Here is a 1,129,733-nt window from a genome sequence, read left to right as displayed (position 1 = left end):
ATATATAAAATCTAGTATACTATTATGTTATCTTGGTTTCTTATGCTTAAATTACATTGTTTGTAGTATTTTCTTTTTGGTATTGTTATCTTTTGGAATTTTATTATACTTTAACATTGTATTAATGTTTATATGGCTTACCTTTTTTGTATACTTACTCAATAAAAAGATTTAAAAAAAAAAAAAAGAAATGCTACACCTGCCCATTCACCTCTTCTCTCACCTCCAGTCAGGGTCCCAAACAGCCTTTCCAGGTGTTGAAACACTTCACCTGCTAATGTGTTAGGGTCATCTACTGCATCTGATATTCTCGATGTAACCTCCTCTACATGAGTGACACCCAATGTAGATTGGGAGACCACTTCATCAAACAGCTTGGCTCCATCCACAGAAAGCAAGATTTCCCAGTGGCCAACTATTTCAGCTCCGTTCCCCATGCTCATGTCAGTCTATGGGCTCCTCTTCTACCTTAAAGAGGTCATTCTAGGTTGGAGGAGGAACACCTCATATTCCATCAAGGGAGCCTCCAACCTGATGGCATGAACATAAATTTCTCCAACTTCCAGTAATTTCCCCCTCCCCTTCCCTCTTCTTCATTTCTCACCCTGGCCCCCCCCCCTTACCTCTTTTCCTCACTGGCCTATCACTTCTCCCTAGTGTCCCTCCTCCTTTCCATTCCCGCATGGGCCACTTTGCTCTCCTATCAGCTTCTTCTCCAGCCCTTTACCATTTCCACCTATCACCTATCAGCTTCTTTCTTCATCCCACCTCCCCCACCATCCTATCACCTTCTAGCTTGTTCTCCTTCATTTCCCTCCACTTTCTTATCCTGGCTTCTTCCACTTTCCTTTCCAACCCTGAAGAAGGGTCTTGGCCTGAAACATCGGCTTGTTTATTCATTTCCATAGATGCTGCCTGGCCTTTTGAACTCTTCAGCATTTTTTATGGGTGTTGCTCTGGCATTCCAGCATCTGCAGAATCTCTTGTGTTAGTTATTGTGGGCTTCTCTTGTATTCTTTCCAATGGCCAGCTACACAGTATGGATACAATAGATAGATTAAATAATGCTTGCAATCACAGCCACAGAGAGGGTATTGCAGAAAAGAGCCTACTCCAAATGTGTCTGTGCACAAGTAGCAGTTGACAAATAAAGGACACTACCTTTATTTATAATTCACAAAGTCCTCATGTGACAGCAGCGATAAAACAAAAGGCCTTTGTAGTATTCTGCTTCATACAAATTTTGCTTCAAGACAGATTCAGTCTTAGTCACAAAGTACAGAATATTTTGTTTTGTGAAAAGATCAAACAACAGATCAGACATGAAAATGGAGTGAACATGACATTCTGGCATATTTTCTTATTTTGATTCTAATCCTGCTTCAGTGTATTTCTGTCAACGTGCTCCTTAATAAAATAAAAAGGAGTTCTGCTTTTTTAAATGACAAGCTCACTTTTAAGAAGTGACAAACTATTGTGTAGATGTTATGTGGGTTAAAGCTTTTCCGTTCAAAAGTTGAGAAAAACAACAAATTTTGGTTCAATCATATTTGATTTCCTGCCGCAAATTAGGGAATATACAAAGATCTGTGGCAAAACATCAGTTAGAAATAAAACTTAAGAGTTCAAACAAAATGCATTTGAACCATGCTTTCTCTTTATAAGTTCTTCAAAATTTTAACACAATGCCATGCTGCATTGTTATTTTGACAGAGCAATACCCTGTTTACCTTTGATCTGAGAATATATTCACAATGCCTTTCAAACTGTAGAAAATTTCTCATTTGCATTTGTTCATATGAGACAGAATAGGTTCAATTTTATAATTGTTTCCCCATTTACATTCAATAATCACCCACTTATTGAACATACATTTGACAGTGAAATCAAATGACACTTAGCCCCAAGAAGCTTGATCTCATCTCCAGGTTTTGGTTCCAAAGAGAAGAACTTTGTTTGGTGCATATTGGATAATAAGGCAGATTCCTGAGGCGTGGTAAAGTAGCTGTCCTTGACATGAAGACAGTACTTTGGGGTCCTTCGTTAAACTTGAAGAACTAATTTCAGTTTTGGGAGTGGACTGGAAAGCTCTCCACGAACCAGAATCACACATAAAACAAAGAAAGAAGTCTGTGGTTGTTGGAGATCAATTGTCTCAATCCAGGACTTTGAGGCAGGAGTCCTGAAGACACACACTTAAAGTTTCAGGAACAGCATCTTCCCATCCACTATTGGATTTCTGAATGGACAATGAACCAACAAACACTGTCTCAGTATCTTCCCCTATCTTCGCACACCGCTTTTTTAATTTGCATTTTTATATATATTTCTTATTGTAATTTATAGTTTTTATTATTATACATTGCAAAGTACTGCTGTTGCAGAATGATAAAATTCATGACGTATTGTACGCTAGTGACATTAAACCTGATTCTGATTCTGAAATCTAGGTCCAACTGTGTTCAGCTACTTCTTCGTTGCTAAGGTCAGATCTTCAATCAATAGAATCATGTGACACCTTGGCACAAACGTCACTTGTGCTACACATTTGTTCGGGGAGATATAAAAAGTATGCCCAAACAGCCCTAACAATACTCAAGAAATATAACATAATCCTAGACACATCTCCCCCAAGTCACCACCACTTTAACCTCTCACTTATCCATCAGCAATGCATTGAAGCTGTATGGACTTATGAATTGCATTCCAATATCTCACTTCTTCGACAGAACCTACCAAACCCATGTCATCACACCATAAAACATAGGAGCAGAATTAGACCATGTGGCCCACTAGACCTGCTCCGCCAAACTCTACTGGCTGGAAGAACTAAGGCAGTTGAAACTTGGAAACTCTGAAAGTCTGACTCCAAAGTTCAAAGTAAAAGAGATGAAGAGTCCTTGGAAGTGAGTCTATAGGTTATGGGAACAGTTCAGTGATGGGGCAAGTGAAGTTGAGTGAAGTTTTCTCCCTCTATTTCAAGAGCCCGATGATGGATCTTCAAGGGGTAATAACTGGTCCTGATGATGGTAGTGAGAGTCCTGTGGTTCTTGTACCTTTTTCCCAATGGCAGCAGCAGGAAGAGACCATGACCTGGGTGATGGGCGTCTCTGATGATGGATGCTGCTTTCCTGTGACAACGCTCTGTGTAGATATGCTCAATGGTGAGCATGGCTTTTCCTGAGATGGACTGGGCCGTATCCTCTACTCTCCGTAGGCTTTTCTGTACAAGGGTGTTTCCATACCAGGCTGTGATCCAACATCTATAGAAGCCTGTCAAAGTTTTAGATGACACGTTGAATCTTCGCAAACTTCTGAGAAAGTAGGACACTGCAGTGCTCCCTTCATAATGGTATTTATGTGCTGGACCTAGGAAAGATCCTCTGAAATGACAACACTTAAGAATTTGAAGTTATTGACCCTCTCCAAATCTGATTCCCCAACAAGGACTGGCTCAAGGACCTCTGGTTCCTCCTCCTGTAGTTAATAATCAACTCCTTGGTCTTGCGTGAGTGAAAGGTTGTTGTTGTGAAACCACTCAGCCAGATTTTCAGTCTTCTTTCTACGTGCTGATTCATTACCACTTTTGATCCAATACATCCTCACGTAAAAATATCCACCAATATCACCATTCCTAGGCCAAAGTCCTAGAATTCCCTGCTTAACATCAGAATTTTCAATACACAGATTGTAATTGTTCAAAAAGATGAGCCATCACACTTCCTCAAAGGAAATTAGGGAGGAACAGGGGATCAATGATACTGAGGAGAAATACCAAAGTACAGATATGCTTCGGAGTCCAATACCTTAACACTGATTTATTCTCCCAAGGCCAAGCACCATGATAAAACATAGGGCATTTAGCTTGAAGCAGTTAATGATAGATGTGCACTGTGCATCCTTCATGTTGTTTAGCTTTCAGAACAATACTATTTAAAGTAAATGTATCTAAACTTGTTGCAGGTAAAAACTTGGCATGTTGATTTCAGTGGTGCTACCCACCTTAACTAATCATGAATGAATATCTCACTCTAATCAGATTCCCAGCATTGAATCCAATTAATATTTAACATAATTAGATAAAGTAATCTGTCATTGTCAAGTTCATCCACACAAGTGTCAGATACGACAGACATCTTAATTACGAGTTTATTCTTGTGGAAATTGTACCCATTCACTTACAGCCCAAGTTCAGCCATTAGGGATTTGAAGCCATCTGGATTAGATTCACCCCCGAGAGCAATACTAAAGAAAAAATATAGCAGAGCAAAAACAAAGAAACCTAAAATAGTATGCAACACTGGTTTCATCGATTGTCTGAACATCTGTGCAGTCTAAACTCAACTGCTTTTGTGTTCTATACTCTTTTCAATAAAGGCAACCTTTCCAATTGTCATCCTAATTACTTGATCGAGCTGCATGCCAACTTTCCATGCATCCTCTGCACAATCTAATTCTAAAGTCATTTAAACAATATTCTACCTTTCTATTTTATGCATTAAAATGAACACAGGTCCTCCCCAGCTTATGAGCACCTGATTTATGTACAGCCCACATATAGAAATAAGCAGTCACAAGAATGAAAGGATTGATTTGCTGGCTGCCAACTCCTTCCCCTCACAGGAGCTTAGCTTGCAGCTGCATTTCCAACTCAGAGACTGTTCGGGTTTGGCAAGATGGTAAAACATAAAGAGATTACCTTTCATTTTTGCATCTGTCTGGTTGAGGTGACCTGGATGTTCTACTAATCCCATTACAATTTGATGTGTAACCCCTACATAAAACCAATAGCCCATGGGTCATCATCTAGACATCTTCAAATGTCAGGACTAAACTAACAATTAATTAGAAAGATAGAAAGGTTTGCAGATTTTCTCTTGTTTGAGTTAGAAAGATTACCTGTATTTGTGACATGTGCTTCGAAACATACAGTGAAATACGCCAGTGTCAGTTCAAATCAGTGAGGATTGTGCTGGGCAGCCCACAAGTGTCATCATGATGGCAGTGCCAACATAGCATGCCCATGACCCATGAATCTTAACTAGCCCTAATCTTTGGACAGTGGGATGAAACCAGACCACCCAAAGAAAACCCGTACAATCTCAGATAGAGCGTAGAAACTCCTTACGGACAACAGTGGAATTTGAACCTCAATCTTACAATTGGTGCTGTAAAGCATTGCGCTAACTGAAATGCCACCATGTCACCCCACTCTGCAGCGCTTTCCTCAGGCAAGAAAGTGACACGTTGAAGTAGCATGTCAATTTCTTGGCCAGTGAAATGAAAGTACTTAATTTCCTGAGATTCAGCTAACAATGGTAAATAAAGGGAAGGATTTCCTGACAGGAAGAAGTGATAATCAGAACAAAACAGACATAAATAATAACCAGTCCCGTCGTTTTTTATTATGGTTGAAGCATCCGGTCAGTGTAACCCATAGTACCAGAAGGAAGATCTGTGTGTTTTGAAGGTCAGGTCCAATTAATAAGGCTGGCAGGATTTGTGCAGAAAGTGTTCATACCCCATATTTGCCAGGCACAAGGTTTCAACACTCTGCATTACATTTCCATAATTTGAAAAAAATTGAGCCCCTACTACTTCATATTTCTTGAAAGACAAGTGTTCTGAGGGTAGTTGATGAATCCCTCATAAAGTTAACAACTGAGGAAGTTAAGGTCTGAAGGTTTTATCCTCAGTATTAAATTCAAGTGCACTGTAAAGGGTTCCAGTAGACAGAAGCAATTTTATTACAGCAATGTAAAATCTGAAGGTGGAGGCCACGAATATCAGAGATGGAGAATTGAGGAGAGCAGAGTGAGCTGTTCTCCATACTATGCCAATGTTAGTGGATATAAGTAAAAGAAAGGTGGCAAATTCAGATTCTCCCCGTTAGAACCATTTGCACTTAACCAGCAGGGGCATATCAAAATTTGTAAAGGTAGCAAATCACTAAGTGTTTGACCAGAAAATATAAAAATAGTGAACATACTATGGAGAGCAAATGTTGGCAGAATGTTCAGTTTTCAACATCCTGGTTCACTTCTGTGTGGCATATTTCAAACTGCCTGTCCAATGCAGTCCACATGGTGCTCCCACTGCCTTTCAAAGACAACTTTAGTCTTGCACCAGCAGAATCAGCCAATAATGCCTGGCATTTTGGCACCTGAGTAATTATTAGTGTCAACACTGTGTCAGACAACGTAGATCTTTGCCCAACAAGTGCTCACTAACCATCAGCCATCCTTTAACATCAGTCCCAGGTTATCCTCTTCACATTGCTCAGCAACTTCACCCAGAAGCAAACATTCACTGATACCATTCGTCATCTCACAAGTATTTTTTAGTGACTACAAATAGGGCAAGATAACCACCAGCACATCTATTTGTATAAGGGAAGTAAAGATCCACAAAATATCCTGCTTGCAACTATGTACACTACCTCTCTATTGTGTGCTTTTGTTTTGCACACACACACACACACACACACACACACACACACACACACACAAACACACACACACAAACACACACACACACACACACACACACACACGTGCACACAAACACACACACACACAACATGCACACACGCGCACACACACAAATAGATATATATGCATAAATATGTCTTTTCTTATTGTAACTGAAGCACCCTGGTTTCCTTGGCTGCGTAAGTCTAGGGAGGACTACCACCTCCGGCCCCGCCAAACTCGTGAGATTGAGACATGCTCGATCCCACCCCAAACCCCCATCTGCGTGGATACCGGATAATTTGCTACTCTGTTACAAATTAATGCCACGAAATCACAGACAGTACACTATGTATGACTGGAAGAATTATATTTATGAATCTTCACTAAAGGGTTAGTAAAGTATAACAAAAAGAAAAGGTCCCATTCTAATTAAACAGTCAAATGTGCACAAGTTGGAGCTCATCTTGAACTTCTGTCACTCAGGCGCTGGACCCTCGGCCAATGTGAAAGCACACACCACCTTCCGAATGTCACTCACAATCCATTGCGAATAAGTGGGTCTCCCACTGAATCATATGCTACGACTGGTTCTCCCCAGCGTCTTCTCTCTTCATCTCCTCTGAAACAAAAGCTCCGATCCCAACTGCAGCGTCCCTCACCAGAGAAGCCTCCCCCTAATCCAAACATCCTAATTGGATGGCACACATTTCTCCTCTGTCTTACTTCAACAGTAACCCAAACAAGCAAGAAAACAAAATAGAGTTGCCAAAATGAAACACACACAGCATAACAGTAAATATATGAACCAGGGCATTACATAGCTTAGAATAATGGATTCCTAAGCTTGTCATAGCTGGTGAAGGGTGGGGATCGTTAGTAGAGATAAGCTCTCACTGCCTATTAAATGCTGCCAATGCCATGCGTCTTAGGTAGCCTCTGATAAACAACTCCAGCTCTTGTCCTTCACACGTGGCTTAGCTACAAAGCCCTGTGGAACCGTTCCTACTGACAGGAGAAAGGTTAAGGCAGGGTTTACTGGTGCCTTAAAACTAGTCGCTTTGGGCAGATAGGTCTCGTTAGCCGTGGTTGGCAGTTCATCTAGGAGAAGGAAATTTCTGATCTGAAACCTATGCTGTCTGGTGACTTACGCATGGAGAACTACTTCAGCTGAAAACCCCTAAGAAAAGTCCAGAGCTGGAGTCCTTAAGTTCAAAGTTCAAAGTAAGTTTATTATTGAAGTACGTATACAGTATATCACCACATACAATCCTGAGTTTAATTTTCTTATGGACATACTTAATTGGATCAGCTTGGCTCTCTTCCTCCTACCTGCATACAAAAGAAGGCTCCAGTGATTAGGACAACTAAAATTTTGTCGTTGGAGGCAGAGGAATGATTAGAGGATTGCTTTCAGTCACTGGACTGGGCTGTGTTCAAGCACTCATCTAGCGAGCTGAATGAATACACCTTTGATGTAATGGACTTTATTGGAACAGCTATAAATGAGTGTGTCCCAACTAAGTTATTCAGAGTCTTCCCCAGTAAGAAGCACTGGATGAGCCATGAAATCCAAAATTTACAGGGGTCCAGATCAGAGGCATTCAAGTCTGGAGACCAAGGAAACTACGAGACATGCAGGTATGATCTCCGGAAAGCCATCTCACAGGTGACAAGGAGATCCTGGACCAAACTTGAATCAATGAGGAATGCTTGACAGCTGTGGCAGAGTTTGAATGCTATCAGCTATCACAAAGTTCAATCGAGCAACTTGGGAGACAGCAGGGCTTCACTTCCAAATGAGCTCAAAGCCTTTTATGCTTGCTGTGACTGTAAGGACATGTATAAATCCCTGCGAACCCCCACATCTCCTGATCTCAGTATCTGAAGCTGATGTGCAGGCTGCCTTTAGGAGGGTGAATCTAAGGAAAGCTTATGGATTGGACGGGGTACCTGGCCGTGTACTAAAGATCTATGCTGACCAATTGGCTGGTATGTTCACTAAGTTCTTTAAACTCTCACTTTCGCAGTGTACGCTACCAATCTGCTTCAAGCAGGCTTCGACTGTGCCCAAGAAGAGCATTATGACCTACCACAATGACTATGGCCCAGTTGCACTTACATTCACGGTGATGAAATGTTTTGTGAGGTTGGCAGTGAAACATATTAACTCCTCCTGAGAGGCGACTTGGATCCATTCCTATTTGCCTACAGGAGCAACAGATCCACACCAGATGCCATCTCATTGGCTCTTCAGTCAATCCTAGAACATGTGGACAGCAAAGATACACACATCAGCATGCTCTTTATCAACTACAGCTCAGCATTCAATACAATCATCCCCTCTAAACAAATCAGTGAGATACAAAACCTTGGCATCAATACCTCCTTGTGCAATTGGATCCTGGATTTTCTCACTTGTAGACCCCAGTCAGTTTGGATAGGCAACCACATCTCCTCCACGATCTTCACTAACACAGGTGCACCACAGGGATGTGTGCTTAGACCCCTGCTCGACTTGCTTTACGCTAAGCACAGCTCCAATGCCATATTCAAGTTTGTGGATGACCCCATTGTTGTGGGCCAAATCAAAGGTGGTGATGAATCAGCATATAGGAGGGAGATTGAAAATCAGGCTGAGTGGTGTCATAATAACAACCTCTTATGTCAGCAAGACCAAGGAACTGATGGTAAACTTCAGGAGAGGGAAACCAGAGTTCTATGAACCAGTCCTCATTGGAGGATTAGATGTGGAGAGGGTTTGAATTTTTGGGTGTTAATATTTCAGAGGATCTGTCCCAGACCCAGCACATAAGTGCAATTGTGAAGAAAGCACATCAGTGCCTCTACTTCCTTAGGAGTCTGCGGAGATTTGGTATGACATCTAAAACTTCGGCAAACTTTAATTGATGTGTAGTGGAGAGTGTATTGCCTCGCTGCATCACAGCCTGGTATGGAAACACCCAATGCCTTTGAATGGAAAACCCTATGAAAGGTAGTGAATTTGGCCCAATTCCTCATGGGTATGGCCCTCCCAACCACTGAGCACATCTACATGAAACGGCGTAGTAGGAAAGCGGCCTCCATCATCACAGAACCCCACCACCCAGGCCATGATCTTTTCATGCTGCTGCCATCAGGTAGAAGGTATGAGAGCCCCAGGGCTTGCACCAGCAGGGTCAAGAACAGTAACTACCCTACAACAATCAGGCTCTTGAACAAAAAGGGATAATTACACTCACTTGCCCATCCATTGACATGTTGCCACAAGCCAGTGATATCACTTTAAGAAGTCTTTATCTCATTATCTTATGTTCTTGTTTTTTTTAGGCATCCATTAGTCATGTGAGAAGGTTTCCAGGGTGCAGGCCTGGGCGAGGTTGTATGGAAGACCGGCAGTTGCCCATGCTGCAAGTCTCCCCTCTCCACGCCACCGATGTTGTCCAAGGGAAGGGCATTAGGACCCATACAGCTTGGCACCGGTGTCGTCACAGAGCAATGTGTGGTTAAGTGCCTTGCTCAAGGACACAACACGCTGCCTTAGTCAAGACTCAAATTAGCAACCTTCAGATCACTAGACAAACACCTTAACCACTTGGCCACACACCAACACTTGTTATTTATTGCCATTTATTTATATTTGCAATTGCACAGTTTGTTGTCTTCTGCACTCTGGTTGGTCTTTCATTGATCCTGTTGTAGTTACTATTCTATAGATTTGCTGAGTATGCCCCCAGGAAATGAATTGCAGGGCTGTATATGTACTTTGATAATAAATTTACTTTGAACTTTAAATCCAATAACCAAAATAGAATCAATGAAAGACTATGACACCAACAGGGTAAACAACTAGTGTGCAAATACAATAGGAAAGAAAATAAGATATAACAAGTAAATAGGCATCAAGAACATGAGATGAAGAGTCCTTGAAAGTGAGTCCATAGGTTGCGACTACAGTTCACTGATGGGGTGAGTGAGGCTGAGTGAAGTTATCCCCTCTGGTTCAAGAACCTGATGGTTGAGGATAATAACTGTTCCTGAACCAGGTAGTGTGAGTCCTAAGGCTCCTGTACCTTCTTCCTTATGGCAGCAGTGAGAAGAGAGCATGAACAACAGGAATTCTGCAGATGCTGGAAATTCAAGCAACATACATCAAAGTTGCTGGTGAACGCAGCAGGCCAGGCAGCATCTATAGGAAGAGGCGCAGTCGACGTTTCAGGCCGAGACCCTTCGTCAGGACTAACTCGGCCTGAAACGTCGACTGCGCCTCTTCCTATAGATGCTGCCTGGCCTGCTGCGTTCACCAGCAACTTTGATGTATGTTACTAGAAGAGAGCATGACCTGGGTAGCGGGGGCCCCTGGTGATGGATGCTGCTTTGCTGCAACAACGCTATGACAAGGCAGTCCTACATTGAGTTTAACGCTGACTGGCACCTCCTGCGATGCTGCTGGTGCCAAACCGTATCAGTCTCTGGATTCATTAGATGTGTGGAGAGGGGGAGCCTATTGCATGGGTAACAGCTTGTCCTACATTGTCTTGTCTTGTCATCTTCAGAAGTTTTCTGATGACGCCGCCACAGTTGGATGCATCAGCAAGGGAGATGAGGCTGAGTACAGGGCTACGGTAGGAAACTTTGTCACATGGTGTGAGCAGAATTATCTGCAGCTTAATGTGAAAAAGACTAAGGAGCTGGTGGTAGACCTGAGGAGAGCTAAGGTACCGGTGACCCCTGTTTCCATCCAGGGGGTCAGTGTGGACATGGTGGAGGATTACAAATACCTGGGGATACAAAGTGACAATAAACTGGACTGGTCTAAGAACACTGAGGCTGTCTACAAGAAGGGTCAGAGCCGTCTCTATTTCCTGAGGAGACTGAGGTCCTTTAACATCTGTCGGATGATGCTGATGTTGTTCTACGAGTCTGTGGTGGCCAGTGCGATCATGTTTGCTACTGTGTGCTGGGGCAGCAGACTGAAGGTAGCAGACACCAACAGAATCAACAAACTCATTCGTAAGGCCAGTGATGTTGTGGCGATGGAACTGGACTCTCTCATGGTGGTGTCTGAAAAGAGGATGCTGTCCAAGTTGCATGCCATCTTGGACAATGTCTCCCATCCACTACATAGTGTACTGGGTGGGCACAGGAGTACATTCAGCCAGAGACTCATTCCACCGAGATGCAACGCAGAGCGTCATAGGAAGTCATTCCTGCCTGTGGCCATCAAACTTTACAAACTCCTCCCTTGGAGGGTCAGACACCCTGAGCCAATAGGCCAGTCCTGGACTTATTTCCTGGCATAATCTACATATTACTATTTAACTATTTATGGTTTCATTACTATTTATTATTTATGGTGCAACTGTAACGAAAACCAATTTCCCCCGGGATCAATAAAGTATGACTATGACTATGACTACATATAGTACTGCCCTGGCTTGCATGTCGACTTCAACACATATAGCTAGGACACAGCAATCATGTTTGACCCCAACCAAGGAAGGGCCTTATGAACTTAACATATCTTTAAATGTATTTCATTGTACTGCCACCCCAAAAAACAAATTTCTTAACAGTGATAATAAACCTGATTCTGATGCTGCTTCTTATTTTGCCCAATTGCATTCAATTTGAACATGTGATAATAGAATAGTAAAGCACAGTACAGGCCCTTCGGCCCACAATGTTGTGCTGACCTTCAAACCCTGCCTCCCATATAAGCCCCCACCTTAAATTCCTCCATATACCTGTCTAACAGTCTCTTAAACTTCACTAGTGTATCTGCCTCCACCACTGACTCAGGCAGTGCATTCCACGCACCGACCACTCTCTGAGTGAAAAACCTTCCTCTAATATCCCCCTTGAACTTCCCACCCCTTACCTAAAAGCCATGTCTTCTTGTATTGAGCAGTGGTGCCCTGGGGAAGAGGCGCTGGCTATCCACTCTATCTATTCCTCTTATTATCTTGTACACCTCTATCATGTCTCCTCTCATCCTCCTTCTCTCCAAAGAGTAAAGCCCTAGTTCCCTTAATCTCTGATCATAATGCATACTCTCTAAACCAGGCAGCATCCTGGTAAATCTCCTCTGTACCCTTCACAAAGCTATGTTGACTGTCCCTGGTTAGACCATGATTCTCTAAATGCCTATAGATCCTATCTCTAAGAATCTTTTCCAACAGCTTTCCCACCACAGACGTAAGGCTCACTAGTCTATAATTACCCGGACTATCCCTACTACCTTTTTTGAACAAGGGGACAACATTCGTCTCCCTCCAGTCCTCCAGTATCATTCCCTCACCTCGTGGAGCAGCCTGTGGAATATTCCGTCAGGCCCTGGGGACTTATCTGTCCTAATGTATTTTAACAACTCCAACACCTCCTCTCCCTTAATATCAGCATACTCCAGAACATCAACCTCATTCATATTGTCCTCACCATCATCAAGTTCCCTCTCATTGGTGAATACTGAAGAAAAGCATTCATTGAGGACCTCACTCACTTCCACAGCCTCCAGGCACATCTTCCCACCTTTATCTCTAATCGGTCCTACCTTCACTCCTGTCATCCTTTTTTTCTTCACATAATTGAAGAATGCCTTGGGGTTTTCCTTCACCCTACTCGCCAAGGCCTTCTCATGCCCCCTTCTTGCTCTTCTCAGCCCCTTCTTAAGCTCCTTTCTTGCTTCCCTATATTCCTCAATAGACCCATCTGATCCCTGCTTCCTAAACCTCAGGTATGCTGCCTTCTTCCACCTGACTAGATTTTCCACCTCACTTGTCACCCATGGTTCCTTCACCCTACCATCCTTTATCTTCCTCACCAGGACAAACTTATCCCTAACATCCTGCAGGAGATCTCTAAAAATCGACCACATGTCCATAGTACATTTCCCTCCAAAAGCATCATCCCAATTCACACCCGCAAGTTCTAGCCTTAGAGCCTCATAATTGGCCCTTCCCCAATTAAAAATTTTCCTGTCCTCTCTGATTCTATCCTTTTCCATGATAATGCTGAAGGCCAGGGAGCGGTGGTCACTGTCCCCCAGATGCTCACCCATAACGGAGCCCGAATGCAAATTACAGTGGGTGTGACTAGCAAGGGTAACAGTGAAGGGGGCTGAATCAAGCAAGCAATAGGAGTACCAACAGAATTATTGTAAGAATGGTGATATTTTTCTATCCCATTTGGGTAGCAGAAATACTTCTATGACTACTTGAGCATGACATTAATTCCAAAGCCCTTCATAGTGCTGGTTACACCTGATTGCCTAGAATTTGAGAAGTTGCATTTCCCCAGTAATTGACTGAACTTGGGAAGTTGGTGACATTATTATAGGATAAAAAGCAGAAGTGACACAACTTCCAAAAAATCAATAGGGATTTGATCCTTCTGCTTTTACCCTCTACAGACGCAAGCAAATGTCGAGGAATAGTCAACTTTGGCATTGCCCATACGGTCCAGGATCTTGCTGGAGATTTTCTTTAAATATTTAAACCCATTCTAGGTATAAACAATACTTGTTACATCAGCCATTGCTTCAGTGAAACAAAAGAACACATTTGCATTTTCTGTGTTGTCTCTGTAGAATTACTAATATTACTGCTTAGCACATTTACATGAATATGCTGGCGAGAATCCAAAAAAATCTGCTTCATCCTGGCATTTCCTTCTTTTCTCCTCCATCAGATATTATCAGAGTTCTGACAAGATTTCTAAGGATGTGGCAGTGGATTAAAGAACTATCAAATTAAAACTGAGCTTCGGTGGAGGAAATCGAACTTTGCTAAAGTACATAATAGAATTTTTAATATGCAAGTGAGACATCTTACATGAGGAAAATGACAATGTGTATTCCTGAAAAATAGCAATGGAAAGTACTTAACAATGGTCAAGTGGTAATTTCCAGTAATGTTTTACATAATTTTACAAAACATTTCGGAGCGGTAACAAAAGGATATGAGTATATGTGCAGCAATGCATTTCACAAAAGATGTACACATCGTTTTCTAGGTACCACGTGGCAATTCAAAGTGGTACCAAGACCAAAGGCAATCTACTTTCTCAAGCCAGAGATTTATCTTCTAATGCAGCTCCTCTGGGTAAAGGATGACCTGGGTCCCACACCACCAGGTTCAGGAGCAGTTAGTACCTTCAACTATCAGGTTCAGGAGCAATTATTACCTTCAACCTTCAGGTTCAGGAGCAGTTATTACCTTCAACCATCAGGTTCAGGAGCACTTATTACCTTCAACCATCAGGCTCCAACACTGGCATGGACAACTTCACTCACCTCAACTCTGAACTGATTGTACAACCTATTGACTTTCAAGGACCCAACAACTCTGCTCTTAGAATCGTTTATTTATTTATTTTGTATTTGCGCAGTTTGACTTATTTTTTGCACTTTGGTTGCCACTCTGAGCTACCTCCCAGCCGAGTCATCATATGGGAGCCCAGGCACGGGAAGATGAACCCTGGGCGCCCTCCCAAGACTATGGTCAACACGCTCCTAGAAGACAGCGGCGTGGCTAATGTAGATGAACTGAACACACTGATGAGGGAGAGGGAGAAGTGGAGAGTCCATCATCGTGCCCGACGCAGGCCCCCTAGGCCGGAGTCGATGTAGTAGTAGTAGTGGTTGTCTGTCAGTCTCTCTATGTGTGTAGTTCTTTATTGTCACCAGATTCGGATATGGCCCAAGTGCGGAGTGAGAGACACGGAAGCGGGTCAATAGTTCACAAAACTTTAATGCGAACAGTGTTAAAGGGAAAATAAAACAATAAGTGCTAGGCCAAAACAGGGCCGTTAACTAAAACTCTCAAATGGGAAACGAAACCTACACTGTGGCTGTAAACAGCAACTAATTATTAAACCAATACCGCTAGTCTTCAGAGTCAGTTGACTCGACAGTCCAATTTCTCAGGCAAGGCGGATGCAAACAGGCAGCGAAGCGTTGCTGTGCTCTGTCCAAGTCTCGACAAGCACCACAACAACAAGAATGGAGTTAAGTACTATCACAATTATATAATAATTAGCTGACACATGCAATTCACAAACACAATTGCCGTATCTACTGCGCTGCTGAATCCGTGGTAGTGACATTTATTGAATCTATCGCATTTATTTGTTCTGCTGTGAGAGCCTGCAGGAAAATGAATCTCTGGGTAGCCTATGGTAACATGCTCTACTGCTGTGATGAGGCCACACTCCAGCTGGAGGAGCATCACCTTATGTTCTGTCTGGGAGCCCTCAACCTGATGGCATGAACATTGATTTCTCAGACTTCTGGTACTTGCCACACTCCCATTCCCACACCATTCCCCATTCCCATTTCCCTCTCTCAGTTATCTGCCCATCATCTCCCTCTGGTTTTCCTCCCTCTTCCCTTTCTTCCATGGTCTTCTACCCTTTCCTATCAGGTTCCCCCTTCTTCAGCCTTTTATCTCCTTTTTGAATCAACTTCCCTACTCTTTACTTCACCCCCCCTCCCGATTTCACCTATCACCAACCACCCGTTGCATTTTTTCCTCCCGTTCCCCCACCTTCTTATCCGACCACATCTTTTTTTCCAGCCCTGATGAAGGGTCTCGGCCCAAAAAATTTTTCCCAGAGATACTGTCTGGCCTGCTGAGTTCCTCCAGCACTTTTATTTGTGTTGCTTAGATTCACGAATACTAATTTGCTTAGTGTTCCTGGAGTCAAGCATATAATAAATCGTGAAGTGGCCTTTTGCTTTTATGCACCAGAAGTCTGGAATACTCTTCTGACTGAGATATGCCAGGCTAGTACTGTGGAATATTTCAAAATGCTTCTTTAATTTGACCTAGTTATAGGATTACTTAATGGCTATTGAAGTTGATTACATTTATATAGTTTGGAATATTCGATTATATTTTATTCTCCACAATGTTTGTCTTTACTTGTGATTTTAATTGTCTCGTATTTTATGACCGTATTGATTTATCTTTACAATCTATGTAAAGCTTCTTAATGTATGAAAGGTGCTATAAATAAAATTATTATTATTATTCCCTAGCAGACTACAGTAGTCCACCAATCTCTCAATGCCCCAAAAGGCCATCAGCTTCCTCTGCGGTCTAGCAACTGGCCCCCAATTTTTTGATATGATCAGCCAAAGAAGTAATGTCCCAAGACTTGTCAGAAGATGTAGGTGCAGCACTCGTTGGCCCCCACCTCCATCACTGAGGCCATGTGTTTTAGTTCCCAAACGTGGTAAAGGCTACATCTACCTCTGTGATACACCTCATACTGGTCTGAAAGGTCTGAAGGTAGATAAGTTACTTGGACCAGATGGTATGCACCTCAGGGTTCTGAAGTAGGTGGCTGAAGAGATTGTGGAGACATTACTAATGATCTTTCAAGAATCACTATATTCTGGAATATTTCTAAGCAACGGAAAATTGCAAATGTCACTCCACTCTTCAAGAAGGGAGACAGGCAGAAGAATGGAAAATATAGGCCAGTTAGTCTAACCTCAGTGATTGGGAAGATGTTGGTGTTGATTATTAAGGATGTGGTTTTGAGGTACTTGGAGGCACATGATAAAATAGGCTGTAGTCAGCATGGTTTCCTTAAGGGAAATTCTTGCCTGACAAATCTGATGGAAATCTTTGAAGGAATAACAAGCAGGATAGACAAAGGAGAATCAGTGGATGTTGTGTACTTGGATTCTTGGAAGGCCTTTGACAAGGTGTTACAGATGAGGTCACTTAACAAGTTAAGAGCCTATGGTATTACAGGAAAGATACTAGCATAGATAAAGCAGCGGCTGACTGGCAGGAGGCAAAGAGTGAGAAGAAATGGAGCCTTTTCTGGTGGCTGCTGGTGACAAGTGGTGTACCACAGGGGTCTGTGTTAGGACTGTTTCTTTTTACGTTTTATGTCAATGACTTGGACGATGGAATTGATGGCCTTGTGGTCAAGTTTGCGGATGATACAAAGATAGGTGGAGGGGCAGGTAGTTTTGAGGAAGTAGCGAGGCTACAGAACATCTTAGACAGATTAGGAGAATGGGTAAAGAAATGGCAGATGGAATACGGTGTTGGGAAGTGTATGATCATGCACTTTGGTAGAAGAAATAAAAGGATAGACTATTTTCTAAATGGAGAGAAAATTCAAAAATCTGCAGTGCAAAGGGACTTGGGAGTCCTTGTGTAGGATTGCCTAAAGTTTAATTTGCAGGTTGAGTCAGTGGTGAGAAAGGCAAATGTGATGTTAGCATTCATTTCGAGAGGACTAGCATATAAAAGTAAGGATGTAATGTTGAGGCTTTATAAAGTACTGGTGAAGCCTCACTTGGAGTATTGTGAGCAGTTTTAGGCTCCTTAGAAAGGATGTGCCGAAACTAGAGAGGATTCAAAGGAGATTCACAAAAATCATTCCAGGATTGAAAGGCAAAGACGAGGAAATCTGCAGATGCTGGAAATTCAAGCAACACACACAAAATGCTGGTGGAACGCAGCATCTATAGGAAGAGGTACAGTTGACGTTTCGGGTCGAGATCCTTTGTCAGGACTAACTGAAAGAAGATATAGTAGGAGATTTGAAAGTGGGAGGGGGAGGGGGAGATCCAAAATGATAGGAGAAGACAGGAGGGGGAGGGATGGAGCCAAGAGCTGGACAGTTGATTGGCAAAAGGGATACAAGGCTGGAGAAGGGAGAGGATCATGGGACGGGAGGCCTAGGGAGTAAGAAAGGGGGAGGGGAGCACCAGAGGAAGAAGTAGTGAGAGGGACAGAGGGAGAAAAAAGAGAGAGAAAGAAGGGAAAAAATAAAAAATAGTAAATAAATAAATAAGGGATGGGGTAAGAAGAGGAGGAAGGGCATTAATGGAAGCATGAACATTGACTTCTCTAACTTGCATTAATTCCCCTCTTCCCCTTCTTACCCCATTCCTTATGTTCACTTTGCTGTCTCTGAGAGGATTCTGGGAAGCAAGTGTGAGTTCAGAGGCAAAGAAATTAGAAATGAGGCCCGAGCAAATGTTCAACTCCATTTTGTATCCATTAATTGGTCCCAATCTAAGCATCTAGGAAGATTAAAACATCAAAGCGAATGTGGAAATTCAGTGCTGACTGCCTGCCTTTTGATCACTGATGGGATCCCTCTACTGCTGGAGGAGGAGTCTAGGTGGCCTATCATTGTGTGGTAGTTCACTGTGCCCGGAGAGTAGTCCTTCGTATTTGAGTGGTTTCTCTCTCTTTCGATGATCTCAGAGGATGTACCGAGGTTCTGTGTTTATGGATTGGTCTGTGGACTTTTTCAGTCTTATGGTTTTTATATTCTGTGTTTTTCTCATTGTATTTTTGTGTGAGGGGAGGGGTTTTGCAGGGGGGGGTTGATGATCGTGTTGCCATTCTTTTTTGTGCAGGGGCTGGGTGTCACAACCACCGTTTCAGCAGCGCAGCAGATATGGCAATTGCGCTCGTGAATATGCATGCATCAGCTAATTATTATTTCATTGTGATGGTATTTAACTCCATTCTTTTCGTCGTAGCGCTTGGTGAGACTTGAACAAAGCACAGCAATGTTTCGCTGCCTGCTTGCATTCGGCCTTGACTGAGAATTTGGACTGTCAAGTCAACTGAATCTGAAGACTAGTGGTATTCATTTTATATTTAGTTATTCCAGCCGCAGTGTTCGCTTCGTTTTTTTCATTTGAAAGCTTTAGTTAACGGCCCTGTTAGGCCTAACGTTTGTTGTTTTCTTTTCCCTCTAACTCTGTTCACATTAAAGTCTGTGAACTATCGAACTGCTTCAGTGTCTGTCGCTCCGCAGTTGGGTCATATCCGAACATAGTGACACTGAGTTTACTGTTACTCTTTGAACAACTATCATGGTTTTCTTTGTTTTGTGGCTATCTGGAGAAGATGAGTCTCAGAGCTGTTTACTGCATACATACTTTGATGATCAGTGTACCTCTGAACCTTTGGATATTACCCTTACTCACACTTGCTGTGCCCCACTGTCTAATTGGACCTGTGCTCATCATACCGCCTGCACCAACACTCCACCCCCTCCCCTGCTGACAGCGGGATTGCTCTCAGAGTCCGGACCTTGGGATTAGACACATAGGGAAGGACCAGCCCTTGATACGCTTTCTCCACCAGGGATTGCTGACACTCAAGTTCTTTAAGGCCATTCCCACACAATGTGATGAGGTTAGCTGGAATGGACTACTCCCTTCCAGCTTCCCCCAAAACAGAGTGCCAAAGCTGGACAAGTTCCTCCAACAGTCCTGTTCTTTGTTGTTGAAGAGGGTCAATATTAGCGCCACCCCTTCTGCAGTGTGTGTGGGCTGGCATCCTCATTCAGGGACAGAAGCATTAGTGTGTTTTGCATACTCATACGCCAGCCATAGCAATATGTTATTGAACCTCACATCGACGACCATCATCGCTACTCTCATCAGCATCCATCACTTTGCCATTCTGTAAGCTAGGGAGGCACACTCACTCATTCTTGTTTAGTTGATGGGTATTTGGACAGACTATTCCCTGTTCCCCCGGTAACATCATTCATCACATATTGCCACAATCCTCCCCGCACTCTTGTGGCCCCTGTTGGTGCAGCTCTTAAACCTTCCCCGATTACTCCTGCAACTGCAACCCTTCCACCTTTGGAGGGTCCAACACCACCAAGTGCCAAGACACAGGGGATACTGCCACACCTGCCATCTGGGAATTCAGGTTATCTAACACCTGCTACTGCACACTCAGCTGCCCCTGAGGGTGCAGGTGGGCCCAATAACTTAATCTGCTGTTTCAGCAGCCCATTCAAAGATTCAAAATACGTCTATTATCAGAGTAAGTTTGCAGTATACAGCCCAGAGTTTGGTCCTCCTGCAGGCAGCCATGAAACAAAGAGATAACATGGATTCCATTCAAAGAAAACATCAAACACCCAGCATGGAAAAAGAAGAACAAATTGTGGAAAAGGCAAAAAAAGCAGCGAAAAACATGAAATATTAAACATCACACACTCGTCCGTTCCTGCTGCCTGTGGGTAGTATGGGATGAGGAACATCCACAAAATGCCAGATTCTGCTCCTACAGCATGTGAGCCATTGTCTGATTGGATCTGCCAGGGGATCCCATATATAGTTAACAATTGCTGTAAACCTTTTATTGTGCTTTCCTGGTCAACATGGCTGCATGGCACTGCCACTAGGACCCCGGGATGTGTCCAACATTGTGAGTACATATTGTTTCTTGTTCTGTGGCAGCTGAGCTCCCATGTAATCTATTTGCCATACCTGACCAGGCTCCGTGCCCTTTTGAATGCATCCTGAGGGACCCACTGGTTATCTTCTAGGCTTAACCTGCTGGCAGGAAGGGTAGCTCACAGTTTCTGTCCTGGCCTCATCAAATGTCAATGCCCCCCTCAAACCCATTTCCCAGGGAGCCCATTTCCCTGCTCCTCCCTCTCTCTACATGCCCGCTCTTCTGATGTGTCCTGGGAAGAGCGGGCACCATCAGTGTCCCGAGAGGTGTAGACCGATTGGTTGCCATTGCCTATCCTCCCAGATGTGTTCCAAATAGGAGTGCACCTCCCAGTTCTGTCTAAACCAATGACGCATCCACACTGTCATGCTGTTGGCCACTGCCCCGGAGTCAGTGCAGATTCTCACAGGCCTGGAAGGGGCAGGGTCACAGCCACCAACTCACCCCAATTAACTCGGTCCCCCTTGTCCTCCCAGGTAGCACAGGGTGGAGAGCAGCAGCCTTCCATCACTGTTTACCACTACGGCAATGGCTGGAGCTTTTGGCAACATCAGAAGCTGATTCTGCACAGTGGTTAGGTCGTTGTAGGGTTTGATGGGGGTCAATGGAGTGTAGTAGTCATTATCAGGGAGAACCATGACCTGCTCATGGAAGTGGTCTACCCCATCGAGACCCTTCTCTACCCTGTCTGCAATGTATCACTTCCACTTGACAATGGAAGACTGCTTGGAATGACCCTCTCGGTGGATTACTTCTTTGCCCATTCTCTTAATCTGTTTTATTCCTTCTGTAGCCTCAAAACTACCTGCCCCTCCACCTATCTTCATATTGTCTGCAAATTTTGCAACAAAGCCATCAATTCCATCATCCAGATCGTTGACAGAAAACGTAAAAAGAATCTGTCCCAACACAGACCCCTGTGGAACATCATTAGTCACCGGCAGCCAATCAGAAAAGGCTTCCTTTGTCTCCAGCCAATCAGCAACTGCTTTACCCAAACTACAGTCTTTCCTGTAATACTGTGGGCTCGTAGGTTGTTAAGCAGCATCATACCTGGCACCTTGTCAAAGGCCTTTTGAAAATCCAAATACACAACATCAATCGATTGTCTCCTGCTTGTTATTTCTTCAAAGAATTCCAACAGATTTGTTAGGCAAGGTTTTTCCTCGAGGAAACCATGCTGATTACTCCAAGTACCCCAAGTCTGAGGCCTCCATCAGTCTGAGTTAACCATGGAAATTACATCCTAGCTCTCTAGATATGCAAGCCTGGGTAGTACGATATGGAGAACAAGCTGTTGCCTATGTAGCAAGCACCCCTTCTCCACACATCTGATGAACCCAAAGGACCAGCAGAGACTGATACAGTTTGGTACCAGCAGTACCGCAGGAGTTTCCAGTCAGCATTGAACTCAATGAAGAACTGCCTTAGGGTTCCAGCTCTGGATTTTTCCCTCGGGGTTTACTCCAGAAGCCTTCCCCATGAACGGGCATAGCCACAAGGCTGCAGCTGTTTGAGAATAGAGTTTTCTTTCTCCTAGATGAAGTGCCAAACACAGCTGACAAGCCCCATCTGCCCAATGTGATTGGTTTTAAGGTGCCAGTAACCCACCTTTGCCCCTTCTCCTGTCAGTAGAAATGGTTCTGCCAGGCTTAGTAACTAAGCCACACGTGAAGGCTAGGAGCGGGACTTGGTTGTCGGAGGCTCTTTGAGACATAGGCCATTGAGAGCATTTAGTAGGTAGAGGGAGCTTGTCTCCATTACCACCCCTGTCTATAACAACCTTATACCCCCAAACCACGTCCTTAACAATCAACTCCAACATTTTCCCAGCCGCTGAAGTGAGAGTAGGTGGCCTGTTGATTCCTTGTCTTCCAGAAATATACCAGAACCTAGTGATTCTTGAAAGATCATTACTAATGCCTCCACAATCTCTTCAGACACCTCTTTCAGAACCCTCAGGTGTACACCATCTGGTCCATGTGTCTTATCTAGCTTCAGACCTTTCAGTTTCCCAAGAACCTTCTCCCTAGTAATGGTAACTTTATACCACTTCATGACCACTGACACCTGAAACTTCCACAATACTGCTGGTGTCTTCCACAGTGAAGACTGATACAAAATACTTATTCAGTTCATGTCCTGGAAGCGTATACTAGGTCAGGGATCACTGTTGCCTGGTAAACCACAAGCTTTATTCCAGGTTTAAGGTATAATCTTCAAACAGCCTCTTTCCTCAAATGGCCAAAAACTATGATATGGTTGCAATGATGAATTCAATCAAGTTTAACTGCTTTTGCTGAGACGTGACACACAGGATTTGGGAAGCGGTGCATATTTTTGTCGAACCTCGCTGTGGACCTTTATTATGGAGGTCGTGTTTTGTCAGGCTCTTCTCTCCAACAGTTCAGTGAATGAGCTGATGACGACTTGTCTTGTGATCTGAACATGTTCTTACATGCACACTGCAACCCAGTGCCTCAGGTTGGGGCATAGCTGAGCAGTTCCCTGATTGTCCATTAGCTCCATTCCAGCCCAAAGCCTGCAGGCGCTGAGGCACAACACTGCAGCGAGAGAGACTGATTTACGTTTCGAGATGCTAACGCTGTCTGTACTGAGGTTCAGTTCATTGTGCATCCTTTGGTTAAAATCGTAAGTTGCACATGCTATCATATAGCAGGATGTACAATGGAAGCAAATTTCTGCATAAAGCTAAATTAGAAACGTGTGCTATAGTCCATCTCGACTGATTTAATTAAAGGCTTTTGAAGTGCGGAGAGTAGGGGTGGGTGTTATTGCTTCTTGCATTTCTCTTGCATCAGTGAATAGCTAGTCCCTTTGGTCCGCAATACCAAAATAAATGACAACACACACTGAACAAAGCAAGCTAAATGCATGTATCAAATTAACATCTCTTGCATTACCCCTTAGGGCCGGCCTAATCATTAAACGTGCCACAGTTTACTTGCTGCTGCAGAGCTGGGCTGTGAGTTACCTGGGTTGTAGCGTAGCCTGGCTGTTTGACAGGAAACTGGAAAGGCACTAGTGTAAACCTAGTGGCCATTATCCAGAGAGAGGAGAATAAATATATTCTCCATAGGGAGTCTGCCGCTTCGCAAGGGAAGAATTACAGCAATTCATCTTTGGTCAGAGGCCAAATTGCTGAGATATCTTACAAACCACTATGTAAACTGATATCCATCATCCTACCGATAAAAGCCTGGCCTCCCACTGCAACACTCAGGTGTGAAATGGCTGTTGCAATGGAAGCTGAGATGTTACCTGAAGGTTGGGCTCCCAGGTGTTGAATGGAGCTGGTCACCACTCCAATAAACATTATGCAGGACTACAGCTGGATCCTCCGACTAAACTTCTGGCAATGGCCAGCACTGCCACATTCTTCCACTGCCTTTGCAGTGTATGTCTGTGGATCTCCTGTGTCCCTATGGATAAATTGCAAACTTTGCACCTCCATTGGCAAGGCGATATAGCAATTAGCACAATGTTTTACTGCGTCAGCATTCAGAAGCTCAAGGCTTAATACCTTCTGCTGTCTGTATCGAATTTGTACATGATCTCCATGACCATATGGGTTTCCTCCAGGTGTTCTGGTTTTTCTCCCACATTCCAAAAGATGTATGGGTAGGGTTAGTACATTGTGTGCATTCTATGTTGGCACTGGAAGTATGGCCACACTTGAGCGTTGTCCCCAGCACATCTTAAGGCTGTGTTGGTCATTTTCACAAATATACCCATATAACAATTACAGCACGGAAACAGGCCATCTCGGCCCTTCTAGTCTGTGCCAAACTCTTACTCTCGCCTAGTCCCACCGACCTGCACTCAGCCCATAACCCTCCACTCCTTTCCTGTCCATATATCTATCCGATTTAACTTTAAACGACAACATCGAACCTGCCTCAACCACTTCTGCTGGAAGCTCGTTCCACACAGCTACCACTCTCTGAGTAAAGAAGTTCCCCCTCATGTTACCCCTGAACTTTTGCCCTTTAACTCTCAACTCATGTCCTCTTGGTTGAGTCTCCCCCATTCTCAATGGAAAAAGCCTACCCACGTCAACTCTATCAATCCCCCTCATAATTTTAAGTACCTCTATCAAGCCCCCCTCAACCTTCTATGCTCCAAAGATTAAAGACATAACTTGTTCAACCTTTCTCTGTAACTTAGGAGATGAAACCCAGGCAACATTTTAGTAAACCTCCTCTGTATTCTCTCAATTTTATTGACATCTTTCCTATAATTCGGTGACCAGAACTGTACACAATACTCCAAATTTGGCCTTACCAATGCCTTATACAATTTCAATATTATATCCCAACTCCTGTACTCAATGCTTTGATTAATAAAGGCCAGCATACCAAAAGCTTTCTTCACCACCCTATCCACATGAGATTCCACCTTCAGGGAACTATGCACCATTATTCCTAGATCCCTCTGTTCTACAGCATTCTTCAATGCCCTACCATTTACCATGTATGCGAACAACAGGAATTCTGCAGATGCTGGAAATTCAAGCAACACACATCAAAGTTGCTGGTGAACACAGCAGGCCAGGCAGCATCTGTAGGAAGAGGTGCAGTCGACGTTTCAGGCCGAGACCCTTCGTCTCTGAGTCAAAGTGTGGTCGAAAAGTTGAAGAGCCGAAGAAATTACAGATGGGAAGCAGTGAGAGATGGTTTCACTGAACTCCCGTCGAAGAGAGGATCTAAACTTCTTCGGTGTAGGCATCACCGGAAGAGGCTTTGCAGTAGTGAATTTAAGCGCGAACAACAGGAATTCTGCAGATGCTGGAAATTCAAGCAACACACATCAAAGTTGCTGGTGAACGCAGCAGGCCAGGCAGCATCTGTAGGAAGAGGTGCAGTCGACGTTTCAGGCCGAGACCATGTATGTCCTATTTTGATTAGTCCTACCAAAATGTAGCACCTCACATTTTTCAGCATTAAACTCCATCTGCCAACTTTCAGCCCACTCTTCTAACTGGCCTAAATCTCTCTGCAAGCATTGAAAACTTACTTCATTATCCACAACGCCACCTATCGTAGTATCATCTGCATACTTACTAATCCAATTTACCACCCCATCATCCAGATCATTAATATATATGACAAACAACATTGGACCCAGTACAGATCCCTGAGGCACACCGCTACACACCACCCCCCAATCTGACACACAGTTATCCACCACTACTCTCTGGCATCTCCCATCCAGCCACTGCTGAATCCATTTTACTACTTTGATATTAATGCCTAACGATTGAACCTTCCTAACTAACCTTCCGTGTGGAACCTTGTCAAAGGCCTTACTGAAGTCCATATAGACAACATCCACCGCTTTACCCTTGTCAACTTTCTTAGTAACCTCATCAAAAAAAATCAATAAGATTTGTCAAACATGATGCATTTCAAAATATGTTTCAATGTAAGTGTGACAAATAAAGCTATTTTTTAGAATCCTCCACCAAGGCCTTAAGTGCAATGTTGGAGCACCATGTGATTTGCCATTTTGAACATAATTTTCTTTCCATTTCTTTGTCAAGTCATTTTGCACAGTAGCAGAGTGACCTGTTGTGAGACTCATCACAACACCTGTAGCCTCAATCCCCTTCAAGTCTTATTAGGCCCAACATATTGATACAATCACAAAAAAGGAATGCCAATGACTACACCTGATTAGGAGTCTGAGGAGATTTGGTATGTTATTAAAGAAGTTTCTACAGATGTATTTTGGAGAGCGTTTTGACTGGTTGCCCAGTATTGAGGCTCAAAAGGTAGAAAGAGGCTACAGGGGGTGGTAGTATGCTCCATTATGGGCTTAAACTTCATCACCATCAGGGATATCTTCAAAAGCTGGTGTCTCATGAAGGTGGCATCCATCATAAGCACACTCGCCACCAAGGACATGCCATCTTTTCATTACAACCTGAAGAGGTACAAAAGCCCAAAGACATATAACTCAACAATTGAGGAAAACCTTCTTCCCCTCTGCCATCAGAGATCAGAACTAGTAATCACATCACCTTCTGAGTCTGGGTGCAAAGGTTGTCTAGGTTAAGTTTGACCCTCGGCAAGGCAACAGCTGCTTTCCCTCTACCACTATATTTCTGAACGATCCATGAACCCATGAACACTACCTCACCATTACCCTTTATCACTATATATTTTATTTTGTTATTGTAACTTATCGTAATGTCTTGCACTGTATTTTGCCACAAAAACAACCAATTCCATGACATATATAGGCATCCGTTAGTCTCATGAGACCATGGATTTGTGCCTTGGAAAGTTTCCAGGGCGCAGGCCTGGGCAAGGTTGTATGGAAGACCAGCAGTTGCCCATGCTACAAGTCTCCCCTCTCCACACCACCGATGTTGTCCAAGGGAAGGACATTAGGACCCATACAGCTTGGCACCGGTGTCGTCGCAGAGCAATGTGTGGCTAAGTGCCTTGCTCAAGGACACACACGTTGCCTCAGCCGAGGCCCGAACTAGCGACCTTCAAATCACTAGACAAATGCTTTAACTACTTGGCCACGCGCCAACACATATGTCAGTGATAATAAACCTGATTCTGAAGCAACGGACCTAGGCATCACAGACAGGCATTACTGATGAGCCGCAGAGGGGAAGAACTCATAAACAGAATTGCTATTTACACTTCCAACCAGGGATCACTAAAACAAGCAGAGAGCAAATATTCTATAGACTTTGGATATAATGAGTGTGAATTGTCATTTCCACGCTCAGTTGAGAGAACGGTCCAGTTTGGGCCCTTTTGTTGTTTTGATTTTAACATTGCTACAACAACAAAACCCTTTTCAAAAGCAAAAAGAAAGGAATAATAATAAATAAATAGGAAATAAATATTGAGAACAAGAGATGAAGAGTCCTTGAGATTGTGGGAACATTTCAATGATGGGGCAAGTGAAGTTGAGTCCAACCTGAAACCCTGGAACATCTGGACAACAAAGATGCATACATTGGGATGCTGTTTACTGACTGCAGCTCAGCATTCAATACCATCATCCCCCCAAAACTAATCAATAAGTTCCAAAACCTTGACCTCAATACCTCCTTGTGCAATTGGATCCTCGATTTCCCACTTGCGGATCTCAGTCAGTTCGGATTGACAACAACATCTCCTCCATGATCTCCATCAGAATAGATGCACTGCAATGCTTAGTCCCATGCTCTACTTGCTTTACACCTGTGTGGTTAAACACAGCTCCAATGCCATATTCAAGTTTCCTGATGACACTACTCTGATAGGCCTAATCGGATGTGTTGAGGAATCATATATGAGGGAGATTGAAAATCTGGCTGTGTGCTGCTATGACAACAACCTCTTATTCAATGTCAGCAAGACCAAGGAGCTGATCATTTATTTCAGGAGAAGGAAACCGGACCTCCATGAGAAAATCCTCATTGTAGGATCAGAGGTGGGAGGTTGTCAGCAGCTTTAAATTCCTCCATGTTATTCTTTCCTGTCCTGGGCCCAGCAGGTAAGTGCAATTATGAAGAAAGCACAGCAGCACCTCAACTTCCTTAGGAGTTTGCGAAGATTCATCATGACATCAAAAACTTTGACAAGGTTCTATAGATGTATATGGAGAGCATCACACCCTGGTCTGGAAACACACAGGTAAAACATCCCCCCCTAATGAGCACATCTACATGAAACACAGTCACAGGGATGCAGCATCCTTCATCGTGGACTTCCACCACCCAGGACATACTCTCTGTTCGCTGCTGCCATCAAGAAGAAGGTACAGGGGTTTCAGGACTCGCACCACCAGATTCATGGAGAGGTATGACCCTTCAACCATCAATCTTGAACCAAAGGAAATAACTTCACTCACCACATAGACAATAGACCATAGGTGCAGGAGTAGGCCATTTGGCCCTTTGAGCCAGCACTGACATTCACTGTGATCATGGCTGATCATCCACAATCAGTACTCTGTTCCTGCCTTCTCCCCATATCCCTTGACTAAGAGCTCTATCTAACTCTTTCTGTAAAGCATCCAGAGAATTGGCCTCCACTGCCTTCCGAGGCAGAGCATACCACAGATCCACAACTCTGGGTGAAAAAGATTTTCCTCAACTCCATTCTCAATGGCCTACCCCTTATTCTTAAACTGTAGCCACTGGTTCTGGACTGCCTCAACATCGGGAACATGTTTCCTGCATCTAGCGTGTCCAATCCCTTAATAATCTTATATGTTTCAATCAGATTCCCTCTCACCCTTCTAAATTCCAGTGGATACAAGCCCGGTCGCTCCAATCTTTCAATATATGACAGTCCCGCCATCCCGGGAATTAACCTTGTGAACCTACGCTGCACTCCCTCAATAGCAAGGATGTCCTTCCTCAAATTTGGAGACCAAAACTGCACACAATACTCCAGGTTTGGTCTCATCAGGGCCCTGTACAGCTGTAGAAGGACCTCGTTGCTCCTATACTCAACTCCACTTGTTATGAAGGCCAACATCACTGTAATGTTCCCACAACCTATGGACTCACTTTCAAGGGCTCTTCATTTCATGTTCTTGATATTCATTGCTTGTTTATTTATGATAATTATTTCTTTCTTTTTGTATTTGCACAGTTTGTTGTCTTTTGTGCACTGGTTGAGTTGGACTTCCAGTGATTCCATTATGATTATTATTCTAATATGGATTTATGAAGTATACCTGCAAGAAATGAATCTCAGGGTTGTATACAGTAACAGTACAGTATATGTACTTAGATAAATAATTTGCTTTGAACTTTGAAAGCAGAGATTCCAGAATATTGTTGTGAATGAATTCACATGAGCAAAACTGAGAGGCATAGGTTCATGTTAGGCTTGTTTGATTTTGTAAAATCAATATTCAACGAGGCAGTATTTTTGATTGGTGACAGTGAACTGGGGGTTCATTTCACTTCTTTATTACCCACCACCTCCGTGAATTGCTGAATACTAGGTGATGGGCAGAGCAGAGGTGACAGATTGTCAGGCGAATGAAAAGAAGCTTATCCCACAGAAGCGGCTTGAACCTCATACCGAAAATGTCTTACGTCTGGCTCATTTTCTGAATCTTCCCCATTCCATTCCTAAGGTTAGAATATAGGACATAGGTTAAAAGATTTTTTTGAATGGCCCATTGCAGCCGCATACAAGAGCAGACGCATCCACATGTCTAATACCGGAGGGCATGCATTGAAGTTGAGAGGAGGTAGGTTCAAGGGAGATGTGAGGGGTAAGTTTTTTACTCAGAGAGTGGTGAATGCCTGAAACGTACTGCCTGGTATGGTAGTAGAGGCAAACACATCAGAGGCTTTTAGGAGATGTTTAGATAGTGACATGAATGTGAGGAAGATGGAGGAATATGGACATTGTGTAGGTAGGAGGGATTAGTGTTTGTATGTTTTTGATTTGCTTTTTAGCTGGTTCAGCACAATATTGTAGGCCAAAGAACCTGTTCCAGTGCTGTACTCTTCGATGTTGTATGTTCTGTGTTCAATGCTCCATCCCAATCCCAATATGAACACTCTATACTTGACCACTTACAACAGAATTTGAGGAGCAGCCATTTTTAAACATGGCACACTCCTTTGAATTAATTGCTTACAAATAATCAGCTGCTCCGGTCTTCTATTCCAGTTTCATGCATTTACTTCCTCTTCCCAACTTTCGTCTTCTTTAATTTCATATTTTATTCCTATCCTTTCAGTACCTGACTTCCAGCATTTTCAGTTTTTATTTCAGCTTTCTAGCATCTGCAGAATATTGCCTCTTGATTAAAACCCATGAAATACTCAAAATCTACTACTGTACTTACTATCACCAAGAGCAACTTACATGGAACAAAGTTAAGTAAACATTTTAACAATTTTTTTAATGCAAGGAAAAAATAAAAAGGGATTTCCTGACAGTAACATTCTTTTACTAACACAAGAGATTCTGCAGATGCTGGAAATCCAGAGCAACACACACAGGTCAGGCAGCATCTATGAATGAGAATAAACAGTAGACGTTTTGCACAGAGACTGAAAAGGAAGGGGGAAGAAGCCGGAATAAGAAGGTAGGAGGGGAAGAAGTACTAGCTAGCAGATGATAGGTGAGACTAGGTTAGAGAAAGGTAGATGGTTGGGTGAGTGTTATAGGGAGGACAAAATGAGAAGTTGGGAGGTGGTAGGTGGAAAAAGTAAAGGACTGAAGAATGGAGAAATTGTTTTGAATGAATTCACATGAGTAAAACTGGGAGACACAGATTCATACTAGCCATTAGTTAAATTTTGGATTGATTCAGTGAAAGAAGTTTTCATCTAGGTTATAATTTTGATGGAGTTATCTAGACAATGGACCACAGGAGAAAGAGAAGTAAGAGGGCCACCAGAGGGATGTGATGGGCAGGTGAGGAGAAGAGAATATGTAAGAGTGGAACCAGAACGAGAAATGGAAAAAGTGAGAAGGAGGAAGCGGGGAAGTTACCTGAAGTTAGAGAAACTGATGTACCGTCAGCTACCCAGACCAAATATGAGATGATACTCCGCCAACCTGAGAGTGGCCTCATCATGGTAGTAGAAGAGGAAGTGGACTAACATGTGGGAATGGGAATGAGAAGTGGAATTGAAGTGGGTAGGCAACGAGAAATATGGCCTTTTATGATGGATAGAGCGAAGGTGCATGACGAACATCCTTCTCCTTTTCACATGGGCCCTCTGTAATAGACACTTCCATAAAATTATATCAACTTTGCAGTCCATAAAAAAAAATCATTGATAGCCATAAAATAGAGAGAGCAAATTTTCCCCCTATACGTTGACTGAGTTCCTGGAAATGTTCTTTTGTTTACAAATGTGAAAATGTCACGGAGTTTGAACAATCAACAGTTCTCAAGTATTGCCCAGACCTCACCTCCTAATACTGCTCTGATTGATTTTGGCAGAGGTACATTGTATTTATTGTCAGAAAGCTGAATGAGCCAATATTTCACTGCCAACATCTTGTGCAGCTGTTACTGTGGGAACTGCATTGATACTCTGAAAAGAGCGCGGGAGATGATTGCCCACAGATTTTGACCGTGTGCCCATTTTAAAAGTATTTCATTTTATTTAGACATGCAGTACAGTAACAGGCCTTTCTGGCCCAGTGAGCCTGAGCTGCCCCATTACATCCTCCCAAATTCCAAAGTTGTATGGGTTAGTAGATGAAATTACGAACGGATATGTTTTTGGAATGTGGGAGGAAATGGAGCACCTGGAGAAAACCTATGCGGTCACTGGGAGAACACCCAAATTCCTTACAGACACCGGCAGGAATTACACACGTGTCACTGGTACTGTAATAGCTTTACTCAAACTGCTATGCTACCGTGACAGTCTCTCCTTTAATTATCACTGGAGTGAAGAGTAGATTTCTCATCAATGAAACGTAATTTATTTTGTATTTTAATTTTATTTATTTATTGAGATACAGCGTGGAATAGGTCCTACTGGCCCTGTGAGCCATGCTGCCCTGATTTAATTCTAGCCAAATCACAGGACAATATACAACACATAATTAACCTACCAACCGGTTCGTCCTTGGACTGTGGAAGGAAACAGGAACGCCTAGAGCAAATCCACATAGTCATGGGGAGAACGTACAAACTCCTTACAGGCAGTGGTGGGAATTGAACCCTTGTCACTGGTACTGTAAAGCGTTGTGCTAACCACTGTGTTACCGTGCCGCCCCATAATGTAGGCACTTCTAGCTATTCCTGTTTACAGAGTCAGAGAAATACAGCATAGAAACAGGCACTTCGGCCCATATCATTCATGCCGACAAATATGCCCAGCTAAGCTGTTTCCATATGCTTGCATTCCACACTTATGCCTTCAAATCATTCCGATACACATATCTATCCAAATGTCTACTCCTAAATGCCTCTAATGTGTGAATTGCCCCAAAGCTGTTTCAGAGAATAGTTAGAATCAATGGTAGCATAGTGGTTAGCATAACACTGTTACAGCACTAGCAACCAGAGTTCAATTCTGCTGCTCTCTATAAGGAATTTGTACATAAGGATGTGATGTTGAGGGAGGTATAGAATATAAGAGCAGGGATGTGGTATTGAGGGAGGTATAGAATATAAGAGCAAGGATGTGATGTTGAGGGAGGTATAGAATATAAGAGCAGGGATATGGTATTGAAGGAGGTATAGAATAAAAGAACAGGGATCTGATGTTGAGGGAGGTATAGAATAAAAGAACAGGGATGTGATGTTGAGGGAGGTATAGAATATAAGAGCAGGGATGTGGTATTGAGGGAGGTATAGAATATAAGAGCAGGGATGTGATGTTGAGGGAGGTATAGAATATAAGAGCAAGGATGTGATGTTGAGAGAGGTATAGAATATAAGAGCAGGGATATGGTATTGAAGGAGGTATAGAATAAAAGAACAGGGATGTGATGTTGAGGGAGGTATAGAATATAAGAGCAGGGATGTGGTATTGAGGGAGGTATAGAATATAAGAGCAGGGATGTGATGTTGAGGGAGGTATAGAATATAAGAGCAGGGATATGGTATTGAAGGAGGTATAGAATAAAAGAACAGGGATGTGATGTTGAGGGAGGTATAGAATATAAGAACAGGGATGTGATGTTGAGGGAGGTATAGAATATAAGAGCAGGGATGTGGTATTGAGGGAGGTATAGAATATAAGAGCAGGGATGTGATGTTGAGGGAGGTATAGAATATAAGAGCAGGGATATGGTATTGAAGGAGGTATAGAATATAAGAGCAGGGATGTGGTATTGAGGGAGGTATAGAATATAAGAGCAGGGATGTGATGTTGAGGGAGGTACAGAATATAAGAGCAGGGGTGTGATGTTGAGGTATAGAATATAAGAGCAGGGATGTGATGTTGAGGTATAGAATATAAGAGCAGGGATGTGATGTTGAGGGAGGTATAGAATATAAGAGCAGGGATGTGATGTTGAGGGAGGTATAGAATATAAGAGCAGGGATGCGATGTTGAGGGAGGTATAGAATAAAATAACAGGGATGTGATGTTGAGGGAGGTATAGAATATAAGAGCAGGGATGTGATGTTGAGGGAGGTATAGAATATAAAAGCAGGGATGTGATGTTGAGGGAGGTATAGAATATAAAAGCAGGGATGTGGTATTGAGGGAGGTATAGAATAAAAGAACAGGGATGTGATGTTGAGGGAGGTATAGAATATAAGAGCAGGGATGTGGTATTGAGGGAGGTATAGAATATAAGAACAGGGATGCGATGTTGAGGGAGGTATAGAATATAAGAGCAGGGATGTGGTATTGAGGGAGGTATAGAATATAAGAGCAGGGATGTGGTATTGAGGGAGGTATAGAATATAAGAGCAGGGATGTGATGTTGAGGCTCTATAAGGCACTCGTGAGACCACACTTGGAGTGCAGTTTTGAATTCCTTATTTCAGAAAAGATATACTGGCATTGGAGAGGGTTCAGAGAAGATTCATGAGAGTAATTCCAGGAATGAATTGAGAGAAGATTCGCTGTTCGATTTCTGAACCTAGACAAGATTTTTTAACATTGTGGTGACCTTTTTTGAATTATTTTCAAAATCTTTGATTTGCTATTAAGCACAGATGTTGGCTAACAATATGTTTTATTGTATGATAAGGATTTTTTTCTTTTTCTTTTTTTTAACGAAACAGCTGTTTTTTTTCTGGTAGTGGGTTTAGATTTCTTTTATATAATAAAACTATCTCTTCAATATTATGTTTAAATTTAATGTATATGGATATGGGGTAATTACACTTTATCTGTGATTTCAATATATTGTAATCAATATATATTATATATCCTACTGTACTCTGTATTCTTTTCTGTAAGAAATCAATAAATATATTGAAAAAGAAAAGGAACTTCATAACAATTGCCTGTTTACTGAGACTCATTATCATAATAATTACATTTACTTGAACCTGAGTCTTGCAGTTACTCTGGAGACAGGATTTCAAAAAGCAGCACAGTTGCAATTTAGAACGGAAGGTAGGCATTAAAAAGCTGAGATGAGAAAATCCACAGCCTCTGGAAATCCAAGCAACACACAGAAATTGCTGAAGGAACCTAGTAGGCCAGGCAGCATCTATGGAAAAGAGTAAACAGTCAACGTTTTGGGCTGAGATCCTTCATCAGGTTTTTCATTTTGTTTTATTTAGCATGGTGACTGGAATTTGGGAGGAAACTAAAGTAGCCGGAGAAAACCATAAGACCACAAGCCCATAAGGTATAGGAGCAGAAGTAGGCCATTCGGCCCATCGAGTCTGCTCCACCATTCAATCATGGGCTGATCCACTTCATCCAGTCATCCCCGCTCCCCTGCCTTCTCCCCATACCCTTTGATGTCCTGGTTAATCAAGAACTTATTTATCTCTGCCTTAAGTGCACCCAATGACTTGGCCTCCACAGCCGCTCGTGCCAACAAATTCCACAGATTTACCACCACCTGACTAAAGTAATTTCTCCGCATCTCAGTTCTAAATGGACGTCCTTCAATCCTGAAGTCGTGCCCTCTTGTCCTAGGATCCCCTACCATGGGAAATAATTTTGCCATATCTAATCTGTTCAGGCCTTTTAACATTTGGAATGTTTCTATGAGATCCCCCCTCATTCTCCTGAACTCCAGGGAATACAGCCCAAGAGCTGCCAGATGTTCCTCATACAGTAACTAATATGGACCCGATGAACCACTTTAAATTGTGGAAGGTTGTTCCTTAGTTGAGTGAAATTCAGTTTTGACATGGGTTTCATCCCTGTGAGAATAATGCAAGGGGAGTAATTTTCAGAAGCAGAAATAGTTTCCAAGCACTTGGCCTCTTCTACCTATCACTTCCTAGCTTCTTACATCATCCCTTCCTCCCCACCCACCCACCTTCTCTCTCACCTGGTTTCATTTATCACCTGCCAGCTTGTACTCCTTCCACCACCCCACCCCCACCCCACCACCCCAACTTCATATTCTGGCTTTTCTCCCTTCCTTTCCAGTCCTGATGAAGGGTCTCAGCCTGAAACCTCAACTGTTTATTTCCATCCATGGATGCTGCCTGACCTGCTGAGTTCCTCCAAGTGTTTCATGCGTGTCACTCAGTTTCAACAGGCCTGTTTTTCGCTGGTAATTCAACCCCACATTCACATATTTTCACAATATGTCTAATCTTTCATTGCAGTTTCTCGACTCAGCCAGGCCATAGTTCACCAGAACTCTTGTTTTCCAGAACTTATTGGCCCATTTTCCACCAATGCCTAATTGTCCAATTGGTCCTGGCTTTGAAGTTGGCCAAGGAATAGCCAATATAACAGAGCTCCAAGTGACCAGAACTGTAGCCATCACAGAAATGACCATGGGCTGATTTATAAATAAGGCAAAATGGATGTTCTTTTATCTTCATTCGGCATGAATACACATTCTTCACTGCAAATCTAAAATGCATCCTTAGAGTTATTTTGCACATAATGTTCATAATGTTTGTTAAAAGGAGTTGACATTTTACACTCATGCATCATTACCTTCCTAAACTTGGGTGGTACAGTAGCTTAATTGTTAGCGTAACACTATACAGCACCTGCCACCCGGGTTCAATTCTGCTGTTATCTGTGAGGAGCTTATGTATACTCCCCGTGACAACATGGGTTTTCTCTGGGTGCTCCGGTTTCCTCACACAACTCCAAAGATGTATGGGTTAGTAGGTTAAATTGTCACATAGGGGTAATAGGGTGGTGCAAGCTCATTGGGCCAGAAGGGTCTGTGACCATCCTATAGCTCAAAAAAAAATCCTTATTAATGTCTTTCTCAATCAATAAACTCATATTTAAAAAAGCAGAAATGGGAATCAGAAATAAAAAAAAAGACACAGCAAGTCAGGCACCATCTGCAGAGAGAAAAACGGTTACCATTTCCAGTTTCCAACATAGAGAAGGATGAATTTTGTTGCTCCCTCCACAGATGCCATCTGACCTTAGGAATTAATTTGTACAGTGTACAGGAAGCAATTCTTCAGAATGGCGTAGACAATTGCCTTACATAAATCTTGGCTATTTCTGCATTGTTGGAATTAGAAATTGAATGTCTTTAAATGAGTCTGCACAACCATTCATTTTAACAGATGGCAAACAGTGAGTCATGTATCCAAAGTTTCTTACTGTACTACCAATAAACATGGAATCTTGCCAGCAACATGGCTTGCCAAAAAGTAATCCTTTCATATTTCTTTCCTTTCATCATAATCTTTTGCCTAGAAGTACCTTTCAGCTTTTCAGAGTAAGTTATTGATCTGTTGTTGGAATCTAAATGCAGATTCTGAATTAATTCAATAAGATAAATACTTGGCAAGTTCATCCAGCTCAGATTTCAAGGTGGTCAAAGCATGTCTGCCTCTCGGTAACAGAGTCCTCTGTGTACTGCCACTCACTTATTGAGAAAATATTGATGCCCAATCCAGGAGCCTGGGCTGCCATGCTACATTGTTGCTGGCTGCACCATAGTGAATGAATACTTTATTTTCTATGGAAGTGTAATCCAAGAAAAGCAACAAGCATAAATCAGGTACAGAGGAATACTCCCTCTGTTCTGTCTGAAAATTAGATTAGTTTAGATTAGATTAGATTCAACTTTATTGTCATTGTGCCGAGTACAGATACAAAGCCTGCTGGTGCGGGAGCAGAGGCTCCTGTAGCGCCTACCGGATGGGAGGAGAGTAAAAAGTCCATGGTTAGAGTGAGAGGCATTCTTGATAATTCTTTTCGCCTTTCCCAATTTTCCTCATTTCCTTGCATTCATACTTGGAGATGCATGATATAGTACTGTTCTTTAGGGAATAGATAGCACCTGCTACCTTACCCAGTGGCAATAATTCACGTTGACTCCCGCCATATGTTTGAGGACAGTAACATTCGGAAGCAAAGTTTTTTTTTTCTCACTTTTATTCACTTCTCAGGATGCGGATACTGTTGACAGTGCCAGCATTATTGTCCATTCCAAATTGCCTTTCGAAAAGGTGGCGATAGGTTGTTCATTCTCTCTGGTGTAAACGTTCCCACAGTGCCGCTGGGGAGGAGGTTTGAGGCTATAGATCCGGTCACAATGAATGATTACTGATAATGAGAAATTTTGCATCTTATTAGAGAACCTAATAGTTAGTAGCTGCATTCACCTGAAGGTTTAACGCTTCTTGCTAGTTGAGGTCTTTGGTTTTGGGTGACCTATTGGAGTGAGGTGGTTCCAGAAGACTGCTCTGATTTCAACCACCTACACACTTTCATTTCCAGCACACACATTGACTGATCATGTTTGAGAAATTGTGGGAGAATTGTGGATTAAGGTTACATCTAATCTAAACTCAACGTTCAGGGATATTCAATATTCAGGAGGGATAGACATGAAAGAAAAGGAGGTGGGGTGGCGTTGCTGGTTAAAGAAGAGATTAACGCAATAGAAAGGAAGGACATAAGCCGGGAAGATGTGGAATCGATATGGGTAGAGCTGCATAACACTAAGAGGCAGAAAACGCTGGTGGGAGTTGTGTACAGGCCACCTAACAGTAGTAGTGAGCTTGAAGATGGTATTTAACAGGAAATTAGAAATGTGTGCAATAAAGGAACAGCGGTTATAATGGGTGACTTCAATCTACATGTAGATTGGGTGAACCAAATTGGTAAAGGTGCTGAGGAAGAGGATTTCTTGGAATGTATGCGGGATGGTTTTTTGAACCAACATGTCAAGGAACCAATTAGAGAGCAGGCTATTCTGGACTGGGTTTTGAGCAATGAGGAAGGGTTAATTAGCAATCTTGTCGTGAGAGGCCCCTTGGGTAAGAGTGACCATAATATGGTGGAATTCTTCATTATGATGGAGAGTGACATAGTTAATTCAGAAACAAAGGTTCTGAACTTAAAGAGGGGTAACTTTGAAGGTATGAGACGTGAATTAGCTAAGATAGACTGGCAAATGACACTTAAAGGATTGACGGTGGATATGCAATGGCAAGCATTTAAAGGTTGCATGGATGAACTACAACAATTGTTCATCCCAGTTTGGCAAAAGAATAAATCAAGGAAGGTAGTGCAACCGTGGCTGACAAGAGAAATTAGGGATAGTATCAATTCCAAAGAAGAAGCATACAAATTAGCCAGAGAAAGTGGCTCACCTGAGGACTGGGAGAAATTCAGAGGTCAGCAGAGGAGGACAAAGGGCTTAATTAGGAAGGGGAAAAAAGATTATGAGAGAAAACTGGCAGGGAACATAAAAACTGACTGTAAAAGCTTTTATAGATATGTAAAAAGGAAAAGACTGGTAAAGACAAATGTAGGTCCCCTACAGACAGAAACAGGTGAATTGATTATGGGGAGCAAGGACATGGCTGACCAATTGAATAATTACTTTGGTTCTGTCTTCACTAAGGAGGACATAAATAATCTTCCAGAAATAGTAGGGGACAGAGGGTCCAGTGAGATGGAGGAACTGAGCGAAATACATGTTAGTAGGGAAGTGGTGTTAGGTAAATTGAAGGGATTAAAGGCAGATAAATCCCCAGGGCCAGATGGTCTGCATCCCAGAGTGCTTAAGGAAGTAGCCCAAGAAATAGTGGATGCATTAGTGATAATTTTTCAAAACTCGTTAGATTCTGGACTAGTTCCTGAGGATTGGAGGGTGGCTAATGTAACTCCACTTTTTAAAAAAGGAGGGAGAGAGAAACCGGGGAATTATAGACCGGTTAGCCTAACGTCGGTGGTGGGGAAACTGCTGGAGTCAGTTATCAAAGATGTGATAACAGCACATTTGGAAAGCGGTGAAATCATCGGACAAAGTCAGCATGGATTTGTGAAAGGAAAATCATGTCTGACGAATCTCATAGAATTTTTTGAGGATGTAACTAGTAGAGTGGATAGGGGAGAACCAGTGGATGTGGTATATTTGGATTTTCAAAAGGCTTTTGACAAGGTCCCACACAGGAGATTAGTGTGCAAACTTAAAGCACACAGTATTGGGGGTAAGGTATTGATGTGGATAGAGAATTGGTTAGCAGACAGGAAGCAAAGAGTGGGAATAAACGGGACCTTTTCAGAATGGCAGGCAGTGACTAGTGGGGTACCGCAAGGCTCAGTGCTGGGACCCCAGTTGTTTACAATATATATTAATGACTTGGATGAGGGAATTAAATGCAACATCTCCAAGTTTGCGGTTGACACGAAGCTAGGCAGCAGTGTTAGCTGTGAGGAGGATGCTAAGAGCATGCAGGGTGACTTGGATAGGTTGGATGAGTGGGCAAATTCATGGCAGATGCAATTTAATGTGGATAAATGTGAAGTTATCCACTTTGGTGGCAAAAATAGGAAAACAGATTATTATCTGAATGGTGGCCGATTAGGAAAAGGGGAGGTGCAACAAGACCTGGGTGTCATTATACACCAGTCATTGAAGATGGGCATGCAGGTACAGCAGGCGGTGAAAAAGACAAATGGTATGCTGGCATTTATAGAAACACAGAAACATAGAAACATAGAAAATAGGTGCAGGAGTAGGCCATTCGGCCCTTCGAGCCTGCACCGCCATTTATTATGATCATGGCTGATCATCCAACTCAGAACCCTGCACCAGCCTTCCCTCCATACCCCCTGATCTCCATAGCCACAAGGGCCATATCTAACTCCCTCTTAAACATAGCCAATGAACTGGCCTCACCTATTTTACTATGTTTCTATGTTTCTATGTTAAACTCGATAAACTCATTTTAGTTGGACTCTGCGGTTATCAGCAAGCAAAGGTTTCAATCAGGGGTTTTTGCACTGTATTTTAACCTGGATTATAAAGACTGAAAAACCGTGCACTGAAGTATCGCTTTTGCTTTCTAAATAACTTTGCAGTGTGTCACTTTGAGCGGACAAATCAAAAAAGCAGGCTTTTGCAACATGACACATGATGGAGAATGCGGTTAAACCAATAAAAATGAATGCAGCTTCTAAATGACCCCTCTAAAATGTGGATTACGTTGAATTTGTTCTCACTCGTTTCTTCTGATACACTAATGGAAGATTGAAACATCTGATCACTGCTCTTGTCATGTACCCAGGAGTTAATAGTCCAAGGTTCCTTTCCTGGCAGTCCACCTATGTATAATTTTATATTCAAGTTTAAACTGAAAGCCTGAATTTTTGCAAATACCTATCCCACTACAGGCATTGAAAACATATACACTCAGTGGCTACTTTATTAGATACACCTGTACACCTGCTTCTTAATGCTCAGACCAAACATTAGAAGGGGGAAGGAATGTGATCAAAGTGACTTTGAACATGGAATGATTGTTGGTGCCAGATAGGGTGGTTTGGGTATCTCAGAAGCTGCTGATCTCTCGGGATTTTCATGCATAACAGTCGCTGCTGTTCCCAGTGAGTTGTGCATGAAACAAAAAACCTCCAGTAAGCAACAGTTCTGTGGGTGGAAACACCTTGTTAATGAGAGAGGTCAGAAGAAAATGGCCAATCTGGTTTAAGCTGACAGGAAGGCGACAGTAACTCAAATAAACACGTTACAATAGTATTGTGTGGAAGAGCATCTCAGAATGTACAAGACATTGAACCTTCAAGTGTATGGGCAACAGCAGCAGAAGGCTTTGCCGGGTTTGACTCCTGTATCTAATAAAATGGCCACTGAGTGTATACATTTCACATCTCTACTCACACATGAATATTGTCCAATCACAGGTCATAAATATACAGTCCATACATCCTCTGATGAATAGAAGGACCTAGGTGATCTATAGTAAGAAACTTTTTCATGATTCAAGATTCAACTTTATTTATCACATGTAAATCGTAGAGTGAAAGACATCGTTTGCATTAGCCCACAAGTGTCATCACACATCCTGCCTCCAACAAAACATGCCAACGATGTTTGGCAGAACAACATAGAACACAACAAGCAACAAACAGGCAACCACAAAACAAGACCTGTTCCTCCTTCGCATCCACACACAGACACTGTTCTCTAACCCTAACACTGGCTGTCTTCTTCAGACTCCAGCAGACTCAAATTCAGTCTCCCATTCATTGAATTGACCTGCTTTGATTTCAAACATTCTCGTTTTCCTCTCCTTCCTGTAACTCGTCTTTGTCAAGGCAATACTTCTAGTTTAAATTTATGCCCTTAAATTAGGTTTATTATATTCTTTATATAACACTATTGGTTTCTGTAAATGTATTGGTACATACTGTATTATATTGTTAGAATACATTAGGACAGATAATTCCCCGGGGCCTGACGGAATATTCCCCAGGCTGCTCCATGAGGCGAGGGAAGAGATTGCTGAGCCTCTGGCTAGGATCTTTATGTCCTCGTTGTCCACGGGAATGGTACCGGAGGATTGGAGGGAGGCGAATGTTGTTCCCTTGTTCAAAAAAGGTAGTAGGGATAGTCCGGGTAATTATAGACCAGTGAGCCTTACGTCTGTGATGGGAAAGCTGTTGGAAAAGATTCTTAGAGATAGGATCTATAGGCATTTAGAGAATCATGGTCTGATCAGGGACAGTCAGCATGGCTTTGTGAAGGGCAGATCATGTCTAACAAGCCTGATAGAGTTCTTTGAGGAGGTGACCAGGCATATAGATGAGGGTAGTGCAGTGGATGTGATCTATATGGATTTTAGTAAGGCATTTGACAAGGTTCCACGCAGTAGGCTTATTCAGAAAGTTAGAAGGCATGGGATCCAGGGAAGTTTGGCCAGGTGGATTCAGAATTGGCTTACCTGCAGAAAGCAGAGGGTGGTGGTGGAGGGAGTACATTCAGATTGGAGGATTGTGACTAGTGGTGTCCCACAAGGATCTGTTCTGGGACCTCTACTTTTCGTGATTTTTATTAACGACTTGGATGTAGGGGTAGAAGGGTGGGTTGGCAAGTTTGCAGACGACACAAAGGTTGGGGGTGTTGAAGATAGTGTAGAGGATTGTCAAAGATTGCAGAGAGATATTGATAGGATGCAGAAGTGGGCTGAGAAGTGGCAGATAGATTTCAACCCGGAGAAATGTGAGGTGGTACACTTTGGAAGGACGAACTCCAAGGCAGATTACAAAGTAAATGGCAGGATACTTGGTAGTGTGGAGGAGCACAGGGATCTCGGGGTACATGTCCACAGATCCCTGAAAGTTGCCTCACAGGTGGAGAGGGTAGTTAAGAAAGCTTATGGGGTGTTAGCTTTCATAAGTCGAGGGATAGAGTTTAAGAGTCACGATGTAATGATGCAGCTCTATAAAACTCTGGTTAGGCCACACTTGGAGTACTGTGTCCAGTTTTGGTCACCTCACTATAGGAAGGATGTGGAAGTATTGGAAAGGGTGCAGAGGAGATTTACCAGGATGCTGCCTAGTTTAGAAAGCATGCATTATGATCAGAGATTAAGGGAGCTAGGGCTTTACTCTTTGCAGAGAAGGAGGATGAGGGGAGACATGATAGAGGTGTACAAGATAATAAGAGGAATAGATAGTGTGGATAGCCCGTGCCTCTTCCTCAGGGCACCACTGCTCAATACAAGAGGACATGGCTTTAAAGTAAGGGGTGGGAAGTTCAAGGGGGATATTAGAGGAAAGTTTTTTTACTCAGAGAGTGGTTGGTGCGTGGAATGCACTGCCTGAGTCAGTGGTGGAGGCAGATACACTAGTGAAGTTTAAGAGACTACTAGACAGGTATATGGAGGAATCTAAGGTGGGGGCTTATATGGGAGGCAAGGTTTGAGGGTCGGCACAACATTGTGGGCCAAAGGGCCTGTACATATACTATGTTCTATGTTCTATGTTCTATATCCAGCATTTACTGCTCCAAGTCTCTTGCAACCAAAGTAGAGCCATAGAACACTAGAGCACAGAAAAGGTCCTTCAACACATTTAGTACATGCCGAACTATAAATCTCCCTAGTCCCATCAGCCTGCACCCTGACCATAACCTCCATACCCTCCCATCCATAGACCCATCCAAATTTCTTTTAAATATTGAAATGAAACCCACATTCGTTACATGCAGTGGCAGCTCAGTCCACACTCGCACCACCCTTGACATTTCCCTTAAGCATTTCACCTTTCACCCTTAACCCATGGCTTCTCGTTCTAGTCTCATCCAGTGGAAAAAGTCTGCTTATATTTACCCTATTTATGCCCCTCATAATTTTATATAGTTTTATCAAATCTTCTGTAGTTCTCCTATGTTCTGGGGAATAAAGTCTTAACCTGTTCAGCCTGTCCCTAGAGCTCAGGTCCTCAAGTCCTGATACCATTCTTATAAATGTTCTTTCCATTCTGTCAATCTTATTGATATCGTTCCTGTAGACAGATGATCAGAATGTACACAATATTCCAGGTTAGGCCTCACCAAAATCTTATACACCTTCAACAACATCCCATCTCCTGTACTCAATACAATGGATTCCAGTTAATCAGGACACATCGGGGCCAATACCTTTTGGCCCAATTAAGCAGCTGCCCCAATTAGCGAAATTTTATGGAAATAGTTTAAAAAGGTATAACAAAAGACAAACTGAGTAACAAATTATTTATTTAAATGAAATACAGAACAAATTGAAGCACTATCAAGAGTATTATAAAACTGTGTATTCATTCCTAATAGTCTTTAATGGAAGAATTCATCCAGTATATGCAATCAATAACATCAGCACAGACACCTAATACAGATGATGAACAGCCTTCGTATAACACTATTGACAATTGCATCCTCCAAATCTTCATTTTCATTGTAACATTCAAGATGATTATTGATACCAAATTTTCCATAGTTCCTCTGGGTGCTGAAGTAGTGATATCATTGGCGCTGCTTCCTGCACGCATGCAGAGCTCGTTGACTTTATTAACTTTGCCTCCAACTTTCACCCTGCCCTCAAGTTTACCTGGTCCATTTCCGACACCTCCCTCCCCTTTCTAGATTTTTCTGTCTCTGTCTCTGGAGACAGTTTATCCACTGATGTCTACTATAAGCCTACTGACTCTCACAGCTATCTGGACTATTCCTCTTCTCACCCTGTCTCTTACAAAAACGCCATCCCCTTCTCGCAATTCCTCCGTCTCCGCCGCATCTGCTCTCAGGATGAGGCTTTTCATTCTAGGACGAGGGAGATGTCCTCCTTTCTTAAAGAAAGGGGCTTCCCTTCCTCCACTATCAGCTCTGCTCTTAAACGCATCTCTCCCATTTCATGTACATCTGCTCTCACTCCATCCTCCTGCCACCCCACTAGGAATAGGGTTCCCCTGGTCCTCACCTACCACCCCACCAGCCTCCAGGTCCAACATATTATTCTCCGTAACTTCCGCCACCTCCAACGGGATCCCACCACTAAGCACATCTTTCCCTCCCCCACCTCTCTGCTTTCCGCAGGGATCGCTCCCTACACGACTCCCTTGTCCATTCGTCCCCTCCATCCCTCCCCACTGATCTCCCTCCTGGCACTTATCCCTGTAAGCGGAACAAGTGCTACACATGCCCTTACACTTCCTCCCTTACCACCATTCAGGGCCCCAGACAGTCCTTCCAGGTGAGGCGACACTTCACCTGTGAGTCGGCTGGGGTGATATACTGCGTCCGGTGCTCCCGATGTGGCCTTTTATATATTGGCGATACCCGACGCAGACTGGGAGACCGCTTTGCTGAACACCTACGCTCTGTCCGCCAGAGAAAGCAGGATCTCCCAGTGGCCACACATTTTAATTCCACATCCCATTCCCATTCTGACATGTCTATCCACGGCCTCCTCTACTGTAAAGATGAAGCCATACTCAGATTGGAGGAACAACACCTTATATTCCGTCTGGGTAGCCTCCAACCTGATGGCATGAACATCGACTTCTCTAACTTCCGCTAAGGCCCCACCTCCCCCTTGTACCCCATCTGTTACTTATTTTTATACACGCATTCTTTCTCTCACTCTCCTTTTTCTCCCTCTGTCCCTCCGAATATACCCCTTGCCCATCCTCTGGGTTCCCCCCCCCCGTCTTTCTTCCCGGACGTCCTGTCCCATGATCCTCTCGTATCCCTTTTGCCAATCACCTGTCCAGCTCTTGGCTCCATCCCTCCCCCTCCTGTCTTCTCCTATCATTTTGGATCTCCCCCTCCCCCTCCAACTTTCAAATCCCTTACTCACTCTTCCTTCAGTTAGTCCTGACGAAGGGTCTCGGCCTGAAACGTAGACTGCACCTCTTCCTAGAGATGCTGCCTGGCCTGCTGCGTTCACCAGCAACTTTGTTGTGTGTAGTGATATCATTTCCTTTTCACTCACGGTCATTTCTGGCATCTCCAATCCTGAACGCTTGAAACCACAGTGAACAAAACAATTCAGAATTGTCTTACATATTATTTTCCACCAATTATCAGTGACAAAAATTACTGCTTTTTGAACAGAAACACACATAACTGTTGCTATTTAGAGACTATCTGCTCTAAGCACAGTGTAGCATCCAGCATCCACATAAATGCACGTGACTGATGCTAGTTATTCTGCGTGCTCTTTTGTGGTCATTAGACGATTCGGCAACAGTCTCCTGTCCCAATTAAATAGCCCAGTGTCCCAAATAAACAAAGGAAATACCGACAATTTTCTCAAATATATTTTGTTATTTAAGAGTTGTTCCAAATAAGCAGTTGTCTGATTAACTGGTGGCCCTATTAGCCAGAATACACTGTACTTCTTCTAATGAGGGTCACTGTGTAGAAAGCTCCTTTTAGAACCCTGTTTACCTGTGATGCCTCTTTCAGGGGATTATAGATCTGTACTCCCTGATCCCTCTGTTCTACTGCGCTCCTTAGTGCTCTATTGCTCACCATGTAAGTCCACATAGATTTAATTGAGTTCATGATCGCCACAAGAAACCATAAACCAAGATCATCATTAAGTCAGTCCCTTCTAAGTGTAATACTCATTCTCCCCAGATCTTTCAAGTTGGTTTTTGTGCTCACTTTGTTCAGCATCATATTGACTCTTGCCGATTTTGTAAAACAGATTTTCATCGAACCATCCTTTGATTGCAATCATTCCTTTAGTCTAGGTTGGTTTCCTTCTTGCCGATTCCCCCAGACACTTCAGTATGATTTGGTCCACCCCTTACTCCATGTGCAGAAGCAGCAAGTGAGGAATGCACATTTCTAAACAGGCTTAAGAATGTTAAACTATTTCAACTCGCAGCTAGCCCTAGGACATTCTGAAAGCACAGCACAGAAAAAAAACATTTGCCTCCACTCAGCTCTTCTAACAGAATGTTAATATTGCCATTTCCATCTGTTATATCTGTATTTTGGTACCGTTAAACCTATTTGAATCTCATGTCTGTATTAAAAGAAGATCCCTCCCAGCAATATTTCCATCTGTTACCTTTTGGGTTCAAAGAAATATTCCAAACCTACTGAAATCACATTAACAGATCTAATTCCCCTTCTCCTACAGCATCAGTTCATATGTTCCTTTCTGCCAGACTAAAGAATGTTGGCCCGACAACATGATCTTCCCGATCCACCCATTTCTGTACTTAAGAAAATCTGAAGACCGTGAATCACTCCAGGCATATAAGCCAATCTGTTCAGATGTTCAAAACCATATTTATTTCATTCTGGCTACTGGGAAAACTAAACTATTGATTTCTACAAACTGGTTTTTTAAGGCTGCACAAGCCTGCAGAGTGTTAACCTTTCAGAAGCACTTCTTATAAAATATTTTGTGGCAGGAAAATCATTAGCTTTATTTCAAACATTCCTTTTTTACACCAACTTCAAATATATGTTATATATACTGTATGTGGGTAATTGATCTAAATTCTGACATTTTCCAAGCTTCAGTATATTACAAATTAAACCATATTTAACTTTAAATCTCTTAACCTGAATTTATGTAATGCGTTTCACAGAATGCTCCAATAATCCAGAGTATGCCCATTCACCTCTAGTCCATAAAGGATAGGAGCAGATTCAGGCCATTCAGCCCATCAAGTCTGCTCTGTTGTTCCTTTAATGAGTTCCACAGATTCACCACCCCCTGGCTAAAGAAAATCCTCTTCCTCTCTGTTGCAAAGAGATGCCCTACCCTTTGGTGCTAATAATTGGAGAGCCCTCTGAATGGGGAGTTCACAAAGCCAATACTTACTGACTTACTGGCTGCTATGACATTGAAGTTTGGGCAGGAATGGAACTCCTCTATCTCTGACAGTGTTCAGGGCTTCCTTCATTTCTCATAGCTTCCTCGCGGTTTTCACTACTGTCAGTCACACAAGTCCTGGGTGGAAACGCAGGAATACTGTCGCACTCTGTTGCAGAAGAACTTTTCATTGTCATTTCCGTAACAATTTTATTTTACCAGTCAGGATTGTTAGCCCCGAGCTGAACTCCCAAACCTCGAGTACAAAACCAATGATCAGACCAAAATATTGCTGGAGTTCCAAGTGAAATAGTTGTTTATTCCACAATAGTCATTAAAGGCATAGAAGACCAAGAGGTGAGAAAGGCTTTCCTAATACTGTTCACTTAAAGTGCAAAGAACATCATGGTGTGACAGAATGTCTTTGAGGCTGCAGCGAGAGAAGTTCAACCACTTTCCTACGGCTGTCCCTTTCCAAGATGAAAAATGCAGAGGGTACTATATTTGGGTTAGTCTCAGCTCATCTCTATCAACTCAGTATCACTGAGACCTGAGATACAGCTCCCTGAGACCCAGGTTCACCCAGACATTGTCTGTGTGAAGTTTGCATCCTACCTGCAATCTGGTGCGATTCCACTGGGCGTTTATTTATTTGTTTGTTTGTTTGTTTGTTTATTTAGAGATGCAGTGCAGAACAGGCCCTTCCAGCCCTTCGAGCTGCACCTCCCAGCAACCCCTATTTAACCCCAGCTTAATCACAGGACAATGACCAATTAGCCTACTAACTGGGATTGCGGGAGGAAACCAGAGCACCCAGTGGAAACCCACACGCTCATGAGGAGAACGTACAAACTCCTTACAGGCAGTGGTGGGAACTGAACCTGGGTCACCTGTACTGTAAAGCGTTGTGCTAACCACTATGCTACCGTGCTGCCCATGTGGGCTGCTAGGTTAACTGGCCACTGTGAATTTCCTCTTTTCGGCAGGTGAGCAGTAGATTCTTAGGGGGAAATTGGTGAGAACGTGATAGAATTAAAATTGGTTTAGAGTGAACCAATTTTTGGTAGTTTTGATCGAGTGATCGTTGATGTAATACCTCCACCAGAAGCAATGACTGCCCATTTCCACCGACAGATGCTACCTTGACCACAGATTTCCTCCAACAGTTTCCTTTCTGCTTTATCTGCAACTGGATGATCATAAACTCAGTAGAGGTACATAAATAGAAAATGTCCCTCCCCACTGATCTCCCTCCTGGCAATTACCCCTGCAAGCAGGACAAGTGCTACATCTGCCCCCATATCTCCACCCTCACCTATGGTGTTCTGGAAAGATACTGGCATCGATTGAGGAATGGCTGACAGGCAGGAAGCACTGAGTGGGAATAAAAGGAGCCTTTTCTGGTTGGCTGGCAGTGACTAGTGGCGTTCCTCAGGGGTCAGTATTAGGACCACTACTTTTCGCATTGTTTATCAATCATTTAGATAATGGAATTGACGGCTTTGCGGCAAAGTTTGCAGATGATACGAAGATAGGTGGAGGGGTAGGTAGTGCCAAGGAAGCAATATGAGACAAATTGGAAGAACGGACAAAAACGTGGCAGATGGAATACAATGTTGGAAAATGTATGGTTTTGGTAAAAGAAACAATAGTGCAGACTATTATCTAAATGGGGAGAAGTTTCAAACATCAGAAGTGCAGAAGGACATAGGAGTTCTCATGCAAGACTCCCAGAAGGTTAATTTACAGGCTGAATCTGTGGTAAAGAAGGCAACAGTAATGTTGACATTTATTTCAAGGGGAATAGAATACAAAAACAAAGAGATAATGCTGAGGCTTTACAAGACTCTAGTCAGGCCCCACTTGGTCCCCATATCTCAGAAAGGATGTGTTGTCATTGGAGAGAGTCCAGCGGAGGTTCATAAGGATTATTCCAGGAATGAAGGGGTTAACATACGACAACTAAGAGAAAATCTGCAGATGCTGAAAATCTGAGCAACACACACAAAATGCTGGAGGAACTCAGCAGGACAGGCAGCATCTGTGGAAAAAAGAACAGTCCATGTTTTGGGCTGAAACCCTTCAGCAGGACTGGAGAGAAAAGGTTGAGGAGTAGATTTGAAAGGTAGGGGAAGGGGAGAGAGAAACGCCAGGTGATAGGTGAAACTTGGAAAGGGAAGGATGAAGCAAAGAGCTAGGAAGTCGATTGGTGAAAGAGACAGAAGGCGATGGAAGAAAGAGAAATGGTGGGGGGGAGGAGGAGCACCAGAGGGAGGTGATGGTCAGGCAAGGAGATGAGGTGAGAGAGGGACAAGGGGATGGGAAATGGTGAAGGTGAGGTGAGGCATTACTGGAAGTTTGAGAAATTGATGTTCATGCCATCAGGTTGGAGGCTACCCAAACGGAATATAAGGTGCTTCTCCTCCAACCTAAGTGTGGCCTTATCTTGACAGTGGAGGACGCCATGGACGGACATAGCGTAATGGGAATGGGAAGTGGAATTAAAATAGGATTCCACTTGTTTTGGCGGATGGAGCATAGATGCTCGGCGAAGTGGTCTCCCAATCTACATTGGGTCTCATGGATCTACAAGAGGCCACACGGGGAGCACTGAGCACAGTATGTGACCCCAACAGACTCACAGGTGAGAAGTCGCCTCACCTGGAAGGACTGTTTGGGACTCTGAACTGTAGTGAGGGAGAAGGTGTAGGGGCAGGTGTAGCACTTGTTCCACTTGCAAGGATAAGTGCCAGGAGGGAGATCAGTGGGGAGGGATGAATGGACAAGGGTGTAGCGTAGGGAGCGATCCCTCTGGAAAGCAGAATGTGGGGGGAGGGTGAGGGGAGGGAAAGATTTGCTTGGTGGTAGGATCCAGTTGAAGGTGGCAGAATTATGTTCTGGGTTAACATATGAGGAGCATTTGGCAGCATTGGGCCTCTACTGACTGGAATTTAGAAGAATGTTGGGGAATCTCACTGAAACCTACCAAATGTTGAATGGACAAGATAGGGTGGATGTGGAGAGGATGTCTCATATGGTGGGGGTATCCAGAGCTAGAAGGCATAGGCTCAACATTAAGGGGTAACCTTTTAGAACAAAAGTAAGGAGGAATTTTTTAAGCCAGACAGTAGTGAATCTGCCACAGACAGCTATGGGGGCCAAGTCCGTGGGTATATTTTAGGTGGAAGTTGATCATTTCATGATCAGTCAGGGCAACACAGGATATGGTGAAAAGGCAGGTGTATGGGGTTGACTGGGATCTGGGGTCAGCCGTGATGGAATAGCAGAGCAGACTCGATGAGCTGAATGACCTAAGTCTGCTCCGATGTCTTAAGGTCTTATGGTCACCACCATTCAGAGCCCCAAATTGTCCTTCCTGGTGAGGTGACCCTTCACCTGCACCTCTGGCATGGTCATCTACTGCAGCCTCCTCTATATCGGCGAGACCAGTTGTAGGTTTGGGAGTCATTTCAACCAGCACCTTCCTTCCACCCACCACAAAAGGCAAGATTTCTCAGTGGCTGCCCGCTTCAATTCAACCTCCCAGTCCCATTCCTACATGCCAGCCCATGGCCTCCTCTACATCCACGATGACGTCACACTCAGCTCAGAGAAGCAAAACCTCATGTTCGGCTTGGGTAGTCTCCAGACTGATGGCTTGAACATTTAAGTTCTCTAACTTGGAGTAATTTCTCCCCCCACTCCTTCTTTCTTTTTTTCATTTCCCATTCTCACTCTCCCCTCACCCCTTCTCTTCTCCTCACATGCCCATCATTTCCCTGTGGTGCCCCCCCCGCCCTTCCCTTCTCTCGTGGTCTGCTGTCCTGTCCTATCAGATTCCTGCTTCTTCGGCCCTTCACCTCTTCCGCCTATCACCTCTCAGCTTCTTTCTTCACCTTCCCCCTCCCCCATCTACCCACCTTCTCTATCACCTTCCAAATTGTACTCCTTTCCCCTCCCCACATTCTTATTCTGACATTCTTTTCCAGTCCCGATGAAGGGTCTTGGCCTGAATCTCCGACTGTTTATTCCCCTCTATGGATAATGCTGGACTAGGTGAGCTCCTGCAGCACCGTATGCATGTTGCTGCAAGAAATGCTGGAAGTACTGAGCAGGTCAGTCAGCATTTGTGGAAAGGCAACACAGTTATAGGTTCCTGCCAAAGGCCCTTTGTTATAACTGAGAAAGAGGTAAACACAGGTTAGTTTTAAGTTCAGAAAACGTTCGAGGAGCTCAGTGAATCAAGCAGTACCTGTGAGAGGAAAGGAGTTGTTGGATTTCTGGTGGGAGCACTGCATCGAGAGTCTGTTATGTGTCGTGTCACTGCTCGGTGTGTCACGGTGGAGAAACATCTCTACCACAGGAGGTGTAAGGTGTTCCTTCCCTCTGCTAGCCTGCAGGTCACCCTTGGACAGGGTGTAGCACCTGCTTAGCCCCCGATCAGGGTCATGTGAAGCCATGGGAGCAGGTGGTGGATGGTCGTATGAGCAGCCAGCGCATCTAACAAGCCTTGGTTTTTGAGACCACTGACACCAGGCAGACAATTTCTGAAGAGTATTGATTATGACTGGGCTCACCATCTTCTAAAGACACTGCCCAGAAGAAGGCAATGACAAACCACTTCATTAGGGATATTTGCCAAGAACAATAATGGTCAAGAGACTATGATCACCCACTGCATCAGGAGTAGCCAATTGTGAAGCAGATAGGGAGTATGAATAAAACAAAGGGAGAATCTCTCAAGAGGTGGGGCAGGCTTTCCCAGGTGATCTCAATGTTTCTGAAGACACCTGGTTATGGAGTTATGTGGGTTATTCTTGAGAGGAAATAAAAGGTTGTGAAATAAAAGGTTGTGAAATGCAGCTCAGAGCCCTAGGTGTAACCCAAAAGGGGAATGCTAAAAACATCTAGCAGAACTGGCAGCATCAAAGACAGTTACGACTACAGCAGCAGAAATAAAAACAAATATCACTGGAAACGCTAAAGTGGTCAGGTTGCAGCTGTGGGAAAGGAATCCTTCTATAAGATGCTGGTGAGGCCTAATTTGGAGCATTGTCATGTCAACTTTATTGTCATTTAACTGTATATATGTATATAATGTATATAACCATATAGTGTATAAAGAAACAAAACAACATTGCTCCCAACCAGTAAAGCATAGTAGCACACATAACACACAGAACCTCGAGTATTATGTGCAGTTTTGATCATCTACCTACAGGAAAGATGTAAATAAAGGTGAAAGAATACACAGAAAATTTACAAGGATATTGCTGGAAGTGGGGGCACTGAGTTGAGTTACAAGGAAAGATTGAATAGGTTAGGACTTTATTCCCTGGAACATAGAAGACTGAGGGGAGATTTGACATAGGTATCCAAAATTATGAGAGGTATAGATAGGGTAAGTGCAAACAGGCTTTTTCCACTGAGGCTGGCTGGGACTATAACTAGAGGTCATGGGTTAAGGGTGAAAGTTGAAAGTGTTAAGGGGAACCTGAGGGAAGCGTCTTCACTCTGAGCGCAAAAAGAGCAGCCAGCACCAGTGGTGCATGTGCGCTCGATTTCAACGTTTAAGAGATGTTTGAATCGGTACATGGATAGCAAGGGTATGGAGAGCTATGGTCTGGGTGCCTGTCGATAGGACTATGCAGTTTGGCACAGACTAAATGGGCCAAAAAGCCTGTTTCTGTGCCATACTTTTCTATGACTCTATCAGAACTGGGAGAGTCAAAATCAGGTTCCTTCCTTCAACTTTTTCTGGTACATTGGTAATAGCATTCAACCTGCATTTTGTGGTCAAACAGAACTAAGAAATGTAATTACTTTTGTAGCCAATTTCCACGCACACCTCACCTTACAATAATTCATCCGACTCTTCCTTTCGTTTTCTGAATGTTTCCTCCATCTCAGGGGAAACGTCCTAGTTACAAACATGGTCTCCAAGCCTACAGACTGACAGCTCACTTGGCAACACTTCCTACATTCTATTACCCTAAATCCCCTGAATTTGAGACTCTCCGTCGAAGGCGGCACTGTACCACAGCAGTCAGTGTAGTGTTTTATAGCATCAGTGATCGCAAGATTGGTTTTCAACTCCCACCAGTGTCTGTGAGGAGCTGGTACATTCTCGCCGTGAACATGTAGGTGTGGTCCAGGTGCTCCGATTTCCTCCCAGATTCTAATGATGTACAGGTTAGGGTTAATAAGTTGTGGGTGGAATGGTGCAGCAGACTTGATAGGCTGAATGGCCAGTTCTGTTCCTATGTCTTATGGTCTTACGGATGTGCTATGCTGGTGTTGGAAGCATGGGGACACTCATGGGCTGCCCCAGCACCTCCTCAGACTGTACTGGTTGTTGACACAAATGACGCATTTCAACTTATGTTTTGATATACATTTGACCAATAAAGCTAATTTTGAATCTTTTCCTCTGAGATATCTTCCCTCTTCCTGAAACATGACTTACCCCCCACTATAGTGATCGAACCCTTAATTGTCTCACATCTATTTCTCATATTCGTGCTCTCGCTTACACAGAGCAGGAATTCAGTTCCCTTGTTCTTCAGTGACCACCTCAACAACCTCCAGGTTCAATGGATCATCCCTCACAGTTTTCATAACCTTCAATGAGATTCACCACCTTTTGCCACATCTTGGCCCACACTTCTGTCTCATCCAAACAGCTTCTTTCCTATGGCACCTTCTGAGGAAACCATAGGGGATGAAACACAGGGGCAACTCTCACTCTCCTAAATCCACAGAAACACCAACCATATCCTATCAGGTGTGGGCACGTGGCCAAGTGGTTAAAGCATTGGACTAGCGACCTGAAGGTCGTGAGTTCAAGCCCCAGCCGAGGCAACATGTTGTGTCCTTGAGCAAGGCACTTAATCACCCATTGCTCTGCGACGACACCGGTGCCAAGCTGTATGGGTCCTAATGTCCTTCCCTTGGACAACATTGGTGTCGTGGAGAGGGAAGACTTGCAGCATGAGCAACTGCTGGTCTTCCGTAGAACCTTGTCCAGGTGAAGACTTTCCAGGCGCAGATCCATGGTCTCGCAAGACTAACGGATGCCTTTACTTTATCCTATCAGAGATTTTCCTTTTATACCAGTTAATTACCTACACTGTCTGCAATTAATTTCATAAGTGGTATCAATTGCTTAACAGAGCCAAAAGAGATTTTGCAGATGTCAGAAATCTTGAGAAGCACAAACAAAATGAGGTCATGCAGCAACTTTAGAAGGAAATAACAGTTGATCTTTTGGGCCAAGAGCTTCCATCGGGCTCTAATGAATAGTCTCGGCTGAAACAGCGACTGTTTATTTCCCTGCCCGACCTGCTGAGATCCTCCAGCATTTTGTGTGCATCTGTCGCGTAAGATTAATTTACTCACAATCTTAGTTTCCCCAAGAATACCTCAGGTTAAAGCTACTGATTTAATTTGGGATATCTTTGTTTGGAAAGAACTTGCATTAAAGTTGCTGACTTGAGTTCAAGGAAGAATTAAAACTTTGGATGGTGATTCCTGTCTAAATACTGTAGGAGGAATGCATTCAGGACACCTGTATTTGTCCATGGTTTCAAACAAGTTACATTTGCACTTAATCTTATACAGACAACTGAAACAAGAGTGGGTAACACAGATTTTGATGCCTCAATGCACCATAAAGTTCTGAATATTTTCTTCATGCAATGTAAACCCTTAATAGCTTGCCTTGATTTAGTACCTAATTTGAGAGTAGGACAAGCTGGATTCCATTTCTGTGACAATTTATCTTACACAGTAGGAGTGGTCGAAGCAATCATTGGTCCTTGTGTAAACTTCCACATTCCGAAACTAGTTTTACAGGTTCTGCTGCTCATTACTCATTTTCCAACCCTACTCTATGCCAATTCCAATCGGAGGTGTTTCTCAACTGCTAACTCAGACCAATTAGAGAGATGCACAATCTTTGCTTATTGTTCAACCATATCTCTTCTAATTACGAGGTGTGGTTACATTACTGCTGATTCTTCAGGACTGAGTGATTTCAATTCCACAGACACATCGCAAAAGAATAAAATAATTTTTCTCGAATTTCTTCAGAATCAAATTCGGGTTTATTATAAGACCATACGATCATAAAACATAGGAGCAGAATTAGGCCATCTGGCCCATCGAGTCTGCTCCGCCATTCAATCATGGCTGATCCTTTTTTTTCTATCTCCTCCTCAACCCCGGCGTGCTGGCTGGTGGCGTAGTGGCATCAGCGCCGGACTTCGGAGCGAAGGCTCCCGAGTTCGAATCCATCTGGCTCCCTTGCATGCTTTGTATCCATGCTGGGTTGAGCGTCAAGCTAGCAACTTGGCCTCGTAAAAATAAGAAAGCCTGTTAAAAAAACATCCTCATGACGGCGTCCCGATGACTCTATTCGGAGTTAAGGGTTTTCTTCTTCTTCTTCTTCTTCTTCTTCCTCAATCCCAGTACCCGGCCTTCTCGCCGTAACCTTTGATGCCATGTCCAATCAAGAACCTATCAATCTCTGCCTTAAATACACCCACCAACCTGGCCTCCACAGCTGCATGTGGCAACAAATTTTCAAATTCACCACCCTCTCACTAAAGAAATTTTTCCGCATCTCTCTTCTGAAAGGGTGCCCCTCTATCCTGAGACTGTGTCCTCTTGTCCTAGACTCTCCCACCATGGAAAACATCCTTTCCACATCTACTCTGTCTAGGCTTTTCAACATTCGAAAGGTTTCAATGAGATCCCCCCTCATCCTTCTGAATTCCAGTGAGTACAGGCCCAGAGCAATCAAAAATTCCTTGTATGATAACCTTTTCATTCCTGGAATCATCCTTGTGAACCTCCTCTGGATCCTCTTCAATGCCAGAACACCTATTCTAAGATGAGGAGCCCAAAACTGTTCACAATACTCAAGGCGAGGCCCCCAGTGCCTTATAAAGCCTAACATGGCATTTGCCTTCCTCACCACTGACTCAACCTGCAAGTTAACCTTCAGGGTGTTCTGCACAAGGACTCCTAAGTCCCTCTACATCTCAGATTCCTGGATTTTCTCCCCATTTAGAAAATAGACCGAACATTTATGTCTACTACCAAAGTGCATAACCATTCATTTTTCAATGTTGTATTTCATTCGCCACTTTCTTGCCCATTCTCCTAATCTATCTAAGTCTTTCTGCATCCTACCTGTTTCCTCAATACTACCTGCCCCTCCACCAATCTTTGTATCATCTGCAAACTTGGCAGCAAAGCCATTTATTCCGTCATCTAAATCATTTATATACAGCATAAAAAGAGAAGTCCCAACACCAACCCCTGCAGAACACCATTAGTCACTGGCAGCCAACTGGAAGAGGATCCTTTTATTCCCACTCGCTGCCTCCTACCATTCAGCCAATGCTCTAAACATGTTAGTAACTTCCCGATAATACCATGGGCTCTTAACTTGGTAAGCAGCATCATGCGTGGCACTTTGTCAAAAGCCTTCAGAAAGTCCAAATATACAGCATCCAGTACATCCCCTTTATCTATCCTATGTGCAATCTCTTCAAAGAATTCCAACAGGTTTGTCAGGCAGGATTTTCCCTGAGAGAAACCATGCTGACTTTGTACTACCTGTGTCACCAAGTACTCCATCACTTCATCCTTAACAATTGACTCTCACATCCACTGAGGTCAGGCTAACTGGTCTATCATTTCTTTTCTGCTGCCTTCCTCCTTTGTTAAAGAATGGAGTGACACTCGTAATTTTTCAGTACTTTAGCACCATGCCAGAGTCCAATGATTTTTGAAAGATCATTTCTAATGCTACCGCAATCTCTAATGCTACCCCTTTCAGAACTCTGGAGTGTAGTTCATCTGGTCCGGGTGACTTGTGTACCTTTAGGCCCTTCAGATTTTTGAGCACCTTCTCCCTTGTAACAGAGACTGCACCCACTTCTTTTCCTCCACACACTACAACATCAGTCTTACTGCTAGTTTCTTCCACAGTGAAGATTGATGCAAAAGACACTCATTTAATTCAACAGCCATCTCTTTGTCCCCCGTTATTATTTCTCCAGCCTCATTTTCTAGCGGTCCCACATCCACTCTCATTTCTCTTTTATTTTTAACATAAACAAACTTTTACTATTCACTTTGATATTATTCGCTAGTTTCTTTCATATTTCATCTTCTCCCTTCTAATGATTTTTTTACTTGCTGTCTGTAGGTTTTTAAAAACTACCCAATCCTCTATCTTCCCACTAATTTTTGCTTTGTTGTATGCCCTTTCTTTTGCTGTTACAATAGCTTTGACTTCCCTTGTCAGCTACGGTTGTACTATTTTACCATTTGAGTATTTCTTCATTTTTGGAATACACATGTCCTGCTCCTTCCTCATTTTTCCTAGAAACACACGTCATTGCTGCTCTGCTGACATCCCTGCCAGCAGCTCCTTCCAACTTACTTTGACCAACTCCTCTCCCATATCACTGTAATTTCCCTTACTCCACTGGAATACTGCTACATCAGACTTTACTTTCTCCCTATCAAATTTCAAGTTGAACCCAATCCTATTGTGATCACTGCTTCCTAAGGGTTCTTTTACTTTAAGCTCCCTAATCGTCTATGGTTCATTACATAACACCCAATCTAGTATAGCTGATCCCTTAGTAGGCTCAATGACAAACTGCTCTAAAAACCTATCTCTTAGGCATTCAACAAACTCACTCTCTTGAGATCCATTACCAACCTGATTTTCCCAATCGACATGCATGTTAAAATCTCCCATGACTACCATAACATTGCCCTTTTGACTCGCCTTTTCTACTTACTGCTGTAACCTGTGGTCCACCTCCCAGCCACTGTTGGGAGGCCTGTATATGACTGCCATCAACGTCCTTTTACCCTTGCAGTTTCTTAACTCAACCCACAAGGATTCAACATCTTCCGATCCTATGTCACATCAATGTCACATCAGACACATATATATGTGTGTACATATATATTTTTTTTTTCATTAAATATATATACATAAGTAGTCCAAAAAGAGAGCAAAAACCATGAGATATTGTTCATGACCATTCAGAAATATGGTGGTGAAGAGGATGAAGGACAAAATATTGAGTTTGTGCCTTCTGGCTCCTATTCCTCCTCCCTGATGGTAGTAATGGTAGTAAAGATAGTAAAGCAAGTAGAGCAGGGGGGTAAGCACACAGACTAGTGGTGCACCTGTGCTGATAGAGATCATGGAGGAGGTGTTGTTTCCAATCTGTACTCACTGGTGTCTGCAAGTGAAGAAATCAGGGAACCAATTCCACTCGAAGGTATTGAGGCCAAGGCCTTGAAGCTGATTGATTAGTTTTGAGGGGATAATGGTACTGAATGCTGAGCAGTAAATGATAAAGAACATCCTCTTGTATGCATCATTGCTGTCCAGATGTTTCAGGGTTGAGTGAAGAACAAATAAGGTGGCAACTGATGTGGACCTGTTGCTCCAGTAGACAAATTGGAGCAGATCCAAGTCACTTCTCAGGCAGGAATTTTTATGTTTCGTCACCAACCTCTCAAAACACTTCATCATTGTGGATGTAAGTGTGACTGGACGATAGTTATTGAGGCGTATTATCGCGTTCATCTTAGGCACTGGTATAAATGAAGTTTGGTTCAAACAGTTGGGTAGCTTAGACTGCCAAAGTGAGAGGTTAGGGATCTCAGTGACCACTCCAGCCAGTTGATCAGCACAGGTCTTTAGTACTTGGTCAGATACCCCATTTTTCGAGGATACTTCTTGTGGTTTCACCCTCCTCAAGGCTGCTCGCATGTTGGCCTCAGAGACTGAAATCACAGGAGTTTGTGAAGATTCCTCCATGTTTTGATGGTCAAAGTGAACACAGAAAGCATTGAACTCATTTTGAAGTGAAGCCTTGTTGTCACCTATATCGACACTACCTAACATTTACATTCCATTTAGCACCAATTCACCTGCCTTACAAGGTGCTACTGGATTAGCAAAACAAAATGACAAAATCATATGCATGTTAATGAAGGGTCACAGCCTGGCATGAAACTGTTTATTCCTCTCCATAGATGCTGCCTGACCTGCTGAGTTCTTCCAACAAATTGTGTTGCTTCTTATAAATATCTTTTGCACTTCTCTGACATCAGTTAAATACACTGAATTTAAAAGGACATTTTTTTTTATTGGATCTCAAAATGACACTCACACAAAGCACAATATATTTTCTCAGCAACATCCAGTGAAAATGGAGGCCTCATATGGGGGAACCAGTGATTCCATGTTGGACGGGTCTGGGAAAGCAGACCGTACATTGCTGGGGGAAATAAACAATCATCAGATGAATATTGATTTGCTTAAGTGATCAGTGTAAAGCTAATTATTGGCAGTGGGTCATCATTGGGAGGAGTTCCGTGATGATCCATTGGATCTTAAGGATCAAATACAAAAAAGTGTTGCAGGTGCTAGGTTAGGTTGTGGATACAGAAGAGAGAAAACTGTGTGGACTAGGTTAAGGCTGGGGCACTGTGCAGTAAACAAAAGATTGAAAAAGATAGGGAAACACCAGACAGGATAGTGTGAGGAATGTCAGGAAGAGGAGTCAGTAGAACATGTAGTTCTGAGTTGCGGGAAATATGGGACACAGAGAGAGATGATGAGAATTAATCTAAGGGAATTGGGGGTGCAGGAATTCACATTAAAAGGGTTGCTGGGCATGGGTGAGAGAGCACAGGTTAGGGTATTTTTAACTTTCTTAAGGGGTACAGGGTTTTTTTATAGGATATGAATAAGCAGGAATAGATGGGAGGATGAAGTGTCGGTTAGGGTATGTGTGTGTGTATGATTGGGTGAAGGAATTTGGAATGTAAGTCCATGGCACACTCTGGAGCAGAAGGTGGCGGTAATGCACCATTAAGCTGGGTGCCGACTGCCGTAAAACAAGAAGAAGAAGAAGAATCTTAAGGAGTTGGTCTTTGGTAGGAAGGGGCTTGGAGTATGGTGAGCAGTTTTGAACCCGTTATCTAAGAAAGGACATGCTGGTATTGGAGAGAGTCCAGAGGAAGTTCACGGAAATGATCCCAAGAATGAAAGGGTTAATGAATGAGGAGTATTTGATGGCTCCGGGCCTATATCCACTAGAATTTAAAAGAACTGGGTGGGATCTCATTGAAAATTATTGATTATTAATGAGCCTAGGTAGAGTGGATATGAAGAGCATAATTCCTATAGAGGGGAGTCTAGGACTAGAGAGCACAGCCTCAGAATACGAGGACATCTCTTTCGACCAGAGATGAGGAGGAATTTCTTTCACCAGAGAGCAGTGAATCTGTGGAATTCAGTCCTACGGACAGTTGTGGAGACCAAATCATTGGGCATATTTAAAGAGGAGGTTGATAGATTCTTGATTAGTCAGGGTATCAAATGCTATGGGGGAGAAGTCAGGAGAATGGGGTTGAGGGGAAAATATATCATCCATGATGGAATTGTGGAGAAGAATCAATGGAACCAAACAGCCTAATTCTGTTCCTGTATCTTATGGTCTTAAGGAGGAGTGAGAATTTGCAATCGAGTCTCACACACCGGAGAGGGAAGGAGTAGGAACTGGGATAAATGGTCAGACAGAATAGACAGTGGAAGCAATGTTGCATTAACTTATTTGTACAGGTGCCCTAGATGGATCCAGTCCCTTCAACTGATGGGGATCCTATTGCTAGGAAAACCAACCTGCAGGCATTAGAACTAAGGCCAAAAATGGTTGTCAATTTGTTTAAGGATATCACATCTTAATGTTTAACAACCTACCAAAGAAAGGTATGCGGCTTTTTTTACGACGCTGCCAGAGGAAAGCAGCATCCGTCATCAAGGAACCACACCACCAAGGCCATGTTTTGCTCATGCTGCTGAATTCAGGGAGGTGGTGCAGGAACCTGAGTTCTCACACCACCACATTGAGGATCAGCTACTACCCTTCAACTACCAGGCTTCAAAAACCACTGCCGACAACTTCACTCACATCAACACCGAACTCTCACCGAGCATAAACTACGCACTCACTTTCAAAGACTGTACAACTCACGTTCTCAACGTTATTTATTTAGTTGTTTATTATTATTAGTTTATTTTGTATTTGCACAGTTTGTCTTCTTTCGCACATTGATTGCTTGTCAGTCTTTGTGTGTAGTTTTTCAATGATTCTATTGTATTTCTTTGTTCTACTGCAAACGCCTGCAAGAAAATTAATCTCGGAGAAGTCTTCAGTGACATATACATAATTTGATAATAAATTTAATTTGAACTTTACACTTTGAACCTACCCAAACCTGTCCATGTAATTTCTGTATTAATAAAAGCGAAAATTCAAAACTTCTGTGATCTTAGAACAGTCACGATCTGAGCAAATTCTGTCATATGCATCTCCCGACACCAGCACTTCGCAGAACATTAACAATCCACACGTATTTTCTATTGGCTAGAAAGATAGGCATGAGTGATTGGTATCTAGAGCCCAGAAACAAAATGTCACAAAGGGAGTTGCCCAGCAAATTCCTTCGTTCTACAATTCATTCCTACAGACAAGTTCCAGTTTCGAAGCTCAACAGAAACAACTATTGTATTGTTTCACAAACCGATTGGCAAATTAAGTAACTTGTAAAGCCTTGGTTTCACATGAAAGAAAATGCTCAAGTTGTGATGGTAATGACACCAGGAAAAACCTAACCTTAACCCAGATGCACAGAAACACCACCACAAAGTTGTCATAGATACCATTTGCCGTGCAGGGTTATGTTACTAAACTATAATGGAGGCCTCAATAAACACAAGCATAATAGAAAAATACACATACTTGGTTACAGGTATCATGAACAGGTACTTGGTTACATGCCTGCTCAGTACAGGTGGAGAAGAGTAAGGGATCAAAGTGTGTGCAGTTGTATTTATCGAAGACAATTAACAAATCTGGCTGAAATTCCACTAGACAGAATGCCAATTATTTTGGCCAGATGTGGATGGTAACCTTTCAACCCCTCAAGTAAGATGGAGGTGTCTGGAAGGTGAGTAGGCCTCAGGAAGCCTCCCAACATGGCTCACACCAAAAACAACACCTGACAGAAATCAAGAGAGAAGGTGGCAGTTTGACATTTGATAAAACCCCAAGTGCTCTAGCATTATCAACATACTTTAAAAATTTAATTTTAAACACATTAAAATATAGAAATATTATGCAATATTTACTGAACATGAAAACAGTTAAATAGTAAGAAACATTAAACAAGTAAAATAAATTATTTGTAGGCCCAGGATCCCTATTGAAGTTATGAGGATCCCTGATCCGATATCATGTCTGATCTGGATTATTAACTTTTATTGCTAGGAGAGTGGTGTTTAGATTGCACAAAAGGTTAACTGGATTGTACTAGTACTTTTAAAAATGCAAACACAAGGAAATCTGCATATGCTGGAAATTCAAGCAACACGCACAAAAAATGCTGGTGAACGCAGCAGGCCGGGCAGCATCTCTAGGAAGAGGTACAGTCGACGTTTTGGGCCGAGACCCTTTGTCAGGACTAACTTTACTATCTCTTCTTCCAGTTAGTCCTGACGAAGGGTCTCGGCCCGAAACATCAACTGTATCTCTTCCTATAGATGCTGCCTGGCCTGCTGTGTTCAGCAACATTTTTTGTGTGTGTTGCTTTGTACTAGTACTGCATGTTTTTATTTAAATTTCCCTATTTCCCTATTTAATAAACACCAGCATTGGAGACAGTCCAAAAGATATTCACTGTAGTAATTTCCGTTATGAGAGGGTTGTCTTTATCAGGCCCAGAATCTGTTTCAGAGAATGGGTAAAATGTTTAGATCTACATTCTTTAAAATTTAGAAAAGTGGATGTGGGTCATCCGTACTGAAACATACTGTACATCTACATGATGAGGTCGATGTTGAGTTGATTCTCATTATTTGAAGAGTCGGGAAAGAGAGGACATTTCAAAGGAAAGTGGGTGGTCATTTAAAACTGAGGTGCATTGGAATTTATTACAGCAAATGACAAATGCCCTGGAGAATTTGAAGACTAGGTAAATGGAGGCTGTTAAAAAGGTTGATGTATCTTGGGGAAATTGATGGCTGTGAAAACACTGACACAGATGAGGAGATGAGGTCTAGGGTAAGTTGGCCATTCGAATGTTGAGTGTAGGGGCAGATTTGAGGTCCAGGGTGGCCTACTCATGAACCTATTTCCTCTGCCTACTTGTAGTGCAAGCAAGTTAATCAGGAATGTAATAAGGTTCTTTCCTGGTTCTTAAGTTTAACTAATTAGATGTGGTCCTTAAAACCATGAGCATAACATCCTTTTATCAGATTTTAATAGTTTATTACAAGAGAAGAATTATGCACTTGTTGATATTGTTGCTTAACTTAATTGAGTTATTTGATAAAGTTGCAGTTATGGGTGAAGGAAGTTAGTGTAATAAATGTTGAGTTTTCAAGTGATATTTAATAAAGCACCGTAAAGGAGGTCTATTTGTAAAATAAAAGCAGTGACATTAAAAAAAGATGACATTTGGGATGTCATGGAATTGTGAATAAGAGATAATGTGGACACACATGAAGTGATGCACTTTACAAGAAGGTGAACATTTAAAAAACACAATTTTTTTTGGATAGCAAACACATTAGGTCATCCGGTTCAGGAAGAAATGGACAATGCCAGAGTCGGTGCTGAATCCAATGGCAGAGCAGTCTAAGTGAATTGGCGAGTGGCTTCAAACTCATTTGATAACCCTACTGTGGAGCGCAACGTGAAAGGTAAAGGCCGACTGAAAAGGAGAGAGCTTGATCCAGTCCATTATTTTTGACATTCATTGCTGCAGAATTCTACCTACATATTCCAATTTGACCAGGCCAATTTTCATTTTCAGAACCAGTTCAGAATTTTGACTTCGTTTAATTATTTTTGCATATCTCATATAACTTCGCTCAGCAACAGAATGGTTGATTTCTGCTTTGACAAGATTAATTATATCTGAGCTCCAGGGAGAGCCAGGCAGATAAGGATCAGTAATTGTCTAGAGTTGACATGTGTCAAGTTTGTAACTAAGACACAATCACAAAAATTCAATCACATACTAAAATCGGCAAGATGGTGTGCAATATACTATTTCAAAATAACCAAGAAACACTTCAAATATTATCTCTGTGAAATGGATGTTAAGTGATGAAATCAATGATGGAGATATACCAGGGAGAATAAAAGGTATATAATAAGCTATTAATCATTTAGCGATCCATTGTCTGCATGGTTCAACCACACTAACTCCGTCTATCCACACAAACACGCATTGCCTGGCAGTAAATATTTATATTATTACTAAATGCATTGTCTAATAATTCATGCAAGTGCATCCAATCACTTGGACACAGCAGACTGAATGCAAAAGGTGAATGTTTTATTCATATTTTAGCATTTTCAGAGTTCATTTATTTCTTTATTGGGATACAGTGCAGAATTGGCCCTTCGGGCCCTGATTTAATCGTAGCCTAATCGCAGGATAATTTACAATGGCCAATTAATCTACCAACTGGTACATCTTTGGACTGTGGGAGGGAACTGGAGCACCCGGAGGAAGCCCTCACAGTCATTGGGAAAATGTACAAACTCCTTACAGGCAGCGTCAGGGTTTGAACGACAGTTGCTGGTAAAGCATTGTGCTAACCACTGTGCTACCATGCCACCCCAAGTTGGAAAGTGTTAGAGTCAAAATCAGCATAATTATTTAGTAATGCTTGATGTTGTATGAAACCTGCACGCTTCTTTCAAACTCTGGCATTCCTAAATTTTCCCAGTTTTTATTAATCCTTCTGCTAACAGCAACTACCAAAGTGAAAATGGAAGGATGAATCAGAGAGGGCTACATTACAGCTCCCTAAGACTAACACTGATGTGTGGAGGTACATTGAAGTACTATATAAGGTTCACCTGTGAAGTCTGAGTGAATTCCTGAAGACAATCCAATCTGTAATTCCAGGCACATTCACATGAAGAAGGACATTATTAAAAAGGGGACTGCTCTGATAAGACATTGAAAGTAACAGCTGATGTGTTACAAGAGAGAAACATCGGACAGATAAAGGTGTTTGTAATTCCAGTTCAGCCCGAAAGTGATATTAAATTCTATGTTCTAGCCGTTAACATAACTGCCTATATCCAGCTTTTTACTTTTATTTTTTAGTTTTCTTGCAAAGGCAGTATTGACTGTCCATCGCTAATTGTCACTGAGATGGTAATAGCAAGCCGCCTTCCTGAACAGCTGCAGTCCTTCGGTGAAAATACTCCCATAGCACTGCTGTATGCCAAGTTCCAGAATCTAGACCGAAAGTTCAAAGTACAAAGCAAATTTATTATCAAAGTTCGAGATTCATTTTCATGCAGGCATTCACAGCAGAATGAAGAAAATACAACAGAATCGATGAAAAATGCCACACAGAATCACTGGCAGCATCCAATGTGCAGAAGACAAACCGCAAATACTAAAAAAGCAAATAATAATATTGTTAAAGCAACACACACCAAAAATGCTGGTGAACGCAGCAGGCCAGGCAGCATCTATAGGAAGAGGTACGGCCGATGGCTCGGAACGTCGACTGTACCTCTTCCTATAGATGCTAGTCCTGACGAAGGGTCCCGGCCCGAAACGTTGACTGTACCTCTTCCTATAGACGCTACCTGGCCTGCTGCATTCACCAGCACTTTTTGTGTGTGTTGCTTGAATTTCCAGCATCTGCAGATTTCCTCGTGTCTGCGTTTTTAAATAATATTGTTATCTTGACTATCAAAGAGCATTTGATTCTGTCCCAGACTTATGTTTAATAGAAGCTCTATATATATATATAGACTACATCCATGACTTCTGGAATTCCTACAACTAATGAAGCGTTGGCGTACTATTAACAACCAAGAATGAACCACCAGTATCAGCATAAACCGAGGCATTTGCAGGGTGAATCTCTAGCTCCATTATGGTCTTATCTAGCTTTAAATCCGCTCTCTAACTTACTGAATTGAATGAAAATAAGATATCAAGTCAGAGACAATCAATTGAATTATACCTTTATAAATTATGAGAACACTCAGTCCTCTTTTATTGTCATTTAGAAATGCATACATGCATTAAGAAATGATACAATGTTTCTCCGGAGTGATATCACAGATAACAGGATAAACCAAAGACGAACACTGACAGAACCACGTAACTATAACATATAGTTACACAAACACGAGGAATTCTGCAGATGCTGGAAATTCAAGCAACACACATCAATGTGTGTTACATATAGTTACAGCAGTGCAAAGCAATATCATAATTTGATGAAGAACAGACCATGGGCACAGTAAAATAAAGTCTCAAAGTCCCGAGTCGATTGACTCCTGAGTCCCCGATAATGGCGGCAAAAAGGGAGAAACTCCCTGCCATAAACCTCCAGGCACCATCAACTTGCCGATACCTTGGAAGCAGCCGACCACAGCCAACACTGAGTCCACCCGTCCGAAAACTTCAAGCTTCCGAGCAGCCTCTCCGATACAGCCTCCCGAGCGCCATCCTCTGTCGAGCGCCTTCGACCTCTCCCCGGCCGCTGAAACACGCAAAGCCGAGGATTTCGGGGCCTTCAGCTCTGGAAATTCCGGTTACCACACAGTAGCAGTGGCACCTTGACACACCTTCTATAAATGGACACTTTGAAATAATATGCTCCTTCATCAGTAAAGTTAAAACAATTAATTCAAATAGAACTATTTCTAAGGATAAAAACATGAACTTTGGACTAGATAAGTATAGAGCATTAAATGCAAGTAAAGGTGTAAGAGAGCTAGTAGAATATAAAACAACACAACCAATGGATGAATATGAAATGTAAGTATCTGGGTATCAACAAGCAAAGAAAATGCTCATAGTATAATAAAGGGAAAAATTTTGACAGAATTTACTTCAAAGCTTAAAATCTGACAAACAGAGCTCAATAGTAAAAATATAACAAAGGCAATAGACACTTTTGCCATACCCATTATATTGAATTCTTTTAACATTATACCTTGGTCTGATATCAATCTGGATCATTTACAAAAGAAATATAAGAATTGAAATGACAATTTTTCAAAAACACTATGTACATTATGAAAACAGACTGGTTCAAGCTTGTCAGGAAAGTGACACTAACTCAAATAACCATGCATTATAACAGTGACATGTTATCTTCCTGTCAGCTTGAACCAGTCTGGCCATTCTCCCCTGACCTCTCTCATTAACAAGATGTTTTCACCAACAGAACTGCCACTCACTGGATGTTCCTTTTTTCATTTTTCTACACTGTTCTCTGTAAACTTGAGTGAATGTTGTGTGAGAAAATCCCAGGAGATCAGCATTTTCTAAGATACCCAAACCATACTGCCTGACACCAACAATCATGCAATGGTCAAAGTCACTTAGATCACATTTCTTCCCCATTATGATGGTTGGTCTGAACAACTGAACAACCAGACCATGTCTGCATACTTTTATGAATCAAGGTGCTGCCACGTGATTGGCTGATTAGGTATTTGCATTAATGAGCAGGTATACAGGCGTATTTAATAAAGTGGCCACTGAGTGAGTTTTTGCGTGGAATGTTATGACTACTCTGGCTATCAAGCCAAATCTAGGACTGCCTTCCGACTGCAGAGAACACACTCACACGGGGAGACACTTGAACAATAAGTGTCATATTCCCTTCTCACGACCCCCTTCCCATAGCCCAAAAGAGACGTTGCTCCCTTCACTATATTGGATAAGCCTTGTCCTATTCAGCAAAGTGAGTCTAAAGATTTGCCATGGTTTTCTGCATTGTAAAATCAGTCAGCTCCATCATAGGTACCATCCTCTGTAGTATCCAAGACATGTTCAAGGTGCGGTGCCTTAGGAAGGTAGTGTCCAACATTAACGATCCCCAGCACTCAGGACATTCCCTCTTCACACTGTTACCATTGAGAAGGAGGTACAGAAGCCTGAAGGCACACATTCAGCATTTCAGAAACAGCTTCTTCCCCTCTGCCATCCGATTTCTAACTATATTTCTTTTTTGCCAGCAGTACAATGAAATACGTGATAAATATAGAGTAAAAACCCTGAGTTACATTAAGTATATACTGTACCACTGACATTGGAAGGAAAAGCAAAGAGGTCCTGAAAAAGAGAATTTAAGAGCTAGGTAGAAAGCTGAGAAGCAGGACCTCCAGGGTAGTAATTTCTAGATTGCTACCTCCACCACATGCCAGTGAGGGTAGAAACAGGATGATCTGGCAAATTAATGCATGGCTGAGAAGCTGGTGCAGGGGGCAGGACTTCAGGTTCTTGGATCATTGGGATCTCTTCTTGGGGAGATATGACCCGTTCAAATGCGATGGGTTGCATCTGAATCCAAGGGGAACCAATATTCTCCTGGGCTGGTTTGTTAAAGCTGTTGGGGAGGATTTAAAAAAAAATTGGCAGGAGATTGGAAAACAGGAGTGAAGGGACTCAGGATAGGACGGATGGTTAAAAAAAAATCAAAGATAGCATGCAGTCAGACTGTCAGGAAGGGCAGGAAGATGATAGGACAGTATTGCAGCCAGCAAGGTGTGGCTCAGTGCAAAATAGGGTAGCAAATACAGCAATCAAAGTGTTATATCTCAACGCACAGAGTATACGAAATAAGGGGGATGATCTTGTTGCAACATTACAGATTGTCAGGTACGATGTTATGGCCATCACTGAATCACAGCTGAAGGATGGTTGTAGTTGGGAGCTGAATGTCCAAGGTTACACCTTGTATCGGAGGGATAGGAAGGTAGGCAGAGAGGCTGGCGTGGCTGTACTGGTAAAGAATGGCATCAAATCATTAGAAAATGTGACATAGGTTAGGAAGATGTTGAATCCTTGTGGGTTGAGTTAAGGAACTGCAAGGGTAAAAGAACACTAATAGCAGTTATATACAGACTTCTCAACAGTAGCTGGGATGTGGACCACAGTTTACAAAATAAAATAGAGAAGGTGTGTCAAAAGGGCAATGTTATGATGGTCATAGGAGATTGCAGATTGCAGACAACTATCCTTCATGTTGAATGCAGGTTGATTGGGAAAATCAGGTTGGTAATGGATCTCAAGAGAGTGAGTTTGTTGAATGCCTAAGAGATAGCTTTTTAGAGCAGTTTGTTATTGAGCCGACTAGGGGAACAGCTATACTGGATTGGGTGTTATATAATGAACCTGAGGCAATTAGGAAGCTTAAGGTAAAATAATCCTTAGGAACCAGTGATCTCAATATGATTGAGTTCAACTTGAAATTTGATAGGGAAAAAGTAAAGTCTGACGTAGCAGTATTTCAGTGGAATAAAGGAAATTACAGTGGTATGAGAGAGGAGCTGGCCAAAGTAAATTGGAAGGAGATGCTGGTAGGGATGACAGCAGAGCAGCAATAATATAAGTTTCTGTATGGCAAAATGAAGAAATACTCAAATGGCAAAGTAGTACAATCGTGGCTGACAAGGGAAGTCAAAGCTAATATAAAAGCAAAAGCAAGGGCATAAAACAAAGCAAAAATTAGTGGGAAGACAGGATTAGGAAGCTTTTAAAACCCCACAGAGAGCAACTAAAAGAATCACTAGGAGGGAAAAGATGAAATATGAAAGCAAGATAGCAAACAATATCAAAGTGGATACTAAAGCTTTTTCAAGCACGTAAAAAATAAAAAACAGATGAGAGTAGATATAGGACTGCTAGAAACTTAGGCCAGAGAAATAATAACAGGGAACAAGGAGATGGCAAATGAACTAGCAGTGTGCCAGGTGTTGAAGGGTTGAGGGAAGATGAGTGAGTGGAGTTACTATTACAAGGGAGAAGGTGCTCAAAAAGCTGAAAGACCTAAAGGTATGTAAGTCACCCGACCCAGGTGAATTGCACCCTAGGGGTCTGAAAGAAGTAGTGGTAGAGGTTGTGGAAGCATTAGTAATGATCTTTCAAAAATCATGGGGCTCTGTCAAATTGCCAGAGGACTGGAAAATTGGAAATGTCACTCCACTCTTTACGAAAGGAGGAAGGCAGCAGAAAGGAAATTATAGACCACTTATCCTGATCTCAGTGTTTGGGAAGATGTTGGAGTCAATTGTTAAGGATGAGGTTCTGATTACTTGGTGACACAGGACAAGATAGGACTAAATCAACATGATTTCCTTAAGCAAACATCCTGCCAGATGAACCTGTTGGAATTCTTTGAGGAGATTACACATAGGATAGATAAAGGGGATACAGTGGATGTTACATATTTGGACTTTCAGAAGATCTTTGTCAAATTGCCACACATGAGATAAGAGTCCATGGTATTATAGGAAACATATTGAGGTGGTTAGAGCATTGGCTGATTGGTAGGAAGCAGAGCGTGGGAATAAAAGGATCATTGTCTGGTTGGCTGCCAGTGACTAGTGGTGTCCTGCAGGGGTCGATATTTGGACCATTTCTTTTAATGCTGTATATCAATGACTTAGATGATGGACTAGATGGCTTTGTTGCCAAGTTTGCAGATAATATGAAGATTGGTGGAGGGGCAGGTAGTGTTGAGGAGATAAGACAGATGCAGAAGGACTTAGACAGATTTGGAGAATGGGCAAGGGAGTGGCAAATGAAATACGATGTTGGAAAATGCATGGTCATGCACTTTGATAGAAGAAATAAATGTGCAGGCTTTAAATTAAGAGAAAATCCAAAAATCTGTGATGCAAAGGGACTTGGGAGTCCTTGTGCAGAACACCCTAAAGGTCAACTTGCAGGAAGAGTCCGTGGTGAGGAAGGCAAGTGTAATGTTAGTATTTATTTCAAGGGGGTTAATATACAAGAGCAGAGGTTAAGGGATCTAGGGCTTTACTCTTCGGAGAGAAGGAGGATGAGAGGAGACATGATAGAGGTGTACAAGATTAAAAGAGGAATTGATAGAGTGGGTAGCCAGCGCCTCTTCCCCAGGGCACCACTGCTCAATACAAGAGGACATGGCTTTAAGGTAAGGGGTGGGAAGTTCAAGTGGGATATTAGAGGAAGGATTTTAACTCAGAGAGTGGTTGGTGCGTAGAATACACTGCCTGAGTCAGTGGTGGAGGCAGATACACTAGTGAAGTTTAAGAGACTACTAGACAGGCATATAACATAACATGATTGAGTTCACTGTGAAATTAGAAAAAGAGAAGCCGAAATCTGATGTGTCGGTGTTTCAGTGGAGTAAAGGAAATTACAGTGGCGTGAGAGAGGAACTGGCCAAAGTTGACTGGAAAGAGACACTGGCGGGAAAGACGGCAGAGCAGCAGTGGCTGGAGTTTATGTGAAAAATGAGGAATGTGCAAGACAGGTATATTCCAAAAAAGAAGAAATTTTCGAGTAGAAATATGATGCAACCGTGGTTGACAAGAGAAGTCAAAGCCAAAGTTAAAGCTAAGGAGAGGGCATACAAGGAAGCAAAAATTAGTGGGAAGACAGAGGATTGGGAAGTTTCTAAAACCTTACAAAAGGAAACCAAGAAGGTCATTAAGAGAGAAAAGATTAACTATGAAAGGAAACTAGCAAATAATATCAAAGAGGATACTAAAAGCTTTTTCAAGTATATAAAGAGTAAAAGACAGGTGAGAGTAGATATAGGACCAATAAAAAATGATACTGGAGAAATTGTAATGGGAGATGAGGAGATGGCAGAGGAACTGAACAAGTATTTTGCATCAGTCTTCACTGAGGAAGACAGCAGGATACCGGACACTCAAGGGTGGCAGGGAAGAGAAGTATGCGCAGTCACAATTACGACAGAGAAAGTACTCAGGAAGCTGAATAGGCTAAAGGTCGATAAATCTCCTGGACCAGATGGAATGCACCCTCGTGTTCTGAAGGAAGTAGCTGTGGAGATTGCGGAGGCATTAGCGATGATCTTTCAAAAGCCGATAGATTCTGGCATGGTTCCGGAAGACTGGAAGATTGCAAATGTCACTCCGCTATTTAAGAAGGGGGCAAGGAAGCAAAAAGGAAATTATAGACCTGTTAGCTTGACGTCGGTGGTTGGGAAGTTGTTGGAGTCGATTGTCAAGGATGAGGTTACAGAGTACCTGGAGGCATATGACAAGATAGGCAGAACTCAGCATGGATTCCTTAAAGGAAAATCCTGCCTGACAAACCTATTACAATTTTTTGAGGAAATTACCTGTAGGCTAGACAAGGGAGATGCAGTGGATGTTGTATATTTGGATTTTCAGAAAGCCTTTGACAAGGTGCCACACATGAGGCTACTTAACAAGATAAGAGCCCATGGAATTACGGGAAAGTTACATACGTGGATAGAGCATTGGCTGATTGGCAGGAAACAGAGAGTGGGAATAAAGGGATCCTATTCTGGTTGGCTGCCGGTTACCAGTGGTGTTCCACAGGGATCAGTGTTGGGGCCGTTTCTTTTTACATTGTACATCAACGATCTGGATTAAGGAATAGATGGCTTTGTGGCTAAGTTTGCTGACGATACGAAGATAGGTGGAGGGGCCGGTAGTGCTGAGGAAATGGAGAGTCTGCAGAGAGACTTGGATAGATTGGAAGAATGGGCAGAGAAGTGGCAAATGAAGTACAATGTTGGAAAGTGTATGGTTATGCACTTTGGCAGAAAAAATAAACGGGCAGACTATTATTTAAATGGGGAAAGAATTCAAAGTTCCGAGATGCAAAGGGACTTGGGAGTCCTCATACAGGATTCCCTTAAAGTTAACCTCCAGGTTGAGTCAGTAGTGAAGAAGGCGAATGCAATGTTGGCATTCATTTCTAGAGGAATAGAGTATAGGAGCAGGGATGTGATGTTGAGGCTCTATAAGGCGCTGGTGAGACCTCACTTGGAGTACTGTGGGCAGTTTTGGTCTCCTTATTTAAGAAAGGATGTGCTGACGTTGGAGAGGGTACAGAGAAGATTCACGAGAATGATTCCGGGAATGAGAGGGTTAACATATGAGGAACGTTTGTCCACTCTTGGACTGTATTCCTTGGAGTTTAGAAGAATGAGGGGAGACCTCATAGAAACATTTCGAATGTTAAAAGGCATGGACAGAGTGAATATGGCAACTTTGTTTCCCATGATGGGGGAGTCTAGTACGAGAGGGCATGACTTCAGGATTGAAGGGTGCCCTTTCAGAACAGAAATGCAAAGAAATTTTTTTAGTGAGAGGGTGGTGAATCTATGGAATTTGTTGCCACGGGCAGCAGTGGAGGCCAAGTCATTGGACGTATTTAAGGCAGAGATTGATAGGTATCTGAGTAGCCAGGGCATCAAAGGTTATGGTGAGAAGGCAGGGCAGTGGGACTAAATAGGATAAAATGGATCAGCTCATGATAAAATGGCAGAGCAGACTCGATGGGCCGAATAGCCTACTTCTGCTCCTTTGTCTTATGGTCTTATGGTCTATATGGAGGAATTTAAAGTGGAGGCTTATATGGGAGGCAGGATTTGAGGGTCGGCACAACATTGTGGGCCGAAGGGCCTGTACTGTGCTGTACTAATCTATGTTCTATGTATACAGATTGTAGAAACATAGAAAACCTTCAGCGCAATACAGGCCCTTTGGCCCACAATGCTGTGCCAAACTTGCTCTTACTATAGAAATTACCTAGGGTAACCCATAGCCCTCTATTTTTCTAAGCTCCATGTACCTATCCAGGAGTCTCTTAAAAGACCCTATTGTATCCATTGTGCTTCTAAAATTACTTTGGATCCTCTTTAAGCATGTCTGGCCAACCTGACCCATCTCCCAGAAGGTAACATTGGGCATCCTACTTCACTGCATAGCCAATGGATCTCTGGTTGATCATTAATGTTTCAGAATCATGCGTTCGGACTCCAATCCAATTGCAAACACAGATGAAGCTGGCACATTTCGACCAGTTAATTGGCATTAAACTGGATAATTGGCCGGAAACAGTGAGGCAGAGGTGGGAAATGGGGCAAAGCAACTTGCAGAATTATATTACTCCCTAGCAGATAAAACAAAAGGCTTCTCAATTTGCCAGTTGGAAAGAAAATGAATTTTGACACTCACATAATGAGGATTAAGTGGGTGTGAATCTATTAAATAAATTGCATGTAATTCAGTGTTAATTGTCACTAGATTAATTAGTTTATTTAAATGTTCGTTGTGGGAACAGAAATACCGCCCAGGTGCAGTGGGATAAATTCTTCTGAGGCTATCATTTGGAAATAACAGCAGCTTAGAAAACAGAGAGTTGGGAGACATGAGAGTTACTCTGGTTGGCAATCAGTGGTGAGCGGTGTGCCACAGGGGTCAGTGCTGGGCCCACAACTGTTCATGATATACATTCATGACCTGGAAGAGGAGACCAAGTGTAGTCAATCTAAGTTTGCTGATGACACTAAATTGAGTGGAAAAGCCAACTGTGCAGAAGATACGGAGAACCTGCAGCGAGATAGTGACAGGCTAACAGAGTGGGAAAGGGTCTGGCAGATGGAGTACAATGTTGGCAAATGCAAGGTTATCCACTTCGAAAGGAAAAATGAAAGAGCAGATTGTTATTTAAATGGTAAAGAATTGCAATATGCTGCTGTGCAGAGGGACTTGGGAGTGCTTGTGCATGAATCACAAAAGGTTGGTTTGCAGGAGCAGCAGGCTATCAAGAAGGCAAATGGAATGTTGGCCTTCATTGCTAGAGGGATGAATTTAAGAGCAGGGAGGTCATGCTGCAACTGTACAGGGTACTGGTGAGGCCGCACTGGGAGTACCGTGTGCTGTTCTGGTCTCCATACTTGAGGAAAGATATATTGGCTTTGGAGACAAGGTTGGATAGATTTTTGCATAGTAGGGAAATTAAGGGTTATGAGGAAAAGGCAGGTAGGTGGATATGAGTCCATGGTCAGATCAGCCTTGACCTTATTGAATGGCGGAGCAGGCTTAATGGGCCAGATGGCCTACTCCTGCTCCTAGGTCTTATGTTCTTATGTTAAGATTTTCCATTTTTTAGCAACCACTGAATTCAAAAAGTTCAAAGAACACTGAAATTTTAGGCAACACACACAAAATGCTGGTGGAACGCAACAGGCCAGGCAGCATCTCTAGGAAGAAGTACAGTCGACGTTTCGGGCCGAGACCCTTCGTCAGGACTAACTGAAAGAATAGATAGTAAGAGATTTGAAAGTGGGAGGGGGAGGGGGAGATCTGAAATGATAGGAGAAGACAGGAGGGGGAGGGATGGAGCTAAGAGCTGGAAAGTTGATTGGCAAAAGGGATACAGAGTTGGAGAAGGGGGTGGATCATGGGACAGGAGGCCTAGGGAGAAAGGAAGGTGGAGGGGAGCCTAGAGGAAGATGGAGACCAGGCAAGGAGTGATTGTGAGAGGGACAGAGAGAGAAGAAAAAAAAGGGGGAATAAAAATAAATTAGGGATGGGGTAAGAAGGGGAGGAGGACGGGCGTTAACGGAAGTTAGAGAAATCAATGTTCATGCCATCAGGATGGAGGCTACCCAAACAGAATATAAGGTTGTTCCTCCAACCTGAGTGTGGCTTCATCTTGACAGTAGAGGAGGCCATGGATCAGAATGGGAATGGGACGTGGAATTAAAATGTGTGGCCACTGGGAGATCCTGATTTCTCTGGCGGACAGAGCATAGGTGCTCAGTGAAACGGTCTCCCAGTCTGCGTCGGGTCTCACCAATATATAGAAGGCCGCACCGGGAGCACCGGACGCAGTATATCACACCTGCCGACTCACAGGTGAAGTGTCACCTCACCTGGAAAGACCGTCTGGGGCCCTGAGTGGTGGTGAGGGAGGAAGTGTAAGGGCATGTCATTGTCATAGTCATAGTCATAGTCCTAGTTATACTTTATTGATCCCAGGGGGAAATTGGTTAAATTTGTAGCACTGTAAATTTGTTACATGTGTAGCGCTTGTTCCGCTTACAATGGAGCAGCAAATGTGCAGGATTGGAAAAAGCAGCGGAAATTTGTGAATTAGGCAGTTCCATCATGGGCACTAGCCTCCCAAAAATTGAGGCATTCTTCAAAAGGTGGTGGCTCAAAAAGCTGGCATCCATCATGAAGGAATCCCATCACCCAGGACATGTCCTCGTCTCATTGATACCATCAAGGATGAAGTACAGGAGTCTGAAGACAGACACTCAATGATTTAAAAATAGTTTCTTCCTCACTGCCATCATATTTCTGAATGGACAATGAACACACGTTCTCAACTTCAATTCTTTGTTGCTCTCTTTATGCACTAATTATTTATTTTAATTTTGAAAAAATTTCTTGCTGTAATTTGTAGATTAACTTTATCATGCATTGCACTGTACTGCTATCACAAAAATATCAAATTTCATGACATAAGTCAGTGATATTAAACTTGATTCTGACTCTAATATTGCTGCACATACAATGATGGAACAAGTTTCAAAATATGTAGTAGTGCTTTCTCAATATAATTATGGATATAAATTTCAGTTAGAATGTTTTTTTTTTAAGGCATCCATTAGTCTCGTGAGACCATGGATTTGCACCTTGGAAGGTTTTCCAGGGCGCAGGCCTGGGCAAGGTTGTATGGAAGACCGACAGTTGCCCATGCTGCAAGTCTCCCCTCTCTACGCCACCGATGTTGTCCAAGGGAAGGGCACTAGGGCTGATACAACTTGGCACCGGTGTCGTCGCAGAGCAATGTGTGGTTAAGTGCCTTGCTCAAGGACACAACACACTGCCTCAGCCAAGGCTCGAACTAGCAACCTTCAGATCACTAGACCGACGCCTTAACTACTTGGCCATGTTCCAACACCAATGAATGCTTACAAAACCAAGTAACAGCAACAATAAGTGCTGCCTCGTTGCGTGTAGTTCTGATGGGAATTATCAAGTATACTTGTTTAGGACTACTACAGCTGAAATCCACAGTTACAGCCAGCAATATTATTTAAAGATGTTAAAAAAAAAATCTATCAATCCTCAAGATTGACAGCCCCCGGATGGCAGACTCAGTTCACGAGTGCAGTTCCCCTTTAAGGAAACAGAAGGAAGGAAGGCATGCTGTTCTGCAGGTATGATTGAAATGTAGAGGCCTTAGACCCCCAATCCTGACTATCTTATAAGTAAATGTACAATCTCTGGAAAATAAAATTGGAGACCTCAGAGCAAGATTGCTGTAGCAGGAGGACATCACAGACTGCTGTAGACTTTGCTTCACAGAATTGTGGCTCACCCTCAACATTTCAGTTAGAGTGCAGCAGCCCAAATACTTCACCATTCTCTGCCATGACAAGTCACTTGAGTCTTTTAAGGTAGAGGAGAGGAAGTGTACTTCATGATTTACTCACAGACGTGCGCTTCTATCTCAGTTTTGCCCATCTGATCTGGAGCGGTCAAGCGTCATCCATTTTATCTACCAAGGGAGTTTTCTGCCATGATCCTTGTAGTGGTGTACATTCCTCCTCAGGCCAACATTGAGTAGGCAGTGGAGGAGCTGAGCCCCTTGATTGGCAGTCATAAAACAGCAAAACCCTGATGCCCTCCCGAACATTGCAGGGGATTTCAACCAGACCATCTTGAAGAAGCCTCCGAACAAGTACCCTGTGGAACTAAAGGAGCCAACACACTTGACCATTATTATACCACCATCAAAAACGCATACCATGCCATCCTGTGCCCGCATTTTGATAAGTCCGATCAGCTGGTCGTACTTCCTGGCATATAGGTGGAGACTAAAGATCGCAGCACCAGTGGTGAGGACCAAGAATATATGGTCAAAGGACTCAGAGGAGCACTTACAGGACAGCTTTAAGTCGGTGGACTGGACAATATTCAGGGATTCATCTTTAAATCTGAATGGATATGCCACAGTTGTCACCAACTTCACAAGACCTGTTTGGATGAGTGCTTGCCTTTCTGAACATACCGAGTATACCCAAATCAAAAGCCAAGAATTCACGATGGGATTCATGGTCTGCTGAGCACTGGAACTGTGGCATTTGAGACCGGTAATACAGAATGATATAAAGGGTTCAGGTATTGATCTATGAAAGGCTATTTTAAGAAGTAAATGGCAATCCTAATTGAAGTTAAAGCCAGAATCGGGTGCACGTCAGCTCTGCCACAGTTTGCGGGCATTTACTTCCTACAAGGTGAAACCTGACATCATGAATGGCTGTGACGCAAACTCTCAGGTGAGCTCAATGCCTTTTATGCATGCTTTGAAATGAAGAATAAGACTACACCTGTGTGAATCCCTGTAGCATCTGGTGATCCCATGATGTCTGTATCAGAGGCCGACATCAGAACATCTTTCATGAGTGTGAATTCTTGCAAGGCATCTGGCCCCAATAGAGTACCTGGTAGGGCACTGAAAACCTGTGCCAACCAACTGGCAAGGGTGTTAAAGGATGCCCTCAGTCTCTCGCTGAGGCAGTTGCAGGTTTCCACCTGCTTTGAAAGGGTGGCAACCATACCAATATCCAAGAAGAACTGGCACACCGCCTATAACTGGCGCACCAATCGTGAGGTGGAGAGCTATGAGGGAGGAGGCGCACAGGTCTGGGAGCGAAGTTTAGAAGGGGAAAGCTTCGCGGGAACTTGGCTATAACCGGTGCCCCAATTGTGAGTTGGAGAGCAGGGAAGGTACAGGCATAAAAGGGAGACACTACCTAGCGAAGCAGTCATCGATGGAGTGGTCATCGATGGAGTGGTCATCGATGGAGTGGTCTGAGGCAGAGTGGTAGGGCTTTGGCTCATTCGGGCTTCGGCGAGGTAAGTGGACTTAGTTTTATTTTCCCCTTGCATTTTTTTTTGGAGGAATAGAGAGCATGTCTGTAGGATTAGTACTTTGCTCTGGGTGACAGATGTGGGAATCCTGGGATCCTACCACTCTCCCAGATGGCCACATCTGTGCCAGGTGCACCGAGATGCAGCTTCTGAGAGACTGTGTTAGGGATCTGGAGCTGTGGCTTGATGACCTACAGCTTATTAGGGAAAGTGAGAAGGAGATGGATCGGGGCTACAAGGAGTTAGTCACCTCGAGGCTGCAGGAGTTAGATAAGTGGGTGACTGTCAGGAAAGGGATGGGAAGATCTCAGGTAGTAGAGAGCATCCCTGTCACCATCTCTCTCAGTAATCGTTATCTCATTTTGGATGCTGTTGAGGGGGGTGACCTGACAGAGGATGACCATGGTGATCGGGTCTCTGGCACTGAGCCTGGTTCAGTAGTGCAAAAAGATGAGAAATGCGGTAGTCATAGGGGATTCCATGGTGAGGGGAACAGATAAGAGGTTCTGTCAGCCCGACAGAGATGCCCACATGATATGTTACCTCCCAGGTGCCAGGGTACGGGATGTCTCGGATCGCATGCAGAGTATTCTGAAGGGAGAGGGTGAACATTGGTACACGTTGGTACCAATGACATGGGTAGAAAAAGGGAGGAGGTCCTGAAGGGAGAATTCAGGGAGTTGGGTAGGAAGCTAAAAAGCAGGACCTCCAGGGTAGTAATCGCAGGATTGCTGCCTGTACCACGTGCTAATGAGCGCAAGAATAGCATGATCAGTCATATTAATGTGTGGCTGAGAGACTGGTGTAGGGGGCAGGGCTTCAGGTTCCTGGATTATTGGGGCCTCTTCTGGGGGAGGTATGACACATACATAAAGGACGAATTACACCTGAACCCAAAGGAGTCGAATATCCTAGCAGGCAGGTTTAATGGAGCTGTTAGGGAGGGTTTAAACTAATTTGGCAGGGGGATGGGAACCAGAGTGATGGGGCTGAGGAAGGGGAAAACAGAAATAAATCAAAGTGCAACAGAGATGATAGAAAGGTCAGGCAGGAGATGAGTTACAGAGCAATAGGGGCGTGGTGCAGTTAAAGCAGAAAGCAACAAATACTGGACTGAAAGTGTTGCATTTGAATGCACGCAACAAAAGAAATACAATAGACGATCTTGAAATTCAGCTACAGATTGGCAAGTATGACGTTGAGGCCATCTCTGAAACTTGGCTAAAGGATGGCTGCCATTGGGAGCTGAACGTCCAAGGATATACGGTGTCTTGGAAAGATAGATTAGTTGGAAGAGGGGGTGGTGTGGCTGAAAGCAAGTAGGCCTTAAGTTATGGGAGCTTATTTTGAATTTAAGACATCATCAAGACATGTTTCACACCTACCTTCTTTCTCAGCCCTTCCTGCTAGATTGTCACAACCGTAACTAAGCTCCACACTCCCGCAGTTACACCTGAGGAGTCTGATTGGCTGACAGCCTATGTGTAGTCAGAGATGAGTCACTGTATGTTTTACAAATGATCTCAGTGTACTGCCCTTAAAAAAAAGATCTACACTGACAAAATAAAATTGCAGTAATGATACCTGTCGTAAAAAGACTCTGAATTATAAACATGAGAGATATTGTAGATAATTATAAACTTTGTGTGGGCAGAAGTCTACTTGAACCTTAAAAGTTGAGCGATCAACAGTTTTTAGAAAAACCTAACTTTTCTCAATAAATACTGTGTTCATACAGCAAATGTTAAGTGATTTATTTTTTATTCAAGAGCACATAATCTTTTAATATCACTGTTAGTTAAACCTGAAGGTTGCAGAGAGAAATTACATAGGAGCTTTCTAGCACAATTCTGATTCATTAAAAATCTTAATTACCATTCACATCGTTGATCTTCTGGTTAACATTGTAGAAACCAGCAGCTGGTTGAATATACGGAGTCAACTGTGAGCCATTTTAATCAAATGTTGGTAAAAGTGTAAAACGTTAGGACCCTATCATATCAACAATAAAGTGATTAGAGTGCTTTTCAGATCCCAGAACAGGCTTCACATGAGAAACATAGCCAAGAAATATTAATTTGCAATCACACAATTAGGAGTATACCCCTCAACAATGATATGGTAAGCTGAACTACTGGAGTGCCACATGGGTGGCAATAAATACGGATATGTACTGACTATAATAGAAACGTATGTAAAGGATGAAAAGTTATTGAATGGTTTATTGTATATATTTATTTTTGAATAAAGTATATTTTGAAATATAAAAAAAAAATTTGGAATGCAAGGCAGGAGCAGAGGGAACTGCGTAAACTCCAGACAGAGTTGCAGCAACTTCTCCTTCTGCAGTCAAAGGGGGTGGATTCTTCTTCTTCCAAAAGGTGCACAGGGGGAGCTCTGTGATCCACAACCTTAAGGAAGAGGACGGCTCAGTCGTGTCCTCGCAGACTGACATACTGAGGATCTGCAAGTCCTTCTATGCCGGTCTGTATGACGAAAAAGCTACAGAATCCACAGCCTCCCGCAACTTCCTATCGTCTATCACGCAAATCTTAGACGACGGCAAGCGGGAGAGTCTGGATCAGCCACTGACCCTGGACGAGCTGACAGGCTCCATCCGTTCCTTTGAGTCAAGTAAGACTCCCGGAAGGGACGGCTTACTGGATGAGTTGTACTCGGCTCTGTGGAACTGGATGGGCCCTGACCTGCTGGAAGTGTACAATGCTATGCTTCCGGCCGGCAGCATGTCAGAGTCCCTGAGAAAAGGCATCATCACTCTCATCTACAAACAGAAGGGGGAAAGGGAGGACATTAGAAATTGAAGGCCCATCTCTCTCTTGAATGTGGATTACAAGATCCTGTCCAAGGCTATCACCAACAGGGTCAAGTCTGCTCTGGGACAGGTGATTATCCCGGACCAAACTTGTGCTGTACCTGTCTTAGACCAGGAGAAAACCTTTGGCAGGATATTGCACGCGTACATGGCGGATGTGCTCTCCAAAATGGGATTTGGGGAGGGAATTCAGAATTGGATCAGACTGCTCTACACAGACATCCGTAGTGCAGTCCAGGTCAACGGGTGGGAAACAGGCAGCTTCCCCATCAGGTCTGGAGTCAGACAGGGCTGTACTCTCTCCCCTGTCTTGTTTGTGTGCTGCATAGAACCCTTTGCCAAGCCATCAGGAGGGAAGAGGGCATAAGAGGGGTGACGCTGCCAGGCAGTAGAGGGAACCAAGTGAAAACCTCCCTGTACATGGACGATGTCACCATCTTCTGCTCTGATCCAAGGTCAGTTCACAGGTTGATTGGCATCTGCGAACAGTTTGAGCTAGCGTCGGGGGCCAGGATCAACCGCACGAAGAGCGAAGCCATGCTCTTCAGCAACTGGCCCGACCGATCCAGCGTCCCCTTCACCATCAGGTCTGACCACGTGAAGGTGTTGGGAATCTGGTTCGGAGGGGCCGAGGTGTGCAACAAGAACTGGCAGGAGCGGACTGCCAAGGTGAAACAGAAACTGGGACTGTGGGGAGGGCGCTCCCTATCGATAACGAGCAAGAACCTGGTCATCAGCTGTGAGGTGCTCTCAGGGCTGCTGTACTTGGCGCAGGTGTGGCCCGTCCCCCGCTCCTACAGCTCGGAAATCACCCGAGCTGTCTTCAGATTCATTTGGGGATCCAAGATGGAGCGGGTCAGACGGACCGTCATGCACAAGTCCCTGGACAATTGGGGCAAGAACGTCCCCAATGTTGCCCTCACCCTGATGGCCAGCTTTGTGTGTGGCTGCATCAGACTGTGTGTAGAACCCAGGTATGTGGGCACCAAGTACCACTATGTGCCCAGGTTCTACCTGTCGCCCTGGCTACGAAGGATGGGTCTGGCCCCACTCCTCCGCAACACCCCAGTCAGCTGGTCATTGCCGCCATACCTGTCCTTCGTAGAAAAGTTCTTCAAGGTGTTGTCCTTTGACCACAGGGCCATCAGGTAGTGGTCGGCACGTAATGTCCTGCAGGCACTGCAGGAGAAGGACGTGATGGACACAGTGGGGTGGTTCCCCGAGCAGACCGTCCAGTTCATATGGCAAAATGCCTCATCGCCAGATCTCACCAACAGGCACCAAGACCTCGCCTGGCTGGCGGTGAGAGGGGGCCTCCCAGTCAGATCCCTCCTGTATGCCCAAGACATATTCTCCACACCCCACTGCCCACGGGAGGACTGCAGTGAGGAGGAGTCTGTGACCCACCTCTTTGTACACTGTCAGTTCGCAGAGAGAGTGTGGAGGAGGATGGACGGGCTAGTGTCACGTTTCATCCCCAGCAGCTGCGTAACAGAGGACTCTCTGATCTATGGGCTGTTCCCGGGGACGCACACGGAGACCAACATCCGGTGCTGCTGGCACATCATCAACTCGGTGAAAGACGCTCTTTGGTCGGCCCGAAACTTGATGATCTACCAGCACATGGAGATGTCCGTGGGAGAATGCTGCTGACTGGCACATTCTCGGCTGCAGGGGTACGTGTTGAGGGACGCACTGAAACTCAGTGCAGCCACCGCAAGGCCCTGGTGGGGAAGGACCACGGTTTAGGTTTCTTCTCCCACGGGAGAGGGAGGGGTCAGGTGGCGGGGAGTATACCCCTCAACAATGGTGTGGAAAGGTGAACCAATGGAGTGCCGCGTGGGTGGCCAAAAGTATAGATATGTACAGACCATAATGGGAACGTATGTAAAGGATGGAAAGTTATTGAATGATTTATTGTATATAATTTTATTTTTGAATAAAATATATTTTGAAATAAAAAGAAGATGAAGATATTAGAAGTTTAAAATTTAAAAATGAGAAATAGAAAATGAAAAATCTAATTTGATTGTAGACTGTGACGTTTCCCAAGGCAAATTCCATTGCAAGTAGAGCCATACAGCTACTGTTCAGTTATTCAAGGTCAGAGCTAATCCTTGACCTCAACTTCGTTTTATAAACTGATTATCATTCTTTAAAGTTCCATTAAGAGAAAAAAATAACAATCGATAATTGAGCATCCATATGCAAAATCATCAGATTAGCTCCAATCTTCTAATGTCTGGGACTGCCTTTCAGTAAACTCACCTCACAGCGTCAACCATCCAGATATTATGAACACAAGAAATTCTGCAGATGACGAAATCAAAAGTAATGCGCACAAAATGGTAGAGGAACTCAGCAGGGCAGGCAGCATCCGTGGAAATGAACTAACATTCAAGGTTTCGGGACTGGAATGGAAGGGGACAGACGCCAGAATAAAAAGGTGGGTGTGGGGGGGGGGGCAGAGTGGCAGGAAGATAGCTAAAAGGTGATTGGTGCAGCCAGGTGGGTGGGAAAGGTAAAGGGCTGGAGAGGAGGAAACCTGATAGGAGAGGAGAGTGGACCATGGGAAAAAGGGGAGGAGGAGGGGACTCAGTGGGATATGATAGGCAGGTGAAGAAAGGTAAGAGACCAGAGTGGGGAATAGAATAGGAGGGGAGAGGGAGAGATTTTATTTTGCCAGAAGGAGATATAGGTGTTCATGCCATCAAGTTGGGTCTAGCCAGATGGAATATGAGGTATTGCTCCTCCACCCCTGACGATGGATATTGTAACTTCTTCCTGCCAAATAAGTTGCAAAACTGTGGGGTGGGGGGGTGGTGGGGACTGATGTTTGTCACAAACAGCTGGAGAGTCTGGTTACTGTTGGGAAGTGAATAAGAATGTACTAATCAAAATAGATGTATGTCATGAGCATCTCATTAGCCTTGGACATGTTCAATGAGACTAAGAGTGATTGTCTACCTCACCTCCACCCTTCCAGCTGATCCATAACCCTTTCACTCTCAGTCAATATCGTCACCTTCAACATCTGTGGAAGAGATTCACATGCACAGTGAGAAAAGCATTTCTCATTTTTATCCATCGTGGATCCATACTAAATTCTATAGTAGTAATTCTAGAAGCTTATAGGATCCACACTGACAATCCTTCTTCGAATCCTGCACCTTTTGAAAAGGTCCCTGCTCATTCTTCCAAATTTCAGTAAGTACAGTTGCTGTTCTTCAACCTTTTGTCCCAGAAGCTAATGGCATAAACATTCAATGTGCTTCCTTTCAAACAACTAAGGCAAGTATACCGGTTCCCATTCTGACATGTCAATCCATAGCTTCCTCGACTGTCATGATGAGGCCACTCTCAGGTTGGAGGAGCAGTACCTCATATTCTGTCTGGGTAGCCTCTGAACTGATGGCATGAATACTAATTTCTCTAACTTCAGTAATTTCTCCCCCTCCCCCTTCTCCCTTTCTCCATTCCCCATTCTGCCCCCCTTACCCCTTCTCCCCACCTGCCCATCACCTCCTTCCCTTTCTCCCATCGTCTACTCTCCTCTCCTATTGGATTCCTTCTTTTCCAGCCCTTTTCCTTTTCCACCTATCGCTTCCCAGCTTCTTACTTCACTCTCCTCCCCCTCCAGCTCTCTTCACCTATCACCTTTGTTGGATTCTGATGTGTTTAATCTCATGTTCATTCAGGAGTCAAGAAAGAGGCACAGCACTTGTTGCTTCAAAATCATTTTACTAAGTGTTAATAGAAGAAAGAAAGTTGAAAATGGGCAGTGATAGAGATTTAGTAATTGAAGAGAGGGAAAGATAAAAGGTAAAAGAAAAAATAACAACAAAAGACAAATGATGGTTCTGTCTTGTGGTCAGCAATTTTAATACAGACGGGCAAGAAATATTCCATTCCAAGTTGCAGATAAGAGTCAGCTAATCAGAAAACACTTATTCAAATAATGTAATAACAAGAGAAGCTTCTAGAGCTTTTCAGAATCGTAAAAATGTAACCACTCGGGAAAATGTAGATAGCTGCATATGCATACTGTGACCACTAGGAAGCATGCTAAACATTTACATTTATAAATAACTATATAAAATACAAGCAGACAAGTAATTGATAAGCTACAAAGAAAATAACAATTGAACAGTCTAATCTAAGAATTAAACAGTCTGATCCAACACTTTCTAGCTTGTCCTCCTTACGTTCCCCCATCTTTATATTCTGGCTACTTCCCCTTTCCTTTCCAGTCCTGATGACAGGTCTCGGCCTGTTCATTCCTTCCCATAGATCTTGCCTGATCTGCTGAGTTCCTCCAGAATATTGCGTGTGTTACTCTCGATTTACAGCATCTGCAAAATGTCTTGTGTTTAAGTGTATTCTTCTTCCACTTAAGCCCAATGTAAGCCTGAGGTACAGCAATTGATCTTCTATAAAGACAAGATGCAGAAAACTAACTTTAGTTACTAAGATATCAGACCACTACTTCTTCTATTACTGATGCTTAATGAAAGTCTCCCAGTACAAAGAAACAAAGTATTTTTTTGAGCTTTTTGCTATTTCTTTATTCTCTTTTGTAATTTCTAAGAAGATAAAGCCCCCACATTTACTTCTCCTACTCTGTTCTTTGTCATTTTTATTTGCTAAATCTTTTACAATTTTCTTTGTATTTAATTATGGTGCCCTCTCATATTCTCTTCTTTCCCATATTTATTATTTTTGGTCACTGTTCATTTAATTTATTGCCCTTCTAGAAAAGATTAATTAAAAGATACTCATTGTGTATCATGAAGTATATGTGTTTGCCAAAGTCTAGCTTCCCTCATACCTTTTAATCATCCTTAGTCAGCTCATATTTTAAAGCTTTTTTCAAACTCTAGTTTCATACATAATTACATGATTCTCAAACTTAATGTTAATCCATTTCATTGCAATCATTTTTCCGCAAGAGGCTGCTGACTATGAGACTACCAATTACGCTGTACTGAACAAGAGCTATGGAAACACTATAAATTACAGCAAAAAACTTTGAGAATCATCATGGAGATGTTCCTACTCTTTCATTCAATATACATTTACACTGCTCACCCTCACTTCTCTTAAAACTTTTTGTTTCATTTGTTCTGTCACAGAAACAAATCAACAAATATATTGAGGTTCTAGTACTTTTTTCAGCCACTTCCCACTGATAATTCAAAATTTGCCTTGTGCTGTATCAAGCAAATATACACTCAGAACTGTCCGTACATGCTTCACTGGAATTTGAATTTCTTTGAATTTCTGTTTATCTCCTTCCACCCAATTATCTATATGGCACAGGCCACACCTCTGTATGTACTGTATAATATCCTTATTAGTCACAGTGTAGCTCAAAGTTGTCAGGTGGAAAAAAATAAGAAAGATAAGCGCTTTGTTTTGTTGCCAAGTTTGTACACACCCTACTGCAAGTACCAAAATATGTACTGGATCACTGGCCAGAATACAATCACTCAATTTTTAAATTATTAATAATTCTTCCTAAATATTTTTATTTCTGCATTAATTTTTAATTAAAAGTAAACGTTATGCATAATAAAGAATAAACCATGCAATGCCTTTTCATTCTTCACATATATTCATAGTTAATGCTTTCATTACTAGTCTATTACTCTGTGGATTGTCACCTTGTGGCGGTGGAGAAGTTTGTGTGGTCCTGTGATCCCAAGAGCGATGCCTTCTGGAGCTATGCTCCTGGTAGGGTCACCCATGGCGGTAAGGTCGAGGGTGAGGACCCTGACAAAGAACAATCCAACCAAGACCTCAACGGTGGAACAGGCGGACGAAGTTACTTTCAACTCAACGGCTGTGAAGGTGGATGAAGGCTGCAACAAATCCATCAGCTCCAATCGTCGTGATTTCCATGCCATTGGAATCAGTGGGTTGATTTGTGAAGTATCGTGTGCTTCTTGGAGTGCAACATCAAGTACACGTTAAACAAATACATGCACAGGCGTCTTTGCTCTGTGGGCCACTTCTTCAGAACGAAGACCACCATCCTCGACCTCGAGGGATAGCCACGACGACGACGAGTCCATTACTTCATACACATCAATAGCACAGCTGCCAGTCACATAAAGTTTTAGGGCACTTGTTCCTTTCAGTGCCTTGTGATGCATCCGGTGGTAACCTTACCATTACTATAGCACTTCCGTCTGTTTTTTATGAGGCCAAGTTGCTAGCTCAAACTCAACCCTGCACAGATGGAAAGTGTGCAAGGAGCTGGCCGGGTTCAAACCCAGGACCACACTTCTCAAAGTCCGTTGCGGATGCCACTACACCACCAGCCGACTACTCCAGTCTGGTGTACTATTATAACTGAGAGGCTTCCTCACCCAACCCTGCACTTGTTTCTTTTCTGATTTGCTTTCTTTATATCAAAAAAAGTCCACCACTCTTTTCTCTCTGTCGCTGCTTAGTTAAGTGAGCATGATCGCTCTCAGTTTGCTGCCACTACGTTCAATATTGAACCACAAGAAGGTATGTGGGATTGGTTCAGCTTGACGAACATTTTGATTCTTCCCCTTTCGCCTGTAAAGCATGTCTCTAAATCTGAATCTAAAGAAGTGCCAAATCTAAAAGAGTAATCAAAGACTTTTCTTCTTCTTCAGCAGTTCCTTGGGATCAAAGATGAATTGCTTCCACTTCCTTTTGTGGATTCTGAGATGACTGATGAGGAAGGTGGTGGATTACGACCATAAGACCAAAAACATTGGAGCAGATTCAGACCTTTTGGCCCATCAAGTCTGGTCTGTCATTCCATATTGGCTGATTTATTCTCCCTCTCAACCCTCATTCTCCTGCCTTCTCCCTGTAATCTTCGATGACCTGACTATTTGCGAAACTATCAAGCTCAGCTTTAAGTGCATCTCATGACATGGCCTCTACATTATTTGTGGCAACGAATTCCACAGATTCACTACTCACTGAATTAATAAATTCCTCTGCATCTCTGTTCTAAAACACATCCCTCTATTCTGAGGCTGTGCCCTCTGGTCCCAGACTACCCCACTATAGGCAATATCCTCTCCGCATCCACTCTATCTAGACCCTTCAGTATTTGATAGGTTTCAATGAGATTCCCCTTCATTCTTATAAACTCCTGTGAGTACAGCGCCAGTGCTATCAAAGCGCTCCTCATAAGTTAACACTTTGATTCTTGGTATCATTCTCATAAACCTCCTCTGGAGCTTCTCTAATGTCAGCACGTCCACTTACTGCTCACAGTATTCCGGGTGTGGTCTGACCAATGTCTTATAAAGCCTCAGTATTACATCTTGCTCTTATATTCTAATCCTCTCAAAATAAATGCCTTCTTTAGTTGTACTTGCCTTCTTTAACACTGATTGAAATTACAGGTTACCTTTAGGGCATCCTGCAAAGGACACCTAAGTTCCTTTGCACCTCCGATTTTTGAATTTTCTCCCTATTTAGAAAATCATCTATGTCTTTATTCCTTCTAATAAAGTGCATGACAATACACTTCCCAACTCTGTATTCCATCTGCAACTTTTTTGCTCATTATCTAAATCTGTCTAAACCTTTCTGTAGACTCATTGTTTCATCAAAACAACCTGGCACTCTACCTACCTTTGTATCATCTAGAAACCAAATAATAAAGCCATCAATTCTGTCATCAAAATCATTGACATCTATTGTGAAAAACAGCAGTCACAACAAAAACCCCTGAAGAACACCTCTAGTCTCTGGCAGCCAACCAGAAGAGGCCCCCTTTATACACACTCTTTGCTTCCTGCTAATCAGCCAATCTTATATCCATGCTAGTATCTGTCCTATAATACCACTTTGTTAAGCAGCCTTGTGTGTGATATTTTGTCAAAGGTCACCTGAAAATCCAAGTAAGCAACATCCAAGGACTCATCCTGCGGGTTATTTCCTCAAAGAATTCTAATAGATTTGTCAAGCAGGATTTCCCCTCAAGGAAACCATGCTAACTTTGGCCTATTTTATAACGTGCCTCCATGTAGCACAAAACCACTTCTTTAACAATTGATTCCAGCATCTTCCCAAACACTGAGGTCAGACTATCAAGCCTTTAATATTCTTTCTTCTGCCTCTCTCCCTTTTTGAAGAGTGTAGTGACACTTGCAATTTTCCAGTCTTCTGCAACCATGCCAGAATCCATTGATTCTTGAAAGATCATTATTAATCCCTCTACAACCTCTTCAGCTACCTCTTTCAGAACCCCGGGCTGTGGTCCATCTTGTCCAGGTGATTTATCTACCATCAGACCTTTCAGCTTCCGAAGCACATTCTGGTTAGTAACAGCAGCTACTCTGCCTTCTACCCCACGACACGCTTGAACTTCTAACATACTGCTCATGACTTCCACAGTGAAGACTGGTGCAAGGTCTTAGTAAGTTCATCTGTCATTTCTTTGTTTCCTATTACTATCTGTCATCTCAGCATTGCCACCCATGTCACGTGCTAGTGAGGCTGGAACTAGGAAGATTATATAGTTTAATAACTGGCTAAGGAGTTGGTGTAGGAGGGAAGGCATAAGATTTTTGGATTATTGGGGTCTCTTCCAGGAAAGGTAGGACCCATACAGAGGGAATGGTTTGCACCTAAACTGGAGGGGGACTAATATCTTAGTGTGGTAAACCATGTATATATGTTGTAACTTGGTTGCCTGTCTGGACACACCCCTCTGCTGACTGCCCCGTGGCTCCTCCCACAGAGTCCTATATAAAGGTGTTTGCCTTGCCCCTCCCCCTCAGTCCGGGGGCAGACACTCACTGTGGAGGTCGTATTGTACAGCGAATAAAAGCCTTTTGGAGTAATTGAAGGTGCTTCAATTTTATTTGCTGATCAGAGACCAGCCGAACTACGACGGCACGATGAACGCACTCAAAAGACAATACCTGTGGCTGATAAACAGCGTCTATGCTCGGCATCGCTTAGCGACACGGCAACAACGGTCCGGGGAATCGAGTGCTGAGTTTGTCCGGGCCCTACGGATGCTCGTGCGGGCCTGCAATTGCCAGGAGCTGACGGCGGCGCAGCATGCAGAACTTCTAGTGAGAGATGCCTTCGTTACGGGGACCAGGTCAGTGTACGTGCGCCAGCGGCTGCTGGAAAAAGCCGATCTTACCCTAAGTTCGGCGATGGAGCTGGCTGATACGTTGGAGGCCGCTCTGCATAACTCCGAGGCTCTCCAGGCATGTAATCCCCCGATGGCCTCGTGGGTGCCACAGACCCCGCAACCTGCCGGCGAATCGACCTCGGCTGCCGCCAGTCGTGAGTCCGCGAAGTGCTACTTCTGCGGACTGGAGAAGCACCCCCGGAAACACTGCCCGGCCCGACAAGCTACCTGTTCCAGCTGCGGAAAGAAGGGCCACTTCGCCAAGGTCTGTAAGTCAAAACCGCGAGCAGGATCGAGCAGCACCGCATGCGAGACGTGGGGGTCGCCATCTTCCCTGCACACTGCCACCACATGCGAGACATGGGGGCGGCCATCTTGGTCAGCGCCACCTCCCACCGCCTATGACCAACGGGTGCTCACGGGCCACCCCACCGTGCCGGACCAAGACAGCGACCCCACCCTGGCTTCCGTGACCCTCGACCAAAGCACTCCCCACCAGCTCACAAGGTCAATGGTGGACATCCTGGTGGAGGGGCACAGGACAAGCTGCCTGTTTGACATAGGCAGCACGGAGAGTTTTATCCACCCGGCCACGGTGCAGCATTGTGGACTCGTGATATGGCCGGTAAGTCAGAGGGTCACCATGGCCTCCGGGTCGCATACAACAGACATCCGGGGGGGTTGTACAGCGACGCTAGTGGTGCAGGGTACAGAATATCGGGACTTTAAGTTACTGGTCTTGCCTCAACTGTGTGCCCCTGTGCTGTTGGGGTTGGACTTCCAGAGCCACCTGAAAAGCGTGACAATGAAGTATGATGGGCCCCTCCCGCCAATTACTGTCATAAATCCCCTGTTTTGTAGAGATATGTCACGTACCCCGCTACTGACCACACACACACACCGACCTGCGCATCCCACCCCAACATCATGCCAACTGCCACACTACCGACACCACTTGCGGCCTCTCCACCCTCAGGATCCCTCCCCCACCGCTGTTCGCCAACCTGACCCCCGACTGTAAACCCGTGGCAACGAAAAGCAGGAGGTACAGCGCGGGGGACAGAGCTTTCATTAAGTCGGAGGTGAAGCGGCTGCTCAGGGAGGGGGTCATTGAGGCAAGCACAAGTCCTTGGAGGGCGCAGGTGGTGGTTGTTCGGAACGGGGAGAAGAATAGGATGGTCGTGGACTATAGCCAGACCATCAATAGGTTCACGCAGCTCGACGCGTACCCTCTACCCCGCATCGCGGATATGGTCAATCAGATAGCACAGTACAAGGTGTACTCAACCATAGACCTAAAACCCGCTTACCATCAGCTCCCCATCCGCCGGGAGGACCGCCCTTACACTGCCTTCGAGGCGGACGGTAGGCTTTATCAATTCCTGCGCGTCCCCTTTGGTGTCACGAATGGTATATCTGTCTTCCAGAGGGCAATGGACCAGATGGTGGACCAGTGCCAACTGAAGGCCACGTTCCCATATCTGGATAACATCACCATCTGTGGTCACGACCAGCAGGATCACGACAACAACCTCCAAAAATTTCTCCAAGCGGCCAAATCTTTCAATCTCACCTATAACAAGGACAAGTGTGTATTTGGGACCACCCAACTTGCTATCCTTGGGTGTGTCGTGGAGAATGGAGTCATTGGCCCTGACCCCGACTGTATGCACCCCCTGTTGGAACTCCCTCTTCCCAATACCCTACCAACTTGGCTGACGTCCCCGGGGCCAGTGCTGCTTCGGAAACATGCGAGGAGCAATAGATACTCCCCGATGGTCAAGAGGGTTCACTTAATTCATGCGAACCCCCAGTATGCCTATGTGGTTTTACCTGATGGGTGGGAAGATACGTTCTCCATCCGCGACCTGGCGCCCGCAGGAGCTCTGGGCCCCTACCCTGAACACTCCGTGGTGACTATTGACCCCGTACCCACCAATGTATGTACCTACGAGACACCGTGCACCCCAAACCCTATACAGACACCACACGACACTCCCATACCGGGCGCGACGCACACGCACGAGGGATTACCAACACCCTAACGTGCTGGCACCTGAAGTCAGACCGGAGCCAGCACAACCGCCATCGCCGGTGCAACGTAGATCACAGCGACGGACTCGACCGCCTGATAGACTTAACCTGTAAGTATACTTCTTGTAAATATTGTCAGTCACTTCACCCCGCGGGACTCTTTTTAAAAAAAGGAGAGGTGAATGTGGGAAACCATGTATATATGTTGTAACTCGGTTACCTGTCTGGACACGCCCCTCTGCTGACTGCCCCTGTGGCTCCTCCCACAGAGTCCTGTATAAAGGTGTTCGCCTTGCCCCTCCCCCTCAGTCCGGGGGCAGACACTCACTGTGGAGGTCGTATTGTACAGCGAATAAAAGCCTTTCAGTATTTTACCAAACCTCAGTCTTTCGGAGTAATTGAAGGTGCTTCACTGAGTGAGAAGGTTTGTTAATGCTGCACAGTAAGGTTTAAACTAGGGTTGCAGGGGGATGGGAACCGGAGTGCCAGAACGGTTTGTGTAGACGTTGTGGAGGCAGACGTTGGTAAGACAGCTCGTATTTCCATGAGTCCTTGTGCAAGACATCCAGAAGGTTAAGTTACAGCTTGAGTCTGTGGAAAATGCAATGTTGGCATTTATTTCAAGGGGAATTGAATATAAAGCAAGGAGATAATTTTGAAGCTTTATAAGACACTAGTCAGGTCACACTAGTAACTCCAATCAATTTTGGCCAGTTCCTCTCTTATGTCTCTGTAATTCCCTGTACTCCACTGTAATACTGATACATCTGACTTTATCTTCCTCCTCCGCATACTGCTGTAGTTCTTCTCATATTATGATCACTGCCTCCTCAGGATTCCTTTACCGTAAGCTCCCTAATCAAATCTGGTTCATTACACAACACTTAATGCAGAATTGTCTTTCCCTTGGTTGTCTCAACCACAAGCTGCTCTAAAAGGTAATCTCATTGGCATTCTACAAATTCACTGTCTTGGGATTCAACACCAACCTGACTTTCCCAGTCTAACTGCATATTGAAATTTCCTATGACTATTGTACCCATTGCCCTTTTTCACATACCTTTTCAATCTCCCATTGTAATCTGTATTCTACATCCTGGCTGCTGTTCAGAGGCCTGTATATAACTCCCATCAGGGTCTTTTTACCTTTGCATTTTCTTAACTCTACACACTAGTATTCTGCATCTTCTGATCCTATATCACCTCTTTTTAAGGATTTAATTGCATATTTTATCACCCCATCGCCTCTGCCTACCTGCCTGTCCTGTCAATACAATGAGTATCCTTGGATGTTAAGCTTCCAACTTTGATCTTCTTTTAGCCATGACCTAGAGATGCCTACAACATCATACCCGTCAATCTCTAACTGTACCTCAAGATTGTCTACCTTATTCTGTACATTGTGTACTTTCAAATATTACACCATCAGTTTTGTATTCATTACCGTTTTTGATTTTGCCCCTATGTTACACTTCAACTCATCCCATTGACTGCAATTTTGCCCTGTCATCTGCTTGTCTCAGTACACTCTACATCTACTTATATACGAACTGCCCCATCCTCTATCCTGTTGGATGTAGCATCCTTTCACCAGTAACACTGACCTTTTGTGTGCCCAATGAATAGAGTTAAGGGTCTCAGTGCCATCCTGAATGCCATTTTTTCATTTTGTTGTGCTATGAGCCAGTGATTCCCCAGGCTGTGATACTTCTGAACTCCCTGCTACCAGCCAGTACACATTATTTATACAATGCCAGTAGCTTTATGCTGTTCTATATTTAACTACCCATTTTTGCACTTTCTTCAACAATTATATCAATTAAGTTTTGAAGTTCTTCCTCCGTACTTGCAATTAACACAGCGTCATCTGCATATCTGAAATTATTAATGTTTTCACCGCCAACTTTGATTCCCAAGATGTCTCTTATTTTTTGTAATATTGTCTCACTGTACACATTAAATAAATCAGGGGAGAAAACATACCCTTGTCTAACGCCTCTCATGATTTTCGTAAACTGACTCACTTCTCCATCTATTCTTACAGCGGCAGTTTGTTCTTTTTTTCAATTCTATCAATTGCAAAAAGACAGAATGTATGGTGATATCCAAAAAGAAGGAGAATCTTATCTGCAGGCTGAGAATAAATGGGGAAGACATAAAACAAGTACAGAACTTTTGCTACTTAGGAAGCTGGGTGACATCAGATGGCAGGTGTGACTTGGACACTGAAAGAAGAATAGGGATGGCAAAAGACACCTTTACGAGAATGAAGAGTATACTGACCAATACTAAACTAGGCATGACAACCCACCTCAGAGTACTGAAATATTACGTTTATCCAGTTACGTTATATGGCTCAGAATGTTGGACAATATCTAGTAACATGAGGAAACGAATTGTAGCAGCAGAGATGTGGTTTTTGAGGAGGATGCAAAGAATAATTATGGATAAAACGAATATCTAACGAGGATGTCATGAACAGAGCAAACACAAAAAGAGAAATAATGTATGAGATCATGAAAAGGCAACGTAACTTCATTGGACATGTGATTAGGAAAGAGGAGTTAGAATGCACGGTAATTATTGGAAAGATTGAAGGGAAGAAAGCAAGAGGAAGACAAAGACAAATGATGATGGAGACAGCAACAAGAGAACTGGAAATGTATACCAATGAATTGATCCACTTGACCCGAAACTGGAGTGTGTGGGCCATGGTGGTCAAAGCTCAAACTGGGCATGGCACCTGATGACGATGATATTTAACTACATGTTATGTAATAACTTCATATCAACTTATACATCGAGAGAATACTTGTTTTAAATATCTATTAATATTATTATGTTAATATTTTTTATGTGCTGTATGTGTTGTATCTACTGTATTTTGCTTCTTAATCCCAGAAGAATATTGTTTTGTTTAGCTGTATACATGTTTATGGATGAATGACGGTAAACTAGAACTTGAATCAGTATGGATGGAACATCTCTGTATGTAAAATATCCTTGAGAGCATTGTTAAATTATTCCATTTATTTCCTAGTAATCCCTGCTGTGATGGAGCTCAGAGTAAAGTATCTGTTTCAGAAGTTTTGGATGGCTTTGTTAAAATCATGTAATTAAGGCATAAACTCTTGGGATGTTTGTGTTGGAGTAGATGCTGGTATTGATTTACTTATCTTGTCAATGGGAGAGATAACTAAATTTGCAGAGACAGCATTGCTGGTACATCTTCTGTCACGATGTTTGCTGGCAATGTTGAAACCCAAGCACAGACTGCCATGTAGATACAACAACCCGAGCTTATTCATAAGAATTCCGGCAGAACATCAGAGGACTTGACAGAGCAACACAGTGAGCCATGATATTCTCAAAACTGGGACCCCGCCATTAGTGATAATCGGGCATTCACTTAAATAACACAAGTAACATGAAATCTCCAAGCCCATGAAAATAAAGTTAATGAGTTTAAACGGAAAGCACCAGGAGTCCACATTACAAAGAGCAAGTAGCTTGAGAAAAACAGAAGGAAATCTAAACAATTAATGACTCTCACTCTGATTAAACAACAGTTAACCAATTCAGGTACTCTAAAATCCGTGGAACCCAGCACTCCCTGGCTCTCTGTGCAGGCCCGAAGAGCTCATTACATCTTCTGTTCTACAGAGGGTTAGCTCTAGGTCATTGCTAAAACATTTACTGAAGCTTATAGATGATTGGACCATACACTGAAGCAAAGGTTCTCTACCAGGCTTTCCTACCTTAAACATTGCTAACATCCCCAAATCCACACCCAACTCTATGCGTCCTTATCTTTTGGATAGGTCTTTTTTGCAGTAAGTCTGATATTATTTGAGAGTGGACCATAGGAGAAAGTGAAGGAGCAGGGGTGCCAGAAGGATGTGATGGGTGTTTGTGTTGAAAATCAGCCCAAAGATCATAAACTGCAAAGCAGCAATAATTCCTGCCCTTCAGCATACTTCCGAGATATGGATCAATCAAAATGAAGGTTTCTGTGGAGTCTGTCTCCAATGCAGAATGCCAATCTAAATACAGCTTTAGGGGAAAATTCAGTGATAAAGATATTGCATCTTTGATAAAGATATTGATCTAACAACCCACAGCTCTGGACTGATAATCCAAAGCCTATGATAAAATTAATGGGAGATAAATGAGGCCCTCCTCAACAAATACTGCAGCCTTGGAGCAAATGAAGAAATTTCAGCCCTTCATAATGTGCAAAGCCTTGGTGTTTCGACAGTCCAATTGACAGCTGACAAAAATCATACTTGCTCCTTAGGAGACACTCAATTGGTAAACTTGATCACCTGCAGATAGTTGCTGATGTTGGACAGCGCATCAAAGTAGAGGCTGTGGAACTGTCTTTATAGCATGATGCCATAACCTGGCATGTGCAGATGACCCTATCATTGGGGACAGATTTAAGGTCTTATGCTTTCCACAGAATGAATGTACAATCTTCCTCACTTTCCTTGATGTACCAGTTCCACAGTAATTGCATGACATTTCGGCCAATATTTTCATATCTAAACAGGAGACTTTGGATGAGAGCAAGGTGTTGCACTTTGGGAAGACAAATGAGGATAGGACTTCCATTGAGATTGTAGAGCTCTGGGTCAGATTGGAGAACAGATGGACCTAGTGGATCCAAGACAATAATACCGATAAATGTATCAAGGTACATATTTCCTTAAAAGCGAAAGGTAGGCGATGGGTGGTGATCAAAGATCTTGTCACACAGGTCTTCATCAGTAAGGGTATTAAATATAGCAGTTGATGTTTTATTTGCAGTTCTACAAGATGCTAATGAGGCCCTGCTTGGAATATTGCTACATCCTGCAATAGGAAAGGTGCCATTAAATTGGAAAGAATACAAAGGAGATTTGTGACGATGTTACCAGGCCCAAAGGATCTTAGATATAGAGCGAGGAAGAGTAGATTGGGAGTTTAATTATTGGAGTGCAGGAGAATATGGGATGGTGTATAAAATCATGAGGGGCATAGTGTGAGGTGGATATGTACAGTCTTTTTCTCAGGGTCAGGGTATCCAGTGCAGGAGATCAAGGTTAAGGCTGAGATTAAAACATAGAACATAGAATAGTACAGCACAGTACAAGCCCTTCAGCCCACATTGTTGTGCTGACCCTCAAACCCTGCCTCCCATATAACCCCCCACCTTAAATTCCTCCATATACCTGTCTAGTAGCCTCTTAAATTTCACCAGTGTATCTGCCTCCACCACTGACTCAGGCAATGCATTCCACGCACCAACCACTCTCTGAGTAAAAATCCTTCCTTTAATATCCCCCTTGAACTTCCCACCCCTTACCTTAAACCCATGTCCTATTGTATTGAGCAGTGGTGCCCTGGGGAAGAGGCGCTGGCTATCCACTCTATCTATTCCTCTTAATATCTTGTATACCTCTATCATGTCTCCTCTCATCATCCTCAAAGAGTAAAGCCCTAGCTCCCTTAATCTCTGATCATAATGCATACTCTTTCAACCAGGCAGCATCCTGGTACATCTACTCTGCACCCTTTCCAATGCTTTCACATCCTTTCTATAGTCAGGCGACCAGAACTGGACACAGTACTCCAAGTGTGCCCTAACCAGAATTTTATAGAGCTGCATCATTACCTCGTGACTCCTAAACTCTATCCCTCGACATATGAAAGCCAACACCCTATAAGCTTTCATAACTACCCTTTCCACCTGTGAGGCAACTTTCAGGGATCTGTAGACATGTACCCCCAGATCCCTCTGCTCCTCCACACTACCAAGTATCCTGCCATTTACTTTGTACTCTGCCTTGGACTTTGTCCTTCCAAAATGTACCACCTCACACTTCTTCAGGTTGAACTCCATCTGCCACTTCTCAGCCCACTTCTGCAACCTATCAATGTCTCTCTGCAATCTTCGACAATCCTCTACACCATCCACAACACCACCAACCTTAGAGAGATTTAATAAGAACCAGAGGAGCAACCTTTTCTCCCGGAGCCTGGTCAGTGCATGGAATGAGCTGCCAGAGGAGAAGTTGAGGCAGGGACATTAACAAGATCTAAAAGAATGTACATGGATATGAAACATTTAGAGAGATACGGTAAACAAGGCGGGCTTGGATAGGAATCTTGTTCAGCATGGAGGAGTTGGACTGAAGAGACTATATTGTTGCTGTATGGCTCTATGACTGTAAGATGTTGATGTACAGAGAGGCCTAATAAAGGTTTTAACATCAGTAAGAGTCTGAAACTGTAAATAAAAAGACGATTTTGGGAATTTGCAACAATGTTTCATGAATATAATATTATCACAGGGACCCTGTGGAGAGAGACTGAAGTAAAATTACTTCATGCAGAATGTTCTCTGGGCATGGAAGAATATTGCACAGACTCAAACACCATATTTTAAGCAAAACCTGGGCAATAGTTGAAAATGTTAAAAAAATGGTATAGGAGCTTAGGAGGATGATGGCACCTAACAGCTACTCCTTTGCTCGCATCTTCGGAAACAGCTCTATTTCTATATTTAATATCTCTTTTTTTCCCCCCTTTTCAGGGTTCTTTTGAAGACGCTGACCTGGAGTTACATGCCGACTTCGGTTCTTTGCAGGAACAGGACTCGCTCTTGGGGTCTCACGAGCAGCCGTTTATCGATATGCGAAGGATGCGGCCTGGAAGACGAGCGTGCCTTCAGGGTGCCCATTTTCATGGCTCTGGAGGCGGTCGGACCCGAGGTTGCTGCCGCCACCTGCTGCATCATGGGAGATGGAAGATTGAAAGCAGCGAGCTGGCTACTGGCTGTGTGCCCAGGGACCCATGTTTTTTGGGGACACCTCTTTTTCCCTTATTAGGAGAGAGGGAGCCTGTGGTATGTCGAATACCAGGCGAATGAGTGGTCTTTGGAACACTGCAAGTCTGTGTCTTTGTTGATGCTTTGCTGAATGCTTGAGTGTTCAGTGGGGGGTGCTGATGCTCTTTGCTGGTGGGCGAGGGGGTGGTGGCTTTGCTGCCGCTTATGCGTGGAAGGGGGGAGCTGGGGGGAGCTTAGGGATTCTAACATTTAACTGTCATTCATTCTTTGGGGGCACTCCTCTTTTTTCATGGATGTTTGCGAAGGAAAAAAAATTCAGGATGCATATTGTATACTTTTCTCTGACGTTAAATGTACCTATTGGAAGAGTGGAAGCAATCAAAACAGCTCAGGAATGCCTGAGTAAAATTCAGAAATGATGTGGCAAAGAGTCCCCAACTGCATCTCTAATTCCGTTATTCTAGAAGCTCCCCATGTCACACAGATAAAGAAAGCCTAGCATTTATATTTCAGGAACCCAGGAGGTCCAAAGGATTCTACAAATAATTCAGTATTAATGAAGAGTAGTAATTGTCGTAAGGCAGAAACCACCGGAGCCTATTTCCACGCAAGAAGATCCTACAACCAGCAATACATTACAAGATCAAGTTCGCTGCTTGGGTGATAGCAGAAGAGCAATAAATACCGTTTAAGACGTCACAGAGGACCACATTTCAATAAAATATTGTATGGAATCTTTTATCACTACCTGAATGATATATTTTTTAAAATATCGCAGCCAATGGTATAGCTCCTCCAGAGGAACAGAGGTCCCTCAGTTATGTGGTGAACTATCGAGCTAGATTATGTGCTCTGGTCTTTGGAGCGGCACAAACTCTTGACTCAGACAAAGGCACTCCATTGATTGAACAATAACTAGCTCCGATTTTCTTCACAGGTTATAAACTCAACCAAAGAAATATAATATAAATTCCCAAATGAGGAACTGTAGTTGCATTTCTGAAAATCACAGTGCATCTTATGGCAACAAAACAAATCAGCATCCAATACTTTCACCCGAGAGAACGAAATGTCAGTGGCCATCATCGCTGGTATTATGTTAACTCAGCCACATCAAAAATAATATGCAACAGTCCGCTCAGAACTTTGCAAAGCGCAAACATTCCAGAGCATAAGAACACCCTTTCGACATGTCAGTCCATGGCCTCCTCTACTACCACAATGAGGCCACTCGCAGGTTGGAGGAGAACACCTCATATTCCAGCTGGGTAGCCTCCAACGTGACAGCATAAACATCGATTTAAGACCATAAGACCCTAAGACCGAGGAGCAGAATTAGGTCATTTGACCTATGTCTGCTCTGCCATTGTGGGCACGTGGCCAAGTGGTTAAAGCATTCGACTAGTGATCTGAAGGTCGTGAGTTTGAGCCCCAGCCAAGGCAGTGTTGTGGCCTCGAGCAAGGCACTTAATCACACAGAGCTCTGCGACGACACTGGTGCCAAGCTGTCTGGGTCCTAGTGCCCTTCCCTTAGACAACATCAGTGTCGTGGAGAGGGGAGACTTGCAGCATGGGCTTCTGCCTGTCTTCCATACAACCTTGCCCAGGCCTGTGCCCTGGAGAGCGAAGACGTTCCAGGCGCAGATCCATGGTCTCAGAAGATCAACGGATGCGCTGCCATTCTATCATGGCTGATTGATTATCCTTCTCAAACCTATTCACCGGCCTTTTCCCTGTAACCTTTGATGCCCAGACTAGCCAAGAACCTATCAACCTTCACCTTATATACTGTATTCCCAATTTCATGTCCTTCATATGCATCAGTAGCAAAGAATTTCCCCACCCTCTGGCTGAAGAAATGTTTCCTCATCTCTATTCTAAATGGACATCCCGCAGCTCTGAGGCTGTGTCCTCTGGTCCTAGACTACCCCACGAAAGGAAGCATCCTCTGCATATCCACTCTATCCTGATCTTTTGATATTCAATCCGTTTTGATGGGATCCTCCTTTGTTGTAGATCATAGAAGAAAACAGCACAGGAACAGGCCATTTGGCCCACAATACTTTGCCTTCTAAGTTCCAATGATTACAGGCCTAGAGCCATCCAACACTCCTCATATGATAACTTTTTCATCCCTGGGATCATTCTTGGTAACCTTCTCTGGACTCTCTCCAATACCTGCACATCCTTTCTTAGATAAGGGGCCCATAACTGCTCACAACATACTAAGTGCGGTGTGACGAATTTATCAATAAAGCCTTAGCATTATATCTTTGCTTTTGTATTCTGGTCCTTTCAAAATGAATGCCTTCCTTAGCACCAACTCAACCCGCAAGTTAACTTTTAGGGAATCTGACACAAGTTCTCCCAAGTCTCTCTGTACCTCTGATCTTTGAATTTTCTCTAGTCCATGCCTTTATTCATTTTGCCAAAGTGCATGGCCATGCATTTTCCTACATTATATTCCCTTTGCCACTTCTTTGCCCATTCCCCCAGTCTTAGTCCTTCTGCAAATACCCCCCTTCCTCAACATTACCTGCTCATCCACCTATCTTAGCCACAAAGCCATGATTTCCTTCATCCAAATTATTGACAGTCAATGTAAGTAGAAATGGTCTCAACACTGACCCCTGTGGAACATTACTAATGACTAGCAACCAACCAGAAAAGGCTACCTTTACTCCCCTTCTTTGCCTCATGTGCGGCACCTTGTCAAAGGCCTTCTAACTCTCCTTTATCTATTCTGCCTAATATTTCTTCAAATAATTCCAGCAAATTTGTTGGGCAAGATTTCTGCTTTAGAAAACCATAATGGTTTTGGCCTATTTTATCATGTGCTTCCAAGTACCTCAAAGCCACATCTTTAATAATCTTTCCAACCACTGAAGTCAGGCTCACTGGCTCATAATTTCCTTTCTTCTGCCTCCCTCCCTTCTCAAAGAGTGGAGTGACATTTGCAATGTTTTAGTCCTCAGGAATCATTCCAGAATTGAATGAGTCCTGAAAGATCATTATTAATGCCTCCACCAGCTACCTTTTTCAGAACCCTAGGGTATAGTCTATCTGGTCCAGGTGACTTACAGTACCTACAGGTATTTTTTAATATTTTTCCCTCCACCTTCTCTGTTTTTCCATTCCTTATTCTGGTTTTCTTCTTAAAACTTCCTTTCTACTTACCTGCCCATCACCTCTCCCTGGTGCCCCTCCTCCTTCCCTTTCTCCCATGGTCACTCTCCTCTCCTATCAGATTACTTCTTCTTCCACCTATCATCTCTTAGCTTCTCACTTCATCCCCCTCCACCATCCAACTATCTTTTCCCTCACCCAACTTCACCTATCACCTGCCACCTTGTGATCCTGCTGCTTCCCCCACCCCCCCGCCTTCTTATTCTGGCATCTTCCCCCTTCCTGTCCAGTCCTGATGAAGAGTCTTGGTCCAAAATATTGGCTGTTTATTCTATTCCATAGATGCTGCCTGACCTGTTGAGTTCCTCCAGCATTTTGTGTGTTGCTATAAGAACACCAGATAAGTCTTGAAATTACATGTGCTTAACATGACTACATGGCATATCTTCCCCATCAGAATTCAGCGCACATGTAGAGACAAAAGCCTCTAACCCACCTCCACCTCACTTTGTGTGTTTGAAACTTGGATTCCAGAGAAATAAATGAACAGCTGTAACAAAGGAGATGTATTCCAACATTGAAAGAATGGGATTCTTCTATTCTAGGAAACAATACCAAGTCTTTAGGCCAACTATTGAAACCAATGAATGCAGCTAAAATTGGGCGATAGTTGTCTTTATACGCCTTGCTGGAGAGAAAAGGAACTCTTCCAATCTCCATCGAGTGTTCAGTTCATCAGAAAGTGTAAATGACACTGAGGTACCAAAGGCAATGTCTTAAAATTGGGAGGAAAGCAACAACCATCTTGAGTTTGGCTTAACAACATCCGAATCAGAATCAGGTTTATTATCACGGATATATGTCGTGGAATATGTTCTTTTTGTGGCAGAAGTACAGGGCAAGACATAAAAATTACTGTTAGTTACAAAAAAATTGCAAAAGTAGAATAGTGAGATGGTGTTCATGGGTTTATGGATTGTTCAGAAATCTGACGGCAGCGAGAAAGAAGCTGTTCCAAAAGCATTAAGTGTTTTTCTTCAGGCTCCTGTTCCTCCTCCCTGCTGGTAGTGAAGAGAAGAGGGCATGTCCCAGATGGTGAGGATCCTTAATGATGGATACACCATCTTGAGGAACTGCCCTTGGAAGATGTCCTCAGTTGTGGGGAGAACAGTGCTCGTGATGGCTTCGGTTGACTCTACAACCCCCTGCATCTTCTCAATCCTGTGCAAACCAGGCAGTAATGCAACCAGTCAGAATGATCTCCAAGAGTATATCTGTAGAAATTTTGTGATTCTATTTCCAGCAATCTTCAAAAATTGTCTGCAAAATGCCCCATTTTTGTTTTCTTGCCTGGTCTATTTGCTTTGTGAATTTTGTTTTGAAAAACATCCTCAGTACTTCTGATTTTAGGCAATAGTTGGCTTTCAGTGAAACAAAAGGAAAAAAAGCTGTTTCGTTTCCTGCCTTATCTATATTGTACACCTCCTTCCAGTGAGAGACAACAGTAGCTTTCAGTACAGTGGAGTCCAGTTAACTGGGACACATTGGGACCAGTACATTTTGGCCCAATTAAGTGGCTGCCCTAGTTAGCCGTGTTCCATGGAAGTAATTAAACAGGTATAAAAATAAACTACCATTTAGCTGCGTAATAAAGGATGTATTTAAATGAAATACAGAACAAATTGGAACATTACCAATCCCATCACAGCGCTATAAACTGTGTATTACTTACTAATAATTATCAAAAGAGGAATTCATCCAGTGTATACTGTCGTGTATTTTTCATTTTCTGTAAATGAACAAAATCAGTGCAGACACAGTGAAGATAATAGACTGTTTTCATACAGTACATAGCTTTCGATGATTGCATCCTCCAAATCTTCATTTTCATTGTAACATTCAAGACCTTCAAAATCTTCATAGTTCATAACTTGCTGAAGTAGTGAAATCCTTTCATTTTCACTCCTGGCTGTTTCTGCCATCTCCCAGCTTGAATACTTGTAAAAGTGAGTAAAACTGTTCTGAATTGTCTTACTGTTTATTTCTTGCCAACTATCAGTGACAAAAGTCACTGCTTTATGAACACAAGCACACACAACTAACACTATTTAAAAACTGTTTGCTTGAAGCACAGTGCAGTGCCTAAAGGCCACACAGGTCCATACGACTGATGCTAGTTAGAAACTGTTGGGCAACAGTCTTCTGTCCTAATTAAGTGGCATAGTGTCCCAAATAAACAAGTGAATCCTATTTTCTTGATCAGATTTTGTTCTTTAAGAGCTGTGACAAATAGTGTCCTGATTAACCAATGGCCCAACTAACCAGAATACACCATGTTTTCAACCCCCATCCATAAAATTAATAGTGGTTGCACTTGTGGTCAGGGTGATTAATAGAACACTACACTTTTTGATCATTCAACGCCTTCACTAAATCAGGAAGAGTAAGTTATCTCATATTCATTCAGTGCTCAGGAGCAAAAATGATAAAAATGTATTGCAATGAAATGAATTATTTGATCTATGCCAGTGATTATCTTCTAAACAGTATTGCCTCCAAACCTCTCTTCATCTAATCTTATCAGGATAACCTCATTTTCCCCTCTCATGTACTTATCTAATTTCCTTTTAAAGCTTCTGTGTTATTTATTTCAAGTACTCCTTGTGTCACAAGTTTCTCAATATTTCATGCTTTGGGTTATGAAGCTTCTTCTAAATGATAATAGTCATACGAGCTAAACGTTAGCAGAATTCTCAGTTCTCAGGTATGAGGCAAACATTACATACTTGCGGCAAACTATAAGCTATGGGATGCTAAAGTTCACAAAGAGTATTGTACATGGGTGGTAGCATAGTGGTAATATATATAGGCATCCGTTAGTCTTGTGAGACCATGGATTTGAGCCTTGGAAGGTTTCCAGGGTGCAGGCCTGGGCAAGGTTGTATGGAAGACCGACAGTTGCCCATGCTGCAGGTTTCCCCTCTCCATGCCACCGATGTTGTCCAAGGGAAGGACATTAGGACCCATACAGCTTGGCACCGGTGTCGTCGCAGAGCAATGTGTGGTTAAGTGCCTTGCTCAAGGGCACAACACGTTGCCTCAGCCAAGGCTCGAACTCACGACCTTCAGGTCACTAGACAAACGCCTTAACCACTTGGCGACGCGCCAACACAACGCTTGTGGTTAACACAACACAATGCTTTACAGCACGGACGACCCGGGCTCAGTTCCTGCCGCTGCCTGTAGGAAGCTTGTATGTTCTCTTCATGACCATGTGGGTTTCCTCCAGGTACTCCGGTGTCCTCCAAAGATGTACTGGTTGGTAGGTTAATTGGTCTTCTAGGATTAATTCGGAGGATTGCCAGGTGTCGTGGCTCAAAGGGCTGGAAAGGCATATTCCACATTGAACCTCAACAAATAAATAAATAAATAAATAAATAAATACAGATGAGAGATCTATCTAAGACCAAGTTGGGGCAGCACGGTAATGTAACAGCTAGCGCAATCGCTTTACAGCACCAACAATCTCCAATCAGGGTTTGGTTCTCCCTGTGACTGTGTGGGTTTCCTTCCACGTTCTAGAGACATAAGGGTTAAGGTTAGTAAGTTACGGGTAAGCTATATTGTTGCCAAAAGCATGGTGACACTTGCAGATTTTCCCCAGTGTAATCTTCACTGGTCTGATTTAAGAAAAAGGCTCATTTCACTATGTCAATGTTTTGATGTACATGTGATAAATCAAGCTAATCTTTTTATTTTTATTAAAACATGCAAATAAGATACCCTCTATTATAAGTGACACAAATGGACACTGCATTATCTGAATTCCCTGAAAATATTAATGCCAATACTGTATTTTCTTTAACTAGGCTTATGCCTTTAAGTGTTTTTGCTCTTTGGTACAATGCCTTGCAAGTCACTGGCTTTAAAATCCATTTGTGCTACAGCACTTTATCAGATAAAAAGCATGCAGCAAGCATTTTCAAACAGCGGACAGCTTCTGTCGCCAGTGCAGGCTCTTCAGCTTTCAATAGCTAGCACAGTTCCATCACGGGCTGCTCTAGAAACAAAAAACGGCAAAGGCCAGTTACTTGACACTCCTCGATATCATTATGGACAGGCCATCTGATGTACAAACAAGCCTCCTCTCTCTTTAGCCTCATCTTCAGCTACCAGACATCCAGGAACAAGGAACAAAATGCTGCCTTCCATTTTGATCATTTTATTTATTTATTTTCATTCATTTAGAGATTCAGCATGGAACAGGCCCTTCTGATCCAGTGAAACCAGCAACTCACCTTTCTAATCCTAGCCTAATCACAGGACAATATACAATGCCCAATTAACAATAACCCATTCTAACCAATTTTTGCAGGAGCACTGTCAGGAATGTTAGATTAGATTATGAAGACATACAGTCCTCTTTTATTGTCATTTAGTAATGCATGCATTAAGAAATGATACAATATTTCCTCCAGTGTGATATCACAAACCACAGGACAGACCAAGACTGAAAAAAACTGACAAAACCACATAATTATAACATATAGTTACAACAGTGCAACAATACCATAACTTGATGAAGAAATCCATGAGCACAGTAAAAAGTTCAAAGTCTCTCAAATGTCCCACATCTCATGCAGACGAGAGAAGGAAGAAAAATTCTCCCTGCCATGCCCAACCACAGTCCGAATCTGAGTCATCCGAAAACTTCGAGCCTCCGAATCAGTTCTCCGACACCAAGTACTGAGCGCCATCTCTGTCCGAACAATTCCACCTCAATCTCGGTCGCCAACAGCAGGCAAAGCCGGGGATTTTGAGGCCTTCCCTCGGGAAGATTCCCGACTGCGCCGTAACAACAGCAGCGAACTGGCGTTTCAGAAATTTCTCCAGATGTTCCTCTGTGCTTTCATGTCCATCTCCATCAAATCAGAATTGTCCACGGCCCCTAATTAACGGAGACGCTATCATTTTTCCCCGGAGGGCTGAGCATGCACAACGCGCTGCTCTCTCTCCTCCCAACAATTCTGACCAGTTATGGAAATTCTAAGGTATCTGACTACAGGTCCCTGCAAAGGATTGTGAGGACTGTTGAGAGGATCATTGGGGTCTCTCTTCCATCCGTCAGAGAGATTTATCATGAGTACTGCAAACGCAGGACCCTTAGCATTATCAGTAATCCCTCCCATCCCTCCAACAATCTCTTTGAGCTCCTACCACCAGGCAGGAGGTAAGGTAGCATTAGGACAAAAACTGTTAGGATGGGAAACAGCTTCCAGGGCATAAGAATGCAGAACTCCCTTCCAGCACCCAGGTCTCATCACGCATGAAGCACCAGTCGCATTGTAACACCGTAAGACATATGAGCAGAATTAAGTCATTTGGCCCATCGAGTCTGCTTCACCATTCAATCATGGCTGATCCTTTTTTTTAAATCTCCTCCTCAACCCCTATTCCTGGCCTTCTCCCCATGTAACCTTTGATGCCATGTCCAGTCAAGAACCTATCAATCTCTGCCTTAAATACACCCAATGACCTGGCCTCCACAGCTGCAAGTGGCAACAAATTCCACAAATTCACCACCCTCCGGCTAAAGAAATTTCTCCGCATCTCTGTTTTGAAAGGATGCCCATCTCTTCTGAAGCTGTGCCCTCTAGTCCTAGACTCTCCCTCCATGGGAAACTTCCTTTCCACATCTACTCTGTCTAGGCCTTTCAACATTTAAAAGGTTTCAATGAGATCCCCCCTCATCCTTCTGAATTCCAGTGAGTACAGACCCAGAGCCATCAAATGTTCTTCGTATGATAACCCTTTCATTCCTGGCATCATCCTTGTGTACCTCCTCTGGACCCTCTCCAATGCCAGCACATCTCTTCTAAAATGAAGAGCCCAAAACTGTATACAACACTCAAAGTGATGTCTCACCAGTGCCTTATAAAGCCACAGCATCACAACCCTGTTCTTGTATTCGAGATCTCATGAAATGAATGCTAACATTGCATTTGGCTTCCTCACCACCGACTCATCCTACAAGTTAACTTTTAGGTATTATACTGTTTTCTTTTTAACTTCATACTCCCTCCAGCTCCACCTATTTTACAAGAGATAAATGTTTATTTATATATTTCTGAAACTGTTGCATTTAAAATAGACTGGTAAAAATTAGCTGGCGCATTCAATAAAATGGTTTCTGATTTTTCTCCCCTTGGTTATGCATGCTTTTAGTGGTCAGCCTGAAGGCTAAACTCTACAAGCTTTGAAGTGGTAGCAATATTGCTATATTTTAACTATTTTTTCTCTAGTTATAAATTGTACGATCCATAGGGCACCAGGGTTCAATTCTGCTGCTGTCTGTAAGGAGTTTGTATATTCTCCCCAGGAACAAATTGATTTCCTCTTGATGCTCCAGTTTCCTCCTACATTCCAAAGAAGTATCGGTTGCTAGGATAATTGGTCACATGGGTTCAATTGGGTAGTGTGGGCTCCTTGTGCCGCAGGGGCCTGTATTTCTAAATAAAATAAATACTTTATTACAAACCTTGAAAACATCCTCCTTTACCCATGTAAACTCTTTTATGAAAGGAGGCTGCCTTGACAAACTTTGTGTTATGACAGGAGTACAAATGCAAAAAAAAAGTTAAAATATATATTAATAATGCTGCACAGGATTAAAGCAAACTATTTTTCAATTTTATTTGCATTAGAAGAAAACATTAACATTAATAAGTAAAATAAAACAGTTAAAGCTGGAACAATTAAATTAAGCAGTATCTGACAAAGGAGAGCCGATGTTTATTTATTTATGTATGTATTGAGATACAGCACAGTGGCCCTTCAAACCACACAGCCCAGCAATCCCCCGATTTAATCTGAGCCTAATTATGGGTCAATTCACAACTGGTATGTCTTTGGAATGTGGGAGGAAACCAGAGCACCCACATGGTCACGGGGAAAGCATTAAAACTCCTTACAGGCAGCAGTGGGAATTGAACCTGGCTTGCCTGTACTGTAAAGTGTTGTGCTAACCTCTACACTACCGTGCTGCCCCAAAACTTCCTTAAGTTGCTGGGGGCTGACCAGCTGCTGTCTGACCTCTTGAGAATTTGAAGCATTCTTGGTTTCCAGCATCTGCAATATTTTGCATTTAAGTTAGTTGTACCATCCTAGAGACTAGATTCACATCTATTTCCACTGACGTTGCACTATAAACAGATAATTTTACCTTGTCATGGTGAGCTACAAAATTAAATGTGCAAGTAGTGTCAGATTCTGATAGGTAAAGCACCTGGAAGAAAGCCTTAGATAATTGCTTTGCCTGGAAATGAATAATTAATTTTGATCCCAGAACATACTTCCCTTGCCTCAAGATATTAATTAGTGCGTTTCCCTGTGGATGGAGACAAGTATCACGCACCTCCCTGTGGTAATGACACCCACAATGAATTTCAATGGTTCACTACACCATATATATATAGCAATAATTTGATAACAGAATCAAAGGTAGTATTTCCAAGTTAGCTGATAACACAAATCTGAATGAGACTGTGAGTTATGGAAAGGATGCAAGTAGTCTTCAAAGTGATTTCAACATGTTGAATGTGCAGGAAAAAATATGGCAGATGCAACATAAATGTGAAGTTATCCATCTTTGGAAAGAGAAGCAGAAATTTAGAGCGTTGAGAGACATACTATTCATAGGGGATCTATGCATCCTTGCATGCCAGTTACTGAAAGTAAACACATGGCTGAAGCAGGAGTTCATTGTGAGTGGTTTTGAGTGCAGGGGAAAGGATAACTAACAACACTTATTCAAATTTTTGGTGACACCACTCCTGGAGTGTTCAGTTTTGGTTTGTCTTGATCTACTCAACATACACATCAGGAACAAAGGTTCCCCAGGCTAACTTCTGGAACCGCAGGATTTTTGCTTGAGGAGAGCTGTGTGGACCAGGGCACAATTAATTAAGGTTTAAAAGATTGAAATGAGATCTCAATAAAACAGACAAAGTTCTGACAGGGCGGAATAGGCTGGATGCAGCGTAGAAGTTTGCTTGGCTGGGGTTGGGGGAGGAGGGGGAAGAGGATTCAAACCAGGGAACCAAAGGTCACAGTCCCAGAAAAGGAAGGTAAGCATTTAGAATATGCCGAGAAGAAATATCTTTACTCATGTAGCCCCCTGGTAAGCCTTAGGCTCACTCAACTCGCATTCATCTAGGGGGAGTAGCCTTCAGCCCCGCCAAACTGGATAATCAAGTTTGTGTGGATGCTGTGTGATGTACCCCACCCCGCCCAAATAACAGAAAATGCACCATATGCGATTAAATGATTACACTTTATAGATCTTACTGGAACTATGTAATTAATAGAGATAAAATATAAAAGGAAAGTAAAAGGTGCCAAACTTATCAAAGTTCAACCTCTTCGTGCACAACAGTTGGAGCTCTAGTAACGGGGTCCTCTTTCCACCATTTGATCCCCTCCGACCCCCTCGACCCGCCGCCTGGGACCAACCACGGTGGTCGACCGGACACTCCACACGAGTCTGTCTTCGTCTCCTCACCGAAGACCCTGGGCCTCGGACTCCCGCTCGGGGTCCGTCCCGTCGGCCAGTTTATAGCATCGCGTCTCCTCTCTAGACGCCATTGTGCCTTCTCCCTCAACACCCGCAAAAACAATAGCTTACAGACACACAAGAAAGAATAACATCTATCCCAATTGGTTCGTTCTTCCTCTTATCAATAATATAACCCAAACAATCAGAGAGAGAGAGAACTCCTTACATCACAGTTATTATTACAGAAAAGCCACTTTAATTATAACATAACAAAGAAGCCATTTTGTTAGCCTTTGCAGTAACAAAATAGAAGAAACCCCTTACACTCAGGAGGTACAAAAGTTTGAGCAGACCATTTCTCTAACTGTACTTGAGAAGGAGGATGAGAGATGATTTGATAGAGTTGTGTAAGATGATATAAGGCATTGATAGAATGGACATCCTTTCTCAGAAAGTGATTGGAGAAATTTTGGTGGATTCAGAGGTAGATTTTAAAAAAGAGAGTGGAAAGTGTGTGGAGTGCGCTACCAGGAGTGGTGGTAAAGTTAGATACATTAGGGCCAATTAAGAGACTCTAAAATGAAAGAAAATGACAGGGCTATGTGGGAAGGAAGGGTCAGATTGGAATGGGGTAAAAGGTCGACCAGTATCATCGTCAAAGGGCTTGTAAGGTGCTGTACTGTTCTATGTACTAGTACTGTACACCTCTAGGAGTTCTGAATTCTGTCAGAAATTTTGGAATTTGATCTCCCCTGATTTCCGGACCCAGGAGCTGTCAAGTCTATGATCAGGAGTGTTTTATTGAAATACATGATTGCATTGAATGGCAGAGCATGTGCAAGGGCTACGCAGCCTACTGCTGTCCTGTTTACTACATTTCCATGTTGCAAATCAGCATCCTTAAAATTTAAACAATTAGGCGAAATTATCAGCTGTGGATATTTTAATTTAAATGGTGATTGCTTATGACAAAATGAACTAAGTACTTGAGGAGTTGTTCAGACTGTCAGTGCAAAGAAGCTGAATCAACACCAATGATGAAACACAGAAAATATCGCCCCCTGTTATTAAGTTGTACAAATCCAAATGAACATATCAAGCTGGTTGCTCAGTTTACATCACTCAACTTTACAAACTTCACCATTGATGAAACCCTCATAGAACATAGAACATAGAACATAGAATAGTACAGCACAGTACAGGCCCTTTGGCCCACAATGTTGCGCCGACCCTTAAACCCTGCCTTCCATATAACCTTAAATTCTTCCATATACCTAGTTGTCTCTTAAGTTTCACTAGTGTATCTGCCTCCACCACTGACTCAGGCAGTGCATTCCACGCACCAACCACTCTCTGAGTAAAAAACCTTCCTCTAATATCCCCCTTGAACTTTCCACCCCTTACCTTAAAGCCATGTCCTCCTGTATTGAGCAGTTGTGCCCTGGGGAAGAGGTGCTGGCTGTCCACTCTCTCTAAGCCAGGCAACATCCTGGTAAATCTCCTCTGTACCCTTTCCAACACTTCCACATCCTTCCTATAGTTATGTGACCAGAACTGGACACAGTACTCCAAGTGTGGCCTAACTAGAGTTTTATAGAGCTGCATCATTACCTCGCGACTCTTAAACTCTATCCCTCGACTTATGAAAGCTAACACCCCATAAGCTTTCTTAACTACCCTATCTATCTGTGAGACGACTTTCAGGGATCTGAGGACATGTACCCCCAGATCCCTCTGCTCCTCCACACTACCAAGTATCCTGCCATTTACTTTGTACTCTGCTTTGGAGTTTGTTCTTCCAAAGTGTGCCACCTCACACTTCTCCGGGTTGAACTCCATCTGCCACTTCTCAGCCCACTTCTGCATCCTATCAATGTCTCTCTGCAATCTGTGACAGTCCTCTACACTATCTACAACACCACCAACCTTTTGTGGCATCTGCAAACTTGCCTACCCCCACATCCAGGTCGTTAATAAAAATCACGAAAAGTGGAGGTCCCAGAACCAAACCAAACTAGTCACAACCCTCCAATCCGAATGTACTCCCTCCACCATGACCCTCTGCTTTCTGCAGACAATTCTGAATCCACCTGGCCAAACTTTCCTGAATCCCATGCCTTCTAACTTTCTGAATAAGCCTTCCATGTGGAACCTTGTCAAATGCCTTACTAAAATCCATGTAGATCACATCCACTGCACTACGCTCATCTATATGCCTGGTCACCTCCTCAAAGAACATGATCTGCCCTTCACAAAGCCATGCTGACTGTCCCTGATCAGACCATGATTCTCTAAATGCCCATAGATCCTATCTCTAAGAATCTTTATCAACAGCTTTCCTACCACAGATGTAAGGCTCACTGAATTATAATTACCCGGACTATCCCTACTACCTTTTTTGAACAAAGGGACAATATTCGCCTCCCTCCAATCCTCCAGTATCATTCCCACGCCTCGTGGAGCAGCCTGTGGAATATTCCTTCAGGCCCCGGGGACTTATCTGTCCTAATGTATTTTAACAACTCCAACACCTCCTCTCCCTTAATATCAACATGCTCCAGAACATCAACCTCACTCATATTGTCCTCACCATCATCAAGTTCCCTCTCATTAGTGAATACTGAAACAAAATATTCATTGAGGACCTCGCTCACTTCCACAGCCTCCAGGCACATCTTCCCACCTTTATCTCTAAACAGTCCTACCTTCACTCTGTCATCCTTTTTTTCTTTACATAATTGAAGAATGCCTTGTTGTTTTCCTTTACCCTACTCGCCAAGGCCTTCTCATGCCCCCTTCTTGCTCTTCTCAGCCCCTTCTTAAGCTCCTTTCTTGCTTCTCTATATTCCTCAATAGACCCATCTGATCCTTGCTTCCTAAACCTCATGTATGCTGTCTTCTTCCACCTGACTAGATTTTCCACCTCACTTGTCACCCATGATTCCTTCACCCTTCCATTCTTTATCTTCCTCACCAGGACAAATTTATGCCTAACATCCTGCAAGAGATCCCTAAAACATCAACCACATGTCCATAGTACATTTCCCTGCAAAAACATCGTCCCAATTCAAACCCCCAAGTTCTAGCCTTATAGCCTCATAATTTGCCCTTCCCCTATTAAAAATATTCCTGTCACTCGTGATAGAAATGTATCTCGTCTAGCCAATCAGTTCCTGGAGCAACTATGCTAACTCCGTTGATTCCATGGGTTCTTTAAGTTATGGAATCATAGAGTCATAGAAAATTACAGCACAGAAACAGGCCTTCCAGCACACCTAGTCCATACTGAGCCATTTAACATACATTGGAACCATAGCCATCTATACCCCTACCGTCCATGTACCTATCCAAACTTTGCATAAATATTGAAATTAAACTCGCATGCATCACTTGCGTTGGAAACTCATTCTGCACTCTCATGACCCTCTGAATAAAGAAGTTTCCCTCATGTTCCCCGGAAACGTTTTACCTTTCACCCTTAACCTATGACCTCTAGTTGTATCAGTGGAAAAAGCCGGCTAGCATTTACCCTATCTATTCCCCACATTTTTGTACAGCTCTATCAAATCTCCTCACAAACTTCTGCATTCCAAGGTAGAACACTGACAAGCTTGGCAGCCTTGTATAGTTTTGTACCTTTGTGGCCCCACTGGCTGAAAATGGAGTTGGCTTCAAATCAGTCAAAAAATGTATCTGTCCCCTTCAAGATGAATAATGGGTCCTCAGGGACAGAAGGGAAATAAAATTATCTTCGCATCCTCTGAATCACCAAAACTGTTTAAAACCAATAAAATGATTTTTCTGAATTCTTGTCCTTGTTAATTTGCAGAAGTAATATCCAGTTTACTTGCAGAAAATATATACAACCATCATTAAAATACATCAATATAATCTTGAATGCTGGTTGTGGGCTGAAGATGTTCATAGTAAATTTATGATTGAAGTATATAAATGTCACCATTTGCAACCCTGTGATTCATTATCTTGTGGGCATACTCAATAAATCCACAGAAAAATGATCACAAGAGAATCAATGAAAGACTGCACCAACCTGGGCATTCAAACGGTTTGCCAGACAACAAATTGTGCAAATACAATAAGAAAGAAATAATAATAATAATAATAAATAAAAACAATAAATGTCAAGAACATGAGATGAAGAGTTCTCGAAAGAGAGCCAAGATATCAAAAAAAAATTGTGGATCTGCTGTACAAAATAACTCCTTGGGATCTTCTGAGTCCCCATAAGGAGATGGATGGGGCTTTCATTTAGTGTCTCTTCCAAAAGACAGCTCTTCAACCAGTGCAGCAGAGAAGACCTATAAAATTTCACAGAAGTATCAATCAACTTGAGTTCTCCCACATCTAAAGTGGGATTGAAATACAGAGCCCATGACCCTGGTGCAAGAGTTCCCCCACTGACACCTTCAATGTACATGCAAATTATTTTTAAAGCAAGTTTTAAATTTTTATTTAAAAACTTTCTTATTATTGGTAAGGTACATGCTTTAATGGAACTCAAAAAAAGGCCAAACACGGTCCTGTTGTGAATATTGAGACATCGACGAAGAATGGAGGACAAAGCCAAAGGTCAAAGTCCAGAGCACCGAGAGAGTGCAGGAGGAAGCTTGAAGGTCAAGGACTGAAGTTAAAGGCCCAACGGTGTCATGAGGGCAAGGGTCATCAGGGTTGAAGGTCCATCAATTCTGGAAGTTGAGGTCTGAATAGACAAAGAAGTACTCTGTTCTTATCTGGTAGAAGATGCCCGCCGCCCCACGACACCAGCAAATATATCCCATTGGTTCCTCAAATGCCTGTCCGATTGTATGAAGTGTCCATCAGTTTAGAACCCTGAAGGACCTGCAGAGGGAAAATAAGCCTGTGATCTGATGTTGATGGTACACCATGACCCCTGGTGCTGGATATCTCTGCCACCAATGAAATCACCCCCTATACTATGGCTGAAAGCCTGGGAGCATTTGGTGCTAGAGGAATTTAGTTTATATAGTAATTTAGTAATATTATGTGGAACTCATTTAAATAATATTGGGCTAACACTGCTGAAGTCATATGGTAACAGGACATTTAGAAAGAATGAGGCCATTGATCTGCAGTGATTACTTTACAGATAAGAACAAATTATTTCACTCCTTTGTTCTTTCTCCTCATCTCTGCACTAATACAAATCCTTATTGAAGGCTATTATTGTATTTATATACACCAACATCAATAACTTCAAGCACCACTACTCTGGGCTGATTCTACAACCTCCAGACTCATTTTCAGGGACTCTTTACAATTCACATTCTTAGTATTAATTTTTATTTTTTTTTAGATTATGAGGACACGTAGTCCTCTTTTATTGTCATTTAGTAATGCATGCATTAAGAAATGATACAATTTGTTCCTCCAGAATGATATCACAGAAACACAAGACAAACCAAGTCTAAAAAAAAACTGACAAAAACCACATAATTATAACATATAGTTACAACAGTGCAAAGCAATACCGTAATTTGATAGAACAGACCATGGGCACAGTAAAAAAAAGTCACAAAGTCTCTCGAAAGTCCCATCATCTCACGCAGACGATTGAAGGAAGAAAACTCCTGCCATGAGTTTCCAGCGCCGCAAACTTGCCGATGCAGCATCCTGGAAGCACCCAACCACAGTCTGACTCCGAGCCCGTCCGAAAACTTCGAGCCTCCAACCAGCCGTCCGACACCAAGCACTGAGCACCATCTCTGCCGAGCGCTTCGACCCCGGCCCCGGCAACAGGCAGTAGGCAAAGCCGAGGATTTGGGTCCTTCCCCTCCGGAGATTCTTGATCGCACAGTAGCAGCGGCAGCAAAGCAGGCATTTCAGAAGTTTCTCCAGATGTTCCTCCGTGCTTCTCACGGCTGTCTCCATCAAATCAGGATTGTGCACGGCATCCTACTTCACAAATACGATATCAATTCAGAGCGGCCGTGCGCGCTTCATTGCGCTGCCATCTTCTCCTCCTCCTCCTTGTCTTCTTTTGCACATTGGATATTTATCAGTCTACGTTTATGTATAGTTTTTTGTCATTTCTTTCTGTCCCTGTGAATGCCTGCAAGAAAATGAATCTCAAGGTAGTATATAATAAGATATACATACTTTGATAATAAATTTACTCTGAATATCAGTTTGCCCTTATCATACCCAACCCACTCATTGTATTAAATTCTTTCTTTATTTTCTTCTGGCACTTTCCTTAGATTTGCATTCTTCAGCTCTTGGAAACACTTCCTCCTTATTTAGTCATGGGTTAAGGGTGAAAGGTGAAAAGTTTAAGGGGAACATGAGAGGAAACATCTTCACTCAGAGGGTCCTGAGAGTGTGGAACGAGCTGCCAGTACAAGTGGTGCTTGTAAGCTCAATTTCAATGTTTAAGAGAAGTTTGGGTAGTATGTGGAGGGATATGGTTCCAGTGCAGTTCAATGGAACTGGGCAGTTTAAGTGATTTAGCATGGACTAGATGGGCCAAAGGGCCTGTTTCTCTAGCTCTATAAAACGGTTCACAACATTAGCAAATTTCCCCCTCCCCTTTTCTAATTGGCCTGCCCCATTTTTGCTGCACTGTATATGCAATGTTATGTTAAATCAAAGGTCACCAAGTATTATGAAAAAGGGGCACGCCTTTAAGAAATCTTAGTTTGGTTCACCTCCTTTAAAAAACATGAAAAACCAAAATAAAATCAGAAAATACTGGAAATTTTCATCAAGCCATGCCACATAAGTTGGAAGAGGACAGAGTTAATGTTTAAGGTCAAGGACGCCTTGTCAGAATTGGAAGGGAGGCAAAAGGAACTTGTGAAGCTGCAGAGAGGACAGTAGTGTTCCTGATACAAAAATCAGGGCGCACCCCCCCCCCCATAAACAAGGTTATCAGTAAATGGGAGCAGTTAGACTGTGAGAATGCAGAATATAGGATTTGTGATGAAATGTAGAACAGGAGGTCAGGCCTGGCAAATAGGGCTGGTACGTTCTCCACTCGCAGGGAGGAAAAAAATCAACAAAAAGGCCAAAAAAACAACAAGTTACACAACTCCACAGATAGGCAACTGATAAGAGCAAGAAGTCAAACTAACTGAAGTTGCAGAATTCAATATTGAATCCAGAAGGCTACAAAGCGCCTGATGAAAGATGAGCTGCTGTCCCTCGCTTTCGGCCGTCTTTATGACAGCATAGGAGGCCACAGCCAAGTACGTCAGAGTGGGATTGGGATGGAGAATTAAGGTTGTGGAAAGTTCAGGGGTTCCCCTGCAGAATGAACATAGGAGCTCTGCAAAAGGGTCGCCCAATCCACTTGAATGCTGCAATTCACGTGCACACTTCTTATTGCTTGGTATACTAGACAACCACATTATCAGCACGCTGACCTGTGGGAAATGGTATGGACATGACCTCTTATTGGTCATGTTAGCTTCCATAATCTTGAAGCAGGCACTAAACCCTTAGTAGAAAATGGTCCTGAATCCTTATACTCAACACCATTCATTCTTAACCATGACTTTAAAAAAAAAGTCCTAACCATGGACTTTTTGCTCTCCTCCCATCCGGTAGGTGCAACAGGAGCCTCCGCTCCCGCACCAGCAGGCACAGGAAGAGCTTCTTCCCTGAGGCTGTGACACTGCTGAACGTCTCATCACAGCGCTAAGCAGTATTGCATCCGTATTGTACTGTCTCAGTACTTTTATATTTGTGTGCTGTAGCACTTTTTTTTATTCAGAGTTATTTTGTAAATAACACTGTTCTTTGCATTTCTGGTCAGATGCTAAATGCATTTCATCGGCTTTGTATCTGTACTCGGCACAATGACAATAAAGTTGAATCTAATCTAATCCAATCATTCAATAAAGCCTTTAAGCATACTGGGGGCTGCAGGTATTTATCCACATCACACTCAGTTAAGTATATTTTAGCATCTTATCCTTTTAGACAACTCATCTTCTGGTAAGATGGCGGCCTGCTCGGGTACTGTAGCTTCTCAGCGACCAACCAAAGGTGTCACTGTCTTTTTTAAATGTCCTTTTTACAATCGCAAGACAACGCTGGACATTACGAACTTCAAGTACAGCAGGTCTACACCATCAGCCAGCTGCTCGTTGGTGGAGGAGTTGGAGGAGTTGGACTTGATGCAAACTGTGTTGCTGCCTGCTATATAATGGTGGTGTGCGAAGGCAGAGTGCTGTGTAAAGGCGGGTAATTTTCTTGCAAGATTACCACTGGCACATTTCCCGTGTTTGCTCCTGCAACAGGCGGCTGGGGAGCTGCGTGGCTTCAGCTGAAGCAAGAAATAGGCCTCAAGCCAAGGGGTTGCCTATTGCTGCAATCCCAGATAGGAAACGCTGGAGGCGGTGTAGCATGATGTCCATGCTTGGTTGGGGGTTGGTGCCTGCTGTTGGTGCTGCTCTTTCAGTGCTCAGTCAGTGGAATCACAAGCTGGTTTGCATGCATGCCTTCATTTGTGGATTGCCAGGAACTGAACCATAGAATCATAGAACATTACAGCACAGAAACAGGCCTTTTGGCCCTTCTTGGCTGTGCCGAACCATTTTTCTGCCTAGTCCCACTGACCTGCACCTGGGCTCTATCCCTCCAGACACCTCTCATCCATGTACTTGTCCAGGTTTTTCTTAAATGTTAAAAGTGAGCCCGCATTTACCACTTTGTCTGGCAGCTCATTCCACACTCCCACCACTCTCTGTGTGAAGAAGCCCCCCCAGCTGTTCCTTTTAAACTTTTCCCCCCTCACCCTTAACCCATGTCCTCTGGTTTTTTTCTCCCCTAGCCTCAGTAGAAAAAGCCAGCTTGTATTCACTCTATCTATACCCATCATATTTTTATATACCTCTATCAAATCTCCCCTCATTCTTCTATGCTCCAGGAAATAAACTCCTAACTTATTCAACTGTTCTCTGTAACTCACTTTCTCAAGTCCCGGCAACATCCTTGCAAACCTTCTCTGCACTCTTTCAACCTTATTTATATCCTTCCTGTAATTTGGTGACCAAAACTGCGCACAATACTCTAGATTTGGCCTCACCAATTTTTTTTTTGCCAATGATAGCCATGCACCATCAATTTATGGGAATGCCACAGAGGAACTTGGTGAATAAATATTTTTTGCATGAATGTATGCTTGCTTGCTATTTTCATCTTCTGTGTATGATTTGTGCTATGTTGTGCTGTGTATGTTTTACACCTTGGCCCCAGAGAAATGCTGTTTCTTTCAGCTGTATTCATGTACAGTCAAATGATAATTAAACTTAACTTGAACTTCAACTCAGAGTATTAAAGAGACCTGGTTTCTATTAGTGCAACTTTTTCAGGGCAATGTGTAATTGTGGAGTGTGGGTTGATAGGAGCACTTTAGACAGCTTTTTAACTATCATAATGAAAATGACAGGAGATGATTCTCAACATTTAGACATCCAGACCATGCTCTCTTCTCACTGCTGCCATCATAGAAACATAGAAAAAAATAGGTGCAGGAGTAGGCCATTCGGCCCTTCGAGCCTGCACCGCTATTTATTATGATTATGGCTGATCATCCAACTCAGAACCCTGTACCAGCCTTCCCTCCATACCCCCTGATCCCCGTAGCCACAAGGGCCATATCTAACTCCCTCTTAAATATAGCCAATGAACTGGCCTCAACTGTTTCCTGTGGCAGAGAATTCCACAGATTCACCACTCTCTGTGTGAAGAAGTTTTTCCTAATCTCAGTCCTAAAAGGCTTCCCCTTTATCCTCAAACTGTGACCCCTTGTTCTGGACTTCCCCAACATCGGGAACAATCTTCCTGCATCTAGCCTGTCCAATCCCTTTAGGATTTTATACGTTTCAATCAGATCCCCCCTCAATCTTCTAAATTCCAACGAGTACAAGCCCAGTTCACCCAGTCTTTATTCATATGAAAGTCCTGCCATCCCAGGAATCAATCTGGTGAACCTTCTTTGTACTCCCTTTATGGCAAAGATGTCTTTCCTCAGATTAGGGGACCAAAACTGCACACAATACTCCAGGTGTGGTCTCACCAAGGCCTTGTACAACTGCAGTAGTACCTCCCTGCTCCTGTACTCGAATCCTCTCGCTATAAATGCCAGCATACCATTCGCCTTTTTCACCACCTGCTGTACCTGCATGCCCACTTTCAATGACTGGTGTATAATGACACCCAGGTCTTGTTGCACCTCCCCTTTTCCTAATCAGCCACCATTCAGATAATAATCTGTTTTCCTATTTTTGCCACCAAAGTGGATAACTTCACATTTATCCACATTAAATTGCATCTGCCATGAATTTGCCCACTCACCCAACCTATCCAAGTCACTCTGCATCCTCCTCACAGCTAACACTGCCACCCAGCTTCGTGTCATCCGCAAACTTGGAGATGCTGCATTTAATTCCCTCATCCAAGTCATTAATATATATTGTGAACAACTGGGTTCCCAGCACTGAGCCTTGCGGTACCCCACTAGTCACTGCCTGCCATTCTGAAAAGGTCCCGTTTATTCCCACTCTTTGCTTCCTGTCTGCTAACCAATTCTCCATCCACATCAATACCTTACCCCCAATACCGTGTGCTTTAAGTTTGCACACTAATCTCCTGTGTGGGACCTTGTCAAAAGCCTTTTGAAAATCCAAATATACCACATCCACTGGTTCTCCCCTATCCACTCTACTGGTTACATCCTCAAAAAATTCTATGAGATTCGTCAGACATGATTTTCCTTTCACAAATCCATGCTGACTTTGTCCGATGATTTCACCGCTTTCCAAATGTGCTGTTATCACATCTTTGATAACTGACTCCAGCAGTTTCCCCACCACCGACGTTAGGCTAACTGGTCTATAATTCCCCGGTTTCTCTCTCCCTCCGTTTTTAAAAAGTGGGGTTACATTAGCCACCCTCCAATCCTCAGGAACTAGTCCAGAATCTAACGTGTTTTGAAAAATTATCACTAATGCATCCACTATTTCTTGGGCTACTTCCTTAAGCACTCTAGGATGCAGACAATCTGGCCCTGGGGATTTATCTGCCTTCAATCCCTTCAATTTACCTAACACCACTTCCCTACTAACAAGTATTTCACTCAGTTCCTCCATCTCACTGGACCCTCTGTCCCCTACTATTTCTGGAAGATTATTTATGTCCTCCTTAGTGAAGACAGAACCAAAGTAATTATTCAATTGGTCTGCCATGTCCTTGCTCCCCATAATCAATTCACCTGTTTCTGTCTGTAGGGGACCTACATTTGCCTTTACCAGTCTTTTCTTTTTTACATATCTATAAAAGCTTTTACAGTCAGTTTTTATGTTCCCTGCCAGTTTTTTCTCATAATATTTTTTCCCCTTCCTAATTAAGCCCTTTGTCCTCCTCTGCTGAACTCTGAATTTCTCCCAGTCCTCAGGTGAGCCACTTTTTCTGGCTAATTTGTATGCTTCTTCTTTGGAATTGATACTATCCCGAATTTCTCTTGTCAGCCACGGGTGCACTACCTTCCTTGATTTATTCTTTTGCCAAACTGGGATGAACAATTGTTGTAGTTCATCCATGCAACCTTTAAATGCTTGCCATTGCATATCCACTGTCAATCCTTTAAGTGTCATTTGCCAGTCTATCTTAGCTAATTCACGTCTCATACCTTCAAAATTACCCCTCTTTAAGTTCAGAACCTTTGTTTCTGAATTAACTATGTCACTCTCCATCTTAATGAAGAATTCCACCATATTATGGTCACTCTTACCCAAGGGGCCTCTCACAATAAGATTGCTAATTAACCCTTCCTCATTGCTCAAAACCCAGTCCAGAATAGCCTGCTCTCTAGTTGGTTCCTCGACATGTTGGTTCAAAAAACCATCCCGCATACATTCCAAGAAATCCTCTTCCTCAGCACCTTTACCATTTTGGTTCACCCAATCTACATGTAGATTGAAGTCACTCATTATAACTGCTGTTCCTTTATTGCACACATTTCTAATTTCCTGTTTAATACCATCTCCGACCTCACTACTACTGTTAGGTGGCCTGTACACAACTCCCACCAGCGTCTTCTGCCCCTTAGTGTTACGCAGCTCTACCCATATCGATTCCACATCTTCCCGGCTTATGTTCTTCCTTTCTATTGCGTTAATCTCTTCTTTAACCAGCAACGCCACCCCACCTCCCCTTCCTTCATGTCTATCCCTCCTGAATATTGAATATCCCTGAACGTTGAGCTTCCATCCTTGGTCACCCTGGAGCCATGTCTCTGTGATCCCAACTATATCATAATCATTAATAACAATCTGCACTTTCAATTCATCCACCTTATTACAAATGCTCCTTGCATTGACACACAAAGCCTTCAGGCGCTCTTTTACAACGCTCTTAGCCCTTATACAATTATGTTGAAAAGTGGCCCTTTTTAATGCTTGCCCTGGATTTGTCAGCCTGCCACTTTTACTCTTCTCCTTAGTACTTTTTGCTTCTACCCTCACTTTACACCCCTCTGTCTCTCTGCACTGGTTCCCATCCCCCTGTTGTGAACTAACCTCCTCACGCCTAGCCTCTTTAATTTGATTCCCACCCCCCAACCATTCTAGTTTAAAGTCACCTCAGTAGCCCTCACTAATCTCCCTGCCAGGATATTGGTCCCCCTAGGATTCAAGTGTAACCCGTCCTTTTTGTACAGGTCAAGCCTGCGCCAAAAGAGGTCCCAATGATCCAAAAACTTGAATCCCTGCCCCCTGCTCCAATCCCTCAGCCACGCATTTATCCTCCACCTCATCGCATTCCTACTCTCACTATCGCGTGGCACAGGCAGTAATCCCGAGATTACTACCTTTGCGGTCCTTTTTCTCAACTCCCTTCCTAGCTCCCTATATTCTCCTTTCAGGACCTCATCCCTTTTCCTACCTATGTCATTGGTACCTATATGTACCACGACCTCTGGCTCCTCACCCTCCCACTTCAGGATATCTTGGACATGATCAGAAATATCCCGGACCCTGGCACCAGGGAGGCAAACTACCATCAGGAGGGAGGTACAGGATCCCACACCATCAGGTTCAGGAACAGTTGTTACTGCTCCACCATCAGACTTCTGAACAAATGCAGATAACTTATTCATCACCACACTGAAATGATTCAACAACCTATGGACTCTGTTTCAAGGACTTTACAACTCATGTTCTCAGTATTTATTATTTATTTATTATTTTAATTTTGATATTTCTTTTTTGTATTTGCACAATTTGTTGTCTTTTGCACATTGGTTGTTTTTCTGTGTTTGCATGCAATTTTTCATTGACTCTTTTGTGTTTCTTAGTATTTACTGCAAGTGCCCAAAAGAAAATGAATCTCAGGGTGACACATATGTACTTTGATAATAAATTTAGTTTGAACTTTGATTATTCCAAGACACTTTATCAAACCCCATTCACAACTTTGTTCATAATGTTCTCCTTATTCAACTGCAAATTTAAAACATAGGTTGTAAATCACAACCTTTTGATTCAGTTTCTGCTGTTCAGTATATGACAGGTCACAGATATTAATGGTAGCATTGTGGACCCATGATACAACGAAGAAATGACATCAGCATTAAGATGAATTGTGACAGGATGCACCTGACATAATTTCCTGGACTTCAGGAAATGTGCGTCAACACTGCAAAACGTGCAAAGTCAAATATTTTGTGCTTTTTGCAACTAAAATAAAGCAAAAAATAAAGCAACTAAAATTCCACATTCCTGGGAGAATTACTGTGACCCTCTTCTGCAGTCACTTCATTCTCTTCATATTCTTTCTAAATTATGGCGCCAAAAATTACACCAAAACAACAGTTGGGAGGTTTTTTGCCTCATTTCCTAGAAGTTATGTTCAAGCCCTCTTGGTAAAATACAGACTCCCATGTGTTATAATGGCTTGGTTAATCTATAATGACTTTGCTGTCGCTGAGAAGATTCCAGGAGGTAAGCAGCCACAAGGCACTGTCTAACAGCCCCTCATTCACTGCTCCTGAGGAAAAGTACCTGTGTTCAAATGGTCTCCCTCAGGGCTGTTGGAAGATGACACCAAAGCGAATTATGGATGGGACTGTAGATCACTTGGACTCTTTCAGTTTTATGTATTTATACTCTGTGTTTTTGCCCTTTCTTTCTTGTTGTCATTTGAACAATTTATTTTTTTGTGCATGGGGGAGTTAATGTTCTTCTTGCCGTTTGCATGAGTTGTTTTCTTGTATGTGGGGGCTTTGATGGTCTTATTGCCATTTGCACGATTTGTTTTTTTTTGCATGTAGGAAGGTTGATGTTTTTCTTTGAACAGTTTCCATGGTTTTCTTTGTTTCGTGGCTGTCCGGAGAAGGCACTGATAGGGCTTAATTTGGAATATTATGTGCAGTTCTGGTCACCAACCAACAGGAAGGATGTCAATAAGATTGAAAAAAATGCAGAGAAATTTTATAAGGTTGTTGCCAGGTCTTGAAGACTTGAATTATAAGGAAAGGTTGAATAGGATGACTAAATTTCCAAGAGCATAGGAGACTGAAAAGAGATTTGATAGAGGTACACAAGTTTATGAGTGGCTTTTCAACTGAGCTTGAGTGAGACTAGAACTAAAATTCATAGGTTAAGTGTAAAAGGTGAAATATTTAAGGCTGAAAATAAGGGGGATCTTTTTCACTCAGAGGATGGTGAGAGTGTGGTGGATATGATCTCGATTTCAACATTTAAGGGAAATTTGGATAGGTACATGGGTGGTAGGGGTATGGGGGGCCTATGATTCGGGGGCAGGTTGATGGGAGTAGGCAACTTAATAGCTCAGCATGGACTAAATGGGCCAAAGGTCCTGTTTTTGTGCTGTAGTGCTCTATTACACCATGAGGTCAGTATGAGACCCACAAACCCTTCCATAGATGGGAAGAATATAGTTAATGAGTTCAAGGTGGGGGCAGTTTGAGATGTGCCCCACACTTTCTGCCACTTACACAGGACTTCTGTGTATTCCTGACTTTCCTGAGGTTCTCAATAGCCTTTTCCCCACTGAGACGTCATCAAGATTAGGTGGCAATGTTTTATTTCTCAATGTTTGATCACACTCTTGAACCTTCTCCTCTGTACCCCTGCCTACCTCTTAGCTGGAATATTGTAACCATCAAGTAGATAGTAGTGATCAAATGTGCCACTATTTTAAACAAACAAACTTTACTTTTGAACAACTACATGAAGACCAAGGAAGGCAAAATCACAATTTCCCACTAATCTCCTACTACTTCACTGGGAGAAAATGTGGATTAAACAAACATAACCGTAACTTCCAGAGAATGGAGTAGTGGTTAACGTGATTGGGGTTTGATTCCTGCTGCTGTCTGTAAGGAGTTTGTTCATTCTCTCCCTGAATGCACGGGTTACGCCAGGTGTTCTGGTTTCTTCCCATAGTCCACAGAAATATGGTTCGGGTTAGTAAACTCTGGCCATGCTATTCTGGTACTAGCAGTGTGGCAACAATTGCAGGGTGCCCCCAGCACCGTCCTTGACAATTTGATCTGATGCAAATGACACATGTCTCTGTGTGTTTCCATATGTCATGCACATGTGACAACTAAAGCTATTCCTTTTCTTTCATCTTTTATATATTTCTTCTAGCTGGCCAAGTTTATCAAAATGAACAGCATTTTTCCTTTAACTTGACAAGTAGAGTCAAGGCATTAAAAAATGCCAGAGATTTTATGTTCCTATTTAAAATTATTTCTATTTACATTGTTTATTTAGTCAAATTATAGGTAAAATTGCCATAAATATATCAGTATAAATAATCACTCCGACAACAGATAGTCACCTTTAATTCATGGCAAAGCTATGCACTTAAATGGAGCTGTCAAAGAAGAAGCACTTACTGCAGTTATTTCTCTCTTTGTTCAGGGACAGAACAGCTTTGAAGGTGAACGGCTTCCACAGTATCCGTGACTGATAAAAGGTGCCCAGCCTGGCTTATTCCGGGCACATCTTGACTTGTCCCCAGGAACACCAAACTTCCACGCAAATCAGCTCAAATCACATTCCAGCACAAGGTTAGCTTTCTGCGCTCCAGGGACAGTCGGTGTCTGCAGTGCAGAAGTTCAAGCATCGCTTCATTCATCAGCCCCTGTGTTTTTAGCTCTGTATCAGTCTTTCATCTTTGAGGAAATAATATTGGAAAGCTTTCCCTGACAGAATGTTTAACCTATGAAGACATTCTATTTAAAGTGATATTTCTGCATCTCTATGTACATTTCATTTTATCTGAAATAGTTCATTAATGATTTTCCATAGATTTCCTTGAAGATTTTGGTTCGCAGGGGAAAATTACTCACTTTGAGTGATTTTGCAAAGGACTAAATACATTAATTTTTAAATATATCAAAGAAATAAGGATTTTTTTTAACCTTTTCATTATTATTTTAAATTAATTAATGATCAAATCCCAAAGGCCCAATTCTCATTCAAGGTTGGCTGGCTTGATGGATTGAAGGTATCTCTGCTTGAGAGAACTTGACATTTGGAAGAAGTGGACAACGGTAGTTTATTCAGCTTCGCTGAATCCATTTATAATTATTATAGATTCTATATGTTTTGATAGAGCTGTGATATTAATACTTAAATCTCCAACAATGACAAAGTTATTTACTTGCTGCCTGTTATACCACTGGCATTCAGGGCAGCAGCGAAGGTCCTTCATCTCTGGCAATGTTCAGGGCTTCCTTCATCATACCGGTAGCTTCCTTTCAGTTTTCACTATTGTCAGTCATGCAAGTCATGCTTGAAGGCTCAGGGTGAAGACATAGGTTGCACTCAGATGTACAAGGATTTTTCATTGCTGTTTCTGTAACAATTGCCTTTTGCCAGTCAGGGTTGTTAGCCCTGAGCTGAAATCCTGAACTTAGAGGATTGGTGGACCACTCTTAGTGTGTCCTCTACCCTTTGACCTGTTTGGCATGGGTGACCCTATCAAAAGCCAAAGCCACGACTCCAGCCAACATAGCTCTCTGGGTCATTGAGGCATGCAGTCCTCCAAACCATGACAAGGTTGTGGTCCTCGGAGGAACAATGATAAAAGGTTCCTAAAAATGTGAGAGGTTTTTTGGACATAACATTCTGTACCTGCTAACTTGACTGTGAAGAAATATTTTAATGTTGCTCTCACTTGCACAGGATTTGTTCGAATTATTGCGATTTCTCCAGTCCAATTGAGATAAACCATTTTCATTCTTCTACTTGCCAATGCTGCCATTTTATTGATTTTTGTTCTTTGGCTCAACTCATGCATGCCAATCATAATGTCTATTTGAGCTAATAGAATTTGTTCCATTTAACTTATATGAGATACTGGTGAGGCCTAGTTTGAAGTATTGAGTGCAGTTCTGGTCACTTACCTGCAGGAAAGATGCAACAAGGTTGAAAGAGTACAGAGAAAATTTACAAGGCTGTTGCTAGTCTGGATACCTGAGTTATAAGGAGAAATTAAATAGGTTAGAACTTCATTCCTTAGAATATAGAAGATTGAGAAGAGATTTAATAGCAGTATACAAAATTATGAGGGGTATAAATAAGGTAAATGCAAGTAGACTTTTTCCCACTGAGGTTAGGAAGGACTACAACCAGAGGTCATGGATTAAGGGTGAAAGGTGAAATGTTTAAGGGGAATATGAGGAAAAAACCTGCCAGCACAAGTGGAGCATGCAAGCTTGATTTCAATGTCTAAATGAAGTTTGAATAGGTACATGGACAGTAGGGGTGTGGAGGGCTATAGTCCCAATGCAGGTCAATGAGAGTAGGCAGGTTAAGTAGCTTTAGCATGTACTAGATGGGCCAAAGGGCCTGGTTCTGTGCTATCCTTTTCTATGAGTCTATGACTCTATGGCCCACATCACTTTTCTTCAGTGTCCACTATACTATCAATTTGGAGTTATCCACAGACTTACTAACCAGGTTAACATATCACCCAAATTGTTAATATAGATGCAACAGTGGATGCAACAAGGATTCATGTTGCACCACTGGTCACAGACATCTAATCTGAAAAGCGGTCCTCCACTACTACACTCAATCTCCTTCCACCAAGTCAAATTTTTTATCCACTTTGCTACCGCATTCGTGATTTCACATGATCTACCTGGCAGACTAGCCTACCATGCTAATCCTTGTCAAAGACCTCAGAATGTCCATGTAAACAATGTCTACCTCCTTGTCCTTATTAACCTTCCTTGTTACCTCCTCAAGAAATCAATCAAAATTTGTGAGGCACGAATTCCCACAGACAAAGCCATGCTGACACTTTCATTATCAGCTCCTGCCTTTCCAAATGCTGATCAATCGTTTCCCTCTGAATCCCCTCCAGCAACTTTCCCACCATTGGCTTTAGGTTCAACAGCCAATAGTTCACTGGCTTGTCCTTACATGGTAAACTTATCCTTTTTGTTGCACTAAAGATGTTGTTGAACCTACTGTATATTTTATCTTTATTTATTTTCTCTTTGCATCTAGCCAAAGTGGACTGCTGAATAGAACAGTTGCATCATCCTGAGGGGAGATAGTAGGGTCTTGCCATTTTCCATGTGAAGGAGAGACCACTCCTATCCCTCCTCTGTTGAACATGGGTGACGAGAAGGATTTGGACAATATTTTTATTGTAATGGTTTTTACCATGGTTTCTGGGGCTTCTGTAGCTGTTCTGCAAAGTTAATGTTGCCCGGTGAGAGAAACCCTGCCAAAATGCACTTCTACAATTGATAATGTTGTCAGAAGAGAGGACTGAGCATTGACCTATGTTGCTAAGCAACAGGGAGTAGTGTGATCCAGCGCATTAACAGCAACTTGCATGCTGCCACGAAACCCATGGCTATGAGGTGTGAACTTGAGCACTGTAGGTCCTCTGAGACTAAAGCCTGTCTTTAGTCAGTTTCCTTCCTTAGCTGGCCTTAAACCAGGCTTCAGATATGGATTTTGAAGAGTGTTTTATTTAGAGATGAAAATACGATCACACAAAATGGCTCACAAATTCAAGATTCAGTCTGCCAGGAATCACATCTGTGACATCTGTGAACAGCTACATGGGTGGTTAACATCATCTTTGCTGAATTCAGTGAAGTTCAATATAGCACATTGTTGGCTGTACGTAACACTAATTTATTTCTTTGCTTCTTGCCTTTGAAAATTTATACTGATTTCAATTCTCCTATATTACATTTTTTATCTCGACCCCAAGCATGCAATCATCCCAATGCTGAACTAATACTCCAGTGAGAGGTCGCATGAAGATAAACTCTTACGCTCAGCCAACACATCCTCTAACACTTATATTTATGTAATAACTCTCATATCCTTTTAGAATCTCTCAAAGCAGCCTACAGCCTGTGAAATTCATTTTCAGATGCCCGAGCAAACTATTTCAGCTTAATGAATACAAAGATACCACAGTAAATATCCCCTCGATACAGCTGAGTACATTGATATGCTCACTGTCTACTTTATTGGGTACCTACTGTACCTAATAAAGTGGCCACTGAGTGTATGTTCGTGGTCTTCTGCGTCAAGGTTCAACATGTTGTACATTCAGAGATGAGTTACTGTTGCCTTCCTGTCAGCTTGAACTAGTCTGACCTCTCTTATTAACAAGGTGTTTTCACCCACGGAACAGTTTCTAGGTGTGTTTGTTATTGTTTTGTTTTTCACACCATTCTCTGTAAACTCTAAAGTCCGTTTTTATGTGAAAATTACAGAAGATCAGCGGTTTCTGAAATACTCAAACCACCCCAACTGACATCAACAATCGCTCCACCATCACAGTCACTTAGATCACATTTCTTCCCCATTCTGTCATTTGGTCTGAACCTCTTGACCATGTCTGCATGCTTTAATGGACTGAGTTGCTGCCAAGTGGGTGATTAGATAATTGCAGTAATGTGCAGATGTACAGGAGTACCTAATAAAGTGGCTACTGAATGTATGTAGCAACTTTCACATCCTTTTAGATACAAGGGTAAGACAGTAAAAAGCCCCTCAATACATCTGAGTACAACAACAATATACGTGGCTGGTGTACATTGTTCATTTTTTAATATTTACTGGAGGGGAAAGAATAGTGAGGGCTAATGACTAGTAAGCAGAGATGTGGATTATGATAATGTGGTAATAAGGAACCACAGACAAAAGTAGAGACTTATCATTTGAGGAGCATTTGATAGCTGTGGGTCTGTCCCCACTGGACTCCAGAAGAATTAGAGGGGATCTCTTTGAAACCTACCGAATGGTGAAAGGACTCAATAGAGTGGATGCGGAGAGGATGTTTCCCATGGTGGGGAGTCTAAGACCAGAGGACAGAGCCTCAGAAGAGAGGGACGTGCATTTAGAGCGGAGATGAGGAGGAGGTTCTTTTGCCAGAGATGTGATAAAACTGTGAAATTTGCTGCCACTGCGGCTATGGAGGCCAAGTCGTTGGATATATCTAAGGCAAAGGTTAACAGGTTCTTGATTGTCAGGGCATAAATGGATATGCGGAGTAGGCAGGAAACTGTGGCTGAGAGGAAAGTGGATGAGCCATGATGAAATAGTGGAGCAGACTTGAAGGGCCAAATGGCCTAATTCTGCTTCTATATCTTAGGGTTTATGATATAGGAGCCATAAGGAGCAGTGACAACACACAAGTTTTAGGAACTCTACTAATTGTGTTGTAGCATGCACCCATTGTTAGAAATTAGATTTGCTGTTAGACCTAAGGGTAATCATTTTATTCTGTAATCGGGACGTAGTCTTCCTGTGACCATCACTCTGTTATCAGAATGTAGCTTTACTGGTCATCAACATTTCATCAACTGGGATTGCAAAAGCTGTATTAAGCTCATGCTCAGGTAGATCAGCTTTGGCTGGTCTCCTGATGCGCACCAGTTTTTAGTAAATCACCCGCTATTTCAAACACCAATTCCATGTGATCTTTCCATTTGCTCCTACAAAATTCATAATCATTTTTGAAAAGATACCTGAGTAGTCGTAATGAGCTTTCTCAAGGAATCATTAAAACACCTATTTGTTCTCAGAGTAATGAAACCAATTATGATACAATGTCTCACAGTCAATCATTAATTATTGGACAAAGGGAGATCTCCCAAAATGGGAGGAAAGCATTACGCAAAACTGAAAAGGGAACTCTGACTGTTGGTCCACCATTTTCACCACTAGAGGTCAAATTTTATTTTAGTGAGATATAATACCTGGCAGGTTTCTTTCAATTTCAACTTGCTATTTTCCATGCATTTATAAATACATGAACATTCCTTAGAGATGGTGAACTTGAGTTGAAGTAAAAAGAGTATCACATTTCAAGCACAATGAAGAAATGATTGTATAAAATTGTGCTGTCTGATATATTCTTTTCATGGCAATCATTGCTATTTTGTTTCTCAGCGGTGATATCTTAAAGAGACAAAGTTCGTCCTGAACAGAATATATTAGTTGCTGCTGGTGTCAGGAATATTAAGAGCTAAGAGGCTTGAAACAGCAAGGGATTTCAATCTCATAACCTCTTAACATCTTCTCAGAGAGACTATGCCACTAAACCTCCACAAATAATGACTGGAACAGTTTATAATAATGGCTGGTACTCGCAATAGGCTCCATACTTATGCTAGGAGCACAAGACTGAAGCAGTTGTTGCATGCCTTGCCTTGGGCCCTTAACTCCTGGTGGAGTCATCGGGGCTCCGTCATGACAAGTTTTCCACCAGTCTGTTCCGTCTGTTGCATTGTGTGCCAGAGCCTGGGTTACCGCAAATGTTTTCCCTGTCCATTCTTTAATATTGTCCATCCATCTTCTCCTCTGTCTACCTCTCCTTCTTTTCCCCTCCACAGTTCCTTGTAGAACGGTCTTTGCAAGGCCACTGGATCTTGTTATGTGGCCATACCATCTCAGCTTTCTTCTCTTCACCGTTGTGATAAGGTCTTCATGGGGGCCAATGTGGTGCTGGATGGTCTTGCGGACCTGCTCGCTCGTTGGTGATGTGATCCAAGTATAAGATGCACATGATGTTGCGATAGCATCTCATTTCCAATGCCTGTATCTTCCTCTGTAGCTCTGCTGTGAGAGTCCAAGCATACAGGAAGATGGAGAATACCAATGCATGTAGGAGTCTGATCTTGTACTTCAAGGTGATGTTGCTGTCCCTCCATATTGTCTTGAGTTTGGATAGTGCAGTCATTGTCTGTATGGTTCTTGCCAGGACTTCTGGTCTTTATCCTTCATCAATAATGATTACCCCCAGGTATTTGAACTGCTGCACTGTCTCAGGTTTCTGACCATGGACTAAGATGTCTGTTGTGATGGCACTATTGGCATTTGCCATGAGTTTGGTTTTCTTGGCACTTATTTCCATTCCACACTTTGTGAAGATCTATCAAGATGGCTGACCAGGTTGGCCAGTTCGCCCTCTTTTCCTGCAAGTCCATCAATGTCATCAGCAAATCTTAGGTTTGTGATGTTCCTCCCTCTGATGCCGACTGTGCCCACATGATCTTCAAGGGCAACACTCATGATCCGTTCCAGGAAGACGTTGAAGAGAGTGGGGGAGAGGAGGCAGCCCTGACAGACTCCTACAGAGGTATGGAACCATTCCCCAGTGGTTCCCTGAGTGAGTACTGCACTGGTTGAACTTTGCGTAAAGCTGATGGATTATATGAATCAGCTTCTGCCCCATGTTGAATTTCTTCATGGTGGCCCATAAGGCATCATGCCAGACTCTGTCAAACGCCTTCTTGAAGTCTATGAAGACATGGTAGAACTCTCTCTGGTGCTGAAGGTGTTTCTCACAGGGGGTGCGGAGGTTGAAAATCTGCTCAGTAGTGCTTCTGCCCGTACGGAAGCCGGCTTGTTCCCCGGCAATGATGTCTTCTGCCTGAGGTGTCAGTCTGTCCAAGATGATTCTGAGCATTACCTTGCTTACATGGCTGATCAAACTGAAGGTACAGTAATTCTGGCAAAGTTGGAGATTGCCTTTCTTGGGAAGCACAATGATCAGTGACTGAGTCCAAGGTGTCAGCCATTCACCTGTCTGTTGCATATCAATGTTTAATCCAAGAAGTCTGCACAGAAAAATGTGGCTAATTCTGGCATATTGCTTCTAAAAGATAATGCCCCAAGATCTGGTCCTGCTCTGAGACCTGTGTACAGTTGACCTGCAGCCAGCTATTTTTATTCATCACACACTGATTTTATGAGAGCAGTAATTTGACTTTTCTCTGAGCCTTTTTTGACAGTGTGGTTGAGAGTGGGATGTTGCATTTGAGTATTCAAGCCTAAATCTCGTACTTTTCACTGTCCAATCTGAAGTTTGTGCATTGTTAACAAGTGTAACGCGATGTAAGGTTTCATTGGCAATGTAATGGCCTCTCTGTAATGTTTCACTGCTAATATAATGGTTTCTCTGTGTTTCTCTGTGCAGCTATGTTTGAGTTATGACTAGAGTTAATGGGGGTGTTGGAATGTGTACTATCCAATGAGAGGTAGTTGTTCTTTCTTGGGGGTCTGAGAGAAGGAATTTTGCAGTCATTTGTTCGGCGGAAGATGGAGAAAGGAGATACCAGAATGGGGAAATCGTAGACTACAGGACAGAGTGGACTTGGAATGGGGTTGGGAGTCAACACCTGGGGAGAAAATCGATGGAGAATAACAGACGGGAAAACCGTGAGCAACATTGCGAAATAGACTGTTTCATGAGAATGGGCCCTTTTTTTTGTTTTACTAACCCTATAGTCAAATTAAGAATTATAAAGCTCAATCGTTTAATTGCATATTGTGTACTGTTTGTTATTTCGTGGTGCTGATTTGTAACAGGGGAACACATCACGCAGCATCGACCCAAACAAGATTTCTCAAGTTTGGCCATGCCGAAAGCTGTCTTTCCCTAGAGTAAGCCGCTATCCAAACCTGAGGGTTACAATTGTGGGGGCTCGTCCGGGATTGATTTCGTTGGATACCGTATGATTACCCCTGAACATTGAACCAGTGGGGTAGATATTCATACTCTGGATGAATTGTTAATTTGCCTTTTAAGTACTGTTAAAGTTGTGATTGTGGGCGGAGGTTTGATACTCTCATTCTAATGCAGACCAGTGCTGACCTAGCGGTGGCAGAGCAGGCTGAATCACAAGTCAGGTTTCCCGTAGCTGGGGGTGGAGAGTTCAAAGACAGCGTTCTATCATTTCAGAGGAGTAAGGGGAAGGAGTAGTCAGATTTGGAATGTCGAATTAGTCCCCGTCCCCCAGGGGAGAATGAGAATTCTGAGTTAGTATCTGCTCTTAACTTTCTGGCGAATAAATGGAAAAATGCCGAGGTCCAGAGTCCCAGCTGTGGTAGTCATAACGTCCACCCCTAAAGGGAAAGAGGAGTATGAGACTTGGGCGGAGCAGATCTTTCAGTTGTTAGATGAGTGGCAGTGCTCTGATGATGTAAAGCGACAGAGATTGGTTGAGAGATTGAGTGGATGGGCTGCTGACATTGTGAGAGCCGTCAGGTTGTAGTCTTCCGTAGCGACAGCTGTCAATTACATGCAAGAACTGGACAATGCTTTTGGCCCAACAGGAAGCTGGGAACATTGTTCGTGTACCCGGTGTTTCAAGTTGCTTTTGAGAAAGTGTGTGGTTGCATTGGGCCAGATACCGAATTTGGACGAGGGACTGTGTGTTTCACCCAGTCGAAGCCAATGGTGGTACGGCCCAGGGAAGTAGTGAGAGTGATGGGGACCCCAAATTTCCCAGAATGCCTGAGGGTGAGGCCCTCTTAGTGAACGCTGTTGAAGACCCCGGAGGGGAGTCGGGATTTCCTGCTGGGGTACTGGTGAGGCCCGAATTGCAGAAGCCCTCAGTTGTACAGGCGAGCAGGATGACAGTGATTGTCAGGAACACTATGAAGAGGGAGGTCACCTTCAACTGGGGGATGCCCCTGGTGCATCTGTTCCCAGTGGATGTAATGTCAAGTGCCCCTGTGAACCACCCAGGGAGAAACTATTGCAAAAAGAGTGAAAGTTGACCAATGAATCATTCAACTTCGGGTTGGAAGAGGTGGCTAATAGAGAAGATGTTGAAGCTGTAAGGTGTCTTTTCCACTGACAAGTTTGATGTGGGTTGTTCCAAGAGCACTCGTCACGCTATCCGGGTGACCGAGGACACCCCGTTTAGAGAGAGGTCACGAGATTAGCCCTTGCAGAGGTGGAGGACGTTCAGCAGCATTTGTGTAAGTTGAAGGAAGCTCACCGAGTCCAAAAGCCCCTGTGTGTCCCAGTAGCAGTGGCCCGAAAGAAGGATGGGAATGTACAGATGTGTGTAGACTGTAGGGCTCTGAACAGGCACACCGTCCCTGACCTGTATATGGTCCCAAGGATCGAAGACGCGCTGGCTTGTCTGACTGGTGCGAAGTGGTTCAGTGCGCTGGACTTGAGGAGTGGATATTACTAGATCCCCATGAGTGAGGCCGACAAAGAGAAGACGGCATTTATGTGTCCCCTGGGATGCTTCCAGTTCAGAAGGATGCCCCAGGGCATCTCGGGACCCCCTGCAAACTTCCAGCAGTTCATAGAGAAGACGGTGAGGGACATGAACTTGCTTGAGGTATTGGTGTATCCTGATGACCTCATAGTGTTTGGATACATCTTGGAAACACATGAAGCAAGGCTACTGAAGGTGCTGGGCCGCCTGAAAGCTGAACGGTTAAACCTTTCCCTGGACAAGTGCCAGTTCTGCAAAACGTCAGTTAGCTATGTTGGGCACATTGTCTCATGGAATGGAGTAGCCACAGATCCAGCTAAGATAGAGGTAGTGAACACTTGGCCAAGACACCAGATGGTGACTGCTCTGCACTCGTTCCTCAGGTTCTGTGGTTATAATTGGAGGTTCATGAAGGGCTACGTGAAAGTGATTTGCCGGTTGAATCAGCTTCTGTGCGGTTACCCTCCTTTGGGAAAGAAAGGGAGGGGGAGAAAGGACAGGAGGGTGGAGAGTATCTTAGCCCATCAGAGCCACTTGGACCGAGGTGGGATGCAAAATGTGAGGAGGCCTTTCAGTCGCTGATGGAGCTGTTGACCCAGGCGCTGGTGCTGGCTTTTGCAGACCCCCGATTGCTGTATGTACTGCACATGGATGCTAGCTGAGAGGGCTTAGGGGGCGTCCTGTGATCCCCAGCCAGCGAGGTTTAATCAGACCTTGCTAGATATAAACACGAGGAATTCTGCAGATGCTGGAAATTCAAGCAACACACATAAAAGTTGCTGGTGAACGCAGCAGGCCAGGCAGCATTTCTAGGAAGGGGTACAGTCGACGTTTCTGTCCGAGACCCTTTGCCAGGACTAACTGAAGGAAGAGCTAGTAAGAGATTTGAAAGTGGGAGGGGGAGGGGAGATCCAAAATGATAGGAGAAGACAGGAGTGGGAGGGATGGAGTCAAGAGCTGGACAGGTGATTGGCAAAAGGGATATGAGAGAATTTTTCTCCCCCTCCCCCTTTCCTTCTCCCTGGGCCTCCTGTCCCATGATTCCTTCAGTTAGTCCTGATGAAGGGTCTCAGCCCGAAACGTCGACTGTACCTCTTCCTAGAGATGCAGCCTGGCCTGCTGCATTCATCAGCAACTTTATGTGTGTTCCTTGCTAGACATGCTTGGGACCTTGGAGATCAGCAAGAAGAGCAGGCGGAGTCAACATATTGGACATCTGGTCCACTGTTACAACTGTACCCGAAATGAAGCTACCTGGTACTTGCCACACTATCTGATGTTTGGGCATGAGGCAAGGTTGCCTATTGACCTTTGTTTTGGGACTGACGAGGGCGACTTACCACCAAAGACTTATCTGAAGTATGTGTCTGATATAAGAAGAGAGCGGAAAAGGGTTTACCATAAATTCCAGTGTATAAGCCGACACCCCCCCACCCATTTTCAAGGTTAAAAAAGTGACTTTTTCATATCACCTTTGTATAAGCTGCCTCTTTTGTAGAGGTTTTTGATTTAACCGGAAAAGATCACAAGATCTCACATGCCAGTACTCAGCTTTGCTGGATCTGGAACCTGGAAATTTTGTGAACCAGTACCTGCTAAGAAACCAGGCCTACACATTGTAGAGCGTTATAAGCGAATTCTTAATAAATAAATCAGGGAGGGAAGTTTTGGATTAGGTTCCCAATGGTAAAGAATCCTCTGGAATGTAACCCCCGTGAAACCATTTAGTGCCCATCGTAATCTCGTTAAAACATAACACGGGGTGGCGGGATCAGGACGTGTACTCACCATTGAGTTTACGACCACCATGTTCAAAAGATTAAAATGAATGTGATATGATGCTGCCTTCAAGCTGAAGGTTGTTGATTTTGCTAAAGGAACGAATAATTCTGCAACTGCTAAGAAGTTTAGTGTAAATGAGAAACAAGTGAGAGAGTGGAGAAGGGCAGAGGACACGCTGAGGGAAATGTCAAAGACAAAATGTGCAAACCGCGGGAAAACATGTCAGTGGCCAGAACTGGAAGAAAAAGTTTTAGAGTGGGTGAATCACCAGTGATCGTCTGGATACACTGTTACCAGAGAAATAATTCGAGTTCAAGCATTGAAATGGGCCGAAAAACACCATGAGGTCCGCGAAAATTTAAAAGCTACATGAAGTTGGTGCACCCGATTTATGAATAGACGTGATCTTCTGTTGAGACAAAGAACAAAGATTGCTCAGAAGTTGCCGAGCGACTTGTAATCAAGCATCGAAAGGAACATTCCTACCCGCTCTCACTGATTTGGTTACATGGACGCGACACCAATGTTCTTTGATTTTGTTGGCAACTGCACTGTCAATCAGAAGGGGGAGAAAGCAGTCCTTGTCAAAACAACTGGACACGAGAAGCAACATTTTACTGTCATGTTAATGTGTGTGGCTGATGGGACCAAACTACCACCGATGGTGATTTTTAAGAGGAAAACTTTCCCAAAGAAAGAAAAATTCCCGCGGGGTTGTGTTGTTTACGTTCAAGAACACGGCTGGATGGACGAAGCCGGTTGCTTGAAGTGGGTTAAAGAGGTGTGGTGTCAACGTCCCGAAGGTTTCGGGAACTTATCTGGGACATGTTCAAAGCGCACTTGTCAGGTGAGACAAAAGCAGCACTGAAAGCTGAAAATACGGACATTGCAGTCATCCCCGGTGGTTTGATGTTCGTGCTCCAGCCACTAGATGTGAGTTTAAACCAACCATTCAAAGAATTCATGGGTCGACAGTAGAACGAATGGATAATGTCTGGAAAATGGTCATTCACTCCAGCGGGAAAGTAAACAAGTAAATTGAGAAACAGAATGTGCTTTGTAGATCTTTTCTTTTGTGTAGATTTCATAAGCATTTGCACTTTACTCAAAAACAGCCAATAAATATGACCTGTCTTCCATGTATTCGTCTTTCCAAAGTTGGCACCCTCTGTATAAGCCAACCCCCTAATTTTAGGACCAAAATTCAGGGCCAAATTCTCAGCTTATACACCGGAATTTATGGTATGAATTAGCTGGGGTCGCGGCAGCCAAGCAGAATCAAGGAAATAAGAGGAGGTATGATCAAAAGGTGAGGTTCTCATAACTCCTGCCGGGAGACCGAGTCTGCATAAGAAATGGGGCTACCTGGAAAGCATAAGTTGGCTGACCGCTGGGTGGCTATGCCCCATGTGGTGAAGAGTCAGATGCCAAATCTACCAGTTTTCTGGGTGAAACCAGACGATGGGAATGGGCCTGCCAAGATTCTCTATCGGAACCAGCTACTGCCCCGGGACAAGAGATGCAGGTAGACCCAGAACCCAACCAGGAGCCTACACCTGGCAAGAGGACTCTGCGGAAACACAGGGCGGCTGCAGGACCCACAGCAGGAGAGGTTAAACCAGCCCCCACCCTGACAGGGATATGAAACAGTGTTGCGAAATAGACTTTCATGGGAATGGGCCCTTTTTTTTTGTTTCTTTACTAACCCTATAGTCAAATTAAGAATTATAAAGCTCAATCGTTTAATTGCATATTGTGTACTGTTTGTTATTTTGTGGTACTGATTTGTAGCAGGGCAACACATCACACAGCATCCACCCAAACAAGATTTCTCAAGTTTGTCAGGGCCGAAGGCTGTCTTTCCCTAGAATAAGCCGCTAGCCAAACCTAAATGTTATACAAGTATTATATTCAGTGAATTTAGGAGACTTAATTGTTCTGCATAATGCAAATCATTTAGCTTCTTGCAGGCAATTGAGATCCAATGGTGGGACTTGAAATTGAACTTCACACTTCAACCAGGACTGCTAATAGTGCAATTTTAGTAGGGAGAGTTACACGAAGGTCTCAGGTGACAGGAACATGAAGCTAGTCCCACACTGACACCCAAACTATTATCAGAATGAGGAAGAACTGAAGGGAGAGATTCAGTGGGCCACACCTCCCCATCAATTTCAGGTAGCATAGATCTTCCATTAGCATCACACAAAATGCTGAAGGATCTCAGTAGGTCAGGCAGTAGCTATGGAAATAAATAAACAAACTTCTTCAGGACTGGAAAGGAAGGGGGAAGACCCCAGTATATAAAGGTGGGGGAAGGGGAAGGAGGACAGCTAGAAGGTGATAGATGAATCCAGATGGGTGGGAAAAGTAAAGTGCTGGAAAAGGGAAAATTATCTTAACTTGAGCAAGGACCATTAGATATGACATTTTTACTTCACTCTGCTTATACATATCACTGCCTCAGTAATGCGAAATAATCAATGACCCCACCCACCCCAGACATTCTCCGTTCTCCCTTCTCCCAGCAGGCAGAAGGTACCTATTGCATGATATATTTCATGACATATGCCAGTGATATTAAACCTCATTCTGATTCTGACAAAAGCCTGAAAGTGCATACCATCAGGCTCAAGAACAGCTTCTAACCCGCTGTTGTCAGACTCTTGAATGGACTTAATGAATGATAATACGGGCCCTTGGCCCTACAATCTACCTCATCATGATCTTGCACCTCATTGTTTACCTGCACTGCACTTTCTTGTTAACTTTTACAGTTCGTTCTGTGTTGATATTTTATTTATTTTATGCATTTAGTGATACAGAACGGAGTAGGCCCATATGGTCCTTTGAGCCACGCCATTCCAGCTACCCCACAATCTCGATTAACCTACCCAGTACGTTGTTGAACTGTGGGATGAAACCAGAGCATCCAGGAAAAACACACACATTCCACATGGAGGATGTTCAGAGTCTCCTTACAGAACAGGGTCAGAATTGAATTCCAAACTCTGGAACGTCCCAAGCTGTAATAGCGTCATGCTACCATGGCACCCTCGATTTACTGCTATTGTGGCACTATTGTTTTACCTTATTCTAGCTCAATGCACTGTGTAATAATTTGATCTGTATAAACAGGTTTCAAGACAAGCTTTTCTCTGTATCTTGGTACGTGTGATAATTTCAATACCAACACCAAAAGGGTCAAGAGTGGAATGTGGAACCATGGATTTGCCTCCACCACAACCACAAGGCAGCAAGGACAGCACTTTGAGTAAGTGTAGAAGTGAAATATTATGGTCTCAGGGCTGCAGAAGACACAGGAAACATCTTGCTTTGCTACAGGTACAAACTCTGTGTCCATCTTCACAAAAACAAATATCGATTATCTGCAGAGTCCGTGCCCTCACAGTCTGGACTTGCATACCTGAGCACTGAGTTCTGAAGTAAAAGATGTGCTGCCAGTTAGATGACAGTATCTACCCTGTGGAGGTAGGATGCCAGGGCTTCGTCGGGGCACCGATGACAAGGTTACTCCATGATATGGCAGTGACTGGACCAAGGCTCAGGAGGACCACCAGAGAGTTGGCTGAAGAGGCAGAAGATGTCAGCTTTTGGCTGTTGCTGTGGATGGTGAACCTATCCAACCTTGTCTTAAATGTATTCACTGAGGTAGCCTCCACTGCTTCATTGGGCAGAGGGTAGTGAATCTGTGGAGTTCTCCGCCCAATGAAAAAACAGTGGAGGTACCTCAGTAAATACATTTAAGACAAGGTTGTATATATTTTTGCATAGTAAGGGAATTAAGGGTTATGGGGGAAAGGCAGGGAGGTGGAGATGAGTCCATGGCCAAATCAGCCATGATCTTCTTGAATGGCAGAGCAGGCTTGACAGCCTAGATGGCCGACTCCTGCTCCTATTTCTTAAGTTTTTATGTTCTCAGGAGGAAGGACAGAAATTGGGGGACCGACTAACCCCATTGAAAGCTGCAGGGGGTGGCAGGGAGGCATCGCTGTCGCTGCTCTGCCACCACGAGGTGTATTAGGGCTAAGGGAGCGAAACATCGATGAGCGACGGTCCCTGGCTGATAGCCCGCAGTTGACCTAAGGACAATATTGAAGGTGTGGCCGGCAGTAATGCCAAACAGGAAACATCTTCCTGTAAATCTCATTGAACCAATACTAATACAAGTATGGCTGGAACAATGTAGCTAATTATCAGTGAAGAAGACTTTGATTCTTGAACTAGAAAGCATTGCCAAGGGCAGTGTGGGAGATCCACTTCAAGGCCTGTAAAGGGTCTACTTCTACTGTATACCATTGCAACAGCACTATCAAACTGATCCTACACCCTGTGTCTGTTCCTCAGCACGATACCATTGAAATTATGATGACAACAGATATCGAGCTGGCCTTTCTGATTGTGCCCATGCAATGTTGGACAGCTACTGTCAGAGCAACAACAGAAGCTGAGCCATTGCTCATCAGATGCTGCACATGACTGGATTCACAGACGTGTAAACAGAATTGGACTGCAGTTCCACACCACTTTCCAAGCATTGGATAGCTGCTGGATCCCAGGCACTGAACACAAGGCTTCTGGCAGATTTCCCTATGCACCAAGCATCTAACTGTGCACAAATATCTACTTTCAATCATACTCAGCCTCATTAAGGTAGTCATCTGATCCTGTCTATTAGAGTATAGAGGCACTTACCCTGTGAAAAACGTCCCATGCTCTCCGCCTCCTCCTCTGACCTGGCTACAAGCTACATGTGTCAAAACACAAAAATCCAACCTCTTGCTGTACCTGCTCAATTATATGTATCGTCAGTTTCTAGCTGGCCACTGTGTGTGTGAGAACAAATAATGGATTTCATCATTCCTGTCTCTTGATCTCGCACTCTGCCCGACCATGTTGTGGTTCTTGAGCTATTTCCAAAAAAAAGAAGAAAGAATAACATTATGAGAGGGAAGTGTTGCATGTTTGCTATGCCAGGTACAATTAATCAGAAACGGTTGCCCACAAATGGGAAAGCACAATGTGGAAAGCTAGATTAGTTGTGAAGGTACCATCAATTTACATTGATCAGTCCATTGTTTCAATAAGAGCCAACTTTCTTTCCTCTGTGTGCACTGGAAATTACAGGCTTGACTGCCATCTGATCCCTGCACGATATTTGGACCACTTTATTATGCAAGAATAGAGGGAAAAATATCAGAATCAAGTTTAAGATCACCAGCACAAGCCGTAAATTTTGTTACTTTGTGGCTGTGGTACAATGCAATCCATGATAAATATAGGAAAAAAGAAATACAGTAAATATATATATATATAAAATAATTAACTTTAAGTAGAGCAAAAGCAGAAATAAATTTTAAAAATGTAGTGAGGTAGTATTCATGGGTTCAATGTACATTTAGGACTTGGATGGCAGAGGGGAAGAAGCTGTTCCTGAATTGCTGAGTGTATATCATAAAGTATTGTGCAATTTGCATGTGTAATACCACAATTGTGTAGCTGGAGTGTATGGGGTGTCCATGGAAGGGTAGCAGCTCTGTTGAAGGGGATTGTTGTGTCCATCCCGGGGCAGCTCACTCACCATTGGTCCCCACCGGCCACTCGGCTCTCACCTGTGGCTCCAAGTAGCTGTTTGCATGTGACATCGGCCACAGCCCGGTACACTGCTTTGACAGGCGGGCTAAACCAGGTGAGGGTGGCCAGTGGCCTCGTACCCTGGTAGGATAGGGACATGCCTGTCCTAGAATGTGGTCAGCTCCGGCAGACTGGGCAGATGAGATGTACATTGAGATCCAAAGGCTAGGAAGGTAGCATACAAATGCTCCATGGAGAACTAAGAGCATGACAAGGCACAGAAGACATCATGATCATCCACTGCTAATTGGCAATCACGTTATGAGATCCACTTAACTGCACTAACTCCCAGGGTTTAGATGCTCTAACTCTCCAGTGTATGGATAGCTAGGGTGGCCCTTTAAGGTTTCAGGTCCATCCTGCTAATTGGCAATCATGTTTTGGCACCAAGAATTCAGTATTTAAAGAGCTCCTGAACAGAGCTTCAGTGCTCAGTCTAAAGCCCAACCAGAAATATCATCTAGTGTTTTGTTAGTGCTTAGTTCTTGTTGCAGCTTTATACCAATTCTCAATCCTTGCCTCGGATACTCCAGCATTTGGGTTCTAACCATCTTTGTCAAGGTCTCTCGTCACAGAAACTGCACATAATATTGTAAAACAATATGCAATCATAAATGAGCATGTAAACTACTGACCTTATGATAAAACGAGGACTTTGCTGAAATAAGTTTAAGATGTTCGGGAATAGAGCGTTATTCTCAGCCTCATTTGAGATTGAAGATCAGCTATAAGCTTGATGAAGCACAGCTTAGCTTCAAAGGATCTTCTCCTGCTTATAGTTCTTTTGTTCTTAAGGTCAAGGTTCATCAAAGCAGGAGGTACAGGAGCCAGTGACCCCATGAATATGCAAGTTAGCAGGACTGAAGATCGAGGTCTGGAGTTCAGCTGAGGTCAATAACAAAGATCGAAGTCCAGAGGTTGACTAGAAGTCTGGAAGTTGAGGCCCAATATCCGTAGCCCTGGGTCTGCAGGTCTGCAAGTCCACTGGAGGCTGGAGGATTGTCCTGGGTTTGGAGGTTGTGTGGGTAGGTGGGTGAGAGAGGAGGAAAGAGGCTTGTTTTGTTGTTGTTGTTTTGTTGCTGTTGTTCTCCTGTTGTTGTTTATGTTTTTCTCTGAACATTGTGGGCGTGAATGCGTGGTGGTACCAGAATGCGTGGTGACACTTGCGGGCAGCCTCCAGCATATCCTCAGCTTGTGTTAGTTGTTAACGCAAAGGACAAATGACTTCAGAATTCATCTGCTGGGCATTTAGGACAGGGATATTTTTGAAGCCTCTGGCTGTTTAATTCCCTGCCATCATTCACAGCTGTATGCTACAAGACTGATACTGGATTATTGGCTTCATTGTAATCAATGGGAGAATAATAATCAAACATCTTAAGCCACACATCTATTTTTGATGATTATAACATTTTGTCCAAACACATAAAAGGTCATTCAATACATGAGGCATATTTTACCCCAAATATCATAAATAAGTTATACTGATAATTAGAGAAAGATCAGAAAATTTAGTGCAACACATGGGATAATGCAGGACACCCAGAGGAGTAAACAATTGTTGTTTTGGGCTGAGAGCTTTCATCAGGACTGGAAAGGCCACAAGGTGGGGGAGGGAAGGGGAACTGGTGGATGATAAGAGAAAGCAGATGAGAGGATTTCCAATATCTGCAAGATATCACACGTTTTGCAAATTAAGCACTTCAGCTTACAATGTCTTTGTGTTAAATTACTGTAAGCTACTATAAATTCACATTGACAATGCCTGATGTATTTGTAATAATTTGCACCAAAGCCAGGCAGTAAACTTCCACTATGCAAACTGGTTGTTGATGGACTGAATGGAAACATATCAATATTCAGCAATATGTGTACCGAGCAGCCAGTTGACTGTGATATTGAGGTGGAAAGCAGAAAGCCCAATGTTCACATTGTTCCACATACCTAGAAATAAGACAAGTTTTATTTTCACTCCACCTTTCTTTGCAACCAGTTTGCAAAGTTTGACCATGACAGAGGCAGTGCTTTCATTTCTCAGATTCTGCAGTGCAGTATGTTAAAAGCATCAGGCTCTGAATTATTTTATTTTCAGTTATAATGATTTAGAAAAATAAGAGGACAGATGGGCAATTCTGATGACCTGTCCTCTAAAGACCTAATCTATCTTTTCATCACTTTCTAACTAACATAACGCGATTGGTTGACATCGGCATCCAGTGTGCCAAAATCAATCATAAATGAAGTGGCTGTTAATGAGAACATCAGCACAGATCAGTGCAGTGGAAGACCACAAATCTGTTTTCAGTCTGCCTCCTGTTCTCATGTCGGAGAGAAAAACTGAAAGGAAGCATTTTCACTGAAGTCTCTATTATAGGGTTCCTGGCCACAACAACAATTTGCATTAATATTACACATTTAACAGACTGAATCTGCGAGAAAGTACAGGAATTTAGGGAGGGAATGTCAATGTTAAAAACAAAGCTGTCAAGGATATAATGATTTAAAAGTGACACACTCAAGAAGACAGAATTGAAGGAGAAGTATAAATACAAGTGATTCTGCAGGTGCTGGAAATCCAGAGATGCACACAAAACCCTTGATGAACACAGCAGGTCAGACAGTATCTACGGAGGGAAGTGAAAAGTCAACGTCTCAGTCCAAGACCCTGATGATGAATCCGGATGCAGGGTCTCAGCCTGAAATGTCGACTCCATATTCCCTTCCATTGGTGCTGCCTGCCGGCTGATGGTCTGGTAACATCAGCACCAGATCGAGGCGAATGGCCCCGAGTTCAAATCTGGCCGGCTGCTTGCATGCTTTACATCTGTGCTGGGTTGAGCATTGAGTTGGCAAGTCGGCCTCGTAAAAAAAACAGCCAAATGCTAGAGAAACGGCAAAAATGCCAACCAATGAACAACAAAACAATAGATGCTGCCTGTCCTGCTGAGTTCCTCCAGCATTTTGTGTGTGTTGCTTTGAAGGAAAAGTGATGCCTTGGTTGAAGTGCAGGAGATCACAGAGATAGAAACTCATTTTGGAAGATTTGAATACATAAGTCCTCAACTCAGGTCACGAACCAATTCCTTTCACTTGTATATCTTCTTTTTATTTCAGATATGGTTCGACTAATATTAGAGCCTGTAATCTACATTCTGGCAGTGTGATTTTGGGCCGATCGGGCATAAGAACATAAGAAATATGAGCAGGAGTAGTCTATTTGGCCCTTCAAGCATGCTCTACCATTCAGTAAGATCATGGCAGATCTGGCCATGCACTCATCTCGACCTACCTGCCTTTTCCCCATAACCCTTAATTCCCCCACTATGCAAAAAGTGGGCAATCTGGCATTTGGCTGTCTTCAGGGGTATTCCACGAGGTTCCAACCAAAGCATGTGGCATGGAGGTCAGAAATTCTGGAGGTGGGGCACAAGCCCAGGATTGACTCCATCTCTCGCCAATCTTGCCAATCTAAGCACCAAGGAAGATTGAGGTCCTTGAAGCGGGTGCAGAAGGCCAGTGAGAGTTCGGAATTGTCTACCAGCTCACTGCTGCTGGAGATAGTGTGCGGCAGTCTTCCGCTCTCGTCCACTTGCTACTCCTGTGGGAAGGTCCTTGTGTTCAAGCGATATCTCTTTATCTCTATCTCTGTCTCCCCTTCGATGTTGTCAGTGCATGGGGCCAGGGCAAGGTTTAATCAATGTAGACTGTAGGTATGGACTCTCAGGTTTATGATGTACTCTGGTTGCAGTCGTTCTTTTTTTAACTTTTAGGTGATTTGTGCATCAGGTGACCTTCAGATAATGAGCACTGAACTGAACTGTACTGAAATATGCCTTTTTATTTTGGGTTTTATATTCTTTGTTTTCACTCTTTTTTTTGTTTACCTTTTTTTTAGATTATGAAGACACGTAGTCCCCTTTTATTGTCATTTAGAAATTAACCAATTTCCCCCGGGATCAATAAAGTATGACTATGACTATGCATTAAGAAATTATACATTATTCCTCCGGTGTGATATCACAAAACACAGGACAAACCAAGACTGAAAAAACTGACAAAACCATATAATTATACATATAGTTACAAACAGTGTAACAATACCATAACTTGATGAAGAAAGTCCGTGAGCACAGTAAAGTTCAAAGTTTCTCAAATGTCCTACATCACACGCAGACGGGAGAAGGAAGAAAAACTCTCCCTGCCATGCCGACCACAATCCAACTTTGAGTCATCCGAAAACGAGCTCCGATCAGCTCTCCGACACCGAGTACCGAGCGGCATCTCTGCCGAAGGATTCGACCTCCTTCTCAGTCACCAAAAGCAGGCAAGTCCGGGGATTTTGAGGCCTACTCTCCGAAAGATTCCCAACCACACAGTAACGACAGCAGCATACGGGCGTTTCAGAAATTTCTCCAGATGTTCCTCTGTGCTTTCACGTCCATTCTCCATCAAATCAGAATTGTCCCCGGCCCCTATTTAACAGATACGATATCATTTTTCACCGGAGAGCTGCACCTTCCGCCGAATTCAATTTGTGCAATGTTTTGCGTGTGGGGGGAGGGGATTTGTTGTTTGAAGAGGTTGGCTCCATGCTTCTTCTTTGTTTTGTGATTGTCTATGGGAAAATGAATCTCAGGGTTGGATACTGAATACAAACTTGGATAATGAATGTATTTTGAACTTCTATGTAAATTATTGTTTGTACAGGAATCAATAGAATTCGGTAATAAAGGATGAGCAGTGATTGTTACAATCACTGGAGAGGCAGTAGAGACTTGGATGAAATTAAGGTGAGAGGGAAGCTAAGACAACTTTGGAGCGGTCGGTTCTAGAAGGCAGGGATCAAGGCTTCAGCAGCAGTTGAGATGTGACAGGGTTGGAAACAGTGTAAGGAAGGGAGAAGCAGGCAGTGTTGCTGATGAAGAGAACCATCAGGGTCGCTCGGCTCGCTGTCGTCTAGGAAAACAGCCTCGGCCCCGCCAAACTGGGTAATTAGTTTGTGTGGATGCTGTGTGAGGTACCCCACCCCGCCCAAATAATAGACAATACACCAGATGCAATTAAATGATATACAGTTTATAGATATTACTGGAACTATATAATTAAAAGAGAATAAAATATAAAAGGAAAATAAAAGGCGACACACTTATCAAAGTTCAATCTCTTCGTGCACAAAAAAAACCCATTGGAGCTCAAGGACCTTCTTCTTCACCCTGCGACCCCCTCGGACCACCTCGACCGGCCGCCTGGGAACAACAACGGCGGTCGACCAGACGCTCCACACGAGTCCGTCTCCGTCTCCTCGCCGAACGTCCCGTTTGGGGTCCGACCCCGTTAACGGACTCACAGCACCTCGTCCATCCTCTGTCTCGCTCTCCCGCCTTCTCCCCCCAAAACCCCCTCGCAAACAGTATATTCAAATACACCAAAACCATAACAACTATCCCAATTGGTTAATAACGTATTTCTTATCACCCTCTAAACCACAACAAGCTGCTAGCGCAAACTTTCTCAGCGTTTAAGACAACAAAGCCGCATTCCCCAGATTAACATAACAAAGACGCCATTTTAATTAGCCTCCGCAGTAACATAAAAATCGAAACCCCCTTACATGTGTTTAGAAACTCAAATGGGACAACAGGGCTGCAAAGCGTCCTGTTTGGTTTATCAGGGGGTTGGATTTGGTGATTGCATAATGGGGTTTATGGCAGGTGTTCAAGAAGCGGATTCAATTAGGATATGAATATTAAAAGCACAAGCAAAACTAGAGATGGAGTTTGTGCCAGTTTGTCATCAGCAGCATCTATGGAAGGTAAAGGACAGAATTTACAATGGGAATCAAAGGCAGTGCTTTCAATCCTCAAAAAAATGAAGTTCTGCACATCCAGCTCTGGATATCAGCACGACAGAACTTAGGCATTGAAGTGAGCAAAGGAGATGATAGTATGGTCGTGCTGATTGCAATTAACATACACTCAACCTCATGTTGTGCTTAGGGATGCAGAAATTTAATGGTTGCAGAGAGGTAAAGACATGAAGAAGTCCAGGAAGCAATCGGACAAGAGGAGGAAGAGAATCCATTTCAGGCAGTTATACAGTTATAGAATCATAGAACTAAACAGTTTCGAAACAGGCCCTTTGGCCCAACTCATTCATGCAGAGGGATTAAATGGCATCTCGTGAGGAAGAGATGTCGAGGGCTGACTTGAAGGGAAATGTACACAAGGAGAGGGAATTATACCAATGACAGCTACAAAAGGCTTCAGGAACTGAGGCGACCAACAATTTGGTGTGAATGAAGTCAAAGGGGTTGGGGGGGGGGTCCATGAACAAGGTGATCTTGAAGAATTTGACATGCAGAAAATGTGTTAGCAAAGACTCCTGTAAATCTTCGTGGGAACTGTATAATTCAATAAAATGAGAGGTGATCATTTAGGGTGAAAAATTACTGGTGGCCATTTTTAATACACTGAATGTAAAATGAATGAGTTAATTATTTTCTTCGAATACATTTGTGGGAAAATACTGTGGTAAACCATATATATATATGTTGTAACTGGGTTTCCTGCCTGGACACGCCCCTCTGCTGACTGCTTCTGTGGCTCCTCCCACAGACCCCTGAATAAAGGTGATTTTGCCCTGCTCCTCCCCCTCAGGCCAGGGGCAGACACTCAGCATGGAGGTCACGTTTTACTGCAAATAAAAGCCTTTCAGTATTTACCCTACTTCCAGTCTTTTGGAGTAATTGAAGGTGCATCAAATACGATAAGTGAGGCCTTGGGCCTACTCTGGGGTTCAGATCTGAGGACTCAATTTTAGTTCAGAGTGCCATTGTTTGCTTCAATTGTTTGCATGATTTGTATTTTTATTTCTTTCTCTTGCACCTCAAGTATCAATCTTTTATTTTGATTTTTATTCCTTTTTTCTTAATTGGGTTCTTTTGGGTTTCTTGCCTTGTGGCTACATGTGAGCAAGCAAATCTCAAGGTCAAAAAAATAGCTCCTAGCACTGCAACCATTAGATTCTCATCATAGAAATAATTTTTAATTAAGTTCCTTAATGCAAGCCAATTTGTATAAATACTGCTTAGTAGGATTTTTAAAACATTTTTGAATCACTTAAGCAATACTTTAAGATAATTAAAATAGCCATCAATTAATGGACTTCCTTTTTTAAATTCAACAATAATTATCGGGCGAGGCGAGGAAGGTTTGGCATTCATTTTCTGTTGTTATTTGAGGAGAGGGGCAGTATGAGTGTGAGGGCAGTTTGCTGTTCTCAGTGTCGGATGTGGGAGGCCCTGGAGTTTCCAAGCCTCCCGGACGTCTACATCTGCGCCAAGTACATCGAGATGCAGCTCCTAAGGGACCGCTTTACAGAACAGGAGCTGCAGCTCGATGACCTTCGTCTGGTCAGGGAGAGCGAGGAGGTGATAGAGAGGAGTTGCAGGCAGGTGGTCACGCCGGAGCCACGGGAGGCAGACAAGTGGGTCACGGTTAGGAGGGGGAAGGGGAAGAGTCAGGTAATAGGGAGTACCCCGGTGGCTGTGCCCCTTAACAATAGGTACTCCTGTTTGAGTACTGTTGGGGGGGACAGCTTACCCAGGGGAAGCGACAGTGGCCGTGCCTCCGGCACAGAGTCTGGCCCTGTAGCTCAGAAGGGTAGGGCAAGGAAGAGGAGGGCAGTTGTGATAGGGGACTCGATAGTAAGGGGGGTCAGATAGGCGATTCTGTGGACGCAGTCCAGAGACCCGGATGGTAGTTTGCCTCCCTGGTGCCAGGGTCCGGGATATTTCTGATCGTGTCCAAGATATCCTGAAGTGGGAGGGTGAGGAGCCAGAGGTCGTGGTACATATAGGTACCAATGACATAGGTAGGAAAAGAGATGAGGTCCTGAAAGGAGAATATAGGGAGCTAGGAAGGGAGTTGAGAAAAAGGACCGCAAAGGTAGTAGTCTCGGGATTACTGCCTGTGCCACGCGACAGTGAGAGTAGGAATGCGATGAGGTGGAGGATAAATGCGTGGCTGAGGGATTGGAGCAGGGGGCAGGGATTCAAGTTTTTGGATCACTGGGACCTCTTTTGGTGCAGGCATGACCTGTACAAAAAGGACAGGTTACACTTGAATCCTAGGGGGACCAATATCCTGGCAGGGAGATTATCGGGGGCTACTGAGGTGACTTTAAACTAGAATGGTTGGGGGGTGGGAATCAAATTAAAGAGGCTAGGCGTGAGGAGGTTAGTTCACAACAGGGGGATGGGAACCAGTGCAAAGAGACAGAGGGGTGTAAAGTGAGGGTAGAAGCAAAAAGTACTAAGGAGAAAAGTAAAAGTGGCAGGCCGACAAATCCAGGGCAAGCATTAAAAAGGGCCACTTTTCAACATAATTGTATAAGGGCTAAGAGAGTGTAAAAGAGCGCCTGAAGGCTTTGTGTGTCAATGCAAGGAGCATTCGTAATAAGGTGGATGAATTGAAAGTGCAGATTGTTATTAATGATTATGATATAGTTGGGATCACAGAGACATGGCTCCAGGGTGACCAGGGATGGGAGCTCAACGTTCAGGGATATTCAATATTCAGGAGGGATAGACATGAAGGAAGGGGAGGTGGGGTGGCGTTGCTGGTTAAGGAAGAGATTAACACAATAGAAAGGAAGGACATAAGCCGGGAAGATGTGGAATCGATATGGGTAGAGCTGCGTAACACTAAGGGGCAGAAGACGCTGGTGGGAGTTGTGTACAGGCCACCTAACAGTAGTAGTGAGGTCGGAGATGGTATTAAACAGGAAATTAGAAATGTGTGCAATAAAGGAACAGCAGTTATAATGGGTGACTTCAATCTACATGTAGATTGGGTGAACCAAATTGGTAAAGGTGCTGAGGAAGAGGATTTCTTGGAATGTATGCGGGATGGTTTTTTGAACTAACATGTCGAGGAACCTACTAGAGAGCAGGCTATTCTGGACTGGGTTTTAAGCAATGAGGAAGGGTTAATTAGCGATCTTGTCATGAGAGGCCCCTTGGGTAAGAGTGACCATAATATGGTGGAATTCTTCATTAAGATGGAGAGTGACATAGTTAATTCAGAAACAAAGGTTCTGAACTTAAAGAGGGGTAACTTTGAAGGTATGAGACGTGAATTAGCTAAGATAGACTGGCAAATGACACTTAAAGGATTGACGGTGGATATGCAATGGCAAGCATTTAAAGGTTGCATGGATGAACTACAACAATTGTTCATCCCAGTTTGGTAAAAGAATAAATCAAGGAAGGTAGTGCACCCGTGGCTGACAAGAGAAATTCGGGATAGTATCAATTCCAAAGAAGAAGCATACAAATTAGCCAGAGAAAGTGGCTCACCTGAGGACTGGGAGAAATTCAGAGTTCAGCAGAGGAGGACAAAGGGCTTAATTAGGAAGGGGAAAAAAGATTATGAGAGAAAACTGGCAGGGAACATAAAAACGGACTGTAAAAGCTTTTATAGATATGTAAAAAGGAAAAGACTGGTAAAGACAAATGTAGGTCCCCTGCAGACAGAAACAGGTGAATTGATTATGGGGAGCAAGGACATGGCAGACCAATTGAATAATTACTTTAGTTCTGTCTTCACTAAGGAGGACATAAATAATCTTCCAGAAATAGTAGGGGACAGAGGGTCTAGTGAGATGGAGGAACTGAGCGAAATACATGTTAGTAGGGAAGTGGTGTTAGGTAAATTGAAGGGATTGAAGGCAGATAAATCCCAAGGGCCAGATGGTCTGCATCCTAGAGTGCTTAAGGAAGTAGCCCAAGAAATAGTGGATGCATTAGTGATAATTTTTCAAGACTCATTAGATTCTGGACTAGTTCCTGAGGATTGGAGGGTGGCTAATGTAACTCCACTTTTTAAAAAAGGAGGGAGAGAGAAACCAGGGAATTATAGACCGGTTAGCCTAACGTCGGTGGTGGGGAAACTGCTGGAGTCAGTTATCAAGGATGTGATAACAGCACATTTGGAAAGCGGTGAAATGATCAGACAAAGTCAGCATGGATTTGTGAAAGGAAAATCATGTCTGACGAATCTCATAGAATTTTTTGAGGATGTAACTAGTAGAGTGGATAGGGGAGAACCAGTGGATGTGGTATATTTGGATTTTCAAAAGGCTTTTGACAAGGTCCCACACAGGAGATTAGTGTGCAAACTTAAAGCACATGGTATTGGGGGTAAGGTATTGGTGTGGGTGGAGAATTGTTTAGCAGACAGGAAGCAAAGAGTGGGAATAAATGGGACCTTTTCAGAATGGCAGGCGGTGACTAGTCTGGTACCGCAAGGCTCAGTGCTGGGACCCCAGTTGTTTACAATATATATTAATGACTTGGATGAGGGAATTAAATGCAGCATCTCCAAGTTTGCGGATGACACGAAGCTGGGTGACAGTGTTAGCTGTGAGGAGGATGCTAAGAGGATGCAGGGTGACTTGGATAGGTTGGGTGAGTGGGCAAATTCATGGCAGATGCAATTTATTGTGGATAAATGTGAAGTTATCCACTTTGGTGGCAAAAATAGGAAAACACATTATTATCTGAATGGTGGCCGATTAGGAAAAGGGGAGGTGCAACGAGACCTGGGTGTCATTATACACCAGTCATTGAAAGTGGGCATGCAGGTACAGCAGGCGGTGAAAAAGGCGAATGGTATGCTGGCATTTATAGCGAGAGGATTCGAGTACAGGAGCAGGGAGGTACTACTGCAGTTGTACAAGGCCTTGGTGAGACCACACCTGGAGTATTGTGTGCAGTTTTGGTCCCCTAATCTAAGGAAAGACATCCTTGCCTTAGAGGGAGTACAAAGAAGGTTCACCAGATTGATTCCTGGTATGGCAGGACTTTCATATGAAGAAAGACTGGATGAACTGGGCTTGTACTCGTTGGAATTTAGAAGATTGAGGGGGGATCTGATTGAAACGTATAAGATCCTAAAGGGATTGGACGGGCTAGATGCAGGAAGATTGTTCCCGATGTTGGGGAAGTCCAGAACGAGGGGCCACAGTTTGAGGATAGAGGGGAAGCCTTTTAGGACCGAGATTAGGAAAAACTTCTTCACACAGAGAGTGGTGAATCTGTGGAATTCTCTGCCACAGGAAACAGTTGAGGCCAGTTCATTGGCTATATTTAAGAGGGAGTTAGATATGGCCCTTGTGGCTACGGGGATCAGGGGGTATGGAGGGAAGGCTGGGGCGGGGTTCTGAGTTGGATGATCAGCCATGATCATAATAAATGGCGGTGCAGGCTCGAAGGGCCGAATGGCCTACTCCTGCACCTATTTTCTATGTTTCTATGTTTCTATTTGAGCTGAAACTTCCGATATTTCATTGGCAATAGAAAAGATGACAGATGTTATTTTCATTCCTGTCATCTCTCGGGAAAACCCACTCTGCCAGTTGTATTTTCCAAACAAATAATTGCAGTTTATAAGGCATATTTGTCACATCTGTGTTTGTTCTAACGAGTTTGAGTCCTAAATTTTGATTGCCCCTGAAAGTGGATACAGGGAATCATGATGAGTAATTAACTTGTGGCTGTTAATTTCAATTCAGGCAGCAAGCCAAGTCTACGCTGCTTCCTTTATTGTTTAATCTTTATATCCAGCCAGCGCCTACCAGATTTGGACTCGTGGGATAATGGTGGCACCCAAGAAGCAGACACTAATGATCCCTATTTCTTGCCATATTGACATGTAAGTACTTCTGTCAATACCTCGGCACAGTGACTTCAGGCTGGAAGCCATAAATAGTGACTTGGCGTGATTTACAAGTCTGTATCAATTACTGAGAAACAGGATGAAAACACATATTTCCATGAATGAAACTTTTATTACAAACTCTCAGCAAATTTCTTGACTGGTCCCTCATCAAATACTTGATATACGTATGTCAAAGGAAAACATGCCCAACAGCAAATGGGCACTCAGACTATGTCTAAAATCCTGTGATTTAGTTTTGCGCAGTGCATGTTAGCATGTCAATATTGAATCACGTGATGGAATTTGGCAGAACAGTCGACACAGTAGCTTGGCTGCCTATTTAATCTGTACTGCACACTCATCAGAAAGCAGACTCACTTCAGAGCATAGCCAAATTAGAACTCCATCAAGTCGTCTGAAACGATTGCTGATGCAGCACAAAATTCCACTTTGTCACTGGAGTGTGAGCCTGTGGAAAAATATTCAACTGATTAATTCTCTCCAAGGTCAGCAGATGTCTGTTGAATATTAAATATAAACAATTTTATAAAAATATTACTTTTAAATTCCAAAATATTCTTTCATTTTCCTCCATTTCATTTCAATTTGTATTATATTCATTTCCATATATCTATATATATACATACATACACTCAGTACCCACTTTGTTACACCTGCACCTATAATGCAAATATCTACTCAGCCAATCATGTGGCAGCAACTCAATGCATTAAAAACAAGCAGACACGGTCAAAAGGTTGAGTTGTTGTTCAAGCCAAACATCAAAATGGGGAAGAAATGTGATCTAATTGACTTTGACCGTAGAATGATTGCTGATGCCAGATGGGGTGATTTGAGTATCCTGGAAACTGCTAATTCCTGGGATTTTCACACACAACAGTCTCTAGTGTTCACAGAGAATGGTGCCAAAAACCAAAATATCCAGTGAGCGGCAGTTGCGTGGGCAAAAGCACCTTGTTAATGAGAGAGGTCAGAGGAGAATGACCTGGGTTGTTCAAAATGACAGGAAGGTGACAGGATCTCAAATACACCTCTGAATGCACAATATGTCAAACCTTGAAATGGACGGGCTACAGAAGCTGAAGACCACAAACGTATACTCAGTGGCCACTTTATTAGGTACATGAGATACCTAACAAAGTGGCCACTGAGTGTATTCAATAAAAATATAATATAGTAATGTCTAATGCCTCACTACTCCACCTGCATTTCGGGCGGCGATGAAGGTCCTCCATCTAACAATATTCAGGGCTTTCTTCCTCGTGTTAATAGCTTCCTCTCAGTTTTCACTGATAGTCACGCAAGTTGAACTGAATTGAATTGACTTTTTTTACTTACATCATATACATGAGGAGTAAAAATCTTTACATTGCATCTCCGTCTAAATATGCAATGTGCATTTTATTGTAATTTATAATAAATAGTATGTACAACAATATAACATAGAAATACAATTGTATCAGCATGAATTAATCAGTCTGATGGCCTGGTGGAAGAAGCTGTCCCAGAGCCTGTTGATCCTGGCTTTTATGCTGCGATGCCATTTCCCGGATGGTAGCAGCTGGAACAGTTTGTGGTTGAGGTGACTCGGGTCCCCAATGATCCTTCAGGCCCTTTTTACACACCTGTCCTTGTAAATGTCCTGAATAGTAGGAAGTTCACATCTATAGATGCACTGGGCTGTCCGCACCACTCTCTGCAGAGTCCTGCGATTGAGGGAAATGCAGTTCCCATACCAGGCAGTGATGCAGTCATTTGTGCCCCCGTAGAAAGTTCTTCGGATTTGGGAGCCCATACCAAACTTCTTCACCATCTGAGGTGAAAGAGGCACTGTTTTGCCTTTTTCACCACACAGCCAGTATGTACAGACCACATGAGATCCTCAGAGATGTGTATGCTGAGGAACTTAAAGCTCTCAACCCCAGATCCATTATGTGAATAAGGGTTAGCCTGTCTCCATTCCTCTCGTAGTCCACAACCAGCCCCTTTGTTTTTGCGACACTGAGGGAGAGGTTGTTTTCATGATACCATTGTGTCAGGGTGATGACTTATTCTCTGTAGGCTACCTCATTATTATTTGATATTAGGCCAGTCAGTGTAGTATCATCAGCAAATTTAATTAGCAGATTGGAGCTGTGGATGGTGACACATTCATGGGTGTACAGAGAGTAAAGGAGGGGTCTTAGGACACAGCCCTGAGGGACACCTGTGTTGAGGATCAGAGGGGCAGAGGTGAGGGAGCCCACTCTTACCACCTGGTGGCAATCTGACAGGAAGTCCAGGATCCAGCTGTACAAGGCAGGGTGAAGGCCGAGGTCTGTGAGCTTCTTGTCGCGCCTGGAGAGAATTATGGTGTTGAATGCTGAACTGTAGTCCAGGAATAGCATTCTCACATAAGTATCCTTTTTCTCCAGATGTGTAGTGTTCCAGGTGCAGACTCAGGAATACCACCACACTCAGATGTAAAAAGATTTTTCATTACTGTTTTCATAACAATTTTGTTTTCCCAGTCAGGGTAGTTAGGCCTGAGCTGAACCCTGAACCTGGAAGTCCAGTGAACCACTTTTAGTCTAGCCTCTAAATTATTTGGCATGGGTGACCCTACCTAGAGCCAAAGCATAAAGCCTTGGCTCCAGCCAACATAGCTGTCTGGGTCATTGAGGCATGCAACTAGGTTGTGCTCCTCGAAGAGGAATATAGCAATGTATTTAATATGAACTATAATAATGAGCACAATCATTAACTTACTTCACAGAACTGATGTTGTTTCTGATTCTGAACAATTCAAAAGTTCAAAACATTTATTTAGTAAATGCCTGAAATATACAAAGTTCCAAACTCAATCCTCCATTGGAGTGCCCAAAAGGGCTATTAAAATCTACAGAGGATCCCTGAATTGGGAACGAGAAGGCCAATTAACTTCCCACTCATGAATCCTACTCAGAGACAAATGCTTCTCGTGTGCTTATGTGCACATAATGTTAATGACGGCTCGAGATGTGCCCTTTGAACAAGTAGTCAGCTGGCATTTCCAGTCAAGACTAATATATCGACAATGGCTACCTACGTGATGTGTCAGAGATGTACTGACACCACTGTATTTGAAATTTAAACCAATCCTTTACCTACTTTGATACATAAAAACATAAAGTAGAATAAAGCAAAATTAATTAGATTTTTTTAGATTATGAGGACATGCAGTCCTCGTTTATTGTCATTTAGTAATGCATGCATTAAGAAATGATACAATGTTCCTCCAGTATGATATCACAGAAACACAAGACAGACCAAGACTAAAAACTGACAAAAACCACATAATTATAACATATAGTTACAACAGAGCAAAGCAATACCGTAATTTGATAAAGAGCAGACCATGGGCACGGTAAAATAAAAATTCTCAAGTCCCAATAGTCCCATCATCTCACGCAGACGGCAGAAGGAAGAAAACTCTCCCTGCCATGGACCTACAGCGCCGCAAACTTGCCGATGCAGCATCCTGGAAGCACCTGACCACAGCCGACTCTTGAGTCCATCCGAAAACTTCGAGCCTCCGACCAGCCCTCTGACACCAAGCACCGAGCACCATCTCTGCCAAGCGCTTCGACCCCGGCCCCGGCCGCCAAGCAACAGGCAAAGCTGAAGATTCAGGGCCTTCCCCTCCAGAGATTCTCAATCACACAGTAGCAGCGGCAGCGAAGCGGACATTTCAGAAGTTTCTCCAGATGTTCCTCCGTGCTTCTCACGTCTGTCTCCATCAAATCAGGATTGTGCACGGCATCCTACTTAACAAATACAGATATCATTTACTGGAGAGGCCGCACGTGCTGTGTCGCGCGCCATCTTCTCCTCCCTACTAAATTATTAAATCATTTAGAATGCTAACACTGAAATGACAGATTTTTCTAGGTCTGCCCTCTGAATCACTTCTGTGCAGTAAATGGCAGCTAAGTCCTTTGATAGGCACCTTCGGAACTGCCTGATTTTCTGTTATTTACTGTAGGTGATTCCAATGTGCACTGGCATAGAGCCAGGAAAGTCTCCCTGGAATGTTTACCTGCAAAGTTCTTTACTCTGGTTTGACTCAAAGGTTTTCTTGTTATTACATCTGTGTTAAATGATGGAATATATGTTGTCAGATGGATACCAGTTCTGTTCAAGACATAAGAAAAATCTTCTTCTTGTGCAGTGCCAGTTACCTTTCCCTGGGGTAGTGTACTCAGAATACCTCCTTCTGAATGCTACTTTTGTTAAATGAAATGTAGATACGGTATATAAGACACTTTGGATTTTAGCATTTATATGTAGCTAATGAGGCAGCCACTGCATGTATGTTCATGGCCGTCTGCTGCTGCAGCCCATCCATTTCAAGGTTCGACATGTTGCGTGTTCAGAGATGGACTTTTGCACTCCAGTGTTTAATGCGTGATTACTTGAGCTGCTGTCACCTTCCTGTCAGCTTCAAGCAGTCTGGCCATTCTCCTCCGACTTCTCTCATTAACAAGGCATTTTATTTTTCCCACAACTCTCTGTAAACTATAGAAACTGTTGTGCATTAAAATCCCAGGCGATCAGCAGTTTCTGAGATACTCAAAACACCTTGTCTGGCACCAACAATGGTGAAAGTCACTCCGGTAACATTTCTTCCCCATTCTGATGTTTGGTGTGGAGAACAACTGAACTTCTTGACGATGTCTGCAAGCTTTTATGGATTGAGCTGCTGTCACATGATTGCCTAAGTAGATATTTACAGTAATGAGCAGGTGCAGAGGTGTACCTATTAAAATGGCCACTCAGCGTATAATCATGTTTGCTTCAGATGATTATCTCATTCAGATGGTATCTAGAACTATTTAATACACTGGTAAATGAAAGTTGAATTATGCATTAACCTTGAATTTGTATTATTGTGTCAAGATTAATCATAACATTTCAGTAAATATGTATTTTCATCAGACCTTTGCTGCATTTTTATTTACCAAAACATTTCAATCATTATAATAGTTAGGAAATGCAACAGCCCTTACGTAATTGACCATATGAAATGTGAACATTGAAAAATTGTTTAAGATAGTCAATCACAAATCATTATCATCCAATGTACTAGTCTCTCATGCTGTTAGATAACTGGTGTATTAAAGACTGTGCTCAGAACCTTAATGCAATAGGTCAAAAGAAGGAGCAGCACAGCTACAATAGACCTGAATGTGGTAGATTAAATTTAAAATGCACCTCTGGACAACAGGTTCCTAGAGCTGTGAACAGCATTTAATTGCAAACACACCGAGTGCTGATTAACATTCATTTTTGATACCTGGAGCTTGAGTGCAAAGAAGGAGGTGTGAAAGTTATATGTAATTCAAAGGAAACATTGTAGATACATTGTAAATATAGAATTGTCCTTTGATCTTTCGCATATGGAATGTCGTGTAATGTTGGGTCGAACAGTCCTCTTCCTCCCAGAGGGTCGCAACATGATGCCCGCTGCTCGATCTTGTTGAATAAAAGACTACTTTATATTTACGATTTGCATCTCTCTGGTGACTTTGTTCACATTAAAACAACCTAAGTACATATATGTCTCCATCTACTTCCCTGAGATTCATTTTCTTGCAGGCATTTACAGTAGATACAAAGAAACACTACAGAATCAATGAAAAACTATATACAAGGACAGGAAAACAACCAACGTGCAAAAGACAACAAATTTTGCGAATGCAAACTTAAATAAATAAATAATATTGGGAACATGAGTTGTAAAGTCCTTGAAAGTGAGTCAGTTCAGTGATGGGCTGAGTGAAGTGAATGATGATATCACAATATTACACAAAGCCACCCAGTGCCAAAACAAAAATGATGAATGGATCTGATAGCAAGATATGGAGAAAGAATACATCTTTAAAGCACAGTGGTTACTTGATCTTATGCTCATCTCAGCATCAGCTTTACCCCCCAATGATTTGAACAATTCCCAGTCCAGAGATAGAAAGAAAAAGATGCATTCAATGCAATGTTTCAATTAGTTATTAGCATGTCAACACATTTTATGGATGTGGGAACTCTGGGAGAACTCCATTCGACCTGATAACTACATCTGCACAAAGTGGATTGAGCAGTAGCTCCTTAGAGACTGTGCTAAGAAAATAGACCTGCAGCTCGATGATCTTCGGCTCATACGAGAGAATGAGGAGGTGATAGATAGGAGCTACAGCAAGGTAATCACCCAACAGTTAAAGCCCTCCCCACCAATGAACATATCTTGATGGAGGATTGTTGCAAGAACCCAGCATCCAGGCCATGCTGTTTACTCCTGCTGTCGTCAGGAAGGAAGTATGGGAATCTCTGGACCCCTGCCACCAAGTTCATGAACTGTTATTACCCCTCACCCATCAGGCTCTTGAACCAGTGAAGATAACTTCATTAAACTTCACTCATCCCACAGTGAACTGTTCCCACAATCTATGGACTCAATGTCAAGGATTCTTTTATGTTCTCAATATTTGTTGCTTATTTATTATTATGTAGTTTTCTTTCTTTTTATATTTACATAGTGTGTTGTCTTTTGCACATTGGTTGTCTGTCCATCCTGTTGTATGTTGGCAACAAAATCAATCGTGAATCTCAGGTGTATATGGTGATATTAATGTACATTGATAATAAAGTTACTTTGTACTTTTTGAACTTAGTAAGAGCTTCTGTCAGTTTTCACTGTGGAAGACACAAGCAGTATGCCAGAATTTCAAAAGTGTCAGGGGGCAGAAGGGAATATGGAGAAAGTTGCTGAAAGGTCTGAAGGTAGATAAGAAGCACTTGGACCAGATGGACTACACCCAGGGTTCTGAAAGAGGTAGCTGAGGCGATGGTGGAGGCATTAGTAATAATCTTCCAAGAATCACTAAATTCTGGAATAGTTCCAGAGGACAGAAAATTGCAAATGTCACTACTCTCTTTAAGAAGGGAGGGAGGCAGAAGAAAGGAAATTATAGGCCAATTAGTCTGACTTCATAATTGGGAAGATATTGGAGTCCATTATTAAGAATGAGGTTTTAGGGGACTTGGAGGCACGTGATAAAATAGGTTAAACTCAGCATGGTTTTCTTAAGGGGAAGTCTTGCCTGACAAATCTGTTGGAATTCTTTAAGGAAATAATCAGGATGGACAAAGGAGAGTCAGTGGATGGTGTTTACTTAGGTTTTCAGAAGGCCTTGGACAAGGCGCAGTACATGAGGCTGCATATTACAGGAAAGATACTACCATGGCTAGAAGATGGCCACTGGTGACTGGTGGTGTTCCCCAGTGGTCAGTGTTGGACTTCATGTTATATGTCAGTGATTTGGATGATGAAATTGTTGGCTTTTTGGGCAAGTTTGTGGATGATATGAAGATAGTTGGAGGGACAGGTAGTGTTAAGGAATCAGGGATTCTGCAGAGGAGTTAGACAGATTGGGAGAATGAGCAATGAAGTGGAAGGTTGAATATAGTGTAGGGAAGTGAATGATCATGCACTTTGGTAGAAGGAATAAAGGCATAGACTATTTTCTAAATGGGGAGAAATTTCAAAAATCAGAGGTGCAAATGGCCTTGTGAGTTATCAGGCAGGATGCCCTGAAGGTTAGCTTGCAAGTTGAGTTGGTGGTAAGAAAGATAAATGGAATATTAGCATTCATTTTGACAGGACTAGAATATAAGAGCAAGGACATTATATTGAAACTTATTAAGACATTAAAATTAAAGTATTATGACCACTTTTGAGCCCCTTATCTAAGAGAATATGTGCTGGCACTGGAGAGAGTCCAGAGGAGTTTCACGAAAAGGATTCAGGGAATGGAAGGGTTAATGAGTGTTGTTTGATGGCTCTGGGTCTGTACTCACTGGAGTTTAGATGAAAGGGGGTAGATCTCATTCCATTACCTCCTGCAAAGTAAAACCTAACATCATGAATAGCAGCTATGATTCATTCCCCGATGAGCTCAACACCTTTTATGCACACTTTGAAAGAGAGAATAAAACTTCATCTTTGTGAATCCCTGCAGCATCCAGTGACCCTGTGGTCTCTGTTTTGGAAGCCAATATCAGAATATCTTTCAAAAGGGTAAATCCTGGCAAGGCGTCAGGCCCTGGAGGTGTATCATGTTGGGCTATGAGTAGTTGTGCCAGTTGGTAGGAGTGTTCAAAGACACCTTCATCCTCTCACTGCTGCAGTCAGTTTCCCACCTGCCTCAAATGGGGGGGGGCGGGTGGGGGGGGTACAATCATACCAGTGCCCAAGAAGAGCAAAGTGAGCTGCCTCGATGACTATCACCCAGCGGCATTCACAACTACTGTGAGATTGGTCATGGCTAGAATCAACTCCTGCCTAAGCAAGGACCTGGACCCATGGCAATTTTTCTATCACCACGATAAGTGTACAGCAGATGAAATCTTATTGGCTGTCTGCTTGCCCTTGGATCACCTGGACAATAGCAATACTTACATCAGACTGCTGTTTATTGACTACAGCTCAGCATTCAATAAAAACTTGCCCTCAGTTCCAATCAACAAGCTCCAAAGCCTGGGCCATTGCACCTCCCACTGCAAATGGATCCTTGACTTCCTAAACCACGAGACCACAGTCAGTGTGGATTGGAAATAACATCTCCCCCTCACTGACAATCAACACTGGCGATTTGATGGGCTGAATGGCCTAATTCTGTTCCTAAATCTTATGGTCTTATTTGTATTAATTTTGTTATTTGACCATTTTTAATGATCAAAAGCAATATAAATAATTTTTTTCACTTGTCTTTGTGTATCAAAGGGATTAAAAATCTTATATAGTCTCAACGACTTTGACTGGAAATGATGCTCCATCCCATCCACAGCCTTGGCTTCTGTCAAAGGCCGATACAGTGTTCCAGACAGAGACTTTTATCAGTAGGCCAGCTGCAGCTGACTCACTACTGAAAAAGATTATTATGAAAAAGTATATTATGACATACTGTATACTTTGTTAATAAATTTACTTCGTGTTGTATATTTAATATTTCAGTAAGGTTTGAGTAATGTTAATATATTGTTTGATTAAGCATTCTTTGTTGTTTACATAATGCATTGTGTGTTATATGTAAAAGTATGTGAATGGCATACTCCATCACGTCACCACATCTTATGTGCACATCTTGCTAAAAATAAAAACGAAGTTCACATGCATCTCTTGAGCTCCTTTGTTTCTTTTCAATTAATGTTATGTTTTGGAGTTACTTAACTTTGAGATCTCTATACCTTTTTGTTGCTCAGTACTTTCATACACAAAGCAATTAAAAATATCGAAACTATTGTCAATATCTATTTGCAGATTTTTCCTCTTCATCCAATATCCTGACAGAACAGCATGACAAAATTGGTCAGTGGATTGGTTGAAAGTGGCTGTTGTCAGCTGCTGGATACCATCAGCAGACATGTAGAACTGTATGGGACAACTGTTTCTCCCTGAGAAAGTTTGTATCTCTGTGGAAAATGAGCGGTTTAACCCTGTGGTGTGGAAATCATATATTTACACCAGTTTATTGTACTTCCAGGCTCTGCTTCTTGACAGACCACTCTTTTGGATATTGTATTCTAAGACAAAACAAAAGAAAATTTGGAGATGTTGGAAATCCTAGGTGCCGCCTGGCCTGCTGAGCATTTTGTGTGTGTTGCTTTGTATTCCTAGTCTGGTTTGCTGCAAAGCTCAACAACCTTTGGCACTTCTGTTTTTTCCTTGCTCTTGTTCATAACTGAACATCACGAAAAACTAAGATATCATAATGAGGCTGAGTACAGGGCTATGGTAGGAAACTTTGTCACATGGTGTGAGCAGAATTATCTGCAGCTTACTGTGAAAAAGACTAAGGAGCTGGTGGTGGACCTGAGGAGAGCTAAGGTACCGGTGACCCCTGTTTCCATCCAGGGGGTCAGTGTGGACATGGTGGAGGATTACAAATACCTGGGGATACGAATTGACAATAAACTGGACTGGTCAAAGAACACTGAAGCTGTCTACAAGCAGGGTCAGAGCCGTCCTATTTCCTGAGGAGACTGAGGTCCTTTAACATCTGCTGGACGATGCTGAGGATGTTCTACGAGTCTGTGGTGGCCAGCGCTATCATGTTTGCTGTTGTGTGCTGGGGCAGCAGGCTGAGGGTAGCAGACACCAACAGAATCAACAAACTCATTCGTAAGGCCAGTGAAGTTGTAGGGATGGTACTGGACTTTCTCACGGTGATGTCTGAAAAGAGGATGCTGTCTAAGTTGCATGCCATCTTGGTCAATGTCTCCCATCCACTACATAATGTACTGGGTGGGCACACGAGTACATTCAGCCAGAGACTCATTCCACCGAGATGCAACACAGAGCGTCATAGGAAGTCATTCCTGCCTGTGGCCATCAAACTTTACAGCTCCTCCCTTGGAGGGTCAGACATCCCGAGCCAATAGGCGGTCCTGGACTTATTTCATAATTTACTGGCATAATTTACATATTACTATTTAACTATTTATGGTTCTATTACTATTTATTATTTATGGAGCAACTGTAACGAAAACCAATTTCCCCCGGGATTAATAAAGTATGACTATGACTATGACTCTGAGAGAGCCAATCAAGAGATTCCCGCTGTTAGTTGCTGTAGTCTGTCAACAGCTCTACTAGCTAAAGTTATTACATAATATAATTGACTTTTGGAATGGACTTTGCCAGTGTGCAGACATTTTTTTTCGTATGAAAAATGTCCCACTGATTCCACTCTTTTTCATTACCTGTTACAGCAAGCCAAGAAAATCAGCACCTAGTGGTCAGCTGAAACCAATCCCAGGCTGACATTCACTGATGGGCCATTATCCCAATTAAGGACCCAGTCGTTCTGGGTGTGAGTTAGAGTTGAGTTTTAACACTGGTGTAGTTTTACTGAATAAAGGATAAATTTGGATTCCAGCTTGTTCTGTTGTCTGTCTTTGTGTCTCATCAATAGTTATAGACGAGTGAACGCAACACAATGGTGAACTGTTTTGGATTCTAACCTACCTAAAATGCTGAGAGAAAAGAAAAAAAAAAATCACTGGTAAATTTCCAAGAAGATCTAACTCAGCATAGAGTCACAGCATTGACACCGGCCGTTTGGCCATCTAGACCATGCCAAACAAAATTAGGATTAGAATTGGAAATGAGGACTAGAATATAGGACTAGAAGTAAAGATGTGAGGCTTTGCAAGGCATTGATCAAACCAGATATGGAACATTATGAGCAGTTTTTGTCCCTTATCTAAGAAAGGCTGTGCTGGATTTGGAGAAGGTCCAGAGGAGGGAATGAAAGGGTATGAGTAGCATTTGATGCCTCTGGGCCTGTACTTGCTGGAGTTTAGAATTGGGTATCGGGGGGTGAAATCTCAATGAAGCCTAATATTGAAACACCTAGATAGAATGGACGTGGACAGGGTGTTTACTACAGTGGGGAAGCCTAGGACCAGAGAGTACAACCTCAGAGTAGAAGGGCATCCTTTTAGAACAGAGATGAGGAGAAATTTCTTTAGCCAGAGGGTGATGAATCTATGGAATTCATTGCTATGGAGGCCAAGTCATTAGATATATTTAAAGCAGGGGTTAATAGGTTTTTGATTAGTAAGGGAGTCAAAAGTTACAGAAAGAAGACAGGAGAATGGGGTTGAGAGGGTTAATAAATCAGCAACGATTGAACGGTGGAGCAGACGCGATGAGCTGAATGGCCTATTTCTGCTCACGTGTCTTCTGGTCTTATGTTCTAAGATTTTTTTACAGTCTCATGAAAAGGTAATTCAGCCAAAGCTATCAACTACTTCATGAGAGTACTGTTCCACTCCAACTGAATCATCCCCACTTCAGCGCCCTGGTAAATCCCAGTGTAAGAATGTACTGATCATGGACTGGAAGAGAATCTGCAGGATCATCTCAGCATTGATTTTTGTGGACCAAAGTGAGAGTTAGATGAAGATAAGAATGACAGAATGGGATTAAAGGCTAGAAGTTTAAAACAAAACACAGAGGAACAACCAGAAGGCTACAGATCAGCAGGAAGCTGGTTGGTGAGTTGTGCCATCTACTGGAAACAAGTCTTGTCAATCTATATTAAAGACAGCTGCAGGCAAGGTTAGCTTGAGACATCATTCTGTCTCCTTTTATTCTGGGATCAGTATCCTCTGCGTTAACAGCCAACATGTTGGTGACAGATGAATGAAATAATTGTCTGATGCATCTCTAGCGCACCATCTCCTATCTTTTTTCTTAATGGACCTACTCAATGTCACTGCACTGTTGCAGTTCCCAAAGTACAGGGGTTCAACAGCCGACCCAATCTGCTTTCTCATCACCACTTGCAATTGCTGAAGGTTATGGTTGTCATGTCATGGTTAAATTACTGAACCACAAATCCAGAGGCCTGGACTAAGGTGCAGGAGACATGAGTTCAACCCAACCATTGTTGGACCACCCAACATTCACCTAAGCACAAAATGTAGAGCCAGGAAATGCACTCCCAGATCGTTCAAAAATCTTGGGACTTGGGTCTGGCAATAACATTTTCCAAGCCTGTGACCTCTACTATAAAAAAAAGGACAAATGCTCCTAGTCCATATATCACTGCTCCTTCAATGTTAGTAGGTGTACAGCCTAGATCTCATGCTTCTACGGCACCCAACACAACACATGCAAAGTAATAAGTGCTCACCATCACCTTCTCATGGTTTTGCCAATTATGCCTGGGGTGGCACAATAACATGGTGGTGAGGGTAATTGCTTTTCAGTGCCAGCCAGTAAACAATGATCAGGGTTCAATCAACACACATTAAAGTTGCTGGTGAACACAGCAGGTCAAGCAGCATCTGTAGGAAGAGGTGCAGTCGACGTTTCGGGCCGAGACCCTTCGTCAGGACTAACTGAAGGAAGAGCTAGTAAGAGATTTGAAAGTGGGAGGGGGAGATCCAAAATGATAGGAGAAGACAGGAGGGGGAGGGATGGAGCCAAGAGCTGGACAATTGATTGGCAAAAGGGATACGAGAGGATCATGGGACAGGAGGCCCATGTTGACAGGAGGCTAATGCTGAAGATTCTGTTCAGCAGGGCAGGCCCCAAATATGGAGGGGAGTGAAGACTCAATGTAGGAATTTTTTGTGACTTGTAATTTAGATAATCGACCAAGAGATTAATCTGAACTATGCTATTTTGTTGAGGCATATACACCTTAACTGCCTGTCTTTAAGCAGATGAGTTTGAGGGAACCCACTGCACTCACCCCCAATCACTCTGATATTATTTTTTTCAAATTTAGAATCAATCATGTGGTTTTCTGCTTCTAGCAAGTTACAGTTGGAAGTGTCGGTGGGTTTTTCATATCCACAAGAATTCCTCTTGTATTTGCAAGATATCCAAAACTAAAGCCTGAAATATATTTCTGGTGCGATCAGAAGTAAAATCATGTTTCTTGCAAATGTTGTAGAACTTTGTTATTGCAATGATTTTGGATAATCAAGAGTTTAAAAGAATGTTCATGTTAATATTGGTACTTACTATTGAATAGAGGTCATTATTTGGTTCCTATTTTACTGCTATCAGGTTAAATGATAGGAGAAGACAGGAGGGGGAGGGATGGAGCCAAGAGCTGGACAGGTGATTGGCAAAAGGGATACGAGAGGATCATGGGACAGAAGGCCTAGGGAGAAAGAAAAAGGGGAGGGGGGGAAAACCCAGAGGATGGGCAAGGGGTATATTCAGAGGGACAGAGGGAGAAAAAGGAGAGAGAGAAAAAGAATGCGTGTATATAAATAAATAACAGATGGGGTACGAGGGGGAGGTGGGGCATTAGTGGAAGTTAGAGAAGTCAATGCTCATGCCATTAGGTTGGAGGCTACCCAGACAGAATATAAGGTGTTGTTCCTCCATCCTGAGTGTGGCTTCATCTTGACAGTAGAGGAGGCCATGGATAGACATATCAGAATGGGAATGGGACGTGGAATTAAAATGTGTGACCACTGGGAGATCCTTGCTGCTGTCTATGAGGAGATTTTACCTCCTCCCCGTGGTCATGTGGGGTTTCTCAGGGAGCTCTAGTTTTCTCCCACGTTCCAAAGTTGGGGTTGTGGGCATCTATGCTGGCACTGGAAGCATGGCGACATTTGTGGGCTGTGCCCCCCACCCGGCATATTCCTCACAGATTTACTCTGATGCAAACGATGCATTTTACTGTATGTTTTGATATACACATGACATGTGACAATAATCGTATCTTATCTCAGATTCTGAACAACTAATAAATTACATATAACAGACCTACTAGATATCAGAACAACACACAAAGTGGCCCAGACGATGGGTCTTGAACAAATACATTGACTACTTGCTTCCCTCCATAGATGCTACTTGATCTGTTGAGTTCCTCTCGCAGTCTGTGTGTAACTTCAGATTTCAGCTATGCTAGCACCAATCCCCACCTTACCAGAAAACCAGCAGATGGACTGGCTCTACCTTGCTGAGGACAGGCAACAAATCTAACACCTCCTCTTACTTACCACTTGAAAAGGACCCTACTCCAGACCATCAGAAAATTGTCTCCAACACCATCACAATGCTGGAGAACTCTCATCCACAGCCAATAAACTCATAATTTCCCTTATCCTGCACTGCTTGTTCTACCTCTTACCCAAAATCCACAAACATCTTCCCACCCTGTCTCCTGTAAAAATGCTATTCTCTTTTCTCAGTTCCTTCATCTCTGTCACATCTGTTCCCAGATAAATCTTCCCTTCCCAGGACATCAGAGATGTCCTCTTCCTTCAAAGAATGGAGTTTCCTTTCCTCCCCTATAAATGCTGTCCTCACCTGCATCTCCTCCATTTCCCGGTCATCCATGCTCACTCCTTTTCCTGCCACCTTAACAGGGGTAGAATTCCTCTTGTCCTCTCCTACCACCCCATGAGTGTCCACATCCACAGATCCTTCTCAAAAGCTCACCACCTTCAACAGGATCCTACTACCAAGCACACCTTTACCTCCCCCCAATCACTCTCCGCTTTCCACAAGGATCACACTCTCTATGATTCCCTTGTTCTTTCATCTCTCCCCACTAATCTCCCTCCTGGTTCATTTTTCCACAAGGGATATAAATACTACACCTGCCCATCCACCTCTTCTTTCATTTCCACTCAGGGCCCCAACCAGTCCTTCCAGGTGAGGCAACACTTCACCTGCAGATCTGTTGCAGTCGTCCATTGTGTCTAGTGTTCCCAGAATGACCTCATCTACGTTGATGAGACTTAGGTCTTCTTTGTCAAGCACCTCTGCTCCATCCACCAAAAGTGGATTTCCTGGTGGCCAACCCTTTAAATTCCTATTCCCATTCTGATTCCGACATGTCATTCCATGGCCTCCTCTTTTGCCACAATGAGGGCACTCTCAGGGTAAAGGAACAACCTCTCCCTGATGCACCTCCTTCTTCTCTTTCACCCATGGTCCACTCTGCTATCAGATTCTTTCTTCTCCAGCCACCTACCTTTGCCACCCACTTGGATTCACCTATTACCCTGCTGGTCCTCCTTCCCCTTCCCTCACATTTTTATTCTGGTGTTTTCCCCCTTCCTTTCCAGTCCTGAAGCATTTTATGTGTGTTGGTCTGGCGTTTCTCCAGCTTTTCATGTATGTTGGTTTGGGATTAGGTTGCTTCATTCCCAACCTACAAACATGGATTAGGACAGGGCTTCTCAGGCGGGGGTCCATGAACCCCCTGCTTCAAGATATTGGTTCATAGCAAAAAAAAAGGTTGGGAACCCTTAGCTTTGGGTGTGGTTTGTCGGACGTATAATAGCAGGAAAGGAACTTTACAAGTGATAATTTCCAAGAGAACTCATATTGCTCATGTTATTGTGTACAGTTCTGGTTGTCACAGTACTGGAAGGATGCAGAGGCATTAGAGAGTGTGCAGAGGAGGTTCACCAGGATGATGACTAGATTAGACAGTATTAGCTATAAGGAGAGATTGGGCAAACTTTGATTGTTTTCTCTGGAGCATCGGAGGCTGACGAGAGACCTGATGAAGGTTTATAAAATTATGAAAGGGATAGATCGTGTAGGTAGACAGAATCCTTCTCCCAGAGTAGAAATGTCAAATAGCTTTAAAGTGAGAGGAGGAATGCTTCAATGAGATGTGTGTTTTTCACACACCGTGACTGGTAAGTACATGGAACATGCTTCCATGAATGGTGTTGGAAGCAGACTCAGTATTAGCATTTGGACAGACACATGGACAAGCAGGGAATGCAGGGACATAGATCATGCCCAGATAGGCAGGTTGAGGTTAATTTGGCATCATGGGCTGAAGCACTTGTTCTTGTGTTCACTGTTCTATGCTATTATAAGTATCTGAGAAAGTGAGCGAAATGAAGGCCAAGAAAAAAGAGTATTTCTAAATACCCTGGAGAAAAACATTGTTTCGCCTTTTCATTTTTCTTCAATGCCTCATGTTTTTGTGAGCCCTTCATGGTCTTATTTTAGGTTAAATCAAGTAAGCAGCAGTTATGTTACATTCCTTCATTATTACCTGTGCTTTTTTTTACTCCTTCACAGCTTTTAACTGTAATGTATATCGGTGTTTTATCCTCTTGGCGATGTATTTCAGGAAAAAAAAGAGATGTGTGAGGGCCTAGGATACCAGCAGTAAATATGCATTAGCTCACTCACCAGTACCACAAGAAGTGAAAAACTAGATCATGAGCCTGCTTTGGAGACTTATTAAGCATTCTTACTTTGACAGCTTTTGTGGATGGTGTTCAGTTCTGTCTCTTCATAGAATTTAACTAAATCTTAAATCTTAATGATTTCACTTGTCTTCCTGTAAATAGGTAATTAAACTTAGTCATGTTATGATGGCCATTGGTGCCACTAGGCTAATAACTTAATCTGACACCTTGCTAACTCTATTATGTTCTGTCCTTGGTTCATGTTAGGAGAACTCAAGATATTCACTTTGTCTGAAGCAAGATAATCTGCTTATTTCCACATTAAAGTCACTCTGCCTTTACTTCACAGTTGCCTGATCTCTGTATGTACATATCCTTCAGATACGTGAATGGTATATGTGAAACCCTTATGTCATTTTTATCATTCTTAAAGAAAAAACCTACTCTCTCAAGCACATTTTCCCACCTTCAGAACATCGACCATACAACACTAAAACAAAGTACAGGCCTTTCTGCCCATGATGTTCTGTCAAACTTATAACTTGCTCTAGGATCAATCTAACCTTTCTCTTCCACCTATCCCTCGATGATTCTATCATCCACGTGCCCATCTAAGAGTTTCCTAAATGTCCCTAATGTATCTGCCTCCACCAGCGTAATTAGCAGAGCTTTCCACACACCCACCACTCTTTGTGTAAAAGAACTTACCTCTGACATCCTCACTATACTTCAGTTTCTTCTTAAGCAAAAACACTCTCCGTCCATAACTTTTTTATTTTCATTTGTTTTTACAACTATTATTTTTACTGTATAACACTATGATCCTTTGACCTTTCACTGTTCCACTTTCTAATTTAAATCCTTTGTGACTGCCTTCTTTCCCATCAGTGCAGGTAGACCCTCCACCAACACAACTGCTTCTTTTTCTAGTACAAGGCCAAGTGTATCATAAAATGGAACTCCCATTGTCTAAATTCTGTATTTACCTGCTTAATGAACTTACCCCTACTCTATCTTACACAGTTCAGTTATATTTTTAGAGAACATACCGTATATCTTTTGTTCCCTTACTTTAATGTGATGCCTATCTCCAAAAGGAATTTCGGGGTTAGTCATTGCCAATGTAGACCACAATGTAGATCATCTCCTCCAGCTGACACAAGCTTGTGGTTATAGATCAAGTGCAGAGGGAGAGACATTGACTTTTAATAAGAACTGTGCAGAATGAAAGGTAAAACAATAAACGCAAGACCAACAGGGCCATTAAACAAAATTCTCAAAAGTTCAAAGTAAATTTATTATGAAAGTACATATATGTCACCATATACAACTTGAGTTTCATTTTTGTGTGGCAATCTTCAATATATCCATACAATAACAACTAGAGCAGAATCAGTGAAAGACCACACCAAATTGGGCATTCGATCACACTGCAGAAGACAGCAAGCTGTGCAAATACAAAAATAAAGAAATAATAATAAATAAGCAATAAATATCAAGAACATGAGATGAAGCATCCTTGAAAATTAACCCATTGCTTGTGGGAATATTTCAATAACGGGGCAAGTGAATTTGACTGAAGTTATCCCCTTTGGTTCAAGAGCCTGATGTTTGAGGGGTAGTAACTGTTTCTGAATCTGGTGGTGTGTGTCCTGAGGCTTTTGTACCTTCTTCCTCATGGCAACAGCAGGAAGAGAGCAGGAAATGGGTGGTGGGGGTCTCTGATGATAGATGCTACTTTCCTGCGGCAACACTCCATGTAGATATGTTCCATGGTTGGGGGGGCTTTACTTGTGATTGACTGGGCTGTATCCATGACTTTTTGTAGGATTTTCCATTCATGAGCATTGGTGTTTCCATACCAGGCCGTGATGCAGCCAGTCAATATACTCTCCACCAGACATCCATTGAAGTTTGTCAAAGTTTTAAATGTCATGACATGAGAGATGATAACTCATCATTCAGGCAATATCTTACAGTTGATTGTTAATCAGCACATGGTGATTCCAGTAGAGATTTGCAATTACTAATGTTTAGGTACTGTTCTGCTCACCAGAGAATACAACATTCCACAGTTCCCCAAAACCTATTCAAAGCCACACTGTCATGGCTACAGAATCAAGAAAAAAAATCAACTTGGGAAATAACTGGTCTCCGTCCTCCAGGTGCCTCCCAGTACAATGAATGTTGACTCTGATGATGTATGCAAAAAGAATTTTCATCAATCCATGGCTAATACAAGGGATTATAATTTTAAGGTGATTGGAGGAACGTATAAGGGGATATCAGAGGTGGAGAGCGGTGGGTGTATGGTATGCCCTGGTAGAGGCAGATGTCATGAAATTTGAGAAGGAAAATCTAAATTCCAATGTGTCGATGTTTCAGTGGAATAAAGGAAATTACAATGACATGAGAGGGGAACTGGCTAAGGTTGACTGGAAAGGGATATTAGCAGGAAGGACAGCAGAGCAGCAATGGCTGGAGTTTCTGCAAAACCAATGAGGGAAGTGCAAGACAGATATATTCCAAATAATAAGAAATTTTCGAATGGAAGAAGGACACTACCATGGCTGACAAGTGAAATCAGAGCAAAAGTAAAAGCAAAAGAGAAGGCATACAGGGAAACCAAAGTTAGTGGGAAGACAGAGGATTGGGAAGCTTTTAAAAACTTGCGGAACGAAACTAAGAAGGTCATTAGGAAGGAAAAGATGAATTATGAAAGGAAGCTGGCGACTAATATCAAAGAAGATACTAAAAGCTTTTTTAAAGCATATAAAGGGTAAAAGAGAGCTGAGGGTAGATATAAAAACAATAGAAAATGACACGAGATATTGTAATGAGAGGCACAGAGATGGCAGTGGAACTGAATGTGTCTTTTACATCACAGTGGAAGACATCTGCAGTATACTGGACATTTAAGAGTGTCAGGAAGTGAAGTAGGTGCAGTGAAAATTACGACTGAGAAGGTGCTCAGGAAGATTAAGGTCTGAGGGTGGATAAATCTCTTGAACCTGAGGGAATGTGCCCTCAATTTCTGAAGGAAGTAGCTGGAGAGTTTGTGGCAGCATTAACAATGATCTTTCACGAATTGATGGATTCTGGCATTGTGCCAGATGACTGGAAAATTGCAAATGTTACCCCACTATTTAAGAAGGGTGGGAGGCAGCAGAGAGGAAGCTATAGACTTGTTAGCCTTACATGAGTGGTTGGGAAGCTGTTGGAATCGAGTGATAGGGATGAGATTACAGAGTACCTGGGGGCGCATGACAAGATAGGCCAAAGCCAGCGTGGTTTCCTGAAAGGAAAATCCTGCCTGACTAACCTACTGTAATTTTTTTGAGGAAATTACAAGCAGGGTAGACAAAGGAGATGCAGTAGCTGTGGTGTACTTGAATTTTCAGAAGGCTTTTGACAAGGTGCCGCACATGAGGCTGCTTAGCAAGGGTAAGAGCCCATGGAATTACATGCGATTTACTAGCATGGGTGGAGCATTGGCTGATTGGCAAAAAATAGAGAGTGAGAATAAAGGGATCCTATATTGGCTGGTTGCCAGTTACCAGTGGAGTTCCACAGGGGTCGGTGTTGGGACCGCTGCTTTTTACGATGTATGTCTGATTTGGACTATGGGATTAATGGATTTGTGGCTAAATATGCTGATGATACAAAGATAGGCGGAGGAGCGGGTAGTGTTGATGAAACAGAGAACCTGCAGAGAGACTTAGTTTAGGGGAATGGGCAAAGAAGTGGCAAATGAAATACAATGTTGGAAAGTTTATGGTCATGCACTTTGGTGGAAGAAATAAACGGGCAGACTATTATTTAGATGGGGAGAGAATTCAAAATTCAGAGATGCAAAGGGACTTGGGAGTCCTTGTGCAGGATACCCTAAAGATTAACTTCCAGATTTAGTCAGTGGTGAAGAAGGCAGATGCAATTTTGGCATGCATTTCTACAGGTATAGAATATAAGAGCAGGGATGTGATGTTGAGGCTGTATAAGGCACTCATGAGACCACACCTGGAGTATTGTGTGCAGTTTCGGGCCTCTTATTTTAGAAAGGATATACTGACATTGGAGAGAGTTCAGAGAATATTCACGAGTATGATTCCAGGAATGAAAAGGTTACCATAAGCAAAATGTCTGGCAGCTCTTGGGCTGTATTCCTTGGAGTTCAGGAGAATGAGGGGGCATCTCATAGAAACATTCCGAATGTTAAAAGACCTGAACAGATTAGATATGACAAAGTTATTTCCCATGGTGGGGGAGTCTAGGACAAGAGGGCACAACTTCAGGGTTGAAGGGTATCCATTTAGAACAGAGATGCAGGGAAATTACTTTAGTTAGATGGTGGTAAATCTGTGGAATTTGTTGCCAAGAGCAGCAATGGAGGCCAAGTCATTTGGTGCATTTAAGGCAGAGTTAGATAGGTTCTTGATTAGCTAGGGCATCAAAGGGTATGGGGAGAAGGCAGGGGAGTGCAGATGACTGGAAGAATTGGATCAGCCAATGATTGAATGGCGGAGCAGACTTGATGGGCCAAAAGACCTACTTCTGTTCCTATATCTTATGGTCGTATGGTCTTACAGATACATAAGGGGCATTTATCAGTCTTTGGGGTGGGTACATGGATGATGGAGAAATGAAGGGTTATGTGGGAGGGAAAGAAAGGTTGGATTGATCTTTGAGTAGGTTAAAAGGTCGACACAACATCATGGACCAAAGGGTGTGCACTGTGACATAATGTTATGTAGTACATTCTAATATTTAGCAAGGCATATAGGAAGTCAATTTGAATTTGGGGTGCACTTGAGAAGAAATTTTCAGATTACACTGTAACTACATGTCCTGCATGATGTATGGAGCGAGATGGGCTGGATGGACTCACTATTCCAACCTTGTTTCTCACAAGGTAGTTTATCATCTGGTCATTTGACATCTGATATGACTGTGGTGATGTGCCTCAGATATCGGAAGCCATCTCTTAACTATTGCTTACGGAACACTTTTAACAGTAATAGTTGATGTCAGTCAGGAAGTACAATTACTCCTCTTCCTGATGGCTACCGCCACCTTTCCTGTTAACATCCAGAAGTGGAAGTAATGCAGGCAGCGGAAGTAATCCTGGTGAGATCCATCTTATTCATCTCCTGCAAGGAGATGGAGGCACTAACAGTTATCCCATTAGATCAAGCAGAGTGAAATCTGATTTTTCCTCCATTTCTGTTTCAGTATGACTGCATTGAAGCGGGATTACAGAGAAATATCCTCTAAGAAACAGAACAAGAAAATTGAAGGAAATGTCATTCAAGCTTTCTCTTACACCTCATATGTTTAAGGCTGCAACTAAAATATTGCTACCTATTGAGTTCGACAGTATGGCCGTGGACCACTCAGTTCACTGGGTTCATGCATTTTCTCAGGCATCCAGTTATATCACCACACTGCACAAAATACTGGAGGAACTCAGCGAGTTAAGCAGCATCTATGGAAAGGAATAAACTGTTGACGTTATGCATATTCAGTCAACAAACCCCTTCATCAGCTGATGATGGGTCCTGGCTGAAAAGTCGACTGTTTACTCCTCTCCATGATGCTGCCTAACCTGCTGAGTTCCTCCAGCATTTTGTGGGTATTGCTCGAGATTTCCAGCATCAGCAGAATCTCTTATATTTATGATGCCACCACGCTGATCACATTATAGTGCTCCATATCCCCGTCAACTTCCCCCAGATTCTATCAATCGTCAATGTGTCAGGAGCAATTTACAGAGGCCATTAACCTGTTAATTTGGTTAAGTTAATTTTTAATGGGCATAGTTCAAGGGAAAGGCAAAAAAGAAGAAGACAAAAATAAAGCAAATTCATTGTTATGAAATTCCAGCATGGCAATCACTATTCGAATGAAAAGTTTAAATCAGAACTCTTTCCACAGTCTATTGCCTAATTAAAACTCCAAGGCGATGTGAGGACTGCTGAATTAGAAAGTAAAGTTGTAAAGTAATGGTACCAGTACCATAATTAGGGGCACGGTATGGGAGACTCGGTTATAAGTTATTCATCAGATCTGACTACTGCTGATGCTGTGATGCAAGCTGTTTTATTGCACTTCATGGTCACGTAAGCCTGATGATGGGCCAACATCAAAAACTGCAAATGGTGTAAAACTGAAAAGCAGGATTTTCTGGAAATACATAAAAACTTCAAGTCGGCCAGTGGTGCAGTGGTTCTGGGGTTCGAATCCAGCCGGTTTCTTGCATGCTTTCTGTCCGTGCTGAGTTGAGCATCGAGCTAGCAACTCGGCCTCATTAAAAAAATAGACGAAATGCTAAAGAAACAGCAGGGTTGCTGCCTGATGCACCAGAAGAATCAGAAAGGAACCCCGACATAAAAGTTCAGCCAGTATCTGTGGAGAGAGAGAGAGAAGCAGAGATAATGACCTGAAGAATCAACTACATAATTTTTACATGATAGAACCATGTTTCCAATCTCCCTTTTAAAAAAGATAAGCAAAATACATTAACACCAATCCTAAGACAGTGCTTGCATGTTCTTTCATGTATTATACTTTTATACTTTATACTTCATTGTTGCCAAACAATTGATACTAGAGCGTACAATCATCACAGCAATATTTGATTCTGCTGTTCGTGCTCCCTGGAGTACAAATCGAGTAAAAATTTAAATTATAAATCATAAATAGAAAATAGAAAAGGGAAAGTAAGGTAGTGCAAAAAAACCGAGAGGCAGGTCCGGATATTTGAAGGGTATGGCCCAGATCCTGGTCAGGATCCGTTCTGCAGTCTTATCACATTTGGAAAGAAGCTGTTCCCAAATCTGGCCATACGAGTCTTCAAGCTCCTGAGCCTTCTCCCGGAGGGAAGAGGGATGAAAAATGTGTTAGCTGGGTGGATCGTGTCCTTGATTATCCTGGCAGCACTGCTCCGACAGCGTGCAGTGTAAAGTGAGTCCAGGGATGGAAGATTGGTTTGTGTGATGTGCTGGGCTGTGTTCACGATCTTCTGCAGTTTCTTCCAGTCTTGGACAGGACAACTTCCATACCAGGTTCCATATTAACACTCTGGTTCTAGGACATCAAGCATTCATGGTTAATGCTTCAAAACTGGTAGTAACTTCCAATATAGAATGTACAGAACATTACAGCATAGCACAGGCCCTTCAAACCAAAATATTGTGCCAACCTTTTAATCTACTCTAAGATCAGTCTAACTTTTCTACGCTCATAGTTTTATCATCCAAGTAGTCTCATAATGGTCCCTTACACATCTGCCTCTACCACCCTGGACAGTGCATTCCACGCACCCACCACTCATTGTGTAAAAAACTTATGTCTGACATACCTCCTATCGTTTCCTCCAATTAACTTAAAATTATGTCCCCTCCTATTAGCTAGTTCTGCTCTGGGAAAAAGTCACTGGATGTCCTCAGTCACCTTACAGCTTTCAGCTCTGAATTTAGCTCTTGAAGAATCACTCTACACTCTTACAACCACTGGGGTGAGTTGGCAGGGAAAACCACAATACAGGTGTCCCCCGCTTTTCAAACGTTCGCTTTACGAAACCTCACTGTTACGAAAGACCTACATTAGTACCCTGCTTTTGCTTTCAGAAGGCGTGATAAAAGGCAGCACGCGTCCCGAGCAGCCGCTCTCCCCCGGATTCGGAGCGCCATTGCTTAAACATGTGCCTGTGAGCAGCCGTTAGCAAGATGAGTTCTGAGGTATTGGAAAAGCCGAAAAGAGCTCGTAAGGGTGTTACACTTACAAGGGCGTAAAACTAGACATAATTAAGCGTTTCGATCGTGGTGAACGAAGCAAGGACAAAGTGAGTTTGGCTTGTGGAAGCTGACGAAGATGATGTTGAAGAGGTTTTGGCATCCCATGACCAAGAACTGATAGATGAAGAGCTGATGCAATTGGAAGACGAAAGGATAACAATCGAAACCGAATGCAGTAGCGAACTGAACGTGAAGCCACTGCGTGAGATTTTCACTGCAATGATAAAGTACAACTTTAATTTTAAAGGGGTACGTAGGTTTAGGAGATATTTGCAGGATGGTCTGAGTCCTTACAAACAACTGTATGACAGAAAAATGCGCGAGGCTCAGCAGTCAAGCAAGCCTTCCACATCAGCCACAGCAGACGACGAACCTCGACCTTCGACATCGAGGCAGGTAGTCATAGGAGAAGTTGAGCTCCCTGCCCTGATCGATGGTGAGATGACACCCCCGTGTCCCACCACCCCAACACCCGGGCCCCAGACAGACACTGTACCGATTCGCGGAGAATGCAGCATTAGCCGAGAGGCACACAGCACATCTTTAAGAAAAAAGCCGAAATAAACAAGCTAATTAATTAGGTGCCACCGACATCTAATTGTCGGCCCAGATCACTGCCGATTTCCGATTGCGTCGCCTCTGATCTGGGTCAACAATTACGTGTCGGCAGCACCTAACTAATTAGCATATTTATTTCAGCTTTTTCCTTAAAGATGTGCTGTGTGCCTCCCGGCTACTGCTGCGTTCTTCGCAGCAATGTGTCAGGTCAGCGGCCCAAAGGGTGGGGGCCACTGCACCACCCAGCCAACGACGACTCAGTCTAATACACCATCATCAGTTTGCTTGGCAAGCTGTCTTCCCGATTCCGGTAAGTGATACTACACTGTACATACATTATTTCTACTTTATATAGGCTGTGTATTTTTACGTGTTATTTGGTAGATTTGGCAGCCTCATAGCTTAAAGGTTACTGGAGAGCGCGTTTATGCCAACAGCGCTTGCGTGAGATTTTCTGCTGAGAGTGCTTGCGTGAGATTTTCGCTACGGAGATCTGTGCAGGCAATCGTTGTAGAGAAGTATTTCTACTTTATATAGGCTGTGTATTTATCATATCATTCCTGCTTTTACTATATGTTACTGTTATTTTAGGTTTTATGTGTTATTTGTCATGATTTGGTAGGTTTTTTTCGGGTCTGCGAACGCTCACAAAATTTTCCCATATAAATAAATGGTAACTGCTTCTTCGCTTTACGACATTTCGGCTTACGAACCATTTCATAGGAACGCCATACCTTCGGATGGCAGGGGAAACCTGTAATGGAAGGTAAGAAGTTGGGCAGGGTAACCTGCACAGGATTCTCACAATCAATGTGTGAAGTCGGCAAGATTCTTGTCCAGAGGATATTCGTGGAAGGTGGTTGCCAGAGAGATGCTTAGAAAGGTTCAAATTCCCTGTATAAGTGCTGGGTTTAAGGGTATATTATACAAGGATACCTGCAGTTCTGAATGCAAATCTTGCATGTATCATAAATTGAGAAGTAACCATTTTATTAGCGGAGCTTTCCTTGTCTTCTGATATGCAGCAGTGAGCAAAGGTGAGCCATTTGTAGCCTATTTCAGTAGAGCCAGCCTGCAAGGATCCTGAAGCAATGTTCTTGAGAATGAGGGTGAAGCTAAATTCTACCATGAGAGCAGAAATAGCACATATGTTTGTTGTCAGTGGAAATTAAACTATAAAACTAGATACTCGGAGTGTGAGATACAAGACTAAATTGGCCAATGAAGTGGAATTGTTGATTTCAAAGTTGAATCCAAAAAGCTGTAATGTGCCAATTCACAAGGTAAGTTGCTATTTTGAGGTCAGATTGAGCTTCTTTAGAAAAGTGTCAGATGCCAAAATGAGAGTGGCAGGATATTGGTAATTAAAAGAACTATGGGAATGAGACTGTGAGTGCAGTTTAAAGTATAATCAGTGACAGTCATAACCAAAGTCTGGATGTCTTGCTCTGCTACACTTCCAGCAATGGAGTTGGAAATACTTAAGAAGAAAACAATTTGTTTGTAAGTACTAAATCAGAGGTTCAATTTGTCTTTTATATGACTTGTTTTTTTTTCACTTGAATAACCTGCAAATTTTCCATCCAAATTTTCCTACTCGTTCACTTCATTCAGAACATCACTGCATTTTTCTTCACCTAATTAACCCAAACTCTATCCATGTCCAGCAGTCTTGATTAAGAAATTGCCAGATCATCACATATCCTACGTTCATCAGCAGATTTAAATTTGGTTCATCTAATTTAAATAATACTGTAGGATACAGAAGAATCATGCAAGCAGGCAATCAATTTTCTCAGGATTGGCAGAAAGGTGGAGAAAATATTTATAGAACTGTATAAAAGTCCAGAGCAAAGCAGACTCTTGGGACAAGAATGAAAATGGGCAGAAGAAGAGAAAAGATATATTTTATCTTGGATGATTTGAAAGTGTTGTTGGCACAAGTAAGGGAAAAGAAGTACGCACACAATTTATATACTGAAGAAAGTGTTATTACCATGTGGAATGACAAACTCCAAGGCAGAGTACAAAGTAAATGGTAGGATTCTTGGTAGTGTGGAGGAGCAGAGGGATCTTGGGGTACATGTCCACAGATCCCTGAAAGTTGCCTCACAGGTGGATAGGGTAGTTAAGAAAGCTTATGGGGTGTTAGCTTTCATAAGTCGAGGGATAGAGTTTAAGAGTCGTGATGTAATGATGCAGCTCTATAAAACTCTGGTTAGGCCACAGTTGGAGTATTGTGTCCAGTTCTGGTCACCTCACTATAGGAAGGATGTGGAAGCATTGGAAAGGGTACAGAGGAGATTTACCAGGATGCTGCCTGGTTTAGAGAGTATGCATTATGATCAGAGATTAAGGGAGCTAGGGCTTTACTCTTTGGAGAGAAGGAGGATGAGAGGAGACATGATAAAGGTGTACAAGATAATAAGAGGAATAGATAGAGTGGATAGCCAGCGCCTCTTCCCCAGGGCACCACTGCTCAATACAAGAGGACATGGCTTTAAGGTAAGGGGTGGGAAGTTGAAGGGGGATATTAGAGGAAGGTTTTTTACTCAGAGAGTGGTTGGTGCATGGAATGCACTGCCTGAGTCAGTGGTGGAGGCAGATACACTAGTGAAGTTTAAGAGACTACTAGACAGGTATATGGAGGAATCTAAGGTGGGGGCTTATATGGGAGGCAGGGTTTGAGGGTCGGCACAACATTGTGGGCCGAAAGGCCTGTACTGTGCTGTACTATTCTATGTTCTATGTTCTATTACCGTGTGGAATTGCCAGTGCTGGCAATGTGTGATGAAGTGGCAGGGACATTGGCTGCGGGCGGGCCCTCCACAATTCTAAGTAACTCCTTGAAGTGTCATAACAGGTTTACCTGCCTCACAAGATCAACTAAGACTGGGTTAGTTGTCAAATAAATAATGTTGTATATAATTGAATCAGGCAATAGGTATTTAACACGGAATCACTGACAAAGAGAAACAGATGAAAGATAAACTGCAGGTAGAATTCAAGGAGAGCCAACAAATTTGATACACATTTGGCTTGATGGTAGAACTGGAAGCTCGTAACTACGGCGGTGTCTCAGGAGATGGTGTTGGGATCATTGTTGTTTGTCATCTATATCATCGATTTGGATAAGACTGTACAAGGCATGGTTAGTAAGGTTGCAGATGATACTAAAATAGGTGGCATAATAGATAATGAAGAAGACTACTAAAAATTACAATACAGACAAATCTTCATCAGTGAAGCAATGAGCATAGTGGACAATGAAGAAAACTACTAAAAATTACAATACAGACAAATCTTCATCAGTGAAGCAATGAGCATAGTGGACAATGAAGAAAACTACTAAAAATTACAGGATAGATGAATCTTGATCAGTGGATTAATGAGCTGAGGAACGGCAATTGGAGTTTAGTTTGGGTGAAAGTGAAAGGTGCTGAATTTTGGAAAGTCAAATCCGGGTAGACGTTCACAGTGAATAGCAGGGCCCTGCAAAGTGTTTGAGAACAGAGGGATGTTGAAAAATGGAGTCCCTGGACGAGAGGGTGGTGAAAAAGCCTTTTGGCATGCTAGCCTTTATAAAGTCAGGATGCTGAATGCAAAAGTTGTGAGGTCATGTTGCAGTTATACAGGACGCTGGCAAGTCTGCACTTCGAGCATTGTCTTCAGTCTTGGCTTCCCTGCTAGAGGAAAGATGTTACTAAACTGAAAAGGATGCATAAAAGATTTACAAGGATGCTGCCAGGCCTTGAAGGACTGAGATATAGGGAGAGGTTAGGACTGTAAGGATGTTAGGACAGTGTTGATCTCAGATAAGGTATTGACATAGACGGAGTGAATACACTGAGTTTTTTTTCCAGAGTTGGAGAATCAAGAAATAGGGGGCATAGATTTAAGGTGAGAGGGAAAAGATTTGGTGCTGTACCATTTAAACTGTCTAGTCCCATCAACCTGTACCTGAACCAGACCCCCTCATACCCCTTCCATCCATGTTCCTATCCAAACTTTGCTTAAATGCTGAAATTCTCACATGCACCACTTGCACTGGCATCTCATTCCGCACACTCTCTCAACCCTCTGAGTGAAGGAGCTTCCCCTCATGGTCCCCTTAAACATTTCACCTTTCACCCTTAAACCTCTAGTCTTAGTCCCACCTGACCTCAGTGGAAAAAAGCCTGCTTGTATCAACTGACATAGAAACATAGAAACATAGAAAATAGGTGCAGGAGTAGGTCATTCGGCCCTTCGAGCCTGCACCACCATTCAGTATGATCATGGCTGATCATCCAACTCAGAACCCTGTACCTGCCTTCTCTCCATACCCCCTGACCCCCGTAGCCACAAGGGCCATATCTAACTCCCTCTTAAATATAGCCAATGAACTGGCCTCAACAGTTTCCTGTGGCAGAGAATTCCACAGATTCATCACTCTCTGTGTGAGAAGTTTTTCCTCATCTCGGTCCTAAAAGGCTTCCATGCTCTACATGCCATCCTTACACATCTGGAAAAGAAGGATGCTGATGTGAGAGAATGCTGTTCTTGGACTACAGTTCAGCATTCAACACCATAACTCCATCCAGGCTGGACAGGAAGCTCAGAGACCTTGACCTTGACCCTGCCTTGTGCAGCTGGATCTTGGATTTCCTGTCAGATCGCTGGCAGGTGATAAAAGTAGGCTCCCTCACCTCCACCCCTCTGACTCTCAACACGGGAGCCCCTCAGGGCTGTGTACTAAGTCCCCTCCTTTACTCCCTGCATACCCATGACTGTGTCACCACCCACAGTTCTAATCTGCTAATTAAGTTTGCTGATGATACTACACTGATTGGCCTAATCTCAAACAATAACAAGGTGGCCGACAGAGAAGAAGTCATCTCTCTGACAAGTGGTGTCAAGAAAACAACCTCCCCTCAATGTCGCAGAAACAAAGGAGCTGGTTGTGGATTACAGGAGGAATGGAAACGGGCTAACCCCTATTGACATCAATGGATCTGGAGTTGAGAGGATAAACAGTTTTAAGTTCCTCGGCAACCACATCACCGAGGACCTCACGTGGTCTGTACACGCCAGCTGTGTGGTACACACAACTGCGCCTCTTTTACCTCAGACGGGTGAGGAAGTTTGGTATGGGCCTCCAAATCCTAAGAACTTTCTACAGGGGCACAATTGAGAGCATCCTCACTGGCTGTATCACTGCCTGGTATGGGAACTGTACCTCCCTTAATTGTAGGATTCTGCAGAGAGTGGTACGGACAGCCCAGCACATCTGTAGTTGTGAACTTCCCACTATTCAGGACATTGGAGTGAACAGGTTGAGTGAACTCAACCTTTTCTCCTTTGAATGATGGAGGATGAGAGGTGACCTGATAGAGGTGTATAAGATAATGACAAGCATTGATCGTGTGGATAGTCAGAGGCTTCTTCCCAGGGCTGAAATGGCTGCCACAAGAGGACACAGGTTTAAGGTACTTGGGAGTAGGTACAGAGCAGATGTCAGAGGTAAGTTTTTTACACAGAGATTGGTGAGTGCGTGGAATGGGCTGCCGGCGACGGTGGTGGAGGCGGATACGATAGGGTCTTTTAATCTTTTGGATAGGTACATGGAGCTTAGAAAAATAGAGGGCTATGGGTAACCCTAGTAATTTCTAAGGTCGGGACATGTTCGGCACAATTTTGTGGGCTGAAGGGCCTGGATTGTGCTGTAGGTTTACTATGTTTTCTATTTACAAAACTAGGTGTGAGAAAAGGGCCTGAAGGATCATTAGGACCTTAGTCACCCCAACCACAATCTACTCCAGCTGCTACCATCCGGGAAATGGTACCACACCATAAAAGCCAGGACCAACAGGCTCCGGGACAGCTTCTTCCACCAGGCCATCAGACTGATTAGTTCATGCTGATTTGAGTGTATTTCGATGTTACATTGACTGTTCTATTTAATATAAATTATTAAAAATTACTATGATTGCACATTGCATATTTAGACAGAGACGTAAAGCAAAGATTTTTACTCCTCATGTATGTGAAGGATATAAGAAATAGTCAATTCAATTCAATATTTTATCCCTAAGAATTTCCTCCAGCAGTTTCCCTGTAATTGAAGTGAGACTTGCTGATCTGTAGTTCCTAGGATTTTCCCTTATTCCCTTCTTAAATCGAGGTACAGCATTAGCTATTGGTCAGTTCTCCGGGATCTTGCCTGTGGACTAGGGAGGACACAAAGATACTGGTCAAGGGCCCAGAAGTCTTGTCTCTTGCGTCTTCAGGCCCATCAGGTCCACAGGAAAATAAACCTAGAGAGGTAATAATGGGGGACAAGGAAATGGAGAAGAAACTGAATCAGCATTTCGCATTAGTCTGCACTGTGGAAGACGCTAGCAGTATGGTGGAATTCCAGGTGGCATGAAAGGTATGAAGTTACCATTTCTAGAGGGAAGATTCTTGGGAAACTGAAAGGTCTTAAAGGTAGATAAGTCACCTGGACCAGATGGTGTAGACTCCAGGGTTCTGAAAAAGGTAACTGAAGAGATTGCAGAAGCATTGCAAATGTCACTCCACACTTCAAGAAGGGAGGGAAGGAGAAGAAAGGAAACTATAGGCCAAATAGTTTGACCTCAGTGGCTGGGAAGATGTTGGAGTCAATTACTAAGAATGAGGTCTCAGAGTACTTGGAGGCATATGATACAATAGGCCATAGTCAGCATGGTTTCCTCAAGGAAATACCATATCTGACAAATTAGTTGGAATTCTTTGAAGAAATAACAAGCAAGATAGACAAAGGAGAATCAGCTGATGTTGTGTACTTGGATTTTCAGAAGACCTTTGACAAGGTGCCACACATGAGGCTGCTTAACAAGCTACAAGCCTATGGTAATGGAGGAAAGATCCCAGCATGGATAAAGCAGTGGCTGATTGGCAGGAGGCAAAGAGTGAGAATAAAGGTTGTCTTTTCTGTTTGGCTATCAGTGACTAGTGGTTTCCACAGAGGTCTGTGTTAGGACCAATTCTTTTTATATTTTATGTCAATGATTTAGATGATGGAATTGATGTCTATGCTGCAAACTTTAGAGATGATATGAATATACATGTGGGCTGGTTGTTTTGAGGAGGTAGATAGGATCCAGAAGGACTTAGAAGTGGCAGATGGAATATAGTATCAGGAAGTGTATGAACATGCACTTCCGTAGAAGAAATAGAAGGATTGACTTTTCTCGAAATGGAGAGAAAATAGGAAAAAACTGAGGTTCAGAGAGACTTGAGAGTCCTCGTGCAGGATTCCCTAAAGGATAATTTACAGGTTGAGTTTGTGGTGAGGAAGGCAAATACAGTGTTAGCATTGATTTCAAGATGACTAGAATATAAAAGCAAGGATGGAAGGTTGAGACTTTATAAAGCATGGTGAGGCCTCACTTGGAGTATTGTGAGCAGTTTTGGACCCCTTATCTTAGAAATGATGTGCTGAAACTGGAGAGGGTTCAAAGGAGGTTCACGAAAATGATTCCAGGATGAATGGCTTGTCATATGAAGAGTGTTTGACGGCTCTGGGACTTTATTCACAAGAATTCAGAAGAATGAAGAGTGACCTAATTGAAACCTTTCGAATGGTGAAAGGCCTTGATAAAGTGGATGTGGTGACAATGTTTCTTATGCCTTCCTGAACACCTGTGTGGATGAGTGTGTGCCTACAAAGACTTACTGTACATTCCCAAACAAAAAGCCGTGGATGAACCAGGAAGTATGTTGTCTGCTGAAGGCTGGATCTGTGGCATTTCAGTCTGGTGACCCAGGCCTGTACCAGAAAACCAGGTATGATTTGTGGAGGGCTATTTCAAGGGTGAAGAGACAATATCAGACGTGGTTGGAGGCAACATCAAATGCACGGCAACTCTGACAGGGTCTGCAAGACATTACTTCCTACAAAGCAAAACCCAATAGCATGAATGGCAGCGATGCTTCACTACCAGATGAACTCAATGCTTTCTATGCATGCTTTGAAAGGGAGAATACAACTACAGCTGTGAAGATCCCTGTTTCACCAGATGACCCTGTGATCTCTGTCTCAGAGGCTGATGTTAGGATGTCTTTAAAGAGAGTGAACAAGGTGGAAGATCCCGATGGGGTACCTGGTAAGGCTCTGAAAATCTGTGCCAACCAACTGGCGGGAGTATTCAAGGACATTTTCAACCTCTCACTGTTATGGGCGGAAGTTCCCACTTGCTTCAAAAAGGCAACAATTATACCAGTGCCTAAGAAGAATTACGTGAGCTGCCTTAATGACTATCGCCCAGTAACATTCACAGCTACAGTGATGAAATGCTTTGAGCAATTGGTCATGACTAGGATGAATTCCTGCCTCAGCAAGGACCGGGGCCCATTGCAATTTGCCTATTGCCAAAACAGATCAACAGCAGATGCAATCTCAATGGTTCTTCACACCTATGTCAGGATGTTGTTCATCGACTATAGCTCAGCATTTAATATCATCATTCCCACAATCCTGATTGAGAAGTTGCAGAACCTGGGCCTCTGTACCTCCCTCTGCAATTAGATCCTTGGCTTCTTAACTGGAAGACCACAATCTGTGTGGATTGGTGAGAACATCTCCTCCTTGCTGACGATCAATACTGGTGCACCTCAGGTATGTGTGTTTAGCCCACTGCTCTACTCTCTATGTAGCCACGATTGTGTGGCTAGGCACAGCTCAAATACCATCTATAAATTTGCTGACAATACAACCATTGTTGGTAGAATCTCAGATGGTGATGGGAGGGCATACAGGAGTCAGGTATGCCAACTAGTGGAGTGGAGTGGTGTCGCAGCAACAACCTGCCACTCAACGTCAGTAAGACAAAAGAGCTGATTGTGGACTTCCGGAAGAGTAGGATGAAGGAACACATACCAATCCTCAGAGAGGGATCAGAAGAGGAGAGAGTAAGCAGTTACAAGTTCCTGGGTGTCCAAGATCTCTGAGGATCATCCTGGTCCCAACATATCGAGGCAGTTTAAAGCAAGACAGTGACTCAAAAACTTCTATTGATGTACTGTGGAGAGCATTCTGACAGGCTGCATCACTATCTGGTATGGGGGGGTGGGTGGGTTACTGCACAGGACCTTAAGAAGCTGCATTGGGTTGTAAATTTAGTTGGCTCCATCTTGGGTACTAAGCTACAAAGTACGCAAGACATCTTCAAGGAGCGGTGTCTCAGGAAGGCAGCATCCATTATTAAGGACCTCCAGCACCCAGGGCATGCCCTTTTCTCACTGTTACCATCAGGGAGGAGGTACAGAAGCCTGAAGGCACACACTCAGCGATTCAGGAACAGCCTCTTCCCCTCTGCCATCCAATTCCTAAATGGACTTTGAACCCTTGGACACTACCTCACTTTTTTTAATATATAGTATTTCTATTTTTTGCACAATTTTTTATCTATTCAGTATATGCATACTGTAATTGATTGAGTTATTTATTTATTATTATTATTTTATTTTTGTTTTTTTTTCTTCTATATTATGTATTGCATTGAACTGCTGCTGCTAAGTTAACAAATGTCACATTACGTGCCGGTGATAATAAACCTGATTCTGATTCTTATGCTGGGAGAGTCTAAGACCAGAGGACACAGCCTCAGAATAGATAAGTGTCCTTTTAGAATGGAGACGAGGAGGAATTTCTTCAGCCCGAGAGTGGTGAATCTGTGGAATTCATTGCCACAGGCAACCATAGTGGACAAGTCTTTATGTATATTTAAGGTAGAGGTTGATAGATTCTTGACTGGTCAACATGAAAGGATATGGGGAGAAGGCAAGGGTTTGGGGCTGAGAGGAAAATTAGATTGGTCATGATGAGATGGCAGAGCAGAGCAAATGGGCCAAATGGCCTAATTCAGCTTCCATATCTTATGGTCTTATGATTTTATTGATTTATCCACCTTAATACTCATTAAGAGGCCCAACATTTCCTCCTCCATGACCTCTAAACACCCCATTGCATTTATACACTCAGTACTAATCCCCTGGTCCTCCATAAGCTTTTCCTTGGTAAATACTGAAGCAATGTACCCATTAAGTATCTCACTCATATTCTCTGTATCCAAGCAGATTTTCCCCCCTTAATGTTTGGGTGGTCCCATCCTTTCTATAGTTTTTCTGTTACTCTTGTTGTATGTATAGAATGCCTTGAGAATCACCTTAATCCTACTTGCCAAAGACCTTCCATGGACTCTCCTGGCTTTCCTAATTCCCTTCTTTAGTTCTTTTCTGGCTTCTTTATACTCCTATATGTTTTGTTTGATCCTGACTTCTGAAGCTTTACATACTTTTTCTCTTTCCTCTTGACTAAATTCATAGACTTTCTGGACATCCAAGGTTCTCTTGTCTTTCTATCCCCATCCTTCCTTCTAACAGGAACATACCTTTCTTGTACTCTGTGCAATTGATCTTTAAACACCCAACTAACACGTCTTACTTCCTGCCTAATACCCTTATAATTTATCCTACTCTAATTTAAATCTCTCCCATAAGGACCATACCTATCCTTATCTATAGCTATCCTGGAAGTTAAGGAGTTGTGATCACTGTTCCTTTACTGTCTCCCACTGAAATGTCAGTCTTTGGCCAGGCTCATTACCCAACACCAGGTCCATTATGGCCTCTCTTCTCGTTGGACTGTCCAGGTATTGATTTAAGAAACCCTCCTGAATACACTTAACAAATTCAGCCCAACTAACCTTTTACACTAAGAAGGTCCGAATTTATATTAGGGAAGTTGAACTCTCCCATGACAACAATGTGATTTGTTTACGTTTCCTTAATCTGATTACATATCTGTTCCTCAATGTCCTAGTGGTTATTAGGAGGTCTGTGGTACAATCAGTGTGATTGCACCCTTCCTGTTCTTCAATTGGCGTGTGGCCAAGTGGTTAAGGCGTCGGTCTAGTGATCTGAAGGTCGCTAGTTCGAGCCTCAGCTGAGGCAGCGTGTTGTGTCCTTGAGCAAGGCACTTAACCACACATTGCTTTGCGATGACAACGCTGCTAAGCTGTATCGGCCCTAATGCTCTTCCCTTGGACAACATTGGTGGCGTGGAGAGAGGAGACTTGCAGCATGGGTAACTGTCAGTCTTCCATACAACCTTGTCCAGGCCTGCGCCCTGGAAACCCTTCCAAGGTGCAAATCCATGGTCTCACGAGACTAATGGATGCCTATTAAAAAAAATGCTTCAGTTCCACCCAAATGGGCTCAGTGTCTGACCCTTCCATTCTGTCTCCTCTGAGTGTAGCTGTGATATTGTCCCTGACCAGTAGTGCAACTCCACCACCACCCCCCGCATCTTTTCTAAAAGTTCAGAAACCTAGTACACTAATAACCCATTCCTGCCCCTCTCTCAACCAAGTTTCAGTAATGGCTATGCCATCATAGTTCCATGTACTGTACTGATCCTAGCATTAAAATATACATACTTCAAACTATCTGACACATCATACCTGTTGTTTTGATTTTGTGTGTAAACGTTATAAAGCAGCAGTCAGCTTAGATCAATGGTACAATACAGCTGGTCCAGTGTTGAAGGTAAATATCTAAGAATGCGGTATATAGTTGGTGATGCTAGATTTGATTTTTCCATGTTTATCTATCAAGAAATTTGTGCTGTGCATATGAATTGCAAGCTTTTATTCTTTGTTTCTATTCTGCAAACAATTTGTATTGCTCTGAAATATGTAGGGATGTAGCCATTTGAGGGATTTCTTTTGATTACTTCAAGAGCGTACAATAATGCAAAGGACACACCATTTCAAGTTCAAGTTTAATTGGCATTGATGAATATCCATAAATACAGCCAAACAAAACAGCGTTACTCGGGGAGCAAGGTGCAACACACAGTACCAACAGTCACAGAGCACATACTTCACACATAAGTTAGCGTGCACATCATAGCAGTAAAATAAAATCACATAAAAATGTAGTCCAAGTCCCTGAGCCTGTGAGAGTTACAGCAATCTGCAGTCGAACAATGGGGGGCTACACCAACCCCAGCATGGACGCCTTGCCTTACTGCCTCCAGCAGTCTAGTGGAGCACCCAACTCCAATGCCTCCCTCCCAGCTGGCTGCAAGCAGGTGACACCACAGCCTGAGGCCTAGTCCTTGCTATGAATGAGGCCACACCACTCACCAGCCTCTCACCAATAAACCTATGAATTGGACTTATACCATTCCAACCCACCAACATCCACCTGGGTCTTGCGATCACAAGAAAGGTGACTAAGACTATCACTCCCTGTTAAACTGTGCCCTTCCTTCATTCACCGGCACCCTTTGTCACCGGCAGCATCACCGTTGACACCAAGTCCAGATGCTTCAGTTCCTCCACTAATGAGCAACTTGCTGATGGGTAGACTTTCAGTACTTCAAGTTCTTAATGTCCAGCAGGGACTGAAATCGTTAAAAAGAAAATACATTTAAAAAAAGACATTCACATCTTTAGTTATACCATGGACAGTTTTCTGCATCATTGTCTGGTGTGAGGGGGCTACTTTCTGTAGACCAAAAGAAGCTACAGAATGTCGTAAAATTAGTCAACTGCATCTTGGGTCCTAACCTCCAAGATATCCTCAAGGAGCGGTACCTCAGAAAGGCGATGTCCATGATTAAGGACCCCCATCACCCAGGACATGCCTTCTTCTCATTGTTACCATCAGGGAGGAGGTACAGGAGCCTGAAGACACACACTCAACGATTCAGGAACTGCTTCTTCCCCTCTATCATACAATTCCTAAATGGATATTGAACACTAACTCACTTTTTTAACTGTATTTTATTTCTATTTTGCGCTATTTTAATCCATTCAATATATATAAATATACTTACAGTGATTTATTTATTTATTTATTTATTTATTCTTTCTGTATTATCATGTATTGCATTGAACTGCTGCCGCTAAGTTAACAAATTTCACGACACATGCCGGTGATAATATACCTGATTTCTGATTCTGATTGATTCCATAGAAGCCGCTGCATCACGGCGCACCGACATCTCATCGAAGTTTCCTGTTCTAGCTCCACTGTACTTCGAGACAAATGCTGACACAGTTGAACATTCAGTTTAAGATGTTATCTGTCTGAAGAGGTTGGCTGGTATTGCCAAGAAAGAAATTTATTTTTGACCATTCGAATTTTAAAAGATCTTTAATTTTATATACTTTTGCAGGAAAGCATAACTTTTTCACATACATTATTTTTTTAAAATAACTTTTAACAAGTTGTCACAACTGAAATTGAGCCTTCTACGATTAACAGGCAAATTTCAGTTTGGATAAAGGATCGAATACATTGTTAGAGACAAAAATATTAATTATTAATTGTAGTTTAATATGGCTTCCTGCAGAGATAGATGTTAAAGATTTACCATTGTTTGCACTGATCTATGATATGGATGAAGATGTCAGTGAACTGTCTACAAAGCCCTGCTTCACACATGGATATGAAAGATTTATATAAGAAAGTGTCAAAGTTAGATCTAAATGTGATAATGAGTTACAAAGAGAGATTGGATAGGCTGGCACTGTTTTCCCTGGAGGCTGAGAGGTGACCTTAAAGAGATTTATAAAATTATGAGGAGGATAGATAAGGTGGATAGTCTTTCTACCAGGGTGTGGGAGACTAAAATTTGAGGACATATGGTGAAGGTGAGAGAGGAAAGATGTATGTGTCAAGTTATTCACAGTCTAGTGAGCATTAAAGTTCAAAAAATTCAAAATTAAATTATATGTCACCTTGATATTCATTTTCTTGCAGGCCTTCACATGAGAGCAAAGAAATACAATGGAATCAATGAAAAACTACATACAAAGATTGACAAACAACCAATATGCAAAAGGCAACCTGCATACAGAATACATATAAATAGAAAGATAAATAAGTAATTAAGTATTACTGAGAACGCAAGTTATAAAGTCCTTGAACGTGAGTCCATAGGTTGTGGAATCAGTTCAGAATTGAGGAGAGTGATGTTGTCCATGCTGGTTCAGGAGCCTGATATCTGAAGGGTTATAACTGTTCCTGGATCTCCTGCAAGTTGGCAACAGTGAGAAGAGAGCTTGGCCTGGTTGGTGGTGGTCCTTGATAATGAATGCTGCTTTCTCGTGCCAGCCCTCCTTGTAGATGTGCTCAGTGGTGGGTAGGGCTTTGGAACGAGATCACAGATGAAGTGGTAGTCAAGGAGGATGGTCTTTCGAACAAGGTGGGGAGTCAAAAACTAGAAGGCATGTGTTGAGAGCGAGAGAAGAAACATTTAAGTACCAAGTTTTTCACATTTGGCTAGTGGGTATCAAAGTTCAGAGTAAATTATTATTAAAGTACATATATGTCCCATATACTACCTTGAGAATCATTTTCTTGCAGGCATTCACAGTAGAACATAGAAATGCTACGGAATCACCTCCTTTCTGATGGCATCAGTGAGCAGAGAGAAGAGAGTATGACCTGGATGGTAGGGGTCCTTGATGATGGATGCTGCTTCCTTGAGACAGTGCTCCTTGTGGGTGTGCTCAGTGGTGGGAAGGGCTTCCGAAAGAGATCCAAGATGAAGCAGCAGAGGTGGATAGAATCACAATGTTTAAAAGTTATTTGAATGGGTTATGGGCCGGAATGGGTCAGAGGGATTTTTCCCTTTAGTGGTGAAGTCTAGGACGAGAGGGCAGAGCCTCAGAATAGGAGGTCCATTTAGAACAAAGATACTAGTGAAAATGTAGTATTGTCTCATCCAGCTGTAGAGGTCAAGACACTGGGCATATTTAAAGGAGAGATTGATATGTTCTTGATTAGTCAGAGTGTCAAACATTATGGGGAGAAGCCAGGAAAATGGGGTTCAGAGGAATAATTAATCAGCTATGATGGAATGGCAGAGCAGACTCAATGGGCTTAATGGCCTGATTCTGCTCCTAAGTCTAATGGTCTTGATTGGACTTCTTTCAGTTCTCTGATCGGCTCTGATCAGATCAATCCTTTCGCTGTTCCACTTGCTGAGAAATCTTCTGGATTCCCTTTTATGTTCGCTGCCCGTCTTTTTCTCATGATCTCCCCTTGCCTTTCTCACTTCCTTTACTATTTGCTGTCTGAACTATCTGTAATAAATGTTTTGCACAGAGCAGAATTAGACCATTTGACCATCAGGTCTGCTCTACCATTTCATCATTATCCTTCTCAACCCCGTTCGGCCTGTTTCTCTCTTAAACACAAGAGCCTACTGCTCTTCTCTAGAACAGCATGAGCCAGTCGTAATGTGAGAAATACAGGTGCAATTCAGTTTTACATCATTGTTATAATATTACTGTGAGTAGGAGAAAGAATGTATATTTAAAGTTCAAAGCTCAAAGTAAATTTTACTATCAAAGTACATATGTGTCGCCATATTCAACCCAGAGATTTATTTTCTTGTGGGCATACTCAATAAATCTATAGAATAATAACCATAATGGAATCAATGAAACACCCAACTAGGGCGTTCAACCAGACTGCAGGAGACAACAAACCGTGTAAATACGAAAAGGAGAAATAATAAATAAATAAATAAATAAACAATAAATATTGAGAGCACGATGTAGAGTCCTTGAAAGTGAGCTCACTGGTTGTGGGAACATTCTGATGATAGGGCAAATGAGGTTGAGTGAAGTTATTACCTATGGTTTACAATATATATTAATGATTCAGACGAGGGAATTAAATGCAGCATCTCAAAGTTTGCGAATGACACGAAGCTGGGCAGCAGTGTTAGCTGTGAGGAGGATGCTAAGAGGATGCAGGGTGACTTGGATAGGTTAGGTGAGTGGACAAATTCATGGCAGATGCAATTTAATATGGATAAATGTGAGGTTATCCACTTTGGTGGCAAACACAGGAAAACAGATTATATCTGAATGGTGGCCGATTAGGAAAAGGGGAGGTGCAACGAGATATGGGTGTTATTCTACACCAGTCATTGAAAGTGGGCATGCAGGTACAGCAGGCGGTGAAAAAGGCGAATGGTATGCTGGCATTTATAGCGAGAGGATTCGAGTACAGGAGCAGGGAGGTACTACTGCAGTTGTACAAGGCCTTGGTGAGACCACACCTGGAGTTTTGTGTGCAGTTTTGGTCCCCTAATCTGAGGAAAGACATTCTTGCCATAGAGGGAGTACAAAGAAGGTTCACCAGATTGATTCCTGGGATGGCAGGACTTTCATATGATGAAAGACTGGATCGACTAGGTTTATAATCTCTGGAATTTGGAAGATTGAGGGGGTATCTTATTGAAACTTATATAATTCTAAAGGGATTGGACAGGCTAGATGCAGGAAGATTGTTCCCGATGTTGGGGAAGTCCAGAACGAGGGGTCACAGTTTGAGGATAAAGGGGAAGTCTTTTAGGACCGAGATGAGGAAAAACTTCTTCACACAGAGAGTGGTGAATCTGTGGAATTCTCTGCCACAGGAAGCAGTTGAGGCCAGTTCATTGGCTATATTTAAGAGGGAGTTAGGTACGGCCCTTGTGGCTAAAGGGATCAGGGGGTATGGAGAGAAGGCAGGTACAGGGTTCTGAGTTGGATGATCAGCCATGACCATACTGAATGGCGGTGCAGACTCGAAGGGCCGAATAGCCTACTCCTGCACCTATTTTCTATGTTTCTATGTTCAGGAGCCTGAGCGTGAAGTGGTAGTAACTGTTCCAGAACCTGGTAGTGTGCGTACCTTCTTCCTGATGGCAGCAGTGAGAAGAAAGCATGTCCTGCGTAATGGTAGTCCCCGATGGATGCTGCTTCCCTGTGACGTACTTGCATGTAGATGTGCTCAGTGGTTGGGAGGGGTTTATCCGTGATGGACTGGGCCGTATCCACTACTTTTTGTAGGATTTTCCACACCAGGCTGTGATACAGCCAGTCAATACACTCTCCACCACACATCTATGGAAGTTTGTCAAAGTTTTAGATGTCATGCCGAATCTCCACAAACTCCTAAGGAAGTAGATGCGCTGCTGTGCTTTCTTCATAATTGCACTTATTCACTGTGCCCAGCATAGGTCCTCCAAAAGAATAACACCTAGAAATTTAAAGTTGCTAACCCTGAAGACTGGCTCACGGACCTCTGCTTTCCTTTTCCTGAAGTCTATAACCAGCTCCTTGGTCTTGCCGATATTGAGTGAGAGGTGGTTGTTGTGACACCACTCAGCCAGCGTTTCAGTCTCCCTCCATTCCGCTGATTCGTCACCACCTTTGATTTGACCAACGACCACGGTGTAATCAGCAAACTTGAATATGGTGTTGGAGCAGTGCTTAGGCACACAACCACAAGTGTAAAGCGAGAAGATTAGGGGACTAAACACACAGAATAATGAATATTATTATTGTTTCATTAAGATTTCATTACTTGTCGCCCGCAAACAAGTTTGCAAATTTATGATTGTTATTTACTTTAAACCATGAATAAAAAAATCAATGAAAGATTTAGCGATCAGTACTAAATAAAACACATGCATGTAGAGAGTCTGAAAGTATTAGAGCTTTCGTTACTCCTTGCATATGGTTTAAAGCCATGGTAACAGGGGAGTGCTTTTGATTTCCCACAAGCAGTAAAATGTGTTCCCATGTGTTAACTAAATTAAGTTTTCAAGAGTCAAGTAGTTAGTATAAATCATCTAACAGCAGGACAATAGCCTACACCTATTAGTTTCCTAGCATGGTCTCCATGATAGGTATGCTTTCATTGAGAAACAAAAAATTACCATCGTCTGCTTCTCAGCATGGTTCAAATATCATCCTGAGAAGCAGAAGATAGTGATTCCTTGGATAACTTTCAAATGATTTATCGAATTTTCCTTGAAGGGCAACATTATAAACTTCAGTTGTTGAAATTTATTCATTAATTTGGAAGACTTTGCGCTTAATTGGGACAGGAGCCTGCTGCCGAACAGTTTCTCACCAGTGGCAGTCGTGTGCACTCGCCGGCCATTAGACACTGCACTGTGCTTAGAGCAAATAGTTCTTTCATGGCATCGGTTGCGTGTGTTTGTGTTCAAAAGGCAGTCATTTTTGTCACTGATAGTTGATGAGAAATAAGCAGTAAGACAATTCAGAACCGGTTTGCTCACTACGGTTTCAAGCATTCAGTCTGGGAGATGCCAGAACTGGCCCTAAGTGGAAAAAAAACAATGTCACTACTTCGAGTTAGAAACTATGAAGAATTTGAAGATATCAACAATCATCCTGAATGTTACAATGAAAATGAAGATCTGGAAGATGTAATTGTCAAAAGCATTGGGTGAAGGAAATCCATTATCTGCACCAGGAGTCGGTACTGATTTTGTCTTCTCCGTGGATTGTCACTTTGTCGTGGGGGAGAGGCTTATGTGGTCCTGAGATCCCGAGAGCGATGTTTTCTGGAGCTATGCTCCTGGTAGGGTCACCCATGGCGGTAAGGTTAGGGGTGAGGTCCCTGACAAAGAACAATCCAACCAAGACCTCAATGGTGGAACAGGCGGACAAAATTACTTTGAACTCAACGGCTGTGAAGGCGGGTGAAGGCTGCAACAAATCCACCAGCTCCAATCGTCGTGGTTTCCATGCCATTGGAATCAGTTGGTTGATTTGTGAAGTATCGTGTGCTTCTTGGAGTGCAACATCAAGTACACGTTAAACAAATACACGCACAGTCATCTTCCCTCTGTGGGCCAGTTCTTCAGAACGAAGCCCATCATCCTCGACCTCAAGGGACAGCCACGACGACTGATTTTGCTCATTTATCAGTTGTTTGTCATATCCAACAATGACAGGAGACCTGCACGGGAGAGCTTTTAAAGTGGAAAAACCATTATGACAGGGCAGTTCCACTTTCTCAACTTCAGAAGTCTGGGTCCAGTAGTAGAAGTCGTCATCACAAACTGGAGTCTTCCTTGGTTGCAATAAATGACCATGACTTCTTCCGTGCCTTGTCATGCCCTGGCTCTCCATGGAGAGTTGCAGAATCGTCTTCCTGCCTGTTGGATCTCACTGTAGATCTCATCCGCCCAGTCTGCCGGAGCTGACTTCACATGCTAGAACAGGCATGTCCCTATCGCACCAGGGTATGAGACCTCCAGCTACTCTCAACTGGTTTAACTGCCTATTGAAGTGGTGTACCAGTATATGACCACTATTGTATGCAAACTGCTGCCTGGAGCCGCAGGAACGAGCTGAGTGTCTGGTGGGGACCAAAGCTGAGTGAGCTGCTCCAGAATGGACACAACAAGCCCTTTCACTAGAGATGCTACCCCTCCCTGACATCCCATATCCCCCAAACTATTCATTTACAGTCAATCAAAATGAATTGGAGCATATTCTTCCATTGATAATTATTAGGAACCAATACACAGATTTATAGTACTGTGGTACTGGCAACATCGTAATTTGTTCTGCATTTTATTTAAATACATAATTTCTTACTCAGTTAAATGGTAGTTTCTCTTTAATGTACCTTTTTAATTACTTCCATGAAACTTCAGCTAACTCGGGCAGCCACTTAGATGGGCCAAAATGTATTGGTCCCATGTGTCTCAATTAATCAGAATTCACTGCATACATAAAAATTTACAAACTTCTTTCTGAATGAATAATAAGAAAAATATGAAAGTTTTTTTCTTCTATTTAAATTTCATTTCCTGGAGTAATGTACTGGCAATGTATGCTCTCACTACATTTCTGATATAATACTTGTTCTTGAAACTCTCTTTATGCAACATGCCAGAATAAACCTATAACATAGTACTAAGAAATGAAGAAGGTATGTGTTCTGAACACATTTGCATAAATGAGTGCACAGAAAGTAGTAGCATTGTGCAACTTGTCACTGGCCCTGTGGGCAGTGCTCTACCAACAACAGGAAAGCAGCAATTTTCACCAATTCTGGTTTTGCATACTTTCCATATGTATGAAACACAGGGGTATTTTGTACCTTACCTCCCAGAATGCCTCTCCTAACCTGCTTGTGTGGAATTTACACTGGGAATTCAGACTCTTAGTTGAGAAACCATCCCATGCCCTATAAGGATTCCATTCCATTTTCCAGTATTCTTCATCTCCGTCATTTCTGTTCTGAATGCTACAACTTTGCATAATTGTATTTCGGATTTGTCATCTGTTTGTACAAATTATGGCCTACGCCCCATCACCACCATGGTTAACAGGAGGTCCTTTTCCTGCACCTCTGTTCTCCACTCACCATGCACAGCAAGGGAGGGGGTTCCCCTTGCCCTCTCCTTCCACTTCACCAGCCTCCATGTTAAATCAAATATTATCTTCTCCTTCTTTTACTTTTTCAGCATTCCAGAGTGAACATTTCCAGTATGGCTGCTCAGTTCATCTCCTCTTCTCTCAGCAGCTTCCCTTGCAACAACAGAAGACGCTAAGCTTGTGCTTCATCGCTTCCAAAATCCAGGCGAAGCGGTGTTTCACTTCCAAATCTTCTAGACAGGGTTGATGACAGGATTCTTAGCAGCATGGAGGAACAGAGGACTCTTGGGCTCCGCCTCCATCGATCCCCCAAAGTTGCTACGCAAGTTGATAGGGTTGTTAAAACGTGCTTGGAGTGGTGTCCCTCTTTAGTCAGGCGATTGAGTTCAAGAGGCAAAAGGAAATGTTGGCAGATCTATAAAACTCTGGTTCGACCACACTTGGAGGATCCACACTAAGGATAATACACTTGAAAGAGATGCGCAGGGCAAGCTTTTACAGAGAGAGTGGTGGGTATGTACAATGGGCTGCCAGGGGTTGTGGTGGAGACAGATCTCAGGAGTTACTTAAGGACTTAATCATATATACAATACGTACTCCTTCTTTGGAAACTTGTATTCCATTGAACTAAAGAAGCTTAGAAAAATCAATAGACTCAGCACCTGCGTCCACATTATGGGGATTGAGCTTCAAATTCACACTGAGCATTGGATGTCAACTTACTTCCTGATTTTGCTCTTAGCTGGCAGAGATCTATTATTCTGGATTTTCCAACAGACTAATACAGCTCTTTTACATAGAATATAGAAACATAGAAAGCCAACACCACAATACAGGCCCTTCGGCACACAAAGCTGTGCCAAATATGTCCTTACCTTCAAAGTTACCTAGGGTTACCCATAGCCCTCTGTTTTCCTAAGCTCCATGTACCTATCCAGGAGTCTCTTAAAAGACCCTATCGTTTTCACCTCCACCACCATCACTGGCAGCCCATTCCACGCACTCACCACTCTCTGCATAAAAAACTTACCCCCGACATCTCCTCTGTACCTACTTCAAAGCACCTTAAAACTATGCCTTCTCATGCTAGCCATTTCAGCCCTGGGAAAAAAGCCTCTGACTATCCACACAATCAATATCTCTCATCATCTTATACACCTCTATCAGGTCACCTCTCATCTTCCGCCGCTCCAAGGAGAAAAGGCCAAGTTCATTCAACCTATTCTCATAAGGCATACTCCCCAATCCAAGCAACATCCTTGTAAATCTGCTTTTTCTACTTCCTTTATCGTTTTAACCACTACTTAACCTTCCATGCTGAAGGGAATACAAACCAAGATTATGTAATATTTTATAATAATTTACGCCTTTAAACTTCTGTTAAATCTGAATACCTTCTCCAAGGTCAACATAGAGGTTCAATGCCCAGACCTAACCCTAGTATTCTGTACAGAATCTAATCAGGTCTCTGTCCTAGTTTGTATTCCAGACCTATGCAGATAAAGCCTAGCATTCCATTAGCATTGTATTATTATTGTTATTGTAGATTCTGTCCAGTCTTTTACATTTTTATTACATTCCGTTTAACTAACTTAGAATGACATTGCTGTAAAATATGCATTGTATTACTTCGTTTTCAAGGTTACTTACTGGTCTAAATATGCAAAAAGCAGGCTACAAGCACTGGAGTGAGAAAATATTTTACTTGCAGAGAATTATTATTCATGGAAGTTCCTGTACAGATAAAGCAGACACAAAAATAAAATTAATCACCGCACTGATCCACTAATAGAATTAACCTTGTCCCATAATTCTCATCAGGTTCAAACATGTTTTCGGGAGAATTAAGTCTAATTGGGGGACTTCGATAATTTTTTTAGGTTTTGGATTTGCACTGAGTATCTCCAAATGTGTATTGTACTGTTATTGCTGAAAAAGAGGACTTGGGAAGATTCAGGACCAGCACAGAACCCTAGAAAGAGGCATAGTCAATTGTAATTCAGCATAGGAGAGTATAAGGACAACAGCATTTGTCAGAAAAATAAAGAAAAAAACACCAGAGAGAAAAATATAACAGGAACAGGACCAAGAGAGATGTGCAGAAAACATTTAAAAAAAGTGGAACACTCAGATGAAAAGAATTCCAACAGAATTCGGGTATGGAAAAGAAAACTTAATGGGAGGAAGGTAAAAAATAGCACAAAATGAAAGCTGAATTTGCTAAACTTCCATACCAAATCAGGTCTTTTGCAGCAATCTTTCAAATCTCTGACACGTCTACAGATTTATGCTATTTTAAAAACAGGAAGTAGCTAAGAAACCAAATGTTTTAAAAAAACAAAATGCGTTTGTGGTTTTTGCATTGAAATTTAAGAGAAGCAAATGCATTTCTTTGCCTGCATAAAAGTAAATAGGGAAACACAAGAGTCTCTGCAGATGCTGAAAATCTGGAGCTGTACATACAAAATGTTGGCAGAACTCAGCAGGTCAGACAGCTTCTATGGAAGGAAATGAAGTGATATTTCAAGCCAAGACTTTTCATCAGGACTGGAAAGAAGGAGGGCAGAAGCCAAAACAAAAGGAGAGAGGGGGGAGCAGGCGCTGTCATCGGGTAGGTGAATCCAGTAAGAGCAGGAAGATAGGTGGCAGGAAGAGGGGTGGGGAGTGGGAATGGTGTGAGAAACCTGGACGTGATCAGTGGTAGGCAAAGGGCTAAAGAAAATAGAATCTGATAGATGAGGTCAGTCATGGAATAGAGAGAAGGAGGTGGGGAACTAGAGGGAGGAAATTATTGGTTATGGACAGGGGAAAAAAAAGGGGTGAAGGGGGAAAAAGAATAAGGAAAATTGAAGGTAAGGCAGTGGAGACAGAGGGGAGTGGTTACTGGAAGTTGATGCATCAGGTGGGAGACTATTCCCTCTCCCACTAACCTACCTTTCTCTCTTTCCTGGAGCTACTATCACCCTCCCCTCCCCTGTTCCCTTTATTCTGGCGTCTGATCTCTTTCTCTCCTGTCCTAATGAAGGTTTCAGCCCAAAACGATGACTGTTCGTCTCCCTGCCTGATGCTGCCTGGCCTGCTGAGCTCTTCCAGCATTTTGTGTGCATTAGAAATGAATCTAAATGCATCTAAATCTATGATCTCTTTTCCCTAAAGCGTGAAGTCAGCTTCGTCACTGATAGAATCAGAATCAGGGTTAATATCACTGGCATGCGTTGTTAAATTTGTTCACTTTGTGCCAGCGGTACAATGCAATACAGGAAAAAATCTATGAATTATAGTAAGTAAATATGCATATACACATATACAGTATATAAATGTGTAGTTTTGTTTATATTTTTAAATAATTAAATAAGCAGTGTAAAAACAAAATAGGAATTAAAAAGTAATGAGGTAGCGTTCCTGAGTTAAATGTCCACTCAGAAATCTGATGGCAGGGGGGAAGAAGCTGTTCCTGAATCATTGATTGTGCACCTTCAGGCTTCTGTACCTCCTTCCTGATGATAGCAATGAGAAGAGGGCATGACCTGGGTGATGGGGCTCCTTGATGATGGACACCCACTTTTTGAGGCACCACTCCTTAAAGATGTCTTGGATACTATGGAGGCTGATGCCCTGATGGAGCTGACTAATCTTGCAACCCTCTGCAGCTTACTTCAATCCTGTACAGTAGCACCTCATCCCCTCCCTGCCCCCACCCATTCCAGACGATGATGCAGCCCATTACAATGCTCTCCACGGAGCATCTGTAGAAATTTGTGACTATGTTGTAGGTGACATACCAAATCTCCTCAGACTCCTAATGAAATATAACCACGGTCTTGCTTTATAGCTACAATGATATGTTGAGTACAGGTTAGGGTCCTCAGAAATATTGAAATTGCTCGCTCTCTCCATCTTCCGATCCCTCTATGAAGATTGGTGTGTGTTCCTTCATCTTACTCTTCCTGAAGTCCGCAATCAGCTCTTTGGTCTTACAAGTGTTGAGTTTAAGGTTGCTGCTGTGACACCACTCAACTAGCTGTTATATCTTGCTCCTGTATGCCCTCTGCTCACTATCTGAGATTCTGCTAACAACGGTTGTATCATCAGCAAACTTACCTATAGCATTTGAGCTATGCCTAACTGCATAGTCATGGGTGTAGGGAGAGTACAGCAGTGGGCAGTGGACTGAGGTGCACTAGTGTCGATTGTCAGCAAGGTCACCAATCCACAGAGAATATGGTCTTCATGTTAGGAAGCTGAGGATCCAGTTGCAGAGGGAGGTTCAGAGGCCCAGGTTCTGTAGCTTTTTGATCAGGATCGTAGGAGTGGTGGGGTTAAATGCTGAGCTGTAGACAATGAACAGCACACGGATATAGGTATGCAAACACAAGGAAATCTGCAAATGCTGGAATTTCAAGCAACACACATAAAAGTTACTAGTGAACGCAGCAGGCCAGGCAGCATCTCTAGGAAGAGGTACAGTCGACGTTTCTGACCGAGACCCTTCCCGAAATGTCGACTGTACTTCTTCCTAGAGATGCTGCCTGGCCTGCTGCATTCACCTGCAACTTTTATGTGTGTTACTATCATAGGTATTGTCCAAGTGAGCCAACACCACAAGGAGAGCCAATGAGATCACTTCCACCACAGACCTATTATGGCAGTAGGCAAATTGCGGTGGGTCCAGTTCCTTGCTGAGACAGGAGCTGAGTCTAGCCAGGACCACCCTCTCAAAGCACTTCATCACTATAGGTGTGAGTGTTACTGAACAATGGTCATCAGGGCTGCTCACCCTGCTCTTCCTGGGCACTGGTATAGTTGTTGTCCTTTTGAAGCAGATGGGAATCTCTGACCATAGAAATGAGTGATTGAAAATGTCTTTGATTCCCCCCCCCCCGCCCCGCCAACAGTTGGTTGGCACAAGTATTCCCAGTCTAAACCAGATACTCCATTGGGACCTTCCACCTTGCAAGGGCTCACCCTCTGAAAAGCAACCTGAAGTTAGCCTCCTAGACAGAGATCACAGGGTTACCGCATGCACCAGGGTTTCTCATAGTTATATTCTCTATTCAAAAGCAAGCATTAAGGTTAATTTATACTTGTGTGTACTAGCTTACGCCCTGTAGCCTACGCAAGTGGGCTACGCCGTTGTGAGCATTTATACTTGTGCGTTGGTGTGTCTGCAATCCACCGCCAAAACGCTAGTTGGCGGTGGGGTTTCTCTGCCACTGTGTTGAGCTTCTTCATGTTGAAACGCAACACGAAGAAACTTAAACTTCAAACAATGACGACTGAAACTGAAGGAGGGTGAATTTTCTGTGCTTGTCCGGCCACTGAGAGACATGAACGAGAAAATACATTTCAAATATTTTCAGGTGTCGGCAGGTAGATTTGACGATTTGGTTCATCGTCTCCAACCATTTGTTTCGCATCAGTGTACGCACAGTATACTCAGAGACTGGCAATCACCATTTGAGTTTTAGCTTCAGGTGGAAGTCAATAGGCTGTAGCAGCTAGCTACAAACAGGCGTCAAGCACAGGGCCCTCCATAATTTCGGAGGTCTGTAAAGCTTTATGGAAAGCATTGCAGCCAGAGTTCCTTCCCTGCCCTTCAGTCGCCCAATGGGAAGCTATTGCAGCGTAGGAGGAAATGCGATGCTACCAAGCAGACCAATCACAGTTGTTTCGGTTTGCGTCGCCGCGACGCGTAGTTACATTTTGGGAGAGGTGTGCGTTAGGCTATGGCGTAGGGTTCGGCGTAGAGTACAGCGTAGGGTACGCTGCTACGCCGTACCTATGGCATACATTTGACGCACAAGTATAAATCAGCCTTTAGCATCATTCAGTTCACCGGGTGAAAAGCATCACTGCCCTTCATGTCTTTTGTTTTGTGACTTGGGTTTTGATTTGTAGCAAGTAATGGCCTGCAAACCCTGCCAGAGTTTATGTGCATCCAATGTCGCTTTCAACCTCACTGGGAATTGTTCCTTGGCTGTTGAAATAGCCCTCCCCATGTCATACCTGGTTTCCTTTTACAGACCTGGGTCACCAAACTTAAATGCCATAGATCTAGCCCTCAGCAGACGATGAAACTCCTGGTTCATCCATGGCTTTGATTTGTGTATGTGCAGTAAGTTCTCGTAGGCATACACTCATCCACGGAGGTTTTAATGAAGTTGGTGAGAGCTGTGGCATGCTCATTCAGACTCAAAGATGAATCCTGAATATAGTCCAGTCCACCGATTCAAAGCGCTGCCACCCTTGTCCAAACCTTCTCGGTCCCCACTACTGGTGCGTCAGTGTTCACTCTCTGCCTATTCTCAGAGAGCAGGGGTACAGCCCGGTGATCCCACTTTCCAAAGCGTGGATGTGGAAGAGCACTTTAAGCATTCTCGGCGGTGGTGTAACACTGGTCCTGTGTGTTGGTTCCTCTGGTATGACAAGTGATTTGTTGGTACAGGTCCACAATCCCTTATCCGAAATCACTGGGGCCAGTTGAATTTCGGAATTCAGAATTTTTCGGATTTCAGAATCCCTCCTTATTGGTTCCCAGACCCCCCGCGGATACCAAAAAACACGCATGCTCAAGTCCCTTATTTAACCTGTCACAGTGCGGTGGACGTTAGGACCCAGCGGAGCTCCAACCCTGCGCACATCCTCCCATATACTTTAAATCATCTCTAGATTACTCATAATACCTAATACAATGTAAATGCAATGTAAGTAGTTGTTATACTGTATTGTTTAGGGAATAATGACAAGAAAAATGTTTTATTTCGAACAAAAACATTCAATAAAACATAAAAATATACAGCTTCAAATGAACCAAACCAAACACATGGTAAATGATTTATTGGAATAAGTGTGGAACGTCACTGTCACTATAAAACTTCAGTAACTTGTCTTTCTGTTTCTTTAAATCATATACGTTGGTAGTTCCGACACCACATTCTTCAGTACGACGCCGCACAGACATATCACGATCAAGCTTCTGCAATAACACCACTTTCTGCGTGACTGATAATGATAGATGCTTCCTTCTCTTTTTCTCATTGTTACCCATAGGGGTATCTGCAGCTCTTTTTGACATTTTCACAGTGAAATTAAACAGAAAGTCAATAGTGAACCCAAGGTATCAGCGAACAGCAAATGAACGTGTAACCAGTACAAGCGCTGAGCCACAGTGGACGTCTGGCGGCCTCTGCTAGTGCTGCCACGTCAGACCCGAGTGACGTCAGCTGTTGACGAAAAGGTCTTCGGTTTCGGAGCTTTCTGGATTTCAGAATTTCGGATAAGGGATTGTGTAATAATTATTGAGAGACTTTTTTCAAAATGGCCTGGTTGATGCCTGTTTCGTGCCTGTTGATCACATCACACGGTTCCTCTGGGGTCTGTTTGACATCGGTCTGAGCTGTGATGTACAGTGCTAACAAAATGATCGCTGAAATCTCCCGCGGCAGGTAAAATGGATGGCAGCTGATCGGAAAGTGTTCCAGGTCCGGTGAATAGGACTGGGACAGAACCCCCACGTTTGTACACCACGGGGAGTTGATAGTGAATCATACTCCACCACCCTTGCCTTTGAAAGACAGCAGTCGACTGTACCTCTTCCTAGAGATGCTACCTGGCCTGCTACGTTCACCAGCAACTTTGATGGGTGTTGCTTGAATTTCCAGCATCTGCAGAATTCCTTGTGTTTGAGTCCTATCTTGACGCTGTATTCTGAACCTGTCAATCTGAACGGACGAGGTGAACCAAGATTCTGTGAAACAAAAAATGGAAGTGTTCCTATGTTTCTCTAATACAGTGTGCTAGCTCTGAGAGCTTCACTTTTATTTACCAGAGACTGTACATTTGCCAGCAAGATGGTTGATATTCATAGTTGAAGGCCTCATTTTCTTAAACAAACTTTTAGTCCAACTCTGTATCCCCTCTTAAAGGGAAAGCGTGCCAGCGACCAAATCGATCTGTTCGATCATTATTAAGTGGCGATAGATTTTGTTAGTCACAATAAGACGTCATTACAGACTGTATGGATCTTAGATGCAGTTGTGGTGCTCAGCTGTAGCAGGCTGAAGCAGCTGTGTTTGATGTTATCAATCAGAGCTGCTCGCAGGAGTCTCCTATTTCGATTGCACAATGACAACTTGCTGGCAGCAAACAAAACCATTAACTACTCTATTATGGTCTGGTCTTCTCTCCTATGTAATTTAGGTGTTTTTTTTCTATCTATTGTTACAGTGGAAATAGATGCTGCTGACAATATTTACTACCTCCTCCTAACTCCCCCTTGGCAATAATTGATGAGTCTGCAGTGAGATACAGGCTAAACTAGGTAGCAAATTCTCTTCTTGAAATATATTAGCAAACCAGAAGAGGTTTTACTCCAGTTTGTTCGTTATGAGTCGTGTTGTATGACATGGGCGATCATGGTCTTTCCATGACCATGATTGTTCTTGGCAAATCTTTCCACAGCAGTGGCCTTCTTCTGGGCAGTGTCTTTACAAGATAGGTGACCCCAGCCATTATCAAGAGATTATCTGCCTGGCATCAGTGGTCGATTAACCACGACTTGTGATATGCACCGGTTGCTCATACAACCATCCATCACCTGCTCCCATGGCTTCACATGACCCAAATTACATTCCAGTAATTTCATCATTACCACTTCTGAGATAAGCTTTCTTTAATTACTGAATTTAAATCCTGCTCCATTCCTGATGCATTGTCTCAACCCAAAGTGCCTCCACAGGTGCTGCTCGACCCATTGTCCCCCGGTAGTTTGATTTTTGCTTCAGATTCCAGTGTCGGCAGTCTCTTGTGTTTCCACTTGATTTAAATTCACGGTTTGCCATGTTGAATGGTGCTTGGCCGCTAGTATCTTAATCACTGCACTAGCAGGTCCTAAAATAAGCTTAATTTGCATTGTATATTAAAATAGGGTTATGGAGCAATAACAGTATAGTTATTAATACACTTCAGACAGTGTTGTACAATTTGCTTCTTGTAGGAAGTATTTTTAATCTACATTGACACAAAAACCTGATGTCAATGCATTTCTTTGACTTCTTAACTGCTTGTTTAGCAGTTGTTACTGTCAACTGTATCAGCTTATTGAGGATTTATTTTATTGTTACATCATGATTATAGCCCCAATTAAAACTGCTGAAAAAGGCAGCGGAGGGACACAGTAGAGATGCCAGCGATGTAACACTTGCATTACCCTGCGAAATATAGATATTTACATGCAGAGGATTAGCAAATTTATATTCTGATTATCTGTGGATTAGCAGCAAAACTTTGCCAGAGGACTGCAGCAAAAATCTAGCTGGTTTGCTTAAGTTCTGTCTGTATTTCTGGACAGTTACTTATCACCATACTCTCTCCAAACACACTGAACAATACAAACCATCTTGATGATACAAATGGGTCTTTTTTAACTGCCAAGCAGTGATGAGTGGGGCATCGCAGGACAAATGCTCGAACCTCAGCTATTCATTTATATAATTAATGATCTAGATGAAGCAATTAAAAGTAATATCTTCAATCTTCCGGTAATATGGAGGGGCATTTGGCATGAGCTGTGGTTAGGATTTAATGTGGTTTGAGCAGACTAAATGAATGGGCTGAAGTCATAATAATGCGGATATATGCGAGGTTAGCCACCTTGATGGTAAAAACAGGAAGGCAGATAATAATCTCAACAGTGACAGATGAGGAAAGGCAGAGGTGCAACGAGACCTGGGTTCCTTTGTATTCCAGTCAACGAATCCATGCAGGTGCAATAGGAAGCTTAGAGAGCAAATGATTTGTTGGCCTTTGCAGTGAGAGGATTTCAGTGTAAGAGTCTACTACAAGTGTTCACAGCATTGGTGAGGCTATGCTTTGAATACTGACTGCTGTTTTTGTCTCCGTATCTGAGAAAGAATCTGTTTTTTTTTACAGAAGAGGTGCAGGAAATGTTCACTAGGACAATGTCTGGGATGGAAGGGCGGGATAACTGAGCTTATATGAGATAGAATTTGGAAGAATAAGAGACATTTTTGAAATTTATAAAATTCTAGCAAGGCAGTTTAGACTAGATTCAGGAATGTCATTTCAGACAGTGGAGAAGTCCAGAACTAGGGATCAAAGCCTAAATCTATAGAGTAAGCCTCTTATGATTGAAATCAGGAGAATTTCATCACATAAATACTGGTGTGCCTGTGCAATTCTCAGTCACAGAAGGAAACTGAGGCTGAACCACTTGTCCTTCACAGGACAGTGCATGTCTTCCACTAGATGTTTCTAATAATAAACAAAGCATTCCAAAATTAAAACCTTTGAAAGATTGATGAAAACTTCAGAAAATTAAAAAAGCAGGAAACATTGGAATTGAATCGAATTTGGTTTATTATTGTCATATGTACCAAGATAGAGTGAAAAGTTTGTGTAGCATTCTGTTCATGCAGATCGGATCACTACACAGTGAATTGAAGTAGAACAAGGCAAAACAGTGATAATGCAGAATAACATAAAAACATCTCTCGGTTCTTTAAAACACGTATAATTTGCAACACAAAAAAACTTTAATAAATTCTGTGTCTGAGTCCTGAAGATGGGTCTCAGCCAGAAACATCAACTGTTTACTCATTTCCCTAGATGCTGCCTGATCTGCTGAGATCCTCCAGCATTTTATGTGTTGCTTTAGATTTTCAGCATCTGCAGACTTCTTCTGTTTATATTCTGTATCTTTCAGCTTTGATCCTTAGTTCTAGACTTCCCCACCATCCGAAACATTCCCCTCTTCTCTTTCTCCCTTCTCCGCTCAGTCCTGAAACATCAGCAATCCCTTGTCTCTCAAAGATGCTACTTGACCCATTGTGTTCCTCCAGCGGAGTGCTAGGTATGAAGATATTAGTTCAGTGGAGCAAGTGCTGTGGGCCATATCAAAGATGGCGATGAATCAGCATACAGGAGGGATTTGAAAATTCGATTGAGTAATGTAATAATAACCTCTCACCTAATGGCAATAAGACTAAGGAACTGATTGGAGACTTCAGCTCCATGACCCAGTAATCATCAGAGGATCAGGGGTGGACAGGGTTAGTAACTTTAAATTCCTGGACATCGCTATCTCAGAGGACCCATCTTGAACCCATCATATGAATATAATTCTGAAAAAAGCATGACAGCACTTCTACTTCCTCAGGAGTCTGCGGAAATTTGGCACATCATCAGAAAACTTAGCAAACTTCTATTGATGTGTGGTAAAATGTGTACTGATTGGCTGCATTATGGCCTGGTATAGCAACACCAAAGCCTTTGAGTGGAAAATTCTACAAAAGATAGTGGATTAGGCCCAGTAAATCATGGGTAAAGCCTTCTCTACGTTGAGCACACTACATGAAGCGTTGCCATAGGAAAGCAGCTTCCGTCATCAGAGATCCTCACCACCCAGGCCACGCTCTTTGCTCACTTCTGTCATCAGGTACAGGTGCCTCAGGACTCGCACCACCAGGTTCAAGAACAGTTACTACCCCTCAACCAACAGGCTCTTGAACAGATGGGGATAGCTACACTTATTTAAGGATACTTTTATCTTGCTATTTCATGCTTGTTAGTTATTGCTATTTATTTACATCTGCATTTGCACAATTTGTTGCTTATTGATCCTATTTACAGTTACTTTTCTATAGATTTGCCAAGTATGCCAGCAGAAAAAGAGTCTCAGGGTTGTATGTGGTGACATGTATGTACTCTGATACTAAATTTTACTTCCAACTTTTTTGAGCTTTGAAGAGCAGGCACAATGAATGATCAACCAGGGGAATCGTATTTGTGGAATTTTCACGTGATCGAGGTGGGCAGTGCATATTTTGTGTACTATGACGCTGGAGGTTGTGGATCTCCTGGTGTGATGAAGCCTGTAAAGGGCTGGGAGATGATATGGAATGGTTTATTCTTGTGGGTAATCTCTACTTCACAAATCAAGAAGCAGTAATCTTTTCCCAGTTATGACAAAAAATCATAAATCTCTTTCCTGTTCCATCATGGCTATAATCAGTGTTTTCAGAACAAAATGAATATATTGCCACTTGCTTCAAAAAAAAACAAGTGGCAACTTGTTTTAAATAACTTCATTTTATGCATCTCATGGTGTTGCTTGGTTTGGAATCATTTATTTGATTGCATAGCTTAAGACTGAGAAGTTAGATCCACATGTACAACAAAATGATTACTCAGTCCAAATGAACGTTTGCAGAGCAAGATGCTCCATTATCACTTTACACAAAAACACACTGCGGTAACTTGTTCTAAACAACTGTATGTTATATATCTCATGACTTGGAATCATTATTTGATTGCGTAAGACTGAGAAGTTAGATTCACATTGTATGACCACACAGTCAAAAATCAATGTTTCCAGAGCAAAGTGTGTACGTTGCCAGTTTCTTCAAAAAAAAAACACTATGTGGTGACTTGTTTAAAATTCCTACCTGCTGAGAAGTTCCATCATTTGCTGTTTTTATTTCAGTTTCCCAGCACTGCAGTTCCTTTCATTTTCACAGGTTGTGAATTGACTGTTTAAATTCACTTGTACCTTTGCATGTGTATGGGTTAAAGGTAACATGGACTGCAGAGCTGAGAGCAATGGTCCCTACAGAACACCAACTGGCCAATCAAGAATCATGAGATTGCAAGAAATGAGAGCAGTGGCAATCCACAGAGCCCTTTTGAGTTTTCTCCACAATTTATCATCTTCATGGTTAATCTGCTACTCAGTATATTTTCCAGGACCACCCCATCCCCCTTCCCTTGATCAGCAACGACCCCCGCCATGCAGGCCAGCCTCTCTTCTTGCTGCTGCCATTGGGAAGCAGGTTCAGGAGCCTTAGGTCCCACACCTCCAGGTTCAGAAACAGTTCACACCCTTCAACCTTCAGGCTCCTGAACCCACATTACTCAGCAATAAACGGATTCCACCTTTGCACTTTGCTTGTTTATCAGTCTTATTTTGTGTGTAGTTTTTCATTGATTCTATTGTATTTCTTTGTCCCACTGTAAATGTCTGCAAGAAATGAATCTCATTATAGTATATAGTGACATCTTGTCCTGAGCCCTGCCACATGCCATAAAGCCTTAGGCTTCCGGGTTTCTGCTGCACCTGTGTCTACAATTACTCGAGCCATCAAGCCCCGGTCCTCTCTGTTTATTCTTGTCAAGTTAATTGTGACTGACGTGGGTTTCCTGATTCTATGGTTATTAAAGGGGACTCTCGATTAGCTTTGGGTCAGAGTCCTTGTGTGTTTGTGGAGAATAACTTGTCTCATGGCGTCGCTTGGTCTTGCCCCCGATGCCCTGCTGGTAGTACTATATTTCACCCCTTGTTTCCATCCCATCATCAGGAGTCTGCCATTCTCCGCACTTGGGTTGAGTCGTTGCCAGCGCCTACCGTGAAAGAGTTTGCTACTCCTCCACACTTGGGTCCAGACCCGCGAGCGCACAATGTGACACATATACATTCTTTGATAAAAAATTTGTTTTGAATTTTGGCTCCATATATATACGGGGCTTGGAGTTTTGTTCTAATAAAGGAAATTCTGTCACAGGAAAGTCAACTACATAAATGATCACGCTACTTTGGCCTCTCAGCATGCACAGAATTGATTGCCCAAAATACTGTATCATAAAAATAAAAAGTGCCCAAGTCCTCTGAATGATAAGATATTTTGAACTAATTATTTTGGCATTATGCCCGCTAGAACTTAATATATTGATCACATGCAGATTTCTGTCCAGAGATGCTATATCATTAATGTCTTGATAGAGAATTGGATGGAAGATAATTGGTATACTTTGGAGGTACACCAATTAAGTGTAGTTGTGTAGCTGCAGAGAGCAATTAGAAAGGTAAGTGAGATGATGGTCTTTCTTAGGAGAGGAATTTAGTACAGACAAAGATGACTTACAACATTAGTTGACACCTAAGTTATTGTGCACAGTTTTGGTCTCCTTACCATGGAGAAGTTTAGCAAAGAATCACAGATCTACTTCTAAGAATGGTACATGTGGCCCTTTATATAAACATAGAAACATAGAAAATAGGTGCAGGAGTAGGCCATTCGGCCCTTCGAGCCTGCACCGCCATTCAGTATGATCATGGCTGATCATCCAACTTAGAACCCTGTACCTGCCTTCTCTCCATATCCCCTGATCCCTTTAGCCACAAGGGCCATATCTAACTCCCTCTTAAATATAGCCAATGAACTGGCCTCAACTGTTTCCTGTGGCAGAGAATTCCACAGATTCACCACTCTCTGTATGAAGAAGTTTTTCCTAATCTCGGTCCTAAAAGGCTTCCCCTTTATCCTCAAACTGTGACCCCTCGTTCTGGACTTCCCCAACATCAGGAATAATCTTCCAGCATCTAGCCTGTCCAATCCCTTTAGGATTTTATATGTTTCAATAAGATCCCCCCTCAATCTTCTAAATTCCAACGAGTATAAGCCTAGCCGATCCAGTCTTTCATCATATGAAAGTCCTGCCATCCCAGGAATCAATCTGGTGAACCTTCTTTGTACTCCCTCTATGGCAAGGATGTCTTTCCTTAGATTAGGGGACCAAAACTGCCCACAATACTCCAGGCGTGGTCTCACCAAGGCCTTGTACAACTGCAGTAGTACCTCCCTGCTCCTGTACTCAAATCCTCTTGCTATGAATGCCAGCATACCACTTGCCTTTTTCACCACCTGCTGTACCTGCATGCCCACTTTCAATGACTAGTGTAGGATGACACCCAGGTCTTGTTGCACCTCCTCTTTTCCTAATCGGCCACCATTCAAATAATAATCTGTTTTCCTGTTTTTGCCACTAAAGTGGATAACCTCACATTTATCCACATTAAATTGCATCTGCCATGAATTTGCTCACTCACCTAACCTGTCCAAGTCACCCTGCATTCTCTTAGCATCCTCCTCACAGCTAACACTGCCGCCCAGCTTCGTGTCATCCGCAAACTTGGAGATGCTGCATTTAATTCTCTTGTCTAAGTCATTAATATATATTGTAAACAACTGGGATCCCAGCACTGAGCCTTGCAGTACCCCACTAGTCACTGCCTGCCATTCTGAAAAGGTCCCATTTATTCCCACTCTTTGCTTCCTGTCTGCCAACCAATTCTCTATCCACATCAATACCTTACCCCCAATACCGTGTGCTTTAAATTTGCACACTAATCTCCTGTGTTGGACCTTGTCAAAAGCCTTTTGAAAATCCAAATATACCACATCCACTGGTTCTTCCCTATCCACTCTACTAGTTACATCTTCAAAAAATTCTATGAGATTCGTCAGACATGATTTTCCTTTCACAAATCCATGCTGACTTTGTCCGATGATTTCACCACTTTCCAAATGTGCTGTTATCACATCTTTGATAACTGACTCTACCATTTTCCCCACCACCGATGTTAGGCTAACCGGTCTATAATTCCCCGGTTTCTCTCTCCCTCCTTTTTTAAAAAGTGGGATTACGTTAGCCACCCTCCAATTCTCAGGAACTAGTCCAGAATCTAAAGAGTTTTGAAAAATTATCACTAATGCATCCACTATTTCTAGGGCTACTTCCTTAAGCACTCTGGGATGCAGACCATCTGGCCCTTGGGATTTATCTGCCTTTAATCCCTTCAATTTACCTAACACCACTTCCCTACTAACATGTATTTCCTTCAGTTCCTCCATCTCACTAGACCCTCTGTTCCCTACTATTTCCAGAAGATTATTATGTCCTCCTTAGTGAAGACAGAACCAAAGTAGTTATTTGGATGTCCAGTCCTTATATACTTCCATCCCCCATCAGGAAGGTCTCAAAGCTCTACGCTTCTTTTTGGATTCCAGACCTAATCAGTTCCCCTCTACCACCACTCTGCTCCATCTAGCGGAATTAGTCCTTACTCTTAATAATTTCTCCTTTTGCTCCTCCCATTTCCTCCAAACTAAAGGTGTAGCTATGGGCACCCGTATGGGTCCTAGCTATGCCTGCCTTTTTGTTGGGTTTGTGGAACAATCTATGTTCCGTGCCCATTCTGGTGTCTGTCCCCCACTTTTCCTTCGCTACATCAACGACTGCATTGGCGCTGCTTCCTGCACGCATGCAGAACTCGTTGACTTTATTAACTTTGCCTCCAACTTTCACCCTGCCCTCAAGTTTACCTGGTCCATTTCCGACACCTCCCTCCCCTTTCTAGATCTTTCTGTCTCTGTCTCTGGAGACAGCTTATCCACTGATGTCTACTATAAGCCTACTGACTCTCACAGCTATCTGGACTATTCCTCTTCTCACCCTGTCTCTTGCAAAAACGCCATCCCCTTCTCGCAATTCCTCCATCTCCGCCACATCTGCTCTCAGGATGAGGCTTTTCATTCTAGGACGAGGGAGATGTCTTCATTTTTTAAAGAAAGGGGCTTCCCTTCCTCCACTATCAACTCTGCTCTTAAACGCATCTCCCCCATTTCACGTACATCTGCTCTCACTCCATCCTCCCACCACCCCACTAGGAATAGGGATCCCCTGGTCCTCACCTACCACCCCACCAGCCTCTGGGTCCAACATATTATTCTCTGTAACTTCCACCACCTCCAACGGGATCCCACCACTAAGCACATCTTTCCCTCCCCCCCTCTCTCTGCATTCCACAAGGATCGCTCCCTACACAACTCCCTTGTCCATTCATCCCCCCCATCCCTCCCCACTGATCTCCCTCCTGGCACTTATCCGTGTAAGCGGAACAAGTGCTACACATGCCCTTACACTTCCTCCCTTACCACCATTCAGGGCCCCAAACAGTCCTTCTAGGTGAGGCATCACTTCACCTGTGAGTCGACTGAGGTGATATACTGCGTCCAGTGCTCCCGATGTGGCCTTTTATATATTGGTGAGACCCGACGCAGACTGGGAGACCGCTTTGCTGAACATCTACGCTCTGTCCGCCAGAGAAAGCAGGATCTCCCAGTGGCCACACATTTTAATTCCACATCCCATTCCCATTCTGACATGTCTATCCACGGCCTCCTCTACTGTAAAGATGAAGCCACACTCAGGTTGGAGGAACAACACCTTATATTCCGTCTGGGTAGCCTCCAACCTGATGGCATGAACATTGACTTCTCTAACTTCCGCTAATGCCCCACCTCCCCCTCGTAACCCAGCTGTTACTCATTTTTATGCACACATTCTTTCTCTCACTCTCCTTTTTCTCCCTCTGCCCCTCTGAATATACCTCTTGCCCATCCTCTGGGTCACCCCTCCCCTTGTCTTTCTTCCTGGACCTCCTGTCCCATGATCCTCTCATATCCCCTTTTGCCTATCACCTGTCCAGCTCTCAGCTCTATCCCTCCCCCTCCTGTCTTCTCCTATCATTTTGCATCTCCCCATCCCCCTACAGCTTTCAAATCCCTTACTCACTCTTCCTTCAGTTAGTCCTGACGAAGGGTCTCGGCCTGAAACGTCGACTGCGCCTCTTCCTATAAATGCTGCTTGGCCTGCTGCGTTCACCAGCAACTTTGATGTATGTTGCTTGAATTTCCAGCATCTGCAGAATTCCTGTTGTTTGTCAAAGTAGTTATTCAATTGGTCTGCCATGTTCTTGTTTCCCATAAAATAAATTATCTTTTTGCACTATTCAAATAGTACTTTCCCAAATCCTGATCAATAAATATCCATTATCCAATGTTCCGTTGATATTCCATTTTCCATTTGAAAACTGGCTGCTGCATTTTTCTGACAATACAATCCTGACAGCAATTCTAAATTATTTTTGATGCCTTGAAAGTACTCTGTGTCATTTGGGGTTCTGAAAGTCTTCGCTAAGTGCAAGTCTTTATTATATTTTTATTGGTTTTCTTACACATCTCCGATATTGTATTTTCCTCTTTCAGTGCGATTTCATGTTTTTTTTTAGTTTACCTTCCAAGGTATGGTTGTTCAGCATCCGTAGTTTTAATGGCTTTTTGAATGCTTAGTCACATGACTCCCTGTTGCATCCAGTTGTTAAGTTTGGGTGGAAAATTGTGTCAAATCCCAAGGAAAATCTTTATGAAAACATTGCAAAATATGTACTGTATGAAAACTTACAATGCAAAGCAAAAAAAAGATTTGTTACATGTATTTCAATGCACAAAATATTAAACCCAAATTTTAATTGGAATTGAAGTTCTGATTAGCATGAGCATCCAAGGTTATGAGGAGAAGGCGTGAGAGTGGGATTGAGAGGGACGATAAATCAGTCGTGATGGACTGGCAAAGCAGACTCGATGGGCCGAATGGTCTAATTCTGCTCCTATGTCTTCTCAATTTCAAGTTTATCGTCACCTGACTGTACACATATACTGTACAACCAAATGAAACAATGTCCCTCCAGACCAGAGTGCATTCACACAACATATATCACACACATCACATAAACCAAAATATTAAACTATAAATAAGTTAATAAAATATAATTCAAAATGCATGTCATAAAGCGCAGCACAGGTAAACAAGTAAACAGCTTGGTGTCCTAGTGACAAGACCTCAGTGGTGGTAGAGTATTCATTCGTGTCCAGCCTGAGGGAAGAAGCTATTATGCAGTCTGGCAGTCCTAGTCCTGATACTTCTGTACCTCCTCCCTGACAGTAGTGGGTCAAAGAGGTAGCGGAACGGGTAGTAAAGATCCTCATCAATGCTTTGGGCCTTTCATCTGCAACACTCCCGGTTAGTGTCATAAACTGGGGGAGGGAGACCCCAATGATCCTCTCAGCAGTTTTTACTGTCCTCTGTAGGGTCTTACGGTCTGATGCCTTGCAGCTTCCATTCTGGTCTTATGAAATGGTTTAACAAGGTTCAGAGGATGAAAAAAAAATTACAGATTCCTAGGGAGATCTATTGCCATTTAAATTGGGATCAGCTGCAAGAGGACAGAAATCGTATCTATTTTGGCTAGAATATTTCTTAGCTCTGTTGCAGCATGAAATTCTCAGTGAAGCGCTAACTCTAGTCCCCATAATTCTACTGGTTCAGTGAAGTAGATAAGCAAAACTCCTCCTACCGTGGTTTTCCGGGATGGGGAGATATATTTTCTGTACTCATTTCAGTATGTGACCAGATCCACTAAGCTCCATGAAGACGTACAAAACCTGCCACTTCAGAAATGTGGAAATGAATTGCAATTAAGTGTGTCAGTTTTCATTACAGTGCAGGACCTGTGATATTTTACCTCTACAATAGCTAAAGAGTATCAGTGTTGTCTGAAGGTTTACGGTGATTATACTGATGTTTGTTAGTGGAACAAGGACTCTTGCTGAACCAGGGCCCATGACAATCCAAAGTCAAAGGCCAAGGGGGGCTAAATATGGCCTAAACTTGTACCATGGCCTTAAAGAAGCATGAGATCAGAAACCTGCACAGCAAACACAGAGTCCAGCAATTCAGTTCAGCCAGAGCACTCTATATTCCAGCAGCAATCTCTGTTTTCTTTAATTTTGTCTGCGGACAAGAACGGAGGGAAAAATGACACTGACATTGACGTGGAAATTACTGATAGCTCAGAATGTAATAGTTATCAGACAGGGACATCAGATCACTAAACCTATAAACATAAGAGATCAGAACAGGAAATGGCCATTTGGCCCTTCAAGCCTTTTCCACCGTTCAACAAGATCATTGTTGATCTTTTACTTAAACACTACTTTTCTGCATTCTTTCCATACCTCTTGATCTCCTTAATATCCAGAAATCCAGCCATCTCTGTTTTGAATGAACTCGGTAAAAGAGCCTTTATAGCCTTCCAGGTGAAATAATTCAAATGATCATGGTCTTCTGTGGAAGAATATGTTCCTCTCCATTTGAGTCAGGCCCTAGACTCATCAGCCAGAGGAAATGTCTTCCCTGCTTCTCACCTGCTAAAAGTTTTGTAAGAGATCTCTCATTTTACTAAATTCTAGAGAATACAGACTATCTACTGAATCTCTGTTCCTGGGGCAAATCCTTTGAACCAGACTAGTGGACCCTTGCTGATTTCCCAACATTGTCAAACAATCTGCTGGAGGAATCTATTGGCTCGCTGCTCCACAACGTCTGCTCTGCTCTTCATGAGTCTGTGGCCTGCTCTGGCTGCTCCAGGCTGCGAGCTCCATGACGATTTGTCCCGCTGTGTGATGAACTGAGGCTGTGGGCCTCTTCCAGCTGCTCCAGGCTTTGTGTCTATAGACTCACTTTCACTCTGAATGCTGTTTGCTTGCTTTATTGTTTACACAATTTGTGTTTTTTTTCCGCTCTCTGTGCATTGGGAGGTTCTTAATTTTCTTTTAATGGGTTTCTTTGGGTTTCTTGCTTTGTGTAAGGAGGCGAATCTCAATATTGTATAACTTATACATACTTTGATAATAGATGTACTTTGGACTTTGGGTTGAGCAGAACCAAGCCTTTCTCACCTGGATCCATCTATCATTTGCAAGTTCTTGCATTACTTCTCTTCCTCATCTCTTTATACCTGTCATGTCACTTTTACACTCGCAGTCCTTACATCGGATCTTAATCAGAAACTTCAAAAAATCCTTTCCTCCCACAGATGCTACTCAGCCTGCTGAGTTCCTCCATGAGATTGTTTGTTGCTCCAGATTCCAGCTTCTGTAGTTTCCTGTATCTCCTGCCATTTTAGGTCATTTATCCAACAATACCACACATCCAGGGTAATGAACCAGAATATCAGCCAAGATATCCCCTCACCACCCCTACAAGTATGGGGAATGGATCTGGAATCCACAAATTCTGACTCAGAAATGACAGGGCGCCCAGAAGTCACGGGAAAAATTTCAGGGATATAATCAACAGTAGGAACTTCCAATTATATTGCAATTCCACATTATGTATGAAACCCGTTTTTACTGGGCGTCTCTGGAAACTCGGCTCGTTAGTCCCTCGCTAACAGCCCTGGACTCCGTGGTCACTAACCTTTCTCGGGCTTTGTACATCTAGGGTGTATAGGATTTAGGTCCCATCAAACCTGTGAGGTTGGGATGTCTCATCCATCCAGACTCTAGTTTGTGTGATTGACCGTCGGCAAGAAATAACAGATTGTACACTGCATACAATTATAAAGCAGTATATTTAAGAATGTTAACTTAAGAAACCAGTTATTAAAGGAAAGAAAGAAGAATACAAAAAGGGCCCATTTTATACTTAAACATCACATGTGCACGGTGGAGCTCAAAACTTCCAGAAGCCGTTGTTTTCGATGTACACACTGCACCTTATGAATGGCATTCGAAATCCATATCGAACAAATAAACTCTCCCACGGAAGTAATGGTCCTTTCTCCTTGAAGCCATTCATCTGCACAAAGTACCTTGTGCAACAGGGAGGGCATCCTCAGCCATCTTCCCTCCTGTCTTCTCCCAGCTCCCACCAACAAAGACTTCAAATCACACCAGTGTCCCCCACAAAAACAAAATTCACCACCCAGCGTTCTCTCGAATCTTCTCCCATTTCCACCATCCTGACTGGCTGACACCACATTCCGAAGTTGAACAACAAAGCCCCTTATCTCAGCTCAAATCCAAACTGGCTGAAAACAGAACAGACCACTGTTACAGAGCTGCTAAAATGAAATAGCTAGAGCATAGCGGTAAAAATCTTAACCTGGGCGTTATATGTAAATACAACATGGCATTCCCAGGAGTATTATCAAATGACTGACCGTAAGGAGGTTTTATTCACATGACCAAAAGCATGGGCATGTACTTTAATGAGTGCTGGCAGAAGGAAATTGTGGTAAACCATATATATATGTTGTAACTGGGTTACCTGTCTGGACACGCCCCTCTGCTGGCGGCTCCTGTGGCTCCTCCCACAGAACCCTGAATAAAGGTGATTGCGCCATTGCTCCTCCTCTCAGTCCAGGGGCAGATACTCAGCATGATGGAGGTCACATTTTACTGGTAATAAAAGCCTTTCAGTATTTACTCTACTTCCAGTCATTTGGAGTTATTGATTGTGCATCAGAAATATAAAGGGGTAGAATGGATTAGAGAAAGACCTAGGTAGTGGAAGCTGCAAATGCCAAAGGTAAAATGACTGAACTCAGCGTGATTAAAATCCATCATCACAGAAGCAGATGTACCTCCGAGGAATGAAGGAAAACAAATGAGGCAGGGATAGAGAGACTGCGGATGGATTTCAAAATGAAGGGGAGTATTTTAAACTGATGGTTTTGCTGAAGCAGAAAAAAAATTTAAGTCAGCTAGCCCAAGGAGGAGGGGCAAACAGGACCTGATGAAAGTTAGTTTAACAGCAGCAGAGTTCTGGATGATATCCAGTTCAGAGAAAGTGGAAAATGGCCATGATTGCAATAGTCAAATAACAGGGTCATAAAGAAAGTTGTAAGTGTGTTTCAGATATTGAAGCAATTTTTAGAGTCAGACAATGAAGTAGAAAATACAAGTATCTGGAAAATCAGCAGCATTAAAAAGGAAATATATCATTAAGCATTATCTCTGTTACCAGAAACAATAATTTTAAATGATTAGATAGCAGATAAAAGTAATTCATTGTTGCATTTAAATACGTACTTAAAATATTAACTCTGAAGATAAATAATGTCACATTGACTGAGAAGAGTATGTGTAATTAGAGAATAAAAAATCTATTTATAGAATTAAGAAACTAATTTTGTTCTTTTCATTCTATCACTCAAGGTGCTATATTTATTAGTATTCTTGAAAATCTATTATCACACACATTGTCTCAATGGAAGTATGATTGCATAACTAATTCACAGGAAATTAGCTCTCCTGTCACAAAATCACCTCTTAATTAAGAGGGTTCCTCTCCTTCCTTAATACCAGCTTATTATTGAAACCAGATGATCTTCCATGTGAAGACAGAGTTACCTATAAAATGCCTTGAAGTAATACATACAAGGTCATTATAGGCAAATTGTTGGTGGATTTCCTGCGATATTTTGGAAGTATTATCTTTAAAGACACCTTTAATTCAACAGCTAAAAATGTATCAGGATTGCTGAACAGCCCAAAGGCCTAATTCAATAAAAACTAAATGTTGTAAATACTCTTGCAAAATTATTGATGTAAAAATATCTAATCAATTATTGATACTGAAATATTCTAATTCACAAAATTCATAATCTATGTATGATGGTACTGAGCATATAAAGTTCCTACTATTATCTGGTGCTTCATTTTTACAGCCAAATCTAAGTGAAGCATAAATTGTGTCAGAGAGCACTAATGCATGTAATACTCAAATAACATCCAATCGTCATCATTATCATTGCCGTGTTGTATGACGTAGATGTTCATGGTCTCATGTCCATGATTGCACTTGGCAAATTGTTCAACAGAAGTGTTTTGCCATTGCATTCTTCTGGGCAGACGATCTTTGAATGGTGACCCCAGCCATTATCAATCTTATACTTTATACTTTATACTTTATTGTCGCCAAACAATTGATACTAGAATGTACAATCATCACAGCGATATTTGATTCTGCGCTTCCCGCTCCCTGGATTACAAATATTAAATATTAAAAATAGTAAAAATTAGTAAATATAAAAATTTAAATTATAAATCATAAATAGAAAATAGAAAAATGGGAAGTAAGGAAGTGTGAAAAAACAGAGAGGCAGGTCCGGATATTTGGAAGGTACGGCCCAGATCCGGGTCAGGATCCATTCAGCAGTCTTATCACAGTTGGAAAGAAGCTGTTCCCAAAACTGGCCATACGAGTCTTCAAGCTCCTGAGCCTTCTCCCAGAGGGAAGAGGGACAAAAAGTGTGTTGGCTGGATGGGTCGTGTCCTTGATTATCCTGGCAGCACTGCTCCAACAGCATGAGGTGTAAAGTGAATCCAAGGACGGAAGATTGGTTTGTGTATGTGCTGTGCCGTGTTCACAATCTTCTGCAGCTTCTTTCGGTCTTGGACAGGACAACTTCCAATCTGCTTCAGACATTGTTTTCCTGGTGTCAGTGGTTGCATAACCAGGACTTGTGATGTGCACCAGCTGCTCATACGACCGTCCACTACCTGCTCCAATGGCTTCAGGTGACCCTGATCAGGGGGTGGGGGAGCTAACCAGGTGCTACACCTTGCCCAAAGGTGACCTGCAGGCTAGTGGAAGGAAGGATCACACTGTACTTCCTTTGCTAGAGATATATCTCCACCCTACCACCCATAACATAAAATAACAACTAAATTATGCCATTGAAAGCAGGTATCTATGTTTCTAGTACAGGAATAACATAGACATTTCATATTTTCGTGTGCCTGTCTGAAAAAATTGCAGGATTTCAATTTTTTTTTTCCAAGTGTTCCTCTCGGAAACAATAGACATAAAATTATAAAAAGCTGTTTTAATGCATACAGTAAGGTGTTGGCTAAGTTACTGGGCTAGCAGCCAGACTTCATCCAGAGACATGAGTCTGACTACCATGATAGCCACTGGGGAAATTTATATCCAAGCATCTAAGCAAAATCTGAATTTTTTAAAAAGCTCGTTTCAGTGGTGGTTGTTATTAAAGTGATCTGATTTATTGATGTCCTTCAGTGAAGAAATCTGCCACCTTTAATCAATCTGGCTGCTTTGTGACTCTTGACCCATCAACCTAATTGACACATTGCCGGCTTCTTAGTTCAGAGCCAATTAGGAACGGATGAGAATTGGCAGCATTGTCAATGAATTCCACATCCCATAAAGAAATGAGAAGAGCACATTGTTAGATAATTACAGTGGAAGTATAATTAACTTGCTTCAGTGTAGCCCATTACAGACGCACAATCTGTTAAGTATATTTTGATGGCATCTGCTGACCATGTCAAGTGTCTTTCATTCGCCAAACCTAGTTTTCTAACCTACTGTGTCCAGAATGATTTTTAAATTCTCATGTTTGTTTTCAAATAGTTCTCATGCACAAGATGTTGGAGGAACTCAGCAGGTCAGGCAGCATCTGTGGAGGAGAGTAAACAGTTGACGTTTCGGGCTGAGACTCTTCTTCAGGATTGTTGCTTCATTCACCCTTGGTTGCAACCCAGCAACCAAGTACCCACCCCTAACATCCCTAACTTTCATTGCCCCAGTGCCTGCAGTTGATTATATACTAAAATGCTGAAGGAGGAGGAGAAGATGGCGGCGCGACGCAGCGCGCGCAGCCACTTCGGTGGTGATGTCTGTTATTTGTCAAGTAGGGGGCCGTGCACAATTCTGATTTGATGGAGACAGACATGAGAGTGCGGAGGAACATCTGGAGAAACTTCTGAAATGCCCGCTTCGCTGCCGCTGTTACTGTGTGGTCCGGAATCTCCGGAGCAGAAGGCCCCGAATCCTCAGCTTTGCTTGTTTCAGCGGCCGGGGAGAGGTCGAAAGCACTCGGCAGAGGATGGAGCTTGGGAGGCTGTATCGGAGGGGCTGGTCGGAAGCTTGAAGTTTTCGGATGGACGGACTCAGTGTCGGCTGTGGTCAGGTGCTTCCAAGGCATCGACAGTTGTCAGTGCCTAGAGGTTTATGGCAGGGAGTTTCTCCCTTTGCCGCCTGCTATCGGGAGCTCGGGAGTCGATCGACTCGGGACTTCGAGACTTTTTTTTTACCGTGTTCTTTATCAAATTATGGTATTGCTTTGCACTGCTGTAACTATATGTTATAATTATGTGGTTCTGTCAGTGTTAGTCTTTGGCTTGTCCTATTTTTCTGTGATATCACTGGAGAAACATTGTATCATTTCTTAATGCATGCATTTCTAAATGACAATAAATGAGGAATGAGTGTTCTCATAATCTAAATCTTTGTCTTTTAATAAATTAATTTATTCCTGCTTCTCTAATCATTTTTAGGACATTCACACAGTAGTTCTTTGTTAGGTCCACCCTTATGTACAATATCCAATCAGCAAATCATGTGGCAGCATCTCAAAGCATAAAAACATGCAGGCGTGGTCAAGCCATTCAGATATTCTTCAGACCAGATATCAGAATGGGGAAGAAATGTGATCTAAGTGACTTTGACCATGGAATGATTGATTATTGGTGCCAGATGATTATTGGTTTGTGTATCTCAGAAACTGCTGATCTCCTGGGATTTTCATGCACAACAGTCCAGAGGTTGCAGAGAATGGTGCAGAAAAACAAAACAAAACAAAAAAAAATCCAGTGAGCCACAGTTCTATAAGCAAAAATGCCTTGTTAATGAGAGAGGTCAGAACGAAATGGCCAGACTAGTTCAGGCTTAACAAGAAGATGACAGTAACTCAAGTAACAATGTGTTTTAGCAGAGTTTGGCAGAAGAGCATCACTGGAAAGTGGATGGGCTACAGCAGTAGAAGACCATGAACACACACTTAGTGGCCACTTTATTAGGTATGCCCTCGTATCTTGCCACAAAACTGGGTGACCACATTTTCCTTCATAATTACTCCCTTGAAGCACATTGTGACATTGTTCTAAGCAAAACAATCGTAAGTTGTATCACTCCACTGGTGCGGTGTTAATTTTGTAAAACTAACTTTAATTGCCCGCGCTGCTATATTATTGGCAAGGTAGTGGGATAAAATATTGAATTTTTTGGTCGGCAAAACTACTGAATGTAAGAAGGGCCACTCAGTGTATTGAGCCTTTGCTCTCTCACTGGAGATGTCAGAGAAGGAGGTTTAATCAGGTCACTGTTTCCTGCCTTCATGCACTTATCTGAAAAACAGCACTGCCGCAATCAGGAAAGACGGTGTCTCCTGCTCTCTCAGCTAAAGCAAAGTATTTAACCTAGCCTCACATCTTTGAATAAGCAATCCACGATTCACTAAAAACAGAATAAAGTATTCTGTTAGTACATAGTATTAACAGCAGAGAACTTCAAAGCATTTTCCAGCTCCATCAATACAGGGGTCACCATTGACCAGACACTCAAATGGAGCAGACACACCAATATGATAATTATAATAGCAGATCAGGCTGGGGATCCTGTCACTTCTGACATTCTGAAGATCCTTCACCACCTACGAGGCACAAGTTAAGAAAGCAAGAGAAAACTTCTCTCTTGGCAGGATGAGTTCATGTCAACAAAACCAAGGACAGATGTTCTGCTTAATTGACACCTACACAACACGAATGATTCCCTCAAGAAGGCAGCATCCATTATTAAGGACCCTCGCCATCTGGGACATGCCCTCTTCTCATTATTGCCATCAGGGAAGAGGTACAGGAGGCTAAAGGCACGCACTATATTTTAGGAACAGCTTTTTCCCCTAGCCTCCAGATTTCTAAACATTCTGTGAACCCACAAACACCACCTCACTATTCATTTTTTACACTGTTTATTAATTTAATATTGTAACTTAATAGTGATTTTTATATCTTGCACCGTGCTGCAAAACAAAACAATGAATTTCATGACATTTTTCAGAGCAAAGAAACCTGATTCTGATTCTGAAACATTTATTCCTGCAACCTCCGACACAGTGTGCACCAGCTACAAAATGGACTGCAGTTATTCATACGGCTATTCTGACAGTATCTCAGACCTGTGAATTCCATGATGAAAAAGGACTCAGTCAGCGGCTGTACGGCCATGTAAGTCCCTGCTGATTCATACACCATCCTGATTTGGGATTATATTGCTGGTCTTTCATGATGGCTGTATCTAACTCCTGGAATTTCCCAACTCAAAAGCACTGGGAGGGCAACTCCACAAGAGGGATTGCAGCAGTTGTGGAAAATGGCTCACCACCACACCCTAAAGGCAATTTGGGCTGAGCAACAAATACAGAGCACATCCCAATAAAAGTATGAAAAGAAAAATACACTCAATGGCCACTTTAGGGTCTGCTGCTGTAGCACATCCACTTCAAGTTTCAATGTGGTGTTCATTCAGAGATGCCCTTCTGCATGTTCAAGGGGGATATTAGAGGAAGGTTGTTTACTCAGAGAGTGGTTGGTGCGTGGAATGCACTGCCTGAGTCAGTGGTGGAGGCAGATACACTAGTGAAATTTAAGAGACTGCTAGACAGGTATATGGAGGAATCTAAGGTGGGGGCTTATATGGGAGGCAGGGTTTGAGGGTCAGCACAACATTGTGGGCCGAAGGGCCTGTACTGTGCCGTACTATTCTATGTTCTATGTTCTATGTTCTATGCCACTGTTATGACATGTGGTTATTTGAGTTACTGTTGCCTTCCTGTCAGCTTGAACCAGTTTGGCCATTCTCCTCTGACCTCTCTCATTAAAGAGGTGCTTTTGTCCACAGACCAGCCGGCCACTGGATTCTTTTTAGTTTTTCGTACCATTTTGTGTAGATTCTGGAGCAGGTGTTCCCAACCTTTTTTATGCCACGTGCCCCCTACCGTAAACTGAGGGGTCTGTGCTCACCAGGTTGGGAAGCCCTACTCTATAGATGGCTGCATATAAAAATCCCAGGAGATCAGCAGTTTCTGAGGTACTTAAAACTCTGCCTCTGGCACCAACAATCATTGCATGGTCAAAATCACTGAGATCACATTTCTTCCCCATCCTGACGTTTGGTCTGAACACAGCTGAACCTCTTGACAATGTCAGCATGCTTTTATGCATTGAGTTGCTGCCACATGAATGGCTGATTGAATATTTGCATTAACAAGCAGGTGTACAGGTGTACCTAATAATGTGGCCACTAAGCATATAATAGGCCAGTTAGTCACTTTAGCCTCCTTCTCTATGTCTCACCTCTCACTCCATCAATATATCCCTCTCGTCCTTTCTAATTTACTTATCCAGCTTCTTTTCACTCCATCCAAGATATTCTCCTCATTTAATCAGTGTCACAGCAAACTGCACATTCTAGTCACCAATGTGGGTCTGAAAATGATTTTTCAAAATAACGGGATCATTTCCACCTGTGTCCTCCTGTACAGATTCCCCCACAGCAACACAGGCAGGACACAGGGCTAGCGGAACCCAACACAATAAAGTACTGATCTTGGAATTAGAATTGATTTATTATTGCCTTGCATACCATTCATACAGATCAACTCATTACACAACTTATCGAGGTGGTACAAGATGAAATAATAACAGGAGCAGAATAAAGTGCAACTTTAATCTTGCCTTAAACTAATATCTTTTTGTCTTTGGAGTAAGGGGAATTATGAGGCTATCAGGCAGGAACTTGGAAGCTTAAATTGGGAACAGATGTTCTCAGGGAAAGGTATGGAAGAAATGTGGCAAATGTTCAGGGGATATTTGTGTGGAGATCTGCATAGGTACATTCCAATGAGACAGGGAAGTTATGGTAGGGTACAGGAACCGTGGTGTACACAGGCTGTGGTAAATCTAGTCAAGAAGAAGAGAAAAGCTTACGAAAGGTTCAGAGAGCTAGGTAATGTTAGAAATCCAGAAGATTATAAGGCTTACAGGAAGGAGCTTAAGAAGGAAATTAGGAGAGCCAGAAGGGGCCATGAGAAGGCCTTGGCGGGCAGGATTAAGGAAAACCCCAAGGCATTCTACAAGTATATGAAGAGCAAGAGGATAAGACGTGAAAGAATAGGACCTATCAAGTGTGACAGTTTGAAAGTGTGTATGGAACCGGAGGAAATAGCAGAGGTACTTAATGAATACTTTACTTCAGTATTCACTGTGGAAAAGGATCTTGGTGATTGCAGTCATGATTTGCAGCAGACTGAAAAGCTTGAGTATGTAGACATTAAGAAAGAGGATGTGCTGGAGCTTTTGGAAAGCATCAAGTTGGATAAGTCGCCGGGACCAGATAAGATGTACCCCAGGCTACTGTGGGAGGTGAGGGGGGAGATTGCTGAGCCTCTAGCGATGACCTTTGCATCAGCAATGGTGATGGGAGAGGTTACGGAGGATTGCTGGGTTGGGGATGTTGTTCCCTTATTCAAGAAAGGGAGTATAGATAACCCAGGCGATTATAGACCAGTGAGTCTTACTTCAGTTGACGTAAGTTGATGTAGAAGATCCTGAGATTCAGGATTTATGAACATTTGGAGAGGTATAATATGATTAGGAATAGTCAGCATGGCTTTGTCAAGGGCAGGTTGTGCCTTACGAGCCTGATTGAATTTGTTGAGGATGTGACATAGAAACATAGAAACATAGAAAATAGGTGCAGGAGTAGGCCATTCGGCCCTTCGAGCCTGCACCGCCATTTATTATGATCATGGCTGATCATCCAACTCAGAACCCAGCCTTCCCTCCATACCCCCTGACCCCTGTAGCCACAAGGGCCATATCTAACTTCCTTTTAAACATAGCTAATGAACTGGCCTCAACAGTTTGCTGTGGCAGAGAATTCCACAGATTCACCACTCTCTGTGTGAAGAAGTTTTTCCTAATCTCGGTCCTAAAAGGCTTCCCCTCTATCCTCACACTGTGACCCCTCGTTCTGGACCTCCCCAACATCGGGAACAATCTTCCCGCATCTAGCCTGTCCAATCCCTTTAGGATCTTATACGTTTCAATCAGATCCCCCCTCAATCTTCTAAATTCCAACGAGTACAAGCCCAGTTCATCCAGTCTTTCTTCATATGAAAGACCTGCCATCCCAGGAATCAACTAAACACATTGATGAAGGAAGAGCAGTAGATGTAGTGTATATGGTTTTCAGCAAGGCATTTGATAAGGTACCCCATGCAAGGCTTATTGAGAAAGTAAGGAGGCATAGGATTAAAGGGGGCATTGCTTTGTGGATCCAGGACTGGCTTGGCCACAGAAGGCAAAGAGTGGTTGTAGACAGGTCATATTCTACATGGAGGTCTGTGACCCGTGGTGTGCCTCAGGGATCTGTTCTGGGACCCCTACTCTTCATGATTTTTATAAATGACCTGGATGAGGAAGTGGGGGGATGGGTTAGTAAGTTTGCTGATGACACAAAGGTTGGAGGTGTTGTGGATAGTGTGGAGGGCTGTCAGAGGTTACAGTGGGATTGATAGGATGCAAAACTGGGCTGAGAAGTGGCAGATGGAGTTCAGCCCAGATAAGTGTGAAGTGGTTCATTTTGGAGGTCAAATATGATGGCAGAATATAGTATTAATGGTAAGACTCTTGGCAGTGTGGAGGATCAGAGGGATCTTGGGGTCCAAGTCCATAGGACGCTCAAAGCAGCTGTGCAGGTTGACTCTTTGGTTAAGAAGACATACAGTGCATTGGCCTTCATCAATCATGGGATTGAATTTAGGAACCGAGAGTTAATGTTGCAGCTATATAGGACCATGGTCAGACCCCATTTGGAGTACTGTGCTCTGTTCTGGTCGCTTCACTACAGGAAGGATGTGGAAGCCATAGAAGGGGTGTAGACTAGATTTACAAGGATGTTGCCTGGATTGGGGAGCATGCCTTATGAGAATAGATTGAGTGAACTCGGCCTTTTCTCCTTGGAGCGACGGACGATGAGAGGTGACCTGATAGAGGTGTACAAAATAATGAGAGGCATTGATCGTGTGGATAGTCAGAGGCTTTTTCCCAGGGCTGAAATGGCTAGAATGAGAGGGCATAGTTTTAAGATACTGGGGAGTAGGTACAGAGGAGATGTCAGGGTAAGTTTTTTACTCAGAGAGTGATGAGTGCGTGGAATGGACTGCCGGCAATGGTGGCGGAGGCGGATACGATAGGGTCTTTTAAGAGACTTTCAGATAGGTACATGGAGCTTAGAAAAATAGAGGGCTATTGTTAACCCTAGTAATTTCTAAGGTAGGGAAATGTTTGGCACAACTTTGTGGGCTGAAGTGCCTGTATTGTGCTGTAGGTTTTCTATGTTTCTCTGTTTCTAAATAACAAGCATGAAATAACAAGATAAAAGAATCCTCAAATGAGTGTAGCTATCCCTTTTGTTCGAGAGCCCAATGGTTGAGGGATAGTAACTTATTGAACCTGGTGGTGTGAGTCCAGAGGCACTTGTACCTTTTACCTGATGGCAGCAGTAAGAAAAGAGCATGGCCTGGGTGGTGAGGAGCTTTGATGATGGATGCTGCTTTTCTACAGCAATGTTTCATGTAGATGTGCTCAATGGTTTGGAGGGATTTACCTGTGATGTACTAGGCTGAATCCACTACCCTTTGTAGGATTTTCTGCTCAAAGGCAATAAGAATAACTTTATTCTTTATCTCATGGTAAATATTCCCTTAGCATGAGTTGTTACAGCACAGTAGAATTTCAACCTGTTTCAAGATGAGAAACACACAACTGAAGTTAGGTTGCTAGGCTTTAAAAGAGGCAATTCCAATGTCAAGAGGACAGAGTTGGCTAAAGTGTACTAAGAAAATACATTAAGGGTATGTAAGGGTACTGTGCTCAGTTCTGGTCGCCTCACTGTACTGTGCTCAGTTCTGGTCGCCTCACTACAGGAAGGATGTGGAGACTACAGAAATGGTGCAGAGGAGATTCACAAGGACGTTGCCTAGATTGGGGAGCATGCCTTATGAGAATAGGTTGAGTGAACTCAGCCTTTTCTCCTTGGAGCGACAGAGGATGAGAGGTGACCTGATAGAGGTGTACAAGATAATGAGAGGCATTGATCATGTGGATAGTCAGAGGCTTTTTCCCAGGGCTGAAATGGCTAGCACACGAGGGCATGGTTTTAAGGTGCTTGGGAGCAGGTACAGAGGAGATGCCAGGGGTAAATTTTTTACGCAAAGAGTGGTGAGTGTGTGGAATGGGCTGCTGGCAACGGTGGTGGAGGCGGAAATGATGGGGTCTTTTAAGATAGGGTCCTGACGAAGGGTCTCGGCCCGAAACGTCGACTGTACCTCTTCCTAGAGATGCTGCCTAGCCTGCTGCATTCACCAGCAACTTTCATGTGTGTTGCTTGAATTTCCAGCATCTGCAGAATTCCTCGTGTTTGGGTCTTTTAAGAGACTCCTGGATGGATACATGGAGCTTAGAAATATAGAGGGCTCTGGGTAAAGCCTAGGTCGTTCTAAGGTAGGGACATGTTCATCACAGCTTTGTGGGCTGAAGGGCCTGTATTGTGCTGTATGTTTTCTATGTTTCTATGTTTTCATTTACATATTTTTTGATATTTTTACTTTTTTATTGTCCACATTAGTACTTTTATCCCATTGTATGTGGGAAACGTGCAGGACAGGTTCAAGATCAAAATGAGGTAGATTGTGAGGTAGTCTTGTCAGTGTGTGTGTGTGTGTGTGTGTGTGTGTGTGTGTGTGTGTGTGTGTGTGTGTGTGTGTGTGTGTCTGTGTCTGTGTCTCTGCAAGCCTGTGGGCACACATACTTATATGTGGAGGATGCTTAACTGGGGCAGCACCACTAACAGGGAGAGCATCTGTTTGAAGTACTAAGTGAAATGTGTGTGACAACTGGGAATCAAATGTGACTGTACTAGGCAACCATGCTGCTTTATAAGTGGAGCTCAAATAATAAACCATGTAGTTGCTGGCTAATTTGTCATGGGTGAGAATTAGAGCATAATCCACTTTCATTGTTGTAATTTCTTCTTGATCCACTTTCAGGAAGAAATCTCCAATGAAGCTCACTTAATTCACCAGCATGCACATACATACATCATATACAGTACATCTTAATAATAATAATAATTTCATTTATAGAGCTCTTTACATACAAATGGTGTAGTTCAAAGTGCTTTATAATGAGCTAAAACAATATGAAAAATAAAAATATAAGTATGTAAGTAGAAGACAGAAAGAGTGTTAGTTAAAAGCAAAGTTGAACAAATAGGTTTTGAGCAGGCGTTTGAAAGTGTCATCTAAGTCTCCATCCCTTACAGCTTGGGGTATTGAATTCCACGGTTTAGGAGCATAGTTCAAAAAAGCTGGCCCACCAGTTACCTTTTGAGGGAAGTTTTTATTAATTTAAGGGACTGGTGGAATAAGACCTGAGAGCTCGAACAGGATTATAAAACAAAAGTGATTTTGTGATGTACTAAACACACAACTCTGAGTACGACTACTCTGGCAGGATGTGCAAGACATTACTTCCTACAAAGCGAAACCCAATAGCATGAATTGAAGCGATGCTTCACTACCAGATGAACTCAATGCCCCCTATGCCCACTTTGAAAGGGAGAATATAACTGCAGCTGTGAAGATCCCTGCTGCACATGGTGACCTTGCGGTCTCTGTCTCGGAGGCTGATGTTAGGCTGTCTTTAAAGAGGGATAACCCTCGCATGGCAGCAGGCCCTGACAGAGTACCTGGATAGCCTCTGAAAACTTGTGCCAACCAACTGGCAGGAGTATTCAAGGACATTTTCAACCTCTTACTGCTACAGGCAGAAGTTCCTATTTGCTTCAAAAAGGCATCAATTATACCAGTGCCTAAGAAGAATAATGTGAGCTGTCTTAATAACTATAGCCCAGTAGCACTCACATCTAAAGTGATGAAATGCTTTGAGAGGTTCATCATGACTAGACTGAACTTCTGCCTCAGCAAGGACCTGGACCCACTGAAGTTTGCCTATCACCACAATAGGTCAATTGCAGACACAATCTCAATGGCTCTGCACTCAGCCTTAGACCACCTGGACAATATAATTACCTATGTCAGGATGTTGTTCATCGACTATAGCTCAGCATTTAACGCCATAATTCCCGCAAACCTGATTGATAAGTTACAGAGCCTGGGCCTCTGTACCTTCCTCTGCAATTAGAGCCTCAACTTCCTAACTGGAAGACCACAACCTGTGTGGATTGGTGGTAATATCTCCTCCTCGCTGACGATCAACACTGGTGCACCTCAGGGATATGTGCTTAGGCCACTGTTCCACTCTCTCTATATCCACGAGCGTGTGACTAAGCATAGCTCAAATACCACCTATAAATTTCCTGACAATACAACCATTGTTGGTAGAATCTCAGATGGAGATGCGAGGGCGTACAGGAGTGAGATGTGACAACTAGTGGAGTGGTGTCGCAGCAACAACCTTACGCTCAATGTCAGGAAGACGAAAGAGCTGATTGTGGACTTCAGGAAGGGTAAGACAAAGGAACACTTACCAATCCTCATAGAGGGATCAGAAGTGGAGAGAGTGAGCAGCTTCAAGTTCCTGGTGGTCAAGATCTCTGAGGACCTAACCTGGTCCCAACATATCGATGCAGATATAAAGAAGGCAAGACAGTGACTATATTTCATTAGGAGTTTGGTTTGGTAGGTCAACAAAACGCTCAAAAACTTCTATAGATGTACCATGGAGAGCATTCTGACAGACTGCATCACTGCCTGGTATGGAGGGGCTACTGCACAGGACCAAAGGAAGTTGCAGAGGGTCATAAATTTAGCTGGCTCCATCTTGGGTGCCAGCCTACAAACTACCTAGGACATCTTCAAGGAGCGGTGTCTCAGAAAGGCAGCGTCCATTATTAAGGATCCCCAGCACCCAGGGCATGCCCTTTTCTCACTGTTACCGTCAGGTAGGAGGTACAGAATCCTGAAGGCACACACTCAGCGAATCAGGAACAGCTTCTACCCCTCTATCATCCGAATCTGAAATGGACATTGAACCCATGAACACTACCTCACTTGTTTAATCTATATTTTCTGGTCTTGCACGATTTTTAATCTATTCAATAAGCATATACTCTAATTAATTTACATAATTATTTATTTTTCTTCTATATTATGTATTGCATTGAACTGCTGCTGTTAGGTGAACAAATTTCACGACACATGTCAATGACAATAAACCTAATTCTGATTCCGATACTCCAGTCCCAAACATTTCAGACCTTTAAAAAGAAGCAAGAGAACTTTAAAATAAATTCTAAAAGATACAGGAACTCAATGCAGAATAGCGAGTATGGGAAGTGATATATTTCCTCATCCTGGTTTTAGTTAAAAGTCTAGCAGTAGAATTCTAAATGATTGAAGTTAGTCAACAGATTGCTTTGGAAGGCCAATAAAAAGTGTACTGTACCATCCTTCTATATTTGATGCAAAGGCATGAATTAGTTTCTTGAATCAGAAAAGTCTCCTCAGGTTACCTAGGCAACACAAAGTTTTATCACATGAATAATGTGTGGCTTAAGCACCAGGCTGGAACTGGAAGCTAACCATAGGAAGAAATTCTTCCCAGCTTTTCATTGTTTTGTCATATTTTACTACTGTACCGATTCACTGATTCCACATTCAAACACCTTCAGGCTGTTCTCCTGTATAATAAGAATACTGGATGGCCAGATTATTGGGTCCAATCCTATCAAAAAATAAGAAAATTGGAGAATAGGAAATATATCCTGGGTATATACTAGAAGTCCATTCAGTGTTGAGAGCAGAGCAGTTCAAAGAGTTTCCTCGCAGGATGGCGAAGCTAGTACAAAGTAGAGCTTCATGGCCGTTCAGACATTTCACAGGTCCAGTCTGTATTGGAAGCAGAGTACTTTAAATTAAATAAAAGTACAGAAGGGGCAAGCGGGATGGCCACTCTCAGAGTGGCCATTGTTGGGAGTAGGCCAGCCATGAGAGTAGGCTTTGACACAAGGAGCTTCGACGAGAAGAGGCTGAGGCCAAAGAAACAGGTTAGAGGTTTTGGTCTTGGTTGCCCATAGCACAGTGCAGGCAGAATGGCAGATATGGCAGCGGAACGCTCCTCCTGTGAGACGTGGGAATTCATGGAACCTGATGGTCTCCCTGATGACTACACCTGTGGGAAGTGCAGCCAACTCCAGCTCATGAAAGACCGCATTAGGGAACTGGAGCTAGGTTCATCCGGGAGGCAGAGCATTTGATAGATATGACTTTTGAGCAGGTGGTTACACCCAGAGGGCAGAATTTGGGGAGTAGATGGGAGAACACCAAGAGACTGCAGAACACCAAGAGATTGCAGAGACTGCAATCCCCTCAGTAACAGGTATACCCCTTTGGATACTGCTGTGGGGGAATGACCTATCTGGGCAAGGCAGCAGCAGCCAGACCAATAGCTCTGTGGTCAGTTCTGAGCCTCAGAAGGGAAGGGTGAAGTCAGCTGGAGCAATAGTCATAGGCATAGGGGACTCAATAGTTAAGGGGACAAATGGGAGATTCTGTGGCAGCAAAAGAGACACCAGGGTAGTGAGTTGACTCCAGGGTGCTAGGGTCCAGGATGTCTCTGAGCTGTTGCAGAATATTCTTGAAGAGGAGGGTGAGCAGCCAGAGGTCATGTTACATGTTGGTAGCAGTGACATAGGCAGGAGAGGGGTAGAGGTCCTGCGTAGTAAATTCAGGGAGTTAGGAAGGAGGATGGCAGGCAGGACCTCCAAGTTGATAATCTCCAGATTACTCCCAGTGCCACGAGCTAGTGAAGGTCAGAACAGGAAGAGAGCATAGATGAATGAGTGGCTGAGGAGATGGTGCAGGGGGCAATGTTTCAAGTTCTTGGATCATTGGAAATTTTCTGGGGAGGGATGACCTGTACAAGTGAGACGGGTTGCACCTGAACTGTACAGGAACCAGTATCCTGGGAGGGAGGTTTGCTAATTCTATTGGGAAGGGTTTAAACAAGATTTGTAATGGGGTGGGATTCGAAGTGAGGAGGCAGAGGATGGGGTGGTTGGTGCACAGGTAGTGACAGCTTGTAGGGAGTTTATGAGGAAGGATAGGTAGATGATAGAGCAAAGAAGCACTCAGCCAGATTGTTTGAGATATATCTATTTTAACGCAAGGAGTATCATGAGCAAAGTGGATGAACTTAGAGCATGGATCAATACGTGGAACAATTTGTTGCGCCAATTACAGAGACTTGAATGACTCAGGGGCAGGAATGGCTGCTGAGTAATGCCAGGCTTTAAATGTTTCAAAAAGGACAGAGAGGGAGACTTAGATAGTTTAGGGGAATGGGCAAAGAAGTGGCAAATGAAATACAATGATGGAAAGTGTATGGTCATGCACTTTGGTGGAAGAAATAAATAGGCAGATTATTATTTAGACGGGAAGAGAATTCAAAATCCAGAGACGCAAAGGGTCTTGGGGGTCCTTGTGCAGGATACCCTAAAGGTTAACCTCCAGGTTGAGTTGGTGGTGAAGAAGGCAAATGCAATATTAACATTCATTTCTAGAGGTATAGAACGTAGGAGCAGGGATGTGATGTTGAGGCTCTATAAGGCACTCATGAGACCACACTTGGAGTCTTGTGTGAAGTTTTGGGCTCCTTATTTTAGAAAAGATATACTGACATTGGAGAGGATTCAGAGAAGATTCACGAGAATGATTCCAGGAGTGAAAGGGTTACACTATGAGGAACGTCTGGCAGCTCTTGGGCTGTATTCCCTGGAGTTCAGGAGAATGAAGGGGGATCGCATAGAAACATTCCGAATGTTAAAAGTATGAGACAGGAGTTGGGCAAAGTAAATTGAAAGGAGATTCTGGCAGGGATGATAGCAGAGCAGCAATGGTGTGAGCTTCTGGGAAAATGAGGAAGGTGCAGGACAGATGTATTCCAAGAATGAACAAATACTCCAACAGCAATATAGTACATTTGTGGCTGACAAGGGAAGTCAATGCTAGTGTAAAAGCAAAAAAAGAGGGCATACAACAAAGCAAACATTAGCAAGAAGATAGAGGATTGGGAAGTTTTTAAAAACCTACAGAGAGCAACGATAAGAATCATTAGGATAGAAAAGATGAAATATGAAAGCAAGCTAGCAAACAATATCAATGTGGATAGTAAATGCTTTTTCAAATATGTAAAAAATAAAAGAGAGATGAGTGAGAATGAATATAGGACCACTAGAAAATGAGGATGGAAAAATTATAATGGGGATAAGGAGATGTGGAAGACACTAGCAGTGTGCCAGATGTTGAAGGGTGTGAGGGAAGAGAAGTGAGTGCAGTTACTATTACAAGGGAGAAGGTGCTCAAAAAGCTGAAAGACCTAAGGGTATGTGAGTCACCCAGACCAGATGAACTGCTCTCTAGGGTTCTGAAAGAAGTAGCGGTAGAAATTGAGGAGGCATTACTAATGATCTTACAAAAATCATTGGACTCTGGCATGGTGCCAGAGGACTGGAAAATTGAAAATGTCACTCCACCCTTTCAGAAAGGAGGAAGGCAGAAGAAAGAAAATGGTAGACCAGTTAAAGCTCTTAAAGATAGCGGAATCAAAGGTTATGGGGATAAGGCAGGAACTGGATACTGATTGTGGATGATCAGCCATGATCACAGTGAATGGCGGTACTGGCTCGAAGGGCCGAATGGCCTACTCCTGCACCTATTGTCTATTGTCTATTAGCCTGACATCAGTGGTTGAGAAGATATTCGAGTCAATTGTTAAGGATGAGGTGATAGAGTACTTGGTGACACAGGACAAGATGGGACTAAATCAGCATGGTTTCCTTAAGGGAAAATCTTGCCTGATGAACCTACTGGAATTCTTTGAGGATATTACAAGTAGGGTAGATGAAGGGGATGTAGTGGATGTTGTATATTTGGATATTCAGATGGCCTTTGACAAGGTGCCACACATCAGGTTGCTTAAGAGCCATTGGTACTACAGGAGAGTTACTGGCATGGTTAGAGCATTGACTGGTTGGTAGGAGGCAACAAGTGGGAATAAAAGGATCCTTTTCTGGTTGGCTGCCAGTGACTAGCAGTGTTCCACAGGGGTCAGTGCTACTTTTTATGCTGTATATCAATGATTCAGAGGATGGAATAGATGGCTTTGCTACCAAGTTTGCAGATGATATGAAGACTGGTGGAGGGGCAGGTATAAAGTAAAGTATTGAGGAAACGGGAGGGCTGCAGAAGAACTTAGACAGATTGGGAGAACAGGCAAGAAAGTGGCAGATCAACTGCAATGTTGAAAAATGCATGGTCGTGCATTTTGGTAGAAATAAAACAGAGATGCAAAGAAATTTCATTAGCCAGAGGGTGAATTTGTGGAACTTGTGGCCCACAGACAGCTGTGGAGGCAAGGTCGTTTCACATACTTAAGGCAGAGATTGAAAGGTTCCTGATTGGACACAGCATCAAAGATTACAGGGAGAAGGCCGGGGAGTGGGGCTAAGGAGGGAAAAAAAAGGATCAGCCATGATTGATTGGCAGAACAGACTTGAATATGCCAAATAGCCTAATTTTGTTCCTTATGGTCTATGGTCTTATATCACGCAACTCTCCGTAAACCCATATAACCATATAACAATTACAGCACAGAAACAGGGCATCTCGGCCCTCCTAGTCCGTGCCGGACTCTTATTCTCACCTAGTCCCACTGACCTGCACTCAGCCCATAACCCTCCATTCCTTTCCTGTCCATATAGCTATCCAATTTAACTTTAAATGACAACATCGAACATGGCTCAGCCACTTCTGCTGGAAGCTCGTTCCACACAGCTACCACTCTCTGAGTAAAGAAGTTCTTCCTCATGTTATCCCGAAACTTTTGACCTTTAACTCTCAACTCATGTCCTCTTGTTTGAATCTCCCCCACTCTCAATGGAAAAAGCCTATCCACATCAACTCTATGTATCCCCCTCATAATTTTAAGTACCTCTATCAAGTCCCCCCTCAACCTTCTACGCTCCAAAGAATAAAGATCTAACTTGTTTAACCTTTCTCTGTAACTTAGGAGATGAAACCCAGGTAACATTCTAGTAAATCTTCTCTGTACTCTCTCAATTTTGTTGACATCTTTCCTATAATTCGGTGGCCAGAACTGTACACAATACTCCAAATTTGGCCTTACCAATGCCTTATACTATTTCAACATTACATCCCAACTCCTATACTCAATGCTCTGATTTATAAAGGCCAGCATGCCAAAAGTTTTCTTCGCCACCCTATCCACATGAGATTCCACCTTTAGGGAACTATGCACCATTATTCCTAGATCCCTCTGTTCTACTGCATTCTTCAATGCCCTACCATTTACCACGTATGTCCTATTTTGATTAGTCCTACCAACATGTAACACCTCACATTTATCAGCATTAAACTCCATCTGCCATCTTTCAGCCCACTCTTCTAACTGGCCAAAATCTCTCTGCCAGCTTTGAAAACCTACTTTATTATCCACAACTCCACTTATCTTAGTATCATCTGCATACTTACTAATCCAATTTACCACTCCATCATCCAGGTCATTAATATATATGACAAAGAACATTGGACCCAGTACAGATCCCTGAGGCACACCACTAGTCACCGGCCTCCAATCTGACAAACAGTTATCCACCACTACTCTCTGGCATCTCCCATCCAGCCACTGTTGAATCCATTTTACTACTTCAATATTAATACCTAACGATTGAACCTTCCTAATTAACCTTCCGTGTGGAACCTTCTTAAAGGCCTTACTGAAGTCCATATAGACAACATCCACCACTTTACCCTCATCAACTTTCCTTTTAACCTCTTCAAAAAATTCAATAAGTTTTGTCAAGTATGACCTTCCAAGCACAAATCCATGTTGACTGTTCCTAATCAGACCCTGTCTATCCAGATAATTATATATACCATCTCTCAGAATACATTCCATCAATTAACCCACCACTGACGTCAAACTCACAGGCCGATAATTGCTAAGTTTACTCTTAGAACCCTTTTTAAACAATGGAACAACACGAGCAATACGCCAATCCTCCGGCACCATCCCCGTTTCTAATGACATTTGAAATACTTTTGTCAGAGCCCCTGCTATTTCCACACTAACGTCCCTCAAGGTCCTATGTCCCATTTTCCCTCTCCATCAGATAAATAGAGCAATCAAAGCTAGAACCTCAAATATCAAGTTCTCAACCCAGCATTCCCTCTAGCAGGAAGAGAGTAGGCTTAGAGCATTCCTTCCCAAGCTATCCCGGAATTTCCAAATTCAAATTATACTTAATATCTAAGCATAATATCTAAGTTGTTGCCTGGATTGGGGAGCATGCCTTATGAGAATAGGTTGAGTGAACTCGGCCTTTTCTCCTTGGAGCGACGGAGGATGAGAGGTGACCTGATAGAGGTGTATAAGATGATGAGAGGGATTGATTGTGTGGATAGTCAGAGGCTTTTTCCCAGGGCTGAAATGCTTGCCACAAGAGGACACAGGTTTAAGGTGCTGGGGAGTAGGTACAGAGGAGATGTCAGGGGTAAGTTTTCTCACTCAGAGAGTGGTGAGTGTGTGGACTGGGCTGCGGGCAACGGTAGTGGAGGTGGATATGATAGGGTCTTTTAAGAGACTTTTGGATAGGTACATGGAGCTTAGAAAAATAGAGGGCTATAGGTAAGCCTAGTAATTTCTAAGGTAAGGACATGTTTGGCACAACTTTGTGGGCTGAAGGGCCTGTATTGTGCTGTAGATTTTCTATGTTTCTATGTTTACATATACACTCAGCGGCAACTTGATTATGTACACCCGTGTATCTGACAAAGTGACTAATTAGTGTATGTCTGTAGTTTTCTGCTGCTCTAGCCCATCCATTTTCAGGTTCAGTGTGTTCAGAGATGCTCCTCTGCACACCACTGTTGTAATATGTGTTCATACGAGTTACTGTCTCCTTCCCATCAGCTTGAATCACTCGGGTCATTCTCCTCTGACCTCTCTCAGTACAACTGCTGCTCATTGGATGTTTTTTGTTTGTTTTTGCTTTTTTGCACTGTTCTTTGTAAACCCTAGTGGGTGAAATTCCCAGGAGGTCAGCAGTTTCTGAGATATTCAAGCCACCCTGTCTGGCACCAACAATCGAGGTCACATAGATCACACTTCTCCCCCATTTGATGTCTGGTCTAAACAACAACTGAACCTCTGCATGCTTTTATGCACTGAGTTGCTGTCATGTGATAATCTGATTAGATTTTAAAGCCAAGGGTAGTGGTTTATGATCAATTCATCGTGATGTATAAATCTGGCAGTGCTGTCCCAATCCTGTTCAGATGACCTGGAAAACCTCACTATCAGCTGCCGTCCAGTTTACCTGCCGCAGGAGATTTCAACAGTCATTTTGTTAGCACTGTGCATCACACCTCAGGCCAGTGTCAAAACAGGCTCCTGATGAACTGTCCGATGTGATCAACAGGCATAAATCAGCACATCCTGATGCTTTCCCCATCATTCTGGTCAGGGTAGCTTGACAAACAAATCATGTCTAGTACCAGAGGGAACAACACACTGGACCACTGTTACACCGCCATCAAGAGTGCTTACCGTGCTATTCCACGCCCACACTTGTGTGACCACCTGACTGTACTTCTACACCCTGAATAAAGGCAGAGACTGACTGTACTTCTACACCCTGAATAAAGGCAGAGACTGACTGTACTTCTACACCCTGAATAAAGGCAGAGACTGATGACTGCAGCACCAGTAGTGAGGACCAGGAAGCTGCAGGAGCACTTACAAGACTGCTTTGAATAGGCGGACCAGACTGCCTTCAGGGATCCGTCTTCGAACCTGAATAAGTACATCACAGCTGTCACCAACTTCATTAAAACCTGTCTGGATGAGTGTGTGCCTACGGACACATATCACACAGACCCAAATCAAAAGCTGTGGATGAACCAGGAGGTTCATAGTCTGCTGAGGGTGGGAGCTGTGGCAGTTAAGTTTGGCAACCGAGGTCTGTACAAGAAAACTACCAGGTATGACTTGAGAAAGGCTATTTCAAGAGCTAAGAAACAATTCTGAGAGAGGTTGGAGGTGACTTTGGATGTACATCAACTCTGGCAGGCCAATACTTCCTACAGAGCAAAACCCAACATCATGAATGGCTGTGATGATTCACTCCCAGGCGAGCTCAATGCCTTTTATGCTCTCTTTGAAAGCGAGAATAAAACTACAGCTTTGAGGATCCCTGCAGCACCCAGTGACCCTCTGACCTCTGTCTCAGAGGCTGAGGTTAGGCTGTCTTTCAGGAGGGTGAACCATTGCAAAGCAGCAGGCCCCGAAGGAGTACCTGGTAAGACTCTGAAAACATGTGCCAACCAACTGGCAAGCAACATTCAAAGACATTTTCAATCTCTCTCTGCTACAGTTGGAAGTCCCCACCTACATCAAAAGGGCAACAATTATACCAGTGCCCAATGAGAGTAGTGTGAGTTACCTTAACGACTATCATCCAGTTAGCACTCATATCAATGGAGATGAAAGTGCTTTGACAGGTGGGTCATGACTGGAACCAACTCTTGCCTCAGCAAGGTCCTAGACCCACAGCAATTTGCCTATTGTCACAATAGGTCTACACCGGATGCAATCTCATTGGCTCTCCACATGGCCTTGGATCACCTGGACAACACAAATATCTATGTTAAGATGCTGTTTATTAACTATAGCTCAGTGGTTACCACCATCACTCCTACAATCCTGATCGAAAAGCTGCAGGACCTGGCCCTCTGAAGCTCCCTCTGCAACTGGATCCTCAACTTCTGAACCGCAAGATCACAATCTGTGCGGATTGGTAATAATATCTCCACCTTGCTGACAATCGAAACTGGGGCACCTCAGGAATGTGTGCTTAGCCCACTGCTCTACTCTCTCTACACCATGACTGTGTGGCTGGGCACTGTTCGAATGCCATCAATAAATTTGCTGATGATACAAACATCGTTGGCAAAATTTCATATGGTGATGAGAGGGCACACAGGAGCGAGATATACCAGCTAGTTGAGTGGTGTCACAGCAACAGCCTTAAACTCAACATCACTAAGACCAAACAGCTGATTGTGGACTTCAGGAAGGGTAAGGCGTGGGAACAGGAACCAATCCTCATAGAGGGATCAGAAGTGGAGAGAGTGAGCAGTTTCAAAATTCCTGTGTGTCAATATCTCTGAGGACCTAACCTGGTCCTAACATAATGATGCAGCTGTAAAGAAGGTAAAACAATGGCTATATTTCATCGGAAGTTTGAAGAGATTTGCTATGTCACCTAAAACTTTCTACAGATGTATCGTAGAGAGCATTCGAACTGGCTGCATCGCCATCTGGCACGAGGTGGCAGGCAACTGCACGTGTTCAAAATAAGCTTCAGGGAGTTGTAAAATTAGTCAGCTCCATCATGGACACTAGCCTCTATAGTATCCAAGATATCTTCAAGGAGCGGTGCCTCAAAAAAGCAGTGTCAATCATTAAAGACCCCCCGCCACCCAGGACATAACCCCTTCTCATTGTTAGCATCGGGAAAGAGATACAGAAGCCTGAAGGAATACACTCAGCGATTTAGGTACATCTCTGCCATTGAATTCCTGAACGGACATTGAACTCACTACTTTATTTCTGGGTTTGCACTACTTACTTAATTTAACTAATATATGTACACACATACTTACGGTAATTCAGCTTTTTCTATATTATCATGTATTGCATTGTAATGCTGCCACAAATTTAACAAATTTCATAACGTATGCCGGTGATATTAAACCTGATTCTGATTCTTATTTGCATTAGCGAGCAGGTGCACCCAATAAAGTGGCCATTAAATGTATGTCGCCACATACTACCTTAAGATTCATTTTCTTGCAAGCATTCGCAGTAGAGCAAAGAAATACAATGGAATCAATGAAAAACATCATAAATATATCTATTTCAGTGTACAGCTTGCAGCATCCCCGACCTGTGCAAACGTAAGACTACAAGTTCATTGCTAACTACATTCTGCCAAGTTAGAATTTGGAATTGGTATAGCAGAAGGAGCTAAATGGTTAAGATTATCAACTAACAGGTCAAAGATAATATATTCACTCATGGATAATAATACCGCTGACCTCTTTCCCAAGGTTAATTAGTGTATTATGAGAAGGCTATTCAGTGTTTGCATTCAGATGATAATGTAATCAGAGCCCAATTCGCTCTATTGTTATATCCAGCAATCCTGATATTTACACCAGCTGTAAAAATAGCATGCCCAAAGCATGAGTTACAAAAAAGTGGCTCGTGAAAAATCAACTAAAGATCTACAATAAGAAGTATAAAGTAGGGTGAAATAAAGAACTTTAATTCATGAATGAATGGCAATTACATTTAATTAAAATTTAATTATTTCAGTATGGGCTTTCAGGAAATGACATCAATAAGTACAATAACAATAAATAACGGTGCTGCACAATCTTTAATTGAAGCATCAGATTTCTCTATCCATGACATTTAACAAATTAAACCAATTTGGTTTACAATGTTAATCCTTAACTAAGTCTGGCCTAGATTAAGGAGCTGTATTTCAGTGCAGGCTTCTTTGTTTTATAAACCAAATTTAACATTCCAAGAGGACCACAACCTTCTCGTAGGGTTTAGAGGATTGTGTGCCTCAATGACCCAGAGAGCTATGTTGGCTAAAGTCAGGGCCTTGTGCTTTGACTCTTGGTATAGTCACCCATGCCAAACAGGTCAAAGGGCAGGCGTCAGTGGTGCACCTGTCCTCCACGTTCGGGGTTTCAGTTCAGGGCTAACAACCCCAACTGGTCAAAAAAAATCAATATGGAAACGTCAATGAAGAATCCTTCCATATCTGTGTGCAACCAAGGAGAGACAGAGATGGAGGACCTTCATTGCTGCCAGCAGTGCAATGGGCTGTACATAAATTCAACTCCCTTAAGTTTTAGCCACTCTTTCTCCATTGCATTTCTGGAAGTAATTTTACAGTGTTCTGATTCAGTAACTGTAGCATTAGATTGAAAAATTTCACATGCCCATCACTAAAGAAAGAGAAACCAATGACATGACATCAGTTTGTCCACAGCCTATTATCAGGAAATTTTTATCAATATAAACTACACTACAGGATAAATGAAGGCATGAAAATCTTGAAAGGTTTCTGCTCAGCAGTAAGACAACACACTTTACTAAAGGGTAGGATATGACTGACAAACCTAACAGAATAACTTGAAGAAGTGTACGGCCATTGATTTTCCACGGACGTTAACTTTGTGAACATTCAGAAGAAATTTGATAATGTTCTCCTAAGAGACTGAGACAGACCTCAGACTCTTGGAATAGGAGCAAATGATTGACCTGTCTAAGAAACTTGTAGGAGGCAGAAAGCAGGAATAATGGGAAATCTCATGTTGAGCTTAAGGCTTTGAAGAGAGACATTGAACTGACATTGAAGAGAGACAAACCGTTCCCCAACCCTATCGTCTGATTGGTGAATTGTAGACCTAGCTCCATAATCTAAAGGCCAGAATTCACAAGTAAAGGTAGGAAATACCACTACAGTAATAGCTTTGAACACTTTATTGTAAGATATATATTTTATACTCTTTATTGGAGCGGCATGGTGGAGTAATGGTTGGCACAACACTTTGCAGTACAGGCAACCCGGATTCAATTCCTGCTGCTGTAAGGAGGTTGTACGGTCTTCACGTGACTGCGTGGGTTTCCTACAGGTGCACCAGTTTCCTCCCACAGTCCAAAGACACACTGGTTGGTAGGTTAATTGGTCATTGTAAATTGTCCGGTGATTGGACTCAGATTAAATTGGGAAATTGTTGGGCAGCGTGGCTCAAAGGGGCAGAAGGGCCTACTCGGCGCTGTACCTCAATAAATAAATAAATATGGTTGATCCCTGACATTATTTGTTAATTTGTTCATTTTAAGATGACGAATATTTGCCAACCATCTCCCCCTCTTCTCTCTACTACCATTGGGTGAGATGTGCAGGAGTCCTGGGTCCCACACTTCTAGGTTTGGGAGCATTTGTTACCCTGCAGCCATCGAGCTCCTGGGCTGGCTTCACTCGCCTCAGTGCTGAACTGACACCTCAGCCTGCAGTCTCACTTTTGGTGGACTTTGCAGCTCATGGTCTATGTATTATTTGTTTACTTTTTGTTTACTATTTACATTAGTGGTCGCCAACCAGTCGATCGCGGTCGACCTATCGATCTTTGAGACTTTCCCAGTAGATCCCGAGAAAAAAGAAAAAGAAATACACAAATAGTGTTGTAATGTGAGCATTATAAAAATAAGTAATACTAATTAGGATAATGGTAATATGGCGATACTGCCGCTACTGAAAGCTGTTTGTAAAGAGAGATTGTTTCCGGGTTGCAGGGTTTTAGTTCCATTCTTTCTGCCCAGTACACATGTGTGTAGCTCCCCCGCAATGCACCACGGTAGAAAAGACCAGAAGTAAAACCCCACAGCCCGGGAGCAACCTCTCTTTACAGACAGCTTTCTGTAGAGGGGGTATTGCTATATTACCGTTATCCTAATTTGCATTACCTTATTTTTATAATGCTCACATTACAACACTTCTCCCCATTTAAATTCCAACTTTCCTCAAATGTAAATGACTGGGAAACAAAAAACAGTGGTGTCATTATCTTGCGTACCTCTGAAACTTATCCTAGTGTCTCAGTAGCAGTTTACCAATACAAAACACCTGAAAAACGTGGCAGATTCAACATTCAGTCTAACAAAGGAAATTGTCCATTCGAATATTCAGTCTGTCAGGAGGCTTGTGAGGGTGTTGTGATGCAACAGATGAAAATTATGAAATCTAAGTACAGGAGCTGTCTTACTGACAGACACCTCACAGACCGTCTCAAACTGGCTGTCTGTAGTTATGAGCCAAATTTCAGGGAACTAGCAGAAAGTATTCAGCCCCAGTCATCATACTGAGTGCAACAGTCAATTTTTATTTATTTATTTCTTGTGTTCAAATAAAATTAAACAATGAAACATAGAATTAAAGGTGTTGTCATGTGAGCATTATAAAAATAAGTAATACTAATTATGATAATGGTAATATAGCAATACTCCCACTATGGAAAGCTGTTTGTAAAGAGAGGTTGTTTCCAGGTTGCAGGGTTTTACTTCTGGTCTTTTCTGCCCGGTGCGCATGCGTGTGACTAACCGATTTAGTAGGTCGATCTTGCCTTTAACTAAGGCCGAGGTAGGGGATTTAGGGCTTAAAAAGGTTGGCGACCACTAATTTACACAATTGGACAGTTGGACAGTTTCTTGTGGATTCTATCATGCGTCTTTGTTTTGTGGATGCTACAAGAAGATGAACCTTGAGGTTGTATACAGTACACTCACTTTGATAATAAATGTACTTTGAACTTTGAGGAACCTGAGCAAAAGGCACACGCGTGAAGTTGGCCGCTCATGATCTCATTGATTGGCTGAATATGTCAAAGGCAAAACAGCTTCCTCCTGTTTCCATATTCTTGAATTCCTTCGTATCTTTACTTCTGCTCATCAAAGCCAGTTATTTCCTCATGCTCTGAGCTACATTCTTTTCTCAGCTCCACAGCTGCCAAAATGGTATAACAAGAGCTTCAGTTTGATGCCAGCCAGGTGTATCTCTATGACCTTAAAACACCAGTTCCCCTTATGGGGATCCCACACTTCAAGTTTTCCTTCACACTTCTCCACCCTCCTTTCCACCTCGCCCAACTCTGAGCCACCACAAAGCTACTTCCCATGAGGTGTCCTGAGTAATGAACAAGAGCATCAAATGCCTGTTCCCCTTTCCAGGTAAAGTATCAATTGACGTTTAATGAGCACCACTGCAGGTGAGGTCAGACTGCACACAGAATCTATTTCAATTTTCTTCAGTACTTCAGCTAGTCATTATATCAATTCAAAGCCATCAAGAACCTTCTTATCATTTATAATGTTGTGCTCGCCCTGAAGTTAAGTAACGTCTCTGCCACCCACTTATTTTCAATAGCCTTTCACATTTTAATGTAGGTAACTGTAAATGCTCTGCCTGCGTTCAGTCCCAGAGCTTCCTCAGGTCATCTCGCACTTAAAAAGAATCAATCTATTGTCACAGTGGTTAATAATGAAGGCAAGAAAATAGGCTTTGTCTAGACATTATCATGTATCACATCAAAGACAGACTCTACAATACGAAGCAGGCACAATCACCTCATTGACATCATTTGTAAGGAATATCTGCTTGTTTAAAAATATAATTAAAACTATCTTTTAACACCGGACTTTAATAGTATGTTGTACTGTCTCATATGGGGAGTCTGTGATTAATAGTCTGTTAGCAAAAGAGGCAAGGTGACTAAAAGGTCAGCACAATTTCAAATAAATCAGATAATATCACTGGCATATGTCATGAATTTTGTTGCTTTGTGGCAGAAGTACAGTGCAATACATAATAAAATTATAAATTGCAATAAGAAATATGTAAAAAAATTAAATAAGAAGTGGAAAAAGAGAGGGGGATAGATAGGGAGATAGTGTACATGGGTTCACTGTCCATTCAGCAATCCGGTAGCAGAGGGGAAGAAGCTGCTCCTAAAATGGTGAGTGGGCCTTCAGTTCCTGTACCTCCTCCTAGATGGTAGCGATGAGAAGAGGGTACGTCCTGGTGATAGGATCCTGAATGATGGATTCTTCCTTTTTGAAGTATCAGCTTTTGAAGATCTTGATGCAGGGAATGCATGAGCTAATCGACCTGTACTGTGCCTCTATGTTCTATGTTCTACACTCATCAGCAAAAGACATTTACAAACCACGGGTCGATATCACCACAATTATCAGTAAAATGGCACTGACAATGAAAGCTGCTGTATATTTAGCTTAGCATCATGCAGTTATTTCTGTAAGAACTACCTCCTGGGACGCCAGTGACTACCAGGAAGAGTCTGGTAGGCAGCCTGGAAAGACAGCAAACCGGGACGGGGTGGGTTAGCAGCCCTAACCGCGGATCCTGTAAAGGAGTACCCGAGAAGGCTACGGATCAAAGAATGAAAGATACCCCCAGGGAAGCCCGAGAGGGGGGGTGGAAGAGCTTCCCAGCCAGACGGACACAAGGCTACCGACCCAGTGCAATGGACAAACGACAACGAGTATACAGTGCATCTGTGGCAAAATTTGTAAGAACCAGAGAGGCTTGAAAATCCACCAGTCAAGGATGAAGTGTAAAGAGCAACAGAGAGCACCACAATGCGCAGATTCCCAATCTGGTGAGACAGAGGAGGAGCAGGGTCAGGAAGCACCCCACAGTATCCGGAGCCTCCGCGTGGTGCAAGCTGTGCATCCCAACATCACATCTCCGAGCATGCGGATCAGATGGACCAAAGCCTGCCAGGCGATTAGATGAGGACGTAGATCTAGTGCTGGAAACAGTGGCCAAAGTTGGTGTGGAGTGGAGATTGCAGATAATGACAACAGTGATCATAACTGTGGCAGCAGAAAGATTTGGTACCGAGGAAGAGAAGCAGGCCAAACAGCCAGATGTTAAAAACAACAGAGCCACCAAGATCCAAAACATCCAGAAGGAACTCAAGGTGCTCAAGCAACAACATAAATTGGCAAACCATGAGGAAAGGGCACCAATGGAAGAACTGCGTGTGGTGCTGAGGAAAAGGCTCATCACTCTGAGGAGAGTGGAGCAACATCGGAGGTGCAGGAGAGAAAGAGCACAGAAAAGATCTGCATTTATCAGCAACACATTTCGGTTCACCAAATAGCTGCTGGGTCAGAAGAGAAGTGGAAAGCTGTCCTGCACAAAGGAACAGATGGACCACCATCTTCGAAGCACCTTCAGTAACCCGGACAGAGAAGTTAAACTGGGAGAGTGTGATGCCCTCCGAACCAACAGAGGCTTTCGACCTTCGAGAGCCTCTCTTCAAGGAGGTTCAGCAGGTAGTCAGGAAAGCCAGAGCTGGCTCAGCTCCTGGTCCGAGTGGCAGCACCTACAACATCTACAAATGCTGCCCCCGGCTCCTCCGGCGGCTGTGGAGAATCCTCAAGGTCGTCTAGAAGAGAGGCAAAGTGCCCAGGCAATGGAAGTATGCAAACGGACTGTGGATTCCAAAAGAAGAGAACTCCGAGAACATCAGCCAGTTTAGGATAATATCCTTGCTGAGTGTTGAAGGGAAGATCTTCTTCAGCGTGGTGGCAAAGTGCCTAACAGAGTACTTCCTGAGGAACAATTACATCAACACCTCCATCCAGAAGGGTGGTGTTCCAAGCGTACCAGGCTGCTTGGAGCACACTGGAGTCATCACACAGCTCCTGAAAGAGGCCAGAGAGAATAAGGGTGACTTAGGGGCTTTGTGGTTGGATTTGGCCTATGCCTATGGATCAATCCCCCACAAGGTTGTTGAAGGCGCTCTGAAGAGGCACCATGTTCCTAAAGGAATCAGAGGCCTCCTTATGGACTACTACAACGAGTTCCACCTGAGAGTCTCAACAGGGCCAATGACATCAGACTGGTGCAGGCTGGAGATTGGTATCATCACAGGCTGCACCATCTCCGTCATCCCTTTCGCCCTGGCAATGAACATGCTGGTAAAATCTGCAGCCAGAGTGTCGAGGCCCAAAATCAAGATCTAGGATCTGCCAACCACCAATACAAGCTTCATGGATGATCTGACTATCACTACGGAGTCAGTGGTTGGTTCTAGGTGGATTCTTAAGGAGCTGGAAAGGTTGATGAGGTGGGCAAGGATGTCCTTTAAGCCTGCAAAATCAAGATCTGTAGTGCTGAAGAAGGGGAGAGCACAGGAGAAATTTTGTTTCTCTATTGAGGACATTCCAATGCCGACCATCACAGAGAACCCTGTTAAAAGTCTTGGGAAGACGTTTGATGCAACACTCAGAGATAATGCGGCAATAGGAAACACCTGTGGGGAGTTTGAACAATGGTTGCAAGAGGTTGACAGGACTGGCCTTCCAGGGCAGTTTAAGGCATGGATCTACCAGCACGGTGTTCTACCAAGAATCCTCTGGCCCTGCTTCTCTATGAGTTTCCAATTTCCACTGTTGCTGAATTAGAGAGGGTAGTCAGCCAGTTCCTGCAAAGATGGCTGGGTTTACCAAGGAATATCAGCAGCATCGCTCTGTACGGGAATAACCGCAAACTGACGCTTCCGCTGAAATCCATCGAGGAGGAGTTCAAGGCTTTGCGAGCAAGAGAGGTGCTGCAGTTCCGGGAATCTTCAGATCCAAAAGTTGCCGGAGCAGGAGTGGCAGTGAGAACCGGAAGAGAGTGCAGAGCGGAGGCTGCAGTGGAAGAAGCTGAGACGCGACTGCGCCACAAAGTGCTGGTGGGGGCAGTCGCCAAGGGAAGAGTTGGACTTGGAAGCCTTGAAGCCCCCATTTTGACAAAGTACAAGGGAAAGAGCGACAAGAACTGGTCCAGAATGAAGCAATAGCAGCTGTGGAGGAGGGGAGGACCAGCAGAGCAGTGGCAATGAAACAGCAAGGAGCCTGGACCAAATGGGAGCAGGTGATCGAGCGAGAGATCACATGGAACGATCTCTGGAAGGTGGAACCACACCTTCAAGTTCCTTATCCAGGCTGTTTAGCCCATCCAACCTGCACTGCTGGGGCCTTGCAGAATGACCAGCTTGCCCCCTCTGTGAGAAGACCGGTACGCTAGAGCATATTCTGAGCTGCTGCCCCAGAGCTCTTGCCAATGGCCGTTATCGGTGGTGGCATGACCAGGTCCTTCGGGCAATTGCTGAAACAATCTGAAGCACCCTTAACATCTGCCAGAAAGCAAGCCCAGTCAAGAATATCATCTGCTTTATCAAGGAAGGGGGAAAGACCAACAGAACACCAGAAAGCAACCAAGTTGCTCTTCACTGCGCAGGACTGGAAGCTGAAAGCAGACATGGGAAAACAGCTGCAGTTTCCTCTCCACGTTACAGAGATTACATTGCGGCCCGACATTGTGTTGTGGTCCAACTCATTGAAGCACCTTCTTATGTTTGAGCTTACCGTGCCATGGGAAGAACGGAACGAGGCCTACGAGCGGAAAAGAGCTCTGATCAATTCCGGTCGGGTAGCCTGGGCGAGGGTGTATGATGTTGAAAGACCCAAAACACCCAACGACCCCAGGTAACATCACGGACGATGTGCCCTAGCTTAGCATCATGCAGATGTTTCTGTAAGAAGAAAGAAGAAGAAGGAAGATATGAAAATGTAGAAATTAGAAGTACAAATGGAAATTCCTCAGTGGCTAAAGAGAGATGATAGAACATAGAGCATAGAACATAGAACAGTACAGCACATTACAGGCCCTTCGGCCCACAATGTTGTGCCAACCCTCAAACCCTGCCTCCCATATAACCCCCCACCTTAAATTCCTCCATATACCTGTCTAGTAGTCTCTTAAACTTCACGAGTGTATCTGCCTCCACCACTGACTCAGGCAGTGCATTCCACGCACCAACCACTCTGAGTAAAAAAACCTTCCTCTAATATCCCCCTTGAACTTCCCACCCCTTACCTTAAAGCCATGTCCTCTTGTATTGAGCAGTGGTGCCCTGGGGAAGAGGCGCTGGCTATCCACTCTATCTATTCCTCTTACTATCTTGTACACCTCTATCATGTCTCCTCTCATCCTCCTTCTCTCCAAAGAGTAAAGCCCTAGCTCCCTTAATCTCTGATCATAATCCATACTCTCTAAACCAGGCAGCATTCTGGTAAATCTCCTCTGTACCCTTTCCAATGTTCCCACATCCTTCCTATAGTGAGGCGACCAGAAGCGGACACAGTATTCCAAGTGTGGCCTAACCAGAGTTTTATGATTATTACATTACATGATTCTAGAGAAATGTTGATTAGATTATTAATGAAAGACCCTGAGCACTGACGTGCAAAATTCTTGGAAGCCCTGTTTATGTTCAAAGTTCAAAGTAAAATTTATTATCAGAGTACATACAGTACATGTCACCACATACAACCCTGAGATTCTTTTTCCGGCTGGCATACTTGATAATCGATAGAACAGTAACTGTAAACAGGATCAATGAAAGAGCAAGAGCAAAGAAGCAACAGCCTGTTGAATTGCAACTATAAGTAAATAGCAGTAAATATTAAGAATCCTTAAAGTGAGATCACTTGTTATGGAACATCTCAACAGATGAGTGCAATTATCTTCTTTTGTTCAAGAGCCTGATGGATGAGAGGTAGTAACTATTCTTGAACTGGTAGTGCAATTCCTGAGGCTCTTGTACCTTTTACCTGATGGTAGCAGCTAAAAAAGAGTTTGATCTGCGTGGTAAAGATCTTTGATGACAGACGCTGCTTTTCTACAACAACGTTCATGTAGATGTGCTCAATGGTTGGGAGGGCTTTACCCGTGTTGCACTGGGCCAAATTCACTACCTTTTGTAGGATTTTCCATTCAAAAGCTTTGGTGTTCCCATGCCAGGCCATAATGCAGCTAGGCAATACACTTCCCACTACACATCTAAAGAAGTTTGTCAAGCTTCATGCCGAATGTGTGTTTTACACAGTGTTTTTAAAGAGCAGGGATTGCTGAGTCAATTCTGGTTAAATGGAACATACTGGGCCAGTACATTTTGGCCCAACTAAGCAGCTGACCCAGTTAGCCGAAGTTTTATGGAAACAGCTTAAAAAGTATAAAAAAGACAAACTAACCCTTAACTGAGTAAAACACACAAAATGCTGGAGGAACTCAGCAGGTAGGCAGCATCTATGGAATGAATAAACTGTCAACTTTTCAGGCCGAGACCCTTCTTCAAGGTTGCTTTGGATATTCAGCACCTGCAGGCTTTCTCGTGTTTGATTTAACTGAATAACAATTTATGTATTTCAATGAAAATACAGAACAAATTAGAACACTATAAAAGAGTACAGTCGACGCTTCTGGCCGAGAATCTTCAGCAGGTCCTGCCAAAGGGTCTCGGCCGAAATGTCAAACGTACTCTTTTCCATAGATGCTGCCTGGCCTGCTGAGTTCCTCCTGCATCTTGTGTGTGTTAGAACACTACCAATACTCTTCCATTATGATAAACTGCATTAGTTTCTAATAGTCATTAACGGAGGAGTTCACCTGCTGTGTTCAGGTGATTGACAGTAAATGAACAAAATCAGCAGACACCTAGTGCAGATAATGGACTGCCTTCATATAATACTTCAGACAACTTCATCCTTCAAATTCCTCATTTTCATTGTAACATTCAAGATACCTTCAAAATCTTTGTAATTCCCAACTTGTTGAAGTGGTAAAATCATGTAATTTTTACTCTCGGCCATTTGTGGCATCTCCAAGCCTGAATGCTTGAAACTGCAGTGAGCAGAATTGTGTTATTGCTTATTTTTCACAAACAATCAGTGACAAAATTACTGTTTTTTTGGACACAAACACATGCAACCGATGCTATTTAAAAATGAATTGCTCTAAACACGGTGTAGTGAAAAATGTTCACACAAGTACAGGCGACTAATGCTAATTAGTAACTATTTGGTAACAGTCTCCTGCCCCAAATTAAGCAACATAGTGTCCCAAATAAACAAAGGGAATCCCGGATCTTTTCTCAATTTAGTTTTTGTTCTTTAACCGTTGTCCCCACATAAACGGCTGCTGATTAACCAGAATCCACTGTACAGTAAATGACCTACTGTCATATTACAATGTTGCAAAGGGCATATGTGACAAGGTTGAAATCTGTTTAATTTAGGTACAAATAGTTGTTCAAATCATTTTTAAAAAGAGTTTAAATAATTTATTTAATGTGAATATCATTTCATGTTGATAAAAACTGGGATATTGCTTTAAAAACATGCAAATCTGTTAAGGTGAAAATTCTGAGAATCTGTGCAAGGTATTCCTTTGTAGTTTTGAGCTCTGAATCTGCAATTGACTCATTGGGGTTTGCATTCAATCTTCAGCACACAATGCCTTCCAGAATGCATGGTGGGGTGAGTACACGCTGTACTTATTCACCGTACAGCTACTAATGCATGAACAGTACAGCATTTATAGGTTTCATTCGCCATATCCCCATCTAGGTCTGGACATGCATGTTTATGCAGTTCCGTGTCAGTGCTTGAAAAGGTGCTGGAAGGGGTTTGTCATCAATGTCTATATTGCCATGGCAGTCAGGGCAAAACTGTCCCAACCTCATGGACATACTGATGTTTACTGCCATGGGTCACAACGCGTTCAGAAAGGGATTGTACTCAACAGGCAGCGTTTTTCTTTCAACATCTAGTGAATGGATGAATACATCAATAAGACCATAAGATACAGGAGCAGAATTAGGCCATTTGGCCCTTTGAATCTGCTGCACCATTTCATCATGGCTGATACAGTTTCCCTCTCAGCCCCAGTCTCCTGTCTCCTGCCTACTCCCCCCCCCCCCCACCACCGGTATCCCTTCATGCTCTGACCAATCAAGAATCTATCAAACTCTGTCTTATATATACATAAAGACTTTGCCTCCACAGCTGGCTGTAGCAATGAATTCCACAGATTCACCACCCACTGGCTAAAAAAATTCCTCCTCATCTCCGTTCTAAAAGGACGACCCTCTATACTGAGGCTGTGTCCTCTGGTCTTAGTCTCTCCCACCATAGGAAACTTCCTCTCCAGATCCACTCTATCAAGGCCTTTCACCATTCAATAGGTGTAAACAGCCATGTACGTACCTCTGTATGTAACAGGAGAGGAATAAACAGCCAAATCTCACTGAATAATAGCACCACAATTTCCACAACTTTTCAATCAAGGGTAACAAGACAGTGACACAGATCACTCCTCTGTAATGATCCCAAATTTTAATGTCTGTCTTTGTGCTAGAGTACAGCCACTAGCAGTACACTGTTGGGCCAAGACTGGCTGGCGGTTCCCAAGCCCAATGTTCACAGGTATTCAAAGTCTCAGTGATTGGTTGTTCTTAATGCATTGCAACATATCACAAACACTGATATTTTCAGGCAATACATTCAGTAACAGTTTTGCAGCAATGGTCACCCACCACATGGACACTGTGTGTCAACTGGGTACAATTTTAGCCATGGAAGTGACTAGTTAGCAGCTGTTCCAGTGAAACACACACACACACAAAATACTGGAGGAACTCAGCAGGACAGGCAGCGTCTATGGAAAAGAGTAAACAGTCAATGTTTCAGGCCAAAACCCTTCACCAGGACCAGTTCCAGTGAATTCACATTGACTCTTACCATGTCAGAACATTGGATCTGCTGATTGCTCAACTGTGCCCACCTCTGTCACACGAGTTTGTCTTTGACATTGGCCTGCAACTCATAAACCTCACAAAACGCAAAAGGCACAAAATATAGCTTCATCTCACCTTATCAGTTGATATCAAATGGCAGCGTATTGAGGTCAAGGGCCCCAGAAAGGAACTCTGTGTGGATTACAGAAACAAACGTGCTGCAGTGATTAATTCAACAACCTAGAAATCCGAAGGCAAATCTGGGAATTAATTTGGGATGTAAAAGTAACCAGTCATTACAACTGATGAACACAAAACTGTGTCCTGCTTAGAAGAGCTACATGTTCAGTTGTATCTTCTGGGAAAGGAAATCTACCGTCCTTACCTGGTCAGGCCTGCCATGTCTGTCACTTTAAAAAACCTATTAAGCTGAATCTCGAATTAGCCCAGTGTCCCCCTCAGTTCAGGGGCAATTAGGAATGGGTAATTGATGCCCAAAAAAAAATGAATGCTAAAAAAAGAACAAATCTACCCTGTCGATATGTTAATGACACTCATGTTCATAGCAGGCAGTGGTAGTGGTAACCAGTACCTGCTCTGAGGTACTACTATCAGTACAGGCAACAGGTAGTGGTAAGTGAAACCTTCTACTGAAGATAAGGTCCAAAGGGGCCTGGGAGTCCTTGTGAAGGATTCCCTAAAGGTTAACTTGCAGGTCAAGTCTGTGGTGAGGAAGCCAAATGCAATGTTTGAGGACTAGAATATAAAGGCAAGGACGTAACGTTGAGACTTTATAAAACATTGGAGAGGCCTCATTTAGAGTACTGTGAGCAGTTTTGGGGCCCTTAGCTTAGAAAAGATGTGCTGGAACTGGAGAGGGTTCAAAGGAGGTTCATGAAAATGACTGCAGGATTGAATGGCTTGTCATATGAAGAGCATTTGATGGCTCTGGGCCTATATTCAATAGCATTCAGAAGAATGAGGCTATGGAATGGTGATAGAGTGGATACAGAGAGGATGTTTACTATGATAGGGGATTCGAAGACCAGAGGACACAGCCTCAGAATAGAGGAGTGTCGTTTTAGAATGGAGATGAGGAGGAATTTCTTTATCCAACGAGTGTTGAATCTGTGGAATTCTTTGCCACAGGCAGCTGTGGAGGCCAAGTCCATGTGTATTTAAGCAGAAGTTGATAGACTCTTGATTGGTCAGAGCATGAATGAATACGAGGAGAAGGCAGAAGATTGAGCCTGAGAGGAAATTGGATCAGCCATGATGAAATAGTAGAGCAGATTTGATGGACCAAATGGCCTAATTCTGTTCCTTTATCTTATGGTCTTAAAATACATCAGATAACCCCGGGTGAGGTCATTACAGAAAATGGAATTAGGGGATTAACTGGTAAAAATGGATGTCAAACTTGGGATGCAGGTCACTTGCTACTTGAACCAGACATTAAATACCCTCAATTTAGAGATGTAATCAGCCAAGAACTGCCAGACATCATCAAGAATTTATAATTCTGGCCTGCTGCCTAGATTCTTACCCTGCAATATGCTTTGCACGACATCAGCATGAGGAAATTCCCCTCTGCCAATATTGTAACAATTATGCAGCATAAAGCAGTTTTATACTGTGATATCATTGCTAAAATGAGAGATCAAAATTGTAAATCTGATTCCAGGTGAGTTTTTATAAGAAAAACTCTACTATTTTCGTGGCTCTAAAGTAGCAAAATTCATCCAGGTGCTGCAAAGGATTTTTACTGATGTGATCATTATTTGCCAAACCAAATAATGAAACTCACCGGGGAATGGCTCAAATAATTAGGCTTTAACTTATACCTTAAAGGAGGGAGGTGAGAGGGAAGTACAGAGGTTTAGGAAGGAAACTCTTAAAGGCATCAGCAGCTGCTACCAATGTTGAGGTGATTGCATTTGTGCATGACTGAGAAGCTTGCAGATATCAGAGAGACTGTCAAGGCAGAGAAGGGTCATGTTATGGAAGGATTTGCTGACAAAGGTAAGGATGCTAAAGTCTAGTCAATGCTTGTTGGTCATTGTAATGAAAGTCACAAAACACCAAGGGTGCAAGTTAAAATATAATCAGAGTGTTTGAGATCACCTCATTTATCTGATCCATTATGAAGAGAAAAACCAGCCAGATATGCTTTGATAGGTTTTATAAAACCAAAATATGGTTAATGATTTTATTTCACCAGATAGGTTGACGCATGTGCAAACTCTAGTATTGACATGGGGACAAAAGTAGGCTTCTTTAATGGCACTGATATGTGTTAAGAAAATTAACTTAAGAGTCAAATTTAAGGTGCAAGAGTCTGATTGTCAAGGAACTGGATTAAATCGGTCATTAAGGAATGACATTTATCCCTGTTGTTAGTAATGAAGTATTTCAAAACGTACCAATAATGTGAACAGCATCCACCTACATCTGTGCAGCCAGCATTTTCAACTAAACTGTTGTGATTTAGGACCCTGCTAAGCAAATGCTGGCAACAGTTGAAATGAGCTCTGTAAAACCAGTTTGAGTATGTGTTTCACAAAGCATTCTAGGATGATTTGCTTACGGATACATTCATGATTTGTTAGCTGATTATCCTTCCTGATATGAGCTCTGAATTGATGAATGAACTCCCTTATAGCCTATGTTAAATGACTTGGCAAACCCTTGTCGCTGCTACAGCAGATTTAGTCTTCCATTCCTTACAATCTTAATCCAGTCATGCATTAAATCAAATATCACACAGCCCTTTACATGTATGTATATACCTCACAGATAGAGTTTCACTCCAGGGCAATATTGTACAGTTCATTTAATGTAAGATTGCATTTTCCTGCTATCCACCATAGCTGCCAACATGAAGGAAAAATCTTTGCAATAAGATATTTTGGAAGTTCTTATTCCATACACAATGTTGTTCGGAATATCATATAGGAGATTACTTTGCTTTTCCTGCTTGGCCAAAGGCATAATTACACTGTTTTGAAGCAATATACTGAATCACGCATAATAGCTTTGTTCCTTAGTCATCCTGCAAATGACTATAATGTAGTAAAACCAGTGAGCCTCATAGAACCACCAACCAAATTCAGCTCACGTTGAACTCAGTTCACAATGAATCCAAGAGACAAATTTCACATTTCTGCAACTTGCTGCCCTTTGTCTCCATATCTGTAGTGTCACCACAGACTCTCCCGTTTTCATGCACGCACTGCCTAATATGGAGCCCGGTATCTATGTAAGAATGTGTATTTATTTATTTATTGTTTGGTTGATTGGGATACAACACGGTAACAGGCCCTTTCAGCCCTTCGAGCTGCGCCATACAGCAACCCCCGACTTAACCCCAGCCTAATCATGGGACAATTTATAATGACAAAGTAACCTACCAACCAGTACATCTTCTGAATTACCCCCAGAAACTCCAGCCAAGGAGGGAATCAACCAGGAGGAAATGCATATACATGTTAAATGGGAAAATTGGAGGAATATCTGCAAAAAAAAGGCAATTGTAGCAAAGCTTCAATAACCAGCATGCTCGATTTTCTGGGCAATTAAATAGTACTTCAATTCCTACCCCAAAATATTATTAACTCACAGAAAATGCTGGGGAACTCAACAGGTGATGCAGCAACTATGGATGGGAATAAAGAGTTGACCAGTTTGGGTCAGGACACTGCTCTTGCTGTCGATTTCCAGCATATGCTGCATCTCTTGTGTTTATTATTAATTCACATTTTCTTGTATCTTTCAGAATATTACATTAAATTTCCCAGTAAAGTCATTAAATCTAAATGCAGCCAACAGAATGAGAACAAGGGAACTGGGGCCCTGGTGAGTTAAAGGGAGTAAAGAAACTAGGGCTCCAGAGTTGGAAAGGAGCACGTGAAACAGGAATTTGATGGGAGTATCATCAGTCGGAAAGGAGCGAGGGAACTGAGGCCTTGGTAAGGCGGAGGGGAGTGTGAGAATCTGGGCTCCAATGGATTGGGATTCAGGAAGGAAGCAGGGCAGGGAGTTGTAAGATAGCATGGGACTTAGGTTCCAGTGAGTTGGGATGGAGCAATAAGAACCAAGGCCCTGGTGAGTAGAAGTAGAGTGTGGAATATGTCACACAGTGGATCAGATGCCAGGTCATCAAGATTTCCATAAAGCTGGAGAGGTGATCATCAAAGGTTTACTGTAACATGTATAAAACACAAGACATAGAACTATTATTAGGCCATTTGGCCCATCGAGTCTGCTCCACCATTCCATCATGGCTGATTTAATATTCCTCTCAAACCTATTCTGCCTTTTCCCTTAACCTTTGGCATCCTTACTAATCAGGAACCCATCAACCTCTGCTTTAAATATACCCAATAACTTGGCCTCCACAGCCATCTGTGGCATTGAATTCTACAGATTCACCACCCTCTGGCTAAAGAAATTCTTCCTCATCACTGTTCTTAAGGACCGTCTTTACATACTGAGGCTCTGCCCTCAGATCCTAGACTCCTCCACTATCTGAAACATCCTCTCTATGTCCACTCCATCTAGGCCTTTCAATATATAACAGCCAAAAACAAAGAAATATTATTTTTCCTTTAAGGACCCTATTTCAGAAAGCCTATATCCATGGCAATTTTTACCCTTTTCACCCATTCCGATTTTTTCCAGAGGATGGTTATACTTAGGAATAGTGGAGGCTGAGGGGTATAAAAACAGCTCCCAGGCAACACTAGGAAGTCAGACACAGAGAGTAAGTAAATTATAAATCCATTGCCTGAAAGAGGAATACATTGGCTCAAATGGAGCCACAAGAGACTAGAAATGCTAGAATCTGAAGCAAGGCCTGGGCTACTGGAGGAATTCAGACAGAATCTGTACGTGAAAATGGGTCATACCTTCCATCTAGATTCCATTGGTGAAAATGTTCAATCACATAATGCTGTTCTATTCAGCATTACATGGTTGAAAATAATTATTTTCTCCTAGTGATGGTGACCAATACTTTGTCATTGGAATGGCAGTTAGCGCAACACTTTACAGCACACCAGTTGTAAAATCGGGGTTCAATACCCACTGCTCTCTGTAAGGAGTTTGTACGTTCTCCCCTTGACTGCATGGATTTCCTCCAGGTGCTCCAGTTTCCTCCCACATTCCAAAGATGAATGGGTTACTAATTTATGGGCATGCTATGTGGTGACACTTGTGAGCTGCCCTCAGCACATCCCTAATGCATGCGATTCATTTCACTGTATGATTTGATGTTTTAATGGACATGCGACAAAGAAAGATAATCTTTAGAATTCCAGTAAGTCAACTGTTCACCCAACATTCAACATTCAACATCTGACACCACTTTCATGTTGAGGTACACAGGATGGCATTGTTCCTCATGCAGGTCTCCATTTGGAACGTCGTGACACAACATGGAGCGCATTGCCCAGGAGCAATCATCACTGAGGGCTTCCAGGACAATCTGAATTTTCTCCATAAAGACCTGGTCTGGGACAACATATTTAGTTTGCTCCCTTCATCCTGCCTCGGTTACCATCATTGATAGTCTTCCTACCCCCACCCTCATCCCAGATTCCACAAATCCCTGTACCAGTAATTTCCTACAAACTGACTCCATTAACCCAGGAGATGCAGGCCCCAGTGATCTCACCTTCCTCGAAGTTTAAAGTTAATTTATTATCAACGTACATGTACGTCATTTTCATCAAGAAAATGAAGGTTCATTTTCTTCGCTTGTGAGCATACTTAGTAATTTCATAGTCGAATAATAACCATAAAATAATCAATAAAACCACACCAGCCTGGGCATTCAACCAGTGTGAACAAGACAACAATCTGTGCAAATACAAAATGAAAGAAAGAAATAATGAATAAATAAACCAACAAACAAACAAGCAAGCAATAAATATTGAGAACCTGACATGAAGAGTTCTTGAAAGTGAATCTATAAATTGAAGGTAATAACTGTACTTGAACCTGGTGAAGTGAACCCCGAGTCTCCTGTACCTTCCCTCCAATGACAGCAGCGAGAAGAGAGCATGACCTGGGTGGCAGCGGTCCCTGATGATGGGTGCTGTTTTCCTGAGACAACGCTTCATGTAGATGTGTTCAATGGATGGGAGGGCTTTACCCATTATGGACTGGCTTGTATTCACTACTTTTTGTAAGATTTTCCCCAGACTATCCATCACTGGGTTCTGAAATCTGTCCCACAAACTGACCTTCTTTCATTGGGCTCCATTACCTCTCCTCCAAAGCCATTTATCTATAATTGGGCTTTAATGCCTTGCTCCCACCCTGACCATCTATCACTAGTCTCTAATGCCTTGGCCCATTGCAGTGAATTCTAATATTTTCCAATTTATTAAGAAATTTGAATAATTGTCCATGTGTGTTAGAATTTCCTATTTACTGATCATCCTAAGGTAAGCTTTATTTGTCAAGTGCACTTCAAAACCTACAGTGAAATGTATCAATTGTATCTAAGCAAATCAATGAGGACTTTGCTGGCAGTCTGCAAGAATTGCATGCTTCCAGCTCCAATAAAACATGCCCGTAACTTACTGATCCCAACTCATACACCTTTGGAATGTGGGAAGAAACCAAAGTACCCAGGGGAATCCTATGCACTCATAAAGGCAATGGTGGGTATCTATCCTGAATCTTACAGCTAGCGCTGTAGAGCATTGCACTAGCCACTACACTACTGTGTTGGCTCTTCTGATTTCAACAATTCACATAAACACCAGTAATAACAGTCTAGCTGTTGCCAGGAGTATGATTCCAGTACAATGTCAAATTATGTTCTCTTGGCAATTCTTTCGGGGAAAAAATCAATGCAGATCTGAATCTCCCGCACTGCTTGACCATTGAACTAAATGAGGCTCAACTTGCGAAAACCTAGAGCAAAATCTAAAAGATGTGCTGGCATTGGAGACGATCCAGAGAAGGTTCACAAGAATTATCCCACGAATGAAAGACTTGATGTATGAGGAGCATTTGATGGCCCCCGGCTTGTACTTGCTGGAGTTTAGAAGAATGAGGGGGAGTCTCATTGCACCCTATCAAATATTGAAAGGCCTCGATGGAGAGGAAGTTTCCCTTTAGTGGGAGAGTCTAGGACCTGAGGGCACAGCCTCAGAATAGAAGGATGTCCCTTTAGAACAGAGATAAGGAGGAGACTTTTTAGCCAGAGGGTGATCAATCCACGGAATTTATTGCCAAAGATGTCCATGTCATTGGGTATAGTTAGAGCGGAGGTTGATAGATTCATGAGGAGTATAGGCATCAAAGGTTATGGGGAGGAGAATGGGGTTGAGAGGGATAATAAATCAGCCCAGATGGAATGGTGAAACAGACTCAATTGACTGAATGGTCTAGGTCTGCTCCTCTGTCTTATGGTCCTACACCTACAAACTTTGCCTTTATAAAGGCGCAGAGATCAGCAAGTAAGGGTGTGAGTGATCAGTGGCATTACATTTACCCTGTTAAAATTTGCTGACAATTTTCCACTGCTCCGCAACGATCCCTTCCAACATTTAAACAACTGATATCACTGATCTACCCATCATTAAAATCAAAGTTGAGTTTGCTGAATTAACAATACTGTGGCTGATACTGCTTCTTAGAATATAAAAATTGAGAGATCCAGGTCAATGCTATACTTAATCACCAAACATATTTTGCCTCCATACTAAATGGAGTTCCCTGGTGATTAAGATGGATAAGCTCCAAATACAGGCACAGTGATTGTGATGTCTGAATAACCTGCTCCACCCAGCTGAATAAAAACTTTGCAAATTCATGGCACCCAAATTGTTCAACACTAATTAACTGCATTTGTAGCAATTCCAATGTACATAATTCTGTTTTCTTTTATTTTAGATTTACAACCTGGCATCCTTTGAAGCAAAAGCAGTTCTTTACTTCTGAGAAACCAGAAGATACCTAGCACACCAAGCAGCATAAATGCAGAGAAAAGCATAATTAACAACATGTCAGACCATTGACTCTTCATGGAACTGAGAAATGTTTATAGCAACAGCTACCAGTTCAGAGACACTCTACACATCCTACAGGACCACAGAGGTGTAGGACCATCATGTTGTAAACTTATTATCAAAATATGTATTCTGTATACAACCTTCAGATTCATTTTCACGTAGGCATCCATAGGAAAATTTCTTTTAAATTACAGTGGATTCCGATTAATTGGGACACACTGGGAGCAATAAGTTTTGGCCCAATTAAGCAGCTGCCCCAATTAGCCGAAGTTTCAAGGAATAGTTAAAAAGGTATAAAAGAGCCTGTCACATGACCAGCAACAATGAATATAGAATTGAGTCAGGTTCTATAAACAAATAAATATTTATTAAACTCTACTCAATATTAAAAAAAATAAACAAATGAAAAATCTTAACCAGAAGTAAACTGCTATGCGGCCATTTAACAAACCGCCACTCAGTGCTAGTTCTTAAAGCGGTAAATGCGAAAACAGTCTTAAAGTGGTAAATTCAAACACAGTTCTTAGAATGGTAAATTCGAAAGTCCAAGAGATTTATACAGTCAATTAGGAGAGACTTTCCTGAAGTAAATAATTTCTCGAAGACACGATGTCACTGCCAATCCCAGCCGGAACCTGCCTTGTCCGCAGGATTCACGATGACGGAAATAAAATGGTTTAAAGGCACTGACTTTTCCCTCTGGATTCTAGATACTGCACAGCCTTTTCTGCTGCTTTTAGCAGAGGTTATCTCATGCAGATAACTCTTTCTTGAACGAATTCAATAATGGTCGATCCCATCCAAAACTGCTGAACGACTCCTTCAGGTTAGCGTCTTCACTCTCCAATATTACTGACAAGATACTCAACAAACCTGGCAGCAATTGGTTAAACTGTCGGCCCAACACTTTTGTACCTTACAATAGAACATAAAACTCCATTTTAAATCAAATCTGCGTCATAAGGCAAATACGCAGCGGAGTGGAGTATCAGGCTGACGTTCTAACTGGAAAACTAAACTGCGTCACCAGGGGTCTACACTTATATACCTGGTGAGAGCAGGTCATCACGTGACCTCACATTGGCGGGGAAATTACATCATGTGACCTCCGCAAGACCATTACATCATCCTCATAAGACAGTTACAAGATACCCATGAAGTATGCAACAAGCCAAATTACCATTTCACTGAGTAACAAATTATGTATTTAAATGAAATACAGAACAAATTGGAACACTACTAATACTACCACAGTACCATAAAACTGTATTAGTTCCTCATAGTTATTGACAGAGGAATTAATCTCATGTATACCGCAGCATCCTTTTGATCGACTATAAATGAATAAAATCAGTGCAGACACCTAGTGCAGATAATGTCTTCATTCAATACTTTCAAAGATTGCATCTTCCAAATCTTCATTTTCATTGTAACATTCAAGATGATTGTCAATACCTTTAAATTCCTCATAGTTCCTAACTTGTTGAAGTAGTGAAATAATTTCATTTTCACTCCCAGCTGTCTCTGGCATCACCAAGCCTGACAAAAATCACTGTTTTTTGAACTCAAATGCATGCATCTGACACTATTTAAAAACAGTTTGCAAGTGCACATAACTGGTGCCAGTAAGAAACAGTTCAGCAACCATCTCCAGTCCCAATTAAGCAGCATAGTGTCCCAAATAATACAGAGGGAACCTTGGCTACTTTCTCCATAAGCTTTTGTTTTTTAAAATTTGCCCAAATTTTCCGATGGCCCAATTAACCGGAATCCACTGTAGAACAGAATCCACAGAAAACCATAGATAACAAAATCGGACAAACATCCAACGTACAAAAGAGGACAAGTCATGAAAATAATAAGAAGTATATAAATAATACTGAGAACATGAGCTACAGAGTCCCTGAAAGCGAGGCTACAGGATGAGGAGTCAGTTCAGTGCTTAGGTAAGTGAAGCCATCTACACTGATACAGGAGCCTGATGGATGTAGGGCAATGACTGTTCCTGAATTGGGTGCCATTGGATCTAAGACTCCTATGGTAGTACTGAGAAGATAGATCAAATGCAGGCATACGGACAGGCTCAGGTGGGGATCTTGTAAAGGCCGTACAGGAGCAAAGTTTTAGATAGCTACTAACTCCGTCTTGGATAAAGTCACACAGTTTCTGCTGAAGATGACTCATTCAAACAATTTTATGGAGCAAGATACAGATAAAGGTTAATGAGCGCAAGCAACTAAGTGTTCCATTGGGAGGCCTGGTTTTATTAACAATTAAGAAGTTTCATGCTAACATAACAAGTAGCTTTGTGCAGAGCAAGGATGACATTATCTAAATCTGGTCATTATAACAACCCTTGCTGAGGTAGGAAAGTAGTGAATTAAACAACTATTAACTGCAGATGTTCTTCCAAGAGGACCACAACTTTGTCATGATTTGAGGCTCGCATGTCTCAATGACTGGGAGAGCTAAGCTGGCTGGGAGTCAGAGCCGTGTGCTAAGAGTCTTTGTAGGGTCACCCATGCCAAAAAGGTCAAAGGGTAGAGGCCAGACTAGGTGTGATCCACCAGTCCTCCGGGGGGGGGGGGGAGAATTCAGCTCAGGGCTTAAAACCCTGACTGTAAAACAAAATTGTTACAGAAAGAGCAAATGAAGAATCCTTCTATATCTGAGTGTGATGGTTTTCCTGAGTCTCCACCCGGGACTTGCATGACTGACAGTAGCGAAAACCAAGAGGAAACTACCGGCATGATGAAGGAAGCCCTGAACACTGCCAAGACCAAGAGCAATATTGGTTTGGATGGCCAAGGATAGACAGAGCTGGAGGACACTAGCAGCATAACGGGCACTAAGTACTAAGTAAATGCAAATGTTGCTGGGGCAACATAGCAACAGCCTCAGTCTTTCTTATTCAAATCAGTGCATGGCACAGTGGTGTAATGGTTAGCATAACACTATTAAACAGCCAGTGTCCTGAGTTCAGTTCCGCTGCTGTAAGGACCTTGTACATTTTCCCGTTGAACACATGGGTTTCCTCCGGGCGCCCCAGTTTTCTCCCACATTCTAGTGGTTAGTAGGTCAATTGGTCACGTGGATGTAATTGGGTGGTGTTGGCTTGCTGATCCGGAATGGCCTGTCACTGTGCTGTATCTCTAAATAAAAACCACCCTTGCCTTAATTCAATAAAATACTACCTGAAATATAGCAACCAGCTAGCCACATGTCAGAGTTGCAGTTAACCAAACACCATAATTTGCAGGATTTGGATCCGATTACATGCATTGAGAAGTAATTAAAAACAAAGAACTCACTTAATCTTTACAAATCAATCTTTAAAATATGAAGATATAATATTTGCATAGCTCGCCTAACCCTATTATGTTTGTGCAAGAATTAGACAACCCATCAGTCACTTCCATGTCAAGCCCTGAATATTGGAAGAATATCAGAAATTGGTCTTGTCAGGCTCGTATGTCAGAATACCAACTTCAGCACTTCCTGTAACACTTTCCATCAAAATTTTGTGTGCACTTGCCAATGGAGGATCAATTTATCTTCTGCTGCTTGCTGCCAATATCAGCATTACGATGAATTCCAAACCAATCTGTCTTCTAAGTACATTCAAGGAACTTCAAGCCACCTTAAGAACTTTTCCCCCAGCAGTTAATCTGATCAATCATTCTCATTAGACCTGCCCCCACCCCCTCTATCTATTACTGCCCATCATTGCACTGCATTATAGACATTTTAAACCAGTTTTTACAATCAAATATGAGAAAATCTGAAGATACTGGAAATACAAGCAACACACAAAAGACTCTGGAGGGACTCAACGGGCCAGGTAGCATTTATGTCCTGACAAAGGGTCTCTGACCAAAACATCGATTGTTAATTCCTTTCCATAGATGCTGCCTGGTCTGCTGAGTTCCTCCAGTATTCCGTGTGTCTCACTTTTTACAATACTGTTTACTTTGTAAATACACGCTGATATTTATTTATTTATGCACTTTTTATTCCATTTCCATTCTTTAATTTCTAACATTATTAGCATTTTTCATTTATATATAATTCTTTATTTTTATGTACTCCTTTATTCTTTATAATTGTTGACTGGTGTTGTTTCTTGTTGCATGTCACACCCTGAGCAACACACCACAGCAAATTAATGATAAATGTAAATGTAGATAGCTAATAAAGTTGATTCTTGATCCTTATCCATATGTGGACCTCACTGCCTGGCAAAATATTAACATTTTTAGGTCTAGTTCGTGTTTAGTTTTACTTCGAAAGCTGTTTTTTGTTTAGCTCTGCACTTTATTATGCAGTCAATTGGTAATTCGTAATTAGTTATTTTTACAAAGAGTGAAATGGCCTTTCTTCCATCAAGAAAGAGCTCCCCGCTCATTACAGATACTCTTTGAACGCAAATTTAAGGGAGAACATGTAAGACATGACAGAAGTTGGTGAATAACTGAGGCCATTTTTTAAAATTATATAGATAAATGGAAAGCATGATAGTGGCTCTTAGGATGACAAAGAAAAATGTGATGATTGTTAATTATCCTACTAGGAATGATTTCAAGTCATTTCAAATGTGTTTCAGAGAGAGTAAGGAGTGATCAATGCTTATATTTCCCCATTGGGTCTTAGTTCTCTGCAAAGTGGTTTTTGAAAGGTAATAAGAATGATTTAGAATAAAACCATGCCACATTCCGGTAAAGACACCCTCACATCAATACCCAGTATAAATTCTTAAGTACAATACTAATGTGTTTCATTTTGTGTCTTTTGGTTTACAGTGAAAACATTCCTATTTTGGTTTAAATTTTAGTACGTGAAAATTTTAAGACTCTTTATTAATTGAAGATAACATTTCAGAATATTATTAAACCAAAAGGAGATGGCAAAAAAAGCACAACAACATTTTCAATGTTTGAGCTTGTTAGGGTTTATTCTGGAGTTACGGTATATAGCAAATATTAATTTCACCAGCAACCAATCTTCAGATTTGAATGTGGATTGCAGATTAGATTTAAAACACAGCTCAGAATGATTAAACCTTGGATGCCTGTATATGCATGACTGCAGCCCAGAATCAATTCATTTTGGGTGTCTGGAGAATGGGTACGAAGAACGTAGTGTCTGAAAACTATATGTAATTCAAAGTAAGCATTGTAAATACATTGTAACTATAGAATTGTATTGTCATTACCTTTCATACTTAGCATATAAAAATGTCATGTAATATTGGGTCGGGAGGCCTCTTTCTCCAAGAGTGTCTCAATACGATGCCTGCCACACATTTTTGTTGAATAAAACACTTTTATATTCACTAGGTTCCATGTCTCTCCAGTGACTTCATTCGTATCACAAGCTAAAATATAGTGAAGGCAATTACTGTAATTAACTGAACCTGCCTGATGATTATAAAATGGATTTGATGGACCAAAAATTGGTCATGCTTTCCAACAGAGGTTGACAATTGCTGTTGTCAAATTCCCCCAACAGGTAATGACTGCAAACATTAGCCCTTCAATACTCTAAAACTCACTTTCGTTTACCATCGGTGGCTGGCAAAATTAGCCCAGGATGTAAAGTTCCTGCACTGCTTGGCCTTTACTCAGATATTTTCTGGCCCTCCTTGGTGATTTCTGATTAGTTTCTGTCCTGTCACTCTGCGGTATGTAAACCTTCACACAATGGTACCTTGCAGAAAAGTTCAAAGTTAATTTATTATCAAAGTACATATATGTCACCATATACAACCTTGAGATTCATTTTTTTGTGGGCATTCACAGCAAATATAAGAAACACAATAGAATCAATGAAAGACGACACCTAACAGTATGGACAACTAACAATGTGCAAAAAAAAATGTGCATATACAAAAAGAAAGATGAAAGAAATATCGAGGACATGAGATGAAGAGTCCGTGAAAGTGAGTCCATAGGTTGAGGAACATTTCAGTATTGGGGGAGTGAAGTTGAGGGAAATTATCCCCTCTGGTTGAAGAGCCTGATGGTTGAGGAGTAATAACTGTTCCTGAAACTGGTGATGTGAGTCCTGAGGCTCTTTTACTTTCCTCCTGATGGCAGCAGTGAGAAGAGAGCAAGGCCTGAGTGATAGAGATCCTTGATAATGGATGTTGCCTTCATGTGACAACATTCCATATAGATGTGCTCAATAGTGGGGGGACTTTATCTATGATAGACTGGGCTGTATCCACTACTTTTGTTACTTTTGTTGGCTTTCCATACAAGGGCATGATGCAGCCAGTAAATATACTCTCCATCACACATCTACAGATGTTTGACAAAGTTTTAGATGACATGCTGAATCTTCGCAAACCTTTAAGTACCAGAGAGACTAAGTAATACAAGAATTTTTTTAGCGTTACCATATCAGAGGATCTGTCCTAGAGCTAGCACATAAATGCCATTCAAATGAGGCACAGCAGCAACTCTACTTTCTTAGAAGTTTGTGCAGATTTGGCAAGTCATCTAAAACTTTGACAAACTTCTGTAGATGTATAGTGGAGAGTATCCTGACTGGTTGCAGCACAGCCTGGTATAGAAACACCATTACCCAAGAACAGAAAAGCTTACAAGAGTGCTGGATACAGCCCAGTCCATCACAGGAGAAGCCCTCCCCCTCCCCCCACCACCAATGAGCACATCTACAAGAAGCACCACCACAAGAGAGCAGCATCCATCACCAACCACTCCCATCACCCAGGTCAAGTTCTCGTTTCACTGCTGCCAGCAGGAAGGAGGTCTATGAGCCTTAAATCCCAAACCACCAGGTTCAAGAGTGGTTATTACCCTTCAACAATCAGGCTGCTGAACCAGCGTGGGTAACTCTACTCACCTTAGTGCTAAAATGATCACTGAACACAACCAATAGACTCATTTACAAGGTCTCTACAACTCATGTTCTCAGTATTATTTATTATTATTATTATTTTGTTTTGCATTTGCATAGTTTGTATTATTATACATCTTAGTTGTTTGTCATCTTTGCTTATGCCCCTTTTCCTGTCAGTAGGTCCACTGGGCTTAGTAGCTAAGCCGCATTGAAGGCTAGGAGCTGGACTTGGTTGTCAGAGGCCATTTGAGGCACACACCATTGGGAGCACATAATAGGTGGTGGGAGCATATCCTCATTACCACTCCAGCTATAGGAACCAGTCTTAAGCCCAGTCACTTAGGGTTGATGGGGCTCATCAGCCATGGCTGGCAGCTTATCTAGGAGAAGGAAAACTCATCTCAAACCTCCACGGTGTTGCAGCTATTCCATTGGGGAAGGCTTCTGCAATAAACCCCAAGGAAAATCTGGAGCTGGAGTCCCTAAGGCAGTTCTATGCTGAGTTCAACGCTGACTGGCAACTCCTCTGACGCCGCTGGTGCCAAACTGTATCAGTCTCTGCCATTCCTTTGGATTCCTCAGCTGCATAGAGCAGGACAGCCTGCTGCATAGGCAATAGCTTGCTCCCCATTTCATACTGCCCTGGCTTGTGTACCACATAGACTGTTAGGACGTAACATCCATGACCAACTTAGAACAACGGAGGGCCCCAAGTTTTTCATTGATTCTATTGTATGTCTTTATTCTGCTGTTAATGTCCACAAGATAATGAACCTCAGGGTACTATATGATGACATACATATACTTTGATAACAAATTTACTTTCAACTTTGAAAATGTGGCTTAGGTAAAGCAATATATTTATGTCCCCATGGCTATCCAGCCACATAACCCCTGACGAAAAGCTCCCACGACCCACTAAAGGTGAACAAAAGTCCTTTAGTTACGCTTGAAAGACCTCTGAAGTTTCCATATTTTCCCCCACTGTCCCCACCACCAGTTCCACCTTGTGAGCAGTCCCTCCCATTTTCATCAACTGCCCCTTCTCCGGGAACAATTCTGTTACCAGTCTTGGCCAAAAGGAACCCTCCGTGAATGAGTTTTGGAAAACTGCCGTTCCACCCAAAATGCTTCACTGCTCTTCGTTACCGGAAATGAACTCATTAACCAAAACGATGTCAGTCCTCAACATGCTACACATCCCTCCTGCAGCTTCCAAAGCACAAGCTTGCTGATGGATACAACATCCTATTAAATACACTCACACTTCTGTTCCCAAGCTGAAATGCAAAAGTTGCAACAACATTTTATAGCTGTATAAAACATTGGTAGGGCTACACTTAGGGCAATGTGTGCCATTCTGGTCTTTGCACGACTGGAAGGAAGAAAGTACAGAAGAGTTTCAGTAGGTTACTTCCTGGAATGGATTGTTGTAGTTATAAAGAATGTGTGGCGGGGTGGAGAGACATCTCTACCAAAGGCGGTGTAAGGCACTCCTTCCCTTCACTAGCCTGCTGGTCACCTGTACGCAAGGTGTGGTACTTGGTTAGCCCCCCCCTCCTCCACCAGGGTCATGTGAAACCATGGGAACAGGTGGTGGACGGTCATATGAGCAGCTGATGCATATCACAAATCCTGGTTATGCAACCACTGATAGCAAGCAGGCAATCTCTGGAGAGTATTGATAATGGTTTGGGAGGTCACCAGTCACGTAAAGATATTGCCCAGGAGAAGGCAGTGGCAACCACTTTCGTAGAAAAACTTGCCAAGAACTGTCATGGTTGAAGACCATGATCACCCTCATCATTTGACAGAGCACATAATAAATGATTGAGTTCTAAAGAGAGGTTAGATAGTTTGTGTTTATTCTTACTAGAACAGAAGAGGCTGAGGGGTGACCTTACAGAGGTTTATAAAATGACGAGGGGCATAGATAAGACAAGTAGAGTCTTTCCACCATCCCATAGAAATCTAGCATTAGAGGGCACCATTTTAAGAGGAAAAGGGAGAAAATTAAAGGAAATCTGAGGATTAAGTTTTTCCAAAAAGAGGCTAAAGAATATTTGGATTGAGCTGCCAGAGGAGGTGGTAGAGGCAACTACAACTAAAATATTTAAAAGGATGTTCAGGGAAGGGTAGCACCTCTGTTGAAGGGGCTTGTTGTGCCCATCCCGGGGCAGCTCACTCACCTTTGGCCCCCACCAGACACTCAGCTCTCGCCTGTGGCTCCAAGTAGCTGTTTGCAAGTGACATCGGCCACAACCTGGTACACCATTTCGACAGGTGGGCTAAATCAGGCGAGGGTAACCGACGGCCTCTTACCCCAGTGAGGTGGGGACACGCCTGTCCCAGCTTGCAAAGTCAGCTCTGACATACTGGGCGGATGAGATCTACGGTGAGATCCAACAGCCAAGAAGGTGGTTCTGCAACGCTCCACGGAGAGCAACGGGCATGATGAGACATGGAAGATGTCAGGGCCATCCACTGCAACCAAAGGAGACCCCACTTTGTGACGCTTGTCCGTACCTCTGCACCCAGACCTCTGAGGTTGAAAGAGTGGAAATGGCCCAGTGCAATGGCTTTTCCGCTTTTAAAATTCTCCCACACAGGTTTCTTGTCATTGTTCGACATGATGGATAACCACAAAAAAAAAATTTAAAAGGCATTCACTCAGTTATTTAGGTAAGAAAGTCGTAGAGGGCTACAGGTCTAATGTCAGCATATGGGATTAGCTAAGATAAGTATCATGGTTGTCATGGATGAGGTGAACCAACAGGGCACATTTCTGCACTGCATGTTTTCTATGATACTGTGATTTAGCTTTACTTAATTCCACAGGCTGTCTCTGAAAACTTCACAGGAGATTGTAATGATGCTGCAACATTGGCACTTCCCTTGTTTCTAAATAAGAAGGTCGGGTGTTTAAATTCAGTGTCTTAGTCACAAAACGTAGGATGGCACTCCAGGGCTATACTAAGGGAATGCTGCACACTCAGAGATGCCAACCTACAGACTGAACATTAAAGTAGAGACTCAAATGGCACATTCACTGGACGTGAACTATCCCACCATTTGACTGTAAAGAAGCAAGGTCAAAATGCCTATCCCTTAGTCCGCTTCAGTAGTACCTATCACTTAACCAAAATCACAAAAACAAATTATCTGGTCATTCTTTTGTTGCTGTGGAACAAACCAGATTCAACAAATTGGTCTGTGTTTTCTATGTTACAGTAGTATTGAAAACATTGTCCACTATCCATCTGCCTCCACAGATACGACTGAACCTGCTAAATTCTTCTAGCAGTTTGTGTTTGTTGTGCCTGGACTAGAAGATCTGTGTCTCTTACTCCTCTGGTATTTAAAACACACTTACCCCAATATAGTGTTCAACAATGCCCAGAAGGGTGAAAGATATTACATCAGCAGATGCAACCCCTGCACCTTTAACTCATTATTTCTCCCTTCCCTTCAGGAAGAAGGTGGCAGCAGCGATTAACGCTACCACAGGCGACAGTCTCCAGATGGTCCACAAAACTGCTCCTTTCACTTTTTTTATGTCTTCTTTTTCACGGGTACTGTTGGAGCCTGTGATCTACAGTTTGATGATGTGCTTTCAGACCAGTTGAGCAATCTGGCACTTTGCTGTCACCGAGAAGATTCTGTGAGGTCTGCGGCCTCGAGGCCAAGAAGCTTCAAGCCCATGAGTGACTCATTTCTCACTGAGCTCACTGATTAAAGCATTGAAGACTGAAACTTTGACACGAGTGAGGAAGTTGAGTGAGTGTTCAGCACCTGCTAGCAGCTTCTAGCTCACTATTGCCAGAGGAAGATGTCAGCATGTGACGGTCTCTCTCTCCCTCTGCCCTCAAGGGAAGGTCCTTGCATTTGAGTGATCTCTCTCGCTCTCTCTAGATGCTGTTGGAGAATGATTCCGAAGTTCTGGGCCTGTGGTTTGTGGACTGGACTAATGAACACTGAGCTGAACTGAAGATAGACTCTTTCACTTGTGTGTTTAATTTTCTGTGTTTTTGCTTGCTCTTTCTTGTGGCCTTTTGCATGATTTTTTTTTCATGTGGGGGTGTGATGTTCTTGTTGCCATTTGCACAATTTTGTTTAGCATGGGGGTTGATTTTTTTTCTTTGAATGGGTTCCATGTTTTTCTTTGTTTCATGGCTGTCTGTGGAGGAGATAAATCTCAGGGCTGTATACTGCATACAAACTTTGATAGATTTAAAAAAGCAGAGCGTCAAGCCAGTTTTCTAGGAGATTCCTTAGTTGGAGGAACAGAGAGGAGGTTCTGTGGGGGCAATAGAGATACCCAGAGGGGATTTTGCCTTCCTTCTGCAGAGATCAGGGATGTCACAGATCGTGTCCATAGCATTCTCGAAGGTCAGGGTGAGCAGCCAGAATTCTTGTTACATATTGGCACCAACAACATAGGTAGGCAAAGTGAGGAGGTCCTGATGAGAAATTTTAGTGAGTTAGGTAGAATGTTGAGAAACAGGACCTCCAGGGTAAAAACCTCTGGATTTCTGCCTGTGCCACGTACTAGTGAGGGGAAGAATAGGATGATATGGCAGGTTAATGTCTGGCTGAGGAACTTGTGCAGGGAGCAGTGGTTCAGATTTATGGATCATTGGGATCTCTTCTGGGGAAGGTACGACCTGCACATAAGGGACAGGCTACAACTAGACCCCAGGGGCAGGTTGGCTAGAGTTGTTCAGGTGGGTATAAACAAATTTGGCGGGGAGATGAGAACCAGAGTGATAGTGCAGAAGATGAACTAGTTGGTTTACAAACAGAAGCAATGTGTAGTGAGAACCCTAGCATGGAGAGGCTGATGATGGGGAAAAATTGCAGTCAACAGGATGAGTTGCAACATAAAATGTGGACAAAATTGAAAAAAGGTGAATACAGGATTAAAGGTGTTATATCTGAATGTGCACAGAATACAGGATAAAGTCAAAAAACTTTTAGCACAGTTACAGATTGGCAAGTATGATGTTGTAAGCATCAACGAATCAACATTGAAAGAAGATTATAGTTAGGAGCTTAATGTCCAAGGTTACACATTGTATCAAAAGGATAGGTAGGATGACAGAGGGGTTGATGTGGGCCTGTAGGTAAAAAATGAAATTAAATCATGAGAATGAGGTGACATAGGTTGAAAGGTGTTGAATTATTGTGGATAAAGTTTAGGAACTGCAAAGTTAAAAAGACCCTGATGAGAGTTATATACAGGCCCCCAAATAGTAGTAAGGATATGGTCTACAAGTTATAATGAGATACAGAAAATGCATCCCAAAAGGGCAATATTACAATAGTTATGGAGGATTTCAATCTGCAGGTAAATTGGGAAAATCAGGTTGGTGTGGGATTCCAAGAAGGGAATCTCTAGAATGTTTATGTGATGGCTTCTTGGAGCAGCTCATGGCTGAGCCCACTAGTTATTCCGGATTGGGTGTTGTGCAATGAACTGGAATCGATTCGAGAGCTTAAGGTAAAAGAACCCTGAGGGGAAAGTGATCATAAAATGATCAAGTTCACCCTGAAATTTGAGGAGAAGTTAAAGTCAGATGTATCAGTATTACAGCGGAGATTCAAAGGAATTGCAGGAGCATGAGAGAGGAGTTGGCCAGAATTGATTGGAAAAGAGCACTGGCTAGGATGGATGACGGCAAAGTAGCAATGGCTGGAATTTCTGGAAGCAATTCAGAAGGCACAGGATATATACATCCCAAAGGGGAAGGAGTATTCTAAAGGGAAGATGACACAACCGTGGCTAACAAGGGAAATCAAAGCCAACATAAAAGACGAAGAGAGATCATATAATGGAACAAACAACAAACAACAAATGAAGGGTCTCAGCCTGAAACGTCGACTGCACCTCTTCCTAGAGATGCTGCCTGGCCTGCTGCGTTCACCAGCAACTTTGATGTGTGTTGATATAATGGAACAAAATTACTGGGAAGTTAGGAGATGGGGAAGCTTTCAAAGAAGGCAACTAAGAAAGGAATTAAGAAGGTAAAGATAGAATATGAGTGTAAGCTAGCCAATACTATTAATGAGGATACCAAAAGTTTCTTCAGATACATAGAGTGTAAAAGAGAGGCAAGAGTAGATATTGGACTGCTGGGAAACAATGCTGGAGGAGTAATAATGGAGGACAAGGAACTGGCAGGTGAACTGAATAAGTATTTTGCATCAGTCTTCACTGTGGAAGACACTAGCAATATGGTGGAAGTTCCAAGTGTTAGGGGTCATGAAATGTGTGAAGTTACCATTACTAGAGAGAAGGTTCTTGGGAAACTGAAAGGTCTCAATGCAGAAAATGGTGTCCACCCCAGGGTTCTGAAAGAGGTGGCTGAAGAGAATGTAGAGGTATTAGTAATGGTCTTTCAAGAATCACTAGATTCTGGAATGGTTCTAGATGACTGGAAAATTGCAAATGTCACTCCACTCTTCAAGAAGACAGAGATGCAGAAGAAAGGAAATTATAGGCCAGTTAGTCTGACCTCGGTGGTTGGGAATATGTTGGAGTCAATTGTAAAAGATGTGGTTTCAGGGGTAGAGACACATGATAAAGTAGGCCATAGTCAGCATGGTTTCCTTTAGGGAAAATTTTGTCTGACAAATCATTGGAATTCTTTGAAGAAATAACAAATAGGATAGACAAAGGAGAATCTGTTGATGTTGTGTACTTGGATTTTCAGAAGGCCTTTGACAAGATGCCACACCTGAGGCTGCTTAACAAGCTACGAGCCCATGGTATTACAGGAAAGATTCTAGAAAGGACAAAGCAGTGGCTGATTGGCAGGAGGGAAAGCGTGGGAATAAAGGGAGTCTTTTCTAGTTAGTTGCCAGTGACTAGTGATGTTCCACAGGGTTTGTGTTGGGACTGATTCTTTTTACGTTATACATCAATGATTTGGATGATGGAATTGATAGCTTTGTTGTAAAGTTTGCAGGTGATACAAAGGTAGCTAGAGGGGCAGGTAGTTTGAGGAAGTAGAGGGGCTACAGAAGGACTTCGACAGTTGAGGAGAATGGGCAAGGACATGGCAGATGGAACACAGTGTCAGGAAATGTATGGCTATGCACTTTGCTCGAAGAAATGAAAGGGTTGACTATTATCCAAATGGAGAGAGAATACAAAAATCTGAGGTCCAAAGGGATTTGGGAGTTCTTGTGCAAGATTCCCTGAAGATTAAGACTGTGGTGAGGAAGGCAAAAGCGATTCTAGCATTCATTTTTAAAAGACTGGAATATAAAAACAAGGATATAATGTTGAGACTTCACAAAGAGCTGCTGAGGCTTCACTTGGAGTATTGTGTGCATTTTTGGGCTCCATTGGGCATCCTCTTAGAATGGAGATGAGGTGGAGCCAGAGAGTTGTGAATCTGTGGAATTTGTTGCCACAGCCAACTGTGGTGGCGAAGTCTTTATATATATTTAAGGCAGAGGTTGATAGATCCTTGATTAGTCAGGGCAAGAAGCGTTATGGGGGGAAGGCAGAAGATTGGGGCTGGGAGGGAAATGGATCACTCATGATGAAATGGCGGAGCAGACTCGATTGGCCAAATGGCCTATTTCTGCTCTATATCCTATGGCCTTACGGTCTTATGATAATAAATGTACTTTGAATCCTTTGACTCCAGCACACTTAGTTGATTAAATGGGAGCTTGCTTGCAACTTTATCAATCTAATACATTGCATATCAATCTAATCTAATGTACTTGCTGTTCAAAATATGAAATACCTCTATTTGTAGCAGCAAATGCAAATTGACATTCTGCTTTGTAATCAGGATCGGAAACTTGATCTGAACCTTTTAGTTATCTGTCAGTTTATGCCACTCTGATTCTGAATTCTTTGACCTCAGTCTCTTACATTGTTCCAAAGAAATTTAATGCAGGTTAGAGGAACAATAATCCGTCTTTTAGCAGGTCACGCCACAAATTTCTGAATTCAACAAGTTTAATAGTTAGAATTAAAGACTTTGCCATTTCCATTGGTACTTCAGAATCAGAATCATGTTTATTATCACTGTCTTAGGTAACAGGAAGTTTGTTGTTTTACAGCAGCAGTACAGAGGAAAGACATAAAATGACTATTAATTACAAAACATATGAATGGTGCAAAATAAGGAATAATGAGGTAGTGTTCACTGGTTCAAAAACCTGATGATAGAGAGGAAGAAGCTTTTCCTGAATCATTAAATATGGGTCTTTGGGCTCCTGCACCTCCTCCCTTTCAGTAGTAACGAGAAGAGGGCCTGCCGCAGATGGTGAGGAGCCTTAAATGATGGGCAAGGATGATGGATCTGGCTTCTAGACAAAATATATTGTTCTTTTCTAATTGTGCCCTTACCTTGCCATCCAGTTCTTTTGTCACTTAGCCTCTGGCATTTTATGTTCCTGTGGGCCTTTCACTTTATCCATTCCTCCATTCACCTTTCATTCGATATTAAAGCACTTTATAGATCTAATAAAAGGTCATCAACTTCAAATGTTAGCTCTTTCTCTCAACAAATTATTGTCTAACACGTAAAGAATTTCCAGTATTTTCTACTTTATTCCAATTTTCCTTCATTTTTATTAGTAATAATAAACTTCATTTATTATATTATTACTTTCAAGTGGTTTTTATTAATTTGAATTTCATTGTGATCTTATATTTCTGAATGTTCCTGGTATCACACACAGAGGAGGTGAAAATTCTACACCTTCCAAAACTCTAGAACTGGGTCCTCAGTTCCTTCAAAAGTAAACAATTTAATATTTATAAGCACGAGAAATTCTGCAGATGCTTGAAATCCAGAGCAACGTGCACAAAATGCTGGAAGAATTCAGCAGGTCAGGCGGCTTCTACGGAAAAGAGTGAACAGCTGATGTTTCGAGATGAGACCCTTCTTTGGGACTGGAAAGGAGGCAGGAAGACAACAGAATAAAAAGGTGAAGGGAGAGAAAAGAGGCTAGCTAGAGAGTAATAGGTGAATTTTATATTTCCCCTGGACAAAGGGAGAAAAATTGATGGCCTAGAGAACCCATTTCCCCTCCAACATCCCTGCTATATTGTTTGCAAATAAATTTAGTTAATCAGCTGTAAGTTAAAGTACTGGAACATGCCTTTCCGTTACCTTCTTCAGCCAACTACACCTGGCAAATTTGTTATATTTGAAAGGATGTTTCCTTTCCTCTGTGTTCCATTCCTTTTAGTACTAATGAAAGAGAATTATTCAAACCTCAATTCTTTAAAATGGTACAAATCAGTTGTGGAACAAACCCTATACTTAGCTCTTTCATCATTTCATTTATAATTCAATACATGCCTGTGAATATAATCTACATTTCTTTATGAAAAGTGATTACGTATGCAGACTAACATTTCATGCAATCCTTCAATTTTAGTTCCTCCTGTTGAATATGCTGGAACAAGTGGGGAATAGCCATTTACAGCTACAGTACACTTTCACCAACCTCTGAACAAATGAACAAAAGCCTTTCATTTTTTAATTACCTCAAGAATATTAAGGACCTTCAAAATACATAGGTGCTATTTAGAAACAGAAGAGATTCTGCAGATGCTGGCAATCCAGAGTATCGCACACACAATGCTGGAGGGACTCAACAGTAATTATTTCATTGATGAATGTACACTCGGTGGCCACTTTATTAGGTACGCCTGCTCATTAATGCAAATACCCAATGGGTTAATCATGTGGCAGAAACTTAAATGCATAAGGACATGCAAACTTGGCCAAGAGGTTCAGTTGTTGCTCAGACCAAACATCAGAATGGAGAAGAAATTTTATCTAAACTACTTTGACTGTAGAATGATTGTTGGCACCAGACTGGGTGGTCTGAGTATTTCAGAAATTACTGATTTCCCGTGATTTATCTCTAGAGTTTACAGTGGATAGTGTGGGAGGGAAAAAAAACATCCAGGGAGTGGCATTTTTGTGGACAAAAACAGTTTGTTACTGAGAGTTGTGAAAGGAGAATGGCCAAATTGGTTCAAGCTGACAGGAAGGTTACTGTAACTCAAATAACCACACATTACAACAGTGGAGTGCAGAAGATCATCTCCTAAGACCTGGTGAAGGGTCTCGGCCCGAATAGCCGACTGTTTATTAATTTTCATTGATGCTGCCTGACCTGCTGAGTTCCTCCAGCATTTCAGGTGCTATTCAGAGTCAAAGTCATAGAGCTCTACAGCACAGAAGCAAGCCCTTTGGCCTATCTAGTCTGTGCTAGCATGGATTTCTGCTTAGTCCCGTCTACCTGCGCCACTACTAAATTTAAATGCTCGATGCTGTTCAAAACCATGAGGTATAGGAGCAGAATTAGGCCCTTTTGCCCATCCAGTCTACTCCACCATTTCATCATGGCTGATCTATTTCCCTCTCATCTCCAATTTCCAGCCTTCTCCCTATATCCTTTCATGGCCTGACTAGTCAAGAATCTGTCAACCTCTGCCTTAAATATACCCAAAGATTTGGCCTCCACAGCCACCTGTGTCAACAAATTCCACAGTATACATTGTCACAAAAAGTAAATGAGTGTGTCAAAGGCAGGGTTGTGTTGATAAGTAGTGAATTTAATGCAAAAATAATGTCACCAAGAAATCATACACAAAGGAAAAGGGACAATACGGGAAAAAGTCTGGGAAATTAACAGATACAGAAGGCAATTGGATTAAATACTTGAAGGGCCGACAAAAACGCAACTAGAAAATGTCTTTCCGAGCTTATCTACCAGTTCATCTATGAACAAATGTCCCAAAGAACAGATGGAACTCCAAGAGATGAAGGGGATGAATGAGAGTAAGATTTAATGCTCCACGTCAGGTTTTGCAGAGTTAGTTCAATGTGAACCATAGAAACATTTCAATGAGGTTGGGAGAGCCCTTGATTTATTCATTCAGCCATGGAATCTGGCAAGGCCACTATATATCGGCTACTTAATTGTCTTTTACAATGTGGTAGGGTTCATAGACTGTGGAGCTTTTAAGGACTCCAGTAATACTGCCTAGTAAGAAATTCCAATGTTTTCATCAATCCTGATGAAGGAAAGGAAACTTATTTCAAAGCCTGGATTTTGCATAACTCGAAAGGAAACCTGCTGGTAATGATAGTTTTTCACACTTGCTTTCCCAGATCTTCTAAAACACGGTGGTTATGAGATGCTGGTTGTTGATGAGATCTGAATGAATTGATGTACCTTGTAAATGCCGCAGACATAGAGCGCCATGGAAGAGTATTGTACAGAATAAATATTCAACAACACACACAAAGTGTTCAAGGATGTCAGCATGTCAGGCAACATCCAGGGAGGGGAATAAACAGTCATTGTTTCAGTCTGCAACTCTTCATTAGGACTGGAAAGAAAGGGGGCTGTCCTTTGAAATTTCATCTTTTATTCCCCTCCATAGGTGCTGCCTGACTTGCTAAATTCCTCCAGCACCTTGTGTGTGTGGCTCTAGATTTCCAGCATCTGCAGAATCTCTTGTGTTTATGAGTAAGTATTCGGATTGTTAATTAGGATGCGGGACAATATCCTGGAAATTGTCCAAGTTCTACGAATACCATTGAAGTAGTCCTCAACTTGGAAAAGAGGAAAGTGTCCCACTGCACCGACACACTAAAGAAGGAAGAAGGGCCACAAGAGGCAAGTTATCCCCAGAGAATACTCACACATGGCCCAAGTTTGTATTCATTGTTCATTCATCATACTGTGCATAGCACAGACCTCTTCATTATCTAAGGACGTACAACATGGAGCTGAGCACTCAGCAATGTCTTCTGAGCTCACAATGCAGGAGGCAAGATGAATATAAAGAGGAAAAAATGAAATATTTATACAGCCACATGAAAAGATTTTCTATAAAATGAGAATTCATAGAATTGAGGTTAACTGAAGACAGCAGCAGGCATAAACTTGCCTGAACTGTGACCCTGGTTGATCTGCTCCAGGCCTCATCTCCTTTTCTGTGTCTTTTCCCCACAGCCCCTAATTCCCTTTACTTTCAAAAATTTTGCCCACTATTTTTTAGAAGTCCCCAAGAATCTGACCCTAAGTCAGGGAATTCCAAAGATTCAGTGCCTCTGTGAAATGTCCCGACACACCTTAGTTGCATTATAATATTATAATATGAAACCTGCTATAACAATATTATACCTAATATTGTAACTATATCCTAACATCTGAAGTTCACCCCATGAGTGGAAACATCTCAACTACTACTCTGTTGTGTCTTCTCCTCACAATTTTGGATGCTTCAGTTAGCTCATCTTCATTCTTCTGAACTCCAAACAATATACGTATAATTTCTTTAACCCCTGATGATAGGACAAACCTTTCATCTCAGGAATTGGCCTGGTGAATCTCTTTTAGCCTCTTGGCAGATACATTGCAATTATAATAATATTTGATTATGAAATTTTGTGGATGTGGCTTAAGTTGTTAAACTGAGAATAAAGAAATAGATATCTCTACATATCTGTTCACTGGCACAATGAACTGGAACAAAGATTCCAGTAAACTCATTGCTTTATAACCTGGTAAACAAAACTGTCCTCTCCCAAGCCAATAGAGTGCTATTGAGGCTGTAACAGCACTGAGGTACGTTCAGTGCATTGACCACCTTATTCACACATAATCTTCACCAAGCCCGTGAAACAGTTGGTCAGCTTCACACTCCATCACAGCAGGGCATTAGCAAGAGGAGAGGCTTCACAAATTTTCTCAAAGCCTTCTTGAAAAATGTTCATCCTAGCCAATTCATGGCCTCTGACAATAAAGGAAGCAACTATAATAAGGTATTTTTTCTCATTTTCATGCTCTGAAAATTGAAATAGTTGAATTGTACAAGAGATGGAAAATTTAAATAGTTGATTGATATAGGTTGATACCAAACTTTAAATTTCAAAGTTATGATAAAGTGATTGAAGAATTAAGTTGCCTGACTTGAGGTAAAATATACAGGTTGAGGAGGATAACATTTTTATTTGCAAAGTTTAAGAATTGGAAACCAGCGGGCTAAATGGGTCATTTCACAAGGGTAAGCAAGGAGATACCTATGATATTATACAGAAAGATTTCCCTGGGCTAGAGTACAAAAGAGACTTGTTTGCAAGTAACTGAATGTTATCTTGTGAGGCATACTGGAGCGGGAAAGACAGCAAAGCTAAAATAACTATTTAATGAACTTCAATTACAATCTAATTTACATACGACGAAACACATGAGGTTTGCACAAATTGCTTGAAATGATTATTACTATTACAATAACTACTAAAAGTTATATGCTGGAATTTCAGAGATATACCTCCACAGAGAATTTAAATCTAATTGGTATGCCTGAAGGCTGCAGAAGCCTGAAGAGACTGTGAAACAGAATTCAATGTCACTGATGAGAATCGTTTGGTGAGCTGTTACAGGACATCTTTTCTATACATACTTGCCAGTCTGTCCTCTGTACGAGTTCTGTCTTTATTCTACCTTTATTTGTGGATGTAACTGTGGTCCTATCCCTTCCAGGTGGCAAAATTAATACACTTGGAAGGTGCTATCAAAATGGTTTTGACTTATAACTAGTGTGACTTTGATAGACGGCTTACACTGAAGCCACAGTGGTCTGAATGCACAGGATGGTGGATGGGGTGCCTGTCAATTCCGTTACACAATCCTTGAAGGTGTTAAACTTCTTGGGTATTGTTACTTTTCACATTCTGGGATTACTTACTTATCTATCTTATTTACTTTATTTATGTATTTATCTACTTTCTTATTTTTGTTGTATTTTTATTTGTTTCTCAGCTCAAGCTGGTAAAAGCTGAGGTACGGGCATAGCCAAGAACAGTCATTTCTCAATTGCTAGGAATTTTCGGACTATTCTAGTGGTGTTCCCTATTGTGGCTTTCTGGAAATTTACATAGATATTGTTGTGTAGGCCTAATTGCTTAATAGTAGATATTACTTTCGAGACAATGTATACCCCGTTCATGTTTTATTATTATTGTTATTTGTTTTTTTTTTGTAATTGCACAATTTGTCTTCATATGCACATGGACAAGGAAATCAGAAGGAGGAAAATGGGATTACATATATCCTTGGCAGATAAATTGAAAGAATGCTAAGATTCTACAAGTATATTAAAACCAAAAGAGTAACTGGAGACCGGAATAAGTTCCCTAAAGGATCAATGTGTTCCTCTATGTGTGCAGCCACTGGAGGTAAGTGAGGTCTGTATTTCGACTGGGGAAGATCATAGAAGGTAGGAAATTCATAGAAGAGAACAATGATCTTCTGAAACACATGGAAATTATACAAGAGGAGGTATTGGCAGTTTTGAGATGCATAAAGGTGGATAAATTGCCCCCCAGCTCTTTCTTCACCATTTCTCATTCCTGTTTCCCTCTCTCACCTTATCTCCTTACCTGCCTATCACCTCCCTCTGGTGGTCCTCTCCCTTCCCTTTTATCCATGGCCCCCTACCCTCTCCTATCAGATTTCCCTTCTCCGTCCCTTTATCTCTTTCACTGATCAGCTTCCTAGCTCTTTGCTTCATCCCTCCTCATCACCCATTTCACCAATCACCTACCACCATGTACTTCTTCCTCCCCTTCCCCCACCTTCTTGCTCCAACTTCTCATCTTTTTTTCTAGTCCTGATGAAGGGTCTCAACCCGAAACGTCGACTGTTTACACTTTTCCATAGATGCTGCCTGGCCTGCTGAGTTCCTCCAGCACTTTGTGTGTGAAGATTGTGTCATTGTGTCATGATGTAGAGACGATGAAGAGAATTTATTCATAATAATCCCAAAATAACATTAATGGCTCGGCCAAGGAACACCGCGAGTAGTAACATTCTCTCAACTAGGACCCCATGATTAACACTAATCAGGAGTCAAGCTTAAATAATACCAGTAACACTGAATCCCCGAACCTATCAAAATAAACTTAACAAGCTTAAACAGAAAGCATAAGGAGACCGCATTACAAAGAGCAAGTTGCTTGAGAAAAAACTCTAAGCAATTAATGACTCCTGCTAAACAAGAATTAACCAATTCAGGTGCTCCAGAAATCTCAGAGCCCAATGCTCTCTGGCACCCCGCACAGGCCCAAAGAGCTCATTGCAGATTGAAAAGGGGTAGCATGATTTTTGAATTGGGGAAATTGTGCCTCACAAACTTGATTGAGTTTTTGGAAGAGTTGACCAAGAGGATTGGCTCTTCAGAAAAGTTTCTGACAAAATCTATGTTGGTGGATTGATGCAGAAGGTGAGATCACATGGGATTCAGGGTGAGATAACAAATTGGATACAACATTGACTTGGTAGCAGGAGACAAAGGTGGTAGTGTAAAGCAACACCCACAAAATGCTGGAGAAACTCAGTAGGCCAGGCAGCATCTGTGGTAGAGAGTAAACAGTCGACATTTTGGACCAAGGCCCTTCATCAGGACTGGAAATAAAGATGAGAAATCAGAGTAAGAAGGTGGGCAAAGGAGAGGAAGAAGTACAAAGTGGTTGGTGATAGGTGAAACCAGGATAGGGAGAAGGGTTGAAGTAAAGAGCTAGGAAGTCAATTGGTGAAAGAGATAAAGGGCTGGAGAAGGGGGAGTCTGGTAGAAGATATAAGACCATGGAAGAAAGGGAAGGAGGAAGAGCACCAAGAAGAGGTGATGGGCAGGTAAGTAGATAAGGTGAGAGAGGGAAACAGGAATGGGGAATGGTAAAGGGAGGGCAGCTACTGGAAGATCAAGTAACTGACATTCATGCCATCAGGTTGGAGGCTACCCAGACAGAAAATGAGGTGTTAGTGTGAGATCGTTTCTCAGAATGTTGGATTATTACTTGCAGACCTGAGCCTCTGTGTGCTGCAGAGATCAAAGCTGGGTTTCCTGTTATTTGTCACACTGCGAATTCAGATGAGAATGTAGATGGGGTGATTAATAACTTTAGGGATGACATCAGATTTGTGGTTCAGTGAAGGAAGTTATCCAGTGTATAGATTCCATCATCAGAGATCACCACCACCCAGGTCATACACTTTTCTCACAGCTGTCATCAGGTAGAAGGTTAAAGAACCTCAGGACTCACACCACCAGTTTGAAGAACAGTTACTACTCCTCAGCCATCAGGTTCTTGAATAAAATAGAAGAACTACACTCACTTGCCCACCCATTGAGATGTTCCCACAACCAATGACCTCACTTTAATGACTCTTTAGCTCATTATCTCATGTTCTCATTATTTATTGCTATTTATTTATATTTGCATGTGCACAATTTGTTGACTTCTGCACTCTGGGTGATCTTTCACTGATCCTGATATACTTACTATTCTATAGATAAGTTGAGTATGCCTGCATTAAAATGAATCTCAGCATTGTATATGGTGACATAAAGGTACTTAGTTAATAAAATTTACTTTGAACTTTTATTGGGAAATTTGGCAGAAGCAAAGGAATGCATTTTCAAAAGTCAACGTCCAGAGTAAAAATATTATTAAATGTTCGTTTTTGTCACCATATACTACCTTAAGATTCATTTTATCACAGCATCACAGTTGATACAAAGAAATACAATAGAATCAATGAAAATCTACACACAAAAAATTGGACAAACAAGCAACGTTATCATTATCATCATTGCCTGTTACACCACTGGTGTTTAGGGCAGCAATTGCTACTGCTGGTGTTCAGGCTTCCTTCATTGTGTCAATAGCTTCTTCTCGGTTTTCACTGCTGTCCTGTGTGGAGACTCAGGAATACCATCACACAGAAGGATTCTTCATTGCTGCTTCCATAACAATTTGTTTTACCAGTCAGGGTTGTTAGCCCTGTGCTAAACCCCTCCCCCCAACCTGGAGGATCAGTGGACCACTCTTAGTTTGTCCTCTACCCTTTAACCTGTTTGGCATGGGTGACCATACCAAGATCCAGCCAACGTAGCCCTCTGGGTCATTGAGGCACGCAAGCCTCCAAACGACAACAAGATTGCGGTCCTCTTGCAAGAAACAACCAATGTGCACAGGTGCATCTTGGGAAGGTAAACCAGGGTAGGTTATGCACGGTGAATGACAGGGCCTTGGAAGTGCACATCAACAAGTGGAGCTGAAGCAAGTCATTTTGAACACAAGGAACTACTCATATATCAGGGTTGGACAAATACTTACTGTAGACTTCTCCATGTAATCGTCAATGTATGCCCTTACCAATATCCTCCATAATGTAGCGACTATAAATGGATAGTTGTTGCAGCTGTGTAACTCCTGCGACAACTTGGAGAAAAGAATTCACTGAACTGTAACTGTACTTAAAGAGATTAATTGATTCTATAAAACAGTGAATTATTTTGAGTTGAAAGGTACAACCAAAATCGAAACATGATTATTTTTGTACATGATGTTCCAAAAAAAATCAGTAAAGCACCCAAGAGTAATATTGGATTTTTAAAACTGCAGCCTTTAAATACTTTATTATCTGAAGAAAGAAGATTGATACATAAAGGTTGGAGGTGTTGTGGATAGTGTGGAGGGCTGTCAGGGTTTACAGCGGGACATTGATAGGATGCAAAACTGGGCTGAGAAGTGGCAGATGGGTTCAACCCAGATAAGTGTAAGGTGGTTCATTTTGGTAGGTCAAATATGATGGCAGAATATAGTATTAATGGTAAGGCTCTTGGCAGTGTGGAGGATCAGAGGGATCTTGGGGTCTAAGTCCATAGGACACTCAAAGCAGCTGCGCAGGTTGACTCTGTGGTTAAGAAGGTGTACGGTGTATCGGCCTTCATCAATCGTGGAATGGAATTTAGGAGCCGAGAGGTAATTTTGCCAGCTATATAGGACCCTGTTCAGACCACACTTGGAGTACTGTGCTCAGTTCTGGTCACCTCATTACAGAAGGATGTGGAAGCCATAGAAATGGTGCAGAGGAGATATACAAGGATGTTGCCTGGATTGGGGAGCATGCCTTATGAGAACAGGTTGAGTGAACTCAGCCTTTTCTCCTTGGAGCGACAGAGGATGAGAGGTGACTTGATAGATGAAGAGAGGCATTGATCATGAGGATAGTCAGAGGCTTTTTCCCAGGGCTGAGATGGTTGCCACAAGGGGACATAGGTTTAAGGAGCTGGGGGGTAGGTACAGAAGAGATGTCAGGGGTATGTTTTTTACTCAGAGTGGTGAGTGCGTGGAATGGGCTGCCGGTAACAGTGGTGGAAGTGGATACGATAGGGTCTTTTGAGAGACTTTTGGATAGGTACATGGAGCTTAGTAAAATAGAGGGCTATAGGTAAGCCTAGTAATTTCTAAGGTAGGGACATGTTCGGCACAACTCTGTGGGCCAAAGAGCCTGTATTGTGCTGTAGGTTTTCTATGTTTTTATAAGTATGGTAATAACTTTGCAATGGTGGATTTCAGGTTTATAATACTTACATGAAACAGCCTATAGGTTTATTGCATCCTGAAGAAGGGTCTCATACTGAAATGTTGACTATTTACTCATTTAATAGATGCTGCCTGACCTGCTGAGTTCCTCCAGTATTTTTTGTGTAGCATAATAGAGAAGGTTGCAGCTATGCCACAGCCTGTGATTTCCTGCCCATTACCATTTCAATCTCAAATATACCATCTGATACATACAGTAAACATCCCAGAGAAAGGTAGGGGGGGAGGAAGAAACTGAAATTTTATTTAATCTACAGATCCACTGAAAACTGGCAAACAGCAGACTTAGGAATAAACAGGTAGGAGACATGGGAACAGATCAGCTGTTTGTTTGCCTCCTTTGAAAAGACCATAAACCACAAAAGTGAAACAAGTTGAAACACATTTTAACCTTCTGTTTGTGTATAAAATTGAAATGTGCCGAAAGCTTAGGTTGTAAACATTCAATTTTGAGAAATATTTGCCTAGATTCCTCGTAGGTTTCCTGGTACAAATGTGTTAGGAATAAGACTGTAGTTTTATTTATATTGCTTCAGTTATTTATATTTTCAGGAAGTGCTGATCTCCAAGGAGATTGGATGGACATGATTTAAGAAAATGCATCACGGGATATCATGTGCAGATCTGATTTGAATATATACCGTGGAGTAAAGGGAATTGGGCCGGCCAGTGGTGTAGTGGCATCAGCACTGAACTTTGAGTTAGGTAGTCCTGAGTTCAAATCTGGCTGGACAGCAGCAGTATCTGTGTGGATGGAAGAATGGCCTGGCAATCTAGAAACATAGAAACATAGAAAACCTACAGCACAATTCAGGCCCTTCGGCCTACAGAGTTGTATCGAACATGTCCCTACCTTAGAAATTACTAGGCTTACCTATAGTCCTCTATTTTACTAAGCTCTAAAAGTCTCTTAAAAGACCCTATCGTATCCGCCTCCACTACCGTTGCCGGCAGCCCATTCTATACACTCACCACTCTCTGAGTAAAAAACTTACTCCTGACATCTCCTCTGTACCTGCTCCCCAGCACCTTAAACCTGTGTCCTTTTGTGGCAATCATCTCAGCCCTGGGAAAAAGCCTCTGACTATCCACACGATCAATGCCTCTCATCATCTTATACACCTCTATCAGGTCACCTCTCACCCTCTGTCGCTCCAAGGAGAAAAGGCCGTGTTCACTCAACCTATTCTCATAAGGCACGCTCCCCAATCCAGGCAGCATCCTTTTAAATCTCCTGTGCACCCTTTCTATGGTTTCCACATCCTTTCTGTAGTGAGGTAACCAGAACTGAGCACAGTACTCCAAGTGTGGTCTGACCAGGGTCCTATGTAGCTGCAAAGTTACCTCTCGGCTCCTAAATTCAATTCCACAATTGATTAAGGCCAATACACCAAATGCCTTCTTAATCACAGAGTCAATCTGCGCAGCTGCTTTGAGCATCCTATGAACTCAGACCCCAAGATCCCTCTGATCCTCCACGCTGCCAAGAGTCTTGCCATTATTACTATATTCTGCCATCATATTTGACCTACCAAGATGAACGACCTCACACTTATCTGGGTTGAACTCCATCTGCCATTTCTCAGCCCAGTTTTGCATCCTATCAATGTCCCGCTTTAACCTCTGACAGCCCTCCACACTATCCACAACACCTCCAACCTTTGTGTCATCAGCAAACTTACTAACCCATCCCTCCACTTCCTCATCCAGGTCATTTATAAAAATCACGAAGAGTAAGGGTCCCAGAACGGATCCCTGAGGCACTCCACTGGTGACTGACTTCCATGCAGAATATGACCCATCTACAACCACTCTTTGCCTTCTGTGGGCAAGCCAGTTTTGGATCCACAGAGCAATGTCCCCTTGGATCCCATGCCTCCTTACTTTCTCAATAAGCCTTATCAAATGCCTTGCTTGAAATCAACTTCTGTATCTTGCCACGAAAGCCCTATAGATGACTACACTATCCACAGGTTCATCATGAGTAGACAATGACTCACTGGCATTCAACAACAACAGCAAAGGGAATTACAGAGGCATGAGAGAGGAGCTGGCCAAATTGGAAAAGAACACTGGCAGGGATGCCAGGAATGGCTGGAATTTCTGGGAGAAATTCAGAAGGCACAGGATATATTCATCCCAAAGAGGAAGAGGTATTCTAAAGGAAAGATGACATAACCATGCCTAACAAGAGAAGTTAAAGCCAACATAAAAGCCAAAGAGAAGGCATTAATAGAGCAAAAATAGTGGTAAGTTAGAGGATTGGGAAGCTTTTAAAAACCAACAGAATGCCACTAAAAAGTTATCAAGAAGGTAAAGATGGAATACAAAAGTAAGCTAGCCAGTAATATTAAAGAGGAAGTTTCTTCGGACACATAAGGTGTAAAAGAGAGCCGAGAGTAGATATCGGACCACTGGAAAATTATGCTGGAGAGGTAGTAATGGGGGACTAGGAAATGGTGGACAAACTGAATAAGTATTTTGCATCAGTCTTCACTGTGGAAGACAGTAGCAGTATGCCAGAAGGTTGAGAGTGTCAGGGGCAGATGTGTGTGAAATTGCCATTACAAGGGAGCAGGTTCTTGGGAAACTGGAAGGTCTGAAGGTAGGTAAGTCACCTGGACCAGATGGTATGCACCCCAGAGTACTGAAAGAGGTAACTGAACTGTTTGTGGAGGCACTAATAATGACTCTGGGCCTCTACTCAGTGGAATTCAGAAGAATGAGGGGTGGCCTCATTGAAACCTATCAAATGTTGAAAAGCCTTGATAGAGTGGATCTGGAGAGGATGTTTCCTATGGTGGGAGAGACTAAGACCACAGGACATGGCCTCAGAATAGAGGGGCATCCATTTAGAACAGAGCTGAGGAGGAATTTCTTTAGCCAGAGAGTGGTAAAACTGTGGAATTCCTTGCCACAGGTGTCTTGAGGAGGCCACGTCATTGGGTATATTTAAGACAGGGGTTGATAGATTCTTGATTAGTCAGAGCATGAAGGGATACGGGTAAAAGGCAGGAGATTGGGTCTGAGAGAGAAAATGGATCAGCCATGATGAAATGGCAGAGCAGACTTGATTGACCAAGTGGCCTAAATCAGCTCCTAAATCTTTTGGTCTTATTATCTTGTGAAACCAGGTTCACTTCCCATCATTATCTGTAAGGAGCTTGTAGATTCTCCCCTTGACGATATGGATGTAACACCCTGTTTAAAATTTTTATTGCTATGTTGTAGGTATTTCATTTTAGTAGTTCTGTAGGAGTTGTCTGTACTGCGTTCAGTATGTTTGGGTTTGAGCTAAAGATAAGGGGTTGTGATGTTCATGCTTATGAATATAGTATCATCTAATCAGGATGGTGGAATGGACAGAAGGTTTTAGAGAATGCTGGGCAGAGAGGTTTTGGTGGCAGACACTCCTGTGGGTTGAGGTTGTTGTTGGTGGGAGCTGGGAGAAGACAGGAGGGAAGATGGCTGAGGATACTGTCCCTGTTGCAGAAGGTATTTTGTGCAGATGAATAGTTTCAAGGAGGAAGGACCAATACTCCCGTCGGGGAGCCCATTGTTCGAGATGAATATTGAGTGACTTTTGGAAGGTGATATGTGCTTTCACACACCCCAAGGTTCCAGCACGTGAGTTAAAGACAACTTCAAGATCAGCTCTAACTTACATTCACATTTGGACTGGGTTAACTGGAATGGGCCCTTTTTAATTTTTTCTTTTCTATTTCCTACTAACTGTTTGATAAAGCTGATACATCTAAACATACTTTGTACTTTCTTTATAATTGTATGCAGTGTACGATCTGTATTTGTAGCCGATGGCTAACTGCATAGGGGCAGTATTGGATTAGATTAGATTAGATTATGAGGACACGCAGTCCTCTTTCATTGTCATTTACTAATGCATACATTAAGAAATGATATAGTATTCCTCTGGTGTGATATTACAGAAACACAGGACAGACCAAGACTGAAAAACTGACAAAAACCACATAATTATAACATACAGTTACAACAGTGCAAGCAATACCACAATTTAATGAAGATCAGGCCATGAGCACAGTAAAAAAGTTCAAAGTCTCTCGAAAATCCCACATCTCACGCAGATGGGAGAAAGAAGAAAACTCTCCCTGCCATACCCGACCACAGTCCGACTCTGAGTCGTCCGAAAACTTCAAGCTCCGACCAGCCCTCTGACACCGAGCACCGAGCACCATTTCTGCCGAATGCTTTAACCTCAGCCCCGGCTGCCAGCAGCAGGCAAAGCCGAGGATTTTGGGGCCTTCCCTCCAGAGATTCTCGATTGCACAGTAGCAGCAGCAGCAGAAGTTACTCCAGATGTTCCTCCGTACTCTCACAGCTGTCTCCATCAAATCAGAATTGTGCACAGCCCCTATTTAACAAATATGATATCATTTCACCGGAGAGGCTACGCGCGCTGCACCGCGCCACCATCCTCTCCTCCCGCCCACAGATCTATTTACACAGATTGGGGTCTGGGTGGGACCCAACTCATGCTGAACCTTGTGTGTGGAGTCTGAAAAGGTGGTTTGTCACCATTGAGTCTGGTGGCTGTTGGCGAGGAGCTAATGAGCTGTGTTTCTGGAAACGCCCGGTAAATGCTCTCGTTTCTTCCCACAGTCCAAAGGTGTACCATTTGGTAGCTTAAATGGTCATTGTAAATTATCATGTGATTAGGCTAGAGTTGGGGGTTGCTGAGTGGTGAGGCTCAAAGGGGCAGGAGGGCCTATTCCGTGCTCTATGTCAATAAGTAAGTAAATGTACTATTTACTATACTGACTGTCGTAAACAATCACATCAAAACAGAATTTAAGCCCTGCTCCATTAGGATATTTTGGCCAGAAAAGGAAAAGTTTGTTTGCAAACATATGTTTTAAGACACATCCTAAAAGAGGAATGGGAGGCAGAGTCGAATCTCTTGATCATTTAGAATATGAAAGTAAACACTCTTGTCTTTTTAACAATGCTCGTTCTATTATCTATTGATTCTGGGGTTTCAACAGAATGGCATTTGAATGCATAGTTGACAGTGAGGCTAGAGAAAATAACAGAAATAAAACATGCAGCCCTGAATGGGTTTAAAAAGCTGGGTCATTAAATAAATAAAACAGTTCATTACTTAACTACGATCCATTGCATGTAAACAAACATATGGTTGACAGGTGAATGGAAGGTGTTGCAAATGGAATGATTGGTTTATTGTGGAGGGCAACAAAGAGGTGGTTATACGAACATGTCACCAAAGGGAACTCTGTTTAGTCAACTCCAGGAATAGTTATTTATTGAGATACAGCATGCAGTAGGCCTTTCCTGCCTTTCGAGCCACACCACCCAGCAACCCTACCGACTTAACCCCAGCCTAATGACGGGATAATTTACAACAACCAATTAACCTACCAACCAGTACATCTTTGGACTGTGGGAGGAAGCTGGAGCACCTGGAGGAAACCAATGTGGTCATGGGGAGTACGTATGAACTCCTTACAGGCAGTGGTGGAAATTGAACCTGGGTTGCCTGTACTGTAAAGCGTTGTGGTTAGCACGCAGCCAAGTGGTTAAGGTGTTCGTCTAGTGATCTCAAGGTCGCTAGTTCGAGCCTCAGCTGTGGCAGCGTGTTTGTGCCCTTGAGCAAGGCACTTAATCACACATTGCTCTAGTCTGTATGAGGAGTGGCGCCCCACACAGACTTCCAGTCTGCGCCTTGTAAGGCATGAAAATGCCCGACGCAGGCCTCTCATGGTCTGAGTTGATGTTCTCCTCCCTTTACAAAACAGGCGACCCGGGTTCAATTCCCACTAACCATTATGCTACTGTGCCGGCCTATCACAGGAATGATTGAACATTTAAACAGATTAAATGTGGTAGTGATGAAAGCAATGATTGCTACAATGGTAGTTTCAGTGAAGAAGGGGATATGTGATCCTGTTCATTTTCAGACAGTTACTAGGAAAAGGTCTGGAGATGGTTTTAGGGATGACTGATTGTGCATTTGTTCTTCTCAATACTGAATCAATTCAACAAATTAGAAGTGATGGGACAAGAGAGCTGGTGAGGAGATGGGGCTGTGTGCCATCAGCTTACATATGAAAAGGGAAATCTAAATATATTACCAAGGAAAAGTTGCAGATAAGGAAGCTTCAATCAAGAAAGTAATAAACTCTGTAATTGTCTGGCCCATGTTAGTTTGCAGAAGACCTCAGTGCTCAGACTAATTGCACTATATCGAGTATATGATCTGGAACATGGCCTCTCCTCATTACTCCAATAAAGAAGGTGGTTCAGGCGTCTAAAGACACACACTCAACATTTTGGGAACACTTTCTCCCCCACGGCTGTCAGGTTTCTGAATGGTTCATGAACACTACCTCATTATTTTGCTCTAATTTAGCATTATTTTATTTACTTTTAATATAGCTCTCATTGAAATGTATAGTTTGTTTATGTATTGCGCTGTACTGCTACAGAAAATTCCATAACAACACACACAAAATGCTGGAGGAACTCAGCAGGCCAGGCAGCATGTACGGAAAAGAGTGCAGTTGACCTTTCGGCCTGACGTTTCCTCCAGCATCTTGTGGGTGTTGCTCAGATTTCCAGCATCTGCAGATTTTCTCGTGTTTGTGGACAAATAACATGTGTCAATGGTAATAAACCAGATTCTGAGAACACCATATTCATCTGGGGCTGGAGCAGAACCTGGAGTGGAAACGTAGAAGGAAGTGACATGAAAAGATGCAACAGAAATGATACCATTAGGTAAACTTTCTCATGCACAGTAGCTTTTATATTTGATACATACTGTAACTTACTACAATTGGGATACATTGTAATCTTCAGGCTGGAATGCCATAATTGCAAATGGAATCTTTACTCTGGTCACTGAGGTACTAGCATCAAGCACCGTTTATTAATTATAGCTCAGTCTCCTCTTTTGCACTTGTTCCCAAACATTAAAAACCAAAATGCATTTATTGCACCAGTTTAAACCCTTGGAATTCCCAATGTAGCTATAATCTGCATTTCTTATTACTTAGCACAAATTTGTCGAAAACCGTTTAGCATTGTCTGATCTCAACCTGAGGCTGCTAGCACCCTGCTGATTCTGCATTCTTTCTTCTTGCATTCATGGCTGGCAGTGAAATATTAGTGAGAAATGAGTCAGAAGTGAGATCCCAACAATATAGAGTTGTGTGCTGATCCACAGTGCCATATAGTAACAACACTAATGGTATTTTTGTTAAAACTGCCTGGAAGTCCCAAGCGCATTTTAATCACATTCCAATTATTTTAAATCAGCATTGCTTTGCCAAAAGGGTTTGACTATAATCTATTCCCATGCAAAAGCATTAACTGGCAGTGTTTTAATTGGCTTGGATGAGTCATCAAAATGGCCAGTATTTACTGTGTATTTTTGGTGTTACTGGTTCAGTGTTTTGACTTTTTTGCATACTTAGTCTTAACTGACTAATCCATCAATTATTTTTTTTGTTGTTTTCTGTTTCTCCCTCACAGTTCTTGTGAACAATTCTTTTTACAAAGAAGGATGGTGCACAGGAACTCTGATTCTTAATGGAAAAGTCTTTACCTCAGTGCTTCCCATACATTATAGATAGACAACAGGCAACAGTGAAAGTGAACACACATTCATATTTCATTTGATGTTCTGGATCAGTTATTGCATAGATCTTTTTGCTGAACCTAATTTAGAAATTGACAAATTGTCATTTTGTTTTCAGAAAATCGTTTATCAAACAATTGTATTTTACATTTTGCCACAAGAGGGAGCGTAACCAGCTTGAGGCAAAACTATGACAACGGATGTCTAAAGATTAGGAAATATCAAAGCTTGCACATACATTAATAATTGATTTATAAACACATAATACACTGTCGTTGTCTTTGATATCAAAGCAAACAGATGAACAAACAATTCCCCTGAAGTCCACTGCTATACTTAAGCAAACACCTAAAAGGCACTTTCAATTTACACTACCTTTTTATTTTTCCTATAGATTTCAAAGTGAGACTCACTTCTTCTTTTAGTGACTAAGCCAATGTGAACAGCTAACTTTAGTAGCTTCCAATACTCAAACTAAAATGTTGTTCTGCAATAAAAGGAGAACATTTTATTTTGAAATGAGAAGTGCAGTCTGTCAACAAAATGGTGTATTCCTTCCAGCTGACTAGGATCTTGATGGGCATCAAACTTTGACATAGAATTTAGTTACAGATTGGCTAACTGCAAAAAAAGAAAATTAACAAAGCAGTTTTGTATAATGTTTACCAGTGAAGGAATAGGATAATGCCCATTATCAGGCATTATCTTTGCATGGTCAAAGTACATGATCCGGCTAACCTAAAACATGAAGGTAGACACTTGCATTCTTTAACAATCAGCATTTTGATGAATATTGCTTCTGAGTTCTTCAAAAGAGTAAAGATGATATTTTTTGTTTATATTTCTAAAATTAAAACTTCTAATGACTCGATTGCAATCAATGTTGTTCTTTTTAACTTGCAAAGCCATATTTAATTTGAATGTGTTGATAACAGTGATATATATAGCATTTGATATAGGCCTTGTTAGAGTGGATGTGGAGAGGATGTTTCCTATGGTGAGAAGTTCTAAGACCAGAGGATACAGCCTCAGAATAGAGAGGTGTCCTTTTAGAACAGAGATGAGGAGGAATTTCTTTAGCCTGAGTTAAAATGTGGAATTCTTTGGCACAAGCAGCTGTGGGGGCCAAGTCTTTATATATATTTAAGGTAGAGGTTGGTAGAGTCTGGATTGTTCAGGGCATGAAGGGATTCGGGGAGAAGGCAGGAGACTGGGGCTGAGAGGAAAATTGAATCAGCCATGATGAAAAGGCAGAGCAGACTCGATGGGCCAAATGGCCTAATTCCGCTTCTGTATCTTAAGGTCTTATGGTCTTATTTTACTAATACTGTCTCAAAGGACTATGGACAATGAGCATTGTTCATAGCTCATTTGTGGAACTCTCTCCCCTGAGAGTGAATGTTTTAAGTTCAAGTTGCACTTGATTCTTCAGAGTCAGACAGAGGGGGTTTTGATTTTGGAATCAAAACCATTATGATTTTGGCAAATGCTAACCAGAGGTGGTTTTCCCTCAGGTAAATGATCCTAGGACACTATTTCAAAAAAGAGCAATGGAATATTCCTGATGTATGAGCAAATATGTCCTTCAAAGAACTTTGATAAAACAGATAACCTAGCCACTATCATGCTGATGTTTAAATTCTGGCTGTGTAAAAATTAACTGATCTGTTCCAGCTTTGCCTTCAGCTCTACAGACAGCATTTCTTCTCCACAAACCATCACTTTAATTAGCCAGCAAGAACATCAGCCCTAACAGACCCCATCCATATTGAATGCAACACATACTACTTTATAACAATAAAACAAAATCTAACACCAGATTATTATTTAATAAATACTGGACATTCAATTAAATGTTTGTTTATATCAAAAGCTTATAATGAAATGCTTTTATTTCATATGGAATAGCAGCAAAATGTAATGAGGTTCAGAATCCATAAGACTCACACCACCAGGTTCAGGAACAATAATTTCCCTTCAGCCATCAGGCTCTTGAACCAGAGGCGATAACTTCACTCACCCCAGCACTGGTCCCACAACCTATGGACTCACCTTCAAGGACTATACAACTTGTGTTCTCAAAGTTTATTGCTTATTTATTTATTATTATTCCTCCAATACAGTGGTGCAGTGCTAGCCGGAGAGCACCGGAGCGCGTCCGGCAACTCTTTAAGAAAAAAGCAGAAATAAACAAGCTAATTAATTAGGTGCCGACCAGGATGATTTGAGTATCTCAGAAACTGCTGACCTCCTGGGATTTTTACGCACAACAGACTCTGAAGTTTACAAAGAATGGTGCCAAAAACAAAAAAAAACATCCAGCGAGTGGATTTAACAAGATGTTTTCACTCGCAGCTAGCACTGCACTGCACCACTGCTCCAAGAGGACTACAACCTTGTTGTGGTTTGGATGCTTGTGTTCCTCAATGATTCGGAGAGCTACGTTGGCTTTGTGTTTTTGCTCTTGGTAGGGTCACCCATGCTAAACATGTCAAAAGGAAGATGCCAGACCAAGAGTGCTCCATTGGTCCTCCAGGTCTGGGAGTTCAGTTCAGGGCGATCAATCCTAATCATGGGACAATTTACCATGATCAATTAACCTACCAATTGGTGCGTCTCTAGGCTGTGGGAGGATGCCAGAGCAGTGGGAGGTCACCCTCATGGTCACAGGGAGTACGTACAAACTCCTTACAGACTGAACCACAAGAAAGTCTGCGGATGCTGGAAATCCAAATACTCACAGACAAGATGATGCAGGAACTCTACAGATCAGGCAGCTGTATGGAAATGAATAGATAGTTGACACTTTGGGCCAAGCCCCTTCTTCAGGATTGAGAAGGAAGGGGGAAGGTGCCAAACTAAAAAGGTGGGGGGGGGTTGCGATAGGAAGGAGGCTAGCTGGAGGGTGATGGGTAAAGCCAGGTGTATTTCAATCAAATTCAATCAAATTCCTTCATCTCCCGCCCTTGACCTTTCCATAGACACTACCTGACCTGCTGAGTTCGTCCAGCATTTTGAGTGTACCTCCTTACAGACAGAGATGGGAATTGAATCCGTCTCGCTGGTACTGTAAACCATTGTACTAACCACTGCACTGCTTCAAGATATTGATGTTTAATGTTTGCAGCTGATTTTGGATGCTGATATGCTGATGATTTGTGGGTTCTATTCCATTCCAATTACATTTTAATTGATTTACTGATTTTCAGAGGTAATTTTCTCCAGAATGATTAAACTGCAATGAATAGAAATAAAGAAAGATAAAGGAAATTGAGAAACACAGATTACGTATAAAAGGAACAACACTACACTGTGTTATCATGGAGTCCTAGAACACTACAGCACAGAAACAGGCCCTTCAGCCCATCTAGTCCATGTTAAATCATTAAACTGCCTAGTCCCATTGATCTACACCCATACCATAACCCTCCATACCAATACTGTTCACGTAATTTCTCTTAAATGATTAAATCTACCCCGCATCCACCTTTCGCACTGGCAGCTCATTCACTTCTACGCCTTCTTTCAGTGGTTTACAATTCATTGTGCCATTGTGTTTTTATGGATGTTTTGTATTTTTCTAAATAATGATCAAATCATAATCTCTTTGCTGATAAAGTTGTAATAAGAATTGATAATTGGTCTTGGTAATGAGTTAAGAGAGTGAAATAAGTCTGGCTGAGAACTGTATCTGGTTTGACTGTGTTGAGCTACAGAGGGGAAAAAAGATATTTTGGAAAATATAAGCATGAGAAAGACTGCAGATGCTGGAAGTCTAGAGCAAAACACACAAAATGCTGGAGGAACTCAGCAGGTCAGACAGCATCTATGGAAATGAATAAACAGTCAACGTATTGGGCCGAAACCCTTTATCAGGACTGAGAAGGAAGGGGGAAGATGCAAGAATAAAATGGTAGGGGGAGAAGGGAAGGAGGGTAGTTCAAATGTGATAGGTAAAGCCAGGTGGGTAGGAAAGGTCAAGGGCTGGAGAAGAAGTAATCTGATTGGAGAGGGGAGTGAAGCATAGGAGAAAGGGAGGGACAAGGCAGACCAGGGGGAAGTGATAGGCAGGTGAGAAGAGGTAAAAGGTCAGACTCAGGCACGGAGAAAGATGGGGGGTATTTTTTATTGGGAGGAGAAATTAATATTCATGGCATTAGGTTGGAGGCTATTCACATGGAATATAACATTTTGCTATGGAAAATATGTTGTTTTAAAAAAAGAGGTATTATAAACAATTCTGCAGGTAGATGCATTTTGAGATTTGTGCCCATGTTCAATCTTCTCTATTGATCTGGTGACTTGCTTTGTACAATGTAGAGGGGCCACTGATTTTTTTTAATATAATTTGCATTTCTCTTTGCCCTGGTAAGACATTTGCTGAAGAAAGTATTCAAGATCATTGAACAATCGGGAGAAAAATGTACTTTGTAGTGCTGGGACCTCTGAGGGGAAAAATAAGTAACATATCACTGATTAGCATCCACTAAGTTGGTTAACATTGAAAATACTTAAACATTTTGAAAATTCAAAAGAGCATTTTCAGTTCTGAATAATTATGTGGGCCCAGTATGTGCCCTTCTAAAGCTGGACAGAATTGTTTTTATGAATCATTTTGCCTTTATGGAATTGCTTGGTCTGTCCAAGTAATGGAGATATGTAATTGTTGGTTACGATTGTCTCTAACTTCCATTCTATCTTTGATTATTTTGCAAGGGAAAACAAAGATCTTTAAATGACCCAATGCAAAGCGGTGGTATGGCAGTTCTTGGTGAAATCTTGTTAAAGTTATAATAAAAGATACAAGGAGATAAAGAAAACTTCAAGAATCAAAAAGGTTTTATATAGGAAGTCAAAACAGAGTTAAGGACAGTTAAGTGAATAAAAGATTGGATAAAGAAGGAATAAAAAGACATCAAACTGGGGTCAGGATGGGATGGGATGGGGCATCTTCTGTTCACACTCGATGGCATGAAGATGTGGAATAAAAACCTTCCATCAGTTATTTTAAAGAAAGCAAAACGTGGAGCAGAGAAGTCCATGAAGGATGTACCCATGTAATTAATGTTATTTGCTTCAAGTATTATAAATAAAATGTTATAAAAATAATAAAAGTTGATAGGAATTAAAAAGATCTCTAGGTCCTTTAAGAGAGTGAGGAAGAAACACCAAATGAAGCACCGCAGTTCTCTGAAAATTGGAATGAAAAAATAGAATTGATGAGTGCAGAACCTTGTTTCAGAAGGGAAAGAATAAGCCAGTTAAATATAAACCACTTCATTTTTGCTTTAATTCGGGCTGTCAATCATTGTATCTGGTGCTCCCAATGGACCTCCTCTACACTGGTGAGGCCCGTCGCAAACTGGGGGACCGCATCATCAGGCACCTCCCCTCCATCCACCACAAGCGGAACTTGCCGGTGGCCAAACGTTTTAATTCCAATTTCCATTCCCTTTCCGACATGTCGGCCAATGGCCTGCCTTCAGGCAAAAATGAAGCCACACTCCGGTATTCCACCTGGGTAGCCTCCAACCTGATGGCATGAACATCAGTTTCTCCTTCCTGTAAAAAATTCTCACCCCCTTCCTCTGTTCCCCAATCTGACCCTTACCTCTTCTCACCTGCCTATCATTTACCCCTGGGCCTGCTCCTCCTTCCCTCTCTCCTATATTTCACTCTTCTCTCCTATCAGATTCCTTCTTCTTCAGCCCTTTAGCTTACCCAACAACTAGGCTTCACCCTATTACCTTCCAGCTAGCCTCCTTCGCCTCACCCACCTTTTTAATCAGGTGTTTTCCCCCTTTCTTTGCTGTCCTGAAGACGGGTCTTGGCCCAAAACGTCAACTGCTTATTCATTTCCATAGATGTTGCCTGACCTGCTGAGTTTCTCCAGCATTTTGCGTGTTGCTTTGGATTTCCAGTGCCTATAGAATTTCTCCTGTTCATGATCTGTCACATGTACATTTTGTGTGCGTGCTGCAACCATTCTCTTTCCTTGTTGGCCTTCAGGATAAAACTGTGAAAACAAGATAAAAATCAAATTAACTACAAATTTTGGAAATCTGAAATTAAAACAGAAAGTGCTGGAAATATTCAGCAGGTGATACATTTAGCAAAAGAGAAATAGTTTCAAGTCTGGGATCTCTCCTCAGGATTGCTTCTGATAAAGGATCTTCCAGCTGAAACATTGACTGTGTCTTTGTCTGCTGACGCCACCTGCTCTGCTGGGTGTTTCCAGTATTTTCTGCTTTTATTATGGGGGAAAAATCTGGGCAGGAGTTATTATACTTCATTAATTTAGACAGAAGAAAAATTAGATCACCATGGCACCAGCAGCTGACTTTCCATGCACCATTTGCTTCTGCGGATGATACTCAGCCAGTCGAATCGACTCAGAAGCTTGGCGGTAGAGCGTCTAATTTAGATTTAGTGAACAGTAAAGAAGACATGCAATTGGAGGCACATACCATAGAGGTGTAGAAGGCAGATCTTGTTTGATTCATTTATTTTTAGGGAAAATATCTGCGTTCCTCATTTGCTCAGAGTCGACTGTGGATATTGCATCCTAGCAGTCTACATCACACACAAGGCAGTACAATATGGAGAGCAAGCTGTTGCCTATGTAGCAGGCTCCCCCTCTCCTTGGAACCGTGAATCCAAAGTAACAGCCGAGACCAATACAGTTTGGCACCAGTGGCATCACAAGAGTGGCCAGCGTTGAACTCAATGAAAGATCGCCCTAGGGTCTCCAGGTCCAGATCTTTCCTCAGGGTAGGGTTTACTTCTGAAGCCTTCCCCAGGAGGGGTTATGGCTGCAAGGCAGCAGAGGTTTGAGATCAGTGCTTTCCTTCTGCTAGATGAGCTGCCAACCATGGCTGATGAGCACAATCTGCCCAAAGCGACTGGCTTTAAGGCATCATTAAGGCTGTCTACAAGAAGGGTCAGAGCCGTCTCTATTTCCTGAGGAGACTGAGGTCCTTTAATATCTGTCAGACGATGCTGAGGACGTTCTACGAGTCTGTGGTGGCCAGTGCTATCATGTTTGCTGTTGTGTGCTGGGGCAGCAGGCTGAGGGTAGCAGACACCAACAGAATCAACAAACTCATTCGTAAGGCCAGTGATGTTGTGGGGATGGAACTGGATTCCCTGACTGTGGTGTCTGAAAAGAGGATGATGTCCAAGTTGCATGCCATCTCGGATAATGTCTCTCATCCACTATATAATGTACTGGTTGGGCACAGGAGTACATTCAGCCAGAGACTCATTCCACCGAGATGCAACACAGAGCGTCATAGGAAGTCATTCCTTCCTGTAGCCATCAAACTTTACAACTCGTCCCTTGGCGGGTCAGACACCCTGAGCCAATAGGCTGGTTCTGGACTTCTTTCCTGGCATAATTTACAGATTACTATTTAATTAGTTATGGTGCAACTGTAATGAAAACCAATTTCCCCCGGGATCAATAAAGTATGACTATGACTATGACTATTAACCTCATTTTGCCCTTTCTCCCGTCGGTAGAAACTGTTATGCCAGACTTAGTAGTTAAGCCACACATGAAGGTCAGGAGCTGCAGTTGGTTGTTGAGGCTATTTGAGGTGCATGCCATAAGGGAGCATTTAATAGGTAGTGGTAGGTTATCCTCATTTCCACCCTTGCCTATAACAACCTTAAAGAGCCAAGGAAATATATTAATCTTTAAAGATTATAGGATGGGCATTAAATAAGGTTGTTCACAACATACAGTAGTTCTGAATAAGAAAACATAAAAATATTAAGGCACTTTAACTCAAAACCTGCCATTGTTTGTGCTCTATCTTTGGATTTTAACTTTATTGAATTGACTTTATTTCTTACCACCTTCACATACACAAGGAATAAAATCTTTACATTATGTCTCTGTCTAAATGTGCAATGTGCAATTTATAGTAATTTGTAATAAATAGTGTATACAACAGGACAATGTAGCACAGGAATACAATTATATCAGAGTGAATTAATCAGTCTGATGGCCTGGTGGAAGAAGCTGTCCTGGAGCCTGTTGGTCCTGGCTTTTATGATGCGGTACCGTTTCCCAGATGGTAGCAGCTGGAACAGTTTGTGGTTGGGGTGACTCGGGTCCCCAGTGATCCTTCGGGGCTTTTTTATGCACCTGTCTCTGTAAATGTCCTGAATAGTGGGAAGTTCACATCTACGGATGAGCTGGGATGTCTGCACCACTCTCTGCAGAGTCCTGCAGACTAGACTGCAGAATTTACAGAGACCAGATTGCATTGAAAGTAATTTCCAGATGAAATCATGAGACACATTTTGACATTTTGCCACCATTCGGCATTCTGTCATTATCCATGATTGTTGTGATGATTATTATGATGATTATTGTCCATGATTTGGCAGCCAGGGGGATGTCAAGTATCCCATCAGGCTTGGGAGGGGGGGGATACTCTGTAGCCTTGGAAGAGATGTTGAAAACATCAGAACCAAGGGGCACAGGGAAGGACGTTCATGCAATCAACACAAGGTCAGTCTCAATTAATTACATAATTGAGACCTTGTGAATATTGGTAGCTTGTGTTGGCTATTTGCAAGTTTGGTTGATCAGCGATCAACAAAACTTCCATAACTGAGACCATTTTATAGTTCTGTGGACTATCCCATTGTAAGCATCCTACTGTAAGTTATCTGGAAGATAGGACATGCAATGGATGTGTTCTGCCCTGATATCTTGTGGTAAGGTACTATATCATAGATTACAAACCTTTAATAAACAATCTGGTAATTTAGGAACTAAATGATGAAAGTTATCGTAGGATGATGCCAGCAGGAGTTTGAAGAAAGATTCATATTCTTGTACAGATATTGAATGGGGTTAGAATGTATAAAGGCAATAAAAAATGAAGCAGTGTTTGAGAAGTATGTGAAGAAATGGATAAAGGAGAGACTTACGAAATGACTTACAGCAGAGATTCCAGAGACCAACCATTGAAGAGTCAGGGACTCAGAAAATAACTCACCAGAATTGAACCTGGCCAAGGTTCATCAAGAGTGGGTAATATCTGAATACCAGTAGTACGTTTTGGAAGTCATGAAAGTAATCTAAAGAATTAAGTAATTGTTTAAAATTATGTTGGAATTAATCGTTATTAATAAATAAGTATATCTGTTTGGCAAAGTCATTGTCTAGTGTGTTTTATTATATCCTGTACTTTAATTCATAATACACTGACTACCAGTGGAAGTGCAAGGAGATGTAGAAGAAGAGGTTCATGAGGGGCGGAGCATGTTGAGCAGCACAAAATGAAGGAAGAAGGCAGCTACCTGAGTCTTGTCATCTTCAGAAGTTTTCGGATGACTCTGCCATAGTTGGATGCATCAGCAAGGGAGATGAGGTTGAGTACAGGGCTACGGTAGGAAACTTTGTCACATGGTGTGAGCAGAATTATCTGCAGCTTAATGTGAAAAACACTAAGGAGCTGATGGTAGACCTGAGGAGAGCTAAGCTACTGGTGACCCCTGTTTCCATCCAGGGGGTCAGTGTGGACATGGTGGAGGATTACAAATACCTGGGGATACGAATTGACAATAAACTGGACTGGTCTAAGAACACTGAGGGTGTCTACAAGAAGGGTCAGAGCCGTCTCTATTTCCTGAGGAGACTGAGGTCCTTTAACATCTGTCAGACGATGCTGAGGATGTTCTACGAGTCTGTGGTGGCCAGTGCTATCATGTTTGCTGTTGTGTGCTGGGGCAGCAGGCTGAGGGTAACAGACACCAACAGAATCAACAAACTCATTCGTAAGGCCAGTGATGTTGTGGGGATGGAACTGGACTCTCTCACAGTGGTGTCTGAAAAGTGGATGCTGTCTAAGTTGCATGCCATCTTGGTCAATGTCTCCCATCCACTACATAATGTACTGGGTGGGCACAGGAGTACATTCAGCCAGAGACTCATTCCACCAAGATGCAGCACAGAGCGTCATAGGAAGTCATTCCTGCCTGTGGCCGTCAAACTTTACAACTCCTCCCTTGGAGGGTCAGACACCCTGAGCCAATAGGCTGGTCCTGGACTTATTTCATAATTTACTGGCATAATTTACATATTACTATTTAACTATTTGTGGTTCTATGACTATTTATTATTTATGGTGCAACTGTAACGAAAACCGATTTCCTCCGGGATCAATAAAGTATGACTATGAATATGACTATGACTATGAATCCCGGCTCAGCATTTACAGCCTCGTCACCCGTCTTTGCAGAAGAGGCAGGCACTAGTTACAGTAGATAACGTTGGTTTCACGGCAGTGGTCAAACTAAACTTCTTTAAAGAAAACATAGGGTACACCACATCTCTACGTCACAAGGGCCTTGTAACAAGAGGCAGGAGTACAAAAATAAGGAAATTCTTTTGAGATTACACAAAAAAATTGGTGAAATTTTGGAGGACTCTGCTTTAGTTTGCTCTCTGTACATACAGAATAACGTGCATACATTGTCGTGAGTACATTCAGATTCACTTCACAATTCAGACTTATTCCCGGGATGATTTATATTGAATAAGGCTGGCCATAATTCACAGAATATAGGGGAATGAAATCTTACGTCATTTTAGAGTGACAAAATGTTAACAGAATTGCTAGGGTAGATGCCAAGATGTTGCTTTCTTGAGCTGAAAGATATAAAACTAGGATGTCTAGCTTTAGGATGAAGCTGGCCATTTATGACTGAGATCAAGAAAAAAATCTTTAATGCAGAGGGTCATGACCTTTTGTGATTTCTTACCTCAGGAGATCTGGATGCCCATTCAGTCAGGCTCTGTAGATATTTGGATTCCAGGAAATTGAGGTATGTATGGAAAGGAATAAGCCTGAAGTACAGAATCAGCCATAAATCCATTGAATGATGAAGATTCCAGGAGCTACTACTGCTTTTGTCTGCATGTACAAATAAATAAATAAAGCCTTAAAACATCCAAAGAATTTTTTAGTTTTAGAAAAAGGCATTTGGTGTTCATAAGGACCAATTGCATATGATATACACTCAGTGGAAACTTCATTAGGCAGAGGAGGTACCTGAAAAAGTGGCCATTGCGTGTATGTTTGTGGTCTTCTGCGTCTCCTGACATCTTGACATCTTGTTTTTTTCAGAGATGCTCTTCAGCACACCACTGTTATTTGAGTGTGGTTATTTGAGTCACCTTCCTGTCAGCTTGAACCAGCCTGGCCACTCTCCTCTGCCTCTCATCAACAAGGCATTTTCACCCACACAACTGCCACTCACTGGATTTATCTTAACACGCTTGTTTGCAAACTCTAGAGACTGTTGGATGTGAAAACCACAGGAGATCAGCAGTTTCTGAGATATCCAAACCACCCCATCTGGCACCAAAGTCACAGATCATATTTCTTCCCCATTCCGAAGTTTGGTCTGCACAATAACCGAACCTCTTGACCATGTCTGCATTCTTTTATGCATTGAGTTGCTGCCATGTAATTGGCTGATTAGATATTTGCATTAACAAGCAGGTGTACAGGTGTACCTAGTAAAGTGGCCACTGAGTGTAGACTGGACTGTCTGTGATGCTTTTGGTTTTCTTTCTTTATATAAAATGTATATTTTAAATAGTTCTAAAGAGTATAAACTACCTATTAAAATTATTCTAGAATCTGAGATACAGGGACTTTGGCAAGGATTCAGAGAAAGAAAATATCAGATTTGTTGGAAGCTTGAAATTTCCAAATGTTTTTGGAGGGAGGAATATTTCCTTTCGTTTGGGAGTCAGGGATATAGAGAATCAATTTTAAATTATCATAGAGTGAATAATAAAAGTTAAGAGAAACTTCTTCACATGGCAGTCTGTTGCCACCTGAAATGTTTCGTAAACGATGAAGAGCTGAGATAGAGAAAATGTGTGAAGCAGAAGAAGGTGTAATGTTGAGGAAAGATATTGGGGTCTGGCAGAAATTTCGCATGGATGATGTGGCCTGATTGTCTGCATCCATCCTATAGCTTCCTATAGCTCTATAGCAGTCGATGGTAGATAATCCGCTGGTGACTTTTAAATGACGCTAGTATCGGTGAAATAAATTATATTGGAAGCATTCTGATGGCAACAATTAAGTGCAAGATAACCCATAGAGAAAGTGGCAGATACTTTTGTAAGTGTAGTTAGACAGGCTAGTTAATGTGGGAGGTAATTGACTGATACAGCTCAGTGGAGAAAAAACAAATAACAAGGAAAACTAAATACTCAAAGAATAGATAATCAGAATTAGATTCTTCTTTTATGCATTATGAGTTTGAAGATATTGAAGTAAAAAATAGATAAAGTGAGTAGAGCTGGGTGCTAAGCACACGGTATTGTGCTGCACCTGTGCTGATGGTGAGATGGAAGAGATGTTGTTACCAGTCCATACTGACTGGGTCTACAAGTGAGGAAATCAATTTGTTTTCTTTTGCACATTGTTATTTAGTTTTCATAAATTCTATTGTATTTCTTCATTTTTCCTATAAATGCTGACAAGAAGATGAATCTCAGGGTAGTGTATGGTAACATAAATGTACTTTGATCATAAATTTACTTCGATCTTTGTACTTTGTTGATTTGTTCATGACATGGACTGATATTCAATGCAGGATTTGGCACCATTCTTCTTGTTTCATATCAAGCACTGCTTTACGCATAAGTTAGGGATGAAAATGCTGAAGAGCTAAAGGTACTTTTGACCTTGTCACTCTTTTCCTGCTGTGAGTATCTTCCTTGGAAAAGACAGACGTCTGCCCTTAACATGGCCTAAGGAGAAGTGCAGACTGTTGGGTTCTGGCTACCAGTATTGAGCCACATGGTTGCTCCATTTTAAATAAAAGTATATCAAAAGATTAGAAAGGATATCAGAAGATTTTTAATGTTTCAAGAAATTGTGCTGATTAACTGAATATACTCAAACCATTTTTTTTCACTCATTCACCATGAAATGGAAAGTTAAAAATTCTGCCAAGGGAAAGAGAGAAAAAACAAACACTGTGTTGATGCCAGTAATAAATAAGAAATTTCAGGATGGAGAGATAAAGGATATTGCAATGTTAATAAGGGGCCATGTAATTCTAGGCTTTTTAGCTTAAGCTATTTTCCAGTGCTGATGTCAATCCCTTCAGTGAAAGAAACCTTTATGATAGAGCACCTGTCCCGATTTGACAATTAACCCGCAAATATTGCTCGATGAGAACTCAGAATCTTTCATCTCTTTCTGCTTAATCCGGACATGCCAAAAGTATAAAACCACATATGAGGTTAGTACTATTTAGACAAATTTATTGATGGATTTAGTTATATACAGAAACCAGCAGGTATGTATATCAAGGCACAGAAACAGCGCATTACACGAAAGAATAAGCCGGAATTACTTCAGCTGAGAAACCCTTTGGAACATATTTCTTACAAAGTTTGATATATGACATGACTTTAGAAGGTGAAACAGACTTGTCTTACGATCATCTTACCTAAACGTGATCTTGTATTTGGGTGATACGAATTCCAGTTCAACTTAATCTGCTGCTAAAACCATAACTAAGCAACTACAGTTGTGACATATGCCATATATTATTTCCTATAGCTACCTTGAGATAAATAAATAGGCTAAAAGTGGAATGCTTCTTACAGATCGTGATGTGAGCTGATAATGTGGGCCCATTACCAGTTCGGACATACGGTATATCTCCATTAATGGCTTTGCATTTGGCTAGATTGGAATGTATACTGCACTGTCCATCAATCTGCGTAATGGTAGTGTTTCCAATCAGCTTCCAGCTAACAGATAACTTTTGATAATTAATACTTTAGTAAATCAAACCCTTTAAAATAGGTATTTCTCACTGGATACAACTTGATGATAGTTATTGCTTCAAATGAGTGAGGCTACCTGGAGATATCACTGCTAAAAACCCAATTTATTAAAAGTTCATTTTACCATGACTATTCTGTCTTAAAATAAACAACAAAACAATTTCAAGCAACACACATAAAAGTTGCTGGTGAATGCAGCAGGCCAGGCAGCAACTCTAGGAAGAGATGGGGTCTCGGCCCGAAATGTTGACTGTACCTCTTCCTAGAGGTGCTGCCTGGCCTGCTGCGTTCACCAGCAACTTTTATGTGTGTTGCTTGAAATTCCAGCATCTGCAGATTCCCTCGTGTTTGTGTTTACAAAAACAATGTCAAGTTTGTTCCAATTTGCTTCTGTCAATAAAATCAACTGAAGAATACTGCCCCTCAGAGATGCAAAGAATTCACATATTTTGTTGGGCACTCTACCAGGCAATTTCTCCTGTTTGACATTTGCTGCATGAGACCTTTACTGGCCCAGGCTTGAGTGATCTTCTTTTGTTCTGGGGAACACCAGTCTTTAAATAATGGTTAATACAAGGTGTCTCCCTTCCTCTCCAACTCTATTATAGTATGCTATCTGACCTGCGTCTACCGGGTGATGTATTCTCACAAGTGCTTCCATGTTCATACTCCTGTCTTTTTACAGGACAAAACTGACAAGGTTTACAGTGAAGTGTGGATGGCTGCAGATCAACAACTGGTTTATTTGTACATGTAATACAGTAATTTTGGCCTTCATGGAGCAGTTCAATAAGTTTCCATCTGCCCCTTGGAAGACATAAAAAAACAAAATTTGTGACCCTGCATATCTGTCATGAGCAAATCTCACTTACAAGATGGAATTTACTGGAGCATTTATTAATTTTTCCTGTGTATGCACAGGCCAGACACCTCTGAGCCCACTGTAGATAAGAATTTCCGGAGAATATTGTCTGTCAAAATTAGTAACACTACTCCTGACTTATTTGGCTATGTAGTGTCTAGAGTACAGGAAGCTGGTTATGGTTATTGAAAGGCAATCATATCAAACCCCAAAGTATCCACATTTGATCCTAGGGGAAATGTCCCAGAACAAACCACAGGCAGCTACTTTATCAATGACTGCTCCTACATATTGGCAATGAGGATGATTTCTGATCATTGCAACCTGTTCAGTTCTTATATACAATTTATCAGATATTCAGATAGTATTTGACCTGTATGCACAAAGACCTGGATACCATGATGCTTGGTCTGATAATTAGCAAGTAAAATTCATGTCATACATGTGATCAAGGACACTACAATTTTCAAATACTCTAAAACTCATGTTGTCAGATGCATATATATAGTGAATTCTGGTTAATTGGGACTCACTGGGACCAGTACATTTTGACCCAATTTAGCTGCTGCCCCAATTAGACAAATGTACATGGAAATTTTTTAAAAGGTATAAAAAAAGGCAAACTACCACTTAACTAAGTAACAAATTACATACCTAAATAAAATACAGAACAAAGCAGAACATCACTAATACTATTACAATAGAAAATTACAGTGTATTAGTTTCTAATAGTTATTGACAAAGGAATTCATTCAGTGTACGCTGATGTGTTCTTTTGATTGGCTAAATGGTCACTGAGATCTTTAACCTCTTGCTTTGGCAGTCTGAGGTACCCTCCTGTTTCAAGCAGGCTTCAATTATGCCAGTGCCCAAGAACAGCATGATGACCTGCCTCGATGACTATTGCCCAGTTGCACAGTGATGAAGTGTTTTGAGAAGTTGGTGATGAAATGTATCAGCTCCTGCCAGAGAGGTGACTTGGATCCATAATTTGCCAACTGGAGCAGCAGGTCCACAACAGACCTGCAACATCTGGACAGCACAGATGTATATAGTATCAGGTTGCATATAGCATTAGGTTGCCCTTTATCGACTACAGCTCAGCATTGAATATCATCATCCCCTCAAGCTTGAAGACCTTGGTCTCAATACCTTCTTGTGCAACTGGATCCTCGATTTCCTCACTTGCAGACCCCAGTCAGTTTGGATGGCAACAACATCGCCACCACTGGTGCACTCTAGGCAGGGCTGTGTGCTTTGCCCCCTGCTGTACTCGCTTTATACTTATGCTGTGTGGCTAAGTACAGCTCTTATGCCAGAGTCAAGTTTGCTGATGTTGGGGGCCGAATCAAAGGTGGTGATGATTCAGGATATAGGAGGGAGGCTGAAAACCTGACTGAGTGGTGTCATAATAACAACCTGTCACTCAATGTCAGCAAGACTAAGGAACTGATTTTGAACTTCGGGAAAGGGAAACAAGAGGTCCATGACCCAGTCCTCATCGGAGGATCAGAGGTCAAGAGGGTTAGCAACTTTAATTCCTGTGTTTTACTATTTCAGAGGACCTGTCCTGGGCCCAGCATGTAAGTGCAATTGTGAAGAAAGCACAGCAGCACCTCTACTTCCTTAGGAGTTTGCTGAGATTTGGCATAACATCTAAAACTTTGACAAACTACTATAGGTGTGTAGTGGACAGTATATTGACTGGCTGCTTCACTGACTGGTATAGAAACACAAAAGCCTTTGAAAGGAAAATTCTACAAAAAGCAGTGGATTCAGCCCAGTACGTCACCAGTATTTCCTCCCAACCACTGAGCACATCTACATGAAATGCTGTCGTAGGAAAGCAGCATCCATCATCAAAGCTCCTCACCACCCAGGTCATGCTCTCTTCTCACTGTTACCATTAGGTAGAAAGTATAGGAGCCTCAGGACTCGCACCACCAAATTCAATAACAGTTACTACCCCTCAACCATCGGGTTCTTGACTAAAAGGGGATAAATACACTCATCTTCACTTGCCCCATCATTGACAAGTTCCCACAACCAATGATCTCACTTTCAAGGACTATTTATCTCATTGTCTCAAGTTCTCATTATTTATTGCTGTTTATTTATATGTATATTTACACAGTTTTTTCTCTTCTGCACTCTGGTCGATCTTTAATCGATTTTGTTAAAGTTACTATTCTATAGATTTGCTGAGAATTCCCAGAATAAAGTGAATCTCAGAGTTGTATATACTAACGTATATGTGCTTTGATAATAAAATTACTTTGAATTTTGAACTTTGAAAATCAGCATAGACTCCTAGTGCAGATAATGGACTGCCTTACTGCAGTCAAAAACAGCAATTTTGCTGTTTTGAAATGTCTTACTGCTTATTTCTCACCAATATCAGTCACAAAATTGCTGTTTTTTGAACACAGACACATGCAATTGGTATATCAAAAGAGTTCACTCTAAGCATGGTGTAATGCCTACAATACAATGCTTTTGACGATTGCATCCTCCACATCTTCATTTTCATTGTAACATTCAAGATGATTATTGATACCTTCAAATTCTTTGTAGTTCCTAACTTGCTAAAGTAGTAAAATCATTTCATTTTAACTCCTGGCTATTTCTTTTCTGACATGTCTACTCCTGAATGTTTGAAACCACACTGAGCAAAATAATTCTGAATTGTCTTACTACTTGTTTCTCACCAATATCAGTCACAAAATTTAAACATGAGGAATTCTGCAGATGCTGGAAATTCAAGCAACACACATCAAAGTTGCTGGTGAACGCAGCAGGCCAGGCAGCATCTCTAGGAAGAGGTACAGTTGACGTTTTGGGCCAAGACCCTTCGTCAGGACTAACTGAAGGAAGAGCTAGTAAGAGATTTGAAAGTGGGAGGGGGAGGGGGAGATCCAAAATGACAGGAGAAGACAGGAGGGGGAGGGATGGAGCCAAGAGCTGGACAGATGATTGGCAAAAGGGATATGAGAGGATCATGGGACGGGAGGCCCAGGGAGAAGGAAAAGGGGAGGGGGGGAAACCAAAGGATGGGCAAGGGGTATAGTCAGAGGGGCAGAGGGAGAAAAAGGAGAGAGAGAGAAAGAACGTGTGTATATAAATAAGTAACGGATGGGGTACGAGGGGGAGGTGGGGCATTAGTGGAAGATAGAGAAGTCAATGTTCATGCCATCAGGTTGGAGGCTACCCAGACAGAATATAAGGTGTTGTTCCTCCAACCTGAGTGTGGCTTCATCTTTACAGTAGAGGAGGCCGTGGATAGATATATCAGAAAGGGAATGGGATGTGGAATTAAAATGTGTGGCCACTGGGAGATCCTGCTTTCTCTGGCGGCCATTTTTCGATCTCCTCCTTCCCCTCCCACTTTCAAATCTCTTACTAGCTCTTCTTTCAGTTAGTCCTGACGAAGGGTCTCGTCCCGAAACGTTGACTGTCCCTCTTCCTAGAGATGCTGCCTGGCCTGCTGCGTTCACCAGCAACTTTGATGTGTGTTGCCTCAGTCACAAAATTGCTGTTTTATGAACACAGACACATGCAGTTAACATATCAAAACTGTTCACTCTAGGCATGGTCTAATGGCCACACAATTGCAGGCGACTGACACTAGTTAGAAACTATTCAGCAACAATCTTCTGTCCCAATTAAGCGGCATGGTGTGTATGTATGTATAATGTATGTGTATATATAATATAAATTCATATTATATATATAAATAATTTCTGCAATTTGTCTTCTTTTGCACATTTTTCATAAATTCCTTTATTTTCTAGTAACCGCCTGCAAGAAAATGAATCTCAAGTTGTATATGGTAACATATATGTGCTTTAATAATAAATTTGCTTCGAATTTGATAGGCATCAGCAGTCCAAAGTAAGAGAGACATCACTTAATATCCTTGACATTCGACATCATTACCATCAACAAAACTCCTTCATAAACACCTTGAGGTTATCAACACTAACTTAACTTGAAACTCTAAACTTTGTCTATGCTGCTTAAATGATGATAGATTGAAAACTCTTGGTGTTCAAAGCACCTGGATAAACTTTGAATGTGAATCATTGGAAGTTAGCAAGTAAGGTACAGCAGGCAATCAGAGAGGCAAACTTTGTTGCAAAAAATTTAAGAGTAGAGATAGCTTAACCTGATTATAAATGGCTCTGGTGATTATAGAATATAATGTACAAGATGGTTTTTATTAGCTAAAGAAAGATACATTGATCATAGAAGTGCAGTTAAAGTTTGCCAGTAATTTTTAGAGTAGCAGATTTGTCACGTGAGGAGAGATTAATCAGGTAGATGATTTCACTGAAATGTACAAAATTCTGAAGGAGCTCCCTGGTAACTGCAAAGCTGACATTTCACCTGTCTGGAGTGTCTGGAATCAGGGTTCACTGTTGCACAATTACAGACCAATTGGGGTATCTCTGAGATGTACATGAAACTTTCTATCATAATTTTAGCTTTATCTAAAAGTCTTACAATAAGTAAATGTCTGTTATTGTCAGAAGTAGCCATAGTTGTGAATATATGCCTGCCTGTCTTTCTATTATTCAAAATTAGACTATGATCCGAAGACATAAGAAAGCATTCATCACACTTCAATGTACTGAGTAAATAAAATATACATGAAATTCTTGTTTACTAAAGTACTGTCTTCATTAAAAGAACAATCAACACAATGATGATGCCTCACAATATCAAACGATAATGACAGGAAAATTGTCAATGAGCGAATAAGTGATCTATCAATCATTCAAACAATGATCGGAAAGGGAAAGATGAAGAAGCAACTAATGCCATCAAAATGAATCACTTGAAATCACCTAAAGTCTCATCAAATATTGCATTTTAAAAATACATAATTCTCAGAGTAATCAATAAGATTAGTCATGAACTAATATGTCTAGAGACTAGTGAGGTACAGCTAGAAATGTTTTTCTAAGTACAGTACTTCTAATAGAGGGTAAGCTGACTAATGTCAGTGTTCTCTGCCAGGCCAACATCAAGATTCTAATTGCACTAACTGAATTCCAGTGTGCAGGCAATTTTGTTCATATTCTTGCTACTCTACTCCAAATTTTACCATCGCAATTGATTTCCAGAAGGACAAAGGAAATGTTTTAAAAACATTCTCACAGCTGCTATTTTTTTTTTAAAAATGTAATTATTCTCAATACTTAATGGAAATCCCTGACCTCTAACCACATAAGATGGATAAAGAAGGCACTGGGCATCTTAAGTGTCTTCAGGAGAAGCATGAGGAAGTTAAGCAAAAATAGTGGCTGGGTATATGATGCAAACACGAGGAAATCTGCAGATGCTGGAAATTCAAGCAACACACACATAATGCTGGTGGAAGGGTCTCGGCCCGAAACTTCGACTGTACTTCTTTCTATAGATGCTGTCTCGCCTGCTGCGTTCCACCAGCATTTTGTGTGTGTGGCTGGGTATGTGAGCTTCCTTAAATGAGTTATACGAGCTGCAATGAATTTCTAAGCTTATGGGAAGCTTATCCCCACTCAAGTTTGATATTATTTTCAGAGTTCCATCACATTTCTGTCCAAGACAAAATTTCCCTGAGTCAAATCGGTCTGGTTAATAAGGTTGTCAATATCACTTTGAAACCATTACTGCGCCATTAATATCAGGTGAACATCAGTCCCATTGGCTTTAATGTCATTTACTGAAGGTTATTGTGTTCTCCTTGTGCCAAATCAACATTACCAATTGTATTATTTATTGGTTCATTTAATTAAAAGTGATGAATACTACTAAAGTACTGTTGCCTGGGAATTTGATTGATGTCTTCTGTGGTTTACATATAAAAATGGATTTAACCCAGAGGACATCAGCGGTTCAGATCAGTCAGTCATCAAATTTTCAGGTCACTCCCTCTTGTGAGTCACTCTTGCTGTCTGACGTAATATCCACTTCAGAGCATACAGATCATATCATTTGCTGTGTAACACTATTTTTGATCACTGCAGGAAGACTTGAACCATGTAGTTCAGCGGCCGTGGATTATATAGTTTTGGGGACATGATTTGTGAGGTAATTCTAGGACAACATGATCTTAATTCCATAGCGTTGAACCCAATTCCCCAAATATGCTCCCAAACTGTTGTCCTTTCCCACACTCCATAAAACATAGCAAGTTACTCGAATGTTACTGGCACCAACATTTATACCTCTCCTTGTCCACATGATCTGGCATTCTGATGCCCTTCTCCTCCGCCCATATGAGATACTGTCCAGAGTTTCTCCTCTTTTTCCATATTTCCCCAATTCCTCCTACCATTCCACAAAACGATATTGTGATTCCTACATTTTCTGTACTATCATACTGATTCCCCTCCCATTCAACGATATCCCGTTTCCCCAACTCCTCGCATGAAATTTATTCTATTCCCCCTCCCTCTATGGATTATTGTTCCTATTCACCCTCCATAAAATGATGTCCCAGTTCTTACTCTACAGTGTCATCCCAACTGCACTCTGTACACTGTGTCATTCTGATTTCCATCTGCCTTGCCATATAAAGTTGGTCCAATTTACACTTTCCTCTTCACCTCAAGCTCAACTAGCCTTAAATCTCTCTGTTCTCTTGATACCATGGTTTCCTGTCACCCAGTCTCCGTCCTGATGCACCATCTCTTCTGCCAATCCCTCAGCCCTACCACCAGTGTCGCTCTTTGAGAATCATCACCTTGATGTGGTGGAGAGGCTTGTGAGATCCTAAGATTCTGAGAGCTATGCCATTTGCTGTTTAGCCATCTGGTGCTTAGCTCCTTGATGGCTGTAAGATCAAGGGGGAGATTCCAGACATAAAGAAATCCAACCAAGACCTCAGCAGTGGAGCTAGCAGAAGATGATGACACATCTTAGTGGGACTGAATTTAGAGAAAGGCTACAGCAGAGAAGGGTTCCCAGTTACCTTGCATTCCATGCCACTAGACCCAGAACCTGATCTGTTAAGGACCATGAGGTGGCTGTCCGAGCATCAGCCTCCCCGCATTAAACAAAGTCATGCACAAGCATTCTCCATTAAGGGAATCCAAACTGCAAGAATATTTTGATCACAGCAATTGACCCAGCCACCTGAAGACCCAACAATTGACAATCCCTTAGGGGAACATCATACTTGACTGGAATGATTGCACTACTATTACCAGTACCATCTTGTCTTCCTTGTCGATCGATGAGCAGAACAGCCCTTGCTCCCCCATCCACAACCAGCAGACCTGCTTTTGTCCCTTTTTCCATGACTATACCTGTGACTGTACTCACAGCCAGTGGAAAAGTCAGGCACTTATTTCTTAAGTTGTTTCTACCAGGTGAATATTCATTCTTTATTTACGTGGATGAACTTGAATTGTTGTGTTACATAATTTTACTGTGTTGCTCCTTTATGTATCAACTGTATTCAGACATTTGCTTCATCAAAACAAAAGTTGAGATATGTTACTTTGTGTTACAACTTCTTTTGAAATACTTGATGGTAAATATTTCAAAGGTTGTGGGAAGTGGAAACATCACTTTCTAAGCCAAAAAAAAATCATCTGTTGCTGCAAAAACCAATTCCTTCGTCTTGCTGACGTTAAGAGATAGGTTATTGTCTTCGCACTATGCCACCAGGTTCTTAATTTCCTCTCTGTACTCAAACTCATCATTACCTGAGATATGGCCTACAATTGTTGTGTCATCTGCAAACTTATATATTGAGTTTGATGGAAACTTGGCTACACAATCATGGGTGTACAGTGAGTACAGCCAGGGGCTGAGTACACAGCCTTGTGGGGCACCAGTGCTCAGAGTGATTGTAGAGGAGAGCTTGTCCCCTATTTTTACAGCCTGGGTCCTGTCTGTGAGGAAGTTGAAGATCCAGCTGCAGATCTGAGTGCTAAGGCCCAGGTTCCGGAGCTTAGGAATCAGTTTATTTGGAATGCTGGTATTAAAGGCAGAGCTGTGGTCAATGAAAAGGAGCCTTACGTATGCGTCTTTATTCTCCAGGTGTTCTAAGGAGGAATGTAGGGTCAGAGAGATGGCATCTGCCGTTGACCTGTCGCTCCGGTAGGCGATTTGCAAAGTGTCGAGGTTGACCGGTAGGCTGTGGTTAAGTTTTAATTTTATATAAGAATGTTAAGGGGAATACGAGGGCCCTGGTGGAGGACTTCGTCAAATGGTGTAAGCTGAATCACCTGCAGCTCAACATCAGTGAGACAAAGGAGATGGTGATGGACTTTAAGAAAACTACGCCTGCACTGCTCCCTGTACTATTGATGGTGAGGACCTACAAGTACCTGGGGATGCACCTGGATGACAAACTTGAGAGAAGCACCAACACTGAGGCTGTGTACAAGGGCTAGAGTCACTTCTATTTCCTGAGGAGACTGAGGTCCTTTGGAGTATGCAGGCCTCTCCTTCACATGTTCCACCAGTCTGTTGCTGCAGTACAATATGCGGTGCTGTGCTGGGGCAATGGCATCAACACGGGTGATGCCAACAGGCTCAATAAACTGACTAGAAAGGCCGGCTCTGTTATAGGAGACAAACTGGACACAATGGCAGCTGTGGTAGAACAAAGGACCCTACAGAAAATCCTAGCAATTCTGGACAATGTTTCTCACCCTCTGCATGCCACCTTCGCTGATCAGTGGAGTGCCTTTTGTAATAGACTAAGACAACTACGCTGCTCCAAAGAGCACTATACGAGGTCATTCTTACCCTCAGCCATTAGGCTCTATAATGAGTCAGCCTATAGCAGGGAAAGTGATGACCACCCTCCTGATAGATTGTTTGTGGTAACTTATTTTTTATTCTTCTACTTCTCTTCTAATATTTATACCTGTACACTTGTAATGCTATTGTGACAGTATAATTTCCTTTGGGATCAATAAATTACCTATTTATCTAATTGATGTTGTACTTTCATAATGGAATCTATTTCAGATTGATGGATTTCTCATACTACATAAAGGCACTTGCTCCACTGACTTGGGATCATCTCCGAGGATCCACGGAAACGCAGAAATGGACCTCCCGTTGCAACCGATCTTTCAGGTCAATGACACCAAAAATAAGCGATCACCACTGAAAAGGCGAAGTTTACCTGGAGTGACAGCGTTTACTCAGAACTCAGGAAATCTGTGGCTCAATTCATTTACTCCAGAATCCCTGCAATCTGGTGTCACTCCAAAATTTTTGCGATCCCAAAACCAGGAAAATTTCTCAATGATCGCACAAGACAGGGAATTAAAAACGTCAGAGCTGTCCCTTAATCAGATAAAATAACGTTAGAAAACAAAATCCTAAATATTCATGCAGTCTTTAGAGAGGATTGTGCACTTAATCTGCGTTCCAGTTTTTATAGTCATTTTTTTTTTACATTTTATTCTGCATTATTATCTATTGAGAGTTACAGCGTGGAACAGGCCTTCCGGCAGAACGAGCCGCTCTGTCCAGTAACTCACTTATTTAACACTAGCCTAATCACAGGGCGGGTGTCAAAATCATTGTTGCGATGCTCTAGTGTTAGTCGCTCTCGCTGCTCAGCTTCCACCGCTGGCTAGGACCTTGCGAAAAGGAGATCTGAATGTGTAGGTCTCTCTCTGCCAGTATATAGCCTCTCACACAGCAAGCCTCATGTCTGGCGACACGTGGAACTGAACTCCCTTTCGGACTCAGGCTGAACTACAGAGAACGGGGAGGGGGTCTGGCCCCTGCACGCGTAGCATGCAAGCCCACCGCTGTGTGGACGTGCCCTGGTGCTCGTGAACCAGATCCCCAGCTATAGGTAAATAGCCCCACTGCGTTATGGGCAGCCTCGGGAGAGACGAAAGTTATGGGAGTAAACCCAGACAACAAATCCGGAGAGGGACCCCCGAGGCGGCTGGAATTCATTGAACTTCCTTCCAGCACCTCCTGCAGCCAAGTTGGTGCCAACCGTAATAAGCTTTCACGAGCTTTCCTTTGGACTGCATTGGAGAGGCCGAGAGCGCATCTTGACAACTGGGCACCTCAGGATCTTCATAGCTTCTGTACAGGCTTGTCATGATGATGACCATCAGCCACTGTCCTTCGAGGCAGACGGATGCCAGACCACCACCACCAATCCACAGAACAATTTACAAAGAGCAATTAACCTGCAGTACCTACTACACCCACGCAATCGTTAACTCGGGTTCTCTTTTCACGGAGGCTACTTCATCTACCCAGCGTTTCCAGTATAGCGGATTTTGTTCTGTATTTTCCTATTGTAAAGCCTGCTTTCCCACTGACATGCTATTCACTGAAGGTCCCCGGCTACTTTTTAAGACCACAGTGAACTAGCCCATCGGTTTTGATGGTGGCTGCCCGCCGGCATTTCGGTTCTTAAACACGAGAAAGTCTTCAGATGCTGATAATCCAGAGCAACACACACAAAATGCTGGAGGAACTCAGCAGGTCAGGCGGCATCTGTGGAAAAGAGTACAGTGGAGGTTTCGGGCCCAGACCCTTCAGGAGGACTCTCATGTTTACTTTGTTACATGAAGCTTTTAAAATTGCCAGAATTCGCAACATAAAAAGTACACTCACATCGCACGTTTGTTTCGCTCTCTCTAATGAATCACAGAATAATAACTTGTTGTACAGTTGAAGTAATAAACTGTTTCTCGGTGGTGAGGGCGGTAGTATAGCGTTCTTCCGCCAGTGGACGGGGGAGCCGGGCTAGGCGAGAAAGCCCCTCAATTATTGTCAAACAAGAGAAAATCCGCAGATGCTAGAAATCCAAACATCACACACAAAATGCTGGATGAACTCAGCAGGCCAGGCAGCATCTATGGAAAAGAATACAGTCGATATTTCGGGCTGAGGCCCTTAAGAGGGACTGGAGACAGAAGTATGAGGAGTAGAGTTAAAAGGCGGGGGAAAGAGGCAGAATCACAAGGTGATAAGTGAAACGGGGGGGGCGGGTGAAATAAAGAGCTGGGAAGTTGATTGGTGAAAGAGATACAGGGCTGGAGATAATAGGAGAGGACAGAAGGCCATGAAAGAAAGAAAAGGGGAAGGAGCACCGGAGGGAGGTGACGGACAGGTTAGGAGATAAGGTGAGAGAAGGAAATGGGAATGGGGAATGGTGAGGGGGCGGGGGTGATTACAGAAAGTTCGAGAAATCGATGTCCAAGCCATCAGGTTGGTGGCTAACCAGACGGAAAATAAGGTGTTAGTCCTCCAACTTGAGTGTGGCCTTATCATGATAGTAGAGGAGACCATAGACAGTCACATCGAAATGGGAATGGGAAAAGGAATTAAAATCGGTGGGCATGGGGAGATCCCCCCACCTTTTCTGGCGGGCCGAGCGTAGGTGTTCAGCGAAGTGGTCTCCCCAATCTACGTCGGATCTCACAGACATAGAGAAGGCCACATTGGCAGCACCGGATACAGTAGATGACTCCAACAGACTCACAGCCGAAGTGTTGCCTCACCTGGATGGACTGCTTTGGGCCTTGGATGGTAGTAAAGGAGGAGGTGCAGAGGCGGGTGTAGCGCTTGTCCCACTAGTAAGGATAAGTGTCAGGAAGGAGATCGGTAGAGAGGGACGAATGGACAAGGGAGTCGCGTAGGGAGCGATCCCCGCGGAAAGCAGAAAGTGGGGGGGGGGGAGAAGCGCTTCGTGGTGGGTTCCCTTTGCAGATGGTGGAAGTTACGGAGTATTATCTGCTGGATGTGGAGGCTGGACCCAACGTCGGTTGGAAGACCGCTTCGCCGAGCGCCGTCCGTCAGGAAAGTGGCATCTCCACATGGCCATCCATTTTAATTCCACTTCCCATTCCGACATGTCAACCCATGACCTCCTATACTGTCACAATGAGGCTACACTTCGGTTAGAGGAACAACACCTTATATTCCGTCTGGGTAGCCTCCAACCTGATGGCATGAACATTGACTTCTCAAACTTCCGCTAATGCCCCCGCCCCCTTCACAATTCCCCATTCCCCTTTCCCTCTCTCACCTTATCTCCTTACTTGCCCCTAGCCTCTCTCTGGTGCTCCTCCCCTTTCTTCCACGGCCTTTTGTCCTCTCTTACCAGACTACCTCTTCTCAGCCCTGTATCTCTGCCACCAATCAACTTCCCAGCTTTTTATTTCACCCCTCTCCCCTCCTGGTTTCACCTATCTCCTGGTGTTTCTACCTCCCCTCCCCCCATCTTCTCACTCTGATTCCTCATCTTATTTTCTCCGGTCTTGATGAAGAGTCTCGGCCTGAAACATTGACTATCTGTTCATTTCCATAGACGCTGCCTGGCCTGCTGAGTTCCTCCAGCATTTTGTATCTGTCCCCTCAATTATTGTAGAAGTTTTCCAGCCCAGGAACTAGTTGAATGGCAACAGTCCTATCGGAATTAAGGAGGTAATGCATTGGCTATGAATACAAGTGTGAATGACGTCACACGGGTTATTCTTGTAAATAATTTTATTATTGAATAAAGTTTATTTTGACAAAAATAAGCCATTTCTGGATTCGGCTAGCTGTTGCTCACATACAGAACTCCCAGTACTATTTATGCCAGCATACACTGTCTCCTGATTTGTCACAACGTTTTGTATTACTTGGACCGTGTTTTGCGAAGATAAGAAAAAAACACGCAATGACCCTGTATTATCACAGGAATATGGTCAAAAGTCACCCAAGGTAACTTAAATGTCTCGCACAGAGATAGCAGGACACGATATAACCAAAATTGCAACACGTTCATTTTAATTGCACACTGGCAGCACATAATTAGCTTGTATGGCAAAATTAAAGGACAATGTAACCCCTTTTTCCGGTAATGTTGATGGAAGAAACAAAAATACCCTCTGTTACACCATCTCCAAGAGATAAAATCGCAAGCTTATGATCGGCAAGTTAGTTGTTCTAACCTGCATTAGATGACTCAGGTGAATGTGTTCTGGGCTGAAGTTCGCGACTGATCTTTTGCCAAACGTAGGAATGGACTGTAAGCTGTCCGCATAATATTTATATTGAGATGTGAGCGAAACATATTGGCAAAACCGTTCGCACCAAGTGACCAGTTTTGACTAATAGACGTGCCAAGTATCGAATATAGAAGCGGGTTAGAGCATTGGTTTGAACGGGCAGCTTTATTACCGTTTGAGCACTGGAGTTAACCAATTCTCGAACACTTCCTGACCATTGCTTATATACATTTTCCCTTTGAATTCTCATTTCCCTCGAGAATTCTCAGACTCCGATACAATGGCTTAGAATTAATTGTATGGATTGATCCAGATCATAAACAGAAACACAGAAACCAAAGAAAAGGTCGGCTTTCCGCAGATTTTACGATGCACATTTTTTGAAAGCAAAACGTAACAAGAAACGAGGTGAGAACAGATTATAGAATAACATCTGATACTAGATTTACAGCAGTGGCACGCAGAAAGTGAGAGAGACTTCCTGAGTGGGGAGCGGAATCAATAATGAATTGGAATACAGTATTTTAAATAACGCAGGCATGGTGAAGGGACTGGAACGCGGAAGCGAGAGAGGGCGTGAAGAATTAAGTTTCATTTGGTGATCTTGGAAGGACATTGTGTTGGGTGGAATACAAACAATCTCTCCAGTTCCTCGCGCGCGCCCGGCGCTGTCATCCTGTACGGAAGAAGGGCCGCGCGTTCCCTCCTCCCATTGTGCCCCCCGAGCGCGCGTATTGGTCGAGCACGCTTTCAGCGACATGGCGTTGGAACACGGGCCCGGAGCCCGCGGCTGGCGACGCGCGATAGGTTGAGGCCGTTGTCCCTCCCGGGGCGGGGGCGGGCTTCCTCTGTGACTCCCGGTCTCAGGCTGGGCTTGTGCGCTGGGTCTCAGTACCAGGGCTTTCCTTTTCGCTGCCGCCAGTTGTAATGCAGACGTGTTACACCATGGACAGGTGATGCATTCAGCAGCAGCCTGCCCACTTGTTCAGTTCAGTCTCTCAGGCATCCCCCCTTTCAGAGATCCGCAAGGATAAAGCCTCTCTCTTGTAGTTTCTAGCAACTGACAAAAGTCTCAAACATTTTTTTAAAGTATTGAGCAGTTTCTTACTTCCTCGATCTTAACGACAAGAAATACAAGGAAGAGAAATGCCAACGACAACTCTATTGCCTTTTACTAATCCTAGTATTAGTCGGAAGTCAGGGACGAACAATTCGGTTTTAATCAACCGGCCCGCCTTTCGACTGACTGAGAAATTCCTGCTGCTCTTAGTTTTCAGTGGTTTTATCACTCTGTGCTTCGGTGCGATTTTCTTTCTACCGGACTCATCCAAGCTGCTGAGCGGGGTGTTTTTCCACTCGCAGCAGACTTCGATGGCAGGCAGCGGACCGAAGCTGGACGGCGGCAGGGAGTTGGAGAGCGATAAGTTGAGCAAGATCCGCGAGGACCACGAGAAAGCTCTGCGCGAGGCGAAGGACACCCTGCAGAAACTGCCGGAGCAGATAAAGCAGGACATCAGAGAGGAGAAGCAGAAAATTGTGCAGGATTCGGCCAGCAGGAAAGAAGGGGCTCCGCGCTTGTCGAATTTCGTCTTCCGCAAACCTGTGGGCGCAACAGGGCGTGAACCGAGCGACCCTAAAACGCGAGAGAGGCAAGCCAAGATCAAAGAGGTACAGCACTCGGGATTACTTGTCTTCTCTTTGCTTCCTTACCCCCTTGGTCACGTCACTTTGTGCAATCGCAGTGTAAGGGCTGTCAACTTCCTACTGCTGAGTCTCTGGGGGCACTTCAGGCGACCGTTCCTCCATCAGTCTTTTCGGTGTTGGAGTCAGCTCCCCTGTGCAAGTCTTGAGTTGTGTCAGAGTCGCGCACTCCACAACGCTAGGCTGCTTAAATGGAAAGGAAGAAGGCTGTGGATTCCCGGGGGCTTTAAATCTGCTATATAGATGTGTGTAGAAATTTAAAAACACCCTTCAATTATATTTATATGACGCCTTTAATACACAAAAAAACGTCACTCGAAAGCCTGCAGCGTGACAAGGGAATGGGTAGGAAACAAGAGCTTCAAATTCTCTAAACCATTTATGCATTTAAAATGATTTATGCTCATTTTAATATCTTGGATTGCAAACAAAAAAATTGAATAACGCTTGATATAGACAGAAATCAGTCCTTACAAACGTGGAACTAAAGTAATTTGTTCTCAGCGGTCGGAGTACGGTAATGTTATTTTCTTAAAAGAGCGCCTATTTCCCCGATTCTGTTTACATATCCTAAATATACAGCCTGGGAAGTAACTCTTTCATATCTGGGCACGTCCGAGTGGGAAGAGTTGGGGAATTTTCTTGTTAATGTACCTGATGGTGATGGTTGGCTATTGATCCCTGCGGGAAAATAGTTGAAGTGACGTTGAAGAATGGGCTGAACTTGTTCTTCCTAGCTGATGAAGTTGCCGCTAATATTGGCAACTCCAGGCGACCGTGTGTTGCTAGAAAAGTGTTTTGGTGAGTTTTCAAAGAGGAAAATTACACTTGGACAGATATTAAGGTGGGCCACATTTGCTCACATTTGTAGAGAGTAATCCACGTTGTCTTTTATCTCCTATCATTATATGCAATAATGGCTTTAAATACAATTGTAGAATTATCCAGGAAACCACTTGTACACAGCTATGCCTGATGTGGGATAGACATATGTGTGGTTTATGAATTTATTTTGAATTTTTTTGGTCTGTGTAGCAAGTGAAGCAAGACCTAGAGGTTTTGCCGTCTTCCCAGCCATAGTTATTTAGGCATTCAGTCCAATAAATAGGCAGTTAACTCAGTCATTTAGGAAAGGCTTTGTTTCAAATTAGTTTCTTATTAGGGGCTTAAATGTGTAAGTGAAGAGAAAAGAAAGAAAACAAAAATACAGTAGAAAAGCAGCTTTATGCTTTTTTTAAATAGTGCTCAAATAATCAAGATTTATTGTATTTAGAAATATGAAGCAGAGTCAGAAGTATAATTTTCAGAATATAATATAAATTTATTTTTTCCTCCTGATGAAGAATTTCCTTGTTGGGTGTTGGAGACAACTTTTTCTTCGTTTTGTGGATGTTTATACTTATTGATCTCCATCCTTCACTGCCTTCTCTTTACCATCCACCTTGACGGAACGCTGCTCTATACCTAGAATTACATTTGATGCAGTGTATTTGACTGTAACAGGCCGATTTGCCCAAATAATTCTTGCTAGTGGAGCATCTTAGCATCCTTGCTCATAAATCTATCAGCTATCTCTCTATTCCTTTCTCTTGTTTGCATATGTGATTTGTCCTTAAATAAATGCTTTCACCTCAGCTACTCTCTATGTATTATGTTCCTGATTTCACCACTCTTTGGATAAAGTAGTTTTTCCACATCCCTGTATTGGTTTCTTGTTGACTCTCTTAGGAACTTAGTTTTTAGTTATGATCTTCCCACAAGTGGAAATATTTTCCCTACTTAAACTTTCATCAAAATGTTTCATAATCATGTAGTCTTTTCTCTGCTACATTTTCTCAAGGGAAAAGAGACTACTTCCTTGGTTTTTAGAGATATATGTATACCTTGGATTTCTGAAATTAGCATTATGAGTTTTCTCTGCACCCTCTCCTGTGCCACACTATTCTATTACACAGGGACCAGCATTATTTGCAATCTTCTAAATGTGGTTGTATCAAGATTGATCATGGGTTCAGTTTAATTTCACCGTTTTTCAATTATGGCCCTGTAGAAATGTGTTCTAATGTTTGGTTTGCTTATTTTATGGCCTTAACCTTTTTAGTACAACTTCTACTGATTTGCCTTATGTGCTCTGTGGTCTCCTTGTTCAGGAGCCTCACATGAATTTGCAACTTCCAAGTAATGTGAGTTTGCCATTCTTCCTTTTGATCAACTTCATTTGATGACTATGCACCCATCTGGCAACTTTATTAATGTTCTGCACTTGAAGCTCTTGTGAGTATTGATTCCACTGCCCTCCTCCTTAGCCCCACCAGCCCTACACTTTTTTTTATTTGGTATCCTCTAGACTTTTGGAACAGTTTTTGATTTCAGAGGCTAAATCATTGATTTAGAGGAGCTCATCACAAGATTAGATAAATCTTACTAAGTCACCTCAACCTTATCTCTTCCGTCAAAAGACACAGGATGCTTTTTCTTGCTCAGACAGCTAATCAACTTTTGGTATCTTCATTGTAAATCTTTCATGCAGAATCCCCAACTTCTTGTGCTGTTATGACAGAGCAGTGGTGTAATCTAAAGCAAGTTTTGAATGAAGTTTAGCATAACTTTGTTATTTAAAATCCAGAAATAAAATGCGATGTTTAAATTATTTTAATTATCTTGATTAGTCTTTTAGTCATACAAAAGTACAGCTCAGAAACAGGTCCTTTGGCTCACCTAGTTCATGCTGAAGCTATTTAAACTGCCTAGTCCCATTGATCTGCACAGAGACCTTTGCTCCCCATACCCCACCATCCATTTACGTATCCAAACAGCACTTAAACATTGAAATCAAGCTTGCATGCACCACTTGTGCTGGCAGCTTGTTCCGCACTCTCATGACACTCAGTGAAGAAGTTTCCCGTTGTGTTCCCCTTAATCTTTTCACCTTTCACCCTTAACCCATGACTTTTGGTTGTAGTCCCATCCAGTCTCAGTGGGAAAAGCCTGCTTGCGTTCACCCTATTTGTACTTCTCATAATTTTGTATACCTCTATCAAATCTCCTTTCAATCTTCTACGTTCCAAAAAGTATAGCCCTAACCCATTCCTCTCCCTGTTTTGATTCGTACTTCACTAGTAGAATGTGTGCTACTGTGGCTTTTTTCAAACTCACATTGTTAGAATTTAAATTAACTGCTGAATTCTATACACATCCTTAGTATATTTATCATCTCTTAATTTGTTGCTGCTCTTCTCAGTACTCTTCCACCTCAGGACCACAAAATAGGCATTGTTCATAAATATAGCAATTAGTTTTCTTAAGTTTAAGTTTATTGTCAGAGGCATACAAACACAGGATATTAATGCCATAAAAGTTGGTTTATGCATCAGTGTAGTACATTGTAAACATGTCAAGCATAAGTTAACAGAAACTTCAATTAAATTATACATAGCAAAGTAGACACAACACTAAATTATTTTGCAATTATTTTTGAATAGATCATTTTTTCTGATAATATAAGTCTATGAATAGTAGTGCTTCTAGTTGTGATCCTTCAGGAATCTTGCACCATAACACTGAATGCTTTCTCTTGCAGCTGCACACCACCCTTTTTGCTACCAGTGCTCAACACTGCATGTTGTACTTTTATTCCTTCCAACGTATCAACTTGCCAAAAGTTTTTTTTGAAATCTGGATAACTTTTGCCCAGTTTGGTACAGTACACTTGATGTTATTCATTAAAGGTGATTTCATTTTGAAATCTGTAACTTCTTTTTCATTTAGATGCTCCTTCATTTTCAGCTTTGAGGAGAAATTCCATGACTTTTCCTGCTGCGCATGTTAAAGCTCATTAGAGTTTCCTGAGCATGTTCAGTCATTCTCCTTAAAAGTGGGATTTTTGTTTCCCATCAGTCCACTGGTATTAGAGCTGTTCAAAACAAATCCTATCATTATAGTTGTCTTTTAACCTCATCCTGGCAGATTTTGTTTCTGATTTATAGATGGCCGTGTCACATTTTTGGTAGTACCATTTATCTTATCTCTAATTAGTTTAACTACGCCGATACTTTTGTTGTGTGTCCCTCTTTTCTGAACATGTTATATTCATGTTTCATTTAATTCCCAGTCCTAATATATAATAACAGCCATATTTCAGCAATCTCAGTTTGGTTCCAAAGTTTTTCAAGGGAGCACAAGAAGATTTACAATGGGTTGGAGGCCAGGGAGATTAAATGGCAAAAGGAATGATAGGTGAAGTGTCCATTGAAAGATCATCAATTTAAAATGTTAACTCTGTCTCTCCCTCTTCACAGATGCTGGCTGGCCCGCTGAATGTTTCCTGCAATTTCTACTTTGCTTTCTCATAGTTTGCTTTTTCAGTCCTCTCCTGTGTTGTCAATACTATAGGTTTGTTCAATTTCTTATAAATCTCTTACACTATTATAATTATTTAAAGAGATTGCAACCTTTTTATTATCTTTGTCTATGAGAACATGTCCCTTTTTTGTAGCTGAGGTGGTATCTGCTCCTTTGGAACTGCTTCCAAAAAGACCACTCCGTTTCACTTACGCTTTTTAATCACGTGTTTATTATCCTGCTCTGCCTGGTTTTGAACTTGTTCCTATGTGATACAGAGAATCTTATTCACAAAGTCCTGCCTTTTGCTTACCTCTTAAAACTTGATGTCCCTCAGTTGGAATGTTGTCAGTACTAAAATGGACCATGGGATTCAGATTCCCCTCCCCCCTCATTGCCGAATTTCCCTTTCAACCAACACAAAAAAGTCCCCTTAGTTATATGGTTCAGTAACATCTTTAGGTCCCTTGTGTGGCAGTAGAAGACAACTTATAACCTGAAAAATAGTAAACCCCATCACTCTCACATTTATGTTCTGCTATATCTTTGTTCTAACCATGACTACCTTTGCTGCTACTTACTTCCCACCTTAGGCCTTCTTACTGAGCTGCATTGTGACGCTCTTTGAATATTGCCTATTCACTGCAAGTGACTACTTTATAGTTTAATAGTTGGATACTTAATCTGCCCCAGCACCTGAGGGGAATTCCAGTCAAAGCTATTCCCTGTTCTTTGGTGCTCACACTCTGACAGGCACACCCTACTCCTGTATACACTCTCAATAGTTCCATTTAATATCGGAGGATGTATACAATATACAACCTGAAATTCTTACTCTCCACAGACATCCTTGAAACAGAAGAAAAATCCCAAAGAATGAATGACAAAAAAAATGTAAAAACCCCAAAGACCCCTGCTTCGCTTCCATGCACAAACGGCAGCAAGCAGCATCAACTCTTCCCCTCTCCTTCCTATCTTCTTGATGAAAAATCCAGAAATACCCCTGTTTTGTGATTTCCATGGTTTCCGAATTTGTGCTTGCAAGGTTGCTGTACCAGAGGAACATAAGGGGCTGCCATGTATTTTGTTTCACAGAAACGTGGTTCACACCAGCAATTTTGAATACAGTGCTGCAGCTTGATGGCTTCACCATTCTCTGCAAAGACAGGATAGCTCAGTCTTTAAAAGGCAGAGGAGGTGGAGTGTGCTTAACAATCAACTCATTGTGGTGCACAAACATGGCAGTTCTGGCTCAGTCCTGCTTACCCAAACTGGAATATTTAGTAGTCAAATATCGAGGGAGGTTTCTGCCATCATCCTGGTAAGGGTGTGTATTCCACCTCAGGCCAATGTCAGACAGGCACTAGAAGAGCAGAGCAATGTAATCAGCAGTCACGAAACTGCACACCCTGATGTCTTCACTATCACCGCGGGGGATTTCAACCAGGCCAGCTTGAAGAAGTCGCTGAACAACTACTGCCAACATACCAGCTGTGGAACCAGAGTAGCCAACACACTTGACCACTGTTATGCCACCGTCAAGAACGCTTACTGTGCCATCCCATGCCTACACTTCGGAAAGTCAGATCACCTGCCTGCTCTTCTACTCCCAGCATATAGTTGGACTAAACACTGCAGCTTCAGTGGTGAGGACCAAAAAAGTATGGTTAAGGAAGTGGAGGAGCACTTCCAGGAATCCTGTGAATTTGTAGACTGGACGGTAATCAGGGAATCATTTTCGAGTCTGAATATGCCCCTTCATTAAGACCTGTATGGATAAGCATGTGCCTTTGAGAACATACCAGGCAAAACCAAACCAAGAGCCTTGGATGAACTAGGAGATTCATAGTCTGCTGAGGACTAAATCTGTAGCATTTAAGAGCGATGTTCCAGAACTATACAGCAAATCCAGGTAGACCTACAGAAGGCTATTTTAAGAGTGGGGAAAAAAAAATTTCTGGTTAAGGTTAGAGACAGAATGCATGTCAGTGCTGGCAGGGTTTGCAGACTATTTCTTTGTACAAAGTGAAGCCTAACGTCATGAATGGATATGAGGCTTCACACACAGATGAGCTCAGTGTCTTTTGTAAATGTTTTGAAAGGGAGAATAAAACTATTCTTGTGGAAATATCTGCAGCATCTGGTGCCCCTCTGATATCTGTCTCGGAGGCTGATGTCAGAGCATCTTTCCAGAGGGTGAACCTTCACAGGGCCATGATGGTGTACCTGGTAGGGCACTGAAATCCTGTGCCAACCAACTGGCGGGTGTGCTCAAGGACATCTAGAATCTCTTATGCTATAGTTGGAAGCTCCCACCTGCTTCAGAAGAGTGGCAGTCATACCATTGCCCAGAAAGAGCAGGGTGAGCCTCCTCAATGACTTATCACCCAGTGATATTCGTTGAGGCAGCACTGAACAGAATCACAAAAAGCTGCAGAAAGTTGTAAACTCAGCCAGCTCCATTATGGGCTTTAGGGTCCCCAGCATCTAGGACACTTCCAAAATGTGATACCTCAAAAAGGCAGCATCCCATCATTAAGGACTCCCATCACCAGGGCATGCCCTCTTCTCATTGCTACCATCAAGGAGGAGGTACAGCATACTGAAGAGACATACTCAACGTTTCAGGAATAGGTTCCTTCCATTTGCCATCAAATTTTTGAATGGACGATAAACCCATGAACACTACCTCAGTATTGTTTTCTTCTCTCATTTTGTACAACTTATTTAATTTTCTTTTTTTATGTATGCTTTTTGTAATTTATAGTTTTTATTATTGTATGTATATTGCAGTGTACAGCTGCTGCAAAACAACACATATCATGACATATGCCAGTGATATTAAAACTGATTCTGATTAGAAGCGTGCTACAAGGCTGCATTGTGAATTTGTCTTGCCTGTAGCAAGATTTAATGAGCATTTATGTTTTTTTTAATAATTTGAAATATTTTCAGCAATTAGTTTTCAAAATCTGTTTTAACCACAGCATCTGTAAGGATGTTTACTAGTTTGATAGAAGTTCTGCAGATTGGTCATTTTTATTTTTAGACTTTTCATTTACCTGAAAATAAACAGATTTGTAGTTGCTGGAAGGATTTGGGGATTTTTTTTGTGTGTTCTCTGCTGTGTTTGTCAGTTGACGGTTTCATGGTTTTACATGCTGTCAGGTGTCTGAACCAAGCAGATTGCAGCTGCTTTGTATTGGCACGGAGAGAGAAGGAAAGGCCTCCAGTTTGCAGCAGATGCATGCTTGTGTTTTTAGAATCTAGTGATACAAGCTGGCTTGAAGCCTCAATGTAAACTTGTGGATCCCCTTCAAAGAAAGAAGTCACTTGTTATAGATCAGTATTCTGAAGACAATGTAATGGCAGTTTATGGATGACCAGAAGAATATCATACAATGTTAAATAAGTTAGCTAAAATTCTAGGTTATTGAATCGATGAACTTTTTGACATAAAATTTCTCATCTGTCAACTTGCTTGACCCAAATAAAAGCTGACTAACGATGTAAGATCATTTCCAACATTATTTCCATGCAAGTCCGTCAGAACCAACTGAAAAAACTCCAAAGATTTTGAACTACTGTACCTATTTTCTTTGTTAGCAACAGCTTATAGTCATGCAAGTGCAAAGTTGTGCTTTGCCTATCCCTGCATCTTAATGCTGCCAAGTATTCTAATGGTATATGAATCTAGTATTGCCTAGAATGTGACGGTTTAACAGTGTCATATATTAATCCTTCGAACTGGCAGGAGAATGGTGTAAGCAATTTGCTTGATCTCAAATGCAGTGTATGGTTGGACAGGTTTGAACTCCCCCTCCTGTCTTCTCCTATCATTTTGGATCTCCCCCTCCACCTCCCACTTTCAAATCTGTTACTAGCTCTTCCCTCAGTTAGTCCTGACGAAGGGTATCGGCCGGAAACGTCGACTGTACCCCTTCCTAGAGATGCTGCCTAGCCTGCTGCGTCCACCAGCAACTTTGATGTGTGTTGCTTGAATTTATGTAGTTTTTGGTGTGGTAACACAAACTGACTTGCTTTGAGAAAGCCTGAACTTTTATAAAGCTACGAGGAATTTTGTCTTGGATCATGATAATTTATTTGTTTGCCCATTTAGTTAGATGTTGATGTCTGTGTCTAAGTGTAGCGATTGCTTATGTTTGATCTAATCATTGCATACTGATACTGGTTCCTTGAGAAGCTCCCTTCTATCTTGTAGCATTTATACCATCTGATTACGTAAGCATCACCCCACCACCTCCATTCAGCACATCAAGGGCCATTGGCACTCAATGTACTTTTGCCATCTGCAGGTGCACTGTTTTCACATATAAACTTTTCTTATCATTCTTTCTATGTAATTACTCATTGGGCCATTCCACCTTTGATAGCACATGTTATTCTGCAATTAGTCTAATTTGTTCTAAAAAGCTGTGCTCTCATCTTTAGTCTTATCACTTTGCCTAGCAGTCAACAATTCTTGAATTAAACACCTCTTTTTGTTTAAACTATCATTGTTTGTATGGGTACCTGCTTCAAAAACTTCCTCCAATTCTGTCCAATTGTGCTTTTGTTTGTCTCCTTTAATTTTTTTGTATTGTTCATTGCTGCCTCTGTGCAATGCTAATGGGTAATTTTACTACCAGCAGTTCTGTGCAAATGCAAGTTTTCTTAACATTATCAAGTTACTTGTACAGCAGTATCGAAATATTACCGGAACAAAATCAACTGCAATGTGTAATTCCAATTGCAACACTTTATATTTGGAGATTATTGTTGTAAGCAGTGTTTTCTTTGAAGTTGACATCAGGATGTTGCAGCTGCACTTCAAAATTAGGAAGCTTGAATCTGTCCTGGGAAATTTCTTCCTTTGGAAGTCGGCAGTACAATTACCAGTATTTGCTTAAGGTGTGAAGTAAAGCTGATACCAATGATAGAAATTGTTTTAATTCATTTGAGTATTTATTCTATGATAGTTTGTTTTGCCATTCTGATGCAATCCTGAATAAATAAAATTGACCTATACTGCAGTATTGCAATATACTGTATTTAATAGCTGATGGAATCCAATTTTCTTAATTAAATAGTTTAGGACTAAGCACTCACCAGCAAACAGATTCTAATTTCCACCCCTCCACCCACATCTACCTTAGACACTGCAGACATCCCACCCTGCAAAAACTCATTTCAGGGAGGTAGCACCATCAATTTGTGGGAGACTCCCGGAACTTCCAGGAGAGGTCCACGTCTGCAATAGAGTAGCTCCTTAGTAGCTAGCCAGCTAGTTTAAATAACGTTAGCTATGCTAATAAACGAATGACACCTGTTAAACTCATCTCAACATGTCTTTTACAGTCTTAACCCACCATGGGCAATAGAAAAGTCACTGTTGCAAACAGTGCAGCCAGCAACACTGTCATTATTTTTGACCCCTATTAGGCAGGGGTACACATTAGTGTAGTCTGGGGTGACGTACATTTTATATTTTCTTTTTTTGGAACACTCTGCCATGGCGCTCGCTCTCACCCTCTCGCCCCCTATCTCTCTCTCTCTTGCCCCCTTTTTCGCCCTCTCTCCCTCTCTCGCCCTCTCTCTCTCTCGCCCCCCTCTCTCTCTCTCGCCCCCTCTCTCTCTCGCCCCCTCTCTCTCTCGCCCCTCTCTTTCTCTCGCCCCTCTCTTTCTCTCGCCCCCTCTTTCTCTCGCCCCCTCTTTCTCTCGCCCCCTCTCTCTCTCTCTCGCCCCCTCTCTCTCTCTCGCCCTTTCTCTCTCGCCCTCTCTCTCGCCCTCTGTCTCTCTCGCCCCCACTCTCTCTCCTGCCCCCCTCTCCCTGCCCATTCTCTCTCTCTCTCCCACTCTCTCTCTGCCACTCTGTCTCACACACACTCTCACACACACTCTCACACACACTCTCACACACACACTCTCACACACTCACACTCACACTCACACTCACACTCACACTCACACTCTCTCTCTCTCTCTCACACACACACACACACACACACACACACACACACACACACACACACAAAATCGATTTCTGGGATATTGTGTATAATTTGCGGGCATCAGGGAGCCACTATCAATTTGTGGGAGACTCCCGGAACTTCTGGGAGAGGTGGGATGTCTGGACACTGTGCATTACAGTATTGTTGTTTTGGGCAGGTTAATCTGACGTTCTATTCTGCTGTACTGCTAGTTCATTAGGGAGGAAACATAGTTCTGTGAGCAGAGAGCAGTGCCATCAGTTTCAGTTTCCTTTTGCATTGTTGTAAACCACAAAGTAGAAGCTCTGGCGGAAGCAAGGATTCAGTCAAATTGCTGTTTGGATTAAAAATTTAAGCTTTTCAAGTTTGTGAAACACTGGCATCCTCCCTGTTACTCCATGTGAAAGATAACATATCAATGTTTTTTGGAGCACATGTACTCTGGTGTACTTGTGTGTTACTTCAGGCAATAGATTGTTGAATGTTGTGGGACTGTTTTAAGGAAGTGGAAACCAGGTCCCAGTGAATGATTGAAAAGACTTGAGGGACTTTGGGCCCTACTGCTGCCTTGTATCATAGTGCCAGTTCCTGAGGAGTGTTGGGGAATTGAGTAACATGCTAAGGGCATTTCTATCTTTATTGAATTTAGTTTTACATTCCTTTTACTTATTAGTCGTGATTCACCCCTTGCCAAAATTTTGCTGGTTGCATCTTTCCATTGGACTGTTGTGCATAAGTGATGTTTACATTTGTTGACATTTGGCTCCAAATAATTTTCTGCACTTAAGATGGAATAATGCAATATACAGTGGATTCTGGTTAATTGGGACACATCAAGACCAGTACATTTTGGCCCAATTACCCAAAGTTTCATTGGAATATTTTAGAAGTATTAAAAACAGTACGAACTATCATTTCACTAAGTAACAATTTATGTATTTAAATGAAATAAGAAATTAGAACACTACCTATACTGTCACAGTACTATTAAACTGTATTAGTTCCTAATAGTTATTGACAGAGGAATTCATCTGCCGTGTTCTTTTGATTGACTGTACATGAACAAAATCAGCTCAGACACCTAAAAAAGATAATGAACTGCCTTCATTTAATACTTTAGACTATTGCAACCTCCAAACAATAATTTTCATTGTAATATTCAAGATGATTGTTGATACTTTGTAATTCCTAACTTGTAATTACTCCCAGCTGTTTTTGGCATCCCCAAGCCTGATTGCTTGAAACTGTGGTGAAGAAAACAGTTCTGAATTGTCTGCTTATTTCTCGCCAACTGTCAGTGGCAAAAGTCATTGCTTTCTGAACACAAACACACACATCTGATACTATTTTAAAAACTGTTCACGCTAAGCATGCTACAGTGTCTACTGGCATGCAAATGCAATCGACTGAAGCTAGTTGGAAACTGTTGGGCAACGGTCTCCTGCCCCAGTTAACATAAACATAGAATAGTACAGCACAGTACAGGCCCTTGGCCCACAATGTTGTGCCGACCCTCAAACCCTGCCTCCCATATAAGCCCCCACCTTAAATTCCTCCATATACCTGTCTAGTAGTCTCTTAAACTTCACTAGTGTATCTGCCTCCACCACTGACTTAGGTAGTGCATTCCAAGCACCAACCACTCTCTGAGTAAAAAACCTTCCTCTAATATCCCCCTTGAACTTCCCACCCCTTACCTGAAAGCCATGTCCTCTTGTATTGAGCAGTGGTGCCCTGGGGAAGAGGCGCTAACTATCCACTCTATCTATTCCTCTTATTATCTTGTACACCTCTATCATGTCTCCTCTCATCCTCCTTCTCTGCAGAGAGTAAAGCCCTAGCTCCCTTTATCTCTGATCATAATGCATACTTTCTAAACCAGGCAGCATCCTGGTAAATCTCCTCTGTACCCTTTCCAATGCTTCCACATCCTTCCTATAGTGAGGTGACCAGAACTGGACACAGTACTCCAAGTGTGGCCTAACCAGAGTTTTATAGAGCTGCATCATTACATCGTGACTCTTAAACTCTATCCCTCGACTTATGAAAGCTAACACCCCATAAGCTTTCTTAACTACCCTATCCACCTGTGAGGCAACTTCCAGGGATCTGTGGACATGTACCCCAAGATCCCTCTGCTCCTCCACACTACCAAGTATCCTGCCATTTACTTTGTACTCTGCCTTGGAGTTTGTCCAAAGTGTACCACCTCACACTTCTCCGGGTTGAACTCCATCTGCCACTTCTCAGCCCACTTCTGTATCCTATCAATGTCTCTCTGCAATCTTTGACAATCCTCTACACTATCTACAACACCACCAACCTTTGTGTCATCTGAAAACTTGCCAACCCACCCTTCTACCCCCACACCCAGGTCGTTAATAAAAATCACGAAAAGTAGAGGTCCCAGAACAGATCCTTGTGGGACACCACTAGTCACAATCCTCCAATCTGAATGTACTCCCTCCACCACCACCCTCTGCCTTCTGCAGGAAAGCCAATTCTGAATCCACCTGGCCAAACCTCCCTGGATCCCATGCTTTCTAACTTTCTGAATAAGCCTACCGTGTGGAACCTTGTCAAATGCCTTACTAAAATCCATATAGATCACATCCACTGCACTACCCTCATCTGTATGCCAGGTCACCTTCTCAAAGAACTCTATCAGGCTTGTTAGACACGATCTGCCCTTCACAAAGCCATGCTCACTGTCCCTGATCAGACCATGATTCTCTAAATGTCTATAGATCCTACCTCTAAGAATCTTTTCCAACAGCTTTCCTACCACAGACCTAAGGCTCACTGGTCTATAATTACCCGGACTATCCCTATGACCTTTTTTGAACAAGGGAACAACATTCGCCTCCCTCCAATCCTCCAGTACTATTCCCGTGGACAAAGAGGACATGAAGATCCTAGCCAGAGGCTCAGCAATCTCTTCTCTCGCCTCGCGGAGCAGCCTGGGGAATATTCCATCAGGTCCTGGAATACATGTCTTAATGAATTTTAACAACTCCAACACCTCCTCTCCCTTAATATCAACATGCTCCAAAACATCAACCTCACTCATATCGTCCTCACCATCATCAAGTTCCCTCTCATTGGTGAATACCGAAGAGAAGTATTCATTGGGGACCTCGCTAACTTCCACAGCCTCCAGCACATCTTCCCACCTTTATCTCTAATCGGTCCTACCTTCACTCCTGTCATCCTTTTTTTCTTCACATAATTGAAGAATGCCTTGTGGTTTTCCTTTACCCTACTCGCGAAGGCCTTCTCATGCCCCCTTCTTGCTCTTCTCAGCCCCTTCTTAAGCTCCTTTCTTACTTCTCTATATTCCTCAATAGACCCATCTGATCCTTGCTTCCTAAACCTCATGTATGCTGCCTTCTTCCACCTGACTAGATTTTCCACCTCACTTGTCACCCATACTTTCCATACTTTTTTTGCGTCTGTATTTACTAAGGAAACTGGCATGAAGTCTATGGAATTGAGGGAATCAAGTAGTGAGATCATGGAAACTGTACAAATTGAAAAGGAGGAGGTGCTTGCTGTCTTGAGGAAAATTAAAGTGGATAAATCCCCGGGACCCGACAGAGTGTTCCCTCGGACCTTGAAGGAGACTAGTGTTGAAATTGCGGGGGCCCTGGCAGAAATATTTAAAATGTCGTTGTCTACGGGTGAGGTGCCAGAGGATTGGAGAGTGGCTCATGTTGTTCCGTTGTTTAAAAAAGGATGGAAAAGTAATCCGGGAAATTATAGGCCGGTGAGTTTAACGTCGGTAGTAGGTAAGTTATTGGAGGGAGTACTAAGAGACAGAATCTACGAGTATTTGGATAGACAGGGGCTTATTAGGGAGAGTCGACATGGCTTTGTGCGTGGTAGGTCATGTTTGACCAATCTATTGGAGTTTTTCGAGGAGGTTACCAGGAAAGTGGATGAAGGGAAGGCAGTGGATATTGTCTGCATGGATTTCAGTAAGGCCTTTGACAAGGTCCTGCATGGGAGGTTAGTTAGGAAAATTCAGTCGCTAGGTATATGTGGAGAGGTGGTAAATTGGATTAGACATTGGCTCAATGGAAGAAGCCAAAGAGTGGTGGTAGAGAATTGCTTCTCTGAGTGGAGGCCTGTGACTAGTGGTGTGCCACAGGGATCAGTGCTGGATCCATTGTTATTTGTCATCTATGTCAATGATCTGGATGATAATGTGGTAAATTGGATCAGCAAATTTGCTGATGATACAAAGATTGGAGGTGTGGTAGATAGTGAGGAAGGTTTTCAGAGCCTGCAGAGGGACTTGGACCAGCTGGAAAATGGGCTGAAAAATGGCAGATGGAGTATAATACAGATAAGTGTGAGGTATTGCACGTTGGAAGGACAAACCAAGGTGGAACATACAGGGTAAATGGTAAGGCACTGAGGAGTGCAGTAGAACAGAGGGATCTGGGAATACAGATACAAAATTCCCTAAAAGTGGCATCACAAGTAGATAGGGTCGTAAAGAGAGCTTTTGGTACATTGGCCTTTATTAATCAAAGTATTGAGTATAAGAGCTGGAATCTTATGATGAGGTTGTATAAGGCTTTGGTGAGGCCGAATCTGGAGTATTGTGTTCAGTTTTGCTCACCAAATTACAGGAAGGATATAAATAAGGTTGAAAGAGTGCAGAGAAGGTTTACAAGGATGTTGCTGGGACTTGAGAAACTCAGTTACAGAGAAAGGTTGAATAGGTTAGGACTTTATTCCCTGGAGTGTAGAAGAATGAGGGGAGATTTGATAGAGGTATATAAAATTATGATGGGTATAGATAGAGTGAATGCAAGCAGGCTTTTTCCACTGAGGCAAGGGGAGAAAAAAACCAGAGGACATGGGTTAAGGGTGAGGGGGGAAAAGTTTAAAGGGAACATTAGGGGGGGCTTCTTCACACAGAGAGTGGTGGGAGTATGGAATGAGCTGCCAGATGAGGTAATAAATGCGGGTTCTTTATTAACATTTAAGAATAAATTGGACAGATACATGGATGGGAGGTGTATGGAGAGATATGGTCCATGTGCAGGTCAGTGGGACTAGGCAGAAAATGGTTCAGCACAGCCAAGAAGGGCCAAAAGGCCTGTTTCTGTGCTGTAGTTTCTATGGTTTCTATGGTTCTTTCACCCTACCATTCTTTATCTTCCTCACCGGGACAAATTTATCCCTTCATGCAAGAGTTCTCTAAACATCCACCACATGTCCATAGTACATAGTGTCTCAAATGAAGGAATCACGGCTACTTTCACAACTTTAGTTTTTGTTATTTAAGAGTTATCCCAAATAAATGGCTGCCCTGATTAATTGATGGCCCAATTAACCAGAATCCGTTGTTGGTGGATGAAGTGGTGCGTGAGGGAATGAGAGGGTCAAATTAAAAAAAAATTCTATAGGGTACAATGGTATTGTAGCAGTTAGCACGATGCTGTTACAGCTCAGGGTGTCAGAGCTCAGAGTTCAGTTCCGGCGTCCTCTGCAAGAAGTTTGTATGTTGCACCTCATGAGCATGTGGGTTTCCTCCAGGTGTTCCGGTTTCTTTCCACAGTCCAAAGACATACCAGTTAGTAGGTTACTTGTTTATTGTAAATTGTTCTGTGAATCCTAGGGTTAAATCGGTGAGTTGCTGGGCATTGCGGCTCGATGGGTCAAAAGGGCCTGACCTATGGTGTATCTCAAAATAAAAATAACGTAAGATAACCTGTAGATTCTGCTAAAGAAATCAAGGGTGAAGGACACTTGCTTGTTTTGTTCATTCTGATGATAAACAAAGCCTTTGTCATTAAGGGCTTATTCAACAGTTACTCTTTCCATTTATAAAGTAAAAAGAACACTAATGTTGAAGCAACACACATCAAAGTTGCTGGTGAACGCAGCAGGCCAGGCAGCATCTCTAGGAAGCAGTACATTCGACGTTTCGGGCCGAGACCCTTCATCAGGACTAACTGAAAGAAGAGCTAGTAAGAGATTTGAATGTGGGAGGGGGAGGGGGAAATCCGAAATGATAGGAGAAGACAGGAGGGGGAGGGATGGAGCCAAGAGCTGGAGAGGTGATTGGCAAAAGGGATACTTGAGGATCATGGGACAGGAGGTCCATGTTGACAGGAGGCTAATGTTGAAGATTCTCTTCAGCAGGGCAGGCCCCAAACATGGAGGGGAGTGAAGAGGCGATGTAGGAATTTTTTGTGACTTGTAATTTAGATAATCGACCAAGAGATTAATCTGATCTATGCTATTTTGTTGAGGCATATACATCTTAACTGCCTGTCTTTAAGCAGATGAGTTTCAGGTAACAAACTGCACTCACCCCCAATCACTCTATTAATTTTTTTTCAAATTTAGAATCAATCTTGTGGTTTTCTGCTTCTAGCAAGTTACAGTTGGAAGTGTCGGTGGGTTTTTCATATCCACAAGAATTCCTCTTGTATTTGCAAGATATCCAAAACTAAAGCCTGAAATATATTTCTGGTGCGATCAGAAGTAAAATCATGTTTCTTGCAAATGTTGTAGAACTTTGTTATTGCAATGATTTTGGTTAATCAAGAGTTTAAAAGAATGTTCATGTTAATATTGGTACTTACTATTGGATAAAGGTCATCATTTGGTTCCTATTCTACTGCTATCAGTTTAATTTCTCCTTGTATTTCTAACTAATTGTATTGCCTTCAGAATTTTGGTGCTTAATAGAAAACAAATATAGAATCTATATACTTAATTGAATAATGTTCCAAGTATGCAGAATCAGCTGCTTTTAGTGGTAATGGTGATAATACACTCTGCACCATCAGAGTCAAATTTTTTCAGAATAATTTGTTGATTCTCAAATTAATTTTAATCAGTTTGAAATCTATTGACAAAATATCTAATTGTATCTGATATGCACCCGGTGAGTAAATTCAATAAATATGCTCCTCCAAGTGTATGTCTTAAAACAAACAAACCTACCTCTATGTTATATGTCAATGTAACTTTGCAGAGTTTGAGTGAAAATTGTGGTAGTTTTTACCTTAATGATTCAAACTCAAGTATTTCCAGCTGGAAATATAACAATTATCCATTGTTATTTGTCATCTATATTAATGATCTGGATGATAATGTGATAAATTGGATCAGCAAATTTGCTGATGATACAAAGTTTGGAGGTGTAGTAGACAGTGAGGAAGGTTTTCAGAGCCTGCAGAGGGACTTGGACCAGCTGGATCAATGGGCTGAAAAATGGCAGATGGAGATTAATACAGACAAGTGTGAGGTATTGCACGTTGGAAGGACAAACCAAAGTACAACATATAGGGTTAATGGTAAGGCTCTGAGGAGTGCAGTAGAACAGAGGGATCTGGGAATACAGACACAAAATTCCCTAAGAGTGGCGTCACAGGTAGATAGGGTCGTAAAGAGAGCTTTTGGTACATTGGCCGTTATTAATCAAAGTATTGAGTCTAAGAGCTGGAATGTTATGATGAGGTTGTATAAGGCATTGGTGAGGCCGAATCTGGAGTATTGTGTTCAGTTTTGGTCACCAAATTACAGGAAGGATATTAATAAGTTTGAAAGAGTGCAGAGAAGGTTTACAAGGATGTTGCCGGGACTTGAGATACTCAGTTACAGAGAAAGGTTGAATAGATTAGGACTTCATTCCCTGGAGCGTAGAAAAATGAGGGGAGATTTGATAGAGGTATATAAAATTATGATGGGTATAGATAGAGTGAATGCAAGCAGGCTTTTTCCACTGAGGCTAGGGGAGAAAAAGACCAGAGGACATGGGTTAAGGATGAGGGGGGAAAAGTTTAAAGGGAACATTAGGGGGGGCTTCTTCACACAGAGAGTGGTGGGAGTATGGAATGAGCTGCCAGACGAGGTGGTAAATGCGGGTTCCTTTTTAACATTTAAGAATAAATTGGACAGATACGTGGATGGGAGGTGTATGGAGGGATATGGTCCATATGCAGGTCAGTGGGACTAGGCAGAAAATGGTTCGGCACAGCCAAGAAGGGCCAAAAGGCCTGTTTCTGTGCTGTAGTTTTTCTATGGTTTCTAAGGTGAAAATGGAATTGGTCTGGGTGTCTATGCATTAAATATCAGTCTTTTGGGCTAGAAGTACTTGGAAGCTGAGATTTATGTAGATTGTAATGTTAGTTTTGACCTTCCATATAGAGTATGTTATATAGGTACCCGTTAGTCTCGTGAGACCATGGATTTGCGCCTTGGAAGGTTTCCAGGGCGCAGGCCTGGGCAAGGTTGTATGGAAGATCAGCAGTTGCCCATGCTACAAGTCTCCCCTCTCCACGCCACTGATGTTGTCCAAGGGAGGGCATTAGGACCCATACAGTTTGGCACCAGTGTCGTCGCAGAGCAATGTGTGGTTAATTGCAGTGTATAGAGTATGTTAGATTAGAATTTAAGAACATTGAGAAATATAATTGGGTTTCATTACATCATGTGTTATGTCAATTTAAGTTAAGCAAGAATGGTGATCTGATATCCTGCAACACACCATAGTAACAAGTATATTCAAATACTGCTAATTCTTGTTGTGTTCTTGTGGTTGCCACAACTTTGGGTTTTATTATTGTGCATGCAAACGTACTGTACTGTGCAAGTCTTGGACACATACTGTATATATAACTGGGTGCCTAAGACTTTTGCACAGTACTGTATTTGTCAACTTGGAGCAGAGAGAAAGTCTGTAAATCTGATATGAGCAAAGGATGTTGGGAATGGCATGGGTGGAGCGCCATGGGAGGCGGGGGTATGAGACAGGTGGCAGTGGGGAAGTGCCAGGGTACAGACCACACAGCCCTGAGACACCAGGCACGGTCACTTGATTCCAAACAATTGGTTTATTGATCATTTCAGAGTGTCTGGTGCTTCCTGCTCCCTCCTCCTCTCTTTCCCAATCACGATTCCCCTTCCCACTGTCAGACCCATATCAGAATCAGGTTTATCATCACTCACATATGTTACGAACTTGTTTTCTTTTGTGACAGCAGTTCAGTGCAATACATAAAATTACTACAGTACTATGCAAAAATCTTAGACACCCTAGCTACATATGTATATGTGCCGAAAACTTTTGCATAGTACTGTAGGGTCCAGATATACTGATATATCATGCATTATACAGACCCCGATGTAGATTGCTGCTATTTCCTGGTCACTGGGTCTGAGTTTTGAAGCTCCATAGCCAACATTACCCCATGACTTGCATTGAAATTTGAAGACAGTTTGACAGTGTTATTTCATGAGATAAGCTGGTACCTTATCAGCACTATCCACATCATAATACTGAATGAAATATAGAAGTGATAGATGCATTTGTTCTCATACAACACACAAAAAGTGCTGGTGAACACAGCAGGCCAGGCAGCATCTATAGGAAGAGGTACAGTCGATGTTTTGGACCGAGACCCTTCATCAGGAATAACTGAAAGAAGAGGTAGTGAGAGATTTGAAAGTGGGAGGGGGAGGGGGAGATCTGAAATGATAGGAGAAGACAGGAGGGGGAGGGATGGAGCCAAGAGCTGGAAAGTTGATTGGCGAAAGGAATATGAGAGGATCATGGGACAGGAGGCCTAGGGAGAAAGAAAGGGGGAGGGGGGAAGCCCAGAGGATGGGCAAGGGGTATAGTGAGAGGGACAGAGGGAGAAAAGAAGAGAGGGGAAAAAAAACAACAATAATAAATAAATATATAAATAAATAACGGATGGGGTACGAAGGGGAGGTGGGGCATTAACGGAAGTTAGAGAAGTCAATGTTCATGCCATTAACGGAAGTTAGAGATGCTGCGTTCACCAGCAATTTTTATGTGTGTTGCTTGAAATTCCAGCATCTGCAGATTTCCTCGTGTTTGCATTTGTTCTCCTGTTCACTGTCCAAGCTAGAAGATTATAAATCCACATTGATACCACATCTTAAGGCTATACAGATAACAACTTTGCCAGCTGTGTAAGAGTTTGAGGATGACACATGGTTCGGTTCCAGTTTATTAAAGTTGTCTACTTGGTACACGGCCCATTTTTTATATAAACGAATTTCATGACATATATGAGTGATAATAAACCTGATTCTATAATAATCAATCAACCAATGGTTCAAAATCAAATGGACTTGACTGGTGTCTCAGCGGTGGATACGACTGCACTCACACAATGCACCAACTCCCCCTCTCACTGTGTGTGTGTGTGTGTGTGTGTGTGTGTGTGTGTGTGTGTGTGTGTGTGTCTGTTAATTTCATTTAACAGATTGATGGGAACTTAAAGCAAAAATGTGATTTTGTATTCCAGTCTATTTTTAACTTAATTCTAGCACAACTAACAGTGTTCTGGAGGAACTCAGTGGATGTTGTGAGGGAAGGAATATTGTCAACAAGAGTTCCTCCAGCACTTTGCTTGTTGCTCCAGAGTACAGCATCTACGGTCTCCTGAATCTACAAAACTTAACTCTGCATTTGTAATAAATGTGCTCCATTCATTTCTACATAAGAAGTTGGTTCAGAACAACTGTTGTGGTTTTAAATGAAAATGGAATGAAATTAGATTAACATTTGGCCATTCTTGCCATGATGTGAGGATCTGGAAGAGAGAGAAACAGATGGAAATAAGCTAAATGCATTCAAGTTGATGTTTGTTCAGGCTATGTACTGTATGTGGGTGTGAAACTTGGTCCTGTGAACTGTGTTTAGAAAATTTTGCAGATTTAACATTGAAAGAAATTGCTGTTTGCTCTGTGTGGTGGAACCCCACCCATCCTGCCATTTGGCTTTCTTCCTGTTCTTTGACAAAACTTGAACAGTGTTTGTCAAGGTTGGAACCTGAAAATCTGAAATGTTTAAATGCATTCAATTTGGTTTTCCTGTTTTAACAGAGTAATGAAAAGAAGAAGAATTTTAATTTATACAGTGCCTTTTGTGAAATTGGGATGTCCCAAACATTTCTGAAGTGTAGTCAATGGGACTGCATCCCCGCCCCCCCGCCCCCGTTTTCACTTTGTGTAATGCCACTTTTATTGTCAAGTTGCTGTATGAATTAAACTGCACTCTATCCAAGCCCTGTTAAGCTGATTGATGCTGGAAGCTGCTCCAATTGCGCTTTGGCAAGTGCAATAGCACCCTATCAATTTAACAAGGTACATTGCAAATTAGGATCATAATTTAAAATGTTTGACATCTAGCCTTGGACGAGTTGGAATCTTCTTCAGTTAAACACTGAAAAGACTGAAGTCATTGTCTTTGGCCGTAATACCCTATTGAATTGAATACATGTCATCACTTCCTTTGTACTTCCTTCACCCACCACACCTGCAGCCACTGAGATGACTTAAACTGCTTGTAGTCTTGGCACTCTGTGTGAGCTGACCTGTTCTTCCTGAGTCCTAACCTTTCTAATGGATAATTCATGTATTTCTACTTCAGCAGCACTGCTTTTGTGTCTTGGCAAATCTGCTGCCATTATTATGCCTTTGTCGCCCCAACATATGACTCTTCTTGAGCTCCTATCTAGCTCCTCACGTCCACATTTTGTAAATATCAGCTTCTTTAGTTTTGCTGATCACTTTCGTGTCCATATTCTGCCTGCTTATCAGATTTAGACTTCGGCAGACCTATGACTTTGAATCCCCCACAGGGACTCATTTAAAGTCTTAACTTGTAGCTAAACTGTTTAAATCCCTTCATGCCCTGTGCATCATCTCATGCAATAGCTTCTATGATTACTAGAGATGCTTTGTTCCTTTGATTTTTGGTCTCTTGTTTGCCTGTTCAGCCTTCGTGGGGCAAAGTGTCTTGGGGCCGTCTTTGCTTTTGGTTGTCAGAAGAAATGCCTGCTGTTTGCTTATTGCCTTCTACATTGAAGAAACAGATGGATTTCTCAAAATATGTGCTGATCCAGAGACTGAAAGTCATAGGTGTTTGTTTGAATGGCAGTGTGTAAAGAACAGTGGAGAAGTTGTGTGAGGTTATCTGCAGATTATTAACAATACATAAGTGAGGAAAAGGCATTGAGACAGATGAATGGGGTTTTTGCAGTAAAGTACTATGCAATGTAAGGTTTAAGAAAGTTCAAAGTAAGATTTATTATCAGAGCATATAACGTCACCATATACAACCCTGAGATTTATTTTGTGTGGGTACTTAGCAAATCTGTAGAACAGTAACCGTAACGGGATCTGTAAACTGTAAACATCAGAAACTGACTGTCAGTTCTTGATCATCAATGCTGACTGTAAACAAGCTGCACATGTAGATAATGGTGGTGCAAGTCCTTTTGGGCATCTGTAACTTCTACTTGATGGCAGCAGTGAGAAAACAGTATGGCTTGGGTGGTGAAAATCTTTGATGATGCTGCTTTTATATGGCAACGTTTCATGTAGATGTGACAAACGTATGGAATGATTTTCAAACTCATTTAAAATTTCGTCTGTGGAGACAAAAGGTATATGACTAAGTTTTGGGTTGAGGCCCTGCAGTAGGATATAGATGCAGAAGCATATTGTTATTTATGCCCTTCTGGCCCAACAAGCCATGATGCCCAGCAACCCACCTACTTAACACTAGCCTAATCACAGGACAATTTACGATCTACTGTCAAGATGAAGCCACACTCAGGTTTGAGGAACAACACCTTGTATTCCATCTGGGTAGCCTCCAACCTGATGGCATGAACATTGACTTCTCTAACTTCCGTTAATGCCCCTCCTCCCGTTCTTACCCCATCCCTTATTTATTATTTTTTATTTCCTTTTTTTTCTTTCTCTGTCCCTCTCACAATTACTCCTTGCCTGCTATCCATCTTCCTCTGGCACTCCCTTCCCCCTTTCTTTCTCCCAAGGCCTCCTGTCCCATGATCCTCTCCCTTCTCCAGCCTTGTGTCCCTTTTGCCAATCACCTGTCCAGCTCTTGGCTCCATCCCTCCCCTCCTGTCTTCTCCTATCATTTCAGATCTGCCCCTCCCCCTCCCACTTTCAAATCTCTTACTATCTCTTCATTTAGTTAGTCCTGACGAAGGGTCTCTGCCCGAAACGTCGACTGTGCTTCTTCCTATGGATGCTGTCTGGCCTGCTGCGTTCCACCAGCATTTTGTGTGTGTTGCTTGGACAATTTACAATGACTATTTAACCTACTAACCAATACATCTCTGGAATGTGGGAGGGAACTGGTGCACCCAGAGGAAACCCACATGGTCACGGGGAGAATGAGCAAGCTCCTTACAGACAGTATCAGGATTGAACTCTGTGATGCCCTGAGCTGCAGTAGCATTGCTCTAGCCACTGTGCTACCATGGCACCCTAACCCAAAATGGTTTCCAACATCTCGTAGTGAATCTGGATTTTCAGCATCTGCAGTCACTGTTATTTTCATTTTGGAGTTGTGGGTTGAGTCAGAACAGACCCAAGGGCTGTGGCGAAGGGTGAAACAGCCCCTGAATAGGACACTGCAAATACAACAAGGAAGTTAGTGTTTTATGATGTCTATATTTGTTTGAAATGGTGATGTTTTGGTTAGTATATACTGGATTCTGCTTAATTGGACCATCTGTTGATTGGAGAAGCTGCTTATTTGGGACAGCTCCTAAAGAGGAAAAATAAACAAACTGAGAAAATAACTGGGATTTCCTTCATTTATTTCAGATGATATGCTGCTTAATTGGGGCAGGAGACTGTTGCCGGATAGCATCAGTTGCATGCGTGTCATGTGGCCATTAGACACCACACTGTGTTAGAGAAAACACTTCTTAAAGAGTGTCATTTGCATATGTTAGTTTTCAAAAAGTAGTGATTTTTGACACTGATAGTTGATGAGAAATAAGCAGTAAGGCAATTCAGAACTGTTTTGCTCACGGTGGTTTCAAGCATTCAGATATAGAAATGCCAGAAACAGCCGGGAATGAAAATGAAACTAGTTCACTACTTCAAGTTAGGAACTATGAAGAATTTGAAGGTAGCATCTTTAAGGTTACCTTTAGTCCCCACTGGACGCTCAGCTCTCATCTGTGGCTCCAAGTGGCAGTTTGCATGTGACAGCAGTCACACCCCTATGCTGCTAACAGATGGGCTAAACCAGGTTAGAGTAGCCAGCAGCCTTGTACCCCAGTGAGATAAGGACATGCCTATCCTAGTATGCTCTGGCATACTGGGCGGACGGGTTGTACAGCAAGATCCAATGGCCAGGAAGGTGAAGAGCCAAGAACATGACAAGGAAGAGAAATCATCATGGTCATCCACTGCAACCAGGGAAGACCTCAGTTGTGACATTTGCTTGTCTCACTGGACCTAGACTTCCTAGGTGGAGAGAATGGAACTGTCCCAATGCAATGGCTTTTCTACTTTAAAAATCTCCTGCACAGATTTCCTGTCATTGTTGGATAAGACGGGCAACCACTAGTAGTATTGGTAGTGTTTTGACTTGTTCTTTATTTTGTTCAAGTGCATAATTTGTTACTCATTTAAACAGTAGTTTGCCTTTTTTAACATACCTTTTTAACTATTTCCATAAAACTTCAGCTAATAGGGGAAGCCACTTTATTGGGCAAAATAAACTGGTCCCAATGTATTCAATTAACGGGAGTCCACTATATTGACAAATGAGAGGTGTGCAAACCTCTCATTATTGTAAAATGTCCCATTGTAAGAATTATTAATTATTTTAAAATGGGGGAGAAAAACTGACATGGTAATGTGGTTGACTTTTCTGTTTGACAACATTGATAGAAGGTCAAAGTACTTCGTTTGTTTAAACTGCCTTGGGACATTCTGAAATGATGAAAGATTCCATATGGTTGTGAGTTTGTTCCTTCTACCTACCCGATCAGTAGAGAAGGGACAAATTGTCAGACGTGATGTCCAACTCCCAAGGCTCAACCAGGTCTACTGAGTGGTTTATTTTATCTCCTGGGTCACAATGGCGAAGGTGGCCAAGGACAGACAGATATGGAGGACCTTCATTGCTGCCCTACAGGCCAGCGACATAATGGGCAAGTATAAGAGAGTAGTTAACTTCTAACCTGTTTCTAAATGGCATAGCCCAAGTACAAGATGTGTTGTGTACAGATTGATTGATGAACTACTGTTACTTTGGGGAAAAGGTAACTCTGATCTCTAGCACTTGCTCTACAGCAGAGTATTTTTAAAGCATTTCTGAACCTTTGCTTTCTCTAAATCTATTTTTAATCAGTTTCTCCTCAATGCATTATTAATAATAGCTTTTGTAATCCATTTGTTAGGACAGCTGAGTGTCACAGGAGAATGTCAGGTTAACGTGGAGCAGTATGGTGTTCAATCAGCTAGGTTCCTATGTAGCCCGTGCTCCTTTTGATTTTCTGAATAATTAAAAGTTTTTGAGGCAAGGAGTTGACATTAACGCAAGAAACCCATAGAGCATGTAGGAAAGTAATGTTTACAGTTGCCTGCAAAACATTTGAGCCAATTTGGAGTGCATCCAAGTTATTAGCTTGCCTTTTGTTGTCAGAATATAAATGAATATGTAATAACAAATGTACAATTAAAAACAGACGTGTATTTCAGATGATAAGGTTTAACTAGGGTACCTTGCCTAGCACTGAAATGCCGTTGGAATTACCTGCAAACAGTCCACGGTGTCAAAGGAAGGTTCTAATCCTGAATGGCAGTTTATTTATGATAGATGGTGACTGGAATTAAATTGCAAACCTCAGAATGTTTAACCAGTGAAAGAAATCAGCTGGAAAGTCCAGAGTAGAATGGTGTGAAACAAAATGACCCTTATAGCAGTTGGAAATTTAATATGTGCTTCAAGGCCAATTATGGAGTAAAAATTATGTGTTCCAAATGCAGGAATAATACAACTTTTTAAAGGATTTTTTAAATAACAATTTTTAGTGCAAACTTCTTTACTTGCCACAAATTCCATCTCCTGCTGAGAAGGCCATTACTTTATCAGTTAGATATATGTAAAAATGATTTGGCAGCACTGGACAGCATTGTTGTCTCATAGCTGAGCAGAACACAAAATTCATAGTGAAGGTAAATCTACTGCTCCTCCAGGAAGAATGTTACGCACAATATTCTCATGATTGTACTTTTCACCCCATTTATCTATCGAAAAGATACACTTGTTCTTTCAATTGTAGATTGGAGAAAACCTGCATCAAAAGGGGTGTATTTGTGGGAAAGGTAATTTGAATTCTCTGCCACCAGTTTGTTTGGAATTGTTGGATCTCTGTTTAATTTTTGATCTTCAGGGTTCTTCGAGGAATCAAAAATGGCTAGCAGTCTTAATTTGAGGATTTCAGTTTATTTTGTACAAACAAACGTACAAATACTAAGCAAGCTAAATAAAGGGTTGAGAAACAATGCTAAGAGGGGAATTAATGAAAAATGATAAGGGGTGTAAGACAAAGCAATAGACAAGATAATGAAAATTTCTTAGTGGTGAATTAGTTAATAGGCTACATAATGATCATAATTGCATCACTTTGGTAATGTGCTAATACTTAGCCAATTAAAATGAGAAAGGTGATAAACCATTAGTTTAGCTGCTATATCACTTTCTGCCAGTGAGTGTGAAAAATACAAGAGTTCGTTTAAAAGGTACAAATCTTATATAAAAAAAGTGGTTTCTAGCAGAACCTAAAAACAGTTGGATATGAAGGAAAAAGTAGTGCCTTTAAAACATGAAATAATTCACCTGCCATTGATGAAGTCACCATCAAAGCCTGCATGTTAGTCATTTTGTAAACTGACCTAGATAATAGATGGCAATTGGTAATTTATTAGTTGCCCACCTTATTACCAATATATGTATGCAAGTTATTAGTTATCCTCTTTCAAACACTCACATCCTTTGTTAATCTAGAATTAGATTAAGGAATTATTTAAAATCTTTATTATTACTACATAAAGCAATTAGCCGATTTTAAATATGGATGATTTAGAAAATTATAGACTAATGCATTTCAGAGTGAAGCTTAGGCTTGGGATAAGAGTTATTCACAGGAATCCTAGAAGCTGAGTGTTCTTTGAATATATTATTATTGATGACCACCAATTTAGAAAAAAAATATTTCTGGTTTGAACCCCGCATATGTATTTTAAATTGGTCTAGCTGTCTTGGTTTGGAAGAACCATTGTTGACCTTGACATGGACATTGACAGATTAAGTAAGCTGGAAAACACCGGTGTGAAAGTATGATATTTCATGAATACGTATGAAAATGGAGGCCGATTACCTTGCTCATTCTAAACCATTCTAAAGCACCCATAAGAAATGTTTAGAGATACTGCCCCATAAATGTAAGATAAAGGCTCTTGAATAAGAAATCATAAATATTTGTGTTCTACTTCCCATAGTTCCCATTTTTGACAAAAAAAATGTTTTACATATAGCTTGTTTATTTGGCCAGGTTCTTTTCAAAGAATAATTGAACTCTCAAAATTCTTGTCATTTTCCTTTAACTATTTATCCAATTTTCATTTGAAGGTCAGCACTGAATCTGCTTCCAGCATCCATAAAGGCAGTGCATCCAGTTCCTCAAAACCTGGTACTTTGTTTTCATTGGGTCACCTGCTTTGTTTGCTTATTATTTCAACTGGTGTTCTGCTGCTAGTGGAGTTTTCGGTTTCTACTCTGTTCAACAGTTAGTGGACTGCAACACCACTACAAAAATTCTCCTACATCTTTTCTGTAATGGGAATAGTTCCAGATTTCATTTCCTTTTTATATAACTGAAGTCTTGTATCCCTCAGGTTTTTCCATTGATTTCTTGCTGCATCCTTTATATTGCCTGGCAATCAGTTAAGCATGATATCTGGATTCCAAGGGTTAAAATGGAGACAATTACATAAGTGAGGGGTATCAACTTGGAAGTATAGTAGGTTAGGAAAAAGATAAGACATATGATGGGGGCAACCTTACTGGTCGGGACTTCTAGAAGGAGGACAGACAACCTAAAAGTTAGAGCCAAGCCTTTTTGAGGCGTGAAGTTTGAAATGATTTTTATGCAAAGAGGATGCTATAAGTTTGAAACTTGTCTACAAATGGCAGAAAATGCTAGAGCCACATTTAACTTAATGACTGTTAATGTGGAGTTTGCATGCAGATTTGTGTAGTTTAGATTGAATGTTAACAGGCTTGGGGTGCTAAATCTAATTGTTATGTTCATGTGCTGTCTTGAACTGGTTATAATATTCCATCTGGGGCCTACGGGTTATTTATAAAGGTTTGCTGACTTCCTTGTTTTTCTACTTAGTGAGTTTGTTTAAAGTTTAGAAGGTTTTATTCACAAGCCACTGTTGGATTGGGGTGTAGGATTGATATTTTTCTTGTAAGTTTAATTTTGCTTGCTTGCACCTATATACAGAACTGTGCAAAAGTCTTAGGCACATGGATATAGAAAGGGTGCCTAAGACTTTTGCACGATACTGTAGTAATTTTATGTATTGCATTGTACAGTTGCCACAAAATCAAATTACATGAGATATGTGAGTGATGATAAACTTGATTCTGATACTAGTCTCTATTGTGAAATGAGTGTGAGTAGGGGGCAGGGAGAGAGGAATCATTGGTAAAGGGGAAGGGAGAGAGGAGGGAGCAGGAAGCAACAGACGGACGGATGATCAATGAACCAATTCTTTGGAATCAAGTGATCTTGCCTGGTGTCTCAGGGCTGCACATGTCTGCATCCGTGTCACCCCAGCCCTTGGCACCTCTCCTCTGCCATCTGTCCCACACCCCTCCTGCAGCTCTCCATCCTCACCATCCCCAACATCCTTTGTTTGCCAGATTTTAAAACTTACTACTCCACGTTAACAAATACAGTACTGTGCAAAAGTCTCAAACACCCTAGATATGTGTGCCTAAGACTTTTGCACAGATTTGACATGGAAATATGCAGTGAATTTCCGAGCAATTGCAGTAAAATTGTTCTGTATTTTTCAAGGATCTACTTAGTTTTCAGTGATGGGCATGATACCACTTGAATCTGGTTATTTTATAGGTTAATCGTTATCACTGGAATTTAGTTATCTCTAGTCTGAGTATGCAGTGACCACGAGTGCTTTTGCCTTTGTTCTCGTGGCTATTCTTTCTTTGTTTTCTGCTCTTGTAACGCTTAATAAATTGGATAATCCATACCGGGGTGCGTGACGACAGTTACTTTTTAAATCAGGGCGGTGATCGAGATTTCAAAAGAAGTGGTATTCATTAGAAAGGGGGAATACAAGTAATGCAGATGCAGTGGAGAGGACATTCTTGGAGCAGCCATTCTTTTTGAATGTGCCAGTCTTTAGAGTGGCTTTGGCTCATCAGGCTTGGGTGAGGTAAAGTATCATGTAAATTACTCTCATTCTGTCCTTCTTTGTTCATTCCTCATCTGTTACTGCATAGTATAGTGAGAATGGCTGTAGGGGCAGTATTTTGTACTGGATGTGGGAAGTCTGGGAGTCTGGAGGTCTCCCAGATTAAACACATTTGCACCAGGTGCACCAAGCCACAGGTCCTGAAAGAACGTATTAAGGAACTGGAGCTGCAGCTTGATGACCTTCAACTCATATGGAGACTGAGGAGGTGATAGACGGGAGCTACAGGGAGGTAGTCACCCCTAGGTTGCAGGAGACAGGTAACTGGGTGACTGTCAGGATGAGAGGGGGAAATGCATAGCCAATGGAGAGTACACCTGTGGCCACTCCCCATAATAAGTATTTTGAAACTGTTGAGGGGGACGACCTACCAAGGGGAGCCACAGTGACTGGGTCTCTGGCACTGAGTCTGGTGCTGTGGCTCAGAAGAGCAGAGAGGTGAAGAAGACTACAGTGCTTATAAGAGGTTCTTTAGTCAGAGGAACTGAGGCGAGTTTCTGTGGGCACGATAGTGGCACCCGTATGTATGTTGTCTCCCAGGTGCCAGGATCAGGGGTGTCGCGGATAGTGTCCATGGCATTCTTGAGGTCAAGGGTGAGCAGGCACAAGTCATGGTACATATTGACACAATGACATAGGTAGACAAGGTGAGGGAGTCCTGAAGAAAGATTTTAAGGAGCTAGGTAGAAATATGAGAAACAGGACCTCCAGTGTAGTAATCTCTGGATTGCTGCCTGTGCCATGTGCCATGTGCCATTGAGGATAGGAATAGACCATAAGACCATAAGACAAAGGAGCAGAAGTTGGCCATTCGGCCCATCGAGTCTGCTCTGCCATTTTATCATGAGCTGATCCATTCTCCCATTTAGTCCCACTCCACCGCCTTCTCACCATAACCTTTGATGCCCTGGCTACTCAGATACCTATCAATCTCTGCTTTAAATACACCCAATGACTTGACCTTCACTGCTGCCCGTGGCAACAAATTCCATAGATTCACCACCCTCTGACTAAAAAAAATTACTTCGCATTTCTGTTCTGAATGGGCGCCCTTCAATCCTTAAGTCATGCCCTCTCGTACTAGGCTCCCCCATCATGGGAAACAACTTTGTCACATCCAGTCTGTCCATGCCTTTCAACATTCGAAATGTTTCTATGAGGTCTCCCCTCATTCTTCTAAACTCCAAGGAATACAGTCCAAGAGCAGACAAACGTTCCTCATATGTTAATCCTCTCATTCCCGGAATCATTCTAGTGAATCTTCTCTGTACCCTCTCCAACGTCAGCACATCCTTTCTTAAATAAGGAGACCAAACCTGCCCACAGTACTCCAAGTGAGGTCTCGCCAGCGCCTTATAGAGCCTCAACATCACATCCCTGCTCCTATACTCTATTCCTCTAGAAATGAATGCCAGCATTGCATTCGCCTTCTTCACTACTGACTCAACCTGGAGGTTAACTTTAAGGGTATCCTGTATGAGGACTCCCAAGTCCCGTAGCATCTCCGAACTTTGAATTCTTTCCTCATTTAAATAATAGTCTGCCCGTTTATTTTTTCTGCCAAAGTGCATAACCATACACTTAGGGCAGCTCATGGTTGAGCCCTTTAGGGAATCAGCTATTCTGGATTGGGTGTTTTGCAATGAACTGGAATAGATTAAAGAGTTTAGGGTAAAAGAACCCTTGGGGGGAAGTGATCATAACATAATTGATTGAATTGAAATTTGACAAGGAGGAGCTAAGTCAGATTTATCAGTATTACAGTGGAGGAAAGGAAATTATAGACGCTCAAGAGAGGAGTTGGCCACAATTGATTGGAAAAGAGCCGGGATGTCGGTAGAACAGCAATGGCCGGAATTTCTGGAAGCAATTCAGAAGGCACAGGATATATGCATTCCAAAAGGAAAGAAGTATTCTAAAGGCAAGATGACACAACCATGGCTAACAACGCAAGTCAAAACCAAGATAAAAGCTAAAGAGCAAAAATTAGTGGGAAGTTAGAGGATTGGGAAGCTTTTCAATACCCACTAAAAAGTCATTAAGGTAAATATGGAATATAAACGTAAGCTAGCCAATTACATTAAAGAGAATACCTAAAATTTACTCAGATATACAGTGGCATGCAAAAGTTTGGGCACCCTAGGCGAGTAAAAGATGAATTGATTTCCAAAATGCATACAGTTAAAGATGACACATTTCTTTAATATCTTAAGCAAGAAAACTTTTTTTATTTCTATCATTTACAGTTTCAAAATACCAAAAAAGGAAAGGGGCCCGAAGCAAAAGTTTGGGCACCCTGCATGGTCAGTACTTAGTAACACCCCCTTTGGCAAGTATCACAACTTGTAAACGCTTTCTGTAGCCAGCTAAGAGTCTTTCAATTCTTGTTTGGGGGATTTTCGTCCACTCTTCCTTGCAAAAGGCATCTAGTTCTGTGAGATTCTTGGGCCGTCTTGCATGCACGGTTCTTTTGAGGTCTATCTACAGATTTTCGATAATATTTAGGTCGGAGGACTGTGAGGGCCATGGCAAAACCTTCAGCTTGCACCTTTTGAGGTAGTCCATTGTGGATTTTGAGGTGTGTTTAGGATCAGTATCCTGTTGTAGAAGCCATCCTGTTTTCATCTTTGGCTTATTTACAGACAGTGTGATGTTTGCTTACTGAATATGCAGGTATTTAATTGAATTCGTTCTTCCCTCTACCAGTAAATGTTCCCTGTGCCACTGGCTGCAACACAAGCCCAAAGCATGATCGATCTACCCCTGTGCTTAACAGTTGGAGAGGGGTTCTTTTCAAGAAATTCTGCACCCTTTTTTCTCCAGACATACCTTTACTCATGGTGGCCAAAAAGTTCTATTTTAACTTCATCAGTCCACAGGTCTTGTTTCCAAAATGCATCAGGCTTGTTTAGATGTTCCCTTGAACCTTTTGAATAGAACTGTTGGCTACAAGTAAACACCAAAGTATTTGTACTCCTCCATCGCTGCAACAGCTTCTCCCAGAATGTATCATCACAGTCCTCTTCCTCCTAAAATCAATCACCATCTCCCTGGCTTTGGCCATATTCAGGAGCAGGTGTTTCCTTCTGCAGCACTCCACAGCCTTGTCAACCAGTCCTCCATGCTGTGACATCTCTCCATCTCTGATATATCCAACCACTGCATAGTCTTCAGAGAACTATGGCAAGTGATAAGACTCGAGATTTGTACTGAAATCTGAGGTGTACGGTCTGAACAGAAACAGGGACAGGACAGGTCCTTATGGCATTCCAGTGCATCTCACTACCACCTCAGACAGAGAACTACCAAGGCATGCAAACTGGGATCTATCTGTCAGGCAGTCAGTAATCCAGGAGATCGTGGATTTGTCTACACCCATCCTTTACAGCTTCTTGCTGAGAAGAAGTGGCTGGATTATATTTAAGGCACTAGAGAAATCAAAAAATGTGATTCTGACAATGCCGTGAGCATCATCCAGGTAGGACTGAGCTCTCTGCAACAGGTAGATGATGGCTTCATCCACTCCCACATGAGGTTGGTAGGCAAATTGTAGCGGGTCCGATAAAGATGTCGCTTGCGGTCCAAGGTAAGTCAAAACCAGCTTCTCCAGCACCTTCATCGCATGAGATGTGAGGACAATTAGTCTGTTGTCATAAAGTTCAGATGGGGTCGCCTTCTTGGGTACAGCAACCAAGCAGGAAATCCTCAAGGAACCATGGTTGAATGATTCCAGGATCGAATGGCTTGTCATATGAAGAGCGTTTGATGGCTCTGGGCCTGTACTCACTGGAATTCAGAAGAATGAGTGGTGACTTCATTGAAACCTATTGAGTGGTGAAAGGCCTTGATGGAGTGGATGTAGGCAGGATGTTTCCTATGTTGGGAGAGTCTAAGACCAGAGTAAACAGCCTCAGAATAGAGGGGTGTCCTTTTAGAATGGAGATGAGGAATTTCTTTAGCCAGAGAGTAGTGAATCTGTGGAATTCTTTGCCACAGGCAGCTGTGGAGGTTAAGTCATTATTTATGTTTAAGGCAGAGATTGATGGATTCTTGATTGGTCAGGACATGAAGGGGTATGGGGTGAAGGCAGAAGACTGGAGCAGAAAGGAAAGTAGATTAGCCACAATGAAATGGTGGAGCAGACTCGATGGGCAAAATGGCCTAATTCTGCTCCTGTATCTTATGCTCTTATAGTCTTAATAAAATGGTCATAAACAATAGGTTTTAGGCCTCATTCTTTACTTTCAAAGAACCTTTGGATCACAAAAGTATCACAACACCACTGTAGTGTGACTTGCCCCATCAAAGATCTCTGTACGATGCTAGACTATTCCTGCATGACTTTAAAGTTGCTCTATTTATTGCTGCTGTTCATATTTTTTTTCAAAATGTATAATTTATTTGCCCAAGTTTCGTCTCCCGCATGGTGTGTTGCCTCCCAGGTGCCAGGGTACGGGATGTCTTGGATCGGGTCCTGAATATTCTAAAGGGGGAGGGTGAGCAGCCAGTTGTCTTGGTACATGTTGGTACCAATGACATAGATAGGACAAAGGAGGAGGTCCTGAAGAGAGATTTCCAAGAGTTAGGAAGGAAGCTGAGAAGCAGGACCTCCAGGGTAGTAATCTCGGGATTGCTACCTGTGCCACGTGCTAGTGAGGGCAAGAGTCGTCGGATCAGGCAGATGAATGCCTGGCTGAGAGACTGGTGTAGGGGGCAGGGCTTCAGATTCTTGGATAATTGGGATCTCTTCTGGGGAAAGTATGACCTGTTCAAAAAGGACAGGTTACACCTGAACCCGAAGAGGACCAATATCCTGGCGGGAAAGTTTAATAGAGCTGTTAGGGAGGGTTTAAACTAATTTGGCAGGGGGGTGGGAACCGGAATGATAGAGCAGAGGAAGGGGATAACAGAAATAAATCTAAGATAGTGAGCAGTAAAGATGTCAGGAAAGACAGGCAGGTGATGGGGCAAATGTGTAGCCATTGGGATGAGTTGAAGTGCAATAAAGTTGCAGTGAAATCAAAGCAAAAAGTATCAAATACTGGTCTTAAGGTGTTGTACTTTTAAATGCACGCAGCATAAGGAATAAGGTGGATGATCTTGTTGTACAGCTACAGATTGGCAGGTATGATATTGTGGCCATCACTGAGACCTGGCTAAAGGATACATGTCTCTGGGAGCTGAACGTCCAAGGATACACGATGTATCGGAAGGATAGGAAGGTAGGCAGAGGGGGAGGCGTGGCTTTATTGGTAAGAAATGATATTAAATCAATAGAAAGAGGTGATATAGGATCGGAAGGTGCAGAATCTTTATGGGTTGAGCTAAGGAATAGCAGGGGTAAAAAGACCCTGATGGCAGTTATTTATAGGCCTCCAAACAGCTGCAGGGATGTGGACTACAAATTACAACTGGAAATAGAAAAGGCTTGTCAGAAGGGCAGTGTTATGATAATTGTGGGGGATTTTAACATGCGAGTAGATTGGAAAAATCAGGTCGGCACTGGATCTGAAGAGAGAGAATTTGTAGAATGTCTGCAAGATGGCTTTTTAGAACAGCTTGTTGTTGAGCCCACTAGGGGATCGGCTGTACTGGATTGGGTATTGTGTAATGAACCGGAGGTGATTGGAGAGATTGAGGTGAAGGAACCCTTAGGAGGCAGTGATCATAACATGATTGAGTTCACTGTGAAATTAGAAAAAGAGAAGCCGAAATCTGATGTGTCGGTGTTTCAGTGGAGTAAAGGAAATTACAGTGGCATGAGAGAGGAACTGGCCAAAGTTGACTGGAAAGAGACACTGGCGGGAAAGACGGCAGAGCAGCAGTGGCTGGAGTTTATGTGAAAAATGAGGAATGTGCAAGACAGGTATATTCCAAAAAAGAAGAAATTTTCGAGTGGAAAAAGGATGCAACCGTGGTTGACAAGAGAAGTCAAAGCCAAAGTTAAAGCAAAGGAGAGGGCATACAAGGAAGCAAAAATTAGTGGGAAGACAGAGGATTGGGAAGTTTTTAAAACCTTACAAAAGGAAACCAAGAAGGTCATTAAGAGAGAAAAGATTAACTATGAAAGGAAACTAGCAAATAATATCAAAGAGGATACTAAAAGCTTTTTCAAGTATATAAAGAGTAAAAGACAGGTGAGAGTAGATATAGGACCAATAGAAAATGATACTGGAGAAATTGTAATGGGAGATGTAATAGGAAATGGCAGAGGAACTGAACAAGTATTTTGCATCAGTCTTCACTGAGGAAGACAGCAGGATACCGGACACTCAAGGGTGGCAGGGAAGAGAAGTGTGCGCAGTCACAATTACGACAGAGAAAGTGTACAGGAAGCTGAATAGGCTAAAGGTCGATAAATCTCCTGGACCAGATGGAATGCACCCTCGTGTTCTAAAGGAAGTAGCTGTGGAGATTGCGAAGGCATTAGCGATGATCTTTCAAAAGTCGATAGATTCTGGCATGGTTCCAGAAGATTGGAAGATTGCAAATGTCACTCCGCTATTTAAGAAAGGGGCAAGGAAGCAAAAAGGAAATTATAGACCTGTTAGCTTGACGTCGGTGGTTGGGAAGTTGTTGGAGTCGATTGTCAAGGATGAGGTTACAGAGTACCTGGAGGCATATGACAAGACAGGCAGAACTCAGCATGGATTCCTTAAAGGAAAATCCTGCCTGACAAACCTATTACAATTTTTTGAGGAAATTACCAGTAGGCTAGACAAGGGAGATGCAGTGGATGTTGTATATTTGGATTTTCAGAAGGCGTTTGACAAGGTGCCACACATGAGGCTACTTAACAAGATAAGAGCCCATGGAATTACGGGAAAGTTACATACATGGATAGAGCGTTGGCTGATTGGCAGGAAACAGAGAGTGGGAATAAAGGGATCCTATTCTGGTTGGCTACCGGTTACCAGTGGTGTTCCACAGGGATCAGTGTTGGGGCCGCTTCTTTTTACATTGTACATCAACGATCTGGATTATGGAATAGATGGCTTTGTGGCTAAGTTTGCTGACGATACGAAGATAAGTGGAGGGGCCGGTAGTGCTGAGGAAACGGAGAGTTTGCAGAGAGACTTGGATAGATTGGAAGAATGGGCAAAGAAGTGGCAAATGAAGTACAGTGTTGGAAAGTGTATGGTTATGCACTTTGGCAGAAAAAATAAACGGGTAGACTATTATTTAAATAGGGAAAGAATTCAAAGTTCTGAGATGCTACGGGACTTGGGAGTCCTCGTACAGGATTCCCTTAAAGTTAACCTCCAGGTTGAGTCAGTAGTGAAGAAGGCGAATGCAATGTTGGCATTCATTTCTAGAGGAATAGCGTATAGGAGCAGGGATGTGATGTTGAGGCTCTATAAGGCGCTGGTGAGACCTCACTTGGAGTATTGTGGGCAGTTTTGGTCTCCTTATTTAAGAAAGGATGTGCTGACGTTGGAGAGGGTACAGAGAAGATTCACGAGAATGATTCCGGGAATGAGAGGGTTAACATATGAGGAACGTTTGTCCGCTCTTGGACTGTTTTCCTTGGAGTTTAGAAGAATGAGGGGAGACCTCATAGAAACATTTCGAATGTTAAAAGGCATGGACAGAGTGGATGTGGCAAAGTTGTTTCCCATGATGGGGGAGTCTAGTACGAGACGGCATGACTTCAGGATTGAAGGGCGCCCTTTCAGTACAGAAATGCGAAGAAATTTTTTTAGTCAAAGGGTGGTGAATCTATGGAATTTGTTGCCACGGGCAGCAGTGGAGGCCAAGTCATTGGGTGTATTTAAGGCAGAGATTGATAGGTATCTGAGTAGCCAGGGCATCAGAGGTTATGGTGAAAAGGCGGGGCAGTGGGACTAAATAGGATAAAATGGATCAGCTCATGATAAAATGGTGGAGCAGACTCGATGGGCCGAATGGCCTACTTCTGCTCCTTTGTCTTATGGTCTTATGGTCTCACAGTCCCAGATGCTAATTTTGTACTAATAAAGTGATCCTAACCCTTGCTGTTGTTGAGAGAGAGCAGGAGAGAGTAATATAGTGGCAGCAGGCCTGAATAGGGATCTTGACAGGATGAAAGCCTGGGCAGACGACTGGAATGTCACCTTTGAGCTTACTAAGTGCAAGCCGATGGTGATGTCTAGGAAGAGGAATCCATCTAACCCTGACCTGTATTTTGGGAACTGCAAGCTGGATTTAAAGAAGGAGCTAGAAATCCTTGGTGTTAATATTGACAACAGGTTGTTGTGGGATAAACACCTTTCCACTATTTCAAACAAGACTGGACAAAGCCTTGAAGCTCTGTGAAAAGAGGTATCTAAACTAGACAAAGAGGGCAGAGCCACGGTTTACAATGCCCAGGTAGGAAATATCATGGAGTATGTCTGCTTATCACAGATGAATGCCTTACAGAGTGTCCTCAGCCAGCTTGATTCCATTCAAAGAAAGACTCTCAGGATCATAGGTGTAGATAAAGCCACAGCTCGCGAGAAGCTAGCCATCAGTAGCTTACACCACAGACGACAGGTTGCTGCAGCTACTGTGCTATACAAAATGTACACCAGCCACAGCCCTGCAGACCTTCGCACCATGCTGCCTTCATCTTATGAGAGACGTTGCACCACATGATCAAGTTTATCTATACCTGCTCATGCTGTTTCTATGTTTTATGCGAGAACCTACACACTGGATAGAAGCTTTCTTCACTGTGCTATCAGAATTTGGAACAGCCTTCCAGATGCTGTGGTTGGAAACATCTGCGACGATGGGGTCCAAGCCTTCAAGTCGAGTGCACAGACACCCATCATCTCTGGGAGGGAAGTCACGTGGTTCTTCATAAGCTATCATGAAGGGGACCAGGATGGAAATGCTTGGTTGTTGGTAGGTAGGGTTAATACCTGACTTTCAAGAGCACTTGTGAGTTATGTTCCGGCTGGACTCACAAGTTTCCCCGGCTATCCGAAGGTAGAGTGTTCCTATGAAACCGTTCGTAAGCCGAAATGGCGTAAAGCGAAGAAGCAATTACCATTAATTTTTATGGGAAAATTTTTTGAGCGTTCCCAGACCCAAAAAAATAACCTACCAAATCATACCAAGTAGCACATAAAACTTAAAATAACACTAACATATAGTAAAAGCAGGAATGATATGATAAATACACAGTCTATATAAAGTAGAAATACTTTTCTACAATTATTGCAGCACTGTCAAGCATAGCGAAAATCTCATGCAAGCGCTCTGGGCGGAAGCACTCTGTCCAGTAACCTTTAAGCTATGAAGCTGCCGTCACCTCAAAAACCGATCAAACCACCCATGACTACCTTTAAATTCCACTTTTGTAAAAATGTCTTTCATTTATATTGGAAAAAATTTTGTGTGTTCCCAGGCCCGAAAAATAACCTACCAAATCATGCCAAGTAACATATAAAAATACACAGACTATATAAAGTAAAAATAATGTATGTACAGTGTAGTTTCACTTACTGGAATTGGAAAGACAGTGAGCACACTGATGATGCTGTGTTAGGCAGAGGTTGTGGTGATGGGAGGTACAGGAGACTGGTTACTAACATCTTCTATGTCTGCCTGCCTGGATGTCGAAGGCCGATGTTCGTTGGCTGATGTGGAAGGCTTGAAAAACGACAGTATGCTTGACTGCTTAGCCTCACGCATTTTTCTATCATACAGTTCTTTGTAAGCACTCAAACCATCCTGAAAATATGCCCTAAACCTACATGCCCTTTCAAAATTAAAGTCATACTTTTCTGCAATCGCAGCGAAAATCTCACACAAGTGCTTCACGTTCAGTTTCCTGGATGACTTCACTTTGGGGCCGTTTGCTACTGCGTTCGATTTTGATTCATATCCTTTCCTCTTGCAATTGCATCAGCTCTTCGTCTGTCAGTTCTTGGTCATGGGATGCCAAAACGTCTTCAACATCACCTTCATCAACTTCAGTATCAGCCGAAGCACCCTCTCCAGTAAACGCTAAACTATGAAGCTGCCCTTGCCTCAGAAACCGATCAAACCATCCGTGACTACCTTTAAATTCCACTCTCACAACACTTTCATCACCATCATCCAGTGCTTTCTGTTTCAGCTTATTAAAAAGGCTGACTGATTTCCCCTTAAGTATAAGCTAATGGAACACCACGCTTTGTACACCCATCAATCCACTCAAGCAATAAACTTTCCATTTTATCCATTATTGGATGCCAACTAAGAGAGACCAGTTTGCTACGAGCAGAACCAATAGTAATATTGGCAGCTTTCAAGATTCTTTCTCCCTGCATGTGAATAGTGCGAATGGTGGATGCAGGCAAGTTCAACGCGCAGACAATGTCTTTACTTCGTTGATCACGATCAAAACGCTTAATTACAACCAGTTTTATGCTAAGCATAACACCCTTACGAGCTCTCTTAGGCTTTTCCGATACCTTAGAACCCATCTTGCTAACGGATGCACAAAATAAATCGAGATTAAGCACAGATGCTCACAGACATGTGTTTAAGCTATGGCGGCTAGAATGCAGTTCCGGGGGAGGAGCTTAGCTGCTCTTTACGTAAAAGTGAGAACACTCTTCGGTTAGTAAAAACAGGTAACTAATGTTCGTCTTTCGTAACAGCGAGCTGTCGTAAAGCGAACGTTCGGAAAATGGGGGCCACCTGTAGTCCTTAAACTGCTGGAGAACAGTGCAGAAAGAACAGGAACAACAGAAATTCTGCAGATGCTGGAAATTCAAGCAACACACATCAAAGTTGCTGGTGAACGCAGCAGGCCAGGCAGCATCTCTAGGAAGAGGTACAGTTGACGTTTCAGGCCGAGACCCTTCGTCAGGACGTCCTGACGAAGGGTCTCGGCCTGAAACGTCGACTGTACCTCTTCCTAGAGATGCTGCCTGGCCTGCTGTGTTCACCAGAAAGAACAGGTGCTGTTTTCTCCTGGTAGGGATTAGTTTTGAGTTCCAAGAGCTCTTGCCATGTTTTGTCACCCTGCAACTTTATCCTTCAATCTCTTTGAGTTATGGAGGACAGCATGTGTATAAATGCCTCTCTCCAGCAGACTTCACAATGATCATCTTGACTCCAGTATTTCTACTATTTTTTAATGTTTCTTAATTGTAGATATAATTTTTTTGTGTTCTATCGCTAGGCAGCATGAACCATCTGATTGGCCTATCAGAGTTCTCTGTGGGAACTTGTTGACTTGAGTAGCATTTCTGAATTGGCTATTGTTCACTATTGCACTTAATAAAAAAGGATACAATTGATTAGTTTATGTTCCTTCAGGTTGGAGGGGTTATGACCTCAGTTAAACATCAGGGCCAATTTTTGGTGCATGACATACAAAATTTGTCATTAGCACATCTGAAAGTTTGTAAAAATCTTTGCAGAAAATATAGTAAAAACCAGCCAATGCACAAGATAAACTGTGGTAATGATCTGAAAAGATCAGAATTCGATTTACTGTCACTTAAATGACATGAAATTTGTTTTTTTTACATCTGTACTGTTCAATGACAAAACTACTTTTCAGTTACAAAAAAGTGTGCGATAGAATACAAGTGTTATATTTGAAACAATGCTTTCAGAAGTCACTTAAAATTTAAGGGAATATATAATCATAGCTTTAAACTTCAGGGCTTTTGTGAATGTATGATTTCAGCTGTATAGTATGACCACTTGTTGAACTGAATGTTGATATTGTCAAGTGCAATGGCTCCAAATATTGATGTCAGTGTTTAGGGCCAGATTTCATTTTTATGGAAGAATTAGGTACTGTTATAATTAAGTTCGGTTATAATGAAAGTGAAGAAGTACAGCACAATCAAAATACATATCATTTGGTGCTTGAGAATAAAATGGTATCACCACCTCCTATTTGTGAACAGGTGGGAGTGGGAAAGAAGGTATTTTTTGCCAATCTTCATTTCATTTGTTTTCAGAGGAAAATTTTGTTCTTTTAGATGGCTAATGAAAGCAAATACTAGTATATGCTTTTTGGAAAGGGATTTCCTTGATAATAACTAAAGTTACCACTTTTGCAAGACAGGCAACCAGTTGAACACTGGGGGGAATAGTGAATTCTTGGAAGCATCAGTTCAAAGAGAATAGAGTATGCAAGATAACATATAACCGTTCCCACTTTGGATTTAGTATGTAATGGCAATGTACAATGGTAATATGTATTTAATTAACATTTTACCTGTTGAAAATCTGGAGTACTTATTAATAGTAAAACATGTATAAACAAATTTCCAAACTTCGGCGTGGTTTTCAATGAGGTTTTGGGGTTTGAAGAGATTAATGGACAGTACTGTGAACAGTCAGTTGTTAAATGGGCTATTTGGTATTGTATTTTACAAAACATGTATTTAAGATTCTAAAAGACATGGTGAAAATAACAAGTTTTGTATTTTAGGTTGCTAAGTGAAGGCATGGCAGCCGTACTTACTTTTTCCCAGTTCATATGTTTTGCGTCATGAGGTGTCATGAGATCCATGTTGAATGCCAGTTGAAATACAAGGTGAATTATTCTCAAACAGTGACTTAATCATCAGTGATATATGGCCAGTTGGGAGACATCGAGGACTTAAATGTTGATCAATTTCTTTGATCTCTGCTGAACTTTGAACGGAGGCTTTAAAATCAATAGACGTGCTAGATCTCAAAGGCTGTGAGGTAGAAGAAAACATCTGCAGTCAGCAGAGCAGATAAGAGTGCACCTGCCTCTCTATGCTAAGTGGGAATCTTCTCAAAAGTGCTAATATACTTCCCATTATTCATTTCAGCAGAACACGAAAACAGAAGTTGATGCGAATATGCCAAGTAATTTTTCATCATGCATAGTACTCTGTCTACTGTGAAATAAAGTGGGTTATGAATAAATTCCCCTGAAGGGATAAAAGGAGTACATTTACTTTAAGGGAGCAACTAGTACCACAGAGCTTGAGTACTTTGTATGGCAGACAGAGCACACTCTGAAATTGTTTCTGTACGTGAAGAAGAGCCATGATTACTTTAAACATTCTGAGCAAATGACTTGCAGTGTGTCTTTATTTGGAATTTGATTAATGATATAACTTAGATTTACAGTTTGATCCTTATCTAATTTAATTCATATGGTTATTATTTAATCAAGTACCTAGGGTGCTTTACAGAATTAGCAAATGGTTGAAATTGGCATGTGATGTGATATCCATAAATTGTTTTAATGAGCAAAAGAGGTGAGCATGTGAGCGATGTGGGAAGTGCCCTTGTTTGGCAACTCTTCATTTGTTATGCTAATAAAGAGTAGTGAGCTACACCGCAGTGGTTGCCAGTGATTTAGTTGACAGGCTCCTATGTGTGAAACGTGATGCTTTTAACCCCTTTTAGTTTGAGATTTCCAGGACTGTATAGTACGCTTGGTGAAGAATGTAACTCAGAAATTGCAAAGGCAATAGTCCATTGTGAATGGAATTATAGTGGACTTGCCACCCTATGTTTCCATGGGACTTGGGAGGAAACTGGAGCACCAAAGGGAAACAAGATGCAGGGAAAATGTGCAAAGTGAACACGGGCAGCACTGGATGAAAGGACTGAACCTGGGCTACTAACTGTACCACTTGTTTCATGTTGGTCTAATTTTGCTTACCAATTAAATAAGTTGTTCAGCTTGCTCTGGATCAAGTTTCAGAGATCGCCCCGCACACTTGCATGGTTTGCTTGTGTAATTGGAAATGCATACTTTCTTCCCTATAGAGACGTGTCTATCCAGGCGCAGAAGTTGTAGGTGCTTTTTGTTTGGAGTCTTATCCTGGAAGTATGCAAGTGTCTGCAAAGATACTTATGGAATTTAAGGATTTTAACCGTCTGAGGATTGTGCGGGGGCAGCTGCAAATGTCATAGTGCTTTCAGCGCAAACATAGCATGCCCACAACTTATTAAGCCAAACCCTAACCCAGGGGTTCCCAATCTTTTCTATCAGGGGTCCATGGACCCCTGTCCTAACCGTACATCTTTGGAAAGTGGGAGGAAGCTGGAGCACTGGAGGAAAGAGGGCACGGGGTGAACTGGCAAACTGCTTACAGAAGATGGTGAATATTGAACCCCATCTCGATGATTGCTGGTGCTGTAAAGTGCTGCATTAACCATTTCTCTAATCGCAACACTACTGTGCCTGAGAATTGAGCTGCTGACAGCTTGGAGTAATTTATACAGCCAATTCTACTTGGTTCAGTGGGTGGGGGGTTTCGGCACTACATTACCCATCTTCCAATTCAAGTCCTGTGATAGATGACATGCTAGCTCAGCTTGATTACTGAGTTTGCTGGAACAGCTTGACTGGTGATGAACAACTGTGATCACTGTTATATATTTAATATTTCAGTATTATTTATGTAATATTGCAAATATATCATTTGATTAAGAATTACTTGTTGGTTATATAATTCATTACATGTTATCTTTAAGAAGTATGCGAATGGCATGCATTATTACACCAGCAAGTTATAAAGACATATAAGAACGAAGTAGACGCGTTACTCCCAGTTCTGTGTTTTTCTTTTGATTAGTTTCATGTTTTGGAGATAGAAAACTAATAGTTACATCCCCTCTCTTGAAACCACCTCAACCCCAAAGAGATATTTATTAAATTTAATTCTCTTTCCTTTGTACCCCTCTCCACTTCACACCCCTTCCATAGACCCAACTGTTTATAAAAGCTTCTTTCCACTTTGCTGTTTCTTGGACATTCAAGAGTTGAGTAATACTTTCAAAAAGGCAACTATTAAATATTTAAATATGGGAGGGATAAGCTGTTAAAAGGCAAGATCATATAAGAGACCCTGATATTCTTTGGTGCATGTTCCCTGGAAGCTAGTCTTGAAATATTCAAGCCAAGAGCAACAAATTCTGGCAGAATATACAGCTGCACTCTACTGGTATTACAATTACAGATATTGTTTCCCCCTGGCCTTTCCTCCTTTAGGGAGAATGACTGTCTGAAAGGTTAGAATTTGGATTACTATCTTTATCACCTAAATTATTGCTTGTTATTTGCCAAGTGCTGTCAGAGTGGGGGAAAAATGTCTCTGGTAATCAAGGCGGGAGAATAGAACTCATTCTTCACGCTGATTATGTTTTACATGCCCAGATGTGTGGTAATGTTTTTTTGAAGTGGATTCAGTTTGAAACTACCTAAACCTGCAAATCTGAGCATGTTTAGAATTTGTCCAAAATAAGTTAACTATCCAGCTTTCTCACGTTCTTCATGTAATTGCTGAAATATTTGTAAAACATGTGAGTCAAGTGGATGGTTTAGTGAAGTCCAATTTCTTTGGCTTCTGCAGTCATTGTTTTCCCCTATAAGCAAAATTGCAAGATGTCACTAAGGTTGTAGACTATAAACAAGAAGGTAAGCGTGCTCAAGTTTCTGACTGGGTTTTGTTAACATTCAGACAACAAAGACAAGATTTTCTTTCGTTTACAATGCCACCGACACTGAATCATGTGAATTTGTCATTGAATGGGAGATACCAAGCCACTAGCTTGGATTTGGGCCTTCCAAACTTTTGGCATGTCTCACATCTATCAACTATCTGCTTTAGAATGGGAAAAAATAGTCTGCATTTTTGTACCCTGAAACTTCTGAGCTGTTTCTGAAGTCTATTAGTCGAGGCATATCCAAAGTTCTTGTGAAGCTTCACCAAGTTAGAAAAGGAGCTTGTGCCAGAAAAGGGTTTTGGAGTGGATGATGGGAAACAAAGTTTCTGCAGAATGAAGGGAGGCTTATAAACCTCCACAGATAAACCATTTTAACAGATTCTCCATATACAGTAGCAGCTAGACTGACAGAAAGGTTTCAGGCTGGAGAACATCTGGGGAGTGGAAGTCAAGTACATCTGACATTTTGCGCCAGTAACCTGTCCCATCATAATGGGTAAGCAGGAAGATTAAATTTTGTAGCGTTGGGACTGAATATTAGGATAGAGGGGTTGGCTGATCATATGATGCTTAAAAATGAATCTAATATATCAATTATTTGGATGTTAATGTAGTAAACTGGATCAGAAAGTTTGTGGATGACACCAAGATTTAGGGACATAGTAGACAACAAGGAATGGTATCAAAGCTTACAACAGGATGTGGACCAGCTGGAAAAATAGCAGGTGGAATCTAATGCAGACAAGTGACATATGTTGCACTTTGGGAGGACAAACCTGGATAGGACTTGCACAGTGAACATTAGGGCACTGAGGAGTGTGGTAGAACTAATGGATCAAGAGTTTGATTCTTAGAGAGTGGAGTCACAGGTAGATAGGGTCATAAAGAGAGCTTTTGGCATATTGGCCTTCATAAATGAAAGTACTGAGCACAGGATTTGGGATGTTATGTTGACGTTTTATAAGACCTTGGTGAGACTAATATGAAGTGTCTGCAGTTCTAGTTACCTACCCTCGGGAAAGATATCAATAAGATTGAAATAGTGCCAAGAAAATTAACAAGGTTGTTGCCAGGATGAATCTGCGAATGAAAAGGTTATCATATGAGGAATATTTAATATCTCTGGGTTTGTACTTGCTGGAATTTAGAAGGAAGAGGGGGATTTCATTGAAACCTTTGGAATGTTGAAATGCCTAGACAGAGTAGATGTAGAAAGGATGTTTCCCATGGTGGGGGAAGTCTAGGACAAGAGGGGCAGAGCCTCAGGGTAGAGAGGCATCCATTTAAAACAAATGTAGAGAAGTTTCTTTATCCACAGGGTGGTGAATTTGTGGAATTTATTACCACATGCAGATGTGGAGGCCAGGTCGTTGGGTGTATTTAAGGACATAGCTTGATAGGTTCTTGCTAGGACATGGCATCAAATGTTATGAGGAGAAGGCTAGGGAGGGGGACTGAGGAGGGGAAAAAAGGCTCAGCCATGTTTGAGTGGTGGAGCATACTCGTTGTGCCAAATGGCCTAATTCTTCTCTTATATCCTACAGTCTTATGGACTTGAGGACCTGAGTTATAGGGAAAGCTTGAATAGGTTAAGACTTCATTCTGTAGACCACAGGAGAATGAGGGGAGATTTGATGGAGGTGCACAAAATTATACAGGTACCGTGGTGTACAAAGGCTGTAGTAAATCTAGTCAAGAAGAGAAGAAAAGCTTACAAAAGGTTCAGAGAGCTAGGTGATATTAGAGATCTAGAAGATTATAAGGCTAACAGGAAGGAGCCTAAGAAGGAAATTAAGAGGGCCAGAAGGGGCCATGAGAAGGCCTTGGCGGTCAGGATTAATGAAAACCCCAAGGCATTTTATAAGTATGTGAAGAGCAAGAGGATAAGATATGAAAGAATAGGACCTATCAAGTGTGACAGTGGGAAAGTATGTATGGAACCGGAGGAAATAGCAGAGGTACTTAATGAATATTTTTCTTCAGTATTCACTATGGGAAAAGATCTTGGTGATTGTAGTGATGACTTGCAGCGGACTGAAAAGCTTGAGCACGTAGATATTAAGAAAGAGGATGTGCTGGAGCTTTTGGAAAGCATTAAGTTGGATAAGTCACCAGGACCGGGTGAGATGCACCCCAGGCTACTGTGGGAGGCGAGGGAGGAGATAGATGAGCCTCTGGCGATGATCTTTGCATCATCAATGGGGACCGGAGAGGTTCCGGAGGATTGGAAGGTTGTGAATGTTGTTCCTTTATTCAAGAAAGGGAGTAGAGATAGCCCAGGAAGTTATAGACCAGTGAGTCTTAATTCTGTGGTTGGTAAGTTGATGGAGAAGATCCTGAGAGGCAGGATTTATGAACATTTGGAGAGGTATAATATGATTAGGAGTAGTCAGCATGGCTTTGTCAAGGGCAGGCCATGCCTTACAAGCCTGATTGAATTTTTTGAGGATGTAACTAAATACATTGATGAAGGAAGAGCAGTAGATGTAGTGTATATGGATTTCAGCAAGGCATTTGATAAGGTACCCCATGCAAGGCTTATTGAGAAAATAAGGAGGCATGGGATCCAAGGGGACATTGCTTTTTGGATCCAGAACTGGCGTGCCTACAGAAGGCAAAGAGTGGTTGTAGACAGGTCATATTCCGCATGGAGGTCTGTGACCAGTGGTGTGCCTCAAGGATCTGTTCTGGGACCCTTACTCTTTGTGATTTTTATAAATGACCTGGATGAGGAAGTGGAGGGATGGGTTAGTAAGTTTGCTGATGACACAAAGGTTGGGGGTGTTGTGGATAGTGTGGAGCACTGTCAGAGTTTACAGCGGGACATTGATAAGATGCAAAACTGGTGACTAATGGGAAATAATAAAGTTGTGGTGGTGTTGGCTTGTGGAGGTGCTAACAAGCCTTACTGCTTAAGGAAAGTAAATGTTTTTGAGATTGATGGTCCTGGTGTGGATGCTACCTAGCCTGCCTGATGGAAGTGGGACAAACAGTTCATGAGTCGGGTGTGTGGGTTCCTTCATGATGGTATTGGCTCCTTTCTGTACACGTGTCCTTGAAAGCAGGTAGACTAGTGCCAGTGATTTGTTGGGAAATATTAACGTTGCAGAGCCTTCTTGTTCTCTGCAGGTGCAATTTCCGTACCAAGCAGTGATGCAACTTGTTAGGATGCTGTCTAACAAGTTAGACATTTGTAGAATGGCATGAGTATGGATGTGCAAAGTCCAGCTCTCTTCAGCCTCCTCAGAAAGTAGAGGCATTGGGTGAGCTTTCTTGACTATGTAGGATGCGATAGAACATAGAACATAGAATATTACAGCATAGTACAGGCCCTTTGGCCCACAATGTTGTGCCGACCCTCAAACCCTGCGTCCCATATAAGCCCCCACCTTAAATTCCTCCATACACCTGTCTAGTAGTCTCTTAAACTTCACTAGTGTATCTGCCTCCACCACTGACTCAGGCAGTGCATTCCACGCACCAACCACTCTCTGAGTAAAAAACCTTCCTCTAATATCCCCCTTGAACTTCCCACCCCTAACCTTAAAGCCATGTCCTCTTGTATTGAGCAGTGGTGCCCTGGGGAAGAGGCGCTGGCTATCCACTCTATCTATTCCTCTTATTATCTTGTATACCTCTATCATGTCTCCTCTCATCCTCCTTCTCTGCAGAGAGTAAAGCCCTAGCTCCCTTAATCTCTGATCATAATGCATACTCTCTAAACCAGGCAGCATCCTGGTAAATCTCCTCTGTACTCTTTCCAATGCTTCCACATCCTTCCTATAGTGAAGCGACCAGAACTGGACACAGTACTCCAACTGGGGCCTCACCAGAGTTTTATAGAGGTGCATCATTACATCGCGACTCTTAAACTCTATCCCTCGACTTATGAAAGCTAACACCCCATAAGCTTTCTTAACTACCCTATCCACCTGTGAGTCAACTTTCAGGGATCTGTGGACATGTACCCCCAGATCCCTCTGCTCCTTCACACTACCAAGTATCCTGCCATTTACTTTGTACTCTGCCTTGGAGTTTGTCCTTCCAAAGTGTACCACCTCACACTTCTCCAGGTTGAACTCCATCTGCCACTTCTCAGCCCACTTCTGCATCCTATCAATGTCTCTCTGCAATCTTTGACAATCCTCTACACTATCTACAACACCACCAACCTTTGTGTCATCTGCAAACTTGCCAACCCACCCTTCAACCCCCTCATCCAGGTTGTTAATAAAAATCACGAAAAGTAGAGGTCCCAGAACAGATCCTTGTGGGACACCACTAGTGACAATCCTCCAATCTGAATGTACTCCCTCCGCCACGACTCTCTGCCTTCTGCAGGCAAGCCAATTCTGAATCCACCTGGCCAAACTTCCCTGGATCCCATGCCTTCTGACTTTCTGAATAAGCCTACCGTGTGGAACCTTGTCAAATGCCTTACTAAAATCCATATAGATCACATCCACTGCACTACCCTCATCTATATGCCTGGTCGCCTCCTCAAAGGTGATCTGGGACCATGAGACGTTGTGTGGTTCCACTGCTGTGCTGCTGATGTAAAGAGGGGCGGGTAGTGAGTTCTCATCAGGTAAATGCAAGTAGGCTTTGTCCACTGGTGCGAGTGCAGAATGAGCTGCCAGTGGAATTGGTGGACTTGGGTTTGATTTCAACATGTTTGTGGGGGAATAAAAATCCTTGTTGTGTTGGGAGTTATTAATGAATAAATTTAAAAAGCTTGAGACCAGAAGGTCGGACCTTGGAATTCAGATGAGGAATTCTAGAAACAGGAGATATTGCCTAAAGTCTGGAGTACCATCCCACAATCTCTTTGTCCCACTGCCATCAGGAAGCAGGTACAGTAGAATCAAGACTTAGGCTGCCATACTGGGTAAGAGCTTCTTTGTTCAGGCTGTGAAACTAACGAATGCCCTGCTGCCATTTAGGTCTTGTCACTAAGAAAGTGAGCTGTTTCCTTGTGCAGTACAGTACATGCACTTTGAACTATATTTTATTAATTTATTTGTGGTAATAATTTGTTTAATGTTCTGTGTGTGATATGCTTTGTAGGTGCATCGTGTTCCAGAGTAAAGTTTAATTTGGTTGTAAATATGTACAGTAAGATGACAATAAACTTGAACTTGACTTGCAAAGACTCCTGACCAGATACATGAACACAAAGATAGAGGGAGCAGAAGGGTTCAGTGTCTTCTGGTCAAGATGGTTCCGCGCTCTGATGCATATCGAGGTCACAGCTCAGACTTGTTGTTTTTAGATAGCACAAATAAAATATAGTTCAAAGTGCAGCATAAGTAAACAGCTCACTTCTGCTTTCATCCCATGGAATCTAAAATCAATAACTTTCATATAATTATCTTTTCAAAAAAAGTTTGAAGGTAGTGTAATTAAATTGACAATTCCTTAAAGTTGTCATTGTCAGGGGAGATAGTGCGGATAATCTCCCACTAACTACTAAACGCTCCCAATTGTATACATTTCAAATAGCTCCTGACCACCAAGTCCATTTCCCAGCCTTTATGCATCGCTTAGCTACCAAGCTTGGTGGAGTTGATTCTACCGACAGGAGAAGAGGAAAATGCATGTTAACTGGTGTTTAAAACGAGATGCTTCGGGCAGAAGGGGGCTCATTGGCCGTGGTTGTCAGCTCATCTGGGAAAAGGAAAACTGAACTCAAACCTCTGCTGCCTTGGGGCTATACCCACTCAAGGGAAAGGCTTCAGGAGCAAACACCAAAGGAAAAATCCATAGCTGGAGTCTCTAAGGCAATTCTGTGTTGAGTTGAATGCTGACTAGCAAACTCCTGCAATACTAGTGCTAAACTGTATCAGCTTCTGCTGTTTCTTTGGATTCATCAACTGTGTTGAGAGGGGGAACCTGCTGCATGGGCAGCAGCTTGCTCTCCATATCATACTGCCCTGGCTTGCGTATCATGTAGAGAGCTGAGATGTAACACCCATGAATGACCCCGACCAACAGAGCGCCTCAATTCCTTAAAGAGTTAAGAGTGGCTTATTATTTTGTCATTTAGAAAAGCAAGAGTGTGTAGAATGTAAAGTGAATTGATCTTGAAGTAGTTAGACATATTCAAAGCATTAGTATTCTAATCTCAGGGTACTTGTGACCTCAGCAGGCATATTGATGTGCATGTAAACTGAAATGCACCTGGGTCCAATGTACCTGGTAATGTGTTCATTGTACAATTTATCAAGTTTCTGTCAAAAATGTAGAAGTTTAGAGGACGTTTGAAGAGATTGTGGCAAAGAGAAGTGAAAATTATTTTGATTGAAAGAGATATGTTGTTCAATCAATTGAATTTTTAAATATTAAGGCAATTATTTTAAACGAAAGTACTTGGCATCAATCATTCTTTAACCAGTTTTGAGTGCTGGTAATCCCCTAGATATGCTATGAGATGAGACCAGAGTTAATGTGCAGGAAGTGGGGATCCTGTCATCGTCTAATGCTGGGGCCTACCAAAGAAGGAAGCCCAAAGGCCAATCAGAAGTCTGGAAGTTGAAGCTTGATGGCCACAATCCTAGATCTATGAGTCTGAAGCCCATGAGGGAAGTTGGAAACCCGTTGTCTATGAATCTGCTGGAGCCCCAGTGGCCTGCCCTAGAGTTGACTGTGTGGATGGGTGGAAGGAAGGAAAAGGGGGGAGCAACACACATAAAAGTTGCTGGTGAACGCAGCAGGCCAGGCAGCATCTCTAGGAAGAGGTGCAGTCGACGTTTCAGGCTGAGACCCTTCGTCAGGACTAACTGAAGGAAGAGTGAGTAAGGGATTTGAAAGTGGGAGGGGGAGGGGAGATCCAAAATGATGGGAGAAGACAGGAGGGGGAGGGATGGAGCCAAGAGCTGGACAGGTAATAGGCAAAAGGGATACGAGAGGATCATGGGACAGGAGGTCCGGGAAGAAAGACAAGGCCGGGGGGGGGGGACCTAGAGGATGGCAAGGGGTATATTCAGAGGGACAGAGGGAGAAAAAGGAGAGTGAGAGAAAGAATGTGTGTCTAAAAATAAGTAACAGATGGGGTACGAGAGGGAGGTGGGGCATTAGTGGAAGTTAGAGAAGTCGATGTTCATGCCATCAGGTTGGAGGCTACCCAGACGGAATATAAGGTGTTATTCCTCCAACCTGAGTGTGGCTTCATCTTTACAGTAGAGGAGGCCGTGGATAGACGTGTCAGAATGGGAATGGGATGTGGAATTAAAATGTGTGGCCACTGGGAGATCCTGCTTTCTCTGGCGGACAGAGCGTAGGTGTTCAGCAAAGCGGTCTCCCAGTCTGCGTCGGGTCTCGCCAATATATAAAAGGCCACATTGGGAGCACCGGACGCAGTATATCACCCCAGCCGACTCACAGGTGAAGTGTTGCCTCACCTGGAAGGACTGTTTGGGGCCCTGAATGGTGGTAAGGGAGGAAGTGTAAGGGCATGTGTAGCACTTGTTCCGCTTACGTATAAGTGCCAAAGGGGGGGACTTGTTTTGTCATTGTTGTTTTGTTGCTTGGTGTCTTCTGTGTTGTTCTGCTGACCATTGTGGGCATGCTATGTTGGCTCTGGAATGCTTGCCGGCTGCCCCCGTTGGGTTGTGTTGGTTGTTATCACAAACAGTGGATTTCTCTGTATGTTTCAATGTACATATGATAAATAAATCTGAAAGATATGCCCACAAACACAGTAAATTCTTGCCCCTCCACGCAATGACACATTCGTCATCACGTGCTATTTCTGAAAAGGTTTAAAGCTCTAGCTCTCCACTGTAGCCATGACTTAATGGAAACTGCCTCATGAAGCAGTATGGTGGGTGTGGTTTATCTTTTGCTTGAGCGACCAAGTCATAGATAAGAACAGATGTTATGTCTTTGACAGATGTGGCAGGGCACCTGTGGCAAGCACTGGAATGGTCAGTCCCCATTCCATCCCTCACAGCAAGTAGCTTGCAATATCTCAGATGAAGGAAATCTGGCCCATTGAACAAGATTTAATGGATGCTCAGTGAAGGACATCTGGGCCATAGATCAGGAAGATAGGTCAAGTCTAATCTTTGAAGTCGGTGTGATTCCAGAAGTATGGTTTCATACTAAAATGTGGCATCAATGATGTCTCATATCCAATGCACTTGCTTGGCATCACCCTTATAATTGTGATTGGTGTTATAATTGTTGTTTTTCTTTTTGTATTCACACAATTTGCTTCAAGTATCAAGAAGATGAGGTGAAGAGTCCATGAAAGTCAGTCTATAGGTTGTGGGAACAGTTCTGTGATGGGGCGAGTGAAGTTATCCCCACTGGTTCAAGAGCCTGATGGTTGAGGAGTTATAACTGTTCCTGAACCTGGCAGTGTTGAACCCTGAGGCTCCTGTACCACCTTCCTGAAGGCAGCAGCAAGAAGACAGTTTGTCCTGGGTGGTGGGGTTCCCTCATGATGGATGCTGCTTTCCTGCGACAATGCTACATGTAGATGTGCTCAACAGTGGGGAGGGCTTTACCCGTGATGAACTGTGCCATATTCACTACTTTTTATAGGATTTTCCATTCCAGGGCACTGGCGTTTCCATACCAGGGCATGGTTCAGCTGGTTAGTATACTCTCCAGCACACTTCTATGGAAGTTTGTCAATTTTTTAGATGTCATGCTGAATCTTTGCAAACTCTGAAGGAAGTAGAGGCACTGCTGTGCTTTCTTCATGATTGCACTTCTGTGATGGGCCTAGGACAAGTCCTCTGGAAATGATAACAATGAGGAATTTAAAGTTGCTGACCCTCATGGACATTTGGTTTGCTCCTCAAGCTAAGTTTCGAAACCCCTATTGTGAATACCTCTTCTGCTTTGAAATTTTTATATATTGATAGTTTTGGGGCTAACCTGGAGTTGTCATATAAAATTTATGGTTTCTTAGCCCATTGGTAAGATCTTTGCCAAACTTCCATCTTGGTACATGAGCTTAGTTGACTGAGTACTAGAGTACTGATTATTTTATCGCTTGAAAAATCATAATTGCTAAGCGGTATTAAAGGACTGAAAGTTCCTTTATCATTGCATTTTCAGAATACTGCCTTCAGGGCAACTTAAGACACCTTTTGTATGTAAGCTACAGTTTTACCAACTTTGTCAATTGAACATTTTTTATATTGAGTTTGTGCAACAAGTTGTTGAAGGTCATATGAATCCCATATCTAGCAAAATTTCTATTACTATAGGCCATGTTTTCTTCAATAATATCATTTATTCCTCTGGGTAGCCAGCTTCATTTATAAACCAAACATAAGAGTGGTAATACTTGCAGGGCAGAACCCTGCATAAAATGTGTACTGGAAAAATAAATCAATGTAACTTGTGATAGTGAAACCCACCATCTATGTGCTGGTTTGATGTTAATAAACTACTCAATTATAAAACTATTTTTGCAGATATTTTTTGAATTCCAAAGCATTCTTTATTGTGGCTAATGCTGTTGTTTCCTTTTGGTGACTATAAGTGTCCCCCACGGTGGATTTTGGTAGCTTGCACAAGGATTTCTTCCAAAATTATCATCAGAAATCAGGTGAAAACTGCACAAAGGCTTGAGGAATTTCAAGTGTACATTATATCCCTCACAGATTGTATTTATGCAATGTCTCTGTTAACTTCAAAAGCAGTGCATTAGAAGTTGGCCCAGCTCATGCCCTTGGATGAATTAATGGCTGTTTTGATTTTCTACTACGGCCTTTGTAGCCTTCAGGAGGCTTTTAATTTTTATTTTAATCTGCAAATGCATTATTGGATAGTTCTTGAACCTATGAAATATCTACATTTTAAATTTGCTAGCAACTGTTGTAAACCAGTGTAACTGAAAAAAATATTTGTTTTGTTTTAGTCATTTTCACATGGTGTATTCACAGGTGGAGGACTAAACACTGTTGGGAAGAAAAACATTATTTAAGCAGTTAATAACTTCAAGGCACTTCAAAAGTATTATAATGTCTTCAAGTATAACTGCAGTATTGTGCAATGGAATCCAAGTTCCAAGATGAAAAGTAGATTTCATTGCAATTAGTTGTATGATCTAACCTTAATAGACTCTCTTACAATATGAGACATTCTGAATTTCAGTGATTCAGAATGGTGATTAATGGAACAAGTGCTGTTTTAGATTGGACCATCTGGAACATATGATCTCCCCGCTTAGAGAATGCAATTGCAATTGCTGTAGATGGAGTGCAACAGATTCCTGGAATGATAGAGCTATTGTATGATTAGATATTGGGTCAACTAGGCCTGTATTCACCAAAATTTAGAACAATGAGGGGAGTGTAATTGAATGTAGATGATTCTGACTGTGCTGAGCAGACATGATGTGGAAAGGATATTTCTTCTGGTCAGAAGGCCGAGAGTCATAGATCGCAATCTCAGGATGCAAGCTAAACATTTTGGTCCAAGACAAGGAGACATGCAGAAGATGATGAGCCTCTAACAGAAAAAGCTGTAGAGAACAGCTAGATTTAGACACAAAAAGCATCAAGGTTTTGATCAGACATTGAGAAAATGGTATTTATATAGGGGATCAGCCATGATCCTATTGACTTGGGGAGGGTGTAGACAAAGCACTGAATGTCCTACTGCTGCTCTTGTTTTTCATATTTCAGTCAAAATTAATTAGCAATTTTGTAGCACTTGCCCTCCAACTCATGGGCAGAGTCCTGGCTGAAAAGGTAGATAAGAACCCTTTCTTGGATTATCCTGCTCCTCTTGAAACAGCAGTGGAGAAGCACTTGTGGAAGCTAGAATGTTGTTCTCCCCTATTCAATGGGAATGTTCCTTGCCCCTCTCAGCAGTTCGATGCTTCGGGTGCTTTGATGTAATAATTGGTAAGAGTGGAGGAGTAACATCTTGTCTGGGTAGCCTCCAATCTGGCACGAATATTGAGTTCTGCTTCTGATAAATAAATTCCACCACACCCCATTCCCCATCCTCACCTTTTACCTCTTCTTACTTAACCTGTTACTTCCTCCTGGACTGTTTCTCCCCTTTTTCCTATGGTCCACTCTCCTCTCCTATCAAATTCTTTCTCCAGCCCTTGACCTTCCCCACCACCTGCTTCACCTTTTATCTTCCAGCTAGTCTCCTTTCCCTCCCTCCACCACCTGTTTTAATTCTGGCATCTTCCCCCTTCCTTTTCAGTTCTGAAGAAGGCTCTCAGCCCGAAACATGAACTGTCAATTCATTTCTATAGATGCTTCATCTGCTGAGTTCCTCCTGCATTATGTGTGTGTGTTACTCATAGTTGTGTTAGTGGTTTAGAATCCAGAGATCTTGACTATTAATCCAAGCACAAATATAAATCTCGTATGGCAACTGTTGCATTTAAATTCAAATAATTAAATAAATCCTGGAACTAAAAGTAAAGGTAACTTCAGTAAAAGTGACAAAGGAGCTGCAAGATTATAACAAAAATCCAACTGGTTTCATGTTATATTTCATATAACCTGATGGCATGAACATTGACTTCTCCAACTTCCGCTAATGCCCCACCTCCCCCTTGTACCCCATCCGTTATTTATTTATATACACACATTCTTTCTTTCTCTCTCTCTCCTTTTTCTCCCTCTGTCCCTCTGACTATACCCCTTGCCCATCCTCTGGGTTTTTACCCCCCTCCCCCTTTTCTTTCTCCCTGGGCCTCCTGTCCCATGATCCTCTCATATCCCTTTTGCCAATCAACTGTCCAGCTCTTGGCTCTATCCCTCCCCCTCCTGTCTTCTATCATTTTGGATCTCCCCCTCCCCCTCCAACCTTAAAATCTCTTACTAGCTCTTCCTTCAGTTAGTCCTGACGAAGGGTCTCGGCCCGAAACGTCGACTGTACCTCTTCCTAGAGATGCTGCCTGGCCTGCTGCATTCACCAGCAACTTTGATGTGTGTTGCTTCATATTATTCTGTCTTTCTCAACATAGCTGGTTTGTCTGTAACTCCAGACTCACTTGTGTGTTTGATTATTAATTGCTGCTGAAATGTAGCAGAAGATCATTCTACTCAAAGGTCAATTTATATTTCAAATGCATCCACAGCAAACTGACTCTTAAACTAGATTGAAATGTAAGAAGTTCACCAAGTGCATTCTGATGGGTCCAGTGTTAGGAAGAGATATTTTTAGTTTGGAAAAGAATTGGATTTGTTTGCTCTATGAGTATTGAGAGTTCTGCTTTTGTGTGTACGGTTTCTTGACTCTTCCACACAGTGGAAGCAATTTGGAAATTCCTTCCAGTTCCATTGTGTGTGACAGATAGAATCTAACTGAAGAGGAGCCTTCACGAAATTGGAGAAAAGAGTCAAAAATCTCAAAGATATTCATGTGAAAATAAATGTAAAAATTAGGGTCTGGTGGATAATGACTGTGCGTAACTGATATATCAGTCAATTGGTCGTACTTCAGCCTAACTTCTAAACTCAAACATTTTCTCTAGCTGCAACTGTAAAATTTTGCAGTGCACAGTAATAACTGAGATTGCTAGTGGCAGCATCCAAACAGTGGTTTAATCTTGTAATTGGTGCCATGTATTTTGGAAAGGGATTCAGCAGCTTGGATTGTTTAAGTTTCTGAGTTTCCAGGTAAGACAAATTAATTGGCCAGGCTTGTAGAACTTTGTTATTAAAGGCAAGTAGATTGCTAATGTTCTAAACAGGATTCATTCCCTAATAGGACAAATTCAAATGTTAGCTGCATTATCTAATTTGACTTGAGATATGGGTAGAATTGAACTTTTGAATAATTCATTCATTGAATCTGGCATCACCAGCAAGGCTAATTTTAATGAATCATCCCTTATTGTCCTTCAGAAAATGGCAATAAGTAACCTACCACCTTCAACTGCGGCATTTGTAATAGTGAAGATGCGGAGTGTGAAATTTTGTACCAGTGATGATGCAGTTTGAAGTTCAGATGATGTGAGAACCAGAGAACAAGTTGAAGGTGCTGGTACTCTTGTGTACTTGCATGGTCTTGTGCTCTGAAAGGGGCCGAAAGTATGGAATCCTGCTGAAATAACCTTGGTCAATGACTTCCAGGCATTTTGTTGATCTAAGGTGCTGCTTGCATGCCCCTGTGATGAAGCGAGGGAATACTGAAGATGGCATATGGGTGCCAGTGAGGTGGTCTGTTTTCTCTTCCATGAATCAGTTATGTTGTGTTGGAGCTGCAGCATCTAAAGAAAAGTATTCCGTCACACTTGCGACTTGCTGCTTTATGTTGGTGAAAAAAACCTAGTGTGTGAGGGAAGGGCTAGATTGACCTTAGAATAGGTGAAAAATCAGTCCGACATTGTGGACAGAAGGGCCTGTATTGTATTGTGCTGTGCTGTACTGCGTTCTGAGTCAAGTGGTGATTCATTTCCAACAGATTCGTTTCAAGTTTAATTATCATTCAAACATGTATGAATATAGCCAAACAAAACAGTGTTCCTCAAAGGTGCAAAACACATTGCCAACAGCACATGGAACACTGCACATCACACAAATAACACATATGGTTATGATTTCAGGAAAAGCATGAAGTCACAAAGAGAGAAAAAATAACAATAGAGCCCAAGTTCCTGAGATGTCCTGGTTCAGGTTGTACTTCCACCGAGCGAGCACCAGAATGCAGCTGCCAACACAGAACGAAATCGAGCGGCACACAACCATCTCTGACATCTCATTTGCTGGCCAACGTGACCGGTGACTCCCAACATGGGGGCCTAGTCCGCGCAACAACAGGGGCAACAGAGCTCCCATGCCGTCAGTCTTGTCAATGAACAAGTGAACTGGACTTGGAGTATTCTACATTACCGGTGCCGAACAAGATCGTGCGATCATAATAAAGCACCCAAATCAATCACTTGCACCTTGCCGTGGACTGCACACCATTTCTGCACAATGGTATGCAACAAGTCCTGGTTTTGACACACTGGTACACAATAAATCCATCTCCTTTGCTATCGAGCGACTCGTCAATGGGATACTCCTGCAGTACTTGATGTTCTTGGTATCCAGCAGTGACTTGTGATCGTAAAAATAGATGTACAAGTTGAACAAATACACCTTTGGACCCTGAGTGGCTGCTGAGTCTGAGTGTGCCGCCATCTTACTGGAGCAACCTCTGACCTGTTACCAAACCTCTAACCTGTTCTTCTTTATGCAATAAATTAGGATCACTATCATGGGAAGTGAAATTTTGTTTGATCTTAGAATTCCTCATGTGTAGGTTTCACAGTTACAATTTTGATCTGGAGAAGGAGATTTTCATTGAGTTTTGAAGTTGGGCTTAACAAATATTAGAGGTGGGGAACTATTTGGGGCTCTGTTTAAGGAAGAGCCACAGGACTCAAGTCTTCATGGTGGGAGATGGAAATATAGGGGGCATGTTCAAACTACCCAGCATTTCTCGAGGCATGGTTCTCATTGAATCCTGAGATGCACGCTTAATGCCTGTGTCAGCATGTGAATGCTTTTCACTTCCCTGTGCAATAACCAACATCTATCATTAATTGTGGGTTCACAAGCCCATTTTGCTCTTCTTCACAGCTGCTGCTGCAACAGAAGACCTTTCTCCCATTCATCTTAGATGCTAAAAACTCCAAATTTCAGTGCCTCTCAAATCATGCTACAGAATGTAGAAATACTACAATGCAGTTACCCAGTCTGCATTTAGTTTCCACAAAGTGGAAGAGATTCCAATATGAACATCACTGGTTTGGAAGGAGTCAAAGTGAATCAGTGCTTTAACTGAAGGGACAGCATCCCTTCAGTGAACAAAGTCACCAGAGTGAGACTGAATCAAGTAGATATAGAAGTTCAAACAATAGGAATTCTGCAGATGCTGGAAATTCAAGCAACACATATAAAAGTTGCTGGTGAACGCAGCAGGCCAGGCAGCATTTCTAGGAAGAGGTGCAGTCGACGTTTCAGGCCGAGACCCTTCGTCAGGACTAACTGAAGGAAGAGTGAGTAAGGGATTTGAAAGTTGGAGGGGGAGGGGGAGATCCAAAATGATAGGAGAAGACAGGAGGGGGAGGGATGGAGCCAAGAGCTGGACAGGTGATAGGCAAAGGGGATATGAGAGGATCATGGGACAGGAGGTCCGGGGAGAAAGACAAGGCGGGGGGAACCAGAGGATGGGCAAGGGGTATATTCAGAGGGACCAAGGGAGAAAAAGGAGAGTGAGAGAAAGAATGTGTGTATAAAAATAAGTAACAGATGGGGTACGAGGGGGAGGTGGGGCCTTAGCGGAAGTTAGAGAAGTCGATGTTCATGCCATCAGGTTGGAGGCTACCCAGACGGAATATAAGGTGTTGTTCCTCCAACCTGAGTGTGGCTTCATCTTTACAGTAGAGGAGGCCATGGATAGACATGTCAGAATGGGATACAGAAGTTGTTTATTCAACAAAAATGAGCAGCAGGCATCATATTGAGACCCTTTTGGATGAAAAGGTCTGTTTAGCCCAATAATACATGATATTTTATATGCTAAAAATCAAAGGACATTTCTACATTTACAATGCACAATGATTCCTTTGAATTACCTTCCGTACCACCTCTTTCGCACCCACACTTCAGACACCCAAAATGAATGTTTATTAGCATTGTCTGTTTTTTATTCACAATTAACTGCTGTTAATGGCTCTAGGAAGCTGTTGTCCAGGGCTGCATTTTAAACTTAATGTACAGTCTACGTTCAGGTCTAAAGATTGGTTGCTGAAATTAATATTTTGATGTATACCCGAAGTCCAGAATATGCCTTAACACCTGAATGGGCAGAAGGGAACGGATGAAAGGAGATGTTTTACATTTTGTGTTACTTTTTATGTTATAGTATATGCAGCTTGAAGAGGGTTAGCTTCTGATAATTGGAGGAGTAGACAGGGAGTTACAAATGGAATGTTCTTTTCCTAAATACTAAAAGGGGAGATGGGGAGGAGCAGGAGATTCATCTATGGGTAGAATCTGATTGACGTGTTGGAAGTCTAAGATCTGTTAAAAATAGGAGTTGGTGAATTGGGAGGTGAGGGCAAGGTATCTAGGAGGAGATCAGATAAGGGCATCTGTAGTAATCTTGTGACTTTGCACTGTGCTTTCTGCAAAACAAATTTCACACCAGGATTCAATGGAGGTTCACAAAAATGTTTCCTGGATTGAAAGGCTTGTCATATGAGAAGCGTTTGATAGCTCTGGGCCTGTACTCATGAACTCAGAAGAATGAGGGGTGACCTCATTCAAGCCAATCGAATTTTGAAAGGCCTCAGTAGAATGGATTTGGAGAGGATGTTTCCTATGGTAGGGGAGTCTAAGGCTAGAGGGAACAGCCTCCGAATAGAGGGGCATCCATTTAGAATGGAGGTGAAAAGGAATTTCTTTAGTCAGAGAGTAGTGAATCTGTAGAATTCATTGCCATAGGCAACTCTGGAGGCCAAGTCATTGTGTATATTTAAGGCAGAAGTTGATAGATTCTTGACTAGTCAGCACTTGAAGGGAGAAGGTAGGAGATTGGGGCTGAGAGGAAAAAATGATTGGCCATGATGAAATGCTGGAGCAGACATGATGGGCCAAATGGCTGAATACCGCTCCTATATCTTGTGGTCTTGTACAAGATGTAACTATGACTATTTCTTCTATGAATGAAAGTTTGAAAGTGTGCAATAATAAGTCATCACAAGTTGTTTGAACAAGTACATTTATGAGAAATTACTCTGTTTTAATTAGAAATTGCAGTGTGGCAGAATGTAACTCAATTGGAAAATCATTTTCTGATTATAAAAGTTGAAGGAATATCACAGTTTTACATGGTTGTTTAAGTTGCACGACCATCTGCATATCTTTATATAGTAGGACATGTAAAGCATAGTTGGCCCTCCCACGTATGTTTTTTCATACCTCCTCTGTGAAAAGGCACTAAAATTGAGTAAAGAAAGCCTTCAAAGAATTATGTCATAGATTCTAAACCATTGATTGTACAGCGATTCTGTAACTCTGGACAGATATACAAATAATAGAAAAAAAATTGTTTGTTTGGATCTCATAAATTACCATATCCAAAGAAACAACTCCGGTTTGTAGGAGATTTTTCTGTCGTGTAGTTCCAGTTTTAAGATCCATTTAATCCTGAGAAAGGTATGGCTATTTCAAGTTTAATTATCATACAGCCATACATGAATACTCATGAATACATGAATACCCAAACGAAAGAGCGTTCATCCGGAACCAAGTTTAAAATATCATTCACAGCACAAGGCACCTAAAGTTCATATAAGATAGGAACCAATTTTAAGATATCTGTGAAATATAGTCACGCAAAAAAATAGTCCAACGCCCAGAGTCCATGAGTATTGCAATGTAAATTGTGAAGGAATTCTACTGTTTCAGCTTTGATTTAGTAAAGTGGTATGTTCATGTTGGTATGTAGGCTTAACCTATTTCTTTTCTGTTCAGTTTAAAAATACTTTATTTACTTTCCTACTAAGTCACAAAGATTTGTTTCAGACGCTGATTGTGGCCACTCTGGTACAGTGAGTACAGAAAATTAATTTTGACCGCTTTGGGATTTGATTAGTGTGTGGCAAATTATTCTCCTTCCACATCCCTAAATAGGTTGTGCAAATGAGAAACAGTTGAGCAGTGCCATATTCACATTATCTTTAACCTATGCACACCAAATTGGATTAATTTATAAATATAATTGCGTTCACCTAAATTAGTAGTAAAAATTTCTTTTTCAGGTTTAATTGCTTTTTGAATTGCAGTGCAAACATTTTAAATAGCCACTGAAATTATATAAGAAAATATATTTTATATATAATTGGTAAGTAGCCTGCCAACCATTAACCTTGCTGATGCATGATGAAAAATCTATACAGCAGTATTGGCAAAGTTACATATTAACAATGCTTCCTTGCGCCACATTGAGGAAGTGAAGTCATTTTGCGTCGGTCTAAAGGACATTGAGTACTTCAGTCAATACTGTGCCCTCCAATTTTCTAGCATGTGACAAGCAGAAACAGTAATTTGCGTTTGTTTTATGTTTTTGAACACAACAAACTGTATTGAAATATGCTACAAGAAAGCTTTTTAAAAATTTCATACCGAACCCACACAAGAGATTAGAGAAAATGATTAGAAGAAATATACTCAAAGTATTTAGACCATAAGACCATGAGATCCAGGAACAGAATCAGGCCATTTGGCCCATTGATACTTCTCCGCCATTTCATCATGGCTGATCCATCTTTCCCCTCAGCCCAGTCGCCGGCCTTCCCCCCCATATCCCTTTATGTCCTGACCAATCTTGAATCTATCAACCTCTGCCTTAAATATAGAACACCGAACATAGAAATTTACAGCACATTATAGGCTCCCGCCCACAATGTTGTGCCGACCATGTAACCTACTCTAGAAACTACCTACATTTTCCGTAGCACATAGCCCTCTATTATTCTAAGCTACATGTACTTATCTAAGAGGCTCTTAAAAGACCCTATTGTATCCACTTCCACCACTGACGTCAGCAGTGCATTCCACGCACCCACCACTCTGTGTGGAAAAACTTACCTCTGACATCCCCTCGGTACCTATTTCCAAGCAACTTTAAACTATGCCCCCTCGATTTCAGCCCTGGGGAAAAAGCCTCTGGCTATCCACACAATTAATGCCCCAATCATCTTATACACCTCAATCAGGTCACCTCTCCTCCTCCGTCGCTCCAAGGAGAAAAGGCCATGTACACTCAACCTATTCTCATAAGGTACGCCTTCCAATCCTGGCAAAATCCTTGTAAATCTCTTCTACACTCTCTCTATAGTCTCTACATCCTTCCTGTAGTGAGGTGAATAGAGCTGAACACAGTACCCCAATTGGGGACTGACCAAGGTCTTGTATAGCTGTAACATTACCTCTTGGCTCTTGAACTCAGTCCCACAGTTGATGAATGCCAACATACCATCGCTTTCTTAACAACACTGTCAACCTGCACAGCAACTTTGAGTGTCCTATGGACACAGTCCCCGAGATCTCTCAGATTCTCCAACTGCCAAGAATCTTAACATTTATATTATATTCTGTCTTCAAATTGGACCTACCAAAGTGAACCACCTCACACTTATCTGGGTTGAACGCCATCTGCCACTTCTCAGCCCAGTTTTGCATTCTATCAATGTTCCGCTGTAACCTCTGACAGCCCTCCACACTATCCACAACACCCCCAATGTTTGTGTCAGCAAAAAATTTATTAACCCACCCTTCTACTTTTTCATCCAGGTCATTTATAAAAATTACAAAGAGGAGGGGTCCCAGAACAGATCCCTGTGGAATACCACTGGGCACTGACCTCCATGCAGAATGCGAACCATCTACAACCACCCTTTGCCTTTAGTTGGCAAGCCAGTTCTGGATGCACAAAGTAACATCTCCTTGGATCCCATGCCACCTTACTTTCTGAAGGAACCTTGCATGGGGAACCTTATCAAATGCCTTACTGAAATCCATATACACTACATCTGCTGCTCTACCTTCCTCAATGTGTTTTGTTACATCCTCAAAGAATTCAATGAAGCTTGTAAGGCACAATTTACCCTTGGCAAAGCCATGCTGACTATCCCTAATCAGATTATGTCTCTCCAAATGCTCATAAATCCTGCCTGTCAGGATGATCTTCAACAACTTGCCCACCACTGAATTCAGACTCACTGGTCTATAATTTCTTGGGTTATCTCTACTCCCTTTCTTGAACAAGGGAACAACATTTGCATCGTTTCAATCCTTCTCCCATCCCTATTGATGAAGCAAAGATCATCACAAGAGGCTCAGCAATCTCCTTGCTTCCCAGAGTAGCCTGGAGTATAACACATCCAGTCCTAGTGACTTAACTATCTTAATGCTTTTCAAAAGCTCCAGCACATCCTCTTTCTTAATGTCTATATGAAAGCTTTTCAGTTTTCCCCACAATTGCCAAGGTCTCTTTCCCTGGTGAATGCTGAAGCAAAGTATTTATTAAGTACCTCTGCTACCTCCTCCGACTCCATGCACACGTTTCCACTATCGCACCTGATCGGTCCTATTCTCATACTTGTAGAATGCCTTGGGGAATTCATAAAGACTTGGCCTCCAGCGCATCCTATGGCAATGAATTCCATAGATTTACTACTCTCTGGTCAAAGAAATTCCTCCTCATCTCCACTATGAAAGGACACCCCTCTATTCTGAGGCTGTACTTAATGTAGAGGATGGTAATATGGAAAAAAAGGTTTAGGGAGGAAATTCCAGAGCTTATGGTCTTGTTGCTGAAGGCATTGTGACTGATCTTGGAATGGTTAAATTTTTGGTGATATTCAAAAGGCCAGTATTGTTAGGAATTCAGCGAAAACATAAAACTGGAGGAATTGGTGGAAATGGGAAGGAATGTGGCTATAGATGATTGAAAAAGGAAGATTTTCTAACCAGATGCTGTTATGTGAGAAAGACTGGGAGCATGGGGTAAGGCATGAGCTGAAACACTGCACGAAGTTTTAGATGCCAGGAATGAATTGGGTGGAGGAGATATGCATTTTTGACAGTGTGGATAGGATTTCAGCAGCAACTGTGCTGGAAAAGGCCAGCAGTCTGACACTACTTCAGAGATGGAAATAGTTTGATTTAGCATACTGTACGTGTGTGATTCAAAGTTCATCTCTGGGTCAAACACTTCTAGATTGCATGAAGTCATGTTCAGTCATTTACGTCTGCTTCCAAGTCACTAAATTGTTTCTTATTGTTATGATAAATGAAACTTTTTTTTAACTAAAGAGTATTCTTCACATGGAGTTTTTTGATTAAAATAAAAAATGCTAGTGAACTGAGCCACATGCTTAGTTTCTGTTAGCCACTCTTTCATCTGTGATTCAATTTGCAGCTTTCCGATGAATATAACACTTCAACATTTCAAATGCTCTGATTGAAAGTCTGGTAATGTTTTGAGGCTGAATAACTGTTGCATTTCTATGGAGTGATGACCAGCTTGAGCTCCATTGCTTCTTGGTACTAAATGGTTGGAGAAAAATGCTTCTTTTAGTACTCTATTCTGAACCATGCTCATCTCCCAATTAGGCGGTTGCCCCCGTTAGCCGAAATTTCATGGAAATAGTTAAGGTACAGAAACAAAGTATCATTCAACTGAGTTACCAAAACTACCATGGTACTATAAAACTGCATTGGTTCCTAATAGTTATCAGTGGAGGAATTCATCCAGTGTATGTTGTGTGTTCTTTGTTAGACTTTAAATGAACAAGATCAGCACAGGCACCTAGTGCAAATAGTAGACTGCCTTCATTCAAAGTTCAAAGTAAATTTATTATCGAAGTACATATATGTCACCATATAGAACTCTGCGATTCATTTACTTGCAGGCATACCCATTGTATCCAAGAATCATAGTAGGCTCCAAAAAGACTGCAACCAAAATGATGGGCCAAACAAGCAATGTGCAAAAGAATACAAAAAAAAGTAAATAATAATAATAATAAAGTAAGAAGCAATGCATATCAAGAACATGAAATGAAGAGTTCTTGAAAGTGATCTCATATGTTTTAGGAGCAGTTCAGTGATGGGGCAATGAAATTATGCCCTCTGGTTGAAGAGCCTAATGATGAGTTCCTGAACCTGGTGGTGTGAGTCCTAACCTCTTTACCACCTTCCTGATGGTAGCAGAGAGAAGAGACCATGATCTAAGTGGTGGGAGTCCCTGATTATGGATGTTGCTTTCCTGTGACAGATGCATTCCCTAGCTCCTGTTGGATCTATCACTCTACTAAAATGGCCTGAGAGGACAACTAAATTAAATAAGTAGTGCAAAAATAGAAATAAAAAAGTAGTGAGGTAGTGTTCATGGACTCAATGTCTATTTCCAAAATCAGATGGCAGATGGAAAGAAGCTGTTCCTGAATCATTGAGTGTGTGCCTTCTCGCTTCTGCACCCTTTTTCTGATGGTAGCAGAAGAGGGCATGTCCTGGGTGATGGGGATTTGATATTCACTCACAACCATATCTGCCACTTCCAAAACTGGAATGTTTGAAACCACAGTGAGTACATAAGTCACCCAGACCAGATGAACTGCACCCTAGAGTTCTGAAAGAGGTAGTGGTAGAGATAGTGGAGACATTAGTAATGAACTTTCTAAAATCATTGGACTCTGGCATGGTTCCGGAGGTTTGGAAAATTGTAAATGTTATTCCACTCTTTAAGAAAGAGTACGGCAGCAGAAAGGAAATTTAGACCAGTTAGCCTGACCTCAGTGGTTGGGAGGATGTTGGAGTCAATTGTTAAGCATGAGGTTATAGAGTACTTAGTGACACAGGACAAAATCAGCAGAGTTTCCTTTAAAGGAAAATCTTGCCCAATGAACCTGTTGGAATTCTTTGAGGAGATTACATGTAGGATAGGTAAAGGGGATGCAATGGATGTTGTATATTTGGACTTTCAGAAGGCCTTTGACGAGGTGCCACACATGAGGTTGCTTACTAAGTTAAGAGCTGATGGCATTACAGGAAGGGTACTGGCATGATTAGAGCATTGGCTGATTGGTAGGTGGCAACGAGTGGGAATAAAAGGATCCTTTTCTGGTTGGCTGCCAGTGAGTAATGGTGTTCTTCAGGAATCGGTGTTGGTACTGCTTTTTATGCTGTACATCAATGATTTAGATGATGGAAAAGTTGGAACTTGGCTTTGTTGCCAAGTTTGTAGATGATATGAAGATTGGTGGAGAGGCAGGTAGTGTTGAGGAAACAGGTAGGCTGCAGAAGGATTTAGGCAGATTAGGAGAATGGGCAAGAGAGTGACAAGTGAAATACAATGTTGGAAAATGCATGGTTGTGCACTTTGGTAATAGAAATAAATGTGCAGACCATTTTCTAAATGGGGGAGAAAATCCAAAATCTGAGATGCAGAGGGACTTGGGAGTCCTTGAGCAGAACACCCTGAACGTTCACTTGCAGGTTGAGTTGGTGGTGTGGAAGACAAATGCAATGTTAGCATTCATTTTAAGAGGTCCAGAACACAAGAGCAGGGATGTGATGCTTAGGCTGTATGAGGCACTGGTGAGGCCTCATCTTGAGTGTTGTGAACAGGTTTGGATCCTCATCTAAGAAAAGATGTGCTGGCATTGCAGAGGAATCAGAGGACATTCACAAGGATGATTCTGGGAATGAAAGTATTATCATATGAGGAGAGTTTGATAAGTCTGGATCTGTGCTTTCTGGAACTTAGAAAGATGATGGGGATTTCATTGAAACCTATTGAATGTTGAAAAGCCTAGACAGAGTGGATGTGGAAAGGATATTTCCCATGGTGGGGGAGTCTAGGACAAGAGAGCACAGCCTCAGGATAGAGGGGCATCCATTTAAAACAGAGATGCTGAGAAATTTCATTAGCCAGAGGGTGGCAAATTTGTGGAACTTATTACCACAGGCAGCTGTGGAGGCCAGGTCGTTGGATGTATTTAAGGCAGATCTTGATAGATTCTTGATTGGACATGGCATCAAAGGTTACGCGGAGAAGGCCAGGGAGTGAGGCTGAGGAGGGGAATGAAGGATCAGCCATGATTAAATGGTGGAGCAGGCTCGATGGGCTAAATGGCCAATTCTTCTACAATGTCTTATGGTCTTAATGACGGGCACCACATAGTTTCCCTTTAATTATCAACAATATGTCAGTTTCAGTCTTGACTATGTGCTGAATAACTAAGTGTTGATACATCTGAGATGGAATTACAAAGGTTTGCAAATCTCTGAAAAAAACTTCATTCTAGTTTTTTTGGAAGATGTAATAGCCTTGCTGCATCTGCAATGTCAATCCTTTCCTGCATTTTATATTCCTAAATGAGTTGCATTCATTTCTCAGTCACGCAAGTAATCCTCAAGGAATTATCCTGAGCCCTGGCAGACCTTATCTGGATACATTAAATCATTTAGCTTTCATCAACATTTTGTTCATCCTGCCTCTCTGCATAATCACAAGGTTGTTTGAATTTTCAATGTTCATATAAAATCTTGATTTGAAACAATATTTCATAATACATACAGTAGCTTCTGATGTGCAATAGATGGTGCAGTGAACATGCGAAAATAGCATACTTGTCAAGCACAGTAAACAAGGTGGGCACCAAGTATAATATCATGGATCGTGCTTGAGTAGGGAGCAACCAGTTATGTTTTGCCAGTGAGTGAGTTGATTTGGGACATTGCTTTAGTACATTGCAGCACAGAACCTAGGAACATATTGAAGGTCAGATGCTGGCAAGTCTGATTTCCTGCTTCATTGCTGGACTTGCCACCTCGGTTACTTGATAGGCTGGTGTGCTGAGATGTGTGAACAGCCCCTCAGCTTTAGGCTAGGGATAACTAACATATGTAGTGTGACTTGATGTAGCTGACCTTGAATACGGGTCTGTTGTTAAGTAGCTTGTTTATTTTAGTTAATTTAAAAAAAAAGAATATTCTTGTAGGTTAATGCATTTTAAGTATTTTTCATAAGTTTTTAAATAAAACCGTGCTTTTAAATTGCTGTGATTGTAAACATTTGATCTATTTCTACGTCCCGTAAAATGGCCACATGGATGTTCCAGGTGTGTGACCTTGATCTGCCTTCCTAGACACTGTCACTGTTGACTGCTTGACAGAACTCCAAAGGTAAAGGTGACTATGGAAAATGGGGAGAACCAGTGAGGGCAGTGGGTGAAGTTTTAATGAACTCTGGGTTCAGTGCATTTAGCAATTGGATCAATGTGCCAGCAAACCCCCCAAAAGGAAATTAAATGCAAGGGCTACTGGTCTTCTGTAGTAAATTAGAGGAGGAAGTCTTTTATTTACCGTATTTCATGAAAGCTCCCATAAATTTTGGAGTTAAATTGATTTTCTCAGTGCAAAAGAAACTGACCTATTAATTCACTGTTAATCCTACTATTTAGATGTGCTAATACTGAATTGGAGTATAGAGATGTGAGAAAGCAGCTTGGTCTTTATCCAAGCCAGAACTTTAACAGATCTGCAACTTTGGATTTGTAACAATGCGTGGTGAACCATTTATATCCAATTTAATCCATTCTCCCTTGCTGCAAGTTTATTATGTTGACATTGCTTGACATCTCAATTATAAATATGTTCTTGTTTGGATTGGTTTTTGTTTTGAAAATTGGGGGAAACAGAGCAGAGTGCAGTAGAGGAACAAGCTCTTTGACCCAGGATGTTGTGCCAAACTAATTAAGCTAGTAATTAAATGCCTAATTAAACTAATCCTTTCTGCCTACACAGTATCCTTTTCTTTCCATTTTCTGCACATTCATGTGCAGGTCCAAGAGCTTTCTAAACACAATCACATTTGCCTCCACTATCAATCCCAGCAATGCATTCCAAGCACCCACTATTCTTGTGTAAAAAGAAAAAAAATCCATGCACATCTTCTTTGGATTCTCCCACTCACCTTCAATCCTTCGATGCATATTTTCTAATATTAAGTATTTTGGCACTGCATGATGGGTGGGGGGGGGGCAGGGTTGCAGTATGTCCACAACTATATCAACAATCTGGATGATGTGGTTAACTGGATCAGCATACTTATGGATGACACCAAGACTGGGATGTGGTAGACAGCGAGGAAGGCTATCAGAACTTGCAGTGGCATCTGGACCAGCTGGAAAAATGGCAGATGGAATGTAATGCAGACAAGGTGCAAGGTGTTGCACTTTGGTGGGACTGACCAGGGTAGGTCTTAGACAGTGAGTGGTAGGGTACTGAAGAGTGCTGTTGGGGGAGAAAAAGGGATCTGGGAATACAGGTCCATAATTCATTGCAAGTAGCATCATAGGTAGATAGTCGTAAAAAAAAAGCTTTTGGCACATTGACTTTCATAAATCAAAGTATTGAGTACAGAAGATGGGATGTTATGTCCATGTGTATAAGGCATTGGTGAGGCCTAATTTGGAGTACAGCTTGCAGTTTTGGTCACCTGCCTGCAGGAAAGATGTAAAGAGGTTGAGAGAAGACAGAGAAAATTTACAAAGATGTTGCCAGGTCTGGAGGACCTGAATTATCAGAAAAGATTGAATAAGTTAGGACTTTGTTCCTTGGAATGTAGAAGATTGAGAGGAGATTTGATAGATGTGTACAAAATTATGAGGTGTATAGATAGGGTAAATGCAAGCAGGCATGAGGTCATGGGTTAAGGGTGTAAAGTGAAAAGTTTAAAGGGAACATGAGGGGAAGCTTCTTCACTCAGAGGCTCTGGAGATTGTGGAATGAGCTGCCAGTGCAAGTGGTGCATATGAGCTTGATTTCAAGGTTTATAGGGACATAGATGCTAGGGGTATGAAGGACTCTGGTCGTGCAGGTCAATGGGAGTAGGCAGTTTAAATGATTCGGGTACGGACGAGATGGCTGAAGAGCCTGTTTCTGTGCAGTACATTTCTATGACTAATTGATCTATATCCTGCTGTATCCATTGGCATTGACAGTATAGAAGATTGCCATCAATCTTTGTATTAATCTATGTTTTCATCGAAGTAATGTATTTCAAACAGCAGGGGTCCTAATATGCATGCATCCCTGCAGAACACTATTAGTCAATGAACTCCAGCCAGATTAAGTCCCACCCAACTCTACCCTTTAGTTTTCTATAATCCAAATGGTCATGTTATTTGATGGCATGCGTCGTATGGATGAGTTTACCATGAGGAACCTTAGTAAAATCCATGCAACCTTCATCACCTCTTCTAACCTCTTAACAGCTTAGTGAAGCATGGTTTGCCCTGCCCAAAACCATGCTGATTTTCCCTAAATAGGCTATCTTTTTCCACAAATCCTATCCCTTAGAAATTTCTCCAATAGTTTCCCTACCAGTGACCGTCTACAACCTAGGTTTTATCCTATCATGCTCTGGTAAACCATTCACCTTAATGTTTTTCAAGGGACCCAATGCTACCTTAGTTTCAGCAACTCCCAGCATACAAGCACAATCCACGCTGATCTCACTATCTTCATGTCCAAAACATAAAGTGCTTTGATATTTTTAGCAATTATATATTAAATAACACCTCCCCATTCCGTGCTCTCCCATTTTGCTTTAAACAAATAAAGGATAAATCAATCATTTAAATGATTAATTATGTTATTGTATTTCTGGCGTTCCTCAGGAAGGGTTGAGAATGTACATTGTGTTAATGTTTCAAATTGAATACTTTTTCAATTCAAACTCTTCATTTTACTGGTACAACAAATGTAATGCTACTGGAGACTACAGTGGCTAAGAGTAGGCATTTTCAGGTGACCCTGGTTTTCTGTGGTCCAGTGATGATTTTATAACCAGCCATAATTACAAATGGTAAATCACTCCTGCCAGGATACATACAAACGAAGAACAGTCTCCTAAGTCTTTTAATTGCCACATATTCCAAAATAAAGTAAAACGGTGTATTTTATTTTGCTCATCATGAAGTCCCTCTTTTCCTTAGAATATTTATTTTATTTAGATACAACACGGAAAAGGCCTTTCCGGCACTTCAAGCTGCATTGCCCAGCAACCCCTGATTTAACACCAAACTAATCACAGGACAGTTTACAATGGCCAATTAACCTACTAACCTGTAATATTTGGACTATGAGAGGAAACTGGAGGACCTGGAGATGACCCAGATAAGGGGGGGGGGGGAACATACAGACTCCTTGCAGATTACGTTGGAATTGAACTGTGAACTTGACACCTGAGCTGTAATAGGGTTGCACTAACTGCTACACTACCATGGTTGTGATTGGTGGGATGGGTACATTGACTTCAAATAGGTAGTTGTGACTAATCCAAATTGCTCATGAATATGAATTTCCTTGAGTTCTTGCACTTCAATCCATCTAAATATCTTCCTTTTACTGAAGAAAACATTTGAATTCAAATGTTTTATGGATCAACATTCCAAACACAAAATTTAGAAACACAAAGTGCTTGAAATCCAAGCAACACACATAAAGTGCTGGAGGAACTCAGCAGGCATCTACGGAAATGAGTAAACAGTCAACATTCCAGTTCTGATGAAGGGTCTCAACCTGACATGGCAACTGTTTACTCTTTTCCACTGAAAATTTAGATATGGTGCCTTTCACAGTTAATGCTTCCTTCTGTTAGAGGCAAGAGACAGACCGAAGGGTCGATGTTGCCCTTTACCAGATGAGTTCATAATGAATAGTCAAGAATTAACATACATTGACTCTGGAGTATTTCATTCCAGCTTTTTTCTGGGACTGTTATTTGCGGGATCCTTTGAATAAATCCTCTGCTTCAGCTTTTTATTAGGTTCACGTATTGCATTAGTATTAGCTATGAATTATGGGGACACAGTACATAAAACACAAACACTATACTGAGATGAGTTAGTTTAAAATAAAAAAAAGCTAATTTATTTGATGAAACAGCCAAATATCTGTAGATGTTGCAATGCTTGAAGTACAAACAGATAATGACCTTGCAGAAGCCATCAAATCCCAGAACTGCTTATGGCATAATACAGTTCTATTTGTGTTACACAAGATATAAAAACAACGGTATGGTCGAACAGTGCTTAAATTTAGATTTCTTAAGAAAAGAGTATTAAAATTTCAACCAGCCAGCTGTCAGGGAGAGTTATAATTTGTAAAGCTGTGTTTTGCAGAACTTTTAGTAATGTCTTTCTGGGGTCAGTGATGTTTCATTGCCCTGGGCACAACTAAATCAGAAACATTTTTTTTGGACCATAGGGCAAGTTTTATGCTATTTGCTATTTATCGCAAGCTGGTAAAGGTGATTGAAGTAAAGGTTATTTTTTATAAACAACAGGTCGAAGTCTTCCTTTGTTGAAGTTATTTTTGAGGATGCATTGAAATGTGCATTCTCAGCAGAATTTTATTCCCCCGAATTTAGAGATTTTCGCTGAACTTCACAGCTGATTTCATCTAGATTTATATTTGAATTTCATGCCAGAAAGCACAAGTGACTCGATCTCTGCATCTGTACACGCCTGTAATTTAATAGCAACTTGTCATCTCTAATAACTTTTCAAGATGCTTCCTTTTTGTCCTCTTGACACTGACAAACTGAAAGCTGTATATAGATATACTTTGACTTCCAAAATGTCAAAGTATATCTTTACTCAGCTACAGTTACTATAAATTTGCTGGTTTTGTTGCCGTTGGTCATAGGGAAATGAACTTCGCACTCTTTCCAGTGAGGAAGCAAACATTGGGGTAGAATTGGTCTTGGTCTTTTAGATCCTGACATGTTTCCTTTTGCTAGTATGGAAGAAGTAATCCAGTCTGTCCAAGCTGTTTATGGTGCCAGACTAGTAGAGTTTCAGGATTATTTAGTGGCATGCATTTTAAACTTGCATTTTTTTTTGGATGTTACACAATATTTTAGTGAACCCATTGAGTTTAAAGGAAATGCAGGAAAAGAGAACCCCAGTCCATTCAAATGAAGTGTAAGAGCAGGGTCTTGGTGAACAGGAAGGGAAGGTAAAAAAATACCGCTTGGTGAGCTAAATGCTGGACCATTGAAATTTCCAAATAGTTATGTAATTGATTACTAGAGATTTTCTGTTACCCGAATGTGAAGACTAATGTTCCCTCATAAGTTGTCTTTTTATGGCGGCATGGGCCAAATATTGCTCTGAGCAGGAGATTTTTACACAGCCTGAAAACTGTGCGGCACTTTTCTGAAACACCATATAAAAGGAAATATCAGCTGCATGGTAGCAAAGGTTAGGAGTGCAGGAGCATTTCAGTTACTGTGCAGCAGCACACCCGCGCAGCTTAGAGGGAACTGTGGTGGAGACCTATTTTGCCTGAAATGTCCCACCACAGTCTATCAGCTTTATCTCTGTCCTGATGTGGTCCTGGGCAATGCATGGATAAAGCTATATTTTCTTAGATGGAAGAAACACAGCGACGGAAGTTCTTTAAAAATGCAAACACGAGGAAATCTGCAGATGCTGGAATTTCAAGCAACACACATAAAAGTTGCTGCTGAACGCAGCAGGCCAGGCAGCAACTCTAGGAAGAGGTACAGTCGACGTTGCGGGCGGAAACCGTCGTTAGGACTAACTGAAAGAAGAGCTCGTTTCAAATCTCTTACTAGTTGTAATTATTGGCAAAGGAAACAGTGAAATAAACCTTTTCATTGGCTCAAGTTATGACCTTCAAAGTGGAACCTGAAAGGGTGTTGAAATCACTTCGTACCAATTTTCAGGAGATTCGATGACAAATTTGTAGGGCAGTGACAGAAAATAAAAACACTGGAAAGCTTCTGATTGAAGAAGTTGAAGTAGTGATTTGATCAGGAATTCAACTAAATATTCTGCATCTTTGCCAAGTCAAAGCTGTTAATGATTCTGAAAGTACTGGAAATTCATGCGCTCTCAAGTATTATTAGAAATGAGGTTAAAAAAAGGTAAAACAAATAAAAACTCAAACACAGCACAATTTTAAAAAAACCACAAAGTTATTAAAAAAATATCTAACTAGCCTTTATCCTTGTTTGCTTTCTGTGCAACAGTTCTCATCTAACATGGTACCTATGAGCAGATTCCCCAGTATTTGTCTGGGAGACCCCAGCATCTTTGTGTTTCACCTTTACACTTCACTAAAAGTCCAGCAGTGTAATACTCTTAAAGGTTCCAAATCTTTCAACAGGTTTTTTAATTATTAAATATGATCGCCAAATGAATTTTAACAAGAATGAACACTACCCCACTACCTTTTTATTTTTAGTTTTGCATTACTTATTTAATTTAAATAATATACAGTGCTTATAAAAAGTATTCACCCCATTCGGAATTTTTCATGTGTTATTGTTTTACAGCATTGAATCACAGTGGATTTAATTTGGCTTTTTTGACACTGATCGACAGAAGAAGAATCAACATGCCCAAGTGAAAACAGATCTCTACAAAGTGATATAAAAATTACAAATACAAAACACAAAATTATTGATTGCGTCAGTATTCGTCCCGCTTTAATATGACACACCAAATCAGCACAGGTGCAGCCAGATGGTTTTAGAAGATGGAGATCACCTGTGTGCAGTCAAGGTGTTTCAACTGGTCGAGGTAAAGTTACACCTGCATCTGGACAGTCCAACTGCTGGTGAGCCAGTATCCTGGCAAAAACTACACCATGAAGACAAAAGAACTCTCTAAGCAACTCCACAAAATGGTTACTAAAAAGCAAAAGTCAGGAGATGGATACAAGAAAAATTCCAAATCACTGAATATCCCTTAGAGTACAGTTAAGTCAATAATCATGGCATGGAAAGAATATGACACAGTTGTAAATCTACCTAGAGCAGGCTGTCTCAAAAACTGAGTGACCATGCAAGAAGGGGACTAGTGAGGGAGGCCACCGAGAGACCTATGACAGTTCTGGAGGAGTTACAAGCTTCAGTGGTTGAGATGGGAGAGACTGCGGACACAACAACTGTTGCCTGGGTGCTTCACCAGTCACAGCTTTATAGGAGAGTGGCAAAGAGTAAGCCACTGTTGGGAAAAAAAATCTCTAGAAATTTCAGCTAGAGTTTGCCAGAAGGGATGTGGGAGACTCTGAAGTCAGCTGGAAGAAGCTTCTAAAGTCCGGTGAAACCAAAACTTGAGATCTTTGGCGTAAGCCAAACACCACAGATCATCAAAGACACATCATCCCTACTGTGAAGCTTGCTGGTGGTTGCATCATGCTGTGGGGATGCTTCACTGCAGCAGGGCCTGGAAGGCCTTTGAAGGTAGAGGGTAAAATGAATGCAGCAAAATATAGGGAAGTCCTGGAGGAAAACCTGGTGCAGTCTGCAAGGGGTCTGCAACTCGGGAGAAGATTTGTTTTCCAGCAAGACAATGAGCCCAAGCATAAAGCCAAAGCTACATAGAAACGGCTTAAAAACAACAAAGTTAATGTCCTGGGGTGGCCGAGTCAGAGTCCAGACCTCAATCCAATTGAGAATTTGTGGCTGGATTTGAAATGATCCCTTGGCAATCTGACAGAGCTTGAGCAGATTTGTAAAAAAAAAGAATGGGGAAAAGTTGCAGTATCCAGATATGCAAAGCTGATAGAGACCTATCCACACAGACTGTAATTGTTGCCAAAAAGGCATCTACTAAATACTGACTTGAAGGGGGGTGAATACTTGTGCAATCAATTATTTTGTGTTCTATACTTTTAAGTACTTTAGATTACTTTGTAGAGTTCTGTTTTCACTTTGACATAAGTCTTTCCCTGTTGATCAGCATCAAAAAAGCCAAATCATATCCATTGTGATTCAATGTTGTAAAACAATAAAACATGAAAAACTTGCGGGGGGGGGATGGATGGAGTGAATACTTTTTTAGGAACTGTATATATTTACTGTAATTCAGTTCTTTTCCTCTATTATTATGTATTGCATGATACTACTGCTGCAAAAGCAACAAATTTTATGAGTGATATTAAACCTGATTCCGATTTTTTATTCCGATTTTGGTCTGCTCTGAAGCATTGCAGCTTTGCCATTCACTCAAATCATTATCTCATGGTGAGTCAGACTCCATGTACACTGCAGCCTGTCAAGCTAAATTTGAAATGCCAACTTCACACACAAACACATCAACTAAATTAGTTACTTTCCTGTGGCTGAAATCCTTATTCTGCTCCATCTTGTATCTCCACTTTCTGAGCTTGCATTCTCCTATCTTGTCATTTGTTGTACATCCCTGTTGTTCGACACCGACTTCAAAACCTCAAAACAACAAATGAAAAGTAAACCTTTACATTTATTTCTGAGGCTTTATTTCCCTATAATCATACTTCTGAGCTTTTTTTTACCCCCACGCCACACCTCCAAGCATAGCTGCAATCTTCCAACTTTGCAATTAGTGTCACTTTCTTCCTTGAATTTTTTCATATCATTTTAAAAATCTTTTTATTAATTATTATTAAAGATAAACAAAAAATACATTAAGGTAATCAAGTCAATATGTACAATAAAGAATTAAATTGGCAAATAACTGATTAACAAAGCCAAACAATATATCAATAATAATAAGAAAAAATAAAGTGTTAAGAATATTTTTTTGAAAGAAAAAAAGAACCCCCCCCCTACAAACTAAGAGGGGAAAAAACCCTACTAACTTTAAAAAAAAGGGAAAAAAAACCATTGGGAGCACAATCCCGGAGCTATACATCGTACAAGGTTCCATAAAAGAAAAACATCAATCCACTAAGTCAAATCCATTTAAACAAAAATTGGAAGGAAACCATATTAATTAACTCAAATCAGATGATAATAGCGGGCAAATAAACCCCACCTTTTTTTTTATTAGTTCTTTCGCTGTGGCAGATATAAAATCTGGAAGAACACGCTGAACTCAAATGGGTCAAGGTCAGTGGAATCAAACAGATCAATTGTCTTCGTTCCTGCCATGTGCCTGGAGCTGGAGGAGGCTGCCATTTTGTGGAATTGTTTTACGTCCTCCATTTTGTGAGATGAAGTTGCTTGGCTTTCTTTGTTTTAAAGTAGACACAGTGATGCTTCAGGTTATCTGCTGGACTATTTATAAAGAAGAAGTTATTGTGAGGTGTTCTTTGATATAATATAACAGGTAGGTTTGTGAATGTGGGAGATGGTGCCTGCCTGGAGTGATTCAAGCTGGTAACCGAAGAGAACAAATAGCCATAAATTACTGATTGTCATTTGCTGGAAAGAGGACAATAAATGGATGTTGTCCTGGAGCAGAACCCATAAAAAGGTGTTAAAGGTCAATCAGATGACCTGCGGTCAATGACACTGGAATACAATATTTGAATTGGTCAGGAATGAATATAAAAATGGATGCTTCGAGTGTGCTATCAGTGATAACTCTCTCAAGAGTCCTACCATCGCAAGGAAGATCCCACCACACCAGGGGCTGGGAGAAGGAAGGATCGATCATCTGGCCAACTGAGATCCCCTATTTCAGTGTTATAAATTGGAAAAGTGGTCTGAGTGAGTATTGGTACAAAGGGAACTATTGTTATTGACCTGGGGTCAACATATTGACCTTGTTTGTGCAGAGACAATAAAGTGTGAGCTTTGATTAATTACGAGTTGTGTAATGAATTTCCTAACCTAGTTCCATTGATGAATAGTCAACAGGTTGGAAAGTCATTAGTTTACTATGGCCCCACTTTTGGGAGCATTTAAATTTCAAAGTAAATTTAGTATCAAAGTACATACATGTCACCATATATAACCCTGAGATTCATTTTCTAGTAGGCATACTCAATAAATCCATAACAGAATAATAGCCATAATAGAATCATTGATCACCTTAGGTGATCATTAAAAATTGGTTGCTTGATTTGTACACCGTTCCTAATTGTCCTTGAGAAGGAATGCTAAGTATGAATCTCTTGTTTATGGTGAACTGACCTTTTTGCTTTTATTTATGCAAAAGTTATTGATGGAACTATTTCCTTCAGAGATATGAACCTGGAGGAGTGAGTGGCAATAGTACCTGATCGGATAGGAATCTGTGGAATTAGTTTCTGCAAAGTGCCGTGGAGGCTAAGTCATTGGATGATCTATTTAAGGCAGACATTGATAGATTCTTCATTGTTAATTGGGTTAAATGTTATGGAGATAAAGTGGGAGAACGGGGTCAAAATAATCAAACGCATTTGAATGGTGAAGCAGAGCTGATGGTCAGAATAGCACAATTGTATTCTGATAACCTATGATCTATGTAAGGGCAGGGAACGTTGTGTATTTAATATTTCAGTAATATTCGAGTAATCTTGTATATTATTTGATTAAGCATTCTTGCTCATTAAAATCATAATAATCATAATATAAAATACATGAATTCCATGCATCATTACGCTACCACATAATACATGTTTGCCTCATTTAAAAGTAAATGTGAAGTTAGACTCACATTTTGGACTCTTGTGTCTTCCATGTTATTAGTTTAATATTTTGAAGGTACAAAACATGACACTGATTTAGCTTTAACTAGCTGTTCCCAGTTCACTTTCTCCAAGTCATTCCTTAGTCTTGTACAATCTGCCTTACTTCACTTTGGAGTCTTGAATATTGACACTGGAATACTAGCCTCTCTATTTCCTTCCTGCACTCTTATTTGTGATTCAGCCTATTACGGTGGTGTTATCTCTGGATTGTAGATGGAGTTAGCAGAATCTGACCAGACAGTCACTGGTGTGCGCAGGGAGTAAAGTGTGGTGTTGAGGACCCAGACTTGCCAAGCAATAGTGTTGGGATAATTTTTGTGGCGGGTTTGGTGCCTATCGTTACTACAGCCTTTTGGTCAGGAAGTCAAGCAGGAGGTCATGCTGAATCTTAGCTCTATGTCTTCCGTGATTCCTTCAATTTTTTTTATATTTGGTATGAAAACATGTATTTCAATATTACAAGCAGCACTCTGAGATTGTTGGTGTAGTTCTGTTATTATTTGAAAATTACTGCAGTTCCTTTTCATGCTGCATCTTCGGTTCATCTAGAAAAATAAATGAATATTTTTGTCAGAACAGGTGGACCAAACCTGTCATAATAACATGATCAAGTTTCCAGATGGGGTCAATGTTTCAAAATATTGGATGGTGTTTACAATATTTTTTCGTAATATATTAAGCTTTCAAGCTCTGTAATTTGTTTTCTATTCATCCACATAATTAATAACTGAATTTGTATGCTGTGGCAAAAGAAATCCAGTGAAACTTTTCACTTAATTGAACATTACTGTCATATTTCCTAGCTGAAAATATCTTTCGAAAAATAAATCATTTGAAAATACTTTATCTTATCAGTAATTGATTCCTTTGTAATTCGTTATACTCCTGGCTTAGTTTTGGCTGACTGGGACTTTATATTGAAGGGTGCAATGTGTCTTCCATATACTGCAGATGACTATTACAAAGACTGCTGATTAGAAAGCTTGATGAGGTTGGAGTGACTGTTATTTTCTTTTTTTTATTGGCATTGGCTTGGATCATTCTATGTTGCCACTGATTAATGATCATCTGATTAAGAAAATGAAATTTAACCTCTGTTTTGGGGCTTGAGTATTGCAGTTTTAGTGACATTACTATTCTAACACCACTCCCATTTCCCAAACCACTTCATAAATTAGAATTAATTGGACCAGTGCCAGAAAAGTCATTAGAGCTTCAGCAAATGTTCCTGTATGGAATAAAATATATTGCAAAGTTTTGCTTTAGTGGAGAGCATATCTGTATGTGCAAACATGGGCAACGTGGAAAGCTGCCCAGCAATTTCAAAAATAAACTGAGCACAATAATTTATTTGAATGTTAGGTTAGCTGCATGATGTAAAACTCAGGATTACTACTCATACCATGCGCTGGTGAGGCCAGAACCTGTAAGATTATACAGTTTAATACGTGGCTAAGCTTGGTGTAGGAGGGAGGGCATAGGGTTTGTGGATCATTGGGCACTCTTCCAGGGAAGGTGGGACTTGTACAGACAGGATGGTTTGCACCTGAACTGGAGGAGGACTAATATCCTAGCGAGAAGGCTTGTTAATGCTGCATGGTGAAGTTTAAATTAGAGTTGCAGGGGGCTGGGAACCAGAGTGCCAGAATAGTTAGTGGAGAGGTTGTGGAGGCAGATGTTGGTAAGACCCCAGACAAAGTTAGGAATCAAAAGGTTGAGCATGGTGCAACTAGTGTCCTGAGCTGCAGATATTTCAATGCAAGAAGTATCGTAGGAAAGGAGGATGATAGTACTGAAGATGGTTTACAAACAGAGGGAAAAGAGGTTGTTGGTTGGGCAAAATTGTAGTCTACAGGATGAGTTGCAAGGTAAAAGGCAGACAAAATCAAAAAGGGTGAATACAGGACTGAAGGTGTTGTATTTGAATGCGTGTAGTATATGAAATAGGGTAGATTAACTTGCTGCACAGTTGCAGATCGTCAGCTATGGTGTTGTAGGCATCATGGAATCGTAGCTGAAAGAAGATTATAGCTGGGAAGTTAATGTCCAAGGATACACATTGTATCGAATGTAAGGCAGATGGGGTGGCATTGCTCTGTTGCTAAAAAATCAAATCAAATCATCAGAAAGAGGTGACGTGGGGTCGAAAGTAGTCAAATCATTGTGGAAAAAGCTAAGAAACTGCAAGGGTAAAAAGAGCATGATGAGAGTTGTATACAGACCCCCAAAAGGTAGTAAAGGTATGTTAGATAGAAAATACATGCCAAAAGGGCAAGGTTAACAATAGTCATGGAGGATTTCCATATGCAGGTAGATTGGGAAAATCAGATTGGTGCTGGATTCTGGGGGGTGGGGGGGTATTTTCAGAGTGCCTATGAAATGGATTTTTAGAGCAGCTTGTGCTTGAACACACTAGGGGATCATCTTTTCTGGATTGGGTGTTGTGCAATGAAGCAGAATTGATTAGAGAGCTTTTAAAGTAAAGGAACCCTTGGGGGCAAGTGATCATAATATGATCAAATTCACCCTGAAATTTGAGAAGAAGAAGCTAAAGTCAGATGTATCAGTATTACAGTGGAGAAAAGAGAACTGCAGAGGTATGAGAGAGGAGTTGGCCAGAATTTATTGAAGAGCACTGGCAAGGATGATGGCTGTGTAGTAACGGCTAGAATTTCTGGAAGCAATTCGGAGGCACAGGATATATACATTCCAAAGAGGAAGAAGTATTCTAAAGGCAAGATGACACAACTGTGACTAACAAGAGATGTAAACACCAAAAAAAAAGCCAAATAGAAGGCATGAAAAAGAGCAAAAATTAAAGGGAAGTTAGAGGATTGGGAAGCTTTTAAAAACCAACCGAGAGCAACTAAGAAAGTTATTAAAAAGGCTAAAGATGGAATACAAAAGTAAGCTAGCCAGTAATATTAAAGAGGATACCAAAAGATTCTTCAGATACATAAAGTGTAAAGGAGGGGTAAGAGTGGATATCGGACCGCTGGAAAACAATGCTGGAGAGGCAGTACTGGTGGGTAATGAAATGGCAAACGAGCTGAATAAGTATTTTGCATCAGTCTTCACTGTGGAAGACAAGCAGAATGGTTGAAGTTCCAAGTGTCAGGGGTCAAAAAGTGTGTGAAGTCACCATTACTAGAGAGATGGTTCTTGGGAAACTAAAAGGCCTAAAGGTAGATAAAACACCTGGACCATCTGGAGTACACTCCAGGATTCTGAAGGGGGAGTCTGAAGAGATTCTAGAGGCATTAGTGATGATCTTTCAAGGATCACTAGATTCTGGAATGGTTCCAGATGACTGGAAAATTGCAAATGTCACTCCACTCCAAGAAGGAAGAGAGGCAGCAGAAAGGAAACTATGGGCCAATTATTCTGACCTGAGTGGTTGGGAATATGTTGGGGTTTATTATTAAGGATGAAATCTCAGATTACTTCGAGGTACATGATAAAATAGGCTGTAGTCATCATGGTTTCCTCAAAGGTAAGTCTTGCCTGACAATCTATTGGAATTCTTGAAAGAAATAACAAGCAGGATGGACAAGGGAGAATCAGTTGATGTCATGTGCTTGGATTTTCAGAAGGCCTTTGACAAGAGGCCACATGTTATGAGCCCAAATTATTACAGGAAGGGTTCTAGCATAGATAAGGCAGCAACTGTTTGGCAGGAGTCAGAGTGAGAATAAAGAGAGGCTTTTCTGGTTGGCTGCTGGTGACTGATGGTGTTCCACAGGGATCTGTGTTGGGACCAATTCTTTTTACATTATATATCAATGATTTGGATGATGGAATTGATAGCTTTGTTGGAAAGTTAGCAGACGATACAAAGATGGGTGGACAGGCAGGTAGTTTTGAGGAAGTAGAGAGACTACAGAAGGACTGACAAATTAGGAGAATGTGCTAAGAAATGGCAGATGGAATACAGTGTTGGGAAGTTTATGCACTTTGGTTAAAGAAATTAAAGGGTTGATTTTTTTTTAAGTGAAGAGAAAATACGAAAAAACTGAGACCAAAGAGATTTGTGAGTCTTTTTGTTTAATTTGCAGGTTGAGTCTGTGTTGAGGAAAGCAAATATGATGTTGGCATTCATTTCAAGAGGACTAGAATATAAAAGCAAGAATGTAATGTTGAGACTTTATAAAGCACTGGTGATATCTCACTTGGAGTATTGTGAGCAGTCTTGGGCCCCTTATCTTAAAAATGATGTGCTGAAACTGGAGAGGGTTCAAAGGAGGTTCATGAAAATGATTCCAAGATTTAATAAATTGTCATATGAAGAGCACTTTATGATTCTGGGCCTATATTCAGTAGAATTCAGAGGAATGAGTGGTGATCTAATTTAAAACCTATCAAATAGTGAAAGGCCTTGAGTTGATGTAGGGAGGATTTTCTTATGATTGGAGAGTCTGAGACCAGATACAGCTTTAGAATAGAAGACATCCTTTTAGAACAATGATCGGGTGGAATATCTTTAGCAAAGATTGAATCTGTAGAATTCTTTGCCACAGGCAGCTGTGGAGGCCAAATTTATGTATATTTAAGGCAGATGTCGATATATTCCTGATTGGTCAGGGCATGAGGCGATATGGGGAGAAGGCAGGAGATTGGGGCTGAGAGGAAGATTGAATCAGCCATGATGAAATGGCGGTGCAGACTTGATGGGCCAAATGGCCTAATTCTAATGGTCTTGTGGTCTAAAACATGTCATTTATACATGGCTATAGAAACAACCTTTTATCATCAGTCGTGTGTACTCAACATGCATTCATGTGGATTAAAGGCAACGACCATTTTAAAAAAACTTTTGGAGGATAATGTATGAATTATTCTTTACTTTAATTGGAGAAATCTATTTCCTTTTGGTTTCTAGTTCTTGTGCCAATGAAAATAGTGTTGCTGTTGAGACGATCAGCGTGAGTTGTGTTTTAGCAAGAAGGATTACACGAGATTTAAAAGAAAAAATACTCTTTTGGAAGTTTGATCCATAGACTTGCTTGAGTAACTGAATTTTCCATTTGATTTTGGCTTCTATCCAGGTAAGTTAAAGGGACACAAAACTCTTGTAGTTGTTAGGTCTAGATAATGTCTGTGATATTTCTTGTTGGCCTGGGACAACATCATTAAACTTGAGAATTTAGCACTAGACTGACAATATCAAGTCAGAGAAATAGATATTGGAAGATGTTTCAAAAGGGGGACTTTCAGGATGTGAAGGAGGATTTTACATTTCAATAACCAAATTGCAGCTGGCCAGTTTCATGCTGTGAGATATCATTGATTGTGAAGACCATAATAAGAAACTGTAAAGGAGAGCCTCAAAGAATTTTTTTCACATATGTAGTGCCTATTAAAATAATTCATCCCCCCCCCGGATATTTTCTTGTTTTATTGTTTTATAACATTGAATCACAGTGGATTTAATTTGGCTTTTTCTTTGACACTGATGAACAGAAAGCTAACCACTATGCTATTGTACTGATCTGATTACAGATGGATAGCATAATTTTGCGTTTAAGGAAGCCCTGTCTCCTGAATTTGATTGAGTAGGGGACCTAGACGATTGAGGGTAGGATGGTAGATCTTGTCTACATAGATTTTAGTAAGCCCTTCAACCAGGTCCCATGTTGTGGGCTGGTCCAGAAGGTTACAATACATGAGAGCAAGTGCATAGTTCACTGGATGTGGTAACATATTACAGTGAAGATGGAATATAGAATCCTAGTCTTTGAATGAAGCATTGAATACAAAAGTTGGAGATGTCATTTTCACAGTTCAGAATCGGAACCAGGTTTATTATCTGTGATGAGAATACACATAGATGTTAGCTGTCCTGTGAGATCAACAGTTGGTCTGCCACCTGTCCTCAGGAGAAGGAGAGATAAGGAACAATGAAGCAGCATCTGGAGATGTGTAATGACGGGACGGGAGAGAGAGCTGTCTAGAGCGGTTCCCCCTTTGAACCCTGAACTGTCTGAAGTGATGGACAGGCGATACCCCAGCAGGGGGATAAAAAGGGACAGGTTCGCTAAGGCAGGACACACACGACACCCGAGGTAACGAGACCCTGGAAGCGGTGCGCCTCTCATGAGTCGGTGGGAAGTACCGGACCTTAAACGCACAGGGTGGAAAGGTACGATCAGCGGGAACCCGGTGTGTGTCCACCCTCGCTTGGGTGCCGGGTTCACTGCAGAGGATCGACCGCATCTGGAGGAGGGGTCACAGTCGGTGACCTCAGGTGACATCACAAAGGACTCGCCCGAAAGCTGCTTGTGAGCAATATCGCCGGTCTGTGAGTGGAAGCCGTTCTGAATGATCAGTCATTCTCGTTCTCTTTCTCCCTCCCCCCCAACGTTTCCATCGCCATGGCAACGATTACTGCGAACTGAACTATTAAATCGAACTGGACTTTTGTGTCACTTTGAAATTGGTCATTTACCCTTAGACAACGATAGAGCTTGATTGATGCTGTTATCTTAATTCTGTGCACATGTGTGTTTATCATTGCTGAACTGTTGCATTTATTATCCTTTCGATTACTGTGTTGCTTGTTTCTTTAATAAAACTTTCTTAGTTCTAGTAATCCAGACTCCAACTGAGTGATCCATTTCTGCTGGTTTGGCAACCCAGTTACGGGGTACGTAACATATCACAGACACATAATTTGTGATATTTGCTTTATTGTAGCTTCAGGACCTTGCAAAACGTAAACTATACTGTGAGATGCAAAGTAATTAGTGCAAAAGTGGAAGAGGAAAGCAGTGTTCATGGATTCATGGACTGTCTAGAAGTCTAATGCAGAGGGGAAGAAGCTGTTCCTAAACAGTTGAATGTGGATGTCCAGGCTTCTGTGCCTTCTAGCTGAAGGTAGTAATGAGGAGTGAGCAAGTCCTGGATGGTGAGTCTGCTTAGTGACAGATGCCACTGCCTTGAGGCACCACCTTTTGAAGTTGTGCAAAACATTTGTTAAACCACACGAGGTATTGTTTGCAGTTCTAGTTGCCACACTACAGGAAAGGATATCGCCTGGGTTGGAAGGTTTGAGCTACATGGAGCAATTAGACAGACTGGGTCCACTTTTCCTGAGATGGAGGCCAAGAGGTGACATACTAGAGGTAAATAAAATTATGAAAGTTGTGTATAAGGTAGTAAACCATGTCTGCTTCCATGATAGGGATCTCTAAAATTAGGAGCATAGGTTTAATATTAGGAGGAGGAGGAGATGTAAAAGGGTTCTGAGGGTCAGTTTTTTTTCACACACCAAAGGGGGTGATGGAGAAAAGAACATCAATATTTGAGAGGCATCAGGTCAGATATTCAAATGAGGCATCAGGTCAGATACTGAAATGATCTAGGTATTGAGGGATATGGAATTAATGTAGACAAGTGGGATTAGTATGGATAAGCAGGCTGGTTAGTACAGATGTAGTGGGGCAAAGGGTCTGTTTCTATGTGTATGACGATGAAACTGACCTTACAGCTCAAGGGACAGAGAAAGAATGTGTGCACTCTCCTGTTGCTATGAGTTTGATTAAAGAATACAATGGCAGGGTTTGCAATTATATTTTAATTTTGATAAAACTATTTATAATTGAAATTTATCAAACCCTTGATCAGCCACATTAATTGTGAATTGATATGTAGTTTGTCCTTTGTAGTTCGTCCTTTGTAGTTCTTTCGGCATGGAAATCCTAGTTTTATTATGTAGGGATGACTGAATGTATGTAGTACTATGCAAAAGTCTTAGTCACAAATATATAGCTAGGGTCTCTAAGACTTTCGCAGTATTCTATTTGTCAATATGGAGTGGAGAGTGAGTTTGTACATCTGGTTGGAGCAAAGGATGTTGGGAATGGTGAGCACCATGGGAGGGTGCAGGACAGGTGGCAGAGAAGGTATGGTAGAGGCGGGGGAGTGGCGTGGGTGCAGACACACCCAACCCTGAGACAATAGGCAAGGTAATTTGATTCCAAACAATTGGTTTATTAGTCATTACAGATTGCGGTCTTTGCTGCTTCCTGCTCACTCCCCTCTCCCTTCCTCTTTTCCGCAACCATGATTCCTCTCTCTCCCTGTGTGCTTCCTTCTGTCAGTCCACAATAGAGACACATATCAGAATAAGGTTTGTCATCACTCACATATGTCATGAAATGTGCTTCTTTGCAGCAGCGGTACAGTGCAATACATAAATTACTACAGTACTGTGCAAAAGTCTTAGGCAACCTTATGACTAACACGAGAAGGCACAATTAATGTGCTTGGAAGTAGGTACAGAGGAGATGTCGGGGTAAGTTTTTTACTCAGAGTGGTGAGTGCATGGAATCGGTTGCCGGCAATGGTGGTGGAGGAGGATACGACATGGTCTTTTAAGAGACTGCTGGATAGGTATATGGAGCTTAGAAAAATAGAGGGCTATGGGTAACCCTTGGTAACTTCTAAGTATTCAGCACAGCACTGTGGGCCAAAGGACCTGTTTTGTGCTGTAGGTTTTCTATCTTTCTAACCAAGCTATTCCTCATTTGCAGAGTACTGTGGTTACAATTTATAGCATCATGTTTAATCATTATTATTGCTAACCAAAAGGATAGCAAAGATATTGCGTGAAATGCAGCATTGGAGTAATTATGCTTTGTAGGGAGTCTGTTTAACCATCTTCGATATATGAATTTGAGTTTATAACAATAGGTGCCAGTTTCCTTTTGATGTCCAGGGGTTTGGGAAAATGTCTTTCATGACAAATCCTCAGCACTTTTCACAGTTTCCTCTGTGTTCCTGTTAACTAAGTGAGAACTGCTCACTTTGCTCATGGTGCACAATATACATACAGCATTTGAAACCTTACAAAGCTTGTAACTCACAGCTTTGCCTGCAGTCATTTGACATCACCAGAGAGGTCTTCATTTGGACAGGTTAGAGTAGAGCTACAGTCTTGACGCCATAGGAAAGACGGTCGATCATAGGAACATCACAGACATAAAGTGCTGGTGGAACTCGGCTAGTGAGGCAGAATCTATGGGGTCGGCATCTTGGGCTGAACCCCTTCAACAGGATTGGAAAGGAAGGGGGTGGAAGTGAGAATAAGAAGGTGGGGTGGTGAGGACAAGACCCCCATTTCACCTTGGCTTCCCTTTCCCATACTGATGTCTTTCCATAGCCTCCTGTGTTGTTGTGATAGGCCAAAATCAGATTGCAGGAGTAACACATTATATTCTGTCTGATTAGCCACCAACCTGATGGCATGAATGTAGATTTCTCCTACTCCAGATAATAGCTCCCTTCTGTTTCTTCCTACCTCCTTTTTTTCCATTCTCCATTCTGCTTATCCTCTCACCTGATCACACCTGATTTCATGACCTGCCCATCACCTCATCTGGTTTCCACCTCCTTTCCTTTTTTTCCATGGTCCACTGTCCTCTCCTACTAGATTTTTTTCTCCTTCAGCCCTTGACCTCTTCCACTATCACCTTCCAGCTTTTTACATCATCTTCCCCCACACCCTCAGTCTCACCTGGTCTCACCTGGCCAGCTTGAAATCCTCCTTCTCTTTCTCTTTGCATCCCCCCATCATTTTGTTCTGGCTTCTGTCCCCTTCCTTTCATGTCCTGATGAAGGGTCTTGGACCAAAGCTTTATTCATGTTGCCTGACTGACCTGCTGGCTCTCTCCTGCATTTTGAGTGTGTTCCTCAAGATATCCAGCATCTGCAGAATCTCTTATGTTTCGGAACAGGCGATGTAGTCTGGCAGTAGGAGGTGAAGGCAAAGGCTGATTTTTGCATGTAGGGGAATTAAGGGTTATGGGGAGAAGGTAGTTAGGTGGAGAAGAGTCTATGGTCAGATCAGCCATGAGCTTATTGAATGGTGGAGCAGGCTGGATGGACCAGATGGCCTACTCCTGCTCTTATTTGTGTATTTCTTATGAATACAGCTCAGCTGATGTGACCCACAGTTTGGGAAGACTTGGCTGCACAAGTATGAATGTCTCTCCCCTTTTATGATTTCTTCAGAAACCTCTTAACAGTTGACATTAACTTTAGATATTAACATAATTTCAGTTCTCATTCCCTGTGAATTGGAATTTGTTTTGTACTTTATGACTGTGGATTTGTGCAGTATGAACTGGAAAGCTTTTGGCATTGTTTATGCATACCTATGGATAACATATATAGTGGAGATAATGAGAGGCTTCTATTTTGTCTTGATGCAAAAATATCTTGATTTTGACACCTTAGCTAGAACTTTTTGTTTTGTGATGTTGAAAGTAGAGTCTGTTGTGAGATGTGTAAGGACATGGGTCATGTTGTGAAAGTGCAACAAAACTAAGTAATTGCAACAACATCACAGGCACATAGCATCATATATGGGGAGAAGATGGCGACGCAACGCAGCTCGCAGTGGCCGCTCCGGTGGTGATGTCTGTTATTTGTCAAGTAGCGTGCCATGCACAATCCTGATTTGATGGAGACGGATGTGATAGTACGGAGGAACATCTGTTGAAACTTCTGAAATGCCTGCTTTGCTGCTGCTGCTACTGTGTGGTCCGAAATCTCCGGAGGGGAAGGCCCCGAGTCCTCAGCTTTGCTCGTTGCTCGGCAGCCGGGGTGAGGTCGAAGCGCTGGGCAGAGGATGGTGCTCGGAGTGGCTGTGTCGGAGGGCTGGTCAGAAGCTCAAAGTTTTCAGATGGAATCAGAGTCTGCTGCGATCGGGTGCTTCCAATCGTGCTGCATCGGCAAGTTTGCAGCGCTTGGAGGTTCATGGCAGGGAGAGTTTCTCCCTTCTACCATCTGCGTGAGATGATGAGGCTATCAGGACTTTGAGACATTTTTTTTTACCGTGCCCATGGTCTGCTCTTTATCAAATTACGGTATTGCTTTGCACTGTTGTAACTATATGTTATAATTATGTGGTTTTGTCAGTTTTAGTCTTGGTTTGTCCTGTGTTTCTTGTGATATCATTCTGGAGGAACATTGTATCATTTTTAATGCATGCATTTCTAAAAATGACAATAAACGAGGACTGAGTGTCCTCATAGCAAAATAATCTAATAAGCAGTATTCAAAAGAAAAAACAAATTGTGCACCATTTTTGCAAGTAAATAATTAAAGCAAAAAAGAACAAAGTTCATTTTAGTGCAAAGTGATCAGTGTTAAGTGTTGCTAAACTATAGTGATTAGTGAATTGTGATATCCCCATAAAATCTTTGCCACAATTTCAATGTATGTTGTGTTTGTGTCAGCTATCCAGTAGAAACTGCATCAATAACAACGACTTGATTTTTTTTTGTCAAGTATCACCACCGATGGACAGTTAAAATATGTGCAGCTGGAAAATGCACCTGTATGTGTATTTGAAAGAAGGTGGCAATAGAGATGACAATGTGATAAAATCCAGAGCTGCATACTGAATGATTCAAGTTATTGGTTAATTGTGATATGAGTTGAAGTGCTCCTCTTTAAATGAAAAACCAAAAGAAAATATCTTCTGGAATTAGAAACTGATTTGACAAATGAAATACTATTTTAAAACTATTGTTGTGACAGCATGCTTATTTCTACTTAAAATACTTTATATAGTGAGGACAGTATAAATATTCATTTAGGTGCATTTTGAACTAAATGTCCTTTAAATTAAATGGGAAACAGGCAAACCTGATGCTGACTCGAACATGTGGGAGGGAGACTCTCATGTCTGATGCATATGCTAAAAAGAAAAATGTTTTATCTGAGTTAAAGTATTAATTTTACCATCCTTTACAAGCTTTCATATTCTATAACTTCAAAACATAAAATCTTTTGGAAGAAAAACAAGGAGCTGTGCCGTGCAAGTCTAACTTCATCTTTTACTTCAAACAAGCAAGCACTTATAATGTGGTGGCATCGTAAGCCCATTAAGGTATAAGAGCAGAATTAGACCATTTGGCCCATTGAGTTAGCTCCGCTATTTCATCATGGCTGATTTATTTTCCCTCTCAGCCGGAATGCCTTCTCCCTATATCCCTTCATGCCCTGACTAATCAAGAATCTATCAACATCTGCCTTAAATAAAAACAATGACTTGACCTCCACAGCCACCTGTGGCAATAAATTCCACAGATTTACCATTCTCTGGCAAAAAGAATTCCTCCTCAACTCTGTTCTAAAGGGATGCCCCTCTATTCTGAGGCTGTGTCTTGTATCATGGTGTATGCAGTTTATGTATTTTGACATATAGCCTGTAATGAATTATTTAAACAAACAAGAATGCTTAGACAACATACTTACAAAATTACTCAATTACTACTGGAATATTAAATACACAAACACTTTTGCTTCACTCCGTTCTACAATGTTGAGGCCATACACAGCCTCTGTTGAAACTTACAAATGAATATTAACTAGCAGAGGTTTGACAGCTGAAAAGCAATTGTACCTCAGGAATAGGAAAGATAATTTGCTTGTGAAGTCAGGCATTTGAGGGTTAATTGCCATGTAATTTGACTTGGCTTCTATTGAGTTAGAGTAAGCCATGGTGGTGAGGCATGCTGTTCTGTCTGTTCTGTCTGAGGGTACTATGGTACCTCTTGCTGTCAGATTGCTTTAGCTCCAGAGTCCTAGAGACACCCTAAATGCTGCAGAAGAGGGCAAGATCAAAGCTTGTCAAAAATAGAAATTGCACTGGAAGGTAATGATAGTTCTGGGGAAAGCAGAACGGAGCAATAGGATCTGTAAGAGCAAATGTGTTGGAACTGGTGGGGCATTTGTCCTATTCACAAGCCCTCTTCCCACCAGTAAACAATTGGAGAAATTTACTTCTTGCACATAATGTTTTAGTTGCTTAAACAGCCTGTGAGTTTTTATTACTGGTTTCCCCGCCATCCGAAGGTAGAGCCTTCCTATGAAACGGTTCGTAAGCCATAATGTCGTAAAGCAAAGAAGCAATTACCATTTATTTTTATGGGAAAGTTTTGTGGGCATTCGCAGACCCAAAAATAACCTACCAAATCATGCCAAATAACACATAAAACCTAAAATAACAGTAACATATAGTAAAAGCAGGAATGATATGATAAATATACAGCCTATATAAAGTAGAAATACTTCTCCACAATCATTACTGAACTGTTCTCCATAGCGAAAATCTCACGCAAGCGCCGTCGGCAGAAAATCTCTTCTGTTGGCAAGAACACTGTCTCCAGTAACCTTTAAGCTATGAAGCTGCCAAATCATACCAAATAACACGTAAAAATACACAGCCGATATAAAGTAGAAATAATGTATGTACAGTGTAGTATCACTTAGCGGAATTGGGACAGTGCCGAGCACACTGATGATGGTGTGTTAGGCTGAGTCGGAGTTTGGGTGGTGCAGTGGCCCCCCACCCTCCAGGCCACCGAGCAATACATTGCCGTGAAGCATGCAGGGGTCCAGCAGTAGCTGGGAGATACACAGCACATCTTTAAGAAAAAAGCCAAAATAAACAAGCTAATTAATTAGGTGCCGCCCGACGCGTAATTGTCGGCCCAGATCAGTGCCGATTTCCGATTGCGTCGTCTCTGATCTGAGCCGACAATTACGTGTCGGCGGCAGCTAATTAATTAACATGTTTATTTCGGCTTTTTTCTTAAAGATGTGCTGTGTGTGTCCCGGCTACCGTTGCATTTTCTGTGAATTGGTATCTGTCCGTGGCCTGGGGGTTGGGATGGTGGGACACTGGGGTGTCATCTCGTCGTCTCTTTCCATTAGAGCAGGCGGCTCATCTTCTATCTCTGCCCGCCTCGATGTCGAAGGTTGAGGTTCGCCGTTTGCTGTGGCTGATGTGGAAGGCTTGCTTGACTGCTGAGCCTCGCACATTTTTCTATCACACAGTTCTTTAATAAGGACTCAAACCATCCTGCAAATATCTCCTAAACCGACGTACCCTTTCAAAGTTAAAGTCGTACTTTATCATTACTCATTCGGTTTCGATTGTTATCCTTTTTTCTTCCAATTGCATCAGCTCTTCATCTGTCAGTTCTTGGTGATGGGATGCCAAAACCTCTTCAACATCATGTTTGTCAGCTTCCACAAGCCAAACTCATGTTGTCCTTACTTCGCAAACAACAGGAATTCTGCAGATGCTGGAAATTCAAGCAACACACATCAAAGTTGCTGGTGAACGCAGCAGGCCAGGCAGCATCTCTAGGAAGAGGTACAGTCGATGTTTCAGGCCGAGACCCTTCGTCAGGACATAGGGTCCCACTGCTCGAAATCTCTCTACACCTATGACTGTATGACGGGGCACAGCTCAAATGCAATCTACGAATTTGTCGATGATACAACTGGTTTTGTCGGAATCATAGAAACATAGAAAACCTACAGCACAATACAGGCCCTTCGGCCCACAAAGCTGTGCCGAACTTGTCCTTACCTTAGAACTACCTAGGCTTACTCTTAGCCCTCTACTTTTCTAAGCTCCATGAATCCATCCAGGAGTCTCTTAAAGGACCCTATTGTTTTGGCCTCCACCACCGCCGCCGGCAGCCCATTTCACGCACTCGCCACTCTCTGCGTAAAGAAAACTTACCCCTGACATCTACTCTGTACCTACCTCCAAGCACCTTAAAACTATGCCCTCTTGTGCCAGCCATTTCAGCCCTGAGAAAAAGCCTCTGAGTAGCCACATGATCAATGCCTCTCATTATCTTGTGTAAGCCTTCGGCTCGCTCAACTCTCAGTCGTCTAGGGGAAGCAACCATCGGCCCTGCCAAACTGGATGAGCAAGTTTGTGTGAATGCTGTGTAATGGCCCCAGAACAAACCCACAATGCAAAATATCAGACAGTACACAATGTACGATTAAATAATTACTTATAAATCTTACTGTGACTATGGGGTTAGTAGAAAAACAAAATATAAAATATAAAGGTGCCAAGAATAATAATTAGACAGTTCATACACAATGTTGGAGCTCACACAATATCCTCGGTCCACCATTCGATTTCCTCCAAACTCCGCGACCCTCGGACTGTGACCAACCACGGTGGTCTACCAGAGCGCTTCCAGCACGTCCTTCCTCTTCGCCTCTCCTTGCCGAATTCCCGCGCACTCACTCAGGTTCCCACACATACAGAGAGAATAGCATAACTTCCATTGGTTAATTCCCTGTTATCTACAATTATAAGCCAAACATTTCAGCTACAAAGAAACATTACCTCATCAGTTAACATTACAGTGAAGCTATTTCATTATAACACTTCAGAGAGAAGCCATTTTATTATTAGCAGTTAACAGTTAACATTACAGTTAATATTACTGAGAACCGTACACTTGTATACCTCTATCAAGTCACTTCTCATCCTCCGTCGCTCCTAGAAGAAAAGGCCGAGTTCACTCAACCTATTCTCATAAGGCATGCTCCCCAATCCAGGCAACATCCTTATAAATCACCTCTGCACCCTTTCTATGGTTTCCACGTCCTTTCTGTAGTGAGGCGACTAGAATTGAGCACACTACTTCAAGTGGGGTCTGACCAGGGTCCTACATAGCTGCAACATTACCTCTTGGCTCTTAAATTCAATCCCACGATTGATGAAGGCTAATACACTGTATGCCTTCTTAATCACGGAGTCAACTTGCATAACAGCTTTGAGTATCCTGTGGACTTGGACCTTAAGATCCCTCTGATCCTCCACACTGTCAAGTCTTGCCATTAATGCTATGTTCTGCCATCATATTTGACCTACCATAATGAACCACCTCACACTTATCTGGGTTGAACTCCATCTGTCACTTCTCAGCCCAGTTTTGCATCCTATCAATGTCCCTCTATAACCGCTGACAGCCCTCCACACTATCCACAACAGCTTCAACCTTTGTGTCATCAGCAAATTTACTAACCCATCCCTCCACTTCCTCATCCAGGTCATTTATAAAAATCACAAAGAGTAGGGGTCCCAGAACAGATCCCTGAGGCACACCACTAGTCACCGGCCTCCATGAAGAATATGACCCATCTACAACCACTGTTTCTTTGCCTTCTGTGGGCAAGCCAGTTCTGGATCCACAAAGCAATGTCCCCTTGGATCCCATGCCTCCTTACTTTCTCAATAAGCCTTGCATGGGGTACCTTATCAAATGCTTTGCTAAAATCCATATACACTACACCTACAGCTGTACCTTCATCAATATGTTTAGTCACATCCTCAAAAAAATTCAATCAGGCTCGTAAGGCACGACCTGCCTTTGACAAAGCCATGCTGACTATTCCTAATCATATTATGCCTCTCCAAATGTTCATAAATCACACCTCTCAAGATCTTCCCCGTCAACTTACCAACCACTGAAGTAAGACTCACTGGTCTATAATTTCCTGGGCTATCCCTACTCCCTTTCTTGAATAAGGGAACAACATCAGGTGGTGATGAGAAAGTGTATAGCCTTAGCTCACCTTATCAATTGATGTTGTTGACCCATTCACTGGAGAGAATATTTTTTTCTGTTATTCTGTCAATATCTCTCATCTAGAAAACTTCTACGTGGTCATGTTATAACCTTCTCTGTTCCAAGGACAATTGTCCTTGCATTTGGAAACAAATTTCATCTCTGCTAAAATACCAGAAACCCTTTACTATATGCTTTCTAAGGCATTTACATTTCCCCTGTTTCAAGTACCTTTATTTGTTTCCCTTGCGCTACCCTCCTGAAAATTTCTCGGTAAAGTTTATTCAGTCCTTGACTTTAAATAAATGTAAGCCAAACTGCCAAACTTAGCAAACATTTCATAATTGATTTTATGCCTTAAGCCTATAATGTCTGTGGTCTTGCTCTCTTTTTAAAAACAGAAGTAAACTTTCTCTATTTGCTAGGTCTCTTCGATATTCATATATCAATTTAACATTCTATTTGATATTTCGTTTCATGTTTCTAACGACATCAAAATTTCAAAAACTGAGGTATTTGACTTCCTAGTGTCTGTTTCATAACAGCTGACTTAAAACAATTTTATTTTTTGGCCTCAGCAAAAATGTATGAATGAAACAAGATGGACCAGTAAACTTGCTTTCAAAGCCATATCACCTATGATAGGCAAGGATCAGACTTGAGGTGCGGTAGGAATGGCAATGATACTACTGGGGGCAAATCTTAGTATGTGTAACTCCTTCCTTTTCTTGCTCAAAGTTTTTTATTGTGGTCTGCAAATATGGATTCTTAGGCTCAGAATCAGTATGTACAATGACTGCATCGCATTCTACACTTAGTGGCCACCTTATTAGGTAATTCCTGTACCTAACAAAATGGCCACTGTGCATACATTTGTGGTCTTCTGCTGCAGCCCATCCACGTCAGTGATGGGAGTGTTATTGTTGTAGGTTTGTTTTTTTTTTGCGCATTGGTTGTTGTTCATCCTGTTGGGTGCGGTCTTTCATGGATAATAAGGGTAGCATGGTTGTGTAGTGGTCAGCACAGCGTTTACAGTGCAGGTAGCTGGGTTCTATTCCCACCACTGCCTGTAAGGGGTTTGTGCGTTGTCCCCATGACTGTGTGGGTTTCCTCCCACAGTCCAATGTCACACCGGTTGGTAGCTTCATTGGTTGTTGTACATTGTCCCATGATTAGGCTGGGTTTAAATCGAGGTTGTGAACCGGTATGGCTGAAAGGGCCGGAAGGGCCTGCTTCATGCTGTATCTTCATAAATTTAAAAAAAAATATGTAAAGTAGCCACTGGGTGTTTTTCAATGACTGAGATTAAAAGTTGCTTCAAGAGTAGTTTGTATTTCCTTAGGATCAGAGTTCGATTTTAAATGCCAAACTGAAATGGATGAAGTTTGTCTTGATGCTTGTAGCAAAGTCATATCCAACCATGCTTATGTATGGTAATCAACTTCTGTTCATTAATCTTTTAAAGGTGCAATTTAAAAAAAAATTAGTCTCAAATTAGGTTTTGGCGTCACAATCTGAGCACTTTTGTGTTTGTGCCATTGGAAATAAATAGGAAAGTGGTTACTTGGCCGCCTTGTAGATGAACAATCAGGATGAGATTTTTTAATTCACAGAGCATTATTGCCATGTTGTCAGAATAGTTCTGTAAAAAAATGGGGGAAAAAAACTAGAAGGCATACCTCAGTTGATATACCTTACTTAGGACATTTAAAGGTAAAAGAAAATTCTGGTTAGACCAAATGATTTATGAGCTGTTTACTCCAGGATTATTTTTTGGGACCATGGGACTTTAAGTAAAATTACATTGCTTGAGCAGCAAAGCGTCCTACATATGGCAATTGTAGAAAGTTTCCAAATGTCATGATTAAGTAGATTCCAGTGTTGTTAGCTGATTGCAAAACAGTTCCCTGTCTATCCAACTGTTAACTTATCAACAGTCAGTTTATTGGTTAGCATTTCATTTCAGGTTTGAGGAAGATGGCCAGATGCTTTCAGGATAGGTTCCTGATAGGTTCACTCAGTTCTTTTCAGAAATTTTTCTGTGTAACTATTACTTTGTTGTAGTCTTGTTTCTACCAGTCAAATATCTCCATGGAAATCAGTGCATCATCGTTCAATCCACTTAAAATGTTTGCAATGTTGTTCTTCAGACCAATAGCCCATTTAACAACAGGATGTTTGATTTTAAAAAGTACTCCTTTTTTTAAGCTATTCTTATTCCATTTTGCCTTGACTTTTCCAAAACTTGTGTCCTGTATAATTCTATCATCTTTCTTTTTGGATTCTTTCTAAATCTTTCCATTTCTTCTTATTTGTTGACTGGAAGAGGTGGGGCATATGGGCGATTAGACACATCTGAGAATTGCCTGTGATTGATAGGCTTAGAGTAAAGTTAGCTAAGGGCAGTCCCTCCGAGCCGGATGGTGTAATTGATTTATAGTGAAGGTTGCAGTGATGTGAAAAATAATGTACTACAGTTACAGACTAGCATTCTTGATTTTGGTTCAAGCCATTGGAAGGACAGAAATCTGATTAGTGAGATTCAAACATATCTTTGACAGATATACTTGAAGAAATAAGCTTTTTAAGTAGGTGAATTCTTAAGGGGAATGCAATTATGCACAGGCAAATGTTTAAGTCCCTTATGTTAAAACTGTTATACATTTGTCTACTTAACTGCTTGTGTGAGGATGTATAAAGAGAAAGGGTAATGAATATCTTGAATACTCTACTCAGGAGTATTATGAAGCATTCATCATTGGAGATAGTTAAACAAATGAATATAGTTTTGAAAGTTCGGAGAATTGAGGTCTGTGTGAAACTACTAAAGGCAAGGAGATGAGGCCTGGTGCTGATTAAGCTTGAGAGCAGAGTGGTGTGTCCCTGCTCCTATATTCCTGTGCTTTAAAGCAATTTGAAACGGATTAGATGAGGTTTATTTGTCATATGTATAATGAAACTTATAGCGAAATGCATTGTTTGCATTGAGATTGTGTCTGGGGCAGCCGACAAGTGTTGTCATGCTTCTAGAGCTGCTATCGCATGCCTACCATTCACTACCCTAACTCCTACCCCTTTGAAATTAGGGAGGAAACCAGAGCACACAGAGGAAACCCACACATTCACAGGAAGAATATGCAAACTCCTTACAGATCGCAGCAGGAACTGAACTCCAGTCTTGTGGTTGGCAATTTAAAGTGTAATGCTAACTGTTAGAATTGTGGGACTGTATTTCTTCTTTTTGAAGATTTGATTCTCATGAGAGAGGTAACATAAATGTAGGGAAATTAATTTTCAGTTAATATTTGGTCTAATTTTGTTCTGTGTTAATTACATACGTATATTTATACTGGAGGTAATTGGACTCAAAGTAGCAAAATCAGGCTAGTACCTTTCTCTGTCACAGCTATTTTCAATGAAAGTCTCATTTTATGATTTTCTACAATTCTACAAGGGGTGATTGATAAGTTCGTGGCCTAAGGTAGAAGGAGTCAATTTTAGAATTTTACAGGAAGGTAGAAGGAGTCAATTTTAGAAAACCTAGCACATTTATTTTTCAACTTAAGTCCCCTCCTACATTTACACACTTAGTCCAGTGGTCGTGGAGCATACGGATCTTGGACCTCCAGAAAGTGTCCACTGCATGGGTGATTGATAAGTTTGTGGCCTAAGGTAGAAGGGGATGAGTTATACAGCTCTCGTTACATGCACATGCAGTTCAACACTGAGTGATTATGCAGAAAGTTTGAAGTTAATAACTCATCAGGGACGATTGATAAGTTCGTGGCCTAAGGTTGAAGGAGGTGAGTTATTAACTTCAGACTTTCTGCATAATCAGTCAAAGAGTTGAACTGCATGTGCATGTAACGAGAGCTGTATAACTCATCTCCTCTACCTTAGGCCACAAACTTATCAATCACCACTGCTGTGGACACTTTCTGGAGATCCAAGATCCGTATGCTCCACGACTGCTGGTCTAAGTGTGTAAATGTAGGAGGGAACTATGTTGAAAAATAAATATGCCAGGTTTTCTAAAATTGACTCCTTCTACCTTAGGCCATGAACTTATCAATCAGCCCTCGTATTTGATATATGTTCTATCAAAGGTAAAGACTGAAATTATCTGTTGCAACAAAATTTAGAGAACCTTGCAGCCATCAACTTGCATTTTTTTTGTACATTGGGGATTCTCATGACTCAGATGAAGTTCTCTCCAGGGAAGTACAGTTTCTACATTAATGTCCCAAGGACCAAACAAGTTACATTGTGTATTTCTCCTCTCAGTCATTACATGACCTTCACACATAAGAGCTCACTCTCCAGCACCTCCTTGGTTTCATCAATAACAGCAATGGTGCTGCTTTTTGCATCTCTGTGGCACTCATCAATTATATCATTTTAACTACCAACTTGTACTACTAAATACTCAAATTAATGTGTACCATTCGTGGTGCCTCTTCTCCAGTTCTGGGTCTCTCTGGTTCCATCTAGAAGGCAAACTATTCATTGATATTAATTCCCACGGATTATATCCCCTCCCACCAAGTTTCTTTTGAAGACTTCCCTCAGATCTTCTGTCTTCATTACGTCTAAGGAATGGGTTCCCGACCTTGTTTCATGATGTGGACCAATACCATTACCAAGGGGGCTGTGGATCCCAGGTTGGGAATCCTTGCTCTAAAGTGAGGATTTCCACTCCAGGCCATGTGGATGTCCTCCTTTTTTTCAGTAGGCATGGCTTCCTCCCACTGTGGTTGGTGGAACCATTGCCCTCATCATTTCCATTTCCTACACTTCCGCTCTTGCTCCCCTACCACCCTCCCCCCAGGCAGAACAGGAGCAGAGTTACCTTGATCCTTTTCAATCTACAAGCCTCCTTATTCAGCACATCATTCCTGCCAGCTACTAAATGTCCTTGCCACCAGTTGAGTCTTCCCTTCTCCTGCCCCTTTCTACTTTCCACTGGGACCTCTCTGGGATTCCCTGACTCACTCCCCGCCCCACCCCCACCATGCCCTACCTAGCCACTTTCCACTGCAACCATAGGGGATGCAATACCTATTCCATATCTCCTCTCTTACCACCATAAAAATGAACCTAAATGGTCCTTCCAGATGAAGCAGAGAGATTCACAAGCACCTCCTCTAACCTTGTCTGTTACATTCGGTTCTCTTGATGTGGTTTCCTTGACATTGGTGACAAGAATGTGGTCTGGGAAGCCACTTTGCTGAGCACCTGCACTCTGGCCTCCATGGTAACCTGGGGCTTGTAGTTGCAAGGGCTTTTGATTTCCCCTTCCCATTCCCAGACTGACCTGTCTGTCCTTAGCCAACTCCACTGCTTGTGTGATGCCAAATACCATCTAAAAGAACAGCTCTCATTTCCCCCAGATACTCCACAGCCTGATGGTATGAAGATTGAGTTCTCCAATTTTGGGTAACCTTTGAGATTAGTTTTCTTGTAGGTATTTACAGGATGATAAAAACAATCAAATTTGTGAATAAAACTACAAACACAAATGACCAATCTGCAAATAAAATAAATAAATGATATGTTGAAATACACACAAAATACTGGAGGCTGCATCTATGAAATGAATAAATTTAGCTTTTCAGGCTGAGACCCTTCAGGACCGGAAAGGAAGAGGGAAGACACTAGAATTAAAAAGGTGGGGGGAGGGGAAGGAGGACCAGCTAGGAGATGATATGTAGAGTCAGGATGGGTAGGAAACGTAAAGGGCTGGAAAAGAAGGGATCTGATCAGAGAGGAGAGAGGACAATGGGGGAAGGGAGGGAGGGCACCAGGGGGAAGTGAGGAAAAGAGGTAAGAGGTCAGAGTGGGGAATAGAGAAAGAGGGAAGGGGGAAGGCAAAAAAAATTATAGGAAGAAAAAAATTGATGTTCATGCCATCAGGTTGGAGGCAACCTAGATGGAATATGAGGTGTTGCTTCTCCATTCTGAGAATGGCCTCATTGTGACAAAAGAGGCCACGGACTGGCATGTTGGAACATAAAAGAGGATAAGAATTAAATGGTCGACTAGCGGGAATTTCCGTTTTTAGTGGGTGGAGTGGAAGTGCTCGACAAAGCGATACCCCAATTTACATCGGCTTTCACCAAAGTGGAGGAGGCCACATCAGGAGCACCGGATGTAATAGACAACCCCAACAGGTTTGCAAGTGAAGTGTTGCCTCACCCAGAAGGAAGGAAGTTTGAGGCCCTGAATGGAGGTAAGGGAGGCGGTAAATAGATAGGTGTAGTGTTTCGGTCGCTTATAGGGATATGTGCCAGGAGAGAGACTAGTGGGTAGGGATGACTGGACAAGGGTATCATGGAAAGTGTGAACCCTGCAGCGAGTGGTGGGGAGGGAGGAAATAAAGATATATTTGTTTGTAGGACCCTGTTGGAGATGGAATGCTGAGAACATGAGTTGTAGAGTCCTTGAAAGTGAGTGTGTAGGTTGTGGAATTAGTTCAGTGTTGAGGTGAATGAAGTTATCCATGTTGGTTCAGGAGCCTGATGGTTGCAGGGTTATAACTGTTCCTGAACCTCGTGGTTTGGGATCTGCGGTTCCTGTACTTCATGCTGGATGCTAGTTGAGAAGAGAGTATTGTCTAGATGATGGGGATCTCTGATGGATGCTGCTTTCTTGTGGCAGTGCTCCTTGTAAATGTGCTCAGTGGTGAGGAGAGCTTTACCTGTGATGGACTGAGCTGCATCCACCACTTTCTGTAGACACGAAGCAAAGCAATTTTCAGCCAATGCACTTCTAAAGGGCTGTTATTATTGGGACACAAATACCTAAATTATGGACTTGGGATCAAAAGGTTTCAAAGGAACATTTAATGTCAGAGAAATGTATACAATCTACATCCTGAAATGCTTTTTCTTCGCAACCATCCACGAAAAACAGAGGAGTGCCCCCAAAGAATGAATGACAGTTAAATGTTAGAAAGCTCCCCTACCACCCACTGTGTAGGCGGCAGCAAGCAACGATCCCCTCTCCCCCGACTGGCAAAAAAATGCATTGGTACCCTCCACTGAGCACTCAAGTGAGAGCAAAGCACAGCAAAGACACAGACTTTCAGTATTCCAAAGACGACTTGTTCACCTGGTATTCGACGTACCACAGGCTCTCTATCTCTCCCTAATAAAGGAGAAAGGGATGTCTCTGTTTCACAGCGAGAGCATAACAAACAACTCGCTGGCTTACGATGTTAAAAGTCCATTGTGTCGCTTTTTTCGAGCTCTGTGCCCAACGATCTTGAGTCTATGGGCACACAGTCTTAGATCTTCCATCTCAGACGACACACCGATCTCCTGCCCGGACACCAACCTTCGATCCACCCCTCTGCAAAGCCATGCGATCTCGGCCCTTCGAACACGAGCTGAGATCTTAGGCAGCGCCCTTGGCATGCTGAATAGCGGCCATTCATGAAACCCCAGAAGTGGGTCCAATTCCCGCAAAGAACCATAGTCAACGTGTAACTCCAGGTCAAAAAAACCCTGAAAGGGAAAAATAGAGACTTTAAAGATGGAAGTACAGCTGTTTCTGAAGATGCAAGCAAAGGAGTCTCCGTTAGGCGCCATTAACTCATAGAATTTACTTGGGAACAGACTCTTGCCCAACTTGCCCATGCCATCCACAACATCTTTTCATAGAGGGGATGGGTTTGCAGGGGCCAATAACCCAACAAACATTTCTCATCTATCTATCTCAGAATCAGAATCAGGTTTATTATCACCAGCATGTGTCATGAAATTTATTAACTAAGCAGTAGCAGCAGTTCAATGCACTACATAATATAGAATAAAAAATAATAATAAATAAATTACAGTATATGTATAATAAATAGATTAAAAATCATGCAAAAAGAGAAACAATAATATATATTAAAAAAAGTGAGGTAGTATCACGGGATCAGTGTTCATTTAGGAATCTGATGGCAGAGGGCATCCAAAGAAGCTGTTCCTGAATCACTGAGTGTGTGTCTTCAGGATTCTGTACCTCCTCCCTGATGGTGATAGTGAGAAAAGGGCATGCCCTGGGTGTTGGTAGATCCTCAATAATGGAGGCTGCTTTTCTGAGACACTGCTCTTTGAAGGTGTCCTGGGTATTTTGTAGGCTAGTACCCAAGATGGAGTCAACTAAATTTACGATCCTCTGCAGCTTCTTTCAGTCCTTTGCAGTAACCCCACCCCCCATAGCAGACAGTGATGCAGCCTGTTAGAATGCTTTTGACAGTATATCTATAGAAGTTTTTGAGTGTTTATGTTGACACAGCAAATCCCTTCAAACTCCTAATGTAAGTATAGACACTGTCTTGACTTGTTTGTAGCTGCATCAATATGTTGGGACCAGGTTAGGTCCTCAGAGATCTTGACACCCAGGAACTTGAAACTGCTTACTCTCTCCACTTCTGATTCCTCTGTGAGGATTGGTATGTGTTCCTTCGTCTTACCCTTCCTGAAGTCCACAATCAGATCTTTCGTCTTATTGAGTGTAAGTTTCTTGCTGTGGCATCACTCCACTAGTTGGCATATCTCGTTCCTGTGTCCCTTCTCGTCTCCATCTGAGATTCTACCACCAATGGTTGTATCGTCAGCAAATTTATAGATGGTATTTGAGCTATGCCTAGTCACACAGTCATGGGTATAGAAAGAGTAGAGCAGTGGGCTAAGTACACACTTCTGAGTTGCACCAGTGTTGATCGTCAGCGAAGAGGAGATATTATCACTAATCCGCACACATTGTGGTCTTCTGATTAGGAAGTCAAGGATCCAATTGCAGAGGGAGGTACAGAGGCCCAGGTTCTGTAACTTGTCAATCAGGATTGTGGGAATGATGGTGCTAAATGTTGAGCTATAGTTGATGAACAGCATCCTGACATAGGTGTTTGTATTGTCCAGGTGGTCTAAGGCCGTGTGAAGAGCCATTGAGATTGCGTCTGCCATTGACCTATTGTGGCAATAGGCAAATTGCAGTGGGTACATGTCCTTGCTGAGGCAGGTGCTGGTTCTGGCCGTGATCAACCTCTCAAAGCATTTCATCACTGTAGGTGTGAGTGCTACTTATCTGTCCAAACGCCTCATAAATGTTGCAATTTTACCCACCTTGACCACTTCCTCTGACAGCCCATTCCGGAGGCTCTCTACCTTCTGTGTCAAGAAGCCTAAACTGGCTACATGATGCTGAACAAGTAACTTGTTCTTTTAATGTTAATTGAGGGATATATATTGGTTCAAGCACTGTGAATAATGAGTGCCATAGCATCACTGTGAAAATGTTCCAGAATGTGCACAGCAGGAGGTCAGTTTCATTGGCAATATCGGTGTAAATTGTATAGATAATGGCACGTAAAATGACTGAAAAAATGTAATGATGATGTATTTTGGTGCATAGCCATGTCAATGTAGTGAAGCAAGTTAAATTCACACCAAAGATTAACCACTGAATATTTCTTGTATCTCTTCTTCAACATAATGCGAATCAACGTTCAGCAGCAGATTTTTTTTTGTATGCTATAAAACTTTCTTGACGGGTTTTGACAGGTGTATGTGTCTGAAATAGATTTGACAAGTGTGCTCTTAACAAAGTCTTCACTTTAGGAACCTATGTTTCTATCATGTTCAACAAAAAGCCCACAGGCAGTCAGTGTTTTGTTAATAATGTTCTGAGTATACCAAGAGGTTACGGAGCACTTGACAAACTGGACTTGGCACTGAGCTATCTTTTACTTTGGGTCACTGGTGGGGAAAGATGCAGAAAAGGAAATGCTTATGAAGCAATTTAGTCAGTTTCCTTGAATTAAGTATTTCCTTAGTAATTGTTTAACACTTTTACTTCAGTGTCCCAATTTTAGTTTCCTGCAGGAAAGTTGGTAAAAATCCAAACTTCAAAAGAGTGAAAATGCAATGCTGTCTCTTGATTAATTAACTGTTCATGCCTTAGTATTATTGCAACTAGCATTGAAACAACAGTGTGATCAGTCTTAAATAATAGTCATACTTCGGCTGGCTGCTCTGATGATTATGGAGAGAGGGATTCGAACTGTACATTCGGGCACTGATCAGCGCTGCCATTTGTCTGCTCATAGATTATCTTCTCCCAGATCTATTTGCTAATCTTCTGATCCATTGATGCTATTAAGAAACAAGCAAAACACCAAACACAATATTTGGAAATTTAAAGTAACCAAGCATCTGTAATCTTTGGGAATGCTCAAACTTATCACTAACCTTTCAATGAAAATATGATTTTATTTGATCTAATTCAGTGTTGGAATACTGCCATTTTCCCATGCCTTAATTATTTGAGACCCATTCCACTGTCCAAGAGGAAACATGGGTTGCTTGTTTTGACAAAGAGGGAGGTTACTCAGCAGTTGCAAGTTTCCAGCACAGCAATCTCATGAGTTCCTTTTCTCCTTCATTTTCCCACACTTATTCTCTCTCACATTGTCCATCATCTATAATTTGGTTCTTTTACAACTCACATTAAGAGGAAGGTGAGGGTCAAACCTGGGTTCCTGGAGTTACGTGACAGTAGTGCTAACTGCTGTGCCAACTTGCCATCCTACAGTGATTAATTATACTCATACCCGTGCACTCATATTGACCTTGACTCCAACAAAATAATTCTTACCAACACAACTTTTGAAGTCATCCACAGTTTTATCTTTGACTGGCTGTTCCTTTGCACACTGTTCGTAATATTGATACTTAAGCCAACAATGCTACAAGCTGCCTTTCCCCTCATCATTTTCTGCCATACCTTCTGATGTAAGAAGTTTTGCCCAATTTGTGAGGGAATTCCCTGTGGTTTACTGTTGGGATGTAAAGCAAGACCTGAAGTCCTAAGAAAACTTAATACTGTTCTCTGATTCCTAATCCCCTCTCCAGCTAACTATAGATTGATCCACTAGGAAACTTGGTTTCATTCAACATCCTTCCCCGTTACCAGCTGTAATAGAGTCTTAGAAAAGCACAGCAGAGAAACAGGCCCTTCAGCCCATCTAGTCCATGCTGAACCATCTCAACTGCCTACTCCCATTGACCTGCACTAACACCATAGCCCTCCATACTCTTACCATCCATTAACCTATCTTAAATGTTGAAGTTGAGCTCGCAAGCACCACTTCTGCTGGCAGCTCGTTTCACACTCTCATGACCCTCTGAATGAAGAAATTTTCCCTTGTGTTCCCCTTTAACTTTTCATCGTTCACCCTTAACCCGTGACCTCTGGTTGTAGACCCACCCAACCTCAATGGGGAAGAAAAACTCATGTGGTTTATAAATATTTATGGATGTCAGTGAGTTCAGTTTTGGGAGAGCTCTAATGTGCATTACTTAACATTACTTAAACACCCCATGCATAGTATCACTTAATATATATCAGAAATATAATCTGTTTTTGCGTGTATTATTAATCCTTATTTACAGCTGTACAATGGAATGAGGTTGATAAACAGTATTACTAGTTAATATTCAAGGTTATCTTGTAGTTGGAATGGATTTCATTTTGCTGTTACTTTCTACAATTATTTTCAGATTCTTGTTGAGTTATGCCCTTGTGTATTTTAACTTTGATGGATTTCTTCATCCAATTGCTGAAAGAACACAATGCAGTATAATTCAAACTAAAATACCAAAAGGAATTAGAAACTGGATGAAAGGAGCTATGCAAATACCAATGCACCAAAGGCTAAAGTCACATAAAGGCTGGATGGCTGTGTGGGTGGGGCCATTGGTTGGTGGTGATTGTGCTAGATTCCCTGAGAGGAGCCTTGCTGTTTTCTATTTCCAAGTAATGATCTGGATGTCAAAGTCAATATAAAGTTGTTACAGTTAGTGAGGAGGGGAATGGTGATGAGGCATGTACTTGATGTAGTGCTGGTGGTGTGGCATACAGATTAATGTGAAGTTTGTTAGGGACATCGCAAAGGAAATGAGATTAAAATAACTCAAGGAGATGTTTTTGTGTGAGCTTTTGTTATTTAGAGGTTTTGGAGAGGGATGAGCAGAAGGAGTCTTTTCCCTTATCCCACCAGCCCTATCACCCCTTCCCTTTTCCTCCTCCGCCCTCTCAATCTGACCATCGCCATATATTCCTCCTTCCAGTTCCCCACCTCCCCTTTATTCCATGGTCTAATGTCCTCTCTAATTGGATTCTACCTTCAGCCCTTTGTCACTTTCACTTATCACCTTCTAGCTTCTTGCATCATTCCCACTCCCTCACCTGCCTAGCATCCCCCTCTCACCTGGATCCGCCTATCATCCATTAGCTCTTGCTCCACTTCTTTCTAGACTTGAAATATTGACTGTCCAATTTTGTTCCATAGATACTACTTGATCTGCTAAGGTCCTTCAGTATTTTCTGCAGGAATACAGAAGTTTGCTGCATAGGTATGCATTGGTGGCTAGAAATAAAACATTGATGTGGCTAGCCTGATGTTCTGAAGGGGGTTGCATGTTAACTTGAATCTGTATTAAATCTGTGAAATGGTAAGGAAATATAAATTTGTCTTATGGTAGCCTTGAAGCATTTAGAATTTAGACCTCTAATCAATCACGTGATGTATTGCTATGAAGATTTACCTAGACGTCAGCGATATGTGAAATCACATGCAATGCTCCATTTTATTCGCAAGTAGCTGGAGAAATCTCCTGGAATCGGTTCATATTTATGATCTTCATTAAGTTCAGTGCAAACAGATATTTACTTTTAGAATGAAACTGTGTCTTATGTAAAATACATGATGAAAATGGAGATGTCAGGGGTAATTTTTTTTACACAGAGAGTGGTGAGTGCGTGGAACGGGCTGCCGGCGACAGTGGTGGAGGCAGATATGATAGGGTCTTTTAAGAGACTCCTGCATAAGTACATGAAGCTTAGAAAAATAGAGGCCCATGGGTAACCCTAGGTAAATTCTAAGGTAAGGACATGTTCACCACAGCTTTGTGGGCTGAAGAGCCTGTATTGTGCTGTAGGTTTTCTATGTTTCTATGTTCTAAAATGTAACCTAAGAATACACTTTGAAAAGAAAGGTGTGTTTTTCTTAGCACGTTGTGGAAGATTTTGTATAACTGCAATCAGAGTGCCATCAAAGACTGGAGAATGGAACTAATATGGCAATTCACCTAAAAGGAAACTCATCGTGAATCTTATCAGAGCATGGAAAATGTGATTACCTGACTATATTTCTTTATTTTATCTCCAGAATTCAGATTTTGCTAAGAATGCCAGATCATTGAAAATGTGTATTGATAAAAGGAAGATTATTAAACACTTGTCAAGCCAATATGCAGTTCAATTTTGTAGTATTTTCTTATATGTTTTTACTGCTTTCCAGACCTGATGAAAGGGTCTCAACTGGAAATGTTGACTGTCTGATTTCCTCCTTGCTAAGGTCCTTCAGCATTTTCTGTGTTAGTACAGTATATTTTTACTATAAAGTTAGAATAAGGGCAAAAATTCTCAGGCCACATTTTATCATATTCTTTGAATTTTAATATATGCATAGGTAAAATGTGAATTCTCTTTTACATTTCATTATTGTATAGTTAGAAGTAAATCATTTTGGCTTAGCTTGAATTAATGTTAGCAGTTGACCTTGAATTTACTTTCAGCTATTTAGAATATTCCAAAATGATTGCACATTATGAAATGGGAGAAATTCTGACAGGAAAAAAAATGCCTCCATAATACAGTGTCTTGCATAACTTCCCAAGATGTCTCAAAGTTATTTTGAAGTGTTATCAGGATTGGAATGTTGGAGCACTGGCAGCCAATCAGCATGTAGCAAAATCCAATACTTGCAAGAGCCTCCAGCCAGATAATTTGCTTCAGTGATGTTGGTTGAGAAAAAAAAATCGGGTTCCTGGAGGCCACCTGATCTAATTGAATACACCCAAGAGGTTGTTTCCATCCACATCAAAGGCTATGTAAAAGATGACATCTTTAGTTCAACTCTTCAGAATCAGAATTGGTTTTATTATCACCGGCATGTGTCATGAAATTTGTTAACTTAGCAGCAGCAGTTCAATACAACACATAATAGAGAAGAATAAGTAAATAAATCAATTACAGTATACAAATATTGAATAGATTAAAAATCATGCAAAACAAGAAATAATATATATTTAAAAAGTGAGGCAGTGTTCATGGGTTCAATGTCCATTTAGGAATCAGATGGCAGAAGGGAAGAAGCTGTTCCTGAATCGCTGAGTGTGTGCCTTCAGGCCTCTGTACCTCCTACACGATAGTAACAGCGAGAAAAGGGCATGCCCTGGGTGCTGGGGGTCCTTAATAATGAATGCAGTGTTTCTGAAACACCACTCCTTGAAGATGTCCTGGGTACTTTGTAGGTTAGTACCCAAGATGGAGCTGACTAAATTTATGACCCTCTGCAGCTTCTTTCGGTCCTCTGCAGTAGCCCCTCCATATCAGACAGTGATGCAGCCTGTCAGAATGCTCTCCACAGTACATTTATAGAAGTTTTTGAGTGGGTTTGTTGACATACCAAATCTCTTCAAACGCCTAATGAGGTATAGCTACTGTCTTGTCTTCTCTATACCTACATCGATATTTTGGGACCAGGTTAGATCCTCAGAGATCTTGACACCCAGGAACTTGAAGCTGCTCACTCTCTCCACTTCTGATCCCTCTATGAGGATTGGTATGTGCTATTTTGCCTTACTCTTCCTGGTTCACAATCAGCTCTTTCATCTTACTGACGGTGAGTGCAAGGTTGTTGCTGCGACACCACTCCACTGGTTGGTATATCTCACTCCTGTACGCCCTCTCGTCTCCATCTGAGATTCTACCAACAATGGTTGTATCATCTGCACATTTATAGATGTTGTTTGAGCTATGCATAGCCACAGAGTCATGGGTATAGAGAGAGTAGAGCAGTAGGCTAAGCACACACCCCTGAGGTGCACCAGTGTTGATCGTCAGTGAGGAGGAGATGTTTTCACCAATCCGCACAGATTGTGGTCTTCCAGTTAGGACGTCGAGGATCCAATTGCAGAGGGAGGTACAGAGGCCCAGGTTCTGCAACATCTCAATCAGGATTGTGGGAATGATGGTGTTAAATGCTGAGCTATAGTTGATGAACAGCATCCTGTCATAGGTGTTTGTATTGTCCAGGTGGTTTAAAGCTGTGTGAAGAGCCATTGAGATTGCGTCTTCCATTCACTTATTTTGGTGATAGCAAATTGCAGTGTGTCCAGGTCCTTGCTGAGGAAGGAGTTCAGTCTAGTCGTGACCAACCTCTCAAAGCATTTCATCACTATAGATGTGAGTGCTACTGGGCTATAGTCATTAAGGCATTTCACATTATTCTTCTTAGGCACTGGTATAATCGTTGCCTTTTTAAAGCAAGTGGGAACTTCCACCCATAACGGTGAGAGTTTGAAAATGTCCTTGAATACTCCCCACTAGTTGGTTGGTACAAATTTTCAAAGCCTTACCAAGTACTCTGTTGGGACCTCCCACTTTGCGAGGCTTCACTCTTTTTAAAGACAGAATAACATCGGTCTCCGAGAGAGAGATCACAGGGTCATGGGGTGCAGCAGGGATCTTCAGAGCTGCAGTTATATTCTCCCTTTCAAACCGGGCATAGAAGGAGTTGAGTTCATCTGGTGGCGAAACATCGCTGCCATTCATGCTACTGTGTTTCGCTTTGTAGGGAGTAATGTCTTGCAAACCCTGCCAGAGATGTCGTACATCTGATGTGGCCTCCAACCTCATTCAAAATTGTCTCCATAATAATGACTTGTACAACTCCCGAAGATGTTTCATGGACAATGAAGTAATTCCAAACTGTTAATACAAATGGAATGCAGGGAAATTGGAGAAAGTTAGTTTCAAGCTGCAAGATGGTGAAGAGACAGAGAGGAAAAAGGGAGCATCTCATACTGTGAGATATTCCCTTACCTATTGATAAGCAGCCAATAAAGTTATCCAGTTCATGAGTTAATGTGGGGATTTGGCATGTGGGGGCTGAGACAGAATTATGTTGTTAAATTGTGTATGGAGTTGAGAAGGCTGCACAATGCTCAGATGGGGGAGAGATGCTTTTCCTCGTTTACTCTGCGTATCAATATAACCATGCAGAAGGTCACAAACAGATAAGTTGGATAGACTTTGATTGTTTTCCCTAGAGTGATGCAAGCAGAGCAGGAGTCTGATTGAAGTGTATAAAATTGAGAGGCATAGATTGAACTTTTTTTCCCAGGATGGAAGTTCAAAACACTAGAAGGCCTAACTTTAAAACGAGAAGGGGAAAATTTAAATAGGATATATGGGTTTTTTTTTAACACATAGACTAGCAGTGTTTTGGAATGTGCTGCCATAGCAGTTGTTGTAAGCAAATACAGAGCAATGTAGAGAGACAAGAAAGGAGTTGAGGAAGGTAGACCAGGTACAGTACAGGCAGATGTGCACCTTAAATTGACATTGTGTTTCACAACATTCATGTTGGACCAAAGGACATGTTCCTGTCCTGTAATGTTCTACGTTAAAAAAAAACAGAATAGTACAGCACAGTACAGGCCCTTCGGCCTACAATGTTGTGCTGACCCTCAAACCCTGCCTCCCATATAAGCCCCCACCTTAGATTCCTCCATATACCTGTCTAGTAGTCTCTTAAACTTCACTAGTGTATCTGCCTCCACCACTGACTCAGGCAGTGCATTCCACGCACCAACCACTCTGAGTAAAAAACCTTCCTCTAATATCCCCCTTGAACTTCCCACCCCTTACCTTAAAGCCATGTCCTCTTGTATTGAGCAGTGGTGCCCTGGGGAAGAGGTGCTGGCTATCCACTCTATCTATTCCTCTTATTATCTTGTACACCTCTATCATGTCTCCTCTCATCCTCCTTCTCTCCAAAGAGTAAAGCCCTAGCTCCTAGTTATAATTGTTGCTTCATGTGGGAATGGGAGAGGTGAAAGTACAGATATTCTATCCCCTCTGCTTGACTTGGAAAGCATAGTAAACACAGGAGTGGTTGACAGAGATGAAAAAGTGCACCCAGCAGTCACAAAGAGAATGGTTCTTTCAGAATGTTGGAAGAGAAAGGGAAGATGTGCCTGACAGTGGAATTTCAATGTAGATATTGGAAAATGTGAAAGATCAAATGTTGATCGTGGAGGTTGAAGGGTTGGAAAGCCAGAATGTTCAGTCTGAGAGGAGAAGGGGTAAGAGGAACAGTGCAGAGAATTGATGAAACATGTTTGAGCACTCTATTATTTATGACAGAGGGTGGACCGTGGTTCAGGAGGTTCTCAGAGGTACTTGCATGACAGTCTCCTTATTAGAATAGCCTTTGGGTATTCCTTGCAGAAACAGGATGACTGGAATTATTGTTGTGTTTTTGAGTGAGGTTGAACTGTAACATCAATACCTTTTACTTTATTGTCGCCAAACAATTAATACTAGAACGTACAATCATCACAGTGGTATTTAATTACACGCTTCGCTCTCCCTGGAGTACAAATTGATAGTAAATATTAAAAATTTAAATTATAACTCATAAATAGAAAATAGAAAATAGAAAAGGGAAAGTAAGGTAGTGCAAAAAAAAACCGAGAGGCAGGTCCGGATATTTGGAGGGCACGGCTCAGATCCGGGTCAGGATCCGTTCAGCAGTCTTATCACAGTTGGAAAGAAGCTGTTCCCAAATCTGGCCGCAATCTTTGGGACAGCTTGGCAGTGATGTCAGAGAGGACTGGAACAAGGATGGGGAAGCAGGATAGGAAGAAAATCCATTGATTAAGTTGCAGGAATGAGCTGGACAGTACAGGCAAATTTGTCATTGGAAATTTTTTTTAGGACTTGATCCCTTCCTGAATTGTATGTGATGTAACTCCTAATCTCCTCTTACCCAGGATCTCCTCTTATCTCCTCTTATCCTGTGAAGTTGGAAGCAGTTTTGTTGAGGGCATCTTCAGGAAGGTGAAATACTGAGTTTTTCTGATGGAAAACAAAACTATAAATGTTTACGACTTGAGTTTCTCCAAAGCTGATGATGAAGTGAGCATGGTGATTAACACGTTTTCTGATTTATAGTGGAGAGATTTGTAATCAGTAACACTGATGTTCAGAGGGATTTGGTGTACAGATCCATAGCTCCCTGAAAGTGACAGCATAAAAGGCAATACGGTAGTAGAGAAGGAATGCCTCAGTCAGGACATAGGGAAAAAGAAGTTGGGAAGTCATGTTGCGACTGAATTAAACTTGTGTTGGCTAGACCACATCTGGAGTATTGTGTGCAGTCTGGTTGCTGCATTACAGGCAGGCTGCGGAGGTTTTTGGGAGAAGGTGCAGAAGAGCTTCACCGAGAATTGCCTGGGTAAGGAGGTATTAGCCGTAAGGACAGGTTGAACAAACTTGGATTATTTTCTCCCAAGTTATGGCAGCTAGGGAAAGACATGATAAAGTATATAAAATTATGTCTGGCACATATGGAGTCATTAGTCAGTCCTTTTTTCAGGGTGGAAATGTCAACAAGAGGGAATTTAGTACTGTGCAAAAGTCTTAGGCATATACAGGTTTCCCCCGCCATCCGAAGGTAGAGCGTTCCTATGAAACGGTTCGTAAGCCGAAATGTTGTAAAGCAAAGAAGCAATTACCATTTATTTACATGGGAAAATTTTGTGAGCGTTCGCAGACCCAAAAATAACCTGCCAAAACATGCCAAATAACACATAAAACCTAAAATAACAGTAACATAAAGTAAAAGCAGGAATGATATGATAAATACACAGCCTATATAAAGTAGAAATACTTCTCCACACCGATTGCCTACACAGATCTCTGTAGCGAAAATCTCACGCAAGCGATCTTGGCAGAAAATCTCATGCAAGCGCTGTTGGCATAAACGCGCTCTCCGGTAACTTTTAAACTATGAAGCTGCCAAATCTACCAAATAACACGTAAAAATACACAGCCTATATAAAGTAGAAATAATGTATGTACAGTGTAGTATCACTTAGCGGAATCAGGGAGACAGCGCCGAGCATACTGTTGATGGTGTGTTAGACTGAGTCGTCACAGGCTGGGTGGTGCAGTGGCCCCCACCCTCTGGGCCGCCGACCTGATACATTGCCGTGAAGAACGCAGCAGTAGCCGGGAGGCATACAGCACATCTTTAAGAAAAAAGCCGAAATAAACATGCTAATTAATTAGGTGCCGCCTGGCACGTAATTGTCGGCCCAGATCAGAGACGACGCAATCAGCAATCGGTGTCGAAGGTCGAGGTTCGTGGTCTGCTGTGGCTGATGTGGAAGGCTTGCTTGACTGCTGAGCCTCGCGCATTTTTCTATTATACAGTTGTTTGTAAGGACTCAAACCATCCTGCAAATATCCCCTAAACTGACATACCCTTTCAAAATTAAAGTCGTACTTTATCATTGCAGCGAAAATCTCACGCAGTTGCTTCACTTTCTGCATTCGGTTTCGATTGTTATCCTTTCCTCTTCCAATTGCATCAGCTCTTCATCTATCAGTTCTTGGTCATGGGATGCCAAAACCTCTTCAACATCATCTTCGTCAGCTTCCACAAGCCAAACTCACTTCGTCCTTGCTTTGTTCACCACGATTGAAACGCTTAATTATGTCTAGTTTTACGCTAAGTGTAACACTCTTACTCTTTCAGGCTTTTCCGACACCTTAGAACTCATCTTGTTAACGGCTGCTCAATGCAGCGTGTTTCAGCAATGCCGTTCCGAATCCGGGGGAGAGCGACTGCTTGGGGCATGCGCTGCCTTTGATCGCGCGCTCATTTTTTATCGTGCGCTGCCTTTCTTCGTAACAGTGAAAACACCTTCTGAAAGCGAAAACAGGGTACTAATGTAGGTCTTTCATAACAGTGAGGTTTCGTAAAGCGAACGTTCAAAAAGCGGGGGACACCTGTACTGTATATATAAACAGCTAGGGAGCCTAAGGCTTTTCCACAGTACTATAGTAAGTTTATGTATTGCACTATACTGCTGCCATTAAAAAAACAAATTTCATGACATGTAAGTAATGATAGACCTGATTCTGATATGCGTCTTGAGTGTTGACTGAATGGGAAGGAGGGAGAGGGGAATCATGTTTAGGAAAAGAGGAAGGAGTGGGAAGCAACAGAAAGACATTCTGTAATGATCAATGATCAATAAACCAATTGTTTGGAACTGTATGGCCTTGCCTGGTGTCTCAAGGCTGGGTGTGTTTGCACCCGTGCCACCCCCCCTGCCATTGGCACTCCTTCTCTGCCACCTGCCCCACACCCCTGACACGGCACCCAATCCTCACCAGTCAAAACATCCTTTGCCCCTACCAGGTTTACAAACTTGCTCTCGGCTCCATGTTGATAAATACAGTATTGCACAAAAGTCTTAGGCACTCTAGCTATGTATATTGCATAGTACTCTAGGCTTAAAATGAGAGTAGGAAAGTTTAAAGGACATTTGTGAGGTAAGTTTTTTACACAGAGCCAAGAATGTGCTGTCAGGGAAGGCAATATATTTAGAGGCATTTAGACAAGCACATGAACAGCCAGCACATACGTTAGTAGACGGACTATAGACTGTGTGTTGGTGGTTCTGTTGTCTATAATGGAATCATGGTTGACAAAATTACTGTAGGTGTAAAGGCCTGTTCTTGCACTGTACTATTCTAACTTTGGTAACATGTTACGTAAAACAGCCTATGTGACCCAAATGCACAAGCCTGTGTTTTTGTGTTGCACGTGCTTTCTCACGTTCTCTTCAGTCGAGTATCCGCATAACCTTCTGTTCCTTCCTCTCACACTTGTCTAGCTTTCCTTCAATGCATCTGTTCCTTCACCTCAACTCCACCTGCAGCAACAGCTTTCCATGGCAATTGAGAAAGGACCCTGAATGGAAACAGAATCAGTATTGTAAGAGAGGGATGTGGGGAAGACTGTGTGAAGGACAAGTATGTAATGTTTGCTGTTAGGTTTTTGTGTGTTAGTAATTCTTAATAAAAAAGACTGCATGTGGGAGCGATCAGCTAGCCTTGTTTACTATGTGATCCTGTTCTTTGATTTCTATAGAGTGTATTTTATACCTGAGCAGAATTGTTGCATTAGAATAAGCATTGATATTAAAATGTGATGTAGAAAATATTAGTTCTGTGCCAGATACACAGAGGAAGCATAGACTAATTTAATTGGTAATTTAGTTGTTTGTGTATGGAAGTAATGTTTGAACAATTTAAAACCTCTTGTAGTTGCATTTTAGATAATTAGCTGTGAGATTATTTTGCCAATTGCAGGCACGAAAGGAAGGGAATTAGTTGTCATTGGTGCGAATCTGAGGAACAAGGAAGGAGGGTACCGATGTAGCATCGTGGGGAACGGTTCTGGGAAAAAGAAAACCAATACACATTTAAAAACAACAAACATAAAATGTTGGAGGAACTCAGCAGGTCAGGCAGCATCGATGGAAATGAATAAAAAGCAGATGTTTCGGGCCAAGACCGTTATTCAGGACTGAGAAGGAGGGGGAAGATACCAGAATAAAAAATGGGAGGAAAGGAAAAAGGACTAGCTGGAAGGTTATAGGTGAAGCCAAGTGGGTGAGAAAGATCAAAATCTGAAGAAGGAGGAATCTGATAGGAGAGGAGGGTGGCCCATAGGAAAAAGGGAAGGAGGAGGGGACCCAGGGGGATGTAATAGGCAGGTGAGAAGAGGTAAAAAGTCAGAGTGGAGAATAGAGGAAGACAGGAGGGAAATTTGTGTACCGGAAGGAGAAATTGATATTCATGCCATCAGGTTGGAGGCTACCCAGATGGAATATAAGGTAACGCACATAAAAGTTGCTGGTGAACACAGCAGACCAGGCAGCATCTCTAGGAAGATGCTTCCTAGAGATGCTGCCTGGCCTGTTGCATTCACCAGCAACTTTTATGTGTGTTGCTTGGAATTCCAGCATCTGCAGATTTCCTCGTGTTTGCGTTGGAATATAAGGCGTTGCTTCTCCACCCTGAGGGTTGTCTCATCTTGGCACAAGAGGAGGCCATAGGCTGACATGTCAGAATGGGAATGGAGGGGAGGTGCTCGACAAAGTGGTCGCCCAGTTTACAATTGGTCTCACCAATGTAGCTAAGCTTAACACTGTTTAACCTGGATTTGCGAAAGGAGAAGTGGGAAGCTGTCAGCACCTATTTACTGGGGGAAGGAGCAAATTAGATCCAGAGAGTGAGGGAGGGTAAGAATGCATTTGGTCTTAATTTTAGCAGAGCAGAAGTGCCTGAAGAAATGGATATGAAAAAGCATGGATGCAGTGCTCAGATGAGAGTTGATGTGGGTCAGTGGTGCGATGAAAGCACTCATTGATTAACCAGCTTTCACCAGTTAACCAGTATTGTTCAATGGGAGTATGTTTTGCAGAAAGTAGAAAGATATATTCAGAAATAGATGTTTCAACTATAAATGGTATACTTGATTAGAATCATTTTTACTTTGTTTTGCTACTTTGTGCATTTTCTTATAGTTCGGAAGCTGCTTTATTTCTGTTGGAGGAAAAAAATGTCTCTCTGTTCTGTTTTCTTTTATCTGGGTAAATCTATCTGGTTATGACAACCTGAACTGCAGATTGAATCAGTTTGTCTTCATTAGAGATAAGGAATTTCTTTAGCCAGAGAGAGATGAATCTGTCTAATTTGTTGCCACAGGCCGCTGTGGAGGCCAAGTCATGAGATATATTTAAGGCAGAGGCTGATAGGTACTTGATTAGTCAGGTCATTTAGGAATATAGGGAGAAGGCAGGACATTGGGCTGACAGGGAAAATGGATCAGCCATGATGAAAATTTGGAGAAGACACGATGGGCCATCTCCTAATTCTGCTCCTATATCTTATGGCCTTGTCTTATTTCTTTTTACCTAAGCTAAGGTTGGGAAACCTGATAATTTTGGGAAAGAAAAAAATCCATATATGTACTCATTCAATCATCATATAGCATCTGCATAGTTTTTCAAAAGAATAAAAAGTAACTTTCCGATAATGTAAAGTGTGACATCACTGCTGTGCTTGTTTTGCTTTATGATTGAATGAGCTGGGTGAGTGATTGTTCCATGACAATAATATTAGTAGAATAAACAAACTGTAGTATTTCTCTACTGACACAGACTTGTTCAACCCAGATATTGTTGACATATTATCCCCCAAGGTTGTTTCTCACCACATTTGAGATGATTCCAACAGGAGCTTGTGTCCTCAGCATAGATGCTGTAAAGTATAGAAATGCAGACATTCCTGGGAGAGGGGTACCTCACAGGGTATTTTTGGAATTTGACATAAACCCTTTGTTGTAATGTGATCTTCATCTGTATGCTCACTCGTTTGGCATTAAAAATGGTTGAAAAAATTAGAGCTATTCCATTTAACATCTTCTCACATTAACCAAAAAGACTCCAGTAAGATTTTGTTGTATTATTGCCTGTAGAAATTTATTGTTGCAAATTTATTTTGTGTTTGTTCATTCTTCAACCTTAAAACCATACATTATTTATCAATGGTTGGTTGTGTTTCTGTACATTGTTTAACAATATTTCCTGCTTCAAATGTCCTGGCTTGAATGTGAGTAAAGATACTTCCGAGTTTTCAGCACTACAATCCACCCCCACCCTCAGCTGAATGAATCAGCGTTACTCCATTCCAAATAGCATTTGGAAACAACATTAAAGTTAGCAAGCACTCTGGGTAGGGATGCTTCGTATTCATCAACAAAAGTTGCTTAATCGACAAGTTGGGCCAAATCCTGGAAAACAACTGGTAGTCTGGGTGTGCAGCAGGTTGTTAACAAACATTCACCAGTTTACCTTTTGGTAGGTGCACATGTCTATGGGTAATATTGAATCAGAGAGTGGTGAGTGCTGGGAGTGGTGCTAGAGGCAGATATATTGGAACATTTAAGCAACTTTTTATAGGCACATGGCTGAAAGAAAAATGAAGGGCTATGGAGGAGGGAAGGGTTGCATTGTTTCTGCAGCAAGTTAAGAGGTCAACATGACATTGTGAGGCCTGTTATATGCTATACTGATTTATGATCTATTTGTACCTGGTCTGAACAGTTCTGTTTCTGGCCTCTGCCCAACAGTATGAAACCATGTTGACAACTTCCAGGTATGAACTAATAAATAGTGATAATTTGCATTATAAAATAACAGGTGATGATATTCACCAACATCAGAGACCCAGCTCCTATTATGTTTGGCAATTTCAAAACCTTAAACTAATTTGAAGGAAAACACGGGAGTCCAATATGCAAGTTTAACTTCATGTTTACTTTAAGCGAGGCACACATGTATCACGTGGTAGCATGATGACAGATGCAATTCACGTATTTAACCATATAACCTGTAATTAATTATTTAAACAAATGCAAACGCATAATCAAGCTATATATTTTTACTCAAAATTATTATTGAAATATCAAATAGGCAACATCTACAAGCCCCATCATCAATATCCTGGGAGCTACCATTGGGCAAATGCTGAACTGGACCAAGCAGACATGCACACATGCGGTGGCTAGAAGAACTGGCTAGAGGTTGGGTACCTTGCAACATGGAAACAACTCATGAAACCTCACGAGATAGTGGGAGGGAATCATTTCACACAGATAAATGGAACAAACTGGCAAGGGAAGCTGGCACAATTACAGTGTATAAAAGACAAGTAGGCAGGTACATGGATAGGAAAAGTTTAGAGGGACGTGGGCCAAACGTGGGAAAGTGGGGCTAGTTTATACATATGTGCATCTTGGTTGGCATGGACAGGTTGGGCGGACGGACTTGTTTCCGTGCTGAGTAGTTCTAACTCTAAACATTCTACCAACTTATCAAATGCCTAAGACGTTTGCACAGTACCATAGTAGTTTTATGTAATGCACTGTACTGCTGCTGCAAAAAAAACTCTTAATTTCATGATGTATGTGAGTGATGATCAATGTGATTATTGAGGCCTGAGTGTAAGAAGGGGGCAGGGAGAGGGGAATCATGTTAGGGGAAGGGAGAGAGGAGGGAGTGGGGAGCAGCCGAGAAGCATCCTGTAATGATCAAGGGCATCATTGGCATCCTAAAGTTGGCTTTTTTAAAATTTATTAAGCATTATATGGCTTTTTTTTATTTAAGTAAGTTTGTGTGATGCAGCAGGTTGCAATACATAAGGAAAAGTAAACTGAAATGAGGAATCTATTCCTTTCATTCTGTCCTACTGCCCATTATGCTGCTGGCATCTTTCTTGATTTGCAGCTCTTTGTGGTGATACAAGTTCTTCATTTTGTAGGGAAGTAACACAAGGGTAGATTTGTAAAAAAAAACACACACACACAACAACAATAAGCTGTAAAATATGAAGTAAACCTTTTCCTGAAAATAATCTGTTTAAAAAAACCTGTTTAGAAAAGCTATGAGAAATTTCCCTTTGCTCATCATCATATGATTATAAGCTATGTAACTCCAATATTCAAGAAGGAAGGAAATTAAGCCAGTTAAGCCCAATTTATACTTCTGCGTCAAATATACGTTGTAGATACCACATACCCTACACCGTAGGGTGACGTGCACCTCCCCATAAAAGTAACTCACGCGTCACGGCGACGCAGACCGCAACAACTGTGATCGGTCCGCTTGGTAGCATCGCATTTCCTCCTCTGCATTTCTGGTTGCTTTCCTCCGCCATGTCTGTACACTGATGCGAAATAAATGGTTGGAGACGATGAACCAAATCGGCAAATCTACCTGCCGACATCCGAAAATATTTGAAATACATTTCCTCGTCCATGTCTCTCACGAAGAAACTCAACACAGTGGCATAGAAACCCCACCGCAAACTAGTGTTTTGGCAGTGAATTGCAGAGCGACGCAGGCATAACTGCACATGCTCGTTACGGTGTAGGGCTACGCAAAAGTATAAATCAGGCCAACGGCGTAGCCCGTACGCACAACTATAAATCAGCTTTTAGTCTGACCTCAGTGGTTGGGAAGATGTTGGAGTGGATTGTTAAAGATGTGGTTTCAAGGTACTTAGAGACACATGATAAAATAGGCCATTCCAGCATGGTTCCCTCAAGGGAAAATCTTGCCTGACAGATCTGTTTGAATTCTTTGAAGAAATAACAAACAGGATTGACAAAGGAGAATCAGTTGATGTTGTGTACTAGATTTTCAGAAGGCCTTTGACAGGATGCCACACGCGAGGCTGCTTAACAAGTTACGAGCCCATAGTATTACAGGAAAATTCTTGCATGGATAAAGCAGTGGCTGATTGGCAGAAAGCAAAGAATGGGAATAAAGGGAGCCTTTTACGGTTGGCTGCCGATGATAAGTGGTGTTCCATGGGGGTCTATGTTGGGATTAGTCTCCAAGTACCTCAAAATCTCATCCTTCATAATAGACTCCAACGCTTTCCCAAGTACTGAGGTTATATATCAAGAGGACTTGAATATAAACGCAATGATGTAATGCTGAGAATTTATTAAGGTACCAGTGAGGCCTCACTTGGAGTACTATGAGCAGTTTTGGGCCCATTATGTTAGAGTGGATGTGCTGAAACTGGAGAGCATTCAAAAGAGGTTCACAAAAATATTTCCAGGATTGAACGGCTTGTCATATGAAGTGTTTGAAGAATCTGGGCCTGTATTCACTAGAATTCAGAAGAATGAAGGGTTACCTAATTGAATGGTGAAAGGCCTTAACAGAGTGGATGTGGGCAGGATGTTTTCTATGGTAGGTGAATCTTAGACCAGAGAGCACAACCTCAGAGTAGAAGGCATCCTTTTAGAACGTTGATTAGGAGGAATTTCTTTAGCTAGAGGGTAGTGAATCTGTGGAAATCTTTGTCATAGGAAATTGCAGAGGCCAAGTCGTTATGTATATATAAGGCAGGAGTTGATAGTTTCTTGATTTGTCAATGCATGAAGGGTTATGGAGGGAGATAGAAGAGGGGCTGAGAGGGAAATAGGCCTGCCATGATGAAATAATGGAGCAGACTTGCTGGACCAAATGGCCTAATTTTGCTTCTATAGAAGACCATAAGTTATAGGAATAGGATTACCCAGTGACTTGGCTTCCACAGCCACCTGTGGTGGTGAATTCCACATTCACCACTCTCTGGCTAAAGAAATTCCACCTCATCTCTGTCTTGAAAGGACGTCCCTTTATTCTGAGGCTGTGCCTTCTGGCCTTAGACTCACCAGCATAGGAAATATCAAACACTCATCATATGACAAGCCTTTCAATAAGCATGAATCTGCTTATGACTGGAGTTCATTCTGATTTATACTTGATTGGGTGAGTAATATGGATAAAAACAGCAAACTGGACCTTCCAGTGCTGAATGATGACAGTGCACAGTATAGTAAGGAAGGACATAATCAGTGATCTCAGTATTTACCCAGTATTCTTACAATTAAATTGTTCAGCAGTTGGAGATTGAATCATTTGTCCTCTCAAACAATGTTCATTTGCTGCTTGGGTTTGGAATGAGTGTACTTGTTCTACAAGGGGAGTGATCTTGCTCAAAGTGACCTGTTAATAAAAGGGGAAGTAGCAATAAAGGAAACAATAGGGGAGAACCGTAGTAATGTAATTTAATTTCAGTTCACACAGGATTTGTTTAAACAAAGTCTTTTTTGTTTTATTGCAAGAATATGTTCATTATCATTTTATATTTTGTTTATCCAGATGACATACAGTATTTAATAGCTGCAGTTTGTCAACGTTCATAAACTTAGCAATAAAATACAGTACAAGTTGTCTTTACGTTCAGATTCACAGATCCATAGAAAACAGAAACTAAGAAGTAAAAGATATTCTCTAACATCAGAGACCCACCTTCTGTTGTGTTTTGCAATTTCAAAACCTTAAGCTAATTCAAAGGAAAACATGGGAGTCCAATATGCAAGTTTAACTTCACGTTTACTTTAAGCGAGGCACACATGTTTCATGTGGTAGCATAATGACAGATGCAATTCACGTATTCAACCATAAAACCTGTAATTAATTATTTAAACAAATGCAAATGCATAATCAAGCTATATATTTTCACTAAAATATTTTTGAAATATCAAATAAGCAATATCTACGAGCCCCATCATCAATATCCTGGGAGCTACCATAGGGCAAATGCTGAACTGGACCAACCAGACATGCACACACGCGGCGGCTAGAAGAACCAGCGAGAATGAATTGACTTTATTTCTTACATCCTTCACATAGATGAGTAAAAATCTTTACGTTACGTCTCCATCTAAATTTGCAATCTGCAGTCATAGTAATTTATAATCAATAGAACAGTACACTTAAATCAGTGAGAATTCATCAGTCTGATGGCCTGGTGGAAGAAGCTGTCCCAGAGCCTGTTGGTCCTGGCTTTTATACTGCGGGTTGCAGGTTGGGTACTTTGCAACATGGATACAACTCAGGAAACCTCATGAGATACTTGAAGGGAATCATTTCACACAGATAAATGGAACAAACTGGCAAGGGAAGCTGGGCACAATTACAGTGTATAAAAGGCATGTAGGCAGGTACATGGATAGGAAAAATTTAGAGAGACATGGCCCAAATGTGGGAAAGTAGGACTTGTTTATATGTGCAACTTGGTTGGCATGGACAGGTTGGGCGGACGGACATGTTTCTGTGCTGAGTAATTCTAACTCAAAGCATTCTACCAGCTTATCAAATGCCTAAGACTTTTGCACAGCACTGCAGTAGCTTTATGTATCGTACTGTACTGCTGCTATAGGAGAGAACCATCGTGATGTAATCTGATTTCAGTTCACATAGGATTTGTTTAAACAGTCCTTTTTGTTTTACTGCAAATAACTGATCCCCAAGAACATGTTCATTATCATTTTATATTTTGTTTATCCAAATGATATATTTAATAGCTGCAGTTTGTCAACGTTCATAAACTTAGCAATAAAATACAGTACAAGTTGTCTTTACATCGTTCAGATTCACTGATATATAGAAAACAGAGCCTAAGAGGAAGAACAGGCTATTCAGTCTCCTCTGCCTTCTTCACCCATCAGTAACGCCATCGCTAATCTTTTATTTCAGCACCACTTCCTGCACTAATTTCAGGTTCTTTGATTTCCATAATATCTAAAAAAATGTCTTGGCAACTGAGTCTCCAGAATTGTCTCAAATAGAAATTCCAAAATTTTGCCACACTCTGGGTGAAGAAATTTCTGTTTTTCTGTCCTTAAATGGTCAAAGCTGTTTTTTTTTTTGTCTGTACAATGTTTCCCAGATAGCAGAAACAGCATAGCAGGTCATCCCTGGGGTGGCCCTCTGTTGGGTGAGGTCGACCATGGTTGTTGCATTTTAGTTATCTACATTGTTGGTGTAGCACTGTCTGAGGCTGGCAAGACCAATGTGAGAGTGACAGTCTCTGTTGCATTGTTCCTGTCTATTTGTGGCCTTACCTCTGCTGAGATGCAGCATTGTTTCTATGGACCCATCTGTCTTCTTCCGCTTTCAGGAATTTTTCCTCGCTGGAGTCCGGGATGCTTCTCCATCTGGTGCAGTCCCAGGACCCAGTGTTGATGTAGTACAGTTGTGGGTGCCCAGGGGTTCTCCTGCCTGAAGCCAACTCACTGTAGAGAATGTCTTTTGGGATAGACAATAGGTGCAGGAGTAGGCCATTCGGCCCTTCAAGCCAACACCGCCAATCACTGTGATCATGGCTGATCATCCACAATCAGTACCCTTTTCCTGCCTCCTCCCCATATCCCTTGACTCCGCTATCATTAAGAGCTCTATCTAACTCCTTCTTGAAAGAATCCAGAGAATTGGCCTCTACTGCCTTCTGAGGCAGAGCATTCCACAGATCCATAACTTTCTGGGTGAAAAAGTTTTTCCTCAACTCTGTTCTAAATGGCCTACCCCTTATTCTCAAATTGTGGCCTCTGGTTCTGGACTCCCCCAACATCGGAAACATATTTCCTGCCTCTAACGTGTCCAATCCCTTAATAATCTTATATGTTTCAATCAGATCCCCTCTCATCCTTCTAAATTCCAGTGTATACAAGCCCAGTCACTCCAATCTTTCAACATATGACAGTTCTGCCATCTCGGGAATTAACCTCGCGAACCTCCGCTGCACTCCCTCAATAGCAAGAATGTCCTTAGTCAAATTTGGAGACCAAAACTGTACACAATACTCCAGGTGTGGTCTCACCAGGGCCCTGTACAACTGCAAAAGGACCTCTTTGCTCCTATACTCAACTCCCCTTGTTACGTGGCCATCCTGCATGCAGTAGACATGGCCCAGCCAGCGCAGCCTATGCAAGCTAAGCATGTGTGTATACGCTGGGAAGGCTAGCACAAGAGAGAACCTCTGTCTCTCCAGGAGATGCCCAGAATGAGACGAAACTGCCTTAAACAGAAGGTGTGGAGCGATCCATCAAGCTTTGGAGGTGCTACAGAATGTGGGTTCCAACTGTTGCACCATCAACAAAGTGCACGTCTCTGATCATAGCCTTGCCCACTTCGGTTTTGGCTCCTAGGCAGGTGATGTTTCAAAGCCTTCCATTGATTGAGTTTGGAGGTAGAACCCTCTGTTGCATTGCCAAATGTATGCCTCTGGAGAAGGGCAAAGAAGATGCTGAAGAATGTTGGGGTGAGAACTTAACGCCTCCAGTTATGTCAAAGGGCTGTGAAGAGCTGCCATTCCACTGTACAGTCCCCTTTGTGTTGTTGTGGAAGGGTTTGATCATGCTCTGTAGACTTCGCCAGCAGCCTACCTTAGAGAGCATACAAAAGATCACATATCTGCTGACCAAGTCAAATGCGCTGGTGAGATCAATACATGTAATGTAGAGGGATTTCTATATTTGAGGTTTGGGCTTCTAGACTGAAATTGCCCAATGGGCATCAGGGCCAGTTCAGAGATGATCATGGTGGGCTGGGTGATCTGGACTATATACATGTATATTCTGCATCATTATATTTTACATATTTTCGATATGGGTTTGTTGATCGTACGTGCAAAGACTGGGCATCAAGTCGTGGGGGTGGGGTTACATTGGGACTCTTCATTCTGTGAATGTGTTCTTGTGTGACTGTTGGTGATGTGTATTGCTACCTTGACTAATGTTCCCTCTACAGTGTGTGCACGGCCTCTGAAGTGTGGCTTAATGAAACAGTAGAAATTGCTACACTGAAAGCTCATGAGGCCAGGAATGTGCAGGTATAGGAAATATTTATGTACAATACAGAAACTGGTTTTACCTGAGTGTATTGTTGCATTGGAAAAGTTGCTGGAGAGTTGGCAAATGGGAAGAAGTAGAAGAAGTAGAGTGATATTTGAAAACTTGATTTTTTAAAGCGCCATTTAGCAAGCAAGTCACATATGAACGGTATGCAAACTCTCCGGCGAGAAGATCCTTCATTGTCCACTATAGGCTTGCTAAGTCTGTTTTGTGAGAGTACAGATGAACGTGATTGAAAACAATCAAACCCAGAGGAGATCAAAGTTCTTATTTTGCTCGCTGTTAAAATGAATACCTCTATATATAAAATCCAATGCACACATGTTGTCATTGGGCAAAAAATTGCAGAGCACAAGATTTTTGCGTACTCTAGTCATTATAAATTAAAGGGAACATTGACATTAGCCCCATAGTAATGCTGATTCGTTTGGCTGTATTTATGAGTATTCATGTATGCTGAATGGCAATTAAACTTGAAATGAATTGAATTGAATTTTGTTCTCTGCACTTCTGGAGTTTCCACAGAGAGAGAGGGAAGAATCATGTCCATAGTTGACCTTTCAACATGGAAGCCACTCTGTGATACCACGTAGACACATTCAGCCAACTTCTCTAGGCGAATCAAGAAGACTTGGTCAAAGAATTTGCTAACAACTTCAAGAGGGATATGGCCCTGTAGTTACAGTCGGTTCTCTCACCTTTGTTGTGGTGGAGGGCAATGATTGTGGCATCCCTCATATCGTGCGGTACAGCTTCTTCTTGCCAGCACTAACAGAGGACTTCATACAGCAGGTGCAGTAGGGTAGTCATGTCGTGCTTGATCAGGTCTGGACGAGCCCCATCATTGCCTAGTGCTTTCCCCAAGCCAAAACTGTGGATGGCGTTAATTGAACTCCTCTAGGGTCAGCTCTGCATCCAGTTCTCCCATTATTGGCAAGTGTCCAGGGCTGAGGTGGTGACACTGTTCATACTGGAGTAGAGGTAAGAGTAATGTTTCATCTATCTCTCCATCTTTTTGCCCCTTTTTGTGATTATAGAGCAAGGTGGCCCCTCTCAAATAGCTATATAAATTCTATCAAACTATAACATTTTTTGTTTTGATGAAATCGCCTCTTAATTTTTTCAAATTCAATTGCAGCTCCCATCTGTTTAATTATTTCTCACATGGTAAACTCCCTCTTTCCTGGAATTAATCTAATGGAAGTTTATTACATTCCCTCAATCACAAGTATATCCGTCCTTGGGAAGGGAGAACAGACCTGTATATAATATTCTCGGTACAGTTTCACCTTGACATTATGTATTTGCAGTATGAGGTCTGCACAGATCCTCTTGCAAGGAAGATTAAAATAGCATTTTCCACCTTGAAGTTTGCTATATCTGCATGTTAAATCTTGGCCATTTGTGTGAATAGGTGCCCACATCCCTCTGAACATCAATCTGCTTACTTTGTTTTTTTACTTCTTCTAGCAACACATGATTTCTCATTGTCCCAGCTGCTGAATCCCTACTCATTCATTTAGTCTATCTGAATCCCTTTGAGGTCTCCCTGTAGCTTACTCACATCTTGCACGGCCGTCTGGATTTGCAGTCAGTCCAGCATATGCACATTTGTTCTCCAGTTCTGCAAGGAACTGCTGGAGGCATCAGCTAAACAGAAGTTTGGTCCCATAGCTGGTAATTTCTACGGCTTTTTTACATATCTGTAGTACATGTGCTTAGGTTTGAATTCTGCCTTAAGGGTTTCAGATGTTTAAACCAAGTGTACTCTAGTCAAGTCAAATCAAGTCACTTTTTATTGTCATTTCGACCATAACTACTGGTACAGTACACAGTAAAAACGAGACAACATTTTTCAGGACCATGGTGCTACATGAAACAATACAAAAACTACACTAAACTGCGTAAAAACAACACTAGACGACAGAAACAACAGGAATTCTGCAAATGCTGGAAATTCAAGCAACACACATCAAAGTTGCTGGTGAACGCAGCAGGCCAGGCAGCATCTCTAGGAAGAGGTACAGTCGACGTTTCAGGCCGAGACCCTTCGTCAGGACTAACTGAAGGAAGAGTTAGTAAGAGATTTGTAAGTGGGAGGGGGAGGGAGAGATCCAAAATGATAGGAGGCTCGGAAACGAATCCGAAAGCCAACTGGAGTAAGGCGACCGAGGCACGTTCCAAGAAAGGATATATGGCTGTGATAGCGAGTCTGAGTCAAAGTGTGGTCGAAAAGTTGAAGAGCCGAAGAAATTACAGATGGGGAGCAGTGAGAGATGGGGTTTCACTGAACTCCCATCGAAGAGAGGATCTAAACTTCTTTGGTGTAGGCATCATCGGAAGAGACTTCGCAGTGGTGAATTTAAAAACGCAAACAACAGGAATTCTGCAGATGCTGGAAATTCAAACAACACACATAAAAGTTGCTGGTGAACGCAACAGGCCAGGCAGCATCTCTAGGAAGAGGTACAGTCAACGTTTCAGGCCGAGACCCTTCATCAGGACTAGACTACAGACCTATCCAGGACTGCATAAAGTGCACAAAACAGTGCAGGCATTACAATAAGTAATAAACAAGACAATAGGCACAGTAGAGGGCAGTAGGTTGGTGTCAGTCCAGGCTCTGGGTATTAAGGAGTCTGATGGCTTGGAGGAAGAAACTGTTACATAGTCTGGTCATGAGAGCCCGAATACTTCAGTGCCTTTTGCCAGATGGCAGGAGGGAGAAGTGTTCGTATGAGGGGTGCGTGGGGTCCTTCATAATGCTGTTTGCTTTACGGATGCAGCGTGTGGTGTAAGAGTCTGTAATGGCAGGAAGAGGGACCCTGATGATCTTCTCAGCTGACCTCACTATCCGCTGCAGGGTCTTGTGATCCGAGACGGTGCAATTTCCGAACCAGGCAGTGATGCAGCTGCTCAGGATGCTCTCAATACAACCTCTGTAGAATGTGGTGAGGATGGGGGGTGGGAGATGGACTTTCCTCAGCCTTCGCAGACAGTAGAGACGCTGCTGGGTTTTCTTTGCTATGGAGCTGGTGTTGAGGGACCAGATGAAGTAGCCCAACCAGTTCAAGGTTTGACGGGTTATGTGCTTCTGCATACCACTGTTGTAAGGTGTGGTTATGTGAATAACTGTCGCCGTCCTGTCAGCTTGAACCTGTCTAGCTATTCTTCGCTGCCATCTCTCATTAACAAGACATTTTCACCTACAGAACAGCAGCTCACTGGATTTTTTTTTGTTTTTTTTGCACTGTTCTCTGTAAACTTTAGAGACTGTTGTGCATGAAAATCTCAGGAGATCAGCAGTTTCTGAGATACTGCAACAACCCCATCTGGCAGCAGCAATCATTCCACGTCAAAGTCACATGGGTCATAATTCTTCCCCATTCTGATGATTGGTTTGAACAACAACTGACCCCTCTTGAGCATGTCTGCATGCTTTCATGCAGTGAGTTACTGCTGCGTGATTGGCTGATTGGAAGGGAAAGGGTGAGAGGGCCACCAGAATGAGGGACAACAAGAGGGGGAGGGGAGGAACAGAGGGGAGTGGTTATTGGCAGTCAGAGAAATCAATGTTCCTGGTGACAGATTGGGTCAAGTCAGAGATGATGCCACTTCAGTCTGTGTATAGACTACTCTTTTGACCTACCTTTTCCCTAACTCCCAATATATGTATGAATTGTACTGGAACTCTCCTTATTCCTACTTGCCAAGGGCATTTCTTTGTCCCTTTTAATCTGGCCGATACCTATATTCCTTGGTGGCTCTCTCTGATTTCAGCTTCCTGAGCCTTACATTTGCTTCCCTTTTCTTTTTGACTGCCTGTACTACATCCTGCCATCCGTGATTCCTGAATCTGACTAGCCTTGTGTTTCACCCTTACAAGAGCAAGCTGGTCCTGAATTCTAGCCAGTTGGCATGAAACCAACTTTCACACATCAGATGTGGATTTGCCCCCACGCAGCCACTCCCTATGTAATCTCACCAGCTCCTACTAATACTGTTGTCTTTCCCAATTTAGCTTTTTATCTTCAACAAACTTTCATGGATGGTACTTCAATCAAAATAATGGAAAATGTTTGTGAATAGTACAGGCCACAGCTGTGATCCCTTCTGCACTGGCTGCCCAACCCTTTAAATTTAATCTTAACAATCAATTTGTTTGTAAACTTTAAATAATTCACTTATTCTTATTCTGACTCTTGCCTATTAACCAGTCCTCAGTACACTTAAGTTTATTAGTCCTAAATGCAAATGCTCCTATCCAGAATTCTCCCTTATCTGTCCAATAAGTTACAACCCCAAAGAACTCTTAAGTTTTTCCAAAGATGTTTTTTTCTTGAATAAATCCATGTTGGTTCTGATCAATCCTATTATTACTTACTGTGTGCTCTGTTAACACACTACAACTAATGTCAGACTAGTTGATCTTTTTTTTAAGCAGTTTCTCTCTTTCCCCTAAAGTGGAAGTGAGATTGTGTATGGTTTAATAGAACAATTGTGATTGGAATTTTTTGGCTTTAATACCAATATAAAAGTATGGAAATTTGCCAGCAGTTATTCAATTGAGGTTCTTTTCTGAGATTTTACTCAGTGATGGGAATGTTTAGAAATATTTAGAAGTTATAACTGGTTTGGCAGCTTTACCTGGGAGGAAGGCTAACCTGGCTGTGAGTATCATTGTGAGGGGTTTGTTCTAGCCCTGTGGTTCCTCTTTTTCCCGGTTTTGCTAGATTCTGGCCTAAAGTGAGGCAAATTGTAGCCAAATACACCGGAATTTGGGAAAGCCAATGAAAGATTCAGATTTGTACAGAAAAAAAAATCAAAGCAAATTGTGCACAGATTGTGAAAGATGTGGCTTGCATGTGAAATAAGTCTGGTGTTAACTGATTTATGTAATGTTTGCCTTGACTGATTTGTTGAGAATTTATGCTAATAGTGCAAGCTATACTGAAATCTTATTATTCAAATTATGCTTGAAGAATGCTTGCAGGAATTACAGAAAATTTCTCCACTTCCCCCAACAACTGTCACTACCACAGAAGGGGCACAATTGAGAATCAATTCAGTCGAATCAAAGAAAGTCTAAAATAGAAACAAGGAACATTGTTTTCTCTGGTAATCAGTTAGCTGTTTATGCAAACGAGTAAGAACAAAATAAAAAGGCGAGATTTTTGACTCCTGCTTCTCTGCATTTTGAGATTTGCATTCTTTTTGATTTATAAGAAGAGAATCTTTATGTATATGAGAAAATATCAGGATGTAATCCATTGCCTTGGAATGTTTCATACCTTGCGGAGGTAGTGTCTCAAAGTCTGTAATTACAGTAAATTTTTGTATTCATTTTACCATTGTAGTTTAGTTTAAAGTTAATGAAACTTCATGGATAGAATTTTCTTCCAATTAAAATGACTGATTGGGAAATTGTGCATAATTGTATGGGATTTCTCTGTAAATGTTATTTCCTAATTTGAGAACTAGTCATTACTATTGCAGAAGGAATCTATTAAAGTATCTGGAATTGGAAAAATTTGTTTTTTTTCCCCTCAGTATCCAAGAACACCTTCCCTGGGATACTGCAATTCCCACTCTGCCCACATCCTGGGGGCCTGGCTGCCCCTTAGCCGATACTTCCATTGCCGCCACATGCAAAGAGCCACTAACAGGAAGCATTGTCATTGTTTGTAAGACTGAAAAAAATTCTGTGTTTTAAAAATGCCTTTAGGCATATTTTTCAGTGTAAATATGTTGAGTTCTGTGTATCCCTTGTCCTTTCCATGTAAACAAATGTGACAATACCATATTCATTTATTTATTTTCATTTATTGCAATACAGCGGGGTAGAGGTCCAATATAGTATCACAAACATGAGAAAATCTGCTGATGCAGGAAATCCAAAGCAACACACACCAAGTGCTGGAGGAACGCAGTGACCAGGCAGCATCTATGTAAAAGAGTAAATAGTCAATGTTTCAGGTCTCGATGAAGGGTCTTGGCATGAAAAGACGACTGTTTACTCTTTTCCACAGATGCCGCTTGGCCTGCTGAGTTCCTCCAGCATTTTTTGTGTGTGTGTTAATCCAAAGTAGTAGTGCCCGCCTGCTTACCAAACAATGTTAAACATAATTATAATTTGATATAAGTGTATAATTGAATATCAACCTTCAATGCAATCTTCAGTCAGGCTTGAGTTGTGCTGATCCACTGACTGGAGTGTCCACAGAGACCTTTAATCTCTCACTTTGGCAGTCTGAGCTACCCACCTGCTTCGAGCAGGCTTCAATTATTCCAGTGCTTAAGAACATGGTAAGCTGCCTCAATGACTGTTGTCCAATTGTACTCATCCACACTGATGAAATGTTTGAGAGGTTGATGATGAAACATATCAACTCCTGCCTGAGAAGTGACTTAGATCCATTCCAAATTGCCTGCCGACACAACAGGTCCACAACAGATGCTACTTCATTGGTGTTTTACTCAACCCTGGGACATCAGGACAGCAAAAGTACATACATCAGGATTCCCTTCATCGACTACAGCTGGACCTTCAATACTATCACACCCTCAGAACTAATCTATAAACTTCAAGATCTTGGCCTCAGTACCTTCTTGTGTAGTTAGATCCTTGATTTCCTTCACCTGTAGATCCCAGTCAGTTCTGATTGGCAACGTCTTCTCCACAATCTCCATCAGCACAGATAACAGCACAAGGTTTTTGTAATTATCCCCCCACTCTACTCACTTTACACTTGTGACTATGTGGGTAAGCACAGCTCTAGTACTATCTTTGAGTTTGCTGACAACACCACTGTTATAGGCCGAATCAAAGGTGGTGATGATTCAGCATATAAAAGGGAAATTGAAAATCTGGCTGAGTGTTGTCACACCAGCAACCTCTTACTCAATGTCAGCAAGACTAAGGAGATGATTATTGACTTCAGGAGGAAATCAGAGGCCAATGAATCAGCCCCCATTGGAGGATCAGAGGTAGGGAGGGTCAGCAACTTTAAATTCCTTGGTGTTATCATTTAAAAAGACCTGTCCTGGGCCCAACACGTAAGTGCAATTACCAAGAAAGCATAGCAGCATCTCTACTTCCATAGGAGTTTGCAAAGATTTGGCATGACATCTAAAACACTGAAGAACTTGTATAGGTGTGTAGTGGAGTGTATGGAAACACCAGTGCCCTTGAATAGAAAGTCCTACAAGAATCTCAGGATTGTATATGGTGACGTACATGTACTTTGATAATAAATTTACTTTGAATTTTGAGTCTGTCAACTGCAGTCACTTGTGTAGATTTAGAAGAAAATCCAGAGTGATTTTTAGCCCATGAGGACCAGTGTCAAGAAAATGTGCAGCACAAGTATGACAATAGCTATGGTTTGTTATTTCCCCTTTTTTCAGTCAGCTTATACTGTATGTGATAAGGAAATGATGAATGTTGTTGGTTGCTAGTTTTCATTGTATTCTAACTAAATTGCATTGTAATTTTGCCATTGAATTATAACTATGTTGCAGCATTTCAACAGTGAAAGAAACCTAAATCTCTTCTAAATTTGAATTATTTAAACCTTGCTGCTTATGTTAATGACATTGTTTATTTTTATCAAACAGTCAAAATTGAATACAAATGATGTTTCTGCAACAAATTTAATACTTTGAATTACAAATGGGTCTTAACAAGATCATTATTTAGATTATGCACAATAAATTGAGAACTGGGGCCAAATTGTTTATTTGTTTTTGTTCAACATTTTCCATTCGCAGTGCTGATCTGTAATTTAATTTGGATATTAATCTAGAATGCAGTTTATTTTACCCTCATCTTTTTGGTGAGAATATAGCAATAGCTTGATAATGGTCACTCTAGTATATTTAATCAAGGTCAATATATTCACTTTCAATAACACATGGAATTATTATTTTGTATTTGTAATACTGTAAAAAAAACTAGGTGGATTTACTGATACCACAGCCGGTTGCAGATTTAAATAGGTGACAATTTGACAATGGTGTTTTGCCTGAGTTGATTGCTTCTGTCAAGAGGCTGGTAGAGATCCTCACGGGACATTGCAGGCGGAGAAATGGATTGTTTTGTAATTCATACACTGTTTACACTTGTACACCAAAGATCAATACACTGAGCACTTTAACAAAGCATACACAGGCTGCATTGGTATGATGTGTCCAACATCTTGAATGCCTGAGGCTTTGTGACAGCCCTTAGCTGTTAACATACTGTTGTGTGCATGTTCTAGAAAAGCCCAAGTCATTGAGAAGAAGCAAACTCCTCTAGCCTGGTAGCTTTTCACTGTTCGGTGTACATGAAAATGTTAGTAGATGTGGATAAAATGGTTTAAATTTGGATTGAGTAATTGATTGTAATTCTTAAATTATGAGTTGTAAGCACAAGAGATTCTGCAGATCCTGATAATCCAGAGCAACACATACAAAATGCTGGAAGAATTCATCAGATCAGGCAGTTCAACATGTGGATGAGCAATACAGGCTACCACTGACTGCATCCCCTCCTCGCCCTGCACCTACCATCCACCAACTGCTATAGTCCAGATATTCGCCTCCCCCAGCCTCCATCTTCCACCAGCAGCCCAGTTGTCACGGACTGACCTTCATCACTGAGCAGGTGAGAAGAGTTCTGGGGAAACTCAGGCACAGCAAATCATTGGGACCGGATGGTGTGAAACTCAAGGTCCTGAAGGAGTACACTGAGCAGCTGTGTGGAGTTCTCCAGCGCATTCTCAATCTGAGTCTCAGCCTGGAAAGGGTCCCAACTTTGTGGAAAACATCATGTGTGGTTCCAGTACCCAAGAAGGGCCAACCGAAAGTCTTGAATGACTACTGTCCAGTGACCCTAACCTCACACATCATGAAGTCCCTAGAGAGGCTGGTGGGGGCTCACCTCCGCCCCTTGGTCATATCAGCCCTCGATCCCTCACAGATTGCCTACCAGCTGCTCACTGGAGTCAACGATGCTGTCTACCTGCTGAACAGAGCCTACTCTCATTTGGATAAGCAAGGCAGCGCTGTGAGGATCACATTTTTTTGATTTCCCCAAGTGCTTTCAATACCGTATAGCCCTCATTGCTGGGGGAAAAGCTTCATTCATTGCAGGTTGGCACTTCCATTGTATCCTGGATAATGGACTACCTGTCTGGCAGACCACAGTTTGTGTGACTTCAAAGCTATGTGTCAGGTATGATTATAAGCAGCACTGAGCCCCTCAGGGGACTGTATTAGCTCCCTTCCAGTTTACCCTGTATAGCTCAGACTTTAGATACAACACTGAATCATGTTCTCTGCAGAAATTCTCTGATGGGTGTATAAAGGGAGGACGGGGAGTGGGGGGTGGTGTTGTGATGGATGCAGGTCCCTGGTGGAGGACTTTGTCGTTTAGTGCAAGCCGAATCATCTGCAGCTTAACATTATTAAGACAAGGCAGATGGTAATGGACTTCAGGAAGACTAAACCTGCACTGCTCCCTGTTAATATTGATGGTGAGGATGTGGATGTGGTGGGGACCTACAAGTACCTGGGGGTGCACCTGGATGACAGACTTCAGTAGAGCACTAACACAGAGGCTATGTACAAGAACGGCCAGAGTCGCTGCCATTTCCTGAGGAGACTGAGTTCTTTTGAAGTATGCGGGCCTCTCCTTCGCATGTTTTACTAGTCTGCTGTTGCCAGTACGATCTTCTATGCGGTGGTGTGCTGGGGCAATGGGTGCCAACAGGCTCAATAAACTGAGCCTGCTGGAGCCAACAGGCTCAATAAACTGATTAGAAAGGCTGGCTCTGTTATAGGAGTCAAACTGGACACACTGGAGGCTGTGGCAGAACAAAAGACCCTACGGAAAATCCTGGCAATTCTGGACAACGTTTCTCACCCTCTGCATGCCAACTTGGTTGAATAGAGGAGCAGTTTTAGTTATAGACTAAGACAAATATATTGCTCCAAAGACCGTTATATGAGTTCATTCTTACCCTCAGCTGTTAGGGTCAATAATGAGTCAACTTATAACTGGGGAACTTCCTCTAGTTAGACTGTTTGAGGTAACTTCTTAAAAATTCTTTCTTGTTCTCTTCCAATATTTGTATATCTGTACACCTATAATGCTATGGTGACACTGTAGCTTCCTGTGGGATCAATAAAGTATCTATCTATCTACCTGTCTATGAGGAATAAACAGTCGATGTTTCAAGCCGAGATCCATCATCAGGACTGGATGGAAGGAGGAAGAACCCAGAATAAGTTTGCGGGGAAGGGAAGGTGTTGCAAGCTGGCACGTGATGGGTGGAACCAGTTGAAGGGCAAAGGTGGGTGGTGGAGGGGATGAAGTGAGAAGTTGGGAAGTGGAAGAAATAAAGGACTGAAGAAAATGCAGTCTGGTCGGAGAGGACAGTGGTCCATGAGCAGGGGAGGTGGGTGGGGAAGGGAAGGAGAAGCGTTACCCATGGAGTGATGGGCAGCTGAGAAGAGAAGGGGTGAGAAAGAAACTAGAATGGGGAATAGGAAAAGAGAGAATGTGTAAGAGGGAGGAATTGATGGAAATTGGAGAAAACTCCTTATTGATGCCCTTTTCGATGGCAAGCTATCTTAACATTCTCATGATGTGATTTTACTTTTTTCTTTGTCTTCCACTCCACAAATGAAATACAGTTTTTATGGCCTTCTGAACTTTGTTCTGTGAAAGTACAGCATATTTTGAATGAAGATGGTGAAACATATTCTTAACCAAGTGCCACGAACAATAACTAAAATGACCAGGACTCTGCTTCTAATCCTGGGGTCGGCAACCTTAAGCACAAATGATTTTCTAGTATGCGTTATTCATTAATTTGAGGCAAAACATAACTAGATGTACTTAAGTGGATAATTCCCATATTTCAAGTTTTTTATGGCATTTATCTGGCCCACTGTCTGCTCATTAATATGCGATCCGGCCCACAGAGGCAAAAAGGTTGCCGACCCCTGTTCTAATCAGTTCAGATTGGTATCTCTAAAATCTTTCAAGCTGGATGTCATTGAAATAAATTAAGGTCATAGAACGTCATTTAGTTCAGAATGGCTTTTCATTTTCCTTTAATCTATGTTTAAAAGGCTTTCAACATCATGATCTTAGATAAATAAAGTACATGGTAAATTTTGAAATTTATTTGAGATTTGCAACCCACCCTACATAGTCATATAAACCTAGATGAATGAGCCATGGAATCTCTCTCCTTTTCTGAGGAGCTAGACAAGGCAAGGTTTACCTATCCTTTTATTTATTCCTCTATCAGTGATGTGGAAGTGGTTGATGAGGACAAATAGGATTTTTTTTTTGTAATTTATTTTTTATTGAAGTTCGTCATCAAACAAACATTTCCATAAGATGTATTTCAGATATGGCGGATTCGAGTACAGGAGCAGGGAGGTACTACTGCAGTTGTACAAGGCCTTGGTGAGATCACACCTGGAGTATTGTGTGCAGTATTGGTCCCCTAATCTGAGGAAAGACATCCTTGACATAGAGGGAGTACAAAGAAGGTTCACCAGATTGATTCCTGGGATGGCAGGACTTTCATATGATGAAAGACTGGATTGTTGGAATTATACTCGTTGGAATTTAGAAGATTGACGGGGGGATCTTATTGAAACATATAAAATTTTAAAGGGATTGGACAGGCTAGATGCAGGAAGATTGTTCCCAATGTTGGGGAAGTCCAGAACGAAGGGTCACAGTTTGAGGATTAAGGGGAAGCCTTTTAGGACTGAGATTAGGAAAAACTTCTTCACACAGAGAGTGGTGAATCTGTGGAATTCTCTGCCACAGGAAACAGTTGAGGCCAGTTCATTGGCTATATTTAAGAGGGAGTTAGATATGGCCCTTGTGGCTAAAGTGATCTGGGGGTATGGAGGGAAGGCTGGTACAGGGTTCTGAGTTGGATGATCAGCCATGATCATACTGAATGGCGGTGCAGGCTTGAAGGGCCGAATGGCCTACTCCTGCACCTATTTTCTATGTTTCTATGTTTCTATGTCCTGACGAAGAGTCTCGGCCTGAAACATCGACTGTACCTCTTCCTAGAGATGCTGCCTGGCCTGCTGCATTCACCAGCAACTTTGATGTGTGTTGCTTGATTTTCCAGCATCTGCAGAATTCCTGTTGTTTATGTGCTAAATTTTCATTTAGGCCCTATGGAGACTTCTATTGAAGAGGTCCAACCTTGTACCAGAACTAGAATCACATTCATATTTGCCACAAATCTCCACATAATATTTATCTGAGGTATACACTTACAGAAAAGAGAGGAAAGAAAGGACAAACAAAAGGAGAAAACTATGTATAAGTAGGGAGTGATTTTTTTAACAACATATTCATTGATTTGTGAGAATAAAATCAGACCTATGAGGTGTTATGTAGTTAAACCATTTTTTCCCGGTATGAATCAAATTGTTCCAACCTATGATTAACAGCTGCTGTTATCTTCTCCATTTTGTAAATGTCCATTGTAATTTCCATCCATACATTTAAAGTTGGGCTCTCCTGTGATAACGATTTCCTGGTTAGAGTCTTTTTACCAGCCACCAGCAGTATATTCATTAAATATTCATCTCTTTTCAACCACTTGAGGTATATACGCGAGGTCTTACTTTCTAAGGGTATTTTACATTTAAAGATGTCTTGTAGGGCATTGTGTATCCCACTCAAATAGTCTTTGATATCAGGGCAATCCCAGAAAATATGATAATGGTTAGCATTTTGATTTCCACAATTTCTCCAGCAAACAGGGAGGTTACTATCATAATGGGATTTCTGAGAGGGTGTAATAAAATATCTTATCAAGTTTTTCCATCCAAGCTCCCTCCATTTCTGTGAACTGGTACACTTCCATTGCTACCTCCGTATTGTCCATTCTTCCTCAGATATAATTATCCCTCCTTCCTTCTCCCATTTTCTTTTAATGAGTATTTTAACTAAAACACTCAAGAGAAGACAAATGGATAGCAATCCTGAGTTGGAAAGGAACCAGACTTCTGAAAAGTTTGGTAATTAGTTAGCAACTGTAAAGGGATTCTTGACTTGTGTCCAGAAAACACTAGTTTGAAAATGACCTGGAGACGTGCTAATTAGCCATATTTGTAAAACATCACTGGAATGGAAATTCTGTGCCGTGAACGGCTTAAAAACAAACAGCTCAACAAGCATCTGGTGGTGGATAAGTCCAATAAAATATGAGTCCTGAAGAATGAGTAGTGGATGGAAGAAACACAGGTGATGCAATAATCATGATGTGTTGACTCTTAAACATTTAACACATCTACAGCAGGAGTAACAACCACTTGTTTCTGTGCAGTCAGAAACTGGGATCATTGTATTTGCTGTAATGGTTCAATCTTAGATTCTGAGATTACTAGTATACAGAATCTTTAAGGGTTGAGCTAAGAAATCGCATGGGTAAAAGGACCCTAATGGCAGTTATATACAGGCCTCCAAACAGCTGCAGGGATGTGGACTACAAATTACAACAGGAAATAGAAAAGGCTTGTCAGAAGGGCAGTGTTATGATAATTGTGAGGGATTTTAACAGGTGAGTGGATTGGGAAAATCAGTTCGGCACTGGAACTCAAGAGAGAGAATTTGTAGAATGGATTTTTAGAACAGCTTGTTGTTGAGCCCACTAGGGGATTGGCTGTACTGGATTGGGTATTGTGTAATGAACCGGAGGTGATTAGAGAGATTGAGGTGAAGGAACCCTTAGGAGGCAGTGATCATAACATGATTGAGTTCACCGTGAAATTTGAAAAAGAGAAGCCGAAATCTGATGCGTCCGTATTTCAGTGGAGTAAAGGAAATTATAGTGGCATGAGAGAGGAACTGGCCAAAGTTGACTGGAAAGGGACACTGGCGGGAAGGACGGCAGAGCAGCAGTAGCTGGAGTTTCTGTGAGAATTGAGGAAGGTGCAAGACAGGTATATTCCAAAAAAGAAGAAATTTTCAAATGGAAAAAGGATGCAACCGTGGCTGACGAGAAGTCAAAGCCAAAGTTAAAGCAAAGGAGCGGACATACAAGGAAGCAAAAATTAGTAGGAAGACAGAGAATTGGGAAGTTTTTAAAAGCTTACAAAAGGAAACTTAGAAGGTCATTAAGAGGGAAAAGATTAACTATGAAAGGAAGCTAGCAAATAATATCAAAGAGGATACTAAAAGCTTTTTCAAGTATATAAGGAGTCAAAGACAGGTGAAAGTAGATATAGGACCAATAGAAAATGATGCTGGAGAAATTGTAATGGGAGATAAGGAGATGGCGGAGGAACTGAACGAGTATTTTGCATCAGTCTTCACTGAGGAAGGCATCAGCAGTATACCGGACACTCAAGGGTGGCAGGGAAGAGAAGCATGCGCAGTCACAATTACGACGGAGAAAGTACTCAGGAAGCTGAATAGTCTAAAGGTAGATAAATCTCCTGGACCAGGTGGAATGCACCCTCATGTTCTGAAGGAGGTAGCTGTGGAGATTGCGGAGGCATTAGCGATGATCTTTCAAAAGTCGATAGATTCTGGCAGGTTCCGGAGGACTGGAAGATTGCAAATGTCACTCCGCTATTTAAGAAGAGGGCAAGGAAGCAAAAAGGAAATTATAGACCTGTAAGCTTGACATCGGTGGTTAGGAAGTTGTTGGAGTCAGTTGTCAAGGATGAGGTTACAGAGTACCTGGAGGCATATGACAAGATGGGCAGAATTCAGCATGGATTCCTTAAAGGAAAATCCTGCCTGACAAACCTATTACAATTTTTTGAGGAACTTACAAGTAGGCTAGACAAAGGAGATGCAGTGAATGTTGTATATTTAGATTTTCAGAAGGCATTGACAAGATGCCACGCATAAGGCTCTTTAACAAGATTAGAGCCCATGGAATTACGGGAAAGTTACATACTTGGATAGAGCGTTGGCTGATTGGCAGGAAACAGAAAGTGGGAATAAAGGGATCCTATTCTGGCTGGCTGCCAGTTACCAGTGGTGTTCCACAGGGGTCCGTGTTGGGGCCGCTTCTTTTTATGTTGTACATCAACGATTTGGATTATGGAATAGATGGCTTTCTGGCTAAGTTTGCTGATGATATGAAAATAGGTGGAGGGGCTGGTAGTGCTGAGGAAACAGAGAGTCTTCAGAGAGACTTGGATAGATTGGAAGAATAGGCAAAGAAGTGGCAAATGAAATACAATGTTGGAAAGTGTATGGTTATGCACTTTGGGAGAAGAAATAAACGGGCAGACTATTATTTAAATGGGGAGAGAATTCAAAGTTCTGAGATGCAACGGGACTTGGGAGTCCTCGTGCAGGATACCCTTAAAGTTAACCTCCAGGTTGAGTCGGTGGTGAACAAAGCGAATGCAATGTTGGATTCATTTCTAGAAGAATAGAGTATAGGAGCAGGGATGTGATGTTGAGGCTCTATAAGGCGCTGGTGAGACCTCACTTGGAGTACTGTGGGCAGTTTTGGTCTCCTTATTTAAGAAAGGATGTGCTGATGTTGGAGTGGGTACAAAGAAGATTCACCAGAATGATTCCGGGAATGAGGGGGTTAACATATGAGGAACGTTTGTTTGCTCTTGGACTGTATTCCTTGGAGTTTAGAAAAATGAGGGCAGACCTCATAGAAACATTTGGAATGTTGAAAGGCATGGACAGAGTGGATGTTGCAAAGTTGTTTCCCATGATGGGGGAGTCTAGTACGAGACAGCATGACTTAAGGATTGAAGGGCACCCATTCAGAACAGAGATGTAAAGAAATTTTTTTAGCCAGAGGGTGCTGAATCTATAGAATTTGTTGCCACGGGCGGCAGTGGAGGCCAAGTCATTGGATGTATTTAAGGCAGAGATTGATATATATCTGAGTAGCCAGGGCATCAAAGGTTATGGTGCGAAGGTGGGGGAGTAGGATTAAATGGGAGAATGGATCAGCTCATGATAAAATGGCATAGCAGACTCGATGGGCCGAATGGCCAACTTCTGCTCCTTTGTCTTATGGTCTTATTATTGTGTGACTTGTACAAAGCAAGTTCTTACACTCATGCCATAATGTGGTACAAAAATGTGTAACTTCTAATACTGTACTCCATGTCTATAAACCTTGTAAAATAAATTATTTGAGGCTAAAAAGGTAGTTTACCCTCCTGTCCTTTTCTTTCTCCTCTATATAGTAGATGTGTTTTAATGCTGCATCTTAACATTCTGGAAATTATCTGGAAGCTGATGAGCATTTTATTCTGTACCTTTGTGCATTTATTATTTTCACTAATGTTTGAGTAATGTGTACATATTTTGATTAAGCATTCTTATTTAAATAATTCATTATAGATTGTATGTATAAATATGCGAATTGCATACATCGTCACACTATCACATGATACATGCATGCCTCGCTTAAAGTAAAATCAAAATTAGACTCACATTTCAGACTCTGGTATCCTCCTTTGAATTAGTTTATTGCTTTGAAGTTAGAAAACATAAAATACTCAGGTCTTTAGTACATGTTTCTAGAGTAGAAAAACACCTGACAAGTCACTCACAAAATTATTTGCCGTTGTCTTCAGTGCCTGTGAGCCAATTCAAACAAAAATTCTACACTGTAGAAAAGATTATATTAATTTTATCTGTACAAAAGGTAATGGAATAGAAATTTACATGCAACTTAAACTATTAGAGGTTTACTTGAAGTTTACTGTTGCATATCCTTCGCAAAACTATTAGATTATTTTGCATGTGTAAATGATAAAACCAACAGTCACAAATGTTTGATGTTGCAAGTTTTCTGGCATACAAGCATATTTATAGTCTTGAAGGTAAAGGAAGAGTTGCATATTGATATTATATCATTACAGTGTATTTGTTTTAATTCAAGTTCAAGTTTAATTCAACCACACATGAATGCCCATGAATGTAGCCAAACGAAACATCATTACTGTGAGGCCAAGGTACAAAACACGGTACCGACAGTCACAGACAACACAAATACACGTATATCACATATAAGATAGCAAACACGTATAAGATATCAGTAAAATAATAACCCTGAGTCCATGAAAGTAACAATCTGCAATCGAACACAATAAGGCTTGTCTTCTGCCAAGTGAACACGAGGGGCAGCATCGACTCAAGCCTGGATCCTTAACAAAACTGCATTATCTTTTAGACTGATAGTTCCCTTGGGCATTATTTTTTGCAATGAGCTTTAATTCCAGTGTCAAGAATTGAGATTTGAGAGGAAAAAAAATTGTGATTAGTCACTTTTTTTAGAATTCCATAACATTTAGATAGGTTAAAGTTTACTATTGCAAGATTTGCATGATAATCCTTGCATGGGGTTGATGTGGCATGAGTTTAATGTCATCACTAAAATTAAGAATATAAGAGCTTTTATGTTTTATTGACCTATTGGTAGCAAAGAGCAAATGTGCAATTATCAGGATACTCTTATCAACTACAACTCAGCATTCAATACTATCAAACATCTCTAAACTAATCAGTAAGCTTCATACCTCCTTGTGCAACTGGATTCTCACTTTTCTCACTTGCAGACTCTAGTCAGTTTGGTATGTCAGGCACCACAGCCTGGTATGTTATCACCAATTGACTTAAAAATCCAACAAGTATTGGAGTCCTGATGAAGGATCTCGGCCCAAAATGTTGACTGTTTACTCTTTTCTATATATGCTGCCTGGCCTGTGCTGTATTATTTCTTGGATAGTAATTAGTTAACATACTCCCATGGGATGAGTAGTTTTTATCTGAGCATTAGTTAACCATGACATTCGGTCAACATCTGACATTTTTAGCAGCAATCTATCCTGATCTTCCTGTGGGCCTGTTTTGAGCTACCATAATAGGTGTTATTACTATTCTATACAAGTCTGAATGGTTTTGATTTTGAAATTCATTTGGGTCTTGTCCTACTTACGCAGCATAATCAAAATTGCTCTCAAAAGCCCAGATGTGCATTGAATGCTTCTATTTACAGTACAATACTTAAAATACAAAGAAAAATTAACAAACGTTTGTATTCTAATGCAGCAAAACTACTGTTTACTAACTGCAGAAAATTGAATTAATGGTTGAATTATCCAGAGCTAACAATCCGCTTCATTCTCACTGATGGTATCGGCTTCTGTTGTGGGATTTAGATGTTTTTGTGTTTGGTTTATCATTTTAAAACAGCAACATTCCCAACAAATGGATCAGGGAAAAAAAAATGTTTTGGAGAGTAGAAAGAAAAATAGGAATTTTACTAAGTTTTCTAAATCAGTATATAGAGGGACCAACTAGAGGGGATGCAATATTGGATCTCCTGTTAGGTAACGAATTAGGGCAAGTGACAGAAGTCTGTGTAGGGGAGCACTTTGGTTCCAGTGATCATAACACATTAGTTTCAATTTGATCATGGACAAGGATAGATCTGGCCCTAGGGTTGAGGTTCTGAACTGGAAGAAGGCCAAATTTGAAAAAATGAGAAAGAATCTAAAAAGCGTGGATTGGGACAGGTTGTTCTCTGGCAAAGATGTGATTGGTAGGTGGGAAGACTTCAAAGGGGAAATTTTGAGAGTGCAGAGTTTGTACGTTCCTGTCAGGATTAAAGGCAAATTGAATAGGAATAAGGAACCTTGGTTCTCAAGGGATATTGCAACTCTGATAAAGAAGAAGAGGGAGTTGTATGAAATGTATAGGAAACAGGGGGTAAATCAGGTGCTTGAGGAGTATAAGAAGTGCAAGAAAATACTTAAGAAAGAAATCAGGAGGGCTAAAAGAAGACATGAGGTTGCCTTGGCAGTCAAAGTGAAGGATAATCCAAAGAGCTTTTACGACTATATTAAGAGCAAAAGGATTGTAAGGGATAAAATTGGTCCTCTTGAAGATCAGAGTGGTCGGCTTTGTGCGGAACCAAAGGAAATGGGGGAGATCTTAAATAGGTTTTTTGCATCTGTATTTACTAAGGAAGCTGGCATGAAATCTATGGAATTGAGGGAATCAAGTAGTGAGACCATGGAAACTGTACAGATTGAAAAGGAGGAGGTGCTTGCTGTCTTGAGGAAAATTAAAGTGGATAAATCCCCGGGACCTGACAGAGTGTTCCCTTGGACCTTGAAGGAGACTAGTGTTGAAATTGCGGGGGCCCTAGCAGAAGTATTTAAAATGTCGCTGTCTACGGGTGAAGTGCCGGAGGATTGGAGAGTGGCTCATGTTGTTCTGTTGTTTAAAAAATGATTGAAAAGTAATCCGGGAAATTATAGGCCGGTGAGTTTAACGTCAGTAGTAGGTAAGTTATTAGAGGGAGTACTAAGAGACAGAATCTACAAGCATTTGGATAGACAGGGGCTTATTAGGGAGAGTCAACATGGCTTTGTGCGTGGTAGGTCATGTTTGACCAATCTGTTGGAGTTTTTCGAGGAGGTTGCCAGGAAAGTGGATGAAGGGAAGGCAGTGGATATTGTCTACATGGACTTCAGTAAGGCCTTTGGCAAGGTCCCGCATGGGAGGTTAGTTAGGAAAATTCAGTCGCTAGGTATACATGGAGAGGTGGTAAATTGGATTAGGCATTGGCTCGATGGAAGAAGCCAGAGAGTGGTGGTAGAGAATTGCTTCTCTGAGTGGAGGCCTGTGACTAGTGGTGTGCCACAGGGATCAGTGCTGGGTCCATTGTTATTTGTCATCTATATCAATGATCTGGATGATAATGTGGTAAATTGGATCAGCAAGTTTGGTGATGATACAAAGATTGGAGGTGTAGTAGACAGTGAGGAAAGTTTTCAGAGCCTGCAGAGGGACTTGGACCATCTGGAAAAATGTGCTGAAAAATGGCAGATGGAGTTTAATACTGACAAGTGTGAGATATTGCACGTTGGAAGGACAAACCAACGTAGAACATTCAGGGTTAATGGTAAGGCACTGAGGAGTGCAGTGGAACAGAGGGATCTGGGAATACAGATACAAAATTCCCTGAAAATGTCGTCACAGGTAGATAGGGTCAAAAAGAGAGCTTTTGGTACATTGGCCTTTATTAATCGAAGTATTGAGTATGAGAGCTGGAATTTTATGATGAGGTTGTATAAGGCATTGGTGAGGCCGAATCTGGAGTATTGTGTTCAGTTTTGGTCACCAAATTACAGGAAGGATATAAATAAGGTTGAAAGAGTGCAGAGAAGGTTTACAAGGATGTTGCCGGGACTTGAGAAACTCAGTTACAGAGAAAGGTTGAATAGGTTAGGACTTTATTCCCTGGAGCGTAGAAGAATGAGGAGATTTGATAGAGGTATATAAAATTATGATGGGTATAGATAGAGTGAATGCAAGCAGGCTTTTTCCACTGAGGCAAGGGGAGAAAAAAACCAGAGGACATGGGTTAAGGGTGAGGGGGGAAAAGTTTAAAGGGAACATTAGGGGGGGCTTCTTCACACAGAGAGTGGTGGGAGTATGGAATGAGCTGCCAGTTGGGGTGGTAAATGCAGGTTCTTTTTTAACATTTAAGAATAAATTGGACAGATACATGGATGGGAGGTGTATGGAGGGATATGGTCCGTGTGCAGGTCAGTGGGACTAGGCAGAAAATGGTTCGGCACAGCCAAGAAGGGCCAAAGGGCCTGTTTCTGTACTGTAGTTTCTATGGTTCTATGGTAAGTACACGATAGGTGAAAAGCAAAAGGCTGCAGATTGGAATTAATGGAAATTCTCGGAAATACTCAGCAGGTGAAGCAACATCTGTGGAGTGATATATCGAGTCAACACTTCAGGTTGGTAGACTTTTATCAGAACTAAGAAGACCAGTCCTCCGACACCGAGCACCGTGCACCATCTCTGCCAAGCGCTTCGAGTTGTTATGCTTGCAAAATTTTACAAGCTGCTGCACCTCCTCTCTGTACACTGTGTCATCACCGTTGTTGATGAGACACTGTTGTGTCGTCAGCGACTTGGATTATTCTGTTTGAACTGGATCAAGCGTCAGCGGTGTGAATGGCAGTGGCCTAAATACACAGCCCTGGAGTTTGCCGGGGGGGGGGGGTGGGTGTTGTGCTGCTGTTCAGTATAATGGAAAAGGAGATGATGCTACCAACACAGACTGACTGTGGCTTTTTTGTGAAGAACTCCAAGATGCAGTTTCAGAGAGAGGTGTTGAGACGCAGTGAGAGCAGTTTGCCCATCAGCTTCTGAAGGATAATTGTATTAAATTGTATTGGTGAGAAGGGATGTGGAATGATGTTTTGAGCTGAGTCCACTACTCTCTGTAGCTTTCTGCATTCCCGTCCATTCAAATTGCTGCTCATGACCATGTTGTAATCCGTCAAGATACTTTCAGCTGTATATCTGTGTAAGTTTGGAGCATCCAGAGATGAGCCAAACTCTCTACATTCTAGGAAAGTAGAGACGACGGTGTGTCTTGTGATTGCATCTACATTCTGGGTCCAGGGCAGGTCGTCCAATATGTTGAAGTACAGGAAGTTAATGCTGATGACCCTCACCATTGCCAGTTCACCGATGCAGGCTGCTGCGTTCTTGTCCTCCTTTCCTGAAGTAAGTTTAGTTTTACTGAAGTTGAGAAACCGGGTGATGATGTGGTCATCGGGGTCCCTCTTCCCGCCACTATAGACATTTACACCACACGCTGCACCCGTAAACCAAAACAGTATTATGAAGGACCCCACGAAAGGCTGGACAAACCTGGATTACCTTTCAGGAACACGGAAGGTTGAGGGTTAACCTGATAAAACTATGGAAGGCATCGATAGGGTGGATGGTCAGAAACTTTATCCAGAGTGGAAGCATCAAATACTAGTGGGCATAGCCTTAAGATGAAAAAGAGAACATTTAAAGCAGATTAGTGAACCATGTCTTTTGCAGAGATTAGTAGGTATCTGGAATGTGCTCGTGGTGAGGTTGGAGTATGGTGTATGATAGCAATATTTAAGAAGCAATCAGACAGGCACCTGCACAGGGTGGGATAAAGGAATATGGACTGTTTGCAGGCAGATGGGATTAGTTTAGAATTGGCATTGTGATTAGCGCAGATATAATGGGTTAAGGGTCTGTCCTTGTGCTACACTTTTCAGGCTGAAAATCTTTGAACCTTGTGTGTTGGAGTTTTGCAACAGTGAGCACTTGAATAATACACAACAATTTCTCCCCAATTTTCCATAAAAACTCTTCACTGTCTCTTCACTTTTGCTGTTTTGAAATGTGCTTAAAATAACATCCATCCCTTTTGTAAAAAGATGCCAGCTCTTCAAGGACGAGGCTGACGGGGTAATTAGATATGGACAATTTATAGAGTTCATTCTCAATCTGGAAAATAAACTGGCGTTGCGATAGAGTCGGCGGGGAATATAGCTTGCTCAGTTTTTCTTATATTTACTACTTCTGCAATTTTCTTATGTGGTTTCAGTCTGGAGCCCATTTGCTTTTCTCTGCAAGTGCACTTACCAGTTTAAGGATGGTGATAAGTCATTTCCGCCTCTTTACATATTAATCTGATTATAAAAACTCAAAAGAATTAAATGTACTGATAAAAATTCAATTTCTAAAGCTGCAGTTCTGATTGTTACATTTGAAATCATATAACATGTATAATACACAATTAAATACAAGTATTGGTATGCTGAGAAAAAACACTTTAATCTAAAAAAAGTCCATGTGTGTCTTTCATGATAATTTGTACATTTTCCCTTCATAACAGAATAACACAATATTCTATTATGTTTTGTAGATGATGAAACATGCTTGGGAAAATTATAAACGTCACGCATGGGGATCAAATGAATTGAAACCCTTATCTAAACAACAACATTCTAGTAGTCTCTTTGGTAAGTTCTTTTTTTGGTTGTCCTAACTAATCCTTAGATTTATTATTAGACAGGAAACTGAAGAATTCCTATGTATTTCACCTATATTAGAAGATCTATTTCACGAAAAAAACTGCTGGTTATGATTTATTTTCATAGCTTAGCAAAATTTGACTATTGGAAGGAGCTTGAATGCTCAAGTATTTTGTTCTGATGTTTGCAGAAAATCCATTGCAAAAATGCCAAAAAAAATGTTGTGTCAAATCAACAACAATTGCAATAATCCCAAGATGCCTTACCAATATCAGTTCTATTAATGTATCACTTCTTCCAAGTTTAGTCAGGTTTAAACTTCCCACTGTTCTCTGTATACTGACCCACTTTACTGTGTTCACTATTCTCCTTCATTGAACTTGACAAATTATGCTAAATTTGCTTTTACCGGCCCCCCAACACTCATATCTTTTGTACTTGAACTGTTTTTGTTAACTAATTGCTCACTTTTCTGATTTCCACGGCATCTGTTCGTCTGCTCCTGTGCAATCAGGTGCACGACAGCTGTGACAGCATTTGTGTGCTGTTGCTTACTCTAAGGCATAAATGCTTCATTCCCCGATGAGCTCAATGCCTTTGATGTTGGCTTTGAGAGGGAGAATAACATTAGACATGTGCGAATCCCCACAGCATCCGGGAATCCTGTGATTCTGTCTTGGACACCAGAATCAGAATCAGGTTTAACATCACTGGCACGTTTTGTGGAATTTGTTAACTGAGTGGCAGCAGTATAATGCAATACATGATAAATATAGGGGAAAAAAACAATTACAGGAAATGTGAATAAACTCTTCACAGGCTTTTTTAATACAGTAATTCTATATATATATGTACATGTGTGTATGTATAAAAATATAAATATAATAGTAAAGAATAGTAGTGCAAAAACCGACAATAATAAGAAAGAGAGGTAGTGTTCATAGGTTCAATGTCCATTTAGGAATTGTATGGCAGAGGGGAAGAAGCTGTTCCTGAATCACTGAGTGTGTCCTTCAGGCTTCTGTATCTCCTTCCTGATGGTAACAATGAGAAAAGGGCATGTTCTATGTGATGGGAGTCCTTAATAATGGATGCTGCCTTTCTGAGGCACCATACCTTGAAGATGTCTTAGATACTAAGGAGGCTAGTACCCAAGATAGAGCTGACTAATTTTACAACTTTCTGTAGCTTCTTTCGATCCTGTGCAGTAGCACCCCTGCCCCGCAACACCAGATGGTGATGTAACCTGTCAAAATGCTCTCAGTGATACATCTGTAAAAGTTTTCGAGTGTTTTAGGTGACAAACTAAATCTCCTTAAATTCCTAATGAAATATAGCCGCTGTGTTGCCTTCATTATAGCTGCATTGATATGTTGGGACCAGGTTAGATTCTCAGAGATATTGACACCCAGGAATTTTGAAATTGCTCACTCTCTCCACTTCTGATCCCTCTTTGAGGATTGGTATGTGTTCTGTTGTCTTACCTTTTCACAATCATCACCTTGGTCTTACTGATGTTGAGTGCAACACCCCTCAATTAGCTGGTATATCTCGCTCCTCTGTGCCCTCTCATCTCCACCTGAGATTCTGCCAGCAATGGTTGTATCATCAGTAAATTTATAGATGGTATTTGAGCTTACCAAGGCATACAGTCATGAGTGTAGAGGGAATAGAGAACTGAGCTAAGCACACACCCCTGACTCTGCAGAGAGTAGTGCGGACAGCCCAGCACATCTGTAGATGTGAACTTCCCACTATTCAGGACATTTACAAAGATAGGTGTGCAAAAAGGGCCCGAAGGATCATTGGGGACCTAAGTCACCCCAACCACAAGCTGTTCCAGCTGCTACCATCCAGGAAATGGTACCACAGCATAAAAGCCAGGACCAACAGGTTCAGGGACAGCTTCTTCCACCAGGCCATTAGTCTGCTTAATTCATGCTGACGCACCTGTGTTTCTATGTTATATTGACTATCCTGTTGTACATAATATTTATTATAAATGACTATAATTGCACATTTGAACAGAGACGAAACGTAAAGATTTTTACTCCTCATATATATGAAGGATGTAAGTAATAAAGTTAATTCTATTCAAATTCAAATTCAATTCACCAGTGTTGATCATCAGCAAGGAGGAGATATTATCACCAGACTGCACAGGTTGTGGTCTTCGATTCAGGAAGTTGAGGATCTAGTTGCAGAGGGTGGTACAGAGGCCCAGGGTCTGTAACTTTTTGATCAGGACTATAGGAACGATGATGTTAAACGCTGAGCTATACTCAATGAACAGCATCTTGACATAGGTGTTTGTATTGTCCAGATGATCTTAGGCCACATGAAGAGCCGTTGATATTGTGTCTGCCGTAGGCCTATTGTAACAATAGGCAAATTGCAGTGGGTTCAGGTCCTTGACCTGCCAGAATATCCTTCAAGAGGGTGGGCTCGTTGCAAGGTGTCAAGCCCCAACTGTGTGCTGTGCACTGAAAACCGTAGCCGACCGGCCTTCTGGAGTGATCAAGGACATCGTCATCTTCTCACTGTTGCAGTCTGAAGTTCCCACATGCTTTATAAAAGGGCAACAATTGTATCAGTGCCCAAGAAGAGCAGGGTGAGCTGCCTCAATAACTACTGCCTGATAACACTTCAACACAATAGATGTGAGTGCTTTGAGAGGTTGCTTATTAACTGCTGCCTAAGCAAGGACCTGGACCTCCTGCAATTTGCTTACCACCACTACAGGTTTACAAGCTCTCCACTCTTCTTTGTAATATCTAGGCAACAGCAAAACACAAGCTTATCAATTACATCTTGGCGTTCAACACTATCATCCTCTCACTGTTAATCACCAAGCTTCTAACAGGCCCCTCAGTACCTCTGTCAGCAACTGGATCCTTACAGTCAACAGAGAATGGTGATGACATCTCCTCCTCACTGACAGTCAACCAGGTGCACCTCAAGGATGCGTGCTTCACCTACTGCTCTGCTCTCGCTACACCCATGACTGTGTCGGCATGCACAGCTCCAATTGTTGGTAAAATCTCAGATGTTGGCAAGGAGGCATACAAGGATGAGATAGATCGGTTGAGTGGTGTTGCAATAACAACCTCACACTCAATATAAGCGAGAGCAAGGAATTGATTCTGGATTTCAGGAAGGGGAAGTCAGAAGAACATACACCAGTTCTCATTGAGGGGTCAGCGATGCCAAGTGTGAGCAGCATCAAGTTCTTGAGTATCAGCATGTCAGAGGATCTGTTCAGGGCCCAACACATTGATGGCAATCTTGAAGAAGGCATCCCAGTGGCTCTTCTTCAGTAGCAGCTTGAGGAGATTTGGTGTGTCAACAAAATCTTGTAAATTTCTACAGATGTACTGTGGAGAGCATTCTGACTGGTTGTATGGAAGTTCTGATATGCAGGATCTCAAGAGGCTATAGAGGTTTGTGGTCTCAGCCAGACCCTTCATGGGCATAGCCCTCACAACTATTGAAGACATCTTTAGAAGGCAGTGCCTCAAGAAGGCGGCATCCATCATTAATAACCCTCACCATCCAGGGCATCTCCTCTTCTTATTACTACCATTGGAGAACAAGTACAAGTGCTTGAAGACACACGCTTAACAACTTACGAACAGCTTCTTCCCCTCTGCCATCAGATTTCTGAATGATCCATTTTTCCCACTATTTATTTACTTTCCATCTTGGGAGACAAACCGTCCATTGACTTTTACTACACAACCAAAGACTCCCACAATTCCCTTGACTATGAATCTTTCTGTTCCCTGTCCCTTTTAAGGATGCCATCCCTTTCTCTTACGTCTGTTTGTTTCTGCCATAACTTCTCTCATTCCTGGTCATCTGAAACATTCTCCTACATCAGGAAGCATGGTTGCTGCTCCACTGTGGTTGATGGAGCCTTCTTTCATACTTCCATTTTCTCTGAGACTTCAGCTCTCACGCCCACTTTCTCCAAACAGAAAAGAGATGGAGGTCCCATAGTCGTCACTGTTTACTCCACCAGTCTCTGTTTCCAGCACTTCATATTCCGTCATTTCCACCAGCTGCAATGAGATGCCACCACCAGCAACATCTGCTGCTCCCCACCTGTTTCTGCTCTCTGCATTCTCCACGTGACTCCCTGGTCTACTCCTTCCTCCCCAACCCTGTCACTTCCCCTTGCAAATGCAGGAGGTTCAACATGCGTTCCCACACTTCCACCGTCAGGGGACTTAAAGGTGAGGTAAAGATTTATCTCCTCCAACGTTGTCTACTGCATTCAGTACTCTTGAAGTAGTCACTCTTACATCAGCAGGGCCAAGTGTAGAGCAGGTGACAGATTCACAGAGCACGTGTTCTCTCTCTGCAGTGGCTATCCAGGGTGGGGCCTCTCCCTAATCTGCCTGAGTAATTTACAATTCAATGGTATGAATACTGAGTTTTCCAAATTTGGGTAATGTTTACTCTGTGTGTGAGTGTGAGTGTGTGTGTGTGTGTGTGTGTGTGTGTGTGTTTCTCTCCTAATGATCCAATTACATTATAACCTCCTCCCCCATCTGGTTCCGTCCACCTGTCACACCCACACACTTCTGTCACAAGATCTCCTGATCTCTCCTTTATCTGGCTTTGCTGCTGCACTACTCCACTAGTTGGCATACCTCGCTCCTGTACTCCCTCTCATCACCACCTGAGGTTCTACCAACAATGGTTGTATTATCAGCAAATTTATAAATGGTACTTGAGCTATGCCTAGCCACACAATCATGTGTATATAGAGAGTAGAGCAGACACCCCTGAGGTGCACCAGTGTTGATCGTCAGCGAGGAAGAGATGTTAACACCAATCTGCAAAGATTGTGGTCTTTCAGTTAGGAAGTTGAGGATCCAATTGCAGAGGGAGATACAGAGGTCCAGGTTCTGCAACTTCTCAATCAGGATGGTAGGAATGACGGTATTAATTGCTGAGCTATAGTCGATGAACAGCATCTTGACATAGGTGTTTGTGTTGTCCAGGTGGTCTAAAGCCATGCGGAGAGCCATTGAGATTCAATCTGCCATTGACCTATTGTGGCGATAGGCAAATTGCAATGGGTCCAGGTTCTTGCTGAGGCAGGAGTTCAGTCCAGTCATGACCAAACTCTCAAAGCATTTCATCACTGTAGATGCGAGTGCTACCGGGCGATAGTCATTAAGGCAGCTCACATTATTATTCTTAGGCACTGGTATAATTGTTGCCTTTTTGAAGCAAGTGGGAAATTCCACCCGTAGAAGTAAGAGGTTGAAAATGTCCTCAAATACTCCGGTTAGTTGGTTGGCACAGGTTTTCAGAGCCTTACCAGGTACTCCATCGGGACCTTCCACCTTGTAGGGTTCACTCTCTTCAAAGACATCCTAACAGTGGCCTCTAAGACATTGATCACAGGGTCATCAGGTGCAGCAGAGATCATCATAGCCTACAAAGTACCCAGGATATCTTCAAGGAGTGGTGTCTCTTAAAGACCCCCAGCACCCAGGGCATGCCCGTGACTCACTGTTACCATCAGGTAGGAGGTACAGAAGCCTGAAGGCACACACTCAGCGATTCAGGAACAGCTTCTTCCCCTCTGCCATCTGATTCCTGAATGGATTTTGAATCCTGGATCTACCTCACTTTTCTAATGTATATTATTTCTGTTTTTGCACCATTTTTAATCTATTAAATATATGTATACTGTAATTGATTTACTTATTTATGATTAATATTATTTTGGTTTTTTTCCCTTCCATATTATGTATTGCATTGAACTGCTGCTGCTAAGTTAACAAATTTCACGTCACGTGCTGGTGATAATAAACCTGATTCTGCTGTTTTTAGGGTGCTGCATTTGCACACTCATTGTCTGTCTTTGTCTCTAAATTAACCCCCCCCCATTTCCCACCTAGCTCCTTCTGCCCTTTTCCAGTAATCATCCTTGATCTCTGTCTCTGAACTGCACCCTCCCTCCACCCCCCAATCTTCTGGCTGTATCTTCCCATCATCCCTCACTGCACTCTGGCCCATGTGACGCCTATCAGCTATGACCTCTCGTACCACGTATCTCACTCCTTCATTCTGGCTATATGCTGTCTACACCCTCCGTCCTAATGCTCGATCCTGACATAAAGTGTTGACCACTTCTTTAACTTGTAGAGATACTGCCTGATTCACTGAGTTCCTCCAGCCTCCATAAGTCTTCAATAGCAGCTTTATTTCGCTAATCTAAATAGTTATTCCTGCTTCATAACTCCAATGGCAGTAGCCACAGATAACCGTGTTCATGACAACTGTTTGTTCTGTATGCCCTAGATGAGATGTCATCTTTGTAATCAGAGTCATTAAACTAGTTTCCGTCAAGGGAATGACTGCATTTGCAGCAGTTATTTGGGTCTGTAATTTACAGATTCCCTTAATGCTATAGAAATTTCTACACTGGCTAATATTTTCAAAGTAAATTTATTATCAAAGTACATGTATGTCACCATATACATCCTTGAGATTCATTTTCTTGTTGACATACTCAGTAAATCCAGGAACCATAAGAGAATCAGTGGAAGACCACACCAACAGGATGGTCAAACAACCAATGTGAAAAAGACAACAGACTGTGCAAATACAAAAGAGAGAATAAGTAAATAAATAAATACACAATAAATATCAAAAAGTTGGGATGAAGAGTCCTTGAAAGTGAGTCCCTTGGTTGTGGGAACTGTTCAGTGATGGGGCAAGTGAAGTTGTATGAAGTTATTTCCATTGGTTCAAGAGCCTGATGGTTGAGGTGTGATAACTGTTGCTGACCCTAGTATGGGTGCTGAGCCTCCTGTACCTTCTTGATGGCAGTAGTAAGAAGAAAGCACGACCTGGGTGGCGGGGTTCCCCAATGAAGGATGCTGCTTTCCCGCAGCAATGCTGCGGGTAGGTAATATCAGAGATAGGTGCAGAATTAGGCTATTTGGTCCATGGAGTCTGCTCCACCATTTCGTTATGGCTGATCCATTTTTGTTTTCAATCCCGTTCTCCTGTCTTCTCCCTGTAATCTTTCACGCCCTGTCAAATCAAGAACCTATCAACCTCTGCCTTAAATATACCCAATGACTTGGCTTCTATAGCCACCTATGGCAACAAAGTCTACAGATTCACTATCTTCTGGCTAAAAAAAATCATCCTCCTCATCTCCGTTCTAAATGGACGTCCCTCTATTCTGAAGATGTGTCCTCTGGTCCTAGACTCACCCACTATGGGAAACATCCTCTCTATATCCGTTCTATCTAGCCCTTTTGATATTTAATAGGTTTCACTGAGATCCACCACCCCCATTTTTCTAAATTCTAGTGAGCACAGGCACAGAGCTATCAAACGCTGCTCGTATGAGAATCCTTTCATTTCCAGAATCATTCTTGTGACCCTCCTCTGAACCCTCACCAATGTCAGCACATCCTTAGATAAGGTGCTCAAAACTGCTCACAATACTCCAAGTGAGGTCTAACCAGTTACTTATAAAGCCTCAACGTTACATCCCTGATTAAATCTGGACATCCAGAGATAATGTGCTGCTTCGCAACCCCAGAACATAGAACATAGAAATCTACAGCTCATTGCAGGCACTTCAGCCCATATGTTGTGCTGATCATGTAACCTACTCTAGAAACTGCCTAGAATTTCCCTACTGCATAGCCCTCTAGTTTTCTAAGCTCCACGTAACTAAGAGTCTCTTAAAAGATCCTATTATGTCTGCCTCCACCACCATTGCTGGCAGTGCATTCCATGCACCCACCACTCTGTGTGAAAAACTTACCTCTGACTCTCCCCCCTCCACCCCTGAACCTACTTCCAAGCACCTTAAAACTATTCCCCCTCATGTTAGCCATTTCAGCCCTGGGAAGAAGCCTCTGGCTATCCACACAATCAATGCCTCTCACCATCTTACACACATCTATCAGGTCACCTCTCATCCCCTGTTGCTCCACGGAGAAAAGACCAAGTTCACTCAACCTATTCTCGTAAAGGCACACTCTTCAATTCAGGCAACATCCTTGTAAATCTCCTTTGCACTCTCTGTGGTGTATTCACACTTCCCAGATTTGGAAGGTTGTAAGTGGCACTGTGCTGAAAGCTACCTCGAGTGAATATGCAGAGGACTGTCCTATATAAACCCTACAACCTTGTTTTAAGGTTTTCAGCATCTCCAAGTTGGTTGCTGAGGCACCTTGAGGCTTTGCTGATTCCTATTTGACACCTGGTAGCAGTTATAGCTCATTTGATTCTAATCATCTGGAATGAGAACCTTGCTATTTCTTTCTGTGAAAAGATCCAATACTGTTTTGACTATTTTGTAAGTGGCAAGTACTGTAATTCTGAAAATGAGAGTTAGAATGCCATACAGGAGGTGCTTGGCTTGCATTGTAACAATTTGTGTTTCAGATTATTTCTCTAATATCTATGAAGATGTCTCTCTTTTTGTTTCAATTTGGAGTTCTACAATTTCAATTGGTGTAGAAATCTTGAATGGTATTTCAAAAATCATTTACTTTTTAAACTGGTGTCTGCTGTCAAAAATGTAGATTTTGTCAGGAAATGTTTTTATCAAATAAGTACCATTTAGCAAAGTGGTTTTGGTTTTAGAATTGTTCCCATACGATGGTGCGAGGGGTGAAAATGGTATTTAAAAAAAAAATTAAAATCTGCCTTATTCCAGAGCAAAGCAACTTGTATGAGTGCAAACACGAAGAATTCTGCAGATGCTGGAAATTCATGCACCACACATCAAAGTTGCTGGTGAACGCAGCAGGCCAGGCAGCATCTATAGGAAGAGGTACAGTCGACGTTTCGGGCCGAGACCCTTCGTCAGGATTTACTGAAAGAAGAGCTAGTAAGAGATTTGAAAGTGGGAGGGGGAGGGGGAGATCCAAAATGACAGGAGAAGACAGGAGGGGGAGGGAAGGAGCCAAGAGCTGGACAGTTGATTGGCAAAAGGGATATGAGAGGATCATGGGACAGGAGGCCTTGGGAGAAAGAAAAGGGGGAGGGAGGGAAAACCCAGAGGATGGGCAAGGGGTATAGTGAGAGGGACAGAGGGAGAAAAAGGAGAGGGAGAGAGAAAAAGAATGTTTGTATATAAGTAAATAACGGATGGAGTACGAAGGGGAGGTGGGGCATTAGCGGAAGTTTGAGAAGTCAATGTTCATGCCGTCAGGTTGGAGGCTACCCAGACGGAATATAAGGTGTTGTTCCTCCAACCCCGCCACCTCCAACAGGATCCCACCACTAAGCACATCTTTCCCTCCCCCCCCCCGCTTTCCGCAGGGTTTGCTCCCTATGCGACTCCCTTGTCCATTCGTCCCCCCCATCCCTTCCCACCGATCTCCCTCCTGGCACTTACCCTTGTAAGCGGAACAAATGCTACACATGCCCTTACACTTCCTCCTTTACCACCATTCAGGGCCCCAGACAGTCCTTCCAGGTGAGGCGACACTTTACCTGTGAGTTGGCTGGGGTGATATACTGCGTCCGGTGCTCCCGATGTGGCCTTCTATATATTGGTGAGACCTGACGCAGGCTGGGAGACCGCTTTGCTGAACACCTACGCTCTGTCCGCCAGAGAAAGCAGGATCTTCCAGTGGCCACACATTTTAATTCCACATCCCATTCCCATTCAGATATGTCTATCCACGGCCTCCTCTACTGTCAAGATGAAGCCACACTCAGGTTGGAGGAACAACATCTTATATTCCATCTGGGTAGCCTCCAACTGATGGCATGAACATTGACGTCTCCAACTTCCGCAAATGCCCCACCTCCCCCTCGTACCCCATCCGTTATTTATTTATGTACACACATTCTTTTTCTCTCTCTCCTTTTTCTCCCTCTGTCCCTCTGACTATACTCCTTGCCCATCCTCTGGGTTTTTTTCCCCCGCCCCCTTTCTTTCTCCCTGGGCCTCCTGTCCCATGATCATCTCATATCCCTTTTGCCAATCAACTGTCCAGCTCTTGGCTCCATCCCTCCCCCTCCTGTCTTCTCCTATCATTTTAGATCTCCCCCTCCCCCTCCCACTTTCAAATCTCTTACTAGCTCTTCTTTCAGTTAGTCCTGACGAAGGATCTCGGCCTGAAACATCAACTGTACCTCTTCCTAGAGATGCTGCCTGGCCTGCTGCGTTCACCAGCAACTTTGATGTGTGCAACTTGTATGAGCTTCTGTTTCAGTATCCACCAGGAAATATGGTTTCCTTTCAACAATTATTTTTCCTTTGGAATAAAATTCTCCGTATTATATTAAGAGTATCCTCTGGTCTGGATTATTCTAGGCTGCTTCTGCTCATCTGTGCCATATCTTGGTTAGCTGCTCACTGATACATATAGGAGATCACCAACCTCTATATTCAAGGGGAGTCAACTTCACCTACTTTTCCTTCAATCCACAGAAGCAGACTAACTTTTATAGATGTTTGATTACATTGCGGGCCTCCTAGAAGTGAAGACTTTCATTCACCGCACTCGGGTAGCGGCAGAGATCTAAAGTCCTCATGCAGAAAAATCATGCTTCCTGCAGGCATTGTTTTCCATCAGCCTCTCTGGCTCATTCAGATCCCCTGATTGCACTATCCCATCCATCTCCATTTATTGGAGCATCCACAGTTTCATAAGAGAGCTGATTGCATTGTGTTATGTCTCTTTCTGGATCTGCAAAATCACACCTGTCATTCTGCTTGCTGAGAAAATAGAGAGTTTGTAATTTATCAAAAGAAATACCAAGGGGAAAGCTTTAATGTAGGGTTTGAGGGTAGCGTTGCACACTGAAACCTGGCAATATTCTTCTGTGAGTCTTATAAATGAGGTTCACTTTATGCACTATTGAAAGATGGTAATAGCCTGATCGATAATACTGTTTCAATGCCAAAGCAACAGCATAGAGCAGTTTCTAGTGCTTTATTTTCATTGTTATCTTGTTATAGAAATTGAATTTCTGAATTGTAACAGCACAAGGACTGGCGCATTGACAGCTTACTTAACTTGACCTCTCTTTATTAGTGGATATAATTGCCTTTTAAAGTTGAATGAAGAACTCAGTTTTTCTTTATTGAAAAAAAAGCTCAGTTGTAGGATGAGCAGAGCACATTAAGTGCATATGCAATTTGTGCTGTATGTTCTGGATGTTGCAAGATAACTTTGTTTAATTTAGTAAGCGCTTAAGGTAAGATTATTTGTTGGCAGAATTACAATTGCCCTTTTTTTCCTTTCCTGTAGCTTCTGGCTATTGCAAGCCTGGACTTGGTAGTTAATAGAGAATGAGTCTTGAATACAAGCATTAAATCTAAAATCTTAATAACAGTATAGTAATTTCTTTCTAAATTAAGCTGTTAGAAATATTTATTAGGTCAGTATTCACTCAGAAGCTTAAAGCTGTTAGCTCAAACTAAATATTGTGTTCTTAGCATTCACAAATACTACTGTGTTTCTTTTATGATTTATTTCTGTATTTTTACTCCTTTTAAATTTTAAAAATTTCAAAATAAAACATTAACACATTCTTAAAACAAATACATAGGCTAATTTACCTTTTGTTGTACAGTTCATAATTTTATATACATAAGTACATCAATTCAGCAAGTTTGTCATTTTCATATTAGGCATTGCTTGTTTTCCCTGCTGATGATAAAGAGTATGGCTATTCAGTGATTCTATAGTAAGGGTCAGATAGCTTGAGTACACAATTCATACTGGCTGAGTTTCCAGTGATATGATCAGATTCCATACCTGCTCACTGAAACTTAATACATATAAGCATTCACACTGAACTTTAGATGAACTTGCTGAACAAAGAGAGAGCAGTTGTACTGTACAAATTAGCAACTTACTCAAATAATAACATCTAAGAAATATTGCTGGTGGTGGATTGTGGAGAAACAGAAGGGGTTGTGGTTTGTGTGGGATGAGACAGAAATAGCATGGCTTTCTGTCTAGATTTGATAACAGGATGGCATATCAGCTGAATTCTAGGTGTGCTCATGGGATTTGAATGCAATCCTTTAGTACATTATAAATGAAAGAAAAATAGACACTGGAATAGTTCTGAGAAATGTTCAGCTTTACCAGCCTTAGGTGTGGTCTTGAAATCTGTGTTTTACAAAATGAGATAAGGCAGTATTCAAAGTTCAATTCTGAAGATTTATTACCAGTTGGGAGATACTGAAAATATTTTAATGAAGAATAATAAATTGCACTAAAACCACTGAATCTATGCTTTTGCTAAGGTGCCATGAAGAACATAGTAAGAGGATGTTTACTACTTTTAGTTATCTGGGCATTCAGTGTTGTATTAGAAATGAGTATATTTTTTGGTGATTGGGTTGTATGCTGTCAGTTCCTGAGATATTGGTTTGAATTCTGCTCAGGCTGTGAAAGCTCCAAGGTGAAATGAGACTTGGCAGTCTCAATCCAGTTCTTGGTGAGAATTAGACTCCCGCACACAAGCCACCATAATAGAAACCAGACTGGAATTAAATTGTAACCTCAGATACAAAAGGCATGAGGAAAATTGCTAAGGATAAGGAAATGCTATAATGTTAATTGAGTTTTGAGGTTACTTGTCTGAGGTTAATGTTAAAGCACAAAATTAATGTTTTGTTGAGGTGCATGTGTCCCTTTCTCAGGAGAGGAATCTCTACAGGAACAGCTTGTATAATGCCTTTTCTGTAATGCTTTTCATGGCAAGATGATATCTGATCTTGATGATGCAGCTTATTTGGCCAGAAGTCACTTTCATCCACTTTCCAGAGCCACAATCTTTCAAGTATTCTTCAAATCCTGAGAAATTACAATTACCGTGCTGGATGCATGTGGTAATTAGTAGCTAACTGCAGTGGTTGATTTGGAAATGCACAAACCTCTGAGTCAGAAAGTTAAGGATTCAAGTCCCACCAAGTGCATGAATCTGGGTTGCACTATGAGATGGTTCTGCTTGGCGGGGGGGAACGTTGACTCAGACTATGAGAGGCCTGCGTCGGGCATTTTCATGCCTTACAAGGCGCAGATTGGACGTCTGTGTGGGGCGCCACTCCTTGCACAGGCTAGAGCAATGTGTGATTAAGTGCCTTGCTCAAGGGCACAAAGACACTGCCACAGCTGAGGCTCGAACTAGCGACCTTGAGGTAACTAGACGAACGCCTTAACCACTTGGCCACATGCTTTACTTGGTTCTGCTTGAATGAGGCACTAATTCTGCTCTGTCAGGTGCATGTAAAATAAATCACAACATGATTTCAAAGAGGAGAGGAGATCTTCCTGGAGTCCTGTCTATCAACTAATATCATTAAATTTGGTCATGCCATTTGCTGGATAGCATGGTGTGCACTTTTCTGTTGCATTTACTACATAACAACAGGGACCGCACCAAATAATATTTAATTGGCTGTAAAGTGCTTTGCGACAGCCCGGAATCTTAAAAGGCGCTAACATAAATTTACCCGTTGCTACATTAGGCTTGTTTTCTTGCATGCTAACAGATATTAAAAGTGTCTGATCATAATTTACCATTATTATTTTCAACCACCTGCTCTTCAGTGTTTAGTACAGTATTTTATTTTGGAGAGAGATAGTATTGAAGTTAGTATAAATCTGCAAAATCTCTTCTGTTAAATTGATATTTTGGAATGATAATACAGGTAGTCCAAATCGTTTTGAGAACTGCTTTACAGCCTTAAATATGGAATTTGTTTTTTAGTCATCAGACATAAGAAGGTCATTATTGCATCAGCTTCCCCTAATAACTGAGTTTGAAAATATTTGACCTTCAAGCATTACCTCTGAAACAAATAAATGCAGTATTCCACTCGAGCAAGCCAGAAGAAATTAAATTCTTAATCCTTTGAAAGCTTTTGATTCAATCTTGTAATTGCATCCAGAATAGATTAGAAAATGCATTCATCAAATCCACTTGGAGTACATGGTAGCAGGATAATCTTCTTCTGTTGCTGCAAAAGTAAAAGTGACAAATCAGCGCCCCACGAATGCTTTGTATGATAATTACAAATGAACAGCCTTCAATTTTCAGTTAATCAAAGCATTGCAATTGTAGTCATAGAAAAAATGTATTCACAAACCTTGTAGACATCGATAAGGCAACCACAGCTAAAATAAAAGTTAAAACAGTAGTCTACAACTATTCTAAAAATTTACTTCATTACAATTTTTCAATTCAATGTCATAGAGTTATTTCATGAAAGGATTACCTTGCTTATAAAGATTCCCAAATGAAATCTACAGGGTATCTATATTCCTAAACACTCAGAGTCCAATAACTTTGCACTTGGAAGTTTAGTTTTTTTAAAAAGGAAAGTGTCTCCATTTATTTCAGGTATTTGCAAGTGTGATTCTTACTTTTTGCAAAAATTTTCCTTTGGTAGCTCACTTTGAATATTTTACTTTTTAAAAAGAAGTCACAAATAATCAAAAAGGTCATGTTGAGAAAGTCTCTACTTGCATTTACGTGGTGCAACAAACAACGTTCTGGTGGGTACAGCAGCATCTGTAGGAGGAAGGAAATACTCAACATTCTGTAATGGAAGTTTTCATCAGGATTGAGAGTGGAGAGGGAAGACGGCCAGCAGAAAGAGCTGAAGATGCATAGTGAGATAGGAGACAGATGATGATAGAAGGAAGATCAGAGAAAGATGACAAGCAGCTTGCACCATGCAGGGGAAGGAAGAAGGATGTGTAGAGTTGGAAGATTGTGATAGATGAATAATAATGGAAGCAAAGGAGGTGAAAATGAAAGGTAGATGGGGTGAGATGGGAGAAGGGGAATGTGAAGGTTGGAAACATCTGCTGGAGGAAGATGAGCAGAAATACAGGAGGCTATTGTGCTGAACAAAGTAAAGGAAATGGTAATGCTAGCCTTAAGGCAGCAAAGTGAATGCAGTTGGAATCAGAACCAGAGAACCAGGTAGAGAATATAGGGTTAGAACCAGGTGCAAAGAAGGAGACAAAGATGAGTGATGGGGGGATGGAGAGGGGAGATGGATGAGTGGGTGGGTGAAGCCACAGAAAAGAGGATTATTTATATTTGGAAATCTGTGTTCATGCTATTGGATTGTAGACTATACAGATGGAATTTGAGTTGTTGCTGCTCTGGTTTGGGTTTGGCCTTGTCCCACTAATGAAGGTGGCTGGGGATGCACAGATCAGTGTAGGAATAGGAGGAGAATTTGAAATGGCATGCAACTTGGAGCTCAGAATGGTGGTTGTGGACTGAGAAAAGATGCAATGCAAGACACGTTCCTGGTCTACGCTTTGTAAGAAGGATGGACGAGGAAGATGAAGTAAGGGAACCTTGGCTGTCTAGAAAGATGGTGTGTTTAGTCAGAAGTGAAAGGAAGTTTATATAAGGTTTAAGAAGCTAAAATCACATAGAACGTTGGACGATTATAAAGAAGTCAATGAAGAACTCAGGAAGGGAATTGGGAGAGCAGCCATGAAAAGTCCTTGGCAGTAGGATTAAAATGAACTCCAAGGCATTCTGAACATATAGTCATAGTCATACTTTATTGATCCCGGGGGAAATTGGTTTTCGTTACAGTTGCACCATAAATAATTAAATAGTAATATGTAAATTACGCCAGGAAATAATTCTATTGGCTCAGGGTATCTGACCCTCCAAAGGAGGAGTTGTAAAGTTTGATGGCCACAGGCAGGAATGACTTCCTATGATGCTCTGTGTTGCATCTCGGTGGAATGAGTCTCTGGCCGAATGTACTCCTGTGCCCAACCAGTACATTATGTAGTGGATGGGAGACAGATGGAAGATATATCAAAAGCAAGAGGATAACTAATGAGCAGAAAGGACCATTCAAGGATTAAGGAAGGAATATGCGATTAGAGATAGACGATGTGGGTGAGAACCTAAGTGATTACTTTGCATTAGTATTTACCAAGGAGAAAGGTGTGGTTAATCAGGAGATCTGCATGGAACGTGATAATATGTTAAGGCATTTCAAGATAAATGTATCATGTTGAGTCTCTTAAAGAGCATTAAGGTGCAGAAATCATTAGTGCTTGATAGGATACACCCCACATTGATGAGAGAGGCAATTAATGAGATTGCTTGGGTCTTGACCAATATCCATGTGTCCTATCCGGCCACAGACAAGGTGTTGGAAGACTGGCAAGGAGCTAACTATTGCAGAAAAGAAATGAGAGAATTCTGAAAACCAGAGATCTCTGAGTCTCATATCAGTGCAGGAGAGCTACTAAGGAGTATACGGACTGATAGGAGTTTTGTGATACTGCACATCATGAAATTTGCTTTATGACAGTGGTACAGTATAATTTAAAAATACTGTAAGTTTCAATAAGAAATAGAAAAAAATAAAGAAGTAGTACAAAAAGAGCAAAATAGTGTGGACCATTCAGAAATCTGATGGTGGAGGGGATGAAGCTATTCCTAAAATGCTGAGTGAGAGTCTTCAGTTTCCTGTACCTCTTCCCTGATGGTAGTAATGAGAAGAGGGCGTGTCCCTGTTGATGAAGGTCTTTACTGATGGTTACCACCATCCTGAGGCATCACCTTTTGGAGATGTTCTGTGATGGAGCTCGCTGAGTTTACAATCCTCTGCAACATTGTCCGATCCTGTACGTTGGCACCTCAGTACCAGACTGTGATGCAACCTCTCACAATATTCTCCATGGTATATCAGTAGCAATTTACTAGAGCTTATGGTGACACACCAAATCTCCTCAAACTCCTACCACACTGCTGTGCCTTCTTTATAATTGCATCCATGTTAGACCCAGGAAAAGTCCTCAGAGATGTTGACATAAGAATCTGAAGCTGTTCACCCATTCATTGCTGACCCATCAATGAAGACATGTGTGTGGGTGGGTGAGTGTGTGTGTGTTCTCTTGTCTTTCCCTTCCTTCAGCCCACAATTAATTCCTTGGTCTTATTGACATTGAGTGCAAGGTTGTTGTTGTGTCACCATTCAACCAGCTGACCTATTTCAATCCTCTATGCTTCTTCATCATCTGAGTTTCTGCCAATAACAGCTGTGTCATTGGTGAATTTGTAAATGGCACCTGAGCTGTGCCTAGCCACACAGTCATGAGTGTAGAGAGATTAGAGCAGTAGGCTAAGCATGTATCCTTGATGTGGGCCTGTGTTGATTGTCAGCGAAGGTGAGTCTTTCTAAGTGAGGCAACACAAATCCTATGGGTCTGTCAGGGTCATCTACTGTATTCAGTGATCCTGGTGTGGCCTCCTCTGCATCAGTGAAACCTTACATAGATTGGGGGACTGCTTTGTTCAGCGTCTTTGCTCCCGCTGCAACAGGGTGGATTTCCCAATGGCCAACCATTTTACTTCCATTCCAATATGCCGGTCCATGGTCTTGGCTGCTGAAACGATGAGGACACTCTCAGTTTGGAGGAGCAACACTTCATGTTCCATCTGGTAGCCTCCAACCTGAAAACATGAACATCGATTTCTCTAACATTCAGTAATTTCGCCCCTCTTCCTTTCTCTTTTTCATTCCCCGTTCTCGTTTCCCTTTTACCCCTTTTCTTCTCCTCACCTGCCTATCACAGCATGCTTACCTTTATTAGTGGGGGAAATGAGTTCAAGAATCAGGAAGCTATTTTGCAGCTTTATAAAATTCTATTTAGACTGCATCCTGAGTATTACATTCATTTCTAGTTGCCCCATTTTAGGAATGATGTCAAGGCCTTGGAGAGAGTGGAGAAGAAGTTTACCAGGGTGTTGCCTGGATTATTATTATTATAATATTATTATTATTAGTATTAAGAGAGGTCAGACACACTTGGACTGCTTTCTCTGGAGCAGTGGAGGCTGAGGGGAGATCTGATTAAGGTTTATAAGGTTATGAGAGATGTATATATGTATATGTGTGTGTGTGTATGTACATGTATATATGTATGTATTTGTATATATTTGTGTGTGATTGTATGTTTACTGCTATCTTATATCTGCTATATGTGCCTTGTGTTGTGTATGACTGTTGGTAATGTGCTTTGCACCTTGGCCCCAGGGAAACACTGTTTTGTTCAGCTGTATTCATGTATGGTTGAATGATAATTAAACTTTTAGCCAAGATAAGGGAAGAAAGTGCATATTGCATATCACCTGGGAAAACTTCCAGTTCTTTTTGGGTATAAGCGTGTAAAGTATGACTGGAAGACACAAATGTGCTGCCTTTACTCAAGGGATAGCAAGGATAAGCTTGGTAATTACAGGGCCCTGGGTCCAAATTTGACTGGTAGGAAAATCACTGGAAAAGGTTCTGAGGAACAGGTTAACCTCTAGTTTGAGAGGCTAAGATTAATCAAGGATAGACAGGATTACAATGATGGGGGAGATCCCATCTGATAAATGTTTTATAGATATAACTATGTTTGTCAGTGAGGATTGTGCATTTGTCAAAAGTGATGGGGTCTCTCATGGGCAATTGATACAAAGGTAAGGGCCATTGAAACCAGGATCAATAATTAGACCCAACATTGGCTTGATGGTAGGAAGCGGGGGTGATACTAAGCACATCTATTCCTCCCCCGCCCCCCCCCCGCTTTCCACAGGGATCGCTCCTTACGTGACTCCCTTGTCCATTCGTTCCCCCCCCATCCCTCCCCACTGATCTCCTTCCTGGCACTTATCCTTGTAAGCGGAACAAGTACTACACATGCCCTTACACTTCCTCCCTTACCACCATTCAGGGCCCTAGACAGTCCTTCCAGGTGAGGCGACACTTCACCTGTGAGTCGGCCGGGGTGAGGTACTGCATCCGGTGCTCCTGATGTGGCCTTCTATATATTGGCGAGACCCGACGCAGACTGGGAGATCGTTTTGCTGAACACCTCCACTCTGTCCGCCAGAGAAAGCAGGATCTCCCAGTGGCCACACATTTTAATTCCACGTCCCATTCCCATTCTGATAATGTTTATCCACGGCCTCCTCTACCGTAAAGATGAAGCCACACTCAGGTTGGAGGAACAACATTTTATATTCCATCTGGGTAGCCTCCAACCTGATGGCATGGACATTGACTTCTCTAACTTCCCTGGGCCTCCTGTCCCATATATCCTCTCATATCCCCTTTGCCAATCACCTGTCCAGCTCTTGGCTCCATCCCTCCCCCTCCTGTCTTCTCCTATCATTTTGGATCTCCCCCTCCCCCTCCCACTTTAAAATCTCTCACTAGCTCTTCCTTCAGTTAGTCCTGATGAAGGGTCTCGGCCCGAAACGTTGACTGTACCTCTTCCTAGAGATGCTGCCTGGCCTGCGGCGTTCACCAGCAACGTTGATGTGTGTTGCTTGAATTTCCAGCATCTGCAGAATTCCTCGTGTTTATGTGATGGTTAAGGATTGTTTTTGCGGTTGGAAGTCTTTGTATCCAGGGAATGGTGCTGGAAACCGTTCTATATTTTATACAGTATACATGAACAATGTGAACAGTATATGAATGCAGAAGTTATAGTTTGTAAAAGTGCAGATAGCATGAAGATTAATGGTGATGTTGATAATAGTGTTCACAATAGAACGATGTTGATGAGCCATTAAGATGTGTGAAGCAATGGCAGATGATACTTAATCCCATTAAATGTGAAGAAATGCTGTTGGGAGGTTGAAAGGTTTGTTTCTTTGTTGTATGATGCTAAAGCACTAACCTGATAGTCCACCATCCAAATGGAAAAGTGTGTTAAGTCGCTAAGACTATTTGACTTAAAAAAGATATTGGCATAGCAGCAAGAATTTAGTTCAATATATTTTCTAACTATTCTGCATTTTCAGTGGTGCCATCTAAATTCAGAGCAGTGTAGCTACTTCGTTATTCACTGCTCCGCCATTCACTAAGATGATGGGTGGCTTTATTGTTGCTGCATTTCACCTTCCGTCTCCCCTCAGGAACATTTTCCATCCAGGACATATCGCCCTCTGTCTTAAAAATATTAAAATATTCGGCTTCCATTGTCCTTTCAGGAAGGCAGTTCCAAAGATTCTCAGTCCTCTGAGAGAGAAAAAAACTCACTTCATATCAAGCAACACACACAAAATGCTGGTGGAACGCAGCAGGTCAGGCAGCATCTATAGGAAGAAGTACAGTCGACGTTTGGGCACGAAACCCTTCGTCAGGACTAATTGAAAGAAGAAATAGTAAGAGATTTGAAAGTGGGAGGGAGGGGGAGGGGGAGGGGGAGATCCAAAATGATAGGAGAAGACAGGAGGGGGAGGAATGATGCTAAGAGCTGGAAAGTTGATTGGCAAAAGGGATACAGAGCTGGAGTAGGGGAGAATCATGGGATGGGAGGCTTAGGGAGAAAGAAAGGGGGAGGGGAGCCCAGAAGAAGATGGAGAGCAGGCAGAGAGAGGGAAAAAAGGGGGGGAATAAAAATAAATAAGTGATAGGGTAAGAAGTCCCTGTCTATCCAAGTACTTGTAGATCCTATCTCTTTGTACTCCTTCCAATAATTTACCTACTACCGACGTCAAATTTACCAGCCTATAATTTCCTGGATTACTTTTAGAGCCTTTTTTAAATAACAGAACAACATGAGCTATCCTTCAATCCTCCGGCACCTGTCTGCCTGGGCCCCTGCAATTTCAACACTAGTCTCTCTCGTTCAAGGTCCGAGGGAATACTCTGTCAGGTCCTGGGGATTTATCTACTCTGATTTGCCTCAAGATAGCAAGCACCTCCTCCTCCTCAAACTGTATAGGTTCCATGACCTCACTACTTGTTTGCCTTATTTCCATTGACCCCATGCCAGTTTCCTTAGTAAATACAGATGCAAAAAACTCATTTAAGATCTCCCCCATTTCTTTTGGTTCCATACATGAACTATGAACTTTTTAAATCTTTTTATTTGAAGCTAGTTTCAGTAAAAGTTGCATGGAACCTGAAGGATAGTCACATAAATCCGATGGTTCACGGAAGTCAGCAAGGATAGTTTGTATTAACAAGGTTGTGTTAATGCCATCAAGTCTCCTTTGGCAATTCATAAGAGAGCTATTAACCAAAATTTGACACAAGTCCACATTGAGGGACATAAGGGCCGATTACCAAATGTTTTGGCAAAGGGGTACATTTTAAGGAGCATGCTGAAGGAAGAAGGGAGGTGAGAGAGGCAGTGATATGAACAAGAGTTCCTGAGTCTTAGCAGCTGAAATGCACAAAATTCAAGATGCTGAAGAGGCCACCTTGAAATTGGAGGATTTTTAGCAATTGAGCTGAACTGTGTTACATGTCAGACATGTAAGTGCATCTTTGGGAGTCATGCTTGACAATACATCGTCAGAAGCTTGCCTCGTGTGGTACTCAATGTTGGCAAGGTTATGTGCAGTTTGTTTTTGCCAAGATGGGGCCATAGAACATTCCACCATAGAAACAGGTCCTTTGGCCTATCTAGGGCATGCTGAACAATCATTGTGCCTAGTCCTATTGACCTGCACCTGCATTACAGTGCTCCATATCCCTCCATACAAATTTCTCTTGAATGTTGCAATCAAACCCACAGCTACCACATCTGCTGGCTGTTTATTCCACATTCTCACCACGCTGAGTGAAGAAGATTGCCTTCATGTTCCCCTTAAACAGCTCACCTTTCACTTTATGACTTCTAGTTCTAGTCTCACCCAATCTCAGCCTATCTTTCCATCTATTCCCCTCATAATTTTGTATATATAAAATGACAGATTGGGAATAGAGTTAGAGCAGGGATTAAAGATGATGACTGCTGAAGAAAATGTCCTTCTGTTCTCCTTCTGTCCTGGCTACATGGCTCAGTTCCAGACGAATGTGATTGACTCATTTACTCAAAGAGTACTCTAATTAGGTCACAAACACATCTACCAGAGTGCTCATCACCTCATCCTCTTGAAATTGGGATATTGGAGACTTCCGGGTCATCAAGGGAATGGCGGCGTAAGGAAAAGGTCTCTCGACAAAAAAGAAGGTAAACTGCCCCAAAATCGAATTTAGAGAAATACTTAATATTGCATAACTATATTAATAAAAGGGGCAAGGATGATGTCTAAGAACAAGAATAAAAAGTCCGCTTCAAAGGCTGATAAACATAAAGAGATGCAGCAAGGCGACGAGCCTAGCTCCCCCACGGCAAGCCAGGACGGAGATAATGAGGGGGAATCGGTGACTCTGTCTTTGATTCTCGGAGAGATTCGCGAGTTCCGACAAGATAACAGCAAACAGCTGGAAGATATTAAAGGAGAAATAGTAAAAACTAACTCGCGGATAGATGAAGCCGAAGCGAGGATTGTTGGAATTGAAGAGAAGCTACAAAACGCCGAGGAAGTGATAGCAGAAATGCTGAAGCTACAAGACCAGCTCCAGTGGAAACTAATAGATCAAGGCGGCCGCTCAAGAAGGGAAAATGTGAGGATCTACGGAGTTCCCGAAGGAACCGGAAGGTAAACCCGGATTGATGATTCCCTTCGTGGAGAAGCTGCTTAGAGAGAACCTTGATATACCGGCCGCAAAAGACCTACAGATAGAAAGGGCTCACCGCGCGTTGGCACCACAGCCTCCGGCAGGTGCCCAGCCCAGATCGATTCTGATACGATTTCTCAGTTACAGAACGAAGGAAGAGGTGCTTAAAAGAGCATGGCAAAAGAAAGGTTTCATGTGGAACAACTGCAAAATCAGTTTAGACCACGACTACGCACCGGGGATTCTTGCCAGACGGAAGGAATATACGGAAACACGGAGAGTCCTGAAGGAAAACAACATCAGATTCCAGACCCTGTATCCAGCTCGGCTGAGAGTCTTTTACGACGAAGGGACAAAAACTTACGCTACAGTGGAGGAGGCAACGTTGCACCTGGCGGACCGGGGACTATCTATTAAAGTTATCACCCAACCGGAGTCGCTACTGGAGAGGATTCGGCAGAAGTCGTGGCAGTTAGTGGGGCGAGGACGCTCCACTCGAACCAGAGTGTCAAACTACAAGGAAAAGCTGCAAATATTCAGACGCGAATGTACAGAGAATACAGATTAATTAAGAGAAATGACTGAAAAGAGTAAATCGGACTTAAAAGTAAAATGAAAACTGGTATCTGAAAATAAACTAGGCGGAATAACTTGAATGATAGCAATATGGTCGAGACATAAATAGGAGAAAATTCTCTATGATTATTCAAACTGCTGAGGGCCCTCTAACACAGGGTGAAGATAGAGGTTATCCCTCTGAACTGCGGCGGGTCGGTGCTCAGGCCTCACTGTGGGAAGTCGGGAAAAATTTTCAAATGTTATACGTTCAGAAATGTCTAGGGTGTGGTTATATGTCTTGGTTTACTGTTGAGAAGGGATTGCTTACTGTTTGGTTAGAAAAGGAGAGTGCTTTTTTTCTACTAGAGAAAAATGCAAACTGAATTGGTAAAAATAATTTCCTATAATGTTAATGGGGTTTTGAATCCAATTAAAAGAAATAAGATTATGTCTAAATTGAAAAAAGAGAGGGCACAAATAGCTTTCCTCCAGGAAACACATATGAGCCAATCTGAACATGGAAAATTAAAAAGAATGGGCTTTAAGCATGTATTTTATTCATCATATAAATTGAGTCACAAAAGAGGGGTAGCTACTTTAATATCAAGTACTCTTAATTATGAACATATTTCAGAGACTAGAGACAAAGAAGGACGGTTTGTAAAAATCACAGGAAGAATAGAAGGTACAGAAATAACATTGCTGAATGTTTATGCTCCTCCAGGTAGTGAATGGTCATTTTATAGACACATTTTTGACCTAATGGTCAGTTCTCGAGGGGTAGTAATTTGTGGAGGGGATTTTAATATTAGATTAAATCCTATATTAGATTCTTCAAGAATAGTTACTCAGAATAAACCTCTGACTCGGAAAGTGAATTCATTGATGGAGGAGTTGGGAATTATAGATGTCTGGAGGGAATTACACCCTACTAGTAAAGATTATACATATTACTCTTTCCCTCATTCAGCCTATTCAAGGATAGACTATTTCTTTATCTTTAATACAGATAGACTCAGGATAAAAAACTGTAATATTGCAACAATTGATCTGTCGGATCATAGCCCAGTCTCTATGTCTCTAATCCTGGAAAGGAAAATGAGGAAAACACTATGGAGGCTAAACTCACATATACTCAATAACCCGAAAGTAATGGAGAGATTAAGGGGAGAAATCAAAGAATATCTAGACCTTAATGACACGGGAGAAACATCACCAGTGATTTTATGGGATACATTGAAAGCTGTACTGAGAGGGAAAATTATTTCCATTACTACTCACATGAAAAAAATCAATGCACAAAAATTAGCAGACCTTCAAGGAAAATTAAAACAACTTCAAGTTGTAGATAGCAACAAAAGTAATTCAAATCGAAAACAGGAAATTAGGAAATTGCAAAGTGAAATTGATGATAGTTATACGTTGGAAACTCAAAGAAATTTTCTTTACCTGAGACAAAAGAATTATGAAGTAGGAGGTAAATCAGCTAGATTATTAGCATATAAATTACGAAAACAACAAGCAGACAATACAATTCATAAAATAAAGAATCCAAAGACAAAGCTTGTGGAGAGTACAATAGGGAAAATTCAAGAGAGTTTTGAAACATATTATCGAGAGCTGTACTCCCAACCCCGGGCCCCCAATGAGCCCTATATAGACAGTGTATTGAATTTTTTAGATCTACCTAAACTTACAGATTTACAAAATGAAAGTTTATTAGAACCAGTAACTGTCAAAGAACTGAACGTGGCCATCTCTTGGTTAAAGGCTGGAAAGTCCCCGGGTTCTGATGGGTTTACCTCAGAGTGGTACAAGTCCCTGAAGACACAGTTAGCCCCATTACTACTTAACACCTTTAATTGGATCTTGCAGAGAGGAGAAACTCCACTTTCCTGGAGAGAAGCGATTATTTCAGTTATTCCTAAAGAGGGTAATGATAAACTAGAATGTGGCAATTATCGGCCAATTAGTGTTCTTAATTTAGATTACAAACTATTTACATCTATATTAGCGCGCAGATTGGAAAAGCTTTTACCTGGCCTAATCCATTTAGACCAGACTGGATTTATTCAACAAAGACAAACACAGGACAACATAAGGAGAATTCTGCACATATTAGAACAGGTTAATAAGAACGAGACAGAGATAATGGTAGTAGGATTGGACGCTGAGAAAGCTTTTGATTCGGTTAGTTGGGCATTCCTATACAGAGTGTTAGGAAGATTCGGCTTTCAAGAAAGGTTTATTTTTCTCTATGGTCAGCTATACTTTAATTAACCATTAAGGCATCAACTCTTACAATACTTTGAATTAAACTGAATTCTCCGACAACTGGATGGAACTTAGATCTGCTATGTCTAAGAACGAGAAAGACGGCAAGGATGGTAAACCTCCGGTTAAACCGAAAGCTACGGATCTCCCTCCGACTGAATCACCGGTGACTTTGAAAGCGATATCGGAGTTAATTCAGAGGGAAATCTCAACCTCTGTTAGGGAGATGATTCGTGCGGAAATTGCAGGCCCTGTTAAAGACCTGATTCATACGGAAATCTCAACTAATTTCCAGAAAATTGCCGCTTTAATTGATAAGATGCAAACATGTATTGCGGAACATCAGTCGGCTATATCTGATCTTTAAAAATTCGCGCAACAAAGTGAGCTTAAGATGGGGAAAATCGAAGAAACAATTAATGTAATGAAGAAGAAACTTGACTTTTTGACTTTTAAAAACTCTGACTTGGAATCTAGAATGCGACGGCAGAATTTACGAATGATTGGCGTGAGGGAAGCCGCTGAAGGTAACAACCCCATGAAATATTTCTCCCAACTTTTAAAAGATGCATTCCCTACTGTATTTCCTGACCAACCACCGCTACTGGATCGTGTTCACAGAATCCCATCATACTCGTCTAGGTCAGATAGACCTAGGCATGTTATCTTACGTTTTCATTACTTTCAAGACAAGGAGAGACTGTTTCGATTCGCTCGATCTAAAGGTTTCATTGATTTTTCGGATCTTAAGTTCCGATTCGTGGAAGATTTCAGTAAACCAATCTGGGACCAACGGGTCCGTTACAAGAAAGGTTTATTAAAGTAATTCAGACTCTATATGACAGCCCTACAGCCCGAATTAAGATAAATGGGGACCTCTCTGACTCCTTCATTTTAGAGAGAGGCACTAGACAGGGATGCCCAATTTCTCCTCTCCTTTTTGCACTATATATTGAACCACTTGCCCAACTAATAAGACAGAGCGAAATCGTAAAAGGTATCAAGGTGGCAGGGATTGAACAGAAAGTGGCGTTATTCGCAGATGATGTTTTGGTCTATCTGAGTGAACCAGAAAAATCATTTATAGGATTGTTTACAACTGTTGGATGACTTTGGGAAAATATCAGGTTATAAAATAAATGTAAAGAAAACGCAGGTTATGTCCCTAAATTATACACCATCCAACAAATTGCAGGATACGTACGATCTTAAGTGGGAAGCTAAATCATTAAAATATTTAGGAATAACCCTGCCGAAGGATCTTTCAACACTGTCACAGGTAAATTATGGGCCATTAATCTCAGAGATAAAAGCAGATATGCATAGATGGAATCTTATCCCCTTTTTAAGTTTAAATTCAAGGATAAATACTATAAGAATGAATATTCTTCCTCGGTTATTATATCTTTTCCGTACTTTACCAGTGGAGGTGGATGATAATCAATTCAGGGAATGGGACAAATGGATTTCCCGCTTCATTTGGCAAGGAAGGAAACCTAGAATTCGATATAACATCTTACAGTTAGGGAAGGAAGGAGGAGGTATGGTTCTTCCTTGCCTGAGAAATTATTTTTATGCCTCACAGATAACCCCTCTGTTATATTGGTGTAATAGGGAATATGAGGCTAGATGGAAGGAAATAGAATTTGGATTAGTTGACAGTTTTCCTCTTCAGGCCTCAATAGCTGACAAAGGATTGATGGCCCAGTTGGAAAAATTTAATAATGCTTGGATAAATCTTACATTAAAAGTATGGCAGAAGGTGGTTAATTCATGTGGAATTAATAACATGTTAAAACTCTTTAGATGGTGTGCATATGATACCGAATTCCTTCCCAACAGAGGAGATAAAAGATTTGAGCTATGGATAAAGAAAGGTCTTACAACCTACCTCTCATTTATAGATAAAAGAGTATTACAAAGTTTCCAAATCCTGCAGGACAGACATGGCATAGAACATAATGACTTTTTTAGGTACCTTCAAATACGAAACTATGTTAACCAGAGTTGTAGATATACAGACCTATCAACAGTAGAATTAGAATTTTTCAAGATTCTGAATTCGACTTGCAGTTCAATACCTAGTAAATCAGTTTCTCGCCTATATAATGCACTCTCCCATGCTAAAAATGTAAATACACTGTATATTAAAGAGAAGTGGGAGAAAGAAGCGGGGTTGGTACTTTCAGAGGAGGCTTGGGGGAAAATCTGCAGCTTTCAATGGTCCTCGACTAATTCTTTGACTTGGAGAGAACGTTGTTGGAAAAACATTATAAGATACTTCAAGACCCCATATCAGGAAAAATATAAAGATACAAATGTGATGTGTTGGAGAAGGTGCAGCTCCAAGGAGGCAAATCATTTTCATATTTTCTGGGATTGCCCTAAGTTAAGTCTATTTTGGGAAGGTATTCATAGAACATTAGTTAAGGTACTTAGGTCCCAGATACCTCCGAACTTTGAGACGCTCTATTTGGGGCATGTGTTGTTCCTTGAACAGAAGGAAGATATAAAGTTGCTGCAGGCCCTCTTAACGGCAAGTAAGAAATCAATCCCTAGAAAATGGCTAAATCCAATACCACCTACATTAGAAGATTGGTACGAAATTATCTTGGAAATATTTAAAATGGAAAAGTTGACTTACTCCCTGAGAACTCAAAAAGAAACATTTTATCAAATCTGGAATAAATGGATTGAATATATAACCCCAATGCGAGCAGACTTTAGATGACTCTCCTAATGATTTATATTGCTCTTCTCATCAACACAGTAATATTGCTAACGTAAGCACCCCTAGTCTAAATGTTTGTTTTTTTTTGGAAAATAGAGAATTAACACAAGTAAAGGGAAAGATTTGGGAAAGGGATTAAAAAAAATGAAAAAATTAAGTAAATAAGTACATAGGGATTGGATAATTATGTCTGCGGGCAGGAACAAGCACGAACAAATTGGGATATAAACACCTACAATGGTTGGTATATAGGCTTGTATGCAACATTTTGGACCAGTGGAAATGGTCCAGAAGGGTTGTATGGAAACTATTATTACCATTTTTCTTAACAACTAATTTCATTACTTAGCCTAATAGGTTAGATTTACCACAGTACATAATTATCTATTTAAATGTTTCTTTTCCTTTTATATCATCTCAATGTGTACTTAAGAATGTATAAATAATTGTAGTTTTATACATATTAAAAAATGGAAAAGGTTATATGTGTGAAAAAAGTACATGCTAATTGTGAATTCCTTATCCAAATAAAAATAAAATTAAAAAAAAATGAAGAAATTGGGATATTGATGGTACTTAAAAACATTAGTTCACAGCACATAAGATAAAGAAAAAAATCAAGCCCCCATCAGAGATTCTGTGTTTCAGCTTTAGGATCTAATTTTATCTTGGGAGTTCCAGCATGGATATGTTTTTTATGACTTTAAGCAGAGGAAATGGATTAAGGCTATTAGAGAACATAGATTTGCAATAATCACACTTTTGGTTCAGAGTTCATAAATGTAATGATTTATTGTGAAACCAGATCAACATTAGTAATAGACTTTGGAGAGCTTCTAATGTTTATGACCTTGTTATTCATTGAAAGCAGTTCATATTTTTTCATTGTTTTTCTTAGTGAGTATGCCTATTGTATTGCCTTCATCAATTAAAAATGTAATAAAGTACATTTAATTCAACATACAGAATACTAGGTAGTTGACAGTGGTTTCCAAAGCAGTATTCTAATCAAAAGTATGGAATTTTTCAAATATTGCTCATGTTGAGTTTGAAGGATTTGTGAGCTCATTGTAAAGAGTGATCGAATTATGAACTGCAGCCTCATCTCGGTAGATCTATTTTGTTATCCGATGTAATTTCTAGTAAATTTTATGTTCATCAAGATGAGAGGTTTTGAATGGAAGATTGATCTCCCTGATATGGAGCACCCAGATTCAGCTCTAATTTCTGCCAGCTGAGGTGTGAAAGATTTTTGACTATCTCAACCTTGGACAAGATTCTTCTAATGGTCCTGTTTTGTGTTTTACAATACTCATGTTTGCAGAACAGGTAGACTATAGAATAACAGAATTCTTTGTTATATAATTGATGTTGAGGGATCACAGTACTATTTATATATTGGCTGGCAATACGATATTCTTCCTTTGTGCTAGCAACTGAATGCTGTGTAGCTCAGGTTCCGAGCAAGGGACAAATTGTTGATGATCAAATCGTGCACCACTTCTACTAGTTTATCAGATTACCTTCTCCAACCAGTCCCCCTATCTCAGTGTTGGCATCTGCTGGTAACTGACCATGTCACCCTTCTTTGTGTCTTAATATATTTCTAGGGTAAAATCTGATTCCGTAAGCAATAGAAATTGCAGCTCTGTCCACTCCTATTTTGGTCAATCAGTACTTAAATTCTTGTAGAAACAAGTGAGTGCTGATACTGAGATCGGGAGCAAAATTTCAACTGCTTGTGACCTCCTGAGCTTGTGCAGAATTCGTCAATTTTGTCAGCTTCACTGCTGACTTTCACCTGAACCCTCAAAATAACTTGGGCCATTTTTGACACCTCACCCTCCTTTATCTCTTTGATTCCTATCTCAGGAGACAAACTATCCATTAACATGGAATTGTAATATCACAAGAGTTAGTCATTTGACTTCGTACATATTTCTTGTAGAACAAGCTAATTAGATTTACTCATTCCCTGTAGTCCTGCAAATTACATTTTGTATCTGGTCTTTGAAAACTGATCTTTATAATGAAATGTATTTACATTAATTGGTTCTCTTGTAACCTTTAGGGTATAGAATCTACTGTCTTTACCCAGTCTTGTCTCCAATAATATGAATAAAACAGAAATGATCCATTTGACGCCAGTGTAGCACAGGATTTCACCTATTACAGTAAATCTAGTGCTCTCTATGTCCTTTTCTACTAATATATGGCACTGTGCAAAAGACTTAGGTGCATGTGTATAAACAGGGTGTCAGACGTTTGCACAGTACCATGATAATTACAATTTACTACTTGCAATTCATAATTTACATAAAGAACTGAAGATTGGTTCTTGTTGGAATTAATGTCTACTACATTCACATAGCTCCAGAATACTCACTAACAGCAAGCATAAAAAGCATCAAGCTCATTAGGGAGCAAACCTCATTGTCATTTATAGTACTGTGCAAAAGTCTTAGGCACATATATGTAGCTAGGGTGCCTAAGACTTTTGCACGGTACTGTATTTGTCAATGTAGAGTGGAGTGTGAGTTTGTAAATCAAGTGGGAGCGAAGGATTTTGGGAATGGTGAAGGAGGAGAACCATGGAAGGGTGTGGGACAGGTGGCAGAGAAGAAATGCCAGGGGTAGATGGTGGTGCGGGTGCAGACACACCCAGCCCTGAGATACCAGGCAAGCTCATTTGATTCCAAACAACTAGTTTATTGATCATTACAGAATGCCTCTCTGGTGCTTCCCACTCACTCCTCTCTCCTTTCCTCTTTTCCCAAACATGATTCCCCTCTCCCTGACCTCCTTCCCATTCTCAGTCCACAGGAAATCCATATCAGAATCAGGTTTATCATCACCCACAAATGTCATGAAATTTGTTTTTTTTTGCGGCAGCAGTAAGGTGCAATACATAAAATTACTGTAGCATTTTGCCCTTGCTTCATGGTCTTAGTCCTAGCCAAAGACTTTTGCACAGTACAGTAAAATTTAAAGAAATACCAGATGCTACAGATCTGAAACAAGCATTAAAAAGTGCTGAAAACACTCAGCAAGTCAGGCAGCTTCGGTGGAAAGAGGGAGTTACCATTTCAGGTTGAAGATCCTTTATGAGAACTGGCATGAGAAAGCAAGTTATCTCTTTGTTGTGGAAAGGCTAGAGGAGAGATGGTCAGAACAAAGCTTGAGTTTGATTGTATTTGGAACACTGACATCTATCTGCCAAAATGGTTCAGGTTTGCCTATCAACCCATAGTAGAAGAAATTATGTCTATTACCAATCTATCTGACTGTTCCAAGTCATCAGCAAAGTGGTGCTGTAGGAGTACTCATCTTCAGTTCTAGAACCACTCTGATGCTGATCACATTATAACCTTGGTCCAAATATGAACAAACTACTGAATTCCAGAGCTGAAGGTGTTAGCCCTTGCTACAAAGGCCCCTTTGGATATTATCAAATCAGAGTCAATGTGTGTAAAGAGAAAAATGTTCCACAGATACAGTCATAACTATCATAAACAGATAATGAATGTGGGTCCTGGAGGCCAGTTATTTCGATGGAGACCAAACGATGAACCATCCTCAGCTGTTACTTCAGTAATATTATCTCCATGTGAAATCAGATGCAGCAATTGCACCAAAGAGGAATGTCACATGATAATCTCCACCTGTTTGGTTAATGTACATATAGTCACACCTAAAATGGTTTATGCCCCCTCCCAATTCCATTTGAATGATAAATGCTTGGTTATTATGGGAATCAAGGAGTAGGCAGTTAGTGCAGGAAAATGGTGCATTGGTGTTTTCAAATAATACAGCAAGCAAGGTGGACTAGATGGCCTATTCTTTAACTTCTGATAATTTATTTTTTATGCTGACCCTTGGGATTGTTCTACTCTAATTTCATTTTAGGAAAATTAAGAAGCCTTTCGCCCAGAGATTCTCAATCTTTTTTATGCCATGAACCCCAACCATTAGCCACGGGATCTGTCGACCCCAGGTTGGGAATCCCTACTCTAGCCTGAAGGTGAAAAGTCTTTGTATACTTATTATTCAAGTAATGACATAAAACATCTCTATCACTATACCCATGTATGTCTTCAGCAGCTCCTTCCAAACCTGCAGTACTTATTGCTTAGAAGGGCTGGGGCAATAGTCAGTTAAGATCACCTCCATGTGGATATTCTCCTCTTAAGTTATGTACCTTCTCAACTTGCAAATTTACCACCATTATTTTTATCTTTACTGATTCAAAACTCTGAGCTCTCTATTTAAAGCATTGTGTAAGTATTTGCATCACATGAGTGTCTTGGTTCAGAAAGAAGGCTATGTAACAACTCCTCAAGCAAATAAACATGGGAAATATTTGCGGGATTTGTATGATCGTTTTCACTCTTAATTTGCGCGGGATTTTGACGGTTTCCTCCCACTTTCCAAAGACATACAGCTTAAGGCAAGTAGTTCTTTTTTGCTATTTTGGTGCAGAAGCGTGGGGCACTTGTGGGCTGCCCCCAGCTCATCTTTAGACTATGTTGATTGTTGACACAAGCGATGCCTTTCTCTGTATATTTCGATGTGCTTGTGACAAATAAAGCTAATCTTTATCTCCTCTTTTATTTGCTTTTATTATACTTGTTTTCTTTTCTTGTAATAACAATAATGACAATGTAAATAGAATTGAGAAGGGCCACACACAAAATGCTGGAGGAACTCAGCAGTCCAGGCAGCATCAATGGAAAAGTGTAAACAGTTGATTTTCAGTTTAGGGCTCTTCACCAGTAACATGCTTGGATTTCCAGTATCTGCATATTCTCTCTTTCTGATTAAAATCCAGAAGGGGTCCACAACCAATAATGTTGTATCTTATTTTAAAAAAAGGCTTATAGTCTTAAAATGGCAATTCCTCATTCATCAAAATGTGGAAATACAGTTTGCCTATTGACATCAATTACATCATGATCAGACGTTTTTGTATCTATGATATGACTGAGAAGTGAATGTATTTATTAAGATGGAAATCTTGAATTCCTCTCAGCGTGAAAGTTATTGGCTTTTGTATTCAGAACACACTTTGAAAACCTTTTATATGTGATTTCAGAAAGCATAGCATTGAAAGTTGAATCAGATATTCTACTGTAAAGGGAGTTCTCAGAAAATCTTATCTCGATCTTTGGTTTTCTTTTATATTAGATCTATTTACAACTGATTTTCATATGATATGTTCTGATTTTCAAATCTTAGCAAATTAAATATGCTTTCCATAAGATACACACAAATCTGGAGGAATTCACCAGTTTAGACAGTATGTCTGCAGAGAAATGGGTAGTCAATATTTCAGGTCAAGACTTTTCATCTGGACTGAAAGATGGAGGGGAGTTGGCCAGTATCCCTCCCATGCACATACTTGTTTAAAAGATTTAGAAAAAAAATAAACCAGTCAATATTTTTCTGAATTGAGGTCACTTATTTCATACGTTATGATATTAATGCTTGTCAAGATCTTGGCTCTTTCAATTGTATTATTTCAGTCCCTTTACCCATCTGTTTCCACACGGTCCTGCATATCATTCTCTCTCAAATTGCTGTACAATCATATAATGATTATTCCATATTAATGTAGACAAAATATTTGTGAATATGATCCATCTGTAAAAGGAACTTAACCTCATTGTCTAATCACAAACAAAAGAAAATCTGCAGATGCTGGAAATCTAGCTTGTTGCTTAACTACACAGTGATAGAATGTCACCCCTTTCAGAAAGAGGAAAGTAACTGTGAGCTGCTGATGTTCATTTCATAATTGCAACACTTACTTGACCAGTGGTCTAAGTTGGGAGACTCTATAGGTAAAACTGTTATCCACGATTCCTGAATGTGTTGTAAAGCTCGCAGCAATCATTTGAAGAGAATGCATGATATATTTAGAGGCTGATGTTGAGCTAGATTGAGTTGTTGTCAGAAATGTTGCTGATCACTTCGCTTTTGGTCTTTGGACACTGCAGTTGGGCAAAAACATGAGGCAACTTCCAGCTGGACCTTCAGCCATACAGTTGTTGTATCACCTGATTTTACGAGATAAAGTGTGAAATATTGAACAGTGTTTGGTGAAAATCCTTTTATTGACTGAGAATCCAGGTGCAAGTAATCAAGGCTTCACCTCATGAAATGTTGAGTTGGTTGGACATTTTAGGTTAATAATATATTGAAGCTTATTGTGAAATTATTTTAATGACTTACTGAACAGATCACATGATGGACAGGCAAAGGTAATACAAAATCATTGTTCATAAGATGAAATGAGCATAAATAATTATAAATAGATTAAGTGTAAGACCTAAGTTGTCAATTCTAATTTGTGATTCTCATTGAATATTATAACTGAAGAAAAGTATTGCGACCCAGGTGTCAGCTTATATCAAGCTGGTATCTAAATTATCATGCAGATGAAATATTCATGAAAATCAAAACCCAAATCTTTTCCAGCCCTGGGTATTCTGAGTTTTTAATCAGTATATGTGTTGGAAGGGATTTAGAAGGTGCAGTAGTAGTGGTTAATAACAAATGTGTTATATAGCAACTAAAAAGGAAAATTATCATTGAGGGAATACAAGAACTATGTGGGAGATTTGACATATTTACTGGTGACTTGAGGCTGCTGAAAAAGCCATTACTATCTTAATGGAATCCACAGAAGTAAAATGAAGGATTCCATGTCATTTGTATTACATAAGTCATGTCATTTTCAAAAGTGGCATTGAGAGGCCTGTATAGATGAAAGATCTGGTGCACATTATGAGATTTACTAGTAAAGAGGGTCGCTTTTCACTTTTTCATTGTTTGTGTTTATCTTGGAAAATGCGATGTGAAATATTTTTGGAGAAGTAATCATGGTCCATATTCTTTATCATATAGGCAGGAGGGAAAATTTAAGTAAGTCTATATCTTGCTTTGTAGGTAATATTCAAGGAGCAACAATAGTGGATGCCCTGGATACACTTTTTATTATGGGAATGCATGACGAGTTCAAAGAAGCAAAGGAATGGGTTGTGAAGCATCTTGACTTCAATGTGGTAAGTAAGCATTTCTGAGAAAATTATATATTTTGTTGCTTTCAGATGAAGTAAGTCAATAAGCAGAAGTCTCATGTGAAATGTTTAGACTGAGAAAGGAACTGGAGTATTTGAGGTGGCTGTCTAGGCCGTGCACAGACAACTGACTTCAAGTCAATGCAGTGGTGGTAGGATTTGGCTAAGGATCTGAATCAGAGCACTCCATAGGACATTGGACTTCTATGTGTGCTCAGGTTTGGGTGTTCCTTCAAGAACAAAAGATCTAGGAAGTATGAGCTTGGCAGAGTTGAGCAGGCTCCAGCCCTGAGAGATGAATGACCTTTTGGTGTACAACCGTTGAAAATATGAGCAACAGAGGTAATTTTGTGGCCAGATTTTTTCAGTTGTTCATGAAGTAATCTGCTTTTATGATCACTAACCCTTGCATAATCTGCCAATGTGTAAAAAAATAACATTTATTCACTGCAATTCTCCTGTTGATCACTTCTCAATGCTAATCACTGGTGAACTAATCACTAACCATGCTGAAACAGCACCTTTCACTTCATGTGCTTTGACCTTGCTAACATGTGATCATGTGGTACTCCATTAAATATTTTGGAAACCCATGAATATAACATTCTCCCTTCAATCCTCTCAATTTCTTTATTTCAAACTCATTCAGGTTAAATAAGCATGTTTTGCATTTCATATATATACCTCCTGGCTGCAACTAATTAATTCATACCTGCCCTAAACCTTGTTAAATTTTGTTCTGTAATTTTGTTTCTGAGAACATCTATTGAATGGATACTGTGTGTTTTCTTTAGAATGGAGGGTTATGGCTCAGAGGGAAGCGGGGATTTAATTGAGGTGTAAAAGAAAAGTGAGAGCCCATATAAAATATGGGAAAAAGCAAGGATTAGAGTGGATTTTACAAAAATAAAACTGCACAAAACTGGGAGAGTGGAACTTACTGCCTACCAAGATGGTAAAAGAAACAAATCTTCATTATGGTGAAAGTGCTTGAATGTGCACATGAATTGCTTTGACCTTTAAACAGATAAAGAACTGGAAAATAGGAGTATATCTTTTCTTCCTTTTGTTCGTGAATTTTAAGAATTACAGTATTAATAATTGTCAAAGTGCTCAGGCTTGTTGAGAAATCTCATTATCTTCTTTACAGGGTTAACTGACAAATCTGATTTCAAAGTCAAGGTTGAGTTTATGGCCATGTGCATTCACAGGTGCAATGACAAATGTACTTGCAGCAAATCACAGGCATATTACGTCAGATAAGCAGCTTTCACCAGAATAAACACATACTATCCATAAATTGTACACAATGTTTATAAGAAAGAACACAAACAGAACAACAAAAAAGAACAAAGTCCATTGTAGTGCAAAATTATCAAAGTGGCCATAATATCACTAACATAGAACATAGAACAGTACAGGCCCTTTGGCCCACAATGTTGTGCCGACCCTTAAACCCTGCTCCCATATAACCCCACACCTTAAATTCCTCCATATACCTGTCTAGTAGTCTCTTAAATTTCAGTAGTGTATCTGCCTCCACCACTGACTCAGGCAGTGAATTCCACGCACCAACCACTCTCTGAGTTAAAAACCTTCCTCTAATATCCCCCTTGAACTTCTCACCCCTTACCTTAAAGCCATGTCCTCTTGTATTGAGCAGTGGTGCCCTGGGGAAGAGGCGCTGGCTATCCACTCTATCTATTTCTCTTAATGTCTTGTACACCTCTATCATGTCTCCTCTCATCATCCTCCTTCCAAAGAGTAAAGCCCTAGCTCCCTTACTCTCTGATCATAATCCAAACTCTTTAAACCAGGCAGCATCCTGGTAGATCTCCTCTGTACCATTTTCAGTGCTTCCACATCCTTCCTATAGTGAGGCGACCAGAACTGGACACAGTACTCCAAGTGTGTCCTAACCAGAGTTTTATAGAGCTGCATGATTACCTCGCTTTTGACAAGGTCGCACACAGGAGATTAGTGTGCAAACTTAAAGCACACGGTATTGGGGGTAAGGTATTGATGTGGATAGAGAATTGGTTAGCAGACAGGAAGCAAAGAGTGGGAATAAATGGGACCTTTTCAGAATGGCAGGCAGTGACTAGTGGGGTACCGCAAGGCTCAGTGCTGGGACCCCAGTTGTTTACAATATATATTAATGACTTGGATGAGGGAATTAAACGCAGCATCTCCAAGTTTGCAGATGACACGAAGCTGGGCGGCAGTGTTAGCTGTGAGGAGGATGCTAAGAGGATGCAGGGTGACTTGGATAGGTTGGGTGAGTGGGCAAATTCATGGCAGATGCAATTTAATGTGGATAAATGTGAAGTTATCCACTTTGGTGGCAAAAATAGGAAAACAGATTATTATCTGAATGGTGGCCAATTAGGAAAAGGGGAGGTGCAACGAGACCTGGGTGTCATTATACACCAGTCATTGAAAGTGGGCATGCAGGTACAGCAGGCGGTGAAAAAGGCGAATGGTATGGTGGCATTTATAGCAAGAGGATTCGAGTACAGGAGCAGGGAGGTACTACTGCAGTTGTACAAGGCCTTGGTGAGACCACACCTGGAGTATTGTGTGCAGTTTTGGTCCCCTAATCTGAGGAAAGACATCCTTGCCATAGAGGGAGTACAAAGAAGGTTCACCAGATTGATTCCTGGAATGGCAGGACTTTCATATGAAGAAAGACTGGATGAGCTAGGCTTGTACTCGTTGGAATTTAGAAGATTGAGGGGGGATCTGATTGAAACGTATAAAATCCTAAAGGGATTGGACAGGCTAGATGCAGGAAGATTGTTCCCGATGTTGGGGAAGTCCAGAACGAGGGGTCACAGTCTGAGGATAAGGGGGAAGCCTTTTAGGACTGAGATTATGAAAAACTTCTTCACACAGAGAGTGGTGAATCTGTGGAATTCTCTGCCACAGGAAACAGTTGAGGCCAGTTCATTGGCTATATTTAAGAGGGAGTTAGATATGGCCCTTGTGGCTACGGGGATCAGAGGGTATGGAGGGAAGGCTGGTGCAGGGTTCTGAGTTGGATGATCAGCCATGATCATAATAAATGGCGGTGCAGGCTCGAAGGGCCGAATGGCCTACTCCTGCACCTATTTTCTATGTTTCTAAACTCTGTCCCCCGACTTATGAAGGCTAACACCCCATAAGCTTTCTTAACTAACCTATCTACCTGTGAGGCAACTTTCAAGGATCTGTTTACATGTACCCCCAAATCCGTCTGCTCCTCCACACTACCAAGTATCCTGCCATTTACTTTGTACTCTGCCTTGGAGTTTGTCCTTCCAAAGTGTACCAAAGTGAACTCCATCTGCCGCTTCTCAGCCTGCTTCTGCATCCTATCATTGTCTCTCTGCAATCTTTTACAATCCTCTACACTATCTACAACACCACCAACCTTTGTGTCATCTGCAAACTTGCCAACCCACCCTTCTACCTCAACATCCAGGTTGTTAATAAAAATCACGAAAAGTAGAGGTCCCAGAACAGATCCTTGTGGGACACCACTAGTCACAACCCTCCAATCTGAATGTACTCCCTCCGCCATGACCCTCTGTTTTCTGCAGGCAAGCCAATTCTGAATTCACCTGGCTAAACTTCCCTGGATCCCTTGCCTTCTGGCTTTCTGAATAAGCCTACCGTGTGGAACCTTGTCAAATGCCTTACCAAAATCCATGTAGATCACATCCACTGCACTACCCTCATCTATATGCCTGGTCACCACCTCAAAGAACTCTATCATGCTTGTTAGACACGATCTGCCCTTCACAAAGCCCTGCTGACTGTCCCTGATCAAACCATGATTCTCTAAACGCCTATAGATCCTCCCTCTAGGAATTTTTTCCTACAGCTTTCCCACCATAGACGTAAACCTCACTGGTCTATAATTACGTGGATTTTACCTACTACCTTTTTTGAACAAGGGGACAACATTCGCCTCCCTCCAATCCTCTGATACCATTCCCGTGGACAACGAGGGCATAAAGATCCTAGCCAGAGGCTCAGCAATCTTCCCTTGGCTCGTGGAGCATCCTGGGTAATATTCCTTCAGGCCATGGTGACTTATCCATCCTATGTATTTTAACAACTCCAACACCACCTCTCCCTTAATATCAACATGCTCCAGAACATCAACCTCACTCATATTGTCCTTACCATCATCAAGTTCCCTCTCACTGATGAATACCGAAGAGAAGTATTCATTGAGGACCTCGCTCACTTCCACAGCCTCCAGGCATATCTTCCCACCTTTATCAATAATCAGTCCTATTTTCACTCCTGTCAACCTTTTGTTCACATAATTGAAGAATGCCTTGGGGTTTTCCTTTACCCTAATCACCAAGGCCTTCTCATGCCCCCTTCTTGCTCTCCTCAGCCCCTTCTTAAGCTCCTTTCTTGCTACCCTATATTCCTCAATAGACTTATCTGATCCTTGCTTCCTAAACCTCACGTATGCTGCCTTCTTCCACCTGACTAGATTTTCCACCTCACTTGTCACCCATGGTTCCTTCACCTTCCAATTCTTTATCTTCCTCACCGGGAAAAATTCATCCCTAACATCCTGCAAGAGATCCCTGAACATCGACCACATGTCCATAGTATATTTTCCCTGCAAAAATATCATCCCAATTCACACCCGCAAGTTCTAGCCTCATAACCTCATAATTTGCCCTTCCCCAATTAAGAATTTTCCTGTCCTCTCTGATTCTATCTTTTTCCAGGATAATGCTAAAGGCCAGGGAGCGGTGGTCACTGTCCCCCAGATGCTTACCCACTGAGAGATCTGTGACCTGACCTGGTTGGTTACCTAATACTAGATCTAGTATGGCATTCCCCCAGTCGGCCTGTCAAACTACTGTGACAGGAATCCATCCTGGACACACTTAACAAACTCCGCCCCCTCTAATCCATTGGAACTAATCAGGTGCCAATCAATATTAGGGAAGTTAAAGTCATCCGTGATAACAACCCTGTTATTTTTGCACCTTTCCAAAATCTGCCTCCCAATCTGCTCCTCGGTATCTCTGCTTCTGCCAGGGGGCCTATAGAATACTCCCAATAGAGTTACTGCTCCCTTCCTGTTCCTGACTTCCACCCATACTGACTCAAAAGAGGATCCTGCTACATTACCCACCCTTTCTGTAGCTGTAATAGTATCCCTGACCAGTAATGCCACCCCTCCTCCACTCCCCCCCCCAACCCTTTTAAAGCGCTGAAATCCTGAAATATTGAGAATCCATTCCTGCCCTGGTGCCAGCTAAGTCTCTGTAAAGGCCACTACATCATAATTCCATGTATATATCCAAGCTCGCAATTCATCACCTTTGTTCCTGATGCTTCTTGCATTGAAGTATGCACACTTTAGCCCTTCTACCTTACTTTCTTTACACCGTTTATTCTGCTTCTCTTTCCTCAAAGCCTCTTTGTATGTTAGATCTGGCTTTACTCCATGTACTTCTTCCACTGCTCAATTGCTCCAGGTCCCATCCCCCTTGCAAATTAGTTTAAACCCTCCCGAATCATGCTAGCAAACCTACCTGCAAGGATATTGCTCCCCCTCGAGTTCAGGTGCAACCCATCTAATCTTCACAGGTCCCACATTCCCCGGAAGAGATCCCAATGATCCAAAAATCATTGCCTTAGCTTACTAGCCTTCCATGCAGGTCAGACATGGACTCTGAAGAGATCCCTGACCTCTACACCAACTCCTCAGCCATGCATTCAACTGCCATCTCCTCCAATTCTTACCATCATTGTCACGTAGCACTGGCAGCAATCCTGAGAACGCCACCCTTGAGCCTTGAGGTCCTGTTCTTCAGCCTTCTGCTTAGTTCCCGAAACTCACACTCCAGGACCTCATCCCTTTTCCTGCCTATGTCATCGCTACCAACATGTATCACGACTTCTGGTTGCATTCCCTCTCGTACCAGGATGTCGTGCACCCGGTCAGAGACTTCCTGGACCCTGGCACCCGCGAGGCAATAAACCATGCGGGTGTCCTTCTCACGTCCACAAAATCTCCTGTCTGCTCCCCTGACTATAGAGTCCCAATGACGACAGCTCTCCTCTTCTCCGTCCCACCCTTCTGCACCACAGGGTCAGACTCAGTGCCGGAGGCCCTGCCACCGTGGCTCACACCTGGTCGGTCGTCCCCGCCAACAGTATCCAGGACAGTATACATATTAAGGGGAATGGCTACGGGGTGCCCTGCACTACCTGTCTACTCACCTTCGCTTTCTCCCCCCTCTGACTGTCACCCAACGACCTACAGGATTACTATCCTGAGGTAGTGATTAGAGCTGTGCTGGTTGGTTGAGGAATCAAATAGATTGTGGGTTTCCTTGATTGTTAATTCCCTCGCTCTCTCACTCTCTCTCATGCCTTTTATCTTGCTCTCTTCCCCCTCCCCTCTCCCTCCCCCTCTCCCAATTCCTGAATACAGCAAGTTTAGAAATCCAAAGATTCACAATTTGCTTACTTTCTTTTAAGGCTGCTTTTGATATCATTGTAAGCAGAGCAGGACAATCTGAATGAGTCTCGTGTAATCTATAATAATTTTTAAATTTCATTTTTTTAAAATAGTATTTTTAAATGCATTCAGAGTCCATGTCTGACCTGCATTGAAGGTTAGTAAGCTACAGGCAAAAATGTAAGATTGTATCCTGCAAAGTCAACTTAGTTTGTAAATGCTATATTATGACGGAAATGCAGTGATACAGCACTATCTCATTTTCAAACTCAAAAAGCAATAATAACATTAATATGTAAACAGTCATAAATTACAAATTTAAAATGTATTAAACATTTATTAATCTTGGTTCAGACTTGAAGCAGCTTTGCTCAGCTTGAAAGGCCTCAAGCAAATGAAGGAATAAAGAAAATAGTTCAGCAGAAAGAATGTCCGTTTGCTTCCTAGATTCATATTTTAATTGCATAATTATTTCAGTGAATACCTCAAGTTTAACCGCACTAATAAGATGCATTTGTTTTGATCTAAAATTACTATTTTAAAATGGAACTTAGATGCAAAATACAACTGGGGATTCCTAAGCTGAAACAGTAATTAACATTAATTAACAGGAAGCCTGTGGCGAATACAATTAGTGGAATGAGTAAATATTATTTATTGAACCAGGTACTCTTTAAGAAAGCAAGCAAATACAAATCACCAAGTTCAAATATAAATGCAGATGAATTGAGAGTAATGTTATGAACTCCACAACAAAATTTTGCAGACCACAACAGTGTAGTTGGAGTACTTTATGTAAGTCAGAATTCAGAGGTAGTGATTAAATCCAATCCTATTGGTAATTTGTAAAATGTGTTTGATTACCTTCCCAAGCTTTCCAATTTTTTTTCTGTTTAAATTTTCATCAATAGTCATAACTCTTCACACACAGAAGGCATGTGATTGACAAGGTTGTTGAAAATAATTTGATGTAAAGAAGAGTAGCATAATGAATTTGGAAATTCCTCTGGATAAGTAAAAGCAAAGAGTTCCATGCAAAATAGGCGGCACCTAATAAAGTGGCCACAATGTGTACGTTCATGGTCTTCTGCTGCTGTATTCTGTCCACTCTAAGGTTTGACTTGTTGTGCTTTCAGCGATAATCTTCTGCACACCTCTTTTGTAGTGCTTGATTATTTGCGTTACCGTTGCCTTCCTATCAGCTTGAACCAGTCTGGCCATCCTTCTCTGACTTCTCTCATTAAGAAGGCATTTTTACCCACAGAATACCAGGAGATCAGCAATTTCTAAGATACTCAAACCACCCTGTCTGGCACCAACAGTCATTCCATGGTCAGCCACTTAGATCACATTTCTTCCTCATTATGATGTCTGGTCAGAACAACAACAGATACTTTTGACATGTCTGCGTACTTTTATGCATTGAGTTGCTCCCACATGATTGGCTGATAATGAACAGGTGTGCAGATGTACCTAATAAAGTGGCCACTCAGTGTATAATGTCAGACGGAATGTATAAGCACAAATCTTTTGAAGTCTTTTTCTTTTGGTGCTAGTGATCAAAAATTGAAATGTTCCTAAAAAAGTTAACCAAGTTTAATAATGAACTAGTTCCAGTTTCATTTTGTTTTGGTGCTCTTTTCCTTTCAAGTGTCAGTTTTCTATCTGGAATACTGATTAATTTTGTCACTTTGAATAGTTCTTCTCTTTTTTTAAGATTGTTAATCTTTAATGTGCATGTCTTTAAGTTTCTTGTCATGCCAAACAGATGAAAGCATGCTCTCTGGATAGAAACCCCTACACAATTACAATACTAGCACCTTATTTTGAAGGTTTTTATTCTTTCATGGGAATACACATTTGGATGAAAACTATTTCCTGTATTTTGTGGATGGGGAAAAGAATGATGCAGAGAAAGGTGTTGTACCAGTATACAAGTATAATGCAGTGTCCTGAAGTAACAATGTGGAGGCTGGGTGGAAAGTCATAACTGGAGGTTGACTGTCTAAAATCAGATAGGCAAAAGTGGAACCATGCTGTGACATTTCATTCAGCTTGAGGAGGAGGAGGAAGATTGGTGAGAATAAGTGGTAGGTGATTAAAGTTATTGTATAACTTGAGGTGCTGCCTTTACTAAGCATTCAAGCTGTATCCCAAATCCTCCTGCTTTTATGCTTTATTGATTCAGTAGGAATTTGGTTTTGAACTGTTTTTTATTGAAGTGCTTTCATTGGAGAACTCCCATACAAATGATTTCTCTTATGATAGATCACATCTTCTTTCAGTATTTTGTGCACCCAAATATTCCTGCCATGAGCTGTTGTATCATGCTGATTTATTATTGGCAGTGAACATGAAGAAATAAACTAGGTCTGTCATCCTCGTGTTCAAAGAAATAAACCTATTCAAAACACGAGAAATTCTGCAGACACGGGAAATCCAAAGCAATGCACACAAAATGCTGGAGGAACTCAGCAGGTCAGGCAGCATCTATGGAAATGAATAAACAGTCAAAGTTTCAGGCTGAGACCTTTCTTCAGGATTGGAGTTCTGATTGAAACAATACTAATTTTGAGGTCTGTTCTATGCCCTTCGTGAGAATCTTTGGTTCCTTTTCCCTTCTTAGATCAAGTTCTTCCGATCCATTTTCAATTAGTTTGCCATTGCAAAAGTATCTGTCCATCTTTTAAATGTTGATATTTTTTATTTATGTGACTATCTTGTCAGTAGCATTTTCAGAGGGAGAGCAATTATTCATCAACATTTGACAGAGCTGTAAATTATTTTGTAAGTTTATTTCTTCTTTCTTGGAAATATAAAATGAAAACTTGTTAGTGTTTTATACATTCAGTGACAACTTTATTAGATACCTCCTGTACCTAATAAAGTGGCCACGGAGTGTATGTATGTGATCTTCTGCTGTTGTAGCCCATCCAATTCAAGGTTTTGATACGTTGTGCATTCAGAGATGCTCTTCTGCACACTAGTGTTGTAATGAATGGTTATTTGAGCTACTACTGTCTTCCTATCAGCTTGAACCAGTCTGGCCATTCTATTCTGACCTCTCTCATTAACAAGATGTTTTCGCCCATGGAGCTGCCGCTCACTGGAATTTTTTTGTTTTTCCACACCATTCTCCGTAAACCATTGGGACTGTTGTGTGGAAATCCCATTTGGCAGCAACAATCATTCCATGGTCAAAGTCACTTAGATCACATTTCTTCCCCATTCTGATATTTGGTCTGAACAACTAACAACTGAACCTCTTGACTATACAGTGGCATGCAAAAGTTTGGGCATCCCTGGTCAAGCTTTCTGTTGCTGTGGATAGTCATCATCATCATAGTTTGTCACGCCAGACAGCCAGCCACTCTAGTGTTGTTTGTTTGATGTTGAGCAGGTCAGTGTCAGCTAAACCAGGTGAGAGTGGGCAGTTGCGCAGAACGTGTTCAATGTTCTGCACCCTTACGCCACACTCACAGGATTCACTGGTCTTTAAACCCCACTTCACCATATTGTCTCCCGTCCTACAAACTCCCGCTCTCGCTCTGTTGAGAGTGCACCACTTCCGTCTGTCAAGCAGTGCCCCATCTGGTAACATTTCTGTGGGGTCTTGCACTGTATTGTTTGGTGGGGTTCTGGCTTCTGTTTGTTGCCAGAGGTCAAGCCTGTATGTTTGGGGGGATGTTCCATACGGTAGTTCCTCCACTGTAGCAAAGCTTTTCCTCGATGTTAGGTGGATGGAAACTGGCACATGATGATGTAGTGGGTGCCGTGGATCTGAGTTCTGTTTACCTTTTCCAATTTTTGTTGTAGTGTGTCTTCAGATCCCTGGGGGAGCAATGCCTGCGAGTCTGTAAATGATGCTAGTGGGTGTGGGGCGCAGTGTGCCTGTGATTATTCAGCGGGCTTCGTTAAGCAACGGGTCTATTTTCTTCGCGTGGGCTGATCTGCCCCACACAGGTGCATGGTATTCTGCAGGTGCATAGCAGAGTGTTAGGGCAGTTGATCTAAGTGTGTGAGCACTAGTTCCCCATTTTGTGCCTGCTAATTTTTTCCAAAAGATAATTGCAAGAGCCAACTTTCCCTCAGAGTTTTTGGATGTGGGTGGCAAATGAGAGCGTCCTGTCCAGTGTCACGCCCAGGTAAATTGGAGTCGGATGGTGTTTGAGCTCCTTCCCACACCAGAAGATCTTGAGTTTCCGAGCTGCTTCTCAATTCCTCTGGTAGAATGCACACACTTGAGTTTTTGATGGATTTGGGTTCAGAGACCATTTTTCATAATATTGCTTCATTGCTTCGAGGACTGCTGTACGTCGTACTTCAACTTCTTGGAAGGAGTTAGCTTGTGTTGCTATGCATAGGTCGGCTGCATAGGTAAACCTGCATCTGTTAGGAAAGTTTAGTTGGTCATTTGTGTAGCCATTAAATAGTAGAGGTGCCAGAACTGATCTCTGTGGTAGTCCGTTCTTTTGTGGACACCACCTACTCTTAATTCCATTCATTTCTACATAAAATCTATGATTTTCTAGGAGGTTTCTTATTACTTTGACTGTGGTTTCATTCTTTAACATTTTAGATAATTTCAGTGGAAGGTCTCTGTGATTCAGTGTCGTATGCTGCTGTTAAGTCAATGAATACTGCCCCTGTGATTTGACGCATTTCAAAACCATCCTCAGTATACTGGGTTAAGTTCAGGACTTGACCGCAGCAAGAGCGGCTTGGCCTGAACCCGGCTTGGTCTGGTGTTAGAAGATCTTCGACTAAGGGGAATATTCTTTTCAGTATGAGTCTCTCGTAGAGTTTATAGAGGGTGCAGAGCAAGGAAATCGGTCTGTAGTTTTTAGGAATGTTGGGATCTTTATTGGGTTTTAGGAGAGCAACAACCTTGGCTCTTCTCTGCTTTATAGGTATCTTTAATGATCTTAAGCAAGAGTTAAAAAGGGACAGAAGCCAGTGGAGTGCTTTAGGTCCAAGATGCTTAAGGAATTCATTAAGAATCCCATATACGCCAGCAGCTTTGTTGGATTTTAGCTGTGATACTTTAACCTTTAAATCTTCTGGGGTGAGAGGTGGGAAGTTGTTATTCCCGCTTGAGAGAGCTGACTCCATCTCCTGATGTTGCTTTTACTTTTGCCTCCATTCCTTGTCATTTGGTCGATCATTTAGTATCAGTTGGTGGGCAACCTGATTGGGTGTTACAGCAGCAGTTCTCTGTGGTGGTCTGTTGTCTGAGTTGAGTTTCCGAGCAGTTGCCCATGCCTTCTTACTGTTCTTGGTCATGTCTGTGTTTTCTATCAGTTCCTGCCAACGCTGTTGTCTCTCTTGGCTCAGTAGGGACAGAACTGACTCTCCAATTTCAATTGTGTCTTGGTCATATGAGTTGACATACTCATCATAACTATGCTTGATATCACTAGTCAATCCCTGAATATATTTGGTTCTGCAGCCTCTAGGTATGTTCTGCTGTGATACTTTCCAGATTAGTTGGACAAATTCATCATAATGATCAGGTTCTGGTGGTATAGAATTGATAAGTTGATCGAGGGATTCTGCAAAAGATGTCCAATTCGCTTTTCTCAGCTTAAATCTTGCTAGGTACTTTGATGGTACAGGTCTCAGAACTGGAAGGGATTCTACCTGGACTGGACGATGTTGGGATTTGGGTATATGTTGGAGGACTGTTCGTGTGAAAAAGTTGAAGCTTGCCGAGGTAACAAAGGTAGGGTCTGGGTTGTATCCTTTTCTCCATCTGGCACTTTTGAAGGTAGGGGTGTTCTTTGACTCGTATAGTAGCTCAAGGATGTTGTTTAGAGCCCATGATACAACTTCTTCTCCATTTGCATCATCATCTTCATATCCCCAGTTGGTGCTATGGCTATTAAAATCACCAATAATGAGGTACATTTTGTCCTGGAGATCTAGGTTAGGTGGCCACGTGAATGGTTCATTAGGGGGTTTGTAGACTGAGATGATATTTATGTGTTTTGTTTCAACTTTCAGAAGTTCCATTGAGCCAGCTTAGATGTTTGCTGTGCTCATTACTATAGATTTCTCTTTAACAAAGATTGCACTTCCATAAGTTTGGCTTGGGGTGTCAATAGCCAAGTTCATTCCTGGCACATAGGGTTGGTTGTTCAGCCTATGAGTTTCTTGTATGCACAAGATGTCCGCTTTTAAGTTTGCCAGGATTTCTGCATTAATGTGGCTGAAGCCTTTGATGTTGTGGCTAACGATTTCCATGATTTCCAGTGGGCCGAGGGTCTATCCTTTTACCACCCACTGGATCACTTGGTCCATAATGTCAGGATTGGTCTCCTTTTGGATTAACAGGGTCACGGCGTGAACGTTCCTGACTCGGACTGTGAATAGTTAAGTGAGTAGAAGATGAACTGATCTCCAAAAGTCATCAAGTTAAAGATGAAACATTCTTTTCAACATTTTAAGCAAGATTACTGTATTATTTTTGTTTTGTACAATTTTAGAGTGAATAAAAGGAAAGGAGCACCATGCAAAAGATTGGGCACCTCAAGAGATTTGAGCTCTCAGATAACCTTTACCAAGGTCTCAGTCCTTAATTAGCTTGTTGGGGCTATGACTTTTTCACAATCATAGTCAGCAAAGGCCAGGTGATGCAAAATTCAAAGTTTTATAAATACCCTGACTCCTCAAACCTTGTCCCAACAATCAGCAGCCATAGGCTCCTTTAAGCAGCTGCCCAGCACTCTGAAAATTAAAATACCGTGGCATGCAAATGTTTGGGCCCCTGGTCAAAATTTCTGTTACTGTGAATAGCTAAGCGAGTAAAAGATGAACTGATTTCCAGAAGGCATAAAGTTAAAGATTACACACTTCTTTAATATTTTAAGCAAGAAAACTTTTTTTATTTCCATCTTTTACAGTTTCAAAATAACAAAAAAGGAAAAGGGCCCGAAGCAAAAGTTTGGGCACCCTGCATGGTCAGTACTTAGTAACACCCCCTTTGGCAAGTATCACAGCTTGTAAATGCTTTCTGTAGCCAGCTAAGAATCTTCAGTTCTTGTTTGGGGGATTTTTACCCACTCTTCCTTGCAAAAGGCAATCTAGTTCTGTGAGATTCCTGGGCCGTCTTGCATGCACTGCTCTTTTGAGGTCTATCCACAGATTTGTGGTGATGTTTAGGTCAGGAGACTGTGAGGGCCATGGCAAAACCTTCAGCTTGCGCCTCTTGAGGTAGTCCATTCAGGATTCTGAGGTGTGTTTAGATTCATTTTCCTGTTGTAGAAGCCATCCTCTTTTCATCTTTGGCTTTTTTACAGACGGTGTGATGTTTGCTTCCATAATTTGCTGATATTTAATTGAATTCATTCTTCCCTCTACCAGTAAATGTTCCCTGTGCCACTGGCTGCAACACAAGCCGAAAGCATGATCGATCCACCCCGATGCTTAACAGTTGGGGAGGGGTTCTTTTCATAAAATTCTGCACCCTTTTTTCTCCAAACATACCTTTGCTCATTGTGGCCAGAAAGTTCTATTATAACTTCATCAGTCCATAGGACTTGTTTCCAAAATGCATCAGGCTTGTTTGGAAGTTCCTTTGAACCTTTTGAATAGAATTTTTCCTTTTTTGTTATTTTGAAACTGTAAGAGATGGAAATAAGAAAGTTTTCTTGCTTAAAATGTTAAAGAAATGTGTCATCTTTAACTCTATGCCTTTTGGAAATCAGTTCATCTTTTATTCGCTTAGCTATTCACAGTAACAGAAATTTTGACCAGGAGTGCCCAAACTTTTGCATGCCACTGTATCTACATACTTCTATGCATTGAGTTGCTGTCACATAATTGATTGATTAGATATTTATATTAATGAGCAGGTGTACAAATAAAGTGGCCACTAAGTGTATATTCCATGACTGGTTTGGAATTAGATTAACAGCTGACAGGAACAGCAAATATAAATTTCAAAGTCAAAATACTGCAGATGATGGCAATGGGAAATTACACAAATGCTAGAAAAACTCAGCAAGTCAGTTAGCATCTACAGAGACAGAAATAGAGTTAACATTTCAGTGGAACTAGGAAAAGTTGGGGAAACAGCAACTTTGAGATTGCTGAGAAAGATGGAGACACAGCATGATTGCAGGGGCTTGCCTTAGGACTGGATGTGAGAAGAAGCTGAATGACACAAGTTGTGATGGTGCCAGCTGAAAATGTTTAAAGACTAATGAGTAACAACATTTGTATTAAGTAAGTAGGAGGAGAGGAAAGAAGTGTGAAAGTGCCAGAAGAGGACAAAAATACTGATTACTTGAAATTTGAGATTGTAGGCTGGAGAAATTGGTGCTCATTTTTGGAATTAGTGGACCTTGTTTGGAAATTGACCCATAACTTTTCACTGGGCTGAATATCAGTGTTAGAGATATTTCTATGGTGTAAGGCTTAACCTAATGATCTCAACAAAATTTCAATAAGTAGAATTAATTTCTGACATGATTTTCAATTTTTACTAAGTGCAAGTTATTTAAAGTCATAGAGTACAGAAACAGCCCTTTGGCTCACTGTCTCCATACTGACCTATTTGCCCATCTGTACTAATCCTATTTGCCTGCATTGGAACCGTGTTTTTCTAAGCTTTGCCTATTCCAGCAAATGCCCAAGTGTAGTAATTGTACCCACCACCATCTCTGAAAGCATATTACAGAAACCTGTGTAAAAAAATAAATAAAATCCTAGCCCCTGACTTCTCTTTCCAATTACTTTAAGCATTTACTCTCTTGTTTTGAATCCTCTAAAATGGAAAAAAAAATAGAATATCTACCTTATCTGTGCTTCTCATAAGCTTATATACTTCTATCAGGTCTCCACATAGCCTCCTTTGCTCAGGGTAAGATGAGCCCAGCCCATCTAGTCTTCCCCTATAACTCCAGACCTCCATCCCGTGCAACATCTGGTCAATCTCCTCTTCACACATTCCCAGTGCAGAAAGGACAACATTCAAAATAACCATCTGTAAACTTTAAATTCTTCAGTGTTGTCATTTCAGAGGACCTCTCTGTGGTCCAGCACATAAATGCCATTTCAAAGGAAGCATAGCAATGTATCTACATCCTTAGAAGTTTGCAAAGGTTTGGCATAACATCTAATACTTTGATAAACTTCTATAGATGTGAGGTAGAGAGTATATTGACTGGTTGCATCATAGTCTGGTGTGGAAGCATCAATGCCCTGGAACTAAAAAACCTATAAAAACAAGTGGATGTGGCCCAGTCCATCGCAGGTAAAGCCTTTCCCACCATTAAGCACATCTACGTGGAGCATTGTTGCAGGAAAACAGGGCCCATCATCAAGGAGCCTCAGTTACCCAGGTCATATTCTCTTCCTGATGCTATCATCAGGAAGGTGGTACAGGAGCTTCAGGACTTGCATCACTAGGCTCAGGGACAGCTATTACCCCTCAAACACTAAGCTCCTGAATAGAGGGGTAACTTCACTCACCCCAACACTGAACTGTTCCCACAACCGATGACTATCTTTCAAGGATGCTTATCTCCTGTTATCAATGTTTATTGTTTACTTATTATTACTGTTATTATTATTTTGTTTATTTGTATTTACCATAAATTCCCACAGGAAGAAAAATCTGAGTTGTATATGGTGACATACAGTGGCGTGCAAAACTTTGGGCACCCCTGGTCAAAATTTCTGTTACTGTGAATAGCTAAACGAGTAAAAGATGACCTGATTTCCAAAAGGCATTAAGTTAAAGATGACACATTTCTTTAATATTTTAAGCAGGATTACTTTTTTATTTCCATCTTTCACAGTTTCAAAATAACAAAAAAGGAAAAGGCCCCCTGCATGGTCAGTACACACTTGGTAACACCCACTTTGGCAAGTATCACAGCTTGTAAACGCTTTCTGTAGTCAGCTAAGAGTCTTTCAATCCTTGTTTGGGGGATTTTCACCCATTCTTCCTTGCAAAAGGCTTCTAGTTCTGTGAGATTCTTGGGCCATTTTGCATGCACTGCTCTTTTGAGGTCTATCCACAGATTTTCGATCATGTTTAGGTCGGGGGACTGTGAGGGCCATGGCAAAACCTTCAGCTTGCGCCTCTTGAGGTAGTCCATTGTGGATTTTGAGGTGTGTTTAGCATCATTATCCTGTTGTAGAAGCCATCCACTTTTCACCTTCAGCTTTTTTACAGATGGTGTGATGTTTGCTGCCAGAATTTGCTGGTATTTAATTGAATTCATTCTTCCCTCTACCAGTGAAAAGTTCCCCGTGCCACTGGCTGCAACACAAGCCCAAAGCATGATCAATCCACCCCCATGCTTAACAGTTGGAGAGGTGTTCTTTTCATGAAATTCTGCACCTTTTTTCTCCAAACATACCTTTGCTCATTGCGGCCAGAAAGTTCTATTTTAACTTCATCAGTCCACAGGACTTGTTTCCTAAATGCATCAAGCTTGTTTAGATGTTCCTTTGCAAACTTCTGACACTGAATTTTGTGGTGAGGACGCAGGAAAGGTTCTCTTCTGATGACTCGTCCATGAAGGTCATATTTGTGCAGGTGTTGCTGCACAGTAGAACAGTGCACCACCATTCCAGAGTCTGCTAAATCTTCCTGAAGGTCTTTCGCAGTCAAATGCGTGTTTTGATTTGGCTTTCTAGCAATCCTACGAGTAGTTCTCTCGGAAAGTTTTCTTGGTCTTCCAGACCTCAACTGGACTTCTACCGTTCCTGTTAACTGCTATTTCTTAGTTACATTACGAACTGAGGAAATGGCTACCTGAAAACACTTTGCTATCTTCTTATAGCCTTCTCCTGCTTTGTGGGCATCATTAATTTTAATTTTCAGAGTGCTAGGCAGCTGCATAGAGGAGCCCATGGCTGCTGACTGTTGGGACAAGGTTTGAGGGGTCAGGGTATGTATAAAGCTTTGCAATTTGCATCACCTGGCCTTTCCTAATGATGATTGTGAACAGACCATAGCCCTAACAAGCTAATTAAGGTCTGAGACCTTGGTAAAAGTTATCTGAAAGCTCAAATCTCTTGGGGTGCCCAAACTTTTGCATGGTGTTCCTTTCCTTTTTTCACTCTAAAATTGTACAAAACAAAAATAATACAGTAATCTTGCTTAAAATGTTGAAAAGAATGGTTCATCTTTAACTTTATGACTTTTGGAGATCAGTTCATCTTCTTAACTATTCGCAGTAACAGAAATTTTGACCAGGGGTGCCCAAACATTTGCGTGCCGCTGTGTATGTACTTTGATTAAAAAACTTACTTTGAGGTTTGAACTTTGCCAAGCTGCTCTACAAATTGTGCAGTCTCACTGTTTACTTTGTGCCCCTTTACACTTAGGTCAGAGTCTTCTTGCATTTTCATTGTGCCTTTTTGTATTCACTTAGTTGATAATTGAAAGGAAAATGCCTTCTGTTAGGTTAACTGCTGTATGCTCATAACTGTTCTTCGCTCTTCCTTGAGCATTGAGGCAATCCGCAGTAAAATTTTATGAACTATTGCAACCTTAAAGATGTGCTTGGACTATTCTTCCCAGACTAAGGATGTCATGTTAAAACTGTACAAGACATTGATGAGACCATACCTTGGGGAATGGCGTAGCTCTAGGGAGGATGTGATTAAATGTGTCTGTGTGTGTGTGAATGGAAGGGTGGGGGGGGGGAGCAGCTTGTTTTGTTGTTGTTTTGTTGCTGTTTTTGTTGTTGCATCTGTTTTTCTGCTAAACATTGTGGGCATGCTATGTTAGTGCCAGAATGAGTGGCAACACTTGCGAGTTGCTCCCTAGCACATGTTTAGTTTATGTCGGTTGTTAACGCAAAGGAGGCATTTCACAACATGTTTCAGTATAAGACCATAAGACCATAAGACAAAGGCGCAGAAGTCGGCCATTCAGCCCATCGAGTCTGCTCGGCCATTTTATCATGAGCTGATCCATTCTCCCATTTAGTCCCACTCCCACTTGTTAATATGCAGGCCATTAATAAACAAATCTGAATTTGAAAAAGCTAGAAAAAAATCACTCGGATGTTATCAGAACTGGAGGACTTGAGTTAGAAGGATGAGTTGGGGCATTTTTCCCCAGAGCATAGAGGCTGAGGGCTGACTTTATGCAAACACTTAAAACCATGAGAGACCTAGATAGGGTGAAAAGTTTGTCTTTTTTTTCTGATGGTAAGCGTGTATAAAACTTGCATTTGCGAGATGGGAAGGACGTAAAGGGTATCTATAGAGCAATTTTTCACACAGAAAGTAGCGGATGTGTGTAACAAGCTGTCAGAAGAAGTGGAGAGGAGCATACAATTACAACACTTAAAAGCATTTGGACAAGTATATGGATTAAAAAAAAGGTGTAGAGGGATAATGGTCTTGTGCAAGCAAAGGAGACAAGCTCGGGTCAGGACAAGAGATTCTGCAATTGCTGGAAACCTTGAGGAACACAGCAAGTCGGGCAGCATCCATGGAAGAGAATAAGCAGTCAATGTTTTGAGCTGAGCTCCTTCATCGGGACTGGAAAGGAAGGGGGTAGAAGCCAGAATAAGAAGGTGAGGCGAGGGGAATGAGTACAAGCTTCAAGATAGTTGAGACCAGGTGAGGGGGAGTTGGATAAGTGGAAGAAGGTCGGGAATGATGTGATAAGCTGGAAGGTGATAGCTGGTAGAGGTAGAGGGTTAAAGAAGAAGGAATGTAATAGGAGAGGACAGGCAAGAGAAATCAGAGCAACAGATCTGAGCAGATTGGTCCTGCTAAACGGTTTATGTCCGAAACATCCACTGTACTCTTTTCCATAGATACTGCCTGGCCTGCTGAGTTCCTCCAGCATTTTGTATGTGTTGCTAGGAGAAGACTGTCAATTCAATCAGCGAGGATGAGTTTGGCCAAAGAACTGTTTTCAAGCTGTGTAATTCTATGAATTTATGCCTTATAGATCAAGGGCAAGGTCTTTTTTGGCTTTCGAGCCTTGGGGTAATTCTAGGCTGCTGGCACTCTGATCTTTGATCTGATTTGATCTGATCTCAAGATTATACTTTATGCTCACAGGTCCAAAGAGAGGTTATTCATCCTACATTTTCATTGAAAGATTTCATCTTCTCAGCCCATGGGGGTAGGCAAGAGATGGAATGGGGTTTTCCTAGCAGCAAGAGTCGCCCACAAAGTGTAAACTTTTAAGAATAGCAGTCTCAAAAATACCTTCTTGCAATCACTGATCTGGAGTGCCAGCCTGTTGAGCTTAAGGGATTGTGACCCCTTGCACAAAGACCATACATTGTCCTCCACCAGTCTGTTGCCAATCCCTCTCAATTCACTTTGGGATGTTCTAACCTTCCCGTCATTGTGACATTCATTTTTGAAGTAATGGCACTCTTCACAGCTGAATGGAGACAAACTTGGATTGTTTTCTATGATCTGATAGAGGTTTATAAGATTATGAGAGGCATAGGTAGGGTATACAGTCAGTGTCATTTCCCAAAGTTGAAATGTGCAAGAAGTGGAAGGATATGGAAATTGGTTAGGCAGAAGGAATTCAAAGATTCAAAGTACAGAATACAACTTGGAGACTCATCCTCCCACAGGCAGTCATGAAACAAAGAAACACCATGGAATCTGTTCAAGAAGACATCAAACACCCAATGTGCAAAAAAAAGAGATCAGTGTAGTTGGGCATTTGATGATTGGTGTAATTAATTCAGTATCACATTGTGGGCCTAAGGGTCTGTTCTTGTGCTGTATAATTCTGTTCTAAAATATGTATATGTCACTTTAAGGGCTAACTACTCACATTGCAGATGTTATAAACTGAATGTTGCTAGCTGTGAGCTTTATGTACAGTGTGGAATTACATGGAAAATCCAACAATATTGTTCTTGGAGCTTTGCAAATGAAGATTGTGAACTTTTGGGATTTTTAAAACCTCATTTGTGATATACTGTGATAATCTAATACCATCAAAGATATTAAATGTAAAAACTAGATTGCTGACCCTTTTCAGTCAGTATATCTGAGGTTAGAGGAACAGCGCTGGCTACATACTATAAGTCACATCAAGTGTTCTTTGCATTTGGAGGCAGTAGTGCCATCAGTATTACTCAGCCCTGCTGTGACCAGCAACTTGAAGCATAACAAAAATACATTTACCAATAATACTTCTGAAGAAAGAATCATTTTTAATATAATGAACCAAGCTATTTTGCCTCTGTGACTCCCGTTTAATATTTGGAGATCTATACACTATAGTGCTAAGCTGTGGTCTCTGAAATTTCTAAATTTTAACTTGCTTGTGATTTCCTTCCATAAAATTTTAGACTAATGAAATGATTAAGTTAAAAGAACATCATAGTTTATGAGTGCTAGTAGCTTAATTTGTAATGAGTCAAAAACTTGCACCTAATGAAAAACACTAATCTTAAAAAATGCTTTCAATGATTTGAGGAAGACTCTGTCTTGATGTACTTTTAAGATTTCATTATGGTCTTGAAAGCTTCACTTGTATATTATTTTGTGTATGCCTCATGTATTTCCATTTATTTCACCATATAATCCTGAGGTTCAGGCATTTATCTCTGCTTTAAGCTGAAGGAAGTTGTTTTAACCTTTCACCCTTATACTAAAATACAGACTTACAAATCATAAGTACCCTTATTGCTAGAAAATTCATCTGGATTTGTTGAACATTTAAGATATAATTTTACCTCTTAAACAAGCTGTTGGTTTTCATTACCTTCCTTCCGTTTCTGTGCTATGTATTTTCTAATGTTTTCTAACAAACCAGCTAACATGTTCACAGCATTTTTTTCTGAGTTTTCCTATTTTCTGTTGGCACTTATTTTAATTTGGAAGGCAGCAGATACCGTAAAGAAGATAGTTTCATCATCTGATTACAATGATCTACTCTTTTATATTCCTTTGCTCATTCTTTGCCCTTTTAGCCTCCTTTCCTGCACTTAGCCTTTTGTACTTTACATCTCCTGTCACTGAAATCACAGGATTCTGGGTCCTCCTTCTGATTGGCATGGAAATTCCTTTTGCCTATCCACATAAATTAGATCTTTATAGCTTTGTAAAATGAACAGTGAAATGAACAATGAAAGCAGAAAGTATACAAGATTCCCCCATGTCCATATTTCCTTATGATATAGAGAGAGGCTACTTCAATTCACAAGGTCAGCTCATACAGGAGATCTTTTTCTCCCGATAATTTTCCTTGTATCTTATTTAAACCGTTCTCCCCACATACCTATCAGTTTCCCTCAGACTCTGCCACTTTGCTTTATATTAGGGGTAATGTATTGTGAGGGTGGCAGGTTGGAATCAAAAGTGGCAAAGGAGGTGTAAGATGCGCCTTGCCTCCGCTAGCCTGAGTGTCACCTTTGTGCAAAGTGTAGCAGCTGCTTAACATCACCCCTGTACCCCTGCTCCCCGATCAACGTCAAGTGAAGCCATGCGAGCAGGTGGTAGATGGTCATATGAGCAGCTGGTGCATATCACAAGTGCTGATTTTGCGACCACAGACGCCAGGCAGACGATCTCTGAAGACTATTGATATGGCTGAGGTCACCATTATTGTAAAGATTTTGCCCCGAAGAAGGCAATGGCAAACCACTTCTGCAGGGAAAAAATTGCCAAGGACATTCATGGTCAAAGACCATGATAGCCTACGCCATACGACATGGCACATAATGTCGATGAATGTATAGTGATTGATCAACGTGCATGAGTTTGGGATGTGGGGAGGAACTGGAGCACCTGTGGTTGGGAACACATGTGGTCACAGGGAGAAGCTGTAGACTCCACACGGACAACACCCGAGGTCATGATTTAATGTGTGTTGCCGGAGTCGTGAGGAAGCAGCTCTACTAGCTGTGTTACTGTTTCATCTCTGTCGGCTGAAAGTCAAGAGTGATAAAACAGTAAGGTGACTGGGACCTGGAGAGCAGTGTGGCAGCGTGGACCGTGCCATGGGAGAAGATGGCAATTTAAAAGAGCTTTGGTGCTTTGTAAGCAGGAACTGAGCAGCATGATTGCATTTGCTAATTAGGAGCCAGAAGAATAAGTATGAGATTGCAAAATAACAGGTCCTGCCAGTAAGCTATCGTCTATCCTCCCAAACAAAAGGAAGAGAAAGCTGTAGATTTGGGAGGATTTGATAAAGAGGTACAGGGATATTTATGGGTGATGTGTCAAATTATTCACAAATTAAGTTGAGCAAGCCTGAAATCAGCACAATGGCACATAGATAGTGCTGTGGTCTCGTATCTCCAGGGGCCACCATGGGAGTAGCCTGTGCGGTTTTCACATTCTCCTACTAACTCATCACTTTCCTCCAGTAAGCCTGCTTTCATTATTTTTTTTTGTTTCTATTTAGAGGTACAGCACGGGACAGGCCCTTCTGGCCCACTGAGCCTTGTTGCTTAGCAGCCCATCAGTTTTAACCCTTGGCTAAACACAGGACAATTTACAATGACCAATTAATGTACTAACTGTTGTCTTTGAACTGTGGGAGGAATTGGAGAACCTGGAGAAAACCCAAATGCAAGCTTGTTTGCAAAGGATGTTGGAATTGAGCCCAGAACGCCAGGGTCCCAAGAGGGTGCCACTCTAGCCTTTATGCCACTGATGCTCACAGTCCAAAAAGAGCTGACAGTTTATCTGTCTGCTATAAATTACCACTTCTTCAAAAATCTCCACAGGATCAGGGAAGCTTTGATGTCTTGAAGTCTTCCTCGAGCCTCCTCAATGGCATTTCTACAGATGAGTCATTCTGGATGAGTTTCTGCCTGTTGTACTTGCAGGTGGTATAATGTTGTGATTCAGTCTAATCTTCCATCATGATTACAAGGGCACCATCTGAGTGTGGAACCATACGCCCTGAAAAAAAGACCCTCATGCTAGACTAACTGTCTCTATTCTGAAGTTTCAAATTTTGTACCTCCACCCCTGATATGTATCATTTGCATGTCTTGCATGATTATGATCAAGCATTTAATTGTATTTCCTTCTCCCAGGTTTATGTTAATTATTTAGATGTGCATAGCATTCAGAATAAGGTGGACAAACTCGTGGCACAATTAAAAGATTGGTCGCTGTGACATTGTGGGCATCACTGAGTCGTGGCTGAAAGAAGGCTATAGTTGGGAGCTTAACATCAAAGGATATATAGTACTTTGTATTGAAATGATAGGCAGGAAGGCATAGGGGGTAGTGTGGTTCTGTTGGAAAGAGATGGAATTACATCTTTAGAAAGAGGTGACATAGGGTCGGAGAATGTTGAATCTTTGTGAGTGGAGTTAAGAAACAGGAAGGTTGAAAAATCCATTATGGCAGTCATATATAGGCCGCCAAATAGTAGCCAAGATGTGCAGTTGAGATTGCAAAGGGAGCTGGAAAAGGCATGTAATAAGAGTGATGACATACTTGTAATGGGGGACTTAAATATGCAAGTGGATTGGGAAAATCAGGTTGGTGTCGGATCACAAGAGAGGCAATTTGTTGAGTGCTTACGAGATGGCTTTTTGGTGCAGCTTTTGCTTAAGCCTACACAGGGAAAGGCTATCTTAGATTGGGTGTTGTGTAATAACCCAGATCTTATTAGGGAGCTCAACGTAAAGGAACACTTAGGAGGTAGTGATCATAACATGATTGAATTCATACTGCATTTTGAGAGGGAGAAGCATTACTCACATGTATCAATATCACAATGGAATAAAGGGAATTACAGAGGCATGAGAGAGGAGCTTGCCGAGGTGGATTGGTGGAGGATACTGGCGGGGATGATGGCAGAGCAGAGATGGCTGAAGGTTCTGGGAATAGTTCACAAGGTGTAGGATAGATATGTTCCACAGAGGAAGACATTCTCAAATGACAGGGGCAGGCAACTGTGGCTGACAAAAGAAATTTAAAGACTGCACAAGAGCCAAGGAAAGGGCATATGAGGTAGCGAAAGTGACTGGGAAGTGGGATGACTGGGAAGCTTTTAAAATCCACCAAAGGACAACTAAAAAAAGCTATAAGAAGCAAAAAGATGAAATATGAGGGCAAACTGGATAATAATATAAAGCAGGATACCAAAAGTTTTTTCAGTTATATAAAGAGTAAAAAGGTGGTGAGAGTTGATATTGGACCACTGGAAAATGACGCTGGTGTGGTAGTAATGAAGGAAAAAATGGAATGGGTACTTTGCATCTGTCTTCACTATGGAAGATACAAGCAGTGTGTCAGAGGTCCATGAGTGGTCAGGGATCAGGAGTGAGTGCCATTGCTATTACAAAGGAAAAAGTGTTAGGCAAACTCCAAGGTCTTAAAGTGGATAAGTCACCTGGATCAGATGGACTACATGTCAGAGTCCTGAGTGAGTTTGCTGAAGAGACAACGGATGTATTCATGATCTTTCAAGAATCTCTTGATTCTGGCATGGTCCCGGAGGACTGGAAGATTGCAAATGTCACTCGGCTCTTTAAGAAGGGAGAAAGACACAATAAAGCAAATTATACGCCAGTTAGCCTAACTTCGGTGGTTAGGAAAGTGTTTGGAATCTATTATTAAGGATGTGGTCTCGAGCTACTTGGAGACTAATGATAAAATAAGTCCAAGTCAGCATGGTGTAAATGGAAATCTTGCTTGGCAAATCTTCAATAGGTTCAGTAGGTACATTTAATGTCAGAGAAATGTATACATTATACATCCTGAAATTCTTTTCTGGAAATCTTTGAGGAAGTAGCAAGCAGGGTGGACAAAAGGGAGGCAGTGGATATCATTTCCTTGGATTTTCAGAAGGCATTTGATGAAGTGCCACACATGAGGCTGTTTAATGAGATAAAATCCTGTGACATCATAGGAAATATACTGGCATGGATAGCGGAATGGCTGACAGGCAGGAGGCAGTGAGTGGGAATAAAAGGGAGCTTTGCTGGTTGGCTGCTAGTGACTAGTGGTTTTCCTCAGGAATCAGAATTGGGACCACTACTTTTCACATTGTTTGTCAATGATTTAGCTAACGGAATTGGTGCTTTTATGGCAAAGTCTGTGGATGATGCAAAGATAGGTGGAAGGGTAGGTAGTGCTGAGGAAGCAATGTGATTGCAACAGGACTTAGACAAATTGAAAGAATGGGCAAAAAAGTGGCAGATGGAATACAATATTGGGAAATATACGATAATACATTTTGGTAAAAGGAACAATAGGTCAGACTATTATCTAAATGGGAAGAAGTTTCAGACATCAGAGGTGCAGAGGGACTTAGGAGTCCTTGTGCAAGACTCCCAGAAGGTTAATTTACAGGTTGAGTCTGTGGTAAAGAAGGCAAATGCAATGTTGGCATTTATTTTACGGGGAATAGAATATAAAAGCAAGGAGATAATCCTGAGCTTCGAGTATTTCCAGCCCCATATCTCAGAAAGAATATGTTGTCATTGGAGAAAATCCAGAAGAGGTCCACAAGGATGATTCTGGGAATGAAGGAGTTAAGGTATGAGGAACATTAAGCAGCTTTATGTTTGTGCTCACAGGAATTTAGAAGAATGTGTGGGGATCTCATTGAAACCTACCGAATGTTGAAAGGACTAAATAGGGTGGATGTGGAGAGGATGTTTCCTATGGTGGGGGTATCCAGAACTAGAGGGGACAGCCTCAAAATTGAGGCGCAACTCTTTAGAACAGAGGGTAAGGAGGAATTTTTTTATCCAGAGAGTGGTGAATCTGTGGAATGCTCAGCCACAGACTGTGGTGGAGGCCAAGTCTGTGGGTATATTTAAGGTGGAAGTTGATTGTTTCCTGATCAGTCAGGGCATCATAGGATATGGTGAGAAGGCAGGTGTATGGGGTTGAGTGGGATTCAGGATCAGCCATGATGGAACGGCAGAGCAGATTTGACGGGCTGAATGGCCTAATTCTGCTCCTATGTCTTATTGTCTTATGTTGGATAATCCTAAGTTCCTGCCTCTTGTCTAAAGTGCCTTTGCAACTTGACTTGCAGTGAGAAATCTTCAATATCTGATCATTAGTGAGGTCTCAAGCCACCATGTTACAAGCTCTCCCTTTGACTGCAGATTAAGAGGAATGATAAAGATTTGGGACTAGAGCTTTCATCATCATTATGTGCTGTGTCATATTGATGAAGGTGATCATGGTCTTCCATGACCATGATTGGTCTTGGCAAATTCTTCTTCACAAAAGGTTTGCCATTGCCTTTTTCTGGGCAGTGTCTTTACAAGATGGGTGACCCCAGCTATCATCAATACTCTTCAGAGATTGTCTGCCTGGCATTAGTGGTCACAAAAACAGGATTTGTGGTACATAAACACGAGAAAATCTGCAGATGCTGGAAATCCAAGGCAAAGCATACAGAATGCTGGAGGAACACAGCAGGTCAGGTAGTATCTATGGAAATTAATAAACAGTTAATATTTCAGGCCCAGACCCTTCATCAGGACTGGGAAAAGCACCAACTGCTCATGTAACCATCCACCACCTGCACCAATGGCTTCAGGTGACTCTGATCGGGGTGCCAAGCAGGTAATACATCTTGCCCAAAGGTGACTTGCTGGCTAGCGGCGGGAAGGCGTGCCTTACACCTCCTTTGCTAGAGATGTATCTCCACCCTGCCACCCAACTAGAGCTTAACCCTCCATTGTACTTTCTCCTTAGCCCTTTAAGACAGCTAACTGCAAATCCTTTCTACTTGGCTACCCAGGAGGTGTACTTGGTATTGGAAGTTTGTTAAAGAGTGAATTAGCACTTGTGGATAGACTTCATGATTCCTCTCAGATGCTCTGTTGCTTTCTTGATAAGATTACCCTGGAAATCTGCATCTTTGGAGCACCTTAGACCCAAATCATATCCCAATTTACCAAAGCAAGGTGCTACAGTTTGGGGGTCACATTGGATGTGATTGTCATTATGATCGACATTATGTAATACCGGTTTGGATTTCCTAATTCTGATCAACTGATTTTCAGATGCGTTGAATGAACTTTTAAGTAGCTTTCTGAACGCCCAAATCTCAGGTCAAAACCTCACACATAACACCTGTTATGACCATCTACATACTTTATCTGACAATATCATTCTTCCAATTTGGTTTCCTGTATAAATCAGGGAAGGATAACTCAAACCTGCATGAAGTTCACCATCACTGTTGTTCCTTCTAGTAAGTGAGCTGTAGTTCTGTCCACTTTGTAAAGTTGTGCAGAAATATCCACATCCCATCTGTGTTCTTGTCTATGACTGTTACAGTCTCATAATTTTCACCTTTTATAACTTCACTTTGTAGGCTTTTATGCTACCACATCACTGTCTCCTCAATTAGGGGATTTATTTACAAAGCCACCAAGTTTAAGCAGTGTTATATTGTCTATGTATTCATCACACACAGGTCACACCATCTTCTGTGAAGATTAATCTTCCACTCAGTGTTTATTGAAGTCAACCCTACGTATTACTGGTGTTGTTGGGTTTCCTTACCCATTCTTCCTACCCATCACTAGATGTACACATGATACTGGATATAGGAAAGTGTCTTTGACAGTAGAGACATGAGAGACTGCAGATGCTGGAATTCTGGAGCGATACACCCACAATGACGGAGGAACTCCATATTTCATGCAGCAGGATCGGATGGTGTGAATCCCAAGGTCGTGAAGGAGTGTGCTGAGCAGTTGTGTGGAGTTCTCCAGCGCATTTCCAATCTGAGTCTTAGCCAGGAAAAGGTCGTGACTGTGTGGAAAACATCATGTATGGTCCCAGTACCTAAGAAGGGCCAACCGAATGTCTTGAATGACTACCACCCAGTGGCCTTGACCTTACACATCATGAAGACCCCAGGTCCTGGCTTACCTCCGATCCCCTGTTCAGATCAGCCCACGATTCCCTATAGTTTGCCTACCAGGAGCACATTGGAGTCGACGAGGCTGTCATCTATCTGCAGAACAGAGCCTACTCCCATTTGGTTTAGCAGAGCAGCACAGTGAGGATCATGTTTTTTGATTTCTCAAGTGCCTTTAATACCATACAGCCCTCACTGCTGGGGGAGAAGCTCCATTCAATGCAGATTGGCCAACTCCATTGTATCCTAGATAATGGACTACTGGCAGACCACAGTATGTGTGGTTTCAGAGCTGTGGGTCAGACTGGCTATAAGCAGTACTGGGGCCCCAAAGGGAACTGTATTGGCTCCCTTCCTGTATACCCTGTATACCTCGGACTTTAATTACAACACTGAGTCATGTCACCTGCAGAAATTTTCTGATGACTCAGCAAAAGTTGGATGTGTAAAGGGAGGACAGAAGAGTGAATACAGGGCCCTGGTTGGAGGGCTTTGTCAAATGGTGCAAGCTGAATCATCTGCAGCTTAACATCAGTAAGACCAAGCAGTTTGTGATAGGCTGTAGGAAGACTAAGCCTACACTGCTCTCTGTTACTATTGATGGTGAGAACGTGGATGTGGTGAGAACCTACAAGTTCTGGGGATGTACCTGGATGACAGACTTGAGTGGAGCACTAACACAGAGGCTGTATTCAAGAACGGCCAGAGTCCCCGCTACTCCCTGAAGAGACAGAGGTCCTTTGGAATATGCAGGCCTCTCCTTCACATGTTCTACCAGTCTGTTGTTACCAGTACAATCTCCTTTGCAGTGGTGTGCTGGGGTAATGGCTTCAACACGGACGATACCAGCAGGCTTAATAACGTGATTAGAAAGGCTGGCTCTGTTATAGGAGTCAAACTGGACGCACTGGGGGCTGTGGTGGAACAAAGACCCTACAGAAAATCCTGGCAATCCTGGACAATGTTTCTCACCCTCTGTATGCCACCTTGGCTGAACAGAGGAGCACATTTAGTAATAGATTAAAACAACTGTGCTGCTCCAAAGAGCGCTATATGAGGTCATTCTTACCCTTGGCCATTTGAATCTAGAATGAGTCAACCTATAGCTGTGGAAATGATGACCCCCTCCACTGTTTGTGGTAACTTATTTTTTATTCTTTCTACTTGTCTTCTAATATCTATATCTGTGCACTTGTAATGCTATTGTGATGCTGTAATTTCCTTTGGAATCAATAAAGTACCTATCTATCTATGGAGGGAAGTAAAACTAAGTTTTGAGTCCTGATGAAGAAATTTGGCCCAAAACATTAACTGTTCATTTCCCTCCTAATATGCTGCCTGACCTACAGAGTTCCCCCAGTGCTTTGTGTATGTATTTTAAACATTGGGTCTGTTGGGGGCTTCCTCCAGTTAAGGCTGTCAACTAGAAGATCATGATTGTTGGTTGTATCTCCCAGGCTGCTACTGTTTTTGCTAATTGCCATCCTTCCTTTCCCTTTCATTGTGCCATCATTATGTCATTGCCAAGGACTTAGTTGGTATATAAACTGCACTGTGATTGGTAAATTGGATAGTGCAGTATGAGTTCCAAGCCCTTTTACGGGAGCAATCATATTTACTGTAGTTTTAAAGTGTGAGAATTATCCATTCAGTTTTATTCCTTTGGAGAAGTTTATAATTTCTTTCTTTGTTGCTATGTTCTCTAAGGGATTATATTTCTAATTCTCGTGCACCAGAAAGCTTGCTGTATGGAAGCATTAAAACAATGCCTACATTTGGAGCAATAATGTAATTGTCTTTAAAGCATTTTGGGGTAGTCTGAAGCTATGAAACATTTTATGTAAATCCACAAATCTTTTATCTTTATCTATAAATGCAAAGGTTGTAAGAACAAAAAGCAGTTGAGAAGGAGAAATAGAATTTGTTTTAGAGTTTCCTAGAACAGAGAGGGGGTTTAGGTCTTAGGTGGATTGAGATTAAAATTTTATAATTAAACAGTAATGAGCAAAAAGATTAGTGCAAAGCAGGATGTGGAATTTGCAGGGAGCCTTTGCTAAGAAGATAGACCAAAGTCAAAATTAACAATACATAATCAAAGAGCAAAGCTATTAAAGATGTGGGCTAATGGTTACTTGGAAAATAGAACTGAAAGTAACATGATTTTTATTATCCACTGAAGACTCTTGAGATCAAGAATTTGTAATAAACCTTTTGCATTGCCAGATTGATAATGTTTGTTTGTATAGAGTATGTGATCTGAAGCAAGTGGATGAACGTCGATAATAGCTTTTGAAAAATACGATGGCAGACTTGGGTGCTGAGTGAAGGAGGTAATCATATCTAATTCTATAGAGAGTTGGATGAAAGTGATTGTGTTCCTTGTGTGATTAAGAGGATGAAAAGCTTAATAAGAAAATGCACTGTAATTTCTAATTTTGAATGATTTACTTTCCCCAAGAAAAATAATTTGAAAGAATCAAGCTACCTCTAAGCAGTAATGACTTCAAATTTATTTAATTTTTTATCTGTCATCTCATATTGAGGGCATTGTAATACAGCATGCTGTCACTGAGTGACAATTGAACCAGGTCTCAAAATGTCTGTAACCAACACGTTAGGCAGGAATGGTTGATCCTTTGCCACTGTCTAGTGTGCACCAGTTGATGAAATTTCTGTGATTTTAGCAATAATACACCTCAGCATTAACTTCCTCTGGAAAATACCAAGCATTGATATTCTCACCAGCATTTACGGGAGATCATGTGGCAGCACTCTGAGATCATGAGATCTTGGAGTGCTGCCACAAGATAGGAGCAGCCATCATCAAGGACTCCCCACCATCTAGCTCTCCTGTCACTACTGCCATCAGACAGGAGGTCCAAGAGCCTTGGGTCTCACACCACCAGGTTCAGGGACAGTTATTACCCTACAATTCTCAGGCTGTTCTACTGGCATGGATGAGTTCACTCACCTCAGCTTGATTGATGATCTATCCTGTTGGGTGCAGTTTTTCTTTGATTCTGTTGTATTTCTTGGAATAAATATGTATGTCTGTAAGAAATTGAATCTTCGTGTTTTATATGGTAACATTAATGTACTTCCATAATAAATTTACTTTTGAACTTTGAAATGCATGCAAGAAAATAAATCTCCAGGTAGTATATGATAAAATCCTCCAAGTGGACCACAACTTTCTCAAGATTTGGAGGATTGTGTGCCTCAATGACCCAGAGGGGTATGCTGGCTGGAGTCAGGGCTTAATAAGACCGTATGATATAGGAGCAGAACTAGGCCATTTGACCCATCGAGTCTGCTCTGCCATTTCATCACAGCTGATCCGCTTTTCCTCTCAGTCCCAATCTCCTTACCTCTTCATACCCTGACCAATCAAGAATCTATCAACCTCTGCCTTAAATAAACACAGTGACTTGGCCTCCACAGCTGCCTGTGGTAAAGAATTCCACAGGTTCACCACTCTCTGGCTGAAGAAATTCCTCCTCATCTCCATTCTAAAAAGACACCCCTCTATTTTGAGGCTGTGTCCTCTGGTCTTAGACACTCCTTCCACAGGAACCATCCTTTTCACATCCACTCTATCAAGGCCATTCACAATTCAATAGGTTTCAATTAGGTCACCCCTCATTCTTCTAAATTTAAGTGAACACAGGTTGAGAGCCATCAAACACTCTTCCTTTGACAAGCTGTTTGATCCTGGAATCATTTTCCTGAATCTCCTTTGAACACTCTCCAGTTTCAACACGTCCTTTCCAAGATCAGGGGTCCAAAACTGCACACAATAATCCAAGTGAGGCCTCACCAGTGCTTTATGAAGTCTCAGCATTGCATCTTTGCTTTTATATTCTAGTCCTTTTGAAATGAATGCTAACATTGCATTTGCCTTTCTCACCTCAGACTCAACCTGCAAATGAACCTTTAGAGAATCCTGCACAAGTACTCCCTCTCTGTGCCTCAGAATTTTGTAATTTCTCTCCATTTAGAAAACAGTCAAATCTTTCATTTCTTCTATCAAAGTGCATGACCATACACCTCCTAACACCGTATTCCACCTGCCACTTCTTTGCCCATTCTCCTTATCTGCCTAATCCTTATGTAACCTACTTCCTCAAAACTACCTCCCCTCCACCTATCCGTATCATGTGCAAACTTTGCAACAAAGCTATCAGTTCCATTATCTTCAAAATTATTGACATATAATGTAAAAAGAATCAATTTCAACACAGACGCTTGTGGAACACCATTAGTCATTGGCAGCCAACCAGAAAAGGCTCCCTTTATTCCCGTTCTTTGTCTTCTGCCAATCAGCCACTGCTTTACCCATGCTAGAATCTTACCTGTAATACCATGGGCTCGTAGCTTGTTAAGCAGCCTTGTGTGGCACCTTATCAAAGAACTTCTAAATATCCAAGTACACAACATCAACCGATTCTCCTTTGTCTATCCTGTTTGTTATATCTTCAAAGAGTTCTAACAGATTTGTCAGCCAAGAGTTTCCATTGAGGAAATCACGCTGACTGTGGCCTATTTTATCATGGGCTTCCAAATACCCTGAGACCTCACCCTTTATAATTGACTCCAACATCTTCCCAACCATTGAGGTCAGACTCCAAACAAGAGAAAATCTGCAGATGTTGGAAATCCAAGCAACTCATGCAAAATGCTGGAGGAACTCAGCAGGCCAGGCAGCATCTGTAGAAAAGAGTCAAAGTTCTAGGTTGCAACCCTCTGTCAGAACGGTGTCAGCAGGGCAATCCTGCCGAAGGATCTCGGCTGAAAACGTTGACTGTACTTTTTATCATAGATGCTGCCTGGCCTGCTGAGTTCCTCCAGCATGTTGTGTGTGTGGCCTATGATTTCCTTTCTTCTGCCTGTCTCCCTTTTTAAAGAATGGAGTGACATTTGCCAATTTCCAGTCTTCTGGAACTATTCCAGAATCTAGTGATTCTTGAAAGATCATTTCTAATGCCTCCACAATCTCTTCAGCCATCTCTTTCAGAATCCTGGGGTGTACGCCATCTGGTCCAGGTGACTCATCTGCCTTCAGACCTTTCAGTTTCCCAAGAACCTTCTCTCTAGTTATGGCAACTTCACACATTTCATGCCACCTGACACATGGTACTTCCACGACACTGCAAGTGCCTTCCTCAGTGAAGACTGATGCAAAAGACTTATTCAGTTCATCCGCCATTTCATCATCCCCCCCCCCATTACTACCTCTGCAGCATTGTTTCCCAGCAGTCGGATATCCACTCTTGCCTCTCTTTTACACTTTATGTATCTGAAGAAACTTTTGATATCCTCTTTAATGTTATTGGTTAGATTACATTCATATGCCATCTTTACCTTAATGAATTTTTTAGTTGCTTTCAGATGGTATTTAAAAAATTCCTAATTCCCTAACTTCTCACTAATCTTTGCTCTATTATATGCCCTGTCTTTGGCCTTTATGTTGGCTTTGACTTCCTTGTGAGCCATGGTTGTGTCATCTTTCCTTTAGAATACTTCTTCCTCTTTGAGATGTATATTTCTTGTGCTTTCCAAATTGCTTCCAGAAATTCCATCCGTTGCTGCTGTGTATCATCCCTACCAGTGTTCCTTTCCAGTCAATTCTGGCCAGCTCATTTCTCATGCCTCTGTAATTTCCTTTACTCTACTGTAATAATAATGCATCTGACTTTAGCTTTTCTTTCTCAAATTTCAGGGTGAATTCAATCATTTTATGATCACTTGTACCTCAGGGTTCTTTTACCTTAAGCTCGCTAATCAATTCCAGTTCATTGCACAACACCCAGTGAGAAAAGCTGATACCCTAGTGGGCTCCACCACGAGCTGCTCTAAAAAGTTATCTCGTAGGCATTCTAGAAATTCCCCCTCTTAGAATCCCACACGAACCTGATTTTCCCAATCTACCTGCATATTGAAATCCCCCATGATTATTATAACATTGTGGACATTAAGCTCCAGCTGTCTTCTTCCTTCAGCCATGATTCAGTGATGTCTACATCATCATACTTCCCAATCTTTAATTGTGCTACAAGTTCATCAACCTTATTCTGTATAGACTGCCCACATTCAAACATAACAACTTTAGTCCTGTATTCACCTTTTTTGATTTTGTCCACTTTCACTTTGCAGCTCATCCTGTTGACTGTAATTTTTCCCTATCATAGCCTCTCCTTGCTAGGAGTCTCACTACACATTGCCTCTGTTTGTAAACCAACTACCTCATCTGCTGCATGATCACTCCAGTTCCCGTCCCCCTGCCAAATTAGTTTAAACCCCCTTGAACAACACTAGCTAATCTCCCAAAAGGAAATTAGACCCCCTCGGGTTCAAGTGTCACCCATCCCTTTTGTGCAGTTCATACCCTCCCCAGAAGATATCCCAATGATTCATAAATCAGAATCCCTTCCCCCTGCACCAATTCCTTGGCCACGCATTCACCTGTCAAAGCATTCTATTCTTATCCACACTAGCATGTTGCACGGGCAGCAATCCAGAGATTACTACCCTGCCGTTCATGTTTCTCAGCTTTCTACCTAGGTCCCTAAAATCTCTCTTAAGGATCTCCTCACGTTGTCTCCCTACGTCAATTGGTGCCGATATGTACCAAGGCTTCTGGCTACTCACCCTTGCCCTTGAGAATGCCAAGGACCTGATCCGAGACATCCCTGATCCTGGTAACGGGGAAGCAACACAATATCCGGGTGTCTCTATCAAGCCCATAGAACCTCACCTCTGTTCCTCTGACTAAGGAATCTCCTATCAACACTGCAATCCTCTACACCTCTCTGCTCTTCTGAGCCATAGTACCAGTGATATGGTCACTGTGGCTCCCCCCAGTAGGTTGTCCCCCTCAGTAGTATCTAAAGAGAAAACTGTCTCGAAGCTCTGCTTTGTACATCTTGAACGTGGACTTGACTGAAAGGTAGCTCTTTTAATGCACTGCCTTTTGCCGATTGGTCATTCTTCAACTCAGAAAAACCACTGCAAAACTCTGTCTGCAAAATCTTGATGACCACCCCAATGAAAAATTAGTTCGTTTCACACATACTTGATGTGGACTAGCCAAGTATGCTTTGGCTCTTGGTCGGGTAACACATGCCAAACAGGTCAAAGGGTAGAGGACAGAGTAATAGTGGTCCTCTGGTCCTCTAGGTTCAGGGGTTCAACTCAGGGCTAACAACACTCACTGGTAAATCAAAATTGTTATGTAACAGCGATGAAGAATCCTTCTAAATCTGAGTGCAACTGCATTCCTGAGATTCCACCCTGGGCTTGTTTGACTGACGGTAGTGGAAGCTGAGAAGAAGCTACTGAGACAATGAAAGAAGCTCTGAACACTGCCAGAGATGGAAGACCTTCATTGCTGACCTAAACACCAGTGGCTATTGGGCAGTAACTAAGTATATGATAACATATAACAAACTTTGATAACAAGTTTACTTTTACTTTGGCTCATGCATCTGCAGATGATGCTCGTTTTACGTGCACGCATTCAATAAGGGATTGTCGGTTTCACAAGAAATGCCAGACACCTGAATTTTCTTTGTTATTTAGAAATATGGGATTCAAAAATAGAGCCTGGTTTAACAAGACGAGAGGTTTTTTGTATTAACTTTAGTTGGAAACTGAATAATTGGATCAGCAAATTTGCTGATGATACAAAGATTGGAGGTATAGTGGACAGTGAGGAAGGTTTTCAAAGCTTGCAGAGGGATTTGGACCAGCTAGAAAAATGGGCTGAAAAATGGCAGATGGAGTTTAATACAGACAAGTGAGAGGTATTGCACTTTGGAAGGACAAACCAAGGTAGAACATACAAGGTAAATGGTAGGGCACTGAGGAGCATATATACAAAATTCCCTAAAAGTGGTGTCACAGGTAGATAGGGCCGTAAAGAGAGCTTTTGGTACATTGGCCTTTATAAATGAAAGTATTGAGTATAAGAGTTAGAATGTTATGATGAGGTTGTATAAGGCATTGGTGAGGCTGAATTTGGAGTATTGTGTGCAGTTTTGGTCACCAGATTACAGGAAGGATATTAATAAGGTTGAAAGAGTGCAGAGAACGTTTACAAGGATGTTGCCGAGACTTGAGAAAGTGAGTTACAGAGAACGGTTGAATAGGTTAGGACTTTATTCCCTGGAGCATAGAAGAATGAGGTATATAAAATTATGATGGGTATAGATAGAGTGAATGCAAGCAAGCTATTTCCACTGAGGCTAGGGGAGAAAAAAACCAGAGGACATGGGTTAAGGGTGAAGGCGGAAAAGTTTAAAGGGAACATTAGGGGTGCTTCTTCACACAGAGTAGTAGGAGTATGGAATGAGCTGCCAGATGAAGTGGTAAATGTGGGCTAACTTTTAACATTTAAAATAAACTTGGACAGGTACATGGATGAAGGGTGTATGGAGGGATATGGTCCAGGTGCAGGTCAGTGGGACTTGCAGAAAAATGGTTTGCCACAGCCAAGGAGGGCCAGAAGACCTGTTTCTGTGCTGTAATATTCTATGGTTCTATTAAGTTACTTTGTATTATTGATTCAGGAATTCATATTAGTCAAAAAGTACCAATAAGCTGCTGCCTTCAGATTTATTGTATATGTCAAATATATATATTTGTGCGGATGTCATCTTCTTCTTAAGCAATCCTTTGGGATCGAGGTTGACTGCTTCCACTTCAGCTCTAGGGAACAAAAGATAAATGTGTATGAATTATTTGCATGTGGGCTTGGCCATTAAAGACCAGCTACCCCACAACTTGACAGTGAGGTTTTGATGCATTGGCTCGGATGTCCAAGATGATTGGAGAACTGATTTTGCTGCACAGATTTAGCACACTGACACATTCAATGGCCACTTTATTAGGTACCTCCTATTCAGGTGGAATGTGCTTGAAATATTAAAAGTAGTGTCCGTTTCTTCCCTCATTTGAAAACTAGAAGTCTATAGTTTTCAAGGTGTTGCTGAAATATGAATTTCCAACAAACAATAAGTACTTTCAGATTCATATACTTTTTACCTTCTGAGATTTTCCAGTCAAGTGAGAATTTATTATCTACTGAGATACAGTGTGATCACAGGGAGTTCATACAGACACCCTACAGTCAGTGTCATTTGCCTTACCAACCAATGTAGCCAAGGATGTGCTGGGGGTAGCCTACAAGTGTTACAACATAATAGAGTGGAATAGCAATGCAGTGGTTAGCACAACGCTTTACTGTGCCAGTGCCCCTGTTCAATTCCCGATCCTGCCTGTAAGGAATTTGTACCGTCTCCCTGTGATCGCATGGGTTTCCTTTGGGTGCTCCAGTTTCCTCCCACAGTTCAAAAATGTACCAGTTGGTAGGTTAATTGGTCATTGTAAATTGTCCCATGAATAGACCAGGATTAAAATTGGGGATTGCTGGGTGGCGTGGCTCAAAGGTCCGGAAGTGCCTATTCCATGCTGTATGTCTGTCAATCAATCAATAAATAAATCCCAGTGCTAACATAGCATCCACAATTTTTGGCAGAACACTATAGAACACAGCCAAACAGAATGCGATAAGCAACAATATAACAGTAAAACATGTCCCTTTCCTCTATCCCACACACATGGAAAGTCCTCCAACTCCAGGAGAAACCTCCAGTCTCCAGGTTTTGGGAATTGGGTTTCAACTTCCAGACCTTCAGGCTTCGAAATCCAAATCAGAATCAGGTTTAATATCATCAGCATACTGTATGGCTTGAAATTTGTTGTTACGCGGTGGCAGAACATTGCAATATATAATAAAAATTGAATTACAGCTGATAAATATATAATTACATAAGGCACGCAAAAAAAGTAATGAGGCAGTGTTCCTCCTCGTCCCTCCTGCTTGTATGGATATCTGATCCTGGGATGTATCGACCTGGGACCATTCGACATTCACTGAGATCCTTTGTCACCCGTCCATGTCACTGGAGTGCAGAGCAGAGCAGAGGCCTCTACTCCAGATGATTAGTCACCCATCCAAGTCGTTGGACTACAAATGTGGAATGGAAGCTGGCCTCTAACTCTTTCAAATCCCTCTCCCTAAATACTACCTTAACCCCTGACTTCCCTCTCTATCTCCAAAGCCATGTCTACAAACCTAAAAAGAAAAACAACTAAGTCTGCCGCCACAACCTTGCCTCTATGTATCTAACTGAATTCCTTTGAATCCACTGCACCACCTCTTGGTACAGTTACTGTATAAAAGCACATTTAAGTTGTGCCTAATGATTCTGCATATACCTGCATAAGATCTTCAAATTTTAAATCCCAATGTGACACTAGTCCTCCGTTTATCATACAGACGAGAACAAAACCAACTCAGTGGCTGCACTGGCAAAGTGTGAACATGTTCTGTTGGCCAGTTATATCAGATGTGACATTTACAGGATTGATGCTAGGCAGGGAGGTGGACTTTTGTGAGATAGACAGTATTTGCTGGCAGCATTTGTGGAGAGGCCTAAGACCCATATTGATGCCTCATCCTGTCACCAATTCATTCAGAGACGTCTGCTCATCAGCTGCCTAATTCCAGGTTCAGCAGTCAACTGAAAACACGGCCTTGTAACCCGCTCTTCAGTGGACAAGTGGGAAACATGTTTTGTTAAGTAAATTAGATTAGATTAGATTAGTTTATGAGGACACACAGTCCTCTTTTATTGTCATTTAGTAATGCATGCATTAAGAAATGATACAATGTTACACTCTTTGCTATTTTGTAAATAGATAGCTAGATTTGCACAATATCCACCATCTTCGCCCTATGTCAGAGATCCCATTTCTTTCGTGAGTTAGCCAGTGTCTTCTCAACTTGATTCCTCCATCATCTACGCAGGACTTTGACCTCAACTACCTGGCTGGTCTCCCCATCTTGATTTTCATGAGCTTTCCATTCACCACATCCCCCAACAATTCCTCTTCCTCCCTTTACATCACCTCACTGTAAGTAGGATATTTTTCCACTCATATATACACTTCATTATTCCTGGGCTTTTTATATTCCATCACACTTAATATTCAACCTATCAATTTTTATCCCTACGTGAACAGGTTTAAGTCAACTAACATTAATTATCATGTATTTGCCACATCTGGTAAAACAGTGAAATGACTTTTTGTCAAAACACAATAACGTTTGAAGTGGACAGACAATTAAATACATCAGAGCCAAATTCTGATTTCTTTTTGCCCACGCATCCTCTCCCCATGAGGAAGTACTAAGGTCAGATACATTCTGGAGTTCTGGTTTACAGGCTAATTACTTTTGTGTCACAAAATTTATTTCCATGTTTAGAACTAACATCAAAGCATTCCTCTTTGCCTTGGGAAGTGATCAGATTATGAATGGCAGAACAAAGAATTAAAAAACACCTGGTTTCATAGAAACATAGAAACACAGAAAACCTACAGCACAATACAGGCTCTTTGGCCCACAAAGCTGTGCTGAACATGTCCTTACCTTAGAAATGTCCTAGGGTTACCCATAGCCTCTATTTTTTCTGAGCTCCATGTGCCTGTCCGGGAGTCTCTCAAAAGACCCTATCGTATCTGCCTCCACCACCGTCGCTGGCAGCCCATTCCACGCACTCACCACACTCTACGTAAAAATAAAATTACCCCTTAGTACAAGTATGTACTATAAATGTCACCAGATACTACCCTGAGAGTCTTTTTCTTGTGGGCATTCACAGTAGAGGCAAAGAAACACAGCAGAATCTATGAAAAACTGCACACAAAACAAGATGCATGAGTGATGCATATGCAAAAGAAAGCAGACTGTGCAAATATAAAAATCACATAATTATAAATAAGAAATAATGTTCAGAGCATGAGTTGTAGTCATGCAATACATACTGACTATATTTCTCTCCGTCAAGCACGTCTTCCAGTCCCCCAACCATCTCCCCTTCTGGACAATTGGAAAGTCTCCACCTTGATTCTGTCAGCTCAGTTAGATCAGGGGGAAGAAAGTGCATAGTATGTAGGTTGTATCTCCCTGTCCCATGTTCCAGCGATCATTTCATTTGTAACTCAGTATCTGTAAGTCTGCCTCTCTCCATTTCTTTCTTTCTTAAAAATCTTCAAATCTTTTATTCAAACTGATCATCTAAATCCTTAATGTGAAATTGTTGACACATTTTATAAGATTTCCAGTGATAACTGAGGCTAAAATATCTAAAATTACTTTGCAGATGTAAAATTAAGCTGGATCAATGAACAGTCTGTGGAGGGAAAGCATGTATTGTATTGCCCTTTTGGGTCAAAGCCCTACATCAGATTTGCCATATGCTGATATAGGGTTTTGACATAAAGTGTCAACAGATTCCCCACCCCCTACCTTTCTGTACAATACTGCTCAATCCACTCAGTTACTCCATCAGACTGTCGCTCCAGATCTTAGCATCTGCATTCTCTTGTTTCTCCATAAAATTAAACGACACTTTCAGAATCAGGCTTAATATCACCACCATATGTTAACTTTCTGGCGGCAGTAAAAACTGAATTGCAGTCAGGATATATATATGTATATTTAATAGATAATTAAAATAAGTCGTGCAAAACAGAAATATTAAAAAAGTAGTGAGGTTGTGTTCATGGGTTCAGTGTCCATTCAGGTGGCAGAAGGGAAGAAACTAAAAAGATGGTGCCGTGTACGGCGGCCGTGTTGTGTGCTCTATTTCAAATCTACAGTATACTTCTAACTTCTACGACTTTCTTAGCACCTTCTGTTCAAGTAGTTGATAGTCACATCAGATACGATAGACTGACCCCTCTGAAAATCGGAAAGATGGCATTTACCCACTATGTGCCGCCTTTCCTACACTGGGATACCCTGCTTGCGTGATCCATGGGAGACTCATCTCTTACACCGCCACTACCTTGGAAGAAGCACCGAAGGCGAGGGAGAAGGGGCGGCGTCCTGGTGAGGCTGAGACGGTGTGCAAATCGACCACCGCTCCCTAGCATACTCCTGGCTAACGTTCAGTTCCTGGATAACAAGCTTTGTGAACTGAGAGCCAGAATCTCCTATCAGCGGGAAACAAAGGAATGTAACATTTTGTGCTTCATGAAGACTTGGCTGATGGAGGAGATACCAGACCACGCTATCAAACCCTCTGGGTTCTCCCTGTTCCGGGCGGACAGGTCAGAAAAACCTCTCTGGGAAGAGTAAAGCACTGTAATTTACTTGCTGCTGGATTTTGAGGATGTTACTTTTATTCCTGGTTTTGTTTTGGCTTAGTTTAGTTACTTATATGAAGCCCTTTGGTTTTTTCATAATTTGAATATGCAATTAAACTTTGACAAGGGAAGTCAAAGCTCATGTAAAAGCAAAAGGGAGGGCATACAACAAAGCAATAATTAGTGGGAAGATAGAGGATTGGGAAGCTTTTAAAAACCTACAAGAAAGCAAATAAAAGAATCATTATGAGGGAAAAGATGAAATGTGAAAGCAAGCCGGCAAGCAATATCAAGATGGATGGTAAAAGCTTTCTCAAGTATATAAAAAATAAAAGAGAGTGGATGTAGGACCACTAGAAAAAGAGGCTGGAGAAATAATAACAGGGGTCAAGGAGATGGCAGATCAACTAAATGAGTATTTTGTATCAGTCTTCACTGTGGAAGGCACCAGCAGTTTGCCAGGTGTTGAAGGGTGTGAGGGAAGAGAAGTGAGTGCAGTTACTATTACAAGGGAGAAGGTGCTCAAAAAGCTGAAAGACCTAAGGGTACATAAGTCACCTGGACCAGATGAACTGCACCCTAGGGTTCTGAAAGAGGTAGCAGTAGATATTGTGGAGGCCTTAGTAATGATCTTTCAAGAATCATTGGACTCTGGCATGATTCCGGAGGACTGGAAAATTACAAATATCACTCCGCACTTTAAGAAAGGAGGAAGGCAGCAGAAAGAAAATTATAGAGCAGTTAGCCAGACATGGTTGGGAGGATGTTGGAGTCAATTGTTAAGGATGAGGTTATGGAGTACTTGGTGACTCAGGACAAGATAGGACAATGTACGCATGGTTTCCTTAAGGGAAAATCTTGCCTGACAAACCTGTTGGAATTCTTTGAGGAGATCACAAGTGGGATAGATATATGGATATTGTATATCTGGATTTAAAGGAGGCCTTTGACAAGGAGCCACACATGAAGCTGCTTACCAAGTTAAGATCACATGGTATTACAGGAAAGTTACTGGCATGGTTAGAGCATTGACAGCTTGGTAGGAGGCAGCGAGTGGGGTATGACCAGGGTCTAAATAGCTGTTATGATTGATGAAGGCCAATGCACTGTATGCCTTCTTAACCACAGAGTCAACCTGCACAGCAGCCCTGAGTGTCCTATGGACTCGCACCCCAAGATCCCTCTGATCCTCAACACTGCCAAGAGTCTTACCATCGTATTTGACCTAGCAAAATGAACCACCTCACATATATCTGGGTTGAACTTCATCTGCCACTTCTCAGCCCAGTTTTGCATCCTATTGATGTCCCACTGTAACCTCTATTCACAACACCATGAATCTTTGTGTCATCAGCAAATTTCCTGACTCATCCCTTCACTTCCTCATCCAGGTCATTTATAAAAATCACGGAGAGAAGGGGTCCAAGAACAGATCCCGGAGGCATCCCACTGGTTACCGACTTCCGTGCAGAATATGACCCGTCTACAACCACTCTTTGCCTTCTCTGGGCAAGCCAATTCTGGATGGATGCACAAAGCAAGGTCCCCTTGGATCCCATGCCTCCTTACTTTCTCAATAAGCCTTGCATGGGGTACCTTATCAACTGCCTTGCTGAAATCCATGTACTCTACATCTACTACTCTACCTTCATCAATGTGCTTAGTCACATCCTCAAAAAAATACATTAGGCTCTTAATGCATGATTTGCCTTTCACAAAGCCATACTGACAATTCCTAGTCATATTATGCCTCTCCAAATGTTCATAAATCCTGCCTCTGGATCTTTTCCATCAACTTACCACCCACTGAAGTAAGATTCACGGGTCTATAATTTCCTGGGCTATCTCTACTCCCTTTTTTGAATAAGGGAACAACATCTACAACCCTCCAATCCTCCAGGATCTCCCTCATCTCCATTGATGATGCAACAATCATCGCCAGAGGCTCAGCAATCTCTTCCCTCACCTCCCATAGTAGCCTGAGGTACATCTCATCCGGTCCAGGAGACTTCTCCAACTTGATGCTTTCCAAAAGCTCCAACACATCCTCTTTCTTACTGTCTATATGCTCAAGCTTTTCAATCTGCTGTAAGTTCATCCCTACAATCACCAAGATCCTTTTCCGTAGTGAATACTGAAGCAAAGTATTCATTAGTTAGCTCTGCTATCTCCTCTGGTTCCAGACACACTTTTCCATTGTCACACTTGATTGGTCCTATTCTCTCATGTCTTATCCTCCTGCTCTTCGCATACTTGTAGAATGCCTTGGGGTTTTCTTTAATCTTGCTCACAAAAGCCTTCTCATGGACCCTTCTGGCTCTCCTAATTTCATTCTTAAACTCCTTCCTGCTAGTCTTATAATTTTCTAGACCTCTCACATTACCTAGCTTTTTGAACCTTTCGTAAGCTTTTCTTTTCTTCTTGACTATATTTTCAACAGCCTTTGTACATCACGGTTCTTATACCCTTCCATCCTTTCCCTGTCTCATTGGGACGTACCTATGCAGAATGCCATGCAAATATTCCCTGAATGTTTGCCACATTTCTGCCATACATTTCCCTGAGAACATCTGTTCCCAATTTATGCTTCCAAGTTCCTGCCTGATAGCTTCATATTTCCCCTTACTCCAATTAAACGCTTTCCTAACATGTCTGTTCCTGTCCCTCTCCGATACTATGGTAAAGGAGATAGAATTGTGATCACTATCTCCAAAATGCTCTCTCACTGAGAGACCTGACACCTGACCAGGTTCATTTCCCAATACCAGATCAAGTACAGCCTCTCCTCTTGTAGGCTTATCTACATATTGTGTCAGGAAACCTTCCTGAACACACCTAACAAACTCCACCCCATCTAAACCCTTGTGAACAATTTATGAACAATTACATGTATTTGTTGGAAAAAATGTGAAACTCTGGGGTAATTTTTTCTACAAAAGCTATTTGGAGTCAGGTGTTCCAATCAATGACATGAGATTAGACTTGTGGGTTGTAGAGGTGTCCTGTCCTATAAAAAAAGGCACTTAAAGTCTGGTTACTGACAGAGCCTAGTCTTCTCAAGAAAGATCTGTTAAAGTGCACCATACACAACAACTTTCAGAGGACATTAGAAGGAGAATTGTAGAGATGCATGAAGCTGGAAAAGGCTACAAATCATTTTTAAAGACCTGAGTGTTTATCTGTCCACAGTAAGAGAAAATGTCTACAAATGGAGGAAACTCAGTACTGTTGCTACTCTCCCTAGGAGTGGGCATCCTGAAAAAATTACAGCAAGAGCACAACGTGCAATGCTGAAGCAGGTGAAAAAGAACCCAAGGGTAATAGCTAAAGACCTGCAGTAATCTGTAGAACTTGCTAAAATCTCTGTTCACGTGTCCACTATAAGAAAAACACTGAACAAGAACGGTGTTTATGGAAGGACATTTCCGAGGAAACCACTGCTCCCCAAAAAAAAAATTGCTGCATGTCTCATGTTTGCAAAAGACCACCTGGATGTTCAACAATGCTCTGGGACAACGTTCTGTGGACAGGTGAGACAAAAGTTGAACTTTTTGGCAGAAATGAATATTGCTGTGTTTGGAGGAAAGAGGGCACTGCACACCAACACCAAAACCTCACCCCAACTGTGAAGCATGGTGGAAGGAGTATCATTGTTTGGGGCTGCTTTGCTGCCTCAGGGCCTGTTCAGCTTGCAATTGTTGAAGGAACAATGAATTCAAAATTGTATCCAGACATTTAACAGGAGAATGTCAGGATAGCAGTCTATCACCGGAAGCTTAATAGAAGTTGGATAATGCAATAAGACGATGATCTGAAAGACGAGTAAATCAACAACAGAATGGTATAGAAGGAAGAAAGTTCAGGTTTTGGAATGCCTGAGTTAAGGCCCTAACCTTAAACCTATAGAAATACAGTGGAAGGACCTGAAGCAAGCAATCCATACAAGGAAGCCCACCAACATCCCAGAGTTAAAGCAGGTTTGTAAGTAGGACTGGTCTAAAATTCCTCCAAACGGATGTGGAAAACTGATCATCAGTTATTAAAAATGTTTGGTTGAACTTATTGCTGAACAAGGGTTCACACCAGTTACAGAAAGCAAAGGTTCACATACTTTTTCCAAAAAGGGCATGGAATATTGGATTATTTTTCTCAATAAATGAACAAGTATAATGTTTTTGTGTTACTTATTTAATTGTGTTCTCTTTATCTTGTTTTAAGACTTGTGTGAAGCTCTGATCACATTTTAGGTCAGATTTGTGAACAGATTTGGGCTCCTAACCTAACAAAAGATGTGCTGGCATTTGAGAGGGTTCAGAGGAGGTTGACCAGGATGATTTCAGGAATGAAACGGTTATCATATGAGGAACATTTGATGGCTCTGGGTCTGTACTTGCTGGAGTTTGAAGGATGGTGGAGGGGGGGGGATCTCACTGAAACCTTTCAAATATTGAAAGGGCTAGACAGACCTAGATGTGGAAAGGATTATTTCCCATGGTGAATGAGTCCAGGATAAGAGGGCAGACACTCAGGATAGATGGGTGTCCATTTAAAACAGAGAAGTAGAGAAATTTCTTTAGCCAGAGGGTGGAGAATTTGTGGAATTTGTTACCACAGGCAACTGTGGAGGCCAGGTCGTTGGGTGTATTTAAGGTGGAGATTGATAAGCTTTTTGACTGGCCATAGCATTTAAGGTTACACCATGGAGGCCATGGAGTGGGCCTGAGGAGGTGAAAAAAAAAGGATCAGCCATGATTGAATGGCATAGCAGATTTGATGGGCCAAATGGCCTAATTCTGCTCCTGTGTCTTAAGGTCTTAAAAACATGCAACTCTTCCTTTATTCTACTTTCCAAATTATTTATCTTGAGATCCTCCATTTAATCTGCTTCATTTGCTGACAAGCTCCAGGTGCTATGACCCATGTCTTCCTAAATCTTGTTGGCTCTGTTTCCCCTTTTTTGAAAAAGCGCCTTTAAACTATCTTTGCCTAACTTATACATTGAGTGTTTTTTTTTATCTGTCCTCGTCAAATTTTGTTTAATGACATTTCTGAGAAGTGTCTTGAATTGCTTTCCTGGATTAAAGTTGTTGCAATATACTTGAATTTGTCACACATAAAATGTCTTTCAAAATCCTTTTAAGTATGTCCAACTAAATTTTTAGAATTGTTCTAAGAAATTTAAACTGTTCAGTAATCTGTCTAATTTGCAGTGCAATTTGACTAAAGGATATTGGGCTTGATTTTACATCACTCCAATTTTCTGGTTCTGAATTGCTGAATTATTCACTAAGTAGTAAAATATAATCCTTAACTTCAGAATAGTATTGTGAATTACAACCAGTTTATCAGCTTCATTACAGGTCTTACATTTTGGAAGTACATCAAGTGATGTTCATTGTTCTGCCATCTGTTGAAGTGAAATTTCAGCTTGTGTATTTCTGCAGTGTCACCTTGAATAATTTCATCCTGTGAGTTCACCAGCCAAATGCAAATTTTTATATGCCCTCTTCATTCTGATTAGAGACTCTTCAGCATTCATGATTAATAAGAGTTGGCATATTAATCAACCTAGGAACAACTTGCACAACAGATAGAATAAAACCATTTTTGATAACAGGAAAGTTGTGGGAAAAAATAGGTTGCCAAACCTAGAGCAACACACACTAAACTTTAAAGTAACCATTATGATAATGTCAATAGGAGACTACATGTCCAGTTGTAAAACTGCAACTGCACTGTAACCATATGATTGACATTTTAATATATGCTATAATGACAATCATATGGTTACATCGTGTCAGTTTTGAACATTGTTTCTTTGTACGTTTGTATCCTAATGCATGACTCATTGTGGTATTGATATTATACTCCCGTCTTTCACTATTTATAAAAATAATAATTTGTGATTATAATTAATAGACAGAAATACTGCAGCACTTGTGGTGCATGTTGAAAGGTTAATTAAAAAGACCGGTAATTTTACTGAGTGACTCAGTTAACAAATTAATGAAATTGGTGAAAATTATGTCATTTAGAAATGAGCAACACACACAAAATGCTGGAGGAACTCAGGAAGTCAGACAGCATCTATGGAGTGGAATAAATGGTAGTTGTTTCAGGCTGAGACCCTGCATCAGAACTGGAAAGTAGAATAAGAAGGTGGGGGAGGGGTCCAAGCTGGCAGGTGGATCCAGGTGAGGGAGAACTTTTTTTTTGAATCAACACACCAAATTCTGTTAAGTAGGATCATAGGATAAACATAGACAAAAAAATTTGTGGTCAGAGTAGAATAAAGCTGAGGGCCATTGTCAGAAACAAGGCTCTCAAGATGAACCGTGATGATGTTGTTGTCCATCGTCATCGTCGATAAAGACCTCAACACCATTAGTCACTTTGAGACTGGATGCGGTGTTTCTGAAGATGACTGGTCAGGCCAATTTGGGCACAGAATGTCCTGGCACATGTTGGGCAGATGTGTGTAGGCATTGCAGTTGTTGCGCTGGTGGCTCTGGACTTGCGCAGCTCGCACTTATGTTGTGTTTCAGCAATGCGCCTTACTTCATTAGCGTGACAATCCTTGTGGATGAGGCCGCGCCAGGTAGGGCGGTTTTGTGCCAGCATTTCCCAGGAGGTTGTGTCTGTGTCAAGCGACCTCAGGGAGCCTTTAGTGTGTCTTTGTAATATTTCTTCTGCCCTCCATGTGAGCATCGTCCAGCAGAGAGTTCCCCAAAAAGGAGCTGCTTGGGTATGCGCTCGTCTGGCATGCGGATGACCTGACCTGCCCACCGGGTCTGTGTTCTCATCAGCAGCGTGTGGACTGATGGCAGACTTGCTCTAGAGAGAACTTCAGTGTCTGGTACTTTGTCTTGCCATCTGATGCCTAATATTCTGCGAAGACAAGTCATGTGGAAATGGTTGAGCTGTCTTGCATGCCTTCAATACACAGTCCACGTTTCACAGGCATACAGGAGGGTAGTGAGTACCACGGCTCTGTAGACCTTCAGTTTTGTTGCTGGACTGATTTCTTGACATTCCCATACAGTGGAGCGCAGTCTACTGAAAGCAGAACTTGCCTTTGCTATTCTGCAGTGAACTTCTGTATCAATGGTCAGTGCTAGGGACAAGATAAGTAAACTAGTCAACTGCCTGTAGTTTCTGTCCTTTGATTGTGATTTTCGGTTCTGTGTACGGTGCATGAGGGGCAGGCTGGTGCATAACTTCGGTCTTTTTGATGTTGATGGTGAGTCCAGAGTTGTCACAAGCCGTGGAGAATTTGTCCATATTAACTTGCAGCTCTGACTCCGAGCCAGCATACAGGGCACAGTCATCGGTAAAGAGGAAGTCTCAGAACAGTCTCCTTCACTTTGCTAATAGCTTGAACTCTCCTCATGTTGAAGAGCGTCCCATCCACTCTGTACTTGAGTCTGATTCCAGCGTCACTGTCCTGGAAGACATCATTCAGCGTGGCAGAAAACATCATGCTGAACAGTGTGGGTGTGAGCACACAGTCCTGTTTGACACCATTGGTGACTGGGAACGCCTCAGAGGATTCTCCACCGTCCAGCACTCTGGCCATCATGCCATCATGGAACTGGCGTACCATCTGAATGAATTTGGCAGGGCAGCCGAACTTTGATATGATCCTCCACAGGCCTTGTCAGCAGTCAGTGTCGAAGGCTTTCGTGAGGTCAGCAAAAGTTGTGTAGAGTTCGCAATTCTGCTCCTGACGCTTCTCCTGAAGTTGGCGCGCGGCAAAAATCATGTCAATAGTCCCACAACCTTTGTGAAAGCCACACTGTGACTCTGACAGCAGGCCCAGCTCCAGATGAGCGACCAGACGATTTAGCAGGACTCTTGCAAGGGTTTTTCCTGCGATGGAAAGCAGCGAGATTCCTCACTGGTTGTCGCATACTTGTCGATTGCCCTTCCTCTTGTAGAGGTGTAGGATGGATGTATCTTTAAGTTCCTGAGGAATGGATCCTTGCTTCCAAAAAGACTGAAACAACATGGTGAGCGTCTCTATAAGTACAGGACCACCAGCTTTGTAGATCTCTGCAGGTATGGTGTCTGCCCCAGGGGTTTTGCCACTGGATAGTTGACTGACAGCATTCGTGGCTTCAGCTACTACTGGTGGTTCATCCATGGCACTGTTGATGTCTACCTGGGGAATCCTGTCTATCGCCTCATCATTAATAGATGACGGTTGGTTGAGGACGGCTTCAAAGTGTTCAGCCCATCTTTGCAGGATGCATCTCTGCAATGTGAGTTGTACCATCTATACTCAGGAGGGGGGAGCTCCCGAGAGACTGGGGTGCATAACCCTGTTGTGCATAACTCTTGTATGACGCATACAGTCTACTCTGAGTGACTGCTGACCAGTACCAGCAAATTGTTGTTTTACACTGAGTGCTGCAACAAGAACGCAGTATCCATTATCAGGAACCCCATTACACAGGCCATTCCCTCTTCTCACGACTTCCATCAGGCAGGAGGTATGGAAACCTTGGGTTTCACACCACCAAGTTCAGGAACAATTATTACCCTACAACCATGAGGCTCTTGAACCAGTGTGGATAACATCATTCACTGCTATTCAAATGGATTTTACCACCTACAGACTCATTTTTAATGAGTCTCCACCTCATGTTCTCACTATTATTGTTTATTTCCAGTTTGCCATCTTTTACATACTGGTTGGTGGTCAATCTTGTCTGTATATGTACAGTTTTCTTAAAATTCATGCAGCTCTTTGCAGGTATTTTTTCACCTGCAAGAAAATGAATCTGAAAGTAGTGTATGGTAACATATATGTATTTTGGTAATAAAGGTACTTTGAACCTTTTCATAAGCGGTAATGCACCATAAGCTGGGTGCCAACTGCTGTAAGACAAGAAGAAGAAGAAGAACTTTTTCATAAAGATTCACATCAGATCTAGTAGGCTATGGACATGTTTTTAAATGAATACTTGATGTTTATTTCTTACAACTCTGGCAACATTTTCAATAGCTTATCAAAAATTGCTCTTCCTGTACAATCAAGGCCAGTACAATAAAAACTGCTTGCATTCAGTCTGAAGTTGTTTTCTCTCAGAGTTACCATCATTGACAATTGATATACCCGCTGCTCTTGTGACAACTAATTTAAATGATTTTTGAATGCTTTCACCATTATTATCTCAGTATTTTCAATGTCTCTATGTGGACACTTTTAAACACTGTACCTCTCAAGGACTTGTCTGTGATTTCAGACACTGTCACTAGAAAACTTCCACCAACTCAATTAACTTCCAACATTAGAGTTTTCTCACCTTAGCTGTATCAGAACATTGCTTGGAAGCCCTCAAGTTAATTTCAATGGAAGTGTTGTCATCATTGAATCTATAATGCCATCATTTTAGTTATCATTGATTATCACAAGTAAAGGCTTATGATCTGTTACTTGATTAAATTTGTCTATTAAAAAGTGATGAAATTTCTTGTTACTTAATATTATTCTAGGTGTTTCCTCATTGATATTGCCCATTGCCTGTGAATTCCAATTTAGTGAGTACTTTTATCAAAGTTCAAAATGCATTTGTTATCAAAGTTTGCAAAAAGTGGTGGATGTCACCAAATACTATCCAGAGATTTATTTTCTTGCAGTCATTCACAGTTGAACAAAGAAGTACAATAGAATCAATGAAAATGACATACAGGATTGACAAACTGTGCAAATCCAAAGAGAAACAAGTAGTAGTAATAAATAAATAATACTGAGAATATGAGTTGAGTTCATAGGTTGTGTTCAATGAACTGTTCAGTATTGTAGTGAGTGAAGTTGTCCACACTAGTTCAGGACCATTATGGTTGAAGGGTAGTAACTGTTCCCTGACCTGGTGATATGAGACCTAAGTCTCCTGTACCACCTCCCTGATGGTAGCAGTAAGAATGAAGCACGGCTTGAATGGTGAAGATCCTTGATGATAGATGCTACTTTCTTGTGGTAGCGCTCTTTGTAGGTGTGCTCAGTAGTGGGAAGGGCATTACCTGTGATGAACTAGGCTGTATCCATCACTTTGTCACATGGTGTGAGCAGAATTAATGTGAAAAAGACTAAGGAGCTGCTGGTAGACCTGAGGAGAGCTAAGGTACCGGTGACCCCTGTTTCCATCCAGGGGGTCACTGTGGACATGGTGGGGGATTACAAATACCTGTGGATACGAATTGACAATAAACTGGACTGGTCAAAGAACACTGAGGCTGTCTACAAGAAGGGTCAGAGCCGTCTCTATTTCCTGAGGAGACTGAGGTCCGTTAACATCTGCCGGACGATGCTGAGGATGTTCTACGAGTCTGTGGTGGCCAGTGCGATCATGTTTGCTGTTGTGTGCTGGGGCAGCAGGCTGAGGGTAGCAGACACCAACAGAATCAACAAACTCATTCGTAAGGCCAGTGATGTTGTGGGGATGGAACTGGACTCTCTGACGGTGGTGTCTGAAAAGAGGATGCTGTCTAAGTTGCATGCCATCTTGGTCAATGTCTCCCATCCACTACATAATGTACTGGGTGGGCACAGGAGTACATTCAGCCAGAGACTCATTCCACCGAGATGCAACACTGAGCGTCATAGGAAGTCATTCCTGCCTGTGACCATCAAACTTTACAACTTCTCCCTCGGAGGGTCAGACATCCTGAGCCGATAGGCTGGTCCTGGATTTATTTCATAATTTACTGGCATAATTTACATATTACTATTTAACTATTTATGGTTCTATGACTATTTATTATTTATCGTGCAACTGTAACGAAAACCAATTTCCCCCGGGATCAATAAAGTATGACTACTACTACTACTACTATTTTTTGTAGGCTTTTCCATTATTGGGCATTGGTGTTTCCATAACTGGCTGTGATGCAACCAGTCATTACACTCTGTACTATACATAAGACATAGAAACAGAATTAAGCCATCTGGCCCATTGAGTCTGCTCTGTCTTTCAGTCATGGCTGAACCTTTTTTCTATCTCCTGCTCAACCCCAGTTCTTAGCCTTCTTCCCATAACCTTTGATGCCATGTCCAATCAAGAACCTATCAATCTCTACCTTAAATACACCCAGCGACCTGTGTGGCAACAAATTCCACAAATTCACCACCCTTTGGCTAAAGAAATTTCTCCACATCTCTGTCTTGAAAGGGCATCCCTCTATCCTGAGGCTGTGCCCTCTTGTCCTAGACTCTCCCACCATGGGAAACATGCTTTCTATATCTACTCTGTCTAGGCCTTCCAACATTTGAAAGATTTCAATGAGATTCCCCCCCCATCCTTCTGAATTCCAGCAAGTACAGACCCAGAGCCATCAAACGTTCCTCATACGATAACCCTTTCATTCCTGGAATCATTCTTGTGAACCTCCTCAGGACCCTCTCCAATGCCAGCACATCTTTTCTAAGATGAGGGGCCCAGAACTGTTCACAGTACTCAAAGTGAGACCTCATCAGTGCCTTATAAAGCCTCAGCATCACATCCTTGCTCTTGTATTCTAGACCTCTTGAAATGAATGCTAAGATGGCATTTGCCTTCCTCACCACCTGCAAGTTAACCTTTACGGTGTTCTGCACAAGGACTTCCAAGTCCCTTGCCATCTCAAATTTTTTGGATTTTGAGAAACTTCTTTTCTTGAAAGAAGTTTGTCAGAGTTTCAGATGACATGCAGAATTTGCACAAACCTATAAGAAATTAAATGCACGGCTGTGGTTTCTTTCAAATGGCATTTGCGTGCTGGTACCAGGACAGAACTTCTTATATGATAACTCCCAGAAATTTAAAGCTACTGAACCTTTTCACCTCTGATCTCCTAATAAGCTTATGGACAGCAATTTCTTCCTTCTGTCATCAATATTCAGCTCTTGATTTTGCTGTTCTAAAGTGAGAGGTTGTGGTTCTGGCACCACTCAGACAGATTTTCAATCTTCCTCCTAATCCTGCAAAGTTTAGAAACATACAGTACCGTGCAAAAGTCTAAGGTGTATATATATATATATAGCTAGGAGACCTAAGACTTTTGCACAGTACTGTAGTAATTTTATGTATTGCACTGTACTGCTGCAGCAAATAAAAATTCATGATATGTGTGTGATGATAGATCTGATTCTGATTATAAGACCATAAAATGTAGGAGCAGAAGTAGACCATTCGGCCCATTGAGTCTGTTCCACCATTCAATCATGGACTGATCCAATTCTTCCAGTCATCCCCACTCCCCTGCTTTCACCCCACACCCTTTGATGCCCTGGCTAATCAAGGACCTATCTATCTCTACCTTAAGTACACCTAATGGCTTGCCTCCACAGCTGTTCATGGCAACAAATTCCACAGATTTACCCCCTCTGACTCAGCATCTCAGTTCTAAAAGGACGTCCTTCAATCCTGAAGTCGTGCCCTCTTGTCCGAAAATCCCCTACCATGGGAAATAACTTTGACACAGCTAATCAGTTAAGGCCTTTTAACATTCGGAACGTTTCTATGCAATCCCCCCTCATTCTGCTGAACTCCAGGGAATACAGTGCAAGAGCTGCCAGATGTTCCTCATACGGTAACAGGATTATGGGTCTCTATTTTGGATTGAGAGTAGGAAAGGTGCAGGGTGAGGGGAATCATGGTTGGAAAAAGTGGAAGGGAGAGGGGAGAGAGTGGGAAGCACCAGGAAGACATTCTGTAATGATCAATAAACCAACTGTTTGAAATCAAATGACCTTGCCTGATGTCTCAGGGCTGAGGGTGTCTGCACCCCACCCTTGGCACTCCTTCTCTGCACCCCACCCTTGGCACTCCTTCTCTGCCATCTGTCCCACATCCCTTCTACGGTGCTCTATCTTCACCATTCCCAACATTCTTTGCTCCCGCAAGGTTTACAAACTCTCTCTCCGCTCCATATTGACAAATACAGTACTGTGCAAAAGTCTTAGGCAACCTTTAGCTATATACATATGTGCTTCAGACTTTTGCATGGTATTTTATCTTGTGAAATGGGTGGTGGATATTGTCCACCATTGTCCACTTGTCAAGTGGATATTGTCCACTTGATTTCATGTGACTTTGTAGTTTCCATGCATTCTTCCGGTGCTGTCTGCCTCAGCACAATTGTTATTGGCTGTTATACTCACTCTACTTCATTTTCATATGCATCCTATATTGTTGTAGTCTCTCCAGTTCCTTCTCAATGTGAACATGTTGAGCATGCAGGACTACTTTTAAGTGACATTTGACTGTGCGTTTGGTGGAGTGTGAATATACTGTTACGTCCGTGGAGCTATTTTTGATCATATTATCTTACTTTTCCAATAATTTGTTAATGTCAAATACATTTATTATTAAAGTATGTATACTACATACAACCTTGAGATTCATCCCCTGACAAGCAGCTACAAAACAAAGAAACCCAATAGAGCCCATTAAAAGTAGAAGACCATCAAACACCCAATGTACAGAGAAAAAAAAACAAACTGAAATTCACGGAACTTTGAAGTAGAGTGGTAAAAACTTTCATTCAATGTTCCTTAAGTTACTGCAGCCATGTCGATCCACTTCCAAGTTAATCTATCTTCAAACAAATGCAGAAAGTTCAGCAGCTCTATTTGCTGTTCATTGTGTGCATTTTGCCCAAAGTTTGTAAAACCTCAATGGAATAGGTTTTCAGTTTTACAGTGATTACTGTCAGTCATAGTTTTCTAGAATACATATTTTGGCTTGTTGTCAAATAGCCTGTGGAAGTATCAACTTCTGTGTCAATGCACTGATTGTTAAATCAACACCTTAGCTCAAAAGTACAATTTGTGGTTACTTCCTGTGGCTTTGCTAAATTACGATCACAGTCCTCATGAACTGTCAAACTATGCAGTCTGATTATCTTGTAACATCGGGCTTTGCTAAAAATTTGACTGTGGACTACCCATGATGGCCAAAATTCCCTTTCATTCTTGGACTCTATTTCCATTGACAATATCACACACCAGTTCAAATGTCAGGTTTTGTGTTGTCACAAGCTTTGAACAGGGAGGAGCAACAAATAGTTAGGATGGCAAATGGCATTTTTTGTTTATATTATAAGAGAGCTGGAGTTAGAATATAGGGAAGCATTGTTTCAGTGATACAGGATATTGGTGATACAAAGACTTTGGTCACTTTATTTATATAAGAAAGAAAATACTGGGATTGGAGGTGACACAAAAGAGATTCAATAAACTAATCCCTCAGATTATAGCATTGTCCTGTCAGGGGCAGCTAAATGAATTAGATTTAAATTAAATTAAATTTTGTAGTGTCAAAGAATGACAGATGATCTTGGTGATATAAGTGGGGGAACATGACAGGTTTTTATTCGTGAGTGGAACTCAAAAGAGGAGGTATAGTTCTATGATTAGGGGATGTGATTTAAAACTGAGACTTATTGCAGAGAATGATGAATCTCTGATCTCCTCTCCCTCCGTCCCTCTCTCCCCAGCAGTGTATTGGTAACTAGATCATTGAGAGTATTTAACAAAGAAGTAGATAAATTCTTGAAAGTTTGGGAAATGGAGGGTGATGCAGAAACAACACTACAATTAAAAAAAAGATGATTACTGGACCAGATTAGCCATGATCCATGATCCTATTGAATGGCAGGGACGAACTGAGTGACCTATACCCTCTCATCTTGACAGATTTGTTTCTATATAAGCAAATCTCATCTCTTAAGGCAGAAAGTAAAAAGGCATTAAAATGGCAATGCATGGATCAGTTCGTAAATGAAGCAATGTCTTCACTAAATGTCTTACCTTGTTTCTGCCACCTTAGCTAATATCAAGATGTTCAATTATTTTTAGAATTCAAATCAAAGTCTAATGCCTGTTTCTGTTCAAGGCATCTTTTGGCTTTTTTAATTAAGTGCAATCGTGAACAATAGCCAGATTAGTAATGCTGATCAAGTCAACTAGTTCCCAAAAAGAACTCTGATAGGCCAATCAGATGATTCACTGCTGCTCAGAGAACAGGCACAAGAGCCACTAGCCTCTGTACCCCAGAAACACACCTGAGTGGTGCAGCGGAGGTACATGACCTGATCTGAAAGCATCATGTTGACTCAAAACAGATGGTGTTCACAGTGGAACAGCTTGGTCAAGGATGGGGTGATCAGCACTGATGGACAAATTATACTTCCACTACCCCAATGGTAGTTTGGCTTACACACATTTTGGAAATTTTCTGATTGTGCCCAACTCTGCTTCTGACCCATCCTCTGTCAGAATGATGTACTTTTCATGCTCTCATATTGTGTCATTTTGGGTTAATCGGTGAAAAACCGGCACCATTGCTTGTTGGTACTTGCTCATTTATGCATCCTTGTTTGCTTTTTGTAGCCTAACTAAATTTGATTCCATTGACTAACGTCAGTACTGCAAGTTCACTTCATACTTGTTTAGCTAGGGTTAATCATATTTTCAAACAATCCTCTGACATCAACATTGTCACCTTGTAATGTGTTCTGTATGAATTTGAGCAATACAAAGGACAGATATTCAAAAGATTTGCATTGTTACATGTTAAGTGTCCAAGTTCTTGAAACATTTTGGGAAGTATTACAGTACATTGTTTGAGAACCAGTCACACCATATGACCTTGCAGTTTGTTCTCTCTTGTGCGCTCTCTCTCATTCTCTCACTATACATGTTAGTAGGGAAGTGGTGTTAGGTAAATTGAAGGGATTGAAGGCAGATAAATCCCCAGGGCCAGATGGTCTGCATCCTAGAGTGCTTAAGGAAGTAGCCCAAGAAATAGTGGATGCATTAGTGATAATTTTTCAAAACTCGTTAGATTCTGGACTAGTTCCTGAGGATTGGAGGGTGGCTAATGTAACCCTAATTTTTAAAAAAGGAGGGAGAGAGAAACCGGGGAATTATAGACCGGTTAGCCTAACGTCGGTGGTGGGGAAACTGCTGGAGTCAGTTATCAAGGATGTGATAACAGTACATTTGGAAAGCGGAGAAATGATCGGACAAAGTCAGCATGGATTTGTGAAAGGAAAATCATGTCTGACGAATCTCATAGAATTTTTTGAGGATGTAACTAGTAGAGTGGATAGGGGAGAACCAGTGGATGTGGTATATTTGGATTTTCAAAAGGCTTTTGACAAGGTCCCACACAGGAGATTAGTGTGCAAACTTAAAGCACACGGTATTGGAGGTAAGGTATTGGTGTGGGTGGAGAATTGGTTAGCAGACAGGAAGCAAAGAGTGGGAATAAACGGGACCTTTTCAGAATGGCAGGCGGTGACTAGTGGGGTACCGCAAGGCTCAGTGCTGGGACCCCAGTTGTTTACAATGTATATTAATGACTTGGATGAGGGAATTAAATGCAGCATCTCCAAGTTTGCGGATGACACGAAGCTGGGCGGCAGTGTTAGCAGTGAGGAGGATGCTAAGAGGATGCAGGGTGACTTGGATAGGTTGGGTGAGTGGGCAAACTCATGGCAGATGCAATTTAATGTGGATAAATGTGAAGTTATCCACTTTGGTGGCAAAAATAGGAAAACAGATTATTATCTGAATGGTGGCCGATTAGGAAAAGGGGAGGTGCAACGAGACCTGGGTGTCATTATACACCAGTCATTGAAAGTGGGCATGCAGGTACAGCAGGCGGTGAAAAAGGCAAATGGTATGCTGGCATTTATAGCAAGAGGATTCGAGTACAGGAGCAGGGAGGTACTACTGCAGTTGTACAAGGCCTTGGTGAGACCACACCTGGAGTATTGTGTGCAGTTTTGGTCCCCTAATCTGAGGAAAGACATCTTTGCCATAGAGGGAGTACAAAGAAGGTTCACCAGATTGATTCCTGGGATGGCAGGACTTTCATATGAAGAAAGACTGGATGAACTGGGCTTGTACTCGTTGGAATTTAGAAGATTGAGGGGGGGATCTGATTGAAACGTATAAGATCCTAAAGGGATTGGACAGGCTAGATGCAGGAAGATTGTTCCCGATGTTGGGGAAGTCCAGAACGAGGGGTCACAGTTTGAGGATAGAGGGGAAGCCTTTTAGGACCGAGATTAGGAAAAACTTCTTCACACAGAGAGTGGTGAATCTGTGGAATTCTCTGCCACAGCAAACTGTTGAGGCCAGTTCATTGGCTATGTTTAAGAAGGAGTTAGATACGGCCCTTGTGGCTACAGGGGTCAAGGGGTATGGAGGGAAGGCTGGGGCGGGGTTCTGAGTTGGATGATCAGCCATGATCATAATAAATGGCGGTGCAGGCTCGAAGGGCCGAATGGCCTACTCCTGCACCTATTTTCTATGTTTCTATGTTTCTATATGCTTAATAACATCCTTAAAAGGTATATTATTTTTTCACTTTTAACTTGTATATAGGAATGACATGAAACATTATACAATCTTTTATATTACAATGTGCAAATTGCTTTCGCGATATAATAGCTTAAAATTTCATTGGGTGGAGCACCTTGCAATGATTTATGATTGGTTTAAAAGGTATCAATGCAATAATTGCTTAACTTTGGTGATTGATCATAATTATAGAATGTAGATAGCAACTAAAGCCAGTTTGCAGCTTCTGATGTATACTTATTTGCCACAACTTATTGGAACTAATGTTGACATATAGTAATAGGTGCATTATCTTGCTGAACTTACCCCAGCACAATATGAATAACTGATTTAATTTGCAAGCTCTTGATCTCCATGAGTGGTATGAAACTAGGTATGATTCAGCTGATACTGAACCCATCGCATTTTACCAATCGTTAAAACTACATTCCATCTCCCCACTATTTTACGGGTGCAGGTTCAACAATTGAAAAAATATGGAGAAAGAAGGGAAGGACAACACAGGAGAGGTTATTAAAGTCTCCAGAATGGGAAAAAAAAGACAGTTTACGAAAGGATAAGAATTTAACTTTAGGCAATATCCAGACAAAGTTGAGAAGAGAACGGGTTCATATAGGATTGAAGGTGTTATATTTGAGCAGATGAATTATATGAAACACAATGGATGAGTTTATGGTGCAGTTAGAAATTGACAGCTATGAGATTGTGGCCATCAGTAAAGCTGTGGCTGAAGGAAGATGACAGCTTGGACATTTACATCCACAGATATATAGTACATCCTACCAAAAAGGTGGGTAGGCAGCAGAGTGGGTTGTCTCTGTTGGTAAAAAAAATGAAATCAAATCCTTGGTAAGAAGTGGCGTAGGACCAGAAGTTGTAGAATCCTTGTGGGTAGAGTTATGAAACTGCATGGACAAAAGGACCCTGATGGGAGTCGTTATAGAGGCCTACAAATAGTAGCCAGACTGTGGGGTACAAACTGCTACTGGAGATTTTTAAAAAAAAGGGGTATTTAAGAAAGACAGTGTTACAGTAGTCATAGGGGACTTCAATATATAGATAGACTGGGAAAATCAAGTTGGTGCTGGATCCCAAGAGAAGGAATTTGTAGAACGTCTACATGATTGCTTTTTAGAGTAGCTTGTGATTGAGCCCACTAAGGGAAAGACAATTCGGGATTTGGTGTTCAGCAATGGATCTGATTTGATTAGGGATTTTAAGGTAATAGGACTGTTAAGAGGTAGTAATCATAATAAGATAGAATTCATTCTACAGTTGAGAAGGAGATGCATAAATCAGATATATCAGTACTATGGTTGAGTAAAGATAACTTCAGAGGCCAAAATGGATTTGAAGGGGAGATAAGCAGGGAAGAATTTGGAGAAAACAGATAACTTTATCCCAAAGAAGAAACATTCAAGAGGGAGGATCAGGCATCTGTGGCCAACAAGGGAAGTCAAAGCCAACATAAAAGCAATATAGCAAAAGTTAGCAGGAAATGAAGGGTTTGGGGAGCTTTTAGAAAACAATAGAAGACAACTAAAAACATAATAATGGGAGAAAATATGACTTATGAAGATAAGTTAACTAATAATATAAAAGAGAACAGTAATTAAAAGTTATTTTCAGATTATGTAAAGAGTAAAAGAGGCAAGGATGGACATTGGACTGCGGGGAAAATGATGCTGAAGAAGTACTAGTGGGAAACTAAAAAATGGCAGATGAACTGAATAAGTATTTTATGTCTGTCTTCACAGCGGAAGACACCGGAAATACATGTGCGGTGTTTGAGAGAGGGCAGAAGTGAGTGAGGGGTGGGACTTGAGCAGAGAAGTTTTGAATGGCCTCCAGTTTACAGAGAGCGAAATGTTGGAAGCTGGCTATGTACACGTTGGCATAGCTACATTCAATGTTAATAAAAGAATTATATGAGTTTGAGTCGTACATGGGCTGATAAAGTGCCAGTGCTTGGCAGTGTTCCAGAGGTGAAAATAAGTGAATGCATATGAAATCAGAAATTCAGCCCAGTGTCAAACATGACATCACGATTGCAAGCAGTCTGTTTCAAACAGTTTTCAAACTAGCTGAAAATGATGTACTTGGTGTCTTCTTAACACCTAGTGGATGTCAAATAAACAGTTTGACACTTTGGAGATTGTAAAGGGATCCGGAGAGGTAAAGCAGAGTTACATTTGTATTTCAAATAAAACCGAGCAGAATGGTACATTTGTTCCTGTCACAAGGGCTACACTGGATGAGAATTTTAAGAAGGGTCAGAGCTCTTCTGTCCCAATCATTGTATTTCATTAGTAACTTTGGTCAAAGGTGTTTGGTGTTGTGGCAGGGGTAGAAATCTAAATGGAGGAATATAAATAAGCACTTTTATGTAATATGGGCATTAATTAATACTATGAGAAGGTTCTGAAAAAAATAGATGTGGCAGTATATCTCAGGATGAGGAAGTCCTGTCCTGATGGTCCAGACCCAATTCTATAGTTCACATTGTTTATAGCAGTCTGATTTCTGGATGGATAAAGAACGGCCATGAAGCAAGAAGAAATTTTAATCCAGTTACTTAAATCCTCATGGTGTGGCAAACATACTCCCATTGGTAGCTTGAGAATGGTGCCTAGAATAAAAACGTGTAAAAGGAACAAAATTAATATTTACACCACTGAAATCAGTGATTTCATGTAAATTGGGAAAGCCTGCTGTGAATTTAATTTGTTTTTGTTTTAAATTGTGATTTATACATTATTTTTGTGTGTTTCATATACTCTTAGTGGCCACTTAATTAGCTACCTATGATCCCTAATTAAGTGGCTACCTGGAGTATGTTCATAGTCTTCTGCTGCTGTAGCCCATCCACTCCAAGCATCAACTGGTTGTACATTTAAAGATGTTCTTCTGCACACCACTGTCGCAATATGTGGTTATTTTAGTTACTGTTATCTTCTTGACAGCTTGAGCCAGTCTGGCCATTCTCCTTTGACCTTTCTCATTAGCAAGGTGTTTCTGCACACTGAGTTCTGCTCTCTGGATCTTTTGTTGTTTTTTTTTTGCATCTTTATATGTAAACTCTAGAGACTGTTGTACATGAAAATCTCAGGAGATCAGCAGTTTCTGAGGTACTCAAACTACCTTGTTTGACACCAACAATCATTCTACAGTCAGAGTCACCTAGATAACATTTCATCTGCATTCTGATGTTTGGTCCTAACAATACCTGAACCTCATGGCCATGTCTGCATTCTTTTATGCATTGAGTTACTTCCACACGATTGGCTGGTTAGATATTTGCATTAATGAGCCGATGTACCAAATAAAGATGCAACTGAGTATGCACTACCTGTCAGACCATTTTAACAGTATTGCAGAAGTGTTTTAACATGTGTGTGTATGCAACAAGAAAGATGAGCGGGGGGTTCAACAAATGTACCTGTCATCAAATTCAATGCCTGTGAGCATGGTGGAAATCTCTGCCTGAAACAAAAGTAACTTGAAAATGCATTTGTGTCTTTTTTTGTTAAAATGAATGTCTAACATTTAGCTTAAAATGATTTCTCTTGAGACTGTATCATCACTCCTCTCAAAGAGTTCACTAGCCTTCAAAAAACTGGATCCCTTTAATCCAGATTCAAGCACATATGTGTTCTGTAAGTGATTCTTTTAATCATGTTTACTCCAGTGTAAATACTGAAGATAATTGTAAATAAAGTTCTCTCTAATAATCTAACATTGGCAATAATGGAAGGCAAAAAGCCTGTTTACTTATTTTAGGGTATTTGAATTTGGAATAACTAAATACAGAGAATTCTGGTATTGGTTTGTTATTGTCACATGTACCAAAATACAGTGAAAAGCTTGTTTTAAAACGCGAACAACAGGAATTCTGCAGATACTGGTCTCGGCCTGAAACGTCGTCTGTACCTCTTCCTAGAGATGCTGCCTGGCCTGCTGCGTTCACCAGCAGCTTTGATGTGAAAAGCTTGTTTTTTGTTTGGTTTATGCAGCTCAAATCATTACACAGTACATTGAACTTGAATGAGGTAACAATAAAAAGGTAGAATAAAATATAAAACCCATGGAAAAAGTTGCAGTATGGGTAAATGATGATGTGTAAGATTGTAGCTTGGTAGATTTTGAAATGAAGAGTCCATCTTATTGTTCAAGGTATCTGTTCTAGAGTCTGATAACAAGGGGGTAGAAGCAGCCCTTGAGCCTAGTGGTAAATGCTTTCAAGCTTTTGTATTTTCTACCCATTGGGAAAGGGGAGGAGAGGGAATATCTGGGGTGGGTGGGGCCTTTGATTGTGGTGGGGGCTTTACTGATGAAGAAGTATAGACAGAGTCCATAGAGTGGAATTTTTGCAGTAAACTTACGTATTTGCATCAGGGTGACAAGCAATGTCTGCTAGAAGAGTGATAAATATGTGACACTTTTCAGTTTCTAAAGCTTTACTTTTAAGCAAGATGCTGCTCAAAATAGAAGTAGCATTGGTGATTTCCTTAATAACTTTAAAGATTGTTTAATGTCATTTCATGTAGCCGAGTGTAAAGGAATAAATTATTACTCTGGATTCGATGCAGTCCAAAAAAGTGGTTGTATCTCCTTTGCACTACTAAAAGAAAGAATTAAAAAATTAATGATTTGTCACTACGAACACTATTTGGGTTCGTGCACTCACGTTGAAACCTGGCTCCATGACTTGACTGCACCAGTACTTTGGCCAGACACATTTTCAGTTGAGCTTAAAGACTTGGGTCCCAACCAAAGTTTTCTGGATTTCAGTTTCGTGCATGAGGTTTCATTTAGGAAATGAGTGGAATAGTTTAAGTTTTCAGTCTGGAAATAAAGTTATTTCACTTTAATGTTAAAATAATATAAACTTGTTAGCCATGAAGAAATTCAAGTACTATGCCATTCATTTAGAAATCCTGCCTCAGAAATTGTCTTGCATGTTAACAATTACTTTTGTAGAAATGGTCCACTTTGTTCCATCTTAAGAGCATTTTTCTTTCTTTTCTCAGAATGCAGAAGTTTCAGTTTTTGAAGTGAATATCCGTTTTGTTGGAGGGCTCCTTTCTGCTTACTACCTGACTGGTGAAGAGGTAAGCACCACTAAGCATGATAACTTCATGAAAGTATTTGAATTCTAACCTGAATATTTGTATTGAACTGCTCATGTGAGTGCTGGCAACTGAAGCTGATGTAGATGTGTTTGGTCGAACATTATAAAACCTTGCCTGATTTAGTGGCGAGCTTTTGTAGCGTGCTACCAAGCAACTATGAGATAGATATTGTTGGTTTAGGTAACAGACTTAGATCTTAAATTAGAAGTTTAGGAGAATGTCTGGAATATCTGGATCCAAGCACCACACACACACAATGCTGGAGGAACTCAGCAGGCCAGGCAGCATCTATGGAAAAGAGTACAGTCGACGTTTCTGTCCTGAAGGGTCTCAGGCCGAAATGTCGGCTGTACTCTTTTCCATAGATGCTACCCAGCCTGCTGAGTTCCTCCAGCATTTTGTGTGTGTTGCTTGGATTTCCAGCATCTGCAGATTTTCTCTTTTGTTAGTGATTGGAATGTCGTGATTGTTGATTGAACTTGACTTTGAATCTGACAAGGATTCTGACATGTCCTGCTTGATTTTTAATAGCAGGAATACTCGGAGTAGAAAATAGTGGTGAAAGTTAGAAAGATGGGATGTTCATTGAGCTCAGTTAGATTGGCCTGCTTGCAATTGGAATGCTATCTCCTATCTAAATTAATTTCAAGTCTTTTAATGATTTGTAATTAGCATCTGTTTTTGGAATATCTATAGTGTTCTCATAAATTAAATTAGTTGTTCTTTTTGGGTTTTTTTTTGCTAATTGTCTCTTTGAATTGCTAATTGCACACAATTACTTCATTCTGTTAGATGCAAACACATGAACTGTGTACCTCTTTTGCAAACATATGTCGTAATTCCTTAAGATGAGAAATTTCTAACAGCAGATCCCCCAAAAATTAATAAGTTTGAGAAATAAAATACATTGATTCAAGTTAAGATCAGGAAGTAAAGGATAATTCTTTCTGGTTGAGATTATTGGAAAAGAAAATACCTTTAGTATTTTGTTTTGAATGTGAGCTGCAATTTTCTATTTTTCTTTGAAGAATAAAACTGCCTGTGTCCTTGATGTTCTACTCCTAGTTACATGGTCTGAAGTTGGCAACAGGCAGGTGTAAACAGCAGATGTTAGTCCTGAAGTATTGAGCAAGTGCTCAGGTTTGATGCCCTCTTACAGCAATGCAAAAATCTCTGTGGCATTTGAAAGATTGTTGGCAAAAAGCAGTGAGAATTAAAATTTTGTTACCTAACTGTAAGATCGGTTCTGGAAAGAGTATTTCTTTGCTGATAACAACTGAATATTCTACACAGAATAATTATTTTTGTTGATTTTTATTTTTCCCAATATCTTTGTTCATATTCTCTCTAAAAAAATGTAAAATAGAAAAAATAGTTATAGATAATTTTTCAGTGTTCATTTGAAATGAGCTCACTCTTGTGAAGAGGAAGCTGGTGGTGACTTCTTTAAAAAATTCTCCATCTACCTAGGAGCATTGTTCAGGCTGGCGGCTCTCTCTGGCTTGACATATGGCAGTATTATAAATGCACCCAATATTATGCAACCTAAATGTAAATTAGATGTAACACACCATTGCATTTAGAAATTGCCTATTATCAACAAAATGGTCTACTTTCCATCTTTTCTGTTGATTTACTGATTAACCTATTTAATAAAAATAGTTTATCTTCTGGAAGGTACTTGGATAAGAAATGATTATTTGCAGAGGACTAAAATTGATATTGAAGACAAGAACCACCTACATTTGGTTAATATTGGAAATAAATGCATAGAAGTATAATTTTTGAATGGAGTGAGGTTTAAAAAGGTAAAGTTCTTCCCCAGGCCTTGTTTGGCGCATCGGGCGGCAATCTTGCCATGTCTTTAACATTTGTCTATTTTACGAGGCTGAGGTGCTAACTCGACGCTTAACCCAGTGCAGATGGAAAACGTGCAAGGAGCCAGCTGGAATAGAACAATGTTCATCATTGTTAGATACCTGGGTTATGACCAAAGAAAACGATGTCTGGAGTCGCATAGCACTTCAGTGCAAGGCTGTTTATTTGTTGCGTCAAAAATCAAGTTTATAAAGATTAGCGAAAATAGTGAAAGGAGAACTGACAATATTCACAAAAACATATCTACCAGAAACCACAATGATAGTTTCGTACATATACTTGGCCTGTGTGAACTCCTGGCAGCCCTGATCTTTCTCTCATACTTTGGGTGATCAGCTCCTATTTTTTACACTAGGACATACCATCTTTAGCCGGCTGGTGGTGTAGTGGCATCAGCGCCGGACTTCGGAGCGAAGGCTCCCGAGTTCGAATCCAGCTGGCTCCCTTGCATGCTTTCCACCCGTGCTGGGTTGAGCGCGAGCTATCAACTAGGCCTCGTAAAAATAAGAAAGCCTGCTAAAAAAAAATGCCGTTATGACGGTGTCCCGATGACTCCACTCGGAGTTAAGGGCTTTCTTCTTCTTCTTCTTCATACCATCTTTAATTACCAACAAAGTTAACCTACGGCTACACATGAATTAGAATATGATGCACCCCACAGTGTAGTTACATTCATATTAGAAAATAAGTAGAAGTATCTATCTTAAATACAGTACTCAGACAATATATACACATTTACATATCTCTATTACTAAAGAAATGGAATATTCTGCAGTGTATGGCAGGAAAGGCACCATTAAGCCAGTCCGAGTTCATCAACTCAGTTTAGGATTCATTATGTGGGTGGACTGGAGAAGACATCGAGTAGAAGATATAGAGGCTTGAGAACATGCCATCAGGCTCAAGAACAGCTTCTATTCTGCTCTTGACAGGCCTCTTTTATGCTGATGATTAATTCCTGGTCTTTCAGTCTGCCTTATTATGACACTTGGACTTTATGTGTTTACTTGCACTGCTGCTTCTCTCTGACTGTAACTCTATATTCTGTTTTTTTTTCCTTTCCTTTTGTACTGCCTTGAAGCACTTGCATGTGGAATGATCTGTAAGCAAAAGTTTTTCCACCGTATGTTGGTAAAAGTAATTGGAATAAACCAAATTCCAGCTAAACATTTTCAGCTGGGAAAATTGGCTGCTTGGAAAGTAACAAGGGTGTACTTTTGGTTCTGAAAGTTTGGATATGAAACTTTGAGAGGCAGGATTGAACAGACTTGCAGATAGGAGGTGGTGGTCGTTCATATTCTTTATCACTGAGATGGACACAGGTTTCAACAATAACTCAGAATAAGCCCAGATATCCTTTAGCCACTGATCTCATTCAGTGTCATCACTTTGCCATCCACCCCAATAAAAATAATATTTTCCTTAAACAAAACAAAGTGAAATAACTCTTACAACAGGAATTCTGCAGATGCTGGAAATTCAAGCAACACACATCAAAGTTGCTGGTGAACGCAGCAGGCCAGGCAGCATCTATAGGAAGAGGTGCAGTCGACGTTTCAGGCCGAGACCCTTTGTCAGGACTAACTGAAGGAAGAGTGAGTAAGGGATTTGAAAGCTGGAGGGGGAGGGGGAGATGCAAAATGATAGGAGAAGACAGGAGGGGGAGGGATAGAGCCGAGAGCTGGACAGGTGATAGGCAAAAGGGGATACGGGAGGATCATGGGACAGGAGGTCCGGGAAGAAAGACAGGGGGGGCGGGGTTGACCCAGAGGATGGGCAAGAGGTATATTCAGAGGGACAGAGGGAGAAAAAGGAGAGTGAGAGAAAGAATGTGTGCATAAAAATGAGTAACAGATGGGGTACGAGGGGGAGGTGGGGCCTAGCGGAAGTTAGAGAAGTCAATGTTCATGCCATCAGGTTGGAGGCTACCCAGACGTAATATAAGGTGTTGTTCCTCCAACCTGCGTGTGGCTTCATCTTTACAGTAGAGGAGGCCGTGGATAGGCATGTCAGAATGGGAATGGGATGTGGAATTAAAATGTGTGGCCACTGGGAGATCCTGCTTTCTCTGGCGGACAGAGCGTAGATGTTCAGCAAAGCGGTCTCCCAGTCTGCGTCGGGTCTCACCAATATATAAAAGGCCACATCGGGAGCACCGGACGCAGTATATCACCCCAGTCGACTCACAGGTGAAGTGATGCCTCACCTGGAAGGACTGTTTGGGGCCCTGAATGGTGGTAAGGGAGGAAGTGTAAGGGCATGTGTAGCACTTGTTCCGCTTACACGGATAAGTGCCAATAGTGGTAAGAGGCATTACTACCTGCATGTCACAATGATATTTCCTCAAGTAGCCCTATGGTTTATCAAGTATAGGAATATATCTTCAGGCATTATCAGCAATAAATTATCTTTCTGCAAACATACTTCTAACCGTTATTATACTTGTCTTTGCATTTTATCCTCCCCAATTGTACTGCAAAATGTTTCTTCATATTCTATTAAAAGTTACAGTGATAGAAAATCACTTGTCCCCAGTCCACCAATTTTATTTTCTTTCTGCTCCACACAACCACCCTCATGATTCTGTGCTGCATAAGTTGACCACTACAATGCTACAACTGTCCACAGTTCATCTTTGAAGAGATTTCAGTATGTGAGGCACTGAAGGTTCACAAAAGCTCTGGTACTATTAGGATGCAATGGTAGATAATTAAAAACAAATCAAAAAATAAAACTCCTTTCCATTTGGTTCACTTATTTTGCAGGTGATCATGAAAGTTCAGAAGAATAAAACAAGACTGATAACAAGAGATTGACTGTTCAGGACTAATTGTTCAGAAAGAACCAGTGATTGTGAGCAAAACACTGGTTAGCAGCCTTGTGGTATTAGTTTTCTGTAGTTTCATAAATGAGTTAGGTGAGGTGTATACAAAGTTTGCCAGAAATGGGCTTCTGTTAATACCTTGCATAAAGAAGCAAGGCGAACACTGATTCAGCATCCGAGAGGAAATCAAGAGTTTTTCACAAATACAACTATTTTGCCTTTCCCAAAGGATTGCTGGATGGAGAAGTGAGGCTTGCTGGGATAGAGGTCACGCGATGATTAAATAACTTTGTCAGTGAGCTGGACTTTTCCTTCCCTTAGGGTGTGTATATGAGGATATTTAGATAAGAGCCTAAAATTTCTGCTGATGATGAGAGCAGAGATAAGCAGCTGCAAATACCAAAACCATGTTTTAACACCTGTAATCTGAAGCTGGCACATTTAACCTTGTATGACTTGAATTTTATTTATACACCAGGTGTAGTGCTAAATATCAGACTGGACTTTAATTTAATTAAAATCCAGTCAAAATCAATGAACATCAAATAAATTTGTACAGTCTCTGCCTCGATTAAATGGTGACAGGTTCACAAGGTTATACATCCAACTGCCTAAAAAGGCCACTTAAAAAAAGATGTGAGGCCTGAGAAATGAGTATCATCAAAGTTCGAGATTAATTTATCATTAATGTGCATATATGTTACCATATGCTACCTTGCGATTCATTTTATTGCAGGTATTTACATGAGAATTTTACAATGACTGACAAACAGCTAATGTGCAAAAGAAGACAAATAGTGCAAGTATAAATAATAGTAAGAACCTGTTGTAAAGAGTCCTTAAAAATGAGTCTGTGGGTCATAGGATCAGTTCTGAGTAGCGGTGAATCAAGTCATCCACATTGGTTTCTAGAGCCTGTCGGTTGTAGGGTAATAACTGTTCCTGAACTTGGTTCCTAAGGCTTCCTGAGGATTGTAGCAGCAAATGTGGTACTGTCCTGCTTTAATGACCAAATTTGTTGAACCACAAAAAGTAATTCGTTCTTCATTTACCAAGTTAAGGAGTATTCATTGACCTTACACCATGTTAGAAAAACATTACCAACAATGATGACCGGAAACAGAACCAACATGTTCATTGAATCCTCGTACTGAATTTGAATATCTTACTGCATTTTCATAACCTTACCACCACCTGACCAAAATTACGTGATTTTTATGTGACAGTCAAATTAAGACTAAAATTCCAAGTAATTTGAAGATGGGGTGGGGGGGGTGGAATGGGGGTTGAGTGTGGAAAGTAGAATCGTAGAGCTTCTTTCGGCAACTGAAATCAGTCTAGGAGATCACTGTATCTCATAGTTCAATGAAGTACCAACCTTTTGCTCAGGCTAATCTTTCTCAGCCTGAAACAAGTCTGTTTCTTGCTTAAAGGAATTAAAGGAATTAACATCTATTGCATCATCCACATTCTAGAGACACCATTTTCTCAGACAAGAGATAACAAACCTTATGCTACATAAAATCGTAGCTCCTGCTTGACGCCACTCTTCATTAAACTCTCTTTTCTCACTTATTTAATTATTCATTTCAATGCAATCTGGTTCCTTTGTCCCGCTTCTTCTGGTGGATGGAGTGTAGGTGCTCAGTGAAGTGATCTCCAGTGGTGCAGTGCTAGCTAGAGCACATCCAGCACATCTTTAAGAAAATAGCCGAAATAAACAAGCTAATTAATTAGGTGCCGTGCAGGGTGATTTGAATATCTCTGAAACTGCTGATCTCCTGGGATTTTTATGCACAACAGACTCTGGAGTTTACAAAGCATGGTGCCAAAAACAAAAAAACATCCAGCGTGTGGATTTAACAAGATGTTTACAGAAGGCCGCACCGGATACAGTAGATGAACCCAACAGACTCAGAGGTGAAGTGTTTCCTCACCTGGAAGGACTGTTTGGGGCCCTGAATGGTAGTGAAAGAAGAGATGTAGGGGCAGGTGTAGCACTTGTTCCACTTGCAAGGTTAAGTGCCAGGAGGGGGATTAATGGGGAGGGACGAATGGACAAGAGAGTTGTGTAGGGAGCAATCCCTGTGGAAAGTGGGTGGAGGGAAAGATGTCAGCCAGAAGAAGCCCAATTTACCCATTTTAATTCCACTTCAATTTCCCATTCCAATATGTCCATCCATGGCCTCCTCTACTGTCACAATGAGGCCACACTCAGGTTGGAGGAACAACACCTTATATTCAGTGTGTGTATCCTCCAACCTATTGGCATGAACATCTATTTCTCGAACTTCCGGTAATGCCCCCTCCCCCTCCATTCCCCATCCCCTCTTCCCTCTCTCACCTTATCTCTTTGCCTGACCATCACCTCCCTCTTGTTCTCCTCCCCTTTTTTCTTCCATGACCTTCTGTCCTCTCCTATCAGATTCCCCCTTCTCCAGCCCTGCATCACTTTCACCAATCAACTTCCCAGCTCTTTACTTCATCCTTTGTCCTCCCAGTTTCACCTATCACCTTGTGTTTCTCCCTCCCCTCCCCTCGACCTTTAAAAGCTACTACTTATCTTTTTTTTCTCCAGTCCGGCTGAACGGTCACAGCCCAAAACATCGACTGTACTCTTTTCCAAAGATGCTCTCTGGCCTGCTGAGGTCTTCCAACATTTTGTATAAATATGTCTGGACTCTTTCAAAGACGAATGGCTGTCTGTGCATAGACGAATCTCGGGGTGCATACTGCATACATATCTTGCTAATAAATGTGCTTTTGATCCTTGAATCTTGAGTTAATATTTGGCTTATATGATCAACAAACCAATGATTCTGGTTGTTTTTGAGCTTTGCGTTCATGCAGTGGCTACAATGTGAAGAAAAAGCATTGAGTCAAAGTCAGCAGTGTGCAATTTGTTCATGCTGTTTTAAAATAGTAAATTAAAAATTTGACTAACTATAAAAAGTCTTTATAGATTCAAATTTGGTAAATGAAGCATATGCTTAGGGCTGCAAAAGTACTTACAATTTATCTGTTGTTCTGACTTGTGATTAAAATCGTACCGTTTAGTTTCGTATCCTGATTTTGCTTTTTGGTCATTCTGGATGAACCTGGATGGTTGCACTATGTTGTAATTCTTGTTTGTACCTCTTTATCTCCCATGGTGTTTCATGCAAAAAGTTGAGTGGTGGTTTGTAGATAATGATGTTTGTTTTGGCTCTCCATTGCACATAACACTCTATTTTTCTTTCCATTAAAGTCAATAGAAAGGAGAATGGAATGGGGTATAATAGGCAGAAAATTCAGTACCCCACATTTACTCCCAAGGAATGAAGCGTGATTAACGTTTTATTCCACATTCAATATGAATTTGGTGACGGCACATCCCAAAATAATGGATTCCAGTACTGGCAGACTAATAACATGGTGATTAAAATTCAAGAAAAATAATGTCATGCAACATAAGTTAGTCATCTTAAGTTTGTTGCTATTTAGCAACGCAAGTCCCAACTGATAAATTTGTCCACTCATTCACGAAGGCAAAAGATTATTAATGAGCATTATAGAACAGCAAAGCAGCCACCAGAAAATTAGTGAATTAATATAGCATCAACAACTTCATAGATCAGTGAGGGTGAAAAAAAAATAAGAAAATTAACAGAACAGGTGAACCCACAGTTTAATAGATGAATGCAGGATGCTAAGCCACATATGGTAAATTGAGAGTCGTAGGCTTCATTGTGTCATTTCAATAATGGACACCATATATCAGTAAACCAATGTAGAATATTAACTCAAGAGATTCTGCAGATGCTGGAAGTCCAGAGTAACACACACATACACACAGTACTGGAGGAACTCAGCAGTTCAGGCAACATCTATAGAATGGAATAAAGAGTTGACATTTGAAGGATCTTGCCCTTTCATTCCTTTGACTCTTCATTCCTTTCCCTAGATGTGGCCTGACCCGCTGAGATCCTCCAGCATTTTCTGTGAGTTAGAGTGCGAGTATTGATGAAAATTATCAGTAAATTTTGGTCTGTGCTTTCAACCTGCAGCTTGTTGTCATTCAACCGTATGCACGTATACTGCTAAACGAAACAACATTCCTCAAGACCAAGGGTTGCACAACACAGTAGATATCTCACACAGAACACACAAAATAATATTAGCACAAATAAATTACAAATAATAAAATATATTCCATAAGATTAACATTATGACGTAGGTTAAAAGTAAACAGTATAATGCTACAGGCACTTTGTATTTGATGAGACCAGGGCGGTGGCAAGAAGTCCAGTAGTCTCATCCTCCAGTAGCCTGGAAAATAAAGCTGTTTCTCAACCTAATAAATATTGTCCCAATGCTACAGTACCTCATGCTTGATATTAGAGGGTCAAAGTGGTTTTGCAAAGGAGAGGAGAGAACTTTGACTATGCTAAGGACTCTGCGTACACAGCGTTCCTGATAAGTATCTCTGGATGGAAGAGAGACCCCAGTGATCCTCTCAGCATTCTTGCTATCCTTTATAGGATCTTGTGGTCAGGTGCCTTGCAATTCCCATACCAGATGGTGATGTAGTTGTCAGGACACTCTCAATGTTGCTTCTGTAAAAATTAGTTAGCATCTGGGAAGGGAGGAGGCCTCATTCTCCACAGGAAGTGGAGATGCTGCTGTGACTACAGAGGTAGTATTGAAGGACCCAGTGAAATACTCCATTGTTCTAATATTTATTTAAATGTATAGATTGTAGGAAAAGGCATGGCAGAGGGGTATAAGAAATCAATTTTTACAAACTGTAGATATTGGAAATCTGAAATTAAAAGGAGCAGTTTTGGAAGTTTTGAGTTCATCCCAAGTTTGTTAGGATGATGGTAAGCAGAAAGGAGTGCATTCAGATGTAACTAGTTGAGAATTTTTACAGGAAATAGCAGCTTTGATGAAAAATAAAGTTTATCATGATCAGAAGCCAGAGGTCTGGAATAAATGAATCACAGAAAGACTAAGGAGCAAAGAAGATGCCATGTGTTGGAAAGAGGGTAAGTGCTAGAGAAAGAGCTGGGTTCCTAGGCCAGAAATGTGAACAGTCACAGATAAGGAAGAAAAATATCATCAGCATCACATGATACGCTGAATATATTGAAATATAAGGGAGAATCTGAGAGGGTTAGGATAGATTGCCTGGGATTAGTGAATCATGAAATTCTTGCTTGCTGGATAAAAGCATAGCCAATGTACACACAGTCTACGCCTGATTCTGTTGTTAAAGTAAGCCGGTGCTGCTGCCTAGTGGGTGGATTACATGAAATGGTGAAAGGGCTGTTGACTATTAGAAATGCCAGAGATCATGTACAAAGAAAATTGAAGGACAGAATTGCAGTGTTACTGCATGGAAGAAAGATATTTATCTTACCAGAAGCATACAGGGTCTATTGAAGAACAACTCAAATCATCACTCCCTCAGCCTCTCCTAATAAGTGTGTGAATTCTAATTGAGCTCCCTCTTGAAAATTACAAAATTGAATTTACTCCCCGTCACTTTCTCTGCCACAGAATTGTACATCCTAATCATTTACTGCATTAAAACATCTTCTCATACCCTAAATGTGGTTCCTTTGCCATTCACCTTTATTCTGTATCCCCTAGTTCTTGACACTTTAGTCACTAGGAATAAACACAGGAGATTTTGTAGAAGCTGGAAATCTTGAGTAATACTTGCAGGAGGATCTCCGTAGGTCAGGCAGGAGGCTAATTTGCTGAGTTCGTCCAGCATTTTATGTGTGTTGTCACTGGGAATAGTCTGTCTAAAACAATATGTATCAGACCCCCTTGCAGCCTCCTGTTCCAAAAGAATAGCTCCAGCTTCTAACATCTGTCCACCCATTCCATGCAGATGTCTACATCTCCATGAAGTCTCCTACTGTCCTCAGAGTTAACTGCACTTTTTAGTTTTTTGGTCTTCTGTAAATTTAGAAATTATTCTTTGTACATTGAAATTCCAGATCATTAATATATATTTAAACATTCAGTGCTTCTTCATATTAACCTTTAGGAACACCAATGTACATTTCTCAAAAAGCAATTTCCTGCTCCCTTGTTTCCTGTTATCTGGCACACAATTTATCCCTATGGCTACAGCTCCCTTTATTCCATGGGGCAACTACCTTAGTGATGCCTATTCTGTGGCATGAATGCCTTTTGAAAGTCCATGTGCATCTCATTAACTAAATTTCCCTTTTCATCTTATAATTAAATTAGACATTGGGTTTGCAGGAGAAGCCCGAGAGTGGTAGTAGATGGTTGCCTCTCTGACTGGAGGCCTTGACTAGTGCAGTGCTGTAGGGATCGATGCTGGGTCTTTTGTTGTTTGTCATCTGTATCAATGATCAGGATGATAATGTGGTTAACTGAATCAGCAAGTTTGTGGATTACACCAAAATTTGGGGTGTAGAGGAGGGCAAGGAAGACTATCAAATATTGCAGCTGGATCTGGACCAGCTGGAAAAATGGGTTGAAAAATGGCTGATGGAATTTAAAGAAGACAAGTGTGAGGTGTTGGACTTTGGGAGGACCAACTCGGGTAGGAATTGCACAGTGAATAGTAGGACACTGAAGAGTGCAATAGAATAAAGGAATCTGGGAATATAAGCTCATGATTCATGGAGAATGGCATAACAGGTAGATAAGGTCTTAAAGAAAGCTGAACTTTATAAATCAGATTATTGAGTGCAGGCGTTGTGATGTTATGTTGCCGTTGCTTAAGTCATTGGGGAGGCCTAATTTGGAGTATTGTGTATAGTTTTGATTACCTACCTACGGGAAAAATGTAAATAAAATTGAAAGAGTACAGAGAAAATTTAGAAGGATGTCACTGGGACTGGAGGACCTGAGTTATAGGGAAAGATTGAAAAGGTTAGAACTTTATTCACTAGAATGTAGAAGATTGAGAGGAGATATTCCTTAGAATGTAGAAGTTTGAAAAGAGATTTGATAGGGGTATACTAAATTATGAGGGTTATAGATAGGGTAAATGCAAGGAGGCTTTTTATAACGAGTTCGGGTGAGACTACAACTAGAGGTCATGGGTTAAAGGTGAAATGTTTAAGGTGAACACAAGGGGAAACTTCTTCACTCAGAGGGTGGTGAGCGTGTAGAACGAGCTTCCAATGCAAATGGTGGATGTGATTTCAATTCCTATTTTCAAGAGAAGTTTGGATAGGTACATGGATCAGAAGAGTATGGAGGGCCATGTCCAGGTGCAGGTTGATGGATCTAGGCAGTTTAAATAGTTCAGTTTGGACTGTTGGGCCAAAGGGCCTGTTTCTGTGCTGTAGTTTTCTATTACTCTAACTTTGTCAAATCAATCCACTCTTGTTGATACAATGCCATTTCCATTCCTTTTAGAACTATCCCCATGCTGGTTAATGTGCGGTTTATCCCTGCAACTTTTACTGAGCAATGTTCTAACACTTGGAGTTTTCCAGCCCTTAGCCTCCACCTCTGAGTCTATGGATGTTTGAAATACTATAGGCAGAACATCTGCTGTTTTTGCTATTACTTCCCTCAGCAACCTAGGATGAAACTTAGCTAGACTTGGTTAAGTTTCCTCCTCATTATAAATTTCTAGTCCATCCAAAATTTCATCTAACTCTCCCTTTACTGAGAATCCAGCAGCATTATCCTTCTTGGTGAAGAAGTGCATTAAGGTTTCAGTATGAAAGGTATCTATTGAGGAATCTTTAGAAATTCAGGCAGATACTCAGAAAGGACATGTTAAAGCAGACCTTGGTTATTGAATAATCCCAGGAAAGTAATAGAAAGCAATGAGGGCTAACAAGGTAAAAGAAATAAATGGGAACTTCAAGGTCACTTTGCTGGCAGAGAACTAATAAGATTTAAGAGAGAAATAATAAGAAAGAGAGAAATACTCAGATATTGGAAACTATGAACAAAAGGTACTGGAGAAATACAACAGGCAGGCACAAATGGAGAGGAACCATTTTTGGGATTACAGCATCTTTATTAGTTTGTGTCCCTGAAGTATTCTGTTCACAGATCCAAAATTACATAGAGTACCTTCATTCATTCTGTTTTTGCCTAGAGAAGTGATGTTCAAATAATAAAGCAGAAGCTCCAGAACATTTTAGCATGAAGTCCAGCCACATTCAAGAGTGTTTAATGACCTTTCAGTTTACAAAGTACGTCACACTGGTCTGCTTAATGTCAATAAGAGTCTAAGAGCATGGAATCAGGTCCTTTGGCCAAACTCTATGCACGATTCTCTGACTGATGAAGGCCAAAATTCCAAAAGCCTTCTTCACCACTCTGTCTACCAGTGACATCACTTTCAAAGAAAATGCATGTGACAATAACTTTAAAAAATCATCACCGCTGACTTGAATTTGAGATCTGAAAGTTATCCCACACTGTAATTGAAATAAGAGAACTGAGATGTTGCATTGCATTTGGTGAGCTTGCTTTTCTAATCAGGCTGTGCTTCTGCGATGCGTCTGGGCTAACAAAGAGTTTTGATGGTAGATGTCATTTCCCAACCTCCTGCAGCTTAGATAATGACAAATTCCAAATTAATATAATAGAAATCACTGGTGTATGTATTGATAAAGCATCTTTAATAAATGTATTCAGAGATCTCTTCAGTGGTGGTCAGAAGTTTGAACATTGTTGTTTGATTTTGTTAAATACTTCCCCCCCCCAAATATTAATTTAGTAAAAATCCAAAAGTCAGCTTTCTTTCTTGTTTTTTGTATGACCTTTTATCAGCAATCATGGTGGATTCGTGATTTCCAGACTGAGGTCCTTCAGGAGTATGTTAATTCTAGGCTGTCAACTGCAGTCCACTAATTTCTGAGGTAAGAAGTGGGCAGCCGTCCTTGCCTCAGAGATGGGCTGATGATTTAGATGTATTAATGTGGGAAGTAGCTTCATTACCAACCTTGGAGATTTAACTATCTGGCTGGCATTTCCAGATCTGAGAACATCTGCTAAAACAGTAAGTAGATGGCTGGGAACCCCAGTAGTGATTAGGAAGCTCCAAATAGGTCTACAACTGTGTCAAATTACTCGTACTGAGCATATCCTTAAATGAGTGAAACCTTCTAAAATTTATTTTAGAATCCTGAAGCAACGAAAAGACATGTGCCTTTCCTCAACCATCTTCCTGATTCTTTGAAGCATAAAATTGTACCTTCTAGATTCAGTTTCTTTTCCCCCACAGACACATGTTACTAAAGGCACTGGGCTGATATTTGACCAAATTATTTAGTGCCTCTAAAAATGCATGAAGCTGATGCTATCCTAAATGGCTGAAATAGAACAGTCCAATTTTAGTACAGTGCATTTGGTTAATCAGGACATATTTTGGCCCATTTAAGCAGCAGTCCCGATTAGCTGAAGTTTCGTGGAAGTAGTTAAAAAAGTATATAAAAAAGGACAAACTGATTAATAAATTATGTACATGTGAAATGGAGAACAAAATAGGATACTACTAATACTACTGCAGTACTATAAAACTGTGTATTCCTAATTCTTATTGACAGGGGAATTCATCCATGTTACGTTCTTTTGATTATAAAAGAACAAAATCAGTGCAGACATCTAATACAGATAATGGACTACCTTCATACAATACTGTCAAAGATTGCATTCTCTAAATCCTCATTTTGATTGTTACATTTGGGATTATTGTCAACACCTTCAAATTCTTCTTAGTCTCTAACTTGTTGAAGCAGTGGAATCATTTCATTTTCACCCCCGGCCATTTCTGGCCTCTCCAAGCCCGAATGTTGGAGACCACAGTTAGCAGACCAGTTCTGAATTGTCTCTCTGCTTATTTCTTGCCAACTATCAGTGACAAAAATCGCTACTTTTTGAACTCGAACACACACAATTGATGCTATTTAAAAACCGTTTACTCTTAGCAGAATGTTGTATCAAAGGGCTGCACAAGCACATGTGACTGACGCTAGTTGGAAACTGTTTGGCAACAGTCTCTTGCCCCAATTAGGCAGCATAGTGCCCCAAATAAACAATGGGAATCCTGATTATTTTATCGATTAGTTTTCATTCTTTCAGAGATGTCACAAATAAGTGGCTGCTCCAATTAACTGATGGTTCAATTAACCGGAATCCCCTGTATTTATCATTGAGTTGTCCTTTGAGCCTTCTCCCAGTTCAGTCAGCATGTCACAGTTTGGTGGTTGTTCACCTGAGGTATTCATCTCTAAAATGGACAAACAAATCACCAATCAGAGCAAAAGGGTTATCTGTTTATCTGTCTTTATCTGTTATGTGATATCTTGTAATCTCAACAGATCCTAATGGAGAAATCAGACTTTGTTACAGTCACAATTGTAGCAAGCACAAGTGCAATGAAGCTGCAATACTTTAAAGCTTCCTGATTAATATTCATTACCAATTGCCTTGTAGCATCCTTCAGTGGATTGGTGATGAAACTTTTATCCACTAAGATAAAGATCTTGCTTTGAAGAACTTAAGTGTAGCATTCTCCTTCAGGTGATCATGAAAATGTAAGTAAGCAAAGTAATGGCAAAGAACAGCCATTACAAATTCTTCATGCTGTTAGTCTACACCCTCCACCCAACACCCATCTCCCATCTGATTTAATCTTTTATCGTAAGTACCAGCCTATCAGATCAGAATTACTTTTAACTATTTGTCAGTCTAATCCATCACCTAGTTCCTTAGTGCAGGAACAAAGAAAGACTTCGCTGTTACCATCTGGCCAAAGAGACAGTGTTTCCATCTCTCGCATCATTGATACTGAGGTGTCATTAACACTTTCCATCCTTTGATATATTATTAACCTATGGAAATAAACATTTGAGTTTTCCTGAATGGTCCACTTGATTCATTTGAGACACCACCACTTTTCAATTCAGTCATGCATTTAATACTTATTACTGTTCCTTCCAACAGGCTTTGCACAGTTTGGTTGTTGGAACTTGCCATGGACTTGCTGTATTTTGAAACAGTGTACTGACAGATGGGCTTTAATCTCACAATTATAACTAACTGTTTGTTAGCAGTACTCATTATGCCAGTGTTGTGGACTACCACACTATAATATTTACTCTCAAGAAGGCTTTCATTTAATCCATAAGATATACAGAAGGAGCGGAATTAGGCTATTTAGCCTACCAAGTCTGATCTGTCAATCGATCGTGGCTGATTTTTTTTTTCTCTCAACCCCATTCTTTTACCTTCTTTTACCCCATTCTCTTACTAATCAAGAAACTAGTTACCTTCGCTTTAAATATACCCAATGACTTAGCCTTCACAGCCATCTGTGACAGAGTTCCACAGACTCGACACCTTTTGGCTCATCATCCCTGTTCTAAAGGGATGTCCTTCTATTCTAAGGTTGTGTCCTCTGGCCGTAGACTTCCACACTGTAGGAAACATCCTCTCCACATCCATTCTATCTAGACCTTTCAATGTTCAGCACGTTTCAATGAGATACCTCCCTTATTTTTTAACACTCCAGTGACTACAGACCCCCCTAGCTAGCAAATCCTCATACATTAACCTTTTCATTCCTAGGATAGTTCTCAGCTCCAGCTCTGGTACTTAACTGATGTTGCCAATCCAGTGTTTACCTGATCACTGTTTCAATAGCCTGTGCAATATGAAATGACTTCTTGAAGTTCAGTTTCTTCTCATGAGTGGAACCCTTTGAGTCTATATCTCTTGAACTCCAAACCATGTTGTCTTACAATATCTGCTCCAAACTTGTACTGTACTCTGTATTAAACAAGCTGTGTCAAATATGAACCATAGTCCACAGCAGCTGCATCTGCATGCTTATTCCAGCTGTTAAATTTGTAGTGCTTGAAGGAGTTGCATTGGTTCAACCAATGCTTCAAATTTAGAATATTGTATCAGTGCTCGATTTCTCAGTCACAGACCATAGAAGTGATTCTATTCCCACCGCTGCCTGTAAGGAGTTTGCAAGCTTTTCCCGTGACTGCATGGGTTTCGTCCGGGTGCTCCAGTTTCCTCCCACAGTCCAATGACATAATGGTTGGTAGGTTGTAGGTTGGCAGATCATTTTAAATTGTCCCATGATTAGGCTAGGGTTAAATTGGGTGATTGATTGGTGGGCTGGCTCAAAGAGCTGGACGGCCCTATTCCGTGCTACAAATAAATAAATATTACTGCAGACTTTGGAATTTTGAAATACCTGGAAACTTACTCAGGCAGCATCTGTGAAAAGTGAAGCAGAATCAGTGTTTCAGGATGAACACAGAGCTGTTAGATTTCCTGTCTCCTCGTTTCAATAGAGCCAGCAAGACTTCTATCATCTTGTGCTTATGGATGAAGGCAAAACGGAAAGCAGTTTCTCTTCTGCAATATCATTTGAGACTTTAAAAAAAATTCTTCTATGTGCCATAGATTTCAGTCTATGACTGAATGGAACTATTAAGGGAACTATTTACCTTCACTGGAGACATCATAAAGCAAAGAAAACAAGGTCAATAAATCTAACTCTCCCTTAGAAAAATGTGCTGTTCCTGAGCCCCAAAGAAAGAATCTAAAATATCAAGAAAGCTAAGCAGCCCTAACTCCTACTGGCTGACTTGTCTCCCCAATCATCTTAATGATGTCCTGCAGTAGATCAGAGTATTGAACAGAAATGGAATTAAATTTAGAATCATCCAATAACTATAGGTAAGGGAGAAGCCATCTTTTTCTTCTTTATCTGTTGTAGAGTTTTGCTAACACATATGGTTACAATGCAATGTACACACAGGATCTTACTGCCCCAAGATTATTGTGTACATGTAATGAAAATATTTACATAATGATTGGGAGCCAACCTTGTAGTTTTGGCAGCTAAAGCACATCAGAATTAGGTTTATTAACACCAGCATATTTCCCGATATTTGTCAGCGCTACAATGCAATAAATAATACATGCGGGGATAAAAAACCGTGAATTGCAGTATACGTATATAAAGTAGTTAAATTAAATAAGTAGTGCAAAAATAGAAATAAAAATGTGGTGAGGTGGTGTTCATTGGTTCAATGTCCATTCAGAAATCGGATAGCAGACGGGAAGAAGCTATTCCTGAATCATTGAGTGTGTGCCTTCAGGCTCCTGTACCACCTCCCTGATAGTAGCAATGTGAACAAGGCATAACCTGGATGAAGGCGGGTCTTTATTGACGGATGCCACCTTTTTCAAAAGTTCTCTTTTTCAAGCAGTATCATTTTAAAATTTCTGTCTTGAAGAAATTTTATGATTCAGATTTATTTACAGTATTTATCTCACGTACATTGAAGCGTACAGTGAAATGTGTCATTTGTGTTAACAACCACACATTGTCTCTAGCAGTTTGATCCATTAAGGTCTGAATTTTGACAGTTTCGAAATAAATGTAAGTGGGGTAATTAGGTGGCTGAGAGAAGTCAGTATGTTGTGATGGTCAATTATTTTGAAAAATCCCATTCAGCAGAGATGAACCAAGCATTGATGGGTAAGGATGTTTTGTAAAGGGGTTCTGGTATTAGAGCACCAGCCTAAGCGTTTGACATTTTTGAAGACAATTCCCTGCAACTACAGCCACAAGATTTCAAGTGCCTGTTAGCATTGGACTGCAGTCTGCAGTTGAACATAATATTGTTGCAGTCTATATATTGAGCTGTATTTTGTAGATTGTTAGAATTTAATATTCTCGAAGTCAAAATTCAAAGTAAACTTAACATCAGAGTTCCTATATGTCACCGTTTACTACCCTGAGATTCATTTTCTCGTAGACATTCACAGTAGAACAAAGAATTACAACAAATCAAGAGAAATGTCTTGTTTGCCGGTATACATCTATAGTTAAATGACAATAAACTTGACTTGAATTACATTAGAATCAATACAAAAGCCACAAAGACTGACAATGTGCAAAAGAAGATAAACTGTGCAATACAAAAAATGCAAATTGTAATAGTTAATAAATAAATAATACTGAGAAAATCAATTGCTGAGTCCTTGAAAGTGGGTCCAAAGATTGCATTCAGAGATCAGTTCTTTGTTGAGATCAGTGAAGTTATGTATGCTGCTTCAGGAGACTGATAGCTGAAGGGTAATAGCTGTTCCTGAACTTACTGGTAAGGGAGCTAGGGCTCTTGTACCTCCTTCTTAATTGCAGCTGTGAGAAGAGATCTTTGCCTGGATGGTGGAAGTCCTTAATGATAGAAGCTGCTTTTTTTGTGGCAATGCTCCCTGTAGATGTACTCAATGGTGGGGAGGGTTTTTCCTCTGATAGCCTGGGCTGTATTCATCACTTTGTGTAGGCTTTTCCATACTTGGTCATTGGTGTTCCCATATCACAGCATAATGCAACCACTCTCCGCTGTGCATCTATAGAGGTTTGTCACAGTTTGAGAAGGTATGCAGATTCAGTGCAAATTTCAAAGGAAGTAGAGGTACCACTGTGCCTTCTTTGTAATGGCACATATGTGCTTGTTACCAGACAGATCTTCTGAAATGATAAAACCAAGGAATATAACGTTACTGACGCTCACTACCTCCGATCCCATAATGAGGTCTGGCTCAGAAACTCTGGTTTCTTCCTCTTCTAGTCACAAGCCTTCCAGGGCCTGTGGAAGGGAAGCATCTCCACAGTATGATGTAGCCACCACCATACTTCACAGTGGGGATGGTATGTTTTTGATGATGTGCAGTGTTTGACTTGCACCAAACATTGTGTATAGTCTGATGACCAAAAAGTTCAATTTTGTTTTCCATAAAACCAGAAGGTATAGGAGCAGAAGTAGGCCATTCGGCTCATGGAATCTGCTTTGCCATTCAGCCCATTGAATCTGCTTTGCCATTCAATCACGGGCTGATCCAAGTCTTCCAGTCATCCCCACTCCCCTGCTTTCACCCTGTACCCTTTGATGCCCTGGCTAATCAAGAACCTATCTATCTCTGCCTTAATTACACCCAATGACTTGGCCTTCACAGCTGATCATGGCAACAAATTCCACAGATTTACCACCCTCTGACTAAAGTAATTTCTCCACATCTCAGATCTAAGTGGACGACCTGCAATCCTGAACTCATGCCCTCTTGTCCTAGAATCCCCTACCATGAGAAATAACTTTGCCATATCTAATCTGTTCAGGCCTTTTAACATTTGGAATATTTCTGTGTGATTCCCCCTCCCCCATTCTCCTGAACTCCTGGGAATACAGCCCAAGAGCTGCCAGACGTTCCTCATACGGTAACACTTTCATTCCTGAAATCATTCTCGTCAATCTTCTCTGAACCCTCTCCAATGTCAGTATATCCATTCTAAAATAAGGAGCCCAAAACTGCACACAAGTGTGGTCTCATGAGTGCCTTATAAAGCCTTAATATCACATCTCTGCTCTTATATTCTATACCTCTAGAAATGAATGCCAACATTACATTCATCTTCTTCACAACTGACTCAGCCTGGAGTTTAACCTTTAGGGTATCTTGCACAAGGACTCTCAAGTCCCTTTGTGTCTCTGCATTTTGAATTCTCTCCCCATCTAAATAATAGTCTGCCCTTTTATTACTTCCACCAAAGTGCATGATCATACAATTTTCAACATCGTATTTCATTTGCCACTTCTTTGCCCATTCCCCTAAACTATTTAAGTCTCTGCAAGATCTCTGTTTGCTCAACACTATCTGCTCCTGCATCTATCTTTGTATAGTCGGCAAATTTAGCCACAAATCCTTTAATACCATAGTCCAAATCATTGACATTTCATCAGATCATAGAACCTTCCAGCTGAGTTCAGAGTCTCCCACATTTCTTCCAGCAAACCCTAGCCAAAATTTCATGCGAGCTTTGTTCAGCAGTGACTTTCTCTTTGCCACTCTCCTATAAAGCTGCAACTGGTGAAGCACCCAGGCAAGAGTTGCATGTGCAGTCTCTCCTTGGTATGAACGTAGAATTCTCCAACTTCTGGTAATTCCTTCCCCCTCCCTTCCTCTATCCCTATTTTACTCTGCCCCCTCCCCCCAGCTGCCTGTCACCTCCCTCATGGTTCCACCTCCTTCTACTACCCATTGTGTTTTCCCCTATTCCTTCACCTTTCATGCCTATCCCCTCCCTGCTTCCCTTCCCCCACCCCTTTGTCTTTCAAATTACTGATTTTTCAATTGGACCTACCAGCCTTCTCCTTCCCACCCTCCCCCCACCTTCTTTATAGGGCCTCTGTCCCTTCCCTCTTCAGTCCTGACGAAAGGTTCTGGCCCGAATCGTCGACTGATCGTTTCCACGAATGCTGCCTGACCTTCTGAGTTCCTCCAGCGTGTTGTGAGTGTTGCTTTGACCCCAGCATCTGCAGACTATTTTGTGTCAACCACTGAAAGGTGTAACTCCTCCAGAGTTGTCACAGTCTCTTAGTAGCCCCCCTCACTTGTCTCTTCCTTGCACGGTCACTCGTTTTTTTGAGGACAGCCTGCTGTAAGAAGATTTACAGCTGTGCCATATTCTTTCCATTTCTTGATGATTGACTTAATTGTACTTCAAGGGATAGTCAGTGACTTGGAAAATTTTCTTGTACCCATCTCCTGACTTGTGCTTTTCAATAACCTTTACACAGAGTTGCTTGGTGTGTTCTTTTGTCTTGACGGTGTAGTTTTTGCCAGGATACTGACTCACCAGCTGGAGTATCTATACTACAATCAATTGAAACAGCACTCACAACACGCTGGAGGAACTCCATGGAAACGATGAGTCAACATTTCCACAGATGCCGCCGGACCTGCTGAGTTCCTCCAGCGTGTTGTGAGTGTTGCTTTGACCCCAGTATCTGCGGAGTATTTGACTGCACATAGAGTTCTCTATTTAACTAATTATGTGACTTCTAAAACCATTGGCTACACCAGTGATGATTTGGTGTGTCATATTAAAGGGGGGGGGGTGGATACTTCTGCAGTTTATTATTTTGTGTTTTATAGTTGTAATTAATTTAGAACATTTTGTAGAGATCTGTTTTCACTTTGACATGAAAAAATACTTCTCTGTTGATCAGTGCCAAAAAAAAACAATTTAAATCCACCGTGATTCAATGTTGTAAAGCAAGAAATCTTACAAGAGGGTGAATACTTTTTATAGGTACTTCAAGTAACCTTTACGATGGACATGTTTTCTATTATTTCCTCTTCAGTAAAAACATTCTAGCCGTAGGAAGTAGAGATGTATGGTCAAAAAAAACGTGAAGGAAGTGGTGCTAATGTGATTTGACCTCTTCAGTATTGCGAGTGATGTGAAGATCAATGATGCACCAAAAATCTGTTCAGTCAAAGGACATGGAAATGATTTCCAGTTTACTGCTCTGGTGTAAACCCGGCTTTCTGACTTGGATTATGTTTATATAAACTGTTGGATTCTCAGGCACTCTTGAGGAGCAATTTTGAAAGTCTATATCTCTTTCTCTTCAGTGTTTTGTGTATATTCTAAAATGCCAATTTTTGAATAGGTCTCATTCAGTCTGGAGCAACAGTCATTTCATTCTCCTTTACACTTGTAGTAATGAATGACAATGAACAATCCCAGATCTCAATTTTTAAACTTGAGGTCTCTCGTTATTGCAATCTAATATAACACACCTTGGTAGACTAAGGAAATGATACATCACCTCATATTGGTGTGTAAAGGCAGACACACCAGTCGTCATTAAGGGAACAGTAGTTTCTGGGTGTCACATCTCTGAAGATCTATCGTAGATCCAATGTAGTGTTGCAGTGACAAAGAAGGCACGTTGATTAGGAGTTGGAGGAGATTTGGGATGTTACCAAAGACGCTTGCAAATTTCTACAGATGTACTGCGGAGAGTGTTCTAACTGGCTACATCACCAGTTGGTGTGAGGGGTGGGCGGGGTGGGGGTGTGGTGGCTAATGCACAGGGTGAAAATAAGCTGGAGAGAGTTGTAAGCTTAATCACTTCCGTCATGGAACTACCCTCTGGAGTATCCAGTAGGTTTTCAAGGAGTGATACCTCAAAAAGCGATATCCATTATGTTACGTACCAGCAGCAACAGATCTCAAATTGAGTCAGGCTTTAATGTTAAAACCACTATATTTATTAGTATCTACTCAAATTAAATAAAATAAACAGAAGTTAGCAGTGTTATATGTGCGTGGCTCCCAAACTGATAAGCCTTGTCCTCACCTACCACCCCACCAGCCTCCGGGTTCAACGTATAATTCTCCGTAACTTCCGCCACCTCCAACGGGATCCCACCACTAAGCACGTCTTTCCCTGCTTTCTGCAGGGTTCGCTCCCTATGCGACTCCCTTGTCCATTCGTCCCCCCCATCCCTTCCCACCGATCTCCCTCCCGGCACTTATCCTTGTAAGCGGAACAAGTGCTACACATGCCCTTACACTTCCTCCCTTACCACCATTCAGGGCCCCAGACAGTCCTTCCAGATGAGGCGACACTTCACCTGTGAGTCGGCTGGGGTGATATACTGCGTCTGGTGCTCCCGATGTGGCCTTCTATATATTGGCGAGACCCGACGCAGACTGGGAGACCGCTTTGCTCAACATCTACGCTCTGTCCGCCCGAGAAAGCAGGATCTCCCAGTGGCCACACATTTTAATTCCACATCCCATTCCCATTCTGACATGTCTATCCACAGCCTCCTCTACTGTAAAGATGAAGCCACACTCAGGTTGGAGGAACTACTCCTTGCCCATCCTCTGGGCTTCCCCCCTCCCCCTTTCTATCTCCCTAGGCCTCCCGTCCGTCCCATGATCCTCTCGTATCCCTTTTGCCAATCAACTTTCCAGCTCTTGGCTCTATCCCTCCCCCTCCTGTCTTCTCCTATCATTTCGGAACTCACCCCCCCCTCCACTTTCAAATCTCTTGCTAGCTCTTCTTTCAGTTAGTCCTGACGAAGGGTCTCAGCCTGAAATGTCGACTGTACCTCTTCCTAGAGATGCTGCCTGGCCTGCTGCGTTCACCAGCAATTTTTATGTGTGTTGCTTGAAATTCCAGCATCTGCAGATTTCCTCGTGAAGCTTAGGAACAGATCTTAAAGGCTTAAGATGGCGAACTAGAAAGGTCCAGTAATCCACAGAATAAATGGGGGGAAGAGATTTGTAAATCCACATTAAAATGTAGCGAGGAGGCGATTACGAAAGATTCCATGCTGGGAGAACGAAGTAACAGTTGCTAAAGATCTTATCTGTCGAGTCATCCCAAAATCCACATAGAAATATCCACAAAGGTGACAGCCACAGAATATTCCTTTAACACAAGTGGTTACCACATAGCACACCCAAATCCAGGTAAGGGTTAACAAAAGTGCTTGCCACAGGGTACTCCAACAAAATCCACGTATAGATCATATGAAGTGACAAGTCACAAAATGTGCCATTAATCTGCTGTTAGTCAACCCAATCCTTTGGGCATTAGATTAGATTAGATTAGATTCAACTTTACTGTCATTGTGCCAGGTACAGATACAAAGCCAATGAAATGCATTTAGCATCTGACGAGAAGTGCAAAGAATAGTGTTATTAGAAAATAACTGCGAATAAAAAAATGTGCTACAGCACACAAATATAAAAGTACAGAGACAGTACAATACGGATGCAATACTGCTTAGCGTTGTGATGAGAGGTTCAGCAGTGTCACAGCCTCAGGGAAGAAGCTCTTCCTGTGCCTGCTGGTACGGGAGTGGAGGCTCCTGTAGTGCCTAACGGATGGGAGGAGAGTAAAAGGTCCATGGTTAGGGTGAGATGCATCCCTGATCCAGACCTAATCAGTTCCCCTCTACCACCACTCTGCTCCGTCTAGCGGAATTAGTCCTTACTCTTAATAATTTCTCCTTTGGCTCCTCTAAAGGTGTAGCTATGGGCACCCGTATGGGTCCTAGCTATGCCTGCCTTTTTGTTGGCTTTGTGGAACTATCTATGTTCCGTGCCTATTCTGGTATCTGTCCCCCACTTTTCCTTCGCTACATCGACGACTGCATTGGCACTGCTTCCTGCACGCATGCAGAGCTCATTGACTTTATTAACTTTGCCTCCAACTTTCACCCTGCCCTCAAGTTTACCTGGTCCATTTCCGACACCTCCCTCCCCTTTCTAGATCTTTTTGTCTCTGTCTCTGGAGACAGTTTATCCACAGATATCTACTATAAGCCACCTGACTCTCACAGCTATCTGGACTATTCCTCTTCTCATCCTGTCTCTTGCAAAAATGCCATCCCCTTCTCGCAATTCCTCTGTCTCCGCCGCATCTGCTCTCAGGATGAGACTTTTCATTCTAGGATGAGGGAGATGTCTTCCTTTTTTAAAGAAAGGGGCTTCCCTTCCTCCACTATCAACTCTGCTCTTAAACGCATCTCCCCCATTTCACGTACATCTGCTCTCACTCCATCCTCCCGCCACCCCACTAGGAATAGGGTTCCCCTGGTCCTCACCTACCACCCCACCAGCCTCCGGGTCCAATATATTATTCTCCGTAACTTCCGCCACCTCCAACGGGATCCCACCACTAAGCACATCTTTCCCTCACCCCCTCTCTCTGCATTCAGCAGGGATCGCTCCCTACACAACTCCCTTGTCCATTCGTCCCCCCCATCCCTCCCCACTGATCTCCCTCCTGGCACTTATCCGTGTAGGCGGAACAAGTGCTACACATGCCCTTACACTTCCTCCCTTACCACCATTCAGGGCCCCAAACAGTCCTTCCAGGTGAGGCAACTCTTCACCTGTGAGTCGGCTGGAGTGATATACTGCGTCCGGTGCTCCTGATGTGGCCTTCTATATATTGGCGAGACCCGACGCAGACTGGGAGACCGCTTTGCTGAACACCTACGCTCTGTCCGCTAGAGAAAGCAGGATCTCCCAGTGGCCACACATTTTAATTCCACATCCCATTCCCATTCTGACATGTCTATCCACGGCCTCCTCTACTGTAAAGATGAAGCCACACTCAGGTTGGAGGAACAACACCTTATATTCCGTCTGGGTAGCCTCCAACCTGATGGCATGAACATCGACTTCTCTAACTTCCGCTGATGCCCCACCTCCCCCTCGTACCCCATCTGTTACTTATTTATATACTCACATTCTTTCTCTCACTCTCCTTTTTCTCCCTCTGTCCCTCCGAATATATCCCTTGCCCATCCTCTGGGTCCCCCCCACCCCGTCTTTCTTCCCAGACGTCCTGTCCCATGACCCTCTCGTATCCCTTTTGCCAATAACCTGTCCAGCTCTTGGCTCCATCCCTCCCCCTCCTGTCTTCTCCTATCATTTTGGATCTCCCCCTCCCCCTCCAACTTTCAAATCCCTTACTCACTCTTCCTTCAGTTAGTCCTGACGAAGGGTCTCGGCCTGAAACGTCGACTGCACCTCTTCCTAGAGATGCTGCCTGGCCTGCTGCGTTCACCAGCAACTTTTATGTGTGTTGCTTGAATTTCCAGCATCTGCAGAATTCCTGTTGTTTGCATCCCTGATAATGCTTTTCGCCCTGCCCAGGCAGCGTTTATGGTAGATGTTCTCAATGGTGGGCAATTGAGTGCCGATAATCCACTGGGCAGTTTTCACCATACGCTGGAGTGATTTGCGGTCTGATATGGGACAATTGCCATACCACACTGAGATGCAGTTGGTGAGTATGCTCTCAATAGTACAGCGGTAAAAGTCCGTCATTATCCTGGGACAGAGGCGAGCTTTCTTGATGCTCCGCGGGGCATGGGAAAGTATCAGACTTCACCCATTCTTTACAGCAAACTACTGACAACAGCTTATGGTCTGAAACTTCCACTCTTTCTTTCTCTCTTTCTTCTTCTCTGCAAGTCCCAGCGGTCTGTCACAGCTTGTTATACTGACATCATAGTCCCGCCTCATCCAGGCGTTTTAAAGTGACACTCAAGGTAAACAAAACCGTGGTCACGTAACAATTATTAAAGACTCACATCACCCAGGGCATGCCCTCTTCTCATTGCAACCATCAGGGAGGAGGTACAGGAGGTTGAAGGCACATACTGAGTGATTAAGGAATAGCTTCTTCCTGTCTGCCATCAGATTTTTGAATGGACAGTGAACCCATGTATACTAAGTCACTTTTTTTTCCCTCTTTTTCCACTATTTATTTAACTTAATATTTTAATAGATATATATTTACTGTAATTTGCATTTATAGAGAAGTACACAACAGGGCCCTTCAACCCACCTAGTCATGCTGAAACCATTTAGATTGCCTACTCTCATCAACCTGCGACAGGACCATCCATGTACCAATCCAAACTTCTCTTACATGTTGAAATCGAGTTCGCATGCACCTCTTTTGCTGGCAGCTCATTCCACACTCTCACAAACCTCTGAGAGAAGAAGTTTTCCCTCATGTTCCCCTTAAACTTCTCACCTTTCACCCTTAACACATGACCTCTGGTTGTAGTCCTACCGAACCTCAATGGATAAAGCCTGCTTGTATTTACCCTATCTGTACTCATCATAATTTTGTATAGCTCCATCAAACTCCTCTCAATCTTCTCCATTCTAAACAATACAGTCCTAACCTATTCAATCTTTCCTTAACCCTTGGGTCCTCCAGACCTGGCAACATCCTTGTAAGTTTTCTCTTTCAACCTTGTTTACATATTTCCTGTAGGTAAATGACCAGAACTGCACACAATACTCCAAATTAGGCCTCACTAATGTTTTATACAACTTCAACGTAACATCCCATCCCCTGTACTCAGTACATTGACTTACGAAGGCCAATGTACCAAAAGCTTTCTTTATGAACCTGTCTACCTATGATTCCACTTTCAATGAACTATGGACCTGTATTCCCAGTTCACATTGTTCTACTACACTCCTCAGTGCCCTAATGTGCATTGTGTGAGACCTACCCTGGTTGGTTCTACTGCAGTGCAAAAACTTGCACTTGTCTGCATTAAATTTCATCTTCCATTATTCAATGAATTAGAAAAAAATTGTTCCTACCTACCTATACCTGTTATGCATCTCCTTTTTTCTCTTGAGCAGTCACTCAATATTTCTTGAAAACCAAGGTATCTTTACCTTGATTTGATATCTTTACCTTTTATTATGACAGGCATATAAAATCTTTGTTCTGAAACCATCAAAATTTGCCTTTCTCCAATTTAGAATCACAACCTGTGGACCAGATCTATCTTTTTGAATATTTACTTTCAAACTAATGACATTGTGGTCACTGGATGCAAAGTGTTCCCCTACACATACTTCTATCACCTGCCCCGTCTCATTCCCTAATAGCAGATCCAGTATTGCACACTCCCCCAATGGGACCACTATGTACTGATGAAGGAAACTGTCCTGGACATGTTTGAGACACTCTAGCCCATGTAGTCCTTTGACAGTACGGAATTCTCAGTCACTTTGTGGAAAGTTAAAATTAGCCTTGTGTTTCTTGCAACAATCTGCGATCTCTTTACAAATTCGTTCCTCTAAATCCCTAGGACTGTTGGGTGGTCTGTAATATAGCCACATTAACGTGATCCTACATTTCTTATTTCTCAGTCCCGCCAGTAATGCCTCACTAGCTGAGTTTTCCAGTCTGTCCTGACAGAGCACTACCATAACATTTTCCCTGACTGATAAGACACCCCTCTTCCTTTAATCCCTCCCATTCTGTCACATCTAGAACAACGGAACCCCAGAATATTGAGCTGCCAGCCCAGTCGCTCTTGCAACCAGTGCTCTGTAATGGCTACAATGTCATTATTGATCCCCGAGCTCATCCACCTTTCCTGCGATACTCCTTGCATTGAAATATACGTGGCTTCGGACACTAATTGCACCACGCTCAACCTTTTGATTCCTGACTTTGTCTGAGGTTTTACTAATGCCTGCCTCCGCAACCTCTCCACTAACTGTCCCTTCTGCCAGGTTCCACCTTCCCCTTCCCTGGAAGAGAGCTCAATGATCCAAAAATGTTATACCGTTCCTACTACACCAATGTCTTAGGCACGTGTAAACTGTATAGTCTTCCTAGTTCTGGCCTCACTAGCACGTGGCACAGATCACAACCCTGGAGGTCCTGTCCTTGAATTTATCACCTAACTCCATGAACTCCCCATGCAGATCCTTGTCACCCCTCCTACCCATGTGGTTGGTACCTACATGGACCACAACCTCTGGCTGTTCACCCTCCTATTTCAGAATGCTGAGGATTCGACCTGACATGTCCTGGACCCTGGCACCCAGGGGCAACATGCCATCGGGAATCTCGTTCTTGCCCACAGAACCTCCTGTCCATTCCCCTAACTAACAAATCTCCTATCACCACAGCGTGCCTCTTTCCCCACCACCTTCCATTCTAAATCACAGAGGCTTTCTTAGTGCCAGAGACCCGACCATTCTGACTTTCCTCTGTTAGGTTATCCTACACCGCCCCCCACCCCAAAGTATCCAAAGTGGTATACCTGTTGTTGAGGAGGATGGCCGCAGGGGTATTCTGCATTAGCTGTTTAATCCCTTTTCCCTTCCCGACTGTCACCCAGTTTCCTTTATCCTGCACCTGGGGTGTAATTACCTCTCTGTATGTTTTAACTAACACTCCTTCATCCTCCCAAAATATCTGGAGTTCATCCAGTTCCAGCTCCAACTCCTTAACCATGATTGTTAGAAGCTGCAGCTAGATGCACTTCTCATAGTTGTAGTCATTAGGGACACTGGAGGTCCCCTTGCCTTCCCACATCCTGCAAGAGGAGCATTCAGCTATCCTGCCTGGCACCTCTACTGTCGTAGCTGAGCAGACATAAAGAAGGGAAGGGAAAAAAATGTTTCCTGCAGCTTTTTTTTTTGCTTTCTCTGATTGAAGCCTTAGGTCACCACTGTCTACTCTAAGCTTGAAGATCACCACTCTAAATTTGTCCTCTCTGACAATGGCCTGTGTGACAATGGTCATTTCACTTGCCCTTGCTTTCCTTTCACTTGCTCTTGCTAATCAATCTCAAACGCCGATTGGTCAATGGTCAGAGCTCAATTGACACTGTTGTGATCCGACGCTGCCTTCTTCTCCTTCGTCAGTGGACCTGATTAAAATCCTCTCCTCTCAATCTTCTGCTATCTGGATTAGTCGCTAGTCAGAGCTCAGTTTTTATTATTATATATTGCAATGTACTGCTGCCACATAACAGCAAATTTCATGACGTATGCTGGTGTAACGCTCAGGTGTATTGGCTCGTATATGTCTAGGGGAAATCCTGCCCGGCACCGGCCTGGACACTTCTCGCTGAGTCGGTTGCTGTACCCCTGCCACCCAAATCAATCCTGAACATCAATCATCAGCCAGCGCACACAGTACGTTTTACCAAGTACACTTTACAGATATTACTAAGTCTATGAAATTAATATAGGTTCCATACAGAAAAGGAAGTAATGGGAAAAGAAGGCGCCAGACTTATCAAAGTCCAGGTTCTTCGTGCACAACTGTTGGAGCTCAACAAATTCCTGACGACCACCCGGATCCTGTCGACTCCCGGCTCGGGACCATCCGAAGTGATCGACTGGAGCCTCTCCGCACGTCCGCCGTCCTCCCCGTCCCTCCTCCGACTCCCCGCCAAAAACCCCGTCCACCGTCCTCCTCGTCTCTCCTCCGACTCCCCCCAAAAACCCCATCCACCATCCTCCCTGTCTCTCCTCCGACCCCCCGTCTCCCGACCCCCCCGTCTCTCCTCCGACCCCCCCGTCTCTCCTCCGACCCCCCGTCTCTCCTCCGACTCCCCGTCTCTCCTCCGTCCTCCCCGTCTCTCCTCTGACTCCCCGTCTCTCCTCCGATTCCCCGTCGTCCTCCCCGTCTCTCTTCCGACTCCCCGTCTCTCCCCCGACTCCCCGTCTCCCCTCCGTCCTCCCAGTCTCTCCTCCGTTCTCCCCCGACTACCCGTCTCTCCCCCGACTCCCCGTCTCTCCTCTGACTCCCTGTCATCCTCCCCGTCTCTCCTCCGACTCCCCGTCTCTCCCTTGACTCCCTGTCTCTCCTCTGACTCCCTGTCTCTCCTCCGTCCTCCCCATCTCTCCCCCGACTCCCCGTCTCTCCACCGTCCTCCCCGTCTCTTCTCCGACTCCCCGTCTCTCCTCCGACTCCCCGTCAAAAACCCCGTTCCCAGTCATATGAGACAGCATTACCATCCGAAAAAATGATAACATGAACGCCCATTGGTTAATAGCACCTGCTTTCTGTATTAACCCAAGCAAATGTCTAGCTAGAGACTTTCACAGCATTTAACATAACAAAGAAGCATTCCCAAGTATAACATAACAAAGAAGCCATTTTAAATTTAACATACAAAAAACCCCGTACACTGGTGATACTAAACCTGATCTTAAAAATGCTTCTTTCTCCACTGTTGAGGATAAACATGATGGTGGTATTGCTGCCTGTCCTTATTGATTATTGGTCAGCAAGTCAAGGGTTCAGTTGTAAGGAGAGGTGTTGAGTGCCATGCCTAGGAATTTGAAGATGAGTTCGCTTGGAATTATGGTACTAAAGGCAGAGTTGTAAACAATAAATAGTAGTCTGAGAGAGATCACTTTATTATCCAGATCCTCTAGAGGTGAATGTAGAGTCAGGGAGGTGGCATCCAACATACATCTGTGTCAGTGATAGACAGTCATGGTGGATGGATGTTGTCTGGGAGGCTAGATTTGACCAGCTTCTCAAATCACTTCATGATGGTGGATGTCATAGACACCAGTGGTAGTCGCTAAGGTATGAAGCCTTATTTTCCTTAGCTACTGGGGTGATAGTGGTCTTCTTAAAGCAGGTGTTAACCTCAGACTGAAGCAGGGAGAGGACAAAAATGTCTGTAAATATCCCTGCAAGCTGACTTGTGCAAGATTTAAGGACCCAGCTGGCCATCCAGGCCAAAGGCTTTCTGCAATGGTGTCTATGGGTAGAGCTGACAAGGTGGGTGATGATAATCCAGTGATTAAGCAAGCTGACTTGTATCCTGTACAGTATGAAATTAATGAGAATTGAAACAAATTGTCCCTTTATTTTTCCCACATTACACTACAGCTACCATGTTCTTGCTAATTTCTTTAGCCTGTCCATATACCCTCTATTGTGTTCAGCTCCAATACTGCTCTGCTTGGCTTCTTCAACACATGGAGAAATATTACATTTGATCCCATGGGCTCTAATAGAACATAGAACATAGAAAATCTACAGCACATTACAGTTCCTTTGGCTCACAATGTCGTGCCATCCTTGTAACCTACTCTAGAAACTGCTCAGACCTTCCCTACTGCATAGCCCTCTGTTTCTCTAAGCTCCATGTGCCTATCTAAGAATCTTTTAAAAGACACTATTGTATCTAAATTGTATTGTTTAAAAATCTTTCATATCCCCCTTCAGTTGAATGCCCTGAAAGTCCAAACACATCATACGCATTTAATTCTATTTATCAGTCCACTTTATCGTGTCCGATAATCCTGTTTATCATGGCTTGCCTTTCATAATTCTATGTCGACTGTCCAATCCTGTTATTGTTTTCTGAGTGCACTGATACCATTTCCTTTGTGAAAGATTCCACATAGACCTGAATCATGCAAAATATTTGCCAAAAACCTATCTGTTGTCATCCTGCTTCCTTCAATTTCTATCAACAACAACCACTGAGGTTACATTAGTCAGGTTGGTCACATGGAGTGTATCAAAATTCAGCAAGACTGATGCTTAAAAATGTATTCATTACTTAACTCCCCTAGGCTTACAAACAAAAGGAGATTATCCTTTGCATAGGCTTCATGTGAAACATTTAAGATTCAGGTTTGTGGCCTATTGGTAACTTTAGGAATAGCCTGACTGTGACAACAACAGTACAAGTTTACAACAACAAGTTTTGCAGAAAACTTTGGCACTTATACCACAATGCATTTCCTATACTGCATACAAGTAAATTTTTCATGCTCTGCACAAAATTTTTAAAAGAAGTGTTCATTTTCAGAAAACAGTATCTCTACTTACAGGATTAAGTGGGTTAGATATATTAAGAAGGTCTTCTTCATGGGATTTTAAATAATCTCCAATTTATAGCCAGCCACACAATTCATTCCCAACTTTTTGTGCTCCTGCTGTGTGCTGACAAGGAGCACTAAAAATAAGTTTCAAATTCTTGTCATTTTAATGAACAATTTCTATTTTTAGTGTTTAACTTGATGACTTTATTCATATTTGAGATTGATTCATAAACAGAAAGGGAAACAGGAGAAGATAATTTAACCTTTATTCTCACAAGGGTTCATCTCATAAATCTGCTTTTGAAATTTCTGAGTAAATGGATGTGTGATACATTTTAAATCATACAGATACAGGTGTTCAAAGGTGGCATGATAAATTGTCGTGTTGGCTGGAAGCTGTGTATAACTTGAGTGACAAGTATAATACCCATGACACTAACTTTTCCTCCGACAACCTAAGGTGAAAAGTAAGCACGCATTAATAGGGTTGCTCCCTTCAGGTAATTGTCACTTGAAAAATTCCCATTGTTACTGCAGTTTGAGTGCAGAATATCTGTAACATACAGTGGTAATATCTGTTTATGAAAATTTATCTGAGCCCCTGAGAGCAAGTTGTAAATATTTGGTGATGTTGGGAGTCGGGGCAAGATTGGAGGTTAACTCATGCATTTGGTTAAAATGTGTGCATGAAATTATGGTCGTAGGTTCTTGAGTCCAATTTTTCTCTGCAGCATATTTATACCCAAGGCCATAATAACAATCTTAGTTTTGGTTAATGTGGTTGTTTTTCCCGTGTATATATAGCAATAAGATTAGAGAGTATGGTGATATAATGGTTAAATTACTGGACCATTGATCCAGCACTGTGTTTGAATCCCACAGTAGAAGGAGGGAAATTTTTAACTTGAATATTAAATAAAACATAGAATTTTAAAACTGTTTCGTAATTCTAAAACCTATGAATTATCATATAAACATTTCTGGTTCACTGATGTTGTTTTGAGAAGGAAATCTGCTGCCCTGATTACTTTGTCGAGATGTAACTCCACAGTTCTGTCCAAAATGGCCATCCTGACCTCCCATGTCTACGGCAATTCAAGTCCTTGTTCCCAAACTGACCTGCCAGTCCTTGGCCTACTCCGCAGCCAGAGTGAGATCAAACTCAAACCAGAAGAACTGCACCTCATATTTCACCTACAACCCAATGATAAGAACATTGATTTTTTTTTCAGATTCATGTAACCCACCTTACTGTGCTCCTTTCTTTCTCATTGATGTTCCCACCCATGCCGCACACTTTCATTCCCCCTTGCATCTAAATCTATCTGCCCACTATCTTCCTCCTCACTTGGTTCAATCCTTTTCCCACCAGCCCCTCCCTCACCACTCCCTGTCACGGCTTTATCACAGACCTGAAGTTGGGCCTCGGCCGCAAATAAGAGATTAGTGGAATGCTACTGCAGCTCGGGGCACTGGTGTTTGAAGTTCAGTTCCGACTTCATCTGTAAGAAGTTTCGATGTCTTCCCTGTGACCGTGCGGGTTTCCTCCCACAGTCCAAAGACATACTGGTTAGTATGTTAATTGGTTACTGTAAATTGTCCTGTGTTTAGGCTAGGGTTAAAATGGTGGGTTGCTGTCAGCGCTGCTCAAAGGGCTGGAAAGGCCTATTTGGAATTGTATCTCTAAATAAAATAGACCATAAGACAGGAGCAGAATTATGCCATTTGACCTATCATGTCTGCTCCTCCCTCCAACATGGATGATTTATTATTCCTGTCAATCCCATTCTCCTGGTTTCTCCCCATGAACTTCATTGCCCTAACTAATCAAGAACTTATCAATCTCTGCTTCAAGAATACCCTATGCCTACGGCTGTCTGTGGCAAAGAATTCCACAGATTCTCCACTCTCTGGCTAAAGAAATTCCTCCTCATTCCTGTTCTTAATTCATGCATCTCTATTCTGAGGCTGTGTCCATTGTTATTAGGCTCTCGCACCAAAGAAAACCTTTCCACATCCACTCTATTAGGGTTTTTCACCGTTCAATAGGTTTCATTGAGGTCACCCCTCATTCTTCTGAATTCTAGTGAATACAGGACCAGGACCATCAGTTGCTCTTCATATGACAAGCCATTCAATCCTGGAATCATTTTCGTGAACCTCCTTTGAACCCTCTCAAGATTCAGCACATCCTTTCCAAAATAAGGGGCCCAAACCTGCTCACAATACTCCAAGTAAGTCTCACCAGAGCTTTATAAAGATTCAACATTACATCCTTGCTTTTGTATTCTATTCCTCTGGAAATGAATGCTAACATTGCATTTGCTTTCCTCACCGAAGACTCAACCTGCTAATTAACCTTTAGGGAATCCTGCACAAGGACTCCCAAGTCCCTTTGCACCTCAGTCTTTTCTGTTTTCTCTCCATTTAGAAAATAGTCAACCATTTCATTTCTTCTCACAAAGTGCATGACCGTACACTTCCCAACACTGTATTCCATCTACCATTTCTTTGCCCGTTTCCTAATTCAAGTCCTTCTGTAGCCTCTCTACATCCTTAAAACTATCTGCCGCTCCACCTGTCTTCATATTGTCTGCAAACTTTGCAACAAAGCCATCAATTCCATCATCCAAATCATTGATATAAAAGGTAAAAAGAAATGGTCCCTGTGGAACACCACTAGTCACCGGCAGCACAAAACGCTCCCTTTATTGCCACTCTTTGGCTCTTGCCAACCTGCCACTGCTTTGTCCTTTCTAGAATCTTTCCTGTAATACCATGGGCTTGAGGGTTGTTAAGCAGCCTCATGTGTGGTATCTTGTCAAAGGCCTTCTGAAAATCCAAGTACGCAACATCAAGAGATTCACCTTTGTATATCCTGCTTGTTATTTCTTCAAAGAATTCCAACAGATTTGTCAGGCAAGATTTTCCCTTGAGAAAACCATGCTGACTGTGGCCTATTTTATCATGTGCCTCCATCTACTAACCTACTGATCAGTATATCTTTGGACTGTAGGAAGAAACTAGAGCACGCAGAGGAAACGCACACGGTCACAGGGAGGACATTCTTCTAAACTCCGGCCTGATCAAATGATCCTCGTATGTTATCGTTTTCGTTCCCAGGGTCATTACTGTGAACCTCCTCTGGAACCTCTCCAATGCCAGTTCATCTTTTCTTAGATAGGGGGCCCAAATCTGCTCACAATTGTTCAAGTGTGGTCTGACCAATGCCTTGTAAAGTCTTGAGGATCACATCTTTGCATTGATATTCCAAATAACGTCTGTTATTTCCTTCCACAAGTGTTGCCTGATCTGCTGGATTTCTCCAGCAGTAATTTGCTTTTCTCACCAGTGCCTCCTCAGATCAGATGATGAAATTAGATATAGACAATAAAAGCTAACATGCCAGTGATGTCCACAACTGGAAACCATTTTTAAAGAAACAAATTATGCATAGATTTAGAATAAGGCTTCTTTTGCTGTTAAAGCTGTTATTTGAAGAAAAATATGAAGTATTTGTTTCCCACAAAGTAAAATAAGAAGTGGTGAATTAGGTAAAATGAAGGTTTTAAAAACATTCTCTTAAGGATGCAGTACATAATTGGTGGCCCATAAATAAAACCAAAATGTCAGAAATAATACGTTAGACAGTATCTGTGGCGAAGGAATCAGTGGAAGTTTCAAACAATGTAAGGGATAGTGTGAAATAAATGTTTCATTTTCATCAAATGGAGAAGTCACAAAAACTAAGGGCATAAAATCAGTTTTACAAGAGGAGAGAAGATTTGCTAATATACTTATAGAAAATCTGTCAGTGTGTAATGCATCATAATGTTTTAAAAGCAAGATTATTTCAATTCCATTTGTCAATCCAAATGGAAGTAACAGATACATGAGAAACAAACCTGGTATTCAGAACTATTTTACAAAATAATCTGCATTGGAAGGAAGGAAAATAGATGTGCAGAGTGAACAAGGTTTATAATGAAATTCCATGTCAGGCTGTAGTTGCTCTCTTTGTTGTAGCTGGACTGGACTCGCAGCGGAATTGAAAAGAGTTACTGCTGTACACCTCTTGCCCATTTGATTTTATGGAGTAGTGAGATGGAGCATGAAAGCAGAGCCTTTGACCACACTGATCCTTTTTAAATGGATCTTTCCTTTTCCCAGTTCAATGTTGATGGGTAAGTTGAAGCATTTGGTTATGTCTACTATTGGCATTTATTGCCGGAATTATGTGGTCCAATAACATGAGTTGATTTAAGGATTTATAACCTCCCTCTGTCATCCTTTGCATCCAGTTCTTCACTGCAGAGAGTAATTTATACAATAGAAAAATACAATCGAAATGGTTTTAATTTGTTTTCCATGCCATTGTTTGTTGAAGTACATTTACAATCTATAACATCGCTTCTGCTACTTCACAGGGAGGCAGAAATGAAAATTTGAACATAGTTTAGCTTTATGTATCAGTGGCCTTGTGTGATTATTTCCTTCAAAACAGAGCTAGCTTCTCTGTTTATACATCCAGAGATTTGCGCTGTCAGTTTCCTTCTAAATTCTAAGTGACTTTAATGATCTGTCTGTTGCCTGGGGTCTGCTATGAAAAAAATATTCAACATGTAATCAGTGTACTTCAGAATGAGAGATTGTACACAGGACTTCCTTTCCCAATTGGTTGTGCAAATGGTTGATCTTTTTTTAGCATGTTTGACATTAATTTACGGTAATCTTGAAAAATGGATCATGTTCCTCTTGCCACCTGTGACAGTTGTTGAAATAGTAAATGTCAGCAGTAATGCAGAGTTCTTGGAATTGGGACTCTAATTCTTTTCAGCTGGCAAGAACTCACCTGGTGTTTACATTCTTCAGATAAATTAAGCTTTTTAGAACTGTGCGCAGTTTTCCAGCCATCATGGTTTTTTTTAAACTCGTGTGTCATTGGATTAAAATGTTAGTTTGATTTAAACTGCAGAGATAAGTCATGTACAATCATATACTCATTGTTTTACTCTCCTTGTTTAAACTGCTTGCTTTTGTTGGGTATATGTTCATGGATGTTCTGCTGATTTTGAACCATGCTTCCTTTCCGGATATATGGGCAATGAATGATGCCAGGCCGCTTATCCGAAGAATATTACAGTTTGTTTGTTCAGCAGCTTCTATCCCATGGATACATAAACACAAGATGCTGCAGATGCTGGAAATGCTGGAGGAACTCAGCAGGTCAGGCAGCATTTATGGAAAGGAATAAACAGTTGATGTTTTCCCCTTACCTGTCTTTACCTATCACCTTATATCTTGTACTCCTTCCCCTCCCTATCTCCTTATTCTGGGTTTCTCCCCCTTCCTTTCTAGTTCTGATCAAACGTCTCAGCTTGAAACGTCAACTGTTTATTCCTCTCCATGGATGTTGCCAGATTTGCTCAGTTCCTCCAGAATTTTGCATGTTTTACTCTTTATTCCATGGATGCAAGCACAAATTCCTCACCCACCAGCCAAACAGAATTTCTGGTTATGTCTTGGTGCTGAGATTCAGTCCAGCAAAGCAAAGTTAACTCTATTCATTAGAGAAAATTAAGGGCTTGGGATTTGTGGACAAAGGCAAGGAGCTGCACTTGCCGCTAATTGTGGAAAGGATTTAAAGGTACAGTACCTTTTGTGATCCTATCAGTGTCACAACTTGCAAAAAAAATCCTGACTCTTGTTTGTCATAGCTGGATCTTGTGTTGTAATAAAACTTACAAAGTCTAACTGGCATTACATGAGGATGTTGGATTTGTTCACATTTCACCCAATAATTAGCTGTAAAAAAGGATTGTTAGCTGCTCAGTCCACACCCTTGGCTTTGCCAACTCTCAAAATCTTTGAATATTCTGAACATTTCTGACATTCAGAAATAGTTTAATTATTTGAACTATGACGGATAAAATTAATGTAATATAAAACACGTTGAAAGCATTTGAAACCATTAATATAGTGAAATGTCATAAAAGAGTGGTGGTTTCGTTCCCCATAATGGCACAAGTCAGTGAAAGCTTCACTGGTAGCAGATATAAGCTTGCTCAGATTGCTTGTTGTTATGTGAACGAAGTTACTGGAGAGATGCAGCTGGTAGATATGAAGTAGTCCCTTTATTCGATGAAATGAGACACAGTAGGAATCACATTGAGATTCTTTTGGTGGAAGAAGCCTGCTCACCCAACATTACATGACATCCTATGTGCTACAGATCAAAGGACAATTCTATTATTTACAATGTATCTACAATGCTTGCTTTGAATAACATATAACTTTCACACCTCCTTCTTTGCACCCACATTACAGACCTCCAAATGAATGTAATATCAGCATTGTCTGATTTTCCAATTAATTGTAGTTCGTGGTTCTTCAGAACCCATTGTCCAGTGGTGCATTTTAAATTTAATCTACAGTCCGTATTCAGATCTGAATGTGAATGTTGGTGGCTGAAGTTAAATGTTTTGCATGTCAAAATGTTATCACATTGCTCACAGCTATTTCACTAATTTCAAGTTCAGGTTTATTGTCATCTAACTGTGTGTGTGTGTGTGTGTGTGTGTGTGTGTGTATTATAGATAGATATGTGTGTGTATGTATATATACAATACACATACAACCAAATGAAACAACATTCCCCATTTCACACACACAACTTGTATCACGCACAGCACATAAAACAAAGTAATACCAAAAATAAGTTTATAAAATGTAATTCAAAATGCATGTAGAACAGGTAAACAGTAAGCAGCTCACTGTCCTGGTGACCACAGTGGCTCTGGGATTTCATATTCTCTTGTCCAGCTTTGGAACTCATTCTCTATGAACACACGCATGGCTGGAATTGACCAGAACTTGACAGTATTCACTGGGGCGGTTGTCAGTAATGGAAATAAACTTCACCACCTGAGACAAAGCCCAGGGCAGTGTTTGGTTATTCATCGACTGGAGCTCATTTTGGCCTGTTGCAATTCCAGAATGTTTTTCTGCTGAGATTGCTTTTAGGCTATAGAGCTTCTTTTGGTTTTTATGAGATAAAATTATGAATTTTATTGAATGATGAATAATTATTGGATTATGAGATATGTGGTGTGAATTTGAGGTTTCTGCTGATCGACTGTAGCTCATCACTGTGAAAATCCTTCCTTTCAGTGCTATCACCGGCAGTGTTATTTTATGTTAAAGTACAATTCCCTTGCTGTTTGCAGCTTGTCAAAGCCCCAGGCCAGCAGTACCCTTCATGCCGGAGCAAGTCCTACATTCCAGACCAGTGTTGTACATGAACTGCTTTCAAAGCAGCATCTCTCCTGCTCCATCCCCCTCCTCATAACTGCCGAACATTTCTAGATGCTCAAGTGTACAAGTACTGGCTTGAAGACAGGTTTATGAAAGTACTTATTTTCCTGATTGTCTTAGTGCACAGTGAGATTTCCCTTCACTAGTGGAAAAGCTGGCATAGTAGATTGATAATAAATGTGTTGCAGAAGTCATGATGAATTGTGCAATATCTATCAAAGTACAAGGAGGCCTTGCAGGCAGCTATGAGACAGATAACACGTGAACAAGTTGAAAGATCAGAGGGCATTCTTGACTGCTTCAAAATACTGCTTTGCTTATATTTGTCACAAAAATCCCGAAGCTTGTAGAGGAAAATGACAACTTCTGATAGACATTACAATCCAAGTTTCAACGAATCCCTCAGGGGCCCTGTCCAACTTAAATGACCTAAATGTTACCTATACTTGCCTTTTCAGTTTGACTAAATTTACAACATCCCTTGTCATCCAAAGTTCCTGAACCTTGCTGGTCTTCTTGTTGGTCCTAAGTTCTGATCAGCTGACGTTTAAATGATTTTCACAGGTCAGATGTGGATTTATCTAACAACAGTTGCTTCTAATCTACTCTCCCCAGCTCATGCCTAAGACTGTTATGAATTGCTTCCCCCCCAACCAGAGATGCAATATTATCCTTGCTCATATGATAATTCTTCCTAAAATGGTTTTCTACTGAAACAACAATTAAGTGGCAAGACTCTTTCCAGTACAAGATCCAGTTTGGCCTCTTCCCTGGTTGAACTATCTATAAGCTATTTCAAGAAACCATCAAGTAAATCCAACCCTACCGAAGCCTCTGGCACTATGGAAGTCCCAGTTGATACTAGGGAAATATAAATCACTCACTGCAACTCTGTTGCTTTTTCATCTTTCCATATTGTAACTACATATTGGTTTGTCTATCTCCTGTGGGCTATTGGGAGACTTAAGTGTAATCCTATATTATTCCTCCATTCTATTGCTCTATTGGAGGAGCCCTCCAGAATGTCCCCTCTAAGTGCAGCTCTTATCAATAGTGCAACGCCCTTCCAGATTTACATGTCAGAAACATCTAAAACCTAGAACTCTGAGCTGACAATCCTGTCATTCTCCAAGTCACATGTCTTTAATGGCCATGACAATAGGGTTCTGTGCACCATCCAGGCTCTGAATTTACCTACCTTACCTGCTGTACTCCTTGCTTTGAAATAGGTGTGACTGGCTTTTGGCTGTGAACTCACATTCATGGACTTCAGTTCTGAATGTTACTTGCTTATTTTTATTGTTTGCATGATTTGTTTTTACCCCTGCTAACTATGTGTTTGATGGCCATCTTTATTTTAATGGGTTCTTTTGGGTTTCTTTGTTTTGTGGCTGCCTGTAAGGAGACAAATCTCAAGGTTGTTTATAGTGTAGATACTTTGATAATAAATGTACATGGGACATTGAATACACCAACCCATCAGTCCAACCAACCATCTTCATTAACCTGGCCCAGGAAGTCTTTCATTTTAGGGCTGGTTGACCTAATGTCAACCTTCCCCTCCATCTCTGCCTTTTGCCCAGTCCTTGTACTGATGGATAACCACTGCCTCCATGATGATGGAGATGCTCAAGTTTAAGTTCAAGTTTATTGTCATCTGACTGTACATATACAACCAAACAAGTCTATGTTCCTCCAAGTCCACGGTGCACCTACAATACGTATATCACACATAGCACATATAACTAAATATTACCATAAATAAGTTAATAAAAGTATAATCCAAGAAAGCATGTGGTGTGCAGCACAGTAAACTCCTAGTGACCAGACCTTGGTGGTGGCAGGGTATTCATTAGTCCCACAGTCTAAGGGAGGAAGCTGCTACACAAGCTGGCAGTCCTCGTCCTGATGCTCCTGTACCCCTCCTTCCTGCTGGCCATGGGTTGATTGAGGGATGGGTGGTAGGGATCCTCAGCAATGCTTCGGACCCTTCGTCTACAATACTTCTGGTAAATGTCACAATTGTGAGGGGCGGGGGGAACCGGTGATCCTTTCAGTGGTTTTTACGACCCTCGGTGTAATGCGCTATGCACCTAAACCCCTTCCTTTTGCACTAGCACCTTGGCCATTCAGCTGCGCCACCTTTCTATTTCTTGCCTCAGTGGCCTTGCAGCACGGGTTGGCAAGAAATTCCAAAGACGTGCTGACTGGTAGGTGAATTGGCCGTTGTTGGTCTTTCCATCTGTGTAGCTGAGTGGTAAAATCTAAAGGGAATTTTTGACAATGAGGTGGGGAAATATAATATGGGATAGATGTCAAATTACTGCGTTGATGGTCGGCAAGGGCCTGTCCCTCTGCTGTGACATAAACCGACAGCACCCAAATGATGGGATAATTAGTGCACCAACCTTAAGATGTGACAGCATGGAAGGATGCCGGCAGGCCAACAATGTTTGGGACTGAAGACACAAGAGATTCTGCAGATGCTGGGAACATTGAGGAACACACACAAAATGCCGGAAGAACACAGCAGGTCACGCAACATCTATGGCAGGAAATAAATACTTTATACTTTATTGTCACCAAACAATTGATACTAGAACGTACAATCATCACAGCGATATTTAATTCTGCGCTTCCCGCTCTCTGGATTACAAATCGATAGTAAATATTAAAAATTTAAATTATAAATCATAAATAGAAAATAGAAAAATGGAAAGTAAGGTAGTGCAAAAAAACCGAGTGGCAGGTCCGGATATTTGGAGGGTATGGCCCAGATCTGGGTCAGGATCCATACAGCAGTCTTATCACAGTTGGAAAGAAGCTGTTCCCAAATCTGGCCGTACGAGTCTTCAAGCTCCTGAGCCTTCTCCCAGAGGGAAGAAGGATGAAAAATGTGTTGGCTGGGTGGGTCGTGTCCTTGATTATCTTGGCAGCACTGCTCCGACAGCGTGCGGTGTAAAGTGAGTCCAAGGACGGAAGATTGGTTTGTGTGATGTGCTGCGCCGTGTTCACGATCACAAAATAAATAGTTGACATTTTAGGTTAGATCATTCCTCAAGACCCCACGTTTATGACTGATCTGCTTCCCCTTTAAATAATCTTCGCTTTCCACACTCAGTCCTGTTAAACGACTTTTGCTTCTTTCATTGCTTTATCTTGCTGTACAATTTTAAACTGCTTGAGGGTGGAAATAGCAAAGTGAGCACTAAATCATCGTGCAAAATGCTTCTCAAGAAAAATAAAGAAAGACAGCATTTTGCCTGACCCCAAAACAACATTGCCTGCTGTAAAAATAAATCTGACTCTCTTCTGGTGGTTTGGTGCTCCACAGCAGTTGTTCAACTCGATGCAAAATGCTCCAGTGTGTCTGCTGATCCACAGCTGTTTAACTTTAATTGATCCATTTGCCATTTCTTTCCTGCACAGGAAATGTATAAAACAGAAAATAGAATAATTGTGGACTGCTTAACAGTCTCAACTGTATACTTTATTGACTTAAGGAAATCATCAGTGTTATTAGGGAATAGTGATTTTGGAAGTTCCTCTGATCAAATTGGATATTTGTTTTGCCCCAAGTTGGTCTTTGGAGAAAATAATTTGAATTAGTGAAGACAAAGTATTAAATAACGATGTTTTGAGTGAAGAACAGGGAACATTTGTGCAAGTTGACTTGACTTTTGTATGGTAAAGTTCAGCAATTTGCTCAGACCTCCAGGCAGAGTGATTAATCTGAAGAACAGTTAATTTGTCACCACAAGAACTTTTCTATTGCGTACTATGTTTTTATTCCTAACCTTGATTTAAAAACCAAGCAGGTTTTTAAATGTGTTTAATGCAACAATATGATAGCCTATTATGGGAAAAGTAAATCACTAACCCGATCTCTAATTTAATAGTGTAAGTATTTGCTGTAATTTATAAAATGTCCCTATTACTTAGACAGTTTGCCTTGTACTGAGCCATTATGTAAACGGTGTACATTGGGTAGGCCAGATGGCATCACTAAAAACTGTGAATAAGGAGATTCTAGCTAATTATGCCTGTGTGCTTGGCTTGTTAAAATATACTTATTAAGTTAAGTTTTGATTAAAATGTGTTATTCCTTTGTTATGATTGCAGTGACATAATTAGAAGGTTAAGATGCCTGTAGATGCAACTAGACCAGTACAACATTCCTTTTTGTTTTCACATTTCCTGGCACTTCATGCAGGTGTTACTTGCCCAGATTCTCTGTGCAGCTGAACAACAATATCTGTGCTGAAGGATTAAAGATTCCTTTGGCAGTAGTTTCAGACTTCTGGAGCTGAATTGATCCCGCCCAGCATCATTAAGGAAAAGCTGCTTAATCTACAGTTTGTAGTAGCAAAATGTCAGCACTCGCTGATAACTCAGAAATCTGAAAGGCAGTTTGCATCTTGATCCACAGTTAATCGCTCATCAGAAACCAGTGTGGGAAGTGCCACTTCACCTTTTCACTTCCAGTTACGTAAGGGTGAAAATACTTAATTCAGTGAAGTAGCGATTTCTTGGAACATAGAACAGTACCGTTCATGATGTTGATCTTTTAACCTCCTCCACCATCATTCTAGTGCTTCATTCCTACTTAGATCATTAACAGTCCTTTTTCTTTCATCCATCTGGCTATCTAAGCATGTCCTAAATATCTCTAATATATTAGCCTCAGCTACACCCTCGGCCAGTTCCAGACCCGCACCACTCTGTTTTAATAAAAATATACCTCTGGCATCTCTCTTAAATCTTCCACCACTCACCTTGAAAGGATGTCCTTTGATATTAGCCATTGCCGCCCTGGGGGGTGAAAAGGGTGCTGACTGTCCACTCTGCTGATGTACACACTTTCTATTTCCTTACGAATTTTGCCCAGGATGGAATGCTGCCAACAGGCACATTCCAGGCTGCCGGAGTATGTGCTGGAGGATACATGTTGCAGCCACTGCAAGGGCTTGGTGGGGAAAGACCATAGCAAAGGTTTCTTCTGTTACTGGAAGAACAGGGAGGGGGCTGGCTTTGGCTGAGGAAGCCTCTCGATTATTTTCATAGTGTACCATCTTTGGTGGGGGGCGGGGGGGTGCTGGTGATGGTGGTCACAAGAGCGGCAACAAAGCAGTTGGTTTTTCAGAAATACACAATTGAACACGACTTAATGCGTTGTCTTTGAATTTAAGCATTAAAAGGCATTGCACGGTTTACTCTTGTAAATAATATTTGATAATGAATAAAATTTAATTTAGTTAATATCCCTTGAACTTTAAAGACTAGGGGATTGTTTTATGGAATTTAGCTTGCCTGGTGCTGGCCTCTCATTATTTGAATTACAGTCTCCTGTAATGTTCTAAAGAAGTCATATCAAAAGTTAAGGAATGGCATTTCATCTTTTAATTCTGCCTGCCCACTTTAGCTTTGCACCAGCTTCTCTCTAACCATTCACCTCGGAATGTGCCCATTCAATTTCACCTGTTCCCCACCAGCCCCTGCCTTTTTTTTGCAGTCGCTTCAAATCTGATGCCTTTGTACTTTGCTTCAAATAATAAGAGGATATCGATCTGTAAGTCACCATGTTTGACCTGCTCAGAATTTCCAGCATTTTCAATGTTTGTTATTTCAAACATCCATGGTTTTATCATTTGCGTGAGATATTCAGAATATTTCTGTTGAAGGTGAATGGCTGACCTGATAGTATATGGTTTGATGTAGGTACTGAAAAGGAGATGGGCTGTAACCTCTCAAACAGCACGTCAGATGACTTTGAGCTCTTAGACAAGAATCTGTCTGGGTCTTCTACTGAGGTGGGGTAAACTTTCAAAACTGCTATATTTCTGATATTACAGATGAAAACCTAATTAATATCATAGCACTGTTAAACATAACTCTATGCAGGAGCTAACATGGGATTTATTTCCATGTATTTATCCCAATCTTCTGATCAATGGTTTTGGTGATTGGAATTTTTGATCTACTGATTGGACAGATATCAAAAGTTATTTCAATCTCATTAATTATCTTTTTCTATTTTACCAAAGAGTACTTGATTTAGATTAGACTCTTTTCAATAGATTGTTTAGTCTTTGACAAATTGCATTTTTATGCATTACAAATGAGAGTGTAATTTTCTTAACAAGAGCCCTCTTGATAATAAAAGTATTAGCTTGTGCTTGTGTTACTTCTCATGAAATAAATTTGTGACCAAAGTAATCTGTTATTGATTACTGTTACTCTCTTTGAACAACACAAAAGTAAGATGAAATGGAAATCTAGACTAAAGCTGCTGTTTGTACTTAGTACTGGATCTCTTACATTGATGTCACCCAATCCACCTATGCTGTTTTAAGGACAGAAATGCAAGTACCATTATTATCAAGATTATTCATAATTGTGGATCCAGCTATTTCAAATAATAATATTGGCATTTGAGAATGGACTTATAAAGAAATACAAGTCTTTTGGTGGGTGGAAAACCCTATGTACATTGGAATGTGCCCAGCATATATCCGATTTAGTGGTTCCCAAAGTGGAAGCTATCAACCCCACCTCCACCCGTAGGGGTGGTGGCAGTTTCTGAGGGAGCAATAAAGATATAGGGGTGAGGATGCTGCCTAGCAACGGAGGCAACTGAAGGATTACAGGCTTAATTTAAGAAATGAATTACTTATAAGCATTTGATCATCAATCAATGTCTTACAATTGATTGCAATAATCACGTAATCACCTCATCTCTTGCTAACCCACCATTCTCTTAGACTTCGCTTGAAGTGTGCTATAGTCATTGAAGAGTAATGTGAGACTTCTGTACTTACATATTGTGAGAAATCTGGACTGAAGAAACAGTGTTATTTCTGGGTCCAGGCCATACATTATTGCCGTTCTCTACTGTAGCACAGTGTTAGCTAGTATGATTTCTATATGCTAATCATGCAGTGAGGTAATTCATATAAATTAGTGTATGGCATTCAGTGGGGTAAACTTGAGAATCCGCCCTTTTGGATCGTCTTGACTGCATTTCTCTAGCCCATGGCCCAAAAGTTTTGTGCACTTTCGGACAAAGTCAGGTTTTGCCTGAGCTATGTTGACATCATAACTTTCCCCTTTATTGATTCCAGCGCTTGAGGTTGGACTTAAATACAGTAATAGACAATTGACTGCGGTCATTAATTCATAATGAAAATGGCAGAAGCAAGAGAAGTGTAGACAGTATAGTGCGGAGTATCTGAAATATGAATTCCTACAACAATACAACAATTGTTCATCCCAGTTTGGCAAAAGAATAAATCAAGGAAGGTAGTGCACCCGTGGCTGACAAGAGAAATTAGGGATAGTATCAATTCCAAAGAAGAAGCATACAAATTAGCCAGAAAAAGTGGCTCACCTGAGGACTGGGAGAAATTCAGAGTTCAGCAGAGGAGGACAAAGGGCTTAATTAGGAAGGGGAGAAAAGATTATGAGAGAAAACTGGCAGGGAACATAAAAACTGACTGTAAAGCTTTTATAGATATGTAAAAAGGAAAAGACTGGTAAAGACAAATGTAGGTCCCCTACAGACAGAAACAGGTGAATTGATTATGGGGAGCAAGGACATGGCAGACCAATTGAATAATTACTTTGGTTCTGTCTTCACTAAGGAGGACATAAATAATCTTCCAGAAATAGTAGGGGACAGAGGGTCCAGTGAGATGGAGGAACTGAGTGAAATACATGTTAGTAGGGAAGTGGTGTTAGGTAAATTGAAGGGATTAAAGGCAGATAAATCCCCAGGGCCAGATGGTCTGCATCCCAGAGTGCTTAAGGAAGTAGCCCAAGAAATAGTGGATGCATTAGTGATAATTTTTCAAAACTCGTTAGATTCTGGACTAATTCCTGAGGATTGGAGGGTGGCTAATGTAACCCCACTTTTTAAAAAAGGAGGGAGAGAGAAACCGGGGAATTATAGACCGGTTAGCCTAACGTCGGTGGTGGGGAAACTGCTGGAGTCAGTTATCAAAGATGTGCTAACAGCACATTTGGAAAGCGGTGAAATCATCGGACAAAGTCAGCATGGATTTGTGAAAGGAAAATCATGTCTGACGAATCTCATAGAATTTTTTGAGGATGTAACCAGTAGAGTGGATAGGGGAGAACCAGTGGATGTGGTATATTTGGATTTTCAAAAGGCTTTTGACAAGGTCCCACACAGGAGATTAGTGTGCAAACTTAAAGCACACGGTATTGGGGGTAAGGTATTGATGTGGATAGAGAATTGGTAAGCAGACAGGAAGCAAAGAGTGGGAATAAATGGAACCTTTTCAGAATGGCAGGCAGTGACTAGTGGGGTACCGCAAGGCTCAGTGCTGGGACCCCAGTTGTTTACAATATATATTGGTGACTTGGATGAGGGAATTAAATGCAGCATCTCCAAGTTTGCGGATGACACGAAGCTGGGTGGCAGTGTTAGCTGTGAGGAGGATGCTAAGAGGATGCAGCGTGACTTGGATAGGTTGGGTGAGTGGGCAAATTCATGGCAGATGCAATTTAATGTGGATAAATGTGAAGTTATCCACTTTGGTGGGAAAAATAGGAAAACATTATTATCTGAATGGTGGCCGATTAGGAAAAGGGGAGGTGCAACGAGACCTGGGTGTCATTATACACCAGTCATTGAAAGTGGGCATGCAGGTACAGCAGGCGGTGAAAAAGGCGAATGGTATGCTGGCATTTATAGCGAGAGGATTCGAGTACAGGAGCAGGGACGTACTACTGCAGTTGTACAAGGCCTTGGTGAGACCACACCTGGAGTATTGTGTGCAGTTTTGGTCCCCTAATCTGAGGAAAGACATCCTTGCCGTAGAGGGAGTACAGAGAAGGTTCACCAGATTGATTCCTGGGATGGCAGGCCTTTCATATGAAGAAAGACTGGATGAACTAGGCTTGTACTCATTGGAATTTAGAAGATTGAGGGGGGATCTGATTGAAACGTATAAAATCCTAAAGGGATTGGACAGGCTAGATGCAGGAAGATTGTTCCCGAAGTTGGGGAAGTCCAGAACGAGGGGCCACAGTTTGAGGATAGAAGGGAAGCCTTTTAGGACTGAGATTAGGAAAAACTTCTTCACACAGAGAGTGGTGAATCTGTGGAATTCTCTGCCACAGGAAACAGTTGAGGCCAGTTCATTGGCTATATTTAAGAGAGAGTTAGATATGGCCCTTGTGGCTACGGGGATCAGAGGGTATGGAGGGAAGGCTGGTGCAGGGTTCTGAGTTGGATGATCAGCCATGATCATAATAAATGGCGGTGCAGGCTCGAAGGGCCGAATGGCCTACTCCTGCACCTATTTTCTATGTTTCTATGTTTTCTATACCAGCACCAAGCACTCAACAGCCAATGTTTCTGTTGTGAGACAATTTTTTTTTTCAAATGTGGCAATGAAAACATCCAGGCAAACAAGAACTTTAATGAATTTCAGTCACTTTGTTAATCCTTTCAGAAATAGAAAAAACTTCAAAACATGCTTGCCAGCATTTCACAAGAAAACAGTGATGGTCTGCATGCTTCGTGCATTTCACAACGGCGATGGTCTACATGCTTTGTGCATTTCACAACAAAACAGTGATGGTCTGCATGCTTTGTGCATTCCATTGCTAAACCTGGAAAGCCCCATACAATTGGAGAACTGATTCTGCAGCAGTAAGAAAGTTTCTGAGTAATTAGTTTTAATTATAACCAAGTACTTAAACCAATTTCACTTATCAATAACTCTTTTCAAAGATGAATGGATGAAGTGTCTGAAAATGTTGAAGGCACATTGTGCAACATACTTAAGACAATCGAATTTGCTCTGCAGTTGGATCATTCAACTTTGCCTGGCATCTTGGCTATGTTTGCTTCATAAAAGAAGAGAGTTGTTAGTTGCAAGAGGACTAGAAAGAGATACGGGAATGGGGGGCGGTGGGGAGTCAATATTACGGGTTGTCAGCAACTTTTCAAAGAAAGGGACATTCCGCCCTCCAACATTGTTGCTTGTGGAACAGATGGGGTGACATCAATGACAGGATGCCACCATGAGGTTATTACTTCCCAGAAAAAAAACTGTAACTAACATATTTACCATTCACTGTGTAATTCACAGACAGCATCTTGTTGCAAAAAATTGAAGTGATCGGCTGCTCAAATCATTAAATACTGTCATCACTGTGGCAAATAAAATCAGGTCCATACTCTCAAATGTTGACTGTTTTGAGAGCTTTATTTTGAGAATAATGAAGAGTTTGATTGCTTGCTGTTGCACACAGAGGTCAGATAGTTCTCAAAAGGAAACTGAGACATTTTAAGCACTTTTTGAAACTGCAATAAAGTTCTTTGAAGACTTGAATGCTTTATTCAGTAATCATTTCAAGAATATTAGGCATGACATTGCTTATTTGTCAGAATTAATTGAAAAGTTTAATGAATTCAATCTTCATTTGCAAGGAAATGATGTGAATCTTATCAATGTCAAATCAGTCATCTCCATATTTCTGGCCAAATTAACCTTAGTTAAATGCAAGATTGGCCATTGTGGCCTTTATCAATTTCTGAGCTTCTCTGAGTTGGAAGATAAAGAAAGGGTAACAGATGATGATCTTCAAGTGAGTGAACTGCATAAAAATATGTCGTAGAGATTGCAGGGTCTTGCAGGAGGTCGTAAGCAGGCATGTGGTGCTGATATGGTTTGATATAAAAAGGATCAATTTCAGCAATTATAATAGTATATACCTTTGAAGAGATCTTGCTGTAATCATCAACCTCTGTTTTACTCAGTCTAATGAAATGGTTCCTTGATGCTGCCTGACTTGCTTGAGTACCTTCAGCATCTGTGTGTGTGGCTTAACATACACAGCATCTGCAGGATCTCTTGTGTGCGTGCTTCCACTCCACTTTGCATAACCGCAGGGCTGGAGGTTCCTAAGAGTCAGTGTAGATGCTGCAGTCCTTCATGAAGTCTTTGGGCACGTGCTTGAATCTGTTTCCTCTGACAACCTGGTCATCTCCTCCCATGACAAATCTGAAAATAAAGTGTGCTGATTTGGAATTCTGGTTCCGGTCCCATCCATAATAGTCAACTGGCTAAAAGTATGGCTTCAATGATGGTTTGAGAGGGAATTCTGGCATTAGATCACTTTTTCCACATGAATTTGGAAGGTAACATAGTTGTAAACTGAATTTTACAGCAGGGAGCTGAAGGAGGCAAGGAACTTGGAAGAAGTCATGACTTGAACTGGTCTTCCAGTCTCAACCGCAGATCCAGCTTTACAATCCACCCAACATCTGGATCCTGTCCCAGAGTACGCCTGGAGCCCACTTCAGTTGTGGACTCAAGTCCTACCCAATACTTGAGCTAATGATTGTGTGAGATGTTGGGCTACCAGGACAAATATTTGCATATCAGATTATTAGAGTTTTATTGGACTTGATGTTTGAATGGAGCTGGAATCAGGACCCTTATAGGATGTCATTGTGTTTGATCTTTACACTCATGTAAAATTAGATGTGCATTTCTATGCACATGGCTTCCCAAGATTTTATGTCCAATGGTCCAGCTGGTTCTCAGAACAGTAGAATGTCCCTTTAGAATGGAGATGAGGCAGAATTTCTTTAACCAGAGGCTAGTGAATCTGTGGAATTATTGCCACGGATTGTTATGAAGGCCAAGTCATTACGTATATTTAAAGGTTGATAGGTTTTTGATTAGTTAGGGTGTCAAAGGTTACCAAGACAGGGCAGAAGAATGGGGTTGAAAGGTATAATAAATCAGCCATGATTGATTGTCTGAAAGGGCTTGATGGCCTAACTCTGCTCCTATATCTTATGGTATTCCTGACACATTTCATACTCCAGTCGCACACCCAGGCCAAAATCTGGATTCTCTCCTGGGCTGACTCCCAGCTGTGGCCTCATATCTCTTTATCCTGTATGTTAAAGTAGCAGCTGCACTGAGAATGGTTAGTATTAGGGCAGAAGCCACGGTTTTAGCATGTGATCTGGGTGTGCATGTGGAGTCATCTGGTATTTTGCTGGGAATTTTCTGTGCACTTGTTACTTTATAACAAAATCCGATTTGGATTTCAGATGATAGGTAGATTGAATAAAGTTGAAGTAATAAATCTTATCATTGAACAGTGATGCACTTCTTTCAGCAAATCAAGTGAAGTCTATAGTACAGAGAAAATCATTTTGTATCACTGCAGTCGGCTGAGGCAATTTATTTCCTCTGTATAGCATTCAACCTAAATGCATTTATGTCCAGAATTAATGCCTGACAACCCTTATTTCTAGTTTTGGTGTGATGCTTGTTTAATTAATTTCAAGAATGCTCTTAGTACGTTGAGATAAAGAGTTTGGAAAAGCTGTGAACTGAGAATATTAAATTGCTTTCTCTTCTTTCACCGCCCCTTCAGAAGATGCTTTCTTTTTGAATCCTGCTGCAGTCCCAAAATAACTAAGCAATCATTTTGCCAAGTTCATCATTTTATTCGGTGCAAGTATTTCATGGTTGTGGCTCTGTGTACGTGATGTATATAGACTTTATTCAAGAAGAATGTGTGATGGGAGATCATGTAATGGTCCACCACAATTTACAAGTTTATGCCATATGTATAATCTCTGCATTTGAACAAATGTTTGTAGGACTGGTGAGACGGATTGGCTGATTGCTGCAAGGCTGCAGGGATTTTCTAACAAATGGGAACTTGGTTCATGGCTGCCTGTATAACTTACAAACTGCTTAGGTTATGGACAGTTCACAGGAGTGAAACTCTGTCATAACGTGGGGAGAAACCAGCAAACCTATTACCAGGCTTAAAACCTTGAAATAAAAAGGGCAGGTACCAACATTTAGCAAAACAACCAGAAATAGTGAGTACTGTATCAGTAAATGGCGGTGGTTTAGAATAGAGACAACTGTCTAGTAGTGTTATGGATAAGTATTAGGTTAACTGCTTTTCTTCAAATGACTTGTAATTAAATTTCCAAATCTGTTCATAGCACTGAAATGCAGGGAGACTGTTGGCCAGATAGGAGCTGCATTTTAACACAGAAATATGGGGTATTTCTTCAGTTCCACAAATTAATGAAAGGAAATACAAACTGTAGTATGCAGTACTAAAAGAGCTATGGGACCAGAGGTAGCTCTTGACAATGCAAACATTATTGAAAATAGAATGACAAGTTCAGAAAGTAGTGCAAGAAATATATATACATGAGAAAATCTGTAGATGCTGGAAATGAAAGATCTCGGCCTGAAATGTCGACTGTTTATTCATTTCCATAGATGATGCCTGATCTGCTGAGTTCCTCCAGCATTTTGTGCGTTTTGCCCAAAAATAGATATGTCCTTGATTTTATGGTAAATCTTCATTTGTTTGTCCAGTACTAGAATGTTTTGTCTTGTTTACTGCACCAGTTAGGAATCATGTGAGGTCTGCAGAGATGGTGCAGAAGACGCGTGCTAGAATGATTATGGAAATAAGAGAATTCAGTTACATGGATAGACTGGCGTAACCGAGATTGTTCTCCTTGGAACAGAACAGAGGTTGTTCAAAGATATCTAGAATCTTGAAGAACCTAGTACTGTCCATTCATATGAAGCAGAACACATAGAGTAGAATGAAGATGATTAGCAAAAATACTAAAAATGACATGAGGAATAAGTGGGGAAGAGCTGCATAAAGCAATACAGACAAAATGTCAGAGGTACTCACCAAGTCAGGCAGCAAAGGTCTCAGGTCTTAGCTCGAAACCTTCACTGTTTGTTTCCCTCTGTTATGTCTTGTAACTTCAAAACAGTAAACTAATTCAAAGGAAGACCTGGGACTCTGAAATGTGGGTCTAACTTCGAGTTTACTTCAAGCAAGGCATGTCATGTGTGCATGTATCATGTGGTAGTGTGATGATGTATGCAATTAATGTATTTTTACATATAATCCTTAATTATGTAAACAAACAGGAAGGCTTAATCAACCAAGGTTACTCAAGAATTACTTAGATATTAAATATACAAAACTCTCCATGGATGCGACCTGACTTGCTGAGATCCTCCAGCATTTTGTGTGTGTTGCTCAAGACTTCTAGCATCTGTAGAATCTCTGGTGTTTCAGAGTTCTATTGCACTTCTGGGGTAGGAGTGGAGTGTAGGCAGGGCTGTGAGGTATGGCCAGGAGAACAGAATTATTCTTGCACAGATTATCCTCACTGTAACCTTACCATAATTCTGCTCCAATTCCTTTTATTTATTTATCCATTTTTAATTTTCCCATACAATTCCCCCTTTACTCTAGAATGACTTCCACATCTTCAGAAATTTGAAATCTCAGGCTTTTCATTTAAGCTTAAAAATACATTTTGTGTCTATGCCTTCTCTCTTAATATCTCAAATACTTCAAGCAGTTAGATTTGTTTCTCTCTACACATTGTTTCATATTTCATGTAATCTCACTTAAAGCTGTGTTGTCAAGTAGGCCATTCTTCAATGATGTGTGCTTTTGCACAATGGGCAATCTTGGTTCTTTCTAATAAACCAAAAGTGAAATATTGCACATTATAGTAGTTTGAAATAAAACAGGGAGAACTGGAAATACTCAACAGGTTAAGTAACGTCAATGAAATGAAAGGCATGGTTAATATTTCAGGTCAATAGACTTTCATCAGAATAGTCATTTTATAGTGAAAGATCTGTGAAATGAAACATAACCTCAGTTTTCTCTCTATGGATGTTGCTTGATCTACTGTGGTTTTGGTTTATTTCATCTTCTTGATCCCATTAGCATTCCTAACAAAGGGAATGTGTCCATCTCTCCAGGATGTGAAATGGCATTTCTGCTGCTGAAACCTGCATCAACAGCTATTGGGGTGGGGAGGTACTGCTGAAACTGTGCGCACCAAGCAAGGGCATTTGGGTATCCTACAGGTAATGCCCTTATCTTCTACATAGCACAAGAAAAAGAAAATCAGTGCTGAGATGATGTTGAGCATGAGCTTAACATAATCTAAGACAAAGCCGCCTGTGTAATTGGCATCGCTACCAAAACTCCAAGCTGCCATGCATATGATCTAATAAATGTCCTACCTTAACAATGTTTTGACTACAATATCTTCCAGACCAGCAACATCTATCCCCTAATAGGCTAACGGAAATGGTTATACCATCATGTGAAATTCTCCACCAAGTTGTAAACCATGCTGACTTGAAGATATATCATGATTCCTCCTTGGTTGTGGGAGTTCCCAGTCTACTAAATGAAGAGTTGATCTTAAAAGTTGAGGATGGCGGCTCATTACCACTTCCTTGGGATAACTACTGAAGATTATTCATGGAATAGGATGTATTTAAAAGCAGACTTAAATTTCAGTGTAATTTAAAAGCATGTAATCTTGTACTACTTATCAATCGTGCACTAACTGAAGCTTTATTTAGGTTGTAAATTGACTGGTCATGACTTGTTGATGTTTACATTTTGTACATCTCAAGATAGACCTAGAATGCCATTATCCTTTTCACAGCCTTAGGAATCAGGAAGTCTGTACCACACAGACTTTCTGCTCTTCTAGAGCAGTAAATTTACCTTTTATCAATGTTATTATTTTATCTAACTTCAAGTGTTACTGTTGTAAATCAACTTCAAGTTGTCAAAAAGCACCAAATCATTATTTTAATCAAAAGGTGGAATAAAAATATCTTTACACTAATTCTTTGTGTTGCTCACTGATTTCACCTCAATAGTGATTTGAGCATCGAGATTAAATAAAAATAAATTTCAAGTAGAGTCTATATATATATATATATATCTCAATTTGCAAGGCTGTAAATATTAAAAGATTGAAATATTGTCTGTCTAACTTAGATTGTCCTATTCTCTTTACATAGTTACCTTCTATTGTTGCTAATTTTTTTCTACAAATTTTGCATTACGTACAAAGCAGCCATTAATAAGGTTTATGAAAGCATTCTTTCAAAAAATGTGTTTAATCATCGTATTGAATTTTGCAAGGAGTAATAAAATAAAAAGTTGTTTCACAGCTAATTAAGATTTAATAATAGTTGAATTAAAATTTTCCATATTTGTCAGACTTAATACTGAGCAGCACATGGGATGGTAAAGTTTTAAATTAATTGAAGTTCATAGAGAATGACCTTAATTCGAAAATAAATGGAGGAGCCAAAATTGAAAGATAAGTGGGAAGGACTAGTGATCACGATAGTCATCGATTGAAATGATGTAAGTCTGTGTGGGAGGGAGGACAGGATTGTGAGTTCAACTCTAGGTCTAAGGGAATACCAAAGTTACAAGCAGACTTTTACACTTGAAGATAATAGCTTGGGTAATCCATAAAAAAAATGTGTGGACTTTGCTTTTGTCTTTGACTGGAGAGTGTTGTAGGTAACGCAAGACTGGGCTCATGTGAGCACATTGGGAATGTGGAGCAGGTAGAGTTTACTACAATCTTGGGATTGATGAAAGCTAATCCATTTCTTCAGGGGAAGAAGAAATATGTTCAATAGTTCCATTTAATATCAGAGAATGTATACAATGTATGACCTGAAATTCTTATTCTTCACAGACATCCACAAGACAGAAGGGTGCCCCAAAGAATGAGTAACAGTAAAAACCTTAGGACCCCAAAGCTCCCCATGCCCCTCTCCCATGCACTCACTTCAGCAAAAAGCATCAGCACTCTCCACCCACCAAGCATGCAACAGTAAAGTCCCCAAGAAAGACCATGACCTGCAGTACAACAAAAGCTAAATCATTCACCCGATAATTCAGCTATCTCCCTCTCTCCCTAATAAAGGATGAAGACAAAGGTAAAATATTGGGGTGGGAAGAGAATAATTAATCAGACTATAATTAATCAGGAAAGTCTGGAACCAGGGGAGATGCTAGGAACTGCAGAAGGAATGAATCAGTCACCACTGTCACAGAAGGTATTATTTATGTCTTTAGCTATTAGCGTGTCACAATTTTAGTTTAACTATATCCTTTATTAGAAATTTTTTAGTCTGGCACAGATTTGGAAGAAACAAGGTCATAGAGAGAAGGAGCTGTCAGAAATAGATTAGTATGCAAGCTTTTGGGGAGCATAGAATGAAGTAACAAAGAAAGGCCAAATGAGACCCAGTCTTTCTTGAATGAAGTAGAGCTTGTATGAAATACATGTTGTGCAAGTGACCATGATTTGATTAAGTTGCCAGGTGTCAGGTCATGAAAATCTAGTAAATATTGAGGCTTATGTACAGAATAATATGTAAAGTTTGCATTTTTTTTGGAAAGAGCACAGAAGCATGGGTTGGAATGTGAATTAAAAAGCTACTTAGTTTTGTGACTGGTGATCATCATGCTACTGGATTGTGATTTAAAACCTTTCAGTTTAATAAAGAAATTTGCTTTCCTTATCCAATCTCGTCTGTGTGTAACTCTAGCCCCAAGCATCTAATTCGCTCTAATTGCCGGCATGTCAGGGAGCAATTAGGGAGAGGCAACAAATTGCAGTTGTTAATGATGTATTCTTTGAAGAAATAGTGAACAATTTTGCAAAACATCTGTGGGGGAGGGGCACGATAGCATAGCAGCGAGCATGCTGTATTTCAGCACGAGTGATTGGGGTCCATTTCCTGCCATTGTCTGTAAGGAGTTTGTACATTCACACTGTGACCGTGTGGGTTTCCTCTAGGTGCTCTACTTTCCTCCCACATTCGAAGGATGTCCAGGTTAGCAAGTTGTGGGCATGCTATGTGGGCATGACGGCACTGACAGGCCACCCCCAGCACATCCTTGGACTGTGGTCATTGATGCAAACGACACATTTCACTGTTTGTTTTGATGTACATGTGAGAGATAAAGATAATCTTTTCAACTCAGAAAATGCAAGCAAGTTTATGAAATTGCTTTCTCGGTCGCATAAAAATGGCTACATATCTCATTATCGTAATGTAATTTTTCCTTTCACTGCCTGCACCAGATTTTTATATTGACTGATGTGCAGTGACCTGTTGCTGTGAAATACTCAGGACATCTCAAAGGACTTCAAATTTAATATGTGCTTTCAAAGTATGTTCATTTGTTGAAAAAATAGCATTTGGATTGTGCACGCAGCAAGATGATCATCTGAACAGCTGCTGAATGAATAACTGACAATTTGAATTTGCTTTTGATAGCTGAGGAAGTGATGATGACTAGAACAGCTGGCAAATGCCCTTTTACTCCACCAACCAGTTCAGAGTAATCTTTTCTTCCACCTGAACAGTCAAGGATTGAATTTAAAAAGCGTGGAAGGAGGCCACAGATTCTATACTCTCTCCAAATTGAGTAATCCCATCAGTCAAATTCTGTCATTCTTTCTCCAAAGTCATTTTCAAATGCCTACCCATTTCTTCATTGCAAACCACCCCTACAGCAGCGTTCAAAATCATTATCATTCAGAATGTAAAAGAAATCTATTGTCTTTCCTGTGTCTTTAAAAATTTAGGTTTGCACCCCACCACCAACTATTCTAGCCTCCCAATTATGCTTTCAGCGGTCGCTTTATTAGGTACACCTTTACACCTACTCATTAATGCAAACATATAATCAGCCAAACATGTGGCATTAAAGCTACCGAAAAGCATGCAGATATGGTCAAGAAGTTCAGTTGTTGTTCAGACCAAACATCAGAATGGGGAAGAAATATGATTGGAATATTTATGATGTGGAATGATTGTTCATGTCAGATGAGGGGATTTAGGTATCTTCGAAACTGCTGATCTCCTGGGATTTCTGTGCACAACAGAGTTTACAGAGAATGGTGCAAAAACCAAAAAAAGGAATCCAGTCATAATATCTTTTTTAAACCAGTCGTGATCTTGTATACCTCTCTTAACCATGAAATTTAAGATAGACAAATCATAAGATGTTACTTCAAACATGGTAGAATTCCCCTGGAATTCCATTGTCATTGTATGCTCATACCCTGGATTGGTAAACGAATTTATATGTAACTCAGAAGCACAAGGACTACAATCTTGTGCAAGATGATACTTTAATCTGATTTATCCAATGAGATAAAGTACTTGATTTTAGTCCCTTGGATAATTTGACAAATAATTTTCTCAGTGGAACTATATTTCAAATGTGAAGTGAAATGGTACATACAAAAATATATTTTAATTATAATGCAAACAGTTGATGGCTATTAATTTCATGGTTGTCATCTTTAGTGTATTGTGCACACCTATCTTGACAAAGTGAATTGGAATTCATAGAATTAAGCTTAATATTAAATCATTAATTAACTGCAACTTGCAGTCCGTATTTAACTTCATTTATATTCTTTAATCACTTGTGGGCAAAAGTGTAAAAGTTAAAATTTGCATCTTCAGGAAAGCTTCAAATTTTGAAATTGCTTTGAATTTGAACACTGATGGATATAAAGTGGAGAGAAGCAAAACAATGTCCTTTCCTATTGTGTATGATTGCTAAGGGATTCCTTGAGCCTATCATTTTTAGAACTAAACATAGTAAAGGTAGTGGATACAGCCCAGTCCAACACAGGTGAAGCCGTCCCCACCATTGAGCACATCTATATGAAACGCTATCGCAGGAAAGCGACATCCATCATCAGGGACCCCTATAACACAAGACAAGCATCTTCTCAATGCTGTCGTCAGGAAAACGGTACAGGATCCTCAGGACTCACACCACTAGTTTCTGTAACAGTTTCTGTTATTCAGCCAAAAGGCTCTTAAACCAATGATGATAACTTCATTCAACGTTACTTGTCCCATCATTGAAATATTCCCACAACCAATGGACTCACTTTCAAGGATTCTTCATCTTGTCATTGATATTTATTGCTTCTTGTTATTATTATTTCTTCCTTTGTATTTGCACAATGTGTTGCCTTCTACACTCTGGTTGAACACCCTTATTGGGCTGCCTTTCATTGATTCTGTTATGGTTAAAAATTCTGTTATGGATTTACTGAATGTGCCTGCAAGAAAATCAGTCTCAGTGTTGACTATGGTGATGTTATTACTCTGATAATAAACTTACTTTGAAACATGGCTGATTCTGTGGTTCCATTGTCACTGTTCTTCTTCTTTTGTTATGGAGTCAAGATTATAGAATCACTTCCAAGTGGGCTGAATTTCGCTCTCAGTCTTGGAGACTTTTACCTGGAAGCTACTTTCTTGTTGGTGCTTTTAATATATTTTCCTGGATCTGGGCATTGCTGACAATTACTGCGCATTGTTCACTACTGTTGAGAGGGCACTTTTGAGGAGACTCTTTTTGCCTATGTAAGTCTTTAGCATCACTGAGGCTTCTTTAATCATATTTGAGAAAATAGTTTATTGTGGTCAGCATCTAGAATTATGGACAAAGCTGTTCCTGTATCCAGGTCCATTTTCAATTTTACACCAGACACATCTGTTGTGATCCAGATGATTTTGTGATGTGCTTCAGTTATACTATGCAATTCTATGCATGACAGTTCACCTTTGTCAGACTCTATGTTGTCTGATTCTGTTTTACATTCGGTAACTTTATACATTTGCTTATTTTTGTGTTTGAGACTTCTCACTTGGTTGGGCTTTTTGTCTGCCTTGCACAATCTCTCTATGTGAACTTGTCTGTGACACTTTCACTGTTACTCACACTTTCCTTTACATGCACAGACAACAGATCAATACGTATTGCTGAGGTGGGGAGGGGTCATTGCTCTAAAAGAAATAGATGCATACATTACAACAACTATCTCTGGAGCATTGATTGTCATTACTTTAGCTGGGATTTTGCTTTTGCTGTATTAAGTGCTTTCATCTATTTCTTGATATGTTGTACAATTAATTGAATTGGCGAACGATTGGCTTCCATGATTATGGAGATCACAGAAGGAAACTGTACTATTACTTTGGATTACAAATGGTTGAAAACATTTTGATCCTTCTATTTTTCAGAATTCACATGCTGAGACCCACCATCATGAGGGTGAGGCTACCTTTGGAGCCTCCTCCACCTCCTCCTCCTCCTCCCATTTAATTGTCCACTAGCATTCATTCCCATCACTGCCTGTAAGGAGTTTGTACATTTTTCCCTTCACTCTGAGGATATGTATGTCATCAGTAGTGCAAGAAAGAGAGCAAGAGAAGAAAAAATAGTAAGAAGTAGTGAGGTAATGTATATTGGTTTATTGTCCATTCAGAAATCTGATAGTGATGGGGAAGAAGCTGTTCCTCAAGTATTGGAAGTATCTTCAGGCTCCTGTACCACCATCTTGGTGATAGCAATGTGAAGAGGGCATGTCCTGGTGATGGGGACCTTAGTGGTGGATGCTGCCTTTTCAAGTCATCACCCTTTGAAGATGTCCTTGATGCTGGGGAAGCTGGTGCCCATAATGGAGCTGGCTGAGTTTGAACTTCATGCCACTTGTTCCGATTCTGTGCAGTAGCCCCTCTCCATGCCAGATGGTGATGCCAGTTAGAATGCTGTACATCGGTAGAAATGTCCAAGAGTGAAGTCTCCTGAATCTCCTATGGAGTATAGTTGCTGTCATGCCTTCTTTGTAATTACATCAATATGTTGGGGCCAGGATAGATCCTCACAGATGTTCACACCAAGGAACTTGAAACTGCTCCCCTTTTCCGCTGGTGATTCCTCAATGAGGATTGGTGTGTGTTCCCTCGACTTCCCCATGATTTGCTGTTCAGTACACACATTGTCCTCTGTTTCAACTCATATAGCTGGCAATTTATTATTGGATCTGCATAATGCTACTCTTAGCTTGCCTTTCCACAGCATCCAGTGAATCAGGAATCATCCCCTGGCTTGATATAATGGTGGAGTGAAGGATATGTAAAAATGTGAGTTTGCAGATGGTGCCTGCATTTCCATTATTCACTGCCTTCTCAATTCTGAGTATATCCCATTTAACATAATTGTAGGGCTATGTAACATCATGAAGAGTGCCCTTGGAGTTAAAAGTAGCTCTTGCTCTCATCACAATTTATTTTTATTTCATTTACAGAAACAGCACGGTAATGGCTCTTGCTTCCCAGCGGTCATGACCTGCCCAATTACACCCAAGTGATCAATTAACCTACTAACCCATGCATTGATGGTGCTGAGGTCTGCCAGATGGGTGGGAAAGGACTCTCATAGGAGAGGAGAGTGGACCATAGGAGAAAAGAAAGAAGGAGGGACACATTTGACTTCATCCTCAAAGGACTAGTGCAGAAACTATGCTGCTATGATAAAAATTATTTGTTCAACCATACTTGGAGCACTGTGTTTAGTTGAGAACTTCATACCTTAGGAAACATAGATAGGTCTTGGAAGGAGTCAGCTTAGATTTACTCTAATCATATCTGAAAGCCAGAGGCTAAAAAAAGGATGTTACACTCTAGGGCTTTATTCCATTAATATATGGAGTATCTTGACCATTATATTAAAGTAAATAGAAAGTTACAGGTTTTCACCGCCATCCGAAGGTAGAGTGTTCCTGTGAAACGGTTCGTAAGCCGAAATATCGTAAAGCGAAGGAGCAATTACCACTTATTTATATGGGAAAATTTTGTGAGCGTTCCCAGACCCAAAAATAACCTACCAAATCATGCCAAATAACACATAAAACCTAAAATAACAGTAACATATAGTTAAAGCAGGAATGATATGATAAATATACAGCTTATATAAAGTAGAAATACTTTTCCACAATCATTACTGAACTGTTCCCCGTAGCAAAAATCTCACGCAAGCGCTGTTGACAAGAACACTCTCTCTAGTAACCTTTAAGCTATGAAGCTGCCAAATCATACCAAATAACACGTAAAAATACACAGCCTATATAAAGTAGAAATAATGTATGTACAGTGTAGTATCACTTACGGGAATCGGGAAGACAGCGAGCACGCTGATGATGGTGTATTAGACTGAGTCGTTGCAGGTTGGGGTGGTGCAGTGGCCCCCAACCTCCAGGCCACTGAGTGATACATTGCCACGAAGAACGCAGGGGTCCAGCGGTAGCCGGGAGGTACACAGCACATCTTTAAGAAAAAAGCCGAAACAAACATGCTAATTAATTAGGTGCCGCCTGTAATTGTCGGCCCAGATCAGTGCCAATTTCCGATTGCGTCATCTCCGATCTGGGCCGACAATTACGTGTCGGCGGCACCTAATTAATTAGCATGTTTATTTCGGCTTTTTTCTTAAAGATGTGCTGTGTGCCTCCCGGCTACCTGGTATCTGTTGGTGGCCTGGGGGTTGGGGTGGTGGGATACTGGGGTGTCATCTCGTTGCCTGTTTCCATTAGAGCAGACAGCTCATCTTCTTCTATCTCTGCCCGCCTCGATGTCAAAGGTTGAGGTCCGTCGTCTGCTGTGGCTGATGTTGAAGGCTTGCTTGACTGCTGAGCCTCGCGCATTTTTCTATCACACAGTTCTTTAATAAGGACTCAAACCATCCTACAAATATCCCCTAAACCGACGTACCCTTCCAAAATTAAAGTCGTACTTTATCAATTCTCATTCAATTTCAATTGTTATCCTTTTTTCTTCCAATTGCATCAGCTCTTCATCTGTCAGTTCTTGGTGATGGGATGCCAAAACCTCTTCAAAATCATGTTCGTCAGCTTCCACAAGCCAAACTCACGTTGTCCTTACTTCGTTCACCACAATCAAAACGCTTAATTATGTCTAATTTTACACTAAGTGTAACACCCTTACGAGCTCTTTCAGGGTTTTCCGATACCATAGAACTCATCTTGCAAACGGCTGCTCACAGGCACGTGTTAAAGCAAAGCAGTTCCAAATCCAAGGGTGAGCGGCTGCTTGGGGCATGCTGCCTTTTATCGCGCGCTGATTTTTTTTTCGTAACAGTGAAAACACCTTCTGAAAGCGAAAACAGGGTACTAATGTAGGTCTTTCGTAACAGTGAGGTTTCGAAAAGCGAACGTTCGAAAAGCAGGGGACACCTGTATTTCAGGTCTCGGCCTGAAACGTCGACTGCGCCTCTTCCTATAGATGCTGCCTGGCCTGCTGCGTTCACCAGCAACTTTGATGTGTGTTGCTTGAATTTCCAGCATCTGCAGAATTCCTGTTGTTTGGACACTTGTATTTGTAGCTCTCGCTTTGGCTAGTGGCTTAATATAGGGGATGATATCCCCTCAGCCTGGCCAAACTTAAGAAATCTTGTTTGAGTGGATGCTGCGCGATGTGTCCCCTTTTACAAATCAGTACTATGAAATAACAAGCAGTACACAATATGTGATTAAACGATTGAGCTTTATAATTCTTAATTTGACTATATGGTTAGTAAAGAAAACAAAAAAAAGAAAAAGGGCCTATTCTCTTGAAACAGTCTAATGCACAATGTTGGAGCTCACTGATAAGTCCGATCGTCCATCACCGACCTCCTCCGATTGTCGCTGACCTTCGGACCCTCGCTCCATATCCACTCTGTCCGAGGTCTACTAACTCTCTCCATTCGCGTCTTCTCTCCTCATCTCTCCCCAGCAAAAGACCACGTATTCCTGGCTCCCAGACACACAAGAAAGAACAACACCCTGCTCATTGGCTAGCATGCCCGTTATCTCTAGTCATAACCCAAACATTGCTGCTACAGAGAAACCATTGCCTCAGCAGTGGAATATTACAGAGAAACCATTACATTAGCAGTGAAACCTTACAGCATGTTACATATTTATATTGGAGAATCTAGGGAGGATAATATATCCTTAAAATAAAAACACCTTTCATGATTAAATGTATCAGGGTTTCAAAGGTTTCGAGCTCAAGGTACATGAGTGTCTGTTCTTCCCCGAAATGCACATTTAGATTCTCCTTTAGTTTGCAGTTTTATATAATTTGCGAACTTTAAAATATAGCTTCTCATGAACAGGTGTACATAATGCATACATAAGCAGTGGAGAGTATTCTAGTTTTGCATTATGGCCTGGTATGGAACAACCAATGATTAGGAATGGAAAAGGCTACAGAAAATGGTGGATACAACCCAGTTTATCACAGGCACCATTGAATATATTTACATGGAGTATTGTCACAAGAAAGCAGCATCCATCATCTAACCACCCCACCCCCCTGCAAGCTAGGCCACACCCTCTTCTCACAATTACCATTGGGCAATAGGTACCGAAGTCTTTAGGCTTCACACCACTATGTTCAGGAACAGTTATTACCCTAAAAATGTTAGGTTCCTGAACTGGTGTGATAATATCATTCACCACTACTCCGAACTGATTCTACAGTCTACAGTCTCACTTTCAATGACTTTTTACAACTCATATTCTCAATATTATTTTTAGTTGCAAAGTTTACCTTCTTTTGCCATTAGTGTTTGTTAATGTAGAGTTTGTGTAGAGTTTTTCATAAAATTCTATTCTATTTTTATCATAAATGCCTACAAGAAGATGAATCTCAAGGTAGTTTATTTTAACATATACATGCTTTGATAATAAATTTTCTTTGAACTTGAACTTCAGTGTAATTGAGTCAAATTGCACAACAAGCATCAGCACAAACCATTAGCTTCATTCAGCAAAGCTCTCTACTTTCTGTCAATGAGCCATTTTGGTAACCATACTGCAACCTTCTTTGTAGTTCCATGGGTTTCTTTGAGAAGAGACTGGACTCTAGGTAGGTAGTCTGGGGAAGTTTCTCTTAAGTTTCCCTTTCTTCTTACTGTGTTAATGGTATTTAGTGTATTTTAAATGACTGTTGTGTGTTCCTCATGTCGAATGTTGGAGTCCTGGGAGATCCAGAGTCTTCCGAGGAAATACATCTGCATGAAGTGCATCCAGCTGCAGCTCCTTGAACTGTTAGAATGGCATCAAATCAGTAGAGAGATGTGATATAGGATCAGAAGATCTTGAGTAATTGTGGGTTGAGTTAAGAAACTGCAAGGGTAAAAGGACCCTGATGGCAGTTTTATACAGGCCTCCAAACAGTAGCTGGGGTGTGGACCGCAGAATACAATAGCAAATAAAAAAGAACATAGAACATAGAATAGTACAGCACATTACAGGCCCTTCGGCCCACAATGTTGTGCCGACCCTCAAACCCTGCCTCCCATATAACCCCCCACCTTAAATTCCTCCATATACCTATCTAGTAGTCTCTTAAACTTCACTAGTGTATCTGCCTCCACCACTGACTCAGGCAATGCATTCCATGCACCAACCACTCTCTGAGTAAAAAACCTTCTTCTAATATCCCCCTTGAACTTCCCACCCCTTACCTTAAAGCCATGTCCTCTTGTATTGAGCAGTGGTGCCCTGGGGAAGAGGTGCTGGCTATCCACTCTATCTATTCCTCTTAATATCTTGTACACCTCTATCACGTCTCCTCTCATCCTCCTTCTCTCCAAAGAAAATCAGGTTGGTAATGGATCTCAAGATAGTGAACTTGTTGAATGCCTACAAACTTGCTTTTTAGAGCAGCCTGTCGTTGAGCTTTCTAGGGGATCAGCAATACTGGACTAGGTGTTATGTAATGAACTGGAGGTGATTAGGGAGCTTAAGGTAAAGGAACCCTTAGGAGTCAGTGATCAGAGTGTCTATCTGTCATATCATCCTTTTTCTCCCCTCACTGGCACACGACACAGGTAGCAATTCAGAAATTAATACCCTAGAGGTCCTGCTTTTTAGCTTTCTGCCCAGGTCTCTATAAATTTTCTCTTCAGGACCTCATTGCTTTTCGTTCCTATGTCATTGGTACCTATATGTACCAAGACATCTGGCTGCACCCTCTCCCCCTCCAAAATGCTGCAGACACGATTAGTGAAATCTCTGACCCTGGCACCTGGGAGGCAACACGTCATCAGGGTGTTCTATTCACATCTAGAGACTCTCGTTTGTTCTCCTGACTATTGAGTCCCCTATCACTACTGCTCCCCTCTTCTCCCTCTTCTCCCTCTTTCCCTTCTGCACCACGGACCCATGCTCAGTGCCAGTGATACAGTCTCTGTGACATTCTCCTGGGAGGTCATCCCACGACAGTATCCAAAATGCTATGCTCATTATTGTGGGGAATGGCCACAGGGTGCTCTGCACTAACTGCCTATTCACCATCCCATTCCTTCTCCTGACAATCACCCAGCTACCTGCCTCGTGCAACTTAGGTTTGACTACTTCCCTGTAACTCTGATTGATGATGTCCTCACTCTCCCTAATGCAACATCAAAGAATAGTACCTATCGAGTGTGTCAGTAGAGAAGTGTGTATGGAACGGGGAAATAGCAGAGGTACTTTATGAATGCTTTACTTCAGTATTCACTATGGAAAAGGATCTTGGTGATTGTAGTGATGACTTGCAGCAAGCTGAAAAGCTTGAGCATGTAGATATTAAGAAAGAGGATGTGCTGGAGCTTTTGGAAAGCATCAAGTTGGATAAGTCTCCGGGACCGGATGAGATGTACCCCAGGCTACTGTGGGAGGCGAGGGAGGAGATTGCCGAGCCTCTGGCGATGATCTTTGCATCATCAATGGGGACGGGAGAGGTTCCGGAGGACTGGAGGATTGCGGATGTTGTTCCCTTATTCAAGAAAGGGAGTAGAGATAGCTCAGGAAATTATAGACCAGTGAGTCTTACTTCAGTGGTTGTTAAGTTGATGGAGAAGATCCTGAGAGGCAGGGTTTATGAACATTTGGAGAGGTATAATATAATTAGGAATAGTCAGCATGGCTTTGTCAAGGGCAGGTTGTGCCTTATGAGCCTGACAGAATTTTTTGAGGATGTGACTAAACACATTGATGAAGGAAGAGCAGTAGATGTGTATATGGATTTCAGTCAGCATCTGTAGAGGGAGATGGGCAGTTGATGTTTCAGGTATTTTATATTTTGTTTAATGATACAGCATGGAGTAGGCCCTACCAGTCCTTCTGGCCGCACCACGGACCAACCCACCGGTTTAACCCTAGCCTAATCGCGGGACAGTTTAACCTACCAACTGGTACATCTTCGGACAGTGAGAGGAAACCGGAGCACCCAAAGGGAAACCCACCCTGCACAGGAGGGAACATACATACTTGCTTCCGGAGGATACCGGAATTGAACTCCAACACTCCAAGCTGTAACAGGGTCATGCTAGCGTGGTGACCCTATTCCTGGATCGAAAGATAAAAAGAGGAGAGAACGAATCTCAGAAGGTAAAGGGAAAGGCTGGAGCAAAAGCTGGCAGGTGATATATGGATTCAGGTGTGGAGGGGTGTCAAACAGATGGAGGGGTGATGTTGCTATTTATGTTGCTTTGTCAATTTTATGTGCGTTGGATGTTTGTTGTTTTCTTTGAATGGGTTCCATGGTGTTTCTTTGTTTTGTAGCTGCCAGCAGGAAGACAAGTCTCAGAGTTGTATACTCCACACATATTTAGATAATAAAGGGACTTTGAATCTTTAAATGTTCCCTCTGCCTAACACCCCTGCTTACCTGGATCAAGGTACCATTTGATGGCTCTTACTCCACCCCATCCCTTCACTCCTTTCTATTGACTCTCTGCTATTTACCTTTTGTGTACAGATGTAGCCTCTTGAGCTGCAATGTCAATTGTCCATTTCCCTTCTGACCTGCTAGGTTTCTCCAGCACCTTGTTTGTTAGAGAAGGAAAAAGATGATAACTCATTTTTTTCTAACCTTAGTATTTCAAGAACGCTCATGCCTCTCACCTAATGTACTTCCAAGTGCTCAAAAGAATTATGGAGAAAGCTGACCAGAATTGAGACAATGAAGAGTTTTGTTAACTGAGGAACAGAAGTTTTCAAATGGCAAGTGGATCATTGATCAGAAATGTGACATTAAAAACCATTGACAAAAAGTCCAGAAAGCAGATACAAATTTGTATTATTAATATCAAAAGTATGACCAGAGGTGCACAGTGATGCCATAAAGATATTTAGGTGATAAGGAATTTTCAAGTGATGGGGTAATAAAGCAAGGCAATGATACAAAGCATTATTATTCTTCCAAAGAGCCAGACAGCATTGACAGTACAGAACAAATGCCCTTCTTTGTGTTCGCTTTATTGGTAGCATTGTATCAATTTCCAGCTTCACCCTGCTTCTTCATGTCACTGTGGTCTGAAATACACCCAAACTCAGCTGATCCAATGGCAGGGTGGAGTATTGGTTAGTGCAATGCTGTACCGTGCCAGCTGTAAGATCGGTGTGCAATTTCTGCCGCAGAATGTAAGGAGTTTACACATATTCCCTGAGGCCACTTGGGTCTCTTCCGGGTGCTCTCGTTTCCTCCCACATTCCAAAGATGTACAATTGGATGTTACTAAGATGTGCACATTCTTTATTGGCACCTGAAGTACAGGCTGCCCATTGCAGTCCTTGCTGATATGACTTCAAAAGTTTTAAGTAAATTTTATTATCAAAGTATGTATATATCACTGTATACAACCCTGAGATTTATTTTTTGTGGACATACTCAATAAATCTATAGAATAATAATCATAACAGAATTAGTGAAAGACCACCCAACACAGGCATTCAAGCAGAGTTCAGAGGAACACAAACAGTGCAAAACAAACAGAAGAAATTATCATAATAAATAAATAACCAAACAAACAAACAAACAAACAAGCAAGCAATAAATATCCTGAACATGTGACAAAGAGTCCTTGAAAGTGAGTCCAATGGTTGTGGGAAAATTTCCACTGATGGGGCAAGTGTTTCTGTGATATCACACTGGAGGAATATTGTATCATTTCTTAATGCATGCATTACTAAATGACAATAAAAGAGGACTGTGTGTCCTCATAATCTAAAAAAAATGTGAAGCCCCTTTTGGTTCAAGATTTGACACAAACCATGTGTTTCACCGCATGTGTTTTGACGTACAGTTCATGTGACAAATGAAGCTAATCTCATGCTCAGAACTCAGGTGCTGGACTGGCATTTTTTCTGCACTAATGGATATTCTTTGTACTAATTACCTGAAATCTTTAACTTACTTTTCTTTACGTTATCACATTGCATATTAACAAAATTTCCAAAGATCTCCATAATTTTCATGGGATTGTGAGAGTGGCAATCTCAGTGAGTTTAAAGTAAGGTTTCCCAACCTGGAGTCCACAGACCCCTCGGTTAATGGTAGGTGTCCATGGCATAAAGAAGGTTGGGACCCCTAGTTTAAAGGCAGTGTGGAAAATAGCACCTGGAGAGCCAGAGGCCAAACCATCAGGACTTCCAAATTGTCAGCAGGCAGATTGCCAGTTTTTCCTGTGGCACACTGCTGTCCCAAACTCCCATCTAATGCAGTTCAGGTACTTTGTTGCAAGGTCAAAATCCTTGTGAAAAAATTCCACTTCTTTTTAAAGAGCAGAATTCTCACACATTGCTATGCAGTGCACTCATTTAGAAGCTAGTACAATGCAATTTGTGGCTTTTGTACACTGGGGAATGAAAGACAATATTAGATGTAAATAATTTCCCTGATGCCTTTTGCCCGTACAACCTCTAACAGGGGAATTTATTTATGCATTGTTTTCTACACACAGTGTTGGTGACACTGTGCAATAAATTAGAAATAGTCTTCTCTGAGGAGAAAAGGAGAGCCTTTCTTTATTCTGATGTGTCCAAAGTAAAGAATAATGCAAAAAAGTTTAGAATTTAACTTCTGGTAAAATGGAGGCAAAATTTAAAAGAAGCGCTGAAGTTGTTATATTTGAATGCACACGGCATGCAGAATAAGATAGATGATCTTGAAGATCAGTGAGAGATTGGCAGTGCCATCATTGAAAGAAGATCACATCTGGGAGCTTAACATCCAAGGATACACATTGTATTGATGGGGGTGGGTAGGGGGGACTGTCCATCTAGCAAAGTGGCGCTGAAGATTTTATCAAGTGAAAGAAGCATGTTTTCAATAATTGTTCAATCTATATCTGAAGTAATGTGCAGAGGGCAAGAGTGGATCATTAAAGAACCCTCACACCCTCTCCATGAACTGTTTGTTCTTCTGCCATTAGGCAAACGTTACAGGAGCATCAAAACTAAAACCACAAGGCTACTAAACAGCTTCCTCCCACAGGCAGTCAGACTGCTAATAGCTGCTCTACCTGATTCTGCTTTGGACAATTTTAACTTGCACTGGACACTTATAACTGATTTTAACTGACATGTGGCTGTTGTGTTTTACTATTTATTGTTATGTTTATTATTTAGTGTTGCGTTTGTTATGTTATGATTACACTGCCCCTGAGAAACGCTGTCTCATTCTGCCCTGCAGAGCTGATGTACGGTTAGAATGACAATAAAGTTTTTTGAATCTTGAATCTTGAATCTTAAATTGTCTTCCTCAATTTTAAACAAGTTAGTCAAATCTAATAAACAAAGCCACAGTAGTGTAGTGGTCAGCGCGACATTATTACAGCTTGAAGCAGTCCAAAGTTTGGAGTTCAATTCTGTCGCCATTTGTAAGAAGCTTGTATGTTTTCCCTGTGATTGCCTGGGCTTTCTCCAGGTACTCCACTTCCCTCCCACAGTCCAAAGACATACTGGTTAGGTCTTTTGCTCATGGTAAATTGTCCTGTGATTACGCTAGTGTTAAAAGTGGGTGGGTTGCTGGGCAGTGTGGCTCGTTCCATGCTGTATTTCTAAATAAATAAATAGATTGAAAACTTTTCTCATTCCCTTTGTCCCCCTTGCAACATCCTTTGTGATTCCTGTTCTGCAGCTTGCAAAGTAGAGCAGTTTAGCAGATTGGTGTTATTTGGTATTTTGAGGACAATGCACTCAAAGGAAATAAAATGTGAAAGTTGCCAGAAGAGAACAAAATTTATAGATTAATATACTTCTACTGAATCTCATTTTTATCTCTAGTAATTCAATCAAATGAGGGGAACTAGTTTTATGTAATTTTCAATACTGTGTTCCAATCTGTTGCCTTTGCTGCTGCTGTTAGTGCTGATTATCATGCATAATGCCCTCAGTACTTCAAAGATTCAGATTAATGGATGCCAGTTAGATCAGATGCTTATAGTACTTTGATGTAATCGGTTAAAAAAAACAAGTGTACACCAATATTTCCGGTGTCTTATCTTTCCAGACGAGTGTCAAACTTGTATTTCAGATATCAGACATTAATAACAATGACGAACAGCATCATCAAATTGTCTTAAGGTTGATCTATAACAAGTTGGTGCTTATTTCATTTGATGAAGTTGCTGCACAAAAGCAGCAGGGTAGAAGGGAAGAAATCTTAAACAGGGGGGGTTTCTGCACATGCTGGAAATCCAAAGCAACACACATACAAAATGCTCGAGGAACTCAGCAGGTCAGACAGCATCTATGGAAATGAATGAACAGTCAACGTTTTGGGCCGAGGCCCTTTTCCAGAGCTAGAAAGGAAGGAGGGAAGACATCAGAATAAAAAGGGGGAAGAAGATAGCTAGAAGATAGGAAAGTTAAAGGGCTGGAGAGGAAGGAATCTGATAGGAGATCTGATGAGCATGGAGCATAGAAGAAAGGGAAGGAAATGGGGACCAAAGGGGAGGTGATAGGCTGGTTAGAAGAGGTAAGAAGCCAGACAGGGGTATAGAAGAAGAGGGATTTTTTTTTTCCAGAAGAAAAAATTGATATTGATGTCATCAGGTTGGAGGCCACCCAGACAGAATATAAGGTGTAGCTACTCCATGCTCATTGTGGCACAAGAGGAGACCATGGACCAATATGTCAGAACAGGAATGGGAATCAGATTTAAAATGTTTGGCCACTGAGAATTTCTACTTTTGGACGATGGAGCAGACGTGAATTCTGTTTATTTTTCTAGCATGTTTCTGATGTTTATTTCCTTAGATAAACACCATGTTCAGAGAATTCCCACTGGATCCATTAGCCAATTAGTTTCTGTCACTGGATGGTTGAAATTTTCAACATGCCATTGATACTCAAGTTAGGTATTTAAAAAAAAGAACACACCATTTTAATTCTTCTTCCAGGTCCTATTTGGCTGAGTTGTGGAGTCAAGCTCAAAGTGTTTTCCTGGCTTTGCAAGTTTTTATTGATTTCAGGTGCTCATCGGTGCATATCTCCAGGCTCCAACATTGTAAAGAAGGAGAAGATTGTTTTGATAACCAGATTTGAACAGAAGTTGTTATTTGCTTCCCACTTTAATTGTCCTGCTGAACCCCATTACTTGGTTTGTGATTGACTGTTTTTGTAGCACAGATGTGTTTTGCGTATTATTTAAAAATATTGTGGAACAGTAGCCAATAGAACATACAATTCTATGGGGAGGTGATGCTGACATGCTGACATGCTGGCAAATATTGTCAGGTGTGGATTTATGACTTTCATTTGCACAGTTGCCAGACAAAGTTAGTCTTTTAATTTTTGAGCTGCACAGAATAAAGCTAAGGATTCAGATTCTGTTACCCAGAGGCCAAATTAATTGTACAGCAGTCTTTCATTGAAATGCCAATGATATAGTGGATGAAGCATTGGACGTTTATTATCAGTATAATAAAATTATTGTCTTATTGTTGGTGAATATTTAATGTTTCATTTTGTTCCTTTCTGGATGTTTGGGTATGCCTAGCATGTGTACAAATATGTATGAATGTGTCAAAATTGTCCTAATGCTGCTGAAGGACCCACTGAATCCTGATACTGAAAAAGTGTAATAATAAAGTTAAAATTTTGTAGTAAGATTCCAGTCGTATGAAGAATTTCTAAAACTGTGTTGCTGGTGCTGAAGTTTAAGACTCATAAGCATTCCATTTGATACCCAGGCTTTGATAGATGTTGCTCTGAAGCTCACAGTCAATAATTCAGGCCAACTGAAAATTCTTTAAATTCTTTGGCAGGAATTGTGATATAAAATGATAGATCAGCACAGATCTGGGGGGAATTCACATCAAATTTTGAAGTATGAGGTACTGTTCTTGAAATCCTTGTTTTTTTTTAACATAATGCACTGTACATTTCTCTATACCACACCAGGAAAGTCAGTCACGTAGTCATAATAATGTGATATTAACCAATTGTGCTCGAATTTCTGGGACATTCACAGTAGCACCAGACATCACTAAAGCATAGACTTGTTGGTGGGAGATTTGTGTGTACCCTTGCCCTCTTTATCTTACTTCCAGCTTGCACCAAGGACATCAATAATCATGAAATATTTAAATTTGGTTTTAGCAAGGTTCTGCACCACATAGATTTTTATAACAAACAGCATTGTTCACTCCTAGAAGACAGTTAATTTAATAGTGCTAAAGGCTTGAACTGATTATTAAATGGCTTAGACATGCTTCCCTTGCAGTCATTGTCTGAGTTCTACACAGCTCCATGCAAAGCAAATCTCAAACTGCGATCCCAATCTTACATCCCATCACGTTCCCTGGTGATGAAAAATGCCAGAAAGAAATTTTGTACAAAGAGAAAGGGCTCTATGGTCATCAGATGAGGAATGAGTGAAAATAAAAACAGGAGAAATGTAGTTGGACCAAAGAGGTCACCCAAACTCCACAGTGAGGCATCCTGGAAGCAACGCTTCTTGGAAAAGCAACATGGACATTTGGGGATGTTGCGCTGTCCCGGGTTAGTGGGTCCTTGAATCAGATGTCCATGTGTGCAGGAGGCACCAGGGCCGGTGACCCGGTGAGCCAAGTGTTCAAAGACCCATCATCTTAATGGAGAACACAAAATACTCTGCAGATGCTGGGGTCAAAGCAACACTCACAACAGGCTGGAGGAGCTCAGCAGGTCAGGCAGCATCCGTGGAAATGATCAGTCAACTTCAGGACAAAGGGTTCTAGCCTGGGACATTGACTGATCGTTTCCATGGATGCTGCCCGACCTGCTGAGTTCCTCCAGCGTGTTGAGAGTGTTATCTTAATGGAGGACCTTTGAATTTTCTTCAGTGCAAGAAGAACACGTTTTGATTTAGCAGAAATGGTATTGGGAAGCACTACACGGCTTCCAGAAGCACAAGAATTCAGTGCAGGCACTGACAACATTCCAGACACCTCTCTGACAACATCTTGTCTCGAGTGCCCTGTCCAAAGGGAAGCTAAGTTTTGAACACTGTTCTTCAAAAGTCCACAGTACTGTGCAGAAGTCTTAGGCGCATACAGTATATATGGCAAAGTACTATATTTGTCAACGCGAAGTGGAGAGAGAGTTTGTAATTCTGACGGGAGCAAAGGATATGGGGAATGACGAGGGTGGAGCAACACGGGAGGGTGCGGGACAGGTGGCAAAGACAGAGGTCCAGGGGTGTGTTGGGGGAGTGGCATGGTGCAGACACACCCAGCCCTGAGACACCAGGCAACCTCATTTGATTCCAAACAATTGGTTTATTGATCATTACAAAGTGTCTCTCTGTGCTTCCGGCTCCCAACCCTTTCCCTTCCTTCCTTCCCCAACCATGAATCCCCTCCCTGCCTCCTTCACATTCTCAGACCACCATGGAGACCCATATCAGAATCAGGTTTATCATCACTCATGTATGTCATGGTATTTTTTTTTTTGCAGCAGTACAGTGCAATACATAAAATTACCACGCTACTGTGCAAAAGTCTTCGGCACTCTCGCTATAGATATGTGCCTTAGACTTTTGCACAATACTGTATGTCCTCTCCTCTCTCTTTCTGGGAGGCTGTCTTCCTGCTTCTATCAGACCCTTCATTCCTTGCCTATAATCCCCCATAACTGAAAGAGTACTGATCTGTTTCATGGCTGTCTGTGAAAAGTAAGCATTTCAGTTTGTATACTGTATACATTCCCTGATATTACATTAAACTATTGAGCTATTATGAGGTGCCGTATGGACTACCTTAGAGTTCAAAACTCTCTACTAATATAGGAAACACAACCTGTAACACCTACTGTTCTTGAAACTACATTCAACGAGGGACCGCATTAGCACTATCTTAGATCTAGTGCTACCACATGTAATTATACTAATAAGGTTTTTGAAACAGTGTTGTGGAGATTGCAATCATTGCTTTAATGCCAGAAAAATGATGCAGGTTAATTTCCAGGTCATTGTTTTAAGGAAGGTTATGATGGGTTTAGAATAGCACAGAGTGAAACTGTTTCAGTCAATGAATGGTTCAACGACCAAGGAACACAGCTTTGAAATGACAGATAAAAGATACAAATGGAATAAGAGAAGAAACTGTTATCACAGAGGGTAGTTGTGACATGAAACAACTCGAAATAAGTTCAATAATGACTTTGAAATGGGTATTAGATAGCCTGATGAAGAAACATAATGTGCAGAGTGGGGAAATAAGATTGACTACACTGCAAGAAGCTCATCATGAGTTGCTTGGTCAAATGGCTTCCTCCCATGTTGTAGCTATTTTATAATTAAATTACTGCACTTTTAGTGTACTCGTTGAGCTTCCTATGTTACTTTTTCCGTGCTTTATGAGTTTGCACATTTACTTAATATGGTAATGTGAAGCTTTTTCACATAGTTAGATTGCTTAGAAAAACAAGATTCTTGAAACAAATTATTTGGAATTTACTTCAAATTTGTTATCTGATATCTGAAGAATAACTATATTGAAATTACTACATCATTTCTCTTGTAATGTGTCAATATACTAGTGCAATTTTATTAAAAAGTTAAATGGGATGGTAATTTACAATGCAGATAAATCAGTGAGTGGCATTCTCTATGATGGTAAGAATTTGAAAACAGTTTTAATTGACTCTTTTATCCACCATAAATATCACCTGCACCCAACCTCCGGCTGTTTGCTAATTTCAAAACTCTTCAAGCTAGAGATGGCAAACATGCAGTCTTGGATCTGGTCCTGTACAACATTAGCAATCTTGTAGTTAGGGATCCTCTTGGAAAGAGTGATCGCAGTATGATTGAGTTTCTCATACAAATGGAGGGCGTAATAGTTCGATCTGAAACCAGTGTATAATGTCTAAACAAGGGAGACTACAACAGGATGAAGGAAGAGTTGAATAGGGTAGACTGAGAACACAGGCTATATGGTGGGATAGTTGAGGTACAGTGGAAGATTTTCAAAGAGATTTTTTGCTCAACAATAGTATATTCCAATTAAAAGCAAGGACAGTAAAGGTGGGGAGAGCAAGCCATGGATAACTAAGGAAATAAAGGAAGGCATCAAACTAAAAGCTTGTGCGTACAAAGTCGCCAAGAGTAGTGGGAAACTGGAAGACTGGGAAAACTTTAAAAAGCAACGAAGTACCACTAAGTGAGCAATAAAATAAGGGAAGATACATTATGAAAAAACTAGCACAAAACGTAAAAATGAATAATAAAAGATTTTTTAATTATATAAAGTGGAAAAGTGTGGCTAAAGTGAACGTATGTCCCTTGGTGGATGAGAAGAGGGAATTGATATTGGGTGACGAGGAAATGGCTGATGCTTTGAATGACTATTTTGTGTTGGTCTTCATGGTGGAGGACACATCTAACATGCCGAAGAGAGATGATATGGATACGATAGGAGCCGAGGACCTTGATACAATAACTATCACTAAAGAGGTAATGCTGAGAAAACTTATGGGCCTGAAAATAGATAAGCCCCCTGGTCCTGATGGAATGCATCCCAGGGTACTGAAAGAATGGGTAGAAGTTATAGTAGAGGTTTTGGTGACGATTTGCCAAAATTCTCTGGACTCTGGGCAGGTCCTGGTGGATTGGAAGATGGCGAATCTCACACCACTGTTCAAAAAAGGATGTAGGCAAAAGGCAGGTAACTATAGGCCAAGAAGTTTAACATCTGTAGTTGGGAAAATGCTTGAAGTTATCATTGAAGAAGAAATAGTGAGGCATCTGGAAAGAAATGGATCCATTATGCAGATGCAGCGTGGATTCAGCAAAGACAGGTCCTATTTGACAAACTTACTGAAGTTCTTTGAAAATATAATGAGCACAATGAATAGTGTGGGACAGATGGACATTATTTACTTGGATTTCCAGAAGGCGTTTGATAAGGTGCCACATAAAAGACATCCAAATGTTAAGGATGCATAGAGTTGGAGGTGATGTATTAGCATAGATAGAGGATTGGTTAACAAATAGAAAGCAGAGAGTTGGGATACAGGGGTGTTACTCTGGTTGGCAATCAGTGGTGAGTGGTGTGCTGTAGGGATCGGTGCTGGACCCTCAACTGTGCATGATATACATTATAATCTGGAAGAGAGGACTGAGTGTAGTATCTAAGTTTGCTGATGACACTAAATTGAGTGGAAAAGCAAATTGTGCAGAGGGTACGGAGAGTCTGCAGAGAGATATAGATAGGTTAAGTGAGTGGGCAAGGGTCTGGCAGATGGAGTACAATGTTGGTAAGTGCGAGGTCATCCACTTTGGAAGGAAAAATGAAAGAGCAGATTATTATTTAAATGGTAAAGAATTGCAGCATGCTGCTGTACAGGGGGGCTTGGGAATGCTTGTGCATGAATCACAAAAGGTTGGTTTGCAGGTGCAGCAGGCTATCAGGAAGGCAAATGGGATTTTGGCCTTCATTACTAGAGGGATTGAATTTAAGAACAAGGAGTTTATGTTGTAACTGTACAAGGTTCTGGTGAGGCTCCATCTGGAGTACTGCATGAAGTTCTGGTCTTCTTACTTGAGGAAGGATATACTGTCTTTGGAGACGATGCAGAGGAGGTTCACCAGGTTAATTCCAGTGATGAGGGAGTTAAACTATGAGGAGAGATTGAGAGATTTAGTTGCCTGGGACTGTGCTCACTAGAGTTCAGAAGAATGTGAGGAGATGTCATAGAAACATATAAAATTATGAAAGAGATGGACAAGATAGAGACAGGAAAGTTGTTTCCACTGGTAGGTGAGAGTAGAGCTAGGGGATATAGCATCAAGATTCATGGGAGTAAATTTAGGACCGAGATGAGGAGGAACTGCTTTTCCCAAGGAATAGTGAATCTGTGGAATTCTCTGCCCAATTAAGCAGTGGAGGCTACCTCAGTAAATATATTTAAGACAAGGTTGGACAGATTTTAGCATAGTAGGGGAATTAAGGATTATGGTGAAAAGGTAGGTAGGTGGAGATGAGTCCATGGCCAGATCAGCCATGATCCTATTGAATGGTGGAGCAGGCTCGACGGGCCAGGTGGCCGACTCCTGCTCCTATTCTTTAGGTTCTTCTGAACCTATGGCTCACATGCCCAAGAAGGCATGCGAAAAAATTCTGTTTGGATGTGGCTCATGTTGCCGCCCCCTCAATTCTTTATAACCCATCCACAAAAAAAAACACAATGATTACCTTTTGCTGACAAATAAGATAGCGAATGATTTTTTTAACAACGTGAGAGCAGTGAGATATTTCACAGGAAATGTCCAATTTGGGCATAAGCTCTCTAAAAGGTTCACCACCCCTGTTACTTAGTAGCACCTTGAATGGAGTAACTGAGTTTCTGAACTTTCCAAATAGGAAACTGCAGGTCAGTTGGAAAGAGATATAAAATATAAACCTTAAACCATTAAAAAAAGGCTTCTTTGCAAAAGATTTCAAGTGCTTCAACTTTGGTCTCTAGTATTAAATGATGAGAGCTTTGACTGTTTTCTTTAAATCTGCCTCCAAATATTTAAGTCCGTTGAACTCAATGAAACTAGACTTGGGGAACTGAGTGTAAATGATGCCCAATACTGTGAAAACATTTAACATCTTGCTTTGTGGCTGCCTGTAAGGAGATGAATCTCAAGGTTGTATAATACATACAAACTTTGATAATAAATGTACTTTGAACTTCTCTAGTCTGTTTAGCATATAAGATATGCATACATATTTGCATTTTATCCACCTAATGTAATCTGAATCAATTAAGTTATTTTTTTCTCCAAACGTCTGTTAGTTTTCTAAAAAGATTGAGGGAAGTAGTAATCTGTCAGTGAATGCACTTTAAATGCTCCATGTTCTTTATTCTTCTGTGAAAATTGTTCTGTTTGAGAGTCTAAGTTATCATCCAAATTTCATAATGCATCGAACAACTGAAACATCCGGTAATGCTCTGTTACTTTCAGGTGCCACCCCACTGGTTTGTTTTCTCTGGGTACCCCTCTAAGCTTCAATACTTCGTGAAGTTTCTGCACAGTGCTCAAACCAACCTTTAGTAAAAAAAAATTCCATCACAAACACCCAAAGGCAGATGTTCCGGTTAAATATCATTACTTTAATTCCACATTTGTGCAGCCAGTGTTGTAAATTCTCATCCTCAAAAACTAAATATTGTAAACTTATGCATAATGAGAATTCTCTTTTTTTATATAAAAAACATCCTTGAAAATTTTAACTATCCTTGTAGATTTGTAGCTTTAAGATGTTTTATGACATGAGCTGAAACATTACACAGAACTCTCAAGCTCATAGATGCATCTTAATGTAGGAGTTTTAAAGCGGAATTGGTTTATTATTGTCACATGTACCTAAATACAGAGAAACACTTGTCTCCCACACTATATCTGTTCATTACACTGGCTGCTTTACTGAAGTAGTACAAGATGTAGACAGAGTCTATAGAGTTGAGGCTGGTTTATGTGACGTGCTTAGCTGTGTCTGTAATCCTCTACACTTTCTGCCAGTCATGTGCAGAGCAGTTGCAATACCAAACTGTTAGGCATCCAGATAGGAAATTAACCATTCCTTCATTTATATCGTGAACATGACTTTGGAAAATGTTTTGTTGTGCAAAATTTTCTCAATTTGAAAAAGCTAGGCTGGTTATTTCAGTGCTGTGTATTCCTATACACAGTAATGGTCAGAATCAGAATCAGAATGAGGTTTATTATCACCAGCATATGTCGTGAAATTTGTTAACTTAGCAGCATCCCAAAACTCTGGTGAAGGCGTTAGGGTGCACTGTTTTGTGCATGTTGATCCCACTGCTCAGATCATCTAATGCCTGATTGGCATGCTGAGCTCTTTGCTGCAATGAAAAATATTGAAGGCACGTACAATGGCTTTATTACCAAAAAATCCAAAAATAGAAGAATTAACTGCACCAGAATTCCCTCATTTTATAACCAAAAAAATGGGCGAATTCTAACTTAATGCTGTAAGTCACAAGAGCATTTGCCTTTCACAGCAGATGATATGCAGAACAATGTGAGTACATTGAGGAATCAGAAGATGAGGTTTTACATAATGAATTTGACTGATATGAAAAGAAGATCTGGGAGCAATGGAATGTCAAAAACTACAGATGATGAAAGTCTGAAATGAAAGCACAGAATCCTAGAAACATCTGTGGGGAAAAGAGTTAATGTTTCAAGTCAAAGACTTTCATCAGATGGAGTTTTTTTTGACAGATACTACCTAACCAGAAGGGCAATTACAGCATTCTTTTTAAAATTTTAGTTCTTGATATAAAGTTGTTTAAATTAGATCACTGCTGTTTTTGAATAAAATTACCTTTTGAAGTATCAGTAAGTGTGGTCCCTGGCTGACGACCCTGCAGCTGACCTAAGGGCACTGATGGAGGCATGACAGGCAGCAATACCGAGCAGGAAACATCCTCCTGTAAATCTCATTGAAGTAACATTACCTTTCAAATATAAAAATGGGAAACTCTATCAATAGAAGGAGGACCCTGATTAATAAGTTTATGTTGCAGTCAGCACGGTGGTGCACAATAGTTTTGCAGAGAGGGCCACATTGACAAGTTGAACTGCTTCTGAAAGCCACTTGCTTGATTTATCTTAACCACACATAAGCCAGTACTGATATTCCAGTCATGAACATGAAGATGCTATTTCTAAAGTTTATTAACAGCCTAATAAAGTATGGTCACAAAACTAACAACAAAACAATAATGCACTAGGCTGTAACTGGTCTTTTTATGTGTTTGACAGAATAATTTGCTTGAAATATTTTTTTGGCCATGCAAGTACTGTAGAGTGTTTATTGTAAGACTTTTGAATTGTTCGCTAGTGTGAAAAGATGGGCTATTGACCTCACAAAAGACCGCATAATGTTTACAGATGTCCATAAATCAATGCTGTCCACGTTTGAAAAATACACAAAAATCACTCTGTGATAGCTATGGTGAGGTGTAGAAGTTTTGCTGGCTGGTCACTCTGCAGAACCTACTCTCTCCTTGGCATTACAGGGGCTGTAAAGAGAAGAGACATCAGGACTATCACAGAGGCTGCTGAGCAAGCCTCCAAATGACTATGAATCAAGAGGTGTGACCTGCGTACCAATGCTGCTGGGGCACAAGCCATGGCCTGATAAACCCCAGCTGTGCTGTCAGAGTGAGGATGTTTGACGTTGAAATTATCTGAAACACCCAATGACCCCAGTTTACATCACTGATGGTGTGTGCCTATGTATCTCAGCATCCATAGTATTGTAATGAATGGATCAAAATCACATAAGACTAATAAGAAAGAGCAGTGACATTGGTAGGGATAAGCATATATGCAGTTGTCGGACTTCTAAATTCAGTGATACTATGGAATGGTGTCCAGAAGTCAAGCGTTTGTATCCTGGATACACCCTGAAATAAGATACAGTCCAAAATTACAGAAGTCAGAATTACTTTTGAATCCTGTAGTTAGAGACAGAAAACATACAAAGAAACAGCTTGAAACAACAGCTGAGCACTTAGAATTCCAGAATGCTGCTGTCTGCCCAGATGGAAGCTAGGGTGCTGTTATTTGAGCGTACTTTGGTTGTGTTAGAGAAACAGAGGTGGCTGAGGATAGACAATTCAAAGTAGAAGTGTGACAGATTAAACTGGTAAGATATGTCCAGGAAGTTCAGGGTTGTTCCTGAGGACTGAACAGTAGAGTTCTGCAAAGAAACCTATTTGACTTGAACTGCTCTTGCTTGGTGTTCTTGCTCCACCTTTCATTATATAACACTTCCCATATGATGGACTTCAGCACGCTGGCAGCCATGTGGCAGATTGGTAAAGAATTTCTGGCCAACTGCAGAGAAAATATCATTATTTTCCAGGTTTCTATGTCAACGTACTCTGGCGCAGCAGTCGGGAATGTGCTGGAAATCCAAAGCTCAGGCATCTGATCTTTCTGTGGTATGGACCCTTCATTAATTGGATGTAAATATTTGTTTACACATCCACCAACACTAGGGCTTCCCAACCTTTTGTGTGCCATGGACCAATACTATTAAGCAAGGGATCAGTGGACCTAGGTTGGGAACTCCTGATCTATACCTTTTCTGTTAGTAGATATTACTGTCAAAATGAAAATGTTTCCTTTTGTCCATCTTGCATTTTCTTCACCTCCCTTGAAGATCTCAATAAAGATACTGCTCTGGATGAAGAACAGTGTTTCCACTTATGTAACTAATGCTGATAAATCTGCTCTTTGCGATTTTCCTCGTATGGAAATGACCTTTCTTAATCCATTCAGAAAGTGAGCTAAAATCGCAGTGGACTAAAAGTCAGAGCAGGCCTTACGAAGGGTCTCGGCCTGAAACGTCGACTGCACCTCTTCCTATGGATGCTGCTTGGCCTGCTGCGTTCACCAGCAACTTTGATGTATGTTGCAGGCCTTACTACTTGTTTAAAATCACAGCTGTGCTTTTCAATTCAAATTCCTTCAAAATGACCATGGTTTTCTTAGTTATGGCCTAAATAACTTCTGTCACTTATTAGTTACCTTTTACCTGTGCCTTTGGATGCCTTTGGTGTACTGGCCTATTTGGCCGGCATGAAGCTCCATTTATAACAAATTTCTACAACTTGCAATTTCATCAAATTTCCAAATTTTCCTTTGGAAATAAGTAAATATAGGCAACGAGGCTGTATATCAACTCATTGTGTTGCCATCATTTAGAAAGGAGCTTTTCAGCGTAATTCCATTGTCTGCCACTAAGGTGATAGCCCTGCAGACGACCAACTCTCTAAGTTGAGACACTTCAGTAGGGCATTGTGATGAAGGGTCTTAACCTGAAACATTAACTGTTTATTGCTTTCCATAGATGCTGCCTCATCTGCTCAATTCCTCCAGCATTTTGTGTGTACTAAGCTGGTTTTCTGGCATCTGCGGAATCTCCAAGTACATTGTTTAAAGTGAGCAGAGTTTCTTTCACTTCCACCCCTGTGATAGATAGATAGATACTTTATTTATCCCAAAGGAAATTACAGTGTCATCATGGCATTACAAGTGCACAGATAAACAAATATTCGAAGAGAAGTAAGAAAGAATAAAGTTAAGTTACCTTAAAAATAAGATGTACAAGATTTACAAGTGAAAGATTACAAGATCACTTCCCTGGCAATAGGTTGACTCAATAGATTGACTGATGGCTGAGAGTAAGGATGACCTCAGGTAATGCTCTCTTGAGCATCATAGTTGTCTTATTCTATTACTGAAAATGCTCCTCCGTTCGGTCAAGGTGGCATGCAGGGGGTGAGAAACATTGTTCAGAATTGCCTGGAGGGTCCTCTAGATTACAGAAAACCTACAGCATAATACAGGCCCTTCAGCCCACAATGCTGTGCCGAACACATACTTACTTTAGAAATTTAGAAATATAGCCTTTTATTTTTCTAAGCTCCATGTACCTATCCAGGAGTCTCATTGTTTTTGCTTTGTCTAACCCTTTATGCAACCTGTTAACCACAAAGCTCCAGGTTTGACTGTCCCAACCTTTCCAAACTTTATTTTATGACTTTTTAAAAAATCTAAACCCTTTGAACCTTAATTGGCAGACGCATATTGTTGCCCTGATACAAACTTACCTTCAAATAGCAAACACCGAGGAAATTTGCAGCTGCTGGAATTTCAAGCAGCACACGTAAAAATTGCTGGTGAATGCAGCAGGTCAGGCAGCATCTATCGGAAGAGGTACAGTCGACGTTTCGGGCCGAGACCCTTCGTCAGGACTAACTGAAAGAAGAGATAGTAAGAGATTTGAAAGTGGGAGGGGGAGGAGGAGATCGGAAATGATAGGAGAAGACAGGATGGAGCTAAGAGCTGGAAAGATGATTGGCAAAAGGGATATGAGAGGATCATGGGACGGGAGGCCTAGGGAGAAAGAAAGGGGGAGGGGGAAGCCCAGAGGACGGGCAAGGAGTATAGTGAGAGGGACAGAGGGAGAAATAGGAGAGAGAGAATTTTAAAAAATAATAATAAATAAATAAATAACCGATAGGGTACGAAAGGGAAGTGGGGCACTAACGGAAGTTAGAGAAGTCAATGTTCATGCCATCAGCTTGGAGGCTACCCAGATGGAATATAAGGTGTTGTTCCTCCAACCTGAGTGTGGCTTCATCTTGACAGTAGAGGAGGCCGTGGATAGACATTTCAGAATGGGAATGGGACGTGGAATTAAAATGTGTGGCCACTGGGAGATTCTGCTTTCTCTGGCGGACAGAGCGTAGGTGTTCAGCAAAATGGTCTCCCAGTCTGCGTCGGGTCTCGCCAATATATTGAAGGCCGCATTGGGAGCACCAGACGCAGTATATCACCCCAGCTGACTCACAGGTGAAGTGTTGCCTCACCTGGAAGGACTGTCTGGGGCCCTGAATGGTGGTAAAGGAGGAAGTGTAAGGGCATGTGTAGCACTTGTTCCACTTACAAGGATAAGTGCCAGGAGGGATGGGGGGGACGAATGGACAAGGGAGTTGCGTAGGGAGTGATCCCTGTGGAAAGCAGGGGGTGGGTGGGAAAGATGTGCTTAGTGGTGGGATCCCGTTGGATGTGGTGGAAGTTGTGGAGAATTATATGTTGGACTCAATCACGCACATCTGCTGTCACCCCATCCTCCCGCCACCCCACTAGTAATAGGGTTCTCCTTGTCCTCACCTACCACCCCACCGGCCTCCGGGTCGAACATACTGTATAATTCTCCATAACTTCCGTCTAGATGTCTAGGACAAGAGGGCACAGCCTCAGAATAGGGGGGGGGGGTCTATTTAAAACAGAGGTGCAGAGAAATTTAACCAGAGGGTGGTGAGCTTGTGGAATTTGTTACCACAGGCAGCTGTAGAGACCAGGTCATTGAGCGTATTTAAGGCAGAGCTTGATAGGTTCTTGATTGGACACAGCATCCAAGGTTACAGGAAGAAGGCGGGGGGGGGCTGAGGAGGGGAGAAAAAGATCAGCCTGGATTGAATGGTGGAGCAGGCTCAATGGGCCGAATAGCCTAATTCTCCTCCTATGTCTTATAGTCTTAATATAAATGTAAATTAAAGCTGAATTTCCAGTTATCACTGTTGTTGTTTTGGCATGATAGCAATTTGCCTACAGGTTAGCTCTACCTTGCCTTAACCCTCTGAAGTATGTTCCCATCAGTACAGCCGTCCCTATAATGTTCTTTAGTTCATCCCACAAAAATCTCATTTGTTGGTTCTTCTAACATGTTATCCTTTTTTAAAAAACTATTTCGCAAATGTAACAAATGTTTCAGAACCAATATAGCTTCTCTTTTCAAAATTTAAAAATTTCCTTTTCCATTCTACCATTGAAATTCATTTATCAATTACACTCCATCTTTAGAGGTTTATTAAGTTCTTATTGTTAACCACAGTTAACCAGTTTGGTGTCATGAACAAATTTTGAGATTGTATTTGAAATCCAGAGCTCTCATCCTGCACTGGCTGCATCACCATCTGGTATGGTGGGGGGGCGGGACACTGCAGTGGATTAATGGAAGCTGCAAAAAGTTGTAAACTCAGCTCAGTCATGGTCACTAGCCTCCCTAGCATCCAGGACACCTTCACGGAGGCAGCACCCATCATTAAGGACCCCACCACCCAAAGCATGCCCTCTGATTGCTACCATCAGGATGTGGTACAGAAGCCTGAAGGGTTACATTCAACGACTTTGGAGTAGCTTCTTTCTGTCTGCCGTCAGATTTCGGAATGGACATTGAACCCTGGACATTAAACCCGTAAGATTATTTTTCTCTTTTAGCACTACTTATTTAATTTAACATTTTATATACACACACACACACCACACACACACACACACACACACACACACACACACACACACACACGGTAAATAAATATATATATATATACACACACTGTAATTTACATTTCTTTATTATGTATTGCAATGTACTGTTGCCAGTTAACAACAAATTTCATGACATATGTCAGTGATATTAAACCTGATTCTTATTCTGAATAATAATGGTCATGGCAGAAATCCCCACAAAGAGCCATTTCTCTTGCATTCAGCAAGCCTATTTATAATCCTCATTCACTGTATTTCTGTTTAAAATTTCCTCTTCAGTCTGTTTGCTACCCATGCTGTTATTTATTATCTGAATGTTTGTGCTCTGACCTTGTCTTTTGTGCAATACATAATCGGGAATTTTCTCAAAATCATTTCCCTATTGCCTGAAATTTAAAGGTGATTCTAACAACGTCTCTTTAATGTGGAGAAGACTGGAGAAGGTTGAAGAGTTAGCTGTTAATTAGTTCTTATTGTGTCATTTACATAGGAAAAGTAAATTTCAGTGCAAGTGTTTTCCACTTAACCTAGAGCAGCATTGATTGCTTTTGAGAGATCATTAGCAGTCATTTGTCACGAGCTGTGTGACATGGATTTACAAGTGCAGGTAAAGAGTAAAACAAAAACTGTTAAATATCAGCTTTGAAGTCTTAATCGTGTAAGACATTTACGCTTGTGATTTTGAGCGTTTTGTAAATGTTTTGGTTTTGGTAAATCAATGAGTTTTTTTTCAGAATCAGATTTATTACCAATAACGTGAAATTTGTTGTTTCGTGGCAGCACTACAGTGCAAGACATAAAGCTTACTATAAGAACCATTAGAAATAGTTTGGCCACGAGGCCAAGAAGCCTGGAGACATTTTTTGCCGATCTCGCTGACTAAAGTGTCGAGGAAGATGGAAAATGATCAAGGATGAGTTGAAGGCGAGCAGGTGTTCAGTACCATCCCTATATGTGTCCAGTCCCCCTATCTCCCCCTGGCCTGCTGTTCTGGGAGGAAGGAGTCTGCGTGTGATGGCCCCTCTCTCCTCTTACCGGCTGCTCCTGGAGGAAGATTCCGACATTCAAGTGGTCTCCCTCTCTCTCTTGCTCGATACTGCTGGAGTTCTGGGTCTCTTGGGCAAGGTTTAATCAAAGCTGTATGTGGATTGGACTCTGTAGTTCATGTTATGATGGGTTTCTGGTTTCTGGTCGCTCCCTTTTATGCTCTTTTGTGTGATTTTGATTGGGGGCCCTGGATCTGCAGCCTGCAGTTAACAAACACAGTGCTAAATTGAACTAAACTGAATATGCCTGGACTCTTTTGATGACTTTGTGGGTTGATGTTCTATATTCTGTGTTTTTCGCTCTGTTTTTTTGCCTTTCGTGTGATTTTTTTTTGCACATTGGGGGTTTGATGTTTTTCTTTGAACAGGTTCCACGGTTTTCTGTGTTTCATGGCTGTTTGCGGGAAGGCGAATCTCAGGGTTGTATACTGCTTACATACTTCGATAATAAATGTACTTTGAATCTTTGAAAATAAATAGTGCAGAAAGAGAGAAAAATTCAGAAATTTGATGGTGGAGGGGAAGAAGCTGTTTCAAAAAACATGTTGAGTATATGTCTTTGAGTTCTTGTACCTCCACCCCAATGGTAGTAATGAGCAACATGTTTAAATCTGAATACTGCTGGGGGTGGGGGTGATGACCTATCAGGGCACAGCAACAGCAGCCAGGCCAGTGGCACTGTGGATGGCTCTGGGGCTCAGCAGGGAAGGGTAAAGTCAGGCAGAGCGGTAGTGATAGCAGAGTTGATAGTTAGGGGGGTGGACAGCAGACCCTATGGCCATAAAAGAGAAGCCAGGATGGTGTGTTGCCTCTAGGTGCTCGGGTGCAGGACTTCTCGGAGCAGCTGCAGTAGATTCTCAAGAGAGAGGGTGAGCAGCCAGAGGTTGTGAAGTTCACATTGGCACCAACGGCGTAGGTAGAAAGGGGGAAGAGGTCCTGTGCAGTGATGATAGGGAGTTGGGAAAGAGACTGAAGTGCAGGACCTCCAAGGTAGTAATCTTTGGATTACTCCCAGTACCATGTGCTAGTCCGGGCAGGGATAGGATGATAGGGTAGATGAGTGAGTGGTTGAGGAAGTGGCGCTGGGTATCTGATCATTGGAATCGCCTCTGAGGAATGTATGACCTGTACATAAAGGATGGGTTACACCTGAAGCCGGGGGAACATATATCCTTGTGGGCAAGTATGCTGGAAATGTTGGGAAGGGTTTAATCTAAGTTGGCAGGGTGGTGGGAACCGAATTTAGGTCTGAGGATGGGGCAGATGGTATACAAGTTGGATAGAGTGTGCAGTGAGACTAAGGAAAAACAGGCAGATGATAGGGCAAAATTGCAATCATTGGGATAAGAGTGTAACACAGGGCAAAATCAGAAAAAGGTAATGAATACAGGACTGAGGTTATATTTGAATGCACATAGTATACAGAATAAGATACATGATCTTGCAGCACAGTTGGAGATTAGCAGATATGATGTTCTGGGCATTGCTGTGCCGCGGCTGAAAGAGGATCATAGTCTGGAGTTTAACATCCAAGGATACACATTGTATTGAAAGGACATGCAGGTAGGCAGAGGGGGTGGGGTGGCTCTATTGATTAAAAAAATTAAATCAAATAATTGGAAACAGGTGACAAAGGATTGGAAGATGTAGAATCCTTGTGAATAAAGTTAAGAAACTGCAAGGTAAAAAGACCCTGATGGGAGTTATATACAGGCAATCAAACATTTGCCAGGATATGGGATATGAATTTCAATGTGAAATAGAAAAAGCATTTAATAAGGGCAATTTTACAAAAGCTATGGGGGATTTCAATATGCAAGTAGATTGGGAAAATCAGTTTGGTACTGGATCCCAAAAGAGGGAATTTGAAGAATCTGAATCAGGTTTATTATCACTGGCATGCGATGTGAAATTTGTTAACTTGGCAGCAGCAGTCCAATGCAATACATAATATAGAAGAGAGAAAAAAGTAATAAATAAAAATAATAATAAATAACTAAATCAATTACAGGAAACGTATATTGAATAGATTAAAAAACATGCAAAAAACAGAAATACTGTTATACTGTAATGAAAAAAAGTGACGGTAGTGTCCAAGGGTTCAATGTCCATTTAGGAATTAGATGACAGAGAGGAAGAAGCTGTTCCTGAATCACTGACTGTGTGCCTTCAGGCTTCTGTACCTCCTACCTGATGGTAACAGTGAGAAAAGGGCATGCCCTGGGTGCTGGGGGTCCTTAATGATGGACGATGCCTTTCTGAGACACTGCTCCATGAAGATGTCCTGGGTACTTTGTAGGCTAGTACCCAAGATGGAGCTGACTAGATTTACAACCCTCTGCACAGCTTCTTTCAGTCCTGTGCAGAAGCAGACAATGATGCAGTCTGTCAGATTGCTCTCCTGGGTACAAATATACAGGTTTTTGAGTGTATTTGTTAGAAACATAGAAACATAGAAAATAGATGCAGGAGTAGGCCATTCGGCCCTTCGAGCCTGCACCACCATTTATTATGATCATGGCTGATCATCCAACTCAGAACCCTGCACCAGCCTTCCCTCCATACCCTCTGATCCCCCTAGCCACAAGGGCCATATCTAACTCCCTCTTAAATATAGCCAATGAACTCGCCTCAACTGTTTCCTGTGGCAGAGAATTTTACAGATTCACCACTCTCTGTGTGAAGAAGTTTTTCCTAATCTCAGTCCTAAAGACTTCCCCTTTATCCTCAAACCGTGACCCCTCGTTCTGGACTTCCCCAACATTGGGAACAATCTTCCTGCATCTAGTCTGTCCAATCCCTTTAGGATTTTATACGTTTCAATCAGATCCCCCCTCAATCTTCTAAATTCCAATGAGTACAAGCCTAGTTCATCCAGTCTTTCTTCATATGAAAGTCCTGCCATCCCAGGAATCAATCTGGTGAACCTTCTCTGTACTCCCTCTATGGCAAGGATGTCTTTCCTCAGATTAGGGGACCAAAACTGCACACAATACTCCAGGTGTGGTCTCACCAAGGCCTTGTACAACTGCAGTAGTACCTCCCTGCTCCTGTACTCGAATCCTCTTGCTATAAATGCCAGCATACCATTCGCCTTTTTCACCGCCAGCTGTACCTGCATGCCCACTTTCAATGACTGGTGTATAATGACACTCAGGTCTCGTTGCACCTCCCCTTTTCCTAATTGGCCACCATTCAGATAATAATCTGTTTTCCTATTTTTGCCACCAAAGTGGATAACTTCACATTTATCCACATTAAATTGCATCTGCCATGAATTTGCCCACTCACCCAACCTATCCAAGTCACCCTGCATCCTCTTAGCATCCTCCTCACAGCTAACACTGCCGCCCAGCTTCGTGTCATCCGCAAATTTGGAGATGCTGCATTTAATTCCCTCATCCAAGTCATTAATATATATTGTAAACAACCGGGGTCCCAGCACTGAGCCTTGCGGTACCCCACTAGTCACTGCCTGCCATTCTGAAAAGGTCCCATTTATTCCCACTCTTTGCTTCCTGTCTGCTAACCAATTCTCTATCCACATCAATACCTTACCCCCAATACCGTGTGCTTTAAGTTTGCACACTAATCTCCTGTGTGGGACCTTGTCAAAAGCCTTTTGAAAATCCAAACATGCCAAATCTCTTCAAACTCCTAATGAAGGAATAAACTCCAATGAGATGGCTTTTCAGAACAACTTGTGGTTGAGCCCACTCGGGGAAAGGCAATTCTGGCGTGGGTGGTGTGTAATGAATCAGATTTGATTAGGGAGCTTAAGGTAAAGAAACCCTTGGTAAGCAGTTTTCATAATATGGTAGTATTCACCCTGCAGGTTGAGTGGGAGAAGATAAAGTCAGATGTTTTAATATTCTGGTGGAGTAAAGAAAATTACAGAGGCATGAGAGAGGAGCTGGCCGAAGTTGATTGGAAGGGGACACTAGCAGGGATGACAGCAGAACAGCAATGGCTAGAGTTTCTGAGGGCAATTTGGAAGGTGGTGGATAGATGAAGTCCAAGAAAGTTCATTATCAAAGTACGTATATGTCACCATATACAACCCTGAGATTCATTATACTCAAAAAAATAATAGGTGTAGAGTCAGCATAAAAGCAAAAGAGAAGGCATATAATATAGCAAAAATTGGTGGGAAGTTAGAGGATTGGGAAACTTCCAAAAAAATAAGGAGAGAAAAGGTGAAATAGGAAGGTAAACTAGCCACTAATATCAAAGAAGATGCCAAAGGTTTTTACAGACATATGAAGGACAAAAGATAGATGAGAGTGTAATTTGGACCACTGGAAAATGACACTGAAGCAGTATACAGTAATGGGGGACAAAAAATATACTGGACAAACTTGAAGTATTTTGCGCCAGTCTTCATTGCAGAAGGCAATAGCAGTGTGCCAGCAATTTGAACATGTTAGGAGGCAGAAGTGAGTGTAGCTGCTTTATAAGGGGAAGGTACTTGGGAAGCTGAAAGTTCTGAAGTTGGAAAAGTCACCTGAACCAGATGGGCTACACCCCGGGGTTCTAAAACTGGTAGCTGAAGAGGTTGTGGAGGCATTAGTTAAGGTCTTTCAAGAATCACTAGTTTCTGGATTGGTTCCACAGTACTGGAAAATTTCAAATACCACTCCACTCTTTAAGAAGGGAGAGAGGCAGAAGTTAGCCTGACCTCAGTGGTTGGGAAGATGTTGGAGTCCATTATAAAGGATGGGGTTTCAGGGTAATTGGAGGTGCATGATAAAGTAGGCTGAAGACCCTTAAGGGGAATCTTGCCTGGGAAATCTGTTGGAATTCTTAGAAGAAATAACAGGCAGGATAGACAAAGAAGATTCAGTAGATGTTCCTTATTTAAACTTTTAGAAGGCCTTTGACAACATGTCACACATGAGACTACTTAACAAGATAAGAGTCCATAGTATTATAGGAAGAATTCTAACATGGATGGAAGATTGGAACCCAGCAGGAAGCAAAGAAATGGAATAAAGGAGGCCTCTTCCAGTTGCCTGCCAGTGACAAGGGTCAGTATTAGGACCGCTTCTTTTCGCGTTATATGTCAATGATTTGGCTGGCTGAATTGATGGCCTTGTCGCCAAGTTTGCAGACAATACTAAGATAGGTGGAAGGGCAGTTAGGGTTGAGATAGCAGGGAATCTGCAGAAGAACTGGGACAGATTGCGAGAATGGGCAAAGAAGTGGCAGATGGAATATAGTGTCGGGAAGTGTATGGCCATGCACCTTGGTAGAAGGAATTCAGGGGTAGACTGTTTTCTAAATGAGGAGAAAATTCAAAAATCCGTGGTGCAAAGGGACTTGGGAGTCTTTGTGCAGGATTTCTTAAATGCTGCTTTGGAGGTTGAGTCATTGGTGAGGAAGACAAATGCAATGTCAGCATTCATTTCAAGAGGACGAGAATATAAGAGTAAGAATGTGATGCAGAGGCTTTATAAGGAATTAGTCAGGCTGCACATCAAGTATTATGAGCAGATTTGGGCCCGTTAACGAAGAAAAGATATGCTGGTATTGGAGTCGTCCTGAGGAGATTCCCTGAATGATTCCAGGAATAAAAGGGTTGATATTTGAGGAACATTTGATGGCTCTGGGCCTGTACTTGCTGAAATTTAGAAGAATGAGTGAGGATCTCATTAAAACCTATCAAGTATTGAAAGGCCTAGACAGGGTGGATATGGAGAGGATGTTTCCTATAGTGGGTGAGTCTAGGATAGACTCAGAATGGAGGAATGTCCATTTAGAACAGAGATGAGAAGGAATTTGTTTAGCCATGGGAGGTGAATCTGTGGAATTTATTGCTGTTGATGACTGTTGAGGCCAAGTCATTGAGTATATTTAAAGTGGAGGTTGATAGTTTTTTGGTTAGTCAGGGTGTCAAAGGTTACATGGTAGGAGAATGGGGTTGAGAGGGATAATAAATAAGCCATGCTGGAACAGTCTCCTGCCTCTTATGGTCTATGGTTTAATGAGAAGAGGGCATATGCCGGATCTTCATGATGATCTTGAGGCATCTCCTTTTGAAGATGTATACATAGGTGGAGAGGCTGGGACCCATGATGGAGCTGGTTGTTTACAACTCTCTGCAGTTTTTTTCTGATCCTTTGCCCTGACACCTCCATAGTGGATGGTGATGCCACCAGTCAGAATATTCTCCATGGTACATCTGTAGAAGTTAGCTAAAGTCTTTGGTGACAGAGAAAATCTCTTCTCATGAAATATAATCACTGCCACGCCTTCTTCATAATTACATCAATACGCCAAGACCAGGATCGATCTCCAGGCATGTTGACACCCAGCAACTTGAAGCTGCTCATCTTTTCCACTGCCAACTTCCTCAATAAAGACTGGTGTCTATTCTCCCGACTTACCCTTCCTGAAGCACACTGTCTATTTCTTGCTCTTACTGGCATTGAGTGCAAAGTTGTTGTTGCAGAACCATTCAACCAGCCAATCTATATCACTCTTTCCTTAAACGGGAGGATAAAACTGCACAACTGTAGATGTAGAGTAACTTCTACAATTAATAAGACACAGCTACCTTTATATGTCAGCCCTCTTAAAATAAGGGGCAACATTGCATTACTTGTTGACTATTACCTGCTATACTTGTGAGCTAATTTTCTGTGTTTTATGCTTAAGAATCTTAAGTGCTAAATACAGTTCTTTTTCATTTAAATTTCACTTTGTTTTTTTCTTTTCATCCCATAATGTCACATTGTCATCAAGTTTCTGAAGTTCCTTCGGCCTTCTCACACCTCAGGTTATGAGTTTCTTGAAGCTCAGCTACAGAGTGTCAGTGGATAGGTTTTTCTCCTCATTAAACCTCCATACAGGACCCCAAACAGTCCGTCCAGGTGAGGTAACTCTTCACCTGTGAATCTGCAGAGGCTGTCTATTATATCCAGTGCTCCCGATACTGCCTGCTCTACCCTGTTGTAAATTGGGGGACCGCTTTGTCGAGTACTCTGCATCATCCACCAAAAGCAGAAATCTGTGGTGCCCCTAGCATTTTGATCCCAATTCCCATTCCTGTTTCAACATTTTGGTCCATGGCTGCTTCTTGTGCCACTATAAGGCCATCCTCAGGATAGACAAGCAACACCTTCTAGTCTGTCTGAGTAGCCTCCAACCTGATGGCATGAATATCGATTTCTCCTTCCAGTAAATAAATTCCCTATCCCTTCCCCTCTTCTGTTTCCTTGGTCTCTTACCTCTTCTCACTAGCCTATCACCTCCTCCTGGTGCCTCTCCTCCTTACCTTTCTCCTATGGTCCACTCTCCTCTCCTCTCAAATTCATTCCTCTCCAGCTTTTAGCTTTCCCACCCAGCTGGCTTCACCTATCACCTTGGCAACACACACAAAATACTGAAGGAACTCAGCAGAACAGGTAGCATCTATGGAAAGGAATAAACAATCAATGTTTTGGGCTGGCCTCGTCCTGAGGAAGGCACCTCCAGCATCTGCAGATTTTCTCATGTTTGTCACTTTTTAGCTATCTTTCTCCCCGCGCCCCCCCCACAACCTTTTTATTCTGGTGTCTCCCCCCCTTCCTTTTCAGTCCTGTAGAAGGGTCTCGGCCCGAAATGTCAAATGTTTATTCATTTCCATAGATGCTGCCTGACCTGCTGAGTTCAGCCAGTATTTTGTGTGTTTTGCTTTGGATTTCCAACATCTGCAGGATTTCTTGTGTTTCCATTTCAAGAGCACTTTATATGATGTATAAAAGTATTGAAGTATGATACTTGACTAATTTATAAAGTTTTCCAATGATTCTAAGCATAAAACTGATGTTACCTGTTCCATTTATTTTAGTAAGGAGCTTGCTGTTTTTAAAATGTTTAAAAAAATTGCATGTTTTATCAGCTTGTCTGATGATCTTCTCAAAATATGTAGAGATGTATATGTGTGCTGTGTGTGTTTGAGGTAATTTCAATCATAGTTAATGAGATCCTCATTAAATTGCTTCTCTGCACCTATAGCAATAATGAGGGTTCACTGTGTTTTGTGAGCTATAAAGTAAATTAGGTGCTCAGATTGTTAAATCATGCCTCTGTCCATTTAATAAGTAAAAGAAGAAATGTGCTGAGTCAAGAATAAGTGATGGAACATTAGGGAATTATAATGTATGTTATAATGTTTGCCAAAGAGCCTTGGGAAGTTGACATATGTTAGTCCAGGTTTTTATGAATATAAATGGCATTCTTGTGTTAATTTACATAATTTGTTAATGCATACTGAAGCATTATCCTTGTGGCTCATGTAGACCAAAGAATTCTAAATCCATAGGAATATTGATACCTGACAGATGTGTTAACAACTAATCATCTCGGTTGTTTTTCTTCGTTTTAGATAGAAATTGGAAATAATGAGGATTGGTAGTTTAAAATTCAGCAAGATAGTTTTCGTTGCCATTAAAATTGATAACATATTCATTCCGCTTTTGGTTCAGAAATTTCCCAGACATTCAAAAAGCTGATTGCTCATTACAGTATATTTTAATTGAAAGGAATAAATGTTTAATTTATAAATGAGAAGTGAGAATCCACATGTTAGTTGCTTAATCATGCCAACAAAATGGTTTCTTCCATATGTTTTTGTTCAAAAACAGCTTTGAATAACCCGTAGCAAATATCAAAGCATGCATATACTACACAAAAAAACAGCAACGACCTCCATTTATAAAAACTCTTAATGTCTTTTGCAGTGCAATCAGTGAAAAAATCAATGCAGTTGAAGATGGAGCTATTAGGACAGGTGACTGAAACACAGTATGCTTAAGGAGCATGAGGCTTTCATCTATGTGCACATCATGAGAGGAACTTAAATGTGAGAGTAAGAACTTTAAACTGAAGACTACAGGACCTAAATTAGGTTAACCAACAAAAGAAAAACACTGAAAATGCTAATCTTCGTAAATCAAGAAGCATCTGTGGAGGAAGAAACGTGGCAGATTGATAACCTCTTTCTGAACTTGGAAAATATAGGGAATAAGCATGCTTACGTATGTAGATGAAGGGGAGTGTTTAGGACAGGAGTTCCTAACCTGGGGTCCATGGATCCCTCGGTTATTGGTAAGGCTTCATGGCATGATAAAGGTCGGGAGCCCTTGGTTTAGGAAAAGAAAGGGGATGTCTGTGGTAAGTTGGAGACCAAGAGTAAGTGGGTGACACAGATTGGTGCTGACACAGAGGCAGGACAAATGAGAGAACAGAAACCTGTTGGAGCGAATGGGTGTGGAATACAGCAACATAAGAATATAAGAAATAGGAGCAGGAGTACTCCTACAGGCCCGTCGAGCCTGCCCCGCCATTCAATAAGATCATGCCTGATCTGACTGTAGGTTATCTCCACATACCTGCCTTTTCCCCATAACCCTTAATTCTCCTACTGTGCAATAATCTATCCAACCTTGTCTTGAAAATATTTACTGAGGTAGCCTCCATTGCTTCATTGGGCAGAGAATTCCACAGATACACCAGTCTCTCTGCTCTCCAGCCAGATTCTTTCATCTCTAGCCCTTGACCTTTACCACCCACTTGGCTTCATCTATCACCTAGCTATTCTCCTTCCCCTCCCTCCACATTTTTATTCTGGCATCTTCCCCCTTCCTTTCCAGTCCTGAAGAAAGGTCTTGCCCTGAAACATTGACTCTCTATTCATTTTCATAGATGCTGCCTTACCTGCCGAGTTCCTCTAGAATTTTGTGTGTGTTGCTTTGGATTTGCAACATCCACAGACTTGCTTGTGTTTAAGAATTGATGCTGATGGTCTGTACCTAAAATGGGAAGATGTCAGATCCAACACTGATATTGTTCATCTCACCAAGTTCCATGATTAACCTAATCCCAGTATCTTTGTTGTCACATGAGTGTCTATTCAGGCCCAGCTTCAATTGAGAAGTTGTAGTTTTGTATCTTAAAAATAATTCTTATAAATGTACTTGTTTTATTTTGTATATAATGATTTTTTTTTTCTTGTTTGACCCTTCACTTATTTCGCATTTCATATTAACCTATTTCAGGGATTTTTGGGGGGTTATTTTTCTAATTTGTTTATTTCTCCATCAGTAATTGAGTCATTTCCCAGTGCCAAATCTAGTTGTCCATCCACAGGTCAATAAATCAGCAAAATAATTAATTTTGTCTACAGATGCACTCTATGCTAGCTAACCTTGCTTTTGCCTTGTTGACAATTATGGAATTTAAAAATAATACGGATTGCTATTTTTAGTGAATCATAATTTCTGTGTAAACAAATCATCATTCACTTATTTCATAGGATTTTGATTTTGTAAAGCTTGTTATAAATAATAATTCCAATCCTGCTTTACAGAGCTGGATTTATATGCAGAACAACAAATTATTCCCACACCACCTTTCACTGGTAATACAGTTAAATAGAAATGAATGAGATATACCTTAAGGAACAAGCCTGGTTTAAGAAAAATAAATTAGAGATGTTTGTTTTCATAAGATCTGATGAGACTTCAAGCTTGCAATTGTGTGCTGTCAATCAAAAAAACTTTTTCATAAATCAAGTGCTTGATCTGTTTTGGTAGTGATAAGCTGCATTTAAATCCTGGCTCTGGCTGGATGTTATTTTATTGAATGTTCTTCTTTACTGGTCAAGAGCCTGAGTATTACTTTCACTCATTCACTCACTCACTCGCACACATAGACATGGAGCATTAAGTAACATAATTGCTTTCTCGTAACAGTTGGGCAATACCCAAAGGTCACTGAAGGCTTTTTTAACAGGAGCTGCTGCGTTCTCCATCTTTCAGTTCCTGCGAGTCTTTATTCTCTCCTTCATCATGCGTAGTGCCTACCTCATGGTCACAGATCCCACTGGCCTGTAAAGAAAGCATGAATGCCATTTGAGAAATGATCTAGAATCCTCGTAGGTCAGTGATAGGTGGTCTCCCTGCTGGTGGAAATGCGTTTGTTTGGAGCACCACACAACTATATTTGGGACTCTGCTTGAGGCCCTCTGAGGAAATCCGGCTGGCAAATTGACAGGAGTTGGTGACAAAAATCACCAGCTGGTTAAGGTGCAAGACAAAACTTTTGGAGTGCTTTCCTATAGGGGTTGAGTGCCGGTATTCTCCATGCTGTGATCCCGTTTGATCCTGCTTTGTTGCTAAGATCCAGAAAAGCTGATGGATTTCTTCAGAGGCAAGAGGAAGTACTATTGCAGCCCTGAAACGCCGAATGACGAAGGACTGCGTCCAAACCCAGGTGGTGACTCTGTGCAGAGTGCTGAGCATCCTCGTAGGTGGCGTGGACTGGCAGCACGTTTCTTTACTGTGGCACACTCAGAAGTTTAACAGAACAGCTTCTTTCCATCTGCTATCAGATTTTTCAATGGTCGGTAAACACTACCTCACATTTTGTTCTCTTTCTGCACAATTTATTTCTTTATTATATATTGCTACTGTAACTTTTATTATTTTTTTGTACTGCACTGTACTGCTGCAGAACAACAAATTTCACGACATATAACAGGCCATATTTTCTTCTCGCTGTTACCATCGGGCAGGAGGTGCAGAAGCCTTGGCTCCTGCTTCACTAGGATCAGAAACAGCTATTACAGCCATCAGGCTCCTGAAGGGCATGGATAACTTCACTCACCACAACTCCGTACTGATCCTACAATCTACACAGTCACTTTCAAGGACACTTATACGCTTATGTTGTCAGTATTTTCTTTTGCAGTTTGTCTTTTTTGCACATTGATAAGTTGTCAGTCTTTGTTTATGCCCCCTTCCCTCTTAGCCCTGAAGAGGGGTCTCAGTCCGAAACGTCAGCAGTTCAATCTTTTTCATAGGCGCTGCCTGACCTGCTGAATTCCTCAAATATTTTGTGTGTTGCTTTGTTTATGTTTTCTTTGTATATTCTGTTGTATTTTTTTATTTTCCATGTTGAAGGCATACTAGAAAATAAATCTCAGGATAAAATATGGTAACATATATGTACTTCGATAGTAAATTTACTTCGAACTTTGAAGATCGCCTCCTGTAGGCAGTCATTTCCTAAAAGTGACAACATTTTCACCCTATCAGTTCTTCATACTCCTGTCTGCTATGTGAAATGTTAATTATGGGTGGATCAATTAAAATTAGGATGCAGTTTGTGAAGAAATCTTCCATAATCTATTCAGTTTTCAACTCTGCGAAGTTGAATCAATGTCTACATCTTATGTCAAGAGCTGATCTCCCACCAACCATTATTTAATAATAAATGCACCTAATTTTACTTTTCAAAATACCCCAGATCAGTACACAAGGCACCACAGTTTTTCGATTCCTCAAATTCTGATGAAGTAAACCTGTCAGGAGGCAGCTGGTATTCCTATGTAAGTGAAGATGACATGCGATTTGTTTAGTACTCGTTGCTGATGCAAGACTAAAAAGACATCTGGTGCAGCTCAACTCCTGTTTAATGACTCCCTTTTATGAAATGTAATTATTTAAAACTAACACATAATTTTATGGTATTTGAAATGGGTAAAGAAAGCTATCATGCCTGCCAACATGGGTGGAAATTCCTGGTAGTTGGCCATTAAGGCTGTAGTAATATCAAAAGTGTGGAAAACACCATATCAGAAGGACATGGTTGGCACCAGGACAGAATGACTACACTGGAGAATCTATCCTTATACTTCATTTTCTTCTGCTTTGACCAACACCCAAATACCAATTTGCTTATTTTTCCCCCTAATATCAATTCAGTTCATTTTCAGGGATTTTCTACCTCCCCATGTCCATAGTATCTTCACAGTTTTCTGGATGCTGAATAATTCTCTTCCTTTCCTATCATTCTTTCTTCTGTTCTCTTGATACTGATTCACCTAAAGTGGAACTTGATCATAAATTCACTTATTCTTTTCTTTCAATTTTTGATAATATATCTGCTCATCGTGAGGTCGCCATTGGTTAGGGTTGTCCGTGGATGTTGTGTTCTAGCTGTCTAGATATGCAAGCATGGGCAGTACAATATGGAGAGCAAATTGTTGCCCATGTAGCAAGCTCCCCTTCTCCACACTTCTGATGAACCCAAAGGAACAACAGAGACTGATACAGTTTGGCACCCTCATAACCACATAACTAAACAATCTAATCTCTGATATAATAGCAGATCTGTTCTTTTCTCTCTGATCATGGCTTGCTTCCTGGCCTGGAACAACTGTTGTAGGACGAAATCTGTGGATGTCTGTGAAAATCACATTGTTAACCGAATCGTTTGTTTGTTATGTGTTGTATCATATGACAAAGGTGATCGTGGTCTTTCCATGACCATGGTTGTTCTTGGTAAATTTTTATACAGAAGTGGTTTGACATTGCCTTCTTCTGGGCAGTGTCTTTTCAGAATGGGTGAACCCAGCCATTATCAATACTCTTCAGAGATTGCCTGGTGTCAGTGATTGCATAACCAGGACTTATGATAGGCACCTGCTCAAATGACCACCCACTACCTGCTCCCATGGCTTCTCGTGACCCTGATCAGGGTGGGAAGGGGGTGGTGCTAAACAAGTGCTAATCCTTGCCAAAGGGTGACCTATAGGCTAGTGGAGGACAGGAGTGCCTTACACCTCCTGTGGTAGACACATATCTCCACTCTGCCACCCAACAGAATATCCTGGAAAATTTCGGTAGGTTAAGCAGCATCAGTGGTGTGAAGCAGAATTAACATTTCAATCAATATTGAACAGTGATATACAATCCAATGTGTTCTGTGTCATTAAAGCTGGATGCCAATTTTTCAATCAAAATCAGGTTTAAAATCACATATGTTGTGAAATTTGTTGTTAGGTGGCAGCAGTACATTGCAATACATAAACAGTAAATTACAGTGAGAAATATATATGGTTAAATTAATTAAGTAGTGCGAAAATAGAAATAAAAGTAGTGAGGGAGTGTTCACGGGTTCAATGTCCATTCGGAAATGTGATGGCAGAGGGGAAGAAGCTATTCCTGAATTGTTGAATTTGTGCCTTAAGGCTCCTGTAAGAGGGCATGTCCCAGGTGATGGGGATCCGTGATGATAGATACTGCCTTGTTGAGGCATCAGTCCTTCAAGATGTCCTGAGTGCTGGGGAGGCTGGTGCTCACGATGGAGCTGACTTCATCGTAACTTGTTCTCCAGTTTTAATAAGTTTAAATATGATAACTTCTGTATTTACTTTGCACCTTTTCATTCATTCTGCCTCTGAAAAAGATTTTCTACACATAAATTTTAAACTAGTCTGTTAAACTGCCTAGTCATTTGTCACTTCAAAGCTCCCTTCACAGCTAACAATGTTACCTGCTTGTGCGCTTTTGATACCTTACCGCAGTGTTGTTTTGTTGCCGGCAGTGTGCTTTACATTGCAGGCTGTAAGCTGATATTGCTGACCAAGAGAACTGCATTTCCATTCTGAGCTGATATGCTTGAAATATATCCAGAGCTTAAGCAAGGATGCTTATAATCTCAGCAAGTCAATAATCTTTGTGGCCAAGAAGTATGAAGGATCAGTTGTCATTTTAATATTTGTTTTATGAGTCTCTTGGAACAGAAGATCACTGTGTCAAGTTCACAGCTTTAAAATGCCACCTCTGTCTAGCTGTTTACGGCCAGTCTGCATAATGCCTCTGCCGTGATCCCTTGTGACCTCTTCTTCTGCGTTTGAAGGGCATTAGACCATACAGTGCTAAGCAATACAAGATCAATGATCAGCCTGTGGGATTCTAGTTGCTGTTGGTGGAATAGGCCATGGGGTTCTTGAAAATAGGAAAGCAAAAGATATCCTTACTGTACTAATGTATGAAAAAAAAATGGTATAATTCCGATTCCCATTCCCATTCTGACATGTTGGTCCATGGCCTTCTCTTGTGCCAAGATGAGGTCACCCTCAAGGTGGAGGAGCAACACTTTATATTCCATCTGGGTACCCTTCAACCTGATGGCATGAATATCAGTTTCTCCTTCTGGTATAAAAAAATTTCTACCCCCCCACCTCCCCTCCCCTCTTTCTCTATTTTCCACTCTGACCTTTTACCTTTTCTCACTTGTCCATCGCTTCCCCTGGGTCCCCTCCAGCTTCCCTTTCTCCTTTGGTCCACTCTCCTCTGCTATCAGATTCTTCTTCTCCACCCCTTGACCTTTCCCACCCACCTGGTTTCACCTATCACCTTCCAGCTAGCCACCTTCCCCTTCCCCCCCAACTTTTTATTCTGGTGTCTTCCCCCTTCTTTTTCAGTCCTGAAGAAGGGTGTTGGCCTGAAACGCTGACTTTTTATTCATTTCCATAGATGTTGCCTGACCTGCTGAGTCCCTCCAGCATTTTTTGTGTGCTGCCTTATCTACACACTACTCTTGGGGTGCTGCCATTAACATGATGCATAATGACAAGACCCCTCTGCACATCTCGCATCCAAGGAGGCCAACATCTATCCTTGAACTGACACTGCAATAATCTCGTTGTAACCAGAAAGGTAGTGTGCAGAAACTGTTCAACCTTCCCCATGGTCACCACAACCTCTGTAATCAAGCAGTGTACAGATGACACTTCTCTGTGTGGTTATTTATGTACATTCCTTTCAATAAATGAAACCATCTGTAGATTTTCCACATACAGATAACAAGGTAATCAGTGCTTGAAATAAAAGAGAAAATCCGTATAGTACGACTTGTAAATTTGTTTTTAAACAATGCCGTTGTGTTAGCACAGGGTGCATAAGGATTCCACTACCAACAATGCTTACCTTCTCAATGATAACACAAGAATGTTTTTCTTGAAAACAAATTATGTTTTTGCCTGTGAAGGCAGCCTCTTTCATTGTAGAGTGACTGGTTAATCCGATAATGATTGGGAGTCCACTTCACCAGGTGTCTACCCTCCATCCACTAGAAAAAGGTGGATCTCCCTGGAGCCACCAATTTCAAACTTGCCATTTCCATTCTGGCATGTCAATCCGTGGCCTCTACTGTCGTGATGAGGCCACACTCAGATTGGAGGAGCAACACCTTATATTCTGTCTGGGTAGCCTCCAACCTGATGGCATGTACATCAATTGCTTAAACTCCTGGTAAATGCACCCCCCTCCCCTTCATCATTCCTCATTCCCCATTACTGTCTGCCTTTCTCACCTTGTCTCCTCACCTGCCCATTTCCTCCTTCTGGTGCTCTTCCTCCTTCCATTCCCTTCCATGGTCTCTGTCCTCTCCTAACAGATTCCTGCTTCTCCAGCCCTTTATCTCTTTCACCAATCAACTTCCCAGCTCTTTACTTCACTCCCACCCCCTCTCCCGGTTTCACCTCTCACCTGCCACCTTGTACTACTTCCTCCCCTCCCCCCACCTTCCTACCCTGACTTCTCCATTTCATTTCCAGTCCTGAAGAAGGGTCTCAGCCTGAAATGTCAACAGTTTACTCTTTTCCATAGATGCTGCCTGGCCTGCATCCTCTAGCATTGTGTGTGTTGCTTTTGATCTCCAGCATTGGCAGAATTTCTCATGTTCGTGTATCAAATAATTGTTTTGGCTTCAGAGGAACAATGGAAACATTCTGTGAAAGCATTCATCCAGAACACACTGAATCCAATCTAATTGTTGTTTTGATTGTTTTAACTTGTGAATTGGGGTCAGGCAATACTAGATTCTGCACCTTGTAGTAATTGTTGACAGGTCAAAGAATCATGAAGTTATAAATTCTGACATGCCTGGACAGGTGGAATGAAGTAATGTGGCACAAAACAGTTAGAGGAAGAAGAACTACCAAGTATGTGATACCCATTAGCTTGAAAGCAATGTCATAAATCTTCTAAATGCTCTGATCAGATTTCAAAAGCATTGTTACAATTTCAGAAATGCATTCCTATTTTACAATTGTAAAGAACGAATTAGGTCTTAGAAATATGATGCTGTTGCTGAATGGTGAACAAGTCTCATTTCCATGACCTAAGAAGCAACTATTGAAGTGGAATGAAAGATCAGCCTTCCGATCATAAAAGGGGAAAACACGTGATAAAAGTATCTTAGGCAGAGGGTCAAGTTCTTTTAATGTGGCTCTACAGAGGGGACGCCACCTTTTCCCAGATACCGTTTCATGACATTTTTAAACTAGTTAGTTGCAGCATGTGAGCCTAGTCTTCCAGCTAGTAGAAGGCCTTCAAGTTTGACAGCATCCTAACTTGAATATCAGAATACAACCAGGTTTAATATCACCAGCATATGTTGCGAAATTTGCTGTCTTTGTGGCAGCAGAACAATGTAATACATAATAATAGAAAAAAAACTTTAAGTGTGTGTCCTGACGAAGGGTCTCGGCCTGAAACGTCGACTGTACCTCTTCTTAGAGATGCTGCCTGACTTGCTGTGTTCACTAGCAACTTTAATGTGTGTTGCTTGAATTTCCAGCATCTGCAGAATTCCTCTTGTTTGCGTTTAAGTGTGTGTGTGTATGTATATGTGTGTGTGTGTGTGTGTGTGTGTGTGTATATATATATATATATACTGTATATATTAGTTACAAAAATAGAAATTAAAAATTAGTGAAGTTGTGTTCATGGGTTCAATGTCCATTCAGAAATCAGATGTCAGTGGGCAAGAAGCTGTTCCTGAATCATTGATCATTGAGTATGTGCCTTCAGGCTTCTGTACCTCCTTCCTGATGGTAGCAATGAGAACAAGGCATGAGTTGGGTGATGGGGGTCCTTAATGATGGATGCCACCTTTTTAAGACATTGCTCCTTGAAAATGTCCTGGATGCTACAGAAACTAATGCCCTTGATGAAGCTGACTAAGTTTCCAACTCTCTGCAGCTTTTTTTGATCCTGTGCAGTTACACCCCACCCCCGCCATACCAGATGGTGATGTAGCCAGTTAGAATGCTAGCCACAGTACATCTGTATAAATTTTCAAGTGTCTTTGGTGACATACCAAATCTCCTTAAACTCCTAATGAAACAGATTTGTGGTTATATCTTCTTTGTAGCTGCATTGATATATTGTGTCCAGGATAGACCCTCAGAGATGTGAAAAGGAAAGCTTCAGGTACTGAACTGAATTCCTATTTTCTTTGCTATGAAGAACTGTTCAAGATTAGCTTCATTTTTCCATTACATCGAAACATACAGTGAAATATGTAGTTTGCATCAAATGAAATCAGCGAGGATTGTGCTTGGCAGCCCACTAGTGTTGCTACGCTTCTGGTGCCAAAATAGCATGTTCACAACTAACTAACCCTAACTTGTATGTTCTTTGCAATGTGGGCGGAGACCTGAGCCTCCAAAGGAATCCCACACAGTCACGGGGAGAATATACAAAAACTCTTTACAGGCAGTTGGTGGGAATTGAAAACTGACCTTATAGCTGGCCTGTAGAGTGTTGTGCGTACTGCTGTGTTCCAGTGCATACTTTGAACCCTGTTTCCTGTCTGTTATATCAGAGACCCAGAAGGTGATATTCTCGATGCGCAGAATGGCCGAATTCTGCAGGTGTTGCACCACTATTTGTCTAGGCTTCGATTTGTTCTTTGCAGTTGTATAATGGAAATACTTTTCTGAAATTGTAATAATTCCTTTGAAATCTGATCAGAGCATTTATAAGATTTATGATATTGCTTTCAGGCTCCTAATTGGTTATCAAATATTTGATAGTTCTTCCTCTCCAGACAGTCCTGTGCCGCATTGCACCAGGGATAAAAATTAATTCTTTTTCCAGAGAGAAATCCTCTGCTAAAACAATCACACCACTTGAATACGCAAGTGCATGGTTGATTATTATTGAACTTACAAGGAGTGTGTCAGTTCTGAGTATTCGTGAAGATTGGTATCTGTTGAATTGCAGCAGTACCTCAGGCATCCGTACTTAATAACTAGCAAAAAATGATGAATGTATCATAGTACCTTACACAGCTTTAAGAGTCCAGTTGTTCATATTACACTTAAGTCTACTTGTTATGATGTATTATTCAGCTGCAAAGGTACATGGGGTTAGGTTTTTTAAGAAAGAAGGAAAAATTGGTTGCCAGTTAGTATGAATTATTTTGTAAAGAGTACAGGACTCCCATTTTTTAAAATTCACTAACTCTTATAGCGAATACCCCAAAATACTGAAAATGGTTAACTCCTTAGCCATTCCTGTTATAATTTTATCATAAAAATATTTTACTGAAAACAAGGTTATTGTGTAAACATGAGGTAGCGTGAGGAACTGATCTGACTGATTTGTCAAATGAAAACGGTTATTTATCACAATGGCTAATTAACATTTTACCTTTCTGATATAAATGCATGCAGAGCAGTGAATGCATTGTATTAACTAAATCAGGGAAACTGGGGCAAATTGCTGTCTGACAAAGGAGGAATACTTGGAGGCAGGACCATATAACTTATTGGACTGCAGTGCTCCGGCAAGTCCTTTTGTTGGCTTGTTGAAACTAGCACATAGACTACCACCACTATTTGGACTTTGCATTCTTCCACTCAGCTTCTGTTTTATTGTGTTTCACATCCCTCTGGCATTGTTTTTTAAGCATTTGCCTTCTGCAAAAAATAAAATTCCTTCAGTAGTCCAAAAGCAATATTCTGTAGATGATAGAAGTTAGAAAAATTGATTGTGAACCTCAGGAAGTAGAAGTTGGAAGAACATCATAGCATTGTTCTGCAGTACCCTGGCAAGACCTTGTTGCTGAAACTAGCTACCACCGCAAGCACACAGTCTTCCACAGTTTTCCATCTAGTTTTAGGACTGTGAAAGTCTGTAGAAGAGCACGGGTCTGTGACTGAGTTTCTTGGTCTGGAATAATGGTCTCCAGTTCTTGAGAACATAATGTGGAAGTTGGCTTTCTGCCCAGAAAGAGGCAGTGGCAGACTTACAAGACTGCATGTGGAGCGAGAAGAGGGTCTTTTTCTTAGTGGAAGAAGAAATTTGGCTAGCCACTGCCCCCAAACCCCATTTATAAATCTTTCAAGTCAAGATTTCATTAAGTCCCAAGGGTGACAAATGGAAAATCTTCAAAGAAAGGTTAATTTGCAGGTCAAGTGGATGTTAATGTTCTTTTTGTGAGGACTAGATTCTAAGATCAACGCAGAGGCTTAATAATGCAATGGTCAGGACACACAGAGTATTCTGAGCAGTTTTGGGCTCCATATCTAGGAAAAGATGATCCAGAGGAGATTCGTGAGAATGGTTCCAGGAGTGAAAGGGTTAATGTATAAGGAGAGCTTGATGGCTGTGGGCTGTACTTGCTGGAGTTTAGAAGAATGAGGGGAAATCACATTGAAACTTATTGAATATGAAAAGGCCTTAAATAAAGTGGATGTCGAGAGGATGTTTCTTATAGTTGGGGGAGTCTTGGACCAGAGGACATAGCCTCAGAATTCTGGGACATCCATTTAGAACAGAGATGAGGAGAAATTCATTTGGCTAGAGGACAGTGAATCTGTGGAATTCACTGCCACAGATGGCTGTGGAGGATAAGTGATTGGGATAGTGAGGGTCGATAGGTTTGAAATTAGTCAGGGTGTCAAAGGTTATGGGGAGAAGGCAAAAGAATGGAGTTGACAGGCCGTGATAGGTTGGCAGAGCAGATTCAGTGGGCAGAATGAACTAATTCTGCTCCTATATCTTATGGTCCTATGGATCATACAGACTGTGCAATGTTTTTAAGTAACATACATCAAAGTTGCTGGTGAACGCAGCAGGCCAAGCAGCATCTATAGGAAGAGCCGCAGTCGACGTTTCAGGCCGAGACCCTTCGTCAGGACTAACTGAAGGAAGAGTGAGTAAGGGATTTGAAAGCTGGAGGGGGAGGGGGAGATGCAAAATGATAGGAGAAGACAGGAGGGGGAGGGATAGAGCTGAGAGCTGGACAGGTGATAGGCAAAAGGGGATACGAGAGGATCATGGGACAGGAGGCCTAGGGAGAAAGACGGGGGGGGGGGTGACCCAGAGGATGGGCAAGAGGTATATTCAGAGGGACAGAGGGAGAAAAAGGAGAGTGAGAGAAAGAATGTGTGCATAAAAAGGAGTAACAGCTGGGGTACGAGGGGGAGGTGGGGCCTAGCGGAAGTTAGAGAAGTCAATGTTCATGCCATCAGGTTGGAGGCTACCCAGACGGAATATAAGGTGTTGTTCCTCCAAGCTGAGTGTGGCTTCATCTTTACAGTAGAGGAGGCCGTGGATAGACATGTCAGAATGGGAATGGGATGTAGAATTAAAATGTGTGGCCACTGGGAGATCCTGCTTTCTCTGGCGGACAGAGCGTAGATGTTCAGCAAAGCGGTCTCCCAGTCTGCGTCGGGTCTCACCAATATATAAAAGGCGGTTCAGCTGCAGTGTTCCTGTGTACAGCAGTATCGGTATTTTAAGGATAGTTGTTTGCATTATTCTTCTTAGCAATGGAAATCCCTCTGTACAGCTTGTTGTTCGTCATGACCCAGGAGAAAAATAAATGAGTCATTGCAGCTTCTTAGGGGTCTAAAGCTATCTCATTCCCCTAAGACTTCACACTAAAGAAAAGATTATCATCCTATGAGTTTAGAAAACATATATTTTATGCTAAACTCACAGGTTGACATCATATAAGCTGCTTAGCCAAGGAACTTGTAACTCTGTGAAGGAGTACCTTTAAACAATGAAAATAAGAAATCAATCCCATCCTGTTTCCACTTCAGTTTTCTTCTTGACAGTTTTCTTCACACAGTGCTTTCCAAGGCTCTTTCCCTGGTTCACTTAATTCCTGCACAAGTGGAATCAGTGCTGAATATTACAAAACTCAATCTATGTTTAAGATGTCTCTGGTAGATGTCATATTATTTGTATGGATAATTGTAAGTTTATTAGAAAATTTGATGAGGAGAGAACTACCTGCAGGGAGAAATCACCAAGCCAATATTCGAAATGAGCTCCAAATTGCAGGTTAGAAAATGGGTAGCTTCAATACCTGAGATACTGTGGACTCAAAGAAGTAAAGAGTGAAGCCTCTCAGAAGGGGATTTTTCATCATGAACTGCCGGTTAGTTCCACCCTTTTGACCTTTCACCTTTAATCTTGCATCATCTCCTTATTAACTTTTTTACATTTCACTTTTCACTGGATTTATTCAACCTTCGCGCAGGTCCTGCATTCCAGATGATTTCAATTTGTGATGTGACATAAATTCCACTCATCCTGCCTCTAGATTCTGTTCCCGATTTATTTAAGAAACAGCAGCAGAACTAGGCCATACCTACATGGAATGTTGTTGCAGGAAAGCAGCATCCATCATCAGGGCCCCCTACCACACAGGACATGCTCTCTTCGTGCTGTTGCCATCAGGAAAAATGTACAGGAGCCTCAGGACTCAACGCTGCTATGTTCAGGAACAGTTATTACCCCTCAACCATCAGGCTTTTGAACCAAAGAGGATAACTCCACTCAACTTCACTTCATCATGGAAATGTTCTCGCAATCTATGGACTCACTTTTATGGACTCTTCATCTCAATATCTTATGTTCTCGATATTTATTGTTTATTTATTATTATTTCTTTTTTTTTGTATTTGCACAGTTTGTGTCCTTTGCACATTGGTTGAATGCCCAATTTAGTGTGGTCTTTCATTGATTGTATTATGGTTATTATACTATTATGGATTTATAGAGTATGACCCCAAGAAGATGAATCTCAGAGTTGTATCTGGTGACATATATGTACCTTGGTAATGCATTTACTTTAAATGTTGAAGCTCCATCATTCATTAAAATCATGGCTGACCTGGTGATGATTTCGGATTCAGATTCCTTCCCATTCCCTGCAACCCCAAACTCCCATGTATACGAAAAATCTGACTTTTGCAGCCTTCAATATATCCTACAACTCAGGCCCCAAAGATATCGAGGATAAAGAATTCCAAAAGTTCACCGAGTAATTCCCCCATCGGTATTAAGTAGGTGACTTCTTATTCATGAAACTGCCCATATGTTATGGAGTTCTTTAAGAGAAACACCATTATGACATCCAACCTTTCAAGCTCTTCAGAATTTTCCATACTTTGAGAAGATAACAGTTCAAAGTCAAATTTATTAACAGAATACATACATGTCACCACATACATCCCTGAGATTCTTTTTCTGTGGGCATACTTAGCAAATCTATAGAACAGAAAAGGTAAACAGGATCAATTGACAACAAACTCTGCAAATGCAAATATAAATAAATAACGAGCATGAAATAACAAGATAAATAGCCTTAAAGTGAGATAATTGGTTGGGGGAACACAGAAGTAGGTTGAGTGTAGTTATGCCCTTTTGTTTTGATGGTTGAGGAGTAGTAACTGATGGCAGCAACAGGAAAAGAGCATGACCTGGATGGTGAGGATCTTTGATGATGGATGCTGCTTTCCAATGGCAACATTTCATGTAGATGTGCTCAATGGTTGGAAGGGTTTTACCCGTGGTGTACTGAGCTGAAGCCACTATCTTTAGTAGGTTTTTCCACTCAAAGGCTTTGGTGTTCCCATTCCTGGCTATGATACAGCTAATCAATACGCTTTCCACCACACATCTATAGATGTTTGTCAAGATTTTTTGATGACATGCCTGATCTCCACAGACTCCTGAGGAGGTAGAGGTGCTGTTGTGCTTTCTTTGCAAATATATTTATATGATGGGTCCAGAACAGGTCCTTTGAGATAGTGACATCCAGGAATTTAAAGTTACTGACCCTCTCCACCTCTGATCCTCTGATGATTACTGGCTCATGGACCTCTGGTTTCCCTTTCCTGAAGTCCCCAATCAGTTCCTTGGTCTTACTGACATTGAGTGAGAGGTTGGTGTTATTACACCACTCAGCCAAATTTTCAATCTCCCTCCTATATGCTGATTCATCACCACCTTTGATATGACCCACAACAGTAGTGCCATGAGCAAACTTGTATATATGATGTTGAAGTTCTACTTGGCCACACAGTCATAGCTGTGAAGCGAGTAGAGCATGGAGCTAAGTATACATCCCAGTGCAGATGGAGATTGTGGAGGAGAGGTTCTTGCCAATCTGAACTGACTGCAGTCTACAAGTGAGGAAATGCACGATCCAGTTGCACAAGGGAGTATTGGGGCCCAGGTCTTGGAGCTTACTGATCAGTTTTGAGGGGGCGATGGTATTAAATGCTGAACTTGAATGGATAAAGAGCATCCTAATGTATACATCTTTGCTGTCCAGATGTTCCAGGGTTGAGTGAAGAGCCATTGAGATGGTATCTGCTGTAGACCCGTTGCTTCAGTAGGTAAATTGGAAAGAATCACTAGTTAACTTTCAAATTCCAATGAGTTTGAATCCCATCTTTGTTCAGAGGACAATCCCTTAAACCCAGGAATTAACTGGATGAACCTTTCCTGAACTACCTCTGATGCAAGTGGCATTAAAGCCACTATGTGGCATTAATTAATACCTGAATTAAAGAGATCAGAGCACTCCTGTCGAGGTCTTTGCAATAGCAAGAAAGTCAATGCTCTATTTACCTTCCTAATTACTTATAGTGATTGTGTTTCACGTGCAAAGACAGCAGGAAGCCTCAACATTGTGACAGTCTGTATTCTGTAAATATTTGTACCCTGGCTATCAAGTGTGTTGCCAACTTTCATCAAAGTAATTTATTAATTTTGGACACCTCTATTAAATCTTCCCCTGAACCACAGGTATCATTTTACTAATCTGCCCACTTAATTCCAGTCCATAAGTGTGTCCCCACAACCTGTGGACTCGTGTTTAAGGATTCCGCCATTCATAATTCTCAGTATTAATGTGTTTATTTATTTATTTGTTTTTCCATGGTCTTTTGCACATTTGTTGATGTCTTGTCAATCTTTGTTTTTCAATGATTCTATTGCATTTGTTTGTTCTACTGTGAGCACCTGTAAGAAATGAATCTCAGGATAGGTGTCATGTACGGAATTTGATAATAAATTTACTTTAAAGTTTGAATCTGCATTCCTGATGTGAATCAGATAAATTTCCTTTGCACTCTCTTTATGCGGTTGACATCCTTTCTCAAAGCATGGTGGACTATCTTCCTTGCTTTGTGCTCTCTTTTGTTGTTAAATTCAAGGACCCTGTGTGCTTTTTATTTAACCAACCTTTGCATTTTGTCCTGGTACTTTCAAAGTTGTCACTGTTCCTGCACCTCTTATAAATGCTTGCATTTCCTGTGCAAATACAATGGATCAGAACAAGATGTCTCTGTTCTCAGGTGATCGTGCTAGTACAATCATTTCCAGATTTAAGAAATGACTTGGAACATCTCCAACAAGTGTTTTTTCAAAAGGGTGATGATGTAGTGTTCTGAGAAACTCAAGAGCAGCATGCCCTTGATTTGTTTTATTCTTAGTTCCATCCGTGTAGCAATGAAGTCCTCCCGTTTCTCTACTGGGATTTGTGGTTCTTTAGTGTAACTAAAGCGATATTTCTCATATTTAAAGTTCATCTTATTATCTTATCATTCAAAGTAATGTGTGTTCAAATACTGTCAGAATCAGTATATTGTATTGCCATAAAAATCAATAAAAAAGCACAGAACTTGCGATACATCATCTTGTCTTGGTGATATTGGTATGAGGGTTTTGAAAGCACTCCATACAAGGATTAGTGAGGTTTGGAGGTGCGAATCATAAGTCCAGAAACATCCTATTTTTGTCATTTTCTGCTGTTATTTCTCCTCCTATGAGTCTTGCTGCAGCAGGCTTGCCTTCATGGCGGCAAGTTTTGGAGGAAGCACTAGATGATGGTGCAGGCACTGTACTCAAGATGAGCTGTCCCTGAGTGGTTCGTACAGTGGAGTGGCATCCCAAGATCAGCAACAATCATGAGCTGCCTTGTGGACCTGAGACTACAGCTGTGATGGAGCTTTCAAACAGAATTAGGAGCTTAGATTGCATTGAACCGAAAAGCATGAGAACTAGGATTAACAGCAGACCATACATCCTCTTTGAGCGTGCTTCACTGTTCGATCGGATGGCTACTCTGAACATAAGAATGTAAGGAATAGGAGCAGGAGTAGGCCATCTGGCCCGTCGAGCCTGCTCTGCCATTCAATAAGATCATGGCTGATCTGGCCATGGACTCATCTCCACTTACCTGCCCCTTCCCCATAACCCTTAATTCCTCTACTATGCAAAGATCTATCCAACCTTTTCTTTAAATATATCTGGAATTCTGGTAATTTTCCTGACACATTAACTTTATTCCTCTCTCCACCCTCAGAAGTTAAGTGTATTATTTTCTGCACTGGGATGCCACTGAGTGTTCCCATCAAATTCTGCTTCTTTATAAATTTCTTGAAACAAAATTTAAAATATTCTGGAAACATTCATCAAGTCAAACAGCATCTGTGGAAGGAGAAGACTTCCAGGTTAACGATTCTTTGTCAGAACTAGTGATAGGAGAACATGTTAGTGAAAAGTTATATGAAGAAAGGGGAATGGATAGATAGACAAAGAAAAGAAAAGGGTGAGTTTAAGCTGTGGATGAAGTTTGATCTAAGCTCTGATAAATCGCTTGTCAGAAATCACTCAATCTGCTGGTTGATTCTGCGTGAACAATTACTAAAATTTCAAAAGTTTACAAGGCTTGTTCATTGATTAGTAGTCATACTGCAAGGTTGACCAAATTACTATCAACTTATGCAACATCAGCTTGCTAAAGGAAAGGGCTGATGTCTAACCCAACATGTAATCCCATAACAGAGCACTTTGGGCCATGTAATCATAACTGGATATGTTAATATTTAATGATCATGTAAATATTGTTTCTCAATGGTTTTCATTCGTAGCTTTAGGTTTCTTACTGGCACAGGTGTAGTAATGCCTCATTGTTCTTCCCTGCAGATATTCAGAACTAAAGCAGTGGATCTAGGTGAGAAACTTCTACCTGCTTTTAACACACCTACTGGAATTCCTTGGGCTCTATTGAATATTAAAAGGTAACGTAGTTCAGCTATAAAACGTTTTGTTCCATTTTTAAGAAGTTGCTGCCCATAATTGCTAAGCTTATTGTTCAGACATGTTAGTATAAAATACATGTAAAGACAATCAAAGTCATGACTGTTTTTGGTATCTCTTGAGTTTCCTTTGGACCATTCAAAAATTGTAACAAAACACAGACATGAAATTTGTATTTGTCTTCTCTGAATTTATCTTCTCCTGAAACCAGAATATCAATGTGTGTGTTACCACAAATGCTAGATGACCTGTGGAGCATTGTACAAATATTATACAAGCCTAGATGGCTGTATCAGATAGTTTGGTGACCATGGATGGTGCTGAGCTGGAATGTGACTTTGACATCATTAGGTGGGCTGCACTGAAAACACTTTTTGTACTCACCTATGCTCGCAGCATTAATATGGTAAATTATTATGAGTGCAAGGTGTAGTCCCACCTCTCTATCTGCATACCTTTGGTGGCAAGCATCACAACTGATTCCGATCCTACCCCACTTTTCATTTTCAGCAGCTTTGCCAGAGCTGGAGATCTATGTCCGGTGACTTAGACTTAGCCTTTCCCAATTTCCTGTTCTTTTTAATTTACTTAGATGTTGCCAGAAGTATTTGCTGACTTTCAATTGGGGCAGATCAGGATAAAAGATCAGCGAATTATTTGATAAAAGATGTCCCTCTTCTCTCAGCTTATCATGGATTTTCTCCATGCTGTATCAACATCCCCGCCCCCCCCCGATCTTCCGAGAATGTTGACTGGGTACATCTATTTGATTCTTTGTCAAAGGCCTGTTGGTAGAAAGAGCCTCAGAAGCTACCTTTTTATGTTACTAATCCTTTTGCTGTCAGTATGTATAACATTATTAAATGGAAAAAGTCACATTGAAGAAGCGTTATGTACTTTGACTGTTAACCTGCAGGTGGAATTGTGGCAAATCTAATGAACAGTTCTGTCCATGTGCGAGTTCATTTAAACTCTAATCTAGAGCCACACTGTGGAAGTAAAGTAAATACCATTTATGTTCCCAACAAGTAATAATATTCCAGTCTGGGCACCTCTGGATCCCGCACTAAATTTTTGACACCTTTGTAACTGAATGGAAGGTAAAAGTCAGGTGTGATTCGTAAGGTTCCTCTTAGATACATCATCTGGTTAAGTGATTAAGTGGTTAAGCTGGTTAAGCAGCAGCAACAGTGCACTCAACATCACTAAGAGCTGATTGTGGACTTTAGAAAGGGTAAGATGAGGGAACAGACACCAGTCCTCATAGTGGCACCAGAAATAGAAAGAGTGAGCAATTTCAAGATTCAGGTTGTCAACATTTCTGAAAATCCATTCTTGGATCAACATATCAATGCAGATACAAAGGAAGCATGACAGCAGCAATATCTCATTAGGAGTTTGAGGAGATTTGATATGTCATCAAAGGCAAACACAAATTTCAATGGATGTATCATGGCAATCATTCTCATTGGCTACATCACTGTCTGGTATGGCGGTGGGGCTCTACTGCACAGGATCAAGATAAACTGCAGAGACTTATAAACTTAGTCAGTTCCATCGGGGCACTAACCTCCATAGTATCTAGGATATCTTCAAGGAGTGATGCTTCAAAAAGGTGGCATCCATCATTAAGTACCCCCAGTCACCCAAAACTTGCCCTGTTCTCATTGCTACCATCAGGAAGAAGGTACGCAAGCCTCAACGATTTAGGAATAGCCTCTTCCCCTTTGCCGTGTGTTTTCTGAGATTTCTGATTGGACCTTAAACCCATGAACACTACTTCACTACTTTTTTAAAGTTCTTTTTATTTTTTCTCTGCGTATTTAATTTAACTATTCAATATATATATTAGCTGTGATTCACTTTATTCTCTATTATTATGTAATGCATTGCAAGGTTGCCGCAAAAACAAATTTCATAGTCATAGTCATACTTTATTGATCCCGGGGGAAATTGGTTTTCGTTACATTTGCACCATAAATAATTAAATAGTAATAAAACCATAAATGATTAAATAGTAATATGTAAATTATGCCAGTAAATTATGAAATAAGTCCAGGACCAGCCTATTGGCTCAGGGTGTCTGACCCTCCAAGGGAGGAGTTGTAAAGTTTGATGGCCACAGGCAGGAATGACTTCCTATGACGCTCTGTGTTGCATCTCGATGGAATGAGTCTCTGGCTGAATGTATGCTGATGATGTTAAACCCAATTCTGATTCCGATTTGGCCTCATAAAGGAATTACAGAACATTAGTACCACAGGTAGTGCAACTGATCTAACCACCACATTTTAACACACCCCCCCCCACCCCGTACTGTATCCATGGAATTTGCATGTTCTCCCCATGACTGTGCGTATTTCCATTGGTTCCTCCCACTTTCTAAAGATGTGCTGCAGGTTACTGAAAGGAAAATAAAATGTAGATGTCAGAAATCTGAAGTGTTAATGGATATGTTTGAGAGAACAGGTTAATGAAAAGTAAGTAATGGATGAAAGAAAAGCGATTGAGTGGACTGCTTTGAGAGCTATCATAAATTCAATGGGCCAAATGGCATCATCCTAAAATACAAATGTAATGCCACATTTGAGTACTAGGTCTGCACTCTACAGTTCTTCAAGCACATAAAGGTATATGAGCATGACGTTAATAGTGATGAGGCATTCTACATCCAGTCCACTTCCATGCAATGATATTCAGACCTCTTCCACCATCTGGATAAAAATCGTTTCCTCTTAATCCTTCCACTTTAAATGTGAGCTTTAAGGTTATGCTTCCTGAATATTGGCACTTAGTCTAGAGGAAAATACATCTGTCCTTTGACTTTTATCATAATTATACATACATCAATGAATTCTCTACTGAACTTTCTCAGATCAAAGTAATTCAGTTCGAACTTATACAACATTTCTTTGTAGCTACAGTGTTGCCAATGTCTTTGTGAATCTCCTTTGCCTTCTCCTGTGCAGTTACATCTTTATTCTGGTGTTCTGACTTGAGCTGTACTCAGTACACAAGCTGTGTTCTCACTAATTTCATATACAGTCCCAGCATAACCTCCCTGCTCTTAGATTCTATGCCTGCATTAATAATAGATAACATTGCTTATGCCTTTTTAATCACCAAACTGATCTGTTGTACTGGCCTCAGGTGTAGTGTTTATAAGTAAGGTTGCCATTTTATAAGACCATAAGATATATGAGCAGAATTAGGCCATTCAGCCCATCGAGTCTACTCCAACATTCCATCATGGTGATCCTGGATCCCACTCAACCCCATACACCTGCCTTCTCTCCATATCCTTTGATACCCTGACTGATCAGGAAACTATCAACTTCCACCTTAAGTATACCCATGATCCTGCCCTCCACCGCAGTCTGTGGCAGAGTTATTCCACAGATTCAACACTCTCAGGCTAAAGACAAATCTGACTTACTTCCATTCTGTAAGATCATCCCCCAGTTTTAAGCCAGTGACCTCTCGTTCTGAATATCCTCAACTTAGGAAACATCCTCTCCACATCCACCCTATCTAGTCTTTCAACATCCGGTAGGATTCAATGAGATCCTCCCGCATTCTTCTAAATTCCAGTGAGTACAGGCCCAAAGCTGCCAAATGCTCCTCATGTGTTAAGCCCTTCAGTCCTGGAATCATCCTGGACTTTCTCCAATGACAACACATCCTTTCTGAAATATGGGGCCCAAAACTGTTGACAGTACTCCAAGTGTGGCCTGACTAGTGTCTTATAAAGGCTCAGAATTATCTCCTTGCCTTTATGTTCTATTCCCCTTAAAATAAATGCCAACGTTGCATTTAACTGATTTACCCACAGACTCAATCTGTAAGTTAGTCTTCTGGGAGTCTTGTATGAGAACTTTTAAGTCCCTCTGCACCTCTGATGTATGAACCTTCGCCCCATTTAAATAATAGTCTGCACTATTGTTCCTTTTACCAAAACACATTATCATAAGTTTCCCAACACTATTCCATCTCGCAAACAACAGGAATTCTGCAGATGCTGGAAATTCAAGCAACTTTTATGTGTGTTGACTGTATTCCATCTACTACTTTTTTGCCCATTCTTCCAATTTGTCTTGGTCCTGCTGCAATTGCATTGCTTCCTCAGCACACCCTACCCCTCCACCTAGCTTCGTATCATCTGCAAACTTTGCCACAAAGCCAATCAATTCCATTGTCCAAATCATTGAGAAACAATGTGAAAAGTAGCGGTCCAAATACTGACCCCTGAGGAACAGCACTATTCACTGGCAGCCAACCAGAAAAGGCTCATTTTATTCCCACTCGCTGCCTCCTGCCTGTCAGCCATTCCACTATCCATGCCAGTATCTTTCCTGTAATGCCATAGGATCTTATCTTGTTAAGCAGCCTCATGTGTGGCACCTTATCAAATGCCTTCTGAAAATCCAAGTAAATGACATCCACTGCCTCTCCTTTGTCCACCTTGCTTGTTACTTTTTCGAAGAATTCTAGCAGATTTGTCAGGCAAGATTTCCCTTTACAAAAACTATGCAGACTTTGACCTATTTTATCAGTAGTCTCCAAGTCCTCCGAAAGCTCAGCCTTAATAATAGACTCCAACACTTTCCCAGCCACTGAAGTTAGTCTAACTGGCCAATAATTTCCTATCTTTTGCCTTCCTCCATTCTTAAAGAGTGGAATCACGTTTGCAATCTTCCAGTCCTCCGGGACCATGCCAGAATCAAGTGATTCTTGAAATATCATGATCAATTCATCCGTTATCTCTTCAAGAACCTCTTTCAGTATTCTAGGGTGTAGTCCATCTGGTCCAGGTCACTTATTCACCTTATCACCTTTGTGTTGGCACTCACACATGCATCATACTTACCTTGCGTCAGCCTGTTCTCACCAAAGTCCTGTTGAGCCAAAGCCTTACCACTCTGACACAGACCACTCCCATGATGACTGCTCCGCTGGTCTTTTATGGAGACTAAGCTTTTAAAGCTCTTCACTGGACCTGCACGGGAATGCTTCAACTGCACCTGCGCAGCACTCCAATCAATGATTCCCGCCGAATTTATTTCCTACCTTTTAAAGCTCTTTGCCAGACCTGTACGGGATTACTTCAATAGTGTCTGCACAGCACTCCAATCATCAATTTATGGTAAAGGTATGGAGACAGTTTTTTTCCTCCCATCTCCCCATTTTCTGTTCAAAGGCATTGGTAGTCACATACCAGGCTGTAATGCAGCCAGTTAATGTACTTTCCGCGACACATCTGTAGAAGTTTCTAAGGTTTTTGATGACGTGCCAAATCTCCACAGACTCCTGAGGAAGCAGAGACATTATCATGCTTTTTCTGCAATAACATTTACATGATGGGTCCAGGACAGATCCTCTGAGATAGTGACACCCAGGAATTTCCAGTTACTGCCCGTCACCTCTGATCCATCGATGATTTTTGGCTCAGAGACCCCTGGTTTTCCTCTTATAAAGTCTACAATCAGTTCTTTGGCCAATCCAAACTGACATGGCTTTGCAAGTGAGAAAATTAAGGATCCAATTGCACAAGGGGGTATTTAGTTCCAGGTCTTAGTTTTGAGAGGATGATGGTATTGAATACTGAGCTGTAATCAATAAGGATCTTAATATATCAATATAAATATATTAATCTAGTAGCATCCCTCTCCCAACTTTCAAAATGAAGTTTGTATAATTCTAAAATATTGTTACATTTCCATAGGACAAAGAACATAGAAATCTACAGCACATTACAGGCCCTTTGGTCCACAACGTTGTGCCAACCATGTAACCTACTCTAGAAACTGTCTAGAATTTCCCTACCACATAGCCCTCTGTTTTTCTAAACTCCATGTACTTATCTAAGAGTCTCTTAAAAGACCCTATTGTATCTGCCTCTACCACCATCACTGGCAGTGCATTCCACACACCCACTACTCTGTGTGGAAAAACTTATCTCCGACATCCCCCTTATACCTAATTCCAAGCACCTTAAAACTATGCCCCCTTGTGTTAGCCATTTCAGCTCTGGGAAAAACCTCTGGCTATCCACACAATCAATGCTTCTCATCATCTTATACACCTCTATCAGGTCACCTCTCATTCTCCATCACTCTAAGGAGAAAAGGCCAAGTTCACTCAACCTATTCTCATAAGGCATGCTCCCTAATCCAGGCAACATGCTGGTAAATCTCCTCTGCACTCTCTCTATAGCATCCACATCCTTCCTGTAGTAAGATGACCAGAACTGAACACAGTACAAGTGGGGTCTAACTAAGTTCTTATATAGTTGTAACATTACCTCATGGCTCTTGAAATCAATCCCATGATTGATGAAGGCTATCACACCATACGCCTTCTTAACAACACTGTCAACTTGGGCAGCAGCTTTGAGTGTCCTGTGGACACAGACTCCAAGTTCTCACTGATCCTCCATACTGCCAAGAGTCAGGTGACAGATGATTGTATGAGCAGCTGGTGCATGTCACAAGTCCTAGTTATGTGACCATTGATGCCTGGCAGACAATCTCTGAAGAGCATTGATAATGGCTGGGGTCACTTATCTTGTAAAGACACTGCCCAAAAGAAGAAAATGGCAAACCAGTTATGTAGAAACATTTGCCAAGAACGATCATGGTTATGGGAAGGCCATCATTGTCCATGTCATACGACACGGCACATAACAAAAGAACGACACAGACTGAAGGTCAATGTATTCTTTGTGGAAGGGAGACAGAGCTACTTCTGGGCAGGAGTTTGCTGAAGAAATTCCTGCAAGTACAAGAATGTAGATTATGAATGCATGGATTTCAGGAGAGCCTACAGTGTAACACAATGAACATGATCACTTTGGTGCTCTTGAGTGGGGAAGGAAAAGTAGATGAAGTCTTTTGAGCTTGTGTGAAGATTTTAGATGACATCACTAATTCAGTAGTGTGCAGCAAACTGTTAGATAGGACAGAGATTATCAGCAGCAGCCTGGAATGCTCCTGATTGTTAGGGCATATCCTGAAGTTATGGTGTATAGCAAATGCTAATTTTAATAGCAGCTGGTCTTTGGACCTGAACGCAGATTGTAAATTGAATTTAAACCACAGCTCTCAACAATGTTGCACTTTGGCTACGTCTACACTACACAGGATAATTTTGAAAACGCCGGTTTCGAGTAAAAACAATAGGCGTCCACACTAAGCGTTTTTCAAAATATTTCTGTCCACATTAGATGGACAGTTGGGCGAATCTCCTCCTACTGGGCATGCGCAGGACACACAGAGAAAACAAGCGAAGAGGAAACAATATACTTGGTGCATGTTTGTCCAGTTACAGAGTAGAAAAACTTAAAAGGAATTGCTCTTGGCTCTCGTGCAGGAGGACTTAAAACTAAAAAAAAAACAAATACTGGAGTGTATGGAGGCAACCGACAGGGAGTTCACGGACAGTATGACCCGGCTGACGACAAACATTGAAAAACTGACTAACTCTATTGTATTAATAAAGCACCTTGTTAAATGTATAAAACATATCTGCATCAGTGTTATCTTGTATTTCTATACAATGTTACATTAGGCTGTTACACATCTATTGTCAGAGAAGTACTTGCATAAATAGGTAAAGCACCTTCATACAAGCAAGGACAGAAAACAGGGCAAAGTGAGTATACTTATTTATTCAGTAAATGAGTACATTTCTAACTCTTCTGGTTTCAGTATTGTTGCCGTCTGTTCTGAAATTGTTAGGTTCTGTGAAGCGCAGAATCAAATATCGCTGTGATGATTGTACGCTCTAGTATCGATTCTTTGGCAACAATAAAGTAGTAATAATAATAATAAGAAGACTAATAAGAAGAAAACAATGAAATGCTGCGTTGTTACCATCTGTTCCGGCACGCCATGACAGCGGTTTTAAAAAGCTCCGGTTACCCCGTACACACTGCAACGGATATTAGGCGTTTTCAGATTTATTCACTCTGGAGACCGTTTCTGAAAATCTCTGTTTTTGGGGGCTGAAAACGCCGTTTCAGTGTGGACGGAAGGTCAAAACGAAGAGAAAAAGCTTTGTTTTCAAAATTATCTGGCGTAGTGTGGACGTAGCCTTTAAGGATGATTGCTAACAAAGAAATACTCTATTTGATCACAAAGGCCTGCATGAATGCAGCCCAGATTCAATGGGAATTAACATTCATTCTGGGTGTGGTGGGAGGTGTTTGAAAACTATTTGTACAGTAATTCAAATGAAACATTGTAGATACATTGTAACTATAAAATTGTTATGCTGTTACCTTTGATCTTTAGCATATAAAAATGTCATGTAGCTTTGGTGTTTCTTTGGTGACTTTATTCAAGTCATGACACTGATACTAAGCATGTGACAGTAATCCTGATCTCCCTGGACAGAGCAGCCATGAAGTGAGGGCAAAGAATCTGGTTCTGAGTGTTGGATCAGGAGAAAGAGTGTTACTAAAACCTGGTTGTTCATTTTTTTGACGTTGAAAATTGCAATGCAGGTGAATTTTGCATGTTGGCCTCTGTCAATATTTCACATGAGGGGAAGTTGGGGTACAGGAATGTCAGGGAAATGGAAGGATAGGGACATTGTGTGGGAAGGAGGGATTAGTTTCGTTGGCTATTTGATTGCTAATGTAATTGTTTCAGCACAACATTGGGTGACAATGGGCCTGTTCTTTTACTGTACATTTGTATGAAAAACCAAGAATGTGAATCCCATCACAAAATAAGGAGAAATATTTACTGTCCGCTATTGAGCCACCTACAGATGTGTGAAAACGTGGCGTACTCCAGGTGATTTTCGACAGCACAGCACTTTGTCATTGTGAAAAAGTTACTTGTCTTTCCTATTCTCCTCACATCTTCATTTCCAATCTATCTTTGTATCGTCAGCAAGTTTGGCAGCAGTACAATAGCTCCTTTCATCTATGTCATTAATGTAGATTGTAAATAATTGAGGCCCCAGCATTAATCCCTGTGGCACCCCATAAGTTCCAGCTTGCCAGCTTGAAATGACACGTTTATCCCAACTGTGCTCTCTGTAAGTTAGCCAATTCGCTATCCAATCTAATATATCAGATCCAGTATCATTAGCTCGCATCTTGTGCAGTAACCTTTTATGTGGCAACCTATCAAATGCCTTCTGGGATTCCAAATACATTATGAAGAGAATCACTTTATTTTTATGTCAGCAAGCCCTTTTTTGCTTGATATTCTAGCCATTATTATCCCAAGATTAGGGTTAATACATTTTAACAGAGGATAGATAGACAGTGTATTTTAAAACTCATTGATCACACTAAACAGAAACATTGTTGTGCTGTGTATACAGTGTTCTGATTGCTTAGTGAATGAATATAGATTTAGTAGCAATCAAATAATGGTCGCACTTAAGAAAATCTAATGAGTTCTTTCAGACTGCTTATGAAATAACCCTTCTTTTTGGTTTCAGACTCTGATGGCTATAAGAAAATTCAATTGAGCTACCTTTCTTCTTTTATTCCCCATCCTCTTCAAAGAAAAAAAACCTGTCACGCTTTCTGTAGAACTGCACTTTGAAAAGATTAAACTTGATAGTGTCCCTTGCAGTAACTGATCTCTGATCATCAAGGCTCTTAGAAGTAGTCAAACTTCAGCTACAGTGAGCTTTAAATTATTCAATTTATTCTGACCAGGATTTTGCTTCTTTAGTTGAAATATCTTGCACTGATATAAGAATAAGCATATGTAATTTTATCTTTGAAGGATTTTTAAAAATGCTGTGATACTCAAATTTCTTTTATAATTAAATTTCAATTTTATTGTTAAAGCTGGTTTATCTCATATGTAAACAGTTTAGAAACACACCAAAGCTTTTGTTCAATGATGTATGTGATTGTGTAATCCAGTATTGGTATATTTTGTAGCCAATTGATTTTGCACAGTTGAAAGGTTTGGATACTATGTATGTTGATATCCTTAATCATGCCTCCAGTCCTAATCTGCTACTAGAGACACAATTTAAAGGCTATGCCCTTATTAGTAATTTGACCTGCAAACGCGACTCATCATTGCCTTCAAAAGTTTACCACAAACTGGCTGTTTTGAACAGATTCTTTTTTACAACGATCTAGACTAGATTGGAAGGGATCTGTACAAGTGTGTGTATACTTTTCCATTCGCATGCAGATTGCTAATATTGAATTTGAATTTTATTCAAATATTACATTCATCCCAGAATGTGAGGGAGTAAAAATCTTTGTGTTATGACTCTGTCTCAATGTACAGACATGTGAATTTATAAGTCTAATGGCTTGTCGAAAGAAGCCGTCCTATAGCCTGTTGGTCCTGGCTTTAATGCTGTGCTACCAGACAGAAGCAGCTGAAACAGTTTATGGTCAGGGTCCCCAATGATCTTCCAGGCCTTCTTTACACACCTGGTGCTGTAAATGTTCTCAGTAGAGGGAAGTTCACATCCACAGATGCGCAAGGCTGTCCATACCACACTCTGCAGTGCCTAGCAATCAAGCTTGGCACACTTCACATACCAGGTGGAGAAACAGCCAGTCAGGATGCCTCTGTAGAAGGTCTTGATGATTTGGTGGTGGGGCAGGGGGTTCATGCCGAACTTGTAGTCAACTAATTCTTGTCTGAGGCATATAATGGATGGAAAGTCCAGTGGTAAGTTATGTATAATTGACAAAGCCCATTAGAATAGACTGAGTGGGTAATAGGAATCTTGGCAAAAGGAAATCCCTTAGCTGATTAAGCCACTGGAAGCCTTTTCCTTTAATCACGCATATATATTTAACCTCTGCATGTTTATACAATCTTTTTTCAAATCTTTTGTCTCACTATAACTTCTAGTTTTCATATTCTCTGCAATTTTAATGAATCTATTGCCCTTGGTGCCTTTGAAATTCATCTGCCTTTTGTGATAAATGTATACATTCTCTGATATTAGATTTTTTTAGATTGTCATTTAGAAATGCATGCATTAAGAAATGATACAATGTTCCTCCAGAGTGATATCACAAAAAAAAGGACAAACCAAAGACTAACACTGACAAGACCACATAATTATAACATATAGTTACAGCAGTGCAAAGCAATACCATAATTTGATAAAGAGCAGACCATGAGCACGGTAAAAAAGAGTCTCAAAGTTCCGATCGACTCCCGATAGTCCCCGATAGCAGGCAGCAAAAGGAAGAAACTGTCCCTCCCATAAACCTCCAGGCGCCGACAACTGCCGATGCAGCACCCTGGAAGCACCTGACCACAGCTGACTTTGAGTCTGTCCAAAAACTTCGAGCCTCTGACCAGCCCTTCGACACTGAGCACCAAGCACCATCTCTGCCGAGCGCTTCGACCCCGCTGCGGCCGCTGAGTAAGAAGCAAAGCCGAGGACTCGGGGCCTTCCCCTCTGGAGACTCTGGATCACATAGTAGCAGCAGCAGCGAAAAGGCATTTCAGAAGTTTCACCAGATGTTCCTCCATTCTCTCACGTCTGTCTCCATCAAATCAGGATTGTGCACCGCACCCTACTTGACAGGTTACAAATATCATTCACTGGAGTGGCCACTACGTGCTGCGTCGCGTCACCATCTTCTCCTCCTCCTCCTCCATTAAATGGAACTATTGAATGATTGAGCTATTCATGCTACCTTGCTCCTGATTGACTAAACTTTTCAAAGCAATCTTTTGATTGTTTTCATTGCATTACCATGGCCACCTAGAAAAAGGAATGAGGCTGACTGTAAGTTGTCCCTATTGCCTTGGTAAGTGATAGAATGTAGAATGTGGAGAGAATAAAATGATTTGTAGGTTTAGTGCAAATTGTGCTTGATAGTCAAAGGGGGACCCTTGTTGTGCAACTTTGACTGTAAAGAAATCTGTCAAGTCATTGACCCATCAGATTGTTAATTAGTCCATGTACAATCTGCCATAGCTTTGAATAGGTTCTTTCCAAATGGAGCATCCACTTCAAAGAAGGTAGGACTACGAGTCCAAGTGAAACAGATAGTCAGTGCTATTAATTTATCTTAAATCAATAAAAGGGGATTGGGAATATAAGGATTTATATATGGAATATGAAAGTAAAGGTCAAATCTACAGAACAAAGTTTAACAGTAATGGTGCATAACTAAGTGAGGACAATTCAAGATTGCAATATAAAGTGAAGCTATCCAGATGCACCTTTCTGTTATAAATTTTAAAATCTTACTTGGTCTTATTTATCCCCATTTATTGACCTAATTTTAAATACTAAGTGTGGATAGCCCTGATAATGAAATATGGTGCTTGTCCATCGTACCTGATGATGACAGGGAACTTTTGCAGGAGAGTTTTTCAAGTGAAAAAGCCATTGTACTGGGGCAGTTCCACTCTCTTGACCTCAGAATTCTGGATCCAGTGGTATGAACAAGTATCACATAGTGAGGTCTTTCTTGGTGACAGTGAATAACCATGATGCCTTCTATGACTTGTCCAGCCTTCACTCTCAACGGAGTGTTGCAGTACTATCTTCCTAGCTGTTGAATCTCTGTAGGTCTCATCCACCAAGTTCAGTGGAGCAGACTTTGCATGCTAGGGCAGGCATGTCACTATCTCACTGGCGTATGGGACTGTCCAAGCAGTGCATCGGGGGGCCACTGTCACATGCAGACAGCCACTTGGAACCACAGGTGAGAGCTGAGTTTCTGGTGCGGACCAAAGGTGAGTGAGCTGCCCCGGGATGGACACAACAAGCCCCTTCACCAGAGGTGCTACCCCTTCCTGTGCACTCAATACAACCTGATAATGAAATATAATATTAAGGTAATGAAGAATGAGCTGGCTCGAGAAAATTGACAAATACAAATATTGATGGTAGTGAGAGATGACAGATAGGATAATACACACTGGTTGGACTGGCTTACTGAAATTCTAGCATTAGAAACATAACTGGAGAGAGTATTAATTGAAGGATAATGCAATAAAAGTGAAAGGGCTTTAATCTTCTTTTAATAGTTCAATAGTTCCATTTAATATCAGGAAATGTATACAATATACAATCTGAAATTCTTGGTCTTCACAGACATCCACAAAAACAGAAGACAGCCCCAAAGAATGAGTGGCAGTAAAAACGTTAGAACCCAAAGCCCCGTACTCCCCCCACCCACGCACAAGCAGCAGCAGAACAATGACTCTCCCCTCCCACCACTTATTTCAGCAAAAAAAGCATCAGCACTCTCCACCCACCAACAAAGCAATCGCAAAACCCCCATGAAAGACCATGATCTGCAGTACAACAAAATACTAATCATTCACCTGACAATTTGACACACCACAGGCTCTTTCTCCCACTAGTAAAAGGGCAGAGAGGTATCACATAGCGAGAGGGGAGACTAACAAGACATTTGGAACATTTTTCTGGAACAAAATTACTTCAACTCAATTAGTAGGGAACAAATTAGATGAGTGCTCATATCATGATTGATAGTTTAAGCAGTTCAAGACAGAACGTGTCAGTCATGAATTCTTGGGCTTAAGTAAAGCCCGATATAGAACAGTAGGAATGGACCAATCAGAAGTGTGTTGACTGAGGCAGATTGGGAAATTAGGCTAAAAAAAATTGCCAGTTGTTAAAGGGCAAGCATTTAAAGAAATATTTAAAACTTCTCAGCTCATAAAAATTCCACTGAGAAATAAATATTTAGTGACTCTGGGCAGAGTTGACATAGGAAATTACAGATGGTAATAGATTTATAGAAGAGACTTATAAAGTCGCCAAAAAATAGCAGTAAGCTTGAGAATTGGGTGAACTTCAGCAAGCACCATCCAGAAACACAATATTGAAAAAGAATAGGATAAATTATAGGATTAACTTGGCAAGAAATATTTAAATATTATAAAAACTTTTACAATGCTATAACCAGGAAGACAACATCCCATAGAGACAATAAGTCAAGTCAAGTCAAGTCAACAGAAGAAATATCTCAAAGAAAATAAACTAAAGCATCAAATGTACTCTGCATGCATCACCATTACGAAACAAAAACTGGGAGCAATAGAAAAGGGGGGATTCAAATGTGTAATGACTGAAGAAATTAAAGCAATTACTATTACTTAAGGGAAAGTACTGGTGGGAATAAGGGAGCTAAAACCCATCACTTCTCAATGTTCTACAAAGAAGGGGCTGGATCAGTGTTATGTTTGCTTTTATTCTAAGTTGTTCTAGCAGATTGTAAGGTAGAAAAATATCACATCACGATTAAAGTTAGATAACATCTGTTAGCTGCAAAATGCTGAATCTATCATTAAGTATGTGATAATAGGGCACTAAGAAAAGTTGTAATGTAATTAGCCAGATGTTAAGTAAATAGGCACAGAGGAATATAATGTGGGAAAGTGCAAGGAAATGTACTTCAGTGGGACGAAGAGGGAAAAAAACAATATATTTTAAACTACAAGAAACAAGTTCATGTGGTTTACACAGGATCTTGGTGTTGCAGATTATAAACATATATCTGCAGTAACAATTATGAAGGCAAAGGTTGAAAGAAGTTTGCAATCTAATAATAAGAAAGCCTTGCTGAGATGGTACAGGACTATGGTGAGGCCTCATATGGAGTACACAGTGTGGTTTTTGGTCTACTGATCTACAGAGGGATCTAACTTGGAATCAGTGCAGCTTCAATTCCAGAGACTGACTTTTGGGATGAGAATGTTGTCATATGAGGAGGATTTAATAAAATTGTCCTTTACCTCTGGGAGATGAGAATGAATGAATCATGTAAGAATCTGAAAGTGAGGAAGAACACAGATTCTCGAGAGGCTGTTGCCTTGTGATATAGAGTCCAGGATTTAGCTTGTAATCTTGGGATAAGGGCTGCCAATTTAGGACAAAGATGAGTATTTTCTTTATGCACAGGGCTGTAAACTTCAGCTTTAATAAGATTTGGCATTTGTAGGAAAAAGCAGAGACTGACAGCTTTTTGGACTCTGAAGAAGGATATGGGGATCTGCTCAGATAAGGAAGAACCAGCTGTGGTCTTGCTGAGTGACGATGCAGGCTCAAAGAGCCTTATGTCTACTCCTTCTTTAGATAATGTTGTCCTTGCACCCTCGTCAGCAATTCTTTCTATTTCTCTGTAATCTAAGCTGTTTTATCCTCTGCAGAAGTTGAAAGTTGGCTGCATAGTGTACAAGAGCCATTTCTAAATGAGATATTTGTTTCAGTTCAGCCATGGACATTGTTGCAGCCTTTAATCACTCTTCTTGCATCTCAAAATTCACAGTACAGAAATAAACCATAAAGACAAATTATCGGGACTCTGTGCTTCTATATGTGTTCCATTTAATACTCTCCAACTTTTAAGCATTTCTAATTATAGGTTTTAAAATAGTGAAATCTTCTGTTTTAGCTTTTTATCATTTGTCAGGAAATAGCAGACCTTACACCAGCATAAAATTAAAGTGGAAGTATATTTACAGATATTTCAACTTTAACAAACATTTAATAGTGGGGAAAAGGAAAGGGCCCAGTACAATTAAACCAGTATAAATATGTACATAAACATCGGAGCTCATTTCTGGAGCTTTGCTTTGACTACTCATGTGCTGAACACGCGTTCTGCATGAAGCACACCAGCCACAGTTCGAACTTCCCTCGAAGTCCATTTCGAACAAACTGGCTAACTCAGGAATATTGGCACTTCCTCTTTGGAACCATTCATTTGCACAAAGCACTTCTTACAATGGGGTCTCTACTTAAGATGGGATCCTGCAAACGTCTTCCTTTGTGATCCATTCTGCACCATCTTCATCTTCCAATCCCTTCCAACAAAAGACTCAAAACCAGACCACTGTCTTTGAGAAATCTGATCCCACCCAGCTCTATCAAATGTTTCGTAGCAACCCACTAGACATAATGTCATAGAGCACTACCGGACAAACCCAAATGGCTGACACAACATTCGCTTGCAGGAAAACTACTACAATAAAACTACCTCACAGCATAGCAGTAGAAATACAATAAAACATGTTCTTAACCAAAGTATTAGATCCCCCCCCCCCGCTCCACCACCACTATATCAGTGGCTGGACCCTTTAAACTCTCTACCAGTCTGCTTTTTCATATTATCTAAGCACTGCCATTCATGCAGTAACTGAGATGTCTGCTGAGCTCAAGCCTCAAACTCTTCTTCACCATCGGGTGTGGGCATGGCTTTAGGGAACATTCTCAGCCTACAGTCCTTCCTAGCGTGTCACACCAGACAGTTAGCCATTCTTGTCTGGCGCGTAGTGTCAAGATTGGTCTCCTCTAATAACTGGATTGATCACCTCCAACAACTTTGCCTCAGCACAGGTATACTTTGGCATTTGTCAACAGTGATGTAACCAGCTCAGACTTAAATCAACAGTTGAAAGACCTACAAAGTCTTCCCGTCACTCCACAGAAAAGAGAACAACTTGCCTTTAGAATCTTCACCATCAACTACATTCTTGCCAACTGTAGAGATATGAACTGACCCATGGCCTCACCTCTCCAGGTACCCTTTGTCTGGTTGGGCAACGTGACTTCAATCATGTTGTTGGTGGTCATATTGCACCCATCCTTAATCTTTGCAGCATCTATAATAAAGTTCTTAACTTTCCATAAACACTGGCTTAAACACATAAATAAGTTGCTTAGTCAAACCTTACACAGCAATCGTTCAGTATTCCAACTCTGGACAAACCCACCAAAAATGTAACCCTCTCATCATGGCTCGTAACAAACTTAGCTCATTCACTAACTCTGCTCTGGCTAACGGCCACATGAATCAGAACTGCATGGATAACAGTGAGAAGGCTAACTTCAATAAGCAACACACGTCTAGGTTCAGTATGAAAAGTTGGAATGTTTCAATGAGGGAACAAAAATTGTGGTAAATGCTGTGCAAAGTTGTTGTTCACAAAGAAATAACAAATCTTACACCAGCATAAAATTAATGTGGAAGTATACTTATGGATATTTCAGCTTTTAAAGAAAATAGTTAATAGGGGGATAAAAGGGCCTAGTACAGTTAAACCAGTTGAAATATGCGCATAAACATTGGAGCTCATTTCTGGAGTAGTCAGCTGCTTCACTTTGACTACTCATGCGCTGAACCCATGTATTGCGTGAAGGACTCCAGCCACAGTTCGAACTTCCCTCGAAAACCATTTCAAACGAACCGGCTAACTCAGGAGTATTGGCACTTCCTCCGTGGAAACATTCATCTGCACAAAGTATTTTCAACAATGGGGTCTCTCCTTTGGGTGGGATTCTGCAAATATCTTCCCTTTTTTTCCACTCCGCACCACCTTGGTCTTCCAACTCATTCCAACAAAAGACCCAAAACCTGACCACTGTCCTTCAGAAATCTAATCTTGCCCAGTTCTCTCCAATGTTCCATGGCAAACGCTCCTCATCTCAGTTGAAGTCAAAACACTCATCTATGAAGCTTAACTCACAGAACATACTGCATTAGCAGAAAAGATGTTAAAATAAAAATACCTCACAGCATAGCAGTAGAAATAGAATAAAATATGTTCTTAACCGAGGCGTTTAAATTGAATATCGCATATACACCCACACCCAGTGTCAGCTAAACCAAGGAATTGACTATGAACTTCAAGAAGGGAAAGTTGGGGGAACATATACCAGTAGGGTATATTGGTAGGGTACATCAGTAGTGCAAGGGCTGAACAACTTCAAGTTCTGGGACCTAGCATTTAATCTACCCTGGGCCCAACCCGTTGATGCAGTCATGTGGAAAGCGTGCCAACAGCTATACTTGTTTGGAGATTGAGATGATTTGGTATGTCACCAAAGATCATTGCAGATTTCTATAGACGTACGGTGGAGAGCATCCTGACAGGTTGCATCACAACCTAGTTTGGAGGCTCCAATGCATGAGGCTACAAAGTATTGTAGGTCCTGGCAGATGCATTTAAAATGTCTCTAACAACATGTAAGGTACTGGAGGACTGGTGGATAGCTGATGTTCCATTGTTCAAGAAAGGCTCTAAGAATGAGCTGGGAAATTATAGTCTGGTGAGCCTGACATCAGAAGTGCATAAATTATTGGATGATCTTCTAATGGATTGGATATATAAGTATTTTGGATTGGCAGGTCCTGATTAGGGATAATCAACATGGCTCAGGTCATTTAAAAGGTCATGTCTAACCAATCTTATAGGAGTATTTTTTACTAGGAATGTTGATGAAGCAAAGATCGGGGGTTGTTATCTACATGGACTTTAGCAAGGCTTTTGACAAAGTCCTACATGGTAGGCTGGTCCTGAAGGTTTAGTTTAATGCTATTCAGGATGAGATAGTAAATTGGATTCAACACTGGCTTACTGGGTTGCCTCTCTGAATGAAGGTCTGTAACTGGTGGTGTGTCACAGGGATCAGTGTTGGGTCCGTTGTTATTTATCAACTATTAATGATTCGGATGACAATATAGTAAAATGGATCAGCAGATTTGCAGATTACAACAAGATTTGGGGTGTAGTGGGCGGTGAGCAAGACTATCAAAGCTTGCAGCGGGATTTGGACCATCTAGACAAATGGGCTGAACAATGGCAGATGAAATTTAATGCAGACAAGTGCAAGGTGTCACGCTTTGGGAGGACAAGTCAAGGGAGGACTTGTACAATAACGAAAGGCACTGAGAGGTGTAGAAGAACAAAGGGATCTGGGAATACAAATCTATAATTTCTTGAAAATGGTGTCACAGATAGCGAGCTTTTGGCACACTGGCCTTCATAAATCAAAGTATTGAATACAGGTGTTGTGATGTTTTGTCCAAGTTGTATAAGACATTGGTGAGGCCTAATTTGGAGTATCGTGCGCAGTTCTGGTCATCTACCGACAGGAAAGATGCTAATAAGATTGAAAGAGTACAGAGAAAATTTACAAGGATGTTGCCAGGACTTGAGGACCTGAGTGGTAAGAAAAGGTTAAATAGGCTAGGAATTTACTCCCTAAGGTGCAGGAGAATGAAAGGAGATTTGACAGAGGTATAAAAATTATTTTGGGGGAAGTATAGATAGAGTAAATGCAAGCAGGCTTTTTCATTGAGGTTGGGTGAGACTAGAACTAGAGGTCATAGGTTAAGGGTGTAAGATGAAATACTTAAGGGAACCTGAGGTAGAGCTACTTCACTCAGAGGGCTGTGAGCTGACCATGGAAGTGTTGGTGTGAGTTTGCAATGTTTTGCAAGTTTGGTAAGAACATGGATGGTAGGGGTATGGAGGGCTATGGTCCAGGTGTATGTTGATGGAACTGGGCAGAATAACAGTTCAGTAAAGATTATATGGGCCAAATGGGCCTGTTTCTGTGCTGTAGTACCTCATGACTCTATAGTACCCTGATGCCTTACGGCAGTGATAGAGATGGATTGCATTTCGAAGTGAAAGGACAATGGAGGCATAACTCTACCTTACTATATGTTGTAAGAAAGTTGAAAATTCCTAAAGACTGAATCCATAATTTTTTGTGGTGTTGGAAAAACGTTTTTGATGCCTCTGGTATCCACACCTCTGGTGGTGGGATGGAGATGCGTCTCTACCAAAGGAGGTGTAAGGTGCTCCTTCCCTCCACTAGACTGCAGGTCACCATTGAGCAAGGTGTAGCACCCACTCAGCCCTCCGATCAGGGTCATGTGAAGCAATGGAAGCAGGTGGTGGATGGTCGTATGAGCATCTGATGTATTTCACCAGTCCTGATTATGTGACCACTGACGCCAGGCAGCCAATCTCTGAAGAGTATTGATAACGGCTGGGGTCACCCATTTTGTACAGATAAAGTCCAGAAGAAGGCAACAGCAAGCCACTTCTGTAGAAAAATTTGCGAAAGACAATTATGGTCATGGCCATGACCATCCACATCAAATGACATGGCACATGATGATGATGACGATGACCATATTTGCACCAGTAGCATCTGCTAAGTGAGTAGTGGGAACTTAGGAATGAATTTTAAAGTGATGTCAGTGGATGTCACACATATTTTGTGTTTACTAAATACATGATGATCAGCTTGGTTAAAAATATGTGCAACCAGTGCAAATTTTATTTTTTTGTTAACTGAATATAATTGTATATTTAATGTTCCAATTGACATAAAACGTTGCCAATCATTTGTTCTTAATTTTATCCACTAAATTCTGGCTGGTAACACTCAGTGACCTGGAGATAGTTTGGGAACAATGTTTTGCTGGCAATAACTTTTGATCTCCCCTGTTGAAATGGCACTGAAGTTGCTTTTCATGTCACAATAAAGAGGCAAACACTGATGCTTTTGCGTTTATTGCAACTGCAAAATCCAGGTAAAGGTTTCCTGAGGAGAATTTCAGCTACCATTTCTATTCTCAGTAAATGAATTAAAAACAAGTTTTAAACCGAATGAAATATTTATGAATAGAACATTTCACAACAGGATGTTTAAGTTTATATAAGAGATATCTTGCAGGAAGAGGGATGAGGTCCTGAAGTGTGAGTTTTGGGAATTAGGCAGAAGGCTGAAGAACAGGACCTCAAGGTTGCGTTCTCAGGATTGCTGCCAGTGCTACGTGACAGAGATGGTAAGAATTGGAGGAGATGGCAGTTGAATGCACGGCTGAGGAGTTGGTGCAGGGAGCAGGGTTTTAGATTTTTAGATCATTGGGATCTCTTCTGGGGAAGGTGGGACTTGTACAGATTGGATGGGTTGCACCTGCACTCGAGGGGGAGCAATATCCTTGCGGGTAGGTTTGCTAGCATGGTTCGGGAGGGTTTAAACTAATTTGCGAGGGGGATGGGACCCAGAGCGATAGAGCAGTGAAAGAAGTACATGGAGTAAAGACAGATCTAACATACAGAGAGGCTTTGAGGAAAGACAAGCAGAATAAACAGCAGAGACAGTAAGGTAGAAGGGCTGAAATGTGTGTACCTCAATCCAAGAAGCATCAGGAACAAAGGTGATGAACTGAGAGCTTGGATACATACATGGAATTATGATGTAATGGCCATTACAGAGACTTGCCTGGCACCAGGGCAGGAATGGATTCTCAATATTCCTGGATTTCAGTGCTTTGAAAGGGATAGAGAGGGCGGAAAAAGGGGAGGAGGGGTGGCATTACTGGTCAGGGATACTATTATAGCTACAGAAAGGGTGGGTAATGTAGCAGGATCCTCTTTTGAGTCAATATGGGTGGAAGTCAGGAACAGGAAGGGAGCAGTTACTCTACTGGGGGTATTCTATAGGCCCCCTGGTAGCAGCAGAGATACAGAGGAGCAAATTGGGAGGCAGATTTTGGAAAGGTGCAAAAATAACAGGGTTGTTATCATGGGTGACTTCAACTTCCCTAATATTGATAGGCACCTGATTAGTTCCAAGGATTTAGATGGGGCAGAATTTGTTAAGTGTGTCCAGGATGGATTCCTGTCACAGTATGTGGACAGGCCGACCAGGGGGAATGCCATACTAGATCTGGTACTAGGTAATGAACTGGGTCAGGTCACAGATCTTTCAGTGGGTGAGTATCTGGGGGACAGTGACCACTGCTCCCTGGCCTTTATAATTATCATGGAAAAGGATAGAATCAAAGAGGACAGGAAAATTTTTAATTGGGGAAAGGCAAATTATGAGGCTATAAGGCTAGAACTTGCGGGTGTGAATTGGGATGATGTTTTTGCAGGGAAATGTACTATGGACATGTGGTCGATGTTTAGAGATCTCTTGCGGGATGTAAGGGATAAGTTTGTCCTGGTGAGTAAGATAAAGAATGGTAGGGTGAAGGAACCATGGGTGACAAGTGAGGTGGAAAATCTAGTCAGGAGAAAGAAGGCAGCATACATGAGGTTTAGGAAGCAAGGATCAGATGGGTCTATTGAGGAATATAGGGAAGCAAGAAAGGAGCTTAAGAAGGGGCTGAGAAGAGCAAGAAGGGGGCATGAGAAGGCCTTGGTGAGTAGGGTAAAGGAAAACACCAAGGCATTTTTCAATTATGTGAAGAAAAAAAGGATGACAGGAGTGAAGGTAGGACCGATTAGAGATAAAGGTGGGAAGATGTGCCTGGAGGCTGTGGAAGTGAGCGAGGTCCTCAATGAATACTTCTCTTCGGTATTCACCAATGAGAGGGAACTTGATGATGGTGAGGACAATATGAATGAGGTTGATGTTCTGGAGTATGCTGATATTAAGGGAGAGGAGGTGTTGGAGTTGTTAAAATACATTAGGACAGATAAGTCCCCGGGGCCTGACGGAATATTCCCCCGGCTGCTCCATGAGGCGAGAGAAGAGATTGCTGAGCCACTGGCTAGGATCTTTATGTCCTCGTTGTCCACGGGAATGGTACCGGAGGATTGGAGGGAGGCGAATGTTGTTCCCTTGTTCAAAAAAGGTAGTAGGGATAGTCCGGGTAATTATAGACCAGTGAGCCTTACGTCTGTGGTGTGAAAGCTGTTGGAAAAGATTCTTAGAGATAGGATCTATAGGCATTTAGAGAATCATGGTCTGATCAGGGACAGTCAGCATGGTTTTGTGAAGGGCAGATCATGTCTAACAAGCCTGATAGAATTCTTTGAGGAGGTGACCAGGCATATAGATGAGGGTAGTGCAGTGGATGTGATCTATATGGATTTTAGTAAGGCATTTGACAAGGTTCCACATGGTAGGCTTATTCAGAAAGTTAGAAGGCATGGGATCCAGGGAAGTTTGGCCAGGTGGATTCAGAATTGGCTTGCCTGCAGAAGGCAGAGGGTGGTGGTGGAGGGAGTACATTCAGATTGGAGGATTGTGACTAGTGGTGTCCCTCAAGGATCTGTTCTGGGACCTCTACTTTTCATGATTTTTATTAACGACCTGGATGTGGGGGTAGAAGGATGGGTTGGCAAGTTTGCAGACGACACAACGGTTGGTGGTGTTGTAGATAGTGTAGAGGATTGTCAAAGATTGCAGAGAGACATTGATAGGATGCAGAAGTGGGCTGAGAAGTGGCAGATGGAGTTCAACCCGGAGAAGTGTGAGGTGGTACACTTTGGAAGGACAAACTCCAAGGCAGAGTACAAAGTAAATGGCAGGATACTTGGTAGTTTGGAGGAGCAGAGGGATCTCGGTGTGCATGTCCACAGATCCCTGAAAGTTGCTTCACAGGTGGATAGGGTAGTTAAGAAAGCTTATGGGGTGCTAGCTTTCATAAGTCGAGGGATAGAGTTTAAGAGTCGTGATGTAATGATGCAGCTCTATAAAACTCTGGTTAGGCCACACTTGGAGTATTGTGTCCAGTTCTGGTCACCTCACTATAGGAAGGATGTGGAAGCATTGGAAAGGGTACAGAGGAGATTTACCAGGATGCTGCCTGGTTTAGAAAGTATGCATTATGATCAGAGATTAAGGGAGCTAGGGCTTTTCTCTTTGGAGAGAAGGAGGATGAGAGGAGACATGATAGAGGTGTACAAGATAGTAAGAGGAATAGATAGAGTGGATAGCCAGCGCCTCTTCCCCAGGGCACCACTGCTCAATATAAGAGGACATGGCTTTAAGGTAAGGGGTGGGAAGTTCAAGGGGGATATTAGAGGAAGGTTTTTTACTTAGAGAGTGGTTGGTGCGTGGAATGCACTGCCTGAGTCAGTGGTGGAGGCAGATACACTAGTGAAGTTTAAGAGACTACTAGACAGGTATATGGAGGAATCTCAGGTGGGGGCTTATATGGGAGGCAGGGTCGGCACAACATTGTGGGCCGAAGGGCCTGTACTGTGCTGTACTATTCTATGTTCTATGTTCTATGTTTTGCATCTTTTAGTCCCTTCATTTCAGGTTTTTATTTAGAGACCGCAGCTCCTCTCAGGAATCAGAGTAGTAGTCCTGTGAGCTGAATTTAGATTGTGTAAGCTGAGCATCTGCAGTGTGCCAAACTCTCGGGATCCATCAGTCAGCTGTACCAGGAGGAAATTTTACTTTGCCTTTCAGCATATTTACCAGCAGCTTTTCTGCAAATAACTCTGATAAACAAGCAAGCAAATTCTAAAAGCTTTGACTGAGGTAAAATGCACCTCAATTAGTTTGTAATAGCATTGTGTGGGGGAAAAATCAAAGAGACTGAGATTTCACAGCTGCAGCAGCTATGTATCTTTTTCTAGGAAACTTTAAAGTGTCATGAAAGGAAGGTGAAGCAGAGAGACTTAGAAGTCAAAGAGGAATGGAGTATTTTCTGCTTTTGATATTAATTTTGATTCCAAAACATCAGCAGTGTCTTTAGAAATGAACTAATTACCTCACCTGGGACCTGTTTAACAGTAAAAGCCACTGCAAATTATGTCGACCCAGGGGACAAATACTAATTTCCTGTGCAGAAAGGATGAGGGAAGAAGAAAGAGAGAGCAAAACATATATTAAGAGATAAAAATAAGTAGTTGGTTTAGCTGCTAATTTGATTTCTTGAGAAGAAAAATCAACCTGTGAAACTGTTTATAAATTCTAAGAATGACTAAGAAGAAGGGAGTAGGGATAGGTAAAGGGGAGGCACTATTTAAGTAGACACCTGCCCCAATACTCAGAGTGGGTCTGAGTAAAATGGAAGGTTAAATTTGAGGAACATAACAATAAACAGCCGTTATATTGAATGACCCATGCTGGGTTGGAGTGGAACAATATACACACACTGGCCACTTTATTAGGTTCTGAACTGGAACTTGGTGTGGTCTTCTGCTCCTGCAGCCCATCCACTCCAAGGTCAGATGTGTTGTGCATTCAGAGTTGCGATTCTTCACACCACTATTGTTACTCGTAGTATTCTCACACCACTGTTGTTACTCGTAGTTATTTGAGTTATTGTTGCCTTCCTATCAACTTGAACCCGGCTGGCCATTGTCCTCTGACCTCTCTCATTTACAAGGCATTTTTGCCACAGACTGCTGCTCACTGGATTTTTGTTTTGTTTTTTTGCACCATTCTTTGTAAACTTGAGACTGTTGTGCATAAAACTCCCAGGAGATCACCGTGTATCTCTTTTACCAATCAACTTCCCAGCTCTTTATTTCACCCCTTCCCTCCACCCCTCCCCCCGCAGTTCCACCTGTCATGTTGTGTTTCTTCCTCCCCTCGCCCTGCCTTCTAACCCTCGGATCGAAACCTCAGCTATACTCTTTTCCATAGATGCTGCCTGACCTGCTGAGTTCCTCCAGCATTGTATTGTGTGTGTGTGTGTGTGTGTGTGTGTGTGTGTGTGTGTGTATGTGCGTGTGTGTGCGTGTGTGTGTGTGTGCGTGTGTGTGTGTGCGCGCCGCTGCCAGGAAATCACTATTTTCTGAGATAACCAAACCACCCTGGTTGACACCAACAATCATTCCATGGTCAAAGTCACTTAGATCACATTTCTTCCTCATTCTGATATTTGGTCTGAACAACAACTAAACCTCTTAACCATGTCTGCATGTTTTTATGCACTGAGTTGCTGCCACATGATTGACTGATTTGATATTTGCATATACGAGCAGGTGTACAAGTGTACCTAATAAAGTGCCCACTGAGTGTAAACTGCTAAATAAAGCAAAGAATAGAATTTGTAGCTGATGGGATTACAGGGAAAGAGCCTAATATGGGATGGGCTATGATGGGAGGTGGAAAGGATGAGAACTTTGTAATCATTTGAGGAGGTCATAACTACCAAGACCAGCACTGGACTGACCACGTAATTTCAGGGAGCGGTTAAGGGTCATTCACACTGCTGGACACTAACAATGTGTGTTGGCCAGATTAGATTCTTATGGTTATTAGTCATTCATTCAGATGCATTTTTGACCTCAGCAATTTCAAGGGACATCATTAGTGATGGCATCTTTTTATTTCATGTTTATTTTACTAAATGTAACTTTCACATGTTCAGACTTAAGAATCTGGGATGATTAGTTCAGACCTCAGGATTACTCATCCATTCAAGTACATTTCTATTAATGACATTCTTTTTCCAATATCCTCAACTGTTTTGGCTCCTCCACGTTTCCTCCTTGTGACACATAATGCTAGCCATCTTCCAGTTTAAATAAGAATAAGCAGAAGGAAGAGCAAGAGGGAGTGACAGAAATGACCATTTAAAAGTCTCAGAGTGGCATCATCATCTGTGTTTGTATATTACATTCACGAGGTTTCAGAAAATTTTGATCAGGGAGAAAAAAGGGATTTATTAGAACATGTGACCAGATAAATCACCCTTGTGTCTCAAATTTGTTTTAGAAGTGTTCTTGGAGCAAATAAGCAAGGTTTTTTTTTGTCTTCTTGCAAATAGGTTAATGTTACTTATTGATGTATTACTTATTACTTTTTAAGGAACAGCAGGTTAAAGTTGCTTACTGATTTATAGATCCATTCAAGAACTTCAGGAGAGAACTGCTCCTGAGGGACCATTATTTAACAAGTGAATTCATATGATGAAACATGGCTTGGTAGTAGCTACATTTGTAATAAATGTCCAGTCCTTACTCAGCATTTTCACACAAAAAAGTCAAAATTAGCTAGGTTTTATCAGAAATATGGATATGAGAGATGGGTAACCTAATCAATAATGATAATAACAATAAATACTTCATTAATCCCAAGTGGGAAATTCTTTCAGGAACAATTAGGGTTGGCAGCAAATGCTGACGTCACCGGTGATTGCCACATCTTGATAATACATTTGTGGAAACCTCTAGTGCTGTATCAAAAGCAGATTATGTAGGATACATTACATAGTGTAAGGCTATTTAGCTAATTTATAAACCAAAACTTAACAGAAGATTAAAATCCAATAAAGAGCTGCAGAGGTCTGGAAAGCCAAAGTACCCTTTGCCCTTTCTAAGCTTGATCCAGTAGGACTGAACTTAAGTACTACTTTATATTGGTCAAAAACCACAAGAATTGATAGGAGTCATCAATCCCCATTGTCTTTTCCGAACTTAAAAAGAAATCCTTTCATAAGCCTAGACATATAATACTGTAACATAAGTGGACAAGACAGTAATGTGTGTGGCATGGTAGCATAAATCTTCACTGTGCCAGTGACCAGAACATTGCGGTTCAATTCCTGCTACTGTCTGTAAGGACTTTGTGTTCTCCCCATGACTGTGCTGATCTTGGTCTAGGTGCTACCATAATCCAAAGATGGGCAAGTTAGGGTTAGTAAGCTATTGGCATGATATGTTGCCACTGGAAGCATGCCAACACTTGTGAACTGCCCCAGCACATATTTGGACTGTGTTGGTTGTTGACGCAAATTACACATTTCACTGAACGTTTTGATGTTTCGATGTACATGTGACAAATAAAGCTAATCTAAACTCTTTCATATCAAGTGGAGATGTTTCCTATACTGAGAGAGTCTAGGACCGGAGGGCACAGCCTCAGAATAGAGGGACATCACTTTAGAATGGAGGTGAGGATAGTGAATCTGTGCCATAGTGAATTCATGGCCTCAGGCAGCTGTGGAAGCCAGGTCAAAGGCTCTATTTAAGGAGGATGTTGATAGTCAAGGCATGAAAGGTTACAAGCAGATCGCAGAAGAATGAGGTTGAGAAGGAAAATGAATCAGCCGTGGTGTAATGGTGTAGCAGCCTCAATGGGCTGAATGGCCTAATTCTGCTCCTATGTCTTATGGAAAGTATCAAGCACCATTGTTCTCTGTGATTCCAGGTGCTGACACTTGAGCCAATAAGATATTGGTGAAAATGTGTAGGTTGATATTGCCTTCCTTGCCTTTTGAGAATAATAGAACTTATTTTATCTATGTAGATAGGCACTGGGAACCTCCCTAACTGCTGTAAACTTATTAACAAAAACAGAAAACATCAGCCGTACTTAGCTGGTCAGTCAGAACCTGTGAAGAAGCTATGTCTGAATCAATGGTTTGTAAAGTTGCCATTTCTTTTATAATACTTTAGAATTGTGTTAATGAAATAAGAACATCCATTAACTACAATTAGTCTATTTTAGCAATTTTATATTCTGTAAAAGATGGTTTTTGTAGCTTATTCTGGTTTTATAATGCCTGAAGAGTTACTGCTTTACAGTGGTGCATTTGCAATGTATTACTACTGCTTAAACTCCATGAAATCCACCACAGCTAGCATCAAAGTTTTTTTTTGATATCTTCTCCATTCAGAAATAATTCATGCTGTTCTTCACCTTCAGGGAAAACTTTAAAGCTGTACTTCATTCAAATTTAAGATATCAGAAACCAGAGCTCAGGAGATATCCCTCCGATCCATAAGCTTGCTCATATCGTAAACCATGTACAATTTGCCCTGTTCTTTTAATCTTCTGCAAAGAGTTCAATGGTATTTCTCCCTCAGACTTTAAGGTAATTAAGTGAGAATTGAAGTATCAGTTGTAGAATTACCTACCTGCATTTGTAGGCCTCTCTGCAGATTCTTACGCAGCTCCTGTTATCCTAAATAAGGATATTGATCTGTTCCACAAGGCGGAATTGTCCAAATCCTTATAGTTTTTACTGGAGATATTATCTGTTCTATGATATTTGTCTTTATTATTAGCACCTTACAATGAGATTCTGTTACATATAAACACCTCCCCGTAGCTTGGAGTAAAATTTCCTTATAATGCATGTTACGCTTCAGTGGAATAGTAATATAAACTGAATGCAAGACCGAAGCCAGGCAGATGTGTGCAACTGACTTACAATATTCTTAGGGATTTATTTTTCTGAATTTATTGTACTGCCTTTTACTAGCTTTTAATTCTTACTATCACAGCTGAAGAGATGAGACTACTTTGTTGATCTGTTTCTAAATGTTCTTTAAGTCATTCTGTCCCATGGTTGCCTTGCACTTTGAATATATTTTAAGAGGAATAGATAGAATGGATAGCCAGCGCCTCTTCCCCAGGGCACCACTGCTCAATACAAGAGGACATGGCTTTAAGGTAAGGGGTGGAAAGTTAAAGGGGGACGTTAGAGGAAGGTTTTTTACTCAGAGAGTGGTTGGTGCGTGGAATGCACTGCCTGAGTCAGTGGTGGAGGCAGATACACTAGTGAAGTTTAAGAGACTACTAGACAGGTATATGGAGGAATTTAAGGTGTGGGGGTGTATTTGGGAGGCAAGGTTTAACAGACGACGTAACATTGTGGGCTGAAGGGGCTGTACTGTGCTGTACTTTTCTATGTTCTATGTTCTGTGAAACAGCATTTCTTACATTTGTCAGAAATAAGTTCTGTTTTGCCCTTACCCTGGAATTGGGTTAGATAGAAATAGTTGTAAATGAGCATCACTTCCCCCGCCATCTTCAAGTGGTAGAACATCAGTAAACTAATTAACTCTTCTACCCTCATCATCATAGCTTGTCGCACCAGACAGCCAGCCACTCTAGTGTGGTTTGGTTGATGTTGAGCAGGTCAGTGTCAGCTAAACCAGGTGAGAGTGGGCAGTTGCGCAGAACGTGTTCAATGTTCTGCACCCTTTCGCCACGCTCACAGGATTCACTGGTCTTTAAACCTCACTTCACCATATTGTCTCCCGTCCTACAAACTCCCGCTCTCGCTCTGTTGAGAGTACACCACTTCCGTCTGTCAAGCAGTGCCCCGTCCGGCAACATTTCTGTGGGGTCTTGCACTGTATGGTTTGGTGGGGTTCTGGCTTCTGTTTGTTGCCAGAGGTCAATCCTGTATGTTTGGGGGGGATGTTCCGTGCGGTAGTTCCTCCACTGTAGCAAAGCTTTTCCTCGATTTTAGGCAGTTGGAACCTGGCACATGATGATGTAGTGGGCGCCGTGGATCTGAGTTTTGTTTACCTTTTTCAATTTTTGTTGTAGTGTGTCTTTTACCCTGAAGTAATGCTTTTGATTTATCCAAGTTTTGGGTAAATTTATTCCCCACTGAATGATGAAACAGGTTTCAAAGAGAAATGCAGTGGAGAACAGGCAAACTTTACACTTATAATGTTAATAATCTTTGGGTTAAATCACTAAAATAATTTCAAAAGCCTATTCTTATATTCTAAAATACATATTTTTAAATTAATTTTGCATTAGGCAAAACAAATTAGCAAGTGGAAGAGCACACTATGGATCAGCTGTTGGAGTAATTGATTAAATAACATGGAAAATGTCATCTATTTTTCTGTTCTTTGCAGCATGAAGCTTTCATAGGATGATAATGTGGGAAGTTTACAAAATATAAATTTAGAATCCTTGTACAATCTGTAGATCTAGAAGTAATAAATAAGAAATATCGTACTTAATTCAGTTTTTCTCAGTGTCCCAGTGTATTAATATCAATAATAATATTTTGTATTTAATCATATCGGTGGCATCCGTTAGTCTCGCGAGACCATGGATCTGCGCCTGGAAAGTCCGGAGTGTCCTCTCCAGGGCGCAGGCCTGGGCAAGTTTGTATGGAAGACCGGCAGTTGCCCATGCAGCAAGTCTCCCCTCTTCACAACACTGATGTTGTCCAACGGAGAGGCAAGGGCCGATACAGCTTGGCACTGGTGTCACCGCAGGAGTTGCCAGAATGAGGTTGAAGGCAATGTTGAACTGCCTTAGGGACTCCAGCTCTGGATTTGTTCTCAGGGTTTACTCCCAAAGCTTTTCCCATGAGTGGATATGGCTGCAAAGCAGCAGAGGTTTGAAATCAGAGTTTTCCCTCTCTTAGATGGACTGCCTTCCTAGGCTGACAAGCTCCATCTACCTGTATGCCCAGGTATATTCTATGTATGTTCATTATCCTCGTCAGTGTTATATAGCTCAGAAATGGAATATTTCATTTAATAGTATCTGGCTACATGTGGGTGGTGAATGTCAATTTCTGATTATTTAGAAACCAGCCTAGAAACTCTTAAAGCCTATGTTAATTCTCTATTTCTCATGTTTCGTTATCCCTTTTGCTTGTTCTCTACTTGCCCTCTGCCTAACTCATTCATCCTCCTCCACCACATTTTTCCCTCTGTCAAATAATATTTGCCACACATGCCAGTTAATTACAATCTTCAAACAAAGATTTTCCAACTGCTAGTCTTCACATGAGTTAGATTTTCGTTGCTAAATTCGTTACCATCGAAATGGTACTAATCAGAAACCCAACTGGAAAAGCCATACGAAAGTAAAGATCAGAGACTGGAAATTCTTTGAATGACTTGTTTCTCCACCCCACAAACCTGTTCCATGATCTTCAAGCACACAGCCTGAAGGATAGCTTCAACTTCAACAATGGGTGAGAGACTTCACACCTTCCAGAACATAGCGGCCTATTTGGTTTCCATTTTATTCACCAGATTAACACTGACTTGCTCCGTCACTGGCAGCTGCAGTACCTACATCCGCAACAGATGCTACAACGGCTCACCTAGACTTCAGAATCAGAATCGGGTTTAGTATTACCGGTGTATGTGGCGAAATTTCTTAACTTTGCAGCAGCAGCAGTATGATGTAATACACAATAATAGAAAAAAAATGTGAATTAGTGTAAATGTATATATAATTAAATAAGTAGTGCAAAAATAGAAGTAAAATATGTAGTGAGGTAGGTGTATATAGCCTCAATGTTCATTCAGAAATCAGATGGCACAGGTGAAGAACCTATTCCTGAATCATTGAGTGTGTTCCTCCAGGCTTCTGTACCTCCTTCCTGATGGTAATAATAATAAGGGAACATACCCTGGGTGATGGGAGTCCTCAATTATTGACGCTGCCTTTTTGAGGCACCACTCCATAAAGATGTCCTGCATACTATGGAGGCTAGTGCCCATGATGGAGCTGACGAGTTTTACAACTCTTTGCAGCTTAATTCGATCCTGTGCAGTACCCCCCTCCCCACAGCAGACTCATTCGTTCCACTTCTGATCCCTCTGAGGACTGGTGTGTGTTCCCTCATCTTATTCTTTCTGAAGTCCACAATCAGAGCTTTGGTCTTACTGATGTTGAGTGCAAGGTTGTTGCTATGACACCACTCAACCAGCTGGTATATCTTGCTCCTGTATGCCCTCTCGTCACCATCTAAAATTCTGCCAACAATCATCAGCAAATTTTTAGATGGTACTTGAGCTGTACCTAGCCACACTGTCATACCTGTGGAGAGAGTAGAGCCGTGGGCTGGGCACACATCCCTGAGGTGCACTTCTTCAAAAATACATCTCAAACTTGCACCCTCTACCTTCTGGAAAGACAAAGGCAGTTCAATCACCTGCACTCTATCAGCAGCAAGTTCCTTTGCAAGACATGCGGCATCCAGCATTGGAAGAACAACAGTGACTCTTCATCATCAGTGGATCATAATGGAACTTTTTTCTAAAGTAGCACAGATCACCACCACAAAGACTGCTGGGCGCTACTAGCTTCCCAGGAGCAATTAATAATCACACATATACCTATATCTCACCCATATCCTATAACTTTATTAAAAATAAAGAACTTTGTAATCCTTTTAGGATAGCTATGTTGAGCCAAATGTTAAATCCTGTCTGTGGTCTCCTGTACAATTGTGTGCTATGAAGAGAGAGATTTAAAAAACAGTCAACATTTAAATCCTCAAATAATTTAAAAATATTCCAGAAAATTATAAAATTAATATAACTGGAGTCATAGGGTCATAGTCACACAGCACAGAAACAGGCACTTTGACCCATTTAGTACAAGTCAAACCATTTAAACTGTCTACTCCCATTGACCTGATCTACCTAGAAGTATTAATATAAAATAATAAATATAAATATTATTTCAGTTACCTTTGCCTTACAGGTTGGTGACCCTATTCGCATAAGACCATAAGATATAAGAGTAAAATTAGTCTATTTGGCCTGTTGAGTCTGCTCCATCATTTCATCATGGATGATCTATTTTTCCTCTCAGCCCCAATCTCCTGCCCTCCTCCCATATCCCTTCATGCCCTGACCAATCAAGAATCTATCAACCTCTGCCTTGAATATACATAAAGACTTGGCCTCTACAGCTGCCAGTGGCAAAGATTTCCATAGATTCACCACTCTCTGGCTGAAGAATTTTCTCCTCATCTCCGTTATAAATGGACACCCTGTTCTGAGGTTGTGTCCTCAGGGCCTAGACTTCCCCACCATAGGAAACATCCTCTCCACATCTACTCTATCAAGGCCTTTCCCCATTCAATAGGTTTCAATTAGGTCACCTCTTATTCTTCTGAATTCTAGTAAATGCGAGCCCAGAATTATCCAAGGCTCTTCATTTGATGAGCCATTCAATCCTGGAATCATTTTCGTGAACCTCCTTTGGATTCTTTCCAGTGTTAGCACATCCTTTCTAAGACGGGGGACCCAAAACTGCTCACAATACTCTAAGTGAAGCCTCACCAGTGCTCTATAAAGCCCCAACATTACTTCCTTGCTTTTATATTCTAGTCCTCTTGAAATGAATGCTAAATAGGGTTGCAATAGATAACGTTAGGGGGTCAAGTACCCTTAACTCAGCGCAAGTGAGCTCGGTCCATAGACTTCATGCTGAGTCTCAGTTACAGAGTATGATGTGGGGTACGGAAGCAACTTGCTGTTTCTCTTTCTGAGTAATATATTGTAATATATTGGTTCCAATGCTTAGGCATGTTTTTCTGGCCATTTCCCATATCTTGGAGTCTTCAAACTAAGTGATCAGCTTCCCTACTGTTATCTTCAAAGTAACTCTCTAAAGTTAAGAAAGTGATAATTCATTTTTCATTGGGGTATTTTAAATAGGAGAACACATATTTAATTGAGTTTCTAGAGATAATAGTTCAGATGAAAAAGAATGTTCAAATGAATATAGGCAGATAGGAAAGTGATTGAATTTCAAGTGAGTAGAATTAAGCTAAACAGGGCTGATGGTTGGGAAATGCATTCTGTGACTCTCTGTAATGTCTGGTTTATTACAATTCTTGTTTCTACTGGGGGCTTAAGGTGTCATTGAGAATCAAGACCTTTATATTGATCAGGCTTAAAAATCATCGAGCCTAAATGAAAGTGCATTAGCTTTTGCTTGCTGCAAATATTTGTTTTGTCGTATGTACTTGTTTATATATATTTAACTATCTGTAGTTATAGACAGGTACTTATCTGTGATATTTTTAACCTCTTGATTTAAATGTTCCTATAATTTCCAGAATCTGAAAGTCCAACTACACTATATCAGCTTGTCCTCCCTTACCTAATTCACTCATGAAAACCCTAAAATTTCCCATAGGTTTGACAAAAATGATTTCCAGTTCATATCTCCATGCTGATTTTATCCATTTCTATTTGTAGTTTTTAAATTCTCTGTTATGACTCAATAGTAATGCTCAGCACTTTCCCTACTACCGACATAACCTTCAGCTACTGTGACTCTGTGCTCTGGAATTATCACCCTCAACCTGGTCGGTCTCAACATTTTTTTTAAATTGAAGGAGCTTTTCTGATTTACCTCTTTCACCAAACTTTTGGATATGGTTTCCAATACCTTTTGCTGTGGATTGATGTGTAATGCTCTTGTCGAGAGTGTTACAGGGAGATGGAGCAGGGAACTGGGTCCATCAGCCCACCAAATCTCTGATAACATTGACCGCCTATTTGTAGTGATCCTACCGTTTCTTTTCTTTAATTTTACCCCACAGACCTCGGCTCCCTCACCCCACTCCAGATTCACCTACTCAAAGGTGGCCAATCAACTTACCTGCTCTCGTGTATTTGGGATGTGGGAGGGAACTGGAACACCCAGAGGAAGCCCACAGAGTCATGGGGAGAACACGATAGTGATGTTTCACAACACTGAATGCAAGTTGTATCTGAATATTCATGTATATGCAGCAAGGATACAAAACTGAGGTATTGATTTTCTCTGGCTTAAAGCAACACATCCTTTCTCAGACAGCTTTTGGAGTCATTAATGAAGTGTTTCCACTCCTGTTCTGTGGATCCAATGTTGTCGATTAAGCAAATGATGGACCCATAGATTCTTCAATATCAAGCAGGAAGTGCTTGATGAGACAGTTCATGGGTGATATGAGAAGTGGTATGCTTTAAAAGCCACCTTCACTGGGCTTCTGCAGGCAAAGGGATTTGGATGTTCCCAGTCCCTGTCAACTCTTCCTTCCCCAGTTTAAGAAGGAACAGTTAACAGGTTTTTTGTTTGCTTTATCTCTTATTATGATGGTTTAGAGCAGATTGATTATTTCCGGAGCTTGAGTGAAAGAGGCTGCCAAACTTCATGAACTAATGCTGGTAATGTTAACCTCCCAAAGATGGCTGATGCTGGTTCTCTCTTCTTGCCAGTGGAATTGGAAGATTTTATGAAGACATCATTGGCTGTAGTCCTCCAGTGTTTGAGGTACCTGCTGTAGGTGGTACAAATATATGCAGTGTACAGTAGGGAGAGTATCCCTGCTACCTGCTGAATCATGACTTAGCGCTGGTTTGAGGTGCATCATCATCAGGCGTCATGCCCAGTTTGAGCTTTAACTACCATGGCCCACACACTCCTGTCTCAGGTCAAGTGGATCAATTTATTGGTATTCATTTCCAGTTCTCTGGCTGCTGTCTCCATCATCATTTGTCTTTGTCTTCCTCTCACTTTCTTCCCTTCAATCTTTCCCATAATCGTGCATTCTAACTCCTCTTTCCTAATCACATGTCCAATGAAGTTATGTTGCCTTTTCATGATCTCATACATTATTTCTCTTTTTGTGCTTGCTCTGTTCATGACATCCTCATTAGATATTTGTTTTGTCCATGATATTCTTTGCATTCTCCTCAAAAACCACATCTCTGCTGCCTCAATTCATTTCCTCATGTTACTAGATATTGTCCAACATTCTGAGCCATATAACATAACTGGATAAATGTAACATATCAGTACTCTGAGGCAGGTTGTCATGCCTAGTTTAGTATTGGTCTGTATACTCTTCACTCTCGTAAAGGTGTCTTTTTCCATCCCTATTCTTCTTTTGAAGTCCATGTCGCACCTCCCATCTGATGTCACCCAGCTTCCTAAGTAGCAAAAGTTCTGTAATTGTTTTATGTCTTCCCTATTTATTCTCAGCCTGCAGATAGGATTCTCCTTCTTTTTGGATATCACCATACACTTTGTGTTTTTGCAGTTGATAGATAGACCCATTTTTGCACTTTCTTCAATAACTATATCAATTAAGTTTTGTAGTTCTTCCTCCGTACTTGTAATTAACACAGTGTCATCTGCATATCTGAAATTATTGATGTTTTCACAGCCAATGTTGATTCCCAAGATGTCTCTTATTTTTTGTAATATTATTTCCCTGTACACATTAAATAAAACACCCTTGTCTAACGCCTCTCTTGATTTTTGTAAACTGCCTCATTTTTCCATCTATTCTTACAGCGGCAGTTTGTTCCCACTACAGATTTCTGATTAGGCGGAGGTCTTTTGAATGTAGATCTAGAGTTTCCTGTGATATTTCAAATAACTTACTGTGCTTCACTTTATCAAATGCTTTTGTGTAATCGATAAAACAAACAAATCTTTTTGCACTTGAATAGCTCCTTCTGATAGTATCCTTAACATCAATATTGTGTTTCTTGTACCTTTGTCTTTCACAAAACCACATTGTTTATTTACCTAGTTCAACTTGTAGCTTACTTTTAACTCTTGTCATCCAAATTCTTAGAAGTATCTTGGTGATATGACTCATTAAACTTATGGTCCTATGTAATTCACATTCTGCTGCTCCAGCTTTCTTAGGAAGAGTGATAAATACTGATTTTTTCATCTCTTCTGGTACTATTCCTGTCTCATAAATGTCATTGACTAAATCAGTAAGTTTTTGAATTCCATAATCTTCAAGGGTGATAATTTGTTCTATTACTAATTCATCAGGACCTGCTGCCTTTCCTTTCTTCATCTCATTTATTGCATTATGAACTTCAGATTTTAAAATACTTGGACCTTCAATGTTTTTCTTAATTTCTGGTTTTTCACCTCGATCGTCTTCAAACAATTCCTGCATATACTCAGTCCATCTGTTCATAATCTCATCTTTTTCCATGATAATGGTACCGTCCTTTGCTTTCAAACATCCACCTGAAGAACAGAGTAGCTTTTTACCAGCAATATTCTTGATTGTTGATGTAACCTTTTTGGATCAGTAATAGGGATTCTTTCTATTTGCTCACATTCCTGGTTTAACCTTTCTTCTTTGGCTTTTTGACATAAACTTTTAACTTTTTTATCTAAGGACTTATATTCTATAGGATTTGCTTTCTTCCATCTCCTTTCTTCCATTAGATTTTTGATTTCATCTGTCATCCATTTATTCCTTGTGCTTTTTCCTTTTTTAGGAATCACTGACTTTGCTGATTCTACCAAGGTATCCTTTAGAGAGTTAAACTTCATTTCTACATAATTGCTGTCATCTTCAACAGATTCTATTTCTAGACTTTGAAATCTATTCCTTACTTCAATTGTAAATTTTTGCCTCAAATTTTCTTCTTTATTTGTGAGTAGTCAAGGGATTGTTCAGGTTTTTGCTTCTTTAGTTTTTTAAGTTTTACTTTTATATGACATACTACTGGGTTATGGTCAGTATTACAGTCTGTACCTGGATATGTTTTGCATTGAGTCACTGAGTATCTAAATCTTTTGTTTATAGTAATAAAGTCATTTTGATTTCTAGTGTTATCACCTGGACTTTTCCAGGTCCACAAGCATCTTGGATGGATTTTAAAGTAGGTATTCATAATGACCTGATTATTCATCTTGCACCATTCTACCTATTCCTCACCTCTTTCATTTCTTTCCCCTAGTCCAAATTTACCTATGGTATTTCCATCAGCACCTTGTCCTACTTTAGCATTTAGATCTCCCATGACAATAACAATATCTTGTGATTTGCATCCATTCTTTGCTTGTTCAAGCTCTTCATAGAATTTATCTATATCCTCATTTGTTCCATCTGTTGTTGGTGCATATACCTGCATAACTGCTAAATCAAATGGTTGTCCTCTGAATCTAACAAGGAACATTCTTTCTGATATTGCCCAATGTCCTAAAACACTTTTTGCCATGTTTTCATCCATGAGAATTCCTACTCCATTAGTATGGGATGTTCCACAAGAATAAATTAGTGGATTATTTCTACTCTGACATGTTCCAGCACCTATCCAACGAACTTTGCTAATTCCCATGATGTTAATCTTTAGTCTTTCCATTTCATTTATCACATTGTCCAATCTTCCTGCTTGATATAGGGTTCTTACATTCCAAATGACAATGATTTTCTTTTGTGTAACTTGAATTGGCTACAGTAGGAAACTTTGTCACATGGTGTGAGCAGAATTATCTGCAGCTTAATGTGAAAAAGACTAAGGAGCTTGTGGTAGACTTGAGGAGAGCTAAGGTACCGGTGACCCCTGTTTCCATTCAGGGGGTCAGTGTGGACATGGTGGAGGATTACAGATACCTGGGGATACGAATTGACAATAAACTGGACTGGTCAAAGAACACTGAGGCTGTCTACAAGAGGGGTCAGAGCCATCTCTATTTCCTGAGGAGACTGAGGTCCTTTAACATCTGCCGGGCAATGCTGAGGATGTTCTACGAGTCTGTGGTGGCTGGTGCTATCATGTTTGCTGTTGTGTGCTGGGGCAGCAGGCTGAGGGTAGCAGACACCAACAGAATAAACAAACTCATTCGTAAGGCCAGTGATGTTGTGGGGATGGAACTGGACTCTCTGACAGTGGTGTCTGAAAAGAGGATGCTGTCCAAGTTGCATGCCATCTTGGACAATGTCTCCTATCCACTACATAATGTACTGGGTGGGCACAGGAGTACATTCAGCCAGAGACTCATTCCACCGAGATGCAACACAGAGCGTCATAGGAAGACATTCCTGCCTGTGACCATCAAACTTTACAACTCCTCCCTTGGTGGGTCAGACACCCTGAGCCAATAGGCTGGTCCTGGACTTATTTCATAATTTACATATTACTATTTAACTATTTATGGTTTTATTACTATTTATTATTTATGGTGCAACTGTAACGAAAACCAATTTCCCCCGGGATCAATAAAGTATGACTATGACTATGAATTTTATGAGCAGTAGCTTGATAACGGTCAGGGATCCCCTGCTGCCCAGAGTCAACCCTGCTGAACGAAGCATCTTCAGAATTGTCTTGAAGATCCTCTTGATGCTGTTGTTGTGTGATACATTTTGTGAGTTTGACCATGGTTTTCTTCGCAAATAGATTCTAGGAAACCTAATATCTAGCAACGGTGGTTTGCTATTGCCTACCTTTGGGTGAACTAAAGAAATCGCCATTTCTCTTCCCAAATGTTCATCCGCCTGTACTATGGCCGATGACATTTGAGGTCCTAGCTCATCCACCTTCTCCTTCATAAGTTCAGTTAACCTGCCAGATCTGCCGTTGGCCTTCACTCGTATCCTGAGCAGGAATCCTTGCAGGTACTACCGTTCCGGGTCAGAGCAGCCCTGGGAGCAATGAATGACGAAGGGATAACTTCACTTTCCCCAAAGCTCTGAAAGTCCCCAATCAGAGCCTCATCACTGGTTGCAGTTTAGTGTCATACTCAGGACTAGTTTGAGATTCTGATCTCTCCAAAGCACTTTGAGACAGTGTTGAGTTTCATTATCAAAGTCTGTCTTTACTGAAAAGTAGTTCCCAAACTATGGAAAGTAACCTCTGCTTTCAAGGCTTCATTGTTAGGGGATGTTATTGGCAACAGGCACAGTTTAATGGAGGATGTTTATTTTGCAGATGGTTAGCTATCTATTCTGTCATCTGCAGTGACTCAGTGCATCATTTCCAAGTGAGCAAAAGTGTCACCTATAGCCTGAGGTTGGAGTGATCATAGTTCTGGAATGGAGGCAATGGCTTTATGCTCTAATTGTAGATTAGCTATACTTCAGCGGGAAGGTTATCATATGCATTATTGATGCAGGGAGGTGAAATGTAAAGTGAGTTAGTCTGATGACACAGCCTTGCATGATTGCCCTAAAACTGGTTCTATATTAGATCTGTTGGTTAAAATCTCCACCTCGCCAGATACAATGTACCAGATACAAAGTGTAAACATTAAAAGAAACTCAAAAAATATATGCACTTTAAATTGTAATTTGTATTTAGGCATTTAGAATTTACAAACTTGGAACAGCTTTTTAAGTGTTTCTACATTGATGTGGAAGCTGATGACATTTTTTTAAGACTCTTCAGATGGCAATCTGAATCCCTTGACAAGGCTATAGTTAACATTTTTAACTTAGATTATTTCTATAACAAAAAAAAAGAAAATTCACTGATTGTGGGCAATTTTTTAATAAAGTAATATATACAGTATAAACACAATGTTTTCTTTTTTTATGTAATGATTACTGGCATCAGAGGTTTTTGTTTATTTCCCCTGGTTACCTTTCAATAAATTGAGACCAGCAGACTGTTGTTACTAATATGTGTAGGAAAAGAAATGTTCTATTTTTCAAAGGCCTTTTTCTACCTGAAGATAGTATTGCTCGTAATATACTTTCCCAGATTACATATTTCAAACTGAACAGGGAAGTTTTGTAAAATAAAACCTTCTTTGAATGTTGATTTCTTTCTTTTTAATAATATTTTTAACTTGCTAAATCTATTCTTGTGTAATAGTTCTACGCAATTTTGTGAAGCTAACTACATAAAAATTTTTATAATGTTTTTGTTTGTACGGCAACTTTAAGATAATACTGACAGGTCTAAATGGTAAAATATAATCTGGATGCTTTGCTGTGCACTCAGTTATCTTGGAAGGTGAGATCTTTCTAATTAAGCTAGTTTATAAAGAAAATCGCTTCTAAAGGTTGATCATGCAAGATTAATATGAAAGTTACAGGTGCTGGGACAAATGTAACTAGCCATGTTATGTGAGTCAACAATTCGTTCTTGTAAAGTGGCTGAAATATTGTTCTGCCATCTTTCTCCTGAATGTCCTCCACTGCTGTGATGAGGCCAAACTCAGGTGTATAAGCAATATTTAATTTCCAACCTGATGACATGAATATCAATTTCTTTAACTTCTGGTAATTTCTCCCCTCCCCCACTGTCCTCCTCCTTTCTTTTTCCATTCCTCATTATGGGTACAATCTCACCCCTTCTGATCTCACCTGCTCCTCACCTCCTCTAGTTCCCCTTCTTCTCTTCCTTCCAAAGTCCGCTAGTTTATTCCTTTTTCTTCAGCCCTTTACCTCTTCCATCTATCTCCTCTTAGCTTCTTACTTCATCCACCTTCTCCCACCCACCCTCCTTTCCCTTCACCTGATCTTACCTTCCCCTCACCTGGAATCACCTGATAGCTTGTACTCCTTCCCCTTCCGCACCTTTTTATTCTGGCTTCTGCCCCCTTTCTACAAAAGGTCTCAGCCTGAAATGTCAGCTGTTTATTCTCCTCCGTAGATGATGCTCAGTGTTCTTGAAACAATCCCACTAGTCTAATGCCTTGACCACAGGGAAGTCAGCTGTAACTAATAGAACAAAACATAGATCACTACAGCACAGTACAAGCCATTTGGCCCACAATGTAGTGCTGACCTTTTAACCTACGAAGGTCAATCTAACTCTTCCTCCTACATAGACCTCCATTTGTCTAATGGAACATGGAACACACTAAACAATCTTTCCAGATGACTTGCATATAATGCAGGTATGCGTCGCTTAATGCCCACGATACGTTCTGTGTATTCGGATGTTATGTGATTTGGACGTTGTGCGAACACCATATTATATACTTAGGAAACCTATATGGAGTACTGTAGTGTACCTGTATTGACTAAATCTATGTCATTAGCAATTTCTTCATATCCGATATAGGTCCCTCTCGCATTTTCGTGAGCCTTGTAGTTTTCAGTGAAGCCGATCCTTTAACAGCTTCAAGAATTTTTTCTTTGTTTTTCAGAATCGTCGTGATTGTCGAGTGCGACATGCCTAAATCCTGAGCAATAGCATTCACTGGTTTTCCACCTTCATATTGTTTAATAACCTTTTATTTCACTTCCAAATCAATACTTTTCCTTTGCCTCTTGCTGCTGCTATCACTAGGAGTGGTTTTGCTGCGTTTGGAAGCCATGATGCACTTTACGGTAATATTTTCAAAAGAAAATTAAACAGAGAGATAATGCTACTACACTCAAGAGATGCGTGATACATGAGATTGGTTATGTCCACTATGTCACGTTCTCCGATCGGGACTACGAACGTATATGCGAATGGACGTTGTCTGAATGGACGTTAAGCGGTGCACAACTGTACTTTAAATACTCTATCTGTTACCAACAATGCAAACTACCTCAATAGTGAGGAGACCAGTCACTGACAATTGTATTCTGCCAGCTTCTGACAACATCCCACTTCTTTCCTCATTCACATCCTACATTGCCTCTACAACTTTGAAGCTCAGTACCATACAAATGAAGCTTAAAGAACTGTATTCCACCTCCCTATAAGACCCGATACAGCCTTTAAACCAGACATTAATTTCACATAATTTCAGAACAAAAAGCTTCTCCCCATTTGTACTTAACCTCATACTTGTTTAAGTCCTAATATAGGTCTAAGAATTTTCAGTCATGCTGAAATTTCTTTGATCTGGTTTGGAAATTGTGTTTTCTTTCTTCACAAAAGGTCCTGGATATTTCCAGCAATTTCAGTTTTGTTTCAGTTTCCATTTCTAGGTGCATGTGAGTTGTACAAGGCTGGGGAGACTGGAATACAACATTCCTTACCTAAAAATAAGCTTATTTTGTACCCACATTCCACAGTTTCATATTCCCAACACTCAGCTAGGTATAAACACCAATATTTATTTGTTGACTATCGCAGTAATACCTGGAAATTTTGTGAATAAAAATATATCTTGTGATTATCAAATTGCAGCAAGTGCAGGGAAAGTCTTGAAAAGTCAGTCAGCATCTGTGAAGAAAGAAACAGAGTTATAGTTTCTTCAATATCACTGAACATTGCAAATAATTACTAGTTTTTGACCCGTGGGAAAAGTATGGGTTAAACAGGGCAAATATCTGTGATAGGATGGAGATCAAGGGTGATTGAATGACCAACGGAATGGCTATCAAGGTTGAAGCAAAGAAAGAATGATGAATCCAAAGGAGGTGTTACTTTTTTTTCCCTCTCTCCTCATGTTGTATGTATCGGGCAGCAAACTTGCCATTTCTTTAGTATTTGACTTTTTTACAAGGCTGATTTGCTAGCTTCACGCTCAATCCAGCACAGATGGTAAGGGTCCAAGGAGCTGGCCGGATTGGAACCCGGGACAACTCGCCTTGAAGTCCGGTGCTGATGCCACCACACCACCAGCTGACTAGAGGAGGTGTTATAGTTACAGTAGAATGACATTTGGAGAGAAAAGTGTAGGATCTGCACTTGGTAGCCTAGGAATGTAAAAGGGGTTGATCTCTTATTTAGTGTGAACTTTACTCTGATGCTCGTTCAGATCAGTGGGCACATCGGGAGTTTCTTTTATCTATGTAGGGTGGGGTCATAGTGCATCTAATTGGTGCTTGGAGTTTATTTTCCTGCTCAATTATTTTTTTCAATTAACTTGTATTTAAATTCTCCCCTGATCTTGTCATTACACTGCGTCACTGATATGCTGTGTTTCCTAATCGATTTACATGCTCTTAATGAAAGCAGCTAAGAAACAGTGGTGTCGACTAGCTTTGCACCAGCTATTATTTTTGCCTGATATTCCTATCTCTAAGCCATCTTTCACTGAATATAATGTGCATCAACAGAAGTAATGGGCCCAGTCAAAATTTCTTCAATTCAAATTCAGAACGTTTCCAAGAAATAGATCAATATCCTGTAGTGGGAGCATGGTCAGGTGGGGTTGTTGATGGGGTAGAAGGAGAGACTTTGTTCAGTGGGAATAGATTTTAGCATTTTAGTCTGCTGTGTTCAGTGTTTGGTTTAGTCATGAGAGACTGTAGCTTGATAGCTCGATGCTGTTGTGTCAGTCCTGTCCTTTTCTTGAAAGGTGAAACTGTGTTTCGTAAGTTATTTAAAGGGTAATAACAATTGGAACCAATGTTTATTTTTGAATATGTGAAATATTGCAAGCTACTTATTATTTGTAGAGTTCAAGAATAACAACTTACTGTAATTTCATATTTATAAGGCAGTTTTTGAAGCAGATCAAGTCATAAATATGTTTCTTTTTATAAGTGCTCTAGTTGGATGGAAGCCATTAATTTTGGCTTGAAAGATCATTTTTGAAATTAATTTAAATGTGTAAAACCCTTGTTTATTAATACTGTGTGGCTCATCTTCTCTGTCTTTGTGTTATGGTGTTTTACTAACCTCATTTCTGTTTAAGTGTATGAGCAGTTTGTGTTCATGTGTTTCTACGTTACACCTATTAGTTCAAATGCATGGAATTTCATGGAAATTACAGTACAAAAGCTGACTTTCAGCTCAACCAGTCCTGTAGATAGGAATGAAGAAAGGGTGGAATTTTCTGCACAAGCTGCATGTTCACATTTTATTGTCTGGCTAAACTTTGTGATTTCTGTTTTTCCTTTGTGAAATGGGCTGAATGTCCAAAAACTGAGAAGGATAAACTAAAGTAGCTGAAAACATGGCTGCCGTATTGTAGCTCTTACTAAAAAGGATAGAAATCTTATTTGTTGAGAAATGTCTCATTCTCTGATGTCCGATGTTAGGCTTATGATAGCCAGAGATTACTGGGTCCTTGACTCAGGGTCCCACCTCACAAGTGTCTGTCATTCGCTCATTGTTCTAAGTTCCATAAAAACCTAAACTCTGTTTCCAGGACACATTCCTATTTTTTATGTTCTTAATCCAACTGGACTGTTCTACTTCAGTGGTCTAGTCCAAGTCCAAATTATTTTAGCCAACTTCATTCCCTTCCTCTGGATCATTGCTTGTCACAGAATTACCTTCCCTTTACTGTTTCAGTGATGTGCAGCTTCTTAGTTATTGGCTCTGTGCCATCCAGTTATAGATGAGCTCATGATTTGATTGATTGTTCTGGCACCACTAAGGCTAATTTATACTTCTGCATTGAATCTACGCTGTAGGTACGGCGTAGCCACGTACCCTACACCCACAGCCTGATGAGCACCTCCCTAAAAATGTAACTACATGTCGTGGCGACGCAGACCGCAACAACTGTGATTCGTCCGCTTGGTAGTATCTCATTTCCTCCTATGCGTTACTGGTTGCTTCTTCTTGTCAAATCGCCAAATCTACCTGCGGACATCTGAAAATATTTGAAATGCATTTCCTCGGCCATGTCTCTCAGTGGCCGGACAAGCACAGAAAATTCACCCTCCTGCCTCAATCCGTTCAATCATTTCCTCCGACGTCTTCTCTCTTTTCTGCGTTGCAATAATTTCAATAAAAGTAACTCTTGTTCAACATTTATCAGCTCCAACTCTAATATGATGCGCTCAGTTTCAGCCACCATTGTTTGAAGTACACAAAGAAACTCAACACAGTGGCATAGAAACCCCACCGCCAACTAGCGTTTTGGCGGTGAATTGCAGAGCGATGCAGACACACCGACGCACAAGTATAAATGCTCACAACAGCGTAGGCCACTTGCGTAGGCTACGGCGTAGAGCCTATGCAGAAGTATAAATCAGCCTTTAACCTTGGATCATCAGCTGAGTAAAGGAAATTCATTCTAAAGGTCTCATATCTGGGCCTCAGCGTTTAGCTTTTTTTTCTATATCTTACCATGATCCACCAGAGATCTACCAATCCTTGGACCTGTACCAAAGATTTCTTTAGAGTGGGTACATTATCTCTATTATTCTGTCACAATTCCATTAGGAATTTCCTGTTTGTATGTCCTTGTAATTCTCAGAGATCCATTAACCACCCCTGCATATGGCTTCCTCTGGATATCTGTTAAGGCTGAATAGTGTCTATTCTTTAAGATATTGGAAAAGATTCGTAGCTCAGGTTGAGGATGTTGTTGAGTGGCTCGTCAAGCTGGCTTATTAGCTTGCAGATGTTTCGTAACCCAGCTAGGCAACATCATCAGTGCAACTACGAATGAAATTTTGGTTCGTCTTTTATGTGTCCTGTGATTAGTCCATTTATGTCTGTGTGTGTGTGTGTGTGTGTGTGTGTGTGTGTGTGTGTGTGCACGCGCCATTTCTATTGATTACCTATTATTTAATCCACGATGGGTTTGTTAAAATCTGATTAGGTGATAATTGTTGGACGGGCCGAGTTAGTCGACCGGGCTTATCGTAAACCGTTATGATCAACTTTCCCTTATATCTGTACATTGTGACAGCGAAGCACATTAATTCAACTGGACCAATGTCACTATCCTAGGCCATGCCCGTCAACGTGTCAACAACAGGCTTGGCCTTTATATATTTATCAGTCAGTTGATTGGTTGTCTTTACAGAAACTCAATTGTGACGTAAGGAGGGGGGTCTCGTCACTGATAGGTTGTGTGGTGAACTCTGTGTGTGCCTGGAATTTTGCTCACATTGGCTTATAGATGGGATCAAGGTCTACATGTCTATTTATAGAATTGCTTGTGGACAACCAACAATGGTGATGCTCAAAACTTCATTCTGCATGGTCAGAAGCAAATGCACTCTGGTTGAATGATAGTACACAAGCCAAAGAAGCTTCTATTGCTAAGACTCCTGCAATAATCATATATTCTCTTAAAACGGGGAGCTGGTCATTTGCTTCTGAACCAGATTCACCATTGGTCAATATAAGATAGGTCTTAATTTACTTGCACCAACTGTTGCGATGCTACCCTTTAGCTGTTACTCTTTCACATTTCACTCTGATAGCTCATGCTCCACCTAGGTACATAATAATACTTCATGAGCACGGAATAATTATACAGGTAAGTGGGCAAGGCAATTGCAATTGGTGCTTGATCATCAAGTGGCTGGGTTGGTCACTCTTCCAGCCCTGCTATATGTTTGCCATTGAGTCACTGCTGTTCATGCAAACAGTTTGATGGGCTGTTGAGTTCTATTAAAAGATCACACACAGCAAGAAATAGTTTGGATGGATATAAGAAAGTACTTGGCCGTTAATTTTCAAGCAGTTATAGATGCTAGTACCACATATTTCATAAGAAAGAGTCATCATCCGACATGACTCCATGGCCTCCTCTATTGCCATGATGAGGCCACACTCAGGTTGGAGGAACAAGATCTTATATTCCATCTGGGTAGCCTCCAACTGATGGCATAAACATAAGTTTCTCGAACTTGCAGTAATTTCCCACCACCCTCCACTCCTGTTCCCCTTTCTCATCTTATCTCCTTACCTGCCCTTCACCTTCCCTTTCTTCCATGGTCTTATACTCTATCCTCTCAGAGTTCCCCCTCCTCCAGCCCTTTATCTCTGTTACCAATCAACTTCCCAGCTCTTTACTTCAACCCCTGCCTCTCTCTATTTCACCTACCACCTTGTACTTCTTTCTCTCCACCCCCTATCTTCTCCCCTTCCTTTCTAGTCCTGAAACAGGGTCTCGACATGAAATAGTTACTCTTTTCTGTAGATACTGCCTGGCCTGCTCAGTTCCTCCAATATTTTGTGTGTTTTCCTTTGGATTTCCAGCATCTGCAGAACTTCTCGTGTTTGCGAGTCTTCATCTTGCTGCTTTTGCTGTTCAGTGTGGTGTCACTGGACACAGCACCTTGTCTCTTAAATCTCTAAATCATTAAAAGATCTTAAATGCATTCTTTGCATCTGATTTACTTGGGAGACAGATACAGAGTCTATAGAAGTGAGGCAAAGAGGCATTAACATCATGACCTGTACAGAGGAGGAGGTGTTTGCTAACCTGAGGAAAATCAGGGTGGATAAATCCCCAGAGCCTGACAAGGGGCTCCTGGACCCATTGGGAGGCAAGTGCAGACATTACTGAGGCCCTGGCAGAGTTATTTAAAATATCCTTAGCAACAGGAGAGGTACCAGAGGATTGGAGGATAGCCAATGTTGTTCCGCTGTTTAATAAAAGGCTCTAAACAGAAACCAGGAAACTATAGGCCAGTGAGTTTGACAATCAGTTATGGGAAAGTTATTGGAAGGTATTTTAAGGGACTAGATGTAAAGTATTTGGGTAGACATGGGCTAATTAAGAATCATTAGCATTGCTTCGTGTGTGGTAGTTCATGTCTAATCAATCTCATAGTTTTTTGAGGAAAGTGGATGAAGACAAGGCAGTGGATGTTGTCTACATGGCATTTGACAAGGCCCCACATGTGAGGATGGTCAAGAAGGTTCAGTTGCTCAGCACTCAGACTGAGGTAATAAATTGGATTAGACATTGACTTTGTGGGAGAAGCCAGAGAGTGGTAGTAGAGAGTTGTCTCTCTGACTGGAGGCCTGTGACTAGTGGTGTGCCACAGGGTTTGGTGCTGGGTGCTTTGTTGTTTGTCATCTATATCAATGATCTGGATGATAATGTGGTTAACTAGATTAGCAAATTTGCGGATGACACCAAGATTGGGGGTGTAGTAGATAGTGAGGAAGGTTGTCATGGCTTGCAGAGGGATCTGCATCAGCTGGATAAAAGGGTTGAAAAAAGGCAGATGGATTTTATTGCAGACAAGTGTGAGGTTTTGCGCTTCCAGATAGGACAGGTCTTACACAGTGAACAATAGGGCACTGAGGAGTGTGGTAGAACAAAGAGATCAGGGAATACAGGGGCATAATTCATTGAGAGTGACATCACAGGTAGGTAGATAAGGTCATAAAGAATGTTTTTGGCACATTGGCTTTAATAAATGAATGTACTGAGTACAGGAGATGGGATGTTATGTTGAAGTTGTATAAGACATTGATGAGGCCTAATATGGAGTGCTGTGTGCATTTTTGGTCATCTCGCTACAGGAAAGAAGTAAATAAAGTTGAAAGAGTACAGAGAAAATTTACAAGGATGTTGCCGGGTGTAGAGGACCTGTGTTATAAGGAAAGACTGAACAGGTTACATCTGTACTTTTTAGAGCATAGGAGGTTGAGGAGAGATTTGATAAAGATATACAAAATTATGAGAGGTGTAGCTAGGTTAAGTGCAAGCGGGCTTTTTCTACTGAGCTTGGGTGGGACTATAACCAGAGGTCATGTGTTAAGGGTGAAAGGTGAAAAGTTTAAGGGGAACATGATGGGGAAACTTCTTCTCTCAGAGGGTTGTGAGAGTGTGGAATGAGCTGCCACCACAAGTGGTCCGTGCGAGCTCGATTTCAATGTTTAAGTGAAGTTTGGATAGGTACATAGATGGTAGGGGTATGGAGGGCTATGTTCCTACTGCAGTTTGATGAGAGTAGGCAGTTTAAATGTTTCAGCATGTTTTTTTGTTTATACCTTTTTAAATTTTTCCATGAAACTTCAGCTAATTGGGGCAGCCACTTAATTGAGCCAGAATGTACTGGTCCCAATGTGGCCCAGTGAATCCACTGTACTACCCTGAGATGCATTTTCTTGCAAGCATTCACAAATAAACACAACAGAATGAATTCAAAAGCACGTAGAGGACAGACAAGTGGCCATTGTGTAAAAGTAAAGTAAAAACATATATATTATCGAGTTGCATATGAGATTCTATTTCCTGTGGGCATGCTCTTCAAGTCTCATAGAATAGTAACTGTAAACAGGATCAATGAAAGAGCAAGTACATAGAAAACAACAAACTGTGAAAATAACAATACAAATACAAACAAAAACAAATAAAATATTAATGATAAATACTGTAAATAAGCAATAAATATCCAGGACATGAAATGAAGAGTCCTTGAAAGTGAGTCCAGTTCAGTGGGAACAGTTCAGCAATGGGGGCGAGTGAGGGTTCTAGAGCCTGATGGTTGAGGGGTAATAACTGAAGATGAATCAAAGATTATTTCATTGTACCTATTGGATTTGAATTATGAACAACTTCTGTACTTTAATAGCATTGAACTGTGGTATTAACTGTAGATATGAGACAACGGAAGGGAGAACAGAGCTGATGTGGTAAGAATGAATGAGCCATGGCACTGTTAACGCTTCCTACAGTGAATGAGAGATAAAAAATCTATTCATTTTATTGAGTTCATGAAGTACAGGTTACAATCTCTCAAGAAGATCTGCATTTTCCTTGACCAATATCTTTACAGATGCATTCTGGAAATAAACATTAAGGGTACATATGCTTCAGGTGTTCTGCAGCAACACTTTCAAACAGGATGTAATAATTCCCCTGTGAATGTCTTTCATGCTTCAATACAAAATTACAGTCCTTTTGCATTGCTGGGCAGTTTTCCAGTGCAGCTGTTAGATCCTTTGTTAATACTTCAAACATTTTGAAATGTGTTGAGGTTTTAATTTTTGATTATGCCTACAAGAACAGCCTAGATGATATAGAGCCCCAGAGCAGTACACAGATACAGACCCTATGGCCCAATGAGTCCATGCCAACCTCTGTGCCCACAGAGTTAGTCCCAATTTCCTGCACTCAACCCATATCTTCCAAGCCAGAGAGTGGTGAATCTGTGGAATTCGTTGCCACAGGAGGCCAAGCCATTGTGTATATTTAAAGCAGAGTTTAATAGATTCTTCATTAGCCAGGACATGAAGGGAGATGGGGGAAGGCAGGAGATTGGGACTGAGAAGGAAACGGATCAGCTGTGATGAAATGGTGGAGCAGACGCAATGGGCCAATTGGCCTAATTCTGCTTTTATATCGTGTGGTCTTAGTGTCGAATCACACCTTCCATGTGCCGATCGAAGTGCTTTTTAAATGATACTATTGTATCTGCCTCTACCACTATTTTTGGTAGCTCATTGCATATACTCATCACCCTCTGCTTGAAAAAATTGTCCCATAACTCCCTTATAAATCTTTCCCCTCTCTCCCTAACTCTATTAGCCCTTGTTTTGGACCACTAACCTGGAGAAAAGCCATTCCGTCTGCCTTATCTATTCCACTGATAATTTTAGGTATTTCTACAAGGTTACCCCTTATTTTTACATGTTCCAGGCAATATGGACATACCCTGGCAGACCCCTCTTGTCCTGGTATCATCTTCATGAATCTTTTTTGCACTTTTTCCAATTTAGTCACATCTTTCCTATAACAGGGTCATCAAAACTGTAGCACTACTCCAATTGTGGCCTCACCAGTGACTTGTACAACTGCAACCTAATGCCCCAACTGACAGTGTGCTAAATATCTTCTCCAGCACCCTGTCTACCTATAACACAAACATGAGGAAATCTGTAGATGCTGGAAATCCAGAGCACCATACACAAAATGCTGGAGGAACTCAGCAGGTCATTCAGCCTCTATGGAAAGGAGTAAACAGCCAGTGTTTCAGGCCGAGAATGTCCTGATGAAAGGTCTCTGCCCAAAGCCGTGTTTACTCTTTTCCATAGATGCTGCCTGACTACTGAGTTCCTCCAGCATTTTGTGTGTGTTGCTCTCTATCTGTGATATTGCCTTTAATGAATCATGCTAAGTCCTTTCCTTTCTGTTCCACTCCCTAGTGCTCTACCAGTAATCGTAGAAATCTTACGATGGTTTGACTTTCCAAAATGAATCACTTCAGTCTTATCTGTAGTGAAATCCCATTTGTCACTCTGCCTAGATAATATTGCACTGAATTTTGTAGGGATTTGGTTTAAGTCATTAATTTTCAAGATATTTTCTTCAAACTCCCTTGAAATTGAAAAGTCTAATATTTGTATTTAAATGTTTGTTTGAAGCTACTGGCTGTTTTAGTGCTAATAATGCATTGGTACAGAGCATTCTAATCATAATGACCATGGTAGATTGAACTAATAGAAACTAAGATGAGAGGAATTGTTCAAAGGTATTTTTTTTCACTTTTACAATAATGCTGAACCATTCCACCAGAGACGTTCATTTCTCAAGTGTTAGGCTGGATTATTTAGGGGATCTTATAGAAACATAAAACATTTTGAAAGGGATGGATAAGATAGAAGTAGGAAAGTTGTTTCCATTGGTAGGTGAGTCTAGAACCAGAGGACATTGCCTCAAGATTCAGGGGAGAAGATTCAGGAGAGAGATGAAGAGAAACTGTTTTCCCAGAGAGTGGTGAATCTGTGGAATTCTCTGCCCAGGGCGCAGTTGAGGCTTCTTCACTAAATATATTTAAGAAACTGTTAGATAACTTTTTACATAGTAAGGGAATTAAGAGTTATGGTGAAAAGGCAGGGAAACGGAGCTGAGTTTATGGACAGATCAGCCATGATCTTATTGAATCGTGAGGCAGGCTCAATGGGCTGGATGGCCGACTCCTGTTCCTATTTCTTATGTTCTTATGAACACAGTGTTTCTAATAAATCCTTTAAGAATTTTTTTCTTTTTAAAAAATTTATTCATTTATGGGATGTGGGCATAGCAAGCTAAGCCAGCATTTATTACCCATCCCTAGTTGCCCTTGTGATGCCTTCTTGAACCGTTGCAGTCCTGGAGGTGTAGGTAAACACCTGGAGGTGTAGGTACATACCCAGAGGTGTAGGGACACCCGGAATTGTAGGTACACACCTGGAGGTGTAGGTACACCCGAAGGTGTAGGGACACCCAGAGGTATGGAGACACACCTAGAGGTGTAGGTACACACCTGGAGGTGCAGGTACACCCGAAGGTGTAGGGATACCCAGAGGTATAGGGACACACCCAGAGGTGTAGGTACACGCCCGGAGGTGTGGGTACATGCCCGGGGGTGTAGGGACACCCCAAGGAGTAGATATATATCCGGAGATTCACGGACACACCCGGAGGTGTAGGGACACCCAGAGGTGTAGGTACACCCACAGTGTTGTTAGGGAGGGAATTCCATGATTTTAACCCAATGACAATGAAAGAACGGCGATATGTTTCCAGGTCAGGATGATGAGTGACTTGGAGGGGGATTTCCAAGTGGTGGTGTTCCCAGGTATCTGCTGTTCTCGTCCTTCAAGGTGGTAGTGGTCGTGGGTCTGGAAGGTGCTGCCTTAGGAACTTTGGTGTGTTGTTGCAGTGCATCTTGTAGATAGTACACACTGCTGCATCTGTTCATTGATGGTGGAGGGATTGGATGCTTGTGGAAAAGGTACCAGCAACGTGGGCTGCCTCGTACTGGATGGAGTCAAGCTTCTTGAGTGTTGATGGAGCTGCACTCATCCAGGCGAGTGGCGAGTATTCTGTTACATTCCTGACGTGAGCCTTGTAGATGGTAGACAGGCTTTGGGGAGTCAGGAGGTGAGTTACACATCACAGGATTCCTAGCCTTTGACATGCTGTGGAAGCCACGGTCGTTATATGGCTAGAGCAGTTCAGTTTCCTGTCAATGGTAACCGCCAGGATGTTAATAGTCGGGGATTCAGTGATGGTGATGCCACTGAATGTCAAGGGACGATGGTTAGAGCCTCTCAAGCTGGAGAAGGTCATTGCCTGGCACCTGCATGGCTCGAATGTTACTTGCCACTTGGCAGCCCAAGCCTGGATATTGTCCAGGTCCTGCTGCATTTGGGTATGAACTGCTTCACTATCTGAGGAGTCACGAACGGTGCTGAACACTGTGCAGTCATCTGCATACATCCCCACTTCTGACCTTATGACGGAAGCAAGGTCATGGATGAAGCAGCTGAAGATGGTTGGTCGAAGACACTTCACTGAGGAACTCCTGCAGTGATGTCCTGAGAATGAGATGATTGACCTCCAACCACCACAACCATCTTCCTTTGTGTCAGGTATGATTCCAACCAGCGGTGGTTTTCCCCCTAATTCCCATTGACTTCATTTCAGTTAGGGCACCATGATGCCATACTCGGTCAAATGCTATCATAATGTCAAGGTCTATCGCTCTCACCTCACCGCTGGTATTTAGCTGTTTGGTCCGTGTTTGGACCAAGGAGGTGATGAGGTCAGGAGCTGAGTGGCCTTGACTCATCTGTACAAATTGCTCATCTGTGAACGGGTTATTGCCAAGTAGGTGCTGCATGATAGCACTGTTGGTGACCCCTTCCATTATTTTTCTGATGATGCAGAGTAGGCTGATAGGGTGGTAACTGGCTGGGTTGGACTTGTCCTGTTTCTTGTGTACAGGACACACCTGGGCAATTTTCCACATTGCTGGGTAGATGCCGGTGTTGTGGCTGTACTGGAACAGCTTGGCTAGTGGCACGGAAAGTTCAGGAGCACAAGTCTTCAGGACTACTGCCGGGATTTTGTCTGGACCGATGGCCTTCGCAGAATCCAGTGTTTTCAGTCGTTTCCTGATGTCTCGTGGAGTGAATCAGATTGGCTGCATACTGACATCTGAGATGCTGGGGACTTCAGGAGAAGGCAGAGCTGGATCATCTACTCAGTACTTCTGACTGAAGATTGTTGCAAATGCCTCAGCCTTATCTTTTGTGCAGGTGTGCTGGTCTCCTCTGTCATTGAGGATGGGGATATTTGTGGAGCCTCCTCCTCCTGTGAGGTGTTTGATTGTCCACCACCACTCACAGCTGGATGTGACAGGACTACAGAGCTTAGATCTGACCCATTGGTTGTGAGACCACATAGTTCTGTCTAGTACTTGCTGCTTATGGTTTTGGCATGCACACAGTTCTGTATTGTGGCCTCACCAGGGTGATGCCTCATAGTAATAAGAATACTATTTCTAGATAAAGTGCAAAACATTCTGATTTTTTGTTTATTTTAGCAGCACTACCACTATCTTTCATTTTTATTTATTGAGGTACTACACAAAATAGTCCCTTCTGGCCCTTCAAGCTGCACCACTCAGCAACTCCCAATTTAAACTCTAGCCTAATCATGGGAGAATTTACAATAACCAATTAACCTACCAACTGCTAATGCCTTTGGAATATGGGAGGGAACGCACGTAGTCACAGGGCGAATGTACGAACTCCTTACAAGTAGCAGTGGGAATTGAACTTGGGTCACTGCTGCTGGGAAGTGCTATGCTAACCACAGTGCTTCCTCCAAAGCATTTAGGAACTGGGTAACCTGAACTGTTCGTTCTTCATACACTCACTACATCTCCAAGATGCTGCTTTGTCGCTGGTAAAATCAATGAAGAAACAAGATCTGAGAGCACATTAGATAAGAGGAAATAATTCATATTGTACTTGGCATTAATGCCCATTTGTGGTAAGGGAGTTCAGGGACAGATTGCCTTGTTATAGCAGATGTTCATTATGGAAGATATTATATGCTAGAATCAGGTTTAATTTGCATTCAAAGAGGGTTGTAAATAGATGAAACACATTGGCAGTCTACTGCACTGAATTAAGTGTTGTTGAACTTTACAGCTGATTTCATTAAAAGTCAAGAAACTGTTGTGCTTATGTGAGGGAAAATATCAGAAATCATGGCTAAGCTGCATTGAAAGTCACACAGTAAGCATTTGAACTTTAGAGAATTAGAGTAGCTGTTCATAATGAACTAATTTTCTAACCTAATTGCCAGCCAACATTGCAATAAATAACGATGCTTTTCTTGGGTGAAAATGATCTAAGCTTCTGGAATTTAATGGTATCTTGCAGCACAGTTAGAGATGGCAAGTGTAATGTTGTGGGCATCAGAGTGAGAATCAGGTTTATTATCACTGGCGTGTGTCATGAAATTTGTTACCTTAGCAGCAGTGGTTCGATGCAATACAAGATAATATAGAGAGAAAAATCAATTACTATATATATTGAAGATTAAAATAGTGCAAAAACAGAAATAATATATATTTTAAAAAAGCAAGGTAGTATTCATGGGTTCAGTGGCCATTTAGGAATCAGATGGCAGAGGGGAAGAAGCTGTTTCTGAATCGCTGAGTGTGTGCTTTCAGGCTTCTGTACCTCCGATCTAATGGTAACGGTGAGAAAAGGGCATGCCCTGGGTGATGGGGGTCCTTAATAATGGACATTGCCTTTCTAAGTCACTGCTCCTTGAAGACGTCTTGGGTACTACGGAGGCTAGTACCCAAGTTGGAGCTGACTAATTTTATGACTTCAGCTTCTTTTGCTCCTGTGCATAGGACCTCAGCACAACCCCTGTACTAGACAGAGATGCAGCCTGCCGGATGCTTTCCACAGTACATCTACAGGAGATTTCAAGTGTTTTAGTTGACAAACCAAATATCTTCAGACTCCTAATGAAATATAGCCGCTGTCTTGCCTTCTGTATAGCTGCATCGATAAGTTGGGACTAGAGGTACTAAAGATCCTCAGGGATCTTTACACCCAGAAATTGCTCACTCTCTCCACTTCTGATCCCTCTATGAGAATTGGCTCATATTTCCTCGACTTACTCTTCCTGAAGCCCACAATCAATCTTTCGTTTTACTGGCATTGGGTGCAAGGGTTGTTGTTGCTGAGTCATGGTTCAAAGAAGATCATAGTAGGGAGCTTAGCATCCAAGAATACATATTATATTGAAAGGACAGGCGGGTAGGGTAGGCAAAAGAGATGGGGCAATTCTGTTGGTAAAAAAAGAAATCAAATCCTTAGAAAGAGGAGTCATAGGATCAGAAGATGTAGAATTTTGTGTGTGGAGTGCAATGGTAAACATACCCGGATGGGAGTTGTATACAAGCCTCTGAACAGGAGCCAGGATGTGGGATACAAATTACATTGGGAGATAGAAAAGTTATGTAAAAAGGGCAAAGTTAGTTGTGGGGAATTTCAATATACAGGTGGATTGAGAAAATCAAATTGCTGCTGGATCCCAAGAATTCATAAAATGCCTACAAAATGGCGTTTCAGAACAGCTTGTGGTTGCACCCATTAGGGGAAAGGCAATTCTGGATTAGGTGTTGTGTTGTGTAATTAACCACTTCTGATCAGGGAGCTTAAAATAAAGGAACCTTAGGAGACAATAATCATAATATGTTAGAATTCACCCTGCAGTTTGAGAGGGAGAAGATAAAGTCAGGTGTGTCACATGGAATACAGAGGAATGAGACAGGAGCTGGCCAAAGTTAATTGGAAGGGAGAATGGCAGAACAGCATTGCCTGGAGTTCCTGAGGGCATTTTGGAAGGCACAGGATAGACACATCTTAAAGATAAAGAAGTATTTTAAATCGAAGATGAGACGATCGTGACTGACAAGGGAAATCAAAGACCCTATAAAGGGAAGGAAAGGGCATACAACTAAAAATTAGTGGGAAGTTAGTGATATGGGAATCTTTTAAAAAACCAACAGAAGACAACTAAGAAAGGCATAAAGAGAGAAAAGAAGAAATATGAAGGTAAATTAGCCAACAGTATAAGAGACAATACCAAGCATTTTCTAAGATATGTAAATAGTTAAACTGAGGTGAGAGTAGATATTGAATCAGGGAAAATATTGCTGAAAAGGTAGTAATGGGGGGCAACAACATGGTAGACAAACTTATTAAGTATTTTGCATCATTCTTCATTGTGGAAAACACTAGCAGTATGCCAGAAGTTCAAGAGTATCAGGGGCCAAAGTGAGTGTAGTTGCTATTGCTAAGGAGAAAGTGCTTGGGATGCTGAAAGGTCTGGACCAAAGGGTTTTGGAAAGGGTAGCTGAAGAAACTGTGGAGGGATTAGTAATGATCTTTCAAAAATCACTAGATTCTGGAATGGTTTCAGAAGACAGGAAAGTAGCAAATGTCACTCCACTCTTTAAGAAGGGAGAGAGGCAGAAGAAAGGCAATTAAAGGCAGTTAGGCAACACACATCAAAGTTGCTGGTGAACACAGCAGGCCAGGCAGCATCTCTAGGAAGAGGTACAGTCAACGTTTCAGGCCGAGACCCTTCGTCAGGACAGAAAAGTCCTGAGTCCTAGAGATGCTGCCAGGCCTGCTGCGTTCACCAGCAACTCTGATGTGTGTTGTTTGAATTTCCAGCATCTGCAGAATTCCTCGTAAAGGCAGTTAGCCTGTTTTAAGGGTTGGGAAGACATTGGTGTCCATTATTAAGGATGAGGTCTCAGAGTACTGGAAAACACATGATAAAATAGGCCAAAGTCGGCATGGTTTCCTTCAGGGGAAAACTTGCCTGGCAAATCCATTGAAATTCTTTGATGAAATAGGATAGACAAAAACGAGTCAGTAGATGTTGTTTACTTGGATTTTCAGAAGGACTTTGATGTAGTGCTGCTCATGAAGCTGCTTAATATGATAAGAGCCCGTAGTGTTACAGGAAAGATACTAGCATGGATAGAAGATTGGCTGCTTGGCAGAAGGCAAAGAGTCTTTTAGTGGCTTTTCTGGTTGGCTGGCGTTGACTGATGGTGTTCCACAGGGGTCGATGTTGGGGCTGCTTCTTTTCACTTTATGTGTCATTGATTTGGACGATGGAATTGATAGCTTTGTGCCCAATTTTGCAGATGATACAAAAATAGGTGGAAGGGTTGGCAGTGTTGAGGAAGCGGGGAGTCTGCAGAAGGACTTGTACAGACCGGGAGAATGGGATAAGTGGCAGATTGATTGAATTTTTTGACAGGGTGGCAAGAGAGATTGATGAGGATAGGGCAGTGGATATTGTCTGCATGGATTTTTAATAAGGCTTTTGACAAAGTCCTTCATGGGGGGCTAATCCCATGAAGATGCATGCGGTGAATTGGCTATTTGGATTCAGAACTGGGTTGCTCGTAGAAGACAGAGAGTAGTGATTGCAGGGACTTATTTGAGATGGATGTCTGTAAGTAGTTGAGTTCCACAAGGATCTGTGCTGGGACCTCTGCTGCTTGTGATGCATCTTGGTAGGGCAAATGCAAAGAGACAGTACACTGTTAAGGGCAAGATCCTTAACAGTGTTGCTGAGCATTGAGATATTGAGATCCAACTTCATTGCTCCTTGAAAGTGGCTACACAGGTTGATAAGGTGGAACGTTTGTTCTTATTAGTCGAGGTGTTGAGTTCAAAAGTCAGGAGGTTATGTCGCAACTTTATAAAACTCTGGTTGGACCACATCTGGAGTGTTGCATACCGTTATGGTCACCCCAGTATAGGAAAGATATTGAGGCTTTAGAGAGAGTAAAGAAGAGATTTACTCTAATAACAAAGGGCACGTTTTGGAAGTGAAGGGGATAGGTTGAAAGGGGGGATGGTTTTACTCAGAGAGTCGTGGACGGCTAGAATGTGCTGCCTGGTATGGAGGTAGACACAAGTACATTAGAGACTTTTAAAAGATGTTTGGATAGGCACATGGATGTAAGGAAGTTGGAGGGATATATACATGGAAGGATTAACGTTTAGGTACTTTTGATTTGCTTTTTAGTTGGTTTGGCGTAACATTGTGAGCCAAATAACCAGTTCCTGTGCTGTACTGTTCTGTGTTCTATAAAAAGCCATTTTGTTTAAGTGAACAGCAGATGGTTCTTTCCATGCATTAATTCCCAGGGACCACCACCACAAAAAAAATTGTAATTGGCTTCTCCAAAAAAAAACCATATTGGGGATTACAATTCAGCATTGAACATCTTCACTACTAGTCAATTAGCTTCAAAACCTGGGCTGTGTATCTCCCTCTGTTGCTCTATCCTTGACTTCCTTATTGGGGATCGCAGTCAGCACAGATTGATTATAACATTTGCTTGCTGTCCATCAACACAGGCATACCTCAAGAATGTGTGCTTAGCCCACCTCTATTCTCAAGCTCTCACTACACCCATGACTGTTTATCTAGACACAGCTCAAAAGCACTATTGTTGGCAGAATCTCATACAAGACTGAGAAAGATTGGTTAGTTGAGTGGTGTCTCAACAGCAACCTCTTAATGCACTGTCAGCAAAACCAAGGAATTGATTGGGGATTTCAGGAAGGAGATGTTGGAAGAACACATACAAGCTCTCATTGAGGGATCAGCAGTGGAAAGGATGAACAGCTTCAAGTTCCTAGGTGTCAACAACTTAGAGGATTTATCTTTTGACCCAACACTCTAATACATTCACAAAGATGGCATGCCAATGGCTCTACTCTTGAAGTTTGAGAAGATTTGGTATGCCACCAAAGATTCTTGCAAGTTTCTACACATGTATGGTGGAGAGCATTCTGACTGGTTGAATCACCGCCTGGTATAGATTCTCCAGTGCACAGGATTGCACGAGGCTGTGGAGGGTGTGGACTCAGCCAGCCTCAAACAGACACGAAAGGTGCCTCAAACAGACACCATCCAAGTATGCCCTCTTGAAGTTACTACCATCAGGGAGGAGGCATAGGAGCCTGAAGATTTTAGGAACAGTTCCTTCCCCTCTGTCGTCAGATTTCTGAATGGTCCATGAACATTACTTATTATTTGTCCTTTGCTTGCATATTTGTTCATTTTTCAAACTTGTTAGTTATTTTTATGTCTTGCACTGTGCTCCTGCCACAAAACAGTAAATTGTGTGATGTATTTGCGTGAAAATAAACCTGATTCTGACTCATTGGAAGTAATGCAGAATAAGTTGGTGCTACGTACGTGAGACGTGTATAGGGTGCTTCATATAAGAGCTCCAAATCAGAGACTTTCAAACGGTGGTCTTTAGGTAATCAAATCATCTTTTCCTTCCTTTGCACTGATTAGATTAGATTAGATTAGATTAGATTGATTTGCCTGCAGATTGTTTTTGTGCACTGAGAGTCAGTGTGCCTTTTTTTCAATTCTAATGCTGTTATCCTTTTGTTGACTCTGTTGTTCATAAGACTGATCAGTTGTCCCCAAGTAAATAAATATTTACACAAATCCTACCAGAAACATTGTTATTTTTAAAGAGCCCTCGTAAAGAGTGGTGTGTACACATCTGGCATTAAAACTAAACTGTATGGTTCTACAGACACAAGAGGTACTGCGGATATTGGAAATCTAGAGTAATGCACATAATGTGCTGGAGGAGCTCAGCAGATCAACCAGCACCTATGGATGGGAATGAACAGTCAATGTTTCCGGCCTAGACCCTTCATCAGGATTGTTCCCTGCCTTCCTTTAAAAATTATTTGTGTCATGTAGTAGTGACATTTTCATAGGTATTGAACTTTCCCTGTTAATTGATTGACTAGTCAATACTTTAATTTGTCAGAATGAGAAGTGATAAATGACTGATTACCTTGGTTTTAGATATTAGAATTGAGTGTAGTCTCACTATTGTCTGATATTCACAGTTCAACTCTTCATCTTCAATATGTACAATATAATCTTGTTGTTTATTTAATAGGGTCAGAACTGTACTAGAATTATAGAATGATAAAACAGTGAAACAAGCCATTTTTCTCTTAAACTCTGCTGAGATTTTTTTCAGCCTGACTAAACATGATGCTGTAATTGCAAATTTCAAACAGATCTGTAATTCTTTTTAATATCCATGCTGTCAATTCCCCTTTCTTACAGAAGGAAGTGGTCTTAATGTAGGAAGGAAGGATGGTGATATTTAAACAGGTACTTATTTACCTGGGGAGATCCTAGGCTGACACTGCATAGCTTGGACAATGTCTCAGGTCAGCCCTACAGCATGTGTCTCCAGAACAGAATGGTCTGTATTCCCCAGAATGAGAGTTATCACATTCCTTCTTGATACAGAAATTATGGATTTCTTCAGATCTTCAACTGGCTTCTTGTTGGCATGGAGCTAATCTGCAGAACGTATAGGAAACACTATAGCCTGATCATTTCTACCCTGATCCAACAATTCCCCATCTTTACTGCACAAAGAACAAATGCAAATGCACACATTTGAGGGCCAAGCTACAAGCCATTATTAGCTTGTCCATTGAAGTATACAACAATTTTGATGTATATTAACAACAAAATCAAAACACTTCTCCTAACCTACCCCTATTATAGCATTGCCCTCCAGCAATTAAGGTTCAAAAAATATGTGAACAACATGGACCACTTCCCATATCCCTTGAATCAGCTGTTCGTGAAGGCAGATATTGATTAAACTTACTGTTTCCTTCGGTATGTCCATACAGCCTTTAGTTGACTGAAGAAAATAATTTTTGAAGATTGTGACGTTGTCTCAGTGCTCGTGGCCCCAGTGTCCTGGATACTTCTGAATTGTGGTTTACCTACAACAGATATCCCAAAGCACTGGAGAGTGTCCAACAATGCTGACTCTCAAAATACTTTGGAATCCATTATCAGGATGAGTGGCACATGGTCAGCACTCTCTCCAAGATCTCTGTCCTATGCCGGTCAAAATGGCAAAGGAATTTTCATGGTTGCATCTGAGTACCTCAAGTATACCTCTTTTCATTGAATCCTATCATTGAAACCAATCGAATATTGAAAGGCCTCAGTAGAGTGGATGTCAAGAGGCTGCTTACTGTGGTGGGAGAATCTAGGGCTAGAGGGCACAGCCTTAGGCTACGTCCACACTACGCCTGATAATTTTGAAAACAAAGCTTTTTCTCTTCGTTTTGACCTTCCTTCCACACTGAAACGGCGTTTTCAGCCCCTGAAAACGGAGATTTTCGGAAACGGACTCCAGAGTGAATAAATCTGAAAATGCCTAATATCCGTTGCAGTGTGTATGGGGTAACCGGAGCTTTTTAAAACTGCTGTCACGACATGCCGAAACAGATGGCGACAGCGTGGCATTTCATTGTTTTCTTCTTATTATTCTTATTATTACTACCTTATTGTCACCAAAGACTTGATACTAGAGCGTACAATCATCACAGCGATATTTGATTCTGCGTTTCGCAGAACCTAACAATTTCAGCACAGACAGCAACGAGACTGAAGCCAGAAGAGTTAGAAATGCACTCACCAAATACTTTGATCTATAGCTTACTGAATAAATAAGTATACTCACTTTGCCCTGTTTTCTGTCCTTGCTTGTATAAAGGTGCTTTACCTATTTGTGCAAGTACTTCCCTGACAATAGATGTGTAACAGCCTAATGTAACATTGTATGGAAAGACAAGATAACACTGATGCAGACATGTTTTATACATTTAACAAGGTGCTTTATTAAGGCAACAGAGTTAGTCAGTTTTTCAATGTTCCTCGTCAGCCGGGTCATACTGTTCGTGAACTTCCTGTTGGTTGCCTCCAACTGCTCCAGTATTGTTTTTTTAGTTTTAAGTCCTCCTGCGTGAGAGCCAAGAGCAATTTCTTTTAAGTTTTTCTACTCTGTAACTGGACAAGTGCGCACCAAGTATATCGTTTCCTCTTCGCTTGTTTTCTGTGTGTCCTGCGCATGCCCAGTAGGAGGAGATTCGTCCAAGTATCCGTTCTAATGTGGACAGAGATATTTTGAAAAACGCTTAGTGTGGACGGATGCCTGTCGTTTTTACTCGAAACCGGCGTTTTCAAAATTATCCGGCGTAGTGTAGACATAGCCTCAGAATAGAGTGATGTCTATTTAGAATGGAGATGAAGAATTTCTTTAGTCAGTGAGTGGAGAATCTGTGGAATTCGTAGCCACAGGCAGCTGCGGAGCCAATTCATTCAGTGTATTTAAGGCAGAGTTTGACAGGTTCTTGATTAGTCATGGCCTGAAGGGATATGGGAAGAAGGCAGGAGATTGGGGATGAGAAGAAAATGAATCAGCCATGATGAAATGGCGGAGCAGACTTGATGGGAAAAATAAGGCCATAAAACATTGGAGCAGAATTAGGCCATTCAGCCCATTGAATCTGCACTACCATTCCATCATGGCTGATCCTGGATCCCACTCAACCCCATACACCTGCCTTCTTGCCATATCCTTTGATGCCTGACTGATCAGGAAACGATCAGCTTCCACCTTAGATAATCTCACGGACTTGGCCTAAAATGGCCCAAATCTGCTCCTATATGTTGTGGTCTTATGCAAACCCACAAAAGCCTAGCATTAACAGCAAAAGGACTACGTCATGCCTTAATTTACCTTCCCAACTGCCATATCTGCAGCAGAGTCTGCAGGTCCCATATTGGCTTCATTCACATCAGAGCTTACAGAGAAACCGCTGGGGAAGCAAGTCATCCTCAAATGTGAGGGATGGCTGAGTAATAAACTTCGTGAGCCACACTGGGTAAAGATTGCAGATTTCCCATGCTGAATGACATTGGTGAATTAATAGGTTATTCTGACTGCCCAATGGCTTTTGTAGTCTAAAATTAAATTTAGGCATTTCATCCTTAAATTTCAGAATTTTACCAGCTGACTTGGTGTCCATTGAACTTGAGTGGCTGCATTGTTATTTCAAAGCTCTGGATTTCAACAACTGTTTCACTCAAATACTCCAAATACTTCAGTAAATGACTCCCTGGTCATTTACTTGACATTGAAAATTAACTCTGTTTTGCTCTTTTAAAAACGCAGGCTATTACTTTGCCTCATTCTGTCCTGTTTCTCACTTCCCATTCTGGATTCTGATTTTGTATATTAACATTTTGTTTTCTTGTATGAAAGTATCTATTCCTAGTCATAGATGAAAACAGGTAGTCATTGTAAAAACAGAAGTATGTCTGAAATGTACATGTAATATCCAGATCAGTCCAGGAAATGAGAAACGGGACAGAATGAAACAAAGAAGCACCAAGTGTTTTGTCACTGGTAGGGATTATTTGCCAGAGCAACATGAAGAAGATGCCACACTACTGAAAACAGGCATATACAAAGTATGATTTGCAAGCATGAATAACCCATAAATATATACACATTTTATGTATTTATAAGTACATTTATGTATTTTAAAAAATCAGTATATAAATACTGAGAGGTGTGGTGGTGATATAGACTACTCTACCAAAGGAGGTGTAGGGTGTTCTTTCCCTCTGCCATGCTACAGGTCACCCTGGGACAAGGTGTAGCACCTGCTTAGCCCCCTCCCCACCCGATCAGGGTCACATGAAGCCATGGGAGCAGGTGGCGGATGGTCGTATGAACAGCTGGTGCATATCATAAGTTATTTTTACACAACCACTAATGCCAGGCAATCTCTGAAGAGTATTGATAATTGCTGGGGTCACCTGTCTTGTAAAAACACTTCCCAGGAGAAGGCCACCTCTGTGGAAACATTTGCCAACAGTAATCATGGTCATGAGACCATGATCACCTGCGTCATACGACACGGCACATAATGACAATGATAATATAAGTATGCAACATGGGTGAGACATTTGGGAAAAGGTATGGCTATGACAGGATAAGTTAAGAATTGCGAGCAGACAGAGAAAAAAGAGCAAGAATCAAGTGAGTCCTTTCTATGTTGGGTAAGCTCTGAGTAACGGGTGCTGCAGGGAATTGGACCTATGTTAGTAATTTGGATGATAAGATTTAGCATGTTAGAGTCAAAGTTGGCTAGCAGTGTGGACTATGAGATAGAGGCTTCCAGGGGCCAATGACAGACTAAGTGAGTAAGTCAGGGCATGACAGGTGGAATATACTATGGAGAAAAAAAAAGATTGTCTAGTTTGAGAGGGAAAAAATAGAACATACAAATAGAATACAGCAAGTAAGTGATATGTTTGCCTACTTTACAAGTGTTTTCAAATGTTAGAGATGTTTTGCTGCAATGATACCTGGCGAGGACTTCTGCTGTTGTAGCCCATCTACTTCAGTGTTTGATGTAATGTGCATTTAGAAATGCTCTTCTGCACACCACTGTTGTATCCCATGGTTATTTGTGTTCCTGTCACCTTCCTGTCATCTGGAACCAGCTTGGCCAATCTCCTCTGACCTCTCTTATTAACAAAGAATTTTTGCCCACTGAACTGCCACTCACTGAATGTTGTTTTTTTGCACCAATCTCTGAGAACTCCAGAGACTGTTATGTGCAAAAATCCCAGGAGATCTGCAGTTTCTAAGATACTCAAACCACCCCATCTGGCACCGACAATCATTCCACTGTCAAAGTCACTTAAATCACATTTCTTCGCCATTCTGATATTTGGTCTGATCAGCAACTGAACCTTTTGACCATGTCTGCATGCTTTTATGCTTTGAGTTGTTGCCACATGATTGGCTGATTAGATATTTGCATTAATGAGCAGGTGTACAGGTGAATCTAATAAAGTGACCACTGAGTATATAGGCTGCAGTGAGATTGTAAATGAAATATTGTGTACACCTGATCTTCCTGTTTAAGAAAGGAATGCAGCAAAGGTTAATTAGATTGATTTCTGAGTTAGAAGAGGGTTAGTCAAAAAAGGAGAGATTAAATAGATTATATGTGCTACCGTAGAAGACTCAGAAGTATATTCATTATAAAGGTCAATAGAGATTAAGCCAATCGAAGGATCTGACAGACAGTGAATGTGGAGGAAATTGTATTAAAACTAAAGACTTGCCATGAAGAAATGAATCTCGGGGTTTTATATGGTGACGTATATGTAATGCGCTGTAATGGCTTCTCTGTAATGTTTCACTGCTGAAGTAATGATTTCTCTGTAGCAGCAATATTTGGGTTATGGCTGGAGATAACAGGACTTGGTATGCATGTTAGCCAATCAGGATTTTGTTGCCCTGTCTTGTGAATCTTCAAGGAGTTTATTTCATGGGCTTTTGCCAGAGAAAGAGAGAGGTGAGGAGAGAAGACGCAAATGGAGAGATTTGGTAGACCGCCAGTTGGGGTGGACTCGGAGCAAGGGTCCGAAGGGCAGCAACGATCGGAGGAGGTCGATGGTGAACGATCAGCTTATCAATGAGCTCCAACTTTGCACACAGACTGTTTAATAAGATTGGGCCTTTTTTTTCTTTTATTTCATTTCTCTACTAACCATATAGTCAAATTAAGAGTTATAAAGCTTAATCGTTTAATTGCATATTGTGTACTGTTTGTTATTTTGAGGTACTGATTTTGTAACAGGGGACACATCGCGCAGCATCCACCCAAATGAGATTTAAGTTTGGCTGGGCCGGGGGTTATCACCCCCAATATTAAGCCGCTAGGCGAAGGGAGAGTTACATATATGTACTTTGATAATACTTTGTGAACTTTGATGATGTCATTGAATGGTGGGAATAGTCACATTAGAGTGAGTGGCCTATCCCTGTTCATCACAACCAAAATGCTGGAGGAACTCAGCAGGTCAGGCAGCATCGATGGAAAAGAGTAAAAGATGCCAGAATAAAAAACAGGGAGGGAGGGTAAAGAGGCTAGCTGGAAGGGACTGGACCATAGGAGAAAAACATGGGGTAGTAACAGGCAGTTGAGATGAAATAAAAGGCCAGAGTGGGCAATAGAGGGTGGGGTGGGGGGAGGATTTTTTCACCAGAAGAAGAAATCAATGTTCATGCCATCAAGTTGGAGGGTATCCAGATGGAATATAAAGTTTTGCTCCTCCACTCTGAGGGTGGCCTCATCTTGGCACAAGAGGAGCCCATGGATCAACTCCTGTTCATATTTCTTTACAGATTAATCTGTGGGATTGATATTGATTATCAATTACAGTATATTCTCGTTCATTTTTAAGCATTTCAAATTAATTATAAGAATTTATTGCTAAAGTACTGGGATGAGTCGGGGATTTAGCATGGACGGTGACAAAATATTCATGATATTTTTCACAACAAGGTACTGCAAATATCAAAGTGGTCTTGGTTATCTCATTTGTAAGCAGAGGGCATTACCTCGTTGCTAGTGTGATGGAACGTTTAACACATGTTTGTCTAAAATCATAGTCAATTGAGTCATATCAGAATCACACAAATCCAAACAGATTAGATATTGTAACAAATGAACATTATTGGTGTCTGCTCATGCAAAATCTAATAATTTTATCACGTACAAATAAACAGAACTATCTGGTTAACGTACTCCTCACAAATATGAATCAACACGCTTTTGACACTTGTGGTACGAAAGTATTGGGGGAATTAGAATGAAACCTGGAACATAACATTAAGTGTTCCTTATGTTGTTCTGGTGTTTGAAGATGATATATGAATTTATTCCTGGAGGGTATGGTCCACAACCAAGAGTTGACCTGACAAAGAAATTGTGTTTGTAAGTGGGGGGGGGGGGGGGCAGGAAGCAAGTGTTTTAATATCTTTGGAGTATTGAACAGATTTGTATGGAGTTCAGTTGTCCTGTGAGTATGAATTGATTATGCATAGCATTGTCTTCCAAGAAAATGAAATGGCACACCTGTTCGTTATCATTTGGTTCAAACAAATGGAGCAATGCCTTCTCCCATAACTGCAGCATGTTGTCATTTGTGTAAAGTATTAATGTCTGGTGCAGCTCTAGTTTCCTTATTGATAAACAATACTAAGCATTGTATAAATTAGAAAAAAATGTTCCATATTTCTCATCATGGTTGCTTTTAGTTTGACAATATGACTGCCTCCTGAATTCTCATTCTGGACCGAGGCCTTTTTCCCTAGTGCGATATTTCTTCTTTCAGGCTTCAATTGACACACATTTTTGTTACTCAAGTATCACAAGTCACAATGCATTACTTTGCTTTACATTTGTATTTACCAGATAATTGCATTTATTTCTAATTTCTAAACGTGCTAGCAAATGTGTGAGTATGATGGTGCTCCATTCTGACATAATGCTTAATCCAATTAGACTTGTTTAGATGTAATATGACTTGATTAGTTACAATAATGGGGTTTAAACGTGCAGTGGCATAGCAGTTAGCATAATGTTTTACAGAGCCAGAAATTAGAAGAATAGGGTTCATTTCTCACCACTGTCTGAAAGAAGTTTGTGCATTCCCTCCATGGCCGGTAACTTTCCTCCAGGTGCTCTGGTTTCCTTGCGCATTTCAAAGGCTTACAGGTCAGGGTCAGTAAATTGTGAGCACAAACACCAGAAAATCATCAGAAACTGGGAATCCAAAGCAACAGACACAAAGTGCTGGGGGAATTCAACAAGTCAGGCAGCATCTATGGAAAGGAATAAACAGCCGACATTTTGCGCCAGGACTTTGTAGTAAATTGTATGCATGCCATGTTGGTGCCAGAAATGTGATGACGCTTGTGGGGCTCCCCCCCAGCACGTCTCCAGGCTGTGTTGGTTGTTGATGTAAACAACACTTTTTACTGTGTGTTACGATTTTTCAATGTACATGTGAGTGTAGGTGCAAACTGAAGGATCACACAGAGTAGGTGTTCAGAATAACAGGTGATTTATTAAAAACTGGTGCACACCAGCTGATCTACCTGAGCACGAATTTGGTTCACCTTTTACATTCTCTTTTGATGAGATTACCAGTAAAATTGGTAATAAAAATTACTGGTAAAGAGTAGAGCTAGGGCTTTACTCTTTGGAGAGAAGGAGGATGAGAGGAGACATGATAGAGGTGTACAAGATAATAAGAGGAATAGATAGAGTGGATAGCCAGCACTTCTTCCCTAGGGCACCACTGCTCAATACAAGAGGACATGGCTTTAAGGTAAGGGGTGGGAAGTTCAAGGGGGATATTAGAAGAAGGTTTTTTACTCAGAGAGTGGTTGGTGCGTGGAATGCACTACCTGAGTCAGTGGTGGAGGTAGATACACTAGTGAAGTTTAAGAGACTACTTATACAGGTATATGGAGGAATTTAAGGTGGGGGCTTATATGGGAGGCAGGGTTTGAGGGTCGGCATAACATTGTGGGCTGAAGGGCCTGTACTATGCTGTACTATTCTATTTTCTATCTAACTATCTATAAGTTACATTTTGATAACAGTATGGTGGCCACAGGAAAATCTTAATTAAGCAATGGACTGGATCCTGATTACAGGAGTGATTGTCCACACGTTTAACAGTAAATCCAGTTTCCTATTACAACAATGGATGCATGCTATCAGACTCCTGAACCTTGGATGGCATCATTGCTGCGTTCTATGTCTCTGCTTCTAGGTTTTGTCTGCAGTTTCCTCTTACCACATTAGCACAATCCACATCACGATTTACTAGCTACTAGCCCTCGCTATTCATTCCCCTACAACAGTTACAAATAAAGTTAATCTCTGATCTTTAATCTTAATCTTTAATTAAATAAATATTCTTATTCACCAGTGTTAGTTCTAAGGCCTAGTATCCGGGGCTTATCAAAACTCAATATCGGTTCATATGCATTGCACAGGACGAAAGCTTTGGTAACCAAAAATTTGCAAATTTAGTCCCCATAGTATTTAGTACTATGATTGTGAAGTCTGTGAAAATATTTGATTGATTTTAAATTTTGTTTGATTTTGTTGCTGAGTCTTTCATCTCAAAGTAGTGCTTTAAAAAGTAACTTAATTTAATTTTTGGTCCCCTAATCTGAGGAAAGACATCTTTGCCATAGAGGGAGTACAAAGAAGGTTCACCAGATTGATTCCTGGGATGGCAGGTCTTTCATATGAAGAAAGACTGGATGAACTGGGCTTGTACTCGTTGGAATTTAGAAGATTGAGGGGGGATCTGATTGAAACGTATAAGATCCTAAAGGGATTGGACAGGCTAGATGCAGGAAGATTGTTCCCGATGTTGGGGAGGTCTAGAACGAGGGGTCACAGTTTGAGGATAGAGGGGAAGCCTTTTAGGACCGAGATTAGGAAAAACTTCTTCACACAGAGAGTGGTGAATCTGTGGAATTCTCTGCCACAGCAAACTGTTGAGGCCAGTTCATTAGCTATGTTTAAAAGGAAGTTAGATATGGCCCTTGTGGCTACAGGGGTCAGGGGGTATGGAGGGAAGGCTGGGTTCTGAGTTGGATGATCAGCCATGATCATAATAAATGGCGGTGCAGGCTCGAAGGGCCGAATGGCCTACTCCTGCACCTATTTTCTATGTTTCTATGTTTCTATGTTTTTAAAATTTTTTGAGACATCCAAAGAAAGAGTTATGTATTCACTTTCCAACGGTTCAAGATCATTGTGAAAATTTGGTATTCTATTACTGCTCCCGAAACAATTGCTATACTTTAGCCTTTCTCATTTGTACAGCCTTGCCTGCTTCATGACCTTATCAAAGCATCGAAAATGCTGACATTTTAGAGGTTATTTGTGAACCTGTCTAATTCACTGTACGACGCCAGCAGTGTGATCTTCATTGAAGTCCAGGAGCGTGCAGTACTGTGGATCATGTTCAGAGCTCTGATTTATTTTGTTTCAAGGAAAATGTGATACATTATAGACAGTACAAATATGAAGAATGTAAAAGACAAACAAAATACATTGGAGACACTCAGCAGATGAGGTGGGGTCTGTTGCTGAACAAGGTAACAACAGGAGGCCTTTTAGCCTCTCAGGCCTGTTCTACTATTTAGTATCTTTTCCAGGTTCTGGAAGCATGATCCTTAACAACCTTTTCTAACTAAACTTTCATTAACCTTAGCTTAAGTTGACCCAGACTCAACAGTCTTGAGGTGGACAGAAAGTTTCAGATTTCCTCTACTATTTGTGTAAAAAAAAAGCTTCCCAATAGCATCTGTAGACAGGCATGTGGTATTATTAGGGACATGCTTCCATTCCAGTTGAAATAATTTTTCACTATATATCCTAGCACATCATTTTATTGTCTTCGCCATCTCAATTACATGGCCCTTAACCTTCTATACCCAATGCAAGAGAGTAGAATTCTGTACTATGAAAACTGTTGTCATCATTTCAACCTTTTAACCCTGCTATCTTACTGGTAAATTTATACTGTATACAATCTAAAGTTCGAAGTTCAAATTGGATGTATTGTCAAATATGTATATGTCACCATATACTATCCTGTAATTTATTTGCTCATGGGAATTCACAGTAGGTACAAAGAAACACAATAAGATCAGTGAAAACTACACACAAAGATAGACAAACAACCACTGAACAAAAGGGTACAAACTGTACAAACACAATAGAGAAATAAATAATATTGAATTAGAGTTGTTGAGTCCTTGAAAGTGAGTCCGTAGGGTTGTGTAATCAGTTCAGTGTTGAGATGACTGAAGTTATCCATGCTGTTCAGAGAAGCCTGATGGTTGACACATAATAACTTGGTGGTGTGGGACCAAAGTCTCCAATCTGAGGCTAGTATCTCCATCCTGTAACTGATCATCCAAAACAGAGGATATTCTAAACAGAGCCTAGCCAGAGCTTTACCAAGCAGTAACTTTCACCCCTTGGTATTCTTGTCCTTCCCTCTAAATCCTCTCCCTGCCCCGCCCCAACATCTGTACTCTTTGAGAATAAGATCAATGTTCTGTTACTATTGTAAGTAATATTTTCTACATGTCCATTAATTTTTATGTCCTTATGTATGTGGATCCTTAAATCTTTCCATTTATCCATTACTTCCAATCTACCAGAAGTACTTTCAGTATGATTTTTTTTTAGATCCAAGGTGGATGATTTGCATTTCACATATTGATCATTGTTGGCCAGAATATATTCACTCAGTTGATCTATTCTTGTCCATTTCAACTTTTTTTGGTATGTCCCTGAAGTTAATGGCAACAGCAGCTCTGAATATATGGCTTACTGTTCCTCGATCTGTAAATCTAGTGAAAGGTTAGAATCTCGATACAAATCCCTGGAGGGCATCACTAGTTACAACCCGGCAATTAGAGTATGAACTGTTATCCACATGTTTTTCCCCCTATCCCACAGTCAATTCCAGACCCAAGGCAATAAGTTACCCATAATTCATGTACTTTTATTTTTCTCTTCATCCTCCGATGTGTAACTGTATTGAAAATCTTTGGGGAGATGTGTAAATTATATCCAAGCACTTTTTTTTTAACCAGTAATCTCCTCAAAAGTGTGATATTGAATATTGTAAATACTGGATATTTATTTCAAACTTACAGTATTTGATTTTTACCTTTCCAAATCCATGTTGGCTCTGTCTGATCAGCTTATATTATTTCCATTGCTCAGTTTCCCTATCTCTGATAGCTCATTCTGGTAACTTCACCACACAGGGCATGAGCCTAGTAAGTCTAAAGTTTTCTAGTTTATCTCTGTGACTCTCCTTATTATATATTAACAAAAGTTGGCAAAAAAGTCAATGTGAAGTAAAAGTTTTTTTAATAGCAGCCGCAACTTCTTCATCTTTTAAAGGCTTTGAGTGGAAATCATGGACCTTACCTGCCCTTAGTTTCATTAGCTTCTCCAGCATCAAAACATGAATTGTGATATTTCAGGTATGAAGTCTCCCTTACATCCAAGCATGGTAGCAAGATAGAACCCAGTCAAATAAGTCAGCCGTATTGGAATGGTGGAGCAGACTTGATGGGCCAAATGTCTTCGTTCTACTCCTATGTCTCATAATCTTCTGGTGTGAACGTGTGGTGAGTGGCACTGAATTCTTGGACTGACACAATGCAGATGATAGAACCATTGTTCAAGAAAAACAAAGACAGTTATGAAGTGAATGGAGCATGGTTAAGGTAGCATTCTAAATTTAGAACTTAAAAAGAAGATTTTTGGGTGACTTTTCTCTTCTACACCCCACACCCACAAAATAAAATGGTGCTGACAGTGAATGCCATGGGTGTGAAATTCAAAACCACCAAAACCAATATTTAAGAATGTTTAAGAATATTTTACTGAATTGAACATTTAAGTCCAGTCTGAAATTCTATTTCTGTTAATTCCTAAGAAAAAAAATCAAAATGCAAACAAGTTGATAAGCATTGTCTGTTGCAGAAGACATCTGGATACTAGTTTCATTGCAAATGGAAGTGATTTTTGTGTCATTGAAAGTAAACTTTTTCTTTAGTGACATAAAATGGAAGGATAAACTTGGTTCCTGTCCAGTCTGCCTGACCATGAATAAACTCAGTGGCCACTTTATTAGGTACCTCCTGTTCCAATAAAGTGGCCTTTGGGTGTATATGTATGGTCTTCTGATGCTGCAGCCCACCTGCTTCGAAGTTTGACATGATGTGAGTTCAGAGATGTCCTTCTACATATCATTGTAATGTGTGGGTTACTTGAGTTACGGTTGCCTTCCTGGCAGCTTGAACCACTCTGGGCATTGTCCTCTGATGTCTCTCATTAACAAAGCATTTTTGCCCACCGAACTGCCACTTACTGGGTGTTTTTCTTTGGTTTGTTTTTGCACCATTCTCTGTAAACTCTAGAGACTGTTGTGTGTGAAAATCCCAGGAGATCAGTAGTTTCTACAATGCTCAAACCACCCCATCTAGAACAACAATCATTCCACAGTCAAAGTCACCTCATGCAGATTTCTTCGCCATGCTGATGTTTGGTCTGAACAACAACTGAGCCTCTTGACCATGTCTGCGTGCTTTTAAGCACTGAGTTGTTGCCACATGATTGGCTGATTAGAAATTTTTATTAGTGTGCAGGTGTACAGGTGTACCTAATAAAGCAGCCGCTGAGTGCACGTGTCGCCGTTGATTCACTGCATTTTCCTAACCTGTTATTGACGGGAGAATTTGCTTATTTCCTCTGTTCTTTAAATAGAAATTTTCTGAGGGAATATTGTGCATTAGATAGCTTGCCGTGAGTCAGAGACCCCACTGCTAGCTCATTATCTATGAATACTGCAATTATGCGTGCGATAGAGTGACCCGTGAAAAAGACCAGTAAGGCTGAATATTTAAAATTGATCTGATTGGGATATTGAAATATTAAAATTAATCACATTGTAAATAAGGAAGAAATAAGTTGTTTGGTGCATTAGCTGTGGATTTAATCTTAGCTTCAAGTTTATCAACCGCAGAGCAATATAGGGAATAACTTTCGATAGAAACTGAGCGAAGATGGTATACTCTGGCATCGAGGATCATGGATACAGAGTTTAAAAGGCAGCAATGCCCGGAAGGTACATGTTATTGATGAATGAAGAGGTATAAAGTTCAGAAATTGAGATCAGAGCTAGAGCTGCCATGGCCATCAAAAAATGATGGAGCAGGTACAATAGGACAAATGAGCTGCCTCATTTCCCATGTAGTTTAGTCACGACCTGCCCGTTCATTGCGGCAGAAATTGACTTGAGTCCTCATCCACCACCACTGCTGGCGCTTTCTAACCACTCGCGCTATTCCTTCCCTATTATACTGTCATCCATGAAACCAATAGGTGCAGCTGGAATTAATTTCTATCTTTTTGCATGAAAATCTTCCTGAGAGCAGAAAATCATAACAAAATCACAGCGTGAGAGATGACTATTCAATCCATTGTATCAAAGCTGATCAAAACAAAAACCCACATTATTTTGGACTGTTTCTTTGTCAAAACTCTCAGACTTGTCATGCTTTGGGTACAAAAAAATTACTTTGAGAATCAGTATTAGGTTTATTATCAGTCTTACTGGGAGGAGGGATGGAGATAAGTTTCTACCAAAGGATCTGTAAATTGCTCCTTCCCTCCACTAGCTGGCTGCTCACCATTGGGCAAGGTGCCCCCCCCCCCCGCCATGATCAGGATCACGTGAAGCCACGGGAGCAGTTGGTGGATGGTCATACGGGTAGCAGGTACATATCACAAGAATTCCTGTTGTTTACATATCACAAGTGCTGGTTATGCGACCATTAACACCAGGCAGACAATCTTTGAAGAGTATTGATACTGGCTGGAGTCACCTGTCTTGAAGGAAATAGCAAACCACTCCTGCAGAAAAAATTGCCAAGTACAATCATGGTCATAAGATTGGCAGCTCTTGGGCTGTATTCCCTGGAGTCTCACAGCTCTTGTGCTGTATTCCCTGGAGTTCAGGAGAATGGCAGGGGATCTCATTCTGAATGTTTAAAGGCCTGAACAGATTAGATATGGCAAAGTTATTTCCCATGGTAGGGGATTCTAGGACAAGAGGGCACGACTTCAGGATCCTTTTAGAACTGAGACGTGGAGAACTTACTTTAGTTAGAGGGTGGTAAATCTTGGAAATTGTTGCCACAAGTGGCTGGAGACCAAGTCATTGGGTGTATTTAAGGCAGAGATAGATAGCTTCTTGATTAGCCTGGGCATCAAAGGGTATGGGGAGAAGGCAGGGGAGTGGGGATATCTGGAAGAATTGGATCAGCCCTTTTGATGGCAGAGCAGACTCGATGGGCTGAATGGCCTACTTCTACTCCTATATCTTATGGTTATGCGACACAGCACAGTCTTATATGATGGGAAATTTGTTGTTTTGCAGCAGGAGTACAGTGCAAAGATGTAAAATCACTATAATTGACATAATAAATAAATAGTATAAAAGAAGGATAGCATGTAGGGTAAATCACAAACGAGAAAATCTGCAGATGCTGGAGATCCAAAGCAACACACACAAAATGCTGGAGGAACTCAGCAGGCCAGGCAGCATCTATGGAAAAGAGTAAACAGTTGATGTTTCGGGCTGAGACCCTTCATCAGGACTGGAAAAAAATGATGAGGAGTCAGAGGTGGGGGGAGGTGAGGAAGGAATAAAAGGTGATAGGTGAAACCAGGAGGGGGGAGGGGCGAAGTAAAGAGCTAGGAAGTCGATTGGTGAGAAAGAGCTGGAGAAGGGGGAATCTGATAGAAGAGAACAGAAGGCCATGGAAAAAAGGGAAGTGGGAGCAGCACCAGAGGGATGTGATGGGCAGATAAGGAGATAGGAAGAAAGGGGGAAATGGGAATGGAGAAAGGTGAAGAGGGGTGGGTAATTACTGGAAGTTCGAGAAATCAATGTTCATGCGGATAGAATATAAAGTGTTGCTCCTCCAACTTGATGTCGGGTTGTGCCTGAGATGGTGCTCACTGTGGCTACAACCTTCTACAGCTTCTTGCGATCCTGTGGATTATAGCCTCCATACCAGGCTGTGATGCAACCAGTCAGAATGCTCGCCACTGTAGAAATTTGCAAGTCTTTGATGATGGGCCAGATCTCCTCAAACAGTAGAGCTACTGGCATACATTCTCCATCAATGTGTTGGGCCCAGGAGATACTCTGAGATGTAGACATCCAGGAACTGAAACCTGCTCACCCTTTCCAAAGCTAACCCCTCAGTGGGGTCTGGTGTGAGTTCTCCTGAATTCCTCTTCCTGAATTTCACAATAATTTCCTTCTGGCTGTTGTTGCATATGAGGCTGTTGTTGCAACTGATCCAGCTCATTCCTGTACTCCTCTCTGTTGCCTTCTGAGATTTTACCAACAACTGTGTTGTCATTTGAAAATTTATAGATAGTGTTTGAGCTGTAACCACAGAGTTATGAGTGTAGAGCAGGGGTCCCCAACCTTTTTTCACCGCGGACCGGTTTAATATTGACAATATTCTTGTGGACCGCCAGACCGGAGTGGGGGAGGTGTTCAAGTAGGGTTAAACTCACCTCAACATGTCTTTTACAGTTAGGGCTGCCAACTTTCTCACTCCCAAATAAGGGGCAAAATTAGCAGTCTAATCCCGGGACACCTTACCCCAGGAAAGACTACCATGACCATGAAGCCTTGCGCGGGCACCTGTGTACGCATGCGTGACGTACACATGTGATCTGCGCATGCGCGTACGTGCTGATTTTTCCCACACAAATCGGTTTTGCCTTCATCTTCCCGACTATACTGTACATACATTATTTCTACTTTATATAGGCTGTGTATTTATCATATCATTCCTGCTTTTACTATATGTTAGTGTTATTTATTTTTAGCTTTATATGTTATTTGGTATGATTTGTTAGGTTAGTTTTTGGGTCTGGGAACGCTCAAAAATCTTTCCCATATAAAATAATGGTAATTGCTTCTTTGCTTCACACCATTTCAGCATAAAAGAGTTTCATAAGAATGCTCTATCTTAGCGGGGGAAATACGGGACAAACCAATTTAGCCCAATATAAGGGATATCCCGGCAAATACGGGACAGTTGGTAACCCTATGTTGAAGTTCAACAGTGCGTGACAGGGAATGAGGAAAGGTGCAGCTGACTCGTATCGTTTCCTCACGGCCTGGTAGCACATGCTTTGCGGCCTGGTACTGGTCCGCGGCCCGGTGGCTGGGGACCGCTGGTGTAGAGCAGTAGGCTAAGCACACACCATTGACGTGTACCATTTGTCTCGAGTCTATTGGAGGTAGATCGGCAGGGTGATTGGTGAAAAGTGCTCGGAGAAATATGTCTGACAGCAAGAGTGAAATGCAAAACTTGCCTTATTAATTTTTAGAGTGAAATGAGAGACAGCTGCTGTCAGAGGATCAATAGGTGAGGAACTTGAGGATATGGACTTGGAATTCAGTATATTAGTTTACAAAGATGTATTCTGACCAATGAAGACAGAGTGACAAGTGACTGAATGTGTACAGAGCAGAATTCATCTATATGGGTATTTAATAAGTTGGAGTTTGGATGGTTGGAGACCTTTTACAGCATTTTGTCAGCTAGACTTGATTTGACTAAAAACCAGAGCTCTAGGTTTTTTTGCATGTTAATGAAACAAGAGAGTTCAATAAGAGAGTTGTAGTATTCAGCTAGCATTGATTGGTTTCACTATAGTAAATCCAATATGTTCTTGGCATCAATTTAAAAGATATTTGAGCATATTAAATATGGAGAGGATTTTGGCACCGACCTCCAGTGCTGCACCCAGAAAATATTTGATGACCTTTCATACATGGCACATCAACATGCCTTCACAAATACCAACAAATTTGTAGGCTATTGTTTTTTTTACTTATCATGATCACTTGGATTTATGTAGTTTGTTGTCAGATACTAAAAATGCCCCAAAATGCAGCGTCTTTATTGAGGTTATGTAAACAAAGGTGACAAAGAATGGTGGACATTCAAAAGGACAACACCCTCTGGTCTAATCTTTGACAATACAGTGCTTCCTATCAGTCCTGGTTTAAATTAGTCCTGAAGCCCTGAAGTGAATATTAAATTTGTGACTTAATGACATTCTTTTGAGACTGCTACCAAATGAGCAGACTTTCAAAACCTTTTTTAACATCTTGTCCAGTAAGGTCAGTCCCTTATTGAAAATAAAATGTCAAGCCTAATATTTTTGTGAAATTATAAGTGTAGATATATATGAGTAATTCACTGATTGAATAATAATTTATTTGCTGAAAATTTGAACAATGGTTTCTCAAATATTTGCCTTTTTACATCAGCATAGAATTATATAGAAATCACAGCATGGGCACAGCTCCTGTCATCAATGTCAGTTTTTATCTTCCACATGAGCAAATTAATTCTAATCACATGAACATTCTCCACTGCCATTTCTCTTCAACCCAATTCCTTTCATCCAGCTTTTCAATCAAATGTTGATTGTTTCTGGATCAAGTGATCGCAGTGTAAATCTTGCTGCTTAGCTAATTCCTAATGATATAGTATACCTTTGAGTTCGTTCATTCCTTCAATAGCGCATTACATTATGAGTAATTTATAATCCAACTTTATCATCAAAGATGAGTGCCTGAAGCATCAATGTCAGCCCCAGCTGTGCTAAGTTGGTAGGGTTACGCTTAGTTTATCAAATACTGTGGACGGCAGTATTTTTGTTTTGCATGACTTATGCACATATAAGAGAAAAAGGATGTGCTTTATTTTAGACAACATGTTTAATTTAGATATACAGCACGGTAACAGGCTTTTCCAGCCTAATGAACCTGTATTGCCCAAACACATCCTTCTGACCAGTTAACCTACTAACTGGTATGTCTTTGGAATGTGGGAGGAAACTTGAGCACCCGGAGGAAACCCATGTGGTCACAGGGAGAATGTACAAACTCTTAACTGACAGGCAGCTTTACATGACCCTGCTCAGATTTGGGGGGGGGGCGTTAAGCAGGTGTTACAACTTGCCCAAGGGTGACCTGCAGACTTAACAGGGGGAAGAAGTGCCGAACACCTCCTTTGGCAGAGACGTATCTCCACCCCGCCACCCATAACTGTGTACAGTTATTCATTTGATCACAATGAAATCTCACAAACATTATATTGGGTAAATGGCCAGTTCAACTACCAACTCAGGGAGTCAATATCAACTCAGCATAAGGGAGAACTTCGGATAGTATTATTGGGTCCACCTGAATAAAGAGCAGGCTGGTAGGTTTTTGGTCTATTCTTCGTCGAGTAATTTTTAATAGTAATAGAACATCCGGTCAGTATGCCATCGAAGAATCGGCATAAATTATGTTTTAAAGGGAGGTGCGAGTTAATATTGGACCACTGGAAAATGATGCTGGTGCGGTAGTAATGGGAGACAAAGAAATGGCAGATGAACTTAATGGGTACTTTGCACCATTCTTCACTGTGGAAGACACTAGCAGTGTGTCAGAGGTCTGTGAATGTCAGGGAGCAAGAGTGAGTGTCATTGCTATTACAAAAGAAAAAGTGCTAGGAGTGATTCTTGAAAGAACATGACCAATGCATCCATTATCTCTTCAGCAACCTCTCTTAGGACTCTGGGATGTAGTCCATCTGGTCCAGGTGACTTATCCACCTTAAGACCTTTGAGTTTGCCTAGCGCTCTTCTTTTCTTCAAGTTTCCACTACAGGAAGATTGTATTGTTTGGTGTACAGATGAATGACAATAAACTTGAAACTGAGGCTTGATATCATTCAGAACAAAGGAGTTTGCTTGATTGGCACTACCATCCTTCAGTTAGACTTCCATTAGAATATCAAATCTACAGCGTGTATCATCTCTACAACTTGCCAGCATTCCTTCATTGCACGTCTGAATCCCAGGATCTTGACGGTCTAAAAATACAAGTGGTGGGGTGAGTAGTACAGCACCACCTGCATTTTCCCTTCTGGTGCCTCACCTCTTTTCCAGTGATACTCACTCCTCCTGAAAGAATTTGTAAAAAGTAGTGCATCTTGAAACAACAACCTTTAAATCAAAATGTCCCAAACCACTTGCAGATAAAATAAACCCTAACACATCAGGATGAACAGAAGGAAGAGAGCAGAACCCCAGAACCACTTCTTGCTGTTTGCTACTATAATTGTCAACTTTATCTACATATTCCTGTCCACCTTTCACACTCTCCTTACTTACCAAGGATCTTATCATTCTGCTTTTTTTTAAATGGAAGGACTCTGTCCTTTGAGAAAGAGAGGGCCAAAAATCACAAACCTCTGAGGGGGGTAAAGAAATTCTCATGTATATCTGAAATATTCGTTTTGAATAATAGCCTTTTAACCTCACGCCTCTCCCTGAGTTCTTAAATCTCTAAGGAGGAAGCAATCTCTACACGTTCACCCTGTCAAGATCTTTCCACATCTTGCATGTTTCACTCATGTCCCCTTTAATTCTGCTGAACTCCAGGGGATAAAGCTCAGCCTTTCCTCCTAAGCCAGCTCACTGATTCCAGTTATTAGTATAGTAGATCTTCTCTGAACTCCTTCCAATACACTAACATAAGGAGAATTACAAATCATGTCAATAAGGAGAGTAGTGCTGTACATAGTGTTCATTTTTCTTATAGTATGGGTCCAAAATTGTATTTATTCTGCTGCATTTATAAAATTTGTTGGAGATGGGGATTGAGCCCAAGTCACTGGCTTTGTATGGCAGTAGCTCTACCAGCTATGTCACCATGTTGCCCTGTTCTTGATATCACACAGAGGGAATCATGTTAACGGTTAGCAATAAGCAGGTTCTGAGATACAGAGAAAGAAGGGCAAGAGAAAAGAGTACAGAAGATTGCAAACAGGAGAGATAATAGTGCAAGGTAAAAGAAGGTTATAATAGGATTAATATATGTGTTCAGAAGAAATGTAAATGAAAGAAGCAGAATTTTTATCTGAAATCGTTGGACATCTTGTTGAGTCCTGAAGACATGAATATGATTAATGGGTAATTCAACTTATTGGTTTAAATTTCCAGAATATTGAATAGACTGTTTAGTTCTACTATAAGCCAAGATACTTTGGACATCTAAACAAGATTTTGAATATTTCACTAAATGTGCTAAATTTAAATTTTGTTGCTAAATCATAAAGGTTTAATTCAAAGTTCAAAGTAAATTTTATTATATATGTATATATATGACATCATATACAACCCTGAGATTTCTTGTGGGCATACTCAGTAAATCTATAGAATTGTATAAAATTGTAAATATAACAGGATCAATGAAAGATAAACTAGAGTGCATGCAGCAGAGCCTCCTAAAATACAGCCTCTTGTTTAAAAGCATCATTCAAAATATTTTTGAGATAATTGTAAATAAAGAGAGGCAAATTTTTCCAATCAACAGAGTAGAAGTTTATTTTATACAGTGTATTATGTGTCACATCCAATTAAATTGAAGTTCATTTACATTTATTCTGTGGGATAGCCTCATGCAGTTTCTCCAAAGAAAATTCTCATGAATGAGAAAGAGTCAAAGGAAAAAGGATGCATCCAATATCTGATAATATTTCAGGTTGATTTCAGACTTTAGTGATTTGGTTTAAAAAAACATATAAGTTGAACCTGTACTTTCATCTCACTTTATATTATGTTTTTCTTTCTTTTTTTTTGCTTTCAGCCTTCACATTGGTTTAGATTTACTCTTCAATAGTAATTGGGATTGCTAATAAAATAAGTCATTTTGTCACAATGCACTGTATGCTTTGTAGTATCCCACTAACTCACTTCTGGCCTGCTGCAAACCAGCATTTACAGAATCATTAAATAACACTTGAAGCAAGATCCCACTTGTGTTCCATATTGAATTGGAAGATGAACCACATGTTCCATGTACTTCCCTACTCATCACATTACTGACCGTTGTGTTCCACATCTTGCCATGAGTCTCTTGGTTACCCTTTGCCATTTCCCACCACTCCTCCACTTGGTGACTGAACACAATAATGCTGCAGCAATCAGGCAGCACCAGGCAGCAGCACAAATTCTCATTCTGGTCCAGCTTATCAGAGAAAGAAAGATAGTCTATTGTCAGCTGAGTACAGTAGAAGGTCTGCATTATGGGAATAGATTTTTCTGTGACTTCCAAGCTGTGGGTTGGTTACTCTAATAATAGAAGCACACTGAACATTTGCAATAAATAAGCAGTAATTATTCATAGAGGTGTGGCGCGTGGCCAAGTGGTTAAGGCATTGGACTAGCGATCTGAAGGTTGTGAGTTCAAGCCCCAGCCGAGGCAGCGTGTTGTGTCCTTGAGGAGCCTATAAGGCTCGGGACAGACTTTAACTTTTTTTAACTTTAATTATTCATAGCAGTTACAAAGTTTAATACCACTTCAGCAACATAGATAGACTTGTGTTGTGGCAACTTTTAAAATTTAGTGAATTTTATATGCTTTATCACAAATTGCAATTTTCATTTAGTGAAGTCATTGCTAATGAATTCCATTTTGCTCTTGATATTGATAATTGCCCATTTTTTTGAGTCTTTATGTATTTAAATATTTGATCCTTCCTTTTAAAATAGTTTAGTTATGTTTAATAAAAAATGATTTGTCTACATTATACAACCTGATAACATGGAATGCTTTTACAGCGGAATTGGTCGGAACTGGCCTTGGGCATCAGGAGGTAGCAGTATCTTGGCTGAATTTGGCACCTTGCATCTCGAATTCATGCATTTAAGCCAACTGTCTGGAAATCCAGTTTTTGCAGAAAAGGTCAGTCACTGTCAAATCAATGTATCGTTTATAGCTTCTGGTTGATTTGCAAAGTAGTTAGTTTGTAGGGTTGTAAATAATCAAAGTTTATAAAAAATTGAATGTCGTAGAGTTTCTCTAAAATTAGTCCTTCTATTTAAAGGATAAAACATCAATGCTTTTGAGCTGATCACATTGTTGGGTACTGAAAGCACTGTGGTATCTGTACATGCTCTTCCACGAATACTCTGGCTTTCATTCTGATTAAACTGTGCAGTTATGCGGTGTTTCAATAATCTGTTGTACTACAACAAGGATTTATCCTTCCATTTCAAAAAACTTGCCTTGTATTGCTTCTTTCTTCTGTTTTTTTTTTATTCCACAAGTCAGAAGTTTAATATTTAAAAAAAACCTAAAATATTTAATCTATCTGATTTTGACAGAACAAAGGATGATACATGAGCTGTAACTTGAGGAGAGAGTGTTGGAAATCTAATTAAATATAAATTTGAATTGGATGCAGAAGTTTAGAAGTTTTTCAGTTTAGCATTGAAATTTGAATCTGAGATTTTATTGCAAAGAGTAATATTATCAATTTAGAAATTCAAAATGCAATAATTTAGGTTGTTTTGACAGATGATGAATATTCGAAAAGTTTTGAAACGTCTGGATAAACCACAAGGGCTGTATCCAAATTACTTGAATCCCAACAGCGGTCAATGGGGTCAACGTAAGTAAATCAATTTGAAAATTAATTATTCTTTTTAAAAAAAAACACACAAAGATTTTGCCCTCACTTTGATAATTTCATAGCAGGCTTATTCTGAAGAGACTCATTTCTTCTGTCTCACGATCTTTTTCCCTTCTGCTGAGAACCAAGGAAGAGGGGACTTTACTATTAGGCTATTCTATGCAATTTCTTTTGATTGAAGTCATTCTCAAAATCTCCTTTATTAATATTGATTAAATAGTCTAAATTTTATAATCATTGTTGGCAACTGCTTCAGACTATCGGTCCTGACAAAAATATCTTTTTTTGTTATTGATTGTTAAATATATTTGATGCAAGCATTTGAGTACTTCATGAATATCTAAAACTCTGGAAAGAAACTTTTGAAGAAATTGTACAATCATTTGATAACTGCTGGAGCAGTGTCCTGATCACTTTTCTCACTAAATACAATGACAAGCAAATTCTGATGATTGGACTCTATATGTAACATTTATAACCACTGTAACACACTATATTTCTGTACCCCATTGTTTGAAAGTACAAAGTAAATTTATTATCAAAGTACATATATGTCACTTAATACAACCCTGAGATTTATTTTCTCATGGGCATACTCAATAAATCCATAATAGAACTATAACCACAATAGAATCAGTGAAAGACCACTCCAACTTGGGTGTTCAAGCAGTGTGCAAAAGACAATAAACTGTGCAAATACAAAAAGAAAGAAATAATAATAATAAAGAACTAAGCAATAAACATTGAGAACATGAGATGAAGAGTCCTTGAAAGTGAGTCCATAGGTGTGGGAACATTTCAAAGATAAGACAAGTGAAGTTGAGTGAAGTTATCCCCTTTGGTTCAAGACCCTGTTGGCTGAGGAGTAGTAACTGTTCCTGAACTTAGTGGTGTGAGTCCTGAGGCTCCTGGATCACCTTCTTGATGGCAGCAGTGAGAAGAGAGTGTGTCCTGGGAGGTGGAGGTGCCTGATAATGGGTGCTGCTTTCCTGTTACAGTGCCCTGTATAGATGTGCTCATTGGTGGCGAAGGCTTTACTTAGAAGAATTTTCCTTTGAAGGACATTGGTGTTTCTATACCAGGCTGTGATACAGCCAGTCAATATACTCTCCACTACACTTCGAAGTTTGTCGAAGTTTTAGATGTCATGGCGAATCTTCGCAAACTCCTAAGGAAGTAGAGGTGCTGCCATGCTATCCTCGTAATTTCACTTACATGCTGGGCACAGGACAGGTCCTCTGAAATAACACTGGGGAATTTAAACGTGCTGATCCTCTCATCTTTGATCCTCCGTGACGACCTGCTCATGGGCCTCTGGTTTCCTCCTCCTGAAGTCAATAATCAGCTCGTTGGTCTTGCTGACGCTGAGTAAGTGGTTGTTGTGGCACCACTCAGCCAGAGTTTCAATCTCTGTCCTATATGCTGATTCATCACTACCTTAGATTCAGCCTATGACAGTGGTGTCGTCAGCAAGCTTGAATATGGAGCTGTGCCTAGCCTCACAGTCATAAGTGTAAAGCGAGTAGACTGGGGCACCTATGCTGTGGGCGAGATATTGGTACCAATCTGAACTGATTGGGGTCTGCAAGTGAGGAAATCGGGGATCCAAATTCACAAAGAGGCACTGAGGCCAAGGTCTTGAAGCTTATTGATCAATTTTGAGCCTATGATGGTATTGAATGCTAATATGTAGTCAATAAAGAGCATCCTGATGTAAGCAGAGCCATTACGTGGAAGCTACCTTCATCTGACATGAACTTCTTAACAAAATTCAAATCCTCAAGCAATTTGTTCATCAGTCCTGGTAATTTTTCAGCCCGAAATATTGACTGCTCGTTGCTCTCCATAAATTCTACCTGACTGAGTTTCTTTAGCACTTTGCATTTGTTAATAAAGATTTTCAACACCTGCAGAAACTTGTGATGTATGTTATGATGCCTTTAAAGGAATAAGAATGACTTACAAATACATTTCCCTTTGTCTGCACAACTTCTGTTCACTTAAGTAGGTTGAAACTATCGGTAAGTCACAAACTTTATATTAGGAAGGCTTTATCTCATTATGAACCTCGTGACTCAGAAACCCTTACCACAGATTAATTACCTTTGAGATGCATATTACTGGAAATACTGCTCAGCAAACCATGAAAACTCCCTGTTCTTTGATGAACATTCTGGGATAAGGGGGAAAGTACTAGAAATACTGGAGCGATTGTATAAAGAATTACACGGGTGTTACTAACAAGCAATAATCTCATTGCAAGGTTCAACTGATGTTCATAAATTACTCTAGTTAATTTAAATTCATTGGGCAATCTAAAAAATACTTATCCACCTAGTTTTTCATCCACATTTTCTACAATTATTTAATGAATTTTGAGAAGATATCTGCTTATCTGTGGGATTGTTTTTTAAATGAATGCTGAGTTAAAGATTGCCGTCAAAATCACTTGTATTATAAGATTTGTGAAATGACATGTTAAGATTCACTTTGGCATATCTCAGTCATTTGTAACTGAAAACAATTTAACATGTAATGGAAGCAGTTGTTTGTTCCTTTATCTAAAAGCTTCCACAGGTTGGCATCTTTGCCATAGAGGGAGTACAAAGAAGGTTCACCAGATTGAGTCCTGGGATGGCAGGACTTTCATATGAAGAAAGACTGGATGAACTGGGCCTGTACTCGTTGGAATTTAGAAGATTGAGGGGGGATCTGATTGAAACGTATAAGATCCTAAAGGGATTGGACAGGCTAGATGCAGGAAGATTGTTCCCGATGTTGGGGAAGTCCAGAACGAGGGGTCACAGTTTGAGGATAGAGGGGAAGCCTTTTAGGACCGAGATTAGGAAAAACTTCTTCACACAGAGAGTGGTGAATCTGTGGAATTCTCTGCCACAGGAAAGAGTTGAGGCCAGTTCATTGGCTATATTTAAGAGGGAGTTAGATATGGCCCTTGTGGCTACGGGGGTCAGGGGGTATGGAGGGAAGGCTGGGGCGGGGTTCTGAGTTGGATGATCAGCCATGGTCATAATAAATGGCGGTGCAGGCTCGAAGGGCCGAATGGCCTACTCCTGCACCTATTTTCTATGTTTCTATGTTTCTATGTTGACTGTCACCTACTGTAATCTTGATCTTTTCTTGGTACGTCCCTTTAATATCTGAATCTGCAGTGCTGATCAGTCAGTTTGCTGCTCTCTCCCTTTGCTTTCTTAGTGGTGTTTATACTTGTTTGTTCTTCCTGCCATAATGAACCAGCCATCTTCACCGGCACACTTAGCCAATCAACCGTATCCAAGGGACAAAAAAGACAATTGTAATACTGAATAAAAATATTACAATGAGATAGGAAATTCATACTAGAGCAAGTAATCCTCTTGGTACAGTTGCTACAAATATAAAAGCAGTGAACATTGAAATAGAGAACCTTATGTTGGCCCAAGTTGTGCATTGAGTTGAACAGTGAGGTATATGTAATTACACAAAAGTAGAAGACATCTGAAATGAAACCTGAATCCTTCACACATACAATTAAATATGGAAATGCAGAAATTGCTGCCGCTGATTTCCTCCTCCTCCAGAGGGTGTACTATTTCTGCTTTACCAAGCATAATCTGCAGGAATTAATGGTCTGAAAGGTAATTAAACTATTTACCAGCTATACTCAAGATATAATAAAACAACAACATGAATGTTAATGACTCTTTAAATAAGGTGACAAACTATAATTGCTGGTTAGCAGCTTCTTAGAGAATGTCATTTCTTCTAATAAATATTTCAATTTTCATAACTATTTCAAGTAGTTTTTGAAGTTTATTTGATTTTCTATTTCTGTCTTAATTTGCTCTTTATTTTGGATTCTGTGAAATGTTTAAAAAAGTTTAGCTTCCTTTGTTTACTGCCTTTCCGTACAATTGGCTGCTTGGTGGTCTCACTATTAGATTCCAAGGAATACCTTATTTAATAGCTGACAGTAGCTGACAAGTGAGATCCTAGCTATAATGACCATTTGATCTTTGCGAGCACCTTTCTTCATGGATACTTTGTCACTAATCACAAAATCAAACCATGTTCTTTTCCATAAATGGCCACACTAGTATGATATTTGATCCCTTTGTCGGATGTGATTTTTTTTTCATATGTACATCGAAAACGGCAGTGTAATGTACCATTTGCATTAATAATCAAAACAAACTAAGGATGAGCTGTGGGAAGCTTCCATTTGTGTTGGAGCCAACAAAGCATTCTCACAATGTTCAGCAGAACAACACAGGCAACAACAGAACAACAGCAACAAAGCAAATCCTTTGCCTCCCTCCAATGCACCCACCCATCCCTTCACACACATAGACTGTTGCGGGCCCAGGACAGGCCACATTTGGGCCTCCAGCAGAGTCTCTAATAGACTTGCAGCCTCACAGATGTTGGGCTTCCGACTTCCCCAGTAGGCTCACAGGCCCAGGACTTTGGCCATCAAGCCTCAACTTCTGGACCCCTGATTGACCTTTGCTTTGTGCTTTTGGTCTATGGTCACCTCCTCCAACCCCCTTCATATCATTCCTACAAAGAATACCTCTGGTCATTTCTTCCTTACACTTCAGCCACTTCAAGGGTATTGAATCCCTTTCATGAACACCATTCATTAGGAAAGATGTGAAGATCCTTGAATGGTTGCCAGGAGATTTACCATAATGTGTGCAGGACAAGGGATTTTAGCAACTGGGTTATATCGGAGAAGGTGTGATCATTCATCTTGGAGTAGATGTGGGAAAGATGAGGTTAGATAGAAGGATACAAATTATGACAAGCGTATATACTATACAAAGCTGATAATACAATGTACACCCTGTGTACAGAAGGTAACCTGTACTTTACAAACTCCAAGAGTGGTGGAACCTGAAGTTATAAATATTTTCAAAGTGAAATAGGATAGGTAGTTAAAGAAAATAAAGTACGAGGGATATGGGGCTGAATTGCTGTTTATACAGCTGCTATTATTTTGATGAGCTGAATGAACTCCTGCTATGCTAAAGGTGATTGTCAACGAGGAAGAAAAGTAATGTTGTGAGCATGCACAGCAGGTAAATCACTTCTGCTTCATGGCCATGCTTAGTTCAGTATTGAAGCAAAGTGATCATAGCAAGGACATGGCAGACCAATTGAATAATTACTTTGGTTCTGTCTTCACTAAGGAGGACATAAATAATCTTCCAGAAATAGTAAGGGACAGAGGGTCCAGTGAGATGGAGGAACTGAGTGAAATACATGTTAGTAGGGAAGTGGTGTTAGGTAAATTGAAGGGATTGAAGGCAGATAAATCCCCAGGGCCAGATGGTCTGCATCCCAGAGTGCTTAAGGAAGTAGCCCAAGAAATAGTGGATGCATTAGTGATAATTTTTCAAAACTCATTAGATTCTGGACTAGTTCCCGAGGATTGGAGGGTGGCTAATGTAACCCCACTTTTTAAAAAAGGAGGGAGAGAGAAACCGGGGAATTATAGGCCGGTTAGCCTAACGTCGGTGGTGGGGAAACTGCTGGAGTTAGTTATCAAGGATGTGATAACAGCACATTTGGAAAGCGGTGAAATGATCGGACAAAGTCAGCATGGATTTGTGAAAGGAAAATCATGTCTGACGAATCTCATAGAATTTTTTGAGGATGTAACTAGTAGAGTGGATAGGGGAGAACCAGTGGATGTGGTATATTTGGATTTTCAAAAGGCTTTTGACAAGGTCCCACACAGGAGATTAGTGTGCAAACTTAAAGCACACGGTATTGGGGGTAAGGTATTGGTGTGGGTGGAGAATTGGTTAGCAGACAGGCAGCAAAGAGTGGGAATAAACGGGACCTTTTCAGAATGGCAGGCGGTGACTAGTGGGGTACTGCAAGGCTCAGTGCTGGGACCCCAGTTGTTTACAATATATATTAATGACTTGGATGAGGGAATTAAATGCAGCATCTCCAAGTTTGCGGATGACACGAAGCTGGGTGGCAGTGTTAGCAGTGAGGAGGATGCTAAGAGGATGCAGGGTGACTTGGATAGGTTGGGTGAGTGGGCAAACTCATGGCAGATGCAATTTAATGTGGATAAATGTGAAGTTATCCACTTTGGTGGCAAAAATAGGAAAACAGATTATTATCTGAATGGTGGCCGATTAGGAAAAGGGGAGGTGCAACGAGACCTGGGTGTCATTATACACCAGTCATTGAAAGTGGGCATGCAGGTACAGCAGGCGGTGAAAAAGGCGAACGGTATGCTGGCATTTATAGCGAGAGGATTCGAGTACAGGAGCAGGGAGGTACTACTGCAGTTGTACAAGGCCTTGGTGAGACCACACCTGGAGTATTGTGTGCAGTTTTGGTCCCCTAATCTGAGGAAAGACATCTTTGCCATAGAGGGAGTACAAAGAAGGTTCACCAGATTGATTCCTGGGATGGCAGGTCTTTCATATGATGAAAGACTGGATGAACTGGGCTTGTACTCGTTGGAATTTAGAAGATTGAGGGGGGATCTGATTGAAACGTATAAGATCCTAAAGGGATTGGACAGGCTAGATGCAGGAAGATTGTTCCCGATGTTGGGGAGGTCCAGAACGAGGGGTCACAGTTTGAGGATAGAGGGGAAGCCTTTTAGGACCGAGATTAGGAAAAACTTCTTCACACAGAGAGTGGTGAATCTGTGGAATTCTCTGCCACAGCAAACAGTTGAGGCCAGTTCATTGGCTATGTTTAAGAGGGAGTTAGATATGGCCCTTGTGGCTACAGGGGTCAGGGGGTATGGAGGGAAGGCTGGGTTCTGAGTTGGATGATCAGCCATGATCATAATAAATGGCGGTGCAGGCTCGAAGGGCCGAATGGCCTACTCCTGCACCTATTTTCTATGTTTCTATGTTTCTATTTGACAATTATCTCTGGGTCAAGGGCACTTCACTGGTACATGAATGGAAGGGAGAGCAAGAAAAACTGCACATCAGCTGGAAGTTGCGAGTTAGCGATCCAGACTGGACTAAGTCAATGTTGGATGAGTGAATGAAAGTTAAGGAGTAGACAGGACGTTAGATGATGGGAGGTGACAGTGATTGGAACTCTCTGCTTAATAGATGGTACAAGTCCTCCCTGGCCTATACCCAATGTATAGACACTGTGTGTGAACGAGCTTTTGGGAGACCGGATTTGTTGGCTGCGGTGGGCTGCAGACATCTTCTGCTGGGTTGGAATGAGGCATTTCTATGTGCCTTCTCCCCTCACCAACATCCCTCCCCTGCACCACAACATTTGGGAGTTGTGTTGAGCCAAACTGATCTTGGAAGTCTCATTCAGTCATTGAATTAGAGAGGCCGGCTGGCGGCTGTCATTCCCACGTCTGCTCACACTTGTGTCACAGCTGCTTATGTGCAGCTCTTCAACAAACACTCTCTGTTCATTTCTGACTTGCAAACAGTACAGGTGTGGAATGGTTCTCAGGGACAGAACATTGTGATAACCTGGAGAATACCTGCAAATGGCAAAGTGGTCTAGCCAGGCCAGATAGCCTGCTTCCATCTTGCATTTCGACATGTTCCTCTGATGGACACTATGCTCCTCATTATTGAGAACATCTTCAAAAGGTGGAGGAGTCTCGTATCAGAGGACACAACCTCATAACTGAAGGACATCCCTTTAGAACAGAGATGAGGAGGAATTTATTTAGCCAGAAGGTGGTTAGTCTGTGGAGAGTATTGCCACAGGTGGCTGTGAAGGCCAGACCATTGGGTATATTTAAAGCAAAGTTAATGGTTCTTGATTAGGAAGGATATCAAAGGCTACAGGGAGCAGGCAGGAGAATGGGGCTAATGGGGATAATAAATCGGCCATGATCGAATGGCCTAATTCTGCTCCTATGCCTTATGGTCTTAATTTGGTTCATAGTAACACAAGGGAACTAATTTGGCATTTAATTCATTATAATTAAATATTATAGTTGTTTGGAAGGTTCCCACATTATTTAATACCAGTAATTTAGTATGCTTGATGAATGGATATTTCTTGCTTCCTCTCTACCTCTCAGTTAGAATTTGTCCTGACTGTTCTGGAGGCTCTTGCATGGCAAAAAAACAGCAGTGTGCATTTGAAATTATCTCTTGAAGGAATATCATTTTTTTACACTTCATTATAAATTAGTAAAGAATTTCTGGCGAACAGCCAATTATTGTGTGAGTTCATTTAACCTGACTAATCTGACAGCAGAGTGACAGTAAATTGCTGCAGTAAAATGCCTGTAGAAATTTGACTACTGTAATAATGCATATAATAACACAGAAAATTATTGATGAATGTCCCTTAAGATGTATGTGTGGTTCCTTGTTTCACTTGCAAGTGTCAAAGGTTTCCATGGTAATTTGTTCCAGGAAGCCTAAATATCTGCTTTCCCTTATGCCTTCATTTGCATGTGTGTCTCAAGCTTGCCACCTACAGTATATTTAGAAGTTGGAAACATATTGAGTAACTTCACTGGCTCCTTGAGTGACCTTGTAATTGTACAATGTTTATTTGGACCTTTATTGGCAATGCATTTGACAATCTTCCCCTTCTCCAAAGTATATACGTACTGTTAGATCATAAGACATAAGAGCAGGAGTAGGCCATTCAGCCCGTCAAGTCTGCTCCACCATTCCATCATGGCTGATCCCAAATCCCACTCAACCCCATAGACCTGCCTTCTTGCCATAACCTTTGATACCCTGACCAAGAGTTTTCGCTTTAAATATACCCTGGGCCTTGGCCTCCACAGTTGTCTGTGGCAGAGAATTCCAGATTCACTACTTTTTTAGTTTTTCCTTATCTTTGTTCTAAAGGGTTGCCCCTTAATTTTGAGGCCGTGCCCTTTATTTCTGGGCACCCCTACCAAAGGAAACATCTTCTCCACATCCACTTTATCTAGTCTCTTCAACATTCAGGAGGTTAGAAGGGAATGTCTCTAAGCTCCACAGAGCTGCCAAATAGCTGGCAGCAGGAAGAGCATTACATTGATTGATGGTGACCAGCTCTTCAATATTTTTGCCCTTGTGGGAAAGTACCATACACAGAAATGTGTCATGTTCCTATCTCCAGATTCTTGTTGGTATTGGTGTTCTTAATTTGTTCATTGAAACAAGTAAAACAGTGATGTCTTTGAAAAGATGGTGCAGATATTTCCCACATTTTGGCCTCTGATGTATAGAAGAGGTTTTCAGTTCTCAGTTGACAGATGGTAGAAAGGTTTGGAGAAGTAACGGGTCACTTCCCTTTGATCTTTCAGCAATTTCACCAAAATGAGGAGGCTCATTGACATCCAAGGATGGAATCAATTCTCAGTTGTTTCTTCTCTATGCTTAGGGCTGAAGATAAAAAGCTATAAACAAGAGCAAAGTGCGTATTGCATGTCTGACATGTAAATGAAGTCTGTACGTGATGGTTTATTACAGAAAATTGTGTTTGTTTTCTCTGTATTTTCTATTATACTAAATCAATTGCACTACATTTAGTAACTATTACAAAGCAATGCGAGTTTGGATTTGCTTCTCTCTGTGATGATTAATCATTGATTTTCTATCTTGAGTATTTATGTAGTTTACAATACTTTTGATCTAAACACAATTCAATGTGATTCTGTGGACATTTCATTTGGCAATAATGTGACAGCAGAAATTCTATTCCCTTTAAATTCAATTTCGAACAACTATTATTTTGCAGGCTACCAAATGCATTTCACATCCATTTAAATGATGCAGAAAATATGGAAATATTCAGCAGGTTAGGCAGTAGTTGTGGAGAGAGAAAAGAAAGTTCATGTAGATAGCCTTTTCAGCTGACTAGTCGGGGGCTAGGTGGCCTGGTCTTGCTCCAGTTTTCTTGTATCTTTTTTTTCTTGTGTGACTCTTAATGTGAAATTACTAATATAACTTTAAAGGTAAACTTGGGCTAGGTGTGATATGGCACTTAAAGTCAGTGCCAAAATATGTAGGTTTTGCAATTTGACTACTTTCAATATATGTTTTTATATTTCTTAGATTATTTTTTCTATTTCAAAAACAAATTTTATACATAATAAAATATTTATAAATGCAGCCCTTTCACCAGGCTTGTACATAGACCTGGCTCGATAGCCAACTCTGCTAACAGCCACATGACTCAGCAGTGAGAAGGTTGCCTTTCATAGGCAACATAAGTCTAGGGTTGGTATGGTTTGGGTTCAGCCAAACAGGAAAGTTGGAATGTTAGTACTAAATGCTGTGTAAATACTGCCCCATTGACAGTTACTGGTCATGAGGAAATGACAAATGGTACACTGGCATAAGATTATAAAGAAAGTACTTTCTCTGTCGTAATTATGACTGCACACATTTCTCTTCCCAGCCACCCTTGAGTGTCTGGTATACTGCTGATGTCTTCCTCAGTGAAGACTGATGCAAAATACTCATTCAGTTCCTCCGCCATCTCCTTATCTCCCATTACAATTTCTCCAGCATCATTTTCTATCGGTCCTATATCTACGCTCACCTGTCTTTTACTCTTTATATACTTGAAAAAGCTTTTAGTATCCTCTTTGATATTATTTGCTAGCTTCCTTTCATTGTTAATCTTTTCCCTCTTAATGACCTTCTTAGTTTCCTTTTGTAAGCTTTTAAAAACTTCCCAATCCTCTGTCTTCCCACTAATTTTTGCTTCCTTGTATGCCCTCTCCTTTGCTTTAACTTTGGTTTTGACTTCTCGTCAGCCACGGTTGCATCCTTTTTCCATTCGAAAATTTCTACTTTTTTGGAATATACCTGTCTTGCACCTTCCTCACTTCTCACATAAACTCCAGCCACTGCTGCTCTGTCGTCCTTCCCGCCAGTGTCCCTTTCCAGTCAACTTTGGCCAGTTCCTCTCTCATGCTACTATAATTTCCTTTACTCCACTGAAATACCGACACATCAGATTTCGGCTTCTCTTTTTCAAATTTCACAGTGAACTCAATCATGTTATGATCACTGTCTCCTCTGGGTTCCTTCACCTCAATCTCTCTAATCACCTCCGGTTCATTACACAATACCCAATCCTGTACAGCCAATCCCCTAGTGGGCTCAACAACAAGCTGTTCTAAAAAGCTATCTCGCAGACATTCTACAAATTCTCTCTTGAGATCCAGTGCCGACCTGATTTTCCCAATCCACTTGCATGTTAAAATCCCCCACAATTATCATAACACTGGCCTTCTGACAAGCCTTTTCTATTTCCTGTTGTAATTTGTAGTCCACATCACTGCAGCTGTTTGGAGGCCTGTATATAACTGCCATCAGGGTCCTTTTACCCCTGTGATTTCTTAGCTCAACCCATAAAGGTTCTGCACCAGATTAACAGGAAAAGAAAGTTAAAAGGGGCCATTACAGTTAAACCAGTCCAATATGGTACATAAATGTTGGAGCTGATTTCTGGAGTAGTCGGGATGCTTCACTTTGATTACTCAGGCACTGAATCCGTGTTCTGCGTGAAGAACTCCAACCACAGTTCAAACTTCCCTCGGACCATTCCCAAGGCAGCTCCTCCTTGGAACCGTTCGTCTGCACAAAGCACTTCTTACAATGGGCCTCTCCCTTGAGCAGCATTCTGTGGGTACAATCCCTTGTGATCCGCTCCACAGCTCCTGCCAGAAGACCCTAAACCAGACTGCTGTCCTACAGAAATATGATCCTGCTCAGCTCTCTCGAACCTTCTACAGCATCCCACTGGACAGAATGTTACAATACGTATTCAAGACAATCCTGATTGGGGGACACAATATTCCTAAATTGGACAGCATGGCTCCTTATTTTTAACTGAAGCCAAAACACTTTAACAGGACACACTGCTTTTGCAGAAAACTGCTGTTATGTAACCAGCAACAATGAATATTAATCGAGACAGGTTTTATGAAAACAACCGAACATTTATTAAACATGTATAAACGATAAGGAAAAAAAAAGGAAAACTTTAACCGGAGGTTAATACGTACGCAGTTGTTCACCAGCTCGCCACTCGGCTCTGGTTCTTAAAGCATTAAATGCTGAAAACAGTTCTTAAAGTGATACAGTCAGATACAGTTCTTAAGGCGATAACTTCGAAAGTCCAACAGTTTTACACATTCAATTGGGACAGACTTCTCTGGAGAACGATTTCTTCACCGACGCACCTTTACTGCCGGTTCTGTCCACAGGATTCCTGATGCCGAAAATAAACAGTTTAAATCAACTGACCTTAAATTCCTTTTAGAGAGAGAGAGCCTTTGTGCATGAACTCATTGCGCTATTGCAAGAGTTATCTCAATGCAGGTTCTCTCCAACGAAGACTCAGTAAGGTCGATCCTTTATTAAACTGCCAAACGATGCCGACTTCTCTCGATCCTTCACTTCGATGAATTCTTCACTCTCCCTTCAAAACTGTCGGAATTGAGTAAATTGGCACCTCCAGCCACAAATTCCCAGTCCAAATACAATATCTTGTAAGAGAATGCACCCTCCGTTTTAAAAATGAAACTGCGTCACAAAAACAAACACGCAACAGAAACGGAGGCACAACACGTCCTACCTGGAAATCTACAAACTCAAAAACCCACTGCGTCACCTGAGTCGACCCTTATATAGTCACGGGGCACATGTCATCACGTGACCTCACAACGGCGGGAAAATCACATCAGGTGACCTCCAAAAGACCATCGCAGCAGAAATCTTAACTAGGGCATTACATATAGAAGAAAGCCGTGAAGAACATTTACATTCATGGTCATTACACTCAGTAGTGTAAACATTTTTAAAGTAAACATAGTCCTAGGCCTGAAACGTTGACTGTACTCTTTTCCAGAGATGCTGCCTGGCCTGCTGAGTTCCTCCAGCTTTTTGTGTCTGTTTCTTTTACATGCCTCATCAACTCCGAACCAGATCCTCAGCACCTTCAGGTAGCTGGGCCTGAAGGTTGCAAGAATGTTGTCTTGGTTGATTGTGACTCCTGATGACAACTCAAACTGTTTGCAGGTGTTGATCAATCTGCAAACTGACAGTGGATCCAAGCAGAAGACAGCGACATCAGGCACAGGGAGGTTCTGACTTCTGTGCTTCCAGTGCCTGGCAATGCTTTTATCCTTCCTGATGGATTCAACAAAGGGTTCTATGCAGCACACAAACAGGATAGAGGAGAGTGTACAACCTTGCCCATCTCCAGACATATAGTTTCCTTCCTACTAATTAGAGCTGCACTACGGATATCTGTGTAGAGTAGTTGGATCGAATTCCAGATTCTTCCCCCAATAGCTTTTCTAGAGAGCATGTCCATCATGTACATGTCAGAGACCTTCCGTCTGCTGGTCCAAACTGACCAGGCAAGCATCCACCCCTCTGTCCTGCACGTAGATGATGGTATCCCCAAGTAGCACAAGGTTGTCTGAGATTTTCCTACCAGGTACAGCACAGGTTTAGTCCGATTGGATCACCTATTCCAGGGCTTAACCCAGCTGGTGATGGTCATTAATAGGATCCCAGAGTCCACATTCAACAGTAAAATGGGTCTCCAATTTATGATGTCTTCTTCTACCTTCTGCTTGGGAATGACTGTAGCAATGTCCTGGTGGAGTCTGACATGCTGCTAGCCAGAAGCATAGCTTTGTACACCTCAAGCAGATCTGGGCCCATCCAGTTCCATAGCCAAGTATAAATCTCCCAGTAAGCTTCCTGGAGTTTTAGTTGAGCCAGTCAGCTCCTCCATGGATGGTCGCTGACTCAGGCTACCTAGTTGATTGTCATCTAACACCTCCATGATAAGACAACAGAATGCTGGGAGATCAGAACTGTTGTCAGTGGTCTGACTGTCATACAGACTGGCTTGTCATTCAACTTCTCTGTCTCCCTACTTGCCTTCTGGGCCTCCCCTAAACAACAGGAGGCAGTGGACAGAGAAGTGCCTCTGCATGACATCAGTTGATCTGACTGTGACTGTCTTCGATGTGGAGAGGAACCATTCTGCTCCATATGTGCTATGGCTGTACTCTGCCTGCAAGGGTGCTGAAGCTGTCACCCATCTTTATGTCAGAACTCTGGAGCCACTGTCCAGTCTTCTATTAACACTAACAGATTGTCAAACTGCATCAGTGATGTATTTGAAGTCTCCAGCCAGAACAACTGGGAGGAATGTCGCCAGCAGCATTGGGAGTTGCTGGAGGACAACTAGCTGCTCGCTCAGCATGGGCAAGACATACACATTAATTAGCCAGAGCAGAGCGTCACAGTACTTTACATCACTCATGGCTGAGTTAAAACTTTTAGCTGACATATACTTCCCTCCTATCAGACAGGCTGTGATTTTAAGCCCACGTGTTTTCTGGTTGGACTTTCTTCTCTGTGTGACTGCAGTCTTTAGATTGTAATTACATATGAATTGTGTACAGTAATGTTGTTTGAGAATCGTTCAACTAGTTTTCTGATGATTGCATAATATCACCTCTACTTCATATGTAATCTTAAATGGTAGTCAAAGAATATCATAGAACTTCAACTACATTGTTGGTATCAATTTTGATCTTCTGAATCAGCTTTTAAAAATAAACTCAGTCTTTGTTTTAAAGATTACAGTATTTTAAACATTGAACTAGTCATTTCCTGAGATTAATAATGTAAGGTTGATTTGTTTAATCATCCTAGCCCTTGATATGAAACTATTCCCACTCACTCTTATGCTGTTCTCCCTATACTACCTTCCATAAATTCAAGATCGTTCAAACCTGAACATCTACGGTGTGTCCAATCATCCGTATAGTCACCTGCCAGCATTGGCTCCCGTTTGAGTCATGGATTGATTTAGAAATGTTCATTTTTGTCAAGTTCTTCCATGTTCTTGTCTCATCTTACTTCTGTAATTTGGGTAGTGTGGTGGTGATATGTCTTTACCAAAGGAGGTGCAAGGTGCTCCATTCCTCCACTAGCCTGTAGGTCCCCCTTGGGTGAGATGTGTGTTGCACTTGCTTAGCCCCCCCCCCCACCGATCCGTGTCACGTAAAGCCATGGGAGTAAGCCCTAAGAGCAGCTGATGCACATCACGTCCTGGTTATGCAACCGCTGATGCCAGACGGACAATCTCTGAGGAGTATTGATAATGGCTGGGGTCACCTGTCTTGTAAACACACTGCCCAGAAGAAGGCAATAGCAAATCACTTCCATACAAAAATTTGCCAAGAACAATCATTGTCATGGTAAGATCATGATCATCCACCTTATACAACACGGCACATGATGATGATGACCACGACAATTTGGGACTTCTGTGTATTACTGTTTACTGAGTCCACTGTTGATTTTAACCAGTCCACTGTTAGCACCTTTTCCTTCAAATGGTAACACCCTAAGTCCAGACCATCTGCCTCTCTCTCTCCTCCTTTGTAAATTGTTTAAGATCTGCTTCTTTAACCAAACCTTTGTCCATTTGTCCCAGTATCAGCTTATTTGCTTATTCTCCAGTTTTGTGTAATTATTAAAGGTGGCACAGTAGAGTAGTTGTTAGTTGTAATGCTATTACAGCACCAGTGACCCGGTTCAGTTCTTGTCACTGTCTGTAAGGAGTTTGTACGTTCTTCCTGTTACTGTGTGAGTTTCCTCCAGGTGCTCTGGTTTCCTCCCACATTCCAAAGACTTATGGTTTAGTAGGTTAATTTGTCACCGGAGTGTAATTGGGTGGTGTGGGCTTGTTGGGCAGGAATGACTTGTTACTGCTACATCTCTAATTAAAAATTAATGTTCTCTTGTGAAGCATATAGGGATGTTTTGTGTTTCAAGCTGCTCCATAAATACAGGGTACAATTAAATACAGGATACAATCCATAAATGCAATTAACCCTTTGAAGATGAGTTTTCCCATTTTGTGGGAATGGTTTCGAAACATTACACAATGTTGCTTCGTGCTTAAAAAGAAATCGTAGATTTTTGACTTGCATCTGTGCCAATTCTTCTGGCTCAGGGTATAACATTAGTTAATATATGAACTGCCTGTAATATGCTGTAAGCGAGAGAATGATTTTATAGCCTCACAGTATGCTGGTTAATGTACCTGTTTTTTCAGATCACGTATCTGTTGGAGGGCTTGGAGACAGCTTTTATGAATATTTGCTCAAGGCATGGTTGATGTCAGACAAGACTGATGAAGAAGCCCGGAAAATGTATTATGATGCGGTTCAGGTAAACACAGCATTTTAATCTTCTGTCCAGTTCCTTTGTCATACAAGGGCACATAAAAGTTTACATTTTCAGCATTATTTTTCAGTTCATGAAACTATATGTTTCATTTGTGATTTCTATAGTGCATTTGACTGATTATAAATTACAGCTTAATTATTTGATGGATTTATTTTAAGTTTGATAGATAATTGTGCTTTCTATATGCGAGTTTACAGAATGATACAGCAAACGATCTTAATAAAATAATTTATCTCACACATCAAACAATATTGTGCAGAACACTTTACATTACAAGAGATTCTCATTTAATAAAGTAAGTTACCCATAGAAAAATTGAAATGAATAATGAATTAAGTTTAACAATGAAACCTTTCTGTATTTTATTTCCATTTTGCAGTATTATCGATAGTTACTGCAAGAAATTTTTATAAAATGTTTGTTTTCTTGACAAAAACATAAAGGATTGTTCTTACAGTGCTTACCAATGAATTAGCCTAATATGACCAATCTGAGATTTAATTTCATTTCTTGACATCAGGAATAAATGAGTTTACAAATATAGCTGTTACTCTTACTGATGCTGCATGAATCTGAACAAGCTAAGCCATTGCATTTTATTTTGCTGAAATTGGTTATCACAATGGGACCTATTTAATTGTCACTTTGCTTCTCTGCTAAAGTTACGTGAAATCCTGAAATCAGAGCAGTACCATTTGGCTACATATTCCTGTTTATTTTGACTATAGGTGTGAAATTCCTTCCAGTTTTCTGTCTGAATTGCACATTTTTGGCACAATTCTTGCAACTTATTAGATTTGGTGACACAGTAGTATATGCATGATGCATGCACACCAGAATTAACATAAAAACATACACAAAAGCTGGAAGCAAGGTTGGGTAACTCAAATTCTCACCTGCTCTGCCAGAATATAATCTTTCCATTTTGCAGTATCTCTTAGGCATTTTTACTTTTTTATTGTTAAGTACAGCATTCAGTTGTACTCTAAATACTGAATTGTCAGTCTTGACTCATTGGTAACACTGGTGCATATAAAATGGAAGCTGCTGGTTGAAACCTCACTGTAAAGTTTTGAGCACATAGTTCAGACTGACAATTCAGTGCAGTACACACACTGCTGGATTGTCAGGTGAAATATTACACCAATTTATCTGGTCCTCTACATACTATTTAAAATGAGCAGAGGAGTTTCCTGAAAGTGCTCTCTGATCGTTAAACATCAGCCATATTCTAAAACTGATTATCCGTACACTTATCTCACTGATATTTGTGAGGTGCTTTGTTTCCATACATTGCAACTGTATCTGCACCTTGTTAGTATTCCTTTAGCTATTCAGTGCTTGGTATGATTTCAGTATGTGTCATACAGTATAAAGTACATGCATTGAGCATTTGTGCTCATAAATTAAGCAATTCAGGCCAGTTTTCAGCATTTCAGATTTTTCTGATCCAACTTATTGAAAAGTTGTTTTTGTTATAATTAAGATATTTAACATAATTTGCATGTTTAAATTATATTATTTGGATATTGAAGAATTGACAGTAAATAGATGAGTAGCGATGATGAAAAGTAGTCATGCAGCAGTGTCAAACTACTTAATTTATTTTTTGTGATTCAATGCAGAATAAGCCCTTCCAGCCCTTCAAACCACACTACCCAGCAACCGCCAATTTAACCGTAGCCTAATCGTAGGGCAGTTTACCATGAGCAATTAATCTACTAACCGGTACGTCTTTGGACGTGGGAGTAAACTTATGAGGTCACAGGATGAACATCCTTACAGGCGGTGGTGAGAATTGAACCTAGGTCGCTGGTACCGTAAAGCAGTGTGCAAACCAGTATGTTACTGTGCTGCTGCAATAGGGAGGGAAACACTCTGGAATCAGAGGTGATAAAACCTTATACAGTGCACCTGCAAGAATGTAGCCAAAACAATTGGGACAAATAGGCTAACTCATTATTGTTAGAGGTATAACTGTACTGATAAGAAATTTAATTTGCTTTCAATCTTGTCCAGAAATAGGGTGCCAAAGTGGCGTAGTGATTAGCGCAACACTATTACAGCTTGGGATGTCAAGAGTTCGGAGTTCAATTCCAGTGCTGTCTGTAAGGAATTTGTATGTCCTCCCCATGAACGTGTGGGCTTCCTCCTATATTCCAAAGATTGGTAGGTTAATTGGTCATGGTAAATTCTCCTGCTATTAGGGTTAATAGGTGAGTTGCTGGGCAGTGTGGCTCGTTGGGCCAACAGGGCATGTTCTAAACTGTATCTCTAACTAAAACTGGTTACTTGATTTTATTTATTGTTTATTTTATTGTTTCATAGCATTGAGTACGAGAGTTGCAAACTCATTTTCGCTGTATTGGTGCATGACAAACTGTACTATGCGATGACAATAAAGATATTTCATTCATAGAAACAGAAAATAAGTGCAGGAGTAGGCCATTCGGCCCTTCGAGCCTGCACCGCCATTTATTATGGTCATGGCTGATCATTCAACTCAGAACCCTGCCCCAGCCTTCCCTCCATACCCCCTGACCCCCGTAGCCACAAGGGCCATATCTAACTCCCTCTTAAACATAGCCAATGAACTGGCCTCAACTGTTTGCCGTGGCAGAGAATTCCACAGATTCACCACTCTCTGTGTGAAGAAGTTTTTCCTAATCTCGGTCCTAAAAGGCTTCCCCTCTATCCTCAAACTGTGACCCCTCATTCTGGACCTCCCCAACATCGGGAACAATCTTCCCGCATCTAGCCTGTCCAATCCCTTTAGGATCTTATACGTTTCAATCAGATCCCCCCTCAATCTTCTAAATTCCAACGAGTACAAGCCCAGTTCATCCAGTCTTTCATCATATGAAAGACCTGCCATCCCAGGAATCAATCTGGTGAACCTTCTTTGTACTCCCTCTATGGCAAAGATGTCTTTCCTCAGATTAGGAGACCAAAACTGCACACAATACTCCAGGTGTGGTCTCACCAAGGCCTTGTACAACTGCAGTAGTACCTCCCTGCTCCTGTACTCGAATCCTCTCGCTATAAATGCCAGCATACCGTTCGCCTTTTTCACCGCCTGCTGTACCTGCATGCCCACTTTCAATGACTGGTGTATAATGACACCCAGGTCTCGTTGCACTTCCCCTTTTCCTAATCGGCCACCATTCAGATAATACTCTGTTTTCCTATTTTTGCCACCAAAGTGGATAACTTCACATTTATCCACATTAAATTGCATCTGCCATGAGTTTGCCCACGCACCCAACCTATCCAAGTCACCCTGCATCCTCTTAGCATCCTCCTCACTGCTAACACTGCCACCCAGCTTCGTGTCATCCGCAGACTTGGAGATGCTGCATTTAATTCCCTCATCCAAGTCATTAATATATATTGTAAACAACTGGGGTCCCAGCACTGAGCCTTGCGGTACCCCACTAGTCACCGCCTGCCATTCTGAAAAGGTCCCGTTTATTCCCACTCTTTGCTTCCTGTCTGCTAACCAATTCTCCATCCACACCAATACCTTACCCCCAATACCATGTGCTTTAAGTTTGCACACTAATCTCCTGTGTGGGACCTTGTCAAAAGCCTTTTGAAAATCCAAATATACCACATCCACTGGTTCTCCCCTATCCACTCTACTAGTTACATCCTCAAAAAATTCTATGAGATTCGTCAGACATGATTTTCCTTTCACAAATCCATGCTGACTTTGTCCGATCATTTCACCGCTTTCCAAATGTGCTGTTATCACATCCTTGATAACTGACTCCAGCAGTTTCCCCACCACCGACGTTAGGCTAACCGGTCTATAATTCCCCGGTTTCTCTCTCCCTCCTTTTTTAAAAAGTGGAGTTACATTAGCCACCCTCCAATCCTCAGGAACTAGTCCAGAATCTAACGAGTTTTGAAAAATTATCACTAATGCATCCACTATTTCTTGGGCTACTTCCTTAAGCACTCTAGGATGCAGACCATCTGGCCCTGGGGATTTATCTGCCTTCAATCCCTTCAATTTACCTAACACCACTTCCCTACTAACATGTATTTCGCTCAGTTCCTCCATCTCATTGGACCCTCTGTTCCCTACTATTTCTGGAAGATTATTTATGTCCTCCTTAGTGAAGACAGAACCAAAGTAATTATTCAATTGGTCTGCCATGTCCTTGCTCCCCATAATCAATTCACCTGTTTCTGTCTGCAGGGGACCTACATTTGTCTTTACCAGTCTTTTCTTTTTTACATATCTATAAAAGCTTTTACAGTCAGTTTTTATGTTCCCTGACAGTTTTCTCTCATAATCTTTTTTCCCCTTCCTAATTAAGCCCTTTGTCCTCCTCTGCTGAACTCTGAATTTCTCCCAGTCCTCAGGTGAGCCACTTTCTCTGGCTAATTTGTATGCTTCTTCTTTGGAATTGATACCATCCCTAATTTCTCTTGTCAGCCACGGGTGCACTACCTTCCTTGATTTATTCTTTTGCCAAACTGGGATGAACAATTGTTGTAGTTCATCCATGCAACCTTTAAATGCTTGCCATTGCATATCCACCGTCAATCCTTTAAGTGTTCATTCAAATAGAAATCAACTAGAGGAGGTTGTTGAATAGTTCTCAGCTGGATCCAGCTCCTGATTTGGAGGTTTGCGTTTGATGATCTCAGCAGCTCAGACATACTGGTGGTTCATTAAGGGGGAACAAAATAAACATTGATTCAAATTGATATTGGTAATCCTAACTGGAAAAGTCAGTTGCAAAAATCTGACAGGGAAAGAACAATGCTTGAATTAATTTTTCTTTTGTCCAGAAAGAATGCTTATATTACAGCAAAACTCATTAGACATTATCTCCATTTTTTACCAAGGCAATTGAGACTCATTTGATTAGAAAATCCAATGGAGGATTTAAATATATAGCTGAATGGAAAGGTGGCTTGCTTGAGCACAAGATGGGACATCTGACTTGTTTTGCTGGAGGGATGTTTGCACTGGGAGCTGACAGCGCACCTGATGATAAAAGCGGCCATCACATGGAACTAGCTGCTGAGATTGCACGTACATGTCATGAATCCTACGACCGCACAGGTGAGGTTCATGTGATGTATGGGTTAATTGACTTTACATTTAAAACAATAATTTTCTCTCCCTAAGGGTGTTAATTCTTTGCTGGGTGCCATCCTTTGAGTGTCCCTTTGATTATTGGCAGCTTCTTAAAATGTCTTTTATTCAAGTATAAAACACTTAAATTGAAGTTAACATCACATTTGCATCTGATCTTATTGTCACATGTGAATGGCCTTGTTCCATTGCTGAAAGAATCTTCATAATGTAGAAATACAAGAGCATAGAAACAGCTGAGTCAGCCAAAGGTTCTTGTCTTTTTGAAGAGCAGGAACCCTGACCATTTTCTCCTTCCTATTCCAGAGTATGGAATCAATTAACAGCAAACACTATTTCTTTACTTCTTTGTATTCTCCAAGAAACTTGCTCCTAATAAATATGTTCCAATGGTAGATAGCAAAAATAATGGGGTGTTGCAGTTTATTGCATCCTGTTGTGTTTCTTCTAAGGATATAATTTCCAGGCTTGTGAAAGGATTAAAATGCAGATGCAGAATTTAGCTGATACAGGGCAATATTTTGATAAAGATTCAAGATTGCTTATTGCCATTCTTCAGTACACAAGTGAAAAAAAACATGATTGTTACTCCAGAACCAATGCAGTATAAAAAAAATTACATACCATAAGCATAAAGAACAATAAAAGACATTAAAACTATAAATATGAAAAATTCTTAAGATGTTGGAATTCCAGAGTTACACACACAAAATGCTGGAGAAACTCAGCAGGTCAGGCAGGCAGCATCTATGGAAATGAATAAACAGTTGACACTTTGGGCCAAGCCCCTTCTCCATAACCTGTGAGATTCTCCGTTAAATATAAATACATAAGATTAGCTTATACACATAGACTGATTGTATGTACATAAAACGATGCTAGACACAGGAGTGTCCGTACATAAGGTGACTGACAGGAAATGATTTAGTAGTCACACAAGGCACCATAGGGATATGTGCCATTGCCTTAAATCTGTCTGGTTTCAAGAAGTAAACAAGTGGGTGGAACAGCTCTCATGTGAAATCCCATAAAATGACCTACTGTGTAGTTAAAGCTAATTGCTATTTGCCGATGGGTCCAATTGTATTAGTGATATCTTTACTGTAAGCTCGAGTGATACATTATCATTGCCTCTCCACCACCCCTGCCAGCCTCTTCACAATCTGCTAGTTTGGCCATCATGCCCACCACCTCTGCCAACCTCTTCACAGTCTGGTAGTTTGGCCATCAGGCCCGAATAAACCAGTTTTCTCCAGTTAAGCATTAATGAAATCATAATATTTGGTATTTTGCCAATAAATTCCTCCTGTTTGAAAACTGCAAGTGAAAAATCACAACCACAAAATATCTCAAATGTTTAACTGATAATTTACACATCTGTAGGAGCGGAGTGGGGAGTGGGTGGAAATATTCAGGAGCCCCACCTCCCTGCCACTATCTCCTAGAATGAGAACAAAAAAAAATGATATAGGGTCAGGTTAGTTTGATGAATTCCACTGCAGGCTGGCTGCCAACTTGCTGCTGTTTGTTAATTAACTTAATCGCACCATGCAGACAATATTAACTGTGCTGACCAATATCAACATGCCTTAACAAGGAACTCAAAATTGTGAGAGTCTAGCATCACCAAGCTAGTTTGCATTACTTAAATTCCATGTGCACCTTTCAAAATGGCGTGCAATGTGGTTAGATTAAGTGGCAGATTTTGGTGAATGTGATCTTATTGGAGAAAGGTCCTTAGAGTCACAGCACAGAAACAGGCCCTTCAGCCCATTGACCCATTTAAACTGCCTACTCCCATCAACCCGCACAGGGACCACAGCTTTCCATACACCTACCATCTATGTATCTATCCAAACTTCTCTTAAATGTTGAATCGAGCTTGTACGCACCACTTGTTCAGGCAGCTCATTCCACACTTTCACGACCCTAAAAATGAATAAGTTTCCCCTCATGTTCCCCTTAAACTTTTCACCTTTCACCCTTAACCCATGACCACTAACTGTAGTCCCATCCAACCTTAGTGGAAAAAGTCTGCTTGTATCTGATCTCTACACAGCCAAATTTTGTAAACCTCTATCAAATCTCTTCTCAATCTCCTATGTTCCATAGAATAAAGTCCCAACTCATTCAAACTTTAAATATAACTCAGGTTCACCAGTCATGGCAACATCCTCGTAAATTCTCTCTGTACCCTTTCAACATTATTTACAGCTTTTCTGTAAATAGATGACCAAAACCAAGTCTTATACAACTTCAACATAACATTCCATCTCCTGGGCTCAGTACTTTGATCTGTCCTTGCAGAAATAAATGTTGTATCCCGAACATTCTGGGTAGGAACCTCCTCTTCCCACTTCCAACACCTTTCCCTTCCTCCTCTATGTCACCTTTAGTCACACAGCATTCCAAGTGCCAACCATCTGGAGGAAATTTAAGTATGCAGAAGCTTTGAGGTCAGGACCAAGCTCTTCAGTATCTGCCTCACCACTCCAGGTACACTTTAGCAATTTTAAAGAACGGTAGGAAGCAGTAAACATAAGCATGTTCATTGCTACGGTCAGTAGAAATGGGTTCACTCCTGAGCTTAGTGTTCCAAAATACATGCACAGGTATCAAATTAACATTACATGCTAATTGATAATATGACCTGACTTCAGGAATGGAGCATGCATTAGTGCCCTCACACCATATCAAGCACCATTTTGGAATTGAAACTATCGCCACAGCACACAAAATACATATTCTTTAAATCTGAATTTTTTATTCACTTCCTGAATCAATTTCAGAATTAGAATCAAAATCAGGTTTATGATCGCCAGCATATGACGTGAAATTTGTTAACTAAGCAGCAGCATTTCAATGCAATACATAATCCAACAGTGAGAGAGAAAAATAATTAAATAAAGTAAAACATAATAATAAACAAGTAAATCAATTACGTATATTGAATAGATTTGAAAGAGTGTGCAAAAACAGAAATACTGTACATTAAAAAAAAGTGAGGTAGTGCCCAAAGCTTCAATGTCCATTCAGAAATCAGATGGCAGAAGGGAAGAAGCTGTTCCTGAACCCCTGAGTGTGTGCTTTCAGGCTTCTGTATGGTAACAGTGAGAAAAGGGCATGCCCTGGGTGCCAGAGGTCCTTAATAATGGACGCTGCCTTTCTCAGACACCACTCCCTAAAAATGTCCTGGGTACTTTGTAGGCTAGTGCCCAAGAAGGAGCTGACTAGATTTACAACCTTCTGTAGCTTCTTTCAATCCTGTACAGTAGCCCCTCCATACCAGACAATGATACAGCTTGTGAAGCAAACTGTATTTTAAGATTTTGGTTAGATTTAGAAAAAAATAGATTTGTTCTTATAAATGAATATTTTCTTATGTCTATTCACTTTTCACATCATTTGTGAATTATGGTACTTGTGAATGGGGTGGAGGTTAGCTTTACGGCACCAGCCATAAGATCGGGGTTTAATTCCTGCCACTGTCTATAAGGAGTTTGTACGTTCTCCCAGTGGCTGTGTGGGTTCTATTCAAAAGTTCTGGTTTCCTCCCATATTCCAAAGATGTACAGTTACAGTAGGTGAGTTGAGAGCATGCTATATTGGTGCTAAAAGTGGGGCAACACTTGCAGACTACCCAGCATAATCCTCGCTGATGTTTTTTTAACACAAATGGCGCATTTCACTATATGTATCAATGAACATGTGACAAATAAAGCTAATCTTTAAAAAGAAAATCTTCTAAACCTTTCTGAGAGTACTATCTATGAAAGTTACTCATGTTCAGCTTGATAATGCAAACATTGCGGACCAAGTTAGTTTGATAAGTATTAACATGTAGTTAAACTTCTATGCCTATTCTTGATTTCCAGCCACAAAGTTAGGCCCCGAGGCCTTTAGGTTTGATGGAGGCGTTGAAGCTATTGCAACAAGACAAAATGAAAAATATTACATTCTGCGCCCTGAAGTGATTGAAACACACATGTACATGTGGAGACTAACCCATGACCCTAAATACAGGGAGTGGGGTTGGGAAGCTGTTCAGGTATGTGTGTTTCGACCTACATTCGTTGAATAAAACATGTAGGCCTTTTGTTTTAATTATATATGTCAAGTTTTCATGACTTTAAGTCATAGCACATTAGAGGTTGGGGATGGATAAGTCTTGGGCTGGACGTCCTGCTCATTTAATGAAGGTGAAGCATCTTCCATAGCCTCTCCTTTCCATGTGTAGTGATCACCACAGGACGACTGTTTGGCTTGCCATGCAGGTGGTCACCCACATATGGCCTCTCTTACACTGTGCCAATAGCAAAGCCTTCACATGGTGTCCCTGTTCTTACTGAGTTTGCTATGTCATGGTGCGACCAAGTGTCCAGTGGTATAATTGGGTGGGCAGGCTGGGCTCATCAGCCTTGGCTGGCAGCCAGCCTGGAAGGCCAACTCCAATTCCAAACCCAAAAGTAGATAAGACTCCTTAGCCTTGTCAGGCACACAGTCTAGGAGGAAAACTCCGATACTCGACCTACAGCCTTGTGGTCACCTAGTTGTTGCAGCTCGCTGTGCCATTATGGAACGTCGCCTGGCCTAAAGAGTGGAATCGGTCCATGTGCACTGATCCTCATTATAAACCTACGCAGCGCAGGTGGGAAGAAAAGTCCTACAGCAATGGAGAAGGGGGCAAAACAAAAGGTGTTAGATGACACTGGAAGTCACAGTCTCAACTCTGCATGTAAACGGCTCTGACCCCTGGGTCGTCTGTCTGTTGACCTGCGGCCCGTGCTCCAAGTGTTCCAGAGTCTGCAGATCCAGAATTGGCCTCTACAGTCTCCAATGATCGTACCATCACTCCTGCGGGCTCTTCTTCCCTCCTGATCTTCGCAAGATCCAGCCAGCATCACAATAGAGATTGTATGGAAGACTTATTTATTGGCCTTTGTTTGTACCTCAGAAATGGCATTCTTGCATGAATCGTAAGTTAACTAACTTGAAGTCCAGTCCTAATTTTAACTGTAGATTTATTTTTCCTAACACCAAGTGCATAAGGATACGTATAGACCTGCGCTGCTGATTGGCTTGGTCCCATTGTCGACAACAGCTGTGTTATTATCCTTCTTCACCTTTCTTCTCTGGTGCTGTCTCTGACTTACAATTTGGGAACTTTGATGACAAACTTGCTGAGTTGGTTCTACATTCCAGTTGACCTTTTTTTAGTCATCAAACCAAGTACATCTCTGTGGCCTTTTCGTCAGCAGGGTCTTTTGTGCTAGCAATTTTAACATAAAGATGTTATGTCCTCCATATTGGATATCTCTCTGGCCTGTGATTCCCCAGCAGATTCACACTTCATATCTGTTTCTTAACCATGGACTGTACCCAGTCTATGGTGTGATTCAGTAAGTTTTCTATTTAGTGTTTGTAGATGGCCCTGTCAGAGAGGGGCAACACTTGACATCCTCTTAGGAAATGAGGCTGGACAAGTTGATGTGTCTGTGAGGGGAGTACTTTAGGATCAACGACCATATATCTATTAGTCTCAATATAGTTATGTAACTAGATAAGACTATCCACAAGGCAAAATGTTAAATTGGAAATGCTAATTTCAATTGGATAAGACAGGAGTTTGCAATAATTAATTGAAAGAGGTGGTTGACATATAAAAATTCTCTTGGCAAGTGGAAGGTTTTGAAAAGTGACATACAAACTGTTCAGGGATATTAAGGATCTAGTCAGCAAAAAGGAGGCATATTGCAAGCATAGACAGTTGGGATCAAGTGAGTCCCTTGAGTATAAGAGATGAATGAGTATGCTTAAGAAGAAAATCAGAAAGGCAAAAAGGGACCATAAGTTGTCCCAGGCAAATAAAAAAAAGAAAATCTAAAAGATTCTATAATTAAGATCAACAGTAGCAATGAAGAGTAGGTCCCCTTAAGGATTGATATGGTGATCTATGTGTGGAACCACTAGAAATACACAAGGAATTAAATGAATAGATTTCAACTGCAATTGCGGGCAAGGAGGAGATGGAAGCCAGTGAGTTGGTGAGGAAGGAACATTGATATCCTGCAGCATATCAACATAACAAAGAAGGAGGTGCTGGCGATCGAGGACTACATAAAAGTGGATAAATTCCCAAGGTCTGAACAGGTATAGTTAAACAGAGCTTAAGGTTCCAATTCTTGTAACCTTACTCACGATAGGTAGGTGATGATGGAAGTGTCGGTCATGCTTGTCTTCTTGGCAGAAATACTGAGTGTAAGAGATGGGGCCTTGTGTTACAGTTGTATAAAATGTTGGTTGAGTTACACTTGGAGAATTGTATGCAGTTCTTGTCGCCATACTATAGGAAGCTAAAGGTACACATGATATTACCATGATTGGAGGTAAAAAGAGAGATTGCTGAAACAAAGGAGGCTGAAAGGTGACATGATAGAGGTACGTAAAATTATGAGAGGCGTAGGTAGGGTAGATAGCCAGTGACTGTTTCACATCGTAGGGGTGTTCAAAATTAGAGGGCGTAGACTTAAGATGAGAGGATGGTTGTTTAAAAGAGATCAGAGAAATGGCTGGCAAAGCTCCTTGAGGAGGTGATAGAAGAAAGAGCAGTAACAGCATTTAGGGTAGGTGTCTAAATGAACAGAATTTGGAGGGATATGAAATTAATGTAGGCATGGGATGAAGTAGTTATAGATGTGTCAGAGCCTGTGACCCTAGAAACTACTTTGGTGGGGGGGGGGGTGGTTCTGGTTTCTGCAGGTATTCTTCATTGAATGATTTTTATTCTCCATTATGTCACTCTGCATTCTTAGTAGAAACTTAAATCCATAATCATCCCTTATGGTAATAGAAATGTTGGTAAACTCACAGACTTGCACACTAAGCGATTTTTGGACCTCATGTCATTTTGTATGACCAGGGAAGAAGAGAGAAAGGAAAAATATATACAGCATTTTCTGGATTCTCGACACATTTCAAGGGATTAGCTTGCTCGCTGAGCAGAGAATTGTTAGCAACGTTATGCATAAATGTATGTTTTTGAAGATATGAGTATGAGGTCAGGAGAGAAAAATTTTATGCCATCATTTATTAATTTAAAAATACACAAAGATTTTCCCCTCCAGGACAGTACCGTATTTTACAAAAAGAAACTTTCTGATTAAATTCCCTGAGGATTGGCATGGCTATACAGGAATTATTAGAAATCGAAGCAGTACATGTAGAGCTGCTTCCCTGCTCCACCATTCAATGAGATCTTTACCTGAGTGGCACTTGCCTGCACTAACTCCACGTTCCTTATTTCCTTTAATATCTAGAAAATCTTCAACATGTGCCGGTTAGCACTCCCATTTTGATTCCAGTCAGCTTGAGTCCCTGCATTTGTGGTTAAATGTCTTCATTACTGTTTAACCATTTGCTTAATGATACAAAAATGTCAGTAGTAGCCAAAGGTTATTGAACACGAAGGCAGATTTTCTCAATAAAGTTATTAAGCTAATTGACATGTCACCTGCTGTTATATTTATGAGGAAGTCATAGGAACAGTTAAAAGTGGTATGGGATTACATTTAAAGTGAATAATTTAGCTTCTGGAAGTACATTTTGAGAAGTAACGAAGACACTAGTTTATGTACATGTACTTTAATAATAATTGTGTGGCATGACCCCTGATTTGCCTAGGTGCATTCTCAGAGAGTTGAAAATCATGTTTTTTTAAAATCTTTGCAGTTACTAATGGGAGATGCATTGTATTAACACCATAGGGTATAGGAGCTGTATTGGGCCATTGAGCCTGCTCCACCATTTCACCACAGCTGATCCATTTTTCTTCTCAGCCCCATTCTCCTGCCTTCTCCCCATATCCCTTCATGCCCTGACCAATCACTGATCTATCAACCTCTGCCTTAAATATACAGTACGTAAAGACTTGGCCTCCACAGCTGCCTGTGGCAAAGAATTCCACAGATTCACCACTCTCTGGCTAAAGAAATTCCTCATGTCCATTCTACAAGGACATCCTTCTGGTCTCAGATGCTCCCACCGTAGGAAACATCCTCTCCACATCCACTCTATTAAGGCTTTTCATCATTTTTTAGGTTTTAATGAGGTCACCCTCATTCATCTGAATTCCAGTGAATACAGGCCTAGAGCCATCAAATGCTCTTTATATGACAAGCCATTCAATCCTGGAATCATTTTCATGAACCTCCTTTGAACCTTCTCCAGATTCAGCACATCCTTCCTAAGACAAGGGGCCTAAAATTTCTCACAAAATTTCTATGTAAGGCCTTACCAGTGCTTTATAAAGGCTCGACATTACATCCTTGCTTTTATATTCTAGTCCTCGAAATGTATGCTAACATCGCATTTGCTTTCCTCACCACAGACTCAACCTGCAAATTAACTTTCAGGGAATCCTACACAAGGACTCCCAAGCCCCTTTGCATCTCTTATTTTTTTTGTTTTTTTTTTGTTTTTTCTCTTCATTTAGAAAAAAATCAACCCTTTCATTTCTCCTACCAAAGTGCATGACTACACTTCCTGACACTATTTTTAATCTGTCATTTCTTTGGCCATTCCTCCAATTAATCAATCTTGATTCTGTTCAATCTCAGCTAGTCAAGATAAAGGGTTTATATTTTGCAATACATTGTTTAAGTAACTAGTTTTCACTCTTATGTTATGAGGGAGACAATTAACTCAATCATCTATTCACAAAGCATGAATGTGCAAAATTTTAGTGAACAGCATTATGGTAACATTTTCCTCCATAGTTCTAGATTCACGCATTATATTTGTCACTTTATTAGTCAAAGGTTTATAAGTGTTTACAGATCAAAGAGTGTACAACCCAACAAGTCCCTGGCAAAGTTTATAATCCTTAGAAATCTTGCCTCACAATTCTTCTTGTAATTACAACATATCCTACAAGTCCTTCATTTTATATTTAAGCTTTTCTTTAAATATAGTATCTACGATATTCTTTTTCCATTTCCTTCCATGTAATCATATTGCAAAGAAAGGTTCCATTTTAAACAGCAATTTTTTAAATTTAAATAATATATTTGAGTGATAAATATGGATGGTTACCGCAAGGTGTCAGCATGCTAATGTTGAGAAGAACCATAAATCTTTTGGGTAATTTTGCTGTTAATTTGACAATGATTTCTTTTGTCAAAAGATATATCAATTATGTTGCCTTATTCCCAAATAGGCTCTTGAGAAGAATTGCAGAGTAGCTGCTGGATATTCTGGAATTAGAGATGTTTATTCCAGCCAACCAAGTCATGATGATGTGCAACAGAGTTTCTTTCTGGCAGAAACCTTAAAGTAAGTAATAAGGAAAAAACTGATTAGTTTTGTGACTTCAAAATATCTGTGAGTAATAGTTGCAGTGCTGACAACTGGAAATAGATGGGAAGATGTGAAAGGAAAGTATACAATTTTTATCTAGAAAAAGCATATTTAGCTGAGAGGCAGTTTTCAATTCTGAATGAATGTCTGAAGGACATTTTAAGTGCACTGTGAGAAGATAGTGAAATTTTGATGTAACATGCAATTTATTATCACTAATATGTCATCTGATTATTCTAACCTAATTCTCTGGAGCAAGATATCTTTTGTTTATGATAATCAGTCCAACTACATAGAGTAATAGAAAACTACTTCACAGAAACAGACCCTTTGGCCTGTCTAGTCCATGCCAAACCATTTAAACTGCCTACTTGCACCTGAACCATAGCCCTCCATACCCCTCCCATCCAAGTACCTATCCAAACTTCTCTTAATTGTTGAAATGAAAATCACATCCACCTGGTAGCTCGTTCCACCCTCTCACGACCCGCTGAATGAAGGAGTTTCTTCTCATGTGCCCCTTAAACATTTCACCTTTCACTCTTAGTTGAGGTCTCACCCAACCTCAGTGTAAAAAGCCAGCATTTACCCTCTCTATACCCCTCATAACTTTGTATACCTCTATCAAATCTCCCTTCAACCTTTCCTTACAACTCTAGTCCTGACATCATGCTTGTAAATTTTCTCTGTACTCTTTCAATCATATTTTCATCTTTTCTGTAGGTAGGTTATCAAAACTGCACACAGTACTCCAAATTAGGCCTCGGCAACATTTAATCCAATTCAAACTCCTGGACTCAGTATTGTGACCTACAAAGGCCAATGTGCCAAAAACTTTCTTTACATGTTCAATTACTTACATTTGCTTATGTGCATTCTAGATTTCCCCCCCCGCATAAACAAATTTGCTAAAATGTTTAGATAGCCAGTTACCTGTCTTTGTTTTCGTTATAAGGACCTGAACAGATTGGATATAAATAATTTCATTTTCTGGAGAAGTTTGGTAGTTTCAGATTATTTACATCCTAACTGACTACCTTTCTGTTTTTGTTAGTCCGTAACAGCATGCATTAGAAACATAGAAAACATACAGCACAATACCGGCCCTTCTGCCCATGAAGCTGTACCGAATACGTCCCTACCTTAGAACTAACTAGGCTTTACGCATAGCCCTCTATTTTTCTAAGCTCCATGTAGCCATCCAGGAGACTCTTAAAAGACCCTGTTGTTTCTGCCTCCACTGCCGCTGCCGGCAGCCCATTCCACGCACTCACCACTCTCTGCGTCAAAAAACTTACCCCTGACATCTCCTCTGTACCTGCTTCCAAGCACCTTAAAACTATGTCCTCTCGTGCTAGCCAGTTCAGCCCTGGGGAAAAGCCTCTGACTATCAATTGTGTGTCAATCACATACAATTGTGTGTCAATCTAAGTATGACATCTTTCCCATTATTAAATATGGATAGAAGGGAAATATTGCTTTCATATAACAATGTGATTTATTTTCCAAGGTTTTACTAAAAGCTGCTACCAAGATTTTATTCACAGTAATGCAACACACACAGTATAATACATTCAAGACATCAATATTTTCATTCACAATACTAAATACTTCAATACATTTATTTCAGAAATGTCGAAGTCCCCAGATTGCTTCCCCATATTCCATCATTCCATCAATGAGACATTTGAGAGGCTATTACACAAGCCTCAGTACATACTCCTGCAACTTGGAATGTTCCACTGGCCATCCTCCAGTTACAGGCATCTCCTTGCATCGGGAAACCAAATAAATTTAGACAGACCAAAGTGCATTCTTTCACTGAGCTGTTGATGTTCCAGCAAAAGTCAGCATTCCCATGAACAGCCCCTACACACAAGAATACTGTGTTAAGCAGATGCTCAGGATGAACTTCGATAAAGACCACTGAAATTCACCATCCACTCTCACAGTGATCTCTCTAAACCTCCAACAGTTTTACAAGAAGGCCTTGTTTCAAGCTCAACGTACAACACCTCATCCTTGTTTTAAACTCACTCCAGCTTTCCAATTTCCTCTCCTTAACTCCCTTTACTTCCCATCCATATAAAAATATACTTTGCCTCCCAGTGCATAATCTGGCCTACTGGCTATGTCCCCGTAGGACAGGACCGTATAAGCCACACAACCATAGTAACTTAATCTGATTCTACCTGACATATGCCTTCTCCCTATCAGAAAAAAATTCCTTTATTCCATCCATCACTCTCCCCTATCTTTACTACTAGCTAGACTGGAAAATTAGACTGCACATATTCCAGGGAGCGCTGGCTAACTAGATACACAATTGGCTTGATGGTAGAACGCTGTTTCTTAGACTGGAGGACTGTGTCTAATGGTGTCTCAGGGGTTGGTACTGGGCCCATTATTATTTGTCATCAATATCAGGGATTTGGAAAAAAATGTAAAAGGCATAGTAAGTTTGCAGGCGACACTAAAATAGGTAGTATAGTGGACAAAGGAGATATTTATCAAAAATTACAAGGATATCAGACCTTCATCAGTTGAGTAAGAGGCCTGAGAAATGGCAAAGTTTAATCCAGATAAGAGCAGATGCTTGAAATCCAAGCAACACACACAAAATGCTGGAGGAACTCAGCAGGCCAGGCAGCATCTATGGAAAAGAGTACAGTCGATGTTTCAAGCCAAGACCCTTTAGGAGGACTGGAGTAAAAAAGATGAATAAGAGTTAGAAAATGGCGGGGGGGGGGAGGGAGAAACACAAAATGATAGGTGAAATTGGGAGCGGGGGGTGAAGTAAAGAACTGGGAAGTTGATTGTTGAAAACGATACAGGGCTGGAGAAAGGGGAATCTAATAAGAGAGGACAGAAAGCCATGGAAGAAAGAAAAGGGGAGGAGCACCTGAGGGAGGTGATGGGCAGGCAAGGAGAAAGGTGAGAGAGGGAAAAGGGGATGGGAAATGGTGGGGGGAGGGCATTATTGGAAGTTCGAGAAATCGATGTTCATGCCACCAGGTTGGAGGCTATGGAGACGGAATAAAGTGTTGCTCTTCCAACCTGAGTGTGGCCTCATCGTGACAGTAGAGGAGGCCATGGATTGACATGTCAGAATGGGAAGTGAAATTAAAATGTGTGTCCTCCACCATCAACGCTGTCCTCAACCACATCTCCTCCATTTCACATGTGTCTGCCCTTACTCCATCCTCCCACCACCCCCCCAAGGTTAGGGTTCCTTGTCCTCACCTACCACCCCACCAGCCTCTGTGTCTAGCACGCAATTCTCTGTAACTTATGCCATCTCTTACAGGATCTCATCAACAAGCTCATCTTTCCCTCCCCTCCCCTCCACTTTCTGCTTTCTGCAGGGATCACTCCTTATGCGACTCCCTTGTCCATTCATCCCTCCCTACTGATCTCCCTCCTGGCACCTATCCTTGCAAGCAGAACAAATGCTACTCCTGCCTTACATCTCCTTCCTCACTACCATTCAGGGCCCCAAACTTCCTTCCAGATGAGGCTGTGCTTCACTTGTGAGTCTGTTGGGGACACCTACTGTATCCTGTAGTCCCAGTTGTAGCCTTTTGTATATCGGTGATACCCGATGTAGATTGGGAGACCGCTTCGCCAAACACCTAAGCTCCATCCACCAGAAACAGTAGGATCTCCCAGTGGCTACCCATTTTAATTTTAAGAGCATTCACCCTATATGTGCCTTCATGATTTTATATACCTCTATAAAATCACATCTCAGTCTCTTATGTCCAAAGAAATAAAGTCCTAACCTGTCCAACATTTCTCTATAACTCAGTCCCTCAAATTCTGGCAGCATCCTTTTAAATCTTTTCTGCACTCCTGTAAAACCTTCCAATATTTTCACATAGAAAGTGAAGTACTATTCCTTATCTTGCAGTGATTCTTGTTATAAAGTCACTAACAGGTTAGAGTGAGAATGGAATGGAGAATTAATGTAGCAGATAATCAGAAACTCATTATGTTTAAAATTGCTGATGAAAATAAGGGAAAGTTAGAAATCAAACATGTTTCAACCTTTAGAGAATGAGGCTAAAGGTAAGAAGAGTAACACATAAAGTGCTGAAGGAACTCAGCAGATCAGGCATAATCTATGAAAAGGAATAAAGAATCCATATTTCAGACCAAGACCCTTCCTTAACAGCAAGAAAACAAGGAATGCTGTGGTGGTGCCTGAGAGTGCGTGGTGAAGGTTTATAATTAGACTGTTTGATGAATGAGAAAATTGGAAAATATTGGAACTGAAAGATGCAAAATGCTGTAATACAGAAAGCCTTAAATAAAAGAGAATGTTGGAAGTTGGTAATATCTGTGGAGAGATTTAGTCAAATTCTGATAGGACATATAGGGTAAATGTCAGGGACTTTAGGAGAGCTGATGTACAAAGAATCACTATTGGGGAACTGTCTCCATGGGTTGGAGTTATATCAAGGAAACGTTCTTGTGGTTGTTGGGAGTCATTCATCTCAGTCTCAGGCCACTGCTGCAAATGCTCTGTGGATACTGTTCAGCTTTCTCATCAATGACCTTCCTGCCATTGTAAGGTCAAGAACGGGGAATATTCATTGTGATATAATAGCCTTAAGTTCTGCATGATGTTCAGCAGTGAACTGACAAGCAATACACATCACTTATTGCCAAGCACGAGCTGTATCCAACAACAGAGAAACTAAATACCTCCCGTTGGTGTTCAGCGGAATTGTTGTTTTGAACCTCCCATCATCTTAGCTGTTACAGTTTACAAAATCTCCATCTAACCAATCTTATACTCAGAAGACAAATGTAGGCAAGATTTTAGTTATCTTCTAACTAGCAAGCTAACTCTTAACTTGCCAAAGCTTTGCACTATTTAGAGCATGATGGAATATTTTTCACTTATCTAAATCAGCAAGTTATAACAATACTCAAAAAGCCCAACACCATGTATGACAGTACTGTCTAATTGATCAGCTCCACCTTCCACTTCCAACATCTATTTCATCCAAGAATACATTATAGCTGCAATGTGCATCATCTGTGGATGGTAGAACTCACTAAAACTCCATTAACAGATTCTTTCAAACCCATGAACTTTATTTTATGGAGAGAAGGGAAACATCACACCCAGGAAAGCTACATTCAAGCCACACATTTTTCCTAACAAGCATATATTGTTGTTCTTTCATTCCTGGGTCAAAATCCAAGAAATCCCTAACTGCATCCTCCTTATCACAAAATAGTCTGCAGATGCTGGGGTCAAAGCAACACCCACAACACGTTGGGGGAACTCAGCAGGTCGGGCAGCGTCCGTGGAAACGATCAGTCAACGTTTCCCGAAACATTGACTGATTGTTTCCGCAGATGCTGCCCGACCTGCTGAGTTCCTCCAGTGTGTTATGAGTCCTGCATCCTCCTTATATCATCTCCAATTTAGGAAAGGTACTCCTCATCACCTAGCAAATTGCATTTAGGTCTGAAGTAATAAATGCTCTTTTTCTGTATACTTTTAATCCAAAAAAAAGGCTCAGCTCCATGTATTTTTGTGACAAGTGCTTTAGCAAGATATTGATACATCAAAGTTTGTGGGAGAGCTGGATATTTAGGTTGGCAATCTTCAGATGTCTACATTTTGGAAATCACTAGAAGTTGCTGTCTTATTCATGTATTAAAGATGATGAGGCCTGATATGAATGTAATACAGCAGACTTGTGTTGTTAAATGCCCCATGTGGGTGTAAATTCCATGTTAGCTCTATTCTTTATAGTGCCAGCCTAATTTTAGTTCAGTACCAATGTAGTTGCTATTTATGCATGATTGTTATAAGTTGCTGAACATTCCATAAATGCATAAACAACATAGAACAGTATACCATAGTACAGGCCTTTCAGCTCATAATGTTGTGCCAACTCTTTAAACTACTCTATGGTCAATCTAGTCCTCCATTTTTCTTTCATCCAGGTGCCCATCTCGTATGCATCCCTAATCTATCTGTATCTACCACTAATCCTAGCAGCATGTTCCATGCACCCACCACTCTGTGTTAAAAAAAAAATCTATTTCTGACACACCCTAAACTTTCCTTCAAAAACCTTAATGTATTAGCCATTTCTGTCCTGGAAAAAAGTCGCTGGATTTCCACTCTATTTATGCCTCTTATTATCTTGTACAGCTCTATCAGATCACCTCTCATCCTCCTTTACTCCAAACAGAAAAGCCCCAGTTCGCTTAGCCTATCCCCATAAGTCATGCTGTCTAATCCAGGTAGCATCCTAGTAAATCTCTCTGCACTCTCTCTTAAAGCATCCACATCCTCTGTATAATGAAGCCGCTAGAACTACACGGGTGGTGCAACCAGAGTTTTATAGAACTGCAACATTACTTTGTGGTTCTTCAACTCAATCCCTCAACTAATGAAGACCACCAACACGATACAACTTTGAGGGATCTATGGACGTGGACCTCAGATCCCTCAGTTCTTCCACACTCTTAAGAACCCTGCCATTAACATTGTATTCTGTGTTCAAGTTCAACCTTCCAAAGTGAATCACTTCACACTTTTCCTGATTGAACTCAACCGCTCACAACTCTGCACCCTATCATTGTCCCTTTGTAACCTAAGGCTACCTTCTACATTATCCAACCACTAACCTTTGCTTCATTTGCAGACTTACTAACTCACCCTTTCACTTTTTCATCCAATCATTTATAAAAATCATAAAGAGCAGGACTCCCAGAACAGATCTCTGTGGAACACCACTGGCCATCAACACTATTACTATTTCTAATCAAGTGCCAAATTAGCTGCTTGGAAAAAATGAAAGCAAAGTCCTGAAGAGTATGGTTTTTCTTCCACTAGCACTAAATGATTTATAAAGCACATCAACATCAGCCAAAAATTATGCACATCACTCTATATGAATTTAAAACTATGAAAAAAAGCCCACAGATGTGCTGAGATAATGACTATTGATTATGTGCTTTAGTATAACAAGTTACTTAAGTTAAAAGTTGTTGGGCACGTGGCCAAGTGGTTAAGTCTAGGGATCTGAAGTTCGAGCTAGTTCGAGCCTCAGCTGTGGCAGCGTGTTTGTGTCCTTGAGCAAGGCGCTTAACCACACATTGCTCTCGTGTCTGTGTGAGGAGTGGTGCCCCACACAGACTTCCAATCTGCGCCTTGTAAGGCATGAAAATGCCCAGCGCAGGCCTCTCATGGTCTGAGTCGACGTTCCCTCCTAAGTTAATAGATTAATGGCAAAATCAGGGTCAATGTTACAATTCAAGATGACTTTGAATAGTGTGTATTCCTTACAACTCCTGTCCATGAAACAGTATTGTTAATACTGTAGGTGTGGAGGAATATAAAATTGTGCATGATATTAAAATAGACCAAAGGTGCTGCAGATCAAAAATATTATATGTGACTGTTTAGGATTTAACCAGTGTTGAGTACAATCATTGCATTTTCTTGTTATTGTAATAATCTATTTTAATACAAATGCCTATTGCTTGCCTTCAGGTATCTTTATTTGATGTTCTCCGATGATGACGTCCTTTCACTGGACCACTGGGTATTCAACTCTGAAGCTCATCCATTACCAATTATACGTAAAAGTGACCAAAAGCAGTAAATTAGTGCAAATATTTCGACCATTGAAACATTCATTATTTTAATCCAAATGTGCGTGCTGTAAAACAAAGCAAAATAAATTGTAATATGCAACATGCATGCTGCCATATAATGAATACAAGACTGCAGGAGACTGCAACAACTCTAACCTCCTCTGTGAGGAGATGTCTGCTTTGAGCTGCAATTTTTGCCATGTTGCAAAAAAGCCATAATTAATTTAATATCCAGAGATTTATTCATAAAGAGACATTTTTTTTTGCTTCAATTTGTTCTTAAGTCACGCATTTATAAAACTTAAAACCAGGAGACTTTCTTTGTGGAATCATTTCTATTTCTGTTTAATTGACTTTTACAAATTGAGATCTGAATATAAATGCTATATTTTATTTTTTCCCTATTTTGTAGAGTGCAGATAAAAATCAGTGTGCTGGATAAATCATGGATGTTTTTATTTCTGGGAATTAGTTTGAGATCTGAAGAGAGGGAAGTCAAAAATCTTGTAGGAGGTGATATAGTGAATAGCAGAAGTTTTAAATTCATGGTGTGGAGTGGACCCAAAGGACAAATATTGCACTTGACAGATCTTCTAAAATATGGCAGATGTTCAATCTGTGAATTGATTTCAGCTCGTCTGTATTTTATGATTTTTACATAATATCTATTTGTGTATTTCTGCAAACTTAAAAATTCCCTTTATATGAGCCTCTAATGTTGTAAATTGTTTGACTGTCTATTTCAAAAATAAAAATATTTTTATGTATGTTTTCTAAAGCAACAATTATAAAATGTATGGTGATAGATACATTATCTAAAGAATTGGTATTTTAATTAATGTACAATTGTGGGCAGGGTGTTTAAAATGTTTACTTTCTTCTCGCATTTAAATGTTCAGGTAAATGGTCACCAATGAAAATGTAGTTGGTAGACAGGGATTCAAGAACTTTACTCATCTTGAGCCTATCCAAAACTCAGTTAACATTCTCTGGTGGTTACTGTTGCCACTGTGTGGGTGCGCGCGCGTGCTTGGATGCATGCGTGTGCGGTTTGGAAATATTTGGTATCATTTTATACATATTCTGTGATCATAATCTTCTTGACAGTTTGTACATTCCTTCCTGAACACCTTCGATAAAAAATAAATGAGAAAAGCTATTTTTGTTGCGAGTGTATATTGTGACAAGAGAATAATGCAGTTCACATAGGTGATGCAAAGTTACAATAGATAAGGGAGATAACCAAAACCTTGGCCAAAATATGGTAATTAAGGAGCGTAATAAAAGATGGTGGGGTGGAGATACATCTCTACCAAATGAGGTGTAAGGCACTCCTTCCCTCCGCTAGCCTGCAGTTCACCCTTGGACAAGGTGTAGCAGCTGCTTAACCTCACTAATCAGGGTCACGTGAAGCCAGGGGAGCAGGTGGTGGATAGTCATACGAGCAGCTGGTTCATATCACAAGTCCTGGCTATGCGACCACTACTGCCAGCAGACAGTCTCTGAAGAGAATTGATAATGGCTGGGGTCACCCACCTTGTTAAAAGACACTGCCCTGAAGGTGGTAATGGCAAACCACTTCTGTAGAAATATTTGCCAAGAACGATCATGAACATGGAAAGGCCACATCATACGACATAGCACATAATGAACAAATGAATAAAAAGTGGTTACTAATGTACTTAGCTACTGAAACAACATGGCTGACAATCAATGGAGGAAAAGCAGAGATAAACAAATACTGGTGATAAAATCTGAAACAGGAGTAGCAATTGTGGAGAAGGTAATAAAAATAGGAAGAGATCAGTGCGTGGAGTGGATTGAGCACAATAGTCCAAGGGAGTTGTTGGTCCTGGATTTCTGAAGTATCCTCGGTTTCCTTACTGAGAACATATCATGGTGGCTTTTTGAATGCCAGCTTCTTTCTGATTGTTGAGGCCACGCAAATCACAGGACTTCCCCAATCTTAAATAGAAACCCAACCCACAAATACTTTGATAACCTGCCAAATTTTTTGCCCCTGAAAATATTTTTAGAAATCTCTATTTAAATGTAAAGACAAATATACAATCATATTAATGATGTTGTGGTTGGCACAATTCTAAAATTCCATGTGATTTCTCTCTCTCCTAACCAACCCTCCACATTGAGAGAATTGCAGATTTCCCAATTTAATTTAAAAACTGTAGCCATCAAATATCAAAGCACATTTGGGAAATTATCCGGAAGATCTAGATTTATGTATGCCTATGTGACATTCTTGAACTTCCTGTGGAATTGCTAATAGTTCTCAGAAAAATCCAGGTCTTGCAGCTGTGTAATTTTAATGGTTTATTTTGGATTTTAACAGTTAGTACATGGTCAGTGAAGATGAAAGAAGGGTGTGTCGTATTGCAAACCAGCCCAATATTATCTTTTGTCTGTGTATGTGCCTTTTAATGTCAGATGGCATTGGGCAGCAGCTTCAGAAGGGAAATTAGTAATGGGTGTTAAATGCCAACTTTGCACAAATGCCCATATTCTTTGATAATCATGACTTAATGATTGGAGAAAATAAAACTGAAAACAACTTTGATTCTTTAGCTGAATAACATCACAACTTTAGACCAAAGTGAAAAACGTAACTAGATTGTATTAAATCCCTAGCCCTGCTGTCCTTCATTGTTTTCTTGGCTTCTCCTTCACTGGACCTTTCCTCCCAAGATTAACCTAGATGAAGATGCCAGCATCCACAACAAAGAACTGACTCTCCAGAGGGAATCTATTTCACACACCATTTCTCCCCCATGAACTTTTTTGCTTAACCAGTCTCCATTGCTTAATAGACAACCATGAGAGTTCCAGTTACATTCCATCAACTTCGTATCAGATTTTTAATCTTCTTTCTCTCCCATTCATTCAGTCTGTGTGCGTTGCCAGTGGCCAATGCAATGGAAAAATACCTGGTTAAATAGAACACAGAACATTACAGCACAGTACAGGCCTGCGACCCTTCAGCCCATATAATTGTGCTAACCTTTTAACCTACGCTAAGATCAACCTAGCCCTCCTCTATAATCCTCCATTTCTCCATCATCCATCTGTCTATCAAAGTGTTTCTTAAATATCCTGAATGCATCTGCCTCGACTACCATCCCTGTAGGGTGTTCTATGCAACCACCATTTTTTGTGCAAAGAACTTACCTCTGACATCCCTCCTATACTTTTCTCCAATCACCTTAAAATTATGCCCCAATGTATTAGTCATTTCCACCCTGGGGGAGAAGGAAATCTCTATCAACTCGATCTATGCCGCTTAACATCTTGTACAGCTTTATCATGTCTTTTCCCATCCTCCTTCACTCAGCCTATCCTTGTCAGACATGCCCTTTCGTCCAGGCAGTATCCTGGTAAATCTCTGCACCCTCTCTAAAGCTGTGAAGCCCTTCTTATAATGAAGCGACCGGAAATAAAGACAATACTCTGTGTGGTCCAACCAGAGTTTTATAGAGCTGCAACATTACCTTGCAGCACTTGAACACAATCCCCCAACTCATGAAGGCCAACATACCATATGCCTTCTTAACGATCGTTACCAACTTGGATAGCAACTTAGAGAGATCTATGGATATGAACCCCCAAGATTGTTCTGTTCCTCCATTCTGCCAAGAATCCTGCCATTAACTCTGTATTCTGCCATCAAATCTGACCGTCTAAAGGGATTTATTACACACTTTTGTGGATGGACTCCATCTGTCATTTCTTGGCCCAGCTCTTTTTTTTAATATAGCCTTTCTTTTTCCTTATTGCTGAGTTGTTTTTCAATCCTAATTAAAAGCAATTTAGCCTAACTGAAAGCTCCAAATTTTGAAATTAACTCCCAAAAATATATTTTTTTTCATAGGATTCTGGATCACAGACTAATTGGATAGAGTCTTCAAGGACTCATAGGACATGCAGAAAGCATTCCCTATCTGTAATATTTTAGACTATAAGACATAGGAGCAGAATTAGGCCATTTGGCCCATCGAATCTACTCTGCCATTTAATCATGGCTGATACTTTTCATCCCTCCTCAGCCTTCTCCCTGAAACCTTTGATGTGGTGCTCAATCAAGAACCTATCAATCTCTGCCTTAAATACACACCTGACCTCCACAGCTTCCTGTGGTAATAAATCCCACAAATACAGGTACACCACCTTCTGGCTAAAGAAATTTCTCCACATCTCTGTTTTCAATGGATGACCCTTTATTCTGAGGCTGTGCCCTCTTGTCCTAGATTCCCCCGCCAGGGGAAACATCATTTCCACATCTACTCTGTCTAGGCCTTTCAACATTCAAAAGGTTTCAATGAGGTTAGTCCCTCATCCTTCCAAATTCCAATGAGTACAGACCCAGAGCTATCAAATGTTCCTCATATAATAACCCTTTCATTCCTGGAATCATGCTTATGAACCTCCTCTGAACTCTCTCCAATGCCAGCACATCTTTTCTGAGATGAGGAGCCCAAAATTGTTCACAATAGTCAAGGTGAGGCCTCACCAGTGCCTCATAAAGCCTCTGCTCTTGTATTGTAGAACTCAAAATGAATTTGCCTTCGTCACCATCGAACCTACCTGCAAGTTAACCTTCAAGGTGTTCTGTACAAGGACTACCAAATCCCTTTGCATCTCAGATTTTTGGATTTTTTACCTGTTTAGAAAATAGTCTGCACATTTATTTCTACTACCAAAGTGCAAGGCCATGCATTTTCCAACACTGTATTTAATTTGCCACTATCTTGCCCATTCTCCTAATCTGTATAAGTCTTTCTGCAGCCTCCACCAATCTTTGTATCATCTGCAAACTTGGCAATAAAGCCATCTATTCCATTATCTAAATCTTTCATGGTGGTGGCATCCGTTATAGTCTCGTGAGACCATGGATCTGCACCTGGAAGTTTCCAGGGCGCAGGCCTGGGCAAGGTTGTATGGAAGACTGGCAGTTGCCCATGCAACAAGTCTCCCCTCTCCATGACACCGATGTTGTCCAAGGGAAGGGCAAGGGCAAGGGCCGATACAGCTTGGCACCAGTGTCGTCGCAGGAGTTGCCAGAACGAGGTTGAAGGCAATGTCGGACTGCCTTAGGGACTCCAGCTCCGGATTTGACCTCAGGGTTTACTCCCGAAGGCCTTCCCATGAGTGGGTATGGCCACAAGGCAGTGTAAGTTTGAAATCAAGAGTTTCCCCTGTCTTAGATGGACTGCCTTCCCAGGCTGACTAGCTCCATCTACCCGAAGCACTGGTTTTAAGGCGCCAAGACCCGTCTTCGCCCCGTCTCCTGTCAGTAGAGACAGTTCCGCCGGGCTTAGAGGCTAAGCCCCACGAGAAGGCCAGGAGTTAGACTTGGTTGTCAGAGGCTATTTGAGATGCATGCATAAGTCTATGAATACATCCATAAATCTATGAAACATTATTTAGGCCATTACATTTTATTTAAAGTTGTTAAACATACTGAACAAAATGTACCTAAAACCATTAAAAAAGCAGAACTCAATTAGAAAATGTTAATTATTGGTATTCCATTTCTCTTCAACAGCTTAATTACTAATTAATTAAATTTTAATTATTCTATCTTGGGAATACCACAATTTTATTCAATTTTATGACTAATTAATGTTATAATTAGCTATTTTTCTCATTCAATAGCCCTATATTTAAATCTTTTGAAATGTTGTGATTATTCCCTTACATTCAAATTAACCAAACATACAAGAGCTCTTTCTTAATAAGATATTTAAAAAGTTACAAGAATGCTAGAGACAAGGAAATGGTAAACAGGAATCTGGATGAGTCCAACCTTAAAAATACCATCCAGTCTAAGTGCATCTTGACATTACCTTGATTTTGAAACTCTCTGTAATATTTGTTTTCTTCCACAAGGTGTCATTACCCTTTGCAAATTGATTGAATCCAGTCTAAATAACAGCTCTAGCAAATGTAATCATTCATTTGAACTTAAGGATTTGACACAGAAGTGCTGGAAAACTGAAATCTTGTGATTACCTATAGATGACTGCAATATCTCAGAGCTTTCTGTGCTTTTCTAAACCCTTTGGAGCTCCACATTTGATTTAAGGCTTCAAACTATTTTATTTCTAGTTTGAAGAAACATAAAAGAACTACAGGATTGGATATAGTACTCAAATATTTCACATAGAGGTCAGCTATGAATGAAATAATCCACAGAACTTCCATCATCCTTCCTAATTTGTTGCTAAGTTTCTAGAATTGGTGTTTGAAGAGTTCTGTAGATATTCTAACCAAAATTCCTGCACAAACTGTTACCATAATTTTGGATTAGCAGAAAGTAGATTACTTACTGAATGCCTTTGGTGGTGCTCATGAAGATGATAGAGGTTTATCACAGTCCACAGCATGCCGTCAATCTCCAGCCACCTGGGTACGATCCTGACCGCTGAAGCTGTCAGTGTGGGGTTTGCATGTTTTCTCTCTGCGATTGCATGGATTCCCCCAGGTTCACTGGTTTTCTCCCACATCCTAAAGACATAAAGGTTGTTAGATTAATTGGCCATTAAGTATTGTGCTTACGGTAGGTGGGTGCTAGAATTTATAGGAATGCAAGGAGGTTAGATTCGAGGGAAAATTGAGGAATGCGATTGCCCTGCGAGCTGGCATAGACTAAACAGGCAAATGCAAAGTTAAATCCAATGTTATAACACGGGTCAGTACGCCTGTAGTGGAATAAAACTAAATGCTTTGACTTTGCAAGAGACACCCAAAGGAATTAGAGGTACCGACAAATCGTTCATAAAATTGTCTGCAAAATGAACATTATTTGTAAATAGACCATACAGAATTTGACATAAATTTTAAATAATAATCGTAAGTTTTCATAGAAGATTAGTCGAATCGTCTCTGAGTTTATGTTTTCAGATTAGCTATTATTTGAAAAGGATCTGAAGAGGATCAATGCAGTTAACTCAGATTCAACAGTGAGAGCATATAGACAAATCTTGAAGAGCAAGGGTAAAAAGAATTCGAGCCATCGAAAAAGATTAGAGTTGAAGAAATGAATAGACAGTTTGGGCAGACTGTATCAGCAATTGTTAGTCATTTTTCCGACATGTAGCTGTTCAATTCTTGATAGAGAGTGTGATGTCATAGGAATCTGTTTCTCCCTGATATTGGGGTCACACAGAAAAAAGGTGATGAAAACTTTCAATCCTATGGAACTTGCACCATTTGAAGGCTGAGAATATTTGGTAGAGCATAATTTAAATAGACAAAATATGCAGGAAGCACATAGCAACTGAGAACTCTGCTGAAATGCCCATATACCTGAAATATAAGCCGTTTCTTTTGCTGCAGATGCTGACAGACATATTAAATGCTTCTGGCATTTCTGTTTTTTTGCATTTCTTTTTGCAAAGACATTGTTTAAAATCTATGAATTGAAACTTAATATGTCTTCAGAACACAGAACCGAAAAGAAAGAGCTACACATTTATTCCTGACCACCCACTAAAACAATTTGCTGCAGCGATCAACAATCCAATTAATAAGAGAATAGCACTTCTGCACTCGTATAATTTGATCTGATCTAGTATTTCCAGTGCCAATTGCTGCTGAGATGAACCTATCTGGCTAGAAAGATGTCTGTGAACCATGAGCAATGGCTCACTGAGGATACAAAACTCTTCAGTACATAGTACTGTGTGTATTTGCCATGTAATCTGCCCTGGGTGATATAATCTAAAAGCAAGGCTTCTATTTTCCAATGTCTGCTGACAACCTCACTCCACTCTGTCACTATTCCCAATTATTCTTCTGCTTCTCAAAAGTTAAATGGTTGGTCTGACATCCATGACTGGGAGAACATAATTTTTTTTCAACCAAATACTGGAAGGACCAATATTACAAAGTCAATTCACTGGTCATCAAATCCATTCCTCCCCTGTGAGTTGTCTGAAGTTAAACCATACAGTTTGCAATCTTAGAACATAGAACATAGAATAGTACAGCACAGTACAGGCCCTTCGGCCCACAATGTTGTGCCAACCCTTAAACCCTGCCTTCCATATAACACCCCACCTTAAATTCCTCCATATACCTGTCTAGTAATCTCTTAAACTTCACTAGTGTATCTGCCTCCACCACTGACTCAGGCAGTGCATTCCACGCACCAACCACTCTCTGAGTGAAAAACCTTCCTCTAATATCCCCCTTGAACTTCCCACCCCTTACCTTAAAGCCATGTCCCCTTGTATTGAGCAGTGGTGCCCTGGGGAAGAGGCACTGGCTGTCCTCTCTATCTATTCCTCTTAATATCTTGTATACCTCTATCATGTCTCCTCTCATCCTCCTTCTCTCCAGAGAGTAAAGCCCTAGGTCCCTTAATCTCTGATCATAATGCATACTCTCTAAACCAGGCAGCATCCTGGTAAATCTCCTCTATACCAGATTTTTCCTCGACATAAAATTTCAATCAGTATCACCAAGAACACAAATTTAAACCATATCCCTGTCTCAGTCATCTACAAATGAAATTATCCTAAATGTTTTTGTACTTCTGGAAATTTGTCCTTTAAACAAATATATATTTCTTCATTTACTCCTCTTTGTAAGCCTATATCATCCAATTTTTTTTGCGCAAGCAGAAACTCTGAATTTAATTTTGTGTGTCTAAAAACTACTCAACTGAGTGAGATTTTGGTAACCCCTTTTCTGGTTCAGTTTTACTTTGTTTTAGGTGCACCTGTGTAACTCGCCAAGATAATGTACCATATAATGTTCTACAAAAATGCAAACCTTTGGAGTAATTGCATAATGGATTTTGAAGGAAAATATAACATTGAGCCATACATGGAAATATTAAAGACGTATTACAATAAGTCTCAAAGGAAGAAAGATAGAAATTGACGGAATTCCAGAGCTTGAGGTCTGATAACCCAAGGGCAGTTGAAAGTAAAAAGTACACAAGAAGCCAGACCTGGAGAAGCACAGATACTTACGGAGACAGAAATAGGGATGCAGAGACATCAATAGTGGAAAAACGCTGGCATTATCGATTCTTGGGAAAATAACAAAAGTGTGGCGGCTCACCCACGCGGCAAGCGAACCAGCTCCAGCAGTCGCGGGTGAGTCCGCAGCCAGCGGCAACCGAGAGGGCTCTGAGTGTGGGGCAGACCTCGGCCCAGAAGCTGACGTCACTTCCGCCCCGCAGAGAGCAGGGGATGCTGGGAGCGGGCACTTAAGCGCGTGTGGATTGAAACAGTATACAGTTCAACCAGATCCTGCTCGACTCAGTGTGTTGCTTTGATTCGTTGCGCGACTACATTGGTGACCCCGACGGTCCGACGGCATTTGGACACAGCATGAACGACTCGGCTCTGCAGAATGCAGTTTCCCTTAAACTGCCAACCTTCTGGATCACTCAACCCCTGGTCTGGTTCAAGCAAGCGGAGGCCCAGTTCTAGGTCAGGCAATTTTTCTCAGACGCCACCGGGTATTACAACGTGGTGGGCGCCCTCGACCAGGAGACAGCGGGCCGCATTATGGACTTTCTGCATCAGCTCCCGGCAACAGACAGGTACGAGACACTCAAGGCCCCGTTAATCCGCACATTTGGCCTCTCCCGCCGCAAACGGGCTGCGTGGTAACTGCATATGGACGGCCTGGGCAACCATGCGCCATCAGCCCTGATGAGCGACACACTAGCACTGGCAGACGGCCATAAGTCTTGCCTATTTTTTGAACAGATCTTCTTGGAGCAAATGCCAGAAGATATCCGCCTCCTGCTAACAGATGAAGACTTCAGAGACCTGCGCAGAGTGGCTGCCCGCATGGACATGCTTTGGCGCACCAAACAAAATGACGGAACCACCATCGAAATTAGTGCTGCGGCACGGCCGAAAGTCCAGCCCTCCGCACCCCAGCAGCGGAGCACGTAACACCCACACCAAGGGATGGCACTACTTTTGAGTCTTGGTGTTTTTGTCATCAAAGGTGGGGTTCTGGGGCCTGCCGCTACCGACCGCCATGCTTGTTCCAGGGAAACGCTGGCACCAGCCGTCCCTGATGGCTACAGCGGCTGGTCACCGTGATAACCTCCTCTACGTTTGCGACAAGCACTCCGGGCGTAGATTCCTGGTGGACACGGGGGGCAGAAATCAGTGTCCTACCCGCCTCGAGCCACGATACCTGAACTAGAAGAACAGGACCGGAACTTACGGCAGCCAACAGCAGCACCATCTGCACCTATGGCACAAGAACCATCCCCTTGCAGTTCGATTCCAGCCGCTTTACATGGACGTTTACGCTGGCTGCAGTATCACAACCATTTCTGGGTGTGGACTTCCTCCGCGCACACTGCCTGCTCGTGGATTTGAAGGGTCGACGAATTGTCGATGCGAAGACGTTCCAGTCTTTCTCCCTCGGTGAGGCCAGGTTACCGGCCCCACACCTGGACTCCATCACTTATTCCGACAACGAGTTCGCCAGAGTGTTATCAGAGTTCCCATCTATCATCACGCCGCAGTTTTCCTCAACAGACCCCAAGCACGGCGTGATGCAACACATCCCCACACAGGGACCTCCCCTTCATGCTCGGGCCCGCAGGCTACCGCCCGACAAGCTCCGCCTCGCGAAAGAGGAATTCAAGAAGATGGAGGAGATGGGGACTGTGCGGCCTTCCGACAGCCCGTGGGCCTCCCCACGCCATATGGTGCCCAAGTCCGCAGGACGGTGGAGACCATGTGGCGACTAGAGGAGGCTGAACGAGGCTACCACGTCCGATCGCTATCCGGTACCACACATCCAGGACTTTATGGCCAACCTGCACGGGGCGCACATCTTTTTGAAGACGACCTGGTCCGAGGGTATCATCAGATCCCAGTCCACCCGGATGATGTACCCAAGATGGCTCTCATTACCCCCTTTGGCCTGTTCCAGTTCCTCAGGATGCCGTTCGGGCTCAAAAACGCAGTGCAGACGTTCCAGCGCCTGATGGACGCAGTAGGGTAAGATCTGGACTTTCTGTTCATCTACCTGGATAACATACTTATCGCCAGCCACTCCCGCCAGGAACATCTAGCACATTTACGCCTGCTCTGCCGCCACCTAAGCGACTATGGCCTGGCTATCAACCCCGCCAAGTGCCAGTTCGGCCTACCTGTCATCAACTTCTTGGGACATCGGATCGACCGCCATGGAGCTGTGCCCCTGCCAGCAAAAGTTGAAGCCATCCGCCAATTCGCCAGGCCCAGCACTGTTAAAGGCCTGCAGGAATTTGTTGGGATGGTTAACTTTTATCACCGTTTCCTGCCCTCAGCAGCCCGGATCATGCAGCCTTTTTCGGCTTGATGTCCAGCAAGGTCAAAGAGGTCACCTGGACAGAGGAGGCGACGGCGGCTTTTGAACAAGCCAAGAACATACTAGCAAATGCCACGCTCCTGGTCCACCACTGTGGATGCCTCTGACGCGGCAGTTGGCGGCGTGCTAGATGAAGCTCATCAAAGGCCAGTGGAAGCTGCTCGCCTTCTTCAGCCAGCACCTATGACCCCCAGAACTTAAGTACAGCGCTTTCGACAGGGAGCTGCTGGCCCTGTACCTTGCCATCCGGCACTTCAGGTATTTCCTGGAAGGGAGGGAGTTCACGATCTTCAGAGACCACAAGCCCCTCACTTTCGCGTTTGCCAAAGTGTCGGACCCGTGGTCGGGCCGCCAGCAACGCCACCTGTCGTACATCTCGGAGTTTACCACCACGATCAAGCACATCTCCAGGAAGAACAACGTGGTAGCCAACGCGTTGTCACATACCTCCGTCCAATCAGTGCACTCTCTGTCTCCGGGGGTGGATTATGCGGCGTTAGCTAAGGCGCAATGACTGGACAGCGAGATACTGGCGTACCGAACCACAGTCTCAGGACTCCGCCTCGAAGACATACCCATTGGGCCCAAAGGTAATGAGCTCCTTTGCGATGTGTCCACCGAGCAACCTTGGCCCATTGTCCCGACCGCTTGGAGGCGCCGCCTTTTCGACACCTTGCACGGTTTAGCCCACCCTTCCATCCGGGCAACCATCTGGCTGATCACAGACAGGTTTGTGTGGCACGGCCTACGCAAGCAGGTCGGGCACTGAGCTAGGACATGCACGCGCTGTCAAACCTCCAACATCCAGAGGCACGTGAGGGCTCCACTGCAACCCTTCCAGCCGACACATAGGAGGTTTGAACATGTCCACGTGGACATCATCGGCCCACTGCCGGTTTCGAGGGGAGCGAGATACCTGTTCACCATGGTGGACAGGTTCACGAGGTGGCCGGAAGCTATCCCACTCGCTGACACGGCCACGGAGACATGCGCCAGAGCCCTGATTACCACCTGGGTGGCACGGTTCGGACCCCCAGCCCACGTCCCTTCAGACAGGGGTGTGCAATTCACATCGGCCTTGTGGTCTGTGCTGGCACAACTCCTCGAAACCCAGCTCCACCGAACGACTGCTTACCACCCGCAGTCCAATGACCTGGTAGAACGTTTTCCACGGGCACTTGAAGTCAGCCCTGATGGCACGCCTCCGAGGGCCAGACTGGGGTGACGAACTCCCCTGGATGCTGCTTGGCATTCGCACGGCACCCAAGGAGGACCTGGCCACATCATCAGCCGAACTTGTTTACGGTGCCCCACTCACAATTCCCAGTGAGTTTGTGCCAGCACCCCATGGCCAGGAGCACACACCTACGGCGGTCCTAACTAAACTCTGGGAGCGGCTTGGAACACTTGCCCCAGTCCCGACGTCCCATCACAGAACAACACGCTCTTTCGTGCCCAAGGACCTACAACAGAGCAAGTATGTTTTCATTCGCTGAGGTGCGCACAGACAACCCCTGCAGCGACCATACGAAGGACCTTAGAAGGTGGTGTGCCATAATGGGATGACCTGCGTTCTCGATATTGGCGGTTGTGAAGAGAATTTTACCAGTGACTGTCTCAAACCGGCGCATCTAGACCTTGAACGCCCGGTTGCAGTGCCACTCCCACAACGATGAGGCCAGCCACCTAAAAGAGCTGGCAGTGTGCAGGCTGTGGACTCCGTACCTCCTAGCGCCGGTTCTTGGGGGGGGGGGGTCATGTGGCAGCTCGCCCACGTGGCAGGCAAACCGGCTCCAGCAGTCCAGGGTGAGTCCACAGCCGGCGGCAACCGAGGGGGCTCTGAGTGCGAGGCAGACCTCGGCCCGGAAGCTGACGTGACTTCAACCCCGCAAAGAGCAGGGGATGCTGGGAGCGAGCACTTAAGCGCGCGCGGATTGAAACAGTATACAGTTCAACCAGACCCTGCTCCACTCAGTCTGTTGCTTTCACTCGTTGCGTATTAGTGCAACTACAAAAGTATTGAGTGGCAATGACATGAGTCTATGAAAGAGAAATACGTATAACAAATCTATTTTTGTGATTGCAGCTGGCAGAATAAATAAGAGCAAACCTACTAGTATATGAAACAAAATAACTATTCACAGTATGAGGGTAACATACTGGGAAACTGAACTGATGATTTGGTTAACAAACAAAAAAGACAGGAGAAATAAGTGGGTCATTTTCCACGAGTTGACGTTGGCTTAAATGCAGAGATTGGTGCTGGGGCCTCAGCCGTTCACAATCTATAACAATGATTTGGATGGGGGGGATGCAGCATAATATGTCCAAGTTTGCTGATGATACAAAGCTTGATGACTATGTTAGATGAGAGGTGAATGTAGAGAGGCTCAAGCGGGATACAAGGTTAATCACATGATATATGTAATATACTGTGAGAGAAATGGTAAGGGATTGAAATGTATCAACGTTCATTGGGATGTGAGCATCCACGCATGTAAATCGCAGAAAGCTAATGTTCAGGTACACTGAGCAATTAGCACAGAAAGCTAATCTGCAGGTACACTGAGCAATTAGAAACTCAAACAAAATTTTAGCAATCATTGCAAGAGGACTTAAGAATGTTCCTCAAATCCTCGAGGATTCTTACAGACACCTTGATCCAATTATGTAGGCCAGTAGTGAGCTACTGACATACTATCATAGGGTCAGTGATGTAATAGAGAAACAGGCCCGTTAGCCCACAATGCCAATGCCAACCTTTTTGGCCATGTACGCTAATACCATATGCCTACAGTAGGACTATATCCTTCTATGTCTTGCGTAGAAATGTCTGTTGAAATGTCTCTTGGATGTACTAATTGTCCAATTCCACTACAACCTATAGCAATCCATTTCAGATATCAGCCACTCTTGGTGTAAAAAATCTCTCCAAATCCCCTGTCTCGCCCTAAAACTATGTCCCCTTTTTGAAAGCCACTGCCATTGAAAAAAAGAATTTGACTATGGTGTGTTGCCTCCCAGGTACCAGGGTACGGGATGTCTCAGATCGGGTCCAGAACATTCTGAAGGGAGAGGGCGGGCAGCCAGCTGTATTGGTACATGTTGGTACCAATGACATAGATAGGAAAAGGGAGGAGGTCCTGAAGAGAGATTTCCAGGAGTTAGGAAGGAAGCTGAGAAGCAGGACCTCCAGGGTAGTAATCTCAGGATTGCTACCTGTGCCACGTGCTAGCGAGGGCAAGAATAGTAGGATCAGGCAGATGAATGCGTGGCTGAGAGACTGGTGCAGGGGGCAGGGCTTCAGATTCTTGGATCATTGGGATCTCTTCTGGGGGAAGGATGATTGTTCAAAAAGGACGGGTTACACCTGAACCCGAAGAGGACCAATATCCTGGCGGGAAGGTTTAATAGAGCTGTTAGGAAGGGTTAAACTAATTTGGCAGGGGGTTGGCAACCAGAATGATAGTGCGCGGAGGAGGGGAAAAACAGAAATAAATCTAAGATAGTGAGCAGTAAAGATGTCAGGAAGGACAGGCAGGTAATGGGGCAAATTTGCAGCCATTGGGATGAGTTGTAGTGCAATACACTTGCAGTGCAATCAAAGCAAAAAGTACCAAATACTGGACTGAAGATGTTATACTTAAATGCACGCAGCATAAGGAATAAGGTGGATGTTCTTGTCGTACAGCTACAGATTGGCAGGTATATTGTGGCCATCACTGAGACGTGGCTAAAGGATGCATGTCTCTGTGAGCTGAACATCCAAGGATACACGGTGTACCGGAAGGATAGGAAGGTAGGCAGAGGGGGAGGCGTGGCTTTATTGGTAAGAAATGTGGCAAATGAAATACAATGTTGGAAAGTGTATGGTTATGCACTTTGGTAGAAGTAGTAAACAGGCAGACTATTATTTAAATGGGGAGAGAATTCAAAGTTCTGAGATGCAACGGGACTTGGGAGTCCTCGTACAGGATACCCTTAAGGTTAACCTCCAGGTTGAGTCGGTGGTGAAGCTGAATGCAATGTTGGCATTCATTTCTAGAGGAATAGAGTATAGGAGCAGGGACGTGATGTTGAGGCTCTATAAGGCGCTGGTAAGACCTCACTTGGAGTACTGTGGGCAGTTTTGGGCTCCTTGTTTAAGAAAGGATGTGCTGACGTTGGAGAGGGTATAGAGAAGATTCACTAGAATGATTCTGGGAATGAGAGGGTTAACATATGAGGAATGTTTGTCCGCTCTTGGACTGTACTCCTTGGAGTTTAGAAGAATGAGGGGGGACCTCATAGAAACATTTCGAATGTTGAAAGGCATAGACAGAGTGGATGTGGCAAAATTGTTTCCCATGGTGGGGGAGTCTAGTATGAGAGGGCATGACTTAAAGATTGAAGGGTGCCCATTCAGAACAGAGATGTGAAGAAATTTTTTTTAGCCAGAGGGTGGTGAATCTGTGGAATTTGTTGCCATGGGCAGCAGTGGGGGCCAAGTCATTGGGTGTATTTAAGGCAGAGATTGATAGGTTTCTGAGTAGCCAGGGCATCAAAGGTTATGGTGAGAAGGCGAGGGAGTGGGACTAAATGGGAGAATGGATCAGCTCATGATAAAATGGCAGAGCAGACTCGATGGGCTGAATGGCTGACTCCTGCTCCTTTGCCTTAGGCTTATGGTCTTGTCTTATTTATGTCTCTTACTATAATCTTATATACCTTGAGCCTCATTCAAGGGAAAACAAGCCTATTTCCTAATGTAAGCAAATATAATCTTATGAAGAAGACGATGCAATAATAATTCACGAAATTGATTTCTGAGGTGGCGCAAGGCTTCCCACTATCAAAAGTATATACATGAGGAGCTGCTTGAAGAAGGTAGCATCTACAATCAATGGTCATGCCCCCTTCTTGCTGCTACTGTCAGGCAGGGTAATAGAAGCCTCAAGTCCCAAATGAAACAGTCTGGGCGAACGATCACTTGAACTTCCTTTCTTATAGGGTTTGACAGGTTAGGGACTGAAACGATGGCTGGGGTGTTGCATACTAAAGGTCACAATATCAATACAAGGGCTTGGCCATTGAGGACTGAGATGAGTCACAATTCTTCCACTGAGGCTGGTTAGCCTTTGGAATTCTTAATCCAAGGGTACTGTAGAGGAGCAATTACTGGGAATATTCAAGAAGATCAATGTTTGGGGTAATACTGGGCCCAGTATGTAGAATTATGGAGAAGGCACACCAGCCCTTCTACATTTTTGGAGTTCAGCAAGATTTGATATATCACCAAACACTTTTTAAAAAACTATTACTGATGGACTGTAGAAGCTATCTTGACTAATTGCATCATTGTCTAGTGCAGTACTTTTAACACACAGCATTGCAGGAGGCTGCAAAGAACCACGGATGCAGCTTAGTCCACTTTGGGCTCAGGCCACCCCTTACAAAAAGCATATACATGAGGTGAAGAAGTACCATCTACCATCAATGATCCCCAGCATGTAGGTCATGCCATCTTCTTGCTGCTACTGTTAAGCAGGGGGTATAGAAGCATCAAATCCCACACCACTAGGTTCAGGAACATCTACTTTCCTAAACCCTAATCCTCCTTCAGCAATACAAGATTATGGATCACCTCTCACAGTAAAACATGGGCTCAGTTCTAGTCGTGCTTTGTTTGCACTCACCTTTTGTTTTTCACAGTCTTTTTCTTCACTGCCTTGTATGATTTATTTGCTCTATGTTGACTGAAACTATGCACCAGTATTACAGTGGAAAGCAAGTTTTTCCACTCTACCTGTATCTCATAATACTTGTGCATATGACAATAAACTCAACTTAAACTTGTGTAAGGCAGTACGAAACGTAGCAATTTGCCAAGATCTTTGAGTGATGGAGCACACGTGAGGGTGGTCAAATAGTCTATTCTTACTTCTCTTTCCAATTTTCTTACTGTGGAGCTGGAGGCAGTATCAGAATATGGTTTAATATCACTGGCATATATTGTGAAATGTGCTATTTTGTGGCAGCAGTATGCTGCAATAAACAATGAGCAAAAAAATGATAAATTACAGTAAGAAATATACAGTATATAAAAATTCAAGTTAAATATTTAGTGAATAAGAGCAACCATAGGAAAAAAAAGTGAGGTATTGTTCATGGGTTTATTGTCCAATCTGAAATCTGATGGTAGAGGGGAAGAAGCTGTTGTTACAACACTGAGTGTGTCTTCAGGTTTCTGTACCTCCTCCTTAATGGGAGCAAAGAGAAGAGGGCATGGCCTAGGTGATGAGGGTCCCTAATGATGGATGCTGCCTTTTTGAGGTGTCATCTATTGAAGGTGTTCTCGATGCTGGGGAGGCTAGTCCCCATGATGGAGCACGCTGAGTTTACAACTTTCTGCAGTTTCTTATAATTCTGTACCGTAGCCCCTCCATACAGGATGACGATGCAACTAGTTAGAATTCTCCCCATGGCACACCCGTAGAACTTTGCAAGAGTCTTTGGTGACATACCAAGTCTCCTCATACCCCTAATGAAATACAGTATAGCTGTTATCGTGCCCCCTTATAATTGCATCAATATGTTGACATGCAGGAACTTGACTGCTCGCCCTTTCCATGGCTAATCCCTCAATGTGGACTGGTGTGTGTTCCTTCGACTTCTCCTTCCTGAGCTCCACAATCAATTGGCCTTACTGACATTGAGTGCAAGGTTGCTACTGTGATACCACTCAACCAGCTGACCTCTCTCACTCCTGTATGCCTCCTCATTACCACCTGACATTCTGCCAACAATAGTTGTGTCATTGGCAAATTTACAGATGGCATTTGAGCTGTGACTAGCTACACAGTCATGGGTGTCGAGTAGAGCAGTGAGTGAAGCACGCATCCTTGAGGAGCGTCGAGGTACACAGGAGATGTCAGGGGTAAGTTTTTTTACGCAGAGAGTGGTGAGTGCATGGAATGGGCTGTCGGCGGTGGTGGAGGCGGAAACAATAGGGTCTTTTAAGAGACTCCTGGATGGATACATGGAGCTTAGAAAAATAGAGGGCTATGGGTAAAGCCTAGGTAGGGACATGTTCGACACAGCTTTGTGGACCGAAGGGCCTGTATTGTGCTGTATGTTTTTCTATGTTTCCATGTTGTCAATAAACAGCAGCCTGACAAAAGTATTGCTATTGTCCAAGTGATCTAAGATTGAATGGAGAGACAGTTAGATTGCATCGCTGCAGACCTATTGTGGCAAACTGCAGCGGGTCCAGATCCTTGTTTAGGCTATGACCAACCTCTCAACACACTTCATCACAGTAGATATGAGTGCAACCGAGCGAAAGTTACTGAGGCAGTTGAGAAACTCCAACTCTTGCAATGAGAGATTGAAGCTGCCCTTGAACCATCCCACCAGTTGGTTGGCACAGGTTTTCATTGCCCTGTCAGGTACATCTTCAGGGCCTGACACTCTGTGAGTGTTTACCCTCATTAAGAGAGTTCTGACATCGGCCTTCGAGACAGAGATCACCGGGTCACCAGATGCTGCAGGGATCCGCACAGGTGCAGATTTATTTTCCCTTTGAAAGTGTGCATAAAAGGCATTGAGCTCATCCGGCAGTGAAGCACCACAGCCATTCATGATGTTAGATTTCATCATGTAGGAAGTAATGGCATGCAAACCTGCTAGAGCTGACTTGCTTCCAATTCCATTTCCAAGTGGAATTCTTCCTTCACTCTTAAAATATCCTTCCTTGGATGCTACCCGGACTTCTTTTATCATTCTGGATTGCCACAGATCTACCCTCAGCAGACTACAAAGCCACAGCTTTTGGTTTGGGTATGTCCAAGGAGGCTGAGAAGCACGACCACAAGGGTAATAATCTTGGGCTTGCTGCTGTGCCATGTGACAGGGAGGACAGGAGTAGAATGAGTTGGCAGATAAATGCGTGGCTGAAGAATTGGAGCAGGGGGCAGGGATTCATGTTTCTGGATCATTGGTACCACTTCTGGGGCAGGTGTGACCTGTAGAAAAGGGACAAGTTGCACCTGAATCCAACGGGGAACCAATATTCTTGCGGGCAGGTTTGCTAGAGCTATCGAGAGTGGTTTAAACTAATATGGCGGGGGGGGTGGAAACCAGTATGATAGAGCTGAGGATGACCCAGCAGGTTTATAAGTAGGTGATGGGGATAATATGAATGTAAGGAAGGACAAGCCAATGATTGAGTAGAAATGCAGATAGTGCAAAGCGTTAAATTGTACCACAGAGGCAAAATCGAAAACAGTGAAGAATGCAGGACTGAAGGTGCTGTATTTATAAGCACGTAGTATTTGGAATAAGGTGGATGAACTCAAGGCGCAATTACAGATTGGTCGGTATGATGTTGTGGACAACACAGAGTCATGGCTGAAAGAAGGGCATAGTTGGGAGCCTGATAGCAAAGGATATAACCTGCATTGAAAGGGCAAGCAGAAAGGAATGGCAGAGCAGACTCGATGGGCTGAATGGCCTAATTCTGCTCCTATGTCTTACGATCTTCTTATATTCTCGAAGGCACACACTCATTCACACAGGTTTTGATGAAGTCAGTGACAACTGTGCTGTATTAATGCAGATTCAAAGATAAAATTCCTGAATATTGTTCAATACACTGACTCAAAGCAGTCTTGTCAGCGCTTCTCCATCTCCTTGACCATACCTTTGTGATTCTCACCACTGGTGCTGCAGCCTTTAGTCTCTCCCAATATGCCAGGTTTCTGACTGCAAGTGGAAGTATTTCAAGAAGCATCAATATTAACAGTAGTAGTGAGGCTGAGGTCAAACATAGCTTTGAAAACAAACACAAGGATTGTTTTAATTGAAATATTACTCAACTTCAAAGCAATGGAAGTCACAATTCTACAGGTGAACAGGGTGTGATGTAAGTTAAGATTAGGGTAACGGAATTGTAAATAAGTTTAAATTTATGTGGTGGTGGGAAATAGAAGGTAAGTCAAAGAGTACTTCGAAATAATAAAGTCTCAAGGTAACAAAAGACAAGGGAATCATTCGGAGCTGGGTTTTAAAGTTATAGATTAAAGGAAGACAAGCCATTAGAATCATTTTCCTAACACGTTCAATGCATTTAAAGTTTTGGGTTTTTTTGTCACATGTACATTGAAATAAAGTGAGATTACCATTTGCATTGATGTCCAACTTGGTCCAAGAATGTACTGAGAGCAAGCCACAAGAAGTGACACTATGCTTCTGATGCCAACATAGCATGTCTACAATTTACTAGAACCTGGATGTCTTTAGAATGTAGGAGGAAAGCAGAACACGTTGAGGAAACTCATATAGTCACAGGGGGAACATACAAACTCCTTGCTGACAACAACATATCAGGAACTTTATCTTTCTAACTTGATATTCAAATGCAGAAACAAGTAGATAAAACAGATTAATGGAAGTGAAAAAGTTCCTGGGTCATTAGCCAATTATTCAAGGCTCCATTAATCCACAAATGACTGATAGCAGCTGAAAAGAGGCTGGGTGGATGCGTTCCTGAATAATTTCCAGCATACCTTTGCTTGAAAAATCATAAAATATTCATACTACTTCCTGAATGTAAGTGAAAGTGTTTCCAGAAGCATCAATATTAACAGCAAAAGAGATGGATATCTCTCTCCATTTCCTTCAGCTAAATTATCAGAACAATTTCAGGTCAGGCATTATTCAATGTAAGTCCACTGGTTCAGAAAAAAAATCTTGCAAATAGCTTGCAAGGCGGCTTAAGTCTTTTGGATCTCCAGGCAATACTTGAATCATTAATAAGCTAGAAGTATTCATTTGAGCAAAAGGCTAATCCACTTAATATAACACACACAATTTTGCCCCAAAGATTACTGTTAATATCACTGAAGAAAACGCTATAAAGGAGCTAAACCTGAATCAAAGGATCTTATCCAACTAAAGCAGAAATATGAGAATGGCATATACCAAATACACCATTCCCTGATATCTGGAGAGATTTGGTTCAAGCTCCAAGGGCTAGAATTGCTTGCTGCCCAATAGTTCTGATTTCCTTGGCACACCTTGGTGACAGAGTTGCTAGTCACTCCATGATATTAGAATTTCTTGGCACATTTTAGTGTAAGAGTTCCCTGGCACATCCTGGTGATAAAATTCTGTGGTGCAAGAATTCTTTGGCAAAATATGGTGCCAGATCTCTGCAGTCCACATTACACTGAAATCTTCACATTCTTAACTGTGTTCATTTGTTTAACAGACTAACAAAATAATGAATTGCAGCCTCCTAATCCATAGAAGAATTCTTAAATAACAAAACCAGAATTCTAAAATTTATTACAGTGTTTAGAGTAATGTCAAATTCCAATTCACTATTTCAGTCCGAGTTTAACATAATTTAAAATATCCCTATTCACAACAAACTTATTATGTCTGTTAATCTGCAGCTGCTGTCCTCATTAATGTAAAATTTGATTATCAAGAAAATCTAGAAAACATGGGAATACAGAACTCAAGCCAGACCCTTCGGCTGTAACGAGATAGTGAGATTAACATGTTCTGATTTTGCAGCCCCAACACATTGCTGAAAGGACTACTAACAGTAATATTCTTAGTCTAGCTCATTAATAAAAGCTTCATTAATCTACCCTGTCAGTTGCAGAATTAATTCAGCTGTACAACCTTCTTTAGAATGCCATAGCATTACATTGTGGGTTGGATTCTGCTGCGTCTAGCCAGCTACCTGAAAGTACCACCTTCATTGCCAAGTACAGGAGTTGAGAAGTCATGTTAAAACTGTACATTGGTAAGGCCACATTTGGAGTATTGTGTACAATTCTGGTGGCCCTGCTATAGGAAGGATGTGATTAAACTAGAGGGGATGCAAAAAAAAAAACAGATTTGAAGACGTACCAGGACCTGGGGCTTGGGTCATAAGGAAAGTCTGGATAGAGTACAACATTTTTTTTTCCCTGGAGCCTAGAAGAGTGAGGGATGAACTTATAAAGATTTATAGAATTATGAGGATTAAAGATAAGGTGAAGAGCCTTTCCCCAGGTTAGAGACATCCAAACTAGAGGAAATAAGCAGAAAGTGAAAGGAAAAAATATATAAAAAGGTACATGGGGGCAATTTTTTACAACAGTGGTGAATATATAAATTGAGCTGTTGGAGATAGTAGTGGGGTGCAGGTACGATTATGTTTTAAAATGTATTTGGATAGTTACATGGATAGGAAAGGTTTAGAGGGTTATGGGCCAAACACTGGCAAATGAGACAAGCTTAGTTAAGCAGCTTGCTTGGCTTAGATCAGGGCTTCCCAACCTATTTTATGCCATGGACCCCTAGGTTAACCCAGGGGTCCACGGACCATGGGTTGGGAACACTTGGCTTAGGTAAACCGGGCCAAAGGACCTACTTTCATATTCATTAGCTCATGGGTTGCAATATTCCCTCATTAATCTGAGCTGGAAGCAGAAAAGTCTATCCTATTGACCTCCAATACCTGGAGTTGAGGAATTGTAATCTTAAGTGATGTAATGCAGAGGCCCTACCCCTGGAATGTCCTTACAGACTTTAACAGAAGGAAAACCCACAGTGAAGCTTCCACTTTTGTCGAAGTTTTCACTGAATTAAATCGTTTTTTTTAAATGTCGCTGGCATTCAGAAGCACTTAAAATAAATTTAGTCACAGAGAGATACAGAATAGAAATAAACCCTTCAGCCAACTAAATCCACTCAAATCATTAACCACCCATTTACACCAGTCCTACATTAATCTCATGTTTTACTTTTCCTGAATTTATGCCACAATTACCTTTCACCTTCATACTTGTGGGAATTTACAGCGGCTATTCAACTTACCAACTCTTAGATGTTTAGGAGGTGGGATAAAACCAGAGCAGTCAACCCATGTAGTCACAAGAAAAATGTGCACTCAAAGTCTAGCTCGAATCCAAATCTCTGGCATCGAAGCAGTAACACTACAAGCTGTGCCAGCCACTGTACCGCTGCAACTCTAGCTATAAACCATAGTAAAACTGCAAATAATATAAAATTTTGTTCACTAAAATACATACAGGCTGTCTACAAGAAGGGTCAGAGCCGTCTCTATTTCCTGAGGAGACTGAGGGAAGTTTGGCCAGGTGGATTCAGAATTGGCTTGCCAGTAGAAGGCAGAGGGTCGTGGTGGAGGGAGTACATTCAGATTGGAGGATTGTGACTAGTGGTGTCCCACAAGGATCTTTTCTGGGACCTCTACTTTTCGTGATTTTTATTAACGACCTAGATGTGGGGGTAGAAGGGTGGGTTGGCAAGTTTGCAGACGACACAAAGGTTGGTGGTGTTGTAGATAGTGTAGAGGATTGTCAAAGATTGCAGAGAGACATTGATAGGATGCAGAAGTGGGCTGAGAGGTGGCAGATGGCGTTCAACCTGGAGAAGTGTGAGGTGGTACACTTTGGAAGGACAAACTCCAAGGCAGAGTACAAAGTAAATAGCAGAATACGGGGTCCATGTCCACAGATCCCTGAAAGTTGCCTCACAGGTGGATAGGGTAGTTAAGAAAGTTATGGGGTGTTAGCATTCATAAGTCGTGGGATAGAGTTTAAGAGTCGCGATGTAATGATGCAGCTCTATATACTCTGGTTAGGCCACACTTGGAGTACTGTGTCCAGTTCTGGTTGCCTCACTATGGGAAGGATGTGGAAGCATTGGAAAGGGTACAAAGGAGATTTACCAGGATGCTACCTGGTTTAGAGAGTATGCATTATAATCAGAGATTAAGGGAGCTAGGGCTGTACTCTTTGGAGAGAAGGAGGATGACAGGAGACATGATAGAGGTGTACAAGATAATAAGAGGAATAGATAGAGTAGATAGCCAGCGCCTCTTCCCCAGGGCACCACTGCTCAATACAAGAGGACATGGCTTTAAGGTAAGGGGTGGGAAGTTCAAGGGGGATATTAGAGGGAGGTTTTTTACTCAGAGAGTGGTTGGTGCGTGGAATGCACTGCCTGAGTCAGTGGTGGAGGCAGATACACTCGTGAAGTTTAAGAGACTACTAGACAGGTATATGGAGGAATTTAAGGTGGGGGCTTATATGGGAGGCAGGGTTTGAGGGTCGGCACAACATTGTGGGCCGAATGGCCTGTACTGTGCTGTACTATTCTACGTTCTATGTTAACATCTGCCGGACGATGCTGAGGATGTTCTACGAGTCTGTGGTGGCCAGTGCGATCATGTTTGCTGTTGTGTGCTGGGGCAGCAGGCTGAGGGTAGCAGACACCAACAGAATCAACAAACTCATTCGTAAGGCCAGTGATGTTGTGGGGATGGAACTGGACTCTCTGATGGTGGTGTCTGAAAAGAGGATGCTTTCCAACTTGCATGCCATCTTGGACGATGTCTCCCATCCACTACATAATGTACTGGTTGGGCACAGGAGTACATTCAGCCAGAGACTCATTCCACCGAGATGCAACACAGAGCGTCATAGGAAGTCATTCCTGCCTGTGGCCATCAAACTTTACAGCTCCTCCCTTGGAGGGTCAGACACCCTGAGCCAATAGGCTGGTCCTGGACTTACGTCCTGGCATAATTTACAGATTACTATTTAATTATTTATGGTGCAACTGTAACAAAAACCGATTTCCCCTGGTATCAATAAAGTGTGACTATGACTATTATAAAAACACGTGGAAATAATTAAACATTACAGTAAAACAGAAGAATTTTCAAAGCTCCTTACCCCTTTGAATCTTAACCATGACTACGAATTGTTGTTAAAATCTTACATGTATAATCAGCAATCCCATAATTTGCACACTACTTCTGATGAGGCCTAAGCAATGTTTTACGCAGACTGATGTTTTTGCTTTTCTGCTCTGTTTATATACTAATGAATGAAGAATTGCATCTCCCATTTAACATACTTCCATTCCTTTCTGCAACACTTTCAAGTTCTGTCACTTCGATGAACAGGGTGATAAACACCCAGGTTGTCAAGCAAAATCTGTGGAACAATTGCATCTGTTTAAAAATTGGATGCTACATATTACAATGTTTGATTTCCACAAACACTAAATGGTGATTGACGCATGGATTGCCAGCTTAGTGAATTCCATTGCAGTCCGCTATGTTGTGATAAATTATTGCATGCAAGAGTTTGGACGTGTACATTGACATCCAAGCAGCTGCAATGCCTGACTTCATGACACTTAATTAAGCTTTAGGGGCGTGACACCACTCACAGAGAAGCAGACATTTACAGTATTTACAATGCCCATTCCTGTGGTACTTAAAGGTGTCTGCCTGAGATGCCCTCAGGATGGTGTTTGTAAAACAGTTCAAATAAACTTTTTCATAATCTGATCATCCTTTGAGCCCTCATCACTCACCCTCCCTAAGTGTAATGTAGTCCTCAGACTACAATGCCCTTTTGACCCACATCTATTGATGCTATGCCTACAAAACACAATCACAACACTTTGTTAACACCTATCCTAATACCTGAATATATCCGTGACATTGGATTCCTGACAGGATAAATTCACATCTAATCTTACCTTTACCTTAATCTTTATCAGTTAGTCCCTAATTTTAACGGTTTGATCCCTGACTCCCATCACCCAAAATCAAACATGTGCAAATTTTGACCCATTCTAATCTGGGAGAACACAAGTTTCATTGGTGCATGACTAAAACGTTTTACCTCAGCTGACACTGAATATGGGCCTCAAACACAATTGAATTTCTTACACAGTTGAATGTGTTCACATGCTGCTATTGTGACTCCCGTCTCCCCTTCACCCCCCACCACTCTGCAACCCCGTCACCCTCCCATTCCATCATCTACTCCTGGGCCCTCGGAGGCTCCTTCTTCCTCTCACTCCAACCCTCCCCTCTCCACTGACACCACCAGCCTCCCTCCCCCTCCCCCCTCTGATCCCACTTCTCATCCATGCCAGGTCTTTACCATCCCCTCCGACCTTCAACTGTCTGAGGCAGAACACTCTGTCCTCAGTAAGGGCCTCACCTTTGTCCCCCTTCGCCCACACCTCAGCGAGTTCTGCATTTGCCATGACGCTGAACTCTTCTTCCGCTGGCTCCGTCTCTGAGCCTATTTCTTCGGCAAGGACTCTCCCACCCCCACTGATGACTCCTTCTCTCGTCTTCATCCCTCCTCCTCTTCATGGACACCCCACTCTGGTCTTCTGCCTGCTCTGGATCTCTTTATTGCTAACTGCCGACAGGACATCAAACGTCTTGACTTCACCACACCTTGTTCCCACACCTCTCTCCCCTTTCTTGATCTTTCTGTCTCTATCTCTGGAGACAGCTTATCTACTGATATCTACTATAAGCCTACTGACTCTCACAGCTATCTGGACTATTCCTCTTCTCACCCTGCCTCTTGCAAAAATGCCATCCACTTCTCACAATTCCTCCATCTCCGCCGCATCTGCTCTCAGGATGAGGCTTTTCATTCCATGATGAAAGAGGTGTCCTCCTTTTTGAAAGAAAGGGGCTTCCTTTCCTCCACCATCAACTCTGCTCTCAAACGCATCTCCCCCATTTCACACACATCTGCTCTCACTCCATCCTCCCGCCACCCCAACTAGGAATATGGTTCCCCTTGTCCTCACCTACCACCCCACCAGCCTCCGGGTCCAACATATAATTCTCTGTAACTTGAGAGCAGATGCGGCAGAGACGGAGGAATTGCGAGAAGGGGGGTAGCATTTTTGCCACCTCCAACGGGATCCTACCACTAAGCACATCTTTCCCTCCCCCCCCCACTTTCCGCAGGGATCGCTCCCTACGTGACTCCCTTGACCATTCGCACCCCGCCCCCGCCGTCCCTCCTCACCGATCTCCCTCCTGGCACTTATCCTTGTAAGCAGAACAAGTGCTACACTTGCACTTACACTTCCTCCCTCACCACCATTCAGGGCCCCAGATAGTCCTTCCAGGTGAGGCGACACTTCACCTGTGAGTTGGCTGGGGTGATATACTGCATCCGGTGCTCCTGATGTGGCCTTCTATACATTACTGAGACCCAACGCAGACTGGGAGATTGTTTCGCTGAACACCTACGCTCTGTCCGCCAGAGAAAGCAGGATCTCCCAGTGGCCACACATTTTAATTCCACGTCCCATTCCCATTCTGATATGTCTATCCATGGCCTCCTCTACTGTAAAAATGAAGCCACACTCAGGCTGGAGGAACAACACCTTATATTCCGTCTGGCTAGCCTCCAACCTGATGGCATGAACATCGACTTCTCAAACTTCCGCTAATGCCCCACCTCTCCCTCGTACCCCATCCGTTATTTATTTATATACACACATTCTTTTTCTCTCTCTCTCCTCTGTCCCTCTCACTATACCCCTTGGCCATCCTCTGGGCTTCCCCCCCCCTTTCTTTCTCCCTGGGCCTCCTGTCCCATAATCCTCTCATATCCCTTTTGCCAAGCACCTGTCTAGCTCTTGGCTCCATTCCTCCCCCTCCCGTCTTCTCCTATCATTTCGGATCTCCCCCTCCCCCTCCCACTTTCAAATCTCTTACTATCTCTTCTTTCAGTTAGTCCTGACGAAGAGTCTCGGCCCGAAACGTCGACTGTACCTCTTCCTATAGATGCTGCCTGGCCTGCTGCGTTCACCAGCAATTTTTGTGTGTGTTGCTTGAATTTCTTAGAATTGGGCCCCTAAGCAAAACATTGGTCTGTCTCATAGCAACTGTTTAAAAATGAGTCTGTGCAGAAGCCATAAATTGATGCAAAGACAAGAAAATCTGCGGATGCTGGAAATTCAAGCAACACACACACAATGCTGGAGGAATTCATCAGGTCAGGCCTCATTTACGGAAGAGTAAACAGTTGATGTTTTGGGCCAAGACCCTTCATCAGGAAAATCAATGCGTTATGTTTTGGTAAAAAACTGGAAGAGGTCAGAGAGAGAGACTGAACAAGAGAATAAATTACATGAGAAAATATACAAATGAACAATGAAAAGGGAGCTGTAATAAGAATTGTAATTAGGAATCAAATCATGGATTTTGTACCAATGAAAGTGCAAACAATTGAACTGAATTGCCTTTATTTCTTACATCCTTCACATACGTGGAGTAAAAATCTTTGTTACGTCTCTGTCTAAATGTGAAATGTGCAATCATAGTAATTTATAATAAATAGAACAGTCAATGTAACATAGAAAGACACTCAGATCAGTGTGAATTAAGCATACCGTTTCCCAGATGGTAGCAGCTGGAATAGGTTGTGGTTGGGGTGACTTGGGTCCCCAGTGACCCTTTGGGCCCTTTTCACACACCTGTCTTTGTAAATGTCCTGAATCATGGGAAGTTCACAACTACAGATGCGCTGGACGGTCTGCACCCCTTTCTGCAGATTCCTGCGATTAAGATAAGTACAGTTCCGATATCAGGCAGTAATTCAGCCAGTCAGGATGCTCTCAATTGTGCCCCTGTAGAAAGTTCTTAGGATTTGGGGGCCCATACCAAAACTTCAACGGTCTGAGGTGAAAGAGGCCTTTTCACTACACAGCTGGTAAATGCAGACCACGTGAGGTCCTCACTGATGTGGATGCCAAGGAACTTAAAGCTCCTGCTTTAATGAAAATTGGATCAGTTGCTACAATCTGAAATAGATAAACTTGAGTTTGGCTCCACGCTAATCAAAAGATGAGATACTGCTGTGTAGCCTGTTAATATAATTTGTTGATATCACTACTGCTCCTGGGGGAAGCTCTCTCACTTTTATGTGAGACTTGTCCAAGTTTAAGAATCATTCGAAACATTTGACAAGAATCTATGCTGACACAATAGCATGCTGCTGACAAGTTGCTTCACCAATAGAGAGATGCTGTCTTTCTGATGAAACGTTGTTTTCTCTGTCAGATGGATATATATAAAAAAAATCTCATGGCATTATTTTGAAGAACAAGATGTTTCAGCAATATTTATTCCTTGAATATTATTACAACTAAAGTTTTCAAGAGCTTGCAATCGACAAATTATCTGCCTTATTTTCTATATTGTAATAATCAGCATATATCAGAAATACTTAATTGAGGCATCATGAAAGGCTCAAAAAAAGATGAAAAAGAAATGCAAATTACTTTCTAAGGAGGGTGAACCATTTCCATTACAAATATCTTCTACCATGCGCACTGCCCATTTTACCAAATTCCTTCTTAAGTTATGAACCTCAATGTTCTCTCTATCCCAGCCCTAAATTCTAATTATTGAAATAGCATCCCATATCCAAATGTAGGATATTAATAAGTTTCAAAAAGCAGAACAAGCCTGTTACTCATCCACAATGGACACTATATACTTCCATCCATTTTTAGAATTATTCACCACTCCACTATATTTTCAACCTTTGTCAGTTTTTCATTCACTCTGCCAGTTATCTTATTAAAATCTACTTACATATTACTACTCAAAACCACTTCACATACAATAATCAACCATCTGCATTATTTCAAAGAACTTAATCTTGTTCAGATTTTCCTTTAACAGTTATGCTGATTTTATTTTTCAGATTAATGACCTAGGTTTTGTTTGATGTAAATCCATTATTCAATTATTGCCTTGATGACCAGTTTTGGATTCCAGCACATCTGATACAGATCCCCAACCAGATCTAAATTATAAATATATCTAGACGTAAGTATTCAAGCTATTGTGATCACTGTTCCTTAAATGCTGAACAATGCCTTCAATGTTTTCTCCAAATTGCTGCAGCACAGCTTCAGCCAGAGTCCTACAGCACAGAAACATATCTTTCAGATTACTGACACTGTGCCAACAATCAAACACTCTTACACCAATGTTATACAAATTTCATTTTATCCCCCCCCCAACCTATTTCAATCTCTACCCCTTGCTCCCCATGTTGTATACTCTCCACCGACATATTAGGGCATTTATAATGACCATCTATAATATATATTAATGAAATAAACTTGACAATTAAATGTGGAAGATTTGACGAGATTGGCTCAAAGTTTAGAAAATTAAAATAAAAATAATAATTAGTCCAGCTTTAGCATCAAATAATGTACCTTTTCATGAAAATATAATCTCAGTGGCCACTTTTTTAGATATGGGAGTGGAACCTAATGTGGTCTTCTGGCCCATTCACTTCAAGATTTGAAGAATTATGCATTCAGAGATGCTCTTCTGCACACCACTGTTGTAATGAGTGGTTACTTGAGTTATTGTCACTTTTCCTGTCAGCTTGAACCAGAATGGCCATTCTCCTCTAACCTAATTAACAAGGTGTTTTCGCCTACAGAGCTATCGGTCAGTGGGTGGCTTCTTTTTTGCACCATTCTCTGTAAACTTTAGTGACTGCCGTGTGTGAAAATCCCAGAAGATCAGCAGTTTCTGAGATACTGAAACCACCCTGTCTGGCTCCAACAATCTTTCCATGGTCAAAGTCACTCAGATCACATTTTTGTGCCACTCTCTTTGCTGGTCTGAACAACTGAACCTCTTGACCATGTCTGCGTGCTTGCATGCATTGAGCTGCTGCCACATGATTGCCTGATTAGATATTTGCATTAATGAGCAGCTGTACATATGTACTTCATCAAGTGGCCACTGAGTGTACATAGCTACTGATTACTACACAGATTCTGGCCAATATAAGAAATTCAAAACTGTTGTCATGAAATTGGTATTGCTGCTCGTGTGACTCCTGAAATAATAAAGCAATCAATCATCAATGAAGCACGTAGAAGGATGGGCCTTATACTTTAACCCACAAAACACTGTCCTCCAACAATAAAGGTCAACAATGAGATCCTGGAAAATACTGATCACTTCCCATATACTGGTGGCGCGTGGCCAAGTGGTTAAGGTGTTGGACTAGCGATCTGAAGGTTGTGAGTTCGAGCTCCAGCCGAGGCAGCGTATTGTGTCCTTGAGCAAGGCACTTAACCATACATTGCTCCAGTCCACCCAGTTGAAAATGGGTGCCGGCAAAATGCTGGGGGTTAACCTCGTGACAGACTGGCATCCTATCCGGCGGGGGACGGGGGACGGGGTACGGGGGAGTCTCGTACTCTCAGTCGCTTCACGCCACAGAAACCGACATAAGCACTGGCCTGATGAGCCTGTAAGGCTTGGGACAGACTAACTTTAACTCCCATATACCGGAAGTCACTTCTTAGTCAAGACAGACAGCGATCCATCATTACCTTCGGTGTGCTGGGAGTGCAGGAGCTCAAGCCCGATACACAAGTCAGGCAGCAATGACCATTGCCCTCGAAAATGATTTGGAGCCTTGGACTACCTATAGCAGGCATCTGAAAACAATCATAATACATCACCAATACAGTTCAACATCTTTCATTATCCACTAGCACTAGATGTGAACCTATCTCAGAATCCCCAGCACTGAGGCACAAACTACACACAAACACTTACATTTAACAGTCCGCATTGTTCACTATCTCAATATCTTTCCAATTTCTGACATGGAGGTAAAGATACAATAATGTTCTCAAAATTGTGAAAATATACCATATTCTGGGAACCGCTAGACTGTGGTTGCTCAAAATGAAGACGGGTATGTGACAGGGTCCTGAATTACCCCTATGAGCTGTGCTTTTGAAAAGAGGGAGAGGGAGTTATTTAACACCGACATCTTGTTTTTAAGAGAGAGATGAGGACAGCTTTGGATGATGTTATGGGTTTTCTGCAGCATGTTTACATTTTTACAAGGACACTAGTTTCAGCTTCTGTATTCTTACAGAGAGAGAAGGGAGGAGCTGTTTGAATGACAGTTGGTATTCAGCACGGTGAGATAAATAGAAGGTCAGATGATAAACGGACAGACACATGGTTTTGGACACTGAATGAGCTTTGTTGTGCCCACAGAAAAGGTGGGTTTTTGGAGGATTGATCAGTGGCTCTCGAAGCGTGAAAAGGGAGTGACCGGTGGGGAGTTGTTTGTGTGTTCAACCCTCGCCTGGGTTGATAATTCCACCACAGAAGAACGGTCCTCTTTGTTGTGGTCACAGTCGGTGACTACTAAAGGATTTCGGAGGACAACAGGAAGATCGACAGTGTCAGCTCACCTGAAGACTCAAATCTCTTAATCTCTTGCTCTCTCTCTCTCTCCATCACTACTCAACTCAATACCACGAACTGAACTGAACTTTACTCGTAAGACTTGACTTGAAGAAGCTTGGTTTTCATATATTTCCACACTTATATATATTCATTGCTAACCTGTTTGATTTATCTGCATTTATGTTACTGTATTGCATAGTTACTAATATCATTAGTTAATAGCAATACTAGACTCCAAAGTGTTTTCCATTTCTGCTGGTTCTTTAACCCGTCACAGGGTATGTGACAGATATTCAAAGTGACCTGAGAACCTCAAGTCCATGCTTCAGGAGTACACTTCAGTGTAAATAATCAAAAGAGAGCCTGACCTTCCAACCATCATCCTGTCTGTCCTCCTTAGGATCTACAGAAAATGACTGGAAGTAAGAACTGCCTAAGAAGATGACCAGAAAAACACATTCAACAGGTTTGCTTGGCAGGTTACATGATGATTTTTTTGTTCCTTTTTTCTCTCTCTCTCTCTCAATATTATTGTCAGTGTGTATATATCCCACATCTTCCCTTAATAAATCCCAGTGATCACTTGGCCTTCAGTCACTGCCTCTATAATGAAATTTTCTAAAGAACTGCTCAGAGTTTTATCTACTCTCCCCATTCCATTCCTCAGCTGCAGTTAGTTAACAAATCACAGTAAAGTGTTTAATATGGTGAGGCATGGTGGTGGAGATAAAAACATGCTGTTCAACTTGATTTGTCAATGTAGAACCAGTAGGAAGTTCAAAATTAATGAGCTTCAAGTAAGATTAGAGATGAGAAGACTTTTCCTCTCATGATTTGTGGCTACGTTTCAAAGGATCCCACCAAAATCATTTAATCGTGTGCATATAAACTCTCAAAAGAAAGGGGTGAAATATTAAATTAGAAATTAGAATAAATTTTGGACTTTGCAAACAAGATTAACATTTTAATATTTTATATTCAAAACTCTAAGGTGCACAACATATAATTCTATGTTTTGCTGTTCACAAAATTATATATAGTATATAACAGAAATTTCAGTATGCCCTCCCCCCCTTTGAACAACTAAGGTTCCCTGACAGGAACATAAAATTGGAAATTCATCCACTAAAAGTTATCTATGTGAACAGAAACACTGGACTCTATAACCATCATTCATGGCAAGGGGAGGAGAGGGAAGATTTAAAAATTAACTTTTCTTAATGTCAACTTGCTCCACATACATCTGGCACCACTTTTACGATGACAAATGGCAGAGTGCTGCAGCTTAAAGGCAGACATGTTTTTAAAATACATTTAAATCTTGATTCTGTGGTGAATTTGGGAGCCTTACTTCAGTTTGCTGCTGCATAATGTCTGCAGCAATGGGACGAACACAGTAATATGGAAATTGTCAGCTCCATAGGATAATGGGTCAAACTCACAATGCACAAGGAGAAGCTTATTCTCCCACGGAGCTTTCAAAGATGCACTTGGCCCCTGCTTAAAATTGGCAAGCTTGCTAGAGCCCAAGTCTCAATCTTCAGCCTCAACAATTCACTCCTCTTCCTTCTCCTCCATCAATTTCTGACATAAGTTTCACACCCCACCCTACACCTCCCCTCACCTTTCCTGACTACCAACGATTACACAACAGCTGTCAGCTTATTCCAATGTGGTTACTATAAATAAGTTTGCTGACCTGAGTGACCAAATGGGTGAAGTTTGTTTTATGTTTGCATTACATGTGCAACCACTACACTGTCTGATACCATTGTCAGATATTAACAAGTTATTTCTGAATCTTCCTTTTGTATGTGGAACTTCAAAGAATAAAGATATTTGAAGATGCTTTTGATGAATTATCGTTGACACTCCTCAATAATTGATATGTTAATCTTTCATTCCATTAGATAGTCCCAAATATTTATGGGATATATGTAAAATTTATATCTGTGATTAGACACTAGATGCTTTGCGCTTTTAAGTAAAACCCAGCTGATTAATGTTGTTTCTGCATTTCTCGGGGGGGGGGGTAGAGTTATTCAAAGTCGAGGGATGCTGGAATTAAAGATTCACCCATATTTTTCATATGAACCAAAGGAAACCCACAGGAAAAAAGCAAACAAACATTTATGTTGCCAGTGAATGATACTGAGGAAGAAGAAAAAAAATGTATATGGAGCCTTTCATTAACCGTGGAAGCAACAAAACACTTCAATAATTTTGAAGTCTCAAGCAAAAGTGAAACAATGACCAGAAAATGCTGCTAGTACTATGAAGAAAGGTTGGACAAACTCAAATTGTTTCCTCGACAATGCCAGAGACTGCGGAGCTACCAGATAGCTTATAAAATTATGATGGGCAGAGATAGGGTAGAAAGCCAAGAGTCTTTTACACCAAGCAAAAGCATCACATATTTCAGAACTAAGGTTTAAGGTGATAAAGGGAAATTTAAAGGATAATCGTGAGGGAAACCTCCCACCCCCCACATACACATACAAAGTTGTACGTAGCTGGGATATGCTGCCAGAGGAGGTGCAGAAGAGAATACCAATGTTTGGAACATAGTACAGGCCCTTCAACCAAGGATGCTGTGCCAACCCTTTAACCTACTCAAAAATTAACCTAACCCTTCCTTTCCATATAGCCCCACCCCATTTTTATTTCATCATTTGCCCATAAAAAATATTTTTTAAATATCCTTAATGTATCTGCCTTTACCAATACCACTGTGAAAAAAACCCTATCTAACATCTTCCCTATAATTTCTTGTAAAATTATTAGCTTGTGTTTATTGTTTGCATGACATTTGGGTATTTGATGGCAATTTTTAAAAAGTTTTTGGGGTTTCTTTGTGTCATGCCTGCCTGTGAGGAGATGAATCTCAAGGTTATATCATGTATGCTACCTGATAATAAATAGAATTTGAATATTAGTTCACTTATAACTTGGTAACTTCCATGACACTGCTGCAGGTATGGTGTCACATTTCAACCCTTATGAAAGGTGATATCACACTGAAGAACAACAACAATTCTTTTCCTTTGGTAATTTTTTTAACAACCATCTGGTAGTTTTGTTTTAATGATTACTTTTTAATTATTCCATTATTAATTGAATTTAAGTTCCATAGGTTAAGGTCTCTGACAACTTAGCTAATGCTACCACTGAGAATCAAGATCTTTTAAGAAGCTGAGTGTTTAGGATGTTTAGCCAGTTAGCTGTGGGAGTTGGTAAGATTACAGTGGATATTTATTGCTCTCTACACCTGAAATGAGACAGAGAAGAAGGGGAATAATGATACTCAGAGATGAGGCATTTGAAGGTAAGAGAAGGGCATCAAAGATAATAAAATATTCTAGTTCAGGGTGATAGTGGGAAGTGGCACTGATACTGTCACTGACATACAAAAGAGAAAGTTGAGGGAATTGACCTAAGATGGACTGAGGAAATATTGCTCCACACGCTTCACTAAAAGACAGGCATAGCTTGGTCTCATAAATAATCCAATGATACTCAACTGAATGAAATGCAGGGAATCAAATGAGAAAATTTTCAATGTGAAAACTATTTCAAGCAGTCAGAGGGTGGTTTATCAGGGATTGCATCCTCATTTAAATAAACAGTGATAAGGGAAAGGATTGGAGACCCACATCATCCATCTTTTACAATGTTGGTTAAAGGGTAAATATTGCACAGGGCATTGGGAAAATACAACATTGCTTGACAGAGAAATAGTATCATGGAATCTTTTACATGCAGCTGAGAGGGAATTCATGATTTTGGTTTAACATCACAGCTGCAAGGCTTGAAACTTTATTTTTGTGCCATGAGGGATAACATTGTATTCCAAGACACCAGAATTCCCATTCTCTTTAAGCAGTATTGAGATAAAAATCCTTATGGATAACTCTACAGGGTAAATGAAAAAAAGATCAGCGAGGAATAGAATAACTACAAGATACACTCAGTGGCCACTTTATGACACACACCTGTTTTCTAATGCAAATATCTAACTGGTCAATCACGTGTATGCAATTCAATGCATAAAAACATGGAGATTTGGTCATAAGGTTCAGTGGTGTTCAGACCAACCATTAGAATGGTGATCTGTATGACTGACTGTGAAATGATTGTTGGTACCAGATAGTGTGGTTTGAGTATCTTGGAATCTGCTGATCCATGAGATTTTAATGCACAACAGTTTCTAGAACAGCTTTCCTCAACTTTTTTGCCCTGGAGGAACCCTTGAAATAATTTTCTGGTCTCAGGAAATCTCTGCGTAAAAATTATTATACCTACAGCTCACGGTACGTTAGCGCGATCAGTAAGTCATAGATATAATAATCCAAAAATAATTGTCAATGTGCTATCGAGTGCAGAATGAATTTTTAGCCAACTTTTTAAAAAAAATACAGGTACTTAAGCTTAGCTTACCTTTCTTGAAATTCATCTCTTTTCCTTTCATAAATGTTAAAAACGCATAAGGCAAACATAATAAATTTCTGTTAAATAACTGGCTTAAGCCAAAATGGGATTTAACATTTCTGAGGGTAGGCTAGGTAGATTTAATTTAAATAAAAGTAGTAAATTGACTTTAATTAATGCTATTTACAACATGAAAATTTATTGACAATGTTGAATAGTAGTTACTGAAAATCATTAAACTAAAGCAACATGAATGAAAATATAGCCTATGACAATTTATACAAGACTTTGAAAAAAACATTTTCTTGCCGAGTGACTTGATTAGACTCAAATATAGGTCTAGCATATGAACCCTGTGCTTGTTCTTTGCTGCACAAGTACTCAATTCTGGATTGAACTTGAGATAAACACACACAGGTTTCACCTTCAACTGAAATGAGACAATTTCTATCCTTGCCCTGGATGCTTGCTAAACAAGAAAATGCTTGCTCACATGTGTAAAAAGTTGAAAACTGCAGTAAAATGTTCACTGCTTTCCTATGAATGGCAGGATACTCTTCTTTCACAGAAATCCAGAACTTGTCTAGGGGCGGGTCAGTAAATCTCACCTTGAGTGTATGATCACTGAATCATAGCTGAAGGATGGTTGTAGTTGGGTGTCTAAGGTTACACGTTATATCGGAGGGATAGGAAGGTAGGCAGAGGGGATGGTGTGGCTCTATTGCTAAAGAATAGCATCAAATCATTAGAAAGATGTGTCATAGGATCAAAAGATAGTGAATCCTTGTGGGTTGAGTTAAGAAACTGTGAGGGTAAAAGGACGTTGATGGCAGTTATATACAGGCCTCCCAACAGTGGCTGGGAGATGGACCACAGATGACAAAAGGAAATAGAAAAGGTGTGTCAACAGGGCAATGTTATGGTAGTCATTGGAGATTTTAACTTGCAGGTCGATCAGGGAAAACAGGTTGGTAATGGATCTCAAGAGAGCGAGTTTGTTGAATGCCTAAGAGATGGGTTCTTAGAGCAGTTTGTCATTGAGCCCGCTAGGGGATCAGCTATACTAGATTGGGTGTTATGTAATGAACTAGAGGCGATTAGGGAGCTTAAGGTAAAAGAACCCTTAGGAACCAGTGATCACATATGACTGTTCAACTTGAAATTTGATAGGGAGAAAGCAAAGTCTGATGTAGCAGTATTTCAGTAGAGTAAGGAAATTTACAGTGGTATGAGAGAGGAGTTGGATAAAGTAAATTGGAAGGAGCCGCAGGTAAGGACGTCAGCAGAGCAGCAATGGTGTGCGTTTCTGGAAAAAATGAGGAAGGAGCAGTACCTATGTATTCCAAAACTGAAGAAATACTCAAATAGTAAAATAGTACAACCATGGCTGACAAGGGAAGTCAAAGCTATTGTAAAAGCAAAAGAAAGGGCATACAACAAAGCAAAAATTAGCGGGAAGATAAGCGGATTGGGAAGTTTTTAAAAACCTACAGAGAGCAACCAAAAAAATCATTAGAAGGGAAAAGATGAAATATGAAAGCAAGCTAGCAAATAATATCAAAGTGGATAGTAAAAGTTTATTCAAGTGTGTTAAAAATAAAAGAGAAATGAGAGTGGATATAGGACCGCTAAAAAATGAGGCAGGAGAAATAATAATGGGGGATAAGAAGATGGCTGATGAACAAAATGAGTATTTTGTGTTAATCTTCACCGTGGACGACTCTAGCAGTATGCTGATGTTGTAGTTTGTGAAGCAAGAGAAGCGGATGCAGTTACTATTACACGAGAGAAGGTGATCAAAAAGCTGAAAGACCTACAGGTACATAAGTCACTCGGACCAAAGGAACTGGTAGTTTTAAGAGATTGTGATGGCATTAGAAATGATCTTACAAAAATCATTGGACTCTGGCCTGGTGCAAGAGGACTGGAAAATTGCAAATGTTACTCCACTCTTTAAGAAAGGAGGAAGGTAGCAGAAAGGAAATTATAGACCAATTAGCCTGACAGTGGTTGGGAAGATGTTGAGTCAATTGTTAAGGATGGAGTACTTGGTGACACAGGATAAGATAGTACAAAATCAGTACAATTTCCTTCAGGGAAAATCCTGCCTGACGAACCTGTTGGAATGCTTTGAGATTACAAGTAGGATAGATAAAGGGGATGTAGTGGATGTTGTACATTGGGACTTTCAGAAGGCCTTTGACAAGGTGCCACACATGAGGCTAATTACCAAATTAAGAGTCAATGGCATTACAGGAAAGTTACTAACATGGCTAGAGCATTGGCTGATTGTAGAAGACAGCGAGTGGGAATAAAACAATCCTTTCCTGGTTGGCTGCCAGTGACTAATGGTGTTCCACAGGGGTCAGTGTTGGGACCGCTTCTTTTCGTGCTATATATAAATGATTTAGATATTGGAATAGATGGCTTTGTTGCCAAGTTTGCAGATGATACAAAGATTGGTGGAGGGGCAGGTAGTGTTGAGGAAACAGGTAGGATGCAGAAGACTTAGACAGATTAGGAGAATGGGCAAGGAAGTAGCAAATGAAATACAATGTTGAGAAATGCATGGTCATGCACTTTGGTAGTAGAAATAAATGTGCTTTCTATTTTCCAAATGGGGAGAAAATCCAAAAATCTAAGATGCAAAGAGACTTGGTATTGGAGAGGATCAAGAGGAGCTTCACAACGATGATTTCAGGAATTAAAGGGTTATTATATGAGAATCGTTTGATGGCTCTGGGTCTATACTCGCTGGAATTCAGAAGGATGAGCGCGGATCTGATCGAAACCTTTCGAATATTGAAAGGCCTAGACAGAGTAGATGTGGAAAGGAAGTTTCCCATGGAGGGAGAGTCTAGGACCAGAGGGCACAGTCTCAGGATAGAGAGGTCCCCTTTCAAAATAGAGATGCTGAGAAATTTCTTTAGCCAAAGGGTGGTGAATTTGTGGAATTTGTTGCCACATGCAGCTGTGGAGGCCAGGTTGTTGGGTGTATTTAAAACAGAGAGTGGTAACTTTCTTGATTGGACATGGCATCAAAGGTTACGGGCCCCAGGAATTGAGGTTGAGGAGGAAAACAAATGGATCAGTCATGATTGAATGGTGGAGCAGACTTGATGGGCCAGATGGCCTAATTCTGCTTCTATGTCCGATGGTCTTATGCATCTCGCAAAGTTCTTCCTCTTCTCTCAAAGAAAAGTTCTCATGTTGAGCAGAAGATTCAGAGGAGGGTCCCACTCCCAGTCATACACTTGTGTTCAAAGGAAGGAAAAATACCTTTCAATTTTGTTCTGCAGTTCTTCCAGGTGGTTTTTAAGGAGACCCGAGACTTTCCGATCCTTCCTCACTCTCAAAACCTTGCAGCATCGGAAATATTTCAAGATTTCCTTTTGCAAAATGATTTTGCCAAAGATTCTGTTTCCTTTTAAATCCACGAATTTTGTCACTTGAAGCCAAAATTTTTCTCCAGGGCCTTGCAGAGACTTGGTCAATTGGTTCATATGATAAAAAATGTCTGCTAAGTAGGCTAGTTTCTGCAGCAATTCTTCATCTTCAAAGCACTCAGCAAAATCTGGCCTACTATTTTTTTTGAAAATACTCCTGCAATTCACCTTTCAGCTCAAACACCCTGTTGAGAACTCTAAGCAACGGAATTTCTGTACTGGTGTGACCTTTGTCCATAGTATTTTAAACATCCTTGATTGAACTTTGATAAAGTTAACCATTTTTGTAGCATGATCCAGAATGTCTTTCATCTCCAAAGGTTTTTGACATCAGCACTCTCTGTGAAGAAATAGCATGTTGTGACACCATCAGGGTTTTCTTTTTCACGGAGCCAGCCACTGAAAGGGCACCAATACAGATGCCAACACAATTCCAAACGACAGACCTTTTGTTCCACGGATGAAGACAAAACATTATATATTTTGGCCTTTGCTTGTTTTGGGCAGCTCTTTGCAACAGAAAAGTTTTATTGAATTTCGCCATTATTTACAAATGTTACAAATGCTACAACATGACATTTATTGGTGAAATCTGCTAACTCATCAATCTGGATAGAGAGCTGTTGTTTTTCAGTTTATCACACAAAATGTCTTTAGCGTCATGTGACATGTGATCAATACATCGACTTATCGTACTGTTTGAGAGTGAAACATTTTCAATTTCTCATTCTGCATCTTGTCCTAGAGTTATATGCACAATAATTTTACAAGCTGGCATTATTAGGTTCTCACCAACTGTGTGACTTTTCCATTTCTGGGTAATGAATTCTGTTGTTAAATAACTTGCTTCCTAAATTCTTGTAATGACTGTGACTTTATTAACAAAAGCTTTACTCTGTGTGGTTTGAGATTCGAATAGCCGTTTAAAATAATCAGCACTTCTATGTGTCATATGGCGGTGATTTGTAGTTAGGTGTCTTTTCAATTTCGCAGGAGCCATTGCTGCATTTGTAAGTTGTCTGCTATAGACAAGGCACAATGGAATAGGACAACCTGGGTCACCAGTCCATGTAAAACCCATTGATAAGTAGCTTTCATTGTAAAGATGGGCCATTTTGTATCTGTTGTTGCACTAGTCCAGTGAAATGACCAGGAGATTGCAATTCAAAAATTGCCACACTGGACCATCTGACATGTCTGTAAAACACAGGGTTTAATATAAAAATGGGCGTCCATTCAATGCTTGGAAAATGTATTTCATGCTACTCATCAGCCTACCATCCTCCCCTCTGTGCAATACAGTGCTCATCAATTATCAACAACCGCCCCTACCTTGTGTCAAAAACTGAGAATGGACTCAACCAAATAAACACGGTCCTACTGCCACTGCCATACTAGGCTGAGAGACCTCTCATGAGATTGCTAACAGGACTGCTCGGTCACTGGCCACCATGACGGGCGCTAGCATTGGGCATCGCGCCAAATTCAAAAAACAATGTTTTTTTTTAACCACCATCTCTCACAGAACTCTGAGTGACCTCTCGCGGAACCCAGGTACAGAAACCCTGCTCTAGAGTTGGCAGAGAAAGATGCATCCAGTGAGCAGCAGTTTTGTGGGTGAAAATGCTTCGCTAATGAGACAGGATATTGGTCAGACTGGTTCAAGCTGTCAGAAAGGTGACAGTAACTCAGATGAACACGCGTTACAAGAGTGGTGTGTAGAAGAGCATCATTGAACAAACAGTACGCTGAATCTTGAAGTGGATGGGCTGCTCCCAACACTTGCCAACCTCAGCACCTGGTATGAAGATAAGATAGACAGGTGTGCTGCTTGTGGCGAGAAGGGAACACTTCAACATATCTTGAGTGCATGCAGAGTCAATCTTTCCAGCGGCACATGAACCCTACCACACTTATTTTTATGCCGGTGATAATAAGTCTGATTTTAATTTTAAGGGACCAAATGGCCACATTTTGTGCTGTAATCATATCTTATTTCATTCAGTGAAATTCTTCTCCTCTTCCAGCAAGAAGAATTAGGCAATAAGAGCATTAAAATGTCATCACCAAAGATGTTTCCAAAGAGTCTGGCACCATCCTGCCTGGAAATGTGTCCCTGTTCTTAGTGTAAATTCTGAAATTCCCCTCGCAATTGGACTTGGAATGCGCCTTCATTGCATGGACTGTTGCAGTTCAAGAGAGCAGCTCGTAATTTCCTGTGTTAATTACAATGAACAATAAAGGCTCCCTTCCTATGAATGATCAAATACTGCCGGGGTAATAACGGAGGCAATTTTGTGGTAGCAGAGAACAGGGGATTGAATGAGTATTCAAAAGGAAAGGAATTACAGCGCCATGGCAAATATAATAACCAGGATTTTAAAGAGAGTCAACCTGGACTCGATGGGCTAAGTAGCCTTCTTGCATGCTGAAACAAGTGATTCTATGAAATGATGCCCAGAAAATACTGGAATAATAACCATAGAGTACCCATGGCAAGTACTGAATCCAATCTCATTTTATATCTGTTTGCTTGCTCAATGGATTCTAGTGGGACTTAATGAATTTGCTATTAAGTGTCAATCATGATTTGTATGCATGTGTTAATCATAATATATTGAGTGCAAGGATGTTGCTCTGACAGCACTCAACTAACTAGTAGTGTACCACTCCTGTACACTCTCTCATCTCCATCCAAGAATCTACCAACACGGCTGTGCCATCAGCCAATTTATAGATGGCATTCTAGCCACACAGTGATGGGTATAGAGGAGGCACAGCAGTGGACTAAGCGCATACCCCTGAGCTGCTCCAGTGTTGATCATCAGCGAGATGGAGATATTACCAATTTGCACCAGTTGTGGTTTTCAGCTTAGGAAGTCAAAGATCCACTTGCAGAGGGAGGTACAAAGGCCCAGATTCTGTAGCTTATCAATCAAAACTGTGGGACTGATAGTGTTAAACGCTGAACTATTGTCAACGAACAGCATCCTGACATAGTGTAGTTGCTTATATTGTCTATGTGATCTAAGGCCCTGTGAAGAGCCATTGAGATTGTATCTGGCATGGTCCTATTGTGGTGACAGGCAAATTGCAGTGGATCCAGTTCTTACTGAGGCAGTTAATTCTAGCCAGAGCATTTAATCACCATAGACGTAAGTGCTACAAGGTGATCACAGCAGTTCTAAATAAACTCTTCTCTCATCTTCCAGTATCTGCCATCCTACATTCATAGACATATTCTGTCTATGCCTTCAACATTTTTCAGTTTCCTCTCTTCTGGTAGTTTCACTATGGATGCCCAAATTCTTTTCATTTCCATTCCAGCAATCAGAGCGTCTTTCCCTCCTTCATGAAAAGAGGCCCATTACCACCGCCTCTACATATACATGGATAAACATTTTCTTGCACTGAACAACTCCACCTATTCCCTCAAAATGGATGGGTGCAACTGATTGTGAACTATATGCATCCAAGTTAATGCCTGTCACTTGTGAGGGACATAGATCATTCTGTGTTCGTGTTTTGCTCAGGTTCCTTCCTTCACATCTTTTCCAAGTATATTCATGCAGCTTCCTGCTCTCATACACAACTTCCCATGGAAGTTTAATTAACGTCCCATGGCCCATCAAGAACCTATCAAGACTGTTTACTTCCCATTCTCAATTTCTCTATTTGCATTTTTCATAGGGACTACAGATCTAAACATTTCCACAGCTCTCATGATTGTACGTCTTTCATTTCTTATCTTTCTTCTGCCCAGTTTCTCCATTTCTGTAGCATCTGTTCTAACGATGTTACCTTCCACAAAGTACATTTTATGTCTTCTCTTGGTGTTCAACTACAGCTTCCATTTTATACACTAATGCTCATCCATTTTCTTCACCCAGAATCAAGTAGTTTATGCATTCCATCATGCTAGTCTCAATATTCAATGGATTATTTTCTGTAATTTTTGACACCTCCAATGTGTTGACACCATGTCCACTCACCTTTCAGCATTCCAAAGGCTTGATTCCTTCCATAACCTCCTGCTTCTTCCCAATTTCAAAACAATATCTTCTGTGCAATCACAGGAGGTGTAACACTTAAGTTTTACTCCTCTCTTCCAGCTATTGAGGGTCTTAAATACTTCTTGCAGGTGAGACTTTTATATATATTTTAAATACATTATTTTTTATATATAGAGATACAGTGCAGAATGGCCCTTCTGGCCCTTCAAGTCACACCACTCCACAATCCCCGATTTAATCCTAGGTTAATCATGGGACACTTAACAAAGACCAATTAACCTTCCAACTGGAAATTCTTTGGACTGTGTGATGAAACTGGAGCCTGTACTATAAAGCTAATCACTACGCTACTGCATCACCCACCAGGTGATCTCCTCTACAGTGGCAAAACAAATAGGTTGGAAGGCCACTTCACAGAACATCTCCAAAGGTGACAAACCTTCCAGCCGACTGTGACTAGAATTCCCAATACTATTTTGGAATTGGAATTGACTTCTTATTGTCACAAGTACCAAGACACAGTGAAAAGGTTGCCTTGCATACTGTTCTTACAATGCACAGTGCATTGAGGTAGTACAGCAAAAACAACAACAAAATGCAGCATAGATTTTTCTTCTAGCTATCTAGGGGCTTAAATACTCCTTTTGAATGTGGAGAGGATGGTTCCTATCATTGGAGAGTCTAAAACCAGAGGACACAGCCTCAGAATAGAGGGGCAACCTTTTAGAACGGAAATGATGATTTTCTTCAGCCAGAGAGTGGTGAATCTATGGATTTTTTTTATGCCAGAGGCAGCTGTGGAGGCCAACTCTTTATGTATATTCAGGGCTGAGGTTGATAGGTTCTTGATTGGCCAGGGTATGAAGGGATATGAGGAGAAGGCAGGAGATTGGGGGCCGAGAGGAAAATTGGATCAGCCATGATGAAATAGCGGAAAAGACTTGATCGGCCAAATAGCCTAATTTTGCTTCTTTAATTTATGGTCTTATAAATTGTAATAGTTACAGAGAAAGTGCAGTGCAGGTAGGCAATAAGGTACAAGATCTCAACAAAAGTAGATTATGAGGTGCATCCTATTGTTCTAGGAAGCCATTTAATAGTCTTCTAGCAGCCAGGGAAGGTGGCATCGGAGGTGCTACACGTTCCAACAAACAGTGCAAATGATTGTCTTGACTATATTTAATTCTTTTTCCCCTTGACTATGATTTTTTTCCTCACTACTTTGAATGTGCTGTGCATGTTTTGCACCTTGGCCCCAGAGGAAACCTGTTTCATTTGGCTGTATCCATGTATGATTGAATGATAATTAAACGTGATGTGATTTTTCTTGTGATCCCAAGACCCTGCTGGACATTGGCAATGTAGTATACGTACTGTCAGTCTGGTTCATTGGCGAGACTGACGGTGGGGGAGTTGTATGGCTTCAGTTTTGCACAGGCTAGGCCCCCCTGCTGAAGTATGGCCTGTTGTAGCCGCCCAGGGGAGATGCACAAAAGGCGGCGTGGGAGAGAGCAGAGGTACAATATGCACACTGGAGTCCATGATGGTTTGGGGTCTGGCATCTCTGATTGGGTACTGCCCTCCAGTGCTCTGCTCCCTGGAAGGCAAGCTGGATTGTGTTTGTCTGCAGCTGCACTAGCACGAGATGAGGAACTGCTACGAGCTTGTTCTCACAGAAACGTGGCTCCAGGACAACATCCAATGCAGCATCAATCCTCTGGCCAAACCACTCAGGGACTTGGGCTATATGTTTTTTGTGACAGTATGTTGCTCTGCTATCGTAACTATATGTGCTCTGTGCGACTGTTGGTATTGTGTTTTGCACCTTGGCCCTGGAGGAAAGCTGTTACCATAAGACATAGGAGCAGAATCAGGCCAACTGGCCTATCAAGTCTGCTCTGTCATTCCATCATGCCTGATTTATTAATCCTCGCAACCCCACTCTTCTGCCTTCTCCCAGTAAGCTTTGACTAATCAAGAACCTATCAACTACCAGTTAAAATATACCCAGTGACTTAGCCTTCAAAGGTAGCTATGGTAATGAATTCTAGAGATTCATTACCCTGTAACTAAACAAATCCTCATTTGTTCTAAATAGACATGCCCCCTGGTCCTAGACTCCCTCACTATAGGAAACATCCACTCTTATCTAGGATAGACCTCAAAAGAGCAGTGCATGCAAGACACCCAAGAATCTCACAGAACTAGAAGCCTTTTGCAAGGAAGAATGGGTGAAAATCCCCCAAACAAGAATTGAAAGACTCTTAGCTGGCTACAAAAAGCGTTTACAAACTGTGATACTTGCCAAAGGGGGTATTACTAAGTACTGCCATGTAGGGTGCCCAAACTTTTGCTTCGGGCCCTTTTCCTTTTTTCTTATTTTGAAATATGTCATCATTAGCTTTATGCCTTTTGGAAATCAGTTCATCTTTTACTTGCTTAGTTATTCACAGTAACAGAACTTTTGACCGGGGGTGCCCAAACTTTTGCATGCCACTGTGCGCGCCTGTAACACTGCTGTAAACTTTCCACTATACAGGTTGAGCACCCCTTATCTGAAATGCTTGGGGCTGGAAGTATTCAGATTTTTGTATAATGAGATGCCTTGGGGACGGAACCCAAGACTGAACATGAAATCCATTAACATCATATATACAGCGTATACATTTACACTGAAGGAAATTTTATATAATATGTTAGTAATCTTGTGCATGAAACAATAATGTGTACATTGAACCTTCAGAAACGCAAGCTATCACTACCTCAGCTGACCAGGTTCCCTCTATTTTTACACAGCTGTGCAGGAGCATTGCCCTGACCAGGACAATTTTTTTTTAAAACACTGCTTGAAAACTCCGCAACACTTTAATAAAACATTATATAGAAGAAAATCACAAACAAGAGAAAATCTGCAGATGCTGGAAATCCGAGCAATGCATACAAAATGCTGGAGGAACTCAGCAGGCCAGGCAGCGTCTATGGAAAAGAGTAAAGAGTGGACGTACAGGACTGGAGAAAAAAAGCTGAGGAGTAGATTTAAAAGGTGGGGGGAGGGGAGAGAGAAACGCAAGGTGAAAGGTGAAACCTGAAGGGGGAAGGACAAAGTAAAGAGATGGGAAGTTGATTGGTGAAAGAAACAGAAGGCCATGGAAGAAAGAAAAGTGGGGAGGAGCACTAGAGGGAGGCGACGGGCAGGCAAGATGAGAGAGGGAAAAGGGAGGCATTACCGGAAGTTCGAGAAATCGATGTTCATGTTGTCAGGTCGAAGGCTACACAAATAGATTACATAGAAACATAGAAAATAGGTGCAGGAGTAGGCCATTCGGCCATTCGAGCCTGCACCGCCATTTATTATGATCATGGCTGATCATCCAACTCAGAACCCCGCCCCAGCCTTCCCTCCATACCCCTTGACCCCCGTAGCCACAAGGGCCATATCTAACTCCCTCTTAAACATAGCCAATGAACTGGCCTCAACAGTTTCCTGTGGCAGAGAATTCCACAGATTCACCACTCTCTGTGTGAAGAAGTTTTTCCTAATCTCGGTCCTAAAAGGCTTCCCCTCTATCCTCAAACTGTGACCCCTTGTTCTGGACTTCCCCAACATCGGGAACAATCTTCCTGCATCTAGCCTGTCCAATCCCTTTAGGATCTTATACGTTTCAATCAGATCCCTCCTCAATCTTCTAAATTCCAACGAGTACAAGCCCAGTTCATCCAGTCTTTCTTCATATGAAAGTCCTGCCATCCCAGGAATCAATCTGGTGAACCTTCTTTGTACTCCCTCTATGGCAAAGATGTCTTTCCTCAGATTAGGGGACCTCAGATAAGGTGTTGTTCCCCCAACCCGAGTGTAGCCTCATCAGGGCAGTGGAGGCGGCCATGGATGGACATATCGGAATGGGAATGGGAAGTAGAATTAAAATGGGTAGCCACTGGAATTCCCACTTGTTCTGGCGGACAGAGCATAGGTGCTCGGCGAAGCGGTTACCCAGTCTATGCTGGGTATGAGCACTGGACACAGTATATGACCCTAAGGGACTCACACGTGTAGTGTCACCTTCCCTGGAAGGGCTGTTTAGGGCCGTAAATGGTAGTAAGGGAGGAGGTGTTGGGCAGGCGCAGCATTTGTTCTCCTTGTAAGGGTAAACGGCAGGAGGGAAATCAGTGGGGAGGGACGAATGGACAAGGGAGACGCATAGGGTGCGATCCCTGCGGAAAGCAGAAAGTGGGGGGGGGAATAGAGGGAAAATGTGCTTGGCAGTGGGATCCCGTCGGAGATGGCATCTCCCTTCCTCATCAGCTGCAGGTGATCCTACCCATCTTGGTGTACTTTCGCCCTCTAGCAGAGCATGCCACATACTCCTTCGTCCACCCCACCCCAAGCAAGCGTGCCACCTCCTCCGTCGCCCCGTACATCCACTGTGCACGTTACCTACCCCCTCGACTGCCCCCTCCCTCCTCCCCGCTGCACACGTCACCTACCCCCTCGGTCGCCCCTCCCACTCCAGTGGTGGCGCCAGAGATTTTTTCTTGCTGGTGCTACGGAGGGGCTGAATGATTCAGTGATGGTGCTGAGGGATGCACTGTATGGTAATATGTATTTGCAAGGCCAGAAGTGTGGCGTTAACAAGTCAGTTTCAAGCATTATGTGCCTACTGTAAATGCCTCTGTTAATTCACAAGCAAAAGCAATTGATAGATCTAATATAGAAGTGAACTGTTACAGTGTTAACAGCATCGGAGACAACCTGGGCTACACGGAGCATAAACAAAAAAACACAGAGCATCCGAGCAACAGCGGACAACGTGAATCACGCACCAATCCCGCAATCAGTGTCAAATGCGTGCTTTTCAACCGAAAAACACAGCACTAACCCACAATGTCCACTGCTATTCGCATTACATAGACAGCAATGCCAAAAAATACACCGTTATTAAAGTCAAATAAGGCAAACAACAGATGCAAGGCTTTACCAGGAGTTGGACAAATTGCCATGCAATACCTCAATTAATTCGGCTATTTGAATTTAAAACAAAAATCAACAGAATCACCGCTTGGAAGTCTAAGCAAAACAAGTAGGCTTAGCAGTAAATGTAATACGTTAGGACCTGCAGGAAACATAAGGACCATGGGGTATCCACCACAAAATAATAATAATAATCAGCATTAGTCTTGGCCCAAATTTTTAAAAAATCAACTACACTCACCATTAATGTTTTCAGAGAAGCAAAATCCATCTGTTGTTGTGATTGGTGGTGAAAGCATCAATGATTTTCTGCATGCCAAGTGCTTTGGCCCTCCGGCTATTTATGGCCAACAGAGCCAAGTTGCTGTTCCCAGCATCGCCGCTGCTATTCCTTAAGTAGTCTTGACGCGTCTGAGGCAAGAGAAACTCCGTTCGCATGAGGCAGGTGTAACAGGCAGAGTCAGTGATAAGCAGATTAGTTTGTATAAATCTATAAATGCATCGCGGTAGGGTCTCATTAGAGCTAGAAATTCCACTGTGCCATTCACTGTCTGTCCTTGCTTTTGTTTTGTTTCCAGCAGACGCCAAACCTGATGTAGCTCTGCAGTCAGGTTCACTTCAGTCACCCCATAGTATCGGGCCACTGGCTAAAGACAATTCTTGTCTAGGAAGTACTTGTGTTTGGGACTCAATGCTGAGATTCCAGTCAGAACACCCCCAGTCTCAATCGAGAACAGTCTTTTCATTTCCGTCAGAAGTCTGTCTATAACCGGATAGAAACAGTGGTTGCGAAGGTCATCAGAGGATGTGACAAGTGTGCATTCAGTTTGGGCCTCAACAACAAAGTCACGTAGGCGGTGGGGTGGCTGGGCCTGTCTCCTTTCATGTGTTCTGTTCTGTATACCGGCCTTTACGCACAGGTCCCTAGCTCTTGTCTGAATTTCACTCCATGATTCCTCTCCCCGTTTTGCTGAGAGCGCATCGATAACAGACTGAGCCAAGTCCACAGCGGATGAAAGCTCCAAACTGGGAGATTGTAGCTGGTCTGACATGAACATCGTGACTCGGAATAAATCCTCAAACAGAGTGAGAAGTAAAGCAAACTGCTCGCCAATCAGTCCATTTGCAGCTCTGGCCTCCGTTTTCCTCCGTGCATTTGGTTGACCCATAATATCCTGTAGTGTTGCTAGAATGGCAGGGAGTGATTTCCTTATAGCCCACAAAACTGTATACTGCCATGCCCAGTGTGTATCTGACAATTTCTTCAACTCCACGGGCTGTGCAGTTAATTCCAGTCCTCTCTGTCTCTCTGTTTCTTCATGAAAAGATCGTGGGCAACAGAGTTTGAAAAGAAGTTGTAAAGCAGCTGCAGAGTTTCAAAAAACTCACCCGCTTGTGGTACATTGCTCAAAACATCCACTGTGCACGTTACCTACCCCCTCGACTGCCCCCTCCCTCCTCCCATAGGTCATAACACTGACCTATACAAACGTTCTTGTCAATAACACACTGGGTGAGTGTCTGTTCAATGCTTTTAAGAAGCGACTCTGCGACCAACCCTTCTGCTGGAGTGAAGTGCAAGAATTCTTCAAGCACTGTTTCGTTATTCAAATACCGCACCACCAGTGATACTTGCTCCTTTTTACTCAAGTCTTTATTTCATCCACCATGATGGCAAAATATCCAGCCTCCTTGATTTCTGCATTTATTTGACATCTGACCATATCTGCCAAAATAACCATAATTTCATTTTGGATATCGTGATGGGTGTTTTTTGCATTTCCAGGATTGTCCTCTATTTTTTTAGCTACAGTTTTATCAAACTTCCCAATTACACTGAGCAACTCAACAAAGTTTCCCCTATTACCAGATCCATCATTCTCCCAGTGTCCTCACTGGGCAATGCCTTGGCACGCAGTATAGAGACTCAACCACTGCTCTCATATACTCACGATTTTCTTGGACAATCTTTGCATGTCCTTTATCAAGCATATTTCCCAATCTTGAACCGTCTTGTTTTCTCTATCTGAATTCGACCCATGCCTCCATAGCAAACTTATGAGCTGCACTTACATGCTGGGTTTTGAAAGCTGTTGTAGCTTTCCGCCAGTTGTGGTAACCGGTGATAGTTAAGGTAGACTCAGAATGGAACCCATGTCCTCCACACAGGAAATGCCTGCATGCGAAGCCGAATGTAGTATCTTTTGTGATTGAATATTCCAGCCAGGAGTACAGGTCACACCAGCCACGAATACTCCTTTGCTGATTGCCAAACTGTTGCGAAGGGTACTTTTTCAATGCTGGCTGACGGGGTCCTTCCTCAGGCTGCTGGGTAACATCGCTAACAGTATTCCCACTAGCACTAAGAGCAGCTTCATCCACGTTCTCTTCCGAATCCTGCTCCATTTCTTGTTCCTCTATTTCGCCCTCACACTCCTTCGATGAACTGCTGTCGTCCTCATCCCCACTTACTTTCTGCATGTCACTTTCAATTAAGACAGGCTCAGGCTGAGACACCGATTCCTCTGGATGAGGTTGTTTTCTGACTAAAAATCGAGCCATTTTTCACGCCGGCCAAAATAATGCACGTACCAGGCCCACGCTCGCTTGTAAAAGCACAGTGTGTGTGTGTGGTATCCATTAGTCTCACGAGACCACAGATCTGCACCTGGATGTACACTATCAATCTCTCTCATGAGTGAGAGTGAGTGACACTGAAGCACCTTCAATTACTCCAAAAGACTGAGGTTTGGTAAAATACTGAAAGGCTTTTATTCGCTGTACAATACGACCTCCACAGTGAGTGTCTGCCCCCGGACTGGGGGGAGGGGCAAGGCGAACACCTTTATACAGGACACTGTGGGAGGAGTCACAGGGGCAGTCAGCAGAGGGGCGTGTCCAGACAGGTAACTGAATTACAACATATATACATGGTTTACCACATTCACCCCTCCTTTTGTTAAAAAGAGTCCCGCGGGGTGAAGTGACTGGCAATATTTACAAGAATTATATTTACAGGTTAAGTCTATCAGGCGGTCGAGTCCGTCGCTGTGATCTACGTTGCACCGGCGATGGCGGTTGTGCTGGCTCCGGCCTGACTTCAGGTGCCAGCACGTTAGGCGTCGGTAATCCCTCGTGCGTGTGCGTCACGCCCGGTATGGGAGTGTCGTGTGGTGTCTGTATAGGGTTTGGGGTGCACGGTGTCTCATAGGTACATACATTGGTGGGTACGGGGTCAATAGTCACCACGGAGTGTTCAGGGTAGGGGCCCGGAGCTCCTGCGGGCGCCAGGTTGCGGATGTCCTCCCGCCCATCAGGTAAAACCACGTAGGCATACTGGGGGTTCGCATGAAGTAAGTGAACCCTCTCGACTATCGGGGAGTATTTATTGCTCCTCGCATGTTTCCGAAGCAGCACTGGCCCCGGGGACGTCAGCCAAGATGGTAGGGTGGTTCCAGTGGTCGATTTTCTGGGAAAAGAAAAGAGCCGCTCATGAGGGGTGGCATTGGTGGCTGTGCATAACAGGGAGCGGATGGAGCAGAGTGCCTCGGGAAGGACCTCCTGCCAGCGGGAGACTGGCAGTCCCTTTGACCTGAGGGCTAAGAGTGTGGCTTTCCACACTGTGCCATTCTCCTTCTCTACCTGTCCATTCCCCCAGGGATTATAGCTCGTGGTCCTACTGGTTGCAATTCCCCTAGCCAGTAGATATTGGCGCAGCTCGTCACTCATAAACGAGGACCCTCTGTCACTGTGGATATAGCATGGGTATCCGAACAGAGTGAAGAGCTTGCGCAGGGTTTTATAACTGACGTGGTAGTGGTGTCAGGGCAGAGGATGGCGAAGGGGAACCGCGAGTACTCGTCAATTACGTTAAGAAAGTACACATTGCGGTCGATGGAGGGAAGGGGGCCCTTAAAGTCAACACTCAGTCGCTCAAAGGGGCGGGTGGCCTTGATGAGTGGTGCCGTTTCGGGTCGGTAGAAGTGCGGTTTGCACTCTGTGCAGACTTGGCAGTCCCTGGTCATCATCCTGATCTCCTCAAGGGAGTAAGGCAGGTTCCGGGCTTTCACGAAGTGGAAAAGCCGGGTGACTCCCGGGTGGCAAAGATCTACATGTAGGGTGTATAGCCGGTCGATCTGCGCGCTGGCGCATGTTCTCCGGGATAGGGCATCGGAGGGCTCGTTGAGATTCCCAGGCCTGTACATGATGTCATAGTTGTAGGTGGAGAGTTTGATTCTCCACCTCAGAATTTTATCATTTTCGATTTTGCTCCGCTGCTGATTATTAAACATGAACACGACTGAGCGCTGGTCAGTTAGCAGGGTGAACCTTTTGCCGGCAAGATAGTGCCTCCAGTGCCTTATAGCTTCCACTATGGCCTGGGCCTCTTTCTCTACCGCAGAGTGCCGAATTTCAGGGCCTTGAGGGGTACGGGAGAAGAACGCCACTGGTCTTCCTGCCTGGTTGAGGGTAGCAGCCAGCGCAAAGTTGGAGGTGTCACTCTCTACTTGGAAGGGAATGGCCTCATCCACCGCATGCATTGCTGCTTTGGCAATGTCCCCTTTTATGCGGTTGAAGGCCGCGTGGGCCTCGGCAGAGAGGGGGAATGTGGTGGACTTGACCAGGGGCGGGCCTTGTCTGCATAGTTAGAGACCCATTGGGCGTAATATGAAAAGAAGCCCAGGCACCTTTTGAGGGCTCTGAGGGTATTGGGAAGAGGGAGTTCCAACAAGGGGCGCATACGGTCAGGGTCAGGGCCAATGACTCCATTCTCCACGACACACCCAAGGATAGCAAGTCGGGTGGTCCCAAATACACACTTGTCCTTGCTATAGGTGAGGTTGAAAGATTTGGCCGCTTGGAGAGATTTTTGGAGGTTGTTGTCGTGATCCTGCTGGTCATGACCGCAGATGGTGATGTTATCCAGATATGGGAACGTGGCCTTCAGTTGCCACTGGTCCACCATCCGGTCCATTGCCCTCTGGAAGACAGATACACCATTCGTGACACCAAAGGGGATGCGCAGGAATTGATAAAGCCTGCCGTCTGCCTCGAAGGCAGTGTAAGGGCAGTCCTCCCAGCGGATGGGGAGCTGATGGTAAGCGGATTTTAGGTCTATGGTCGAGTACACCTTGTACTGTGCTATCTGATTGACCATATTCGCGATGCGGGGTAGAGGGTACGCGTCGAGCAGCGTGAACCTATTGATGGTCTGGCTATAGTCCACGACCATCCAGTTCTTCTCCCCGTTCCGAACAATCACCACCTGCGCCCTCCAAGGACTTGTGCTTGCCTCAATGACCCCCTCCCTGAGCTGCCGCTGCACCTCCGGCTTAATGAAAGCTCTGTCCCCCGTGCTGTACCTCCTGCTTTTAGTTGCCACGGGTTTACAGTCGGGGGTCAGGTTGGTGAACAGCGGTGGGGGAGGGATCCTGAGGGTGGAGAGGCCGCAAGTGGTGTCGGTAGTGTGGCAGTTGGCATGATGCTGGGGTGGGATGTGCGGGTCAGTGTGTGTGTGTGTGGTCAGTAGCGGGGTACGTGACATATCTCTACAAAACAGGGGATTTATGACAGTAATTGGCGGGACGGGCCCATCATACTTCATTGTCACGCTTTTCAGGTGGCTCTGGAAGTCCAACCCCAACAGCACAGGGGCAAGACCAGTAACTTAAAGTCCCGATATTCTGTGCCCTGCACCACTAGTGTCGCTACACAACCCCCCCCCAGATGTCTGTTGTATGCGACCTGGAGGCCATGGTGACCCTCCGACTTACCGGCCGTATCATGAGTCCACAATGCTGCACCGTGGCTGGGTGGATAAAACTCTCCGTGCTGCCTGTGTCAAACAGGCAGCTTGTCCTGTGCCCCTCCACCAGGATGTCCATCATTGACCTTGCTAGCTGGTGGGGAGCGCTTTGGTCGAGGGTCACGGAAGCCAGGGTGGGGTCGCTGTCTTGGTCCGGCGTGGTGGGTTGCCCCGTGAGCACCCGTTGGTCGTAGGCACTGGGAGGTGGCGCCAACCAAGATGGCTGCCCCCATGTCTCGCACGTGGTGGCGGCGTGCAGGGAAGATGGCGGCAGGCAAGATGGCAACCCCCACGTCTCGCACACGACGCTGCTCGATCCCGCTCGCAGTTTTGACTTACAGACCTTGGCGAAGTGGCCCTTCTTTCCGCAGCTGGAGCAGGTAGCTTGTCGGGCCGGGCAGCGTTTCCGGGGGTGCTTCTCCAGTCCACAGAAGTAGCACTTCGTGGACTCACGACTGGCGGCAGCCGAGGTCGATTCGCCGGCAGGTTGTGGGGTCTGCGGCGCCCACGAGGCCATCGAGGGATCACGTGCCTAGAGAGCCTCAGAGTTATGCAGAGCGGCCTCCAACGTATCAGCCAGCTCCATCGCCGAACTTAGGGTAAGATCGGCTTTTTCCAGCAGCCGCTGGCGCACGTACACTGACCTGGTCCCCGTGACGAAGGCGTCTCTCACTAGGAGTTCTGCATGCTGCGCCGCCATCAGCTCCTGGCAATTGCAGGCTCGCACGAGCGTCCGTAGGGCCTGGACGAACTCAGCACTCGATTCCCCGGGGTGTTGTTGCCGTGTCGCTAAATGGTGCCGAGAATAGACACAGTTTATCGGCCGCAGGTATTGTCTTTTGAGTGCGTTCATTGCGCTGTCGTAGTTCGGCTGGTCTCTGATCAGCGAGTAAACCCGTGGACTGACCCTGGAGAGTAGAACTCTGCGCTTCGCTACGGGGTCGGTCGCTTTAATCTCCTCTAGATACGCTTTGAAGCAGACCAACCAGGGTTCGAAAGCGTTTCCAGCTTCAGGTGTTTGCGGATTGAGGTCTAATTTTTCTGGTCTCAGGGACTGTTCCATGTTTTAAAACGTACAGCGAATAAAATTGAAGCACCTTCAATTACTCCAAAAGACTGAGGTTTAGTAAAATACAGAAAGGCTTTTATTCGCTGTACAATACGACCTCCACAGTGAGTGTCTGCCCCCGGACTGGGGGGAGGGGCAAGGCGAACACCTTTATACAGGACACTGTGGGAGGAGCCACAGGGGCAGTCAGCAGAGGGGTGTGTCCAGACAGGTAACCGAGTTACAACATATATACATGGTTTACCACAGACATCACCACCTTAAGTGATTTTAGATCAGCTTAAATGATCTGAGGACAGCAACGGCAAGACATTGACAATGAATGAATAAGCAGAAGTGTAGAGTGGAGCTGACAGTTCATAACTTTATTGCTGCGTAGGTGCTATGGTAATCGGGGGCGCTGTTTCAGAGAAACAAGCTGTATTCAAAACTATACAGAGAAAGCAAAGCAGCTGCAGTTAATTTCTTGGTGGTGCTATTACAATTTCTGCTGGGGCTATAGCCCCAGCTAGCACCACCTTAGCGCCGCCCCTGCCCCACCCCCACCTGCGCGTGCCCCTCCCACTCCGCTGCGCGCGGCACCTCCACCTTCGCGCGCCTCCCCCCGTCCGCTGCGCGCGGCTCCTCCACCTTCACCCCCCCCATTCCGCAGCGCACAGCTCCTCCCCCTCGACCGCTCCCTCCACTCCGCTGCGCTCGTCACCTACCCCCTCGACCGCCTCCTCCATCCCCAGCAGCAAGTGCCACCTCCAGCTGAGCGCGGCGTCGGCGACTCTCCTTCCACGTGCACCATCCTGTCCGAAGGCGCGCGAAAGTCCTGGCGGAGGCGTTGGAACCGGAAATGTGTAATATGTCAACTGTCGCTGCGCTCCATGGTAACGGCGCGAGCGTGCGGCGGAGGCGGCAGCAACAACAACAACATTGCAGGGATAAATAAGCAGCGATCCGGCAGCGGGAGACGCGCCTCTGCGGCTCGGCGTGGCAACGATGCTGAGCCGCGGCCGCCGGTAGCCATGGCAAGCCGCGAATCTAGGCGGTTAGCTGGAGTGCCGGCTCCTAGTCCGCGGCCGCGCGGGTTCGCCGGCCTCTCGCTGCCTGGCTAGAGCGGCTGCCCGAGGGAGGTGGGTGGGCGGCTCTCATCCCCTCAGCTCCGGCTCCAGGCACATAGCCCCCGGCATCCCCCCCCAATTCATCTCCTTCTCCTGGTCGACTGGCTCCGGAAGATGGCGACCGGCGTGGGCTGGCAGCAGCAGCACTGCAGCGGTGGGCCGGCAGCTGGCAAGGTGGGCTCGGCCCCCGAGTACACCCAGGAGCTGCACATCAAGATGAGCAAGAAGATCGCGCAGCTGACCAAGGTGACTGCGGGCAGGGAGAGTTCGAGGGCTGGGGGACAGGATCAGAGTGCAGTGGTGTGGGGTGGGGGACCTGTATTAAAAAGTGGTGGTGGGGGGGGGAGGAGCTGGAAGGGTTATTTAATGGGGGAGGGCCGGAGAAGAGAAACCTTGGAGGGAAAACTTGGGATAAACTCAGTGGAGGTGACTGGGGACTGATGGAGAGGAGCTGGAGGGGATTTTTAAATAGGAGAGGGGTGTGTAGGACCCTGAGGAAGAGAAAAACTAGGGAAAATCTGAGACGAGCTCAGTGCAGGGGACAGGGGGAAAAGACAGCTTGGGACCTGGGAGAACCTTGGAGGCTAGAGTAAATCTGGTGCAAATCCCATGCAGTGACTATAACGGGTGGACAGTGGCAATGAGAGGATGTTTAAATGGGGGTGGAGCTGGGGAGAGAAATCCTGGGGTAAACCTGGGGCAAATACCAAATTCAATTCAAGGGACTGCAGAGAATATTTGAATCGTGGGGATCGGGCTGGTGGACTCAGATTTGGAGGCTGGGTGGAGGTGGTGGTGGTATGTGTATGGGTGGGGTGCTTAACTGGTGGGGCTGGAAGCAGTGGACTCAGGAGAAAGGAAACCTGGGGGGAGGGGGATTCTGGAGGAAGCCTTTGGAAAATGAAGCTCAGTGCATATTTGAGGAAACTGGTTAGAACTTGCAAGTGAGGAAGGACAGACCTGACTTTGGTGGGGAGAGGAGAGGTTTTATGCTTTATAGGTTGAACCTGGTAGGAAACCTGTGAAGCAGCATGGGATCTTGCTCTTATCCAACACCACTGACATAATTCACTCACTGGCAAAGCAGTCATGTCCTGTATTGTTAAACGTTTTCTGGGGGTGATTTGACATCCAAATCTCAAGGTTTGGAAATGTATTTTAATGACTACTTTTTTCATTTTAGTGCTGTTTAAGGCAACATGATATAAACAACTGACTAAGTTGTATGGCTCTGTTGTAAAAGATGGAAAATAAACATGTTTATGCTATTGGTGAAATTAACTCCTTGCTGAAAAATTTTTAAGATATTTTGTGAAAAACTATAATAAATAATACTCTGGCCAGGTACTATGTTTACAGTGGAATAACTGAAAAGTAATCTTTGTGTAGTGGTTCATCTGTAGCAGTGATTGGGAAAAGATCATCACTTTTTGAATTGAAATTAATTGATTTCTCATCTATTTGCACAATCACAATGTTCGTATTAGCTTCCAGATTTGACTGTTATATTAAACCTATAAAAGTCATGTTAGGTCAGTTAAAAGATGACATAAGTTCAACTTTATTGAAAGAAAATTTGAGTTCAGGTTTTAATTTAGGTTTGATAAATATGACTATCATATAGTTTTGAGAACATTTATCAGTTAATACGAGGGGTGATTGATAAGTTCGTGGCCTGAGGTAGAAGGAATCAATTTTAGAAAACCTAGCACATTTATTTTGCCTACATCTACACACTTAGTCCAGCGGTCATGGAGTATACGGAACCCTTCTTTGTAGAAGTCGGCGTCTTAGACCTCCAGTAAGTGGTCCACAGCAGGGGTGATTGATAAGTTCGTGGCCTGAAGTAGAAGGCGATAAGGAGAAACTTCAAACTTTCTGCGTTTTCACTCAAAGAGTTGAACTACACATACACGTGATGAGAGCTGTATAACTCATCTCCTTCTACCTTAGGCCACAAACTTAGGCCACACCCCTGCTACAGACCATCTGGAGGTCCAAGGTGTTCTTGTTACATGCACATGCAGTTGAACTCTTTGAGTGATAATGCAGAAAATTTGAAGTTAATAACTCATCTGCTTCTACCTTAGGCCACGAACTTATCATTCACCCCTGCTGTGGACCACTTCTACAAAGGAGGGGTTCCGTATTCTCCACGACTGCTGGACTAAGTGTGTACATGTAGGAGGGGACTATGTTGAAAAATAAATGCGCTAGGTTTTCTAAAATTGACTCCTTCTACCTTAGGCCACAAACTTATCAATCACCCCTCATGTGTACAATGAATAATTCTAGGGTATATTACAGTGGTTTCTGGTTAACTTGGACACATCAGGACCAGTACATTTTGCCCAGTTGAGTGGCTGTCCCAATTAGTCAAAATTTCATAGAAACAGTTTAAAAAAAGTACAGAAGGATAAACTATCATTTAACTGAGTATTAAATTATGTATTTAAATGAAATACAGAACAAATGAGAATACTAGAGTATTGTAAAACAGTGTATTAGTTTGTAATGGTTTTTGATGGATGAATTCATCTAGTGTACATATGCTGTCATATTTTTTTGATTGTAAATAAACAAAATCAGCACAGACATCTAGTGCATATGATGTACTGCCTTCATACAATGCTATCAATGATTTTATCCTCCAAATCTTCATCTGTTAAATAGCATCAGTTGTGTGTGTTTCTGTTCAAAAAGCAGTGATTTTTGTCACCAATAGTTGTCGAGAAATAAGCAATAAGACATTTCAGAGCTGTTTTGCTCACTGCATTGTAATATTCAAGATAATTGTCAATCCTTTTGAATTCTTTGTAGTTCGAAAGTTGTTAAAGTGGTGAAATCGTTTCACTCTCACTCTCTGCCATTTCTGGCATCTCCAAACCTTAATGCTTGAAACCACAGTGAACAAAACGGTTCTGAATTGTTTTGCTGCTTATTTCTTGTCTACTATCAGTATTAAAGATCATTGTTTTTTGAACAGAAACATACGCAACTGATGCTATTTAAAAACTGATTGCTCATGGTGTAGTGTCTAACGGCCACACAAGTGCACATAACTGACACTAGTTAGAAGCTGTTCAGCAACAACCTCCTGTCTCAATTATGTGGCATAGTGTCCCAAATAAATGGTGAGTCCTGGCTATTTGCTTGAGTAGTTTTTGTTTTTTAAGAGATGCCCCAAATACGTGGCTACCCTGAATAAATGATGGCACAGTTAACCAGAATCCATTATATTTTACAATTGCAGCAAAGTAAAAGTACATGTTATTTCTTTGGGCTACATGATAATTTTATTCCTTGCCCAAGTGTCAGTGTCATGGGTTCTGCAAAGTGAGTTCTGGAAGTTAGGTGCTAAGTTAGAGGGCAGGACCTCCAGGTTTGTGATCTCAGGATTGCTACCTGTGCCATGTACATGTAGCTAAGGAGTTGGTATAGGAGGGAGGGTGTCAGATCTTTGGATCATTGAACTCTCTCCCAGGAAGGTGGGACCTGTGCAGGAGACATGGTTTGCGCCTGAACTGGAGGGAGGAAGGTTCGCTAGTGCTGCAGGCAGGGTGGGGTTGTTAAGCTAGAATTGCAATGCGATGGGAACCAGAGTGCCATAACAGATAGCAGAGAGACCTCAGACAGTCAGGACCCAAAAGGTTGTGCATGGTGTGATTAATGCCCTGAGCTGCATATATTTCAATGTAAGTGTATCATAGGAAAGGCTGATGAGTACAGGGCATGGATCAACACATATAAGTGTAGCCTTTAGTGGGACTTGGTTGCAGGAGGGACAGGACCAGCAGCTCAGTATTCTGGGGTTCTGTTGTTTAAGATGCAACAGAGCAGCAGGGATTAAAGGAGGAGGGTTGGCTTTACTAGTTAGGGAAAATGTCACGGCAGACCTCAGTCAGGACAGACTGGTGAATTCATCTAGTGAGGCATTAGAAATTAGAAATAAGAAAGGTATGACTATGTTGATGGGGCTATATTACAGACCACCCAGGGATTTAGAGGAACATATTTGTGGAGAGTTTGCAAACTGTTGCAAGAAACATAAGGTTGTTACAGTAGGTGATTTTAACATTCCATATATTGACTGGAACTCCCATACTGAAAAGGACTAGATGGGATCGCCTTTGTCAAATACATTCAGGGAAGTTTACTTAATCATTTCATAGAAGTCCCAAAGAGAGATTGTACAATACTTGTTCTGTGATTAGGGAATGAGATGACAGGTGACTGAAGTTTGTGGAGCACTTTGCATTAAGTGATCACACTAGATTAGTTTCAAAATAACTATGAAAAAAGAGGTCTGGCCCACGAGTTGGGATTCTAAATTGAAAAAAGGATTATCTGGTAAATGTGGATTTAGACAGGCTGTTTCTGGCAAAGGTGTTCTTGGTAAGTGGGAGGCTTTTAAAAGTGAAAATTTGAGAGTACACAGTTTGTATTGCCTGTCAGAATAAAAGCTAAAAATAACACGAGGTATTGAAGCCCTGGTTAAGGAAAAAAGGAAGTGGTTGCGGAGTATCTGTGTACATACATCTATTGATGCTTCTGGACACATCTTCAGTGATGTTCCTGGAATCATTGGGTGTTTCGGGTCTTTCAACATCATACAACCTCCTCCAGGTGACCCAGCCGGGGCTGATCAGACCCCAGCTTGTGTCCAGATGGCTAGCTACTTATGACTCCAAGGCTCCCCTCTTTTGAGCCACAGCCATCTTGAGACCCTCTCTGGAGAACACTTAAGAAAGAAATCAGGAGGGCTAAATGACATGAGGTTGCCCTCACAGATAAGGTGAAGGAGAATCCCAAGGGCTTCTACAGATCTGTTAAGAGCAAAAAGACAAAATTGGTCCTGTAGAAGATCAGAATGGTAATCCATTCATGGAGCCAAAAGTGATGGGGGAGATCTTGAATGCTTTTTTTACATCTGTATTTATTCAGATGACAGACACAAAGTCTATACAAGCAAGGCAAAGCAGTATCAACTTCATGGACCCTATACAGGTTACAGAGAAGTTGTTCATTGTCTTCAGGCAAATTAAGATGGATAAATCCCGAGGACCTCACAAGGTGTCCCCCTCAGACCCTGTGGGAGGCAAGTGCAGAAATTGCAGAGGCCCTTTCAGAGATATTTAAATCATTGGTAGCAACAGGTGAGGTACTGGAGGATAGCTAATGTTGTTCTGCTGTTTAAGAAAGGCTCTAAAATTAAAGCAGGAAATTATAGGGTGGTAAGCCTGACATCAGTGTTGGGAAAGTTATTGGAAGGTATTCTAAGGGATCAAAAGTATGAGTATTTAAATAGACATGGATTCATTAGGGATAGTCTGCATGGCTTTGTCTGTGGTAGGTAGTGTCTAACCAATCTTCGAGAGTTTCTCAAGTCAGCATGAAAGTTGATGAAGGCAAGGCAGTGGATGTTGTCTACGTGAAATTTAGCAAGGTATTTGATAAGATCCTGCATGGAAGGTTGGTCAAGAAGGTTCAGTTGCTTGGCATTCAAGATTAAGGTAGTAAATTGGATTTGACATTGGCTTTGTGGAAGAAGCCAGAGAGTGATAGTAGATGGTTGTATGTCTGATTGGAGCATTGTGTCTAGTGGTGTGCCACAGGGATTGGTGCTGTTTGTCATCTATGTCAATGATCTGAATGATAATGTGGTTAACTGGATCAGCAAATTTGCACTTGACATCAAGATTGAGGGTACAGTGGACAATGAGGAAAATATCAGAGCTTGCACTGGGAACTGGGTGCGCTGAAAAAAATGGTAGATAGAATTTAATGCAGAGAAGTGCGAGGTGTTGCACTTCCGTAGGACCAACCTGGTTAGGTCTTACACAGTGACCAGTAGAACACTGAGGAGTGCTTTAGAACAAAGGGATCTGGGAATACAAGTCCATAATTCATTGAAAGTGGCATCACAGGTCATAAATAAAGCTTTAGGCACATTAGCCTTCATAATCAATGTATTGAGTACAGGAGATGGGATGTATAAGAAGTTGGTGAGGACTAATTTGGAATATTGTGTGCAGTTTTGGTCACCTACCTACAAGAAAGATATAAATAAGGTTGAAAGTACAGAGAAAATTTATAAGGATGTTGCTGGGTCTGGACGACCAAAGTTGTAAGGAAGCATTGAATAGGTTTGGACTTTATTCCTTAGAAGATTGAGGAGAGATTTGATAGAGGTATATAAAATTGAGGTGAGACTTACAACTAGAGGTCATAGGCATTAAGGGTGGAAGGTGAAATGTATAATGCAAACATGAGGGGAAACTTCTCTTACTCAGAGGATCATGAGAGTGTGGAATGAGCAGCCAGCATAAGTGGTGTAAGTGAGCTCAATTTAATTTTTTTAAGAGCAGTTTGGGTAGGTACTAGGGGTAGGGAGAAGTATGCTCCTGGTGCAGCTCGATGGGAATAGGCAGTTTAAAGGTTTGGCATGGACTAGAGGGGTTGAAGGGCCTAGTTCTGTGCTGTACTCTTTGATGACTCTTAGGATGACAGCATTGGTTTGAGTTTCAAGATATTTTTGCAGCATCCTCTGAGAAGTAAACTCATTAAGGAAACTGAAAATCATTAAAATAGGATGCACTTAAATTTTAATAGATCTTCCAGAGTGCTTTAAACTTGTTTTATAATTTTTTTTTCCAACCAAAGTCAGGTAATTTTGTTTTACAGTCTTTAATGTGCCAACATAATTCACAGATTATACCAGTCCACAGAAACTACTGAAGGTGACTTCTAAAAAATATACTTTGATTCTGACCTCACATCCCAAATCTGAGTAAAAAGGGCAGCAGGCATTTGTGAACACTACCCCATGAAGTTCCCTTGCTGGTTGTGTAGCATAATAACTTTGAAATATATTGCTAATTTTAAATCAACAGAAGAGTTGATGAGTCTTTCACAGATCTTCTCCAAGATGGTGCCAGCAAACAACACGACAAATAACAATGTCCTGCGGGCAGTTCACAAAACAGCTTCTTTCAATTATGATTCTACAACTAAGCTGGTTGTGATTGGAACCTGTGATTTGCATTTTGATGGTGTTTTGGAGGCCGATTGAGCAATCTGGTGCTTTGCTATTTCTGAGGGAATTCAGTGAGGTTAGGAACAGACTGTATGGCCTGAATGTCTAGAGATGGGGTGCAAGTTCATGATTCACTCCATTGCTTCTCTCCAATTGAGGAGTGAAGCAAAATTCAAGTCGATGAGAATGCAGGATGGACAGGTGTTTGGTGCTGTCTACCTTTCTCTCTCGCTAGCTGCTGTCAGAGTCTTGGGATCCATGTTGCAAGGATTGATCGAGAAGGCTGGGGACTCATTCTTGGGGACTTTGAGGTTCATGTTGCATATGTTTCTGTATTCTGGTTACCTTTTTTTTTGGTGTATTTGAGTGGTTTGTTTGGGGCAATCGATGTCCACTGGGGCACTTTGGCAAAGAATAGCTCTGTGAACTACAGTCAGCTAGCGTTGCTAAACTGAGCTAACCTGAATACTACTGGATACCAGTTTGGTGTTTGATATTCTATGTGTTGTTCGCTCACTTTTTGCCATTTGCGTAATTTGTTCTTTTTTCATGGTTTGGGTGTTTGATGTTTTCTTGAACAGGTTCCATGATGTTTCTTTGTTTCGTGGCTGCTTGTGGGAGGACGAATCTCAGAAATGTATTCTGTATACATACTTTGAATCTTTTACAATGACTGTAACAGCTCAGGAAGGAAGCTTGCCACCATATTCTCAAGGGTTAGGGATTGACATTTAATGCTGGCCTTTTTTTTAAAAAAAAGATTGAAAAAATACAAGTTTTTTGTAGTATCATTTCCTGTTGAGTTTTCCAAAATCTGATGTTGTTAAGATATTGTTGCTTTAAAACCTATAAATAAGAGTTAAATTTTCATTTATTTCAATTGCATATTATGTTAGATTCATTCATTGTCATTTTACTAGGATGCGATGAGATTCCTTGCTTGCATGAAACTTGCAGGGGAACACCAATATATAGTAACAATAAATATAGGTTGATATCTCTTGTACGAAAATCCGAAAGCCTCCAAAATCTGAAAATTTTTTGAGTGCTGACATGATGTCACAAATGGAAATTCCACAAGGTGTTTGAAAGATTCCCAGGCAATGCTCAGGTCTCTGCGCAGTAGACAGTTCTGAGAACCGACCTCACGTATGCAATGAACAGAAGTTAATGAAAAAAGTGAAAAATAAGGATTTTGATTGTGTATTGAAAGAGTAGATTAGTCAGCATCAGTGTGAACATATGCCGGTTAATGGTATGCTGATCATGAAACAAGCAGAGTTCTATTATGATAAACTGAAAATTGAAGGTAACTGTGAATATTCAGCAGGCTGGTTGCGGAAATTTAAGAGAAGGCATGGCATTAATTTTTTAAACTGTCTGCTGACCACGAAGCAGCAGAGGAATTCATTGATGAGTTTGTCAATATCACCATTGATGAAAGCTTAATACTAGAACAAGCCTACAATGCTTTAATACCTTACATAAAATCTAAAAAAAATACAAATAGTGTCTTGCAACCTTTTAATCAAAAACTGCATTGTAGGTGGAGACTGAAAGCCTGTCATTGTTTGTTGTTCAATAGCTGATACAGGTGCTGCTGTACTGCTTTTGTTACCTGTAATTACCATTGTATATTAATGGTATGTAACAATTTTAACTGTTAAGTACATACGTATGATGAACAAGTGTACGACAAAGACTGCTTAGGGTCTTGGCCCAAAACGTCTGTAGAAACTCTCCTGTTTATGATTTGCTGCTCCACTGTGAAGTCTCTTCGAGGGATGCCTACCCTGAAGAGGTTTAAATCAACTCTTTGACAGGAGTTTAGTGAGACTCTATCTCACTGTTCACCCTCTGTGATCTCTGCTGCCCTCTGACTCATTGGCCATGTATTCACCTAGCTTCCATGGTCCACTTTCTTCTGCTATCAGATTCATTCTCCAGCCCTTTACTTTCCCACCCACCTGGCTTCACCTATCACCTTCTAACTAGTCCTATTTCCTCCCCCTCCACCTTTTTATTGTGGTGTCTTTCCCATCCTGAAGAAGGGTCTCGGCTCAAAACGTCGACTGTTTATTAATTTCCATAGATGCTCCCTGACCTCTGAGTTCCTCCAGAGTTTTGTGCTTGTTGCACAAGTAAAGTTATGCTACTTGTCTCCTGAAATGTCCTGTCCTGTCCGGTCCATACTGCACCAACTGCTGCTGCTGGGCTATAAACGTGCAGGAGCAATGTGTAGTTAAGTGCCTTGCTCAAGGACACAACTCGCTGCCTCGGCTAAGGCTCGAACTTGCGATCTGCAGATCACGAGTCCAACATCTTAACCACTTGGCCACGCGCCTCCACTCTACACCACCATTTAACAATATCTCAACTCTTATACATCATCAAATATCATTTCAGGGTTGGAACGTAAGCACCTGATGAGCACAGCATACTGCTTCTATGTTAGAGTGAGCTAACCTCATAAAACAATCAGTTATCTCACAGTGTGACATATGTAAAGCTCAGCCTTTGATAAAGCATTCTTTTCCTGTTTGTCCTTCTGGAAACAGGAGTTGGCGCCATCTGCAACTTTTGAGCTGAGCATTTCATGCCCACTATGTCTCACTCAGAACAGAAATATCAAGGAATCACAGTTCCTTAGCTATAAGAACAGAGTGACCATAATGGTTAGGTCCTATTGTTCAAATACTCAGATTTGATGAAGAGAGTGGAAGCTGCTTATGCATGACTTTTACTGTAGACAGCTGTTGTTCCCATCAATCAGCATATGATTAAATGTGTATGTCGTTACCTGTCAATTCATGCACACTCTCTACCTCTCTACCATCCTTTTATTCCCCCTCATCTGTAATCCTGCTCCTTCACCATCCCTGAATCTCTTCTTCAGTAACCCCTCACCCAGTAACCTCCTCTCACTTCCTCTCAGACCTGTTCCCTGAATCCTCCTTTCTTACACCCTGCCTCTTTTCTTCTCTACATTGGACACCCTTTCCTCAGTTGTTTGTCTGGCCTTTGACTTTCCACCCTCTGTATATTTTGCAGTCCACTTACAAGCCATGTATTCGCTTGTCATGCAGTTCTGACAAATATTTATCCTGAATCAAAATGGATCGAACTGCCTGATAATATAGTTGGTTAACCTTTAAAATTATAATACAAAATAACCTATTGTGGTATATAATCTTCAAATATAAGCCTGATTTTTATTTGCATCTTACTGAAAATACTGGAATATCCCTGAGATAAACTGGATAAATTCTGAAATATTATTAGCAGGAATTAATATTTAATTGTGACTTGAGATCTGCAGTCTTCCTTCAGGCGATAGGTCATAAGAATTACTGTTGCAAGTTAATATGATTTGTACTGTAGATTGATGTGGTTTGTCAGTCTATCCAGAGGGAACTATTTGGATGAAGTAATAATTGACCTAATCACATGTCCAATCAAGTTGCGTTGCCTTTTCGCGATCTCATACATTATTTCTCTTTTTGTGTTTGCTCTGTTCATGACATTCTCGTTAGATATTCATTTCGTCCATGATATTCTTTGCATCCTCCTCAAAAACCACATCTCTGCTGCTTCAATTTGTTTCCTCATGTTACCAGATATTGTCCAACATTCTGAGCCATATAACATAACTGGATAAACGTAACATTTCAGTACTCTGAGGTGGGTTGTCATGCCTAGTTTAGTATTGGTCAGTATACTCTTCGTTCTCGTAAAGGTGTATTTTGCCATCCCTATTCTTCTTTTGATGTCCATGTCGCACCTGCCATCTGATGTCACCCAGCTTCCTAAGCAGCAAAAGTTCTGTACTTGTTTTATGTCTTTCCTATTTATTGTCAGCCTGCAGATAGGATTCTCCTTCTTTTTGGATATCACTATACATTCTGTCTTTTTGCATTATGGGAAAGACTGAAGGGAAGAAAGCAGGAGGAAGACAAAGACAAATGATGATGGAGTCAGCAGCCAGAGAACTGGAAATGAATACCAGTGAATTGATCCACTTGACCTGAAACAGGAGTGTATGGGCCATGGTGGTCAAAGCTCAAACTGGGCATGACACCTGATGACGATGAATAATTGACCTGTTTTGATACTGTTTGATTTTTAAGTATTAGGCATTTTCTTCAGTTAAAGCAAAAGCACAAAAGATATTTTGTCACTGGGTAAAGACCATAAGGCAAAGGAGCAGAAGTCGGCCATTCGGCCCATCGAGTCTGCTCCGCCATTTTATCATGAGCTGATCCATTCTCCCATTTAGTCTCACTCCCTCGCCTTCTCACCATAACCTTTGATGCCCTGGCTACTCAGATACCTATCAATCTCTGCCTTAAATACACCCAATGACTTGACCTCCACTGCTGCCTGTGACAACAAATTCCATAGATTCACCACCCTCTGATTAAAAAAATTTCTTCGCATTTCTGTTCTGAATGGGTGCCCTTCAATCCTTAAGTCATGCCCTCTCGTACTAGACTCCCCCATCGTGGGAAACAACTTTACCACATCCACTCTGTCCATGCCTTTCAACATTGGAAATGTTTCTATGAGGTCTCCGCTCATTCTTCTAAACTCCAAGGAATACAGTCCAAGAGCAGACAAGCGTTCCTCATATGTTAACCCTGTCATTCCTGGAATCATTCTAGTGAATCTTCTCTGTACCCTCTCCAACGTCAGCACATCCTTTCTTAAATAAGGAGACCAAAACTGCCCACAGTACTCCAAGTAAGATCTCACCAGCGCCTTATAGAGCCTCAACATCACATCCCTGCTCCCATACTATATTCCTCTAGAAATGAATGCCAACATTGCATTCGCCTTCTTCACCACCGACTCAACCTGGAGGTTAACCTTAAGGGTATCCTGTACGAGGACTCCCAGGTCCCGTTGCATCCCAGAACTTTGAATTCTTTCCCCATTTAAATAATAGTCTGCCCGTTTATTTCTTCTCCCAAAGTGCATAACCATACACTTTCCAACATTGTATTTCATTTGCCAAGATTACTTCCTCAACCAAAAAGTCAAATTGAAGTTTTTTTTTCAGTTTGTTTCCTACAAATTGACATCCATAGGTAGAGCAAAGGTTTACCTTGGATCATAATTTATATAGCTTTAATTTAAATCATTTTAACTGAGAATTATTGTATCTAGGACTAGTTGGATTTGAACTGAAAAGGGACCAACATCAGAGCTTTTGCCACCAGAGAGGTTTTAAACTAGATTGGCAGTGAGTTGGGACTCGATAGAATGTAGTTAGTGAGAAGATGGGTATATTCAGCATCACAGTGTGACGCCACATTAGCATAGTGGTTATTGTGACGTGGTTACAGCTCGGAATGTCAGTGATTGGAGTTCAATTCTGTATCATCTATAAGGGGTCCATTCATTCTTCCCGTGGAATATGTTGGCTTTCTCTGGATGCTCTGTTTTCCTACCACAGTCCAAAGACTTACCAGCTGGGTTAATTGGTCATTGTAAATTATCCCATGTTTAGGCTAGGGTTAAATTAGGGGTAAGTTGGGGTTGCTTGTTGGTGCAGCTCAAAGGGCTGGAATAAATGAAAATAAATGAAAATAAATTTAAACAAAGGTTGTAAGCCTAGCAATCAGGATAGCTGTGCTTACAGTAAAAAGGCAGATAGGACCTCTGTTTTAAATTGTATCTGATTCAATGCATGTAACTTAACAGGTAAGTGGATGAACTAAGGGCATGAATTGCCAGTAGGGATTGGGGTACTATGGTCCTAACAGCAACTTGGCTGGGAGACGGGCAGGGCTGGTAGCACAATGTTCTAGGATATCAATGCCTTGGGTGTGACAGAGGAACAGAGAAGATTGGAAGGAGTTTTGTCTTTTTTTTTATAAGGGAGGACATAACAGCAGAGATTAGAGAGGATATTCCTGAGAAATTATCCAACGAGGCCATTTGGGTACTGATTTCCGTTGCAGGGAAGTTACTGGAAGGAACTGAAGGAGAAGATCTACCATAACTTAGATAGGCAAGGCCCGATCAAGAATGGTTTTGTGTATGGGAGGCATGTCTAATGAGTTTTCTGGAGTTTTTTCAAAGAGGTAACTTGAAGAAGGCATGGCAGTAAGATGTTGTCTATGTGGACTTTGGTAAGACCTTTGACAAGGTCCCAAATGGCCAGGCTTATCTTGAAGGTTGTTCTCAAGGGTTTCCGATTGGCTAGACAATCTGAAGCAGAAAGTGATGGTTAAAGGCTGATTCTCCAACTGGATAGACTCCATCTGTAACCAAAGATTTGAGAATTTCTACAGATATATAGTGGAGAACATTCTGAGTGGCCTCCAATAGGCAAGATTGAAAGAGGCTACAGAGGGTTATTGACTTAGCTACCTCCAGTGCACAACCCTCCCCACCATTGAGGACATCTTCAACAGGATATACCTCAAGAAGGTGACATCCATCATTATGGACCCTCACCATCTGGGAGATAAGATCTTCTGCCATCAAGGAATTACTGGAACCTCAGGTCCCATACCACCAGGTTTAGGAACAGGTATTACCCCATTACTGTACCATCAGGCTCTTCAACCAGAGGGGATAACTTCACTTACCCCAACACTGAACTTATTCCACAACCTATGGATTCACTCTAAAGGACTCTACAACTCATTTGGAAAGCGGTGAAATGATCGGACAAAGTCAGCATGGATTTGTGAAAGGAAAATCATGTCTGACGAATCTCATAGAATTTTTTGAGGATGTAACTAGTAGAGTGGATAGGGGAGAACCAGTGGATGTGGTATATTTGGATTTTCAAAAGGCTTTTGACAAGGTCCCACACAGGAGATTAGTGTGCAAACTTAAAGCACACGGTATTGGGGGTAAGGTATTGATGTGGGTGGAGAATTGGTTAGCAGACAGGAAGCAAAGAGTGGGAATAAACGGGACCTTTTCAGAATGGCAGGCGGTGACTAGTGGGGTACGGTAAGGCTCAGTGCTGGGACCCCAGTTGTTTACAATATATATTAATGACTTGGATGAGGGAATTAAATGCAGCATCTCCAAGTTTGCGGATGACACGAAGCTGGGTGGCAGTGTTAGCAGTGAGGAGGATGCAGGGTGACTTGGATAGGTTGGGTGAGTGGGCAAATTCATGGCAGATGCAATTTAATGTGGATAAATGTGAAGTTATCCACTTTGGTGGCAAAAATAGGAAAACAGATTATTATCTGAATGGTGGCCGATTAGGAAAAGGGGAGGTGCAACGAGACCTGGGTGTCATTATACACCAGTCATTGAAAGTGGGCATGCAGGTACAGCAAGCGGTGAAAAAGGCGAATGGTATGCTGGCATTTATAGCGAGAGGTTTCGAGTACAGGAGCGGGGACGTACTACTGCAGTTGTACAAGGCCTTGGTGAGACCACACCTGGAGTATTGTGTGCAGTTTTGGTCCCCTAATCTGAGGAAAGACATCTTTGCCATAGAGGGAGTACAAAGAAGGTTCACCAGATTGATTCCTGGGATGGCGGGACTTACATATGAAGAAAGACTGGATGAATTGGGCTTGTACTCGTTGGAATTTAGAAGATTGAGGGGGGATCTGATTGAAACGTATAAGATCCTAAAGGGATTGGACAGGCTAGATGCAGGAAGATTGTTCCCGATGTTGGGGAAGTCCAGAACGAGGGGTCACAGTTTGAGGACAGAGGGGAAGCCTTTTAGGACCGAGATTAGGAAAAACTTCTTCACACAGAGAGTGGTGAATCTGTGGAGTTCTCTGCCACAGGAAAGAGTTGAGGCCAGTTCATTGGCTATATTTAAGAGGGAGTTAGATATGGCCCTTGTGGCTATGGGGGTCAGGGGGTATGGAGGGAAGGCTGGGGCGGGGTTCTGAGTTGGATGATCAGCCATGATCATAATAAATGGCGGTGCAGGCTCGAAGGGCCGAATGGCCTACTCCTGCACCTATTTTCTATGTTTCTATGTTTCTAACTCATGTTCTCAATATTTATTTATAATTATTGTTTTGTTTTTTTAAAATTATCTTTTGTATTTGCACAATTTGTTTGTTTTTGCACATTGGTTGTTTTTCCATCTTTGTTGCATGCAGTTTTTCATTTGATTACATTGTATTTCTTTATATTTACTGTGTATGCCTGCAAGAAAATTCTTTTTTGAATAGCAGCACTATCTATAATAAAATTGCAGTTTTTTTTGTTGTTAAATTTGAAACAATGAAGTTGAAGCACATCAACAATAATTGTTAAATATATCTCAATGCAGTCTACGGAAAGAATTAAGTGCATTACTTTTTCTTTAAATCTCTATTGGAAGCAAGAGCATATGTTCTTCCTAAATTAAAGACTGATTAGCGTTACTTCCTTGGAGACTGCGTTTGATCCTGACCTGCGTGCTATCTAAATGGAGTTTGTACATTCTTCCTGTGACTGGATGACTTTCTCATTGGTGTTCTGATTTATTTCCACATGCCAAAAGCATTCCAGTTGGTAGGTGAATTTATTTCTGTAATTTCCTTGTAGTGTGCAGCAGAATGAGTGGGGAGTTTTTGTGGGATAAGCACCATGCTCCCATAAGGAAAAATATAAACACTTTACACTATAATGAAAATTGTACAATTATCCTGGCAGTCATGGAAATTAAAATGATTCTGTATGTGTAATTTCCTATTGAGAGATCGTTTATTACTCTGAGATTAAATTCATGCTAGCTGAGAGCATTTTGTAAAATTGTTTAGCATGGACTAGATCGGCTAAAGGGCCTGTTTCTTTGCTGTACTTTTCAATGATTAAAGAGCATGAATATTAAGTCTTTTTGGTTCATACATTTCCACTTTCCCTTTTTGTGCTCCTTTGATCATCATTTTGAGAAAGTACACCTGTGGGTACTCAATAAACATAAAATTGTTTCAGAGTTTTAAAAATATTTCCATTTGTGACAAAATAAATTCTGAATATTACATCTTAAAATGCTGACTGTTGCTATATATTTTTAACCCTTTGAAAACCCTTTAGATCAGGGTTGATTATAATATTCATCATTGGTATCTGTTTCTTGAAGTTGTTATGCTTGCACTTTGTGCAACGATGCAATTAAGTAGTTTAGAGTAAAATTTAGCGTCAGTTTCAATCTTTGTCATAAATCTGTTCAGTGATTTCAGACAATTGTACGTGGCATTTTACCAACTCCTTAGACATAGTCTATAGTTGATTGGAGGGTGTAAGTTAAGGGTTTCCCTATAACTGCTCCGTTACCCTGTTTGAGAGGGTGAACAGCTTTAAGTTCCTCGGCATACACATCACCGAGGATCTCACGTGATCTGTACATGTGTGGTGACAAATGCACAACAGTGCCTCTTTCACCTCAGATGGTTGAAGAAGTTTGGTATAGGCCCCCAGATCCTAAGAACTTTGTACAGGAGCACAATTGAGAGTATCCTGACTGGCTGCATCACTGCCTGGTATGTGAACTGTACTTTCCTCGATCACAGGACTCTGCAGAGAGTGTTGCGGACAGCCTAGCACATCTGTAGATGTGAACTTCCCACTATTCAGGACATTTACAAAGACCTGAATAGGTGTGTAAAAGGGCTCGAAGAATCATTGGGGACCCGAGTCACTCTAACCACAAACTATTCCAACTGCTACCATCTGGGAAACAGTACTGCAGCATAAGAGCCAGGACCAATAGGCTCCGGGACAGCTTCTTCCACCAGGCCATCAGACTGATTAATTCACGCTGATACAATTGTACTTGTATATAATATTGACCGTCCTGTTATACATAATATTTATTACAAATTACTATATGTTGCACATTTAGACAGAGATGTAACGTAAAGATTTTGACTCCTCATGTATGTGAAGGATGTAAGTAATAAAGTCAGTTCAATTCAATTCAGGCAAATGATAGTGTCTTCTTTGAATGCATCTGGCCAAATGCTCGTCTGTATTTATTGCTGCCTTTCGATGCACTACATTTTCTGTTCGTTCTCTTTCTAATTCGGTGTTGTTTATTTTCTTATGTTATTTCTGGCCAAGTATCCAGGTAGTCTCCTGTTCATGCAACACACATCAAAGTTGCTGGTGAACGCAGCAGGCCAAGCAGCATCTAGAGGAAGAGGCGCAGTCAACATTTCAGGCCGAGACCCTTCGTCAGGACTAACTGAAGGAAGAGTGAGTAAGGGATTTGAAAGCTGGAGGGGGAGGGGGAGATGCAAAATGATAGGAGAAGACAGGAGGGGGAGGGATAGAGCCGAGAGCTGGACAGGTGATAGACAAAAGGGGATACGAGAGGATCATGGGACAGGAGGTCCGGGAAGAAAGACAAGGGGGGGGGTGACCCAGAGGATGGGCAACGGGATCCCACCACTAAGCACATCTTTCCCTCCCCCCCTCTCTCTGCATTCCGCAGGGATCGCTCCCTACACAACTCCCTTGTCCATTCGTCCCCCCCATCCCTCCCCACTGATCTCCCTCCTGGCACTTATCCGTGTAAGCGGAACAAGTGCTACACATGCCCTTACACTTCCTCCCTTACCACCATTCAGGGCCCCAAACAGTCCTTCCAGGTGAGGCATCACTTCACCTGTGAGTCGACTGGGGTGATATACTGCGTCTGGTGCTCCCGATGTGGCCTTTTATATATTGGTGAGACCCGACGCAGACTGGGAGACCGCTTTGCTGAACATCTACGCTCTGTCCGCCAGAGAAAGCAGGATCTCCCAGTGGCCACACATTTTAATTCCACATCCCATTCCCATTCTGACATGTCTATCCACGGCCTCCTCTACTGTAAAGATGAAGCCACACTCAGGTTGGAGGAACAACACCTTATATTCCGTCTGGGTAGCCTCCAACCTGATGGCATGAACATCGACTTCTCTAACTTCCGCTAAGGCCCCACCTCCCCCTCGTACCCCATCTGTTACTCATTTTTATGCACACATTCTTTCTCTCACTCTCCTTTTTCTCCCTCTGTCCCTCTGAATATACCTCTTGCCCATCCTCTGGGTCACCCCCCCCTTGTCTTTCTTCCCGGACCTCCTGTCCCATGATCCTCTCGTATCCCCTTTTGCCTATCACCTGTCCAGCTCTCGGCTCTATCCCTCCCCCTCCTGTCTTCTCCTATCATTTTGCATCTCCCCCTCCCCCTCCAGCTTTCAAATCCCTTACTCACTCTTCCTTCAGTTAGTCCTGACGAAGGGTCTCGGCCTGAAACGTCGACTGCGCCTCTTCCTATAGATGCTGCTTGGCCTGCTGCGTTCACCAGCAACTTTGATGTGTGTTGCTTGAATTTCCAGCATCTGCAGAATTCCTGTTGTTTTAGTCTCCTGTTCATGATTTTTTTGGTTTGCTCCTGTATATCTAATTGCTAATATGCCACTCCATAGAGATACTTGCATTCCCCTGCACCTGTACTTCATTTTGCACTCAATAATGAATCTGATTTATACCCTCGCCTGAAGCAAAGATCAACCAACATTAGATCATTTATTCGCTCAGCAGAAGCTGTTTTTCCTTGTACTATTTTGATCCTGTCTCATCTCAATTCCTATTAAATAAATATTAATTTCCCCACCTCAATTGCCTGTATGCTTTCTCTTTATCTTTTCCCCCATAAAATCTTTAATTCTGTTGCTGTCCGTGCCCCCTCTTATTTTTTCTTCTGCTCATTTATTTGCCCAATCTTCTGACCTTGCTTGATATGAGTAATGCATTTAGCTTTCACTTTGTGCGCATTGCTGCAAGAGATTGACCAGAGTTTAACTGTAATCTTGGAATGTGTCAACCATAGATTATAATTATATTTTCTTGGTGCTTAAATGGATGTACAAAGGTCACTTAATTCTAGTGAGTACCTATTTATAGGAACATAAAAGCTGATTAAGATTGGGGGGGAAAAAGGCAACAAATTGAAACTGCCTCAAAAGATTTTGAATCTGTCAGTTTTAATCACACCAAACTGAGCTTGTGGCATAGCTTACTCCTACTCTATGCTTAAGAATTCAACAGAGTCTTGCATTTCTTTTAGCAGCATGTAATTGATTATGAATGTAAAATTGATGACGAAACTTAGTAAAGCCTTATAGCACTTAATGGATAACTCAATCTTCAATTAGCCACTTCCAAATATGTTCAATACCCAATTGCTGAATTCCTCCTCAAATTGACTTGTAGCTTTCTACTTAATATGGTGTTAGTTAAAGGATAACCATTTACTTGCATATTTATTAGGAATGCATTTCGAACTGAGGCAGAGTGCCACAATTAAAGGTTGCTTAGTTATTTGATGAGCTTTTGGTGCCTTTCTTGTTATAAAAGCAAAATAGTATCCTTAGCCTGAAAACATCAAATTTGTCAGGTAAGATTTTCCCTTAAGAAAACCACTTTGGCCTATTTTACTATGTTCCTCCAAGTACCCTGAAACCACAATTAACTCCATGTTCCCAACCACTGAGGTCCGTGCAACTTCTTCAAGAGTAGAGTGACCTTTACATATTTCCTGTCCTGCGGAACCATGCCAGAATCTAGTGATTCTTGAAAGATCATTATTAATGCCTTCACAATCTCTTCAGCTACCTCTTTTAATCCATTTGGTCCAGGTGTCTTATCTGCTTTCAGACCTTTCAGCTTCCCAAATGCCTTCTCCCTAGTAATAGCGACTGCACTCACTTCTCCCACCCGACACACTTGAACTTCAGGCATACTGCTGGTGTCTTTCACCGTGAAGACTGATGTAAAATACTGATTCAGTTCATCCACCATTTTCTTGTCCTCCCATTACTGCCTCTCTAACGTCATTTTTCAGTGGTTCAGTGTCTATTTTCATCTCTCTGTTACTCTTTATATACCTGAAAAAACTTTTGCTATCTTCTTTGATATTATTGGCTATCTAAGTGTTTTTAAAAGTTTCCGAATCTAACTTCCCGCTATTTTTTGCTGTATTATATGCCCTTCCTTTTGCTTTTATGTTGGTTTTGACTTCCCTTGAATCAGCATATAGGAGGGAGATTGAAAATCTGGATGGTACTATAACAACAATCTCTTATTGAATGTCAACAAGATCAAGGAGCTGATCATTAACTTCAGGAGAAGGAAACCAGATGTCCATGAGCCAGTACACAGAGGTGGAGAGGGACAACGACTTTAAATTCTTCAGTGTTATTACTTTTGAGATCCTGTCCTGGGCCCAGCACTTAATTGCAATTACGAAGAAAGCATGGCAGCACCTCTACTTCCTTAGGAGTGTATGAAGATTTGGAATAACAGCTAAAACTTTGACAACCTTCTACAGATGTGTAGGGAAGAGTATATTGACTGGCTGCTTCACAACCTGGTATAGACACACTAATGTCCTTGAATGGAAATCCTACAAAAAGTAGTGGATATTGCCTGGCCCGTCACAGGCAGAAATCTCCCCACTATTGAGCATATCTACTTGAAGCGCTGTCGCAGGAAATCAGAATTCATCATCAGAGACATCCACCACCTAGGACATGGTTTCTTCTTGCTGTTGTCATCAGGAAGAAGGTACAGGAGTCTCAGGACTCACACCACCAGGTTCAGGACCAGTTATTACCCCGAGCCATCAAGCTCTTGAACCAAAGGGGATAACTTCACTTGTCCTATCTTTGAAATGTTCCCACAAGCTGCAGACTCAATTTCAAGGACTCTTCATCTCATGTTTTTGACATTTATTGTTTATTATCATTTCTTTCTTTTTGTATTTGTACAGTTTGTTGTCTTTTGTACACTGGTTGGACATCCAAGTTGGTGTGGTCTTTCATTGATTCTGTTATGGTTATTATTCTGTTTTGGATTTGTTGAATATGCCTGCAAGAAAATTAATCTCAGGGTTGTATATGTACTTTGATATTAAATCTAAATTGAACTTTGAACTTTATCAGCCATGGGTATGTCACTCTTGTCTTTGGAATAATACTACTTCTTTGGGATGTATCTATTGTGTCTCCTGAATTGCTCCCAGAAACTCCAGCTATTGCTGCTTTGTCGTCATCCTTGCTAGTGTATCCTTCCAATCAACTTTGGCCAGCTCCTTTCTCATGCTTCTCTTATTCCCTTTACTCCACTGTATTACTGATAAATTTGACTTTAGCTTATTTCTCTCAAATTGTAGGATAAATTCTATCTTATGACCACTGCCTCCTAAGGGTATTTTAACTTTAAGCTCCCTAATCAAATCTGGTTCATTACACAACACCCAACCCAGAATATCTCATCCCTTAGTGGGCTCAACCACAAATTGCTCCAAAAAGCCATCTTGTAGGCATTCTACAAATTCTCTCTCTTGGGATCCAAAATCAGCACCAACCTGATTTTTCCCAATCTACCTGCATATTGAAATCCCATATAACTGTTGTAACATTGCCCTTTTGGCATGTATTTTCTATCTCTTGTTGAAATTTGTAGCCTTCATATTGGCTACTGTTCAGAGGCCTGTATATAACTCCCATCCTGGTCTTTCTAACCTTGTAGTTCCTTAACTTAACCCAGAGTGATTCTCTATCTTTCAAACCTATCTCATCTCTTTCTAAGAATTTGATTTCATTTTTTTACCGATAGAGCCATGCAACCTCCTCTGCAAACATGCCGGCAAAGATATTGATCCCCCTCGGGTTCAGGTGTAACCCATCTCTTTTGTACGAGTCATACTTTACCTTAAAGAGATCCCAGTAATTCACACTTCTGAAACCCTTCTCCCTGCACCAATTCCTGAGGCATGCATTCTTCTGCCAAGTCATCCTGCTCTTATCCTCTCAGCTTTCTACCTACCTCCCTAAATTCTCTCTTCAGGTCCTCCTCTCTTTTCTTACCTATGTCATTGTTGTCAATATGTACCAAGATTTCTGCATGCTCACCTTCCCTCTTTAGAATGCTGTGGACATAATACTAACCCTGGCACTTGGGAGGCAACGTACCATCTGGGTGTCTATATTGCATTCACAGAATCTCATGTCTACCCCTTTAACTATAGAATCCTCTTTCACTACTGCACTCCTCTTCTCCCCCCTGCCCTTCTGGGCGTAGTATTCTTGGAAGTAGGTGTTTATTGCTCACTGGACATCCAAGTGACCTAAGACCTGTTTCCATGCTGTACAGCTTTATGGCCCTGACAAATCAAAGAGGAGGAACTTGTATACAATGCTTTTCACATCATCAGATGTCCCCACGTACTTAAAACGAAATTAATTACTTATAAAGTGGACAAATGCAGCATTACTTTGCATATAAAAAGACTGAAATAACAATGGAATAAATAATCCTATAATTGTGCAACAGATTCTGGGAAAAACCCTGGGAGCCTTTGGACAGCTTGCTCCTTTTGAAGGTTTTGAATTGTTTAAATAGTTCTAATAATTAATATTTTAATATGAATTAAAACTTTTTAAAGTACTAGCAAAAAACATTTAAAAACAATAAGATGATATATACAGATAAAATATATGTTAAGGCTCAATTCTGATGGCCCAGTCAGCGGCAGGAGTAGACCACAGTGACGAGGTTTCTTGCAGGTCAGCGACGCTTGTTTAAAAGTGTACAAGAGACAATCGGGGCGGCCATTGTTTGGAATAGGCCGCTGTCAGACTTTAACTCAAAGGAGGCATTGACTCTGAGTAAGCTTCTCTTAAGGTCCCCTTTTTGTTTTCTTTTACCATACCTAGTGAAGTAAATGGCTAACAAGTGAAAATCTCTAGAGGCTGGAAACCCATGCAACACACACAGAATGCTGGAGGAACTCAGCAGGCCAGGCAGCATCTATGGGGGAGAAAAGTACAGTTGACATTTCAGGCCAAGACCCTTTGGTAGGACTTTGGTCTCGGTCCAAAACGTCGACTGTACACATGGCCTTGTTCAGCTCCTATGTCATGGTCTAGTAACATTGACAGCTATTTAAGAGAACTAACAGTCTTAAGGATTGGCAAACTCAGGAATCCAGACCACCCAGGGAGTGAGTGCAGCTGCTGGAAGATCAGGGGAGATCTCCTGATCTTGGTGTCCTGATGAAGGGTTTTGGCCCAAAACATTGACTATATTCTTTTCCATAGATGCTGCCTGGCCTGCTTAGTTCCTCCAGCATTTTGCGTGTGTTGCAGGGGATATCTCTGTCTCAGAAAATGTGATTGCTGGGGATGACTCCAGGTAAAACTAAAGTGGAATATAAAATTCAAGACCTCGGACCAAGACTGCAGTACCAAAGGAACATCAGGGACTATAACGTACTCTGTTTCACAGATATTGCTCAACCTCAGTAGTAGCATTCCAGATATAGTGTTGCAGCCTGAGAGTTTTACCAGACACCTCATGGATCAAATGGTACTGTGATGATATCCTGAATTATCCCTTATGGACTGTGCTTTTAAAAAGAGAGAGAGAGTGTACAGCACAAACACATTATTAAGAGAGACAGGCGAACACTGCTCACAGTTTGCTTGGAGATGGTGTTATGGTTTCTCTGCAACGTGCTTGCACTTCTGCAAGGACACTGCCAGCTTCTGAGTTCCTACAGAGAAAGAAGGAAGGAGCTACTTGATGGACAGCTGGTGGTCAGCATGGTGAGTTAAATAGAAGGTCAGCTGGTAGACAGACTGACACATAATTTTGGACACTGGATGAGCTTTGTTGTGCCCCCAGAAAGGTGGGTTTTTAGAGGATCGATCAGGAGAATTGATCAATGGCTCTCGCAGTGTGGAAAAGGTGTGACCGGTGGGAAATTATTAGTGTGTCCAACCCTCGCCTGGGTTGATAACTTCACCACATAAAACAGTCCCCTTGTTGTGGTCACATTTGGTGACTTTTAAAGGATTTCGGAGGACAACAGGAAGAATCGACGGCATCGGCTTATTTGAACAACCACTACATACATACATACATATCCCCCTCTCCCCTCTCCCCTCTCCCCCCCCCGTTACTATTCAGCTCAATACCCCGAACTTTACCCATCATCGTAAGACTGTATCCATTTAACCCCTAGGCTTGAAGAAGCTTGGTTTTTATATTTCCACACTTATATAATCATTGCTAACCTGTTTGATATATATGAATTTTATTACTGTATTGCATAGTTGCTAATAAAATGGCATTAGTTAATAGCAATACCAGACTCCAAGGTGTTTTCCATTTCTTCTGGTTCTTTAACCCGTTACGGGGTACGTGACAGTACCATCAGGTAAAGTCAAAGGCAGTGTCAATTGCTTACGATTAACTCATTATGTCGCACAGACATGGCTGTTCTGTCTTAGTTGTCCTCCCCAGACCTGGAACATTTGATGGTCAAGTGACAGACATGAGATTCTGAAGATTTTGGGAATCTATAGCAACACTCACAGAATGCGGGGTGAAGTCAACAGGTGAGACAGCTTCTATGGAGAGAACTAGAGAGGTTTTCCTTCATTTCTACACTCGTACCCTGTTTTCCACACCTTCCACTTCAATAACTTCCATATGTGATGGTCCATCCACTATAAATTCTTAAACCTTCAAGGATTTCACTTTTAAATGTATCTTTTTTTTCATTACCTCTTCGAAATTACAGCACAGAACACAGCACTGGACAGCTTATTTGGTGCATGATATTGTTTTGATGTTGATGCCAATTTGTACTAAATGTTCTTCTCCTGTGTATCATCCATATCCATCCATTCCCTCCTTATTCATGTGTCTATCTAAAAGCCTCTTAAACTCCACTTGCCTACTTGGCAACTTTTTCCTGGCACGTATAACTTCCTGTATAAAAATACTTGTCCATGTCATTTTTAAACTTGCTCCCTCTAACCTTAAATCATGCCATTTCGTATTTGATATTTCTACTCTTGGATACATTCTGACTGTCATCCCTATCTATGAATTATCCACGAAAGACCACTGTCAGGTCTTCCCCTTCTTTCTGATCCTCTAAGGAGAACAACCCAAAATTGTCCAATACAGAATATAGTATTAGTGGTAAGACTCTTGGCAGTGTGGAGGATCAGAGGGATCTTGGGGTCCGAGTCCATAGGACGCTCAAAGCAGCTGCGCAGGTTGACTCTGTGGTTAAGAAACCATACAGTGTATTGGCCTTCATCAATTGTGGAATTGAATTTAGGAGCTGAGAGGTAATGTTGCAGCTATATAGGACCTTGGTCAGACCACACTTGGAGAACTGTGCTCAGTTCTGGTTGCCTCACTACAGGAAGGATGTGGAAGCCATAGAAATGGTGCAGAGGAGATTTACAGGGATGTTGCCCGGATTGGGGAGCATGCCTTATGAAAACAGGTTGAGTGAATTCGGCCTTTTCTCCTTGGAGCGACAGAGGATGTGAGGTGATCGGATAGAGGTGTATAAGGTGATGAGAGGCATTGATCATGTGGATAGTCAGAGGCTTTTTCCCAGGGCTGAAATTGTTGCCACAAGAGGACACAGGTTTAAGGTGCTGGGGAGTAGGTACAGAGGAGATGTCAGGGGTAAGTTTTTTAATGCAGAGTGGTGAGTGTGTGGAATGGGCTGCCAGTGATGGTGGTGGAGGCAGATACGATAGGGTCTTTAAGAGACTTTTGGATAGGTACATGGAGTTTAGTAAAATAGAGGACTATGGGTAAGCCTAGTAATTTCTACGGTAGGGACATGTTCGGCACAACTTTGTGGGCTGAAGGGCCTTTATTGTGCTGTAGGTTTTCTATGTTTCTATGTCTTTTCTTACAGCTCATATTCTGTAATCCAGGCAGCATTCTGGTAAACCTCTTCTGCAACATTTCCATTGTCTCCCCAGCCTTTCTATAATGGTATGACCAGGGCTGCATAAAATTCTCCAAGTTTGATCTGACTAAAATTTTATATAGCTGCAGCATGACTTCCTTATACTCAACAGCCCTACCAAATGCCTTGTTTACTGTCTTATCCACTTGCATAGTCACTTTCATGATCTATGGACTTGACCATAAGACCTCTATGTACCCCTGCTATTAAGGGGTCTACCATTAGCTGCATACTTCTCCTTTCATTTGACCTTCCAAAATGCAACACCTCACACTTGCATGGATTGTACTCTATCTGCTTCTCTGCCCTTATGATGAGGGAATTAAAAGTAACATTAGCAAATTTGCCGATGATACAAAGCTGGGTGGCAGTGTGAAATGTGAGGAGGATGTTATGAGAATGCAGGGTGACTTGGACAGGCTGGGTGAGTGGGCAGATGCAGTTTAATGTGGATAAATGTGAGGTTGTCCACTTTGGTGGTAAGAACGGGAAGGCAGATTATTATCTAAATGGAGTCAAGTTAGGAAAAGGGGAAGCACAATGAGATCTAGGTGTTCTTGTGCATCAGTCACTGAAAGCAAGCATGCAAGTACAGCAGGCAGTGAAGACAGCTAATGGCATGCTGGCCTTCATAACAAGGGGAACTGAGTATAAGAGCAAAGAGGTCCTTCTGCAGGTGTACAGGGCCCTGGTGAGACCACACCTGGAGTACTGTGTGCAGTTTTGGTCTCCAAATTTGAGGAAGGACATTCTTGCTATTGAAGGAGTGCAGCGTAGGTTCACAAGGTTAATTCCCGGGATGGCAGGACTGTCATATGTCGAAAGATTGGAGCGACTGGGCTTGTATACTCTGGAACTTAGAAGGCTGAGAAGGGATCTTATTGAAACATATAAGATTATTAAGTGATTGGACACTCTGGAGGCAGGAAGCATGTTCCCATTGATGGGTGAGTCCAGAACCAGAGACCACAGTTTAAAAATAAAGGGTAGGCCATTTAGAATGGAGTTGAGGAAAAGCTTTTTCGCCCAGAGAGTGGTGGATATATGGAATGCTCTGCCCCAGAAGGCTGTGGAGGCCAAGTCTCTGGATGCTTTCAAGAAAGAGATGGATAGAGCTCTTAAAGATGGCTCTTAAAGGTTATGGGGATAAGGCAGGAACTGGATACTGTTAGTGGATGATCAGCCATGATCACAGTGAATGGCGGTGCTGGCTCGAAGGGCTGAATGGCCTACTCCTGCACCTATTGTCTATTGTCTATTGTCATATCTGTATCTGATCGATATAATGCCTTCACCATCCTTTTGGGAGATTTTAACATGGCCAGTCTGAAAAAACCACTAAGCAATTCCCATCAACAGATCTCTTGCAATACCAGAGGAAACAACACACTTGTCGATGATAATAAACCTGATTCTGATTCTGAATCAACCTATCTTGAGGGACTTTCTGAAATACCTTAATGAAATCCATGTAGTGACTTATCTTCATCAAACACCTGTCTCCTCTTTTTTAAAAAAACTCAAGTTACTGCATGAAGTCATGCTGGCTGTCTTTAAGCAGCCCACATCTTTCCAAGTGCACATAAATTCTATCCTCTAGTATTCTTTTCAATTGCTTCGGTACCTTTGTTGTGAAGCTCAATGGCCTGTAAGTACCTGACTTATTCCTATTTACTTTCTTGACCAAAGGTGTAATATTTGCTTATTTGTTGTCCCTTAGGACCTCACCAGTTGCTGGTGAGGACGCAATGATCTTAGTCAAAAACCAGGATATATTCCATCAGGCCCTGGGGACTTAGTGCTTTTCAGAAAATTCAGCACTGCCTCCCACTTAATCTTTGAAATGTCCCAGCACATTAGCACGTCTTATCCCCCAATTCCTTCTCCTCAGTAAATACTTACTCATGGTACTCATTTAATACCTTGGCCACCAGCCCTAACACTAAGCAGAAATTCCCTCCTTTATCCTTACCTTCACCTTCTTTATGCTATTTTTCTTAACATAAATATAAAGTGCTTTGGGACTCACCTTGATCCTGCTTGCATTTCATGGTCCCTTTTGCCTGTTAGAGCACTTGCTTGCTACCTTTATATTTCACAGGTGCCTAGTCTGATTTTTAGTTTCCTAAACCTTGTATATGCTTCCTTTTTCTTCTAGACTAAACTTAGGACCTCCCAGGTCTTCCAAAATTATGTTTACATTGTTGTCCTTACTCCTTACTGGAACATACTGACAGGATCATACTGACTTTGCTCAGCAGATCATTAAACAACTCTCACAACTTGTCTGATATCTGCAGCTCCCAATTAACACCCCTTAGTTCCTTTCTTATCCTTTTGTAATTTGGCCTCCTTCAATTTGGTACCTTCCTGCAAAATCCAATTTTATCTTGATCATGACTATCTTAAAACATTGGTCACTATTGTGGGCATTATTTGCAAAACGTCTGTCACCTATGCTGACTTATTTCCCAAAACTGAGTCCAGTATGTTGTCTCTCCCAGTGGAATCTCCAGATAGAGTTTCAAAAAAGCCTTTTCGATGTACCCTTCCCATCTAATCTTGTATTCAGGAAGTTCCAGTCAATAGTGCGGAAGCCACAAAGGCATATAGATTAGTAGGTTAATTGGTCATGTGACTTTAATTTGGGTCAGTTGGCTGGAAGGGCTCGTTACTGTGCTGTATGTCAAATAAAAAAATTGCTCTCCCACAATAAAAAAAAACTTACTTTTGTACCTTTCTGTAATCTCCCTGCATATCTGTTCCTCCTTCACTCAGTGGGTATTGGAGGGGTCTGTGGTAAAATCCCATCAGCACAGTTGCACCTGTCCCCTTCCTGAACTCCACCCAAATTGCCTCTGTGGATGTACTCTTTTAAATTTTAAATTCATCCTCCTTAGCTATCATACTCCTAATGTTGAAATAAACAGATTTCAGCCTTCAGTCCCACCACGTTATTAGCCTACCCCTTGCTGTCCTTCCTTTCAAGCTTGTCATTGTATCTTTCTTACCCTCAACCGTGCCAGCTTTTGCCCTTCTGCTGTGGATCCCATCTCCTGGCACTCTAGTTTATACTGTCCTGAATTACACTAGCAAATATCCCAATGAAATTATTGGTTCCCCATCAGTTCATATGGAAACCTTTAGGTTTGTAGAGGTCTCACCTGGGCTGGAAAAGGGCCTAACAATACGGAAATCTATAACAGATTATTCCTACAGTGTGAGTGAGTGGCAAAATCTAGGATTCAGGATGGACGAGTGTCGATAATATTGTCAAACAGCCTTGTTCTGCTGGTAGAATTACAAATTGGTTTACTATTGTCTCATGTACCAAGTATAGTGAAAAACTTGTCCTGCATACCAGTGATAGAGATACACAGTGCAACAAAATGCAAAATAAACTGTAACAGCTCCAGAGAACTTGCCTACCTGCATTGCACTAAGACTCAAGATCATAATACTTTATACTTTATTGTCGCCAAACAATTGGTACTAGAACGTACAATCATTACAGCGATATTTGATTCTGCGTTTTCCACTCCCTGGATTACAAATATTAAATATTAAAAATAGTAAAAATTAGTAAATATTAAAAATTTAAATTATAAATTATAAATAGAAAATAGAAAAATTGAAAGTAAGGTAGTGCAAAAAAACCGAGAGGCAGGTCGGGATATTTGGAAGGTAATGAGGTGGATTGTGAGGCCAAGTGTCCATCTTATTGTACAAGAGGTCCATTCAAGAGTCTGGTAACAGTGGGTTAGAAGCTGCCCTTGTGCCTGGTCGTACATGTTTTCAGGCTTTTGCATCTTCTGCCCGATGGGGGGAGAAAGGAGAAGAGAGGATATCTAAGAGTGGGTGGGATCTTTGATAATGCTGGCTGCTTTATTGAGGCAGCAAAGTACAGACATAGTCCATGGACAGGATGTTTGTTTCTTTGATATACTGAGCTGTGTAGAAACTCAACAGTTTCTTATGGTTACAGGCAGAATACCAAGCCAGGATGCATCCAGATCAGATGTTTTCTGAGTGACATTGATTAAAAATTGGGATATGCCAAGTTTCGTTAGCTTCCTAAAGAAGTAGAGGTGCTGGTGTGCTTTCTTGGTTGTGATGTCAATGTGGTTCGACCAACACAGGCTACTGGTGGTGTTCACTCCCAGGAACTTGTAGCTCTTAAACCATTGACATAGGCAGAATGTGCACCACTCACCTTCCTGAAGTCAATGATCAACTGCTTTGTTTTCTGACATTGAAGGAATGTTGACATGACACTATTTCACTAAGCTCTCTTAGTGAAATGGTGTCATGACAACAACAGAATCAGGTTGTTTCTCACTGGCATGTGTCGTGAAATTTGTTATCAGCAGCAGCAATGCAATGCAATATATGATATAGAAAGATAAAAATAGTGCAAAAACAGAAATAATATATATTTAAAAAATGAGGTAGTGTTCATGGGTTCAATGTCTATTTAGGAATCGTATGGCAGAAGGGAAAAAGCTGCCCGGAGTGGGTGTCTCCAGGCTACTGGTATCTCCTTCCTGATGGTAGCAATGAGAAGAGGGCATGTCCTGAGTGATAGGGGACCTTAATAATGGACTCTGCCTTTCTGAGGCACCTCTCCGTGAAGATGTCTTGGATACTACAGAGTGTAAGTACCCAAGATGGAGCTGACTAACTTTACAGCTTTCTGTAGCTTCTTTTGGATCTGTGCAGTAGCTCCCCCACCACCCCCATATGAGACAGTGATGCAGCCTGTCAGAATGCTCTCCATGGTACCTATAGAAGTTTTCAATAGTTTTCGGTGAGAAACCAACATTGACAATAAACTGGACTGGTCAAAGAACACTGAGGCTGTCTACAAGAAGGGTCAGAGCCGTCTCTATTTCCTGAGGAGACTGAGGTCCTTTAACATCTGCTGGACGATGCTGAGGATGTTCTACGAGTCTGTGGTGGCCAGTCCTATCATGTTTGCTGTTGTATGCTGGGGCAGCAGGCTGAGGGTATCAGACACCAACAGAATCAACAAACTCATTTGTAAGGCCAGTGATGTTGTGGGGATGGAACTGGACTCTCTCACGGCAGTGTCTGAAAAGAGCATGCTGTCTAAGTTGCATGCCATCTTGGACAATGTCTCCCATCCACTACATAATGTACTGGGTGGGCACAGGAGTACATTCAGTCAGAGACTCATTCCACCAACACAGAGCGTCTCAGGAAGTCATTCCTGCCTGTGGCCATCAAACTTTACAACTCCTCCCTTGGAGGGTGAGACACCCTGAGCCAATAGGCTGGTCCTGGACTTATTTCATAATTTACTGGCATAATTTACATATTACTATTTAACTATTTATGGTTTTGTTATTATGGTTTTATTATATGGTTTTATTTATTATTTATGGTGCAACTGTAACGAAAACCAATTTCACCCAGGATCAATAAAGTATGACTATGACTATAGAGAGTAGAGTAGGGGGCTGAAGAAGTAACTTTGTTTGTTATCCATTTTGAAGATAATTGTGGTGGAGGAATTGCCTATTGATTGCAGTTTGTTGGTCAAGGAGTTAAGGATCCATTTGCAAAAGGAGATTTTAAGTCTCAGGTCTAAGAGTTTGGAAATGAGCTTCCTTAGAATTGTATTGAAAGTGGACTTGTCAATAACCAACAGTGTAATATTGTTGTCTTTACTGTCCAAATGCTCCAAAGTTCAAAGTTCATTTGTCAAAATATGGCTGCAATATATAACCCTCGAATTTGCCTTCCTACGGACTGCCAGGAAACAAAGAAACACCGTGGAACCTGGTCAAAGGAAGCATCAAACACCCAATGGGCAAAGAAAGAACAAATCGCAAAAATGGCAAAAAAAACAAGATAAAACCACAGAACGTAAAATATCACAGAATTATTGCAACAGTCTAGGAGTGTTCAGTGTAGTGCTGGCCGCCCCATTCGTTGACTGCAGGCCGTAGAGGCAGTCCATTCCAATCAAAATCACATGAAATAGCAATTTTAAAAATGAGTAACCAAAAACACAACATAACATGAAGCAAAGAGTCCAATCTGCCAGGCATATCAATTAAACCTTTCCCAAGACCCAAGACTCCAGTACCGTCCTCTGGCAGCATTGAGCGAGAGGGAGAGAGAGAAAGGTCAAACACAGGCACCTTTCTCCAGCAGCAGCAAGCACGAGGGAGAGAGAGAGACCAAACAACACAAGCAGACAATGCTATCTCTGCTCTCATCCTTACTTATTTCAATCTTGCTCAACGCTTTAATCGATGAGATCGACGAGAAATGAAGTGGATCATGGGTTGTCTCCAGGCTTCTTGGCCTCCTAATTGCACACTCTGCTCGAAATCTCACTGAACTCCCTTGTAGCCAGCAAAACGCCATATCGCTCAGTCAGCCCAAAAACAAACCATCAAAATATAAATCACATGTTCCAATATTAGCAGAATCATATTTGAAGGAAGAAGAAGAATTAAAAGAAATAGTTTTGTGAACTGTCTGAAGGACATCGCCTGTGGTCATGTTGTTTGCTGGTGCCATCTTATTTGCAGAGGTGACTATCGAACCAGGGAGATGGTATCTACCATAGACCTGTTTCACCAGTAGGAGAATTATGGTAGGTTGAGGTCGTTTGGAGGCTGGAGTTAAAATGTGTGCCATGACGAGCGTTTTAAAGCACTTCATGATGGTGGATTTCAAAACCTGCAGATGATAGTTGTTAAGACAGGTTTTCTTGTTTTCTTATAGCTCCCAGGATGATAGTGGCCTTCGTAAAGCAGGTGGGAACTTCAGATTGAAGCAGGGCAAGATTATAAATGTCTGCAAATATCCTTGTCAGCTACTGTGTAAGATACAGTGTAAGGACGTTGGTAGGAACATAATCTGGGCTTTCCTCAGATTCACTTGCCGCACGAGTGATCTTGCTGCTACAACCATGACTATGGGCTCAGGTGCGTTAGGGTTTGTCGGGGTGGGTGCGTCATTCCAATACCCTTCATATTATGAGATAATGGGACTTGGAAGGCAGCATTTTTGTTCACCTTGGGTTTTTGGAAGGTACAATGAAGGGGGCTGGACTGGAGTGCCTGAAATAGTTAAGTTATGGCATGAAATAAAATGGTCCTTCTGATTAGATATGACTTGTCAGATTAATGGTGTTGGCACTTGTTTGCATCATTACTAGTTGACATCATCTAGTTCTATAAGTTAAGAATGAAACCTGAAAGAAGTGTAAAAGTTATCCTAAATTAGAGGGCTGAGAGGTAACTGGAAGGAACAATGTAATATTAATTGCCAAACAAGTAATACCGGAGGGAGAAAAGTATTATTACAAAATGCTTTCTAGGCCACACATTTTCAGGTTTGTTGGAACCATCAAATGTGAAAGGAATGGTGGTGATGTGTTGAGAAATTAAAGATTGATTCAGATGTGTACATATGGTTTGACTGTCATTTAAATTTTGTTCTTATTGGAAATCTGATTACAGTGCAACTTGCGTTATAGGAGTACTGCAGGGAAATCTATTGTAGGAGAGGTTGTCAGGAGTTTCCATTTATTTTGAGACCGAACATTGCAACTCATCCAGCAATTTTAGCATATAACAAGCAATTGAAAAACTGTTGTTAATGCTCATTTTCTTGACATGGTACTGCTGCACCAATACATTACATCTGATTCTCACATATGGCCTCTCATGCTAACCACATAAACTATCACTGGAAATATATTGAAATATTAAATATTAACAGCATAGTGGGATGCTGTTTGATCCTTCAAATGAATGTTGACTGTTTGCAAGAACAGTATTAGCTAGTCCAGCTCTCCTGCCTTTTCCCTACAACTCTGTACCACTTTGAACCTGTGCAAGCCTAAATCCAACAACTGTTCAATACTAATGTCTATTCTCTGTCAAATGGTAGCCCTTCGTTCTAGCCTATAGAGTTGCACACCAGGCCAGCTAGCCTATAGAGACTGCATTCATCTATAGGCTGAATAGATGCTCCCAGAGAATAATGACATTGAAGATTTCAAAAACAGCTCTTGTTGGAAATATAGTGGTGGTGTTATTTAAAATTTGGAGTGGCAGGGTGGAGCTACGTTTCTACCAAAGGAAATGTAAGGTGCTCCTTCCATCTGCTAGCCTGCAGGTTACCCTTGAGCAAGGTGTAGCACCTGCTTAGCTATGGGAGCAGGTGGTGAATGGTGTATATGACAAATCCTGGTTATGTGACCACTGACGTCAGGCAGACAATCTTTGAAGAGTATTGATAATAGCTGGGGTCACCCGCCTTGTAAAGATACTGCCCAGAAGAAGGCAATGGCAAATCACTTCTGTAGAAAAATTTGCCAAGAACAATCATGGTGATACAAAGACCATGATTGCCTACATCATACAACATAATGAATAAACAAAATTATTTTTCAATCTGTATTGTTGGCAGCAAAGCACCAGTTTTAATTATTCTTCCAAGTAATATTGGGCAGTGAAGCTGATGTGGTATAATGAAGTCTCCCCTTCAGAGCCTGAAAAATGTATGTAACCATGGCTAATTTGAAGCCTCTGCCATAGGATTACACAATTACAATTTGTGGGAATTAAAGTGATATTACTGTTTGTAAAATTGAAGAAGATATTTGATTTTTGTTTTGAATTGTGCTACTTAGAATGACGGATTATAATAGACAAATGTTGAATCGCTGTAGACTGAGTCTGAAAATTTGCTGCAGTTGTGAAAGCTATTTTGATGTTCTCTTTTTGCCTCTTGTATACTTTCTACTGTTTGTGAGGAGTTTGTATGTTCTCCCTGTGGCATATGGGTTTCCTGCGGGTACCTTGGTTTCCTCACACATTCCAAAGACATATGGATTAGTAGGTTAATTGGACACATGGGTATAATTGGCCAGTGCAGATTCATTGGGCCAGATGGGCCTGTTACCATGCTATATCTCTAAATAAAGAAAATAATGCCTTTGCTGTTGTCAAACTACATAATTACTACCTTATCTTATTGGAACAGGGCCAGAGCATTCAGTACTTTAAGGGGGTTCTGTAATTCACTGAGACTGTAATGGATTTGATCATGATCTGTACTTCAACTTAATTTAACATCTATGATCAGTCAGCCACACTGCCACTTGAGCTTGCTCCATCATTCAATTATATTATGGCTAATCTAGCTGTAAAGTCAATTCCATATTTCCACCTATCCCTGGCAGTCTTTTTCTCTTTTGCTCATGAAGAACTTGTTCAAGTAATTTAAAAATACTTGATGACTATGCTTCCAGAAGCATTTGAAGAGTACAGTTCCAAAGATTCATTAACTCTCTGAGAAGAACAATAATATTGTCTCCTCGTTCTTAATAGAGAGACCTCTTACTTTTAAACAGCAACCCTTTGTTCTACATTTGCCCTCCAAAGGAAATATTCATCCATTTGAGAACCTCTGGGATTTTTTAGTTGTATATCCTTTGATAAAACTATTGATACCCCTTGATCTTGGTGCCAAGGTAACATAGTGATTAATGTGATACTATTACGGCTCACAGCATTGGAGACCAGAGTTCAAATAAGCTGTCTTCTGTAAGAAGTTTGTATGTTCTTCCTGTGAGTGTGTGCTTTTCTCTGGGTACTCCAGTTTCCTCCAGCATTCCAAAGGTGTACCAGTAATACGTTAATTGGTCATTGTAAATTATCATGTGATTAGGCTATGGTTAAATAGGTGATTTGCTGGGCGGTACAGCTCATTGGGCTTGAAGGACTGGTTTTGCACTGTATCTCTAAATAAATAAATTTAACAAAACACTTCTATTTTATCTGAGATTCAGTTGTTCCAGTGTCAGGATTTCTAATCACCTGTGGTGTGTTAAAATAATATCCCAATTTTGTTCTTGAATGGCTTAACTTTAATTTCCTCATTTGCCAACATGGCACTTAAGAAAGTAGTGATCAGCTGATGCTTAAACCATTGTAATCGTTAGGCTGAAAGTGCCTATCTAAATTTGTCTTAAATGTTGAAATCAACTCCGCATTACTGCTTGCACTGGCAACTCATACCACACTGTCACCACCCAGATTCTGCCACGAGCTTTGATGGTCTTCCTTCACCACACCTCCAATCTTGATGTTATCCACAAATTTGTCGATCCACTTTACCTTATTATCATGCAGATCGTTGATATTGATGAAAAACCACAATGGACAAAGCATTAAATGCTGCGGTACACCACTAGCCACAGGTCTCCAGTCAGAGAGGCAACCAACTGCAACCACTTTCTGGCTTCTTCCGCAAAGCCATCATCTAATCCAATTTACTACCTCATTTTGAAATCCAAGTGACTGAACCTTCTTGACCAACCTCCGATGTGGGATCTTGTCAAAGTCCATGTAGACAACATCCACTACCTTGCATTCATCAACTTTCCTAGTAACTTCCTCAAAACTCTCTAAGATCGGTTAGACACGAATTACCATGCACAAAGCCATGTTGACTATCTCTAATCAGACCCTGTCTATTCGAATATTTATATATTCAGTCCCTTAGAATACCGTCCAATAACTTTCCCGCTACTGATGTCAAGTTCACCGGTCTATAATATCCTGGCTTACTATTAGAAACTTTTTAAACAATGGAATGGTATTCGCTGTCTTCCAATCTTCCGGCACCTCACCAGTGGCTAATTATGTCTTCTTGGAGTTCTCTTGATTTCCTATTTAAGTATTCTTGCATTTCTTATACTCCTTAAGTACCCCATTTGTTTCTACCTACCAATACCTGCTATGCACCTTCTACTTTTTCCTAACCAGAGCCTCAAAACCAAGGTTCCATATACCTTTTATCATTGTCTTTTACTCTGACAGGAACATATAAACTCAGTAGTCTCTAAATTTCACTTTTTAAAGCCTCCTGTTTACCAAGTACAACTTTGCCGGAAAACAGCCTATCCCAGTCAGTCTTGCCAGATCCTTTCTGATACCTTCAATTTGGCCTTCCTCGAATTTAGAATCTCAACTTGAGAACTAGACCTATCCTTTTCCTTAATTATCTTGAAAGTATTGGCATTATAATCACTAGTTGCAAAGTTTCTTGCAACTATCTGCTATTTGTAATTTGCTCCTCTAAATCCCGCGGATAGTTGGGTAGTCATACCTTTCTTATTCCTCAGTTCTATCCATAAATCTTCACTAGATGAGCTCTCCAGTCTGTCTTGACAGAGCACACCCATGACATTTTCCCTGACTAGTGATGCCACCCCTCCCACTTCAATCCCTCCTGCTCTATCACATTGAAAACAACAGATCCCCAGAACAATGAGCTGCCAGTCCTGTCCCTTATGCAACCAAGTCTCATTAATGGCACGAATGTTATAATTCCATGTGCTGATCCATGCCCTAAGTTACTCCACTTTTCCAACAATGCTGCTTGCATTGAAATATTACCTTGAAAGTACTGGCATTATAATCACTAGATGCAAAGTGTTTCCTTACCTAAATTTAACATTAACGGACATACTGATTGCATCACTGGCTACATCAACTTCTGTAGGGACACTGTAATACCATTGACTGTCCACTGCTTCCCTAACGACAAACCATGGGTCACTAGTGATCAAAAGGCTCTTTTCAACCACAAAAAGAGAGCCTTTAGATCAAGAGACAGGGAGGAATTAAAACATGTGAAAACTATAGAAAGGGTGCAGAGGAGATTTTCAAGGATGTTGCCTAGATTGCGAGCATGCCTTATGAGAATAAGTTGAGTGAACTTGGCCTTTTCTCCTTGGAGCAACGGAGGATGAGAGGTGGCCTGATAGAGGTGTATAAGATGTTGTGAGGCATTGATTGTGTGGATAGTCAGAGGCTTTTTCCCAGGGCTGAAATGGCTAACACGAGAGGGCACAGTCTTAAAGTGCTTAGAAGTAGGTACAGAGTAGCTGTCAGGGGAAGATTTTTTACTCAGAGAGTGGTGAGTGTGTGGAATGGGCTGTCAGTGATGGTGGTGGAGGCAGATATGATAGGGTCTTTTAAGAGACTCTTGGATAGGTACATGGGGCTTAGAAAAATAGAGGGCTATGGGTAACCGTAGATAACTTGTAAAGTAAGTACGTGTTTGGCACAACATTGTGGGCTGAAGGGCCTGTGTTGTGCTGCAGGTTTTCTATGTTTCTATGTCTCTATATGCAGAGGGAGCTAAAGGAGAAGATTAAGGTGGCTAAAGAGGAATCCAGGAGAGAGCTGGAGAACAAACTTGGGCAAGTAGCTCACAGGAAGTGTGGAGAGGCACGAAGAGCATCACTGGCTTCAATCAGCCTAGCTGTAGAACCTTAGAATGCAGCCCTGAATGGCTAATTAGTTAAACCAGTTTTTCAATAGTTTTGACAATGGCCCTCCTGTTCACACCCCCTCCCCCGCCCCCCCAGCAGAGCAGTCCAGGTGCTGAGGCATCCAATGCTTCCTCAGCACCAATGGCTCCCTGCGCACCCCCCTCACCCCGGTTCAACACATGGATGAACAATACAGGCTACCACTGTTTACATTCCCTCCTTGCATTGTGCCTACCATCCACTCCTCCATATACCGACTATTCTCCTGATGTTCACCTCTCCTAGCCTCCACCTTCCACCAACACCCCAGTCAACGTGGACTCCTCTTTGCTATTGAGCAGGTGAGAAAGGCTTTGGGGAAACTCAGACACAGCAAAGCATTGGCACCGATGGTCTGAACCCCAAAGTTCCGAAGGAGTGTGCTATATTTGTGTATCAGTGCACTTGTAAAGCTACTGTGACACTGTAATTTCCTTTGGAGTCAATAAAGTATATAGCTATCTATACGCATCTCAGAACATTAGTCCCACCATGCTCAATGTCTTGATTCATGACCTTGTATGTAGGCTTAGCAACATCTTTCTCCACAACCACTCCACTCTCTGTTTGGCGCTCTGATTCCAATCCTCCTGCAGCTCTACTTTAAGCCCCCCCCCCCCAGTGCAAATGTTCCCATCAGGATATAGACCCCCTCCAGTTCAGCTGCAAGATGTATTGATTAGACTATTTATTATTAAGGATTGTTATTGGCCACTACTGTGCATTGCAAATGTTACCTATCATTTATCATATCATTTTGGTGTCTGTTGTATTTCTTTGTGTTATATTCCTTGTCACTGTAAAGTGAAATAGAGTATTTTGTTATTTTTTTAGCATATCAATTAACTCATTCCATAAAATTCTGTAATTGATAGAATACAGTTCAAATTTGCACAACCTGTGCTTTTTACTTAATATGTTAAAGCTTGGCATCATTCTGATGCATAAATCCTTCAAGGTCAATAGTAAGTGTAGTATCTAAACCTGGATGTAGATGGGTACCTGACCCATGCTTTCTACAGCTGAATAACTCTTTGAGGCAAATACCAAAATTCCATTAGCTTTCTTTGTATTTGGTCACTAGGCTTGGTGATATCTTTACTTATGGATAACCAATATCTTAACCATCCCCCTGGAGCCACTGTACATTGCTGCCTTCTGTCAAACTGCAGTACAGACAATCCATTATTTTTTTCTCATGGAGAGATGCAACTCACTTATTGAGTTCTAAAGTCCAATTTTAATTTGACCTAATGATAGATAACTGAATATTTATAAATTGAAATTTACTGGCTGTTAACATGCCACTTTGTGAACAGTATGTTTCCATGCAAAATATAGAGAAAACCGAGAGCACAATATATTCATTATATTCTATTTCATCAGTCATAGTTGTCTGCTTGCATCTTGTAAAAGCACAGTGATAGCAGTTCCTTGAGGATTGGATTGTAATGATCATCAAATCCTGAGCATTCTATAGCTTTTTTTCTGTTGAGTGGTTTAATTGGATTTGCTGTATAAGTGATTAAGTTTTACTTTATGGTGCTTACTGATTGTGTGTTGTGGATAGTTGGTTTTCTTATGAATTTTAACTTCAGTGCAAAAGTATTCTAGTTGCATGTTTCTCATCTCTTACAAATGAATTTGTTAGGTTTATGTTTGTATTTTCTTTAAAATATTGACATTTGTTATAAGATTACTTCGTTGAGGATTACTTCATTTCCTAAGTCAATGGGAAAAAATGGCATTTTAGCTGGCATAATAATTCACTTTGCTTTCTTTTGGAGAGCAGAGTTTCAGTGTATTGAGGAGATGACCAGGTTCAGCCATGATCATCTTATCACCATTTTAAATAGAACACTGGACATTTTATTATTTGCGTAACGGGGTTTTACTTTGTATTTTGAAATATGTTTCCTCTTGTCCAGTTTCTAGCTTTTGTTTAGATTCATATTGAAGAAAAGGAACTTTAATTATTCTATGTGTATTCAGTTGACTCACAAGGTGTGAGATACTACATGTATTACCAAGCATCCACTAAAAGCCATTAGGCTAATTCAGCTGTGCATACTATGCTTGGAGCACCATTACTTCCATCTCTTTCATCCTGTGATGTATCTCTTCTCAGCAGATTTTATAGTTATGAACATTTTCTTTATACCTGCACTATCCAATAACTTTAAGCTTTCCAATATATAATTTGTACACTATTCCCACAGTTTTGCTAATGTTCAGTCTATAATTTTATACTTTCTTTAACAAGCTAATTTCCAATATGGTGGGAGATGTCAATTTAACTAAATTTGACCATCAGTTATTTTTTATTGAAATACATTCAGATTGAGTTACTAGTGAGATCCTTTTAATTCCCATGGTTTGTAGAGATTTGACCACCATAGACTTGGTTTTAAAATTATAGTTTTCTTCTGCTCTTTGACTTGTAAACTATTGGTCTCATGATTATTGAAGATAAACTTCCTCCATATGTTTGTTTTATTATGAAAAGGAAAAAAGGCTTATACGTCCAATTCTGACCATTTTCATCCTTTTCTAACTTTTCTGTTTCTGTCTTAATTCAAATCATCTTGTACAATCCTAGTTAGATTTGTAAGGAATAAGACATAGTCATTGCTTAAAAAAAACTTACTGAATTTGGCACATGTGAGAATATAATTTGCTGACCTACAGGGAAAGAAGGAAAATGAAACGGACAGAATTGCAGTATAAAAAACTGACACAAATGAAGTTAGCTTATGTGCTCCTTCTGCATTATAACCATTCCGTGGTCTTTAGAGGCTGTAAAAGTCATAACTACAGTTAGCATTTTTTTTGTTGTAAGTTCCTCACAGTCTACGTCCCTATATTGTTTTTTTAATCTGCAAACTAACACATTTTAATTACTCAGAGAACTCCAACATTAATTGCATGATTAAGACTTAAAATGTAGAATGTAGGTCTTTTTAGACTTCTGTACCTCCCATAGTAACAAGAAGAGGACATGCCCCAGATGGTGAGGATCTTTAATAGTGTATACATTCTTTTTGGCTCTGCTTCTTGAAGGTGACCTTGATGGCAGGAAGGGTTGTGTGGTGGAACTGATTGAGTTCCCTTTGTAGGCTCTTGTAATCATGTGCTTTGGCACCACCATACCAGATGGTAATGGAACCAGTCAGAATATTCTCCATCATACGTCTGTAGAAATTGCGAAGTTGACATACCAAACTAACTCAAACCCCAAATGAAACCAACCTTCTAGCATGCTTTCTCTGTTTAGTGTGTTGCTTAAGGATAGATCCTCTGAGATGTTGAGCCCCAGGAACTTAAAGCTGTTCACCCTCTCCACCACTGACCCCTCAATAAGGACTGATGTATGTTCTCCTAATTTCCCATTCTTGAAGTCCATAATCAATTCCTTGGTCTTGCTGACTTTGAGTGCAAGGTCATTGTGGTTACACCATTCAACTATCTCACTCCTTTACACCTCTTCATTGCCTTCTGAGATTCTACCAACTGTGGTGTCATCAGCAAAGTTAGAGATGATATTTACTGTGCCTGACTACAGTGTAGAGAGAGTAGAGCAGTGGGCTAACCACCAATATCAGCAAGGAGAAGGTCCACTGTGCCTGAAGTCTCCTGATAAGGAAGTCAAGGATCTAGATGCACTGGAAGGTACAGAGGCCTAGATGTATCAAAAAATCATAGCCAGCAACTTTCAATTTTTCACTCCCAGTAAAACAGATACATCGTGCAGTAAGGTAGGAAATATGTGTGAACTGAAGCGTTCCCACAGGATTAGCTCTTATTTTCATTGATTCTCCAGCATTGATTTTAATAAGGTACTTTTTGCAGGGAGGCAGCTCTTACAAATATCAGTTTTTTTCATTTGATGTAAGCCACTCCAAAACAGGTAAATAAATATTGAACCCGGTGGATGAACATTGAATCCTTCCACTCGCCCAAATACCATTGATGCCCATCCTTCTGTGATTCATCTCCCCCTTTCATACCAACGTATGCCTTATTTCTATAGCTGACTGTGAACACTGCACCAGACGATCATTTAGCACCACAGATTTGCTTTCCAGCAGGCACCACGCGAATGAGATAGCAGCTGTGAATTCTGCAAGCAGCTGTCAACTGTGAACATACAGACTGTTTTGAATGTTGCTAACATGGAGAAGACCCTGTTTCTTAACAGGTTTTCTGAAAAGCAAAGCCATGCTGACTGTACCTAATCAGAACTTATCTTTGCAAATACAGATAGATTCTCTCTCTCAAAATCCCCTCCAGTAACTTGCGCACCACTGATAACGGAATCACTGGCCTGTAATTTCCTGTCATATCCCTGTTGCCTTTCTTAAATAAAAGCACAGTATTCATTAAATTTTAGTCTTCTGGTACTTCAAATTTGGCAAAGATAGAAAAATCTTTGTCAAGGATCAAGCAATTTCTTCTTTTGTTTCACACAATGTCTTTGGGTGCACTTGGTCAGTTCTTGGAGATTTATCCATGTGGTTAAAAATTTCCAACCCCATCTCTTTCATAATATTAATATGTTTCCTGATGTCATTATTATCTTCCCTAAATTACTTAGCTTTTATGACCTTCACAACAGTAAATACAGACAAGAAGTATCCATAGACAACATGCTGATCTTTAAGGGGATCAATTTTTTTCCCCCTAATATACTTGTAGGATCTCACTGTATTCTTTAACTTATCCACCAAGGATTTCTCATGTCCCATTTTTTTTGCCGCCTTGTTTTCCTCCTCAAGTGTACTGCAATATCCCTTATATTTTTCAAGGGACACACTCTATCCCAGCAACTTCTGTCTCTTTTGTCGGTTAGAGCCTCAATATCCTTTGTTATCCAGCATTCCCGAATCCTTCAAACCTTGGCTATCATCCTAGAAACATGTTGACCATGCAATCTTAATATCTCACTGTTAAAAACTTACACTTGCTGAAGTCCCTTTATCAGTTAACAGCCTGTCCCACTCAACTTTTGCAAGTCCCTGTCTATTGCCATTAAAATTAGCTTTGTATCAATTTAGGACTTTAACTTGTGGACTAATCTGATGTATTCCCATACTTACTTTAAAACAGATTCTCAGAGTGCTCCGTCTCTGACACTTGGGTCACTTCCACAGCTTCACTTTTCAAGAGGACATCAATTGTAGCTCCCATCTGCAGGAGAACCAACTACTTGCCTGAGGAAACTTTCCTGGACATACTTGAGAAATTCTGCCCCATCTAATCCCTTAGCACATTCCCAGACATCATTAAGGAAGGTAAAATCATCTACTATTACAACCCTGTTATTTCAAAAAGTGTTCTGCAACCTGCCTGCATACTTGCACTTATAATTCCTACTGACCATTTGGGGCCTACAGTACAATACTATCAAAATGACCACCCCTTCTTATTCATATAACCTCACTTGACAGTTCCCCAAGAATATCCACTCTAAATACTGCCATGATAGCAGTATGTTGAATCATTGTGGATAGAGCTAAGGAACTTCAAGGGTAAATAAGACCCTGATGGGAGTAGTATACAGACCCCCAAACAGTAAGGATATGGCTGACAAATTACAACAGGACAGGGGTCCCCAACCTTTTTTGCACCCCGGACCGGTTTAATATTGACAATATTCTTGCGGACCGGCCGACCGGGGGTGGGAGGAGGGGTGTTCAAGTAGGGTTAAACTCACCTCAACATGTTTTTTACAGTTAGGGTTGCCAACTTTCTCACTCCCAAATAAGGGACAAAAGTAGCAGTCAAATACGGGACACTTGAGTTTACCCGAGAAAGACTACCATGACCCTGAAGCCTTGCACGGGCACCTGTGTGCGCATGTGTGACGTGCGCAAATGTGACGTGCGTACATGCTGATTTTTTTCCCCCACAAATCGGTTTTGGCTTAATCTTCCCGACTACACTGTACATATATTATTTTTACTTTATATAGGCTGTGTATTTATCATATCATTCCTGCTTTTACTATATGTTAGTGTTATTTTAGGTTTTATGTTTTATTAGGCATGATTTGGTAGGTTATTTTTTGGGTCTGGGAATGCTCAAAAAATTTTCCCATATAAATTAATGGTAATTGCTTCTTCGCTTTACGCCATTTCGGCACAAAAGGTTTCATAGGAACACTCTACCTTAGCGGGGGAAATACGGAACATACCAATTTAGCCCAAAATAATGGGATGTCCCGGCAAATACGGGACAGTTGGCAACCCTATGTACAAGTTCAACAATGCATGACGGAATGAGGAAAAGGTGCAGCTGACTCATATCGTTTCCTCGCGGCCCGGTAGTACATGCTTTGTGGCCTGGTACCAGTCCGCGGCCCGGTGGTTGGGGACCACTGCAATAGGAGATATACAATGCATGCTAAAAAGGCAAGGTTACAATAGTTATGGGGGACTTTAATATGTAGGTAGATTGGGGAAAATCAGGTTAGTGCTGGATTACAGGAGAGGGAATTTCCAAAGTACCTTTGAGATGGCTTTTTAGAGCAACTCATGGTTGAGCCCATTAGAGGATCTGCTATTTGGGATTTGGTGTTGTGCAATGAACCAGAATTGATTAAAGAGGTTAAGGTAAAAAAACCCTTAGGGGGTAAGTGATCGTAATATGATTAAATTCACTCTGAAGTTTGAGAAGGAGAAACTAAAGTCAGATGTATCAGCATTACAGTGGAGTAAAGGGAATTACAGAGGCATGAGAGAGGAGTAGGCCAGAATTGGCTGGAAAAGAACACTGGCAGGGATGACAATGGAGTAGCAATGGCTGGAATTTCTGGAAGCAATTAGGAAGGCACAGTTTATATACACCCCAAAGAGGAAGAAGTTTTCTAAAGGAAAGTTGACGCAACCGTGGCTAACAAAAGAAGTCAAAGCCAACATAAAAGCCAAAGGGAGGCCATGTAATAGTGCAAAAATTAATGGGAATGGAAGCTTTTAAAAATCAACAGAAGGTAACTAAAGAAAAAAGTCATTGAGAAAGTAAAGATGGAATACGAAAGTAATCTAGCCAATAATATTAAAGAGGATACCAAACGTTTCTTCAGATACATGAAGTTTAAAAGAGAGGTGAGGGAGGACAACTGGAAAATGATGCTGGAGAGGTAGTAATGGGGGACAATGAAATAGTGGACAAACTGAGGAAGAATTTTGCACTAGTCTTGACTGTGGAAGCCACTAGCAGTATGGTTGAAGTTCCAGGTGTCAGGGATCATGAAGTACGTGGTTACCATAACTAGAGAGAAGGTCCTTGTGAAACTGGAAGGACTGAAGGTAAATAAGTCACCTGGACCAGATAGTGTACACACCAGGGTTCTGATAGAGGTGGCTAAAGAGATTGTGGAGGCATTATCTAGGACCTTTCAAGAATCACTAGATTCTGGAATAGTTCCCGAAGACTAGAAAATTGCAAATGTCACTCCACTTTTCAAGAAGGGAAAGAGGCAGAAGGAAGGAAACTGTAGGCTAGTTAGACTGACCTCAGTGGTTGAGATGTTGGAGTTGATTATTAAAGATGAGGTCTCAGGGTAATTGGAGGCAGATGATAAAATAGACCATAGTCAGCATGGTTTCCTCAAGGGGAAATCTTGCCTGACAAATCTGATGGAATTCTTTGAAGAAGTAACAAGTAGGATAGGCAAAGGAGAATCGGTTAATGTTGTGTACTTAGATTTTCAGAAGTCCTTTAACAAGGTGTCACACATGAGGCTGCTTAGCAAGCTATGTGCCCATGGTATTACAGGAAAGATTCTAGTATGGATAAAACAGTAGTTGTTTGGCAGGAGGCTAAGAACAATGAGAGCCTTTTCTGACTGGCTGCCAGTGACTACTGGTGTTCCACAGGGGTCTGTGCTGGGACCGATTCATTTTACATTATATGTCAATGATTTGGGTGATGGAATTGGTTGCTTTGTTGCAAAATTTGCAGACAATATGAAGACAGGTGGAGGGCAGGTAGCTTTGAGGAAGTAGAGAGGCTGCAGAAGGACTTAGACAGATTAGGAGAATGGGCAAAGAAATGGCAGATGGAATACAGTGTCAGGAGGTTATGATTATGTACTTCCGTAGAAGAATTAAAGGGCTGATTATTTTCTAAATGAAGTGAAAATACAAGAACCTGAGGTCAAAGGGATTTGGGAGTCCTTGTGCAGGATTCCCTAAAGGTTAATTTGCAGGATGAGTCTGTGGTGAGAAAGGCAAATGCAATGTTAGCATTCATTTCAAGAAGACTTAAATATAAAAGCAAGGATGTAATGTTGAAACTTTATGAAACACTGGTGAGGCCTGACTTGGAGTATTGTGAACTGGTTTCAAAGGTACATTTAATGTCAGAGAAATGTATACAATATACATCCTGAAATGCTTTTTTTTCCACAACCATCCACAAAAATAGAAGAGTGCCCCAAAGAATGAACGACGGCTAAATGTTCGAACCCCAAAGTCTCCCCCTGCTCCCCTCCCTCCCACGTGTAAGTGGCAGCAAGCAACAATCTCCCCTCGCCCCACCGGCAAAAAAAAAACATTGGCACCCACCACCGAGCACTCAAGCATGAGCAAAGCAACAGTAAAGACACAGACTTGCAGTACTCCAAAGACTACATTGTTCACCCGGCATTCGACATACCACAGGCACTCTCTCTCTCCCTAATAAGGGAGAAAGAAGAGTCTCCATTTCACAATGAGAGGAGAGACATAACAAACAACTCGCTGGCTCACAATGTTAAAAGTCCATTGCGTCGCTTTTTTTCAAGCTCTTGAGTCTTTGGGCACACAGCTGTAGATCTTCCGACTCCTCCAACGCCACACAGATCTCCTGCTGTGACACCGACCTTTAATCCACCTGCCTTCAGAGCCCCAAGATCCTAGGCCTCCAAAGGCGAGCCAAACTCATTGTCCTTGTTGAACAATGGCCAGTTGTGAAACCCTGAGAGCGTGTCCGATTCCCACAAAGATCCGCAGTGTAACTCCAGGTCAGGGGCTTCCAAAGAACCCTGAAAGGGAAAAATAGAGATATTAAAGATGGAAATAGAGTTGTTTCTGAAGATGCAAGCAAAGGAGTCACTGTTAGGTGCCATTAACCCTCCTAAGCACCGCCTTCTTCCGGGCCCCTATCTTAGAAAGGATGTTCTGAAATTGGGGAGGGTCCAAAGGTGGTTCACAAAAATGTTTCTGGGATTGAAATGCTTGCCATATGAAGAACGTTTGATAGCTCTGGGACTGTATTCACTGGAATTCAGAAGAATAAGGGATGACCTCATTCAAGCCTATCGAATGGTGTAAGGCCTTGATAGAGTGGTTGTGGACAGGGTGTTACATATGGTGGGAGAGTCTAAGACCGGAGGACACAGCCTCAGAATAGAGGGTCGTCCCTTTAGAATGGAGATGAAGTGGAATTTCTTTAGCTGGAGAATGATGTATCTGGGGAACTCTTTGTCACAGGCAGCTGTAGAAGCCAAGTCTTTATGTATATTCAAGGCAGAGCTTGATAGATTCTTGATTGGTCAGGGCTTGAAGGGATATCAGGAGGAGGCAGGAGATTGAGGCTGAGAGGAAAATTATATCAGCTATGATGAGCCAAATGGCCTAATTCTGCTCCTATATGTTATTAAATGATGATTAAAAAAGGCGTAAACATCTTTTTTTGAATCTGGTGCTATGCGTGATGCTAACACTCAGTGGTAGGCAGTGACCAAGCAGTCCTGTTAGCAATCTCATTAGAGGTCTCTCAGCCTAGTATGGCAGCGGGCAGAAGGACAGTGTTTATTTGGTTGAGTCCATTCTTAGTTTTTTTATGCGAGATAGGGGAGGCCATTGATAACTGGTGAGTGCTGTATTGCATGGAGCGGAGGATGGTAGGCTGATGATGAGTGCTGTATTGCACAGAGGGCAGGATGGTAGGCTGATGAGGATGAGGAGCGTCAGATGCATTTTCCAAGCATTGAATGAACTCACCCAACTTGGGCTGAGACATCAGCCTCTCCCTCCCTAATGACCTCCCCCAACTACCGTTGCACGCCGCTGACTGACTTATGGGAGCTAACAAACTACCAGTATAGCAGAAAATTGGAGGGAGATTTTCATTCCAAAAAAGAAAATTTTACACGCCGCGACTCAGCTGCTGGCCTGCTGTGTTGTAAACATTGCAAAAGGTGGATTATGTTGGTGAGATGTGAATTGTATTATGAAGTTTTCATATTTTATGTGGTTTTCTCGTTCAGTTTTTTATTATGCTGTTCTTCTTATACAGTCCGTCTTTACAATGAAAGCTACTTATCAGTGGAGTTTACATGGACTGGTGATCCAAATTGTCCTATTCCATTGTGCCTTGTCTATAGCAAACAACTTACAAATGCAGCAATGGCTTCAGCAAAATTGAAGAGATACTTAACAAATCACAGCCATATTGCATGTAAAAATGATTATTCTAAACAGCTATTGGAATCTCAAAACCAACAGTGTAAAGCTTTTGTTAATAAGGTCACAGTCAGTAAAGGGATTCAGGAAGCAAGTTATCTTGTAGCAGACTTTATACCCTGAAAAGGAAAAGTCATATTGTAGATGAGGATCTAATAATGCTAGAATGTAAAATTATAGTGGATAAAATTCTAGAGCAAGATGCAGTATGATAACATAGAACATAGAAATTTACAGCACATTACAGGCCCTTCAGCCCACAACGTTCTGCGGACCATGTAACCTACCATAGAGACTGCCTGGAATTTCCTTAGTGCATAGCCCTCTATTTTTCTAAGCTCCATGTACCTATCTAAGGACGTCTTAAAACAGTGGTCCCCAACCACCAGGCCGCGAGGAAGTGATATGATTTGGCAATATGAAACGATATGAGTCAGCTGCACCTTTCCTCATTCCCTGTTACGCACTGTTGAACTTGAACACCGCCCCCCCCCCCCACCACTGTCGGCTGGTCCACAAGAATGTTGTCAATATTAAACCGGACCGCGGTGCAAAAAAGGTTGGGGATCCCTGTCTTTAAAAACCCTATTGTATCTGCTTTCACCACAGCCTCCGGCACTCCATTCCACACACCCACCACTCTCTGTGTGGAAAAACTTACCCCTGACATCCCCTTGGTACCTATTTCCAAGCACCTTAAAACGATGCTTCCTTGTGTTAGCAATTTCAGCCCAGGGAGAAAGCCTCTGGCCATCCACACAATCAATGCTTATCATCATTTTAGACACCTCTGTCAGGTCACTGCTCATCCTCCATTGCTCCAAGGAGAAAAGGCCAAGTTCATTCAACCTATTCTCATAAGGGTATGCTCTCCAATCCAGGCAACATCCTTGTAAATCTCTTCTGCACTCTCTCTATTGTATCCACATCCTTCCTGTATTGAGATGACAAGAACTAAACACAGTACTCCAAGTGGGGTCTGACCAAGGTCTTGTATAGCTGTAACATTGTCTCACGGCTCTTGAATTCAATCCCACGGTTGATGAATGCCAACGCACCCTACACCTTCTTACAACATAGTCAACCTGTGCAGCCGCTTTGAGTGTCCTATGGACACGGACTCCAAGATATCATTGATCCTCCACACTGTCAAGAATCTTACCATTTATATTATATTCTGTCTTCAAACGGGACCTTCCAAAATGAACAACTTCACACTTGTCTGGGTTGAGCTCCATCTGCCATTTCTCAGCCCCATTCTGCATCCTATTGATATCCTGCTGTAACCTCCGACAACTCTCCAGTTTATCCACAACATCCCCAACCTTTGTGTCATCAGCAAATTTACGAACCCCACCCTTTTACTTCCTCATCCCGGTCATTTATAAAAATCACAAAGAACAGAGGTCCCAGAACAGATCCCTGGTCACTGTCCTCCATGCAGAATACGAACCATCTACAACCACCCTTTGCCTTCTGTGGGCAAGCCAATTCTGGATCCACAAAGCAAGGTCTCCTTGGATCCCATGCCACCTTACTTTCTGAAGGAACTTTAGCAAATGCTTTACTGAAAACCATATACAGTACACTACCTCTACTGCTCTACCTTCATCAATGTATTTTGTCTCATCCTCAAAGAATTCAAGCAGGCTTGTAAGGCAGAACCTGCCCTTGACAAAGCCATGCTGACTGTCCCTAATCAGATTGTGTCTCTCCAAATGCTCATAAATCCTGCCTCTCAGTATCTTCTCAAACAACTTGCCCACCACTTAAGTCAGACGCACTGGTCTGTAATTGGAAAGAAAAAGATTAATTGTCAAATAGTACGATAATTCGACGTATTGATGACATGTCACATGATGCTGAAGAAGTTTTGAGATAAACTGAAAAACAATAGCTTCTCTATCCAGGTTGATGAGTGAACAGATTTCACCAATAAATGTCATGTTGTAGCACTTGTAAGATTTGTAAATGTTGGTGAAATTCAAGAAAAATTTTTCTGTTGCAAGAAGCTGCCCGAAACAAACAAAGCTCGAGATATATTTAATGTTTGGTCTTCATACTGGAAACAAAAGGTCTGTCTTGGAGGAATTGTGTTGGCATCTGTACTGATGGTACCCCATCAATGGTTCGTTTCATGAGAGGTTTTGTTTCTCTTGTAAGGAAAAGAAAATCCTGATGTTATCAGAACACACTGCTTCAAGATTACAAAAAAAATTTTCACATTGTAAATAGCATTAATTAAAATCAATTTACAACCTTTATTTAAATTAAATCTACTGAGCCTACCTTTAGAAAAATTAAACCCCATTTTGTCTTAAGCAGTTCTTTAACAGAAATTTATTGTTTTCCTTATGAGTTTTTAAAATTTATCAAAGGGAAGAAAGAGACTAATTTCAAGAAAGGTAAGCTAAGCTTATCTGCCTGTTTTTTTTCAAGAAAGCTTAGCTAAAAATTCATTCTGTACTCAAAACAGCATTGACAATTATTTTTGGATTATTATATCAACAACTTACTAATCACGCCAATGTACCTTAAGCTGTAGATATAGTAATTTTTACACAGGGGTTCTCTGAGACCTAAACGTTATTTCAAGGGTTCTCCAAGGGCAAAACGTTTGAGAAAGTCTGTCCTAGAGTGTCCCTGCCAGAGTCCTGACCTTAACCCGATAGAACATCTCTGGCAAGACCTCAAGTTTGCAGCCATCTGCTGCTCCCCAACTAACCTGACACAGCTTGTGCAATTTTGCAAGGAGGAACGGGCAAATCTTGCTCCATCACGTTGTTGAAAGCTAATTTAGACTTACCTAAAAAGACTACTGGCTGTAATAACTGAGAGGTGGTTCAACTATGTACACTGAGCAGAAGGGGATGAATACTTTTGAACTGCTGACATTTTAGTTTTTGAATATTTAGTTTTTCATGTATTACAATTTTCCAAGTTTTTTTGGGCTCTACTGTGAAAAGCCTTCAAGAGGACCACAACCATTTTATGGTTTGGAGGCTTGCATGCCTCAGTGCCCGGAGAACTATGTTGGCTGGATCCAGGGCTTTTTGCTTTGGCGCTTGGTAGGGTCACTCATGCCAAACAGGGCAAAGGGTAGAGGATAGACTAAGAATAGTCTGCCTGTCCTCTAAAACATAGAAGTCTACAGCATATTACAGGCCCTTCGACCCACAATGTTGTGCTGACTACGTAGCCTAATCTAGAAACTGCCTTGAATTTCCCTACTGCATAGCTCTCTATTTTTCTATGCTCTATGTACCCATCTAAGGGTGTCTTAAAAGACCCCATTGTATCCAGCTCCACCACTGTCACTGGTAGTTCATTCCACGAACACACCACTCTCTGTGTGATAAACTTACTCTGACATCGCCTTGTACCTACTTCCAAGCACCTTAAAACTGTGCCCTCTTGTGTTAGCCATTTCAGCCCTGGGGAAAAGGCCTCTGGCTATCCACACGATCAATGCCTGTCATCATCATATACACCTCTATCAGGTCACCTCTCATCCTCCATTGCTCCAAGGAGAAAAGGGTAAATTCACTCAACCTATTTTCTTTGTTTTTTAATTTTATTTTTATTTGGATAAGGAATTCACAATTATCATGTACTTTTTTCACACATATAACCTTTTCCATTTTTTTATATGTATAAAACTACAATTATTTATACATTCTTAAGTACACATTGAGATGATATAAAAGGAAAATAAACATTTAAATAGATAATTATGTACTTTGGTAAATCTAACCTATTAGGCTAAGTAATGAAATTAGTTGTTAAGAAAAATGGTAATAATAGTTTCCATACAACCCTTCTGGACCATTTCCACTGGTCCAAAATGTTGCATACAAGCCTATATACCAACCATTGTAGGTGTTTATATCCCAATTTGTTCGTGCTTGTTCCTGCCCGCAGACATAATTATCCAATCCCTATGTACTTATTTACTTAATTTTTTCATTTTTTTTTAAATCCCTTTCCCAAATCTTTCCCTTTACTTGTGTTAATTCTCTATTTTCCAAAAAAAAAACAAACATTTAGACTAGGGGTGCTTACGTTAGCAATATTACTGTGTTGATGAGAAGAGCAATATAAATCATTAGGAGAGTCATCTAAAGTCTGCTCGCATTGGGGTTATATATTCAATCCATTTATTCCAGATTTGATAAAATGTTTCTTTTTGAGTTCTTAGGGAGTAGGTCAACTTTTCCATTTTAAATATTTCCAAGATAATTTCGTACCAATCTTCTAATGTAGGTGGTATTGGATTTAGCCATTTTCTAGTGATTGATTTCTTACTTGCCGCTAAGACGGCCTGCAGCAACTTTATATCTTCCTTCTGTTCAAGGAACAATACATGCCCCAAATAGAGCGTGTCAAAGTTCAGAGGTATCTGGGACCTAAGTACCTTAACTAATGTTCTATGAATACCTTCCCAAAATAGACTTAATTTAGGGCAATCCCAGAAAATATGAAAATGATTTGCCTCCTTGGAGCCGCACCTTCTCCAACACATCACATTTGTATCTTTATATTTTTCCTGATATGGGGTCTTGAAGTATCTTATAATGTTTTTCCAACAATGTTCTCTCCAAGTCAAAGAATTAGTCGAGGACCATTGAAAGCTGCAGATTTTCCCCCAAGCCTCCTCTGAAAGTACCAACCCCGCTTCTTTCTCCCACTTCTCTTTAATATACAGTGTATTTACATTTTTAGCATGGGAGAGTGCATTATATAGGCGAGAAACTGATTTACTAGGTATTGAACTGCAAGCCGAATTCAGAATCTTGAAAAATTCTAATTCTACTGTTGATAAGTCTGTATATCTACAACTCTGGTTAACATAGTTTCGTATTTGAAGGCACCTAAAAAAGTCATTATGTTCTAGGCCATGTTTGTCCTGCAGGATTTGGAAACTTTGTAATACTCTTTTATCTATAAATGAGAGGTAGGTTGTAAGACCTTTCTTTATCCATAGCTCAAATCTTTTATCTCCTCTGTTGGGAAGGAATTCGGTATCATATGCACACCATCTAAAGAGTTTTAACATGTTATTAATTCCACATGAATTAACCACCTTCTGCCATACTTTTAATGTAAGATTTATCCAAGCATTATTAAATTTTTCCAACTGGGCCATCAATCCTTTGTCAGCTATTGAGGCCTGAAGAGGAAAACTGTCAACTAATCCAAATTCTATTTCCTTCCATCTAGCCTCATATTCCCTATTACACCAATATAACAGAGGGGTTATCTGTGAGGCATAAAAATAATTTCTCAGGCAAGGAAGAACCATACCTCCTCCTTCCTTCCCTAACTGTAAGGTGTTATATCGAATTCTAGGTTTCCTTCCTTGCCAAATGAAGCGGGAAATCCATTTGTCCCATTCCCTGAATTGATTATCATCCACCTCCACTGGTAAAGTACGGAAAAGATATAATAACCGAGGAAGAATATTCATTCTTATAGTATTTATCCTTGAATTTAAACTTAAAAAGGGGATAAGATTCCATCTATGCATATCTGCTTTTATCTCTGAGATTAATGGCCCATAATTTACCTGTGACAGTGTTGAAAGATCCTTCGGCAGGGTTATTCCTAAATATTTTAATGATTTAGCTTCCCACTTAAGATCGTATGTATCCTGCAATTTTTTGGATGGTGTATAATTTAGGGACATAACCTGCGTTTTCTTTACATTTATTTTATAACCTGATATTTTCCCAAAGTCATCCAACAGTGTAAACAATCCTATAAATGATTTTTCTGGTTCACTCAGATAGACCAAAACATCATCTGCAAATAACGCCACTTTCTGTTCAATCCCTGCCACCTTGATACCTTTTACGATTTCGCTCTGTCTTATTAGTTGGGCAAGTGGTTCAATATATAGCGCAAAAAGGAGAGGAGAAATTGGGCATCCCTGTCTAGTGCCTCTCTCTAAAATGAAGGAGTCAGAGAGGTCCCCATTTATCTTAATTCGGGCTGTAGGGCTGTCATATAGAGTCTGAATTACTTTAATAAACCTTTCTTGAAAGCCGAATCTTCCTAACACTCTGTATAGGAATGCCCAACTAACCGAATCAAAAGCTTTCTCAGCGTCCAATCCTACTACCATTGTCTCTGTCTCGTTCTTATTAACCTGTTCTAATATGTGCAGAGTTCTCCTTATGTTGTCCTGTGTTTGACTTTGTTGAATAAATCCAGTCTGGTCTAAATGGATTAGGCCAGGTAAAAGCTTTTCCAATCTGCGCGCTAATATAGATGTAAATATTTGTAATCTAAATTAAGAACACTAATTGGCCGATAATTGCCACATTCTAGTTTATCTTTACCCTCTTTAGGAATAACTGAAATAATCGCTTCTCTCCAGGAAGGTGGAGTTTCTCCTCTCTGCAAGATCCAATTAAAGGTGTTAAGTAGTAATGGGGCTAACTGTGTCTTCAGGGACTTGTACCACTCTGAGGTAAACCCATCAGAACCCGGGGACTTTCCAGCCTTTAACCTAGAGATGGCCATGTTCAGTTCTTTGACAGTTACTGGTTCTAATAAACTTTTATTTTGTAAATCTGTAAGTTTAGGTAGATCTAAAAAATTCAATACACTGTCTATATAGGGCTCATTGGGGGCCCGGGGTTGGGAGTACAGCTCTCGATAATATGTTTCAAAACTCTCTTGAATTTTCCCTATTGTACTCTCCACAAGCTTTGTCTTTGGATTCTTTATTTTATGAATTGTATTGTCTGCTTGTTGTTTTCGTAATTTATATGCTAATAATCTAGCTGATTTACCTCCTACTTCATAATTCTTTTGTCTCAGGTAAAGAAAATTTCTTTGAGTTTCCAACGTATAAATATCATCAATTTCACTTTGCAATTTCCTAATTTCCTGTTTTCGATTTGAATTACTTTTGTTGCTACTACAACTTGAAGTTGTTTTAATTTTCCTTGAAGGTCTGCTAATTTTTGTGCATTGATTTTTTTCATGTGAGTAGTAATGGAAATAATTTTCCCTCTCAGTACAGCTTTCAATGTATCCCATAAAATCACTGGTGATGTTTCTCCCATGTCATTAAGGTCTAGATATTCTTTGATTTCTCCCCTTAATCTCTCCATTACTTTCGGGTTATTGAGTATATGTGAGTTTAGCCTCCATAGTGTTTTCCTCATTTTCCTTTCCAGGATTAGAGACATAGAGACTGGGCTATGATCCGACAGATCAATTTTTGCCATATTACAGTTTTTTATCCTGAGTCTATCTGTATTAAAGATAAAGAAATAGTCTATCCTTGAATAGGCTGAATGAGGGAAAGAGTAATATGTATAATCTTTACTAGTAGGGTGTAATTCCCTCCAGACATCTATAATTCCCAACTCCTCCATCAATGAATTCACTTTCCGAGTCAGAGGTTCATTCTGAGTAACTATTCTTGAAGAATCCAATATAGGATTTAATCTAATATTAAAATCCCCTCCACAAATTACTACCCCTCGAGAACTGACCATTAGGTCAAAAATGTGTCTATAAAATGACCATTCACTATCTGGAGGAGCATAAACATTCAGCAATGTTATTTCTGTACCTTCTATTCTTCCTGTGATTTTTACAAACCGTCCTTCTTTGTCTCTAGTCTCTGAAATATGTTCATAATTAAGAGTACTTGATATTAAAGTAGCTACCCCTCTTTTGTGACTCAATTTATATGATGAATAAAATACATGCTTAAAGCCCATTCTTTTTAATTTTCCATGTTCAGATTGGCTCATATGTGTTTCCTGGAGGAAAGCTATTTGTGCCCTCTCTTTTTTCAATTTAGACATAATCTTATTTCTTTTAATTGGATTCAAAACCCCATTAACACTATAGGAAATTATTTTTACCAATTCAGTTTGCATTTTTCTCTAGTAGAAAAAAAGCACTCTCCTTTTCTAACCAAACAGTAAGCAATCCCTTCTCAACAGTAAACCAAGACATATAACCACACCCTAGACATTTCTGAACGTATAACATTTGAAAATTTTTCCCGACTTCCCACAGTGAGGCCTGAGCACCGACCCGCCTCAGTTCAGAGGGATAACCTCTATCTTCACCCTGTGTTAGAGGGCCCTCAGCAGTTTGAATAATCATAGAGAATTTTCTCCTATTTATGTCTCGACCATATTGCTATCATTCAAGTTATTCCGCCTAGTTTATTTTCAGTTACCAGTTTTCATTTTACTTTTAAGTCCTATTTACTCTTTTCAGTCATTTCTCTTAATTAATCTGTATTCTCTGTACATTCGCGTCTGAATATTTGCAGCTTTTCCTTGTAGTTTGACACTCTGGTTCGAGTGGAGCGTCCTCGCCCCACTAACTGCCACGACTTCTGCCGAATCCTCTCCAGTAGTGACTCCGGTTGGGTGATAACTTTAATAGGTAGTCCCCGGTCCACCAGGTCCAACGTTGCCTCCTCCACCGTAGCGTAAGTTTTTGTCCCTTCGTCGTAAAAGACTCTCAGCCGAGCTGGATACAGGGTCTGGAATCTGATGTTGTTTTCCTTCAGGACTCTCCGTGTTTCCGTATATTCCTTCCGTCTGGCAAGAATCCCCGGTGCGTAGTCGTGGTCTAAACTGATTTTGCAGTTGTTCCACATGAAACCTTTCTTTTGCCATGCTCTTTTAAGCACCTCTTCCTTCGTTCTGTAACTGAGAAATCTGATCAGAATCAATCTGGGCTGGGCGCCTGCCGGAGGCTGTGGTGCCAACGCGCGGTGAGCCCTTTCTATCTGTAGGTCTTTTGCGGCCGGTATATCAAGGTTCTCTCTAAGCAGCTTCTCCACGAAGGGAATCATCAATCAGGGTTTACCTTTGGTTCCTTCGGGAACTCCGTAGATCCTCACATTTTCCCTTCTCGAGCGGCCTTCTTGATCTATTAGTTTCCACTGGAGCTGGTCTTGTAGCTTCAGCATTTCTGCTATCACTTCCTCGGCGTTTTGTAGCTTCTCTTCAATTCCAACAATCCTCGCTTTGGCTTCATCTATCCGCGAGTTAGTTTTTACTATTTCTCCTTTAATATCTTCCAGCTGTTTGCTGTTATCTTGTCGGAACTCGCGAATCTCTCCGAGAATCAAAGACAGAGTCACTGATTCCCCCTCATTATCTCCGTCCTGGCTTGCCGTGGGGGAGCTAGGCCCGTCCCCTTGCTGCATCTCTTTATGTTTATCAGCCTTCGAAGCGGACTTTTTATTCTTGTTCTTAGACATCATCCTTGCCCCTTTTATTAATATAGTTATGCAATATTAAGTATTTGTCTAAATTCGATTTTGGGGCAGTTTACCTTCTTTTTTGTCGAGAGACCTTTTCCTTACGCTGCCATTCCCTTGATGACTCGGAAGTCCCCCCCACTCAACCTATTTTCATGAGGCATGATCTCCCATCCAGGTGACATCCTTGTAAGTCTCTTCTGCACTCTCTAGTATCCACATCCTTCTCTTAGTGAGGTGACCAGAACTGAACACAGTACTCCAAGTGGGGTCTAACTAAGGTCTTGTATAGCTTTAACATCACCTCACGGCTCTTGAACTCAATCAGTTGATGATCTCCGTCACACCATATACCTTCTTAACGACACAGTCAACCTATGCAGTGGCTTTGAGTGTCCTATCGACACGGACTCCAAGATATCATTGATCCTCCACACTGCCGAGAGTCTTACCATTAATATTATAGGATGTCATCGAATTTGACCTATGAAATAAACCACTTCGCACTTATCTGGGTTGAACTCCATCTACCATTTCTCAGCCCAGTTCTGCATCCTGTTGATGTCTTGATGTAACCTCTGACAACCCTCCAGACTGTCCACAACACCCTAATTTTTGTGTCATCAGCAAACTTACTAACCCACCCTTCTACTTCCTCATCCAGGTCATTTATAAAAATCACAAAGAGGAGGGGTCTCAGAACTTATCCCTACAGAACACCACTGGTCACGATCTTCCATGCAGAATATGAACCACCTACAACCACCCTTTGCCTTCTGTGGGCAAGCCAGTTTTGGATCCGCAAAACAAGGTGTTCTTGGATCCCGTGCCTCCTTACTTTATGATTGAGCCTTGCATGGGGAATCTTATCAAATGTCTTACTGATATACACTACATCCACTGCTCTACCTTCATCAATGCGTCTTGTTACATCCTCAAAGAATTCAATCAGGCTCGTAAGTTATGACCTGCCCTTGACAAAGCCATGCTGACTGTCCCTAACTAGATTAGGTGTCTCCAAATGCTCATAAATCCTGCCTCTCAGGATCTTCTTCAACCACTGAAGTAAAACTCCCTAAGTTATAGTTTCCTGGGTTATCTCTACTCCCTTTCTTGCACAAGGGAACAACATTTGCAACCTTCCAATCCTCTGGTACTTCTCCCGTCGCTTCCCACAGTAGCCTAGGGAGTATCTCATCTGGTCTTGGCAACTTATCTAACTTAATATTTTTGAAAGCTCCAACACATCCTCTTTCTTAATGTCTATACACTGAAGCATTTCAGTCCTCTATAAGTCATCCCCACAATTGCCAAGGTCCTTTTCACTGGTGAATACTGAAGCAAAGTATTCATTAAGTACCTGCGCCACCTCCTCTGGGTCTATGCACGTGTTTCCACTGTCGTTCCTGATTGGTCCTATTCTTATCCTCTTGCTCTTCACATACTTGTATAATGCCTTAAGGTTTTCCTTAATCCTGCTCGCCAATCTCATGGCCCCTTCTAGCTCTCCTAATTTCGTTTTTGAGTTCCTTCCTGGCACCCTTGTAATTTTCTAGAGCTCTAACAGTATTTAGTTGCTTGTACTTTTTTTAAGGTTTTCTTCTTAACTAGATTTTTTATACCCTGTCATGTGACAGGCAACAATGAATATAGAATTGAGTCAGGTTTTATAAAAATAAACAAACATTTATTAAACTTTGCTCAAAAATAGCGAAATGTATTTAAACGACTAACTTAACCGGAAGTTAGCTGCTATACGGAACAGTTCTTAAAAGGGTAAATGCGAAAATAGTTCTTAAAGTGGTAAATTTGAACACAGTTCTTAGAATGGTAAATTCGAAAGTCCAAGAGATTTATACAGTCAATTAGGAGAGACTTTGCTGAAGTAAAGAATTCCTCGAAGACGTGACGTTACTGCTGATCCCAACCGGAACCTGCCTTGTCCACAGGATTCATAACGACGGAAATAAAACGGTTTAAAGGAACTGACCTTTTCCTCTGGAGAATAGACAATGCACAATCCTTCTTGCTTTAGCAGAGGATATCTCAGATGCAGGTCACTTTTTCTTGAACAAAGATTCAATAAAGGTCGATCCTGTCCAAAACTGCCAAACGATATCAGCTTTACTCGGCTCGGCGAATTCCTGTACTTTGGTAAGGTCTTCACTCTCGAATACTACTTACAATAGAAAGTAGAACTCCACTTTAAAACAAAACTGAGTCATAAGACGAATACTCAGCATAACGGTGTATCTGATGAATTAAATAACAAACTAAACTTAAAACTGACTGTGTCACCCAGGGGTCTCCCTTTTATACCCATGGTGAACATGTCATCATGTGACCTCACACTGGCGGGAAAATTACCTCACCCCAACATCACATGACCATTACTTCATGCTCGTGCTCAAAAGATACTCAATTACATTATGGTCATAATACAGTCACAAGGTATCCATGAGGTATGTAACAATCCTTTGTACACCATGGTTCTTTTACCTTATCATCCTTTCCCTGCCTCAATGGAACATACCTATGGAGAATATCATGTAAATGTTCCTTGAACATTTGCCACATTTCTGCCATGCATTTCCCTGAGAACATCTGCTCCCAATTTATGACCCCAAGTTCCTGCCTAATGTTTCCCCCTACCCTAATTAAATGTTTTCCCAAATTGTCTGCTCCTATCCTTCTCCAGCGCTGTGGTAAAGGATATAGAGCTATACCTCTAAAATTCTCTCCCACTAAGAGATCTGACGCCTGACCAGGTTCTTTTCCTAATACCATATCAAGTACCACCTCCCCTCTTAGTTGGCTTATCTACATTTTGCTCCAGGAAATCTTCCAGAACACACCTAACAAACTTCACCCCATCTGAACCCCTTGCTCTAAGGAGATGCCAGTCAATATTAGGAAAGTTAAAATCACCCATCACAACCACCCTGTTATTCTCCCAGAATCTGCTTCCCTATCTCTCCTCAATGTCTCTGTTACTATTGGGGGGGGGTCTATAAAAAACACCCAGTAGAGTTATTGCCCCTTCCTACTTCTGGCTTCCACCCACAATGACTCAGTAGAAAATCCCTCCATGACTTCCTCCTTTTGTGCAACTGTGATACTATCCCTGATTAATAGTACCGCTCCCCTGCCTCTTTTGTCTCCCTCCCTGTCCTTGCTCTAACATCCAAAGCCCTGCACACTCAGCAGCCAACAGGACCTCTACCCTTCTCCTGCCTAGGTCATTGGTACCACCAACATGTACCACGCCCTCCGGCTGCTCAACCTTACCTTCAAAAATATTCTACAACCTCTCAGAGATATCGTGGACCCTAGCACCTATGAGGCAACACACTATCCCAGCGTCTCTTTTGCTGCCGCAGAATCTCCTATCTGCCCCCCTAACTAACGAGTCCCCAATGACTACTGCTCCAGCTAACTTCACCCTTCCCTTCTGAGGCTCAGAGCCAACCACGGTGAACCATAGAACCATAGAACATTACAGCACAGAAACAGGCTTTTCGGCCCTTCTTGGCTATGCCAAACCATTTTTCTGCCTAGTCCCACTGACCTGCACCTGGACCATATACCTCCATACAACTCGCATCCATTTACCTGTCCAAGTTTTTCTTAAATGTTAAAAGTGAGCCCACATTTACCACTTCATCTGGCAGATCATTCCACACTCCCACTACTCTCTGTGTGAAGAAGCCCCCGCCCAATGTTCCCTTTAAACTTTTCCCCATTCACCCTTAACCCATGTTCTCTGGTTTTTTTTTCTCCCCTAGCCTCTGTGGAAAAAGCCTGCTTGCATTCACTCTATCTAAACCCATCATAATTTTATATACGTCTATCAAATCTCCCCTCATTCTTCTACGCTCCAGGGAATAAAGTCCAAAAATGTAAAGTCCTAAAACGAGCAGAATTAGGTCATTTGGCCCATTGAGTTTGCTCTGCCATTCAATCATGGCTCATCCTTTTCCCCCTCCTCAGCTGCACTCCCCAGTCTTCACCTCGTAACCTTTGATGCCATGTTCAATCAAGAACCCTTCAAGCTCTGCCTTAAATACACCCAACAACTTGGCCTGCACAGCTGCCTGTGGTAATAACCACCTTCTGGCTAAAGAAATTTCTCTGCATCTCTGTTTTAAATGGACACCCCTCTATCCTGAGACTGTGCCACTTGTCCTAGACTCTCCCACCTTCGGAAACATCCTTTCCAAATCTACTTTGTCTAAACCTTTCAACATTCGAAAGGATTCAATGAGGTCCACCTTCATCCTTGTGAATTCCATCAACCTAGAACTATCAAACATTCCTCGCATGATAACCCTTTCATTCTCAGAATCAACCTTGTGAACCTCCTCTGAACCCTCTCCAACGCCAGCACATCTTTTCTTAGATGAGGAGCCCAAAACTGTTCACAGTACTCAAGGTGAGGCCTCACCAGTGCCTTATAAAGTCTCAGCATCATATCCCTGCTCTTGTATTCTAGTCCTCTTGAAATGAATGCTAACATTGCCTTTGCCTTCCTCGCCATCAACTCTACTTGCAAGTAAACCTTTAGGGTGTTCTGCACAAGGACTCCCAAGTCCCTTTGCATCTCATATTTATGGACTTACTCCCAGTTTAGAAAATAGTCTGCACATTTATTTCTACTACCAAAGTGCATGACCATGCATTTTCCAACATTATATTTCATTTGCCACTCTCTTGCCCATTCTCCTAATCTGTCTAGGTCCTTCTGTAGCCTGTTGTTTCCTCAACACTACCTGTCCCTCCACCAATCTTTATATCATCTGCAAACTTGGTAACTAAACCATCTATTCCATCATTTAGATCATTGATATACAGCATAAAAAGAAGTGGTCCCAACACTGACATCTGCAGAATATCACTAGTCACTAGCAACCAACCAGAAAAAGATCCTTTTATTCCCACTCGCTGCCTCCAACCAATCGGCCAATGCTCTAACCATGCCAGTAACTTTTCTGTAAAGCCATGGGCTCTTAACCTGGTAAGCAGCCTCGTGTGGCACCTTGTGAAAGGCCTTCTGAAAGTCCAAATATAAAACATCCACTGCGTCCCCTTTATCTATCCTACATTTAATCTCTTCAAAGAATTCCAACAGGGTTGTCAGGCAAGATTTTCCCTTAAGGAATGCATGCTGACTTTGTCCTATCTTGTCCTGTGTCACCAAGTACTTCACATCTTCCCAACCACTGAGGTCAGACTAATTGGTGTCTGGCATTGTGCCAGAGTCCAATGATTTTTGAAAGATCATTACTAATGCCTCCATGATCTCGACTACTACCTCTTTCAGAACCCTATGGTGCAGTTCATCTAGCCCAGGTGACTTATGTACCCTTAGGTCTTTTAGCTTTTTGAGCACCTTCTCCCTTGCGATAACAACTGCACTCACTTCTCTTCCCTCACACCCTTCAACATGTGGCACTCTGCTGATGTCTTCCACAGTGAAGACTGATGCAAAATACTCATTTAGGTCATCTGGCATCTCCTTGGTCCCTGTTATTATTTCTCCGGCCTCATTTTCTAGCGATTCCATATCCACTCTCATTCTCTCTTATTTTTTACATACTTGAGAAAGCTTTTATTATCCACTTTGATATTGTTTGCTAGCTTGCTTTCATATTTCATCTTTTCCCTCCTAAATGATTCTTTTAGTTGCTGTCTGTAAAGATTTAAAACCATCCCAATCCTCTGTCTTCTCACTAATTTTTGCTTTGTTGTATGCCTTCTCTTTTGCTTTTATATTACCTTTGACTTCCCTTGTCTGCCACACTTGTACCATTTTACCATTTGAGTATTTCTTTGTTTTTGGAATATATCTATCCTGCACCTTCCTCATTTTTCCAATAAACTCATGCCATTGTCGCTCTGTTATCAACCCTGCCAGTATCTCCTTCCAATTTAATTTGGCCAACTCCTCTCTCATGCCACTGTAATTTCCTTTACTCCACTGAAATACTGCTACATCACACTTTACTTTCTTCCTATCAAATTTCAAGTTGAACTTAATTATATTGTGATCACTGTCTCCTAAGGGTTCTTTTACCTAAAGCTCCCTAATATCCTCAGGTTCATAACATAACACCCAATTCAGTAAAGCTGATCCCCTTGTAGACTCAATGACAAACTGCTCTTAAAAACCAATTCATAGGTATTGAACAAACTCACTCTCTTGAGATCTCTTGAGATCTATTTCCAATCTGATTTTCCCAATTGACATGGATGTTGAAACCTCTCATGACATTGCCCTTTTGACATGCCTTTTCTGTTTCCTGTTGTAATCTGTGGTCCACATTCCAGCTACTGTTGGGAGGCCTTCTATAACTGCCATCAACATCCTTTTTTTTAATATATAAAAACACTACCCTTATAGTTTCTTAACTCAATCCGCAAGGATTCATGTCTTCCAATCCTATGTCACATCTTTGTACTGATCTGATGCCATTTTTTTACCAGCAGAGCCCCACCACTCTGTCGGCCGTCTTTCTTATCCCTCCGATACAACGTGTAACCTTGGTCATTCAGCTCCCAACTAAAACCATACTTCAGCCATGATTCACTGATGGCCACAACATCATATCTGACAGTCTGTAATAGTACAACAAGACCTTATTTCTTAAACTCCGTGCATTGAGACATAACACTTTGAGAGCTGCGTTTGCTACTTGTTTTGGTTCTGCATCCCTAATGCACTGATACTCACCATGCTGGCTACAGTTATGTCCTATCATCTGCCTGCCCTTCCTAACAATCTGACTGCATTCAGATTGCATTGACTGCATTGAGAAGGGAGGGGGGAAAAAGAGGAGAGCGGTAGTGATAGGGGACTCGATAGTTAGAGGTGCAGATAGGAGGTTCTGTGGTCGTGACAGAGAATCCAGGATGGTTTGTTGCCTCCCGGGTGCCAGGGTCAAGGATGTCTCTGATAGATTGCATGACATTCTGAAGTGGGAGGGTGACCAGCCAGATGTCGTGGTGCACATCGGTACCAATGACGTAGCAAGGAAGAGTGAGGAGGTCCTGGAGAGTGAGTATAGAGAGCTTGGTCGGAAGTTGAAAAGCAGGACCTCAAGGGTGGTAATCTCAGGATTGCTACCTGTGCTACGTGCCAGTGAGGGTAGGAATAGGATGCTCTGGAGGATGAACAAGTGGCTGAGGAACTGGTGTAGGGGGCAGGGTTTCAGATTTCAGGATCATTGAGACCTCTTCTGGGGCAGGTGGGACCTGTACAAGAGAGACGGGTTACACTTGAACTACAGGGAGACCAATATCCTTTCAGGGAGGTTTGTTAGTGCTATTGGGGAGGCTTTAAACTAGATTTGCAGGGGGGTGGGAACCAGAGTGCCAGAGCTGACAGTGTGGCTGGGGTGAAAATAAATGTTGTTGAAAGTTCAAGCAAATCCGCCAATAGAAAGGTTGTGAGTGGTGGTAAAAATCTTCTGAGGTGTATATATTTCAATGCTAGGAGTATTACGGGGAAGGCGGATGAGTTGAGGGCATGGATTGACACGTGGAATTATGACGTTATAGCAATTAGTGAAACTTGGCTACAGGAGGGGCAGGACTGGCAGCTTAATATTCCAGGGTTCCGATGTTTCAGATGTGATCGAGGCAGAGGAATGAAAGGTGGGGGAGTAGCATTGCTTGTTAGGGAAAATATTACAGCAGTGCTCAGGCAGGACAGATTAGAGTGCTTGTCTACTGAGTCCTTATGGGTGGAGCTGAGAAACAGGAAAGGTATGGCCACATTAGTGGGATTGTATTACAGACCACCCAATAGTCAACGAGAATTGGAAGACCAAATCTGCAGGAAACATAAAGTTGTGGTGGTAGGGGATTTTAATTTTCCATATATTGATTGGGACTTCCATACTGTTAGGGGTCTAGATGGTTTAGAGTTTGTAAAATGTGTTCAGAAAAGTTTTCTAAATCAATATATAGAGGGACCAACTAGAGGGGATGCAATATTGGATCTCCTGTTAGGAAACGAGTTAGGACAAGTGACGGAAGTCTGTGTGGGGGAGCACTTTGGTTCCAGTGATCATAACACCATTAGTTTCAACTTGATCATGGGCAAGGATAGATCTGGTCCTAGGGTTGAGGTTCTTAACTGGAAGAAGGCCAAATTTGAAGAAATGAGAAAAGATCTAAAAAGCGTGGATTGGGACAGGTTGTTCTCTGGCAAGGATGTGATCGGTAGGTGGGAAGCCTTCAAAGGAGAAATTTTGAGAGTGCAGAATTTGTATGTTCCTGTCAGGATTAAAGGCAAAGTGAATAGGAATAAGGAACCTTGGTTCTCAAGGGATATTGCAGCTCTGATAAAGAAGAGAGAGTTGTATGAAATGTATAGGAAGCAGGGAGTAAATAAGGTGCTTGAGGAGTATAAGAAGTGCGAGAAAATACTTAAGAAAGAAATCAGGAGTGCTTAAAGAAGACATGAGGTTGCATTGGCAGTCAAAGTGAAGGATAACCCAAAGAGCTTTTACAGGTATATTAAGAGCAAAAGGATTGTAAGGGATAAAATTGGTCCTCTTGAAGATCAGAGTGGTCGCCTATGTGCAGAACCAAAGGAAATGGGGGAGATTTTAAATAGGTTTTTTGCGCCTGTATCTACTAAGGAAACTGGCATGAAGTCTATGGAATTAGGGGAAACAAGTAGTGAGATCATGGAAACTGTACAGATCGAAAAGGAGGAGGTCCTTGCTGTCTTGAGGAAAATTAAAGTGGATAAATCCCCGGGACCTGACAGAGTGTTCCCTCGGACCTTGAAGGAGACTGGTGTTGAAATTGCAGGGGCCCTGGCAGAAATATTTAAAATGTCGCTGTCTACAGGTGAGATGCCGGAGGATTGGAGAGTGGCTCATGTTGTTCCGTTGTTTAAAAAAGGATCGAAAAGTAATCCGGGAAATTATACGCAAACAACAGGAATTCTGCAGATGCTGGAAATTCAAGCAACACACATCAAAGTTGCTGGTGAATGCAGCAGGCCAGGCAGCCTCTGTAGGAAGAGGTGCAGTCGACGTTTCAGGCCGAGACCCTTCATCAGGACTAACTGAAGGAAGAGTGAGTAAGGGATTTGAAAGTTGGAGGGGGAGGGGGAGATCCAAAATGATAGGAGAAGACAGGAGGGGGAGGGATAGAGCCAAGAGCTGGACAGGTGATAGGCAAAAGGGGATACGAGAGGATCATGGGACAGGAGGTCCGGGAAGAAAGACAAGGGGGGGGCGGGGACCCAGAGGATGGGCAAGAGGTATATTCAGAGGGACAGAGGGAGAAAAAGGAGAGTGAGAGAAAGAATGTGTGCATAAAAATAAGTAACAGATGGGGTACGAGGGGGAGGTGCGGCCTTAGCGGAAGTTAGATAAGTCATGCCATCAGGTTGGAGGCTACCCAGACAGAATATAAGGTGTTGTTCCTCCAACCTGAGTGTGGCTTCATCTTTACAGTAGAGGAGGCCGTGGATAGACATGTCAGAATGGGAATGGGATGTGGAATTAAAATGTGTGGCCACTGGGAGATCCTGCTTTCTCTGGCGGACAGAGCGTAGATGTTCAGCAAAGCGGTCTCCCAATCTGCGTCGGGTCTCGCCAATATATAAAAGGCCACATCGGGAGCACCGGACGCAGTATATCACCCCAGTCGACTCACAGGTGAAGTGTTGCCTCACCTGGAAGGACTGTTTGGGGCCCTGAATGGTGGTAAGGGAGGAAGTGTAAGGGCATGTGTAGCACTTGTTCCGCTTACACGGATAAGTGCCAGGAGGGAGATCAGTGGGGAGGGATGGGGGAGGACGAATTAGTCCTTACTCTTAATAATTTCTCCTTTGGCTCCTCCCACTTCCTCCAAACTAAAGGTGTAGCTATGGGCACCCGTATGGGTCCTAGCTATGCCTGCCTTTTTGTTGGGTTTGTGGAACAATCTATGTTCCGTGCCTATTCTGGTATCTGTCCCCCACTTTTCTTCGCTACATCGACGACTGATTTGGCGCTGCTTCCTGCACGTCTGCAGAACTCGTTGACTTTATTAACATTGCCTCCAATTTTCACCCTGCCCTCAAGTTTACCTGGTCCATTTCCGACACCTCCCTCCCCTTTCTAGATCTTTCTGTCTCTGTCTCTGGAGACAGCTTATCCACTGATGTCTACTATAAGCCTACTGACTCTCACAGCTATCTGGACTATTCCTCTTCTCACCCTGTCTCTTGCAAAAACGCCATCCCCTTCTCGCAATTGCTCCGTCTCCGCCGCATCTGCTCTCAGGATGAGGCTTTTCATTCCAGGATGAGGGAGATGTCTTCCTTTTTTAAAGAAAGGGGCTTCCCTTCCTCCACTATCAACTCTGCTCTTAAACACATCTCCCCCATTTCACGTACATCTGCTCTCACTCCATCCTCCCACCACCCCACTAGGAATAGGGTTCTCCTGGTCCTCACCTACCACCCCACCAGCCTCCGGGTCCAACATATTATTCTCCGTAACTTCCGCCACCTCCAACGGGATCCCACCACTAAGCACATCTTCCCCCCCCCCCCTGAATTCCGCAGGGGTCGCTCCCTACACAACTCCCTTGTCCATTCGTCCCCCCCATCCCTCCCCATTGATCTCCCTCCTGGCACTTATCCGTGTAAGCGGAACAAGTGCTACACATGCCCTTACACTTCCTCCCTTACCACCATTCAGGGCCCCAAACAGTCCTTCCAGGTGAGGCATCACTTCACCTGTGAGTCGACTGGGGTGATATACTGCGTCCGGTGCTCCCGATGTGGCCTTTTATATATTGGCGAGACCCGACGCAGACTGAGAGACCGCTTTGCTGAACATCTACGCTCTGTCCGCCAGAGAAGCGGGATCTCCCAGTGGCCACACATTTTAATTCCACATCCCATTCCCATTCTGATATGTCTATCCACGGCCTCCTCTACTGTAAAGATGAAGCCACACTCAGGTTGGAGGAACAACACCTTATATTCCGTCTGGGTAGCCTCTAACCTGATGGCATGAACATCGACTTCTCTAACTTCCGCTAAGGCCCCACCTCCCCCTCGTACCCCATCTGTTTCTTATTTTTATGCACACATTCTTTCTGTCACTCTCCTTTTTCTCCTCCTGTCCCTCTGAATATACCTCTTGCCCATCCTCTGGGTCCCCCCCCACCTCCTTGTCTTTCTTCCCGGACCTCCTGTCCCATGATCCTCTCGTATCCCCTTTTGCCTATCACCTGTCCAGCTCTTGGCTCTATCCCTCCCCCTCCTGTCTTCTCCTATCATTTTGGATCTCCCCCTCCCCCTCCAACTTTCAAATCCCTTACTCACTCTTCCTTCAGTTAGTCCTGACGAAGGGTCTCGGACTGAAACGTCGACTGCACCTCTTCCTACAGATGCTGCCTGGCCTGCTGCGTTCACCAGCAACTTTGATGTGTGTTGTCCGGGAAATTATAGGCCGGTAAGTTTAACGTCGGTAGTAGGTAAGTTATTGGAGGGAATTCTAAGAGACAGAATCTACAAGCATTTGGATAGACAGGGACTTATTAGGGAGAGTCAACTTGGCTTTGTGCGTGGCAGGTCATGTTTGACCAATCTATTGGAGTTTTTCAAGGAGGTTACCAGGAAAGTGAATGAAGGGAAGGCAGTGGATATTGTCTACATGGACTTTAGTAAGGCCTTTGACAAGGTCCCGCATGGGAGCTTAGTTAGGAAAATTCAGTCGCTAGGTATACATGGAGAGGTGGTAAATTGGATCAGACATTGGCTCAATGGAAGAAGCCAAAGAGTGGAAGAAGCCAATTCTCTACTGAAACAACAGGAATTCTGCAGATGCTGGAAATTCAAGCAACACACATCAAAGTTGCTGGTGAATTCTCTACTGAATTGCTTCTCCGAGTGGAGGCCTGTGACTAGTGGTGTGCCACAGGGATCAGTGCATTGTCCATTGTTATTTGTCATCTATATCAATGATCTGGATGATAATGTGGTAAATTGGATCAGCAAATTTGCTGATGATACAAAGATTGGAGGTGTAGTAGACAGCGAGGAAGGTTTTCAGAGCCTGCAGAAGGACTTGGACCAGCTGGAGAAATAGGCTGAAAAATGGCAGATGGAGTTTAATGCAGACAAGTGTGAGGTATTGCACGTTGGAAGGACAAACCAAGGTAGAACATAGATGGTTAATGGTAAGGCACTGAGGAGTGCAGTGGAACAGAGGGATCTGGGAATACAGATACAAAATTCCCTCAAAGTGGTGTCACAGGTAGATAGGGTTGTAAAGAGAGCTTTTGGTACATTGGCCTTTATTAATCAAAGTATTGAGTATAAGAGTTGGAATGTTATGATGAGGTTGTATAAGGCATTGTTGAGGCCGAATCTGGAGTATTGTGTTCAGTTTTGGTCACCAAATTACAGGAAGGATATAAATAAGGTTGAAAGAGTGCAGAGGATGTTGCCAGGACTTGAGAAACTCAGTTACAGAGAAAGGTTGAATAGGTTAGGACTTTATTCCCTGGAGCGTAGAAGAATGAGGGGAGATTTGATAGAGGTATATAAAATTATGATGGGTATGGATAGAGTGAATGGAAGCAGGCTTTTTCCACTGAGGCAAGGGGAGAAAAAAACCAGAGGACATGGGTTAAGGGTAGGGGGAAAAGTTTAAAGGGAACATTATGGGGGACTTCTTCACACAGAGAGTGGTGGGAGTATGGACTGAGCTGCCAGACGAGGTGGTAAATGTGGGTTCTTTTTTAACATTTAAGAATAAATTGGACAGATACATGGATGGGAGGTGTATGGAGGGATATGGTCTGTGTGCAGGTTAGTGGGACTAGGCAGAAAATGGTTCGGCACAGCCAAGAAGGGCCAAAAGGCCTGTTTCTCTGCTGTAGTTTCTATGGTTCTATGCATGCTATCTTTGCTTCTTTTTACCATCCATCTTATCCTGTGTTCCTTCACTTCAGTTACCACGCCCCTGCCAAATTAGTTTAAACTCTCCTCAAAAGCTCTAGCAAACCTGACTGCGGGAGTATTGGTTCCCCTTGGGTTCAGGTGCAACCCGTCGCTTTTGAACAGGTCATACTTCCCCAAGAAGAGATTCCAATGATCCAAGAAGCTGAAGCCCTGCCCCCTGCACCAGCTTCTCAACCATGCATCAATTTGCCAAATCATCCTGTTTCTCATTTCACTGGTGTGTGACACAGGCCGCAATCCAGAAATTGCTATCCGGGAGGTCCTGCTTCTCAGCTTTCCACCTAGTTTTTTTAAATTATCTTTTCAGGACCTCTTTGCTTTTCCTTCCTATGTCAGTGGTACCAATATGTACCAAGAGATCTGGCTGCTCTCCCTCTCTCCAAAATGTTGTGGACACGATCAGAGATGTCCCTGACCTGGCACCTGGGAGGCAACGTACCATTCACATCTACAGAATCTCCTGTCTGTTCCCCTGACTGTTGAATCCCTATCAGTACAGCAACTCTCTTCTCCCTTTTTCCCTTCTTCATCACAGACCCATGATCAGTGTTGGTAACCTGGTTTCCATGCCATTCCCCTTGGAGGTCATCCCCCACAACTATATCCAAAACAGTATACTTACTATTGTGGGGAATGGCCATGCGCTGCTGTGCACTAACTGCCTATTCACATGTCCATTTTTCCTGACGGTCACACAGCTACTAACCTCCTGCAACTTCAGGGTGACTACTTCGCTGTTTGATTATTTTGTCACTCTCACGCTAACTTAAGATCTCTGTCATAAAAGTTATTCTCATAATTTCATAAACAAGAACAAAAATAATTAATGTTCCATTCAAAACGTAAGGTGGAGACTGAGTTAAAAACAGAAAAGATGCATTGGTCAACATCTCGATAATGGAGAACTTTAAAAAACATTTAAAAGAGAGATGCTAGTTTTTTTGTCATAAAAGTGCATGCCCTCTAATTCATACATGTTCAAATAACATTTGAAAGCTCCTTCTTGAAAATGGTTCGAAAAAAAGCAAAATTCAATTCTCACCTTACATTAGGTGGTTCATTCACTCAGTAATTTAAAACAAAACTCTTGAAGCTTGCAAAAAGTTAAAGAAATATAGAATATGTATATGCTTGTGTGTATGATAACCCTAATTTGATCGGCCCCTGAAGAACCTGTCTCGGTAAACTCCATCTGGTAGGGAGACGAGGAACGTCCAGCTAATTATAAATATTTGTTATTCCTGTCTACGCCTTGTGGTTCATTGGGCAGCAATCTTGCTGTTCCTTTAGCATTTTGGGCTTTTTTTTTAACGAGGCTGAGTTGCTAACTCAAACCTCAGCCCACAGATGGAAAGCGTGCAAGGAGGCAGCCGGATTGAAACCCTGGGAACATTTACCTCAAAGTTGGCTGCTGATACCATTACATCACCAAAAGAACAAACAGATCACCTGCTGTCAATACAATGGCATGGTCCTTTGCAGCTGCCAGCCACAAACATCTGGGGAACATGACCTTGAATTGAATTGACTTTTACTTATATCCTTGATATATATGAGGAGTAAAAATCTTTAGATTACTTCTCTGTTTCAATGTGCAATTTATAGTAATTTATAATAAATAGTATGTACAACAGGACAGTCAATATAATATAGAAATACAATTGTGTCAGCATGAATTAATCAGTCTGATGGTCAGTTGGAAGAAGCTGCCCTGGTCCTGGCTTTTATGCTGCAGTACTGTTTACTGGATGGTAGCAGCTGGAATAGTTTGTGGTTGGGGTGACTTGGGTCCCCAGTGACACTTCGGGTCCTTTTTACCCACCTGTCTTTGTAAATGTCCTGAATAGTGGGAAGTTGACATCTACAGATGCGTTGGGCTGTCCACATCATTCTCTGCAGAGTCCTGTAACTGAGGGAAGTACAGTTCCCAAACCAGGCAGTGATTCAACCAGTTAGGATGCTCTAAATTAGGATCTTAGGATTTGGGGGCCAATACCAAACTTCTTCAACCATCTGAGGTGAAAGAGGCACTGTTGTGCCTTTTTCACCACACAGCCGATATGTACAGACCACGTGAGATCTTCAGTGTTGTTTATGCCAAGGAATTTAAAGCTGTTCACTCTCTCAATCCCAGATCCATTGATGTCAATCGGGGTTAGTCTGTCTCCATTCCTCCTGTAGTCTACAACCAGCTCCTTTGTTTTTGTGACATTGAGGGAGAGGTTGTTTTCTTGATACTACTGTGTCAGGGTGATGACTTCTTTTCTGTAGGCTGCCTCACTATTATGAGCTGAATGGCATATTCATATTCTTAAGTTACAATGTTTGGTTGTTTTATTTATGACTTTTTAACTGTTATATGTGAGAAGAGATTAGAACACAAACACATAGAACCATAGAAAAACTACAGCACAGAAACAGGCCTTTTGGCCCTTCTTGGTTGTGCCGAACCATTTTCTGCCTAGTCCCACTGACCTGCACACGGACGATATCCCTCCATACATCTCCCATCCATGTATCTGTCCAATTTATTCTTAAATGTTAAAAAAGAACCTGCATAGTTAAAGTTTAGCCAGTATCAGTTTTATAAATCTGTAGTGAATGCTGGAGAGCCAGTAAATGAAAGGAGTAGATATGTGAAATGTTCAACTCAATTTCTGTACATAAAATAAAATTGTGTTTGATAGACACCAACCTAATTTGAAGAGAAATACAATGTCACTTGAAATTTTGTTTGTATAGTTACTGTTCAAAACAGAATTATTTCCTTATCAGCAGCCACTGAAAGTAAATAAAACATATTATAAAAACATGGGGGGGGGGAAATTCCAGAAAATTTACAAATTGCAATCTGACAAATTTGCTGGAACTAGTATGTTGATTGTTGCAAAGTTTATAATTTATGAATAGCTACATTGTATCTCACATGGTGAGATATTATGAAAAAAATTTCTCAAATATCTTTCCTAAAACTAATTTTCCGTATAAGTATTATTATTTAAAATGTCTGGGAATGTTGTACCTATATGTATTTGTCAAAATATTATGAATAAGTATGATTAAAATATGTGTAGTGCATTAATAAATGATTTTGGAAACATACAATTCTGTTCCAATTTTAAAGATATGATAAATTTATTTTTCTGGCAATTAATACATCTGTTAGTATGATGGTTGCATTTATTTCAGTAAATCAAATTGTGCTATTAGTGAGAATTCACAATATCTTATTTTGGTGCGATTGTGAACAGAATATCATTACACCTTTAGGTTTTTGACATTCTTTTGTGAATTTATGGCAACTACCAATGAGAATAACTGGGTAATCTTTCCTCAGAGACATCCTTGAGGGAAAGTAGTAACCTCATAACAGTATGGCATAATGGCCAGTAAAGGTCCATAGAAGTAACTAAGGGAGTACCCCAGAATTTCACAGTTTTGGAAATGATTTTGACAAATGTGTATGGAAGTCTTCCACTCTTCTTTCTCAAAGCATTACTAAAAGTCTAATTTTAAACTGTTCTAAAATTTATTTCCATTGAAGTTTAAATACTCAACTGCACCAATGCCTTCAGCAAATGTTTGTTACTGTAGGAGGTTCTCATGCAATACCCTTAACACTATTAATATTGGCAAATTTATTGTTTTGTCATTTAATTTCACATTAATTGGCAGCATTATAATTACCGTTGATGGGAAGTTAATGATAAGCTACTGCATATAGATAGATATTTTATTGATCCCAAGGAAAATTACAGTGTCACAGTAGCATTACAAGTGCACAGATAGACAAGTATTAGAATAGGAGTAGAATAAAAAATAAGTTACCTCAAACAGTCTAACAGGACGGGGTCATCACTTCCCCAGCTATAGGTTGACTCATTATAGAGCCTAATGGCTGAGGGTAATAATAGTCATAGTCATACTTTATTGATCCCGGGGGAAATTGGTTTTTGTTACAGTTGCACCATACATAATTAAATAGTAATAAAACCATAAATAATTAAATAGTAATAGAAACATAGAAAATAGATGCAGGAGTAGGCCATTCGGCCCTTCGAGCCTGCACCGCCATTTATTATGATCATGACTGATCATCCAACTCAGAACCCTGCACCAGCCTTCCCTCCATACCCCCTGATCCCCGTAGCCACAAGGGCCATATCTAACTCCCTCTTAAATATAGCCAATGAACTGGCCTCAACTGTTTCCTGTGGCAGAGAATTCCACAGATTTACCACTCTCTGTGTGAAGAAGTTTTTCCTAATCTCGGTCCTAAAAGGCTTCCCCTTTATCCTCAAACTGTGACCCTCGTTCTGGTCTTCCCCAACATCGGGAACAATCTTCCTGCATCTAGCCTGTCCAATCCCTTTAGGATTTTATACGTTTCAATCAGATCCCCCCTCAATCTTCTAAATTCCAACGAGTACAAGCCCAGTTCATCCAGTCTTTCTTCATATGAAAGTCCTGCCATCCCAGGAATCAATCTGGTGAACCTTCTTTGTACTCCCTCCATGGCAAGGATATCTTTCCTCAGATTAGGGGACCAAAACTGCACACAATACTCCAGGTGTGGTCTCACCAAGGCCTTGTACAACTGCAGTAGTACCTCCCTGCTCCTGTACTCGAATCCTCTTGCTATAAATGCCAGCATACCATTTGCCTTTTTCACGGCCTGCTGTACCTGCATGCCCACTTTCAATGACTGGTGTATAATGACACCCAGGTCTCGTTGCACCTCCCCTTTTCCTAATCGGCCACCATTCAGATAATAATCTGTTTTCCTATTTTTGCCACCAAAGTGGATAACTTCACATTTTTCCACATTAAATTGCATCTGCCATGAATTTGCCCACTCACCCAACCTATCCAAGTCACCCTGCATCCTCTTAGCATCCTCCTCACAGCTAACACTGCCGCCCAGCTTCATGTCATCCGCAAACTTGGAGATGCTGCATTTAATTCCCTCATCCAAGTCATTAATATATATTGTAAACAACTGGGGTCCCAGCACCGAGCCTTGCGGTACCCCACTAGTCACTGCCTCCCATTTTGAAAAGGTCCCGTTTATTCCCACTCTTTGCTTCCTGTCTGCTAACCAATTCTCTATCCACATCAATACCTTACCCCCAATACCGTGTGCTTTAAGTTTGCACACTAATCTCCTGTGTGGGACCTTGTCAAAAGCCTTTTGAAAATCCAAATATACCACATCCACTGGTTCTCCCCTATCCACTCTACTAGTTACATCCTCAAAAAATTCTATGAGATTCGTCAGACATGATTTCCTTTCACAAATCCATGCTGACTTTGTCCGATGATTTCACCGCTTTCCAAATGTGCTGTTATCACATCTTTGATAACTGACTCCAGCAGTTACCCCACCACCGACGTTAGGCTAACCCGTCTATAATTCCCCGGTTTCTCTCTCCCTCCTTTTTTAAAAAGTGGGGTTACATTAGCCACCCTCCAATCCTCAGGAACTAGTCCAGAATCTAACGATTTTTGAAAAATTATCACTAATACATCCACTATTTCTTGGGCTACTTCCTTAAGCACTCTGGGATGCAGACCATCTGGCCCTGGGGATTTGTCTGCCTTTAATCCCTTCAATTTACCTAACACCACTTCCCTACTGACATGTATTTCGCTCAGTTCCTCCATCTCACTGGACCCTCTGTCCCCTACTATTTCTGGAAGATTATTTATATCCTCCTTAGTGAAGATAGAACCAAAGTAATTATTCAATTGGTCTGCAATGTCGTTGCTCCCCATAATCAATTCACCTGTTTCTGTCGGTAGGGGACCTACATTTGTCTTTACCAGTCTTTTCCTTTTTACATATCTATAAAAACTTTTACAGTCAGTTTTTATGTTCCCTGCCAGTTTTCTCTCATAATCTTTTTTCCCCTTCCTAATTAAGCTCTTTGTCCTCCTCTGCTGAACTCTGAATTTCTCCCAGTCCTCAGGTGAGCCACTTTTTCTGGCTAATTTGTATGCTTCTTCTTTGGAATTGATACTATCCCTAATTTCTCTTGTCAGCCATGGGTGCACTACCTTCTTATATGTAAATTATGCCAGGAAATAAGTCCAGGTCCAGCCTATTGGCTCAGGGTGTCTGACCCTCCAAGGGAGGAGTTGTAAAGTTTGATGGCCACAGGCAGGAATGACTTCATATGACGCTCTGTGTTGCATCTCGGAGGAATGAGTCTCTGGCTGAATGTACTCCTGTGCCCAACCAGTACATTATGTAGTGGATGGGAGACATTGTCCAAGATGGCATGCAACTTGGACAGCATCCTCTTTTCAGACACCACCGTCAGAGAGTCCAGTTTCATCCCCACAACATCACTGGCCTTACAAATGAGATTGTTGATTCTGTTGGTATCTGCTACCCTCAGCCTGCTGCCCCAGCACACAACAGCAAACATGATTGCACTGGCCACCACAGACTCGTAGAACATCCTCAGCATCGTCCGACAGATGTTAAAGGACCTCAGTCTCCTCAGGAAATAGAGACGGCTCTGACCCTTCTTGTCGACAGCCTCAATATTCTTTGACCAGTCCAGTTTATTGTCAATTCGTATCCCCAGGTATTAGTAATCCTCCACCATGTCCATACTGACCCCCTGGATGGAAACAGGGGTTACCAGTGCCTTAGCTCTCCTCAGGTCTACCGCCAGCTCCTTAGACTTTTTCACATTAAGCTCATAATGACCTCATATAACACTCTTTAGAGCAGCGCAGTTGTCTTAGTCTATTACTAAAAGTGCTCCTCTATTCAGCCAAGGTGGCATGCAGAGGGTGAGCAACGTTGTTCAGAATTGCCAAGTTTTCCATAGGGTCCTTTGTTCTGCCACAGTCTCCAGTGTGTGCAGTTTGACTCCTATAACAGAGCTAGGCTTTCTAATCAGTTTATTGAACCTGTTGGCATCACCTGTGTTGATGCCATTGCCCCAGCACACCACCGCATAGAAGATTGTACTGGTGACAACAGACTAGTAAAACATGTGAAGGATAGGCCTGCATACACTAAAGGACCACAGTCTCTTCAGGAAGTAGAGGTGACTCTAGCCCTTCTTGTACACATCCACTCAAGTCTGTCATCTAGGTACTTGTAGGTCCTCACCATCAATAGTAACAGGGAACAGTGCAACTTTGGTCTTCTGATGTTGAGCTGCAGGTGATTCAGCTTGCACCATTTGACAAAGTCCTCCACCAGGGCCCTGTCTGCATCCTCCTGTCCTCCAACTATTGCTGATTCATCAGAGAATTTGTGCAGATGACTTAGTATTATATCTAAAGTTTGAGGTATGCAGGGTAAACAGGAAGGGAGCTAATACAGTCCCCTGTGGGGCCCCAGTGCTGCTTATAATTATACCTGACACACAGCTCTGAAGTCACACAAACTGTGGTCTGCCAGTCAGGTAGTCCATTATCCAGATACAATGGAAGTGCCAGCCTGCATTGAATGGAGCTTCTCCCCCAGCAATGAGGGCTTCATGGTATTGAAGCCACTTGAGAAATCAAAAAACATGATCCTCACAGTGCTGCCTTGCTTATCCAAATTGAAGTAGGCTCTGTTCAGGAGGTAGATGTCAGCATCGTCAACTCCAATGCGCTCCTTGCAGGGGAGAGGAGGTGAGCCAGGACCAGCCTCTCTAGAGGCTTCACGATGTGTAAGGCCACTGGACAGTAGTCATTCATGACCATCTTGGCCCTTCTTGGATACTGGGACCATACTTGCTGTTTTCCACACAGTTGGGTCCCTTTCCTGGCTGAGACTCAGATTGAAAATGTGCTGGAGAACTTCACACAGCTGCTCAGCGTACTCCCTCAGGACCTTAGGGTTCACACCATCCGGTCTTAGTGTTTTGCTGTGTCTGAGTTTCCCCAGAGTCCTTCTCATCTGCTCAGTAGTGAAGGTGAGTCCATGATGACTGAAGTGCTGGTAGAAGGTGGGGACTGGGGGAGGTGAAGATTGGGACATTAGCAGTTGGTATGTGGAAGTGTGGATGGTAGCTGCAGGGCAAGGAAGGGATGTAGACAGTGTTAGCTTGTGTTATTCATCCACATGTTGAATTGGAGGAGGGAGGAGAGGAGGCTTAATTGCCGAGGGAGCATTGGGTGCCTCTGCACCTAGACTGGTGTGCTGAGGAGGGTGTGAACATGAGGGCAATTGTCAAATCTATTGGAGAACTGGTTTATTCTTTAGCCCACTTGTGGCTGCATTTTGAGGCTCTACAGCTAGGCTGATTGAAGCCAGCGATGTTCTTCATGCCTCTCTACACCTCACATGTGCTACTTATGTCAAGGATGCTAAAGCACTTCAGATCATTGTTGATCATTTGGTTCCGCATGTCATCCCGACACCTGCATGACTGTTGCCTGATTAACTGCAGGTACAACAGTATATGAGATGCTCAGTTTAAAGCAATGACCATGACCAAGCTCATTTATCATTTTAATATCTTTTGCCTTCATCAGAAACAAGAGAAAATCTGCAGATGCTGGAAATCACTTGGTTTTACATTGTTTGCATTGTGGATACATATATCTCACCTGGGCTTCTCTGACAACACCTTACAAATCTTCAGCCTCCTGCTTTAAATATATGCCTACCTCACTGGATTTCTAGAGTTGGTGTTGGCAATTGAAAAGAAATGCTTCCTCTGGACACTAGACTTACGATGCCGAAATCTGGAGCAACATCAGTTTCAGTTTTTTTGCTCCAAATGGTCTCAGTGTGTTAGTTTAGCTTTGAGAAAAGAACTACTTGTCTGAGCACTGACTCCCTCTTTATATTTGAAATTTACCATGTTAATGACAGCTGCCAGGGCAATGGATACTCTCTGAAATCTAAGTGCCTTTAGAGACCAATTGGTGAACAGCAAAATGTGACAAAGATTAGTTTTGTTCAAGGGTGTTAGCCTGAAACATCAAATGTTTATTCCCCTCCATAGATGTTGCATGACTTGCTGAGTTTTTGTAGTATTTTCTGTGTGTTGCACAAAATGAAGGTGTAAGGGGAAAGTAGGTGGGCTGGTCGATTAATAACACACTAAAGGAAGGATGAGCCCAATATGAATTGGAGGTACAGGTGTCCCCCGCTTTTTGAACGTTCGCTTTACGAAACCTAACTGTTATGAAAGACCTACATTAGTATCCTGTTTTCGCTTTCAGAAGGTGTTTTCACTGTTACGAAGAAAGGCAGCACGCGATAAAAGGCAGCGCGTGCCCCGAGTAGCCGCTCTGCCCTGGATTCGGAACTGCATTGCTTAAACACGTTGCATTGAGCAGGCGTTAGCAAGATGAGTTCTAAGGTGTCGGAAAAGCCGGAAAGAGTAAGGGTCTTACACTTAGCGTAAAACTAGACATAATTAAGCGTTTCGATAGTGGTGAACGAAGCAAGGACAAAGTGAATTTGGCTTGCGGAAGTTTGACGAAGATGATGTTGAAGAGGTTTTGGCATCCCATGACCAAGAACTGATAGATGAAGAGCTAATGCAATTGGAAGAGGAAAAGATAACAATCAAAATCGAATGCAGAAAGTGAAGCAACTACGTGAGATTTTCGCTGCAATGATAAAGTACGACTTTAATTTTGAAAGGGTACGTAGGTTTAGGGGATATTTGAAGGATGGTTTGAGTGCTTACAAACAACTATATAATAGAAAAATGCGTGAGACTCAGCAGTCAAGCAAGCCTTCCACATCAGCCACAGCAGACGACGAACCTCGACCTTCGACATCGAGGCAGGCAGTCATAGGAGAAGATGAGCTGCCTTCCCTGATCGACGATGAGATGACACTCCCGTTTCCCACCACTCCAACACCCGGGCCCCGGACAGATACTGTAACGATTCGTGAAGAACGCAGCGGTAGCTGGGAGGCACACAGCACATCTTTAAGAAAAAAGCCGAAATAAACATGCTAATTAATTAGGTGCCGCCTAGCACGTAATTGTCGGACCAGATCAGAGACGATGCAATCGGCACTCGCCTCTGATCTTCGCCGACATTTACATGCCGGGCAGCACCTAATTAATTAGCATGTTTATTTCAGCTTTATTCTTAAAAATGTGCTATGTGCCTCCCGGCTACCGCTGCGTTCTTCGCGGCAATGTATCAGGTCGGCGGCCCGGAGGGTGGGGGCCACTGCACCACCCAGCCTGCGACGACTCAGTCTAACATACCATCATCAGTGTGCTCGGTGCTGTTTTCCCAATTCCAGTAAGTGATACTACACTGTACATACATTATTTCTACTTTATATAAGCTATGTATTTTTACGTGTTATTTGGTAGATTTGGCAGCTTCATAGTTTAAAGGTTACTGGAGAGCGCGTTTATGCCAACAGCGCTTGCATGACATGTTCTGCAGAGAGCGCTTGCGTGACATTTTCGCTATGGAGATCTGTGCAGGCAATCATTGTAGAGAAGTATTTCTACTTTATATAGGCTGTATATTTATCATATTATTCCTGTTTTTACTATATGTTACTGTTATTTTAGGTTTTATGTGTTATTTGGCATGATTTGGTAGGTTATTTTTGGGTCTGCGAACACTCACAGAATTTTCCCATATAAATAAATGGTAATTGCTTCTTCGCTTTACGACATTTCGGCTTACGAACCGTTTCATAGGAATGCTCTACCTTCCGATGTCGGGGGAAACCTGTAGCCGTCTTTTTCCCAATTACCTTTTTGCACTAATGTGGTTAACAAAGCAATCTTCAAATTAGCTGCAGAGGCTTTGTACAGATCGTGGCCTTCAGGCCCATGGAAATGCTTTGAGAACTGGCCTGTGGATAGGTGACCCTTGCTTCTCTTTCTGAGTTAAAAACATAGAAACATAGAAATCTACATCACATTACAGGTCCTTCAGCTCACAATGTTGTGTGACCATGTAATCTACCCTAGAAACTGCCTAAAATTTCCCTACTGCATAGCCCTCTATTTTTCCAACCTTCATGTACCTATCTAAGAGTTTCTTAAAAGACTCTATTGTATCCGCATCTACCATCTTTGCTGGCAGTGCATTCCATGCACCCACCGCTCTCTGTATGAAAAACTTACCCCAGACATCCCCCCTTGTACCTATTTCTGAGCACCTTAAAACTGTGCCCCCTCATGTTAGCCATTTCAGCCCTGGGAAAAAGCCTCTGGCTATCCACACAATCAATGCTTCTCATCATCTTATACACCTCTATCAGGTCACCTCTCATCCTCCATTGCTGCAAGGAGAAAAGGCCAAGTTCACTCAACCTACTCTCATAAGGTATGCTCCCCAATCCAGGCAACATCCTTGTAAATCTCTTCTGCACTCTCGCTATAGTATCCACATCCTTCCTGTGTTGAGATGACCAGAACTGAACACAGTACTCCGGGTGGGGTCTAACTCAGGCCTTATATAGCCATAAAGTTACTTCTTGGCTCTTGAACTCAATCCTACGGTTGATGAAGGCCAACACACCATATACCTTCTTAACAACACTGTCAACCTGTGCAGCAGCTTTGAGCGTCCTATCGACATGGACCGCAATTCAACCTAAATCTATTCAACCAGGATAAAAATTAATACTCAGAAAGCAGTATGTTGATTTTGGCTCTGATATTTCCAGGAGTTTGCAATTAATCCAAAATTGATGTAACCATAATTGACACTACTTTGTGGTTAGTTTTAAAAGAATACATGTCACCCAGCAGACTGATTACACTAGTAACTTCTTGGATTATTGTAGAGTTCATTGTCTTGGCATTAATGACTCCTTTTGTATTTCATCTCACAGTCTATTTTTAAAAATACATTTCAGTTCCTCTCAGCATGCTGTGATATAAACTTTAGTCACATTTTGTGTGTAAAGGTCACAACAATGACTTGCACTTCAGTATTTGTTTTTCTGCGTTATGTGTGCTCTTCTATAGAGGCTGACCACATCCGCAAACATAATTAGGTGCCGAATAAGTGATTGCTGTGATGTTCACAAACCTTGATAAATGATAAAAATGTACCCCATATTATTTTTTTTAAGTATAAAGAAAAGCTTAAAGCTTGCTTCTCTCTCACAGCTATTCTTCTCCATTGAAATGAATGGAATTGCTGACCCTATAACAGATCTAAACCAGGCAAAATTTCCAGTGTAACTGCTAGATTATTGTAGGAACCTGCACTTCTCTGTTTGACTTCTGGAGTTCAACATCAAAAGAGTGTCATCAAATTTCCTTGTCTATATAGAAATGCTGCCAAATATTGCTAGTTTAGGATTCTTGTGTTATAGTTTACATTAATTGAACATATCAAAGTGATATGTAATGCAATGAAGCACCATGGAAACACCACTGTAGGTGCAGGCGAGCAGTCATCTTGGTCATCTTGACTAATTAGAATAGCACCTCACCCATGAAGGAAAAGGGCAACCAGCCTCCAGCGGTGTTTGGGAATCAATGTTCTCAGCAATCACTGAATCAGTCAAAGTACTATTTATAATTACTGAACAGAAATTAAGATTTACTTTGGTTTGAGTGAAACAAAAGAAACAATTTTAATGGGAAATAAGAAAAAATAATAACAAAATATCCATTCAGTCTTAATGGTATTGACAAAAATACTGCATATTCTGGAAATGGGGAAATAAATGTCAACTGAGCAGGAGGGAAAAATAAATTAGTATTAGTACAGAAATGGCATTGATGATTAGATAGTAAAATAACAACAAATCCTCTGGATGTATAATTTTATAGTCTAGGGTTTCAAGAGTTGCCAACAGAGATTGTGGATTCATTTGTTTTTCCAGAGTTCACTTGCTGCACCTGCTGTGAATTTGAGGAGGTCTTAGGGTGATTCTTTGTAATCTTTGCAGGGTTTGCTGATTTTTGTTTAAATTCATTCCCAGGATGGTAAATTTGAAACTTGATTCTCCACCCTGAGAAGGTGGTGGTGGTTTGCCATCAGTGGACTGCAATCCAGTTTTAATATAACTGAGTATGGTTTGATAGGCTACATCTTAAGCAGCCTAGCTGATGAAAGCATATTTCTTTTGTAAAGTGCATTAGAGAAAGTGTGTTTGAATTTAATGGCAATGCAACGCATTGGCTAGTGCATAATTATTTTTATTGGTTGGGTGCCCACAATATGGAATGTTCATTATCATGGATGATGTGAGCTTTAAGAGGCAAGATGAGTCCAAAGAATTTTATGAGCTTTACACTTATTCATGGTTCTTTGAAGCACTGCTATGGTGAAAGGCGAGGGCGAACCAAGGAGGAAATTTTTTAAGGTACAACAAGGGCATTCAAGAATTAGAGATACTATCTGATCTGCTGAGTTCTTCCAGCATTTTGTGTGTTGCTAAGAATTATATTATTCTTATATGAAAGATATCGCATTGGATAATATCTTTATGACCAAATAATAAATGTTTTTTTTGTAGGTGATATATGCTTTAAATACTAAAAATGATGAACACGAGGCTGCTATCCAGGCACTCAAGGAGGCCCATGAGGAGGAAATACAACAAATCTTTGATGAAACAAAGGAGAAAATTCTTCACTACAAAAGTAAAATCAATGAGGAAGTAGAACTGCGGAAGAAAATCCAGTCTTTGGAAGAATCTCTGGAACAACATGAGCAGATGAAACAACAAGCACTTGCAGAATTTGAGGCCTATAAACAACAGGTTGAAGATGCACGTCTTGTTTTAGAAACTCATCAAATGCAAGGTGTTATGATTATGTCTAGAAATATTCAAGAAATTAAGGATAATTTTGAAGATAAACTGCAACAGTTTGTACGGTTAGAATCTCAATTTGGTCTGGATAAACAAGAAACTCTGGAAGAATTGCGTGCAGCTCACAGACTAGAAATCCAGAATCTTATAAAGTCTCATCAAAGTCAACAGGAAACTTCAGATAAGCAACAGGAAAAATTGCAACAAATGCTCAAAGCTGAACTGGTTTCTATGAAGAATAAAAATGAAGAACTTGTACTTGAAAAGCAGAATATGGTGGAAGAATTTGAAGCTAAATTGAGCAAAACTCAGGCCTTTTATGAACACGAAATTGAAGCTTTAAGAAAATCTCAGCAGGCATCAGAAAGTGCACTATGTAAACAGAGGGAGTCTCAGTTGAAGATGGAGTTTCATAGCCGTGAAACTGCTTTAAAAACAGCACTTGACAAGCTTCAGACAGAATTGCAAATTGCTCAGGAGGATGGCAATCAAATGAGGAGCAAATGTGAACAGCTTCATGGTGCATTAATCAAAGCAGAAAGCCATATACAAGTAAGAACCATACAAGTGATTAGAAACAGAATGATCAAAAATGATAGATGTGAGTCATTCGCTACCCAGATTTTATTTAACTGCAACAAACTTAGAGCATGTTACATCAGAAATGGTCTCTGTTTGAGATTAAGCCAGTTTGTTTTGTCCACTGATGAATAGATTTTGTACCAAAACTAGAAGTTTCGTCACTATTGTTGATACAAATTGATCTGGTCAAGTATACTAAGTCACTTTCCTGAGTGAATGTTGTGAGTTATGTTTGATCTGTACATTGTACTGTGGTAATGAAATTGTTTCTAAGTCTAACTATGTAGCATCTACACTTAAGCCTATTGCTTTCAGGGCATAATAAGATTCCATTGCGACTTGTCTCAGTTGGGATGGATTGAGCTAAATTCAGATCATTGCCTGCACTTGTCTGGGCCAATGTAACCTGGAAACTAAGTAGCAAAGCCTAGTGAAGCTCCAGTTGCATTTTGGTGGTGTACTGTCCTCCTTTTTTAAGGAAAGGGGCTTCCTCCACCATCAACTCTGCTCTCAAACGCATCTCCCCCATTTCACGCACATCTGCTCTCACTCCATCCTCCTGCCACCCCCCTAGGAATAGGGTTCCCCTGGTCCTCACCTACCACCCCACCAGCCTCCGGGTCCAACATATTATTCTCCGTAACTTCCGCCACCTCCAACGAGATCCCACCACTAAGCACATCTTTCCCTCCCCCCGCTTTCTCTGCTTTCCGCAGGGATCGCTCCCTACACGACTCCCTTGTCCATTCATCCCCCCCATCCCTCCCCACTGATCTCCCTCCTGGCACTTATCCTTGTAAGCGGAACAAGTGCTACACATGCCCTTATACTTCCTCCCTTACCACCATTCAGGGCCCCAGACAGTCCTTCCAGGTGAGGCGACACTTCACCTGTGAGTCAGCTGCGTCCGGTGCTCCCAATGTGGCCTTCTATATATTGGCGAGACCCGACGCAGACTGGGAGATCATTTTGCTGAACACCTACGCTCTGTCCGCCAGAGAAAGCAGGATCTCCCAGTGGTCACACATTTTAATTCCACATTCCATTCCCATTCTGATAGGTCTATCCACGGCCTCCTCTACTGTAAAGATGAAGCCACACTGAAGTCGGAGGAACAACACCTTGTATTCCGTCTGGGTAGCCTCCAACCTGATGGCATGAACATTGACTTCTCTAACTTCCGCTAATGCCCCACCTCCCCCTCGTAACTCATCCATTATTTATTTATATTCACACATTCTTTCTCTCTCTCTCTCCTTTTTCTCCCTCTGTCCCTTGCCCATCCTCTGGGTTTTTTCACCCCTCCCCCTTTTCCTTCTCCCTGGGCCTCCTGTCCCATGATCCTCTCATATCCCTTTTGCCAATCAACTGTCCAGCTCTTGACTCCATCCCTCCCCCTCCTGTCTTCTCCTATCATTTTGGATCTCCCCCTCCCCCTCCCACTTTCAAATCTCTTACTAGCTCTTCCTTCAGTTAGTCCTGATGAAGTGTCTCGGCCCAAAACGTCGACTGTACCTCTTCCTAGAGATGCTGCCTGGCCTGCTGCATTCACCAGCAACTTTGATGTGTTTGCTTGAATTTCCAGCATTTGCAGAATTCCTCGTGTTATAGTACACCCTGACCTCTTTTGTCAGGAGGCAAGGCTGGGTGCAGAAACTTGCCTTTTGTAAATATTGGAAGGCATTTTTAACAGATTTTCAAAGTATTTAGAAGTGATCTATATTTGGAAAACAATTCACTAATTAACAATTAAGAACATGAAAACAAAGAAATAAAATAAGTAGAAAACAAATGAAGTACTCTTTCCCTCTTTTCCTGTATTTGGTAATTACCAATTTTATGAATGCAGACACTGATCCTGTATCCTGGTTGATATAGGATTACAGATCCTCACACTCTGTGGTACAACGTCCATAAGAGCAATGTCCATTGGGCCATCTGGCCCATCGAGTCTGCTCCACCATTCAATCAGGGCTGGTCCTTTTTTTTGAAATGTCAGCTTGATTAGCATCTGAGGTTGGATTACTGACAGGACATGGTGATCAAGTGCAGAGACAGTGTGGTGATATTTGTCACTCAACTCACCTGAGACCTTTATCAAGTCACCTAAATTCAGAGTATTCTTAATGAAGGATCTTGGCCTGAAATGTTGCCTGCTGATTTATTTCCATAGATTCTGCCTGACCTGCTGAGTTTCTCTAGCATTTTGTGTGCGTTGCTCAGAAAATTCTTACCTGGTAGCAGCTTAATGCAGGTAGTTCTGACCCATTAGTTCTTTTAAGAAAACATTCTGAGTCTTCTGCAATAAATAAATAAATAGCTTGATCCATTAAGTTATTACACAGCGCATTGCTTGGCATGCATAGCAGTTAATGCTGCTACTTAGTGACTCTGTCGATTTGGGATTATTTCTGTCCTTGTACTGTCTTTGTGTGGTATACCCATTCAGACTTTGACATGCGGGTTTCCAACAAGTGCTCTGCTTTCCTTTCCATATCTCAAAGACTTCCTGAAAAGCTAATTGGCTGCTGTAAATTGTCCCTTAGAACAGGTAAATGGTAGGAAAAAAATCAAAGAACTGTAGGGCATGTGAGAGAGTAAGTTGCAAGGGTACAGGGAAATATAGGAGATGGGGTGTGGGGCTGATAGAATTACCCTGGAAGGAGCTGGCAAGGGCTTGATGGTCACATTGTTCATATTGTGTTGCAGTAAGTAAACAGTAATGACCAAATATCAGTGGTTTCTTTATCTTCAGCTGTAATTAACTTTCTAATCTCGCTGGCTCACATACCTATTGACAATATATGAATACAGAGGCCCAAAAGAATGGAGGCTATGCGTTCATCTGCATCAAATTGATTCCATGTGACCAGGTTATCTGAATCTCAGTACAGTTTGATTTTGAAAGTTAGTGACATGATCAAATACACATAGGCAACTGCTTACCTACACTTTTCTCAATACAGTGGATTCCAGTTAATTGGGACACATTGGGACCAGTACATTTTCGACAAATTAAGCGGCTGCCCAAATTAGTTAAAGTTTCATGGATGTTCTCGTGAGAACAAAGTCACTGGAGAGAAGTACCAGTAGACATGACGTAGTGCCTTTATTGGACAAAATGAGATACATCATGCATCATACTGAGCCCCTTTTGGAGCAAAAGGTCTTCCTGACCTAGCTCTACATGACATTTTGATAGTTCAATCATTTCATTTAGTATCAAAGAATGTACACAAGAGACAACATGAAATTCTTGCTCCTCACAGACATCCATGAAAAACAGGAGAATACCCCAAAGAATGAGTGACAGTAAAAACATTAGAATCCCAAAGCCCCCTTCTCCTCATTCCACACACAAACAACAGCAAAGCATCAACCCTTCCCTACTTAATTCAGCAAAAAACATCATCAGCAACCACCCACCAAGCAAGCAATTGCAAAGCCGACAAGAGTGAGCATCACCTGCAGTACAACAAAAACTAATTTTTCACCTGACAATCTGACATGACACAGACTCCTCTCAGTGAGAGGGGAGACAAAACAAAACAACTTGCTAATTATGGTGTTAAAGTCTGCTGCATCTCTTTTTTTTCACTTCTCTGACTCAAGAATTGGCAGCAAACTCTCCCTCAGCAATGAGAGAGAGAGAGGGAGAGAGAGAGAAAGAGAGAGAGAGAGGGAGAGAGAAAGAGAGAGCAATTTGCAAAGAACCGAGACCTGCAACAGCTGATCTGTTGTTCCCGATATTCTGTTTTCTCCCACAATGCTTCAGATGACGACACCAGTATAGAATCAGCTCATTCACAGGGCTGCAAAGCTTTGGAACCCCGAAGGCGTGCTCAGCTTCTAGGCTGCGCCCTTGGGATGTGCTAAAGATCAAAGGACTATTCCATATTTACAATGTAACCACTTCCTTCTTTGAGCTACACATAAATTTCACAACTCCTGCTTTGCATCCACACCACAGACATTTGAAAGAATTTTAATTGGCATTGAATGCTCTTGGAATTGACTGTGGTTCACAGTTCTTAGGAAACCATTGTTGAGAGCTGCATTTTAGATTTAATCCACTGTTCATATTCACAACTGAAGACAATTGGCTGAAGTCAGTTTGCTGAAGTTATTTGTTATATGTGTTAACCCCAAAAATGCTCTAACAATGGGAGTACTTAAAAGGTATAAAAAAGACAAGCTATATTTAAATGAGTAACAATTTACAGTATATATTTAAATGAAATAGGTAGGTTTGCTAGCATGGTTCGGGAGGGTTTAAACTAATTTGCAAGGGGGATGGGACCCGGAGCAATAGAGCAGTGAAAGAAGTGCATGGAGTAAAGCCAGATCTAACATATAGAGAGGCTTTGAGGAAAGAGAAACAGAATAAAGGGTGTAAAGGTAGTAAAGTAGAAGGGCTAAAGTGCATGTACTTCAATGCAAGAAGCATCAGGAGCAAAGGTGATGAGCTGAGAGCTTGGATACATACATGGAATTATGATATAGTGGCATTATAGAGACTTAGCTGGCACCAAGGCAGGAATGGATTCTCAATATTCCTGGATTTCAGTGCTTTAAGAGAGATAGAAAGGGGAGAAAAGGGGGAGGAGGGGTGGCAGTACTATTACAGCTACAGAAAAGGTGAGTAATGTAGCAGGATCCTCTTTTGAGTCAGTATGGGTAGAAGTCAGGAACAGGAAGGGAGCAGTTACTCTATTGGGAGTAATCTATAGGCCCCCTGGTAGCAGCAGAGATACCGAGGAGCAGATTGGGAGGCAGATTTTGGAAAGGTGCAAAAATAACAGGGTTGTTATCATGGGTGACTTTAACTTCCCTAATATTGATTGGCACCTGATTAGTTCCAAGGGTTTAGACAGGGCAGAGTTTGTTAAGTGTGTCCAGGACGGATTCCTGTCACAGTATGTTGACAGGCCAACTAGGGGGAATGCCATATTGGATCTAGTATTAGGTAACAAACCGGGTCAGGTCACAGATTTCTCGGTGGGTGAGCATCTGGGGGACAGTGACCACAGCTCCCTGGCCTTTAGCATTATCATGGAAAAGGATAGAATCAGAGAGGACAGGAAAATTTTTAATTGGGGAAGGGCAAATTATGAGGCTATAAGGCTAGAACTTGCGGGTGTGAATTGGGATGATGTTTTTGCAGGGAAATGTACTATGGACATATGGTTCGGAGAAGTGTGAGGTGGTACACTTTGGAAGGACAGACTCCAAGGCAGAGTACAAAGTAAATGGCAAGATACTTGGTAGTGTGGAGGAGCAGAGGGATCTGGAGGTACATGTTCACAGATCCCTGAAAGTTGCCTCACAGGTAGATAGGGTAGTTAAGAAAGCTTATGGGGTATTAGCTTTCATAAGTCAAGGGATAGAGTTTAAGAGTCGCAATGTAATGATGCAGCTCTATAGAACTCTGGTTAGGCCACACTTGGAGTACTATGTCCAATTCTGGTTGTCTCACTATAAGAAGGATGTGGAAGCATTAGAAAGGGTACAGAGGAGATTTACCAGGATGCTGCCTGGTTTAGAGAGTATAGATTATGATCAGAGATTAAGGGAGCTAAGGGTTTACTCTTTGGAGAGAAGGAGGATGAGAGGAGACATGATAGAGGTATACAAGATATTAAGAGGAATAGATAGAGTGGATAGCCAGCACCTCTTCCCCAGGGCACCACTGCTCAATACAAGAGGATATGGCTTTAAGGTAAGGGGTGGGAAGTTCAAGGGGGGTATTAGAGGAAGGTTTTTTACTCAGAGTGGTTGGTGCGTGGAATGCGCTGCCTGAGTCAGTGGTGGAGGCAGATACACTAGTGAAATTTAAGAGACTACTAGACAGGTATATGGAGGAATTTAAGGTGGGGGGTTATATGGGAGGCAGGGTTTGAGGGCCTGCACAACATTGTGGGCCGAAGGGCCTGTACTGTGCTGTACTTTTCTATGTTCTATGAAATACAGACCAAATTAGAACACTGCCAATACCTCTACAGTACTATAAAACTGAGTATTAGTTCCTAATCGTTATCGACAGAGGAATTTATCTGCTGTGTTCTTTTGATTGACTGTAAATAAACAAAATCAGCACCGACTCCTTTCCCAGATCCTCTAAATCTTCATTTTCATTGTAATATTCAAAATGATTGTTGATACTTTCAAATTTTTTGTAGTTCATACAAGTAGTGAACAGTTCATTTTCACACCGGCCGTCTCTGGCATTTCCAAGCCTGAATGCTTGAAACTATGGTTAGCAAAACAGTTCTGAATTGTCTTATTGTTTATTTCTCACCAACTATCACTGACAAAAATCACTGCTTTTTGAACACAAACATACGTAACTGACACAATTTGAAAACTAATCGTTAGACACCACGCCACTAATCATGGTGTAGTGTATAATGGTCACACGTGTGCACGTGATTGACACTAGTTAGAAACTGTTCAGCAACAGTCTCCTTCCCCAATTAAGTGACATTGTGTCCAAAATAAACAAAGGGAATGCCAGCTGTTTTAGCAGCTTAGTTTTTGTTCTTTCAGATTTATCCCAAATAAACAAATGCCCTATTAACTAGAATCAACCGTATGTTGAAATATTTGGCCGTTTGAAACAGAAAGCTATTGTCTCATGTCTTCACTTCAAAAATGCTGAGGTTATGTACAATGAGAATGGGAATTGCATGTGCTTGTCATTGCCCTGGCATGAAATTGATAAAAATTAAAATGTTTCAAAATATACCTTTTAAAATCGAGAAACCTGCTTTGCTTTGTCTTTTTTGGTATATTTAGTCCTGAACACAGCTCAGTTGTAACACTTGATTTCTTTAATAAAAGTGGCATGTATTCTTTCAGATGCTTCAGGAACAACTGAAAGACGACCAACAGAATGCTAATGATACTCTTATAAAACAAAAGCAGTTAGAAAATGAACTCGTTGCTTGTAACGATCGTATTCAACAGCAATCTACAGAATTGCTACTTAAATCAAGTAGGTCTTTCTTTAGTTTAACCCCATTTATTTCAAAAACAACAAAATGGTGGATAAATCAGTTTGAATGATACAATTTAAGAGAGGTGATGGAATGATACATTATTTAATATTACGAAAAATTACGAATATTGAACTCAGTTGAGAGTTTTATGAGAGAAAATTTTCTCAACTATTGTTTCATATCTTTAATGCCATTGGCATCAGTGAAATTAGCTACTTGTCCCATCGTATCTAGCCTAACCATTGGGCATCCATGTGTATTAATCCCATGTTCTAGCCGTTAGCCCATATCCTTCAATGGCTAGTCAATTCAAGTGCTCATCTGTTAAATGCTGTTAGTGACTCTGCTTCCACCACTCTTAGGTATTTCAGATATTCACCCCAATCTGGGCGAAAAAGGACATGTTCAGTTCCCCTTTACTTCTCTTACTTCTTACCCTAAAGTTAATGCTGTCTGGTTTAATTCACCTGCATTATACCCTATCTATTGTCCTCATAATTTTCTATACTGCAATCATCTTCTCTCTTAACCTCCTTCACTCTAGGGAAACCAGACCTAACCTATCCACTCCTGATCACTCAAACTCTCCAGTCCAGGTAACATCCTTGTGAATCTTTTCTGTGCTCTCTATTTTAATCTTATCCTTCTTACAGCGTGATGACTAGAACGGCACAGAGTAGTGAAGTTGGCCTGACCAACATTTTGTACAACTGTTACAGGACATCCCAACTCTTGTACTCATTTCCTTTGCTGATGAAGGCAAGCACACCATACACCTTCCACATCACCCTATCAACCTGCATTCCCATTTTCTGAGAACTATGTATTTGTATCCTAATGTCCATCTGTTTAACAATACTGCTCAAGGCCCTGCCATTCAACATGTTGATTCTGTTCTACTTTTAATATCTCAAAATGCATTTCTTTGTAATTGTCTGAGTTAAATTCCATCTGTCATTCCCTTTCCCACTTTCCCAGTTGATCAAGATCCTGTTGTAATGTTGTACTACTTCCTTGTCCATTATAGAAACTATTTTGATGTCATCTACAAACTTGTTAATCATGCCACCTATGTTCTTATCCAAATCATTTATATAAATGGTGAACAACAGAGGACCCTGCACCGATCCCTGTGGCACAGCACTGGTCTCAGGCTTACAATATTAACAAAAAGACCTTCCACTACCACCCTCTCTTTGCGTACACCAAGCCATTGTTGTATACAAATGGCTAGCTCACTCTGGATCCCATGTGTTCAATGGGCCAAATGGCATAATTCTGCTCCTATGTCTTATGGTCTTATGGTTGTATTCTTCTACATCACTTCCTCATGTACAAAATGTTAGAGGAACTCAGCAGGTCAGGCAGTATCTATGGAAAGGAATAAAGAGTCAACATTTCGGGCCGTGACCTTTCTTTAGTAGTGCAGAGTCTCGGTCCGAAACATCAGCTCTTTAGTGCTGTTAGTAACACTGATGTGTTCTGATGAAGGATCTCCATCTCAGCCAGAAACATCGACTATTCCTTTCCCTTGATGCTGCCTGACCTGCTGAATTCCTCCAGCATTTTATGTGTTACTGTGGATTTCCAGCAAACGCAGAATCTCTTGTGGTCAGCCATGGCCTTGGCCTTGCTGAAGTCCATGTTTTTAACCTGTATTGCCCATCCTCATCGGTCCTCTTGATCACCTCTCCAAAAAGCTCAGTCTCATTCATGATATTGAATTTCCCACACACAAAGCACTGCTGATTATCTTTAATCAGTGCTTGCCTTTCCAAGTTCAATAAATCCTCTCTCTTAGAATCCCATCCAATAAGTTTCCCATCAATAATGTAAGGCTCACCAGCCCGTAAATCCTGCACTTGTCCTTGCTACCCTTCTTAAGTACAGGGGCAACATTAGCTATCATGCAGTCTTCCAGTACATTACTGGTGTTAATGACAATCCAAGGAGCTCAGCCAAAGCCCTGGGAAAATTGTCAGCACTTTCTGTAACATTGCTTATATTATTGTGTATTTACGCCTTTGAACTTTGGCCTACAGTGAAGTTTACAAATAGATGCTAAATGTTTTTTGTTTTAATTTAAAACATGCAACTGCACGTTTTAATTAAGAGAGATTCACACTCATACAGCATCGTTTTGACCTCTTAATTTCTCAACTATTTTTGCATGTGCATTAATAAGTAACCAGTTTCCCACAAATAAGGATATGATAATGACAATATCAATTCCTTTAATTGTATTAATTGGTAAATAGCTGTTGTCCAGAACCTCTGAAATATTTCTTTTGTATCATAGATTCTATAACATCCACCTCAGAGCGTAGGTGGTACTTTGATTTAAAGATTTTTTTCAAAACCAGGGAATGAATTTAACTGGAATCTTTTAACCACAGATCCATGGATGTACAGTAACTAAGTATGATAGTTGTATTCTAATATGAGAGATCATGGATAATCACGGAACAATTATATAAAAGTGCTTTGTGTTGGTTTTAGGTCACATTGGAACACTTCAAGCCACACAGATGACTAAAGAAGCTACAATCCAAGAACTGGAGTTACAGCACTGTAGATTAATGGAGAAGTTATCTAATCTTGAAGAGGAAAGGAATACCTTGCGAAACAGCAAGCAGACCTTGGATGAGCAACAGAGGCAACAACTAATGGCCATTGAGAAGGTTGTGCTTTTAATTTTTAAGATGTTTAATATCAAAAGGAACTTTGGTAGTTTAGATATTTTGGAAGTAATGCAAATACAAAGAAATTTAAATTGATTGATGCCACTTCATCCTTTCAATATTGAATTTCTATGACTAGGAAAATGCATAAATACATCTACAGAATCTCTTGTGTATATAATAGTTTTATTTTAAAGTAGTTTCCCTTTGCTAACAAAGCTAAATGTCTTTCATATTAGTGAACATAACATTGTTAAGCATGTATAATATGTATTTTTCACTCATTATCTTTTAAGTTACTTCCCAGCTCTGAGGGGTGAGTTGGATTTGTTTGTATGAATATAGCTGTATATACAGTTGAAGTCAGAAGTTTATATACACCTTAGCCAAATACACTTAAACTCAGTTTTTCACAATTCCTGACATTTAATCCTAGAAAACATTCCCTGTCTTAGGTCAGTTAGGATCACTACTTTATTTTAAGAATGTGAAATGTCAGAATAATAGTAGAGAGAATCATTTATTTCAGCTTTTATTTCTTTCATCACTTCCCCAGTGGGTCAGAAGTTTACATACACTTTGTTAGTATTTGGTAGCATTGCCTTTAAATTGTTTAACTTGGGTCAAACATTTTGGGTAGCCTTCCACAAGCTTCTCACAATAAGTTGCTGGAATTTTGTTCCATTCCTCCAGACAGAGCTGATGTAACTGAGTAAGGTTTGTAGGCCTCCTTGTTCGCACACTGTTTTTCAGTTCTGCCCACAAATCTTCTGTCGGATTGAGGTCAGAAAATGATGTCAAGTCTGGTTCATCCTTGGGAGCAACTTCCAAATGCCTGAAGGTGCTACGTTCATCTGTACAAACAATAGTATGCAAGTATAAACACCATGGGACTACACAGCTGTCATACCGCTCAGGAAGGAGACGCATTCTGTCTCCTAGAGATGACTACTTTGGCGCGAAAAGTGCAAATCAATCCCAGAACAACAGCAAAGGACCCCTTGTGAAGATGCTGGAGGAAACAGGTGGACAAGTACCTATATCCACAGTAAAACGAGTCCTATATCGACATAACCTGAAAGGCTGCTCAGCAAGGAAGAAGCCACTGCTCCAAAACTGCCATTAAACAGCCAGACTACAGTTTGCAAGTAGGGACAAAGATCTTACTTTTTAGAGAAATGTCCTCTGGTCTGATGAAACAAAAATTAAACTGTTTGACCATAATGACCATCGTTATGTTTGGAGGAAAAAGAGTGAGGCTTGCAAGCCGAAGAACACCATCCCAACCATGAAGCATGGGGGTGGCAGCATCATGTTGTGGGGGTGCTTTGCTGCCGGAGGGACTGGTGCACTTCACAAAATAGATGGCATCATGAGGAAGGAAAATATGTGGATATATTGAAGCAACATCTCAAGACATCAGCCAGGAAGTTAAAGCTCGGTCGCAAATGGGTCTTCCAAATTGTCAATGACCCCAAGCATACCTCCAAGGTTGCAACAAAATTGCTTAAGGACAACAAAGTCATGGTATTGGAGTGGCCATCACAAAGCCCTGACCTCAATCCGATAGAAAATTTGTGGGCAGAACTGAAAAAGCGTGTGGGAGCAAGGGGGCCTACAAACCTGACTTAGTTACACCAGTTCTGTCCGGAGGAATGGAACAAAATTTCAGAAGCTTACTGTGAGAAGCTTGTGGAAGGCCACCCAAAACGTTTGACCCAAGTTAAGCAACTTAAGGGCAATGCTACCAAATACTAATGAAGTGTATGTAAACTTCTGACCCACTGGGAAAGTGATGAAAGAAGTAAAAGCTGAAATAAATCATTCTCTCTATTATTCTGACATTTCACATTCTCAAGATATAGTAGTGATCCTAACTGACCTAAGACAGCGAATGTTTTCTAGGATTAAATGTCAGGAATTGTGAAAAATTGAGTTTAAATATATTTGGCTAAGGTGTATGTAAACTTCTGACTTCAACTGTATCTCCTAAATGAAGATGAAATTATTGACCTAGTGACAAATTCTCTTCCTCCCAAACCGAAGAACATATAATTAAAATACCCAGTGAACTCGGGTGCAATGTTCGTTTTGATAATATGCGGTAGGTTGCTTATGCTGAATTTGTAGTGGTAGAGTGGAGTCACTAAAAATTGTTCACTGTTGCCATGATGATTTCATGTAGAGAAAAGGAAATTGGTGGGAAAATTCCATGTGGAATATGAAAAAAAGGGCTCTTACAGGTTATAAACTTAAAAATGTTCAACAGTAGCACTTAATCTAGTCGGCTCCATCTTGGGTACGAACCTACAAAGTACCCAGTACCCATCTTTAGGGAGCAGTGTCTCAGAAAGGTAACATCTGTTATTAAGGGCCTCCAGCACCTGGGGAATGCCCTTTTCTCACTGTTACCATCAGGTAGGAGATACAGAAGCCTGAAGGCACACACTCAGCGATTCAGGAACAGCTTCTTCCCCTCTGCCATGCGATTCCAAAATGGACAGTACCTTGCCTTTTTTTAATATACATTATTTCTGTTTTTGCACGTTTGTTTAATTCTATTAAATATATGTAATTGATTTACTTGCTTATTGTTATTATTTTTTTCTCTGTAGATTATCTACTGCATTGAACTGCTCTGCTAAGTTAACACATTTCACGTCACATGCTGGTGATAATAAACCTGATTCTGATTCTGATCAATTTAGCATATCAATGAAAAGGTGGAGTATTTGCATCTATTAGAAGGATCTTTCAAAACTTTCATTTAGACCCTAAGACCATAAAGCATAGGAGCAGAATTAGGCCATCTGGACCATCAGGTCTGCTCCGCTATTCAATTATGGCTGATACATTTTTTTAATCTCCTCCTCAACCCCACTTCCCAGCCTTCTCCTGTAATGTTTGATGCCATGTCCAATCAAGAATCTGTCAGTCTCTGCCTTAAATACACCCAATGACCTCGCCTCCACAGATGCATGGGGCAACAAATTCCACAAAGTCACCACCCTCTGGCTAAAGAAATTTCTCTGCATCTCTGTTTTGAAAGGGCACCCCTCTATCCTGAGGCTGTTCCCTATTGTCCTAGACTCTCCCACCATGGGAAACATCCTTTCCACATCTGCTCTGACTAGGCCTTTCAACATTCGAAAGGTTTCAATAAGATCCCTCCTCATCCTTCTGAATTCCGGCGAGTACAGACCCAGAGCCATCAAACGTTCCTCGTATAATAACCCTTTCATTCTTGGAATCATCCTTGTGAACCTGCTCTGGACCTGTTCCAATGCCAGCACATCTTTTCTGAGATGAGGGGACCAAAACTGTTCACAATACTCAAGGTGAGGCCTCATCAGTGCCTTATAAAGCCTCAGCATCACATCCTTGCTCTTGTATTCTAGACCTCTTGAAATGAATGCTGACATGGCATTTGCCTTCCTCACCACTGACTCAACCTGCAAGTTAACCTTCAGGGTGTTCTGCAGAAGGACTCCCAAGTCCCTCTGCATCTCAGATTCCTGGATTTTCTGCCCATTTAGAAGATAGTCCGCACATTTATTTCTACTACCAAAGTGCATGACCATGCATTTTCCAACATTGTGTTTCATTTGCCACTTTCTTGCCCATTCTCCTAATCTAAGTCCTTCTGCATCCTACCTGTTTCCTCAACACTACCTGCCCCTCCATCAATCTTCATATCATCTGCAAACTTAGCAACAAAGCCATCTATTTCATCATCTAAATAATTTATATACAGCATAAAAAGAAGTAGTCCCAACACTGACCCCTGCAGAACACCATTAGTCACTGGCAGCCAACCAGAAAAGGATCATTTTATTCCCACTTGCTGCCTCCTACCAATCAGCCAATGCTCTAGCCATGTTAGTAACTTTCCTGTAATACCACGGGCTCATAACTTGATAAGCAGCCTCGTGTGGTGCCTTGTCAAAGGTCTTCTGAAAGTCCTAATATACAACATCCACTGCATCCCCTTTATCTATCCTACTTGTAATCTCCTCAAAGTTCCAACAGGTTCGTCAGGCAGGATTTTCCCTGAAGGAAACCACGCTGACTTTGCACTATCTTGTCCTGTGTCTTCAAGTACTCCATCACCTCATCCTTAACAATTGACTCTAACATCTTCCCAACCACTGAGAGCAGGCTAACTGGACTGTAATTTCCTTTCTGCTGCCTTCCTCCTTCCTTAAAGAGTGGAGTAACATTTGCAATTTTCCAGTCCGCTGGCACAATACCAGAGTCCAATGATTTTTGAAAGATCATTTCTAATGCCACCACAATCACTAATGCTACCTCTTTCAGAACCCTAGGGTACAGTTCCTCTGGTCCAGGTGACTTATGTACCTTTAGGTCTTTCAGTTTTTTAAGCACCTTCACTCTTGAAACAGTAACTTCACGCATTTCTAATCCTTCACACACTACAACATCAGGCACAACAGTGAAGACTGATGCAAAATAATCATTTAGTTCATCAGCCATCTCCTTGTCCCCCATTATTATTTCTCCTCCCTCATTTTCTAGCGGTTCTATATCCGCTCTCGTTTCTCTTTTTTTTAACATACCTGAAAAAACTTTTACTATCCACTGTGATATTATTTGCTAGCTTGCTTTCATATTTCACCTTTTCCCTTCTAATGATTTTTTGGTTGCTCTCTATAGGTTTTCAAAAACTTCCTAATGCTCTATCTTCCCACTAATTTTTGCTTTGTTGTATGCCCTTTCCTTTGCATTTACAATAGCTTTGACTTCCCTTGTCAGCCATGGTTGTACTATTTTACCATTTGAGTATTTCTTCATTTTTGGAATACACATGTCCTGTACCTCCCTCATTTTTCCCAGAAACACATGCCATTGCTGCTCTGCTGATATCCCTGCCAGCAGCTTCTTCCAATTTACTTTGGCCAACTCTTTTCTCGTACCACTGTACCCTTACCCAGAATCAATCAGAATTAGGTTTATTATCACCGGCATGTGATGTAAAATTTGTTAACATAGCAACAGTTCAGTGCAATACATAATGTAGAAGAGAAAAAAAATAATAATAATAAACAAATAAGTAAATCAATTACGGTATACGTATATTGAATAGATTTTAAAAGTGCAAAAAACAGAAATATTGTATATTAAAAAAAGTGAGGTAGTGTCCAAGGGTTCCACGTCCATTTAGGAATTGGATGGCAGAGGGGAAAAAGCTGTTCCTGAATTACTGAGTGAGTGCCTTCAGGCTTCTGTACCTCCTATCTGATGGTAACAGTGAGAAAAGGGCATGCCCTGGGTGCTGGAGGTCCTTAATAATGGACGCTGCCTTTCTGAGACACCTGAAGATGTCCTGGGTACTTTGTAGGATAGTACCCATGATGGAGCTGACTAGATTTACAACCCTTTGCAGCTTCTTTCGGTCCTGTGCAGTAGCCACCGCCCCCCCCCCCCGCCGCATACCAGACAGTGATGCAGCCCATCAGAATGCTCTCCATTGTACATCTATAGAAGTTTTCAAGTGTATCTGTTGACATGCCATATCTCTTCAAACTCCTAATAAAGTATAGTCGCTGTCTTGCCTTCTTTATAACTACTGCTACATCAGACTTTACTTTCTCCCTATCAGATTTCAAGTTGAACACAATCATATTGTGATCACTGGTTCCTAAGGGTTCTTTTACCTTAAGCTCCCTAATCGCCTCCAGTTCATCACATAACACCCAATCCAGTGTAGCTAATCCCCTAGTAGGCTCAACAACAAACTGCTCTAAAAAGCTATCTCGTAGGCATTCAACAAACTCACTCTTTTGAGATTTATTACTAACCTGATTTTCCCAATCGCCCATGACTACCATAACATCAGCCCTTTTGACTCAGCTTTGCTGCTTCCTGTTGTGACCTGTGGTCCAGCTCCTAGCCACTGTTGGGAGGACTGTATATAACTGTCATCAATGTCCTTTTACCCTTGCTGTTTCTTAATTCATTCCACAAGGATTCAACATCCTCTGATCCTATGTCACATCTTTCTACTGATTTGATGTCAAACTTTACCACCCCCTCCGATATAATGTGTAACCTTGGACATTCAGCTCCCAACTATAACCATCCATTTGGTAATACAGCTCGACCTTCACTAATCCGATGACCTGTAATCCAGTTCCTTTCGATAATCTGGCACTGATTGTGCTTAATGTGATCCTTCTGTAGTTCGGCATTTTCACTAATCCAGCACTCCTCAGGTCCCAATGGTGCTGGATTAGTGAAGGTCGACCTGTATAGTGAAAGATATGTGAGAAATATGTGGGAAAGATCTAGGGGTACACATTCAATTTGGAAAGATTTTAAGTAAAATATCAAAAGAAACTCAAATTAATATGTTGTGTGAAAAATTATCCTTTTCAACCAACAGGATGGGCAAACCTTTGTTAGTATCCTCTCAGAGGCCAATATTCCCTGCCTAGCAATTTGAGTTAACCAAGACTGGAGGATTAGTGACATCATCTGCATGCCAGAGACTAGATCCTTTGAAAAAAGAGTTCATCCCAAGTCCTGTTAACAGGCAAGAGGTTTCCAGGTGGAGAAAGAAACTGCTTCAGTATGTTTTGAAAGTTGTCTTGAAAACATGTAACATTCTCAGTGACATGGGGATTATGGCCCTTGATCACTCAAAATGGAGAAAAAGCATCCATGAAGTCACTGGAAGAACATGAAGGTGTGCACAAGCAACAGAAAGAATGGATGACTTCCCACCCACCAACTCCATCAGACACTACCCGTTCTACCTGCGGCAAAATCTGCAGATCCTGTTGCTTCATTGAGTGAAAGCAAATTAAACTCAAGGCACAAGGACTGCCAGAGGAGGAGGAGGAAGAAGCACTTTCAAATTCGGCTCTGAATAACTAAATAGGTGTAGCATACGAGCTGAGTTAAAAGAGGGGTTTTGACAAATATTGAAAATGGAAAGAACAGTCAAAGTTATAGTTTTTGGATTGGTCATTAAATAACATAATTAAAATGAAAAGAGATCTTGGCCAGATTAACTGCTAGGAAAAAGTTGTAAGCCAAATAAGTAACAGATTTTGAAAAATATTTTAGTACAATATGGATGCAATGTAGTTTTATGCAATCTAATCAGAACTAATGTCATGATAAATAGATTTAGAGGTTAAACTAAAAGCAACATTTAAAAAGTGACATGAGAATAATGACCTATGAAAAGACTGGTACGATGATGACACGCTCGGATACTGCGGCATCTCTGGGTCCAAACAAAGGTGCTATTGTTTGTCTTTTATGTCTTTTTCACAAATGCAAGCACTGCTGGATATTAAGAACACGAAATACTGCAGGTCTACCCCAATAGCGGGTTGCTGGATGATGCTGGACTTGTTGCCTGCTTCTTGTTGTTCTCTTGCAACCTGCTTCAGGTACCCATGGAGAAAGGTGTCAGATCATGTACAATTCAACAGGCGGTGCAGGTGATTATCTCGGACCTTTTTGTTGTGATCGCAAGACTCTGTTAGACAATGATAATGTAGAATACTGTGAGTCCAATTCAACGGTTCGTTGGTGAGACTGACGGCAGGGGAGTTGTAGCAACACTCACAACACGCTGGAGGAACTCAGCAGGTTGGGCAGCATCTGTGGAAATGATCAGTCAATGTTTCGGGCTGGAACCCTTCGTCAGGACTGAAGAGGGAAGGGACAGAGCCCCTATAAAGAAGGTGGGGGGAGTGTGGGACCACCAGTTCCTCCAGTGTGTTGTGAGTGTTGCTTTGACCCCAGCATCTGCAGAGTATTTTGTGTGTAGCAGGGGAGTTGTGTTGCCTTGGTTGTTCAACAGACAAGGCTGTCATGCCTCGAGGTCGCGTCTTGTGGCTGCCGGAATAGGAGACACCGGGACTGGTTGTATGCGGCTTGATTCTGCGTTAGGTTGGGGGCTGACCCATCTGTTGGCGCTGCCATCCAGTGTTCCTCAGTGCAAGACCCAAAGCTGGATTGTGTTCATCTGCAGCTGCACTTGCATGAGGCGGAAAAATACTACAAACTTGTAATCAGAAACATGGCATCAGAACAACGTCCATACACCATCAATCTACAGCCATGACACTCAGGGGACTTGGACTATATTACTTTTAATATATTTTTAAGGTTTTTGCTTTCATAAGCACAGGAGCGCCTACAGGACTGTTTTAAATAGGTGAACTGGACTGTATTGAGGGATTCACCTTTGAATCTGGATGAGTAAGCTGCCGTTGTTACCGATTTCATTAAAACCTGTGGGGATGAGTCTGTTCCTACAGACACTTACTGTAATTTCCCAAACCAGAAGCCGTGGATGAACCAGGACGTATGTCGTCTGCTGAAGGCCAGATCTGTGGCATTCAAGTCTGGCACCCAGGCCTGTAACAGAAAACCAGGTATGATTTGCGGAGGGCTATTTCAAGGGCAAAGGGACAATTCTGAATGAGGTTGGAGGCGATATCAGATGCACGGCAACTCTGACAGGGACTGCAAGACATTACAAAGCAAAACCCAATAGTATGAATGGCAGCGATGCTTCACTACCCATTGAACTCAATGCCTTCTATGCACGCTTTGAAAGGGAGAACATAACTACAGCTGTGAAGATCCCTGCTGCACCTGATGACCCTGTGATCTCTGTCTCAGTAGCCAATGTTAGACTGTCCTTAAAGGTGAACCCTCGCAAGGCAGAAGTTCCCGATAGAGTACCTGGTAAGGCTCTGAAAACCTGTACCAACTAACTAGCGGGAGTATTCAAGGACATTTTCAACCTCTCACTGCTATGGGCGGAAGTTCCCACTTGCTTCAAAAAGGCAACAATTGTACCAGTGCCAAAGAAGAATAATGTGGGCTGCCTTAACGGCTATCGCCCGATAGCACTCACATCAACAGCGATGAAATGCTTTGAGAGGTTGGTTATGACTAGACTGAACTCCTGCCTCAGCAAGGACTTGGACCCATTGCAATTTGCCTATCGTCACAATAGGTCAACGGCAGACACAATCTTCATGGCTCTTCACAGGGCTTTAGACTATCCCGGACAACACAAGCACCTACGTCAGGATGCTGTTCATCGACTATAGCTCAGCATTTAATACCATCATTCCCACAATCCTGATTGAGAAGTTGCAGAACCTGGGCCTCTGTACCTCCCTCTGTAATTGGATCCTCGACCTCCTAACCGGAACACCACAGTCTGTGCAGATTGGTGATAACATATCCTTTTCGCTGACGATCAACTCTCGCGCACCTCAGGGGTGTGAGCTTAGCCAACTGCTCTACTTTCTGTATACACGTGACTGTGTGGCTAGGCATAGCTCAAATACCATCTACAAATTTGCTGACGATACAACCATTGTTGGTAGAATCTCAGGTGGTGACGAGAGGGCATACAGGAGTGAGATATGCCAACTAGTGGAATGGTGCCATAACAACAACATGGCACTCAGCGTCAGGAAGACGAAAGAGCTGATTGTGGGCTTCAGGAAGGGTAAGACGAAGGAACACATACCTATCCTCACCTATCCTCATAGAGGGATCAAAAGTGGAGTGAGTGAGCAGCTTCAAGTTCCTGGGTGTCAAGATCTCTGAGGCCATAACCTGGTCCCAACATATTGATGTAGTCATAAAGAAGGCAAGACAGCGACTATACTTTATTAGGACTTTGAAGCGATTTGGCATGTCAACAAATACACACAAAAACTTCTATAGTTGTACCATGGAGGGCATTCTGACAGGCTGCATCACTGTCTGGTATGGAGGGGCTACTGCACAGAACCAAAAGAAGCTGCAAAAGGTTGTAAATCTAGTCAGTTCCATCTTGGGCACTAGTCTACAAAGTACCCAGGACATCTTTAGGGAGCGGTGTCTCAGAAAGGCAGCGTCCATTATTAAGGACCTCCAGCACCCAGGGCATGCCCTTTTCTCACTGTTACCATCAGGTAGGAGGTACAGAAGCCTGAAGGCACACACTCAGTGATTTGGGAACAGCTTCTTCCCCTCTGCCATCCAATTCCCAAATGGACCTTGAATCTTCAGACACTACCTCGTTTTTTTTAATATACAGTATTTCTGTTTTTGCACAGTTTTTAAATAATCTATTCAATATACATAATTGATTTACTTTTTTATTTATTATTATGTTTTTTTTTTATTTTTTTTCTCTCTCTGCTAGATTATGTATTACATTGAACTGCTGCTGCTAAGTTAACAAATTTCACGTCACATGTCGGTGATAATAAACCTGATTCTGATTCTGATGTGCTATATCTGGTGTATGCTGTGTGTGACTGTTGGTACTGTGTTTTGCACCTTGCACCCTGTTTCATTTGGCTGCTTTCATGTGTATGGTTGACTGACAACTGAACTTGAAATTGAACTTGAACTTGAACTATTGTCCATCAGTCAGTGTGTAGAATTCCCACTCTTAATCTTGTATCAAATAATTCTACTGATACTTAGTTCATTCCAAATATTAACTGTCCATGTTGACTTTCCATCAAATCTAATTACTATTTTGATCCTACTTTATATTTGATTCATGAGGGAATTAAAAAATAAGACAGAGGTGTATAAAAATGAATGAGTCCTTTTCAAATCCAATGAAAATGTAGTTGATATAGAAATTGGACCCCAGTGCTAACTCCTTTGAACCCTGCAAGATCTAATGCTTAATATTATGCTTGTCACTCAGTGTATGATTTTTAACTGCAGTCCTTAAATGAAGAAAAAGAAATGCAAAGGCAATATTATGAACAGGAGATAACAAACCTGCACCACAAGCTTGAAGAGGAAACTAGATTTCTAAAGGAAACCTTCAGGAAAAGTATGGAGGAGTTATCTGAAAAACATCAATCTGCATTAGAATCTGTTCAAGGCACAAGTGAAAGAGAAAAGAAAAAGTTGCAACTGGTAAGTGGACGACATTGGCCTTGAATTTTCTGTCATTGGCTTGTTACACTGTCCTGTGACAAGTGCGAACTGACCTTTTCCAAAGCTCCATCATCAGCATGTGTTCCCAAGCTAACACATTCCTTGGTCGTATCATGCATTGTAAATGATGTGATGTGATGGTTGGGAGGTGGGATAAAGATATGGATGGGAAGTGGGTTTGCACTAATTGCCAAAATAATCTCTGCTGATGAAACAGATGTAGAAATAAAATATACGTAGCAGGCTAATTCCTGAGACAGATGATAAGCATGCCTAAGTTTTTCACAGTAAATTTATTATCAGATTACATGTAGTATATACTACATTGAGTTCACTTTCTTGCAGGCATTTACAGGAATAAGTAGAAATACAATAGAATTTTACAAAAAAGAAACTATACATAAACAGATAAAGACTGACAAACAACCAATATACAAAAGAACACAAATTGTGAAAATAAAAATAATACTGAGAACATGATTGTGTAATGAGTGCTTGAAAGTGAGTCTATAGGTCATAGCAACATACATCAAAGTTGCTGGTGAACGCAGCAGGCCAGGCAGCATCTATAGGAAGAGGCGCAGTCGACGTTTCAGGCCGAGACCCTTCGTCAGGACTAACTGAAGGAAGAGTGAGTATAGGTCATAGAATCAGTTCAGAGTAGTGGTGAATGATCTAACTGCTGATTGAGGAGCCTAATTGTTGTAGGATAATAACTGTTCCTGAACCTGGTGTTGTGAGATTTCCTGCCCAATGTTAGTAGTGAAAAGGACATGGCCTTAGGTAGTGGAGGTCTTTGATAATAGATGCTGCTTTCATGTGACAGCACTTTATGTATCCAATAACTGCATCCCCTTTGTCTATTCTATGTGTAATCTCCTCCAAGAATTCCAACAGGTTCATCAGGCAAGATATTCCCTTCAGGAAACCATGCTGACTTTATCCTTTCTTGTCCTGAGTCACCAAGTGCTCCATAACCCCATCCTTAACAATTGACTCCAACATCTTCCCAACCATGTCAGGCTAACTGCTCTATAATTTTCTTTCTGCTGCCTTCCTCCTTTCTTAAAGAGCAGAGTGATAATTGTAATTTTCCTGTCCAACCGGCATAATACAGAGTCCAAGAATTTTTGAAAGATCATCACTAATGCCTCCACAATCTCTACCGGTACCTCTTTCAGAACCGTACAGTGCTGGTCCAGGTGATTTATGTACCCTTAGGTCTCTCAGCTTTTTGAGCACTTTCTCCCTTGTCATAGCAACTGCTATTTACTTCTCTTCCCTCACACCCTTTAACATGTGACACATTGCTAGTGTCTTCCACAGTGAGCACTGATGCAAAATGCTCACTTAGTTCATCTGCTATCTCCTTGTTCCCCATTATTATTTTTCCAGTCTCATTTTCTAGTGGTCCTATATCCACTCTCATCTCTCTTTCATATTTGCTTGCTTTCATATTTCACTGTTTCCCTCTTAATGATTATTTTAGTTGCTCTGTGTAGGGTTGTAAAAGCTACCCAATCCTCTGTCTTCCCACTAATTTTTGCTTTGTTGTATGCCCTCTCTTTTGTTTTTATGTTAGTTTTGACTTCCTTTGTCAGCCACGGTTGTACTATTTTGCCATTTGAGTATTTATTTGTTTTTGGAGTATATCTATCCTGCACCTTCCTCACTTTTCCCAGAAACTCACACCATTGCTGCTCTGCTGTCATCCCTGCTAGCATCTCCTTCCAATATAGTTTGTCTAACTCGTCTTTCATACCACTGTAATTTCCTTTACTCCTCTGAAATACTGTTATGTCAGACTTTACTTTCTCCCTATCAAATTTCAAGTTGAACTCAGTCATATTGTGATCAGTGGTTCTGAAGGGTTCTTTTACCTTAAGCTCCCTAATCACCTCTGGTTCATTACGTAACACCCAATCCAGTGTAGCTGATCCCCTAACATAAACACGAAAATCTGCAGATGCTGGAAGTTAAGCAACATGCACAAAATGCTGGAGAAACTCAGCAGCCAAGGCAGCATTTTGTGTGTGTAGCTGATCCCTTAGCAGGCTCAACAACAAACTGCTCTAAAAAAGACATCATGTAGGCATTCAACAAACTCACTCTCTTGGCATCCAGTTCCAATCTGATTTTCCCAATCTCCCATGACTATCATAATATTGCCCTTTTGACATACCTTTTCTACTTTGTGTTGCAATCTATGGTCCACATCCTAGCTACTGTTGAGAGGCCTGTGTATAACTGCCATCAAATTCCTTTTACCATTGCAGTGTTTTAACACAACCTACAAGGATTCAGCATCTTCTGATGATATGTCACACCTTTCTACTGATTTCATGCTATTCTTTACCAGCAGAGGCACGCCACCCTCTATGCTGACTTTCCTACCCCTCTCATACAATGTGTAACATTGGACATTCAGCTCCCAATCACAACCATCCTTCAGCCACGATTTAATGATGGCCACAACATTATACCAAACAATCTTTAAAAGTGCAACAAGATAATCCTCCTTATCTTACACTCCGTGCATTATGATATAAGACCTTGAGTGCTGCATTTGCTACCCTTTTTGATTCAGATTCCCTTATGCACTGATACTTACCCTGCTGATGTCCTATCATCTGTCTGCATGTTATCCTTTTTTTTTAACCATCTGTCCTAACCTGAGTCCCTTCACTTGGTTCCCACCCACCTGCCAAATTGGTTTAAACCCTTCCCAGCAGCTGCATCAAACCTGCCTGTGAGAATATTGGTTCTCCTCCAATTCAGGTGCAACCCATCGCTTTTGAACAGGTCGTACTTCCCCAAGAAGAGATCCCAATAATCCAACAAACCTGAAGCCTTGCCCCCTGCACCAACTTCTCATCCATGCATTAATTTGCCAAATCATCCTGTTTCTACCTTCACTGGCATGTGGCACAGGCAGTAATCCAGAAATTACTTCCTGGGAGGTCCTGCTTCTCAGCTTTCTACCTTGCTCCCTAAGTTCTCTTTTCAGGACCTCTTTGCTTTTCCTTCTTGTGTCATTGGTACCAATATGTACCAAGAGATTTGGCTGCTCTCCCTCCCTCTCTAAAATGTTGTGGAAGCAATCCGAGACGTCCCTACCCTGGCACCTGGGAGACAACATACCATTCAGGTGTCCCATTTATGTCCGCAAACTCTTGTTGAGGCCTCTAGGGGAATGGCAATTCCTCAAGGAATCTTTTGGAGGTAGTAATCATATTATGATAGAATTCACCCAGCAGTTTGAGTGGGAGAAGATAAAGTCAGATGTATAAGTACTACAGTGGATTATAGGGAATTACAGAGGCATCTGAGAGGAGCTGACCAAAGTTGATTAGAAGGTGACACTAGCAGGGATGATGGCAGAACAGCAATGGCTGGAGTTTCTTGGAGCAATTCAAAAGGCACAGGACAGATGTATCTCAAAGAAGAAGTAGAATTCTGAAGGCAGGATGACCCAGTCATGGTTGGCAAGGGAAGCCAAAGTCAACATAAAAGCAAAAAATACCGCATATACGTAGAAGCAGAATTAACCCATTTGGCCTATCAAGTCTGCTCCACCATTTCATCATGGCTGATTCATTTTTCCTCTCAGCCTCAGTCTCCTGCCTTCTTCCCGTATCTCTTTATGCCCTGACCAATCAACAATCTATCAACCTCTGCCTTAAATATACATTAAAAATTTGGCTCCGCTGCTGCCTGTGGCAACAAATGCCACAGATTCAGCATTCTCTGGCTAAACTAGCCAATAACATAAAAGAAGATACATAAAGTATATTACTTGAGTAGGTTAACTTGCAGGTTGAGTTGGAAGTAAGGAAGCCAAATGCAATGTTTGCATTTATTTTGAGAGGACTACAATGCAAAAGCAAGGATAGAAACATAGAAAACCTACAGCACAATACAGTCCCTTCAGCCCAAAAAGTTGTGCCGAACATGTCCCTACCTTAGAAATTACTAGGCTTACCCATAGCCCGCTAAGCTTCATGTACCTATCCAAAAGACTCTTAAAAGATCCTGTCGTATCCGCCTCCACCACCGTTGCCAGCAGCCCATTCCACGTACTCACCACTCTCTGAGTAAAAAACTTACCCCTGACATCTCCTCTGTACCTACTCCCCAGCACCTTAAACCTGTGACCTCTTGTGGCAGCCATTTCAGCCCTGGGGAAAAAGCCTCTGACTATCCACACGATCAATGCCTGTCATCATCTTATACGCCTCTATCAGGTCACCTCTCATCCTCCGTCACTCCAAGGAGAAAAGGCTGAGTTCACTCAACCTGTTTTCATAAGGCATGCTCCCCAATTGAGGCAACATCCTTGTAAAACTTCTCTGCACCTTTTCTATGATTTCCACATTCTTCCTGTAGTGAGGCGGCCAGAACTGAGCACAGTACTCCATGTGGGGTCTGATCAGGATCCTATATAGCTGCAACATTACCTCTCGGCTCTTAAATTCAATTCCACGATTGATGAAGGCAATAGACCGTATGCCTTCTGTCACATACCCCGTGACGGGAATAAAGAGAACCAGCAGAGATGGAAAACACTTTGGAGTCCAGTATTGCTATTAACTAATAATATTTACTAGTAACTGTGCAATACAGTAATATAAATGTAGATAAATCAAACAGGTTAGCAATGATTTTATATATATATATAAGTAAGTATATCAGTAAGTATGGAAATATATAAAAACCAAGCTTCTTTAAGTCTAGGGGTGAAAAGATGCAGTCTTACGATGATGAGTAAAGTTCAGTTCAGTTCGTGGTATTGAGTTGAGTAGTGATGGAGAGAGAGAGAGAGAGAGGGAGAGATTTGAGTCTTCAGGTGAGCTGATGCCGTCGATCTTCTCGTTGTCCTTCGAAATCCTTTAAAGGTCACCAACTGTGACTTTAACAAAGGGGACCGGTTTTCTGTGGTGGAGCTATCTCCTAGGCGAGGGTGGACACATGGACAACTCCCCACCAGTCAACCCCTTTTTCTTCTTTCCACTGCAAGAGCGGTGGATCGATCCGCTTGATCGATCCTCCAAAATCCACTTTTTCTGCAGGCACAACAATGCTCATTCAGTGTCCAGAACATGTGTCTGAGGTCTGTATCATCTGACCTCCTATTTTATCTTCCCATGCTGAACATCAACTGTCATTCAAATAACTCCTCCTTCCTCTCTCTGTGAAAGAAATTCAAGCAGGCAAAAATCCTTGAAGAAAGTATCAACAACCTGCCAAAAACCATAACATCAAGTGTCCATTAAATAACTGCCCTCAGTTACCATAGCAACTTACGAGCTGCTCGGTGCTGTCTCCAACTCAGCAGAAATCCAAAAGTTAACCAGTTCTTTGTCGTTCCTTAAAGTGACAGTCCAACAGTTAGTCTTCGTCTCTCTCTCTCTCTCTCTCTCTTTTCAAAACAACATGTTGGTGTTAAATGACTCTCTCTCTCTCTCTCTCTTTTCAACAGTTCATAGGGGTAATTCAGGACCCCATTACACTTCTTAACCACAGAGTCAACCTGCGTAGCTGCTTTGAGCGTCCTATGGACTCGGACCCCAAGATCCCTCTGATCCTCCACACTGCCAAGAGTCTTACCATTAATACTATATCCTGCTATCATATTTGACCTACTAAAATGAACCACTTCACAATTATCTGGGTTGAACTCCATTTATCACTTCTCAACCCAGTTTTGCATCCTATCAATGTCTCGCTGTAATCTCTGACAGACCTCCACACTATCCAGGACACCCCCAACCTTTGTGTCATCAGCCAACTTACTAACTCATCCCTCCACTTCCTCATCCAGGTCATTTATAAAAATCACAAAGAGTAAGGATCCCAGAACAGATCCCTGAGACACACCGACATCCATGCAGAATATGACCCGTCTACAACCACTCTTTGCCTTCTGTGAGCAAGCCAGTTCTGGATCCACAAAGCAATGTCCCCTTAGATCCCATGCCTCCTTACTTTCTCAATAAGCCTTGCATAGGGTTCCTTATCAAATGCCTTGCTGAAATCTATATACACTACATCTACACTACATTTTTGCAGTGCTTCCATCTTCATGAGATGATGGCGCTATCGGAACTTGAGACTTTTTTTTACCATGCCCATGGTCTGCTCTTTATCAAATTACGGTATTGCTTTGTACTGTTGTAACTATATGTTATAATTATGTGGTTTTGTCAGTTAGTCTTGGTTTGTCCTGTGTTTCTGTGATATCTTTCTGGAGGAACATTGTATCATTTTTTAATGCATGCATTTCTAAATGACAATAAACGAGGACTGAGTGTCCTCATAATCTAATCTAATCTATTGCCCTTCCTTCATCAATGTGCTTAGTCACATCCTCAAAAAATTCTATCAGGCTCGTAAGGCACGACTTGCCCTTGACAAAGCCATGCTGACTATTCCTAATCATATTATACCTCTCCAAATATTCATAAATCCTGCCTCTCAGGATCTTCATCAGTTTACCAATCACTGAAGTAAGACTCAGTGGTCTATAATTTCTTGGGCTATCGCTACTCCCTTTCTTGAGTAAGAGAACAACATCTGCAACCCTCCAATCCTCTGGAACCTCTCCTGTCCCCAGTGATGATGCGAAGATCATCGCCAGAGGCTCAGCAATTTCCTCCCTCACTTCCCACAGTAGCCTGGCGTACATCTCATCCAGTCCTGGTGACTTATCCAACTTGATGCTTTCCAAAAGCTCCAGCACATCCTCTTTCTAAATATCTACATGCTCAATCTTTTCAGTCCACTGCTAGTCATCACTACAATTACCAAGATCCTTTTCCATAGTGAATACTGAAGTAAAGTATTCATTAAGTACAGGTTTCCCCCACCATCCGAAGGTAGAGCGTTCCTCTGAAATGGTTCGTAAGCCGAAATGTTGTAAAGGGAAGAAGCAATTACCATTTATTTATATGGGAACATTTTGTGAGCGTTTGCAGACCCAAAAATAACCTAGCAAATCATGCCAAATAACACATAAAACCTAAAATAACAGTAACATATAGTAAAAGCAGGAATGATATGATAAATACACAGCCTATATAAAGTAGAAATACTTTTCCACAATCATTGCGGGATTCCACAATCACAGATTTCCGTAGTGAAAATCTCACACAAGCGCTGTCGGCAGAAAATCTCACGCAAGCGCTGTTGGCAAAAACACGGCGCAAGCGCTCTCCAGCAACCTTTAAATTATGAAGCTGCCAAATCATACCAAATAACACGTAAAAATACACAGCCGATAGAAATAATGTATGTACAGTATAGTATCACTTACCGGAATCGGAACAGCACAGAGCACACTGATGATGGTGTGTTAGGGTGAGTCGTTGCAGGCTGGGTGGTGCAGTGGTCCCCACTCTCCAGGCCACCAACCGATACATTGCCGCAAAGCACGCAGGGGTCCAGCGGTAGCCGGGACGCACCCAGCACATCTTTAAGAAAAAAGCCAATATAAACATGCGAATTAATAATAACCTGCTGCCCGACACGTAATTGTCGGCCCAGATCAGTGCCGATTGCCAATTGCATCGCCTCTGATCTGGGCCGACAATTACGTGTGGGGCGGCACCTAATTAATTAGCATATTTATTTCGGCTTTTTTCTTAAAGATGTGCTGTGTGCCTCCCGGCTACTGCTGTATTCTCCGCGAATCGGTACAGTATCTGTCCGGGGCCCGAGTGTTGGGGTGGTGGGACACGGGGGTGTCATCTCTTCGTTGATCAAGGCAGGCAGCTCATCTTCTCCTATGACTGCCCGCCTCGATGTTGAAGGTCAAGGTTCGTCATCTGCTGTGGCTGATGTGGAAGGCTTGCTTGACTGCTGAGCCTCGCGCATTTTTCTATCATACAGTTCTTTGTAAGGACTCAAAGAACCTTGCAAATATCCCCCAAACCTACATACCCTTTCAAAACTAAAGTCGTACTTTATCATTACTCATTCGGTTTCGATTGTTAGCCTTTCCTCTTCCAATTGCATCAGCTCTTCATCTATCAGTTCTTGGTCATGGGATGCCAAAACCTCTTCAACATCATCTTCGTCAACTTCCTCAAGCCAAACTCACTTTGTCCTTGCTTCGTTCACCACGATTGAAACGCTAAATTATGTCTAGTTTTACGCTAAGTGTAACACCCTTACGAGCTCTTTCAGGCTTTTCCGACACCATAGAACTCATCTTGCAAACGACTGCTCACAGGCTCGTGTTAAAGCAATGCTGGCGAGAATGCGGTTCCGAATCCGGGAAGAACGGCTGCTCGGGGCGCGCACTGCTTTTTATCGCGCGCTGAATTTTTTTCGTAACAGTGAAAACACCTTCTGAAAGCGAAAACAGGATACTAATGTAGGTCTTTCATAACAGTGAGGCTTCGTAAAGCGAACGTTCGAAAAGCGGAGGACACCTGTACCTCTGTTATTTCCTCCGCTTCCATACACACTTCCCCACTGTCACACTTGATAGGTCCTATTCTTTCACATTTTAGCCTCTTGCTCTTCACGTACTTGTAGAATGCCTTGGGGTTTTCCTTAATCTTGTCCGCCAAGGCTTTCTCATGGCCCCTTCTGGCTCTCCTAATTTCCTTCTTAAGCTCCTTCCTGTTAGCCTTATAATCTTCTAGATCTCTAACATTACCTCGGTCTCTGAACCTTTTGTAAGCTTTTCTTTTCTTCATGACTAGAGTTACTACAGCCTTTGTACACCACGGTTCCTGTACCCTATCATAACTTCCCTGTCTCATTGGAACGTACCTATGCAGAACTCCACACAAATATACCCTGAACATTTGCCACATTTCTTCCGTACCTTTCCCTGAGAATATCTGTTCCCAATTTAAGCTTCCAAGTTGCAATGCTGAGGCCTTATAAGGCATTTTTTCACGCTGCACTTGGAGTATTGTGAGCAGTTTTGGGTCTTTTATCTAAGAAAAGATGCGCTGGCATTAGAGAGAGTGTACAGGAGATTCATGACAATGTTCCCAGAATTGAAAGGGTTGATGTATGTGGAGCGTTTCATGGCTCTGGGCCTGTACTTGCTGAAGTTTATAAGAATGAAGGGGGATCTCATTGAAACCTATGAATATTGAAAGGCTTAGAGAGAATGTTTTCATTAGTGGGAGAGTTGAGGGCCAGAGTTCACAGCCTCATAATAGAGGCACATCCATTTACAACAGAAATAAGAAAAAATTTGTTTAGACAGAGGCTGGTGAATCTGTATAATTCATTGCCACAGATGGCTGTGCAGGCCAGGTCAATGGGTATATTTATGGCAGACGTTGATAGATTCTTGATTAGTCAGGGTGTTACAGGTTATGAGAAGAAGACAGGAGAATGGGGTTGAGATGGAAATGAATCAACCATGATAGAATGACAGATCAGACTCAATGGGCCAAGTGGCTTAATTCTGCTCCTATGTCTTATGGTCTTACTGGACTTCCTTAAAAATAATTGATCCGATAGTCTCCAGCTTAAGCATCCTATATAAATATTATATACTGTAAATATTTAATTTTTTGAAAAACACACACACCCACTCTCTCTCTCAATCCTCACCCCCTCCTGGCCCCCTTTACCATCATCAACAACTCAGAGGTAGGAACATCATCTACAGGTCTAGGCTGTTTGCTAAACAAGTTTCAGCAAAAATATCTAGTCCAAGTTTAAAAGAATATTCAAAATTTGCATTACTATTTTGAAATCTTCTTAATCGAAATTTTGCTTTGTACAAAATAATAGATTCAAATGCATATTTAATTAATTTAAGAGACTAATTGAATTACTCTTTTCAGGAAATAGATCAAAGTCTTGAAAAAGATCGACTGCGAATGGAAGAAGAGAAGAATCGGTATCAGCAACAAATGGAAAACTTGCAGAACGAGTTGACTGCTAAACTAAACACAGCCAATCAAGAGGCAAGAGAATCTGCTACATTTAGATTTGAATATGCATTTAAAAAAATGTTGCTCTCAGGGTACTAAGGGTTCTGAAAATAAAAATAATTTTCAAAGTGTTGTAAAATATAAGAATCCAACTATTTAGATATCATGATGGTGCGGCATCTAATTCATTGAATGATGTTTGTGGTGTCTCAAGCTCAGAGACCCTATTTCCTGCATTGCCTCTAAACTCACTGGAGTTCTGGTGATATTGGTGTCATGGTAACATCTTACCCTTTACGTCAGCAAAACAAAAGAGCTTGTTATTAACTTCAATAAGAAGGGGAAGGGACAGTGCACATGCTCCTGTCTACATTAATGGTGCTGAGGTTTAGAGGGTTGAGAGCTTCAAGTTCCTTGGGGTGAATATCACAATAGTCCTGGTCCAACAAATAGACACCATGGCCAAGAAAGCTCACCAATGCCTCTTTTTCTTCAGGAGGCTAAAGGAATTTGGCATGTCCCTGTTGGCCCTTAGCAATTTTTATTGATGCACCATATAAAGCATTCTGTCCGTATGCATCACAGCTTTGTATGGTAAGTGCTCTCCCTGTGACATCAAGAAACCACAGAGTTGTGGATGTAGCTCAGCACTTCACAGAAACCAATCTTCCCTCTTTGGACTCCGTCCATTCTTTTCATTGCCTCAGTGAAGTAGCCAGCATTATTAAAGACCCACTCACAACATGCTGGAGGAACTCAGCATCCTTGGAAATGATGAGTCGATGTTTCGGGCTGGACTGTCCTTCCCTCTACAGTCTTGACGAAGGGTTCCGGCCTGAAACGTCAACTCATCATTTCCACGGATGCTGCTCGACCTGCTGAGTTCCTCCAGCGTGTTGTGAGTGTTGCTTTGACCCCAGCATCTGCAGATTATTTTGTGTTTATTATTAAAGACCCCACCCATACCAGCTATTCTTTCTTTTTTCCTCTCCCATCAGCAAAAGAAACAAAAGCTTGAAAGCATGTACCACCAGGTTCAGTGACAAGCTTCTGTCCCGTTGTTATAAGACAATTGAATGGTTCTCTGGTACAATAAGCCGGACTCTATCTTATTATGTTCTTGCACCTTATTGGCTACATGCACTGCACTTTCTGTCTGTAGCAGTTGTACTTTATTCTGCATTCTGTTATTGTCTTACCTTGTACTGCCTTGATGCATAGTGTAATGAATGATCTGTATGAACGGTATCAGAGACAAGATTTTCACAGTATCTCAGTGCATGTGACAATAATATCCCAATTCAATTCCCACATCCCCTTTAAATTCATTGAGGCCGTGATTTGTGCACTACCTTTCAACTTACTAGTGAATTGAATAATTATAAAATGAGCCTTTTTCACCAGGTGTGTCGTTTACAAGAGCTTGTGAAAAAGAGTGAGCATGGCTTAGGATCAGCAGAAGAGCATATATCCAGCTTGAAGGATGTACAGGAAAAACTACAAAAAGAATTGGATTATTCTAGGGCCAAACTGAGGGAGACAAGTGATTCCCTTTCTTCTATGCAGGTATTAATAGTTTATTTATATATTTGATATATCTAGATTCAATGTACTGAAAGTGCATCTGGAAATAAGACCTGTGCTACACGCTCTTGCACATATTTTTGTTCAGTGATCCAAGGTGAGTGTCGCTTAATGACTTGCCAGTGATAGTTGCATGCAAGATGAATGTGACATAATTTTCTGCTCCCCTAGCTCATTGTTCCTTATAGTAGATATGATTATAGCTCAAACTGATGCAGAAATTGAGTAACAAATGATTCATTTAAATGAAATACAGAACAAATTAGAACAGTATCAATGCCGCTAGAGTATTATAAAACTATATTATTTCTAATAATTATTGATGGAAGAATTTATCCCTGCCATGTTATTTTGATTGACTGTAATTGAACAAAATCAGCACAGACATCTAGTGCAGATAATAGACTGACTTCTTTACCTTCCTGTATAAAGTCAAAATAATAAACAAAATATCAAAAGTCGCTGCTTTTTGAATTGGCATCCATCAGCCTAAATGGATAACGTAACACAAGCACACGCAGCTGACGCTATTTAAAACCTGTTTGCTCCATTGTGTCTGACTGCCAATTCTGAATGCTTGAAACCACAGTGAGCAAAGTTGCTCTGAATTGTTGTACTGCTTATTTCTCATCAACTATCAGTGACAAAAGTCACTGCTTTTTGAGCACAAATGCCCACAACTGACACTATTTAAAAACTGCTTGCTCTAAGCATGGGGTAGTTTCTAACAGCCATGCAAGTGCACATGACAGACGTTAGTTAGAACCTGTTTGGCAACAGTTTCCTGCTCTATTTAAGTGTCAGTATCCTAAATAAAAGACGCTAATCCAGGCTATTTTAACAATTTAGACAGTAAGACCATAAGAAGTAGGCCATTCGGCCCATCGAGTCTGCTCCACCATTCAATCATGGGCTGATCCATTTCATGCTGTCATCCCTACTCCCCTACTTTCACCCCATACTCTTTGATGCCCTGGCTAATCAAGAACCTATCTATCTCTGCCTTAAATACACCCAATGACTTGGCCTCTACAGCCGTTCATGGCAACAAATTCCACAGATTTACCACCCTCTGACTGAAGTAATTTCTCCGCATCTCAGTTCTAAAAGGACATCCTTCAATCTTGAATTTGTGCCCTCTTATCCTAGGATCCCCTACCATAGGAAATAACTTTGCCATATCTAATCTGTTCAGGCCTTTTAACATTTGGAATGTTACTATGAGATCCCCCCTCGTTCTCCTGAACTCCAGGGAATACAGCCCAAGAGCTGCCAGACATTCCTCATATGGTAACCCTCTCATTCCTGGAAAATTATTCTCGTGAACCTTCTCTGAGCCCTCTCCGATGTCAGTATATCCATTATACTTAAAAAACTAAATTTAGTTTTAGTTCCTTAAGAATTGTCCCAAATAAATGGTTACCCTGATCAACCAGCAGCCCAATTAACCAGGTTCCACTGTAATTTTCACCCTGCCCTCAAATTCATTTGGAACATTTATCACAGTTCCTTCCCTATTTTAGATCTTTCTCTGTCCATCTCAAAGAAGATGGAAGAAAATGATGGGGTATTAATTTATGCATAGATCTATTGTACTATATATACGAGATATTATGACATGATATCTACTTATTGAGGAAGTAGGTATGAAGATTTGGTGTATAGTAGATTTGATCTTTATCATGAGGTAAGGTAAATTATTGTACTATAGTTCTGCAGTATAACAACAATTCAATTTACTTGGTGCTTCAAATAAATAATTTCAATAGAATATGCATTTTTGAGTTCAAATTTGTTTATTGCAGTGGTAGGAGTAATTTACTTGTGTGCCATAGGGAGAAATGGAACAACAGAGACAGAGCTATGAGGCACGACTAACTGCAGCTAAAGAAGAAGAGAAAGTCAAATTAGAAAGATTGGAAAAGGATCTGGAACAAAAGTGGAAAATAGTTGTGAGGTAATTCATTATCTTTCATAAAGGAGAACAATAATCTCTTGAGCTGACCCCGCCCCCAGTTAGCCTAAGCAGACTTCCTGGACTGGGTGAGTACAGTTTTCCCTCTCCCATTAGTTGTAATGCTGAGCTTTTTTAAACAGCTTTTACATCTCTAGTGGTCTGTAAAACTCCTTGAATTACCATAATTGCTCCAAAGATAAAAATGTGGGATTTTTAGATAATGGTATTGAAGGTGGACAGGGAAAAAGTATCTGTGGCTTCCTGATTTATCAGAGTAGGAAATGTTTAGCCTCTGAGGAAAGTTCAAGTTTAATTGTCATTCAACTATTCACATGCATACAGCTAAACAAAACAGCATTCCTCCAGGGCCAGGGTGCAAAACACAGTTTGTACGGTCACACAGCACATGTAGTTATGACAACACATACAGTCACAAAAATAATATCAGCAAAAGTCCCGGAATGGCATGACCTGAAGATTGATGGTGCATGTGATGTTGTACTGGAGTCACGTTTTATCAGGAAATGTAGAGGAGGCTTGACCAAAAGCAGAGCAGCAGGGATGACTCAGCAATGAACAATAATTGTAATAATAGGCTGCAAAAATAACAAAATGAGAGAGAACAGATACTAAACACCAAGGTAACTGAAGCTTAGGAACAACTGGTTGAAACTGACTGATTCAATGGAAGAACAAGGACTGTGGATGAGTGCTGGGTTTAAATAGGCTGCAGTTGATGTGTTGGAAATGAATAGCAGGTGAGTCCTATTAGCTGGGTGGAGACTGGGAGGTATCTGCCAATGCAGGCATGATGGGACCCTCCCCCACAGCCAGCGCCTGACCATCCAGGACAATCCGGATAGTCTAATAGAACTCTTTGGTGAGCTGTAGATTCAAGATGAAACTGGACAGCACCCAAGACCTCTACCCAGTTGACCAGATATTGCACACTCCATCCATGATGACATGAATCCATCAACCAGCGAACCATGTATACTGGACCATCTTCCACCATCCTAGGTTCTGAAAGTGTAGGCTCAGGTCGGTTTGAGTGGTCCATGAACACAGGATATGTGGCAGTTAGGTGTGATCCTGAAGGATAGTGGCATCTGGAGACAGTAAGTCACTGGATTAATGTGATGCATAATCTGAAGGGACCAATGAACTGGAGAGAGAACTTGCAGGAGTTGGTGCGCAAGGGCAGATCTTGGGTGGACAGCAGACACGGTTCCCATGCCAGAGTAGTTTGGCTGGGCACTACCAGCGGTTGGCCTGGTGGCACTAGGTGCGGTGGCAGTTAGGATGGCCGTCTTCCAAACATTCCGGCAGTGGTGAACCATTGGGTCCTCCGTGGGAAACAACTGGGGTTGAAGGCCATGAATCACTTCAAAGGATAACATATCTGTCTGTAGCAGGTGAGGTGTGTAGATTGTGGGACGGTTTGGCCCAGAGCAGATACTACTTCTGTGTGGAAGGGTTAAAGGCGGTGAAGTACCACTGAGACTAGAAACTTCACTACTTATGATTGGCTCTTTCTGACTGACTGTTGTTGTGCAGACAATAGCCAGAGGACAAATTCACTGAGGTGCGGAGGAGGGAGCAAAAGGCTTGCTAAAAGCAGGAGATGAATTGCTTCCCGGGTCTGACAAAATATCCTGAGGGAAACTGTGGAAGCAAACTACAGGTTGGAGAACCAAATCTGCCATCCTAGCATCTGACGGAAGTTTGGGGAGGGCAATTAAGTGGGCCGCCTTGGAGAATCAGTCCACCATTGCTCCATTGGAAGGTGGCAACCTTGTCACATCAAGGGACCACAGGAGCACGGAGGGCTGCTGATTGGAAGAATTGAACCAGGCACATTGAGAGCAGGCAACGATGAACTGATGTACGTGTTTGATCTTGGTGGTTCACCAGAACTGGCATCACAGAAATTATGGAGTCCACCGTGTGCCTGGATAGCTGGAGAGGGTTGAGTGGAATCCCTCAGAGCATGCGGCTGATGACACGTAAATTCGGTTGTCACCTGTGTTGGCTGGAGCGGGCTCATGCTATAGGGCCTGGTGGACCTGGTTCTCAGGATCCAATACGACTGGGGAGAAGACCTGCAAGATGGATTAATGGGCTGAGGGTCAATTTCCATTTCAGTTGGTTAGAGTTGTCACGACAGGGTGTCTGCCTTAGTGTTCTTGAAGCCCGGTTGCTCGGAGATGGATAAGTTGAACTGCTCAAAAAAGAGGGCCCAGCCTTTGATGTGGGTTGCGTTGGTGAGTCATTATATAGATGTGAGGTTCTGTTGGTCAATCCAGATCAGAAGGGGCTCGGTGTTACCAATTAGCCAATGTCTCCTTTCCTCAAAGGCCCGTTTAATAGTGAATGGCTCCCTGTCTCCTACCTCATAATGGCCGTCTTGCACAAGAGGAAGGCATAAAGACCTTCCAATCCATTCCTCAATGGAAAAGGATGTTCATATCAGATGCCCATGTCAGTGCTTCCACCCAACTACAGAAGGTCCAGAGGTGCTCTGAGAGCAGAGAATGGGAGCGGTGTTAAACCGCGTCTTGAGCTCCTCAAAAGCGTGATCTGCAGCAGCAGACCAGGTTACTCATGTGGTAGGTGATTTGATGAGAGAGGTGAGAGGAATGGCAATTTGGCTGTAGTTCCTGATGAAACGGTGGTAAAAGTTGGAGAAGCCCAAGAAGCACTGTAGCTGTTTGAGGGAATGCAGTCAAAGCCATTCAATCATGATAAATGTTTTTTCTGGGTCCATGGTTACCCCTTGGGGTGAAAGGACGTAACCCAAGAAGGAAATAACTGGGGTGCGGAATTGGCATTTCTCTAACTTGCAGTGCAGTTGGTTTTTGAGGAGACACTGAAAGACTGAACGGGTGTGAAGATGTAGTCTTGGGGATCCTTTAAGAAGGTGAGGATGTCCTCATGTTACATGAACACATACCTGTGTAGAATGTTTTGGAGGATCTCGTTAATGAAAGATTAGAAAACGAATGGACTGTTTGAAAGTCTGAAAGGCTTCACCAAGTATTCGTAGTACCCAGTGGATGCAGATCAGCTTATACGCTTTGTTGATTCAGTTTGGTGAGGACCTGGGCTACGCTGAGTGTTTTGAATGCACTATCCATTAAGGGGAGAGTATAGTGATTCTTAATGGTGATTTTATTGAGTCCACAGTAGTTGATGTAGGGATAGAGACCCTCAACTTTCTTTTTGACAAAGAAGAATCCTGTTCTGGAGTCTGTATGTCTTCCCTGTGGAATGCATGAGTTTTCTCTGGGTGCTCTGATTTCCTCCCACAGTCCAAAGATATATCAATTAGTAGGTTAATTGCCCACTGTAAATTGTCCTGTGCTTAGACTTGGGTTAAATCAGGAGTGGCTGGGTGGCTCGGCTTGAAGGGCCGGTAGGGCCTATTCCACGCAGTATCTCAATAAATGAATAAATAAGTAGGTAGATATATAGGTAGATAAGCAACACCTATGCAGTCATTAGCGTAATAAAGAGTTTGGAAGACATATGGGGGAAGGTTCTAGCATGGATAAAGTAGTGGCATGGATAAAGGAGGCAAAGAGTGGGAATACAGGGAATCTTTCATGACAGGCTGCCAGTAACTAGTGATGTTCCACTGGAGTCTGTGTTGGGACCATTTCTTTTTATGTTATTTGTCAATGATTTGGATGATGGAATAGATGGTTTTGTTGAAATGTTTGCAGAGAATATGAAGATAGGTGGAGGGGTAGGTAGTTTTGAGGAAGTAGAGAGGGTACAGCAGGACATAGATTAGGAGAATGGGCAAAGAAATGGCAGATGGAATACAATGTCGGGAAGTGTATGGTTATACACTTTGGTAAATGAAAGGGCTGACTATTTTCTAAATGGAGAGAAAATACAAAAAAACTGAGGTGCAAAGGGACTTGGGAGTCCTTGTGCAGAATTCCCTAAGGGTTAATTTGTAGATAGAGTCTGAAGTGAGGAAGGCAAATGCAATGTTAGCATTCATTCTGGCGACCCAATCAGTGACAGGAGCAGGGCACACCGAGGTTACTCACAGGTTGGCGACACTTGTTTAAAGGTACAGAAGGGAAGTGCAGGGCAACCATTGTCAAGTGTAGGCCAGTGGTGAGAGTAGGATTGTCAGGGTTTGGCTCAGAAGGGGCGTTGGCTCTGGTTAAACTTATGTTAAGGTTCCGTTTTTTTTTTTACTCTTACTGTACCTATTGTAGTAAATGGCTGTTGTGTGTTCTTCATGCAGGTGCTGGAGTCCTGGGAGACCCAGAGTCTCCCAGGGAACTACATCTGCGTGAAGTGCATCCGGATGCAGCTCCTTGAAGACCATGTTAGAGATCTGGAGCAACAGCTGGATGACCTTCAGCTTGTATGGGACAGTGAGGAGATAATCGATTAGAGTTACAGGGAAGTAGTCACCCCGAAGTAGTGACTGTCAGGAGAAATGGAAATTTGAATAGGCAGTTAGCACAGAGCACCCCTGTGGCCATTCCTGTTAATAATGTATGCTGTTTTAGATACTGTTGTGGGGGATGACCTCCCAAGAGTATGTCACAGAGACCAGGTTACTGGCATTGAGCGTAGGTGTGTGGTGCAGGAGGGAAAGAGAGAGAAGAGGGGAGTGGTAGAGATAGGGAACTCAATAGAACATAGGAAGTGTACAGCACAATACAGGCCCTTCGGCCCACAAAGCTGCGCTGAACATGTCCTTACCTTAAAAATGACCTAGCCCTCTATTTTCCTAAGCTCCACGTAAGGAGTCTCTTAAAAGACCCTATTGTTTCCGCCTCCACCGCCGTCACTGGCGGCCCATTCCACGCTCTCACTACTCTCTGCGTTTTTCAAAAAAAAACTTACCCTGACATCTCCTTTGTACCTACTTCCAAGCACCTTAAAACTGTGCCCGCTTGTGCTAGCCATTTCAGCCCTGGGAAAAAGCCTCTGACTATCCACATGACCAATGCCTCTCATTATCTTGTACACCCCTATCAGGACACCTCTCATCCTCTGTCGCCCCAAGGAGAAAAGGCCAAGTTCCCTCAACCTATTCTCATAAGGTATGCTCCCCAAACCAGGCAACATCCTTGTAAATCTCCTCTGCACCGTTTCTATGGTTTCCGCATCCTTCCTGTAGTGAGGGGACAAGAACTGAGCACAGTACTCCAAGTGGGGTCTGACCAGGGTCCTATATAGCTGCAACATTACCTCTCGGCTCTTAAACTCAGTCCCATGATTGATGCAGGCCAATGCACTACATGCCTTCTTAACCACAGAGTCAACCTGCACAGCTGCTTTGTGCGTCCTATGGACTCGGACCCCAAGATCCCTCAGATCCTCCACACTGCCAAGAGTCTTACCATTAATACTATATTCTGTCACCATATTTGACCTACCAAAATGAACCACCTGACACTTATCTGTGTTGAACTCCATCTGCCACTTCTCAGCCCAGTTTTGCATCCTATCGATGTCCCGCTGTAACCTCTGACAGCCCTCCACACTATTCACAACACCCCCAACCTCTGTGTCATCAGAAAATTTACTAACCCATCCCTCGCTTCCTCATCCAGGTCATTTATGAAAATCACGAAGAGTAGGGGGTCCCAGAACAGATCCCTGAGGCACACCACTGGTGACTGACCTCCATGCAGAATATGACCTGTCTACAACCACTCTTTGGCTTCTGTGGCCAAGCAGGTTCTGGATCCACAAAGCAATGTCCCCTTGGATCCCATGCCCCCATACTTTCTCAATAAGCCTTGCATGGGGTACCTTATCAAATGCCTTGCTGAAATTGATATAGATTACATCTACCGCTCTACCTTCACATTCCTCAAACAATTCAGTCAGGCTTATAAGGCACGATCTGTCTTTGACAAAGCCATGCTGTCTATTCCTAATCATATTATTCCTCTCCAAATGTTCATAAATTCTGCCTCTCAGGATCGTCTCCATCAACTTACCAACCACTGAAGTAAGACTCTCTGGTCTATAATTTCCTGGGCTATCTCTATGCCCTTTCTTGAATAAAGAAACAACATCCGCAACCCTTCAATCATCCTGAACCTCTCCCATCCCCATCGATGTTGCAAAGATTATCACTAGAGGCTCAGCAATCTCCTCCCTCGCCTCCCACGGTAGCCTGGGGTATATCTCGTTCAGTCCTTGTGACCTATCCAACTTGATTCTTTCCAGAAGCTCCAGCACGTCCTCTTCCTTAATATCTACATGCTTAAGCTTTTCAGTCCTCTGTAAGTCATCCCTACAATCTCCAAGATCCTTTTCCGTAGTGAACACTGAAGCAAAGTATTCATTAATTACCTCTGGTTCCATACACACTTTTCCACTGTCACACTTGATTGGTCCTATTTGTTCACGTCTTATCTTCTTCCTCTTCATATACTTGTAGAACGGGTTGGGGTTTTCCTTAATCCAGTCCACCAAGGCCTTCTCATGGCCCCTTCTGGCTCTCCTAATTTCATTCTTAAACTCTTTCCTGCTGGCCATGTAATGTTCTAGATCTCTATCATTACCTAGTTTTTTGAACTTTTCGTAAGCTCTTCTTGACTCGATTTACAACAGACTTTGTACACCATGGTTCCTGTACCCTACCATCCTTTCCATCTCTCATTGGAACGTACCTGCGCAGAACCCCACGCAATATCCTCTGAACATTTGTCACATACCTTCCATACATTTCCCTGACAACATCTGTTTCCAATTTATGCTTCCAAGTTCCCGACTCATCGCCTCATATTTCCCCTTACTCCAATTAAACACTTTCCTATCTATCGCCAATGCTATGGTAAAGAAGATAGAATTGAGATCACTATCTCTAAAATGCTCTCCCACTGAGAGATCAGACACCTGACCAGGTTCATTTCCCAATACCAGATCAAGTACAACCTCTCTTCTTGTAGACTTATCTACATATTCTGTCAAGAAACCTTCCTGAACACACCTAACAAACTCCACCCCATCTAAACCCCTCGCTCTAGGGAGATGCCAATCGATATTTGGGAAATTGAAGTCTCCCACCACAACAACCCTGTTAATATTGCACCTTTCCAGAATCTGTCTCCCTATCAGTCTTCAATGTCCCTGTTACTATTGGGTGGTCTATAAAAAAAACACCCAGTAGAGATGTTGACCACTTTCTGTTCCTAACTTCCACCCACGGATTCTCCGTAGACAATCCCTCCATAATTTCCTCCTTTTCTGCAGCCATGACACTATCTCTGACCAACGCCCCCACCTTTTTTGCCTCCCTCCCTGCCCTTTCTGAAACATCTGAAGCCTGATACTCGAAGTAACCAGTAAGGGGAGTAGACAGGAGATTCTGTGGACATGAATGGGACACCCTGATAATATGTCGCCTCCCAGGTGCCAGGGTCAGGGACATCTCAGATCGTGTCCATAACATTTTGGAGAGGGAGCGAGAGCAGCCAGGTGTCTTGGTACATATTGGTACCATTGACATAGGAAGGAAAAGCAAAGAGGTCTCTAAAAGAAAATTTAGAGAGCTAGGTAGAAAGCTGAGAAGCAGGACCTCCCGAGTAGTAATTTCTGGATTGCTGCCTGTGACGCATGCCAGTGAGAGTAAGAACAGGTTGATTTGGCAAATTAATGTGTTGCTGAGAAGCTGGTGCAGTGGGCAGGACTTCAGGTTCTAGGATCATTGGGATCCCTTCTTGGGGAGGTATGACCTGTTCAAAAGTGACAGGTTGCATCTGAACCTGAGGGGATCCAATATTCTCACAGGCAGGTGTGTTAGAACTGTTGTGGAGGGTTTAGACTAGTTTGGCAGGTGGGTGGAAACCAGAGTGAAGGGACTCAGGATTGGATGGATCGTGAAAAAGCAAAGATAGCATCCAGTCAGACTGTCAGTAAAGGCAGGCAGATGATAGGACATAATTGCAGCCAGCATGGTATCAGTGCATAAGGAATGCTGAATCAAATAGGGCAGCAAATACAGTACTCAAGGTGTTATATCTCAATGCACGGTGTATGAGAAATAAGGTGGATGATCTTGTTGCACTATTACAGATAGTCAGGCATGATGTTGTGGCCATCACTAAATAGTGGCAGAAAGATGGGTGTGGTTGGGAGTAAATGTCCAAGGTTACGCTTTGTCTCAGAGGGATTAGAAGGTAGGTAGTGGGGTTGCTTGGCTCTGCTGGTAAAGAATGGCATCAAACCAGTAGAAAGATGTGACAATAGGATCAGAAGATGTTAAATCCTTGTGGGTTGAGTTTAAGAAACTGCAAGGGTAAAAGGACCCTGATGGCAGTTATATACATGCCTCCCAACAGATTACAACAGGAAATAGAAAAGACAGGTAAAGAGGGCAATGTTATGATAGTCATGGGAGATTTCAACGTGCAGATTGATTGGGCAAATCAGGTTGGAAATGGATCTCAAGAGGGTAAATTGGTTGAATGCCTTGAGCAGTTTGTCATTGAGCCTACTAGGGGGATCAGCTTTACTGGATTGGGTGTTATGTAATGAACCGGAGAAGGTAAAACTGAGGTAGTGGTAGAGATTGTGGAGGCAGTAGTCATGATCTTTCAAATATCATTGAACCCTGGCATGGTGTCAGACCACTAGACAATTGCAAATGTCACTCCATTCTTTAAGAAAGGAGGAAGACAGCAGAAAGGAAATTATAGACCTCAGTGGTTAGGAAGATGTTGAAGTCAATTGTTAGGATGAGATTATGGAGTACTTGGTGATGCAGGATAAGATAGGACAAAGTCAGCATGGTTTCCTTAAGAGAAAAGTTTTCTTGATGAACCTGTTGGAATTGAGATTACATGCAGGATAGAAAAAGAGGATGCAGTGGATGTTGTATATTTGGACTTTCAGAAAGCCTTTGTCATGATGCCACACATGATGCTGCTTACTGGGTTAATAGCCCATGGTATTACAGGAAAGTTACTGGCATGGCTAGAGCATTGGTTAATTGATAGGAGGCAGCAAGTGGGAATAAAAGGATCTTTGTCTCGTTTTCTGCCAGTGACTAGTAGTGTTTTGCAGGGATCAATGTTGGGACTGCTTTTTATGCTGTATATCAATGATCTAGATGATGGAATAGATGGCTTTGTTGCCAAGTTTGCAGATGATATGAAGATTAGTGGAGGAGCAGGTAGTGTTGAGGAAACAGGTAAGCTGCAGTAGGACTTCGACAGATTAGGAGAATGGGCAAGAGAGTGGCAAATGAAATACAATGTTGGAAAATGCATGGTTATGCACTTTGACAGTAGAAATAAATGTGTAGACAATTTTCTAAATGGGATGAAAATCAAAATATTTGAGATGCAAAGGGACTTGGAAGTCCTTGTGCGGAACACCCTAAAGGTTAACTTGCAGGTATGGAGTCGGTGGTGAGGAAGGCAAATGCAACATTAACATTCAATTCAACAGGTCTAGAACATGAGCAGGGATGTGATGTTGAGGTTTTATAAGGCACTGTTGAGGCCTCACCATGAGTATTGTGAACAGTTTTGAGCTCTTCATCTAAGAAAAGATGTGTTGGCATTGGAGATGGTTCAGAGGACGTTCACAAGGATATTCCCCAGAATGAAAGGGTTATCATGTGAGCAATGTTTGATAGCTCTGGGACTGTACTTGCTGGAATTTAGAAGGTTGAGGGCATTGAAGCCTTTGGAATGTTGAAAGGCTTGAATGTGGAAAGGATGTTTCCCATAATATATGGTAGCTGTGGAGATTGCGGAGGCATTAACAATGATCTTTCAGAAGTCAATAGATTCTAGCATGGTTCCGAAGGACTGGAAGATTGCAAATGTCACTCCGCTATTTAAGAAGGGGGCAAGGAAACAAAAAGGAAATTATAGCAAACAATAGAAATTCTGCAGATGCTGGAAATTCAAGCAACACACATCAAAGTTGCTGGTGAACGCTGCAGGCCAGGCAGCATCTGTAGGAAGAGGTGCAGTCGACGTTTCAGGCCGAGACCCTTTGTCAGGACTGTCCTGACGAAGGGTCTCGGCCTGAAACGTCGACTGCACCTCTTCATACAGATGCTGCCTGGCCTGCTGCGTTCACCAGCAACTTTGATGTGTGTTGCAGGAAATTATAGAGCTGTCAGCTTGAATGGCTTGTCATATGAAGAGTGGCTCAGAAGAATGAGGGGTGACCTCATTAAAACCTATCAAATGGTGAAAGGCCCTGAGAAAGTGGACGTGGACAGGAAGTTTCCTATGGTGGGAGAGCCTCAAACCAGAGGGCACAGCCTCAGAATAGAGTGGTGTCCTTTCAGAATGGAGATAAGGATTTTTTTTTTGCTACAGTTTGGTGAATCTGTAAAATTCTTTGCCACAGGCAGCTGTAGAGGCCAAGTCTTTTTGTATATTTAAGGCAGAAGTTGTTAGATTCTTGACTGTTCAGGGCATGAAGGGATATAGGGAGAAGGCAGAAGACTGGGGCTGAGAAAAAAATTCGATTAGCCATGACGAAATGGCAGAGCACACTCAATGGGCCAAATAGCCTAATTCTGCTCCTATATCTTATTGTCTTGAGATATGGTCTTAAGGTCTGGAGCAGGGACCATTCAGCATTAGAGAGGGGGAGGTCATTGGGTTGGTGAAGAACTACCAGTGTTGGAGCTGGAGCAGGGATTAGAGTCAAAAGAGGGTGATGTGGGCAACGGGCATGGGAATAGGAGAGGAGAGATGAGGGGAAGGGTGAGGTGAGCAGAGGTTAATCTTAGGTGAAACGGGAGAAAAAAACAGTAAGTATAGTGTAAGGTCTGGGACGGGTAGGTTAAGAGATAAGGACGCTTTGGTGAGAACAAGAGGTTGCGGGACGAAATGAAGTGGTGGGAGCTTGAAGCTGGATGGAAGAGGAAAGTGGTACCTACAGACTATGGGCATCTAGGCGGGGCTTCAGTTGCCTAGAAACGATGGGAGAACAAGGAAGTCCAGATGTACTGTATCTTCAGGTGCCTGGAATTGGGTGGAAGATTAAGAAATCCAGATGGGTCTTCAGCCTGAAACAAGAGAAAATTTGCAAATGCTGGAAATCCAAGCGATACATAAAAAAACGTTGGAGGAACTCAGCAGGCCAAGCAACATGTATGGGAAAGAGTATAGTTGACGTTTCAGGCCGAGCCCCTTTATCTTTTCCATACATGCTGCCTGGCTTGACAAGTTCCTCTGTCATTTTGTGTGTGTTCTTTGGATCTTCAGCCTGGTGTCAAGTGGGAGAACAAGAAAGTCCAGGTGGATCTCTGGTTGCCTGAAGGTGAGCAGATATCTAATCCAGTGAAAACAGAGAATAACACATCTACAGCACTTCCCATTTGTGAATAACTTTTCAGAAGTTTTGGCAAAATGTAGATTTCATAACTTATTGCAATTGGTATACCAAAAGGAGGAAACCCTTCAATAAATGCAGTAAATAGTATTTAGATCTTTCTAGGTGAACCAGGTACTTTTTGATATCATCAATTCTGTTTATATTGTTACCCAAATCTTTTCAGTTCCTTTTTTTCCTATTACTCAAGTGATGTATTTATCTTAGGGAGCAATATGAAAAATTATGTGTAAAGTTAGAAAGACAACACGCAGATGAGAAACGGTCTGCATTGGCTCACCTCTCACATCAAAAGGACCAGGAAATCAGTGCAGAGAAGGAAGGCTGCCAGAAAAAGGTAGAAGATCTTTTGAATCAGGTATGTGTTGATCTTGTTTAAAATTATTACTATACTATATGTAAATATAGCTTAAATTTTGCAAAACTAATTTCTTCTTTTCCTTGGATCTTGTGCATTTAAAAACAATAGAAGTAGCAGGACTAAATACAAACCATAAAGAAACTATATTCCTTTGAAATTATTCTGTTGTTTTCATGTGCTTAGTGTTTTGGCTGGAAATAAAAGCTAAGGTACAATTTTTTAATATTGTAGGTCTACTCAATTATAATTGGTTATATGATGGAAATGATTATATTTTCTCTTGCAACTCTCTTTTGAAGATAGTGTCTTATGCTAAGGTATCATTCCACCGATGAGTTCTGTTGTACAAAATAATCAGTGCATCCTCATCTGTGAACTGTGGGTGGGCTTCAGAATGGGAAAAGATGTACCGGAAGGGCCAGTTCACCTGCCAAGGAGGGTCCTGCCTTCATCAGTATTGATATTTGTGTTCTTTTGCTGCTTATCAATCCAATAGGAGCATGTTCTTCTTCATTTCCCAGAAACATTATACTTGGATGCCACGGTAGCTTCATGGTTAGCATGACACTATTACAGCTTGGGGTGTTCCAGAGTTTGAAGTTCAATTCTGATGCTGTCTCTAAGGGTTTGCATCTTCTGTCCAGGAACCATGTGGGATTCCTCTGGGTGCTCTGGCTTCCTCCTGCAGTCCAAAGATGTACTGGTTGGTAGCTTAATTGGTCATTGTAAATTGTCCTGTAAATAGGCTAGTGTAAATAGGTGGACTGCTGGGCAGTGCAGCTTGTTGGGCCAGAAGGACTTGTCCCATGCTCCACCTTTAATTAATTAATTAAAGATGCATATTGATAAAGTTAAAGCAATATTTGACATGCTCAATTTTCTTTAAGGTTAGTTACTAGATTTTTAAATGTAACAAAACCATGAAGTATAAAATCAAATGAGGGATCATGTTTATAGAAAAGAATTTGGTATCATTCAATTTTGCTATATCTTTCAAACAATCTGATAGTTTTGATTATAGTACCCCAGTTGGACCAATTCCATCAGCTCCCCTTTTCTTCTAAGTCCAACCACAAAGAATGTTTAAAATTTAAACAAAATTGGAAGCAATCGGAATGGAAAAAGTAATAAGAAAATGAAAACTGATCAAAACTTAATGAATAAGTAAAGAAAAAGACGAAAATACAAAGAGAAGTGCGGGTATGAAGTGGAAGAAAGGGAAGATAGGGAAAAGAGAAGGAAGAAAAATTGAGTTTTAAAGAACTGCTTTGTCATTTATGTGAACTGGTTATTGTTCTGTTTGATTTCTTGTTTAGGCTCTTCACACCTAGCTACAGGTATCTCATTAATTTCAGATGGAACATTTTTTTTCTTTTAATAATTTTAATTTGTTTCACATGCATAATGTTCAGAAGCCCCTTCAATTACAAAATTTGCATTGTTGGTTCAGGAGTCACTATAGTGAACTGATTTTGACCATTAGATATATGCCAACTTGATAATGAGAGCAGTCACTCTCACATTTCCTGTGAAATTTAATTTTTTTTATCAGGGCTTGGTTCAAGTCTGCAAAGAAATTTAGGCTATTTGGATTGGAACTTGATTGAGCTTTCAAAAGAAAGATAACTGCCAATGAATCCTTCTGTTTCTCCTTTTATCACTCTGCTAAAATTTGAGAGGAGATTGATGGAATAGTAATTGATCCCATTGGATATTGGTTCCATTGGATTTGTTTTGGATTTTATGGTCAGGAAAGAGGATATTTTCATTTTATCAAGTAGTACCAGTTTTGCAACTATACCAATTAAATTCAACTCCTTGACCAGGAGAGGGCAAATTTTACAGAAAATTTTTACTCCTAAAGTTGAGATGTGGTCAGGCTCCACTGATTTTTCTGTTTTCAGAATGGTTAGCTGTTTTGTACCACATCATTGCTGACAATGCATGAGCCAAAAGATATAGATGAGGACTTAATCTCATATGTATTCATAAAAGAGAAGGACATGATAACTGGAGAATTCAAGGAGGGAGACAGTGAGGTCTAGAAGAAATATCTAGATAAGCACTTGAATGTTCAAGGAATAGAAATCTGTTGGCAACGTACTGGTAAATGGAATTAGTATGGATAGGTTTTGATGGTTGGTTTGGACATGGTGAGTCAAAGAGCCTATTTCTGTGCTTTCTGCCTGTTTGACTTTGTGACCCAATGTGTCCAAAATTGCCATGTACTTTAAAAAGTTCATTTGCAGGGGGATGGGGACCACAGTACCAGAGCTGACAGTGTGGCTGGGGTGAAAATAAATGATGTTAAAAGTTCAAGCAAATCCACTAATAGAAAGGTTGTGAGTGGTGGTAAAAATCTTCTGAGGTGTATATATTTCAATGCTAGGAGTATTGCGGGGAAGGCGGATGAGTTGAGGGCGTGGATTGACACGTGGAATTACGATGTTGTAGCAATTAGTGAAACTTGGCTACAGGAGGGGCAGGACTGGCAGCTTAATATTCCAGGGTTCCGATGTTTCAGATGTGATCGAGGCAGAGGAATGAAAGGTGGAGGAGTGGCATTGCTTGTTAGGGAAAATATTACAGCTGTGCTCAGGCAGGACAGATTAGAGGGCTTGTCTACTGAGTCCTTGTGGGTGGAGCTGAGAAACAGGAAAGGTATGGCCACATTAGTGGGATTGTATTACAGACCACCCAATAGTCAAAGAGAATTGGAAGTGCAAATCTGCAGAGAGATAGTAGGCAACTGCAGGAAACATAAAGTTGTGGTGGTAGGGGATTTTAATTTTCCATATATTGATTGGGTCTCCCATACTGTTAGGGGCCTAGATGATTTAGAGTTTGTAAAATATGTTCAGGAAAGTTTTCTAAATCAATATATAGAGGGACCAACTAGAGGGGATGCAATATTGGATCTCCTGTTAGGAAACGAGTTAGGACAAGTGACAGAAGTCTATGTAGGGGAGCACTTTGGTTCCAGTGATCATAACACCATTAGTTTCAACTTGATCATGGACAAGGATAGATCTGGTCCTAGGGTTGAGGTTCTTAACTGGAAGAAGGCCAAATTTGAAGAAATGAGAAAGGATCTAAAAAGCGTGGATTGGGACAGGTTGTCCTCTAGCATGGATGTGATGGGTAGGTGGGAAGCCTTCAAAGCAGAAATTTTGAGAGTGCAGAATTTGTATGTTCCTGTCAGAATTAAAGGCAAAGTGAATAGGAATAAGGAACCTTGGTTCTCAAGGGATATTGCAACTCTGATAAAGAAGAAGAGGGAGTTGTATGACGTGTATAGGAAGCAGGGAGTAAATAAGGTGCTTGAGGAGTATAAGAAGTGCAAGAAAATACTTAAGAAAGAAATCAGGAGGGCTAAAAGAAGACATGAGGTTGCCTTGGCAGTCAAAGTGAAGGATAATCCAAAGAGCTTTTACGGGTATATTAAGAGCAAAAAGATTGTAAGGGATAAAATTGGTCCTCTTGAAGATCAGAGTGGTCGGCTATGTGCCGAACCAAAGGAAATGGGGGAGATCTTAAATAGGTTTTTTGCGTCTGTGTTTACTAAAGAAACTGGCATGAAGTCTATGGAATTAAGGGAAACAAGTAGTGAGATCATGGAAACTGTACAGATCGAAAAGGAGGAGGTCCTTGCTATCTTGAGGAAAATTAAAGTGGATAAATCCCCGGGACCTGACAGGGTGTTCCCTCGGACCTTGAAGGAGACTAGTGTTGAAATTGCAGGGGCCCTGGCTGAAATATTTTAAATGTCGCTGTCTACAGGTGAGGTGCCGGAGGATTGGAGAGTGGCTCATGTTGTTCCGTTGTTTAAAAAAGGATCGAAAAGTAATCCGGGAAATTATAGGCCAGTAAGTTTAACGTCGGTGGTAGGTAAGTTATTGGAGGGAGTACTAAGAGACAGAATCTACAAACATTTGGATAGAGTGGGACTTATTAGAGAGAGTCAACATGGCTTTGTGCGTGGTAGGTCATGTTTGACCAATCTATTGGAGTTTTTCGAGGAGGTTACCAGGAAAGTGGATGAAGGGAAGGCAGTGGATATTTTCTACATGGACTTCAGTAAGGCCTTTGACAAGGTCCCGCATGGGAGGTTAGTTAGGAAAATTCAGCCACTAGGTATACATGGAGAGGTGGTAAATTGGATTAGACATTGGCTCGATGGAAGAATCCAGAGAGTGGTGGTAGAGAATTGCTTCTCTGAGTGGAGGCCTGTGACTAGTGGTGTGCCACAGGGATCAGTGCTGGGTCCATTGTTATTTGTCATCTATATCAATGATCTGGATGATAATGTGGTAAATTGGATCAGCAAGTTTGCTGATGATACAAAGATTGGAGGTGTAGTAGACAGTGAGGAAGGTTTTCAGAGCCTGCAGAGGGACTTGGACCAGCTGGAAAAATGGGCTGAAAAATGGCAGATGGAGTTTAATACTGACAAGTGTGAGGTATTGCACGTTGGAAGGACAAACCAACGTAGAACATACAGGGTTAATGGGAACATTTCAATGATGGGGCAAGTGAAGTTGAATGAAGTTATCTCCTTTTGTTCAAGTGCCTGATGGCAGAGGGGTGGTAACTGTTCCAGAACCTGGTGGTGTGAGTCCTGAGGCTTTTGTACCTTCTTCCAGATGGTAGCAGTGAGAAGAGGGCATGTCCTAGGTTGTGGAGGTCTCTAATAATGGATCCTGCTTTCCTGCAACAGCATTTCATGTAGATGTGCTCAATGGTTGGAAGGACCTTACCCATGATGGACTGGGCCTTCTCCTCTACTTTTTGTAGGATCTTCAGTTCAAGGGCATTGCTATTTCCAATGGTGTAAAAGGGATCTTCTTGTGTTGAGATCTGTTTTGTATGAATTTTGAATTTAACATTGTCAAAATACATTGGTTATACAATTAAGTATCAAAGTTGTTAATACAACTCTTAAAACTCCCTCTAAATGTGCAAATATTGAATATAATTTTCATCTTTTTAACAGTGTGCTAAGATCATCACACTGTTCATTATAAACATTTGTATTTTTTTTCCAAATTGTTTATTCAATTTACAGTTAGATTCTGATCTTTTTTTTATTCCTGTGGTCTTTTTCATAGCGGCACTTTCTAGGTGAAGCATTACAAAAATCTATCAGTAATGTAAGTGAGATGCAATTTTCATCCTGCCTGATACCTGATGTGTAGGTGTGGCATGCTTGCATTACTTGATTTACTCATAGTAAGTTCCTCTACATGTAAAAGAGTTTGCTTCAACATATTTTATATTTGGAAAAAGATTAAAATACATGCAATATTCATCTCACCAGGATATATACATATATGTATATATGTGTGTTTGTGTGTGTGATTTTTGCATGTTTATTTAATATTTCTCATTTCCCATAAATAATTTAATAACTTACTGTGAGGATTTAATCTAGAAATAAAAAAAAGCTCCATTGTTGTTAAACTTTATAAAGGTATATCAAGATATAAAGACACAACATCATTACATATTTCAGTTTATTGTTACAAATTCCTTTTTGAGCTTTAGAACCAGAAAACTTAACACTGTTTTAGAAGCTGATGGTCTGAATAAAACTTTCTGCCTTCTACCTTTACCAAAAGTTGTGTCCTTGGTCACATTATTAGAACTAAATTATGGAAGTGGACTCCAATGAGCAGCCACTGCTATATGTAGAAGATTGTGAAATTGCTAGAAGATGAATTTCTACCCTGTATATTTTATCTCTGCAATATAAATGACGAGGGTTATGCATAATTCATTCACCATTCTTGCATGTTTATGACTTTGCAGTCCTGTAATTGTTCATTCAACACGCTTTGAGCTGGCCTTACCACTTTTAATAAACTAATAACTTTATAAATGTTTAATGTACTTGGTATTTATGTATTTTTATTTGAACTTCTGGTTGCAAAGAAAAATAATTAAAATAAATTCCTCTCAACTGGGAAGAATTAGGGTCCAATTAAGAATTTCTATTTAAAGATGAGATAGAACAATGTGTTAAGTAGAACTTAAACTCAAAATATGACATTTTAACCAAGTATAAAACTGATTTTGTGCAGAAACATTTTGAAGTTGAATGTGATAGTCAAAAATAGATAGAGAATCATGACTTTTGCAATGCTTAGTTGTGCATCAAGCAATGTGGCTTTTAAGCTTTGTTCAATATTGAGCTTCTTTAAAAAATAAGTTTTAATATGCTCACAAACTACCTTTGCATGAAAAGTTGTGCTAGTAGATTTTGTATGTATGCATGAGAAGAAAGCCATTTGATAAAAAGCACCTGCTGTGACTTCAATGATTTTATGTTTATAGGTTGTTCATAATAGTATAAATGCATGTTAGTTTTTATGAGTGACTTTTCATCAGTAGATGAACTACATCAAACATAGCCTTGGGTAAAAACACAATAGTAGTTCATGAATAATATATGTTGTGCATTGTTTACGTATTTCCAAAATAATTCCTTTGTGATGATTACCTTGTTGGCTGATTATCAATGCATCATGCAATTCTTCTCAGATTTGCAGTCTTGTGTCCCTGGACATTTTGAAGAAGTATAAGAATTCTTTGTGTTTCCTTTGGGTAGGCCAACTCGGCAACGGCAAGAATTATTACTGTGTGTTAAGAGTGATATTATATATCTTGTGAATAGGAATTTTCAGCATCATTTTGGGTGAACAGCACCTGCACAATTACTGTATGTTGTACAGCTGATAAACTGAAATTCATTAGTGTAAGTATTTTGGTCAATTATTTCTTTGCTTGCTGAACTGTGTTCCAGAAGGCCATTATACCCCTTAAATTATGCATCTTTCAATTGCCAAGTACTCTGAAACAGGATGCTATGACCATATAAGAAGTAGGTAAGAGAGATCCAAAGGAAAATTCCAGAAAAGCTCCAGTCCTTATTTCTTCCAACAGGTACAAAGTTGTGCTCCCTGTGTGGATGAGGGTGGTGTCCATTACATCTTTGCACATGAAGCCATTTAAGCAGAGAAAAAACATAAATGTAATAATCATAAGGGACAGCATATTCTCTGTGACAAAGGCTAAATTTCCTGCTTGTTACTATGGTTAAGGGCATCCCTTCTAGCCTGGAGAAGAACTTGGAGAGTTAGGAGTAGAAGCAGGGTGAAAGTGTTCTATAGGCCAAAAATATGGTTTAGAGATAGGGCAGAGGATAAATGGGAAAATTTCTAAAGCATGCATGAAAGCAACTGCAATTGTTATGAGACATTTTAATCATAGAATTGATTGGATGTGTCAGATTTGGCAAGAATATCTGAAAAGATTAGTGGAGTGCATCCCAGGTTGCTTCTTAGGGCAGAAACAGGCTACTATAAATTTAGTCATCAGTAATGAGGAAGGATTAATAAAAACTTTTGTATTAAACTAGGAACTAGTGATCACTGTGTTATAACTCCAGAAGCAATATGAAGTTGAAAACTATAGGACCAAAATCACTGTCTTCTACTTAAATAAGGGAAATTGTATAATGATGAAATTATCAAAGGTGGACTGTGAAAATAAACAACAGTGACAGTTGTTCAGAAATCTAGTCCATAATGCTCAGCAGGAATTTATTCAAACTAGATATAAGATTCCACATGAAAGAGGCACAAACTGTGGTTTAACATATCAGGTCAGCAATAATGTTAAATTGAAAAATAGAGCATGTAAAGTGACAAGGACTGGGAAGTTTTAGGATTCAGCAATAGAAGACTAAGAAGTTCATAAGAAGGGAGAAATAAATTTTCAAAAAACTGAGTGTAACATAAAAAACAGGAAGCATTTCTATTGATATATACAATAAATAGGAAGGAGGTAGTTAAGGTTAGAGTGGAACTTCTGAAGAAGGAGACTGGTGTATTAATAACGGGAAACAGACAAAAAGGCAACAAATGGATAAATTTTAAATAACAAGAAGGAACTTATAAGGTCCCAGTCATGAGAGATGAAGTATCAGAGAAACTCACAGAACTAAAAGTGAAAAAATTGGCTCTATTAAATGCCCTGCATTCAAGTAGCTGCAGAGAAATAGATCCATTGGTTACAGTTATTTGAAACTCAGTTAATACCAGTCAGGTACCAGAAGATTGGAAAATGGTCAATGTGTCTCAATTGTTTAAAAAGGAAGGCAAAAGGTCAGGAACTGTATGTCAATTAATTTTACATCTAATGTTGATAAGGTACTGGTGTTGATAATCAAAGTGGAAATAACTGATGGTTTAGGAAAGCTGAATTTAATCAAACCTCATCTAAGTGACTTTGTGAAAGGCAATCATATTTGAAAAATTTGCTTGGATTCTTTTAGAATGTGACCTGGAGAGTAAGGAACCTGCAGACAATTGTGTGCTCAAATTTCCAAATGACATTTGACAAGGTGCATTAGAAGTGGGTGCAGGAATGAAAAGCCGAAAGCATAGGAGAAAGTATCATAGCATGAACTGAAAATTAGCTGTTGCATAGAAAACAAGGAATTGGAAGAGAGTGGGCCATTTCAGACTGGAGAGATAGAATAGTTGGTTCTTGGCTTTCAGTGTTTCTATGGGTGGAAGTTAGCAACAGGAAGGGGTCAATAACTCTACTGAGTGTTTTTTATAGACCACCCAATGGTAACAGGGACGTCAAGAAGCAGAAAGGGAGACAGATTCTGGAAAGGTGTAATAATAACAGGTGGTGGGAGATTTTAATTTCCCATATAGTGATTGGCATGTCCCTAGTGCCAGAGGTTTAGATGGGGTGGAGTTTGTTAGGTGTGCTCAAGAAGGTTTCTTGACGCAAAATGTAGGTAAGCCTACAAGAGGAGAGGCTGTACTTGATCTGGTATTGGGAAGTGAACCTGGTCAGGTGTCAGATCTCTCAGTGGGAGAGCATTTTAGAGATAGTGATCTCAATTCTATCTCCTTTACCATAGCATTGGAGAGGGGTAGGAACAGACAAGTTAGGAAAGTGTTTAATTGGAGTAAGGGGCAATATGAGACAATCAGGCAGGAACTTAAAAGCATAAATTGGGTACAGATGGTCTCAGGGAAATGTACGGAAGAAATGTGGCAAATGTTCAGGGGATATTTGCATGGAGTTCTGCATAAGTACATTCCAATGACACAGGGACAGGAACCCTGGTGTACAAAGGCTGTTGTAAATCTAGTCAAGAAGAAGAGCTTACGAAAGGTTCCAAAAACTTGGAAATGATAGAGATCTAGAAGATTATAAGGCTAGCAGAAAGGAGCTTAAGAAAGAAATGAGGAGAGCCAGAAGGGGCCATGAGAAGGCCTTGGCGGACAGCATTAAAGAAAACTGCAAGGCATTCTACAAGTATTGGGTAAGACATGAGAGAATAGGACCAATCAAGTGTGACAGTGGAAAAATGTGTATGGAACTAGAGAAGATAGCAGAAGTACTTAATGAGTACTTTGCTTCAGTATTCACTAAAGAAAAGGATCTTGGCGATTGTAGGGATGACTTACAGCGGACTGAAAAGCTTGAGCATGTAGATATCAAGAAAGAGGATGTGCTGGAGCTTTTGGAAAGCAAGTTGGGTAAGTCCCCGGGAACGGTTGAGATGTACCCCAGGCTACTGTGGGAGGTGAGTTAGGAGATTGCTGAGCCTCTGGCAAAGATCTTTGCATCATCAGTGAGGACAAGACAAGTTCTGGAGGATTGGAGGGTTGTAGATGTTCCATTATTCAAGAAAGGGAGTAGAGATAGCCCAGGAAATTATAGACCAGTGAGTCTTACTTCAGTGGATGGTAAGTTGATGGAGAAGATCCTGAGAGGCAGGATTTATGAACATTTGGAGAGGCATAATATGATTAGGAATAGTCAGCATGGCTTTGTGAAAGACAGGTCGTGCCTTACGAAACTGATTGAATTTTTTTGAGGATGTGATTAAACATATTGATGAATGCAGAGCCGTAGATGTAGTGCATATGGATTTCAGCAAGGCATGGAACAAGGTACCCCATGCAAGGCTGATTGAGAAAGTAAGGAGGCATAGGATCCAAGGGGACATTGCTTTGTGGATCCAGATCCTGCTTGGAGGTCAGTCACCAGTGGTGTGCCTCAGGGTTATGTTCTGAGATCCCTACTCTTCGTGACTTTTATAAGTGACCTGGATGAAGAAGTGGAGGGATGGGTTAGTAAATTTGCTGATGACACGAAGGTTGGGGGTGTTGTGGATAGTGTGGAGGGCTGTCAGAGGTTACAGCGGGACATCGATAGGATGCAAAACTGGGCTGAGAAGTGGCAGATGGAGTTCAACCCACATAAGTGTGAGGTGGTTCATTTTGGTAGGTCAAATATGATGACAGAATATAGTATTAATGGTAAGACTCTTGGCAGTGTGGAGAAACAGAGGGATAACCATATAACAATTACAGCATGGAAACAGGCCATCTCGGCCCTTCTAGTCTGTGCGGAACTCATACTCTCACCTAGTCTCACCGACCTGCACTCAGCCCATAACACTCCATTCCTTTCCTGTCCATATATCTATCCAATTGAACTTTAAATGACAACATCGAACCTGCCTCAACCATTTCTGCTGGAAGCACGTTCCACACAGCCACCACTCTCTGAGTAAAGAAGTTCCCCCTCATGTTACCCCTAAACTTTTGCCCTTTAACTCTCAACTCATGTCCTCTTTTTTGAATGTCCCCCACTCTCAATGGAAAAAACCTATCCACGTCAACTCTGTCTGTTCCCCTCATAATTTTAAATACCTCTATCAAGTCCCCCCTCAACCTTCTATGCTCCAAAGAATAAAGATCTAACTTGTTCAACTTTTCTCTGTAACTTAGGAGATGAAACCCAGGCAATATTTTAGTAAATCTCCTCTGTACTCTCTCAATTTTATTGACATCTTTCCTATAATTCGGAGACCAGAACTATACAGAATACTCCAAATTTGACCTCACCAATGCCTTATACAATTTCAACATTACATCCCAACTCCTATACTCAATGCTCTGATTTATAAAGGCCAGCATACCAAAAACTTTCTTCACCACCCTATCCACTTGAGATTCCACCTTCAGGGAACTATGCACCATTGTTCCTAGATCCCTCTGTTCTACAGCATTCTTCAATGTTCTACCATTTACTATGTATGTCCTATTTTGATTAGTTCTACCAAAATGTAGCACCTCACATTTATCAGCATTAAACTCTATCTGCTATCTTTCAGCCCACTCCTCTAAGTGGTCTAAATCTCTCTGCAAGCTTTGAAAACCTACTTCATTATCCACAACTCCACCTATCTTAGTATCATCTGCATACTTACTAATCCAATTTACCACCCCATCATCTAGATCATCAATGTATATGACAAACAACATTGGACCCAGTAGCCACTAGACACCATTCTCCAATCTGATACACAGTTATCCACCACTACTCTCTAGCATCTTCCATCCAGCCACTGCTGAATCCATCTTACTACTTTGATATTAATGCCTAACGATTGAACCTTCCTAACTAACCTTCCGTGTGGAACCCTCGTCAACTTTCCTAGTAACCTCATCAAAAAGGTGGGAAGAGAGAGAGCTGCGTGCCATGCGTGTGCAGCCCTCTGGTGAAAATGATATTGTATCTGTTAAATAGAGGCCGTGGACAATTCTGATTTGATGGAGCTGGATGTGAGAGCACAGAGGAACATCTGGAGAAAATTTCTGAAACGCCAGTTTGCTGCTGTTGTTACTGCGCGGTGGGGAATCTCCTGGAGGGAAGGCATCAAAATCCCTGGCTTTGCCTGTTGTTGGCGACTGAGATTGAGGTCAAATCGTTCGGACAGAGATGGCGCTCAGTACTCAGTGTCGGAGAGCTGATCGGATGCTCGAAGTTTTCGGGTGACTCTGGGTTGGACTGTGGTCGGCATGGCAGGGAGAGTTTTTCTTCCTTGTCCCGTCTGTGTGAGATGTGGGACATTTGAGAGACTTTGAACTTTTTACTGTGCTCATGGATTTCTTCATCAAGTTATGGTATTGTTGCACTGTTGTAACTATATGTTATAATTATGTGGTTTTGTTAGTTTTTTCAGTCTTGGTCTGTCCTGTGTTTTGTGATATCACACGGGAGGAAATATTGTATCATTTCTTAATGCATGCATTACTAAATGACAATAAAAGAGGACTGTGTGTCTTCATAATCTAAAAATTTAATAAGATTTGTCAAACATGACGATCCACGCACAAATCCATGTTGACTGTTCCTAATCAGACCCTGTCTATCCAGATAATTATATATACAATCTCTAAGAATACTTTCCATCAATTTACCCACCACTGACGTCAAACTCACAGGCCAATAATTGCTAGGTTTACTCTTAGAACCCTTTTTAAACAATGGAACAACATGAGCAATACACCAATCCTCTGGCTCCATCCCCATTTCTAATGACATTTGAAATATTTCTGTCAGAGCCCCTGCTATTTCTATACTAACTTCCCTCAAGGTCCTAAAGAAGAGGAAGTACTGGTGCTTTTAAGGAATATAAAAGTGGATAAGTCTCCGGGTCCAGATAGGATATTCCCTAGGACTATCCTATCTGGACCCGGAGACTTATCCACTTTTATATTCCTTAAAAGCGCCAGTACGTCCTCTTCTTTAATCATCATACTTTCCATAACTACCCTTCTTGTTTCTGTTAGCTTACACAATTCAATATCCTTCTCCTTAGTGAATACCGAAGAAAAGAAATCGTTCAAAATCTCCCCCATCTCTTGGCTCCGCACATAGCCATACACTCTGATTCTCTAAAGGACCAATTTTATCCCTCACTATCCTTTTGCTGTTAATATAACTGTAGAAACCCTTTGGACTTACCTTCACCTTACTTGCCAAAGCAGCCTCATATCTTTTAGCTTTTCTAATTTCTTTCTTAAGATTCTTTTTGCATTCTTTATATTCCTCGAGCACCTCATTTACTCCAAGCTGCCTATATTTATTGTAGATCCCTCTCTTTTTCCGAACCAAGTTTCCAAAATCCCTTGAAAACCATGGCTCTCTCAAACTTTTATCCTTTCCTTTCGACCTAACAGGAACATAAAGATCCTGTACCCTCAAAATTTCACCTTTAAATGATCTCCATTTCTCTATTACACCCTTCCCATAAAACAAATTTGCCAATCCACTCCTTCTAAATCCTTTTGCATCTCTTCAAAGTTAGCCTTTCTCCAATCAAAAATCTCAACCCTGGGCCCAGTCCTATCCTTCTCCATAATTATATTGAAACTAATGGTATTGTGATCACTGGACCCGAAGTGCTCCCCAACACATACCTCCGTCACCTGCCCTATCTCATTCACTAACAGGAGATCCAATACTGGCACTTCTCTAGTTGGTACCTCAATGTATTGCTGCAAAAAACTACCTTGCACACATTTGACAAACTCCAAACCATCCAGCCCTTTTACAGAATGGGCTTCCCAGTCAATGTGTGGAAAATTAAAATCTCCCACAATCACAACCTTGTGCTTACCACAAAAATCTGCTATCTCCTTACAAATTTGCTCCTCCAATTCTCGCTCCCCATTAGGTGGTCTATAATACACCCCTACAAGCGTTACTGCACCTTTCCCATTCCTCAATTCCACCCAAATAGCCTCCCTAGACGAGTCCACTAATCTATCCTGCCAGAGCATCGCTGTTATATTTTCTCTGACAAGCAATGCAACACCTCTCCCTCTTGCCCCTCCTATTCTATCACAGCTGAAACAACGAAGTCCAGGAATATTTAGTTGCCAATCACACCCCTCCTGCAACCATGTTTCACTAATAGCTACAACATCATATTTCCAGGTATCCATGCTCTAAGCTCGTCCACCTTTCTTACCATGCTCCTAGCATTAAAATAGATGCATTTAAGAAACTCTCCATCTCTTACTCTCTGTTTATCCTTAATGGAGCAAACAATTTTGTTATCTTGTTCTACCTTCTCCCCTACATCTTCGGTCTGAGTGCTCCCGATCTTTGTCCCCTGCCTATACTCCCTCACACACTGTCTACTAGCTTTCTCTATTTGTGGACTAACCTCCTCTCTCCTAGTCTCTTCAATTTGATTCCCACCCTCCAACCATTCTAGTTTAAAGTCACCTCAGTAGCCTTCACAAATCTCCCCGCCAGGATATTGGTCCCCCTAGGATTCAAGTGCAACCCGTCCTTTTTGTACAGGTCACACCTGTGCCAAAAGAGGTCCCAATGATCCAAAAACTTGAATCCCTGCCCTCTGCTCCAATCCCTCAGCCACGCATTTATCCTCCACCTCATTGCATTCTTACTCTCACTGTCGCGTGGATCTTGGGGTTCGAATCCATAGGATACTCAAAGCTGCTGCGCAGGTTGACTCTGTGGTTAAGAAAATGCATTGACCTTCATCAATCGTGAGATTGAGTTTAGGAGTCGAGAAGTAATGTTGTAGCTATATAGGACCCTGGTCAGACCCCACTTGGAGTACTATGCTCAGTTCTGGTTGCCTTACTATGGGAAGGGCGTGGAAACCATAGAGGTGCAGAGGAGATTTACAGTGATGTTGCCTGGATTGGGGAGCGTGCCTTATGAGAATAGGTTGAGTGAACTCGGCCTTTTCTCCTTGAACGACAGAGGATGAGAGGTGACCAGATAGAGGTATACAAGATAATCAAAGGCATTGATCGCGTGGATAGTCAGAGGCTTTTTCCCAGGGCTGAAATAGCTAGCATAAGAGGGCATATTTTTAAGGTGCCTGGAGGTAGGTACAGAGGAGATGTCAGGGGTAAGTTTTTTACGCAGAGGGTGCTGAGTACGTGGAATGGATTGCCGGCGATGGTGGTGGAGGCGGATATGATAGAGTCTTTTAAGAGTCTCCTGGACAGGTATATGGAGCTTAGAAAAATAGAGGGCTATAGGTAATTTCTAAGGTAAGGATATGTTTGGTACAGCTTTGTGGGCTGAAGGGCCTGTATTGTGCTGTAGGTTTTCTATATTTCTGTGTTTCAATGGTTTACCATTTACATTAATAGAGAAGGAAAATGGAGTTTAATCTGGGATAGAAGCCATGCATTTTGCTAAGAGGAATCAAAGGGCATCTTATAAATGGGAAGAGAGACTGAAAGTGATTTATGTTCAGAGGGATCTAGATGTTTTAGTGCATGTGTTACAAAAAGTTGGTCCTGCCAGCCTGCCAGAAAGAAGGCAAATGGTATGTTGGTGTCTATTGCAAAAGGGTTGGTGCTTAAGAATAAGGAGGTTTACCTACAGATATGCACATAGTATTGTGAGGCCAATACTGAAATAATGTTCAGAAATGCAGTGCGTAGTTTTGATCCCTTTTCGTATTGAAGCATTGGAGACAGTCCAGAGATTCACCAGGCTAAATTTTTGGGGTGAGAGGTTCATCCTATCAAGACAGTCTTGTTAAATTGGGTCTGTGATTAGAAGAAAGAGAAATGACTTTGTTCAAACATCCAAGATGCAAAGAAAGTTTGATAGGGTAGGTGCTGAAATGTTTTTCCTCATGGGAGAGCCATAAACTTGGGACACAGCCACAAAATAAAGAGTTGGTCATTTAAACTGAGGTGCATAGAAATTTCTCTCAGTAGTGAATTGCTGGAGTTCCCTGGCCCCAAGGATAGTGGAAATCAAATTAGATATCTTTCAAGTAAAGACAGATAAATATTTGAAATATCAGGTAATTCAAGGTTATGGAGAACAAACACATACGAGGAGTTGAGGCCAATATAAATCACCCATGATCATACTGAATGGCAGAACAGATTTGAAGGGCCTGATGGCCTACTCCTGCTCATATTTCCTTATGTTGTTGTGCTTGCATATATGGCCACCTGCGTAGAATAATGAAGGATATTGCACTTGTATTAGTTATTTATCAATGCTTTTGATCAACCAAATGTAATCTCCAATATATAGATAAAGTTGTTGAGATCGTTAGTCTTGCGAGACCATGGATCTGCACCTGGAAAGTCTTCACTCTCCAGGGCTCAGGCCTGGGCAAGGTTGTATGGAAGATCAGCAGTTGCCCATGCTGCAAGTTTCCCCTCTCCACGACACCGATGTTGTCCAAGGGAAGGGCATTAGGACCCATACAGCTTGGCACTGGTGTCGTCGCAGAGCACTGTGTGATCAAATGCCTTGCTCAAGGACACAACATGCTGCCTCGGCTGGGGCTCGAACTCACGACCTGCAGATCGCTAGTCGAACGCCTTAACCACTTGGCCACATGCCCATGTTGAGATTACATAAAATAATATGATGGATTTTAATGTTAAGTATAATAAGGTTTCTATCTTTATATTTAGTAAATATATACTGCTACCTTGAATTATTGCTTGATTCTATTAAAACCTCCCTACCTTAGATCTCCTTATTGAAGCAAAATTTGGAAATGCAGCTATCCCAGTCTCAAGATTCCTTGCAAAAACTTCAATGCCAATTCAATCATGAGAGACAGCGACTCATAAAGCAAATGCAAGAAATGGAAGAAGATCATAAACATCAACAGGCATCTTTAGAGGATGCTCACCAGAATGCTTTAAGAGCTTTGAGTGAGTCTAAGGACCAAGATTACAAGGTAACATTTTGGTATAGTTCTTTCTTTCTTACTTGTTTGCTCCTTTAATTTGCTTAGTGGTTGTGGAATAATCCCTGCCTCACACATGGCTTATAGTAAGGGCAGAACTGGGCACCCATTATTCATTGATACAAGCTGTTCAGGAAAGGTAGTGAAGGAAGAAATGGAGCTGAGAAGAAAAACTGAATAAGGAAGATAGTATAAGATCAAAGACAAAGAATGCCCTTGACAGTCATGACTACAGGTCATCAGTAAGGTATTCTGAGGACTCTGAATTTTTTGCTTTTTTTTGTATTCTTTGTTTTATTAACTATATTTATCTGTATTGTTACGTTTCAGGGTTTTTATATGTTTCTGTTAGGTCATCTCTAGTTTATATTTAAGTTATAATTATCCTTGATTACTTCCAATTAAATCTCTGAGACTTTGCAGGTGTCCAATTAAGTACTCTTGGACTTTTATCTCTTATTAGAATAGTTACTTGGTAGCCTGTAATTAGTCTGGGGTTTTATCAGCTAGGCACATTGAGGCCCAATTTGGACTAGGCTAAAGAGGACCATTCTTATTAGTCCTCTGCTGGTAAATCTGGCATTTCAAACTTCTGCAGAACAGTCTTCTGTAAGCAGTTTGTTTGGTGTTCCCTGTCAACCTTTGCATCTGTTAATAACATACTTGATTATAGTTCCATTTGATTGCTTGTCTAAGCCCAATATTCCACCTCATTAATTCTATCCCTAATCCTCCCCACACTCTTAGCTGCCCTCCCCTATTCCCCCATTCCCCCATTCCCCCTACCCCTTTGTCTCAGTGCCAGGCAAAGTATTTGTTTGAGATCTTTAAGGGCAATGTTGATCTATCACACATGATATTTGGACCTTAATCACTATAGTGTTTTCGCTATCAGGTTGCCTCATCAAAAGACCAGTTTTGGTTCGGTAGATGCCGGAGATTTTCCAGACCATTTCTTTCTCCACAGGTCTCTGCTTGAAGTGCTGAGTCTACCAGCATTTTTATGTTTTCTTTTGTTTGCTTTTATGGTTTGTACTGGTAAATACATTAAAACATTGTCTTTACACCAGTAAATGTGCAAATTATTTGAAGACATCCAGGACCAATTACCATTTTCTAGTTTGTGATGTTTCAGTATAGCAGGGGTCCCCAACCTTTTAAGCACTGCGGACTGGTTTCATATTGACAATATTGCGAACTGGCCGATCGGGGGTGGGGGGAGTAGGGTTGCCAACGGACAAAAATAGCAGTCAAATGCGTTGAGCTTACCCCGAGAAAGACCACAATGGCCATGAAGCCTTGCGCGGGCACCAGTGCACATGTGTGATTTGTGCATGTATGTACGTGCCGATTTTTTCTACAAATCATTTTTGGCGATTCTGTTCCGGGGGTGGTGTTAATCACGACTGGAATATAGGTGATAAGTGACTAATACACTCAATTTCATTTCTAAAAGGGTTTATCCGATGAACTTAATATTAAACACACAGCGCATATTTTCCACACATGAATATAACGATAAGTTAATTATCAGGGCAGGACAGGGTTGCTTGAAGTAAGTGTTGAACGAACTTACAGTAGAAGTGGTAGAGGCAGGTTCGATATTATCATTTAAAGAAAAATTGGATAGGTATATGAACAGGAAAGGAATGGAGGGTTGTGGGCTGAGTGCAGGTCGGTGGGACTAAGCGAGAGTAGCGTTCGGCATGAACTAGAAGGGCAGAGATTGCCTGTTTCTGTGCTGTAATTGTTATATGGTTATATAAGTAAGTCAATAGCATCATAACATTTTAAGTAACGTTTGGATATTAAACACACAGCATATATTTTCCCCATATGAATATATAAAACCATTGCAACACACCAATATCGCTGAATCAGTGGGAGCCCTAGGCTTGTTTTCCTGCAACAAGACGGTCCCATCGAAGGGTGACGGGAGACAGCGATACTCGAAGGGGGTTCCTTATGTCCAGTCTATTCCGCAATTTGGTTTTCGTTGCATTCATTGCAGAGATATGTTGGAAATGGAAAGCAACGTTTTCAGTGCTTTCCTGGCTATCTCAGGATACTTAGCCCTGACTTTGATCCAGAATGCCGGCAGAGATGTTATGTCAAACATACTTTTCAGCCCGCCGTAATCTGCAAGCTCGAGAAGTTGATCTTCTTCCCGCGTTGACATGGATGACACGCGGGTAATGACCTCACATGCGTAATGGCTCAACAGTGGGCATGACAAGGAATGAGGAAAGGTGCAGCTGACTCCTATCGCCAAATCATATCGTTTCCTCGCGGCCCGGTAGCGCATGCTTTGCGGCCCGGTACCGGTCTGCGGCCCAGTGGTTGGGGACCGCTGCAGTATAGAATCAAGAATTATCCTGCTGGTGAAAGATTACATTGTATTGTAGCGGTGTGCTACACACAGCGCTAGAATAACCACGCGGAGTCGATGAGTTGGAGTTGCGATGAAAGAGATTTATTCAAACTTCGCGGCCTGCTTTAAAGCCTTCCCGTTCCCGCCCGCCCTGGGCAGGACTACTGTGGGGAATGCATATTCCCGGACCCTTTCCGCGTGCGGAATTTTCCCTCTGCTGGTGAAGATGGCCTGGCACCCTTTTGGGGGCCGGCCCTCTGCCTGCGCGCGTTGTTGTGAGCCGGTTCGTGTGTGCTAGAAAGTGAGTCGCTACATAACCCCCTCCCCTCCCAGAACTGGCGATACCTCCCCCAATGTCCACAGTCTGGATCGGCCTCTGTTTGGGAGGTCTGCCCCTGCGTCGCGGTGCCTGAGCCTGGACCGGCTGTGCCAAGTCCACATGGGCCGGTTTGAGTCGGTCCACCATGAAAACCTCCTCTCTCCCCCCCAATGTCCAGCACGAACGTGGACCCGTTGTTCCTCATCACCTTAAACGGCCCCTCGTAGGGCCGCTGTAGCGGTGCCCGGTGTCCGCCCCGTCGTACAAAAAGAAACTTACAGTTCTGCAGGTCTTTGGGTACGCAGGTCGGGCTCTGTCCGTGCTGTGAAGTGGGTATGGGGGCCAGGTTACCGAGCCTCTCACGTAGTCTGTCCAGAACTGCTGCTGGTTCTTCCTCTTGCCCCCTTGGGGCTGGTATGAACTCTCCTGGGACGACCAGGGGTGCGCCGTACACCAACTCGGCCGACGAGGTGTGCTGATCCTCCTTGGGCGCCGTGCGGATTCCGAGCAGGACCTAGGGAAGTTCGTCCACCCAGTTAGGCCCCTCCAGGCGGGCCATGAGAGCCGACTTCAGGTGACGGTGGAAACGCTCCACTAGTCCGTTCGACTGTGGGTGGTAGGCAGTTGTGTGGTGTAGCTGCGATCCTAAAAGGCTGGCCATAGCCGACCACAGGCTGGAAGTGAACTGGGCTCCCCTGTCGGAGGTAATGTGGGCCGGTACCCTGAAGCGGGCTACCCAGGTTGCGATCAGTGCTCGGGCACAGGATTCGGAGGTGGTGTCGGTGAGCGGGACTGCCTCTGGCCATCTGGTGAAGCGGTCTATCATAGTTAGGAGGTACCGCGCTCCTGGCGACACTGGCAGGGGCCCCACAATATCCTCATGAATGTGGTCGAACCTCCGGCGGGTGGGTTCGAACTGCTGCGGCGGAGCCTTGGTGTGCCGCTGCACTTTGGCCGTTTGGCACTGCATGCACGTTTTGGCCCATTCACTGACCTGTTTACGAAGGCCATGCCACACGAATCTGTTGGAGACCAGCCGGACGGTTGTCCTGATGGAGGGGTGCACTAAGTTGTGAATGGATTTGAAAACCCGCCGGCGCTAGGCTGCTGGGACGACAGGGCGGGGTTGGCCGGTAGCTACGTCACATAGTAGGGTCCTCTCACCTGGACCTACGGGGAGGTCTTGGAGCTGCAAACCGGAGACTGCAGTCCTGTAACTGGGGATCTCAGCGTCTGTCTGCTGTACCTCTGCCAGCGCTGCATAGTCCACTCCCTGGGACAGGGCCTGTATCGTAGGTCTGGATAGTGCGTCCGCCACGACGTTGTCCTTTCCAGAGATATGCTGGATGTCTGTCGTGTACTCGGAGATGTAGGACAGATGTCGCTGCTGGTGGGACGACCAGGGGTCGGACACCTTCGTGAACGCAAAGGTAAGCGGTTTGTGGTCTGTGAGCGCAGTGAAGGGCCTACCTTCTAAGAAGTACCTGAAATGCCGGATTGCCAGGTATAGTGCCAATAGTTCCCGGTCGAAAGCACTGTATTTGAGTTCAGGTGGTCGTAGGTGTTTGCTGAAGAACGCCAGGGGTTGCCAGCGACCCTCGATGAGTTGTTCCAGCACTCCACCGACTGCTGTGTTGGATGCGTCCACAGTGAGGGCAGTAGGAACGTCCGTTCTGGGGTGCACTAGCATCGCGGCGTTTGCCAAGGCTTCTTTGGTTTTAACGAGAGCGGCTGCGGCCTCTTCGTCCCAGGTAATGTCCTTGCCCTTACCCGACATTAGAATGAACAGGGGGCGCATGGTTCGGTCTGCTGAGAGGAGGAAACGGTGGTAGAAATTCACCATACCCACGAATTCCTGCAGGCCTTTGATTGTGTTGGGTCGGGGGAAGTTGCGGACCGCGTCTACCTTGGGCAGTGGGGTTGCCCTGTCTTTAGTAATCCTGTGTCCCAGGAAGTCGATGGTATCGAGTCCAAACTGGCATTTGGCCGGGTTGATTGTAAGGCCGAATTCGCTCAGGCGGGAGTAGAGCTGGCGGAGGTGGGACAGATGCTCCTGCCGACTACTGCTGGCTATGAGGATGTCGTCCAAATAGATGAATGCAAAGTCCAGGTCGCGTCTCACCGCGTCCGTTAGCCGCTGGAAAGTTTATGTGCGGCATTCTTTAGACCAAGCAGCATTCGGAAGAATTCGAAAAGTCCGAACGGGGTGATGAGTGCTGTTTTGGGGATGTTGTCCGGATGTACCGGGATTTGATGGTATCCCCAGACGAGGTCTACCTTGGAAAAGATCCTTGCGCCGTGTAGGTTTGCTGCGATGTCTTGAATGTGCGGCACAGGGTAGCGGTCTGGCGTTGTAGCCTCGTTCAGTCTGCGGTAGTCACCGCATGGTCTCCAGCCCCCCGTTGCCTTGGGCACCATGTGCAGGGGGGAGGCCCATGGGCTGTCAGACCGTCGTATGATCCCCAATTCCTCCATCTTCTTGAACTCCTCCTTCTCCAGTCGGAGCTTGTCCGGGGGAAGCCTTTGAGCACGGGCGTGGAGGGGTGGTCCCTGGGTCGGGATGTGGTGCTGTACTCCGTGTCTGGGCATAACTGCCGTGAACTGCGGTGTCAGTACTGATGGGAAATCCGCCAGGACACTGGTGAATTCATCGATGGACAGCGTGATGGAGTCCAGGTGTGGGGCTGGCAACTTCGCTTCACCCAGGGAGAACGTTTGAAAAGTCTTGGCGTGGACTAGTCGCTTCCCTTGCAGGTCGACCAGCAGGCTGTGGGCTCGCAGAAAATCCACCCCCAGGAGTGGTTGGGCCACGGCGGCCTGTGTGAAGTCCCACGTGAACCGGCTGGAGCTGAACTGTAGCCACACCGTGCGGGTGCCGTAGGGTCGTATTGTGCTACCATTTGCGGCCCTCAGGGTGGGTCCGGGTTCTCTGTTGCGGGTGTCGTAACTCGTTGGAGGTAAAATGCTGATCTCCGCTCCGGTGTCGACCAAAAATCAGCGTCCCGACTGCTTGTCCCAGACGTACAGGAGGCTGTCCTGATGGCCAGCCACCGTAGCGATCGGCGGCGGCTGGGCCTTGGCGTTTCCCGGGAATTTGCAGGGTGGTCTACAGCGGCGGGCCTCTGTGCCCCACCGCTGGTAGTAGAAGCACCATTGTTCGTTGGGCTCTGCTGCCGGGCCTGGTCTGGTCTGTCGTTGGGCGCACGGCTTGATGATCTGTGTGACGGACACCCCTCTCTCCTTCTTGGCATTCCACAACACATCTGCTCGGGCCGCCACCTCCCGGGGGAGTCCAAAAGTCCTTATGAACAGGGCTTTGAATGCTGTGTATTTGCCGTTCTCTGGGGGTGACTGTATAAACTCCTCAACTTGTGCAGCAGTCTCTTGGTCGAGAGAGCTCAGCACGTAGTAGTAGCGAGTGGACTCCGAGGTTATCTGCCGAATGTGGAATTGTGCATCTGCCTGTTCCAACCACAGACGGGGTCTCAGCTGCCAAAAGCTTGGTAGTTGTCACGAAACTGCGTGAACAGATGCAGCGTCAGTCATCTCTGGCCCAAATATCGTTTGGGCCGTTGGGGTCACCAAATGTAGCGGTGTGCTACACACAGCACTAGAATAACCACACGGAGTTGGTGAGTTGGAGTTGCGATGAAAGAGATTTATTCAAACTTCGCGGCCTGCTTTAAAGCCTTCCCGTTCCTGCCCTCCCTGGGCGGGACTACTGTGGGGAATGCATATTCCCAGACCTTTTCCGCGCGCGGGATTTTCCCCCTGCTGGTGAAGATGGCCTGGCGCACTTTTTGGGGCTGGCCCTCTGCCTGCGCGCGTTGTTGTGAGCCGGTTCGTGTGTGCTAGAAAGGGGGTCGCTACAGTATCATGAATTGACAATTAAAACTGATGTATGTTAGTTTCCTTCTCCAAAGTGAAATTGTAACTTGTGAACTAATTATCTTACCTGAAAAATGTTGTAAAAGAGAAGATTAATTGGAGAAATAAGAACTTGTAATTGAAGGACTGCTGCTAGGGTTCGCCAGAGTTCAACAGAAATGGAGGTATTTTTGTTCGAAAGGAGCTTGAACAATGCTGATTGAGAAATCTAGAGCTTGTGGGTGTGGGGAGGTACAATCTCAAAGAAGGGTTGAAGCCATTCAAAACAGAGATGAATAAATTTCTTTATCTAGACGATGATGAAGTTTGGAACACATGAACTATAAGGGCTGTGGGGAGTCAGCCCCTGAGAAATTCCAGGGTAGAAACGGTTTATTTTTTAAATGTTCTGGAAATCAAGGGATATAGAACAAGAAAATGGCACTGACATTAAGATTCTTGATGATCTGATTGAATAATGGAGCAGACAAAAGGGACCTGTGGCCTATACCTTCTTCTATTTTTTGTTATGCTTTTAATCCAATAGTATTGTTAATGTTTTACAGAAATTGGAAGAGTCTTTAATCAGTCAGCATATGGAGGAAATACAGGCCCAAAAGGATAGTCAGAGAATGACTTTGGAGGCTTTGCAAAAGGAGGCAGAACAACATCTGCAGGAATTGAGGACAGAGTTGGAAGAAGAAAGGAAAACATTACTTGGTATGCATTCTTATATAATTCTGTAGGTACACCCATATGTAAATAAAGTTTATAACTTTAGAGAAGAGCCTGCTGCGTTTCTCTGATTTCACATCATTTGATTTTTTTTTTAGTTTCTGTCTCTGCCTCAGTCTCTGTATTTTGCTTCTTTTACCCACTCCCACTTAACATATGTATTCACATGTCTACCCATTTCTATATTCATGATTAAAAATTAATACATCTTGTTATCTACCCAACTACCACAAGAATTTTCTCTCACTGTTTACTAAAGCCACTCCTATTTGAATATTTCTGTCAATTCTTAATATTGTTTATTGTGTATTGATAAGGAATCAACTTGTCAGCACTTAGCACCTCTTCTAATAGATTTTATCAAAGGACTAAAACTTGCAGTACTAGTTCATCAAGATGATTATCAATGTGCTTCCCATAAAAGAACAGCAGTGACATGATATACCACAGCAATCTAATCCAACAGTTAATCTTAATAATGAAGAAATTATTGAAAAAAAATTCTTAGTCGTAATGTAAGATTAATGAAAAGGCTGGAATTGATCAGTGATAGCCAAGACAACTTTATTGATTGAAGATTTTATCTGACTAATTTGATGTAGTTTATCAACGAGGTAACAATGAGCAAACTTAAAGCACATGGTATTGGGAGTATGGTATTGATGTGGATAGAGAATTGGTTGGCAGATAGGAAGCAAAGAGTGGGAATAAATGGACCTTTTCAGAATGGCAGGCAGTGACTAGTGGGGTACTGCAAGGCTCAGTGCTGGGACCCCAGTTGTTTACAATATATATTAATGAGTTAGACGAGGGAATTAAATGCAGCATCTCCAAGTTTGCGGATGACACGAAGCTGGGTGGCAGTGTTAGCTGTGAGGAGGATGCTAAGAGGATGCAGGGTGACTTGGATAGGTTGGGTGAGTGGGCAAATTCATGGCAGATGCAATTTAATGTGGATAAATGTGAGGTTATCCACTTTGGTGGCAAGAACAGGAAAACAGATTATTATCTGAATGGTGGCCAATTAGGAAAAGGGGAGGTGCAATGAGACCTGGGTGTCATTGTACACCAGTCAATGAAAGTGGGCATGCAGGTACAGCAGGCGGTGAAAAAGGCGAATAGTATGCTGGCATTCATAGCAAGAGGATTCGAGTACAAGAACAGGGAGTTACTACTGCAGTTGTACAAGGCCTTGGTGAGACCACACCTGGAGTATTGTGTGCAGTTTTGGTCCCCTAATCTGAGAAAAGACATTCTTGCCATAGAGGGAGTACAATGAAGGTTCACCAGATTGATTCCTGTGATGGCAGGACTTTCATATGATGAAAGACTGGATCGACTAGGCTTATACTCACTGGAATTTAGAAGATTGAGGGGGGATCTGATTGAAACGTATAAAATTCTAAAGGGATTGGACAGGCTAGATGCAGGAAGATTGTTCCCGATGTTGGGGAAGTCCAGAATGAGGGGTCACAGTTTAAGGATAAAGGGGAAGCCTTTTAGGACTGAGATGAGGAAAAACTTCTTCACACGGAGAGTGGTGAATCTGTGGAATTCTCTGCCACAGGAAAGAGTTGAGGCCAGTTAGCCTAACATCGGTGGTGGGGAAACTGCTAGAGTCAGTTATCAAAGATGTGATAACAGCACATTTGGAAAGCGGTGAAATGATCGGACAAAGTCAGCATGGATTTGTGAAAGGAAAATCATGTCTGACGAATCTCATAGAATTTTTTGAGGATGTAACTAGTAGAGTGGATAGGGAAGAACCAGTGGATGTGGTATATTTGGATTTTCAAAAGGCTTTTGACAAGGTCCCACACAGGAGATTAGTGTGCAAACTTAAAGCACACGGTATTGGGGGTAAGATATTGATGTGGATAGAGAGTTGGTTGGCAGACAGGAAGCAGAGTGGGAATAAACGGGACCTTTTCAGAATGGCAGGCAGTGACTAGTGGGGTACCGCAAGGCTCAGTGCTGGGACCCCAGTTGTTTACAATATATAAATGACATGGATGTGGGAATTAAATGCAGCATCTCCAAGTTTGCGGATGACACGAAGCTGGGCGGCAGTGTTAGCTGTGAGGAGGATGCTAAGAGGATGCAGGGTGACTTGGATAGGTTAGGTGAGTGGGCAAATTCATGGCAGATGCAATTTAATGTGGAAAAATGTGAAGTTATCCACCTTGGTGGCAAAAACAGGAAAACAGATTATTATCTGAATAGTGGCCGAGTAGGAAAAGGGGAGGTGCAACAAGACCTGGGTGTCATTATACACCAGTCATTGAAAGTGGGCATGCAGGTACAGCAGGCAGTGAAAAAGGCAAATGGTATGCTGGCATTTATAGCAAGAGGATTCGAGTACAGGAGCAGGGAGGTACTACTGCAGTTGTACAAGGCCTTGGTGAGACCACACCTGGAGTATTGTGTGCAGTTTTGGTCCCCTAATCTGAGGAAAGACATCCTTGCCATAGAGGGAGTACAAAGAAGGTTCACCAGATTGATTCCTGGGATGGCAGGACTTTCATATGATGAAAGACTGGATGAACTAGGCTTATACTCGTTGGAATTTAGAAGATTGAGGGGGGATCTGATTGAAACGTATAAAATTCTAAAGGGATTGGACAGGCTGGATGCAGGAAGATTGTTCCCGATGTTGGGGGAAGTCCAGAACGAGGGGTCACAGTTTGAGGATAAAGGGGAAGCCTTTTAGGACCGAGATGAGGAAAAACTTCTTCACACAGAGAGTGGTGAATCTGTGGAATTCTCTGCCACAGGAAAGAGTTGAGGCCAGTTCATTGGCTATATTTAAGAGGGAGTTAGATATGGCCCTTGTGGCTAAAGGGATCAGGGGGTATGGAGGGAAGGCTGGGGCGGGGTTCTGAGTTGGATGATCAGCCATGATCATACTGAATGGCGGTGCAGGCTCGAAGGGCCGAATGGCCTACTCCTGCACTTATTTTCTATGTTTCTATGTTTCTAAGTTCATTGGCTATATTTAAGAGGGAGTTAGATATTGCCCTTGTGGCTAAAGGGATCAGGGGGTATGGAGAGAACACAGGTACAGGGTTCTGAGTTGGATGATCAACCGTGATCATACTGAATGGCGGTGCAGGCTCGAAGGGCTGAATGGCCTACTCCTGCACCTATTTTCTATGTTTCTGTGTATTGATGAGGGCAGTGTGGTTGATGTGGTTTACCTGAACCTTTGATAAGGTACTACATGGAAGACTGAAGGCTAGTCCAAAAGATGAAAAAGAACGGTTGATGAACTGGATCCAAAATTGGCGTGCTAAGAGACAGAGTGATGTTGCAGAGTTGCTTTTTTGTGTGAGTGATCAGTACTTTACCACAAAGATTGTTACTAGGAATCTGGCTGTTTGTAACTAATGTTAATCAGATGTGAGTTTCGGAGGTTTGCAGTTGACCCAAAAATTGGCAGTGGTGTCTACAACAGAGTACAGGTTAGTTGGAAATTTGGGCAGTAACAAAGGTAGATGAAATTTAATTTTGCTAAGTGCAAAGTGATGTGTTTTGGGGGTGGGGTTATGTGTAATACAGGCATGATCAGTAAGGCTCTATTGAAAAACAAGGTGACATTTTTTCTACAAGTCCATTGATCCATGAAGGTGACAGCTTAAGTGGATAGGGTGGTGAAGAACGCATACTGGGCGCCTGCCTTCGTAGAATACAAGAGTCGGCTAGGGTCAAATAAGGGGATACTGAGCTGTCCAGATCAAGGTCTGGGAGTGTTTATTCTGTGTAGTATCTCAATAAATAAATGTCACACGATAGGACAGATGTGATCACATGAGTGAGAACACAGAAGATTCGCTAGGTTTTTATAGGAGATAAAAAGGAGGAACACACACACACGTCTAGACGGAGTGTGCTCGTGGTGCTAGCAAAAAGGACACGTGAGTCAAAAAGGAAAATAAGGGGAGAATGGAGCTTAATTAACATAACAAAGATGGTGATGATTGGAACCATTACAGTATTTGATAGTGGCATTGAAGACTGGGCAATTTACATTGAAAGAGTGGAGTTATATTGTAAGACTAATGATGTTAAGGATGAAAAGAAAGCCAGCGTCTTACTCAGTATTATGGGAGCAAAAACATACGGCCTGCTACGGAGCTTGTTAACCCCTGAAAAGTCAGCTGACAAAACGTTCAAACAAATCGTAGACACTCTCCAATAGCATTTGCACCCCAAACCAGTGGTCATTGCTGAAAGATTTAAATTTCACAATCGGAATCAGAGCAAAAATGAAAGCATTTCTGAATATTGTGCTGAATTGCGCAAATTATCAGAACGTTGTCAATTTGAAGCTGGTCTATCGGACATATTGAGGGACAGGTTAGTGTGGGGCATGCACTGTAAAACCACACAGAAGAAGCTCCTGGGTGAAAAAGATCGTACATTAGAGAAGGCACTGAACATTGCAATATCAACGGAAGCAGTAGCACGGGTGCTTCAGAGATACAAAAAAATCTCTGGAATATGCTATGAATAAAATGTCACTGAACAGAAATGAAGGAAAGAAATGTTACCGTTGTGGGAACATGTCACATGACCTTGATGACTGTTGGTTTAAAGCAGTGGTCCCCAACTACTGGGCCGCGGACCGGTACCGGGCTGCAAAGCATATGCTGCCGGGCTGTGAGGAAATGATATGATTTGGCAATGTGAAATGATATGAGTCAACTGCACCTTTCCTCATTCCCTGTCGTGCTCACTGTTGAACTTGAACGCACGCGAGGTCATTATCCACATGAAGTCATCAGTCGGGCATTAACCTGCAACTACTCGATGAGTAAAAAAAAATCGTCGCTTGAGAGTTTCTTTGGAAGAGATGGTAGGGGACATAAAAGGCCTAACGATGATGATAACGCAGAGACAGCTGAGGCCGAGACTGCAAAAAAAAAAGAAAGCTTCCTTCAACAGAAAATATGACGAGTTGTGCATAAAATATGGCTTTATTGCGACCGGTGACTCACACGCTCCAAGCCCCGTGTGTGATATGTGGAGACAAGCTGTCTAATGAGGCAATGAAGCCCTCAAAACTGCTTCGGAATCTTGATTCCAAGCACCCTGCACTTAAAGACAAACCCGTTGAGTTTTTTGAGCAGAAAAAACGTGAGCAAGTGGGACAGAAGCAAGTGCTGAGAGCCACCCCCTCCACAAATGTTGCTGCTCTGAGAGTGTCGTATTTAGTGGCTAGCCGTATTGCTAAAGCTAAGAAGCCTTTCACTGTTGGTGAAGAATTGATTCTTCCTGCTGCCAAGACATGTGCCGTGAACTGTTGGGAGAAGCTGCAGCTAAGAAGGTGGCACAGGTTTCTCTTTCAGCTACCACAGTTTCAAGGAGAATCGATGACATAGCGGAGGACATCGAAGTACAGCTGTTGGAAATGCTTAACCAGTCTGGTTTCACTACCCAAGTCAAAGAGGTTGCTCCTGAATGCCAGTCTACACACTGTGTCACACACGGAAATGCTGGCTAGCTGAAAAATGTCACCTGATCTTAACAGCGTATCAATCACATCACAAAAGCCCTTAACTCACGTCTGTTTGAGCAGCTTTGCGAGGAAATGGATGCAGAGCACAAACGCCTTCTCTTGCACACTGAAGGAAGGTGGCTATCAAGGAGGAGAGTCCTGGCCAGGGATTTTGAGTTAAAAGAGCAGCTACAGAGATTTCTTTCAAGAAAAAAGTCACCACTGGCAGCCCACTTCAGTGACGAGGAGTGGATAGCAAAACTCGCTTATCTGTCTGACATTTTCAACCTGCTCAGTGAACTCAATTTGTCACTTGAGGGGAGAATGACAACTGTCTTCAAGTTGGCAGATAAAGTGTCTGCTTTCACAGCCAAACTGGAACTGTGGGGACAGCGAGAGGACAGGGGCATATTTGATATGTTCCCAAAATTAGCTGGGAATTTGGGAGAGACTGAGGCTCACAGCTGGTGCGCGAACAGCTATCTTGGCTGTCGACAGAATTCGAGCATTAATTCCCAACTGCAAGTGACCCAAGACGTGCAAAGGAATGGGTCCGTGACCCATTTGTGAATGTCCCCAGTGAATCATCCATGTCAGCGCGGGAAGCAGATCAACTCCTCGAACTTGCAAATGATGGTGGGCTGAAAAGTATGTTTGACATAACATCTCTGCCGGCATTCTGGATCAAAATCAAGGCTGAATATCCTGAGATAGCCATGAAAGCACTGAAAACACTTCCAACATCATGTCTCTGCGAAGCGGAGTTTTCTGCAATGAATGCAATGAAAACGGAATAGTCTGGACATAAGGAAACCCCTTATGACATAATTGACTTATCACTGTATTCATGTGAAGAAAATATGTGCTGTGTGTTTAATATTAAATTCATTAGATAAACCCTTTTAGAAACGAAATTGAGTTTATTAGCCACTGAGAAGTGACTTATAGTTGACTTATCACCTATATTCCGGTCAGGATTACCCCCCGCACCCCCCCTCCCCCCGGGTTGGCTGGTTCGCAAGAATATTGTCAATATTAAACCAGTCCACGGCCCAAAAAAGATTGGGGACCCCCGGTTTACAGACAAAGAATACAGAAACTGTGGCAAACAGGGCCACATTGGCAGAGTCTGCAAAGCTAGTAAACAATGTTACCGTTGTGGGAACATGTCACATGACCTGATGACTGTTGGTTTAAAGACAAAGAATGCAGAAACTGTGGCAAACATTGGCTAGTAAATAGCAGAAAAAGGACAAAATACAGAAAAACAAGAAACCCCAGAAAGGAAAACACAACAATGTACACAAAATGGAAGAAAGCAGTTCTGATAAAAACGACTCAAACGAAAGTGAATTGTCTGCAACTTCACAGCGTCAAAGAGACAGATGATCGAAGAGTAATATGGATCACTCCACAAGTGGCAGGCGTGAGACTGAAAATGAAGTTGGACACAGGCTCAGCTTTACCAGTGATCTCTGTACACGACTACAGTTTTCTCACATACCTCTGAAACAAACTAAACTACTGCTAAAGACTTACACAGGACAGAAAGTGTGTCCCAAAGGTAAAATTAAAATGACAGTGACTTGTAGAGACAAAACACAGCAGCTGAACCTCTAAGTACCGGAAAAATGGAGGACCACTGTTGCTGGGACGTGAATAGCTCCGGAAAATCCAGTTGGATTGGCACACCATCAAGGCACTAGATATGTCAACAAAGGAGGGCAGTTTGTCGGGGAAGATGTCTGTAGCTCTCCTCTCACTCATTGTCGACTATTACAACAACGAAGAGGATTTAGACAGCGTCGATAATGAGGACGAACGCAGTATCCGTGGCTGCAACTCGGATGAAGATACAGAGGATGCAAGGGAGACAGATATTACCAATAAGCAGGATGATAGAACATAGAATAGTACAGCACAGTACAGGCCCTTTGGCCCACATTGTGCTGACCCTCAAACCCTGCCTCCCTTATAACCCCCCACCTTAAATTCCTCCATATACCTATCTAGTAGCCTCTTAAATTTCACTAGTGTATCTGCCTCCACCACTGACTCAGGCAGTGTATTCCACGCACCAACCACTCTCTGAGTAAAAACCCTTCCTCTAATATCCCCCTTGAACTTCCCACCCCTTACCTTAAAGCCATGTCCTCTTGTACTGAGCAGTGGTGCCCTGGGGAAGAGGCACTGGCTATCCACTCTATCTATTCCTCTTATTATCTTGTATACCTCTATCATGTCTTCTCTCATCCTCCTCCTCTCCAAAGAGTAAAACCCTAGCTCCCTTAATCTCTGATCATAATGCATACTCTCTGAACCAGGCAGTATCCTGGTCGATCTCCTCTGTACCCTTTCCAATGCTTCCACATCCTTCCTATAGTGAGATGACCAGAACTGGACACAGTACTCTAAGTGTGGCCTAACCAGAGTTTTATAGAGCTGCATCATTACCTCGCGACTCTTAAACTCTATCCCTCGACTTATGAAAGCTAACACCCCATAAGCTTTCTTAACTACCCTATCTACCTGTCAGGCAACTTTCAGGGATCTGTGGACATGTACCTCCAGATCCCTCTGCTCCTCCACACTACCAAGTATACTTTGTACTCTGCCTTGGAGTTTGTCCTTCCAAAGTGTACCACCTCACACTTCTCCAGGTTGAACTCCATCTGCCACTTCTCAGCCCACTTCTGCATCCTATCAATGTCTCTCTGCAATCTTTGACAATCCTCTACACTATCTACAACACCACCAGCCTTTGTGTCATCTGTAAACTTGCCAACCCACCGTTCTACCCCCACATCCAGGTCATTAGTAAAGATATTTGTTTAGCATAATGCCCCAGTAAAAAAAAAGTTGATACACTATTAAAATAAAAGGGGAGGAGTGTACTGTATTGCCTACATTATAATAAGGGACTACTTTATGTTTTAGCAACACATCGTTGCATGAGCTATTAGGCACGTATTGATCTGTATGTGTGTGCTGAGTTCTGCCAGTAAAGAACCATGAACCTTAGCTCCCGTCTCCAGCGTTTTTATTAATAGCATTGTCGTGTAACCAGGCCACATACACAACAATAAGGAAGATTTTTTTTACTGAGATGATGGTTAAAGTCTGGAAATGCACTGTCTGAGAAAGAAGTGGAAACAGGTTCTGTCACAGCATTTAGGACGCATCTGAGTGACAGCACTTGAATTGCCAAGGCATTATAATTAAGTACTGATAAATGGGATGAGTGTAGATAGGATAGATATTCAGCATAGTCATTGTGGCTGAAGGGTCGCATATGAAGTTTAGATTTGTAGCTTTTTGATACTCTGTTGTTAAATGGTTTACAGAAATTCTTTGTATAGATAAAGAGGGCCCAAATGCTGTAACTATTTTCTGTAATAAGGGTTTTCTGTTCTGTTTGGGCTCCTTTAAGCAATAGTTACTTGAGTGTTATCACTTCAAACATGGGAGCGCATGTAAGAGTACATTTATGTATTTTATTAAATGTAAGATACCAATGCTACAGACAGACATTCTGGAATATATATCCCCTATACAATTAGTACCTATGATTAACTGTCAAATTATCAGAAGCAGTTACAATTACTAAAGATATTTTGTATTGTCTTGCTAGCTGCGTCTTGTGCAGATCTCAACTACAAGCATTCTGTAGCAATGGAACAACTGAAACAAAATCACCAGCAGGAAATGGCAACTGCAAGAATGGAATTAGAACGTGCTATTGAGCTGCGCAGACAAGAGGTCAGGTAGTTTAATGTTCGGTTTATTGTTTTACAGAACGAAAACATGAATAGACATTGTGTACCATTATTCAACAGTTCATCTATTTGCCCTAAATACTGAGTCACAGAATATAGAACAGTACAGCACAGTTCTGATCCTTGGGACCAGGATTTTGTTCCAACCAATAAAAAACCTACTCTATTATCAATGTAACCTTTCCCTACTACATAGCCCATACCCTCCAGTTTTCTTGATTCCATGTGCCTAGTTAAGAGTTTCTTAACAGTCCCTATTGTATCAGCCTCTCCAATCACCCCTCCCCCCCAGCAGTGCATTCTAGGCACCAACCACTCTCTGTATAAAAGAAACCTATCTCTAAAATCTCTCCTGACATTTATAAACACAAAATACTCTGCAGATGCTGGAGTCAAAGCAACACTCACAACACGCTGGAGGAACTCAGCAAGTTGGGCAGCATCCGTGGAAATGATCAGTCAACGTTTCGGGCTGGAACCCTTCATCAGGACTGAAGAGGGAAGGGGTAGAGGCCCTATAAAGAAGGTGGGGGGAGGGGGGAGGGAGAAGGCTGGAAGGATCCAGGTGAAAAACCAGTAAGAGAAAAGATAAAGGGGTGGGGGAGGGGAAGCAGGAAAGGTGAAGAAGGAAAAGGGGAAAGCCCAATGGGTAGTAGAAGGAGGCGGAACCAAAAGGGAGGTAGTGGGCAGCTGGGGGAGGGAGCAGAATGACACTGGGATAGGGGAAGGAAGGGGGAGGGAATTACCGGAAGTTGGAGAATTCGATGTTCATACCAAGGGGCTGGAAACTACCCAGATGGTATAAGAGGTGTTGCTCTTCCAACCTGAGTTTAGCCTCATTATGGCAGTAGAGGAGGCCATGTATAGACATATCTAAATGGGAATGTGAAGCAGAGTTGAAGTGGGTGGCAACCGGAAGATCCTGTCTGTTGTGGCAGATGCAGCGAGGTGCTCAACGAAGCGGTCCCCCAATCTGTGTCGGGTTTCACCGATGTGGAGGAGGCCGCACCGGATGCAATAGATGACCCCAATAGACTCACAAGTGAAGTGTTTCCTCACTTGGAAGGACTGTTTGGGGCCCTGAATGGTGGCAAGAGAGGAGGTGTAGGGACAAGTGTAGCACTTACGCTTACAGGGATAAGTGCCGGGTGGGAGAGCCGTGGGGAGGGACGTGTGGACCAGGGAGTCGCGGAGGGAACGATCCCTGTGGAAAGCAGAGAGGGGTGGAGAGGGAAAGATGTGCTTAGTAGTAGGGTCCTGTTGAAGGTGACGGAAGTTGCGGAGGATAATGTGCTGGATCCGGAAGCAGGTGGGGTGGTAGGTGAGGACAAGGGGAACTCTGTCCCTGTTGTGACAGGAGGATGGGGTGAGGGCCGAAGTGCGGGAAATGGAGGAGATGCGGGTAAGCGCATCATTGATGAAGGCAGAAGGGAAACCACGATCCTTAAAGAAAGAGGATACTTGAGATGTCCTGGAACGGAAAGCCTCATCTTGGGAGCAGATGCAGCGGAGACGGAGGAACTGAGAATAGGGAATGGCATTTTTGCATGTGGCAGGGTGGGAAGAGGTATAGTCAAGGTAGTTATGAGAGGCAGTGGGCTTATAGAAGATGTCCGTGGACAGTCTGTCTCCTGAGATGGAGACCGAGATCGAGAAAGGGGAGAGAAGTGTCCGAGATGGACCAGGTGAGTTTGAGGGCTGGGTGGAAGTTTGAAGTAAAGTGGATGAAATTGACGAGCTCAGCATGGGTGCAGGAAGCAGCACCAATGTAGTCGTCAATGCAGCGAAGAGAAAGTTGGGGAGCAGTACCAGTATAGGTTTGGAGCATAGACTGTTCCACATAACCGACCAAGAGGCAGGCATAGCTGGGGCCCATTTGAGTGCCCATAGCTACACCCTTGGTCTGAAGAAAGTGGGAAGAGCCAAAAGAGAAGTTATTGAGTGTGAGTACTAGTTCCGCTAACTGAAGGAGGGTAGTGGTGGTGGGGAACTGGTGAGGTCTATTGTCCAGAAAGTAGCGGAGGGCTTTAAGGCCTTTTTGATGGGGAATGGAAGTGTATAGGGATTGGACATCCATAGTGAAAATGAAGTGGTCGGGACCGGGGAACTGGAAGTTATTGAAGAGGTGGAGGGCATGGGATGTATCCCGGATGTAGGTGGTGAGGGACTGAACTATGGGTGACAAAATGGAGTCCAGGTAGGCAGATACAAGTCCGGTGGGACAGGAGCAGGCAGAAACTATGGGTCTACCGGGACAGTCAGGCTGTGGATCTTGGGGAGGAGGTAAAACCGAGCAGTGCGTGGTGTGGGAATTATGAGTTTTGTGGCTGAGGATGGAAGGTCTCTGGAGTTGATAAGGGTGGTGATGGTACGGGAGACAATGGTTTGATGTTTTTTGGTGGGGTCCTGTTCCAGGGGTAAGTAAGAAGAGGTGTCAGAGAGCTGCCGTTTGGCCTCAGTGAGGTAGAGGTCCGTCCGCCAGACTACTACGGCACCACCTTTGTCTGCGGGTTTTATAGTGAGGTTGGGATTAGTCCGGAGAGAGTGGAGGGCAGTGCGTTCAGAAGGAGTGATGTTAGAACAGGAGAGAGGAGTGGTGAAGTTGAAACAGTTGATGTCTCGGTGACAGTTGGAGATGAAAAGATTGAATGCAGTTCGAAGGCCCGGGCGGGCTGTCCAGGACATGGCCTCCTCTACTGCCATGGTGAGGCTAAACTTAGGTTGGAGGAGCAACACCTCTTATACCGTCTGGGTAGTCTCCAGCCACTTGGTATGAACATCGAATTCTCCAACTTCCGGTAATTCCCTCCCCCTCCCTTCCCCTATCCCAGTGTCACTCTGCCCCCCTCCCCCAGCTGCCCACTACCTCCCTTTTGGTTCCATCTCCTCCTACTACCCATTGGGCTTTCCCCTTTTCCTTCTTCACCTTTCCTGCCTATCACCTCCCTGCTTCCCGTCCCCCACCCTTTTAACTTTCCCCTTACTGGTTTTTCACCAGGAACCTTCCCTCTTTCTCCTTCCCATCCTCCCCCACATTCTTTACAGGGCCTCTACCCCTTCCCTCTTCAGTCCTGTTGAAGGGTTCCGGCCCGAAACGTTGACTGATCGTTTCCACGGATGCTGCCCGACCTGCTGAGTTCCTCCAGCGTGTTGTGCGTGTTCTCCTAAACTTTGCCCCTTTTCAGTTTAAACAGGTGCCCTCAGGTATTGGTCATGGTCACCCTAGAGGAAAAAAAATTACTTTTGTCCACTCGATGCATCACATAATTTTATATACCTATATCATGTCACCTGTCATCCCCCTTCACTCCAAAGAAAATGTTCTTGCTCGCTCAAACTTTCCTCAGAAGATATGTTCTCTAATCCAGGCAGCATCCTGGCCATACCTTTTCTGCATCCTCTCTAAAGCTTCCACATCCTTGTGAAAAAGAAGTGATCAGAACTGGATTCCCAAGTGTGGTCTAACCAGATTTTTACAGAGCTGCCACATTACCTTGCAAGTCTTGACTCAATCTCCCAACTAATGAAGGCCAATACACTATACACCTTCTTAACTACTCAACTACTCTATCAACTTGCATGGCAACTTTTAGGGAACCCAGGATTCTTCTGTTCCTCCAAATTGCTGAGAATCTTGCCATTAACCTTGTACTCTTAACTGCAAGTTCGATCATGCAAAGTGTATCACTTCACACTTATTCAGATTAAACTCCATCTTTCATATCTCCATCCAGCTCTACATCTTGTCTCTATCCTGTTGTTAATTATGACATTCTGAACACTATCCATAACATCACCAGCTTTCATGTCATTCATAAACTTGCCCGTCCTTCCACTTGATCAAGTCATTTATAAAAATCACAAAGAGTAGCAGTTCCAGAACAAATCCTTGTATAGCACCAATAATCACCAATCTCCAGGTTGACAGAATATGTTTCATCTACTGCCACTCTTTTCTTTCTGTAGGCAAGACCATTCTGAAACCATTCAGCCAAGTTTCCATGGAAACAATGCCTCATGACTTTCTGGATGAGCCTACCATGGGGATCCTTGTCAGACACCTCATTAAAGTCCATTAACACAAAATCCACCAGTCTACATTCATCAGTTTATTTTGTCACCACCTCGAAGAACCTGGTCAGACTCTTAAGTCATATCCTGTCCCTCACAAAGCCATTCTGATTATCCTGAAACGTATTTTGTTTCTTCAGATGCTTGTAAATCCTGTTGTAAAGAATCCTCTTTATTAGTTTACCACCACTGACATAAGACTCAATGGTATATAATTTCCAGGATTATTCCTATTATTTTAACAACGGAACAGTATTTGCTATTCACCAATCCTCTTGTACTATCACTGTGGCCAGGGAGGATGCAAAGGTCATCGTTAATACCCAGCAACCTCTTCACTCTCTTCCAATAGTAACCTGTGGAGTTGTAGAATCATTGAGAAATACAGCACAGAACAGGCCCTTCGGCCCATGCAGCCCATGCCAAAACCATTTAAACTGCCTACTCCCATCAACCTGCACCGGACCATAGCCCTCCATATTCCTACTATCCGTATACATATCAAAACTTCTCTTAAATGTTGAAATCGAGCTTGCATATACCACTTATGCTGGCAGCTTTTTCCACACTCTCAGGACCCTCATGTTCCCCTTAAACTTCTCACTTTTCACCTTTAACACACCCAACCCCAGTAGAAAAAAAACCTGCTTGCTTTTACCCTGTCTATACCCCTCATAACTTTGTATACCTCTATGAAATCTCCTCTCAATCTTCTACATTCTAAAGAATATATTCAATCTTTCCTTATAATTCAGGTCTTCCAGGCACAGCAACATCCTTGTAAATTTTCTCTGCACACTTTCAACCTTGTTTACATCTTTCCTGTCGGTAGTGACCAAAACTGTACACAATACACCAAATTAGGCCTCATCAGCTTGTACAACTTCAACATAACATCCTATCTCCTATGCTCAATACATTCATTTATTAAAGCCAATGTGCCAAAAGCTTTCATTGTGACCCTATCTATTGTTACCCCACTTTCAATGAATTATGGACCTGTATTCCCAGATCCCACACTCCTCAGTGCCCTACCATTCACTGTGTAAGACCTACCTTGGTTAGTCTTACCAAAGTGTGAAACCTCACACTTGCCTGTATTCAATTCCATGTGCCATTTTTTCCAGCCCACTTTTCCAGCTGATGCAGATCCCTCTGTAAGCCATGATTGCCTTCCTCACTGTTCATTACATCCTAATGGGATATCCTAATGTTTTTCAGAAGTTCCAACCCTGCCTCTTTCTTAACCTTGACATGCTCCAGCATATTACCCTGTTTCATGCTGACTTAACATTTGCCATAGTCTCTCTTCCTGGTGAACACTGAAGCAAAGTAGTCATTAAGGACCTTGCTGCCTCCTCTGCCACCAGATACATGTTTTCCCCCTTTTATCCCTGAGTGGTCCTACCCTTATTTTAGTCATCCTCTGTTCTTCATGAATGTGTAGAATGCCCTGCAATTTTCCTTAAACCTAGTCGCCGATGCCTTCTGAAGCTCCCTTTTAGCCCTCCCGTCCCCTTCTAGCTCTCCTAAGTCCCTTCTTAAGCTTCATCCTGGCTACCTTATAACTCTTAAGAAACAGGTCTGATGTTTGCTTTCGAAATTTTAAGTATACTTCCTTCTTGACTAAATTTTGCATTCTTTTGTAATCATGGTTTCTTCACCCTACCCTCCATTTCCTGTCTCAGTGGGACAAAACTATTCAGAATCCTACGCAAATACTCCCAAGCAGCATTCATATTTCTGCACTGATACAGTTCCAAATTGGGTTCAAGTAATATTCCTTTAATAGGGAATGTAACCTATTATTTTCTGTGAAGGTAAAGTTTTATTAGCAGTGCCAAAGTGAGTAAATGTATAGTTTAAGATTTCATTCATATCTATATTAGCTTATCTGCAATTTTGGCTATTCTCCATGCCTGCTGCTATTGATGCACCACTTTCTCCAATCATAGTGGAGAACTGCATCCATTTCTAGTCCTATTCAGCATTGCTGTACTCAATTAATTAAAGGAGATTTGTTTAGTAAACATACTTTTCCATTTTAACTTGAAGTATGTGATAAGATTTTATCTATTTCTTCCCTGCTTATGGAGATAAGTTTAAGAATTCAGTGCTGGGAATTGCAAATATTGTGAAACCTACCTTCAGATATTGCTTATCTAGTTTGTCCCTGCTTCACTTGACCTGATCTATAATTCACAAAGGCCTTCTCCCAATCAACATAGTTTTCTTTTTCCTTTGAAGTAGCTGATATTTACTTCATATCCCTGTAATTTATGGCTTTGATTGAATTTGCACTATCTTTTTACATGATGTCTTTTTAAACATCAGATTCCTTCAGAATTGAAGATGCTGAATATTTATTAGAATTGCCTGAATTTTGTTTAAAATTATCCATTATGCAATTGGGAATTATTTCAATTAAATTAATTCAATTAAATTGGGAATTATTTCAATTAAGCTATGTGATTTATGACAGCAGTTTTACATAAACCTTAATTTATATTAAATATTTTAGAATGTATATTAAATTGTTATGTCTTTAAACAATTATATAGCAAAAGCATAAAAAACACAAGAGATTCTGCTGGAAATTCCCATAGCTATCTTGACTATACCCTTTCTCACCCTTTCTCCTGGAAGAAAGGCTATTCCCTTTTCTCTGTTCCTTCGTCTCCGCCGCATCTATTACCAGGATGAGGCTTTTCTTCCAGGACATCAAAGATGTCTTCCTTCCTCAGAAAAAATGGGATTTCCTTTCTTCTACCATTGATTTTGCTCTCATACACATCTCCTCAATTTCCCAGACATCCGTGCTCACTCCATCTTCATGCTGCCTTAACAGGAATAAGGTTCCACTTGTCCTCACCCCATGAGCCCCTGAGCCCCTGCATCCAACACGTTATTCACCGCAAGTTCCACTATCTTCAACAGAATTCTACCACCGAACACATCTTTACCTCCCCTACCCCACTCCACAAGGATCGCTCCCTCTGTGATTCCCTTGTGCATTTGCCCCTCCCTCCTGTCACATAACCTTGCAAGCAAGAGAATGTAAGCTAGCCTATATTATCATAAAGGATATTAAAGGTTTCTTCAGATATGTAAAGAGTAAAGCAGAAGCGAGGGTAGATATCGGATCATTGGAAAATGAGGCTGGAGAGGTAGTAATGTGGAAGCAAGGAAATAGTGGATTAGCCATGATGTACAAAGGATGTAGAAAATCTAGTAAGAAGTAAAGAAAAGCTTACAAAAGGTTCAAGAAACTAGGTACTATGAGAACTCTAGAAAATTACAAGGGTGTCAGGAAGCAGCTCAAAAATGAAACTAGGACAGCTAGAAGGAGCCATGAGGAGGCTCTTGGTGAGCAGGATTAAGGAAAACTCCAAGTATGTGAAGAGCAAGAAGATGAACTGTGGGAGAATAGGACCAATCGGGAGCGATAGTGGAAACAGGTTTGGAGCTGGAGGAAGTAGCGAAGGTACTTAATGAATACTTTGCTTCAGAATTCACCAGTGAAAAGAACCTTGGCAATTGTGGAGATGACTTAACAGTGGACTGAAATGCTTGAGTGTATAGACATTAAGAAAGAGGATGCGCTGGACATTTTGAAAGGTATTAATTTAAACAGCGAGACCAAACAAGATATACCCCAGGCTACTGTAGGAAGCGAGGAAGGAGATTGCTGAGCCTCTGGTGATGATCTTTGCATCATCAATAGAGACGGGAGATGTACCAGAGGACTGGAAGGTTGCAAACGTTGTTCCCTTGTTCAAGAGAAGGAGTAGAGATAACCCAGGAAATTATAGACTAGTGAGTCTTACTTCAGAGGTGGACAAGTTGTTGCAGAAGATCCTGACAGGCAAGATTTATGAACATTTGGAGAGACATAATATGATTTGGGGTAGTCAGCTTTGTCAAGGGTCATCATGTCTACGAACCCGAAGGCATGTGAGGCTCATTCAGAAAATAATGAGGCGGGGATCCAAGGAGACCTTGCTTTGTGGATCCAGAATTGGCTTGCCCACAGAAGGCAAAGGGTGGTTGTAGATAGATCGTATTCTGCATGGAAGATGGTGACTAGTGGTGTTCTGCAGGGATTTGTTCTGGGACCCCTCCTCTTTGTGATTTTTTTTAATATAAATGATCTGGGTGAGGAAGCAGAAGGGTCAGTTAGTAAGTTTGCTGATGACACAAAGTTGGGGGTATTATGGATAGTCTGGAGGGTTGTCAACTGGAAAGGTTACAGCATGACATTGATAGGATGCAGAACTGGGCTGAGAAATGGCAGATGGACTTCAACCCAGATAAGTGCGAAGTGGTTCATTTCGGTAGGTCAAATTTGAAGACAGACTATAATATTAATGGTAAGACTCTTGGCAGGGTGGAGGATTTGCGAGATCTTGGGGTCCGTGTCCATAGGACACTCGAAGTTGCTGCGCAGGTTGACAATGTTGTTAAGAAGGCGTATGGTGTGTTGGCCTCCATCAGCCATGGGATTGAGTTCAAGAGCCATGAGGCAATGTTCCAGCTATATAAGACCTTAGTTAGAAATGAAGGATGAGAGGTGACCTGACAGAGGGGTATAAGATGATGAGAGGCATTGATCATGCGGATAGTCAGAGGCTTTTTCCTAGGGCTGAAATGGCTAACATGAGGGGACATAGTTTTAAAGTGTTTGGAAGTAGGTACAAGGGGAATGTCAGAAGTAAGTTTTTCACACCGAGTGGTGGGTGCGTGGAATCCACTGCCAGCGACAGTGGTAGAGGCAGATATAATGGGGTCTTTTAAGAGATTCTTAGATAGGTATATGGAGCTTAGAAAAATAGAGGGCTACATGGTAGGGAAATTCTAGTCAGTTTCTAGAGTAGGTTACATGGTCAGCACAACATTGTGGACCGAAAGGCCTGTAATGACTATAGATTTCTATGTTCTATGTAACTGAATAAGTATCTTGCATCAGTCTTCACCGTGGAGAACATTTAGCAGTATGCCAGAAGTTCAGGTGTGTCAGGGGGTGGGAGTGGGGGCAGAAGTGATTGCAGTTGCTATTACTCAGGAGAAGGTTCTTGAGAAGCTGAGAAGTCTAAAGGTTGATGTGTCACCTGGACCAGCTGAAGAGATTGTGGAGGCATTTGTAATGATCTTTCAAGAATCACTCGATTTTGGCATGGTTCTGAAGAACTGGAAAATTGCAAATGTCACTCCCTCTTCAAGAAGGGAGGGAGGCACAAGAAAAGAAATAATAAGCCAGATAGCCTGACCTCAGTGGTTGAGAAGATGTTGGATTTGAATGTTAAGGATGACATCTCAGGGTACTTGGAGACACATGATAAAATAGGCCATAGTCAGCCTGGTTTCTTTGAGGGGAAATATTGCCTGACACATCTGTTGAAATTTTTTGAGGAAATAACAAGCAGGATAGATGAAGCAGAATTGATGGATGTTGTGTACTTTGATTTTCAGAAGGCTTTTGACAACGTGTCAACGTGAGGCTACTAAACAAAATCAGAATCAGGTTTATTATCACTGGCATGTGACATGAAATTGCCCATGGTATTACAGGAACAATACTAGTATGCATAGAGGATTGGCTGATTGGCAGGTGGTAAAGAGGGGAAATAAAGGGAGCTTTTTGTGATTGACTGCTGGTGACTAGTGGTGTCCATGATGGTTGGTGTTGGGTCCTCTTCTTTTTACATTACGCATCAAAAATATGTATGATGGAATTGAAGGCTTTGTGCCAAGTTTGCAGATGATACAAAGATAGATGGAGGGGCAGTTAGTGTTGAAGGAGCAGGGATGCTGCAGAAGGACTTAGACCAGGGGTTCTCAACTTGGGGTCCACAGGCCCCTTGCTTAATGGTACTGATCAATGACATAAAAAAGGCTGGGAACCCTGACTTAGACAGGCTAGGAGAATGGGCAAAGGAGTGGTAGATGAAATACAGTGTCGGGGAGTGTATGGTCATGCACTTTGATAGATGAAATGAAAGGGTTGACTATTTTCTGAATGGAGAGAAAGTACAAAAAAATGAGGAACAAAGGGAGTTGGGAGTCCATGTGCTGGATTCCCTAAAGGTTAATTTGCAGATTGAGTCAGTGGTGAGAAATGCAAATGCATTGTTTGCATTCATTTTTAAGGGGATTGGAATGTAAAAGCAAGGATGTAATGCTGACAATTTATGAGGCACTAGTGAGGCCTCTCTTGGAATACTGTGAGCAGTTTTAGACCCTTTATCTAAGAAAGGATGTGCTGACGTTGGTGAGGGTTCAGAAGAGGTTCCTGAGAATGATCCTGGGAAGGCAAAGGTTTGATGGCTCTGGGCCTGTACTCACTGGGATTTTGAAGAATGGGGGATGGGGATTTCATTCAAACCTATCAAATGTCACAAAGCGCAGATAGTCAGATGTGGAGAGGATCTTTCCTATAGTGGGGGAGTCTGGAACCAGAAGCACAGCCTCAGAATAGAGGGAGGACTATTTAGAACAGAGATGAGGAGGAATTCCTTTAACCAGAGGGTGGTGAATCTGTGGAATTTGTTGTCACAGGGAGCTGTGGTGGCCAGGTCACTGGGTGTGTTAAGTGCATTTTTGATCAATTAGTATTTGAAAGGTTGCAGGCAGAAGGCAGGAGAATGGGATTGAGAAAGAAAATGGATTAGTCATGATGAAATGGTGGAGCAGAATCGAGGAGCCGAATGGCCTAATTCTACTTCTATGTCTTTTATGGTCTTATGGTATAATTTTTGTAAATGTCTCAATCTTCCTATGATTCAAGTGTATCATTTTCAGACGTTTTTATTGTGAAGCAACATCAGCTTAACCACAACCGACAATGTCCTAAAGTACAAAGCTTCTTTTTCCTTTTCTTTTGATTGAAGCATATTATCTATATTATCAATAGTACCATCCTTTCGGACTAAAAGAAAATGTCTCGTATTTCCATTCAAATGTAGGCAAATTGTCACATTGTGGAATTCAAAGATTAGTGACAATCTTCCGAGTTTCTGAGCTTGTTCTTGTCCAAGTTGGTGCCAAGGGGAAAAATATATTGATTGCAGGATATCATTGGCATTTAGTGGCTGCCATAATTCAAATCATGTCATGGTTTGGACAAAAGATCTGAAATGATCGAATAAGGAAACAAAAACTGCAGTAGCTGGAGATCCAAATTAAAAATCTGATTATTCCAGAAATATAAATTAAGTCTGGCAGCATTTGTACAGAGAGGACCAAAGTTAATGTTTCAGCTTGTTGATCTTTAATCAGAATTGGGAACAAGATAAATTATCACATAAAAAATGTATTAATACTACTTAGTGTGTTAATTTGAGGGGTGGGTGAGATTCAGATTCCAAACTGAACCTTTTTTAATTGTAAAGTTTAAGATTTGATTAATTTCTAAAATTAGCCCACCTCTGTCTTTCTATATATTTTGTTTATGGGAATTTAATGACTTTTGTGCACTTTGTTACAAATAAATGTCTTTCTTTCTTTAACTCTCGGATCCTTGTGCCAATTGAGTTACTGTGATAGGGATTGCTATCTTTGGGAAGGGCCTGTTGAAAAAAAATTAAATAAGTATTCATAACTGATGTGCATTACCCTTGTGCATTTCTTTTTGGAAGGAATTGAAAATTAAAGCTTCGTAGTAGGATCTCTCAAATCAATGTGCAATCTGTGATTAGACGAAACAAGCTGTGTGGTTTCTATGGTTGACTTTCCTTTTGGGAGCACATTTCATTAAATTGCTCCTTTCTCTCCTTCTTGAATACCAATTTATGAGATTCTTTTGACAATCTAGAAGAAGGAGCTACTGAGCAGAATATCGGATTTGCAAGAAGAAGTACGCCACCGTGAGCAACGTGTAAAGGAAATGGACGAGGAGAATCGAACTATGCATGAAAACTTAAACACCTTGACCAAAGAGCTTGAGTATAAAGGAAATGAAGTTCTTAAAGTACGAAGTGAAGTCAACCAGAAAATTAGGTAAACAGAGTAACTTTTGAAAAGAAAATAGGCTGCATATTTTAACTCTTTCATTGCGTGTCAGCTCAATATTAGTTAGCATTAGAATGGGCAAATCTTTTTGAATGTTTTTCACATTTTAATAATTGCATCATGATCAACACATAAAAATATAATTTGAGAAGATGAAGGAAAATTGATTTGTATTTGCTGAAGAGTTACATTTGGAAAGAGCTCTACTTCCTCTTTGTTGTGAACCTGTTCAATTCATGGTTCCTTCCTACTCTGTGTCACTGGTAGGGGTGCTCTCACACAGCTCTGGTGACCGATGTTCAATCTTGGCTTCTAGTACTGTCTGTGTCTAGTTTTCCCTTTCTCCCTGTGTATTTCCCTTGGATACTCTGATTCCTTCCCCAATCTTTAGGATGCGAGTTTATAGATTATGTGGCCTTTGTAAATTGCTTCTTAGATGCAACTGTGTGGTAGAATCTGCTTGGATTTGATGAAACTATGAAGTATAGGTCATTGGTAAAATTATTAGGCAAATTTTATTGCTCTGTGAACCAACATAGAGTCAAGGAGCTGAAATGGTCTTTATATTTCATATGGAAATAAAGATCAAACTCTCAGAACAGTGGTTATTTGAAGTTTGTTCCTTTGTGATTTTCCTTGCAGTATTACATGTTGAGTACCACTTATCCAAAATTCAAAAACCTCTGAAATCCAAAATTTTTTTTGAGTGCTGACAAATCAAAAATTCCACAAGTCACTGAGAAGGTTTCCAGGCAATGCATAGTCTCTGCGCACAGTTTGGAGAAGTGACCTCAAATATATGACAGAATTTAAGGTAATTGTGAATATTCAGCAGGCTAGCTGCAGAAATTTAAGAGGAATGGCATTAATTTTTTTTAAAGACTTGAAGTGATAAAGCATCTGCTGATCATGAAGCAACAGAGAAATTCATTGATACTTGTTACATACACCTGTTAGGGTGCATTCTCTACCAAGCTTGTCACTGATAAAAATCAAACACACTGAATGGCTATATCAGTACATTTATATAATGAACAAGTGTAAAACAAAGACTGCTTACAAGTAGCACATAAATTCAGAGTTGGAAAATATTGATCCCAGGCTAGCTCATTATATATTCTAAAATCCAAAAAAAATTTGAAATCTGAAATACTTCTGGCCCCAAACATTTTGGATAAGGGGTACTCAACCTGTATGTCAATCAACTGAAAATTAATAGAAAATTTTACAATAAGTTATTTGTTGTGAATTTGAATTGAATTGAATTGAATTTCAGTGAAAAGAAGAGCAATTGTGCATGTTTATGAATTCTGTTCCCTCTTGAAAGTTCCAAAAAAAAAACAAGATATCGAAGGCGCAGCATATATTCCTCAGAGTCTATTTATTGGTGAGGTGTGAGCCTTGATAGCAAATGTTGACAAGCTTTTTGACTTGAAGAAACATCACAGCAAATTACACCCCATTACACAATGGAGAGCATTAATTCACGAGGTGATAAAGTCATGTGCAACTTTGTAATTACTCTAGAAGCTACAAACCTCTGAAATGTGGTGTAGATAATGATTGAACTGGCTAGGAGAATATAAGCACATTGAATGGATAAGTGGTTGAAGGTTAATGGAGTAAAGAGTTGTCTGTTACACTTCTGAAGGGAAAATCAAGAAAGACAATCAGAATATTTTATAAATTGTTTAGAAATAAAAAGAGATCTGATATTGTTTGAACAAAAAAATTTCAAAGGTTGAAAAGAAGGACAAGTTGAGAAGAATTCAACTAACTGCCAAAAATATGGCTACATCCATGAATAAAAATTATGCAGTAGTTGTTATAATGTGAAATGCAATGCCTGAGATTGTCTTGAAGGTAGCTTCCGTTATAACTTTCAATAGACAAGTGCTTTAAAGGGACACAAAGAAAGAATAGAGAAGAGAAGATGCTGTTGGACAATCGGCCTTTCAAAGAACTAGTGAAAGTATGATTAAGTTATTGACTTTTGCTTTATCATTGTATATTTCTATACTCTCTTACTGCTTTCCAAAGTGATGGCCTCCAGCAAATGTATATCGAGGACAGACAAGAACAGACTCTGCCATATAATTAGTTTTCCCTTCATACCCCTTACATTTAGACCATAAGACCTTGGAGCAAAACTAGACCATTTGGCCCATCGAGATTGCTCCATCATTCCATTCCATCATGGCTGATTTATTATCCATCTCAATCCCATTCTCCTGGCTTCTCCCCACAACCTTTGATGCCCTTACTAATCAACAAACTTTCTACCACTGTTTTAAATATACCCAATGATTTGGCCTGCACAGCCATCTGTAGCATGGAATTCCACAGATTCACCACCTTCTGGCTAAAGAAATTTTTCCTCGTCTCTATTCTAAGTGGACATCCCTCAATTTTGAGGTTGTGGTCTTCTGGTTCTAGAACCCCCCCCCCCACCACCATTAGGGAACATCCTATCCCACATCCACTGTATTCAGACCTTGCAATGTTTAATAGGTTTCAATGAGGTCCTCCTCAATCTTCTAAACTCCAACACGCATAGGCCCAGAGCCATGAAATGCTCCTCATATATTAACATTTCATTCCTTGGATCATTCTTGTGAACCTCCTCTGGACTCTGTCTAATGTCAGCACATCCTTTCTTAGATAAGGGGCTCAAAACTGCACACAGTACAGTGCAGTCTGGCCAGGGCCTTATAAAGCCTCAGCATTACATCCTTGCTTTGGTATTCTAGTACTCTCAAAATGAAAGCTAACATTGCATTTGCTTTCCTTACCGTGGACTCGACCTGCAAGTTAACCTTTAGGGAATCCAACATGAGGACTCTGAAGTCCCTCTGCGGCTTTGATTTTTGAATTTTCTCCTCATTTATAAAGTAGTCCACACCTTTATTCCTTCTGCCAAAGTGTATGGTCATGCACTTCCCTACATTATATTCTATCTGCCACTTCTTTGTCCATTCCCCCAATCTGTCTTTTGTCTTCTGCCGAGACCTGTCTTCCTCAACACTACCTAGCCTTCCGCCTATCTTTGTATTGTCTGCAAACTTAGCCACAGAGCCATCAATTCTTTCATCCATACAATGTAAAAAGAAGTGATCCCAGCACTGACCTTAGCCGAATACCATTGGTCACCAGCAGCCAGCCAGAAAAAGCTCCCTTTATTCCCATTCTTTGCCTCTTGTCAGCAAGCCAGTCTTTTATCCCTTCTAGTACCTTTCATGTAATACTCTGGGCTTTTATTTTGTTAAGCGGTGACAGCTTATCAAAGACCTTCTGAAAATCCACTAAACAACATTCACTGACTCTCCTTTGTCTGTCCTGCCTCTTACTTCCTCAAAGAATTCCAACAGGTTTGTCAGACAAGATTCCCCTTTTGGAAACCATGCTCACTATTTTCTCATGTGCCTCCAAGTACCCCAAAATCTACTCCTTAATAGTATACTCCAATATCTTTCCAATCAAGTCAGGCTAGCTGGCCTATAACTTGCTTTCTCTGCCTCCCTCCCTCCCTCCCTTCTTAAAGAGTGGAGTGACATTTTCAATTTTCCAGTCCTCAGGAACCATTCCAGCATCTAGTGACTCTTGAAAGTTAATTACTAATGCTTCCACAGTCTCCTCAACTTCATCATTCAGAAACCAGGGGTGTAGTCCATCTCATCCTGGTAACTTATCTACCTTCAGTTTCCCAACCACCTTCTCCTTAGTAATAGTAATTTTTCCTTCTGCCCCGATACTCTTACATTTCTGGCATTCTGCTAGTGTCCTTTACAGTGAAGAATATCACAAAATACATTAAACCTTATATTCCGTCTGGGTAGCCTCCAACCTGATGGCATGAACATTGACTTCTCTAACTTCTGCTAATACCCCACCTCCCCCTCGTACCCCATCTGTTATTTATTTTTATACACACATTCTTTCTCTCACTCTCCTTTTTCTCCCTCTGTCCCTCTGACTATACCCCTTGCCCATCCTCTGGGTTCCCCCCCCTTGTCTTTCTCCCCAGACCTCCTGTCCCATGATCCTCTCGTATCCCCTTTGCCAATCACCTGAACAGCTTTTGGCTCCATCCCTCCCCCTCCTGTCTTCTCCTATCATTTCGGATCTCCCCCTCCCCCTCCCACTTTCAAATCTCTTACTAACTCTTCCTTCAGTTAGTCCTGACAAAGGGTCTCGGCCTGAAACGTCGACTGTACCTCTTCCTAGAGATGCTGCCTGGCCTGCTGCATTCACCAGCAACTTTGATGTGTGTTGCTTGAATTTCCAGCATCTGCAGAATTCCTGTTGTTTGCGTTTTTAAAATTCCTCCAAAATCTCTTTGTCCCCCATTACTACCTCTTTGGCATCATTTTCCAAATCTCTGATATCCACTCTTCTTTTATTCTTTATATGTCTGAAAATACTTTTTGTAATCAGGGTCATTACATAACACTCAATCCAGAGTTGCCAGTCTCCTTGTTGGCTCAACTACGAGCTACTCTAAAAAGCCATCTTGTGTGCATCCTACAAATTCCCTCTCTTGGGATCCAGCATCAACTGGTTTTTCCCAATCTACTTGCATATTGAAATCCTGCATGATTATTGCAACATTGCCCTTTTTACTTGCCTTCTCTATCTCCCATTGTAATTTTTAGTCCACATCCCATTGTATGGAGACCTGTATATAACTTCTGTCAGTTTTTCTTTATCCTTACAGTTTTCTTAACTCTACCCACAAAGATTCTATATCTTCTGAACCTCTTCCTAAGGATTCGATTTCATTTTTTGCCAAAAGAGCCACACCTCATCTGTCTACCTGCCAGTCCTTACAATACAATGTGTATCCTTGGATGTTAAGCTTCCAACTATGATCTTCGTTCAGCACAACTCTGAGATGCCTCTGATTTCTGAAAACAATTGCAGCACATTATAAATGATTTAATAGTCGGCCGGTGGTGTAGTGACATCCAAATCGGACTTCGAGGCGAGCAGTACCGTGTTTGAATCCAGCCCGCTCTTTGCACACTTTCTGTCCTTGCTGGGTTAAGTGTTCAGCTAGCAACTCAGCCTTATTTTTTAAAAAAAACAGAAAAAGAAAATGCTAAAGAAGCAGCAAGGTTATCGCCTGATGTGCTACAAGGTGAGGAAATGAACACCAACAATAAATGAATTAAATTAAAACAAAACATTAAAATTAAGCATTATTTGCTGGATTAAAATCATCTGGAATTGGTGAAGATGACTTTTTTTAAAAAAAGCCAAAAATTAATTTGAAAGGACATTAGGCTCTGAAGATTGCTACATAAGGGGCACTTACTTATTTTTCATCATTTTTATTTTTTACTTGTTTCCTGGGATTAGGTGTGGATGAGAGGCTTGGTTGTCATATCAAAGTCAATTAATCATACATGCCCCTTAAGTAGCAATCTTTAGCCATGATCTTATTGAATGGCAGAAAGCAGCAGAATATATGGTGACACTTGTGGCCTGCCTCCAGCACACCCTTGGTTGTTAAACACAAATGATACATTTCACTGTATGTTTCAATGAACATGTAATAAATAAATAAATGAATCTGAGGCCTTAGGTCTTCATTAGCAAACTCCTGCTTCTATTTCTTATATTCATATGTTGCCTGCAGGACCACAAAGCTAGTGCTGCAAGGGGGAATTAGGCTTTATGATCCCAAAGGTCTAAATCACCTCTTTCTGTGTCATCAATTTTCTCCGCTTTAAATAGATTAATGTAAATAAATTTAATATTTTATCATTTGGGAAGCACACCAATTCAAATAGTGGAATTTAGCTGTGTAACTTAGTGGCTGTCAAGATGGGAGTTAGCTTTGCTTTGTCTCTTTTTAAACAGGATTTATGAACAGGAGATGATAAAGAAACAGGAGAAGAAGATAAATGAAATGACTGCAGCCCATATTCGAGAAACACAGTGCATGCTAGCAGACTTCAACAAGGCTCAGGAATTCCTGAAAGATAAAATTTCTACTCTGGAAATCTTGTATGTTGTGTAACACTTTAAAGTAATGACTGTGGGGACTGATAGCGAGACAATAATCTAGCATTTTAACCCCATTAAAATTTCTCTCCACCTTCTCTCATTTACATTATAGAAACATAGAAAACCTACAGCATAATACAGGCCCTTCAGCCCACGAAGCTGTGCCACACATGTCCTTACCTTAGAAATTACCTAGGGTTACCCATAGCCTCTATTTTTCTGAGCTCCATGTACCTGTCCAGAAGTAAAAGACCCTATCGTATCCGCCTCCACCACCATCACCAACAGCCCATTCCATGCACTCACCACTCTCTGTGTTTAAAAAAAAAACTTACTGCTGACATCTCCTCTGTACCTAAAATTTGTCATAAAATTTTAAACTCGTACCCTGTATTCTGCGTCCTGGTGTGAATTATGGTTCTCTGCTGCTCTGTTGCTCTTGTGCTGGCAAACTGACATAAATCTCTGCCCTCCACTTATAATAACCCAGCAAAAATCATCCCGTGGTTTGGTATGGCAACACCATTGTCTGGAATTAGGTGGGCTCGTCACACCCTGCTGCTGCTGTCAGCTGAGTTGCAGAGTTACAGCAGCAGCTTTGCTGGAGTGGAAACACTCGGTGGCCATTCCTGTGAGATGGCATTAGCTATTCAATGTGTCCTCAAGCCACCTCACCCCAGCCTAGAGGTTTCAAGATAATGCAATCTTTAAGTCTGAGTTTATTGCCATAGAGAAATCCATGTGCTAGTGTGGGGTTTTCATGAAATCAAAGACAGAGAGATCTGGCAACTTCTGTCACATCCAGTGGGAGAATTTATAGGACTGGGCAGTCTGTCAACATATGGTGTAGATGCTGCCAGTCTGTATCGATGATCTATATTGTAAGATCTAGTGCTGAGCCCCACATCTCAGCACCAATGGTCATGTTGTTTGCACTGACCCACTCAGCAATGGAATCTGAAAAGATTGATATTGCTTCTTTAAGTAATTGACACAATTATATTTTTTTGCACTAGTCCTACACTAACTCCCATTAACCCACCCCCAGATTCTACCCACCAGTCACCTCTACACTGGGAGTGTTTCACAGTGTCCAATTAACCTATCAACCTGCACATTTTTGGGATGTCGGAGTAAACCAAAGTGCTTAAGGGAAATCCACAGCACATTCTGCAATCTACACACAGCTGACACTGAACCCCACAATGGAGTGCGGTCACTGAAGCTGTGCTGCTCCAATTCCATATGAAGTACCTCTCATTCCTGTCTATCTTATTTTATGCCAGTTTGATTCCAATCAGAAATGAATGGCAAAGTTGTTACAAAGTAAAGTCTGCAATTCATTTAACATTTACATTCCCCAGTGCCCTAAGGTAACTAGCACCAGATTCAGACAGGTAAACTTGCTGACCAGGTCCAAGCTGAGTCGAGCAGTGAAGCTTGGAGTTGTGACCATTTCTTAGATGAACTTGTTGGGTAATATGGACTGGCCATGTTGAGCCTCATCCATGAAACTCTTCTGGAAACCGTCATCAGGTGGAAAACCCCTACTGCAGCATTGTCAATTATCAAAGATATCAAGACTTATCAGTGTTTTTTTAATGTTCCCGACACACAGAAACTGTTAAAACAAGCAAAAATTCTAGTCTTTAAAACCTCTCTAAATTAACTTGAAGTAGATGCATTAGGGACATTTAAGAGACTCTTGGATAGGCACATGCAAGGAAAAAATGGAACAATAGATGGAAGGGAAATGATAGATTAATCTTGGAGTAGATTAAAGGGTTGGCACAATATCTGTGCTATACAGTTCTATGTTATATGTTTTAAATCACACAAAATTGATGTTACACTTATATTTTTCTTCATTCAAATGAACTAGATACTATTCAAGTGTTTTTCAATTTAGTCTTTGAGGGCAGAATTCCCTCACTGGCTTGCATAACATGGTCAGCAGGACAGAACTTCCACGTGTGCAGAGCACCCTTATCGCCATTCCCCTGAATAATAAGTTTACCATCCTAGATACTGTTGGCGGGAACGACCGACCAGGTGTGAGCCACGGTGGCAGGGCCTCCGGCACTGAGTCTGACCCTGTGGTGCAGAAGGGTGGGACGGAGAAGAGGACAGCTGTCGTCATTGGAGACTCTATAGTCAGGGGAGCAGACAGGAGATTTTGTGGACGTGAGAAGGACACCCGCATGGTTTGTTGCCTCCCGGGTGCCAGGGTCCGGGATGTCTCTGACCGGGTGCACGACATCCTGGTACGAGAGGGAAAGCAACCAGAAGTCGTGGTACATGTTGGGACCAATGACATAGACAGGAAGAGGGATGAGGTCCTGAAGTGTGAGTTTCGGGAATTAGGCAGAAGGCTGAAGAACAGGACCTCAAGGGTGACGTTCTCAGGATTGCTGCCAGTGCTACGTGACAGAGATGGTAAGAATTGGAGGAGATGGCAGTTGAATGTGTGGCTGAGGAGTTGGTGCAGGGAGCAGGGTTTTAGATTTTTAGATCATTGGGATCTCTTCTAGGGAAGGTGGGACCTGTACAGATTGGATGGGTTGCACCTGAACTCGAGAGGGAGCAATATCCTTGCAGGTAGGTTTGCTAGCATGGTTCGGGAGGGTTTAAACTAATTTGCGAGGGGAATGGGACCCAGAGCGATAGAGCAGTGAAAGAAGTGCATGGAGTAAAGCCAGATCTAACATACAGAGAGGCTTTGAGGAAAGAGAAGCAGAATAAACAGTGTAAAGACAGTAAGGTAGAAGGGCTGAAATGTGTGTACCTCAATGCAAGAAGCATCAGGAACAAAGGTGATGAACTGAGAGCTTGGATACATACATGGAATTATGATGTAGTGGCCATTACAGAGACTTGGCTGGCACCAGGGCAGGAATGGATTCTCAATATTCCTGGATTTCAGTGCTTTAAAAGGGATAGAGAGGGAGGTAAAAGGGGAGGAGGGGTGGCATTACTGGTCAGGGATACTATTACAGCTACAGAAAGGGTGGGTATTGTAGCAGGATCCTCTTTAGAGTCAATATGGGTGGAAGTCAGGAACAGGAAGGGAGCAGTTACTCTACTGGGGGTATTCTATAGGCCCCCTGGTAGCAGCAGAGATACAGAGGAGCAGATTGGGAGGCAGATTTTGGAAAGGTGCAAAAATAACAGGGTTGTTATCATGGGTGACTTTAACTTCCCTAATATTGATTGGCACCTGATTAGTTCCAAGGGTTTAGATGGGGCAGAATTTGTTAAGTGTGTCCAGGATGGATTCCTGTCACAGTATGTGGACAGGCCGACCAGGGGGAATGCCATACTAGATCTAGTACTAGGTAATGAACCGGGTCAAGTCACAGATCTCTCAGTGGGTGAGCATCTGGGGGACAGTGACCACTGCTCCCTGGCCTTTATAATTATCATGGAAAAGGATAGAATCAAAGAGGACAGGAAAATTTTTAATTGGGGAAAGGCAAATTATGAGGCTATAAGGCTAGAACTTGCAGGTGTGAATTGGGATGATGTTTTTGCAGGGAAATGTACTATGGACATGTGGTTGATCTTTAGAGATCTCTTGTGGGATGTTAGGGATAAATTTGTCCCGGTGAGGAAGATAAAGAATGGTAGGGTGAAGGAACCATGGGTGACAAGTGAGGTGGAAAATCTAGTCAGGAGGAAGAAGGCAGCATACATGAGGTTTAGGAAGCAAGGATCAGATGGGTCTATTGAGGAATATAGGGAAGCAAGAAAGGAGCTTAAGAAGGGGCTGAGAAGAGCAAGAAGGGGGCATGAGAAGGCCTTGGCGAGTAGGGTAAAGGAAAACCCCAAGGCATTCTTCAATTATGTGAAGAAAAAAAGGATGACAGGAGTGAAGGTAGGACCGATTAGAGATAAAGGTGGGAAGATGTGTCTGGAGGCTGTGGAGGTGAGCGAGGTCCTCAATGAATACTTCTCTTTGGTATTCACCAATGAGAGGGAACTTGATAATGGTGAGGACAATATGAGTGAGGTTGATGTTCTGGAGCATGCTGATATTAAGGGAGAGGAGGTGTTGGAGTTGTTAAAATACATTAGGACAGATAAGTCCCTGGGGCCTGATGGAATATTCCCCCTGCTGCTCCATGAGGCGAGAGAAGAGATTGCTGAGCCTCTGGCTAGGATCTTTATGTCCTCGTTGTCCACGGGAATGGTACCGGAGGATTGGAGGGAGGCGAATGTTGTTCCCTTGTTCAAAAAAGGTAGTAGGGATAGTCCGGGTAATTATAGACAAGTGAGCCTTATGTCTGTGGTGGGAAAGCTGTTGGAAAAGATTCTTAGAGATAGGTTCTATAGGCAAGAGAATCATGGTCTGATCAGGGACAATCAGCATGGCTTTGTGAAGGACAGATCGTGTCTAACAAGCCTGATAGAGTTCATTGAGGAGGTGACCAGGCATATAGATGAGGGTAGTGCAGTGGATGTGATCTGTATGGATTTTAGTAAGGCATTTGACAAGGTTCCACACGGTAGGCTTATTCAGAAAGTTAGAAGGCGTGGGATCCAGGGAAGTTTGGCCAGGTGGATTCAGAATTGGCTTGCCTGCAGAAAGCAGAGGGTGGTGGTGGAGGGAGTACATTCAGATTGGAGGATTGTGACTAGTGGTGTCCCACAAGGATCTGTTCTGGGACCTCTACTTCTCATGATTTTTATTAACGACCTGGATGTGGGGATAGAAGGGTGGGTTGGCAAGTTTGCAGATGACACAAAGGTTGGTGGTGTTGTAGATAGTGTAGAGGATTGTCAAAGATCGCAGAGAGACATTGATAGGATGCAGAAGTGGGCTGAGAAGTGGCAGATGGAGTTCAACCCGGAGAAGTGTGAGGTGGTACACTTTGGAAGGACAAACTCCAAGGCAGAGTACAAAGTAAATAGCAGGATACTTGGTAGTGTGGAGGAGCAGAGGGATCTGGGGGTACATGTCCACAGATCCCTGAAAGTTGCCTCACAGGTGGATAGGGTAGTTAAGAAAGTTTATGGGGTGTTAGCTTTCATAAGTTGAGGGATAGAGTTTAAGAGTCGCGATGTAATGATGCAGCTCTATAAAACTCTGGTTAGGCCACACTTGGAGTATTGTGTCCAGTTCTGGTCACCTCACTATAGGAAGGATGTGGAAGCATTGGAAAGGGTACAGAGGAGATTTACCAGGATGCTGCCTGGTTTAGAAAGTATGCATTATGATCAGAGATTAAGGGAGCTAGGGCTTTACTCTTTGGAGAGAAGGAGGATGAGAGGAGACATGATAGAGGTGTACAAGATAATAAGAGGAATAAATAGAGTGGATAGCCAGCGCCTCTTCCCCAGGGCACCACTGCTCAATACAAGAGGACATGGCTTTAAGGTAAGGGGTGGGAAGTTCAAGGGGGATATTAGAGGAAGGTTTTTTACTCAGAGAGTGGTTGGTGCGTGGAATGCATTGCCTGAGTCAGTGGTGGAGGCAGATACACTAGTGAAGTTTAAGAGACTACTAGACAGGTATATGGAGGAATCTAAGGTGGGGGCTTATATGGGAGGCAGGGTTTGAGGGTCGGCACAACATTGTGGGCCGAAGGGCCTGTACTGTGCTGTACTATTCTATGTTCTATGCATGAATCCTGAATTTTCTGGTACTCTTGAGGGTAAAATCCCAGCATACTTGTGCCTTATTTACCCCTCAACATCACATCCCTGCTCCTATACTCTATTCCTCTAGAAATTAATGCCAACATTACATTTGCCTTCTTCACCACGGACTCAACCTGGAGGTTAACCTTAAGGGTATCCTGCACGAGGACTCCCAAGTCTCGTTGCATCTCAGTACTTTGAATTCCCTCCCCATTTAAATAGTAGTCTGCCCGTTTATTTCTTCTGCCAAAGTGCATAACCATACACTTTCCAACATTGTATTTCATTTGCCACTTCTTTGCCCATTCTTCAAATCTATCCAAGTCTCTCTGCAGATTCTGTTTCCTCAGCACTACCGGCCCCTCCACCTATCTTCGTATCATCAGCAAACTTAGCCACAAAGCCATCTATTCCATAATCCAAATTGTTGATGTACAACATAAAAAAAAGTGGCCCCAACATGGACCCCTGTGGAACACTACTGGTAACCGGCAGCCAACCAGAATAGGATCCCTTTATTCCCACTCTCTGTTTCCTGCCAATCAGCCAACGCCCTATCCACATATGTAACTTCCCGTAATTCTAGTGAATACAGACCCAGGGCCATTAAATGCTCTTCATATGACAAGCCATTCAATCCTGGAATCATTTCATGAAACTCATTTGAACCTTCTCCCTTTCTAAGATAAGGGGCCCAAAACTGCTCACAATACTCCAAGTGATGTCTTGTCAGTTATTTATAAAATCTTAACATTACATCTTTGCTTTTATATTATAGTCCTTTTGATATGAATGGTAACATTGTATTTGCTTTCCTCACCATAGATTCAACCTGCACGTTAACCTTTAAGGAAATCTTGCACAAGGACTCCCAAGTCCCTTTGCATCTCAGTTTTTTTGTGTCTTCTCTCCAATTTTGAAAATAGTCAGCCCTTCTATTTCTTCTACCAAAAGTGCATGACTATATACTTCCCAGCACTATATTCTATCTGCCACTTATTTGCCCATTCTCCTAATCTGTCCAAGTCCTTCTCTAACCTCTGTGCTTCCTCAAAACCACCTGTTCCTCCACCTATCTTCATATCATCTGCAAACTTTGCAACAAAGCCGTCAATTCAGGGCATGCCCTTTTCTCACTGTTAACATCAGGTAGGAGGTACAGATGCCTAAAGGCACACACTCAGCAATTCAGGAACAGCTTCTTCCCCTCTGCCATCCGATTCCTAAATGGACATTGAACCCTTGAACACTACCTCACTTCTTATATTTATATCTATAATTTATGTTTTTGCATGATTCTCTTCAATATACATATACATATACTGTAATCGATTTATTTATTACTAATATTTTTTCTTTCTTCTATATTTTGTATTGTACTGCTGGTATTAAGTTAACAAATTTCACGACACATGCTGGTGATAATAAACCTGATTCTAATTCTGAATTCCGTCATCCAAATCATTGACATATGACTAAAAAGAATCTGTCCCAACACAGACCCCTGTGGAACACCACTAGTCACTGGCAGCCAACCAGAAAAGGCTCCCTTTATTCTCACTCTTCGCGTCCTACCAATTTAGCATGCTTTATCCATTCTAGAATCTGTCCTGTAAGATCATGGATTCATAACTTGTTAAGCAGCCTCATGTATGGCACCTTGTCAAAGGCCTTCTTAAAATCCAAGTGCACAACATCAACTGATTCTCGTTTGTCTATCCTGTTTGTTATTTCTTCAAAGAATTCCAATAAATTTGTCAAACAAGATTTTTCCCTGACGAAATCATGCCTCCTTTGGTCTATTTTATCATGTGCCTCAATGTAGCCAGAGACCTCACCTTTAATAATCGACTCCAACACTTTTCCAACCACTGAGGTCAGACTAACTGGCCTACAGTTTTCTGTGGCGTGACATTTTCAATTTCCCAGTCTTCTCGAACCATTCCAGAATCTTGTGATTCTTGAAAGATCATTACTAATGCCTCCACAATCTCTTCAGCCAACTCTTTCAGAATCCTGGACTGTACACCATCTGATCCAGGTGACTTATCTACCTTCAGACCTTTCAGTTTCCCAAGAACCTTCTCTCTAGTTATAATAACTTCATGACCTCTGACACTGGAACTTCCATCATATTGCTAGTGTCTTCCACATTGTATACTGATGCAAAATACTTATTCAGTTCATCTGCCGTTTCCTTGTCCCCCATTTCTACCTGTCCAGCATCGTTTTCCAGCGGTCTGATATGCACTCTCGCCTCTCTTTTACATTTTATGTATCTGAAGAAACTTAGTATCCTCGTTAATATTATTGGCTTGTTTACTTTTGTATTCGATCTTTACCTTTATTACTTCTTAAGTTGCATTTTCTTGTGTTTTAGAAGCTTCCTAATCCTCTAACTTAGCACTAATTTTTGCTCTATTATATGTTTTCTCTTGCTTTTATGTTGGCTTTGACTTCTCTTGTTAGCCATGGTTGTATCAACTTGCCTTTAGAATACTTCTTCCTTTTTGGGATGTGTATATCCTGTGCCTTCTGAATTGCTTTGAGAAATTTCAGCCATTGCTGCTCTGCTGTCATCCCTGCCAGTGTAATTTTCCAAACAATTCTGGCAAACTTATCTCTCATTCCTCTGTAATTCTCTCTACTTCACTATAATACTGATACACCTGACTTTAGCTTCTGCTTCTCAAATTTCAGGGTGAATTTGATCATGCTATGATCACTTGTCCCTAGGGGTTCTTTTACTTTGAGCTCTCTAATCAATTCTGGTTCATTGCACAACACCCAATCCAGAATAGTTGATCCCCTAGTGGGCTCAACCGCGAGCTGCTCTAAAAAGCCATCCTGTAAGTATTCTATAAATTCCCCCTCTTGGAATCTTGCACTAACATGGTTTTCCCTATCTACCTGCATATTGAAATCTCCAGGGACTATTTAACATTGCCCTTTTGGCATGCATTTTCTATCTCCTGTTGTAATTTGTAAACCACATCCTTACTACTGTTTGGGGGCCTGTATACTACTCCCATGAGGGTCTTTTGACACACGCAGTTCTTTAGTTCTGTTCACAATAATTCAATACCTTCTGACCCTATGTCAGCTCTTACTGAAGATTTGATCTCACTTTTTTACCATCAGAGCAATGCCACCCTCTGCCTTCCTGCCTGTCCTTTTGATACAATGTGTATCCTTGGACATTAAGCTCCCAGTTATAATCTTCTTTAAGCCATGATTTGGTGATACCCACAACATCATACATACCAATCAGCAACTGTACTACAAGTTCATCTACCTTATTCCATATACTGCACGCATTCAAATATAATACCCTCACTACTTTATTCACCCTTCTGATTTTGTCTGCCTTTTACATTGCAACTCATCCTGTTGACTACAATTTTGCCCTATCAACAGCCCAACCCCACTATACATTTGCTACACATTGTTTGTAAACCAACCACTTCATCTTCATCTATCTTATGTACTTCTTGCATTGAAATAAATGCATCTCAGGACACTAGTCACACCATGCTCAACCTTTTGATTCCTAACTTTAAGGTCTTACCAACATCTGCCTCCACAATCTCTTGACTGTCTGTTCTGGCAATCTGGTTCCCATCCCACTGCAACTCCTGTTTAAACCCCACCATGCAGCATTAATAACCCTTCCCAGTAGAATATTAGTCCTCCTCCAGTTCAGGTGCAAACCATCGCTTCTGTACAAGTCTCACCTTCCCTGGAAGAGAGCCTAATGATCCAAGAATCCTATGTCCTCACTCCTACACCAACTCCTTAGCCACATATTAAACTGTATAATCTTCCTAGTTCTGGTTTCACTAGTATGTGGCATGGGTAGCAATCCTAAGATCACAACCCTGGAGGTCCTGCCCTTTAACTTAGCACCTAACTCCCTGAAGTCCCTATGCAGAATCTTGTCACTCTCCTTACCCACGTCATTGGTACCTACATGGACCACAACCTCTGGCTGTTTACTCTCCCACCTAAGGATGTCAATGACTCAATTCAAGATGACCTGGACCCTGGCACCTGAGATATACCATCCGGGAATCTCATTTTTGCCCACAGCACCTCCTGTCTGTTCCTCCAACTAGTGAATCCCCTATAACACAACATGCTTTTTCTCCCCCATTCCCTTCTGAGTCACAGAGACCCAACCACTGTGACTTCTGTCTGTTAGATCAACCCCCCTCCCACCCCCTAACAGTATCCAAAGTTATATACCTGTTGTTGAGGGGGATGGCCACAGGGGTACTCTGCACTGGCTTCTTTACCCCTTTCTCCTTCCAGACTGTCACTCAGTTTCCTGTTTCCTGTGCCTTGGGTGTAACTACCTCTCTATATGCCTTATCTATCACCCCTTCAACCTCTCAAATTATCAGGAGTTCATCCAGTTCCAGCTCCAAGTCCTTAATGTGGTTTGTTAGAAGCTGCAGCTGGTTTCCCTGCCTTCCCACATCCCGCAAGAGGAGCACTCCACTATCCTGGCTGCCATCTCTACTGTTCTAGCTGAGCAGATATAAAGACGGGAAGAAAAGAAGAATAAAAAACTTAACCTTGAGCTTTTCTTTTTGCTTTCTCTGACTGAAACCTCTCTTCACTGAAGCTTCGAAGAGCTAAAGCCTCAAGATCACCACTTTGACTATGTCCACAGGTGACAGCCATTACGCTTGCCCCTGCCTTCCTTTAATTTGCTCTTGCTCATCAATCCCAAACGCAGATTGGTCACTGGTCGAAGTCACTACATCTGCCCAAAAGTACCTTTTCCAGATAGTAGGCAGAAAACAAATTAGTCTGGCTCTACTTGCCAAGTAGTGACACTTCCAGAAAAGTGACTTCTGCTGTTAGGTGAGCAGCTGGCTTGACTGTGAGGTATGCTATCTCTTTATTTATTTTTCTTGCATCCACCCACATCTCACACGTACTTGAAAAGGCTCCTGAAATAGCCAGGCTTATATTTGAGATACAGCCACATGGTCTTTGTGGCCCCTCTGGAACCATGCTGGGCCATGTACATAATCATCTGGACGGCCCTAACATGTTCTTATTTAAGTTTTATTCAACAACAGTGTGCCAAAGTGGAATTAGATTTGAATGTGGTTTTCTGCTGCATCTTTCTGTAAATTAGCAATTGAATTTGCTATCTTATTAAAACTGAGTGAATTTAAATGTAAGCTGTTGATGTTTAGAGTGTTAATCTAACGTGATGCAATTTGATCTTGTTTGTATTATTGTGATGTAGGCTTGTTTTCCTGATTCGTAACAGATGGGAAAGTGATAATAATTGCCTGGTGATTTGCCTACCAAAATCATGAGTTCTCACTCTCTTTCTCATGCTGCAGCACTCTATTTTAATCTGCTCCCCCAGGCAGACAGAAAGAGCCCCGATGCAGCTCACTTTAAATCCTTGGTTGGGGTATTATGACATCATTGGGATGTCATAAGACATAGGAACAGAAATAGGCCGTTCGGCCCTTCGAGTCTGCTCTGCCATTTCATTATAGTTGGAGTTGTTATTTTAATTGCTAATGCAGGAAAGGGAATTGCTACAGGTTTCTGTGGCCAGGCAGAAAGGAAGGCTACTCAAGTGTCCCCTTCAGATTGTGATCCCTCCTTGAGATTCTAATGTCTTCATAAAACTTCCAATCACTTTATTCATGTTAATATACTTGTTGCCATGGTTGCTTCACCCCAAAGGCACACTTTATATTAATTGCCCAATATGCCATTTCTGTTTTCAAGTTACTTTTCACTTTCAGTTAACTTTGAACTGCCAATTGATGAGAGGAGTGACAATTAGACAAGGAGCTCCATCAAGATCAGGGAGGTTTGTTGCCCATCCTGATCTCTGGCTATTTTAGGAATGAAATCTGTATAGGAAAGTGTTCTATAGAGTGTTGTTACTGGAGGGTGGAAAAGATGCTGATACAGTAAAAAGTAGCCATCACAAATACTTCAACCAATTTTTTTAAAAACCTCTGTTTGAAAACAACTATGCCTTTTGATTTAAACCCCTTTTCTTCACTTTGAACTGCCGTATTAATTTTGAATCCTCTCTGCTTGGGTACTTACAAGAAGACAATATTAACATATGTTTGCAGTTTTTGAGATATTCCCTTTCTGCTGTTCAGAATAATAGGGAAAAATTAGCTGTTACTAAAATAGAGAATTTCACAAGAACTTATTTTGAAATAGCTGTGAATTATCATTCATAATATTTTTGCTTTAAGGGACCTAGGTTCTGGGTCTCTAAAGGGTTCAGTAACACTCACTGATGTACATTTGCACTTAGGTGTTGCTCTTGTCAGTTCTCATGTTTAGAAATAATCTTGTTTCAAAAAACCAAAATCATCAGATGAGATTGCGAAGCTGAAAGAATAGAATGCAAAACTAAATATATGTTAGAAATAAGATGAGAGAAGTGAAAAGGGTGAAATGCATATTTATAAACAAGAACATTGAAATACAGGTTGTGAGATGTTTGTTGCTTGCTTCAATTTGCTAAGAATTTTTAAACTACTAAGACCTTTTGGTGTCATTATGCATGTAAAGACTTTATTTCTTTTGATCCATAAGCCACCATAAAAAATCTTGCATAAAAATTTGTTTTGAAAGATTCAAAGCAAATGTGTGCTGTGTTCAATGTTTTTATTAATTTATTATTGATGAATTTGATGAATTCTGCTTTTCCTGCTCGTGCAAGGCATAAAATTTGGATCTAGCGAATTCCATACCACCTGAGTGCTCAACCCAAGTTGATAATATATTGTTTTATTCCAGATTGGAAGAGGCTGACGAAAAATACAACAACAGAGAATCAAGAGCAGAAGATTTACAGCTGATCAGTGAGTTAAAGGAAATGATTACAGAACGGGATCAGCTGATGAAAAAACTAGTGGTATGTAATCATTAGCTTTAAATAGAAGATATCACTTTTACCCAAAGATGGCAAACAACTCAATACAATTCATAGGTTGTGGACAGATTCCCTTTGGAACAAAATTGTGACTGTAATTACCAGTTGTGCAGAAAGAATTGTGCCAAATTCTTTACCCCTACTTTGGCAGCATGAAGTGAAATTTCAGAGTTTAAATTAGTTAGCCAATTGGTGCCTTGAAATTGAATTTTTCCAATAAAATACGAGGAAAACTAAAATGATTTTCGTTGACCCTTGCCTTAATCTCTGCTACTTGGCCATTAATTCTATCTAATTCTTTGACTGTAATTAAGATGAACTCCATCTGCCCTCAAGAGCCAATCAATCACAAAGATCTACTTATTAATACCTAATTTAAGTTCCAGCATGAATATTTCTCTCCGTATCTCAAATAAGCAATTATCCTGGTGTGGACACAAAATGGCTAGTAGAGCTGAGGTAAAAAATATGGACCTTGACAAAAAGGCAGCATTCCACAACACTCACTCAGCAGCCTCATTAAAACTATAGTCAGGGCAATTGGGGAAAATTCTATTGTTATTGTTGGCATTGGTGAAAGTCAATCATCTCAGCTCGTTTTAGCCATTCTTCAGCTGCTTCATCATTAAAAGAAGCAAGAGAAGATGTAAATAGCAGTCTGAACCTCTTTTCCACTGGTGCATGCATGATGATGGCATGCTTAGTTGCAGCAGCCTCTGTGGGTCCAAACTAAGGTGTAATTGTTCATCCTTTACGTCTTTTATGAGTGCAAGACACTGCTGGATATTAAAAACATTAAGTACTGCAGGTCTAGTCCACTAGCGAGTTGTTCAATAGCAGAGGAGCTGGACTTGTTGCGGTCTATGTTACCTGCCTGCAACAGGAATGCACAGAGGGACAGTGCAGAGGCAGTCCATGGTCCAACAAGTGGTGCAAGTGATTGCCTTGGACACTTTTCTTGTGATCATAAGACCATGTTGGGCATTGGTAATGTAGAATACTGCAAGTCCAGTTCACTAGTTCATTAGCGAAGCCAATGATGGGGGAGCTACATGGCCTTGGTTGTTGCCCACACCACGATTGAGGATTTAAAAAAGCAGCTTTACAACAGTTTTTGGATTTTGAATTGCACCCAATCAGTGAATGGGAGCTCAAGAAGAAGAGGCCATTTCACACAGGTTCCCAATTTAAGATTAAAAAAGCAGTTTTTAGAGTTTGAATTGTGTCCAATCAGTGAATGAGATTTATTAGCAAGGACGAATAAAGATAAGGCAGGAGTAAGCAGAGCGGACATTGTGTGAGTCGGCCGGTGTTAGAGTGGGGAGGCTTTGGGTCATCAGGAGAGATAATTATCTGATAAGTTTCTTCTTTATTCTTCATTCCTCATCTGTTAGGGTACAGTTAGTGCAGTGAGAATGACTGCAGGGACTGTGTTGTGTTCTTTGTGTGAGATGTGGGAATTCACAGAAGCCTCCAGCCTCCCAGGTGCGCCAAGCTGCAGCAGCTTAGAGAACATGTTAAGGAACTGGAGCTGCAACTCAGTGACCTTCAGCTCATATGGGAGACTGAGGAAGCGGTAGATAGGAGCTGCAGGGAGGTAGTTGACCCTAGGTTGCAGGAGGCAGGTAACTGGGTGACTATCAGAAGAAGAAAGGGAAATGGGCAGGCATGCAGAATGTCCCTGTGGCTGTTCCCCTCAATAATAAGTATATTGTTTTGGAGGGGGATGACCTACCGCTGGAGCCACATCAACTGGGTCTCTGACACTGAGGCTCACAAGAGAAGCGAGTTGAAGGGGATTGCAGTAGTGATAGGAGATTCCATAGTTAGAGGAATAGAGATGAGATCGGTGGACATGATAGAGAGACCTGGAAGATATGTTGCCTCCCAGGTGCCAGGGTCAGGGGTATCTCAGATCAGGTCCACAGCATTCTAAAGGGGGAGGGTGAGCAGCCAGAACTCCTCATACATATTGGCACCAATGACATGGGTAGGAAAGGCAAGGCGGTCCTGAAGAGAGATTTTAGGGAGTTAGATGGAAAGCTGAAAAGCAGGACCTCTAGGGTAGAAATCCCTGGAAGGCTTCCTGTGCCATGCACCAAAAAAGGGTAAGAATAGGAGCTTTTGGCAGATAAATGCATGGCTGTGGAACTGCTGCACGGGACAGGAGTTCAGGTTTCTGGATCGAAGGGACCTCTTCGGGGGAAGGTACGGCCTTTAGAAAAGGGATGGATTACACCTGAACCCAAGGGGGAACCAATATCATTGTGGGCAGGTTTACTAGAGCTGTTCAGGAGGGTTTAAAGTAAATTGGCTGGGGGATGAGAACTGGAGTGATAGGGCTTGAGGATAGGGCAGTTGGTTTTCAACAAAGGCAGTCTATAGTGAGTCTGCTAGCAAACACAGGCTAATGTTAGGGCAAAATTGAAGTCAAAAGGATGTTTTATAACTGAAGGTGTTATATTTTGAATGCACACAGTATACGGAATAAGGTAGATTAACTTGTAGCACCTTTAGAGATTGACATGTATGGCGTTGTGGGCATCTGCTGAAAGATTATAACTGGGAGCTTAACATCCAAGGATGCACATTGTGTCAAAAGGTAGGCAGAGGGGTGGGGTGGCTTTGTTAGAAAAAAAAATGTAATCAAATTCATAGAAAGAGGTGACCTAGGATTGGAAGGTGTAGAATTGTTGTGGGTAGAACTAAGAAACTGTAAGGGTAAAAAGACCCTGATGGAAGTTACGTACAGACTCTGAACAGTAGTAAAGATGTGGGTTAAAATTATAACAGGTGGTAAAATGCACGTCAAAAGGGAAATGTTACGATAGTCATGGAAGATTTCAATATGCAAGCAGATTGGGAAAATCAGGTTGCTGCTGGATCCCAAGATCCTACAAGATGGCTCTTTAGAGTAAGTCATGGTTGAGCCCATGAGAGGATCAGCTATTCTGGATTGGGTGTTGTGCAATGAACCGGGATCGATTAGAGAACTTGAGGTAAAGGAATCCTTGGGTGGGTGGGTGGTGATCATAATATGATATAATTTACCCTGCAATTTGAGGGGGTGAAACAAAAGTCAGATGCATCAGTATTAGAGTGGAATTAGAGTGGATTAAAGGGACTTGCAGAAGCATGAGAGAGGAAAGTTGATTGGAAGGGGACACTGGCAAGGATGAAGGCAGAGCAGCAATTGCTAGAATTGCTGGGAGCAATTCGGAAGGTGCAGGATTGATACATCCCAAAGAAGAAAAGGTATTCTAAAGACAGGATGATGCAAACATGGGTGACAAGGGAAGTCAAAACAAAGCATTTAATAGAGCAAAAATTAATGGGAAGTTAGAGGATTGGAAAGCTTTTAAAAACAAAAACAAGGCAACTAAAAAGTCATAAAGAGTTAAAAGATGGAATATGAACATAAGCTAGTCAATAACATTAAAGAAGATACTAAAAGTTTCTTCAGATATATAAAGAGTAAATAAGAGGCAAGAGTAGATATCAGACTGCTTAAAAATGATGCTGGGTAAGTAGTAATGGACAAGGAAATAATAGATGACTAAGTAAGTATTTTGCATCTGCCTTCACTGTGGATGACACAAGCAGTATACCAGACATTTGAGTGTTGGGGCAGAAGTGAGTGATGTTGCCATTATTAGGGAGAAGGGGCTTGGAAAACTGAAAGGTCTGAAGGTAGATACATCACCTGAAATATACAGTCTACACCCCAAGGCTCTAAAAGATGTGGCAGAAAGATTGCGGAGGCATTAGTAATGATCTTTCAAGAATCAATAGATTCTGGCATTGTTCTAGAGGACTGGAAAATTGCAAATGTCACTCTACTCTTCAAGAAGGGAGAGAGGCAGATGAAATAACAAGCAGGATAGACAAAGGAGAATTGGTGGATTTTGTGTACTTGGATTTTTAGAAGGCCTTTGTCAAGATGCCACATGTGAGGCTGCTGAACTAGTTAAGAGCCCATGGTATTACAGGAAAGATACCAGCAAAGATAGAGTTTTGGCTGATTGGCTGGAGGTAAAAAGTGGGAACAATGGATGCCTTTTCTGGTTGGCTGCCAGTGACTACTGGTGTTCCAAAGGGGCCAGTGTTGGGACTATTTCTTTTTACATTTAATGTCAATGATTTGGATGATGGAATTGATGGACAATATGAAGATAGGTTTAGGGACATGTAGTGTTGATGATGCAGGGAGGCTAGAGAATGACTTAGACAGAATTGGAGAATGGGCAAAGATGTGGATGGAACACAATGTCATGAAGTATATGGTTATGCACTTTGGCAGTAGAAATAAAAGCATAGACTAATTTCTAAATGGAGAGAAAATTCAAATCTGAGGTGCAAACAGACTTTGGAGTCCTTCTGCAGGATTCCCTGAAGGTTAATTTGCAGGTTAAGCTGGTGGTGAGGAAGGCAAATGCAATGTCAGCATTAATTTCGAGAGGACTAGAATGTAAAAGCAAGCATGTAATATTGAGGCTTTATGAGCCACTGGTGAGGCCTCACTTGGAGTATTGTGAGCAGTTTTAGGCCCTATATTTAATAAAGAATGTGCTGACATGGGAGAGGGTTCAAAGGAGATTCATGAAAATGATTCCAAGTCTTTGGGCCTGTACTTATTGGAATTTAGATGAGGGGAGATCTCATTGAACCCTATGAGATGTTGACAGACCTCAATAGAATGGATGTGGAGAGGATGTTTCCTATGGTGGGGTAGTCTAGGACCGGAGGACACAGCTTCAAAACAGAGGTGTGTCTATTTAGAATGGAGATGAGGAGGAATTTCTTAAGCCAGAGAGTGGTGAATCTGTGGAACTTGTTGCCACCAGATGGCTGTGGAGGCCAAGTGTTTGGGTATACTTAAGGCAGAGGCTGTTAGATTATTGATCAGTCACGTTTGAGGTGTTGAGTTTGAAGGGTTGAGTCTGAGGTGTGTAATTTGAGGTAAAAATCAGGTCATCCTCACCACTAGACATAATTTTGTTTGATTAGCATCCCAGCCATAACTTTATGCACATAATCCTCTCACTGGTATCTGAAAACTCTGGGATTCCTTCCCTCTCCCTCTGGCATTACCTGTCAATGCCAGCAAATCTTTAGACTTAACACAAAGCTTTCATTGTCTTGGGATCTATTTTTTACTGAAAGTGCTCTAGAAAATACTTGAGAATAATTTACCACACTGGTAGAATAAAAGGTATTAAAACTGAAGGAAGTTAGTAAAATGTAATTATAGAAAGCATTTTAATTTTTTGATATTGAATTTGACAGGATGACAAGAAATTTTACCAACTGGAATTGGTGAACAGAGAAACGAATTTCAACAAGGTTTTTAATGCCAGCCCTACAGTAGGAGTGATCAATCCCTTAGCCAAGGTCTGTTTAATTGGAGTGTGTTTTTAATCTGCTCAGTAGTTTCTTGTAGTTTGATCATCCTAATTTACAGTATAGATGCATGGACCAATTAGCAAAGAACTTTCTTTAGAGGTAAATAGTTTTTTGACTCTTAAGTTCTTTTGTTTTCTTTACAGCAGAAAAAGAAGAATGATAAAATTGCCAGTCATTTTGTTAGTGTCCCAAACCTTAGTGCTGTGGAGTCTGGAGGAATGGGAAATGGGCAACATCACCATAATCGTTTGGAGCCAATTCCGAATTCACCTGTTCATGATATTGAGTTCAATAGCAACAAACCTCTACCCCAGCCAGTACCTCCAAAAGAGGTAAAAAGATTTCTGAGGTGAGCATCCACCTCAATACAACCTTTGTGATGGTGCAAGCTGCCCTTAAACCTAAACCATAATTTTGGAAGTTGGTTTTAAAATGCATAATATAGGGAATGCATTTAGGTTAATAGGATATTTATTGCAAGCTCACTTTTTTTTACCATTAGAATATCAGTTTCTCTGATCTGTTATAAACACTTTGGTTAGAAATTAACTTAATGACCACCTTCTATTACTTATACAAGCTTCATTGACATCAGCGGCCTCATGATTACCAGATTTAATTTTAAATTAATTTGTAATGAGCAATAATTTCAACAATTCCGATCAGTATCAGTGAAACTGTTTAACTGGAGCTTTTATCTTTATTGTTGAATTTATGTTAATTATCCTACTTCATTTAAAAAAAACTTAAGATTTCATTCTGAATATATGGATATAATTATATGGATTTGCATCTGATTAAATTGAAGCATTGCTGATGTTTAGTTCATTGATTAGATTTATATAATGAACAACATTATGAAACAGTGGAGTCTTTGTAGCTATAAAATACATAATATCTGCTGATTGTTTTGGACTCCAAATATTGTTAATATTGGTCATTAAGTGTATTTTATGTGTGGTAAGGTTAATTCACTCTCAAACTGAAAAGTATTTTTGGAGTAAAATATGAAAATGCTTAAAATCTGAAACAAAATCAGAAATAGTTGATCATCTGCTTGAATATTATCCCTATAACTCTTTCTCTGAATGCTGCCTAAGCTGACGAGTATTTCCATCATTCCTTTGAGAAGTCCATTGTTTTTTCCAGCTGAAAAGATAGCTACTCTGATCAATGGCTGTTTCTGGTCAGAGAGCAGTTGCTGCACCATGTCACAAGAAGGAAGAAAGGAACTCTAGAAAATTAGATCTTTTATACAGAGGTTCCCTAATGACCTATTAAATATTCAAACTGCAGAATTCCTTAATACCTAGTGAATGAGAATCTCAGAGATCTCCTTTTCATGTTAAATGTAAGGTATGGCTAAAATTGTTAATTTGGGTTAAAACGAGGAAAATGTTAAGAGTATAAAGCATATTGTAAAAGTAGATGAACATTTTTTAATGAATATATTATCTGTAAAGTTTCATTATTTTTTAAAAAATGAATTATATTTTACATTTATTAGTATGTTTTGCCCATTAACTTGTGCTTATAAAGTTGAAGCTTCCATAACTATATTTTGTCACTTCCAGATTAATATAAGAAATTTAAAATTAATTGATTACTTTAAAGTCTGGACAAATTTAAAAGGTACATAAAAACTTAGATTGCTGCAGTTTATTGTAAATAGTTTGTAGTAGCAAGAATAATCTTGATAAATTATAGTTGTACAAAATCTATGAAACATGTTTTGTAAGATATACATATAATACTGTGTTTACAGGGAAATGTGCCGCTTTAAAGTATGTATACAAGTGCCTTTAACTTTGAATAGTTGCAGTTGTTGAATTATTCTTTATTATCCATTATATTTATGGATTTGTTCCTGCTTTGTTATTTATTATTATCTGGGCCTAAGCTTCAGTGGTTTGAACATATTTGTACTTAGCTTTGTTTGGTAGCTTGTACAATGTAAACCATGCTTTTTTAACTATATATTTTTATTTTAATAAATTAATCTTGCATATGAGCAGATGTTTTTTTTATGCAGCATGTTAACCAAATCATTTTGGTGTCAGTCAATTAAATGTTACTTTTACTCTTTTATGTTATAACGCTGTTTAAAACCAATCTTCATTTTGTCTCTTATTTGAGATCTTTTTGTGCTTCAATTTATACATTTCCATATCTAAAAATTAATGTTCAATTGAGTTGAACAACTTAAATTTTGATGTTAATGATTTGTAATCTGTAGGGTTCCCCCCCCCATATTATCTTCCCGAATAAAGCTATTCTGCCCAGCAAATCTGTTTGGGCATTACTCTTGCATGTCAATAGAAATATTAATCACACGGCCCATTCCATCCTCTTATTCCTTTAACTCCTTTCCTGTTAATTTATACTCATAGAATACACAGCACTGGAAAAGCACTGCAATGCATGCCATTCATAATGTGCAATTTGACTAGCATGTACATGGGATTGAAAGATGCAACATGTGTCATGAATTTTATAATCTGCTGGCTGAACTACACTGCTCTGCTATTTGCTTTATTCAAATACCTTCTCACCCATAACTTACTCTTATTTGCCCATTAAATTCATTGAAGAGTGAAATCTCTTCATTTAAAGGATAGTGGATCATTATCCAAGTGAGCTGTGAAACTGGATCACTCAGATGTATAGATTTTTGGGTATACTGCAATGAAAATCAAGAGGTAAGGAATTGGTGCAGAAAAATGATGCTGAGATGAAAACAGCTATGGTCTTACTGAATTGTGACGAGCTCACAAGGGTCCAAGTGTTTTGTCCTTACGTAAACTTTGCTCTGCTACATTGGTTTTAAGGATCTTTGATATTTTAAAATGAATGAATAGACCAATCGTATAAAATTATGTGGCGCAATTTTCTGACAAGAGCATCTTAATTTATATACTATGCTGTGTCAGTTCTTATTGCTGAGAGATCACTGGCCTGGCATCCATGGTTGGATACAATTGACTTATCTCTTGGGGCTGGATTCAAACACTAATCCAGCAGCTGAGAAATCTAAATCTAAAATGGTTTGTTCAAGCGCAATGTATGTTTGGAAGCCTGCAACAGTAATTTGTTTTGTTAATAGGCATTACTTCTTTTATCATCAGCCAATCTTCATGCACACTTTCACAATATTATTATCCACAGCATTCTTTTCTCTTTTTGTACTAAGAATACTGCTACAGCCTCTGCTCAAGGAGTTAGAGCTTCAGATTGAGAGACTTACACAAATTCTTCTATGATCTTCCACAGGTGCAAGTCCTATGAGTCCTGTGTTCTCAAAATATTCCCCAGAAAGATTTCTTTGGATGACATGGTGGTCTATTTTTTGCAAGATTTCCATCTGCGGCTTATTTGAGAGTTTACAAAGAACCCCTATTAGTATCATGATATGCTGCTGCATTACATGATTACTTAATATACATTTCAAACTCCTAGACAGTTATCTCTTCACTTCACCTAAAACAAACATTGGTCTAAGGTCTGGCGTAGAAGGGTAGATATCAACATCCCTGAACCACTTAAATTTGCGGTATAAGGGTAATTTTGCGTGGTAAAATTGTATTTAATGTTCTATGGCTGTATTTAATGCACTTCTTCACCATGTCAGTGCTGATGTTTTTGTCCAACTCCACTAATCCCATTTGCTGCATTAGGTCTGCATCTTTTTAGTCTTATCTGTTCAAGTACCTATCTTAGAATGATATAGCACAGTAACAGACCCTTCAGCCCATAATATCTGTGCCAATATTGATGTCAATTTTAACTAACCTCACGTGGTGAACATGTGCTTCCAACACCACCTCTAGCGGTAATACCAAGCACATACCACTGAATGTGTATATATATTTTTAAAAAATGATGCCTCACAAATCTTTTCCCCTCTAACCTTAAATCTTGGCTCTCTCCCAGTGTAGAGTGCCCTCCTGCTTCAAATTATCCATCATTGTCCCTGTATCAGAAAAGACCAAGGTAACACGCTTGAACGACTGGTGTCCAGTCACACTCACCTCAATAATAAGCAAATGCTTTGAGAGACTGGTCAAGGTCTACATCTGCAGCTTGCTACCATCCAAAATGGACCCCCTACAATTTGCCAACTGATCGACCGTCAATGCAATAGCCACTGCTCTACACACCGCCCTTATGCATCTGGAGAAGGATGCTTATGTGAGAATGCTGTTCTTGGACTACAGTTCAGCATTCAACACCATAATTCCATCCAGGCTCAATAGGAAGCTCAGACACCTCGGTTTGACCCTGCCTTGTGCAGCTGGATCCTGGACTCGCTGTCAGACCGCCGGCAGATGGTAAGAGCGGGCTCCCTCACCTCTGACCCTCAACACAGGTGCCCCTTAGGGCTGTGTACTAAGTCTCTTTCTTTCCTCTCTGTATACCCATGACTGTGTCGCCACCTACAGCCCTAATCTGCTAATTAAATTTGCTGACAACACTAGACTGATTGGCCTAATCTCAAATAATACGTTGGCAAAAGCAGGATCGAAGAGTGATCTGATTTTCCAAAAGCTGGGTGAAGGAGAGCTTTGTAAGCGTTGCAGAAGGGAGTGTAACAGAGGTCAAGTATCTTATATCCACGAGTGCTCACCTGGATGTGCTGACAAATGCTGGTGGCTATGCAAGAGAAAGGATGTGGTCGCACTGCAGAGAGTGCTTCATCAGCGACGCTTAAGTAAAGTCACTGGCAACGATGAAGGCAGCCTCTGGCTGTGCAGTCTCCAGCATTTTGATGGTCTCGTACAGTTCCTTGAGAGCCAGGTCAGTATCAGCCTGCAGCAGAATGTACACCGCTGTGATGATAACAGCCGTGAGCTCCCCAGGCAGCCAGTAGGGTCTGCACAGCAGTACCAGGTATTCCAGGTCTGGGGAACAAAAGGATTTAAGTGCATAAACACCTCCTTTGTTTTTGCAACATTGAGGAAGAAGTTGTTTTCTTGATACCACTGTGTTAGGGTGATGACTTCTTTGCAGGCTGCCTCATTATTATTTGAGATTAGGCCAATCAGTCTAGTGTAGTCAGCAAATTTACGTAGCAGATTGGAGCTGTGGGTGGCGACACGGTCATAGGTATACAGAGAGTAAAGGAGGGGGCTTAGTACACAGCCCTGAGGGGCACCTGTGTTGAGGATCAGAGAGGCAGAGGTAAGGGAGCCCACTCTTACCATCTGCCGGCGATCTGACAGGAAGTCCAGGATCCAGTTACACAAGGCAGGATGAAGGCCGAGGTCTCTGAGCTTCTTCCCTGCCACATCCTTTCTCTTGCATGGCCACTAGCACTGCACATAATAGTCCAAGTGCAATCTAAAACAGTGTGTTAAATTACAACATCCCAACAACCCTATCTAAGAAGGTAAGCAAACCATAAGCCGCCTTCACCATCCTAACTCTGTGTTGCTACTTTCAGGGAACTCTGATCCAGTAGTCCTACTATTAGCATCTTATACTGTATATATCCTATCCCAATCTGACTTTAAAAAATCCTTAACTTTGTACTTGCAATTCAATTCTAATTGGCTAACAAGTTTCTCACACTTGTTTGCACCTTGTAGGTTGAATGAATATTCAGTGTTGTACTTTAGAACTTCTATTTTTCTCGCAGGATCTACTCTTTTTGTATTTTTCATGATATTTCTACTAACTTTTTCATCTTTTGTGCAATTAATCGCAATATTACTTTGTTTAGTCTTAGAACCCAATTTAGAATCTTGCTTATAAACATTCTCTTTCAGAATCCATGAGGAACATTTGATTAAAGAACCAACATAATAACACAAAATTCTTGAAAGGACGTTGTTCCATTGAGAAATGCTTTCAGGCCCAATTTGTTTGTAGGAACTAAGCTTTTGAAACACTGCACCAATGAAGATGACTAATGTGATCATATGTCTTTTGAACTTTTACTGTCACTGCTCATACTTATGAAACATGGTTTCTCTATCTCTCACTGTAGCCCTTCACACATGGAAACCACAACAGACACAGAGCCTTCATCAGATCCACAGCATGAAGAATGGTTTGCAAGATATTTTACTTTCTAAAAGTAGCCAACCTCCTATGGATCTTAAACATGTTATTCTGCAGTAGGAGCATGAAGCTACACAGACCCATTTGCAACACATTTGAATATAGTTATTGTCATAAAGTATTCTGAAGAAAACAAGCATTTTAAGGAGTAAGGAGTTTTGTTTATTTTCCCAGGCTGTTTGAATTGCCACCCAAGATTTTAAAAATATTTAATGTTACCAGCAGCACAAGATTGTTTAAATATATTTTATCATTTTAATGAAATACTCCTAATTCCTTGCAATGCTCCCAAGTTGTAGGGCAGAACAAATGGATGTTCTCCTATATGTGCCACAAAACTCTGGCTGACGAATTGCCTCATATAACTTCCCTTATAATTATCCCTTGCCAACTTTGGAAGAGAAAGAGAGAAAGGACTAGGTTCTGCTTGCTATCTCATCAAGTTACTCATATAATTTCATGTACAAATATGCAATATATTGGTATATAATGTAGATGTGAAATTAATTTGTATTTTACCTCAGGACGTCTCACTGTTTGGAAGTTTATATTGATCGCTAAATAAACTTATGTTCCTGTAACATGAGCTTTACTTGTTTTGTTCAGGACTATGCTTAATTGCAGGATCTGTTCATGAGTCAGCTAACAGCACTGCTTGACATTAGGATTTAAGCTTATTCAACTTCTCTAAGGACAAATGTAATTCAGTACTCAACTTCAAACAGAATTATGTAAATATAGAATTAAAGAAATTTAAATGCTATATTGTCAGAGGTGGGTAAGTGATCATTTGGGATCTGCAGGCTGAATAAAGAAGTAAAAATAAATGCATGTTGTTTCCTTTTCATGTATGTTTAAATACAGCATGTAACTAGTTTGTGATCAATCCTGAAAACTAGTGTATGAAAGAGGTTAAATGCCACCATTTTCTGGTTACCATTTCAGTAGAAATACTTTAAATCTGCTGGAAATCATCGTGCTCTACACAAAGAATATTAGAAGTTTGTACAACTGCTGAAACCTAAGCATAATTTTGAACTCTAGTGAGGACAGAAAGCAAATGAGCATAATATCGCTAACTCTACAAACATTATAGGAGTATAATTCTGCCTGGTAGAATATTTATATATATTGTACAAAAATTATGTACAGAGCATAGACAGAAAAAATGGCACCACAATCTTGCAAGCCGGTAGTCTTCATTAAAAATCTGTGCCATCCTGCAAGTTCATTCTTTATAATTGAAGGTGCTCTGTGCCTGTTGTTTGGGAGACAAGTTGACAGTCCTTCATTTGCAGCAGCTTGAAACTATGCAGACATTAATGCCCCAATCAGTTAATTTATTTGGCATGGTGAATTTTCTTCTCGAGTTCCTCAAGTGTCATTTTGGTATTGGCAGTATAACATCATTAACTATCAGATTAAGCTGTCCTTTCCAGAAAAAAATGAATAATATGAATGAAAAATGATACCATTTAAGTTTTACTAATGTGTATGTGTCAAAAATAACTGGAGAGAGGCTATTATTTCATTTGTATGATAACAACAGGGAATTAGCAAACCTAGAAGAATAAGCCTAAAGGAGAATTAAATGAAAATCATAATTATAGAACATCAAACATTACTTCACAGTACAGGTCCTTCAGCCCATGATGTTGTGTCAACCTTTTAACCTAGTCTAAGACCAATCTAACCCTTCCCTCTCACATAGCCATCCATTTTTCTAACATCCATGTGCCTATTTAAGAGTCTCGTAAATGTCCCTAATATATCTGCCCCTACCACTACCCTTGACAGCGCATTCTGTGTACCGTCACTCTGTGTAAAATGCTTACTTCCGTTATCCTCCCCAAACTTTCATTGAATCATCTTGAAAATATGCCCCTCATATTAGCCATTTCTACACTGGGAATAAGTCTCTGGTTGTCCACTCGATCTATGTCTCTTATCATCTAGCACACCTCTATCAAGTCACTTCTCACCCTACTATGCTCCAAAGAGAAAAGCCCTAGCTCATTCAACCAATTAAAGTGGATAAACGATGGAGCATTGATTACAATATAACTTCCAGATGCTTTTGTAGGTGATACGGTAAATTTAGTATTTTAAAAATTGTTGGATTTTGATCCTGCAAAACTGAATATGCCTATGATTCTGTTCTCCGTTATGTATATTTTTATAGGGGTAGAATGATTATGGAACACGAATGAAAAAAATTTTAAAGTTTCTGGCTCGTTCTTGGATTATTGCTTGCAGAATTGACTTGATTTACTGTATATAATTCCTGTCTCTTATCCCTTATTTTAAGAAAGTCCTACAGTTTCCTTCAGTGTTTTCTCCTATAAACAATAAGAGTAAAATAACAAAACTCCATAATTCGAAGAAAAAATTGCAGTTATTTCCGTAATTGCAATATACACATTAGATTGTATGTTAATATTAATGTGTACTGGTATGAAAGGCATCCACACTTTTAGGCAAATAAACATGCTGAATGAGATCAATAAGACTCATTGCCCTCGTGAAATGGGGACACATCTTTTTCCCTTATTAGGAAGAGAGAGAGAGAGCCTGTGGTATGTTGAATATCGGGTGAACGAGTAATCTTTGGGGTACTGCAAGTCTGTGTCTTTATGGATGCTTTACTGCACGCTCGAGTGCTCGGTGGAGGGTGCAGATGCTGTTTTGCTGGTGGGGGGTGGTCGTCGCTTTGCTGCTGCTTATGCGTGGGAGGAGGGAGCTGGGGGGGGGGTCTTTGGGGTTCTAACATTTAACTGTCATTCATTTTTGTGGATGTTTGAGAAGAAAAAGAATTTCAGGATATTTCTTGTATACATTTCTCTGACATTAAATGTACTTATTGAAACTATTATGATTCAATGGTGGAGCAGATTTGATGGGCCAAGTGGCCCAACTCTGCTCCTATATCTTATGGTTTTATGGTCTTACCAGCCAATTTCCTTCCTTTGAAACTGAATATTTTCAAACAAACAGTATAAAAGGGGACTAGTATAGCATATTATCAATGTAGTGTGAGAAACTTTAATAAATCTTCAGACTACCTTCTTAATAAGATAGCCTGGTAACCTTGAAAAGCAGGACAAGTTACTATATGGATTCATTTTCTAACTGTTAATGTGTTAGTTACCATTGGTGCAAGCTTTAAACTTAAAAGACTGTATAACCCTAAGTGTTTATTGTCAAAATTAATGACAAAACATAAAGTTTGACTCAAGACCAGCTGCCTGATATTACAAATATGATCTATTAGTGCAGCAATGAAAAATCCATACTGCTTAAGCCAAGAATCAATTACAAATTAGAATTAGCTGTTGGTTTCTCATTTATGACTTCAGCAGTGGGTGTGTCAATGTGCTTTGTAAAGATTGCATTGCAGAAATCAAGAGTGCAATTAGTGTAATAGCAACTCTGCCCATTAAATAATCTCTATTCTCAAGAGATCATTGTTCCTTTGTAACATTCACCCATACTGTATTTTTGAATAGAAGCAGCAAGAACATAAATTGATGTTTTAAATCATAGACTCTCCCACTATTGGAAATATCCCCTCCATGTCCACCCTATCTAGGCCTTTCAATATTTAGTAGATTTCAATAAGATCCCCCTTCATCTTCTAAATTCCAGTGAGTACAGGACCAGAGCCATCAAACACGCCTCATAAATTAACCCTTTCATTTCTGGGATCATTCTTGTAAACTTCCTCTGAACCCTCTCTAATGCCAGCACATCTTTTTTGAAATATGGGGTCCAAAACTGCTTATAATATTCCAAATATGATCTGGCCAATGCCTTATAAAACCAGCATTACATCCTTGCTTTTATGTTCTAGTCCTCTTGAAATGAATGCTAACATTGCATTTGCCTTCCTTACTACCAATTCAACCGATAAGTTAACTTGCAGGAAATCATGAACTAGGACTCCGAAGTCACTTTGCATCTCTCATTTCTGAATTCACTGCTTGTTTAGAAAATAGTCTGGTTTCATTCCACATATTACATCATGCACCACAACATGGTATTGTATATTGTTTTCTGCATTCTCTTATTTTCCCAGCTTTGTGATGTGCATTTAATGGGTTTATTCTGACACTCTTCTATTCTTTGAAGATAGTTCTCACCATTATTTTGAAGCAGCTGTGCCCCATAGCTGCAAATATAGTTTGACACTGATCATCATCTTTGTCTTCACAAGATCTGATTTTACCACTTTGCTCTTGCAGAGAGCCAATGCAAATTTCATTAGCTAAATGGTCTCTTTCCAAGTTCTTTGATACTATAAAAATCCTGTGGATAATGCTAATAAGAATGCTCACTGGTTGGGCATTAATATGAGGAAAGTTTAAAAGATAGAAGTTTATTTAGTGCCAAAAATAAATTATATATTGCAAACTGATAATTTTACCTTATGGATAGTTACAGTTGTATAAGACAGTGACAAAAACATATTTAAATAAAGTGCATATCAACTTTATTTATACTTTGAAATTTGATGTACATCAGAGTCATTCGTTTTTTGTTAGTGATGTATACAATAGGCCAGATGTTAAGTGATGAGACCTTGATTATTATAGTTTCTGATCATTTATTTCTCATCTAATTAATTCATATCATTGCCAATGTCCTTCAAGAGTACCACAACCTTGTCATTGGGTTTGAAGGCTTGCGTGCCTCAATGACTCAGAGAGCTCTGTTGGCTGAAGTCAGGGCTTTATGCTTTGGCTCTTGGTAGGGTCACCCATGCCAAACCGGTCAAGGGTAGAGGCTAGACTAAAAGTGGTCCACTGATCCTCCAAGTTCGGGGGTTCAGCTCAGCTCAGGATGCTGACTGGTCAAACAAAACTGTTGCAGTAGTATTCCTGGGTCTCCACTCAGGATTTGCATGACTGACAATAGTGAAAACCAAAAGGAAGCTACTGACATGATGAAGGAAGCCCTGAACACCGCCAGAGATGGAGGACCTTCATTGCTGCACTAAACACCGGTGGCGTAATGGGCAGTAAGTAAATATTGCCAATGTACATAATACAATATACTGATGTAAGTTTTGTCTTACAGCATTATTTTAAGATAATTTTTTAACATTTATTTTATGGAAGTGTATCTGAGTGATTTTAGAACAAAGAGGAAGAAATCATCAATCAAGCTGCCAAATCAACGAATGGAAAAAATGGGAAAATTGATAAGCAAAATGGCAGAAAAATTGTAAACTGCAGAAATAAATAGGATGATAATTGGATGATGCAGAGTACCATACAGTAAACTTATTTTTAAACTTTTATTTAAACACTCCTCTTAATTATGAGAGATTGATATTTCAGTATTTCAAATACAAGTGATAAATATTTATGTAATATAAACATTTAAATTAATATAATTGTGTGTTAATTGAAATAAAGTTATCTGATCCATGATTACCTAGTATTTATGGCAGTCTAAAGGTTAAAACTGATGAGGTGCCTAATTAGTGTAGATGTAAGAAGGTTATTGAACTTAGATAACAATCACAGAACTAGAGACGATACAAAATTAATAAGCCTGAAGCAAGACTTTAGATTGCATGTTCATTTTTTTCCTTATTGAGTAACAGAATCAATTCCCAGAAAATGCAATTAATGGCTTAATTGTTCACTCTTTAAAATAGGTCTGGGTGCACTGAAAATTCAATACGTTATGAAAAATGATGGTGCCTGGATGCAATGACAATAGGACAATTTGTAAAGACAATGGCTTTGTTTGCCTAATGGACCAGTTATTCTGAATATTCTCAGTTTCTTATGTTATTGCTAGTGTGGTGGAATCAGGGAATCCAAGAAATTTGGTTACCCATGAAAGTTAATGCAAGGGAAATACACCTAGTGGCCACTTCATTAAGTATACAGTAATTGGATAATTAAGGACACGACCCACCCAGCCAACACACTTTTCGTCCCTCTTCCCTCTGGGAGAAGGCTCAGGAGCTTGAAGACTCGTACGGCCAGATTTGGGAACAGCTTCTTTCCAACTGTGGTAAGATTGCTGAACGGATCCTGACCCGGATCTGGGCCGTACCCTCCAAATATCCAGACCTGCCTCTTGGTTTTTTTGCACTACCTTACTTTCCATGTTTCTATTTTCTATTTATGATTTATAATCTAAATGTTTAATATTTACTAATTTTACTATTTTTAATATTTAATATTTGTAATCCAGGGAGTGGGAAGCGCAGAATCAAATATCACTGTGATGATCGTACGTTCTAGTATCAATTGTTTGGCGACAATAAAGTATAAAGTATTGTGGACCTATAGTGGTCTGCTGCTGTAGCCCGTCCACTTGAAGGTTCAATGTATTGTGTGTTCAGGGATACTCCTCTGTACATCACTGTTGTAATGTGTGTATACTTGAGTTATTGTTGCCTTCCCATAAGCTTGTAAGCTGGTCATTCTCCTCTGACCTCTCCCAGTTGGCAGCGGTTATTTAAAAAGGAAGCTTTGAGAGCATTTGTCCATTGTATGTGGCCTATCAGCAGCGTCAACAGAGCTCTACGAACTAAATAAAAGTACAGAAGGGATAAACAGACTGGCCATTGTCGGGGTGGCCATGGCAAGAGTAGAAGCAAGAGGCTTTGGCTCAAAGGAGGTGTCGGCTCTGCGAAAAGTGTCTGTTGAGGTTTACTTTTTGTTTTATTTCCCCCTCTCTAACTGTACCATTTAAATGGCTGTGGTGTGCTCTTCGTGCCGGATGTTGGAGACCTGAGAGGCCCAGAGACTCCCAGGGAACAACATCTGTGTGAAGTGCATCCAGCTGCAGCTCCTTGAAGACTGTGTTAGGGATCTGGAGCAGCAACTGGATGACCTTTGGCTTGTACGGGACAGCGAGGATATAATTGATCAAAGTTACAGGGAAGTAGTCACCCCAAAGTTGCAGGGGACAAGTAGCTGGGTGACTGTCAGGATAAAAATGGAAATAGACAATTAGAGCAGAACACCCCTGTGACCATTCCCCTCAAAAACAAGTATATTGCTTTGGATACTTTTGTGGGGGGGGGGGTGGATTACCTCCCTGGAGAATGCCACAGCAACCGGGTTACAGGCACTGAGTATGGGTCCATGGTGCAGAGGAGAAAGAGAGAGAAGAACGAAGTGGTAGTGATAGGGGACTCGATAGTGAGGGGAACAGACAGGAGATTCTGTAGACATGAACTGGACACCCAGATGGTATGTTGGCTCCAAGGTGCCAGGGTCAGGGATGTTTCAGATTGTATCCACAATATTTTGGAGAGGGAGGGGGAGCAGCCAGATGTCTTGGTGCATATTAGTACCAATGACATGGGAAGGAAAAGCAATGAGGTCCTGAAAAGAGAATTTAGAGAACTAGATAGAAAGCTGACAAGCAGGACCTCCCGGGTAGTAATTTCTGGATTGGTATTTGTGCCACGCGCCAGTGAGGATAGAAACAAGATGATTTGGCAGATAAATGTGTGGCTGAGAAGCTGGTGCAGGGCGCAGGGTGATGGGTTGCATCTGAACACGGGGGGGTACTTTTCTCGTGGGCAGGTTTGTTAGAGCTGTTGGGGAGGGTTTAAACTAACTTGGCAGGGAGGTGGGAACCAGCGTGAAGGCACTCAGTAAAGGATGGATAGTATAAAGTAAGGATAGTGTGCAGTCCGATTGTCAGGAAGGGCAGGCAGGTGATGGGACTTAGTTGCAGCCAATAGGCTGAGTATCAAAACGTTAGGGATGCTGAATCAGAAAGGATAGCAATTACGGTACTCAAGATGTTGTATCTAAATGCACGTAGTATAAGAAATAAGGTGGATGATCTTGTTGCAATATTTCAGATTGCCAGGTGTGATGTTGTGGCCATCACTGAATTGTGGCTGAAGGATGGTTGTAGTTGGGAGCTCAATGTCCAAGGCTACACGTTGTATCAGAGGGATAGGAAGGTAGAGGGTGTGGTGGCTCTACTGGAAAAGAATGGCATCGAATCAGTAGAAAGATGTGACATAGGATCAGATGATATTGAATCCTTGTGGCTTGAATTAAGAAACTGCAAGGATAAAAGGATGTTGATGGCAGTTATGTACAGGCCTCCCAACAGTAGCTGAGAGGTGGACCACAGAATACAACAGGAAATAGAAAAGGTGTGTCAAAAGGGCAATGTTATGGTAGTCATGGGAGATTTTAACATGCAGGTCGATTGGGAAAATCAGGTTGGTAATGGATCTCAAGAGAGTGAGTTTGTTCAATGCCTACAAGATGTCTTTTTAGAGCAGTTTGTCATTGAGCCTACTAGGGGATCAGCTATACTGGATTGGATGTTATGTAATGAACCTGAGGTGATTAGGGAGCTTAAAGTAAAAGAACCCTTAGGAACCAGTGATCACAATAGGATTGAGTTCAACTTGAAATTTGATAGGGAGAAAGAAAAGTCTGATGTAGCAGTATTTCAGTGGAGTAAGAGAAATTACAGTGGTATGAGAGATTAGTTGGCCAAAGTAAATTGGAAGGAGCTGCTTCTGGCAGGGATGTCAGCAGAGCAGCAATGGTGTGCGTTTCTGGGGAAAATAAGGAAGGTGCAGGGCATATGTATTCCAAAAATGAAGAAATACTCAAATGGTAAAATAGTACTAATGTGGCTGACAAAGAAAGTCAAAGCTATTGTGAAAGCAAAAGAAAGTATACAACAAAACAAACGTTGGTGGGAAGATAGAGGATTGGGAAGTTTTTAAAAACCTACAGAAAGCAACTAAAAAAATCATTAAAAAGGAAAAGATGAAATAATGAAAGCAAGCTAGCAAATAATATCAAAGTGGATAGTAAAAGGTTTTTCAAGTACTTTATGTTAAAAATAAAAGAGAAATGAGGACCTCTAGAAAATGAGGTGGGAGAAATAATAACAGGGACAAGGAGATGGCTGCTGAACTAAATGGATATTTTGCATCAGTCTTCATTGTGGAAGACATTAGCAGTATGCCTGATGTTGTAGTGTGTGAAGGAAGAGAAGTGGGTGCAGTTACTGTTACAAGAGAGAAGGTGCTCAAAAAGCTGAAAGACCTAAAGGTACACAAGTCACCCGGACCGGATGAACTGCACCCTAGGGTTCTGAAAGGGGTAGCATTAGAGATTGTGGTGGCATTAGAAATAATCTTTCAAAGATCATTGGACTCTGGCATGGTGCCAGAGTTGCAAGGAAAATTGCAAACGTTACTCCACTCTTTAAGAAGGGAGAAAGGCAGCAGAAAGGAAATTACAGGCCAGCTAGCCTGACCTCAGTGGTTGGGAAGATGTTAGAGTCAATTGTTAATGTACAAAATCATCGTGGTTTCCTTCAGGGAAAATTCTGCATGACAAACCTGTTGGAATTCTTTGAAGAGATTACAAGTAGCATAGATAAAAGGATACAGTGGATGTTGTATATTTGGACTTTCAGGAAGGCCTTTTACAAGGTGCCACACATGAGGCTGCTGACCAAGTTAAGAGCCCATGGAATTACAGGAAAGTTACAGCATTGGCTGATTGGTAGGAGGCAGTGAGTGGGAATAAAAGGATCCCTTTCTGGTTGGCTGCCAGTGACTAGTGGTGTTCCGTAGGGGTCGGTGCTGGGACCGCTTCTTTTTTATGCTGTATATCAATGATTTAGATGATGGAATAGATGGCTTTGTTGCTAAGTTTGCAGGTAATACAAAGGTTGATGAAGGGGCAGGTAGTGTTGATGAAACAGGTAGGATGCAGAAGGACTCAGACAGATTAGGAGAATGGGCAAGAAAGTGGCAGATGAATTACAATCTTGGAAAATGCATGGTCATGCACACATAAACGTGTGGTCTATTTTCTAAACAGGGAGAAAATCCAGGGATCTGAGATGCAGAGGGACTTGGGAGTCCTTGTGCAGAACATCCTGAAGGTTCACTTGCAGGTTGAGTTGGTGATGAAGGAAGACAAATGCCATGTTAGCATTCATTTCAAGAGGTCTAGAATACAAGAACAAGGATGTGATGCTGAGGCTTTATAAGGCACTGGTGAAGCCTCATCTTGAGTATTGTGAACAGTTTTGGGCCCCTCAGCTTAGAAAAGGTGTGCTGGCATTGGAGAGGGTCCAGGAATGAAAGGGTTATCATATGAGTAATGTTTGATGGCTCTGGGTCTGTACTCGTTGGAATTCAGAAGGATGAGGGGGGACCTCATTGAAACCTTTCGAATGTTGAAAGGCCTAGACAGAGTAGATGTGGAAAGAGTCTTTCCCATGGTGGGAGATTCTAGGACAAGAGGACGCAGCCTCATGATAGAGGAGCGCACTTTCCAAACAGAGATGCAGAGAAATTTCTTTAGCCGAAGGGTGGTGAATAGTGGAATTTGTTGCTGCATGTAGCTGTGGAGACCAGGTCATTGGGAGTATTTAAGGCAGAGATTGATAGGTTCTTGATTGGACATGGCATCAAAGGTTACGCAGAGACGGCTGAAAACTGGAGTGAAGGAGGAGATAGAAAAAAAAGGATCAGCCATGATTGAATGGCGGAGCAGACTTGATGGGCCAGATGGCCTAATCCTGCTCCTATGTCTTATGGTCTAATAACACAGCGTTTTACCCACAGAACTGCCACTCACTAGATGTTCTCTTTTTTTAGTTTCTCGGCCCATTCTTATTAAATTCTAGAAACTGTTGTGTGTGAAAATCCCAGGAGATCAGTAGTTTCTGAAATAATCAAACCATCCCTATGCACAATGTGTAGAGGGCTATGCGCTAGGGAAATTCTTGGCAGTTTCTGGCATAGGTTACATGGTCGGCACAACATTATGGGCCAAAGAGTCTGTAATGTGCTATAATGTTCTATGTTCTATGTTTATCCTGTTTGGCACCAACAATCTCATTCCACAGTCAAAGTTACTCTAATCACATTTCTTCCCCATTCTGATGATTGACCTGAACAACAACTGAGCTCTTCACCATTCCTCCATACTTTTATGCATTGAATTGCTGCACATAATTGGCTCAATAGATATTTTCATTAATGAGCAGGTGTACTTATTAAAATGGCAATTGAGCATATCTCTCTGATACTGACATCAGATCATCTGATCCACATATAGTTAACCATTTATAAGCAGGCTATGGCCATACCAGTTGAAATAACACTTAAACAGTTGGTGCTATCTTTCACGTTAGCACATTAGATTTTGACCTGTGCTCACATTAGACAATTCTGAATAGAGCTACATGCTGGAATATATTGCTATGGTTGTATTAGTATATGCCACCTAGCCAAATAATTTGAAAACTCCTATGATGGTTTTATTTGAGTAGGCACTACATTTTAATGCAGTAAATGAAGAAGTTCTCAGAAGAGCCCAAGCAGTTCGATCACTCATACCAACAATAAGAGAAAGACAACTCAGATTCCTAGGACACATCATGTGGAAAGATAAACTAGAAAAACTCATACTCTCTGGAAAGACTGAGGGAAGTAAACCTAGAGGAAGGCCTCGGCTTGTGTACATCAAAAGCCTAGCCAGGTGGCTACACATCGAGGAAGTGGAAGTCATCCAAAAAACAAAAGATAGATCTATATGGAAAACCATGGTCACCAAAGTCCGCATCGGATATGGTACCTAGACAGACAGATATCAGCTGTGCTTGTTCACAATTAAATAATTCCTGAAAGTCCAGCATTTGTAATTGTAAAACATCAGGAAATAAAATCAAAGTCAAAATCATTGTCATACACTAAGTAAGTCTTGCTAGTACATCATGCTAAATAAATTTTTCAACTATGCTATGTTGCTTGCTATGATGGTGCTGTAAGCATGACCACACTTGTGGACTGCCCCCAGCACATCCTCGGTGATTTAAATAACTTATTTGAATTGACACAAACGACACATTTCACTGTATGTTTTGACGTCTCGATATATATGTGATAAATAAAGGTGATTTTATAGCAATTTTCTAATTGCAGCAGCATCACAGGCTCATAGGAAATACAGATTGTTCTATGATGCTGTGTAGAAGCAGCATGACAAGGGTGAGCGGATGGGTGCCTAGGTTTGAGCACAGGTCCTCAGTCTCCAATATTCTACAACACCTAGTTTTGGGTGCTCTAGAGTAGGTAACATGCAAGCAAAAGAATGCAAAGATCTTCCCTTTGCAACCTCCTGCTATCTTGGAGAGTGTAGGTCACTGGGGAATAGTGTAATGGATTGGAAGACGATTGTAGTGGATGGAGAATTATCCCACAATGAAGAGGGCTGGGCAGAGAAAGACTTTTCTGTGGGATAAAGATCAGCGTGGGAATGCTCAGGTGATGATGAGAAGGTGTTGGATTGGACTGTATAATTGTTATTTTCCTTGTAGTTTAACTTTCTTATTTGTATTTTTATATAATTACTTATGTACATTATATAATTATTTAATTATATACATTATGCACATTATATAATTTATATAATTACGTAATTGTTCAGTGTATTCTTTGGTGGTTGTAATTCCTTTGTAACTTTCTGGAAATGTCTCAGTAATGGGTACTTGATTAGGGGCTATCTTATTGGTTTTTTTAAGCAATAGAGTTTGAATGGAATGTGGGTGCCATCACTAGTCTGGTATATGGGGACCAAACCACATTGGGTCACTCCCTTTTGTCTCTGCTCTTTCCCCTGCCACTAGGTTTTGTTTTTTTTTGCTCTTTCTCTCTTTCCTTTCCCCTCGTTTTGTTCTTGTAGCACTTAATAAAAATCATCATAAGCGCCAAGTTTTATGCCTAATTCTTGACTTCTGAAGAACCTTGGGTCTCAAAAACAGCAGGATCCAACAATGGGAATCAGAGCGAGACTCGGAGATGATCAGCAGCACAGACTGAACACATCAGCATGGAGGAGTGAGACTGAGAGTGATGAGAAGTTACAGAAAAAAAAAACACATCTCGAGAAAGATTAGCATTTTGGACTGTCCAGCAATAACCAACAGAATGGGCTCCATAAATAACAGCAAAGCTGGTCTCTGTCCTCTGGTTAAAGCCGATTCCAGACTGTAAAATTTACAAGCCTGCTACACCTTGTTAGGAATAAATGCAGTTACTAAACAGATTCTGAGAGCACGTGAACCAGCCTGATTGTCTCAAAGGGCACCAAATACCTAACCATAGCATATTGTTTCATAGAATTTCCAAAGTTAAGTCCTTACCAAGGTGAAAAATGCTGAGGATGCTCTGTTCTGTTCCATTGCTTTCAACAGCAGGTTAATTAGAAAGATCCAAGCCCCCACTACCCTTTGTTGCCATAGTGATCTGCATTGGTTCATAAAGATGAATCTTTATGAATTTTTATTATGCAAATAGTTCAAGAGTCTTACTTACTGTCAATATTAACTATATCTACCCAATCATCTGGAATGGTGTCTAAAACTAATTCTTAACTAGGCAGGATAATCAAAGTTGTACAAATATTAGCCATAATTTTAAGCAGTATTTCTGTTTGTTGAGTGACAGTGCAATCAAAGGTTTATTATGATTATGGGACTATAGACAAGTTGGTCTCACCTGCCACCTGCAGCCCATCAAGGGGAAAAGATTAATTCTACGACATCCATTAGGGCTGCTGATATCGAGCGTTACTGCTTGTATATGAGTTATGAACCATTAGCGCCCTCCTGTGGCTCATCAAGCTAAATCCAAACTATATTCAGTGAACCTTCAATAATCTTCTATCTCCATAGGGGATTATTGGTTTAGAAATCCCAATAGTTTGGCCTCTGACTCACCAGGTACTGATTCCTGCACACTATGTTCTCTTTATATCATCATCATTATGTGCTGTATCGTATGATAGAACATAGAAAATCTAAAGCATATTACAGGCCCTTCAGCCCACAATGTTGTGCCGACCATGTAATCTACTCTAGCAGCTGCCTAGAATTTCCCTACCACATAACCCTCTATTTTTCTAAGCTCCATGTACCTAAGAGTCTCTTAAAGACCCTATTGTCCCTACGATGTAGGCAATCATGGACCCATGACCATGATTGTTCTTGGCAAATTTTTCTACAGCAGTGATTTGGAATTGCCTTCTTCTGGGCAGTGTCTTTACAAGATGGGTGATGCACAGCCATTATCATTACTCTTCAGAAATTGTTTGCCTGGCATCAGTGGTTGCATAACCACGACTTATGATATGCACCTGCGGCTCATTCGACCATTGGCCACCTGCTCCCGTGGCTTCACGTGACCCTACTAAGCAGGTGATACACGGTGCTCAAGGGTGACCTGCAGACTAGCAGAGGGAAGGAGAGCCTCACATCCTTTGGTAGAGACGTATCTCCACTCCACCACCTTTATAAAGTTCAAGTTGTTCCAGATTAATGGATTTATCGTAATGAGAAAGATGAGCAACAATCTGACAGCAATTACAACATTGTGCAGTTTTATGACTCATTGGAAACAATCTCCTGACTACTGACCTGTGCTGTTAAGACAGGAATTGATGCCAAACCATTTAGAGTATCAATGAAGAGTTTGGCAGAGGTGAGTTTTAAAGTCAAAGTAAGTCAAGGAACAAAAAGCTGCAACTTTCTGCAGAATGGTCCTGCCAGTCTGAGTAATTGCAAATTAGATTAAGCGTCAATAGAGCCTGAAAGCAAACAAATCTGAAAATGCTGGAATCTAAACAAAATCACAAACACTAGAAGTAGGCAGTGAGGTAGGCAGTGTCTGTGGAATGAGAAGCCATTTGATAGTTCAAGGTCACAGATTGATACAGCATGGAAACAGACCATTCAGCCCATCTAGTCAATGTCAGCCACAACCACCCTGCTAGTCCCAGTTGCCTGTGATCAGCCCATAATCCTCCAAAGTTCCCCCACCCCCATATGACTATCCAAATGCCTCTTAAGTATTGGAATTGTATCTGCTTCAATCACTTCCTCCATCAGCTCATTCCAGGTACTCTCTACCACTCATGTTTCTTTCAAATCTGTATCCTCTAGCTTTGGACTCCCCAACCCTAGGCGAAAGACTCTGGCCATCCACCTTATCCATACCACTCATGATTTTATAAAGTTCTATGAAATCTCCCATCACTCTCCTGTATTCCAGGGAATAAAGCTTCAGTGTGGTTAACATCTCCCTATATCTCAGGCCCTCTAGTCCAGATAGCATCCTTATAAATCTCTTCTGCACCTTCTCCAGCTTGACAATGTCTATCCTACAACAGATGGCCAAAACTGTACACAATACTCCTAAATGTGGCCTTATCAACAACTTGTATAATTCCAATATATTGCCCCTACTCCAAGATTTGATGCCTTGAATGATGAATTCCAACATGCTGAATACCCTCTTCACCACCCTATCTACTTGCCAAGCCACTTTTAGGAAACTATGCCCTTGAAATCTTGGGCTCCCTTGGTCCCTTCTGATGCTTTATAAGACATTGGTCAAACTGCTCTTGGAACATTGTGAGAAGTTTTGTGCACCTTATCTGGGAAATGATGTGCTGCCTTTGGAGAGGATTCAGAGGAGTGTCATGAGAATAATGCTGGGAAGGAAAGGGTTAACATACGAGGAGTGTTTGGTGGTTCTGGGCCTGTACTTGCCAGGACTTTAGGGGAATGGGGGTGGGGGGGGCGAGATTTCATTAAAAACTATCAAATGTTGAAGGGCCCAGAAAGAGTGGGTGTTCCCACAGTCCCGATCGATAAAGCTACAGAACTTGGACCCCTGTACCTCCCTCTGCAAATGGATCCTCAACTTCCTAACCAGAAGACCACAATCTGTGCGGATTGGTAATAATATCTCCTCCTCACTGACAATCAACACTGGTGCACCTCAGGAACGTGTGCTTAGCCCTCTGCTCTGCTCTCTTTACCATGCGGCTAGGCACAGCTCAAAAGGAGGGGCACGTAGGAGGGAAGGGTTAGATTGGTCTTGGAATATAGTAAAAGGTTGGTACATCATTTTGGGCCAGCGAGCCTGTACTGTGCAATAACGTTTTATGTTCTAATGGGAATCGGAGGGAAGCCTCCAGAGTTTGGAATCAACCCTAGCACAGAGGAAGGTGATTCTGGTGGTTGGTGGTCAATGATCTCAGCCACGGGGCATCTCTGCAGGAATTCCTCATGGTAGTGTTGTAGGCCTGGCCATCGACAGCTGCTACATCAATGACCTTAAATCAATCGCAGGATCAGAAGTAACAATGTCCTCTAATGACTGATCATTCAAAAGGATGCAGCCCACAGTCAAATGCAGCAAAACCTAGACAATATTGAAACCCAGGCTGAAACATTCAAAGTTCGAAGTAAATTTTATTATCAAAGTGCATATATGTCACCGTATGAAACCCTGAGATTCATTTTCTTGTGGGTGTATTCAGCAAATCTATAGAATAGTAACTATAATAGGATCAGTGATAGATCAACCAGAGTGCAGAAGACAACAAACTGTGCAAATGCAAATATAAATAGATAGCAATAAATAAAGGGAACTCGAGATATTAAGATAAAGAGTCCTGAAAGTGAGATCATTGGTTGTAGGAACCTTTCAATGCTGGGTCAAATGAGTGTAGATATCCCCTTTTATTCAAGATCCTCATGGTTGAGGGGCAGTAACTCTCTTTGAACCTGGTGGTGCGAGTCCTGTGAGTGTTGTATCTTCTACCTGAAGGCAGCAGCAAGAAAACAGCATGATCTGTGTGGTGGGGAATCTCTGAAGATGGCTGCTGTTTTCTTATGACAGTGTTTTATGTAGATGTGCCCAATGGTTGGGAAGGTTTTACCCATGTGGTACTGGGCCAAACCAGATACCTTTTGTAGGATTTTCCAATCAATGGCATTGGTGTTTCCATACCAGGCTGTGAAACAGCCAGCCAATATACTCTCCACTGCACATCAATGGAAGTTTGTCAGAGTTTCGCACCACACCACTGCCAGGTAATGACAACAACCAGCCAGGGAACATCCATCTCTCTGATATTCAATAGCATCACCCTCACTGAGCCCCCCACTATCAATATCCTGGGGCACTCTCGATGGAAACTGAACTGGAGTATCTATATACATAATGTGGCTATATGAGCATGTCAAACATTAGAAATCCCACAGCAAGTCACTCACTTCCTAATTCACCAAAGGCTGTTCCATCGTCTTCAAATATTGAGTCATGAGTGTGATGAAACACTCAACTTGCCTGGATGAGTGCAATTTCAGCAGCACACAGGAAGTCCGACACCATAGAGACAGAAGAGCCAATTTTATAGGCTCCCCATCTATAACCATTCTCTTACTCCATCACCAATGCAAAAAAGGCAACAGTTTGTACAGTCTATGGGGTACACTGCAGAAACTCCTCAGACTGCCCCTTCCTGACCCTCAGCCTCTATCGGATAGAAGGACAAGGGCAGCAAAAGCATGACGCCACGGCCACTACCTGGAAGTTGCCATCCAAGCTATACCCCATCCTGGTTTGGAAATACACTCAGAGGCCACTTTATCAGGTGCCTCCTGTACCTCACAAAATGGCTACTCAGTGTATGTTCATGGTCTTCTGTTACTGCAGCCCATCCACTTCAAGGTTCGATGAGATGTGCATTCAGCAAAGCTCTTCTGCATGCCACTCTTGTATCATGTGGTTATTTGAGTTACTGTCACTTTCGTGGCAGCTTCAACCAGTCTGGCCATTCTCATCTGACCTCTCTCATTAACAAAACATTTTTACCCACAGAACTGCTTACTGAATGTTTTTTTTTTGTCTTTCACACCATTTTCTGTTATTCATGAAAATCCCAGGAAGTCAGTAGTTTCTGAGGTACTCAAACCACCCTGTCAGGCGCCAACAATCATTCCACGAAGTAACTTAGATCACATTACTTCCTCATTCTGGTGTTTATTCTGAACAACTGAACCTCTTGACCATGGCTGCGTGCTTTTATGCATTGAGCTGCTGCCACATCATTACCTGATTACATATAGTACTGTGCAAAAGTCTTAGGCACATAAATGTAGCTCGGTGCCTAATCTTTTGTACACTACTGAGTCTGTCAGCATGGAACAGAGGGCGAGTTTGCAAATATGGCAGGAGCAAAGGGTGTTGGGAATGACGAGGGTGAAGCACCAATCAGGTGGATGTGGGACAGGTGGCAGAGGAGGAGTGCGAGGATGTAGACACACCCAGCTCAGAGGCACCAGGCAAGGTCATTAGATTCCAAACAAATGGTTTATTGATCAGTACAGAATGTCTCTCTGGTTCTTCCCTCTCCCTTCCCCTTTCCCCAACCATGATTCCCCTCACCCTGCCCTCTTCCTGTTCGCAGTCCACAACAGAGACCCATATCAGAATCAGATTTATCATCGCTTACATATGTCATTGTTTTTATTTGCAGCAGTAATATAGTGCAACATATAAAATAACTACAGTACTGTGCAAAAGTCATAGTCATCTTAGTTATAGATACACATATATGTGTGTGTGCCTAAGCCTGTGGCACAGTATTGTATCTGCATTAACAAACATGTGTATCTAATAAAGTGGCTACTGAGTATACAGCTTTACCATCATTCCTTCACAGTTGATGGCTCAATTACTGCTCAGAACTGAGTTCCTGGTGATCTTGTCTTTTGATTGCTTCTCTTCCTCATCTGACCACGAACCTACCTCAACATCACGGGAGATGAATTTTCTTTTAATAGCGTCTCAGGAAAATAATATCAAAAACACCAGAAAAATGGAACGTTACAAAAAGATGAAAGACTTCAGCATTGCAGTTTTATTATCTACCCATCAATATCATGCAGTGAAAATATTGACTTCATGAAATATCAATATTTTAGGACATGGTGCTTCGAAACCTTTTGATCTTCTTTCACTTAAAAGTGCGGTAAGACACAATTGTGAGAACAGATTGAGAATCAGAAGCAGGTTTATTTTCACTGACGTAAGTTGTGGAATTTGTTGTTTTGTGGCAGCAATACAGTGCAAGACATAAAAATTGCTGTAAGATATTAAAAAAATTAATAAATCGTGCAAAAGCTGAATAAGGGAGTAATGTTAGTGGGTTCAAGGACCGTTCAGAAACCTGATGGTGGAGGGGAAGAAGCTGTTCCTAGAGTGTTGAGTGTGAGTCTTCAGGCTCCTGTACATTCACCCTGATGGTTATAATGCAAAGAGGGCATGTCCTGATGGTAAGGGTCTTTAATGATAGACGTTGCCGTCTTGAGGCATTGTCTTTTGAAGGTGCCCTCAGTGGAAGGGTGGGTTGTACCTGTGATGGAGCTGGCTGAACCTACAACCTTCTGTACCCTATTTGGACCATGTACATTGGAGCCTCCATAACAGGTGGTGAAGCAACCAGTCATAATGCTCCCCACCGTACTTAGGTGACATACCAATCTTCCTTAAATGAAGTGGATTGACTGGTATGACTTCTTTATGATTGCATCGTTATGGCGAGTCCAGGATGGATCTCCCAAAACGTTGGTGTCCAGGAACTTGAAGCTCATCACCTTTTCTACTACCACGATGACTTGTTTGTGTTCTCCCACCTTCCCCTGCCGGATGTAGAGAATCAATTCCTCGGTCTTGCAAAAGAGGAAGACGATGTTTGGATTGGAGATAGTTAGCTATAAGGAGAGGGCAGACAAAGTTGGATTTCTTTCTCAGTAGCATCGGAGCCTGAGGGATGAGAGGTATAGATAAGGTAGATAGTCTGCATTTTATTCCCACGGAAATATCAAATACTGGAGGGCAAACATTCGAAGTGAGGAGTTCGAGTTAAAGGGGATTTACAGGGCTTGTTTTTCACACAGAGAGTGACAGATGCCTGGAATGCATTGCCAGGGGAGATGGTATAAGCAGATACAATAGGAGCATGACTAAGAAGCATTTAACAGACACATGAAGAGCCAGGCAATGGGCACGTGATGGTTTGGTATGACAACTGTTTTGCATGTGACCACAAGAACCTGCAGAGAGTTGTGGAAGCAGCTCAGCATATCACCAGATCCCCTCTGTGGACTCAGTCTACACTTCTCCCTGACTCAGTAAAGCAGCTAGAATCATCAAAGACCCCACCCATCCTGGATATTCACTCTTCCACCCTCTCCCAATGAGCAGAAGACACAAAGTGAAAACATGTACCACCAGGTACAAGGACAACTTCTATGACATTGTTATCAGACACTTGAACAGACCCCTTTTGCAATAAGTTGGATACTTGGCTGTACAATCTCCCTCATTATGATTTTGCACTTTATCATTTACTTCCATCGCACTCTTGCAGTAGCTTTTACATTTTATTCTGTGTTGTTACTGTTTTAGCTCGTTCTACCTCAATGCACTGCGTGATGATTTGATCCATATGAACAGTATGCAAACCAAGCTTTTGACTGTACCTTGGTACATGTGACAATAATAAACCAACATCAACACCATGTGCAGGCAGAGGTACAGTTTGAGCTGGCATCATGGTCAGATAAGCCATGCTGGTCCTGTGCTTTACTAATGACAGCAAAACTTCATCATGAAAAGGAATCAGAAGTTTTGTTGCATGCTCCTGTTTGATAGTTCTGAGTGGTAACTAGTGTTTTGACAGTTAGTTATGTTCAGTAAGGTTTCCAACAGAGAATTTATACTTGAAAGCTTCAAGCAAAATATGACACTTTTTAGAGAAAGGGGAATTAATTCAAGGATTCTTAGAATTCAGCCTTGGTATATAAAAGAGTTTTGACCAGTGACTAATCCAGACATCAGGAGCAGGCATTTCACTCAGGTCCACTGCCCGAGTAGAAAAGTCAGCAGTGGGTCACTACAGTGAAAAATATTTTTGACCAGTGAGTTGATTGTGGACTTCAGGAAGGGTAAGATGAGAGATCACGAACCAATCCTCATAGAGGCCTTAGAAGTGGAGAGAACGAGCAGTTTCAAGTTCCTGGGTGTCAATATCTCTGAGGATCTAACCTGGTCCCAACATATCAATGCAGCTGTAAAGAAGGCAAGACAGTGACTGCATTTCATTAGGAGCTAGAGGAGGGTCGGTCTGTCACCAAAGACACTCGAAAACTTCTACATATGTACTGTGGAGAGTATTCTGACAGGCTGCACCACTGTCTAGTATGGGGGAGCTACTGCACAGAATCAAAAGAAGCTACAGAAAGTTGTAAAATTATTCAGATCCATCATGGGTATTAGCCTCCACAGTATCCAAGACATATTCAAGGAGCATTGTCTCAGAAAGGCAGCATCCATTATTAAGCATTTCCATCACCCAGGACATGCCCTCTTCTCATTGCTACCATCAGGAAACCTGAAGGCACACACTCAGCAATTCAGTAACAGCTTCCTCCCTTCTGTAATCCAATTCCTAAATGGACATTTAACCCATTAACAGTACCACACTTATTATTTCTGTTTTTGCATGATAGTTAATTTAACGATTTAATATGCATAGATATACATACTGTCATTGATTTACTTTTTTTCCCTGTATTATCATGTATTGTATTGTACTACTGCTGTTAAGTCAACAGATTGATTCAAGAGCCTAAGGTAAAAGAACTCTTTGGGGAAAGTGATCATAATATGATCAGATTCACCCTGAAATTTGAGAGGAAGAAGCTTAAGTCAGATGTTATGAGAATTACAGAGGCATGAGAGAGGAGTTAGCAAGATTGATCGGAAAACTAGCAGGGATAGCAGCAGAGCGGCAATGGCTGGAATTTCTGGAAGCAATTTGGAAGGCCGGGTATATATATATATAAACGCATGAGGAGTGATTGATAAATTTGTGGCCTAAGATACAAGGAGTCAATTTTTAAAAACCTAACACATTTATTTTTCTACATAGTCCCCTCCTACATTTACACACTTAGTCCAGTGGTCATGGAGCATACGGATCTTGGACCTCCAGAAAGTGTCCACAGCAGGGGTGATTGATAAGTTTGTGGCCTAAGGTAGAACGAGATTAGTTATACAGCTCTCGTTACATGCACATGCAGTTCAACCCTTTGCGTGATTATGCAGAAAGTTTGAAGTTAATAACTCATCTCCTTCTACCTTAGGCCACAAACTTATCAATCACCCCTGATGTGTTTAATAACTTCAAACTTTGGAGTCCTGTATCTTCAGTAGAATTTACTTAATGTTTTGATGTTATAAAACATAACAAATATGGTCAGCGTTTGATAACCTTGCTTCAAAATAATAAATTCCTGTTGATGAATTTTACCAGCTTCAGCTGGTTTCCTGCTTGTGTTGTTGGTGATTGACATGGCTTGGGCATCGACAGAAATAGGACTCTACTTTTCACTTCCCTGCAAAAGAAATGAAACCATCTATTGCAATCTGTTCATAGACATCTCCAATGGCAAATCTAATTAAAGTGATTGACAAGCACAGCAGATGCTTGAATTTGATAGACGTCACTTGGAATTATTTGAAGAAGATAATGCAAATCTCCCCTTGTTGCTGAAAATTCAGCGATGATGCTTGACTGTTATCTCTGGGAATGAAAAATGCAATTATTTTAAATAATCAGAAGACATTGTATGCATTTTATTTTAAATATGTGCCAGTGAAATACTGGGAAATAGCTAAATAAGAAAAAGTATTTGTCAATGATATTTGAAGTAAATTATCAAACTAAACTTAATGTGTTTAATCTACTATACTGTAACATGTTGCAGTTCTGATTACTGTTCAACATGAAGTGCTAGAACTTTATTTTATGGTATTGGAATGCTGTGAAAGCTCCAGCACCTTTCTAAATTATCCCAGCTACAGTTCTGCCTTGCGTTATGTCTGTGTTCAGACTGTTGTGACTATGGAGAAGTTTGCTGTTGGTCTTTTTTATGTTTAATGCATCGATATTGAAGGTATCCATTTTAAGATGGTCCACTTTTCAATCTCGGGGACCTGAATTGCTGGGAAAAACCTTGTTTTCATATCTTTATTTCTTAACCATTAAAGTCTTACTTCGATAACATAAATGCTAAAGGCAAGATAAATTAAATTAGTTGAAAAATTTAAGGTTAGATAATTTTATATAAAAGAAAAATCACATAAAGGATTCAGAAAGTAAGTGAGTAAAAGTGAAAAAGGGGAAATTGATTTTTTACTTAAAATGATTTTTAATTGGGCCATTTCAATTTTGCAGCAATAAAATGTCTTTAATATTTGATTTTTATTACTTTAATACTATGACAGTGAAGTCTGAAAGCATATAAAATGGTTTTATTTCCCTCAAGTTCTCAGCAAGCCAACACTCATTGTATATCCCTTATTTTCTTACGGCATGTGGTAATGTGACTGTTTCTGTCATTCAAAGTTATGCTGTGTGTCAGAATTATTATTCGGCTTGTCTAATATTTTTATATCTGAACTACTAACATGAGAATGATTATTTTACAGAAAGAAATGGTATATCAGGCATATATTGAAATCTGATAATACCTGGCCATGAGGTAATTTCTACTGTGGGCGTAATTAGGCCATAAATTGTTCGAGATTGCAGTGCTCCTGAGAGCATAAGAAACAGAAGCACAAATAGGTTAATTAGGTCCTCATGCCAGCTCTGTAATTCGATGAAATCAATGCTGATCTTTTCTCTCAGGGCCAGTTTCTTACACACACCCCATAATCCTTGAAAAACCAAAAATCTATCCTTCATCGTGAGTAGATCGAGTGATTGCACCTTCACAGCTTCTTCAGTAGACAATGCCAATGAATCTTTAAAAAAGGCCTCAGGGTGAATAAATTTCACCTTAAACCATTTTTGAAATCCTGCGTCATTATTTTGACTCTGTGACCATGCTCTTTTGATACTCCAGACAGGGTAAACGTATAATATTTAATTCACATCAGCAAGGAAAGTTAGTCTTCCTGAGTATGACTGAACTTTGCAAATTCCTGCCACTTTAATGTGTGTCCTACATAATATTAGTCTATTCCATATTAGACAAAATTAGGTTCCTCTAGAATTTTATTGAACATGGCTTGTGTAGATGAAGGGTTACCATACACTCAGAGAGACAATTTTGTTAGGTGTACCTAATAAACTGGCTCTGACTGTATGCTTGTGGCCTTCTGCTCTATAGCCCATCCATTTCAGGGTTCGCTAAATTGGCGGGGCAATGGGAACAGGAGTCATAGGGCTGAGGATGGGGCAGTTGGTATACACCTAGATGCAGTGATTAGTAAGGCTGTGAGGCAGGATTGAAGGTGTTCTATTCAATGCCCATAGTATATAGAATAAGGTAGATGATCTTTTAATTAATATGACATTGTGGGCATCGCTGAGTTGTGGCTGAAAGAAGATCATAGTTTGGAGCTTAACATCCAAGAATATACTTTATATCAAAAGGCAAGGCAGATAGGAAAAGGAGGTGGGCCGGCTCATTGGGTAAAAATAAAATAAAATCCTTATAAAGTTGTGACATATGATCAGAAAATGTGGAATCCTTGTGGGTAGAGTTAAGAAACTGCAAGAGTAAGAAGTCCTTGATGGGAGTTGTCACGTGGTCGGCAACAATGAATATAGAAATGAGTCAGGTTTTATAAACAAATAAACATTTATTAAACTCTGCTCAAAATTAGTAAAAAGATAAACAAATGAAAACCTTAACTGGAAGTAAACTGCTATGTGGCCATTTAACAAACTGCCAAACTCAGTACTAGTTCTTAAAGCGGTATATGCGAACACAGTCTTAAAGTGGTAAATTAGAACACAGTTCTTAAAATGGTAAATTTGAAAGTCCAAGAGATTTATACAGTCAATTAGGAAAGACTTTCCTGAAGTAAAGAATTCCTCGGCGTTACTGCTGATTCCAGCCGGAACCTGCCTTGTCCGCAGGACTCATGACAACGGAAATAAAATGATTTAAGGGCACTGACCTTTTTCCTCCGTAGACTAGATACTGCACAACCTTTTCTGCTGCTTTTAGCAGAGGTTTTCTCATGCAGATCACTCTTATTTGAAGAAATTCAATAATGGTTGATCCTCTCCAAAACTGCCGAACGACTCCTTCAGGTTCCCGTCTTCACTCTCCAATATTACTGACAAGATACATCAACAAACTTGGCAGTGACTGGTGAAACTCCCGGCCCAACACTTCTGTACCTTACAATAAAAAGTAAAACTCTGTTTTAAAATGAAACTGCGTCATAAAAAAAAATACGCAGCAATACGGAGTAACTGACAAACTAAACTTAAAACTCAACTGGGAAAACTGACTGCGTCACCAGGGGTCTACCCTTATATACACCTGTTGAGAACAGGTCATCACGTGACCTCACATCGGTGGGAAAATTGACATCATGTGACCTCCGCAAGACCATTACATCATCCTCATAAGACAGTCACAAGATATCCATGAGGTATGTAACAGAGTTATATACAGGCCCCTGAACAGTAGCCAGAATATGGAGTACCAGTTAAAACAAGAAAGGAGAAAAGGCATGGGGGATAGTCATGGGGATTTCAATATGCAGGTAGTTTAGGAAAATCAGGTTGGTGCTGGATCCCAGGAGGTGGAATTTGTAGGCTACCTATGAGATGGCTTTTTAGAGCATCTGTGGTTGAGCCCTTTAGGGGAAAATAAATTCTGGATTGAGTTTTGAGTGAATCAGATTTGATTAAGGAGCTCAAGGCAAAGGAACCCTTAGGAGCAGTGATCTGCTTTGATTTTGTGATGGCAAGACCTTCAACAGCATCCGATACAACCAGGTGGACTTCAGAATCCACTGAAATTGCAGCCACAACTGCATCTTCAGCAACCTGCTGATTCATCAGTTCCCAGGTTGATGTGTACTTGACTTCAAAATCGTAGGCTAATCACATTGTTGCTCACTTTTGTAGAAGGTTAGCTGTATACACTGCGAGGCCTTTCTTACACCCGAAGGTTGACAACAGTGATCAGTCAACAGAGTGAAGAGTCTGCCATAAAGCATCTTGTTGAATTTCTTCACAGCAAAGATGATTCCCAAACTTCCTTCTCAATTTGTCCATAGCTCCTCTCTACTGCAGTCAAAGATCTGGTTGCATGTGTTTTGTGAACCATCAGGGAAGATATGGGGTATGACAGCTCCCACCTTGCAGCTGGATGACAATTGGCAACTCTGGATTGAAATGAGTCGGAGAAGGTGGATGACAGCATATTCTTCACCTGATCAAAAGCCTCTTAGCATTGTTTGGATCATTTCCATGTAGCACCCTCCTCTAGCAGGGCATAGGGTGGCCCCCTCAGGCAGTGCATTGCTGGGGAAATGCTGAATAATGGCTCATCATGGGCAAAAATTATTGTAAACTGCTCACATCTGATTGCGGAGGCACCTTTAAGATTTAGGTGACAACTATGCTCATCTATGATGCAACCCAGATACTTGAATGAGGCTGCACTTGCCTGCCTGAATTCACAATCTAAAGTCTTGCAGTTTGTTCAAAGCTTGGTCCGAGCATTGGCAAAATTCCATCTGATCTGTACCCATCACAATGATGTCATCGAGGTAAGCAGCAACACCATCAATTCCTCTCAGCATGATGTCCATAAACTGTTGGAAAATTGAAAGAACTGCCTTTAACCCAAAAGGTTTCCACCACTTCTACCTGGAGGCAGGCCAGCCAAATCCAACTTGGCAAGTAGTGACTGCTGTTCAATTTTATGTTTGTACAAAGAGATCTGCCTGTACCAGTAATGTACCTGCACACAACCTTCCTCACTGTACCATTGCCTTTTCTGATAATGACCTCTGTGCCTGTACAGCGTGAGTAGTTCACAGCTTTGATCACAAAGGCTTGTTGCAGGCAATTTAGTTCTTGCTCTACAATTGGTAAGTCAGCATATGGTACCGGTATTTAGATTAGATTATGAGGACACGCAGTCCTCTTTTATTGTCACTTAGTAATGCATGCATTAAGAAATGATACAATGTTCCTCCAGTATGATATCACAGAAACACAAGACAAACCAAGACTGAACAACTGACAAAAAACACATAATTATAACATATGGTTACAACAGTGCAAAGCAATACCGTAATTTGATAAAGAACAGACCATGGGCATGGTAAAAAAAAGTTATAAAGTCTACGAAAGTCCCATCACCTCACGCAGACGGTAGAAGGAAGAAAAACTCTCCCTGCCATGAACCTCCAGCGCTGCAAACTTGCCGATGCAGCACCCTGGAAGCACCCGACCACAGCCGACTCTTGAGTCCGTCCGAAAACTTCGAGCCTCCGACCAGCTCTCCGACACCGAGCACCAAGCCCCATCTCTGCCAAGTGCTTCAACCCCGGCCCCGGCAACAGGCAACAGGCAAAGCCGAGGATTTGGGGCCTTCCCCTCCGGAGATTCTTGATCGCACAGTAGCAGCGGCAGCAAAGCGGGCATTTCATAAGTTTCTCCAAATGTTCCTCTGTGCTTCTCACGTCTGTCTCCATCAAATCAGGAGTGTGCACGGCCCCTACTTAACAAATACCAATATCATTTCAGAGCAGCCGTGCGCGCTGCGTCGCGCCACCATCTTCTCCTCCCCTCCTTCTTTTTGAAAGAAGACCAGCTTTGCATCTGGATAGAGATGGAGTTCTGCTTGCAGTCTGGTGCAGCAACCTAAAACTTCATGAAACACTGCTGTATAGTGTTTCGCAGTTGTTGTTGTATGGTCTCACGTACTGATGATGGTATGATGTTGACTGACATGACTTCAACAACCAACGTCTTCATCCAGAGATATACTCCAGAGATCAAGCTTGTCCATCCAGCCAATGCCAAGAACGTTCAGGGCTGGCTGCTCTGTTAAGTAACACACAACATTGACTTGGCTACCAATCAGCTGCACTATGCAGTGCAGTTCCACCCAACGCACTGCAGGCGGAGTGATGAGTTGATTTGACTGCTTGGTACCATGTGCATTTGCTGATAATGCTAATGTCTGATCCCACGCTGAGTTGTAGTTTGACCACCTAATTGTTGATAAGTAAGTTGATGTACCTTCTCCTGGGAGTGAAGTTAACTTTTAATGTGACCATTAAATTCTTTGTAAACTTTGACTGGTTTTTGAAACACTTGTCCTTGTGTTTCACCAGCCAAGAAGACAGAGAAGGATGGCAAAATCCTTCTTTGTGACCAAGGTGGTGGCAGTTGCTGCAAGTGTGTTTCTTGTATTGGCAGTTTCTTGCATAATACCATGCACCACAGCTCCAACAAGCTGTGCTTCACTGCTTGGAGACCTGCTGAGTGATGTCTGGGCCACTGGAAATTGCATTGACATTGTTCTGCTCTATCAGGTTGTTACAGAATGATCAAACACTGACAGTGGCAGCTTGTAAAGTCATATCAGGGCCTTGCTCCAGTCTGGCCAGGGGCTGTTTGCAAATGTCTGCATCTGCAAATGAAAATTAGACACTTGAACTGTGATACAGCCTGAAGTTTTCACATTCATGACTGACGACACTGGCAAATGTGATGAGGTCATCGGCATCATGTTTAACGAGTTTTAAGCATTGGTAGTGAACACTGAAGAGAGATGACTGCTCTCCAAAAATGCTTGTTAGCTGTCAATTTCATCGAGCAATAGATCACATGGGTTCTTAGGAAGAATGAATCTGAAATAACGCCCATGTTCAACAGAGCCAATTTTCCAAGCAAAGTGCACGCCTTCCACGAGCCATCGTAACTGGTGAACGTGACCCAGAATAGCTCTTCATAACATTTAAACCACAATTCAGCCATAGCTCCAAAAACAGCATCAAACTGGAAAGTGATGAACACAACAACTGACTCACAGGAGTTATGTTCAGTGTTTAACAACAATGTTGTTGGACTCACCAGTAACCTGCTGGTCACCGTTGGATCTCCCAGTAGCCACCCACTTCAACTCTGCTTCCCATTCCCATTCAGATATGTCCATACATGGCCTCCTCTACTGCCATGATGAGGCTAAACTCAGGTTGGCGGAGCAACACCTCATATACCGTCTAGGTAGTCTCCAGCCCCTTGGTATGAACATAGAATTCTCCAACTTCTGGTAATTCCCTCCCCTTCCCTTCCTCTATCCCTATGTCACTCTGCCCCCTCCCCCAGCTGCCTATCACCTCCCTCATGGTCCTGCCTCCTTCTACTACCTGTTGTGTTTTCCCCTATTCCTTCTTCACCTTTCCAGCCTATCCCCTCCCTGCCTCCCCTCCCCCACCCCTTTATCTTTCCCCTTACTGGTTTTTCATCTGGAACCTACCAGCCTTCTCCTTCCCACCCTCCCCCACCTTCTTTATAGGGCCTCTGCCCCTTCCCCCTACAGTCCTGACGAAGAGTTCCGGCCCGAAACGTCGACTGATCGTTTCCACGGATGCTGCCCGACCTGCTGAGTTCCTCCAGCGTGTGGTGAGTGTTGCTTTGATTAACTTCAGCTGGACCACCTCAAATTGAGATTGGTGCTGTTGTAGAATTGTGCGCAAGTCTTCTGGTGAAATTGCCATGTCAATATAATACAGCCCTTGTCGCCAATTTGTTGTGTTCACTTGGCTATAACCACTGATGAGACCCAAAGCCAGGAGAAAGGACAAAGTCAGAACTTGAAATACTCCGTTATTCAGTTAAACCATGCAACTACAAACATAGGGAGTTTCTGAGATATTCTAGCTACCCCACCTAGCACCAACAATCATACCAGGGTCAAAGTCACTTTTCTTCCCCATTCTGAATTTTCAGTCTAAACAATGACTGAACCTCTTGACAATGCTTGCATACTTCCATGCATTGAGTTGCTGCCACATGCATTGGGTCTGATTAGATATTTGCATTAATAGCAGGTGTACTTAAAAAAGTGGCCACTGGGTGCATATGAAATATCCTCTAATTTTTAAAAAAGTACAGATTTTATGTCGCAGTCATTTGAGAGCTAAACCTGTGCAAGATAGAAAGTCATTTCTGAACAAAAGGGTAAAAAGAGTCACAGTACCTTTAGTAACCTGTAAAATATCACAGTTTATTCCACAAGTACAGTTAGAAGTGTCAAAATAGTGAGCCAGGAAAGCCTATGTAGAATTTTCAAGAATCATCTCAAATAGCTTTGTCAAAAAGATAGCATTGATCTGTTGAGTGACCTTTGGAAAGGGTACATTTTATCTCTTGATAACAACTTGATTGATCGAAGCTTCTCTCAAAGTTAATCCTAATTCTGATAGATCAAAGTAATTTGAAAAAAATAGTTTGATGTTCTATATCTGCGTTGTTTCTTAATTGAGATCACAAAGCTCCAGACCGTTAAAAATCTATCTTGCCTAGATATTGAATTTCTGTCTTTGAACTATGTATATTGCTGAAGTCTATCCTAACAAAAAAAACGATAAATCTTTAGAAAGAACACAGTGATAGCTTACAGAGAATCATCTGTACGAATAGAGCCTGTGCTCTTCCTGAATGCAGCAGAGAAACCACACAGTGAAGCTATTAGAGAAGGCTGCAGCCTTTAACACTCCACAGCCAGACACGAAGCATGCACATTATGTTAGTCCCACTGAAGGGTGGATGAGGCAGATTCCCTAAATTTAGTGAGAGGCATCTGGTGTGCTTATTGGTGTGATAAATAGCAGGGGGAAGACTGTGTTTGCAGAGAGGGGTAGGGTTGGGCAAGGAAACTGTTCAGGCTGTTGTAGACAGAGTGCAGCAGGAGATGACCTCAAGTGTCTCCTCCAAGTATGAGAATCGTCATTTCTTCAAACAGTGAAGTAATAAACGTGATGTGCTCAGTCACAGCCACCTTGGTAATGGGATTCATTAATTAAAGTTTCAAGTACTTCAAAGTTCAGAGTACATTTATTATCAAAGTATGTTTACTTTATACAACCTTGAGATTTATCTCCTTACAGGCAGCCACAAAAGGGGTAACGTGAGGGGGAACTTCTTTACTCAGAGAGTGGTAGCTGTGTGGAACGAGCTTCCAGCAGAAGTGGTTGAGGTTGGTTCGATGTTGTCATTTAAAGTTAAATTGGATAGATATATGGACAGGAAAGGATTGGAGGGTTATGGGCTGAGTGCAGGTCGGTGGGACTAGGTGAGAGTAAGAGTCCGGCACAGACTAGAAGGGCCGAAAGGGCCTGTTTCCGTGCTGTAATTGTTATATGGTTATAGGGTTAAAACAAAGGAACCCAGTAGAGCCCATTAAAAGAAAGACCATCAAAGACTTACGATATGCAAAGGGGAAAAAACAAGCCGTGCAAACAATAAAAGTAAGCAAATGGAATTCAGAACTGAAGTTTACGAAAGCGTGTCTCTATGCAGACACGGATCTAGGTATCAATGCAGCTGATTCAGGAGCAGTGCCAAGTAGCCCTTGTGGAGCAGTGAGTTGAACCGGACTGCCCTTTGCCTCTGGCCCCGACACCCTAACATTTTCAATCTCGCCCTCGCTCTCAGATCCAAGCCCTGTTTGGCCCTGTGCCCCTCTGCCTTTACTTGGCCCGGCAATTAAATCAATCAAACCTCTGGTCTTTCTTCGCTCTCTAACGTGTTCCAACAAGCACAGGGGATCTTGTAAAGGAGCATCAGAATCAAATCATTGACAGATGTTATGAAATTTGTTGTTTTGCAGCAGCAGTACAGTGAAATATATAAAAATTACTACAAATTTCAAAAATTAAAAGATTGTACTAAAGAGGAATAATGAGGTTGTGTTCAGGGTTCATGTACTATTTGGAAATCTGATGGTGAAGGGGAAGAAGCTGTTCCCAAAATGTTGAGTGTGGTCTTCAGGCTCCTGTACCTCCTCCCAGATGATAGAAATGAGAAAAGGACATGTACTAGATGGTGAAAGTCTTTAATGATGTATGCTGAGTCCTGATGAAGTTTCTTGGCCCAAATCATCAATGGTTTAATTCTCTCCATAGACGCTGCCTGAGCTGCTAAGTTTCTCCAGCGTTTTGTGTGTTGCTGCCTCCTTGTGACAACTCATCTTGTAGATGTCCTCGATGGTGGGAGGTTTTGTGCCCATAATCCAACTGGCTGAGTCCAACATCTCAGAAGCCTCTTACAATCCTGTGGTTTGGAGGTTCTATACCAGGTGCTGATGTACCCAGTCAGCATTCTCTCCATATATCTGGAGGAATCTGCAAGAGTTTTTGGAGAGGTGACTAATCTCCTGAAACTCCTAATGAAGTAGAGCAACCGGCGTGCCTTCTGCAGCAGCCATTTCTAACAAATCGATTGCCGCTGCTGGTGACCTGACACAGATTGTGATGTGCCCTCCAGTCACTCCAATAATGATGTTCCAAAAAATCGAAGATGTGTATTCGATCCTTTATTAAGATATGATGTCCGTCAGCCCTCAGCCCCAAGCTGCTCGGAACCATGCATGAATACGTAATTTATTCCCCTTGATTAAATTACTCATGGGGCTAGTTACCATAATACATGTAATAAACGTGCAACAGAATACAGTGCAGATGGAAAACAGAGACATGGCTCCTACATTCCAGCCCCCTAATTATTATGCAATAATAATTACAACAACACACTACCAAAACATAGGCGACGTAAAATCTCAACATTCACACAAGTGCCCTCTTTCTGATAAGCGGTCTATCCTAGACCGTGATCTTCTCTTAACAAACCAGGTTGCTCATCCTGACTGCATTCAGGGAAATCAGTTTTGAATTGCTGCTGCCAAAACTCATCCAAGTGCAAAGCAGATGCCAACTGTCAGATCTGGCTGAGCGTAGTCTCTTCCACCACCATGGTCTCCTTCTAATAGTCCATTAACAGTCCAACCTAGCATTGTTCTGATTGCATAGGGTCCATCATTAACTCTGCCAGTCACTTGCAACAGCTCCATTGCCTTAGGTACATTCACCTTCATCAGCGACTCAATTTCTGACAAATGACTATGCCTCAGGTGAGATCATTCCCGAAGATTCCTTTGATGAGGACTGTTTCCTTTGTGGACAGGCATACTTTCCTGCGTATAGATATTATGCAGTTCACAATAGCTTAAACTATCTAAGCCAGCCACCTTCAATCCTGAAATGACATTGCTACTTACGACCTGCTCTTGACCCATGGCATGTAAGAGAATGTGTCTTCATTTTCCCGACAGATTGAGCTTGTATATGAGGCTGTCTGTGCAGAACACTACTGTGGTTCCTTGACCAACGGAAGCATAAGTAACCACATGCTTGTTACTCTCCTCAGACTTTTCATCTGAACTGGAATTATAGGAAGTTTACAATCATGATCACCAGCCCCTGTAAGGCCATCAGTTACCAGGGTGATACTCACTGCTGAGTTTGATTTATTCATGGCTTCGTCTGAATTTGCACCCTTTTTATCAGCTCTGTGCTTAATTCTAGTTTTCACTTTTTAGCGGAGCCACGATAGAGGCAAAGCTGCCTCCTTTAGCCTTAGAACAAATTTGTGGCTTAGTTTTGTTTTGCTTACTGCTGGTGGTGTAACATGATATACATTTCCAAACACAGGGTGTGTAGCAAGCTTTACTTGCTTTTCTTGCAGTTGACACACCACCCATCTCCATTTTTCCCTAAGTTTATGGGACAACTTCTTTACGGCAATCGTTATATTACCAGGCATGTCCAATTCACACTTATCCTGCACTTCTTCCATGGCATTGCAACAGCCTCTAAGAAAAAGACTGTAACCTTGAAAACCTTTCACGTCTTCTGATTTGATGTACAACCAAGAAACAGCCTTTTCCATATAGGCTGCAGCAATTTTCTGCTCAAAAGCAAAATACTCCTATGGTAAACTTGGCCTTTAGATATCCTTGATCCAGACTGGCTCAGCAAATTTTGACAGGCTCCCTCGGGTAACCTCCAGAGAACTGTTCGAGAAAACAGAGATGTTTGCCATAATCATCAGTCTTGCCTTCATTGCTATTCTTAAAAGCCCTCATCAATGAATGATACTGCAATGGATTGCTCAGAAAATTTGAATCTCACTTTAAAGCAGAAATGCAATGCATCGTTGTCGCATCCTTTCACACCCTTATGGCTTCCAGTGCACCATTTAGACTTCTATCATCTGAAACACGAGTGTCATCATACTGCAAATCAATGTGTTCAGAAGCATCTTGTGCTTTTGGATATGGCGTAAGTTCAGAGTTGCTCCTGGTGCAGGCTGAGAGTGAACATCCTGACTAACCCTCGGGGGTCCAAAACTTTGGCTCATAGACTTTAGAGGAACCAATGTATCCTACTCAACATCAAGTATGTTAGATTGTCAACAGAGGAATTCACACCGTAGAACTGGCCTGCATTCGCACCTTTAGCACACACAGCAATTGAAGCCTTTAGCACCTTAACTCTGGCCATCTGTGCTGCAATTTCCCCCTGCAACTTAAGTAGCTCCATCTTTCTGCAGAGCTGCTCCACCTGTTCTTCCATATCTATCACACAATATTTGTTGTCTTATGCATAGCTCAGCTAAATCAGCGTGCCAAGGAGGTATCGGACACACAGGACGTTCTGCCGGCAATAGAACCTGCTGCATGCACGTTAGACTCCCTGTCTTCAGGGTGTACATCATCCTGAAAATCATCAGCTTCTTACGTAGTTTAAAGCATGCCCTGATAAATATTTTCATTCATCCAGCAACTTGACCTTCAACATCACCTGTTTGTTGCAAACATTGTTCGGTCTCTGTTGTGACTATATTAATAAGAGCATCAATATTTGCATAATGTTTAGTTTGTTTATCTTGCTGTGGGATAGGCATTAAAGACAATAGTAACACACACAAAAAGCTGGAGGAAGTCTGCAGGCCAGGCAGTATCTACGGAAGAGAGTAAACAGTCAACGTTTCAGACCGAGACCCTTCATCGGGACTGGAAAAGAGATGAGAATTCAGAGTGAGAAGGTGGGGGGAGGGGAGGAAGAAACATGAGGTAGCAGGTGATGGGGAAACTGGGAGAGGAAGGGGTGAAGTAAAGAGCTGGGAAGTTGATTGGTGAAAGAGATACAGGGCTGGGGAAGGGGGGATCTGTTAGGAGAGCACAGAAGGCCATGGAAGAAAGGGATGGGGAGAAACACCAAAGTGAGGTGAAGGGCAGGTCAGGAGATAGCGGGAGATGAGAATGCAGAGTGGTGAAGCGGGGGGGAGTTCAATTACTGGAACTTTGAGAAATCGGTGTTCAAGCCAGCTGGGTGAAGGCTATCCAGATGAAATATAAGGTGTTGCTCCTCCAACCTGGGAGTGGCACCATCTTCTCCATAGATGCTGCCTGGCCTGCTGAGTTCCTCCAGCATTTTGTGTGTATTGCTTGGATTTCCAGCACCTGCAGATTTACTCTTGTTTCTGAAAGGCAGCAGCAAATCATGTTGCTTAGCAAAATCATCATAAAGATGTCTTAAATCATCCAAGTGTGACTGCATTTGAGAGACAGCTTGTTCTTCTTGTAAAAGACATCTAATTAATGATATTAAATCTTTAATCTTCTTCACAATTACATTATTGCCTTTTTAAATGTTGTCAATTCTAGTCATCAAAGTTTGCCCAGTAAGTTTAACTTCTCTTTTAGTCCTGTCTTCAAGGTCACTGCTTCCAGATTGACTTGTGTTTTCCAAGTGCACAAAACAGACAAAACAACGGCATGCAATTTCGATGTTAGCAATCGAAATATTTAAGCATTTCAGCAGAACCAAGCGCTGAGCTCTTCACCATACTATAGAGCTTACAGTCAGCCAGCAATGACTATTCCAACCTGTGTTACAAACACAAGCACACAGCATGAATTAACAAAAGGTTGTTACTTACCACAAGCTGCTGTTGGCTGCAGTGCTTCTAATGTTGGGACACGTCTAAATGCTGATGTTCATTTGGTATTACTGCCGAAATCTTTTGTTGACAGAATGTAGCAGCCATATTCTAACAAATCAGTTGCCACTGCTAGCAACCTAGTACGGATTGTTATACTTGTATGACTCTAATCTCTCCAATAATGATGCTCCAAAAAGTCGAAGATATGTATTTGATCCTTTATTAGCAACTTGCTAACAAAAGGTGTGATATCTGTCCATCCCTAGTCCCAAACTCCTCAAAACAAAATACATATGTGAAACTTATTCCCTCCACTTTTACCATGCCCCCACTCATGGGGCTTGTTACCATAATACACCAAATAAACACCCAACACTGAAAACAATCCAGATAGAAAACAGATTCATGGCTCCAGCACCTTCTTTGTGATTGCATCAATATGTTGACCCAAGATAGGTCTGCATTGCAACAATACACACAAAATGCTGGAGGAACTCAGCAGGCCAGGAAGCACCTATAGAAAAGAGCCTTGCTGAAGGGTGTCGACCCAAAATGTCAACTGTACTCTTTTTCACCTCTTTTCCATCCCTTCTCTGCTTGTTTGGAAAATAAGCTTGTTGTTCTGCTGGGATCTTCCCCAAGTCGCCTTTATTGCATTCCTGCTCCTCTTAGTGCTGCTGTTCCTCAGTCTGTACCTCATGCCCCTTGGGCTCTGGGACTCCGTCCCTCCAGCACCACCGATGGTCCATGGATTGCTCACTTGCACAGTTTATACTACAAGTGGTGAAGCCTTTGCTCATGCCAGACGTTGTACTGTAGGACACCACTGGGCAGATACATTTTCAGAAAGGACCAGTGGTGCTTTCCACAGTTCTGGTGTTGGGTGGCTCTTGATTTAGTGATGCTTGGCAACTATGGTAGAGGCGGTGGGGGGGGGGAGGTGCATCCCCCGTTGAATTGTTGTCAGGAGCCTAGGAAGCAGCTGATTCCCAGTACCCATCCTTCAAGCAGTGCTGGAGGCGGAAAATGTTCAACAGGATAAAGGTCTTATGTGTGTTCCATGGAAAAGTGACTTACATTATCTGTTCTATGTCCTCTCAGGAAAATCTTGTGCCGTTCCATATCCATCTGAACACTGAGGGAGTCCAAATGCATTTTTTTGAGGATTTAGTCTGGATTTTAATTGGAGCCCTTTTTGGATATGAGTACTATTAATGGCTGCCTGAACTTGTCAGATTTTAAGGTACTGCCAACTCCCAGAGACCAAGATGCCATGTGGTCAAATTTGGAGTGAAATCAAAGTGGATAGAATTATTTCTCTGCGAATATAGTAACTGAACACAGGCAGATATTGGAAAAAGCATTTTCTGTTGGTTTAATTACATGCTGTTAACTTTGAGAAATGGTGATTCACCTGCTGTTATGCTTCGTAACTCCAAGAAATAAAACTAGTGTAGGAGAGTCGACAAAAATAGACAGGAGTGTAATTACTTCCAACATACACTTTATTTCAGCTGCCAACAAATGGCAACGTCAAGGTAAAACGCTGCCCCCAAAACGGAATTACATACAACATAACACGTAACATACACGATGAACTTAACCCTTAGCAGTTTGGTGAATTCTGTCTAATGAAATTAAGGAGTCCCTACACTAATTGAAAAAAAATGGGGAGACCGGGAGAATGTGTATCTTTTGTTTCTTTACTTTAGCGAGGCACGTACTTACGCATGTGGTGACGTGATGTAGTATGCCATTTGCATACTTTTACATATAACACACAATGTATTATGTAAACAATAAAGACTGCTTAATCAAACTATTTATTTACAATATTACTCAAATATTACTGAAATATTAAAAATACAAACCTCTTCCCTGCTATAAATGCCAACTCAATATGGAATGCATGTTACACACCGTATACTATATAATGCAACTACTATACAGACATTCACAGCATAGTAAATTTTAAATTGTTCCATTCAGGCATAAAGACTTGATCGCTGTGGAGGATTTCTTACTCTTCTGGGATACTGTCTTTCCAGACAAGGGGGGGATCACTCTGCTCGATATGAGAGACTTGTGACTGTTGAGACTTCTCCCAGTTTCAGAGCCTCCTCAGTGGTCTTTGTGGAGTTGATCAGGGAGTGCAGGAAGTGGTCCTGACAGCTCTGGATGATCAGCCTGTTGCTCCTCCAATACTTTAGCTCTCTGCTTGGATGATACAACAACTCTCAATCCCCACATAAGGCAAACCCCGTCAAGAGCAAGTTCATCCCGGCACTGGAAAAAATGGCGGAACTGGTATTTCTGCTGTATATTTCTGCCATTTTGAATAGTCATGTAGATCTGAGACAGCATAGGATCCTTTCTGGCTTCCCTTTGCCGTCTCTGCCATAATATGGATAAAAGGGAGACTTGCAGATTGTGTTAAGGAGAATATGTCAAGAGGAGTGTCCTCTTTTGTAAAGTTTTTAGGTATTTCCTTATTTAAGGGTAAATGAGACAAGCCATCAGCATTTCCATGATTAGTCATCCTCTTGAATTCAAACTTGTAATTATGTCCTCCAAGAAACAGGGTCCATCTCTGCATTTGTGCTGCTGCTGTCAATGGAGCACCCTTCTGTGGACTGAAAATGGGATCGTCAGTAATGGGGGTAAACTCACTCTTTTACAAGTACTGGTTGAAACATTTTCCGTCCCAAACCAGAGTCAAGGCCTCTTTGTCAGTTTGTGTAACTTTTCTCTGCAGCAGTATGGGAACGTGATGCAAAGGCTGTGGGATGTTCATTTCCATCACTCATAACATGTGACATGACTGCACTTGTACCATAAGGCGAGGTGCTACAAGCAAGCTTCACTGGATGATGTGGATCATAATGCGTGAGCACAGTGCCTGATGTTACCATTTACTTCACATTTTGGAACGCCACCCCTCACTGATTTGTCCATTGCCGTTTCTTCCCAATCTCTGGTATGAGCTCAAGGGTGGAGTACAGTAGTCAGATTTGGCAGGAATCTGTTACATTAATTGACAAATTTTTTAAAAGACCACATCCTTTGGCTTTGGTGCATCCACCATTGCTTGAATTTTCTCAACACACTTGTGTAATCCTTGTGTGTCAATAGTGTGATATATAAACAATTCTCGGTTTAAAGAATTCACACTTAATATGTCATGGTCTGAGCCCATTATGCTCTAATCTTTTTAACACTGTCTTGTGATTTTGGCGATGTTCCTTTTCATACTTACTGGTTATAATATTGTTATCTAGGTAACAATGAGTGTGCACATCCAACCTTGCAGCACCTGCTCCATGACTTCCCGCCAGAGTGCAAGTGTAGATTCTACTCCAAAAATAAGCCTATTATAGTGATAAAGCCCTTTGTGAGTATTTATGGTGAGAAACACAAACACGAGGAAATCTGCAGATGCTGGAATTTCAAGCAACACACATCAAAGTTGCTGGTGAATGCAGCAGGCCAGGCAGCATCTCTAGGAAGAGGTACAGTTGACGTTTCAGGCCAAGACCCTTCATCAGGACTAACTGAAAGAAGAGTTAGTAAGAGCTATGAAAGTGGGAGGGGGAGGGGGAGATCCAAAATGATAGGAGAAGACAGGAGGGGGAGGGATGGAGCCGAGAGCTGGTCAGTTGATTGGCAAAAGGGATATGAGAGGATCATGGGACAGAAAGCCTAGGGAGAAAGAAAGGAGGAGGGGGGAAGCCCAGAGGATGGGCAAAGGGTACACTGAGAGGGACAGAGGGAGAAAAAGGAGAGAGAGAAAAAGAATGTGTGTATATAAATAAATAAATAACAGATGGGGTACGATGGGGAGGTGGGGCATTAGCAGAAGTTTGAGAAGTCAATGTTCATGCCATCAGGTTGGAGGCTACCCAGACGGAATATAAGGTGTTGTTCCTCCAACCTGAGTGTGGCTTCATCTTTACAGTAGAGGAGGCTGTGGATAGACATGTCAGAATGGGAATGGGACGTGGAATTAAAATGTGTGGCCACTGGGAGATCCTGCTTTCACTGGCGGACAGAGTGTAGATGAACTGGCAGACTGGGAGATCGTTTCACTGAACACCTACACTCTGTCCGCCAGAGAAAGCAGGATCTCCCAGTGGCCATATATTTTAATTCCATGTCCCATTCCCATTCTGATATGTCTATCCACGGCTTCTTCTACTGTAAAGATGAAGCCACACTCAGGTGACGGTGTACCAATGGTCAAGGCTGTTTGGGCCTCTGGTGAGACAGGAGACATGCTGATGGTATTTTGGTAACACATACTTGAACTTGACCTGGTTGAAGATGCTATCAATAATGAAGAGGGTCTCAGGGTATCCCACTACAAGACTGTACATCTTGAAGTATCCAGTAGGATGTCTGAACTCCCATGACAGGTGTTATGGGCGACATTTCACTGTTAGATATTCTAGACTTGGTGAGCCATCATGTCCGAGTACTATGAGGTGTTGATTAGGAAGAAAACCCCTCCCCCCTCTAACCGTACCTGAGGACACCATGCGTTCCATCTAATGAATTGTGAGGCCTTCAGGTTAAGCAGGTGTAAGCCGTGTTTTGGGGAGACAGAGCACAGCAGCAGAATACAAAATACTGGATGCATTAGTTGGATGTTGAATCCAACCCCAAGTTTTACACCTTATATTTTGGAATAAGGTCCCAAATCTGAGTAGAGAAAAATTCAGAAATGCTCTACTTTGTTTTAATCTTTCTAATTATATACTAATTTTATAGTGTTATAAATTATTTATTGCTTTAACAATGTTATTGATTTTAATTATTTAAGTATGCTTCATCAGAGTATACATCATTAGTGTACATCATTAAGTATACTACAAACAGATCAAAAAGCCTCTGACTGCAGCCAAAGGCCAGTCTGCCTTGAAATTTACCTCCCGTGATCAGGGGTTTATCAGGAAAAGGAAGTTCAAGAGGATACATGAGTCAATTCTGAAAAGGTGAATTTTACATTCATTCAAATATTGTATTTGCAAGTCAGATTCAGGAGATGGAGTGCGCATGTTTCAAGTTAGCATGAAACACATTTTCTTTTGTCTCTCATATGTTTTGTCTGCGGTTGTAAATTGCATGAAAATAATATCTACAAGGGTGAATTATCTGAAGTGAGAGTAAGACTTCCTCTTCGGACATTCACCCAGACATTATTAAAAGCAACATAAACTCCAAACAAATAATGATTAATTAAAATATCCTAAGAAACTACTTTGGAGAAGTACCTGCAACGTGATTCGTCTTTCCGCGAGTTTTCAGAATTTTTTTTCTAAAAGTATTTAAAACTAAATCTTTATTCAAGGTATACAGTTATTGTATGTGTTTATACCACTATACCCTCTTCCAAACTTAAAGAAAAAGATTTTGTCCTTTTGTTTTTTTTTCATTTCTGAATCAAAAATGGCGCCAGAATCAGGTTTATTATCACCAGCACGTGTCTTGTGAGAGAGGTAGCTTCTCGTCTGGAGCTCCTAAGAGAAATATCAAATATCCAAGTTTACAGCTACTACAGCTGAAATCTGCAGCCACAGGCATTGCAATAATTAGCATAGTTTGAAATTGTTTAAAAGAACTAGCAATCTGCAGAACTGAAAGGCTCGGGACATGACACCAGACCACACAGGGAGTGAGAACAGCACCTGAAAGCTCAAGGAATGTGGCTATTGTCTCAGGAAGACACCATCTATAAATTCACAGATGACAGCACTGTTGTTGGCAAAATCTCAGATGGTGACGAGGGAGAGTACAGGAGTGAGTTCGATCGGGGAGTTGAATGGTGTCGCACCAATAAACTTGTACTCAATATCAGCAAGATCAAGGAATTGATTGCTGACTTTAGGAAGGGGAAGTCAGGAGAACACCAGTTCTGATTGAGGGATCAGTGGTGGGAAGAGTGAGCAGCTTCAAGTACCTGGGCATCAATGTCTCAGAATATCTATCTTGTTCCGTATGCACTGATGCAATTAAGAAGAAGCCACTCCAACAGTTCTACTTCATTTGGAGTTTGAGAAGATTTGGTACATCACTAAAGCCTCTAGCAAATTTCTACAGGTGTTTTCAGTGGAGAGCATTCTGACTGGTTGCATCTCTGCCTGGTGTGGAGGCTGCAATACACAGGATTGTAGGAGGTTGCAGAAGGTTGTACACTCAGTCAGTGCTATCACCTACACAACCCTCTCATCTTCAAGAGGCAGTACCTTAAGAAGGCAGCATCCATCGTTAGAGATCTTCACCATCTCAGACATGCCCTCTACTTGTACTACCATCAGGGAGGAGGTACAGGAGCTTGACAACACACACTCAATATTTTAGCCTTCTCCCCCTCACCCCCATCGTCCGATTTTAGGATGGTCCATGAACACTACCTCATTTTTTCTTCCTTTGCACTACTTACATCGTCATTTATTGTAACTAATAGTAATCATTGCGTCCTGCCACAAAGCAACAAATTTTACGACAAGGTATCTTGGATTCTGCCACTGAAATATTGACTGTTCCTTTCACCACCAACCCTACCTGATCTGCTGAAGACTTCAGCAACCTTTGTTTCTGTTTCTATTATTGTACAGGTATTTCAAATAGAACTTTAACTCTTTAGTCATGAGTCCCAGGCCCCAATTTGAGCTGGTGGTGCATCTTTTGGGAACCTCAAACACTCATATTTCTAGGGTTTACAGAGCTGAAGGAAGGTATCTCACATGCAGTCAAGCGGACAGATGCAAGTGACACCAGTTGCGTCTTTGGCACTCACGACTTTATGCAAACAATTAGGTACTTACTTCTTTGATAGTGCAACTTTTAATTTCAGTCGTACAGTATGACTGACAAACTCGCAAACTATTGTGGGAGTTTAGGTCAAAATTCAGCCTCTGCACATTTAATTATCAATGGTAGCATGTAACGTTGAAACTTTGTAAAACACTGATGAGACCTCGCCTGGAGTATTGTGAGCAGTTTTTGGCCCCTTATTTAAGAAAGGATGTGCTAAAACTGGAGAGGGTTCAAAGGAGGTTGATGAAAATGAATCCGGGATCGAACAGCTTGTCGCATGAAGAGCTTTTGATGGCTCGAGGCCTACCTGTATTCACTAGAATTCAGAAGAATGAGGGGTGACCTCATTTTTACTCAGAGAGTGGTTGGTGCATGGAATGCACTGCCTGAGTCAAAGGTGGAGGCAGATACACTAGTGAAATTTAAGAGACTACTGGACAGATATATGGAAGAATTTAAGGTAGGGGGGTTATATGGGAGGCAGGGTTTAAGGATCGGCATAACACTGTGGGCCAAAGGGCCTGTACTGTGCTGTACTGTTCTATGTTCTATGAAATACATTGAGTGGTGAAAGGCCTTGACAGAGTGGATGTGGAGAGGATGTTTTCTATGATGGGAGAGTCCGAGACAAGAGGACACAGATGCACAATAGAGGGGCATCCTTTCAGAATGGAAATAGGAGGAATTTCTTTTGCCAAGGGTGATGAATCTGTGAAATTCATTGCCACCGACAGCTGTGCAGGTCAAGAAACTGGGTATACTGAAGGCAGAGATTGGTAGTTTCTTGATTAGTCAGGGCACGAAGGGATACCAGGAGAAGACTGGAGATTGGGGCTGAGAGTGAAAATGGATCAGCCATGATGAAATGACGGAGCAGCCTTGATAGGCCAAATGCTAATTCTGCTTCAATATCTTATAGACTTGTGGCCTTGGACATTATCTGCAGGTTATGTTTTCTGGATGCCTTTGCATCCAGAAAACATCACATGCAGATGATGTCACTCTGTAGATATAGTATAAATACCATCACAGTTTGCGGATTGTTAGGAATGATGAGGAGAATAACAGAAAGATGGAGTTACGGAAAGAAAATCTAGAATTCATTCCTCAACCTTCAGTTTCTGCGATGGATGACCCACTTGCCTGCAACTCATTGATATATTCTTCTAATTCATAAGAATGTTATCTGTGTTGGAAATCCTTTGCAGCTAATAAATCTTTTTTGTAATTTGAAAACCATTATAAATTAGAAATATTGTATGAACATTGAGAATGTGTTTAGATTACTTTGTTAGCTGGCAGTATCTCCTCCTTGGGTAGGAGGGTGGACCCACCACTCAAGGAGTAGGTATTGGTTGCTAGACCTCGCTGCAGAGGATAGACGGGGAATACAGCTATTCCTTGAAGAGTAGGTGGATACAGTATAACTTCCATCTAGTTAGGGCTCTGTAGCTATCTATATTGGATATATTATCTTCTCTGTGGATTGTCACCTCGTCGTGGTGTGGTCCTGTGATCCCGAGAGCAATGCCGTCTGGAGCAATGCTCCTGGTAGGGTCACCCATGGCGGTAAGGTCGAGGGTGAGGTCCCTGACAAAGAACAATCCAACCAAGACCTCGACGGTGGAACAGGCGGACGAAGTTACTTCGAACCCAACGGCTGTGAAGGTGGATGAAGGCTGCAACAAATCCATCAGCTCCAATCATCGTGGTTTCCATGCCATTGGAATCAGTTGGTTGATTTGTGAAGTATTGTGTGCTTCTTGGAGTGCAACATCAAGTACACGTTAAACAAATACACGCACAGGCATCTTCACTCTATGGGCCACTTCTTCAGAATGAAGACCATCATCCTCAACCTTGAGGGATAGCCACGACGATTGGATAAGGCTTAAAATCTTCTTTTGAGTTTAGGGCTTTGCAAATAGGGAACCCAATACAATCACAGGCAGAGAAACCATCTCTGGCTCCCTTCCATTGACACTTCCATCGAGAAAAGCCCATCCTATCCAAGTATCACCTGTCTGCATCCAACTATCAACTATCAACATGCTGCAGAACACTGACATCTATGTGAAAAGAACACCATGTATCATCCATCCATAATAGTATTCCTGAAGACTTTGATGTTTGCATGTGCATGACCCAAAATCTTAAAGTTGCTGGCAGTCACACGCTTCATTCTCCAATGGCCCTTGTTTGCATGGTTAGAGCAAAAATGTGATGGCGTCTGGGGAGGTCATGATGGAACAGGCCACATCTCTTCTCACTGCTGCCATCAGGAAAGAAATGCAGGAGCTTTAGGCCCACACCTTCAGGTTCAGGAACAGTTATAACCCTTCAACCATCAGGCCCCTGAACTAGCGTGGGTAACTTCACTCACCTCAACTCTAAACTAATTCCTCAACCTATGGACTTACTTTCAAGGTTTTCATAATTCATGTTCTCACTATTATTTACTTACTTGTATTTGCAAAGTTTGTCTTCTTTTGCACATTGGTTGCTTACTAGTGTGAAGTTTTTCATTGATTCCCTTCTGTTTATTTGTTCTTGTCATGGTCCGGTCCATGAAGTCCGTATTCCGGTTCACGGTCCGGTCCATCGACCCTTGCTCCAGGTTTTCCTGTCTACCCTGTTTCTGTTCTTGTTGAGCTAATTGAGGCAGCTGATGCTCGTTGGGGCTGGCTGCAGAAATACCTCCAGAGACCAGGGTGTGGCTGCTGGATTGTTCTTGTCCTTACTCTTTGTATCCCTTCCTTTGCCTTCTGTTTCCTCGCCTGAAGTCCTGCCTTGTTTTGCCAGTAACTCTCGCCTGGCCTGAAGTTCTCGTCTTGCCTTGCTTCGCCAGAAGCCTTGCCTTGTCTTGCTTTAACTCTCGCCTCACCTGAAGTTCTCGTCTCGCCTTGCATTGCCTGAAGCCTTGCCTTGTCTTGCTGGTAACTCTCACCTCATCTCACCTGCAGTCTTGTCCTGGAGCCACCCTGTACCTGGCTCCCTTCCTGTCCCTTGCCTCCGCCCAGGTAAGCCAGGCTGTCTTGCCGTTACCTGGGGTTGGTTCTGTCCCTTCCTGTTCCATGCCTCCGTTGGGTGGTGACCCGTGCCCTGCCCAGGAGTACCGTGCCCTGCCCAGGAGTACTGCACCCTGCCCAGGAGGAGCCTGCCTAGCCTCAAGCCTGAAGATCCCAGCCTCCTGCCTAGCCTCAAGCCTGAAGACCCCGGCCTGCCTAGTCTCAAGCCTGAAGACCCCGGCCTCCTGCCTAGCCTCAAGCCTGGACTCAAGACCCCAGCCTCCTGCCTAGCCTCAAGCCCCTGGCCTCCTGCCTAGCCTCAAGCCTGGCCTCAAGACCCCGGCCTCCTGCCTCCTGCCAAGCCTGGCCTCAAGTCTCCAGCCTCGTCCTGCCTGCCAGCCAAGCCTCGACCTTGCCTAGTTCTGGGGTCCGAGCCAGAGGCAAGACCCAGGTACTGGGTCCTTGTCCAGTCTCTGGCTCAGGGTCCAAGCCTGGGCTCCTAGATCTGTTGTCCAGTCCTGTTCCGGGTTCCCGGTTTTCGTGTCCATGACCTTGCTCTCACCCTGTATCCTAGTCCTGTCCCTAGTACTTCAGTGGCTGTGTCTTGTACTTGGGTCCATTCCCAGCCATCGCCTTATGACAGTTCTGTGAATTCTTGCAAGAAAATGAATCTCAGGGTAGCATATGCTGACATATACATACCTTGATAATAAATCTATTCTGAACTTTGAATTTTATTTGATAAGTAAATGCCAATGCAGCTGCTGACATGTTTCACCAGATGACTAGAAGGAGGCTGTGTAACTAAAAGTTAGTCTGCAAATACTTTTATCTGCTGGTCTGGGAGTCAGCCAAAGTGTTACTGAGGTTAAATTTGAGATGATCAGGGAACTTGTGGCAGCATTAGTGAACAAATTACTGTTCATTAATCAGATGTTTGAACTGTCTGAATATACACATAATTGCTAATTGTTTTGGTTGTTATGGCCGGTGGTGGTAATGAGGACAAGCTCCCTCTACCTATTAAATGCTCCCAATGGCATGCGCCTCAAATAGCCTCTGACAACCAAGACCAGCTCCCGTCCTTCACGTGTGCCTTAGCTACTAAGCCTGGCAGAACTGTTTCTACTGACGGGAGAAGGGGCAAAGGTGGGCTACTGGCACCTTAAAGTCAGTCTCTTCGGGCAGATGGGGCTCGTCAGCCGTGGTTGGCAGCTCACCGAGGAGAAGGAAAACTCTGATCTCAAACCTCAGCTGCCTTGTAGCTATACTCACTCACGGGGAAGGCTTCTGCAGTAAATCCTGAGTGAAAACTCTGGAGCTGGAGTCCCTAAGGCAGTCCTGCGTTGAGTTCAATGCTGACTGGCAACCCACGCGACGCAGCTGTTACCAAAAGGGTATCGGTCTCTGCCATTCCTTTGGGTTCATCAAATACGTGCAGAGGGGGAGCATGCTACATTGGCAACAGCTTGGTCTCCGTATTGTAATGCCCAGGCTTGCATATCTAAGTAGGTAGGATGCGACATCCATGGTTGACACTGAATAGGAGAGGCCTCCCTCTCTCACACACAGTAATTGTTTTGAGTATAGAGTGCATAAGGATGGCATCTTTGTACAAAGCACATTTCACACTATCTGTCACCCTGGGCTGCATCAATGCATCTAAAAAGCAATGAAGGAAATCGTGTCTGAACACCAGGAAACAAGACAACTTCAAGAGATCTTAATTACTGGCAGCTTTATTGGAAGCTGACTTAGTGGGGATTTTGTTACACTCTGCAGGCAGGCTTTCAGCTGGGAGCAAGGTTGCTGTTACTATTTCATGTAGTGATCGAAAAGGCTGTGATAACTTTGCTTTACTCTAATGTTCTCTTCAGCCCTGCTGTATCCTCCGTTTACTGCTGCACGTCCCTATTTCCGCCTTTTATGTTGCCATCATCTCATTCCACATGCTGTTCCCACATCACTATTTACTGACGTTCCTGTTAATTGCCCCATTTAAAGGTGCTACACATTATTCCTTCTTTTATATCTCTCTAGTCAAACTTCTCTTAGATGTCGCAATCGAGCCGACATCCAGCACTTCCGCAGGCAGCTCTTTCCACACTCTCACCCCCTCTGAGGGAAGAAGTTGCCCCTCAGTTTCTCCTTAGATATTTCACCTTCTACCCTTAACCTATGAACTCTAGCTCTAGTCAGTGGGAAAAGCCTGCTTGCATTTACCCCTCATAATTTGTGTAATTCTATCAAGCCCCTCCTCACTTTCCTATGCTTCAGAGAATAAAGTTGTAACATAGTCACCTTTTCCCTACAGCTCAGATCCTCATACCCAGACAATATTCTTGTAAACTTTCTCTGTACTCTTTCAATCTTATTGATGTTGAATTGTCCTAGATAGCCTATCTATTACCAGTCTCCCAGAATTCTCCAACTTGTTTCCTTCATTTCAAACAAAGGGGAAAAGGGTCGAGAGCACAAACATTTCTGTTGATCGATTGGGTTGAACAGTCTATTTCACAGCTGGAAATTAAATGTCATTCTATGTGTCCGTGAAAAGGAAGGTCTTTAGTGACTTGCAATGGATAATGTTGCATCAAAGGTTAAACATTATGCTTACACACCGGTAACAGGGAAACAGACTGGCAGATTCAGTAAATGGGATTGAAGACACTGATCATGAGTAAGCACGTGAACCAGTTATTTACAGGACAAACAGTGAAACACTCAGATAAGCACCTAATTCAAACAAGTATGCGTCTAAACTAAGCCAAGTTGGAAAAACTATGATACTAAGCATTCAGTAACAATTCAAACTCAACATTAATTCTCCCTAAATTACACAACCACAAAACTAAACATTCAAGAAACAGGTTCTTAGCTAAGTGTGCGCCTGGGCCCTCCTATCTGCAGCACACTTGCCCAGTGGTTTTTCAGCATTGGTCGTGAACTCAGCCTGAAATGAGCTCCTAGTGAAAAAGACTGTCTTTTGCTTGTGCTATTCTTATATCCTTGAGATGCTTGGACCAGAAGCTTGTGCCATGGCACAAAAGCACTGCTAAATGCTTCGAGCAGGCCAATTAATGACCAGCATAGCAGAACCAGCTTTTGACCAGCAAGTAAGTTAACCCTTTGCACTGCAGATCCACACTTCATATCTACACTGGAACAGTCACTGTCCTGCTCTGTATAAGGCCATAAGATACACGAACAAAATTAGGCCATTTGGCCCATCGAGTCTGCTCTGCAATTTCATCATGGCTGACCCAATTCCCTCTCAGCCCCAATCTCTTGCCTTCTTCCTGAATCCCTTCAGGGTTATCAACCTTTGCTTATATATATCCAATGACTTGGCCTCCACAGCTGCCTGTGGTAATAAATTCCACAGATTCTCCACTC

The 1,129,733-nt window shown here is 41.7% G+C and overlaps 2 protein-coding genes and 1 pseudogene across 9 annotated transcripts; all 3 read left to right on the top strand.

Annotated features, from left to right (window-relative positions):
* The first annotated feature begins 253,215 nt into the window (after positions 1–253,215).
* Positions 253,216–267,948, top strand: LOC134343101 (uncharacterized; annotated as a pseudogene).
* Positions 267,949–329,480: 61,532 nt separating this feature from the next.
* man1a1 (mannosidase, alpha, class 1A, member 1) lies at positions 329,481–818,423 on the top strand. The gene is made up of 12 exons (XM_063033881.1): positions 329,481–330,327; positions 480,826–480,922; positions 515,908–516,023; positions 579,941–580,021; positions 694,855–694,949; positions 778,113–778,236; positions 778,852–778,945; positions 795,041–795,156; positions 800,035–800,254; positions 804,163–804,335; positions 809,502–809,617; positions 817,167–818,423. The coding sequence occupies exons 1-12, from the start codon at positions 329,806–329,808 to the stop codon at positions 817,276–817,278; spliced, it is 1,866 nt and encodes a 621-aa protein (XP_062889951.1). The 5' UTR covers positions 329,481–329,805; the 3' UTR covers positions 817,279–818,423.
* Positions 818,424–874,333: 55,910 nt separating this feature from the next.
* Positions 874,334–1,082,982, top strand: fam184ab (family with sequence similarity 184 member Ab). 8 transcript variants are annotated; one of them, XM_063033823.1, is made up of 19 exons: positions 874,334–874,799; positions 958,826–959,674; positions 966,563–966,698; positions 969,202–969,383; positions 980,115–980,312; positions 990,149–990,271; positions 991,643–991,804; positions 993,658–993,779; positions 1,005,339–1,005,489; positions 1,010,601–1,010,642; positions 1,021,868–1,022,080; positions 1,029,213–1,029,366; positions 1,038,510–1,038,637; positions 1,050,539–1,050,720; positions 1,056,595–1,056,741; positions 1,069,183–1,069,300; positions 1,074,605–1,074,709; positions 1,074,865–1,075,070; positions 1,080,708–1,082,982. In XM_063033823.1, exons 1-19 carry the CDS (start codon positions 874,668–874,670, stop codon positions 1,080,793–1,080,795), a joined length of 3,438 nt encoding a protein of 1,145 aa, XP_062889893.1. In that variant the 5' UTR covers positions 874,334–874,667; the 3' UTR covers positions 1,080,796–1,082,982. The 8 variants fall into 8 exon arrangements, with proteins under 8 accessions (XP_062889893.1, XP_062889885.1, XP_062889920.1 ...); XM_063033815.1 differs by having other exon boundaries at positions 874,335–874,799; positions 1,050,536–1,050,720; positions 1,074,868–1,075,070; XM_063033850.1 differs by having other exon boundaries at positions 874,335–874,799; positions 1,050,536–1,050,720; positions 1,074,865–1,075,053.
* Positions 1,082,983–1,129,733: the final 46,751 nt, after the last annotated feature.

The sequence above is a fragment of the Mobula hypostoma genome, chromosome 2 (genome assembly GCF_963921235.1).
Source record: "Mobula hypostoma chromosome 2, sMobHyp1.1, whole genome shotgun sequence".
NCBI lineage: Eukaryota > Metazoa > Chordata > Chondrichthyes > Myliobatiformes > Myliobatidae > Mobula > Mobula hypostoma.
The sequence above is the reverse complement of the archived record's forward strand: the minus strand, read 5'-3'. Positions and strand labels throughout refer to the sequence as shown.

What these genes read in the sequence shown, in the direction of transcription:
- man1a1 (XM_063033881.1), top strand. Translation starts at nt 329,806, where the DNA reads ATGCCAACGACAACTCTATTGCCTTTTACTAATCCTAGTATTAGTCGG. An exon ending in CAGCGGTCAATGGGGTCAAC is followed by an intron (nt 778,946 to 795,040) that starts GTAAGTAAATCA and finishes CTGTTTTTTCAG; the next exon opens with ATCACGTATCTGTTGGAGGG. An exon ending in GGGGTTGGGAAGCTGTTCAG is followed by an intron (nt 804,336 to 809,501) that starts GTATGTGTGTTT and finishes ATTCCCAAATAG; the next exon opens with GCTCTTGAGAAGAATTGCAG.
- fam184ab (XM_063033809.1), top strand. Translation starts at nt 874,668, where the DNA reads ATGGCGACCGGCGTGGGCTGGCAGCAGCAGCACTGCAGCGGTGGGCCG. An exon ending in ATTCCCTTTCTTCTATGCAG is followed by an intron (nt 991,805 to 993,657) that starts GTATTAATAGTT and finishes TGTGTGCCATAG; the next exon opens with GGAGAAATGGAACAACAGAG. An exon ending in AAGTGGAAAATAGTTGTGAG is followed by an intron (nt 993,780 to 1,005,338) that starts GTAATTCATTAT and finishes TATTTATCTTAG; the next exon opens with GGAGCAATATGAAAAATTAT.